General features: G+C 35.9%; 1 protein-coding gene, 2 long non-coding RNA genes and 4 pseudogenes across 5 annotated transcripts; 2 read left to right on the forward strand and 5 right to left on the reverse strand.

Moving 5' to 3' along the window:
• Nucleotides 1–596: 596 nt before the first annotated feature.
• Nucleotides 597–1859, forward strand: LOC100549666 (uncharacterized; annotated as a pseudogene).
• Nucleotides 1860–142665: 140806 nt separating this feature from the next.
• On the reverse strand, nt 142666–768845 carry CADM2 (cell adhesion molecule 2). Of its 2 annotated transcripts, XM_085240864.1 has the most exons (10): nt 768296–768845; nt 328515–328664; nt 269138–269290; nt 266562–266699; nt 260187–260357; nt 240314–240404; nt 211908–212086; nt 193258–193377; nt 151818–151943; nt 142666–150314 (listed from the first exon to the last, which is right to left on the reverse strand). In XM_085240864.1, the coding sequence occupies exons 1-10, from the start codon at nt 768354–768356 to the stop codon at nt 150196–150198; spliced, it is 1308 nt and encodes a 435-aa protein (XP_085096990.1). In that variant the 5' UTR covers nt 768357–768845; the 3' UTR covers nt 142666–150195. The 2 variants fall into 2 exon arrangements, with proteins under 2 accessions (XP_085096990.1, XP_085096996.1); XM_085240870.1 differs by lacking the exon at nt 193258–193377.
• On the reverse strand, nt 365878–366538 carry LOC146545516 (uncharacterized; annotated as a pseudogene).
• LOC146545517 (snRNA-activating protein complex subunit 5-like) lies at nt 663661–663928 on the reverse strand (annotated as a pseudogene).
• A 43294-nt stretch (nt 768846–812139) lies between the features above and the next one.
• On the reverse strand, nt 812140–819047 carry LOC146545518 (uncharacterized). Its single transcript, XR_014887571.1, has 2 exons — nt 814810–819047; nt 812140–814484 (listed from the first exon to the last, which is right to left on the reverse strand). It is a non-coding gene; the product is annotated as an uncharacterized LOC146545518 (long non-coding RNA).
• Nucleotides 819048–857790: 38743 nt separating this feature from the next.
• Nucleotides 857791–903021, reverse strand: LOC146545519 (uncharacterized). 2 transcript variants are annotated; one of them, XR_014887574.1, is made up of 4 exons: nt 902942–903021; nt 893183–893271; nt 873239–873334; nt 857791–872084 (listed from the first exon to the last, which is right to left on the reverse strand). It is a non-coding gene; the product is annotated as an uncharacterized LOC146545519 (long non-coding RNA). The 2 variants fall into 2 exon arrangements; XR_014887572.1 differs by having other exon boundaries at nt 893179–893271.
• A 242934-nt stretch (nt 903022–1145955) lies between these two features.
• Nucleotides 1145956–1153433, forward strand: part of LOC100544944 (transmembrane protein 222 pseudogene) — a 20240-nt pseudogene continuing 12762 nt past the window's right edge.

Raw genomic sequence — 1153433 nt, forward strand, 5'->3', positions numbered from 1 at the left:
TCCCTTTCCCTATCTCCCTAATTAAGATTTATAACAAACTGGTTGGACCAACATTTGAACAGTTGTTTCTTAATCTCACGCCAGGTATACAGATATTAAAAGAACCTCCTCCCCCTCCTATAAATCGGAGCGAGACATTTATTTAATGGCGTAAGCGAAGGCAGGATACTCACTGTGAGAGTGTTGTCCTTCCACGTATAGTCTGAAACTTTATTTGTGTGTACATCCTGGAGTTGCATGGAGCGATATTTTTGAAAACTTAGACGTGAGTCCTTCTCCAGGATGACCGCTCTGTATTCTGAATCTTTCCTGTTTATGTGTATACCTCTCGGGGACGTATGAATTAATTTTGAATACGTGTGTGTCTCCTCGGGAAGACCTCTCTGCATTTTGTGATTTAAGTATCTTGTAACTTAAGTGTGAAATTTGAAGCTTTTCGTGTGCTTTCCTCAGAGAAATGGAAGAGTGATTGGAGTATTTGCATTTGTTTAATAGATATTGTGTGCCTTCCTGAGGGGAGGTAAGGAGTTACCTGAGCTTTTGAATATGTGCACCTCCTGCTCCCTTAGTGTAGATCTTTCATTGTATTGAAAAAAATGAGTGACAGCATTGCCACCATGAGAAGTGAAGATGTATTATTTGATCTTTTAGAAAAACATGGTGTTCGACCCTCTTTGTCAGGTATGGATTGGGCACGACAGAACTGGCTTAACTTGCAGAGCGTTTCAGACCGTATTAGGGTTCTGCAAAAGAATACTCGTACCCGAGCTGGAAAAGGAAAGTCGTTTATTTGTGCTGTACTTGGGGCCGCTTTAAAAGCTGCCGTGGAGTTCCGAGATGAAAAGCATTCAGCAGAAACCCAAACTATACAAGCACTGCAGGAATCAGTTAAAGTAACACAAGAATTTGTAAAAATTCTGCAGAATCAAATAGTGAACTTTGAGGAACAATTAGAAAGAGAGAAACGTAATTCGGCTTTGTTGCAAACGGCTTTTAAGGAACTGTTAACGTGTAAGCATGCCAGCAATATTATCACCCATAGTTTGCCTCAAGAAAAAAACTTTTCCTCAAGAGGAACTACAAGAAATAAAGGAAAATCTAGATAAATTAAAAACTCCAATAGCCCCATCGCATCCTTTGATAAAAACCGAATATATCTTCTATAACAGCGAGGATCTAGATCTTCAAATGAATGTTAAGGAAATTCCCTTCTCAGCCATCGAACTAGCAAAATTGAAAAAAGGTTTTAGCCGCTCTCCAAAGGAATCAGAGACAGAGTATGTATGGAGGGTTAGTCTCACTGGTGGCAACCAGATTTGATTAACAGAAAAGGAAGTAGAAGGTTACTGGGGACCAGCAGTATTTTTAACTACTGGCAACAATCCTTAACACAGAGGGCTGCCTATTGGGCAGATGGTCTCAACCCTTTAGAAAGGGGAGACCCTCTTGCCATTACTGGAACAACTGGTCAGTTAGTAGAGAGTGTTCAAAAGGCTGCTTGTCTCCAAATGAATTATGATAGAAAGCTGCAGCCACACCATGAATGACCTATGATGATGCCCGTTGACCCTGAGAGAATGACTGTTTTAATTAGGGGGCTTCTGGAGTCGTCAAAACCTATAGGTATACAACTGCAAAGAAAAATAGAGGCTATATCTCAGGGAGGAAGAACCCGGGCAGTGTTAGAAGGAACTGTAGCCCCTAACCATCTGCAGTCAGGAAACAAAGAAGGATTCTCACACATGCTTTACTCTGAGTTGTTATCAGAGGTCTTCAAATTTTATGCCACAGCCCATTTAAGACATTTATGTAAACTCATTCTGAATTTGACTGTTCTCACTACTTTCTTTCATAGATAATAAGGCTCAAAGCTTCTCTGCTACAAGTTCAGATTTGGTTTTCTTCTTCTAAAAATCCTTCAAGCAAACTGAATTTAGTAGCATAGCAAAAAAACTTTGCAGGAGTCATTTACTAGCAAGTGAACATGGCATGGAGACAGGAATTAATGAAAGGTCACAAAGAGTTGAAAAGCAGTACTTGTGTGCTAACAGTAGTGTAATAACATTGTGAGGCTGTGTGGCAGAAAGGACTTCATATGAATAAGACGGAGCCATAATGTTATTGGGTAAATGAGATGGATTTCAGTTCCACAAGTTACGGAGAAACGTAACACAGTGGGAGACTTTGTAGAAAGTCCTAGCTTGGGAATTTCACCTTTTACTTCTGTTACTCTGCCTTCCCGTGCGTATAATTACAACAACCTTATCCCACTCTCTTGCTTACTGCTTCTGTTCAGCCTGGGGCAGGGGAGGCAGTGCAGAGCAGAAACTTTGGGCAATTAATACCATCCTACATTGTGCATGTTGCTTCTTCCACTGGAGAGTAGAACTGTAGAGGTAAATCCATGCTGACCTACATATCTTCCAACATAAGCAGAGCATCCTTCCTATGCCTCCCAAAACAGAAGTTTATGTTTCCTATAACTTTTGCTGGTTTTGCTCCCAGACGTAAGCTCCAACTTCCACAAATAGATTTGCAGCAATCAGTGTGACTACTCATGTGAGTAATGGCTCACAGCTGGATGCAAACAGTCATGAGCTCCCTACATATTCAGTTTTTGAATTTTAGTATTTTTCTTGTGTGTGGTTTTTGTTGTTGTTGTTGTTTTTTTTTTTTTTTTTTTTCCACAGAGAAATTGGATAAGTAAATTGCTTTTCCTAATCTCCTCTATTTAGGATCAAAATGATCAGCAGAGTAAGACAAATAAGGAATTTTATTAAAGTTATCCCAATGCTATTGCAACTCATAGCTTTTTTGTGGTTATCAAGCTCTTTTGCTGATACTGTCTTTAAGAGCCCTAAACCCCTCTCCTGTGATTTCAAAGCATCCCCAGTTTCACTAAATTCAATTGAGGTGTTCAGAGTTCATCCATGAATGCTAAGATTTTTTGTGAGAACACTCCGAATTCATTTTTCACCCAGACATCCCACTGCTGCGAGTTTGTGTGTTGAGGTATGCAGTAATAATCCCTAATGACAGTGTATTCATCAGAAGTGACTAGAAGAAATTGATGTTATTCCCTTAGATTGTTTTATCTCAAAAAATCCAAACAGAAACAAACAAACAAAAAAATAAAGACAGGAATCTCAGGAGAGAAAAAGAGATTTTTTTTCCTAAGGAGATGATTTTTACATGCCTATGCCTACAGTGTGAGACAGGCTTTCAAAAAGTGGTCAGTGTCCAGACATTACTTCTGCAAAAATGTGGTTTGGATCTTCAAAGAATTTAAACTGCGTGACACTAGCTACTGTATTCATGTCTTAAAATCCTTCAGGTTCTCTTGAAAGCTCAACTTAGTAAAGAGAATAAACCAACCTTTGAAAATCCTTGCGCTTCCTAGGAAATGTCACAAAACTCACTTCTCAGAAAGATGTTGCAAAGCACTTCCTTTCTGATCCTTAAAACAGTGAATTTTTAAACAAAATGTCTTTCAACTGAAATCTAGATGAAAATATAAAACAAATATCTGACTTCTTTAGTGCATTTCTTCTGTAGTCCTTTATACTTACTGCTTTATGATTTATGTCTATATAATCATCTCCCCAACCTCCTTTTCCTGAAGCTACTTCTGTACTATCTGTGGATTGTATAGCTCATTATCCGTACTGCTGTTCCTTCCTTGCAATTACTAAAATACTTTGTCCCAGTGTCCCTGCTCATCTCCTCTCTTTGCCTTCAGGCCAAGTTCAGCTTCCTTTCTTGCTGAAGCTATAGCAAGGCAATACTCCTTTTTTCATGCTCTCCCTCTCACCCTATTCATCTGTATAAAAGCCTTCCTCCAACCATGACTGACCTCTTCTTTCTTGATAGTCTCTTCTGTACCTGATATTCAGCGAAGGACAAATATCACCTAAAGAGAGAAGAGTGAAGAAAACCACAAAGGTTACACAGCACAGAGGCCACACACCTTAATTTTTTTCAATATGAAGGAATATTTTTCCTAGTGTTTCCTATGTCTGTGGCTACTTAATTCTGGGTAAAGTCTGCTTCTTTTATTTGTAAATTTTGTAGCATCAAAACTCAAGTAAATAATTGTATGTGAAGATTTATTTAAGACAATACAACTACAAAACTTGAAAGGCATAGAGACAATATTTCAACAGTTTTCTCTTGCCACAGATGTTTAAGAAACTGGACATCGGGGAAATGCAGTATTAAGATGGTGACCGTTAGGTCAATAAAGCAGAGAGATGACTAACTGGAAGTCTTACAACAATCTGAAGAGGAAACAGCTTTGAAGAGAACTGTATCTCACCAGCTAGAAGCAGAGGCACGTCACATATTGTAAATTTGCATTTGCTGCACATAGCAATCTCACAACATAATGAATAGGCAGGAGCAGGCACACTGGCAATATAACATCTCCCTTCATACAAAGCCTGTATGTAAATATTAAGATTTTGGATGGAGAGATAAGGAAGTACAAACTGCTAATATCTGTCCACTGCCTCACCAGAAAATGACTTCACTTACCACTGCTGGGAGTACCTAAAAGAGAGCACAGAGAATATAAACACACACATGCAAATATCAATTGCATCTGTAAACCTAAGTCATTTTCTCTGGGCTGTTGGTTTTTACCTCATTTTGTTCAGACACAGCAAATAGATGTGTCAGCTTTTTGTTGGTTCAGTAACAGAGAAAAGTCTCTAGAATCCGATTATCCCAATTCTTATAAAGTCTGCAGTTATTTAAAAGCAAGTAGTCAGGAGATTTAGCTTTGCTTCAGAAATCAAGTAATCCTATTGTTCCCCAATAAGTACGGCATGAGTCACATCACTACAACAATCCCTCCACATTCCAGTCTTAATTGTTGTAAAATTAAGAAAAGAGTTAAATACATCTTACTGCGAGAAAATGAATATTCCTGGTTCTGCTACATAAAATGGCAGAGAATTCCTCCAAATATAAATCAGATCAGTTTACTAATGCAACTGTCCCTTGAAAGTGTTAGTCAATCATTTTTCATTTCACCATTTATTTACAATCTGTTAAATCCACAGACTAATTTTACAATTAAAAAGTGACTGCTACTTCTTTATCAATAGGGATTCCTATCAATAGCTTCCAACCTTTCCTAGCGTTTGACAAGAAATTCATTACAATAATGAAGCACTATAGCTACAGCTATGCTAAAAAAAAACAGTTTTTGTTTTTTTAACAAAGTTATCACAATTGTCTCCCATTTGAACCAATTTTTCACAAGCCTCACAACAATTTTTTACCTGTGATCGTTTATTGCATGAATGTAATTACTTGACTATGTATCTCCTGAATGCTGAGGGGGTCCCATTGCTTGGAGGACACATCCTGCTGAGAGAAATACACAAATGGATGGGCAAGTAGTTGTCACTCCAGAGTATTTGCATGCACATTTACCACATTATCCAGCAGGCACATCCAGGCCTGAAGATGCTGGTACAGCCATGCCAGTTCTGGGAGCTCTGGTCCTGGTCCAGCAGAGAAGAAAGGAGTGACTATTTCAAACAAGTTCTGGGGGAGCCAGTTTACTGGTTTTCAGAGGAAAGAGTTGGTAGTAGTTATGTGACTGGCAGGTCTAGCAAGGGCAGTTGATCCATCAGCTGGGGCTCCAGCCATAGAAATAGACTTGGATTCATAATGGTATTCACTTGTTTAAGAGGTTGGATGAGGGGATACTTAAGTCTGTAGGTAAATACTCAATTTCTATTCAGAAGGCCCTATTTTTGATAGGTTTTATGGAAAAGACATGTTTGTCTTATTTTAATGAAGTTTCCACCTCAGTAAATCAGTGTAGTTTAGGAAACATCTTATTAAAATCAGGTTTTGTTTCTGAATATCTCCAAAGATCTGCCTAACAACCTTGAGTTGCATGCAGTTCCTTGTTTTCTTAGCTCATTCTGCAATATCTTACCCACAAAATACTTCAGAAAAAAAGTATTTTTGTGTAAAACATGCCAGCAAAAATCAATGCATAAGTGATAAAGAATTCTGACTACTGCCTGCATTAACTACAACACACAAAATTTAACCAGCAGAGCCTGAATTCAATAAAAAAATACATATTAAAAATTAAAAATAGCAAGAGCAGAAAATTGAATTGAATCAAGGCTCTCCTACCACCAGGGAAAGCATGTGGAAAATGTTTTATTGCAGAGAAGAGTCCAGCCGATATTGACCAATACCCCCTTGACTTCCTCTAAAACATTTGTTGCATTAAAAACAACTCCTAGAAGCAGCGATTTATTTCTGAATTCCCTGGGTGAGCAGAAAGACACAAAGGTCCTAAATCAGCTGACTAAGATAAATTGTAACTTGTTATATATTTAACAAATGATAATGCAAAATGCAAGAAAATATACAGAGAAACAACAGATAGCAATGGAACTGAGTACATGACCTGCCTGAGAAGTTGCTGCAGGCAGCTGAAGAGCAGATAGAACTGCAGACAAATTCCCTCAGCTTCCACTCCCTACAGAAATAATCTACTATTAAGAGAACATATATTTCCCCCTGAAAGTGAATCCTTCAACTGCGCAACAACGTTGACTGGGAAATCGCTACTACAGAATGAGAGAGAAATTATTTTTAAAAGAAGAGGATAGATTAGAAGAAAGAAATGTGCTGAATTTTACTTGTTAAGAACCCAAGAGGAAAAAAATATATTTATTAGGAAGTAAAAAACAAAAAAAAAACAAAACAAAAAAACAACAACAGGAAATATCAGAAGAATAAGCAAATGATTATGAATAGACACACTTCCTCCTGTACAATGGCTGCTTGCTGCTGCTGCACAGGGCCTTGTTTCATACACAGAAGCTGATGTCAGCCAGAATTTAAGATAGGACACAATGGACAAGTGGTCTAGTAGGACACAGCAATTCCTGTGGTCTTATTTTGTAGATGTGCAGCTAACCGTGGTTTGGGTTGTTTTTTTTTCGATAGTTGTTGTTGTTTTTTTATATCTCTTCATGTGTTTTTTTCTGCATATAATGACTGACAAAGCATCTTATCAAAATGTCACCGCAAGCCTCTGACAGATCAGGTCCTACCTTGAGCCAGAGTTCAGCAGCCAAGCAGTAAGTGAAGAGCTATAAGAGTGTACTCATAGAGTAACGCATATGAGAAAAAACAGAACATGCAACTGCCTTGCAATCACTTGCCTTCAATCTGCTCACTTCTCCTGCTTCCACACACTCCAAAAAGGAACACTATGTACCAAGGCTTCCCTCTATCCATTTAAGGAAACAGCTAAGAAAAGAACTTAGAATTAAAAACTTAGATCACCAACATGGAAACTGGCATAATGAATTGAGAGGACATATTAAAAGGGGAACTTACTAATGGTAGCTAGGAAATAAGACAGTTTAACAGGAAAAAAAGTCATGATTATGTATTAATTATCCTCTCCTACTGATACTCCTACACATGCTATTGTTGCACTGTTTCTACTGCACTACCATGGTGTGGCTCAAGAATGCTAGGGATGAAAATCATTCTACAGAGGATTCAATGTGTTGTTTTTAAATACAGAGCTCCACAATTTCCATTGCAAGATAAGGATGATATCATTAAAAAAAACTACAAAGACCACACATACAGACAAAAACAAAACAAAACAAAACAAAACAAAAAAAATAACAACAAAAAAACATCAAAAAACAAAATCCAAAGCTAATCAAGGACAAAGGGGGAGATTTAGGTTAGATATTAGGAAGAATTTTTCTATACAGAGGATGGTGACACACTGAAACAGGTTGCCCAAGGTGGTTGTGGATGCCCCATCCCTGAAGGCATTCAAAGCCAGGCTGGATGTGGCTCTGGGCAGCCTGGTCTGGTGGTTGGTGACCCTGCACATAGCAGGGGCGTTGAAAGTAGATGATCACTGTGGTCCTTTTCAACCCAGGCCATTCTATGATTCTATGATGATTCTATGATCTCACAATGACAACTGGCTTCACCATCTGGGACGAAAGGAAAAATAAAGACCACAACTATTTTCATGAAGAGAAGATCTTTTCCAGGGGCAGGTTTCACTCTCTCTCTCTATCACTAGAATACCTCTAATCCTGCGTATAACTGAAACTTCTGCCTGTACCAACAAGTTCTTACATTTTCCTTCTTCAGAGAGCCAGCCTTAACACTGCCGCAAAGCTGTAGACTTGTTTAAAGAAAAAAGACCAGCAGAACAATCAAGTGTTAAGATGATTCTGTGTCTTTTCCATTTTAGAAATGAGGACACCTGCTTTTCTCCTGAACAAATTTGCACAAATTAGATAGGACTTACATCATTTTTGAGGTTTTTTACTCTGAGTAAGTCTTGGTTTATTAAGGAATAATTTCAGGGGCAAGCATAATCAGAATTGAGACACAACAGGACTATTTATTCTTTCTAAGACCTAAATCATGAGGCTTCAAGCAAAAAAAAAAAAAAAAAAATCTGAAATATAGAATCATTAACCAAATAGAAATGTATAGATTTCTTCATTCTTTTTCAAAATTTTTCTAACTTCTGCTGGGAAATTGCAGATGGAAAGGGGATTCAGACAGTTCATTTAGGAGAAACAAAGCTAAACAAAACAAAAACCAACAAATGAACAATAAAAAGCCCCACAATCTACTCTTTATGGCTAGATAGATATTGTCACTGACTTAGAAGAATGTGTACTATTAATACTTTTTTTAATTTTTATCTTTTACTAGCTGATGTACTATTTTATTATGCTAAAATAAATACTAGTTTTGTCTAGTTTAAGTTCTGTGATATCTCCATTTAGGTTACTATATTGTCAGATGGAACATTCTCTCCTACTATGATTTGTATTCATGAGGACAGTGACCCACTCATCAGACAGCTAATGGCGCAGCCAGACGTGAATCACATATCTCAATTTCTTATAAGCTCTGTGCTGTAATGACCTGCTGCTATTCTTCTGAAAGATCTGCAGAAACTCTTCTGGTACTCATTCCAGGACAGATCTACATGACATGTAGGTACAGAAAAAAATTAAAGGGCAAGATACCTCCACCTAATGCCTTAGTTTTGGCACACAGCTGTGTTTCACTGAGCACTGAGGAATGTGAAAGCTCTGTACCACAAGCTTTGTTTTTCAATAACATGACTAACAGCAATGTTTATCAGCCCTTGGCTGCATAACGCACAGCAGTGATGCTGTAGCCCACCTACAGCCTCCCAACAGATTTGTCAGGATGGCTGATAAATAGAGCAGACACAGGTTGAGGTGTGTACAGGGAAAGAGAGAAAAGTGTGCAAGGAGGCAAAATCCCCTCTCAGTCCACAATAAACCCACTTGGAGATACCACTTGATACGTCCTTTCTGGATGTTTAAGAATCCCATATTTCATACCAGACCTCAATTTGGGGAAAGGCAGAGAAAAACTAATTCACTGTTACTCAGGACAGCTATTACAGTCTTGCGTGTTTGGAGATAATCTACCAAAAAGCAGCTGACCTGCAAACAGTGCGATACTTGAAATCAACAGAAAGAAAGGCAACCACAACACTCCAGAAAATTCTGAGCAACAAGAAAAAAATGAGAGTTCTGAAGTAAGATTGATCCCAATTTTTATTTTTATTTTAATAGCACTGTACAGCCAAACAGATTTCACTACTACCCATATCTTGTTTATAGATGAGTCATTGTGCTGACAAGCACTTCCTTTCCTATCTGCAGCATTTTATTCATCTTTGTCAATATCTGTGATACTGTCTGATCAGCCCCAACAACTGATCAAATAACAGGTTGTGAAAAATAATCTACAGCTAATGAAAGACAATAAAATCTTTTCGTTTTCTTTTTTCATTCCCTTTTCTTTAAGCATTTAAAAGCAGCGCCTATAACAAGGTTTCTTGTTCTTTATCCAAAATGCCAGATCCTTTCTACCTTTAGCAATATTCTAAGAAAAAATCATTATTTATAGGATATGACATAGCATTTCTTACATTCCTGTTTCAGTCTTTGATCTCTCCTGACAATTTATTTTAAAGAATTTTGCTATCTTAAAAGGATATAATTGGAACAAGTTTTCTCTTCAAAAAAGATTTAAAAAAAAAAAAAAGAAGAAGAAGAAGAAAAAGAGAAGAAATGCTGAAATATCATTTATATTCTTTTCAGGTTTTGAACCAAGTTCACATTTACAAGACAAGATATATTTATATTTGTTTTCTTCCCCTTTAGCAGCAAACCACTAATGAATTTTTTACAGTACCTTTATTACAGCATGTTCCTGCGAACTACTCCTTTCAGTCTTTTGATGATCCATGATGCAATGAAGAAGCTCAGTATGTCACTTGATGTCACTGCAAGTCATGATTGCAGGGCATTTTCTATTTGCCTATACACACTGGGTGCTCACTGTAAGTGTCCTGTGTACTTGCTGCCTGCTGATAAGCACAACCAATATCCCTATGTGCCTATCTCTTGGGTGACTCAGTGCCCCAGAATGCACAGGAGTGAAGTTACTCTGCATGATAAGATGCCATCTGAATATGAGACAATTATCTTTTTTTCTAAACCAATGATTTTCTCAATATTCCTAAAATGTTCACCTTTTTGAAAACACCCATTCAATAAGTATCCATTCGATAAGTAAGTAAAACAGTATTTGAGGACAGCAGAAAGGAGATATAGAGCTAACTGAAGTGAACAAGAAAATAAAATTGGTTGGTGCAGGCATCTGCACAAGGAAAAAAGATACCTCAGGACCTAAGAAACAAACAGCAAGTAATGGCACAATTCTGGCATTACTAGCAATGCCTGCCTAACTTTAGGCCAGGAAAGTCTAGGCAACTTAGACTAGAGTCTGAAGCACAAAGCAAGTTAACTTTGGCAGTGGAAAAACAGAGTGTTGTTCATCACCAGAAGACTTGTAGTCAAGCTCACGCCAAGCACATGTCAGTCACTGGGGAATCAGTTACAGGTCAGAAAATACACAAAGAAAAGGCCTGTCACTCAAGTATGTGCAGCCAATCTTTGTATTTTGTCACAGAAAGTCAGAAGGAAATAGCTTCCTGAAGAGCAGTGTAGTCAGAGATAGGACCCATATCCTAATGAAACTTTTTGCTATGACTACATAAATAGGAGATTTGTTAAGTTTCTTCTGCTATGTAAGAGTCTGTTTTACTCAAAATCGGTATTAGCTGGTTAAAGACAGCATGTAAGAATGTTCACATCATGAGAAACATACACCATTTCCAGAATATACAAGCAGGGATCTTTCTTCTGGATTACATTCTCCACATTTCTTGGACTGCAATAGCTTCCCTCATTTTGGGGTCCATAAAAAAGATATATAGCTGCTTGAAAAAGAGAGCTAATATTTGAGAGCATGCACAGATAAAATTTAATATACTTTTAGTGTCTTGAAAGGATGCGAGAATGTATCACGAGTCAGATTGATGCTAGCAAAGATAATGTTTCTATTATTATTGCTATGTATGGCATATTGAATCATCTCTCTAAGCTTAGTTGAATATTACCAGCAGAGGTTAAAGGAATACTGGCATTAGAAAATGTGATTGCTAATTTTCAGTATCCATGTAGTGCAGTTATGAAAGCCTACCAAAGATGCTTAGATGAGAGGCCCCAGAAAATTTTAGCAGTATATCTGACTACAGAATTGCCTGCTTTTTGACCAAGTGATAGCTAGATAATTGCAAATGAATAACATATAAACTAGTAATATGAACTGTTTTGGAGGGAAGAATGCAGTTTGGATATCTAGTGTCTTCTTTTATCAAATAGAAACATCAGAAAAGGAGTTAGCACAAACTCTTCACAGCAAACAGGGAAAGGGCAATACATTTTGTAGCTACTCTTTCATAACAACCCTGGGAAGAACACAGTGCTTGTATAGCCTGATTTAGGGATAAAAGGAGGGCCACAGGTATTCTTGTTTTATTACCGGCATACATTTGAAATTGAGAAGGTTTCTGGCCGTGTGTGTATGTCAGAGTAGTAAACAGCTTCCAAAAAGTGTTGAGATAATGGTTTTTGTTGTTTCTAGTCTGTGATAATCTACAGTACTGTGATACGAAGCCTTAGAGTGACAGAATGTTTTGGTACCTTGACATCCTTGCCTCTCAAGCCTACAAAACATTTTTTCACAAGCAGCCTATGGGCATTACAGATTCTCTAACTCTTGGTTAGTCATTCAGGAAGTACAGAGGTTACCCTCTTGCCAGCCAAATCTGATAGAGAAAACAACAATTATTATTTAATTGGTGGAGGGAAAGATCAATCTCTAGCTTCCTAAACTTTTTTCCAAGAAATTATGCAAAGAGTAGTAGAGGCTTTCTGATGTTTCAGGGAATGTGTCATCAAAGGGAGCCCAGAGGAAGGCCACATTTACAGAGGAAAAAAAAAGGCTTCTCAAGGGGTCTCAGGTTGCCAGCAAACATCACTAAATTAATTACTCCAGACAGTGCTAGTTGCAATTAAAGTAAGTAAGGTAGAAGCTACAAGCAGCTGAAGGGCATGCGGGTCTCTCTGTTGTTCACGTATCTGCATGAATGCCCAAAAGAAAAAGATACTGGTTACAGGAAGATCTTTCATCAGGATGGAAAAAGTAGAAGCATTATTCCTGGAAACCTCAGGAAAATATTTTTCAGCAATTCTCGGAAGAAAGCTGTTTTTTTTATCAAGGAGCACAAAAAGGACATCTCTGTACAGATCAACACAACCAACCCACAAGGAAAGATGAACTGTTCCTTTGCAAGACAAAAGAAATCAGAAATCATGAATCAAATACAGCTATTCTATTTGCTCCTTAACCCTTGTGAAAGTACAGTGTAATTGTACAACATTTAAACTGGCAAAACTGGGTTTCTAAATGAAACTACAGCCTTACACATTTTCTACATATCCTATGAACTAAAGATTTATGAGAATTTGTTTTTAAGAGCTGGGATGTCTGACAATCATCACTGCTGTCTGCAAAGTGTATTTTTATTCAGTCTGTTTTATTTTGGTTGCATACCTAAATTGTAGATTTTAATTTGCTGCCAAGATCTGCATTTTCTGATAATGCTGCTTTATGACAGTTGAATATTAATTTGTGGTTGGATTTTTAGGAGTGGTAGATAATGAATATCTCTTTTTCTATTTCTAGGTTTTTAAATGAAGAGCTTGTTTTAAAAATCCATTCTTTTGTCTTGTGAACGTGAATTAAATACCTTTTTTTTTTTTAAGGAAAAAGAGGTTAAAAATGAAAAGAATTGGAAATCTTCTTACTATATTGGTCATGTTCTGTCTTCCTCATATTCAATCCTGCTAAATTTCAGAGCTCTACAAATGTCTAACAGAACCTCAATTACATCTCCTCATCCTGGCATCTCTTGAATTTATCTTTGTGTGGTACATTTTGTGTATTTACAGCTACATCCAAGAGGTGTACTCTTCCTTTTGCATGTGCAAATATATGTACTGTTACACATAACTTAATACATGCACACAAACACCTTACAGCACTTCTTCCTTTGTCCAAATACTTAGTTAGGAGATCAGTGGGAAGTTAGCAGATGCTATCCTGATCTCCCCCACCTTTTGATTGGCCCGCTTTGACTATTATTTCTGCAACACTCTTGATCTGAATATCCGTGTTTTCATTTTTGCCTTGTGGAGATTGTTAGCACCTGAAACCAATGTAGGGAGTAAGGTTTCATTCAGGTTTCAGAAAGGTGGTAGGATTAACCCCCTTTAAATTTGCAGATGGGTGCATACAAGTCTGAAAAATATAAACTGATATTGTTTTGTGGAATAGGGTAGGAAATAAGATTTAGTGCTTGGATAACGTTTTCATTACAAGCAACTATAGAACTCTCTATCAAAGGAAAAGTGTTTGATTTTGGGAACAAACTGTATATTCAAAATAGGAAAGGCAGAAGGCCTTCTCTTGATAAGTTTAAGCATTTGGTGACACAATCTTTCTTCTTTTGTGCTCACCCTGATTAGTCTGTTACTCCCTTTATATTCCTATTGTAAATGGAAGGGCAAAATGTGAGCTATGCAGTAGCAAGTCAGATGGCAAAACACAGTCTGCAGTAAGCCATAAAAAATACAATACCCAAAAAGGAAACAAAATTATTGGTATGACAGTGAAGTGAAGTAACACTGCATAATCAAATGGCAGGATACAAGTATTTAATTAATTAAAAAGAAAAAGAGTAAGGAAGAGGAAGAGAGATACTGAGGTTATTACACTTATTTCTACTCCACTATTTTGCTGAACCTCCCCAGTATGTGACTTATTTGTTGCTTTTTAGAAGTTGTGGTAAAAAGAATGGATAACTAACCTAAATTTTACCACTGTAAGAAACCTACTTCAAATGACATAAAAAAGTCCTGACTACCTCTACAGCTTCCAAAAAGTGTTTATACTCCAGGAGTATAAACAGTTTACAAACCTTCTCCACTCTTTTTTCAGTGTATTTCCAGTGCTGAATGTCTGTTTTAAGCACACAGAGCAACTGTGCCCTGCTCCTTCACTATAGGGATTTAACGTACTTCAGCTTTTATGAAGAAAGAATTCTGTGGAATCACTTAAGCTGAAAAGGCACTTGCCTGAGCACCCTTCCCTCAGCCCCCTCAGGATTCATTATGATGTCACCGGATTTAAATTGATGGATGTGACAACACTGTGAATATTCAGATAGCGGGGTGAATTTAAGTAATTTTTAAAGCTCACTCCAAGCAATCCTATTTAAATGTGAGTGTAAAATCAGGTTACTTTTACACTAAATAAAGCTGTGAAATACTGCTATCTTTTTAAGTGCCATAAGGATGGGATGCCGGCATGGCATCACAGGGAATGGCAAATTCTTATTGTGCTGAATTGGTAACATCATTTCTAAAGGTTGGGAGGAAGTGATATGAAAGACTGAAAAGCTTTAAAGGACACAGCTACAAAGCCAGCTACTACGTATCCTTGAGATGTTCCTACAAGGACTCTATGATGTACAATGCCAAAGGAAGAGAGATCTATGGAGTCTGTTGAGACAAGGTACCTCTGTCAACGTTAATAAGAAGCGAGGTTATCTCACTGCTACGCTTGGGTCAGAAAAACACTGAAGTTTCTCAGAAGACACATGACTAAAGAGATAATGAAGTAACTGAAGAGCTACCACTTTTCCCATAATCTTTCCCCAGAATAAGAAGATTAATGATAAAATGATAAATGGCCTCACAATCTAAAGAAAGTGAAAGATCCTTTTTTTCTTTTTCCCTTCTCTGTTTTTCTTGCTTAGAATTCAGACACTATTTTAAGAGTCTGTAGAGCTCTCTTGATCTCATTGAGAATGTCATTTTTATGGATATGTGCAATGCCCAAGCACTTTAAAGTAACACAGTTTTTAAAAATATCAGTAAAGTAAGAGCAAACAAGTCATTCCAAAGCCTAAATTTCTATAGGAATGTACTAAAAATTTGCTGAGAACTTAGGACTCTCTGAATTAGATCTGCACAGCTCAACTCTGAAAAAAGCCTCTCCTAATGGCTTCATGTGCTTTATCTTGATATCTCTACCCAACCTCATCTGGTTTGACAGTGATTTTTCTCTGAGCCACGGAGATAACAGCACAGGGCACAGAAGTAGATAGTCAAATTGGTGCTTGCATTATCAGTAACTGAACAATAAACAGCTATTTTCCTCCCCTTCACAAAACAAACATAGCAGTGAAGGGACTGAAGTCATGACAGACATGAGAAAGCATATCTGTCACATTAAAACAGCCCTTTTCAGCTACCACAACTCAAGTTCCCTTTCTTCACAGCATAGACAAAGCCCTTGATGGACTTAATATACCTACTGTTCCTCTTTCTTCCTGAACCTTCCTTTTCACCTGTTTTCTATCCAATCGGGTGAAGAGTCAGAAATACATTTTTTTGCATCAGCCACATAGAGTTTTGTTTTGCTTTCCTTTAGATCAGAAGGATAGATACTTTAGAATCACAGAATCATAGAATTAGGCTGGAAAAGACCTTAAAGATCATTGAGTCCAACCACGACCTAACCATACTATCCTAACTAACAACCCACTGCTAAATCCCCCCTGAGCACCACATTCAAATGATTTTTAAACACATCCAGGGATGGTGACTCAACCACCTCCCTGGGGAGCCTATTCCAGTGCTTAACAACACTTTCTATAAAAGAGTGTTTCCTGATATCTAACCTAAACCTCCTCTGGTGCAACCTGAGGCCATTTCCCTTCATCCTGTCACCTGTCACCAGTGAGAAGAGACCAGCCCCATTCTCACTGTAATCACCTTTCAGAGAGAGCAATAAGGTCTCTCCTCAGCCTCCTTTTCCCCAGACTAAACAGCCCCAGTTCATTCAGTCTCTCCTCATAGGGCACATTCTCCAAGACCTTCACAAGCCTTGTTGCACTTTTTTGGACCTGCTCCAGCACCTCCATGTCCCTTTTGTACTGAGATGCCCAAAACTGAACACAGTACTCGAGGTGAGGTCTCACCAATGCCGAGTACAGGGGCAGAATGACTTCCCTAGTCCTGCTCACCACACCATTCCAGATACAAGCCAGGATGCCATTGGCCTTCTTGGCTCCTTGGGCACACTGATGGCTCATATTCAGCTGACTGTCCATCAGTACACCAAGGTTCCTTTCCATCAGGCAGCTTTCCAGCCACTCCTTTCCGAAGCCTTCAGGGTTGCCTGGGGTTGTTGTGACCAAAATGCAGGACCCAACACTTGGCCCTGTTGAAACTAGTTAGCCTTGGCCCATCGATCCAGTCTATCCAGGTCCCTCTGTAGTGCCTTTCTTCCCTCAGGCAGATCAACACTCCCACTCAACTTGGTGTTGTCTGCAAACTTACTGAGGTTGCACTCAATCCCCTCATCAAGATTGTTAATAAACATGTTGAATAGAAGCAACTCCAGTACTGAGCCCTGGGGGACACCACTTGTGACTGGCTGCCAACTCCATTGACCACAATACTTTGGGTCTGGCCATCCAGCCAGTGTTTCACCCAGCGGAGCGTATGCCCATCCAAACCATGGGCAGCCAGCTTCTCCACAAGAATACTTTCTCTGTTTTGATAATATAACCTGAAGTTCTGACTTGGCCTCCTGACTGAAACGGTTCCTTTAACACAATCCAAAAGACAAATTGTGTTTTTCAAATAGGATCTAAATTAAGTATAACATTTGACTGGTACTCCATTTCTACCCACTGCAACTGAACTCATCCTTCAAAAACCCATGAGCACTCTGTAAGACTTCTACATAATAGAACACGTCTACAAAGAAAAACAAAGTTGTAATTACAGTAAGAGCCAACATAATTCTCACTAGTCATATTTGGCTAGTACAGTAACAGTTACACAGTGCTGATTATGTGTACTTCATCGTGCAGTGGCAGCCGAAGTAGATACAGAAGTGTGCTTGCAGGCATACACCACTTTACATTTTAGGTAAAGCCTATCAGCGTGTCAAAGGCTGATCTAGCACCTCCTGAGTGCCTTCAGTGTCTCCTAAAATTTCAGTAGAAGAAAATTAATTCCTCCTCTTTCAAAGCAGGAAGAAATAAAAAGTTTGCCTGAAAACAATTTGATGTATATAAAGTAGAAATACTTCTTTCTTTTCCATAAATGATCCGTCCTTTATTGTTCTTGTTTTCCAGGTGAGTTTGACCTGGCACATTGTTACTTGTCACATTTTTCCTTCCTATCTCACTCTGAATTGTCAGTACCCCATTTTCTATATGTCAGCAGAAATTTATCTGGAAATTTTAAACACCTGGGAAAGATAAGATTAAACATTTCACTTTCTTAATTTCCTATCAGAGGTGTTATATCACCTTTTGCATTAAATTTGGAACGATTCCACTTAGCTAAAATCCTTCTAAACTCTTTCCCATCCCAAAGCCCTCATGCTGTTCCTACATCTTCCAATAAATTGAATTTACTCTGCCTAAGCTTTAGAACACTAGAGCCTATGGGTTCTCCCCATAAAGGTAGAGATGAGATCCATCTTTTTCTTCCATCCACAATTTTTTTTTTTCTTTAATAAATAACATCATGTATTTCTCTGATTCTTCTTTATTCATTTTTAAGCTATGTAGTTTCAATTTATTTCCTGCTCTCGGATGATGGTTGCTAGAGAACTAGTCATACTAGTAAGTTTCCTGTAGGGTACCTCTGGCTAATCCAGATTTTTCTTTAAGAGACAGCCCCAAATTCAATGTAGTCTTTTAGCCCTGAGGCCTTTTAATCTTTATCAAAGTGGAGAAGAATGGAAAGATTACCTCAAGTGCTTTGCTGCCTCCCAGTATGGTATTTGGATTCACTACAGCAGTATGACATTTTTAACTCATGACTCATATGTATTAGCTCGTGGTTCAGTACAACCCCTGACCCTTTTCTGTACAACAGCTTCCTAGCCAGCTGCTCCTCATTCCTTATTTATGCAGCTGATTCAGCTTGCCTACATGAAGTACCACCTTCTTGCCCCTATTCCATTTCAGCTCATCTTCCCCAGGTTGTCAAGATCATTTTGAATTCCGCTCATGTCTGCCAGTAAATTCAGCCTCCAATCTCTCAGTTTGCTAATGTCTTAAGGATGGTGGTCACTAATGAACAGAGAGCAGTTCAGGGCAGTTCAATACATCTCTCTATTTTGATAGGGAAACAGTGATAATTGTCTTTTGTGTAGAAGTTTCAAAAATAGTTTTGCACGCACCTTGTCACAGATCTTTGCAGACAATGCTTCCTTTACTTTCAAGGATATTAGGAGGTACAGGATCAAAAGACTAGCCAAAGTCAAGACACAGGGGATTCAGCACTTCTCTGACATAAAGTAGAAGTAATTTCTATACAATATTTCCTCCATAAAATCTGCTCTGTCACTGTTTGTCTTCACATTAATTTCCAAGTACTTAAAATTATAGTTGGGAAATCTTTGGTCTGATCTCTTTCTAAAAATTTTATTATCCAATACATCAGTATTTCACCAGTTCCTTCAATTTTTAAGGATAAGCATCTTGGTTGGATGGGGCCCTGAGTAGCCTGATCTGGCAGCCCTGCCTACAGCAGAGGTTTGTAAGTGGATGAGTTTAAATGTCCCTTCCCACCATTCTGTCCATTCTCCAATTCTGATGTCTACCATCATTGAAAACTCCACATGACATATAGCTGGATTCAGATCTTGGGTAATCAATGTGTATTTGATGAGAGGGAGATTAATGGCAAGTTTGGTTTATGTATGGGAACTAAATAAACAAGTCACCATATTTTGAGTCTAGATTTTCAGTTATAGTAGGAAATGAAAAAAAAAAAAAACTTTCTGTATTTCTTGATAATTTTTATTTTTTTAATTAAAAAATAACAACAACAAAGAAGCAAACAACAAATTTGAAGAGTAAAGCATCACATCCTACTTTTCTAAATTTGGCCCAAATTAATTTTCTGTTTCCCCCTGGAAACAAAAAGTAGTATTTTTCAGAAAATCTACTCTTAAGAAAAGAGAAAGCAGCAGCAACTTTTATTCTGAACTGCACAGTATCAGCACACATAGCTTAATACATCATGGATCCACAGTACATTCCAGGCCAATCAAAGCAACTTTGCTCAAAATGTGATTTTCAGTGTTTGTGAGAGTAGGTTATTGGTTAAACAGATGGGGGAAGAGGGGAACAAAGTGAGCTTTTGAAGTTATGAGATCATAGAAAATTTATTCTGATGGTCGAATCAAGGGACTTGAAAGCTGGTGATAAAAAAAGGATTTTGCAATTTCTTGTGTCTAGTTAAATTTGTACCTATTCAGGACATTGCCCTTATATATTGCAGCTGGAAAACCTGTAAGACATCCAAGGTTACTCTGCAGCAAGGCAACTTCCCCATCTTGTAATAAATTTAAACCAAAAGGCCCCCTAAGATATTGAGTCTGAAACTGAAATTGCCTTCTGTCTCACAGGTTAAGGAAAAGCAAATGATCCTACTAAAACAAGGGAGATTGCAAACCAGGTACTCAGGAGTCACTCTATGACGATTTATAAAAAGTGATGTCAAAAGGAATATTCTTATTTTTGTCTCCATTTATAATTTATATTCACTATACAACATCACATAGAATATAAGAAAAAATATCTTAGAAGTTTTGTGATTCGGAAACTATAGCACCAAAAAGTAACTAGAAGATAGAAGTGACTAAGCAGGGGGTCACGGAGAAATAAATCAGCTATTTGGGTAGGACTCTGCCATGTAGCATACTGGCTTAATGTGGACTATCACAGGTCTTTGCATCTAAAGGCCTTCCTGATGATCAGCTGTGAGCTCTGTGCCAGCACAGATGGACTGCCTGGGGAAAGGGTTAGGAACGTTGCCCCTTGCCCCTTAGATGCTTTGATTTCAGATCTGCCAGTCTAATTTCTTGTCCCAGTTAAAAGCAAAAAGAGCTTCCTTTTGTTAACAGTTTAACATGCTAATGACTGTTGTTGTGTAACCTATCATTAAAAAATAGAGATATTCAAAAAAATATTTCTAATTTTGAAAGTGCTGATACATACTAATAAGCATGCATGTCAAAAGTATGGGTATTTAAGGGGCCCCTTAACAGTTATAGAACTTTGGCATTGAAATATCGCTACAGATATTTAAATAAATCTGTGGAAATATGTATCTCTCTTTTATCACTTCGACAGTTTTACTGCCAAATATTCCAACCACTTAAAAAGTCAAACTTACAAAGTTATTTATCCGCACACATCCCCATCAACAGCATCACAAACATGTGTACGGTCTGGGCATCTATCCTTTCCAAAAACCAAAGATAAATTTCCTGATTTGTCCGAAGGAGTTACATTTCTGGCTAGGGAAGGAGGTATTTTTAGCCAAGGAATTCTTGCTGCTGACCACAACTTCACCAGACTTACACTAAAGGTAGAACAACAATAATGATAAAACTCAGCAACACATAAAAACTTGTAGAACAGCAACAGTGGTGCTTTTGTCATTTTTAAGAGGCACTAATCTAGTTGCTTCATAAGGAAGCAGATTATGGTATCATAAAACAGTACAATGGAACTATGCTATAATGACTCTAGCAGGTACAGCAGCAGTAGCACTGGAGCCACTTTCTTCACAAATTGTATGATAAAGGATGACACACAAATATAAAATCAATCTAAACTTCATTTGATTGTAGTTTCTACCTTAGCAGGACAGAAAAAGATCACAAGACAATATGAAGGAGCAAAGACAACCTATAAAAAAAGACCAAGTGATGCTTTCAGCTGCCTAACTATAAAAATATATCAACAGATGATCAGCGCACTAAAGATATTCACAAAATTCACATAAAACAACAGTTTTAAAGGAAATCATCAGCTATTCAATAGCAAAGAGTTAAATAGTGGAATGAAATGGTTTTAAACTAAAGGAGGGAGGATTTAGGTTAGATGTTAAGAAGAAATTCTTCACTCAGAGGGCAGTGAGGCATTGGCACAGCTGCCCAGAGAAGTTGTGGATGCCCCATCCCTGGAAGTGCTCAAGGCCAGGTTGGATGGGCCCTGGGCAGCCTGAGCTGGTGGAAGTTTTTCCTGCTCACAGCAGAGAGGGTGGAATTAGGTGGTCTTTGAGGTCCCTTCCAACCTGAACCATTACAGTAGTTAAATAAACAAGTACCCCTTCAGAAACTGTAATTTATATCACAACAGTTTCATTTCTCCGTATGGAAAAATAATAAAAACGTAACTTCTAAGTTACTATATTACACACTTTATGCCAGCCTAGTAAAAAAGCCAAAATGAGAATTTTGTTTGATGGTATGTCTTTTCTGCTTTGTGTTATTAATTATAAAGCAATAAGCATATATATTTTATTTTATATATTCAAACAACAGGAATACTAACAGAATAAGACTCAGTATTCCCATTATTGGCAGTGCAAAGGTTATTAAACAATCTACAATTGCCACGGATACATAGCTCGCTCTAGAAGTCATACCATCTATTTATTTGCATAGAACCTACAACAGGTACAAACACTATTTGATAGAGAAAATTCTCAGCTACAAAGCATTGTTTTTCAACACCATTAACTCTACACTTTTGCCTGTGATGAATAAGAGCCTGCATGCCACACTTATACAAATGAGCACCAGCAGAGATGACTGCTGTCACTGTTGCCACTGCTGACACACCACCCATTACCCCACTGTGTTCACATGCACTATTTAACCTCCGTAGACTTTCAGGAAGTGTCAATTTATGTCAATGGGTGTAATTTTTTTCCTCATGGAGGTATTCACTTCCACACCTTTGTTTCCTATGCACTTCCATGTCAGATGTCATTCTGTTAGACTGTCCCTCTGCTGCCATCTGTTAAATGGCAAGAAAATTTAATGGAATATTGCTGGGAAGGTTCATCCTGTACTGCCATTCCACTAACATCCATCTCTGACATCATGGGCCAACATAAAATAGCAGTCATTACATTAAGAGCAGCCCTCATATATACTGAGGACCTGACCAGTGCTCAAAAGTCCACTGGATGCCTTTCTTTATTAGGTACAAATATGATCTCATCGTATTGTCTTTATTTTACTGTGATTTTGAGTTTAAAAACCATGAGATGTGCTTTTATTTCACTACTGCAATGGTATGCAGCAATGTGAAATCCAGGTCTGCAACTGCAGTGCCTCTGTTCTATGCACCACTGCAGTTCTAATAATAATCTGAAACATTTCCTTTAAATATCCCCTATGATAACCATAACAGTACACAATAACAAGCCACAATTGAGTACGTTCCCTCTCCATCCCTCCAAAAGTCTAAACTATTATTCGTGTTCTGGAATTAAGATTTCTTTTGTTTTAGGAGAACAAATAACAGTTCCTGTTCTGAAGAGACTGTGAACAAGCTGACACCTATGTTCTGCAAATTTCTATTGTATCTTTTCATGATGCAACCCTACTCTGATAATGGCTTCTCAGGCTTACTGTGATACAAATATTCTATCCATACACCTGCCCCAGGAACTGGGTGTAGCAGAGCCTGGAGTTTCACATGGTATTCTCATAGACATTCCCAAGGCTGCCTCTATTAGTAAGAAAAGCAGGCAAAGCCATCACTAACCCAAAATGTTCATGTATTAGTCTGTGTTTATGTACATATATACGTGTGTTTAGGTACTTATACACATCTGTATAGATTAATAGATAAACACTTCATTTTGTTTCTCTCTCTTGTAACCAGCATACTCCATGAGCCTATGACTACCGTGCTTGCTTTCAGCTAAACCAGTTACATCTGTTCACCACTGACTCTCCTCCTTATACAGTCTGCTTCTATCTTTTGTCATAGATTTTTTTTAATAGTGTCATGAAATTGTTTTAATGAGTGACTTGAAACGAAATCAAGATAGAGTTAGATTACAGATGTTTGCAAGCCTTGCAAGCCACATCGAACTGTGGTTTGCAGAGAAAATCAAGACCTATGTTCTATGAATGGGCCATGAATATTAAATAGATTTTATCAAAGCTTCAATGAACTGATGTTAAGAGTGAAGTTAAATAGTGATGCTAAGAGGATAAGGCTAGGAAAAGCAAAGCAGCTTAATTTAGAACTTGTCTTGGTAACATGCAGAAGACCTAGTGGAACAGGGCAAAATGTGTAAGGAATACAAAGGCCAAATATGTTTGGATGTCAAGTTGTATACATCCACTAGAACAAGAAATGCACATAAAGAAATTTCTGTTAGTGAGTCAAACTGCAGTTAAATGTATATGTGTCATAAATTTCTAAAACAGTACCAAAATGTTTTCAGGTTGAATATTGTTCAAGGCTGTTTATTTCTCTCATCCCTTTTTAATGTTTCTTCTGCTTCAGTAATGATAATATACATTCAGTATATAATAATATAAATAATGGAAGTAAGTATCCAGGACAGGGCAGCACGATGGTATTGCACAAATTTGCAGCAACCAGACAGTTGTCTAGCAGCAGGATAAACTGACACAAAAGCAAAGTTATCTTACTTTTATGTAAATTCTGTCTTTGAACTGCATGCATCTGGCAGAGCATATTTTACTGTGTTCACTGGGTTTTCATTACACCCCTTGTCATTTGCTGAAAGGTATTTTAACTTCATTTAAATCTCCTTCTGCCTCGGAAATGTCAATAAATGTCATTGTTATCATCAGTTTTGTCCTGGGTCAGCTTTTCTGAGTTTTCTGTCTTTAGATTTGATTAAAATTGGGAAATAAATAGTGAATAACATATTGATTGCAGACTGGAAAAGGCTGCAGATAATTTATTATCTGGTGAGCATGATGTCAAGTTTTTTTTTCTACTAGAATCTTTAGACTAACAAAATTCTATCTGATGGGAAAGTAGGTTTTGTAACTATTCTTTAGCTTTAAGTAGTTTTACAAATCTTTGTTTAGTCATCTATAGACCATAAATCAAGTTAAGATCGATGCTAGATACCCCATACAGCTAGTTTAGCAAAGACCTTAAAAAAGAAGTATTAGAAATCATTAAAGCTGAAGTAAAAATTCCTCACTTACGGGAAAGAAAAAAGAAGAAAGAAAAATAGAAAAAGAAAAATAGCAAACACTCTGTGAACACTAATCTAAAATATAATTCACTGTATTAGCAGTGCTTTCACTATATTGCTTTATCCAGCTATACAGAAGAGTAAGCATTTGGATCTATATGTCCTAAATTGACATTTTGTCATTCTCCAATACTGCTTCACTGGCCAAGAGAATGAAAACTTAAAATGCCAGCATAAGCTTCAGTATTCTTCATCATACCAATGAACTTTCATGAATCTCTCTGCTTTCAAGCCTTTTCATGAGCAGGAATATCTGAGCTGGTGATGATTTAGAAGCAGCAAAATGAAACAAAAGTAGGTACGACATCAGTCAGATACTTCAGTCTTTCTTGTTTAGCTCTTAAAGAGTATCTATTCTAACAGCCATTTAGTCTATAGAAGCCTGTGTAAAATCTTAACAGTTTTTGCCTTTACCCGCAAACATGAGGCTCCCTCTCCTCGTAACAATCATATGCCCTTTATCACTAATGGCAATGGGAACCATCCTCAATGAAAATCCTGCTCTAATGTCTGTAGGGCCAAGGTTTTCTGAGCACAGTATTTGGCAAAGTGGGCTGCCATCCACTTGAGGAAGCTCAAGTCTATGCTTGATTCGTAAGTGATGGCACTAGGTATTGCTGAGAACAAACAGTAATCAGAAAATAATATATATGGTGGGTTGAAGATAATCTGGAGATAATCTTGTCCAACCTGCAGTGTTGTTGTTGCAGGACACCTCAGGTTAGCAATTGTTGTGCCTTACAGTCAGTAAGAAATGGTTGAAAACCAGCAGACATAAAAGGAGAATTACCAGTAGATGCTGTCAGCAGAAACTGGGCCCTAGTCACAAACCTTTACTCACCTCCCTCTCCCCAGAATCACAGTAACTGCTTTGTGTCTTACGGAGCGGGTGCTAATGCATGCCTCCCTAATATCATAGGAGAAGTGTATGGCACTATTCCAGAAATACCATAGGCACTTAGTGCCTTGCATCATCTCTGAGTACTTGGCAATCTTTAATCTGCTCATTCTAGAAGGTAAAGAAGAGTCACATTCCACATTTTCAGAAGTAACACTTTAGATCATATAAGACTATTAGATGAGAAGGTTAAACAAGGCTTTGTAATTACTACAGCATCAACTTAAAGAGATGTCTAAATGCTTCAGTTATCTAGAGTGGATAGACATGGTTCCCTGTGCAGCAGATGCAGAAGAGTAGCAATATGTAAGCATCCAACTTATCAAGAGGCACAGCTTAGATAAATTTTTCCCTACAGAGAAGGTATAGTGTCTGGTACTACTTTGCTAGTTGTACAAGTACTGCGCAATAATAATGTCATTTAAGAAGTATAGATGAACAATACTAAACAACACTGATTTATACAAATAATATCTCTAATAAAAGCTGATGTATGTTTCTAGCTGCTGATCAGACTTTGCTGCTGATCTGAAGTCATAAAGGTTGCTACTCTAAAGTGACACCATCAGTCAAACTACATATTAGTGGATGATTAGTAGTAATGCAATGTAAGCCATTCCAGCCAAACTGAGATTCAGTACCTCTGGAGAAGTTAGGATAAAAATCGTGTGGTAAAACATATGTGGTAAAATATTAGGAGATTTAATTATCTTAATGCTGTCTTCTGAGCATTTAAGTGTTTTCATCCACGTTATTATTATTATTACTATTTTTGTGCAGTTGGAGAAAAAGGTTATAATTTATTACAACAAAGAAATCTAATGGAAAAAGGAAACTGACCAGTCCTCACTGATAAGAAATCGAAACTGCTTTCAGATTGCCTATAGACAAGATGACTTCATGTAAAGTATTGAGCAACATTAAATTTGTTCTCTGTTCTATTCATTTGTAATATAAAGGAGTCATGGTGCACTTTCTAAGAATGGTTGCACTGCTCTTCAACTATTGTTTTTTTTTTACTAATGTATAAATGGAAACATAAAGCATGTAAGAAAAATAGTCCAGATTTGAAGGTGAGCAGAATGACAGAGCACAGAACAAAAGCACCACCATGCTTTCATTTTAAGCTGAACCACTGCATTATCTTGTGAACCTCAGTTTTCAACCTCCTTCCCTCTGTATCCTTCTTCTCCAGTGAGATGCTAATGGCACTGCTTTTAAAGAAGAAATGGTCTCTTACTTCAGCTGCAGTTCTTTTGGAAAAAAATTCTATACAAATAAATAAAAGATAAATATTATAAAAAGTATTCTGTTTCTTGTATTATTTAGACAGCATCAATGGCTCAAACAACAAAAGAATACTCATTGTCAGTTACAATCAACAGGGAAAAATAAACTCATGAGAGTTATTTAACACAGATACTTGTTGTGAGTCTTCTTCCTACATTTCTATCTAAGTTAGGAAGGGATTTTAAAGAGTATCTAAGAGATATCAGCAACACAAATGTCACTAAAACTAATGTGTTTTTTTTGTTCTAAGTCACTTTTCACTGTCCTCGTTAAGTCCAAGGCATTCTTTTTACCAGATTTGTACCCAGACTACTAATGCCTCCAGCATTTTCTAAGGTACAATTAGATTTAGTATCTTCCTACACTGCCCAAATATTAATAGTTTCCAGCTATTAAGCCCACATACACCAATTTCATGCCTGACCACTCACATGCCAACCTCTACGAGAACAAAACCTCATCAGTAGTGGCAATATATTTGTCTAACAAATACAGAGCATGATTACTAGATCTTAATTTTCATGGAATTTGCATATATCTTTAACTGCTACAAACCAGCGTAAGATATAATTGAAAAGATAAGGAAAGAAACATCTAGGGATAACAGATTTTTATGTAAGTATTATTGTTACGTATTTTATCGCAGCTTCTGATTCGCTCCATTGTTGTGCTTCAGGCAATGACAAACCTTTTCACCTTAACAACAGTCAATGGGATGTTTGAAATAGTATATGGAAGAGGGGTGGGTGTATATATGTATTTATTTTTTTTTTTTTTGTGATTTCCCACTGCACCTACTTAGTGATGATACCATGACACCCTATAGAAGGAGCAGCATCTGTATCTTAAACTGTAACTATGTACCCCTTCAGAGCTGGAATAAATTTGTTTCCCACATTCCCAGTCCTCTACTAATGACTGCTGCTGACACAGAGGCAATGTCCAATCAACTGGCTGAGTAAAGTGTTGACAGACCCCAGAGATGCTTCTCTGGCCCTGCTGCGATGAGAGGGCAAAAGGAGAAGAAACAGAGTCCATTAACAAGTTGAGGGGGATGTCAAGGGATTAAATATTGTTCTGAGTTGCAGTATGAAAAGTAGAATGAGTCAGAACTCCAGCTGATCCACTGGGAGGAGAGGAGCTGTAAAGATGAACGGGAGGTAGAAGCTGCAGAGTTAAGGTGAACAAATGATATTGCAGAGGAAGAGTGGAGGCCTGGCTCAGCCTAAACCTTCATGCACAGCTGGTCAAGAAGAAAATGTAGTGAGCTGTCTCACGCATACCCTCTCCTGTGGCCCGTGAAGAGTGCAGTTTACACTCTTGCACTGTCCACCATGACGAACATTACAGAAGGACTGGTCAGAGATGCACAGTCTCCTTTTCTCTCAGAGCCCATTGCCAGTGACACAGCACCTTTCCTGTAAGCAAATGCAGAGCCAGCAGGGGATGAGTGTCGTATGGTTAACTTAGCTGCTTGGCTGAGCAGCAAAGTCACAAGCTAGTTCCTTGTGAGTATTTGAAGCTTGATGTTCATGTCAGGAGAGGGATCTGGCCAGTCTTCCCTCAGGCAGGCTGGCTTCTGAGCTCTGAGACGTAGCAGTGAGCAAAAGAGCTTTCGTTACACACTTCATTGCAACTGAACATCTGTTTCCTAACACTTCACCACCTTCTAGTCCCCTCTATGCTTTCCTTTCATTTTCATTCCAGTCCCCTCGTGCTATCGTTCACTAAACCACCATCTTCTTCAGAGAAGTTGCAATCTAGAAAATCCTAATGCATCTCTGAACATTGCAAAGACAGCTTGAAATAATCCAACACATTAATCAAGCAGAGAAAAATGCACCACATCTGAACTGCCTTAGTGTATGTCACAGAGTATATAACAAAAGAAATGTTTAATTACTCTGTCACTAAGGCTTATGCAGCCCTAACCCCATTCTACTCATCCCAGTATGATGGTAATAATCAAGATAGTCAGGAAGTTGGTGTTTATAAATCAATTAATACATCAATTAATGTAATGCTTAATGTGCTGCCTAAAGCAGCTATTATTGGCAGTATATGTCGGTTAATTGTTTCCTTCGTATATTGCTGGCTCAGTGGGAACATATTGGCAGAAGTATCTTTTGTGCTTGTTTTGCTGATATTGAGAATGATGCTGGACTCTTGCACTTCTGGGAATCACCGTGTCTCCCTTTTTCACTACCTGAAGGAAAAAATATTGCTCCCAGACTTTTTACCTTGAGTAGAGGGTGCAGCATATTCCTTTGCAACTCAAGATATCTAATCAAGGACATTGCATTTCAAACTGTGTCATACCTGGCCCCTAGTCTTAAGATCTGCTGGGAGACTGCATAAGGTATGACATCAGCATACAGATTGATGCTATAGGCTGCAGGATATATCAGGCTTATCAGTAAGGACCCTGCACCTTTCTAATAGCATTAGATGTATATTTTGTAAAACAGCTGTGAATAATTACTCCCTCTTTTCTTTCTAACATAGAAACAAAACAAATAAGAAATTAACCTTAGAGGGATGACCAAAAGTAACAGAAAAATTAACATCACAGTAAGGTAGGGGACGTAATGAACTCCTGCCTACCTGTCTCCTATTTTAGCTACTTTACACAAGTTTTTCCATCAGAACACAAAACATCGACTTATCAGAACAAGCTTATTTGTTTCTGAAACTCAAAAACATACTTTGTAGAATTCTACCAGTGCTATAAGAACTCATCTTGCCTTTTCTCCACTAATGGAAAATCAAGCAATGATCTGAAAAACTATTGTAAGGAAAATTTCTCACACAACCACATGCTTGATTCTTTAGTACATGTTTAGTACAGTCCTTGCATTAAAATGGCACATGATGACTTACCTGCTCAGGTCACAGCAAAGAACTTGGGAGGTACAATGTGACGACTAGAGTTCCAGCTTGGGATTGAACTATGATGCTATGAAAAAAATACACTGTTAAAATAAAGATAAATAGTACATTATTCTGCTATGAGGGGATATTATGGACTAGCAATGAAGTTTTATTTCTACTTAGCAACGTAATTTTTATAGTTTAATTATATTACTTTGAGCATATGTCATGGGCATTCTATACAATTAGAGTGCAATAAATCAAAGTAATTTACTACTATATTATATGTAGGCACTTATGTATGTGCGCATTATCTTTAATACGCCATAACAAGTTTTGTGCTTTTGTACATGCAAAAAATGTATAATTGTACATAGAAATAATTTGCCTATTTTTAATTCCAAAGTATTTGAGTTTTCGCAGACATCTTTAAAGGGCTTAAGTCTTCATAGACACGTCTTCAATAAAAATAGCAAGTCAGAAACAAATAATCAGCAGAAGAGCAGTAACAGCGTATTAGTGCTGAACAATCTCCACAAACAAGAAAGAAAATAAATAAAAAAAGAAAATTAAATATAGATAATAAGTAAAACTGATCAAGCCACAATTTCTCCACATGTGGAAAAAATAACTAGCCACTATCAGATAAAGCATTAACATTGAACAACATATCTATTAATAAGACACTGAAAAAGACAAACACATACTGAAATGTATTAGTAAATACAAAAGGGAAAAAAGAAATTCTGGATCTGTGAAAATAGTAGTGAATATGGAATGGATGATGCTTTCAAAGACAATCAGTGTTGACTGAGCACTTCTTCAAATGAATAGAAAAAAAGCTCTCAGTATCTAAGGGAGCTGAGCCAGTTTGGTGCTCAATACCTTTGAAAATCTCTCTCTGTAGTATACAGACCTAAGCAGTTTTTGAACTTGAAAAATCCTGACTAATTCTACGCATTTCCACTATCCATAGTCATGGGTTTTCAGTACTGATAGAGCGTGTAGCACACACAGCCATAAATAGTGTAAACTTATCATCAATGAATTTCATGGAAGAAAGTTCCCCAGATCTGGAAATTTAGCTGATATTCAAATACACTAAAGTATTGGAGGAGATACTGGATGTGATTTGTTCAATGATTGCCACTGTCAATGGTTTATGGGCTGGTTCGTCCCAGTTCCGTGACTAAAGGGATGGAGGGATTTCGCAAAATCCGCACCTCTGGAAAAGGGAAACAGGGAACTCAAAAATAATTAAAAACAGCGGCAACGATCTGAGGAAAAAACAAATTGATTTACTAAATATGGTATCGGAATGCAAGATAACACACTATAATACAATATAATTAGAACTGAAGCTAATAAATCAAATATAATGAGAGAGTGTCCAAAAGGTGGATAGGCCTCATCATAACACTGAGGTGAGATGCGCAGTCCGGTTGAGCAGCAGGGAGATGAAGAAGAGTCAATGAAGAAGAGCGCATCAGGCGACCTTGCCAGGGGTTATCACAGAATCACAGAATCACAGAATTGTAGGGGTTGGAAGGGACCTCTGGAGATCATCGAGACCAACCCCCCTGCCAAAGAAGGTTCCCTATACCAGGTCGCACAGGTAGGCGTCCAGGCGAGACTTGAATATCTCCAGAGAAGGAGACTCCACAACCTCCCTGGGCAGCCTGTTCCAGTGCTCCGTCACCCTCACCGTGAAGAAGTTCTTACGTACATTCGTGTGAAACTTCCTATGCTGCAGCTTATGTCCGTTTCCCCTCGTCCTGTCTCCACGTACCACTGAAAAGAGACTGGCCTCACCGCTATGGCCGCCCACCTCAGATATTTATAAACCTGGATCAGGTCCCCTCTCAGTCGTCTTTTCTCAAGGCTAAACAGACCCAGTTCACTTAGCCTTTCTTCATAGGGGAGATGCTCCAGGCCCTTCACCATCTTTGTGGCCCTCCGTTGGACTCTTTCCAAGAGATCCCTGTCTTTTTTGTACTGGGGAGCCCAGAACTGGACACAGTACTCCAGTTGAGGCCTTACCAGGGCAGAGTAGAGGGGGAGGATCACCTCCCTCCACCTGCTTTTCATGCTCTTTTTAATGCACCCCAGAATGCCATTGGCCTTTTTGGCCACGAGGGCACACTGCTGGCTCATGGCCAACCTGTCGTCCACCAGGACGCCCAGGTCCCTCTCTGCAGAGCTCCTCTCCAGCAGCTCATCCCCCAGCCTGTATTGGTGCATGCAATTCTTCCTCCCTAGGTGTAAGACCCTACACTTGCTTTTGTTGAACCTCATCCGGTTTCTTACTGCCCAGCTCTCCAGCCTGTCCAGGTCTCGCTGAATGGCAGCACAGCCTTCAGGCGTGTCAGCCAATCCTCCCAACTTCGTATCATCAGCAAACTTGCTGAGGGTGGCCACTATCCCCTCATCAAGGTCACTGATGAAGATGTTGAACAAGAGCGGACCCAGCACAGACCCCTGGGGGACACCACTGGTTACAGGTCTCCAGCCAAACTCTGCACCACCAACGACGACCCTCTGCGCTCTGCCAGTCAGCCAGTTCTCAACCCACCTCACTATCCACTCGTCTATCGCACACTTCCTCAGCTTTGTTATAAGGATGTCATGGGAGACAGTATCAAATGCCTTTCTAAAATCAAGGTAGACTACATCTACCGCTCTTCCCCCATCCACCCAGCATGTGACAGCATCACAGAAGGCCACCAGGTTGGTCGAGCACGACCTCCCCTTGGTGAACCCATGCTGACTACTCCTGATAACCTCCTTTTCTCCCAGTTGTCTGGAGATGGTATCCAGCACAAGCTGTTCCATCACCTTTCCAGGGACGGAGGTGAGGCTGACAGACCTATAATTACCCGGATCTTCCTTCTTGCCCTTTTTGAAGGTCTTCTTTGACCACAAAGTCCCCTGGGGTATGTAGTTCTCTTCCAGACAGGTACCCAGAACTGGAGCATTAACACCTTAACTCCCAGTGCATTACATGATGTTAGGATGTGGATGTGGAATACCGATAACCAAAGATCATAAAACCATTACAGCCACCCAGACCATATATACATAGAGGGCATACTTCTGGACAGGAACAAGAGAGAGTGCTAGCAGGAGAAATGAAATTTGCCAAATAGTTGAGAAATTAGAAAAAGGCACAGAACTAGAACTATTCCCAACAAATGGAAAAAGTGACAACAGTGACTAGGATTAAAGGGAAAAGAGAATGGAAATAAACAAAGAATCACAGAATTATAGAATCAAGGAATAGTGTGGGTTGGAAGGGACATTTAAAATCATCTAGTTCCAACCCCTCTGCTATAGGCAGAGACACCCTCCACTAGACCAGATTGCTCAAAGCCCTGTCCAGCCTGACCTTGAGCACCTTCAGGGAGGGGGCATCCAGAACCTCTCTGGGCAGCCTGCTTCAGTATCTCACCACCTCCACAGTAAAGAATTTCTCTCTAATATCTGCTCTAATTCTACCCTGTTCCAGTTTAAAGTAATTTCCCCTTTTCCTGTTACTACATGCCTTTATAAAAAGACCCTCCCCAGCTTTCCTGTAGGCCCCATTCAAATACTGCAAGAATTGCCATTCTGAGATACTGACAGCAGATATCACTAAGTCATTAGCAGAAATAGAGAATGACAAAGGAACTGGGGCTGTTTAGTCTGGGGAAGAGGAGGCTGAGGGGAGATCTTATTGCTCTCTCTGAAAGGTGATTACAATGAGAATGGGGCTGGTCTCTTCTCACTGGTGACAGGTGACAGGATGGGGGGAAATGGCCAGAGGCCATTGAACCAGACGAGGTTTAGGCTGGATATCAGGAAACATTACTGAAAGGGTTGTTAAGCACTGGAATAGGCTCCCCAGGGAGGTGGTTGAGTCACCATCCCTCGATGTTTTTAAAAACTGTTTGGATGTGGTGCTCAGGGACATGATTTAACAGAGAGTGGTTAGATTGCGGTTGGACTTGATTATCCTGAAGGTCTTTTCCAATCTGAGCAATTCTGTGATTCTAAGATTCCATGACATCATTCATTTTGCCACTCTGGAACTAAAATCAACACATAAACACAAACATAAAGAATGAGACAATCAGATGTGGTCTTAAAAATATTAAGAAATAGAATACTGTAATTAGCCAAGTGGTAAAAGATGAGATATATATTAAAAAATAAAGTGATTTATATGCTCATTTGAGAAAGCCTCTCAATAACGAGGACAAAAAAGAGAGAACCATGCTGAAAATGGATTTGCTAGTTATACACATGAGAGATTTTCAGAGTCATGGAACATTATAATGCCTCCTCCTATGCTTTCTTACAAAGAAAATAAATAAATAAATAAATAAATAAAAATCAGTTTCCTGGCTGAATTAATACATTTCTATAGAATAGGTCTAAATCCACTCCATCACTCTTACCAGACAGCTCCAAATCCATCATCATCCATGAAAATGTGATGTGAAATGGTAAAATAAATTTTTTGGTAGAGTCCAGAAGACAGAGAGACAGAACGACAGACATCACTTTCCATGAACAAGAGCTAGTCAACCTGTCTTCACAGTTGACTGCTCAGATACGAGATCTTCAAAAAACACTTCTATTAAAATCAATTGAGATAATTTTATATGGTTAAACGATGAGGGGATTGCAATTTTTCAGAAAAAAAGAAAAAAAATCACACCAAAGCAAGGACAAACGTGGATTAGCTCCATTCACTACCACTCTCTGGGCCCAACCCTTCAGCCAGTTCCTTACCCACCTGTCCAAGCCACGGGCTGCCAGCTTCTGCAGGAGAATACTGTGGAAGACAGTGTCAAAAGCTTTGCTGAAGTCTAGGTAGACTACATCAACAGCCTTTCCCTCATCCACCAGACGGGTCACTAGATCATAGTAGGACATCAGGTGAGTCAAGCAGGACCTGCCCTTTGTGAACCCATGCTGGCTAGGCCTGATTCCCCGGTTGTCCCGCACATGCTGTGTGATCTCCCTCAAGACAATCTGCTCCATAACTTTCCCTGGCACAGAGGTCAGGCTAACTGTCCTCCTGAAATGTGGGGGTTTTTTTCTGTTTCCCAGCCGAGATTACCAGGTCAGAGAGTGTACCCTGAGGAAAACTGATCTGACTTTTAAAGACAGACATAAAGAAGGCATTCAGAACCTCTGGCTTTTCCTTATCCTCAGTGGTCATATTCCCAGCCTCATACAGTAAAGAATGGAGATTCTCCTTGGTCCTCCTCTAATTGTATATTTGTAAAAGAGTTTCTTGTTCCTTTTTACCCCAGCAGCCAGGTTGAGTTCAAGCTGGGCTTTTGCCTTTCTGATTTTCTCTCTGCACATCTTAACAATTGCTTTGTATTCTTTCTGAGTTGAGGGGCAGGGGGGAAGTCTGACAAAATGTTATCTGACATGGAAGTGCATATGAAACAAAGGTGTGTTGTTGAGTTCCTCCATGCAGAAAAAATTGCGCTCATTAACATCCATTGAAGCTTGCTGACCATTTACAGGGACCAAACAGTGGACGTGAGCACAGTGAGGCAGTGGGTGGTGCATTTCAGCAGCGATGACAGAAGTGAATCACCTCCACTGGTGCACAACATGCTGTCTCTTGTTAATAGCTGTAAAAATCTACAGCTCATGGTTGTGCCTATGTTGAAAAATAGTGTTTTGTAGCTGAGAATTTGGTCTATCAAATAATGTTATTCTGCTCCTTGTACCTGTTGCAGTTTCCATGGAAATAAATGGGAGGCATTATTTACAGTGGTACCTATGTACAATCATTGTCACTGAGAAAAACACCTCGTTTGTTTGATTTTCATTCTCATTATTTGTATTTCTCTGAGTGTTTCTTCATAAGAAAAAATTTTAGAAATAAGAACTTTCTCTGTATTTTTTATTATCTGCCAATGTAACAAGTGCTCTGGTCATGTTAATTAAAAGCCTTTGCAATATCTACTTTCCCTCACAAAGAGTGTTAACCTAGCAGACACACATCATCATCTTTGCTTCAGAATTGGATAAGCTGTGCTCATTCAACTTTTACTCCTTCTCATTTGTTTAACACTACTTTTGTCCCCTAATGATTAAGGCCAATGATCATCATATATCAATTCAGCAAAGTTGAAAAAAAGAAAAAAATGCAAAGGATCCTTGAACAATCTCACTTGAACATTTTAACACGATCCTTACTCTTAAGCTTCCTTGCTGATTTCCTATGCATTAGATGTAAGATTTTTATGCTATTCATAGCTTGTTTCCTACAATACTTGAATGACAGTATATCTTAAGTGCTATGTCTGCAAAATGTAAGCCACAAAGTGTTTTTCAAATAATCATGAAATCTAAAGTGAGTTGCTTACCCTGACTGAATAATGAGTTCTAGAGTGCTTTTGTATATTTAACATTGTGATTTTCTACTTGATCTCAAATGCTACATTTAAAAGTATCCTAATCTTGGAGTTTTATACCTTGTCTTGAAACTTTATCAAGTGGACCATTCATGAAACATACACATACATGTGGATATACCACATATTCTTCTTTCTTCCTTTTTGTTAATCATTAGACTCCTTTATGACACTTTCTAACATTATCACACCTATAACCTATGCTTTGGATAGTTAATTTTTTTGTAAATAGCCACGATCTAGATAAAGTTGTGAAATTTTCAGTTTATTTAATGAAACTAGTAAGCAAGAACGAGAAAAGTCTCCCCTGTAATTTTACACATTCCAGAGTACTTAGCTTAAGGTATTATGCCACTATAAAAAACAAGATTGCCTGTGTTTCAAAATTAAATCAGCTCTAACAAAGACAAATTATTTGCTTTTAAAGAATAAGGAACATATCAAAAACACTGTAAAATCAGGGAAACAAAATACGTGCTTCAAACTTTTCACTCCGCTTCTTTTTTTAATGATAATGAGTTGATTGACATACTCCCCAGAGGGGTAGACCTCTGATAATATCAACTGCAGCTGAGCAGATTCTTTTGCTAACTACCTGAAATTGCTGAAACATGTCAGGTATTCCTTTGCTGGTGCTGACAGTAATGAATACCTGGTTTTACACAGTTTCAGCCACATGGGGGAATCACATTTTACTGTCTTCAGTTTTCAGCAGGTAATCTCATACATGAGCATATTTAATATCCTCTTGACTTGTACCAGAACACCCACTAATATCTTATCAACTGCACATTTTGGAATCTTTCACTTGAGCACTTCACAAGTAGGGGGTAAATTGCAAGGATTTACCTTCTAAAGGTTTATCTGAAGTTCTGTTACCCCCTGCTTGCACATCTTTCTGCCCATGCAATATCATAGACCTAGAATTACAGAATCTATCATAAATCTTAATTTTTCTTGGCTTTCTCATGGGAATAGTAAACATCTCCCTGTAGAAAATGAACATCTTCTCTTCCTCTTCACCACCCTGACACTCCTGCTTCCCCTTTACACCATCCACTCTCTTCCCCAGTTAATAAAACAATAAAACCTCTCAGTATCTTTTTTTGTGGCTAAACCTGGACATCTTGCTGCTGAAGTTTTCCCAGCTACTACCAAAGAGCTGCCAAACCAGGCTTGGCAACTTTCAGTGACATATGTATCATTTCATAACATGGATAGATCACTGAAACTGTAGGCATTTCTTCATCACGAAGAACTGTAACAACAGTTTCATGGGATGTAGGATACTGATTATATTTTCAAATCTTTTCAAATCACCTTTAAAGAAATTATGAAGTCCTATCCATTTGTCCAGACCCGTTTTGACAGTACTGTGGTATTAACAGGTGATGTTGCTCTATCTAGATAACATGTCACAACATTGTTGGAACATCTGTTATCAATTTACATTGGGAAGCAGCCAACAGGAGCTGTTTTTTTGTTGTTGTTGTTTTTGTTTTTTGTTTTTTTTTGTTTTTTTGTTTGTTTTGTTTTGTTTTGTTTTTTTTCTTCCCCCAGCACAATACTTACAGTGTAGATGTCTTGGAAAAAATAATGCAAACATCATTCAGTTGGTTCACATTTCAGCCCATTTCAGTGACTGAACTGGAAGTGTACATAAAGCATCTAATATGAGAGGACAGCTCCGCTTCTTTAATCACAGTCAACATGTTAACTGCATTATCTATAGTAACAGATGGGTTCTGACAATACTGTTTCCAATCTTACTGACACAAAACACTAGTCAGCACATGAGTAAGGTTCTGATCATTCTGTTATCAGAATGATCTGACTTGTTAAACTCTCTCTTTTGCAAAACAAAGTCTTGATCTGATGTTAGATAGCTTTGAAATATTTTGTTATTGTCAGTCAAGATACCACGTCCCTAGAGGTTATAAAAGATACATCAGACATTTCTGATATGCTTTGGCCTTTGATTTCTCCCCAGACTCATAAAAACATTTGCAACTGGTTCCTCCTGGGAATGTAATGCTTGGACTGAATTTTATGTATAAGCATCCAAATGCTTTATTTCAACCACTGAATATAGAAGCAAAACACAATAAAGGATTTGTCTTCTTTGTTATCAACTTCATTCTACAGTTCATCCCTAAGCCCTGGTATCCTGCGTTTCCAGATGGTATACAAGTCAATACAATTCTAGGATCTTTGTTCAAGTCATCAATTTTCAGCAAACCAAAACTGAGTCGTTCCAAATAATTCCCTCCATGGACAGTTACCCATATGTACTGTGGATAAGACTGCACTGGTTTGTTTTCTTTCACTTTATGTAGTCTTCTAATATTATCACAGCATCTTCTGTGTATTAAAATCTTTCTATACCTTTTCATTCCAGACCATGTACTACAGACCTTAAGCTCTCACAGTAGGAAAAAAAAAAAAGAATTGCTTGACTGTCTTAACACTCTTTTGTACATTTAAATTAGGCAAAAAGCCACTGCCATAAGAATAGCTTTGCTAAAGATATAAAGGTTGGGTCAAGGGAAGTTCTGGACCAAGTATCACGTGGTGTTGAGATACCTTTAAATTGTGTGGATGCAAGTCATTCTGTATCATTTTGTCTGGAGCCAGCATTACTTCCTATAATGGAATAACTTAGCAATGCAAATATAATCAAACACAACAGTAGCTTCTATGGTGTGGCCACATGATGATTTCAGTTTCTCTTGCATCAATGTTAGAATGGCTGTCTGTGTGGATTTGCACTATCTTTCTACTTTGGGATTCACCAGCTGTCTACAATCTGCCTTTCAAAGCGATTTCACATTTTTCCCTTTGGAGACATCATTACTGTCTTGCTGGCTTTAGAACTCATGTTGCAGTAGAAAGCACTGTGTATTCTCTCATCATAATATGTGCTTTGAATGTTTCTGTATGCAAAACTAAAATATTTGCATTCTTAAAATTGAAAAGATGCTATGAAATTTTGAATTGTTACCTCAATTGGTTTCACTTAAACCACTTTTTTCATTTGTCCATTGCAGAGGCATATACATATCGAAGGGATGCTCCTGATGGTGAGATACTTAAGGGTCATTTCTGGAAGAGAGAGGTGGTGGGAACGGAGGTCTCCCAGGACGTTTTTGACAGAGAATATGGAAATCTCTTAGGTTTTGATCACCTAAGAGATAGCAGGGCATTTTGGGGATGATGAACTACTCAGCTGTTAGAGGAAGGAAATAAAAGATAATTATATCCAGTTTAGCATGCGTACAAGTCAGCCCTACTTCTCTCAGCAAGAGCCAGTGCATTCAACAGGTTAAGCACCTAATCAAGTACTTCATTGAGTAATGTAAAGAGTGAATGAGTTCTCTATAGCTAGTAAAGCTATGCATGTTTTAGTAATGATAAAAAAGAAAAAGAAGCTTTGTGTTTTAGGATTTCCTAACTTTTTCTCCATTAAACTGTTCTTCCTTTTTTATTACTAGAAAAGCACCACACTGCTCCATACAGAGCTTCAAGATCTGCCAATTCTTCATAGCAGAAAATATTGAAATGTGTAAACATAAGACATTTTCATAGGATAATACAGTCATTTATGTTGGAGAAGATCTTCAAGATCACTAAGTCCAACTATTAACCTGACCTACCAAGTCCCACCATATAAACCTCATCCCTTAAGTACCACATCTATGCATTTGATAAGTACCTCATCATCAGTGTGTTCCTCTCCCTTTTTTCAGGTAGCTTTAATATTACTCATTTTTCCAGACACATAATATGTAGTCTGTTATATACCACATAACAAGTAGAGTGGTCTCTTTACATGAAGAAGAACAAATAACTACACCTGTGATTGCTTCCTGTTAACTGTGGTATATTGAGCAGAAACAAAACTTCTATACTGATTATGTGTTACATTCCAGAAAATAATTTAGAGATGAACACATAGTAGGAAGAAACACCTTTTTCCTGATGGAATGTTTTTAAGAGTGTTGTTTCACTGACTTTTGAATTAAATAGAATCAGTAAATTTACCAGTTTACCAAAAACACGAACACGTACACCTCAGTTAATGATTTGAACCATAGCATAATCCATTAGATGACCTTTGTTCTCTTTTGCTTCATTTTCACCTTTTACTATCATGGAATTTTTTGCATACATTTGAGTGCGAAACCTACTTTTTCATCATTGTATGCAGAATGAAATTAGAAAAGATTATGATTGTAAAGAACACCTTATATTTGTATCTAAAATTGTTCAAATGACATTTCTATCTATTTCTGGAAGGAAATTTCATTTATGCAGCTTTCTAGGTGACCCATAAGAAATTGAACATCTATTAGAAGTGACATTATCAAATAGAATTACAATAATGGCTGCATACAAAGACTTTTCTTTGCCTAGGAATGGATATAGAAACACCCGGAAAAAAATCCTTTGTTTCACATTTGTTAAAACTATCTAACTTCTTGTAGAACTCTTAAATACAAAAAGAGCTGCCACCCGCATGGACTTGATTTCTATGCAGACCTCTAGATGGCACTGCGATTCAGTTATCGCACCATTTTCTGTTTCATTCCCTCCCACTCTCATAGATGTTAAAAGTATTGAGTACTCCTTGTCTGGAATAAGAATTTACTGTTTAAAAGTCAGCATTACGCTGAGTTGCTTATATTCTTATAGTATGCAATTTCCTGTTGATATTTCAATATTGCCTATCATTTCTTTCTAATATTGCAATTTTAAATAAAGATAATCTTGCAGCAGAAAAAAATGTCACTCATTTGTTTGGTTTTGTCGTTGTTGTTTTAAAAGACTGGTAAGGTTTTCTAGAACTGTGGTTACTTGACTATCCACAGGAAAATGGCAAAATTGAAAGCTGGTAGTTAACAAGAATAATCAAAGACAGACAAAATAAACCACTCCTTGGCACTGATAGATTATTTGTTTGCAAAGGAGGAAACAAGGGTATGAGGAGAAAATACAATTTTAATAGCAGGTTACTTGAGTGCACTGCAGCAAGGAATTTGAGTGTAAGGCAAAATTGCATATTGTTTCACTTGGCTTCCACATACTTTCCTGCCATGCTAATGAGGAAAATGTCTTTAAAACATCAACAGAGAAATATGAGTTTCTACCAGAGAATTAGATTTTGGAGGCAAGGTCATAAAATTTAGGTCATACAGTCCAGTGCACAGAGCAGTGCTGATAAATTCTGATGGAGGTGGTAATCAGGATGAAAGGAAAATAAGGAATTAAAGAAAAAAATAGCTTTCATGTGTCTCTAATGCACTAAGCAGTTTCCATACTCAGACAAACAAACAAACAAACACACACATAATTTAAAAGAAAATGCAACCTGAAGTGTAATAGCCATTTATCCAAATGCTCTGAAATGAAAGGCAGTGTTCAGAGCCTTTCTGTTTTGACAAATGTCACAGATATGAAACCTAGGAGTATCATCCACGGAACCAGAAAAAACAGGATAATCAATGAGACTAACATACACTTAAAACAAAGATCTTTGAGAAAAACTAATTTATCATATTACAGACTATAGGATTTGCAGAATTTACAGATCTTTACTTAACAATATTGTGCCAGAGCCATTATACAAATACCAATTTCTAGAATTTATATCTGAATTAAGATCCTGTGTAGAATCTAGTCCAACCTGTGTCCTGCAAAAGTTTTTAACTTGTACAAGTCTTCCTCTGTTTCACAGTCTTACAGCCTAGGCCCTGTAACCTTAAGCGTATGTTGAAATAGGAAGAGTAAAGCAGCTCTAGCTAGAACTGCTGAAAAACTTTTTTGCGAATAAGGATTTATATTTAAAAAATAGTAAAAGCATGACATTTTCAGTTTTTAAAGGCAATTCTTGTTTAAAAATTCTTAAAATTATTTGCTTCATATTAAGTAAAAAAGAGACACAAAATGCAAGGAATTGCAATATGCTCACCATTGACATGCTGGCAGTGGGCACAAGCAGAGGTGCTGCACTGAAGGCAGAGAGCAACATGCCTGTTAAACCCTGATGTGATCTAAAAACTCAGCATTATGATGAGGTTTAGCATGACAAGAAATGAATGCTCTCAACCTGGCCTCAGGAGATTATCCAGCTCAGGACTGTGCAATGTATAGTCTCAGTCTCTCTCCTTGTCAAAAAATACCAAATACCAAATTGTCTGAATTGACTTTTTAAACTTTTTTTTTTTCTCCTTACAAAGATTAATCATTTTTATCTAAGTATCTCATCCTGAATGCATTATTATTATTTTTTTTCTTTTTGCAGGATCTGTTTGTTTATACAAAACAGTAGCTTATTTCACAGTCAACCCCACCCAGCATATATTGCTGTTTTCATCAGCCTCCAGTCCTCCCAAGAGTTCAATAGTTCTTGTAGTCTTTCCTATTGCTTCAGAATCCATTTTGGAATTCTTCTCAAAACCTATGACATATTCTTCACACAGAGATAATCTTCTCTGCAGACTTTTGCTTATAATTCATTGTGACCCTTTCAAGTCCCACAGAAGGTTGGTATCTTCTATCTATGAAGATACCTATCCTCAATATGCTATTGAACTAAGATATGACATAAACTCATCTCCTATATGTGGAAAGCAGTCTGGTAATATCATGAAACTGTTACTCTTTTCCCAGACATCTCCATATTCAGGCCTCCCTTTCTTTCATGAAACAACAGTTTTAACAGGCAGACTAGTCTTCAACTTCCATTGCTCCTAAAATGTAGAAGTTTTATTGTGGCAGTAAGCACGTGCTAAAAATCAAGCTGCCAAAACACTACACTTCCAAAAATTGTATCACTATCTCCATGTGAAGACAACATAAAATATAATTTATTGCCAGCACATTTTAAAAAGAAAGCAAAGGCCAAAACCTCTAAGTTGTGTTATAACAGGCCAAAGTCAGAGGCAGACTCCTTTGACTCTCTCTGCCTTGCTCATTTCTCAGGGAGCAATTTTGACAGAAAGCTCTGACTCACTGTAGAAGGTGTTATTTATCATAACTTTAAAAAGGAGAATGAGGACCCAGTTAGAATAAAGTGTCTGATTTGTATGCTTAATGTATGATAGTTTATATTTTAAGTTATTAATGAGTATGCTGATCTGAAGAAAGAAATTTGCTAAATATTTAATGTTTAACAAGCTTTGGTTAAACAAACTGGAACAGAGGAAATTTCTGAAGTTGCAACCACAGCAATTTTATGTTATAGTTTTATGTCAGTATTCATATACACGCTGAAGATGTTTGGGAAACTAAACCATTTGAAGATCTTACATTTCTATAGTATCTTTAATTCAAAAGAGTGCCAAAGTATTTAACAAACTGCAGTCAAGGATCATTTCTTTCATCATTAAAATGCAGATATGGATGCAATGAATTTCCAAAGCTCTTTAGAAATACAGAGGATCACTGCACAAGAGTACAGAAAAAGAATAAAGAATGCTGCAAGTTCAGAGGCTTGATATCAATGGGAATTTAATCCTTGAGGTTTGTGAACTCATACTAGCACATCTGCAACTCTGGTCCCCACACAATTAAAGAAAATGCAATCTATAATAAACTGAGAAGACTGAAAGCAACTAATCAAAGAGGTAGGATACTCTGGTTAGCCTAAAATTGTTTTGAAAAGCAGGGTGAGACTGAACTTACATTCCTTTATTGAAATACAGCATCTCGGTAGCAGACAGTCTGTGGTTTTGGGCACGACTAAGATATTGACTCATAAATAGTCCTCCAAAACAATACAGTTATCAACTCATTAACAAAACTTTGGTTTTCCTGGCTGTTCTCTTATCTAGGTAAATCAGTCCAAAAGTAACGCCTCCTAGTTATTTCCACAGAAACTATAATAGATACATAGAACACAATAACACTATTTGATCTAGAAAATTCTCAGCTACAAAACATTGTTTTTCAACACAGTCAGTACCATGAGCTACTTATTTTTCCCAGCTATGAACAAGAGCCTGCATGCTACACTCATAGAAATCTGCACCTGTGGAGATGACCCACTCCTGCGGTCACCACTCACTGTGCTCACATCCACTACTTGGTCCCCATAAAAGTTCAGCAAGTGTGAGTGAATGTCAGTGGGTGCAATTTTTTCCAGTTCCATTTTTTGGAAGAATTCAAGTCGACACTTTTGCTCCATACGTACTCCCATGTCAGACGCCATTCTGTCAGGCTGCCCTCTGCTGCCATCTGTCACATAACAACATGTAACAGAATATTGGTGGGAAGGTTCAAATTCCACTGTCAAACCACCAATACCTGCCTCTGACACTGTGGGCCAGCATGACAACACTGAAGGCATTACTTTCAGAGTAGCCATCATATTTATTCATCCCAAAGCCCACTGCTTTAGATTGTGAGATTTGATGGGACTATGTGCCTAAGATCTTGGAGCATGAACACTGCTGCCGCATAGTGGCAACCGCGGTCCTAGAATCCTTGAGGATCATCCTTCCAATCAGCTGGAAAACCAAACAGTAAAAGGGCAAATCAGAGATCAATATTCACAAATCACTATTCAGGAGTAGTTTTCCTGAATTTCTCCTGATTTTAAGTATTTAATTTGGTTTTACCTTTTTCTGTTTGAGGCATTTTTTATCTTCACGGAATGATGTTGCATTCTGTGATTCCTTTTTCAAAGCCACACAAACAAACCAATAACAAAGATAAAGTAAAAGCACCCACTTCTTCAATCCTTGCCTCGAGAAAGGCTGACAGGGAATCAGGTGGAAGGCAGTCCTCCACAATGCACTTCTGATTCCAGTTTCATTCACTCTATTTTTAGTCATGTAGAGCCATCCTATCTTCTTAGCACTGCATCCACATCAGCTTACACACTTTGCTACAAGATGCTCAAACTGAAAAAATCCTTACAGCTCCTGGAGCACTGACCACATTCTTGAACACTTTTGAAGAATATTAGTCATCATTGGGTCATAACATCAGGTTACATTCTTATCATCTTTTCTTAGCATCTGAAATCTTCTCTGTGCTGCACCCTGTGTATCCTCTCCCAGTGGGAAAAAACTCCACCCTCCTCTCTCAGCAAAGGTACTCAATAGCATTAGTTTTTCAGCTCTCCTAGGAGAGGTGGAAATTCAGCCTCATCAAAATAAATCTCCCCTTCAAGTCCCTTAACCACAACACTTCTCCATAAAGCAGTGGCCCTAGCAGACACCTGTGGTTATGCGCACAGATGTAGCCCAGTTCTCATCTCTCATCAATAAAATGCAGATAACAAGGATGTTCCATTCTACTCAAATTCTGTGAAGATATTCACAGTAGAGAAGAGGAATTACACAGGTAACTTGTTAAAGAAGGCTGGGAGATCATATAATATGGTTAAGAAAGAAATACAGTGTTCCTTCTTTCTAACTTCCTGTCTTCTGATTCCAACAGGAAATGCTCAGGCTAGCATCCATGAGAGAGGAGGAGAAAGTGGCTAGCCAACATGAAAAGTACTCCCTGTTAAACATATCTCCATTTAACTCTAAATTGAAGTATACTTGTACAGTTTATATTTCATAAATGTTAGATAAGAATGATTTGACTCTATACTTACTGTTCTTAGAAAGAATAAAAACAAGCAAACTTTTGTCTAGCAAAATGTGAAAACAAAAAGTTCTTTTCCCATTTGCAAATATGACCATCTTGTCCTTTGTGCAAGAAGAGAAAACCATACTTGAATATATAATTCCACTTCTTGTTTCCAGGGAGCAAAAACCAAAAACAATGTATACTTTCATGTACAGCTTTCTCAAGTGTGTGGTAGCAGACACAGTTACACACACACACACATTTCCAGTGGTACAGCAGTGTTCATTATTGAAACCAAAGCTCCCCTGAAGAAGACAAACATTTAACTTAGACAGCCTCTGCTGAAATTTATCTAGATGACTTATTCTTTGTAAACTAAGGCTTCTGGTACTAATAGATAATGTCTGAGCTTTTTAAATGGAGAATTTTCATCATTCTTAATTAGTTGAGCTGTATTAGATCAGTCATCTTTAGAAATTCTGTATCATGTATATTAAAACTGAAAACGATTAAGTAAAACAATCAGAATGGAAAATATCAACATACTTCCAATTGCTATCTTATAGACTTCTTTTGTTTTTACTTTTTAAATCCACCACCTAACAAAACTGACTGATCACAAACAAGTCCTCTTCTCAGAGTTGAAAGTACACAATTTGAACTTCAAAAAGTGCTTACTGATGTTGGAGCTTGATCTTCAAGCAACATTTCTTCAGCATGCCAGTGATATGGTACAATTAGTTCCTCATCAGAAAGAAATATAGCATCTCAGAATTCAAATTTTATTATTGCAAGGGTTTGATTTAACACCCTGCATACCTAAACACCATCAGAGAGCTGGGATGGAATACACTACATTGGGATCTATCCTTTTTATTAAAAACACATTATATCTTAAGGGAAGTATGTTTTTCTGTAGGGATTGCTTCACAATTTAATTACAGTAGGCTATCCTCTCATTTTATGAGATTCATCGGAGCTCAGGAACCACAGTGTGATTTATATCAGCATATCCTGCTCTATCAAAGCAGAATGGGTAGCTGTGCTCTATTCAGAAAAAAAAAAAAAAAAAAATAGTACCGTTAGCAAAAATTCTTTGGACAAACTGCAGAAATGACAGTATACTCTTGCCTCCACAAGGTAACATATATCATACCCCTAACAAACTGTTACCCACTAGAAACATTTCAGAAACATGTGCTAGCTAGGGGAATATAGCACCTCACTGTATCTTTTTTCCTATATAAGCCAGGCAATAATATTAAATTTCCAGGCTGGCTTTTTTTTCCCCCTTTTTTCCAGGACCATATTTAAAAAAGGAGAAGTGCTGTAGATGCCTCCAGAACAAACCATCCTTTTGACATCTTTAAAATACTTCTAGTTTTTAAATTCCTTTAAGAACTTTTAAAAAGTTCTATAATATAATATTCATATTCTCACACAGATGCACTCAAACAGGGTTTAAATATTGTCGAATAAACTAGCCCAGTCAAGGAAATGCCACCCCATTGCAGTACTCCACTAAGAACAGAAAACAGAATTTAATCTCGAGGGGAGAGGGGGCCCATCAAAAATAAGAACAAAGTGTGGCACTGCAGAAAAATACTTCTACTCAGAACAGCAAGTACAGCTGAAAATCCTTTATATCTATGGAACATATGAAAGGGAGCTAGCTATTGACTATGTAAATATGTAAGTCATAAGATCAAACATACACAGAGGAAAAATGGGACCGGTTGTGGGTTGGCTCACTCCTTCAGCAACAACCACCACAATCACCACCCTTAAATGACAGTAAGGAGGGTTGGATCCTGGCTCCACCCCTTTCAGTCACTCAGGTGCATTGCTTCACCTGAGCTCCCTAGGTTAGCCATGCCTTCTCATCAGTGCTCAACCATTGGTTCAGGCTGTGCTGAGATCATCAAAATGTATGAATATATCTGTTCATTTGATTTTCCTTTAAAACAAATTTCCAGACTAAATGTTTTTGAGGACAAGAATAAAAAATGACCATCATGCAAACACATGACACAGAGAGAGTAAATGTAAAAACAACATCAAAAATTCATTCTTTTGAGGTATTCTCAAGATTTTTGAATACTTGTGTTTTGTAAAACTACTCTTTACTTCCCAAGTTTTCAGTTATTTTTACTACCAGGCCTTCATATGATAGTCTTATGTCCAGAAAGAATCATACTTCTTTCTTTCATACACAACGAGATGCTCTCCCACACTCTCATTTTCCTCAAATAGGGCAGCAAGCTTGGAATAAAATGATGAGGAAATAAAATGATGCTTTGGAACATATTTCTTCTCATTACTGAACATCTCTGACAGTGTTTAAGTATGAACTGAGGAAGAAGAGAAAGCTAGATCCACTGAATCTGGCTTTATAGAACAACTAGGGGCATAGGAGGCTGCTGTATTGCTAGTTCTGGTATAATCAGTGAACAAGTACAGAAGAGCAGTAGAGAACAACAAGAAAGCTGAAAGGAAACCTCTTTCATCCAGTCCCCAGTGCATGAAAGGCACACAGAGTCTCGGTGTCTTTTGTCAATGGGATGTTATTTAGATGGAAGAATCCATGTTCTTTATCAAGTACAGAAGTTGTGACTGCACTTATTTGAACAATATATCAGGTTAATACTCTTCACCTGCATATACATCCCCTAAAAAACATACATAAAGGCCAAAGGCAATTTGGCAAACTTTTAAAGAGATCCTCAAAAACAAAAATAATTTCTATGAGAAGTTCCTATACTTCCATTCTTGCAGCAATAGCATCAGTACTCTATATTTGTCTGTGGGGGGTATTTGATCTGGAATCTGGTCTCCAAGCAATTAAACTGACAGAGGGAAAAATGATGGGGAAATTGCACACACAAAAAGGGAAGTATTGTATCTGAGCAGCTGTTTTGGAATCATAGGTGCTGAGTTACAGGCTACTATCAGTGAGGCCTGTGACATGGGATTGCTGTGGGCAAAGACCATGAAATGATTTATAATTTAGTTAAACTTGCATTATTAAAAAGGGCCTCTGTCTCTTTACAAAGATATTTGTGCCTGTCAGTCACTCTCTTGATTTTACAAAGCACTGGCCTAGTTGGAGACCAAGTTATTAAAAAATAATCTTTTTTGTTGTTATAGTTATTGAACTGATGCTATCAAAAGGACTCTATGATTTACAGCACCTGTCTCTAGGGAGACTTTAATCCATATTTTTTTCGTCTCTCCTCTTGATGCACATTTAAATTTACCACTCAATGTGATTCCTTTTTTCTCCTTCCTTGTTTGAATTCAGATGCTTGGTCTACTCTATTCTTCCTATGCCAATATAAGATGGAACTTATACTTTAGTATGTATCTTTAATTCCTCTCTGTTTTTTTTTTTTTTTTTTTTTGTTTTTTTTTTTCCATAAAGTCATCCTCACAATCAGCACTTTGGCAATATGTCAACCTGGAAACACACACACACATACACACACACACAAAGACTAGTTGCACAGTCTCCTGTGTCTTCTGGAGCTTTGAAAGCAATAATCAAATGCTCAGGGCAGTAATTCTGTCTAGTTTCCCTTTGCCTTGAAATGAAAACTAACTGTGAAAAGGTCACATGCACCATGCAGTGCAGCATGATGCCCTCATAGCTATATTTGCAATAAGGAGAGTAAGGTCTGCCAATGGAAAAAGTGCAAATCTAGCTGCATAGAAGAGTTAACACAAAAACTAATCCTATGAAGAGGAAAGTTTTATTAGTCAGCATGCCTATGACGGTTGCTTGTTGTCCTGGAGCCCAGTTAATATCTGCACAGTATCATGTCAAATATTGGCTTCTTAAAGCTAGCTCAGGACATGTAATGCTGATCTGTTGATCTGCCCAGAGAACCTCAAAATATCTTGAATGTACATACCCCATATGTCTTCAGCTGAAGGGCTAGACGTGGAATAGAACAAACCATCTGCAATCAGGTTGCCCTAAGAGCATAGCAGGACACTAAAATTCAGATCAGACATAGAATTCCCACAGCTTCAAATCTTGGAGATCTCCACTACCACATTTTAAGGAGGAGAAAAATGCATGAGAAGCTCAGAGAGAATTGTTATCTTGCACAAAGACAGTCAGATAAGAGTTAGAGATGTCCTGAGCACAGGGAAGCAGGCTGCCCAGAGAACTGCTGATTAACAGCATTTTATTCTACAAGAGGCAGCCATTCCTGGCTCCTAGTGTCCAACGAGTTTCTTTACCTGGGCAGATAGTGCCTTTCCTAGCAAATTTTGGCATGTTCTTCTGCTCAAGACTGTGGTTCTCGGTAAGTCAGTAACTATAACCCCTCCCCTTTTCCCTGATTGGCAGCCCTGCTAGCTGGCCACGTACTTGCCAATCAAATGGAAAAAAACAGAAGAAAAGATACTAGACATGATTCACAAAGTTTCTAGCTTTATGCTCAAATCATACTCCTTTCAAACAGTATTCAAAACACCAATCTTATCCCAGTGTCTTGTAAAGGAAGATGTGTGGGGACCACCAAGTATTAAAAGGAGACATGATATATATTTTTAAGAACTAAATAAATAGAAGAATGGGATGATCCGTTACTATTTCAGACAGCCAAGGAGAGTCAACTTTCAGCTTGGTTTTGTGATATCATTCTACCATGGTCTTTACACTACCTTAGACTTAAAAATCAGTAATCAATGTGCATGATAGGTAACAGCATGTGCTGTAGTATTTAGGCATACAGTAACACCTAATTAATTGGTTCCCAAGTCATGTAAGCGGTTTCACTGTTATACATTATAGAAGATTCTTGAAACTAGTGCAACAGCAGGCATGCAGTTAAGCCTCATATACTTGTGTATAAACACAGCTACTTGGCAATACCTCAGTATAGCTCTAGATGAAGTTGAGATATTCACATTCAGCATAAAGAAGCATTTATTTCAAGGCAGTGGCTCCTCTGATTCAGTTTCTGTCTCTGAGAATGTATCAAATAATTTCTTATAGTGACAATTCTCTCCTTGGATGATAAGTGGGATCTAGAAAACTAGCAGAGATCTACGTATTGTAGATATCTGAAATTAGATGATGTGAAACTATAATCTTTCCCAGCTTCCTACATACTCAATGGAGAAAGGCACGCATGTTATAAAAAGCCTCCAAGTTAGGTTTGCACACTGCCAAGCACAAGTAAATATTTCTGAGAGAAAATATTGTAGGCTAGATAAACAAAATGAAAGGAGTCTTTTTCAAAGAAAAAAAAAAAAAGAAAAGAAAACAACATTGCAGGAAGAAATATGGTAAAACTAACAGAGCACTGTGCCAAATCTTAGGAAGTTCCTTAGGAAACATTTTTCACAACAGTCTCATACTTTTGCTGTAGTGCCATATCTCTTTAAATGCTGCTGACTTAAAGACAAGGCTAAAATATTAACGTGAAAAGAAATCTCAGCAGTTACTTCCACATCAAAAATTAACCCTGTACATTCCTAGATATAGACTTTTAAAGTCAATTATATTGACTAGAAAAAAAGAATGATTCACCTCTAAGATTCATTCTTTAATCTGTTTTACATTGTTGCAAAACATAACAATATCCTGATAAGCAAAGACAAAAACCTATGTCACTTCTTTACGGGAACGCTTAACCAATAGGCTGTACAGTCATACTCCTGCCATTCTCTTCTTCTCTGTGGCCCTTCAAATCTTAAAATCTTTTTGGAAAATTCTGAAAATTGAAAGAGGTTCACCATGAGGAATGTAGCATAGTTTACTTCCAAAGCAGCTCATAATAATCTCCTCGGGGAGATGGGAAATATAGAATTGATTTTGTTCAGGCTGAGAGGGATTGAAATTCTTCTCTATCTAGTGCAAGTTCTAGAAAAGATATTTTCCAGTTTTCTTCACTTAGCTATCACTGCAGCAAGAATCATAACCACTGGCAGATCTACAAAAAGTTTCAAGAGATGACACTTGTACCCTGTGATCTTCTGCCCACCTTCCTTTTTACACTTCCTGTCAGGATATCTTTCCATGATAACTGAAACCCCAGACTTATGCAAACTCTTGCAGCTCAACCCAGTGCTACCCTCCGAAGTGGGAGGTCCCCATACCCGTTGGAGAAACCATAGAGTGAGGTGCTACCTCAGCACACAGTGGTAGCCCACCAGCAGCCTATCAGCACTTCACACAGGAATATGCTTCCACACTCCTTAACCCAGCACATACAAAAAAGGTTCTCAATAATGTCTACAGTCTAGTAAAGAGAAAATGGTAAAAATAACAGGAGAGAGGAAGAAAATGAAAAGTCAACAAAAATTGGGCTTTGGCTTCACTGGTAAAAAGGGAGACCTCTTACCCTCTAAGTAAAATGCAGACATCTTTCTGTTGGGGTGAGTAAGCACACAGAAAGTGAGGGGTTGAAGAGGGTGGGAAGATTAACACTGATGTCTTCCCTGCCACTCTTTCTTCCATCCTATTCATACTTGAGGGAATGCTTCCATTAATACATGTCAATAGAAGCTACCAAAGGAAGCAAGCCAGACTGTTCCCCAGCAGGAACTGTCTTTAACAAAGGAACATCATTTCCTTGCTTCGGGGTTATTTTAATGTGAAGTTGAACACAATACAGTAGCTGTTTTGGTTAAAAAGCCTAAGTGGACTAAAAGCATGAGAAAAGTCCAGAGAAAGATTTTTGTCTCCTCATTTGGCCTAAAAATGTCTAAGTCTGCTTTTCAGCTTCATTGTCCATTTTAGATACTGTTGTCTGTGTCTGAGTTATTAATAGAGATTGGGTTTGAGATGGAAGCAGAATCTACATTTCTTCTCCTTGCATAAGGTAGCCAAGAATTCCTCTTCAATTCCAGTTACTCCATAGCAACAGCTTCAATATGCCGATGTCATAATTTAAATGTAGAAAATTTCAATTTAGCAGGATCCAATAGAGTTTATTAAATATTTTTACTGGGAAAATTCAGAAAGCTGTGCAACATGGAAGAATAACTACTTAGATCATAAACATTATTTTGCATACCTAAAAGACATGGTTGATATTATCTGCCACTGTATGATTTGTATAATGAATCCAAGCCTGATTTGAAATATCCTTCATGTTAGCACTGCCCCAGTGACTTCCATAACTGTATGGATATGAAAGAAGCATCAACTCTTCTCCCAGGTCATTCTTAAGTTTCACTTTACCTAAATGATGACTTCTATTCAGTATTGTATAAATATATTTACCTTGACATTTGTGACAGCAGACAGAAATCATGTCACTGCCAACTCCAGACTATTATAATTCATTGTTTTGATTGAACAGTGTGATTTGTCTACCTTCACTCACTGTATGAGCATGGCTGAGTGCCAGCTGAACCACAGTGATGCCCAAGACCCAGAGAGATTATGTGGATAAAGCACACACTGCAGCTGTGATGATATACAGGAAGGGGCTGGCTCATGCTGAGAGTCACTTCTGCCACACATTAATTCAGCAGAATGAACAATTTTTTCTTTATCTCAAGCACTCTAAGTCTGGTGCTTTTACAGAGATTTGGAGTTGTTTCTTGTTTGTTTTTTTGTTTGTTTGCTTGTTTTGTTTTGTTTTGTTTTCATGGTGATGTGAGGTGCCTTTCCAAAAAGAAAAAAAAAAAATAAATGTTGATTTAAAAGGCCTTTATACATCATCTCTAGAAATGTCATTTGCAACAAAAAAAGAAGAAAACTTTGTCAGAGCAAATGTGTAAAGCTGTTTCATACAAACATTGCATCTTTTAAAATTTCAGAAAAGTCTAATTTTCATTTCCCTTTCTTTACTATACAACAATGTACTCACACTCTGCTTTGAACATGCTGTTGCTTCCACATTGCTACAGGTCAAGGCCAGAGTAAACCCTATCAGATACATAAATTACACCACAGATACTAAAGAAAATGAAAGCAAGGGGATGCTGAGTACAACAGCTACAATGTACAAATGGGGCTGACACACTGCTAATCAGAAACCATGGGAATCTTTCTAGTGACTACAAGTGGCTATTGGTGTTTCTGAGCCAGAAGGCAAAAAGGAAACTATATACAGAGTAACTACAGTATTAGAAATCTGTACAAGATAAAACAACTACTAGCATTTATATTAAAAAAAAAAAAAAAAAAAAAAGGACTATAACAGGAAAATAATTTCACTGGAGGACCCTCATATAAATGGATATTCTATTTTGTTTAAATGTCTAAGGAACAGAAAAGGAATGCATGAGCAATAATAATTGAAAATATAGGAAGACAAAGATTTTGAAATGTAAAATAATAGTTGAAAATTCATCAAGAAGTAATCTCCATATTGATAAACTATGAAGATCTCAGGTAAAAGCATGCAAGCCTCTGTTTTCACTAAGATAAGAAGAATGACTTGTGATCTCTATCAATGCACTGTGCAGAAGGGGCATCTCAGTAGCCATGTACTTGTAAAGCACAAACGTGGGAGAATATTTTAATTAATAATAAGCACAGAGACTCCTTCAAGGGGAGAACTCATTTCTCACACCTATGTCTTAAAGTTATCTGTTACATCACTTTTAACTCTTTGAAGAATTGACATACTATAGTGGTATACAAGATTCCTACATTATAAAATGTACCTCTGGGGACACCCTTTTACAACAACTTTTACAACGTCTATCCATGACTTGTACAATGGCATAAAAGTTTTCATATCTGCAAGCAGAAAGGTTTCCTTCCTTGGACAGCAAGGAAAATTAGGAGATTGTTAAAGAATGAAATTAAGCTCTTGGATAAATAATATTGGCCCATTGGTGTATATTTTAAGTCAAACAAGAGTTCAGAGTAATACCTGAAGAATTGGATTGCTGGATATATGTTTGACACTGGAATGCCCAACCTTGAAAATAATGAGTCATGCGAAGATGAGATCATGGAGCCTGAACATCTAACATAGGTTAAAAGACCTATTTCGGTCTTTGGAGGTACGAAGAAATGAGTGATCTCAGTGTGGGTAGGACAGTTGTTGAAATTGATATACCTAGTTTTAAGAGCATACTCTGCAGCAGATGTAAAAGTTCTAAATCCATCAAAAGGAAGATGTCTGGGATGTCTGACTGTCTTTCATATTCACTGACTTTTAGAAAGATTAAGTTCTTTCAACTTCTATGAAAACAATTAAGGAAAGGGATCTTGGTGAAGATCCTGCCAAAAGCACGCAGTACAGGTTCAAGCTACTGTAGGCTTCCAATAACTCATTCCATGAGAACACTTGTTTCACAAATAGGTGAAATGTTAAAGTTGAGGGATGTGCAGGTAGTTGGACCTAGAGACCTGTCTTTATTTCTAGCTTAGACTCAGAAGAACTGAGTTCTCTTGAAGCAGCATAAATAATTTGGTGTCAGAACCTGTCCACTACAGTCTCCTGAATTTTAGGTGGTGCAAGTTTTCAAAGTTCTTCTTTAAAAAAAAAAAAAAAAAAAAAGAAAAAAAAAAGAAAAAAGAAAAACTATGTCTTTGTAGTTTATTTCCTAACACTCAAAATATTCTATAGGATTTGGAACAATTTAACATAATTTTGTGGGGGATTTGGATGTATCCAAATCAACAAATAAAAAATTAACTTATTGGGAAAGTTAAATAAAAATTAAAAATTTCTACACATTCCTCAATCATTTTCTATAGAGTTCACACATGACTGAGGAATCTAACAGAGGCAAAAATGTGTGGGATTTATAGGTTACACTAATAAGTATTTTAGAGAAAAATAAAATATTTCCTTGTTTTTTATTCAGTCAGAAAAATATTTGGACTTTCAGTAATTGCTAAGATCATTTTTTACTCCTCACCATTATCCATAACAATAGAACATTATTTGTTTACCAATAGCTTTCTTGAATTAAATGCACACAACGGTTTATTACAAGAGAACTGCTCATTAGTTAGTGAATTAGTTAGAACTGCTGAACTGTTGTCAATGATCACAGCAGCATTTGTGCTTTTGCTATAATAAATAATTAGCAACAGAGTTAAAGATATTGGATACAGGGAAAATTGAATGTGTTAATGTCAATATGTTAAATCTTTGAGAAGCTCCTAGGTTGGTGTATGATCTCAGTGTTAGAACAATGTTATAACTATTTCAGACTGTGTAGACTGTGGCTTATTTATAACAGTTCCAGCCTATGTAACCTGGGACTTGCTTTAGTGGAGAGAAGGGAATTTTTGGAAGAGAGGAGTCCCCACAAAGTTATGGCTAATTCTCATTCAACACTAGGCACATAATTTATCTGACAGCATTTCTTTTTGCCTTAAAATACGTATGTATTGATTTCTGACATTATACCAGTGTACTTGAATTACTGTTGTAAATATTATCAAAGCTTGTTTCTCTGCTTCATTTTCCAGTTATTTTTCAATTACATGAGAAGCAAGTTGAAATCAATTCTGAGAACAACTACTAAGCCTGAAATTATTTTTTTAGGAGCTTTAAGTCTGAATTCTATATACGTCAATCTGAAAGTAACACCTCCTGTTTATTTTCATGGAAGCTAGAAGAAATACAGAAAGCACAACGACACTATTCGATAGAAAAAATTCTCAGCTATGCGTTTTTTCAATATAGTCACCACCATTAGCTGAGTGTTTTTGCCAGCAAGGAAAAAAGCCTGCATGCCACGCTCATAATAATCTGCACCAGTAGAGGTGATCCACTGTTACTATTGCCACTGTTGAAAGTCACCACCCACTACCTCACTGTGCTCACATCCACTGTTTGGTCTCCATAAACGTTGATGAGTGTCAACAGGTGCAATTTTTTCCACATGGAGGAATTCAATTACACACTGCTTCTTCATGTGTACTTCAATGTCACATGCCATTGTGTCAGACTGCCCCTCTGCTGTCCCACAGCCACAAAATATAACAGAGTATTGGTGGGAAAGTTCAATCTCTGCTGCCATACCACCAACATCCACAACTAACGTCACAGGCCAACATAATAAAACAGGAGGCATTACTTTCAGAGCAGTCTTCATATTTTCTGGATGTGGAAAAATGTATTACCTTTTCTTCAGTTGAAGTCTAAACACTCCAATCCTTTACCTCTCTCTTTGCAACTGATAAGGGACACAGTGTACTCCAAACATATTCTAAGCACAACAGCGATCTTTATCCACACCTTAGTTAAAGGAAACTTAGATTATTACTCAATGATCTCAGGTATAATCTCCATCTGAGAAAGAAATGGCAATATTTTGGGTACGATCTAGATTTGCCCAATGGTTCATAGAAAAATAATATTTGGAAGGAAGAGAATCTTGCTTGGTTGGCCTTAGATTTCTTAAAATTAGGCTCTGGTATTTTATGGGCAGTCATAGTCATACAGTCAATATACAAAATACATTTACATTTTTAAGATTATATGCAGGTGAGATTGAGACAAGAGAAGCAGATATTTCATTTCCTATGAAAGGGAATCTTTTCTAACTAAAATTTAACACTGATGGTGTACACATATATACATATACATATACATATACATATACATATACATATATATATACACACATGCATATATATATATTTTAGAAGGGAGATATAATAGAAATATACCAGGTTTTCATCAGCTCATGCTTCAGGAAAGATTACTGGCAATGAGTGGCCTATTGCAATCATCAGAGTTAAGGTGACATGTGAACTTTCTCTTCTCCCTCTTCTTCTGCCATGCCTCCAAAAATTTAGGTCAGCATGAACATTTAATTTGTTGCCTTTTTTTTTTTTTTTTCTGGAGTAGTTGGTGAGCAGCTTCCTCTGAAACCTGTTGAGAGTCTGGGCAGGAGATCACACTTGAGCACTGAGCCAACTTCATTAGTGAAGCCTCAGAACTTGATTTTCATAGTTGCAGGTCATCCCCAAACCACCTGGATTCTGCTAGATAAAGGAGCAAGAGACCTGAGGGCATGTTTCAGCTGAGCACACCTTCTACACCATCAAAATGCTGTTTGTCAAGCAATAGAGAAAATTGAGTCCTTTTTAGATGAACTATAGCGCTATCTCTGTTTGCTGCCAATTCTCGGAATTCCTCATTATCTACACATGAAATCCAATGAATGCCTAAATGCCAGCTTAAACTACAAATCAGCACTTAACCCACACAGGATATATAGGTGTCCTGAACATACACAGACACAGCATTATAAGCAAGCATCTGTGTATGCTGCTGTGTGCTATTCTACTTTAGCACTTACCTTGGTTAGTTGCAAAGAAAGTTAGAAAGCAGAGAAAACTATTTTTTTCTGAGTAGAAATTGACAGCCTGTCTGCTGCTGGCCCTGTAAAAGCATCACCAGTTGCACTATTCATCTTCCAGGCAGAAGCACCTTTTCCAAGTATTTTAATTAATTCTTGTACTTCATATTCTTTGGGAGCTTTTGGAGTGCTCTTCTAACTGGAATAAATGTGAAATGACCTTATTCTTTAACATAACCTTGTAAGAGGACTTTTCATTGAATAGGGACTCATTCCTGCTCCTGTATATAAAGTTCCAATGCACGTTACTCCCCTGGGTCTCTCTCCAAGCTGCATTTCAGCTCTTATCTCTTCAATAGCAGAGGACTGGGGTAGAATTACTCTCTGTGAAATATCTGTATTTCTTCTGATTTTAAATCATTCACAGATGCTCCCATTAATTATATCTTAAAAATATATTCCTAAGGTTAACCTGCAGAAATGCAGTTTACACACATACATGAGGCTTCCCTTTACCTACAAAATAAAATAAAATAAACAAAACGCTGTATCTTGTACCATGTTACCAGTTAACTAATGGACACTTCACTGATTAACTGCCTTGAGAGTGATTCTTCTTCTATCTCTTCTTCTTTTCCTTCCCTCTGTTTTACCTCATTTAAATTTTGCCTCTTTCTAAGCAGATTAACTTTAATCCTCTTCTGTTATTTGTGCCAGTGTGTGCATGAAAGAGGCCCATAAATTGTTTTGCTCTGGTACCCCAGTTTTCTCCCTACTTTTTCTTCCTGACAACTCTGGGGTTCTTTATAGTATTATTACAAATGGAAAAACCCAGGAATCTTTGCCACCAATACTTTAGAAAGCAGAAAATGCATTACCTTTGTGATCTTAGCCTACAAACAGATATATTTTTTAGACACGTCTTAATGCTCATTTCCAGGTAATATTCTAATGCTACTTAGCTTTCCTTGTCAGAACAGAGATGCTCTGGTAAAAATTAACTGACACAATTAAGGGTAGCTAAAGCCTCTGTAGATCCATTTACAAAACTCATAATGCTGGTGGTAACCACCAAGCACAAAAACGTAACACAAACCAAAATCAAGTATCATGTCACTTACTTAACCTATTCCACATCTGAGAACTGTATAGATAATCTTTAGTCTGTGCAGTGAGAATGATGTTCATTCACAGTCTCTAGCATGGGACGCATAACTTAAAGAATGTCAAAAAATAAGACAAATATGCCTGTTTTTCAAGATGAAATTTTCTTCTGTGTTTGACAATATAGACCTGTGAGTATTCATCTGCATCCCAAAGTCAGGATTTTGACGTACCTGGGTGCACACTAATCAGTGTATCCAAAATGAGTAATTGATGCCACTTTTTACTCATTAAAAGTTGATGAAATCATATCTCTTTGAGTAAATTCTCTATTCACAGGCTTGCAAAGTATCTCTCCTCAATTTTTTGTAACGGAACAAGAAAAGTAAATGAACATATTAGGCAAATCTCAGTCTGTGATTGTAGAGGCATTTGTGTCTGGATTGAAGAAAACGCCTGGTTTTCAGATTTAGCCATTCTGATCAGGTAAGACTCACTAATTTGATTCAGAGTCAAAAGACTGAATGACTGAGCCTGGCTGATACGTTGTTCTGAAGCATATCAGCAGTACATACATGAGTTAGGTGCTGTTGCCATGTCCACTCTCTTCCTTCTCCTCATTAACAGTGTTGCTTCCAAGATCCTTAGGCCAGCTCTTTGTACTCAGACGGGATAGGCCAATCATTCCTCCCAGTTTAGTTTTTCTTCTCTGTCCATTAATATGGGAATCTTTGTACTTGCACAACCTCACCTCATCTCTGGACTCCATGAATTCTTCTCATCTTCTCCATTTCCCATCTATAATCAAAATCACAAGACAGAATTTCATTTGCTCTTCTGAGAAATCTTGAACAAGTTCTAAAACGAAAACACAATTCAATATTCCATTTTTAAATATTGCCCAAAATATGAAACAGTGGGGAAGCCTGAACAATACAGTGACCTCAATACACACTGTATATGTCTTAGTAAAAAATGTACTGTGTGGAATTGTAAGATGTGCTTAATAATTATTTAGTTATGATAAGAAAGGAATTTAACTTGGACAATATTTATCTTGTTTTTATTTTTTTTTTCTTTGTTTCTCTTGTAGCTTTTTTTTTCTTTTTTCTTCAGTGTGCAACATGATGGGTAAGCAACAGAGAGAACACTGTTCACTTTCACACTACTGAGTTTTCACACAGTCTGCAAAATATTCAGATTTCCATACATTAGTTTCTTTGAGGGATCTTGTCTGAAATCCTTCATGTTAATAGCAATCATAAGTGATTCTGTGGGCCTCACTTGCTGGATAATTTCCATATTCCATTTCATTTAAAGTTGGTTTTTTTTTACACACAGATTCCAATTAATAAGAAATCAGGTGATGAGATTTCTAGGTATCTTTCATTAGCTCTGCTACACATTAAAGCAAACAACAACAACAAAACCAACAAATACCAGCTAAAAGCTATTCTATATGTTTGATGAAAGAATTAAGTTTGTCTTCAGAATCTGTCAACGGAGTATTGGAAAAATCATTTTAATTTTATTATAACCCACTGGACATCCCAAATATTCATAGTTAATCATAAAGTAAAAGAGATTTCTGAAAAACATATAAACTCTCTTAAGAAACACCGCAGAAAGAGCAGGGGAAAATAAAATACTTAAACAGCGGGTTTGGGGTTATTATAAGATATTCTTCAAAGAGGCTGAGCCTTACTAATGGAAATACTTAAAAAAATATATTCCAAATGACCCGCATGATATAAACATGGAACAAAAACTAACAATATGTCATTCCTATAACATGTGAGGTACAAGAAGGCAACAAAAGACTTTGTGAGCAATTAATAATAAGGATATAAAAAATACTCTCAGAGAAGGTGAGAGTATAGCAGAGAAGACTTTTTTTTTTTAATTTAAATACTATTAGAAATAGTTCACTATTATTCACTATATTATTGGAGAGATTCTTGTGCTGGAATTCTTCTGCCTGAAAGACTTGTCCGAGGATCCAGCTGAATTTGAAATAATTATAGAAAACATAATGACACATATGGACAAAATGAAGAGTAGGTGCACACTAGGACCAGATGGTGTCCACCCAGGAGTTCCAAGAGAGCTTGAGGATGAAGAAGACAAATGGTGAGTAAGTTCTCAACTAACCTGGTATTTGGAGATAAAAAATATGGTAATAAGAATAAATAAATGAAAATGTGATCAAAATAAAATAAATCAAGCAACCAAACAAACAAATAGTTAAAGACAGAAAATGGATTCTAAAGAGCTAGTCAAAACTAGAGTAAACATAATGTACTGGAAAAAGCCAATGTGGCTGTTTGAACGTGAAGCATAGCCTTGAAAGCACATTAGAATTCTCATGTTGGATTTCAACACTGATGAAGATACAGACTAACAGTTTGGTATAAAATATTTGGCCTTCCAAAAAGTTTTCAACAAATTCTTTCCCTAATAGTTTTTGAAGAACTAGACTGCCATCTGCAAGGGAAAAAATCCTGGCTAGATAATTGGATAAATGACAGGAAAAAAGAACGTAGATATAATATGACCAGGTCTCAAGCAGTGAAAGAAAATCATCAGTGGATTTTCACTGGGACCCCTGTTGTTTTATATAGACATAAATATAACCTCACAAAGGGGGGTGAGTGAGAAGCTGACAAAGTTTGCTGACAATATTGACTTATTAAAGTAGAAAGGACAAGAGTCATGAAAAAACTCTAGAGGTATCTTATGAGACTAAGACGCTAAGAAACAAAATGTCAGGTGCTGTTCAATATAGGTAAAAGTGCAGTTAGTCGAACAGAAGAAATATAATCTCAACTCTACGTTCAAAGTGATGGTTTTACAGCTTCAGAGTATGATTTTTCGATTATGACTGAAAATTCCATGAAAACAGCTGCTCACTACCCAGTAGTAGTTGAAAAAGACAAATCATGTGTTAAAAACTCTTGCAAAATTAATAGAGAATAAAATAAAAATGGAGAATTTTGTTAGGCTGTCATATAAATCCATGATACATCCATATCTTAAATGTTGTATATTCCTTACTCTCCAAAAGGATAAAATAGCATAAAGTACACACAGAGAATGACAAGGAAATCAAAAGTCTAGGACAGCTTTTGTACAAGGAGGAACTAAGCTGATAAGCTTTGGCATGGAAATGAAATGACTGAGGAGTACATGAGAAAAATTTACAGAATTGTAACTAATATAAAAAGAGTGAATAAGGATCATAGAATAGCTTGAATTGGAATGATCTTAAAGATCATCAAGTTCCAATCCCCTGCCATGGGCAGGGCTGCCCCCCACCAGTTCAGGCTGTCCAGGGTCCATCCAACCTGGCCTATAGCACCTCCAGGTATGGGGTACCCACAAATCCTCTGAGCAGCCTGTGCCAATGCCTCTGAGTAAAGAATTTCTTCCTAACATCTAACCTACATCTCCTTTCTTTTAGTTTAAAGTGAGTCCCCCTTGTTCTGTCAATAAGTAAAATGTTACTGAGTAATTGCTTGTTCCCTTCCTGATTATAAGCTCCCTTAGAGTATTGGAAAGCCACAGTGAGGTACCCCTGGAGCATTCTCTTCTCCAAGCTAAACAAGCCCAGTTCCATTAACCTTTCTTCTGGTGCACCAGACCTCTGATCAACTTTGTGGCCATCTGGACCCCCACCAACATCTCCACATCTTCCCTGTGCTAAAGGTCCCAGGTCTGCTTTTTTTTTTTTTTTTTTCCCCTCAGTTAAAGGAGAAATACATGCTTAATCTGTTATTTTTGCACAGAACATGTCAGAATGATTTCCTCCTTTTTTGTTTGTTTGTTTGTTTGTTTGTTTGTTTGTTCTATATCACAATGGCCATTTAGTGTGCCAAAAAGACAGGAAATGGTCAAATAAAATATTTATATTGAATAGATTTCACACTGCAGAGCCTTGGATTTAGCAATAGACATTACAAATCATGAACAATATAGAGGATACAAAATTTAATTAACATAGCTAAAAATGGAAAAGAAAGCACACTGATATATGTAATATGGCTCTCAGCTTCAATATTCAGCAATAAAATAACAAGCAAATGCCTCTAAACCAATCTGAAATGAGGAAAAAACAGAAGCAACATAGTTGGAAGGTTATATTTCAAAATATAATTAGTGTCAGAATATTTCAGAACCACTAAAAGCAAGTAAGTCACCAAGTTCAATACAAAGGGAAGTACAAATGACAAAGCTGTAATTTACTGAAGGAAACATACCTCATTATTTTTATTATTTAAATCTAATCATCATCAGATTAATTTAGATGAAATGAAATGAAGGTAAAGTACTACATCTTCATATTGCATAATAATTGGTGTCAAAGAAATTTTAATTTACTGGAAAAAATCCCTTCTGTGCAATTATAGAGAAAAAAAAACAAAACTATTATGTATATTAAATAGCTCTCGTTGTAAAATATAGCTCTCAAAAGATTAGCCATGGTTTAAATGAGTGGACACAACATAATTTTCTATGTTCTCTCTTTGTGAAATTAAAAAAGACTGTGAAAAAGCCCTATGTGAGTAAATACAGTAAGAATGTTGAACATAAATAATTTTTTTTATAACTGCACGTTAAGAGACCTCTTTGACAATGCTATATTTTGTTGTGTTAAAGACAGAAATGAATTAAAAAAAAAAAAAAAAAAAAAAAAGCATGGTCCAGCTCCACTGCCAGAGGGAATGCTCACTTTCAATCAGAATCCAAATATTTCCACAATGTTCCCATAAAGCTGCAACACTAAGTGTTGCCAATATGTCATTCATATGAATGAGCAAGAAATAAGTACTTCCTCCCTTTGGCTGTGATATACAAAGTGGCCACACTACCAAGCTCATGCAAGCATCTGAACATGAAGAAAAAATACCAACATTGGCACACATGGCAATTTTCAGTGCTCCCAGGCTAACTTCCTCTTCAAAAACTTCACAGGCAATTCAAAAAGCCTTCCAGGAATAGTGATGATACTGACAGTTTTCTCTCAAATGCTACAGGTAGAGAGTGGCATATGCGTAAATGTTCTGTGGCTTATTCAGGAGAAAATGTCTCTTGTCTAGAAACATGTTTGGTGATAGGAAGAGAGATCAAGAGAATCGGAATGCTAGCCAGGAAATGTGCCATTCTTCCACAATCTTCCACAGCTATTTTGTTGCAACCGAGCTGTACAGAAAAATGTTAACATGCAAGTGCAAAAATAACAACATAAGCTTCATATTGTTTTGCCCCTTCCAAATTCAGGCTCAGCTGGAGCTCTTTGCACAGTCAGACCAGTTGTTGTTTTATCCAAACCAGTTCATCCATCCCTAATCAAGATGCTAGCAACCAGCTGTGTTGATCCTCTTGCATTCAGTGCACAGCCTTTCTGTGCTCTGCAGAAAAAAACACCTCACTTTAGACTATGCTCAGTCAAGAGTGTTTTTTCCATCAGGAATCCACAGGTGCAAGCTCTCTGGCTTTGGCTTTGCTCCACATGAAAGCTAATTGCATAGCCCTTGGATGACCATTTAGACCTGAGCCTCTTAACCTCTGCACTGCTGAGAATAAGCACTGTATTCAGCATTACAGTACAGAGCAGGGGCAAACTCACCTAATTGCCCCTCTACACTTCCTCCTATAATGACATCTCACAATACACTGCTCCCTCCTTGGCTCTCAGCCTGCAGTCTTCCTACTGACTACTCTGTCCTACCTCACACTTCATGAAAAAGATAACCAAATGATTTATTGCAAACTCCTGTCTTTCTCTTCCTACATCCCTGGTTTGCTTTCTGTATTGCTTCTGGTCTTGAGATTTCAGTCATGTCATCTAAAAGGAAAGGCATTAGCAATTGGGAAGAAGGTGAGGATACAGCTTCACTAGCACTGTATTGTCAGCTATGTGAGTATTATAATGGGCTCGGTCAAATGGGGTTTGGTACCTACAGCAGAAACATAGAACATGCCAGAGTCAGTTGATAGCTGTCAAACACAGTATGTTCCAGAATCATGGCGATTTATCATGTAGGCACACTGTGCCTACCATTCAGTTCAGATAACTGTATTTCTCTACTGCTAATTGGGATGAAAAGACACACAGGCTTATGATGAATACATCATACATCCCTCCCATCCACTTTTATTTAGGCTTAGTAAGGGCTCTAGAATTAATGGACTATCTGGAGCCACATAATAGTAGAAGTCTATCATGGAATGTAAATCTCTTCAGTGGAGGTATTGGGTTTTGCCTTGCTCTTGTGGCTATGCAATCCTAGGCAGAAAAGGAAAATGAATACTCCTTTAAGCAACTGCTAAAAGCATCCTTTTCTAGTTGGTGTCAGCAGGTATGACAGTAAAAGGTGACTGTGTCCTCATGACTCTTTCAATTACAAAAGCAGAGGAAAAACATTCACAACAAGGTCTTTGCAAAGACCAATGCCATAGAAGTAAAAAATTTCTGCTTTTCACAATAACACTGTTGTAAAATTTGCTAAAATAAGCATATTCTTTTTTATCACTTATTAAGAAAAAACAAGATCATAACCAAAAAGAAGTAAATAGGGATCTGGATGTGAGGTGTATGTATGACATATATATAATACAGTCAAGATTGTTAAACAACAATGGACTCATTCGCTTTTTTTTTTTTTAGTATTAACATAATAAGCCAGGAGATAACCTTGTCCAGGAAGCAGTCTGATGAAGAGCCTTCTCACAGTACTCACAGTGTCATGGGCTCTGTTAAGAAATCCTGTGGTAGCCCCAGTAAAATGATGTAATGCATAAATTTAGTGAAGGTTGAAGGAATGAGAAACTAGGCAAGAATGAGAAACCACCAAGCTGTCTTGGGGGCTACAGATCCTCCAAAAACAACAAGCTTTTTTTTTTTTTTTTTTAACTTTTTTTTTTTTTTTTCCCCTGAAGCAGAGCCCAGATTGACCATACAGTTGGGTTTGATTTACCTAAACATCATTCAGACATCTCAAGCAACCAAGCATCCACTGCCCTTGAATGAGGGTTGTGTCACATGCAGAACTGACAAAGTCCATGGGAGTCCCTGAAGCCATTCTTGGAGCTTAGGGTCCTCCAGCAATTACACTGTGATAAGGAATCATATCTTGTAAATGTCAGCCCCCAGTAACTGAACACAGTTCAATTGTGACAATGTTTGTTTTCTACACCACAATTTTTCAGACAATGTCATATCTGTTTACACACATTGGAGAAGCTTTGTGAAGACTTAATTTTAATTGATATTTTACTGTTCTAGGATAATTCAACACTTATTCAAATAATATATATGCATATGATTTTGTAATAAAATATACAAATTCATCCATTAAAGTATTGACTCCTCCTAAATTCAGTTTTAGATGTATTTAAGAGTAGGTATACCACTAAAGTGTACTTATGGACAGAAAGATGCAGTTCAATCTCCATCCATCTAAAATGACCATTAGTTATTCCTTGGAACCCTCATTTCTTGCAATTACTATTTAGTTAAACACTAGATGCTTGCACTTTGGAAATAGTTTTATTTCCTTTTTCTTTAGGCTAAAATCTGATTTCACAGCCACTTTAGTTCATTACCAGCAGGTGGAGTAATGGTAAAGCAAATACATGCTTCAGATACTTATTTTTTAAATAGCCATTTTTAATATATTTTGCCAAGATTTGCATAAACTAGTTTGATATGCCAAAAAATCCTATGCATATACAGAGATTACATACATTCACACACTTAAAAGCAAACACTACAGGCCCATGTTTAATACCTGAGATGCGAAGCCCTTTTCTATCTTAAATCTATTATTCTACGTGGTTTTCTCCATTTTCTACATACTGACCAATACATAATTTTCAAATTGTGCTAGAAGCCTAAAATCTTACATTTCCATCACTTGAAAATGAACTGATCAATGCCCAAAGGCGGTAAAGACTCTATGGCAAGCTCTGCTTTGGTATTAAGGTCAGTTGAGATTTGAGAGACAGCTTTGGTTAATAGTGTTGTGACCTTGCCAACCCGTGGTTATGTATTATGCCCAAAGCCTTCGCTGTACTGGATAGGAGCAGAGTTAGCAAGACCTTTGTCCTATGTCAGCATGGAGTGGTGGCTGCTGTGGATGGATTCGCTCATGTAAAGAAAAAGTTTACATGAATGCAGTAGTTATTCTTCCTCCTCTGCACTGCACAAACCTCTCTTAGCTACTCTCCTTCAGATAGCACTAGCACCTTCCAAGTCATTCATGTAAGCAACAAGCACAGAACAGCTCAGCATCTCTACAACATCTTTGTCTCCAATGGCATCAGTTTGAAGCTCAAGTTTATGACGCTCTTGTATGAGCTATCAAAATGTAGAAACTTTATAAAATGAAGCAGATATGCTCTGAAAGGAATATCATTTGGACTGCAGGCTGTAGTCTTTGTTCAGGCAAAATTCCTACAGAAGTCAGCTGCTTTTTTTTTTTTTTTTTTTTTTTTCCCTGATATAACAGTCAGCTACTCAGTGCAAGCAATCCCCTCAGTCACTATAAGAAGAAAAAATGATCAGTTAGTATTAATAGACTTATTGACTCACTGCATTTAGATAAGGAGGGCTGTGATGCATTTCTGCATAGATATATCGAACTGATGTCTGAAGCATGATGAAGCTGATGCTTTTCTGAAAATCGGTGTTAATTTTGGAAGTAAAAAGGCTGAAACTGAGCTTCGCTTGTGTGCAAAGACTAAAAAAATATGGTCAGGTTATCACTATCTTTCTTTAGCTATGAGATTTGCAAGAAAAAAAGATAAATGCAGGAGCTTCAGTTTGCTCCTAGTGATCATATTAAATTGCAAATACCAACACAAAGGGAAAAAAAAAGGGCAAGGTTTCTCCCGTAAAATTAATATAAGCCTAAAGAACTGTAAATATCAGTCTTAGTATATGAGCTAGTGAAGTATACGTAAGATTATTTCCCCTATCACCATTTGTTCTAAGGAGCTATGTAGAGATTATTAATATTAAAGAAAATCCTTCTCCCCACTAAATCCACAAGTTTAAAAAAACATTTTCTCATATCCATCTGAAAATACCAAATCTGTCTGTACTACCTTCTTGGTGTTCTTCAAGATCATAATGATTTTACTGTGATTTTGTTTGTAAATTACTTCTGATTCATTTGGGATTTTGTCCTTTCTGTGTGCAGTACATTCAGTAAGAAATATCTACACTCTTTCCCCTGCCAATACAAACACTGCAGATGATCATCTTCTCTACCTCCCTATTTTTCTCTAGCAGAAAGGGGGAAGCACAGAATAACAGATATTTCAAACTAACCACATATTTACTGTCAGACAAAATATAGTCATATCCCTGAAAACAAACATAACCTCAACTTATAGCAGGGAAAGTGAGTGAGAAAAAAATGAATATAAAATATACCACAATCATTCAATAAAGAGAGCTGTAAGATTAACCAAGTCATGAATTAGCATGATCTCAAGAGATCAAGCTCATAATACTTGACATGTTTTGACACGTATGAAAAGGTTAAATGAGTTTTAAAGCTGAGAAAGAAAGGAATATTTCACAGAGCTGTTGCCTAATTAGGGCTGTATTCTTAAGGTTGCTATGCACCCTCTGCAGCCTTTGCAGTCTCATCACCCATCCTTCATTTCAGGAAGAGTCACAGCCAGGGCGCACCTTGCACAAGACACAAGGCAGCCTGCAGCATCAGCCCTGTTTGTTAATCGACTGTGCAGAACACGAGGGTTCCCACAAAAGCCAAGGCAGCACAGGCAAATGTGAAGCTGCAAGAGTGGGCTATGACAGAAGTGGCTCTGCTGCATGTGGCAAGCATGCCCTTTTCTCAACTCACACAACTCACAGCTCACCCTAATTCAGACACCCCTTGTGTTCCCCCTTAATGGTTGATATGTTGGCTGTTTATGAGTCCTCAAATCAATGCAGTGAAAGGTATGACTGTCTAGTGAGAGTTTAAAAAAAAAAAAAAGCCAAAAACTATGGTTTTTTTTAGCAGTTGAGTGCATGAAATTGAATTCACATCCAATCTTTTGAAAAAAAGGAAGGGATAGGGGGCAAGCCAGTAACTCTCACACACATTCTTCTTTTTTTTTGCATCTCACACATCTTGCAGGAAAGGACCTACTACCTAAATTTCAGACTTGCTCTTTCCAAAAGAGACAAAAATTACTTTCTTCTTGAGTCCTGGTTTCTGTCTTAGTCAGGACCAGGGGCTTTTATGCCTTCCTCAGGTGGAATTACAGCAATTTTCAAAATGATTGCTTGCCATTATACAAATATTACAGAACAAAAGACCAAGACAAAGAGACAATATATAATATTCTGGCAAAAATAGTTTCACTTCTCCATTTTCTAATTACTCAATGTTATCATATTTCTCCTCTCATCTTTTTTTTTTTAAATTTTCCCCATTTTTAAGCTAGCCCAGTTTGGATATTCACAGATGGTTTGGACAAGGGCATTGCGCCTTCACTGCAGTTTTCATTCTAGTCACAAGGAATCCTGCCCATGGAAAAAGAAATCCTGTAAAATTCATAGAATCTTCTCCACTGATGACAAAAAAAGACAAAGCAGATCAATTTTGCACTCATCCTTAATGTGACTATACAGTTTTCAGTTTAGGTGTTAGCTTGTCATTCACAGTTATCCACAGTTTAGGGTTGGGAGGTCTGGCATGAGGAGTTAGTGGATGATCTTCTGTATGAAATTGCCCTTTTGATACATTTCCCAAAGTTTCAGAATGTAGAGCCCCTTAGCATAAATCTTCATTGATGCTGCCTAGTAACTCCCTTCCACTGGTGTTAGCCAGGTAGAACTGCATTCTAATTCCCTGCATTTTGTTTGGTATCATTTTACATATTACTCTCCTGGCTCAGAGCCATGGAGGACAGTTTGGAAAGCAAAAGCAAAAGGGAAGTGGATCTTAGTCAGAGGGATTTGCTATAAGGTAGAAAACAAGGGCAAGTTTGGAAGATCTTGACAGAAAGTGAGACAATAGAAAGTAACATGGTGGCAGAATGAACAGAAAACAGAGCACTTCTAAGAACTTGAAAACACTGCAGATGAAATCCAATATTTAGCTTAAATGTTTTGTTTTCTTAGAAGAACTGCAAAAACAGAGATCTGCATGTGAATATTAGGTTCATTGATTAATTCAGATTGGAAATGACGTTGGAATGCCGTCTATTCCAACCTCTTGTTCAAAGCAGTATCAGTACTGAATCTAGACTAGAAGTATTTGTTTGCTCGATTCATTTGTGAACAGTCATGTAATGAATACTGTCTCTTCAATCAAGTGTTCCAGGCTGAGAAAAAAAAATATATATATACATATTACCTACTAAAATAGCTCGACATCCAGAAGGTAATGTATGTAGCAATAACTAACAAAGGTATTCATTACACTATCACTTCAAAGCACAGCTTTAACATGTTAGCAGCAGCCTTGTTACAGTTATGCCTTATCTGCATTAGCACTAAATCTCAAGCAACCTGCCGAAAAATGAACTGCAGTAATGCTTCAGTGGTAGGAGGATCAGAGGAAACCCAAAGAAAGATGTGAAGAACATATCTTTAGAGTCTTCCTAAATTTTCCATACAGAAGTGCAAAACAAGCTACAGTAAGAAATAAGATCCCCACAGAATTCATGTAGATGTGAGTTCTAAAACTGCATGCTAGGAACCAGAGGATTTGTTCATTATTAAATTTGTATTGTGTTTACCTGTGTAGTATGAGATTGAGGAATTTAATTGCATGCTATGTCCTTGCCCTCTGACCTTCTTTGTTAATTACATTTAAGAATTAGATGCATCAATTTCTCTTATTTCCTTAGACTCAGACAGTTATTAATTCCTAGTAAGCTTACTTTTTCCATCTACAGAAGGTTATATTTTCTTTTCATTGCATGCACAGTACTCCCAGAAGCTTTTAATTTGCATATATTGAAGATTACTTCACACACTTAACACTTCCAAAGTAAACTTGCTTAGAGCCACCATGTGGCAGCGCTCTGAGGATTAATCTCAGTCTGAAATGATAACATCCATAAAAATTACCAAGGTAAGGAACATATCTATAGATAGAAGATAGTCAGATAGATAGATAGATGGATGGATTGATAGATGTACATATGCATGTGTATGTGTATGAGGAGCATGGCTGCCTGGTAGCTTCAATGAATTTCCTTTCTTTAAGTGTTAAAGGTCGGTCTTGAACATATTTCCCACTCTCTCCTCCGAAGCTGCTCCCATCTTCGGAGCTTAGTTTCTGACAAAGATGAGGTTCTTTACTGAATAAGTGGAGATTTTTTTTTTTTTTTTTTTAATCTTTGAGAATGGTTCTTTTTATTTCAGATGGGATATTAATTGAAATTACATTCTACTCCCATCCTCACCTAGTAGCTTAATAGTCATCACATTGCACAAATTATTTTTAATACCTTGAAAAATTCATTAAGTGAACAAAAGATCCTGACATAAGTCATAAGATTTTTTTTCCTCTGAAGTGAAGTTAATAAAAAAGAACTCTAGAATATTAAGGTCTAAATTTTAAGCCACCTTTCTTCCCATTTTAAAGAAGGGTCTTTCTGCTTATTTTCACCAAATTTAGACACTAAGCTCTGACCAAAGATAATCATTAAACCAGAGGGTTTTATCATGCATGAAAAGGAGATTTTCAAAACCAGTCTATTTCTTTTGTAAGTGACTGAGAACTGAAGAAAGCATTAGCTCTCTTCTCAGATTTCAAGTAAGGTAAGCGTCACAATTTAAGAGAACTTCTACACTCAAAAAAAAAAAAAAAAAATGTCATGTAGGCAAATAAGACTGGATGGAGAGGGATAAAAAATGGTATTTCCTGAGTGGTGAGAGTAGAAGCATCATGCCCTGCTGGAGCACGCAGTAGTGTTGGAAAGCTGAAAAACACATTGATGTTACAAGCACGGTTCATTTTCTCTAGACTGTCAAGCATGAAGAACATTTCCTGTCTTCCACAAAGTTCATGACAGATCTCCAGTGCTAGGATATACAGTTGGCATTATGTCTGCATGTGCTGTATCTCCTCACCCCAATGAGTCAGAATTATCAGGGTGGTCCAACAATAAGAAAATTCCTTCTCACCTTTGTTTCAATTTCTCTGACCATTCAATTCCAAAGTTACATGGAAACTGAAAAAAAAAAAAAAAATGACATGATAGCTTATTGTTTTTCTATACAACTGGAGACTATAGAAACATGGATTTAGGACGATGGATAATTTCTGTTCTGTGGTTACCCTTATAAACAGAGTAATGTACAGATCTCTTTATTCTCCTACGGATGTTTTCTTCAAGTCTTTCCCAGCGCAGAAAAACACCTTAACACAGTTTCCAGCTTTCTGGTCTGTAATGCTTCCAGTGCTGATGAAAGCTTGTGTGCAGAAATGGATCATTACACTATGCATGTTAACTGAGAAGGAATCAGCAAACACTCAAAAGATTTTTTTGTTGGACAGGAAACAACAAATTGGAGTGTGTTGCAACACAGAATACTGACATTATCTTGGAGAATGCTTTCTGAATAAAGTTGGTGTGTTTTTGTTGGGGTTATTTCATTAGGGCCCTTGCTCTGAGTTTGGCCCAATCAGGCACTAGCCGGACTGGAGCCTCTGGCAAGCCAGTGGATAGCAGGGCTGTGTCTGATCACTACCCCTACCCTGGCCCAGGGCTTCAGTAGAGGGCCAGTCACTGGGAAGGACCCATATTGTCCTGCAGTACCTGTCACACATCCTCAGGCCTACAATCACAGTGCAACTGGCACAGTCACATTTTGTGCACTGTTCAAACCCACTGTAGCTCAAAGCCATCTGTGAAATTACCAACATCTGGAATTTAATCCAAGTCCAGGCTTAGCAGATTTGTAGTAAGCAAAAGAAAAATACTACTGTTTTCAGAAAAAGTTGTCTCCCTTTACAGTTGAATCCAGTTTTACATACAGTGCATGTATCCAAACCTGCACAAGCTCATCAAGGTGTTTATTTTCAACTCACCTGGTATTTCCAAAGATGACAACAAAGGCCAGGAAACAACAGAATATCCCAATACCACTTTTCTTAATTTGCTCTGATATCATCTAATCTAATGGACTGCTGTGTAAAATTATCCTTTCCAAGTATTGAAGAGCAAATACAACAAAAAACAGCTCATTCTTCTCAAAACAATGTGATCTAAATACATGCTTGACTTAAACGCAAGTAGGACTGCGCATATGTTTAAGTGGCATTTTATGTTGCATTGGCACCCTTGGTAGCTCTCCAAGTTTCGTGGGCCTGTGCTTGTTTGTCTGTATACAGCTGAAGTGGCTGGAAGAATAAACAAATCAAAAAATATCTGAAACTTATCCTCCTTTGTTGTATTTAATTTCAACAAAAAGCTCAACTTAAAGTTAAGCAAACCTTTAATCAACAATCATTATAATTGTTGGCTGATTTTGACTTTGTTGTGAAAATTCTTCTACAGCACATCATATTAAAGGATCATCCATATTCAGGCTTTTATCCAACATTGTTAAATGAGCCTATCTTGCCATAAAATGTTAATTAACAAAAACCCAGTTTTTAACGTGGTAACATCTCATATATGGACCAGAGGTAATGAAATACATAATACATTGCAGGATCTTGCTAATGGCTGTTTCCAACTGGCAGCAAAAATAGCAAGTACTGGCAATGAATAGTTGATAGATACATGCGAAGAAATAATGCAAAATGTAGTTCTTCCCCAGGGTTTATAAAGAAGTTACTGAGTAAAATAATGCACTCCAATAAAGAACAACTTTTCTTCACTGACAGTTTCTTTCCAGACATTTTCAAAGTACATATACTTTTCTGCTTAAATCTATATGTTTACAATAAATAGAAAAATCATTCTACACAGCTTTTTAAAACGTATGACAAATGTAAAAGGACTTTAAACACTATTTGACTGTTGTACGTATATTTCACATTGCAGGAAACACCTAACAACCTGATCTATTAATGTGATGAAAATTAATTAAATTCTTGGCCCTTCTACATAGGTTGCTCTCAAAGTAATGCCTCCTACTTATTCACACAGAAAATACAACAGATTCAAAGATCACTATAACTATCTAATAGAGCAAATTCTCAGCTACAAAATACTTTTTTTTGCAACATAATCATCATCATCATTAGCTATTCACTTCTGCCAGTGATGAACAGGAGACTGCATGCCACACTAGCACAAATCTGCAGCAGTGGAGATGACCTACTGCCAGTGGCACCACTGCTAAAACATATCACCTGGCTCATAGTGGTGACACCACGTCTCATCATCAGTAAAGATGTGATCTGGGGAACTGTTCCCACCAGCCTTGTGTTGTTTCAGCAGGTCCTGAAACAATTACACATGGTGTTCCTTCTGTTTCTGTGTGAGCATTTGTCGATCCACCTGGCACGAATTTTGTTTCCAACTCATTGATGCTGATATTCAGGTCTGGTCATAATCCACGAATTCATGCAGATAAGCTGACTGAAACACTCTTCATTTTATAGTGTGACAGGTATGCATGGGCGTCTGGAGCATGGTTTATCTTTTATGCCATTGTTGTCACTGCTGTAACACACTACCCACCACCTCACTGTGCTTGTATCCACTGTTTGGTCTCCAGAAACATTCAGTTAAGTGTCTATGAATGTGATTGAGTGCCATTTTTTTCTTCATGAAGGAATTAAATTCCACACCTTTGCTTTATACACATTTTCATGTCAGATGCCAATTTGTTAAACTGCTCCTGCTGCCAGCTGTTGCATGGTCATAAAATGTAATAGAATGTTGGCAGGAAGGTTCAACCTCTACTGCCATAATGCCAACATCCACACCTGATGTTGTGGGCCAACAGAATAAAGTAGGAGGCAATACTTTCAGGGCAACTCTTTTACTATGCCTATCAATTACTGTATAATGTTGTGATCATATTTTGGCTGAAGGAATTCACTACTGTTTTTACCTAAAACAAATTTCAGCATGGTTAATTAAATTAAGAACACAAAAAAACATTTGTTTAGTTTGGTGTGCAGACAACAACAATTGCTAAAAGCTCAGATTGAAGAAATTCTCAGTAATCTGACACACTTCATAAAAGAAAATCAGTCTGGAGCTAGTGGTTCAAGTAGGGAAGATAATAAAACCCAATTCGGAAATTGGTGCAACAACATATCAACTAACGAATGAATGAACATACTATAGGTCTTTATAATTCAAGACCTATGGGCTTTTTATTTTGGTTTGGGATTGTTTTTGGAATTAATTTATAGGTGACATCATCAATTTTGCAGCTGGAGACCTCAATACTGAGTTAAAAATTGCATAGTGTAACCAGAATTGTCTTTACCTTTGGCATTTACTGCACTCGGTCTTTAATCCAAACAGGGTTGTTAAAGATTAAAAGGAAAACAAATGGTCTTTTAAAGCCAGATAAGCTAAATTATTACAAATTATACATGTCTCAGCTCAAAATCATTAATAGCTCTCAGAGTAAAAGATTAAAAGACAAAAATAACCTAATTAGAGAGGATTTACAGTAGGGAGTTGAATTGTTTGTGCTCAGAGCAAGGCAACATTGGATCTGAAGTACAAGACACTTAATGCATTGGCATAATGATGATCAGTAATGTTAAGTAATATAGCTCTTCCATAAACCAGTCACTTTTGTATGAAAAATTGTGGAGAACACAATTGGATATGGTATCTTGTTATCTGAAAATTTATCCCGCATTCCAATCTCTGAACAAAAGGAATGGTTAATTATGAGTTTGCAAATTCTGCTTTCAATATGCCTGCACTGTATAAAACAGCAAATTTCAACAGCAATTGTAAACTAAAAGATGTATATTTATAAGCAAACCTTACATTACACATGTGAAAAGAATACTGAATAAAAGGTAGGTATACTACTGGGGTTGGATGATTTCTTAGCCATCAGCAGCGAAGCTGCAAAATAATTTAAACTGAACTGAGCACTCAAGGGTAAACTCAGCTTTCAGTTATCCATGTGTAATGCCGATGATTTGCATTCAAGAAACTGTGGGTAGAATTTGGCCTCGAGGAAGCAGCCTGTGTTAGTGCCATAACCCTTGTTTTACAGGGAGTACAACATTTGGCCCAGGGGAGAAATACATCTCTTGTAAACCAGGTAAACAAATGGTCACAAACCTGCTCAGGACATTAACTGCATAAATCAGAAATAATTTCATTTCCATTTAAAAGAAAAGTAACATTGTATGAAATAAATCTGTGCTCATTTGTTCTGATGCTGATCTTAAAGATTTTGGATTGCACTCCTTGGATGAGTGACCCACGTCTGTCTTCTTCACTCAAGTTCATTCACAGTTTATGTATTAGATGCTAGTAGTTGGAATCTAAATAAATTATTGCTAGAGATAACTGTAGAGATAAAATTCTGTAACAATCTTCTTCACACAAACACAGCTACAAGATAGAGCAGTGAGGCCAGTCTCTTTTCAGTGGTACGTGGAGACAGGACGAGGGGAAACGAACATAAGCTGCAGCATAGGAAGTTTCGCACGAATGTGAGTAAGAACTTCACGGTGAGGGTGACGGAGCACTGGAACAGGCTGCCCAGGGAGGTTGTGGAGTCTCCTTCTCTGGAGATACTCAAGTCTCGTCTGGACGCCTACCTGTGCGACCTGGTGTAGGGAACCTGCTTTGGCAGGGGGGTTGGTCTCGATGATCTCTAGAGGTCCCTTCCAACTCCTACAATTCTGTGATTCTGTGATTCTGTGATATTTTGCACTTAAAAAGAGCCCATCTTGCACATTAAACCACAATGGTGAACAACTTTTACTCAATAACAATGGTATTCTCCATATGATCATCAGTCCACCAGTAATGTCTTTTACTAAAAATTATTTAAATGCAACACTGTGAAAAAGGAAAACCTTGGGTAGTAGTTAATAATATCTTCAATGTTGATGCATTAAATTATCAGTGCTATAAAGTATTTTGGATCATTTTTAAAATTTAGTGCAAGATCATCTACATTTTATTGTTGTCTACGCCTTCACCATTATTATTCAGATTTGCATTTTCATAAGTTCAAAGAGTCATTTCCAGCCCAGTTTACTCTAATGCATAGTGTTAAGAAAATTAAAGCCTTGCGCGGAAGGCTGAAGAATCTCAGTGCACTATTTCCCCCTGCCTACTCCTAAGTGGCAGAATAACCTAATGATCAGAGGACAGTCAAGCCACATTAAATCTATTGTGTTTTTTATTTTTGGTTCTTGCCAGAAGGCACTCTGTGAAGATGACATCAGTTGCTTTATCTAAGTGAACCTGCTTTAGGAATGAGTAACAGGAATATCCCCATGGGCACCCTTCCCCTTGCTAGCATATTGCCTAAAATTCCAGTTTGAAATTTAACTGGTCTCACTGTATTTATCATGTTAAATACAGGTGAAATGCTTATCTAATCATGCTATTACTTCCTCTTTATTTCCTCTGGTTAAATCAACTGTAAAAATTAGTTAAAATTCATTCCCTAGTTATTTTTTCTAACACCCTTAGCCTGTGCAAGCAGATGACTTAACTGTCACAAGGATTTTATACAACCATAAATGCTGTTGTGCATATTTGTCATCTTCTCTATGACTTCCTTATTTACCACCCAGGCTTCAGGTGCTAACAAAAGGCATGAGTCAGGAATCCATTGTAAACAAAAGCAGGACTGCAAAGAGGTTCTAAAGAGGTGCTAAGATTTAAGTCAGCATAAAAACAGTAAAAATGAATCTAAAAATACTACAATTATTTTTAGAAAATTTTTGGGCAGCAAATAAGTGGATGTTCTATCTGAATAAAAATGAAAGACCATAATATTAAATTAAATTAAAATAAAATAAAATAAAATAAAATAAAATACAATTTCAATGGTATCTCTGGGACCACTACTATATTGCAAAAAATGCAATATACAAAATTGCAAAATAATAATATTGCAAAATACATCAGTCCTATTGTCATGCTAGAGAAATAACAGTAGAATGTTTTCAAGTAAAACTGAAAAGGCCTCCAAAATGTCTCTGTTGCAGTAGTTTTAATACTTGTATCAATACTTTCATGAATGACTGAACTTAGGGTAAACAGATATGAAGGCATTTCAAATTCAAAAGAGATGCTCAACAAGAAATAAATTCTGCATAAGATTTCAGCCTTAGAGGCTAAGTAGATGTATATTTTCCTGCTAAGATTGTTTCTCAAGCCAACTGCATATCTTGTTTTCAAACTTAAAGTACAAATAAAATATGTTTTAATTAATTCAAATCATAACCATCCAGTCCCTGAGAACTGAGGAAGCATTAATTTTTCTTGTCTATTCTAAAGTTATAATATTCTCATTTGAAGGAGATGCATCATTTGTGGAGACTATCTATTTCCCATCTTGTTCATCACTCAAGAGCATGTACATTTTTCCTATTTCACTCATCAAAATGCACAGATTACCATGCATGCCATGTAATGCATTTTTGTGACACAAGCATCTACCATCAAGAACTCTCTTCTACTAAAATGCTTTAACAAGAAGTTATCTTTGTACTTACAAACACTTTTTTTAATAGTTTTCTGTCATTTGTAACTGGTGCAACCCTACATGCTTCACCATACAGACAGTGAAAAACAGTTTGAACTAACAAGAGGCTCCATCTTGCCAGGAGCCTCATTTAGTGCACAGAACTGATCCCTGTGCAACTAAAAGTAAATTTAGCCATTGATGTTTCTTCAAGGAGCAAGAGGATTCATCCACTTCTTGCATAGGGCAGTAAGGAAATAATATTCTGTTCTGCATCTGTCCTGAGGGCCTGGTCCAGAGGGGAGTTTCTAGTTGGGAGGGAACCAGGGCATCTTCTATCTTTGGTGACACTACACCTCACCAGTTTCCTTGCGGCAGCAAGCTAGACTGAGCTGAGCTACAGGAGCTCATAGGCAGCGGAACTGTCCAGCTTAAAGCTAGCGGGAGTACCTTGGTCTTGTCATCTGGCTCACTTGGGTGCCTGCAGAGCAGAAGGTCGCTGAAGATTACTCTGTTTTTCAGGTGGGCTGTTATTTTTCTGTTCCAGCCATTGGTACTTAAATTATAATTAAGTATGAGACAAATCACTTCAAGACAAAAAAGGAAAGCTGTATATCACTTTTATTTAATACAATAAATACGATTAAAAGGAACTATTGCTGTCTCTCTTAGTATTCCCTCATATATATCAGCTGTCATTTCTTGAGGTTTAAAGTGCTTGAATAATAAACCTGCACAGAATTGAATTACTTCAGTAGCAAGTTGATTAGTTCCCACATCCAATAAAATGTCTGTGGTATCTCATATATTTGGCATTTAATGTTGTAATTAATAAGCCTTGATCATGTGCCTCTTACAGCCACAGGTCAGTGACAACAGTGACATTCCCTTTCTCAGCAGGAAATTGAGCCTCCAAGACATTTTCCTGAGACACTTTCAATTATGATAAATTGTCAGATTTGCTTCAGTCATTTTGAAAACTACTTCATGTTTATCTTCCCAGGTAAAAGCAGTGTTAAAATCTAAAGAATCTTTTTTATTATTATTATTATTTTTTTTTTTTCATAATGCAAATCACATTAGGAGGAGTATTTCAGATTTTTTGGGTCATTATACATTCTCAAATGAAATACATGTTTTGAAGTGAACTGATCTCAATAATGTATCTTTCCAACTTAATGTAACGCTTCGAATAGTGGGCCAGGCACTAAATGACTTTAAATCTGTGTAGCTCCATTGATTTCAATGGGTACATGTTCAATTTATTCCACACAGGGATTTGTCTCCTTAAATTAGTATGTTTTAAATGGCAATGTTGGAAAAGCTCTCCTTTTCTTTTTAATGACGTAGAAAAGAGATGTTCAGTTTCTTTCTTTTACACTCTAGTGTAGTAAATACCAGGATCTCATTTTCCCTCTTATGTGAGTTCCAGCCAGAGTTTTGGTATGGCAATACTCATATTGATGGTATGTAGGACATACAAGTGTGAAACAGAGAGAGGTAGTTTCATAAGTTATCACTTAAAAGCACACAAGATCTAGTCTAGCCAAAAGGTCGGGAAAAAAGGAGAACCAAAAATCAACAATGTCGCAAAAGCAACATTACTATGTTTCTCCTTTGATGCTCACATTAAAGGCACAGTGATTTTTGCATTTGTGAGGCTGTCAATGCCACCCTGCACACAGAAATGGAGCTTTTAAATAAATGTTCATGCATACTGAAAAATTGAAAATACAGAAGTAAAAGTAGTGCTGTTGATTTCTCAACTGGAAGTAAGAGTGAAAGATTGCAATAAGAAGGGGGAGAAGATGTTGCATTTAACCACCCTGATGCCATATGCTAAGTGACAGGGCAAAGGGAGAAGTGGGAGCGTGGCAGGGAAAGGGAGAGGATGGAGAAAGCATTCTTAATGCTTGCTTCCCTTTCTTAGATGTTTGTTCAGTTACACTCTCTGACCAAGAAATGTTGCCTCTGAGCCGAAGACAACCACCTGACAATCCTCTAATTATCAACCTGGCTGTACATACTCAGTATTTACAGTCCCACATTGCTGTTCATCTATGCAATATTGGCAAGGCTGGCTTTCAGACATCATTGCTTAGACTCCAAGATATTATTCATTTTAAGAAGTAACATAGTTTGGGCCCTTTTCCATTTCTGTCCTAGTTTTATTTTAGTCTTCAGGGAGTGCCTTTATCAAAGTTTTCTTTCTCTACAGTCACAAAGACTAGAATCTTATTTCAGCCAAAGCTGAATTTTTCATACATTCATGTGTCTGCAAGAGCGGGGATGTAAAGAGAAAAAGAAATATGAAATATCATAAGACCTGCTGTTACTGCAGTAAACAGTCAGAATTTATAAGAAGGCATGATACAACATAAAATAGTCATACTTCCCTGAAATAGAAGAATCTCCCAAGCTTCAGCAAGCACATTAGTCTTACAAGTTTTGCAAACTAAAATCTTACAATAAAAAGTTTAGAGCTTTGCCTAAAATCATGGAGTCAATTAAAAAAAAAAAAAAGAAAAAAAAGAAAAAAAAAAGGAAAAGGACTTGGGACTAGAGGTCTTCAGGCTTATCACCTGCTGACCAGGAGTGAAAATGCTGTCTCTACTTCTCAGCTTTTTACTTCAGACATGGAGTCAATATTCCCTGAAGAAATAGTATCTGTTACTTGCTTTAGGAGGCTGCAGCTGGTGCTGGAGACAGCACACACAGAGAAATGGCAAGTGAGGAAATTCAGAGCCTTGTAGCAGAAACTGTGTTACTAATCCCCAGCACAGTTTTGAGGCACCTTCACACACCTCTTCCTTTTTATGTCAACACCACGCAGCAGAGCATGATGTGAAGACTTCTCAGTTAGCACTCAGTGACACCAGTAGCCCTAGATGGCACAAGCTTAGACTGGATATACCACCTCAGGTACAACTGCAATCAATTAGTGCTCCAAACAGTGTACCTAAGTGGAAAAAAAACAAAAAACAAAAAACAAAACAAAAAAAACAAAACAAAAAAACAAAAACAGCAGCAACAACAACAAAAACAATAAAAAAAAAAAAACCACCCACATAGCTATACTGCTTCTGGGCACCAGGTGAGAGAAATAGTAACCCCCACCTCTTCTGACTTTGGAGTTATCTCATGCTGAGAACAGATAAGTATTCAGTCCTGCACCTCACAAGATGCTTCTCTTGCAGAAGCATGTGCATTACAAGTAAGACTTACATATAAATTCATTTTGGACCAAACATTGTTACCACAAATTTCTCATGTTTTTAGTACACACAAATCAAAGGCAATCTTTGCATCTTCTGGTCTCAGAACCTTTTCTACATTAAACATAGTATAGAGAGAAATTTGATCTGCCAATGATCTCCAATGAAAAATTTACTTGTTTTGAGAGTGTTTAAGACATCCTCCCACTGCCTCTGGATTTTATAGTGTGCTTTCCACTGCTGCAGAGATGTAATCATTGTATTCATAAGTATAAACAGTCATTCGTTTAGCAAATTAAGTAAATAAATAAAAAGTAAATTGGTTTCAGCTGCTGAAAGACTTTTGAAAGAATATTTTTATTTCACATTAGTAAGATTCAGAACATTTGTAGCACAGTGAAGTCAAATACCTCCTGAGATGATCACTTATTAAATTAACAAGTTAAGAACATTAAACAATTCTGAAGAAATTAAAACAATAACAAAAAAAAAAACATTTAAAAGGACAATTACTAAAAATAATTTAAAAGGGAATGAGAAAAGCATCACAGACTGGATGCAATATGAACAGAATATAAAGAGATGCAAAAGATGACAAAAGCATAGAACAATGGCATAGAGAACATTTACTATAATAATAGAAAAGCAGCAAGACGCAGCAGCTGAATCTTCTTTTCCATCAGGATTTTTTAAGGTAAATGACCCAACAGTTTTGGTCTGAGGCAATTGTACCCAAACGTTTTCATGGCTTTAAGGAATTTCTACCATTTGGCTTTATAACATGGAATCATAAAATTATTCAGATTGGAAAAAAAAAATCAGATCATCAAGTCCAACCATTATCTAACACTACCACATCCACACGCTGTTTTCAGATCTTTATGATTCTCAATAAAGTCATATCGTAACCTGTGTTGATATCTCTTGTTTCTATATCTCTTGTTTCTAATACATGGGAAATCATTTTTTCATCTTACAAACTACAGTAACTAAGAGGCTCTCCATCTTCTAAATCTCTCAATGCATTGGTTACTTGTTCAAGAAAGAGAGGGAGAAAGAGAGAAAGTGAGATAGAGAGAAAGAAAGAGAAAAAAAGAGCAACACAAATGAGATGATTTATTGAAAACAAGGAAAGCAGAGACTACACACAAGTTCCTGTTCTACCTAAATCAGAGACCAAGCTGTTGCATCTTAACTTAAAAGTCATAAGATTTAAAAGCAATGTGGAAATCAGTTGTTTAAGAAGATGAGCAATCATAATCCTTCCTGATTTTGCACAGGCATCATGCTTTCATATATAAAAAGCCTTGTATCATTCAGGTACACATATTTTTCACAACAAACTTTGCGTACATAAAGTCATTTTAGACCCTTTTTGTCCGTCAGAGATATCTAGATCACATCAATCTTCACTTACTGTTATTTTATAAAAACCCTGACTCACCCCCTATTCATCTCACTTGTCTGACTCACTGTCTAGCAGGGACTGGGAATTTTATCATGACAAGCATATTCAGTGGAAATCAAAGTGTCTTGCATAACTCGGTTTCTTTATACAGGAAAATATCTACTATGTCAATGTTTTATGTTTTCTTCTTCAGGATATAAGGAGGATTTGTTTGGAGGACATTAATCTCAACCAAAACAGCACTGCCTTTTTAAACCAAATAATTACAGTTAATCTGGGGGAAATATCCACCACTACTTTGTATCCCTCCTTCCAGAACTCAACTTTTCCTTGTAGGCACCCTTGTTGAACTGCATCTACATTTATACACCATAGCCTCCCACCTAATTAAACTGTTAAACATGCCATCTGAGTCATGAAACTACAGTGCCTGTAGATGTGAGGATTTAGCTTGAGCCCAAAATCAAACCAGAGGAGACTGAATTTCAATTTTCACAAGGTGCCATGGTCCCACTCAGGTTGGACATTATATTGTGCCAGCCTAAAACCTTTTGAAAGTTCAAGCTTTATGGTTTTGTTTGTCTTATTTCAAGAAAAAATTTTATTCTCTCTCTCCGAATCCAGGGTGAAATGAAATATCAAAATAACAGATTTTCAAGCTCTTTCACAGCACTTAGTAACCATCCAATTCTCTTGCCTCTCACATTCATGATACTCCATAACACATCCACTTTTTTTCTGTCCCTTTTGCCTCCCAGTCCCTCCATTCACTTCTGTCACCCACCTACTTTCACTTCCCAGCAGAGCGCTGTAGGGGGCTGAAGGAGTTGTAGTCAGCAACTGCAGCTGCTCTTCTCCTAGATTTATGGCTTCAGCTCTAAGAGAGTTACTGACCTCAGCCACAGCTTGCTGGGAGAGAAGGGAAAGCTGTTCTCCCTCAGAGATCTGAGATGATTACAGCTAAGGAGATGGAGCAAAAGGCAGCACATTAGAGGTACTCACTTGGCAGGGAAGCAGATGTCCTACGGGCCTATCCTCAGCTGGTTGCAGCACCATGAGAAACTAGCACAAAGAAGAGGCAGGAAGGATGAAGTAATTGCTGATCTTTACAAGCTCTATGTAAAATACCATTCATAATGGTGATGACAATCACTTTCTGCACACAGGCACAAAGGGCTTTTTCTTCCAAGGCACTCTGACAGTTTAGGCAGGAAGCGAGGTGGCTAGTGGAAGTAAATTGTCAGCGATCTGTCACCAAAGAGCAGATTGCTTTTCCCCTCCTGAATTTTCCCTCCTGAGTTAAGATTATTCTCTATTGAAACCTATCATTCTCTTCATTATCAGCAGCACCTACAAAGATGATTTATTTTTTTTTTATCAGATCTCTGTAAACAACTGCTTGAAGCTCAAATCGTTCTGACCTTAGGAAGAGGTGGGACAACTGTTGCCAAACAGTGAAGAACAAAGCATGCTGTAGAACAAAGTTCCATAACAAGAAATCATTAAACCCATTTTTCTGCATGTAGGCTGCTCTAGTACAAATTAAATCCAATGCAATCACAAGAGAATTAAGGCCAATAAAATTATTGTAAATAAAGTACTAGTCTTAAAAATACTTTGATTTGTCTATATTTAGCTACACGTACAATAGCAGAAATTAATCTGAGAAGATTCTGTTACACACAAAATACTGCAGAGTACCAGGAGTTTCTGAAAGCAGGGGGAAGTCTCCTCTGTTTCATTTGACTTTATTTTGATAATCGCTCTGCTGTTTACCTAGGTATAATGTCAACTTCTTTGCAGAATACTAAGATCCATGTGGAAAACAGAAATGTCTGCTAATTATTTCCTCCTAAAAGCAAACAAGGGAATGAAATGTCTTGTATAATTGAATTTGAAAAATGTCAGGAAAGTTTGTTCTCTTTACAGTCAAAGTTAAAGCAAATTATTTTGGAGAAGGCTGAAATAGGGAGGGAGAACTTCAGTTTCCATTTAGTTTCCAGGTGCACACAAATTTTGTCTTTAGTTGTCACAAGGCAGCCTTTCTAAAACAGGTTACAATAAATAGATGAAAAAAAGCAAAGCTTCTGTCACAGGAGCTCTGCCTTTTTTCCTGTATTTGTGCAGTGCCCTGAACACTGAAGCTCTGGCTTCTAAGCAGATATAAATAAACATGGAAGGAAGTGAAAGAATAATATGAGAGAAATCAAATAGATGGGTAACTTGAAAGAAGAAATAAAAACTGAATTTAAGCCGTTTAACCCTTACTTTTCTAGCATTTTATGTCACCTTACAAAAGAAGCTGTTTTTCTAAAAGTCAGCAACATTTGCAATAGTTTACTTTATAGCACTTCAAAGACAGAAGCAATGAAACAGTAAATACATATACACTTACATACCATTCACACTCTAATATAATAGTTCAGGTTTTCCTCTATGTACTGAGGCTCACTTTTACACAGTGGTGTCCATGTGAGCCCTGAGTTAATATTAAATGCTGAAGTTCAATATACTGAACTTCTCTAAGCATCGAGAAGGCATCTTGTCATTTGTTCTCAGTAGGTAGCATCTCAGTCACACATATCAATTTATAAGCTTGAGAAACCCAGAATACCTACTTAACCTTTAGGATAGGAATGATAGCAACATGCTGCAGGAGAGGTCTGTGCTGGTGGCCACTGAGCAGCTACTTACTAGCCCCAGCTTGCTGACCTCCACAAAGACTCTGCCTTAATGAGCAGACCCTGTAAAGATGAATCAGACTCTTGTAGCATGGCACAGATGGGTTACCTTTCAGCAAAAAGTTGATGCTCTTATCTATTTTAATGACAGCAAAATGATGGCAGTTTTTCTGAATTGGAAAACTCCAATCACGGCAATAGCTTTATCTTGAAAATGATCTTCTAACTATGGAAACAGGTCTTTACAAGCAAGTCTAGCCAGCTCTTTTGCAGAGGCATTTGCATGGCATATGTGGCAAATAAATGCAATTCTTAGGCATGGATCTGTGTAACCAATGAACCAAAAAGGAGGGAAAAGGAAATAGTACAAATACACTAACTTCATTTGCATTCAATAGGGAATATTATGAATTGATACAATACAGGAGACCAATTACCATTACTGGCCAGAGTTGTATTTGTTCCACCTGATATGATCAAAGGATAGACATGTAAAAATATTGTGTTTATTGGATTAGTACTTTCCAGTTGGAGATAGCAGAGAGAATTAATGGGAAAGATGTGCTCATACTTCTTATTGCAATATGTTAATTGGCATTTTTGGTTTTGTCATCTTTTATCTATTTTGTTAAAAAGATAACATGAAAACAAAGACAAGAGAATGAAAGAGACTCACATTGAGAGCGATCTACAGATATTTTTGTAAAGGTATGGCAAGAGGACTTTTCCAGGTAATTGTATCAATACTTATAAGAAATGAGAGAACTACAAATAATCTGGCACTGTGGTTTTACAACATCATGCCACCTCACTGAAAAATGCATATGTTGCATATGTGCAGGAGGAATGAAAAAAGGAGACATTAATATCTCTGCACAAGATGACTGGAAACGTACAGAAAGAAAAGTTTGAAATGTCACAGTGATATTTTTGGGGCTTAGAGTTTTTTGTTGTTTTGTTTTTCTGCACAAGAGCCTGGAGAGGTTGGTGCAATTGTCGATGTGATCTGGAAAAATTGACATGAGGTTCCAGTGGAGCTATTCCAAAATCATCCATGTGCAAAGAAAGCATCTGTGTTCTGTTTTCACAAGACCATGCTAGTAAACTAGATGCCAGAGAAAGGAAAAGCTGCAGCACCATGTTGCACTGAAGACAACAAGGCTATTCTAGAAGAAAAGAAGCCTGATATTAGTTTGTGTTATAATCAAAACAAATCAAGCATGGATAATTTGGATCACCTAACCAGGCTTTATACACACAAGAGGAAAATCTGGTGGCAGCAAATGGACATATTGTGATGTGATGTGCCGAATAGCTACATTTATCATGTATCATTCAGAGTTCCCAGGCTCAAATTCTGCAGTGTCCTATGATTGCTAATTGTTTCTGTAGAAATAGTCAACAACTTAGCTAAATAGATCACAGTCCAAGAGCTTTACAAGCTGCAGCTTTTGTTGGATTTCAAACATTTCAATCATAGGATGGAAATGCCAATCTGCTTGCAGCTGCTGCACTTGTTGAACAGCACAGATCAACAAAGATTTGACAGTCACTTGCATCCAGACAGCAGTGACAGAACAGTGAAGATGTCTACCAAGGTGTCATATAAGTTGTTGTCCTGAACATACATAAATAAAAATGTTTATGAAATTTGTTGTAGAAATACAAAACCAGTTCAAAATACACAGTCACAAAATCCGCTATAAAAAAGTAAGAGAGAAAAAAAGGTCTCTGCATTGATCCAAGATCAGAACAAAGAGAATAAGCCCATTATTTTGGCCCTAGAATTGGCAACAAAATAACCTATACAGAGTAAGAAATGAAGACAGACAAAGAAAAAATGAGAGAAGAAGGTGATAAATGGAAGAAAAAGGAAACCACACAACTTCAAGCCTAGGAAGCTTAACAAATGTCTTTGCATTTTCTATATTTACCAAGTAAACACCAGTGAACATTTGAGATGAGAAAACTGCTGATTTGAGCATAGGAAGTGTATTATAGGGCTAAATAGACTGAAAGAATCAGTAGAAACAGCTAGGAAAAAAAAAAAAATCACTAAAATATACAAGGAATGCTGCTAAGATCTCCTAAATGGAGTTGGAAGCTGATGGCCACAGCACAAAGGCTTTAATTCACATTTATTGATGCAAGTCTTAAATTCTGAGTGGTGGAGGCTCAGATCATGCCTGGCTCTTTTGAAGTTAGCAGCACCAGCCTTGGAATTCTGACCAGTCAGTGAATGGTGCTTTTCCCACTGAATCACTAAGCCAATGACCCGCCATTGTGTCAGAGGCAGGGAGGGGCTGTTGCTGATGGAAGATGTGTGTTTGGATTAAGAAATCCAGTAATTATCCCTCAAAATGGATATATTGGAGCAAGAACTCTGGCTAAGTGCAAATACTACTGCATTCTATCTACCTCAGTTTGCCCTGTGGTTTTAATTGAAAGCTATGATGTTTACAGCCCAACCTAAAATGCTGAGTAAGTGTGTCCTGCATTGCTAGACAGCTGCTGTGTTATGGCCCAGAGGTAAGTGATGAAGTGATCTCCTTCTATCCAGCACTGGCTATTTCACTTGGGTACAGCATGTCTTACTTAATGCTTGTAAAGCACTTGGAGATCCTTAAATGAAAGGCATAAGAGCACAAAATAGCATCATCATTAGCTATAAGGGCCACTGCAGAGCAATGGAAAATATTCCTTTTCCCTGTCCATCTGGGGTTTGCACACCGCCTAAGCAACACTCCCATTCCCTGCCAGCTCAGAGAGCAAGAGATCAAATCTACGCCTCTGGCATAATAGTGCAGAGTGCTAATTACAAAACTACCATAAAACATCTGCTGTAATGCATAACTATAACTCTTTGGCATGCGTAAATACAGCACCTAGATGCTTGGAGCGTATTTCTGTATGTAAACCCTATGAACCAGAGTGTAAGCAGTTCCCAAATGAGTCTTGTCATAGATGATGGGAGACAGAAGAGAATAGAAAGGCACCAGCCCATCTTGCACTCCATTTGTGCAAAGGAATTGAAGACGTGAGCTGTACATTTAGAAAAAGGCAGAAGCAAAGCCATTAAAGCTGCCAGCCATTAAAGCTGCCATCTATCCACTCCCAAATCAAGGTGAACTACCTAAAATGGAAGAAGGGTTGTATTTAAAAGCATACTGATAGGCACTTTCTCTCATGGTTCAGGGAACTGATAATTAACTATCTGCAAGACATCAGGAAGCTTTCCTTCACTATTGGTGGCATGGGAGATGTTAGGCTTGAAAACTAGTTTTCTCCAAAACACAACCTCTCCAAGATTTCTCGTGACAATGGATGGCTTCCTAGTGCTTCCTCATTGCCAGCGCAGAACTGTGCCTAAATTGGATATCTTTGCTCCGTGAAAGCAATGACAGACTCAAAGAGATATTAATAATGAAAATATCCATCCACATCTGGAAAGGGATAACTCTCATTTGTGCCTTGAATAAGCAGCTACTGACTGTAAGGAGAATACTCATACACTTAATATTACACTTTATTGTTTTCAAGTTTGGAAGGTGTATGGGAACTGCTGAATCATGGCCTGAACCTCTGATTGAAGGCAATTCACCTGTGCTGCCTGAAGGAGTGGAGCATGGCTCCACCTCTCCTAGACCCATTTTAGAGCTGGCCACCAGTGGGAAAGGATCTCTTCTGGAGATCCATTCTGCTGGAGTTTCATAAGCAAGCTCAGGATATAGGTAAGCTTTCTATCTATTCTCTTTTTGTTATTATAATCTGCTTTGCCTATCTCTTGTTTATTTCGTAATTATAACATCTTAATATTCATTGATTATACAGAAGGGTATAGATACTACCCTTCAAACGTGATTCTTTATCTTATGCAATGTGGGATGGTCTGTCTGGAAACTCTTTGCATGTCACAGAATCACAGAATCATAGGGGTTGGAAGGCACCTCTGGAGATCATCTTGTCCAACTCCCTGCTAAAGCTGATCCCAGAGAGCAGTTGTACCAGAAAGTGTGAGCAAACAACTTGCTGTGATAGGAGCACTTGTTATAAAAATCAACCTTGATGTAAAAATAGCCATCAATTGATATTTCATCCAAATCAGAACAGGCAATAAAGTGTCTCTTTAAGTTTCAGACAGTTCACAGAAGATGGATTATTGTGGAGACAGTAAACACGTGCAAATATTATTTTACCAAATACATCACCATTGCAAAAGAAATCACCAAATGATGGAGAGTGACTGAGGCCTAGGCTGGTGCCTGGATACATGCAGCCATGGAATATGAAGTCACTAACCAAGGGTTTGCGGTTTCAGTGAGAAATGACTGATCTTGATGACACTCATATGTAAATTTAGGCACCAGCAGAGATAAACATGGACTTGTGCCTGAACTCTAGTTGAGTACTGAACTGCTGAACAAGGCCTTGATTGGGTTGTGCTGTGGGGCTGCCAGCAGTCTTTGTTGTTGGGTTTGTTGCCGTTCTAAGAAAACAGTGAATCCAGATCCACCACTACTTCAGCCTGTCTTCAAAGGAGTGGTGCTCTGGCCCTCTAATCATCTTTGTGGCCTTCTCTGGACCTCCTCCAAAAGCTCCACATCCATCCTGTGCTGGGAGCATCAAACCTGGAGCCAGTACTCCAGATAGGTCCTTACAAGGGCAGAGTAGATGTGGACAGTCCCCTCTCTCTCCCTGCTGGCCACCCCACTTTTGGTACAGCCCAGGATACTGTCAGCCTTCCAGGCTACGAGCATAAACTGCTGGCTCATGTCCAGCTTTTTATCCACCAGGACTCCTTAAGATCTCAGCAGGACTTCTCTCAAGGAGTTCTCACAGTATGTACATCTGGGATTGCCATGACCCAAGTACAACAACTTGTACTTGGTCTTGTAGAACCTCAATAGTTTCAAGCATGTGCAACATCCTTTAGATGGCATCCCTTCCTTTTGTCACATCAACTATGCCACTCAGATTAGTGTTGTCCACCAATCTGCTGAGAGAGCACTTTGTTCTATCATCTTTGTCATTGAGAAAGATGTTAAAGAGTACTGGTTCCAAGATGGAACCTTGAGACACACCTCTCATCACTGGCCTCCACCTGGACAACCCTCTGGCTGCAATCTTCTAATCAGTCCTTTTCCACAAAATGATCTACTCTTCAAACCTGTCTCTCTCCAAGAGAGATAAGGATCCTTAGAGATAAGGATGTGGTGTGGGACCACGTCAAAGGTCTCACAGAAGCTCAAGCAGATGACATCAGTTACCTTACCATTGTTCACTGATGCTGTCATCCATCATACAAGGCCACTAGGTCAGACATGATCTTCCCTTGGTGAATTTGGGCTGGCTGTCTTGGATCTCCGCTTCATCTCACACACGCCTTAATATGTCTTCCAGGAGGATCAGTTCCCATACTTCCCAGGCACAGAGGTAAGTCTTACTGGTTCCCTGGGACTTTCTTTCTCCCTTTCTTAAAAATGAAAGTAATGTTTTCCTTTTTCCAGTCACTGTAGACTCGGCCTGACACCAAACACTTTTAAAATATGACCATGCTCAGGTTATTCTCTACAGGTGATTCAGAGACCAAATACTAGGTTTATGTGCAGGATAGTGTTTCAAGGAAAGCTGTCAGATACTTCCTCATTCCCAGCTGATGAGTGTGGATTTGAAAGAGTGAAACAGAAGGGATCACAGGGAGAAATTATTTCCTAGAAAATTTTGATTAGTCCAAAACTTCTGTACACTGCTTCCTTGATGTGTCAGAAAACATGTACTTTGGTGCCTTCAGGAAATAGGTCTCCACTTATTGCATCTCTCTCCATCAGAGGAAACACTTGTCTTAATCACTGATATCCGTTTAAAATATTATCATGTTTTAAGCATTAACATAAAAGCAAACATAATAGAGACCAAATCTACACATTGATGCATGAGAAAGGGACAAATGAAACCATTAATTCCAAGATAGCAATTTCTGTGCCAAAATTTGCAAGCCAACATGGGGAGTGAGAAGAAGAAAAACAAACAAAAATACAACAACAAAAACAACACAGAAATGGTCTGCAGCAGTCTTGTGAGCAAGTCCTATGGAAATGCAAAAGTTCACTGAACTGTCCTGCTTATATCTTTACCACAAAACAGGAAATGTAAAGACTTCACTTATTTGTGCAGAGTGGTATTAGGGAGAATGCATGAGAAAAGCCCTCTGAAATGAAAATAAAATACTGTTCTTGATGCAAGGCTAATTAGAGAAATTGGAAGCTTCTGCGACGAGTTGCTTTGATTTGTTTTTCTCTGTATAGAAGCACTTTTAGAAGTGTCAATATAAAAATACAAATCTTCTACAATGAAAAATTCCATGTGAAGCATTAGAACACAAGCGGTGCCTGTGTTCTAATCTCTGTGCTGGCTTTACTATATCCACCTGAAAAATCCGAATGCAAAAACTTGACCAACAAAACCTAAGGAGCATACCAAAAAGAAACAGACTGCCCCTTATTCCTTGGGTATATTCAAAGGAAAGGCACTGCAGGGAAGACAGGAAAACTTCAGCAATAATTTGAAACTTACTGATAATTACAACTTAAGGAATAAACTAGATATGAGCATTCTGATGCTGTCTACAGAATGTTTATTCATTTCATTTCTGTCTCTGATATATTTATTTTCATTTAAGAAATGGTATGCTTTCTTTGTGTTTTTATAAGACAAAATAATAATCTTAATAGCAGAATACTTGCATTGATAAATAAATGTAGCTTTCCAGCATGTTTCTACAGCCTGAATCTGTACGGTCTCAAAAAAATTAGGCTCTATCTTTGCAACCCCAAAAAAAAAAGAAAAAAAGTTGTAACATTAACAAAGGGAAGCTTGAATAAACATAGACAAAAAATAGTAAAATATAAATATATTTTTCTGGGAGGACATTACTGGCAATTCTTTAACACTACCCAGTTGATTCTGCTTCCCCCAAAGGTCCTTTCCTTTTGTCTTTTAATACCAGAATTTGTGGGATTCAATTGACTACAGTGCTCTCTTGCCTAAATCAGTCAGCAACCTAACATGAAAGAAGCCAAGAGAAAAAAAAAATTTAAAAGGCGTCACTTCCATAAAAGCCAGAGATAAAGAGATGTATTGTTTCTGTCCCCACCACTGACTCGGTACTCCTGAAGATTGCATATGATGATATATGTGTGTACATGAGTAAAACAAGAAAGGAAAGTGATCTTTCGCTGGTAAGTATATGTAGAAAATACATTTGGAAATTGTCAATTTGGACTGTATAGATTTGCAGACGTAACTATATGACTTACTATTTTTTAAATTATAAGATTGGTTGCAGATGAAAGAATACATAGACAATAAAAATAATACCAAGTACGGTGGCTGAGTTAGAATTGAAAAAAAAAAGGTAAATCTTTGTTTAAAGTGCCTTGTAGGATCTCTGCTTAGTAATGTGATGGTAAACTGTGAAGGCCCTGGACTATGCTTTGTTTTAGGTCTTTGGTATTCTCTTAGACAGAAAGAATTGATCAGAGCCTGCAGAATCTACATATGCAGCTTGACACTTAACTCTGTGAGGTGCTGAGTATTAAAAGAGGTCAGCACATTTTCTCAAACTATTTTTCAGATTTTTTTTTCCATTACAAGATATAGAGACAGCAATTAAAATAGTGATTGTTTTAAATACAAATCTTTCCAGGATATTCTGGTAAATAGAAAGTAATTTGAGACAGACCGTAAAAATGTCAGGATTATCTATTCCGAGAAAGGGAAGGATCGAAAAGTACAAGGAAATTAAAACACTGAATTTTATGAAGGAGGCTTATATATTCAGAGAACTAGTAGACCATAGCCTCATAGAGAGGAGATGAACATAAAGAAATTCTGAGAGCTACCAGTTCCTTAAAGAAATTATAACAAGGGCACAAAAGCAAACTAGCCCAGTGTAAAGGAGGAAGAGAAAATTTAATTAAATCTCTGTTGACTAAATCACAAGCCCTCCATTGGCATCTTTTAGAGAAAGACACTCTCGATGACTAAGGATGGGAACAAAAGAATAGCATTAGTATATATGGGCAACATGAATCATAGCTAACTTAGATATTAGGTTAGATGCTAGGTGGAAATTTTTTAGTCAAAGGGTGGTGAGGCACTGGCACAGGTTGCCCAGAGGGGTTGTGGATGCCCCATCTCTGGAGGCATTTAAGGCCGGGTTGGATGGGGCCCTGGGCAGTTTGATCTGATGGGGGGCAGCTGAGCCCATAGCAGATAGCTGGGACTGGGTGGGCTTTAAAGACCCATCCAACTCAAACCATTCTGTAATTCTATGAGTTTCACTTGCAAAGAATGTGGACAATAACAAGAAAATATCCTAGAAGTATACTAATGTGAATAAGACCTACAAAACAAACAAACAACAACAAAAACCCACAAAACTTCTTATACAGAGAGGAAAATCTAGTGATTGAGGATGCCTGGAGAGCTGAAGAACTATACATCTTCTCTGGCTACAATCTTTACTATAAAAATGATGAACAATTAAGGTCAGTAGCAAAAGGATAGAGTAGGGAAGATACAGATCAGAAAGACCTACTGTTTATTTACAGACTGCATGAGCCTGATAAACTTCATTTGGGGGAACTTAAAATATTTGAAATTTCCTTCACATTAATGGCTGATTTTCAGAATGTCTAGAAAACTGGCCCAACTCCAGAAAACTGGAAATGATATAATATAGCGTGTATTTTTGAGACAAGAAAGGGAAGCAGTAGAAATTGTATACCAGCCATCTTAACCTAGTCCCTAAATACTATCACAATAATCAAACAACTTTCCAGAACTATCAAGAAAACAATGACACTAGAAATTCTGAAGAACTAGTTGCATCAAATCTATACAAATTTTTTTTCATAATGAGATTAAAGTTTTTCCAACCTTAAGCATTCTCAGAGAGGGAGATCACTAAACATGCCCCTGTGCTGCTTTTGGGAAATAGTGCTGCCTTTGAGGAAATAAGAGGCACCGGTTTAAGGAAAGCATTCTAGATCAATACAAGCAAAGTTTACTGGACTTCACAGTACTTATCAGTTATTCCTACTTAGTTGTTTGAGTGATGGAACAGAACTAGTCTCTGGAAAATATGAATGTGATATCAACATGGAAAAGGCAGCAAACACAATACAAGAGAACATGATTTAAAATTATCTTCTTGCATATTGGAGGGCTATTTTCTCTCTCTCTCTCTCTTTTTCTCTTATTTTTTTTCTTTTTTTTTTTTTTCTGGGGGAGGAATGTCATTCCATCTGGTCAGCTATAGTTTGGAAAAATGATGGTTGCACGAATACAGTCTGCAGAACAAACAGCTAGAAAGCTTCTCTACAGAAAAATATTTGGTATTACAGGGAATCACAGAAAGAACATGAATCAATTGTGTCATTCTCTGGCTAAAAGTGACCACTGAAACAGGATTATAGATAGCAACATAAAATGTATTGCTTCTGTGTTTCATAGCACTCATCTATTTTGCTACAGTAATGGGTTCAGTTTTGGGTACTGCCCACCAGAAACCTGTGGGTTGCACACAGAGACTCTGAAGGATCAGAGGTGTAAGATACACAACATTCAAGGAACAGCTGAACAAATTGAGATTGCTAACTGTGAAAATTCTTGGGAATATTAAAAACTTCTGCAGAGGCAGAAAGAATAACTTATCCTCCACGTCCATGAAGGAGAGAACCAGAAATAATAGGCTAAAACTGCACTCAAGCCAATTCACTTTCCATCATCAGAAGTTTTTAAGATCAGGCAAGATAAGTATTTTTCAGGAAATGCAGATAAAGTTTGTTTTCTCATTTTCTTCTCTGTCTTCCATTATGGCATCCTGAAATCCATTTTAACCCTATGAAGTAAATATCCTGCCCATTCAAAACTTTTACTATATTTCCTTTTGCTATCCTTAAAGAACGTGGTGGAAATACTTTTGAGAAGGTTATACTTTTTTGATTGCTACTTTAATTAGTATGATTGGCAGATATGACTAAGACAGTATTTGCAGGAACCAAAATTACATCTATGGCCTTCTAGCGGTAAGAGTTTCCATTTCTAGTGTGATGTCTAGTTTTAAAAAAACAAAACGAAACTTTTTTTAAAAAAGGAAAAAAGATAGCAGTGTACTTCACTGACCTCATCAACCTTAGAATGCATATCCTTTCCTTACAAAGATTATTCCTTTCACCTCCTGTAACAAACAATCTGTTTTCTGTGGGAGGGAGTGATATATAACCAACAGCATTAATTGTTTTTCTTGTTATTTTTGTATTTTCTCCTGGGTTCCATCCTATGGCAATCTCCCTACAATTCTGACTATCTCATGTAGTCACAGAAGCATTGTCTAAGCAGGAGCATATTCACTCTTTCCTATCACGTATGTTGAATTAATAATAATATAAAATCACTCATGGAGAAACTGGAGACCATTCTGCCTACCTGTGACCTGGAAAAAAGAAAACAAAATCAAACTAAATGTACAAAGAATGGAAAAAGGAAAAAAAAAAAAAAAATAGATACACTGATAAGGACAAAAGCTCCTCTATCACACCTGCCATAATCTCCACCCCTCAGTTTACTCCAAAGCACTAAACAATTTGAAAAAAAGGCACCTCAAAATTCTGCTCAAGTCTAGAAAGGAATACCAAACAAACCACACACACAAATGGAGAGCAGACAGGTTAGATGACAGAATAACAAAATCTCCAACATCTGTAGTTTTTTTTGAATGAGTAAATGTTCCTCCTTGACTCAAAAGAAAAGAGGATGCATCGTCAAAATAGTAATGCCATTCTAATGCACCCAGTTTCCCAGCCTTGGGAGGAAAGGCAGGCAATGCCAGAAGAGCTGCCACTGCTGCTGGCTCCCTGGCATCACCTCCATGCGCCTCAGCAAGCCCCCTCTGTCAGCATATTGCAGCCTCTCTTCCCAAGGGCTGTGTGATCTCTGGCAGTCTGGGCACTGCACACAGGCTGGGTAGCAGCTGAAAGAGCCCAATAGCTTTGGAACAGCCAATTTGACAAGTAAACAAAACCAAAATCTGTCTTGCTTCTTACAACATGAGTTGTTTACAAGGCTGGAAGCCTTCCTTTGAATTTTGCTTCTAAGTCTTACTCTGAACTTTCTGAAAGAAGGAAACATTGCTTTCCCCCACTGTCACATTTGCATTCCTTTAGTATGCAGGCAGATTATTTATAATTTTTTAACATTTTTATTCACATGTAGTGCTTTTTTAAAAATTGGTTTTAAATTTTGCACTCACAGCTTCTGAATATTAACACAATTTTATATTACTAGCGTACTGGTCTGTATCATTTTCCTTTCTCTCTCTCTCCCCCTCCACTCTTCCTCCCCTCCAGGTTGGCTCAATACACATTGATCAACATCTCAGGAGATTTTATCTGATCAAAATATTTCTGAGGTGAAAAGAAAATCTGAAGTCATCTAAGAAGAACAGGGTTAGCTCTCTGCACAAGAATGAATACCTTTCATATAAGAGACGATACTGTATATATGTGCTTGCAAATTCCTGAATTTAAGCATTCTGGACAAATTTTTCACATGCAGTGCATTCATAGAAATTGAAGAGAATATACCACCAGTAACATCAGCATAAAACATCTTCCAATTCCCATCTGCCCCAAACATTGTATTTTGACAAAATAAATAAATTATTTTACAGTGGATGAATCCATGACATTTTAAAACAGCAAAAAACCTAAGCAAAGCTAATCTGTAAATGCAAAACTTCCTTTCATCTTTGTAAAAATCTTCCAAGGCACTTGAACTTCAACAAAAACAACAACAAAAAAAATCCAACTCATTGTATAAAAATGAACTGTTTGGCGCCAAAGTGTGATATGACGAAACTGTTAGCTATTTAAAAGCTAAGCTTAAAGCTGGAGCATGTGCAAAAGTGCTGAAAAACGTAGCATGTCCAGTTCATCTTCACAGTTACAAGCGTAGTAGATGAATTTGAAAATCTGCCAAACCTACAGTGTCAAGCAGCTTTCAAGCAAGTACAGTAGCCATTTTGAGCCATATAAGATGACTCCAGGATGGTGCTGACTATCAGCAAACTCCTTGTTCTTCCTGTCATTGAAAGACAGGTATATAGGAAAAAGTCCTGAAAAAGCTGCAGTCCTACATTATGAAGAGATTCTGCTCCAAGTCATTAAATAACAAAACATCTGACCATCTCTTCCAGTAAGGGCAAAGCAATCATCAGTATCCAGAGTCTGTGCCTCCTGCCCCTCAAATCCTACAGTGGCACTGCACTGAGGATGTCTCTGCTGGAAAGAGAACTCTGCTTTTTTGTTGTTACTGTACCTCACGGCATCTTACAGCACAAAGAGACCATTGGAACACAAAGACATTAAGAAAAACAGCAGGACAGCAACAGTACTGACAAGAGGACTGGGATGAGATAACATGAAAATCTGCAAAATCAGTGAGATGTGGTAGAACAGCTCTGGCAATTGCTGACAGAAGAATGTATTTGCTGGAAAGATATGCTTGCTGAAACAGTGAGTGACAAGATTGCCAAGGAGAATTAGATGACTAGGTCACTGGCCAAACATCAGGAAAGTTTAATGGCTATAAGATTACGCATGACTAATGCTGAGATGGGAATGGAAATTGCTCAAGAGGAACAGTGTTAAACTAGCAGGAAATTAGGGAAGACAGCAATGGCATACACCTGTTCAAGTTGGAGATTCAAAAAAATATCAGCTAACCATTTATTACATTCTATAAAAGATGTATCCGAATGATAACCCAAAGGTACTCAGATTAAAATCAATTTGAGATGAGTTTCTCATCTCATGAAACTTGGTAGACAAGAAGAAAGAGATGAAGATTAATCTGACTACTTTGAGAGTGTAGAAATATTAAACAGAAAAGGAAGATCAAGAAAAAACAGACTGCAACTGAAACAGCCTCTATCCATCTTTGGTATAAGCCACTATTAGTTCTGCCAATGTCAGCATACACTGGCTGTGGTGCTACATTGGCTCTCACTGCCCTATAAAGAGTCCATTAGTCAGGCTCTTCCAGCAGACACTTGATGTAAGAAAGAAGCAGAGGTTCTGGTCTAGCTGCAAAAATTACGCATATCAGAGACGCTGTACTTACTCTGAGAAAGAGCAAACAAGAAAGGCTTTGAACTGAGGACTGTGCTTTTTCTAGAGGTGGTTTGCTTTTTTAACCTCCCAGTGACGGAAATAGTGAGCGATAGCAGGAAAAAAAAAATCAGTTGAATCAACTCAAGGAAATATGACAAGAAATCAGAATTAAGATGAAATGTGACAAGGAAGTTTTCACAGCAAGGGAAAAACTAGGAAAGGAGAAGATGCAAATAGGAACTGACAGCAAGAAACTGCTTGGGATCGTAAATGAGCTCAGTGGAAGGAAGCATGGCACTTGCTAGGCTGGAACCACTAAATTATGGGATTACACACCCAGAACTCAGCACAGCAGCATTTTCTCTCAGCCGCCCAAGCAGCAGATTTATTATACTGTACAGCTCTCTGCCTTTCCCAGTCTGTCCTTGTAAAAGCATTGAAGTCAATGCTGAATGGGAAATTAACCAACCTCTCTCTTGTCTCTTCATTTCTCATTAAATTATTGAGAAAATGTAAATGTTATTTTCTCCCTCTCTGTCTCTCTTCACCAGTTGTTGACATGCCAAGAGCTAAAAGGGAGAAGATTTAATTCAGAGCTTTGTGCTTACCCTTCAGAAGCCAGCGGCCTTCACAGGTGCTCACAAGAACTATTGAAACTGCAGCACTTGTGCTTTCAACTAGTGCTGTGACCCATGTCCATAAGACACAAAGGAAGAAATTAAAATGAAAGGCAACAGGGTGCTTATGAAAACATTTATTCCCAGGGTTCAATAGTATTCTACGATAAATTCATATAAGGTCAAACCTTTCCTAGGACAATTTCATAAAACTCCAAAACGGAAACTCTTGAAACAAAGAAATCCACAGGGCTGTAGACGGAGTTTGCTCCACATGACTCATGCAAAACTTTGGCAAGTTCTGTCTTTGTTGTTGTTTTCATGATGGTAGGAAGAAGGGGGAGGAGGGGATTATCTTACTCAGCCTTCCATAGATTATGTTATTCCAGACTTTTTAGTTAGTGTGATTCTCAGAATACTGAAATTGTCTAAAGACAGAAAGGAGGGTGGCTTTTTTTTTATGGCCAAGATTATGAAAAGATGCAAAGGAGATAGTCCTTTCATGAAAGATAAAGTTTCTTCTGCACTCACCTACCCTTTTTCTTATTTCTCTCTTATTTACTCACAGAAATAAAAAGTGTGGACACCATCTGCATGCTTCTGTTTTATTCAGCCAAGAAGAAAGGTCTGTGACAGGTTTCACTCAGCTAGTTACTTCCATTTTCTTCGAGGTGGAACCATACATGTAGGCATGTAATTTGGGACAAAGCATTCTCATCTATTTAACCCTTTAAGAAATTCATTGCCACGACTATTGGCCTCAAAACTGAATTTTGTGTGATGCCCTGACTTCCCCATGTCTTTTCCTTAGAGGATCACATGCCATTTGTTAGGTAAAAATCTGATCCTTCCCAAAGCAAATTTTAATTCCTACAAAAACAACAAAGCAAACAAACAAAAAAAACAGATCTGATTTATTGGAATGGTGTTTAAAACAACCACAGGGCAGATTTCTACAGCAACCTGGCTTTTAGTAGATACGGCACTTGGCTCTGTTGTTCCCTCTTTTGCTGTGCAGAGTGCTTGAAACAGTGCCATATACGCTACGGCAAATTACACTTCTTGTTTCACAGCTTTTCAGAGTGAAGTAACCTCACTCCAAATTTAGCAGGAGCTTTGGTGCCGACCAAGTTTCTGCAGGCACGTGGAACCAGAGCTACTGCCTCTATGAGATAGAGGGTCCCAGATCCACCAGGGCAAGGCACGTTATATCAGTTCTAGGGCTTGTGGTCCCAGGTGATACGTGACCCTCTACCATTACATCTCTATTCATCACTCTGGTAGCAAACCGCTGCCAAGGATACTGTGTTTTTTTATGAAAACCTCGAAGTCCAGCTTGCCAGCTCTATAGAGATTCTGAAAAATACTGCCTGGCAGAGACTAAATCCTACTGATCTGGCTCAGCAGAGAAGTTCCCAATGTGTTGGAGGTGGGAACTTCTTTAGTTTGAAGGTTACAGAACACTGAAACAAGCTGTCTAGAGAGTTTGCGAAGCCTCCTTCTCTGGAGATATTCAAAACCCACTTGGACGCTTTTCTGTGCAACCCTCTTCAGGGAACTGTTTTAGTGTAGGATTCAACTAGATGATCTCTGAAGATTGCTTCCAACCCCTATCATTCTGGACAATTCTGTGTAAGGGGCAGCAGAGAATACATAATCAGGTGATACAGATATCTATATTAGCTACCTACTGTATACAGTCTGGCAAAGAGGAATACAAAACTTCTATTTTTCTTCTGTTTCCATTCTCTTCAAATTTATTTTATCTTTTTTTCTTTCCTATTTTGAAACTCTTAAATAATCATAAATCACTCTTGAAGAGTGAGATCCTTTATCTTTACACAGAAGAAGTATAGCACAGGTTGTTTTCCTGTGCAGCTGGAGGCATCCACTTGAAAGTGTAAGAGTGGCTCTTTTTCGTCAGCCAGGCAGTTCTAAGCCAATAATCTAACAAAGAGAAATATTTTTTTTTGTTTATTTGGGAAGTTATTTGCTGTGTTTCATCACATATTCATGATGCTCTATAGCAACAACAAATCCTGCCACAGGGAACCTAATAACAAATTCACGGTTCTCTCTCTTCCCATGAATTTCATAACAGTTATTATGGAAAAATATATTAAGAGCTAAATAGGGTTGGTTTGAGGAAAAATGCTCTTTCTTCAGCCCATGTACCCTTTTCTACTTCATGGGCAAATATATGTATTCCTATCTCCTGATTTCTGTGAAGAGAAGTAATACAGAAGAGAAATGGAGTCTTTGGGATGAACTAAGCCAGTCTTTTCCCATCTGTGCTGCAGAGGGGCTGCTATACTGAAGAGCAAGGGGCAGCTACAGAAAAAAGTTTACCAGCAAGTATCTGCTTGGTCTCTGCTCCTGCTCCACCTACTTGAGCACCAGATGTGAGAAATGCTCCCCACAAACATCCACAGAAAGCCATCATCCATGTGGAAAGAGGAACAGCACATCTGCAAGTGGGAAGAGAGGAAATCCTGAGGGGAAAGAAGAGACTGAGGGCAGGAAAGGGACAGTAAGCAGAAGGAGAGCAGGGAGACTTTCAAGATATAGAAAGAAGGATGGGCTGAATGAAAATAAAGGGAAAAGTGGATGAGAATAAGGTTCTAGAAAATAAATGGTGAGATCTGGGAGAAGAAAATAAGACAAGTCGTACATACACCATAAATCATGAAACTGTTTAAGAAAGTTGAAGGCCTTTCTTCACTCCCATTTCCCACTTGAAATAAACAAACAAACAAACAAACAAATAAATAAATACAATAGAAATAAATAAAAATAAAAATAATACATGAGAAAACATCAATATATGAAGTATTGAATAGGAACAAACTAAAGTAGGGCTAAAACATGTATTTTGTAAAGAGGGTTGCAAAAAATAATATATATGAGTTGTCCAGGCTCTTTTAGCTACTGATTGCACATAATGCAAGTTACTTAATATTTAAAAGCATTTCAGCCAACACAGTTTGTGACAGCAAATGTTATCTGCACTAAGGTCAGACGACACTAACAGTAGCTAGCCAGTTGCAATCATGCAATAGATTGGACTTCACGTGTTTGAAAGAGTGACTTGAAAATGCTTGAATATAATGTAATGGACACCTTTATACTTCTTTTCCTATAGGTTAAAGAGCTACATATAGTTGTAGAAGAGAATATATTTTATAACTGGGGAAAAGAAAATCAACAGAAATAAATGCACTGCATCAGTTGACAAGGAAAGAGCCAGTGATCTCATATAGCTGGATTTCAGTAAGGCCTTCAACACAGTACCCCACGACATCCTTCTCTCCAAATTGGAAAGATATGGATTTGATGGGTGGACAGTTCATTGGATGAAGAATTGGCTGTAGAATCAAGTCCAGAGAGTGGTGGTCAGTGGCTCAGTGTCTGAATGGAGATCAGTGATAATGTTGTCCCCCCAGGGGTCAGTGTTTGGATCGATACTCTTTAATGTCTTCATCAATTACATTGACAGTGGGGTAGAGCACACCCTCAGCATGTTTGTTGATGACACCAAGCTGTGGGATGCGGTCAATACACCAGGGGAACAGGATGCCATCCAGAGGGACCTAGACGGGTTTAAGCAGTGGGCCCAAGTAAACCTCATGAGGTTCAACAAATCCAAATGCAAGATCTTGAACCTGTGTCGAGGCAACCCTCACTACCAATACAAGCTGGAGAATGAAAGGATTGAGCGTAGCCCAGCCAAAAAAAACCTGAGGATACCATGGATGACAAGCTGGACATGAACAAGCAATGGGCCCTTGTAGCCCAGAAAGCCAATCATATATCCGAGGGATGGAACACCTCTCCTATAAGAACAGACTGAGAGAGCTGGGACTGTTCAGCTTGAAAAAGAGAAGGCTGCGAGGTGACCTGATAGTGGTTTTTCAGTATCTAAGGGGATGCTACGGGAAAGATGCGGACAGAATCTTTTGCAGGTCTGTGGTAACAGGACAAGCGGAAATGGTTTCAGGCTTAAAGAGTGTAGATTTAGGTTGGATATAAAGGAAAGTTTTTTTACATTGAGTGTTGTGAGACACTGGAAGAGGCTGCCTAGAGATGTGCTTGATGCCCTGTCCCAGGAGCAACCAGGTTTACTGTGGATATCCTTGTTTGTTGCAGGGGAGTTGGACTAGACGACCTTTAAAGACCCCTTTCAGCTTTAAGGATTCAATGATTCTAAATTCTTTTTGGAATCATAATTTAGATTTTTTTTTTTTATTTCCCAAACCTGCTCATTTTTTTAAATAAAGAGTTAATATGACAATAAATATTTCCTGCTTTTAGTCAGACTTGATTCTGTCTCGGTTGTACAGTCACACACTGGAAATAATTCTGAAGCTACCTAATTAGTATGTTCAAGAAGAGCCTACTTGCCAACTGCCCCCTTTGCTTCCCCTCTTCAACTCACTGATGAAAGAAGCTGAGCCAACAAAAGTTGGAAAAAAAAGTCTGCAATTTACTACTATGTGATAGCAATAAATTCATTCCCTGTCCAAGCAAGACAGATGAGCAATAATTCACAGAACTGTCTAGTTCACAGTCATTCCTGAACCTTCTTGGTCATACAGTATTTCAAGCTATCCCTAAAATGCAGTTCTTGTTCTCTGATGACAAGGATACTTTCTTGAACTGAGATATGTATGTTGATTTCTTGCATCAGGCTATTTAATATGACGCCCTATACATTCTAACCAGGTGTGATGTGACTGAGATGCAAAATTATTGAGTGGATATGTATATTTGCCTTATTTTGAAGCTTTAAGCATTATCATATGCTTATTTGCACAATAAGCAAAATCAAATGTGAAAAAGTAGCAAGACTCATCTCATTGCTATAAGGAACACTTGACTTTTTTTCTTATTTGTTCAGTTTGTGATTCAGAATTCTGTCTCAAATTTATACTTCTTTCCCAAATGAAAACTTTTGTATTAACTACATACACAGGGGGATGGAGGAGATGGGAGAGAAACTCTAGAAGTCAACACAATTGCAGTTAGAAGTGCTAAGAAGAACAAAAGTAATGAGTCCTCACAACTAGTTAATGTGTACAGTAATAATTTTCTACATAACATTTTTGGAATGAAGAATAAGAATTTGCTAATGCTTCACAATAATTTTAAAATATGAAAATGTATACTGAGGTGACAAATAAGAGTGTTCCATGACTTTTGTCCACAGATTAAAGATTCCTTATTTGTTTTCAATGACATGAGAAATGACAATGGCTCCTGAAAAACTGATATCGTTTATCATGTCTCAAGTCCATCTTTCCCTCTTTTCTGCTACTTTTAATACAAAAGATAAACATAAAATTGCATTAAATCATGTATTAAAGGCTTATCTTAAACCTTAAGATCAGTATAGTTGACATAACTGATAAAGTCTTTTATCTACTGTTAAGTCTTTAGATGTGAGCAGAGCAATGCATATTAACCAACAGCCTTGGATCTTGTATTCAGACTATAAATGACTTCAAGATACAGTCACATATAAAGTGCACTAACATTTAATCAAATAATAAAGGCATGAAGGCTTACTGTTCAAAATAATCTTCAAGAGCAAACATACCAGTTGTCATCTTGCAAGACAAAAGTAGAAAAACTGGTAGCGTGCAAAATCTCTTGTGCTGAATCAGTGAAAAATTATGCTTTTCATTCACCTTCCCATGTTTAGAAAGAATATTCCAAGCATATCATTGCTGACAGAGAAGATGAGTCTAGTAGAGCCATATGTGGAAGACCTACAAGCTACAGAAATTCTAGGGTCTGGCATTTCCTTTTGGATAGAAATATGGCAAATCCAGACAAAATGTTAGGGAATTTAATTTGCAGCCAAGTGGACTGAATTCACCTAAATAAAAAACTTCATTGATATACTTGGAAGACTGCGAACATCACAGTAACACAAAAGCAAGACCAAAAGTTATCCTAAATTCAGAACATTGTAAACTCAATCTAAATGATATTTCATTCCGCCTTTATCTGTTTTGTACCTTTTTTTGCCTGCTCTTTGCTTTTTTAACCACCTATGAGACATAGAGCAAATGTGTGGAAATGAAAGCCAGAACTTCATATGAGGAACTCTCCTTTGGTTATAAGCCTTGAAGATTGTTCAAGCGTCCAGCCAGTAGCCCCCAGCATGAAGCACTATGACAGTCTGCACAGATTAAATTTTGGCTAATTTATCTTTTCTCTAAAGTAGCATCTGGGCAGTATTTAATTCATTCTACCAGCCTTACAGTGACATAATTTGTATGTTCTCATCCCGTGTCTGCTCCTGAATGTTTCTACAGTGTATATACCTCTAGCAAGAAAGATGTATTCTGCTGTAACACCTTGAGAGAGGATTTGGAAACAAGGGTTAGGAATGAACCTTGCTTACAGATGTACAGGTTGCCCAAGGAGGTTGTGGATGCCCCATCCCTAGAGGCATTCAAGGCCAGGCTGAATGTGACTCTGAGCAGCCTGGTCTGGTGGTTGGCGACCCTGCACATAGCAGGGGGTTGAAACTAGATGATCACTGTGATCCTTTTCAACCCAGGCCATTCTATGATTCTATGATGATTCTATGTTTTTTGTTGTTGATGTTGTTTTGTTTTGTTGTTGTTTTTTCTCACAAAGATAAGAATACAGATCTACCAGAAAAGCCATCTTTCAACTTCACCAGTGCAAGGTCTTCACTACCACTATCATATACATACAATAAAAGAAAGTCAATCACAAATTTAAATATTTCAGTTTTGTCCCATAATGACAAGGTTACTAGAACATGTCATTCTCCATTAGGTCATTCCATGAATTTATAGAGGCAGGGAAGTAACAGAAATTAAAAAAATATCAACTTTCTCCAGGCAGAGTCTTCTCATTAATCTGCACACACACAAAAATAAGCAACAGGTAGAATCAGTTTGCCATATTATGAGCACTGAGGCCTGGACTTCAAAAAATAAAAAAGCTGTGGACTTCTGTTAGTGTACATCACTGTGAGGAAAGACAGCACTTCCCAATTTCTTTATTTTCTGTATTTAGGATAACAAGCAAAACTGAAAAAAGTGGCCAAGCTAATGGTAACAAGGATTTGTCCATTATATAGGCACCAAGGTATATAGATGCTAGGGTAAAAGCACAGAGACATTTTTGTTTTTCCAAACGGTCATGGCATATAATCTTTAAAAGCAATCCATTTATCACAGTTGCCTGGAGTCAATATGACACCTTTATCACTGACACTTGCTTGAAGTCAACAAGACAATGGACACATTGAAAGACCAATCATGATTCTAACTTCTTAGAAAGAGAAAAAAAAGGTAACCTTTTTCCATAAAGCCCAACATCAAAATTAAATTATTTGGCTATTAACAATAAAAATATCAATTATCAAAATGTCAAAAAGTAGAAAAGAAACAAAAACATGCCACAACAGTAGCAGTGTTACTTGCATTTTTCTCTACAGCACTTGCAACATAGATGAGCATGGAATTCCACAAGCAAAATCACTCACAGGTAACATATACACAGCTGCAATGCAATTAGTTCCCACCCACCAACTGATGCCCTGCAACCCTCAAGCATTTCCACCCCCAGCCAACTGCCTGCCTCGTGACAGCCTTCTTTGTGGTGCCACATGGCACAGAATGACACCCAGCCTCATCCTGACTCTGTTCTGGCCCAGTCCCATCAGCTGCCCTACTCCAACCTGGTAGTGGCTCTGCCCCGCCAAGCAGCCCAGCCCTGCCTCAGGCATGCTTTCATCAGTCAGCAACAGCCAAATATTGGTTCACTCCTTATTTCACACCATTTACATCATGTTCAGGTCCTACACTTTCCTGTACATGCCTATTAATTACACAGATATCACTCTCTATCATCCATGGAATTCATTTAGTCTGTTATTTGGGCTTCATCTGTTGTAACAGTCCCTCAGAGCAGAAGAGATTATGCACAGTGCTGGATTGGTGCATGCTGGAGTAAGTTCTGGTTCTATCAGAATATAGTCTTTTATCTGAGTGGCCCTTACTGTAGTACCACTGGTAATTGGTTTTTCTCACCCAGCATCAAATCCCCTTGAGGTACGCACCAAAATCGACATCCTTCCAAATTACCCACTGAGTGCATTCAGGTCTTTGAGTAAAAGTAATCTCACAGATAGGATTGCTTCTGCTGAGGCAAGAATAAGTCAGACTGTCTTGCCCAGCATGTTTTTCATGTGCACAACAGCAGCTCCATCTCCTTCTACAGTGTTTAACAGTTTTGACTGAGTGGGACGAGCTTGTTTGCCAGATCCCTGAGTATCAACTAATCAGGTGACTTTTGCTAAATGTGTAATCTCTGTGTTTGAACATTCCAAAACCCACTGTGGAGGTTATAACAGTCCATTGTATTGATCAATTTTCCCAGAGGTTGGTGCATTATAGGGGATGTGATATACCCACTCAATGCCATGCTTTTTGGCCCAGCTGTCTATGAGGTCATTTCAGAAATGAGTCCCATTATCTGACTCACTTCTTTCTCGGGTGTCAAGTCACCACAAGACTTGACAAGATGAAGTCAAGTACAGCTAACACAATAAGTGCTACAGGAAAAATGGCAATGCGGTACATAATAATAATTGTATGTATATGGTAACTGTGGAACCAGAAGTTCCTGAATCCGTAATTCTACATAAATTTAATTGTCAAAATGTTTTTCTGCTACACACTACCTCATTGTGCTTTCTTTTTAAATTATAATAAAAAGTCCTTTGTAGTTTAAAATAAAATTCTTTATTCTTGATTAAAGAGACATATTGAAGATCAGTAAACTTGTAATTACAGTTGAGGGTGATAGTCACAGTTTTTTAGAAAAACATCTGTGCAATTGAATTTATTCTTGTGATTCCAGAGTTTACATTTCGGGGTTTAATAATATGGAATTAGATAATACAGCTTGAAAAAAAATGAAAAAAAAATCTTACTTTGAGTGTTTATTTTTGTCATTGCCTAAGTTGTGTAAGAATTACATCAGTTATAAAGACAATGTTGTGATAGCTATATGAGATTTCATAAACTGAGAGGAAAAAAAAATGAGGGGAAAACAGGGTTATGAGCCTCTTCATCAACCTTAGATATAATTTTCATTTGCTCTCTTTTCCTTATTGTGAATTGCTGGGAATTGCCCTAGTTTATGCTCAAATGTGAATGACCACTGACAGGTCTTTGTAACTGAAAACAGCAAGAGTGCACAGTACCCCAGTCATCTTTCCTGCTGAAGATGCTGGTGAATGTTGATATAAAACTACTTCAGTCTCTCTTCCCCGGTGCAGCACAGAACAATAATCAGTGGACTTACCTCACCCTTAACTCTTACATACCTAATGCCATTCCACATACTCCCATAATTTCTCAGGAGAGATCTAACACCAGCCAAAAAAACAAAAACAAAAACCACAAAACAAAAACAAAAAAAAGGAGCGGCAGATCACGGAATGAACATGTAGCTGGAAAAAAATTAAAATATTACTCATTTACAGAGATCAGGAGTATACTTCAGAAGAAAAAGCTTGATGTTGTTTTTATATGTGTTTCATAGAGGCACATAAAGCTCCTTGCCAAATAAACAAAATCACAGAATGGCTAGGGTTGGAAAGGACCTCAAGGATCATGAATCTCCAACCCCCCTGCCACATGCAGGGCCACCAACCTCCACACTCAATTCTAGACCAGGCTGCCCAGAGCCCCATCTAACCTGGCCTTGAACACCTCCAGGGATTGGGCATCCACAACCTCTCTGGGCAACCTGTTCCAGCACCTCACCACTCTCACAGTAAAGAACTTCCCATGACATCCAACCTAAATCTTCCCTCCCTCAACTTAAAACCATTTCCCCTTGTCCTGCTGTTATCTACCCTTTCAAAGAGTTGATTTCCCTCCTGTTTGTAGGCTCCCTTTAGGTACTGGAAGGATGCAATTACGTCACCCCGCAGCCTTCTTTTCTTCAGACTGAACAAGCCCGGATCCCCCAGCCTGTCTTCATAAGGGAGATGCTTCAGCCCCCTGATCATCTATGTGGCTCTCCTCAGAACCCTCTCCAACAGCTCTCTGTCTTTCTTGTACTGGGTGCTCCAGACCTGGACACAAAATAAAGTCAAGGAATAGGGAAGAATTTGTATGCTCAACTATTACAAGTTTTTGCCAGAAAGGATCTCCACACACTTGCATTCAGAGTCAGCTCATAAGGACCTTTCTGCTATTCTCAAATCTCAGTGGTGTCCAGGCTGCTGCACAGACCCTCTTAGAATAGTGAGGGCTCTAGGGGCTGACAAGATGCCCCCAATAAAGCAGATAGGAACACCTTGGCTGAACTGGTAAATCAAGAGTCTAGACACATACAGGACTGAGAAGTGATGAGAGAAATCACCCATATGCAAGGCTGGATTCAGAACAGACTGGAGCTGAAACTTCTGAGAGTTGAGCAGAGGAACAAAGATCTAAAGGTATATCAGTAACAGAATTAAGAGGTAGGAAAATGTGAGTCTGCTGCCAAATGGAGAAGAGTAACACAGAAAAGACCAGGATGCTTAGTGCCTCTTTTCTATCAGTCTTTATTGAGGTCTGCTCTCAGATCCCTGTCCCTTTGTCAGCTAACAAAGCTTTGGGAGACAGGAACGACCAGAAAGGAGGCTTAAAATATGGGATATTTGAGTAAGCCATATACATGTTGGTACTGGACAAAGCATACCCAAGCACACTGGCCAGCATCATCATTAGGGCTCTTTAATCATATTCAAATGCTGCAGGGACTCATGTGGTCCCCAAAGAGTAGAAGAAAGCAAACATTATCACTGTCTTAAAAGCAAGTAAAAAACACACGCATACAACCTGTAACCAAACTTTCTCTTCCTCATCCCTCCCCCCCAAAAAAGCCACCTAGAACAGCAGGACTAGGATTCAGAGAAGCATGAGCCATTCAGGCCGGGGAAAATTATTTCACTTGTTTTCATAAAGACACACTTATGCATGTGAAGGACAGGAAGGTGATTGGGAACAGCCAGTAAAGATATACCAAATTATACCTGAGCAGTGTGATTATGTCATCCACTTTTATTTCTAGAGACTTCCATCATTGGACAGGTAAATTAAAGTGATTGGGACTGAGCAGAAAATGCACAGTAAGGTGTGAAACATTAACTAGACTTTCAGGGCTAACAGCTCAAAATCTGTAGGTTTATTTAGTTATTTATTTATTGAGAGGGGAGGCAGTGTGTGGTGGTTGTTTTATGTTTTTGTTTATTTGTTTCATTTCAGTGACTGGTATTTCTTAGGATTTGATGATTGAATGAATGGTGCTAGCCATCTTCTCCTGTGAGTTGGTTGATGGGGCAAGTTCCCCACCCTCAAGAAGCTTGTGGATGGCAACAGTCAGCAGTAGAGGAAGAGGGTGACACCAAAGCCAGTTCTGTCATCCAGAGAGGCCATGACAAACTGAGAGAAAGGCTCAAAAGAAAAACTCAGGAGTTTTAACAAGAGCAACTAGAAATCTACATCTGAAACGGAATAATAGTAAGCAACGGTACAGGCTGGGAGGCTAGAAAGTGGCTTTCTAGCAGAGACAGCTTATATTAGTTACACCATAGTAGCTAATGCCTCTTCCACCTACTATCAATAAAAACAGACCTCCTTCACACACCACCTCCAACTTTTCATTCAACTCCCCCATCTAAAAATAAGTTGCAGTAATATGATAAGATGTCAGAAAGAAAACAAATATCAGAAAGAAAATCTGTCATAATACAGACTAGAAGTAATAGGAGCAATACATTTCATTGGTTTTCTTTCTTTCCTTAATTCTGAGACTTGTCATCTGAACTAGTCAGAACAGAAATGGGGACAAAAAAAGTCGGATGACCCATGATGATCAGGAAAAAGTGAACAAGATATGAATGAAATGTTTATCAGAAGTCAAAGAGTAGGCATGGTTGATACCCTATTTGAAAACTAGTCCTTTTGTACAGTAAACTGTTGACACCATGACTTTTATAACTTTTCATCTGAAAATGTTTACTCAACTTTGATATTTAAAGAAGAGAGACTGGGCTGACCAGCTTGCAATGCCTAAGCTCAAATAGAACATTTCAACTGAAACCTACAAGTTCATACCTACATTGCACTGAATTTTGCATGCTAGACAGATTGAGTTCATGTTCTGTAATTTTATCATAAAGCAGAGCCAGCATCAAAGTAAGAAGTGCCCAGCTTCCTTTTCACTTTGTAGTGGGTTTCATTTTCAAATACAGTGCATAATCAAATTTAAAAATGGATGGTGTCAGAATTTTTTGTAAAATACAAATTTACACACAAAATTTCCACTATAAGGAGGAAAAATAATAATAATTACAAGTTTTTCTTGCTTTCAAAAAGTCTGTTATAAGACTTCTTAGAATTCAGTTCCATAAAATTTTAATGTTATTTTGCTTTTCTCTATGAAACACCTTAACATGAACAAGGAAATTTGAATTGGAATTGGAACTGCTGGGAAGACGGGGGAAAAAAAAAAAAAAAGCCCAAACAAAACAGATTCTGCTACTAAAAATATTTTTAAAGTAGCCCGCACCTCAAGTACCTACTGCTTTCTGATTACTTACAGAGTATTCAAGGTTCAGATCACTATCTACATTTGAATCAGTACATCCGATCAGATAAATCAACACAGTGCCAGGTCAATAAAGCCAAGAGAGTTTATAGGTGCTGGGGGCTTTTTCTTCCAGTGTATCAATCAGAAAAAATACACTTTTTTCCTAATTACCTCCAGAGGCTTGGCCATGCCCACACAAGCTGTATGTCAATAACATTCAGTAATGTCAGTTGGTCAAGTGGAACAAGAAGGGAGAGATGGGACCACACTGAAGCCTGCTGACCACTCCCCTTCCCAACAGAGATTCCTCCTACCCTCACCAGCAGCAGCTGGCAGGGCAGGGTGTGAGCCACGTGCTGCGGTGCATACCCTCCACCATCAGCCATGACCATCACTCCATTACCTCCCATTCCCCTCCATCAGCAGCAGAAACAGACACGTAGTATCTCATGCTATGACATGGTGGTGCAGCTACAGGAATAAGGCAGGAGAGGAAAGGAAGAGCAAACTGCATTTGGCCAGCAGACCCTCTTCTGTTATCCAGGGAGGAGGTAGCTGCTCAAGATGTCACCATTCCCCTTTTCTGCCCCGCTGCCATGCACTATGAGACAGCTACAGCTGTTCTCTCTATGCTAATGCCCAAGGACCACTGCAAGAAGCATCAGTGATGCTTTGCACCAGGACCTGAACATCCATGTGGTCACCAGGTGCAGTCACATACACACTGCCTCCTGCAGCTCCAGCTCCCAGGATCCAGGAATCCACAAAATGACAGCAAGCTCATCTTTTCTGGAGTACCAGCCATATTATTTGAATATTTCCCCTAAGTAGATTCAGCAGGTTTTTCCACTTTATTATTTGCAGTTTCTCAATCAAGTCCTTGGATTTAACTTAGCAGAGGAAAATCTTGTTTTTCCTTTTAGGAACAAATTTCAGTTGAATTTTTTTTTTTTTTTAATGCAAATTAACCAGTCTGAAGCATATGCAGGCCTCAGAGACCTTCAGTATGACTCTTGCAGTGAGAAGTAACGTGCTGGTTGAGACAGGTTTTTCTAGCACAAAATCATACATCCGATTGATGGGCAACACAGCCAGCTCTCCTCAGAAGTCCAATTCTTTTCAGTCTGTTCATATTTAATTTCATATGTGTAGGGCCAAGTCACATTATTTTAAGCTTCAATTACATCAATTCTCATTCACTTTGTCAAATGGTACTTTTAACAAGAAGGTAGCTTACAGTCCAGGACACGCAGTGAATATGTAAAGAGCAGAATCAGCCTGAGCAAAAACCATGAAAACAATTGAGAAAACACTGCAGCCTCCTCGTTGTGCATTCAGAATAGGAGTTAACAGTAAAGCAACTAAAAATGTTCCCATGGCACTGCAGTTACATGCAAGCACACAAGTTAGGAGAGCTCCGATGCTGCCAGGCTGCTAATGCAGAAGCAGCAGTGTGAAACATACTTTTAAGATCACAGGAGGTCAAACATTTGCTCGGTGACCACACTGCTACCTGGCATGCCCCAGAAACAACTTCTAAGACCAGAGTCTACGCAGCCAAAGCCATGTTTACTGTATGATATCTTAGTCACTCTTGCTTCAGGTCCTCACCTCTGCTTTCATTTCTTGACCTAAGGAATCAGACTTTGTCAGTAATAGGACTTCTGAGAGCTTGCTTTCAGATGACTGAAAATCCGAAAACAGTCTTTTTGATTTGTTTCTTTGGTACAATATTCCCATTTCAACTCCTGACAAAGCTCCCCTCCCACTACATACAAGGTTTTTATGCATACATTTTTCCAAAGCACTTTATTCCCATACATTAATAAAGCATTACTCCCAGATCCGTAGTTGCTGCAGGTTTTGTTTTTTTGCTGTTCACAAGCTAACTGTACACAGATTTCCAGCCAAGCACTACTGTTAGCTTACTTTTCTCCACCTAGGTGGTTTAGAACTGATAGAGGTTGTGCCATATCTACCACATTATCATGCACACAGTGCATAACAATTATTCTGCTAAAACTTTAATGTTAGCATATATAGCTAGTGATCCCTCATAATATATTATAGAATTAACAAACAACACGTAATCTGGGAATGTTTTCTCTTCCCCCCCTCCCCCGGTTCTTTTCACCCTCAAGGTGTTACAATTAATTACAACAGTGCTTTTTGTTTTGCAGAGTATTATTACAATTAATGATGACTGGGTAGATAATTTTGTTAGGCTCCCATTTTCTTGCTTAGGGGTATCACTTTCACTCTAAAGTGCTTATTGTTTCTTATCTAACTTTGAAAATGAGATTAGATACATTTAAAATGATGTTTCTTGTATTGTCTAACTATGTAGATTTATATGGTAATTTAAGATCTGATAAGCTATGAGTGGCATAAGACTGTAATAAAGTAATCACAGCAGCTGACACATTGTAGAAAATTAAATTGAGTCTTGCTTCAAAAGAAAGAGACAAAAATATGTACCACTACCCACTGGGGAGCAGAGTGCTGGGGGAAACATTTAGGGCTAGAGAGTCATTACTTAACTTGCATGCAGTGCTCTCATTTTCTCTGCATGACTGGACAGGTGCATCCATTATGTGTTATTTCAGGAATAAGAATAAAGGAAATAAATGGTCAAATACCAGGAGCTGCCTAGAATGAGATTGAATCTGAGGATTTTTGAGATGAGACTTGGATTACAGGCTTCTCCTACTGTAGTTCTCCTTACATACTTTTGCACTGGTACAGGTGGAAGAATAATGAGGTAAGAACGACCCCAGTCTAGTGGGCGTAGTTTCTTCTAGAAGAAACCCTAATTCCCTTTGCAGGTGCAGCAAAGCAACAGAAAGCAAACAAAAATAAACATTCACTTTTATATTTTGATTTTAAGGCAGTTTCTTAACCAAAAATATATAGAAATTTAGTTACACATAAGAACTCTGTTGGAAAACATGAAAGGAACCAAGAAGTGGTTTTCATCAGAAGGGCAATAGGAGAGTGGAAGCTAAAGATACAGCCTAAAGCATGCTAGGAGACATATCAGTTAGAACTGTAACCCTTGCACCCTGGAAATACGGCTAAGGAGCCTGCAAACCTATAGCAGGGACTCCTCTAAATAGGCCTGGACAGTGTAGAATCATCATGACATCACCATTCCAGATACTCAAAAAGCACTTTTTTTTTCTCTTAGTAAAAGACATAGACCCCTCTTCTGCCTATCTCAGGGATTCAGAGAAAACCAGCTCTGATTATAGCCCTTTTTCATGCATAGCCTATGTCATAGCCAAAGAATATAATTAGGAGGACAGATTGGGGAAAGTTTTAGTCAAAATGTATGACCTTACTGGAAAATACATATTAGGATAGCACAGGATAGGATGGACTGTACCTTAAATGAATATAGTTTTTAGCAAGGGGGAGAAAAAGGAAATGCAGATACACATGTCAAGCCACTGCACATTCAAGAGCAGCTGAGTCTCATCGTAAAAAGCAGAGGTATTTGTGATCTACTTGTTTTAGTTATAAAATCCATATTTTATCACCAAGTTGTGATCAAATACTGTTATAACCACTGTTCCTGCAGATTTAACATTCAACGTTAGGCATTTCTCTACCATCAGACAGCTAAACCACGATACAAAACACATCGTTTTTCTGGCTGCACAGCCTGATTAGCTACCTGAAATAAGGAGTACAAGTCCTAAGTGAAAGTAAATGGAGGTGGTCCTTTGCTTTGGATCTGCTCTAGCAAGCAGAACTCTCATGGGAAAGGAGAAGTGCAATACTCCTTTGCTTTTAGAAGATAGTTTTATAGTGCCTTCCACTCTCCTTTTCTCTCCTGAAGTCCTACGCATGCCTGGAATAATTAAGAAAAGGGTCTGGAAGGAGTTACTGAACTGTGGAGGAGTATGTGCTCTCCATCTGCTATAACCGAAACAAAAATTTAGCAAGTATCTCAAACATAACAGGAGATTTTTTTATTTTTTATTTTTTAAAAAGAAATAAACAAAGTGTCTCTTCTGAGTTTGCTTCCTCCGTTAACCAGAGTTTTGAGGTCTGAACAGTTTCTCTTAAAAAGAGCTAACACTTTTTCCAGAATAAACGCTGGCTCTAACAGCTCAGATCCATCGCTGAAAGATTTGTTTGCAAGACATTTTATTCTTGGCTTTCCTGTACACTACATCCTCTTAGGCTGAGTTGTTAGCTCAACTGTGCTTCTGCCCCAGTAAGCAATCCCCCTGCCTTATTCTGCTTTTTTTTTTTTCCTCTGGCCACGTTCTGCTTTGCTCACTGCATACCACGTCCTTCCAGACAGCTCTGCTGTTCCCTGGGGTGTCCTTCATCTCTTCCTGATCCCCTCCAAAAACTATCCCCACAATATAGGGCACTGCAGCCAGGCCAAAGGCAGCAACAGGTGCCTGCCTCCCACTCCTGTCTCTTCCCAAAATGTAAACCGAAGAGTGAGAAAATAAAAGCAATATCCTCCCTCATAGAGCCAAATAGATTGAGCAGGCAAAAGATAAAATACTTCGAGCAGAAACCCCTAAATTAAAAAGTAAATGTTACCCAGAAAGGGATAAGCTTCACTTCTTAAATCACTTAATGCCTCCCCTGAAGTCATAGATCTACTACAGGCCAGGGAAGCCAAATCCAGTCTGTTCCCAGAGATGAAGGCAAGGCGGAGCACTGCAGGCAGGACTCAGCTTTCTATTGTGCCCTTTCATCTCTAGCAATCCTTGTTTCTCGTCTGACACGTCTCGGCTACAGTGCTTTCAATACCAGAGAATTCATGCAGAAATTTTCAGCATCAAACCCACACTAACAGTTACAACAGTTTTTGTGAAATTCATTTTTTCCCTGCCCAGTCAAACTCTTTAGCAATATCAGTTAAATAAAACTGCATAAACCAAATATATAAATCAACTGTTTTACTGTAATTCACCTTGGAACACTTGAAGTGTCACTATGATCTCATACTGCTTTAACTCAGCCAAGAAGCAAGAAGATCCTGATAATAAAATGCCCTTTTCCTAAGGTGCACATAGCCCATTTCTGTGTAACTAAGAGCAAAAGAGGTTGCATCCCTTCTTTTGTCAAACTAGCTAGGCGAGATACTTAAACTAACCAAGCAACATATACTAACACCACATGCTTGACAGTATTCATAATCATGCAAATATCTTTGGCCCACTGACTGAGTTTCCGCAAATGAACAATTAGTTTCTCCTCTATAAATTTTAATAAGCATAGGGCAAGCCATCTATGCTGTAGCTGCTAGCTCTCTCCTCATTATTACAGAGAAACCCATTTGGCATTTGTCAGCATTCCCTGTATATATCCTTAGAAGAAAATTGTTCTTGGTATTCAGCAACTTCCTTTTTAATATATTGTCATAAACAAAAACATGTATTCACTGCTCCTCATACTTCTCTGTGCGACTTGAGAAGCTTTGCTTGGCAGTTATCATACTTCAGGATATATTTTATAAGCAAATCACCTCCCATTCATCAGCTTTATATGGATCTACTATAAAAAGGAAGTGTTTGCTCCACTTTTCACTTTTTCACAGACAGATGAAACCTCATTATAGGTCCAAGGATGAGCAATTCTAAATGCATAAACTCATAACCAGTTAGCATTATGGGGAGATCTTCTCTACTTTGAAAACACAATTTGTGCAAGTAGCAAGGGGAAATTTTCCTGTGATTGTTAATTATAGTGGGTAATTAAGACTATTAATCTTACTAACTTTTTCTACTAAATCACAGCAGCTCCTCAGGAACAAATATCTACCATCTTTTGGAAAAAAAAAAAAAGAAAAGAAAAGAAAAAGAAAAAGTCTTGAATAAAACACAACAAGTGAAGCATGGAAAGTGCATTCTGTACACTCACTACAAGCTATATGTAATGGAGGGAAACAGCCCAATTCAAGCATTCGGATCAAAGAAAGTAATGTAAATAGCACCCATAGCAGGGCACTAGGAATCTCTTTACTGCTTTCACATACACACTTGTCTGCTTAGCTGATGCAGAGACAGACAAAAGCAACAGGTAATGAGGCATAAAGAAGAATTCCTTCTTTAAACAGGGTGGGGAGGAACCTGTTGCATAAATAGGCTATACAAGGCCTTTAGATCTGTTACTGTTGCACTGACATGAGGTTCCCAGTAATAAAACAATGACTGTCACTGAGCCCCACTGCCAGTTTTCAAGAGGCCCAACAATGGCTCATTTCATACATGCAAAGGACTACTGCAGTAGCCCAAAGCAAAATGTTTTTTACTTTTTCAATACAAGCCTTGTACCTCAGTAATGCTCAGCACCTTACAGAAGCACGCAAACTTTTTCTGTTACAAGCAGCTTTTTCTTTCCTGCACCTTCCCTAGAAAGTCCTCTATGAGGATTCTATTAGCAGGCTCAGAATGCAATAGGCCAGATGCATAAAGAATATGACAGCAGAAACTCACTGATCTACTGAACCAAAAAAAACCTCTGATAACAAAGGGAAGTTTTCTACTGTTAACATACAGTATGTTTCTATGTTAACATACAACATAGTATGGATGGCAGAGACACACAGTGTGGCTCCCTAGTTAAAGAAGATGATCACGAAGCAAGTTTAGGCACTGGCCCTGACCACCCAAGACTAGCAGTTTCCTAGCTCTTTTCCCTGACTATATTTTGACTACTTCTATTCCCCTCCATCACAGTACATAAGCTCATTTGGAGACACAGCTCGCTCCAGAGATGTTATAGATGAGATTTCATAGGTTTTGGAATTTACCAACAACCAACTTACACATTTGTTTGTCCATAGGTAAATTCAGAAGGTTCATGATAATGGACAATCTCTGCTGACTGAAAGAAAGTCTTTGACAACATACAGGATATTTCAAACTGAGAAAAAGCACAATATATTACAAAATATAGCAGTATGGAAGACTCAAGGTATTCCCAGGTTCAAGGACCACTTAAGAGTAGATTAGCCCCATCTGCTCCTGCAGTCTGGACTGCTGCATACCACAGCCTGAAGGATTGGTCCACAGGGTGAAGGACATACCACAAGGTGAAAGACTAGTCCATTTAACTCAGAGCTGTAGATGTAGCATGTACATTCATATACCATCACAGTGATGGTGACTATTCACCTCTAGATGTGCCTGGTATTTTACAGATGCATATCAAGCCTGAGCTCAATCTCTAAGGGTTTACACTCTGAAAAGCACTAAAGTTTTCAAACAGAATCCAAATAGTCCTGAGGCTATTTAATTTTCCTTTCAAGGTGTTGTGGATTTATACTTAGGCTCCTTCTTAAAAGACCATTTTTGACCCAATGGCCCATGATGGTTTCTTCAAAATAAGCTTCAGTCTATCAGTCAACTTCTGTTTAGTTCACAGATCATTGATACAATAGGATTTAACAGCTGCTCAGGAGCAATCATAGTCTCTCATGTCAGTCTGGTTGCCAGGGGTATACAACAAATGTCAAAAGTCTTCAAGAATAATTTTAATTGTTATTTACTGACCATACAAAAGGTGTAAGCCTTTATGCCTTTAACTTTTTCTCCAACGGGTAAAGTCAAAATACCCTTCAACCTGAGAATTAGAGCTGCCAGAACGAATTGGTCAACACAGTATACATCAGATATATTCTTAAGCTGTAGGAGCTTAACAGCACATTTACTCAATAAATCCCTGTTCTTTTTACTCCTATAAAATAAAACTAGACAAACTTCAGCAAGTTAAAATGGGAATACTTTTTATTAAGACTTCACATACCTTCTTTTACTTTAGGTAAATTTTTACAACTATATAATGAAAGTTTTAAATTTCAAGAGTAAAATAAATATTGGGTTATGTTGAATATTTATAGGAAGACAATATCATTTGTGAGGCCAAAAGTCTCATTCAACACATGAAGTAAAAATAATTACATAATTACCAGAAAGGAGCTAACAAGTACAAGTAAAAGAAAATAAAAAGAAATCCTTGAGGATCCAAAATTGTAGCCCTGAAATTCAGCCCTCAGAAGGCACTTAAATTTGCAGGTCACTGTTTTAATGTAATTAAGATCATGCTTTTAAACTGCCTAAATTTTAATTTTGCATATGACTTAGAATATCAACAAAGCAAGAGCTCAGTTTGATCAGTAAGTTGAGCTTGACACTTGCCAAGTAGTCAAACAGGATCCTATGCCACAAAGAAAGCAGTTACTGTCCCATATACTTGGACTGTGTCTGCCTCCCTTCCCTCCACAGACAGAAATCTTTACCTCTATTATCTGACATGGCTTTGTACATCCACTTCATTGTCACTTGGATAGGATATATTCCCCAGGCTCCTTCTGCTACTGGTGCAAAGAAAATAAGAATTGCACGTGCAGAGCCAGCTGAAGAAAAATAGGAGTATGGGTCACTGTGGAAGAGGCACGAGAGTGACAAAACTGAGGAAGTGTCCTAACTGACAAAGGGCAGTACGGATCCAAACAACATACATGATGAGAGAAGCAAAGCTTGCAAGTTCCTGCTCAGTGTCATGTAGTCTGTGGCGGTTAGGAGATGCACAGAGAAGGGCTGAACATGGAAACAAGGCAACAGCTATCTTCCCTGTCTTGATAGGCAATATTCACTTTTGTCTATGTTGCTAAGAAGCCCTGAAATATTAAAACCAGATGTAGCCTCCTATTTCTTTACAAAAAAAAAAAAAAAAAAAGAGAAGAGGCTAAGAGGGAGAGATGCATTACACTAATGGATAAAACATGAGGAATGCTTGCTTCCTACATTCAAAAAGTAAAGAAATCTGTTGTTAGCCTGAGAAGTGTCCTAAGCACTAGGCTTATAGCTAGGCATAGGCTGAACTTGTGATATAAGTTGGAATATAAAGCTTAGAATCAAGGCAGCATGGAAATGAAGCGATTATAAACGAGCAGTACTCTGTCCTGTAATGCCAACTGATGATACTTGTATGTGTTGGTTAGCCCACGTGTATTTGGCAGTGTTTGCAGAAGAAAGACTATATTTAGGAAATATTAAAACAAATTGCCTATAACTCACATACCACATTGAGGAAACACTTTCCCACAGTCTGAAATGACTTTTTTTCCTGTACTATTGGATGATAGAGTTGTACGGAAAAGAACCTCAAAGGAAAGACCACAATTAGAGCTGCATTCATGTAGAGGATAAGCAATAGTGTTCATTTCCTCAGACAAAGTTGACAATTAATACTACAAAATGGTAAGGGAGTGATATCATTCTCTTCCTCCACATCATCATCTGGTAGATGTCTTTTAGAGTAAGAGAACTCTTACCTGAGGGCTGTAAACTAACTGTTTTAAGTGGTGGGACTTGGTGGTTTGCATACGAATTATCACTCTTGCTTCCTCAGGTGTGCATAGAGCACAGAAAGCTGGGATATAAGGCTTGTCACATCATCTAAGGTTTTGATTTGCTAGTAAAAGGCAGCTGCTTGTCCAACATGTCAGTTTCAAGAGGCTCCAAGATACAAAGTTGGATGTGTACATTCTATTGAAAAGTAGGCAATTCTTCCCTTTTACCTACACAGGCAGCCATCACAGGACTCCAAGTATAGATCTGAGGAGAGGAGAAAATGCTTCATTTTCAGACATATTATTTATGTAATTATTTTAACTCTCAGTTCCTTCATTTCTGAAGGAAAATATTTTGGAAATTCAGATCAGTGCTGGGAGATAGTACTGCTTGAAGAGAAAGTGAAGATTAATCAGGCAGCTAGGCCAATTTAATAGGTAGAAACTGCAAGCTCAGTCAACTTTGTCTCAGAAGAATAATATGAATTTGAGGCCAAGAAAGAGAAAGAAGATTGGGAAATTTTACAGGAAGGCAAAATATGGAACACATCTTGAAAAGTCTACTATTAAACTCATGATACAAAGGAGCTAACTAACAAGTCTGAACAAAAAAATCTTAAAGCCAATGTTTTCCTTGTTGAAAGGACTGAGAAGTCTAGCCCTCACTCTCACAGGAAAGAAAGTCAAGACAATGTCTGAACAGCTATTTAGAACTAGGAAAGAGCTTCAACCTGTTTCAAAACATGTAACCTAAAAAGAAGATATTGGATATTAAAAAATTCTGTGAGTTTCTAGCAAGTTTCTCAAATGTTCATGTAGTTAGATTGCCACAGATGTATTACAGAGGATAAACTATATTAATGAACCTGTTTTCTTCTCCAAAGTCAGAAAATCTGGGAAGATACATATGTATATGCCTCTATGAAATGTAGGTCTTCAAAATAAATTGGTCTCCCGCTCATTTTTCAGCGAGATGTTTTATCAGAAATGTATTTATGTATCCCTGCAAAATTAGCAGGATGCTCTCATCTCATCATCCTATGTTTACAATGCTATTTCTCCAGAGAATTCCTAAGGAGAGGTGCCTGACTCTCAAACCAGTTCTTTATTCTGCACTAGCCACTGAACTCAGCAGGCAGAAAACAGCTCTGATTAAGCTATTTGTATTCCTTAGAGGTTTGCTACTGCTTGGGCTCACTTTGCAGTCCTCTAACACCCAACAAGAATGGCTGAACAACTGAAAATAGTCCTGGCTGTTATATGTCATTATGATATAATGATTGTCTTATGAGCACAGAACAGAAGCGTGCATTTAACTTGAGCTGCAAAGACTTGGCCTCGCTCTTTGTTATGCTAGTCTACCAGAAAGAGTCGAGTAGGTTTGAAGAGCTGACATACAGACAGAAATCCTCGGCAGGATATCAAGTCCTCAGCTTTCCCAGTTTACATGTATCTGTTTCCTCCTTTAAACTCACCCTCAGCTTTCAGAGATTCCTAGCAACTGAAGAAATTTCATTAGGCTTTACAGCATGAAACAGTTCCTAAATGTGTAACACTTGAGCTGGAGGAGACAAGGAAGCAGAAAGAATAAGTTTCTCTCTGAACAGAGATGGGTCTAGGCATTGCATACAATGGTAATAAAGACAAATAAAGACATGATGGATCTAAACAGCCAAATGACATGCTTAGACCTTACTTTTCAGAATGTCACGGTTTCCTCATAAGTATTTTTCATCAAATTTAGAAGTATTTCTAGCTCATTTGTATACACAGTAATCCTCAGCCCTGTTACCCATGACAATGAGAAAAACAGAAATAACACAAGTAAATGCAGTCAAGAGACTTTTAAAGTAAATCAGCAAGTAAAGAACTGCTTAGTGTTCTGGTATAAGTATATGATAAAAATGCAATTTTCTATCTTCTTAATTTACAGGCCTATCATGAGAGAATTTAATCAGTAAAATAACCAAATATGGTAACTCTTTTAAGTGGATGAGGAAGAGCATGTCACTTCATAAAGTGCTATGTTTAACTAGCTGGAAAATACAAATTTGAATTTCTAAAATGTATTTTCTTCATTCCTTCCCTTTTTAAAAAGAAAATAATGAACAAGTATTATTTAAACTAAATATATTCAGGGCAATAGCTAGTTCTGCAATCAATTAAAGCAAACTTTGGGTCAGAGTGCAGGATATAGAGACCTATAACCATGGAAAACACATTGTTAAGTTTTCCTGCAATACTTTTCAAAGGAGTTTTCACATATGTCTTTAGACTCATTATTTCTTAAACACTACAGACACTAGCATCAGCTTAAAACCCGCTGTTCATACATCTTCTTTTTCTTCTGTCTGTTCCTTCTCTAAACGTGCTATCTTCTTCAAAGAAAAGCTCTCACACTTCAAAATCCTCTCATCAGCAAAGCACTCTCATGCTCCTCCTTCAAATCTTTCCATATAACCTACATTTCACTAAGACTGACAGTGCTCTAAACGCTGTCAGTATCACACCCCGTCTTACAGTCTTGCTCTTATCTTTTGTTTCATATTCATCTAAAAATCAGCTTCTTAATTGCTTTGGGTTTCAAGTTGCCTTGCTGTCCTCTTTCATCTTGAATCATTCACAAGTCCAAGCACTTTCCACCCTTATTGGTTAATCTGTAGAAGCTATGGGGCTACCTTATGATGGCAGAAGAACAGCTGAAGTTACTTTATCAGTGATGTAGGAATCAACTGAGCATATAACATTCCAGCTCCGAGTTTTCCACTCCAGTGGACTGCATCACTGCCATAGGATTGGTTACATGTCATTTGGAAGTAGATCAAGGTTAACTTGTGTTGTTCCACTTTCAGAATGCTATCTTGACAGAGTTGTGAATCTGCTTTAATTTACTTATATTTTCAAAAGCTAACAACTTTTAATAAGTGACTGTACATGATGAATCTCACAAGTACTATATTGTCCTTAAAATTAGACACTCTGAACAGTAATAAATATAACCATCAAGTCTCAGCAAGAAAAGATCTAAGCGTGGCACATGAATGGAGACTGCAGAAAACAAGATCGTCTGTGATATATGTGAGGAACATATTTAAATTTATAACATGAGAATAGAGTCAAGAATAGATATTCAAAACTAAATATAAGATGGAGTTCAGACCAAAAAAAAAAAAAAAGATAAAAGTAATTTTTGATGCAGTAGAATGTTAAGCTTTTTAATAAATAAAAAACTCTTTGCTGCTAATTATATGAAGTTAATGGAACTTCCCTGTCAAAATATTAAAATTAACTCACAGCAGGAGTATCGACTATCTGAAATATACACCTCTCTACTGCTTTTGAAGTATCAGTATATACCAGTAAGCTTTCTAATTGACCATTTTTTTTAAATATAGAAATCTTCATAAACATAAAATGAACCAATTTAAAGCCTTGAAGGTCTTTGCACTAAAGTGCTGTTGAGATAAAAAGCATATCTGAAATACTGAGAGTACAGGTTTTTAGAGAGGGCACCTCTAAGAAACTATTTGAATAATTTTTGCTTAGTTATTTTCCACTGAAGGAAGGAAAAGCCATATTACACTGGGCCACGCATGCAGATGAGGCACTGGAACAAGCAACAGCTGCCTTTAATCACACTGCAATTTTCTCATGGTTACAACATGGAGAGGTTTTGACATGAAGTGGCAACAGCCATGTTACTCCCAGTGTGTTGTGCTGGAAGAATTGCAGAGCTGTGGTGCTGGAATTAGGCCTCACTAACTTAGCCATGCTCCTAACCAGATGCTTCCTACACAGACCTGCAGAGGAAGTAGCAACTGAAGCCCTCACATCAGCACTGCTGGAATATTTCATCCCGAGGCCAGAGGGCTGTGAGCATTTCATGACACTGAGGTGATATGAGCAAATGAAAGCAAAAAATCTGTTTCCATCATTCATAAATTGGGATTCATAAGGAAGAAGCCACTGCTTTGCATCAAAGGAAAAATATATTTCTAAATACATATTAGAAACTAAAGAACACCATTTCTTTTTATTAAAAGGCACAACAAAGGCAATAAAAAAAAAGGAGAGAGATAAATGGGACATGCTGTTTGGAGAGCAACTGGAACGTTTTTGCATAGCAGTGAGGATTACCTCTTCAAAGAAACCAGGCAGTGAAAAGCATCAGCAGCCCCCTGCCAGAACACAGACACCCTGGTTTCCTGCTTGATGTTCAGCTCACACAGTGTCTCACGAGATAAAATTTAAAGCCTCAGCCCTCAAGAACTGCAGTCTCTGAATCCCGAATCTATCCACAGCTGTGCTTTAACAAAGATCATCTGCCCTGCTGTGGATGAGCATTCTCCAGTATGCCTCAAGCACAAAGTGTTGGGACATCTTGGAAGCTGATCCAAAAATACAAGCTTGTCATCATTTTCCTAGAGAACACAACACTAGCAAGGGATGCTTTAAGAAGCATCTAACAGTCGTATCTGTAATTGAAGCTTTACGTGCCTTTATTTATCTCACTTTCCTGTACCTGTTTCCCCTCTTTAATCACCTGCCCTAAGCAAAGGCCCATTTCTACAGCTCAGAGGCTTCAGCTTCTCACTGTTTTGGGGAGTTATGAATCTGCAAATTGATTTTAATATAAATACTGTAGCATGGCACAGAGGTAAGAACAGCTAATCAAGGCACTCCATTTGAAATGAGAAGTTACTGATCCTAAAAGATAAAGTCAAGAAAGTTATGGTTTAACATTCTCTTTGATCTGTATATGACTTTGTTTTTTAATTTGCCTAAGCTTGAAAAAGTTGGACAAGGAAGAGAAGGTTTTATGAGAGAAATTATTTCACATTGATCTAATTTAATTTGAGGGTTCTGAAAAGCATTACCTTCTATAGTATAGATCTGTCTCTTTTAGAATGCCGTACACAAGGTTTAACACAAAGTAAGAAAAAATATTACTTTTTATATTAATGTTGTCCTTGGATCATGATGTTATACATTAGATGTGTCTCAAAAAAAGTGACAATGCTTTGAACAAGATCAGTAATTAAAACCTTGCAACTGCAAAATCTGCACCTAAAATTAGCTCTGTAGTTAAGAGTTCTGAAAGGAATAAATGAGAAATGGACTGCTGTGGAACAGCAGTAACACAACTCCTTGAGACATGTTACAGACATTACATAAGAGATCTAGATAGTACATAACACTCTCCTGAGTATTTTCAATGCCGTATCAAGCAGAAGAACAGACAGTAGCTTTGCAAATAGCCCTCAGGTTAGAAGGATTCTGACATCTATCTGTGCAGGCAACGGTGCAACTCTATTCTGTTCCTTGTATCCAAGCCCATGTCACAGAGCCTCAGGACCAACAGAGGGATTTGATGTCGAGACAAAGGGCCCTCCAGCAGACTGCATTCTAGCTCACAGACCCTGGCAACAGCATCCCTTTCTCACTGCTTCACCACTAGCCCTGAGCACTGGTCAGCACAATAAACTAGGTTGGCTTCCCATCCAAGGGACATTGAGAATTCTTGTCATGTTTCCTACCTCCCAGACACAGAATATTTCTGTTTTCTTTTGACCAGTTTCCTTCAGCTGGGCTGATTCATTCCTCAAGGGAGTTAGGATAAAATAGCTGAAATAATGGGATAAAGTAACAGGAACTGGCCAACATGTCATTATGGGGTGCTGACTCAGCATCCCATATCAATTGCCCCCAGGTTACTGTAGAAGCTGTAACTCCACAGCTGGGTGCTTCATGATTTTTTTATTTTGTATCTTTACAGAGGACATGACTAACCTGGTCTTTTTAACTATTCTTTCAAATATTCTTTCTACAGACTAATGCGAGCACAAATGTTAAGGTAAACATTAAGGAGGTACAATCTGATAGCTGTGTCCCTTGATCTCTTTTCCTCCTTCAGCCTTCCAAATAAAGAGCACGTCATAATGTGTATTGTGTGCAGTTGTGTTGCTTGCTTTTTTTAAAAAACAAAGAGCCAATAAAAGCCAGTCCCACAGCCACATTAAGTGTCCCACAGTGCCTCTTGTTGGAAGAGAATACAGGCTTTTTGTGCTTCCTTCAGCCAGGAGCTCCTCCCTCAGGACAAGGCACTAAGTACCTGCCAGCTGTCTTTCATCTACCAGAGGGAGCTCAGTGTTTTTTTCTAACGAAGGCCACCACATACATCTGAGCTGTTAATTCAAACAGGCACTTCTTTGATGAAATGACGCAACTCTGTGAGGTAGAAATGGGCTAATAAATGTGAAAATGAATCTTCCAAGAATAATATGCCAGTGTCAAACGTCAAAACAGCTGAAGCGCAGTTCTGACCTCTCCTCAAAACTCGTGATATTCTCATAAAATCTGAGCAGAGGAAAAAATATTTGATGTCTGGCCCTACCATTTCTATTTTTAGAAGGCTACACAACAATACTCTGACACCCCCTGAGGTACCTAATGGTTCAACAGCCCTGGACAGTGAGGTTCTGCCTCCTTTCTAAGGTGCACAAATCCATAAGCCTTCATTGACCTGTAGTGTTAGTATATTCCTGCCTGCAGCCCTTTTTTTCTGCTGTGTTAGAAAGCCTGATGAGACTGCTTATTGAATTTTTTCCTTTCAACATCAAAGATACTGGCCATGCTCTCCAATTATTTAATAGATTCTGCTACAGTGGAGAACACTGATTCATTTTCACTAGAGATAGCCAGTCATTGTAAAGAGCAATTATATATAATAACAGCATAGTGGTTCTCAAATGTTCTTTTATCAAACACACAGTCCAGTGATTACTGAGACAGGCAGTGATCTGATATTGATAATAAAACTTTATGTCTTTGGCATTAGTTTTACCAAAATAGCACTGGTTTTGCTTTGCAGACCTCAGGGCTCAGAAAGCAGTGGGACTGGTTGGGCTGCATTTTGTTTTGATTGTTACATTTATTCCATGGTCATCCCTTAGAAGTCTCACTAAAAGGTCTCCAATTCACGTGTTCCTGCTCAGCAGTGCTGTCTAGAGGAATGACACAGGGGAAAGGGAGATGCTGAGTTCTGAAGCCAGTTTTGTCAATGGGCAGCCTCAAGCAAGGTGCTTTGTCTCAGTGTTTCCATCCGTAAAATGCAGAGTGTAAAACTTTCCTACTTAACTGCACACAAATGCTGAAGATCAATTTGTTAATGGCTAAGCATTCGCACTGTGCACAATCCTTTACAGATATCTCCTAAAAATACTAAACCTTTTTGCCCTAATCCACGAATGACTTTCCAGATCTACAGATTAAAGCATTTTCTTAAACTTTCCCTGAAATAAAAATTTAGAAAGAGCCATTTACTAAGCCATGTCTCTCAATGACTCTGATCTGTCAAGTCCTCTACTTGACTATTGCGCTATAATTGAAAGCCAAAATAGAGTCATGAGTTTTACAGGGTCTGTTTGACCTTGAATCTACAGTTGTGAAGAGTAAGATGAGAGTATCCACCTTCCCCACACTGTTTTTAAACCCATTCAAACTGACAAAGGCTTCAGTGATGATCATGCATTTTTTGGGCATTTTTTATACCCCAGCTGACAGTAGGCAGTGCATATATACTCTCTGCTTAAGAGAGCTATTATGTCTCACAGGCAGTTTTCTTCACATAATCACTTATTTGGTCAACACAGCTTATGCAGCATTTTTTATGCCTTGTTCATTTTCATCTGTAGGGCTAAAACAGATACAAGTTTCCCTTGACATGGTCTTTTCCTGCTCTGTGATGACATCCCAGCAGGATGTGCCTGTTTGCTTGCTGTGTAAGTTACTGGTGGACCAGGGACCACAACTATCACAAATTTTAACAGGGAATAACAAACCAGAGCTTAGAGAGAGCATAGGCGTGGGCAGACACCTTCATTCAATTGCATTATTTCAGAACTCACATTTAGGTTGAAGCCCAGAGCGCCACATGGTCTACATGCTGAGTATTGTCTGACCTTCAGGCTGAAATTGATCAAATCACTCATGAATCCAGGCAGTTTGGAAGTGCAGGGAAAGGATCCAACATACACTTTTATCCTGCCTGTAATGACAGCAAGGTTATAGGGGGGAGATTGAATCTGCAATCTCAGCACAAACTTCAGCCCCTCGCACCAAGGAGGCACTGGGCATAACCAAAAGATGCCAGTACCCATGGTGGAACACTGCTCAGGGAGTACAGGGATGCTGCAGTGCTGTCAGTTGTAGCTACCTCCAACTGTCATTTCAGCTCTACATCACCCTCTGTTGGGCAAAGTAACCAGCATAGCGTACTTATTACTATGAACTGCTCCAGCTCTACCTTTTAATCAGAATTCATACTCTGCAAAAGCTAGAGCCTGCAGCTAACAGATATAGCAAATTACATATTTAAACAGAATATTCTGTGCAGGTTTTCGTGGTGCCTGTTTCCCACTGCTCCCCAGTCACACACTGTTCCTCTTCATGGGCATCATGGAGCACATATGGAGCATCCATAGCAGCTGTAAGAGCAGCTGGGGAGTGTGTGTGTGGGAGAGGGGCTTGGGGGGGGAAGATGTGCTTAGCCACATGGTCTCCTTACTTCATATTTAACTCCATAGCCATTTTCTTCCATGCCAGGCAGCTGTGAGGCTCTGTTAATACACTGCCTGAAATCTATTTTCATCTAGCATTCAAAACATGACTGTAAGTGGTTTATTGTTGTCATGCTTTTAGATTACTTTAACTTTAGGAGCACTGCCTTTCTCCTCTTCATTTTTCCTGGCAATACACACTGCTTCTCTTCCGTGTAGGGTGAAAGATGTATAGACTGCTAGTTGTCAGTGCTTGCAAGTAGCCATTTAAAAGCAGATATTTTTTGTCAGCATTTTTATTTGTGAAGCCTCTATGACAGATTTGGAAATTGAAGCCCTTGATTTATCTCCAGGCTGCAAACTAGGCAGAAGCAAGGACACCGGGAGCCTTAGGAACAAAATTACAAACATGTCATTACCTCCTTTAATCTGCTCTTGTTTCTGTGAAATTGCTCCAGACAACCCCAAAAATCCATGCGCTTTTACAACAGGAGAAAAACAAACTCTTTTCAAGCTATTTTCCACTCGTATAATTTGAGGCTACTTGCTGTTAACTTGTGTAAATGCAAAGGTTAGTAAATATACTTCTTTGTAATACTTGTAGGAAGCTAAGCCAACAAAACTGATCAATATACAAAGCATTCACGTCGATGTATGTTTTTTTTTATTATTTTTGAAATTTTGTTTGACCCAAGGATAAAACCAGTAGGAAGTCACACTTGCATTCAGTTCAGGCCGTACTTGGCATAACACAATGCAACATCTGGCACATTGAAGCCATGACTGACAGACTCCAATCTGCATGATGGAAGATCTGCATGATGGAAGTAGCAGGGGTTATTGTAAAGCAGAAGAGCTACAGTGAGGAATGTGGCAAAAAACCTAATTCCCCTTTGTCTGTGCAACTCTTTTCTATTATCTCTTCTACTGCACTGTAAATCTACACAGAAATTAGAACAATGAATAAATACCTGTGTTTGTATTGTTATCCACAGGACAACATCAATGGATGACTGGAAATGCAGAGCAGAGGAGCTGAGGGCAGGCCTGATGGGGGCTGCAGCCCCTCATGAGGGGAGCAGAGGGGCAGCGCTGAGCTCTGCTCTGTGTGACAGCAATAAAGCCCGAGTGAAAGGCATAGAGCTGTGTCAGGGGAGGGGCAGCTGAGAGTTAGGGACAGGTTCTGTACCAGAGGGTGGTCTGGCTTGGAAGGGGCTGCTCAGGGCAGGGGCACGGCCCTAAGCTGCCAGAGTTCAAAAGATGTTGGGACAACAGCCTCAGCAATAGTGGCCTGTTTTTTGAGTGGTTCTGCGTGGAGCCAGGGGTTGGACTCAGTAATCTTTATAGGTCCCTTCCAACTTGGGATATTCTATGAATCTGTGAGATCTCACTTCAGATCAGATCTGGAAGAAGGCCATTCTGCCTAGGCCTACTCAGAGCCCATAGCATCCAGCACCTGTGTGACTAGCGCACAGCTAAAACAAAAGCAGTGCTTGGGAAGAGGGGAAGAGAAGGACTGTTTTTCCCCCTCCTTTTTCAGGTGATTTGACTTTGCAGAAGAAATGACAGGTCTCTAGCTGTTAACCTGAAATATTCTCATCATCACTGACCCAGTAAAGCTGTAATCTTATTCCTCCTAGAGCTGGTAGTGGTGACAAACATGCCCTGAAGCAAACGTGGGTGCCTGCAGAGCCATACCACTTTACAGGAGAGCACTTGCGCCAGAACTGAGAACACTGACACTGGGGACTGTGCAACCCCATTACCCTTCCTGGTAAATCTGCCGCTTGACCTGCTTTCTGGAGGAGGTTCAGGTAGAAGGCTCCAGTACTGGGCCCAAATGAATTGTTGATTTATTATAGGCTCAGTTGATTTGGCAAAACTCCAGAGAGGAGTGGAAGTTCAGACAAATTTTGTTTGTAAGCATTTCCTACTATCTAACTTTACTCATTGATTTTTTTTTTTTTTTTTTCTCTAAAACATGCCTGTTGTCTATGGGCTGAAAACCATGTTCCAGGCAGTTAGATCCACCCACACAGAGCTAAGACAGAACTCCAGTTTCTTCTCCAGGAAGCAGGCACTAAAGGTCACATCAAAGCACATAACTTTAATCCTTACACCCTTTACCAGTCCATTTCTTTGTGTTCAGACTTATTTCTGCTACGTGAAACCACTACCTAACTATTATCACAAGCCTCTTTTGAAAATAAAAGCAGTAATCTGTCAGAAAATTTGGATGCCATATCAAATGCAGTTTAGTTGTACTCACTGCCATGTTACCGTTGTCATTTTTCAGAGGTGTGATCATAGAAGTGCTGGAAGAGAGGATAGAGCCTATTAGACAAGAAGGCAGAGGCTGAAACTGAAGACAAACAACTACCAAAAAGCCCCTAAATATACACTATTGATGTAAAAGCAAAAAAAGACACAGGGCTGAGTAAAGTTGAAAGAAAGAAGAAAGCTATGAAAGCTATCATGAGTAGAACTTTAAAGAGGAGGCTACTTACAGATCTGCAAAATAAAGTACGATGTACTTCCTCCCCTCACACTCTCCCATGCCTCCTGATTAGAGAGGTGAGTAGAGCAGCAGGGGAGATCAATGACAGATCACTCCATGGTAAAGGTAAGGCCATGTGTCCCCACCCCAGAAGTCTATCAGCTCAAATAAGAGTGATAGGCAAAGTCTGTGGGGAGGACTAAATGTTAGTAGAGAAAAGTTGCTCAGACAGTGAATTCCTCTCTTTTTTTTTTAAAAAAAAAAAAAAAAAAAAAAAAAAAAAAAAAAAAAAGAGTTGCTGTTATCAGAAAGTTTAACTTCTTTTGGAAATTCAAATCAGTAACAGAATCAACCCAAGAAAGAAAGAAGTTAATCATTGAGGATTAACAGAAGTCTCATTATTAGCCAATTGGGCTATCCTAATGATGTTTTCTATTACTAGGTACTTAGGTTGGAAGCTGTCTTCCCACATGAAATTGGTCTTTGTGATGAATGAATCAATTTGCTTCATAACTTGACCATAACAATATAGAATTCTAGCTGTAAATTACTGTTTTAATGTTTTCACTTATGGCATAAATACTCCTTATTGCATAATATTCATAGTCTTGCATAATAACTATGTGTGGAATTTCACTATGGGTGCATAATTTCATCATTTATATGCCATTCTGTATTATTTGGGAACAGGTAAATTTAAAATGTATTATTACATAGCCTCCACTTTGGTGGAGATCATTTTAGATAAATACCACAGACTGTAATTGCAGTGCCTGTTAAAATGAAGTGTTCATCTGTTGAAATATATGGATTATGGATGCAGTGGAAATGCTCTCGTGTAAGTGAGATGAAAATCATGTCCACAATATGGAAAGATCACTGGATCTGACTTTTTTTTTTATTCTAGAACTTGTGATTGACAGACTACCTTATTACAATACTTTTTTTTTTTTTTTTTTCCTCCTTAACTTTAAGAATATCTAATGAAATTAATCATAGCCTGGAGGAGACAGTTTGAAACCTGAGAAGAATTAGATTTGTCAGTGCAAGCTTTACAACTCACTTGGACTAATTTGCTACTGGCAAATATATCACTGTCATATACTTCTGTAAACTTCGCATTTGCAGTCTTTTGAACTAACTATACAAGCTAAAGCACTGAAGTCTAAGAGAGTGCTAGAAGTGTTGATGCAAGGTTTCTAACTCTGCAGTAGTTCCAGTAGAGATGTATTGTTATACTCCCACATCTTCTAATAATACTTATTGTTTCACTCATATCAGAAATGTAGAAGGAATGGGAAAAAAAGTTTGACTGTTTCTAAACAAAGCAGAGCAGCTAAAGTGAAAAATTAGAGAAAGTGAACTGTGCAGGGACATATAACCAGGCTGTACATTAGCATCATGAAAAATCTTTGCATTATTAAGATTGTTATTAATTGGTTTACACATTACTTCATGTCTCTTGAATGGTCAAAAAGGGCTGTTACAATATATCCAGACTATACAAGCATTTTATAAGAGAAAAACAAAAGTTAGGAGAAAGTCTCCAGCAGTTTTTGCCATTTCAGTACTTGCCACTACTGTCAGTTCCTTGTAAGTATTGATTTCTATTTGAAACAAATAGCAGGAACAATATCTGTGCTATTAAAACTCCTGCACTAAAGCAAAACCTTAATTATGACCTCATATTCTCTTGAGTCGAGATATCGACACATATGACTGTCACACAGACCATCTGCAACCAAAGTTGTTTTGCTTTTACGTTGCTGAAGGTGCAATGTAAAGACACTGATACTGCAGAGAGAGATAAGTCGTCCTGTGAGGGGCTTGATTTTTCTGTTTCAGGATTCAGAGATACCTGCTCATTTCCAGACTGGGTACTGTAGTTCCAACTATATCAGATATTTGAATTGAGATTATTAGTAAATGTAGTAGATCCTGCTGAATTCAATTAATTTCTACACCGGTGGTTCTTGCAGATGTCTGCCTTCCTGGTACTGTATTAACACAAAGGCAGTTCTAATAGGATTTATAAGATGTGCTAAACTAACAGATTGGTAACTGATAAAGGCTGATTTTTAAAAATAAAGTCTCCAAGTGCTTTGAAAAGTTGCCTTAAATATTACCTTTATTTTCTAGATGGGAAACTGAGACATGGAATGGATATGAGACTAGCTGAAAAAAAACAAAACCCAGTAAAACGTAGGAGTCCTGAGACTGCTTTTGCTTATGTCAATTAAAGAGCTTTGGGGAGGAACTCTCCTAAAAAGTAACTTCTCCCCTCAAAAAAACAGGTTGACCCGAAAAGTCTGTGTATCTAGAGAGGGATAGGAAAATTTTTTAGAGAAGCCTAGGCACTTGAATAAGTATATTTAGAGACATCAGTATATATATCTCAAATAAATTGTGAGGTCGGATTGGATGTCGATCTGTATTCTAGAGAAAAGCTGCCGTGGGATTTTTGATTAACAAGAGGTATGGGCACTTGAGTAAGTGAGGTAACCTTCTGCATTACTCATCAAAGAACAGTCCCCTCTGAGATGTCGTTTTGCATTATGTATTTCATCTGGATTCATTACAGTAGGAAATTATAAGAAACCTAAGTATTTCCAGATTGTATTTGTTATTTTTTATTTTTTATTATTTATTTTTTATTTTTTAAGCAAAACTTTTCAGTCCATTATAATCCTTTGTTTCTTACCATTTTTCTTGACTTTTGAATATCGGGTATTTCCTGAAGTGTTACATGGTACATACCAATTTACACTACAATAGGGCTTATTACAAAGCTAAGAGATGTCCCCAAGAATTTGTTGTTTTTATTTTCAGAGTATGGCAAAAGGAGAGATTATGAGCAAAGGGACCTTTTACATGTCTTACAGAGACACTTTTGCAATCAGTTTAAAGTCTTCCTCAAAAGGAGTGCTGCTGTAATCTACATCAGCCTTCCAGATGAAGCTGTTAGAGCAGTCCCATAACACAAGATTTGGCTGGATTTTGGTGGCAGCTCTTTGTCAGTCAAGGAGTTGGTTTTTCACAGCAAACTGTGCAGTTGAGTGGTTGTGTTGCCAGTAAAAAATGAGGGAATGTGAGGGATGTTGGTTATTCACACTGTGCTGGGCACTGTGTTCTTTAGAAATCAGTCATACGCTCCATATTCTTGGAGCTTAGCAGAGTTACTGAGAGCAGCTTTGCTTTTATACGGACATTTAATTCCCAGACCTTTTCCTGTGTTCCTACAACTCTCTCATGTAACTAGTTCTCAGCAGTATCTGCTCATGATTTTCCTCTGTCACATTAGCCAAATCCTCCTGTAGTCTATCATGGAACATCCCATGAATCCCAGTCAAGACATAGGACTTTAGAGAAAAAAAAACAAAACACCCAGTCCCCCTACTATTTTTTCCGTTCCAGTTGTAATTGAATATAACAAGGACACTTCACTAGCAATATGACTGTGCCAGACACTCATCCTTCCCGGTATTATCCCTCTTCCAATTCCTGAGCATCTGCTTATACACAAGCTGTATGGCTGTTTCTACATCTTGGAAGAAGTCAGTGCATTTAGATGCCACTAATTTTTTTTCTAGGGTAGAAAAGACATAGGACAGTCAGCAGGACTGGAATGTTCCTTGCACTTTCTTTCAGATGACTCTGATGCTGCCCAACAAGAACTTTGTCTTAGAAAGTTATTCAAAAGTGTGTGTGGGGAGGCAGAGGGGGACAAACGACAGGGAAGTAGAAAGGGAAGCAAAAAAAGAAAAAAAGCCTGAATGAAAGCTTTCCTTTCCCAGAACAACACTACATCAATCCCTTTGCAAAAGCAATAATTGGGTTCTATATTTATGTCCATCTGTATCAGGAGTAATTTTGCAGAAGTCCAAGGAGTTAGCCTGCTTTTAAAATGAGCTAGCTTTAATAGAAGTCATATTTATTTCTGTGACTCTCTTTACTTTGTTTCATATAGATGTGATGTTTATCAAATCATTGCTGGCTCTTTATTAGAAAAACTAAATCAGACCATAAATAAGCACACTTGTTAGTGACATGGGGCAGCAAGGTCTGTCCTTTATCTTCATATACAATGATCCCAGTTTCTACAGAATACTTCATTTCCATTTGCAAAAGATTTTCACGACTCTCACAATGAACTCTGTGGCTCATGAAATTCTGACATCGATCGTCTCTCCTTTCTTTCAGTTAATTGTAACAAATTTCATTGCCTTGTTGTAAAAGAGATTAATTCTGAGAAGGCAGTTCCTACTTTAGATACATAAGAAGGTGAAAGATTTCCAAGTTTTGTCTCTTGAGCATATTAATAATGCACTGAGGTTTGGCTTCTTTCAGTATGAATTTAATGGAGGGGTATTAGAGTTTTTCTTAGCTAATAAAGAAGTGAGGATGACTGAGAGTCACTGTTTCTCATTCTTTTTGGCAAGCACCCGATTAAGTGGGTGGCAGCTGGTGACAACGGCTGTGACTGCACTTGCCATTTTCTTGTGAGAGCTGAAGCAGAGCTCCGGCCTGAAGTAATTGCTGCTGAGTTCCAGCATGGTTAGGGGGGAGAATTATGCAGATGTAAATATTTATATCAAATATGGTAGTTCTAATTGGAGCTGCTAGTGTAGCTACAACCCAGAAGAATAGGAAGGGCTTAGACAGTGTCATCATTTTCCATTACTTAAGGGAGGTGGTAGTGTCTCTTGTGGCTGTAGGAACCTTAAGTAATTGACTTCCGCTTTATGGTCTACTACATATTTTATGCTGAAGGTGCTGCTTGTAGGCAGCTCACTCTCTCCTGGACTCCTTACTTCAGTGCATGTTTTTAGTGGTATCCTTTGATCAGTTTGAATGCCACCTGTGAGTGACAGTGAAAATCCTTCCTGCCAGGAAACTGATGTGATGCCTCCTCAGTCCCAGCTCTGGGAACTTTAAGGCATATCAGCAACACTGAATGTCAGTCTGCCCTCATCTTCTCTTTCAGAGGTCTTTCTCTGTCTCCACCTTTGTTTTTAAATTTCTGTTTCATTTCTTTCCTAAATCTTTTTGTCATCTTAACTGAGTCTTTTCCCCCATTCCTCTTTAATTGTGAACCTCATGATGCTCACAGTGCCAGGTGAGGCAGCACTGCAACACATCCTCCTGACACCACTTTCCCTCATTCTTCTCATATTTCTCGTTCTTCCCCATCATACTCAGCAGATATAGTTCTCTCCCTCCTGTTCCCAGTTCCTCACAGGAACAGTTACTTGTTAGTTTTGTGTGTTAAAGGGAGGTACTGTACTGTCTGTTTTTGCACTACAAAAAGGCAGAATGGTCATGATTCATTTCCCGAATGAAAACTCAGACTCAAGGCCGCAGTGGAATTGAAACTAGCCACACTGTATTTCCCTCCTATTGAAAAGAAATAAAAAATAATGCTGGCAGAGAGAGTGATTTGGTGGTTGAATCACACACTGATCTGGTGCTCCTGCTGACACTGGCACTCTGTCAAGCTGCAGAGCAGCCAAGGAGCAGTGGCACAACCAACAGCTGCCTTCCCACCCTGGGGGCAGCAAATCAGGGACTGATGGTAAAGCTCTTTGCCACTTGAATGACTATGGCCTAGTTGTACTGAGAATAGCAGGCAAATTCAAAATGATTTCCTATAAAATTCGCTGTACATATTCGTGCCTCCTTTAGGCTGAATATACCTTTTGGTGAAAAACGTTCAACAAAAATTGCTAATCAATGAGTAAATCTAGAGTTAGTTTACTTGTGCTACACAAAATATCCGCACCAGCTGTACAGATGTAAAATAAACATTAAAAACAGAAAGCTGTGTCCTGAGAGCATACAGTAGATATAAAATCATGAGCTTGGTACAGCAGAACAAGCTGGAGCTACCTACTTGGTAAGAATGAGGCATAGAAGAATACATGAAATAAGTATTGTGTGTGTATGTCTATACATCTGTGCCCTTCTGCCTGTGTATTTGTAAGCTTGTGTGAGCTAAAAAAATGAAACCTCCAAATTGCAACACTACTAATTTCATACAGAACCACAACGCTGCATTCACGTTTCACTAACCTGTGTTATGAAATGTGAACAGACTTCTTACGCTCTCTTAACCGCTTGTCAGAGGAGAAGCTTATGATGTGTAAATGAATCTCTGAAATGACCTACTGACCTTCCCTTCTACTCAGTGAAATGATGTAGTGCTCAAAGAGGATTTCAACTGCTGCAGGAGGGTTGTAGTAAATGACGAAGGTACATGAGGCACCCAAAGAATGGTTGTGGGAAATCTTACCTCAGCCTTGCAATAGTCCAGTGCCACTTGATTTTTTCTCACCTGCAGCAGCTTCAGTATCCACATGCAGACTGTACATCTGACAGACAGTCAGATGTGCAGCATTCATCTGCTAGCTGAAAGAAGAGGGCACCAGTCTTAATTGCATCCTGGAAAACAGCTTTAATGGGTTGCGAAGTCTGTGTGGAAAGCCCACAACACACCCCAAACTGATGCAGTTATATTTCTAACCTCTGAACAGGAGCACTGCTGCCCTCCTCTACTGCGGCAGCCATGACCTTTGCTTACCAGCTTGAGGCAACAGAGACATCTGAAGGTGGTGGCACTTCTTCGTCTGTGGCACTTTTCAGGGAGCCTACAGTAGAACAATGAAGAAAACTACTGCTGGCCATGAAGAATACCTTCAAGCACCCTCAAAGGGGTAGCAAATTTGGCTGCATTTTCTTAGCAAGCTCAGCCTGCTCCCTGTAGTTGGCTTCCTAGAGTTTTTAGAATTTAGTCTGAGGTCTTGATCTTCATTTTGAAGGCCCTCACGGGCCAGATTTGGGAGCAGCTGAGAGACTCCCTAGAGCTCTTAAGTGTAAATTGCTATCAGTAATTTAATTCCTCCAGTACAGTGAGGGTTTTACAAGGAGAACATCCTAAAATCGGAACATAGAATCCCACAGAAAGAAAGGACCATCACAGAGGGCACTATTTCTTCTCCAAGTGCTTTTTATAATCTACACTTCTTACGTAAACAAAGCGGAAAATGAAAATAAATGAATAAATAAGACACAATGCTTCATTGCACATATAGTCCTCCATGGGGAGCAGATGAGAAAATAAATGTGACAGCTCTTACTCATGTTGCTTACTGCTGTTCTGTAGGGTAATCTCACTCTACGTTAGTGAGTGCAATATAATGATGTGCTTTAACTGAATCATATTATAGCAAGTACACTTCTTTCTCTAAAGTGAGCATGAGATAGTCCAGAAAGAGTAAAAATGCAGTGGACAATTACAGAATTATAAGAAATATTTTCTTTTACCTGAGCCAAAGCTGGCTAATGTTCTGACACAAAACCAAAAGCCTTTGCAAAAGGTGTACTTTCTAATTCTCTGTACTTTCTGTTCAATTTCATTTGTCCAGGTCCAAATCCCAATTTTCTTATTTCTTCTTCTCTTTATATCTTACATATTCCTATATGTCTATAAGCTCAATCAGCCTAAAGCCCCTTGCAATTACAAGCACTGCCTGCTTGCCGTGCATTGGCATCAGTGTTTGGAAAATGTTTCTCACTATACGGTTAGCTATGTGATTCTGCTGATTGAACCAGATTCTTCTAGCACCTTGTGCAGCTGGAGCTCTGGAATTGAGTACAGACTGAAAAGAAGAGCTGCAGCATGACAGGTTCCCCGTTGGTCCTAAACCTGGAGAGGGTCAAACCGGTTTCCCAAGCTATTGGCACTTGCACAGCTTTGCCTCCTCTCCCTCTGTGCTCCCTTTTCCCAGCCAGCTACACGACTTGGAGGACGTGCTCCCTCACAATACACTGAGCAGGGACACTTGCTATCCTCACCAGCTGACATTAGTGCTAATTTCCTGTAAGATGCTACAGAATAAAGAAGAGGGCTCTTTCTAAAAATCTTTCCGGCTTGCTTAAAAACACTCTCTGTCTTCCTTTTTTTTTTTTTTTTTTTTTTTTTTTTCCCCCCTCTATGCAGCTTGCAGAATCAATAAAACCCTTGCCTCTTAGTCTTGAGCAGTAGAGGAGCTATTGCAACCAACTCAGCAGGAGCAAGAGCTTGGGTAAGTAAGTAGCCCAGAGCTAATCAAAAGTGCCCTCCTGTGGCTCAAGATGCTGCCAAGTGCTTGAAGGAGAACGAGAAGGCAATGTAGCATGACTCTTTTGTCAAGCAAGGAACCATCTTCATTATCTTCCCTTGATTATCTCTAAATTTCGCTAATTGTACATACCTTTACCTTGCACTTACCAGCATAGCTTCGCAGAGTGTTGTTCTGTATTATTATTTCTGAACGTTGTATACTTGATAACTATGAAAAGAAGGAAGTAAACTTTTTTTTTTTTTTTTTTGCATCCATACATAATGTGATGGCCTAGCAAAGAGAGACTCTGCATACAGTTAAATTGTTCTTAGTATTCCATGAAATTTCAAGCAATCTTTACAGTTTTTGTTTTTTTTTAATCATGTTTGTTTCCATTTATATTATTCTTATTGAAAAACAAAGCAAAACAAAACAACAGACAAAAAAATAAAGCTGTATTTTTGTCTCTATACTGTGGGGTTTAGAGAAGGCAGGTAATTTATTGCTGTTAATAAAAACATTGTTATGTATATGAAATGTCTAGAGATGTCTAAGATGTCCTGTTCACCTCAGGGGAGTTGGACCGATGGCCTTTAAAAGGTCCCTTCCAACTCAAACAATTCTATGGCCCTATGGTTCTATGAAGCAAATGTAAAGATCGTGGTTTTTTAAAGAGAATCATTCAAGGGACATAGTAGATTAGAATCATCACAGTAAGTATCTACTCAGGCAGGGAAAAGCACAGAGTAAAATGCAGTTACTTTTGTTGAAATGTTTGGTTGATTAATGTGAAAAGGACAGTGATAAAAGAATAACAGCTTAAACACATAAGTGTATAAACATGGTGGTAGATTGTGTCATTTTGTAGATGATGTCTTTTTCCTTGGGTACAATGCAGAATTTCAGCACGTTTTGTTTCAATTAATGGTCAAATGATCCTGAAGATCATCTTGAATTCTCCACAGTTCCTGTATTTAAAAAACATGCTATTGCACATTTATAAATTCCTTAAGGAAACATATCTTGATTTAGAAAAAACGAAACAAAGAACAAATTCTGCTGAATGCAACAGGTCTGTACATTTCTTAAATGAATGCCTAGTTTAGGTCATAGGAAAGATACGTCATCAGAGATGCACAACGGCACCAGGATAGAGAAACTGTATAGAAAAACCAGCTTCAATTAGTGTCCCACTTTGTATCTGGAACTTGTTTCTTTTAACAAGGACTCCTCAGAATTTCCTCTTCCCCATTATATTTGCCTATCTTCCTTTGACCCCAGTGGGCTTTTGCCCTTTAATTAAATTAAAATCAATTAAAGGTGGCAAGTGGTATAGAAAACCTTGGTTGAATTATCTAGCTCCTTCAAGATTGCTGAACCATCATTTAAGTCCCACAGCCTTAAATGCTTTTTCAGCACTTGACCTCTTCAGAAGCATAAGTTTCTTCTATAGTGAGGACAGCATTCAAAAGTTACATCATCAGTCAAAAGGAACTATAAAGCAATATATAGTAAATAGTTTCTAAACATTAAATAAAACAATTGAATTTGTTTTATTTAATGTAAAATACTGTAAAATACCAGTGTCTCCTAGATTACTTTCTTAGAGAATTTGTGTAATCTCAGAATTAATATTTAAAGAAGTATTTAACAGTTCTATTTGAAACAGCAAAATTGGCTCAGTGAACACTCTGTGTGTACAGCCACTGATCTAAATCAACTCCAGTGCCAATCTGGCAACACAAAGAAATACACTAAATGAGTATCAAATGAATAGACAATTCAGAAATGTCCAACAGATAACTAAAATTGAAATTTTATTTTTTTCAATAATATTCATCAGACATTTTTCTGACAAGACTTTTCTGAAAGATGAAGTGCAAATGGGAACCCTGTAAGAATGTTTAGAGGAATTGTACATGACATTTTTTAAGCGCCACTAAGTACACATTGAATACTTTGTAAGTATATAGGCATAGCAACATGCAAGTGTCATGTACCTAACATTACAATATGCATTTTGTCTGCTTGAGGTTATTAATGAAGAAATTAAATGAAGTAAGTGTGTCTCCACCATCAGTGCAATATGTTTAATTCCCAGGGGTTTTGTTTTCAAGGTTGTGGTTTTATTTTTGAACCATTCAAATGTATCCTTCCAAAGGCGTGAACTGCCAGCATCAGAGCAGTGGACACTGGACTTCCCTGGAGAATACACTTAGGCTGACTGAATAGATAAAGTTGTCCCAGTCCTTTCACAAATTGTATCTTACTATTTATTAGAGGAAAATTCCTGCTTTTTTCTTTCTTTTTTTTTTTTTTTGTAGCTATACAATATCTATACTCAGAGTAAAGGATGCACAAGGAATGCTTTGTCATTCTGTTGTAAAGGAACTAAAGAGCAACTCAAATGTTCATTAACAACTCCAGCCTTATTCTTTTGAGATCAATAGGCATATTGTATCCAACTTTTATAGAAGCAGAACATATATGAATCCAGTAACCCATGAGTTCACTCTCTTGGCTCACTGCTGAGGATGAAGCAGATGACTGTAGGTTATATTTGCATATTTCTATGGATGCTGTACAGGGGTATAAATCTGCTTCCGCTGAAAAAAGACAGCATGAGCAACTGGATTTACTAGTTTTAAGCAATATGCATAGCAAGGAGGGAAAGAGGAAGTAGTAAAGAATTCAGCTCAGTAGTTAAAGATTTTTCCTCTCTTAGCAAATGATGTTAACAGTTAATGATTATCATTATCTTTTTTTTTTTATTTATAAAAGCCCTCCTTTTGAATGTATTATGAAGACCCTTCAATAGTTTTGTGGTAGAAGAAGACTAAGAAAAGAGTATGTTTAGAAGCAAAAAGTGTCTGTTTTCCTCAGCATTATGCATAAGGGCAGGATAAGGCTTCATGTAGTTTGTGCTGAAATGTGTGATCAGAGCTCACACAGGAAACACTTCTGGTTTAACCCTGAACACACAGACAATGCTGAAGTGCTGACCCCAAAAGGCTTGGTTTTGCAACTGAACTCTTAAAAAAGATGAAAATAAAAATCCTTGAACATTTCTCCAATAGTAACACAAACTGCTCCTAAAAAGAGCCTCTAAAAGAAGGGAGACTTTGTTTTCTACCTCCTTTCCAATCAGACTGCTGCTTCTAGCCCAACAGAGAATAAATTACTCAAGATATGGAACATGGAGAGCAGATCTATCATAAACACAGACATTATTAAGAATTTTTTGCCATCTACTAAGAGGCATCCTGCAGAAAACCCGTAGAAATGCAGTCAGTGTATTGGCTCTACACCATCTTCTGTCTATATGTAAATACATTAAACAGTGCTGAAGAAAATGAACACAGCTTGGAAACAAGGTGATTCCTAGACACGGGAATAATTCCCTAAAGGGCTGCTGGAAGCGCACAAAGCTTAAAGCATCCCGAGAACGTGGAGTGATACATAAGTGTGCTGTTAAACCATGTTTATACCTTTATTTCCTCCTGAGTTAAAGCAAGTGCAGAGTGCTGGGTTAGATTCACCGACAGCAGGAAGGAACTGTGCTAGCCCTCTGTCAGTGCTAATAGACAATGCTCACTTGTGTTGGAGTTACTAGTTCAGACCCTTTCTGAAAAACCATGTAGGTCACCTTTAGGAATTTCCACTTCTGATGAGTTTCTACTCTGTTCTGTTGATGTCAAAAGCCTATTTAATTTTCTCTTTTTGTTTGCAATAGTCCTTCCCTGTCCAACATGCATTGAGTGTTTTTAATGTAAACATGCTCTTAAAATATGTTGAAATAAGTAAGAGACATGTCACAATAATGGTATTGCATATTTAATTCAAAAACTTGCATGTGCTTTAAAAAGTTTCTCTTCAAAACTGCATGCCTTTTACTGGAAAGGAATTGTATAGAAGTTGGATTGCATGCCATTGTCTAGTACTGACTAAATATTGATATGGTATAGCAGTTCATTTTTAAGCTGTTTGGGATGAACCCCCAGCCAGTGTAAATTGGCCCACATTTAAGGCAATAGAGTGAAGCTGATTTATACCAGCTGAGGCTGTGTCCTTATGCCCTATTATAATCCCAAAGAATCCTGAAGTTGGCAAAGAATAGGGCAAGTATTACCAACCTAGGCAATATTTTCTTTCTCTTTTTAGCAGAAAAACAAAATTACAATCATCTTATTTCAAAACTACATCAAAGACTCAGAAGTAATTTAAAATGTATACAAATATATCATAGCTAGTATTCAGACTAAGAGGTAGATGTCATATTCAAGGAATAGTACAATGTGGAAAAATGCTAATGGCAGTTGCTAAATACTATTTGTCTATTACATATGACACAAAGGAGAATTATAGCAAATGGCAGCTAAAAATAATAATTAAAAAAAGGCTTACAATACCCTTTTCTTCTTTTGCTATACTACATTATCTGTCTTACAGTGCATTCCCTCTGGTGGGGTCTGATGGAAAAGTGGCAAGAATTAGAAGGATCAGTAATACAAAACTGTGTGTTTACAAAACATCAGCTTTATCACTAAAGGCATTCTCTGTGCTTTGATGGAAGTATTTGGTACTTACAATTTAAAACTGCCTGGCATTACTGAGCAAGTGGTGGAAATTCCAGGTGAGGTGATTCAGCAAATTAGGGGTCAGGAGAATCCAGTTCTCTTTCTCTGTTGTTCCTGCTAAAAATACCAGGGCATATGGCAGCATATTTCAGCATCTTAACATACTAGGCTCCCTCGAGGACAGAAAAAAAAGAGAAAACTTGTGCTGTTGAGCCTGAAATAGATTACTGAACAGTGTTGCCAGACACAAAGAATGCTAGCAGCAAAGCCAACAGCACAGTCAGTGTCTGCCTTTGCCAAAAGGTGTTTCAGTTATACTTAATGGGCCTTAAAGAGATGAAATTAAAGCTAGTAAGAATAATGAGGAGTATAAGCATTTTTATAAATTAGTTGTCATTGAAGGTAGAGGAATTACACATATTGCATTAAGATATCTGCTGCTTGTATATGTACCTTCCTGGTTTTCCTTGTGACTGTTAAGGGTTGTCCCCCTGCTTGAAATAATCAAAATGCATATTATAATTACATGGTTTTCCAAAATCCATACACAGCAAGTACAAGATACTTACATGTAAATACACTATATTTACCTATATTTTTGCATAGTTTTTAGTGTGTACTTTGTGCCACTTAATAAAAGCATTACTCACATATTTTTGTTTTGTTTTTCTCTATTCTACAGCTTATTCAATTAAAGAAGTAGCTGGATTTTGGTACGTTCATCACAGATTACCAGTTCCTTGGAGTGTAGAGATCAGACACTTGGAGGAGTCTGGATAAGCGGTGGGGAAAGCTGCAGTGTGACTATGACGTTTTAAATCACCTCCTTAATTAAGAAATATTGTATCAGATTAACGGTGCTAATTTAATAAACTTACCTTTAATTTGAATGGAATTATAAAGGTAAGAACTCTGTTTTCCTTTTGGTAACACTTTACAATAAGTGGCACTAAATTACACTATAACGGCTATGTTACAGGGAAGTACATGTATCTACGCTGTAACTGTTGAAAGAGCTACTGTACATGTGCGTACATGGTAACTTCAGTGCTGTTACAATCATGAATTACATAATTACAGATGATACTGTCCTTTCTTTTCATTGAAATAGTTATATATATATATATATATATAGTATACTGTCATGAAAATACACAAGATGTTAACTTTCATGTCTTATTTAGAAAAGTTGGTTTTCCCCACAAATTCCTTTTTAGAGGGAGTCTCAGTGCAACATGAACCACTCCTAAGAAATGTGAAAGCTTTTTAACGTGTTCTAGCTTAAAATTCTGAACCTCAAAATTCAACATCAGGTTCCCTAAACTGTTTCTTGATTTGTCTGATGATGCTAAAAGAGTGTGAGGATGCACCCCTTGTCTTCTGATGCACAGCTTTCTTGTCCAAATCATGAGAATGTTCTTCAAACATTAGGAAAAAAAAAAAAAAAAAAAAAAAACATTTAAAAGTGTAGAAATAATCAGCAACCAACATTGTAAACAGTACACTGGCAGAAACTAGCTACCTGGTTTTGAGAAAACAACTCTGCATGGGCATGAGGGAGAGGATGTCACACTATTTTGGCTAATGTCTTCCCATTCAGAGCCTCCATTTTATGCAATTGCTGGATATCTTGCAACCATCTTCAAAGCAATCTTTCAGAATGGGACCTTAACTAAAGGAAACAGAAAACTGGTTTAAAAACCAGCCTACTGAATATGATTAGCTTTGAGCCATGGTTTTGCTTGTAAAAGAGAATGATGCCTCTTCACATTTGGTATAGTAATTTCAATCTGTGAGGACTAGACAAGCTTGTAAAGTGCTACCCAGTCAGAATTCGCCATTTATGGCTGCTTGTTGTGGTTTTTACACCTGCTTTGCACAGATGTAAGTGACATCACAAGGTACAAGATAATGGAAGATCAACTGCATTAAAAATCAGCACATATGATTTTTAATTGGAAACCAATGAAATAATACATTTCAACAGTCCAATTCATATCTTTTTTTTTTTCTTCTTTTTTTTTGCAAAGTTTAAATGCTGTTTTTATGCTGCTGGAGAAAATGATTCAAAACAATCCTGCTTTTGAAGGTCCTGCCTGACCTTGGTTGGGCAACGGTTCAAGTAACAACTCTACTATTCAAACAAGCTGGAATTAGAAAGAATAAAAAAAGGCATAAATATCATGCTTGTGGGGAATTCCACTTGAGCAAATAAGGCCCTTGTCCAGGGAAGCACTTCTTTTTATGCGTAAGAATAGTGCCTTACAGTTCAATGGAACTTCTCCCATGCCAGTCACTGAGTATGTGCTTAGATGCTTAATTCAGTCGGGCCCCAGGTACTGAAATGAAACCTGCATTGTGTGACACTTTATTGTGGCTAATGGGAGTTACAGTTGTGGCAAGAATCCATATTTTTGGTACTAAACTGAATGACTTCCTTTGCCAGCCTTTTCACATGTGTATGTTTTGAAAGACATGAATATCTTGTAAACCTATACTAGTTTTCAATGTGTCTAGTAGCACCTACCTGGTTCTCTCAAACTACCATATTATATTAACATATTATTGCATTTTTCCACAGATGGGTATGGAGTGAACTGTAAAAACAAGCATGCAATCACATCAATGCAGACTAATTTCTTTAAAATGTCATACTGTATATGATTTATTATGTTAACACTCAACCACATCATATTATTTATGTCTGTATATTTTGAAAAAAGTGCTGCTTGATTGACGTCACCCTTTTTTCTTGAAATTAACAAGATAAATGCTTCAACAAAAACAATTAAAATACTCTAGTATTGTCCTTAAAAGGTTTATACTCTTTTGATAAATAATCTGACACAGCACCTTTATCTTCCATTTTTCCATACTACATGATGTCGTATTCCAAACTCTCCCTTTCCCACACAAAAATAAAATCCCAGGAGAAAGTCCTTTACAGTAGACCATCATGCTTTTAGGCTTCACAAACAAGTACAGCAACCAGAGAGAAATATTCTTTTGTCAAAGGTGCAAAACTCAGGAGTACAACAAACTCCATCTAGATTAACTTGCATTCTCCAGTGTAGAATCATTACTAAGAGCTGTTATGGCAACCTTGTTACTTCATTGGAAGAGGAAATAAGCCAATGGGCTTACAGTGTTTTGTTGTCGCAGTTAAGAGCATGTGTTTTTCAGCTGTCAATTACACAAAAAAATTCAGAAATAATCCAAACAGAGACTTTCACTGTGGAGCTAAAAGCATGGCAGGAATTCTCTATCATTCACGGTGACATAAGTTTGTACCTCACAAAATGCATAGACAGGAATTTAATATAAAGAATTAGTCCATTTACTGTATACACAAAACATATATCTTTTGTTTTAACATTTCTTTTTTTTTTTTAAACTTTTCTTTTTTTTTTCTTTTTTTTTTTCTTTTTTTCTTTTTTGGCAAACCAACATAGAGAAGCAGCTCTGGAACTGCCAAATTAAAAACTGAGAATTTTTGCAACTCAATAGTATTTTTAAGGATTGTAATCAAATGTGGTTGTAATTTAAAACCTGAGGCTGTGCACTGGTTGTTAGCATAAAACTACCTTTCCATATAACATTGTGCTTCCATTGTATAACAAAGAAAAAACTAACAAGAACTAGAAAAGTTTGCTGCTGAACAGTGCTAGGACATACAGACAAAAAAAATACTTATACATGTTACCTACTCAGAATATTTATTTGAGTCATATCTAAAGGGATATAATGGACATTAGAAAATGCCTACTTGTGACTGACTTAGCTACTGCCAAAAAAGTTAAATATGTATCAAACAATGTTTAATTGAATTTATTATATGCACTATATACATATACTAAAATGTCTTGCAGTCATGCCCCATGAATGCTTCAAATTTGAGTAGGCAGGTGAGTCCATGTAAAGCAAATAAATTACAAAAACAGAAATTACTCACACACAAAAAAATCTCTAATCTTTGTAATCCCAAAAAAGCAGTAGAATGGAAGGACAAATTTGTTTCAAATGAAGCACTATTATCTAAATTTGCAGAATCAGTTTAGCTATTCAGCATGATTTTACCACTGAAACATGGCACTGCTGTCAAGGTACCATTTAAAACATAATAAAGCAAAGCAAAGCAAAACAAAAAATTTAGTGGATTGATAGTTGTTTTTTTTTCCACCAAATCCAAGCACACAAAAAACTATTCTACAAAGACTTCTGTTTGTATTTCCTAGGGCATATGTCTCAAAAACAAGTTGCTTTTTTAATTATAGACATGTATAAAACATTCTTTGTAAACCTCTAGTCTTAGACTTAACATTTTATGTAAGTAAATTAGGTCCTTACCTAATATATTTGTTATGAATATTGTTCTATGACATACTAGTAGGGATCATGGTAAAAGAAACTGAAAAAGAAGAAAGCTGTATAACATTTAAAAATGTAGAAAACTTGAATTAAGATGGTGATTAACATTGTTAAGGCTGTATATTCAAGCACTGTATGTTAAGAGAGCAGTGGATATGAATTTTAGGCAATAAGAAATGTCCTGCTTTATACATGATGCTGTAATTATAGAATGGGGATGTCAAGAGCTGATTGTTGGTATAAACTGGCTACTTAGAGCAAGTATGCAAGTTAATAAAGATAGCAGAAGATGGCAGAAATGAAGTCTGAAAAATGATAGCCAGTTTTCTCCAGCATTCAGCCTGATAAGTAAAACTCCAAGATTCTAGTTCTGTATCTAAATGAAATACTCTTTTTTCTCTTCTGCATTGACTTGGCTGCCTTCTGCATTGATAATGGCTGTGTCGGCATCAGGTGCATCTTCAGCTCCTTTTGCTTCATTTGTTAAATACGTTCCTACAGGAATAAGTACAACAGAAAAAAAAAAAAGAAAAAAGAAAAAAGAAAAAAGATTAGCTTTTTTTTAGCTTTACATTGTATTATAGGAAGTACATTTCTAACAGTGCTCCAATTACTTCATGAATGGATGGATACTTTTACAGTTTTAGTATGAATGATACTGGTAGGTTCAGCTTTCTACTTTGTCTATGAAATATCTGCAGTATTAACACTGGTAATCCATATGCACAAATTCACATCTACTAATAGTGAATTAAGAAAATACCTTAAGAAAAGACCACTTTTTATGTAACTGCAGTGGTACGCAATATATTTTGTAATTATAGAATAAATGATAAAATCTTGGTTATTTCATGGAACAACTATTCACAAAAATCAAATCAACTTTGAAGATTTAGATATTCATAAATGCTTAAAAAAAAAAAAAAACACTTCTTTTTTGTACTTCTTTTTCACATGATCTTACCTACATTTTCATTTTACTGAATTGTATTACAGTCATTTCCAGGAATTAAAAAACTGAGGTAGTTTCACTAATTAAATCCATTCATATTATACTGAGTAAAAAGGATTGACCTCGATAACCACCTAACCCTTTGTGAAAAGTGTAATTTATGTTGCCATAAGATACATATGCTTTTGTTCAGAAATGAAAAACAAAGGAGTCACATTTCCACTGGTTTATTTTTCCCCTATATGGTCCAATCAAATTAAAATGTTATTTGCATCAGCTGATGTCTGCTAGCCATATGATTATCCCACCTAAATGATTTAATGAGTTAACACCAATACTGATCCTTTCTTCTAGGCTTTTCTTTGGTGAGGATAAGCAAATCAACTGGGTTTTAACAACTGGTCCGCAAGCTATTCAGAGGTTAAATCTCACAAAATGATTTCGGAATTAACTAGGTCAAAATGGGATCACAGAGAGGCTTAGTCAGAAGTCAGTGTCACTCCATCCCTCTTATCTCTGTTGGTGGTGAGGATTCAAAATGAAAGGAATAGAATTCTTAAGGTGAAACCTCTGCATAAAGTAAAGCTTGACCCAGGAATGAAACTCTTATTCTGGTGGGACATTAGCAAAAGAGCTATGGATCTGAAATTTCACAATCAGTATTTAAAATTATATTTTATTGCATGTTAGAAGTATCAGCACAAGAAAAATCTTGTGTATGTATATAAACATTCATCTGTTGACTTGATATACAAGTTAATACTACAAGATTATGTAATCAAGTGTTTAGAGCTAAAGGCTAAAATCAAGGGTCACTCTAAATCAATGATTTGTGACATGAACACATAACTAGACATCCTTTGCCTTAGTTAGTCCACTGAAAAACTGGACAGAAATTCAGAGACTTCACTCATGATTAGAGTGTGAATGGAGCTTTCTTGTTCAAATCATTCATAAGATGGGGGAAGGTGAAAGGGAAAAGCATTCCCAAGTAAAATCATGCCTTGCTTCCAAAAGGGACAGAAGTTCCACTAAATCTATCCTACCTTTATGTCTTGCCAGGTATCGACCAAGGAGAATTATAGAACATAGTGTTACAAAGACAACTACAGCCACTATTCCTCCTATTAGAGCGTGGTCAGGTCCGGTCTGTCCAGCCAAAGCATTTGGATCTACAGGGAGAAACAAAAACCAAAAGTGGTCCTACACAGAAAAAAACTGACAGGAAAATATCACAATACCAAGTTTTACACTGATCATCCTGAAAATAGGGCATTTCCCTCTTTAATATTTAGCATGGTTATTCCCACTTTTACTACCCATATCTTATCAACAACACAGCGCCGCTTGTATTCCCAGACTGTCAAAGCCCTGAGGACATCGCAGTTATGAAAAATATTACCTTCTTCTTCTTTGGCAGAGGTTATTAAATGGGAAAGGTTTCTGGTTTTGTCCTCGTCATTTTACAACTGAAAACCTGGCCACAGCTATTTATAGAATCAAAAACAAGGAACTGAGAATTGGGGATCAGATAGCATCAGCAGAATAGTGTCTGCATAATACATAATTTATAGACCTGATTCTCAGTGGGGAACCCTTATATATTCTCTTCCTCTCATTCCTATCCTATTGCACCAGAAATAAAAAGGCAGATAAAGTGCAGCCTTGCGAAGTCCTTCTGCACATGGCTGAGTCTGCATGAATTTGGTCAGATAAAGGTATCAGGCAACCTGAAAGATCATCATTCATTTTCAAGCCTCGGTTGGAGAATTTACTGTGAATACTCAATTAGCACCCAAACGGAACAAGCTATAATATATTCAACAGTGTATTCTCCGGTACACTTTACTAACTCTGGACCAGGTGCTACAATGAATGCTGTCAGATTTGAGCCTTCTGTGCTGGTCACCTGTCTATTCTGTCGTCTGGTGCTTTATGAATGTTGCAAAGAACACTGGGAAATGACACTATTTAGGGGTGGGCAATTCTCTGGAACTTTTGAACAATGAATGAGCTATCTCTGTCAGCTGAAATATGCAAAAGGAAGAAAATATTCCATCGAAGAGTCATGTTAAGATTTCTATTTTGATGAAAGTGCCTCAACTACATGGTAATAGTAATTCTCTCAAGATGCTATTAGCATGTTCTCTATGTTGCTGTCAGTCTACACACACTGTTTCAAGGGCATTTCCCTTGTAGCAGCCATTTATATTCTACAAATAGTTTGCAAACAATTTCTTTTTGCAAAACAGAAAGGCAGGAAAAAAATTTACAGATAAAAGAAGGCTACCCTGCAAAGACGATTAAAGTGCCTCTGATAATGCTTAAGAAGTGTGATTGTGTTACACCACAATTACGTTATGCTGACCAAGATCACTGTTTAATGGTGAGATGTATTTATATATCTACATACACACGTATGTACAAACATAGCATTATTTAGATGAAATGAAAGAGGCATGCTTTCCTCTCTCTTTGCAAAACATCAGCCACATGGAAATTCGACGTTTGCTGGAGCACGCAGCAGTACAGGTCATGGTGATAGATACTGTTCTGCTCTTTACAGTCACTGAACCCCTGAAGCACAGCTTCCTCCTCTGCTGCTGGCTTCAGAACTCCCAGCTGTTTGTCTTCTGGCTGCTAAGAGGATTTAGGGAAAAATGGCCACAGGACTTCTGCAGACATCACAGCAAACTAGTTAGGGGCCTCAAGAAAGCATTATAAAGTCCACTGTCCCTGCCCCTGCTCCATCCTCATGAAAATTCTGTCTCACTATGATGAGGAGGATCAGTTCAAAAGGCCATCAGCTCTATTTTGATGATCAAGAGGGACCCTCATCCCTGTGTGCCAGCAGCCTTGCAGGGAAGGGCAGGAGGGCTGAAATCTCATCCTGCCAGAGCCACAGCTTGGAGCCCACAGCCATCCTTCCCCTGGCCTTGCAGAGGCTCTGCTTTCAACAGCGCCTAGAAGGCAGTGATTACTCACTTGAGAAAATGGAAGGTGACAACTTGCTTCAGGACTTTCAGTCTGTTGAGCCATCTAGCAAATTCCTCCTTCTGTGGTGCCTATGGCAAAGTTGCTGTAAAACTGCTTCCAGCAGCAAAAGCAGCACCAATTTTGGTACTCAGGAGGAGCAATGTACCTAAGTTCTGTATGTAATCTGCAGGAGATGCTCTTTCCCAGAACCTGGGCAGGAACAGGATGAATTTGTTTTCCCACTGATATACTTATATACTTCCTAATACAGTAGCATTAAAATTAACAAGTAAAAGGCAATATTTTGCGAGATAATATCCTTCCTGATGCAGAGTATAATCCAGAGAAGGACTAGCATGGCACTTCATCTAGAGGTATTTTTTGAAAAGCTGATTGCAGCATACAAGCTCAATACCCAGATTTACACATCACTCTTATATGAGCTTTAATAAGCACTACAGACAGAAATTGTCACATAATAGTAATCACAATACATCGAGGTGAATATGCCTGCGTTTTCATCCTCAAGCGCTTTCCAGTATGTAGATCCTTCCTTTAGCATACCTGATGCAGTGGACTGCTTATGATGAAGATTAATCTCTACTGTTCCTAAAGGTTGACATTTTTAACCTTAAATTTAATTTTAGTTTTTCATTGGAATGCAAAAATAGTATTGTATTGCCATTAAGAGAGAACTTTACATTTCTCAATCTTGGTAAGATTATGTTGATAAATATTGTCACAGAAATCTATTCACAAAGAAACTGTGTATGAAATACTTTCATTATCAAGAAGCCAAAAAAGGAAGATCCGGGGAACTGCAGGCCACTCAGTCTCACCTCTGTGCCTGGCAAGACGGTGGAGCAGATTCTCCTGAAGGCCCTACTAAGGCAAATAAATACGTGGTGATTTGTGGTGACCAACATGGTTTCACCAAGGGCAAGACATGTCTTACAAATGTGGTGGTCTTTTATGATGGAGTTATGGTGGATAAAGGAAGGGCAACTAACATCATCTACCTGGATTTGGGCAAAGTGTTTGACATTGTCCTGCACAACATCCTGGTTACCAAATTGGAGAAAAATGGATTGGATGAATGGACTACTTGCTGGATAAGGAATTGGCTGGATGGCTGCCCTCAGAGTTGCACTCAGTGTCCAATTGGAAATTGGCAATGAGTGGTGTTCCTCAGGGATCAGTACTGGGACTGCTGCTATTTAACGTTTTTGTAGGCTGTATGGACAATGGGATTGAGTGCACCATAGCAAATTTGCAGATGGCACCAAGCTGAGTGATGCAGTTGACATGACAGAGAGAAGGGATGCTATCCAGAGGGACCTGGAGAGGCTTACGCCAACTTCATTAAGTTTGACATGGGCAAGTACAAAGTCCTGCAGCTCAGTTAGGGCAGTCCCAAGTACAGACAGAGGCTGGGTGGAGAAAGGCTTGAGAGCAGCCCCGAGGAGAAGGATTTGGGGGTCTTAGATGATGAAAGACTCAATATGATTTGGCAATGTGCACTTGCAGTCCAAAAGACCAATTGTATCCTGGGTTGCATCAAGAGAAGTGTGCCAGCAGGTTGAGGGTGATGACCCCACCCCTCTACTCTGCTCTCATGAGTACTGTGTCCAGTTCTGGAGCCCCTAACACAAGAAGGATATGACCCAGTGGAGCAGGTCCAGAGGAGGGCTATGAAGATGATCAGAGGACAGTAGCATCTCTCCTATGAAGACAGGCTGAGAGAGTTGGTGCTCTTCAGTCTGGAGAAGAGAAGGCTCCAAGAGGACCTCATAGCAGCCTTCCAGTACCTGCAGGGGGCCTACAGGAAAACTAGAGAGAGACTTTTTATAAGGGCATGTAATGACAGGAGGAGGGAAAAAGTTCTTTTTAGTGCAAGTGGGTAGATTTAGACTAGCTGTTAGGAAGAAAATCTTTACTGTGAGGGTGGTGAGACACTGGAACAGTATGCCAAGTGAGGTTGTGAATGCTCCTTCCCTGGAGGCATTCAAGGTCAAGCTGGAGGGGGCTTTGAGCAAACAGTTCTAGTGGGAGGTGTCCCTGCCTATAGTAGGGGGGTTGGAACTAGATAATCTTAAAGGCTCCTTTCAACCCAGACCATTGTACGATTCAGTGATTATTACCACTTCAAAAATAACCTTTTAAAAAAAAAAAAAAAAATGAAAGGAAGGAATGGATGGAAGAGAAAGAAGTGGAGAAAGATCCCCACAAGAAGCCAATATTTTTTTGGGAAACAAGCATCCTTTCATAGCAAAATGAAAACCTGCACAATATAAACAATGCTATGAACAGGAAGTGCTCCTCATAGAAATTTTCTCCTCATTGAAAAATAATGTTAACATTAAATATAAATATGCTCTACATTATGCATGCTGTGTAATGCACTATACATTTGCCATTCATTAAATGACCTAAGCCCCATGACTGAATTATAGATCTGGAACTATCTACCATCTCATAAATAATTACTTTGTCAAAATGTTCCTGAACAGTAGCCGAAAGACAGAAAAACAGGGGTTTGGAAAATATGCCATTTTGTATTTTAGATATTTATAGAGTGACCATATACAATGTTCCAAGTGCTCTAGGCATTTTTATTACCAAGTCCCTTCAGGGAAGATGCCCTTTATTATCTTCATGAGTTTTACCTGGTCTTAGCCTGCCACACTAGTAAGTCCAGTAAATAATGCCTTAATTATGCAATCGTGCAATAAATACTTATAATCAAGGGAAGAAATAAAAAAGGGATTAGTTTGTTAGACTGTTTTCTACTGCAAGAGCACAATAAGCTAAAATAATAATTGCCTGAGACACAGAAATTCAAAGATCTTAATTAGTCCAGATCTTCAAAGATCAGTTCTTTTACAGTTTATTTTATCCTTTGATTGGACTAAAGAAATCGTATAGCAAGACAGTGCCAGTAAAGCCAAGGAGTCTTTTTTATTTGTTTATGTCCTAAATTTAGGAAGTACTTTTAAAATACTGATTGCTGATACAGTGACATTTTTAGCTTCTGGGATTTACCCATTACTGTTTGTTCACAGAGTAACAGAGATAACATACTTAAAATGAATAAGAGGAAAGTAATAGATCATTCATTAAGAAGTGAAACACATTGGATAAGCCTTTACACCTATTAAATAAGGAGATAAGTGCATTTTCTGACTGAATGACTAAGTTTCAGTGTAGAATATTTTTATGTGATTTCACACATTAGCTAAGCAGAGAAATGCTGAAACAGTTTTTCATGCTTTTGCATAAAGTATATGGTAATTATTCATCTAATTTCATTTTCTTCCTGCATAAGTTTCCTTTTTATTTATGCACAGTTGACTTGACTGAGCAGGCTGCAGGAAGGGGTCACATAACCCTTTTCCAAGCAATGGGAGAAAAAGAGCTGTGTATGCTGAAATGGTAGCATATTTTGAGGTATATGCTCGAGTAGACCTCTTTATTGTAAAGTTTAATTTTTGGCTCTGGTGATGAACTAAAAAAGTTACACAAAAATCACTTTGAGTATGACATGCTCAGCTTTTAGGGATCTAAAGTAATCATTTGTTTTGACCATTTATACTAAAAGAAAAATTGGAAATAGGCCATAATTTGCTCTAGAGCTTAAAATGCATTCTCAAAATGAAGACAAATTAAGCAGACATTATTTGAAAATAACTGTTCCTTAAGGCTGGGAAAAGAAAGGGATGTCCTATTTCTGACAAGTGCTGAAACCCCCAGCCTACAGTCACTTTTACTGATTTCATGAATAATCCATTACTTAGGCAAAATAGAACTGTTCCAGCAAGAAATCCTGGGGTGTGCATTTGGGGGTGAGGAGATCCAAAAAGCAAAAAAGGAAACCCCATTTGTCCTATTTGAAGAGTGTTGAGTTTCTGCAAATGAAGAAGGGTAGGGTGATAATGTGTGGTGGAAAGCAGTGAAAGCTTTTAGAGAAAATCTAGCAAGGAACTACATCTGAATGTATGAGTACTTTTAAGTGCCTTTGTGAAATAAAATGCAAAAATTACAGGAAGCAAGTAATGGACAGGACTCTTTACTTCTTCCTTTTGAATTTTGAGAAGTTCACCAGTGAATATAAGCTAAATTAGAAATATTCCCCTTCATTAAGCCATATTTCAGCTGAGCTTCCTAAAGAAAGAGCTTTTGTGATCATGCTCTTTCATTCTCTTCAAATTGCTTACTTAGGAACCATGGATCAATTACAACCAATTTTAAGAGACAGTATAGATCTCAAGATCATTGTTTTCCTGTAACTATCCTGAAAGAACAGACTGCCGCAGGAGCTCAGACCTCATTAGGTATCAGAGAACCTGCAGGAAGGATGCCTTTAGAAAAACCCTAATAGAGACAAAAAGCTTCATACAAAATCTTTGCCCTGAGATCAATTTTTCAATAAAGGTTTCTCCCCATTGTGATTTCTTTGGCATATAATAAAGCACAGGTCCCTTTTGAAGCTTTTCACACCGTTAGGAGACATTTGTAACACCTCAACTCTTCCCCCAGTGCCTTCTTGTCTCATAATCGGTCAGCTCATGCTGCAGCATTTAGATAATTCAGACTAAGGAATTTACTCACAAATATGGATAGTAGGTAGGACTGGGTTGACAGCTGACAAGGTGTTTGATATAGGAATAGTAGCTGTGGTGCTGTCTGTGATAAGTGCTCATGAGGAAATTTTACCCATTTTAGCATCTTCATTTGGGCACCCCACAGCTCAATTTTCCCTTCCTGGCCTGGAGTGCTGAAACAGGTACTTTTAATCTCATTTTGTAATATGCCACTAACCACTAAAATACATGTACTTGAAACTTGTGAAAGTATTGTTAAGGAGGAAAAGAAAGTTTCTAAACCCTCATTTAAATTGCAAAGAGTAGCTGCCCAAAGGGGTTGGTAGTGAAATTTGTTGAAAATGTGTTTTGTTATTAACCAGTTCTGAACTTAAAATATGTGACAGCCTTCCTTTTACTTCAGTGCCTGAAGCAAAGAAGAACAAAACAGAGTGCTAATATGCAGCATATATAAACTGCTGTTTTAATAGGAGAACATCATCAACCATAGAGAAGACAGACAGAAAAAAAGCATACTTGTAAACCTTCAAAAGAATTGATAGCCTTTTCTTCTGGTATTACTGCAGTAGCACATTTGTCACATTTTGCCTCTAAGTGTTTTTTCTTTTTTCTCCCCCTCCCCCCCCCCAGCATTGAATTATATATACATTCCTATTAAGAAGAGCCCACATCCCAGAAGGATAAAAGCCCCAGTAATGTGTCAACAGATGAATCTACAGCTCCTTTTGAGAGCTCATGTTGTTCTCATGAATCTGAGATTTCTTTCAGCGGAGGTAAAAAAATCACATCTTCTGATGTGTATTTGTGAGTAAGGGACCCTTGTCCAAGGTAAATAAAAATATTACCCATATCTATCACTAATTTTTTTTTTTCTTTCAGTGCTAATAAGAGAGCTGTATATCTACACTGGATAACAAATGAGAAGTTTAATATTTTCTAGGGTCCTTAGAGCCTCGTTCCAGATTTTCTGCCTTATCTTTTGTTTCATTGACACAGTTATTCAAAGTTTTTTCTTTCTTTCTTTCTTTTTTTTTTTTTTTTTTTTTTTAATCGTTCTTTAAAAGCTCCAGCTTTCTGAAGGGAACATTTCCTCTAATTAGAGCACACAACAGACTTCTCTTATTGACATTATATTTCCGTCCTTCAATAAACTCATTAATTGCTTTAGACCTTGCTGTAGAAAAACAAACAAAAAAACCTAATACCTGCAAATTTTTCATCTTACTTTTTGTAGAGAATAATGAGGAGAAGAAATATTTTCAGACAGTCCAGCCAGTTATAACTTCTGGCTACTGAGGAAGGAGGATGTAGGGAAACAGAAAACTGGCAGAAATGATTGTAAAATTTCTGTTAAGCCTCTCTTCCCGAGTGAGTTATATGTAGGCTGCAGCACAACAGCCAGGTGATGGATTAACTCTGCTTTCAGCATTTTAATTTTCATCTTCTTCTGAAGTTCCAGAATGCTCAGTGTCTCCCTCCATTGCACAAGCAAAGCAAAGCAGATTGAAGTTTGGAGACTACAGCCTATTAGACATGAAAAAAAAAGAAAGCCAAACCTACCTAGAAAGTCAAGATGCGTGACTTCCTATTTTCTGAGAAAAACTTCATTTTGTGTCATCTTTCCTCTAATGACTTTCCATCAATAACATAGGAGAATCTCTGCTCTTTTTTGTCTTCTTCATCAACAATAAAGGACAGACACCAGCTGGAGTAGGTGTGCATATGTATGCACAACTCCTTTTCTTGACACCAGAAGTTAATTATCTATATAAATAATGAATAATTCCCTAATTAACACAGAGACTGGAGATGCCAGTGAACTCTCCTGCTCTTTCTTGTAGTACCTTATAGCTGTGGCTTTTGGTCACTTCCTACAGATTTCAGCTTGCCAAGCAGAACATGCAGATAAATGTCTGTGTGGGAAGGGGAGTGTGTGTGTATGCTCAGCAGGTTCTGAACTCAAGTACCTCTTGCTGCCATATGGTCTCTTCCAGTCTTATCATTTGCAGACAATGAGAAAGCCATGCCTTGTCACCACAACTACACATCACGAACTATGATGAGATTGTTTAAAGATAATCCTTCAAAGCATTTAAGAAAGTAATTCTGCTAGCCAGTAGCTTCTGGAAAGCAGTATAATCTTTTCCACAATGACTTTTTTTGCCACTTTGTTTTTATGTTTTTGTATAGACTCCCTCACAAATTGCTTTTCAGGGTTAATCAGTACCACCATATAGCTCAAATAAAACCCTCTACCTCTGGTAAGCAATGCAAGGAAGATGAACTTTCAGCTAAGAAATGATATTTAACAAATGTAGAACTTCAATAAAGCGTAGATAGAGAGGAAGCAGTTCCCAATGGCAGAACCTAGAGGGGAGAAGGCATCCTCACCAGTAAGGCAGAGAAGCAGACTTAAAGCTAGCAAAGAACATCCATGGTTGTATAAGGAACAGAGAAGCATGAGTGGGTCTGCAGTTGCATGAGGTATGGTGGATTTAATCCATTCAGAAAAGTTTTCAAAACAAGAAAGGCAGTTTTAATTTAATTGAAGAACAGTTCTAATTAAAACTTACTCCATGGTGGAAGAAAACCTATTGTTCAAATGAATTCTTTATGCTGGTTATACTAAGTTTTCCTTACCAAATCAGATTAGAATAATTATAAACCTATAACAACATCAAAACACGTCAGTAAACAAGCCACTTACAGCCAGAATCTGTCACCTTAGTCATGCTGAAGAGCAATTTAATCTGCTGTGAGACTACTCAGTATGAATAATTGCAACAGAATTTCCTCTTCGGCAGTTAATAGCATATTTTATCTATCAATATATCTCTAGAAGATTAGCCAGGCATATTTGTGGTTAGGATAACTGATCCAAGGAAGGCTGTTGACTGGCCCAGCTCATCTCAGAAATAGAGAGGTGAGAAACATTAGTGGAGACAGACTGTTGTAATTCTAACAGAAAAGAAGAGTAAATTATTGAGAGAAAGGTGAGTACTCCTGTTAACATTTAAGGCATCTTTTATGGCCATTTTAATTAGGGCATAAAATCTTATGTAAATTCTTTGGAATAATAACAACCTCCATTAGTGAAGTTTCTGTCCAAGCAATAAGACTATCTTCAATTTGTTGGAATTTTTGCCAGTGGTTCAATTGAATGCCATCCATTCTTTATGCCAACACTCTACTAATGGAAATAACAATATTTTCTTCATTTAATAATGACATGATTGGTGGAATTCAATATCTTAACCAAATTTTCCCCTGGGAACATTAAGACTTTGTTGTTGTCAGAAGTCTTAAAGTTAAATATCATCCAGCTATTAGTAAGAGATTGTTTGCTCTTACTGCCATTGATTGGTAATGGATTTGTTATGAATAAGGTCTTTGCTTTCCTAGAGGACTTTTGTGTTCATAAAAAAAAATTATGCTGTGCTAGTTTTGGTTTATGGGGCTACTTTTTTGAACTCAGCAGCATGTGTTCATTTCTACCAGCACTCACAATCTCAGTTGTCAGCACTGCTAGCTGCAAAACATGCGAATTCTACCATGGGGGTCACATCCACACTAGTATGCAACTGACAGATTCATTTCCTACCATCTCTGGAGACAGCCACAAGGACTGAAAAATTCAGAGGTCCAGTGTAATTACTATGTATATTTCAGATTAAATAAATGCGATAAAAGCCTCCATCTGGCTGTTGATCAAACGTGCAAAGGCAGGCTGATTTTCAGTGACATATTACAATATGTCTCTTGTAACAGTCCCAAATGCCATCCTGTAAATTACTTACATTTGGGATTACTTGACTATGGCAGACAGAAATATTACTCACTGCTTAAGTGCTGCCTATTGGGAGTATGGGAGACATGGGCTAATCTTAAAGTTGTTAAGCAAGGCGTTAAGAAATAATGGGGCCATGTTTATTTTACTAAATGGTGATTATGCTCACGCTATTTGAAGATAGCAAACCCAATTTAATAGCAGCCTGAGCTGGACTCTTGATGTTGAAAAGCCATAAAAAGTCTGAAACCTGGGAAATAAGTGTAAGTGGTGTGCTGGAACAGTTCCTGAGGAGAACTTTTTAAAAGCAGAACAAAACACATCAACAACTTCAAATTATGTGCCATCTGTTGACAAAGTGGAGGCCTCTTTCTAGACAGAAACTCTGAGATTCAGAGGCTGTTGATAAGGAAAATCTCAAGCAACTGCCCGACAAAGAAATAGAACTTTCAAGGGAAAAATAGAAAGTGATACTTCCAGTTCTCCTGGAGGTTGTAGTTGGAGCATGGAGAACCATCACCATATTACTGAAAGTCTTTTAGAGAGATTATGGTAAGAAAGAAAAGCTGGAAAAAAGCAGGAGAGATATTTATAGGGCAAGTAATCATGGTATGAAGGTCGTTCATTCTTATGATTTACAACTCTCAGAACAACAACAACAAAAAATATTCAGAATTGAAAACATCATTGCTTATCTTAAAAGATAAATCTTCTCCCCTAGTCAAACAACAGGTATTTCTTGTTGGTAGGATTATGCTTGTCCGCACTGAACATCCATTCTGTCCATTAAGTGTACCAGGACACTGTATAACAAGGGCTGTCTACCAAGGACAGCTTAGGCCCTTCACATTTTTGTTGGAAAGCCCAGAAGAACAACTTATTTCTCTACATCCCTTTTGGACAACATCTTCACAACACAATGATAAAAACTGATTTTCCTCCAGCCATTTATCTGGAAAAAAATACTTGGAAGCATTCACAAATCTAGTAAGCACTTTCTAGTATTTTTGGCTGTAGAAACATTCTCCTTATCTCCTATTTTGATGACTCCAAGAAGTAACTTTCTTCTCTTTCCTGTTTGGTTCTCATTCTATTTTAACTGCAAGAGAGTTTCCTTTTACTCTGAATTGTCTCATTAGCCCACATACTCAGCATCCAATTCTACTTAACTGAAGTAGTTCACTAAATGCCATTTCCTCTCAAAAGGTCTCTAAGAACTTAGTCCTCCCTCTATGAAAGCACAAACACAGAATGTGAATGAAAACAAGACAAAGCTGTGTCTATTACTATTCTCCCAGGCTGGCAGCTTTGCATTGTCTCTTTCCTTCTTCCTTCCTTTTTTCCTCATCTTTTCCCTTTACATTACATCCATGCCAGGGATGCAATATTCCTCTCTGAAGCATTCTTTGAGCTTAAACTGATGAAAAATAAAGATATACTCCTAAAAATGCAATTCTGATCATTATGACATATTTGATGCAGTCAGCAAAATGTTTGTTATGACCATCTCACTAACACCTGTAACAATCTCAGTCTTGATATGAAACTAGCAGATATTACATGCAGCTGAAAATTAGAGATTCATTATGAAAGGTCAAGCAGGTATAAACCCTATACACTTACTTAAGTATAAAACCTTAAGTATAAGAATTTTAAAACTTTAGCAAGCTGCTCCTCCTTCTGCAGAGGTGAGATTCATGAATTTGTGACAGCTTCTCTGCCACCAGGACAGCTGAGTCTGGCTCAGCTGTGGCCTCCAACCTGTGGTGCTGGGCAACCTGTAATCAGAGAGCCCCTTGCTGGCAGCAGCCTCTCATCAAAGTCCTGCTCATGCCACCTGGGCCAAGCAGGCAGCATGTGGCCTGTTCCTGCAAAATCTCTTTCAGTATTTAAGGTGGAAAGTTGGTATTTGTTTCCTTTCTTAATTGTATGCAGTTCAGAAACTCACGACACGTTAGAAACTCATGACATGTTAGGCTTCATTAGCCTGATGATTGTGCAGCCTGCTCAAACTTGTGAGCTGTCCATCCTACTGGTGGTGCATTTCAAGAGGAAGGTTTATTTTTCCAGTGATAGGTGTGAAAAATGCAGATTTAAATCCTTCCTGTGCAACAAATTTGCACGAACTTTGACAAAGTGTTTTCTTTAGCATACCTCTGTTTCCCTAAAATAACATGAGACTCAAAGAATAAAGAATGATTTTGACTCATAAAATGATTCACAGAACAAAGAATGATTTTGAGGTACTGCAGTAGTAGCAATGAGGCAGGCACTTGACCCGTCCTTAGAAGCGATATCCTATATTTTGAAACATTTGAAATGTATTTTTATGGCTTTAGCTTTTACTAAACTTCTGTTGGATATATTTTTATCTTGAGAAAAAAGGAAACCAAGCATCTATTATGATGTGTTGCAATAATGAAGAAGTTAATGGCTGGATCCCTTTATTTCAGACAGATGAGACCGAACAAGGTGACCCAGACAGATATATTTCTAGACGTGATTCACATCAGGTAATTGATGAAGAAAAAAATAAACAAATATGTAAATAAGCCAGAAACAGTATGAATCAACTTTCAGATTATGGGAACAAACACAGAAATATTAGAGATGCTGTTAAACGCTCTTAAACAGACATGAATGAATCCTTGGTTTCATAAATAACATTGAATTTAATAGGAAAAGTTGCTCCATTTTAGCTCTAGAATCACTGATGTTGCAAGTCAGCTAAAAGTGGAGAATTAATGTTTAGAAAAATGAACAGCTACAGCCTACTGTCTTCAGTTTGCTTTTTCATCCAAATAATATCCAATATTTCATCAGTACCAATAATTTTTTGCAATATAATAAAACTTAAAAAATCATGATTACAACTTTGTTATATTTATTTATGCCAAATTCTTAAAATCTTAGGAAATATTTAAAGGTTAGTTCCTTTACCATTATGTCAATCAAATTCAGCAATGCATTTTGTACATTAAAATTTAATGAACTGAGTATCTAGCATCTAGCTGTCAAGATTTCAATGAATGGTATTACAAGCTAATTCTACCATTTCTGTGATAACTGAGCAACAAAAAGCTATCAAAACAATCACAATGAAATGTCATACAATGTCATTGTTTTAAAATTGTGCATTTACAGCTACAGCAATTTTTCTTAATAACTGCAGTAATTGTTCAAGCATACCAACGTTACATATTTCAAAGGATGTTTTTGTCTTTCGTTGCTGCCATAGGGTTTATGTAGTTAAATATTCATACTTCTATAAACTACTATTATTTCAAATACTATAAAGGCTCTGCAAATACAGAAGTTGCTATAATACATTTCACATATGTTAAGCATAAAAATCCTGGTACATAAAAATAAAAGTGAGCACCAAACTCAGCCTCTGCAGAGGTAAACTAGTTAGTGGATGTCTGCAGTTAAGAAAGTAAGGGTCACCATGGTCACTGGGGTCTGGAGCACACTGTGTGTGATCTTTCTTCAGCTTTACAAAGGGAAGGGTAGAGGAGGAAACATTACCAGCTGCTATCCAGAAGGAGAAAAGAAGATCGAGCCAAATTCCAACTAGATATTAATAAACTTTTTCACCACAAGGAGGTTCACAAACTGGGGTTATGTGGTCTCCAAACTGGATGTACATAAAACTGACATGAAGCAGGCCCTGAACAACCCAGTATATATCTAGGCTTGGCATGGATCAAATAATCTCAAGAAGACTCCCCTACTGTATTTAATTCTAAGACTCTAAGAAATAGGTGACAGGCTACTAAAACTCAAATACATGAAAAAAAAAAAAAAAAAATTGATAAAGAGCTTTTCTGTATTTCTGCATCTTAATAGGAACATACAGTTAATAGTAAACTAGCAACTTGCAGATGGATGCTAAAATTTTATTATTGCTTTAAGATGTTCTGTTCTTTCTGTGTTGTTTCACATTGTTGCCATCACTTTTATATCCATACTGTCAAAAATTCAAGAGGCTCTCCAATTACTTTTTTCCTGCCTCCTAGTAATTGACACACTTGAATAAAGGAGCAAAGTATTCACGTAAACTCTTAGAAATGATGACACAGAAAGTAGGTCTGTGTTGGCAGAGGAAAACCCTATATGATAGAAAGGGCCTTGTCTTCCCCTTATAATATATTTTTCTTGGAACAATAAAAAACAGGGTCACAAAAGCCTTCCTGAAAAAAAAAAAATTCCATACTAGATTATTTCAGATAATATTTTATGAAGCATTGTACATAATAAGAATGTCAAAGATCACTACATTTAACCAGTGGACTTTCCATTAAATTATGTTTACAATTACAGAGAGGTTAGATTTGCAAAGAAATAAACTGACATTTCAGCTTTCTGTGGCAACTACTGTATTTTCAGTTCGAGGATTTCAATTTTTTGGCCAGCTTGGCAAAATTAGTGTGATTCTGCTTTTCCAGGTATAGCTAGGTTTATTTATAGCAAGGTCAGTTCATTTGAAATCTCTGATAGCTCTTTACTCACTAGAGAAATTGTTATGCAAGTAAAGCTCTGGATGGTGTTGTTTCTCTGTAATAGCAGGGGGTAAGAATCAGCAACCACAGAAATTGCTTTTCAGACTGTCAGACTTGATATTCAATGCACAAAACATTTCATAGATAAAAAATATACTGCAGCTTATCTCTATGTAATAACACTGAGCATGCATCTTTCAAAGAATTCCGTAGGCCCCAAACACGGCAGGGATTCAGAGACGGGGCTACCACACTGAAGCTCTCATCTAGCAATATGACAACTAAATACATGGTCCCAAATCTTCTTCAGAAACCTGGGAGATTAAATTCTACTGCAAAAATTCTCTCACACCCCAAATGCCCCCAAATTCAGTGGAAAAACACTGTGGAGTGCATCCAGCATCTCTTCTTCTCCTGCTTACTGCAGTCCCTTCCTCTTTGGTAATTTGACTCCAGGAGAGGAAAATTTCTCAGAAAATCTGCCAGTGTCAGAATATTTAGCTGTATTTCCAAGAGCTTTCTGCCCTACACAACTCTACCACTGTCCTTTAGTGGCATTACATTTTCATGAAAGAAGCTCATACACACCTTCGTCAAAGTGTAATTTAAAAGTGCAACTAGATGGCTGCATAAATCCTGCTACTGCCTTGCTACTATGTTATCACTATTTCCTGTTACTGCTTTGGAAGTAAAGCACAAGTTCTCCTTATCCCAGCAGTGACTTCCATGAGACTGCTTGCATTTTTTTCTTTTTAATGTTATTAGGTACTCAGGATGAGATCCAGATGCATATTTAAATATCTTTAATGCATCTTAGGACAACTTCAAGCAACAAAGTCTTGAAATAATGATCACAAAGGCATAGCTTAAACCATTTAAAGTATAGAGAGAAAAATATGTCCCTGACAAACACATCCTTGGATAACTAACATGCTGTACTGTCAATGCCTAGAGGCACCACTGTTTTGGCTGAACTGATCATCTGGGTACCTGCTTCCGTCATAAAGTTGTTTTAAATTCACAAAGTAGGTGTCTCTAGCCTAAGTTGCCTCAGGGCTCAAATGATTTGTTTTACTTCAAGAATGTTAAATACACACTTGAAAACACTGAATTCAAATCAAATTGCACTAAGAACAGACAATTTTATTCAAGATGCAACATGAAAAGAAGCAGAATCATCATGTTTCACTGGGGCTATCGAGGTTAGCAGGGAATAATAGGAGAGTTTTAACTTAGATGTTAGATGAGAATTCTTTACTCAGGGAGTGGTGAGGCACTGGCACAGGCTGTCCAGAGAAGTTGTGGTGCCCCATCCCTGGAGGTGCTCAAGGCCAGGTTGGATGGGGCCCTGGGCAGCCTGAGCTGGTGGGGGGCAACCCTGCCCATGGCCGGGAGTTGGGGTTGGATGGACTCCTTCCAATCCAAACCATCCTGTGATTCTACAATTCTCTGAATATTAAAATAAATACAATTCTGGCATGCATGAAAGAGGTTGAAATCAATCTCATACTATGGGACACTACCTTCACACTATCAGACACAAATGAAGTCAAATCCCTAGAAGCTGACAGTCATGTTATCTGAGAGGTATGGTTTGTGACCTTGATTTCGGAAAATGCGAGTTTTGATCAGAACTGGCTTGGAGCATAGGTACAGTGAATACATGAGTTATTGCACTAAAAGAACAGCTTGAAATGCTCATGTCAGTACTGACTTCTTCTGTATCCCGCTATCCAATAGCAAGCTCCGAGTGTCAGATTGCCTCTTCTTGGCCTGGTTCTCTGTTGACTTGGCATCTCTAGAACGGCAAGTTGCTCCTGGGCAAAAAACCCATGAGATGGATGCAATGGTACCTCCCTTGTCTCCTCTTTCTTTCATGCACGAGCAAGTGTATGCTGACCAGCAAACTGTATTGACTGGCCTTGGGCATGGTCAAAATGTTCAAGCACTTCTAACAAGATTCAAACTACTTTCAATTGGATAGTTCTTCAACTATCATTTTCTGTGAATGAACTAGAATGTCGCATTTGAATACATCATATACAAATGACATGATAAAATATTCTGCAGCTTTCTGTAACGATCAGTTTGACTTCTGACTATACATTAAATTTAATAAAAAGGCTCAATTAATATATATATATAAATATATACACATATATTTTTGTGTATAAATATGTACACAAACACATCTCCTGTCTCTTCAGAGATGGAGAATGTTGGCACTCTGACTGATTAGAACAAAGTGCTTTCATGCACACTTGAATTTAGTTGATAGGGTATATTAGTCATGTTCATGATTATTTAGTTTAAACAATTGATTTTTAGCATCATATGACAGTAACTTATACTTTACTGATTAATTTTATACACTGTTTAAATTTTTATGAGAATATATTAAAAAAAACTACATGTGACATCTTGTAAAATTTTCTTGTAAGCACTGATATTTTGCTGATGTTAATTTCTTGTTGTTAAAAGAATATCTATATGAACTACGAAGACAGTTAAATGTATATTGCATTCTCTCACGTTGCTTAAATCTGTCCTAGCTAACAAATTTGTTCTTTCAGACTCCATTTACCTGCGCAGTGATAATCAGATAAATTACTGTAGAATTTTTTAGCCAGATTCCTTGCATTTCACAGATCAGATTCAGAGAGAAGAAATTGAGTTATTCACCCTTTCCTGAAAAAAAAAAAAACAACAAAACCTGCCCAGAGACAACAATGGTTTTAATTTTCCATTATGTCCATGAAGAACCATACCAGCCAACCCTTTAAATAAAGGCTGTTTTGATTGAGTCTCTCATCAGAGGCTTAACCACAAACAGTCAGACTTGGGTATGCTTCATTCTTGTTTTACTCAAGGATCTGAGGATGGAGCCTCAGATCCCATTAGACACTATGCGCATTTCAAATTTTAAAATATTTTAAACAACTTAAAGCTACTACTAATTATTGTTGGCAGACAGATGTTTCTTGGGCAATACAGACTACTTCTGGGACTTTCTTTGTGTACAGGCTGGCCAAAGACAGAATCCAGTCTTAAAAAGCACTGAACAAGTATTTATCTCATACACATACTTATTTCCTGATATGCAGTATAGTTAAGTATATCACCAAGAAGATTTCCTGAGTCAAGTCCATAATCTTTAATGAAAGTTGGTCACCTCATCACAGAGCAGAAAACAAACTCGAGGAAACTGATGTAGTCTGGCTGGGAATAACAGCCGTTGTGCCGGTACAAATATAGTGGGAATTTCAGGAATGGTAATATTTGGAATTTCAAATTCCATATTTTGGCACAAGATCTGCTTTACTTTTTATAGGTGGGATTTTTTAGAGATCAGACAAGCTTTATAATCAGCCGCTACAGAAAACCTATTTTAACATGTTGACATGTAAAAGAGAGTATTAAAAAACTTGATCTGGTTAATCCATAGATTCATACATAAACAAGAATACAAAAAAGAATCACAGTTCAAATTACGCCAGCAGTAATATGAATAGGGTTCCTTGAGTGAAATAGCACCCAATATAGGAACTTCACAGTACTGTCCCTCAAAGAAGCAACAATGTGTAAGGGATCCATGCCACATCAAAAATTCAGACTCAGAGGCTGTTAAAAGAGAACAAAATGAATGTTGTGAAATGATCCAATACAGCACTTTGAAATGTCTCATATGCATCTTCTGAGGAAGCATGAAAAATGGTGTCTGCGTAGCTGACAACAGCATTTTAATATCAGATCTCCTTTTTTTTTGTGGTAGAACCTGTTTGAAACAAGCAGCTGTGGATCAAAACCAAAACAGTCTTCCAAAGAGCTACAAGAAAGACCTAAGACATAAAAGGACTGATAATAATAACAGAACATAATGAGCTGAGTGTAATTGATGGTGAGTCGAACTGTTCCTTTAAATCAAAAATTCAGATGCCATTTTGAACAGTTAGGGTTTCATTATCATTTCAGTTAGTATTTCAGTACTAACATTTTAATATTGTTTTTATACCTAAATTATACAGGAACTCTGTATTCCCAGAACAGCCTGAAAACTAGATGACTCATTTCAATAGGTTACATCTTGTGAAACATTTTAAACAAACTTGAAAATCAATTATAAGGAAAGACATATTAAGCAGAATGTGGAAATTTTAGAAAAAAAAACAAAGGTATGTTATTCTTTACACTTTGTGTGCACGTATACAAATACACGGATGATATATTTTAAGAAATTTCAAAGAAACAGAACAGATTAGAAAGTATAGAAAAAGGAAGAAAGAATCTGCACTATGAACACAAAGCCCTTTCTTTCAATTTTTCCCATTCATTCACTTTGTTATTAAACAATGTTCACCAATAGAAATACATCCATGCTCTTTGATTTGTGGAACATTCTACGTATCCGAATGCTTTAAAATTCAATGGAAAGGGTTATTCTGTCTTTGGATGAAATTACTGGTACCATGAATAAGTATTGGATATATTTGTTCTGGGCATGTAGTAGGGATGGGGAAAGGTAGATTTTCAGAGATTCTTTAAAAGAATAACGAATTAAAATTAATCTGCTGTTTTCTTAGTGATTGCTTTTACTTCTAGTAGCAGGAGTTGGAGTGTCAGATATATGTTTCATTTACATCTGTCTCCATCATTCAAGGAAGTTAGAATTAGTGTTATAATCTGATTTTATGCTTGCTTTCTCCAAGTCCTGTCACTTTACACATAATTTAAAAGAAATCATAAGAATTTATTGAAATAATGCTAGGAATTAAGATGCATCTTTGGATTGCACTTTCATCCTTTTCTATTCTTATGGCATTACCTGCTTGTAATCTTTGTGTTTGTTTGGTTTTCTACATGCACACTACCAAGGGAGAGACTGGGCTTTAGGAATGTTGCTGATTCCTTAGCATACAAAATCTGGGTCTCTTCCCCACACTGCAAGTGTTGCTCCTCTGACTAGGGTGGAGCTACAATCAGAGCTAAGCTTTTCCCTCTTCATCAGTAAAAACAGTGAAAATAGCTAGGGCACAACTGAGCTTCATATTCTGCTTCATATTAGGTATGTTTTCCCAATTGTTCAAGCCAGAATAACAGGCAATACTCTAGTAGTATGATTAACAATAACCAGATCACAAAGAATACATAATTTTGGATTTTTTCTTCCTTTTCTTTCCCCCCTGTTAGTTCACTGCTTTATTGTTGCTGAATTCCTTTTGTTTTCAAAGAACCTCATTTTCTGTCCATTGAAGCAAAACTGAAGAAAAGAAGTGAGAAAATGCTGGGGCAGCTAGGCAGGTAAAATCCTTGTAAATCCTACTCTGAACAGTTTAATATTCTGAATCCCTGCTTCAGGGAGATGAAAACTCTGTCAGCATGCTTTGAGTTGCACTGATGTCTGAGTAGGAAGAGTTTACTGTAGGTTTGGAAGCTTGACTTTAAAAAAGGGAAAGAAAGAGAATGAAATTAAGATTGCTATGCTGAAGCTTTATACAACACAAGCCTCACTGATAAACAAAAATATAAACACACAGAATTTAGAAGCATTAGAAGTGGTCACAAGCTGCTGAAGGTCTCCATTTAATTAGTATTCAAACTACTAGTGAACCATCTAGCTCATTTTGATTCATTATGAAGCATTACTGGAGAAACAGAAAAATAACATAATTCCTAATGATTAAGACTGCCATTATGCATATTTGTATAGGCATCAAATTCTTTTCAAGTTGCTGGTACCAAGCCAGGATTCCAATCTCTGCCTCAAGCAGGCAAGAGACTCTGCTGAAATTAAACTTTAACATTCCCAGTGCAAACAAAAAAAATGCCTTCAGAGTGCACACTTGGTTCAATTGGTTGAGTATCAATATGGGATAGAGACTTCTCTGCACTTAAGTAGTGGAATAGAAGTGTGGTAATATGCCACTATGTACATCTTAATATACTTAATGTACCTTATGTATTATTCCAATTGTATCACTGTATTAATCTGTGATATCACATTTCTTTTTCTTTAGCAAAAGAAGACATAATTAGGACACACACATAATGGATAGGTCAGGAAGGAGCTCAATACCTTCACTGCCCACCCATCTCAGCTCTCCAGAACAAAGCAAGCCTGAATATTTCCCCACCTACTCAATGTACCACATGCAGTATTTCATACATGGAGTTACTAGGTTACACTCACAGGGCTCAGGCACTGTAAGCTACTGTTATTTGACAGCCTTCAGTGATGTGTAGAAGCAAGGAACCTGATCAGGATTTGTAGAAACAGGTCATTCTGTTGAAAATGTCTACTTTAATTATTCACTTCTACCTGATGATGACGCTCTAGTTCTTTCCAGTGATTCTTCACTCACTCATAAACAGGAGAGTATTGACTACGGAGACTAAAATGCAGTTGCTCTACAATTTTCAGGGCTGAAAGCTGCTGCTTATTCATGACTGCATGTGAATTAACTGTACATGCTCCTGGGAGTAGGGTGGACTGAACAGGATATGTGTCTTCTTAGCAAACAGAATTTAATATCCAGCACTTCAGTAAAACTAGAAACAGAAAAATAGCATGCTAATAAGTCATAAGAACTGCAACAAATACATTGCTCCTCTGTATCAGGGAATACATCTTGAGACCTGGAGAGGAACATGCCTCTTCGTGGTCTTTGTGGAAAGTACCAGAATACTGCTTGACCAGGTTAATATTTTCAAGTACTCATTCATTAGAGGCAATAAGATATAAGAGCTTTGTGGATGCATCTCAGGTCTGAAAAGCATCACCTCTTCTGTGTGATTTCTGTAACTTTCAATGAGCAGCAGAACTGTAATAAAATAGTTTTATTTTATGGTCTTCTCAGAAGCACTCCTGGACATGAAATCAGTCTGAAATTTACACATCACCAGAAGGAAAAGGGACAGAGAAGAGTCTCTAACTACATAGCTCATTTTCCCAACCAACCAAACCAAACCAAAAAGACAAACTAGAAAAAAAGTAAAAAAACAAATGAATTATTAACTTTTGTTCACTATATAAGATCACAATATTTATGGCTTGACTTGTGGATTTTATAACTTCTGACTGTAGAAACATGGGGATTTTTAGTGGAAAAAATACTGCATATGTATGAATACCCATAATGTACTCCTTGTTCACGTAAATATATAAATCTGTACTATACTTCAACTTGTAACACTCTCCATATGTTTTATTTCTGTATTTCTACCGTGTTAGAACATACAGCTTTCTGGCTTTCCTTACTGTTTGGTTAACTGTGGGACAACTACTGCTATTACAACCTTGAACCTCCATAACACACCTCTTTACCAATACATGATATTGAAGACATACAGACCTCAAATGGAGAACCATTATTATTTCCTTTAGAGCAGCAAGAGTCAAATCTGATGAGCACATTCTGTGTAACACTTACCGATGAAAATTATATAGTAAAGTGTATAAATGCCCTTTTCATCTGTAACGTATATTTGTGTTACTAGGAAGGAGGAAAACTTTTAACTTGTTTTTTAGGATTTTATAATTCCCTTGAAACTGTATGACTTGGCAATAAAGAGTCTGAATTTGTAATTCATTTTGTTAAAATGTTACATTACAATTATTCACAGAAATAATGGTGGAATTGAGCTGCATTCTCGAGCATCTCTGTCTCTCTCACGATGATTAGACTTTCACTGGGCTTGCAAATAAAATCTCAGATTTAGGGGTAAAACATGCAAATTCTGTAAAAAAAATACCCACTTTATTCAAAGACATCCTCCAGGAAAGCATAAAGCACTTTACTGTTATACAAGTACATGCATAATAAGTTGCCCATTTACTTTTACATTTTCAGCATTGAAGCCTAATTAAAATACACTGTGGAGCCCTAAAAAAAAAAAAAAAAAAAAAAAAAAAAAAAAAAAAAAAAAAAACAAACAAACAAAAAAACCCCAGCATTTTCAGTGGCAAAGAGTTCCAGGATTTTGTTCTCAAAAAGCCTTCAGAGTTTACCCTGTCCTAGCCTTTAAATTCAATAGGGGTGGATAAATGTAACTACGTAACAATAATTCTTTGAAACTGTAGAGTACATTAAATAATTTTCCTGTACTTACTAACTGCCAGACAAGCTCTAACTGAAACTATAACTGCTTTTTTTCTCTTCTCAGACCATAAGAAAGCAATGGTTTTGGTTTTGAGTTCCTTACAAATAATGCCCTGAAATCACAGGCACATTTCCCCAGTACAGCTAGATTCACAGAAGGCAAGAAAACCAAAATGTTCTCATATTGGATGAAGATGTTTTAAATTGAATATATTCCAGCTTACTTTTCTTCACACTGCATCAAAAAATAGTCTTGTCATCAAATATCTTAGTGAATAATCTATCCATCATAAAGGCACTGTGTGATTTAACAGCTGTTTTTAAAAATAATTAAAACTGAGGTTTGTAATTGGTATATTTTTCTTCATCCAAATGATGATCAATGTAAAGTTAGTATTTTTTTCCTGTTCAGAAAGATCTTATAACATAGGAATCGTTGTAGTAGATCAGAAAACAACATTGTCTAGAGAAGTTTCCTTTATATTCAGATGAAAAATACAATACATAAAGTTCCCTTGTTCACCCAGCCATTTTCTGAGTCCATGGTCTAGAAACTTTCTGCATTGGTGACTGTATTCACATCATTCACTTTTTTTCATGTCATTTCTAATTTATGAACCTCTACCATCTCCCCTTCCAGCTATTTCATTTCCAAGCTGAAGACTGCTAGTCTGTTTAATCTTTCCTAACACAGAAACCATTTTCAAACAGCAGTCATCCTTCTCACTTTCTCTTTTTCATTCTTTTTGATGGCAGATAACCAGAACTTCACACAGTATGTCAGATGCGGAGACACAGCATTAACCATACAAGGCACACTGTAAGATGTGCCACTTAAGATTTGATGCAACATCAGCAATGACTGTTGTTTTTCTTTCTGCTCCTCGTGTGCCCACATTCTAATTGCCTTGTGATGTGGTCACTGAACCCTGATGTGCTTTCAAAGTACTGGCAACAGTGCCTCCAAAACCTCCTTAAGAAGTACCATCACCAGTTAACTTGGACCTTACATTCACTTTCCAGGTTTGCACAGTTGAGTTGATTTTCTAGAACAAAAAGTGCTTGCATTTATTTACTGCATTATTGTCATTAGATATTTCTGCAACTGCAAAATCTCTAAATTACTTGGAAGTCCCATGCTGATAACATGCTTTCTGGTGGAGAATCTCTGCCTGCACAGCCTCATCCCGTCTTTCCTCCTCCTCCCTCTTAGCAATCACCCTTTCTCTCCCAGGAAAAGTGGAAGACAGTGCACAGCAAAGAGCATGACATGTTGAATGACAACATCGACAGCACTGGAGGGAACTATGACTTTTGGTACTCCAATAGAATCACTGAAGAATCACAGAATCATAAAATATCCCAAGATGAAGATTCCCACAAAGATCGCTGACTCCCAGTGCCAAAGGACCACCCAAAATCCAAACTCTATGTCTGAGAGCGGTGTCTTCCTGAACACTGGCACTTGAGGCCGTGCCCACTGCCCTGGGCAGTTCGTTCCATGTCCACTACTCTCTGGTGCAGACCCTGTCCCAGTGCTCAGCTGCTTCTCCCGATACAGCTCCATGCCATTTCCTTGGGCCCTGTCGCTGTCACACAGAGCAGTGCTCAGTGCTGCCCCTCTCCTCCCTGTGAGGAACGGCAGCTACCATGAGGTCTCCCTTCAGCTCCTCTGCTCTGGGCTGAACCAACCAGGGGACTTCAGCTGCTCCTCATACACCTTGCCCTCCAGATCCTACCCCACCTTTATAGCCTCCTTTGGATGCTCTGCAATAGTTTTATCTCATTTTCGTACAATGTTACCCAAAAATGCACACAATACTCAAGGTGAGGCCACACCAGTGCAGTGTAGAGAGGGACAATCAGAACCACTTAATGTAATAAATGGAAGACTTTTGTGCTATTTACAGTTCTAAAATTTCTCAAGCTGTTTTACAAGTTGCTTGCAAAAAAAAAAAAAAAAAAAAAAAGGAAAGCACTACTGTGTTGGAGTGGTAGAGGTGATTTTCCCCTCTATATGCGAAGGGAAAAAATATGGGTAATGTCTGGGAGATTCCTATAAATACTTTTGCATTGAAAATGATGAAACTATCAGTATGGAATAGTGATTTCATAGGCTATGTGAATTGACAGGTAATCACGTATTTTTGTGATGTACTTTTGCTACATAAATGATCTATGAAATGGGAATGGGGACTGTTCAGCATATGAGTTCATATTTCTAATTTATTTTAAATTTCTAACATAAAAATGAAGTTATACTACCATTGCCTAGTGTCAGGAATGTTTAACATTATCTATAGAAGTACTGCAGATGTTCAGATATACATTCTGAAAACAAGCACAAATTTGAAGTCCTGTTACTTTTTCTTGCTTTCAAGTGGGATTTTATGGACACTTCAGACAGAAATTGGGTCTTATCTTAAAATTCACACCTTGTCAAAGTTGTGAAGTGTTACATAAAATAAACAAACAGAGTAACTGCTTGATAAGTGCATAATAATATAAATGCTGTAAACTTATCATGAAAATTATTTATCTGTAATAGCACAGACTGAGTGCTAAGAAAAACAAACAAATATACCAAAAAGCATATTTTTCGTTCTACTTGCTTCAGTATGTAAGGAATGAGTTAGAAAAATGAATAAATATCAAGTGAATTGAATGTTCAGTGATGAATATTTTGCAGTGCCTGCTCTACAATTGGCCAACTAAACTTTCTTAAATATAGTTGAAAGAATGGAAGTTATCCCTAATGTAAAACATGGTCCTGGTCTCCCAAAGACTTCAGAAGCTTCACTGATTTCAGTGGAATTGTTCATAAAGTGCACTAAGTATGTGTGCAACCCTTCGTAGGATTGGGCTGGCATCTGCAGCTAGAGTAATGACGTTTGTTCAGAAGACACAACTGGCAGCCCACAGGATACCTGTGCTTATAACACACTCTCTGATGATTTAGCCAAAAACTAATTTCATTAAAATGAAATTGCAATATACGTTTAATGCCATCTAAAATTGATGAAAACTGTCAAGATTTCAGAATAGGCCTGAAAAGGTGTATCATCTACAAAGACTGAATAACACACTGCTATTTCTGCAGGCCCCATTCTTTTCAATGCTTTTCACCTACTAAGTATGTAAGTAATGTTTCCAATGCAGCACTGCTCTGCTGCTGATATATTCTTTTGTTTCTGATTGCTGAAAAGCTAGCTGCAGAATACAAACAGGATGAGTTCACTTTCCTGAAATAGCTGGTGGTCAATATGGCACTTTATGGCAACTGTTTCAATCTAAAATAAGACTTTTTTTTTTTTTTTTTTTTTTTTCTGGTGCTACATATTCTTATTTCTGTATTTCCCCTGTATTTTCACATTCATCCAAACCTAAATGCACACATTTCAGAAGATATAGACAATCCAAAGACAGCAGTTAATGCTAGTGTAATACCAGAGGATAAAACTGATCTCTTAAAAAATGATGAAATAATCATTTTATTGAAAATGGTCAAATAATTAAAAATTAAATAAAGAATTGGAGCTTTTGACAGAAAAGAAAGAACATTAGTTCTCTTGATAATTATCTCTGATTCCAAGTGATTTACCAGGTTTGCTAAAAAATAAATAATTCGCATTACTTTTGACCAAGATCTGAAGTTTTGGTTCATCTTCAGACTTAATAAGGCTGATTTTTGTAATGCTTTGAACTGACAGTTCAAATTAACTATGAGGACATCTGACTGCTGTTTGTATTTCTCCCTTTACTAGAAAGCTAAGAGTTAGCATTCTGTTAATATTGCAATTTGAATAAAACAACTTCACCTTTTTTAACAGTTGTCATTTGAACACGGTATAAATGATCAGCCTTCAGCACTTACAAAAAGAATTCATAGCTTAGTTGGAAGCATGAAAGCATTAAATAGCCATATATATGCATGTATATAAGATTTATATATAAAAAACAAATCTAGCAGCAGATGGGGAACCTATGATTTTAAAACTTAAATGTTTGTGGGGGGTTTTGTTGTTTTTGTTGTTGTTGTTAGTTGTATTTTTGGGGGGGGGGGTTGGTTTTTAGGATCATATTAACTTATAACTTATTTGGAGGTGAAAATAACCTAGATTTTCACAGATGATATTAAACATAAAATGTTGATCTTTTTCTGTGGGTCCTACTTGAACAGCAGGTATTTAAATATCAACAACAATCTGCTGTGTCTACTATGATATAAATCTTAAGGATGAGTTAATGCCAATTCGAAGACTTTCAACAAAAAGAGCAATTCAGTTCTAGGCATATCTAAAATACTTTCCCAAGTAAATTACTTCCTTTCTAAAATCAGGTATTCAGTAATAAAAGTAACATTAATAAATGTATGATAAATACCCAAAGTCTGGTAGATAAAGGTATGGCTGAATTGACATCTGTAAATAATCAATATTCAATTTGGAAAGGTTATTACACACAGAAAATTTTCACAAATATGAAGCCACTTATTTCTTGTCAGTTCTCCAGCTTTGTTTGTCCTATTGCCTTTCTCAACCATCTGTTTGACCACAGACAGACATGTTCAGTTCTAGACATCAGGGATTTTAAACACTCATTAAAGTTTTCCTTCATTTCTCCACTGAAGTCAGTCTGTGAAAGCATGAAGGATTAGCAGCACCATTCTGCAGCCATCAAGTCAAAAGGGATGAAGGGTTTAAGATATGTACAATACTGCACAGCCATAATCAGATGATCCCCAAGGAAATAAATGCAATATTATATCATAGAATCAAAGAATGCTAGAATAATAGAATAGCTTGGAAGGAAATGGAATAGTTTGGAAAGGACCTCAAAGATCATCTAGATCCAACCCCCTACTATGGACTATCAAACACTAAATCAGGCATTAGATCAGGGTCCCGAGTCCCATCTAACCTGGCCTTGAACACCTTCAGGGTTGGGGATAATGATGTTTAAAGCTCATACTAATTCATGCATTGAGCTGAAAAGGATTTATTTAGGCTTGTGCTTGAATATAGCATTAAGCTCAAATGCTGCCATGTATCCACCATAAATTCAGAGAATACTTCACAAAATAGTTTAATATGTGAGGGTTTTATAAGTTCTTCAGGTAGACTAGAAACCGAGACACAAACAAACAGGTTTAATATATTTTAACTCAAATATGTTTTAAACAGTAAAAATAAATACATAAAAAATTATTAAAGTATTTGAGCAGGAATAACATCCAAAGCTATAGAATCTACTCATCATATTCTGCCTTCAGAACAGATGGCTCTCATCTTTTTTTTCTTTTTATCACAAGACAAACTTGAAAATGACTTTTACATTGACCCATGCGTTGCCTGTATTACAAAATATTTTTTTTTTCTGCATGCAGAAGTGGTATTTTCTATAAAAGGCTTTATACTCTAGAATTTTCATGATATTCTTAATTTCTCCACTGCACTGAAAATTTTCCCAAGATCAAGATGCTTTGCACTGCATATAACTGATATATTTTACTAGAGTGCTGAAAGTAACCACATTCTTTAGTGAATTTCTTTTGAGTATGAATTATTTTCTGATCGTTTTATTGGTTGATAAGGATTCAGAATTATGTGAAAACCCTACATTTCATTCACTTTTCATAATAAACATAGACTGCCTACATTGAAAATACAAACTAAATTCCCCGAGTGCCATAACAACTATTCAAAACAAATTTTGCCACATAATAATAGCAGACACTACTCAAATGTAGTACAAAGCAAAAAAAAAGTATACATTTCAATCACACAAAAAACAATTAGCACATTTCCCCACAGTCATACTATAATATGATAGGAATAACAAAAAAGTCTCACAGGGATTGGCAATCCCCTCACAAATTACTTGGCACAAGGTCATGCAATGCAGAAGCCAACTTGATTGAAATTAAAGACTAATTTCTTCCTAGCATTACTAAGTCTGGAAAAATTGGAAACTGATGCTTCAGAGATTAACTGGAAGGATAGGACTCTGGAATTAAGCAACATTTATTAGCTCAAATGACACAGAGCTCCTATTGCTTTGTAAAGCACGCAAGTGTTCTAAAAAAATAGAAGACGATCTGACACTCTGGTGTCCATGTGCAAAAGCATCTCAGCATGGATGCTACCAAAATTGCACTGTAGTGGATAAACAAGATCAGGATTAATGGCAGGAATTGTGCCAAAGAATCTGAAAATATTCCCAAGAATGCAATTCTGCCCAGGAGCACAGTCAGTTCCCACACTGGGCACAGTAATTGAGTAAAACTCAAACGTAAACATTAGAAATATTTCTTTTCAGTCTCTACTCAAAATTACACCCAAATAAAATTTTAAAAAAAAAAAGAAAAAGAAAAAAAGTGAAGTCTTTCCATTAGAATCTTCTACAATCACTTTCTTTAACAAATTAATATAGTTGTAAAAACTGGCTACTGTCAAGTTATATTCAGGGATGTAGTCAGAAGTCAAGTTAAAGACTGATAAGGCACTTGGAATCCATTAAAATTAACGTAGTCTCTTCTCTGTAGGATGCTGAAAGCAGTTCATGACCTTTTATGTATGCTGTAGAGACTTGTTAGCCATAAGAAAAGAAGTACACACAGTAAATAGGATGGCTTCCTTAAATTGCCAATCTTCGGGATGTTTCCTTTTTTTCCTTTTTTTTTTTCCTTCTGTCCTATCATAACATATTCTCACAAAGATTTATATCCTAGCCTTTGTTGCTCTGGTTCCTTGCCTCTTAGCCTTTATGCTGAAAAAGGAAATTGTACATTAACGTAAATTGCTACTCCTGATAGGTTTTTTTCCTTGACTGATGGTTTTCTATTACAGGCTTGCAAGAATTCAGCCTGGAAAGAAATCCAAGCATCTTGATTGAAAGGATTTGATACATTCTTTTCAAATTCATACTATCTAAATCACAGCAGGATGACTTGTAATCAAAGTTTTTCAAAAAGAGCATAAATTTAGGGAAAAGGAAAAGGCCATTCAACCCATTGCAAGTCATCTTGGTTAACATAGTTCCTCCAGAATAGTATCTCCCTTCTTTTTTAATGACCCCAGTGCCTATAATTCCAAACTTGGCTCAGTATGCTATTGAAAAATTGTATTTCTCTTTGAACGAAAAATACTTCCTCATGTTGGTTCTGAATTTCATTTTTTCAGTCACTTCCGTTTGTGCTTTCCCATTCAGTCTTTTATACTCAGCCAAACAGTGAGTCAAGTATTATTGAATAAGGTTTTCTACCTTGTATTTATCAGAGTAGATGAATTTGTAATTCTCTCTTTCTCAATTTTATAAGAAAAAAAATGAACTGTGAAATGAAGTAACTGTAATTAGGCCATTTATGATATTCTATACTTCAAACCAGACTTCCCTTATGCTTCTCTGCTTCTTTCCTAAAAAAGTGTTTTAAGATAATCTTTTGAATCGTCTTCCATTTAAAAACAAAACAAAACAAACAAACAAACAAACAACCTTTTTTTTGTTTTAATTCTGTTGACTGCTTTTCTGCAGCCAGTGTGACAGATGCACTGCAGGAAAATACCAGCCTCTAAAGATTTTTGTCTTAAGTAGGAGTATTATAGCAATATACTCGATGTACTTCTAATTTCTCTTTCTCTCTCAAGGAAATATATTCTAAATCTATTGTCTGAAGCACAGTATAGCTAAAAGTCATGCACCACTAATAGCTCCAGCAGCCTCACAGCAAGCCTTGCCCTTCAGTTTTTTCACAAGGTGCCTGGAAATACGCAATACACTTAGCATTCTGCCCTGAAAACATTTCTCTGGTGTGCTGCTACTCAGCCGTTTTGATATTTTATGTGCTTGTAGACATCATACACACAACTCAGCCTCAATGATGGCCACTGTACTCAGTTTTGACCATGGTGTGGTTTCCAAAGGTGACACATAACTAACACTCAAAATCTCTAATGACAGAAAAAAGAGTGTGGTTAGACATTTGATTTTGATGCTCTGAAAAGCGTTGAAGTATTATCTTTAGTATTCCCTTTTTTATCTTCATTGTCTGAATAATCTCACTTTGTATATGCTTTTATGCTGATAGTTTAGAAGTTAGGTAAAACATAAAATTTATTATGGGCACATAAATTCATTTTTAGATTTAAGAAAACAGAGGAACACATTCTGACATAACTTTATAGGCAAAAATTAATAGATCAGATTAAATCATCTCCAAAGTCACTTTGTGTAGATTTCACTTTTATTTCATTGTTCTGGGGAATGCTGTAGCTTCCAGTGTTACCAAGGTCATTTTTCATCCAACAAACTTAATATAATTAGTATCAATTCTGTATTTTGTGAAGCTCACACTGGAAGTTATTAACTGTGTTTCAAGTGGTGTGTCAGAGAAAGCAAGGGCAGAGAGTAATCTTTTCAGCTTCAAAGGCACAGTTGATGACTTTAGTTCACTGGTTAGTGAAAAAGACGTGCATTTTTTATTAAAGGTGTTGGCAATAAATCTGAAACTAGAAGCATTTTTCTCTCTTTTCCTTTCCTTTCTTCATTTTTACACCTTGTCAGCACTGTTTCAGTCTTTTTTAACATCCACATGACCCTGGAACAGTTGCTTTAGTTGCCCTTCCTGTTAACTGCAATGATGCCCAGTTGTATAATTCTGCTTTTACCCATTAAGCATTTCATCAGGCATCCTCACAGCACAGAACTCACCAAAATCTGCCTTACTCAGTAACTTCAGAAAAAAGACCTCCATGTCTGCTGTCATTATCTTTACACACCATGGAAATCTCTCCTTAAGAAAAAATAAATCTGAAATTATGTTAGACTTGTGCTTTGACATAAATGCAGCAACAACAAAATATATTCAACAGAAACTATTTACTTAATCTTTCTCCCTGCTAAAATGAAGGTACTACATTTGCCTTAAAAATCATCACTGAAGGTACACTAGACTATGTAGATGCCTTTATAGCAAACCAAATTAACCAGAAATCTTAATAAGCTTGTAAAGATCACAGTCAATTCTTTTGAATAAAATTTGAAGTACATTTGCAGAATTTTCTTTACAATAAACATTTACTTCTGAGTTGTTGGTTTTTTTGTTTTGTTTTGTTTTGTTTTTTTCCTGAAGAAAGATTTAAGAAGAATCAATGCATGGCTGTTAACATAGAAGTGAGAAACAAAGAAACAACAATCCATTTTGTAACAATGAGGATAGCTAAATGCTGAAGAGAAACATCAAGGAAAAATGCAGATTTCTTTTTTTTTTTTTAGGTCTTAAATTAAGTCTAAATATATTCTGGTGAACATTCTTTAACAAAATAAAGGTTTCTGATCCCCATTATAAACCTATATGAGTGGAAACTATACAAGGTTTTAGGTTGACTGACCTAGTGGCTCCCTCTGGGCTTAGCAGATCACAGATCTTAATCTATGAATAACTTATTAAGGTGCATACAGTCTCACTGAATATTAATGAGATTCCGTGTATGTAAGGTACTGTTGTGGTTTAATCTATCAGGTAGCTAAGCACCACACAGTCATTTGCTTGCTCATCCCCTTCCCAGTGGGTGGGGAGAGAATTAGGAATAAAAAGTAGAACGTGTGAGTTGAGATAAAAAAAATAAAGAGGAAAAAAAAAAAAAAAGGATAATAGTTATAATAATAATACATATATACACAAAATAAGTGATGCACAAAGCAATTGCACACCACCCACCAGACAGTCTCTGAGCAGTGGCTGCCTGCCCAGCCAACTCTTTGCCATTTTCAAGTCACGCAGTATGAAATATCCTTTTGGCCAGTTTAGGTCAACTGTCCAAATTCTGTTCCCCCACCATCTCCTTATGTTCACCCCACTAGCCCCCTCTCTGTCAGGACAGAGAAGCTGAGAAACTAAAATGTCCTTGGCTTTACACAGCACTGTTCAGCAACAACTAAAACATCAGTGTGTTATCAACACAGTTTTTCTCCTATAGCCAAAACATAGCATCATACCAGTGACTGAACAAAATCAGCTCAGTCACAGCTGAAACCAGGATAGGTGCTCCAAACAAGAAAGGCTCCTGTTGAAGAAATTATTCACAAATTTGCTCCAAACCTCACAACCACCTGTCAACTAGGCAGGATAAACTCAATTAATCAATTTGCAAGCCAAACTGTTTGTAGAGCTGTAAATACTTGATGCCAAAATTCTCTTGTAATCAATGGAATTCTGGCTTTTAAAGTAGCAGGTACAAAGCAAAAATATCTACAGATAAACTATTTTGGAAGTAACAAGGTTACTGGAGTATGGAAACTTACAAGCATTGCTGGAGTATGATGTTTGTACGAATAATGTAGCTTTTGTGCCTCATTTACATCTGACTGCTGAAAATAACTACATGTTCATAAAATGTAGGAAATGTTATGACTGAGATCGATTCTCATTTAGAGCTCAAATGAAAATAGCCAATAAGGCTGCAGTCCTCAGTATATATGTTCTTTGATGTTATGCTTTATGCTGAGGTCTGGTACTAATGCCTTCAGTCTTTTACAGGCAGCTTTTTGAGAGGCCTGTGCCACCTTGCTACGCATGGAGGCTGGGCAGGAATGCCAACACCCTGCAGTTGGTAGCACCCAATGTGAAAGCTCGGGATGAATTCTAAGCCAAGGATTTTCTTTGAACAGAAGAGACTCTTAATTTGGAAAATCTCTAGAGCTGTTAGCTTACAATACAGACTGTCAGATTGCATAATTCATATGCAGTAGGGAAAAAAAAAAGCAGTGTGATCAGAGCTCAGGTTGGGAATGTTTGAATTTCTGACACATTGCTGAAGCCTCTTAGGAGCTCAGCTATATAATGGAATCTTTATCAGACCATCAACCAATTGTGATACTTATCTGTACGCTGTTGCATTTTGGGTTAAGTGATAATCCATCAAGGCTGGAAATCACGATGTACTTTTTAAGTTGCATACTTCATTACTGCAAGCTGACAGCTGGATGGATTTGTTAGCACTAAAAATATTTGTTCCAGACACAAAGAACAGGTTCTTAATATATATTATGATATTTCCTTTCTCTCGCATCTCCACTGTGCCCATTTTGCAATTTATGTCTCATGTTTATAATGTTCATTTACATGGCAAACTGTCAACAGTATGAAATCTCTCTATTTGTGCTAGAATGCAACAGTCTCACTTCGGGAATAATATGACCAAATAACAATGACATCAATCTTCATCTTTCTCATGCTAACTGTTAAGCAGAGAAAATTGCAACTTTCTAAATTCCAGATGTTTTTGCTTTAGTTTGTCTATGATAAAAATTGAAAAACCCATATATTTCATGGCAAACAAGGAAACTAGCATCATGTGGATTCATGTTGGCAGAATTTTCGTTTGCGGCCAGGCTCCTTTAGTGCAGTGTGCACTGACCAGAGGATAACTCTTAGATTGATATCACAACTATAAAGCCTATTTTAGCATTGTTTGAGAAATTGGACTTCCACACAGAACCATTTTGTTTTGATTTTGGTCTGCTCACAATATAATCATCAGAATATTTCCATTTTTTAGCATGAAGTAATAGTTTAAATTCACACTGCACAAAATGGTACTACCATTCACAGCTGCAGTCTAAGGCTACTTACTGCCCCATTTTCCTATCTGCTGTAAGTCACAAAAAAATATCTATCTTCTTCGGACACAACAGCATCCAAAATTCCAAGTCTTTTTCTAAAGAAAAAGATACAGCCTCTGGCTTGAAGCTATCATGTGTTTGGTCGAAGACTATCACGCATGTGAGTATGTATCCATGAAAGTTATGGACACCAGTGGGGTAGGAGGACTGGGGGAGCTACCATCTGTGGGGATTTGTGCTGGAATAGTCTGCTCCTAAAGGATGGCCCCTGTTGTATGGAGCCATGCTGGAGTAGAGCTTGAAGAACCGCATCTTGTGGGAAACTCACATGGAATCAGTTCAGGAAGGAGGGAATCCACACCATCACTACAGAGAATGACTGTGAAGGAGCAACAGAAATGAAACTTCATATGGATTGATCACAGCCCTTGCTCCCTATTCCCCTGTGCCAGATGGAGAGAAGAGGATGAATGGGGAAAGGTGTTTTTTATTTGCTTTTAGTTCTCACTGCTCTAGCCTGTTACTAGCAACAGACAATAAATTACATTGATTCCCTATGCTAAGTCTAAATTGCTCACAACAGTAAGTGGTAAGAGATCTCCTTGTTCTTATCTCACCCCATGAGCTTTTTTTTTTGGCATATTTTCTCCATTTGCTCTTATGAGAATGAGAGAGCAGTGTGGTGGAGTTTAGCTAGCCATCAGTGTGAAACTACTAAAATCATCAATCAACTTATTTCAGATTTTGTCCTCTTGCTCTCTTGGCACATTGCTTTGGGTTTCTCCAAAGTTACTCCTCCCTTTTGCACAGAAGCCTAGAATTCAGTGAAAGAGCCCAATGTTTGCTGATGAGTTGAGGCTGTACACAAACACAGATGTGGAGTTTTCCTTCCAGTATCAGAACACTCAGTAGCAGAGGGAAAGGAAAAGGAAAAGGAAAACGAAAAGGAAAAGGAAAAAGGAAAAGGAAAAGGAAGAGGAAGAGGAAGAGGAAGAGGAAGAGGAAGAGGAAGAGGAAGAGGAAGAGGAAGAGGAAAAGGAAAAGGAAAAGGAAAAGGAAAAGGAAAAGGAAAAGGGGGCAAACAGTGTTATGCCACTGCATCTCCCATCCACACTTGCTGGCTAGTAGTGGACCTTGGGAGACTAGGCACAATTTCTCCCCAGTCTACTCCACTTTGACCATAGAAATATGCACTTTCTATTTATAGTCCCTCCATCATTTGGTTGGAGATACTTGTTAGGGAAGGTTTCCCAGCTACTGATTTGTAGCCTGTTGACGCGTCTTCTGGGTAAGAAATACTAGTTCTGAACAGAGATATCTCTGAATGTCTCAAGACTTAGATAAAGAGGCTTATAAAATAAGTTTGGCCTTTCATCATGGTCTAAATGAAGACATTCTAAGCAGCGGGGTAACAAGCAGAATGAAAAATTGATCCAATGAAAGAAGTCATTATAATATCAAGAAATAACAGTTCTTGCAAAAGGGAGAGGTAAAGGCTGAATGTCTGATGGGGAGAAAGATAGTGTAAACTATCCAGAGTCTTGCTTTGAATGTCAAATTGTTTGGTCTCCTGGGGTGTCCAGAAGTTGCATAAACAGTAAAAGATTATTATAAGAGAAAGGAAAACAAAAAAAGAAAAAATAAAAAACTGGAAAGTTGTAATTTTGTTATCTGGTTTGAGTAAAAACAGGCACATACTAGATTTTATGATGCTCCTAAAGCTATAAAATATAAAGCAACAAGCTTTTAGCATGCTGTCATATGAAACTGCTTTTAACGTTAGACTTTGGTTTTATTTACTATCAGATTTGAATGCAAGTAAATGTAAACATCTATACCTAAGATATAACTATTCTTGTCTTCCTTATCTGCCACATATCTTTGGTCCCTTCTGTATCTGTTTCTTGCTTTGCTTTTTCTTTCTCTGTTCATATTACAAAGCACCAAGCTATGAGGGCTGCTCCAAAAGTAATGCCTCCTATTTAATAATGTTGGCCCAGGACATCAGAGGCAGATATTGATGGTATGACAGTAGAGGCTGAACCCTTTGACCAATATTCAGCTACATTTTGTTGCTGTGCAATAGATGGCACCAGAGGAGCACTCTGACAAAGGGGCTTCCAATGTGGAAGTGCGCATGAAGCAAAGGTGTTTCACTGAATTCCTCCATATGGAAAGAATGGCATCCACTGACATTCAGTGACATTTGCTGAATGTTTATGGAGACCAATGAGGAGTGAGCACAATGCAGGGTGGGTGGTGCATTTCAGCAGTGGCAACAGTGATGTGAAATATAATCCATTTTTCAGAAGGCCGTGCACAGCTATCACATCATGAAATGAAGAGCATCTCAGTCAGCTCATCTTCACAAGTCTGCTAATGGTGGTGACTGTGTTGAGAAATAGTGTTCTGTAGCTGAAAATTCACTCCAATCCAATAGTGTTATTGTGCTCTTAGTAATGCTTCTGTTTCCATGGAAATATACAGAGGTCACAGGTCACTACTTTCAGAGTGACCTACATATCTTAATCAGATTATGTGAAAGAAAAATTGTCACAAAAAAAAAAAACCAAAACCTGGCAATGCTTAAAATTCTTTTGATATGAAAAGAACTGAAGAATATAAATACTGTTCAAGTAATTCATGCATTTTAACATCTACAATGAAACAACTAATTGGGTCTTTTTCCTTCTTTTCTCTCATGAAAACTACAGAAATGGGACAAAAAGAAGGTAATTTTCTTGCTAGGATTGTTGTCATCTACACTATTAAATGGAAACATTCACATTTTCAATTTATTGTTTTATATCAAAATAATCGCACTCTCAAATCTTTTATTAATCCACCATTAACTATTCTTCTAAATTTAGTTCTCCATATATCCTTCAAGAAAGCTTTCTTACCAAAATGGTAAAAGCAAAGATTAAAATAAAACAGTGATTTAACAATGATTATTTATTTATTTATTTATTTTTAAATTTATATATGAATATGTATATTAATTGACTTTGTGACCTGCCTATTGACTTTTTGACATTTAAGAGCAGCTGTCTGGGAGTAACTTCATCTCTCTGTTATGAGCAATGTTTTTGGAGAAATTTTTAGAGACTGCTATATAAAGCTGTGAACATTCTGGCACGGTCATTACAGAAATGAGTCAGTTGAGACTGACTCACTCAGATACATGGAACAGAACTGAGTGGATCTATCTTTTGAGTTTGGAATGCTCTTGCAATGTGACTTTTACACCTATTAGTGTGTATAGTGGGGGACAGTAGAGAGTGTCAAAAATAAGTCAAAATTATTGAGTTTTATAACCTCTGACATTTTTTTTTTCTTGCCAGGAGAGAGATTTAAATGAAAAAAAATCTTGGGGAAGAGGGGAATGATTAACATAATGCTAAGCCTATGAGAGGGTTTTGTGTACATTCATGTGTCTAAAGACAGAGAGCACAAACTTTTCTGCCATTATCTTCTGTGAACCCATAAGCATGAAGAGTTGTTATGAGTGGAGATGACTTCTGTAATGTTAACTATACTCTCTCTTCATCTATAGGACTTCAAAGGGTGGACTCAGAATCATCTAGATTAACTTTATATTAACAAAGAATTTCCACAGGAGAGGGATCCTTCTTTCCACAGCTAGGTGAAAAACCTCAATCTTTTTTGCCTCTTCCCATTAATAAAAACAGAACAGTAATATGGATCCACACAGAGCTTTAATGTTACGTAAACCTGATAAAAAGGAGACTACCTGTACAATGCTTCTTTACACCTCTGAATTGTTTCTACTAATACATTTTATTCTGATTTTGTTGTACATTCCTCAGCATGGTTTTTAGGCTTTAAGATACCCTTGACAAATATATAAAAGACAATACTCTTCTCTGACATCAAATTGTGTTTAGACTTTTGAGTTAGTAGGTAATGTACCGGTAAAAGAATAATTAATTCCTGAAGGACTGAACATAAAAGCAAGTATACGTTTGTCTGAGAAAGTGAAAAGTTTGACTAAAGATGTTTATGAATTATCATATTATTATCTAACTGGATCACTAACTTTTTCTCACGCTGTTTACTGAACTCCATGCAAATTAAGAAAGGGATGGGTCACACAGTTCCAGAAATAACTGATGATAGTTTGGATTTTTTTCCCATTAATTCAGGCTTTTATAATGAGAAGGCACAATCATCATAATGTAAAATGCCATAGATTTAAATACTCGCTGAGATCCTTATATCCTGCAGTATATTTCTGTAATGGCATTTCCTGTGACTAGATGTAACATTCCTCAAGGTGGACTGTGTAAAAGTCTTGCAGAACACAGGAATGTCCTGTGAAATTTACCTGAGGTGATTCATAAGTATATAGCAATAATTTTAGAATCGTAGTAATGAAATCTACTCAGCAAGAATATTATATCAGCTATTGGAAGTCCACTTGAAAGATATTTCAGATGTTAGAAATCCATTTTAAAGACTTTATCAATCTGTATGTTGCAACCCTATGATGTAGAGTAAACTTCTGTTTCTTTAAAGTACGATCAATCAAGAAATAAGAAACTAAGGTATAGAGAAATGCTACTTCTAACCTACCTGGAAGCAAAGTAATAATATATATATGTATATTAAAGTTCTGTAGGTTGAAAGTATATTAATAGCTTCCCAACTTCATGCCTTTATGAACTCCTTCAAGTTAGAATTCTTACTGGAATATGAAACCAAAGCATCACAGGAAAATATGATTACATGGCACCTTTTGTTCAGTCAGAAAAAGATACAACTGAAAACTTGACCCTCACATCATTTGTTGCAGGTCTGTGAACATTATTTATGAGTCCAAGAATGGGGGGTGACAAGACTTAAGGAGAGCATCTTGTCCAGTTCCCTCTGTCATTAGCATAAAGCACTTTTAAAGAAATCAAGTCTGATGAAGGTAAATCTAGAAGTTAGATATCTACACTGTGCCACTGTCTCCTCTACATTTAAAAAGTTTCCCCACTAAATGTCTTTGCCACTAATTCAGAGGACTCATTTGTATGATTCTGGAAAATAACTCTTTCAAAACTCTTTCAAACTTCCTTTCAGATACAAACTGTTCAAGAAACAGCTTTCCTAAAACCTTTTGTCCCTCAGATTGTCTGACCAAGAGATCTTATCTATCAGCTCCTTGAGTTTGAAACAATCTCATCTTCTCAGTCACTTTGCTGCATTCCATTTCTAAGAGAATTTCTGATTTTTTAGTGGTTGATCACATTCTTCTGATTTCCTTCTTTCACTTTCTCTTAAATAGTATCTCTTTGTAACTGTAGCACTAAATTGCATGCTTTACAATATGTAATAGAGCAGAAGCCTGGAAGAGTGTCTTCCAGCTATTCTTTTTATTGCAGGCATGCATATGGTGAAAATGAACACTTCAGAGTAGTGGAAAATGAGGTCCTAACTGAAAACGGTGAGGGAACAGAATACCTGAATCACGGTGGTACACTAAATGTGCAAACATATCACAGATATAGGTTAGTTATGATCACATGACATGATCACAGAACAAAACAATCAAGGACAGCAAACATGGAACACCAACCACTTTGTCCTTCCAGAACACAAGCTCCCAGAAAGCTTGGAGGCTTCTGCTGCATGACTCAAAACACTCTCTTTAAAGATACAGCCATTTCAGTCATTCAGTTCCTTCTCCAGAACCATTCCTCTTACTATTACTTAGCCCTTGGAGTACTTGGCTGTTTTCCATGGTCTCTCCATTTTTTATTTTTATTTTTCCAGAGAGAAAAGACTATTATATCATTCTTTTCCTTTTTACTTTTCACTACAATATTTTTTCACACTCTAAGTAATATTAAAGCTTAAAAATGTAATTTCAGGCTTGACATCAGTTTATCACATGAAGGCCACAATATTAACATACAAATAATCTATGGAGGTAGGAACTGGGTAATCTGATACCATCACAACCTGTGTACAATGGACTTCTATTTAGCTCAGCTTATTCTTGCAAGTTAGGTTGGTCACTGCAACTGCCTCGTAACAATGCTTGCAGAAAGAAAAGATTTCATAACACTGTCTTAACTTCCTTGGGATAATTGTAACTCATCATGTGAATATGGCACTGCAAAAATTGAATATGATTTCTTCTCTCCTTGCACAATGAAAGCCATCTACAGATCACACAGGAACTGTCTGCCATTTCACATACTGTGAGAGATATATTAACTATTCTTTAACCCTAAGATGATAACCTGTGAAACCTTGCAGACATATCTTCACTGGTGAACAGTTCCTGTTCAACACTGATCATAACCATAAAATTAAGCTTTCACTCATAACAAAGCAAAGCAATACTAGAATCATAAAAAAAAAAAAAAAAAAAAAAAAGAAAAAAAAAACAACCCACACAGAACAACAACTTACGTTAGGAACACCTTTAATTCCAAAAGAGTGACAAAAATTATGAAATATGATGCCTCTTTGTTGCCAAGCAGGATTGCATCAACAGTAATTCCAATGCAAAGACACTTATCTTGTTTTAAACATTAGCACCCAAAATAACCAGTCTTAAAAGGTCATGTTTATTTAAAAATAGCTTGCTTGCATTTTACATTCAAGTTAATTTACTAACCTCAAAAAAATTAAATGCAAATGTATACAAATAATTTAAGCATCCTGTCAAAGTTCACATACATACTGCTAACGCAATTAAGTACTCAAGGTCACAAGTAATTTTCCTTAACCATGAGCCATCACCACATGGATAATTCTATTAAATTTATTTTGAAATAAAATGTTTGAAGTCTCTCTTTAGCAATTTCTATTCTTTTTAAAAACCAAACCTATAATTTCCTATTTATAATGTGCTTTTCAGGCCATAACAAAGAAGCATACTGTACCTCTGGTGCTGATGGCTGTTGCCGATGTGGTTGTGCTGGCTGTTAAGGCTACAGTGGTTGTGACTGTTGCAGTGGTAAGGGAGGGGATGACAGTAGTGGGAAGCAAAGTGTTGAAAACATCTGGTGAGTGGAAAAAAAAATATAAAATAAAATCATATCATGCAAACAAAGGAGAACCATAATAGTGGTTTAATTTGTAAATACAAGTATGTCAAAAATGATTAAATTAAAACATGATTAACACAAATTATTACAGGTACAACAGTGGTACCTTTAAATTCTTGACATTATATCACTCTCAATTTTTTATAGTCAGTGTGCTAGCAAACAGAATTTAAAATACTGTTAAAATGACCAAGTTTCCATAGATCTGGAGAGTGAATGTTTAAGTGACAAGAATCCATTTCTTCACTGAGCCATTTTAAATGTCTCATACAGTAGAAACCATATATAGATGAAACATGCTGTGTCAGAGTGGGAGATGAAACAACAACATCATCATGCTAAAATAAACACACACATGTTAACGAGAAATGGCTGTATGTTAAAACACCCACTTTCAGACAGACTCAATGGACGGAAAAAGGGGAGAAAATGCTACTAACTATAAAAGCTGATTTTTCCGGATTGCTTTTCTTCTTCCCACACACTTGTTTAAGACACAGTTGTCTGCTAAGATCTAGAGCAGAGTATATTTCAAAATCTTTGCCCTGATTAGTAGGCAGTCATCTTGCAATCATCCTTAATACATACATGTTATCATTAATATATAGCTTAGAACTGAAAAATCAGAAAAGCCAATTGTATTACTGTTAAAAAGTAAGTATACAAGTCAGAGAAGATGCAAGGCCTGGATGACAGCATCCTGCAAAACCCTTCAGCTTCTGATCAAACACAGGTATGCCACGCACAGGCAGCTGCCACTTCATTGCAGGGGAACCAGCAAACTGTTGCAAAATGTTCCTGTACAGAGCAGAACATAACCAGATGTACAGATAGAAAATACTTTGATTACACTGCCAAAAGCAATCAAGACCAGTATCACTTTGCTTATAAGGTGATTGCAGGTTTTAAAGAACAAACAAAAGCCCTGAAGAGAAATACAGAAAAGCACTTCTGTGAGGAAGTAAAAAGCATCTGACAATTTTCAGATTATTTATACCACAGCTTTAAAAGGAAAAGACTAGTTTCTCATCAATTGATGGTAAATAAGGCATTTCACACTGATTTCAGGAAAAAAAAACCAACCATTTCTGAAGGGTGCTATTCAATACAATGCAGTAAAGGAGAACAAGCCTGACCCACGATCTATCTTCCCTTGCTGTGGAAGGAAATGCAATTGGTGTCTGAGTACCATCAATTCTGACTAAAATTAATGGAAACTAAAGCAGCTCAGCCCTTTACAGTACTGGGCCCAACAGAAGACATTTCAGAGACAGGGTTCGTGAGTTCAGCACAGCATAATTATTCCCTTAAGACTTCAAATTATAATGTTTGCCTTATTTTCATGATGAATGACAGATTACTTTGCTACTTAAAAAGTTTCCTTGTCAGTTAATATCTATGAGTCACCTGTATTATTACTCTGTATTATTCTGGTTTGGATGAACACCAGCATTATCCTCTCCAGAACCTATACCTGTGAGATTTCCCTCCTGGAAACCTTCAGAAAATGGCATGAAATCTGTCTTTTGTCTGCTGTACACTGATATTTGCATCTGTTTTGCACTATGAAATATTAGAAACCAGAAAAATTAAAACAGGTTTTTCAAAAAAGGCAGTGTAGCCACATTAATCGTCAGGAAGAACTGCCACACTACCTGGAATGTGAGTACCACGATAATTAAACAAAATAGAATTGAACAATCATTAGAAATAAATTAACATTTTAAAAAAGATACATGTCATATGTACTGATCTATGCAACTTCTTTTCATAAAGGGAAACTCCTTAGATAAGTATCTGTTAAAAATGAAATCAAACAGAATGCAACAAAAATGCCTTCTTTATAAGGATAGTAAAATCTTGTTTAGTAGAAAAGCTTTACAAATCAGTCTTGTACATAAAAGTTAATTAATGTCACATATTTCCCATAATTATATTTCTTAAATATGTTACTTAATATTTTGCAATGGCAAGTCAGTTGCAACTGACAAATTATGGTTTTATGGCAGTTTTTTCTTCTACAAACACACTGTCTACCTAGTTTGCCACACACCTAGAAGCTCACTGTTTTCCAGTTTCGATTCTAATTGAAACATTTCCAACAAGATTTATTATATTAAAAGAAAGCTTATGTAGGAAACCGAGACTGGTTAACAAGAACTAGAAGATACAAGTATTTTAATACAGATATAGTAGGTTCATCTTTTCTGATCACACCAAGAGCAACAAAAACTTATATTGATTGAAGTCACTAACTCTAATGCAAAGCATCAATATGGCAGCTTGTCAGAGACCTCAAAGAAAAACATATTTCCTCAAAGGAAACATAAATGCAACGAATAGGACTGGCTTTGCTTCTTTCTTACCAGAGAAAGGAGAAATTCACTATGCAAATAACTGCTGCTGATTTACTTTGTTCATAGCATTACAGCTACTTGCTCTCAATAACCAAAGAACAAGACAAGAACCAAAATCAGCCAGGCGAGTCCAGAGAAATCTAAGTTTAATGATATCTATCCTTTAATGATGAATGTGTCATGGGAAAGTATATGTAAAGTGAGAAAATAGCTAACTGCCTTACCATCGACAGATTTTGGAACTCTTGCATCACTTCCTATCCTTAAAATCTATTTGGGCAGCCTAAACCTAGATGAAAATTAGCATTCTAAATAGCGCTTGAGTACCACATTCATGTAATATCCTTATTTGAGCCTACCAGTCCTACTGTCTCTGTGACAGAAAGAATCTTTTTCAGTTTTTCTAGGAAGATTTATGGCTTCCTGAGAAAGCCTTAATGTCTTTGCCTTGAAAATGTGTTTTTTGTTTTTGTTCTTTGTTTATTTTTTGTTTCTTGCATAAGAGAATGCAGAACATGGGCCTCAAAAGAAAGAATAATAATCCCCAACAGCCTTCATTTTCTCCTTGTTTACTGAGTATCTGGGAAGTAAGTGAGTTTGGTAGCTCCAAAAATTAGACAGACTGCAAATATAAACTGTAAAAGAGTTACATATAACAAAAGTTATATATAAAACACAAACAGAGCACAGGCTTCTGTTTATGGCATATGAATCTCTGTCAGTATTTTAAATATCCATATAAATGTCAGGAAAAGGTATTACTATTTGACTATTTCTAGTTCTATACCTTTTTTGGCAGTATTTTCACTTTGGAGCACACTTACCATGCTTCCAGTGAAGCAGATCCCTGTGTTACCCACATCTTTCTCTTTTAGCAGTTACTGAGAAACATACTATTACAAGGGCTACGTAGGTTTGATCTCTCCTTGAGCTCTCTGTCAAGAAGTATCCCAATAACATGAATTTGCAAACTTCAATCCAGCAAATGTGTGTTGCAGAGATATTTAATTCTATTTTCTGGCCTTGCAGTTTCTGAATCTGGTTGTACAGAACGTTCAGCCAAAAACAAATTTTTGTTTATGACTTTCATGCCCCTAAATACTGAAGATTGCTATGACCATGGGACCACGTAGAGTGGAACTTTTTAATTCAGGTGGTCATACCCAAACCAATGCACCAGATCACTGTTTCCATAATATTTAAGTATTAATCCTCATCTTCCTGTGAAGCAGAAAATAGCCATATTTTGCAGGTGGGGAACCAAAGAGGACAGAAAAGCCATGTTAGATATATAAATCAAACAATAACTGCCACTGTTAGTTTAGAAATCTCACTACTATAAGGAATGTTTAGTGTAACATATTCTATCAAAAATTCAGTAATGTAACTAACATGGTATTCATCAGCTTGCTATCTCTGTAATACAAACAATTCAGTGAGAACTAATTGTTTCCATAAAAGTTTCTGGAAACAGAAAAAGGATTAGATATCATGCAGGAGAGAATAAGAGACTCTATATTCAATACTTTTTTATAAATGTTCCCACAGGCTACAACTGGATTTTCAATGAAAGATGGTTCAGTGGATGCAGAGAGAAGCATGGAGAATGTTTTAAGTGTGCTCTTCATGGAATGTAGTATGTTAGCATGACTTTAAGCCACACTAGGAGTGGCAAGGTGAAGGCAAACAGCAGGTAATCTGACAGCTGATTATGAATGGAGAGTAAAGAAAGAAGGAGAATGTACTGCTTGGCTTGTTCAGGAGGCTGCTCTTAAGGAGAGGCACAAATCCAACCTGCTTATGAGTGGTAGAATAGTACTGTACAAAACTAGTTCACAACACTGTCCAGACCTGCCCAGTCATAATTTTGTTCTTGTCTATCCCTTTCTCTTGAATTGATCACTCTTGTTAATCTAACAGAAGACATTCACCGATTTAAGTGCAAGGAGCCTGGACGCTTTACTCTCACTGCAGATTCAGCTCTAAGCACTTTTACTCTCTATTTCCAAATAAAAGAGAAATGGTTCTGTTTGGTTCAGTAGGCGTAGATGAAACACAGATCTGACCTATTGAGAATATTTGACTGGTTTGGGAAAGAAAAAAAAAAAAAAACAACAAACTGATAAGCTGAAACGACTGAGCACAATTCAGACAACAATGGCTGCAGTTGATAAAAATGTAAAGGTTTTTGTTTCAAGCTTGACAAAGTCTGACATAAAAATTAAAGGCCAGACTGATAATGATGGATGACCTGTGCCGTATTTTTACTAAGAGCGAAAGAAATTTTAAGTGCTAAACTGAACTGAGTGATGACCTACCTGGGAAACAACCTCACTACTCTGCACAAAATTTAATCAGTCTGTGGTATGTAGTACTAAATAATTTAGCAAGGTTTTAAATTCAAAGGGAGCTGCATTTAGAGTTGCTCCCAGAAAATGGGATTGAACAAAGGGATAATTCAGCTTGAATATCATGTGCCAATATCTCCTTAGCACTTTAGACTAAATGATCATGAAGCCTTGCAGACATGAGGTCAAGGGGTTCTCTTTACTAATTGATTCAGATTTATGAATCTCTGAAATGGCAATTATGTGCTTGACATTTTTGCTAGCAAATCAGATGTCATTAAAAAATATCCAAAACCTTTTAATAAAAGCCTCATGTAGATCTAGATCCGTAGCTAAAACAATTAGAGACTAGTGGTGGATGAGTTCATAATGCAAGATACACAGCTGGGCTAAAATGGCCAAGCAGCTTTGGGAGGATAGAAAGTAAATTCACATAGCACCATTATTCTGAGGTGTTTAATTAGCTGGTAGGTTGTATTAAATGTTGGAAAATGTGGGAGCTCATTAAGGTTTGATTTAACATAGTTTTGTCACCTAGTAAGACAGAGGAAGAAAATCAAGTGTTAAAAGATACCAGAGTTTCATTGAGAGTTCTCTGCCTTCTTATAGAAACTGTAACAGTTTTTTTTTTTCCAATTTTGAAAGCAACAGATTTCAGTAGCAAATGAGGGACACCAATGTATTTAAAAGAAGACAATGACTTCTTCCTTTTCAAGAGTCAAGTAAGTAAATGCTATTTGCCTAAATTTTATCCTTAGGAAATCAGGAATAGAAGAATAGAAGACAAAGAACCAAATCCACTTCAATGTTAATACTCAGTAATGGCAGCATGGTATCACCCAAAATTGCTTAAAAGTTTGTCCTTTAATGTGATGACCTTATATTACACAATGGCATGTTTTATGACATATGTACAGACCAGAAGAGCTTAGGACAAAACTAAAAGCATTATAAATATGAGAAAATGAGGATTAGTAGGAAGCTGACATTGAACTACAAAGTGAAAGTTAACTGTCTTTATTTGTCATAACTGTCAGAAAACAAGGGGTCAGGACTCTCAACCAGGTGACAAGAAAGAAGCAATGGGAAGAAAGTGCCTTAATACAGTAGGAAGGACATAGGATGGAACAAGAAGTTATTGTGCCTGAAGGTAGTGGTCAGCTCTATGACTTCCCTCTGCCCCCAGGTACAGATATCCAGCTCAGGTCTGCTCTCACCACATGCAGTGTCCTCACAAGCTGCCCACGCTGCCCCTGAATTGAAGCTCGAGGGGCATATTCCAGAGTTCTACCAACATCCTAAACTGTAAACAAAAGCCATTGCTTCACAGACATGCAGTGCTATGGAGTATTAAGTCTCTGTGACAATCCTAATAGGCCTGTGGGCACTCTCCACAGGCAGCCAGTGCCACCCTTGGCAGGTAACAACCTGGAGAGCCTGGCCAGGACAGCAGCTTTCTTCCACTGCTCCTCCTGAAGGGCACAGGACAGCTCTGAGTAGCATTTGATATTTTTTTAAAAAAAAGAAAGAAGTTTTATCTGGCTAGCAAAACACGACACTTCTGCACAGCACAGATGTTGCTACAAACATGGCTTTGTCACCTGGAAAGCAAAGTATAGTATGTTACACTCACAGTTGCACATAGTTCACAGGAATAATGAACCACAGGAAAGCATCTAGCATGAATATTTAAGTGTTTTGCTAGTGACTGATAATTTATAAAATGAAGCCCTTTTGAAGTCCTTAGTTCTTACTGTAGAGATCATTTTGCTTCCCATATCACTCTGATGAATTTGCTATCAGCAGAAACTCTCTAGCTGCAGCTCCCTTATAAGAAGTTTGCAATGGAAGGTCTGCAGTGCTGGACTCTTAATTAATTGTCCATCACTGTCATTGTTTGCCACCATTCTAGTCATCTGAAGAGCTCATTGTTCTTGCTCTTTCTGACATAGAAGAATGAAAAGTGACACAATGTAATATCTCACAATATATCTAGCTATTGCTGTTCACTTTTGGTGGGGCAGCTTATATGAATTATATATTTTGTACCGGAGAAAGCAAATAGGTTGTAATGCGGTACTTCTTAATTCCTACTTGTGCTAAATCCAGCTGATATACAGAGAACAGAAAAGGATACATTTGACAAGATAACTGCTTGTTCTGATGAGTAGATATTGAAAATTACCTTAACACAAGGAAAATCTAAACTCTCAAGTGGGTGAACTCTTCAATACTGAAGAATTTGTTTTCAAGTGCTCTACTTTACTAGTTTTACTTTATTAATGGTTATTAGCATAAAATGTACCTCTGAGGACATATCAAGAAAAGTATTCCACAGAAAAATTAATCTCCCATGTTCTGGAGTCACACAAATACAGTATTTTAGACTACTCCAAATGTACACTCTGAAAGAACTACTCTTTCCCAAATTACATTTTGCCAGTTGTGAAAAAAAATCCTTTCACATTTTATAGTGGTAATATTAATATAAGCATATTATTTTATTTAAAGGAGCGATTCTATCTTGAATAAAATCTCATCTTTCTAACTGAAATAGTTACAAATAATGCACTGAGCACTCTAGTGAAGCTTGTGCAGTTTACCTGAAAGAACTTAAGTAAAATCAGCAGAACGAGGAGTAGGCCAAGGAAAAGAGTTTTGTAATTCGATAGTCTAAACAAAAAGAACAGTTTTAAAGAACTGTTCAAGTCTGCAGACTCAAAAAAGTAGCTGTACTTATAAAAGTGCATATAGATGCATCCTGATTTTGTTCATAATTCTTCATAAACAAATATATATACATTAAAGAACGGAACTCTGCCTTGAGTTTCTGTAAGATCCTTACTTACTTACTAGATGTAACAGAAAAAAAGTTAGGGAAAAGGAGGTAGCATCATTCTCATTCCACAGCTAGGGAAATGAACACAGAATTATTAAATAGAATATCTTATCTCTCACAGTTCTCTGGTCATGATTAGGGAGTTCAGAATGGATCTCCTCAGTCCCACTGCAATTTGCTACTGAAACAAACTCATTCTAAAGGAGAAAAGAAAATAAAACCTCTTAAAATTGCAACTGTGCTTACACCTGAAGCACCAATTTCACTGCATTCAAGATGAAATGTTAACACAAAAGTTACCAAGCACCAGTAGCACAGCATTCTATCATTATTGGTATGATATTCTAGGCCCATTGCCACTGCAATGTTAAAATGTAAAAATACATTTTTATTCTTTTAAGGTAAATAGAAAACCATATTTCCTTGTTTCCCCAAGCTGCGAAATAGAAGTATTCAAAATTAAATGAAATAAAGTACCAGCATCTGGCCCTTGAAAATCTATAAAGAAAAGCTAATATACAACACAAATTCGGACACCAGCAGCCTTGAACAAAGATGACAGTTTTCTCAGAATGAAACCTGACTCTTTCTGTACAAAAATAAATAAATAAATAATAAAAAAACTCAGGCAGAATGGCACTAGGAAAAAAAAAAAAAGAGGTCAAGGAGAATTCTCTAAAATTTCCCTCATAGGGAGTCAAGTGTTGAGACTAAATGGAGGTAAATAGATTGCTGATCTCTGTTTTATTATGGTTGCTGCTGCTTTCTCTTCTCAGGGAAATTCCAGACAAATCACTGAAATTGCTTAAACACCACAAAACTCACTGCAATAATTTTAAGGTTAGTAAAAAGGCATCAGATAGAATGCTATTTATTTTAAATTACATTATTTCAAAAATCAGAGGGGTCCAACATTAATCTGAAATACTTTGTCACAGTATGATAGCTATATCCCATTGAAAATCAGCTTGGGGAAATTAATGGCATCTTTGGAACAAAAAATATAGTTTACTGCACTTCTTTGCACTCTTTTTGATTAACAAACTTATTTCTCATATTCTTATTACCTTTTTTTTTTTTTTTTTCCCTTTTCTGAAAGAGTACTGCTCATTTAGTTGAATTCTCCCATGATGCTAGCTTCACTACAATGAAAGCTGGGACACATGCAATACAATCAAGGCTTGTTCTTATTGTAATTTTATAGCTTTCATTGATGTAGGCAGGTTATTTGGTACCTTTACTAACAAGCCATCAAATAAGACAGTTCCATAGTTCCATTCCAGTGGAATGCTGCAGTATTTGTTATAAAGAAAAACTGGTCGTATTCCCTTATTTATTTAAAAACAAACAAACAAACAAACAACAAAAAAAAAAAAACAGCAACAACAACAAAAAAAACCTTACAAATCAATGTAAAGAGATTTCTGTTCCTGCTTGTGAATGATGAAAACCATCCAGAGCTCTCCTCATTCAAGCAGTAAATGAACACTGCAATGTGTTAGCCTCGTTTCTCCTTGCTTCCTACCCATTGAGGACTAAGATATGTGGAGAAAACGAAAAATAAAAATAAAAAATAAAAAACAATCACAACAGAAACCATGGAGGGAGAAAACCAATCCACTACTGCTATGACCCATAGAAATATCTAAAGAAAAGAAAGAGTTTACCCTGCCAAGTTCTTTTCCTGTCCTTCCTCCTCTCCTTTGGTTTGGTTTCCTCTTCACTTGCTGAGAGAATGTGGGTAGTTTCAACTGAAAGACACACCCTCTTCAGGCATGAAGTTACCAAGCAAAAGTAAGGTTTTTCTTCAAGGGTGTATTTGGGGACTAATTAAGGTTTGTGGATACAGGTGAAGGAAAGGTAAAGGAAATGCAGGCTAGAATATAAAGTAGATAAAGAAAAAAGAAATGAAATTGTTAATTCTTCTACCTCCAAGCCTTCTAATAAAAGAAAAATGACCTAGACTGAAAATTTTTGGACCAATTCTTTCTACAAATGACAGATTATCTAACATCACAGCATGAATTCCATCAGAAGTAGCAGATATTTAGAGATCTATTCACAGATACTTGCCTGTACGTTTCACCAAAAGGTGTTTAAAACTTTCTTTATTCTTGTAAGGTAACAACAGAGCTCTTACAAGAAGTCACGCTATTGTGAGATATCCTCAGACAGCATTGGATGTTCCAACCAACATTGTCAGCTTTAGTAGATACGCATTCACACTTGCAAGCAATATTCATTTTTCTATTGCCTGAGAATGGTTTTGAGATATACCCTTACTGCTTTTCTGTCTACTGCTTGTGTCTCTTCCACTTTCTGTGAGAGTCATATATATGAAAGATAAATGCAACGTACTTTCTTGAAAGCCGTGAAAAATGTGGTGAATCCTTAGGAAAAAGGTCAAAGCAATTCATAGTAACCCGTAACAAGGAAGATGAAGATTCAATGCAGAAAGTCTATGTCATGATTTACCAATAAATTAGTATGAATTTAATTACAAATGAAAGAAAAAAAAATTCTGTGTTAGGTCAAGAATTGAAGAACGAAGAGCTAGAAAAAATAGTTCATGATTTCAGGTTAGAAGTTTCCTTTTTAAGGGATGGAGTAAAGCTATTTCTCTCCCACCACAAATTAAAACTGAAGTTAAGCTGTGAAGAAAGATGTTATAGGGAGTCTGAAATTTTATCCAGGAAAATTTCACTTCCTTGTCAGTTTGATCAGTCTTTTAGCTGGAAGAATACTGAAAACAAAGGGAAAAATAAGCACTTATTTATTCAGAGAAAAATAGTAATAGAATACTGAAAGAAATATGAATTGAATATTTTTTTCTTCATAAAGATTTTTTTAACAATTTTTATTTATTTATATAAGAATGTGAGCTAAACTACAGAAAAAAATAATTATTAAAATTATGAATAGCAAAAATATAATAATCAGAACAAATGATTAATAATAGAAAACTAAAGAGGTTAGAAATATTTTTTTGAGATAAGCAAGTTCAAGACTGTTTACGTCTCTCTGAGCTTCTGTCCTTCATATTTGACCAAAGACCTGAGATACTGAAATTCTCATAGCTCTCTAGCAAAAATGCAACATTTTAACAAAAATTTTTCTGAACTCCCTTCAGCGGTAAGGTTCAGACAGAGGGTGCTATAAGCAATTTCCCTGAAGCAATTATATCTGTCTTTTGCTCAGAGCCAATGATTTGTGCTACTTTCCCAAACTTTGTAATCTCAGAACACAACGTACTGATGTATCACCAGGCTACCATCATCAATTGATATTAAACTATTATCACTATGTACCATTTCATTTCTCGAATTAAGCAAAATGATGAGCAACCTATTCTCAAAATAAAGGTAAATTATAGAAGCACCATATCAGAATGAGAGACAAAAGACCATTATCTGCATTCCACATAGCACACAGTGATACAAGAAGGATTATCATTTGAAAATTGCAAAGTTACTTCAATAATTTCATTATGTGAGTTTGTTTTTTTTGTTTTTTGTTTTTTTTTTTTTGTTGTTATCATAGGTGATTTGTTTTTTCTGTGTATAATAAATGATCTTGCTGGAAACAGAAAATCATTAACAAGTGTTTGACTTCAAATTCGTCATCAGACTCAAATGAAATTATTCTCTTAATAGTTTTACATTCTTCATGAAGCCAGCATACGACATTCATAGATATGGTAATTTTGCAGTCTAACCTCTCACCCAAAAAAGCTTGACTGAAGCGAAGTTCAAGAACGTTAGAGACAGGCAATAGCAAAGCTTGAAATCCAGAAAAATTTGAGAGCAATCCGTGATAAAAGCAAATCAGAGTGATAACAAAATTGACAATAGAATTTGAGAAGTACACTCCAATAAAGATTATTTAAGAGTTCTGTTTGAAAGAGCAACAGTACTAGATCTAGCATATGTAGTTAAACAAGTACTTCAGTGTAGATGTTCTACCCATATATAAGCAACCAAATAATTAATTCTGTGCATATCGTGTGTGGAAAGGAATCTTCATTACCATTCAAAACTTGTATGCAATATTTTCCTTTTCAGAAACCACAGAGGGAGTCCAAATCAAGAACTATCACATTAGCCAATTATACATGTACATAGAAAATTAAATTTCTTCAGGTATTGTGTATTATTAAAGACATGACCCAAACCTACAGTTTATTAAATAAGCACATTGATAACTTCTATTCAAATAGGAATTAGCTATATGCGTTTTAATAGGTAGCCAGTGCTGAAGAGAACTACCTCCATAAGGAAAAAAAAAAAAAAAAAAAAAAGCAGGACAAATTCGCTTTATATAAAGTGAAATACTTTGGATTCAGCAATTTCCGTAAGTACTCCATTTTAAAAAGAAATCAAGTTATCTAACAAAAAATTACTATTTTAAAACTTTTCTTTAATCAAAACCAGTATTTTATTGTAAAACCATAGAAGTGTTAAACACGTTCTCCAAAAGCATTACTGTGGTTTGGAATGTTATTTTATTTACCTTTACAAAATAATTTTGAGCTTATCTGAAAGAAAAGAAAAATTGTATCTTATTTTTCTAAAGTCACTATAAATGAAGAAATATCAGTTCACACAGCTCAACTATAGACCCTACTGTGCAAGTATTTATCAACAAAAAGCAATTTCAAAGTAGCTGCCTTGTGAGTGTTCAGGGATAATAGCTGGCCAATTCATCCATAAAATTAAGCCAACATTTCCACCATGAGTTTCTTGACAGACTTTTCATACCTAAAAACATCAAATAAACATTATACTTCTTAAGTCCAATAATGAAACCTATATTACACAAAGATTTCTTAATTCATCTGATTGTGCAGCATTCAAACAAACCATTCTTATAGGTCCAAGCCACCTGTTACAGCTCTGCTAAGTACTGAAAGAAGTTTGGAGAAATTAATTTTAACATTGCAATGCTGACTCAATATGATCCTGTCACTTTAGAATGTTGATGTACATGCAAAAAATCAAAATAGTTCAACATAATTTGAAGGGCTACACTTTCCAGAATATCACATGAATAAAATTACCTCAGTGCTGCTACCTTTAGCAGAGAATTCTTATCAAGTTAGTTTCTCAGAATGGCCACAATGCAGTCTAATTCCGCTAGCTTCATCTTTTTCACAGAAACTGAGAAAAACTAAAGACAGTTTGGAGGAAAGGAAGGCTAATGTGGGACTATCAACTCTTATTTACATTTTTGAGATGGAAGAAGTCTTCAAGAGCATCCCTTTGTTTATTTTTCCTATGAAAGCTCAAATTCCTCTGCCAGTGAGTTGTCTTTATTTTATTTTTACTTTTTAAAAGATGGAAATAGGAAAGACTGTTCTTTTCACCTCTGTTTTAAGGACTCAGAACTGAGACACCCACTTTCTTTTCATTCAAACACAGATAAAAAAATCTCAAAACTAAAAAGTATAGATATTCGCATGCACAGAATTTCAAATGAAGTCTTAAGTGGTCTTTTGAGACCCATTTTCTTGATATGCCTTGATTGCTGTGGGAGTAAAGTTAGTTTTTAGTAAAAACACTCTCTATTGTAGCTTTACAGGCTATTATTGCTCCATTACATCACAAGTCTGCTCAATTCTCTTTTCAGAAACACAAGCTTTGTTCAGTCAAAGGGTAGGATTTTCCCACAGGCAAGGAAAGTCTCTTCACTGAAATGTTTCTGTAAGCGAGATGTTTCATCTCAGGAACCATAAAGAAAGCAACTTCAGAAAATGTCCAGCCACCTCAGTATCTAGAATCTTGACACCAAAATGGAGAACAACTAGTTTAATTTTAAGCCTGCTGCTCCATATGGATGTCTCCCATTTATTTCTGTCCTTCCCACCTCTCTCTACTATGCACTGAATTTTTTAATTTTTTAATTTTTTTTTTTTGAAACATGTTTATGAGAAAAAGGTGTCCAAAAACAGTCTACAAGATTTATTATAGGCTTGTAGTGAAAATATTCGCAAACCAGGAGATCTATTGCCTATCTGACATTTTCAGTTTTCAAAGAAAAAGAAATAAAGCCATACCTTCTCAGACATACTCCAAATTACTTCAGACTCAGTGTTTACTTCCAGAGTGAGAGATGTGCACAATTGACTTACGTAAATAAAGGGAGGGGCATGAGAACTTCAAAACAGAAATAAAATATAATAAATATGATAGTGGGCAAAATATAAAGGAGTTTAGAGCTCATAGATGTATTGGAGTTTGATTTCAGCTGTGTTTTGGATTCTACAGTTTTTACTAATCTGAAAAGAAACTTGCATAGGAAAAGAAGTTCAAAGTGCTGTAATTATTGGTGGCCTCATACTTTATAACAGGAAGTGTACTGGATTTGAAGGAAGGAATGGAGGTGATGGTAAAAGAGATGAGAAAACACCATCAGAATGAAACATGATCAGCCATCACAGTGACATTTCCAATACTGACAGCACAAACAGCAAAAGATGCCAAGTTGATTGGAAAGTTAAGAAATTATGAGCTCCGCCAACAGGTTTAAACAAACAAAAGAGAGCACTTCCCTCCATAATTCATATTCAGAAAATTGTTGCCACAGGTTACTGTAAAAAGCCAAGATGATAGATGCTTTGAAATGGGACTGGACACGCACATGGAAGATAAATACTCACAGTCCAGAGGAGAGGTGGAGGGGAACCTTTGGTTCAGCATATTGTAGGAGATTTTATGTTTGAAATTATGTTTTGAAATATTAACAAGGATATAACCCAGTCAGTCAGTTGCCTTCATTTGCAGAAAAACATTTTGTCCACAGAAAAATAAATAAAATTTAGAGTCTGAAGTCAAGGGAATATACTAAGCCATTTCTTATTCTGCAGAAATATTGAGTTCCTGGCTCAATCTTTTTCTACTGTATAACTGACCACCCACAGCAGCTTATTCATGTCAGTTACTATATTTCTTTGGTAGACCATTGATGTATGCCACATTATTGCTCTTAGTATTTCTCTTAATGGAATACATAGCTTTAAATTAGTAAATCAGGACATTTCACCCAGGTAGCTTATTTCAAACAGGTCTCAGTTATCAGATGCTGCCCCTCCCATTAAGAATATCTCTCAGTGATGTGGACTTCTGTCACCTACTCACTACAGTGCTGAACTAGGCTTTCAATAGTGACGTCCAGAGGTCACGAGTTACATACACAGCAGCTGTTTCTTCAGTTTGATCATGATGGACCACATCCTCTCTCAACTCTATCTATATCATTGCACATATTACCTAAGCTTTGCCAGCAGAATCTATGTTTTTGAGCTGAGCACCATGAATTTCAGAGCTAGCTCTGTTTACTGATGATTAATGACTAGTATTTGGACAAAGGTAAACAAAAATTATTAATAAATTAAAAAAGAATGAAAATTGCCAGCAGCCTATTACCAAAGGAAAGATGTAATATAGCTAACCAGAATGCACACTTCTAAAGCACTAAGCTTACCAATTAGAATACAAAAATGTCAACAGCAACAGGCATTAAAGCATGTGCCTTTGTTACTGCAAGAGATAAATCTTTTAACATACTATATCTTGCCTTTGCACCGCTGCCTGTAAACTCTGAATGTGTCCACCTTCCCTCTTTTTGAAATGTTTTCTTGACATTTATTATTAATAACTGAAGTTAAGAAAAATAAAAGTAGCAGCTGTGTTGATTCAGCAAAGCAGCATGAGTATGCTTAATAGTCAATGCCTTTTACATTATTTAAATGCATTCATTTTCTTTGATTTTTTTAATTACAATACAAATCTAAAAAAAGATTTGCTTATGTTATCAGATGATATTTATATTATACATTGCCATTTATCTGCTTATAGGAATATGTATTTCCACTGCCATCATTTAACATCAAAATACTATTACATCGTTGTCATTTACGGTGGAAATAATATTACTTTTCTCTATAATATTTTGACTATGTTGGCAAAGGCATGAGACACTCTTTTCTTAATATATATATAAGCTTTCCTTACTCTTTATCTCTAATTATAATAAATAACATCTTTCATTTTTAGGTAAGCTTCTATCCACACTAAATCTGTTCTGAGTTAGGAAGACAACTTCAGGAATTGAGGGAATTAGTACACAGAGTCTCACTGAGAGGAATTAAATAGGGGAAAAAAGAAATAGAAGCCATATGAAACTTTTGAACCCTTAATGAACAGAAGAAAGAAAAGTGGTAGAAATGGAAAAAATGTAGATGGAATCACAATTTGGATGGGAAAAAAAAAAAAAAAAGTTATGAGTGAGATTACACTTCTCTGACCCTGTATAGTCATTGATGTCCCTTGCCTTCTCACACCAGTTTGCCTGGCAAAAGTGAATCAGCTACAGTATCGCCCTAAACTTGGGGAAGTGATTATCATTCTTTATCTCCATCACTGTACCTCCTCTAGGCTGAAGATTATACTAGAAAATTAGCTTTTTAACACTGTGGCATTGGACTTCCAGAGGTTTCATAAAGTGGGCTAGGTCTCCTTTTCCTAGACCTTACTTCCTTGACTTGCAACATCAAAGAAGAGAGATTTTTTCTACATACGGATTTCTTCCCCCTCCTTTCCCACATCTTTATAAATATACCTCTCCTTATGTCTGGCATGTACCTGTATTAGATACCAAAGACTTGAGGTAGGAAGGCATGTTCATATAATACATCAGCTGTATCAGAAGGAGCAGATCCAAAAAGTTACAAGTCAGGCATAGGGGAAGTGGTGGCAAATCAAAGGATGCTCCAAGATATATTTTGGAAGATACAGAGAAAAATACATCCTCTATTAAAAAAGAAGAATGCATCTCAGAATGCTAAAAAGTAGTTTTGCTAGCAGAAAAAAGAGACAGAAGGAGAGAGAGCAAGAATGATAATAATGAATTGCTTTGAGAGGATTAGGTTCCACTAGGGACATTCAGAAATCCAATGAACTAAAGAAAGGATAAGACACTGTCTAAATTGATCTATACAACCAATTGTGGTACAATTCATAAAATAATTATGTCAGTCTCTTCTGTGTTTAAAACGAACATAAAAACTCAGAAATGCAGTAAGTTGTTAAGAACTAAACGCCAACATGTAGTCTGTCACACTACTTTCATTTTACAGTAATCTAGGAAGCTCCTGACATTTATCTTCTGCAGTTTTAACACCAGAATTGAAGAAATGCAATTAAGAAAACAACAGTACTCATAACAGAAAAGGTCAGCAGTGTTCAAGCTAAACCTGATAACATGCCTAATGTGTTGCCACACAACAGAATGCCTTCCTCATAATGAATAACTTTACAGATTGCCATGAAATTGTTGCAAGATAATCAGATCAACAGGGGACATACCACTACATGAAAGAAACATAGGAGATTGCGAAATAGTCTTTGATGAGTGTATATTGCAAAGTCAGCACTGATGGAAAATCTACTATGTTGCCATACACTATGTTTTCAAAAATTATCATATAAATAAATTGAATACAAAACACAAATGATAGAAATTTCTGTTATTTGGTAAGCAAGGAAGACATTACTTTATCCAAGGCAATGCACTTTGTGAATGCAGCCAAAAACCAATACATCACCACGTCTGGGATGCAAAACAATTTATCTATCTGTCTGTCTGTCTGTCTATCTATCTATCTATTTATTTCAGTACTCAATGAAAGTAGAGGTTAGGGGGTTTAGTTTTTCTGTTTCTCTATTTAATAGAGAAATACTCACACAGCAGTATGGGCTCCATGCTCCTCATGTAAAGACTTCCTCCTTACTTCTGTAATTAATGTTACATAAACTAATATTGAACTTTAAGAGAAATGACAAGTAATCTAAGGAGTTCTTTTGACAAATCACATTTAATCAACAGCCCTGAGAAAGTAGCTCATTACTGAAAGCTGAAAGTAGCATTTATTATAGCTTTTATGCCAAATACCAATAGTTAGATTAAGCCTTCAGTAAAAAATATTTTTGAGAGCTTGCAAACACTAAGAAACATATATTTCTTACACCCAAAGTCATTATGAGCTGAATAAAGCCTACATAGTTTCCATTCCTATTTTCAGACTACAATCTGCATTAGGTTGTTTTATTTTTCTCATAGTTATAAAAAAATTGCTTTCATGTAAAAAGCAGGGGAAGACAGTACCATGGTAAAGTATAGTGGAGCTTTCATCTCTTTATTCACTTAGGTTAAAATTCAAACATTTTCTAGGAATTAGTACGTATATATCCGTGATAAGACAAACTTTATACTTTGAGACTGCTAGATTTGCACTGTAAAGCCAAACTAAAGTTAAATACTAACATTTTATTATAGTTTCTTCTATATCTGAGTTATATTAAACTATTTCAGGATTAATATAAAAACCTGCTGGTTTTTAACATGACATATACTGTTGTCTAATTAAACAACGAAAATAAATAAATTGTAATTTAATAGGAGCCTTCTGATTTATCAGTTTCATTGGAAGACTGATTGTGAATTTAGTACAGAACATATTTTTGAGGATTGATTATAAAAATAAGTCAGATGCTGATGATCAGCTAACATGGATAAGCAGTAGCAAGCCATAACTTATGCATTTTGCCTTGTATTTCCAATTTTCCCTTCATATGTACTTCGTAACCACCTTAGCTATACATTATGTGTGAGGCAAGTTTTTATATAACAGTACCCAACATACTGCAAAATATTTTTACAGATGCTTACACTGATGAATATATTTTGTTTAAACTTTACAGAGAGAGGCATCCGATGGAAGGAAATAAACACACACACTACAATTAGAGGATAACATCAGTAAAAGTGCAATTACACTTTTAGCTTTTTCCTGCTATTCTTGCATTAATGATAATAAGCAACCAATTTTCCTCTAATGCTACAAATGTCTAACATGCACCAAAGAACTAAAGAGAATGCACTTACCATGTACTATCAGAACATATTCTGTGCTGTTTCGACCAATTGGGTTTTTTGCTTCACATCGATATGTGCCATTGTCTGTTTTGTTTAGGAAACTGATGCTGAGGACTCTGCCGTTGACAACCATTCGCTCTGGGTCTGGTAGTTCTCCACCATCCTTTGTCCACAATACTGGTTCTGGCCTGTTGGATCCAAGGTGAGACTTTTATTCAGATACATGAAGTGTGTATATACAACACATATTAGAAAGAGTGACTAATGGGTAATACCCTGCCACTAAAGAATACCTAATTATAATTTGAGTTACTGGATATAATGAGAACTTATTACAATCTACCCACCAGATGGAAACGACTAAACAAAGGGAAGGAACAGGCAGGAAAGGAAGAGGAACAAGAAGAGAAACAGAACAGTATTGGAAAATTCCCTCAATAAATAAAAAAATATATTTTTTTAAAAAGCACTTGTGAGGTTTCAGGGCACACAGTTCAGCAAGACATTTGGCAAGCAATGTTTCTGTGTGATGAGCAGTGTGGTCCTGTACAGCTGACAGGCATCAGAAATCCTGTGAGCAGGCTGAGGTAGATATAAGTGGTTTGCAAATGGATTCTTATATTATTTAGGCTATTCACATTCACAAGCGTACTTGAATGTACTGAGTGTTTTTCCTGAAGCAGGCATATCTGTCACAAAGTAGCACATCTTACATACAATCTAAATTTGATTCTGTTGCTGTATTTTGACAAAGCCCATCCCTTTCTTCACCCATCCTGCATCCTTCTATTGCATAATTTCTTGTTACAAACATTATCACAAGCAATGTAAGATTTGAATTAAAATCCTGCATTTTCTTTCAGTGAAACCTTTCCTCTTGTAACTGGCGACCCCAAATCAGACCAGAGGTAAAGCACTGATAACCCCCAGTCAACTTAAGGACACAGTAGAGAAGGGAACTGATCATGTTTATAGATTCCCCTAGATCTTCCACTGACATTAGATTAACTATTTCCCAAAAACTTCCAAGAAGCTCTGCAGCCCAAGAGATTTGCCTAACAGACAGCAGTAAGTATTGATTATTTGTAAGCTGTCTTTACCTATATGTAACAAAATCCACTCCCAGACTTACATGAATAAAATCAAAAAAGATTGGTCCATTATTAGGAATAGAAAGCTGGCTTACTGAATCCTATTTCATAAACAGATAATGCATCTCAACTCCTTAGACACTAGTCATTAAAGCAATATATTAACAGCCTGAAGATTCATATTTATTTATTTCTACCTGGTAGCTTTGTACTTTTTAACCCAAGGATCAATTCCTTTCTTTGGAGTCCACTACATAAGAAGTTTCAGTCAACTGCAGTTCTAAACTTGCAATTTATATGGTAGCAGAATCTATCACAATGTTTTCCTTATAAAAGTATTCAATTTTATGACTAAATAATAAAATGTAAAATTCTTTCATAAAGTAAGCAAATGTCTAGTTAGCTGCTAGTATTACTGAAGAAATACTTAATTTGCTTAATTTAATTATTAAATATGAGTGTTAAGAATTAAACCTAAATACCTAAGCAGAAATATTTTCTTAAAATGTGGCCTTACACGCAGAAGAATAGTTCTAATGTCTTCAGTTACATAAGTATATTTTAAATAATACAACATATAAAGAAAGTGAAGTTTTCTGAAGGGAACTTGCTGCTGTGTATCTTATTTTCTATTTTCTTTATTTTCTATTTGGTAGGAACACTCAAACTTTTATTTCTCTTGAAAAGGAATGGTCTCACCAGTGCTAAGTACAGAGGGACAAACACTGGGTCAGGGAATATCACAAAATTCATAGAATTTTAAACCAAAGATTAAGAAACTGTTGGTGTAAAGGGACTTATCTATCCCTAACTGTAAATTTGTCATATTTGCTTCCTAATGTGCTTTCAAGCATTGTCTAAATACACATGAGCACAAAATAGATGCCTCCTTTCTGTTTAACACTAGCAAGGAATCTAGATGTCCACCATGTTGCAGAAGAATTGTCCCACATTATTACAGTGTGATTCGCTTTGATTTGTTAAGGTGGATGTGTTCAATTTTTCAAGAAAACTCCTCATTGCTCCCCATGTACCACTTTACTGTGAATCTGCAATCCCAAGAGTGGAAATTCTGGAATTTTTCTGCTATAAGGTAAGCCATCACCTTCATAAGTGGCACGTTAAAGCAACTTCTGTGTAGTGGAAATATAAGAAACTTAGAATTTAAATTGAACTTAGATGGCATGTCATAGGATAAAACCCATAGGATAACAAATAACTAGGAAAAGGATCCTTAGATCTAAATTATTCAGAGAGCTTTGTTACATCTTAATATACCAATTGCAGTCCTACACAGAATAGTTAGAGCAGCAGATGTACATACTCTGGCAGTGGTGGGGAGCTGTTAATTAACAGAGCCAGCCCCTTTGGCTCAGCAGCAGCAGCAGAGCCATCCCTGGGCAGCCAGCCCATGGTCAGCACGTCACGGTGGCTGGGCACAGCCCTCACTCCATCTCACCACTCTCCAGGAGGATGGTGCCTAAAGCAGAAATGCTGTCACAGCCACGAAATTAAATCTTGCCTTTGCTGCTGGGAAGCTTTGAGACACTTTGGTCTAAACAATTCATTAGTCAGGCAGAAGTGAGTTAAGAAGATGAGACATGCTCAAGCACCCAGGCCAGTGTGCTGCTACTGACAGCAACAACTGGAGTGGCTGCCTAGGGAAAGCAAGGGAGTGTGGTGACTGCCTGTGGCCCATTCCCTCTGAGTTCCTCTGGCATCTGCAATCACCCCATCAGGGGTGCTGGATGGTGCATCTCTTGCTCTCTTTAGTATCTATGCAGTATTTAGACTGTTGCCCATGAATTTCTCTAACTTCTTTCTGAATCTGCTTATGCTGTCTGTCAACCCAGCCTTCTGTGGCAATAAATTCAAAAAAAATTCCCTACCTGCTGTGCAAAAATATATCTACTTTCATCTGTCTTATACTGATCTCTAAGCAGCTGCAATGACTATTGCAGAATATGGTAACAGTTCTGCACATTATAACCTTGTTATGAGTTACGATAGACCTTATTTAGCAGGCATTCCTTGTTCTCTATCCTTCTATATTTGTTTGAATTTGATAATGTCTGAGATTATGGACAGAAAAAAGAAATCACAAGAAAACAAGGCAGACTGTAAATTAGGAGCATACTGGCCATTCCCTGATAAGTGCTTTAGCACCTTAATTGTTAAAAGCCCAAATGCAGCTGAAACATTGATGAGGAAGCTCCCCTTCCCTATCACAAAGCATGCTGAAATGAAAGTTTTCCCACAGGTAATCCTATTGAAATATGCTCATGGCTGTGCTTTCAGAGGTTCAGTCTTCACTCAACATTCTGGCTCAGTTAGGAGGTATTTAAGTTGGAAGGTTTAAAACATCAGGCAAACACATATATTCCTAATACTGCACATTAATCTCTACCGAATACATCTCTATTAAAGAATTTCAGTTTTTCTTCACTCACTAAAGCACTGTCATGATGAGGAGTGGAACAAACAGGGTAGCTTTATGTCTTAGTTTGTGATTACTCCAAGTCGAATCACACTTACAAATTTATCCCCCACTTTTTCTGACTTCATTGAAGAAAATATTTTAAAGACAGCTCAGATGTGACAGGCCATGCTAGTTCTTTGGCTAGCATGTATGGCTTTTACTAATTTGGTTTTGCATGTAGATTCCCACAGTGGCACAATCAGAATTGCAATACTCTTAAAGAAGCCAGAGATATTAACTACAAGCATATTAAAAATACCTTAACTGTGATCAATGACTACTTTGCCTGCCATCTAAAATGAATTTGAAATCTACAGCTTATCTGAAAAACTCCAAAGCAAGCTTAGATTTTGATGTAATTTATGTTTAAGATGATGATCATGAAGAGGACTGGAGCACCTCTCCTACAAAGACAGACTGAGAGAATTGGCCTGTTTAACTTGGACAAGAGAAGACTTTGGAGAGATCTCATTGAAGCCTTCCAGTACATGAAGGGAACTTACAGGTGGGAAGGAGAGTGACATCTTACATGCTCTGATAGTGATAGGTCAAGGGAAAATGGCTTTAAACTAACAGAAGAGAGATCTAGGTTAGATCTTAGGAAGAAATTCTTCACTCAGAGGGCAGTGAGGCCCTGGCACAGACTGCCAAGAGAAGCTGTGGATACCTATAAACCTTCCTTCTAACAATATCTTTATATATAAAAATTATATTTAACTTAGTCTTCATTTAGGAATGATACATTGATTTTATGCATCGCCTCTTCTTTCTGAATAGAGGGAACTTAATCAACACAATCCTTTTTAAAATAAATAAATAAATAAATAAATAACCAGAAAGGTCAAAATGTTCTTCACTGAGATCTTGATCTCAAACTTAGATAACTTACTACCAGAGATAACCTTTATCTTTAAGATATGAAAAGCATCAAACAAAAAAAAGAAACAAACACAAACAAAACAAAAAATGCCAGCTGTTCACATACTTGATCTCACTGAGCATGTTAACATCCATCTGGGTATCTAAGCATTCTGTCAAGACTTTGTAGCCAACGTGGATAAAAATAGGAAAGACAGAAGTATTTGTAGAACGCTAATGAGACAAGTAAATTCACTGTTTTGAGTATGGCTCTCTTGAATACCATCTTTTAATTCTCCAAATAGGGAGATCTTTTCTCTGCAGTTCCTAAAAAACAAGTGCTGGTGAAAATGTTTAAATGAATAATGGAAAAGGCATCACTACTTTCACCAGTGCATTTTTTCAAAATGCTAGTGTAGTTTTCCAAGTCACCTGAGGAAATGGCTGCTTCATTAATTTGACCGTATGGGGTCAATCTCAATTGAGAATCTGGATTTCCAGATTTATCAGTTAATCATCCAGTTGTAAGCTTAAATCTTGAGGGAACTTATTGTTTGTATAAAGCCTCACTCTTGATGAGTCATATTAGGATGAGCTGGTTTGGGAACATTTCATCTATCAGAAACATCAATATCCACTCTCTAACCTTTCATAAGATGCTTGGATAAATGGTTTTATTTTATCAGATAAAAACTTTTTATGATTTTGTAGTTTTGCAGAGCTTGACTAACCCTCAGAGAGCATTTTTCTCCTCAAAAGAATTAGTCAAAAGTGTCCTAAGTACCTTTTAAAAGCTTCTCTTTTTATTAGGAAGCCAACTTCAAAATATGAATTAACTATTATATTTGGTCTATACCTTTCCCTTTCAAGCATCTCAGAAGACACAGCTCAGCTTAAAAACATTTATGATGCCCTATATCTCTTATACCGGTGTTTTTAAAATGACTAAGAATTAAATTACCAATGTATGTTAAAAATGAAGTGGCAACAAAATAGATATTTCTACTTTTTACTATAAAGATTTGTGAGGAATTTACAGCTATAAAGACAACAGGAACAACAGAACAACAAGAAATGTTGAAAATACTTCAAGCTGTATATTATGCTCTTGAAAAAACTGCTTAAATTTAAAGAGGGTAGGAATCTCAAAAGGCGTTAGTATTCATAGTTTACAGTTAAAAAAAAAAAAAAAAGAAAAAATACATAGTAGGAAGGAGAAGAAAAAAAAACAAATCAAAACAAACAGAACCACCCTTAATCTCTTATCTTCTGTTCTGGTTATAGAAAAAGCCTTTCTTTTACCCATCGCAAATGCATAGAGGTGACAGAACTCACCATCTATAAGTTTCCTTGAATAAAACAGTCCTCTCACTTTCAGACCGGATCTTCGGGTTACAGCTGCTAACCACGTTGATAGGATGGGCTAAATTTACAGCTGAAAATGCTTATCCTAAACAAGCCTATGGCAGTAACTGATTACAGTGACTCAAGAAGAATCTTATCAAAGCATAGGTGTTTTTTCCTGTTACTGAGACAGGAAGCATAGATTGCTCCAAGGGAAATGATATTTTTTTATATTTTTCAATACCTATTTTTTAATCTTTCCTTGCAACTATTTTTTAAAGTTCAATTCGGGACAGTAAATACGTACCTTCAGCTGCAAGAATCTGAATGTACTCCTTCTGCAACAATTATCTTTTTTGGATATGTCTCCCAGTCATCAGGCTGATTCTCCTTTATCCTTTAGTATCCTCATAGTCAGGACTCCCTTTTACCTAAGATCTTCTGCCCTCAGAACAGCTGTGCAGCGTTACTGCTTTGTGTCTGAGTAGATCTTTCCCAACTGATGACCAAGACATTATTACACTAACTTCTTTGAAAATATTTACCTGTAGTTTCTCTTTCCCTTTTATGAATTCCTTGTGCCTCCTATCCCACCATTCCTTTATTTTAGTCTTTCTAAAAACGGCAAGACAGTATCAAACAAATACCCTGAAAAGTGTATAAAACATATAGTTCCAGTGTTATTTAAAATCTTATAAGTATAAAAACCTGCTACAAATAACATTTGGGAGATCGGCTTTCTCACAGTCATGAAACAGATCAACAAGAGAAATTATGTGAAATCAGAAGATACCTTATCAGTGAATTGCAACAGAAATATCCCTTGTATTCTCTTACTGTAAGCTGCAGGGAGATGAGAGATGTACAAAAAGATTGCCTCAAAAACAGCCTCTATGAGGAAGATGACATAGGAATGTAGTCCAGAATTTTATTTTGAAGAACTCAATAGCCATTGCTACGTGAAGGCAAATGCAGAGGAGTCCCTTAAGCATGTTCCTGAAATACAGTCCTCCATAAAGTAAGCTAAATTTTAAATGTGTGCGCAAGGAGAGGGCATCAAATTCGTGTGCTCTCTACTATGAGTGATCCACTGTCCTTCCATGATTCATACTGAAGTAAAAAAAACAGTTCAGAGAAGTATAATTCATAATCAGTAGCCACAAGGTATGTGCTGGAGAAGCAACATTTGTCAGGGTTAGCTTGGTAATGTTAGCTTGTTCAGCTTTGGAGAAAATGCAAAATCAAAGAGCTTACAAATGTGTAATATGGCCGAAGGGGCAATGTTAGAAAGTTTCATCATGATATTGTGCTATATATATCAAAACTGAGGTCAAATAAGCAAATTGTCTCAATAGTGGAATACACGGGAACTCACTACCAAGGTATATGAATAACAAAACTATTTATTTAATTGATTTCTTACGCCCCCAGTACTACAGCATGCAAACAGGCAACTCGGAATAAATGCATTGAAACATTAAATCAAACTGTGCACAGTTAGTCACTAGCTACATTCTTTGCCCCCAGTACTTCTAACTGTATTCACAGACAAACACTTAACTAAAAATGAACCTTCTTAAAAATGGTTCTTGTTACAAAGATCTCTAAGAAAATACTGTAATCATTCAGGTTATATGTTTTGTTTTGCCCATTTCAACAGTGCTTTTCCTAATGCCAGTAATTTCTTCTAAGACTTTTATCTGCTCTCCTCTTCTTTATTCAACAAAATGAATCTACTTTTTGTCTTAGAGATATTAAACTCACCTTGCAGTGAAATTATCACTGCATGACATAAAAATAGCATGCTAACCTCCTACAAACATCACCAGACTTTAAAGAATGCAGACAAAATGTGCTGCCTCTTTCTTTTGGAGTCCTGAAGGGGATCTCTATGAAAAGCTTTGTGTGCTCATAATAAACTGGGGAAAAAAAAATCATTTTAAGCAAGTTTGTTCTCTTGTTTTAGGAAGAGAAAGTCTATTGATTTTGTATTTTTTAACTTGACTTATTATTTCATTCTGCACCGCTTTCCTTCCTCTTCTATTAGAAGCTGCACAATATGAGGTTAGGCTTGATTGTCAAATGAGCAAGAGAAGCCAGTTCCGGCTACAGATCTCCTACTTCCCTCACAGCCCACTCTTTCTTAGGCCAACATTTAGCACAAGTACCTGCAGATACAATACTGATCTATCTTTTCGTTGTGATGGATATCTAAATCTCATTTTAGTAACATAATGATTGCAAAGACTCTCAGAAAGTCATCTTGGCTAATTGAAATTAATAACTTCAAATCCATATATCAGTTTATTTGCTAAAATGTACCCTGTAAAGGGAAAGGTTTATCTTTTTTTTCTCCCCCTGTTAACATAAGAAACTCCATTATCTTTAGTTTACATAAGAAGTAGAAACCTTTTTGCAAAGTCCATAGTCTTTATAAATCACATGGCTCTCCTGTAGAGCGAACAAACTCAAAATGTATGTCTTATGGAGCCTAATTACACCTAAATAGAAATTAACTATAAACTCCTGAACTATTGACAAAAGGTCTTAGCTGTGTGCCAGGGTATAAAGATAGATCAGGATTGACAGGCACCTGCTACTGCTTAAGTTTTAGAGCTCATGCTGGTTATTTAAATTATTCATCCTGTGTTTTCTCATAATCAGGTGACTTTTTAAATTTTCTATTACCTGAGATTTTTCAATGATGATCATGTCTGCAAAAAGTTTTTCTTTGAATACGCCACACTGAGAAACATTTCCATAAGGTATTCTACCATAGTATTCATTATTTCCTGATTTTAGAACTTCCATGACACACAAGCACCAGTTCAGATTACACCAGTAAACTACGTAAAAGAATTAACTTCCTAGACATCAAACGTAATGTGAAAGCTGAAGTGGATGGAGCTCTTTATGATTGATACGAATAGAATTATTTTATTCATTGATCAGTGAACTACTCTGTTCATGTTTGAACCAAAAACTAACCCACTACTACCATAATGACTCAATAGTTCCAAAATGAATAAACACTGAGTGTGACAATAAAAAAAAATTGAGAAAAGAGAATGTTTTCACTCACCTCACCTTCTGTTACTCCTTATCAACAAACCACACACACTAAAAACCTTTTCCTGGTAAAGTCTTAAACAGAATTATATTTAAACTTACTTCAAGGATCAACATAATTAAGAACAATAGTTCTCCAGTATCTGTGATTGTTGCCTACTTCAGCTAATGTTTTTTGTAGCAATACAAAATCTTAATATCGTATATCACATATGTATAGCAAGTTCTAGAGAAGACAAATCTTTAAAGTATTCCAAATATCTGATCTTCTCAACCTAGTGTAGGTTCAAACATCTGTGTTTCAGGATAAGCTGCAGAAAAATATTTTTAACTCTCATGGAAGTGTAAAGTGTATTTTAGCTTTTTGTAGCTGTTTTAAGTATGTTTAATTGCTTACTGATTGCCAGTCTTATTTTGGTACAAAGAAATCTCTGAATCATTTCAGACTTCATTTTGAAGTTTGTGCATTAAAGAAAGAAATAAACCCAAATAATATTCGTATAACATACTTTAATTTTACCACTTGTATGAATATAATACTAAAAGAAAAATATTTCTGTTTATTCTTTTGAGTAACTATACTCTCCAGTTTGAGTCTCATCATTAAGTCTCAGAAATCTTTCATCTCTTCATTGTTTTAAAATGTATTTTGTGATACTGAATATTCCCTCAAGTATACCTGTAACAGTTTTCCAAGCCTGATGCTTTCTCTACAGCTGTACTTTTTTTTTAATCCAAAATGCTTTTCAAGTTTTGCTTTGCTTTTAAATCTTAAGGCACTTCAGATGCTTTGCAAGGTTTCCTACAGTCCTGAATTGTTTATTGGTACTATTGTTAATGGTATCCAACCAACTTGATAATGCCTTTAATGGAAGAACTTCTTCATCAGATTAAGTACTAGATCTTGTGGCTAATTTTCTTCAAGAAATTCAAAGTTGTGGTTGTTTAACCCAGGTAGACAGCTCAGTGCCTCACGGTTAGCTGCTCACCTGCTATCGCTTGCAACACTCCTTCAGTGGTATGGGGAAAAAGAGGAGGAGTAAAAGCAAGAAAACATATGGATTAAGGATTTTTTTTTCCTGTAATTGAAGAAGTAGGACAGAGTTAAAAACAAAAACAAAACAAAACAAAACAAAAGCCAAAAAAACCACCAAGCAGTGTCAATCACTACCTCCCATGGCCAGATTGATACCCAACTGCCTTCCCTAAATCCTCTATTTCCCTTTTTATTTAATGCTGAGAATGATATTATGTAGCATGGTGTTATCTTTTTGGTTGGTTTGAGTCATCTGCTTGGCTGTGTTCCATGTCCTATCCCAAGCTCTCACACATCCCCTAATTACTCACTGGAGGAGAGTGCCAAAGAGAGGCACTGCACAGCCTATGTTCAGCCACAGCTAACATACAAATGCACCCCTGTGTTACCAACATTGCAGATCTAAACCCTACAGGCTGCTTTGGCGAGAATTAGCTCCATCCCAGCCAGATCCAGTACAACATCTCACTGCCATCGCTATAAGTTTTTCTTGCCTTCCGTTTTTCTCTTTGATATTTACAATCAACCACAATTTCCTAAGCTTATTAGGCACTGCCAGTGTTTTGGTGTACTTACAGCTGGAGCTGGAGCTCTTAAATTCAAAACTGTATTCTTTATGGATGTTCAGGCTAGCTTCATAGAAACAATTGCACTACTTCAGATTTGTGTATGAGGCATGTACCTCACATGTACATCATGCTTAGCTGCCTACAGCAGCTTTTGTTCACACACTGCTCAGATATTGTCAGTAGGCTCTTAGAGCAAAAAGGTTTCGCACTGGAGCTGTATGCTCAATTTTGTACAAATATGAACATTCAAAGTGAGAAAAGAAGAAAAAATGCTTGTACTTATTCACCACCTTCCCAACACATTTGAAGATTAAAAACATTCCATGCTTTCTAAGGGGCTGATCTTCTCCAGCTTTTTACTTTGGCATTCACCTCTGCTAATTTTTCAGTCAGAATGTTGAAGCTACCCTATGAGCATTGTAGATGTGCTAATGCTTTTTCATAGAGGAGAACAGTAAGTGCCTCCAGCAACCTGGGCCATACACTGCCCATTACATCACCTTGCCTTTTGCTTCTCCACTTTTTTCATCTCTCTCTCATATTTGTCAAATATTTCACCTACTTTTGGGTAGGTAAATTTTGGGGTCTCATTCCATCCCCACTCCACTTTTTTCCTTCCTCCAAATCTGACCTACTTCCCAAAAAACACGCTGTACATTTCTACTAATTTATACTTTCCTAAGTCTTGAAACTTTTCTATACCCTGTTGGTAACCACTCCCATTAAAGGCAATTTTTTTCTCTGAATGACTTTATTTCTACCTCTAAACAGATAAGTAAACACAAAACAGAGAAGGGAGAAGGAGGCTGCCAAATTTTCAAACTTTCAGCAACAAAATATCACTTGGGAGAAAACGGGCCTGAAGAATAGAGGCACAGTGATGTAGTCCATAAACAAAAGGTAAATCTTTTTCAAATGCACCATGCGAAGGTCAGGGAATAAACACTGACTTCATTTTTATTTTTTTCAGAGTTCAGTTCTATTCTAAAAGAGATGTGGATATTTTAATGCATTTTTAGTTCTTCAAATCAAAATAAACAGTATTTTAGACTACATTTTAGCAGTCAATTCTAAACCACACTGTTTTATACGGACATTAAAGTCTTATGCTTAAAACATCTCAAGTTCAGAGAAAGAACTATACCCTTTACAGCTTACAAACAGCTTTCATTAAAAGTGCATTTTAAAACCTTCTGCCTATAGAAAACAATGTCTCTGGTATGTATGGTTATACTGTTCATTTTGTGTTGTCAGTTTTATAAATAATTTATATTTTAAATTTTAAACAGCCCTCTCCAGAATTCTAACATCTCTTTCAAAAAGTTTCCTGAGGCTAAAATGGCGAAGAGAGGTATAAGTCAGTACAACATCGGGAAAGAAAAGAAAATACATTAAAAGTCTCATGTTATAAATCCTGCCTTACTTTCTGGGGAATGGAGACCTTGCAGAAATGGGTAGGGACTACTGCCACTGTAAGCTCACTGGCACTAGCTCAAGGACAAATACCAGGAAATACTTTGCAGGGAATATCTGTGAGTTGGCTTGGACTCGAACAGCGATCAGATAAGGTGCTTTCCAATTTTTATAAGGTAGCAAAGATGCTGCTTTTGTATCAAAAGTAAAGGCCTGCTATGGACAGATTGCACAAGAACAAGCTGTTCAGGTGCAAGCACAGTATATTATAGCAGCTCTCACAAGCAACAGATAAGATATTCCTAACAACATATCAATAATTAGGGTCCGGTGACAGCTTTGCTTTCAAGAGATTGTGTGAGTGAAGGGGGAGAAATTGTTTCCATCAGGTGCATCTCCCTTTCTGCTGCAGGCAGCTGGGGGAAGGCAACCTCATAAAACTGCAGCCTGGTAGCTTCACACAGTGAGAAAGCAAGGTCCACTGAATGGTAACATTACTCCAACTGGGGAACGGGTACATGATGAAGTAGAGAAAAAGCTGCTTTCAAATAACAGAGCAAGAACTACTCTGTCTCAGTGCTGAGTACATCTGTAATGTAGCCCCCTTCCCCATTTGTGCCTGGGATTGGTGCCATTTATTGAATGTGAATTAGAAAGTCAAATCCCTTTCCTTTCAGATTTATTATCTAAGATCTACACTCAGATAAGAGAGGGGAAAAAAAAAAAAAGAGGAGAAACTATATAGAGATAAGTGAATATAAAGAATAATTCTCACACCTTGTTTAAATGTTTTATTGCTGTTCTGAGAGGCTTTTTCTTTTCCATCAGAGTATAGCTGAGATGATAAATGGCACAGAAGAATTTCATTCACATGAAAAAGCATTGATTAAACACAGAAATCTTAATGACCTGATTTCACTATAATTCTAGTTCTATAGGTTTCTAATTATGCATTCAAACTGCTAAATCTTTGTGCTTTTTATACTGCTGTTTACACCTTGTTGATTCCTTCTTAACCTTTAAGAGCTATTGAGAAATTAGTAGATTATTCTTTTTCACCAGCTATAAGTAAAGCATAATGATGAGAACAAAGGATGATAGAAACTGCAGTGGATTAAATGGACAATAACAAAAAAATATTTCAAAGACATGTAAATGTCAGTAGTATTAAGATAATATGGTGCTCAAGTGGATGCATCAGAATGGCAGCTGAAAATTACTAGGATTAACCAAAAACTATGCTCTTAATGCTAATGAAGTACTGCTGGGGATAGGAAAGCAGCAGCACAGCATAACGGCAGGATGTGCACACCTTAGTTACTATGCATTTCACAGAATACAGGAAAATAACACCCTCTTATCTGGTATGTCTTCAGATCATTTTCTAACATTGTGTTTTTCATAAAAGTTTCTAAGTATACATGCATGCATACATGCAACAAGAGCTGTGGAAAATGCCAATTATTCAGAAGTAACAAAGAGATTCACCATGACTAATTTTAAGTGCTTTTTACATTGTCATACTGTATAACAAAATAAGAGTACATTTTGTAAAATCAGCTTGGCTTACAGACAAAGAATAGGACAGCTCAACCTGATGCACCAGATTTTATGCTATTTGATAGGTAATGTTGTAGATTCCAAGGAAGAAATGGGAGGTAGTTTCTTTTATGCCACATTTTCAAATTCCTTTTTTCTTTTTCTTTAATCAGCGTTACATCTGTTAGTGATATTTCCAGCCAGTTGATACCAGAAGTATATATAAAAATATTGATGAGCAAAGATTATTATGAGCTTTTTTTTCCTCTGATGATTCAGGATTTTCAACTGCTTTGATATTTCAGGCTGAGATACTTAGAGCTATTCAAATGCCTAACTTGCAATGTTTTCAGTAAGAGCTGTGTACCGATACTTGTAAGAAACGATGTCTCTGCAAGACAAGTAAGCTGAGAAATCTCATCTAAGAAACACCACCTGCATTTTTGGGCTAGGGTCAAATACTTGCTGGCACAAGAATCAAAGAGGAAAATGAAAAGTGGCTGATTCACTTCCACCTTTTTCATTATATAAACAGATGAAAATCTGATTCAGAGTTCCTTGCTCAACCAAATACAACTTGTTTAAAATCTTGTGGCTATTGATGTGAGACAGAGTCAAGGAGAAGCCTCATTAAACTAAAATTCCTTCATGCATTTGAAATGCAGCAACAACGCAGAGAGCTGATAAAAGTACTAGCGCTGCAACTTGAATGACAAACAAGTACTATGAAAAGTCTTCAGTACCAACCCTCATTAACCAAGCTATGCAATTCTTGACTTTCAGTGCATGTCAAAACATTGCTCACCATGAAATCTGGGAGATGTAGCAGATTCCCTTTTCATCAGGTAAGAGACCTTTAATAATGTCTTAATTTCAGTTGGGATGGAATTGTTTCCTTCAGAGTGTCTGGTATGATGCAATGTTTTAGTTCTAGGACAAAAACAGTGTGGATAACACACTGACATTTATAGTTGCTGCTAAGCAGTGTTGTACAGAACCAAGGCCATTCTCAGCAAAGGGCCCAGGGCACTGGAAGGAAACAGAATAAGGACAGCTAACTTAAACTGGCCAAAGGAATGTTCGTACCATATGACAACATGTGGAAGAAGAGTTTTGAAAGGAGTGTGGGAGTTCATCTCTCTTCCACTGCTCAGGGGGCTAGCTGGGCATCAGTTTGTGTAGTGGTGAGAATTTCTTGTGAGTTACTTGTAATATATATTCATACATATGTATATATATAGTCATAACTATTACCATTTTCCTTTTCTTTATCCTAGTAAATATTTTTATCTCAACCCACGAGTTCTACTTTATTTTTTTCTGATTCTCTCCCCCATCCCACTGGGAAAGGGGGGAATGAGTGAACCACTGTGTGGTCCTCAGCCATCTGCTGACTTAATCCACAAGAAATAATTAGCAGTACCTACGATGTTCCTATGATTTTTTTTGAAACTGGTTTCTTCTAAAAAAAAAAAAAGTTGGGTTGGTATAACAGTTGCAATAACACTAAAAGGAAGGATTATGCATGGTAAGATTTTTGTACCTGAGTTATATTTTTTTCACGAGTATCAAAAAACTCTAGAAGAAAGCTTATATTGAAGTACGCTGAATTGTAGGGAGGCCCTTCACAGGGATCAAGATAAGCTGGATCACTGAGCTGAGGTGAATGGGATGAGGTTCAACAAGGCCAAATGTCATGTCCTGCGCTTTGGCCACAATAACCCTATTCAGTGCTACAGGCTTGAGGATGAGTGGCTGGATAACTGTGAAGAGGAAAGGGACCTGGGAGTGTTGGTTGATGCTGTGCTGAACATGAGCCAACAGTGTGCCCAGGTGGCCAAGAGGGCCAATGGCATCCTGGCCTGCATTACAAATAGTGTGGCCAACAGGAGCAGGGAGGTAATCATCCCCCTCTACTCAGCACTGGTGAGACTGCACCTCGAGTTTTGGGCCCCTCACTACAAAAAAGACATTGAGGCCTTGGAATGTGTCCAGAGAAGGGCAATGAAACTGGTGAGGGGTCTGGAGCACAAGTCTTATGAGGAGAGGCTGAGGGAACTGGGTTTGGTTAGTCTGGAGAAGAGGAGGCTCAGCGGAGACCTCATTGCACTCTACAACTTCCTGAAGGGAGGTTGTGATGAGGAGGGGTTTGACCTCTTCTCCCAGGCAACAAACAGGACCTGAGGAAATGGCCACAAGTTGTACCAGAGGAGGTTTAGGTTAGACATAAGGAAGAACCTTTTCTCTCAGAGAGTGGTCAGGCACTGGAATGGCCTGCCCAGAGAGGTCATGGAGTCTCCATCCCTGGCAGTGCTCCAGAGGCATCTGGATGAGGAGCTGTGAGATACGTCTTAGTGCTCGTAGTAGCAATGGTAGTGGGAGGACGGTTGGACTAGATGATCTTGCAAGTCGTTTCCAACCTTGCGATTCTATGATTCTATGATAAATAATGAAATACTTTCTGCCTTCAAGAGAATATAATGAAATTTTAATACTAATATAATAATACATTAGGAAATTATGATTACTTATATTTCAGAGATGAGTCCTATACTGTTGTCTGTGTCAATTTCTTTCATGTCTAAAAATGACTTACAAAACAGCAATACAATAAAAAAAATGCTATTTACTAACTACAAACTACAGTAGTTTGTTTTCGTTTTCCCAAACATATCATTATCTCCAAACAGAAGGAAGTGCTTGAGTTCATGCAAACTTCTCTCACACTAAAAATTATCCATTAGCACCTCCATGGTAATAATTTTAGCACTGTAAAGAAGATATCCTCAAGCTCTCAGTGGGATCCAGTCTATTAGCCTCTAGTTCTAGCTACCCACAGCAAACACAAAACTTAACAGCACAGAAACAGCTGTACTGGATCAGACTAAAAATTGAGGCAGCCCAATGCCTTATCTCCAGCACCAGGGGCAAGCAGTTGTCTAGGGAGCAGACTAAGCACAGATGTTGCCTCTGCCAACAAACTTCCAACATACTGCTATCTCAGGCACTTCTGATACCAACCACAGAGTAAACCATGATGATTTTCCGTTCCATGAATTTATCCATTTTACCGTTGAATTACCATATTTTACCACCTCTTGTATCCATTTACTACAAATTCTGGAACTCTACCTGTCACTGCGTGAAGAATGACTACCATGCTTTGCTGTAAAACTGGTCATTACTAGCTTAATTCAGCCCTCAATGTTTCTATTTGAAGAGAGAATGAACCAACAATCCCTTTCAACTATTTCTACATAACTTACAATTTTGTAAGCCTCTGTAATATTTTCTGTCAAGTGACCACCACCTTGCACATTGTTTGTTCCATTCATAGAAATCCAGAATGTTAAGAATGGATTTCCCTTAAGAATCCCCCCCCCCAGGTTATCTACTAATTCTAGCTCTTCTTAAAAATCTTACTGTTATCAAGTCAGTTCTACAGACTTGCACGTTCTAGGACCTCTCCTGAATCCATTTTGTCTCACATTAGCACAGTGGTTTTAAGCATGAAGCTTCTTGTCACTACTGGTAATTCATCTATTTCATCCTCAAGTCCTTTGAATGCTCAAGTGAAAACATCTGATCCTGATGGTTTCTTATTTCTGTTCACTTTGTCCATTTCTTCCACATTCTCCTATACAGTGCATTTAAGAAATTTCCAATGAGCACCTCAGAATAAAAGGGAGATAGTCTGTAATATACCCATTTTCTTTCACAGTAAATATTGATACATTGAATTCATTTGAGTTCATCTTGTATCTGAATTCTTCGCTGATCGTACAAATGAACGCTTTCTCTCCTTGATACATTTCAAGGAAGATTAGCTAATACTTTTAATTACCTTTGCCAGATGCTCCTCACAATTTTTTTCTTTCTTTTTTTTTTTTTTCTTTCTTTTTTTCTTTTTCTTCTGTTGAGATTTCCATCAGCTAAAACCCAGTAGATTCACCACTGTTTCTTAGCTAGACCATTCCCTGACTGGGCTGTTCATGTGTAGAGCTCTGGAGTCATTGCTTAGCCTCTCAGCTACCTATAGCAGATTCTTATGGGAGGGACAAACCATGCACGCAGCTACAGTACTTTATTAGCAATTATTTCCTACCTATGGTTCTTCATCCTTCCTTCCTGCATGCCACTTTTGCTCTCCTGAGAAAGACTACGTATCCCAGACTTGATCTTTCTTCAAGCCTTTTAATATACATTTTGGAAACAGTTTACAGTGGTACTTTAAATACCAAGCCTCATATCTGGAGATTTTGGTTTTCACTAGCCAAACTGAAGTCTGAAAAATATTAGAGATTTTCCTTGCAAGGGAAATACAGAGTAAGAGTAAAAAAGAAAAGAGAGATATTTTAAATTTCCACTATTAATGAAAGGTGCTAATATATTCATTCTCTCACCTGTTTCTTTCCAGCCATGTCTGTTACAACCATAATCTCATTTACCTTGTCATCTCAATTTGTTCTTGGACTATGTTCATACACCAAAGAGTTGTACATTTCGACAACTAAAAAAGTTATTTGGATACTTCTCCATCCTTGGTTTTCCAGCCTTCAGCAGCTGCACCAATTGGCTGGGCTAATGCCAAAAAAGTTCTGTGTGGGAAGATACATGCACTTCCTCTATCCATACAAATACAATTCCAAACAGGAGATGAATTTCTGAATGAAAGGATACCAAATACAAAGAAGAAATGAAAAAGATATAGATTAAAAGAAAATCCTAGTTTGATATTCAGTTGTCCTTCTCATGTTCTTGATGTGACCACTTCCATTCCTGTAGAAGGACAGTGTTTTACTTGACTAGTTTACAGCACACACTTTCTTGGTGCTGCTCTAAATATGAGGAGGGAATGCATGATCTGATGCTCTCCTTGATGCTGCGTGTTTCAGATCACATCTGCTACAGAGAGAATAATCTCAGTTTCTGCAGTTATATAAGAGAGCTTACTCTGAATGTGATTTGAACCAATGGAAATTAACTAACATTTTTCTTGTGTTCTGTGTCTGATGGTTGTTCGCTTGTAACTGTAGCTAATCTCTTATTTACTGAAATTATCATAGCATCTCCCAAAATATTTTCTCTCATTTTTACTTCCAGTCTACCACTGAATTACAATTACACATGCTGTATTTCAACTTTACTGTCTTCTATGGACCTCCTTTATTTTAGGATGTGTTCATATTGTACACAACTCCATCAGCTACTCTTTGCTAGGCATTCAACTAAAAGAGAAAAGAAAAATTTCAAAAGGCATTTGCATTCAAAATGGATTTAATGAGAACTAAAAATGCTGCATGTTGTTTTCCACAATGTACTATCTGCAACATTTCTTTGTGTAAACACTGCAGAAACAGGACATTTACAAAAAGAGAAAAAGCAATGATTGAATTGAGTCTATGATGTAATGTGATTGTTTTACAGAACATCAAAGGGGAAGTTCCTTTGCACTGCAAGAGGTTTTATTTTAAAGTGTAATTTTTAGTCAGGCACTAATTCTCCCTTCTGTTTCTTTTTGTGTCGCACTTTTTACTACACCAATAGAAAGTTCCAGTTGTGAAGTGAAGATACAGCTTCTCATACTATCAGGATGCTTAACACAAAGTGAAATTTAATCTATTATGTATACATGCAGTAACTCAGCAAAAATGTTACCTACTTCTTACTATGTTATCTACTACATCTACAGCACAATTACATGGTGGAATATTGATGTATAAGGTTTCAAGCTGAATGTTTACATAATCCTTTAAATTAATTGGCTTTTTGTTGCAAAGACAAACTACCTATCTGGAAAGCTTCAATATGCAGATTTTTCTTTACAGTTTATATCATAATCTTCATCAGATTTTAGAATATTTTATGGAAAATGAATACTCAGTTAACACAGCATATAAAAAATGCTTACTAAATCAAGGCAGGAGATAACATTATGATGAACTCCTTTATAAAGATTATTATTTAAAAATTGGCCAACTATCCAAAGAAAGCAATTACATCAGTGATAGTAAAATCCTGGCCAATGTTGTCAATTTTGGCTTTAACAGATATTTGGACTGGCATCAGTGATTATTAACTGGAATTATTTAAAAAATAGACTGGGCACTGAATTTGGATACTGAAAAAATTCACCATTAATAACAGTTATGCATATTATGATTTACAAAACTGACCTATGTCACACGTTAAATCATTAGCCTAATGTTGCAAATAAAATGTATTTTCTACATACATTTCCCACTTAAAAAGCTCTGAAATGTATTGTTTAATTTTGATTAAATTTTCTTAAATATATTCACTGCTGCCTGTGCAGGTGGAGAAAATTTATGCTTAACTCATACGTAATGTTTCAGTGCAGTTTTTGAATGAATCTTACAAGTTTGGTTCATAAGAAATTTCTGTGTGGTTGACATTGACCATGGGATACAGAATGATTAACATTAGCTGACATGGGTTATATGGCATCAGATCAAATTAAAAGTAGGCTGTTTATGAGTTAATAATCACCTACTAAAATATAATCAGTTCCTATTACAGAAATATCATTTCACACTTTTCCAAACAACGAAAAAAGAATATATGAAGAGCCTAAATACAAAGATGTAATACAAAGTGCTGTTAGAACAAGGTAAAGAAAATTTTCAAGAAAATTTTCAACAAGAACAATGCATGAAAGACAGAGATGGGATAAAGAAAGTTGTATTTGTAGGAGACAGGCTTTATCTAGTTGCTGAATAAGCTAAGTCTGAAGAAGATAACTTGAACAGAAAGGAGAGGTGAATTTCAGCAGAAAATCCTTAAGTTGAAAGACAAGAATAGTAGAGCATGTGCCATCTTGAGTTGTTACACAATGGTAAGGAACAAAGGAATGAGAACTGTGAGCATGGGTTCTTACCTTTATCCAAGCCTAAAACAGCAGATGATATTTTGTCTCATATGAAAGTGTATATTTAAAAATATATTTACAGAATTTCACTTAAAGCTGTGTGCGATGTGTCATGGAAAGTTAGCTGTAAAATTCCAGCATTTGAAAGGCATAATCATGAGAAAAAAAAGTATACCTCAGTTGCTGAGAGATATTAGAAATCCATGCTAGTTATGGGATCAAGGTAAAGGAGGCTAGGTAGAGTTCCTCTTTGTTAAAAACTTACTGATTATGACAAAATTCTAAACCATCCACTTTTCTGCCTAAGGCACAGGCTGCCAAATCTGAACATAAAACAGTGGAAGTCCAGTATCCAACTTTACTTTTTATCTTGACCTACTTTATTTCAGTTGCAATGGCCCTTTCCAAAGAAACATGCAAACAGAACTTCAGAATTTGAGATTCTTATGTACAAATGTCTTAAATTTAAGGGAGAAATACTTCAATACCATATCCATATTTTATTAGAATAATATTTCATTTTGGATATGGACAAATTCATCCAATTTTCCAAATCATTAATACAGACTAAGCATGCAGCTTAGGCTGTAGATTCATTTTGCAAGGCAATTTATAAATACAGAAACATGCATGCTTTTCCAGAGTCATTACAGTTAGGTCATACAGGAAAACAGTTGCTACCAGCATTCCTTTCTAGGCTGCTAGGTATTCACAACCCAGATAGTACTCTGCAATAAATAAAATTTATGCAGAAAATGAGATAATTTCTTTCAGTACCTCCATCTCATCTTCTCAAGCAGCTGTAGAAAGTCTGTCATGTCAAAGTAGGAAAAAAAGAATTGTGCACAGGTGAAAATCTGGCCATTATATTACTGAAATAGAATCTAACCCTGTTATGAAAATGTACTTGCAAATCAATATTGTCAAACTATTTACACCAAAATGTTAACACCTGAATGGCAAAAGGTTTCTGCTATTTTCTGCATGTCTGATTTCAGACTCTTGGGCATAGATTTGTACATGTGCTCAGAACATGGTGTTACAATTCTAACCTTCTATGTTACACCAAATACTCTTGGGAAAATGGAGACCGTATTCAGTGGTAGACATTAAAAATATATAATCTTTTTCATTAGTTTTGATCATAAGATTTTTTTCTGCTTCTGTTCCCAGCTGTAAATTGGAGGCAATTGAATGTACACAGGTCTGATAAAAATAAACATTATGTGCTAAGTTCTCAGATACAATGGGGAAGAAACAAATGAACACCTATGAAGACGACATTTTAATTCTGCAATCCGAGGACATGTATCAAATAAAACCTGAATCATACAGATAATTCATAACTACTACTCTATTGCAGAAGTCAGGAATTCTCTTCAAGGCTCATATATCCTTTCATATATCATTCAAAGGCTCATATATCCTGCTCATAATGTTGAAAGTTTCAGGAAACAAAATATGATGACATCTCTTACACTATAATGAAAATTGGGAAATTTAAATGTTTCACTTCAAACAGTTTTAATTTTTTTTTTCCTTAGATTTAGAATTATTTCTGTTTTGAAATAAGGCAACTAATCTGAGGAAGGAAGACATTTTCTACTCTTCCTACTCTCCTTGAGACCGCAATAAATGATCTATGAAGTACATGTTTTGGTAATTTTCTAACTAGCAAACACTGAAAACTCTGAAAGAATGACTACATCTGTAAGCAAAGGGAGACCAGTAGATGTTACCTATCTTGATATTAGTAAGTTTTTGGTTATGGTCTGCAACGGTATCCTTGTAGCTTGGCAGGGCCAATACAGCTCAACTATATGCATGTACTAGACAGGTGAAAAACCGTTTGGACCATTGGGCTGTAGGGCGGCTGGTTACAAGTAGTCTTCTTCAGGAGTTTTTCCTAGATGTTATGTTTAACTGTTTAATATTGGAGATCTGGCTAAGGAGTTGGAAAGTGCTCCCATTAAGCTTGTCACTGGCACCAAACAGGGATTGTATTCAGTATACTTGAGGGGAGGGGTCAGAATTTAAAAGGATCTCTGCAGGCTACAGGAAGGGAACAAGCCAACAGCTTCCTCAAGACAGGAAGGGAAATTCAGCAAGGACAGATGCAGATTCTAGAGCCTGAGATGAAGAAGCCATGAGGAGTCTTAGGCTATGAGCCAGCATGAATCCAAGCTCTGCTGGTTTTGGTTGACCAATTCTTTCTTAACAATATTCACTATGTTTTCTCTTCACCTAGATCTCCACCAGATGATTCTCAAATGAAACAGCCATTCTCTGGGGTCACTGACGGAATGGTGTCATGTATTTCTCTGTTATTCTAAGTAGGCCTTTGCATCAGACTTTGCAAAATGTTTGTCTCACTCACTGGAATCTTTTTTAAATGGATGTTAGAAAAGACAGAACTTTCATTTCCTTATCTGTGGTGATATCATACATATCATTTACACAAGCTTTAGAGTATTTCAAATTCAATTATTTGGTGTGTCCTCATTATTAAAAGTGATGAATTTTTCTGATATTACAATGTTTATTTGACTGCATTTTAGATTACAGGGTATATGAAATATTGGTGTATAATCCTGATTGTGATTTTCTCTGTAACTTTTTCATGACCCTACAAATAATATTATTCTAATGATGGATACAAATGTGAGTCTTTCCCTGAATTACAAATCTTATTTATTTCAGCAAGGCCAAATATTCTCTTTACATTAATCAGCCATATATAATGATTCTCTTGACGTGCATGGAATGGAAAGACCTATCCCTTCTGCACATAGGAGACAGACAATTGCCTCTTTGTTTGCTATGACCCAATTATTCTATTATACTTAGAAGTCCTTTCTAAAATGACACTAGGAAAAAAAACAACAACACAAAACAAAAAACCCTCAAACTTTTTTCATGCATGCTTTGGAGAGAGCAATGACTAAGAATACAAATATTGAACCTTTCTGCCATTGTGGGGCACTTTCGAGTTCATTTCTGGAGCAGTGTGGACTCAGTAGACCATACTGTTCAGATGTAATGTTGTGTAGAAGCTACAACTTGTGACAAGAAAATAACACTGCCCTTTAAAACCTTCTTAAAGACAGAAAACAGTGTGAATGATCATTGCATTCTTCAGTTTTTATTTTTTACAGCTATTTTTATTTCAATATATTCAGAATATTGTCAGACAATAGGACTATAGAAAATTCTAAACATTGTGTATGAGATCATCAGAAGAATATTTGTGATTTCTGGAGCTTAATTAAATATTCTTCTTTGGAAAATAAACATAACCTAGATAAAACTATACTATGCTTAAAAAAGAAATAAATTAAAAAGGGATGCTGACATTTTACAGATGTATCAAGCAAGATTTTAACAAAATATTATAGCTCGACAACTTTTGGGGGATTTATTTAAAAATTTTGAACTAGATAAAATAGCTGTAAGGACTGAGAAGATAAAATATTAGCTTTCATTTGCTCTGAAACTATACAGTAGTACCTCTCTTACAGAGAGAAATGCTGTTGAATAGTAATGTAAACTATAAGGTGACATCTGCAGTTTTGACCTAAGTTACACAGAGAAGTGTCTAAATACTTTCATTTGTAATTGCCAAAAATGTTATTATTAAAATTGTCAACCAGCTGAACAAACCAATAACTAAGTCTTGCATTTCTACAGTGAGTTTAGTTTATAAAGTCCGCTTAAAAACAATCTGTGGTAAACTGATGAGTGTGTTTCTTTTTTCTTTCCACCATCAGAAAATTTTAATTGAGAATGTCAACTCTTTATACATACAATATTCTAAACACTAGACTTCTACGGCTGCCCATAGCTGATGGCACAAGTACTATGTTAGCTAGACCAGAACATCATCAAATCTAGAGGTCTGCAACCACACTTGCAACTTAAACTTTTTAGAAAACACTCAAGTTTTGATCCTGGATCCTGCAAGCAGTGAACTTAGCCAGAGTTGCAAGCAGATGTAAGAGATATCTTTTCAGAAGCACTGTGTGAGGAAGTCTCACTATCTCACCATTCCCATTCTGACACTGTGAGCAAATTTCATCCACACCATATGGGACTGGTGTAATGGAACATGTCACATCAGAACCCCCAGGGGCAAACTCAAGAAGTGATAGAACTTGCAGGAACCCCCTCAGCACCTCTGAGGCATCTGACCTCTGCTTGAAACTTCCTCATCCACAACACATATTCCAGAGGGAACTGTTGCAGAACATACAATAATCTGTGTGACACTTCAGTAATCCCTCTCACAGTCTGCCTCTGCAAAACCACTGCAGAACAGGCAAGAAAACCAGTCCACTCTTTTTATAAACTCTATTATAATATCATAATCATGTAATAATTACATAATACATATATCAGTAATACAATGCTTACCCAGAACTCTGTCTCCAAAATAATTCTTCTAATATTAATAAGCACTGGACCCTGATCAGAAGCAAGCTTGACTTCATCCTCACAGTAATAAATAGACGTGGGAAGTCAGCAGTTACAGAATTTGCATCTTTCCTCTTTAGTGATCACATGTTGCTTTACTGGATCATTCAAAATGGCTGCCCTGTCTTTCTTCTTCCTCTACACTCTCTCATACACAGACTCCTACTCTTCTCCCCATTACATCTCTCTCAGAAGTCCTGTTCCAAGAATGCTGTATCTGCTTAAAGACCAGAAATGCGAAATGACACAAATCTATTCTTAACAACCACCAAACTTGGAGTTTGGGATAATTCCACACATTTAAGTGTCTGAGGCTTCCAAAACTGTAGCCATTGGTCAGGACAAATTTTCCTTAGGAGGACCTTCCTTCTCCAATTCTCACAACTTGTTGTTCCCCACCTCTCTGATAAATCTCTGGAGGATGTTCCGGAAGGGCAGCTGATTTCCCCAGAGATATCACTTTAAACAGAACAGTAAGTGAGGTAGGACTTTTCCTTAGGACTGTGTAGCTTTGAGTAAGAGGATACCTCTGATGAACATAATTTGAGGTTATTTGAGGAATCGAATCAGTGCAAAGAAAGGCATGGGGACAGGTAGGATGTGGCAAACACTCCCCAGCTTTAGCTTCATTCTGCCATTCTCTTTTAGGAAAGGAGTACTCTGCAAGCACATATAATATTTTCAATTGAATCACTTATGGTTACAACTAAGTTTTCTTTTAAATAAAAATTAAAAAATATATATATATATAGGCATCTCAATAGAATCTTCATTATTATTTTTTTTTTTTTTTACTAGTATCTCCAAATGGTAACACATAAGAAATATCTACAATATTGACGTATTAATAAAAAATCCTGTATGTCAGGCTAAAACATAAAAGTTTCCTAGACTTTTTACTTCCTACAGAAATTACTAAGAAAAACTGGTGTCTTGACAAAAACCAAGTAACCAAACTGTTTTTTTTAACAGTCTAGTATTTTTAGCATGTGAAAGAAATTTCAATGAAGACTAGGAAAAAAAGTGGTTTTAAGTCATAGATAAAGAGTAGTATGCATCTAAAAAAATAAACAGAGATATACAGTTTTATATATATATAGGTATCTACACTTAGACCCCCTATCTTCGGCATCTCAAAATACAGAGATGTAGGTTGCTCTGAAAGTAATGCCTCCTATTTATTTCCATGCAAACTAGAACAGATACAAAAAACACAATAAAACTATTTGATAGAGAGCATTTTCAGCTACAGTATGCTATTTTTCAGCACAGTCATCACCACTAGCTATGCACTTTTGCCAGAGGTGAACAAGAGCCTGCACAATGTGCTCTTAAAAAACTGTGCTGTTGAAGGTGACACACTGTCACTGTTGCCACTGTTGAAATGCACCACCTGCTGCCTCACTGTGCTCACATCCTGTGTTCAGTCTCCAGAAACATTCAGCAAGTGTCAATGAATATCAGTGGTTGTCATTTTTCCTCATGGAGGAATTCAATGATACACCTTTACTCCATATGCATTTCCATGTCAGATGCCATTTTGTCAGACTGCCCCTCTGCTGCCATCTGTCACATGGCAACAACATGGTATGAAATATTGACAGGAAGGTTCAACTACTACTGCCATGCCACCAACAGTTGCCTCTGATGTTGTCAGTCAACATAATAAAATAGGAGGCAATATTTCAGAGCAGCCCTCATAGTCATCTGAGTCAGGTGTCTAAATTCTATGCAGTCACTGGAGACATAAGAGCAGTTCAGATGTAAATATCTATGATACAAGTTTTTAATGACAGTTGAGATCATTCTATACCCTAAAATTCTGAGAAGTATAATGCCTCTTCTAATATTCGTAAGTATGTGAAACTGCAGGTGCAGAACACTTAGTTGTTACTATTTTCAACAGCCCTCACCAACTCCATCCACCTATCCAACTGTCCAGATATCTATCTCACAAAACTAGAAAGATCAAAATGAAGAAATATAGTCTCCAAGCTTTCTTAGGGTGCTAAGACTCCAGACATGAAGGGCCAAACTGGCCATCCCCCGAAACAAACAACAGTTAATTAAAATTTTGTAATGACTGCTTTATTTCTAAGTTTTTACCCTTATGGTGAATGTTAAATGAATAGTGAAAATCAAGCAACTGGGGCTAGAAGCCCTGAAGTCAATGTGTTAAATAGAGATCTCTGCATGTAGCTATCACCTGTTATGTTATGTAGTAAATACAGAGATGAGGAAAATCCTAAAAACTAGCCAGTTTAGCCAGTTGTGTATTCAGAGCAATCAGTGCTGACCTTTTTCCTAAAATTAAACACTTGTACATCTTTTGCTGAAATTGAAAGCAACAGGAGAAGGGACTCTGTACCCCTCAATACCTAAGGGAATGCTCAAGGGTAAATTTATTCTCCTTCAAATATATTCTAAATGCAAGACGTAGTTGCACCTGAATTTTGTGAGATACGTACACAGGTATCTCAAAAGCATATAGTAATTCAGAAGTACATAAGTACACTGACAACCAGTTGTGTTGAGCACCATGTAAGATTCATATGAAGGAACACTATCATCCTGATTTAAAGTAGGGTAGAAGCATGATCTAGTTGCTGTGCTGATCAGCTCAGAAGTTTCTTAAAAACAATGCAGGCTTGTAATACACAAAAGAAAAGTACTTAGATAATTTAGATGGTGCCTAACTAAATTAAGAGGTTATCAAAAGAAAAATGAGCATAAATGCTTGACGTCATCTGAAGATAAATTTGGATTACTATGTCAAACAATTCCATTAAATCATTAAAATTGCAAAAAGGGGAAATTCTGCCTTTTGCTACAAGGATTTCGATACATAATTTTCACCTTTTTCCAGGAATATGATTGCACTATTATTTTAAAGACCATTCTAAAATTGCATGTTATCCTTTCATGTAACACTACGTACTGATTTTTTAAGCAGTAGGTTCGTATTCAAGAAACTTGATTCATATTAATTTAATTCTAACCAACTTGGTTATTTATGTTTCTTCATGGCTAAGTATATAACAGCTTACTGGATACAATTTTTTTTTATTTTTTAAATGAGGTTGATTTAAACAGTAGCTTTTGTGCAAGAGTCAATCTCTGCAGATATGTCCTTAAAAATATTGGTAGCAAAGATGCTTGTTTCCAAGTAAACAATTCTCAGATCAGGCTACATCTTTTAAAATTCCAGCAGAAATCAGTAGCCAACTTGCACATATCATTATGCTTCAAATTTCCTTGTAAATGACAGTGAAAGTATCCAAAAAGTTAAATATATTTTCTCTTAGGCTAGCTGATGTGGGAAGATTTTCATGAGACATGTTCTCTCTTATCATCAGTTCAATGATGTAAACAGGCTGATTAAAGCCTGCACTCCTTTCAGGTTGATATACCTGACTGAAAAAATATATATATATCTCACAGCTGGAATTCTTCCTGAAAACTAAAATAAATGACAAAGTAAAAGACTGATGTTCTATAGGTACTTAATGGAGACAGGCTTTGAGGGTTTTCTATGGCAGACATTACGGTACACCCCAGGACGAGACAAAAAAAAAAAGAGCATATTTCTGAAGCTGAAGATTGCAATCACAGCAGAATAAAGAAAATAACAAAACACATTACTTATTAAATCACTTACACTGGTTTTCCTTTGGATTCACAAGTCAAAATTATAGATTGTCCTTCTTCAGGCCACGAATTAGAAGAAATGATTTTAACCAAAGGTGTATCTAGAAAGAAAAGAAAACAGACATCTTGCTGATACACATGAGAAAAAAGATTTATTTTATATTATATATATATATATATATATATACGAGTATATATATATATATATATACGAGTGCATTATTCTCTGTTTATAAAAGACTACACCCTAGGTTTAATTTAGACTTGTATATGCTTTTATTTGAACACTTGTACAATTTTCATTCTCCTCAAAAAGGCAACAAAATTGACCAATGGAACAAAAACTGTAAATTCTTATATTCCAAGGAAACACAGATAGAAAGCTTGTATTTACTCCAAGGAAATAACTTTTTTTTTCTTTCTATGTTCAGTGCAAATGCTCCCTAGTAGTATTCCGAAGTGCAATATCTAACGGTGAAATAAAAAATATTGACAATGAATAGCAAATACTCCAGACAATTGTTTCTTTATCTATTTATAGATGATGGAATCCTGCTTTTAAGGGTATGATATATATACATTTTAATAAGAACAGTTTTACTTTTGCAAAGCTTGAAACCATAATAAGAAAGCTACAATGGGCTTCCAGATAAATTACTTTGTTATGGGCATTTTACAGGATATTACTTCTAAAATGCAATAATGTTGTCCCTAAAACAGAACTTTTTTTTTTTTCCATTTGACAATTTTTTTTTTCAAAAAGAATGTTTCAGATACGAATGAAAAGCTCTATAGAAAAATTTGCAATCTGTCCAAAAATCTTATAAGTATTACTTCCATGTAACACAATTAATTTATAGTTGTGACTTCAAAACAATACACAATAAAAAACTGTGAATTAAGCCTGAATAAAATATTTGTAGTAAATCTTTAACTTGTAAAAGAGTTTGCCATCTGGTTTGCAAGGATACACCCTCACAAAGAAAATATTTTATATGAATTAAAGGGGACGTATTTTAAGGAGAAACAAGGCCATATAGAAATAAACGTTTACATACATAGTATTTTTTCCTTAAGAAAAGGAAAAAAGAAATCAAAGTCATAGTAAGGAAATCTCTCATACTCAACAGGAAAATACAATCCTTTGTTTCCTGTATGGTTTCTTAATACAAAACACTTCATCTATGCTACCAAAAAAAAAAAAAAAACCACCACAAAAAAAAAAACACACAAAAAAAAAACAAACCAAAACCAAACCAAACCAAACTAAAACCAAAACCAAAACAAAAAAAAAAAAAAAAAAAAAAAAAAAAAAGTATTTACCCTGAAAATCTAGGTTTATCCAACCTTTATTTCATCCAATTTGCAATTCCTATTGTTTTAGTAGTGGGGTAGCAGGGAGATATCCTGTTATCAAGAAAATATGAAAGGCAAGACAGCATGACACTACAAAATCAAACAAAATGTGATATGCTGTTACAGTATTACTTCTTATTGCGATGCTAACAGTTCTATTAAATACTAAATGGTATAAACAAGTTAAAATGGCAAAAACTTTTTACTATCTTTGGTTTTCATTTTTGACGTATCATAATGTATCACTACGGTACAAGACAAGAAAAGGGGCGTAGTCTACACCTGTAATAATTCCACTGAAAGCACTGTCAGCATCATTTAGATTTCAGCTGCTCTAACCTTACACCAGAAGCAAATCTTTTTCAAAAGTTTGGCTTTATTATGAACCCTGGAAACCACTTTGCAGATGACTAATCCTGTGCAGGTCACGCAAGCGTTTGCTTCACTTTTAGTACATGCTTACGGCACTGATCACAAGTGCCTAAATAAATCAGGGCAGCGAGTATTCTGCAATTTTAGTGGTTTTGTAGGAGATGAATATGTTACCCTCTTGACTATGCACTGGACCAGAGGAACAAATTATTATCAGACAGTAATATGTGAAGACTTTAACTGAAGTACTGAGACAACTAATGCAATGAGATCAAGACGTTTCCAGAAAAATCTGAAAAGGTACTAAATTTTTATGGAAGTAATCATGATTGCTGCAAGTGAAGAAAGAAATTAAAGGCTCAGCTAGTTAGAATTACCGGTTGGTATTGAAAAGATGATCAGCATTTCACACATCTCTGTAAGTGACCCAAATAGAGAGGGGATTTCAAACAATTAAACTTATATTTGCATGGATCAGTTTTGTGCTGTTTTCTCTTACTCAAAGTTCCCATTTCTGATTTATTCAGATAGTGCTCTGTTCTTCGTGCGCCTGTAAAGACAAGACTACTAACAGGACAAGAAAGATCTAACACACTGTAAGATAATATGGGAAATAATATTCTTTTGTGCTTTCCCTGCTTATTTACTTGTACATTAACTGACTGTTCCTTTAAAACAGGAAACACAGCAATTAATCCAATACCTAGTTTTTAGGAAAGTTTACAATTCACAACTTCTGTATTTTATTATCAGTCCTCTGAAAAAAAAAATAGTTTATATTCTATTTTCTTAGAATCATAGAATCATAGAAGGCCTGGGTTGAAAAGGATCTCAAAGATCATCTAGTTTCAACCCTCTCCTATGCGCAGGGTCACCAGCCACTAGACCAGGCTGCCCGGAGCCACATCCTGCCTATTCTGAATGTTTCATTCTGAGTGTTAGTCTTCCCACTTGTATTTTTATGCTTTCCTTGATTTCTCTCCAGAATTAAAGCATGCACTTACAAGGAGAAAACTTTTAAGAACAAATCAAAAACTTCCTCAAAACTAACCTAAAAATGCTATTTTAACAAATATAAAGATTGCCTGCTGACTTGAAGTATTTCCAGAACATAAAATGCTTTGTTATAAAATATTTCCTCCTGTTAGGACCACTTGTTTTAGAACCATTTGATGTCTGAATGTACTTTATCAGTACACCAGAAAAATATTCCAAAAAGACTAGATATTGGGAAAAACACACTCTAAGAAAAAATGCATTTTATGTGAGTGTAGATCACAAAGCAAGCCTTCAGAGTAAAACAACTTGTTTCAATTCTCAGTGACTCATTTATTCACATGTAACTCCAACAGTGTGAAAGCTGTTTGGCCCTCTAGTCTTGATTTTGAATAATGAGGTACTTATGAGCTGCAATTGATAGCACCAGTGTGAACTGAGACTCAAACATATCTTTAGACATATGGCAAGATATCTTCTACCTCGTATGTACCAAGAATCTGCCCTTTTGCTAGAAATAAGACTATAACACTGATTATCAATAAAACTAAGAGATGTAATTTTTAGATACAGCCTTTCTTCTTTCATACCAAAGGCAAAAGTTTCACTAAGTGATTCTATTTCTTTTTTTTCCAGGATCCAAGCACATCTCTTTGCACAAAACCAGAGAAGCCATTTCAAAGCTTTGAGAAGACTTGTCTATTTTTTAATCAAGCAATATAATCTTTATTCACTCACATACAAAATCAGTGAATGCATGTGGAAAACAGATTTCAGTTATTCAGGTAATTAATGTTATCTGATATATAAAGAAATTAAATGCTTTAGCACAAAATTTTTGTTTTCCTCTTAGCAGAAATTAATGGCAAGTTTAATATCTTACAGAACTGTTTTAATGATTGATTTAATCTCATTGAAAATTTTTCAAAATAAAGGTGGTTCTTATCACTCACCAGACCTTTGCAGTTAATCAGGTCTCCAATGTTTAAATGTTTTGTTTGGGTTTTTTAATTCAAAATGCACTTGATATTTTTGCATTGCTTGAAGTAAGAAAAGAAAAAATAATTTGCTAAAGCTGTTATAAAGTTGCAAGCAGGTTTAAATATTTTCATATAAATTATTTCATATAAAGTTTTTCATATATGATCACATAGAAGCCACTTGAATATTCCTGTCTGATAAATTAAAGCATCTGTGTAAGTCCTTGACAATCACAGGGTAAATGCAGAAACTGAATGCATAAAAGAAAGTAAATTTGTTTAAGATCATAAAGCAGGTCAACAAGTGAATGGGAAAATGAATCCTTAGCAGCTCCTTTTCACTACCAAGATCATTAGAAATAATTTGGCCTGGTTTTGCTATGTAACTTCAGAAGTCCTTCATTCTTCTGTCCTTAACAAGTTGGACTATCAGAGCTTCTGTGGATACTTTTTTCATGAAACTTCCAGTTACTAGGAGAATAACTACAGTGATGCATGATCTCTATTCATCCTTAGGCATTAATCAGCAAAAGGTGTGTGAAAATGACCAGATTTCAGAAGAAAAATCATTTTGTAAAAAGGCAACATGATAATAATATGGTAACTATGCTATGACGTCAAATAGTCTCTCTCTACTGCAACAATCTTTAGTTAATGAAATTACAATCTCAGAAAAGAGTACTTCTTTTCTTGCCTAATGTTACAATGTGAGGAATACACAGATTTTGATGCTTTGAGGCTTTTAACAAATGACTACTGAAAGATAAATTCAGGAGTAGAAAATTTAGTGATCTCCTCCTGGTCATCAGAATTAAAATAATGCTAGAAATTGAATTAAAATAATGCTAGATTGACTCGAGGTGCATGCATCACAGTCTTTACTAGAGAACATTGGGATATATATGTTTTATTGTAATATAAGCAATACTCGCCACTACAGTTCATTACACATTTTGTTAAGAGGCAAATCACACTACTCAAAGCTTAGCTTTCCCTGTGCTTCCAGTGAGAGAAGGATTATCAGAAAAAGTCTTAGTGGCTTTTCTCTACAGAAACTGTATTACAAAGAAATGCTGTGTAGATCCAAGTCAAGGATCCTGATTCTCTGCTAAATTACAATTTTTATTTATTTATTTTTTAATAAGTGCAATAACGTAAGAATAAATTTAAGCCTGGTGACCCCTAAAATCTTTCAACGTGTCTAACGTTTCACAGAATCACAGAATCACACAGAATCACATTTCAGGAAGTAGAACAGAAAAATAGTATTTCCTTCTTCCTACTTAGAGAGACAATATTACTATTCCCTGAAGCAGAGCCTTGTACTTTGACATTCTTCATCTTGGGGGATTGTTAGATCCCTGGATCTTAGAAATCCACTTCTATAAAGCCTTACTTCCAGGTAATTTGATTTTTGGAAATGTTTACTAGTCCACTAAGAATAGTTCTTTAGATGAGTTATTAGAGCCCATGCAGTGATTTATGAAAAACAATGAGATCCTTTGCTCCACAGAGTATTAAGTATTCGCACTAAGTAAAGCAGATCCATCAGAATACTTATTTGACACTAATTCAGTGATTAGAACATCCATCCCTTCAGAGTTTGGATAGAGTTTGCTCTGAGTCAAAGTGCACACTGATTTCTGCATTGATTTCTCATGCAATAGCAGAAGTCCACCAGGCATTGAAAGGTTTCTCTTCCACTCTGGTTTTGAACCAAGATTTCTCTTAGAATATGAAAATGCTTTCTTTTTCTCACCTAAGCCCTAGTCTGGACAAATCATGAATTTCTGACAGACTATGAGGAAAAATTCTTAACTCATTCCTCTTCACAATTCCACAAGTAACTCAATGCAGTGCCATTGCCCCTATTTATAATCAGTGCCAATTTAACAATGAATATGCCATTCATTTAACTTACATTAAAAAAAAAAAAAAAAAGTTTCTGAAGTTAGATTAGGTTGCTCCTAAAAAGAAAAACCCATACAACTTTAATATTCCCAGTACAGTTCCTAGGATGCTTAACTGAAAGCTTTTTTGTCAGTGCTTAGCATCAATCATCTCTGGTAAATCCATTCTCAGGCTTTCAGCAACAACATTTTACTGAAATGTATTCAAAAGCCTTTCAGCCAGTGCCATGGATTGTGCTTTTTACTTATCAAAGATGGCAAAATCTTCAACATTTAAACAATTCTAAACATAAACAAACAAACAAACAAACAGGTAAATAAATAAATAAAATTGAAATTGTTAAACACAACCAGAATGCCAGAAGCCCAAAATTAAGAATACCTTTTCCAAACTGGTGCTATAGATATATTAAGCTAGGCCATTAAATTTGCATGTTATTGTTTCATGTAGAGTATAGTGCACTTTCAAGTACTTGGGTGTTTGTATTTGTATCTTGTCTATTGCAAGAAAGAGAATGGTGTAATAGAAAATTCTGGATGATCAAAACTTTAATGACAATCTCCTGTAATACTCTCCATTGATGGTTCTGCAAGTTATATAGCAATTTTGTAAAATGTCTGGGTCTTCACTTTCTAACTACCTTCCATATTTCTGTTGTGGTGATAACAATCCAATAATAAGTAAAGGCTACTTGTTGCTCAAGTAACAATCAGTATCTGAAAGTTGGTTCATTTTGCTCTGTGGAAAAGGGTGAGAATATCAAGAAGAAATCACATTTCTCCTGTTTTCCACTGTTGTCGCTTAATAAGAGAATGTATTTTTTTCTGGCCTTTAGGAAATTGAAATACGTGACACAGAAAAATTGCCACACTTGGTGACAGTAACACATAAGTTTCAATACATATAAGGTGCAGAGAAAAGATTAATAATCTGAATTATTTTAGTTTACGATTCTTTGGAGGTTCTAAAAGAAAAATCCATCTGTGAGATTCCTTCCTCTATGTATGTTATACATCAGTGTGATATATAATGTCTAAATTTTTCTCAAAAAATATGGGGATTTTCTGTTTATTTTTCACACTCTTTGAACTTGGAAGGGTGGCCAATACCAAAGGAGCCAGACATAATTAGAATAGTAGAAAGAACAGGGAAATGCAGGCACAGTATTTCAAACACTATTTGCCAATAAAAATGCACACCTCCACACAATATAATACTAAAACAAACATTAATAAGTCTCCAAAGTGATTCTCTCCTATCTGATTACTTTCCATGCAAGCAAATTATCAGGCGCCTATTTCAAAAACAGAGCAAATGCAATCCTTTTCCTCTTCATGTTCTAAATAATTGAAAACAGCCCATTAACATCATTTGACCTTAGGCTTCCACTGGCATACTTTGATTCTGATACGTGTTTTCTTTGAAAGTGATTCTCTCTCTGTAGTTCATGCTGTTATGAACGTCTCTTCATCTGCACTAAGAATCTCAGCTTATTGTAAAGAAATCTGTGATCCTTGTTAGACTTACTGTTTGTGTGTAAATTCTGTTAGAAGTAATAGGAAAGACAGCAGTACAGAGAGGGAAGAATAAATCAATTGGGTTTGTCAGAGAAAGTGCCCATAACACATCAGGATGTGCTACAAGTGCTATTCAAATCCTTCCTTACAAAATATTGATACTGTCTTCTTATTTAAGCTCTTACAATGCTTTGCTGTTTTTGCCTTTTTTTTTTTTTTTTACAAGAAGCTATTTTATCAAACAGACAGAGATTTAAAAAGCCTTAAAACTGCTACTAACAAAAAAAGCTTTGTTTAACAATGTAGTTCTGCAGTTGATCCATTAGTATGAAATATGCTGTTGTATCCATACGAGAAGAGAACTATGCTTATATAACAGAGCTGTGCTTCCCACTGTGATCAGTGAGCTTACCATGAATGCCAGATTTTACTTTCATGGATCCTAAGCAACACAAGGAATCTGTCTTATTAACTACTCTCCAGTTCAGAAAATATTCTCTTAAGCTCCAGGCAGTCTGTAGTAAAAAGCACAGTGTGACAGGGCCCTACCTATGGCATAACATCCATGTCATGGATGGCAGATCATTTGATAGAGGCACAGGAAGGAGGCTTTTCATCTCCTCTAGAGAAATTTTGTTGCGATTTCTAAGAATAACAGGAGGATTCTCACCTGCTGAACAAATGGGTGGTGCTTTTTTGCCATATATGAAATTCTGCTTTGGTTGGCAAGGCTTACTGCAGTCTTCTCGTCTTGTCCTAACCTGCTGCAGTATTTTTAACAAGAGTCTCAAAGAGCAACACATCCCGCCCAGCTGCATAGTCTGGTTTCTCATTGAGGGCTACTGTGTAAAGCTGTCTGCATAGCCAGCAATTGCCACTTTCCAGGAAAACCCACACACTTCCCTCATTATCAAAAGGGATTAAAATGTATTAGCCCCTCCACCTTCCTGCTCTTGCCCACAGGCTGTTCCCACACCATTCCAACAATCACGTAACCATGTGAATTGGTATCTTCTGAATGGGTCTGTAATACTAAACTTTACTCACCATTCTTTGTTTGTTTATTTACCCTGCTGTTCACTTTCTTTTTTTTACACACTGAATAGAGGGCTAATTTGTTATATTGTTAAAATTGTAAAAGTAGTTGAGCATGAACAATGGGAAAGATATGGGGTACCTCAACTGTAACCCAAGGAGCCTGCTGTCTGGTCCAAGGAACCACATCCTAGAAACCATCCTAGAAATTGAACCAGTTGAAGCTGGAATACTTCCTCAAACTACACTGAGATCAGAAGTACAATGCAAGGATCACATATGGCCTTCATCCCCATGACCGGGATGACCACCAGGAGGCACCATGCATGTGTAGAAGCATTAATTAGGGGTGGAATTTGGCATGTAGAATGGACATGATATATCGCAATGAATTCCCAGAAGTAATTGTAATAACCACTCCTTGTCTTAGAAATACCATGAATATGCATGTATTCCTTCTATAAATAAAGATGTTTACCTGCTTTTGGTGTGCAGGCTAGGAAGGGGCTACCCTCACCTGCACCCGGTATGCTCACAGCACTGAATAAAAATATACCTTTTTTATAACTATTTTGTGATTATAGAGTGTGATTCTGCAAGTCAACACTAATCACCATTTTCTCTGTGCCAGAGTCCAAATTAGTATGATAGATTCATTACAAGACACTTTTCTTCCTATAGGTTTAACTAAATTATGAGCTAGCAACAGCATGCCATTACATTAGTGTTATTTAATGAAATTGAAAACTTCAATTTCTCTGATATTTTATTGTGTCAGTGAAAAACAACAGTTCTGTGGTGCTATCATTTTTAAAAATGTTATAAAAATCTAACAGTACTATAATAAAAGATTATTGCTACCTGGTAATAAATGATTGCCAGATGATAAGATTTTCAAAGATTTCCATGAAAGACTAATTCATTTTTTTTTTACACCTCATTTGTCTTTTTCTTTTTTCCAAAGAGCATGCTTGTGAAATATCACAGTCTTCTTCATTTTTTTCCATAGTGCTTTCTCTATTATTTTCTTGGATCCTTTCTATCATTCCCAGATGCAAGAATAAAATAAGCACACACCTCTGAAGATGATGATGATTCTTTGATTTACTAATTTATTAGCACTGGAGTAAGCTTAAGGTATCCTTTTTTAAGAAAATGTGAGATAATCAGTTTCATATACAGATGGGAATTACAAAACTTTTTAAAAATTTTGCATTTCTACACAATTTTTATTCCCATTTCTAAAAACCCTAAGCAATTAGGCTTAGAAAGAGAGAAGTTTGAAGTAATTTTCAAGGACAAATCACTCTAGTATGTACAAAAATAAACATCAAATTGGTTATCCCAAATGAGATCTGAAGGAAGGGAGAGGAGTATTCTAATCAGCTCTGTGAAAGCGTTCACCATTTTTATAGCTTTTACACTTACCAGCTGCTTGCATCCTACAGCTGTGATTTCAGCAGTCCTTCAAATTGGGCTTCTCTTGTAAATGACAAGCAGCATGGCTTCTGCTTGTGCCCTGTTGCTTTGTAATAGGTACTCACAAGGCAAGAATGAATTGATAAACTTTGGTAAATTACGCTGGGAGATACAGTAACTTTGATGCTCTGCTTCATAATATGACAAATGACTTATTACTTAAAGAGATGAGAGAAAACGTATTTTATGTCTGACATTTATTTTATTAGTAGTATCTGTGGGGGAGGCAATCTAGATCAAATAGCTATGTCACGGTATTTCAAAAATGTGTTCAAGAACACTGTAAAATTAAGCTTTATGATATTTTTTGAAATACTCCTTTAAAAGCTACTGTACAGTCGAGCAGAACCAGAACGACCATATGGTCCCTTTGTTAGCTGAGATTGTTTGATGACTACTATATCATCCTTTCTCTCATCTCCTTCAATTTAGTTTAAATGATGCTTGTTGAAGAAAAAAGGAGTAACAGTTTGCACCAGGAGACTATAAAAGCACTCTCTTGGATGCAGAACAACAGGCCAAATGCCAGCGTGGGGGAAAAAAAAGCTTGATCAGTGAAATATTGCTTCCTGACACTTGTAATTCATGAGTGCCTAAACTCAAGCACCAACCTGGCAGGAAACCCTTTAAACTACTAATTCTGTGAACACTGATTATCTAGTACTTTGTTTAAAATATTCATAGTACCTATTTCAACATCTCAGCTGTCAGTCAATCAGGTACATCACCAAAACTCTACAGTTCCTATCTGTTTCATTTAAAACCTTTTACTTCCTCTTGTAATTGAGTGTGTTCACTGATCATTCTTATATGCTTTGTGGTTGGCCTTGAATAGAGAGAAAAATGTGACTATAACATTGGCTATACTGGGAGACGCTGCTGAATTAAGTGGTAGGAAGAGTGGCACTGTAACCGTGTTCTAGATGCGTGCCAGTTCATGAAGATAATTAGCACCAGCAGCACTACCTGTGTTATCTTCCCATAATAGGAAAACAGGGTCACTGTTTTTACAGTAATCCTTTAAATCCCATGCACATGTGAACGATATGGTAGAAATAAGAGTCTCTGGCAAATCCGTTCCATTTTGTTCAGTGAACTCTAATGATGAAGCTTAGTTTAACAGCATTTATCTTTTTTAATTATTTCTGTCACACCACTTCCTAAGACCAAACAATTCCCATTTTGCTTACTTCCTCAGATGTGTACCTCTGTTCCACTTAACATCCTCCTTGCCTTTCTTTGTGCCCCTTCCAATTTAATCATATTTCTTTTTTTTTTTTTCCTCATTTTTGCCATGTCACTTAAAAGTAGAAAAGGATAAAGCCAGAGGAAAAAAACACCCTTCTGCCTGTATCATGCGTATCTGACTCATTGCATGACCTTTCAATGTAACTTTGCCTTCTGCATCCTCAGTTTCCTTTGCTTAAGGCCTTCAGCTTTCTGTTGTGTCTATTTTTTCTTGAATATTGCTGGAGAACTGCAGCACATGCAAGGTTACTGAAGAAGTAAGAAAGAGCTCTGGATGCTCAGCATATTTGAAGCCTTTCTCTGTGATCCATACCGGACAGCAGGCACCATGAAAGTTTAATCTATAGAAAGATCACCAGGGCATGACAATCTGACTTGTTTCTTGTAAATACATATCTTGCTTTTCAGAAGAGTAAGCTTCTCTCCTTTAGGAGGTCCTACTAACTATTTCTGTACATATTTTCCTTCAAACTGTTTCATCTGATTGCTAGTCAGTAATTTTGGAAATAAACAGTCCTTTAAACTGTTCTATCAGGAAGGACTCCTTTGTCTTTCAGTAACTAAGTTCATGGATTACAGTGACCAGAGTTGTAACGTGGAGTTTGATCTATAGAGATTCTGTAATTTTTAGTCTCCTTCTAAGCTGAACCCATGGAAGACTACCAAGACTAGGCGAGAGAAAAAATGAAGAAGATATTTTAGACATGCTTTTGGGGCAGCATGGGACTTAATGGATCTTAGTCAAGTAATTGAAAAATTCTTTCAGAACCCAGGACCTCATTTGGAGGTTCTCAGAAACTGAACTGTAGTCATTCAGTCATCAATCATTATTATCTTGTTAGGGATACACTATATAAAGTAGTTGTAACAAATACATTTAAGAACTCGATTTCTAGCAGATAAATAATTTAGTTTTTAACTGCTTCACAGTAATTTGAATTAGGAGCTTCAAAAATCTGTCAATTGGTTTTGGAGTACTGTTACTGGGCTGTAGGTTATTATGTCAGGAAACTACCTCCTTAAGGACTATTCTTCTGAAAAGTGATTATATTTAAAGTTCATTTCTTGAATATCCTACTTTTAACATTATTAAATATTCCCTTCCAAAATTCCTTTCTAGCCCTCCTTTAAACATATATCCAAAGAGTAATCTGCCCACAACATATTAAATTTCTATGCAGAACATACAAGCGACTCACTGGATTTTCCTATTATAGATTTTAGAGAGAAATAAATTCCATTAGATTATATTCCACTTGTAAACATAAGCTTTCAGATGGGAAAGATCAGGATTGTACATTAACCCTTTGAACTAAGTATCGCCTTTGAAAGATTAAAGTTTGGCAGTAAATGGACCCACAAGTTTTTGAATTACTTTGCATTTAAATAATGGATTTCTTATTTTCATCCATCATTAACCTAATTGATCTCATTTAAAAATGCAAATTGTGGCACTGAACTTTCATGTTCACTGATATTATTCTTTACTGTTTACTGTAACTATCCTTTATGTTTCATTTGTTTCAAGCACTCATTAATACGAAAAGCTCAAACAAGATAATTTTGCTTATTAACACAGTGTTGACATAGTTATTGAGCTAAATAATTAGATAGAATAACTTATTATTTACTTTTCATTCAATATGAAGAGGTATACATGTAGTGACAGCTATATCTTTTAATTTGCATTATTATGATTACTATTTTTAAAACTGTCTCTTACACTGGGAAATACCAAAATTTCAGTCCTTTAAGGGAGAAAGAATGGAAAGCTGGTCACTGGAGTATAGAAATAACATTGAGCTATATTGTCCATAATAACATCTAAATTGTCATTTAGGGGGAAAAATAACACAGTTTGGGGAAAGCATCAGAAGACCATCTCAAGACAGGTAAGTCTTGTACAAAGACTAAATTTGTCTCAGAAGAAGAGGGAGTCAACTGTGAGATCTCAAAATTCAGGAATCTACAAGAATATCTTGACTGAAACAGAAAAACAAGAACATCACTTGAATAGCTGGCCTCTGAAGAACTGGAGTGTCTTTTGCGAGAGATCATCCTTTTCTGTCAGAAAGATGGATCAGACTCAGGTAGCCATGCAAAAAAAGCCATGCTTTTCTTCTCTCTGTGCTTCTAAAGGATTTCAAAAAAAGAATACACAACCTGAACTTGTTTTGTTCCTAGAGTTAAGAATCATGAAGAAAAAAGTGCTGCACCCAAGAAAAAAGCAATTCTGTTTCTTCAATGGGAAATTTTCTCAACCTTGTGCTCTATCCTTTTGCTATTTGTTACAAGTGCAATAGTCATACTCGAGAACATCCTGCTGCATCTGTGTAATCACGTAATTCTTGACAGGCTTAAGCTTGAGATATTGGCTACCTTCTACAAGTTCCACAAGATCTCTGAAGTATCACAGTTTCCAAACATTCTAACTGCTTTAAGATAAAATGGTTCTAGTAAGAAAGCAAATCATGCTAAGTTGTAACAGCAAAACCCTGAACACGCAAATCTCAAGGCAGTTCTTTCTTCTATAGTTCTGGAGAATCATGCCCTCAGAAAATTGAAGTCTTTTTGCTGCCTGAGAAGTTACAGAAGAACTGTGTGCTTTACTTCATTAACTAAAGATATAGTGAGATAAACATTTGTTCTGATGGTAAAGTCAAAACAATTTCCAGCACTCCAGCTGTCTTCACTCCTGTCTCAACATCTATTTGTACTTCCTTGAGCTGGCTTAATATTTTTGGGATCTGTTACTACAAAAATACAGCAAGTCTGTGGTTGAGGAAGTTACCCTGAAAGGCCACCCAAGATATTTAAAGATGTAACTAGCTTATTAGAATTAAATACCAAGCTTTAAGGAAGTCATATATTTTTACTATATATGACACTATGCTCATGTGGAACTGTATCTTAAGCATTCTCTGTAGACAGATGATCTGACAGTCTATGTATGACCATTTTCTCATGTTTTAAAAAATAACACTATATTTTGTATGGTACTAAATAGGTTGCTCTGAAATTAATGCAAACTACATTGGATACAGGATGCTCTTGTGAAAATCTGCACCAGCAGAGGTGACCCACTGTTGTTATCACCTCTGCTGAAACACATCACCTACAGCCTCACGGTGCTCACATCCAGTGCATGTTCTCCAGAAACACTCAGCAAGCATTGATGAATGTCAGTGGGTACTGTTTTTTCCATGTGGAGGAATTCAATGACACAATTTTGCCCCATACACACTTCCATGTCAGACGCCATTTTGTCAGACTGTCCCTCTTCTGCTATCTATCACACGGCAACAACATGTAATGGAATATTGGTGGGAAGGTTCAGCCTCTACTGCCATACCACCACCATCTGCCTCTGATGTCATGGGCCAGTATAATAGCATAGGCTGCTTTCAGAGCAGCCCTTTTATATTATTGTCTATTATAATATATAATTCATATCTTATATTTGCACATAGCACCTTTCTTTCTGAACACGAAACTATAGAAATGGTGTGTTCCAAAAAAAAATAATCGAAATCGAAATAGTGAAGTAAAAATAATGGTCTGTACTCTCTTAGTGGCATCAGGTAATATAGGTCTGATAAAAGCATTCTGCCTTACACCTGCAGAAATTCTAACACCATCCTGTTGTCAGAGAAACCTCCATTTGTTAATACGCCACAAATCACAGTAATACACTGTTGTTGAACACATACACACCATTTTCTACACGGCTGCACAAGTGAAATGCTAATTTGCTTATCTGTAGTCTCCTGCATTTGAAGTGCTTTGTTTATTTAATAAAAAATCGATAAGCGTATTTCCCAGACAATAGTCAACAATCGCTTGGAATTGTTGCCAAATTTTCAAGTCAAGTTCAGATGCTCATTGCAAAAGAATTTAATAAAGACCCACCAAATAAACAGCTTATCACAAAAACACTGTTGGAATAGCCAGTAGAAGCAAGCTAGCTGATGGCTATAGACTTGTCAGATTGACAATTCACTGCACATCTGTGTCTGCCAATATAGAATTTACTCAAAATTGCCTCTCTAGACACTTCTCTACATAACACATATTTAGCTTATTAGTGCTGTCATTTGGGAGTGTGGTCAGCTTTTGAACAGAATTTCCCTATGTCCGTTAGCACAGATCACATCACAGCTGCCATTTTAGAATCACGATGATTAGGTTTGAAGTTCAAATGATTTGATTTCACTTTAAAGCTTCAGAAGCAGCCTCTGGGGCAGGCTTACACAATTAATTTTTTCTGAGGTCTGCTGGGTAATTTACTGTAGACAGAGAATTTTTATGAAGGTAAGGTAATTACCACTGGGTAATTTTATGGCACTCTGTTCAGTATGAAGCAACATGTTGGCTGCCTTCTGCTTGGATAAAACCTGGAGGAAAATGAAGATGCTGCCTCTGAGAATCATCGCTTCTCTGACACATAGAAAAAAGATGAACAGAGTTCACTCACTTCCCAGTTCTGGATCAGAAGTTGTATTAGCCCTCAAAGTGTCTTTTCAGGGTGTGCATGAGGACTTTGAGTATAAAATCCTGTAAATATTACGAGAATCTTTCAAAACTGAAATATGTGGTTCCTCAATGTGGGAGTGAAGAGCACATTCTTATTTTAGTTTAAATGCAGAGGTAAACAATGAAACAAAACATTCCTCTGAGATTTGTATTTATCACTTACAAGAAGCAGTTCCTAATAATCAGTGGCAGCTAGGCTGACAAGCAAACTTCAGAGCAAAGCCGCGGGGGATACAAGTCTATTTTGGGTTTACTATTGACAGTAAGGGTCAGAGGAAAAATAAACTCAGCAAGCAGTGTCGTGCTACCACAAACCTCTGCTGGCCAAGCAGAAACTAAATTATGGCTGAACCTTTCAGCACAAAAGAAACAATTGGGCTATTGAGCTGCCCTGCAGTGCACAGAGCATGACACAGAGATGAGCAGGATTAAGCACAAGTGAGACATAAATTACTGATAAAAAAAAGCTTAAATGGTTGGAGGAGGTAATTATTTCACAGTCTGGAGTGGGGTACAGCATGTTTACCCAAATAGCATGGATATTATTTTAATATCTAAAGTCTGACAAATTAATTTGGAAAGCCCTGTGAAAACAAGAATTGATCACAGTCCATGTTAAGATATCCTTATTTTGCTCAATGTATAAGTAATATATTTATCTCCAGTTTTGGACTTCACCACTTAAAAAAAAAAAAAAAGGAGCAGGATTCAGAAATTTGTTTTATTACATACATGTACACAGCATAAATATGGTGCATAATGTGACATGTATGTATGGGTGCATTAAAAAACAACTTTTTTCTTAAAATTTTAGTTCTCGGTCTTATTTCATGTACTTATTTCATAATACTACTGATGAAAGTTGAAACTGTACTGATATCACTGTTGATGATATTACTGGCTTTAGTATTAACTTTACTTCCTATTAAAGCTGATGATAAAAGCAGCTGTGTGGATTCATAATCACCTCTATCTGAATCTCTGCGGACTCATTACAAAGGTCTGTTTCATATAGACTCATTGCCCAGGATAGATGTAATACCATTCTGTCATTCACTAGATATAAATAAAAAGCTATCATTTCAAACATTTTGTTGCTTTCTTATTTCTTACCTATTGTCCACTCGATGCAAACACAATCCTGCAATTACTATTATTCTTTTGTTTTTCTTTGCTTTGCTTTGTGTGTTTATCCATTGTCAGCAGATTTTATCTATCTGTTTTTTACTCTCAGGTATAATCATTGAGGGCAGAAAATAACAAAATTAGCCAGACAATTTATTATTGCTCTTTTTTTCTAACCTGGGTTGACACCCTGGTAAGGACTATCAATGTACCACAGACATAATTCTTCAGATTTTAGGAAAATGCTTAAAAAACAAGTGCAGTTCTATTAGATGTATTCTTTCCCTGCCAAACTGATGTCTAGCTGTGCCATTCTGTTTCACTTGTTTAAGGTACTACTCCCAAGCTCTCTGCTCATTTGAAATACCCCTGAGACATTTGGAACAAGTGCCCTATGGAGCAATGCCACACTACTTGTTTCTGATTTTAGGTGAGATGATTTTCAGAACTACAGGATGTCGAATTAACAGATTCTCATGACTTTTCTCTTGGGGTCCTGTAATTCATCTGTTTTGTCAGTGCTATTTTTGAACTGTTGTCAGCTGACATTGAGGATGTATTGAACCAGCCCCATAATGAGTGTTCTGTGAGCATCACTCTCATTAATACAAATACAATGTCTCTTCTATGTTTGTAGTCCTATGAATTGATGGGTAAAAGTCAGCAGCTTTCAGTGACTGTAGTAATACCAGATATGATTGTGAGCAGTGTCAGGTGGATAAGCAGGAGAATAAAATTAAGGAGCCTGATTTCAGTGCCGTGCATTCCTTTCAGAGTCTTTGTGATTGCTGTAGTAAATCATCCTCCTGCACTTTTTTCTTTCAAGGTTCTCTGCTGAGCAACATCATTAATTCCCTGGATCTCACTCTTTTCCTAAAATTTTCTTAAAAACTTTGTCTCAAGTAAGACTGTTGGATATGTTGACTGTGGAGTTGTATGTGGTAAGGAAAAGGACAATAGACTGTTCCCTGTTTGCAATAAGAAAATATTGCTTTTAAGATTGCACATGGTCTCTCCACCATCTCTTATGAACCTAAGCTTATTTTGGCATATTTCCACTTATTTTTTGACATATAATGACACTCTGGATGATGGAGAGTATAAAATTGGTTGGTGGAAAATTAATGAAGCAAAGAGAAAGGATCGAGAATAATTACTCGTATCTTGTGGCAGTCTGAGGGGGCAAAACAGCAAATAAAGCACATCACTGACAGTAAATACCCCGTCCAGTTTGTCCTTGTTAGAGAACTTAAGTGAACGTGCAGAAAAGGAAGAAGGGTCTTGTTCAGAAAATGAAACAATATGTAAATTGCTGTTGTTTAGCAAGGTAGTGTCTTGTTGCCTGGGGAGCAAAGAGATAAGTGTCTGAAGAAGTTTTGTGTCTGAGAGGCAACAGAAATACCTTTTGGTTGCTTTTACATCAATCATATTACATTGTGACACAGTTTAAACCTCCTGTAGCAGCCCGTTTTTTTATATCATAGTATGGCTTGGATTAGAAAGGACATAAAAGCTCGCTCAACCCCAACCCCCTGCCATGGGCAGGGCTGCCCCGCACCAGCTCAGACTGCCCAGTGCCCATCCAAGCCAGCCTTCAGTGCCTCCAAGGATGGGGGCAACTTCTCTGGGCATCTGTGCCAGTGCCTCATCACCCTCTGAGGAAAGAAAGAATTTCCCCCTAACATCTAATCTAAATCTCTCTCCTTTTAGTTTAAAATCAGTCCTCCTTGCCCACTGTATAAAAAGGTCTCCCACTCTTTTATAGGCCCCATTTAAATACCCCTCAGCCTTCTCCAGGCTGAAAAAAACCCATTTCCTCAGCCTTTCTTCACAGGAGAGGTGCTTCAGGTCGTTGTTGTGGCCCTGTAGTGCCAACACTTTGAACAGGACATTGGAGGAAGAGAAAGCAATTTGGAAGGGAAGGCATGGGTCATACCAGAGGATGATGGTGATGGGATTTAGAATTCAGGGAAATAAATGTTAAGGATTCATCTCTCTAGTACAGATGCCATCTGAACATTTTAGGGGAGGCAGGTGTTTAATAGTCATTGGTAAAGAAAGGCTTTGATCTCCATCAGGAAAATGATGCATAGGAAGCATCAGAAAACAGTTATTTTCAGTACATATTACTTACGGGTACTAATCCACATCTGCCTCATTTCAGATGTTATGCAGATGGCATTTTTAGCAATGCTGTCAGCTTCTATGTATGGAGTGCTTTCTCAACCACCACATTTTACATGTTTTAGATACTTACAGAACTATCTCCCTGTTCAGAAATAAGTTATACAAGCCAGCAAACCTTGACATTGTGTCTTGGGAACTAGCTGCTGTTACTGGCAACTTGTCTGCTTCATGGATAAATTTGTTTATAATAAGTTCCTTTGCTTACGTTTACCCTAGAAACAGACCTGTGAAAGGTCTCTACCATTCACCTGCTCTGGTAATATTTTCCAGATATCTCTTTCCCTAGATGGCAAACAAACACTGGCATTCTGCAGAACAGTATACATAACAGTATACAGAAGAATGGCGATTACAGTGCAAGTGAATATGTAAATGTCATCTGGTGGTGAAAAGATGTTCTCCTGAGTTCCTCATAGTTTAAAAAAGCAAAGAAAGTGACTCAAAGGACATGACTTCAGACTACAGCACACAGACACATAGGCAGGCTTATTCAACTTTGAATATGCCTAAATTTTGAGCTTAAGGCTGGTTTAGCAATAGGTATCAGTATATTAGTTTAAGGACCAATATATTAGTTTAGCAAAAGGAATCAGTGAGTGGTAGTTCTAAAACTTTCCAGTTTAGCGTTGTTTGGTGTGTGAGCAACCTTGTTTTTCTCAGTGATCCTGCTTCAGAGAAGCGCTGAAGTCACAATATCTTTGCATCCACCAGGTGCAAGGACTTTTTTCTTGGATTTCACATATATTGGTTTGAGTTGTAATGCATCAAGATGGAAAGTTGCTCATTATGGCACAACAAGCAATGGAAATTTGCCAAATTGGGGAAAAACAGCTAAAGGTCGGCCAAAAGGCACTGTGATGAACTGCTATGATCTTGATATTAAAGCTTACTTTGACATTACTACAATGATAAATGAAGAAGACAAGTGCACTTCTTCTTTACTATTTGTAAAGAAAACCAGGAACTTAACTCACTAATCTTTTCAGAGTTATTTCTGAAATAAATTTTTAAAAAAAGAGGTTGGCTAAAAGAAAAGTGTTATCAATACTTACTGTTCTCAGAAAATTTTAAAGGTTTCCTACAATAGAAACTCTGAAACAAAACAAAACTGTAAAAGCAAGCAAATATAGTGTATATTACTTACAGTGTATTTCTAGAACCTGCATAGCTATTTGAGGTGTAGCATTTAGGGACTCGTGATCTACTCTGCAGCTTACAACTGCACCATCATCATTGCGATCTGCAAGGAAATCCAGTGTGCTGCTGACTGTGAATGTTTTACGATTTGCATCTTCTTCTTTTAAATATTTAACATCTGAAAGAAAAAATAAACAAACATTTTTGTTCCCAATATTTTCAGAAAGAAATAGTCTAACATTAAACAGCAACATTTATCTATCAAACTTATTAAAAAAAAAATACATTTCATGTACTTATTGACCTCTTTAAAACATGAGTAATTAAACTGTCGCTATTCTACTCTTTTCTCCTGTCACCAGAGCAGAAGATGTACACTGAAGATGAAAATTCAAAATCTGTTACTTGATACTGCACTCAGAGGGCAATTGCTTTCACCATTCTCTCATGTTTAGGTCCAAATTTGATATAAACCGCAGTTCATTAGAAAAGTGTAGTCTACTCCCACCCTCACTTCCCTAATATATTCACAGTGTCACTAAATGTTAAATATTCTACATCCATCTTTGATAGCAATGCAATACATGCATATCACTGAATCCATGCGAACAAAGGGTTGCATACATCAAACTCATGCTTACTTTATTCATTGCTTATTCTGTTTTTTGGCTAGAATCATACTAATTTATTAATTAAACTAAACCAAAGTATATATATATATCAAAGTTGATGAACAAAGAGAGATAGTATTATTATATTATATTATTATAATACTTCATAGTATTTAGTGGGATGTACAGATGCATCCCAAGAACACTGGAAATAAAATTACTTCAAAGATACCTTCCACTCAGTGCTTTTTATCATTACTTGTTGGCTTACTCTTTCAGAGGAGAGCCCATTAAAAATCTGTGTCAGTTTTCAATCCAGATACTACTGTGTAGGGATCCTACCACCATGATTAAGAAGAATTCAATTCAGCTCAAAGTTAAGGTTTAGACTCAGTAAGTTTCACTGTAGGACAGTGTAGTTACATTAGAACTGGAGAACCAAAAGACTAAGCATTTATTTTTAAAAGTTACTATTAATAATAACTTTTTTTACATACATATGAGAACTGGTTTACTTGGATCCCAACTATTTATAGTAGTTATTGATTTGTTTATTTCAGTAAAATCATAAGCTTTCTTTATTACAAGGGAGGATTTAAAAGATATATACACAAATACATAAATATATATATGAAATTACACTGAGATTGCATACATCCTTTGTGTCCTACAGAAATGAACACACGAGAGGTTTCAGCTTTATAAATTATGTTAAATCCCATTAGAGAAGAATATGACCTAAATAAAATTTGCATTAAATATCCATATTAGAAAGCAAACATTCAATGGCTTAAGCTACTTGTTTTTAGATAAAAATACCTCTGATATCAGAAAGATGTTCTTTTTCATCATCTCTGGATAAATAAAGATACCATATAGTTATACATTTTCTACTTTTTTCCTAAGACAAAATCATTTATTGAGTACAAACATTTTTCTGCCTGTTGGTTGCTTAACTTTAAGAGATTTCAAATTTCTGACAAGGTGACCATCAATATTTAGGAATAAGAAGATAAGAGAAATACTGGTCAGTGTTAAAGCAAAGTTATTATAATCAAACAACAAATTTCTTCACTAGTTTTTGAGGCACATAATTGAAATTTTGTTCAAAGAGGTAAGTATGAAATTCAATAACAAGCACCTACACAGATTGCTTTATGTTTGTTAAGTAATGTATACAATCAATTTCTTATTGTCTTTAGGAGGACAGAAAGCTCCCGAGAACGTCAACAACTTTCATTTCAGAGAAGCTGTGGACACTTAATCTTTCAGAAAAAAAAACAACAGTTGATTTCCTAGGCAGGTGTTTAGAAGTCTTCCCCTAGACACCTCTTATTTAGAGGGTAAAACCCTTAATTCCCTCTAGTAAAAAAGATGGTGCTAATATTGTTGCATTTGACATCCTTATCAACAGAGATACTTAGCTTGCCCACTTGATCAGCTGTATCTTCTTGGATGTTTCTTCATAGCAAAAGAAAGGTATGATTGTAATACCTCTGTTAACAACGTAATGTTAACGTAAGCACTTCTGAAAAGAAACAGCAGTGGAGATCAGGTAGTGGGCATGTAATCCCACACTATCTTTCAAAATATTTACCTAGGGTTTTCACAGAATTCGTAAATATGTTCTATGCCATCTGCTTGTTAACGTACTTTTCTTACTACTCCTGTCAGTTTAAAGAAAGCTTAAAAATGTCCATTACAAAGGAAGTTTGTTGGAAATCACTATAATCAAAGGATTTGGTGGATACCTAAACTGAAAGTAGTTTTACAGAAGTGGAACTGGAAGTATCGAGTACCAGTTCAACATTAGTCAACAGTGTGCCCTTACAGAGTTGAGAGTTGAAAAAGAAGTGCCCTGTAGTAACAATAGTACAGCAAGCAAGAAGAAATTATTATTCTCTTTTAGTTAGTATGTTTGCAGCTGCATCTAGAATAATCAGCCAAAATTTGGACTTTCCAGTATAGAAAATGTCAACTAACTGGATTACAATGAGAAGTTGGAGACAGTTGGGTTTGTTCAACCTGATGAATAGAAGACAAACTATTGTCTTGAATTTCTTAAGAAAAATCCAGAGCCTTCTTGGAGCTGTACAACAACAACTGAGGGGCAACGAACACAAGTTACATTAAGACAAATTCTGATCATGTTTCATGAAATTATAAAAACTCTCCCCAGTAAGGTATTTCAATTACTTGAAACTTCTATCCCAGATGAACCGTGGAAAGTGTCCTTCGAGATTTTTCAAAACCAAATCAGATAAGACATTAAGCGATCTGATATAACCTTCAAAAAGAGGTTGGGCCACATCAACTATGGGGACTATATAGGACTATCAGACAGGCATACAAACAGACACCCTCATATTAACTATTAATTCTAGTTTATAGCTCACAAGTGCAGATGTTTGATGGTGAAAATAATAAACAGAAGTAAAATGATATCTATCATTCATTGTTCATTGTCTTTTATAAGAGTGCATATATAAAACATTCATATAGAAGAACCAATCTTATAAAAAGATCATTTTGCTGCTTTTAAAAGGCAAATATAGTTCTTATTTACATTTAACATCAAGTTCTACCATGAAACAGCCTTTCTACCTAAAAAAAAAAAAATCATCCTTCATTTAGAGGTTAATTAAGACAAAATACTGGATGTCTTTCAGAATACTTACTGTATATTAAAATGTATAAACTTATTCAAAATATCTTACTTTGTTGCAACAAAATCAATTGACATTATCTTATATATTTTTAAGCCTCATATTCCTAAGAAAAAAAATCCTTTAAAAATATTCCTGGAACATGAAAGACATATTTCATATAATATTGTTGAAATTAGCTGTAACAAGTTTTGTTGGAAAAAAATAAAAATAAAAAATTGTATATTTATCTTCTTGTATATTTCCGCTTTTAATAATCTCCTTCTAAAATGTCACCAGAATGCTAGAGTGCAGATTGCTTTGTTAATTTGGTTCACATGAGACAGAACACTAAAATAAAAGACACAGTACTCAGTGCTTCACACTCAGTCTTATTACTAGCACTTACTGCATCAAAGAGTATTCCTTTACCACATGATGATTCCTTTTTTGAATAATAGCAATGGAGGTACAATTTTAGAATGGCTTTTTCCCCTTTGGTGCAACTCTGAACTCAATGCATCATTTATATTCTTTTGCACCATGTATAATATACTGTAACATGATTGGATTTACTGGTGCTAGACAGACGAACTCCTAACCTTTAATGTCAGCTGCATTAGCATATAATTTCGTATCTATTTTCTCAGATTTATCATTTCACCTTTTACAGTGCACAAAGCTAATGTAAGTTCTGCTGATGCCACTGCAAACTGGTTAGGTTATTTTATTTCTAACCTTTGCAAAATGGCAATGTGATCTTCAGAAGATCTGAAAAGCTAAACTGAAATGAATGTGCTTTCCTCTCATATCTGTTTTTTTCACTTTTACCGTTCTTCTTCACATAACCTTTGTCCCTCCTCTACCCTCTCTTAAGATAAAAAAAAGTCCCTTTAGAAACTGTTGAGAAGAGCAAATTAGCTATAGAGACAAATGACTTAACCGCTTGTTTGGCTTCAATTACATGTCAGCTGAAAGAAAGGCAAAGTTCTCATACCAGATTTAAAAATATAACAATTTCTTCAAATTTGCCAGTCACTGGTAAGAAAGGTAATCTGTGTTTCCCCATTTTCTTTCCTTGTTAAGAGTGTTCAAATGTATTTCAAATAATTTCAGCCTGTCTCCAACCTTCCTGTCTCCAAGAAAACAACTTTGATTTTCATCAGAAACCTAAAGACATTTCTCAAAGGGACTGTGTTCCTCAGACAATCGATTACCACCTCATTTTAAATCAGCTTTGGTTGTGGTAAACAGATTCTTTAATTAATGCTGCAACTTTGTTTGAGGCAATAATTTCAGCTAACAAAATTCACAATGTCAGACAAATATGAGACAAAGCTTATCACAGAATCACAGATTTGCATGGGTTGGAAGGGACTAAGAAATCATTGAACCCAATCCCCCTGCTAAAGTAGGTTCCCTACAATAGATCACACAGGTAGGGTCCAAGATGGTCTTGAATATCTCCATAGAAGTAGACTCCACAGCTTCTCTAGGAAACCTGTTCCAGTGCTTCATTACTCTTACAGAACAGAAGTTCTTCTGCATGTTAGTATGGAATTTTCTGTGTTCAAGTTTTAGGCCATTACTCCTTGTTTTATTGCTACTGAGAAGATCCTGGCCTCATCCATTTGTCTCTTACCTCCCTTTAGATATTTATAAATATTTATCAGATTCCCCCCTCAGTCTTCTTTTTTCAAGGCTTATCAGACCCAGGTTACTCAGTCTTTCCTCACATGGGAGATGCTCCAGCACTTTATCATCTTTATGGCCCTCTGCTGGACCTCTTCTAGGAGATCCCTGTCTTTTTCAAACTGTGGAGGCCAGAACAGGATACAGTATTCTAAATGTGGCCTCACCGGGGCAGAGTAGAAGACAAGAATCACCTCCCTTGACTTGCTGACCACACTCTTTTTAATGCACCCCAGGATACCATTGGCCTTGGCGACAAGAGCACACTGCTGGCTCATTGCCAACCTGATCTCCACCAGGACACCCAGGTCCTTCTCTGCAGAGCTCCTCTCTAGCAGATCACTGCCTGATCTGTATTGATACATGCATTTATTCCTCCCAGGAGCAAGACTATACTAAAATGTGGGTTTTTTTTTTCATGTGTTTGTATTTGTTTTTGTAAATGGCTATGCAGAAATATTAGATTTCATATCTTATACTGATTTGGTATTGTAGTAGAATGAATAGACACGACTTGAATAAAAGCCAAAATCTTATAATTTTTATTAAAATACTCTACAACAGGCAGCCTTCTTTTATAGAAAGCTTTCTCCATTCATTCACCAGAAAGAATTTTAAAACTGTCTTGCGTTTTATAAAAATATGGAAGGGAAAGTAACTTTCGAATAACGAACACAAAAAGGGAAAGAGAAGACAGAAAAGAAATATGTAGCTTTCACATGCCACTATTTCCTATTTTATTGGATACTCAAAGAACAATACTTGCTTTGGTTTTAGTCACCTAAAGACTTTTCAGTTACAGTTCACTTTTTCCAACCCTCTTCAGTTGCTGTGAAATCTGCCTCATATCCTTCTAAGTATTCCTCCCTCTCTTCAGTCCTGCAGACACTCAGCATTCTTGTCACAGCTGCAGATTTCCAGTTTTGTAACTGGGACTTTCTCAGTCGCTAAAACTTGACCCTTCCTTGCCTGATCAGGCTCTGAATCTCCCCTCTGGGAAATGCAATATCCTGTCTGCTCCAGACAGCTCTTTCTCAGCCAGTCATTTTACTTAAAGAAGCATAACATGAAACTAATAATTGATCAAATATGATATATGTCATATCACAAAAGCAAAAAGAAAGGAAAAGATAAAATATCTGGAGTGAGTGTCATGGCTGTGACAATATTAATTTCACAAGACATTTCTCTATAAAACATCTATTTTGAGTTAAATACGCTAAACAGATTTCAGAGCAGTTCAAAATATCAGTTTTTACTATTGGAAAAGAAAAATAAAATAGTGGTTATATGGTCACTTGGAATCAATTCCTTAACTATATACTATCACTAATTCATTTGACAGTTGAATATTACACTTTTTTACAAACATGAATTAAAAATTACACGTAGTTTTCACAAGTGTACCAAATTTCACAAAAGTCCTTTAAATACCTTTAACTTCTTTGTCATTCTTGAACCATCTGATATCAGCTGCTGGCTTGCTACCAGACGTCTTGCAAGTTAGCTGCATTCTCTCGCCTTCCATAACTGGTGAAGTAAATCCAGTAATTTGTGGTTTTTCAGGAACACCTAACAAGCAAATGAACAAAATGTATCTGATATGTTCAACTGTTACCATAAATATATGATCACCTTAGAGTTCACTTCTTCATGTACTCTAAATTCCGTAAAAGGAATTAGTAGTTTATTGTCTTTTATGAAAATTGAATGCTAATGTTTTCTATTGTAAATAAACTATCAATAAAAAACACAGAACTTACCCAGTTTTCTAAGGAAAATGGATAATTTGTATCTTAGAACCTATTCTATCTAAAAATATTCTGCAAGCAGGTTATAAGATTTAAACTGGTCTGCACAGTAAAGAAAATGTTGAAGTACACTGGAAGCATACTGGAAGTAAAACTCTGAAAATAAAAAATACCTGACAAAAATCAGCTAACTGATCTAAGTTGAGAACAGATGTTTAAGCATGAATTAGTACAAAATCCAGGGAAAAAGGAGGATGAAAACAAACATAGAAGTTATGTAATTTTCAGAGAACCAATAATGAGAAAAAAAAGCATATAATCACAAATCCATCGGCTATTGAGAATTCTTTAGCTGAATCCAAGGTCTTTGGAAGAGTTGTTAGGATCATGAAATAGCATACACATCATAATAAATTTTGAAATAGCTACTTTTCAATGAACCATGAAAGATTATAAATAAATTTATGAGTAGCATTTACAAAAATATCATTGCTATATGTATAAATCCATTTGACTTTGGCAAAAACTTTACTTTGGCAAATAATTTACTTTAAAATGATAGTGAAGATTGTAATTTTAAGATGTCTGAAAATGTCACTGTTAAAACTCACATCCGAAGCACTTTGATGCATTCATACTAATGGCAAGGTAAATGGATTAGTCAGAGCACCTGATCTTGTAACCTGCATTTCACAATTTGGCTCATTTACATCACTTTTCCAAAATGACAGATTACGTACATAAAAACCAAGCAGCAGTACATATCACAAAATGCATTTCTGTAATAAATCTACTCCTTTCTTTGAGAACACAAAATGATGTCTACCATAATACCTTGACACTTAAATCGTTTAATCCATATCAGAACAGTCAAGAGACTATTAGTACATAAAAAGATGGTTTATCTGATTAAAAAGATGAAATATTTTTCTATGGAAAAAAGTCCCATTCTCAGATGGAAAGAGTTTCAAGAGCTTAAAATATTGCTTTGAAACAGAAAATTACAATTCTAAAATAAAAATAAATAAACAAACAAATAAAAAAAAAAACAAAAACAGGCATCTTAGACATTTTATCTTTCCTTCTTGAAAGTAAAGTAGCTGATGGCAGGAAAATTTTATTAACCCCCCTCTCACCCTCCTAAAATTGAAGATACAACTAAATGAACTGTGGAAAATCAAGTTAACTCTGGTTAATAAAAAATGGCTAGATGTTTTTTCTGTCTTTGTAACACCTTTCTGTGTCTTTCTGTCATTTACAAGTTTGAACTGGTCCACTCATCTGTTCTTTAGATCAAGAGATTCCTCTCTACAGAAAAGCAGATTAGCCTTAAGCATATTCTGTTTTGAGAGAGCATTTTTTATCCTCAGTGGCAAATTTCTAAAGATTTTTGCAAAATGGTCTCATGTGGACTAAAACGGAGACATATTTCAGATCATATACACAAAAGCAATTCCCTGTCTAGATTAATGTGCATATTATTGGTGCAGAGAACATCTTACATCAGTCCTATTAAATTCAACTGTTTGCCAGTCTACATATAAAAATAAAAAGAAAGAAAGCTTATAGTTGAGGGATATAAAAAGGAGAAAAGCATTAAAATCAATCTCTATAAACATATCTCTTAGGTACGGATTTTGGTCTCAATGAACTCCAGCCATTTCAGCTGACTGAGCTACAGAGATTTGTTGAATTCTGTAAAGCTTCAAGTAGAAACTTTATTTTCTGGGCACCTCTAGAAATCCATTGCTTTCCTATGTGTATCCATAACCTATGGGGAAAACAGTAAAGCATTTTAGAAGATAAAGCATAAAAGAACCAGCAAACTGAGTGAAAATATGCACTTTATAGACAAAAAGCAGAAACCGGAGAAAGCAGAATGAGCCAAGCAAAGGCAATGCAAAGGAAAAACTATAAAGCTCTAAAGCCAGTTTTGATTTCAGGCTGATTTCTTCCCTTTTGTTTTCTAAAGTACATTGTTAGGAGATGAACGTACAAACTTTCTTCACATTTCTGGTGCTTGGGATGTAGAAGTTATGAAGGACTTCTATTGTGCCATTTGTGTACTTCCTAATTCATTATCCTGTCCCAAATAGTAAGAGGCACATTATTTTTCAGCATAGCTATATTAAAAAATTAGTTACAGGGACTCAAGATATTTACATGGCTCTTCTGTAAAACTTCAGACGAGTTCATTCATATCGTTATTTGCTAACGCTTGCTTCTTTAATGTGAGCACGCTCAGTTATTTATACTTACCAAGAACGGTAAGAAAAGCCTTGGAGGTTTTGACAGGCATAGTAAATAAAGAGCAGGTGTACTGCCCTTCATCTGACAGAGACACATCGCTGACACTGATACTCAGTTCATGCCATGAAGCTCGAACCAGCTCAATTCTGTTGTCCCGTAGAGCTGAAAAAAAAATATATATAAGGTAAAAAAACCCAGCCCATTAACAAAGTTTGGCTTGTTACATAGGAGACTCTATATATTATCCTAGGGAAGTTACACCCAAGAGTACAGGGGTACAAACAGCTGTCTTAACACATAGTTGTTTTCTCTGTGGAAAGAAGCATGAGGGTTTAGCAAGTTTCTGAATACTGAACTTATTTACTTCTAATGTATGTAAACCTAAAAACCTAAGGGACTTAACAGTTACATTTGGTCAAGCTCTGAAAAACCAGTGTTGTGACTGATATCTGCCATCTAATAGCTTTGTGCAGTTCTTAAATAACTCCTCTCCAAAAGCACTTTTTTTTCCCAAGAATTTACATGCTTGGGTGAATCTTGAGAATTCTGATTCATCTAGTAACAAACTACATTTTCAACTAAGAGATCTAGTGCTGTATAGGTTGCCTACAGATTTCTCTCTTGTCTTATTACTACTAAGGTTGAATTAATAAGTGAGTTTTCCTGAAGACTGTTAGAGCATTTCTGGTTATGAATATATTCAAAATTCTACATGCATTTGAAACACATTTTATGGTTTGAGGTAGTTAAATATAGTGATCTTACTTTTCTTTTTTATGGCAGCTAAAAATCTGACCTATCAGAAAATCATTCATAACAAAATTCTGTTTGCATGAAGCCAAGAAAGGAAGAATAAGAGGTAGATCACTTCAATTCAAAATAACACTTTAGCTGACACTTTAAAATCTTACATATTTTAAAGCATTTATTTAGATTAACCCACATTTTCTATTTATGAGCAATCAAAACATCCAACTATTTAATTTCTTTAGAATAATGCTATTTCAAGAATCCACACATATATTTTGTTTTGTTTTGTTTTGTTTCTTCAGTACAGGAACACTACTATCAGAGGTAAGTAAGCACTGTAATTCTCCTATGTGAACAAAGCCTCTGTAACTTGGAAAGCACTGTTAGGTTCAAATCTTTGGATTGACAGGTTTCAGTCTTTGGTGAGTCTATTTTTATAGTAAGCCTCTGAAAGTTCAAGTAAAAGTGGACTACTGTAATTACCAGGAGAGCTTTGCTTTGATTTGTGAGAATCACCAAGATGCTCAGTTCCTAATTCTGTTCTCACTCTACTCTTTCAAAAGTCCCCAAAGGCTATGAATTTGTTTCACCTACCATTTATATCTGTCCAGTGAGAAAAACGAAGCTTTAATGTGGTTTGTTTGCTACTAAATCTGGATGTTTCTGACCCATCACAAGACTCCCTAAGTACTGTCAGCACTGGAAGATTTACACCAAAATAAGCAGCTACGGAGAAGATTCAGCAAAAACATCACTTAAATTGGTTGTCTTCTAAGGCTACTCTTCAGGTTTCTTTAAAATGACTTCAAGACCAATTTATTGGTTATTTCAGGGTAGGTCAGCTAAAGCTTGACTTTCTTCAGGGTCTGATGACTGAAAGGCAACAGCTTAAGTAGACCTGACATACAAGCATGCCATGCATTTTCTCTAAGGCTCATCAAAGAGACTGAGACTGTGTGCAATGGACACATTCTAAACATATCTGAGATATATTCTGTCCCTCCATAGAAAAAAGCAAATAATTATTTAATATGTAATAGTAAATGCATATAATAATGAAAAATAGGTGCAACAGCAAACGAACAAACAAGCAAATAAAAAGTCTCAATACAAAGAGCTATATCAGCTTTTAAATCAGCATGTTAGCAATATTAACAGGGAAACATGTTCAAGAAAGTACATGGAAGCAAGCTCCTACCAGAGAAGAACAGCAGGCAAAGTCGATGACTGTGGCTTTACTAGCCAAACATCCTCACAACAGTAAAGTTCTTGCTGTCTTTGAAGAAATAGGTAAAGACTCAGAATTCATCTATCAGTGTTACAATTCTAGTCAGATGAAAACTGAGCTGTCATAAGGATGGTCGTTTATTTCATATTAGTGATCTTTAAAAATAAAAAATTTTCAAAATGCCCCAGTGCTTCCAAATATTTTGATTCCCACACCCATCATTTGGAAAACAAAATAGAAAATGAAAGAAAACAACAAAACCTCAAAACAAAACAAGTATCTCAGTATGCCATGGCTTCAAAGTTGTGACTTCTGTCTCCCAAGACAAAAACTGTGCAAAAATAATGCAGTATATAATCTTACACTGTACTGCATTCTGACAACTGTAATTGTCTCTGATAGATTCACTGTTGAAATATTTTGCTATAGATGGGGCAATGTGCAGAATCTCATGCACTAAAAAGAATTATAATTAACCCCAGTGTAAGATGATGCCAGAAGGAAACTACTTTATCCTACTGGTATAGAGAAAAAGCAGCAACTGAAATACAAATCAACTGCATGAAGTACACTCCTGCAGGTACCCTCATTTCCTCCCCTCCACAGCTTTTTAACCTTTGTGCAACGTGAAATCATCAGCTCAATCAATTTTCTGGAAAACCAGTAAAAACAACCACTGATGGAAAGCTGAGATCAGAAATACCCTGCTTCAGCCCAGAATGAAATTTATTGAAGGCATGGGGGAAAGAAGAGTTTTCTAATGGAAATAGACTGTAGAGCAAACCAATGAAAAAAACTTTTCCTCTTTCACTTAGACAACACTAGCACTTACATGGAGATTTTTTACATTCTTATTTTCAAACTTTATTATTTATACCTTTATGAGCAGCTATATATTTCTTTATATCTGCTCAAAAAGCCACAGATTTCTCCTGTGAAATTGAAAGCTGTGGTAGATGCCAGAATTGGTTTCTTTCCATTTTCTATCAGGTACTTATCGCTGACAGAGTAAAGACTGACTGGAGAAAAGAAGACAGTAGTCCTGACTCTGGTGCTCTGGGTCAGAAGGAATCTTCTGGGAAAGGGTGACTGCTCACTAGTAGAGCAGGTGAGTGAGCACTGAAGCACTGGAGAAGCCTGCAGCACTGCTAGCCAGCCAGCACAGAATGAGTGGAGCAAGGGTCTCCTGTGAGCAGAGAGTAAATCCTTGCCAAGTCTGGCTGATGGAGCAAAGAATCTTGTGAAGTTTGAGGCCAGTTGGAAGAATCATCTGGAAAGCAGAAGCTTGAAGGAAGAAACACACTCATCAAGGAGCTAGTGGAAATGAAGGAGATTTGTTTACTATTCTCTATTCAAATAATTTCCGCAGATCTGAGCCCTACCTTTTTTATAAGCATTTTAATTGCTCTTCCTTTGAAGTCAGAATTGCCCCGAACTGGGCAATTTCACCAGTTTCAAGATAACTCAAGGTTATCCCATAGAGGAAATACAGTATCAAAAAGTAAAGTATGAAATATTCTCCCTTATTCAGTCAGCTGCTGAAAACAAAAAGTAGAGCCTCATGAATCTGTAATTTGATTCATACTAACACAGATTCATGCTTCCTGAAATGTCCATGCATTGTTCAGTACATATGGCAGTAAATATTCCTAGCTTTTCCAAATAAATTACCAGGAAAAAAATAGGCTTATGTTTAAGCATCTCATACAGCTACCATGCTGTTCTGAAGCAACACAGTTTATACCTCCACTTTTTATGAAGATTATACTAATAGCCACAATTTTATTCCACGGGTAGTTTCAGAGTACTGTTGATTAGACATATGGCAGTAGTGACAAAAGAGCCTAGGTTTGGATAGAAAAGAGTTTTGTCCCTAATGACCCTACATACTCTCTCCTCACTTGACTTGCATCCTCCTTTCCCAACCTCACTGCTATCTCTCTGCCTGCTCTTTCAGAACCTTTCCTGGAAGCTCTTCCTTTTTTATCTATTTCACTCTGTAAGAAGCCCAGCAGACCTTGTAGGCCTTTTCTTGGAGATATCCACCCGTATTCTAGAATTGTCATCTTCTTGACCATTCTTATCTCCACACTTTTGCATGATACAGGGATGCTAGAATAGTAAATAAAAAGAATATGTATTTGATTTCTGTTATGACATGTTTGCTCAAAACAGTAATAAAGAATACCACCGCTGGCATCTCCTTCCTGCTCTCTTATGCTGCAAGAGCTCACAAAAATGCAACAACAAATGTAATTGCCTAAGTTCCAATATGCCCTAAGTCCATTATTCATTTTTCTGTAATTTTCAGGCAAATATGATGTAATTAATTTGAAAGGTATGAAGTAATTATGCATAAAATACTTGTTCATAAGCAGACACACTTCATTTACTTTACCTGTCATTCTCTCATTCTCTGCAAAAGATTTTCTTTCAGAATGTTTTCTGACTCAGAAACAAGCAACCCTGATAATTTACATAGTTTTTATTTTGAGTAAAATATACAGTTGCATATTTCAGCTGCATTAATTAGCAATTGTTAAGGCTGTGACTCCTAGTTCAGTCACAGAAAGCTGTATTTTATTTTTTGGCACAAAGTAATAAAGTGATCATATGAAACAATGCAGTGAAAACTTGTGGTAGGAATTAAACAAAACAGAGAAATACCCACATTTCCCATAGTAAGGAAAAGGACAGTTGGACATGTTACAATTGCTGGAGTGCAGCATTTCTAATCTTATTTCTCTAATGCAACTAAATCTTATTACTGTTTAGAGTCAAATATTTGAAGAATGGGGAAAAAAATAAACAACAAAATCCCTGAATCCTCCAGAGTAATTTGCAGATGTTTTGACAATACTAACTTGACATCTGCTGCCATCCTGGGATTCACTCAACAACATTTTCTTCCTTATGTTAGAGCTGATCTTTCTGTCATGGGAATAATGTAGCTGCTAGTTTGGACCAGAAGGATTCCTCATACTCTACAGGTCACACCAGAAATGTAATACATATGAAACTGAAGTAATTCCTCTGATTTTTAAAATCCAACTTGCTGAATGCAGGAACATCAGCAGTGCTGAAAGAGATTTCAAGGGATATATAATCCATTTAATTTGCTTCTGGATATAATTGAAAAGGCCTTTTGCTTTGTTCCTAATGAAAGCAATATACCAAAATGCAATAGAGAGGATCTACAGCACTTGCCAGTAGCTGTGCATTAAAATCTGTCAGGTCACAGACAACCACCAATACTATCATGAAAACAAAGAAATAAATAAAGGAGGAGAAGGGAAGTAAATGAAAACAAAACCACAACTATAATTGTTAAATGGGGCACTAATCTGAATCAAGTTTTCTCAGTTCTTGAGCTCCTCTCAAACCACTTCCCTTGTATTTCTTTAAAAAGATTAACGTACTCATTAGTCAGTTGCTGTATTAACAGCTTGTCCATTTCTTAACTGGTATGCAGTTATTCTATCGATGCCTATCTAGTCACTACTTGCACGGTATCTGATTTGATATTTAAAATATTCTCAATTATTTGCATGTGGAAAGAAAACACTGTTGCTTCCTCTTTCATTTCCAGTCAGGCAGTCTGATTACTTTCTACAAGGAGAAACAGAAGTAGCACTGGGGATAGTTAGAAATCGCACACTTTCTACTTCCATTTCTTCTTGCAGTGAGGTCATTTTTACTTACCACTGAAAATGAGCACCAAAGTTTTGCTTTTGTGAAACTACCACTTTTACTCTTATTACTAGTTGGTCACAATTCCGACAGAGTCCACAGGTCAGAAAGAAATGTGATTTTCTCTTAATTAGTCTGCAGCTCTGATAGATTTCAGCACCAGGATAGAAACACTGAAATCGCATCTACTTTCACAGATAATGGTGTAGTGCAGAGAAAAGAATATGGTAACACATTGGAAGTTTTTATACAACCTATTAAATTTGTTTATATATGTACTAGTTGGAAACCAATAAAGGTAACATCATTTTTAAGTTAAATAATAAGAAACAAAATCTGAGAGTCACAATAGATGGGTGGATCTTTGGCTAATTGGCTGTGGATCACTATTCTGGTCAATTTGCAGTGTTGATTTTTTCCCCCTCATCATTACAGTGATTAGTAACATGGCTCAGTTCAAAAAGGCATTCCAAGCAGCATCTTTCACATCTACGCTACACATATGCTGTGGATAATTCAACTTCACTGAATTTTCCAACCCATTTGTGTACTCACTGAACAAATTCAGAGTTTCACTGAATTTTGCAGAAGGTGCTTAGTAGGTTTTTAAAATGGAAGAATAACATAATCCTTGGAAATTAGTTTTACTTTCATTTCTTGCATTCATATTTGTCTTTGAACCCTGCTGAAGACCTTGGTAGCCAAAAAGAAGAAAGAATGGGGTCAGTAGAAACATTCTTCTTTTACCATTACCTCATATGGTCATCTTTCAGAATTCAGCTGCTATGACTGCTTCTGCTATGACTGCTTCATGCTCTGTTTTTGCAATCTAATAAGAAATGTCTGGATTATTTTCAGATGAGAAGTGCTCCTGAATTAGTTGACTAGCTTATTTAGAGAACACTGCTCAACAGAACGCTTTTGACATTTTATATTTTTCAGATTTCTTGCACATTGTGTAATGCATATCTCAATAAGTAGAGAAAACCTCCTTCATTATTAGAGCTGCTGACAGTTTCACTAACAGAGGCATCTTATCCACACTTGCTTACTTCCCTGAAAAAGCCAAAGAATTGGCGATGCAGAACTCATCAGTACATTATCCATTATTTACGTTAGTTAGCTGCATTTAGGGAAAAAGCTTATATCCTTATGAGGAAAATCCAAACAGCAATGTAATTTTTTCAGTGAAATAATAACATTTCTCAGCTTCCTGCATAAAACTGAGTTTGCTGAGAATGAAAACAGTTTAAGGTGACTTACAAGGACTTACAATCTTGAGAACATCTGCTACTCTTGGTTTTGCCAACTGTAACCAACTGAAAATAGAAGGCCTGGACAACTATATGCCCTTCATGTATGGAATAAATCCTTGTTTGCCAGATCTTCTGCACTGAGTTACATTTTCTTTCACAGTCATTTTCTATATTCTCTTCAGTTTCTCTTTTTCAGAATATTCAAGTAACATGGCAATATACTGAGAGATCAGAACTTTCCTTCTATGGTGTTTACAATGCCCATTTCTGGTATTAAAGAGACAATGTACTTATGTTCTCCTTGTCTTTCCAGAATCACAAGGATAATACTTACTATCTTATGTGCTCTGAGGATTGCTTCACTTTCAAATACAAAATTTAAGTATCAAATTCTTCCAAAATGTACAGGCTTTGAACTGTGAAGGTTTTATCATATTGGAAAAATGTTCAAGTGTACCTCCAAAAAATAAAACTAAAATTACATTAGTCAGAATGAAATGCTTTCTTACAAGGTCTCCTTATCTGGTTTCTTCTGAAATGGAGAATAACAAAACCTTCTATTATAATAATGGAACTGGACATGCCACAGAACGATACCCGAGAAAATCTTTAAAAATTATACTTCTCAAATATGCAGCTGCAAAAATTAGAACTGCAAAATCATGGGGCAAGGTTAAAGGTGGTCACAGTTAAAATAAATGAGATTCAACAGATATAAATAATTGATGGAAATGATAATCTTATAAACCAAGTTGGAGACCGATAATTTAAAATCAGTAATGCAGGAAAGAGGTTCTAAAGATTACAAAGAAAATTATTTAACTATATGTTCAAATGCAGAACTGCTCTAAGAAAATGAATCCTATTCTGGGTTGTACTGATAATGTCAATTATGATAAAAGTGAAAAATAACGCTACGGTAGTCCAAAACTACTTATATCATATCATGTCATATATTTTAAATTACAGATAGAAACAGGCTCTCAGCAGGGGAGGTAAATTCTGAAGGTCTACCAATGGAATAGTGGATAAGTAATATTACTAAAGTGAAAATAATATAATGGAGAGCTGTAATAATAGTCTACATCTATCCAATAAAACATCAATAGGAGTTGCAAAAATAATTTATTTTTCTATAATTTTAGAGTAATACTGAAAACACAAAACAGTGTATTTCAGACAAATGATGCTATTAAAGTACAAAGAGTAAAAGCTAATATTCTTGCAAACTACAACAAAGATACACAGATATCCAAACTTTTGTGAAAAACATACCAGGTGATTTTTTCCCACGCTACTAAAGTTGATATTAATTATTTTGTCAACAGTAATTAAATGATTGCTGATGAAAAAAAGTGTTAAACTTGGACAGGTACTGAAACCTTCTAGCCAAATAGCACAGAGCTTTACCAAGACAGTCTACATATTTTAAAGAATATCAGTTACAGCATACTCACTTTTTTTCCTTCAAGAGACTGACTTTTTATAGTCACCTTTGGTGACTCTTATGCACTGTCTTCTCTCAGCTTCGGATACAAAATATCTTACAAGACAGGGAACTCAGAAAAACTTGGCTAAATTTTACACACTCAGCCTGAAATCCAATCTCTGAAAATTTGTCCATGTGCAACACGTGATCCATGTGTGTCAGTAGTTGGCCATGTCTTAAGAAAGCTGGAGAACTGAATAACACCTGTATTTCTCTACCCTTGTAGTTGATAAAACAACAGCTTTGCTGATTTGCCATCTAAGTTAATGATTACATTTTTAAAAAAGCTTTTTTTTTTTTTTTTTTCTTTTTTTTTTTTTGGCACCACAAATGAGCATTATCTGTGGTAAAGTCAAATTTATGGTATTGCTTCATATTTATTGAAAAGCCAGTCTTTTAATTTCTAAAGAGTATGGCTGTGTGCAAACATATTTGGCAGAATTTGGAAAGACTTTCTCACTTACTAATGATGGAAATATGAGAACAGCTATAAGATAACCTCGTTATCTTTCTGCACTTCCTGATCATTCATGTAGGTAAATAAATTAACATCATCCTTCCTGAAGCAGATGGCTATATTGGCTAGAAATGCAGTAGAAATAGTTATTCTTCCTAACTATTTTAAGAACTACCTAAACTCCTGCTGCAATCAGTGGAGCAAGATAGTTTCTCCAGAGGCCAATTAAGAACAGGTCACTGCCTTGAAAATATTACAGAGTCTGAGCAAAACAACAAAGAAATCATCAATGACGGATGATTGTATCTGCAATCAATCTAGCAATTGATTTCAGTACTACTGCAGAGTCAAATCCTAATGTCTATGTCAACACTGAAGATTAGTGGTGATACACAGATCTCACTATTGAGGGAACTGAAATACGGAACAAAGTATCAGGAGATATCTGAGATGAGACTGGTGCAATTCCAACAAGGAGTGTCAGAAAGCTCTTTGGTGGTTTTAACAGCTTTTAGATAGAGCTCTTTGAAGTTTGATGATGTCTTTCAACTAGAGAGAATCTGCCTCTGAACCTGACTACACAGATGCTTCCTCTTATGTGGGATTTGTGTACAGATGCAGGTTTGCTAAGAAGATCATTCATGAGAAACAGTGATGGAAACATAATTAAGGGATTGGAACATCTCCATTATATGGATAAACTGAGAGAGATGGAACTGCTGAGCGTGAAAAAAAGGCAAATCATGAGCTTATTCCAAATTAATAAATAATAATAATAAAAAAATATCTGTTAGAACAACTTTCTATATCCCTAATTTTCTGAGTGATGTTCTATAATTGGACATAATTAGAGAACAAGGTTAGACTAAGAGAAATTCACAGTTCCCTTCGAACTTGAAAGATTCTGGGTTTTTTGTGTTTTTTTTTTTGTTTGTTTTTGTTTTTGTTTTTGTTTTTGTTTTTGTTTTTGGTAATGAATCTGCATATCAGAAAATTTAAGAATGTAACAAAACCAGAAACGCTAACAATAAATCTCTTCAGAGCTGATTTGCTTAACTTCTTTTGTTCTTTTGTTTAACTTATCTTTTTTTAACACTAACAATAAATCTCTGTAATTCACAAACATTATTTCTCTTTAGCTTTTCCTAAGTAATTTTTTCTTTCAGGGAGGCTTCTGATTGGCATCCCTCAGAATAAACAATAAATAACAACTTAAAGTTATGTAGCTAGAAAATTCCACTTATCTTCACGCTTGCAAGTGGTAAATAGCAATACTGGTTCCCATGCTGCACTTTTCTTAACTAGTATATCTAGAAGACTCACTAAGAAATCTCCATAACTAACCTGCCTCCAATTCATGACTGTCATATAAAAGAAAGCATTGAATACTAACAAAGAAATTACAAGCTCTTCTAATGTTGACTGCTTTTTGTGTCTACCTTTAATAGACAGAAAATCACCTAAATATTGGAGATGCAATCTTAAAAACAATTTATTTATTTACTATGTGATATTTAATTGTATGTAAAGGATCAAGAATGACTTCCAAATTTGCCTCTTTAGTTGCCTTTAGACATGGCAGAGGAGGTATTTGGCCTTCAGAGAAGTGAATGTAACTAAACTATTTCTTAGGCTTAGCAACAAAGTAATTGCACATTTAGATGATAATATGTTTGCAGCATTAGATGTAATACATAGTGCTGCAGTAACAATTCACAACAGGGGATACATGAATACGTTCAGTATGTAGGCTATAATATCACATTTTTAATAAGACTGTGTCCTTGATTCTTTTTTTATTTTGGGATGCAGATGACAAGAAAACACCAGGCAGCAAGCTGACTGGGCTTATCACCAGAGCTTTAAACTAGATTTGATGGGAGAAACGGGGTGTACTGCTGAATGACAGAAAAGAGCCAGGGAACTACCCCTTTGGGAAGCAGTGGGGGAAGATCTCAGATTCTTCAAGAGGAATTTGGGAGGACTCCTCGAAGAAAGTAACATTGCCAACAGACCAGCAGAAATGCACCAGTGCACATAGCTTGGGCAATAAGAAGAGATCAAAACCATGGTGCAATTGGAAAACAATGACCTAATTTCTGTTATGGAAACATGGGGAACAAATTGCACAGCTGGAATACCATGACTGAGAACTGTGATCTTTTCAGCAGGGATGGGTAGGGCAAGAGGGGTGGGGCAGGTGCCCTCTATGTTAAGAAGCAGATAGATTGGGAAGAGTTGCCTCTGAGAAACAGCCATCACTAGGTTGAGACCTTGTGTTTAAAAACTAAAGAACAGATCAATAAGGGACATTTGGTTGTGTCACAGATTGAAAATCCCCCCATCTGAAAGAGCAGAGCAAGTCAGAGACCATGTCATGAGGCTGATCGTGTACAAGTCCGTGGGGCCACATAACAAACACCCCAGGGTCCTGAAGAAACTGTCTGATGTGATTGCCATGCCACTCTCCATCATATTTGAATAGTCATGGTTGCCAGGCAAAGTCCCTGGTGACTGGGAAAAGCGAAACATCACTCTTCCATTTTCAAGAAAGGGACAAAGAAAGATCTGGGGAACAATAGACCAGAGAGCAGTGGTAAGGCACTGGCACAGGCTGCCCAGAGAAGCTGTAGGCGCCACATCCCTGGAGGTGCTCGAGGCTGGGTTGGATGGGGCCTTGGGCAGCCTGTCTGGTGGAGGGTAGCTCTACCTATAGAAGGGTCTAGAAGAAGATGCTCTTTAAGGTCTCTTCCAACCTCAGCCATTTTATGATTCTGTGATTCTCTCTCATCTCTCTTAACTACAGTGCTGATTTGCTTAACTTCTTTTTATCTAGCATTCAAGTATTTTGTCATGGTATCCAACTCAATTTTAAGGAGTATTTGTCCCTACACCTCAATTTCTCTTCCCATCTTTTTCAACTCCTGGAAGACTCAATAGTTCTGAAAATTTTCCAGCAGTTAAATCCACTTCCTCTGGTACAAGATAATAGCACAATCATTTTCAATAAAAATAGGTTTTTTTTCTTCCGTTTTTCATTTTTGCTTGCAAATCATGTTGGCCAAGTTTGATGCATTTGTAAGATCCTACCCTTCGGTAATCAGTCTGATGTTTCATTCTTCAACAAAAACCTTGCAAAACAAATTCTATATTTTCTTTTCCCAGTATCATCATATAGTGTACTCTGCAAATTGAAAGTATTGAAAGTACTGAAAGTATTTTTCCTGACTCATTAATCCTATCCTTTCCTTGTTCTTTATTCCTTCTACTCTTCACCTTCTTTATTTTCCTTTGAAATCTTTCCTGACTACATACTTAAGTGGGTGTTGCCTGTCTTTGTAATAAGCTTTCACTCCATTTGTTTCTCCATTTATTCTCTTCCTCCTTTCACCAATGATTTTTCATTCATGGAAACACCTACTGGCATCCCTCTTAGAAACACTTTTCACATTTTCTACAGAAAAAAGTTTTGTTTCCTTTGTGTAATACATAACATCCCTATGAGCTTGAGGCCACTGAAAGAAAATAGAAAATAAGAATGGGCTAAATGAATTGAGTATTAAAGGACTCAGGACTACTGATTTGTAACTCTTTAAAAAGAAAGAGTATGCAAAAGTAATTTATTTATTTGTTGGTACATTAGAGAAGTAAGCTTGATTGTTGGACTAGATGATCTTAAAGGTCTTTTCCAATCTTAAAGTTTCTGTAATTCTATGAAAAGTAATTTATATGTTTACATTTCCTAATATAAACTTTAAAGCACATTTAATTTCTCTTTAACAGAAATGTAAAAACGAACAACTGCAAATTTAAATTACTTTACACTTACTAGCACTGTGGGCTTTTTTAGGAAGAGTATCACCAACAGGTGGAGAGTTGACGTTTCCTCCCTACTCTGCACTGGTACTAAAGTACTATGTCCAGTTCTGTCTAGAGAAGTTGTAGAGTATGCATTCTTTGAGGTATTCAAAACCCGACAGGACATGGTCTGAAGCAATCTGTTATGGCTGTCCCTGCTTTAGCAGGGTGATACCTGGTAATAAATTCAGAGCAATTAATTCAAACTCATTAGCAAACTAATATTCTGTGCAGGAAAGGTCATTTTTCCTAGATAAGCAGCAGATCTGGAGCCTAAAAGTGTAGTCTCAACAACCCACAAGCCTTGAGGAGGTGTACTGTACCCTGTTAGGTTTGATAATATAGGCACCAAAGCAAGGACAACATACTGATTAGAAACTTAGTCAACATCCATGTTTTTGGAAATAAGTTCTTGACCAAATATGGGACCTGGCCTACATAACATATGACCTTTCTCCTAGATAACACCTCCCAGTGGAACCTCACGACTACCAAAGACCAATCTGGCAAGAATCCTACATTAACACAGCATGTATTATTAGATTTTAATATGCAAAGGAATTCTAGGAACAAGCAGGCACTTCATGGAAATTGTATGAATATTCTCACATTAAAATGTATGAAATCTGTATGCTTTAGGTCCTGGGTGTGCATTCTAGGAGGAGTGATCTCCTGTATGCTCAGTGCTGCAATAAAGTAATGTCAGCTTTCAAGTATGTCATTCACGCTAGTGAGTTTGATTCCCAGATTTTGGTGACAAGGGGAGCTGGACTAGATGATCTCCAGAGATTCCTTCCAACCTCAGAAATTTGGTGAATCTCTAATTAATACTGATTTTACCTATATTGTAATATCGCATGAAAAAAAATCCTCCAAGCATTCCTCTTCTCTTTGGATTTGATAATTTCTTATTATTAGCAACTAATGTCCAGAACAGTGATGTGCTGAACTGTATCACATACAACTGTTTTATGTCTATTAGTCCATAGAGATAATTTTGGTATTGTTAAAATCTTGACAGATTAATGTGATCCCCTTTAGAAATGAGCACTGATCTGAGTAAGCCCTCTCATGAACACGCATTTTCCAAAGAATTTTAAAACCTCTAATTGGTTACATCATTGTAAATGTTTCTATTTCGAACAAGAAAAAGGGAGGAGCTGGAGAGAAAGGAGTCTTCCAGTTGTTCTTATTCTTGTACACAAGCAGTTGCACGCTCCTGAGTCACGTTCAGTGTGGTTGTGATCTGTTCTCAGCTGTTTTGCCAATAGGATACCACAATCTTGAGCCACCCCACTCTCAACCCCTCTCCATGTTCCCCTCCCAACCCCCCCCCCCCAAAAAAAAAAAAAAAAAAAAGCCAAAAGCCTTTTCCATAAACTCTGAATTAGAGTATAATGGCCAGAAATCAGTGACAGATTTTTTGGGAATCACTGGCAACTTAGTTCTTCAGAGTTATGGAACAGCTCAACAAATTACTGCTGTACCTAGGATTAATTTCCTCACTGAGAAAGGATGTACTATCAAACAGAAATTTAAAATGTTTTCTCCTCTGACCAACATCCCTATGGTGTTATCAGGATTGAGCTGGAGGCATTAAATTCTATTTAAGAAAACCTCATGTGGATAATCATTAGTTTTATTGTATAGTTATTAAAGGCATTCTCAAGGAGTATCTGCATATGCTAACTTACTCAGTATGCTTTTGAGCTCTCTATACTTGACATACAAGAACCATACTGGATTACTTCATTTACAAGTCCACTCTGAGTGCAGAAAATATTAAATCATACAGTACTTATAAAACCTTCACTTAAAAATATGAATTTTGAAATAATACTAATTCGCAGAAAAAATGATTAGAGCCAGTATTCACTGCAGATTTATTTTCTTAAGCTGAATCCTGGAAAGGATCACCTGAAAGTGACAGGTTAAAAAAAAAAAAAAAGAGAGGGAAACAAAAGAAATCCCCTACCACTTCCATTATCAAAATTAATTAATTAATTGTAAGAATCATCAACATAGCACTCGCACAGAGAAGTACAACCCTTTCAATAGAAGTATACTGACAGATTTCTCTTTACAGTCAGGCAGAGGAAGGTAATCTGAGACATATGATTGAATAACTCAAAGGTACGGTAAAGTTCTGTAAGAAATCATAGGGAAACTCCTACTGTAAAATCTAGATCATGAGCTTTACACCAATAATTAGTAGAGTCTGCAACCAGGTTGAGCTCCAGGGAAAGAAGAGAAAATGAAATCCTCATAAGCAAATCTGTCTTTCTAAATCTACCAGCAGACACAAAACATTAAGTGGATTAAAGCCAAGAAGAGGCGAAAAAAAAACAACAGCCTTTGTCTCCTGACTAGCACTTTGGAGGATGAAGTTCCTTGGAGACTGCTTATATTCAGAGAAAGTAGAAGGGGGTGTGAAGACTGTGTACCTTACTGTGGCTGTCTAGATCCTAGACAGACAGCTACAAATGAGCCTAGATGAAACATTACTGACTGAGACAGACAAAGGAGGACAGAAATGATGATTACACTACTCTGCAGTGTGAATTGCTATAGCCAAAGTGATGTCCTAAATTATTCTATGAATGTAGTCACTGATCATCCATTTTAAAATTAAAGATATATTGTTCCTTGTGAAAATGAAATCAAGGACTCTACTCCGAGCTCTCCCATTATGGAACAAATCAGATAACGTAAATCAAGTGTCATCTTGTACAGTGATCTCTGCAGGAATAAATTTGGCAGCTGAGTCAGACATGTCAAAAAACACCAAAACCACACCAGGAAGCTCACTGTCACTCTGAACTGTTATTTTGTCTTTGATATTTCTGTCAATTTATTAAGGAACAATACCTAACTGTTTTTGTGGGCAAACTTACCACATAAATCTATAGCAAACATCAGAAACATGAATCCTTATGCCTAAGGAAAACCTCTGGGCTCAGCTGAAATCCTTCAATTACGCAATGACAGATACCTAGAAGAGTTGTTTTAAGTCTTTCAGGACCTACAAATACCTAAGGGCAACTGCCTGAATTCCACTGTGTCATTTAACTGCCTGGATGCCAAAACTATGTGTCTACATCAGGGCAATTCACAAAAAAGGTGGTCCTCTTATCTATCTCACCAACCCACTAGGCGTTGCTTCTTTCACAAGAGTTGCAGGCAAATTGTGGTACCCCAAAACCTGCATATGCACTGTCATCTCAAAACTCTGGTTAGAGAGCCCTGCTTAGAAGCAGGAGACTCCATAATTTCCAATTCATTCAACTACCTATATAACCTAGCCACTGGTTGTTTGGTCATATGCCGTAAAAATCCTCCTTTGAACGCATCCTACTTTGTATGAATATATCTTATACGCATATAAATATAAACATATATTAATCAAAGAAAATACTTGAACAATATTATTTCCTACCTAGTAGATCATTAAGTAAATATCTTTTTTTTCTTCTGCTATGTTCTGTGAATATTTGAAGTGAAATGGCTTCACTAAGTAAACGCATCAGCAAAGCCCATTAAGAAATCACAGTGGCCAGATGATTAGGGAGTTCTCTGAGAAGTCAGACCAAACCAGACATGAACAAAGGTTCATACTAGAGACTGAGGTAGTTAAAACTTGTCTCTCCCTGACCTCTTCCATTAAGTGGTGACTGCTCAAACTACCTGGTTACTGGCTATACCAAGTAGCCCTCTCTCCTATTCTTCCATTTCTGTCTGTTTTGCTGTGAGGAAGACCCGACTTTGTTCAAATGGCATCTCTTGGAGAGAAGTGGAGAAACACAAGAAAGAATAAATGCCACTTTTCTTCCAGGCTCTACTACTTCTCATCAAGATTTCTTAATGGTTAGCTTACATATCTTTCTCTTCAGCTTGCTATCTTTGGAAGACCTAACTCAAAATTGTCTTGCTCTTTCCAGACATTTCTAAACCAGCTTGAAAGTGTAATTTGAGGCAGACATTTCCAATATGTAATCATGTCTTTTTGTGGAGCCAATTTTATCGCTTCCCTTGTGGGGAAAACCTGCAGTTTCTATTAAACAATAATATGCTATTACAAAAAAGCCAAGTTTTGACGCTTCAACTTCCCATCACACCTATTGGACTCTTTTCAGAAACCAAACACTAAGTAGAATTTGTCATATAATAAATAATACAATCAAAGCTACATACCGGGCACAAGCTATCAATGCATAGTGTCAAAATCTATACAGCTTTAGAAGAGAGAAGTACATAATAAACCTACTTAAATGAAATGTTTTTAAAATCTTTCAAAGTTCTCATTACTTGCAACACTGATGCATAGGATGTTGCAATGTAAGAAGTATGAGAAGTTCTACATAGCCCAGAACTGGTCAAGTGAAGAAGACACTTCAGCATATTTTGCTGTATAGGCAAAAAGGATCACATTTCCATGGTTGAAGTTAAAGGCATCTCTCAGTCTGAAAAATAGATTCTGGTAACATCAACAATATACAACCAATACTGAGTATGTGTATCAACTCAGAAGAAAAAATGAGGAAAACAATCATTAAGACAAACAGCAGACTAAACTAAACCTGACAGGCTTGAGTGATGACATAATACCCTCTTACTCTTGATGGTGACACAAAAATGCCAAAGGACACAAAGCTGTCAGTCCTGTTGTTTATCTTCTATCTTAGACTAATAAAAGGAGGTTGGTGATTGACAGAACAGACATGGGCACGATCCTAGGCATACAGTTTGCACTCTGTTTGAAACACGTAGTGATGGTTTTTGCTTATTTGTTATTGACTTTTTTCTGTATTACCTTTGTGGTCTTTCTCAAACTTTAGAAACAACTTTTTTAAAGCTAACATTTCTGTTTTAAATTCACAATCAGTAATTTTAATTGCTGATATTGCAATGCCCTAGTAATTTATTAAAAGAATCAGCTTCTGGACAAGTGTCAAACTTAGTTAAAAACAAAACTAAGTTTTCATATCCCCTTAGGTACCATCATGGTGAATAATGGAATATTATCAAACTTTTTATTTTTGGCTCTCTCAGAAAACAAAGTCTGACTGCATCTTGCTATATCAGTTCCTATCTACTAAAAATGGAAAATGACAGAGGTATCCATAGACCATCATAGACTGAGCAGCATCCTTTAATTCTAGTATATTAATCTTACAAGGCAGTCAGAACTCCAAAGGAAGAGAACAATGAACAGTTTATATGGTGAAGCATTGTCGAAAACAAGCATCTTATTCAGTTATTGTCCAAGTTACTCTACAGGAAATAGCTGAAAGAAAAGGCTGTGAAATGAACCAAATATCTTTGAGAATTCTGTCAAGTAATTCAATGGGTAAGCCTGTGTTATTAAAACCAGGAGACAATGTTCTCAAAAACTTTCCCTAAAGAAATGTATGTGTGCAAGGTGATCGAGTAAAATCTCAAATAATTCTGCATTATTACTGAAGAACCTCATACATTAGAAGAGACTAATCTATAGAGCCAGACTGTGTTGTAGTTCATTCCTTTCTCTGGAGCAGTTGCACAGCCTTGTGCTAGCAAGGTATATCTTTGAGACTTCCAAGAGATAGCTTCTCTTCTAATATACATGATAATCAGAGCATTCAGTCCCTGATTCACTCTTCCTCTCACACAGAAAGTACAACTGATGGGCACAGTACTGAGGAGCAGTATGTGCACTTCCTACTGAGAATGGTCTGCTTCCCTGCAAAGTACTGAATATACTGTTGAGAAATACATGACCTTCTTCTGCTTTGGAATCTGATTTGTTGCTTGACCTTGTCTGCAGGCACTTCAGTTCCTTGAGCCCAAGATTTCTAACCCTACACAGTGGCAATGACTTTTCCTTCAGTCTAACACTTGCTGTAAAGCATTGTTATGGTAAAGGCAAAGTACCCAAGAAAGATCAGAATGGATTGGAAAATATTCCCTTATGAATATAGACACAGAAATACAAATAAGTTGAGTTTTAACAGCTCAATTAATCTCTCAGTTGCAGTGCCTTGGGGCAGTGGTAACAGGGACGAGAAGAAAGTGTTTGGCTAGAACAGCTGAAGTGAGCAGACTTTCACTGCTCTGTTACTTCCATCACTGCATGTATTCACTACCACGGAGCTTAAGATGGAAGTCTCTGTTCTGAACTCCTCACTGACTGCAAGCAGTGCAGTGCCCCTTCCCTCTCACAGGGATTTGGACAGATGAGAAATATATTTATCAAGTTTCATCAAAACAATTTGCTTTATGGTTGAGCTTTGACAGTAACACTGGCCATTGCAGCACAACAATTAATGACGTGAGAGATAATCAGAAAACTCTCCTCTCATTCCTGTCACAAAACTGCAGTATAATGAAGGTATGTACATTATAGAAAGATGTTCTGGTGTGCACCACTGTGTTACTGGCATGATACTCCAGCTGTTAAAGTCATTTCTCTTTGACATCATGTCCTAGTACCTGAATCCCTCCAAAGCTCAGAAATGCCCACTCTATCATGTCTTACTACTCAACCACTGTAGAAAAGCTGTCAATCAGTGAACTCAGCAGCAACACAGTGCAGAAGAAATAGTCTAGGAGGTTTCTGGAGTATATGGAGGATAACTTCCTGATTCAGCTGGTGAGAGAGCCTATGAGACGAGCTGCCCCGCTAGACCTGCTGTTCACAAACAGAGAAGATCTTGTGGGAGATGTGGAGGCTGGGGGCTGTCTTGGACAGAGTGACCATTAAATGATAGAGTTCTTGATTCTTGGTGGAGCCAGGAGGGGGAGCAGCAAAACTGCTACCTTGGATTTCTGGAGGGCTGATTTTGAATTGTTCAGAAGACTAGTAGGGATAGCCCTCTGGGATTCAGTTTTAGAGAGTAAAGGGGTCCAAGATGGCTGGTCGCTCTTCAAGAAGGAAGTCTTAAAGGCGCAGGAGCTGGCTGACCCCCTGAGCCGCAAAATGAGACGGCATGGAAGAAGACCGGCGTGGAATAGGGAGCTATTTTTTGAATAGGGAGGCTCCAGGAGAAAAAGAGGTCCTATCTCCTGTGGCAAAGGGATGGACAACTCAGAAAGAATACAAAGGTGTTAAGATATGCAGAGAGAAAATCAGAAAGGCAAAAGCCCAGCCTGAACTCAAGCAGGCTGTTGGGGTAAAAAGGAACAAGAAATCTTTTACAAATATACCAACAGTAAGAGGAGGACCAAGGAGAAACTCCATTCTTTACTGGATGAGGCTGAGAATATGACCACTGAGGATAAGGAAAAGGCAGAGGTTCTGAATGCCTTCTTTATGTCTGTCTTTAAAAGTCAGACCAGTCATCCTCAGGGTACTCCACTCTCTGACCTGATAGTCTTGGCTGGGGAGCAGACAAAACCCTCCATGATTCAGGAGGACATAGTCAGAGACCTACTACTCCAACTGGACTGCTGTCCATGGGGCCGGATGAGATTCACCTGAAAGTGCTGAGGGAACTGGTGGAGGTGACAGCCAAGCCACTCGCCATTATCTATCAGCGCTCCTTGTTGACTGGTCAGGTCCCAGAAGACTTCAGGCTTGCCAATGTGACTCCCATTTACAAGAAGGGTTGCAATGAGGATCTGGGGAACTACAGGACTGTTAGCCTGATCTCGGTGCCAGGGAAGGTTATGGAGCAGATTGTCTTGAGGGAGATCACACAGCATGTGCAGGGCAACTGGGGGATCAGGCCTAGCCAGCATGGGTTCACAAAGGGCAGGTCCTGCTTGACCAACCTCATCTCCTTCTATGATCTAGTGACCCGTCTGGTCGATGAGGGAAAGGCTGTTGATGTAGTCTATCTAGACTTCAGCAAAGCCTTTGACACTGTCTCCCAAAGTACTCTCCTGCAGAAGTTGGCAGTCCGTGGCTTGGACAGGTACACTCTTGGCTGGGTAAGGAACTGGCTGAAGGGTTGGGCCCAGAAAGTGGTGGTGAACTGAGCTGAATCCAGCTGGTGACCTGTCACAAGTGGTGTTTCCAGGGGTCGGTGCTGGGGCCTGTCCTCTTCAATATCATTATTGATAACCTGGATGAGGACACTGAGTGCATCTTCAGTAAGTTTGCAGATGACATCAGATTGGCTGGAAGTGTCGATCTGCCTGGGGATACCGAAGCCCTACAGAGGGATCTGGAAAAGCTGGATAGCTGGGCTGAAGCCAATGGGATGAGGTTCAGCTAGGCTGAATGCCGGGTCCTGCACACTGGCCACAACAACCTCTGGCAACACTACAGGCTTGGGGCAGAGTGGCTGGAAGACTGTGTAAAGGAAATGGACCTGGGGGTATTGATTGATGCTCGGCTGAACATGAGCCAACAGCATGCCTGGGTGGCCAAGAAGGCCAATGGCATCCTGGCTTGCATCAGAATCAGCATTGCCAGTAGGAACAGGGAAGTGATTGTCCCCCTGTACTCAGCTCTGGTGAGGCCGCACCTTGAGTACTGTGTCCAGTTTTGGGCCCCTCACTGTAAGAAAGACATTGAGGCCCCAGAGACTGTTCAAAGAAGGCAACAAAGCTGATGAGGGATCTGGAGCACAGGCCTTATGAGGAGCAGCTGAAGGAGCTGAGATTGTTCAGTTTGGAGAAGAGGAGGCTCAGGGGAGACCTTATTGCTCTCTATAACTACCTGAAGGGAGGTTATAGTGAGCTGGGGATCAGCCTCTTCTCTTGTGTAACTGATGATAGGACTGGAGGGAATGGCTGCAAGCTGCACCGTGGGAGATTCAGGCTGGACTTCGGAAATACTACTTCTCTGAAAGAGTGGTCAGGCAGTGGAATGGGCTGCCCAAGGAGGTGGTGGAGTCACTGACTCTGGAGGTGTGCAAGGAACATTTGGACGTTGTGTCGAGGGACATGGTTTAGTGAGAGCTATTGGTGATTGATGGCTGGTTGGACTGGGTGATCCTGTGGGTCTTTTCCAACCTTGGAGATTCTATGATTCTAAGTATCTCTTCCTTTCCTGTGCCCTCCATTTCACTCAGTGTTTTTTCAGTGACGACAGAGTATTATATTCTGATTCAGGTAGAAGAATCTGCCAGTGTTTCAGCCATCGTGCCTTCCCCAGGGCAGGATATGAGTAAAATTTGTGAATGAAATACATGAGTGAAATAAAAGTGGGTGGGTTGTTTTTTTTTTTTTTCCTGAAGTTTTTATTAGTTGAACAGCTGCTCCCTGCTGCAGCACTGCTGTTGGCCTTCTTAAAGAGATCAGTACCTTTTACCAGTACATCCCTAGAAATTTTATGTAGAATTCATTGCATGTTCATATGAAAGTGTACCCTTATTTTGTTTTAATATTTTGTTCAGAAAATATGGACTTCTTGCTATTGTTAATGGTGTTAATCCTCTGACAGCATTGTAATATTTCAGCCTGATATATTTTAAGCAGCAATATGACATATTTACTGTCACTTCAGTACATAGACAAAATATCACGTCATTATTCTTCTATCCATGACGGACTACACACTGAAAATCAGCAACAATAAATATGAAGATATTTAAACAAATTTATGATTTCAAAGGCAGCCTAAAAATACTGTATGGCGGCCCTAAGTACTGTGTTTTTAACATGCCGATGTCAGCCTCCTGTCAAAGCAGCTCTATTCTGATCATGAAAAAAATGATCTTGACTGAACTCAGTCAGAACTCCTCAGATGTAATTCCAGCTTTAAAATGTCCATAGCTGAAAACAGATTCTCAGATGACATGGAATCAGTATAATTTCTACATTAAAACTGTAAGTTCTTTGCCAAAGTAATACCCTTACAACTTTATGATAGTAAATATAAATTATACTCAGTCACAAGCAATGTCATGAAAAAAAAACACACTGGTTCTGAGAAGGAAATAGTTCTTAATTGGACTAAAAGACTTAGAGAAAAAAAAAAGAAATAAGAGGTCTAGTAGGGAGGAATCAGCAATGCATACTTCATAATGGAAACAAAGTTGTTTTGTTTGTTTGTTTGTTTTTTCCTGGTAAAGTTTTCACCTTCTACTCCTATTTCAGAAATGCAAATGATGGTTACCAGAAGAACAGAGATACTGAATGTATCTGTTCATGAACAGGTAACAGAATCATTAATAACATCCTACAATTTAAATCAAATAAGTTAACAATACCAAACTCTAATTGGAAACAATAAAAGCACTGCAACCATTTTCACTCATTTTTTTATCATCTATATCTTATTTTTTAACAGGTCAAAATAGAAAGACAGAAGACAAAATAAAATTAAGCATACCTTATAGAATAGCAAAGCTATGTTTTTTCTAATAATAGCTTGTTGCAGTTTCCAAACACTCCAGACTGTGGTACACCAGGGCATATCTAGACACCCATATTCTATTTTTCAGTAGTCTGTGCTACAGATAAGCATAGTGCTGTCAAAACTGACCAACCCTGCCATACTTGGTGAAACAACCATCCCCTGCTTCCCACCCATAGCAGTAACACCTCATATACTCACAGTCCCAGAGAACAGTTTGTTTGAACAGTTTGGACAGGCTTGGCATATGAAATCTCCAAAATAACGGGAAGGTATTATTGACTTTGAAGGAACATCACCTGAGAAGCAATTTATCACCATAGAGACATTGTTGTCTATCCAAAACAGGAACTAACTCCTCGACCATCTCTCTGGATGCCCCATCCCTGGTGACAACCATGGTCAGACTGAATGGGGCTCAGAATACCTGATGGAGCTGTAGTTGTCCCATTCATTGCAGGGGATTTGGACTGGATGGCCTTTAATTGTCTCTTCCAACTCAAATGATTCTGTGATTCTAAGATCCCCTATGGAAACAGAAGGCAGATACCCTTTGCAAGTGTAGGCTCTCACTGAACACAAGCTGAGTGCCTCTGTGGGAGGCTGAACTAAAAAGAAAGCTAGGATTTCTTCTGTATTCAGAAGTTAAACAGAAACAGAATATAAAACACAAAGAAAATGCAAATATAATTCTTGGTAGTCAGTACTTGAACTGATGACCTTACCCTCAAAGCAAAGCACCACAAAGTGTGCATTATATTAAAGAATAGCGTAATAGTTATCCTACAGGTGATTCTGCAGTGGACAAGTTGGTACCATAAGAGGAACATCAGACCTAGCATGCATTTAAAGGCACAGTGCACGGGTAACTGAAACATGTACAGCTGCATTAGCTGGGCTCAGCAGCAGGAATGTTAGAAAGGTGATGCAGCTATACCACTCTGGGGACCCATGCTGGTATTTCTGCACGGTACTTTGCTTCCTGCATCCCTTGTCAGTATCTCTGCATATTGATTGAAGTATAGATATTCTGCAGGACATCTTGCTAGGTTTTTGTTAGTGTTCAGTGATCTAAAAGTAGCATGTTTACCTAACACAGCCATGCTGAAATTGACTGTGAGAAATTTCCAGTTTTTTTCCTATCTACTGAACTGAATCAGATTTTATAGATTAGAATAGTTTATGTCTGATCCCTCCCTTACCACTCCTCCCTCCCCTCTTTCCCCCCCCCCAAAAAAAAAGGGCAAAAGTGATAATTCATTCTAAGGTATACCTTTCACATTAATGAAATGATCAGTCTGTATTGTTCACCTAATGCAATACTCACTCTATGTTTAGCAGTTAAGCAGTTATCCTGTGCTCATTATTGCTGTGCATCATACTGGGAGTTGTAGTTCCTAAAATAAATTCTCTTTACTGCAGAGAATTAAAAGTGGGTCTTCAATCCTATTTTATCTTTCCATTTATAAAGTTATTTTTTATTTTCATTGCAAGATGATGTTATTGTTAATCGGAATACCAGAGTCAATCCACCATAAAATACTGTTTGGCACAGAGATCATATATAATGTATAAAGTTAATTACTTTTCAAAAGGGAAATAAAATATTTCTGTGAAATAATAGATCTCGTACTGACCTGACATGAGCTGATTACTGCTATGCTGGAGTTCAGACATGGTTGTGCTTTACAAAACTTCTGACAGACATACTCAGGTTATCTACTGTAACCATTCTAGAATTAGTGCTGTTACAACAGGTGTCTTTTAACCTTCAAGCATTAGATCTGAGGAAGACTAGGACTAGTGAGAGCCCTTTAAAACTGACATTAGCAATTTACAGTGAAACAGTTTCCCAGTTAAGACAGCATCTGTCACTATTATTCACACTGAGAAGTGTCTTAATCGGCAGGAAGCCCCACTGCAATCAATTACCAGGCAATTCCAGACTGTGATAGCCTTCAGTCCAAGAGAGTCACAATTTGACTCAGAGGGATGCCTTCATTCACCTCCTGTTCTAAACAGAAGAACATGGTACTGCAGAAAACTATTTTAAAGGACTCACAGACAATCCCTTTTTCCATCAGAACCATGGCAGGTAGCTTTATGTATGATTTTGCCCTTCTTATCCTAAGTTAGTCTAGCTCATAGAGAAGCTGACATGGGTCACGTAGCCATTTAGTTATAAAATGATGGTAAGAGAAGCTTATGTATCTCTTCATGCAGCCAAGATTATGTTCTTCTCTTTTGAGACAAAAGAAAATGGAAAACATACCGAGAGGATTGCATTATTTTTCCTAAGGGCATCATAAGGGCATCATAATTATGAATTGTAGTTAGGCTAACTGATGAACAATGAGAATTTGCAAGATCTACATAGTTTGTACCTAAAACAGAGACTTGTGCAATGCAAATCTGTAGGGCTGCTGTAGCAGACAGTACAGATTTAGAAGCAAAAATCGATGGTAAATGTGTCACGTCATGTCGTGTCCGACTATAAGGCACTGTAGACATGGTATCTCTCAGATGGGTTTGTAAATGCATTTAAAAGTCTTCAAATATTAGTAGGTGTACCAAACAACTTGTTTTCTTGAAATTACCTTCATGGCTTCCACAGTTCAAATTAATTATGCAGAGGTATATTAAACTACAATATTTTCACTGAATTGGAAGTTAGTGACATAAATCCTTCATCAATAATCTTAGGGTAGTTGTAGTCTATTCCAATCAAATTTATGCTGCTCAAAACTTTCAAGCTATTTTCTCCATGAATAATACTACTATTTCTCCCTTTCTGTGACTTCTATACCACTTCAGATTTGATAAATCAAGTCCTAAAAAATTTATGATTATTTCTGTTGTTGCAAGATTCCTTTTCACATGATGTTTTCCTGCCTTATGTTTTCATTTTCTTTTCCTTTCTTACATCACTATATTTCATAAATACACTTTGTCTACAGAGTTTTACTAGTCTGCTTTTTAAGCTGTCCCTTTTGGTATTCAAGTTCTTTTATTCCTTTTGTTTTCCGCTTTGTCTTTCTTCATATCTTTGCATTGTTATGATGTGCTGAAGTATGCAGTAGGAGTAAAGCTACCATGCATTCTAAAGAGGATGTCTGAATGTAAGGGGGAAGAAATAGCCACTAATCTTGGTTCAGATTTGTTTCCTTGGAGTAACAGATATTTACTCAATCGTGCTTCCAATATGTAATTATAACTAGTGATGACTATCGTTTCATTAGCTTTTTTTTTCTACTAATCATTGCAAGATTTGTAAACTCTTTCCTGCATAATGATGTCCATGACTTACACACTCTTCTAAATAAACTGCAGACTGCTATTTGAGCACCACAGTGACAGACACATTATGAGATAAGATAGCATAAAGGGAACTAAACAGTAAATTACTTCACATGATTTTTGAGACACTTGCATTAAACATTAAATATATTTGAAGAACACAAAATCTGTCATCTCTCAGCTTCCCTGTCTCATTCTCCTCATATTTTCATGTGCTTTTTTATTTCAATACTTTGAAAATAGGAATTAATGAAAATATGCTTTAATAGACACTCAATCAGCCAGAATTTAAGCTGCACCCTCTCAGATATTAATCAGCTTTTCCTTTCATGTCATAAGAGGGTTGTGGAGCAATGGTTTCTTGCCACATTGATGACATGAGATTCAGACAGTGATGACATGGTAAGCGAAGACTGTCAGTTTCCTGCTCCACTTGGTAATATGTAACAGGTAGGCCCACATTAATGTTTACACTCCTCTTTAAAGATCTAGCTGTTACTTTAATTGTTTCCTAAAACCACTTAATTTTCAGAATTTATAAAAGCCAATAATTACCTATTTGGCAACTAGAATGGCGGTGAATCACTGTGATTCACGGTGAATCACTGAGGCAGATCTTTTACTGAACATTTTCTACCTCCTGTTTTTCTCCTGCCCCTCCCTTTCGACCCCAAACACACTTCAGTTCTAGGCTGTCCATTAAATAATTTGTGTACGTGGAACAGGTAGATAAGAAATGAAGCCTGAATGACAACTAATTCAGTTATGTTTAAATGTGATTTCATAATTATGGATAAAGTGTTTGTTAAAGCTTTTGTTTTATTTCTTAATAATACTACGTCAGAGGTATAATTCCACAATCCATACTGAAGCAAGTAAACAATTAAAAAAAAAATGTTTCTTAATCAGTTTACATTTATTTTTCAATTATCAGTTTTTATTTTTCAACAACAAGCTCTCAAATATTATTTTTCTGATGATCATTATTTTGTTACTGCTATGAATCTATCATTCCATCAGCATGCAAAATGACTGGCAGACAAATCCCAAATCTCCAGACAATTCTCTTCTGTAGTTACACATTTAAGTCATGAGAACCGCACATTCTATTGAATTGTTCTTGTTTCCTTGTGAAGTTTTAGTATATTAAAGACAAGACAAAAAACATTACCTGTAACAAAGTCATAAACAAGCCCCTGCATCCTTTCTTTAAATTTATAAAACTCTTATTAACAAATGAGACCTTTAATTTACTGAGACATATCAAACATATTAAAATAATATCTTGCATCATAACACAGATACATAAATACATAAAGTATCTTTGAAATATTCTTGGCCAATCATATCAGATCGTTCTCACTGACTCAATCAGGAATAATTTAATCAGAAATAAATTAAGACTTCCTCTATTAGAGTAAAAATAAACATTTTATTCATTTTCATTCCCTTAAAACATTTTCTTGTTTTCATAATCATGTAAAAATTGATGGGCTCAGCAGGCCTTCTGGTAAAGTGATGCATTTTCAGCTGATCCTTTAGTCTGTTTTTCTATGTTCACAGCACACAATACATTATGTATAATAACGGATGTCTTTTTGGTTGATGGCACTGGGATTGTACAAAATGACCAACTAATAATGTCTCTCTCACTGTAACTATGTATATGTATACATATATATGTATATACAGTAGTTCTTTTTTCCAGCTAACATAACTAAAATGAGAACTATTTTCTTGGAAGAACTTTATGTTTAGCCTAAGCAAGAATAAAAGCTTTCCTAAAAGCAAAGTGAGTTTTGACAACAGAACAGTCTCTCAGAGCAGAGCAAAAAAATCAGACAAACTTTTGTTGATAATTTTCAAAATTAAACTGAATAAAATACTATATCAAAAAAGAACAATCTTGGCTGAGAAAGAAGGTGATCTTCAAAGAATTGAGAGGCTTTTTATCTTTTACCTGAGTATCAAAATGTTAAATTTGTGTGAGCAAAGTCTTTAGTCCAACCAAACCTCACAAGGCTGCCTTGCAATGGCATAAAATAAACCAACCTGTTTACGCCTTTATCTAGCTTCAGCTTAGGCTGCAGTTAGCCTAATATCATTAAAAAAAAAAAAAAAAAAGTTATTCAATACAATACACTTTTTCTTGGGCCTAAGGTTCTTTAAAATAAGACACTGCAAGAAAAATGGCATAACTTATACAAAAAAGGTGCAGCTAAGAATCAATAGTCATTCTCATAGATGAAATGTATAGCTGTCTCAGGTCATACAAAATATGGTTACAGCAATCTGCACCAGACTCCTGGATGGTCTATTACAAGCATTCATTACACAAACGCAAGAATGAGGAGCAGCCTCAGATGTGATTAAAGAAAACACTGGAACCACAGAACACTGAATGATCTACTGTCCTTTAAAATCCTTTTGTGAAGAAACAGCCTTGATTCACTGTGTCAGCAAAAACTGTCAAATGAATGACACACTTGGGCATCAAGCATTCATGCTTCACATTGCCAAATGAAAAAAGAAGATGAAAAAGTCCATCTCAATACATTCAACTCTTTCCCTAATGGTTTCTATAATGATAAGTATTATGCATCAAGCAGATGGGAGAAGTGAAATAGAGGTGACATTTGAAGCATATGTTAGCATCTCCTCATTCTCTTGTATGAAGCGCTCTACAAAGTAAGATGAGAAACAATGAATTCTTTTCATATTCCCTAAATCTATTTTTATGTGAGAAATTGCTTTTCATACAATTACTCTAAGTGAGCAGCTTAATTGCTTGCAAAGATCATGACAGTTGGGATGAAGAAGTTCCCAGTCCTTTCCTAGCTTCAATATAATCCCTTTAACAAGCAAGTTGGATGCTTGGCCCATATCCCCAAACATTTCCCAAGGACTAAGGAGTTCAAGGTCCAGAAATGTGTAACACTTCACTGGTGCAAAGTCTTCAGAGAACTTGTTAGTCTTGTCTCATACAAGTTTTACAACCTCACCTCACTGAGTGGTACCAAGTCTGGACATGTGACTGATTTATCTATTTATGAATGCCTTTGATAATGTTTTTGCTAATAACAACTGTGACAACAAAAAGCTGAGTATATTCACTCATGACAGTGACATTTTATATGCACAGCATTCAGTAAAACCTCCACATTCCACGTAGTTTAACTTTTGGTGCCAAATGCCTTGCCTTTTCCTTGGATTAGGAGCTGAATGTCGAGATCCTATCTTTGTAACTTCAGGAATGTAACACTGATAGGTGCATTAAGATAATGTTACCAGTATTGCATCACTGAGTAGAGGGAATGAACAGACCTTTATACTAAAAAATTACAGTCTAAGAGAATGTGGAGAAATAGTACGAAGAGACAGGTCTTTTTTGCTTATTCTTTTGCAATGCAGACTTCTCATTTCCTCACTGATACCAGCTACTCCAAAATTATACTTCAAAGATGTGATAGATGCATTTCAAAAGGAGGTTAAAGAGAGCATGTGCACTTGGTTTATTTGGAAAATGCTAATCCAGATTACTGCCACAAATACTATACTAAAATTATATGCCAAAAGAAGAGTATATTGCCAAAACTGTACTTAACTCTTGAAGGACCTTCTTGGATATTTGCTAATCTCTAAGTTAGGCTAATCTCCAGATGACAGACAGGATGTTCTTTTGAGCCACACAGCTCTCACATCGATAGGATGTAGACAGCTGGGAGTATATTTCCAACTTCACAGAATCACAGAATCACAGAATTGTAGGGGTTGGAAGGGACCTCTAGAGATCATCGAGACCAACCCCCCTGCCAAAGCAGGTTCCCTATACCAGGTCGCAAAAAACTTGAGGTTGGGATATGCAGAGATGCTTCATGTGGAAACTGCTCAGTATAGAACAAACAAAAACGAAAGGGACATTGTTTTCCATGACCTTTCCATGAGCTTTTAAGACCGCAGCATCCTTGCCTTCAACCAAAACAGAACTTTCAGAAAGTGCTACAATACTCCATATATGCTTAGAAAGAGGTGCCATGTGAGCTGGTGCCATCATTTTGGCAATGTTAGTTGACTTACTTTTCATGCTCCTGTTAAGTTTCACTTTGGAGACTTTTTAAGAATTAGTCAAGTGGATTAAGATATTTTCTGAGTTACCTTCAAAAAGGAAAATCTTACTGCAATTCAAATTACTATTGGGCTGTTTGTGTATTTTTTATGAAGGCAGAATAGTTGAATATGTATATTACTACCAAAGCTCTTTTTTTGGTAAAACTGTAATTGTGTCTAACCCTTACAAACCCAGATGTTAGGAGCTCGCTTAAATTCAGTACAGAGGATAAATGATGGTGCCAAGTGCTAGAATAAGAGAGATAAATAAAATATTCCTAATTATCTGTATTTAGAAGTAAGTATTTCTGTTGATATAATGTCTGCTTTTGTCATAAAGCCATAATGAATCACACAGATTTTATTGATTTATTACATAAAAATTGTTAAAATCGTACAAAAAATTGAAGTCATTGTTTTTGAGTGTATATAGGGCTAACATTTTCAACTGATGTACATCAGTACAATTAATGCAATGAAAAAGCTTTGGAAGAACCTGTTAAACAGCCTTCATTCTTAATCTGAGTCAACTGGGAAGCAGGCATTTTGATAGCTGTTTAACAACAGAGGCTAAGTCCAAGCCAGCTATGTCATTCTTTCTAGGTACATCATACAAACATTTACTCATGTGAGTGATACCTCGTTATCATTGTAAGAACATGAAAATATGAGTATAAACTTGAAATATTAAAGTTCTAAAAAAATCCTATTTTCTCTCCAAAGGTGATAACTAAGTCACAAAATCCTTTACAATCCCAGGGGAATAGTCTTTAGTCATTGCTAGCATAGATTTGTCTCCTTTTAGCACTCCAAATCCTAAAAGTGACAACAGCCATCACAGATATGATGGAAGGATGTAATAAAAGAGGAATAAATTATAAACAACACTCAGTAAAGCTGAGCAATAGTAGAATTATAGCAATCAATTCAAATTTGAGTAATAAACCTCTCAAATATCTTTTGTAAGTTATGTTACATTCTTGTTTAGACTTTAGTAAGTTTTAGTGACAAATCACATGGAAATACGTATTGCATCAAAATAAAGTGGTCAATTTAATTATGAAGCTCTTATTTGTTTAACATAAAATGAATGCTAAAACATTGTTCTGCTTATATAGAATTATTACCTGGCTTGGGTTGGAAGGAACCTCAAAGCCCATCCAACTCCAACCTCTGCTGTGGGTAGGCTGATCCCCACCAGCCCAGGCTGCCCAGGGGGCCATCCAACCCAGCCTTGAGTGCCTCCAGGGATGGGACATCCACAGCTTCTCTGGGCAGCCTGTGCCAGGGCCTCACAGCCCTCAGTGACAAAATTCCCCAACATCTACATAAATCTACCCTCCTTGAGTTTAAAACCATCCCCTGTTGCCCTGTCTCTATCTAATCATGTAAAGGATTGATAAAACGAAAAACAGTAATAAGAATTTCAATCTTTAACATTGCTACTGTGCATCAGAGTGGACTGCAAATGCAACAATGATTTAGGTATTTAGGTAGTCCAAGGCATAAATCATCATGAAGATGTCCTTCTCACATATTGAAAGGTAATCAAATGTCACTGTACTGTATGCAGTACAGTGTATACTGTACTGTATACACTATATATATAAGAATATTTTAAGATGAGTTGGAAGGACAGGCAAGCATCTCCAAACCATTTAGAAAAAAACAAAAACAAACAAACAAACAAACAACAACAACAAAAAACCTTGCAGTGGTTTACACTTGCAGAGATAGAAACTCTTGTTAGTTGCAGCTTTTATTCAGAGAATTTAACAAGGTCAAAATCTATGTATGGCAGCATCTAGTGGGACATTTATCTTTTTAACAATTTCTGTTTTAATTATCAGTATTATCAGAGATGGTGTTTTTTTATCACGGTAGCATGAAATATAAAATGAAAAAAAAGCAAGTATTAATAAGGATTCACAGAATAAAGTGGGAAGGTTTAACAGAAGTTTAATAAGCTTTATTTTGGGAGTATAAAATATAGGTATAGTGCATTTCAGCCCTTCCAGTCAGTGCATGCTATTCTCACATGGCTCCCAGGACTGGAATGTAGGAATTGAAGGGTATAAACTCTTCAGGAAAGACAGGCAAGGGAAAAGGGAAGGGAGTGTTGCCCTCTATATCAATGACCAGCTGGAGTCCATGGAGCTTCACCTGGGGATAGATGAGGAGCTGACAGAGAGCTCATGGGTTAGGGTTAAAGGGAAGGCAGGAGAAGGAGACATCACTGTGGAGATCTGCTAGAGGCCGCCTGATCAGGAAGACTGAGTGGATGAAGCCCTGTATGAACAGATAAGAGTAGCTTCATGTTTACAAAACATGGTCCTCCTGGGGGACTTCAACCACCCCATTATCTGTTGGAGAAACAAGACAGCAGGGCACCAGAAACTGAAGATGTTCCTGGAGTATGTTGATAATAACTTCCAAGTGGTACTGGAATCCATGAGAAAAGATGCTGGAGCATGTCCTCTCAACAAGGAGGGGCTGGTGAGTAATGTGAAGGCAGCCTTGGCTCCAGTGACCACAAAATGGTGGTGTCCAAGATCCTTAGCATGCCAAAGAGGGCATGCAGCAAGCTTGCTGCTCTGGATTTTAGGGCAGCAGACTTCAAACTCTTCAGGGAACTGCTTGGCAAGGTGATACGGGAGAAAGCCCGGGAGGGAAAAAGTCCCAGAAAACCTGATCAGTATTTAAAAGCCGTCTCAAGCCCAGAAGCAGTGCATCCTGTGAGAAAGGAAGGCAGGCAAGAATGCCAGGAGGCCTCTGTGCATCAACAAGGAGCTCCTGGACTTACTTTAGCACAAAAAGAAAGTATATAGGAGATGAAAGCAGGAATGGGTTACCTGGGAGGACTACAGGTAACCCAGGAAGTTGTCCAAGCTTCCAGGGATCGGGTCAGGAAAGCTAAAACCCAGACAGAATTAAATCTAGACAGGAACATAAAGGGGAACAAGAAGAAATTATACATGTATATCAGTGATAAATCTGAAATCACAGAACTGCAAGGTTTGGAAAGGATTTTAAGAAATCATTAAGTCAAATCCTCCTGCTAAAGCAGGTACCCTTCAACAGATTGCAAAGGTAGCTGTCCAGATAGATCTTGAATATCTCTACAGAAGGAGACTCCACAACCTCCCTGGGCAACCTGCTCCATCATCCTTACCATAAAGAAACTCTTCCACATGTTAGTATGGAACTTCCTATGTTCAAGTTTTAGGCCATTACTCCTTGTCCTATTGCTATACACCACCAAGAAATGCCATTTCCCCAGGCTGAACAGATCCAGATTACTCAGCCTTTCCTCATATGAGAGGTGCTCCAGGCCCTTTATTGTCTTTGTTGCCCTCCTTTTTTGAACTGCCCTGTCTTTTTTGAACTGGGTAGGCCAACTGAACATGGTATTCTAAATGTGGCCTCACCAGGGCAGAGTAGAGGGGGAGGCTAGCCATGTTTTTGTTAATGCACCCCAGGATATCATTGGCTTTCTTGGCCACAAGGGCACACTACTGGTTCATAGCCAACCTGTTGTCCATCAGGACACCCAGGTCCTTCTTTGCAGAGCTCCTCTCCAGCAGGTCAGCCCCTAAACTGTACTGACGCATGCGGTTATTCCTCCTTGAGTGCAAGACTCTACATTGGACCTTGTTCAACATCATATAGTTCCTCCTTGCTCAACTCTCCAGTTTGTCCAAGTCTTTTTGAATAGCAGCACAGCCCTCAGGTGTGTCAGCCACTCCTCTCAACTAAACAAGACCGGACCCACCTCTGCCCCTTGAGGAACACCACTAGTTACAGGCCTCCAAACAGACTCTGCACTGATGGTGGCAAACTTCTGAGCTCTACCAGTCATCCCGTTTTCAATCCACCTCACCATCAACTCATCTATTTCATACTTTCTAAGTTTCATAACAAGGATGATGTGAGAGACAGAATCAAATACCTTCCTGAAGTCAAGCACACAACATCTACTGCTCTTCCCCCATGTACCCAGGCAGTGATCACATGATCGAATGCTACCAGATTAGCCAAGCATGATTTCCCTTTTATGAATCCGTGTTGATTACTCCTGATAATCTTCTCTTCTAATTGCTTGAAGATGGCCTCAAGAACAAGTTGTTCCATCACCTTTCCAGGGACAGAGCTGAGGTGGTCTGGCCTACCGTTTCCTGGATCCTCCTTGCATAGGAATGACATTGGCTATCTTCCAGTCTTGAGTCACATCTACCATTCACAAAGACCTTTCAAAGATGATGGAACTGGTAGTAACAATAATAAAAGCAATTATTTTAAGTCCTGCTGACACTTTCTAGGAGGAACAAATATTGAAACTATTTAAGAAGAGAACTTTAAAAAAAAAAAAAAAAGCCTGATCTATCTCATTAATATCTCATTTTTAATAATGATAATAAACATAATATCTATCTCATTTTTAGATGACAGCATATTTCTCAATGAAAAATATTGCTATTGTCACTCATGCTGATGCTACAAATTTAACACTCTGTTTCCTCTGCATTTCTGAGTACAAAGATATCACGTGCTGATTTAGGGATGAGATATCACCAGAATTCTTTCAAATCAAGTTCTTTTTTTTTTTTTTTCCTTTAATAAAAAGCAGCACTGAAGCACTAATGTTTAGTGAAAGTCTAAAACTACTCATACAAGTAACCACAGATTGCAGCACTGCGAATCTAAACTGCGAGAACTGGCCTGAGGCTGGCAATTGCTGCTACCACAGTCTTGGCTGAATAAGCTATCATTTGACCCTAAGTCATCTGTCCAGCTAAAACATATCAAGGAATGGATGACAACAGCTATTTCAGCAGTATTTGCAGGGACAAGAACACATCAGGAGTCAACAATGAAAGTAATAAAAAAGGTTAAACTTTCCATTACAAATAAAAACCAAGAGAATCTCTCTGATCCTTTTTGTAGAAGAAATGTGTGCAATGCCAATGCTTAGAGGTAGAGGGAGAAAAATAAACTCCACACATTATGATCAGTCAAGATAAAAAGGATGCCACTATTATCCTCAGAAACAGTCTTCAGTAAAATAAGTGGATCTCAGTTTTTGTTTTTTGTTTTTTGTTTTTTTTTTTTTTTTCCCAAATACTTCTGCCACTGTATTTACAGTTGATTTGAGTAATTCTTATCTCATGTTATTACCCATCTAAAGCATGCAGGATAAACTTCCATGGCAGTCCATATTCATGTAACCTTCAACATAACTGTCCCTGTGCACAAACTTTTGAATGAAACCTGGAAAATATTCTACACAGACATATGGCTGTAACAGGGTAGGGTAGGCAAGCCATGATCTTAGATCTTAGGGACAGTTCTACTTCTTAACTAAAGAAGGCGCTAATGCAGACACTAACAGAAGATAGGGTAGATGCACCATAATCTGGACATATGTTAGCAGTGGGTAATTAATACATAGAACATAATGGATTTGGCTTGCTATTTTGGACGCTCTTCAAGACGGAAATCTTAAAGATGCAAGAACAGGCTGTCCCTGAGCACCGTAAGGCAAGCTGTCGAGGAAGACAACTGGTGTGGATGAGCCGGGAACTATTGTTGAGACTCAGGGAGAAAAAGAGAGTCTATGTCCTCTGGAAGAAGGGGCAGGCTACTTGGGGGGATTACAAGGGAGTAGCTAAGATATGCAGGGAGGAAGTTAGGAAGGCAAAAGCCCAACTTGAACTCAGATTGACCCTTGAGAAGTGACTCCCAAGGGACCCATGCTACAAGCACCCTGAACAGATCAAAGTCCGCTCTCTGGAAGTTCAAGAAAGTAGTTCACAGTAGGTCACTTTTTTGACATCTCCAGGAATAGAGAATTCTACAATTCCATGGTCGCTCTGCCCAAGACGGTCCCCAACCTTCAGTTCTCCCACCAGTCCTTCTCTGTTAGTGAAAACCAGGTCTAGCAGGGCACTAGCCCTGATAGGCTCTCCTACCAGTTGCATAAGGAAGCTATCTTTCACACAGTCTAGAAACCTCCTGGACTGCTTCCTCTGTGCTGAATTATATTTCCAATATATATCACGGAAGTTGAAGTCTCCCATGAGAACAAGCGCTGGCGAGTGCGCGACTTCCGTAAGATGCTCATAGAATGTCTCATCCAACTCTTCATCCTGATTAGGCATTCTATAACAGACCCCCACCAAGATGTTGCCCTTACAGGTCTTCCCCCTGATCCTTACCCGTAGACATTCCACTCCGTCATTCCCAACCTCAAGCTCTTCAACATCGAAACAGTCCTTAATATAAAGGGCCACACCACCACCCTTATTGCCTCGTCTATCCCTTCTGAAGAGCTTGTAGCCATCTATCACAACACTCCAGTCATGACAGTGGTCCCACCATGTTTTGGTGATAGCAACAAGGTCATAATTAGCCTGAGTTGCAATCGCTTTCAAAATTAATATTGCTACAGATTATCTACTCAATTTCTTTATCAAAAGAGAATTTGCGTGATGTGTAGGCAAACCATCCTCTGTGTAAAAGATAGCATGCTGTGTCTGGCCATGCGGCTAGTGAGGCCATTTAGCAAGGAATTGAAAAAAGTAAAAAATAAGTGAAAAATGCAGTGACCAAGTCTGGAAATCTTACTGATGAAAAGTGACTAGATTTCAAAAAGGCTGCAGTTCAGAAACCATCATTAAGCACTGTCACGAGCATATATAAAGAGCTAGGAATGTGGAGTTAGAATGTGTAAAAATGAAGGTGTCTTTTGGCTTCTGCTCTTTTTTGTGTGTTTTTCTTTGTTTGTTTTTGTTTGTTTTTTCGTTTGTTTGTTTTAGTTTCACTTTGTTATTTACAGATTTGCTGCCAATTTTTTTTTTTTTCTAAGCAAGTTGTTAGCTAACTTTAGAAGAACATACACTGCTATCAAGCACCATGGAGGTCACTCCCACACATCTGATTACCTCCACACTTGAATCATAGGTGTGTTGCTAAACATGCACAATAAGCTACTGTGAAAAATCCATTCATTTCTAAGACAGGTGTTTACTACAAACTACTCTTGAAATATGGAAGCTACAAGAAGATCATTAAATTTTATGGTAATAGTATAACTTCCAGAATAACACTTTAAATATTGGGAATTAGGAAAAGGTAGATATTGTACAAAATAAGTCAGCTACTTAAAATATTGGCAATAATTTTACATGTGGTATTACTAAGGAAAAGACTATGATCCAAACTCATAAACACAAGAGACATTACTTATAAATTCTCATATGTGGAATAAAGAATATATCTTTTCCAACTCATCTACAGAAATTCTGAAAATATCTTTTTAGGGAAGCAAGATGGTTTTATTACACTGGCTACAGGTTATCCAAATACATACATTTTCCGGTTGAATAAAGCAAAATAGTCTCAAAGAGAGTTTCTAGGAAAATAACAATTACAATTTGCTATGGTTGTTACACAAATACCTAAAACTATGTCTTTAACCTAGGATCACTGTACACTTAAAAAGAGGAGAAGATCATGCCCTCAAACGTGCAATAGGTACATAAGGCAAAGCAGAGGTAGGAGATAGGAAAACTTAGGACCTCTAAGCTAGAAGCAGAACCTGAGAAAGATTAATGTTCCTATTTCAAGTGCTTGTCAAAATGATATTCACAAGTGAACAGTGTCTCCCTAGACATCTTGAGAGGTAAGTATTTCTAAATGTCTCTCTAATCCCCACCCTGATACTGAAAAAAAACATTAAGATTCCTTGGGGTCCCTTCCAAACCAAACCGTTCTATGACTCTATGAGCATTCACTCTCTCTGGATCACAATTTTATGAGGGACAAGCACAAGACTACTTGTTACTGAAACAAACAATATACATTTTCTTAAAGAAGTGAAGCTTTCACTGGCTTGTACCTGAAGGATAATTATAAACATGGATTTTGATTATTTTAGGAAGTTGATATAATATACTAAAGCACTGAAGTAGGATTTTTTTTATTTTTTATTTTTTATCAGTGACAGTGTTTGAACATCTAAAAGCTTACAGAAGTATAGATGAGCACTACCATTACTTTTATTAAAACAAAAAATGGAGACACAAAATATGAATACTTCTTGCAAAAATCTTGCTCTGTCTATGAGAAAGTTTGGTTAGTCAGAAAATTTTAACTTAGCTTTGGATACCGGATACACTTAGCTGCTCTAGCCAATTTAGAGATTCAGGACACGAACTGAAGTTGGGGTCAGGAGTTGAGCATGATGTTCCTTGTGGGTTCTTTCTAACCCAAGGTATTCTGTGATTCTATGAAGTAGAAATGTATTCATCTTGTAAGTTTTCTAGTAGAAATTCTAGATATCTAAAATTCACTTAAATGCTCTTCTATGGGCCTGTTTAAGTCTTAAACAATCAGGCTGCTTGGGTATATCTCCTCTCTCAGTACCCAGGTGTTTCTGGGAATTATACTCCACCTTGTTTACCAAAAGAAGCCCATGACAGAAAGAGGATTTTTATAAATCCTAATCCAATACATTGAGCATATTATTCTATTTTTGTCAGTTTCCCCCTCCAAGCTAGTTTTTACCCCCACAGTATCCTGACAAATCATTCCTTGAAGGCATTCTTTCCTCATTCCTCAGTTCTTTTCCCAGATATGGCTTCTCTCTCCTCTGTCTTTTTGAACTCTCCATCTTCTTTTTACAGAGAGAAGCAGTGCACTGAGATCTCAGCCCTTGATGTTCTCTCAAGAACTTTCTGAATCTTATTATTCAAAATCTTGAGTCCTATAAAAATCTTCAGTGAAAACAAACAACATTGAAGAGTATAACAAGAAGTACAGAGACTTCCCAGTGATGGCAAATGTGAGATAAAAATAACATCTTTCCATCAGACAATGAGTTAAATAGAGTCTGGAAAGTACAACATTTTTCTTAAAAATAATGAATAAGGAAAACCAAAGACCTCCTTGCAAGTCTTCACACTCAAGAAAATAGACTTTTGCCTTAATAACACACAGCCTTTGTTCCAAGTAACTTAGAAGCAATGTTGAATTTAAGGTTCATAACATGTTATTGTTTAGATCAGAACTGAAGAATTCAGATCCTAATGTACTGTAAAAAAAGCACCGTAAGTTATGCCATTATGCAATGCCCATTGCTGACCTTTCTATCACATACCACATTTTCTATTGCACCATGATCAGATAGGTTCAATGATCAGAGATTCTAATACCTCTTTGAATCATCAACATCAGAATCTCTGATTCAGAAGTATATTCAGAAAAAAAGAGGTGTGGGGGAGCTCCTTTAAGAAGAACAAGCAAAATAGAGTGAGCAAAGCACAAAACTAATTAAACTTGATGCAAAAAAAAAAAAAAAAAAAAAAAAAAAAAGCATTTTTTAAGCAATTTATTAAAGAGAAAAAGCTGTGAAATTAACAGCAATCAAAAACTAATTAAAGTTGATGCAATAGGAGCAGCCAAAGAATGCCTGATAACATTTATTGAACCAAAGAAACATGGCTGTCAAGTTAAAAGAAATCAACTAAACTCTGTTTTTGAATAGTAAGGCAAAGATAATTATTCTCTGGGTGACACTTACAGAATAAGTTTCAAGTCATTACCTCAAAAGACAAAAGAACTGACATGCTGTGTTAAACTGCCTGTGAAAAAAAGGGTCTTAATACAGAAACTTTGTAAATAATTCCTCAGTCTTGCATATAAACAAAAATGACTCATCAGTCACACAATGCACTATTCTTGTTGTATCAGTTACTTCTATAAACTAGTATTTGACATTTAGGAGAATACCTTGTCTAACAGGGCACTTATAAGCCAGAGACTCCGGGTGTTTTCATCCTAACTCTGAAACTCGTTGCCTCAGTACCTTCGGGCAAGTAATTAACATTTAAGAGTGCATTTGTTTTACGATTATGATGCAAAACTCAATTCCTGATGTCAAGCATCATTTAAGTTGGCCAAGTGCCAGAAATTCTTTTCTTTTAGGTTTTGGGGTAATAGTGAAGTAAGCTGTCCATAGTCGAGTATTTGTACCATGGTCTCTGCTTTAGAAAAATAATTTAAATAAAAACAGTTGTTAGCAAAGTGTATAATGACAACAAACATTTAAATGTTTGTTGTTGTTGTTGTTGTTTTCCCAAAAGATCACTTTAGAAGTTTAATGTTTAATAAAAAATCCATGTCTTTTGTGAGTAAAAGTAACTATTTCTTACATAAAACTGTTCACAACCTTCAGCTCTAACCTCCAGTGGGTCAGGCTAAGTAGCAAAGACTCTCATAGCCAAATGAAAATTGAAATATTGAGGAAGCATTATCTTTGTCAAAGAAGCACATTTCCCTGTCAGAATTTCTCTAAAGCATTTTGTGGCTCCTGTAGGATCTGGGTCACATCCCAGGCTGCTGAGTTTCATTTACAGCACAACACCTTTATTTTGGAATCACAGTTAAAAAACAGTTCAAAGAATTTATAGAATCATAGAATGGCCTGGGTTGAAAGGGACCACAATGATGATCTAGTTTCAACCCTCCTGCTATGTGCAGGGTTGCCAACCACCAGACCAGGCTGCCCAGAGCCACATCCAGCCTGGCCTTGAATGCATCCAGGGATGGAGCATCCACAACCTCCTTGCGCAACTTGTTCCATGTGTGCCAGACAATCTCCAACATTACCATCTCACTACTAAATCACCAACATAAAGCTTCTATTCACAAATAAACTTCTATCTATCTTAAAAAAAAACATGTTATCATAGACAAAAATACCAGAGTTTCCAGGAAAACGGCTAGATTTAATTTGTTTAATCTTGCAATTAGACTCTCTTCAAATGAAAGATAAAGTTTTCTAGAACTCATTTTAATACTTTTAAATTCCACTTCCGGTTCCAGGAAAAGAAAAACCTACTTTATATAAAAAATGATCACTGAAGTCCACAATCACATTCCAAAGAGCTGCAACACAGTATTATTGACAAGCCTAGGGAAGACTTCCATGCTACACTACTCCAGTTCTTCATAAACATCGGATTTTTTTCTAAACATTAAAAACCTAGTCTGCTTAATGTTGTTGAATTTCTTTCATAGTACATTTTTACTTCCAAATTAGTTTTAGCAATGAGAGAGACCCTCACTACATGCACGACCTTTCACAACCAATTTTTGAAAAAAAGCACATGCCCTTACATGATCAAAATAGCCATTTATTAGTCTGATCAGAATTTGCTTACTGCTACCAAATGATATTTTTCTTCTTCATTTTGTCTTTCTTATATCAAATGAAGATTTAAATTCCTCTTTTTTTGGGGGGAATAAATAATAGCTTGCAGTGCACACTTGCTTATATTTACTTCAACAGATGGCCAATAACACTCCAGCTGAGCTCCAGTAAAGAGAATGTTTCTTTCTTGTATATTATGGGCTTCTGTAGGCTGGTGTAGAACTTCATTGCTCCTAAAATCAGCAGGCCAGACTAACTTTTTACATAATTAAGTACATCCTATAGAAATGAAAAGTGTTTTATCTGCTTAAACCAAGTCACATCTTGTCCTGTAATGGACAAAAAATGTCTACAAATGTTTTTTTAAGTTCTAGCCATTCATTACTTTTTATGTCAGTCTTTCAGCAAAAAGTTAATCAAACCTGAACTCTCACAAAGTTATACTGTTTGTACCACAGTAATTAATTTGTTCATTTTATAAATACTCTCAGCTTCCTCCTCAGTCCTTTTCTACTGGGTAGTGAAAAAATGTTAACTTCCTCCTGGCATTAAGCTGCATGGGAGCTGACTAGCTGCCTTATACTCCCATTTCAACTGCTCAGTTGTTCTCTGCCTCTCTGATTGGATAACTGAATTCTACCTGACTACTTATCTTTTCTGCAGTAACTGTATAAATTTAAGTTCTTTTCCTACTCCAAATACCCCTGAATTTACTTATATTTGAGACTCACACTTCCTGTAAAATAGGTAGAAACTGGAAAACAGATTCAAGTACCAGTGAGGGAGCATTTGGAAGAAAGAGAGTTAACCAGTGCTGCAATCATATAAGCCACTACTCATTAGGAATATTGGCTAAAACTGATTCAGCTTTCAGATTAAATGCACACATGCTCAGAAAATTATGGAAAAACTCTGAAAACAACACACCGACAGTCTGCAGCTTGTAGGAACATAATTTGAAATTCTGGAGTTTCCTAGATCGTACTATTGTCAGTATCAGATAAATTATAGCAATTCCATTTCTAACAGCCTCTATTCTGGGCCTATTAAATCTTTACAAATAGGTCTCCTTCATGTCATGCACATGCAGTGAGATGCAAGGCCCCTTTTATCACACAGTTAAGCAGCGGTAATGGGGGGATGGCTGGGTGACATACTGCTCTCAGGCATGGAGAGTAATTTCCACATTTTAGAGTAAGAAATTAATCCTTATTGCCTCTATTACATTTTGAAGGACGATTCTGATCTGCTGTGCCTTAATCAGTTTGACATTAAAAATATCTGTTTATTGTTGGTAGTTAAAAGATAGAAGAAATAGGAACTCTCTACAGTATATGAGTGTCTGAATATCTTTCTTGAAAATTGTTATAAAGTGGATAAAATGAGTAAGTACATTTTCATTTCACTGCCATCTGCTCTTTTCTTTTGCTACTCTGTCTCACGGCTGAGAATATAAGCATAGATGTAGGCTATTTGACAAGAAGATTCTGTCACAACCCGAAAGAGATAATCTATACTAATAGGAGTCTGATTCGTTTTCCAGCAAAATGAGTTTATTACTGACCAGTGTGAACAGCATTCTTTCAGGAAGCTGCAATGCACTGATTGTATAGGGACCCTTTAACTAACTTCACTACAAATTGACAGCATCATTGCCAGCGTATTTTGTTAAACACAGATGAACTGTCTCTTAAATTCTTCAGCAGTAAGGCTGACATTTTTTGGACAGTAAATCCTCTCATTTTTGAAAAAGAAATGATATACGCTTTAGAACACATCGATCTGGAGGATGAATCCAAGCTCATCCAGGCTTAAAAAACTGGGAAATAGCACAAGATGACCTGACTTGCATTAGCTTTTCTGAATTCTTCTATAGGCTCTCAGAAGAAGTGGCTCAAACAGAATATGATAGGAAAGAGTTTATGGCTGTCATCAGGAGCCTCAGCATTGTGTGCTGTGGCACTGCATCATTTTGTGGCGATGAACTCCAATTTGACTAGCAGAGACAGAACAGAAAGCATTATGCTCAGAATGAACACTTCTTACACGCCTTTAAATGTAATACAGCTAGATGAAAATAATTTGAGTAACGGAAGAGGCAGTTTGCAAGGTTAGGTAAAGTATGTTTTTCTGTTTACCATGCTTTCACCTAGATGAAAGAATGCACCTCCCTATTATGCTCAAAACTGACACCTAATCTCGATTTTGAAAAAATATTATTTAAAAAGAGAGTGATTTTGCAGAAATCTGCAATATGCTTATTATCTAGTAGTATTTCCTCAAAGGTTAGGAGTAAAAGAGTTCAGCAAAAGAAGACGGCATTGAAACAAAGATATACCTTGTTTCCTTTCCTCCTATTTTAGAGCAGAGATGTGACAAGGTCCTAGCTTTTCATGAGCTAAGAAATATAGTTAAAAGACTTTTAAGCTGTATCGTTTCTTGCTCCTCCGTTGGTGCTGCTTTTGTTCTGGAAATAAGCAGAAAAAAAAAGCTACATATGTCCCAGTGAAGAAGCAGCAGCTATCTTTTCTTCTGCTTCTAGGAAACTAATAGCACCAGAAAATGACACAGAAGGAATCTGAAATGATGTGGCTATAGTACTTTCAGATTTCTTCACAGCAGTAAGTAATGCTATATAGCATCACACTGCCTTATATCCCTTCACTGTCTACAGGCACACACTCATAGACGTGTTCAAGCCCTTAATGAATGCGATGGAGTAGGAAACTGAGCTCAGAGCTCTCAAGCCCGTGAGTTTGAGCTTCCCTCTGCAAGAGCTAGCTATTGCTCTGATAGTAAGTGAATGCTTGCCACAGGGTAAGGATTTTGTGTGGCATCATTCTGGTAAGAGCTGTGCTACAAAACAAATTGCTCTGTTGGCATTTTGCTCTGTGGTGCCACAGTTCATGCCCCACACCTCAGAGGATTGAAATTCACAGTTGCAACCAACTACAGATAAACTTAGACACAGAAACATGATTCTTGAATGTCAACGGTTTACGGGCTGGTTCGGTCCGGTTCCGTGACTAGAAGGGCGGAGGGATCCGCGGATCCGCGCTCCCGGAAAAGGAAAATAGGGGACCCCGAAATAATTGAAAACAGCGGCAACAATCTGAAGTGAAACAAACTGATTTACTAAATATGGTATCAGCAGAATATAAGGAGAGAGAGAGAGTGTGTGTCTGGAAGGTGGATCGGCCTCACCACAACACTGAGATGAGAAGTGCAGTCCAGTTGAGCCGATGAAGAAGCGCAGGCAGAGAAGCGCAGATGGAAAAGCACAAGCGAAGAAGTGCAGGCAAAGAAGAGAACATCAGGTGACCTTGCCGGGAGTTATATCTACTTGCTGACCACAAAGTCCCCTGGGGAAATGTAGTTCTTCTTCTCCTCCGGACAGGCACCCGGAACTTGAGCATCAGCAGTCAAACCCCCAGTGCATTACATGATGTTATGATGTGGAATACTGATAACCAAAAATCATGAAACCATGACATTGAAGCAGACCTTTTCACTGTACCACACCAAGCATGGGTATGTGCTCTCTATATAAGGGGATAAAACCAAAATCTATAGTAATTTTTGCTAGCAATTTGAAAGTAGGCAATACAAACAAAAATGCAAATTATGTTTTGTAAGTAACGTGGGCATGATGTCTTCTATGCTGATAAAAACATATTTATTGAAACATATACCAACTCATTTTCATTTTTTTTGTTTACTTTAAGAACAAATTTAATTGTGCTGAGAGGATGATTATGGAATGTTTTAATTTTAAAAAACATTTCCATGTCACATAAAAAAGTTAAACCGAAAATAAATGCTTTAAAGAAACACTTTTATTCTTTTTTTTTTTTTTCTTTTTCTTTTCAATTATGCTAGGCAATTTATCCCCAAAAAAAAAAAAAAATCAGGTTTGATAGTTGATGCTGGATTTGCAAAAGGAAATTTTCAAAACAGTGATATTTCCTTCTCAGCAAGTCCAGATCTCACTCCATTAAGATTTGGAAGCAGGTTAGCTTTGAAAAGAAATGAAGAATTCATTATTAGCACCCATCAGCTTCAATAGATGTGTGCAGACCATGAATGCACACTTATGTTTGAAAGACAACCAATGGCAAGATGCCTTGATGATTAAGGATACCTGTTACAGAAGGTGAGGCTACAGAAATTTGGTGCTTTTCTTCAAATTCTCTTGATCCTCATTGTGTAAGATGGTGCCTTTTCACAAACTTTTACAGGTATAATTTCAGATGTAATTCCTCCATTGGCTGACAGATCAGGCAAGCATCATTAACCTGAAGCATGAAGCCTTTGTTTAAAATACGATTTGTACAACGATCAGTAAAGAACAAATTCCCCGGCAAAACATACAGGGAAGATCCTTGACAGAATGAGGAAGTCTCAAATGCTTTGCAAAGGAACTACTACAGAGAGGCTGACAAAAGTAGCCTAATAAGAGCACCACAGACTGTGCATAACAGTATGCTGAGAGATTTCAAAGCTCCTATTTGCCTCAGCACTAAGGTGGTTCTTCCAGTTGAAGGCAAGAACAATTTCAGTATGAAACCGTACACTGACAAATAGAAAGAAGAAATATATCCTCCCTCCCAGCCCTACCCTAACAGAAGTTGAAATCAAGCTTCTGCAGAAAGACGGCAATATGAAATGCAAAAAACTGACCAGGCAATACGAAAGCACAGTGCATTGCAAGAAGGAAAATGCTAAGCAATTTTTGAAGTGTTAATAAGGAGAAGCTGAAGCCTTCAACAGGCCTGAAAAAAATACTCATTCACAATCCTGGCTTATCTTCACAGGGAGAAAATTCCATATGAGTCAGTTGCTAAGAAAGCTCTGAGTAATGCACATACAAGTCTGACTTTTTAAGTTGACATTTCTACTTTTCCAGGGGATAAGAGCTGTCAGAAGAGTTCCCTAGGTAGACCAGAGGATTGCAGAGAAGTATTATTCTGTAGGAGTCAAAGCATTGTGGCATAAGTACTTTGATGGAATTAGCAGTGGTGAATTAGGAAATAGCCTCATACTCTGTTCCTAGCACTAAAAATTACCGCTCCCATGGCAGAACCAGAACAAAGGAAAGAATCAGAAGGAAACCAGCTGCAGATTTTCTGATAGAGCAGAAGAGTACATTTCCTTCTGCTCATGATTTCACATTGCCATTAACTAACATCTGGCAGTGGGGCAGAACAGATAGCTACAGACAATATAATTGTAAACACTGCTATTAGATTTGTCAAGAGCTTAGTTGTCAGAGTCCTTAAGCCATCTTCATTCCTTTTCTGATTTTATCACAAGATGTGCCTATAATAAACATTTATTATGCAAAACTTAAAAATGATCAATGATTCTTTATAATAATAATACTTGATAAATCTTATCAAGTACATCAGAAGAATATGCTGTGCATCTGTATGAAACCAAAATAGGGACTACATAAATTTTTTCTATACATTTGGAAAAAAAAGGTCTTTAAAGATAGCGTTTGGCATGGGTTAATCACCTCTTTCATTAGAGAAAGGAATACATACTGAGAACATCTTTCTGCCATCTGACTAAGCAATGAGCCAATACAATTGTAAATCTTCCATAAATTCCCCACGGTTCACCTCTACAGAGGCAATTCTTTACTTCTCAGATCCTATCCATTTTCAGATGATCATTGCACTAACTGTATACAAAAACTTTATATCATGCTGTTAAAAGAAATGGAATGTGACAGTTCTGCGATTCTCCTTAGAAACACTTAACAATTAAGAGACTGAATTATTCTGATATATCTTTAATTTTTAATATAATAGCAATAACAACTGAAACTTTTATTCTAGTACATACAGTGCAGTGATTCATTTTCTAATGTTCTAGTAGCTGATATAATGTATTTTATCTGTAACTGAGGTAAACATGATTTTAGAGTACTACTCTATTCCCACAATCTCATACTATGAATATAAATTCCAATTCATTGGAATGTTTCTTCATTTGAATAAAGCAGATTTTAAGTCTTGTCTACACTTTTTCATTCTATTTCCAAGCATTAGAAGTACTACTTCTTTGTAATACTTAGCCATATTACAGAGAGCTTCATGCAAGTTCGATCAAGTTTGACATATTCATTTAACACGGTTCAATTCAGGCAAGTTTTTCATCGGTGTTAGTAGTAAGCAGAACAACCATGATATTAAAATAGAAATGATGGGATTTGCACTGAGGCAACATAATAATTTCATTCAAGTTGGGAAAAATAGAGATGACAGCCACTTTATTTTCAGGCTGCAAAATAGACCAAAAAGGTCTGAAAGATATCAGAAGGGAGAATATGCCTTCTACAAAATCAAATAAAGAAATACAGAAGTGCTAAGAACGTACCTTTTGATGCACATTTTATAAACCAAACTTTTGTTCACTGATGTAAACTGAATCACCACCAGATAATCTGTATGCAAAGAATGATCTAGTAAGGTGGCATTATATTTTTTCCTATAAATGTTATTTCAGATAACAAGAAATTCTATTTAAGTTGGTTTTTCTTCTATTTAACACACATTTGAGCTGTCAGTGTAGTTACATAGTATTATTCTCTTAGGCTGCCACTGGGTAATAAAGCTAAAGATAGAAATAAAATAATAACAGCCTGTGACAGGTTACATTTAAAATGGTTGATCAGACTGATCAATGGGACACTGCTTTTAAAGCTAAATTCAGGTGCAAAGAAGGAAAAGATAACTGTTGAGCTTCACAGTTTGCTCATATCTCACTGAACTGGAAGGCATTTGGGATGCAGCCTCAGTCTTAATGCAGCTGCCACATACAGAAAAATCCTCCTTTTCTTCTCATACTCCATAACATAAATGCACATCTGCCTTTCTCTTCCAAAAATAATTCTGTTAGCATCTATATCCTTATATGTACCCGAATCTATGTTAGTCTAAACTCATAGCTAGTTTTCATATTAAATTTCAAAAGCTTTTTTATTTTTTCATGTGACTATACTGTATTTTTAAAGAGCATTCTGAACACTTAGTAATATTTTACAATTAATATCTAGACAAGTATTATCAGTTGCCACAGATTAGTTGTTACAAGTGATTTTTATATTTTTATAACACCTGTTAACATGCCTTGAACTCTCTTGCACCACTGCTTTGCTGTTGTTTGCTTTGTTTTCTTCTCCAATTACACAATTGCCTATTGGTTTTGTGTTTCCTCAAGCTCCTTTTATCCAGAGTACAAACCTCTGAAAGTAATCTCATTCTAGTTGATTCAGTTCTCGTTTCTGTTCAATTTAAAGTTATTTTCTCTGGCTCACAGCAGAACATCACACAGTCTCTCTCACTGAGTTATTGAGGATTTTCACCCCGTATCAGCAGCTCATCAGCAATTACTTTTCTGCACACACATCCTTAAAGATCTGGGACATGATGATTTGTTACACTTTCTGTGCCGAAACAATCATGAAGGAAGTTCCTTAAACAAGCTTCTACCAGGAAGGGAACAGAGACGAGCATTTCTTATATTAAGCAGTACTTGATAGACTTTCATTTTCATCCCAGAAACTGACAATAACACTTTTATGTTCATACACAATGAAAGCGTACATTTACTGCTCCTATTTCAATGTAGTTGGATATATTCAAGTCATTAGGTTGTCTGACGTAAGCAGTCTATAAAACAGGTATAGAATATATAGAATCATAGAGTGGTTTGGCTTGAAAGGGATGCTAAAGATCATCATGGCTTTGAATCATTTGCCTTTTTGATAGGCTTCATAACATCTAATGTTCGATGTGGTAAACTTTAGTTTGCTTCCCACTTTTAATGGAAATTTAAATAAGGCTTACTATTTTTGGTGATAGAATGGGTTTTGTGCAAACTTAATCTTCTGTATTCATTTTCTTTATTTCTACAAAGAACACTTTATCCTAAACAAAATTGGAGTTTTCTTCCTTCATATCACCTGGTATCTGTTGACAAGGGCATATTTTTATTGTGATTTAACATAATAGTTTTCTATTTTACTTAAGCATTCTATTTTATTTTACTTTAAACACTAAATACTCCAGACTTTTAACATGTTTTCCTAGCGTGGCTTAAGGTGAACCTGTAGTAATATCTTCTCCAAATTTAGGTTAAGGAGAAGCAAACTTATGCTACCAGCGGAAAAAAGATCCAAGCTGTCCTACCCTTTACTAAGCCTGAAAATAGAAATAAGGAAAAAACAGAGATAAGGAAAACACACTGCAGAGACATCCACGCTCATTTTGTGGCGATTAGGTCTAACTCAGAAAGAATTTATCTACCTTAGTTTAGAAACTGTTAAATCCTTCTAATATTGAATGGACTTGCCAGCATGGATCACAGGCAGCTTGGGGACTTGCCCCATCACTTTTGACTGAGTAATTTGGACTGTCCATTCAATCTGGCAAGCCAAGAGCCTTCATCATTTCAGAGAACCTGTTATTTCAGTATGCAGTGGATTCAGGCCCAATCATGTTATCAGGTACAATCATGTTATCAAATCAGCTTCTGGGATGGGTTTGGAATCCAAGTGAGTCACGTATGGCTAATCCAGACTGATAGACAATGTTTTTCCTATTCTTTTGTTTGTTTTTTTTTTTTTCCTACACAGCAGTCACTGTCTTTCAGTCATATACTTCAGCAGTTTCTCCTCCCTCCCCCCTAGACACTCGGGTAATTCACTAAAAATATGTTGTTGAATCACTCTTCTGGACTACATTTCTCTTGAACTACTGTTTTTATTCCCTCAGCAGTTGCTGACTGATAGTTAACCTCTACCTTAACCATTCAAAATGCAGTTGAAATGGCACTCACTGTACCACCTACTAACAGTCTACGGTTGCTGTGATAACACTACATTCATTTTTTTGTTTCTGTTTCAAAGCCTTTGGATTTATTATTTCCAGTATCAATAGTCAGTGTGTTGTGGAATCAGATTTTATACATGTTAAACTACATGCATATTTATAAGACACAAGTCAGTAGCTGAAATATTTTTTTTAACTGACCTAATTTTCTTTGAGGAACCTTGTAGAATCTGGACAGATCTGTCAGCAACAAACATCTTAGCTAGCACAAGTGCTACCCAGATGTTTGTTCATGGCTGTGCACTTTACACTCTGTGCCTTTCAGATACTGTCATGTTTTCAGAGGGTTCTGTTTCATCCTTATAAGAGTTTTATTATCCAGATGCAAAGCCAAGAATGCACTTGTGTTTTGGATATTTTCATATTTTTATATGGAACATATCACTTCTCCCTATGCTGCACATACCTGAATGTTCTATGATTGCCTCTCCACTCTAATATTTTTAAAATATTTTTCTACTTTTATCCTACAGCATTGCTTTATAATCTGATACGCCATTTCTAAGTACTCAAACTTCAACTTTTTCTATTGCTGCTGTTTTCATTTGAGAAGCACCACTTTTATCAGCTCTGCAAATATCAGCTGTTCTCTGCAATGTCAGTTCCTTTTTTTTTTTTTTTTTTTTCCCATACAAAATTAAGTTTTCTTGGATCTAGCAATCATTTACACAACAAAACATTCAGGTTCTGGTCTGTTTGGTAGTTCTCTCATCTCTATTGTACTGAAGATGTGATATAACAATCAGTACTCTTGCTTGCTACATAGTTTCTTTTTGGAAAAAAAAAACACAAAAAAACAAACAAAAACAACAACAAAAAAAAAAACCCACCAAGAAATCTACTAAAAACACCTTTGCTTTCCTTAAGGAACAATGTTCACTGTGATTAAAAACAAAATGCCTTTTCCTGGGTACCGTCATGTTTATGATGTACAATGTTGAGCTCTACTTCTCCTGGATCTATTGCCTATCACAGAGAATCTATTCTTCCTCTTGTCCTTCTCTGCACTCCAATTGTTTCTCAGTATCATTTCCTCTAAGAGTTGTCTGAAAGAAAACAATGGGTTCAGAATTTATTGTAATATACCATTAGCGCAGAGAGGTCAGCTATAAGAAATTTCTCTTTACATTCTTTATTTTGACTCCCTTCTACATACTCCCTGAAACATAAAAAATAAATATATATATATATATACATATACACATTATGCTTTAAGAGATTCTTTTCCATTTAAAACACAAATAGTCACCAGCCTGTGTATTACAAAGCTTCCTGACGGCATAAGCTCAGCAGTGTCATCACAACTATAACCTCACTTCAGCATATTCCAGTACATTGCATCAGCTTCATTCTCCATTTAGCTTGAGTGCTAGCAAACTTAATTTCTGCACATACTTACATTTCAGCATAATATAATGCAAACTCCTACACTTTCTAACTATCTCTACAATATGTTCATTTATACTCTTAATACTGCTAAGAAAATGAAAAAATAAATGCTGTAAGTGGGAGTAGTTTCACTAATTTATTACAATGAAATAATATTCTAATGCATTGTAATACATTTTTAAGTGAAATTTTCATACTCATGAAGACAATAACTGTCAAGATATTTTAACAGACTCCTGTTCCTTTTTTCATGCTATCTTTTTTAGGATGCATGAACAAAAGCATTTGGTTTTCAGAAGTGGCTGGTTTTGATACCTCAGTTTTTGAGGATCAAGTGAGATGTCTCTTGTTCTCAGAAGCTCTAAAGAGAATTCTTTTTTTTTCTCCCCCCCCCAAGATCATTTAAACATTTAAACTTCTTTCCTAACCACGGTTCAGAGGTAAAGCACACCATAATGGAGTCAGTTTTCTCCATAGCAATCCATATGATGCGCTGGTTCAGATGTGAGGCCCCAGTAATGTTGATAATACACTGGTGTTTTGGCTGTTTCTGAGCAGTGTCTATACAGTGCCTTCTCTGTTTCTCACTTTGGCCTCCCAGGGAGAAAGTTGGAAGTGGCCAGGAGGCTGTGATGGGACACAGCCAGGACAGCTGAGCAGAACTGGCCCAAGAGATACTCCATGCCCTGCAAAATATAACTGTGAAACTGACAGATCTGACTAATATATAACATTAAACTCAGTCACAAATCTTGGAAGAACTATTCTAAAAAATCATCATGGAAAGATCCCTATGAAAAGAACTTCCTCCTCTAAACCAGATTTCTATCTGCTACAATTTTGGCTTTGAACGCTAGAAACTTGTCAAATGTTATAAATATCTAAAGCTATTGTTACTCAGATCAGGAAAAAAAGGAAAAAAAAGAAAGAAAATCCATTCCCTCTGCATCTCTTATATACAATTATTAAGTCATAGTTTGACAACTGTCTAAATAGTTTACTCAGTTGTTTCTTTGTTTGTTAGCCTTTTTGCAGTACTTTTCAGTCTTTATCACAGGTTTATTAGAAGTCATTACCTCACTGAGTGAGTCTATTAAATTTTAAGTAACCGTGAATCTTTAATTTCTATGTGTACCCTAGAATGGAGTTCAGCTGGGTCATCATCTACTGTCTGATCCCATGTCCACTCTATTATGCAATAGGTAACAGAGCATGTGAAGGTAGAGACAGAAGTTCATTCATCATTGCTGCCTTATCTCACATTACATAACTGCTAATACTCACTTCTCTGAATAACAGCCTGATTGACTCCCTGTTTGTCTAACTAATCTAAAGCATATATTTCCTATTTTTCTCCTTATTCCTAAAAAAAACACTATTTTCTTTGCTTCTATGTTTTGTCTGAGCTGACTCCTCTCTGAGGACTGTTTGTTTACATGTATACCTACATGTGAAATTCAACTGCTTACAAAAATCGTAAAATGCCATTCTGGAAGATCAGAATTTCTCTCCCCACTCCCCCCCGTCCCCCCCCCTCTCCCCACCAATCAGTATTCCCAAATGATTCTTTTTTTTTTTTTTATAGATCAGTATCCAAGGCTGACTCATCCCACAGTGGCGTAAATTGGGGTTATACTTGAATTCAATATCCGGAGTCTGGCATCCACAAAACAAGTCAGTGTAAACTAGAAAGAATAGCATGACTACAATAAGAGGGAGACAGGATTTTAACACCAGGAAATGCCGCAGCACTTCTATCATTTCTATTATTATTCAGTTTTGATAGCGCCATAGTAAGAATTAAAGATTTTTGCAGTGATGACTCCCCCTAAGCTGACATATGTAGTTAAAATTCCATGCCTTGTGCACTGTAAGTTTCTGAGTCTCTCTAGAAATGTCTTTATATAGGGGACGAAAAAAAAGAAGAAAAAAAAGGAAAAAAAAAAAAAAAGGCCAGGAGTTGCTTTCTGGAGACAAAAGGCATGATGCTTTTATCAGAGACATGTCCTGCCTCTAAATTTACCCAGCAGTTCTAACATGATAGTGCCAGCCCTAAGAGGGCACAACTGCAGAACCTTTCAAGCAGGTGCTATACCCAAATGCATCCTGCAAGTTCATCTGCGGCATTGTGCCCATCAGTGAAGCTCAGGGGAGATCTGCAAGTACAGTGCCCTCTCGTAACCCCTCTCTAGTACACAAGTGTCTTTGAAAGCTTTCAAGACGGTGGGGAGTTATACAAATGCCAAGCACTCTTACATGTAACATAATCAAAGGTCATCTGAAGAAACATATTCTGCTGCTGAAGGATGAATAATCCTGAGGTTGGAATACGCTAATGTTTTAGTAAAACATGAAAGTGCTACTACTTGATGAAAGCACAAGGGAAATGTGCTGATCTTTGATTAGCATCAGGCATACGTCTCATCAAAATATGGTGTGTCAGTCAGAAGCAAGCTTACCATGATCAGTGTCAACACAGGTGATTTTACTATGGACAGACTTCCAAATTCCCTGGTAAGGTAAAGAGCAGGTACACTTTCATTTATCTGACTAAACAAAATTTTTAGGTATATACAAGGTTCTGTTTCTCTTCCTTCTCTTTAGTCTGATTGCTCATTTTTATACTGATAAGCTTAAATAACTCTGGCACCAACAGCCATTGTTTAGCTGTACATGTCTGTTTTGAAACTCAGTAACCCACTCCATATGTATCTATAATCCCTACTGACGGGGAAGGTGAAAAGAAGACAGTAAGTTCCAGCAAGCTAAGTGAAAATTCTTTTAAGTGTTCTCTTTACCGGCCATCTATGTCTGCATGCTACCACCTTTTTGTTACACATATCTATTTATATTTGCATCTTTGTATTTATTGCTCACTCTAAATCCTTATGAAATACCACAAGTGAATCTAAAATAAAATGACCTATATTCATTTAAAATCAAATCCACCAGTTCTACATTGTTGCTCATTGTTCTTCTTCCAAAGGCAGGTATATAATTATAGCTACTTTGGTGCATGAAGTGGTACAGAGATTTCTATGGTAATTACTCATTTTAATTGAAAATTGTGTAGGGAAAAAACACATTTCATGTGAAGCACGACATTTGCATTTGTTTCTAAAGAATCTAAACTTGTTCAGAGTGAGATCTGAACTCATATTTTCCAGGAAGACAAATCTTTAAAATTCTGTCCACGGGGTATGGTGGGAAACTGAGAACAGTTGCAGGAATTTGCTGAGTTCATTAAAAAATAAGACCATACAAACATTTACAATGGCTACACAACATCCTTGAAGCTACAAGTTAGAGGAAGCAGAAAAAATTAAATACAAGAAAGAACAACAAAGAGACAGCATGCTGAATAAGAGGAGCCATCATTGACACCAAATCCACAAGATCAAACATTTGTATTTCCAAGTACTTTAGCTAGCATAAGTTAAAATAATACATTTAATACATTTTAGAGTGCAAAAATTAGACTTGGAGAGAAGCTACTGTTTTATCTTGCTTTGTTTAAAAAATAAAGTTATAACCTCTTTTCCTATAGCAGGGATGATACACGTGTTCTTTTTCAGGATATCCACACCAATTTTTCTCAGGAGGAATACATTTAAATACTAATGAAGAGAAAATCTGTGAAACTGGAGGAGTTTGCACATTTCTTTCCGCTGCTGGACATCCATTTTCTTATATTCCAGTATCATGTTCAACTGAGCAAAAGAGTTCACACAGTTTTTATTTATTTATTTATTTAGCTACGTCAATCTGCAATATAACATAATAATTAATATAAGAAGCAAACTAGGACTTGGGGAAAAAAAGGCCTTTTAATTGTTGCTCTGGCCTAACATCACTTTTCCTAAGATGTGTCCTAGAAATGCAACAAAAGTAGAAGAAAAAGAAAACACTGCATTTCTCCTCCCCACAGGCTACTTAATTCCCATCACCACAATGAGTCAAGCACATTTTAAGCCTGAACTTAGAACAAATCACATACTTCAAGTGGTGAGGACCAGGAAATAACCACTGAATCTGTTTCATATGCACTATATTTTCTGAAAGAAGACTCTATTCATCATTTACTATTATTATTTCAAAATTGTATAGGCTAAGGGAGAAAATGTCTCAAATTATGTATAGTCTCTGACTCCTTCATAAATATTAAATAAGTATTAAATTGCTGAAAAGGTAGGGGAGGAGGTGTTTCTTTCCAACAAGACATCCTCCTAACCAAGCAAAATCTGTGCTTTAAAACATGCCTGCATATTTTAGTGCAAGAGGCAAAAGAATAAGTTAGGATGTAGCTTTTGGCATCAGTGTAGTTGGCACTTCCATGTGTAGAACATGAAAAACAGGAAAAGGAAGAATACGACTTCTAACTTTGAAGTCAGTGATTGCATCACAGTTTACAACACAAAATTACATGATGATGATTTCTACAGTATGTGTAATCTGTTTTTAATAAAGTGGAGACTAACAATAAATCCCTTGTCAAAAGGCACGGGGTCTTGGAAGCAGACTTTCCCTCTCTCTAAACAGAGGGCTCTGCTGGCATACAGTTAGTTTTATTTTTGTCAGAAAATGTTTTGCAAGATAGAGAAAGCAATTTGTACAACAAAGAAGTATGAATGTCCCATCAAGAACAATCTAGCAGTGGAGAGCTTTTCTCTGTACAATTTCCTCTATTTTTGGAACCTATTTTGCCATGTCCTGACAGCTGTTACCTCCCTCTTCTACTGCTGTAGTTGGGACTTTCTTTTGATGTTTACCTGACTTCCTTCATTGTACTACAAGATTCATAATCGTTAAAGTACAGAGCAATCAAAATAATTTTAATCTGATTTATTTTATGCTTTCTTGTAAGAAAATAACTTATGCTTTCTCAAAAGCAAATAACTTATTAGAAGGTTGTAAAATTAAAGGCATGTGATTCTGATTTTGTTCAGACTAGTGATATTTCTAATGGATATAAATGGAGCTCCTCTAATGTTCTTCTTAGGTTTTCTATACAAAACTTAACCGGGCATCCTCAGGCTCCTACTCAAAAGTTTTCATGAATTTTCAGCTTGAGAAACACAGCTATTAAATAACAGTTCTCTTAGAGCTGAAGGGAGAAGTTTTAAGACCTTAAGTTTAGTTAGGTTAACCCTAGGAGACAGGTTTGAAAAGACTCTAGCTGAGGCACTGCTTTCAATAAATTAAATGTAATGACCGGATCTAGCAGAAAGCTGCTTTTTATAGTGAAATTGTATGCCTGACTGAGAGAAGTAGATAAAGCAAAAAAGAATGAGGAAGTTTTTACAGTTGCATTTGCCATCATTTACTGACAAAATCAAGGTTTCAGAGCTGTAAATATTTCTCATCATTTTGTATCAATAAAGCAAGTATCACTATGTAAAAGAAATATCTTTCTTATACACAAAGAACAGATACAAATATACTCACAATAAAAGCACCAATGAGAAGTTCAATTCCCATTTTCAGAAATGACAGAAACTTTACTTTATGAGACTTGGATGTACTTCTCAGTGACCTATCTATAACCAAGTTTGGAGAAGTCACACCAAGATTTCAAAGCTTTTCCTATGTATGAAGGACTAAACAACTGCTATTGAAGGACCTAGACTTGATCATTTTAGACTTTCTCCTGTCTCATAGATATTCAGCAGAGCCTCTACAAACAAATGATTTGAATCCTAGCATATTCCTCAACGTCTTGAGACAAGTTCATTATACAGTACAGTCTTTTAGATTTACACACTTCAGCTCCTCACATTTCCAGTGGGCTACACAGATCATGACTAATATTACTTAATAGCACTTAATATTACTGCTTGCCATTCAAATTCTGCTGCTTTAATTCATTGTATTAAAAAGTAACACAAACTTCAATTATTCTTTGTATAATTAAAGATCTAGCTAAAGTATACAGAAAATTAAATTTGCACCAAAATGCCTACACAGTTAAAACTAAACTATTTGCATTTCTCTTCCATCTTTCTCCACATCCTTTAAAATTTCACTTAATTATAAAAGGTATAAATTTTACAAGTATTGGTGTGCTCTACCAATAAACAAGTTCTCTCAGTTCTTACTTTTGCAGACATTATTAACCGATTAACCGATTAACCGATTCCAAATCACTAACAATTGAGAAAAAATAAAGTTCACAATTTAAGTAAAGGTTATAGGATTAGACTTATGGCACTTAAGTTCGCACCTCATAAGCCTTTCACCTTCAAGTCTACATTCAAAAGGTACTTATGATTTCAAATAAATTGCAAATCAAATGATTACACGCTACAGGAAATTAGATAAAAGAGAAAAGAACCACTTCAATGCTGTAAAGAGATTCTATTCAGCTATTATATTAATAGCAAAAATCCATATTTTGATTGCAGCTTCTGCAGGTATAAAATGACAGGTTTTAGACTCTGCTTTCATTCAAACACATAGATCCACACAGCATTTTAAGTCCTGCAGTGTGTTGTAAAGTGTTGCAATTATTTATCAAGGCATTTGGACAGCATTTCTTTCATTTTAAACAGATAACTAGCTGCACTTCTCATAGCATGTTTAAGAATACATAGCACTTTTCAGAACAAACTCAAGGAGTAGAATAAAGTATAAAATACTGTTCAACTGTTGGACGTCCATATCGCTAAGATTTACAACAAAATTTTTGCATTTTTGAAGCCAAGTGATGTTCCTATTACTTGTAATTTTTGTTTAAATATCTTCGTGGTATCTGATGTTATCTTTACGTAGACATTCTTTTATGTAAAATATAATGCTTCACATTTTCAGATAAGGACAAAAGTGTTGGAAATATATCGTATTACAGTGATAATACTCTTCTTTTTCTAAGGTATGAACACTTCCTGGTGCTTTTTTCTAAGTTAACTAAGATTAAAATATTGTGCGTGCCATATTTGGAAAAGAGCACAATAAAAATAAATTTTGATAATCTTTTACAGTAAGAATGTGTATCACAGCAACTGCATACTGCACTAACAACAAAACGAAGCTCCAGTACACCTGAAGCAGGTGATTTTATGTATACATAAGTATACATGCATATATATACATGCAGACAAAATAATAAAATCAAGTTAAAGGTTTATGAACTAATCCTTTCCTTGACAGTCTTATTATTTATAAATACTTTTTAAAGATATTTTGTAACAAAGTTTTCCAAATCAACTTGCACTAAGAATTTCATATATTATCTTCCCTTAATAACAACATAACATTTTATACAAAAGGAAGAAATACAATGAAACATGTTTACCCACGAGAAAAACAGATTATATAACATATTATTTCATAATTACAACTGAAAGCACATATTCCTAGCTCATATTCCTATTCTTTCAACATTACATATTCCTGTTCTTACAACATTACATTACAATTACAACTCTGTCTTAGAAAAAATGCTGCAGAACCATGAGTTCTGGAAACAATTTACCTTTCTTGTCGTCGAAGTACAATGTCTGTTGAGCTGGATTTGACCACTGGAGGGAGGTGTTATCGTTTTGATCAACCCTGCAGGTCAAATTTGCCGTTCCCCCTTCAACAACTGTGACATTCTGTGTAAGTGGAAACTGCCCTTGGCTACCTGAGGAGGGATGGGAGGGAAGCAGAAGGAAGAAAAAGAGGAAAAAACAAAAGATTTCAGTTGTAGAACTGAATTTATTGCAACAACTTCACACAGGTGACAGTGTAAACTATATTCATCAAGAAGTATAATACAAAAAACTGAAGAAAAAAATAGATAAGCAATATATTCTTTGCAGAAATGAAACAGAAAAAATGAATTTAAGAAATAGTGATATTATTATTATTATTTTTTTTCCTGTATGTGATATGATTTAGCTTCAAAGAAATGGCCTGCAATCTTCATTTTCTCAGACACACATACAAATCCAGATGTCCATGATATGAATCCACATAGGGCTCATATAGTGCAGACGCATACAGATGTCTCAGTACAAATAATACTGTTAAAATGCTCTTGAAAGTACCGCTGAAAACATAATGTAAAATTCAACATAGCTTTTTTTAAACAGACAGGGTAGCCTAGATTCCCTGTTTCATTTTATGCTTTGTGAAGAACTCCTGGGATGATGTTTTTTCTATCAGGTTTGGAATATTGTTGGAGAAAAACATAGTGTGAATCTAATATGAGATACATCCTCTGTTGAGAGAATATAACCTGATCATATATGAAAATGGAAGCAATGATGTAGTAGCTCTCTTTCACATCTGTGAGTCTATCCCAAAGCATTATGAATCACATTAAGTGTTTGCTGAGATGTCACTGGAAAATTTCCAAATACCTCTATACAATATAGGAACAGTATCAGCCAGGTTCTTGAATCACAAGCATTTTCAATGGCATAGTTAGAGTGAAGTGTTGCTTTGTGTATTGCGAAAATAGCACCCCTTGCCAAACAGTACATTCTGACAAGAATAGCACAAGGGAGCACAGTAAAAATGTGGGATGTCTTCTTTTTTCTTTTTCATAGGGATGGGGAAAGAAAAGGTCCTCAATAATAAGCAAGAAAAATAATTATCTGAGAGATATGCTTAATCTGTGCAAGGATACAATGCAAAAAATAGACAGTCCAATAGACTAAATCAAATATATGCTTCTTTCTTTTATACAGGACCCATTAATACATGACATGCTCAAGGTTAGCTAGAATAAGAAATACTACAAGATCGGCACTCAAGTGGAATGCATCAGAAGTGAAAAATCCCTCTACGGTCCTAGAAGAGTGAATATAAACATAAGTATGTTTATCAAGGACAACAGAAAAAGGGCTTCTGTAAGTACATCAATTGTAAAAGAAAAGCGTGGGCCCTCTCTGTGAGATCTGGTTAGTTGGGATATGAAGAAAGCTGAGATTCTGAAGGATTTTTTGCCTGTCTTCACCACGAAGTGACACATCACCCAAGTTGCAGATGGCAAAAGTTGGGACTGGGACAATGAAGAACCGTCCACTGCAGAAGATCAAGTTCAAGGCCATCTAAGGAACCTGATATGTTTGTGGAACCTGATGAGATGAATCCATGGGTCCTAGGGGAATTGGTGGATGAAGTTGCTAAGTCAATGTTCATCATATTTAAGAAGCCGTGACAACTCAGTGAAGTTTCCACTGAGTGGAAACAAGGAACCCTCAATTTTTAAAAAAGATAAAGAACAAAGACCTGGAGAGTACAAGTCAGTCAGACTCATCTCAGTTCCCAGCAAGATCATGGAGTAGATCCTCCTGGAAACGATGCGAGGAGAATACTGGTGAAAGCTAATACGGTTTCACTAAAGGCAAATTGTTCCTGACAAGTCTGGTGATGTTCTATGATGAATTTACAGCATTGGTGGATAAGGGAAGAGTAATTGACATCATCTATTTGGCCTTGTAGAAAGCATTTCACACTGTCTCACAAGACATCCTTGTCTGTAAACTGGAGAAACATGGACTTGATAGATGGAGTACTCGATGGATAGGGAATTAGCTGGATGGTCACACATAAAGCACTGAGCTCAACAGCTCAATGTCCAGGTGGAGACCAGTAACAGAGAGTATTGGAACAGAGAGTATTTTATATCTTCATTGACGACATGGATGACTGGATTAAGTGCAACCTCATCAAATTTCCTCACAAAGCTCTGTGGTATGGTCAACATGCTGGAGGGAATGGATGCCATTCAGAGGGACCTAGACAGGCTTGAGAGGTGGGTCTTCATGAACCTTATGAAGTTCAACAAGATCAAGTGTAAGGTCCTGCACTGGAGTTGGGGCAATCCCAGGTACAAATATAGGCTGGGTAGTGAGTGGATTGAGAGCAGCCGTGAGAAGGACTTGGGGGTGCTGGTTGTTGAAAAGCTCACCACGAACCAGTAATCTGCACATGCAGCCCAGAAAGCCATCTGTATCTCAAACTGCTTTAAAAGAAGCGTGTCTAGCTGGTCACAGGAATTGGTTGTCCACCTCTACTATGCTCTCATGAGACCCCACCTACGGTACTGAGGTTAGCTCCGGAGCCTCCAATGTAAGAAGGCCGTGGATCTGCTGAGGATCATGCAGGGCCATGAGGATGATCAGAGGGCTAAGGTACTTTCGCTACAAAGTCAGGCTGAGAGAGCTGGGATTATTCAAGTTGGAGAAGAGAAGGTTTTGGGGAGACTTTATAGCAACCTTCCAGTATCCATAGGAAAGGGAGAGGAACTTTTTACAAGGGCATGTAGCGATAGAACAGGACATTATGGCTTTAAACTAAAGGAGGTTAGATTTAGATTAAATATAAGAAAAAATTCTACACTATGAGCATGGTAAGGCATTGGAATGGTTGCCAGTACAAGTTATGGATGTCTCAACCCTGGAAATGTTCAAGGTCAGGTTGGATGGAGTTTCGAACAATTTGGTGTAGTGGCAGTTGTCCCTGCCCATGGTGGGAGAGTTGAAATCATGTGATTGTTAAGATTCCTTCCAGCCCAAATTATTCTATCATTCTATGATCCCAACTAATGAATTTATATATATAATTTATTTTTGTAATTTTAAAGAAAAAACACTTCCATGTCTTACTTTAGAAAACTGAAAGGTTTTCCATCAAAATGCCAAATCTGAATATCTGGTATTAGAAAATACAAACTGAATTGTATAATTTTTTGTATAAATACCATCTTCCTGTAGATGTCTAAAGTGCAAAATTTACTATTTACTTATGTTCTCAGTAAGAGGGTATTTACTATTAACAAGACAACAAATACAGTAAATAAAAATATGAAGTATTGCAAATACCATGTCTATATAAAATGCTGCAAAAAATAAATGCCAAAATTCTCATGACATCTTCTGCATCTGACACTTCATTAATCAAATGCTGCTTCTTGAAAACCACACATTAAGAAATGCTTGATGAGTTAAAAAATCATAAACAAGAGTGGAAAGAAAAAAAAAAGAAAACAGAAGAGATTTGTCATTTTCTTTCATTTCTTCTCTTTCAACTCCAGTGTGTCAAGGAATCTCAAGATATTGCATAAATTGCTTATTGCTTAAATTAGAATTTTAAAAATCCAGAAAAAACGCACACAGCCTGTTATTACCTCCACTAAATTGTAAGATCTTACCAAAGAAATAACCTCCTAAAGTATGAGCTGCATGTAAGAGGCTATGGAGGCTAAAATAGGTTTTGCATATAAAAAGCATTAAACAGAGCCTAGCACCAATGAAATCTAAATCAGTGACTGTGATTTACATTTAACTATCTTCCATTCATATTTTTTAATAAAGAACCAATGTAATGATTCAGAATCCTATTAATATGATTTGGGAAATCTTCCTAGGATTATCCTACATCCTCTTTTTGATATTATAGTTCCTACAATGAACATCTCAATGTATATGCAATCTCTTATTTACTAATAATGGTCATGTCATTTTGACCTGGCCTTTTTGACCAGAACTGTACTTAGAATGTAAACTATGCTGCTTGGCCACATAAGTGGAAACTGTGGGTCCCTGGATCTGAAAGAGGTCTGGAAAATTTTTTTTCCTCTTAGCACTGTATTGAGTGCTGATGTTTTAGAAATTAATCAAATAAAATTAATAGAGCATACAAAAGTCAAAGCAAAGAATTCCCTCTATCCGTTATTAATACAGAAAGTACATAGATCTGGAGAAGATGCATATAGCTTTTGGAAGCCTGCAGTGGAATAAGAGATATAAAGAAAATGAGCCAATAATTCTGGAAATTAGCTTAAGAGGAAGAAAGGAAGACTGCATGCAAGATAGAAAAATAGAAAAAGCAAGACCAAAAGAATGAGTAATTCACATCTCTTAAACAAGACCAAAACTTCTAGTAAATTATGGGAAAACTAAGACAAAAAACATTTAGGAGGTTTACTTTTTTGCTTATACCAGCATCTCACTAGGGTTACTGAAGGACCTCTGGAACAAGAGAAAAGGTTTATAAAAGCCCATAAGGAGGTAAATAAATGTTATAGAAAGTATGAGGCCATTTAAAATAGTATCAAATGTGGCTTTTATGCCGCTGATCTCTGGTCCTGGAATAACTCAATAGCTTGTAGAAGAAGTCTCATTTCTATTAAGCAGGTAGTATATGCCCACTAAGCACAGAAGAGAAGCTGCCAGTCCTTGCAGGTTACTCAGCATGATGAAAAACCCTTTACCATCATTGAAGCATACAAGGTTTTCCCAGCTATCTCTAAGTACCACTATCCAGCAATGGGGGCAGCAGCTTCTGCAGCAGCATATTAACCCTTGGCTGGAGGCCATCAAATGGAATCAGAACATCATTTCCAAAGGGACTTGCTTTGGAAAACATCATCATACCTAGGATATCCTGTTACCATTGCAAAAAAAACCAAAACACTCATATCCTGTAGAACTGAGTATGATACTTCTGACCCATACAAATAGTCCCAGAGTGCTTAGAGGTGAGTTTTCAGGAAGAAGACAGGCATGACTGAGAGTAGATTAGTCAGATTCAACAAAGCTGATATGTTGAAAGAAACACAAATTTCATCATTTCAAGATATGGAAATTACCTCTGTGGTTCTCTAGTATGGAAATTTTATAATATTTAATAATTAATGTTAAACTTTGCCTTAACTTCTTCCTTAAAACTGCAGCAGACATTGAATGAGAAAACATCCTTTAAGAAAAACATTCCACCTTTAAGAAGTCTAGCAATGGAAATCCCAGTGGTACCTCTGGTAACTTATTTTAGTGAGTAACAGTCATCACTTTTTAAACAAAAAGGAAAAAAACCAACGTTTTTCTGGTAGTCTGAATTAGTCTTACTGCAGCACTGAGCATTCATGGGCTCTTGTTACATGTTCTTCCCTGCTCTGAAGAGCCCTCTATTATCAAATTTCTCTTTCTTTCGCCAGTACTTGCAGATTATGATCATATCACCCATTAACCTTATCTTTGATAAGCTAAATAAATTGAGCTCCTAAGTCTTGCTGTAGAAATCACATTTTTCTAATCCTTTAATTAGTCTGTGGCTCTTCTCTGTGTCCTTTTCTATTTTTCATCTTTTTTTTCTGAAGTGTGGCTCTCAGACCTGGAGACCCCAGTGTAGCAGTCACAGGAGCAATAGATACAAAGGTCTTATTTCTTCTTTACCAGCCCTTCACAATTTTGTTTGTATACCTATGTGAAGCCCTTTGGCCCTGGGTGACTGCCTATCTACCAAGATGCTGGTACTATTCCTCAGATACTGCTCCCCATTCTGCTTCTGCTACCTCCTCTTGTAGTTCCTACATGCATGTCTTTATGCTTCACACCACAATGAAATATGCATCTCTGAGCTAAGTGATCCGTGCTCTTCTTTATTTCATACATCCACAGTTGCTGTGGCACTGGCAATTTTACTGGCAACAATTTTGTTTCCCAAGGTGTTTCTGAAAACCAACCCTGAAAAACATAGGAATAGTACAGTACCACCTGCTTTTTTCCCTGTGAAGTAAAGCACTGAGACTTCTTACTTATCATTACACTTTCATCCTATTTGTTGTTGTTTTTTTTTTTTTTTTTTCCCAAACAGTTCTTATCTGCTTAATGCTCTTAATGCTTGTAAGGTTGGTTTTGAATAAGTTTTGTTTATTAATCAATGTGTCGTGTTATTTTAAGTCAAATGTACGGTTACGTTTTTCCAGGCATAACTATAACTTGCAAAATCATTTAAGTACTGAATTAGTCAAATATTAATTGAAAATTATATACAAAAACATGTTGAAAATAAATTCATTCTTAAAGAAGCTTTTTTTTTTAATAGCAGACAATGATGAAAGTTTCTATTAAGGCAGAAAATCTAGCTGCAAATGAATGTTCATATTTCTTTTAATGCTGGTGATGACACTGAGACATAATCCCATAAAACTAACAGAAATCTCAGATTTCAAAACTTGATTTATATTCCTAAATCTACTATTGACCTAACGCAGGACCTCGGGTAATTCATTAAACCTATGTCCTGCTACTCACTCTACACAAAAGAAATATTGATGCTTGTTCAACTTGTAAAATATTTCAATTAAAAATGATCCTTTTTTTTTTTTAATGTTTGCATTTTTTCTTATCTGACTACATATCATACTGCTGCTAATGCAGTACAGAGAAATATACTTACATAGGAAACAGGAGCTTTTTATAGAAATAAGCTTCATTATTATATTTCAACTCAAAGGATAAAAACTTGTAGTACTTCACCGCTTATATTTTTTAAATCACACGTAATTTCTCATTTGTGCTTACATACTGTTCTATATTCATCTTTGTTCTACAAATTATTTGAGGATCTCCCCACCAAAACATAACTCCTCTACAGGGAGAAGTTCCCATTATATGAAAGGTAATTTCAAAAAAAACACAAATGCCTATATTTGCAGATTAATTAATTTATTTTAAATATTCAATGTGCCAATTTGGAACATAGTCAAGAAGTAACATCAGAAAGACTATGTGGATTCCCAAGAATTTTGATATGAATTCCAAAACTGAAGTATGAATCCAAGTCTGTCTAAATTTCTTTAACTTTTTGGTTGGACTGACCAATGACACAAACATAAATTCTTGCATTATACTTACTTTATCTTGTTGAAAAAACAAAACTGAAAATGACAGTAACAAAACCACAATTGTATTAATAGGAAGCCATATTGAACAGAAATGTTCCTTACTCCAGCATAACTTCTACATGCTCAACAAATGAAAAAAAAAGGAATAAAGAACTTAACATATGACTTAATAATAATTAATTATAAGGTAAATTTCAATCCAGTAGAAAATTTCTAAGCACTTCCCACGCTACTCATCAGTGCAATCAGCACTTCCCAAATATATCACCTTTCAGATTGCATTGTGCTATCTGAACAAACCAAGAGTTTTTATTTGCCTCTCACCAGATGGTCCCCACAATGAAACAACTCAGCATCCTTCCCTTCTATTCTTTGAGCACAAGCAGTTAGGATGCTACACTCCTCTACAGGAGTCTCAGCATCATATTACACAATGAAATTCCACAGAAATTCCTTATTTCAGGTTAAAGTTATGGAAAGGATGTTGGAATTTGGTATTGAGGTTTGCTATACAACTGTCATATGGGATTACATGATGATAAAGGACCCCAGCTGGCCAGGGTTCTCTTGAAAGCAAGCATCCACAAGTACTCCAGAGTTTTGCTGCCTGTCAAGTTTTTAAAAATGTAGAAAAAATCATGGAGTTGAGCAGTGTCAGGAATATAGGAATTATCCCTGGTTAGCTGGGAGAAATTTAAGGTGAAAGTGGGTTGTAAACACAGAATGAGAAGGTAAGGTGGGTCAGGGGAGACAGTAAAAATAAAATTTATTTTGGACTAATCAGAAATACCTCCTCAAATGCTACATATTAAGTGTTTAACGGACATTTTATTTTTAGAAACATCGAGAAAATACAGACATGTAAAATTATATGTATTCTTCTGAACAAAGTTTTTTAGATAAGTTCAGTGCAATTTAGTTTTTACTTTATCATTAACTAAGTTGAATGAAGTAAGGAATCACTGCAAAAAGACTGTCATCTAGATATCATTGTCACCATGTTGTGTTTCTCTTCACATTTTAGGAAGCTTTGTTAGTAAAGCTTTGTTGTGCCTAGATGGAGCTATAGTTAAGTATATTCTACTACAGGTTGTTGCATACAAGACCAGCATTGTATTCTTGTTGAATAGATAGGTTCATATCTCATTAGCCACAAGCTGTTTCTAGTCAAGAAAGGCTTTTTTTCACCCCCAAATCATGGCTCAATTGCTTTTACAGATTTTTAAAACTGATTTTGTCTCAGTATGTGACAAGACCATGGGTGGCAAAATAATAAACAAGTTTGGAAATATTTGCTTTGTGAGTTCATCTCATGTTTATCTGTTTATATTTTGGGGTGGGTTTTTTGTACTTTTTGCAATTAAAATGAAAGCTACTTAATGAGTTTAACACTTCAGTTTGATAGTTAGGTTATATCTCTAATCCATTTACCAGGCTAATTATAAATGTCATTTGGTGGCTACAAACATCAGAAAACAGATTTTTCTCTTTATTCTTGCAAATACAGAGGTCTGTTTTTTGCAGGAAACAATTATAAATTAAGATCTTCGCAGTATCAGTACAGCATGCTTTGCCTACTCATTTCACTATTTTTTCAGACAGCCATAAAAAGAAACATGCAGAATGAGAGGAGGGAGCAAACAAGAAGTGACAACAGTGAGTTAGTGACCTTCTGGCACACTGACTCTACCTCCTCCTACAAGCCTGGCTGCCCAACATCGCAATGAGGCAAAGGAAGTTTATCAGCATATGCGACAGGAAGAACAAAGCTTACAGTTTTGTTTATTCTCACACAGAAAACAGATGAAATAAGAAAAACACGAATCTCTTTTCTGATACTATTTTCCCAAGCATAATTTGCTACACAGACTTTGACTAGGTCAAATAGCCTTTAGTAATTTTCTGTCTCAATAGCAATAACTTAGTCCTATATCTGGATTTCATGCGTATTTTTGAGTTCATCCCCAGAAAGAATGCCCTGAAACATTGTTTAAGAAAGAAAGAAAAAACAGAGAGAGGGGGAGAAAAAAAAAAAAAAAAAAAGTGTGCTCTGGTAACTATTACATGCTCCAGTAACAAAACCGCTTGCAGAGAAAATTAGAGCTAATGAGAGCGCTGCAGAAACTTACTACAGAATGAGAGGTTTAGGAGAAAGGGAGAAGAAACAATTCAGAAAATAACTCTTTCTTCAAAACTTTGTGTTTGAGGTCATTATATTTTTTCAGATTTTTAAGCAATTACTAAAACAATCCAAAGGACAAAAGCACACTGGGATAGCCACTGATTTCATGCTATAGAATTTACATTACATAACAGAAATACACAAGGAGTAACCCTTTCTTACTTCCCTCACTCCTTAAGTTTCAGGTATATGTTTCTCCAATGGCAGCTAATATATAGCTGAATATAATTGATTTGGTTTATATTACAATGAAATAGTTTGCAGATTAAAAAAATAATAATTAGAAAATTACATATTTAGGTACTATTATTCCATAAACAAGAAAATGTGTGTGTGTGAGAGAGAGAAGGAAATAGAAAGCCTGCACTTTAGTGCTTTTCCTAGGAGCCGTGCAGAAATGTCTATTATTTTTAACTCTCCTCATAACTATTGCCATGGTGTTATTTGCTTATGGAGAAGAATATTTATTGATTTGTTATTTTTTGAAAAGGCGAAAAGGCATTTCCCTTTACCACTCTAAATTACTGATGGGATTTTCAAGCCTAAAAATAATTAAAGTGAACTTCATCTTCCCACGGCTGTGATAGCACAATGCTGAACTTTATGCTTCTCATAAGTGCAAATATGGCTTAGAGCTTAGTGCTGCTTTTTGCTTTGAAGTGCTATGCATAACTTTTTGTGTTTCTGCAAACTGTAGAGATCTTTTTTCTCTAAAGGCAGCTAGGTATCCAACCCTAACAGAAAGAATGAGGAAAAGATACTTTATTTCTTTGAGGATCTGGGCCACAGTGTCTCCACATTTCAGTTCTGATTGTGTAAAATAAGAATAACAGCATTTTCTTACTTCCCATCAATGTTTCGTGAAGAAAATGCATCAAAAAATTATTCAGAACCCAGATGATAGGGTAATGGAAGAAAAACAGGTAGATATAATGGCGACAAATGCACCTATGCATTTAATCCTATCAACTCTATCATTTGCTACATATTAAGAACATACTATGTGCTTTCTTCTCCTCCCTCCAAGACTAAGCAATTCATCACAGTTATCAGTACTTTTTACAGTTAACACAATAAAAAAGTACAGAAGATCACTTCTCATTAAAGTCTGCCCAGAACATCTGTTGGTCTAGGTCAGTGTCAAATACCGTTAACTTCAAATCATCTACACACTTGGTCATTTATGCTACTCAAAGTACCCTTTCATGAATACATTTTAGTACTTAAAGACAGGCTGAGCACAAAGGTACAACTTATATTGACAGAACTGAAGTCATACTTAGAGGCCTCATCTGGAGTACTGTGTCCAATTCTGGGCTCCCCAGTACAAAAAAGACAGGGATCTCTTGGAAAGAGTCCAGCGGAGGGCCACAAAGATGGTGAAGGGCCTGGAGCATCTCCCCTATGAAGAAAGGCTGAGTGACCTGTGTCTGTTTAGCCTTGAGAAAAGAAGACTGAGAGGGGATCTGATCCAGGTCTATAAATATCTAAGGCGTGGGGGTCAGAGTAGTGAGGCCAGACTGTTTTCAGCAGTGTGTGGAGACAGGACAAGGGGAAACGGCCAGAAACTGCAGCATAAGAAGTTCTGCACAAATGTACGCAAGAACTTCTTTACGGTGAGGGTGACAGAGCACTGGAACAGGCTGCCCAGGGAGGTTGTGGAGTCTCCTTCTCTGGAGATATTCAAGACCCGCCTGGACACCTACTTGTGAGACCTGGTGTAGGGAAATGCTTTGGCAGGGGGATTGGACTCATTGATCTCTGGACGTCCCTTCCAACCCCTACAATTCTGTCATTCTGTGATTCTGTGTTTTCAGAAACAGTAGAATACTTAAGGGGCTTTAAGGACAAAGTTAAATCCAATAAAGCATGCCAAAGGGTAAGATCATAACTATGCCATTTCTACAATGAGCAGTGAAACTAATGTATATTAGAAATTTAATGTAAAGTATATTTTCAATGGGAATATATATGAAATTCAAGCAATGTTAGCCCAACTTAAAAAAAGGGGCTTTTGCAGAGAATGGAGAAAACCTTCTACCTCATCCAGTTTAGTCTTTCCTCCTGAAAAACATCATACAGGTAAAATAGTGGTTAAGCAGCCTGTGCAGCTCATCTTTGCAGTGCCACAGCTTCGTATTTCAGTTCAGCATCATCAAAAGTGGTTAATACAAGCATTTCTCAAGAGTGCTGGTTTGATACCATTATTTGGGGTCCCGTGTTAAAAATCGACTATGTTACTGGAACATAGCACCTCGAGACAGCCCCCTGCCTAAGCACTGCTTTCTGTCTTCTGATGAACTGCTTACATACAACAAACAATTGAAAGTATGAAATACTCCAGCTTTGAATACCCTTACATCTTGAAAAGCCTCCATAGAAGAAAAGGTGGGCAAAAGTACTAAGTGGCAATTTAAAGCAAAAGGTCCCATTCAGGTACGTGCATATTTTTTATTACATGAAGTGGTAAGGATTTTTATACTAGTTTATTATTTTAAAATGCTTCTGTCACAATATGTTTCAAGGACAAGCTCTTGAGAAGAAATATATACCATTTTAGAATGAGTGGTTACATTTTATCTGGCCAGCAATGATGCATATGTAGTGATATCATGAATAGATTTGCATAAACTGAGAATGCTTATGCATGTATTTTCATGAAAAACAATATTTAGGTAACATTGGTCTTTAGGATATTACCTTACCAGAATGATGGAGTACTTTATTTCACACTATGTCAGTGACCTGATCAATAGCCAAGTGGCAGAACTGCTGTGATCAGCCTCCATTTCAGGCACACCATAGCCTCATGCAACCATACAGAGCCTTACACAGTCTCCCCATGCTGGAGGCACTGACAGTGGTCAGCTGGCAGCAGAGGTGGGATGGGTCCTGAGCAAAAGGTCTCCATGTAGGTTATTTTTGAGAAAAGCTGCATGCAGGAGGAAAATGAATCTGAATAGTTAACACAAAGGAGTTACAAAAGAAAGAACTCAATGTTGTCAATTTTTCTAAGGCTATTTCAACAGTACTGGGGCTGTCCACATCCAGCATCCCATCAGCAAGCCAGCAATTGTGAAGTGCGTGCATCAAAAAGATTTCTGAACCAACCTTATTCTGACATGCTATGGAACAATAGGACAACTGAGTTTAAATGTCATGGGAACACATATATGCATATTGTTAGTCAAAAAGTAAAACACACAGCTACACATACTGACTTTACATTGGGAGTTCTTCATACATAACATCAAATAACAATTATGCAGATGTTTAGCAATGATAAAATTCTGTAATTTAAAATATTCTGCTTGTGTGATTTGAACAAAATGTGTTAATAGACAATCCATTAGCAAGTACTGATAGCAGTCCTAAAAGTAACTGTAATGAAATGCAATCTAAAATGCACCACATTCACACATCTTCCATCCTCTCTCCATGTGATAACTCATTGCAAGCAACAGGTGTCTGACATTGTGATGGAATGACACAGCAGCTGACCCTCTTGAAGTCCACTAACATTCCAGAAGTGCAAAACAAACAGAAAACAAATCAAAATGAACACAACTGTGTTAATGCATTCCAGCCTGGCACAGCAAGGTTCCAGTTTTGGGAGATGGACACAAGGCCTGAATGAGCGTTTTGTGTGACAGCTTTCCTTTCTAGTTCTCCACATTCAAAATACCCAGATGCAGATAAGCATTGAAAAACTTTTACGTTTACCTGAACATATTGCAAATCTCATCTGTTCTCTAAAATGTGTGATTAACACAAGTTCTTTTTATTTAAAAAAGAATAATAAAAAAAAGAAACCAACAATTACTTACAATGAGATATGTGGGTCTGAAAATACATTTTCATATTCTAACAATAAACCTCTCCATATCTAGAAATGGAAAAAGTACCATAAGGCAATGCACAAAGTTTACAACAATACACCAACCATTCCTCTTTTAGAAATGTGCCACCCAGAAGCAGCTTCACAGGTGATGAAGAATATCAAACTATCAACCACATTCCTCCAAAATCATAAATGAGAGTATTCGATCTTCCTCAGAGAAGAAATTGCCAGAAAGATTAAAAAGACATGCAATTTCAAGAATGCCCAGAAAATTAATTATAGCCTCAAAAAAGCCCTTTTTCTTTCTGGAATGCTCTCTGAAAGGTTGATCATCAGACCAACAGATTTCTACCTCTCTCCGTGCAACAAAAATACTTGAAAGGCCAGCAATCTAAGAAGTGAGAAAACTACAGTCATTCAGAGATACTCACAAGAAGACAAAATCACTCACTTAATCCTAGATTGAGGTATCAGCGTAAATCAAGTGTTCTGGAAAATATCACACAGCTATTTGGACTCTTCAGGATTAGTATGAAGATTCAGCCTTCTTAGGATAATGCAGACTTTGGTTGTGATGTCAATTTTTCTTTTCTTTTCTTTTCTTTTCTTTTCTTTTCTTTTCTTTTCTTTTCTTTTCTTTTCTTTTTCTCTTCTTCTCTTCTCTTCTCTTCTCTTCTCTTCTCTTCTCTTCTCTTCTCTTCTCTTCTCTTCTCTTCTCTTCTCTTTCCTTTCCTTTTCTTTTCTTTCTTTTTTTTTCTCTTTCCATGCACTCCTTCAGTTTCATTTGTTTTTACCAGAAGGAGATGCAGCTTCATTGCAGCATCATTTTGTATATGCTATTCTTTCAGAGCATACTACTATGGACACATGGAAAACTACAAATACCTATCTACAGAGCACATGACAAAAACAGCTAATGCATTTAAGCTGTAAATGAATCCACAGGTTTGCTCTTCAAACCAATGTTTTATCTTTTCCATGAATTAAAAGCCTTATGTGAGCTATTAAGTATTAATAACTGCAATGACTGGTCAAACTGTCCACTGGACATTATCAGCCATTATTGGATTTTACATACTGAGCTCATGTTACTTAAGCTTCCTTACACCTGAGCAGTGCTCAATTCTCAGTGTCCATCCACAGGCAGCATGTATTACCCTTTCATTCAAGTCAGAAATTAAGCTGATCTGCTTGCAGAACCTGTGCTGATAGATACTTCAGCGGAGTAATCACAGCTTCTTGCCCTTCCTATTAAAACCTTGGCTGAAATACTGTGGGCACATATTAAAGTTTCTAACCTTAATATTAGTGAAGATATTTTTGTTGGAAAAAATAACACCTACCAAGAATTCAGACGTAATTTAGAACATTGTTTTGGCTAAAGGAAAAGTAGAGGTAGATTAAAAATAGTAAAAATATTAATTTTTTCCACAGCATCAAAAGCAAACTTTTGGTTGATAAAAGATAAAATAATTTAGAAAAAAATAAAAATAAATCATTTTAGTGAAAGAGAATTACACAAATAAGAAAGAATGGCATGAAATCTGATTATTTTCCCCATTTTGTCACAACCATTTCTTTGCTTCCATCTCTGAGACATTTCAAACTGATTGAAAAGAAAATGCTCTCCAATTACTAACTCAGTAAAACAAAACAAAACAAAACAAAACAGAAAGGATCTCTCCAGTAGTTGTTATTCTCTCTCTATTCTTAAAATAGATAATGGAGTTTGAAGTCCCATGTTCAGGTGCACCATCTGGCAGGACATTATTTTTGTTCAGCTATCTGCCTTCTCTTTTCAACGTGACTTTCCACCTGAGCAAAACATAATCAAGGTTTAAAATCATGCCGCTTTTAGCTTTGTCTCACTGAAATTTCATCTAAGGGAGCTAAAAAGCAACAGAAGATGCAGCTATACAAGTCAGCTCCAAGCAGTTCTGTACTTCACACATTTTAACCTCAAAGAGTACTCAGGAAACTGATGTGGATTCCCCAAAACCATAACAAAACCGAACTGCTCTGCCTTATTTATACATACTGTTGCAAGAACTCATTTAGCACTTTAAACCTCCTGCGTTGAAACAGCAGCTGAAATGTTTCACTGTAAATGCAGTCAGGAGAACGTGAAAATGAAGAGTTGTGTGTTTGTCTTATTACATGCATACATAAAAGCTTTTATTCTTGTTAAAATATAATATTCCTGTTCGCAAATAAGTACGCAAAGAAACAGGAGATGGTAACAAAGAAGAACAGTGATAAAGACATCAATAAAAATATTTTTTTCATGTGGATTTACCTTCTTTCTACTTCAGACTGTATATTTGAATTACAATAGAACAGAATACTTAAACATTGATCTTAATGCCTCCTCTTTTGGAAACCAATCTGAACAAAAGTCACCTATCACTGCGTTTGTACATTAAAGAAAATCTTTGCTATATGCACTCAACTTCACAAATCTGCTCAGCTTCCTTCAGATTATATGTAATCCTCAAATACAAAAAAAGAAAAAGCAAAGGTAGAAAAAACTGATTTTGGTCAGAGATACTAAATGCAATGTTATATTTAGCTGTTTTGATAACCAGATTACAGGACTTTTTTCCTTGAAATACTCCGTATTTGTAAATATTAAAGTATTCTAGAAAATGGTGATCGATACCAAGAATTCAGATACTTAAGTTCTACCAAATTAATATGGCCAAATTAAACTTTCAAATTAAATTCCCTTAATAACAAGCCTATTTACTGCATAATTTCTTATGAAAAAGAGGGAAAATAAGATGCAGCACTGTCTTAAAGGTGGGAAATATAGTACCTTCATGTGGTTATGATATTAACTACTTTCGTTGATCACTACATAGAAGCATCCCAGCCAAGTTGGAACTTTCAGTGGAAAAACAGTTCCAATTCTCACAGGGAAAAAAAAAAAAAAAAAAAAGCCTAGATAATCAGTACAGCCTGAATAATCAGAAGTTTTCCTACTATAATCACTTGTGTATTCATGGAGTTTTGCTCAGAGGTGTTTTTACCCATCATGCCAATATTTACATTCTCTGCTCTTTCACTCTCCTTGTATCAGGGACTAGACCACTGAAATACAGCTCAGATAATGAAACAATAGTTTCAAAACTTAGTACTTCTTCTTCTTTTTTTTTTTTTTTTTCCTTTCTCAGTTTAGACAGTACGTTAACACCAGAAATTCCATCATGAGAGTTACTTTTGAGTTTGCGTAGCACAAAAAAATCCCCTACAAAATTAATTATGACACACTTCATTTGAAGGTACCAGAACGCTGTCTAGATGACTAGAATTACAAAGATGAAAGGCAAATTGCACGAGGCGAGGATGTACATACTCCTTTGTCCTTCATCACTGTTGTTTCAATATTTAGCCTTTTTCTCCCTTGTGCATTCTGATGGTGAATGGTTGATTCCCTTCCAACACCATGGTTTGTATTTCATAAAGAAGGAATTAGGCTTCTTGCAGAGCAAGATTTTGAGTGAAGAGAAACTTTTCTCAAGTGACTGATTTTCGTTAAATTTCATCTGGGAACCATGTGATTTACTTCTATTGGAAGACGTTAGAAGATTAGGATTACATCTTGTTACTCTTTCAAGTACCTGCTCCATAGTGAGTCTCGTATGCTGATCAGTTGTAGATATGACTTCAATTTTGTGCAATTTAGTTATCATTTTATATAAAACTACACAAGACTTTGGTGTACTTTGAAATAAATCACTTACTCTACTGACTTTTTCTTTTCTTCCCTATGGTCTATGAAATATCTATTGATATGGCAGCACTGATCTGCAGCAAATCTCCCTGCTGGTTTGGGCCAGCAAGCTGCTCATGAATCTAGCAGATGTTTCAGTTGTCTAGGCCAATGGAAACCTTATGGACCCTTTTTTCATCATCTCCTCCCAAGAGCAAATATTAGTATGGCAGATAGCTGGATGTGTGCCATGTAGCAAAAAAAAAAAAAAAAAAAAAAGCTGCAGTAGCTTTGCTCTGCATGGTGCTGTATACTGATTGTAATATTTTTCTGGTTCCCTCTAAGAGGTTTTTTTTACAAATGCCACACTCCTCATATACAGTCAAACAATAACTTCTTTTCTTGTTTATTTGTTATTGTTTATTTTTAACGATATCCCTTGACTTCCAGAAAAATACATTCAAATATTATGTACTGTTTTTGCAATACAAATTTACAAGTGGCTCAATGGCAAGGCAATCTGCATTCAGCATTGTACCCCCTATAGACTGTAAAAACTATCTCAAGAAAACTATTAAGGCAATTTAGCCACATAAAGAATGCCAATTTTTCATTAAGTTTCATTAAGTGGAAATGACGTCTGAATTCTCTAGCTGCCTTCAAAAATAGCTACACAAAACATCTTATTTATTTTTTTATCACCTGACCTCCCTTTCACTCTAGATGCAAGGAGAAGACTTTTTGTCTCTAAAGTGTGTATTCTAGGATCTATTTCTTATTCTGTTGTGACCTTTGGATCCTTTTCATTTTTGAGAACTCAACATAGGATCTGTGATTTCCAGTGGTCTTTGAATAAAAAGCCTCAACCTTTAAGTATTTAAAAGGGGATTATAAAAAGGAGAAGAATCAAGGATAGACAGTGGTAGGACAAAGGGGAATAGTTTTAAACTCAAAGACAGAAGATTTAGATTGGATGTTGGGGAAGTTCTTTACAGAGAGCACTGAGGTGCTGCCCAGAGAGGTTGTGGATGCTCTGTCCCTGGAGGTGTTTAAAGCCAGATTGGATGGGGCCCTTGGCAGCCTAGTCTAGTATTAAATGCGGAGGTTGGTGGCCCTGCCTGTAGCAGTGGGGTTGGAACTAGATGATCCTTGGGGTCCCTTCCAACCCAAGCCATTCTATGATTCCATGATTCCTGCATTTTACATAATAGATTTAAACTAAAATGATTTTTGTCAGGATTAGATTACAACTTTTTCTTCTCATGACCAAAGAGAAAGATTGCCAATGTACAATATATTTAAAAAGGAAGAAAGGAAAGTGGCTGTTGAGTGAACACAAGCCAGGATAAAAGTGCAGTTCAGCTGGAGGTTTGCTTGCTGAATGACAAACATCTCTGGAGTAAATTTTAATCTAGATAGTATGGGTGTTAGTACCTAAGATGACATGTCCACACAGTTATTACATGAACTAGAACCATATATACCCATGTCTAAATGAAAACAAGACTCCAAATTGATTATGCAATACTGCAATGAGAGTCTGGAAGGAGAAAAATGATTTAGCAAGTGAAAATAAGGAATCCTCCCTTTGAGGGCGCAAGCAGCAGCAATAGTCATAAAAGGAGCATATGGGGCAACCACAGGTGTGCTATTTCCTTAATCACCCTAGAGGATGAAACAATTGAAAAACTAACAAAAATGCCACTATGTAATTAGGAAAAGCAAAGAAAAGTACAATTCCTAAATTCCATCTATTATTGCAGAACTGTCAGTTTAGCAGCCAGGAAATCTGTGAGCTGCACAGTCGAATTCAACATTTATGCGACTCTTCTTGCAGGTGATTCTACTGAATGTTTGTTAACTACATTAGTATTGAGTTTTTATGGGTTTTAGCTGTAAGAAAAGGAAAACAGAATAAGTTTGAATTGAAATGCCTTACTACAATTTCATTTTTGAAAAATTTATGTATGGACTTGCCCATACTCCAGAGAAAGGGGAAAAAAAGAGAAAATCTTCATTTTAGTGCATAAGTTCACTGCATGCAAGAGGAAAATAATTTGTCAAATTGAAGAAATTATCTTATCAGCTTCAGCCTAGATTTTATTATTATTTTTTTTAAAGCTTATCAGTTGCCACAACTGGCCTAAACAGACACATACTCTTATTAGAGAAATACAAATATCAAAGACCATATTTGCGTATTTGCAGAGCAGGAGAGGGGAGGAGGAAACAACAAAAAACATCTGCTGCACAGACTGAAACAACCTGACTTTTTTTCTGGATAGTAGAGCGCTTCTCAGAGTTGAAGAAATTAAAAAGCAATACATAATACATGTATGTAAATGTGTTTGTTTCAAGGTGGAGTAATACACGGTAAGCATTATATTTAAAGTAAGTTTTTAAAACACATCCAATTGACTCTTGGGATTAGGTCTCCAGTAAGAGAGACCTAAAGAGAATCATGTCTTCTATATCTGAGTAAAGTAAGCCAATTCTTTCTAGCTGATCTTTGATTTTGTTGTTTTTTGTTGATTTTTTAACCTAAAACAGCAAAAAAACAAAATATGCACATTTTTAGATCTTGTTGCCTGTTTATAGCCAACTCTTCCTCCTTCTTTTTGCTCAAAGCATCTCTTTCTTGGCTTTCAACCATGTGGCACCTAGAATATCTGCCTGAAAGATTCTGCATGAGAGGAATCTCGGAGGGAAACTCTTCTTTGCAGAGTTCCTTTGTACTAGATATCAAGACTACTGTATTCTCAGGACCATGCATGTGTTTGTTCATGCTGCCAAAGCAAATAGGCAAGCACACAGTACACTACATGTTTTATTAACACAGTTACTGCACATTTTATACCCACATATCTATGTGTGTGCTGCATAGACAGGCCCCTTGACTGCAGCCATTATGGAGTAGCTGGTTTTGATACTAAACAGTTAGGCTAAGCACGTAAAGACTTGGAAGTTGTTTCATCTGGGAGGGGAAGCTGATGACAGAGTGGGGATTTTCTGTGATGAAATCCTACAAATCTGAAAAGAGAGCACAAAGTTCTATTTCCCAGGGCACAGAACACATGAAACAACAGAAAAGGTGACTTTGCCAAGATTCAAAACTTTTCTCGGTCAATACTCTGTCTCAAAGCCTCTGTCACACTTAGATTTTTTTTCAGCCTATACAGAATTGCTTGCTCAGTGCATTCCCTTCAGAACAGACTGCTGGCAGAAGCTAATTGCTACTCTACCAAGCCCTACAAAAACTCATTTATGCTGTTTCTCCATTTCTGACTAAGAGAAGGCATAACCACCTCCACATTACACTGTCATTTGCAGTATATTTTTCAGCTTTACAGCTTTAAATTCCTGATCTTTCACAGAACAACATACACAAAATCATATCAACTAAATGTCATGAGAAACTGAATTCCATCACCACTGTATACCATGTCTTTCCTCTGGGCCAGGTAGCTGTCGGGTAGAGACCACCATCCTATTAGACATTGATCTACTGCTTTTTCTAAACTATCTCAAGTTCAACAGTTATGTATCCACATTTCAAGAAGATATAGCAAGAAGATAAACCCTTAAAAAAACTAGCTTTTTTATAGAATTGTATCTTTTGATGTTAGAAGTGCAGTTTTACTCACTTTGGGATGTTGTTCCTTCTGCACAACTCTAATAATCAGAAGTAAGAATGATAAAGAAAGAAAGAAATCTTATCATTATGCAGTCTATAATAAGGCTCAGTGAGTTCTCCTGTGCAACGCAGAATTAGTCCTTTACATGGGTATATAAATCTTTTCTTCTGCATTCATTAGACTTTCCATTCTTCAGTTCTCCAAGAACATCTACTGCTGAAAATGGACTTATCAGCCAACTACAATCAATACAAGCCAGACAAAAGGCAGGAGAAATCTAGCACACTAAATAATTAAATCCTAGAAAAATAAAAATCAAGAAAATAAAAAAAAGATTTGGTCTATTCAGTTAATTTGATCCATAATTAAATCAACTCATCTAATTTAGATATTCTTCTATTTATAATTTCTGCCATTAAAAAAAGCAGCTGCCTTGAAGTCTTTTACCAAACATCCTTATGTGACAGATCATCAGACTACAAGTTTACCTTACTATTTCATGGATAGCAGTTTCTGGAAGATCTCTGCTTCTTTTCTTTAGATGCTCATATCCCTTTCCAAGCTCTGGTTACTATGCTCTGTGTGATGCTTCAACAGTTAGGCTGATCTGACCTTGGACTAGATCTATGAAATGATCCAATTTAAACTGTCTTAAGCTGACTGGCAACCCTTCAGTAGAATCAGTAGGTGAACTGAGGTGGTGGACAGACAAAGTGTGAGAAGAACTCTTACATCAACCTGTAGGAGAGAAAACCGGCACCAAATCACATTCCCATATGCAAGAGAAACTTATATGTAGACAGCATACAGCAAGTATGCAATGAAGAACAATGTGATGAGATTGTAGAAGACGACTGAATACTGAGCCTGAGAGTTCTCTTACTTAATATTACACTAAACTCAGAGAAGCAACTAACAATAACAATTCACAAAGGAAGTTTACATCTTTATTAAAGCAAGAATAACCATCTGACTCACTAAAACAAAATTCTGCCTTGTGTTTTGAACAAAACTAGAACTGTTATGATGTCCAAACAAGCCACTGTCACAGCATTTATTCCACTAAAAGACTCTGACTCCTTTACACTGCTTCTTGGCAATTACTTTGAAAGATTAAATTTGCTGTAGCTGCACATCTCATTCCACATGCATAGAAACTTTCCTTTTTAGGACTATAAACAGGTCCTCAAATGTCTTCTGTAACAACAGCTTTTAATGGCTTTGCTTTGTAGCTATAAGGGAAAAAAAAAGTAAAAGTAAGAACTGGACAAACGCTTATGCATAGCTAATACAGACCTCCACAGGCAAATAAGGACAAATTTCTTTTTATTTGCCTACATTTTACAGAAGGCAAAACAGCTCCATCCAAATATCACATCAGTAAAATGTTTAAAATAAAGGAATCTGCTCTAATAAAACACAAAATAACAGAAAAAATAAAAAATCAGTTGTCTGATTTTGGATTTGCATAAATATTTCTAATTATTCATACAGCGACATACGGAAAAATCATCCAGTAAGTCCAAGATCTGTAGCTTCAGTAGAAAGGAAAACACAGCCAAAAAACAATAGACTTGTCACAGGATAACACAACGTAGCAACCCTGCTTACTTCTTCACACAGAGGTGAAAACTTGTAAGAAACTGGTGTTTCACCACTGCTGCAGTCTGACTTATTTGTTTGAGAAGCCACACCAAATCCTTTAAGCTGCTGCTATGATAGCAGAAGCGTGAAAGCTCTGTTCCCATCTGTATTTGAGAACTGATACAGTGATAGACAAAACTCATTCACTGCTACAGCTACTGCTGCTATAGACACAGTTGCTTCAGGCCTCATATACAGAAGGACAACATCTCAGTGAAGAACGAAGAAAGTCAACAAAACCAGCAACCTCCCTCTGCCCCAAAGCAGTACCACATTTGTTTGTAGATGGGAAGTTCTGTTCCCGAAGACTGGAACAAACTGTACAGCAAAGCTGGCACTTGCAGAAACCCCCATGTGCCTGTGCCATCAGCTGCTCTGTTCACGCAGAGCAGACGCAAGGCTTCTGAAAAAGCTTGGTACACTGCCTGTGAACATGTCATGCACACACACCATTACTGCCTGGGATACATGGGGAGGGCAGGTCTGTTTGGGGCTATTGCAGTCAGAACCAAGGCTCCCAGCCACATCCTGGCTCTGAGGTGAAATGCATGGCCTGGACTAAAATGAATGCTGAGCTGCCCTGAGCTGAGTGAAGCTTAATGGGGGCTCGTGGGAATATCAGTGGCTAGAACACCGCAGGAGAATTTGCACACCTCAAACAAACGCTGATATATTTACTACTGAAAAAAAAAAGAAAAAAGAAAAAAGAAAAAAAAAGGATTTGATAAAACTTTTGCTACAGAAATTATAGAATCTAATGAAAGAGATGACAACAATTTAAGAACTATGTTGAAAGAGGTACACTGGGAAGCCAAGGATCTTCTCAGTGTTCCAAGCAACATCTGCTAGCTCTGACAGTCAAGGACGTTAGCCATGAAAATAAAATTTGTTCTGTTGTAGTTCCTCCTAAATAAGCTTGCAGGTGATAAACAGTACTAAATGTATAAAAATATAAAATGGAGGTAGAAATTAGAAGATGATTTTTCTAGCACTCATACAGCTGCCCAGAGTGGTTGTGCTAGTAATAATGAGGTAGGAAAGCTACATCTATCCTCTAAATGACTTTCAGAACAAGCCAAAAAAGGCTTTGCTGGTATATGATCATCTACAAATCACAGGTCAAACAGATGGCAAAAGAGCCATTTTTATCCCATTTTGCATTTATGGCATATATGTAGGCTTTGACAGCTATTAAAAAACATCCAAGACTATAGATTCTATAGATCTGTCATAAGCATGAAGACACAGTCTCTGAAGCAAAAAAAAAAAAAGTACATTACATAAATAAAAATAAAATTAAAAATAACATGCAAATGATGAGTTAGGCTAACATTTAGAACATTCAAACAAAACAGCAGAAATGTAGGAAAGACCAACATTACTCAATACTGAATAAATTGATGCAGTGAGACTCAGAAAGCTGATATAGTGGGCAAAAAAGGTGGACTGCAGATAGACTATTTAAATCTCTGCTTTGTGCAGAATTACTTGCAGATAAATGAAACACAGGGAAGACAGAGACAAGACTATGACAAAATGCAAATGGGTCTTTAATATGCCTAACTTGACACGTACATGAGACCTATTTCTAAAGGGCAGATCTTAGTATTCACTGAAACACCGAAAATTACTAGTCAGTTCTAAAATTTCTTGCTGAAACAGCTTGGGTATGAAGAAGGCTTTTTTTTAAAAAAAAAAAACAACAAATGGCAATAGACTGAGGTATAGTGACAATTGGAAATGGAATAACAAAACAAAACATTTAAGAGAAAAATGGATGAACAGGGAGAAGGGTGAAAGAACAAACTCTATCAGAAACTGCTAATATGTCAGCACTGAAACATTTCAGAGAAGTGCCTCGAGTCTGACAGCAACATTCTGTTTAGAAAAAAAATAACTTTACAGTATTTGAAACATTAGAAAGGAATTGAATTTTAATTTAGAGATGCAGTTTAGATTTTAAAATACTGCTTTTTAAATTTGGAGTTTAAATTCACATGTTGCACAAGGTATGTCAAACAAACTAAAGACAAGGTATTAAAGAAATCACTGAAGTTTCAGAAAACTGAAACCTTTTAGACTGATTTTCTTATTTTGATATCTTACTGAATTTTAAAGATGCAATTGATTTTGTCTAACTTGGATTATTTTAAAGGGAAACTTTCCCACAAAACAAAACCTACACTTTTCCATGAATTCTCATACATCCATCTATGATATACATGATGTCTAATTGCATCTCAGCATTAAAAGAGGGATACAAAGTCTGCCCACATTTTCCTCCTGCAGGTCAGGAAAAAAAAAAAAAATCTTTAAGTAGAAATATAAAATAGACTACACTAAGGTTTCTAAGGTTTAGAAACCAATTTTCACTCTACTTCAAGTTGGGTGTGGAGGGAATTGGCTGATAAAAAGTCTTACACATAAAATCCATTATAGGAAGGCTAATTTCCCCAAAAGTGGGTCAGAATCAATTTCAACCTCGTTAACGGGATGTGAAAATGAAGACTGTTGAAATAAGTAATGCAAGAAAGATTTTAAAGTCTTTGTTTTGTACCCAACTTCCAAGTTTTACAAACAAATTTTAAGGGATCAAAGCTAGCCTATTATGAAGCATAAAACTACCTCTGTTGAAAACCATAAATTATGTATGGAGCAGGCATATTTACTAGAGCTGCTAGTAATGCAGAACATCTTTGAATGAGAACTGACTACTGAATGCCTCATGTTCTTTTATGATGAATTATGCAGAAAGCTCCAATACCACAGCTATGCTAAGGTGCTAGGGTGCTTGTGCACAAGTGTTGGGAGCCAGTCAATAAGGAGAAAAAAATATTATCTTCTCCCTTTTCTTCATAGGTTGAATGTTTCGTGAAGAACTGATGCCAACATAAAAATGGTTATATTGAAAAGTGTCAGACAAAATTATTGTCTTCCTCACCTCCTTTTTTTTCCTCCTTTTTTTTCTTTTTCTTTTTTAAACATCTTCCTTTTTCAGTGACACAGCTGGATAAAAATATTGAGTGATGCACTAAATTCCACAAACAGAAATGGCACTTGAAAATATAACCAGCATATCAATTTTGAGAATATCCTCCCTCATGAGCAGTTAATTTTCAGAAAAGCTTTTTCTTCTCCCCAAACAACGACGTTTCAGAACAGGCTCATTTTTATTCAAGACTTGGGAGAATTTAAATTACTAGTAAAGTGTGGAGAATGCCTATATGGTCCAATGAGGCTCAATTCATCACCTATCCCTCCAGATCCATGCCAAGGTACTGATATCCAGAAGCCACCTGTTACATTTCTATCAAAATGCTCAGATGATTTTGAAACGCAGCTATGCTGTGGCTATGCTATTTCTGATTCCAGACCTAAGTCAGTATTTCTTTTGAACTCCACAAGTTAGTGTATGCAGGAATTTTTAAAAGGCAGAACTGAAACCAAAGCAGAAGAAAAACTGCAGGCTTTCCTTCTGTGGAGAAAGCATGACAAGATGACAACAGAAGACTGTGGAAAAACAGGCAAAGGAAAAAGCAGCTGCCATTGAGCTTGTTCCAAAAGAGTGGGATCAAATGACTATCTAAACTCCCCTATCTATTCTGTCACAGAATCACAGAAACACCAAGGTTGGAAAAGACCTGCAAGATCATCCAGTCCAACCATCCACCTATCACCAATAGTTTTCACTAAACCATGTCCCTCAACACAAAATCCAAACGTTCCTTGAACACCTCCAGGGTCGATGATTCCACCACCTGCCTGGACAGTCCATTCCACTGCCTGACCACTCTTTCAGAGTAGTATTTCCTAGTGTCCAGCCTAAATCTCCCCTGGCACAGCTTGAAGCCATTCTCTCCGGTCCTATCACCAGTTACACGAGAGAAGAGGCTGACCTCCAGCTCACTACAACCTCCCTTCAGGTAGTTATAGAGAGCAATAAGGTCTCCCCTGAGCCTCCTCTTCTCCAGACTAAACAATCGCAGCTCCTTCAGCCACTCCTCATAAGGCCTGCGCTCCAGACCCCTCATCAGCTTTGTTGCCCTTCTATGAACATGCTCCAGGGCCTCAATGTCTTTCTTACTGTGAGGGGCCCAAAACTGGACACAGTGCTCAAGGGGCAGAGCTGAGTACAGGGAGACAATCACTTCCCTGTTCCTACTGGCAATGCTGATTCTGATGCAAGCTAGGATAACATTGGCCTTCTTGGCCACGTGGGCAAACTGCTGGCTCATGTTCAGCCGAGCATCAATCAATACCCCCAGGTCTATTTCCTCTACACAGTCTTCCAGCCACTCTGCCCCGAGCCTGTAGCACTGCCTGGGGTTGTTGTGGCTGAAGTGCAGGACCCAGCATTCGGCCTAGTTGAACCTCATCCCATTGGCTTTATCCCAACTATCCAGCCTGTCCAGATCCCTCTGTAGGGCTTCGGTACCCCCAGGCAGATCGACACTTCCAGCCAACTTGGTGTCATTTGCAAACTTACTGAGGGTGCACTCATCCAGGTCATCAATGAAGATATTGAAGTAATTGTGAGCCTGCTTATTTATCTGATACATAAGTGGATAGGACACACATGGCTATGAGCAGTTTACCATTTTCCTAAACAGAATGATAAAAATCTGTAGGCAAGCTATGAGATTTAGAATAAAAATATGGTGAAACATACTTCACAGGCAGCAAGTTGTCTTAAAATAGTATGACAAGGACATATGAAGTGCTACTAAAGAGTGCAGTCTTCCCCCAGAATACCTAACCTGGTTTTTACTCCAACTAAAATATAAAAATATTTTGTAGCACATGTGCTATTTGCAGAATCCAAAGTCTTTTTTATTTATTTGGATCTACACTGAAGTAAAAATACATAATTTTCTTCATCTCTCTTTTTGCAGCACACTGCATTTTTTTTCAAACTTTTCATTTAAAGCAGGTGGTTTAATTTTCAAATCTTCAGGGAAAACTATCCATCTTGGGCTGCAACTTTATCTGTCTCATTTCAGCAGGGAGGATTCTTTTTTTCCCTGTTAAGAAAGTTATAAACCTCATCTTGAAGTCTTTGAAGATGAAATGCATTTTCCCTATGCTCCTAACTTAAGCAATGGCCTAGAGATTCACCAGGAAACTAGGTCATTAAAGTCCCTGATACATTCTTTGACATAGCTAAATGACATATCTTCTGGAATCTGTATGTCATTTTTGTTCTTTATTCTTCAAAAAATAGATGTTAAACCCCACTAGAAAATACTGTGATCATTACTGTTTGATAGAAAATTGAAATCAATGGGAAATAAAATACGTTTGTGGTGCTACTTCTCTACAGTTTCTGTTTCAGCTCAATTTTCTAGACTTCCTGAGGTTGTCCAAACCTCTCTCAGGAGGGCAGCTGCTTCTTTCAACTGAGAATGAATGTAGAGGTGTACAAGGCAATATCTGTGCATTTTCAAGGCCAACCTACAGAATTCTGTATCAGAAGAAGAATAATCAGCTAATCAGCTTCCTTTCGCACTACTTTAGAGAAAAAGCAAACCTAGCACTTTAGCAAACTTGAACGCTACAATCTGACTTCACATTGCAATGCATTCAACAGCAATGCAGAGAATAATGAATACATTACCATACTGCAGATAAGTGAATAGCAATGGGTGAAACACAAAGCTCAGTGGGTTTTTAGACTAAATGGCTTATTCCAATCATAAGTTACACTGGCTATAAAAACTTCGTCTTTCTACTCATTGGCATCCTTTCGACACCAGCTAAGATCTCTCACTTCTACTTCACAGTGTTCCTCTTCTAAGAAACCAACCTCCTCCCTGAGTCCCCATCTGCCATTTTAAGCATGTCTTTGTATTTTACAGATTGACTAGCGTTCTGTGTTTTTCTATTATGCTTCCCCAGGATACAGTTTGTTTCTAATAGAAGCTAACATCACACACTCAAGGGAACAAAGCAGAGAGAAATAGGGAAGCAGTGTGTAGCAAGATAATTTGCCTTGAACAGCCCAGCAAGTACTATTACAGAGACCTTTATAGCCACAAGGCCTTAGTACTTGAATGACAGAAGTGACAGAAAAACAGTGAAAAGGAAAATGTTAGGGCCTGTTGGGAAGATGGGGGAAGGCCTACCAGGTGAAACTCTGAAATTCAAATCAGTACAGAAGTTAGAAACGCTTCCAGGAAAACCTGAGTGATAGAAATATGGTTCAGTTTAATAGGTATGTAAAATCTGTGTAAGCATATTTAATTCAAAATCCTCTGCTATTTATTTTGGGGTTCTTATTTTACACCCTTCTCCCTCCCCCAAACCCTCCCCATCTCACTTCACTTGCACAGAAAGTATACCAAACTTTCTTGCGGTATTGCTTTATTTTCTGTAACAGCTTTCAACTCTCAATTCCAGTGCAGAGAAGTAGAACAGTGGCACCAGGCTTTGACCAGATTACAGAGGAGGGACTGAAAAACATCCTCTTTTTTCCAGTGGTAATGAACTGATTACCTAGAATAAGCTTGTCTTCTGTATTATTAGGATCCTACAAATGAAAATGCATTAAAGTCTTTAAAATGCCTTCCAAATTCTCTCTTAATTTGATTTATTTTATGCTGCAGTGCTGAGCTACTAGTCTTCCTGGACATCCATACCTTTACACCACCCGTGGTAGCTAAAGGAATGAAGCCAGCAGCATCTCAAACATGCTTTGACATTAGCCCAGCAGATGCAAAGACCACACTGGAATTTCAATTACCCCTGTCAAGCATGGTACTGAGGAAGTGTTCAAGAGCTCTGCTTTGATAAAACAAAACCTCTTGCCAGCTTTGATTGCAGCAAGCTCAGCTCTTTTCTCACCTTCCAAAGACCTGTGAAATAAGATTCAAGAAAAAAGCACTCCAAAGCAGCATGAAGTTTTTTGGTCAATGAGATGTGGGGTTTCAGTACTCCCTTGGCCAAGCAGTTACATGGTTTCAGCTGGCTCAGCTTGTAAGCAATCTCCTGTTGTCAGACTTTTGGGGTTTCAAACACTGGAACTTTAATGGGGTAAAAAAGCTTGTGAAGTCCCTGATTTTAGGGCTTCCTTTTTTTTTTTTTTTTTTTTTTTTTTCAGTCTAGAGTTGATACATTGAGCTGACACCAAGAATAATGGGGTTCATGCTATCAATGTATAGGATAACTTTTAGTATTTTCTTATCTGATATAATTTTGTTAATACAGGGAAAGATTTTGCATTTTACATTCAACTCTGATTGCAATATGATAACTCAGATAGAAAGGAGAAAAGTATTTGAAGCCTTGACTCTAGCATCCATTAGACCTAGCCACCTGTGCACTCTGTTCCATGGTGCATTTCATTTTATTTTATCTCAGGACCTTTCTAAGTATCTTTAAATAAAAATGTAAATACTTTTAAAATAGTTTTTCTTTAGATCTAGTGACTGACTGGACACTTACCATAACGTACTAACTTAAAAACAGACTAAAAACAGTATGTTGGACATTTATTATTTTTTCAAAAGCTCCAAGATATCTTCTTCTCATTCACCCTTATTGTTAATACTTTCCACATTACATTAATGCTCACACATATTAAAATAAAGTCAATAGTTACACATATTAAACAAATAGTAATCTGGTTGCTGCTATAATAATTGTTATAATGACTTTTTAATTACTTGTATTATCCTATCCCCCCCCCCCCTTGGTATCTATCTTTTGAATAATGAAAACAAAAGCTAACAATGAGACTCCAGCACATAAAAATATCTCAACAGAGAACAAACATTTTAAAATGTTTAAGGATTTACAATTTTTTTACACGTGGTACAAATTTTACTCTTCTCAAGATAGAAAGTAAATTAAAAAAATGAGATAGGGGGACAGAGACAGAGCAGCAAGAGGAGAGGGAAAGAGAAAAATTATGTAACAATTCTACATACTCCATAGAAAACAGGAAGACACGACATTTTTTTTTTCCTGAAGACTGAATGTGAGAAATGAAAAAAAGGAACACCATACTAGAGAAATTATAAGACATACGAAGAACATCAGTTAAATGGCTAGCTATTAAATTGAACAAGAAGCCTCCAACTGTGACAAAAAGTACTGGAATAAAACCAGGAGGAAAAAAAAAAAAAAAAAAAAAACACCTGAGAGACATTTTAATAAATTCATTTAGCACAAGGGAGACCAATTAAGAACAGAAAGTGACAAAAAAAGAGAACAATTTAGAATAATGTTTTGAGTACTTAATTCAAATGCCAATTTCTCAGGAAGGGCGATATCTTCCAACCAGGATATAACACTGCCTACTACATGACAGTGATTAGAATCATCATTAAACAACACAAATTCTGACAAGAAACTGCAATAAAACAATTTTATGAGGCACAAGTGTTTGTTGCAATAAATAGATGTTGCAACCTTGGGCTAACAAGGGAAAATATTTGAGGTCATTGGAGGGAGGAAAGAACCAATGATTTCTGCTATTGCTGTCTGATCAGATATTGTAATATACACAAATGCATGATCTGATTCTCTTTAGTAAGATAAGGAGGGGGAAGTGTGGGGAAGAGAAAAAAAGAAAAAGCAAACAACGCCTTCTCAATAAACTTTTTCATTGCATGGTTATCTGGAAAGCACATTTTTTGATCACAAGGCTTCTTTATACCAAATAACTCTTTATCAAATAACTTCAGGTAATCTTGCATGAATTCTGATGAATTCAGACCACTTTTTGAAACTCAGTTCATAATCTAGTGCTAAGGCACTAAGCTAATTACAAGGCATTTCAAAATTGTTTTGTATTGTCTAATTATCTGTTTGCTTTTATTAAAACAAACAAACAAACAAACAAACAAAAAACAATAAATCTTGTCTTGTGTCCTGCTCTCCTCATTCCATTTTTTTGGGTAAAGATACATTCATAAACATCTGCAACATGCAAGAAAGCCTACAACCTGAACACACAAAGGCACTGGTAGATATACCAGCACAAAAGTTAACTCAACATCAAGGGAACCATTTATTTCTTATAAACATGGTATAATAATTAAGATATTTCAGACACTTATGTTGAATTTACTCTCAAGTTTAAACACATGAGTTGACTCACTGACTTCAGGAGAATTATAGGCTTAATTTTAAGCACGTAAATGTCAATTTTATGCATAGGCAAATGTTTACAGGATCTAGTTCTAAACCTGATGCTTTATTTCTCCACAGGAGACAGCTGTGCACCTTCTTCAAATTAAGTTCTTGCACAGATTGGACAAAAACTGCATTGTATTACAGAAGGAATTAGTGATTTTCTCTTGCTGAAAAAGTTTAGAGCTGAGAATGGAAAAGCACAAATACTGTTGACACAAACACTGACAAACTTATTAAATGCAGCCTGTCATACCTAAAATTTCTTTTCACATGTAACTTGATTTAAGTTGCTGTAGTAATAATGTTTTTACCAGAGATAAACAACTTTTCTAATTTATAGTACTTTTCATCGAGTAATAATAAAGCATTTGAAAATTTGTTAAATTTCCCCCTATAGAACTAAAAAATGAAGAAAAAGATACAGCTTTTCTAAATTCACCAAATATATTCTAACATGTAACAGTCAACATTCCCCATTACAAAAAAAATCGCTTTTCAAAAATTTATTGTGGCTAATAGTCATACCTCTCTGCACTCCTTTCTATGAAGTGTCAGTTCTCCTAAAAAAATCAAACCTTAAATCTCTGCCACCTTTGTCAGTGTTATAACAAATCTCTCACAGGAATGCTGCTGCCTTCATCTCCACCACCCTACCCCAATCCACTCAAGATACAATTTATCCAATCTGCTATGTCATACAATGATCAATACCTATTTTTTAACTCTGCCTTATTCTTCCACTACTGTTATGTAAACAGCACCTGACTCAGCAACCCAGATTTTCACTGAAATCCACAGACTTTGCAACTAGAACACATTATACATCTCGACGCATAGTTCATGCAACTTGCTGTAATAACAAAGATCTTTAAAGGGATATTATTGTCCATGTGCCACATAGGTGTGCTCTGCTGGTTGAATTGTCTGACTTTAGGACTTTGGGACACAAAAAGAGCTGACCAGAAGATGTTTGCCCATTACTACTGTGCTCACTTCCTCTCCACTGAGTACACTGTTCAGTTATCTGGCATAACTGCTCACTGGCACTGGATAAAATGAGAGAAGGCAGAAGGCTGCACCAATCACTGCATGCCACCCAGGATGTAAAAATTCCCGTTTGGACACACATTCAACCACAAAGCTTTTTTCCCTTCAGGAATCTAAAGAAAATATGGAACTACTCTATACAACTCTACTAATAAATAAATTAATAAATGAAATCACATTGGTAATATTAACATTCTAACATGACTACTATAAAAACGATTGGCAACAGGATGATCTCTTTCAGATAGATTAATCTTTGGTTTAATTCCTCTATCACCTGAGAGATGAAATCCTGTTTGCAAGGAAAGGTAATTCATAAATACATATTCTTACAGAGAAGTAAGTCAAAATACTGACCTATACATTTTTGTGAACGTGAGCTTTCAAAATCTGGACAATTTTGTCAGAAACATGTGAACTCCATGCTTTTGTTTTTAACACAATAGCATTTTTGCATTACTTCATAAGGAATTAGTAATGTGTCCCTATGTAAACCACAGACTGTTTTCTTACTTTCTATGTTTAGTCTTCAAGCACTTTGATGTTTACACGTTGTTAGCAGAAATTAGTACACTGTTAAATACAACAAAAAAGTATGATGAGAAATAAATAAATAAAACCAGCAATGATTGAGAAATCTGGGTCATAATTCTTACTGTTTTTCATAAAGGAAGTAAGGAAGAATATAACAAAGACAACCAACTGCAGTAAATTGCTTGAGGAATAGAACTTTAAAAAAATATAAAATTGGAATGCTTTCACTAGAAACACAACTTCTTCTCAAAGGAGAGACTGCCTCAAAATAGTTTTCTATTATTTAGGCTGAATTGCTCAACAGGATGCTTTTCAAACTAAGAAATGAAGAAAGATGATTGTGAGTATTTGTGTAATCTCCAAATGTTGGTTTAGTACTTAGAAAGAAGGCAGTAAGTACATAAGGGCACCACAGTAAATTCAGATTTATCTCCGTAGCAGTCTAAACAGGTGAGAAAAACAATCCTAAAGCTAGATATGAAGGACATTTGCCTATGCAAAACATCCTAGTGAAAAGATGCACCCGATCCAAATAGAGAGCCAATAAGAATCAAGCAAAATATTTGCATATTGATGCAAGGGATATGGACAGCAAAGTACAGGAGCTTTAGACAACTGACTTGTTACAGAAGGAAGAGAAGCAAGATGGAAATACCAGTAATGATTGGAATACTTCAAAAGGATAGGTTTTTAATGAAAACTAATATAGTTAGCTGGGTTCTATTAGCAACTACATGGAAAAAAAGGGAAGGCAGAAAAGATTTCTGTTTGGGTCAAAATGATTTTGAAGAAGCTGGCAGCTAGAATTATTCCAGTTCCTTAGAACTAGATTTGTTTGTGCAGTAGACAGATTTCTTTGACAATGCTAAAAGGCAAAGCGATTACAAATTTTTCTGATATACCTCTCTGTGAGATACCTCTCAGAAAGGATGTGGTGCTAACAATGGCAAGATCTCTTACTAATAGGACACTAAAGAGATGTCCCAGCAGAGATGTTAATGAAGATATTCTCAAACCAAGGCTCTTTATTCCCAGTTTCAACCCGTGGGTGCTGTATTTAACACAAAAGGAAAGAGAGAAAGGGAAAAAGGGAAAGGGTGAAAGGGAAAGGAAACGGGGAAAGTAAAGGGAAAGGGAAGGGGAAAGGGAAAGGGAAAGGGAAAGGGAAGGGGAAAGGGAAAGGTAAAGGGAGAGAGAAAGGGAAAGGGAAAGGGAAAAGGAAAAGGAAAAGGAAAAGGAAAAGGAAAAGGAAAAGGAAAAGGAAAAGGGAGGGAGGGAGGAAAGGAGGGAGGGAGGAGGAAGGGAGGGAGGCAGGAAGGAAGGAAGGCAGGCAGGAGGGAAGGCAGGAGGGAAGGCAGGAAGGCAGGAAGGAAGGAAGGAGCACAGATGAATCTGTTAAGAAACTTCATTTAACATCTCTTACAATGTGTGATAAAAGTTTCATCGTTTTTTTAAGTGAAGGCTGAAGCGCAAAGATCAATAGACTTCCAGAGATGGGAGGAAGGATATTCCCAGTCACCTCACCAATGCTAATTACCATTCCAGCAGCAAATCACAGGAAATAATTTTTATCAGAAAGAAAAACCAAAAATGCAAGAAACTCAAGAGTTTGGCATTCTAGCTTGAAATCACACAGCTTTTGCTCCTACCTTTTTTTTTTTTTTTTTTTTCTGCCCCAAGCATAGGAAAGGCCCCTTAAAGACAATATAAGCAGGAATAAACCCTGTGTTAAGGCCAGGGTCTGAAGCAGTCAATATACACACGTGTGTAATATTATGCATCTCAATACTGCTTTATATTTTGTCTTCTCACAAATTTGTTCCGTAACTGCCAAAATCTGTTTGAAGTGAATATATCCTTTTACCCGCAAGACTTTCGATAAGTGAAGTGATCTGAAAAGTATGACATTAATCCCTCCTGGTCACGGTAAGAGTTATTCAGCTCCCCATTATACTACTACAAGTTGCAGACAGGGTAAGAAGTTGTGCCTGTACAGGACCAATGAGCCTGGTTGTGGGAGATATTGCACATTTTCAAATAATTCCCTGGCTTTCACTTGTCACTGGGAAACTGTAACAAAGAAGCATGCCATGAACCTCAAGGGAAAGACTTATATGCTGAAAACGAACAAACAAACAAAGCCAAACAAACAGAAAAATACATAATATATATATACAATGAGTAAAGGCCATTTCTGATGCACTGATAAACTAGAATGTGAATAACAAGCATAGAGGTAACAAATTCTGGAACAGAAATAGCAATACGTGTAAAGCAGGATGCAATGTGAGGGAAAATCTACATATGACATTCTTTGAATCAGATGTAAAAAAGTGCATAGACCAGGAGATGTGCAAGAAAGTCCTTTAGAGATGATCATACCACTCTGGTATCTGGTAGTGCTGGATACATAGCACAAGAATGTATATATATTGTATAATTGAATATATACAATAAAGTAACAAGCAAGCTGCAAAGTGAATGAAAAATGGTCAGCAGAAAATTATTCCATGAAGGACACCTGAAATCATCAATCAGGAAATAATTATATATTAAATATATTTATAATTTACAGTAATTTAGATACAATTTGCATTTTTTTCAATGTCACTGCTTGCTGTTTTACCACCACCACCTGATTTCTTTAAAATTACCACTATACAACACTACACTTGCTAAATAACAATTGTCCTGACTAACAAACCCTACCTAATAAATCCACCTTTAAGTCATCTTGTATAGATTGGCCAGGATGAGCCAATTTGCTCCCTGGAAATGGCTTGGAAGAGGTGAAAGAAAGGATCAGAAAAAGAGGTATAGTCAACCAAGGTCAGCAAATTAATATGAAGTTAACAAACACAATCAGTCAAGGTCAATCTGATTACTGGCAGATAATAAATGCTTAGCAGCTTTATCTTTACTTAAGTGTATTAGAATGAGATCTCACACACTCAGCATGTAAATTAGGCAGAAGATAGATACCAGCACGGGAAATGTAGGGAAACATAAAATGCTTATGGAAGATGATGTCAGGAACTGAAAGGAAGAAGAGTCTTGGAGGAAGTCATTAATTAGTCTCCACTATTTCATTTTTATACCACTTGTACTAGTATTAACAAACATGACAGCACCAGTAAGACAACGTCAAAATCTTCAAAGTTATCATTCACATAGAAGAACATTACTTCTCACAGAAAGTAATGGGTAATCTTCAGGACTGATGTAATAGAAATGAGGAGAAAAAAAGTAATGCGCTCAAGGATTAATTCAATCAATAATCAAAACTTCAGCTATACTTCAGAATCTCATCAGCTGAGAACAACTGAGCAGGAAGAAGGCAAATCTACCAATTTATCACTGGATATGAACCACTAGCGTGATTATTGACAACCAATACAAAGAAGCTTCAAAGAAAGCAATCACAACACAAAACAATCAAAGTATTTCTAATAGTCGTAGGAATGTTTAATAAAAAGCCAGGCTGAATGTCTAGTAAAACACTATACACCATTCTGCTCATCTCATTCAAGGACTGTCAGTTCACACTGCAACACACTGGAAAAGGTCATCCCAGAAAAAAAAGGAAAAAAAAAAAAAAAAAAAGAATAAAAATATCTGTCTGACTACTAAAAATGAAGAAAGAGAAAGCATTTTAGTTAACTTTGTACTACTAAAGAAGTTAAAAAAAAAAAAAAGAGGAAGATGATAAGATGATGTTCAATGTAAAATATAGGATAACCTTGCCATATGAAAATGTTATGTGAAGAAGACGCTTCTAGAAATTAGAAAAATATGCCTGACACAGGGGGATTCAGTTTCCCTAATCCTAGCATTAGCTACAGAAAGAAAAATATTTTCAGAAACATGCACATAATGGATGAGGTAATATAATTGTAACTGTAACAAAGCTGTAACAAAGAATTAGACTTTAATGGCTGTAACAAGGAATTAGACTTGATCACGAACATCTTATATAGCTATCTACACTTCTGAATACCTTGCACAGTTTGCTTTCAAAAAGCAGACAAAGGGCAAGATTATTGTACCTCAAAAAAGTCAATCATATATTCATGTATTTTGGAAAACATGTAATGTGCTTCATTTAAGATTGACAGGTTTACAGAAAAAAATCTCTGATATGACATCTGATTTTAAGAAATTGTCATGGGAAATAATATATTGCTCTTCACAGAAGCACTAGAATCTATTTTTAAAGAGGTAAAGTTATTAAAGCAGTTGACAACTAACACAAATGACTGACACAAATCAAGATGGTAGCTGAATATTGCAAAAGTAACAATAGCAGAAGATTACTAAGCTGCACTCCGTTATTAGGAAAAAACAATGAATCATACCATAAGGTAGGGGGAAAAAAAACAGCAGGAATGATGGACAGAGAAACGTGCTAGCAGGGCAGGTGGATCCCAGAATAACAGAATCACAGGGGTTGGAAGGGACCTGAAGAGATCACCAAGCCAACCCCCATGCTAAAGCAGATACCCTACAGTAGGCCAGACAGATAAGCATCCAAACAGGTCTTGAATATGCCCATAGAAGGAGACTCCACAACCTCCCTGGGCAACCTGTTCCAGTGCTCCATCATCCCTACCATAAAGAAGCTCTTCCACATGCTAGTATGAAACTTTCTAAATTTAAGTTTTAGGCCATTGATCCTTGTCCTGCCACAACATACCACAAAGAAGAGCCTGGCCTCATCGATTTGCCTCCCATCTCCCTTTAGATATTTATAAACGTTTATCAGATCCACTCTCAGTCTTCTTTTCCCCAAGATGGACCGACCCAGATTACTCAGCCTTTCCTCATATGAGAGACATTCCAGGCCCTTTATCATCTTTGTAGCCCTTTGCTGGACTCCTTCTGGAGATCCCTGTCTTTCTTGAACTGGAGAGGCCAGAACTGTACACGGTATTCTAAATGTGACCTCACCAAGGCAGAGTAGAGGGGGAGGATCACCTTTTTCAACCTGCTGGCAATGTTCTTGTTAATGTGCCCCAGGATATCATTGGCCTTCTTGGCCACAAGGGCACTCTGCTGATTCATGGCCAACCTGTAGTCCACCAGGACACCCAGGTCCTTCTCTGCAGAGTTCCCCTCCAGCAGGTCAACCCCTAACTTGTACTGATGCATGCGGTTATTCCTCCCCAGGTGCAAGACTCTACACTGGACCTTGTTCAACATCATATAGTTCCTCCTTGCCCAACTCTCCAGTCTGTCCAGTCTCTTGAATAGCAGCACAGCCCTCAAGTATGTCAGCCATGCCTCTCAACTTTATATCATCAGAACACTTGCTGAGTGTGGACTCTGTCCCTTCATCCAGGTTGTTGATGTAGATATTGAATAAGACAGGATGCAGAACCAACACCTGAAGAAATGCTAGTTAATACCTCTGCAGAGCACATTATCTTGCAAATACTGATATTAGCAAGAGTGGAAGCTGCCTGAATGTAAATGGAAGAGAAATGTTAGCAGAGTGCATTTCTATGACTTCAGAACTTGCTTCTTAGAACTGGTATACTAGAAGCCAGAACATGTAACCTCTCAGCAGTGCTACAATTCTCACTTTTTCTCCTGGGCTTCTGGAGAGAGAATAAGCCAAAGATCAGAGGAATTTTATTATGTCTGCTCTGGAAAAGCATTTATTTTATTAGTCTGCCTCATGGGGAACATTTATTGTTGGAATGGGATGGACAGTCCATTATGGTAATCATTACAAAAATTAAATTCTGTAAGAGAAGTCTAAGTATGGGAAGAAAGCCTATTCATTTCTTTACATAACATTATCTGAAAAGAATGATGAATTATTAACTCATTAGTTTTATACACTTGTAGATTCCTAAAATGTAAATGGACATCAACACAGAGATTGATATTGATATTCTACCTTCATTGTAGCTGCTATTTGGGAAGCATTAGCTGGCATAATTTACATTTTCAGAAATCAGTAACAAATAAACATAATAATTACTATTCCTCAAAAGAAATGAAAACAAATAGTTTTGAATGAAAATTAAGTACAGACACAAACTGATTGTAGATGACAGACATCTGGAAGCTGGGGGTTGGTCAGCAAAGCACCAATGGAGGAAAAAGACAAGATTTCAGTTGTTTTATTCAGTTCTTATGGCAGTTACTAAGTATGATATGAAAAGTAAAAATTAGAAGCTTGAGAAACGGATGATTTTGCAAAATTATTTCTAAATCCAACTACAATAAACATTTAAAATAATTCTCCTGAAGCACCACACACAACACATTTTGTATCCAATACAGAAATAATTAGTAGGAAAAGCATGAGGAGAAGAACCACCCCTTTCATGAAAAGGAATTGCAGTACTGTCAGCAAAAGTTAACAAACAAAAAACAAGACTGGGAGATGCGTTGGAGATATTATATCATACACAGACAATGATATCAATCAGGAGCTTATAGTCTTATCTTTGTTTACACTGCCTAACAAAGCACAGCTACAGAAAACAGAATTCACCAAACTGAAAGTTACTTCTCTTAGCAGCAGTAAGGCACATTGAGGCCTGCAAAATCTAGATAGATCCTCTATTGGAGGCTGCCGCCAAGGTCCACTGGATATGCAGCTGTCACACAAGATTCTTTTTTTATTGTTCTCATTCCAATTTTCCCAGCCTTCTAACAGCTTTGCATAGTTTCAAATTTACTTTGTAAACCTAAATTCTTCTGATCAATTCCTTTTGAAGGACATTTGTCATGTTACAGCATTTTAATGATTTTAATCTATTTTACAAAACCACATAATAAGCCTAGAAGGTTGTTATGATTGGAATGATGACTTCTAGTTTGTTATTAGCTCTTCAGGGAGCCTATGAACAGCATATTGATATAACAGATGAGAGATCCAACATTTAAAATGCTTCTTTCTTATTACTAAATCTTCTATTCAGAGTTATTGCCATTATAACTGTTTGCCATGTTTTTTTCCTTTTTCATTTATTTACTATTTCTACAATATTCGGCTTCCAGACCTGAATTCATAAAGTCAGGTGCCCAAAAAAGAAATTCCAATTTTCCACTACTTTCTCCTTTTATGCAGCCTATATGGGGGAGATTTTTGAGGTTTTCAGACCATTCAGAAAGAATGCCAAAGCAATGCACGGAATAACGCTTCCTCAGAAAAAAACTTACAGAGATCTTCTATAAAATAATGATGACACACACTAAAATTTTAACTTCCTTTCTTCTGTTCCTATTCCTGAACCACCTTACCAAGCTAGTATTAGTGTACATCACCAAATGACATCAATAATAGTGAACCTCAGCCATTTAAACACCTATGTTCAAAGACCACAAAAGTAAAACAAATTCATTGAAAATATGATGTCATACTGAGATTTAAGAAGGAGATTTTGAGAACAGAGCTAGTAAATCCTAATGTTTTTAAGAAAAGTATTTGAGGAGAAAAAAAAAAAAAAAGCAAAAAAAAAAAAAACAACGCACAAAAGCCATGTTTAAAAGCACTCCCACAACTTCCTTTGGTTAAAGAAGTATCCTGGAACAAAGACAAGCCTGAAAGAAAACTTTGTGCTTTACAAAGCATCTATAACAGTCAACAGTGAAGTAAAAATCAAGGACCATAGGCTTGCTGTAACCCATATATATGCATAATTTCTCTAGCATTTAGGTATATTATCAAATTTTCTTTCAATAGAAATTGAAGATTTTAGATATTTGAGATAAAAAGCAGCTCACAGCCTGCTTCAAAACAGCAGCAACACCAAAATGTCAGACATTAGGAAACTGCAGCCACTAATTCCAGAGCATGTAAAAATATGGTGAAGAGGCCTTGGGCACTCACTACTTCCATCCCTTTCATTGAACTTAAGTAGAAATTCAAGACTCAAAGTAAGGTGTTTCATCAGGCTGGAATCTGAAAACTGACTTCACTGGACCAGCACACAACAATAAGTGTCTGTGTCTCATATGTTCACAATACTTGCAAATGAAATACAGCACACTGCACATGAAAATTCTTCGCAGATAGCCATAAAGGCTCAATGCTTGATATCATTTACAACAGTAAATTTATTTAGATAACAAATAAAGCATATAAATTCACAGCAGAGTTCTATTTGAGTATGGAAAGCACTCCTAATAATGTTCTTCTGACAGTCCATCCCAAATACTTAACAAGGACATTCAAAAAAAAAAAAAAAAAAAAGAAAGCTATTGGAATTTGTATTAACAATAGTGGAGGGAAGAATCCCCTACTTGAGGGCTGCGGAGTCATGACAAAATGCTATAGTCCATGATAACCAATCCACAACAAGAGGAAACATCCTCCCTACAACCACTCTCCCATAACTGTGATGCCTTTCACAAGAACAGAAACAGATCCTACTTCATTCCAAATTCTTCTAGACTGTTTATTAAACTATTTAGCCAAGTAATGACTGACATGGCTCAGGGTAGGTGTCTCCAGAATGAATAGGGCATGTCAACAGCATTAGCTTGCCCTTACCGATCTCTTTTCAGAGAGGCTTTGTACTTTCCTCTGCTATTTCAGTTTTGCCAGAACTGCTTTATTCCATGGTGACCTACAATTTTAATGAGCACGTTACACTACCAAAACAGCTGCTTTGTTTATAACTATTTTGCAAAAATACTGAAATAAAATGTTTTAAAAGCAGTAAAGAGGACACGCAGGACTGTATAACTGCTATTTCCAGTGCTGCTAACATTTTTCAGTCTGAGAAAGGAAAAGTTGATTCATATTTTGGCTGTTTTCTTAGTATGTAGGCACCTTGAATGATAGAAGGATTCTGATTGGCATTACAATGGTGAGCATGTGGACTGTGTACATACAATATTATGTGAAAATCTCAGCTGTCTCAATATTGGAAAGATCTTACAGATGCTAGGGCCAAGTATTTCACAAATATAAATGGAAAGGGTAAAGAGCAGTCAGTAACTTTGTTAAGAACTATTACTGTCATTATGATTTCAGCTTTCTTCCTCTGAGACTCACTTAGAATTTGTAAGAAAAAAGAAACAACAACATATTTTGTTGTTTGTTGAATCTTTAAAAACAAACAAGAAAAAACAACTCGGAACACAGATACCTATTTTTTTCTCTTCCTTATCTCTTTCAACAAATACCATAGATAATGTACTGATATAGATATTTATCATTTTTTGAGATCCTAATGTTATTAATTTTGATATTATCTGCTGAAACTGAAATAGCCTATTACCTTGATCTAAAACTAATTTTTGCATTTAATTGAATAAAAATAAATATATTCAGAGGTTAATAATAGCATTGAAAATGTCATATGCTTCTCACCAAAACAGAACAAGAACAGGAGAAATGCAGTAACATTAAGCAAACAAAACCAAGTGCCTATCTAAATTCATTTCAGATATCTGCTCTCCTGTTACTACTGACAGCAGAACTGAGAAAAGAAGAATGTGTTTCGTGCAGGCCTACAAAGCACTTCTACTGTCTTACTAAGGGCATTTTCAAATCTACTTTTTTTTTCAATGCACTCTCTTCACCAACAAGGTTCAAATTATATTCTTCATCACAACTTCCCTCCTCATCAGAACTGCTGAATATGAGAAAATAAACATGGCCTTAAGTGCCAAGAGAAATCAAAGTAGAATACTGTGGTAGACCTAAAAATGAAATTCAGACCTTTGAAACTCACAGGGTTAGCCATTGGACATGACTTAATCAGCAAAGAAAAGCACTGGACCTCAGAGGTTATATACTAGAAGCAGTGACTAAACTACAGGGGAGGAAATATGAAAGAGTCAATAAAGGAATAGTTATTAAGGCTTCATTAGTTTCCTCGTTCTCCCTCTAAAATTGCAATCACTTATAATTTGCAAAAGAGCTTTCAATATCTTAAAAATAACATAAGAAAATTCTATCGTTAGAAAGTTAAACTCTTTTGAATAAAACCACTGGGGGAAAACTCTTATTTCAATAGCACTGGAATATCCAAAAATTTTCAGTCGGCTTCAGATCATACTACGCTACTACCACAGCCTTGATAAGCTTTTTGTAATAACTTTGCATTAAAGGTGAAATTTGACAGGTTTTCATTTCTACACGTCTCAAAAGAGAAAGCTTGTAACCATAAATAAATGCTCTTTCAAACTACCATGAGTTATGGAGTTTCCCTAGGCTCCATATTTGATTCACACTTTCAACATCCATATACTTCCACTAGATTGTATATTCATTTTTTTCCATAATGTTGCAATGTGTCATTTTTATGCAGATGATACCCAGATTTATCTATCCCTCAATAAAAAATTCTGCAGCAACAGAAGTGTTGACTGACTGATGTCAGTAACTAACAGAATTTTGTGAAAATAATGTAAATAAGACAAATAACAGGATTAGGGTCTCCATTATGTACATTTATTTCATCCTATTTCTCACATGGACAGATGTTTCATTACTAGCTTAATTTCAGGATAGTTTTACCTCAAATTTGTCTGACTAATTATTTGTACTTAAGACATGCCTTCCATGCATGGAATAATATTCAACACAATTTGTCTGTTTTGCCTGGTTTTAAGTAAAAACCTACCATTTACCAAGAAAACAAATATGCATGTAGGGCAGTGCAATAAATCCTACCATATACTATAAGAAAATCAAAGAGATGGTTGGGTAGAATGCGATCATTGAAAAAGGCCTGGTAAAGCCTCAAAAAAATAAATTGATTCCTAAATAAAAGATAATATAAGTAATTACACAACTATCTAGGCAATGCTAGAGTATATTTGCACAACATTCTTCACACAATCCCTCCTGATTTAAACTCAAAAAAAAGCCGATACCAATTTCGTTGATATAATGAGAACAAACAATATAAATCAAGTGAATAAAGTCTAAAGTGATCTCTGCCTCTTGGAAAGGGTGCATTTAGACAGAATCAACTGCTGTGATGATTTTTGTTAGAAACTGAGATGTATGCTTTAAGTAGCATTGTTAAATTTAATCTTACATTTCTGATTTGTCTTCTCTTTTAAAAGCAAAACAGAAACAACGGACCTCTACATTTGTAGAAGAGCTGACAAAGTGAATAAGTGCTCTCCTATGGAACTAAAAAAAAAGGACAATTTATTTGGAAGACAGATGCAATACAAGTGAAAAACGTAACTCAAAAATCCCCTGGATATCCAACAGGCTACAAAGAATAGTAGTGTTAATATCAAATTGGTGAGGAAAGTGAAATGGAGTGATAGGCTTTTAAAGTACTTGCAAGTGTAGTTTTAAGTTAGAAAAGACTTTGAGCTACCGATACAACATCTCCTAGAATCCATTACCAATACATATATACTTGTGTAGTTAGTGTAGTTGTATAAATGATTGTAACTCTGGGACTATGATATGAATGTAATTTCTCCCTGAGAAAACTAAAGATATGTTCAAACATAGCAAACATGAGGGGAAATGGCAGAAATAGCTTCTAATCTCCATAGTTTTATATAGAATGGAAAGTACAAATCTTGCAATGTGAAGGCAGTTGCATCTGCCCCTTTGCAAGACAGGCTCCTCTTTGGATATGGGACACTTCTTGGGAATTTACTACTTCCAATTTAAGTGTCAGGATTTTTAGAAACAAGAAGGAATGTTGTACTCCTCAGGGAGTACACAGAGACAACAGAGGGATGACTTTCTTCTCCTTCTGCAACAGTAGCTGGCTTCAAAAATTTACTGTTTTTATATAATATTGCCACACACATTCATGCCATTCCCAATGCCAAAGCAACTATCACAAGTACCTATCTAAATTTTGAATGGTTATAATGTCAAATGTCTAGCTACATAAGGTTAGTGGGGCAGCTCTGGAAATAACTTTATAATAGCAGATGACACTGAGTATATCAGAGAAGTGGAAACGTGGAGCACAGAACTCCATTCCTCAACTAATTACACTTGAATGAAGACACTTGGCCTCCCTCTCTCATCTGCTGACTGAGAACTGATGTGTCATTAGCAGCTCTGATAAAACCAGGGAGCCTGAAAACCTGTGTTAACTGCTGCCAGAAGATACTGACAGAAATACCACGACCAAGATGTCACAACAGCACTTCTTAAGAGGTCAGAAAGTCTTCATACTGGTGCTTTGATAGAGGAAATGCTCATTTACATACCTCATGTTCAACAAATCTGGTCTGGAGCACTAAGGAACAGTATTTACACACTGAAACAACCTTAGTCAGATAGCCCGTGATATTCAGGAGGCATCTTTCTTTATTCTCTGCTTCAACAAATTCAGTGCCTATGCATGATCTTCTTCAAGCTTAACTACCTGCTTTTCTTTCAAGCCTCTCTGAACTAAGCTTCTTCAAAATGTCATGAAAAGAAATTCATGAACAAGAGTGTCTTATGGCAGCACCTGTCCAGTGATAACACAAATCAAGACCCTTCCTTCTCGGCACAAATCCAAGTATTTCCTCTTTCCGAAGCTCACCAAAAACTTACGTGTAGTTTCTTCAAGACAACAGAAAGTATAAAAAGGAAATAAGAAAACCATGGTAAAATAAAATACAAACTAAACTTCCTAGCCTGTGGAGTCTCTGACCCTTGAGATATTATTATTTGACAGGAATGCTCTGAGCAGCAAGATCTAAGTGTGCCTTACATACATGGTAACTTGGATCAGATGACCTTACAACCTAAGCTGATTCTGCACCGCACAGTAAGGATGACTTAGGGAGTATAACGTTTGCTTTACATTCTTTAACAGAAACAGCCTTGAATGAAGTCTGAGAAAACACTTAAAAAGAGAACTCAATGAAATGAGTTTGAGTGCAAAAGCTCTGATGGTCTGTTTATAGACAATCCTAAAAAGAAAAATAATAATAATAATAAAAGGACAGCAGAAGGTTGTTGGGATTTTTAGGCTAATTTTTACGAGATAAATGTCTTCAGAAAGGAAAATGACTTTAAAAAGGAAAGATGAAGATCCATAAAGAGCATCATAGACATGACAGTGCTGGATTTCAGGGAAATATATGCCAAAAGAGAAGCAATTTCCACAAAAAAAAAAAAAAAGCATTCCCTCAGCTGCGAATTGCTGTTTCCAATGCCATACTAGGTAATTGCCTACAAGTAAAATGTTCAACCTCAAAGAGAGTAGGAATAGATCCCTCTTTGCAGCTTAGACAGACAATATGAAAAGCACTAAGTCAGCTATTTTGTCTTCCGCCACAGGAAATTAAAAGATGAGTCCTATGTTGCCGAGATATGACGTGACCCCTCTGATTCTATGATTCTATGACATACAGGACTGAATTCTTGGTGGATATTGGGCACCTTCACCGCGGGGTTATTGAGGACCAAAGGAAAAGCTGACTTCCCAAAGGCACAGTGCATCTGATTAAGAGGACTCTTTAAGACATGCGTGGCTACTGCTTACAAGATTTTTACTTATTACAGCATCAAACCCAGTTTACCATATATAGATTCAACCTTTTATTCAATATGCAAGTGCATTTCTGAAATAAGGATGTGCTAATGTTCATAGATGAATGGAGCCTACGAGTACTTCTGACTCATTTTGTAATTCCTATGCCTGCAGGGCAATTTTTGTTTGAATAGTGATATATGGATACTTGGAAAAATTGCTGAATACTTACAAGATTATGCTATTTGTTCTGAAAGTTTACTACCATGGATGTATTTTATTTTTCTGTTTGTTTTAACATTGATTATGAAGGTCTTAAGCTCCTGGCCACTGTTAAACAGTGTCACAGTGGAATATAAGACAATATGGAAAAAATTAAAGCTAATTTCATAGCATGCACAAATACATGAATTGTATTTTATCCTTTCCCCTTGCTCATGACATCCAAAGCATGCAAAGAAAAAAAGCCATGATTTTACAGAAAGCCATGCAAGGGTATATAAAAAAACCTGAACTAGAGTTTAATTACTTATTTAATCACTATAATACATAAACACTATTAGTCAGATACATTTTCTTTCATTATTATTGCTCTATATCTCCAGGCCTGACAACTTATGAGGGCTGCTCCAAAAGTGATCCTTCCTATTTTATTATTTCACTATGATGTCAGAGGTGGATGTTGGTGGTATGGCAGCAGAAGTCAAACCTTTCCACCAGTATTCTGTTTAATTTTGTTGCAGTGCAACAGATGCCATCAGAGGGTCAGTCTGACAGAATGGTGTCTGACATGGAAATGTGTATGAAGCAAAGGTGTGTCAATGAATTCCCCCATGAAGAAAAATGGCACCCACTGACATTCACTGATGCTTGCTGAACATTTATTACCAATCAGTGATTGTGAGCACAATGAGGTGGTGGGTGGCACGTTTCAGCAATGGTGACAGTGGGTGACCTCCAATGATACAGATTTTTACGAGTATGGCATGCAGCTTCTCGTTCATTGTTGGCAAAAATGCATAGCTAACTGTAGTGGCTGAGCTGAAAAATAGCATTTTGTAGCTGGGCATCTGCTCTATCAAATAGGTATTGAGCTTTTTGTATCTGTTGTAGTTTCCTCTGAAATAAATAAAAGGCATTAGTTTCAGAGTAACATATGTATATAATTAACAAACACCACGAATGTGAGAGTTCTTAACTCCTGAACTTCATTTATAAAAGCATAAATATTTCTTTTTAAATCTGTCATTTGATTATGAAGCAACTCAACTTTATCTCCTAGAAACTTCACAAAGATTTTAAGTAAATATGCCTTTTCAGGATTTTCTACAAAAATATTTGTTCATAGATACATATGTATGTATATATAGATACACATGTATGCAAACATTTATAGTGAATATGCACTTAAAAATATACTCTTCAGATTATATTTACCATGCCATGGCTTTGTTGAAATTCAGGATATGGTTTTGGCACAGTTGACCTTAAATGTTTAACTCTGAAAAGTTTCTTTCATTGTCACACTGATTTGTGACCATCACCTTGCTGGCCTGAAACAGTAAATCTTTGTAGAAATTTTAGTACACTTTTATATATTGGCACATCATCAAAAATAGCAATGATCATATTATAGTAGTGTGAAAAGATGGGAGCTGCTTAGGAGACACTTATGTTCATTTATGTTGTCTGTTCAGATATTTATGACTACTTCTAGAGATAAAAATTATAAATTACATTTACATATTTATGAGCAATTTTATGTAATATTCAAATTCCTATTAAAATGCCAATAATATCCCTATCTTACTATAACGAGAACTATGAGAACTGAACTAAAATATACTTGGTTTTCTTTTTCTCCTAAAAATCCCCTAGATTTAAACATCCAGGAAAATGAATACAGTGGTAACTGATAAACAATGAAAATAATCTCAACTTTGGGGCAATTAGAAAATTGGACAGAAAAAAATAAAAAAACCCCAATACCCAACATTTACCTATTATACCATAAGATTTAAAAATATCTTTGTCAGTTTGAACAGCAGGAAAAAAAAAGAAAAAAAAGAGATAATAGGTGGGCTGCATAACCATGCTTTGTACATTGAAGAGCGCAAGCAGGAACTCACCTCTAGCTTTGTTCTTTGTAGCAGCCACTGGAAGCAAGGAAAAGATTGCACAAGAACAAGAGAACAAAGATAGATTAGAGTAAGAAAGAATACAGAGAAACTTTATCACTATTGATTCAAAGCTAACAAACAGTTTCTAGGATTATTTGACCTATTTGAGACAGTACAATTCTACAAGAAAGTTCAGATCTATGATTCTGTCAGAAGACCTGTGCTGTTACACTTAGAAAATATATCACAAGGCACTCTCAAGAAGCATGGCAATGACCACTGAAAAATCATATACCATTAATCACATATAGGTGAGAGTATACCGACACAGATTTCTGAATTCTAAACTTAAAGCACAATTTGCTTTCCTAAAAAGCTAATTCTGAAGAATCTATACATCGTATGTCAGCCTTTTGTTCCTGCTTCTTGATATGTAAATGTCCTGTAAAGCTATTTAGAGTAAACACCAGTTAAACTGCAGTTACTTCAATTATTCATAGTCTATGTTATACAATCACTGTTTTTTCTTCATTGAAGCATGTATCTTCAGATTGTTCTTGCACCCTGAGTGTGCATCCACTCATGTTAATGAATATACAAAGCAAACGGAGCAGACAATACTTTAGTAGTGACCAACACTCCAAATCACAGAAAAAGAAGGCAGAACAGCCTTTCTTATGTCCCCCGAAGCAACACTGCTTCATACTATTATTTGCAAAGGCACAACACAGTCATAATAACAAAGACAGGAACTTAAAATATTCAACTTCCATCTTCCCTGCCTCCAAAACCAGCAGAATAATTATCTTCTGTTTTCTGAGGCTTGTTTATGTTACATGACGTTAATCAGAAACTGAAGAGTAAATATATATACTCTGTTAGCTGTAAATTACATAAAAGATACTATCCATAAGTCTTTAAACTCTCACATGCATTGTGAAAATGCATTCATGGAACAGGTACCTTCGGAAAAAGAAATCATAATTCCTCTTCTCAAAATCCTCTTCGTAATTCTTTCTTGTAAAATGGAACTACACTACAGTTCAAAGGTAGCTATACTTGTGATCAGAATACATAGAAAAAGGAGACAGACTAAATTCTCTCTTTCTGTTCTCTTTGCTGATCTCCTCCACACATGTCAGTTTTCAGTCTTTTTCCCCCTCCTCCTTTTTTCACCAGTCTCACCAATTAGTCCTTATTAAGATAAGTAAGAAGAGCATGGCGCTGATGTCCAAGTTGCTTATGTGTAGAAATTTTAGGGAAAAAAATAAAAATAAATTGATTTTTAATTTTATGAATGTCATTTCTCTAGATTTTTGCTCATCTTCACAGATCTCACTTCTACTTTCAGAGACACTATTCTACATTGTCACTGTTATCCAGGAAAACAAAACTAATAAAGCAGTTCTGTGATATATGAAATCAACATTACTCCATAGAATGACTCTGCTGTGGGGAGGTACAACAAATGCAGACACTTCCACAGTACTACAGTCTTACAATTAATTTTCCATAGGGCTATTTAACAAGACATCGCTGCAAAAAAGTCCAGTAAATCTTACACACACTAAATATCACTTCAGCAGTAAGCAAAATTAATGGTGCCATTCTAATTTTATAGTTTCTCCTTCATGCAAATATAAGTTGATAATGAATGCATTGAGTTCAAACTGTTCATTTTCTTATTCTTCCCCTTCTTTCTCAGTCCTGAGAATATACATGTAAAGACATCAATTCAAGCCAGAATAATAATTTAAACTTAACAAAGGTCTGGAGAAAATCTCCCCAGGTAATTTAAAAGCAACAAGAGAATTTGTATTTATTCATTCTGAATACAAAGATAAATAAAATATGTACATGAAAATTATATAGGTACTGTAATTGTTCAGAAAAAAACATGTATACACATACATAGTGGTGATACAAAAATTAAATATATGCACGTATATATGTATATATTAAAATAATCCAACAATTTTATGGTTAGATGGCTTTATTTTGAAGTTCAAGCACTAGGTAAAGAATTATTACCTACCATCTATTAGTAAATAAAGAAAAGACAGAAATGAGGTTGTGCATAAGTGGGAGTAGGACAGGTTACTAAGCTTGTTAGACCAATTATAACTCTCTGCATATTCACTGATAGAGAACTAGGTGACAGTAACCTTCTTAAAAATGTCATGTTCAATACTTGTAAGTTTTTCCATTGACAGCAAGGTCCAATTACAAGTCAATTCGTAAAGTTCAAACTGCACAACAGCCAAATTAGCTACAAAATGTCTTTCAAAATATAATTCCACCTACTGCAGGGAACTAGCGGGAGCTGTTTCCATCAGTGACCCATTTTTTTGATACCTAGCATGAAGAAAATTTAGTTTTTCTTACTGTCATTTATGTAGGTATTTCTTCTTCCAAAGGTGAAATATTTTTTCTCTCTTCCTTATTTTCCTTCTTGATGTATGCAAAGAGGATGTTATTTTTAAACTACATGTTTGGAAATTTTTATCCATCTCTTCACCCTATTATTACATGGAAGGTCATAGGAGGAAACAAGCAGAGATGTTTCAATTGAGCATCACAAACACTGAAAATTAGCAGAGGGAAGCTGATCTCTTGCTTAGAGCACCTGACACAGGATAGCTCAGCTTTTCAAGCCATTGGAGTCAGTTACAAATGACGAGTGGGTTTCGTGAAATAACATTACGTTTGCAATATCTACATGTACTTCATACTGTCTTCAGTAAGTCAATTATTTCTCTGCACTTCACATAACCACTTGTACAATGGAGATAAAATATTCCATTTGTCTCCACCATGACTTCCTTGCTGTACAGCTAAAGATAAAAACTCTCCAAGGCAGCGAGCCTCCTTCTTCTCAAAGTAGTATACTATCAGGATACTGATTAAATTTGAAACTTTTTTAATACAACTAAAGTGGATTAGAATAGCCAGTAATTATTTATGGGTACAATGTAAGCTGAAAACTGGAATTTAGGTTATTTGGTTGGTATATACTTTATCTGGCTAACCTAACAACTCAGTCAGAAACTGGACAAACAGGAAAGCCAATTACTTAAAATATTTCACCAAGTTCAGGCATTTGTTTAAAAATCTGAACACATTTCTGAAAGCACTATTCTTTGAGCTGTTCGGCCCTATTTTTCTTAAGAAATTGATTCTGGATAGAGAGGCACACTACTGAAAAATTTGAGCAGTGACCTTTGCTGGAATTTAAGGAAGTTTTTAAAGACATGAGAAGATAGAATGAGAGAGAAGAAAGACCACACTCTCTAAAGTGAGGCTGAAACACGTGAGAGACTCTACTAGATTTCTAGGTAAGATTGAGAAAAAAAAAAAAAAATCTTAAGCCCTGGTTCTGTCAAGATTAAACAATATTTTATTTTCTGAAGTCTCTTCCAGTACACACAAAACAAAAGAGTTGTCTGTTAGGGGAAGGTCTAAGAGTGAGAGAATCATAGAGCATCAAGAGTTCAAGGTTAGAGATCTCAGGGGATTCCACTCTGAGAAATCAGGAAAGGGGATGAAAGTTGGACTGAGTTCTGAATCACATCAGTTAATTTTCACAGCACTAGGATTTTTTTATAGCATCTTAAAATCAGAAAAACATTTTTGCTGTAGCTCTACTACTGAGACAATGTGTTTAAAAATCATTGCTTGTACTTAGAACGCTAGGTTTGATTCTCAAAAATCGTAATACATCCCTACTCTCAAATATCAATAACATATTGCTTTATTTTTCTGTGATATATCTTTCCGACTCATAGTTTTTTGTATGCCAACAATTGTTAAATTACATTCTTTGATAAATGGTGGTTACAAATTGTTCAATACTTTTTCCACTCTCAGCTGTCTCTATGCTTTTCAATTCTGTGGCCATTTTCAGACAGATTCAATATGGCATTTATTTTATTTTTCTCTTATATGTGATTTATTATTTGATTTGGGATTTTGTCTTTAGGAAAAAACAAAAATCACATGCTTCCAATTATTTCAATAGCTCAATAAAAATAAAAACAGGGAGAAAATATTTCTCCCAGATGCCAGCCTGTCTTTTTATTTCAGAAAATAAAAAGAAAGAAAAAAGTGAAAGATATGACATCAGTGTTCTGTTCTCATTTCATCTATTATATGTATTAAGAACACAAATAGTGCAGTTTCTAAATGTTGTAATGATCGAATAGCTCTTTGCAAGAAAAGAAGCAAGATGATAAAATAAATAAAAATAACCAAAAGAGTTTTAAAAAAATGTCAAAGCACATTCCAAATTTTCAAAAGAGAAGGTCTAATTTTTACTACTTAATTTAGAATTTTCCTTTTAAATTTATGATGATAATGGCAGCAATGTTACCTTTTCCCTTTGGATAAACTGATGGATTACCACTGGTCATTTAGGTCACCTCCATTTATGGTCATTTATGTCATCTCTGCTTGACTAACTGGAAAATCTTCTCTGTGTGACAGAAGGCTTAGTGGGATCATTTTCTCAAGAGAATAATGCAGATTATTATGTGCTCACCAACTGGATAAGAGACCCACTGAAAACAAGGATACAGGTATATGCTGTAAAGTAGCATGCATTGTAGGCTACCTTCTAATAATGGCATTTTTTCAAAAGCCACCAAAGGAGAAAACCACCATGATCACCAAAAAACCTGAGTGGGATTTTGGGTATCCTGCATTCAGGAAGATATTGCTGCCATCTCTACAGTGAGCACGATGAGCTGATGACAGCATCATGGAACCTTGGGACTCCTTTGAGAATATAACTGAATGTACACACGCATGCGCGCGCACACACACACTCACAAAGGTATCCATCCCAGCTAATGTCCCTCCTAAACAGTAGGTTTTAGTCTACAGCCAAGACAGATTTTTAAAACTTTGTAAGTCAATGTGCAGATCCTAAAGATAAAGCAGTATCACAAATCCCGCCATCTAGCAAACCTAGAAACTAGAAACTGAGTACACATTCCTGGCAATAATACTCAACTCTTCTGTAATTAAATGACTAAGAGAAAATCAAAACAACAGCTGTCAAGTGTGTATTCACTATGCTCTGTGATTAACGGACACATTTGAGAAGTTGCTTTTAAAGCACACTTTTCTGTATACACTGCAGCAGCTCTATAAACTCTATACAATTATATTTTACTTGATGAAACTTTGAACAGCAATGTGAAAAATAAGCACAGGTTCCAGCATTTTGGTTTTCCACCCACCAAACCACTCCAGAATTCAATGTTAGGAAATGAAAAAGTATTTTTTTTGTGTGTGTTCAGAATATTTCATTTGCAAGCCAACAGAAAACATATTTGTAAATAATTATTACTGAACACAGATAATGAGAAGAAATTCGTATACTGAAATGAAAGAGCTAAAAGGACTATAAGCACCTTTCAAACTACCTAATATAATGCTATATTCTTTAAATATTTAAAAACTGAGTCTCAATTATCACATGCAATGACTTTTATTTTATTATACTAATCAAAAAATACTCAAGAAAACACAATTACATTTTCTTTCTTAAAAGTAGACAGTAAATAAAGTAATTTTGTTCTCGATAGATATCATAACTGGCACAATGGAGATTAGCAGAAGTATCTTATAATACAGACATCTTTAGAGTTCAGGATTTCAGCTGTAGCTAATTCACATTAGCAGCTGAAGACACATAACACAGTACATTACTGTATAGTCAAACTTGAAGATGATAATCATGCCCTAAAGGCTTCTCTTAAAGGCATCTAGATAACATGATTTGCCTGTCTCTAGTGCTAACTTTATGCATATGATAATACAACTGGACATACAATTTCTATTAGCAATGCAAGTTGCAAGGAAGCAATTTCAGCATAAGTTTCCATAAAATATCACATGATCTTCACTTGCAAATAAATTACGTAGATTGTAAACAAGAGTAAATACATTTTAAAAATTTCATTTCATCAAAATAACAAAATCTTTTAAAATGGAAATATAAAAACAAAACCAACCTCAAAGCAGTAAGATGAAGCACTCCATAAGGTTATAAGTGTGGTTCTGTCATGCAAACACAGATTCACTCAATTCTGCCCTCAGCTTTTTTCAAAACTTAAACTATAAATTTGATTTTTGATTTAAAAGCTTTGATTCAGCAGGTGAACTATCACAATTTTTCATCACGCAAAATGCTCAGCTTCTGTGCTTATGTCTGGTCTCCAGAAAGAGCAGAAAGGAAATGTTCCTGCTTGGGTAATCTTTGAAAACTGCTTTGGAACAAACTAGCTGACATCAAGCAGCTGGAACTTTTTTGGCTTAGGTTTCTTCTCACATCTGCAGATCAATGCATGCAAACACCTCAGACTGCCGTCTCCATTTTGTTTAAACTAAGAGTAACTGTGACATTCACAGCTGGTTTAAATTTTTATTTAGTAAAAAATAATGTATAAGCTATGCTGTATTGTTTTCCATACATGGCCCATAGCTCCAACAACTCACACACCTTTAGGAGTTACTGTTATTGAAAAAAAGTAACTAGTATTAACATAACCAGTATGAGCATAGAAACTTACAGACAAGGGCAAGAAGCCAGCCAGGCAGACTGAGGTAGCCCTTATTTTACCTGACTGCACAATTGATTCACCTACTGTAAACCCTAAGAAGGTCTTGGGAAGGAAAATGTATTTCATTGTAGTTACTTTCCTTTTTTGCTTTGTGCTTATTTTAGTATCACAGCCCATGGGATCTCTGCATTAAAAGCATTACATGGAATCCATGATACATCACCTGTATGAAGTGCTTTCTTAATAAGGTTAAAGTATGTACTAAAGGACATCAGGACATCAAGTGAAGCTTGTAGAAACAAGTACATATCTTAAATGATACAGAATTAAGCCCTTACATGGAAAATAAAGATTTTTTTCAATTCCCCAAATATTATTAACTTTATCTTTTACAGACATTAGAGGACAAGTTTAAGACAGGACAATTAATTAGAAACACACACACAAAAATAATAAATTAAGCGTAGAGCTCTGCTGATAGAATTTTCATAAGTATAGACAAATATCAATCACTGTATTTTGCTCCTAAGCTCTTCCTCAATTGGAGAATAGGAATTCTAAAAGTGACTTCTGAATGATGATCTCATTCAACCTTCAGAAAGTCTACATGGAATTTTTGTCATTATCTTCTGCAGTTGTTAGGTCAAGAAATACACTTGGAAATTTTACTCATTGTCATGACTGAAACCTCGCAGGCATTCCTCTGAGGACCTTCTAGAGAGTGAGAAACTTTCAATATTTTGGAAGATAATTCTTTTGGAACTAGTGAGTCTTACAAGATAATTTAGAAATATTAAAATAAATGCACAATTGAGGAAAGATATATAATATTTCTGAAAATAGGTAAGTCTGATGATAAAATTTAAGATTTGCTTCAATTCCTGTTACATACGTTAAGTTAGAATGGATCGTACACATTAAAATTATACATTCTTTTCTGAAGAGTAATGAAATAATTTTTCACATGAAGTTTTCATTTATCAAACAATCTTAAAAATCTTTAAGTTTATCTACAAAGTAATCACAACATTAAAATATAATTACATTTTTAATATGGATTTCTGAATGGTGAAGATGTAATAGCAAATCATGTTTTGATGGAATTCCTAAATAATAAATTAAAAGTTATAGCTATGGGCACTGATGCATAGGACCTTTAAGTCAAGGATTGGTAGGAAGTTTTATATATAAAGATGAATTAAAATTGACAGATGACAAAAAGAAAAGTTCTTCCAAGTCAACAAGAAAAAATAATAGCTGGCAAAGTATAAAAGATGAAATCAGAGAAAAAGTGATTATAAAAAGAAAAAGCAAGTTTTAAGGACAGGAAAGGAAAAGACTGAGATAAAGATCTAGACCAGCAAGTTCAGAGAACCAAATGCATACAAATCTCAAAATACTGAACTTGCAGTCACCTTTATTTTAGTATTCAGCATTGAAGAAGTATTTCTATAGGTGATAAGAGAGAGACTATATGAAGAGATAGACTATTTAAGATTCTAGAATAAGTACAAATGAATAGTTGGTATAACAGCATGATGAAAAAGTTCTTATCTTACCAAAAATTACTTTCTTACTGTCATTAAGATTAATCTCTTCTGTGCTCCTTGCTTCTAACGCTGTTACAAGTATGTTATGTTACTTATATTAGGAAAAAGAAAATACTTTGTATGTTGTATTGTATATGTACATTGCACTTCTTACTCCTCACTCTTGCTTCTTATATATATATTTTTTTACTTTCATTTTAGTGAAGACACAAAATTTAAAAACATCTGAATATATACCTAGGTATATTAAAATATATGTATACGTATCACGTTTTATATACAGATATCAGATATTGTATACACATTATTTTAATATATTCTTATTTAAGATAAATAGAGTCTATTATATAAACATGCATTAAATACACACAGCTTCAAATTATAAATGTATACATTTTATTCCATAAAGTAGTATATAGAGCAACATGTGATATATAATATATATGTGTGTACTAAATGTAAAGTATAATGCATACTGGTATGTTTGAACAACAATTAATAAAATCAGTGTAAAGTAATGCAAATAATCAACTGAAAAATGATAAATGAAAATACTTTCATGGCATAATTTGAAGAAACTCCTGAAAATAATTATTATAAGAAATTAAAACAAACAAACAAAGAAAAAACCCAAACAGTTGGATGTAGTCAAAGTGACTGTTTACAGGAGATGATTCAATTCTTACACTAACTTTCTTAATTATGACTTCTGAAGTATTCTTATTTGTGATAAAAAATAGTTACAGAAAACAAGTGATCTGCAAACTCTAAAAACAAACAAACAAACAAATAACATTATTTTGAGTCTTTAAAGTATTTTGATTTATAACATGAGTTTTGAAATGTCCTGAAAAAACGCAGTAGCTAAATAATTACCAAAGGTATTCCTCAGTAATGTGAACTGAAACCTTTTTGGTTAACACAGCAAATAAACTCTAAACTAGCTGGCAAGGCAGACAAAATACTGCATAGTTCTCTCTTGTTCCTTGATATCTCTGCCACAACATGCATCTTCTAGCCAGAATTATTGCACAAATACAATGAGCTGAGCCCTTTTTACCAGCGTAATACTTATATATATAGATTAGCTTCAGTCATTGCTGGAAATTGAAAAACATTTTAAAATATCACTCGTTTATAGCAAAACTGATGAATTTTGAGAGAAAGAATGCAAAAGGAGGCTGGTGTCACTATGTCGGTTTTGCTCTCGGAGCACAGCCAAAAGAGATTTGTAGCTCAGTGAATGAGAAGCAGGAAAGCCTCCAGCTGTGAACATGTGCTCTGAGATACTCACCCAGGTCCCTAGCAGCTAGCTGGGTAGTTCTCCAAATTACTGTAACATGCTCAGGCCTTGCCCACTTCTTGGAGCAGGCCAGCATAGACAGTAAAGACACACATAGCATCATTCTTTTTCCAGGAAAACCCATGAAACTTTTCAAAGGATAAGTCAATTTCTGAGACATTCATACATGCACCTCGTTTCATAACCAGTACAGCTCTTGCAGTTTAGAAGACGTTTTCGCATGCAGTCGGTTACAGCAAAATGCAAACTGGCAATACAACTATGACTACTCCTCCTTAACAACCTCATAAACCTTCTCTTCAAAGAGATTTATGAATAATATGAACTAAATAATTCATGGCACTGCAGATGCCAGTCCAAATCGCCTCTTGCTTTTTAAGGTTTCAGTTTGTAGATGTGTGATCAAAAACCTTCATCAGTCATGATAGTGGCATTTGTACTCACTCCAAACAAACCACATTTGCATCTGAATGTTTTTCATTGAAATGAGAGATATAATATGCAAGCCAAGTTTCAACTAAAAGGCATTTTAAGCTATTTAAATTCAGTCAAATTAAAGGTTGAATGCAACCTAAAACATCTACTCTCAGAACAGCAATTTGACGCATCATAAGTAAGAATCAGTTTTTGTTAGAGTACCTCAACGCTTGCCTAAAAATTTTACACAGCATCTTAGCAGTGCTGCCTCTTGAAGAATAGTAAAGTCCTATATAAAGCAATGAAGTAAAGAGAAACTTAACACTCCAGTTCAAAGGCTTCACTCGTACACATGTGAAAAAAAACAAAACAAAACAAGAAGTTAAAAATGTTTCTGCGTGAAGTCAGCATTAACCTTTAAGAACATAACAGTTAAGAACTTCCTACAATAGTTTTGAGCAAATAGATACTCGCCTAATATATTAGATACTCACCCTGTTTTATGAATCACACCTACTAGGAAGGTGAGGGTAATTCTTTGCCAAATCCACTGCATAACTTTACCCCTGATATTTAAAAGTACCGCAAATAGGCCCTCAAAAAATGTCAAACTGAAGAAACCAGAGCATAAATAGTTCAATCATTCTACGTGGAAGAAGTCACAGAAATTTCACCTTGTATGTCAGGACATGTTAGCGAGAGAAAAAGCAGAACTAGATAAATTTTGTTTCTTGCCATGGGAAATAAATAAATAAATAAATAAATAAAACTCTCATAAATCGATGATAATACCCATTTTTTTAAAAGACTACTAAGCATAAAATGACCTTCTGTTATGAATTTTAGTAGGTATAAATGAGATAATTCTTTTTAATTGTCTGGGGATTCTACTGTAAAGTCTCTACAAAAAACAACAAAAAATACCACCACCACTTCAAACAAAACCACACAAAGTCTCCTAACTGCATTTAGCAATTAAACAGACCAGTTAAAATAGTCAATTATATGTATGATCCCATATTGAATCACATCACAGTTCATGTCTGTGTTTTTTTTTTTTTTTTTTAATAAGAACATATCAGTTTACTTTGCAGAAAAGCCCACAAGCTAGTTATCCAAAATACATTGTATAACTTGAGGTCTTTGTTTTATGCCCCTTAAATTTAACTAATTAATTAGTATTTGCACCATACCTAAGATACACTACCATAATCCCAATCATCCAATCTTATTATCTCTCATATTCAATCTACACGAACATTGACTAATTTTTATATGGAAATATGTTTACATAAACAAAAATTAATTATTATTTTTATTTTTTAAATGTACGTACTCTAGAAATCAAGGCTATTCCAAAGCACAAAGGTATAGACTTCACAGGAAAACAACAGAGAATGACTTGTGGCAAACTATCACAACGTAGCATCAGCAATACGAATGCTAATGAATAAAGCTAAGGAATTATGCTGGAGCATCATATATTGGAAGATGACACTGATGAGGGCAGATGTAGAAAAATGATTATCAACTTCAGACCCCTAGAGCAGCATGAATGAAATCAGATCCTTGTGTTCTGGGAAATAAAGCAGGCAACTTAGATAGAAATAAAGACAGCCCTTAATTATCTAAAAGTAAATTGGGAGCAGCCCATGATAATTCAGAAGTGGCATTATTATAGAACACAATGCAGAGTTAATTCAGAAATCAGTTCGTTCAAAAACATCAACAGCTGGGTTTAATAATAGATACGATGAATCAGAAATGAAGAAAAGCTTGAGACAGAAGATGATTAAGTAATTCCAATCATACTATTAGATTTACAACTGAACAATGGCAAAGAAACTATATGCTAAAATTATTTAAATAAAGGAAAACAATAATTTAGTTATGCTAAAATTATTTAAATAAAGGAAAACAGTAATTTGGATTGATGAGCTGCAAGAGTGTAAAAAAAATTAAACATCTACACTATTATTTTGTCTGGTTGTGGTTTAGATGTATCTGGTTAAGCTATTAGCAGGGGAAGAGGTATCCCTTCATTATTTTTAAAATAGAAACTGGCTTGACACAAGATCAAAATATCGACTTGAATGAATAAAATGCTTTAATTTTTTTTTTTTTTTTTTTTTTTTTTAAGTTTATACTTCGCTACATTCTGGAACCTCTGCTCATATTCGGTAAGATCACCTGAAAATTCTTTCAGTGGTTTTATAATTTCCTTGACATAAGATGCTTAAATTCCATTTCCTATGGGAAAGCTTAGTAAGAGCACAATCAGACTATAGGATAAATAAGGGTACTACCACTGGCAAAGCAAGAACAGTGGCTGCAAATTTAGTTACAATGGCCAGATATTTTATTAGTAGAATTATGAAGTTAAACTTTGTACAATGTGTGGTCTAATTTAAATATAAAAAGCAATTCATTATGAAGGCTGATCTGTTCTGTGCCAGCTGCAGAGCTCTACAGCAGCAAACATGAGTTTCAAAGCATCCGTATTTGGTTCTGCAGTCAGCACAGTATAAGGAAATTGCAAAGCTTCCATTTAAGTACTATGTAAATATTTGTTTAAACTGTCAACCAGTAGCTTAACAGTAAAATGTTCTCTCATATATGCTGTTTTTTTTAATACTGATTCCCAGGAAGAAGAAAAAAAAGTAACACTAGGATGAAAGGAATACCTTTGAAAAGATGGTGTTTCACAGTACAGTTTCTGAAACTGCTGCATATTTTTTCCACCTTTCTTCTTCTCCTTTCTTTCACTCATAAGGGAGGCATACATGCAGAAAGAGGGATTAGCATGGCATTTTCTGTTGTTAACTATTATTTTGGCAAGTTAAATTTTCTATTTTTCTTCTTGAAACTATGGATAGAATAGCTTCTAAGGCCAGCAATTTGTCTACCACAAAATAGTGAATACCAACTACTATGTGCTGTATATAAAAGTAACTTTTCAAGTTATGTTCTCTTCAGCAAAAGAACAATAATGCTGACGAAAAAAATTGCCACTCAAGGTAAAATTCAGCTGTCAGATATGTATGAAGCTGTCAAGAAGAAAGTAACCAGAGTGCAAATGTTTGGGCTCTGAAGCAGCTTACTGCAAACATACATGTTTTCTGAAAGTGTTAACAGCATGTTTGATTCTTGCTATTTTTGTATTCTGCATTTTTTAAGACAGGAACTGGGAATGGAAGTAAAGTTTGTAGAGAGTCAACACTGTATATTTCATCATGTGAATGATAGTTCAGAAACTATTTGCACTACCATGCATACTTCTACAAAACTTAGAACACATAATACACACATATGTCTCAAAGACAGTTCAACAGAAGATGCTTTGGAAATGAATGAATCCCTCTACAAGGACATATATGACATTTAGTCATTGAAACCTAATGCTTTTGTTCAACATAGATATTCCTTTCGTGATTCTGACATTTCCTTTAATGACAGAAATTTTTTCATTTTATTATGTTTTGCTTTCAAAGTTGAACAAAGACTTTCTGTTGACTTTCAGGGCTTCGAATCAGAACTGTAAGCTAACAGATGAAAAGAAAGAGGTGGGGGAAAGAAAGAAAGGAAAGTTTTGGTCTGTGCAATGTAAATATTATTTAATTTGTAATTGAAAAGAATATTTTAAGCTAAAGATTTATATTCAAGAAATAATTCAGGCTGGTCAAGGGAAGAAATCTAACATCCACTAACTATGAAAAAGATATTTCTATTCTCTTAAGAAGGTTGAGTCCGGAAACAATTATATCCTATTATATGATTGAAAGAAAATATTAGTGACTTGGGAAAAATAATTCTTCAGCAATGCAATAATGTACCAGTTATGAGTAGGCTCATGTACATATTATTATATTCTTATCAACTAAGATAGACGTTATTAGGCATTGCAAATTACTAATACATTCATCAATAGTATTATCAGAGATGGTATACCCAACAAATAAGAACAAGTTCTTTATGTTATTCATGAGTGATGACATACAATAAGATTCAGGCATCAATATGCAATGACTCTTGTCACAGCAAACAGCTACCTCATGACGCTAACCCAACAAGAAATACATTATCTATCTTAAGAATCAGTTCAAAAAGCAGTAGATTCTCTGGCTCTCAGATATTGTATGTACATGGTTGATAGGGTGATCACGTGATTAGGAAATGGAACTTCTCATCCTCCAGGAATCTGGGATCTGTATCCGGGAAGATGTCTGTAAATGCCATGATTTTACTCCCTGAAATGTCAAATGCCATTTCACACTTTCACCCTAAAATTCAGATGTATGGAGAAGGAGCATACAGCTTTACCAAGGAATGGTGTTTCTAAAAGTTACATAGTTCAATCAAGTAAAGGAAAATATTACTCTAGATTTCTGCAACTGAGGCGTATGCGGTCATTATATGTATGATAAACATATATCATTATATGTAATATAAATACATGTAGTTGTTCTTAAAGCTTAAACTCTGAGTGCACAGATATCAGATGTCCATGGAAAAAAATTGTATTAACAATAATGCCAAGTAATTATAAAAGTATGAAATTCAGAGAACTGGAGAAGACATTAAGGGCATAGTACAATAGTAATGAAGACAAATACCAGAATCTAAACGTCTTGACATGATGCACTTTTCCATACCAAGCCCTTTTTATACTTGAAATATAAAATTTTTGAAAGTCATATAGATTTATTCAGCCTATAATGACAACTTGAATTAAGTACCCCTAAATCTATATGGCATGTTACTGCCCTCTGTCCATCTCCCAGCCACACATTCTCTTACCAGCATTAGTACAAGAGCAGAGCCATGTGAAGGAACTGATGCAGCTGAAACCAATTCTAGATTCAGTTAGTTCTCTGGATGTACTTCTACTCTACATTTCTTCACTGTATATATCAGTTTTATACTTCACTCATATAAAAAGCCACACTGCCTTCTCCCTTCATTTTAATCTGAAACAATTACATGATATGCATTACTGCTCTTATCAGAAACATGTAACTATCAGATATAATCTGTTGTGTATCATAAACAGAAAGGAATGTTAACTTAACTGGAATAAAATAAAAATAGCACACAACTAGTATCTTTCAACAAAACAGGAGATATTTGAGATAAAGTTAATTACCCCAGTGAAATTGCTGAATTAGACTGAAGTTTAACTTCAAAGTTTTAAGTTCAGATGGGTTATATATATACTATAATTCGTACAGCTACTTTAGATCATCCATAATGATACTAACATTTATAGGCTTATTACACAGTTGTTTTTTGATGATAGTAGTCCAAAAGTCGGCAAAGGTCTGAGGGAGGAGAAGGCACATATATATAATCAACAATTAATTTATTAACTGGGAAAAAAGACAACAAAATAGTGAAGGACACAGTGAAAACTATCAAATTTATTTTGAACTTTATTCCCTGTGAGTGAGCAATCTGGCTCTACAAAATGCTACTAAACTCTTAACTGCAAAAAGAAGCTATTTTTCCAAGACAGTGTTTAATTAATTTGCAGAATAACTGCTGTGAAAGTTCATTGAGACAAATATTGAAGCTGCCTTTTTAAAGGATTGGATAATTTTGTGATGATAAACAACGCTGGCAGTTTTGTAAGCAAAAACAATGATGTAGGAGTAATTAAATCTCATGCATCAGAATATAAGCAGAACCCTTCTGCCCCAAGTACAGCATGGACTATTATTAATAACATTTTATTCATATTATAAATCCAAACTCCTAGGTGAATTATGATGCCTGACACTTCCCTTAACTTATCTGCCACTGACAAGGGCAGCATATTGGACTGGAGAAATCCCTTGTTTTACTCCATCTGACAGGGCCTCTGTTTCCAGGTGAAGTCCAGTGCCATAAAAGTAAATGCAAGTATCCCACAGACTACCTTCACCTCTTCTAACTCCTCTGGACCATGCCATCATCACTGTTGTGTCCATATAAATGAAGTAAATCATTTGAGATAAATAAAAATGGGGATGACAAATTAACCAATACAAGAAAATGCCTTGCCCTGTCCGAAACACTTCAAGGAGATAATGCTTTAGAAAATGCAAGCAAATACCACTGATCCAGCAAAATAAGTAAAAAATGCAACAGGGAAGAAAAGTGAAAGAAAGTACACATATATATGGAAAAAAAAAAACAATTAAAAAATAACATTAAATCAGACTGTCCTTTCAGTATCCAGAAATTTAGCAAAAAACCTATGACTCTACATAGCACATTTCAGAATACTTCATAGATGCATACAAGATGAGAAGGCGAAGATGAGAAAACTCTCCAAAATTGAGTTTATCAATAATTAGTTATAAACAGTTCAAGAACAACATCAGCCCCTTATATAAACGACAAACAGAATTACATACTGATCACTTTTTGGTATCTACGGTCAGATATATAATAAATTGCAAAATACTAAAAATTATCAATACTTTTTTTAGTTGAAACAGTATTTTAGTTGAAACTGTTTGAAACCACTGGGGCCTATAAGTATGCCTTCCCATCAATAGCAAACACCACACAGCTAAAGGAAGTAGCAAATAAAAGCCAACAAATCCAACAAAGTAGTTACAGTGTAAATGTGTTTCAAGTTGCATGCAATGTTTTCATGTTCTCAAGCTTTCAAGAGCTGCCATCTGCAAATGCGTAAGGACAATACGCCCTTCTGAGTTGGTCCATGCTTTCTGTCCTCAATTAATTTAACGTATATTTATATTCATAGTTAATAGTAAAAATAAGCAGTTTTTTTCTTGTGGCAATTTTCTACTCCACCACATAAACAAGACAAAAAGTAGAAACCCAAGCCATTAGGTAGAGAGTTTTGCTGAAAGAATTCTTCGCATTTTTTTATTCCGTGAAATAAAAGAGATTATCTACAATACAGGAGGGAAAAAAAAACAAAAAACAAACAAACAAACAAAAAAAAAACAAAAAAAAAACAAAAAAAAAAACAAAGGAGAACAAAACAAGAAAAATAAGTCTTTTGTTAACAGCTTTGTTAGGCTTGGTTAAAATAGATTAATGTGATTAATGATAGCCTTGGTTAAAACAGATTAACAACATCCTATCATCCATTTAAGTTTAAGAGAGCTCTTCAGAATTACTAACGGGGACATGATAAAAAAGGTTTCCAAGAGATACTGGACACAAAGCTTCCTTCCCTTCATTTACCATTTCTGTTCAAATAGTATAAATTGCATCTTTTACAGGGCTCCTAAGTAACCAAATGTAATAAAACGTGCTTTGATGAGAGGTTCATGCCAGATAAGCTTTCAAACTGTTCTATGGCATTGATAAAACTTCTGTTATGATCCATGACAAGTGATAGGCAGAGGTAAAATCTTTTAATAGATTGGCTGGTATTCATGGAAAAAGTGAGTTTAACATAAAACAAAGAATAGAAAACAATGCAGATTAGCAAAGTGGGTAGCTCAGAGTTTTCACTCTTGCCGTTCCAAAGTCTCAGAGGGCTGAGAAATAAATTACAAGTGTGCAGTCAGTACAGCAGGGTGGCATTATCAGTCTGCTGTAGCTCATCAGAAAACACTGGCATCCATCCATCTTCACCTGAGCTTTATAACTCTTGTTAAAATCTGAGCATTATTTCTCTCTTGCACTGATCGTGACAGCAGAAGTGCTAGCCTCAGTCCTGCTACCATAACACACAGTGTTAGGAATCTGCTCACCAGCTAGAGTATTAGTGCCATCATTGTTAGCAGCTGTAGCCTACTTTCCTTTAATAACTTCTACATAAATGCTAACACGAAATCCTTTGAAGAGTCAGTCATTTCAGGCAATCACCATTTCAGAGGTGTCATTCTGATGGTCTGACCTTGCAGCAGTCAGCTGGAAAACTACTGTTTTCATGAGTGTAGTCAAAGACTAGAACAAGCAGCCAGAAAGGTTGAAGAAAAAACTGCTTTTGGAAATGCTCAAAATTTGTTCAGGCCTCAGCAACCTGATCTAAATTCAGAACTGCAATAGCTCTGTCACACGACTTCTACAGTCCTTTTCAGCCTAAATAATACTATCATTAGGCTCAGAAACAATCATTCATGCTCCTTGCAGTAATCTTATATTCAAATGTATGCCCCTGAACTTCAGCTCTATCTTGGGTATAAGAATGATGGGTTTGGTGCACAAAAAGATTAAATGGACTCCAGCATTCAGCAGAAAATCATTATTTTATTTCACATAAAATAACAGTTTCCCTAATTCTTACTGATTGCCTTTAAAAACATAAAGTAAGAAGTTACCACTACCACTGAATTAAGTTAGGATTAATGGTATTCTTGAGGGTATTAATAATTAAATTGGCATGACAGGTTTTAAACATTTCCAGAGAAGGAGATTCCACATCCTCTCTGGGCAGCCTGTTCCAGGGCTCTAACATCCTCACAGTGAAGTCCTTTCTCATGTTGATATGGAATTTCCTACACTCCTGTTTGTGACCACTACTCCTTGTTCTGTTGCTGGGCACCCCAAAATGAGCCTGAACCCATCTATTTGACTTCCATCCTTTAAGTATTTACAAGCATTGGTAAGATCGCTCTTCAGTCTTCCCTTCTACAGACTGAACAGTCCCAGATCTCTCAGACTTTCCTCACATGGAAGATGCTCTAGACCCCTGTAGCTCTAAAATAAATAATGAAACAAATCAGTTTACCTACTTCTTCCTGCTTTATCAGTAAAAATATCATACTGTTGCCATACTTGCCCACTGTTTCAAATACTCACATGATCCAGCCATATTATCTCATATACACACTGAGATTAGCCTCCTCTTTTCAAACAAGAAATAGTAAAAATCTGTAACACAACTTTGCTTAAAATTCATAGAATCACAAAATGTTTTGAGTTGCAAGCAACTTCAAAGATTGCCTTGTTCCAAATCCCCTGCCATGAAGAGACATTTTTCTCTACTAGACCAGATTTCCCAAAGCCCCATCCAACCCAACTTTAAACATTTCCAATGACAGGGCTTTCACAAGCCTTCTGGGCAAACTGTTCCAGTGTCTCACCACCCTCAATTAGCTTTTTATTAACAATTTTGCAGGATTTGATTCTACTTGTAGTCAAATGTTTCTACAATGAATATAATACAGGCCACTCAATTACTTCAGCATTGTTATCAATACATTTGCCTTCATTCAGCAGTGCATTTGACTTCCACAGGTAACATATCTGATTTCCTTACACTTACAAGGTGCATAGTATCCAAAATCTCATGAATTTTGTTTCCTTTCCTTCACTTCTGTCAAAAAATACGCTGTTCCTTCCTAGTGTTAATTCATGTTCTCTGTAATATTTAACACTCTAGTTCCTGACCTTCAGGGCTCCAAGCTGTATATTACTTCATGTTGTGTGTAAGCTTACAGATGCTGAAACCGTGTTTTTCTTTTTCTGTGAGATTGCAACAGAAAAGAAAGGTTAGTTTTCAAGGAATTCATGAGAATAAGTACAACAGGATCAATATCTTATATTTGAGGTTATTAAATTTCAACAAAAAATACTATTAATCAAAAAGATCTACACCTGTATTCTTCCAACTTTTAATCTCCTAAGACATGCACGACATTATATGAGTAAGTCAGAAAAATCAAAGAAAAACATCCCTGAGAATGGTTAAGGGTATGAGTTTAACACTGGTATTGATCAAGTACCTCTAATATATTGGAACTTGACAGAAAAGTCCCCCGCCCCTAGAAATCAATGTAAGATGAATATGCTTGGACTTTTCTTCACAGATTGGGGAACAGCACCGTTGAGTATAAAGACAGCAGATCAGGCTCACAGCTCTCCCATGGCAAGGGAGCACATTTCGGAGTCTGGCTGACAGGTACTGAGAGCAATCTGATGCATCTTCACAGTTCTGCTTCATACTTCTTGAGCCTCTTACGCAACCCCGCATAGCTCAATTTTTGCTCGTGTGGAGAAAGGTATGCATTTCTGCCCTTTCAGAACAGCAGAGAGGAGAAAAGGTGAAGGAGAACACCATGCAATTATAAAACTCAACCTTAGTCACCTTGCTGTCTCATTAAAAAAAAGAGTGTCTTAACTAATTGTTGGAAAAATAGATTATTTTTAGCCCACACCCTTTAAGTTGGGCTTTGTTTCTGACTTTTTCTCTGGAGAACCCTGACTCTCTATTCATTTATTATGGAATCTCTAAAGATTGGTTCTTCTGGGTAAGTTATATGGGTATTTTCTGGCATGTGGTTTTGTTGTTGAATTGAATATTTTAATTTTTTTTTTTTCATACTATAAATACCACTTCATAATTTATAGGAAAGAAGAGCAAGAAAACTCAGAAAAAGAAAAGTTGCTTGCTAATCAGTACTATTCCTGAAAATTTAATCATTAAAAATGCACATACATGAAGCGTAAGTGGTTAGTTAAAATAGGTTGCAACTTCTTAATTACTTTTGGAGCAGATCAAATGGATAAAACATACACTTGAATTTGGGTCATCATTTACCGAAGTGGAAAAACAAATGTTAAGTCTCATTGCTAAGACTCTACTGCAAGGAGCGCTATACAGACATGGGAATACATACTTCTTGTCTTGAGAAGAACTGACCTTAGGATGTGTAATGTGACTTTGAAAAAAAAAGAGCAGGATTCATAGCTGGGATAATGAGAAAGATATTTCTGAGAAAAGGAAGAGTGAATAACAGCAGGAAAGCTAGCAAGCAAAGCAGAAAAAAAAGCAAAGGCAGAGGGATGTAGAAAGGAAGGGCCTAAAACATAAACAGGATAAATTAGAGTCAGGCTACTCTGGTAGAAGGATAAGAATGATCAATTATATTAAAATAAATCAAAGGAAAAAAGAAAAAGAAAAAAGCTTCAAGAAAGTCTTGAGTCTGGTTACACCAAACAGTGACTGGAAATTGCCTTCATGTCAATGCAGCTAACCCCCCGTACCTATTATTAAGTGTGTGTGACGGCTGAGAGAATTGAAGTCTTTGCATAATTATTCTCAGGAGTACAAGGGTCAGGAAGAAGAGAAAATACGTGTCAGAATTACATAAAATAAATCTCTACATGATTTTCAATCAAATTCCTGACTTCCTTCAACTCTCATCAGAGGAAGTCATGGCAATAACACAGCATATAAACAATAATCTCTACAAACAGGACCTTTCCTGTCTGTTACTGTGAGAGTAGGATCACAGTCACAGAATTGTAGAGATTGAAATGGATCTCATTGAGTCCAGGCCCCCTGCAAAGCAGGCCCCCTACAGCAGGCTGCACAGGCAAAGGTATCAATTAAGTTACAGAACATAGATCATGATATTCATGAAAATTTTCAGAAATTCTGTAAAAATAACAAACATAAGTGATGGTGAAGTTGCTATTATCACTTTTCACCCAGCCAATATGTTATAAGAGGTGACATACTAGCACGGTCACCTGACTGTTGTGTTACATGTAACACATAGCTCACACATCACCTGTTCAGGAAAGGAAAAAGAGGTAAAAAAAACAACTGCAGCAAAATCTCTGAGGAGTGTCCATCAGAAGATAAAGTCAGGAATAATCTTTTTTTTTTTTTTTCTGCTAATTTAAAAATATTCAACTTAAGATTAGTTCGAACCAGTTGCATTTATATTTCAAAATTTTGATTTAATATGGAACCTCCATATAATAGATTAAAAAAAAAAAAAGTCCACCATTTTTCTAACAAATAAAACCTTTCAATAACTAAAAAATACACACCTTTTTTTTGCAAAGTAGGAATCATTTGCATCTTATGAAAACTGTTGTTGTTTTTTTTTTAATTTTATTTTTAGTTTTAATGTAGAATGTGTTTTCAGAATCATTTAAAAGCAAGAAGCAGCAGGAAGGGCATTGTTCCAGTTCAACTAAAGCTAATGGCATTCTTCTGAGATAAACTTTCACAGTTATTCTGCTGTACTAAAATCATTCACATCACTCGGAAGTTCTAAGGAATATCCATACAGTGACTAGAAATCATGGAACACACTGATATATTAAAAAGTCAAAATTAACACTATTGATAAGGGTCGCATACAGATGGCACTGCCTACTTGTACTTGTGGCAGCACTGACAAAGCCTCCTGCCAGTCAGGAGTTGGCCTTACTTTTCTTACTGGAAAGCGAGCTCAGATAAATATATACATGTTAACATCTTTTTCAGGTATTACATAATGTAACAGGGAAAAAAATGAACACTCATTTGACAAATGCACAGCATTATACTTGCATTTTTATTTTAAACATTCTACTTTTCTACTTCCTCGTAAATAAGACAGCAGAGCCTAGGTTTATCAAACAGCAATCCTTTTCCTTCAGGTGCACTGTCACTTAGAATTTGTTATGATATACTCACTCCTCTTTAGATCTCTACTTTTGTTATTTAATTTTTATGCTGGTCTGCAGATAACAAATTTGCTGCCAACCTGACTACGTCCATCAGATATGTACTGGGAATTAAGCAATGAGAACAGGAGACAAAAGACAATCCCTTTACTTTTGACAGATAAAAATCAGATTCACTAGAATCAGCAATCAGCTGTATCACTTACGCTAGTAGGCTAGAGAATATTTTCTCCTTTTAAAAATCTGCACCAGCGAAGGTGACCCACTATCACTCTTACCACTGCTGAAATGCACCATCCACTGCCTCACTGTGCTCACATCCACTGTTTGGTCTCTATAAACATTCAAAAAGTGTTGATAAATGTCACTGGGTGCCATTTTTTGATATGGAGGAATTCAGTGACACACCTTTGCTTCATACGCATTTCTGTGTCAAACACCATTCTGATAGACAGTCTCTCTGCTAGCATCCTTCACATGGCAACAATATGTAACACAATATTGGTGGGAAAGTTCAACCTCTGCTGCCATACCACCATCATCAGCCTCTGACATCATGGGCCAGTATAATTAAATAGAAGGCATTACTTTCAGAAGAGTCCTCATATAAATGCATAGAAAAAGAAAAATGCATGAAAAAAAAGCCTACAATATGTAAAAGGAAAATATAATCTTGAATAGTCTGTATTTAGTAAAAGAGCATCCCCTGGTCCCTGTCCATGGCATGGCAGAACAGCAGGCTAGGTAATATTTAAGGTCCCTTCCAACCCCAGGCATTCTATGCTTCTATGACTGCTTTGTAATACAAGTAGGATAGAAACATCTGAAATCATTTCTTTATAAGCTGAGATTACCATACTTAGTGAAATCCATTGAACCTCCAGTGAATAAAATTCTAACGTGTTCATTAAATAGCACTATAACTCTACAGACGGAAGCTTCTCTTGCTTCACCTGTAGCACTTAGTTGGCAAGATTAAATCAAAATCTCACCTAAGTATGCTTCAGAGACATTCAAGCTTTGTGTTCTTCTATTAGTGCCCTTCCAGGTTAAGTAGCATTTGTAATGCAGATTCTAACACTTGCAGGAACACAAAGTATTAAAATCAACTGACCTTGATTAGAATTTATTCCTGTGTAATTTCTCTTAATGCAAATTATTTAATGATATTCTTTAACAAAAACAATAACAACAACAAAAAAACTCCACGATTTTACATATGAACAGCTCCAAGTTATTTCCACCCTTTATAGTAATAATTATGATATTATTTAATATCTGCACTTATCTAACTCATTTTTATAATTAATGCAAGACACAAAAGAGAACATGCTGATTCTATTAATTATTTCGTTAACTAATTTGTTAACTAAAAAACTCCAAAAGACAAAAAAAATATTAAAGCAGAGGAACATAGTATGTATTCACACGCAGTTATTGACAACGCTCACAAAATACAAAATATTGACAATACTACGAAAGGTACAAGTAAATTGTATAAATTAAGAGCCACTTGCAAAGGTGCTAGCATGTTAGCTATCCAGAGAAAGGAATGCATCATGAAACTTCAAATTCCAAATTTTTGGAATAAGAAAGTGAAAAGTAATTCTTAATTCTTTGAAGCTTTATGATCTAGAATACATCTTCACCACTCTTAAGGGAGCAAACAAAGATATATTTCTATTTCAATAAATAGTGGAGAAAACATTATCCTCAGAATAACTATAGTCAGCATTCTTTATGAAATCATATTTTGGGCTAGAGACAGTACCAAGGGCTTTACATAAAAGAAAAAAAAAAAAAGTGAATTAATGGAGTAGCTGTCATCACAGTAAGTACAAAATGCTATCATTTCATTATATTTCTCAAAGAGCACAGAATTCCAATTTCAATATAGTATTTAGAAATATGTTATAAGAGACAGAGTACGAAGAAACAATGTGAGGAAAGAGAAATATCAGGAATATAAGAACCATTAACCTTAAAAACAGGAACATCAGCAAAGCACAATGCAGAAGTTGATTAAAAAACAGATTGCAATGCATAGCCAGGTGGATGCCAAGATGGAGCTTTCAAAAAGTAAAACAAAACAGCACAGAAATGTTCTGGAGGGGGAATGAATGTGTGCTCCTCTCCTGTTTGAGGGATGGAAACCCACACTGCCGTGGCAGTGTTGATGATACCTCACTCTATGAGCTGAGCCAGGAGATACGTAGGTTGGAGCATACTAGCAATAGTCACCGTGCAAAATCTGATTGACATCTTCACAAAACAATTTCCAGTCTGTGTGAAGAAATGGCTGGCACAAGGATAGGCTCAGAAAGGAGAAGCTGCTGTAAACAGTCTTTGCCTGAGGTATTCAGACTTAAGAACTTCACTAAGAAACAGCTAGCAGCAATTCCTTGAAGGAGAATTGTTTGCTGCTGTCACCTTTGAGGCATGGGACCCAGTTGTCCCACTGTGCAACAAAAACAAACCCACTGGGAACAAGGAATCGCTAACATTCCCACTGGCCTTGACACCATCTGAAGTTCTCTTCACTTATGTATTTGGACATCACGTAGAAGGGCATGAGGTACAAAGTACTTGGGGCTCAGTTCATAGCACAGGAAGTCCTTGAGAGGAAATGTTAAAGGCACAGAACACAATGAATCAATCAAGGAAAATTTTCTTTGCTTGAAACTGTCATAACATATTACGTCATACAGATGATCTGACAGTTCACATTTATATAAAAAGATGTAAACTGTTTAGCTCCTTTGTTAGAGCATTTCAAATACAAGTCTAAGGTTGATTTTTTCCTCTCTTTCTTGATAATGGTATTACCAGTCTTCAGTGGAAAAAATAGTTTTATTAGTCAGAAATTCCAGAGGCATTTCTTGGGAGGAATGGCCTAAGTGTTTGATTAGAAACACACACTAGATATTACAGATGTCACATTACGTCTTGCCAGCGTGCTCACAATTGCTAAAATGTAGCACTCATGACTAAGTACCATGATCACATTAATAAACTTTCTGCCTAAGTCCTCAGTCTAGGTCAAGTCTGCTGAGATGGGTATTCCAGTATACTGGGCTTCTCGACCGCTAGGGAGCCTGTGGATATGTGACAATGATTCTACCATGTGATATAGGGGGAGCTTATGTTGTTCAGATTTAAGCAGTTGTCTGGATTCTTACATGAAAATTTGTCTGTAATTCAATATCACCTAAAACAGGATAAACCAATTCTTTAAACATTTCTTTCCTTTATTTCCTTGACCCAAAATGATTTTCAGTGTATTAAATATGACAAATATTTGCTCTGCACCACTGAAAATAGAACACTAGGAATTTAGACAGAAAATTTTATGGGTCTTATAAAAGGCAGGGTATTAATCAACATAATGATGACATTTATTCAACCAAATGACCAAAACACAAGGCAAATGTATCAGCTATTCTAACAAGATAAAAGAAACCACTGAATAACCAAATAAATGTTTTGTTCTTAAATATGATTGCAGGTGCAAGTGTTACCAAAGTAAAGCACTTTCTGGATTCTGGTATTATGAAAAGCTTTTGAACACAGTGTCTAAGAATGGATGTTGTGGGGTGATTCCAGCTAGCACCTAAGACCCCCTCCTGCCACTCATTTACTCTTTCCCAGTAGAATGGAAGAGGGAAAAAAAAAAAAAAAAAAAAGGAAGCAATACAAAGACAATCACTCACTCACTCTTTCCCCATGAGAATCTGATGACCACACACTCTCTGAGGAACAACTACGTTGCAAAAACTCCCTCCAGTTTTATTGGCAAGGATGACACTAAAAGACATGGAGTATCTCTTGGATCAGTTCTGCTCAGCTCTCCTGGCTGTGTCCCTTCACAGCCTCCTGACCACTTCCAGATTCCTCCCTGGGAGAGATCAGAGTGAGAAACAGCAAAGGCACTGTGCAGGTACTTGCTCAGAAAAAGCCAGAACACTGGTGTGTTATAAACAATACTGTGGCCACCAGAGCATCATAGAGACTGCTATGGAGAAAACTGACTCCATCCCAAGCAGACTCAGGAGAATGGGCTAAAGACCCTGTCTATATTCAAACTGCAATCTTTTTTTTTTTTTTTAATCAGGAAAAATGTGATCTATAAGTACATAAAATAGATAAAATATCAGAGTCTTATTAGCTAGACACCATTGAAACTTCTGTAATAACAAGACGACAGCAAGTAAATTAATAGCTTGGAAAGAGAGTTAATTGGGTAAAACTTACCAAAGGAACAGACTACAGTAAGTAGGATCTCCCTCTCACAGATGAGAAAATAAGTAATCTTTCACAGTTCTATCAAAAAAAACTTCCAAAAAAGGAAACCACACTGTGTAGTTTCAGGATTTTAACCATTACTGAAAATTAGGTGAAAGATAAAGGTACATGAATTGAAAGTAAGAAATTAAATGACTTGTTGGCTTTGCTCTTACAATGCACGGAGAAGAAAAGAACAACATAGTACAGTTTTATATTAGCAGTAGTTTGTGTGTTCACAAGTTGGTCACTACTGTAGAAATCTCATACTAGTAAGAAATATGAGACAGTGATGGTGTAAGTGCACACTATTTCTCTTCACACTTGAAGTTCTAATGTTAATTTGTAATTCTAAAATTAATTAGTAAGCTAGCATTTGCAACTGCCTGCATAGAATTTCACTGTGCATATAATACACTACTGGTTTACAGTTAGGCAAAAGGTGATATTAAATGGCTTCTGGCATCGTCCTCTTTTTACAGTGTAATTGATTTTTATTTTTTTTTTCCTGAAGGAGGCCCTATATTCAGTGAAGAATTTAATAATAATAAAAGTTATTTGGCAATTATTTGTGTAGAATAAAAGCAGGATTTAACTAAAATTGTAATTTTATACTATGCTGTGAATTGTCTGAATCTTTCCTCAGTAAACTGACTAAGAACATAACAGCTCAAAACACTCAACAGTCCCAGCTGCAACACATTCCTGAGAATACCACCATAATGACCTAAATCAGTTTGCAATTAACAAGTAATTTCTTAGGATTTCTACAGGGTGAATGTTATAAAAAGATTTTGATAAGAAAGTATCGCTAACCACTGATATTCTCAGAATCACAGTCAAGGAAATTCAAGCTCTAATTTGCACCGGCTCTGTCATCTGTGTTAGACACCAGGAAACCCAATTACATTTCAAGAGATAAAAATCCCTCTCCACCAAAGACAATTTGATGGATCTTTCTTTTTCATAGTGCATTAGTTCATGCTATAAGAGACTTTTGCTAACAGCTATGAGAACTACAGATCCCAAAGCATCAGATGGACTTGTTAAAGCAAATATAGAAAAGTTAAAACCAAGATTAACAGTCAACAGATTTTTCTTAGCCTGACATTCCTACTCAGGTTTCCAAAGCAAACTTTTCAATTAAAATAAATAAATAAGTACTCCAACTGGGGATCTCCTTGGGAAAAAAAAAAAAAAAAAAAATATGAGTGTCAGGAAGTTAACTGCAGAAATTATACGCTGCTACCCCTCATCTATATATAAACACTTCAGAGGATAGCAAAAACCTAAAAAAAACAAGACAGAGTATTCATTTCCTGTTCTCTCCTGAAAGCCATCTCCTCACGGCAAGCATTATATATGTTTTTCTCTTTGCCCTATGATGGCAGCATACGCTATATGCTGTCCTGGCCAGGCATAAACTGAGGGACACACACACTGTCATTACTTGCTACATGGCCCTTAACAAAGTTTGCATTTTGCATTCTTCAGTGGCCTTTGTTGTTGTCATATCCAACAAATGCATCTCAGAAGGAATGCTTTCATTGTAGTTTCTTTGAAATTCGTATTCAGAAATGAAGGACTTTCAGAATAGACATTTGAATCATCTGAAAGTTTTTATAGCAAAGCTGAATTTTCACTAACTGAAATAGAAACATTTAGCTGTGACGCTTTTAGAGTAAAATACATTTTACAGAATCCCTGGAGGCATGCACCATAGTTCTTCTCTTTGCTTCTTTCTTTAAGATGGAAAAAATCTCTCTTGGAGAAAGTTGATTTTGCCCAGTGACAAAAGAGACTGCAATTACATACAAAGGAATCAGGCAAATATTCAGCCTCCACCCTCAATGCAGTGAAAGAGCAAATCACTGCAGTTAAAGCCACTGCTCCAGTCTCTATCCCCTATCAGCGGAACCGCACTGCTATGTTCATTGCTGCCACATTTGGAAGCACTGCCAATCAGGAATGATCTGTATATGACTGCTCTCCCTGTGTTAAGTCAAAGAAGCTGAAAAATTGTTTCAGTTTATTTTATGAGATATATAATCCTGCAGTGCTTATTAAGAAAAACTAGGATTTTCATCAGTGGAAGGACAAACCTGTTACTTGCAGCTCCAGTAAGAGGCAACTGGACATCACCATAAAATTATGACCTGCCCTGAGACAGCAACAGATTATGCAATAATTTCCACACTCACAAATTAAGCTTAATTTGCAAACGGATAAACAAATTGTAAACCAACTACAAGTTAGGCATCTTGGTGGCCAACAGTATGATAATGATTACACCAAGTTGCTGAAGAGTTGGAAAGCAAAACACTTGTGAACAGGAAAAGTTTTTTAGCAGGGATAATATCTGAAACATGGGTTTTGTCTGTTTTATAGAAACAACTCAAATCTTTACCATCTCTGTGTTAAAACACACAATTACAGTCACATCAGCAAATCTTCCCTGGAAATCGGGGTGCAAAGTTTATCTGCTTTCAAAATTCATTGTAAACAAACCTAGATACTGTTATGTTGCATTAAAAAAAAGATATTCTCACTTCTAAAAGCCAGAGTTTAGGATGAACTGGGCTTATATAATGTCGGTTGTATAGGAGGTGGAGGAGAATGCAGAAGACAATTATATCTGTTGCTTCTTCTGGTAACCGTTTTAGACACATTAACACACTACTGAAGTAAATGCATATGAAAAATGCAGTCACTTTCATACTTAAAAGTACTTTTTGCTGACAGATAAGAATATACATTTAACATTTATATCTTATTTCAGCTTTGTCTTAAATTCTCACTTTTTAGTAACAGATATTCTTGGTCAAAATGCTGAAATTTTAACTTGTGAGAAAATTACAAGTTTGGTATTTTTCCATATATTCTCTGTCATTTTTATGTGATAGCTGTTTCACACATCCAGCATACAACATACATATGGTGCCCTAATGCAAAGACTAGCTGCTGCTAGATTATAAAAACTTCCACAATAGTGAATTGTAAATTAATTTGTTTGAGAACATAGCTTTACCCTCAGTGAATAGTGTGTAAAACTGTTTTTGTTTAAAAGTATTACACAGACATAAGTAAACAGGCAAAGGTTTCTGAAACTCAATTAAAAAAATATATATATATATATATATATTTAAAGCACTGAAGCACCATAACAGAAAATGAAATGAATTTCCTATTGATCATAGCACAGTTATTTGGAAATATCTTTTTATTATATAAGCGAGAATCTTTACAGAAATTAGAAGTGCTGTGTATAAAATAGGCAGCTAATAAAAATAATTAGGGAAATATAAATGTTAAACTCAGAGTAATCTTCTTGCTCCTTGAAATTAAAAAAAAAAAAAAGAGGAAAAAGAAGAGAAAAAGGGAGCTTCATCAGAGCTAAAATCTGCTACATATCTTAAAAGCATGTTTTACTTCAAACACGTGAAAATTCCTCCTAATTCCTCAGAAGATTTAATTACTTTCCTGACAGGGCTTTGCACACTGTACCTACTTTGACAAATATAGGAGGCCATTGAAGTGCTCTACTGTCTCTTTCTGGAACAGGGCATTTGCACCTGTAATCTTCACAGAAAAAACACTTTGGTAACTGCTCTCTCTCATTCTCTATCCCTTTCAGCTCACTGCTCTTAGCAAGCTTCCTTCTGTTCTTTCAATCTTTTTAAAGAACATTCAAAACCTTCTTAATTGCACTTACTTACCAACTATTACCCTTTCTCATTTTGTTTTAATTCCAACTGTGCCTCTCTGGTTTTTAAAGTTCAGGTAATCCAACTTCCAGCTATATTTTCCCCCCCAGCAGCCTTGTCATGCCTCCCCTGCCTAGCTTCATTACTTCCAATGTTCTAGTTTCTCTTTTAGTGACCTTCAGCAAAGGCTCCTCATTTCATCTCAGCTCTCTGAAAGATCACATGAGACCATCTTTATTGATGTAGGTCTCATAATGGCATAATTCCATCCACAAACTCAAATAACATATATTCATATAAGATTTCTAAGCTCCCGCCATACCAATTCCACTTCTGTTCTACTGTGTCCAAATTCATGTGCCATCAGGCTCTTCCTCTGGCTTTATCTTACAGATGCCTAATGCGCGTCTCACATGTACAACAGTTCAACTTAAGCTCTTCATTTTGCATCTTCTTTTTTTTCTTCCTCATCCCCACTTTTAATCTAATTCATTAATTTTATAGTAATAACTATCTGCAGCTCAGCTAAGTTTTACTTAAACGACACACTGATCCCTCTGCTTCATCCTTCACTTCGCAAGTCTGAGATGCCCTCTGTGCAGCATCTTTAAGATACTGCTTTTCTCATCATTCATAAAGAAAAAAGCTCACCCTTGTGCCCATGTTGCAATATTTCTTGCTTCAGCCAATGGAAGTATAGTTTTGTCCTACTCAAATCCATTCTTAATTTGGCAACTAAAGAAAGGGTTTATCAAAGCAGAAAAACGTGGCACTGCCCTGTTAGCAATGGCTGTCATAGCACACATCTTCTGGACCATCTCAGGGAAGAAACATGTTGGCATACAACTTAGAAAGGAGTACATCTTTTTCATTCTGAATCACACAACTACACATAGTACCAAGAAAAATCACTTGTACTCCATCAGCGCTTTTTTAAAGCCATTTGAATCATTTTCTTTATAAAAATAAGCTCTCTTGATTTCTGTTTTCTTCTTGGCAATCCATACCTGAAGCCTCAAAGGCCCATTTAATGAAGGAAGCAATTCTATAAGCTGGAGAGCTCATGTATTATTCCTCTTGATATATCATCTTAAAACTCACAATTTTCATAGTGTCAGAATCACAAAAAAGGCCTTTGCAACATTGCATTACTGCCCCTTCTTCTAACTTGCAGCATGACACCATCTTACTGCTCACCAGTTCTCTGTTTGATTCTGTTTTTTTGCTTTAAGAATAGCTTTTATATTCTTAAAAGACACGGATCTTCTTCTACCTCTGTGTTCATAAATCAAGTAATACACTTCCTGAAGGAAGTAATGATATACACTACTGAACATGAATTCTCATTAAAATCCTTACTGTGACTATATCTTTTAAAAAAATAATTAAAGAACTCAATATAAGACATGACTAATGTGGGAAACAGCTAGAGCATGACTTTTATTATAAGACCACATTTTAGGTAGAAAAGATTTTATCATATTCTTAAGATACTTCTGTAACAGGAAGAGCTAAGTTAGAGGGGGAGAGATGTGGGAAGCTATTTAGAAGTTAAAGATTTTTATATTCAACCTTATTCTGTAGAAAAAAAATATTCTTAAATAACTTCATTTAAAAGCTATGTCTAGCTGTAAATGTACTCATCAAGTAATGTTTGTGCACATATGAGAACTTTCTACTCCAAGAAAAATAATCCCTTCATAACATATTTTTATATTCCAGTTTCCTGATTAGATTCTCATCTTTAAATAAGTAGCTTATCCATGGGATCAGCTACTTGATTCCAAAAGTAATGGTCCCCTGAGAAATTCTCTTCACAAAAAATAATAATAAAAACAAAAACAAGTTCATTAGTACGTTTATTCTTGGCTTAAAGCAAGGCAGACAACTTGTGCTAGAATATAAATGTCTACTAAAGCATCTGATTTTGAAATCACGTGGATAACAACAATATTATATAGTTTTGGTAACTCTGCTGCTCCATCAGGTATTGGTCATTATGATACCTGTATCATAAAGGTATCATAAGTCACATTTTTGAAAGGCGACAACTAAAATAAAACAATGTAGTAGTTTAAAGCAGTTAGCACACAATAAATAGTTTCATAACATTGTCAAAGCACTCTTTCAAAGTAAACTGAGCCGTAGCCTTCAATCAGCAATGCTAACTTTTTATATGATTAACTGTACATAGGTATTTATGAAAACATATCTGTCTTTAGTCAAACTACTCTTCAAATCACAGTCATTTAAAATGGCAAATATGCAAAGACCCTGCAGAAAGATCACTCTTTCAGCTTGTCCTAACTCTGCAGACTGGTGTAGGACATGGCTTTGCTTCCAAAAAGTACCTTTTAGTCATACTTTTCACTTCTCAGTGGATTTGCTACTAGAATTTATAACTAGCACATCAAGTCTTTTTTGCCCCTCATATGCACTGCTTTAACTTCTTTATGATGTCAGATAATTGTTTTGGCCTTAGGCAGGGAATGTGCTTTCTGCTCAGAAAGATGGCTGCACAGCATCTTTATGAAGGAGCAAAATGAGGAAAAATGAGATAGTTGTAGAACATTACATTTCTTTATCTTACCAATTATTGAAGGAAAACTTTTTTATTTCATATGAAAAGAATATTAAGAGGTCAAAATATAACACTAAGTTCTTGGTAGTAACAGTAATATGAATCATGATTATAAAAAGCAAAATAAACACATTATTTAATAATTAAAATAGCAGGACTGATTGAACATTTCAGCTGAAGAAAACAAATACTGTCATTAGCAATGAATTCAAGTTGTTGAAAACTCTGGGAAGTCCAGCTTGTGTTGAGTCTAGATCTATTTCCTTACTAAAACATAAAAAGATTTTGTTTCTTCTGTAACGAATATAATCAGAGATGTTTCTAACACATACAAAGTGTTTACACTTAAATAGTATTATTCCTTAAAAGGAACAATAACCTAATTGATTGTTCAAACAAAATAGCATACTCAATTTTTTTCTACAAAGGCAAAGTCATATTAGTTCATTTCCCAATTACACATAATTAAGAGAAGAAGCGGTGCTTAAAACCTGAGGGAACATTTCTGGAAAGCTGAAGGGGGCTTCTGTCAAAGCTGTATTACCTATAGAGATATTAAGAAATAAGAATTCTTTCAGGATATCAATAAACTAATGTAAATGAGAAGAAAAAATAACAAAAACTTTCAATGTCTCTTAACAGTAAATTTAACTTTTGTTTTTTAATGAACAAAGATTAATGTGTATGTTTTCTAGTCATGTGCTGAATACGCTAATGGCTAAGAGCTATCTTTATTAAAAAAACACTTGGGATTACACACTTTTCTACTTTCCTTCCTGCTTCTGCAGGTATCAGTAATTATCAGGTAATCTGTATTTGCTGTTACCTTGAGTTATTAATGAGGAAAAAACCTAAAAGCCTATTCGTTTTACTTACCGGGCCTTAAAATGGCTTAGGAAAGAAAAAAAGAAATCAGGTGAAGCAAATATGTAACTACTCTAGAGTTTTTGTCTTTTTGCATTTGACTGTGGTTTTCCGTTACATAGAATAAAAATTCTGAAGTCCTCTTAAGGAAATTGAGAGTGGAAACTGTACATTCTGGTTAGTGATGCTTGAGGAGAAATTTATTCAACCAAATCCATCAATAATATTATTTTAAAACCCTGACGATGGAGTAAGTTGACTGATGTTACACAGGCCCTCCAACGCTTTTACTTCCTTCTAGTTTGTCCTTTATAAACCACAGGGGTCTATCTATCCCATGCTGATACGCTCCAGAGTATGTAAACACAAATCAAGCCAGACAGTAGAGAATCACAGTATTATGGTCTGATTTCTACATTGACTGTTTAATATATGTGAACTGAAGGAGAACAAGAGATTTCAAATAAAGACTAAAAATATTACCATACAACACTCCTCTTAGGAGATTAGAATCTTTTCATATTGAACAATAAAAGCCTAAGTGTTAAGAAACTTGAATGTATCTCATCTGGACAATGGGCTTTATTTTTGTTCCATACTGTCTTTTAACTAATAAATCTCTAAACCTAAAAAACAAACTTTAAATTATTCAACAAAATTCTAGACTTCCATTTAGACTGCAAAATGGGTGAAATAAGTAGCACTTCAGATATTTTTCCTCAATCAGAAGTCTTCTTAGATTCTAGTAGCATTGCAAACAGTTATTAATCTTTGATTTAAGAGCAGAGTAAAATTTTTTATAATGTTGCTATAATTTTTTTACTGCCATAAGTTTGAGAGATCACACCAAGAAGACATGAAGAGTATTGCAAACCTTGTCATAAAAAGAGCAAGAATTAACTCAGTAAAGATGTGAAGTAGCTTGGAAAAAAAACGTGAACTAACACAGAAGCATGACCAGCAGATTGAGGGAGATGACTCTGCCTCTCTACTCTGCTCTCATGAGACTCCATCTAGACTACTGTGAGCCATTCTGGGGCCTCCAACACAAGAAGGATATGGAGCTGTTGGAGCAGGTCTAGAGGAGGGCCACAAAGATGATCAGAGGGCTGCAGCACCTTTCGTACCTGAACAGGTTGAAAGAGCTGGGGATTTTTAGTCAGGAGTAGAGAAAGCTCCAGGGGGAACTTAGAGTAGTCCTCTAGTACCAGAAGGGGCCCTACAGGAAAGCTGGGGAGGGACTTTTTGTAAGGGCATGTAGCAACAGGACGAGGGGAAATGGCTTTTTACTTGAAGAGGGTAGATTTAGACTAGATATCAGAAAGAAATTTCTGTGAGGGTGATGAGACACTGGAACAAGTTGTGCAGATAGATTGAGGACACCTCCTCCTGCTTCCTCCTGGAGGAAGCATTCAAGGTCAGGCTGGATGTGGCTTTGAGCAACCTGGTCTAGTTGGAGGTATCTCTGCCTATAGCAGGGGGTTGGAACTAGATGATCTTAAAGGTCCCTTCCAACCCAAACCATTCTATGATTCTATGAAAACATAAATGTGGTTTAGCTCACTATGAAATATATACAGATTTTTTACATGTTGAAATCAGAATAAGAAAATAATTATCACAAAACCAGCATGTAAAAATAGAACATCCCTACAAAATTTCCTCCTCCTAGAAAAGAAACAGAAGCAAATAAACATCTTTTCACATAAACCTGTTCTATTGTCATAGCTACAGTTCCAGTTTCTAGTACAACTATGCACCTCTTGTTGACAGCAAATCTTACAGGAATACTTGGGATTGTACCTGATCCTAATGTTTTCATTCTGCAAGTGGAAACACCATACCCTAAATTTCACAATGGTATGTTAGAACACATATAGCCTATAAGTTTATTTTTATTGTTTTGCTGTTCCTTTTGTTTCTCCATTCATTCAATATTTAGAGACTTAAGCTACTAAACTGAGGGGAAAAAAGCTCAGTTTGAACTCACGCATAATCGAAGCACTACCACACATTTTCAAAATTTATTTCTCAATTTGTTAAGTACATATAAATAACGATACTCATGAAAATGTCAGTTAAAAATTCATAATTTTGTGAGAGGTTTTAAATTGATGAGGCTACTCTTAAATCTCCTTCATGCTTAAAAGTCATCCCTTTTCACTGGCATGTTTTCTTTGTTTTTAAGGAAGATGGTTTTAAAGCTAGAAGATGGAGGCTTGATTTTAGTTTGCACAAAAAACAATTCAAAATAGTTATTGTTAATGTCAACACTCCCTTCCAGCATCCTTCATGAACCTCTTCCTGTAGTAGTAAACTCAGAAATAACACACTGGTAGCAGCTGAAGAAGAAAACATGAGCTATCCTTTAGAGATTTCTGCTGGCAGCCAGCTGCTTGATCTATTTCTCACTAGCATTAAGAGCATTATACGGCAGCAACAAAACAAAACAAAAAAATCTTAAGTGTGGCTTCATTTTATTCTCTGTATTCACTTTGAAAATCAGGATTATTTTTTTTCCATGGAAAATTGGTTAACAAGATTCAAACTGATATTTAAATAAAGTATATCTGTTTCAGCTCTTGCATATAAATCATAGAGTTCAAAATTCAGACATCTTCTCATTCACAAACATCAGGACTATAGTACAGCTAGAGTATTTCAATTAATAAGAATTTAAATGGTTGTCATTAATTCCTGAATGACTATATGGTTGCTCTAGCATTTCATAAATGTATGCAATGAAATCCAAGAGGCTGACATATAAATCTCCAGAGACAGTGCTCACCTGAGGCTGCCTAGCATCTTCTTCACTGCTTTGGTTGAATGACCTTTTCATTGACCTACAAGCATGAGGATCACTAAAGAATATCAATGAGAAGTGCAAATAGCTAAGTCTCTACTACACAGGTTTCCTGGACACTGGCTAGTACAGAAGATAATGTTAAAAAACAAATTCAGTCTTTACTTTTTGAATATCTGCACTTGTTCTTCCTAAAAATTGTCAGATTTACCCCCTTCTATCCAATTTCCCCCCACCCCAGGCCTTCTCTTTTGAAGCTAGGCTCTTCTAAAACTACCGTATGGAGAAACAAAACATTGACATGGCTGTCTACTGCAGAATTATTCCATGGAATTAGTTTTTAAATTAACATGCAACATCATGTTTTGCTTTAACATTTTGTGGTTCAGTCACTAGACCTTTCAGTTTATTGCATCTGTGAACTGCATTTGCTTCTACCAGAAAATAACCTTCTATTTAAGGCACTTGAGGTTGGGAAAAAAATTATCCTCAAACAGACTTCATTAATTCAGGCAAGAGAAAGTTAATATCCCATGACGCAACTGATTTGTTTGTAAGGGTGTTAAATGCATCATTTCCCTAACAAACTAAACTCACTAGAGAAATGTGTAGAAGTTGGTGCTCCTTTCCTCAACCCATGAAAAAGCAGCAGTGTCTGCCAGGTGAACTCTGAGGAAAAGTAATGAGAAGATCACACTCTGATAAGCATTCCTAAGATATGTAAATGAATTTACATGTTTATCTCAATAACAGAAATATTGTGTTTGAACTTCTATACCATTTACGTGGTTTTCAGGATCCAGAAGCATCCCAAATATTCACTAATTTACTACAATGTAATACATCATGCTCTCAAATGAAATCTATTATTTTACCATTGTTTTATGGTTTGAGCATCCTGACATAACTTTGAGTCTCTGCATTCACATGTTTATAAGTATTTCTTGAGAAATAACTGCTTTCTTCATTTTTTAATCTTTATGAAGTTCAAGCTTACCACTTAATAAAAACAAAATTAAAACTACAACAAAACAAAACAGCCTTCTGGATTGCAACGGTCTACGGAGAAGATAGTACACGTGTACTCCCATTAATGCAACAAGAGACATGCTCTTCAACCTTCAAATAACTCACACTGAAACAGATTAGGTACTTTTTCCACAGAGCTTTCAATTTAAAAAGCACATCTTCAACCTACATGGCACGTGTCAAGTCACTTCTGAGCCATTCTGTCTAAGATGGGTTTTGATATCTTGCAAATATTTCGAAGTTGCACACTCTTTCTATCTATATCTTACATTGTGCGTGACTCTGTTAGCCTTCTGAAATGGAAGGCTAAACATGTTCGTTGGAAACAAAGAAAAATACCCAGCAAAATCCCAGACTACACACTTCTTGCTGCTTTCCAAATTGACTTTCAATGTGAATAGCACATTCTGATGGTGGGAAGATCACAGTCCTTCAGAAAGCTAAATAAACAAAAGAGAAAAGCTAAATATTTTTGACACATCAAGATATATTTGAAACATATCATTAACCAAGACAATTGCCTAATAGATCATCATAAATTGTAACACTGTCACTCAGAAGAATCTCTTCATAGATATGAACATAGGAATTATCAAACTTTCTGTTTTCATCTCCCCTTTCTAGGAAATACAGATATGAAGTTTGGATGTAAAAGCTGTAGGAAAGTATGAATGTTAAAGCTCTTATCCTACACTTCTCTGCAGCCTCTCCTGCTCCTTAGTAGCAAAGAACCAAACAAGACCCCTAGGTGCTTCTAAATAGATGAAATAAAAATCAAGTTGGCTAGCCTAGTAATACATTCTTAAAAAATATTTTAAGTTACAAATGCTTATAAAGACCAAATCTTATGCCCATTATATGGCCTCAGAACACCTTCCAGAGGAATACAGGATTTATATCAAAGAAACTGTAGACATAATTTGAACAATATATATATATATAATATAAGATATAATCTTATATATATATATAAGATTGAACTTGAAAAAAAGTTTAGATTGCAGATGCTGAAATGGGCGTACTAAATCAAAGTCAAATATCAGACAGATAAAATTCCCTTAAGTTTCATGTGTTGTTTCAGACTTGGGCCTGGATCACATGCAACATATTAATCTGTCAGTTGTTACAGGGCTGGACAAGAAATGGTTACAAGTGCAACTACCAAAAGCCAGATACATAAAAGACCAATAATAAAGATCAGAAACATTCATATTGATTTCAGTTGGTGCTTCATAGACGCTTCACAGGGCATTTGTTGCTTTATGAGATAGTAGTCAGCAAATAACTTCCAGCAACATCACCAGATACAGTAGCAACAAAACACATGCCCAACCTTAGCTTAAAACAGAGGAAGTTTCCCTCAAGCGCATATTTGACAGATCCCATTCCAGTTTCCAGAAGCACAGGAATTCTGTGATTACTCAGGTGCTGCCTAACATGTATTTTAATACTTTATCATTTCACTGGAATGTTGAGAATATCTTCCTATCACTCTGGTATTTCAGGTAAAACATGTAACACATTGAGAGCTGCTTCAACTACAGTGCATAGTCCAGTCAGTGAAATAACAGCCACTTGGCTGCTCTACAACTTCCTTTGGGCCATTTAAAACACTCCTATTACAATGCCCAAAACATTTTCTCTCAGAATTCTCTCACCTTATCTCAAGCTGTGCTTTCTGTTACAATCTTAAGCCCTACAACAATATGCCAGGAGTCCAGCTCACACCACTTGTGAGAACTCAGACTATCAGCACAAAACCACCTTACCTCACATTCTGAGGGATTCTAAGGATCACAGCAGTATTTAGTGAAATAAAGAGCGATGATATTTCGAACAACAGTCTAGTAGCTAGTTTGCTTGGCCTGCGGTGCTGCCAGGATAACCATAGCCACAGCTGTATTTCGTAACGATCCTGTCTGACAAGGAGACGTATGCCAAGCTCAGTTATGGAAGTGTAAGCGTCACAGTAGAGAGGAGAAACAATGCAAATGAAAGAAGCATAGCGTGCAAGGAAACTAAATCCAGGCTCATAAGGTGTAATATATAAGAGGTATTATTGTAATGGAGAAAATAGCCATGTGTTACTGATTCAGTCTTCAAAGTTGGCAGACCATGGATTTTCACGACAATATACAAGTGTCATCATATTCACAAGAAAGAGTAATTTTTACTTGTCATCCTGCGTGGTAGTTTACTGAATCAAGTCATTTTGGCTTCTCACGTTTGCAGGGACAGGACAGTTGAACAAGCTTTTTTTTAAAAAAATACGTATTTATACATATACTACAAACACTGGCTGTGATCTTGCATCTACTCTTATTTTAGCTGTTTTCTTTTAACCTAGAGGACAATCAAAAGAATAAATGCATCGGAAGTATTGTGACCCAGCACACATTTTGAATGGAGTAAATTATTTAGCTTAAGGAGTCATAACACTGTTGCCTGTAAATAGCATTTGATAGAAACATATGATCCCCAGGGCAGCAATCCAACTTTTAGTACTGCTTTGTTACCAAAGCCATAAATATTTTTCTGACAGTGCCAGGTTTAACATTCAGCATCAGTGTAATTTCAATCCTAATCCATGAACAGTTTAAAGAATTTGTAATCTCTTAATAGTATTTCATCTCCTGAAATTACAGTTGTTTTAATGTGTTGTATCTGTTTCTGTATGAGACCTTGTTCTCCAGAAAAGTAAAAATAAAAAAAATCTGTATACTGCTACCAAAAAGTCACTAATGTACTTTAAAATGCAAATTAAAACTTCCATATGTATATAAGAAGCAAAGTAGTAATTACCTATTCAAGTGCTCAAACTCAAGAAGACAAGCAAAATTTCCAAAAAGCAGACCAGCTTCATGATTATTTCAATAACCACTATTTATCCTACTTCTGCAACTTGCACACTGCATAAAAGTAATGGAGAGACATTATTAAACAGGAAGAAACGTGTCAGACCAACAAGCTTAATTGAAAATGAGGAGATGGAAAATTCTAATTAACTTTGTAAACCAGTTTTTCCGTTGTCAATTATGTTAATTGTACTAGTGGAGTATAGGTTACGATCTTCACTAAAATTTGAATCACTAGAACACGTCTGAAATTACTGAAAGAAAAAACTTCTGAATGCTTCTTTATTATCAAATGTGAAATGAAGCAGCATCGCATCTGCTTGAGATACAATATTTCTAAGGTTAAAACCTTTAGAAGTTTACCTACCTATTCAACTGGTGCAAATATTGGAAAACTGGGATGTTATTAATCATCAGTATTTATTTTAATGTAATATTTGAAAGTAAGAGTTTGGTGTTCCCCAAATCTCAGGTTATTTATCTCTCAGTAACCTTATTTCACTAAGAATTCTCACAGAGGCAATGGAACAGACAGGAAAAAGGTGCAAAGGATCTGCCTTGGCTCTGCTGTAGCAGCAGCTGCCTATCTAGGGGTCAGCAGGATCAGTTCAGACTGCATGGCCAGGCCCAGCAAAAATTTCAAGGAAAATCATGTTAAATGTAGTCATGACCATAAAAAAAATCAAAATCAAAAACAAACAAACAGAAAAAAAAAAAAAAAAACAAACACAACAACAAAGCAATCTGTACCAGAATAATCCCCGAAAATCAAATCTAAAGATTTTCTGGTGATACCAACAGCCCATATGAAGCAGCTAAGCTACCTATGAGATAAAAATGTTTTTTAGAGTTATAAAAGGTATTATGAGATACATCACTTTTCTGAAATTAATTGCAAGAAGTCTTGAAAAACTGTTTCTATCAAAAAAGATTGAGTGCAAGCACATAAAGAATATAAATTCAGAGTACAATCTGTAAGCAAAGCCTTATGCCATGGTTTTATGATTTTTGGTTATTGGCATTCCACATCATAACATCATGTAGTGCACTGGAATTTAAAGAGTTACTGCTCCAGTTCCAGGCACCTGTCTGGAAGAGAAGAACTAGTACATACCCCAGAACACTTTGTATTCAGAGAGGAGATAAAGTCCCTGGCAACGTCATGAGACCAGGGTCTCCTCCCTGCTGCTCAACCCGACTGCACGTCTCATAGCATTAGTGTAAGGCTTTCAGTTTTTGGACACTCTCATTATATTTGATTTATTAGTTTCAATTCTAATTACCTTGTATTATATTGTATTATAGTGTGTTATATTGCATTCCAATATCTTATTTAGTACATTAATTTGCTTCTTCTCAGATCATTGCCACTGTTATTTTTGGGGCTTATCTCTCTTTCCCTTTACTTTCCCCTTTTCCGGAGGTGCAGATCCATAGGTCCCTCTGCCCCGCTAGTCACGGAACCAGGCCAAATCAGCCCTTAAATCATGGACAGACTTATCATGGTTAAAATACTTATTTTGACAAATGCATATTTTTCTGAAAAGTTGCTTGCTCCATTGCAGTTCTTCACAACTAAAATCAAACTCCACATCCCATAAGTGAAAATTTGTTTCTCTCTGCAATTTAAATTAGTCTTGACACTGAAACAGTTAAAACAGATCATTACAGATTGCCTTTACATAGAAAATATAATTTCATCCTATTTTTTCCTGTAGGAGTCTCAGCTAAAACTTATGAAGTCTAATTTCTCTCCTAAGTATATAAATTTTATCAGCTTAAAGTAGTAGCTACCAGATACCTGAATTAAGTACTGGATGGGACATCAGGGAGATCAAATGAAGTCCTCCCATATCTCAAAACACTACATCATACAATCCCATACATAGCACTATCAGCCATCACCTTTCCTTGACAAGGGTTCATGGCAAGATCTATTGCCTTCAACACATTTTATTCTAAAGTAAATAGAACTTCTTTCAGACAAATTGTACTTCGTTGTGTGGCAAAAATGCAGTAAATGAGATATCCTGAGATATGACAGCTTTTGCAAACTGATGGTGGAACAACACTACTGGCCCATAATAGGATGCCTTCCTAATCAGAAGACGTAAGAAAAGGAGATAGGTATAAAACAGTAGCCCAAATTTTCAGGAGGAAAGGAGTCAGGGAAGATAAGCATAGCACAATTCCCGAGAACTTAAAACAAAAAGGTAAAAAAACAAAAACAAAAATACAACAGTTCATTTAATAGTTTATATAAGTTTGAAAGCCCAAGAGTAATGTTTAAGGCTACTGACATTCCCTAGAGAAAGGAAAAATTTTATGGATTAAATACTTTATCCGAAGAGAAATAGATCAGCTGCCATACCACAACCTTGCAGCCTGAGGCAGAAGAACTCGATATATTGGATTGCTATATAAACAACCCATGGCTGAGAATAAAGTGCTCTTTTAGTAAAAATTGAAGGGAAAAAAAAAAAAAAAAATCAGAGAAAGCTGAATATTGTTTTCAACTGAAGCTTGATGGAACATACTCAGAAATGTAGGCTATTTGAGAAATCCACTTGGCTTTCAGATACATAAGCACAGTGACAATTCAATTTTCTTTAATTAGTGTTTCATACTTAACATTAAGGAGAAAAACCAGGCTCCCTAAATATCAGCATTTCTGCAGTACTTTATACTGTAACATTATGGGACTTATCTCTTGTCTTCTGTTTAATTAAACTGTGCTTTTTATTTTTAAGATATTGTCACAGTAGTAATAGCATTAATAATTAAAAAAAAAAAAAAAAAACAACACAAAACTTAAGCATCTTGCACTCTGTTCTGAATTTGTCTCAAACCTCTTGTTTTTCTAATAAAGCTGCCTCCAAAAAGTGAAGCCTTTAAGGTACTTCAATAGGATTACAGCTGGCCTGCTAATTCTGCATTAAATTAATTCAGAGAAGCTCTCCACTGCAGTTTACTTCTGCTACAAATAAGTCTCAAGTATAAAAGATGCATTAAAATGTGTCTGTATCACAATGTAATGCAGAGAGCATTACAAACATCTAATCTCATTGAGAAGATGGGAAGTCTGTAGCAAATTGCATACTAGAGAAATATATTTATTTTTGGCTTCATACAGATAAAAAATTTTATTTTGATATGTGTAGCTAGAGGGGCATCTACTAGAGCTTTTAGACTCAAAGCTACCTTTATTCTTTGCTCAGGAACTCAAAAGTTCAAGGCAATGGAAAGGAAAAATAAATGATGCTTGTTCTACAGAAAAGAAAAATAGCGTTACAGAAGTTAAGCAAAGGCAAATGTCCCAGTAGATGGCAGAGATGGAAACAGAATTCCATCACTTTCAAGATCACTCTCTTTTTTCAGCTGTCCACACTGTTACTGCACCTCAATCAATGAAATAACTTCCTTTATCGCAGAATCATAAGCATAACCTTCACATATTAATAATGCTGAAACTTGTCTTAAATACTTAATGAAGAGTTCTGATAATGAAAAGTCACATTGTCTGGGTCATGCAGATCCCAAACAAGTCTCACAACTGCTACTCTCAACACATCTCTTTCAAAGATAAAAAGGAATGAAGTCTCTGCTTATCCAGCATCATTTTCCATGAAGTAACAGTGCAATGATATCGAAGTAGATAAGTACTGTAAGCAACAATTCTCTTCCCTTTACCCCCTAACTCAGAACACTAGACTATATCTAGAGGAGAGACATTTCCCCTCCCCCATCATTTAAACTGCATAAACTATAATTTTAGTAAATCAAGCAAAGAGCTAATCAAGTTTTGATTTCCTAATTACTTCTCAATTTGATTAGAGCTGGCAGCTAATCATCTCTGGAAATGTAAAGTCAATCTTTCACTCACATTTGCAAATCAGGACGTTAGTGTAAAGGAACTGGGACATTGTTTGTTATATTCTCATTCCCATCCCCCTCCTCTCCTCCTCTCCCCCTTCTCCCCTCCCCCCACCCCCTCCAAACACACACACAATTCAGCAAATTTAACTGCAATTCTAATTTTTATTATTGTGGCAGTGCTCTATATAATAAAAAATTGGTAGAATTCTGTGCAGCCCTGAAAGTAAATATTTATAGGGTGCCATGGTATTACTAGTATTAAAACTCAAAGGGTGAGCATGCAACGTTAAACAAATGCAATGCAATTTAAAGGTATAGAAAAGGAGAAACAGACCAATACAGCTTCAAAATTCAACACTATTATAATAAACTTGTAATGGTACACTATACCACATGCAGAACAAATATAATTTACCTTACAAAATGTGAAAAAGTTCAGCTGAAATTGTGAAATTAAAGTAGGATCTGAAGCAACACTGGAGTGGTAAAAAATAAATAAATAAAAATGGGAGTTTCACCTTACTTCATTTTTATTTTTATTTTTTTTTAATTTCTTTCGACATTTTTTATACCCGTTTTTCCTAATTTGAGTAGATATTCCTCTAAAATCACTAATTCTCTGCTGCTCTTCACTGTGTGGCTGATGTTGTCGTCTTACATTAGTTGTACTAAGGGACAGATGGAAATTTAACGCCCTGAAAAATGTGCTGTTATAGATATTACAACAGTGGTTACTGGCCATACTGTAGCCTAAGTTCACTTTGAGTGTCAGGCAAGGCTCAGATCATGCACACCCTTCTAGCTATTCTTTTCTTACTGAAGAAAGCAAGGACAGTCAAGACAGGGCGAGCTTGCGCCCTGATCATCTTCCACACCATCTTCAGCTTCATTATCACTATGTGTGGAGTCCTCTTCTTCACCTAACCAAGCCTACTTAGACTGTACCACCACTGCCTTCCCCAGTATGAAAGCCAAGAATGGGAGTCACAGACAGGTTCTCTCCAGCCACAATGAAAATCGGACATCACCCCAATCCAGTCAGTGTCCAGCCTTCCTTCCTGGAAACCATACACTCTGGTATCATTTTTCCCCATCACTTTCCTGTTTTCACATCACATCTTCCCCACAAATAAATTCTTATCCATAGTGCAGTCCTTGCTTCCTCACTTATATTACTTTTGATTTACACCTGATGCTTAAATGGAGTACTGCAGTCACTAGACTGACATTATTCAAGTCTGCAAGGATTATCATTCCAGACACCCATCTTCTCGGCCACACAATATTTACAATTCCTTGTGTTACCCAGATTCCTTTCAAATCTAACATTACCCTGAAACTTTGGGAGGGCACGAGCAGGGAAGAAGTGGAATAATCAGCAGGCAGCAATTCCTGAAGATTGTTTCACAACAGTTGGTAAGCATTGTAGAGAACAGTATGAACATGCCTAGCAAAGAGAAATTCTGAGCATGGCCTGCCCCATTCTTTCTGGCTTCACATTTCACAATCTGAAGATCTGTACCACTAGAGAGATGCACTGAAGCATAACCATAGCTGTGGTGAAACTGGAAGAAGACAAAATGGTGTGAAATGACACTTCAGCTCAAATTAACAGGGAAGGGGACATGTTAGTACTTCATACTACAGTTTTCACATAATTCATATATATCTAATTAAATAAATAATGATATTGTAAAACCTACTTAAACTACTGAAAACATGGGGACAGAAAAAGAGACAAAGTCTTCAACTAATAATCTATATTATTAAAAAGAAGAAAGTACAGCATAGGTTCAAATAATTAAAAAAAAAAAACACATCACAAATTGGGTCAACACATTTCAAATAAATAAGAATCTCTAAAAAAATATTCTACTTTGAGTTTTCCTACAAAACACTTGGATTGTTTTCTTTTGAAATTACTCCTTTGATATTTTAAATATCTTCTTCCATTTATATGATAGACTTCCTACAGGTAACATTAAAATAAAATATTTACTGCATTCAAAAGAAATTTTAAGTATTTCATTTAATAAGGAAATTCAAGCAGTGAGGCTTTGTTGTGAACTTGAATGATTTTCTAGATCCTGCATGAAATAAATTTATACAGCTCTATCTAGCAATCAAAAATAGTCAGTATTTAAAAAAGGACTTAAATCGATTGCACTGTCTATAACTTCTTTGTCTATAATAATTTCTCAAAGTTGTTTATTTCATTGGATTACTAACTCCCATTCCCCAGAAAAGGCCACCATCTATCTGTTCTGATGTCTAGTCTAACACGAATGCTCAAGTCAGTGTTTTCACAAAGGAGAGTGAATACAAATAGCACCGTTAAATCGTGTCATCAATTCTTTGTTTTGCCAGACTTAAAAATTCAGACTTAGAGTAGCATTACTGATTTAGAGTCCCTCATTACAAAAACGACAGATTGCTCATAACTGATATTGCTGTAGAACATTCTAAAATTAATCATCAGTACATTCATTTCTGAACAAATTAAAATGCAACTTTACAATTCTGGCTTATGCAAGTGTAGTATTTATTACATTTTAATAGTGATAAAATGTTAAAGCTAAGGAAGTCTTCATTCTCTCTCCACTAATTGATTTGAAATCATACCAAGCATGTTCTCCAAATTTCCCCTGTAAAATAATTATGCATAAGCTATATCCTTAATTACCCTGACATTGAATTTGGGACAATAAACTAATAAAAATAACTATAAAAATCTTCAAAAAAAAAAAAAAAAAGTGAAGCCTTTTTGATATTTTATATATACTAGTATACTATATAGTGATACACCAACTATTTCTCTTCTGTACAATGCTACCACTCCCGAACGAAGTTTCAAATGTAAGTGAAACAGAAAACATTTTCATTTTTGTATAACGTATTAGGTGTTTCCCAGTGAAGTGTCACATTTAATTTTAGTAGTCCATTATCCTAGCACTTCTTCAATCTTCAAGTCAGAATACCAAAAACAGATACTTTCCTAAACATCCTCAAATACAAAATACAAAAGGACTTATGAAAAAATACACTAACTCCACAGAATTCTTGAGTTTTGCTGTAAACAGAAGCAAAATCTAAACTTCAGCATTTGTGATTTTCATAGAAGTTTCAAAATATGTAAATCACAGTAGGAAAATTACTTATTTGTTTTAATGGAAAACACATGAAAGAATATTGGTTCTTTTGCTAGCAAAGGTCTTAAAAAAATGTTCTGCATATGAACTTATTTGGTGTGATTCCATTGATGAATCCATTTCTTTGGTGACGAAAATAGCCACTTCTTGCTTCAGCCACTGCATTTGTTTTGGCTTCAACCAATCACAACAATAATTCATATATATAATTTAATATTAATATAATTTTAAAAAATCAATAACTTAAATGAACAAAGGAATCAGGCTGTTGACAATCTTACTTTGTAAAGAACAAAGAAATTATAGTAAGGAAAGATATGAACCTCAGATCCTTTACCATGAATCTTACATCAGATTTTATAGGAAAGACAGAAATTATGAAGCTTCCTATCATTCCCTTACCTTCAAATGAATATTCCATTCATTAAAAATTTAAATCTCCAGAGATATAATTTTTACGTATCTACAGTCATAAAAATCACAGTGGAATAGCTGTTAATCCTTTTACACACTTCTCTGACTTAAGTGTTAGAAATGAGGATGCTTTTTTTCCTAATATGCTAATTCTGGATGTCTGTTTCTAGTGGTTCTAAAAGTTCAGCTGTATTTAAAAAATAAAAATAAAAAAAAAAGAATTAACTTCTTTATTACATCCTGTACATTTTCACATCACTCTCCAACTGAGCCATCCTTTGATACAAGGTAACTTTTTCTAGAGAAAATCCAAAAACATCATTTTGCAAATTGCATATCCTCCTTCCCAATGAAACTTTATCAAATCCACAACTAGTTGAGATGCAATTCATATCCTTAGCCAAAAGAGAAAGACGTCTAGCTCAAACTACATATTTTCAATGTGAGCAACAGTCAGCAATGTACAGAACACACAAGAAGTTGAAACAAAAAATGTTATATTTAACCTGGAATATTTCCTTTGGAGCATTTAGCAGAAAAGCCATGGCAGAGTTACAAAGCCTTACTATCAGATTAGAATGAAATTTAGATAGAGGTAAATTAAGACTCTGCTTTTGCTAGGGTTTTTGGTGTTTTTTTTTGTTTTTTTTTTTAACACATGACAAAATTCTAACAAGAAATCACAAGCTCGCTGCAGCAAGAAATTAGGAAATGAAGTTTAAATTCTTTTACTTCAACTGAAGCAGTTCTCTTCCAACATAGTGTGGCAGAACATGATGCTGTAATACTGAAAGAAAGCCAAGGATTTTTTGCTTAAACAGATCTTGACTACCTTTACAAATCCAGTTTTCACTATACTTGTTAATGTAGTAAGCATTTTAATTCTTAGTGACTTTACAAATTGTTTGCTCACATTCACGTTAATCTTTCAAGTATATAATAAGATGCTAGTGTGAAAACTACCACTATTAAAATAACACATCTTTTACCTTAAAAATGTTATTTCTTCATTTTCCATTTAACCAACACAAAATGCACATAACCTTAGTACGGTTAACATAAGTGTCCTAATTAACTGGTAATGTGATACTGAAGCCTGTTCAACTATTCCACTGTATACAAAATATACAGAAAGTCTTTGAAGACAATGAAAAGGATTATTTACTCCGTAGTTAGTTGACAATGAACAAGAAGTTGTGCCAATTTCTGCTTCACTGATTTATAATACAAGAATGTAAATTTTTTTAAAAAACATAGGTTATTCAAATTCATCATACTATAGAACACAATGGCTAAGAGAGCAGATATTCAGAATATTGAATCATTTTAAGATAATGAAGCTTGAATTTTTTTTAAATTATGCTGCCTACTTGAGAAAACGTATCTTTCAATTCTCATCAAAGCCCTCCCAGCTTTATCTCTTTCAAAACATTTTCCCATCTTTAAGGTAATCGACACAAATATCTACTTAGCATTTATTTCAGAATTAAAAAGAGCTACACTACCTATCATTCATTTTGAATATGTCCAAGCCATCCCTCCCATTTCCTCTTCCCTAAGTCTATCAAAATACAGAAATGAAACAGAAATCCAGTTCCATATTATGCCTTGGTAAAGAAGTATGAAAAAAGTATGACAAATTCAGACAGTTTTAAAAATACAAAAAAACTATGCATTTTTGTTTTGTAGTCAAAACCAAATGTTACACTGCAAGACAACCACCTCAGCCTTCTTCAGAACCCTTTAGGTTCAACTCTGTGCTCTTCCACTCCTTATCATGCTTTTCCTTTTTCTTAGGTATCAGAAGGTACTGAATGAACAGATAATACAGGGCAAAAAGTGTTTGCGTTGAAAAGAAAAACAGTGATTAATAGGATGTATATATATAGGGGTCAAGGAGTTGCAGTGAAAAAGGAAATGTGGATAGATGTTTCATGGAAACAGTGAGTTGCCTAGAAGTAATGTTGGTGCTTTTTTGGTCAGCATCACTGATGACCTTCCATCCTGGCTTGCACTGAGAGAATGACTACACGGAGTTGGAAGACTAAGTATCAAAAAATCATATTTATGTGCATATAATGCTTACAAACTGTAAAGCACAGCATTTCTGGCAATGTTTCATGGTAAGAGAGAACTATAGAGATGAGTAAATGGAGATTTTTCAGGTCTGCCTAGAATCAGTCAAGCATACAACAAATAACATGGCAGAACAGTGGAGATTTCTGCAGAAAATAAAAATTAAAAAGTCAATATGTATTATTTTTACATTGACTGATACACAGATGATGTCTCAACAGTAACTATATAATTTTGGAATAATCAATACGTACATGTGCCACAGAGATAGACTATTTAATTGTAAATATTTTTGCAGTTTGCACATCGTTCTCAGGTAGGCATTACTTTCCTTTCATTACAATTCAATATAATTTGAGTAAACGAGACAAAGTGTATTCTGGCAGAAGAATGAAAATGAATCTTGCTAATTCCAAGTAGCACTTCTTACTAGACTCAGGAGAACGAGGTATTTGCAAAAATGGCTTGCAAGTAGGTTATAAATGGTCATAAACCAAAAATAACTGCACAAATATAAATGTAAACTGCTAGCTTTCTTTAACATCCAACACCAGTAAAAAAAAATCTATCAGAGTGGATAATATGTACTGGAAATTCCATAGCATTCTACACTATTTCATACTTCTACATATGAAGGAATTGAAGTACCTTCATAAAATTTACCATTAAGAGGGACATAACTTAATAGATTGCTGTAGCATTGGAAAAAAAAAAAAAAAAAAAGAAAACAAAACAAAGCAAAGCAAAACATTTTGACCCTTTACATTTGAGATTACCGACTCAAAGCAAACAGTTATGTTCAATTAATAATTTAAAATGAAAATCTTTTACACTAGATAATGATGCAAATACAAAGTTTAAAAATCCAACTATGTACAATGACATAAAAATTACTTTATAAACTTCAAATGCAAAATGCAAACACTGATAAACTACACAGTCATCCTATATTTCCCCTTCTCTAAATATAAGCTACTATGCCATTACTTTCTTCTCACTTGTTTTTCTGGTGCCCCCTTTCCCCCTCCAAATTAAGAAACAAATACCTCTTAGAACAGTTTATGGAGCAAGAGGTGACAATTTGTCACTCAAATGCTAACAACTGTCATTCTAGGAACTCCATATGTGAACTCAGAAGAATAAACCTTGCCTTAGTTTAGAAGAACAGACAAAAAGTTATTTATTTTTAATTGAACTAAGCAACCACAATTTTACTGTCTTTTGTTTTTAGCTAATACCAATTATATTGTTTATAACTACTCTAGTGGCTTGATAGCGCAGGACACCATAAACAATAATATAGCAGCATAAAGTTGCCTTTCTTCTCCAAAGAAACTCAGAAAACAATACATGTCTAAGGAGAAAATAGATTACCATGGTTCCTCTACTTGAGAAAGGTTTCACATATGGCAGTGCTGTTCATGTATTTTGGGTAAATTAACAGAAAGAGTTGTTTCTAGCTTTGAGACTTCATGAGAAAATTATACTGTTTCAAATTATTATGCTCATCTCCAAGTAGCCAGGACATAATGAAAGTGCAATGAAATGGCATTAAAAAAAGCATCAGAAAAGCAATTAAAGCTGCCTGCACAGCATTTACTAAAAGATGAGAAGAAAACTGCAAAGAATATTGATCGAAGTTAAGTTTCTCTCCTATTTATCTACAAATTCCATAGAGTCATAAACCTAAAAGATTTTTTGGATGATGGTAGAAAAGCTTCTTGCAGGAAAGGGGCCACCGCAGATTGCTTAAAGTTGTTAACAAATGAAGGTTTGATAAAATATGTTGGAGTCACCTGCTTAGCAACAAAAAGATTAATGGAGTTACAAGAAAAATCTGCAATACTTTTTATTTCTTTACATCTCAGTCGTCCTTTAGGCAGCAGGAAGTCCTAATATCATTGAAGATCATAATAAGCAGATGCTGAAAAATAATATCAGAGAGGAAAAAAAAAAAAAAAAATGCGCTATTGCTATTAAGTGTAAAAATAAATTGTTCTTGATGTTAGATAAATAGATTTACTGAGTAAAAAATCCACATATACTATCTAAGACTGGTTTATTTAAGCTTAATATTTGTCCAGATTAAAAATAAATAAACAACAACAATAACAAAAAAAACAACATTAAAAAGGACAGTAATTAGTTTATTATAGCAACAGAATTTTGTTTAATATATTTTTAACTGTTCTTATTAGTTCTCCTTACCTAATATATTTTAAACATGTTTACAAAGTATTGAAATATTTTATCCTATCGTATGTAGAATTATCATCTGTTATTTCACAAATATAACAAACTATTGTCCCATCTTGGATTTCTTTCTTGAGAAAATGAAAGATAATTACCCTTCATGGGTGACATATTTGATTTATTCCACAGATTCATTCCATTTCATTGTAAATTATACTGTTTAATTCAATACTTTGAGTACTCACTATTGGAAAGGACATCTGGGAAGAACTAACAAGGCATTTGCCAAAGTAGGTAGTTAGAACTTGCAATGAATTATACTCATTAAATACTGTTTACAATTATTTTTAGAGGGTGAGTTGTCACTTAGATATCACCTGATCCCTTCTACTGTTTTTGACCTCTTCTTCCTAACAACAGGCAAGTTTCGGGCATACAGTTTCTGAGGCATTATTTTTGCAATCATCTTCCTTTGCTGAGATTTTGAATCTTTGTTTTTGTTATAGAAGTCAAGGTCAAAATTATCAAAGTAAATATATGGAAATTGAGTCTTAAAAAAAGTCTGCTATCACTTCCTTCACCTCCATTCATGGAGAAAGAAAAATGAATATATTCAGTATTACAATTCGCTGTCTCATGCAACAAAACCGTATTATAAATTTCACGTGACGGCAGAACATTCCAAAGAATCTCTCTGGATGCATGACGACTGAGTCACACATTAGCCAAATATGACAGAATTAAGTGTCACTTTATATTACTTTCAATAAAACTGATGAATAGATTAAATTAAGAAAAATGCAAGATCTCTGTGAAGTTTGCATTTAAATTGAACACAGGAAGAAAATGCAATGCTGAGGAGTTTAGTCCAGTCATTATTCAAATAGCTGCTTCTAAATATTGCAGACTACTAAAAACTATCTAGCAGACTTTAAACAGTAAGGTAATTTGCAAAGAATATATGCATTTTGATTCTATGGAACATCTTGCGCAGGACACTGTAAAACAGATGTTTTTAGGTAAGCTGCCTGAAGAAAGCGGTGCCATGAAGGCAATGAATTGAACTTCCTTAAATACCACCATCATCCACAGCAAGGAATAACAGAATCTACGATCTTCTTGCAGAAATTGCTCTCTTCGTGTCAACATTTGTAAAGTTTCTTGCAACCAACTATAGCAGAGCATATTCTTGTCACAAAAAGAGTGCAGAAATATGACTTCAATTTTTTGATGAAGTATTTCATTCCACTGAAGAATGAAAGTCCATTTTCAGTCCACTACTGCCAAGGCCAACAGAACAACACAATGAGAACGCGTAAAGATGGTAAAACTTGATTTATAACTTGGAGGTTAGAAAAATTGGCAAGACACTTGTGGATGTGCGTCCATGCTACACATACACTGTATTTTTTAATCAGGTAGCTAAAGCTTGGAATTGAGCATACTGAAAAGAAGTTTCAATAAGCTGACATTTGCACCACTCAAGATGTAAGGCAGAATTACTTAAGTGATCAAGATTCTCAAAGTAGGGGAACAGCGATTAGATCAGTTTTGACTGTTCCTTACATAGGTATTGCTGATGATCTACTAGTGTAAGCAACAAACTAAACAAAATCTTTCAATATTGACAGATTTGACCAATGCAGAGAAGGCATTTATTTTTTTTCTCTATGAACTACACCATCTTTCCCTGACAAAGAAAGGAACACTATCTAAACATAATCACAAATCCACAAAGGAAAAAGCTTTCAGAAGTTCACATAGGACAAAATATTATATGATTTAAAGATAAAATATATTTTAATAAAATAATAAAATTTTTCACTAAAATAAAATGTAAAAAGCTTATCAACTGTCTGTTTTCTAGACTGTAAGAGGATCCCAATATACAAAGATTGTGAGAGCCATCGTCACTTTTCCCTGTTCCATGTGGGAAGATGCAAAACCAGGAACTCAGTTTTTAGGAAAAGATTTGCACTGACTACCAGAAAGGCAGGAAAAGGAGAAATCCATAAAAATTAAAGCAATAGAAAATATGACCTTGACGCTCTTTTCAATCTCCCAAAATATTAGGGAAAAGTCAGCAACAGCTTCTACCTCTGTTCAGGGGCATAAAATGTAAATACTTAAGTCCCATCCAACCCCTTATTTTTGTGATTTAGAAAGAGTTTCTGTTTTTTGAAAAAAAATCAAGTAATATCAACAGACTTGTATCTACATACCAGCAACCTTCATTGTAAAGAAAATGAACTCAAATTAGGCTGCCATCTCTATGCATTAGGATTAACTTGGGTGGTAGACTAACTTTGTAGTTACTGTGAAAAATGAACCTAGAGAACCCACAAACATTCCTTTATTGGTTTTAGTCACCTGTTTTGTAGCTTCATGGTTTTGGTTTTTGTTTTCCCCCAAATTGATGAAGCTATGTCGCCTGGAAATACTTTACGATTTCTTTTGTTTCAACTGCTCCTTAGTGTCCTTATTTTTCACTTGGTTGTTTACAGCATATGAAAAAGGTAAGGCAGGTGTTGCACATAAGGCTGACATTCTGTCAGCCATAAGCTTCTCTCTGGTCAGCATCTGTTTTTATATATGCATAAGGCAAAAGTATTACTGCTAGAAGAGGTTTTCAAAGACATTCAGAAGTAAATTAAAGAAGCTACCCAGCTGGTGATTTAAATGAATAGGTAAAATATAATGAGTAAGAATAATCAGACACAGCACATGATTTTACTAGAAGTATCTTCTGATTTTCTTAAGCAAATAACGTACATATTTTTAAGGTTAAAGAACAAACTCATGTCCAGTACAGACTTAAAATTAATTTACTGCTTCTGTGATCTAAAACAGAACATATATAAAAACCCTTAAAATCCATATTGAGCTCAGGGTGGGGGAAACTAAAGAAACATGTTTCTCTACTATGATAAATCTGGCTGATGCAGTTAGAATACCAAGGATGTTCTACCAACAAATTGATGGGATTAAATTTATCAGAAATCTAATTAAAACAAGTCAAATGTGCAAAATTAAAAAGCAAGAGGAAATCTGTCCAAGCTCTTCTTCACAAAATTAAACAGTGGGGGAGGGGGGAGAAACAGAACAACAAAAAAACCTGAGTAGCATTTGTTATTGCTTCCTGTGTTTCCAGCCCATGAGCAGCAGAAGTCATTTCTTCATCTTGAGAAAACTTACTGCAGTTAAGTTGCATCCTAACATACAGCACTGCATTTATAAATCAGATTTGGGACCCTACTGGACAAGTGCAATATGAGAGCCAGCAGTATGGTCATGCTGTACAGGAAGGCAGCCAACAGATGGACTGTAATAGTAACAGTGCAATTCTGCAGCAGTGAACGCCTGCATTTCCTTGCCATTGTGATGTTAGACAAGGAACATTGTTTGGAGTTTCTCAGTGAAAAGATGACAGTGATGTGCTAGAGTGATGCAGTGGCAGGGCCCTGAGACAGTCAGTGAACATGACACACAAGGAGCGGCTGTGGGGGCGCAGCCTGTCCAAGCCAGGAAAAGTGAGCATACAAAGATGGAACTTTTCACAGGGGCATATGGTAATAAACAAGATAGCAAAAACCAAACTGAAATGTGAAAAATTCCAACTGTATATTAGAAAAAAAGAACAGGAGGGTTATGTGCTTTTTTTTCTTATTTTGTTTTTAAACCATGAAGGTGATTTAAATACTGAAACAGGGTGCACAAGAGGATGTAGGATTTCTGTCCTTTGAGGTGTCCAAGATTTGACTGGACATGAGCCTGAGCTACTTGATCTAATTAGAAATATTTGGAGCAGGAAGCAAAATAAGATGACCTCTTAAGTTCCTTATTGACTTAAATTATGGCCCTACTATTCTATTAAGGAAACATCCAAATAAAATTTGCCAGAATGTTCCAATTCACTAAGGATTTAAACAAGTTTTCTTTGGACAGTAAAACTAATGAAGTTTGTCTGCCTATAGATTTGTCTTTCTTGCTTAGTAAATCTCTTCCCTCCAGCATAAAAATTCCCATAATCCTTCCATGGAACACCCACAGGACAAGAGATACAACACACACTGCTGTTAGTAGGGAGCCGATTTTCTAGCTGGTGTATCTGTGCTGATCAGTGAGCTAGCTGATTTCAAACAGAATACAAATCACCTTTCCTTTCACAATAGACAGCACGATTCTCTTGCCTGTGCTGCTTTCATGGAATTTTGGACACTGAGTATCTTGAAGACTTCTAACCTTCTGACAAATATATTTGAAGCTATTGGTTCAGAAATTCCCCGAGATAGTCAGAAGACAGGTAGAGCGCATAGCCTCTGCATCTTTGGAAACCAGGTTCAGAATCAGTGCAGTCTAATACACACTGCAAGCAGCCTGAACTTACTTCATCTACTTTATAACATCCAGAAATGCCTTTGATTTAAGCATGTCAGAAGTAGGCTCTGTACTTCCTTAAAAGAAGGAACAAAATGTGCAACAGTAAGGTATTTCCGTATTCTTTTTTATTCTTTTGTTTGCCTATTCAAAAGTCAGAAGCAAATTGTCAGACAATATTCAACTTTCAAAATCTAGTTAAATCAGGAATCAGGAATCACGAAGACAGTATTGCCACAATTGCTTCAGAAACAGTCAATTCATACCGAATATCTTTAAGGCATATTTTAAAACAACAATTTTCTTCCCAAAATATTTTATAGTAGGCTTTTTTCGTGGGCAGTGAAAGTCTCCAGGATAACTACAGAATTGAGCAAGTGTACATGAATCTTAGCATAGAATCATAAAATCACTCAGGTTGGAAAAGACCTTAAAGATCATCAAGTCCAACCATAACCTAACCATAACCACCACTAAATCACGGCCCTAAATCAGCACCACATCCAACTGGTTTTTAAACACAACCAGGGATGGTGACTCAACCACCTCCCTGGGGAGCCTATTCCAGTGCTTAACAATCCTTCCTGTAAAGAAGTTTTTCCTGATATCCAACCTAAATCTCTTCTGGCACAGCTTGAGGCCGTTTCTTCTTGACTGTCACCCGTGAGAAGAGACCAACCCCGCTTTGGCTGTAAGCACCTTTCAGGTATTTGAAGAGAGCAATAAGATCTCCCCTCAGCCTCCTCTCCTCCAGACTAAACAGCCTCAGTTCCTTCAGTCTCTCCTCATAGGGCATATTCTCCAAGCCTTCTTGACCTTCTTTGGACTTGATCCAGGACCCCAGTGTCCTCTCTGAATTGAGGTGCCCAAAACTGAACACAGTACTCGAAGTGAAACCTCACCAGTGCCGAGTACAGGGGCAGGATGACTTCCCTAGTCCTGCTCACCACACCATTCCTGATACAAGCCAGGATGCTATTGGTCTTCTTGGCCAACTGGGCACGCTGCTGGCTCATATTCAGCCGACTATCCATCAGTACACAAGGTCTCTATCTGTCAGATAGCTTTCCAGCCACTCTACCCCAAACCTGTAGGATTGCCTGGGGTTGTTGTGACCAAAATGCAGGACCCAACACTTGGCCCTGATGAAACTCATACAGTTTAGCTTGGTCCATCGATCTAGTCTATCCAGGTCCCCCTATGGTGCCTTTCTCTCCTCTGGCAGATCAACACTCCTTCCCAACTTGGTGTCATCTGCAAACTTACTGAGGTTGCACTCAATCCCCCCATCAAGATCATCAATAAGGATGTTGAAAAGGAGTGGCCCCAGTACCGAACCATGGGGGATCCCACTCATCACTGGTCACCAACTGGATTTAACTCCATTGACCACAACCCTTTGGGCCTGGCCAACCAGCCAGTGTTTCACCCAGCAGAGTGTATGCCCATCCAAGATGTGGACAGCCAGCTTCTCCATGAGGATGTTGTGGGGGACAGTGTCAAAGCACTGGAATAGGCTCCCCAGGGAGGTAGCTGAGTCACTATCCCTGAATGTGTGTAAAAACAATCTGGATGTGGTGCTCAGGGACATGATTTAGCAGAGGATTGTTAGGGTATTATGGTTAGGTTGCATTTGGACTTGATGATCTTTAAGGTCTTTCCCAACCTTACCAATTCTATGATTCTATGAAAGGCTTTACTTAAGTCCAGTTAGACGACATCAACAGCCTCACCTTCATCCACTAAGTGGGTCACCTTACCATAAAATGAAGTCAGGTTTGTCAAAAACGATCTACCATTCATGAACCCATGCTTACTGGGCCAAATCCCCTGGCTGACCATATTGTGGATCAAAATGTACAGGCATTTGGGAAATTCAGCACATTCATTCTATTTCATGTTAATTGACTTTTTTATATCTACATCATGTAAAAGTGGTAATATTACATGACAGTAGCTGGATAAATCCCTTATTTCTTCAGTATTTTGAAAATGCATACAAGCATTTACTCATTTTTCATCAAAGTTCATGTCTATCATGTAAAGTGGATACTCTCAGAGAAAGACATATCCTCATTACTTTTGAGCTTTGTCTTGCATTCCTAGTGCTTTGTGTACTTTGGAACATTTATCTTACTAGATAAAACATATGTAAAACAAACAAAAACCATAAGCTTCGCAAGATTCTTACTTTAAACTTGAGACAGCCATTTCAAGTACAAAAACTATTCACCAAATTGCAGTAGAGAAATTAAATCTGTTCAGCCTTCTCCACTGGCCAAACAGCTTTGCTTTGCTTTCCCCAGAAGAAGCAAAGAAACACAGATAATTGATCTGGCAGCTGGTCTCCCTCTTGGCAGTATGCTGCACTGATATTCTATCATCAGGCTAAATAAATATATTTAACTTCCACATTATAAATAAAATTGCCACTTCAGGAATAATCACTGACTAATATTATTTAACAAAAATATTCACATAATAAAAACTAACCACAGAAGAAAAATAGTACAAAAGCATCAAAACTATGTACATCAATTTTGAAGAAAACTGAGGCATATACTTTTAGCAAGTCTTGATTTCCCTGAGACAATATTTGAAGTACAAAGGTTACGATTCCAGAAGTTATCTTTTCAGTGCCCACATTTCTTTTCTAACTCTATATTTTCTCCTACCCACAAGTTTGTTGCATCACAATTCTTTTCAATCTGCAGCTGAACAATAATAAGCTTTCTGAATATCCATCAAGGAATTCTTTTAAATTTGAGCAATCATCCAAAAAGAAAGATGAAAGAAACCAGAGACAAAGGACTAGAGCATGCATTTTCTTAGTGATACTATAAAGCTTTGGCAGCATATGCAGATTCATTTCTTCCTTTTCATTCTTTCCTTCCATGTTTTTGGAATTTGTGGAGGAAAAATGACTGGTCATTCATATTTGCTACATATTTGATATATTAGTAAGTTGTCAGAATTTATCACGTCTCAAATAATAGTTCTTAACTGCAATAAGGTTTGATTTTGAGGAAGTTGTGAATCCAACAATAAACAAATTCTAAACTTCATACTCATATTTTTATGTAGACAGCAGTACCATAGCAGAATAAAGACTAAGTCAATCTTAAACTTCCAAATTTAATTCTGGACTTAAAATCTGATCTATATCTTGAGATTAATGACATTTATAATTATACAAGTATCTGCTGAGCATGTTGGATTTTTTATTTAATTTCATTCCAAAAGAAATTCTTAAATGCTGTAAAAGCAAAGTAATTACTGAAAGAAAGTAAACAATACTTACTAGAGAATGGAAAGACTTTGATGTGCCTAAATTAAAAGCTTTTAAATTTGCTACACTTGAGCTTTGATATAAACTATCATACTAATACTATTTTACCTTAATTATAACCTCAGCATGTGCTATTCTAATACCTCGACAAGATAACTTCAGTGAACTTGTTGAAGAGCAACTATACCATGGGCTGTAGTGTATATATATATGGACCTATTTGCAGCAAGAATACTTCCAGAGTAAGAATTTGTATGAAACATTTTATTTCATCTATTGTATTGTTTGTCAGGATCAAATGTCCTTTTAATGCTGGTTTTATGCTTCTCAAACTTCCCAAAAGTCTGGACACTTGCCATTATCTTGTAACATGTCCTAATTTTTTGTTTGTTTGTTTCAGCAGCAAAATAATTCCACAGACAAATATTCCTCCATTAATAGAGATCTCACAATGAAAAAAAAAAAAATTAAAAAAAAGTCAGAGATTGCACAGAACATTTAACTCCATCCCTATGTAGATATCAGCTCATTTGTACCCTTTCATTCCATTGCCTTCTCAGACACTGTCAGCTAACTGAATAAATAACTGAATAAGAAAAGTGGAGCTGCCTTGGGAAGGCGATTCAAGGTAGAATCAGAGATGAGTTAAAGTGAAATGATTCTCTTGAGTGCCTACATCATGCATCACAAAGTACAAATCCATCTACTGGCACAATTGCCTAAAATATTGTTATTTTGTAGTTAATGGAATGTTAAAATCCACCATTCAGTATTAAGCACTTTCAAATGCAGTGAGACTTGACTAAATGTTTGTTTTTAGTTCTAATTGCTAACAATTTCAGTTGATTTTTTTAACCATCTGAAGTGCTCTTTATATGTTCCCTTTTACTGTCATTATATTTGTATGCAGAACATTCTATATTATATATTATTATATAATAATACATAAATGCATGTAACATACATAAAAATATACTTTTCTATTCAAGACTACAGCTTTCTAGTCAGCACATCCTAGCCAATCTTTCCTATTCCAAGCTCTAAGTTAGGAAAAATCTTAACTTTTTTTTTCTAATTAACTCTGACCTTTATATTACTTATGAAATACATAGAACAGTAATTATCTATTCATATGAGATCTCTCTGTTCCTAGTTATTACACATCTACTATATAGAAACAAACCATATAGAAAATGGTTTCTATAAAAGCAGTGGTCACATCAGAACATAAATTAAAACAGCATCAAGCATAACTTTAATCTAGAATTGAGGACAATTTCTTACTTTCAACTTTGCCCAAGTATTTTTTTCAGATCTAGAACCAAGATATTCAAGTACAGATTTACACCATTTGGAAAAAACAGCACACAACATCTCATTTGCTTCTTCTGTACAGTTGGAGGATTTCTAGGCTGTGATCAGTCTATAAGTGATAACCTGCATGTATAACTTTACCTTAGTGCATTACATGTTGTGGAATCCACTTGTAGATTTCTGAAACCAAACTTAAAAAGTTGATGAAGATTAAGAATCAAAGAAAATCTGAACTGAGAATTTTTAGTTTTATATATATCCTGTTTTTCTGAACAAAATCAGTGATTCAATACAAATAAAAAAAAAAAACACAACAGTGGAGTAAGAAAAAATTAATGCCTTCTTAAAACAAACAAAAGCTCTAATATGACATTATTGAAAACAAGAAATAGACAGAGTTTTATGGTTTAATAATAACACTTTAATAAAACTTATCAGATTTATCAGTAAGGCACTGCATCATCTGCAAACCTCAACCCCCCAAGACATGATTTTTTTTTTCTGTCATTATGACTAAATGAGTTTCATTCTCCTGTAAATCTTTCATGTTTCCATGACTGCAGCTTACTACCTTTTTACAGTCTTCATGTAGAAGGTGAAGGAGTACAGGTAAGAGGCAAAGCTGAGATGGAAAGGGAATCTCATTGAGCTGTGGAATTCAGAACAAGTCTTTTACTGCTGATTTGTGGTTAATCATACTTCACAGCATTCTCTCTCTCTTTTTTTTTTTTTTTTTGGTCATTTGCTATTATGATCATTCTTCTCATATCTTTTTTTGTATTCTCACATGAACGAGCACTGTCCCTAACACTCCCTAACAGTTGACTCTTAAGAGAAGACAAAAGAATCTGCTGGCCCTGATAGATTAATACAGTAAGATTAATCTCTCCATAGAGATAATACAGGGAAGAACTTGTGGATTCTGTTTGGTTGGTTGGTTGCTTTCTATATTGTTATTGTTTTTTCCCCTTCCAAGTAGATTACAGTTTGAAATTTCTAAAGTACATTTGTGTAGAGTTGCACATAGACACAAAACATGTATACATTGCTCATATATCTAAAGCGCAAAAAGTACTACTGAAGAAAATGGAAGTTATGTCTCCTCTGATCTTCGAAGAATTAAAGTGCTCAGTATGGATGCTGAGCAGTAGCATGACAATGCATTTTTACAAGTACTCAAAGGATGGAGTAGGCATAAAGTCAAATGACATGAACATTTTATAAGTAGTTGTTCTTTTAAATATAAATATTCATCAAGAATTTTCCACATTCACTACTACCAACAGGACAAAACAGTAAGAAGCAATTGAGCATCAAGCTACTGATGGGTTGCTGCTAAGAAGATGCCTGAGGTATGACGTTTCTCCCATACGTTGCTGAATTATCTTACAATATGGATTCTCACTTACTGAAATTTGAAGTATGGAGTAAAAATACAACTTATTCCTCAGATACACTGAAGATTATACAAAACTGTCTCTCTCTTCTGTTTCAGGTCTTCTATTTTCTCCCTCATGAACTGTCCAACACCTAGAAGCCCATTCCATCCTCTTGTCCTTGCAGCTCAGAAAAGTTCTCTAATTCAGAAGTGCCAGGAGAACTCTACACAGTGCCTTGTGGACAAAAATAATAATTATAATAAAATATATATCAAGGGCTGTGTGTCATAAAAAATCGTGTTTTACATGACATTTTCCCCATAACTTCCATCATTTGAAAAAGAAAATCTCACCGATACATAACCAAAATAACATTTGGTATTTACAGATTTCCTGTGTGACCAACAGAAAAAGACAGAAAGGTAATCCAATGATTAAATATCAGCTCATCGAGTAATGTATCCTGTAAATTGGTTTTTACTTCCTCCTTCATTGCACAGAATGTACACTCAGTTAAGTGAAGCAAAAACACTTAATATAACTTCTGCCATTTCAATTCTCACCTAAAATTTTCCTCCTCCTCCCTGAAGTGTTCTGTTACGTTTTGTACAGTTCTAGTTACACTGTGACTATTGACACTTCCTCCATAATCATACTACTGCAGTGGAAATAAACACCCAAATGTCAGAGGGCTTGAAATGATGTCAAAGTTCATCAGAAACAGCGGTGGAAATTCTGCAGAAACAGTACTGCTTATTTGATATAATACCTAGGTAGTTTCCAATATACTTTTAGAAACTTGGTTTAAAAATCTGATGCTAATATTGACAATATCTTTTTAATTATACAATACTGACAGTCAGGCTTATGACAGTCAGTTAGTGACTCACCTAATTATACTAATAATATGGTAGTGCTGCTGAAAGAGATTATATATTTTTAAATATCAGCAAAATAAATTAGCCTCTTGTTTTCTCAGAAACAACATACTATATTTAGCTTTTAAAACAAGAATTATGTGAATCACTATTAAAAAAAAAAACAACAACAACAGCAAAACAACAACAACAACCAAAAAACACTTTCAATGAGACAAAATTTATATATACACAAAACCATTTTCCAGGACACACAAATTTCACCTCCTTTAATTACTGAGGTTTCTATTTATGCCTTTAGAAGTAATAGACATGAAAAGCACAAATATCTTTGGCTGATAAATGATCTCTTCAGAATATTAGTTACAATGACACATAATTGAATGCTTATTCTAACAAGTCATCCCTTACATTTCATCTATTATACCAACTTCAGACAAGAGCTAAAAGTGTGGGTACTTAACAGATGTGAATTTATTTAGCACTCAAGCTTTCCACTGATATTTTCATCTAAATTTAAACTACCTTCAGCATGAGTAAAAATGATTCATACATTCATACATCTTTCTAAAACTACTCTGTCTAGCTTTATTATAGGAGAAATCTCAAAAAAAAAAAAAAAAAAAAAAAAAAAGCAAAAACAAAACAGTTGAGCCAAGCAGTTACAGATTAAAAATGTGAGAACAAAATTAAAGGTTTCCCAGTGGAGAAAAAAATAAAATAAAATTACTGATTTCACTGAATCAACACTGAAGGGTATAAACACCAACAACCTGTTCTTTCTCTTAACACATTACAGAGATGTACACTTACACAGTGATAAAAGGAAAAAACAGCAAATAATATTCATACAATTGCTCCCAGATAACTAATCAGGAACATCTGCAGCTCTTGAAAGTTACTCATGCAACAACATTAGACAGGTGGCAGACTACGCTCTAAGACTACAAGAGAAACTGTGAGAACACCTGAGATCATCTTATCTTGATAGAGATACTTCCTGACTGAGGGTAAGCCACATCTCTTTGGCAGTTTCCATATAGTACATTATCTAGAATAAAAGCCTCTTCCTTGCCAGCAGGCACTGTGCTACACTTCTAGCAGCTGCTTTATCTATTTCAGATTATAAGAAGCCCTTTCGTGTAGCAATTTGGAAGCTTTCTCAAAAGCTTGAACCCACTAAAATATGATTTAATGTTTATAAAAGACATGTCTGAGCAACTCAAAGCCTACGGAAGAAGCTTTCCTGTCTTTTGTCTGAGAGAGACAGTGGCTTTTAGGTGACAGGCTGCAAAAAAGTCATCAGTTGATTTCATAGTCTGGAAGTCTGAAATTATTATGAAAATGATTTGAGGTAAATGACAAAAGCCTCCAACATATACCAGCTACACAGACCCCAAATATTTATTGTCACTGTAGAAGAATTACTACCTCAGTTACACATTCTGAAGAAGTATTTCTACTAATTTTTCTAATTTTTGAACAGTTCATCCTAAAACTTGCGTTCGAAGACACACTCTGAAGACCACCCTTGGTCATCTAACTTGGAAAAAATAGCTTGTAATAGCATACTGTCTACAACAAAAATAATAAAGTGGGGGTAGGGCCAAGCCTGCAACTTCTTGAGCAAGTTATCACAGGGTGCTGGCATGATCTCTTTGATAAAAAGCTAAGCCACCCTTTCCTAAGTTTGAATCAACCTTCTTATAGAACAAACACCTGGAACTGTAAATTGGCATGGATAAATAATTGATCATCTTAATACCTTTAAGGTATGGTGGTGAAGATTCTTTACTTGCAGATCACACAAAATACTGGCAATAGCTGCATAATCAACATATCCGTATAACTACTTCCACATAAAGTTCCTGAGATAATTTCTAGATATTTTATCCTTCATTCTTGTCTCAGAGTGAGTCTATGCTAAATAACAACAGCAAGTTACCCTAGACTGCTGTAACTCAAATGCCCAAAGCAGTCTCCTCTAAGCAACATAGAATTTAGCAATGAATTAATTTACCCTAATTCTTAACAGTGCAAGTCAGCCTGGATTGAATGTTTTCTGCTAGAAGTATGTGAATACTTGTTCTCAAATATTTAACAAGTCTACTCACCTTCTAGTCAGTGCTACAGAGATCTATCCATCAGGAAATTGTAGCAATAAGTAATAGTATTTTAATTCCCAGTAATATGCTGTTGCCAGTTAAGGATGCAGAAGCTACACTGGGTAAAGTATTAGATGATTCACAAAAAACACAGAATCACAGAAACACCAAGGTTGGAAAAGACCACAAGATCATCCAGTCCAACCATCCACCTATCACCAATAGTTCTCACTAAACCATGTCCCTCAACACATCGTCCAAACATTCCTTGAACACCTCCAGGGTCGGTGTTTCCACCACCTCCCTGGGCAGCCCATCCTAGTGCCTGACCACTCTTTCAGAGTAGTATTTCCTAGTGTCCAGCCTAAATCTCCCCTGGCACAGCTTGAAGCCATTCTCTCCGGTCCTATCACCAGTTACACGAGAGAAGAGGCTGACCTCCAGCTCACTACAACCTCCCTTCAGGTAGTTATAGAGAGCAATAAGGTCTCCCCTGAGCCTCCTCTTCTCCAAACCGAACAATCCCAGCTCCTTCAGCCGCTCCTCATAAGGCCTGCGCTCCAGACTCCTCACCAGCTTTGTTGCCTTTCTTTGAACATGCTCCAGGGTATTAATGTCTTTCTTGCAGTGCCCAAAACTGGACACAGTACTCAAGGTGCAGCCTCACCAGAGCTGAGTTGAGGGGGACAATCACTTCCCTGTGCCTGCTGGCAACACTGTTTCTGATGCAAGCCAGGATGCCATTGGCCTCCTTGGCCACCTGGGCACACTGCTGGCTCACGTTCAGCCGAGCATCAATCGACACCCCCAGGTTCATTTCCTCTACACAGTCTTCCAGCCACTCTGTCCCAAGCCTGTAGTGTTGGCTGGTGTTGTGGCCGAAGTGCAGGAATTCTTAAATCATTCACTGAATTTTGGTGGTATTCTTTCGTGGAGTAACAAGTTAAATGGCTGTATTAAGTCAACAACTTTAACTTTTTCCATCTGAAAGTTAGACTAAAGCCTCTATCCTTACTAACAACATTTATTTATATATATATATTGCATAGGAAACCAAAGATAGATAATACAGATGAAGCAACTACCATCCTTTAGATGTCTTATGGGCACCATTTTATTTGGTGCCCATTTATATTTCTAAGTTCAGCTTTCAATGAATGGAATTTCCAGCATAAGACTGAAGTTGAAAACTTAAATGAAAAACAACAGCAAAAAAAAAAAAAACAAAACAAAAAAACCCACAAAACATTAAGTATTTCTACACTCGTTAGACGGCTCAGCTAACTAAGCCTTAAAACAGACTGAGACTGATGTTTGCAAATGTAACCAGTAAGGCTTACAAAATATTTTGAGTACTCTATCTGAACAGACAACCAACCTTCCACTGCTGTAATTTTTTTTCTGCTGAAAGTTTGCAAGTGGTTAGAAAGCATTTCCACTTTCATATGAACATCTACTTAGTCATGTTTAAGAATCTGTGAAGATTTCCAGTAGTTTGAAAGACAAATGTACTAGAGAAATCAGCTACTTATATCATACAACCTAAGAGTTAACTATCAACTTCAGCATTTCCAAATACACCATAATGTAGACTGACACATTACTGTCAATACTGAGTCTAGATTAAATGGCAAATTGAATTCGGTTTCTTGAGTTCTGAAGCTTTAGCCAGACACACTTTTGTGCTGTCGTTTTAACTTATTTTTATTAAAGCTTCTTAATGCTTTAGAATGCATCAATAGCCTTTTTGAAGTGAATCAGTTAGCATAACTGAAAGCCAAAGAAAGAAAGAAAGCAACAACGCTCCCGCTCCCACAACCACCCAGTATGAAACTCAGAATGGGAGTGCATTGTTTTGAAGCAAGGAATTCTTTGGTCCCATCATGGGTCCGACCTTAACTTTCTATAGCATGCTTCACTCACCATACATGTAGAATGCACTTTAATTTCATCCTTGGGTTGTATATGCATATCCCTGGTATTTTTAGTAGCACTTTAGATGTATAAAATCTATTCCCTATGCCCTCATCAATTTGAAATTACCATTTTAAGGCTGATTAAATAAGGATTAGTGCCAATGTTCCACTTATTAGTCTGTGTCTTCAACTGGAACTGATGATGTAGTATTTGTCTATAACCAGTTCACAGCTTTAAAATCCACAAAATGAAATCTCTGAAAAACAGTCCATCTGTCAGAAAATTTTGTAGCAGACTCCATGTAGAAGAAAACTATTTATTGCAGGATGATACAAGCTTTAAGTGGCATGTATCACAGCTGTTTGATTACTACTAGGAAGATTACTTGTACCCCCCTTGCAGCCCTGCATCAGAATCCAGCATTGATGGATTGAATTTTGCTTGCTTTAGCATGATGATAGATTTCCTCCACAGTATGAGTAAGAATGGTAAAGTCTGATGTAAAATTAATTAGCGTGATCTAAGTAGTGACTTCTAGCAGATATGAACAGCTAGCAAAATATTTTAAAGACTTTTTCTAAATCTAAATTATGTGACTATAATCTGGGAATTCCTCACAGATATCTAGACCCTTACTACATAACCACTAGGAAGAAACAAATAAGGCAGGAGATTCACAAATTCAATGAGTTTCTTCAGGAGATTTGAATTCAACCATGCCCTCATTTCCAGAAACATACCAGCCTGTTTAAATCATGTAATTTTGAAATTCTTTGTGAATTCTATCTATCTTGTTGCAATCCATAGAAGTTTGACTGCACTCTATTTTTCACACAGCACTTGTACATCATTCAGTACAAATAGTTAATTTAAAACCTCTGAATTGTACTGCAATGTATTTTGTACTACTTTTTATAGCAGTTATCAAGTTAATTACATTTTGAGGTAAGGTTTGAAGATCTAAGAGCATAGCAACCTAAATTAAATGAGTTTTAAACATCCAGATTTTATTTATATCTCCACCTGCACTCAGTTAAGTAAATTTATTTTTCAATCTACAGTAGAAATAGTCTATATTCTAATGCAAGAAGAAAAATATTTTAATTGTAATTGCTTTTAATTTTTAATTTTGAGTTTAAACAGAGCAGCTGAAAAGCTAAAGCTAGAAATTAGGTCCTATCAGCAGTTGCACCTGCAGCCAGGAGACAGCTCCATGTCTTAAAGACAACACATTGCTGATGAACTACAGGCCAAGCCACGCTATTCTACAAAACAGAAACTAAAAAATAAATAAATTTTAAAAAGCCTCATAATCCCCCCATTATGTAATTATACAGCAAAAGAAAGAGAGCACAATCAATTACACCTAGATGTCTTCATAAACCATTTAAGGACTGCCTTTAGAGTCCAAGAAAAATTAAGTATACCCACTGCATTTTGGTTTCATACACCCAAGTTACTTCAGGCACCTATTCAATACTGAGATGACTTGTAAAGAAACAGGAACTTCTAGTGTTAGTTAAATATTAAAAGACAGAGAGTCTACCCAACAGTATTGGATGGCACATGTATGGTCTACAGTAGAAAAAAAAGGAACAGTACTAAAACGTGATTTGCTTTTCCACTGTTTTGAAAGCTTACTGATAACAGTATGTAAATAGGTGGTGCTTGAAGAACTTCACTTTGTGATTTTTTTTGGTTCAACACCAAATTTCATTTGAAGGACAAAGCATAAGATGGACATATTTCTCTGGAAAAAAAAAAAAAAGTTACAGGAGTTTCACTGGAGGTTTATAAAAAGGCATATAAAACAAACATTGACTCTGTATATTCTGCAGCATCACTCAGTCTTATCACTCAGGCTGCAAGCTGCCGCTGTCCTTTTGTCACTGCAAAAAACAAATCGTTTAGCAGCTAGAACAGAGAAATAACAACTTAAATACATGATAAAATCTATCCTGATCCAGATGGCTCTACAAAAGAATGAATGCTACCACCTTCCCTCAATTCTGGTGGGGGTAAAAATGCATTTATTAACTGACAGTTATTTACATCAACTTCTTTTTTATTTCATCTCAAATTCACAAGAAGTACCAAGTAAAAGTGGCATACAGCTATAACCAGTATGCATTTCAGCATTTTACAGAAGTCTGAATGAGAGAGTTAGTACTTACAAATTATTACTATTTTGCTTTCTCCTAAATAGGTCATGATAGTCCTGAGGTACTTAAGTCTCATGAAATGGACACAGGTACAGAAACTTGTTCTAGAAAATCTTTATGAAGTAGAATCATAGAATCACCATAGAATCTTTTGATTTGGAAGGGACCCTTAAAGGTCATCCAGCCTCAATGAAGGGGGACACCCACAGCTCCATCAGGTGCTCAGAGCCCCATTCAGCCTGACCTTGGGTTTCTCCATGGTCCCATTCACCTCTCTGGGCAACTTGTTCCAGTGCTTCACTACACTTATTGTAAAAAACTTCTTCCTTAAATCCAATCTAAATTTCTCCTTTTTCAGTTTGAAACCATTTCCTCTTGTCTTATCACAACAGAATCTGTTCCCTTCTTTCTTACAGCCCCTCTTTAGACAATAAAAGTCCATTAGACAAACTACGTTCTACTAGGAGGAAGCAGGAACATAGTAATTCCAAAACTAATGGTTATTTGAATTACTCTTTTTAATACTCTGAATACATCTTTCTGATACAGAAAGAAAAAGGTAACAAGGAGAGTACTACTGGAAAATGACATATTTGAGGCTAAGATGGTGCTTTCTCATCCATCGGGATTTTTAAACACATTACTTAAATTCAGTATCCATAACAAATAGTTTTGTAAATAGCAAAACTAATGAAGCCTACTTTTCTATGTATTATGCTCTATCACTCCCAATTACCAGGTAGTCAATGTTTTTATTTCATCTCAGGCCAGACAATTTCTACTGCTCATTTTCTTCTATAATGCCAGAGATAACACCTTCACAAATGGTAGAAAAGCAAATTTTAAAAAGTTAGTTATTCTGCCCTTTCATTCATTCCCCCCTCTCTTTCACTAAAGTGTTAAAAATCTTCTGTGAACACCAACTCTGAGTACCAAGCCCATCTCTAGCAGGCCAGCCATCACTATGCAGAGTTTCCAGGACTATATCTGAGGTCTGCTGACCACAGCAGTTTGGTGGAAAGAGAAAAGACCAACAGATCAGGGACAGCAGCAAGGACCAAACAAAGCTGACTCGGCAGGCTGCTCTTTCTGTCCTTCCCATCTTATTTCCTTTGCTTGATCTGCCAGCTGAGCAAGAGAATCAGATCTGCCAGGCAGCAAAGAGCTATCTATGGTAGAATATAAGGTAGTTTATTTCCCATTGCCCCTCCACAATAAGGGACAAGCTGTTTTAAGTTACAGTGAATGTGAGGGGGATGAGGAGCATATGGCTGTGAAAATACTATCAAGCATCTAATATACCATAACTTTTATTTCAGTGTTTCCTTAGTTATGATTCTTGCATGAGGCAAAAAAGCTACCCTGAGAAACCTGCACACATCTTATATTTCCTGTCACCAACAGCAAAGATAATTATTAAAATATCTAAGATATTTTCTCTAGAGAAAATTCAGAATTGGAAGGATTCATCTTCCAGTGATGTTTTATATGTGAAAATTACTGACAACACTGGTTGTGTACTTATTGCTGAAATCAAGAGGGCATGCTTCATGAGGCAGCCCACATCTTACCCAGTGACAATAAACTTAAGTGTATTGTGGTTACATTCACATCACAGGTAATTATAACAATGCAAAAGATGACAAAAGCTCCCCCTGAAATAGGAAGAAACTACAAGTATTAAGCACTACAATATGATTTTTCTACACACAAAGCCAGCAACAGCTACAGTCATTGAAGCATAGTGAATGTGTAAGCTTGGAGTATGCCTGAGTAGGTACATTATGCACAAGGTACAAAACTTGCTTTCATCATTTAAGGCTGTTTTTCATAAAGAAAAATAGAAGGCTTTTCTTTTTTTTTTTTTTTTTCCTATTTTTTTCCCTCCCTCCTCAAAATGCATTTCCCATACATTTATTAAGAACTTAAACTTCCAGAAATGGAAAAAGCTTAGCACTCTACTTTATCTATGCTTTCCTTACTTCCATTTGATTATTTACTTCCATAATTTCCAATCCACAGAAACAGATGCTTTTATCCACAGATGCCTTTAGAATCCATCAATGTATCAAACTTCAATAAGCTTTCCATTAATTTTTCTATATATTTATTACTCTACATGTGAAAATGCTTCGCTTGAGATATTTTTTTCAGCCTTCCTTAATCCCTTTTCATTTTCTCCCTTTTTCTCCCTGCAAGAATAAAGAGTTCATTGAATGTAAGCCATCATCTTCCTAAATACAGAAGTTTTGCTGAAAATCACCATGAAATATATTTTGTTTTTCAATCAAAATACATCTGTTAATCTTTCTTCATAAGTTAAGTGTTTGAAGCCTGGTATTATTTTTGTTTCTTTTCTTTGACTATGGAAGATAGATTATCTAAAAATCAGTACTGAAAACTAGCTTGGCCTTTGGTCTAAACAATGCTTTCAATAAGTTTAATTATTCTTTTGAATATGGTTAATGCTCAACACTTTTCTTTTTTTCCTCGTCACCAGAGTGCTATGGTTTTCTTATACCTTTATATTGATATTGCATTTTACCAGGCAAAGGAGAAAAAAAAAATATGAATCAGAAAAAAAAAAATACTATTTCCTTCATAACTGCTGCAGCCTTTTATCAGTAACTATCTCCTAGAAAAATACATTTTAAAACAAGACATTCTGCATAATTTTTCCCACAATGCCCTGCCAAAAAAAAAATTAATTTCATTCGTATGGGGAACCTTTATTTTTAACACTCCTTAGAGCTTTATCTTCAAGGAAGTCTCTGCCATTCAAATCCCTTTAAAAGAACACAAAGATCACTATCTAAAGTCATAACGTGGCTTTGTTATTCTTGAAGCAGCTAAAAGTTTGTAGATTTCCCTTGGAGCTGTAATTTGATGATACTGTAACAGAAGTTGCAGTTATTAAACAGTTAACAGCAAAGCAAATGTGTTTATTTGCATATAGATACAACAGGACATTGACTGTGATCATGACTATGGGGTTGGAAATATAGCACACAAGTACTGAAATGCATTAGGAAAAATCATATAAAAAGATGGGTACAGTTGGTAAGCATAGAGATAGCAGAATTAAGGAAGCCTGTTAAATCCAACTCTTGAATATCACAGTATTATTTCTAATTAAACAGTAAAATACTATTATTCCTAATTAGGACTCTTGCCTATTGTAATGAATGCAGAGATCACTGTAAATTTATTTTTGCCCTTATACACATCCCCATACATTAAAACAAAAACAGCTACCTTGTATAGAAAATAATTATTTTCTTTGTGAGCACTTCTAATGTATTCCCACTGATGTATTTAAGGACTTTACAAATACCAAGAATTTATCTTCATATTACTCTAATGGAATTACATATTTTTCTTGAATCTCTGTTACAGCTGTGCTCAAGGTCTTAATACACAGCAGCCAGGTATAGCAAGCTATAGGGGAAATTCATCTTAATACAACACTCCCAAGTTTTGAGCTGTTTAGTCTGAAAGTCTCCTTCCCAAGGAAAGGCCATCAAAACTAGGAACCCCTCCATAAATGTTTGTAGTAAGACACTTGCTAGATTATTAACAGCTTTTATACATTGATTATCTCATTTTGCCTTCATTCATTCTCTATCTCATTATTTAATTGCAATGTCATGCATGATTAAGTTTTGTTTTAAACTGAATACCAGAAAATAATTTTTTAAAATAGGCTATTCTAAAAGAGATTTTACTACCCAGGTGTTTTGAAGTTCCTTTATGGACAGTGAAAAGCACTCTAACAGTCATAACAGAAAACAACATATTCCTATAAATTCAAAGTACTCCTTTTCCAATGATTTTAAAGTTTTTAAAGCTTTACTGAGAACTACTGTTCAAGACAGATCTATAAATACGGTATACCGCTCTTCTAACCAAAGAACTGAGGAAAGAATCAAATACATGCCAAAGTTTCCTCTACACCCAACCACTGTAATTGAGAATACTTGTAGTACTTCAGTTTGCTTCAGTCATACTTTTCACTGGCTAACTAAAAGGCATCAGTATCAAGCAAAAAGGCAGTACCGACAACTATCCATCTTTCAGTTTCTGTTTGCTGATTTTTCTAACTTTTATTAAGTATTTTTAAAGATATGCCTAGCACATAAAACCGATGTTAAATGAACAATGTCCCAAACTGGATTTTTGGGGTGTTGCATTTGGGAGAGGTTCTTGGGGAGAAGAAACGGCACAGGCAATCAGAGATGTTCATGGAGACACACAGAGTGAAAGACATCACTGAGTGAGAAGACATTTAGAGATAAAAGAGTTTCTTACAGTACATTAGAGAGAAAAAAAAAGGGACTCAGGAAGAGAGAAAGCAATGGGAAATGACCAAGGTCTCTATATCCCTGTTTTTATTATGACAGCAGAAATACTTTTTCCAACTCACCCAACTTCTCAGCCAGACCACCACCTCTTCTAAAGGAAATAGAATTCATTTAACTTGCAAAACCGAGCATATGTTTGTGACTGAATTATTTTGGCATCTGGGTTCATTTATTCTCCCCATTGTCAGCATGGTCTTAAACAGTATCTACTTCAAAATAATTTTAAGTTCATATTTGATTATTGTATGCATTATTTCCATGGGACACAGTTTACATCGTCATCCTCATCAGAAAGTAGAATGTAACCTCCCTCATTTTAAACAGTTACTCTTCCTTGCAAAATGTGTCTACCTGTATCATAAACATGTTTTATGTTTTACATATTGAAGAGGCTTCTGTTCTGACAGACTGATCATTCTGCTGTCTTATGGATCTGGGGTATATTTCAGATCCTGCTGGCACTGTCATGCAGTTAACATGGGTGTATTCCCTCTAGATTTCAAGTTATCTCTGGAGATCACTATGCTTGTATGCCTCAGTTTTTAATATTACTACCCAGTGAGATGGACTTCTTGAAGGTCCCTTCAAGCTGTGGAATCAAGATCTAAATGTAATGCCTACGTGAAATATACTCAAACCGAAGATCGTCTGCGATGTCTGCATACTACCAGAGTAAGTATGGGCAGGTTTTACACATTTCTCATAGAAAACGCTCAAATCCGAAGATTAATTGGAACTCCATTATTTCTTAATGCTTAGGGGTTGCACACTAGCGAAGACTGATTTTAAATCTTTCACAGGACCACCTGTTCTCAGAGAGGAGATTGACCCAAATCTGCTGATACATCACACGCTGACAAAGTCCTAGAGTCCAAGGAGGCAGTTTCCCATCATATTGAAGACAGAAGAACGAACTGAAGAGGCCCTGAGGAATACCCCCTACATGAGTTGATCCCTGGGTCAGTACGCTACTTGAAACAATCTTACCTGAGCCCAGTTTCTGTATCTGGGATAGGGAAATCAAAAATATACTCTTCTGTTCTCAAAACATTCTCTACTTCTCATGGCCCACAAATCTTGCTGCAGCTCAAAGTAGATGCAGAACATTGGAAACAGCAAAACAGCCCAAAGCCACTACTTTTCAACCTCTATTCCTGCAGTATGGAGTCCAGCAAAGAATGCAGAGAAACTGCATTGTCTTTATCTAGTAGCAAGGCTTTGAGACTTGTTACTTATACTGTAAAAGGAAACAAAAAGGTACAATCTTCACACAGGAAAAACATTAGAACGCTGATTAAATTAAGAGGAAGTGGAAAGAGTGGGGAAAAGGATAGCCAGAACTGAAAACAAAAAATGGTAGGAAAAAATGAATACATTACTTTATTATATTAAAAGCTAAGAAATGCAAGGGGAAGAATAAATCTTAGTTTTTAACTGACAGGAGGAATGTTTCTTTAATTCCATGAGGGTTGCAAAAATAAAGCTCCCAGAACTTCTCAAATAAGAGCAACCAAAGAGCAAGACTGTTTTCTGGTAGCTCAGTCAGCAGCAGATGGGAAAATGGCAACTTCTTTCAAAACTCAGGATGAGTCTCCCAAGTCAACAAGAGTTCAAAGCTGACTTGGGCTAAGCCAGGCTTACAACTTTCTTTGAGTACTCTCAACTAACTGCTCACTAAAAGCACAAAAGAGTGAGAGTGTAATTCTAAGAGAAGAGGTACATTTATCTAGATCAACTGAGAAATATCCTAGCCAGCAAATTTCTGTTTTCAACTCAGCCTAATTGCTATCCAGGACAAAGGAAAAGCTGTGAGAAGGCTATACAACTGAATTGCATCAAAACACACAAACACAAAACAAATTATTTAAATCCCCTTGGGATGATGTTTCAGGAATATTCTGGCAGCACACCCAGTTTCATCTAACTGTTTTTAACTATCTGTGGACAAACGTTTGTTATGCATTCAAAGCAAAAAGAATTGCATGCATGTATCTGATTTTAACATAGTAAATTGCCATTTCCCATAGATTTAGTAGCATCAAGAAAGCCCTTACAGCAACCTACCTCTTTCTCTCTCAGATGAGTCAGAATGGTAAGGACAATGAGTTGCTTGTAACAGAAGAAAATTATGCTATACTTATTGTATTAACAAAACACTGATCAGAATAAAACATCAGTAAACTTAAAAAAAAAAAACAAAAACAAAAACAAAACAAAAAAACCCAGACGATTTAGAACAACTGAAAGGGGGAAAACAGGCAAACAGTTATTTAAATTATTTAAACTAATTCAACAACTAAATGGCCATTATTCAGAGTGTTTGTAGAAGCAACGTGGTGCTTTTTTTCTTTATTGAAAGAAAGGCTATAGGTCAATCCAGAACAAAGGTTCAGAATTTTCAGATAAGTAAAATCTACTAAAAATGTTTGGACTGAATTCCAAACAATGACCAAATTCAATTTGATTTATCAGAAGATTAGGCACTTTTTTGTTGTTTTAATGTGGATTTTTTTTGTTTGTTAAATAAAGATTATAGTAAGACTCAGTAGTACCAGCAGTCCAGATAGAGCCTAAGAAAAATTTCCTTTCCTCCAAGAGAATGTATTACAAACAACTGCTGCTGGGTGTCAGCAGTTCTTCCACCTCCTGAGCTAATTAATACAGGAAAAAAAAGATATGTTCCAGCTTTTACTGTTTGGACTCCACAACAGCTTTTCTGTACTTCAGAAAGACATGAGCCAAATCATGCACACTGCTATGCTAAAACCTTTATGTCAAAATTAAGAACTTTCTGAACCAGATACACATTCAACACATAATTAGTAAGTTAACACAAGAGTCAATAAGTTAACAGAGGTCAACCTACTTGACCTGTGCAGCAGCATAAATGCTCACAGAATTTTTTAAAGCTCACTAATAAAAGAGAGTGAATAATTGTTCAAGGCAGAAAACATGACAAAAAATTACATTACTGATTGTTACTTATGAGTATGATGAAGATGAATCTCTTTCCTTCATGCTTTCCATCCTGTCACAGTTACATTTCCCTGTGTATTTTCTTCAGAAAAGCTAGCTTTTACATTGAAGATTTCTGATACTTTCACTTGCACCATTTTAAAAATATCCCTTTGATATTATTTCATAATTTGTTCTCAATATTTGAGGATAAACCAGGAGTTAAATAAAACATTCTAAGAAAGCTCTAGCAAGGAAGTTCAACAGAGAGTTACTATCATAACCTTATCTCCTATCTCACCCAGCATAAACCTCAGATTAAAGGTGCATTTTATAGCAGTCTGAAGTCAAAACAAATTTGCAATTACAAGAGCAAATACAAAAGAGATGTGGCAGAGCTGACATCATGCCTTCATTAAAAACATACTCACATTTTGTTTTTTCATACTCAACATGAAGAGACAGTTACTTCCAGCTCGTCTGTACTTCATATAGTATCAGGCCAAGAAATAAGCCACCTCAGACAGCAACAAAACACCATAACTTTCACAGGTATCAGGCAATACCTTGAAATCGCAGCCAGAAATTACAAGCACTGCCTTTCAGTTATGGAACTCATCTAGTGTCTTTCGAAAGCACTGCTAAGTAAAGAAACAGTCGTTTTCTGTCTTCTCATATTTACCACAGAAAGACAAAAAGATGCTGAGCAGACTTAGATCATTCTTTCAAAGACTCTTTCATACGCAAAAAATAATAAGAAAGTCACAGTAGTCATGGCTACGCTTGTTCAGCACCATCTGAGCTAGGTCATAATCACATCACCACACCATTCTACTTCACTTCTCTTAGATTTGCTTTCCTGTTATCAACATCTAATTCCTCACCCATAGAAACACCCTCCACTACCTGCTTCAGTTTACAAACTGGCCTTTCAGAATATCTGTAACACCAACAGCAGCAAGATGATAACTGTGAGGTGTATAGGTTTATACATCATTTGGCCATTGCATTTGAGAATAAAGAAGGCAAACATCTGAAAAAATTCACAGAAATTTCTAGCAGTAATACCATATATAAGTCCTGTAGGGAAGAAGATTATATACCCACTAATTCTTATTAATTTCCAGTTGCCTGAAAGAAGAAATAGCTCTCCATCCAGGTTGTCTGACCTAATTGAGCAGAAAAATCTCTAGATAAGTTCCAATTCCATCAAGGCTTCTGAACAACCTAAGCTACACATTTTCATTAATCAACAGAGAAACAACTCCATGAGATGACAACATATAATTTGTATACAGTCTTCAGGAAAGGCCATATTACTAAGAATTTTTGTTTTTCATTGTATTTCGTATCTCCACTGGACAGCTGAACATCGTGACAGATGAACAGCCCCAGGTATCTGTACAATTGTGTTATTTACCTCAGACTGTCCCCAGGTGTACACGTATTTTGAGAGTCTATGTCCTCTAGAAAAAGGGACAGTTTACTAGGGTAGACTACAAGGAAATTGCTAAAGTACTGAGGGAGAAAGTAAGGAAGGCAAAAGTCCAACTTGAACTCAGATTGTCCACTGCAGTAAAAAAGAACAAGAAATCCTTGTACAAATATATCAACGGTAAGAGAAGAACCAAGGAGAGCTTCCATACTTTACTTGATGCAGCGAAGAATGACCACTGGGGATAACGAGAAGTTTGAGTCCTCAGTGCTATCTTTACATCTACCTTTAATGGGCAGATCAGTTATCCTCAGGGCACTTTATTCCCTGATCTGGAAGGCTGGGATGCTACGCAGAATACACCTGGTGATCCAGGTGGAGACAGTTAGAGAGCTCCTCCTCCATCTGGACTGTCACAAGTCCATGGGACTGTATGGGCTCCACCCTAGGGTGCTGAGGGAGCTGCTGGGGGTGATTGCTGAGCCAGTCTCCACCATCTACCAGCACTCCTGGTTATCTGAAGAGGTCCAAAAAGGATTGGAGGCTTGCTGATGTGACTCCCATCTACAAGAAGGGCCATAAGGAGGTTCAACAAGGCAAAGGGGCCAGGTCCTGCATTTTGATCACAATAATCCCATGCAGCACCATAGGCTTGGGACTGAGTGGCTGGATGACTGTGAAGAGGAAAGGGATCTGGGGTGTTGGTTGATGTTCAGCTGAACATGAGTCAGCAGTGTGTCCACTGTCTGTCTCCAACAGAGAGCTGTTGGAGAGGGTCCAGAGGAGGGCCACAAAGATCATAAAAGAGCTGGAGCACCTCCCCTGCGAAGACAAACTGAGGGAGCTGGGCTTGTTCAGCCTGAAGAAAAGAAGGCTGCCGGGTGATCTCATTGCAGCCTTTCAGTACCTAAAGGGAGCCTACAAACAGGAAGGGAGTCAACTCTTTGAAAGGTTAGATAACGGCAGGATAAGGGGAAATTGTTTTAAGTTGAAGGAGAGAAGATTTAGGTTGGATATCAGGGGGAAGTTCTCTACTATGAGAGTGGTGAGGAGCTGGAAGAGGCTGCCCTCTTCCAGACATTGAGGCCCTGGGATGTGTCCAGAGAAGGGCAACGAAACTGGTGAGGGGGCTGAAGTACAAGTCTTATGACCAGCAGCTGAAGGAGCTGGGATTGTTTAGTCTGGAGGAGGCTCAGGGGAGACCTCATTGCACTCTACAGCTTCCTGAAAGAAGGTTGTGATGAGGAGGGGTTTGCCCTCTTCTCCCAGGCTACAAACAGGACCTGAGGAAATGGCCGCAAGTTGTATCAGAGGAGGTTTATATTAGACATAAGGAAGACTCTGCTTTAGCAGGGAGGTTGGTCCAGATGAATTCCAGATGTCCCCGCTAGACTGAAACAGGCCATGTTTCTATGAATTCTTTAGATCAGTAGAGTCCTACTTGAAAATGCACACAGATCTCTCTCTACATCTGCACTGCCTCTTCATTTTCTTAGCTGAAACAGGAAAGCTGGAGATGAATCACGTTTCATATCTCTCTCCACATTCTCTCCCAAGAGTGCTGTTCTTTCATCTCTTCAGCAAAAAAGAGCTAGTGTGCACCAAAGATCAGTTCTTGTTTATGATTCTCAAGGGAGGAATTTTTGTTTGGATAAATTAATTGTTAATCCAAGAACATCTGTAAAAGGAAATAGCAGTAGGTCCTAGCCCCACTTTGTACTAAGGTGTCAAGTACAGATCCCAAAACTACTGTGCACTAAGACTGCCTGCAGAGGAAAGAGACAGAAAAGGCACCATTAGCCTTTAATGCATCACACGGAAAACTCACTTATACCACTTCACACTACAAGTATCACAACGTTTTGGCATCCATTGGTACAAACTCAACTTCTATAACCCATCTTAAACACGCACATAGAAAAGCATTTTGTATTGACTTATTCCGTAGGCATGGTAGACATGGTATCTGAAGCTGTTTTGACATCTCTTTCTATTAAGTGCTTATTCCAGTAACATTTGACAATTCTTCCTCGAAAACAAATTTGCAATACAAGCTAAAAGTAAGACTAATGCAAAACCATCCAAGCAGTAGACACATTGTACACAATGCATAAGAATGCATACTGCAAAAATCCTTTGGGTGCCAACTATTCTGATTAAATGAGGAAAAAACACCCAAACCACCAACCATTATATCCTAAACTTTAGTATTACAGTTAAAAGGAAACAAACAAACAAAACCAAAAACAACCTACACCATTATAGAACTTCAATATGTAAAACTAAGAACAGTACCAACAGCAGATATCTATGCCAAGGTTCTGGGTCAGTTCAGAACAGCATTAAGCAAAAAAAGAAATGGAGACATGACAGTCATCCCTAGGTTTTCTGTATTTTGTGGCATGGGCAATTTTTTTTAGTATTAATTATTATTTGTCTAGGAAGAGAAAGAGACCACATAAACATTAAGTTTTTCATTTATGCAATTCAAAATTAGTTAGTGTATTCACATTAGTTAGTGCAACTGAAGAGTTCCTAACCAGATTATTGCTAGTCTACAAGCTCCTGAAAAATTTAACTCATCGTCTTTAAGAGTTGAAAGTAAAATAGTTCTGTAACATGGAAAGTTGAATAGATTAGTTATTGCTGCTCACTTGGTTCAGGTAAAGAGTTTTGTGTTGTTTTTTTTTTTATTACTATTTTTTTCAATCTTAATATCTATGTTTCTGCAGCATGCATAAAATCACAGTGGGAGAAATGCATCCTCCAGCAAAGCAGTTTTCCAATGTTTTTGCAGTGCTATGATTACGCACAAACATCCAGATAGAGTTGGAGTACTTGGAGTACTCACTTACTCTTCTGATCCTATAATTTCTTTTAGTAATAAAAATAGTTCTTTTAGAGCTAATTTTTTTCATGGTCATTTGTATAACAATCTAAGTTGATTTAGCAAACTCTGATTAATCAAAAATTAAATTATTCAGAAGGGAAAAAGAATATACAATGTTCAGGGTCTGTTCCTATATCAGCAGCAGTTGCATCTCTAAATAAGTCAGGGAACACTGTTTCAGAAACAGAAGGTAGGTACTAAATCATTCACTGAGAATACTCTGATTACTACAGATGTATTCAATATTAATGAAGTGTTTGACAGCACTTTCTTTCCTTAGCCAATGAGACTGTCAGAAAAAGAAAATATAATAAATAGAACATTGGTAAAGTTTGTGCCACAAATTCAAAAGTTTCTTTAAAAAACAAACAAACAAGGAAACAAAAACTACTTCACATTTATTTGGCACTGCTGCTTTATGTTGCTGGCTTGGATAATTCAGATGTTACAGCTTTCCAAACACCATGCACGGAGAATTTTTTTTTTTTTTTTTCTTCCCCTCCTGGGGACAGCATGCAGGTGATGCATTTGGAAGGTGTAAGAATCGGAAGATGACACATATTTAATCCCTCTTCTGATGTCTCCCAACTGCTGATCCTTCCTTGGCAAATATTATCTTGTTTGACTTTTTATCTCTGATCTAAATAACATTACAAAAAAATACACTCCAAAATTAACTGGTGCAGCAAGTCCTCAGTGACACTCCTGGACTTTTAGATACTAGGGTTTTACACCCAGTGTAGACGTGAACACTAAATATTATGGATAAGGTTCAATTTCTTTAAAACATCTGGTCTTCTTTGTCACTTTGAACACTGGTAGATCAGAATAAAGCTCAAAACTTTTCTCCTGTGTGTTACAGAGCTTTAGCTACTAAATACTTATTATTAGATAGGTTGCCTGTTCCTCCTAATGCATCCTACATTTCCTCACTTAATTGAGGAGAAGTCAAATGTATAAGGCCTTGTTTTATCCTAAGGGAGCTAAGGATAGCCTTAAGCTATTGGATGCTCAAGCTATTAGTATATATTACCATATCATCACTGAACAATAGAAGAGAAAGAAAGGAAAATCTAGTCTGCTAAATCACACATGAACAAAAACCTCAATATAGTAATAAGCTCTAAGTAACTAGACCTCACTTCCCCTGCGGCTTATTTTCTACTGCGGGGAAATAGTTGTCCATCTATTTGGAATTATTTAAAAGCTTTGGGCCAAAGTATTCCACAGCCAAACCCCTTCAAGCTTTTATGTAACATGCACAAGTAGCAATTGTCTCTTCGGCCTTTACAAACAAGTCTGGCTAGAAAATGAAGAAAAATGATTTGAATGAAAAATGAAGAAAATTAGTTCCTGGCAAAGATTTTATACACATGAGATCTAGTTTATTTTGATAAAATTAAATGTTAAAGATCACCTCTTTCCAAAAATGACTTGGTTCCTACAGAGGTAGCAGACCTACAGGTATATGTGAAATGTCCTTGAAAGGACAAGACACATGGATAGGAGTAGAGATGCCATCTGTACACTACATGAGACATAGTAAACAGTTTCGTTATGTATTTTAGTAAAGGCACTAAAAATAAAGGTATGTAGAATATTAAGCCTACATTATTATTCTGCATGATAATACTATCAAATATTAAGCCAAATTACTGAAGCAGAGAAACAACTCTATTTCCTCTAATCATATATTTTCCATATTTCGTTTAGCTTCTTCTGGAAGCGCTCCTTCTAACCATGCTCCTTCAAAAGCTAACTAAGTCTGATGACATTATGTATGAAGATGCTTGATGAAGCCAGACTTCCAGTTTTATCTTTCCACAGTGCTTGGGCAGCAGTTGCATGAACATAGAAATAAAGAATAGTGAATTACAGGACAATATCACACTGTTTGGAGAACCATTTAGAAGCAATCTGTTCTGCTCTTCCCTTCTCTCCACAAAAGTTTGTTGTCTCTAAGCCCAGAACTACTGCACACTTACTAAGGCTTTCTAAGGGTCTGAACACAGTGTCTAGAGATTCACAATGTTTGTGCATCCTATTCATCCCTTCTGAACAGTCTGCAAAGTGGAGACACCTTTAACAGAAAAACCTCAACAGGCTTTGTTCTCTCTACCAGGTGTGATAATTGTCAGTTTCTATTCAAATAATGATGTAGCCCAGTTAGCCCAGCTGTGTAACTCAGTGTAAAACAGATATCTAGACTTTGGAAAAGCAACAGAAATACAGGTTCTCACAACTCTGATTTCACCATTTAAGAAATGACCTTGTTTTTCCACCCCTCTGACCCAATGACACCTGAATTTAGACAAACTGCTTAAGCGGTCCTCCAGCAGTACTACCTGTAATACCAGGGCAACATTGCATATTGACAAACCAGCACAGAGAAGAGGATATCCAATGACTCAAAATCACATCCCTAGAGAACATCTTTATACAGATGTTTCCTTTTACTACTTCAGGGATTACAGGCTGTGGGATATTCACGGTCTTAATTTTTCTTTATCTGAACTATACTGCATCTATCTTTATTAAAAAAAAAAATTAGAATACAGTGTTCATAATACTGTGTGCTGTGAAGTGCACAGAGCAATTGTGGGAAAGAGGACAGATTTCTCTCCTATAACTTGTTGCATCACACTCTTGTTGCTTTACAGCTAGGACATTGAAAAGGTACTATAAATTTGACAAGTAATCTGTGGTGCAGCACATGGACATAAAAAGTAAATAATAGTCTGAACCCAAAAAACCTCTCTACTGCCATTTGTCCCCTCCAACAATGATTCATATGATTCATGCAGTCAGCAGCATATTATAAAAGTATATGAGGATAAGAAAGCTAAAAGTATCACCCAAATAGCCCTTGAGTATTTCTTATATAGTGACAAAGCACATTTATGAATAAAAATTTGTTTCATTGGATTAAGCATGATCTTAAACTAGGTCAAAAACCTATTCACACTGACACAAAAGCAATTTTCACAAGATGGAAATGTCATTGCCTATCTTGATTTGGGTATGTCCAGGCAAAGCTTTGTGCATAAACAGGTACCAAGAGCTCTCAGCAATCAGGTAGCTGCAGTGATATATTTCAGCAGAAGGATGAAAAAAGTTAAGCTAATATATTTCAGTTGCACATATTTGATATTTTCGCTTGTGTTTAAGTGACAGCATGATATATAATGTTTTCATCAGTTTTGGTCTTCACTATTTGAGGGAAAGGACATCTAGTATCTGTTTATACTTACAAACATATGAGCAAACATATGTAAGTAAACACATACAAACAAGAAGCAAAAAGAGAAGTTTTACCACTGTACTCCTGCTTATAGGCCATGAGTTTAAACTCCAGATTCTTCCCTATTATTTTTAGTACCCCTTACTGCTCTCCTCTAAATTGCATTTTGCAATTCTTCCCTCTATTGTTGTTTCATTCTTCTACCGCCTATTCTTTGTTTTCTTACAATATATTTGAGTTCTAAGAACAGCAACAATCACCTTATATTATAGAAAATATTTATGGAAATTATATCAAACAGGAGCAAGCAATGAATCAGTTTAGATACTTTTCAAAACCAACAGAGATGCAAGCAGGAATAGTCAGCATATGCTTCCAGTATAACATGAACAATACAATGAAGGAGTGCCTAATTCCACCTTACACACAATTCACGTGCAAAAAGACATACTGGACAGGACAAGGAGAAGCAAATGCAAAACATTTAAGTAATTCATTAACCGACTTTTTTATAAACACATGTATCAGCTGGAGTATTTCAGGAAAAGTTCAGAAAAATTGAAAAGAGTGCAAGCTAAAGTTTTCAAAATCAGTTACTTCACACTGTCTATAACAACTCGGAATATTGCAATCAAACAAAACAACAACAACAAAAAAATGCAATCTACCAATTTTTGTTTTCCTATTTCTTTTAGGAGAAGGATAATATATGCATTCTGCAGATCCCTAGTTCTAGGTTAGGCTAATTACGTATTCCTTCAATTATGTAAGAATTTTCATACAAAATGAAAACTTTAAGAACAGTAAATACTATAGCAGTTAAGTGTATTCCAGTATATTCTAGTAGTAATTGCATACTGAAATTATATCTACTAGATGACTTTATTGGACATACTTGAAAGATAATACTATTGTTGTAACTGACTTTTTCTTGCTTCAACGAAAGCCAATTTGGCACTAAGAGAACTTCTAATTTTAATAGTTGCACATTTTGATAATTTGAAATCAAGAACTTTTTAAGACCATTTATCAAATGTTTTAATAAAATATGAAGGGCTATATCAGGATGATTTATGTACAATGTAAATTACATTCTAGTTATACCTATAACACAAGGTAGATCTTTTTATTCAATAACAAGTACATTCTGGAGAACTGCACTATCCACTTATCACAGCCTTAGCTAGAACAAGTCATTTTAAAAAGTAATAAAAAACAAATCAATCTGTTTCTTTCTCAACACTAACACTACAGGAGAAAAAGTAACCAATTAACTGAAATAATAGTAATAGACAAAAAATTAGAAAATACACAAAAGTACTGTACATAGCATCTGTAAAATAGAGATGATGTTTATGTACTTTATATTGATTTTACTAAAAAGTTCTGTCAGCAGAATTTACACCTCCTTACTAGTCATTTGAGAAACATGCAAAAAGAAAGGGAAATACCATGTATACTGAATTGTTCAGATCCAAACTTACCTTTTTATAAGGTAAAAAGTTTTTATAAGATAATGAGGAATAATGTAATAATGACAACACGTAACAGCTAATGTCACAGCTAAATCCTTCATCTGAATTCTAGGCACCTACCTGAAGCCTTGAACTTTTGTTTTGCTTACAAACAATCTTGACAAGTCCCATAGGCAGCAAACTGTCCTTCACTTTCAGGTTTGGGAGGGAACCTAGCAAAGTCCACAATGGACAGTACTATGCTAAGTTCAGTCTCAGAACTAGCAGTTGCAGCTAAAAACAGACAAATAAGCAACAAAAAACTCAAGCAAACTCAAAAGAACATACATGAGCATTTAAGCCGTGGGTGTCCAAACTTCTAACTTGCCTGTGCTGCACTGAGTGAAGAGGAATTGTCATGGGCTTCATACAAAATATGTAACAGAGTTAATGTAAATAACTAACAATTTATTTAATTTTTTTAAAAATTTGCTGTTTAAAAAAAACGTAACAAAAAATACAAAATTAGTGTGATATCTGACCCTGTTTTTTGTGAAACTAATGCATCAACATCTGGCTTGATAGAAGTGTCTGCTATTCATTGTGAGTTCTTAAGGCAGTAGTCAAATTTTTTTTTTATCTAATTTTACTCTTCCTGTGCTTCATCCTCTAAAACAGTTCTTTTCAAACGTATGCACTGTCAAAAAGTGATGACATGAATAAGGAGTGATTACAAAGTGAGGTGCATTTTTCTCTGTTAAGAAGAGAGGTCATACAAAAGTCTACTAAAGAGACATGATCAAATTTTTATTTGAATTGAATGCTTGATTGCAAGTCTATGCATTCCATTTGAAAACTCACAGGTTTTATTTATGTTGACTGAAAATGGAATTGCAAATATAGAAAAAGCCATTTGTTTTATATATCTTGAAATGTATTCTCAAATTTCTTTATCAAAATGGAAACCAAGGTGCATATTTTTCACTGCTCCCAGGACTGTGTTTAGCCAATGCATCAAAATGCATATAATTATTTGCCATAATTTGAGTTTGCCATAATTTATGTCCGTCTCTTTTTGAACAGTTATGGTTTGAAACACAGCACAAATAAGCAGATTTTCACCTTGAAGATGCATGTGTAACTCATTTAAGTAAGTGATCAAATACACCAGAAAAACATATTGCACATTTAATACTTCTTGTAAGCTTTTCCAAACGTTGAAAATTACAAAATTTGTCAGCACTGCACAAGTAGTGTGGATATTTTTTTCTGCAGTGAATACATTAACTCATTAAATTATTTTATGGAATAACACATGCCCAAGTTTACTAAGTAAGAAAAACTTATGCGTCTGCTTCATAACAAAAAACATGTAGTTTCACAGGCATATACATGTCTTCATAATAATATTAAAAGCTTTTGTGGGGCCTCATTATTAAATGCCCAGAGCTGCACACAACCCATAGGTTGGACACACCTCAATTAAGTAGTCACGAGTCTTGCTGCTTAGAATTCCACAGGTCTACTGTCTTAAGCTTAACACTTCCACTTGTTAACTTTACTTGTCAGTCTAACAGACTTATTTTATGCTGTGCTTCCACAAAGTTAGAGTTGGAAAAGTGTATTCCACTCTCACATTACTTAAAACTATAAACAAAAATTCAGGAGAAAGAAAAATTAATTTGTTCATGAGTTAGTTGTTCAGCAGCTGAATAGCCTTGCAGGTGAAATGATAGCTGTCAATTTACTTTTCTACGTTGTTGGACATAGTAGCAGTTTCTTTAAATTGATGAAACTCATTGCAACCAATTTTCAGCTCCCATCAGTCATATCTGGAAACACACTAGTATGCTGCTGGGTGCTGGAGTGTAACAAATACCTTGACATAGTTCAATAAATATTCTCACTCCCTGGCAAGTGAAAAACTGGTCAAGCTATCAGTACAAGCCCAATGAGACTAGGTTTTTGGATTTGATTAAAAAATATTTTCTAAAACAAACTGATTTTATTAGAACATAACATCCCTTGCCCAAGCAAGAGGTTTGGTTTATTCATTATTTTCCGATGATCTGTTTTTGATTAAAAGACATCAGCTACTAATGCACATAAGCAGCCCCTCCTGGATAAGTAAGTTGCAAATATCAACTTAAGTTTCCCTTAAGACTGTTGCAAAAACAAGTAGAGAGTAGAGAGAAGACAAAGGAAGGAATTTGTGAAGATTCTGCTGAAGTGTTCACAGGTGAATCTCTTTCATAGCAAAAAGAAAGCCTAGTATGCAGAGAAATGACATGGTCAGAAGAAAATGCTATGAAATATATTGTCAGCAGTATCACACTTCTGATTACGTCAGGCCTCAGAACACTGGAGGCAGAGGCTGCAGAAATGAGGCAAAAGAACTTGATTAGAATCTTAAATGTTAAGCAAAGAAGAAAAGAGAAAGCTCTTGGGAACCAGAAAGAGAAAATGAGAATGTTCAAGCATCAGAACATCTCTCAAATTTTATTATTTTGCCAGATTTCAGAAAAATCTATGGCGCTTACCAAGACCCTTGTAGGCTTTGTACTGGATCTCCCTGAAGATTTTTGGAGGTAGCACAAGCCAGTGGGTGGCAGACAACCCAATTCTGCCACCCCAGCGTTGACACATGTATATGCACCACAGTTAAGGGACATCATGGGCCTTACATGTAAGAATACTCAAAGGTATCTCTATCACTAAACACGTTCAAAAAAAAAAAAAAAAAAAAAAAAAAAAAAAGAAACCCACAGCTGTCTGCAATGAAGCACAAAAATAATGCAGATTTCTGCTTAGCTTCAACTCCACACCGAAACTTATGAGATTGGTAATCATGTATTTTCAATTAACATATAATCTCATTTTTTTTTAAACAGGTGCCTTCCCTTGTTTTCAGATCCCTTAAATCAGTTTTAATTACTATTATATGATTTAAAAGATACCAAACAGTAGGTATATTTATAAGGTTGATGTTACCTTACAAATGTTGAAAAGTTTTAACCACTGACAATCCTCAAATTCCTTCATGGTTTGCACAAAGGTGAAAAACTTAAGGATCACTTACTGCCCCCACTCTATCAGAACTGGCATCCATGCCTATATAGATATGCTGTGAGTGACAGCTAACAGGGAAGGAAAAGAATTTTCTTGTCTAGAAATTAGGCCTTTTATTTGATGGATAAGTATTTTCATTTATAAGTGATGATTTGGTAGCTCACACACATCATCTATAGAGGGAGGTTAATTAGAAAAGCTTCATGCCCAAGGAGAGCACACAAAAATCTGTGTGTACTTCTCTAAATATACACTAATTTAAATTTTCAAAAAAGTTCTTAACTTAATATCTATTGTTCCACCTTGCTCTATTTTTGGTATAGCTAATAGGCTTAAGTAATATGCTGTACATGCAACTGACAAGTTAAATCCTAAAGCATATAATTTTTTTCTCTAATAAGAACTGTAAACCATAACTGCCAGCACTAAAATATACAGTAATGATGCTTTCAGTTACCTAATCCCTGAACTGGAGGATTTTTTTTTCCTGCTCTCCTGGTGACAGTGAAATCCTTGTCCAGTACATTTAAAACACTGTGTATTAATAAAAACTAGTTCATGCTTTTGATTTTACAGTTGTTTAATATAGTACAAATATCAATATTGTGCAGCTACAACAAACACACAAGTAGCTCAAAGTACATTAAAAACACAGATGTGTATAATTATTCTTTAACAAGCTTATTGATTGCAGCAGATAGATTCAGCTAATTGCCACAAGAAGCCCATGGCAGAGCAGAAAATAAAATACATGCCTCAAAATTCCTCTGCTTTTAATGCTATTGCATAGAAGTTCAACAGCACAAACTGTTTCAGGTTAATGTGTCTCCATCCACTTGAGAAAAACACATTTCTACCCTAGACTTACCCTTAGCAGTCATTCTAAAAATGAAATGAAAACCCACCTCAGCGTTCTTGTAAAGTATAAGAGGTGCAAAGGGCTGAACCCCAGCTACTGTATATCTCAGCCCCTGTGAAAACACTAAGAGCCTACGAGATTCCCTGCAGCTCATCTATTTCACCAAGGTTCTGTAGAGATTTCCCTCTACACTAAGGACCCCAAACTGCTTATTTTAAAATTGACAATGGATCAATTTAAATAGGTTATCTGCAATAACACAGACCTCATTTATACAGCTAGGAATGATACGTGTGTTTTGATATAGGCACATTAGAAAGGAAGGGAGCTTTTAAAACTTCACATCATGAATTCAAGGCTAGAAACAACACTCTACGGTGAACATAACTTACATGAAGAGGGAATATGGGCTAAAAAGTAATAAAAACACAGAAGACAGTGTGAAACAAGTTTAAAAAAAAGTAGAGTGTCTTAAAATTCAGAATTTTCTCTTCTTCTTGTGGGCAGATATCTGGGACCTTCTCTGAATAGCTGTTGGTCTCATTTTTTCCCTTTCTCTGAATGAGGAACTCTTAGCCAATACTATGACCAAGCAAACGGATACTAAGTACTGCAACAGCACACCTTCCAGTAGTTATCATGTAGTCTAAGGACTGTTCAAAACAGTGGGCTTTTGTGTGTGTGTATTCAGAAGTCCTTGACAGATCTCATTTCTGCTCTCTGTTTTACACCTTTTTTGATGCATCCATATTTTGACAGTCTACAATAGACAATTGTAACAACATGTAACAGCTTAATTTTAAGTAATCTGAAGCACCACCTGTATATCTTGTAAAATTTAACTCTAACACTTATTTTTCTAACTCATTTTAACACTGTTCTTATTGAAAATAAAGTTCTTCTATGTTAAATTCCTTCTTCTGTCAACTTTCTTTTCCAGCCTACTCCACAGAAAAATATGTTTTCCCAGTACTTTTTCCATTCAACAGTTCTCTTACCCATAAGCACATAATCCATCTAAATCTATAATTTCACTTACCAAGCATTAAGCCTTGAGAACACACAGATTAATTGTAAGAAATCCCTTAAGATGACAACTGGCTCAGCCCTTGGCCCAACATTCACAAAGCAGCTGTGAAATGAGGCTAATGAACCTCTCTTAAGGGGGCATTCAGCTTTTTATATTGATCATACAGAAGAAGCTTAGCCTGAGGGTGCAGTCCTCCCAGGTGCTTTGTATCACATTGTGCTTGGTCAAACTTTTCTAATTCCCCTACCAGGCTGTATAGGAATACCTCCCACAGAAGTGTTTGAATTACTTACAGGTACTTTCAATTAACTTCAAGAGGCAAAGGATTACACTTGTAAGGACTTACTGCCTTGAGTTTTTATTCCCTTCCCATTCTTTTCAACCTCCATTTTGACTTTGATTGAACTACACAACCTGAAAAGGCGCATGCTATCACTGGGCAACTTAAGCTCTGTGCTAGTGAAAGCGGGTTTTAGGGTATATTTACCAGGCTTATCAGAGAATTTCCACAGAGTTTTTTGGTTTCTGAAGACAAAGGAAGGCCCATAGCCCAACTGAGAGTAATCTTGGAGACAACTGAAACCACTACCAGTAAAGACTACCTTGAACATTCTATTCTTTGTTTCAGGCTATACAGAGTGATTGCCTTTCCAAGATGTCACTGCTGTCATTTAGCTAGCAAATGATTAATCTGTGGTTTAACAAAACCAAAGCTCTGCTCCTAAAACATCTAAAACACATCAAACATCCTAGTGTTTCTATTCTAGCATGTTCAGAATCCTAATACAAGCTGGAATTCAAAGTGTAGGAGAAAAAAAAATTGCAAACAAAGAGAAGGAGAAAATCTAATAATGTTTACATTATGATTAAATCATATAAACAGTTATACTGAAAGGCAACACTGGCTTCCAGTCACTAAGTTACTGTGTAGCTCTGTAACCCAATAAAGTTCTTGTCACCACTAATAACAGACCACAGGCTTTGTACCAGCTCTGCAAGGTCTCAAGACAGGGCTTGTCAGCTTTTGCACATGCACCTTTTAGACTTGCCTGGAGCTCTACTTTTAGCATAATAAACCACAATGACAATAGTTTAATTACCAAGTAATTGTTACCTGATCAGATTTGACTTAGCTGTGCACAGTGGTGTGGTATAAAACTCCACTGTTCCTAGAATTTTGAAGTATTTTTACAACTAATGGATAGTAGTAGTAAGTTACTGTTCTGCATGTAGCAATGTGAAGCTTGAATGAAAACACAGCACAAGAGTGCAAGCATAGGATAATGGCAGACACACTCAAAGTACAAAGACCTACAGTTGCAGAAAAATATTCAGTGGTCAGTTACTGATCACTAAAGGATTCAACCATGGATGATGGATTGTAACAAAACATGTGCAAAACAAACACCCAACATCTGTAAAACAACCCATCGATGAACTAATGTGGGACTGTAAACCAATGAAGAAAATAAAAGGTGTAGAGAATGTTAAAACAACGTATTGAATCAGCCTCAAGTGAATTCCAGAGTGAGGGGGAAATGCATCATTTACAAGCTCACCAGTAAAGGACTGGGGATGTCAGTGATTCCTTGCAACCCACTCTTACCTCCATTCCTCCTTTAGCATCACTGAAGCTATTAAAGCCCATAGACACTGGAAGGGGAAGAACCAGATACTAGATCATTTTTACTCTTGTATTAGTGAAACTTTCTCTGTAATACCGTTATTCTACTTTTACTTTGTATGTAATAATTAGAGCTTAAATAACAATGATTCTTTGACCACACCATGCACATCTCAGTTTGACAATAAATTCCTTGCTTTGCACATTACATGAAGTATTTTATTGGAGCACATAAAGAGCTAAAACTGCAATGCAAAACTCATAAGCAACAAATTAGTGGAGATAACCTTGACTTAGATACAAAAACTACTAGCAACCCTAATATCTCAGTGTTTCCAAAAGCAAGGTAAGTTTCTTACTCCTCTACCTTTTTAACAATTCTATTATTACACAGATGAGAACTGCAGGAGTTCTACTGCCCACCAACATACTAAATGATCAATTAATCTCTATAAAGCCCTCTGCTACATATTTTCTTACAGCATTAGCCTCTGGCTTGCATTTGCCCTAATGCAGAGCCATAGGCTAAAACAGCTTCATATTTTCTAGATGCTTCAGACCAAATCAAGGATGTGTAGGGTGAGAACAACAAATGCTTCAGTCCCAATGAAATGCCCTGGGGGGAAAAAAAATAATCTGTTACACACAATGAATACATTCAGGTGTCAGGATAGCTGTCAGCAACCACGAATCCATGCCATCTATGATCAATATTAGCATTACACAGATGTTCTGAGAAACACTGCCCTTATCTAAGAGTAGTTGAACAAATTTAAAATTAAACATAAATTTTTTATATTTGTTTTAAACTTTGTTTATACTGATTTTTTTTACCATTATTCCAAATCTAGTCGCATCTTGAATAAGTGTAGTGAATCAGGTTTATGAGTACGATGTAAAGTGTAACTCATTTCTGCTTATTGGGTACTCACTGTGGGGATAAACTGAAGCCATCTGTTTATTACTATTCTTGCCATCATGAGACCACATACATGCCTTATTGTTTTCTATGTGCAAAAGCACAAAATTACCTGACTAAATGCATCACCAGGTTCTGCTCAGTAGAAGATCGGGCAAACAGGCACTGAAATTCTGTTACAAAAGGGCATGTCTGAGATCAGCATTGGAACAATATGAGCATGGCCATAGTCTGAGCCCTACCTGGCTCATGCAATAAAAAGACCCCTCATTTTTCACCATTGTCTTAATCTTCACAAGCATAATTACAGCATGCCTCAGTAACGGTAAATACAAATTACACACTGTTCTGCAAGACAAAGATAAGCTGTTTTTAATGTTTTAACAAAAAAAAAAAAAAAAAAAAAAAAAGAGAGAGATTGAAATAAGAAGGTATTTATCGCAGCCTAAATATTAGCATTATATAATGTTGTTTAAAGTACCAGCACAGAAATTTTATGTTCTGCAGCTCAACATTCTAAAAAACAACTTATGAAACTACACTGGAGACAAAGAGAAAAATATATATTTTTTTGTTACAATATTCTCTTAGCACTATGGCTGATCAGCCTTAAACGGATACAGAAATTCATTTAAATGACACCTGTCTGATAGAATTTCTCATCACAAATAATAACTTAATTATTTCAGTAGTGTATCTTACATTTTCTTGCTTAATTACCAACTTCTATGCTGTATAATTGAAACCATATTAAAGAAAAAATGTCAAGCTTTCGGAAATTAACATGTTAAAAATAGGAGACCTTTAGTACTCAAGTTTTGCAGAAACAGCCTGTTGCTTAACAGTTTTTTGGATGTAGTACAAATTTGCTATCGTAGACCAGCTAGCAAGTAAGAAACTTCTGAATTTGAAACTTAAGAGCATCATGCTTCCTTCCAGAAATATTAAATGGAGATTTGCCACAGTTTACAGTCTATAAACTAAATCCCAAGTAGTCCTACCTAATCTTTTCTTTTTTCTTTTTCTTTGTACTATAGCAAGCAAAACAAGTTTCAGTCTTGGTAGTATGGTTATAATCTATTTGTATATATTATCACAACAAATAGAATTTATAACAATGCACAGAGCAAGAAAAATACATTCTACACTAGTTTTATACATTTATTTTCATTGAGACAGGAAGTCATTTATTCTGCCTTATAGAAAATTTAATTCTTTTTACTATTCTGATCCAACAGGATTTAAGGACATGCAGCCTCTCACAGGGAAGATTCTAAATGCATTCCAAGAAAAAGCGCACCTTAACCAGCTTCACAATCTCAGCAAGGTTCCACTTCTGGAATGATTTTTTCTGCTATTTTTAGAATTGGTAATAACTCATTTTCACATACTCATTTCCAAAAATTGGCAAAGAAAATTGTATAAAATATTCTGCTAAGAATTCCTTCCCATTATCTTCTACTCATGTGAAAAAGTGGGATTGTTTAGCATGGAGGACATAATTTATTTTTAGTCATCCATTTGAACTTTCAAAATGATGAGAGTTACTCTGAAGGTAATGCCTCCTATTTTAGCACATTGGCCCACTACATCAGAGGCAGATATTGTGCATAGCATTCCCACTGATATTCCATTACATTTTTTTTTGCTGTACAATAGATGGCAGTCTGACAGAATGGTGTCTGGCATGGAAGCATGTATGAAGGAAAGGTGTGTCGATTAATACCTCCATGTGAAAAAATGGCACCCATTGACTTTCATTGACACTTGCTGAACGTTTCTGGAGATGAAACAATGGGTGTGAGCATAGCAAGGCAGTAGGTGGTGCGTTTCAGCAGCAGTGACAGCAGTGTGAAAGAGAAGACATATTCTAGACAGCCATGCACAGCTGTGACACCACAAAATGAAGATCCTCTCAATCAAGCTTATCTCTGCAGTGTTGGTGACCGTGTTGAAAAATAGTGTTTTGTAGCTGAAAATATACTGTATCAAATAGTGTTACTGTGCTCTTTGTATCTGCTTTTGAGGCAAAAAATAGGAAGCATTACCTTTGGAGCAAGCTATATACACGCGCTTTCTTTGGTCACAGTATACTAACTCTTCCTTTCTCTATCTACTAAGTGATTTCAAGTTTTGTAGAAAATAGAGAAATTGGTAAGGGAAATCATGCTTCCAAACACACGCACACCCTTCGCTACCACCTGCAATCTGTGGTGCTGGCTGTAGTTCAAGTGAACCATTCACTGTGTACCTCCTGTTTCAAACCTTCTGTAGAGGCACTAGTTAATTTACTCTTGCATGTAGGTTTAGACAATAGTCTATTTGAATTTGGTATTTGGCTTTGTATTCAGTTTTCTTCACACTTAATTTTTCTTCATGTCCATCCCACTAAGGAACAGGTGTTTATTAGGCATAGGCCACCTCACAGAGAGAGGAATGGAGAATAGTCAAACTGGTTCTAGGTGCTTTTTTGAACTGAGCATCAGAAAAAAGAGGACTAAGATAAAAAATATGAGAAAAAACACAGTAAATTTCCTAGTGTAACCTCAATAAATCAGCAGGTGCTTAATTGCTTAAAAAAAATTATAAAGTGACAGACAGCAGGTTTATACTAGACTTCCCCAGCATGGCATGGAATTCTGAAGAACGCCTTGATCAAATGTCTTGTGTCAAGAAGGCCAGCGTTTAAAGGGAAAGTGCTAATGGCTGAGCAGATGCAACAGGAATACACAATCCCTACTCTTTCAAAATGCATTTTGTGGCAGATGGATCCTGTTGTACCTGCATTCCGTAAAGGTATTCGCAGCACAGCCTGAGGCCTGGACATTGCACCCTATTTGCTATTGGGGAGGCAGCTGTGAGAAGAAAAAATGAGAAAGGAGGGCAGAAAAAGAAAACTGTCTGTCAACATGCAACAGGTTCGTGTTCAGTTGCTTGACTTGGAAACCATGCTGTGTTTGCACTAATCTATAAAAGGTTATGAACTGAAATCTAGAAGTGACACATTTCCAGCCATTCATTCATCAACTGCTAAAAAGCTCATATGAAAGGGACTCAAAACATACTGTTCGCATTGCGCCATACTTAAATTCTTTTAGAATTTGAGATACAAATTTGCTTCTTTTGACAAGTGTCTGCTTGGCTAAGTAGACTTATCATTCCCACCTTGCTGCTTTATTTGCTTATCAAATGAAAAGTACTACTTTTTACACTAAAAGCCAAAAAACAAAGCATAAAAGGTATTTACATAATATTTTACATAACAAGCTCCTTTTGAGAAATGAGAATATTAAAATTTCAGAAGTACAGTCACAGCAAGTGGTAGGCAAGCAATGAAGATAAATCAAATCCTATTTCTTGCCATGCTGTGAAAAGACGGCTGGCTTTTAATCATCATGATGTGCCATATGTAAATTCCATCAAAGAAGAAGTTTCGTAAATGTTATATTTCATAACCACAGGGAAGGAAGCTATTTATAAACATCAATTAAATTATATAATACAGTCTACCTCCATTAATAACAAAGCTATTAATCTAGGTAGACATTACTCTCACATTGGATAGGTTTTCTTTTATTGTATGTTTTTTTTTTTTTTCCAATGCATATTTAACAAAGAAAACATAACCTGTTTTTAACACAAGGTCACTCTGACCTGTCTCATGTGTACTTTCTGTGGTAGCAGAAATTTAATTGTTCCAGGAAAAAAAATACCCCACAAAGCACTCAAATCTAAAATCAGTCAGCATCTAAGATTTTCATGTGGTCAGAAATCTTTTAAAGAGTAAAGAGCAAAGCATGTATTGTAGATACACAATATATAGCAATTTGTGTGCACATGATGATTAAATGCTAATTCAAGTTATGCTTTGCTCTTCCTGGGAAACATTTGGAGATGCAATTGTCACCAACAGAACAGTGAAGCTTAATAGCATAAGAAATGTATTTCCAAACCTACAAAGTAATACTATGATACTGCAATTGTACATCACTTGCATTAGAAGTAAACATTTGAAAACACTAAAAATTGTTATACTTCACAATATTTCTAGGAAGTTTGTAGTTATCTAAGTAAAGTAAGTACAGTTTACTATCTCAAATGACTATGGCAAACTAAGAATAGATCTTTAAGCCCTAAATACTAGACTAGCACTTAAACTTCCTTCTTAAACAGAAAAGAAGCTAAGCACAATAGGTTTCAAGTGGAGGCTTTATAGCCAAGCAATGGCTGTGCACATAAACTGATACCTGTCATATCTGCCTTTTGATTAGCAGAAATTTAATGCTACACCTCTTCGTAATTCGTTGTATAACTGGCATGTAGATTGAATGGCAGATGACATTTCATAAGATTTAAATAAGGTAAGAAATTAGAAAGGGAATATGTTAGTTTGATTAAAGTATAATGAGTCATTTGCATATTGAATACAGTAATCTGTAAACACAGAATGAACTCCAAATAACAAAGGACATTGTGAACTGCATTTCTTACATTTTATAACACACAGAAAGAGAACTTTTAGAAAACTGAAATCCTGGCTAATTTACGTAGCAGCTTGCACTCGGGAAGCAACATGCTTACCCTATGTCTCACAGTATGTACAATATCACTGCAAGGTTGTGTAGGGAACATACACAGCTACTTCTCATCAGCCGCAAAGGCTGCTTCTGAATTGTCCTTCTAAAAGAAGGAAATCTACTTATAATTCCTAAATGAACTCCAAGTGTAAGCTCCAGGTTTGACACCATAGAAAGAGTTATGCACACATGGAACACCATGGAGATCAATGGAAGCCTGAAGGAGGGGACAAGACCTTTTGGCCTCTCTGCAGAATTAGTACCTCACTGAAAATGTAATGCTATCACAATGCAGAGCTCCATACAGAAAACTCAAAGGGACAGCAAATGAACAAATCTACCAGGACTGATAATAAAGAATAATACACTGCTCAAACTGTATTAAAAAAAAAAAAAAATACAGAAAGTAGCAATTAAATGGAGTCTCAAGGCAAGAGACTAATTCCTATGTAACTCTGTTGTCAGCATATGCAACAATAGAGTGAAACAAAATAAGCTGATGCGGTTAGTCAACATTTCCAAAATCATTTCCCTAAAATTTACTCACAGTGTAATGGTATTCAGTTACTTTTAAGTTTTAACTGATGTTCCTGTTTACAAAAGAAAGAATAGTCTTATTTGTGAAGGGAGCTGTAACTTACAAATGAAGAAAATGAAGGTAGTGCTAACATTTATTATGAATCCGTACAAATAAAGCAATTTCAGCCAGTTAGACCTTAGCAGTAGTGTTAGCTGCAGAAGTTTGGTTTTGTACAGGGAATGTAAGAATCACCTATATTCTAGTCCACAAAGGTGTAAAGATATTAGAGTTCAAATGTTATCTTTAGAAAGAAATACAGACGTTGGTTAAAGACTTATCAAATGGTACAGAAAGATATACAAATAATAATTTAAAAAAACAAAAACAAAACAAACAAAAAAAAAAACCACCACAACACTGGTAACTTTTAGGCAGAATAGAAAGCCCACAACTGCAGGCTACCTGCAGAAATACTGGACTGCCAACATCAATTGAATATCTGTAAACAAATTGCCTGTTTTCTTCATTTTTTTCTACATATACTGGGAAATATATATATATATGGATTCTATGCTTGTCTCTCAACGCAACCATTATGGCAAACAGAAACATATCCTCTCTCATTAATGCTCACAAGAATGGGACCAAGATTACACATTTAATACACAACTGCTTTTTTATATTTCATGGGTGTGTATATGTACGCACATGGGGTTATTCAATAGTTAAAATAAATCTTGAAAATATTAACTACTAAGATGAGGCTCCTATATTGAGAAACGTGTGTATCCATTTGAGTCAGACAGACAGTTACTACTTGGGGTCCTATGAAAGTTTCTGTTTGGAGTCAAAACAAAGGACAGACTCAGTGTTTCTTTGATTCGGCAATTATTGTTTCTTATAAGGCATATGTGACAATTGTTTTCCTGACTACAGTAGGAAACTTAAATTCCACCCTGAGAAAGCATGAACCTACCAGAAAATACTAAGTTCAATTTAACTTGCTTACAGCAAAGCTACAAATGCTTCTGTGACACTGTTAGACTTTCTTACTAGATCTCTGCAACTTCTTTTATAGAAATTACATGCTCCTGTCAATATCTGCTTCTTCAATTTTCATACAATCTCACTATTACCTACAAGTTGGATTTTATGCAGTGTCTGTTATTTCAGCTTTCTCTTTTTAAGTGAAGTTCAGTTTCTTTTCAGTTTTCTTTCTTGTGAGAGATGAAGTTGCAGCTTCAAGCAGTTAGGGGAAACATTTATTCTTTGTTTTACCTCTACAAATAATCAACTTTGTATAGTGCTTGCTCTTACAGAGCTGTCCCTTAAGTCTTCAAACTATTCTTTCTTTTTTAAGCATCACTATTCCACACACTCCTTTATGAAAGCAAAAAATATTTCTTATGTTTTTAATTCCTACAAGAGATATGCAGCAACTCAAGTGTATCACTATTAATCCTAAGGAGAAATATATTTGCTAAAATGAGGTGAACATACAGTAAGGACAGAGAGAAAAACAGTTACATGTCAGCACAGCAGGGACAGAAGGTACAACTCTATTAAACACTTAATAGAGGTATTTAAATTAAAATACCCCTGAGTGAAATTCTGCAGTGATGTACATTACCTTACACCTCTTCAGCCTCTTTTCTCTCATCTAACCAATGTACACTGGAAAACATTTTAACCTCTCACAGTGTAGTCAGCAATCCATCCCATAACTGATTGATCCATATCAGAAGTGAAGCAGACCCTGTAGGTCAGCAACACGCAGCAAGGGGAATGATGAAGCACTGAATCTGCTCTTGATAGGCAGACAAGAGAAAAAGCTACAAGCAGCATACTGTGGATGACAGGCTCTGCCACTATCACCTCTTCTTCCTTATAAGGATTCTCAAATCAAAATATTGTTAGAGTTCTTTTCCACTAATTAAATGGCAACTGAGGAGATATAACCTGGCAAGGTCTGAACAGTTCAACCTCCAATGCTTTTCTCAATGGAAAAGACTCACTGAGAAAGAGAACGAGATGAACTCCAATCCCTTCAAAACTCCTTCCACACGATGACATATGGTACAGAATTTCCCTTTGGTTAGTTCAAATCAGCTGTCCTGATTCTGTCCCCTCCCAGTTCTCCTAGAAAACAGTTCTGTCCCAGCTGAAGCTAAGACAGTAACAGACCTGCACTCTGCACACAGAGTGCTTCTGAATACCACTTATTCTATACAATTCAGTAAGTAGCTTTGAGTGACAATGAAAAACAAAAAACCCTCATGAATAAACAACATTCATCTCCATCAGAGGACTTTTCACTACAGGAGTCACTTTGTTTCACTCAGACAAGCTAAAATTACTATTACAAAGTCATACATTTTTTTTAAGTTGCTGCTTAAGCTATATGCATCTATGTTGCTTTGACTGCTCACTTTTAGTTTGCATGTTTCATTAGCACCTGGCGCCAGCCTTAACAAAGAAATAAATGACTTAATGGATGAGAGCAGAAAGTTATATAACAACCAAAACATTCCAAAGCACCACAAAAGGAGCTGTTGAATTTGCATGCACGCTTCAAAGCAGAATTGAGGGTTCAGCTTCCTGTACAAAGTCAATTTTTCAGGTTTAGGTCGGTATTTGTGAAAGAAGCACACAGTTTGACACTGACAAATACAAAGAGCAACTGCCTGAGTACTTCTGCGCACACGCAGGTACGTATGGATACATATGCATACAACTGAGAAAAAAAACCGGCAATAAAAGATGTAATTTATACAGCTTTTTGTCATTGTAAACCACAAAAGTTCTATTACCAAAGCTGATATGCAATGCAATAAACACTGTTTTTGAAAACAGTTGATTTCTTCAGTATTTCCAGAAACTGAAATGCGTTTCCTACCTCACATATGTGAAAAACAATATCAGCAGTGAATAAAACAGGGAATGAGCACAACAGGTCAGCTGTCTATACCTGGTACTGCCATTCGTTCTCTAGCTTCACTTAAGCTGTGCCAGTTAACATTAAAGTGAATACTGGCCTTCTGCAGTTTATGGTATGCACTTTAGCCAGGAACAATAATATTCCAAAACCTGCCAGGAATTTTTGTGAAAATTTACAAGTGTAGTAATTGTATAATAAGTGGAGTTTATGATTTTATATTGAATTAAGAATCCTTGCAATGGTAACAAATTGTCACTTGATTCAATATACTAATTAAACTAGGATTTTTTTCCCCCCCTCACTGAGGCTTTTAAATGAAAAGGCTTATTAACATTTTACGCAGCACCCTAAGGGACAACAGCTAGGCGGACTAATGTAAGTGTGCATGACAGAGTAAATTATCATACTGTCATGTGGATAACGGCATCTTGAATAAACTATAGCTCTTGAAAAAGAACATTCTTCTTTGGATGGACTGGTATGCTCTGGTCCCTCACTGTTCCCAGAGACTTACTCTCTCCTCTAAGACAGCTGCAGTTTAACACATCCTCCAGGTCTTGCCTGAGGTTCATTTTCTATTCCAAGGAAGAGAAGCATGAGGGAAACAGGGAAAGAGAAGAAATGGGCACCTGGGATTCTGAGCAAAAACAATCAATGCCACAGGGAGTGGGGGAGACTTGGAAGACTGGATGTCAGAGAAACTACTTCACGGAATTGTCAGGCAAACACTGCTGCAGAGCTCTTCCTAGGTGATCATGGATCTGGAAACAGCCTGAACTTCTAACAGGAATTAACAAGATTGTTGAGGATGTATGTGCAAGGTATAGTGTGATGTGTGACAAAGAGTGGGCTAGGGGAGAGATTCCAAAGTGGACTTCCCCGAGCACTACCAAATTAAGCAGGGAGGGCAAAAGATGACACATAAATAGATAGTATTAGTAATAATGATGATTAATAAAATACACTTTTTTTCAGATTCGACATCTCAAAATCAGATATTATACTGAAATGTCCTTATACATTCAGCACGCACGAAAGACAACCTGTATTTCTTTGTTTTCTCACAGTTTAGTTATTTTTCATTGCTTATTCTTCTTATAGTTAAGTCTTAAAGTCATGGCACCTTGTGAAAGTGCTTCTTACACCCAAATCTACTCACATGCATATAGTGTCTAAACAGAATGCTTAAGTATTTTGGTGCATTTACTTTACAAAGATTGTCATTAGGATTTTGTGTACATCTATGTGAATGTGTTTAATATTAAGTCAATGAAAGACATAGGGCAAAACAAAAGCTTTACAAATGGGGACAAACAAGGATCTAATAGACCATTCAAGAAAAAAAATATATATATTTTTTTGTTGTTTACACTCATCTATAAAATGGTTTTAAGAAAATAAATTCTAAAATTCTATTAAGTATCCTGATTACAGAATATACTTGTCTTCTCCCAGATTTTTCTGAATGTCTCAGGAATTTCAATTACATTTATTGTGAGTTGCTTTCAGCATCTGACAGTCAGCACCACTGTCAAAACTTAACTGAATTAAACAGAAAGGAAAAAAAGACATAGGAAGATGGATTAAAGGATCCTATAGAAGGCAAATACGTGCTGGAAGCACACAAGAATAGTGTGAACCACAGAAGCAAAAAGGAAGAAAAATCATATAAATTGTGTCTGAAACAGAATATACTAATTAAGGTTGTATATATATATTTAAAATTGAATGTCAATAAAATGTCTAAGTGTTAGTCAATGACTGTTACGTGAAGGTTTAATATGCAGCCATAAAAACAAAAACGTTGACAACCTTGGAAGAGATAATACAGCCTCTCTAAAAACGTTACCTCATCATCTGTAATGATTCCAGAAGCCAGCTCTGAAAATCTAGTTTTAAATTATTGGTAGCTGAATTTCAAATGTGGCAGCTCAACACCAGACAGCCTGATTTACAAGAGACAACCTCTGAAGATAAGGGGAGATGAAGACATCTTATGTTGACCCGCTGAGGTTCATAAGGCAAAAGTTTCAAATACGTATCATCCTCTATTAGACCCCAATTCAGGAAAGCCATTTTAGTACATACCTCAGTTCATCCTGTGAGCATCAAACATGTTGAACCGAAGCACAGACTCAAGCATTCCATGATTTCAAAGGCTTACTCTAATAGGATTATAAATCTCAGTATACGTTAAAATGAATTTTTGCAGAGCTCACACAAAGAATGTAAAACACAACAGGAGAAACCTGGATATTTCTTAGTTATTCCTCTCTAGCTTAATATTGTCAGTGCAATGGAATTAAAGGTAATTAGAATGATTACTTGAAAATCATTGAAGATCTTTCATTCATTCTACTGTCAGTGCTGCCTGCTGCACAGTCGTAGTATCATCCAGATTTGCCAATACCAGTGAAAAAAGTGTAACGAAGAAAGGGAAATAAGGGATTAAACTGTTCTACCTCCCCCCCCTCACCCCTCCACCACCACAGAATGGAAACATTTGTTTTTAATTATCGATGGAAATTTCTTTAAGAAGTAGTTTCTGCCAGGTATTCCATTTTATTCCAGGATTGAACTCTGTTTTGAAGAATTCTGGAGGAGGAGGAGGGAAGAAAGAGAAAAAAAAAAAAGCAGACTTGCTAAGTAGTTTTCAGCAATGAACATTCCTCTGACATTTCCTCCTTGCTAAAGGAGGCAAGAAGGAAAAGAATACAAGAAATCCCTTTTACTACTACATATAGTAATACAACAATCATTACATTTTTTCTAGTAGTACAGAAAGCACTAGTAGGGCTTTCAGAGCCTGACACTCTTCTGGAGCCTGGCATACTTGGTCAGTAAGTAAAATATTTGCCTAATTATTAAAAAAAAAAAAAAAAAAAGGCAAAAATATCCTAGAACAAAAGCTCAAGTACGTGTACTCAAATACTGAATTATATTTATATAATTATATATATATATATATCATGGGCTGAGTCTCCTGCAATATTGATTTCATTTGCTTGCAATTCCCTCTATTCTCCAACTCATCTTCCACATAAATGTCTTGAAAAATGCTGTTAGAAAATATTGCTAGAATTCTTACATTTCCTATATTCATTGTCAACCTAGCAGCAAAAATCTCAAGCAATAGAAACTTCGCAAAACTTGGCATTCTCTATACATCTACGATAAATACTTTCTGCTTCTAAGAGTAAGCACTTAAGGTCTCACAAAGAAATAAATCAAAATCTTTTCAAGGAACTGGTCTTCGCCACGTATTTCTATTTAGGCAAGAATCTAAGCTCCGTTCATTATGAGGAGACAGGAGCTCGTGGTTAAAAACCAAATCCATCCATTAAGTCCTACTGTGCTGCAAGTTGCAGGTGAAGGAAATCAAAAGGTTTGGTAGCAATATGAAATAGCCTAAGATGGTGATGAATTAACTGATTATATAGCTAGAAAAATGAAAATGATGAAACATTCTTTAAATTGTAGCATTCTTATTGCCTACAGTCACAAAGAACACTTATTATTGGATTCCTAACAAAATCCTAACTTCTATACTTCTATCCAGTGCTAAGTATTTGTCAGTGCTCAGTAATATGTCAAAAGGATAAAAAATGTCAGTGCCTAGATTAGCCTTTTTAGTTTCTAATATATCTGAATGTGGACAGGAAAAGCTATTTTCATCCACAACTTAAAAAATAATTTTATAGAAGAAAATAAGGCACTCCATAGAAATAATTTATCATTTCCAAGGTATAGAGAACTCAAGTACCATGATTTTTAGAACTGAATAAGTATATATAGAAATAAGTGCATTTTTTTTAGACAGAGTCAACATGGTTGACAGTAAGGCAACATCTCCTCAGCTTAGTAAGTGAGGTATTAATTAGGTGATACCTACTCAAATTAGCTTTAACCAGTAAAAAAAAAAATATGTGCTAGCAGACTTTCACATGTGCTAGCAACCACCATCACATGTAACCACACTACCTATCTGGCTTGCACAGGTGAATCTGAAATTCAAGCTCTCATTAGCAGTATCACAAACAATACAGAACAGTATTAACAACAGGGAGCAAAGGCAAATCTGCTGTTTAACACAGCAAGAGTGTTAGATGATGCCCTATTACTGTTGTTTTCTATACTGAACTTTCTCAGGCATGAAGAAAAAATGGTATTTTTTAATGACTGGGCAACAGCAATGGAATTTTTGAATAATCAAATCAAGGGGAACAAAAAGAGCACTGATGAAAAGCTGAATGACTCAGATGATCACAAGTGACTTGACTATGTTCCGCTAGAACTTGCTTTTCAGTCTGAAACTATGGAAAGTAACATATTTGCATTTACTTTCTAATGCATTAATAGAAACCTTCAAGTTTAAGTTGCTTATTGAATAACCCATTGAAAAATAATTGTTATTTGATTGATATGAAAATGGTTTGGATATAATTTTCTAGGTTTGTTTCTACTGAAATTGTATACTTTTTGCAAAGTAATATGTTTTTCTTTTGTTACCACAACAGTAGATTTTGCTGATTTTTCTACCCAATAACTTGATTTCTGTAGAAAAGAGCTTTGCTTCAGCTTGCTATTGATACATGCGTAAATGCATTGAGATTTTATGGTCTGTCCTTTTAAGTTAAAACATGATAGTGATATGTCCCGTGCCAAGGTCAATGCACTGCAGCATTGCATTGGATGTGTTCTGAGAGGTAGGATCTTGAATTATTTTGCCAGTAATATTTCAGATCGCCAACTGTCACAGTATATAAACCCACACCACATGTAACAGTATAATATAAGAATTCTGTGAAAAACGTATTTTCATACAATAGTCGTTTTATTTAAGTCAAAACTGGAGAAGATTGCATAAGAAAAGTAGTGATTATTCATTAAATCCACAATATTACTAAGCATTTTTGAAGGATTTTTTTTTTTTCCCATTCTATATGATATCATAGAAAAATTGCAACTTTTATCTTCCCTTTTTAATTGTTATCAGGCACATCTTAAGTTTGGAGATCTTTTTAAGAAATATGCACACAGAGTACACCACACAAATGTTAAATTCTGAAAAACATAGCACAAAAACAAGAAAGACTGTCAAAAATAACTTTTTCATATAATATTTCATTTGATTTCATGTGCATAGTTAATACAAAATCATGCTTTAATACCTTGATTTTATGTTACTGTTTACGCACAAATCCCTCCTGGTTCATAACATTAGACAGTTCCCGGTGAAAATGAAATCAGTATGGTTTTCACCTGAAAAATCTACTTATAGTCCTAAATTTCATTTAATTCCCGTGCTGGCAAGAAAGTTCATACACTGAAAGCATTTTATTCTACTGGTATGGTCAGGACTTCCGTTCAATTACTTTTTCTAATACTTGGGATTCTTGAGGAAAAGGAGTAACTATCCTTCATCCCTACCCATTTTTAATCACAAAAAGACCATACCTCCATTCAAAATCAATACAGACATAAAAAATCCAATTTACCATTACATAAGCTCACATATAAAGATTCTGCATACGATGTTGTATGTCTGTGCAAAAACACTACAAAACATTTAAAATCTCTGCAATTCATTTAATATTTAGCTCATACGCCACTGTCACAACTTAAAACCCAATGAAAATTGCCTAAGAAATTACGTTAAGTTAATGGATCGTAATGGCCTTTGTCACCAAGAAAAAAAAAAAGCTTAACCAAAACTTCTAGGTCTAATATCTTTATTATTAGCTATATTTCATATATTTCAAGCTAAATCTTGTTACTTACAATGCATGGATACTAGACCAAGAAACAGAATAGATCACAGAAACCCCTACACGAAGCCTGGACTGAGCTTTCACAGAGAAGAAAATAACCAAATTCTCCACAAAACCCATAGGGAAAAAAAAAAAAAAAATCTCAAAGCAAGCATCAAAACCATAATGATTTGAGGTCTCAGAGTGAAGGTGGAAACCGGGAAAGGAATTACTTCTCACTGCCTTATATAGTTCCCTGTGTTCTGTTTATATAGAACAAATGTGTTGAGTTATTAATGCTAAACCAGAGTTTATTTGGTTCTGTTGAGCAATTTCGGTTTCTTTGCTGTAAATTTTTATTTTTATTTATTTTTATATATATACATATATATATATACTTTTTTTTTTTTAACCAACTTCAGATTGTATGCTAGCTAAGCAGTCAGCAATACCTACACAAACATCAACAGCCACTGAAGTTTTTTTCCTTTCTGTGTGTATGAAGAATTTTAACTGCATTCAGCAGATGTGCTCATTGTGGCAAAATTCTCTTGACTGCTGTAGTTTTGTAACAAGAGCCAGGACTTGCAAACTAAGAAACTGGTTGTCATTCTTTGAAAGCAGTATTCAGAGGTCATATTATTAGTAACAAGCAATACGGAATGCCTAGTGTGTGAACATATTGAAGATGATTGTATTGTACAATATTCTGGTTTTAATATGTTAAAGAAAGCAGCATTTTTACCTAAAACTTCTGTTTGACTACAGAAATACTTAATGTTATCATCAATGTATTCACCTCAAATACAATTGCACATTTATACAAAGAATGAAAAAAGTCTTATCTTTACCTTGACGATTTACCAGCATGTTATACATATGACATTACAACTCTTCATGTGGATTGACAGGCAAAAACATAGTGACCAACGTGGGGACCAGTCTTCTAGTTCTGATAACAACTGTCCATTCAGTTTCATTAATTACCAGAAACAAAAACAAACAAACGACACTACAAATTACCTTACAGCCAGCAGATGCCTGCAGGCCAGCTTCGGAAATAATTCAGGAAGTGTTCCAAAAGTCATCCTTACTATGGTTAACATTCTGTATTCTGCACAATTTGCAGATATCAGTCTGATTAGATGTACACAATTCAGAGTTTGGAAGTGTTCACTGCAACTGTACTACCATTCATCTGCTGCAAATAACATGATTCAAAATTGAAACAAATACTATACTCCCTTTAAAGTAAGAGCATCTGCTGGAAGTACATCACAGAACAACAGATGTTGCTGTATTAAATAACTATCAATCTTATGCTGATCTAATGACACTGACAAGGAAATAAAAATGCAGCTGGTCAAGGAAAGAAAATCATCCAAATTTTATTCATGAAAGAACTCTGGATGATTTTTACTTTAGCTGTGTAACCTTGGGATCGATGGACATCTCACCAAAACATACCTTCAGAAAACTATTTATATTCTTTACAACATTCTGTTGAGCAGTAAAGGATTTGCTGCTTACTTGACTTTGTTTCCTGGTATCCAGTAGTTTGGATACTAGGAACAAATACAGAATTTCAATTCCTGAAATATGAATGCAATGTTATCAAGGATTCACCAGCACTAGCACTCTTTTAAAGTCGTATTTTCAACATTCGATGCAACCAAAGGAAGAAAGGCTTGGAATTAATATTGTTTTCAAGATGCTACACACTGCTCTTACTGGAAAACAACAATACCAAAGACTGCAAAACTACATTCTACAACTGAATCTGAGCTGAAACCATGGTTGAATGCCTACCTGCAAAGAACTCATTGAAGGCTACTTCAATAATCAGGTTAGTAAACAACGTTAAAACTGCAAAGTTTCACATTTTGAACAGACAAGAATAATATCCATACAATCTTGAATAATAGCAATGATGCAAAAGGAAAATACATGTTTTTAAAGGTTTGCCATATTCAATATCAATTTATAATGAAAGGAAAAAAAAAACCAAAAACATTTTATCACAAAAACATTACACTCTGCCTGATTAACAAATTGATCACAGAAAGTATTAGTTACCCAAGAAAGCAAGACTCATGAGTTTTTTTTTAAGTGATTTTCTTTTTTCTTTTTTTCTTTTTTTTTTTTTTTTTGAGACTTAGTAGATCATAAGTGATAACGATACATGTATTTTGGATGCCTGAGTGCATTAGCTTATACAGCAGTTCTTCAACTTATTCTTACTTCAAACTGTTATATAACTCAGCATGGGATTTTTTTATCACTAGTATTATTTATTTATTTTTACGCAACTGTACTGAAGAATGAAAAATGTTTGAGGTGAGGGAAAGCACTTTTGCTTGGTCGCAGAAGTATTTTACACCGAGTCCAAGATATTCTCTAAATTTTCTCCTAATATCAGCATTCATGTACTTGCTAAAAAAGTAGTAGATATTGCTTTTATTCTAATAGATTAACAGTAATTTTAGATTTTGAATTCACTATAACCGATAGGAAGTTTTTATTAAAATCAGTTAATCTTCAGAGAAGATTACAAAGTCACCATACTGTTGTATTATTTTTACATCTCAAATACACAAACATAGAACACATCCAGTATCATAACTGGAATTGAGCGGTTTTAACATATGGAAGTATAACATGCTGAAGAGACTGCAACACAGAACACAATTCTAGGCAATGTTTAACATCTGATATAGGTACAAAGAAATATTTTTCCTTTGGTAATCAAAACTAACACTGATTCAGACATTTCTCATATACAAGAGACTCTTTATGTCCACATACATTCACACACAGTTACAATCATAGGCTTCATGTACCCGAAATCTGTTACCTTGATGAAGTCTGATTATGAGAAAACTGGTATTTTCTTACCTACAACACAAAAAGAAAATTTTATATTAATTCGCAGCATAATTTAAATTGTACATTTTGCAAAATGAATATGGAAAAAACGCAACCAACAAATCATGCAAATTATTCAGTTATAAAATGTTCTTTATATTAATACAAAGAGACGCCTCTTTTTGACAATATTTTCTATCATAATCTTGTCATTTCCTGTCCTTCAATGACTGTAAACAGAACCTTTTCAGTCAAACATATTCAGAAGCCAAAGCCTGCAACAAACATCTAAAATCCATGTTTGTTTATGTTTCGAAATGAATCATATTGTTCTATTTCAGACTTTGTACAGTGTGTGTATAATTCCGTTTGTACAAATTGGCAGAAATAGACTGTTTTTACTAGAAAGTGAAAACTCAAAGATGATTTTTATACTCCTCACTCTAAGTTTATTTTTTTTTAAATGATTTTACATGAATGTTTTCGTGCTATCTTGTCTTCCAATTTCTCTTCTAGAAGATAGCCAACAAGGACAAATACACCACAAGGACAAATACATCACATGATTTTGTCAACATTATAACATACCTTGAAGCTTAAAGAATGTCTATACAACTAGTGGCACATCCCATTTATGAGCATATAAAGTAGGAAATACACCTATTTGCAAAAAATCATTTAAATATTATACACTCTTAAGCAAGAGCAACCACAAGTTCAAGAGCATCTGTCAGAATGTCCAACACACACAACCTGCCACCAGTCTTCCTTCAGCAGGTCTGAGCAGGTGTGCCATGTGCTGCCTGACCCCCTGCTGAAGTTTGGGCAAGCAATGGGCTGTTCACACCAGCTTCTATATCAGGAGGGACTGACAGAAAGCAGCTCACTACCTCCTCACACACAGATTACTTCTGCAGCTTCCTGCAACCCATTATCTTTACCACCCAACACATTGCACCCCTCTGAAACATAGGCGTAAGAACTTTTGGAACATATATCCCTCATAAGATCTTATTTCAACATCATTGTAATCTTTATGTAGATTTTTTTTTTAAACTCTGGTTCGCCTCTGTGGCAGATGATTGCAATTAATGTATACAATCTGTATAATATATATGTATATACACATAATAAAATACCCCTTAGACCTGTGAACCACATTAGCACAATTAACGCCACGCTCTGGATTTTTGGATGCACACAGATAATTTTAGTGAAACCTTTTCACATGTTTTTCCACGTCTGTCCCACACAGCACCCTTAGCCACTGAGTACCATTTTAGTTCCAGTTAGCCCTGTATACCTAGCATGTACAGGCTCTCCCATTTGCTGTCTCCCACACTGCAACAATCCACTTTTGCTCCCCCCCCCAGGGACTCCCTCCCCAGGCCACAGCACCCTGACTGCCTTGTCCTGCTCCCTCCACTGCGCACCTCGGGCAGCCCCTGAAGCTATCCACTTTCCCTCCACCTCCTCCTTCATCTTCAGTGCTGGGGGGGAGGGGGGAGGAGAAGATGTGCAGCCTTGCAGTGGGAAAGAGTTCCCAACAACCATCCTGTGAGGAGGAAGACCAGAGGTGCCTGCCCCATGTAGTTTTTCAGTTTGTGTTTCTCTTCCTCCAGTTTATATACTTTCCCATCAAGTCCTGGTATGAACAGGCTCTACCCCATAAAAAGATTTCCATCTGGTGACTAAGGCATCCTGCCCATTCCCTTGATTTCCGTTCCCAAACATTTTATTAAGTTTCATCCCCATATTAACATTCCAGGCTTTGTGGCTTATCCAAGCCCTAGAAGAGGCTCAGCAGCCCTCTGGCATGCTGACCACTAATGGCCACACCGATCAACAGCCCAGGGCAACGGCTGCTGCACATAAAGCCTTACTGCACAACAGTCTCATCCTCGTAGTGCAGTCCTGTCACAACCCTTACACCATGACCCAATGGTCACCTACCCACACCCCACCACAGAGCACCAGCTTACTCTTCCCACCCTGGCACATGCAGGGAAAAGTCTTGTCTGCCAGTAATAGCTTCTCCATCAGTAACAGCAGCAACTTCAGATAGGTCAAGTCATTGTTCAGGGCTGCTGTGAAGCAATGAAAAATTTCATTTAGAAAACCACTTATTCAACAAAGAGCTGAGGGAAGGATTGCAGTTCTCATCATTGCTGGATTTAAACACCAGCTTTAGGTTCTGAAATGAAGGGCTTGGTTAGAGCAGTAATACTGGCTTTAGTTCAGAAGGGAAGCAAGACCAAGGGCATTCAGGGCCTGGTACAGTCACAGAAATACAAAGCAATGGAGAATACGAAATGATGGCAGCTGGGGTCATGCTTTCACTCTATAGTTTCTCTGGGGGCAAATCCATCAAGAGCTCTTGCAATGCCAGTAATAGTGTAAATGCTTCTTTCTCTCTACAAAAACAGTAGCTTTTTCAAGCTCTGTTTATGCAACCGCACAGTGACCTAAAGCTGCTAAGTGACACTTCACATTCAGAGCTTTAATCAGATAAAAACTGTTTTCTAATAACTTTCTAAACTAGATCATTTAGACAGAGCTGAGTTAGTGCTTGGTAATAGCAGTGCTTGAAACAGCCCAACAGAGTAACAGTAACTCTCAGCAGGAAGAGGAAACCAGCATTACTGGCAGAGGAATCATCACCGGAACCCAACATTTACTTTAACCTAATTTTGTTTATCCATTAAGTAATGTAACTGATTTTCTCAATTAACAGTTGTGGGACAAGAAAGCTAAACTTTTTTCTCCTGCTGTTGAAACCTGTGGAAAAGAGATTATATAAACCCAATTATTTTCCTGCTGCTTCTGTCAAGTTCATAATTTTTAGTAACCACTGAAGGACTAAGTATTCTTGCTAATCATGATCAAGTGGATAAAATCAAACAATCTTTGTGAGGAGGAAAAAAAAGAAGCTTTTCCAATGATTATTGATTTCTAATGTTGGTTTCTGTTATTTAGTTATAGAAGAAATCTATTTTGTTTCAAACAAAACTTCCAGTGAGGGCTTCACTGCACTGGAAGAACTCTAGACTATTCTAACAAGAATTGCAACTGTTAGTTATATCATGTTCATTAAAAGAAGTTGAATGAGATGCTCTTTATATTTTATAAACCAAAAAAAATTGGTTTTCAAGATGTCAATGTGTTTTACTTAAAAGTCGCTAAATACCTAGAAGAGGAAAACAGAATTTAATACATTTCTTACATTTTTTCTTCTTTCATGATTGAATTCGGCAAAATTAAAATTACTGTGCAAATGGTCATTGCTAGACTATACAAGTATAATCTCCTGTCATCATATTCAACCACCCTGCACTAGAAGTTCTTTAAATTTATTACCTTATAAGCCCACTTCTGCTATTACCAAGAAAACATTTCTGTGCTGATTTCAAACAAACTTTCCTGAAATTTGTAAAAACTCCTGACACTGTGAAGTCAAGTAGTCAAAAGATTTATTACCTGTTAAACAGGAGAAATAAAATTGCCATAAGTCTCCTATGTAGTCCTTCCAAAATATATTTTGCAGAAACATCCATACTCCATCAAGCTTTCCAACACACCAGCACGCTTCTGAAAAACCTCAGTGGTATAATCTAGCATGTTAATAATAGATTATCATCTTCCTGAGCAGTAGCTGCCCATGCTCATGAGAGCATGCTACTGCAAGTCACCCTCCCTTACTGGGAGTCATCACAATTCTACATATTTTCACTATTCAAACAATGGTAATAACATTTGTCTAAGAAGTAGAATATAGCAGCAGAACATAGCAACTCCACAAAAACACTTGTTTGCATCCTTCCTTTTATGCTTTCCTTATCAATGCAGAACAACATATTTGCCTTAAGACCTATGTAAATTACTATGGTACTATGGCTTTATTAATGACTATCACAGAGGGGAAAAAAAACAAAAAAACCACTGTTGATTTCAAGAAATGGTCTAGTTAGTTTCCATACTATTTAAAGATATCAGAGCTTTACAGATGAGATATAAATTGACACCTTATACCTGACTGCATGATGCAGTTCCAGTGTTTGAGGTGACCTCATTTACTTTAGAATTTTGGTGGGTTACTATTTTTTTTTATTTTCATTTTTTTTTTTACTCAATCACAGTTCTGAAAGTTCACAATGTTTAGAGAGAGAGAGGTTGTCTTTCATTTTTTTCTTCTTTTAAATTTTTAAGGGAGACAGGCAACTGTACAATGGGCAAGAAAGGCTGAAAACAAAGTTCCAGGACAAACAATCACTTTGCAAAACTATTCCTTCCCTGCTCTGAAAGAAAAATTCAGAAAGTGCCCATGCAAGAAAAAGAACAATGTTTTTTCCTTAGCTTTGCCTATTTTACAATAGAAATGATAATTAAAACAAAGAAACAAACAACAAAAAACAGGTTAGAAGTTTTATGATCCGCTATCCAAGAATTGGTTAAATCCAGTAAATATCAATAGAAGTGCTTGTGACAAAGTACGTTATAAATTAATCATCTTGAATAAACGGATAAATACTTAAAAAAAAAAAGTGGAAAAAAATCATTACAAAATTCATACAAAATGGCCATGAAACAAAGTAGCACTTTAGTTATGATTACTATTAATGAATTGAACTACATTACAGACTACTGTAAACGACTTCTTCAGACAGATGCCTTATTTAAGATGTTAAAAATCAGTCATTTTATACATTAAGTATTAGTCATCTTCTTCTTAATATAGATCAACCTTTTTGAGCTCAAACCCAGAAGACAAAAAGTAAATCTTTGTCACCTCAGTTGTGCAGGCTGCATACATCAGATGTGCTAACAGTTCCTGAGCTAGCCAAGCCTGCTTTTATCACATGGATCCTCCCTGAGCTCGACTTTGTGTTGACTTTGAAGTTTATGAGCTGAAAAGCAGCTAAATTAAGCAGAACAAAACAAGCAAATGACAGCTAAGGAAGCATTAGACCCAAGTCTATCCATTCAATTAATCTGCAGTTCTACCCCTCTTCTGTTTAACTGCTCTGTCAAAATTTCAACAGAAGTACCATATGACTGAATCCACACTATGGAAGGAGAAAGACAATCATGTTGCCTTATTATAGTATCTAATAAAATTCATCAATTCAAATAGCATATAACCAAATTAAGATATAAAAATCAGTCCCAAACAGTGTTGTTCCAGACAAGTCCAACAGCTTCACCTCCCAATTACATCTAACAGCCTGTTAGTTTTCTCAACATTTGAACCAGGTTTCCCACTTGAAAAATCATTTGAAATGTACATTCATCAAATAAGAGCACCAGTCAAAGACTGATAGAAAGACTACAGAACCCTTTTATTTTCAGACAGACTTTTAACAGTGATTATGAGCATGCAAGTTACTAGTAAAATGACACCTGCTGTAACAAAAGCACATGAGAAACCACTTCCCAGTTAACTACAGTAAGAACAAAAGCAGCAAGATCGAACATATTGGCTAAGCTTACAGAAAATGATCAATAAGCATTTAAAAGCAAGTTTATAGAGAAGAGCATAAATCAGTTTTGAGTCCCATACCAATAAATAAACTTTGTTTTTTTTTTTTCCCCCCAGACAGATAGAACATAACAGCCACATATTATGTCATAAATTTACATAGGTCAGCTCTACTTCTGCAGCTATATTACCATCAGATGGTTACTTTACTATGTGCATCTTGTGTACATCTCCCCATATTGAAAACAAAAAGAATCAACAAAAAAAACAAGTGGTTTGTATCTTCGTATGCATCTGCTTCAGTAAATACATTCTACTTCATTCCCAAAGTTGAGGATAGATTCTTCCAGTAATATGTTCATTAAAAAAATACATATATAGGCTGCAGGCTTTGTTAAAAAAAAAACAAAAACAAAAAAAAAACAAACAAACCAAACAAACAAACCAAACAAACAAACCAAACAAACAAACCAAACAAACAAACCAAACAAACAAACCAAACAAACAAACCAAACAAAACAAACAAAACAAACCCTAATGTTGTCTGAATTGTTGTAAAGACTAGGTACCTGCTAAGCTGATGCAACTGCACACACTGCACTTTGAACGCAGGAGACAATCAAATAAGTATTCTGACCTATATACAGTCCCATTCCTATTCTGTGAATCATAGAAACACTAGAATGTTTAAAGAAAGCAATGAAGGAAATTGCGTTATATTAGCAATATTACTCACCAAGTAGCTGAGTATACATTAGCCAACAGCATTTATTTTAATAGGCTCAAGATAATTAAAGTATGCTGAGCACTTCTTGAATGTAGCATTACAAAGTGCATGCAATAACAAAATCTTATTTTCCGCAATCTAAATTTAAGCATTGACAAAAGTGATTCCTCTTTTAGAAAATTATTTTCTGACAGGCTTTGAAAGCTCTGATACAGATGTACTTATCTGTCCTCTAAAGTCAAGATAAACAACAACACAAGCTTTTTTGCATGCGTGGCTGATTTTCAAATCATGCCCTGAAACAAAATAATAATTATATGCAACAGAAAAAAATGCCTTATTCACACCACTGACTGGAAAACTATTGCTGATGACTAAAGGAGAAGAATAGCAAAAGTACATAAAAGAAAAACAGCACATCTTCAATAAATACATGTCAAACAAACAAACAAACCAACCAACCTATACCTACTGCTTGACTTCTTGACTGCTTAAAACAATACATAATTAGTGTGCCAGACAACTTCATGTACCAGCATTGTCTAAATACTAATAGAAGTCAGGAATATATATTTTACTTAAGTATTAAACTAAAAAGAGAGCTTATTAAAAATACATCACATATAAGAAACAGTGCTAGTCAAACCAAAGCACCAATTTCCCCAGAACTACTTAAACTTTACTCCATCTAGATATCACTTCTGTTTTCTTATACAGGCTTGCGTTCTAGTGGACAGGCCTTATCTCTCAAAGCCTGGAACTCAAAATCTCAATTGCAATTTGGAGTAAAAACATATTCTACCTGTTTTCAGATAACAGTAATCAAAATCCTACTCATTGTTTCCAAAATCAGAAACCAAATTTCCATTATATGGGCAAGTCAGGGAATTACAGATTATAGTAACTCCAACACGCACTCTAAGTAATCAGATTACATCCTACACCCACAATTTCTTTTCCAATAGCATACAAATTATAGTAGTAATTGTGTCCAATTTCTATTATTTTAGAAGACTGAAAACAAGTTGCTTTGAATAAATGGATGAAGATTAACAGAAAGTGGGCTGCAGGATTGAATCTAGAGAGTGGTGATCAATAGTTCAATGTCTGGATGGGGATCAGCAATGAGTGGTGTCCCACAGGGTTCAGTAGTAGGGCCAATACTCCTTAACATCTTCATCAATGACATTGATAGTGTGGTTGAGTGCACCCTCAACAAATTTGCTGATGACACCAAGCTCTAGGGTGCAGTTAACACACAAAAGGAACACGAAGCCATCCAGAAGGATCTAGACAGGCTTGAGCAGTGAATAATCAATGAATATACAGATGTTATAATAAAGAAATATACAGGAAAGTTAGGCTAAACAGCTTATCACACTAAAGATGAACAGATGGAAAGCTTACCCTTGTCTTGTGCTTGCTGAAAAAACTACAAGAAGTGCAATCTCCAAAAGAGATTCTTCTTTACTGGCAGTCAGCTCTTAAATGGGGTCTAGGAGAAGTGGAGCCAGTCTCCACCACTTCCAGTAGCACAGGAGAATTGTCTTCACCTGTGCTCCCAGGGCTGACTCATTGCTCACCTCAGGTGGTAAATCAGAAGTTCAGGCTGTGATTCAGCAGTTCTCATACAAGCAGTGAGCTCAGAAGAACCTCGTGAAGTTCAGCAAATGCATATGCAGGGTCAAGACAATCTTCATTACCAATACAAGCTGGGGAATAAAAGGATTGAGCATAGTCCTGCCAAAAAAGACATGGGAGTGAACAGGAAGCTGACCATGAGCCAGCAGCATGCCCATGTAGCCCAGAAAGCCAACCATATCCTGGGCTGCATCAAAAGAAGCATGGCCAGCGGGTCAAGGGAGTTGATCCTTCCCCTCTACTCTGCACTGATGGGGCCCCACCTAGAGTACTGCAGCCAGATGTGGAGTCCTCAGTACATGAGATCTCCTAGAGCACATCCAGAGGAGGGCCACAAAAAATGATCCAAGGGATGAAACACCTTTCCTACAAGGACAGATTGAGATAAACTGAATATTATTTTGTATTATATATACTGTGTTTTAAGTATGGTATCTCCTCCATCCAGGCTGCAGGGGAACCTCTGCTCCCACATCTGAAACACTTTCTCCCCTATTCTTTAAACCTGGTGCTCATAAAGCTTCTCACCCTTTTTTTCCCTCACTACTAGGGTAGTGCTTTGCCCTGTGTTAAATTTTCCCATAGGCTCCACCAGCTTGGCTGATGGGCTGTTATGCCCTGAGGTGGGTTCATTGGAGACAGCTGTGTGTAGCACAAGGCAGCTCCTGTTCTTTTCTTTCAGAACCCACCTACTTCCGAAACAACGCCTTCTTCATCAAGCACAAAGATCCAAACTGGCTTCATAACAAGGATTGCCTAGGTCACAATGGGTAACAAAGTCAGCAGTTTTTAATAATGGATAGATGTGGTGAGCACAGAGACTGACAGAGAAATTGCAGTGCAAGTGCTCTAAGCTAGTTCTGCAACTGGTCCCTCGGCATGAAAAATGCTAAATATTGCTATTTTTAAAACATTTTGCTTTAAGTTGATCTCTTGATTTTAACTATCTCAATTATAAAAGCATGCGTATGTGAAATTTATATCAATGACATTAAAGAGATAAAGGAAGAAGTCATACTATGAGGGACGTGAGAAGTGTTTTAGTATTGACATAAGCAATAATTGATTAGGTTTCTCAGTCTCTGCTTCCAGAAATTCTGATGCATTCCACTTAGGATTACTAGTTAGCTTTCATTTCCTTTCAAATTTTGCCTCTGGATAAGCTCAACTATTCCCAAGAAGAAACACTGATAAAGTACATTTGTCATGCGAACAACCATAATAAGGTAATTCATCATAGTCTGTCAGAGTTTTATTCCACGAAGACTGCTGCATTTTTATCCTTACTTAAAAATCTGCTGTCACTCCTGCTGAAAATTTTGGTAGACACTTTGGACATGTTTAAAAGCCCTTCCAAACTGATAGTGGCAGGTAATTAAGTTATCAGCTATCAAAGTCTTTTTTCACTCTGCAATGTTTATGACACCATGAACCTTTCTGGCTGGTTTAATCTGACCTGCTCAGAGTGTGCAATCCCTTGTTCTCTCCCTTTTCCTTTCTTAATAGTCGGCAATAACCAAAGTAATTCACCACAATAAATGAAGCCCTTCTGGAGAGTCTAATTGACCAATTTTGTTTTCTTTTCAAGTCTTGAAATCAACCACATCCTGAAATCCATTCTTCAGTACTACAATAACAAGAGTTACTGCTTCAAAGCAAGGCAAGTTAGATTTTAGGTTTCTGAACAGAAGAATAAACAAACAGACTCAAAGTTGTGTGGGGTGAAGATGGGAGTTGCAATTTAGGCTGTTAGTAATACTTAACTTCTTTCTTATACTTTCCAGGCAAAGTCAAACTTTGTTTTTCTGTGCAAGTTTGGCAATTCGCTTGCAGGCTGAGTACAAAATTACATATATACTTCCTGTATTTTGTCTTATATATTAATTTGTGGATATAAATACTCAACAATTTCTGCTTTTTGGCTCCAATGTAAGCCAAAAGTAGGGCATGAAATTTAACACTAGTGAATGCGCCTACAAATGGAAACATACTGAAGGAAAAAAATATTTGGTAAGAAACAGGTTCAATTATCATTTCCTGAACAGTATAAAAGAAAGAAAGGAGAAAATGGACTCAGTCTTGCAAATTTCTTGCCTTGTATACAAACACAAACAGGAGTCTTAATCCTTGAACTTTGTCCAGTAAAACCTTTTATCTGGATATTCAATAAAGCAATGAAAGCCTGAAGACAAGGTCATCTTAGAAAACCTAAATCAATTTCCACTTCAGTCACAGCTGACAAAAAGTTAGGGAGAGAAGTTAGAACTGATAAGTAAAATTAAAAGTAGTATCAAGTAAACCAACCCACTAGTACACAAGTAGACTGCTAGCAATGCCATGCAGTCTCTGTATAACAGCATTTCATTTATGAAAACATGAAGCCAAATATCACAAGATTTATCTCGAAGCAAGGCTTCATTGTGCCATGAAATATGAGAATTCAGCATTGGACTATAAAGAAGTGCTCCTATTAATACTGTGAATATGGGAGGAAGGGAGCCCTGAGAGCTGTAGTTGGGTGAAAAGACATTTTTAATATTTACTTGACTTTTATTAATAGGTCTTCTGTAGGTCCTAAATGAAAATTGTGTATCTTAAAACTAAGAATCCTGGGGGTGCAAGAAGCCAAGTCAGTAACATTTCAGTCCAAAAAATACCCTAGCTTCCAAGCACCATTTGTATATTTTCTTACATGGAAGAGTACAAATAAAGACAGAATTAGTCACATATTCAGAGATTCTCAAATGTTTGGAATTAAGAACATTTTTAGCCATTTTAGTGGATTTATAGATTTGCTGAAAGTTTAGATACTTAGAAGTAAAAGGAGATTTAGAGGCTATAGCAAGCATTATTTTCAAAACCAGCCTTTAAGTATTTTCATGCTTACTCCTTGTTTCTAGTATTTTTACATTAATTGCACATAGAATCATGAGCCATCCACTCTGTGGTTCCAGGTTCAAAATGAACATGCCTGCCAAACAAGTAGATGTTCTAAAAGCATGAAAAATAAGTTGTAGACTCTCCGATTTCACATCTTCCACCTTGTGACTAAAAGTACTTCCATACTTCCTTTGCCAGGGCAATTCACCAGGCAAAGAAGTTTAGAGATATAAAGGGAAGCAGCCCGTGGCAAAGTGTAAAAGGACATAAACCAGCACATTCATTTAAAAATGACATAGCCTCTGATTTTTGATTGAGAAGTGTTTGTTTGTTTATTTGTTTGGTTGTTTAATAACCTAGTTCCTCTTAAGAGTTACAACTAGCCTGTGATATAGACATAATTAAGAAACAGAATCAGTAATTTTCAAAAGGTTCAAACAAGAGCTGAGCGTTCATATTCCACTTGATGTCAATATCTTATTCTAATTTATTCATATTCTGAGTAGAAAGACTAGTGTGTGCTCTGCTGTAACTATTTAGCATTAGGAAAAGCTGTATTACTCATATGGCTGTTATGAAAATTTGCCAAGATTATAATGAAGGCAAAACTGTTGGAGTACATACAATGAGTCAGAATTGCAAAGAATCCTAATTTATGTTTTCAAATAATATTAATTTTTAGTGTAAAAGCCTTATCAACGAGATAGCAGAGCCAAGCTTAGCTCTTATTGAAAAAGGGAGCTGGAGACCACAACAACAAATTTCACAACACTGGATTTTAAACTGCAGACTATTACCCCCCAAAAAGTCATTCTACCCAGGGGGTTATAAAGACAGCCTAAATTATGTGAGGCCACAAAGTGTCTGACTTGTTTCCCACAAGCCACTAAATCAGGGTGCCAAAGCACACTACTATCAAAGTGATGAAACTACAAGGTTGATGAGAAGGAATCCAAATACAGGTAGGAAACATTTCATATCAGATTCCCAAGGGGAATTCTTGATACCAGGTAGACTGATTTTTTACTCAACATCTCTCTGTATGCGGCCATCATTAGTTTTAATTATTTCTGACACTTTGTCTATCATACTGGATCCTCAGAGAAAAGTAATGAGCCTCTTCATGAGAAAGGTGAAAAAAATGAAGATCATATTAAGATGCCAGAAATAATTAAATCACATGATCTTCTTCACTATAAACCCCATGAAGGATCCCATTAAATACTTGCAACTACCAGCATGACTACAAAAATCTCCTCATTAGCTATGAAAGACAACTAGCAGAATCTTAATTTTGGCATTTCAATTTCGTTACTTCATTGTGTATGCATGTTCCAGACTTACTATCAGCAATTGTCAATTGTCTGATAATAACGAGTATGTCAGAAATAGATAATTAACGAGGGCTACTTACCTGAGTAGCTGAGTCCAGCCATTTCCTAACTGTTTCTCTTTGAGTGATTTGGAAACTAGTTTGTTAAAAGTATATTTAACATTTTTCTGAAGGTCATGTTTGTACTGTAACAAAACTTACTCAGCTTTTTTTCTGAAAGCATATACCAATCAGTTCAAATCAAAAGCTTTGGAAAGTACAAATTACATTCTTTCTCTTTCCAGCTTACTGGGAGAAACACTAGTCTCAAGAAAAATTAAGCAGGGAAGTCTAACAGTCTGTATTTTCTTATCTTAATAGAATTTTACCACAGCAATGAATGCTTTGGAAACACTACTAAGGAGAAAAGTTAATTGGCAGAAGATTATAAATTGTTTTGTATATTCAGCAAAATAAGTACAAGATAATTTATTTTTATATCCAAACTATAAGTCAGTGGGAAAAGGCAATGACTGCAAAAACAATTTAAAATACTTTCCCTACAAGAAATATTATTTTTTGAAATATTAACTTATCAATACACTTCATAACAAGCAGTGATACATTAAAATAGTGCTTTTTCTCTCTATTTCTACACAGAATGTGCTTACCAAGTAATTTTTTGGCTATATACAATTGCCTATGTATATAGAAGTAGAATAATATAAGCTAACATGTTCCCAATTTTATTAACTAAGTGCTTTATTTTTATTTTTATTTTTTATGGCAATGTCCATACAGTATCTCTTTCCTGAAGTATTAATAAATGTACATGAAGACATGATAAAATGCAACCATTTTAGTATTTCCACCGACTGGTAAATCAAGCTGTATGCATTAGTTTCAGCCAATGAGACTGATCACTTCAAAATGTGCCAGAGTAAATATTATAGTATTTCTAGACTAAAGCATCCTCAGGACTCAAAGAGAGCTGAGTTCATTCTCTCTGTGTTCTTTCACCATTCAACAGTTTTTCTAAAGCAGTACTCCAGTGGATCTTTGTGTCAGAAGAATATAATAAGTAAATTAAATTGTTATATTTCTACTGGAACCAGCACATATGTCACATATTATACAGGGGTGATTATGTTGTGATTTTATTATTGCCAGACTTTGTATTGAAATTATGTTATTTGACACATTTTCATATGTTAAAAGTAATTAAAATAAAAGATAGTGGCAGAATGGTGACTTCATGTGCTAATTGTAACTTCAGTTCTCTGTACCTAGCACTGTCACACGTGTGTGTGTGTGTGTGTATGAGACATTAAAGGCAAAATTTGTCGTCCAACTTGAACAAGGATGTGATATGGACCATGAAATAAATCTCCAAGATATTTTGTCTTCCAATCTATTATTCTCCTCCCTTAAGTCATGCGCAGACACTTGACTTAAATATCTAAATGTGGCGTAATCAGTTCGGCAATACTGGAAGCAGTTCATAGAAATATATAGGGGGTTCATAATTACAAGGGGGAGTGGACGAAGAAAAAACAAATTGAGAGAACTTATTCTGCAAATTTTCAGGTAGAATGCCAGCAAAGTACAGCAGAGCCATTTTTACTACCAATCTAGACATGCACAAAAGGCAATGTTCTGAGTAAATACTTCTGCTTCAGCAGGAGAGCTGAATTCAGTAATAAGGTATTGGCATAGGTACAAAAATCTTAAGTTTATATGAAAATGCATCTGCTTCACTCCGCTAGCTTTAAGAAATGACTTAAATGCAACTTATCAGGAGATCTGCAAACAAGAATGGAACAAGCTATTGAGAACACCTTATATTTAAATATCATATCTAGTAATTGTTACAGCATCCATCAGATTTTTGCAGCATTCAGAACTGTTAAAATGCATTTTCTAAAACATAATTTGAAATAGAAAAAGAAAGAAAATAGACATCTTAAGAATTCATATATCAGTAGGTAGGTATTAATGCAAGAAAAGCATTATATCTTTCTGTCTTTGACAGTTACCATTAAAAGGTAAAATCTTCAAACTATAGCAAGAAGGGAGAAAAAAGAGCAAGCCCAACTTATGACACTGTATATCACTTGAAAATGTTTAAAAGACACCCTGAAATAGTTTATTTAGTATGAGTGATCTCAAACTAAGAGGTTCAATTAGAAAATTTCCATTCACGAGACTTTCTCATTATAGAACAGTCTTACAGAAATAGTATTCTCACTGAACTACATTTCAAGATCAGAAGGATCTTTATTCTCCTAATTGCAATTTGAGATAAAGAAATGACCCACTTTGCCAAAAATTACCCACTCGTCTTTAAAGATACTGTACTCCAGAAGTTCTTTCATCCAGTGGCAATCACTATTTTGATCTATTGTCACAACACAGAAAATAGTGGTTTACTTTACATAAATGGAAGAGAAATTGTGGCTCTTGAAAACAAATATTATCCTTCATTTTACTGAGATTGTAGAAGTGGCCAGTTGAGATGTAAATCAATCATTTAGTAGAAACAACATATAACTGTTGCTGTGGTGATTAATGGAAATGGACTGTTTCTGTTTTCCAGAGCTTGATTTATCCTTCTGAATGCAATGAATTCCACAAGGGTCTCACTTTGCTTACTAAACTGAGAAGTGATGTCCTTTCATAGCACAGAAAATAAAATCACCATCTGTTTCTTTGTAAAGATTTTATCTGAAGAGATTGCAGTTAAAGCAAAATAAGTTCTGAGAAAAAAATACAAAAAATGTAATTTGAAGTTGTCACTATTAAAAAATAAAATAAAATAAAATAAAAATAGATGGAGATGGATAATGGTGGGTGGTGTGACAGCCTGTCTGAAAACATATGGCTTGGTCCAAGACCCAGTGAAGTTAGGAGAAGTTTCTGTTTTCTTAAAAATATTTCAGTTACAGGCAAGGACTTATATAATTCATTAAGGCTGCAGAAACAGAGCCATCTTGTTAGCAGTACTTATGTCATTTTTTGTTTTGTTTTGTCATTTGTAGACAAGGAAGTTTGTTATTTAAATATTGTGACATTTCCAAATACATTGTATGTTACCATAAACTCCAATTTATAGTGAAAACAAACTGCTTCGAGCTTTGCTGGATGTGGCAAGAGGAAACTGAAGGTGTCTAAGGAGTAAATGGATGCCAGCTTGTTAGCTGTGGGAAGAGGCTGAGGCAACGAATGTTGCGAACCTGTATAATGAGGAGCTGGATTTCAGGGAGGGCTGAGATTCAGAAGGCAGATGAGAAAAAGGAGCAGAAGGAAAGACAATTTGTGTTTTGAGAGAGTCTGGCCATAGTACAGTACAACAGATACTTATGGTAAGCAGGGCTTATGTAGGCATTGCAGGAAGATAACTAGAGGTGTTGAGTAATTAGGCAGCAGTCAGACACCTGGGAAAGATGTGGAGGTGTCCTGGCCATCAGAAAATAAGGACTCATGAATAACTACACCAGTACCAGATTGCCAGACCCTAGAACAGGAAAAGTTTCAGTCCTTTTAAGAGGAATCAAAAAAAGCTAACTACAGACACTTTACTATACTTGCAACTATTTTTAGCGTGATTGCTGAAATGCTGGAGTAGTGTCTTCTCAATTAACTCTGCAGGACTTACAGCTTCTGTTTCTTCTTGCCCCCATAACACCACTTACTTTGTATCAGCATAAGCACTCGTGTCTGTACAAGAATACTAGGGAACTAATTCAGCTGAAAAATAACATTTGTTACTGAATTCACAGCCTTGTCATGTAAATACTCATTCTCACTCAAGGCAAGCCGTTACGCAGGGGTATATGTGCCTGAGGCAGCAACTACTTTCCGCAGGGCATGAATACATGGGAGAGAACAAGCATGTGTGCGAGGACTTGAAAAAGAACCAGAAGAATCTGAAGGGGCTATGTCTCCTTTGCTATTCAATAAACGTAGCATAGACTGTGCCTGCCTTCTTCAGGATTAAAATGCAAGTGACCACGAAGGTTCAGGGTTTCTGTTCAGCATTATTTGCAACATGAGCTTGCGGAAATAGATTAACTAGTAAATCACCATCATTAGATTGTTTCTCCTTTTGTCTGAGCTGAATGACTTGATCATTCAAAACAAGACCCAACCTACCAACCAAAAGAAAAATAAAACACCTAATTTTGGTTTAAGAACTTACTTGCAATAATTTCCAGAGCAGACTCTCCAATTTTTGTTTGGTACCTGTCTGTATGTAATTTGCAGATCAAAAGCAAATTAGAACTTAGGTTCCCATTTATTTACATGTTTAGTAAGGTAAATTACATTTCCCCCTTAAAACAACTATCCTTCTAAATACACTACACTCATAATTCTTTGGTTTGAATTTTTGTGATCATACAGGTCAAATGTTCTCCAGTATAAAAGGTATGAGCAATTTATAGATAAATGATTTTCTTTCACCACTTTATCATTAACATTATACAACGTACACGGTTCTACTGAGAAGACTTTTAAACCTGGCATTTCAAACAGCAGAAGAAACAAATGTAAAACAAGCCAATCTTTCTTTGTCTGTTGCCCAGGTGTCACAGAAACACAGAAGCTTACAGATCAAGTTCACCTCTGATTCAGATCAAATTTCACCTCTGGCTGAAATATTCTATCTTTTCTCTTGCTTTACTTCTCAGCTGTGGATACTATCATAAGCAAAGTATCCAAACCATATTGATAATAGGAGATAAAATCATCCCAAACTCAAGTCTTCAATTCATGTGGAAAGATTTCACTAGTGTTAAAATGTTACAGGGAGTCTTAGGCAACTTTGAGAAAAAGGAAAAATATGTTAATAAGCTTAAAAAATAAATTAGGCCTTAGTTCATATACATGTATTCTCCTCCCACTTTGACTAAAAATATACTTGAGGTCTAAGCTGGTGATTTCTCTAAGTGAAATGAGTGTTATCTTTACCTTGTGTCCATTAACTACTCAGACAGCTATGACTGGAACTCTCTTGAACTCCAGCTGCACATGGTGTCAACTGTAACAGAAGTTCACATAATAAAGTGCCCTCTTGTTCTACAAGAGCAGACACTGCTCAGAAGGTATATATATACTTAGACACTTTGCTGTCCTTGCTACTTGTCACTGTCACTGAAAAGCATTACTGCATTTGGCATCAATACTCTGGTGAATTACATCATCATGATCACATTCATAATTGACAAAAAAAAAAAAAAAGAAAAAAAGAAAAGAAAAGAAAAGAAACAGAAATACAAACTTGCAAAGCCTACAGCTAGATTCCTGAACCCCTGTTTCGTCAAGTACCCCATCAGTAGACTGAATACCTACAGCTCTACTTTGTTAAAATGCATCCTGATTAACACCTCAGACTCCACAGGCCAAACCAACCCTAAGCCATTTAAAATTACCAAGTCTGCAGCAACAGTGACTAATTTCAACTACTTAAATTTCGAAGCACTCACCAAAGCATTTTTAACATCATGAAGAGATAGTGTGGATTATTAAATTAGTAACACGACACAGGCCTCCTCAGGATGAAGGATGCAGAAGAATTAGCGACTACATAATTAGAGCAGAGAAGGAAGATCAAGAGAGAGGTCCCAGCATAGCAAGTCTGCATAGTGCTGAGAGAAATTTGTTCTGTTCTGGAAGCAGTCTGGCACATTAACATGCTGCACTGCTATGCCAATAAACCTCTTCAGGCGAGGCTGCCCTGAGTGTAACTGGGTAATAAGTGGCTCAACTGAGGTCATGAATCGACAAGCCCCAGATCTTGCATTCCTGAACATTCTGTCCCAGAACTACCTAACATTAGATCTTATGAAGTTTTTCTTTGATCAAATCTCATTGCGCTGCTATGCTTACCTCTCAGACAGGATCTATTTACTGCTAAGCTTCCTCAGTATGAAAAGAGATCAGATGCAGCTTCTGACTTTAGGACTTCTAGAGGAGTGTTTAAGAAGAAATTATTTTGGTAAAGTATTCCACAGAGATTTAAGATCTTACTTTCTTGCTGCAACTCAGGAAAAACAAAAGGGAAAATAAAAAAAAAAAAAAAAAAAAGGAATAGCTTTTCTTGACTTTGTATTTGCTTACAAGCACCAGTTACTGAATGCCGTAAATTAGTTTTTAGGTTAACTTTTCTAAGCCACAGATGACTCAAAAGACATTTTCCAGCATTTCTCAATTGTACTCAGCATAGCCCTATATACAGGCTAGTCAAATCATAACACACCCCTCAGTACTTTCTTGGCTTGCTCATTTACTCTTGCCATATGTGGCCAAATTCGTAAGTGTGCTCTCTACACCTTCTGCACAAATACAGGCTTCTCTTCTGAGAGAGGAGTCTCTCTTATCGCCTTCCACCTGTATCCATCATTCTTCCTTCCTTCTCCAAATTGTGAGTCTGAAGCCACTGTCAAATAACCTGGCCATCAATTTTGTCAAAATCTCTTTTGTCAAAATGCTAGATGATCCCTCAGATGTTCACCAGCCCACTTGGCAAAGCTGCTCTTCTCCCTGGGCCAACTTCTTTAATACAGCCACTCTCCTACCCAAGTGGACCTATTCAAATGCCAATGAGCTTTTTAGTAATCTTTTCACTGGCCCTAGCCATTGATTGCCAGTCATAAACAAAGTCCATGGAAATGGAGAATGCCAGTGACAAGAGGCTAACCCTTGGAGACCAGGTGAGAAGCAAGACACACATGCACAAAATAATAAGGTAAACCATGCCACGCTATTTCATAAAAGTAATGTGCAAACCTCTTCAGCTTTTTAAGTCTTGATTATGCATAAATATGACAAAAATCCAGAACTCCTTTTCTGTTAAAAGAAACCCAGAAGGCTTTGTGCCTTGGAATAAAGAAAGGCATAAAATTTCTACATAAACTCCTGGATGCCATAAAAAAGCAAGTTTTCAATTTTTGATCCTGCACACACTCTGGAAGTATGCCCCACTTATTCAGTCTATAAATTTTCAAGGTAATCTGGAAAGTAAAGAATAAAATGAGTGCTACTTCTAAGAAAAATAATAATAAATAAATTTTTTTTAAAAATCTTCGTAACAGCAAGGAAGGATTTAATTTTTTTTTTTTTTTTTAACTCCTCCAAGTATTCTTATGCATGCCACTTAAAAAGTTAAACAGGTTCAGACATTATACTCCATCATATTTTTTTAAATAAATTTAAAATTCAGTTTGATTAAAGTCCAGTGCACAATATTTTGGGATATAACCATAACATCTCTCACGGTTTTGAAAGATGTCGCTAGATATGAGCTATGGAACCAATTAGAGCACCAGTTCAGTCTGAAGAAAAATGAGTCTCCATAAATAGAGTACTTGATCATATAAAAGAAAAGGCAGTCATACCCATAATGCCAAACTACAACATCAACACAGAATTGAAACAGGATTTTCAAGGAAATATGACAGTGCCAAATGAAATACCTGCAAACATGCTGTGTCGAAGATTTTAGAGCCATCTCTATATTTCAGCTATCCAACACAGACATCCCAATAAGTAGTTCACAGATGAGGCACTGCACAAAATATAACTGAACTGTCTAGTACCAGTAAAAAAATGAATTAAATCTATCTCATTGTCTTTTTATTTCTTTCTCCTCCCTTAGGGACTCAAAACCATTCAAATAATTTAGCCATGCCATCTCTCCCCTTTCTTATATGCTATCCCTTTCAATCAAAAAAGAACAACAGAGAAGAGAGGCAGCAAGACTGAATGCACATATATTCTAGTTGTTTCTGAAATCCAACAACATGACGGCACTACACTGAACATAAGAAAAAAAGATAAAAAATAGTGATTTGAGGCCATTCAGAATGACTTTTGTTCAACTGTCTGCTTCAGTTCACTTACCAGTTACATCACTTCTTTTAGAGTTACAAAATGTTCTGCTGCACCTTTTTCTTCATCACTAGTAGCACTTCAGCATACTACAAAGACAGAACAGATTTTTTTCTTTTTTAGCATTTTTAATCCTTTCCAGCTTATTTTGAGGGACAACTTCCTTCCAGCTCACAGAGAATGTTAATGACATCAAGAGTTTGCTCATGAGGGTTCCTGTAATGAAATCTTTGCACAGTGCTTTTAAAATTTTTCAGGAGGCAAGCTAAACAAGATTCACCTCTCCTCCCAGTACAACTGATCTCCCTCCTTCCCTTTACCATGCACCTTTTTATTGTGATTTTCAGAAACATTACAAAGCACAATCTCTTGCTTGTCTTGTGTTCATCAGTGAGAATGAAAAAGGCTTATACTAAGTGGGAAACACGTCAAAATGCCCTTTCTGACTTGTTAGTGAAATCCTTCTGGTGTACAAAAAGCATTTATTCACCATCTTAATAGTCACATTGCAAGTAGATTTTATCTGGCTAGAGACTCATTTATTTCAATGAGAAACTAATCTCTCTTGTGGGATTCACAGAAAGGATTTGAATGTAAAAATAAATAAAATGAACTGTTTACCTGCATACAGAAAATAATACCTTTGGAAATGCCATCTATGGATACAACTACTAAATCATGAAGCATTAGTCTAGCACATTTAAGAGTCCACGATATAAAAATATAATGAGTTTATGTTCTAAATTAGCACACAACAAAATGAAAACAAAGTTAAAGTTAGATTCCAGATACACCCAGAAAAAAAAAAAATAAAAAATAGAAAAACATAGAAAGTGTTCTTAGAGAAAGGTTTTGAAAATGTACAGAAAAAGCTCCTGCTTGAAGCTTAACAAAATTCATTTGACAGGACTGACCTGACATAAGGTTGGCAGTGGATGCAACTGTAGCCTTAATTGAATGAGCTTGGACATCTGTCTCAGCTGTCAATCCTTCTAACACTAAGATTGATAGATGCAAGCTAATCGCCAATTAGAGGCAGCTCTTTCAGATACAGACTGTGATTTGGGAAGCTGCACAAACTCACACAGAGGTGGCTGGAGTGAGTGCGCAGAAGGGAGAGGAAGGTTTATCTTTGTTAGTTTCCAGACAGAGACCAAAGATCTTCTCAGACTCAATTCTTTCAGCAAAGTGTCACAGAATCGGAGAAGCAGAGGCATTGAAAGGCACCTCTGGAAATCATAGAGTTCAACCCCACTGCTACAGCAGTTCCCTACAGTACCTTGCAAAGAGAAGTGTCCAGATGTATTTTGAATATCTCCAAAGAACACTCCACTACCTCTCTGGGCAACCTGTTCCAGCGCTTCATCACTCTGGCAGTAAAGAAGTTATTCCCAATTTTCAGATGGAACTTTCCATGTTCCAGTTTGTGCCCATTGCCTCTTGTCCTGTTGTTGGGCATCAGTGAGAAGAGTCTGGTCTCATTCACTTGACATTCACCCTTTAGCTATTGATAAGCATTTTTAAGATTTCCCTCCAGACTTCTCCAGTCTGTACAGTCCCAGGTCTCTCTGCCTTTCCTCATAAGGGAGAAGCTCCAGGCTCCTCATCATCCAGAGGATGATGGACTCTCTCTAGAAGCTTCCTGTCTTTCTTGAAAACAGGAGCCCAGAACTGGACAAAGGATTTCAGATGCAGCCTCACCAGGGCAGAATAGAGGTGGAAAATCACCTCCCTCACCTTGCTGGCCACACTTTTTAATGCATCTCAATACTACTGGCCTTCTAGGCCACAAGGGCATACTGCTGGGTCATGGGCAACCTGTCCACCAGAACGCCCAGGTCCTTCTCCACAGAGCTCCTCTCCACCAGGTCAACTCCAAATCTGTACTGATACATGCGGTTATTCCTCCCCAGGACTCTACATATGCTCTTGATGAACCTCAAAATGTTCCTTTCTAGCCTGTCCAAGCCTCAGTGAATCACAGCACAGCCTTGTGGTGTGTCAGCCACTCCTCCCAGCTCTCTATCTTCAGTAAATTAGGGTGTGTTCTATACTTTCACCCAAATCACTGATGTTGAACAAGAGCAGACCCAGGATCAACCAATGGGGAACACTGATAGCTACACGTATCCAGCTAGACTCTGCACCACTGATCACAGCCCTCTAAGCTCTGACAATCAGCCAGTTCTCAAACCACCTCACCATCCACTCATAACCCACACATCCTAAGCTTACCTATGAGGATTCAAAAGCCTTGCTAAAGTCAATGTACACAATAACCATTGCTCTCCCCCCATCTACCCAGCCAGTCATGACATCACAGAAGGCTTCCAAGTTGATCCATGTTGTGAATCCATGTTGACTACTCCTGATAACCTTCTTCTCTTCCACTTGTTTGAAAATGGCATCCAGAGTAATTGGCTCCAACACCTTACCAGAGACAGATATGAGGCTGACCAGCCTGTAGTTTCCTGGCTTCTCTTCCTTGCCCTTTTTGAAGACAGGAGTGACAGTGTATTTCTTCCAGTCCTCAGGCATATCTCCCATTCTCTATGACCTTTCAAAGATGATAGAGAGTGATTCAACAAACACTTCTACCAGCTCCCTCAGCACTTGTGGATGCATTCCATCGGGGCTCATAGATTTGTGTACATTGGGTTTGCCTAGATGGTCTTTGACCAGATCCTCCTTGACCACGGGGAAGTCTTATTTTCTCCAGACTCTCTCTCTTATCTCTAGGATCTGGGATTCTTGAATGCCATTCTGTGTCAAAAGCACAATAACAAAGGCAAAAGAAAAACACTAGCTCCACAGCTGCATGACTAAGGGCTACCTCATCTTAAGATAGTTTCAGGCTAGCAACCAGTGCTGTTTTACTTACACAGCAATTAGCATCCTGTTGCTTTTGGAATACAAAATATTTCAGCATCACATAATGTGACTGCATTCCTCGTCTGCATTTCTTTCTCCCTCCAAATACAAATCTATTTTCCAGTACTTGTGTCTTTTTCGCATCCTGCTCAGCAGACTACTATTTATAATAAAAATCATTAGGATCACTTTTGTTTCTAATACATTTAAGCTCTTTCTGCACCCTCTTTGCTTTCTGCTGGTTAAATATTATGTTCTCATTTCCTCTATAAATATTCTAATATTTCCAGGTTTTGTTACAATGTCCTTATGAACAACTTCCTTTTTCTTCCCAGTTTAGCAAATGATTTTTCATTTTCACTGGCCAGGACACATCCAAGCATCTTGTCTCTTTTCTGCTCTTCCCCATTTACAGACTGTGAAATTACATCTCTGTGAACATAGAACATGGCTTTTAAAATTTGGAGATATTAATATTTACTTTCTGATTAAACAATATATCACTAATTTTTTGGTCTCACACACAATACCATCATGGTAGACTCCTTTAGAGATGTGTGCTTATTTTTGAGATGCAACAGCAGTAGAATTAGTGCATTCTCTCTTCCTTCTAGTATTAAAAATTTGCTCTTCTCAAGGCATCTGCTAATTTCTTTAGATCATGTTTTAGTAACTGTATTTCCAAATCTCAACTAAGTGTTTTCATTTGTCTTTTTATACTTATAGAGCAGCATTAATAACAAATGTGGTAGCCAGCAGTAGTACATATTTGTTTCTAGTCCTGTGATTGGCTTTGGTTTCCCTATCTATCCTATACCTCCTGATGATGGGAAACTACTGGTGAAGGCAATAGATGAGGTTATAACAACAACTGCCAGGTTTCAGGAACAATAACAGGTAGCATAGAAACTTCAGTGAGCAATAGACAGAATGACTTCCTAATAACTCAGTTATTTTACCCTAATTTTCAGAGCTTTCTAGTGATCTACTGAAAATAGTCCACCTCACTATCTTTCAGCTTTCTCAGGCATGCATTTTTCTCAGCATTGTTCTGTTGATCCAGAAACTATGATATGTATGACCTATGCTGTCAAAGCACAGGCTCTCATAATATGCTTACATTCAAAGTTCAGGAATAATCAGGGTTAAAATCTGAAATGTGGAGCATGATTTGCTTTTTATATAAATATCTGTTAACACTGCTGCAGCAGTGATAGGCACTACATATTTAAAATACAAAATATATAGTTTATTTTTACTTAATTCTTTCTCCTATTATGGGCTGAGAGAATTGGTAGAATTGGTAGAGAGGGTACATTTAGACTAGATATTAGGAAGAAAGTCTTTACTATGAGGGTGGTGAGACACAGCAGCAGGTTGCCCAGAGAGGTTGTAAATGCCCCCTCCCTGGAAGAATTCAAGACCAGTCTAGATGAGGCTCTGAGCAATCTGGTCTAGAGGGAGGTGTCCCTGCCTACAGCAGGGGGTTGGAACTAGATGATCATAAAGGTCCCTTCCAATCCAAACCATTCTGCAATTCTATTTCTGAAGAAAAATGATTTTTTTTTTTTTTCTAGTAGGTTTACTTTGCCAGGACATGCAGAGATGAGAGACTTATAATGATATTACTTAAATAGCTGTTTGAAACCAAGTAATAATAAGAAAATTAATAACATTTGGAAACAAAACTTTAAAAAAAGCAAATTCAAAGCTGAGTTCTGCAACAATTAGAAAAGAAACAGAAAATTACATGACAGGTGTGGTGCTCATAACCCAAAATCAGAATAAATGCACACCTAATGGACGTTCCTTTAGGCAAAAAGTCTCAACGAGTTACAAATCCATTTTCCAATGCTACATGCTAGAGGCCATACAGCCCAAGAGCATTAATCCATAGATAGTTCAGACAAATGACTATTTTCACAAACCCTTTTATAATTTGGCAGTGCAGCTGAGGATGTTATAATTAAATGCATTTTAATAGCATAAGTGAAGTTATTTATCTGTCACAGGGAGAATTTTAACTGTGCCAAGGTCTAATTATTTATGATATATTAATTTTTTGACTGTTTCATATAGTGTATTTAAAAAGATACTTGAATTTTAAACAAAATAGTGCTATGGATGCAAACAACATTGCTGAAATCTTTCCTGTGAAAGATTTAGCATTGCACACAATGTGATCTCAATACAAATGAAGCATTGAATTTTACCATGTTGAATGAGTTGCAAGAAACGGTTTTATTAAGCTGGATTAGGACTGTTATCAGCTTTGGACTAGTGTCATTGAGCTGCACTGCAAGTCTTAAAAGCAGAGCAAGGAAGATGAGTTCAACCTCTCTGACCCTCACCCTCAACACACATATTCACTGAAGTAAAAGGCGTGTGTGAGAGACTTCATTTGGAACACTGCTGAAGGGAAAAGTGGAAAAAACACAGCCCTGGAATATTTTGACCATTATGTGACCACAAATGTTGTGTCTAAGAAAATCTGCTCTTGCATTAATTCCATGACAGGCAGTACAGGGAAGTTTCCAGCAACACTGAACTTTTCACTGTTTCCTTTACTCTAATTTATGTCCAAATAGTATAAAAGTACACCTGCTTTTTCTTTTTGATCTAGGATACAGGGTGAAATTAATGCAAGAAAGACACTCCCAATGCCATGAATCATTCTTTCATTTGTCTTCTAATGTTCCTCTAAAAAGGTCCAGACATAGATATTCGCAGGTTATCCAAGTAATGCATAATGCCAGTGGAAATACTTCTGAGCATTGTCATAAAGCGTATGCAGATTTAAGCCTACTCCATTTGCCTAAAACTGCCTACAGCAGATTAGATACATGCAATCAAGCTTTGGGAAAGTATGGCACTGATTGTCTTCTTTTCAAAAAGACATTTACCACTTGAGAACATAAGCATATGAAATCAATTCATAGCTAAACCATTACATTTCAACTATGTACATACATCGATTTTTCAGGTGTTCATCATTCCTGTTTAAAGAGGTCATTACTTTTTAAGTACATTCAGAGCAGAAGTCAAAAGAACTGCTATGAGCTCAGCCTGACCACTCAGATTTTTATTCTTCTTTTGTTAAAGATCAGCAAAATACACACTACATTAAGTTAAAGCCATTAATACCAAAAATAAAAATTTAAGAGAGGATACATTTTGCTACTTTATAATAGCTGTAACTCAGAAGCCTAAGCAAAAATGCTTAGCTCACAACTCTTCGGATCTATGTATTTTTATATCTTTTACAAGCAGTATTTTGTAAAACAAATAAACAGACCCCAAAACAAAACAAAACAAAACAAAAAAAACACCACAAAATAACAAACATTCTTTGGAACACTAAAGTAATGAGTACTTCCTGTAAAACTTGCCTACTGTAACTCTATTACTTTGAATATTGGGTGAATAATCAGAAGAATATAAAGCAGCAAGAAATAAAGGAATGTAAACATTTCCAATTTCCTGCACTGTCATGACAGACAATTACATTTAGTCAAAAAAAAAAAAAAAAAAAAAAAAAAAAAAGAGGAAGTGGTGTGGAATAGGATTAGGGAGAAAAAAAAAAAAAAAAAAAAAAGAAGGTACTACTTTTGTTCCCAGATACTCTAACCTAGGCAGTAGTACATGAGAGTTAAAAAGCCATGTAGAGCTACTCCACCACCTCACCTTGTTGGCCTCTCTTTCCTGAGAGATCTGTCCCCCTATGTCTCCGTAATTGCCACCAGGTCATAAGCTCCTGCCCGAGCATGGATTTCTAACTCCTCCTGCTTATTCCCTACGCTGCATGCATTGGTGTACAGGCACTTCAGGGAATGAGCTGAGCATGCTGATTTCACCCTAGAGGGGTGAGAGGCCTCCTGGTCCTCATCAATACTAGAGTGCTGTTCCACCAGTGCAAGTCTATCTACAACCCCATCCTCCTTCAAATCTAGTTTAAAGCTCTCCAAATGAGCCCTGCTAATTCCTGCCCCAGAACCTTTTTGACACTGCAAGATAAATCTTTTCCATGTATTACAACCAGGTCTGGTGTCTTATAAAACCAGCCATTATCAAAGAATCCAAAGCCTTGCGTGTAGCACCAGCCTCGTAGCCAGGCATTTATGGATTAAATCCTTTTATTCCATCCCATATCATCACTTGAAAATGGAGGGAAGGAAAAGAAAAGAACTTGTGCCCCAGACTTTTTTACCAAGTGTCCCAAGGCCTTGAAGTCTTTCTTCATTCCTCTCAGAGTACGGGATGCAGCTTCCTCCCCACCGGTCTGAAAGATGAGCAGGCAATAGTAGCCTGTTGAGTGCACTAGGCTGGGGAGTGTCCTAATCTGGGCTCCAGGAGCTCCTAATCCAGGTAGACTGCAGCCTTCCCCATGTGGGTCAACTCTGCATGTTAGGCCCTCTGTTCTCTTCAGGAGTGAGTCATCAACAGCTAGAACCCTTTTGTTCTTCCTTGTGGAAGAGGTCGTCATATTCTGGAGGGCCTATCTGACTGAGGTAAGACCTCTGGAGTGCAATGCCTCTCCTCCTCTTCGAGAGCCTGTTACTCTTGCAGAACCCCCTATCTGTTCTGCACGAGTAACTGGGAAAGTGGAGGAGGCCAGGAGTGGATTTACCTGCTTCCTCGAGAGGGATCTGTCTCCATTCCCCCAAATCTCTGAGGTTCCCCACTACTACCAGGTGACAAGAGGGAGGGGATCATCCTATTTACCTTGGGCCTCAACAAAATTCTGCTTAGTCGTGCAGATTAGCATCTCTGTTGCTGAACAAGATGGGAAAAGGGTCTCAGGATCTGGATCTTGCTTGTGAACGCTGTTATTCGGAAGCACCTTAATACAAAATTCATAAACATTCATTGAATCAGGCTGGAAATTTGGATTCTTGCCACTTCCAGAGGAACTTAACTCACAGGAGGTCACACAGGCAGGCTCTGCCTTGCTCTCTGTTCTCTTATCCCATAAAACTTGTTATCCTGCTGAAGAGTCATCCACACTCAGCAGCAAGGAGTAGAAAGTCCCAACCCCAGCCTAGCTCGGCTATCTAGTTTGCAACTTGAGTCAAGCATATCTTAATCTGCACTTTGCTTGCAAATACTCATGTTCTGAAATACTTAATGCAAAACATCCAACCATTTTCTGAAGTGAGAGGTGGGATTTGAAGGAAAGGAGGCTGAGGAGGACCAGTTCTGCAACTTGCTACTGAGTAGTATACAAAAGAGACTAGAAGTGATTCTGTAGCAGCAGCAGCTCAATATAGTGACTTTTTCGCCTTCTTGCTGGTTCTTATTTCACCTTCTTGTCCCTCACTCCTAGAGCAGCTCCCTCTTACTCCCTGCACTGTTACTCCTGTTCTGAGCTTAAGCCATTGATTCTACAAATGCTGACTCCAGCAGCAATGGCATATGAACCTCAAGCTACCCACTTTTCAAGCTCTGAGTCCAGGAGCTATGTTTGGATGCCCTCAAACAAGCTTAACTGCGCACCAGCTCCACTCAAAAAAGGTTACCAACACTTCTCCTGCCTTTTAAGAAAGGCCCAGTCCTTCTACCTGAGTGCATTACCAAGGTAGCTGAGCCAATAGCAGCATTTGATGCTGAACTTCTTCATGCTGACATTTAAGACAGGAAAGATGCAAACCATCAGAACCTTCATCTTCCTTTTTTCCTCTTCCCCTCACCTCTTTTCTCATGGCCTTCTCTTCCACACACAGGAATTTAAGTGCTCTCCATGATGGAAAGTAGTAAAAGCGTTTTGTTTGCTTCCTTAAATTTGACTCTATTATCCAACTCCCATTTAATGTATACAGAACTTGGAGCATATTTATTAGACAAAGCCCAGATATATTTAATTCCAGAATTTCATGTATTTTAGACTAGAAATCTGCTATTTTCCGATTTAAAATATTTCAGTCTAGAATAAGATTAAGGACAAAGTGAGACTAGTCATCGAAAACAACCTAATGGTAGCCTGAAACCTTTCTCAAAGAATGGTATGGTGTAAATAAGTTAGGTCTTTGGCTATTGTGGAAAAAATATTTCTAAAAGTTTACAATTTTTCACATTCTAAATCTGTCCTAATAACATACACTACGTTCTTAAAAATATTGAAAGAACAGACATGAGCAGCGGATAGTTTCTGTACACACAGTAATTAATAATATACTTATCAATTCCTATTGGTTTGAGGGAACTGGAATTGTTTAGACTGGAGAAGAGAAGGCTTGGATGAGACCTTATCTCCACAACTGCCTGAAAGGAGGCTATCATCTTCTCAGAAAGAGTGGTGAGGCACTGGCACAAGCTGCTCAGGGAGGTGGTGGAGTCACTGTCTCTGGAGGTGTTCAAAAACCATGTAGAGGTGGCACTGGAGGACATGGTTAGTGGGCAGTATAGATGGTAGATGGACTGCTGGACTAGATGATCTTTTCCAACTTTAATGAATCTATGATTCTACTCTTAATCTATATCACCCTCAGTTCACAGCACTGTATCAGGAGAGAGCAGATAAAAAGAAAAAGAAAACAACAACAACAACACCATAGGCATAGATCACATATACAACCAGACTGATGGAAAAATACACCCTCTAAATATGAGTACTGATACTGTGTATACTATGAGCACAGATTCTAGGGCATGCTTCCCAGATTCACTGAAATAAACCTACAGTTAAATGTTGACAGATCTGAACACTTCACCCAAGTGTGATTCTGAACAGCTCATTCATTAAAGAAAAAGCAAGAATTATTGGGGAAAAACTTTACTGTCACAAAAAGCGTGCAGGCACAACAGACTGTCTTTGTTCAGAATGTTGTTTTTCCATTTCCATTTTCAACTCTACTCAAAATTTTATTTCAAGATTTTTTATTAAAAAATAAAATAAAATAAAGCTTACTTTGAAAAGCAGACATTTCTGACAGTTCCTGCAGCAAGGAACATCAGAGAAGGTATACAAAGTAAATAAAGATAAGAGATTCTTTGAAAAATTGTGCCTTCCTGCTTTTCTCTACATACTATACAAGAGCACCAAGCTCTGCCCTCAACAGATGATCTCCCTCAACTTCTGTATCTACATAGCACAGTTACAAAGAGTTTCTTTCTCATATGAATATTAAGCACATTCCAGCCATTAGGAGCAGGAAGCTAATGAGCCTTATACTTACAACTAAGCCAGTCTCTCTAGTCCCAGACATCCTTGTCTCTCCATTTACAGTTTGATCCATATGTAGGTACCACATGTAATAACGGAACATGTACAAAGCAGTCTTGATTTTGCCTCTCTTCCAGTCGGTAGGCAAAATAATTTACAGACTGCATTTTTCAAGAGCTACTGCTGAATGTAACTTCTCTCAAGAAACAACGAGCATAAAGCTCAAGGAAAAAGATAATTCCAATTTTTGTCTTTTTTTTAAAAAACTTTTTTTTCTTTGAAAGCACTACTTTTATGTTTTACTGTGTTTTTTTGTATGTGTATATATGCACCTTTAAATGCAAGTGATTGAGTTTGGGGAATTAAAATCTTCATACAAAAAGCAGTGCCATTAAAAACCAACCTGGATTTTACTTAAGTGTAAGTAGCTGAAGTTATAAATACATTTGGATTGAATGCCAAATAATTTATCTGGAAATCAAAAATATTCATCAGCCTGAGGCTGTTGATCATTTCTGTAGGCAATCAGCACAATTTCTGCTTAGCAGGTGACAACGGGGAAAACTGCTAGCTACTTAGTTGCAGACTAATTTTTATTTAGCACAGTATTCTTACACTAAAAGTAACAATTTTCTACATCAGCTGAGCAAAAGCTAGTTTTCATGCCCTTCTGAGTCCTACACACATTTCCTTCTCACAGTAGATGGAGGAATTTCCAAAGCTGAAAGCTATTTTGAGCAGCTTCCAGAGCCTCTCTTTGTAACACCTTCTTAACTGTGATTTCCTAATCACTATGCAGAAGATTTCACTGCCTAATTAAAGGACTGGTGCAGTGATGAAGATAAAGAATACAGAGCAGGGCTGCAAGCTAATCTACAAGCAAAACACAGGAGCTACTTGTCAAGTGTAAGGGCATATTTTATCGACAGCTGTGTCCAATAAGGATGAGTTATGTAGTGAAGGTTTAATGTTAATATATTTCAGTTTTTCTTATTTCTTACTCATTATACATACCGAGGGCATTTCCAATTCTCCCACTCTTTCATCTCATTGTAATGTAATTAACATTTTAACCCCTCTCAAAATGCTTGTTTTTTTACATCATCGTGGACTTTTACAGTTTTCTACAGAGCTCTATATCTCAGCAGTGAAGTTTTTGGCTTGAAAAATGCAGCTGAGGTGTGTTAGTTTCGGCGCCGAGTGAATCTGCATTAGACACCCATTATTTGTACCTTTGAAACTTTTTTTTTTTTTTACTACATATGTCTCTATATATGTGTATAACACTAAGTATATGTGTCTACTTATACTAAGGTTACACAAAAATATAGAAATACTGAAAAAGATACAGATCAATAATATTATATACCAAATACTTTACTTAGTGTAATGCAATTATTATTATTATTATTATTATTATTATTATTAAAGAAGATTAGGTTGCCATTTCAAACACAAGCTTTAAATTCATTTGTACAAACAACATTAAACTCACCTGTGAGCTGGACAGTCTCCTTTCATATCACCCATGAATGCCAGTCCATTTAAGAACTGACACCTGAGAAGGTCTACCCCTGTATAATCCATGTCACAGTTGATAGAAAATTCAGAGCTGTCTAGTCAGGAAAAAAAAGAGGCAATAAAAGTAGAAAAACATTCTGTGGACTGAAACTGACAAAGTCTATTCTATCCTTACACTGTAATCTTTAAATGTAAAATCACATTCCTCCTCAGAGGATTTTGCATATTTCTTCACTTAATCAGTGACATCTGGGACACATTCAGAGAGCACTGAACATCCAAAGTGCAACTCAAACAGGGAATTCTGCTAGGAGCACATAAATGGCCACAAAACCATGCCATAGGTATCAAGTGAAGACTCAGATGATGCTTTTAAGTTGTTTGACCTCAGTGACTGTGCCATACATATCATTAACAAATGTTATATATAATGAAGTTTAATTCATTAGTGCCTTATAAATCATCAGGGCTTAGATAGATAAGCAGACATTTTTCAACAGCATTTTGCATTTAGCAACAGGAAAGCTCAGGTCTTCTTTTACAGAAGATTAGAGGTGCTTATACTCTCTTCTCTTCCTCTCTTTTGACACTTTAAAGTCTTTTGATGGGAACAAAGCAGCCTGGCAGGTCCCAGCGCACATTCTGCCTCCTGCAGCTTTGGCTATCTGGGCTCAGAGCCAGCTCAGAGCACAGCTGGTGACCCTGAAGGAAGCCATTATGAAGAAAGTAAGAAGCCACTGCCAGGGCTGTTGCTCCTACCCTTGGGTGCTGATTTTTATCTCTGCATGTGCTCTGCTGTGCATCCTGCTGAGATGGACCACAGCTCAACTTGGCTGCCTTCCCAATTCAGCCTTGGTCTTGCTCACTTCCTACAGCCAGCATGGTCAGTTGGGTCTCTTGCTTCACTTGCCACATGAGGATGGACAACCCACTTTCTGGGGATCTTGAAGCTGCATAGGTGAAGGACCCAGCAGACACCTCATTCTGGGCACCATGAGGCCTGCTCCAAGTCTCACTCAAAGTCTACTCCCAGCCCATAAGCCTGGGGTTTCTTACTGCCCCATTGCTTACCCCCACACTGTGACAAACCCCACAGCAATGGTGACCCTGCAGGCCACCCCAGTTGTAAAATATCACCAAAGAAAGGTGATAACTAAATCTAGGTGTCCTGTAGTCTGAGTAACTAACTAAAGCTAGCCAGCTATTAGGTAACATGCAGCAAGAAGACAGTGGTTCTAACATCCCAACAGGAAAGAAGACACAATCACCATTCTTTATAGAAGAAAAAAATCAACTAACTAACTAACTAACTAAATAAATATAAACAAACAACAACACTTAAGGTAACTAAGTTAATGACTTTTAAACAAGAATTGTGCCAGTGAACTAGGAATGGCAGAAGCTGCCTGCATTCAGTTCCAATACGCAAAGTATCAACCTGTGCAGCTGTGGACTGCTCTATCAAGCAACAGCAGCAGCGTAAGGACGGCAGAGTAAATTGGACTTATGCTGACAAACCTTGACTACTGCAAGTATTCATGTAATCTAAACCATGCACAGGATTCCCTGCTCTGTACAAAAGCCTACAGCAGCAATACCCTGAGGCGCCTACGCATTGATAAGGGAACTGAATCTAAGGCTGTGCAATCAAAGCACAGAGCCAGACAGGGACAAATTAGGCATTAGGATGCTTAACAACAAAATACCTAACCCCCCTTGTGGATCTAGTCCTACGATACAACAATTGAAATGACTGGAAAAAGCACATGAGAAAATTTATAATTCTGTGTGTATTCTGTGTGAGGACTGGACTGCATGCAGTAGATATTACATGAGTCACAAGCTGATGTGAATGGTGAATTTAAAAAGAAATATTGAATTAGCAGCTCATTCAGTACTCTGCAGGAGTGAAATATTCATTGTGAGGAAATACTAGGATGCAAACAGGTAATTAAAGGTTGTATTAGTGCACCTGCCTGAAGGGGACAAGTCAGTGTTGCACAAGCCATCTTCATCACAGCTTGTCCTAAATTGTCAGTGCTTGCCTTGCAGCCTTAAAGGAGCCTTGCCATTTGTTAATTTCCATTCTTTTGAATGTCATATTTATATATAAGCAGTTTCTATATAAAGGTTGACTTAAGATACTTGTATATAAAAGAGGGAATTATTCTCTTTGTCTTACCTGAAGAATACATTATTTTACCTCCCCCGCTCAAAGGACACATTCTAATTAAAGACTGAATTTTCTCAGGATTTTAAATGAATCTGTCACTTAGCTTAAAAATTAAAAATAATTAAAGATAAGGTCTCAGAAGAATTGTATTTCTGTACCTCCTCACTTCCATCTGATTCCTTTCACTAACAAATTGCTAGTTTCCCATTGTTTGTACTCTGTACATAATTAGGACTTTGACTGGGTTGTAGTTGATGGGATTACAGCAAGCTCGTGGCCACCCACTAGTGGGGCTCCATGTTAGAGTCAGCTCTCTTCAAAGCTTTCATCAATTACTTAGACACACGACTCAAAGACATCCTAAGTATGCAGTCAACACTAAATTCAGAAGAGCTGTTGACTCTAACAAGGATACAGAGGTCTTGTAGAGAGCTCTTGACAAATTGAAGTGCTGCACAATCACCAACTGCATGCAGTTCAAGAAGAGCAAGTGTCAGATTCTGCACCTGGGAAGGGGTAACCCTAGATCTACATACATGGGGGATGAGAGGTTGGAAAGTAGCCCCACAGAAATTAATCTGAGGACTCAGTGATTCTTGTGGGTCCCTTCCAACTCCAGATATTCTATGACTTTATTTCATAGAGTTCATTGTGTTGTGAATAAAAACTGTTTGGTCTTTCTTATAAATAACAACTATTCCTGACAAGTCAGGAAGTCAGGGTCTAGCTAGTCCTTACCAGAAGATGATCTCCTCTTCATTTCTACTAATAACTCAGACAACACAGGTAGCTGCCATTTCACTGAAAAATAGTGTGGAGTGGAGTGCATGCTGTCCACAAGTAGGAATAGCCAATGTTCTTTCTTCTTGGGGGAAGACTGGTCTGTAAGATGCTTGCCATTTTGAGATCATGGAATCGTAGAGAGGGAGTCCTATTAGAGAGCTCAGTTGTGAAATGTTCATTTCATTTCACAAAATAAATGAAATGTGGAACTTCTGAGTTTTATTATGTACTATAAATAATATAAAATGATATCTGCTGTAGATGTTATCTTACTATGTGAATTAAATTCATTGTTTCTTCTTGCACTGCAGAGAAATCCAAGCACATTAAATCCAGATAATCTGCCATCCCAGACACCTGCTACTGCCAGGTAGCAAAAGCCCTTATTTTTCCAAGGCGAATGTTCTGGTCCACATCACAAACCTCAGCTCCTTTTAACTGCTACTATTTTCTCATCAAACCTCAACTATTCCAAGTAACTCATGGACAATTTTTTCACCAACTAATAGCAAAAAGAAAAAAAAAAGAAAAAAAAAAAAGAAAAAAAAAAGACGAGAAAAAAAAACAAGAAATGAAATAAAGCTGGAATAAATACTATATCAAAATATAGGAAATAATGATTTGTTAACAATGTCATACATGAGCAATAAGATAAAACTCATATCCTTACAGGGAATATAATCTTTGCTTAAAAAACATGTGGAAATAAAAGGGGAGCACACCAACAACCATTTATTAATTGGAACACTTTTAACCAAAATATACAGTGCCAATGCAAATGTTTTATCAGTATCTCTGTGTGCTGTTCTGAAGAAGAGGAAATATTAATGTATATATGTATGTGGCAGAACAACAGAAACACAGTCTTCACTGTTTAAGAGATACTACTTTCAAAATTGTTCATTTATAAAAAATATTAAAAGATCCATAATCACTTGGTGCTTCTTGTTTCCCCAGTTGACAGCAGAAATAAAATAAAAACATAATACTTGCTTCATTTTAAAGATCAGCCCATATGCCTGCTGCCATACAAAGTACCCAATTAGAAAAATCTGGAACTCGGAGCAACTGAAAAGAAAATAAACCACATATTCAGAAGTGGAAATTATTTTTCTGTCAAGTACTGCTGTAGTCTAGAAATGCAATTGATCAAAAGTCACACTCTCTTTATCTCAGTTCTTATCTCTCTCATAAGATGAATAATGTTTTTTTTTTTTACAGAAACTCCACTAACTCTTCCCTTCACTCTGCAATGCAGTTAAAAAAAAATTGCTTTCCTTAAAGATTATGTCTATTGCTTGATTTTTTTTCTTAACTGTATGAAAAATTTCCATAATTTTTGCATATGCTTATGCATTTCCCTCCTTTTTCCAACATAATTACATCCCGTTTCCATATAATTACTATTCAAAAACAAGAAGAAATGTTCCTGAGGCAAATCTATGAAAGTTTAATTCTTTCTTTTTCCCGTTCTTTATAAAACTGATAGGAATTTAATTACCTTGGAGACTCTACCTCCTGTCAAGTTTGATTGAAATCAACCAATGGCTTCAGATGTTGTAAGGGGAAGAGAGTCATACAAAGTCATAAGTATTACTTATACTTATGTAAGTAAAACACAACTTTTATCAAAAAAAAAAAAAAAAAAAAACACATAATAATGAAAAAAAACACCAAAAAAAAAAAAAAAAAAAAAAACCACACTAAGTAAGCCCCAATCAACCAGTGTTTCCTTAACAAAAAAAAAAAAAAAAAAGGAAAGAGCCTCATGTCTGAGCTAAGTTTCAATGGTCTGAATTTCAAAAATTCTCTGAATCCTTCTTACTCCAGTAGAGACAAAGATTATTCAAATTCACTTTTAATGAGCAGTACAAAAAGGCTACGAACAAGATTCATTTTCATAAACCAGTCTGAACTTCCAATATTTCCTCATGAATTTATGCTGCTTTTTACATCTGTAACGCTATTTTAATACATGTTCTTAAATAGTAATTATAAAAAAGTAAATCACCCTTCTGCTTGATTTTAAATCCCAACTTCACATAAGTAATATTCTTTTTTTTTTTCTCCATTTAAAATTTTTATTTTCAAAGTTAAAATAATTTGGATGAAACTCCTCCCAAGATTAACCTTTGTTCAAATCACAATCCCCATAAACCACAGAAACATCAAAAACCTGGGAAGATAAATCTCATCTTTGAAATTACTGAAAGCCTTCATTAAGCCTTAATATATGCTGTCAGTTTTAAACTAAATAATAGATGAGATTTTAACATAATCAGAAGAAAACTGCTGGTACCTGCCTCGATTACTGTCACAGTTAAATTGACAAGGTAATTTTTAAAATAACGCCTTCTCTAAGTCAGTGAAAGACTGACAAGCACTCACTATTTAGAAAACTTTTCTTAACAGAAGGAACCATCTTATTACGAATTCACTGGTACAAATGATAAAGTATCCTTTAATGCTGGTCCACTGTGTGGGTAAAACCTGTGTGCCCAAATTAAATAAACAAATCTGAAAAGATAATGAAGAACACCTTCCCCTTGGAATAAATAAATAAATAAATAAATAAATATATTTTTTATATATTTTATATATACTTTTACTGTTATTCTTGTCTCAATTGAAAAAAATCTATCAAAATTTGTATTAAACACACATTCTAGGATCGGACTATACACTATGCTTAAAAAACTACATTTAGTATTCCACATACTATGATGATAAGGACCATATAATCCAGACAGCTGAACAGCTAAAATCTCAGTTCATTCTCATCTGGTATACTAAAGGCCATATGTAGCTTACAAATGAAAGCAAAACCCTCTATTCTGTAGCTATTTCAGGAGCCCTAGCACATCCACTGATAACAGAGGGTATGCTTCTTCCCTCTCTCCATACCCATGTGCAACCAAGAACAAAAAAACAAGGACAAAAGACAAACAGACTTAGTCCATCATAACAGCAACCCAGTCTCTTTTGACTTCTTTGCTTTGAGCTAGCTCAGCACTGCCACCCACAGCACAGCACTGTATCCAAATCCTTGTGAGTTAATCTTTCATGGAGTCTTCATCTTCTCCATAATCTGAGAAGCTGACACCCCACTTATCCCTTATGCATCTCGACTTTCCTTTCTTCCTCTCCTCTGACACCTACTGCAGATGATGCTGGCATTGTCTAATGTACAAAATGAATGGCTTCCAGCTTCTTATTTGGGCTACACTGGATCTCTGTTGGCCAAAAGTCCTCCTAAGCTTGATTTATGCAACAACTAGAGCTTCTATCCAAAGTAGCTTTGGAAAGACCTTCCTGCTTGCAAAACCATTTTTTCCATGAACTTAATGACGGTGAAATGACAAAGGAGGCATTTCACCAATAGAGGTTTGATTAAGAAAGTATTGTATTTCTCATTTAGAAGGTCACCAGAGACTTTGTGAACAAAGTAATGGCTTCACAATCTTAAGATAGTCATGTTCTGTGCCTATCAGCTGTCTCTTCTACAGACACATCTCACTATTTTAGCTGGAAAAGGAAAAAAAAAAATTAAAATTGGATTTCATCATTTCTAGTACTTCAGAAGTAGCTCCAAATTTTAGTTGCTGGATTGTCCGATAAGACTAGAGAAAATATCTCAATGTTCAATGAGAGCTACAGCACTATAGATAATATAATGCTATGAGATGTAGCCCTTTATCATGGTTTGGATTTTCTTTCTGTTTTACATAACAAAATTACAACTGAAACCACTCACAAACATTTAATCCCCTTCAAGTTAAGCCGAGCACTCTGGGCAAGATCTGGGGAACTCGACCAGATCTTAAAGCTTGGGAATTAATTCATGTCATGCAAATGCATGAAACATCTAGGCATGAAACTATATAAAAATATTTTAAATAAAAACAAACTCCACCGTCTACCTATGAAATTAAATTTATGATTCCATCCTCCTTTGGATTTATGTGTGATGACAAAACATAGCACAGTCTCATTTCTCTTTCCAGCTTCCAAGGAAAATAAAAAGACCTGAGTAGCTGAAGAGAAACAAGGAGAGTTGTAATTCAAGCAGAGGGAATAAAGAGTGGATATTCTCCTGTATGCAACATGAGCTTTAAAAGCTAAACTCACTGTTACCAACATCCCTCCATGATTATAGGACCATCTCATCTCTTTATATCAGAAAAGAAATACTATACACCAAATTCTTTCTTGAATGGACTGATAGGATGGAAAAGATAGTGCCAGTGCACATGTGTATCTCTGTATGTCTGTAATGTGTGCAAGCAGAGAAGCCTTACATATTTTATTTGTAATAAATTTCTTTTCTGATTTCTTATAAAGTGAAATGGAGGCTATTTTTCTCCTGTTCTGGCCTCTGTATACTAAAATCTTGACTGTTATTGTTACTTCAAGTCACATCTATCCATATGGCATATAGTGCATATATCCAGCATGAATGTTTCATGAATATTTTGGGGAAGCAATTGCAATGTAAGACACAATGTGTATTTCAGATGACACATGATTGATGTGTTTGGAGATCTGGATTTATTATGTACTAGCAACATTCATCTACCACCAGAAAACTAGTCTTTCCCCATACCACACTGACTAAAGTCAAAGAAGGAAAACAAATGTGCATTTAGAATGTATCTGATCTTTTACTGAAACAATGAATTAGTTTACTGTCATGTTTGTTTTCAGCTGTCTCTCCCCAAAGACAGCACAGAGACAGAAACAAAATCTAAACACTTTTGTATTTGCCACCAAAGTTTCTTCATGCACCACATCACTACTAGTTTTGGAATAAATTTTATCAGCATGTATTTTTGTAAGTAGAACTTTTATTATAGAAATCACTCTACTCTTTAATTTGATATCTCCTGTTCTCTAAAGAGTATCTCTATTATTTTGTTCACTTTTTCCCAATAGTTAGAAAGGTCAGAATTTATAGAATGACCCATGCTAGTCAGCAAGTAGATGTTAGGACAGGAACCTGGATGAATATACGCTGCCACTTCATCTATGCTTTAAGAAAGCCAAACTCATGAAAGGTGATTTCTTCTGATTTCTTTTTCTTTCACCATAATAAAACAAAAGAAAAACAGTAACAGCATTCCCCCAAAATATACTTATACAACACTATTTTGAAAACTCTTCTAATGAAGAACAAATAACTTTCTGAAATAAAAAAGATTCATGGTGAAGAACTTCCCTCCATTTTATTAATAGACTGTCTTCAAAAAACATTTAATGTAGCACCTTTGTTATACACAAGATATTTGCTTATTTCCTACAAATACTGCATAAAACTAAGAATCTATTATGTGACCTAACAGTCACTTTTAAGTAGCTCTGAGAACCAAAGATAAAGAAAGTTTCAGGGGAAAGGAGAAAGCAGAAATGACTGAGACAGAAGTGGTCTTCAAAAGCTTGAGAAAACCCAGGTGTCTACAATCTCAAGTTTCTGTCTTAACGACTCTTAAATTTCAGAGCCTGTCTGTGTATTTTCATTGCATGAGAAGATGTCCTTGGTGCTTCTCATGGCAACCCCGTGTGAACTTAGAAAGGAACAGGAAGCCTGGGAAAGCACAGTCACTCACACACACTGGTCCACCAAGATTTCAAACACTTTTTTTTTTATGGCTTTTTTTTATAGCCATTGAAATCTATTCCTCATTTGAAGTAAGCCCCACTGCTTGGACCTCCAAAAAAAAAAAAAAAAAAAAAAAAAAGGGAAGGTGGGGGATTTGCACCATGTATTGTATGGGAACTCTTCATCCACTAGTAGCATTAGCCCAAATGTCCTACCAAACTCAGCTCAGTTATGGAGCCTGCCACTCCTCTCAGTGGAATACACAAGAAACTCCAGGAATATCTCGGAGTTAATTTAAGAAGCTGATGAAAAATATGAAGTCAAACTCCATCTCAAACTACCTGTTGCTTACAAGTAACAACTCAAGCAGGTAATGAAGTTGTTCTGAATTTCCTCCTGTTCTCCTACTGGTAAGAGAAAAGTTTACCACCTGGAGAGATTCTTACTTGGTAGAAAAATCTCTGGACCTTGACAAATAACTCTTAAGTGAAAGCAAAAAGAAAAACATATTGCTAGGTCATGTGGTATAATTGTGGAATTCCCTCATCACAGCTCCTCAAGATCACCTGCTTCCCATTGAAAATCATTATTGTGGACATTTCAGACTCCATACCTGCATTTTCAACTCTCGTATAAATTGTACACTTGGCAGGGTAGAAAACACTACTTTCCTCTTTTTTTTTTTTTCTTTTCATAGATGTTGCAGTGAGAAAAATACAAAGCATATAGCCTGCTTATGTTTCATTATACTCATCGTATTTTAAGAGTAGTAATCTTCTGAGATGAAATAATTCTCTCATAAGGGGTATTGTTTATGGTCAGAGAAAAGAACAGGATCAAACAAGCTAACAACATAAGTATATCTCAATTTATTTTAGGCACAGACGCTGCTGAAAAACCCATGTACTGCCTTTAGAAAAGGAAGTTTCTCACTCCTTTTCCAAAAGCAAATCTAGTGAGTGAATAGTCTGCATTGATAAATAAAAATACATTTCAGAAAAAAATATGATGATACAACTCTCTGTCACCAATTGTGGGAAAAAAAGTAAATTGGTATCTCTTGGAATCAGTAAGCACCCCTCAACAAAGCAGCTAATTGTAATTTTAAATGAGGCCACAGGTGTTAGTTACCTAAATGTCTTCCTATGTGGCAGCTGCTTGTTGATTGGTTTTGGTGGACGGTTCTTCACATCAAGGAGCTCATCACAATTATTGCCTTTGTTGGCAGTTTCAGTGTAAGCCAAGAATTGAATGGCCATCTATGCTCTCTCTGATGTGTAGCATGTCAATGAGGTTTGCTCATGCTGTACTTAGCTGTTCAGTGGTTAGACAGTTGATTTTAATTCCACCACTTTACTATCCAGCATATTGAATAAAGTAAATCTTCATACTCTCAAAAACAAATCTATGGCTTTAGATAGAATTCTATCCTTGAAACTGAAAGGAGGAGATCAACATCCACAAATCTAAGTTCTTACCTTGGATGTCAGAATGTTTTTAGAAAATATAATGAGGAAAGGCCAAAACAGCTAAATAAAACATGTGAAGATATTCTTTAAGAAAGGATGACAATAGATCATCCATGAACAAATGTGTCATGACCACACCTGACCACATAGTATTTTCCTAAACAGAGATCCTATAACATACAATGTTAACAGAGATAAGAGGGAGAAGAGAAAATTAAATAAGATTAAACCTTCCTATTTTCTTAGTTCAGGAACAGAACTCAAAGAATATTGTGGACTACACTAGAGACACTAAGCTCTATAAAGGCTGACTGATCTCTCTTCCATATTAGTATTCGTATGACTTTAACATTTATTCATTTGCCTTCCTCAGAGAAAACATTTAATCAGTTTAATATACACAGCAATAACATATTGCAAACATGCATACGGTCATATATACTACATAGTAGTATATGAAGAATCGGATTACTTCAGTGCTGACGTATATTTACTACTTTTGTTACCTTAAATTGAAATTCCTCCTTATCTTTTGTATCATTCTGCTCTGAGCATAAACTTCAACTGGAATTCAATTTGTGTGTAAATAAAAGAATGCCAGGTCTGCATTCTGATTCATAGGTGATTACCATCTAATGTTCCCATAATCAGAATATCTCACATAGTCTATCATTATTAAAATAAAATAGATGAAAAATATAAACATACATTCTGCTGTGATAGCTCTCAAACTTCTTTTGCAAAAACAAAGATCCTAAGAATACGAAGCAAAGAACACCAAAAAGAGAAGGAATCACAGGTAGCTGTATGCATGCATTAAAGAAAAAGAGTGGCTGAGTTCAAGCCTTCATAGCTAGTTATAGTTGTAAAAATGTAGATTCCCTCTCTCAGCTCTCATGCTTCTTAAATAGGAACAACACCACCCATACACTCAGAAACAATGTGGTGAAAAAAGTTCAGCTGCCATATTTGAATGCTTGAAATATGTGTAGTGTAATATAAGTGGTTAGTGTTACTCTGCTAAGTAGCATACAAGCAGCTCTGGGGTATACTTTCAAGTTAATTATACCTTTTAATTTACTACAATGGTTTTGGCTGTTGCCTTGTGAGTTATTTTATGATGTTTAAAGATTTCCCATGATAAGAATACTTCAACATATTTATAGTATTTTGATTTTCTATATGTTAATTTGGTCAGTTACCACTTCTGGTTTTTTATCATCTTTGATGGTCAGAATTCTAAGCAAGTGCCCTTAATAACACTGCATTGAAAGATAGAAAGAAAGAAAGACATTAACTAGGAAAAAATGAGGCTATAACTACTGTACATCAATAGCAGTCTAATCACCATCAACAAAGGGGAACAAAAGGGAAAAATTTAGCCATGTTCAAATAAATTGAGTTTAAAATATCATCTTGGGGAAGGGACAAAAAGGTCAATGAACCACAGTTTAAAAAAAGGAAAAAAGGACTCACAGAATAGAAAATTATTGGAAGGATGAATTTCTGTATTCAGAATGTGGGATCCTGATTTGTTGGCAGCAGTACTCTGGAAACCACTTTTAAAGGGCAAATACGTATTCCTTAAGAGAATATAAGCAGTCCAGAGGCATGACTCTGATTACCTGCTTGTCTACAGCTAGTCTTTCCTTTATGTTCATAATAAGGAGGCTCAGGGGAGACCTTATCGCTCTCTATAACTACCTGAAGGGAGGTTGTAGTGAGCTGGGGGTCAGCCTCTTCTCTCGTGTAACTAGTGATAGGACCAAAGGGAATGGCTTGAAGCTGCACCAGGGGAGATTCAGGCTGGACGTTAGGAAATACTACTTTTCTGAAAGAGTGGTCGGGCACTGGAATGTGCTGCCCAGGGAGGTGGCGGAGTCACTGACCCTAGAGGTGTTCAAGGAACATTTGGATTTTGTGTTGAGAGAAAATTTGGATTTTGTGTTGTCTAGTGAGTACTATTGGTGATAGGTGGATGGTTGGACTGGGTGATCTTGTAGGTCTTTTCCAGCCTTGGTGATTCTGTGATTCTGTCATTCAATACTTGCTATTAACTTTCTATTTTTTTCCTACCACAACTAGTCCTTTTCCTCTTCTTTGTTTTCAGCTATCCACTTAATGCCTTTTGCCTTTTTTATCCCTTTGTCAATCACAATCTCAGATCAGAAAGTGAACTGAAATTGTTATTTAATTGATGGAATTCTGTTATACCCAATCTGCTTACAGGTAGCTAAGAGCATCTTGACTTTCCTGACTGTCTCCATGGTACTGCCACAAGCATAGAAAGATGAAAGACAAGTGGGAAACTGTACTCATAACCTGCTGGATTTCATCTTTACCTTTATGTTTTTCCCTTTCTTCCCAGGAATTAGTGGGGTTTAATTGCTTGTTTTGTAGGTTTTTTGTTTGTTTTGTTTGAAATCCCAAATGAATATATATATATATATATAATGGTGCTGAATGACCCTGTGGTAATCCAATCATGACGCAGAACAAAGATGCCCAGAACTTTCTATGTTGCACAATGTCCTTCAGCACTTATGGCCAGAAAATGGTATCTCTTGCCTTAACTCCCCCCAGCTTTGAATCATAGTCTTAAATGTATGAAGTTGCTCGATTTCTCTACATTTTATAGGAAATCTGGACAGCCATCACATAATTACTACAGGATCAAATTGCAGGGCAAACAATAGAAATAGCAAAATAAATCTTGTTTGTGAAAACTCTGTATTCCTTCAGTCATGAAGAATCAACTTTGTCAGTCATTAATTTTATAACCTAAGCTACCGCACCTATGGGCTTTCAAATGGAATCAACAGAGTTAGTTTTGACCTTTAAATTACTCAAAAAAGGTTATTTGAGAGACTATTTCTCTGATGTCTGATTGTAATGGTGAGAAATTTGTGCTAGCTCTGTCAATTTAATAAAGTGGGACCTCCTAGAAAGGCATTCACAGTCTAAGACCCTCAACTCTGAAAGTGGATGCCTCTAGCTTCACAGAATCCGGATTTATCAACTCCCTTATTGGCTTACTTTCTTAACTGAAACACTGAAAGAGGCCTTTAAATATTAGAACAGGGGTTGATATTTTGAAGTCTTGATGGCTATCGTTTTGTGATTCTTATAGACATTTGACTCAGTTTGAGGTAATTTCTGCAATACTAAAATAAAACATACTGACATTTAATGTTATTGTTTCAGACACTACGAGTAGAAAATATTTATACATGATTAGAATATAATTTAGGTAAAGAAATGAGTTTCTTTGATTGGGAACAGGAGATGACAGAAAAACAAGTGCAAAGCTATATACGTTAACAGAATTCAAATAAGATCTGTGGCAAGTTTGGATTTGGAGACTAAGAAGAGTCGTTAGGGAAACAGCAGCAAAAGATCCTGTTGATGAGGCAGTCTATCAACTGGTGTGTGAATTAGCAAACTACTTTCTAGATGCTGAGAAATGTATTAGAATCTATCCTCCAGGCCCCTGAAAAGTAAATGCCAGAACAAAATTGCCTAAAAAGCCAATTGTATGTCACTCATTACTTGTGAAGAAATTCTGTGTCTTCTCAACACAGAGACTGAGGCAGCAGTTAAAGGTGTACGCAGAAAGACTGCAGATTTACTCAGCTCAGATGTACTTTGCTAGATGTCCTTCTAGCCACACTACTGGGGCGACACTGAACTTGTTTCCCAGAAAGCCAGTGTTTCTTTCTTTCTTCCTTCTTAAAACAAGCAGACCTAATTTGTCAGCCAGTCTGACAAACTCTTTCATTTTGGGATGAAACACTACATGATTCCTATGGGTTAGTTTCAAATTAACTGCCTGAAAATACAAAATGTAATTTGGGTTGAAGGAGGCTCCTCAAATATTTGCCATTTTAAGCTTTAATTCTTCTTTTATGACAGTCTGTCCTTGTATATCTACATTGATGTTCATAGAGTTTTTTGAGGTATATTAATTTCTCAGCTGAATCATTTTCCACTTACCAGTTTACAGTCTCTCTCAGAAGGGGAATAATGATGCTTTATTGAAGGCCATGATTGAGTGAATGTAATGATATTAGTGTTCACTATCACATGACAGTACCCAAATTATATTTTGTCACCTTATAAAAGATTAAATCCAAATGATATTTTAAATATTTTTTAAAAGCAAAACAAGGACATATCTCTAAGCAAGTTCTACTCATTAAATCCCTTTCTTATACAACTGATACGTTCATACATTCCAGGTTCTCTTCTAAGATTTAAGAAACCATTAAATCATTTTATGTAACTCTGCATACAACTGCAAACATATGCAACTTCACTGTTACTTACTATTAAAATTTCATATCTGCTTTAAGAAAGCAACAAAACCAAAAATACAGAAGAAATCATAATCACGTTAGTTAAAGCTGTAACCCCCAAACTGATCCACTGAAATGTATGCAGAAATGTCTGTCTTAAAGTACTGAAGGTACTTTAAAGCTCTTTCAGCAGTTCAATATTCAATACAAGTTCACTGCCAGAAGGTCTACTATAAAATGTAATAAGCCTTAATGGATTACTCTTAAAAATAAAATAAAATCAAGCAACTGAAAAATTATGGCCAATTCCTTTAAAACAGCAACAACAACAACAACAACAAAACCCTCAGAAATCTTTCTTTCTCTCGTAGTGTTTTCATTATACATACACTTAGGGAAGGAGGCAAAATATTTCCATTCCTTTTGTTTCTTTCACTTTGATAAGACCACAGATAGAGTGCAGCTAAAAAATGCATTGTCCTTTTTATCCACTGTCTCTGAAATTTACTCTAAAACTGCAGTGGTAATGCTTATATTGTTTACAGCTGAATATTCTTTTGAAATACAGCTAGTGCTTGGCTGAAATTCAGTTGTTTCCTGCTTTACTTACGAATTACTATTACAAAAACAAGCCTACAAGTTGCTCAGTTGTTAGTAACATTTTACTATACCATAATATATTGTTTCCCTGGTAACTCCTAATCAATCTCAGAGAAAGCAATGCTGAATTTTACCAAGAACATTCAAATCTTGAACTAAAAGAAACTCTGAAGCCACTTTTAAACTATAGCTTCAAGAAGTTCTCTCCTTAACATTGTTTTATCTGCATCTGAACCTAAAATTTCAATTAAAACTTTTGACCACATGAAATGAAGTTTTAAAAGTTTCATTTCTTCTCTTATCATCCTAACTCTCCTTTCAAAATTACAGGTTTGGCCCTTCCTAATATATTTCACTTGATATGAAATTAAATGTGAAAACTTTAAGCATAGGATATGAGAGTCTAAATTCAGGAAACTGGAGAAAAATGATTTAGTCTCCGGGGCTGTACTAGAGAAACTAAAATCAGATAGTATTTGAGCTTGTACTTAAAATGTCTGCAAATACCACCATCTTTTTTTCCTTTATTCTTTCTTTAAAAGAAGAAATATTACTTATGCTCATCTTAACATGCATCATGCAATTCTCATTCCTTCTCAGAATGAGAAATATCGCGTTTTACTCCTCGCTCTAGATCGCATTCCTCACTCCTAAAGTGGACACTATGAGCATAACTGTGAGAAAAGTTTTGTGGTTGCCTGTTTACAAAGGTTGAAGTTGGCTTAGTGACAAACTATATCTACTTCTCCGTAAAATAAGAAGGAATAAAAGATAACAACAGCTTTCAGACTTTCCAGTCAGTTTTACCTTGTTTTATGAATAGTTTTTAGCAATCTATGGGTTCCTCTGTATTGAAGTTGCTTGTTAATGTCCCTGACGGTACACATAAAAGATGTCCAGAAGTGGCATGGAGCACTGAATCACACCTTATCATCCATACTGCTCGCTGCTTTGATACCAGACTCTTCTTCAAAGTGAACTAACCAGCTCTCTACAAAGTAAAGCCTCTGTCCATTTTTGGAGATAATTTACTCCCCAGTCTACTGTCAAGACACAGTACAGACGACATTACACACAGCTGGCTCATATGACCCCACACATTCTCTCAAACTATCTCGGCATACTTTGCCTCCTCAGACATCCCCCAGTTACACCACAGAGCAACACATACTTTCATGTTCATATTACACAACATGAAGTTGGTTGGCTCAAAGGAACACAGATATTTCAAACAGTTTGGATTTAAAGAAGAACTAAGATATGTTTTATTACTACTGAGACACCATAAGGGACAAAGGATATCCAGAGCAAAGTGATATCTAATGTGGACATGGACAGTGTATGCTAGAGATAACTAGTCTGAAACACTTATAACCCTGTTTGTACAGAGTAACAGGAGAAGGGAGTGCTCCCTGCCCTTTTATGCAGGTGTGCAGACCTTCTTTGGAGGGCTATCCAAGAGAAGAAAGCCGTTGAAATACTCTACCTACAAAACCCAAAATTACAGTCTTACCCTAGTATTAATGCTCAAACTGTTTGCCAGCTACACTGATTATTTACCAGGTGAGAGTTCATTTTCCATGGTGAATGGTTAGCTGGGGGGATCAAGCCATTATGTTATCTAACTCAATAACCTGACCGGAGTGTCTCCTTTTTTTTTTTTTTTTTTTTTTTCTTTTTTTTTTTTTTCCCCATAGCCCATTTACCTACTTTCCTTCCCAGGAAAACTAAGGCAGTAGAGAATCAGGTGCACATTGCCAGTGGAAGTTAAGGAAGGTGAAGAGCTCTTCCAGATTTCAGAGATTAAAAAAATCTAATACTGTCTATTAATTTGGCCTCAACAGAGAATGTACAGATACATGAGAACAATCCATTACTATGAAGCCAGTCCTAGATTTTTCTGCAGATCAAATGCATGAAAAAGGCACTCACTTTTGCACTAAGAAATTAGCCTTCCAGCACTGACTACAGCAATATACAACTTCTCTGGTTTCCAGTTGAAGAAGATCATCTTGTCTTCCATGGAGAGATTTGTGGTATTTCTGGAAATGCTTACAGATATCTATTCTTCACTTTAAAATTAAATTTATTTTCTGCTAGCAATATATGAACTGCTCTAATGATTTTTAGGTAACTAAAACCATGATATTTTTATTAAGTTTTTTTATCTACTATGATTATGTGCCATCTTGGAATACAGCTAAAAATCTTTTTTGGGATCTATTCATTATATCATCAATTTTACATGATGCCAGCAATTTGTGACTCATTATTAGTTCTCACACTGGGTAACTAAATCTAATATTGGAAATCCATTGACAGCCACATGCCCATAAATTCTTCAGTGACATATTACCATAGCACTAACTTTTAGTGCAGACGTAAGGAAGGATAAACTTTGATAGATTTAATGTTAAACAGTTCTCAAGACTGCAGAAATGGTTTAGTGACAGAGATTTTTGAAGGAAAAAAGTGTGGAAAATGAAATAAACCTGTCCTTAAAGACCAAAAGCTTGCAGAATTTTGAGGAAGAGTTCAGCAGTTGTCAATGCCAATAGAATTTAATGGAGTAGATACAAAGCAAAAGACAAAATCAATATCTAGGTGTTTGTGCTTCATTTCTTTGTAGTTGTCAAACCTTTGAAGTTGTTAAATAAGGACTTATAGAGTAAGAATGGATGTCTACTTTGACATTTCCTTAATGCCATGTCAAGAACCCAACAACTCACATGCAAAAAAAAAAAAAAAAAAAAAAGGTTTGTATTATAGGGAAAAGAAATTCAGTCTTAGAACCATGAGTTGAAAATTGCCTGCATAAATCCTCAGAGTGTTTTCATGCAAAATTCTGATGAGTAAACAAAACTTTCTCTCAGGAGAAATATCTTTGAGACAAAGACACTTTAGCATCTATGCACATTAGAAAAGAGAATCCCTTTATAGGCTTAAATGGTTTTATGACAGATCATTCTTTAAGTATTCTTTGTCAAAGCACCTTTCTGAGGTGCCTCCTTCTGTACCCTGTGACCATAAACCAGTTCTTCTGTCAGTTAACAATGTAGTCACAAAACTCATATAAATCCACAATCCCTCCATGAGAACCCAGATCACTCAGAACTACTGGAAAGAGGCATCGTCTCTTTCCCTCACTGAAGTTGTTATGAGCTGCATCCCTATCTCTAATGGGACTGGGACTTGGAATAGGGAAAAGGCTAACAAGGTTTGCTCCCTTAGGAAGCTACCTCCTCATTAGCCAGCCACTCTACTATGGAGCTGGGGAAAGTCAACCTGACTGTATAACAACAGCTGGGAGAGTTTTGTAGAAGGGGAAGTTAGGGAAGGTAAACTGGAACGTAAATTCAAGCCCCTCTGCTAACTCCCAGTTGAGCACTTCAAGGGCTCTGACTGATGATCATTGATTAAACTGCAGCAGCACATGAGGTAACCATTATCATCCCCCCCACACTCTCTCTCCCCCCTAAATTTGGTAGTTAAAATAAACGAACAGTTTGAGGGACTTAATTTCTTCAACTGCTGCAGCTAAATCCTGCTGGGATTGTGAACCAGATCTCCCAGGTACTGCAGCTCAATGTCTGGCCTATTAAAATAAATTGAAATGTCCTTTGGTTTTTCTTAACACTACAGTGATCCTGGAATAGAAATGCCACTGTTTCACCATTCCCACTCCTGAGGCAGAATCTTGCAGCAGAGGGAAGGAGAATGGAAGGACAGATACAGATCCTCCTTAGCTGCCCAGCAAGAACTGGCATGAACTCATGAATCAGAGCTCTTACACTCTGATCTAGATGTACATTTTCTAGCTTGGGATAATCTACTTTGTAATTGTAATGTAGGTGCTGCACTTAAAATTTGCATCCTAACTTGTTCTGTATCCATCCCATCATGCAGAGATACATAAGAAAATAATTAATAGATTCAAATTTACATTGAAATAAAGAAAACCTAATATTTACATCTAGCAAATGCAATTACTTCTATTAGCAATTCATGAAAAATTATTTCATAAAGATATTGCACAACACCTCAGTAGAGAGGAACTGAATGATCGATAAGATTCAAACCAGAACCATTCTGCAGAATGGAAAAAGTTTAAAACTTTCATTCCTTCAAAAAGAGAAATGGGTAACAGCAAAGCAGCGATGCCTTTTAATTATTTTGACACAAACTTATAACTCTGACAGCCTTTTTATTCCTTCACATATATCTGGAGGTCTGAGGACAGGGTAGGCACATTCATTTTTCTTCAAGGTCACTCCTTGACTGCTCTGCTGATAAAAAAGTAGTCCAGATTTACACAGTATCCTTATCTTCTGTTGATTTGGATATGTAATGTATTTCATAGAATCATAGAATGGCCTGGGTTGAAAAGGACAATGATCATCTAGTTTCAACCCCCCTGCTATGTACAGGGTCACCAACCACTAAACCAGGCTGCCCAGAGCCTGGCCTTGAATGCCCCCAGGGATGGAGCATCCACAACCTCCTTAGGCAACCTGTTCCAGTGCGTCACCACCCTCTGTGTGAAAAACTTCCTCCTAATATCTAAGCTAAACCTCCCTGGTCTCAGTTTAAAACCATTCCCCCTTGTCTTGTCGCTATCCACCCTCGTAAACAATCATTCTCCTTCCTGTTTATACGCCCTTTTCAAATACTGGACAGCCACAAAGAGATTTCCCCGGAGCCTTATCTTCTCCAAGCTAAACAAGCCCAGTTCCCTCAATCTGTCTTCATAAGAGAGGTGCTCCAGCCCTTTGACAATCTTAGTGGTCTTTCTCTGAAACCGCTCCAAGAGCTCCACATTCTTCTTGTGCTGGGGGCCCCAGGTCTGGACACAGAACTCTGGATGGGGCCTCACAAGAGCCAAGTAGAAGGGGACAATCACCTCCCTCTCCCTGCCAGCCACCCCTTTTCTTAATGCAGCCCAAAACACAGTTGACCTTCCAGGCTGCAAGCGCACACTGCTGGCTCACGTCCAGCTTCTCGTCCACGAGGACCCCCAAATCCTTCTTGGAAGGGCTGCTCTCAATGAGTTCTTCTCCTAGTTTGTATAAATACCTGGGATTGCCCCGGCCCAAGTGCAGCACCTTGCACTTGGCCTTGTTGAACCTCATTTAATGAGTTGCAATTCAGAAAAAGTAGGAACAATTCTGGAGATTGAAAATCATGTTGGGAAACCAATTTCTTAACACTGGAACTGGTTAATGTAGTCTGTGGTCTGTACGTTTGACATCAGACCTCAGTGACCACCAGCTGGGCCAAGCAGGACTTCTCTCCTGGCAGTCACAGTTAAGGGTTTGTCAGAGTGCCACAATGTTTTTGTCACAGCCATGACTGCTCTCTGCAGCCTGCATAATACTCTAATGCAGGCTTCTGATAGAGGTATTGAAAATAGAATTGGCATATTTGAAATTCAATGTGGGGCTGATTTGTATTTCAGATGTCTGAATTTCATTAGGACTATTCATTTTTCCATGACAACATATAATTAAAGCAAACATTACTAGACACTTCTGCATTTAGGGTTTTTGGCTTTTTTTCTGCTACTGAGGTCTCGTTTTTCAATTTAGGAAAATTTCTAGAAATGCAAACTGATGGGAAGGAGACTCCAGAGAATATTTTGTTCTCCAGGAACATGTAGGGATGAGATGACTTGCTGAGCAACACATTGTTAACAACTTTCAGGTTTTGAACAAAAGTAGGAGGGGAGTTAGTTTGCATGCTGTTTGCTTTAAGAAGGTAGTGCATAATCTAAATGAGATCTCCCACAAGACAGATTCTTTAACAGCAAAGGAAGGAAGGAAGGCATTACCCCAGACATTTGATATGAAGGTTATGACAAGAGGAAGAACAAAGGAACAATTTGATACCACTTATTCTTGCTGTAACTGTAGAAAGTGGTACAAGGAATAGCAGGCATATCAGAAACCACTGCTGCTGCCACATCTACTTAAGGACAGAGGTAGCTAGCACAGGAGATGACAGTCAGTCGCAAGGCACTTCCTCATCCAATGCCTCCCACTGTAGATGAAGGTCAGAGTAATCCCAGTTTCTTCAATGGTATGAGAAGGTCCTTATTCTGTCTGAGTAAATAAACCTAATTTTTGCTGCTATAAAAGCTCTGATCATTGAAGCATTTTGGAAGCACACAAGCACACAATACAAACAGTAGTGTATATGCAGTGATCTACTTCACCCAATTCAGGGTCATGAATAGATAGTTACATTTCAATACTTCCTTTTTTCTTGATTTAACATCAGGACCTTGTTTGCCACTACCAACTTTTGGTGCCAGTTAAAGGGACTATCCAGAGTTAACTGTTGATTCATTTGACCATTCAACTATTACCGGCAGTCAGAACTCAGCACAGTGTTAGCTCCTGAGGAATTACACATTCAGTGATTCAAGGAATACAATTACATCAAAATTTTTAGGTGCAAGACTTGAAAAGATCTACATTTGTGCAGAGGGTGGAAAAAAGTTCCAGAGGAACTGCTACGACCTAGTTTCACAGGAAGGAAATAATCTTATGAACCCCGCGTTCAGGCACCAAAAGCAAGGGGAAAATTTCAAGCCCTGAACTGATCCACATAATGCTTTTCCATTAGTTATTAAAATAAAACTGAAACATAGTAAACTATCTGATCGCTCGCTTTCATCATTGGCTACTCACCAATTAATAAAGTGAATTAAATCCATTTTAATTTTTTTTTTTGCTGAATTTATGAATTTATGCATTTGGTGCAAATACTCAAGTTTCTAGAAGCAGAAGCAACTATGCTTTATCTTACACCATCTGCGCAGTAAGTAACCACATAATATAGTTTGACAATATTACATCGCAAACATGTAATAGCAACAAAGGCAACTGTGGCTTGAAGCCAGGAACCAGACTTAATCTGTGAAAAAGCTGTTTCAATGCATACATTAAAAGTTATCCTTTTCTAATTCCAGAAATGAATTTTCTCCCATGGCAATATAAAAAGACATGTATCTTTGATGATAGGTAATTTGCTATTGGAAACAAAATCACTAGATCACATAGAGCCTGAGCATTACCTCAGTGATGCTGCCTGGGTGTAACTACAAGCACTGATTTAAAAACATTCTCAAAACAACTCCCCTCAGAAGTTTTTCTACATATTCCCAAGGGGAGAACATTTATAAGATACTCAAAATCCCAGCAGACTCTGAAGGAGGAAATGAGTTAGGTTTCAGAAGTCATCTAACCAATATTGAAGAAGGGTGTCATCTGCTCCACTGGGCAAGACTAACGATCCTTTCTGTGGACTTTTTTGGTAAACATATACAAAACTCAACATGACATAATTCAGTTCCACAAATAAGTGTTATACTTTGATACTGGAATGCTAAAATATTTCATTCATAACTACACATTTTTTAACAAAATCATGTAATTGAAGTATTTCGGAACCTGCAGTGACAACTCCCTTTCCAACTCTTTTTTTTTTTTTTTTTTTTTTTCCAGCTTTTAATGGGGCAAGGATTTCACCATTGCTGGCTCATGCTTTCATGTTCTGAACCAGTAACCTCTGCCTACACCAGTAGTGCAGACTCTGCCATAGCACTGCTCAGCAGCCCCTCCCATCTCCCTTGCCCATCTGTTTGCCTCTTCTTCCTTTCCTTCTCTTCCCCAATCTCCATTTGCCTGTGATAGATTTGACTGCTACCTTCAGACAAATCATTCGCAAATGCACTTCACCAACACTACACAATCTGATAACTTCAGCTGTCAAGCAGAAAATGTGCATTTGATGATGGCTTAAAATGTAACATTATTCTGTCTCTAAAGTGAGATAGGGAATGCTAACAACCTTTCTATTTTATTTTAATGTTATGCCTGTGTTCAAAAGTCTCATTAAGCAGTGCTGCATTTTTCCCTTCAAGAAGGATGCCTGCCTAATACTTTTTCCTAAGGGTGCAACAAAAATATGCATGAATCATCTTTATTTGCTAGATTATCTGCTGAAAGTTCTCTGCTCTCTCCAAGTTTAGAAAATATTTTTTTTCATTTTGGCAGGTATATATTTCACTTGACAAAAAGAGTCACAAAAAATGCATTGTTTGTCTACATTATTTACTTTTTTGTCACCTCCATACATTATAGACCTATGCTCCATTTAGGGCAAAAGTTTTGGTGATGCATGGAGTGAAGACATCGCTAAATATTAAAACAGTGCTCACCATGAGGACAAGTTTGAAGAGTGGAACAGAAGCTCTTTGGTAAGATGAACTGCTGACAGCTCTCAGGAGACAGAGCTTATATTGCTCTGTGAAAGTATACAGCTACTAGCACATCAAAACAAAGTTACTTGGAAGAAATAGATGTATTAGTAATAAAAATATCGTGGTTTTAAAAAAAATCATTTACCTTATTTGCCTTATTCTTCTTACAGTATTAGTACTATAAATATTACTACTTTTACTAACTAGAGGAATAGCATGCTCAAGAGCATTTGAGAAGATTTTAAAGAAAGATACTTGAATTCATTCGCATTCAAAGTTTCAAACTGACAGAAATCACTTGTTTGTCAGTCCTATGTAAACTAGCCTCTCAAATGGGGTTCCAAAATCTCTTTTCATATTCCTGCTACACACCACTTATCCACTGAACTCCATCTTTGAGAACAGTAGGTGGTAAAGTGCCAGCACATTCACTCAGAAGCATTATTTTTTTTTTTTTTTCTCAGTACACTAGATAAAATAACATTCCTAGAGTTGATGTTTAATTTTAGATGAAACTTATCTGTTATGTTTCTTTATCACCTTTATGCCCCACATCTGTTCTTGAAGGAAACCTTTGGCCCTAGACTTCTCCTCTGTATTTGAGAAGTTTCTTGACAACACAGTTTCTGCACAAAAGTAATACAGTACCATTATTTCTAAGTCACTGAACCTATTTCTAAACGACAAGCAAGTAGATCAGCAAAAACACTTTGTCAAACTGATTTTTTTCTTCATAAAATTGAAACATTTTTTGCCAAATTGTATAAAATAATGTTACACATTATTTTGTCTGCAACAGGAATTACAGAGAAGCTGTTTTTAAACCCCATCAATATTCCTTCTGAAATACATATATATTTTTTAATTTAGCAAACAGCTTATTTGCAAATCTATAATTGCTTGAAATAGTGTGTGGCTCTGTCTCAGTGAGCTCTTAATTCAAAAAACATCAAAGACAGAGAATAACTTCTTTTGTATCTCTAACAACTACTTAATCATTGCATCAACAATAACAACAAAAGATATTTTATGGGCTAAGCAATTCTTTCATTTCCCTATTTAAACCTCAGTTCTATTTAGAAAATAGAAAAGTCATGCAGATCATACTGGAGAAAAGACAGTCCAAGAACTAAATGACAACTTCAGTAATGTATGCTCCAATTAAAATATTTTCTAATCAAAATTATCGTGAGTTCAAAATTCAGAAATTCTATGGGATCATTACAAATTCAACATTGATACAATACTTGTGACAAAACCAGTACGTATTCAGAATGTATTACATTAAGTATTTTTATTACGAGCAAACATTGGTGAAGATCACAAGTACTATGAATGAAACTAAACTCACCAGTATTTAGACTTTCAGAAAACAAGAACGCCTGAACACATGAAGAAAGTATTGTTTGCAGTGAATGTGCAGCAATATGCTGAAAAAGTTCTCAGTCTTCATTTTGCCAAGCTTATCTCCTTCTATGCCACACAAATGACAAGTAGCATCATACATTTAGATGGTCAAATAAAAGATGTAAAATCTTTAGTACCTTCATCTCTTTAAATAAACTATTCAGAATATAATTTATTTCCAAAATGGGAAAATATGTTCATGGAAACTGGGAAAATTTCAATGTCTTTTTTATCTGGCAGTTTAATGAAACTGTTTAATATACATGGTCACAAGAAAAATATAGCTTTAACATCATAATAGCAATAATTTATATTTGCATTACTGAAAAGTACACTAAAATATAGGTGACAAAAACTACAGGTGAAATTTACTACTTTTTTCTCTGTTCATTCCATTACTAAAAATAAATAAAATTGGAAAAGAACAGAGATTCGCTCTTTTTTTCTGTTTTCTCAAGTGTAAAAGGCAAAACCCAGAATGGCTTTCTTAACTGAATTTCCCTGGCAGTCCAGAGGTTTCTCTAACTCCCAAGCAAAAACCACTACAGCCAATGCCAATTGACAGTATTCTTCTTGTAAACTCATCCTTTAAGTAAAGAGCCACAGTGCATTATAAATACCCATCCTAATGTAAAAGTAAAGCAGAAAGAGAGTTTGAAGAAAAGAATAAAGAAGAAAGACTGAAAAACAGAGAGAAATGCAGGGATATAGAGAGATGAGGTCAGAGTGAAAGACGGGGGTAGAATGTGAGAATTAACAAGAGAAAGGAGGATTGCGAGAGACTACAAAGAGAAGTGGAGAATGGCTCACACGTCCACCAGAATCCCATGACTGCACTTGAACACATGGAAGCCTGCCAAGACTGGCACAAAATTAGTAATGTTATCTTCTTCCCAATAGTGGTAGCCACCACAAGTAAAAGGTGAAGAGAGCTGGAAGGTTTCCCAGAGTTTAATTTTCTCAGGAAAGCACTCAGCAGATAATTCTATTAAATTCTGAGACATTGGATAAGAAAAACATAATCCCAAGTTTAAATTGTATGCCTACATAAAGTGAGCAAGGTGATTTTTTTTTTTTTTAATAGGCAACATAGGAAAAAGAAAAATGGCTTAAACATCTGAGAACAGTCATTAATAGTCTTTAGAGACAGAGAGGAAAATCTAGCAAATTTGAGTCCAATATTTGCTTTTGAACCTCACATTGCTCTTCCTATTTAGAGTTGAATGTGTTTAAGTATGCACGGTGAGGGTAACAAATGGCAAAAGGATACAGTTCTTAATAGAAATACATCAAGCAGTTTATTAGTAAATGCAGTACAAAAGGAAATTCCTTAATATGTGATATTTAAAGGAAATCAATTACTTTTGCCATTCATAACAAACCATGTAGTTTTATTGCAAGATATAATGCTCTGGAAGGATTTTGCTGAATTTATTTTACCACTTGGTTTGATTTTAACAGGTAAAAAACCATTTGAAGAGAATTCATTGTTAACTAACTATAAGTCCTTATTCACCTTTATATATTTGTACCTCCAAGGTGCGTGAGTAGTAATTCAGTAACACTAAATCTGAATACAAATTGTAATATCAAGTAAAGCAGGTCTCCTTTCATTGGTACAAAAAAGGTATTCTGTGAACAGTGATACGGGCTACTTGAATCCTTGCATTTAGAATCCATTTTTTTTGTGAAAAACAACTTAAAAGATGAAAATTGTTACTTCTTGCTGAGTTTCAAGACTATTTCACAAAGAACAGTCAAATGCCTTTGTTTATGTTGAGGGAGAAGTGGAAAGCAGAATTAATTTTTCTACCTTACATTGCAGAAAAAATCTCTACTAATGCCACAAGAAACTCAAACAACACAAAGAATAAGAATTATGTAATACAAATTTAAAAACAAAACCAAACCCTAAAGCAAAACAAAAACGTTCTGCCTTGATGATACTGAAGAAAGTATATGAAAATAAAATATGCAGACTTAAACTAGAAGACAGTGTTTTCTTTTTTAATTCAAAAGATCTATTACTTTTAAAGTAAAAGTGGAAATTGACTCATTTGCAGGTGAATCTCCTATCACTCACTCACAAAACATTTTTATTAATTCATTGGTCTATTTTACATATATATATATATACATATAAAAATAACATCTCTTATAGAAAACGTAAAGGAGTTAAGTATTTTCCACAAAGAAATAACAAAGAAAAAAGTTATTAATATTCCAAGTCATTTGTTTTAAATTTTGCCAGTCCTCATCTCTATGCATATCAAAACCTTTCATAAACAATAATGAATAAAAAAATAAAAAATAAAATAAAATAAAATAAAAAAGTTGTGTAATTATTTATGTAAGCATTTTTGTTTTAATTTAGAGTTAAGGAAATTGAGTTTCATCAATACTCCTGAACTATAAAATAATCACTTAGGGAGAATACAAAGTAGGGGGAATAAACAACTTAAAAAAAAAAAAAAAAGTTAAATTTTTGTGTTTTAAAACAGGAAAGAAAAAAAAATCAAAAGTGGATTATATATTTCATATCATACGTACATACATGAGTGATATTTATGATGAGAAATTTGCTTTGTTTCTATAATCAGACAAATGTGAACTGAAGCCACAAAAAAATGCTACCACTTGACCACAAGGAATATTTCCCTGAATGCAAAACGTCATCTAACTTAAAAACATCAGATTAGAAAGCAGGATGTTTTAAATATCTATAGTATGTTAAAATGTAATCTAAAGAAGAGTTACAAAATAAATGGCTCTAGCCAGTAAAATGTAATATGATATTTATGTATTTAGTCTAATATTTAAAAAAATGTAGACGTTGCATAGTATATTTTACTTGTACAGAAAGAAAAGCCAATAAAATATGGGAAAAAAAGGAAAATACATATTTTCCATACCAATATAGGGCAACATATCAATATGTGCAGTCATTTTATTACATATTATAACCACAATATCAGAGTTGTGCTGTGCACTACAAGGTGAGTTTTTTTAATAGCATCATATTGATAAACACACAAGCAAGAGTGGGGTTTGTCATTTTTTAAAGACAGCTCTGTTCCAAGCAGAGCTAAAAGAGATGAAGACATATCAATATCTTATTTTCTAAATAATGCATAAATAATTTTGCACAGTGTTGTGTGCAGCTCCCAGGCTATAGAAAGGTTTTGTTGATAAAGTTGTGCTAAAAACATCTAAAATGTGTTTTTCTTTTGATCATAACATGAAGCAGAGATATAAATAAAATTCCAATTTTACAGAATAACTGATTGGTTAAAGTGTCTTTAACTCTAATAATTAATAGACATAACTTCTAAAAAATTAAAATTGATTTACAATAACATGCCAAGATAAGCATCCCCCGTTAATCCGTACTAAGTCATTAGGCAATTCTGTCAAAAGAAGTATACAATTATGAACACATAACAAGATCTTTTTTGAACATGATGAGAACATGTCTCTCTTAAATCCCATTTAAAGTTTTGATTTTAGGCCTCATAAATGGAAACTATAATTGGTAAAGTCACTAGTGAAACAGGTACTTTGGGGATTGTTCTGAACAAAATGTTAACAGCATGTTTTTTTCTAAAATAATAAAGTGTCTACTATTAATGTATATCCTGGAATGCATGAAGTGGAATAATGAACATTTCAAGTTCCCACGGTTACATAAAGGATTAATTTTATAGAAAAGTACTTATAGTCGTATGTTCTGGAAATTTTAGGATTTACTCTTTAAACGTGAATTGTTCTGTGCTTTCTGCATTTTATACTTTGCTGTCGCATAATGTGTATTCACGAGGGGTTTTGTACACACTAAATCTTTAGCATAGACACTAGGACTACTGAATTGCTTTTAGAATTAGAAAAAAAAAATTAGGAAATTTCATATGAAAATTATTTGTTCTGTTCAGTATATGCTAAAAGTAGATTATAATATAAGGTAAAACAAATAAACTAATTCTTGACTCAAAGAATAGAAAGAGGGCAAATAAATGAAAAATAGTAATACCTTCCTAAAAAAATACAGAAATTAGAATATTGAAATTTCTAAAGATGAAATTAGCACAGAGATGCTGCCTACAGAATTAGAAAGGTTCCACTGAAATTAATTCAAAAGTTCTTAATAATCTTGCCTTTCATATGTAAGAATGGAAGACTTTGGCACAGTGAGTGTAAAACTCTTTGTTTTAAACAACAACTAGACAAACAAAAAAATGCTATTTACTGAGCAAGAAATTTCCTGAAGTATTTCTAAGAAGATCATTTGGTGGATCTAGGGCTCTGGAAACTTAGTAAACATTGTTATCAAGTGCTGTCATGTATATTTTCTGAGTACAGAAAAGAAACAGCATACTAATGAGAACGCCAATGGTTCTGTTTTGTTGTATCTACTGCCAATATTGATTTCCCAAAACACTCTACAGAGCAGTTAAAAAAAAATTAGCATTCCTTGCATCTCTAAATCTATTGCTTAAAAGCTGCAGAGCTAGAACAAGATTTATAGCATATATAAAATAAATACCTGGACCATCACAAAATGTATTTTAAAAAACATCTCCCTGCTTTAATAAAAAAGTACTTTAGGATCATATAAAACCCGCTGTGTGTGTGGAACTTCTGGATTATCATCTAGAGGAAGGGAATCAGATAAATCACCCCTAAGCAATCTAAGTTGGTTTTAAAGCCGACTTCTACTGGGCAGGAGAAAGTTTTCAATTTAATTCTTTCTAATCGCTTGCCTTAGTTAATACTGCTGCCTGACCCTTCACCATCAAAAATTGGAAAAAACAAGTAATCTTGCTGCCAGTGAGTAAAACACACTGTGCACAGCAGAATACCAATTCAGCCAGCAAAACTGGTTTCATTCCCATTTGTTGTCTTTTTCTGGTGAAGTACATCATTAATGAAAGACTACAAAAAAGCACAGTAATTTGTTTTTCACATTAACCTCTTCAAATCACAACTAAACACAGCATGACAGACTGCAGCACTACTGGAAACTGTCCTGTTTCCTTCAGGTCTGCTCACTTTAAGAAAAAAAAGCTATGCAGAAAAGTGACAAAGGTCATTTTGTCCAAAAATTTGATAATTTAATCTACTCTCATTACATTTTATTGGTAGTCCATATGGAATCTGAGTTTTAAGAAAATGCATTCACTGAAAGCTTCTCACTGCTGAGAATCTCTGCTTAGTACTGAAGCAATCTGAAGCGTAGAGTCAGGCTACAAAGACTGATTCATTTGCTTAGTTGAAGACACAATTTCAAACTCACTACATTCAGTTATTCATTTATACTCATTTTCCCTTAATGCTTAAAAACAATGTGTATTTATAAACTTACTGTACGCACTGCCTCAATCTTGAAGGAGCTTATAATGCCTTCCCCATTAAACACACAGAATTATGTTTATTCACAAATTTATCTAACAAATCCATTCTCCAAACTCCTTAAGAAACAGCCTAATTTCAAATTGCCTTCTAATGCAAAAGCTTGAGAAGTGTTATAATTCCTTGATTTTTTAAATCCCTGAGAGTCTCAGGGATTACCCTTTTTTTTTTTTTTCTTGGGTTGAAAAGTCATTCTTACTGATTTATTCTCAAGCTGAATCCTTTTATATTCTTCCCTCAAGTGGTCACAGTTTCTGGAGAACTCCAGAGCCTGACCTGCACCAAAAGCATAGGCAAGTCTAAGAGCCATCAAACCACGAGTTCTGCCTTGTCACAGGTGAAACAGTTGTAGAACCAAGTTTCATTCCTGACATTACCACAGTCTTTCTGCAGGCCAAGGAAGCAGAAGGGCTCTATTTCCTCACTGTTTGAAATGATCCTTTTCAAAAAAATGAATGTCTTCAGTGACAGAATTTTCAGGGTTTGAGAGGGTCAGGAGATGATGGGAAAGGCAGAAAGACTGGTGGGGTGAAGGGAAAATATCATCTCCATTTGAGATTCTGGTGTTAAATATTAACAAGCTAACAACAACCTTACATAGTTCTTGTTCTCTGAGCTTTATGAAGGCACATAATTCCATCCTTTGCCAGACAAGCAGAACAGATGGGAGAGAAGCCTCTGCCCCTCATGCCCAGGTGACTTTTCTCCTTGTGTTGATTCCATCAGCTAAGAACACAATCTATCTTGTAAACAACAATAAAATTTGGAAAGATATTCTTTGAGTGTAAATCCTATGAAATTATCTCTGGATGCAGCTCTATGGAGTTTTCCAAGCCAGTGTCCAGGCCACAATTGTAACTCCACACTGCATAGACTTGAACTGCTGATTCAAACTGAAGACAGAAGTAATGCCCTAAAAACATTGCTGCTTCTGAGGCCAAAATAAAAGGAGTATTAATATGTATGTTATGATGATAAGGATATCTTTTAAATAACATAAGAATCAAGAGTAAAGTAGAAGTTAATAAAAATATAAGGTTAAGAAATGGCCCTGCTGATCAATCAAAAAACTCATAAGATCAGAACAGAGCCACTGTAAGTTTCTCTAATATTTCTCTAAAAAGACAGTCAATTCATTTTCATTAGGGCCATGATATTAAAATGGAAATACAAAGAAATGTTCCATGTAGAATACATAATCCAAGTACTTTGTAAGAAGTTGAGGAGTGGGGGTGGAGATCCTTTAATAGGTGCATATAAGAAAGTTTGAAAACACTTTTTCCAGAAACATTTAATTTGAAATTAAAATAGGAAAAAAAAAAAAAAAAAAAAAAAGGTTATTTGATGAATGGTAAATGATGCAAAGCAGTAATTAAAGCAGGAAAAAATAATACTGTTTTGTTTTTTACCCTGTTGGTTGTTATAATTACTCTCTATAGTTAGCTGGTTAATTAACTTCACTTGTTATCTAACTGGACATGATGAACGAAGAATCAACAAAACTGTCTGAGGATATCAGGACAAAGATAACACCCATAATGGCGCACATATACCCAGTCTCACACATACGGACCTACATTTGCACTTAGATATACAAATAGACAAATACACATTCTTTCCACACTACCAAGCAAGAAGAAGAAACCATTTAGTACTGACTTATTTTTAAGCAGATTAAAAATTTCATAATGCATGTGTTGAGTAGAGCTGCTTCAAACTAGACTCAAGCCCTATTCCTTTCTTCTGAAAATAATAAAATACAAGGAAAAAAAAACAAAAAACCAGTAAGTTCTTCTTGAACAAGAAAAACTAAAATTATTTTAAAAAGAAATATCAGCCCTGCTGCAAGTGTAATTTCATCAATATTTTAAGAAAATATGAAGGTAAAAATTGAAGAATATTTTAATCTCACGTGAAAAACAAATGATAGTTGTAAGAAGGAGTAGAACACATTAAAAAATGGGGCAAAAAAAGCCCAAATCTTCAAAGAAATTCTCCTTTTTGGAACAGAAAAACAGATTTAGGGTAAGAAGTAATATATGTTTAACCTGTAAAGTCAGATATTAAAAAGCTTTGAAAAAAGACCAGCTAGACTGAAAAGCAGAATGTCTCTAATAGGAGAGAGACAATACCTAAAATACGACCACCTTAGTATATTTCTCCAATATACTGAATCCAAAACAGGTCATCAAAGCTACAACTTATGTACTTCCCTTTGCAACAGTCCTATTTTCAGATTTTGAAAACCTGCTGTGACAGGGAGCTATCAACATTTTGTTTATTGTTCTCGCTCCACTCCGACTAATTCAGACAATGTGTCACTTCTCATGTGACTATATACATTTTATGTGTCTTACCTGCCAGGTATGTTTACAATGCTTTCTAAGACATCTAAAGTACTAGATAACATGGAAATATTATTCACCATCTCTCTCTCTTGTATAAAGAAAGAAAGAAAAAAATATGATAACAGTTTGGTTTCCACGCTGTGTCAATTAATGAATGAACATCATGCTTAAGGAAATTTATAAATTACCAGCAAAACTCAAATTTGTGAACTTGTTCATGCCAGTTTGTAGAGCAGTATCTTCACTGAGCTATACCTGAACTGTTGTCTGATAGTAGAAGAACTCATCTTCAGACTGATCTGACTTTTGCAAATGAAGAACTCACTTTCATCATACAATTTTAAGACTATGGATGCCATTGCTGATTCAAAATTTAAGACTGATAAATACTGTGATTATCATCTGCTTGTTTGGATTCAGTATGCAGTTTGGTATGTCATTCTGTCCTGACAGTACTGTTTTCTCCAGGGTGTCCTTTATCAAAGTAGCTCAGTCTGTAAACTTTTCTCAGAACTCTGAAGGCATTAAAAACTTTTAAAATTAACTCTTGAAAGACAGAGAAATGAATGGTAGAATGGCACGTTAAAAGCAGTACTCATGAAAAACAACCAAAACAATACTTAATATTCTGAGCATTAAACTGCAGAGAATTCAGTAGAGGCTCTCTCCTCATTTGATCCCTTCCAACTTTAAGAAGTTGATAACTAAAGCAGACATAGAGAACGAGAACAAAGCTGTTGAGTTACTCTATGTGTGGTTTGGGTGTCCCATGTTGAACAAGAGACAGAGGATCTCTTGCCTGCTGTCCAGATCTCCTCCGTCAGTCCACCCTCATGTTCCACATCATACCTCAGCCCTGCACAGATCTCTTGGCTACATTATTATATCCTCAGCATCATTAGATACCAAAGTGTAGACAACTGAATGAAGTTTATAGAAATGCTGAAGAATCCTGTAATCATATGCCATTTCTTTGTTTCCTAAAAATTTATTGTGAACTCACCCTAAAAAGCAGATTATATTGTATTTAAACACACTCTCTATAATTTCATCTCCTGAGGAACAAAGATTACTTCACTGTTCAGTTTTGAACAACATTCTTAATTGTCAATATATTAATATATTATGCAGTGTGGAAAATCTCTTAAAATTCTCTTTTAATTAGGAATAATTTATCAATAAAGTAACCTTTCTGCTTGATCCCATTCTTTGTGCATTACTCCTATTTCCTAAATTGGAAAGCAGTCTAACAACAGACAACAATGGCTGGAAAATATTCATCTTAGGTTAAATGTAATCTAGATTCTAGTAATGTGTGCACAAACTCTATAAAGAAACAAACAAAGGGAGTAGAGGTGAAATGAAGCCTTGTTCGCCATAGAGAAAAAGAGAACCCTTATTAAATCTAATAAAATTTTCAAAAGATCAGATATAATCCAAATCAGGAGTGAATTGTAAGGGAACCACCTGTCTCCTTAGTGAGGTCTTATTTCTCACTTGACTTGGTCAGTATACACATTGGGAAGAGAAGATCCTGAATGATAAACATCCTTACAGCTCCACCAAAGTCAAAAGAATAAACAGATTTCACATCATATGAGGATTAACCGTTAAGAGATAAAATCTTAACAGATTCTTATCCCTGGGGAAAAAAAAAAAAAAAAAAAAGGAAAAAAAAGAAAACCTTCAGTACCTTTAAAATCTGCTCTGCTAAAGTTCCTGCTCACAAGACGTCTGTGAATGTAGTATTCAAAAGAACTTTTTTTCTCGCAAACAGCTGTTTTGTCCCCTGGTACTGGAATGGTTACACTGAGATATAACAATTAATGAGAATTTTTTTGTTTGTTTTGAGTGTGATCCCCTCCAGTCATTTTTCTGCCTTTAGTAGATTTACAGCTGATTCAGAAGACCTGTAAATTTTCCAATAAAATACATGGAAATGTATTTTAACTTCTTGTGAATGATTAGACAGACTAAGCTATCAAATAAAGTACTGCTCGTGTTTGTAAGCAATAAGTATTATTATATAATATATATATAATAATTATAATATTAATATAAGTTATTATAAGAAATAACTTATACCACAATCTTCTTTTTTTTTTTTTCTTCCCACATAGAACCTTGCAAGGAGTATGAGGCTTAAAATCTGTGTCATATATTCCCACTCAAGACAGAAGTTGAACAATTATGGCACACATAGCACATATAACTCTTCTCATTTTAAATGAAAAATATTCATGACACAAAACATGACTAACCATTCATTGTATTTCAAATATCATTCTCCAAGTTGGTTATTTTTTACAGTAGCTTTCTATTTAGTGGTGTAATTCATTATTCCCAAGGAAGTATATTTAACTTTCAGCTGAATTACATAAATTTAGACCAACCTCAGCAATTCTGTGGTAGATAGAGACAAGTTGCACTCAAGAAAGCCAAAGATAAATTAAAAAGCACAACAAAATATGAATTTCTTTATGCAGATTTTTTTTTCCTTTCCCACACGATCATGAGCATCATGACTCAATGAGGGTCTTGTTTAGTCCTGATCCAAATGCAGAGATAATTTAGTTAAGTGAACAGCTCACTCCAGGAGAGATGTTTATCTTTGAACTCAATAAAAACCCTGGTTAGAAGATTGCTGGTCCAGAGATGATGTAGCACTTTAGCTATATGCGTTGGAGGGAAAAGAGAGCAGCCTATACATGCCTTTAAGAGATTTCATCCTTTCACTGTTAAATAAGAAATAATATGAATATTAATGCTCCCTAGCAATAAAGATACTTTAACTATGTGGCTTACAGAGAAAGGATCCATTTTACACGTGAGCTATCTGTCAGAGCTTCTTGTGTCATGACAGCACACAAAAAACATAAAAAGCCAGATTCTGGAAGAAGGTCTCTGAGCCATGATTGGAGATACTCCCAGATCCTAAGCAATCTACCCCATACATGCACATCAAGTAGCTAGACAAAGACATACATTCCACAGTCCAGGTCTCTGGTGAACGGATGGTATCTTCTTTTGAAGAGACCAATGCTTTCTAGATAAAAAATGCAACAAAATGAGATAAACCAACTATGAGGGAAGGTGGGGATGTATAAAATAAACAGAAAGAAGTGTTAGTCACTCAAACTGCCACCTTACTTACACAAGCAACAGCAGACACTGGCTACACTGCCTGTTCTGGGGAGTCTCATGATTTGCCATCAGGGCAAAGGTAAGCTCTACACTGGTTTGTCACTGGTTTAATAGCAGATAGACACGCAGCACAGTGCAGCTGTGCTGGCCACTGATGGTACTGTCTCAGTATTTCTTTCAAAAAAGAGTGGTGTGTTGTTTTTTTTTCAACTCAGTGTCTGTCTTATACTTTGAGGCATGGGCTCCCACTTTGGCTGTGTTTTACTAAATAAATGTAGAATTGGGAAAGGTAAGATTAGACTGATATGTAAGTACTCTCTTCTTAATTATATTATAAAATAATTTATTCTCCTTGAAGACAACCAAGGCCTTCATCAGACATCATTTCCTGATATTGTTAAATAGGTTAGTCCCAAAGAGCATTTGTGAAATTCATGTTCTCTGGGTGTAAAAACTATTTGATTAACAAAATGTATGTAGGTGACTCCAAAAGTAACACCTGCTTGTTATTTCCAAGAAAACTACAACAGATACAAGGAGCACAATAGCATTCCTCAACAGAGCAAATTTTCAACTGCATAATACAACACCATACATGTGTAATGTGGTGACATTTCAACATAGTCACCACGTTAGCTATGCTTTTCTCCCAACAGTGAACAAGAGTATGCATGCTGTGCTCATGGAAATCTGCACCAGGGCCATACCAGCATCAGCCTCTGCTTTGTGGGCCAGCATTGTAACATAGGAAGCAACACTTTCAGAGTAGCTCTTGCAGTTTTAGGTGATTTTTGAGAACAATAAATATAAAAACAACTCCTTGCTCTTCCTTTTATCATTTCTTCATGTACGTATGCTGTACAGTTTGCAATATCACGGAAGGTTTCAAGTCAGATTTTTAAAAATTTTGCAAAAAAAAAAAAAAATCAACTATCTGTCACTGGAGACTAAGAGAATTCAAAAATATTTTTTTTTCTGCTTTGTGGCGTTTTTAGCATTTCTTTCCTGTTCCTCTAGCAGGAGTGCTGCTGTGATCACTCTACAAACTCAATTTCATTTCATCAAGACAAAGGACTTGACGCAATTCCTTTGAAGAACAATGTGATAACATGCCTGGCTGTATGGAACTACTAGCTGTGCCATTTTTTGCCAATGTTGAATCCTTTCTTCTAAGAAGTAGTTTGTGTGGACGACATAAAACTACAAACAGTCACTTGCTTATCTGCAGTATCATTCGTAGTCATTTCACAAATTTTACAGTAGGGATTTCCACAGGTTATAGTAGATATTTTATTCTATTCTGTTAAAGTGTGGACAACACAACCCTATCAAATGAATTACATCACTCTCAATGTGGTGCTTCTTCTGGTCTCAGTAATTGTACATAAATTTGCTTAGGGCTGACAAAATACTCCACTCCTATTTACAAGCAACCATTCTGTTGTACTGAGGGAAAAAAAAAATCAGAGTGTTTTCTATCCACATGTGTTGTCAGAGGATAACAAAACATGCTGGTGGGATATCGAGTATCCAGGTATTCATTTATGGGTAGGAGAACCTTATCACACCAATATATTTAAACTACTATTAGAAAACAAGCATAGCTGATAATGTTTACTATTTTCTGACAAATTAAGACCAGCCAGAAAGAATAGAATCCAGGTAATCAAGCTTGTTTTAATAAGATAAGGAAATAAAAAATAACAAGCAAACAAACAAACAAACAATACAAACAAAAAAATACAAAATAAAATCAACCACTCTCCCAGAAATGCAGATAAACATTTGATATTCTGAATAAGAACCTCCAGGTGTGTAAAAGTATACCCCATAATTATTGCTTCAATTACATAAAAGACAGGTAAAAAATTGCCAGAATTTAAGACAATGAAAGAAGATTGCATTGAAAGTCTTTGGCTAACACGTAAGATCAAATTAAATTACTTTTAATTTACTTTCCAGATTCCTTAGAATAGAAAAGGGGAAAAAGGGTCCCAAAATATTAACTAAGCAAATATCTATTTTACAAATCTAAATCCAGCTGCAAGATGGTTTCGCAGAGTTACTGGTTTTCTATTTAAGAAAATGTTTTTCTTAACTAACTGGTTAAACACTGCACGATGAATATCACTGATTCAGTAAGAACTAATAATTCATCCATAGAACTAAAAAGAAGTAAGAAGGATTTACATTTCCTATATTTTAGAGTCCTTATCCATCTTTAAAGAGTTGATAAAATACATTTTAAAATGGATTTTAAATTTTTTAAATTTAAAATTCAGTGTAAGATGAAAACAACTACTTAAATAGACAAAAGTTCTCTGCAAGTCTCAAATTCCAGGGTGATTTCGTATAATCCTCAGCTGATCAACAGTTAAAACAGCAAGAACAACCTAGTTCACATACTCTTTACATGAATGTGTATACAAAAGTGGCCACTGATACAATAACTTAGGTTTATCTCTTGCCTTTCATTTCAGTTTTTACTTTTTTTTTTTTTTTTTTTTTTTTTGTCTTTTGGGAGAATGGTTTTTTGTTGTTTATCTTATTTTAAGAGGTTGACACAGAGCACAGAAAAGAGGACCAGAGGATATATTGATTTTGAGGGCAAAGGAGAACTTCAGTTTATTTCCAAGTACCATATATAAAAATATGGCATTAATAATGTATGATTTCTAAAGGCGACAGATGCTACCCATGCAATGAAACAATGAAGATGAATCCTAATGTTATAGTGGGAAAAATGAGTAAACCACATGCTTGTAGAATCACAGAATTAAGTAGCAGCAAAAATTCTGAAGACAGTAAACAATATAATGTTAGCATTAGAAAATGTAGAGAGAGGTCTGAGTGCATTATAACTCAGCATAGCATAGTGGTCAGATGGTATCAAAACAAGAGGATTTAAAAGGTTCAAAGAAATCCACAGGCTAAAGAAGTTAATACAAGTCAAAAATGTTCTCGTGCTAACAAATTAAAAAGACACAGCTTATTTAAAATTAGATTTGTTCAGCTATTAATTGTGCTGCAGTTTTCAAGTTAGTAGGATGATGAAGTTGTATTGCCTTCCTCAGCAACATTCCTACATTACTTTCATAGAATCACAGAATGATAGAATCATAGAATCAGAAGGTTGAAAAGGACCTACAAGATCATCTAGTCCAACTGTCCTTCCATCACCACTGCTACCATGTGCGCTAAACCATATCTTGTAGCTCCTCATCCAGACGCCTCTTGAACACTGCCAGGGATGGCAACTCCACCACCTCCCTGGGCAGGCCATTTCAGTGCCTGACCACTGTCTGAGAGAAAAAGTTCTTCCTTATGTCTGTTCTAAACCTCCTCTTGTACAACTTGTGGCCATTTTCTCGGGTCCTGTTTGTTGTCTGGAGAAAGAGGTCAAACTCCTCCTCATCACAGCCTCCCTTCAGAAAGTTGTAGAGTGCAATAAGGTCTCCTCTGAGCCTCCTCTTCTCCAGACTGAGCAATCCCAGCTCCCTCAGCTGCTCCTCACAAGATCTGTGCTCCAGACCCCTCACCATAATAAGCATCTGTAGCATTCTGAATTATTTTCAGATGAAATGAACTATATATGTAACAAGCTGAAGAAGAAAGAAGTTGAAAAATATTTGACAGCTATGTATTAAGTACAGCAGAATAATAAGCACTTTAGTGGAACTGTGCTTTTGCCAGTGAATCCTCATAAAATCAGTAATGCATTAAAGCAACACTGTGAAGCAGGAAAAGGAGGTAGACTAAAAAGAGTATGAATAAAATTATTAAATCAATATGAAATACCAGGTAAGTCTAATAAGAAAAAGGGCAGTCTTCTAAATGCACAGAACCACTATACCAGCAATCTTTATCTTAAAAACATACAGACTTCATCTGAAGCATTCACAAAGCAGAAATTTGAGCCTCCTAAAGGTCTTCATGTTACTCAGTGCGTTTTTCAGCATGGATACATCTTACTTGCTGAACTCTGCTCTAGCCAAAGTATCCATTTGAAGCTGATTTACTACTCTCTTCACTGCTGTTGAAAAAGTTTGTCTTCCTTGAAGTTTGCATCTCAAGGAATTGTGATTGATCGTTTCACACAACATATGGTAACAAAAAGATTTACAGGTTTTAGTCAAGCTACTAGTATAGGCATAGGTACTGTGCAGTATTACTTCCAAGACCAGATGCTTTTGAAGATAAGCTGGGTCCTTCTTACGAGGACCTATGGTGGGCTACCAGACTTGAAGTATAAAGTCTCAATTTGTTCTGAGATTTTATCATTGCTGTATTCTGTCTCTTTATCTCAGATATTTAATAAAGGGCTGATAGATATTTTGAACCAGCTAGTGCAGCATTTTGAGAGATAAATATTCTCCTGGAGCCAAATAAGTATAAAATATGAAGCACTATACCTTACACAGCTTACAATCACAAACACAAAGACAAAAGCCCAAACTATGGTTATTGTTTTTTGTTGTTGTTGTTTTTTCCTGTTTTCTCCTAAAAATGAAGAAGAAACGAAACAGGGGTCAAATTATGACTTTTTATACTTAAAAAATCTACCAGTTCATTTTATAAAGAGGAAATATAAAGAAATAAGTTTGAAAGCTACAGGATTAGCTCAGAATCCAGAAATTTCTAAGTCAGTGTAAAAAACTGTACCTTTCCTTTGATGAGACTGCTAAGGGAACAGATATGTCTCTTTTTGGAGAGTTCAGATGGAATTCAAGCAACTCAATCAAATCCATGTTCCCTCCTCACTTAATAAACAACAAACAAACATAAAAATATCATTCTTTTTTTCTCATCTCCATTTTCATTGGCTGAAGAGGTAACTCCTTCTCTTCCCCATCAATCCTAGGCCAACATTTAATCTTTCACTCATACTTCAGAGACTACTAATTAGTTAAGATTATGCATAAGAACTTGATGTGTGTCTATGCCAGGCAGATTTGTACAGTTACAATATCCATTCCTTAAAAACTGTCACATGCTCCAGCTCCAGCAGCTTCTGCTTACATATAATTAAGTAAATACAGAATAAATAAAGCTTTCAATTCTTCACAAGTTTTCAAATGAAAACATCTTTAGAAAATCATTTGAGGCAAATGGACAAATTTAAAATTGTTTAAAGACTTTCAAAGTAGGATTTATTCCAAATGTGTTAATTATACATCACCTTTTTAGATCACATATAGGACTAAAACACAGTAATGTCAAAGACTTTCAAAACAACTAATTTAAAATTCTTTGTTAAAAAAAAAATACTTGATAGAACTTCAAAAAGTTATTTCAAATAATAGATTAGAAAAATTAAACTTTTTATTTGGACGGATGTAGTTTCTGCATACTGAAATTATTTTACTCCTGAGTATCACCACTGTATGCTGAATAGCTGCATTACTTTCTGAGTACACTTTTCAAATGCTCATAGCCTGCTTCTTTCCATAAGGGAATTTTTCAGAATTGAGTACTTATGCATTGTGTTCTCTTGTATGCCTGTTTATTAAAAAAACACCTTTGTCTCACTTCTAATTTATTTAATATTCCCATATTCTTGCATTTTATGTGTTATATGCTTTTTTCTCCTGTCAGATACTCACATGCTGATTAAAGAAGCACGCCTTTTCACATATAGCAGCAGCTTCAGCAACTGCCAGAAGGACGAATCAGAATCAGTGCGACTGTCATGCCTTTTAAAATGTTTTAGCTTTCCTATAATTAATTATGTTATGATTATATTCATTTTGAACATGGCTTTTAAAATAACCTTTTCCATAACTTTTTTTTTCTGCATTGATAGTCATAATCAATAATTCATCAATTTGTGAATTCTTAAGTGTGTCTCTTATAACACATTCTTTTCAATGTTTTATTTTTCTACCATGATGAAATGAATTTGTGTCATAGAACTAACTATGAATGTTATATATGAATGTTTTCCTGCTTCCAATTTCAAAACATCACTTGCTTCATATAAGGGTCTCTTCAAATGAGTAGACTTCCAGGAAAGACCAGAATACAGTACCAGCAATAGGCAGAATATTAAACCTATTTCCTTAAAACTGCCATTTTGGTCAGTTAAGTTCTGAACAGAATCATGATAGATACTTTGTAGAAATAATCAAATTCCAAAAATGAAGCATTACCTTCCTTTGAATTCTTCCTGGCTCAGTACATCATGAAGAACAATCAGATCAAAATATCCCCAGCTGAACCATCACAGAAGTAAAGAAAGCAAAGTCCATAAAGAATGCAATTGTTGCACAGACTTTCTAGCCTTGAAACAAAGAAAAATAACTCTGAAATGAATTGTTTCCAAGAGGCCTAGGCATGGTGTGTGCAAGTGAGCCAGTGCCGGCAGCATGGCCAAAATGCCACAAGCACAGCATGCAAAGAGCTGCATAGCAGCTCAGGCTCTCAGCTGCCTTCCAGCACTGTGGTCAGAGAGGAAAGAAGCTTACAGAATTAAAAATTTGCCACGCCAGAGCTTCCAGGCTGTACTCAAAGCCACACACAGTGTGGAAGAAGCTTTGTGCTGCAGTGGACAAAGCAGAATATGATGCATCCCTCACAGAAGACAGAGCTGAAGCTGTCGTGGCAGGGGAGTTGCATGCTTCATTCACCACATGACATTGAGAAAGCTAATAAATCTGTCCCAAGCTCAAAATTCCCTCTTGCAACAGAACAACCCTACATCCCCATTAACTGAGGCTCAAAGTACATTACATCATCATGCAAACCATCATGTTTTCTTTTGATACAAAGGAGGACATTTTCTTTCACATCCTGAATGGAAGATAGACTGTTTTTACAGTGAAAGTAATGGGACTCCAGATAAGAAGAACTGAATGTATCTATACAACCTTCTGTGAGATCTAGCTCTACACTCTTATAAAAACTTTGATTTAAAATTTCATTTAAGCTTCCTTGTGTCATGAAATGTCACACTGACGGGGAATTTAAAGACCTGAAAATTGAAATAACATCTAACTGAACGTTCACGATGATCTGAATTTGTTTTAATTCACATAATTGCAAACAGTTTAGGATATTGAGGTATGTACTTATTCTTTATTACTATTATAAATTCTTTTTTCTAATTTCTTTCACAATTGGAAAACCTTGAGCATGTTTTTGTCTTATTCCTTCTGTTTAGCTCCATAGCACATTCCTTAACAAATGAAGTTCAGAATCTCAGTCTCAAATCTTCTGAAAAATTTAAAGGAATAGAATAGAATAGCTCTGTGGAGAAGGCTTGTGGGTCCTGATGGACAAGTTGGCCATGAGCCAGCAGTGTGCCCTTGTGGCCAAGAAGGCCAATGATATCCTGAGGTGCATTAAAAAGAGTGTGGCCAGCAGGTGCCTGGACGCAATCCTCCCTCTCTTCTCTGCCTTGGTGAGACCACATTCAGACTACCATGTCCAATTATGAGCTCCCCAGCTCAAAAAAGACAGGGATCTCCTAAAAGGAATCCAGCAGAGGGCCACAAAAATGATAAAGGGCCTGGAGCAACTCCCATATGAGGAAAGGCTGAGTAACCTGCGTCTTTTCAGCCTGGGGAAAAGAATACTGAGAGGGGATCTGATAAATCTTTATAATTACTGAAAGGGAGGTGGGAGGCAAATGGATGATGCCAGGCTCTTCTCGGTGATGTTGTATAATGATAAGACAAGGAGTAATGGCCTAAAACTTGTACACAGGAAGTTCCATACTGCCGATGAACTTCTTTACAAAAATGGTGATGGAGCACTGGAAAAGATTGTCCAGAAAGCTTGTGGAGTCTGCTTCTATGGAGATATTCAAGACCCGTCTGGACACCTACCTGTGTGACCTACTGTAAGGTAACTGCTTTAGCAGGGGGGTTGGACTTGATGATCTCTTGAGGTCCTTTTCAACTCCTGTGATTCTGTGGTTCTGTAAAGTACTGATTCTGTATTGCCAATGACCTTATCCCTAAAGACTTACAAAGACCTCCAGTTTACCAAGCACCTCATTTAACAGCAGCATTCTACTTACAGAAAGATGTTGGTAACTTCTGAAGACTTACTGTCCTTAGCCAGTGATGAAGCAACATCTACCTGTTTAATTCCAGTTCTTAACAGATTCTTTTAAAACCCCTAGTTAGCCAAAAACAATCTCTATCACAAAAGATTTCCAGAACTTAGCTAAGAATTTGGACGGTAACAAAGTCTACACATTTATTTAGATAAACAAAACTTACCTAAGCCTTTCCTTTTTTTTTTTTTTTTTTTTTAATCTTAATGGTTGGTACTTTGTAAATTGTTAGCACAGAAATCAGTGAATGAATATATAAATCATTAACTTAGAACAAAATTTCTCATTGTTCTATGAAGAATTAGATGTTTAAAATTAGATGTGAAAGTTTTAACACTTCTAAAACTGAATCCCTGTATTTACAGGTAATTTACAAGCCACACTGACTGTATAAACATGACAACCTCTCTCTGTTGTAAAAAAAATTAGTACAACACAAGAAATCCTATTATATAGTTGTTACATCTGAATGACTTACTGATGTAATACTTAACTACACTGAACTAGAATTTTTTTTTGCACTGTGACCATCAACATTAGAAAACTAAAAATATCTATAAAAATATTCTTGAGATAAAATGAAGTAGTATAGGTGGGATGAGATTTACTTGCCTAAAATACAGGCAGCTGCTACCCTTCAAAATACCCATACAGCCCTGTGATGGGTCTTTATTTCCTATGACAGATGACGTAGGAAGCTCTCACTTCCAGAGAAGCAGCTAAAGACCAGGTGCTATTGCTTTTAAGACAGCTGCAGACATGCTCTGAGGCAACTAAATACCACCGCAAGAAATACAACTCTAAGGTATATTAAGCATTACAATTTAAGTGTATATTAAATATAGTTTCACGTTGCTACTGTCTCCTCCAAAGGAGGAGCATCATTTGTAGATGATGCTTAGAAACTTCTTACCCATTAAAAATGCTCTATTCCCCTTATTCTTTTTTCTTTGACCATGTTATGCAGTTTCATGAAGTTCGGTGTCTAAACATTTCATCTTTCCTCTTCAATCAGAAATATTAACAACATCTCACCTAATAAGGGGAATGGAATCGTTGTCAGTTGTATCACACATTAACAGTGGATATAGAAATTGCACGTAATAGTATTATGAACACTGAAATTTATTTTATGAAGTCACCTATGAGTTAACTATATGACTATGATATCAACATTTTTTAAGAAAATATGCTCTGCTGTTAAAGCTCATGGAATGATCATTATAGGCTTGTAATTCTTAAAATGAGTGCAATCTTCTCTATTATACACAACCATTTCTTCTCTGAAAATAAGCAATAAGCACAGATGTGAAAGACAGTATCATTTTTCTGGGCTAGAAGATAAACTATTACGTGTTTTATTAGACTGAGAACAGAAGGATCAAAAAAGCTCCAAGTACACAAATCCATGTGAAGGAAGGCAGATCATTTTAACAAAGTTATGCTTGTGACTCTTGAGAAAGGAAACAAAAGCTGATCTAGTTTAGCACTAATGCCTGTTAAGAGTTCATGAGATGTATTAAATCTATATATTATAGGTATCTAACTACCCTTGTAGTCCTGGATTTCAATCTCTGCAGAGTCTTTATGGAGAAAAAGGTAGATATCTAAGGTGTTGGTGTCTATGCATATCGCCTTGAGTTTCCTTGTTTTTTTAGGGGTTGCTTTCTCAAAAAAATGTTTATTCTTCCTTATAGGTGATAGCATTTTTCAATAATTTTGCAGTTAATACCTTCCTTCAGAGAGAAATCTCAAACCAAAATCAGACCTGCAGAACATTTTTCATTTAGTACATAGGGAACTATACTGCAGGCACAGCTGAACAGGCCTAAGCAAACTATGTGATTTTATTGTGAGAGACAGCTGGTCAGTACAGATTGAAAACCAGGAAGATTGCAGATGGAGAGACAAAGGTTATGAATTAAAGGCAACTGAGTTACTACTGCTTCAGAAGTTACCATCAGTTACCTGAAGCTCTGTAAGTGTCAGGGTATGAGCTTCTACTTTGTCTCAGATATATTTAACTCAATAATTGAAGTGAATAATTGAATCACTACCAGTGGATACTTATTAACTTGCAGAAGTGTGGAAATTTTCATTTGCCTAGTCCTGCTGAAGCAGCACTTCTCCCAAGAACACTGAGAGATGATACCACTCTTAAATATAAGTAAGATTTTTATATAAATAACATTTATCAGTTGGTCTTAATCATTCCTTTTTGCTGAGATCACTCCTGTCTAAAAACAATGCATAATGATATCAAACTAAATAAATTATTTCTTCAAAAGTAATCAAACATACTTTTATGTGATAATAGCCTTTTCACTTCAAGGCTCAATGTGCTTAATGCATATCATCGTTATTACTGAATAACAAGTAAATGAGCAATTTGGTATTCTCATTCACAATGCAAAACTGGAATCCATTACACGATATTACTAAAGAACAGAGGAAGGAGTTTTGTTCTTCTACACAATGCATAGTCAATTTGTGCAAGTCACTGCCATACACAGCTATGGATGAAGGAAAAAAAAAAAAAAAGCTATGACAGAAAAGCTTAAATTCATGGCAGAAAAAAAAAAAAAAAAGACAAAAAAAAAAAAAAAAAAAAAAACATACACAAATCCCCAAGATCACGGACCAGAAAAACACAACTTTTATCTCAAAAAAACTCTAAAACAGTATTTCAGGAACCTCAGAATATACAGAGATGAGAATTTCATAGTGCTTTCCATTTACTCTTTTCCCAAGTATCTTTCACATCTAGCTAGACACTTTTACCTTTGGAAGGTTTTAATGGAGCTATAGTATATTTAGAATCCTGTACACTTATGAAAATAAAACAAAATAAAATTATATAAAAAAAAGAGTTTCGCAGATTTTTTTCTAAAATATAAAATAAAAAATATTATAGATACATATATATTATTCAAGATCAAATAATCTAAATCAAATTGAAAAAAAAAAAGCACACAAATAAAATAGGGACAAGTAATGATCATTAGGAAAAATAGTTTTTCTGCTTTAAGGAAATGAAATGACTGAAAAGAATTATAGTTCTTGGTTACAAACAAAAAATATAAATCATGACCTTTGTTAGAGTCATAAGAAATTGCAATAATCTTTCCTTATTTCAACCTAAATGTTCCCCACAATAATGGAAACAAATGGAAAGAAATGAATTCTGCATCATATATTATATCACACCCAAAGAAATATTGACAAGCAATAAAATATGATAAAAATTGGCACCAAGAACTAGAAAAAAAGCTTTCCTATATCTAAGTTGATCATGATAAACTATTCTCTTATCACTTAGAAACAAAGCAACAGTTTCATGAATGTTTTTCTAAGACACTTTTTGATAGCTTTTGATCTTTCTTCCTTTTATTTTTTTGTCTTGTTTTGTTTTGTTTTAATTATCTTCCTGTTTACTTCCATGAAGAATACTCAGACATACTCTGAACTGTCTAATGTTTTAAAAAATAATTGCTTCTACTATGCAGCATTATTTCTAATACATACCAAGGTTTTCTACCATGGCGGTGACCAATGTCAAAGAAATCTAAAGAGTATTAAACCTTTAAGCTTTGACAACTTAAGATATATTGAAAAACACCAGTGGTTTAAGTTCATTTTTGTGCCATGGAGTAACTTCTAGAACTCATTCCAAGGTGACATTACAATAAGTAGATGGAAATCTCTATTAATACATTTTAAATTTTCTATTAAATCTTGCCAATTTATAGAAGTAACATAACACAGTGTTGTCGTTGCACGTAAACAATGAATTGGTTTAAAATAAATAAATAACTTAAATGTCCTCCAAAACTGTTTCTGCATTCCTCATTTCTATGGTAATCAAACCCATGTTTAGTTAGAGACCATAAAAACCTAATTAAATAAATAAATTTATCATAAACTGAGATATGAAAATTTCCAATTGGGTGTAAGGAGGAAGTTATTCCTCATAAATACAGTCAAGCCAGTGCAGCAGGTGGCCCAGGGAAGTTGTACAATCCCCCAGGTTGTAGCTGGGAGATTTTCCAGTCCCAGCTGGGGAAAACCTGAGACCTCTTGTCCTCCCTAGGTCCTTCCAAGCTGAATTCTCCTATGGCCCTGTTCTAAGTTCATTCATTGTATAAAACACAAAAACAATTTATTTCTTCTTTTAAGTAAAGAAGGCAAACAGAGAATTATCAGCAGAGCCTACTTACTTACTTTAATCATTGCTGTTACAGTTTTCTTTAGATTGTAACATGATAAATTAAAATGTAAGCATTTTATCCTTAAGCAAATTTTTTTCAGAAACAAAAATCAGCATCTACAAGGGATTAGCTATCAACATCTGCCATTCAAACAGAAGGCAGGAATTAAACCCACATAACAGCTGTATATTTTTAATCAGAATAAGAACATTGTTGACAAGCAGTTTTCTATCACTTTTTAACCAAAGGTATTTACGGGAAAAAGGAGTTTTGGCATTGTTAATTTGAAACAGAGAAAAAAAGATGAAAATTCACACTGATTAACTGTTTCTAATTGGCATTCTGCTCATCCTGTGTATAAAAGAGAATGTTTAAAATATTTAACAGAACAGTGAAGTTCAGCCCTGTTTGAGACTATCCAGGTCCCCAAAAATGTAAGACACCATTTCTCTTCTCTGAAGAGAACGCATCCTACCGTAAACATCAATAAATTCATTATTCTTCTATTCTTGAAAATATAGTAAGTGTGTGTTAATATGTTATTTTCCACCCTAGCTCATGTATTCACATTAATATCATTGAATTCTGTTATATTCTGTTTTGTCTTTCTCTTCAGTTTGGTTAAAAAGCGTTTCATAAGCTCATACAAAAACATGAGTGAAAAAAAATCATGGTAAAATTGATTTAAAAAAATAAATTTCTTAGACTCCAGTTCAACATCTGATTTGTACAAAATACTCTGCCTATTTGATAGCATCCTTTTGCTATTTGGGAGAATCTATAATAAGACAATGGTGATTTTTCTTGAAGAAGGCTATTCTATCAATTCTCCTGAATACCATCTCTCCTTCCATTGTAGCATTTCAGATTGCTAATTCTTGCAAAAGACAACCTAACACTTCTGCAAAACTTTTCATTAAATCCCATATGAACTGAAAAATCTGTTTAAACTCCAACAGCTTTATTTCTGGAACACATATATAATGGCCATTATATTCTCAATGAATATGATAGCCTCGCCTTGTTTGCAATACTTATTAGGTAAAACTGATACATAATTTGATCATTGGGAAATTTTTATTCCCGGAATTAGCAAACAGATATATTAGCTATGTAGCAGATTTCTCACTCTTGTTTCTCCTCAGACACATCAATCATTTTCTAAACTTGCAAAATCCAAATAATTCATATTCTTGTCATCACAGAATATTAAATACGCAGAATAACCTTTTAATTTTTAGTTATCAGAAATTCTTATTCCTTTTCACGACAACAAAGAACAAAATATTATACTTTTTATGCAAATTGAACTCAGTGGCCTGGATGACCAAAGAAAGTATTTTATCACTTAGAAGGCTGTGATATGATGACACCAAGCTGAGTGGTGCAGTGCAGTGGACACAACAGCAAGAAGGGACACCATCCAGAGAGACTAAGACAAACTTGAAAATTGAGCACACGAGAATCAAATGAGGTTCAACAAGGCCAAGTGCAACATGCTACACCTGGATTAGAGAAATCCCCACATATGAGTACAGAATGAGAGCAGCCCTGACAAGAAGGACTTGGGAATCCTGATGGATGAAAAGCTGGACATGAGCTAACAGTGTGCACACTTGCAGCCCGGAAGGCCAACAGTATCCTGGGCTGCGTCAAGGGTGGCTAGTAAGAGAAGGGAGATGATCGTACCCCCCTATTCTGCCCTTGTAAGGCTGGGGCCCCCAGCACAAGAAAGATATAAAGTCGTTAGAGTGGGTCCAGAGGAAAGCCATGAAGATTATCAGAGGATAGGAGCAGCCTTTCTACGAATTAAGTTTGAGGGAGTTGAGCTTGGTCAGCTTGGAGAAGAGAAGACTCCAGGGTGACCTCACTGCACCTTTCAGTACTTTAAGGGAGCTTACAAACAGGAGAGAGACTGACTTTTTTCACGATCTGTCAGTGATATGACAATGGGGAATGGCTTTAAACTAAAAGAGGGTAGATTTTTCTTAGATATTAGGAAAGTATTCTTCACTCCAAGATGATGAGGCACTGGCACAGGCTGCCCAGAGAAGCCATAGATGCCTCATCCCTGGAGACATTCAAAGCCAGCTTGCAGGGGGCAGCCCTGCCCAAGACAGGTGGCTGGAGCTGAAGGACCTTCAGAGGTCCCCTCCAATCTAAGGTATTCTGTGAATCCATGAATACTACTGATATAAATATTAGGTTCATGTCAGTAAGTGTTCACACATGGGGACACTCAGCAAAATTACTTCCGCTTCCTGACACTTGAGTCTAGAATGTAATTCGGTGTGAAGAACTTTATTGTAAAGGGACATCTATTCATACACAGTTTAGACTGTATAATGTAACACTCATGAGAATGAGATAAACCAAAACAGAGGACAACTTTGAAAAAAAATTGAAAAAAATCTTAGGAATGAAATAATCGAAATGAAGATTGAATTGCAGCTTTCTACAGCAAAGCTAACTGAGCTAAAGTGATTATAAATAATTCATAGAAAAAGCTCTAATTGGTAATATTTGGTTGCTTCATATCTGAAATAAATACAGTTTTATATTTGTGACAATACGGATAAACTTTTCTTTGACATTCAGATCCTCTTGCATTAAATGTAGTTCCCATCTGCAAATACTTTGAGATATTCTTTACAACTTAGTCCATCATCTCATATGTGCATGGTGTTCTCTCCTAACAGAGACAATAACCTGATGACTACCTTTCAGGAAACATCAAAAGTTTAGAGTATAAAGTTTCTCTTCCTTCTAACTACATTTGTAGGTTGCATGGTACTACTGAATGCAGTAGTTGTTCTGAATAAGTCATTGGAGAATCAGTCATTGGAGAATCTTCTATCTAACTATAAAAGAGTGAAGGAAGTGGAAAGGAGGAAGTTAGGTTCTGCAAATACTTTATTGCTTACAATAAAATTCAGTTTTACAAACAAGTGTTGAAAGAATGTGTACATTCAAAGGTGCTTGACACAGGAGGAAGGAAAGTAGATAATATTTTTCCATTCAAAGATTAAGAATTATATAGCTTTAGATCATACTACACTTTACAGATGTCAAGCAGAAAAGCTTACATTTCCTTTCAGTTTGCATTTGGTGTAAGCAAATATCTAAATAACGGAAAAAACCCTCAGCTTTATTTTTGTAATATGAAAATCATCCCAAAATAGGCTATTAAAATGTTAGCCTTTTACACTGATGCAGCATTCTTGCATTCATAAGAACAAGTGACCATAAAAATGCATCTGTACTAATATATCATGTAAGCAAGCATATTTGTGTATATATTTTATCCATTATCTCTCTTGTAATAATGTTTTATGTTGTTTTTGAAGTTTGCTCTTCAACCACATTCACATAATAAATAAATAAGTCAGAATATTTAATAGAACTGATCTAAATAGATGAGCTTACAAAATTAAAGAAAGTTAAGATACAAATCCTAAACTTTTCGATTTTAAGAAACAAATTCAAGTCTTTTTGTCCACTACTGTAGGAGATACTGTAATGAACTGGAAAGAAACGTTACCATTTACCTTCATTGTTAAAAAGCTGTGAGAAATTCTTTCAGTCATGAATTTGTTCTATTCCTTTTCCCCTTGATTATTAAAGTAGCCAGAGGTAATTGGAGATAAAAATTTTACAGATAACTGTGCATTAACACTAAGGTGAAATAACACATCTGTAGCCAATTTAAAAAAAGAGTATTATATTATTATAATCGCCAAACCATAAATGCTTGTAAACCACCACATCTTAAAATAAAATCAATGAAACAATGAGATGACTATTGTCAGAGAAATATAATTTGTATAAAGCAGATCCCATACCTGGGCACTGACAGAACTGGCTCACATACTTAGTACCCACACCAGTGTTTAAATTCTGATGTCACGGTCCTATTCTCTCTGCTTAAGATTCAGTTCAGAAAGGTTTTTTGGCTCTAGCTCTTAGCTTTTGGTAATGAGTTCGATTTGGAACATATCCTGTGGTTTCAGATATATCATTTTTCTCCTTTTCATGTTGCTGCAGTGGTAGAATCCAATAAAATCTCTGTTTCTCACAGTCTAACAACCATAGGCAAGTTGGCAGTTGGACTTTTTTGGTACTGTAGTCCTGATTGACTATTTCATTTGGACTTCACTCTGAAGTGTCTTTTTTTTTTTTTAAATCTCTACTTCAATATATATACATATGTACTATTCTTTTTATTCTCAGTGACATTTTTGTCTTTTTTTTTTCCTTTTCGTGAAATACAGATACACATCTTGCTTTGTGTGGAAATGGAGTTCCACAAGTAAAATATAGGGCTCAAAGTATTCTAGACTTTTCTCTAAGTATAATTGCACAATGTGCCTTTGGCAGAACAGTGTTTATGATCAGTCTTCCAGATACGGTCACATAAGCAGTTAAATACCAAGCAAGGTGAATATCGAGTCTTTTTTTATTGAACTGAAATAGATGCAAGATACACAAATGTGTAGATGTAAAAGAAGCATAGAATATGAATCTGCATAAGGCACACAATTCTATGAGATATTTTGAGTGTTTTCCTAGGTATAGTTCATTGCAACAAGTAGTTAAAATTCTTCTCTTTTTTTTTTAGTGTGTTTGTGAAATGTAGAGTTCAAGATTCTAAACTCAGTATTTCCTAAACAAACCCTAAAATAAAGTATAATTACAATTTAAAAAAAAATAGAAAAACAACTATAGAATACTAATGTAGCCTCGTGGATCACATTCTGAAAACATTCATTTAAGCACAGAGCAAAATAAATAAAATGTTGGTAGCTGTTTTTTCCATGTATATTCATTCATAGGCAGTCCAGTTCTACAGTAATATGGTTTTAATTAACCTCAATCAACAAGATTCATTTACCTGTGCACTTGTCTATGTGAAATGAATACAAATATTACAATAGCACCTACGCATTTAAATCACAGAGCTCATCAACTTCTGTTGGCAAGGTGAAAGATAAAAGCCACAGAAGGTCCTTCCCAGTCTCTGTCACTAATGATAAACAGCATTAACTGCTTCTGCAGACACTAATGCTGCTATCTTGGGAACACAGGCAGCCACCATGAGAACTTTACAGCTTCACTAATCATACTCTTGTTTGTCACAGAACACCAAATAAAATCTCAACAAGAAAAGGCAATAAATATTAACAGCAATGAACAAAGGAAGGTCACATTAATATGTAGATCTTTAAATACAGGATGCTTTCTTCATTAACTAAATAACTTGTTCATTATTATAGCGTGTCAAGGGGGCGTAAGGGAGAAAGTACATTGAAAAAAAATCCCTGACTGAGAGCTTTAATATATCATCTACTCAACACTTAATATTTACAGAATAGGGATTTTTGCTCCTTCTACTTTTAGTTCAAGGTTGCAAGATGTGTATGTTGTCTATTTTATAACCTATTTATCTTGTGAAGCTTTTATTTCACAAAAAACAACTGATGGGTGGAGTTTGTCTTGAGTCTGCATTTTACTGTTTTTTTTTTTTTCCTTTCTCAATGTTTTGACATTTATTATTTCTAATGAGAAGACTATTACGGGCATATGTTTGATCACGTTGCCACAATAATATTTTCTACTATTTCTCTTGAGAATCATATAAAACTTTCTATATCATACATTGTCCATTCTTCCTTCTGTAAAACAGTATCAGGAAGATGTGTCTCAATGTGTATAGTGAGATATGATTAGCTTTTGCAACTCATCTACATCAACAGCACTTTTACAATGCAAAATGTTGTTGAGGGATTAAGAGGAACAAAAGGAAGTGAGAATGCCTGAGTTCTACTCTCCCTTGTACAATGCTATACATACTGTTTACACACATCTAACCCACAGGCTTATTACCTGCATTTTTTTTCTTCCTTGAACTGCCTACCTGTAAGTTGGCAAGTTGCTGCAGCTATTCCTTTCTCTCAACAGCAATCAATGGGCATCCTGCATTCCAAACTTACTTCAATGTCACACAATTTCTTGAGAAGTGAGTAAAACAGCATTAATATCAACGTGACCAGACACTGCCATTACTACCAGAGAAAGACTGCACAGACTGGTTCCAAAGCGCACTAGTGAGGCCATGCGTGCAGTCTTTTGGAAGGGCAGGAATCTGAGGGCCTCACATCATGGTGTTCCCTGTGCAAAGGTTGTTCCCCTCTGTTCTGCTGCAGTACCAGCCGGAGCCCAAATATTCAGACACAATAACCAAAGGATCACCACATTTATGTGATATTTCTTGTACACAAGCACTGAAGATAAAATGAAATTATCAGGAGGTACTGGCCTGTGAAGGGCAAAACAGTCTGTCACGGCTCAACAATACTCTTAGAAATATAAGCCAAGACTCAAGTGCATGGAAGAAATTTGAGCATTAACAGCATTCAAGACGTGGTAAAAATGAAAAATGGTATTTTAATAATTATTTTAATATCGTACTAAAAAGTCAGAATTCTTAAAATGCAAATATATTTGGTGATATATTTAAATTGATCTTCAGTTGGTTGACTCTTTAATATGTATTACTTCACTCAGAATAAATTAAATCAATTCTATTTTTACATATTATACTGTAAACAAGTGATCTTTTCATATTTAAAAGCTTAAAATATTTTAAAAGAATACACTTTTGAATTATTTGCTAATAATTTGTCTTTGTTTCTGGCAAACAGGGAGTACAAGTCAACTTTGGTAGTGCTAAGAATTGGTCACTTCTTAAAATAATCACTGAAAATAAAGCATGCCCAGTCCCACAAACATTACAAATTGCTACTGAGATGCAAAATTTCAGGTATATGCACCAGAAAACACTTAGAATATTGTATGTGTGAATGAGAAATTGAAATTGCAACAGAAAGTCTATAGAAGTATAAGAAAAGAAATAGCTAGAATTTATTATTACGAGACCAGGCTCATATACAAAATATGCTGAAAACACACTAAATGTATCAATTTCACATTTATTTCACCTGTCCTTATTCTAATTGCTTTCAGACCACAAGTCCGAGTAAGAGTTTTAAAAACAAACAAAATACTTTCTTTTTTTCTTTTCTGGAAAAAGTTTTAGCTAATTTTTTAAGAAGTACCCACAGAATAATATAGTAGCTAAGGTATAGTGTAGTGTAATGCAGGACATAATAACATAAATTCAGTAGTAATTAATTGATTTCAAGATTTTTGTACTTATGTAAAAATTTTGAGAGCAGATTAATTAAGTCAACACAAGAAAGTGACCATGACCTTTTTAAAATAGTTATATATATCCTACAGAAGCCAAAAGACACAGGTATTATCTACTAGAGTCAGTAACGTAATTTCTGCTAAGAACAAAGAAACATATAGCTCAAGTTATAAAGCCAGCTATCATTAGTAAATAGAAGACGTTTGAAGAGAAGGGAGCACAGGATCAGGACAAGCAAGTATTAATATTTCTCAGAATTTTCTAGTATGCTGCATAAAAATTTTATTCAGCAATTCCCTGTGATAGAGTTGGTATTTTCCTATCTGATTGCCCTAAATTATTTTCTTCATGTCTAACACAACTGTTGCTTTTTTTTTTTTTGTATATGTAAACTTTTTGTCATTTACAAAAACCAGTAATAAGGAATTCCATAATCCAATTATGTGCCAATTTAAAGATTATTCTGGAGAAATGAATCTCTCTGTTCCACTTCTATAATCAATACACAAAGAGCTAGAAAATAAAAGAAGATTCTTGAGGAGGAGCCTAAATCAGAAACTCCAGATTATTCTATGGCCATTCTCCCTTTCTCTTTACCGCTCATAGAGCCTAAAGAGTTTTACTTCCTAGAACACATGTACACTTTCTAACACACCCTTCCCAGACTATACATATACTTCATAAGTCTGCAGTTGTTTTAATTTTTTTCTGAGTTGACAGATATTGTATAATCAATGGATGTACAGAGGGTATATGTATAATCAGTGGATATGCAGATGGTGTGGTATAGCCAGGAGCTTGGCTAATGCAATTGTTATATTGGAATAAGGAAAGAAAGTCACTCACCCTAACCTGGGCTCACAAGATGGACTCCAGTGGAGCATATCTCCAGAGAGATCCTTCCCCCTGGCAGTCAGCTCTTAAATGGGTCTAGGAGAAGTGGAGCCAGGCTCCACCCCTTCCTGCAGCACAGGTGAATTGCCTTCACCTGTGCTCCCATGGCTGACTCATTGCTTGCTTCATGTGATTAATCAGAGGTTCAGGCCGTGATTCAGCAGCCCCATACAGATATCAATACTGAAAGGTTCAGAAAAAGATGTTTAAGCCAGCCAGATGTTCACAAAGATATCCAATTCTTTTGCGAGATCACATAAAGTCAGACTGCAACTGAACAGCAGGATCACCACAGGATATTTCAGACAAGACGCTTTCAAACAAGACTGCTATTTGACTTTCAAGGATCCTTTTAGCATTCATTCATCAGAAAATAAACAAACATAAAGAGACCTTATCATAGGGGTACAGCAGATACAACACAAGGAAAACAAACCAAACACAAAATGGGAGACACATGCAGATGCAAAGAAGTGAACAGGGAACCAGACTAAAGTTGCTATCTCCAGAACTTGTTTCAATTTAGCCTCATTCATTAGAGATAGAATGTCTTTCTTGTGTTAAGAAAAAATTGCACAAAGAAACAGACATAACAAATCACATGCTTCTGTAATAACTGATTTTACCTATCCTATTGCTCTGTTAGGTCATTGCTTCGTTCTTACTACTACGTTCACTAGTCTAACTGTGAATGAAGGAAGATTATATTTCATTATTGAAGGAAAATTGACTAAAGATTTTGCATGTGAAGATTTAATAAATATTTGCTTGCTATGAGCAAATTCAGATTGATTTGGTAGTGAATTATAGGTTTAGAAAGTACCTGTCTCTCAAGGAAAGAAGATATTAAAAGCCACAATAAGGGATGAGATTGAAGGGGGCCACTGACTGATGATTAAATGTGGTATCTATATGAGACAAGAGGCTAATCATTAACAGTGGCTAATGTGTGCTGGACTCTCCTAGCTCCTAGTGAAGGAGGACTGGTTCTTCCAGGATTTGAGTTAGATAAATTAAGTGCTTTCTACATATATTTCTCTAGAATAATCTGTTTCACTCTCTTGAGGAATCATAGAAGCTAGAAAAATTCAAAAGTCCAAAAAAATAAATTAGGAAAAACAAAGTCCAAGAAAATAAGCATTTCATGAGGATAAAACTTATTAGAAATATGATTTTCCTATTGTTTTATTTAAAAACAAAACAAAACAAACAAACAAACAAAAAACTCCATAGTGTTACTAGACAATAATCATGATATAAAGAAATAATTACCCAATACAGTAATTATTGCCCTTGAAGTTCAACGTACATGGATTTTTTTATCTAATTTTATGAGTTTGGACATCACAGGAATGCTCAAGTAAAAAGTATCAGACATAAAGTGTAAGTTACTTCCAGTGAAAAAAAAATCTGTTAAATGTCATAAGTAATACTATGGCTCCATATGAATGATTTGTCTGAGTTTTTGAAGAGTGATGGATCCTACTTTATTACTCTTACAGATCCATTGGGCATTGTGATAGATATGGGGACTTATTTCACCACCTTTGCAAGGGACCATTTCCTTCTCAGTTATCTCAAGATGCAAAAAATCATTTATATACATTGCAAAGCAGTATTCAGGACACAGTGTGGAAATGACCTTTGTGACAAACAGCAGTGAATTTTAATAATTACAAAAACTCTTTTTATCAGCCTTGCAGTTCACATCATTCTCCAACAGCCAACAGAATTATATAAGCTGTTGCACTTGTGACTGGGAAGACTATCTTAAGAAAAAAATAATATCAAGACAGTCATCCAGCCTGACATTATCTTTCAAGAGCACATTTTGGGTAATTTCCTTCTAATTCAGAGATGATATGTACTCTTTCCTCAAAACTTACATGCCTCTTCTAATTGTTTCAACATTCCCAAATGAAAATAATTTTAGAAAACCTTTTTTATTTCTGAAAACCTGATTAAAGCTACCATTTATAAGTATAAGCAACTGAAGTGATCATCAAAATAAATAAGCCAGAAACAAATTCAAAGCAGGAGCTACAAGGACCTTTGAAACGGTGTCACGGTCCTTTGTTTCTATTGCAAATGGCTTGGTTCAGTGACTTCCCCATCCAAGTAGCAGGATGATGGCAAAAGCCATCAGAGGGAATCAAACCAAACACAATAGAGCTAGGTGATGAAAGAAACTGTCACAGAAGGAGGGAACAGCAAATAGAGACATAGGAGCAATTTCTCTGTGATCAACAGTTCCACTACCACTATGTTGGTAGCAGTGAAACTTTATTGTGGGAACAAAGGAAGAATATTTGAAATCTGCAGTCAACAGACAAAAGCAACAACAGAGGAAGAAGCAAATTAGAAATTTAATCTTGCAAAGATTCACTTAAGTGTTTAACTTATATACTTTATATATTTAATAAATTGTAGTTTGATTGGGATAAACTAATACTATTATGTTTTACATTAGTCATCTGTGTAAACATGTGCAAGTTAAATTCTGCTAGAATGGCTCATGGTTTATCTGTATTATCAATTAAGCCTGTTCCAGAGGAACCTATCATCCTCAGAGATGTGATGTAGTAACCTAGGAATTCACAAGATAAGAACTGTGTACAGCAACAGAGTAGAACTGGCTGAATCGTTATGTAACAGTACTGTCACTCTCTTTTCTCTAAAAAGATGTGACTAATGCCATAATTACGCGTATAATTCATATCAGATAAAATACACATATCAAGTAGATATCTGCAGAAAAAAAAATAGTGTATTTTAATTTAATTAATTTAAAATACATATCTCTAGATGCACTTCACTTTTTCTTGCTTTATCTTTCAAACAGCAAACAAATACAGGACCATTATCTCCCAGTGAAAGGATCACTTGGAGGTCCCAGATATTTTTCCCCTCCAGTACTATCTTAAGTGATAAATTACAACAAATTGCAAGCCTAACAAAACAACACTTTAAACTGTATTGTCAAATTTATTATAAAATTCTTGGTTCATTGCATTTTGGCATTTTATACAACTGGTTCTGACAGTGATTAACATGGTTTGGGCTTCTGCTGTTTCACCCGAGAGAAATAAAACACCAAAATCTCTGCAGGTGTGTAATGGGCCAGGGATTCACAATCTGTTCTGCAAAGTCAAACTTCAAAGACTTCAAAAACAAAAATCCTAACGCTGGCATTGCCTCTGTAATCATTTAAAGCTTTTTGCACATTTCAAGGAATTCTACTTTCAGTGTTTTAATCAGCACTGTTATTCAACTTTTTTTTTTCCTCTGAGAATTTAACCAATCATGTGACAAATTCACCATTAGCTTTGAGTGTCACAAACCAAACAGCATTACAACGAATAGTTTTGAGACTAACGTAAATGATTAGTTTGTATTGCAACTTCAAAGGAGATTTCATTTACTTGAAGCACACTGTGTAGCCTATCAGAAGCATACAGGTGGTTAGAAATGTACAGTAATTACAACAGCAATCAGATGGTTGCACCTGCAGTAAAGGAGCCTCAGGACAACATCCCTAATTGCTTCTGTGATTACCTGTCTAAAACTAACATGAAACTTATTGAAGATGTGTTGAAGTTCAAACTATAATTTCTTTACAATTGAAAAAAGAATTAAAGACAGTCCACAAAGTAATACATATTTCCAAAACTGGTAACAGAAAAATTGTCTTACATAATATAAAAATTTAATTATGTAATTACCTATTTTGTGATTAAACCTCTCTATCAAAAAGCACAGAAGAGAGTCACTTGATCTGCTTTTTTTTTTTCAAGTGCATTTCCTTGTATTCAATACACTTGCTTTTACAAGCACTCTAAGAAATTTTTCTTCCCTTCTGAAGTTGTAATTTCCTTCTCATTTGGAATTGGTTTGAAATTTCAGTCTTTTTTTTTTTTTTTTTAAGCAAAGTCTCTAACCATCAAACTAAAGATTTCAGTCTCAAAAGACATCTGTGGACAGCAAATAAAATACTTTCCCTCCCATTACCTCTTATTTAGAAATTAGAATCCTAGGTGGACAAAGTACCTCAAAAGGGAATTATTCAAATCTAAATAGGAGAAATGAACCACTAGTATTCATTTGAATATTCAAGCATTACAGATTCAAATATCAGAGAATGCAAATCACAACAAAAATGATGGTAATTTCCCCCCTGCTAAATAACAAAAATGTATTATTAGCATCATTATCAGTTAAGCATGTGTTTAGTAAAATATTAATTTCCTACTCTATTACATAGAAAAATATGACAGATGTAGGAGCTCATAAGGTATAAACATCAGCCATTCACAGAAGCTGTATTTTTTTCATCACAAGGCATTCGACCAGAGATGATAACATTAGGTTTCTTTCTACTACTCATATTCCACAATTAGAAAAGGAAAGACGACCTTTGCAGGTTGACTGTGTGTATAATGTTTTTTTCAAGAGTTGCATTCTCCTGCTTCTAGGTTTCTAATGGCATGAACTTCTCTCTGATTTGTCTTAAGTATTGCATGGGATAAAGATACTAAATGTGCACATTAATTCAAAAGCCGTATTACTGCATCTCCTTGATACAAAAGTTCAGTGATATTACTTCCATGATTATTAATTTCTTGTCATACACCCAGAAGTATTTTTTTACTGTCTATAAATTAATAAATTATGCAGCTAGCAGTTAGTTTAAGTCACTCTTTCTAATTTCTGTTAATTAATAATGTGCTTGTCATGTTAAACCAAAGGACATGTACAGAAACCTTCAAATCCTTACAGCAAAAAATCACACTGAACTATCAAATTTTAGCAACACTAATCAATATTACTAGCCTGAAGATACTTTCAGCCTTACCTGGCACCAGTTTTCTCAAATAATGATTTTGTTTTATCTCAAAGACCTCCTTTGCTTTAATTTTACTGAAAATCAAAAGGAAAAAAAAAATGAATTCACTTCAAGAGATGCTTGTTTGATATTAAACTGTATTTGCACAATGTTGGGTAGAGCAGAATTGATACTGCTAATCCAAGGTTGTAAAACCTTGTGATTGATAATGAGCTATGTCTTTGAAAGTTTCATTTTGATAGATATCTATGGCATTCTCCATTAATGCAAGTCCACTGATTATTAAAAAAAAAAAAAAAAGTAATTCAGTAGTGAAATTATTTGGTAGTATATGGAAATTTTAATCACTGGTCTGAATGTTCTTTTAATTGTATGGATTTCATTGTATCAGGATTTGAGGGGCTACTATTTATGCCTTTCCCCTAAGGCTTAAAATTCTCTTACTGTGCAAGCAGATTCGAGGTTTCTAAGACATGTTTTCAAGTGAAACAAACAAACAATTAAAAAATTGAAAATAGAATGGTTCAAGTACTGAGTTAGATTTAATGAGGACAGTAACAAAGAACTTTATCTTCCTTTGAAGTAATTGCACTCTCTGGATAATTCTACAAAAAGTTTTTTCCTGAATAAAACTGAGACTTCATTTTAAAAATAACCCTTGTAAAACTTGAATGTGTTCATGATACACAGACAGAAAACAGCATTTCAGGTAAGTTCTCTTCCACAGTTCTCCTCGTGTAAATAGATATATTATTGTCTATCCCTACATTAAAGAGTCATCTTCTCTTGCAGTTTCTATAGCAATGACTTCAGTATCCCTACACAAAAATGCTTCCACAACATCTGGAACCCTGCCTTTCCAGATAATGATGACTACTGATGTGGTAATCACAAGAAAAAAGAAATACATGGTATTTCGTTTCCTTTGATAATTTTGAATGTTTAAAATATCCTAAACGTAAGACAGATACTTGTAACTGACACAGATAATTAGTTAACTCTGATTACATGAGAACAGAGAATTTTCTTAGATAAAACAGCAGAATGTACAGGTTGAAGTCTTTCCATATGGGAGCTAGAGCAAGCCTCTGCTTGCCTTGTAGGCCCTGTATCTAACACGCCTTTTATCTAACACCTTCTTTGCAGCACTCTCTAAAAGCAGCCCAGAGACTTCACAAGTAGAGGCTAGAAACCAAGGGGTTAGCTGAAATGTACGTGTTCAGACAAAAAACAGCAGTGGTGGCACTTGCACAACCACACTGAGATTCTGTCCGTGATACTTTGTCAACACAGTAGGTTTACTGAGAGTATCTGGTGAACTCTGAATATCTATTTTATACCTCTCACAGGGAGGCGCTAACCTGGTGCTGCTGTAGCCCTTCCGAAACAATCTATAATCTGACTCAGCAAGCATTCAGCATTTTCTCAAGGATATTTTTACAGGAAGCAAACAGCAGACACTCTAATGTAGCTTGACCTGTAGGGTATGAAAAAAGAATAAATAAAATAAAATAAAATAAAATAAAATAAAATAAACATACTACAAGAGACTGATTAAAAAAAAAATAAATAAAAGGTGTGTTTAGTTTGGCCTTAAAAAATTCTGTACCATTTTTTGCATAAGTAGACTTAAGAGAAAGAGTGGAGTTCAAACATGCTTCATCAGAAGAAGCTGGAAGAAAATTGCAAAGCTACTTCTGTGTTGAACAAACTAGCACCAATGCTTTAGTTTTAGCAAAGGTCTCAATTGTTCCTTATTCGTCTTTGAGAGACACAAAGGCAGCTGTAAGCCAAAAATCATTATTGTGAATTTCTTCTCAGTACTTCCACAAAGATATAGACAGAAAATGCTGCAATGGAACCTGTGTAGGATTTAAATTTCTTCATAAAATCATAGAACCATTTGAGTTGGAAGGGACCTTTGAAAACCATCTCATATAATTCCCCTGCAATGAACAGGGACACCTAAAGCTTGATCAAGGTGCTCAGAGGCCTGTCCAGCTCTCTACAGTCCTCTTATAATTTGTTTATATTTTCCTAAGACCTTTTTTATTTTCTCCCTCAGCAAAATCATTATTAACAGTATACATTAGCCACAAAGAGAATGAGAAATCATATAAGGCGTGGTGGTGTTACAAAGAAAAAAAAAATCAGCTGCTGATTCTGTAAAATTCTGCCTATTGGAGTTCAGAGATTAGAGAACTGAAGAAATGTAATGATGGTTAAAAAAAAAAATAACTAAAAGGACTTAAAAGTATTTCTATGCTTCAGGCCAGATATCTATCATTTCAACCTGTTAGTTTAAGTCTACAGTTGTTTCTCAAGCTACTTTAACATATTTACATATTGATTTATTTTTATATTTATTAAACAATATAATAATAAATGATAACAGCTAAGAAGTAATAACATACCAAAGCTGGGAAGCTGATTATATTATATTAATAATGCAGCAAAAGAATCCTCTTCATTAGAGAACTTACTTTACTCTCAAATCAAATGGATCCTAAACTTTTATGTAATATTCTATTTTTTCCTCATTTCTTTAACTAATTTTCATGTTGTAAATGTTTATTTTAGCTATTTGTGTAAGAACACCTGATCTATCACAGCCATGAAAGTCCAGAAGCTGAAATTCTCTAGGGAAGAACAACTGAGTACTTCTGCCTTGAACAAATTCCAATTCTTTGTAAAGAATATAATTCTCCCCAGTAATGAATTTTTTTCAGAAGAGATGCAAAAACATACAGTTTTAATAAATTCAACCATTGCCACAGGCTGCATCAAATTCATATTGTTAGAAGTTATACCAGCACAACTAATCTTAAAGCCACATAACAAAAGATAAAAGAGCTCATGATTTTAATTTTGTCCAAACTGACTGAAGCTTGAAATTTGCCAATTAAGCCTAATCTAATGTATGGTCTTTTTTACTTCCTGATAGCAAACAATGTAGTGGCTTCGTGTATTTGCTAACAGGGATAAAAACGGTGTGCGGATCTGTTATAAAAATCTTAACAGCAGATCATTCATAGCCAATTCTTATTAAAAAGGTAAAATATTGCTCATTCGTTGTGCTTTTAGAAGTGTTACATGTATTTTCTGAAAGCACTCAGGAGGAGAAATATCTAAAAAAAAGTTTTTAGAAGAGCTTGAAACATGCTTGTATACTACACAAAAGCACTTAAAAATGCAAAATCTTACGAATATAACTTCTTACTGAAAAACTAAGTTGCTGTTTTAAACACAGTTGAAGTAAATATAAGTAAAGTAGTTGTAATGAAAGATTTTACACTTAATTTCAAGTCTTCTCACAGGGGATTTAATTATAAACTTCAATAGTGGCAGAAGTACTTGCTATTTCATAAAAATCTCTCAGCCACCCTATCTTCAATAACATCTTCTGCGCTCTTCATCTCCCGTAGGCCTTCCCATCTGCAGGAGGAAAAACCCAGGAGGCAGGAACTGCTGGCATGCAAGAACACCTTGACTAGCTTCCTGCACCACAGAACACACAAAGGCATTTCAGCATTTTATACTTGGCTCAAAAATCTGCCACTCGGTGATCACCACTGAACTAAATGAAAAATTCTATTATATAACTACTAGTCTCCTGAAAAGATCCACAGTATATAACATTAGTATGCCAAAAGAGCATATTTAATACTTAGAACATATTAATTATAATTTTATAATTCAAGATTTTATGCACTGCTCACAGTGAAAAGAACACGCCATGGCACTTATGAGCCATTGTGTTTGAAATTATGCATTTTTCTGCATTCAGTACTCTTAAAGTGAATTCTAACTAGTTATAATTGACATCTTTTAGATATGACTATATATAAAGTTAAATCATTTCATACTAGCAAATATAAAAAAAAAATAGCCCTTCTAATTCTAAATGTATATCATACTTTAAAAAGTAAAATAACTTCCCTCCTATTCACTCAAAAAAATTATTTCAAATCTAAGACCAAAACTCTTTCTGCAAGAAATTAACTCATATTTTTTCAATAATATTCTCAATACAAAGTTTCTATTTCTTTCAAAGAAGGATTTCAGAAATATTATTGAAATAATTCTCAAATTTCAGTGATTCCATATTTAAAAGGATGTCATTAATCTAAGAAATTCCAGTGTCTCCAATTCCTTTATTTTTTAAGTACAAAAATTGCTTTCTTAGCTCAGGCTTTTGAAAAGTTGTATACTTTTCAACCTAATTTGACATGTTCTTTTAATAACTATATAATAGTTATTGCATAAAAATGCCACTGTATCACAATGATATAAATGTCATAGGTTTCATTTTTCATTTGAATCATTGGCAATACATCACGTGCTGGTCATCCTTTCTTGAAAGTTTAGCTCTTGTCATATACATACCATTGATATCACAGTCTAATTGCTCTGATACCACAGTTCACATAGATGACATATTTAAGGAATGAATTATCTCTTTGTCACAATCTTTTCCCTGCAGTGCAACAGTTTTGAGTATGGTTGAGCCACAAACATACTGCTAAACTGTGAAAGGAATATGGTGAAGAACTAGAGGGGACTATAAATACACAGAAGAGCATGAACACCTGAAAAACTATATAAGTAGCAATTCAGTCATAAGTAGTCATAGTATGTCTCACAAGAAGAGAAAATGATTTGGAAGAGTTTGACATCAAAACCCTGAATGAACACTGTCTAAAACCCATGTTGCAGGATATGGTAAGAGCAACCTAAAATCTTTTTTTCTTTAAAATTATGCAACAGTTTCTGATTTAATGATTTCACTTATACAACATTTTTCATGTAGAAAAGTTCATGTACAGATTAGCAGAAAATCAATTTATCAACTAGACTTCTGAATTACTATGTATATGCATACAATCATGCCTGTATTTCAAAGCTAATCTGTTGGTGTTGAGTCACCCTACCTTCACTTATGTCAAAGGAAAGCCTAGTCATTTCTCATCTGCTTATAATGGATAGAGCGTGTCCAGCAGGTCGAGGGAGGTGATCCTCCCCCTCTACTCTGCCCTGGTAAGGCCTCATCTGGAGTACTGTGTCCAGTTCTGGGCTCCCCAATACAAAAAAGACAGGGATCTCTTGGAAAGAGTCCAGCGGAGGGCCACAAAGATGGTGAAGGGCCTGGAGCATCTCCCCTATGAAGAAAGGCTGAGTGAACTGGGTCTGTTTAGCCTTGAGAAAAGATGACTGAGAGGGGACCTGATCCAGGTTTATAAATATCTGAGGTGTGGCGGCCATAGCGGTGAGGCCAGTCTCTTTTCAGTGGTACGTGGAGACAGGACGAGGGGAAACGGACATAAGCTGCAGCATAGGAAGTTTCACACGAATGTGCGTAAGAACTTCTTCACGGTGAGGGTGACGGAGCACTGGAACAGGCTGCCCAGGGAGGTTGTGGAATCTCCTTCTCTGGAGATATTCAAGTCTCGCCTGGACGCCTACCTGTGCAACCTGGTGTAGGGAACCTGCTTTGGCAGGGGGGTTGGTCTCGATGATCTCTAGAGGTCCCTTCCAACCCCTACAATTCTGTGATTCTGTGATTCTGTGATAGAGTATTTGGTTACTATCATAAGATAGAACAATTTCTTATTATCAAAAGTTAATGGTGTCTGAGTAGTATCTCAAGCTTAATTTACTATAATGAAGGGTATATAGATAAATCTAGTAATCTCTTTCACTTTCTCAAGCAAGAGTCAAACAGGAATAGGGTACTAAAATAGTAAAACAGGCAATTTACTAAGTACATTGTTATCATTAGAAAGTAATTAAACTTATTTATTTAATAAGTGAATGCTTGTTGGTTACAATGGTGAGATACCTTTAAATGATTGAGCAACACTGTCAACCAAATTGCAGCTACCCAAAAAAGCTTTTAACTGAATAAAAACAGTCCAAATTATACAGGAACTACAGTCAGCATTATTTTTAAACAAAAATAAACTCTCCACCGTGGAGATCCAGTAGTATAGAACTTAGGAAGACATGAATCTAGTTTGTATATAATTTTATGCATTAGTAAATAAATAACTGAAAAGAAATGAAATCAATCCTGTTCATTCCATTGTGTGTAATTTCTTTATAACATAACGACAGCAATCCCATTGGGTGTGTGCATATCAAGAAAAGTGTGGTGAGCAAATAATTGTGTGGTGCTGAGCTACCTGCTGCATTAAACCACAACATCTGCAAAACCAGAACAGTCAGTGCTGAAATTCTTAACTCTTATGAGAATTAGCATCTTGTCTTGTGCATTTATGAGCTAAAGACAGAATAACAAGAAACTGTCATGAGTCCACACATAAGTTGTTCCTTACCGTGTTTTTGTTATACTTTATATATGATAGGATGGTGAAGGAATAATGTTTCTTTTCTTGCCTTATTTTTGTGTTTGTCTTTCTCTTTCATAAAAGCTACGACCAAAGAACTGAATCAAATAAATGTGTTGTTTCTAGCAAGAAAGTCTCTCACTCCTGCCTTCAATTCTATTATGGCTGCATTAGTTCTTTGATCCATTCCTTTTTAGCTCTGTACATTACATACATCCCTGAAGTTTAAGAAAACTTCTCATTTTCATGAGCTTTCACACATACAGACCTGGAGAGCAAAGCCTGTGATAGCTGCTCAGTAGTGGAAATAAAGCATGCCGTGCCTAAAGCTATTACAGAGAAACGACTGTCTGGGGTTGCATCATCAGCATTACTGCTGTAGCATGAAGGAGAAAAACAAAACAAATATTAATGGAAGAGATGGAAGGACAGCAGTGAACAAATAAAGACATGTTAAATCATTGTTGCAGATTTTCCATTGCCTCCCTGTTAAAGAGAGTTATGCAAATGGACCAAAGCATTGACATGCAAGTGTTTCATCTCATATGTACTATCAAATTACCTATGAGATTTTAGGGGTTTGTCATACATGAGTGAGCCTGGTCATTAAACTATTTGTTGCAATTAAATACTATGAATACATAGAATCTATTCCTTCTTTTAACTTTACAACATGAATTTAAAACTGTATAAGAGGTAAAGAACGTGATTATTTTGCCCTGCCAACTGGAAAAAAATTCACTGTTTTTTATTTTAAAAAGCTCGAGTATAAGTCTCAAACAGGTACAGGAAAATATACCTGACATGAGGAGGGTAAAATACTCTCATTCTTGTACATTATATGCAACTGAGTTTTTAACAATACCTTTCCTGGATTTATAGCTTCATTATGTACATTAGATGTGGAAGTTACATGGCAGTACTGGCTTTCTCTTTTCCTTTGTTTCAGATTCAATTAATAATTTTGCCACAAAATCCACTAAGGAAAATGAACACATCCTGGGGAAAAAAGTGCTCAAAGAAGTGGTTTCAGTGAACTCCTAAGACTCCTCCCTTCTTTTTTCATTAAGTTTAACATTTTTGACACTATATTATATTACAGACTATTAGCCTAAAGCAATGATTGGGTAGATCAAATTTTCTCTGAAATGCGTGGTGAAAATTGGGTGGGAAGGAAAGAAATTACAAGTCTCTATTAGCAGGTTCTTTTCAAAGGGTAGCTCCATCTTTGTTGCACAAAGACATATAATAATTTAGACCCTGCAGTTTACATTGGTGTAAATCAAATGCCTTTTCCCCTCCCCCCCAATGAGTCTTCATAATTAAGACCTCTAGAAAAGAAAAGAGCCCTATTTAAGAAAATGCCCATAAAACATAGATTTTTCTATTATTGGTTCTCCCCATGATTTTTGATACAGCTTTCATTTCTTGCTCTTTTTCCTTACTTGTCTTGACTCTGAAGCACTCTGGGTGCCGGCAAACTAACATAAAGAAAAACTGGTTACTGTGCTGGCAAACTTGCATATACAAATCTCATAGTAATATTTATCTTCAGAAAGGAAAAATGACAGAAGGAAAATATGGTATTGGACACAGAGCAGGCTGTACAAAGTCTTGCTTCTTTCTCAATTACCACCAAGTTTACCAAGAATTCTTATTATGTTTAGTTGTATTAAATTCAGTTGATACTGATAATGGGCCTGAAGAGCTAAAATGAAGTATTCAACAGCTTTTATCCTTTTACACTAACTTTTTTTTTTTTTTTTCCCTTTTCCACTTTGAAATCTCTATACAGTTATTCCATGATTTCATGTGATTGCAGTTGGCTGTACTGTTCATGTTATTAATTAACCTCACATGTTTTGTAGACACTGCATTTATCACTGGCAATCCAAAAGAAACCATAATCTGTTGCTTTAATAAAATGCACTATTCACTAATCCACTAATCTAGATCTAAGTGTTTTTGTCTGGTGCAGACAAACTCCTCAGGAGTGGCTGTGAGAGCCCATCCAAACACAAATAGCTTAACTGGGCAGTATGCTATTTGTGAATCTGTAATCATGACAGTTTATATATTGAACATGACTGGAATCACAGTGTCAAATTGGGCGTCACTCAGAAACTAAGCCAATCCACCCCCACCCCCTCTTGGAGCTGGAACATAAGAGGGTATATTTTCTGCCAAACTTTTCTGCCCTCTTCACATGACACATGCTTATTCCTTTAATTTTGCAACATTAAATAATCAACAAATGAACACTCTTCTTTACTTATAATTGAAAGTAAAAGTGTATGAATTCAAGCAATCAGAAAATTACAGCTATCATATTTCATCAGTTCTAGTGAGACCAAACTTGAAACCAAACCAAACTTTACTGAGGACAAGCATTGCTTTCAAAATGATCTTTAACACATTATATGAGTGCAACCCAAACTTAACTAACTTTGAGTAGTGAAATTTCCTATGCACTGAAGAACAACAACAATCTCCATTATTTCTAGAGGTAGATGAAGAAAGTCCATTTAATTCCTTTCTTTGAATTACAAAGGAAAAACAGCTGTGCCAGACTTTGGCCAATACTGGAGTCAGCCCAGCCAGAGCGAAGACTCCACCATGCTGGGTAGGAGAGACAATAGGTGGCAGTCACAAAGTGCAAGGTACCACAAGCAGAGGAGTTTTGACTTAATCTTCAATTTACAATACTCTCTATGGGATACATTCAATAAAAACAAATACATAGGTCACTTTGAAAGTACTGCCTCCAATTTATTTCCATAGAAACTACAAGAGACAAAAAACATAATAACTCTACTGGATAGAGAAAATTCTCACCTACAAAACACTTTTGCAACATAGATGGCTGTCTCCATTACTGAAAGGCACCACCCACACCTCACTGTCTCACATCCACAGTTTGGTTTCCATAAATATTAAATTAAGCAAGTGCCAATGAATGTGAATGGGTGCCATACTTTCCATGTGGAAAATTCAATTCCACCCCTTTATTTCTTCAACACTTCCAAGTCAGACTCCATTTTGTCAGACTGCCCCTCTGCTGCCCTCTGTCACAAGGCACCAAAATGTAACAGAATATTGATGGGAAGGTTCTCTACCTCTACTGCCAAACCACCAACATTCACCTCTGATGCTGTGGGCTGGAATAATTAAATAGGACGAATCGCTTTCAGAGCAGCCCTTGTATACTTAATGAAATTAAAAATATATAAATTCATGAAAACAACATAAACTCTACTACATTAATAGATATAACACAGAAATAAGAGGTGTCGGAACTGGTGACAACTAAAAATATTTATCAGTTAAAAAATACAGCACACTGTGATATGCATGCACATGACCAAGCATGATATAGCTGAATCACATCTTCAGTGACATCTAAAAATTACTATTTTATTATTATTATTATTATTATTAGGTTATTTCAATCAAAATTCCAAAAAGCATACTACTGAGTTTCTGGTCTCCACAAATTTTTATTTGAGCACATAATCCGTGGTCTCTTTTCTGATTAGAATCTGATGGGCTAAGAAAAGTCTTCCTTGCTGCTGTGAAATGACACCGTGCAGACTCTCTACAGGATACAGAAATGAAGTTCTAAACCAAAATATTCAAATACCTAACAGCTAAAAATTAAAAAACAAAATTTGAAAGAAACTGGAGAGTAAAGATTTTGAACAAAAGTTGCACTGCATATGACAGTACCATTAGTTATTTAGCAAGAAAACTTCCTTTTTATACTCAATGGCAGCAGCTGTTATTTGCTTTTCATTTAAAAAAAGTCTATTCTCAGCACAATTTTTAATTCTAACCTTCACTTGAGTTAGTTAGGAGGTTTTCATAAAATTGGTGTTACCACTTCAAACAATGTCAAAATAGAATGAGAAAGATTGCAAATTCAGTAGGTTACTATACTATTTTTAAAGTGCAGTAGTATTTTTTCATATTTTACCAAATAATTGTACATGCAGTTAATCAGAGGCAAACACTCCACAAAGTGCTTTCTTTGCAAAAGAAAATTCTCCTCCAATACAACGAACAGCATTATGCCAGATTAGATCTCTGATCCAACAAGTTATCCCAACAGCAGCTAAAGCCATGTAGTCTGTTCTGTTTCCAATCCATAAATATGACCCTTCTATTTCCACCATCACCTCAAGACCTTTCTTCATTATAAATTCATCACCTTCTCCCTTCTCTCCTGTATTTGCACTCTTCACTTTCATCTGTAACTGCTCTGCTGACTCATTCTTTGCTTTCCTCTATCGCTTGGCTGAAGCAGTTACATTTCCTGTATCTTTCCTTGGGATCAGATTATAGCATGTAGAGAGCACTGCTCCTCCTTTCTTTACAACAACAGATTGAGTCCTGAACTATTCTCACTCGGATTCTCTTCACTGGTCTCATACTCGCTATTTATTTCTCTTTCCATATATTTTCACTGCTGTCAATACGCAAATGTCTCCCTTTGGATATGTGCCATCTGGAACAGCCTTTTTGCATTGCTTTGCCTCATCAGCTCCAGCTTCTATTAAAATCTCCTTAAAATTGGAATTTTAAAATATAAATATATTTAATATGAACATTACACTGTAATTAAAGCAATAAACTCTCTTTGCTTCCTTGACCAAAAATTATGCACTATTAATTTTGAAACCATTGCCAGCTTTAGAGTGTTATGCCTAATGTTTCTGACTTAGTAAAATCCACCAACAATAAAAGCTAAAAGCAGAACACAACTTGTAAATGTTAAGTCCTAAGCCACATGCATGAACATACGTATATGTATTTATAGATATGAGACAAAGAGAATAGCTTTATCTTTTCTCTTAGAAGAAAAGGAAAACAGACAAACACAACTAAAACAGCTTTGTTCCTTTTAAATATTTAATTTGCTTTTGACCTGTGAGCAATCATGTCCTAACAAATGCCCACAATCTGCTTTTCCAACAGGCAACCTCTTGGTTCTAAGTAAGCAACTGGAACAATGCTTTATCTCCCAAGGGGTGATAGAAAATGGCATTTGGAGCAGGAAAGTCAGTGACTACTTTAAGAATATCTTCACAAAGATTTACAGAATGAAGTCTCGTCAAAATAACATTGAAAAAACTTGGGACAATAGAAGGAATTATATAAAGGGGACAGGATATTAAATATTTCACATATCAAAAGTGAACTGTAGCCTCTAAGATGGTGGGTTTAATATCTTTTAGTTTAAAATTTAAATGAATTTATGTTGTGCAGAGGGAACTACGTAGATAATATCACAGTATTGCTGCCCTGATATGCGTACTTCTCAATCTGAATGCTTTGTACTGAATTTCAGTCCGCGTTCCTAAATATTAAATGTATTCCTATTCAGCTACGAGCAACACCTTCAGCTCTTATACATGTCTAAATAAGTACATTCAAGACAGAGTGTGGATATTTGTTTGCTTTGTTAGAGCAGAAACAAAGACGCAGTTTGTTGTGGTTTTCTTTTTCCTACAATTGTTTCTGTCCTTATATAGCATCCTTGGCAACATTTGATAGATATTGCATCTTTATACAGTGTTCTGTCATTTCAGCTGCTGCAAATTTCAAATGAGGAGGTTCAGAGAGTAATGATTATCAGAAAAGACATTCATAATTTTGCTCGTGTTCTATATTAACCAAAATTGCATTTTAATACACCCAGTACTTTCTTTATAAACTAATGACATGGAAGATGCCTAATAAGACTTGTCTGACTAACATTTTAATTTAAAAAAAATATTGATGATGTACTCAAATTATACTCAAATTCATTTTACAATATAGCACATTGGAAATAAATAAATAATCACTAAAAAGACTAATATACAGAAAGATTCATAAGTCGTACATACAGATTCATACAGTCAGTAGAAAACTGTTATCACTATGTAACCTATAGGAGATAATCTTTTCCAACTCTCAGCAGAACAGGATGAGGACTAGAGTGGCTCAGCATGACAGAACAGTGTCAATTCACTTTATCTTTGATAACCAACAGAAAAGATCACTCTGGAACAAAGCCCTGTTTCAGCATCTCCATCTTTGTGAGCAAACCAGACTTCCAAATCACACAAAAAGGCCTTGCAAAGATGTGAAGAAAACTTAAATCTCAAAAGTCAGGAATCTCACTTGTAGGCATGCAGAACTTTTTTTATTCTATCTGTGGTACATTTTAGTTTGAAGTCAATCAAATTATATTAGTTTATCTATGCAGAACAGAAATTGGTGAAAAATTACTACAGGAAACCAGATGGTAAAGTTGCATGAATATTGCATGCTGCAGTATGCACTGCCCATTTAACTTCCGCAACCAAATTTTTGAGTTTAGTTGTAAAAGACACGTATGTTTATGGATTGGCCTAAACACAAGGTACATTTCATCCTCACTGGAAGTCAGATGAATTGTTACTGTAGTGCACTGCTAGAAAAAAAAGTATGCCTACAAAGCAAGATCATTCTATAAGCTCTCCTTTTTAAAATCAGATATTTCAATCAAAGACAATATGGCATGATAGCCTAAAGAATTTGTCTTCTTTTTCTCAAATTCCAGACTTTTGTATCCCAAGCAAATTATGCGCTATTATGAAGTTCATACAGTTCATTTACATTTCTGAAAGACTTCTATGATGAAAATTACATCTATTTAACATGATAAATAAAATATTGTGTTTGTACCTGTTTTCATGTTCCTAATAATGCATTTACAACAATATTGACATCTATAACAAGGCACTGTACTTCAACCTAGTATCCTAGCAGCTCAAGCACTAACAAGGTTCAACCTCTTCTGCCATATCACCAACATCCACCCTGACATTGTGGGCAACATAAAAAAAAATAGGAGGCATTATTTTCAGAGCAGCCCTCATATTTGTCTTAATTGACAATATGTGCTTCTCAAGTAGCTAAACCTTCATCAACTCTGTTAATGATCCCTTTGTTAACATTTTACCATAAATCCAGAAGTTACACTTTAGTGGGGTATGAAGACAAAGAGTGCTGTACCACAAAATAAAAATCTTAACTCTCCAAGGCACTCAAAAGCAAGTTATAGTATATCTTTATTTAGATGCTATGGATTTTGTTATCAATTACTTCTTTCTTCATTTTTAATTCACAGTTTCCATTAAATTAGATAACTCTCCTTTAGTATGCTTATAGCAAATATACACCTATAAAAATGAAAGCAGATTATAAAAGGTGATAGAGGCAATGAATGCTTGTAATGAGGTCTATATCAAAAAGAAAAATACTCAGCCTTCTATCCAAGATACAAACAGAAAAATATGCTCAACTCATCTCAATCCGGCCTGATAGAACAAGTAATTGGCCATACAGAAGGGTATAGGAATTGTTAAGAACCCACAACTAAAAGTTTCAGTATTAAGTGAATGCCAGGATTTTCAAAAGAGTGTAATTTAGGGAATGCTGCTTTTACCGCCTTTGGAACACTAATCCCACTGCCTTTTCAGGATTAAGTGCTCTCAAGTGCCTCTCTCTTCATTAGGAGGGAACTCAAGAAACAAACTGCTGATTCACCACAGGAAAAGCTATTTAGAAATACAAATTTAGAAATAAAGAGATAAACCCTGGCTGTTGATACAGCTTTATGAAGGACTGAGATTACAGACAACTCTATTCAGAGATCTTTGCATTTGTTCTTGTTAAAGAACAAATGTTTTTAAACCTTAGACACTGACAGTATTTCTTTACAGTATGCCAGTGACAATGGGTAAAAGTACATTTATTTAAAATGTCTGTAGTATGTGACATCTTATGTATAGTAATGTACATGTGTGTTTTTGTCTGAACTGCTTTTCTATAACAAGAAGCTATTAAAACTTACTGGTTTATATATCATGGTACTGTCTTTACTACAAGATTTTCTGTCTATTTATGATGTCTGGAAAAAAAAAAATCTGACCAATGTCTTATGATCAAAAAAAACCTTGAGTCTGTTCTCTCATCTGTATATTACATACAGTAGAAAAGGGCAGCTTTCTTGACCTTAATTGTTACACATTTTTAGCAATTAAATCTTTCTGATATTTCCATTACCAACTGCCTAATATTATCCCACCTAGTTAGCTTTGCAATGCAATATCATCTACAGCCTTTGTGCCCTGGGGAAAGTTTTTTCATTTCATATTGTATGTTCAGATTTTAATGAGATTTTTAAAAGAGGAATCCCTTGGATTGTAGCAGAATCCTGCTACAGATCAGTTACTGGTAGAAAGCATTCTGATAACTAATTTTAAAGAGAAATCTATATTCACAGAAGTAGGCTGCATGACAAAACACGGAAAAAAAGAGAAAAAAAATATCTGGAAAAATGCACCAAAAAAACCCTACTAAGATAGCAGTCATATTTTAAAATCAAAATGTTTTTTCCTTCCTTCTAAAAACATGAATAAAGACAGCTAGAAGTTTCAAGATTGACATGAAAGAGATGGACAAATGGTGTGAAAGTCTGCTAATGAGAATCACACTGGAATAAATGGTAAACAAATGTAATTAAAAACAAAACAAATTTCTTATTTCTTTTGCCATCTTTCTGAAATAGGTTATTTCTCTGGTAAAAACCACATGACTATGTCTGGAAGGAGCAAATATTTAAATATTTTATACAGGATCAAATCTGCATCACATTGGCAAGGTAAAATAATAGCTTGGTTCCCCTCAGTACTTTTTTACCTGTGATTCTATGGAATAGATTGCCAAGAGAACCAGTGGATGCTCCATTCCTGAAAGAGTTCAAGTTCTATACAAGTAGGTGAAGGGGGAGAATACATTTGGCTGTACCTATTACTAATAAATTCCAGCCGATTTTCACAGTAGCTTAAGTAGGAAGCCTCTCCTTTTTCATTCTTTTCCAAGATATTTTACCTATTTTCAGTAATTACTGTTACTATTTTAACCTGAGGCAGAATAAGATTTTGTTTGTTTGACTTTGTTTTCTTTGCTTGTTTTACATTTTCTAAGGTTGTTTGCTCAGAAAAAGCAAAGACACCCAGTTTCTTCATTATTAAAGAGCATAATATAACATTCTTACATTCTTACATTTGCTCTTCTCCATCAACACATTTTAGTGTGTCTCTTTTAATTTATTGAACATTCTTTTAGTTTTTTAAACTTGACAGTTTAGTGAGCAATTTACCAAGGGAAAAAAATAAAAATAAAAAAAATACTAGCTTATTAACAAAGATGAGGAAAATTTCCAAAATACATTTTTTGAACAAAATTATGAAAATGTATCACAAAGAGACATTAAGTCTTTCTATCACACCTACCATATATTTAGCAAATACTACATGAATACACTTTTATTTTATTGATTTCCAAACAGTTTGGAGCAGACAGGCCAGCTGACAGCTCATGACAATACCTAGTTCAAACTGGAATTCCAGACAACGTGCAAACACACTTTAAACATAGCTAAGCAACATGCAGCACGTAGCTCAGAGAAATAATGAGCACAGTGGCTAACTAGCCTGATAATCTGCACATGCTTGCTTTCAGCTCAGCCTTCACTGCCCATTCAGCAAACCAAGCAAGCTGCAAATAGGGAAAGGCACAAAACTCAAAGATCATTCAGTCGCATAGTCATTCTTTAAATATAGATTCAGCTCTAAAACAGTACTATTTCTGTGGGTTGTAGATGAAGTGCGTCACAGATGCTGAGACACTAGACCAGATAGTTTGCAGAAGTACCTCTGGCCTAGCAGGATGCTTTAGTGAAACTGTGTCATGCTCTCAGCCAGGTCAATGGTACAGCTGCCTGTGGCAGTGCTTCCATGGACTCTTGGGAGCTCTGGGTTCTCATTAGCCTCCATTTAATCCCTGGCAAAATCTGGACCTACAAAGCGATGCTCATGAGATAATAAGCCCCTTCTGTCAAGAGGAGCTGTCTGGGTCATGCCGATGTGGAACCGAGCCAGTGCTAATAAGCTGGGTCAACATGAGTGCTTTTCTGCTGGGCTGTACCGCACGTCCCAATGGTATGGGCATTTTCAAGGTTTTTCCCATTAGCCACAGTTTTCTTGTCTGCTGTCTGGAGTGCCACCACATTAGCCTGGCCTAAAAGAACAGTAGGGGAGAGAAAAAATGGAAAAGCCTTCTGTACATATAATTTAGCTTCTCTCAGCATTAAGAAATAATGTTTTCTATGCTTGGACATAAAAAACCAACAATAACAACAACAAAAAACCAACCAACAACAACAAAAAAAACTTTCCTTTCTTTCTTAGATGATTGTGCCTTTCAGAAGTTTAAAATAATACTTCTGCCAGTAGCACATGCTTAATACCATTTTACAAATTGAATGTATAATACTTGCCTGTTTGAAAACTGTGAATGACATTCCCATTATATGTTACGCTTGAAGTAATCCCTAAGATAAATGAATTTATATGAAGTATGCTCAGGTGAATTGAAACATTTGCTGCACATATAGATCTGCAAAGAAAGATATATTTTGTATAAAGTGTGTCACAATCCTCTTACTACTCCATTATACAGCACTGCTAAAAAACTACCATGAATTCAGTGCTATTTTTCTAAAGCAAAAAGGTGTTTTTTCTTCATTGGAGTATAAATGTTGAGTAAGATATGCTGACTCATCTTTTAAATCTCATAAAATTTTAAATTATATTTGAGCTATAAACTTATTTTTGTTATGAATTCAGTTTGATTTAACTAATATCTGGACATTCGGTTATTTTTCAAATTTGTCTTAGAAACAACGTACTGCTTTCTAAATATGTGCCACAGAGTCCAGTTTTACACTTTTTCCCAATATGGAATTAATGCATTGCATGCTCCACTGATCAGCACTCATATTTTCATCATGAGATGGTGCTTTGGTAATGAAGAGTAGTTATATTTGACAAGGGAGAGCAACAATCTAATAGCTAATTCCCTGTTGGGAAAAGGAGCGTATAGATTTAAATGGAGTATTATAACATATGCAATATTCATACTGATGGAAGACCATTTGAAAGGTACAAACATGAATCATCTAAACATACAATGACACAGAACATGTAAGGGTTTAAAAAAAAAGTTGTATGTTCTTTCTCTTCAGTGTTACATTGAAATTAATAAATAATAAATAAATAATAAATTAATTAATAGTATCAACCTACACATTCACATTGGTAATGAAAATATGACTGTTATGTGCAAAAAATGAAATATTTTGCTATTACAGATAAAGAAGATAGCTTTACAGAAGACAACGCAAGTAGATCAACAATGACAGCATAAACATTGCAGACTTCAGGCCTCTGCTAGCCTTCCAGTACTCATTATTCTGGAGATTTTAAATGTTGTCATAAATATATCAGGTATATGGTCTCCTTCTGCACTCTATTACATGCCTGCTTCATATTTTAAGGGTTTTTTTAACAATCTTTTTTTCAAATATTCAAACTTTTATAAACTTGCTAGTCTCAATCAATCTACTAATTATCAGAGAAACATAAATGGCCATGTTTGTCCTGAAAAAAAAGAAAGTTTGCCTTTACTGATCGTTGCATTATATATACCAACATCTTTTCTGTCAATATAGTAGTTTATTTTTTATACAGTTTATACTGAACAGTTGGAATACTGCCTTATTCATTGTCTCCAAAGCAGAAATCATAATTCTGTTTCTTACTCCAAAGTTGTCTTACTGACAAAACACAATGACTAACATCAATGTTCAGTTTTCAACATGAAATTTCCATTCAAGGACAAAGCTCACACCAAAAGTCAAGAGAATTTTCTAGTTGTTTAAATCCCTGCTCTCCCTTATGCAATAAGGACTTTTTACATGAAGAAAAACCTCAAAAAATCTCAGAGCCAGAGAAGACAACTGCAGTCCTCATGGACAGCAGCACAGAGTGTATAGCAAAACTATATACAGACATTATTTTGTTCACCAACTTGCTAAAACTTTGTGCATTGAATTCTTTAGCCTGAACAGTTGGGTTGATTTTCAGTCCTCCAAAGTCCTGTAATTCCTTCTGTGATCTTTCTCCTTAGTTACCTTTTTGTTGTTGTTGTTGTTTTTTTTCTCATTTATTTCTTTTTTAACTTTTTTTTTTTTTTAGACGAGATACCAAAAGCAGACATAATTAGGTACAATGATTGTTTTATTTAACTACAAAGTTAATATCACCTTCTTAATTCCCATCTGCTACCTTCAACCTATACCTCAAATAATTACACTCTTTGCCTTTCAACTGTGTTAGAAAGCTGCACTGAGTTATCCAGAAGAAAGTTAGCAACCTGTCTTATGAATGAAACTCTTAGTTGAACTCTCAGCTGATGAGTAGCCCATAAAGGAAGGGAAAAACCTTCATGTGAGAATTTTCTTTACAGTTATCTATGCCTTTTAGTGACTGGTCACGGGGAGACGCTAGATCTAGTCTCCTGTTCTCTGAAATAGTTGTAGTAAAATGACAGTCAAGCTCAAAATATTAAATTTCTGCTTTGATCTTCTCTTTTATCCTAATTCTTTAGTTGTTTAGCATTAGATTTGCGCCCAAATGACAGTCATGTCTACATCACCTCTCCTAACTCAATTATTCTGAAAAAAGGATTTTAATCAGAATATTATACTCAGCTGGAAGGGATCATCGAAAGTCACCAAGTCCAATTGCCTGACCTCATCAGGGCTAGCCAAAAGTGAAAACATATAAATACTGAGACATTATCCAAATGCCTCTTGAACACTGACAAGTATAGGCCACCAATCACCTCACTAGGAAGCCTGTTTGACCACCATCATGGTAAAGAAATGTTTCCTAATGCCCAGCCTTACCCTTCCATCTGTGGCAACTCAAAGCCATTCACATCCTGTCATCAATTCCCAGGAGCAGAACCCAACACCTACATCTGCCTCCCTCCTTGGGGAGCTGCAGGGAGCAGTGAGATCACCTCTCAGCCTCCTCCAGACTGGGTAGCCCCGGTGCCCTCAGCCTCTCCTCACAGGATATACCTTCATGCCTTCCAGCCCTGTTACCAGCTATGTTGCTCTCCTCTGGACACTAAGATTTAGCCAGCTGGAGCTAAATTGAAAAGCCATCCATAAAGGACACCTCAGAATTTACCTAGAGTTGTGTAGCATCTCCTACTTTCTGCTGCTGCAGACAGTTACAATATGTACTTAACACATGAGAAACCTCTTCCCCAAACCTGAGCACTAGCAGAGGACTGTAGCTTGTAAGAGATTGTGTCCCAGTACTTTAGTCCCAGGTTTTCATCCTCAGAGGAATGTATATAAAACGTCTGTTCAGATTCACTTTCTCCTTTGAAGCTGATCATGTTACCCTGAACAATCTTCTCTTATAATATCAAGCAATCACTATTATAAAAAAAAAGTTACCTATTCAGAAAGATGACTGAATTTAAAGTACAAGAATGTTCACATGAGAAACAGAAATGAAACTTGATTAAAAAGTTAGCAACTTGTTCCCTTTTTAGTTACTTAAGATTTTATCTGGTCTAGGAATACTAAACATATCCCTGTTCAGGAAGGGCAGCTCATTGCATTCAAAACATCAGTCAGTGTTCTGAACACCATTCTCAGTTCTGAGCTAATCTTATCACTCCATATTTATCCCTCTCTGCCTTCCTCTGGTACAGTCTGGGACCAAAGATAGTCTCAATCCCATCCAGAATTTCTACCAGGACCTCAACTAATAATCCTTCACACAGTCATCCTTACCTTTCACATAACATCGGGAAGACACTGAAGCTAAAACAGCAAGTAACACAGCTCTTACTAATTAAAATAATGCTTTGTTCATTACAATTTTCAGCTAACAGGCGCTAATAGCTTAACCAGTTAAGAACAGCTTGGGCTCTCACTGATCCTCAGTTGGAAGAAAGGGAGGCCAAATCTTTTGTAAGACTGTAATCCCTCTTTGATGCTTTGTCTTCTCTTTGTGTACGTGAAAATCAGAGGATTCAAATATTTAATGGACTCCAAAATTTACTTTGAGTTTTGTGTTGAATACTTGAATACTGGAAGAATCATACTGTAAAAAATCATATTTGCATACATAACATGCTAACTGAACATTACGCCAATATAGTAATTAATTCCCGTGTGTGTGTCTATTAATCTGCGCGTTCTGACTAATTTCAGCTTATTAGAACATCCTTTTTTTCACACGTGTGTGCTACTTAGCCAACAACAGAACTTTTGGTGAGTTTAAGCAACAAAAAACATCAGTTATGGAAATTATTGATTACAAACATGTGCTACATGGCCTATCAGTGATTTGACTTTCAGTAAATGCTAGCAAAGTTGCAACAGAACTGTGCCTAGACAGAAAAATACAAGACATTAATCTCTGTGATGACCACAAATAGCTTCAGTGTGCCTAAATTTCCAACTGCAACAGTCTTTTCTTACAGTTTTGTTTCAATTTTCATTGGGTTTGCTCAGGTTTGTAATACTTCCTATAATCCATGAATATACGTAATCCAGGCTAATAGGGTAATGAAGTTATTAGATCAGGTGCTATTCAAAAAAAACTTCTGCCATAAGTATATGAACAATAAAAGTCTTTGACTCGTTGGCCATCCAAACTTATCCATGTGGACAGCCTATTCTTTTTCTCTCAGGAGACAGCTTTTCTTCTTATGTTATATCTCTGATTACACTAGAGTCTCAATAAACTGCAGAAAACAACCTCCTAGTATGAAAGCCAGTGATTAAAAAGTAAAAAAATATATTTGGACTTCAAGAAGAGAAAAAGATTTTTTAAAAAGTCAAACTTCCTGATTTTCTAAAAATATACACAAGGCATGAACAGACTTTACATGACATATAAAACAATGTTATTGTATAATTAGGAGAAAAATTGACTGAGGTTGCCTTTCAATTATGGCATATTTTAAGTGGGAGAGCACTAACAATGTAAATCCCTGCAGGGATGGATTTTTAAGAAATTCGCATTACAGCCCATTGTGTACTGCTGTTCATGCAGAGAGAGATTGCACAGAGTTGACATAAAACTACATTTACCTTTGGCTGCTACTGGGGAAAGTGCTAATTCAACATAAGTGATTGTTTAGTTTGTCAGAAAGGTACAGGCATATTACTTACACTGTGAAATATAGGAATTATGCTTCACTGGTATACACAACTAAAGGTCATAGTTATACTAAATAAAAGCAAACAGAAAACACAAGCATGGGGGAAAGAACATGCAATTGAGATATTGACGTATTTTGTTAACTGTATCTGTCCATTTGCAGTACTTACTACAACCACTGATTACAAATTGTCCAAACAATCTCAAGGTTGAAGAGTAACTGGCAAACGGTTCCACCAGCTCAGTACATTTAAATAAAATCAGACTTCCACACAAAGGAAGCATGGGTAAATGGAACAGAATCACTGGCTGCTGAATGTGAAATACTAGGGTCTGAAGAAAAGGTTTGCTGTTTATAAACAACACTAACAAAGCATTTAGATACACACCATACTTGAAAGTAGGCCTTGCTGATGTTTATAGAGAGAGGCATCACAACAAGGCTGGAACTGTTTTGCACAGAAGCCAAGATTCTTCCTCAGATTATAATTTCATTCATTTTGTTTATTTTTGTTATTCATAGGGCAAAATGCTAACATCAAAGGCAGTAAGAGTCTAACACAAATGAAAAAGCACGACTGAGTGCTGAAGCTTTAGACTCTTGGATTTCTTTTTCTTTTCATTAATTTCTCCTGGCATTCTGATGTTCCTAGAGCATAAAGTTTCTGTAATGTGGAAAAACTGAAAGTCTTACTAATCTGTCATTATCTGGACCATTTAATCTTTGCCATCCAATCAAGCAAACAATAAGCTAACGATGAAAAACTGTTTCAGTAATAAATCTGCTTTTTTTTTTTTTTGCAGTCCCAGTGAATATAACTTGACGTAAAATAAATACAGTGTCTACAATGTGACACTTTCTTTTAGCTAATTAAATTGATAGTTTAGCTTACATATTATTATCAAATATTCTAGCTCTTTCCTCAAGCTTTTGAAGGATTTCAGACTGAAAAACTTGGGTTTCATATTGGAATGCTGTCTTCTTCAAATTCCTCTTCCATTATAATAATAATAATAATAATAAAAAAGATATACACTTGTATCTAAAAAACTAAAGCAGCCTCGTCAGAACATGTAAAGCAATGAATTATAATGACTCAAGAATCTGGCATGTGAACATTTACCCCTGAGTAAAAGAGCTATAAGGGAATCCATTATAGATTTCATTATTATTATAATCAATTTAACATGAAAGGCACCCAGACGCAATGATACATGAGCAACAGTACACTACCTCTGAATATAATCTTGCAGTTACAATATCCTATTGTGTTTCAAAAAATAATTGAAAATACCCATTTCCAAACTCAGTACTGTCAAATTATTTTTATCTATAAATATATACTTATCTAATTATTGCTTACTGACTTTATGACTCTGTAATCCAGATAAGGAGAGCGCTTATGGCAATATAGGTAGAAAATACAATGTTGTGATTTCACAGTGCTCTTTGGAATATTAATAATGTCAAAGTGTCTGATCACCTAAATTGTTTTTCCCTGAGTAACACTCTGGGATGCCACGGTGACTACAGATAGTAGATCGGGGAAGACTACAAAGCGGCTGGTTTTCACAATGGCTCTCATGCCATTTCACAATGCCTGTGCATGCTGCTGCTTTATTATAGGATAAGGTGCTCAGTACTGCCATGGTCTCTGTTCATTCCAAATCCACCAAGATCCATCCAAGCAAGATCCAAGACTGAAAAATAGTGAATGCTATATTTTGCAGGAGGAAAATACAGTTTGTAATGGGGAGCTGTAAGATAATTTAATTATGGCACAAGTATAGAGTCGTAAATGATACATACAGGTATCACAGACACACACACAGATACTCCAGACTACCTTTTCTGAACAACAGAGCAATATGATAAAGAAGTCAAGGAAGTGACAGCTGGCTTCCTAAATGGAGCAAAAATTGTGGTTTCCTTGTTAAAGTGCATAAGAGCTCATTTTTTGTTTGTTTGCTTGCTTTTTCATTTCAGTAAAATAATTTATGATGGAACCCTGAGAAACTTAGGATGACCTTGCCAAAGCAATCAATCGTCTACTCAGTACTAAACAACAGAAGGAGGATTCTGTTATTTGCAGGGAGGAGATGGGATGGAGAAGAAAAAACATGTGACATCCTTTTTGGGAGTAGAGTTTTCAAGGATACAATCAGGATTTTGAAGACTCAAAGTGAAGCAGAGACAATCTTGTTACCTAAGGAGTTGTGCCATTCTTCCCTACAGGGAGCCATGTACTTTCATGCAGTGCCAAAGGGTGTGATTGGCTGAGGAACCTCAGCAACAGATATCCTTTCACAAGAAGCAAGGTTCCTTATTCTTCTCTAGCACATTTCAAAGCGCAGAATGATGCAGTATGGGTCTGACAGCATTCTCCGCTGTGTTATCAGGCACATCTCAGACAATAATCAGATACCTTCAACACTTACAGATACAGTACACATTCTATCATTACCATCATCCCACTTGGAGATATTAGATGAAAATGTATCACAGCAATAGCCCTGTCCCAGCTAGGCACTATGCTTCTTTTGAATCTGCCAACAACGTCTAAGACATTAAGGACAACAGCAAGTCAGTGGCAGAACAAATGTTGCATGGCCTCCTGACAGGAGCTGCCTGCAGAAACCCTAAGAGCTTGCAATAAAGACATAAATTACGGTTTTACTACACACTGTGAAGAGGAAGCTTCAGAGCCAGCTCAGAGAACAGTGCAGACCTGGCCACTGATTTCTGTTCTGAGCGTTGCTATTAATATGATAATGCAGTAACAAAAAAGAACTTTTGATACATCAAACAAGGAAGAGAGCATAACGCTGAAATGAAATGCTGAATTCACCATTGCCTGGTCATGTATTTTCTTTTTGCTAGTCAAAGGACACTTGAATATGATCTAAATAAAAAATAAATAATAATAATAAAAAAAAAAAGTCTTCATATTTTCAGCACCTGGAAAATCGGATATTTTGATGGTTTGAATATTGATATTCAGGTGACAGAGGTAAGGGTAGATGAGAATCTTTGCAGAATATAACAACAGAGCTGGAACATAAAATACATTTTAGCAGAATAGAGAAAATTACCCATGAAGGTAGCAAAGACTCTTCTGCAAGCCAACCTGCCAGTGAAATAGCTGAGAAAGCTCAGAGTAAGTTTATGCTCTGTCCAAGTAGGAAATTAGCACACTGACTTTTCTTTACGTATCCTTGACACAAAATTACAATGCCACCAAGGTCAGTGATTACACACATGCACAGCAGCTGCACTATCATCCTTAGTATTTCTTTCCTGGCACAGGAAAACATAAAGTGTTTAGCAGTGTAACAGAGCTGTAGAACTGAAAGAGGTTAATTTACAAAAATGAACGGTGCTGTTATAGTCTAAAATGATCAAAGGATTATTGCATCTTGAGTGTGCAATAATGAACTGATGATTTACATTATTCCACTTATATTTTAAATAAGTTTCATATTAAAAATAATGAATATAAATGCAACAGCAATTACTTTTCTGCCTTCCACATTTACCATAATACTTTATGATGAAACTGAACAGTGAAAAGTAATAAATATAATCGCATTTCATTCTGCTGATCAACAGCAATCAGGTAATGTGCTATCACATGAGATACAATCAATGTAACAGGAAATTTATATAGATATGTTTACTGCTACTTACTGGATACTCATATCAATATTTTAAATGTATAATTACAATAATGACTCATTTGTCTTTCATCATAAAAACAGAAAGCTTCAATCTCTGAGTTTAGATTTCCTGACGGAAAAGCTAAGCTGTGTTACAATAGAACTTCTAGGAAGAACAATTTCCCCACTCTCTTTAATAAAAAAGGACTTGAAATGACTCAAAAATGCTACCTTTCAGTGGACTTTAGCCTAGCATTGTATTGCTGCTGGAAAGATTTGATTAATAATTTTTTTTACACTGTTTTTCATACCATGGACATACCATGGATTCCCATATCATGAGTATGGAAGGATATTTATGCATATTTGTAATTTCATTAAGGGATTACTCACTGATGAGCTCATTGTATTTCAAGTTATGCTTTGTTTCTTACTACATTTCATTTCTCCTCTCATGATTTCCTTAGAATTGTACTTTACAGATAAAATACAAAAATTCCAGCATACATAGTCCATTAGATGTCCCATCTGTGAACTGACAGTACAAGATCTTTTGGAAGAAATAAGAAAGCCTCAAGGGGAAATTTCTTCTTTGCTCCAGGCAGTTAGCAGATGTCACTCTTCCACTTCAAAATAAATCATGCGCAAATTTTCCCATCTAATGTGTTCTTAGTTGTATTCTTCCTTCTCTTCAAAACCATCTTTTTGACTATTTCTCTAAACCTGATCAAGTTCCATTAATTCTAACTTCAGGATTTAAAATGAAAATAATAACAATTAAAAAAATATCAAAAGAAACTGTGAGATTGAAGACTATGGAAGAGAAAAACATAGACATTTGTATGTTTCTTTTGGGACAGAGAGTTCTTGGCCTTTCTAGAGAGTATAAAATGTTATAAATAAAAAGGGAAAAAACTGTAGAAATCATGTCATCTATTGGATAGGCAGTGAGTATGTAGCAATTAGCAGATAGCATCCAACTTGGCACTACTGAAAATAAAAACCACATACACTGAAATCTGAACATGTGGATCTTGTTTTTAAAGAACAACAGAAGAGCTAATATTATAACAAAGCTTAGAGATGTACTCCAAACTTTCCATCATCTGTTGTCATCAGAAAAACAGCAATTTTTGCACCCTTTCTCTCCGTAAAAATAGGGGGCTGAAATTCAAACTTTGTACCAACAGATCATAGGTAAACGTCAAAATCCTTTCGATATCATACATTTTTAATCAACTTTTGTATTAAACTATTTAAATTTTAGAGTTGAATCATCATTCACTGAAGGAACCTTCACCAAAAATGTCTATCAGCCCATCACATACTGTGAAAACACATTCCCTGTTTATTATTATGTGCGTTTATGTAAACTTTTATGCTGATTCTCAATTGACTTTCTGTACTAGTTCCAGTCTTGCTAGATTTTTGTGAGGCATATGGACACACAAAAACTAGATGAGTCCTGGTGACAAGAAGCACACAGTACAAGAGAATCATAGCAAACTGAGCCATGGCACATAAAACATCTGTCTGTAAAAAGTGCAATCTTTCCCCAGCCTCACCTGAGAGCCTTTGCAAAGAACTTGAGCAAAGGCAAGCAAGAGAAGTTATTTGCTCTCGCTTGACCTACTTTATCTTCTAATTAGCATTTGATAATTGGCTGGAAAAAGTCCAATTTGTTGCCCAGAAGATGCTCTTTAGGTATGCTGAATGCTTTGGGTTAACACCTGGGGAATATGGCATTCTGTACTAAGTGATTTAGGAATAAAAATCTCACTGTAATTAAGTGGAATCCAAGTATCTAACAGCCAGGGGGTTTTGATAATCCCAAATGTTACAACATATTGCACAGGATGACATGAAAAAGCTGCCAGTGCAACTCCCAATTTACTAATAAGTAAACAAAGAAGAGAAATCTCACTAGTCCTTTCTTCTTTTCGAGAGTCAGAGATCATCAGATTTGAAAGATACAGTAAAAACTTTGAGAAGGGGAGAAAGAAGAACGACTGAGGGAAAATAAATACATTTAAAATCAATTGTAAACTAATTATTTTTAAGAATCAATTTCAATTTTGGGTACTGCAGTCAATAATAAATATTGTGAAAAATACCCAAGAAAGGTTAAGGGAAAGGGAAAATCTAGGCAATGCTGTAATACACTATAAACTCTTACAAGATATACATCTGCTTTTCTCTAAGGAAGAATATTTAAGTAACAATTTGCCCAAGTGTTAAATGAACTTCAAGTGTCCACTCTGCAAATCTCAATCTGAATCAGTATCCTGAGGCATGTTATCGTATCTGAAAAAGCTCTAGTTGAATGAAGTCTCATCTGACCTCTAAGAATCAGTTTGGCTGAGAAAAAACAACACAAAACATGTGAAAAGAGCTACTTTGACGCATTTATCAGAAGTCAGTTGATTTATTGTGTTGATCTTTTTTCACTAAAAATGTCCCAGAGCTTACTCACTATAAACACCTTAAGACACCACAAGAAACTTGAAAGAAATATATATTTCTCAACAAGAAACTAATGACTAACAGCGGTGTGGATGCTACCTTCTGTTAGCTGAATATGTAAGCTGCTGTTAAATTGTAAACAAAGAGTTATGTTGTTAAACTGAGAAAAAGTAGGAACTCTGAAAGCTCAAATCGCAAAGGAACTATAATTTTGATGGCATGAGTCATGGAGTCTAAATTTCAGTGAAGAAGATTCACTTGATATGGAAAGTCAACCATATGATTCCAGATTCACTAAAGTATGCAAAGAAAGCTTTTTCTGGAAATAGTGAAATGTTTTTTACTGAATCTTATCCACTACAAAGTTCTGATTAAAGCTAAGGATTTGAGGTCAATCCTCCAGTTTCATGAAGTTAATCGAGTGATTAAACTTTGACTGGAAATATCAGGGATAAAGTTCTTCCAACTGAGCTTAGCGTTAGCATGTGCAATGGAATTAAAATTTACTAAATCTTTACTTCCCTGAAGTCTTGTGTTCAAAACAAAAATTGATGAAGTGTTGTTACCATTCTAACCTTACACCATACATGATTAACACAATGATAGGTTAATCATACTCAATTGCTTCTCCTCTTCTCAGCTGCTGTTGTATGATATTTGAGAAAATAGAAGTTAATTTGTACTCTGTTCCTCCAACTGTAAATGTAAATACTCAGCTCAGCTCTGTTTTGCTCTGAGAGATTAATACATCTGTATTGATCTAGACAAATAAAACCACTTGAAACCAGGACCCCAAATTAGATCCTAATTGTGCCAACAAATTTGAGTTTCAGTTATGCATTCTGCCACAGATATGTGGTACACTTTGAAACCCTTTCCTGAGAGATACTGAAGAAGCACAAGCGATATTATTGGGTTGCAACTAAACAAAAATTCTGAAAAAGAAGAAATGAAATATTATGATTTTTCTTTTTAACTTTTAGTAGAATCTTCCACAAAAACTTTCCTTTAAGTTCTTCCTATATTTTTTTTTTCTGTTTTGCCTCATAAAAATATTCTATTACACTCACAGCATTATTATTTCAGCTCCTATCATGCTAAATGAAATTAACAATGTTAAAGCTTCAGATAGTGACCTATAATTAGTACTTCATGACAGTTCAAAGCAGAGAGAGAGAAGAAATGGTTCTGCCCCACAGTTCAGGCCACAAGTCTCGTTAAAAATGAGCCATCCCTTACACCAAATCATATGCATAGTAAATAATTTGATGCTGAGGAAGATTAAAAAACCTACGTTTTGGATTTCACAGATATTGGAGTACCTCAAAATCTTTTGAAAAACAAAGTCAAGTAGTGAACATGTCCCATGGCTGCAAATAAAAAGCTTGCAGAGCTTTTTGAAAACACAGTTCAAATTGCATCCATGTTTACCTTAGCCTGCATAAGCTAGAAGAAAGATATTGAGAAAATCAGAAAAGGTGTCTTATTTTCACATAAACCACCATCCTAAAACAAAGGTGGTCATGATAAATTTGCAAGCAAAGCTTTTAAATGTTTTTTTCCCTCAGGAAATAATTTACAAATAAAGTTGATGCAATGGGACAGCAAGTATTCTTGCTGTTCAGTATGATACTCTCAAACAACTTTTGCATGGCCAAACTTAGAATTGTAAGAATGAAAGATTGCTTATACACTACATGACGGAACTCAGACAGTCAATCTATCCAGTTCCTATAAGATTGTATTGCAATATTCAAGAGCTTAAAATTTTGAAAATGTTTATTGTACAACACTCTTAATGCTTCCTAACATTACAATAAAAAATCTGTAGTGCATGAAGAACTTCATATACATATCTATTGCTGCCAACCAAGTTTGTTCTGTTCTGTAAAAGTTTAGCCACAGTGCATGCATGCCTATTCAAAGCTATTTTCAAGCCTGAAAAAATAAACAATTGTTGGCAGATTATATCTTTGAGTATCTGTATAAATTACCTGCTTGAAGCCTTATCATATTACCCTTCCTTAGTTCCTGTTTTAAATCTCTTCCTTGTATCATACATATCTCACTGTTCATTCTTATTGAGGTGCTTCTGGTAATCATTGTCTTACAGATAACTCCTCAAAGGGCTGCTCAGCTACTGAGTAATATAAATCTTTCGCATTAAAGCATTGAAGAAAGAGATGGGTCTTAGTAGCTCACTCAGAATCATGAATAAAGCCAAAATTAAAAGTTTTTATTAACATCTGTAGAATTTCCAGGTATCGTGTTATTCTGTCACTATGTTATGTGGATTCCAGAAGGAAAGCAGTAGCCAGTGTGGGGGAAGGAAAAAAAAAAAAAAAAAAGGGTGAGAAGAGGTAAGCTAAGTCTGGACATGGGCAGAATGATCAGTCAACTCCATTATTGTCACCACCTTGCCAAACACACACACAGTTTTTATCAGCTATACATGGAAAAGCTACCAAAGTTTAGTGAATGTAATAAAAATAAATATAACATAAGATGAAATTAAAAAAAAAATCTCCATTACTATTTTCAAATAATGTAATAAATCATGGCTATATATAACAATAGTAAGCTCATTTGTATTTGTTTTTGGGTAATATTGACAGCTACATAAGAAAATAAATCAATACCTATGCTATTTTCTTTTTCTCTGAGTGACAAAGCTCAGTACAATGGGCTCACTATTTTAGAAAGGAGAGATTATTAGATTAAAAAAGGAATGGTTCTGTGCAGATTTGATATTTTAACTTCTTTGTCATTTTAAACTAAACATTATACTCATTACAGTAATATAAGTAATATTCTTACAAGAGGCTGAAATTTAAGTCAATCTCATTTCATCCTGAAATGAGAAATGGCTTCAGTGAAATGCCAATGATAATGAAACAGAGCAAAGTATTACATACTTTTACCAGAAATATTCAATAATGTGTACATTATTGTGTACAATATTTTATCTAAACACTGCACAGAATAAAATAAGGTTATAAAAACTTGTAGACACGTATCCCTTGTTTTAAGATAGAATGCCAGTAGCATTTTCTATTTACTTGCTTGAAAGGTTTGTACTAAGAATGAAATATTTCTAATAAAGTAGAACATAATGAATGAAAATAGCTAGAATGCCAGTAAAAAAATTACGTACGAAAAATGTGTTATAAGAAAATCAAAAGCTAATGAAACAAGATGCAGTAGATTACATCAAACAAAGAAGGCCTGGAGGAGGTCAGAATGCAGTCCATGGAACTCTGCATAGCTATCTGTGTGCCACTCAAACAGGGGAGCATCTCTGTTGAGGGATTTTAGTGGCATCTCATTTTATCTAACCAATATGCCTACAGAGGTACTGAAGGCCCAGGTCCAGTCAACCACAACGAAAGAAATAAAAAGAAAAAACAAAAACAAAACAAAACTAACAAAAAAAAAAAAAAAAAAAAAAGAGGTTTGATCTGGAGCACCCAGAGAAAAATGCAACGCTTAGATTTTGGTGGTGTATGGTTCGAGCTCATGAGAATTATACAAAATGTAAAATGCCACTGACCTGCAAACAATATCTCACAGAACTCTGAATGCTAGGAAAATGATAGAGAGCATGAGTTTCTAAAGCACAGGATATGCACTACTGCTGATAAACAAGCTTATTTTTTAAAATGGTTCACTCTCCGGCACAAATGTTGCCAATGCCTGTGGCCATACTTGGAGGAGGAGAGCGCGTGGCAGTGGGAGTTGCAAGGCTCTTGTTCTATCCTTATTACTGCTGAGGCATAATTTACATCACAGTATACAAATCTTAGTATTAATGAATAAATTTAAATGAATAGAATATAGGTGATATGACTGACTCCAATGTAAGGACCATCAAATGAAAGAAAGAAAAATGTTAACAACTGGCCATAGAAAGAACAAGGAATGCAAAATTAACATTTTGAAGAATAGAGTATATGCGGTTCCTCATCAACCACTTTAAGTTGAAAACTGCAATAATGCCCAAACTACCCCATGAACATGAACAAATATTCCTAAATCATTCATTCATTCTTTTATCATTGCACCTTCAAGACTCATCTCTGTTCCACTGTGACAATTTGCTGGAGTAGTGAGCCACAGGAAAGAAAAAGAAAGTTAAAAAATACCAAATATAGAATGAATGTCTATTTATTCTGTTCTTATGCTATGTAAACAAGTATTACTCCAGATATTTTTCAAAAAGGTCAACAAAATATAAGGGTAATATATATTACTGCCAAAAGAAAAGAATGCATGCTTATAGCAGTGAAGTAGGAAAAGATTTTTTCTCTGTATTCTAAGATTTAAGTACTTTTACTATTCAACCTTTTACTTGAAACTGTAAAAATGAGTATATGGTATGAAACCAGACAAATCACTAGTTCAGGATGTAAGATTTCTTTTAATTTGTAAAATTATTACTGTCTTTGGAGTTTACAAAGTTTAAGTATTTTAAATTTTATTCAGAACTTCTGATCCTGACAGCAGGCTGCCTTAGGCCTCCTTTCCAATTAATTCAGAAAAAAAACATTTCTTTTTAATGTACTGTCTGATCAAAGGCACATGTTTAACACAAAACACATTTTTAAAAGTACATTTTGAATAGATTTCCTACAGCTAAATGAGAAACTGAGCCCAATTCATGGAAAATGTATCACTATTTTCACAATTTGTACTCAAAGTTGCCTTGCCACATTTACAGAACAAAAATCAGAAGGAAAAAGAAAAAAAAAAAAAAAGGTACAGGGGTATGGTATTGATAAGCTATGACATAAAAGCAGGCTGAACAGACAAATAAAATGAGGCGAGGCTTCTTCTGCATTAAGTGATTTGTGTGTCAATTAAAACGCTTTTAGCATAAAAGATTCCATGCATCCGCTGCCTACTTTAACTTTGATGGATCTTTGGGCCCAGCAATCAGAGGAATGTGCAACTGAAATGCCAATTACCTTGCCTTACGTGTTATGGGCGGATCACTTGTATTTAGACAAGTCTGCACGTACCATCAGTCACTGCTTGCCAATATCCATAACTAAGCTCTACTTCAATCACCTGAAGAAAACAAGGTCAAGCCAATCACAATCTATTTCTAGTGTGTTTTAAATAGCTGATATACCTCATATAGTCACTAACAAAACAAATGGGTAGACCGTACACTTACATAAATTACTATCTTTTTAATTAAAATATTTTGTTGGAAATTTTGTGTGACCTTGTGAAAGATCTACCTCGCCTTTCATATCCTCTCAAAAGAGTTCTGTAATCAAGATGCATCAGCTCCCAGCAGCACTGATGATGTACATTACGTCAGAACACAATTTCAGTGTTGCACGGGTAAACATCAAAACAAATCCTGGCTGGGGTTTTTATTAGTTTTTCTCAACTAAAACTAATAAACAGTCAAAGACATGACCTTATGAAAGTGAATAAGTTATTTTAGGGACCTGTGTACTGATGATGTTTCTGAACTGTAATTAATGTCACGGAGCACAAGAGAAGCACAAAGCCAGCTTATGGCTTTCTGCTGCCAGCTTCCTTCACTTGTGCTTCAGTTTTGTCATGCTTGATAAACTGATTGTGAACAGAAACACTTCCCTTATTTCACTTTAGCTGCTGCAGTGGAGAAGAAAAATAGTGTTAAATGCAGTATTAAATGAGTTTTCTTTGCCTTATTTCTTATTTCTGTGTAATTTCTATTTGGCTTAAAAGACGGGAAAAATGAAAACTTTATGATGTTTCAAGTTCTGATGAGTAACATGAATACAATTTAAAAGACAATTCTTGCAATCATCAGTAATGTTAGATTTTATTGATGATAAGTGATTTTCTCAGTTTTAAAATGACTCTAAGTTTCTGCTTAGTAAATATCTGTGCAGATACAGTCTGCTGTTCATTCAGGAACACCATTTCCTGAGATGTAAATGTAAAATCTCATTTAAAGCTATTATTTTCAAATAAAGGATTATACTTTGCTATTCTAACTAATTTAATCAAAGTCAAAGAGATGCTACCACAACTTAATTCCCTACATCTTTAAACTGAGAAACCTGAAGGAGAATTGAATGGGGGAAGGAAAATCATTTGGTTCTCAGAGCCAGCCTTCTGAGCTTTTCAAAACAGATTTGTCTGACAGTAGAAGCAGAAACTCTATGTCCTGTTCCTTGGTCTCAAGAAAGAATCTTTAAATCCAGATCCACTTCATTCCTCAAATAGTTTGCACACTCATTGATTCCTTGACAGCCTTTCACTGGTTCTGACTGAGATCCCTTTTCCAATATTCAATGTATGTCACATTATAAATTCTGTAAGTTCAGAAAGTGCATTTTGGTGTCACGCATTATTAAGTGTTCCTTTCACTTTGTCCTCAAAGTCATTAAAAAAATAATAATAATAATCAAAAATCCTAATATCAACAAAGCTGGATTTTTTTTCCTCTGAAAAAGAAGATTCTGTAAATCCCATTATACGGTGCTACTATGAAGCCACCATCAAACCACTTGAGCAAGATGTGCTCACTTCTTAAGGCATGCTTCACAACACCGTTTCCCTTCTATATACTGTACATCTTATCAGGTAGATATTTCCCTTAGTTGTGACAAACCATGCTTGTGCTCTTTTGAGTATTTCCTCTAGTCTTAAATTAAGTTTTTAAATGTACTTCTCTTTCCTATGCTTTAATATTCTGTTGTTTTTGCATGCTAATTGAAAAAAGAATTAACTTTCTGGCTTTCTTCCTCAGTGAGGCAAATAGAATTCATCACCTCCACCACAAATTAATACAATACAGCTACAATAAATAAATAAATAAATAAATAAATAAATAAATAAATAAATTCTTGGAAAACTTATAACACACTTCAAGGTATTAGGTGGCACATGAATAATTCACATATTCAATTACTTGGCAACACAGTTACCATACAAAATGAATAATAATAATAATAATTAAAAAAAAAACAGCTCTTTTTAAGTGCAAGGAAAGATACTCTCCCATACTGAAGACCCAAAATAGCATAGCCATTAGGAGGAGGAACTGAAGATTTTAGGGACAACAGAAGAACAGGCAAAGGGACTGTTGTCCTTCATGGTTCTGAATTCCAGGTATTAAAGATGAACAAAAAAGTTTAAGCATTAGATTAACATGTCAATTTTACCTGCATAGCAGCAATTTGCTGGTAACAGGTCACAAGTGGTATTCCCCAGGGATTGGTATGGGGGCCTATCTTGTTCAATATCTTTACTGATGACCTCGATGAGGACATTGAGTGCACCATCAGTAATTTTGCAAATGACACCAAGTCTGGAGGAAGTGTCAATCCGACTGGGGAAAGGAAGACCCTAGAGAGGGATCTGGATAGGCTGGATAGCTGGGCTAAGGCCAATGGGATGAGGTTCAACAAGACCAAGTGCCGGGTCCTGCACTTTGGCCATAACAACACCAGGCAATGCTACAGGCTTGGGGCAGAGTGGCTGGAAGACTGTGTAGAGGAAACGGATCTGGGGGTATTAACCTGGGATTAACATTTGGCTGAACATGAGCCAGCAGTGTGCCCAGGTGGCCAAGAAGGCCAATGGCATCCTGGCTTGTATCAGAAACAGTGCTGCCAGAAGGAATAGGGAAGTTATCATCCCTCTGTACTCAACCCTGGTGATGCTGCACCTCAAGTACTGTGTTCAGGTTTGGGCCCCTAACTAAAGGGAAAACATTGAGGCCCTGCAGTGTGTTCAGAGAAGGGCAAATGAAACTGGTGAGGGGTCTGGAGGAGTCTTACGAGGAGTGGCTGAGAGAGCTGGAATTGTTCAGTGTTCAAGAAAGTTAGACATTATACTGAAGGACATGGTTTAGTGGGAAATATTGGTAATAGGTGGAAGGTTGGATGACGGTTGGATGATCTTAAAGGTCTTTCCCAACCTTGGTGATTCTATGATGTGATTGTCACCTGCAGAGCAGATAATTCTTTAAAGATAGGAAATTTCATAAAATAACTGTGACCAAGTAAACAAATTAAATTTTGCAAATGGGTCCATAGTTGCTAAGAGAGGTGTCTACACAAAGGTCCTACAACTCTTGGCAGTAGGTCAAGAAAGCACAGCAGATCTCAAGCAGATATTACTCTCATTAAAACTCTGCTGAGGGAAGAAAAAACATCAAAAAACAGCAAAAAACAGCTAGTGTCTAAGCAACTACTTAGTCTTAGAAAATGGGGAAAGCAAATTTTCCATTTCCCCTTTAGAAGGGAAAAAGGTTGAGACATCAGTGACTGGAAAATATGCAGTCAGTTTGGAGCAGGGTTGACAAATCCATTAAGTATATCATGAATGGGCTCTAAGTCTTATGAATTTGAAAGCCGATTTTCAGTTGCATAAAAGCCAATATTTAAACATTAGATACTAAGGTGTAGAGAAGAAAGGTTAACCTCTTCCAGGCCTAAAAAGTAACTTGGGTGATGTCTCATTTAAGTGTGAGATACGACTTACAACAGGTACAAAGAAAAGATAAGACATTGACACATTTACATCTAAGTAATGATTAGCTTATGTGCTGTCAAACTGCAGATAAGGTAATTATTTATTACCATGCAGCACTGAGCAATAATGCAAGAAAACTTGCATTATTTCAAGGCAATCATTCATCTATTTGAAAAGAGTTGTGTTTTAATTTCATTTTTTAAATCAAACAAATATACATAGCCTTTGCTGAATTCTGATAAAATTTTGCTTCTTTTTAACCACTCTTTCATGGGAAAAAGGAAAGGTCATTGTAACTGCAGCAACAGAAAGCATTTTAGTTAACTAGTTAAAATTCCTAACAGGACAAAAAATAGTGCTGATTTGTAGCTGTAAAAACACCCATTTTCTGCTCCTCACAGCAGAAATGGTTTCTGCATGCCAGCACCCCTGTTAGTTCTCCGCACACGGTTTGCCATGGGAAATACACTGATCGCATTTGCTTTGAAGATTATAATTATACTCCACAAGACAAAACTACTGGTATATTTTAGTTTAAATTACAGATGATAATTTAGCATTTTTTACTTTTTCAGTGGTGAGTTCTTCAGAGAAAATTCAATATTGGTGTATTAGAAAAATTCCTTTCACATTTAAATTCAAATCTTTCTAAAGGTTATTAGCATTAAGACTTGCACAAAAGCTTTAAATCAATATTCAATTATTAGAAATGAAGAAGTATTTGTTAAATAGTGAAATATCAATTGAAACAAAAGTAGGAAATTCACATTTTGGAAAGAAATATATGATGCAACTGTTTAATATGAATATTCTAAAATGTGCACAAAAGTCACTGCAGATTTTTTAAAGGTAGAAGCATGAAGCCATAAATATCCACAGAATCTTAAAGGAGTTTTGCTTTTAAAGTGTTGCCAGTAAATGGCTGTAAAATATAGTAAAAGTATATTCAGCTGTTCTAAGAAAACAGGATTGTGAATTTGTAACTGATTCTCTGAACCAAATGTAAAAAAAAAAAAAAAAAAAAAAAAATTTGCAAATGAAAATAAAAATATTTTTGAATCAAATTAAAAAAAAAAAAAAAAGGAACAAACAGATGTGGCAACAAAATCCAGTGCAAATAAAACCACAGCTTGCACCACTGCAAAGTTGTCCCGACTTTGTTTCCTAAGAGTGGGGATAAATTCTACTGAAATATGATGTATGCAGATGAGAATTAAATGAACAGGATACCTGCAAATTGGAATACATCTTATTTTTTATTACCTTGCATGCTAAAATGCAATGTTCATGTATGGACACTACAATTTATTACTGCAGCACAATCATGACCCGAAACAATTATGAAGCTGCACAAATGCCTGCATAATTTCCTTTTTAGTTAAGAATGCCCTTCCTAAAGGTACTCCATATCCTTAGCTCCAGCAGCCCCTAGCTCTTTAGTCCATATGCCAGAGGCAATAACCTTCAAAGGAGGTTTGGAGTTTTACAGTCATACTTATGGAAGGCTGCAGACAGGCTTTCACAGATGTGCAGAGGTGTGACCTGATCCTATTTGTCAAAACAGGTGTTAATGAAAAAAAATTAAAGTTGGCATTAATTGTTTCACTGATTAACACTGTAGGGGGAAAAAAAAAAAAAAAAAAAAAGCACTATTGAATCTATTGTTATGAAATACAGCAGCAAGGAGTGACGGGGCAGAGAGGGGAAAAGGATACTTCTCTCATGGGCTGCAGGAGGTGGGAATAAATTATGAAAAGCTTCTTACATGAAAATTAGATTCCTATATGTCTTCATCCAAGACAGATGAGAGAGGAACAAACATAGTATTATGGAACTGCCTTTTAATTGCATTGTGATAAGACAAAAAGAAACAATGAAACAAAGTCCTGGGAGAAAAATTATCTCTTAATTCTTATTTGCCATATGCTGCATAGAAAATTATACCTGTGTTAATATCAGAGGGTTAGAACCCAGTCATCATTCAAAAAAGGGTGCAAACAAAGTAAAAACACGCTTGGCACACCCTATTTCTCCTCTAAGTTGAATCCTGTTGAATTTTGTTATTTCAGGTCTATGATAATGTAATACCTCTTGCTCCTCATTTGCTTTTCTTTTGCTGCTTGCTCACATTTGGGAGCACTGATGAAGCACAGCTCTCTGTTCTGGAGGAAGGGCTGAGCAGGCTTGTGCCCCTGGACACTCTGGATCAGCATCCAGCACTGCAGTACCACAGGAGATAGCAACACTAACTGCATTGAGTCATTAAGGCTGGAAAAGGCCACTAAGATCACCCAATCTGACCATCAATCTACGCCCCCAACACCATGCCCACTAACTATGTCCCTCAGCCATACGGTTCTTGAAAACCTCCGGGGATGGTGACTCCACCACCTCCCTGGGCTGCCTATGCCACTGCCTCACTGCTCTTTTGGAGACGTAATTCTTCCTAATATCCAACCTGAACCTCCTCTGGCGCAACTTGAGGCCGTTCCCTCTCTTTCTACCTCTCTGCTGGAGCTCATGACAGAAAATTCCTAATTCTCTCCTATACTGCTTGTGCAGTCTATGGAAACAGTAAACTTAATTTTTTAAACTTAATTTCCTTCTAAACAGTATCCTTCCTGGTTGGTCAGCATGTTAATTGTTATCTTGAAGTACTTCTAGTATATTTTAAGTTCTCAACTATTGTATAACTGAATCCACCACTGTGTATTATTAACAGGAAAACTCCACTCCTTTAAGGCTTTGTTCTCTTCCTTATAATACAATAAGAACATTGCATAATCGTATAAACTTTGTCTTAGATATTACTGGTTAATTTTTTTGGTTGTTTGAGAAAGCAATTTGTGCAGCAATTTCATCCTAACAGCAATAATATTCTTAGATAAAATTACTCAGTTCCTTTAAAACAATGTGTGGTAAATTGCTAATTGCAGTCAATTAAACCATACAATATGAACTGGTTTTATGCTACTCAGCTTCATCAACCATAATAAATGAGTAGTAAATGCTATGAGACAGGCAAATATATGCAGACTTTTAAGAACAACATACCTTCTGCACAATCATAAAGACTCTGTAAAAATAAAAACCCATTCTCACACCTGTTAACTGTTGTACAAGTCTTTACAGTGATGATGACAGCAGTACTAATTTCAGCTATATAGGTTAATATTTTTTCCATTCCCTTTTGGAGAGTTAATTTTATTTTATGTTAAGAAGAAATAAGATTTCCACATCTATAGAATCTATAGAAAAAGAAGTAAGATTTCCACATCTATAAAATGCAACCCACAACTCCAATGTCCCTGCCTCTTTGTAGAGCAAGGAGAAAACAGATGGTGCCTTTTCCAGCAATAAGCCAGGTAATCCGTATTCCCTTCAAGAGATGCTAGCCTTGTACTTTCAGTGTTTCTTTTATCTAGCAAGTTAGCTGCAATATCATCCATTTTTAACACCAATTCTCCAGACAATTAACCACTAATATTTGGCTTACTTCTTTGTGAATTAGATGCAAATTTAGATGGTTTAACACGTCTTGTGCAACTCAGCACTACACCACTGCTGGGAGTTTTCTAAAGAACATTTGAGCACTGTATCTGATTTGCCTTCACCTTAGACATAGAAGTGTAAGCTTTAAAGAAAGACTTTGGAAGATTTTACCATTTTATAAAAGAAAACGGAAGACAATGGACCAATCAACTAAGATCAGTATATAGCTGATAGAACCAATAAAGAGCAACAGTAATGAATCACTCACACATCTATCTCAACTGATTGTACTGGGAGCCTTTTCATTAATAGCATGACTTCCTTAGAGTGTCAATAAATGAATGCTATATACAGGTTTTCATGAAGAGTAATAAGTGCTTCTAACAAGCAGCTCTGAAATGGTCATTTGCTTTATAAACTGCCCAATTTGTGAAATGGGAGCAATACCAATTAATTTAGCTGGCCAGAACATGCATTCTCAAGAAGAGAAGACAGGAAGTTGGGAACACTTGAGAAAGTCTTGCACCTGATGCTGCATGGAGACCACAGGGCAAAAAAATCTGTGATGCTCTCTGAGGAGGCTGCATTGTCACTACCACCTGTGAGGTTTCCTCAGTGAAACCAAGGCATACAAAAGCAAGAGAAAGAGAAGAGGGCAAATGGTCTCATCCTGCCTTTGAGCCAGGACATCTCTGAAGCACACAGCGGTAATCCACAGCCAGGCAGGTGTTTCTGAGCGTCTGTGCACAGCCTAATTCAGGAGCTGAGTGTTGCTACTACACTCACTGCTTCTCACATAGAGCTTCGGAAAGGATTAGATTATTATGTTAAAACCTTTAAAAGAGCAAAAAGTTTCAAAATACTTGCAAGGTGACCTTGCATGTTTTAATTATTTACAAACCTTATTTAATCGACTCAATTTGTTTATATTTATAAATGTGACAAAGATATACTTCAGTCTGTGAAAATTATGATGCATACTGTATTTGTCCCATCAAATATTGTAAATCTATAATGCCATTATGCACATAAAGAATATTTAAACAGAACTTCATTTTCTGATCAAAATCTAACTTCAAGCCCAGCTTTTTATTTGGCTATGTCAGTGCAATAATGGAATAAATATTTCCATAGAATAAGTAGCCCTACAGTTCAGAGGCAGATGGAAAAAAAAATATGTTTAGATTTGCATTTGTTTAACCATCAATAAAACCCAATGGTTTTGTTTTTTTTGTTTTGTTTTGTTTTGTTTTTCAGTCTGGAACCATACAGTGTTACCTTAATCACCAACAGAAAGGAAAAATCTATTAAACAAATGCTTCAAAAAAGCACTCAAAATGTAGATTTCAAAGTGCTGACTAAAGCTAATGCAAACCGCTATGCAAATAAAACAACTGAACCTTTGTTATTGATAGAGAGCACTCAGACAGACCCATGTTTCAGTAGCATACTAAACAGATTACTGCGACAGCAACCAACAAAACTCACAACTGGCGTTTCATTTAATTTTCAATTTTTTATAGAAGATGTGAAATTTCTATTACTTTTCAAAGAAGTATAGCTTACGAGTTACCACAAAGGCATTTTCCCTGGCACTTTTTTCTTAGGTTCTGTTAGCTATTTTACACAAGTGCATATTTATAAAGTCTTTATTTAAAGTCTTTATGATTACACTCCTGCACTCTAAAAATGCCATAATTCCTGTATAGATCACATAAGAGGCGATGGAAAGTCTTTCAGTGTCTCCTCACTTAAGCAGGAGAGCCACATTAAGGGATGTTTTCTTTTGAGACTGTATTCCACACATAGCAGAGTTACATAAACTTTGTAGTTTAAAGATAAAATAATGGTTACTGTTCAGCCAGATCAATTTTCCAATATAACTCAACTTTGGTTTCACAAACAATTAATGCAGAAAATGTTGCTCAGGCTATCACTGCCTCTTCAAAAAATGCATACTGAATGCACAGCTTCAAAATCACTGTAAATGCTCTTCCAAGAAAGCGAGTTGTTCAGCAACACCCAGAACAAGTAGTGTGAGCCAACAGAAGCAGATTGTAAGAGTAAACAGCTGGTCAAGGAAGACCTGCTCTCCTTATTTTGTACATATAAAAAAAAATACCTCATCACTCTTCAGCTGATAAAGCTGCAAAGCTACATTGAAGAACTACTACAGAACTGATGATCTCATTTACAGATTTTTCTTGTGAAGGCAAGAAAATCGACAAAGTAACATGACACACCAATGAGTTATGTCAAGCAGGTATTCCCCTTATTACAGTGCTGGGTGCATGGGGGATCACTCTACCAACATGCACGCCGAGAGAAGTGGCAACTACATATTGAAAGGTATAGCATATACATGTTCATTACATTCCAAGGACATGAGCAGACATTACCCAAAATAACTAAAATCTCTAGTCATCTTTGGATAAAAGTTAATAGTCATTGCTGTAAATTTCCAACCTTTAAGGGGGGTAGCCCAAACCGATTCCCACTGATGTTATGTTGAGCTGAGGCATCTGTTTTGCCATCTTATCTGCAGCAAGAGGACATCTATTCTACTTTCATATCTTCACTTGACAACAAGTTTCATGGCCTCCACATTTTGTTCTTGAGCTTACATTTATGCAAGCCTCCTGTCCTTCAGCTTGTAACCAGTCAAGTTTTGTGAAAGTCTGCTCTCACAGTATGAAAAAGCTGTTCTCGTGATTCAGTTGTAACAATCCTGGTTAAACTTCAACTGAATCAAAAGATACTTTTAAACAGACAGAAAAAAATGAGTAGCTTCCTTAATGGATTGATTTACGTTAGTTGAAAAAAAACGTTACAAAGAAGGATGACAAGGTACTCAAGTATGGGAACAGGCTGCCCAGAGAAGTGGGAGAATTCCCATTCCTGAAAATATTTAAGAAAAAAGGTGGACATAACACAAAAGGACATGGTTTAGTAGAACAATGTTCACAGTTGGATTTCATGATCTTGAAGATCTTTTCCAATCTAAATGACTCCATGATACTAGGATTCAGTATTCTCAGACTAAATGATGCTTTTGTGAAGTTTTGAGAAATAATATAGTCAATCTGGAAAACAGCTTTAGAAAATACTAAAAGAACAGTGAGAAGCTCCACTTTTATCAAATAAATCATGTTGTCACCATTCATTGGAAAGAAGGTTAGAAAAATACACTAAGAAGACAGAAAATTAGTGTTATGATCATGTAATCAGGATAACAGATTATATTTTTGTGTCTCTCACTATATATGAACCCTCGTACACTTACAAAAAGAATGAAATACTGCAACTTCAGTCAATTAGGTTAGTCATATGATTGAACTATCTGCTAAGAAAAAAAAAAAAAGGATGGAGAAAACCACATACCTAGATGATGTGCATGTATCTTTATGTTCTAGCTGTAACTCAACCTTCTTAATAAAGGATGGCATTGGACTTTTTTAAAGTTAGTATACTTTTTTACATCTACTTTTCAGGTAAACAGCTGGCAGTGACATCTGGCTATACCAGATGGGGAAAAAAAGAAAAAGACATTTAAATAAAAATTAAAGTCTCAAATGAAAGTAAGTATTAGCTGAAGTGTCAATGGAGTCATCACAGTTTATGCTCTTTTATGATGCTTAAACTTGTAATATATTATGCTATTTTTCCAAATTTTGAATATAAATTTCCGATGCATTAAGCAGACAAAGAAAGTTGCCTCTTCAAACTTATGCAGTTCATGTGGAGGGAGACGTTTGTTTAAAGACATTTCAAAAGACTTGCAGGATTTTTACACTGCTAACTGATGTTTGAACAAGTATTTAATGAGACTTTGAAGTGATCAAAATAAAATTTTAAGAAATTTAATATTTTTATTCAAGAATTAAGTAGTAGATATATCAAGTAACTATGACTCAGTGTTTGTTATTGTGATACAGAAAGTGTTGAGATTTCATTCACAGAAGTATTGAATTTTTGAGATCTGAAGATGTTTATTTGCTGCTGTATGCACATTAAATTAACTTATTTCCCAGAGGTACTCGATACTTACTGCATTTTCCATTATTTATTAGTGTTTGCTTCATTATTTAAGATTCTGGAAGATATTTGCTGTTGATATTTTAGGAAAAATAATTCAGTAGCATGCTCCTATTCCCTATTTGCTTAAACAATCATTTTTAACAGCTGCAACATTTGAGTGCTGTGATATTTAGAATATCATATTAGAGGCAGAGAAACGAAGAGGAAAGAAGAAATCCTATAATCAACTTATCTGTCTGTTTAGAACTGTCTACTACTTCAGTGTTGCCTAGATGCCTGCTCTACCACCTATAAAAAACCATCTTGTCTGCTGAGAGCCTCATCCACAGCCCTGCAAGCTTACAAGCTGCTCCACTTATAACAAAACTCCATGCATCACTGGCTGTTGATTACCACCCCTACACCGTGCTTTTTCTAAATAACTGCTTCCAAGTTTCTTCAAGTATATCATCCATTTTTACAAATTCTCCTCAAAAAATCTAATTGGGCTGCATTTTCCTGAAGTTGAATCTCACCATGGTATCTTTGCTCATTTTTCTAATCTCCTTGCATGCCTTGTGTAAGTTCTCTTTCAAACATTTATATCCCCATAGAATATAGTATCACATGCCAGTTTTATTAGTATGTTGTTAATACCCTCTCCCCGACTATTAATAAAGATGTTAAAAATGATTGGTTCTAGCAGTGATCCTTGTGGTACATGACACTCTTTGTCTGCAGACTTTCAGACAGATTTTAATCCACATTACAGTGTTCTTATTTAAGCCAATATGAATTCATTTTGCAAGTAAGGCTTTGCAAGGCAGTGGAAAACTTGTTACAAAATAAATAAATAAAAATTACTACACTAATCCCTTCTCTCAGGTTTTCACATTTTATTTTTGAATCTATTAAAACAGTGCCCTTTATCTGCCACATTCACTGATAACTATATTCTATAGATTTGTATCTTTTAGATACAATATAAAAATTTTATATGTATATGGAAAAAATGAATATATGTAAGGAAAATAAAGAAAAATGGAAGCTAATGCTACACCTGTTCAAGCTAGAATCAATCCTTTGTCAGTGATAAGAGGAAAAAAAAAAAAAAAGAAAAGAATTTGATCAGAAAAAAAGGAATAATGCTCAATTTTTAAGAAAGAGAAATGGCAGAGCAACAAAAGTTTTCTCTACATTGCAGTATACAGCTGCCGGAGAGAGAGAGTTTCTGGCCAGAAGTCCAATGGTATAGGATAGCTAACTTAGTCTATGTGGCTAAGTCCACACTGTATCTCCTGAGAAGATTAGCAGCATTGTTCCTACACAGCACTTGGGTTCTCATGATGCTGGGATTCAAGGCTTTCATGTTTTAATAATTTTTTTTTCTCCCTCCAGCTCATGCTGTGTTTAAGGTAACATAATGGCTTCAGCATTGAAGTTTGGCACCCATGGGATACGTACCCTTGAAGGCAACTCAGCACAGGTATTACTAGTTGAAACTTTATTTACACTCTTTTTGGCACCACCCAGTTGCTGTAACTCCAGAAGAAATTTTGGAGATGAGCTGTTATTCATGTGAAATGAAAAATCAGGGGCCCATAAGCGAATATTGGATAACTGAAGAACTAGTTTATTTGAGTTCTGATAATACCTAGAGTAAATCACATCTTCTGTGAAACAGAATCACAGAAACAATATAGTAGAACATACAAGAGGGATAAGTACAGAGGTTAGAAAAAGATAGAGATACCTGATCATGCAACTCCACCTCTCTCATACTTGAAACCTGTTTGGTATTTCTGAGTAAAGTAGATGAAGATTTGCAATTATAATTTTTTTTTTTATTGCTGTAATTTATAATTTTATTTAGTGCTTCTCTACTATCAATTGTATCCATTCACATTTTTATATACATTTCCTGTTATATATTCCTACCGAGAATATTTTTATTTCAATGCTCTTTGGGACTCTTTTTTCTTCATTTCTGGCTCCTTCTACTCCCTCTCCTTCCTAAGGTGTTCTCTGACAGTCTACTCCAATCTTATGTTGCTGGATAGTACCAAATGCTATTCAGACCTTGTGATCCTGCCTTGTCTGTTTAGACAGACAAGCAAAACCTGCAAGGAATAGATAAAATCAGCAGTGGCATGGTGCTAGGACTATCCACAGTTCCCAAAGCCTTGTTCAATACTAATCTGTTGGGCCTGATCTTTGAGTCACACCTGAAATAAGATGGGCTGAGAGGTGAGAAGAACAGGATACTCTAGATCTTGGAGATTGTTACTTTCCATGACTAAAGCCAAATGTGCCTTTCCCATTCTCCATAATGGAAGAAATAAGTAGCCACTCTTTTTTGTTGTTGTTGTTGCTCTTCGGCACTAGGTTACAGGGAATCAAATTCATACACAGTGCTATGTCTTCCTCTAACAAAATAAAGTTGTTCAGAAACTTTATTTTTAATATTTCCTTTTATTCTTCATTTCTCAGGTTACTCTGCATCAGAAGTATATTGTTGTACATTCTTTAAGAACAAACATAACATGATAGAACTAATGATCTGTAGCTCACACTCAATAAACTTTTTTTTCTTTTAACATAGGTCTCACTTTCAAATTTCAGGGATTTTTGTCTAGTAACATAGGTACCTTATGTAGGTACAAGCTCCTTAAAGTGTCCTTTGGGGACCTCTGTCTTCCCAATTTCATCATTTCAAGTGAATATGATACTACCATCCCCAGGTAAAAGTCATGATGCAATTTTATCAGACAGTTGCTGTACTTTGTGCAGCATGGGTGTGAGAGCTAATTCTGTCCTTAGATTCAGAGGCTTCATTAACAGTCTTAACACATTCACTGCAGCTTCCTAACTCCTTTCAGGCTTTAACACTTAAGCTACTGCGGGGGAAAAAAAGTTCATATACAGAAAAGGCTATTTCTCTAGCTCAAATGAAACAGATACTTTAGATAATGCTAAGTGCCACATTACAACTATGACATACCAGTGAAATGAAATTTATGATAAATTAATCATAGCTATCAAAGGCTGTAAAATACATTTTGGATGTTATAAAATAAGTGAAACCCTAAACTGAAATGCACAGAGTGGAAATTAGGTTTCAATTTTATGCAGGCATATGGAATTTGTCATAATGCATGTCGTGACACTTTGCTGTAATGTTATAAATTATATTCAAAGAATCTCCTCACATGACAACATACTGCTCATGACAGTTGATAACTAAAATATATGAAAAAAAGAAAAACAAAAACCCTTTGCCTTCCATCAAAGCTGGGCCTTTTGTTCCAGCTTTAAGATGCTTTATATAGTAAGGTAAATTTTAGTTAGTTTCTAAAAACAATAAATCTGAAACTCTTACTAATACTCCTTTTCTATATCTCAGTTATGGGACATGGGTCTTACAAAGCTTTTGTACATGAGAATGTTTTCATCAATTGCTAGTGTGTAGGAAAACTTTTATGTTGCCTTTTTTCTTAAAAAATATCTGTGACAAAATTGATAAAACAGAAGTAGTCCAAATTCCTACCTACTACTGTAAGTCATATAAATTAAAATTCTGAATTTAAATTATACAGAATCCAGCTCCATTTCATATTAATGTGAGTAGGTATGGCTACCCTTGCAACTCCTGCAATAAGGGAAGAATTACACTTATATGGATTTTATATGGATATTGCTTGTTTATTTCTATTCCTTTTCATGCTCAGTAAGCCTAAGCCTGTTTTTGATTTTGACTTTATGATTGAGGTAATTTAAGAAATTTTCAATTGTGAATTTAATTCCAAGTACATTTGCTCCACAACACTACCTCCAACATCTGCTAAACACTTTGAACTCTAATGTTCTTTTCAGTGGTAGTGAGGTATGGTTGGAATAAGAATAAACTTTGTACTCCCTAATCAAGTGTTATTCTGGCCTTCCTGAACAGTTACTCCTGCTGCTTTCAGGCTGCTACGGAAGCCCTTTATAGAACAAAGGGACTCAAACTGACTGAAGAACTGAGGTCCTTAACTAGATTACTTTGCACATGAAAAACTATAATAATTTCCATTATATATTTAAAATTCTCTAGAAGCTCTCACATTATTTGTTGGATGTTGCAGCATTCAAAAGCAATTCAACATGAAACCTAACCTGTATCAGAAACTAAAGATTCTTACAGTAGAATTACAACAATGTCGATGCCATTTTGATGTTGAGAGGGTCCAGAGGAGAGCCACAAAGATGATCAGAGGGCTGGAGCACCTCCCCTACGAAGACAGGCTGAGGGAGTTGGGCTTGTTCAGCCTGGAGAAAAGAAGGATGTGGGGTGATCTCATTGTAATCTTCCAGTACCTAAAGAGATCCTACAAACAGGAGGGGAATCAACTCTTTGAAGGATAGATTACAGCAGGACAAGGGGAAATTGTTTTTAGTTGAAGGAAAGAAGATTTAGGTTGGATGTCGGGGAAGTTCTTTACAGAGAGAGTGATAAGGTGCTAGTATAGGCTGCCTGGAGAGGTTGTGGATGCCTCATCCCTAGAGGTGTTCATGGCCAGATTGGATGGGGCCCTGGGCAACCTGATCTAGTATTAAATGGGGGGGTTGGTGGCCCTGCCTGTGACAGAGGGGTTGGAGATCATGATCTTTGACATCCCTTCCAACCTGGGCCATTCTGTGATTCTGTGATGCCAAATATACCATTTCACTTAGTAAGGACAAATTTGCCCTCTTATGGAAACTGTGCTGAAAAAATATTTAGAAGACAACCTGGAGGAACAGAATAAAGGACAACAACTGGCACATTCACATTCTCTTTTTCATTAAATAAATAGAAATATGCTGACAGAAAGGAGAGAAGGAGACAAGAGAAACTGAGATTCATTTCTCATGACCTTTAAAAGCACAACTGCTTGGAGTGAAACCTGCACTGGAGAAAAGAAGATGTTTAAGTTTCCTGCTAATCATAAGGATTTATGAATCATTATACTTTCATCATCTGTTGATCGCTACGTTGAAGGAAGATCTATGCCGACTGGTTGACCTGCAAGGTTGGAGAAATACTGCCCTCCTCCCTGAGAACCAGATACTTGGAAGGATTATCTGTTGTATATAACCCAACAGTTCCAGGTATGTAATTGTAGCTCCTCTGTAGTGTTTTTATTTCACTGACAGCAGATTTCAACTCAGGAAACAGGTTTTCACATAGTCTCAATCAGCTAAAATGTTCTAAATGTTGTTTTTTTCTGCATCCCAGGTTTACGTTTATGTTACTTTCTAATCTTCCTCATTAGGCAATTGATACAGTTTAAGACCTGAGTTTGCTGTAGATGAAGGCTGACTAACATGAACTTAATTTGCGAAGATAATCTTTGTTTAAATAGATTAACATTCCAAATGTATGTGATATGGAAATATTGCTTGACTTGATCATATAAACCCTTCCCCACATTCAGTGACCTTCTTTTCTTGAGATAGTTTTCTCTCTAGCCAGGAATAAATATGAATGCGGTTGTAATAATGTGTTTTGAGATTATGTTCTTTTATTCACAGAGAAGAAAAATTTAAGAAATGTCCATCATATATACTACCTCTGCTGGAAAAGCAGCTTGTAAGAAATCCAGTCCTCTGCTTTTTATTACTGTATGGCAAGACCTTCTTTAAGGCCTCTTTTTTTCAAATTTTGAAAGGAGTTTCTAATGCTTCTTCCTGGTCTATAAGCATTTTAAATCATTTGCCATCTCATATGGCCTCTGAAAAATGGAAGGCTTGGATAACATTAGGAGGAAAATCTAGACATAACTACTCTGAGAGACTTCTCTTACTGAAAAATACTATGGACAAAAGAATCACATAGCGATAAGCTATGATGTTTGCAGGTAACTTCCTTAGGTAACTTTTATGAAAAGCTAAGCAAAGCATGACAAGTGAGTAGCCAAGTAACCAGTTTGCACTGAGAGCTTCTGATTCCTCACAAATCACTGAAGGATAGTGGTCTATCAATAGATGTAATGCACTAGTGGGTAAACTAATATAGTTTACTCTGGCTTTCAGTGAAAGACTAGAAAAAAATATATTCACAATACAGGGTTCAGTCTTGCTGCATGTTACCAGCAGACTTCAGTTACTGAAAAGACATTAATTTAAAGCCACAATGACTCTGCAAGCACAAACACTAAGTACGTGGATTGAGGGCTTTCTTTCTCCATAAAGGAGAGCTTTAGACAGATATGGTGGATCAAAAAGTCAGAGCTCAGTAATGCAGAAATCCACAGATGCTGGTATGAACTTCATTTATAGACTTTGTGACCCGTGTCACTGGGAAACTGCAAGTCTAACTCAGAAATCATTTTGCTATTTTAATGTCTACATGCGCAAACAGTTATCTAGGTTCACATTGATTTATCAAAATCCAGCACGATAAGGAGGAAATACACTGGTATAGTCACACTTCTGACTGAAATAATAAGGATGAAATCTATGACAGACAAAAGTGAAGACGAAGCAGATGCAGATGGGAAAATGGAGCTTTGGAGGAATATCTAGCTTTTGGAGAATCATGGGACTGAAGAGCAGGAAGTAGTAATTGTTGGGTAAAGGATGCAGCAATTTGTATTTTGAAAACACTTGCAGAGCTGAAGATGAAAAATAAATTTCAGGAAGTGATTAACATTAGCTGACATACTAGGGATGGGGATGGAGAATTTAAGAAAGAAAGAAATGAAAAAAATAATATTCTGAAGAAAAATAATGATTTGGTGGAATGGTCCCACTGTGACACAGGTTCAGATTTCTGATCTCAATTTTAGTAACATTGCCTCTTTTTACCAGTAGGTTTATCAGGAAAAATCTGCTGTCCCTTAAGAGACATGCTTGCATGTTTGATTCCACAAAATACACACTGATCTGGCACTGGTAAAGGTGAGTCCATTTTATTCTCTTTGCATGGACTTTCCCTACCTGCCAGCTGGTGTGAGACCTCCCTGTCTTTTTAATGTGTACATCCCTTATAAGCAGCTTCGGTCAAGTTGGATGACTTTCTACCATTTCTCTTCCTTTTCTGGCAGAAGATAAAGAATGTTTGTCAGTTCTTCTCAGAAGTTCAGCAATATTAAGGGCAAAAGCAATATTTTTTTTCTCTTAGTTGCAGAGAAAAGTCTTCAGTTTAAAGCTTTGTAGCAAAGGGGCATTGAGACTGGTTCCACTCTCACTGAACTCTCCAGATAAAAACTGCAAAACACTTTGAAATGAAAAGTGCTAAGGAATCATAAAACATTATGGAATGAAATTCCCATTCAGTGGGGCATTACATATGAAAGCAGATGTTTTACTGGCTCATCTTTCAGAAAACGTACTTAGCTCACTCATTGTTTGCAATAACTAGTGTCAAGCACTTCCGTGACTAAAAACAAGTCAACATATGCACGAACAATCAATAGAAGTTTATCTTCTAGGGATGTTGGCACATCAGAAAAAGAAGAAAAGAACAGCAAATACCTTATGAAGGAATGATGATATCCAGGATAATTAAATATAATATAAAATTAAATAATGTTAAAATAATGAAGGTCCAACCAACACAGTAGAGATTTTTAAAAAGATAATAAATTTATACTGACTGTAAAAAAAAATGACAGGCAAACTAAGGAATATTTTTCAAGAGAAAGGTTTTAGAGAAAATTGAAAGCAAGCAAATAGTAAGGCTATGATACAGCCACAGGTTTATCCATACATCATGAAAACAGAAGCTCTATGTCATGAAGTGGCCTCATACTGAAAATCAAATCTGAAATGCTTGCATGAAATGAAAAGGGTGGCCTGACCACTAGAACACACAGCTATCTTTTAAATATGAGAAAATGCAGAACTGGACATATGATTAATAGACTGAAAAACACAGTTCTCTTGACCAGATCCAGAGATTATAAAAGCACACCCTACTTTATCAACATACATGGCAGGGTGGCATTCCACAACAGTAAGTTAAAGCCCCATCCCTATACTAGACCTGATGCAACTCAGCAGACCGTTCCTATCCTTGACATTGAGTTTGTGTACCCCAAAAGCAATAAACATTACAATTAAACTATATCAAAGCAGAGATGAATGTATATTTAGAGGTTGGATAAAATTAATCATTTTGGTGCAACTGTACTAATAATTATTTAGGGGAGGATGAACAGCTGAAAGAACAAAATTGAACCTGACAAGAAAATGAAAATAAATAAACCTCAAGAAATATGAAGATGGATTACTATAATTAGTTAACTAAAAATCCTCAGTTTTCTATTAAAATTTGAGAAATAAGAAGAGGCAATTCAATTTGATCAATACAGCTCTATTCAGAAAGGGAGAACTCGAGAGCAGCCCTACAGAGAAGGACTTTGAGGTTCTAGTGGATGAAAAGCTGGACATGAGCCAGAAGTGTGCAACTGTAGCCTGGAATGCCAACTGTATCCTAGGCTTCATCAAAAAAGGGGCCAGCAGGAAGGTGACTTCATCCCCTTACTCTGCCTTTGTGAGGCCCCATCTGCAGTACTGTTTCCAGGCATGGGGTCTCCTGTACACTGTGGTTTTCTGATACTTGAAGGGCGCTTACAAGCAGGAGGGTTACCAAAATTTTACATGGTCTGATAGTGATAGCACAAGGAGGAATGGCTTTAAACTAAAAGAAAGAAGATGGAGGTTATATGATAGAAGAAATTCTTTACTCAATGAAAGGTGAGGCACTGACACTGGCTCCCAAAGAAGCTGGAGATGCCCCATCCCTGGAGGCACTCAGGCAGCCTGATCTAGTGGGGGGCAGCCCTGTCCATGGCAGGGGGTTGGGACTGGGTGGGCTTCGAGATCCCTTCCAACCAAATCATTCTATGATAATCGTAAAAGAATGACACATGAGGCAAAATAGTCTTAATTAGTAAATTGAAGACAACAAATTTTAACAGTCAAGTTATACCTCAAACATTAAACAGATCCTCTTAGTGAAATTATTCCTAAACTTTAGTTATATTAATTGCAAACTCAAATTATTATCTGACATCTAAATCTCGTTCTATTTATTTTTAACCATTGTGAATTTATTAGACTATGAAAGCAATCCTTTTGCATTCCCAAACTGACATAAGTGAGCTTGAATTTGAATTTATATGCACTTTCTACATACTTTGAAAATAAATAAATAAATAAATAAATAATCAGTGATAATACTACTTATGCTGGTTTCTCTGAGAAAAATACCATACTTCATCCAGTAATGTGAAGATGACTCCTAACATATACCCAATTAATGGATACATTAATTCTGTGTATTACCAATATTTGTAAAATTGTGTAATCCCCCTCCATTGAATAATTTGTTCTGTTACAACAAATATTTTTAAAACCTCTAGAAACCTGCTTAATGTTAGTAGATATGCTACAGTATTTCAGTGAGAAATCCAGTGAGCTAGTCATCTCCAGAATAAAGCATTCAGAAAGCATAATGCTATTATTAGTCCAGTTCCAGTGTTTCACTAATCAAAACACTGCACACATAAAATTTATCATTTCAAACAACATCTAACAATCCTGAAAAAAGGGAAAGATGAAGGCTGATGCAACAAACTTGGTTCCAGATATACATCTCAGAAAAGTAGCACTAGAAAGAAATGGACAGTAACATAAATATAAAAATATACAGTCTCTGATCTTGTAATGTTGAGGTCGTGACCATTCATTCACTATTGCTGACTGGCTGTGTATTATGAACACCACTACTGTCACAAACTATTTCACAGTAGAAAGGTCTTAACTGTGAGATCACTTTTTACCACTTAAAAACTGAGTTTTTGTCAATCCTTTGATTGCATGGTAGCAAAGATTTTCTTTAAAGATAGCTCTCAAAGAGCTTAAAAAAGAACTCCTTAACAAGGAGTCTTTTATAAATAAAGCTAAGTAATCTATGCTATCGTAAGAGTGAACAGGTATGGTTTACAACTTAGCTTCAGTCTGAATTTTCTCGGTACCTTGGCTTGACCTGATTATTCGTAATTTTTTGAGCAGTGAGAAAAGATTTTTCAAAATGTTGTATGTGATAAAACTACCTGTAACTACAGAGCTGTTCCAAAAGAGATCTGCTTATGACAGTTTTTAGACAAGCCTCAAATCAAGCTACTATTTCATGCATCATGTTAAAAAAGTTCCACACATCTCTTTTTGCCTCTTCCCAGTCCACACCACAAAAACAAGAAAATCAGAAAGCCCTTCACAGGATGGGCCTAGTCATCATCATATCAACAATATTTTCTTCGAACATACAATGGAACATTACCAGGCATACATATTTCTCTTAGTACAATCTTGCAGTCGACGTTTATCTTTGCTAGTCATTAATTATATAGATCATTCTACACATTACATACTCATAACATGCCATTTTTAGATGTCTAAAGGTGTTTTTTTTTTTTGTATACAAAAAGAAAAAATAAAAAAAAACACCTTGAACTTGAAAGCCCATGAAAATCAATAATAGCTAGAAATGTAGGATCAATGTAGGAGCACTAAGTGCATAAAGGTACTAAAAAGAAATACATATAGTCAACTTCAAAACTGCTGAAGCAGTCCATTGCACAAAGAATACAATAAAAGTACTGTAAATTTACTGCAGTAACTTTCTTATGCTAATGTCTTTTTACATTAATCCTTACTGTAAGTCTACTAAATGCATTAATTAGAGTAACACTGTTGGTTATATGTAAGGATATTCTTATCAATGTAATCTCATTTGGAAATGTAAGTGAATGTACTACAGACAAATAGTCGTTCAATGGAGAAGCAAATCATCTGGAGCACCTCCCTCTGGTTTTCTTTGATACACACATTTTCAGACAAGGTTTGCCTCAGTTATAACTTTGTATCTCAATCTCCTGACAATACAATTAAAATAAATTATCATGCTCTCTGCTGCTGTAAACATGGAAAGATGAATCTTGCCCAGCTTGATATGTTATTACAATGTACTTAGAGTACATTATCTACTCAGGGACAACAGAAATCTTGCCAATTATTAAAAATATATATATATTTCAACCACTTAAGTTGGTTTGTTTTAAACTTTTTTTGGAACTGTAATAATCCAAGATTTTATTATTTTCAGATTTAGAAAGTTTAAACACGTGTTATGCATTTAGAACATCTTGGTATGTAACTGTAGCTCTTAATAAATCCAACTTGCTTAAAAAGTAAAATTCATTATCATCCATAGTGTCATTAACTTCTTACAAGCCAGGATGATATTCGCTTCTGTGTAGCATCTTTCTCTCAAAACATGGCCTTTACAAATGTTGAACATCTTCACTGTGTTTCTATTGAGCCATTTTGCAATAGCCCCATTTCTGAACAAAACACTACTATTGCAGGGTAGCTGACACTGGTGAGAGTTAGGTGACCTTGGTGGTGCTGCTACATTTGTAATTCTTCAGCACAATCAATTACCACATGATAATGTTTTTTGTCAGAGAATACTGTAACACAATGAGAACTAGATTTTTTTTTTTTCTCCTGTGAAAGAGGAGATATGCTTTGACTCGTATACAGAAACATTCACACACGGGTCACTGAATAAGAAGGGAATTGACAATTACTAGGTAATTAAAAAAAAAAAAAAAAAAAAAAAAAAACAACATACAGTAGATATTTATATAGCCCTGTACTTCACACATAAAGACCTCTAGGCTGATTATAGTAAGTAATATTTGTCAAAAGGATATTTTAGTGACCACCAACTCTTCCAATATTTTAAAATAGCACACAAAAATCATTAATTTCAAATCATACACTAGTTAAGAAGTGGCCTAGCATAATACAGCACCAATTGTAATTGCTCTGTGTATACAAAAAGGAAAAATAGTAAAAAAAAATAAATTGAAGGCTTGAAACAGAAAATTTACATTGCAGGTTTCACAAATTATTAGTAGAGAGGAAAAAGTTGCATGTTTACTTATACACACATGTATATAATTCAGTATTATATGTAGTATAGATATATTGTACTACATAACTATGATATATATTATATATAATCTCATGAGTTTAGGCTTTTCTTCACAGTCACAAATACAACCATCATAATGGCAATAAACAACAAGCAGCAGAACAAATATCACAACAATGAAACCGTCCCTCTCAGAATTTGGAATCTCGTATAAGATACATCAGAGAATGTAATTCTAAATGCTAGACATCTAAAGAAGGCTGCAGCTAGTAGCATTAATATATTGTCTTATTTTTATGATTTAAAATATCCCATAGAATTTGGAAACAATTTAAAAGTAAGTGAGCTCTAACATGGACTAGATGAAGTATTCCTGTGACTGTCAGCAATTTGCCCAGCTTTTACTGATAGAACTGCCTACAGGCTTGAATTCCCTAAGAGTTCTGACAATCATCTAATCACTGAAAAGTTTAGAATCTACAAGTAATTTAAGTTGAAATTTCAAAAGTCAACTGGTCCAAGCCTGTGCTCACAGTAGGGGCCATGGTAGTTACACTGGGAAGTCAGAGCATCGTATTCTGAGAGAAGTGGAAGTGCAGTGTTCACTCTTATGGACAGACAATTATAGCCATCAGAGCATCCACTACAGACATTAAAAATGTAAATGAAAGAAGTATTAACAGTAAGATAATATATGAAAATAACATTTAACATAAAAATCTTCAGAGTAGTAAAACATATCATCTCACAAGCGTAGCATGACACCAATCAACACTAAGGCATCCGAGTAAACATGACATAAACTTTATTGCATACATAAATGTATGAAAAATGATTAATGACTATAGTTACAAACTAGAATTGGAGGCAACACCAGTTTCTGTATCATTTTAGGCTTGCAATAGTGTCTAAGATTTAATGACACACTACTAATTTTCAAAAATCCATTTTCAATTTGTATTTTCACTAAAGTGCTCAAAATAAAATAAAATCTGAACAGTAATCAATATACATATTAAGTGCATTAGTTACTGTTGACTTTTTATCCGCATCAAAACACAGTAAAATTGTGCATAAAAATTAATCAATATCATTATTTCTGATCCTATTTCAAGGAATAATTGCTAAATTACTTATTAAGAGCCAACTTATTGTTACAGAAAGGTTAAGTGTTGAATTTAATGTGCAGAAATTTAAAGCATAGATATTTGGACACGTGCTTTGAAATTTAGGATCTTAAACAACATCTGAAACAATAGAGGATTTTGTCTTCCCAAAAATAAGTGGGAAAAAAAAACAGGGGAAAAAAAGAAAAAAAAGAAAACATGTTTTCTGCTTTGAAATCTTATCATTCAGAAATCAAGAAAACACTTCATGACCTTGAGTAAAATGAACTGTTACCTTCAGCTTAAGAAGAAAGAGGATACATTTTTCAGAATATGGAGTGATGCTAATTGCTAAAAAGACCGTAAGACCTAAGAATGATAATTACTAGCCAACTATGTATCCTCAGGATATTTCATGTCTAAGTGGCGCTGTTTTAGTTTCTGAACCTTTAGCGTTTCCTGACTTTTCTCCAAAGAACGTTGCCTGACAGCAGAGACAGCACATACCTCCTGAAATCCAATACAATTGCAGAAACTCAATAAGAAAAAGTAAGAAACTTACCGAGTAAGAAACTTGGTATTCTCTTACATCTATCATATAGCAACAATAAAGCAGATGGCTATCAAAAATCAGAGACACCTTAAAATAATACTGGGCTGTTCAGTAGGGTTCTTCTATTCTTCCATAGCCTTCCCTCATTCTTCTAGAACAAGAAGCAGTGGGTGACTGAAAACCTACAGTATTTCAATTGAATCAGCAAAAATTTTATTTACATCCATAGCTGCTTAATTTCTACCATAACATAGCAGACAGATTTAGGAAGAAATTATTCTAGTTGTTTGATTGAATGTGATGTTGAGAATGGCACCTTCCAAATTGCACATTTCTTAGCCTTGGCCTTAGGTTTCACTATTTCCACAATAATCACTTTTCTCCAGAATCATTAATACAAATATGAATAAAGAGGGGGGGGAGGGGGTGGGGGGAAGGGGAAGCCTCCAATAGCACAACAGAGTTCATTACATTAAGAACTTACACGATTAAATCTATTTTTCCTCATTACACAATGAAACAAAAAAACATTTAACTAAACTATTGACATCATCATACATTCAAAAAAAGCAGAATCCTCTCTTTTTAAAGACTTCCAATTGAGGAAAGTAATAAGAAGTTCTTCAAACTCTCAAAACATACTAAATTTCAACACTACCTAATGTTCGCTTCTTGAGTGCAAGTAGAGCAAAAGCCTTTTCACTTCATCTGCCATAAGCATTTGCTCTCACCATGGAGTCTACCACACCTTTCTTTCCTATTCTCTGCACTGATCAACATCTGAATGCTTATTTTTTATTCCTTGGTATTACTAAGTTTATTTTAAAGCACTTAATTTCTAGTTTCTTAAACCCTGACAAACTTTCCTTCCCTACAATTTAAAACAAAATAAATTTTCTGCATAGGAATGATACCACAAAGATTTGCACTAGACACTGTCTGTGTATTAACAATTTCACACATATGCAAGTCTCCTATTACTGGAGCACCTCACAACTCCTGTGCTTACAGTTTTGAATGATTTTATTTTCCTAACAAAAGAAAAAAAGTTAAGTTAAAAAATAAACAAGTTTTAGAAATAAAAAACAAGCTATTTTATTTTGTAGTCTTTGCCACTTTACATTCAAGATTTTAATTAGTACTTAACTAGTTTGTATGAACATGGAGAAATGTCATAATCAAGACCAAACTTAAGACAAAAATGCAGATAAGGAAAACTGTTCTCAGCAGAAATGAAGCCAGCCTTTATCCTCCTACCAGCTATCTAGTATATAACACCCAATGTATATCTGGACATTCACTCGTGCTTTTATAGAAGGGGAAGAAATTCCTTAGTCCTCTTTCCAATATCTTTCTCTCCAGAGAAGAAAAAAAGAGGGGATTATAGACACTTGATGTGTGTCTTTCTTTGTCCTCATAAAAACTCTAAGGTACCTAAAATTAAATATCAATTTGAAACTGGTGAAATTCTGCTATTACCTCTGCAATCATCACTGGGCAAGATAATGGATATAAGGGAAAAAGAATAAACTGTTCTCTAATCAAAAGAGAGACAATAATTCTTCTTTCAGAACTAAAATCCAATGAATGTGTCATCATATTTAAAAAAAAAAAAAAAAAAATCATTTCCACAAAGTGAAAAAAGGGAGGTACATGGCGGATTCTAGAAACTCTTCTGATAGTTGACTTGGGTAAATAGAAAAGGAAATGACTGCATAAATAAATAGAACATAGGGACCTATTAAGGATTTATCGCCTTACCTATTAAATTGTTATTAACCATGCAAAGTTATGTCATAACGAATCACCAGCTATACACAATATATTGCAATTAGTAGATTCCCACAAAACCCCATTTCTGTTTATGCACATATACATATAAACATATGCATAAAATCAGTATTTCTCCTTTGTCTCAAAACTGAAAACAAAAATACCACTATCACAAAGAAAATTCCTAATTTTAATTAAAAATATAGAAGATATTCACTCAGTAGGGTATTTGGATTAAGAAATCAATATTTTCATAACTAGTTGAAACTGCTTATTTTCTTTTGATAGCCCTGTTGAATGTTATGAAACCAGCATTCCTGGAAAGCAACATCTCTCTTGATTGTCAGGACAGTTAAAGTTTGGAAAATGGCAAGAGTTCCTTCAAACTACTCCAAAATGCCTCAGCAACATCCAGGAATGTTGGATTGTCCTTGACCTCCTGCAGAGGCTGCTGAAACCAGTGCCAATTACTGTCAATTGTGTTAGCTTATTCTGCAGCATAGACACCTGCAGACCATGAAATGGAACAAGATCACAATTGCTTTTACACAGGTCACCATGCAACCATCAGTTGGTAACAACTGTCACTCATTACCTAGTGAAAACATAATCAGATTGACAGTACAGAGATGAAAGTCACTCTTTTACCGTCATCATTAATCTTCTGGATCTATTGCTTCCACGGGAAAATTTCAGTCTTTCCTCTTCCTCAGATATTCATATTTTTACCAAAATTCAAAATAAATACCTTATAAGATACATGCCCATAATATATTAAACAATTAGAAAGACAAAGCAATTTGTCCCTGAAAATGAATTTTCTCAATTCACTTCTTCCCCCATAATCAGTTGAAAGAGTATGCACATACATTGGGCAGGAGAAAAGGAATGAGAAGGAAGCTTAACTGATCTGGATGCTGGTAGAATAATGACAGGAAAAAGCTCTAAGTCAGATGCCCCCAACAGCTGCATCATGCCATCAGCCTCTTTCTAGATGTATTAAGAGTTGTATGTCAGCCATCTCTGCTGATACTAGGTCCATAAATATGTAAACAGAGCAGCAATCTTTCTTTTCTAGGTGACTAGTCCTTAGCCAAGATGAGGGGGAAAAAAAAAGTGCTAAAGTCCTGTGTGTATTCTGATTGGACTCATGTACAAATAAAAAATGCAGCAAATACAACAAGAATGTGACATTCTCCCAGGAAGAGAACTTCTAAACACTCCATGTTGCACGAAATCTGCCAACATACTGCTGAACTTTAGAGAACTGAACTTCATCGATTTCCTCTTACAATATCCTTATGTCAGAAAATTATAATATATATATTTTTTCAGAATATGACTATAACTATATAACTATATAACTATATATACCTATATATGTATATAACTGTATCTATATAGAGAGATATAAATAACTATATGTCTATCTATTTATAACTATATGTCTATATAGCTGTATCTATACATAATCTACCTATTTATATGTATTTATACAGTTACAGACTCTGCAGGAATCACATAGTCATTAAATAGCAAATCAATCCAAATGATCATGAAGTAAAAAAGTTATACTGGTTGGTGGAAGTCATCTGCTAAGGGAACAAATGTACTTTTCATCTAATTCCCACCTTATGCACAAATTTTAAAAGTTCACAAATCAAGAGGACTGAGAGGATTGTCAGAAGAATCTTCTCACAAGCAAAAGAGAGAGGATATTTTAGTAGTGAGAAACTGTTATTGTCAAGGTGATAATTTTTTAACAATAAATTTTAATAACAACTCTGAAACTGCTAATTGTACTTTGTCTCCCTCTAATAAAAACTAAAAAAGCACCTCAATCGAAATTGGCCTTTTGCCCCTCCTTCAGGCAAAATGGAGCACAACACTTCTTTCTTCCTTTTCTGTATTTCAAAACATTTTTTCCCCTCCTTTTTATCAAGACAAACGGTATTTCATTTCATTTCCAAATTCACGCTTACTTTAAGATTATCAAACTCAAGGTCCTTGTAAATAACAGATACATTATATTCAATGTATCTGACACCTTGCATCACAATATATTATATCTGTCCATGAAATCCATTAAAATGATGAAAAACAAAAAGAAATACTGCTAAAAAAAAATGTGATTTTTTTAAAAAAAACAATCAGGCAAGTAAGTGATTCAAAGTAATTTCATTTAAAGAAATCAGGAAGGGACAAATATCAAAACTCTGTGAAAAGAGATTTAATATTTGTTATTTGTTCACATTTGAATATTCAGAAGTCATGAATTTTTATGATGGTGCATAACTTTTATTATTTTACTTCTTCACAACACAAAACTAATTTCATTACCTCGATATCTTATCTAAACAGTACTACAGAGTTGCAGTTTTGCGACAGTCCCTGAAAATAAGAAATTATTGAACAAACCTTGGATCACAATAATGCATAATGGATTAATCTACTGTTTTAATTTAACTTGTGTTCAGTTATTTAATAAGAGCTTTTAGTTCCAATATCCTCCAGATTTATCTAGAGTTTAAAATTAACAAAAGAAAATATAGAGTAAGAACTGAGAAATACTTTTTCTTTTTTTAACAGATATCAAGTTTTTACAATTATATGAAGTATTTCCTGAAAATATATTTATATATATAATAGATAGATTTAACATATACTAAAAATGGAATTTTGCCTTAGTAGTTGCATGCACTTTGAAATTGATTCTTAATCCTCTGCAATTTAGTTGATCAAAACTGGGGCAAGTATCTCATCCAACATTATTTTTCAACAACGGTTTACTCTTTGATATGCCTTTGTATCCTTACTAGACATTATTTGTTTTAATGAGCAATATGTGCTTTTATACTAATCAGGTTCGTATAAAGATGAGCTGTATAAATTTCCTGCAGAATAGTCTGTACTGTAGAAATGATTTCTTACGTCACAACAGTGAAAACCAAAAATGTAAGAAAATAATTTAAAAAAAATATATAGATTGTGAATACTCCTGGATAGTATACTAGTTATAATGTATTATATTCAAGATAACATATTACCTTAATATTAACATATTATATTAATTTATATTCTATTATTACAATTTACATAGATATTTGTTACAATAACCTGATATTAACTCTATATAATATATTCAATATATTATGTAATATATAATACTCAGAGGGGATCTGATCAATGTCTATAAATACCTAAGGTGAGGGAGGCAAAGGGACGAGGCCAGACTCAGCAGTGAGTGGTGAAAGGACAAAGGGAAATGGCCGCAAACTGAAGCACAGAAACATCTGCACAAATGTGCATAAGAACTTCTTCACAGTAAGGGTGACAGAGCACTGAAACAGTCTGCACAGAGAGGTTATGGAGTCTCCTTCTCTGGAGAAGTTCAAGACTTGCTTGGATGCCTATCTGTACAATCTGGTGTAGGGAGCCTGCTTTGGCAAGGGGGGCTGGACTAGATGGTTTCTAGAAGTCCCTTCTAGCCCCTACAATTCCATGATTCTGTGATAATACCAACTGCTTAGCTTTAGTACCATATATTCAACAAATATTTTTGTCTCACAATCATTATTCATTACAATTCTAAAAATGTTTTGGCTTCTTAGTGCTTTTTCTACACTTCCAATAATTTCTTTTCAAGAAGGAGTTAAGATATGGTGATTAGCTATACTTAAGCTAGTAATTTCTTTAACACCAAACACTGATAAACATGTATGTATAGACAGACTAGCATACCACAAAATACTAACTGAACTATATAGCAAACACACATTTTTATACATAATGCTTAAATCTCTGCGGTGGATTAAGGGTTCTGAAAACTTTAAACATATGCGTATGCACATGCACATGCACTCTGCTCACATAAAAGAAATATAGTAGTTAGCTGTTTTGACTTGCCAACGTGAATCATAGTCAGTCACTGTGACATGAAGCATATAAATATCTTGAACTAAACTCCTATTAGCTTCTGAGAACATATCACATTAACTATCACTCTAACAAGTCTATTTATTTATTTATTTTTTTCTGAGACCCAAAAAATACAGAAAGAAATAACTGTTTTTAAAAATTCTGGCTCTATTAGTGTATGAGAACATCAGATCTGGAACATTAATAATTATGTTAATAAATCACTTTTTACCATAATATAGTAAATCCAGCTCTGTAAAAACAGAAGATTTCAACAGATAATTCTTTCTTTCTGACATTTGCATTTACAGGCTATTTTGCAAATACTACTTCCTTGCTTTATCCGAAATCTTAACAGAAACTTCATGATTTTCAAGGAAAATTAAGGGAAAGAAGCCCATAAGATAAAATATGAAAACAAATGTTGTAAAGCTGAGAAATAAATATTGACTGTCATATAGAAACAATCACTAAATGAGATAAAGCCCAAATCATTTTGATTTAAAGACAGGATTAAAAACAAAACAATAAAAAACATTCTACATAAAATTACACAAAAAAACCTAACAATTTCAAATTTAGCAAAGGCAATAACAGTTTGAAGCATGTTGTCAAAACTAGCTTGACGCTAACAATGTGTGGATTCTCATTAAGTAGCTGGCAAAAGCAGGAAATAATAATAATAATAATAATAAAGCAATTAAACTCTGCTGAACAGCCACTTCTCCAGTTCATGGCATGATTTTCATAATGGTTATCTTCCAATACTTTTTAAAACTTTTTCGTCTCTATGAGGAGGTCACTAAGAGGAAAATACTGACAACAGAAAACAGCTGAAGTGTTTCTACTAAAGAAATACATAGGAAATATGATTAATCTCAATGGAGACTTCATTCTTGTAGTAACATCACTAACAAAATGTTTTCATAAGTGGAATTTTCCACTTATGCTTAACAGCAATAGTTTAAATCTTTTGTTTGTTTGTTTGTTTGGCGTAAAAATCAATCTTTTTACAATGTGCAGTCTTCTATTTTAATTTTGCTTCTTTCCACCATTCCACAGTATTTTCTAAAAAGTGTGGGTTTTTTTTTCATAATACAAGGTACTTTCTGTTCTGTTTGATACACCAACTGACAAGTTAATTCTTCCTTAATAGAAGATGTTCAAATGCGATGAATACCATCTTTGAAACCTGCGACTCAACACAAAAATTCTACTTTATACTCAACTACAATAGCCACCGGTGCTTTTACTATAATGAATATTCTTGAACCCTGGCTAATAAAATTACTATCAATTAATAACAACTTCATATTTCGGAAATACTGCAAGCAGATGGAAAAATGCTAAACATTAATATTATTTTTATTGCAGTTTTTGATGTGAGAACAGCAAATTCTTGAATATGTTACAATGACATCTGTTCCAGTCGCCTTCCTGTATGCAATTTAGTTTCAATTTTTGCAATGCTAACGCCTTGTTTCAATGTCTTGCAAAGTCTAGTCTTCTGTATAAGTCCAAGCTATAAACGATGAGTGCCCAAGCATCATAAAAATTGAATACAAAATTCCCAGCAGGCAACTGTAATGACTGCACTGTAAAATTGTAGTATGCTAAAACTTCAGCAGGTTGCATAATAAAATTCCTAAATGATCAATTTAATGTACTAATTGTTGCAACTATTATTGCAGAAGCAAGGTACTAACTGTTATGGAATACGTAATAGCATTCTGAGTGGTATATAGCCAGGTGTGAAGAAAATTTAAGAGAATCCCATGTTTTCCCAAAGAATGAACCTTATAAACTATTTTAACTGAAATGCAGGTCCATTTTATTGCCATTGTTTCCTCGCAATAAGGTCAAATGAGAAATGTGGAATTGTTTGTATTGTAAGGGACCATTTATCCCAGTACACAATAAACATTTTACTTTTCATCAGAAGTATTGCCTGCAGTTCTTTCTTTTGCATATCGCCACTGTAGTTATCATCTATGGTTAATTATCATGTTAAATATTTTAGTGATTTCTCTGCTTTATTTAACTGCCTTTTCCAAAGAGCATCTCCATATTTGTTCAACTCTCTTAATAACATCAAAGTTCTGATCAAAGCCTAAAACACTAAGGCAATCAATGCTGATGAATGACTAGAAACAGTTTCTTTATTCCACTCCTCACTGAATAGAAAGTTTCCATTATCTTCCTCAACATCTTCACTCTATCAATTTGACAGGGGCATGCAGTTCTACACTCCACTGCCTTCACTCTAGAACTGTATACAGCCTTTCTATCTTTTTCTAATATAAAAGAAAAATGATAAATGATAAAGTCTAGTGAAAACTTCTTGTCTTCTGAGTATCATATTTTTCCTTTTTAATTGTTGTATAGTTTATTAAAATGCATATTAGGATAAATACCCAATGTCACTCAAAATACACATGCATAGAATACAAAAGCATATTTGAACACGCAGGAAAAGATATCATTACAGCACAATAAATGTTAATCTAATTAAGACAGGAGTTAAGGTACCTATGAGAAAATTTATACTATAATATTCTAGTTTTTATGGACTAATCATTGTAGAAGAAAAATATCTTTCATACAGAGAAACATGCTTTAATATATATTGCTCAAAGATAATTGTAAGACAATTATGACAATACCGACAACAATATTAAAAAGGTAGCTCTCTTCTCTCACTCAGGTTACTTTTGCAAAACTGATCTTTCTCTGCAGTGTGGTATTTGCTTCTTCCAACAATGATCTCTTATTTCCAACTGTTGCTGCAGGGACCCAAGATACCAACTGTGTTCTTTTACAACTATTTTCTCCTTACTTGTCCATTACATTTCAGACTTACAGTCTTTAATAGAAATATAATGCTCACAGCAGAGTGACGATGACCCTTCTGATTTCCTGTCAACCCTTTTAAACTTGCTGCCTTTCATGTACTTGCTCATTATTATGAGGCCTCTGAGGACTTAGGTTTCCAAAACGAAGTCTTGTGTAAATTGAAAAACTATACTTTTCCAACATTTTGTATTTGTGATAGCCCAAATATTTGAACAACATTCTATGATATTAAGAAACCTTCTGGAGAAGGGATCAGCAAGTTCTGAGGAATATGGATCCTCTTCAGGACTCACTGGGCAGCAGAGATGAAAGAATGAAGGTGAGAGCTTCATCAAACACTAAACTGAAAAGCAGAGCTGGGAATCTTTCTCACCACTTACTTCCTCATTGCCACCTCCTTCACATTGCTCCTTCCCACTGCGGGAATGACCAGTCCCAGAAACACATGACAGCTTTTGTGGGATGTGGCACAATGACAAAGATAATGTGAAATCAGACACTGCAATGAGCATCATACGCCCATCCTCTACTCTTTGACCTCTTCTTCCCTTATTTTAGGAAATGAGTAACTGCTGCTAGTAATTATTCCAGGATGGGCAACAGAAGAAGGAGGAAGGCATGCTGCCTGGACGCTGTCAGAAAGTAGAGATTTAGGTCCACAAGTATCACTGCTGTTCTCAAAACTGCAGTGATGATTAAAATTAAAAGGTAGAAATTAAATGTGCTTTAAAACAGTGCTATTGCTGTGTAATCCACTGCTTTCTTAGATGGTCAATAAAAGAGATATCTTTACATTAATATTATCCCTCTAAATGTGGACCAAATTTGCATTAACTTCCATAAAAGTTAAAAAAAAAAAAAAAAAAAAAAAAAAGAAAGCATCACAAACTTCTTCCTCTTGTTTTAGGCTCTATCAAGTCATTCTATAAGAAAAGTACCATTTTTCAGATAGGAAATTGAGTTTCTCTGATATTCTGCAGACATTTTCCACAGAAATCCAAATGAAAGCTTACCTGGCATGTTCAGGAACTCAAATCATAAATGTTCGTGAGTTTAAAAACTTATTCTGAAATTTCAGTTATAAATATTGAAATACTTAATCTGCAAAACAATTGTTTTGTCTCGTAGCCTCACAATTGGTACTTTGTTCATCTTTAATATGGACTCATACACACGGTATCTTCACAAAAACACTGCTTTGTAGCTTAATTTCATCTGTGCAGCATGCTCATTTTATCTACGTTATACATTCCCTTTAAAGTTGTCTTCTTTTTTAAAGCCAGTTTAATACCCAAACTATTCCACTCAAATTGGTTTCTTAAAGCATCCACTCAAGCAAGAATAACTAGACTGAAAAACTGAGAAAATACAAGAAAATAAGGCACGTACTCATGTCTATCATGCTATTAAAAAAAGGTATTTCTAATAATTTTACCAAGAAAGTTGTTTTTATTTGTTATGAAGCACAGGACTTATTAGGGATAGTTACTTCCTTCGATACTAACAGGAACAAAATTGGTTTTAGTTAGAAAATGTAACAGCTTCTAAATACAGGTTAGAATCAGAAAATAAACAAAAGTAAATTTCTTCTTTGTATAACAAAACATAGCCAAGATTTACAATCAATCTTTTTAGCTTTTATCTCCATTGGAAATTATTAAATGGTGATCCAAAGGTGGCTAGTGTTTAATTATTTTTTTCTTCTTTTTCTTGTGCTTTATATCTGAGTAACATCATCCAATATATTATGATGAAAAGTTGTTTCTGTGGCCCTGTGTGCAGATCACATCTCTTTCTGAGCTCTCTGCCCTTTTCCTCCCCATCCTTCCTCACTCTCATCTTGAAATAAGAAGTAAAGCTTGATCTTTTCCTTGATCTTTCTGTAAAAAGTAATCTATAATATTGACCTGTAAAAGGCTGTTAGCAATTAGATTTCCCAAGAGGCTACAGAAGTGAAACCAGTGTTAGGTGATTCACAAATTGTAATGATTCCAGGGGCTTTTCTGAATAAACTTTCTTCACAGGTTGCAGGAATGCATTGGCGAAGCAGGAGTCAGCAGTGCTGGTTTCGTTTAGCTTCTCCTACAACTCAGGCAACTGCTCTGCCTTGAAAGCTGCCAAGTTATTATGAACGAGCCCTTAATTCCTTCAGACACTATCCCTTCAGCCAAAATATCTATTGCTCATGAAAGCTTAATTTATCAAATGCCATCCATCTCCTATAGACACATGGTGATCAGAAGTTGCCCTTTGTTATAGTGAGTAAAACCTCCAATAGGTTTCCTAGCTATGAACTGCTAAAAAGGACTATCCATACACAGGTCTGAAAGGAACAGTTAGTAGAAAAGGAACAGTGAGAAGGTACTGCATACTTTCTGTGCAAAGAGATCATCTTCATTATTCAACAGAAGCATTAATTATGCTTTAGAAATAATGCTCTCAGCCAGTTTATTAAGTTTTACTGGAAATACATTTATATAACTTCTTTGTGAAGAATTATTTATTATGTAGAGTATCTTAAGTGCTTAAAAATATAATTTAGCAGCTAGCACAGTTAAACACTCCTTGAGAAGGTTCTTGCTTGGATATTAGTTCCCATACATACCTATTCTTTGCTATTATTTAATAAATTACTCTACAAAAATATTATTCAACTGATTTCTTTTTAAACCCTGGCAGAGTGAACATCAGTCCTGGGGCCAGACCATCAACTTTCAGATGAATCCTTTTGTTTTGTGCCTGACATTTAATGAGGCATTTTACCAGCAATTTTATCTCTCAAATATTCTTACAAAATCTATTCAAGAAACAGATTCAGCATACCTTAGGCTGTCCCATCTGTTCCAATACTCCCTTTTTTTTGATAGACTGAACCACAGACCATTCACAGATCATGACCTTGACACTAAGGGAATCCCCAGGCATCTAGAATATATGTTTTTAAAATAACATTCTTTAATGATAATTAGGGTAAAGTATTTTCAACCACTGGCATTTAAGTCCTTTTGTGGCCACTGTTAATAATGTAATATCTCATAGAATAAAATGGTACAAATTCATTTTTAAAACTATATTTGTTCTGAAGTCACTAAGAAATCTCTGCCATATCTTCATAAATAAAATTTTAATTAAAGATGGGTCTGTTGCACTGTATTTGTACATGCCTGCATGCTGAAAAAAGAGATTTGCGAAAAAATAAGTAAAGAAAACTGCTTGCCACACAACCTCCCTGTGTATGTAATGTGGATGTGTCATACAGCAAGAAGCCAGCTGGGAATTGTGTTCTCAGCTTTTTAAAAAACTTAAAAGTCCATTCATGTAGTGGACAGCAATTCCTTAATGTGATGGAGTATAAATACATCAGCTGAACTTTGCAATTTCCCAGTTAGAATGTTGGAGCTTTTCTGTTTTGTTAAATCTTTTTAATTGAGCATTTGCAAAACCGTCCTACTTCCCTTTTCTTCTCCTTTATTTAAAAGGAAAAAGTAACAGAAAAGTTGTTTTGGTAGCTGCTAGTGAGAATTCAGAACAAGTTAGGAGTGAAAGAGAGAATAAAAAGTGCCTCTCATAGACTATACTTCATGGAATTCTTGATATGTATTGTTAACAATTTACGGGCTTGTTCAGCCCAGTTCCATGACAAGCAGGGCTGGGGAACCCACAGACCCATGACCCAGGAAAGGGAAAAGGGTAGGGAAATAGGCCTAAAAACAAAACAGCAACAGCGATCTGAGGAAAAACGAACTAATTTACTAAATAAGATATCGGAACGCAAGATAACTCGCTATAATACAATATCATTGAAACTGAAGATAATAAATCAAATAAAATGAAAGAGTGTCCAGAAACCAAAGGCCTTATTCTAAGTAAGCTGAGGCGATATGGTACCTGCAACAGAGATGAACTGGATAGTCAAATGGGTAAAAGGAAGGTCTCGTGATTTGCAAACAGTTTTTATCTTTCCCTCTGAATGTAAAATGGAAACATAAATAACGCAAAGTCCTCTGGGGGATGCCATATGCAGTTCTTCTTCTCTTCCATGAACCAGGTGCCTGGAACTATCTCAGTGCACTACATGATGTTATGATGTGGAATACTGATAATAAGAAACATAAAACCATGATATGTATCCATGTACATGTATATATGCTCAAAAGTTAAAAAAAAAAAAAAAACAAAACTCTATGGCAAAAAAGAAAAACTCACACCAGAAGGTCTTTGTGTCAGTGAAGGACAACTTAAATTTGACAGTTACGTGAATCCAGAGCATGGCTTTTGCTGACATTTCCAAAGCCAGTGAAGGATACAAGACAGTTGTTTGTGATCTTCCAGTGAAAGTTACCAACAACATGTTCAGAAAAGAATATAGGAACATGGAAACATAAAAGAAACATTCTTATGAAGTTTAAGAATGAATCACATCTATATTATAGAAAGCATATTCTGAACTTATTGCCAGTTCACTATCATCGTAAGAATAAAAAGAAACCAACTACTTTATGTTGCTTTATGGAAAACATTTGGTGCTTGCATTACTCTGGTTACAGGGCATCTAGTAAAAAACAAAATACACAAGTCTAAGAGAACTATCTGCTGAAAGAGTTCACAATGGCACAAAAAGCATCAGCCTCATTTAACATTTTCATTCAGAGAATAAATCTTCATTTAAAAGAAAATGAAGTCAAGAAAAAGATAACATTTCTTTCTGAGCTGTCAAGAAAACAAATGCAGAGCATGATCTTGTGTTGTCAATGTCGTTAGAACCCTACTACTGCTACTGCTAGCCTACATTATTGAGTGTAGCATTACTCAAAATTCTCCTTAACAATCAATAAAGAAAAGACACACCGTATTACTCCATTGAAATAATAGATTTCAAGATGATAAAATAGCAATGGTAACAAAAACAACATACTAGTGAGAACACGTGGGTGCAAAACATGTGGTCTAAGTAGTGATTCAAGGGATAAATGACTAGACTATTTTGCACACCATTTCACATTTTAACATAGATGTGAACAGAAAAAAAGTATTCTCCATTGGCATCAATAAAAGTGGGATAGGAAGAAATACCATCCTTTTTGCCATTCTGTCAGCTTTTGGAATTTGAGAAGCAAGAAAGAGAACAAGAAAGAGAAATACAGAAATTTTCAAAGCACTTAAAGCTTCTATTGATTTTTGCTTTTTTTTTTCTAAAAACTATTTGGAGTATGACACCAACATTTTTGCCCTTTCTTAGATTCTCCTTGATTTATTTCTTTTCTTCTCTCTTTTTTTTGAATACGTTTCTGAAAAGGATTTTGATTTAGACAGTCAAGACTTTCTTTTTGCAACACTGTTGTTTCTCAATGAGCAAAAAGCCAGCTAAAATCAATGACTAAGGGCATAGAAAGATGAATTCCAGCACAGCTAGCTGGAATGATTGAAAACTTTCTGCGCCAGATGCTCATTACTGACTCTGTTCGGTAATTTCAACATAAGTTATTTGGATTTGCTAGAAGTCTTACTGTGATTTGATGAACAGCATTTAGACAATCCATTAATTCAACTGCAAAGGCAGCAATCACTGGTAAGGTGGCAACCATTTTAAACAGCTACATTTACTGTGAGAGAAATCGTTAGTCTGCAGGCTAGAACTGTTCAGTATTGGAAAATGTGTGCTTTGGCTTTTAGTGGGTAGTAAAATCCATGTGGTAAACTTTTGCTACTACAGCACAATGGCTGCAAATAATTCAGCACATAAATACAAGGCGCACTTTCTATTTTTTACTCCTCTTTCTCTAGTTGTTAGGGATTTGTCTTATTTTATCTTTAAGGAGACAAAAATATTCCAGAAGTGTTGGGGGATAGCTGCGAGAGCAGGGCGGCCATGAGAATGTGTACGAGCATAACTGGTGCGGCAGCACAGAGTGCGTACCCATGAGAAAATATTAGGAGTTAAGATGGGAGTCACAACGTCCTTGGGGTAGCATGTAAACAGCATGCCCACATCCACAGCTGTGCTCTGTGGATGTGTGGGGGCTGACAAGCGGACGAGCTCAGCAGCACAGGTCTGAATGCTGGCTGAGTATTGGTTGAAGCTAGGCAGCCCATCTAGCCACCCATGTTGTGCACCAATAGTAAGTGAACACGTGTATTGGAACCATATATAAACCCTGTGTGTGCAGCAATAAAGTGAAGCTTGATCACTCATATTGAGTACTGTCATGCTTCCCCGCTTGAGAACAATCTGATTAGGACGCTATCCACAGCACAAAAGCACTAATGATAAAAGTTTTTAACTCTTTCTGAGCAACTTTCTTCTATCTGAAAGACATTCAATCAAGACTTCTATTAAGTTAGCAATCAAAAATGTAAATGATCAACTCTAAATCCAAAGGTAATGGGAGACGCTGTTTAAGTCAAACCCTTACTTGAAAAGCATCCTTTTTGTTGTAAGCATTTTATTGGAAATACTATAATTAACTAAAATATACACAGGTTGTTGCCATTGGAATAAACAAATTAAGATAACTTTCAGATCCTTAATGTTAATTTGTCTTTGACACCTTGGTACGACTTAGTCCATGAAAGAAGTGTAACATTTTCCAGATTTATTCTTCACTATGTCATTTCTGCCCTTAAAGAATAAGGGAATCGCTTAACATGGGGGAAGAAAAAAAAGTTTAACTTTTCTCCTACTGTCCAATTAAGACACAAAAGTCAAGAAAATAAAGCAAACATATAGGAAAGGAAAAATGAAAATTAATATGTGCAGTGAGAGCTGCATGGAATAAATATTAGAAAGAGAATTGTAACAAAGCTTGAAGGTGATGAAGTGGAAAGAAGCAAACCAGAAAGCTAGAAAAAAACATGTCAGAATTTCTGAAGAAAAAAGACAGCAGAAGCAGGAAATATCTTCAGACAAATACACTTGGAGATTATGGGTCCTGGATTAAGAAGCTGCAGCATACAGAAAACATTATATAAGTTCATATTGCTGCATCAAATGCAGTCATTTCATTTTGAAGGCAAAAAAGAAAATGTCTAAGGAAAAGCAATGAAGCAGTATACAGTCTACATTTGGAAAGGTAACTGCTCATGTGGAAGAGCGAAGAGTAAAAGACGGTTCACAGAAACAAAGGGTAGAAGATAGTTTACAGAAGCAAACGTGCAGAGGCTGCCAAAAGAACGAGGATTGCAACAAGCTGGGATTAGAACAATGTGTGGGTGGAGGACAAAGATAAAAGTTTTGAGAACAGCTCGAGATCATTTGGTAAGTAAGTGATAAGGTATCCACAAGGCGAGTTAGAACTAGAACAGGGGCTGCCCCTCCTGTAGGGTTGAGAGTTTACAGTGAGGAAGATTACAAGCCTTTGCAAGGAAGACGGTGATTCTTCATCTCACTACCACCAGGAGGAGACTGCCACGACTCACTACACATGTGCAAGGGAGAGGGACTGCATGCTAATAGATTCTTGGAAATCTAATGAATATGTATCCAAATTCCAGGAAACAACTGATTATGTATTAGTTTGGGCTATATCTGTACCACACTTTTGCTTCAGTGTGCAAGTTAGGTGGATCTATCCCCCTTGCACCCAGCATATGCTCACCACTCAAATAAATATACCTGCTTTAAATCCTTAATCTGGCTATCGAGTTTGATTTCTGCATGTCAAGAGCACACATACGAAAACAGCAATAAGATTTATATGTATGTAAAGCATAAATATACAACAACTACATCTCCACAGGATCACTTATTTATCTTTATGCCAGCATTTCCCCTAAAAACTCAGATCTTCCTTATGCTGAATCCTGCTCATTTAATGTGTCCAACTGTATGCATGATTTTATTCGGTCAGTCTGCAACATTTTACTAATAAACGATACACAATGATGTCAAAAAGAGCAGTGGCTTTCCTTTTGTTTAATGGGTTATTATAAAACCACATTGATGCCTGACACTTTTTTATTACTTTTTTAAAATAGACAGTAACAACAACAAAAAAATAATAATAATGATCATCCTAGCTGTTTAGTTGACAGACCACCTGGCACAATAAAAAATTAAAAAAAAAAAAGAAAAAAGTAAGCACGGCTGTATCAGAGGAAAAGTCTGAACCTTAACTAGGCTTGTGACAGTGTTTCTCATTTTTCTTGATATTTGATACTCATTTCCATTTTCCTTCTTTCCTGGAATCTATGCAGTCCTAAACAGTACTAAATACAATTCATTGGATGATGAATTAAAGCTTATTTCAATGATTACAGTCTTATAGACATGCTTACTAGACAGGCTTTAACTAGGTACTTCAGAAGACTATCTAACTGCCTGATAGGCAGATAACTGATTGTGGAAATTATGAATAAGAAATCAGGAACCTGGAAATAACTGACTCAACAAAACTAAACTGCTTAGAGTTTTCTAATTACAGCCTCTACATAACTGAAAACATGCAAAGTCTGAAATATTTTTTAAAAGTATTTAAGAAATATTCTTATGTTTAAAAGCTAAGAGGTAAACAATCCTGGATAATGTATCACTGGTATAGTAGGGTCTGAAGGAAGATAAGGTCTATGCACAGTTTAACAGTGCTTGTTGAAACATGAGACTACAGTCAATGATGAACTTCTCAGGAATGTCTGGAAGAAAAAAAAAAATACCATTCATCAACTACATTAGTAATTTTTGTTGTTGTTAATATTGTTTTGGAAAGCAAAATAGTTTCAAAAATATTTCTCTAGTCCATAGTACCTGGCCAAAAGCACTGAAAACAGACACCACAACTGCATTAGCAGCACATCCTAATTATCTTTATTCTGCATTTGGAAAATCCATGTTTTAGCCCGTTGCTGATATAGTACCTGAATCTCACTTTCCCATACATTGCCAGCTTCTACTGACAACTGTCCAGCAAGCCTCTTTGTTTTTTTGTTAAAGCACTCGGCGTTTTCTAAAACAATTATTTGCAATTATTTGCATTTCCAAATGCAATGGAAACAAAGGAGACTACTATTTTGTTTATCTGATCCATCTTTCTTAGTGGCCTCCCAGGTTTTTAACTATTTAAACAAAGAAGAGACCAACACCAAAAATTCCTAGACAGAAATAACCAGAATAAGCCTTTTCTAATTTCTTGAAGTGATAAATTTGTGTTTTCTTCCTTTTCAGGAAACAAACAAACAAATACAAACAAATACTAAATAATCCATATAAAGTAAGAGATGGGACACAGTTAAGAAGAATGGACTTCTCTAGACAGAAGTTGTAACACAGGAGAAAACAGCAAGCTTGCAGTCAAGAACATGGAGAAAAACAACAGGTCACAATCAAAAAAGCCACTATCACTGTAACTAGTTCTGTAAATCATTCAATTTTGTTTTGAGCATCATGGAAAAGAGCATCCAGGTAGTCAGAGATGCTGCTCAAGGTAGCAACTTCATAAAGTAGCTTATAACCCATTCCAATTACTGCATAGTAGGACAAGTTGGGCTAGAGTTTAGCTGCAAGAAATATGGCAGATACTCTGTGGCATCTGTAACACAGGCAAGTTACCTTACCTCTTCCTGAATGTGCACATATTATGAAATAAATAAATAAATAAATAATTTTTTCTTCTTTTTTTTTTTTTTTTAAATCAGCATTAAACCAGAAGTCTACATTTCAACACACTGGTTTACTCCAAGTGAATACCACCCCAGTGAGCTTGTATTCCCTCCCCTCCCTGTCTTTCTTCTCCCTATTGTCATCTTATTCCTACAAAACACAGAATCTTACAAGCTGAATGAAAGATAATATGTTTTATTTAGATTGTAACTCACATAGCATATTTTCTCTGCTTTAGGTAATAAAACAAAAACACAACAAGACGTTCAATTAAATTGCAGATCACAGACAAAGTACGCCATGCCCCTGCAACAGCTTCCATTCGCTGCTCAGAAATATGCTGTAGACATGACAAATTTTTGCAAAGATTCTGTTCGTAATTACTTTGCTTTATGCAGGCTGTCATTACATACTAGCTTTGATATGGAAAAATATTTAGCATCATATACCCTGTGCAAAGCTGCTAGCAGTAAACACAAATGCCTTAAGCAACACTCTTAACCCCACCTCATACGTCTTCTGTTTGAACTGGAGTCCTGTGTGCTGCCTGCTCCACCTTGCCCACTGTGCTGACACTCACCACATGCTGCCAGCCAGATCCACATTCTCAGGGTAGCAGAGGCCAAATATTGCTTCTCTGCAGGCCAGGATATCTTCCCTTCCTGCCAGGTACGTGAAGCTGCCTCGCTCCTGTTTAATGAAGGACAGTTTCCCACCCAGCTGTCTCTTCTCACTCATAGCCGCTGTCCTGCCCCAATGCCTGCTTCTGACCTGCCTTCTCAGCCTCCTCCCGCCCCACTTGTTCCCATTTCTAATGCTACCAGAAAGGACTGCCCAGCTGTCCAGAACCACTGTCAAAACTGCCCTTTATGAAAATTTATGATCAGACTACCTTCATATTGGTCTTAGCTTCCTGAGACTTGCAAGGATTATAAAATAAGTGATTTACAGTGGGTCCAGAGGACATAAAGATGATCAGAGGGCAGGAGCGCCTCCCCTGTGAAGAAAGGTTGAGGGAGTTGGGCTTGTTTAGCCTGTAGAAGAGAAGGCTCTGGGAAGACTTTATTCCATCTCTCCAGCTTATAAGCAGGAAGGAGACCAACTTTTTACACAGTCTGATGTGACAGGACAAAGAGCAATAGCTAAAATAAGAGAAAATTAGGTTAGATATAAGAAAACAATTCTTCACTCAGAGGGTGGTGAGGCACTGGCACAGTCTGCCCAGAGAAGCTGTGGTGCCCCATCCCTGGAGGGGTTCAAGGCTGGGTTGGATGGGGCCCTGGCCAGCCCAAGCTGGTGAGGGCAGCCCTGCCCACAGTAGGGGGTTAGGGCTGTGTAAGCTTTGAGGTCCCTTCCAACTCAAATCATTCTAGGATTCTATGATTGAAATTTTAATTGCTTAAAAAAAAGGCTCCTTAAGTAGTCTATTTCTACATACAAGAAACTTCATTCTATTGGATCTAAAGTATTAAACTTTTTATTTCATTTTTACCATTCTATGTCTATTATATTATCACCTCGTTATAAAGGATTTATTTCTCCTTGGAATAAAAAGTATATGTAAAAGATTATTCTTTTATATAATTGTCTCAAAGCTTGCTGGGGACACAGATGAACAAGTCCAAAGGTTGAGAAATCCTTTGTCTGGAGAACACTGATGGACTAGTCCTGGGCAAGGGTAGTGAAATCCTTTGTCTGAGGGACACAGATGGACAAGGCCAGGGGCAACGAGAGAGAGATAAGCCTCAGATTAATGGCCGTGAAGCAGTCTTTTGTGTGGTCTTATCTCGAGGAAAATGGCCATCTCAGGCAGTGCTGCACATGACTCTTACCCAAGCTCCCAGGAATGCCACGATGGCAGAAGAAGGATAAAAAGGGGACCTACAATCATGAGGTTAGGTTTTCTGGCAACAGATTTCTCATGAAGAAGAGGAGGTTTCTGACCTGAGAAGCCTCACGATCTGCCTCTTTCCCCACTGGACTTGCTCTGTGCTCTACCGCGATGCTGAAGAACAAAGGTATCTGCCATCAGATTCCTCACTACAGAATTCCTGCATGCTGATTGACTCTCCTGGGCCTGCTACCTGAGTCCTGCTGCTTCCTCTCGGATTGGCTCTGCAACTTCTTCCTGCTAACTGCTTGCTGCCCAAGGCCAGCCACCCTGCTGCTGCTCTCCCTCTGCTGTGATTTTGCCTCGGACCTTCAAAATGGCATGCAACGGGACCATTGCTGGATCCTGGTGGTGACTATCCCCGCTTTATGTGATTCTTGCTTCTTTCTTATCTTTTATATCGCTCTCTTTCCCTTCCCCATCACCCTAATTCATAATAGCAGCCGTCCTTCCCTTCCCTGTCTCCCTGATTAGAATTTATAATAAACTGGTCGGACCAACATTTGAACCGTTGTTTCTTAATCTCACGCCGGGTATGTTATATTAAAAGAACCTCCTCTCCCTCCTATAAATTGGAGCAAGACAGTATGTTAAGGTTAAGAGTCTTTGCTTTATATGAGGAATGCATACTCATCTAACAAAACAAAAACAAACAAACCAAAAATAACATCAACAGGAGACAAAAAAAAAAAAAGTCAAAAGGAAAAAAAAAAAACACAATTGGTCTCAAAACACGATTCCGTTAGTTTATTCCATTTTCATCCAGAATAAACCAAGGAACAAGCATAGTGCCCCAAGTCCTACTAAATTCAGATTTCATCTTCAGCTGGGGCAACCAGTTTGAAGTTACACACAAATGAGGGAAAACCATTTACACAGCTATAGTCTAAATATATCTTTTTCATCAGACATTGTCCTGACTGCTCAAATTGTTGTACTGCTTCAGAATACGTGGTTTGGTTGTACCTTCATTCCTCAGCTGAAAGGGAGACAGCCTGAAAGCCGTGTCTCAGGTTGCTGATAGGAAATGCAATGCCTGCTTTTGTATCAGCTGAACTTTAAACATGTTTATGAAAAGACTGCAAAAAATGCACATTGTTGCAAAATCTATTTTTATATTCAGGCAGTTTATGGTTTAATTAACACTTCAAGACAATCTCATGCAGCTGTGGGAGAAGGAATGGGAAAAGAATTGGGATGGAGGGATGGCTGCTCTCTAAGGTGTTCTGACAAAACTGAAGCCACCATCAATTGTAATAGAAAATAATGAAAACTTCATATCAAGTTTTATGTTAACAAAGAAGAATTATCAAACTGACTACAAAAGTAGAAGTCTAGATTTTTTCTTAAACAGTGCAATAGCATTTCTCTAGTATACATGAGAGCAAGTCGTTTGGTTACTGCAGTAGCTGGAAACAAACCTACACACACACAAAAAAAAAAATCATGAGGAATAATTATAATTATTATAATATTTATTTTTTATTATTAGTAATTATTAATAATAATTATTAGTATGCAAATGAAGCAGCAGTAATTAGTCAAGATGTGAGAGGATTATATTCCTGTAGAAATCTTAAGGCATTTATAATTTTTAAACATACATTGGTTGCTCCAAAAGTAACACCTTCTATTTATTTTCATTAAAACTGTAACAGATACAAAGAGTACAGTAACACTATTTGACAGAGTAGATTCTCAGCTACAAAATACTATTTTGCAACAATCACCACCAACATCTATGCATTTTCACCAGTGATGAACAAGGGCCTGCTTGCTTCACTCATAAAAATCTGCATCAGTGGAATTAACTCACTGTTGCTTTTGTCACTGCTGAAAGACCCACCATGTCAATGGGTTCAATTTTTTTCAACATGAAGGAATTCAATAATACACCTTTGCTTCATCCACTCTTCCAAGTTGGATGCCCTACTGCTACCATCTGTCACACAGCAACAAAACATAATACTGGTGGGAAGGTTTCGATCTCTACTGCCATACCACCAATATCCACCTCCAACACTGTGGGTCAACGTAAAAAAGAAGGCATTACTTTCAGAGTGGCCTTCAAGGTTTATTATATGTGTTTAGTAAAGTTATTTAACTATATATCAATGCAAATAGCACTGCTGTTTTATAACCGATTTGTGACACTACTAAGGCTTGTAAATTAAGTTTTCACTTCCTTCTGCTTTGCCTTTGAGCTTTATTAAATGCAACTCAGAGTATATCTACAGAACACAGTATAAGAATTCTAAGAACACAATCCCTTCTAGGTTCAGGAGAAACTGCATTAGAGATTGTTGAAAAATCTCCAGAGTTTAGAAAGATTGCATGAGAAAATATTGATAGAAGAAGGAATTGTCTTTGTATTGCATTTTAATTTTCATTTTATTGTAATAACTTTTTCAAATCTAAATATACAAGCAGAATCCGACCTAATACTTAAATGCATGACCTTGGGATTTCCTCTTTTGAATCAGCTTCAAGATAATCTATACATACAATAGAGTGCAACAGTGAATAGCATCCAACAACAGAATCAACACAAGAGAACAGAAAATAAGCCAAGTTTCAGTTAGCACGTTTGGCAGATATACATATCTAGGTAGTGTCAAGCCTTCAGTGAGACTTATAACTTTATTCTCTGTATTTCAATTTAAACAAATAGTATGAAATAAGAGAAAATGCTACTTCTTGTAGAAAGACATCTGAACTTCAAGGGTTCTTTTTCCATTCTTGCAAAATTTGTTACATAAGAAGATAAGACTAGGAAAACCTGATTACATAGAATACCTATCTAGCCTTCTCTTCATCTTCTGTAGAGGCTACTTGTTAACACAAAGTAGAAATATAATAGACTAAACTACAAAATAACAATCAGGGTTATGACAAAATCCTAATAGCCAAAATAAAGAACCCATAAAAAAATGGCTGCTGGGCATCCTAAACCAGTCTTCACTGTGTTTTAACCTATATATCTTCTGCTAATAGTCTCTGAAGACATGATAATTAAGTAACTGTACACATGTATTCTTCTTTGCACATACTGTACATCAAATGGTACTATTTAGTATCCTTTACATGAACTTTTTTACCCTAATGTTTTCCAGGATTAAAAAAAAAATTCTCAAAATTCTCGTTTCCTAGAAATATACTATGTCATGTGAATATTACTGCACGAGTAATATGGATATATTAATACTGAATAAAACTATGTTTTTAGTTTTCATGTGTACAACAGAAAAGAGTTAACAGTACTGCATGCATCAGTGTTCCAAGAGATAATCTAGAAAAACAATGTCTACTGTATATTTTAAAAACTTGCTGCCTTCTAAGAATGTTTAAGCCAGTCAAGCATTTGACAAGGTAAGCATCCCTGTTCATACCCCAATGTTATTTTCAGAAAAGAGTCACTAAATTATCGCCACCAGCTTTTAACATTAATCTCACTAACTACTTTGATTATCACTTAAATAAATTACTATTTACATGAAGTTGTAACTGAAATTTTTACAGGTTTGAAGTGTTTTAAAACATTTATGTATAGCTGTGTTTCTGTTAATTTTGATTTCTGATTGATATGAAAGAAATTTCTAATGGATGAAACTCTGGACACCTGAGTTGCTGGTAATAGTGCAACAAATTACTGCAGCTGGGTCAACATTACAAAAAAATCCCTGACATCAGATTCTTCTGATCACATATACAGTGGTTGATTAACAGAAAGTTCAGTATAACTCAACGATGTTGCTCCAAGTCTTTCAGAAAAACAGATACGTATTTCCAGTTATAATGATCATGAGGAAGATGTAAATAACTTAGGAGAATGCTACTGTTATACTAGAAACAAAAATGTTCTTAAAAACTTCTACAGAATCAATGCAATCTCAAAATTTGACCAGTAAGTAAAAATATTGTAATTTGTAAATATATAAGAGATGAACAACATTTCTCACAACACAGGGTTATAGTCTACTATCAAATTCTCTTTATCCTTCGTAAATGACAACACATCTACGAAGACCTCAAAGCTGGAAATTGTACCCTAAATAGATACTCTGAAAGTCAAAAGAATAGAAAAGCAAGAAAATTCTATGAAAACTCAGTAATGCATATCATCCAAGCATCTCCATATTAACCTTTCCAAACATTTTACATATTAATACAGCAACCAATTACAACCACTGCAAAAGTTATTGCCATTTTTGCTTATGCACTCATTAATAATAATAATAATAATAATAATCCTACTTACCCATAGTATACTACAGAAAAGAAGTAATGATAATTGACAATCAGGAATTCTGTTAACCTTCAGTTACTCACCTAGGAAAGAGAAAAAAAAAACATATAAGCACTCTTTGCATGCGAAGGAAGAATGCAACATTATTTTTTTAACATATGTTTAGAATATCTCTCAAATAAATTTATCTTTTAACCCAACTTACACAAAAGGAGAGGAAAGTATTTTAAATAGTGAGGTGGACACACAGCAACAGTAAGGTTGAAATTGTATTTGCGTAACATCCAACCCCTTTATTCATCTGAAGCGCTGATACAATACTCTCCTGCTATCACAAGAGGAGTCTGAATATCTAAACACAAACTGGATAAAGATCCGATGTTCAGAATACACTGCCTAAAGCAACATTTTAACAAAAATTTAAAAAACGAATTATCTTTTTTTACTACAACACAATAGCTTTCAAGTTTTCCCATGAAGCCTGATAGGAGATCCAACACATTGCCCAACAAAATTAGATAATTTCCTTGAACTTGAATATTTATATATTTCATCTCATTCTCTGTTCAGCAGAACAGCGAGTATACCATGTTTTAAGTAACGTTGAACATATCATCAGTGATTTGTTCTTCTACAGGTTTAATGAATTCGACATAGAGTGAAAGGAAATCAATCATGAATGTCAGAAGAAAGTATTTCTTCATCAATGTACAAAAGTTTTAAATAAATGTAAAGAAATATTAAAAGCAATGAAACTGCAGTGTTACTAAAAGAAGATACGTTTTCCTATATTAAATAAAAATTGCAGTAACTTTAGAAAATTTAAGATCTCACAAATTTTCGAGAGCTTATCGATAAGTTGAACTATAAGTAACACAATAAAATGGTAGTTACTATAAAATGAATGTAAATTAAAAAAAAAAAATTGCTACATTCTACATGAGTAATGGAAATTTACACGCAGAACTGTTTTACTTCAATTGCTTTAAAATGGTAAAGATATTCAAATAATTTTGCTGACATGAGATTCACTTTGCTCTTAAAGCTTGTATAGAAAGTACTTTGAATTGCTCAGGCTCATGAATGCTGCTCATACTCTACCTCTATTAAAATTCCTGTGCTGGCCAGGCAAAGTATGGATTCATGAACAAAAGCAAAGTTCTTCAACTCACGAAAACCCAAAGCACCACAGCTACAGACTCAAGTGTGACACTAGCAACACAGTTCTACATCTCAGTGCATCGATGGATGGCCTTGCACTTTAGTACCCCAACAGCTATACCTGGGCTGCTTAACTGCAGTGTCTGAAGGCAGGAACTCAGATACGTGAATGCTCTAAATCCCTTACTGTAGGTTCTAACATCCCTTATATAAATTGCCAAGTGCCCAATTGTAACTTTCTATCCCACCCTTCATGTCAACAGAACACTTAACAAGTCTCCTTCACATCTAGGCACTAATTGCCCGCGCAAGAGCTCATCCAATCAGAGCCACAAGTTGCTTCTACTCACATGCTTCTTCTCCAGCCAGGGAAGTCATCCCACCGAGATTCTGCACCCTACTTGACTTCTGCTCTTGTCTCCTGCAGACAACCTTTATTTTCAGTGTCCTTTTCCACACCCTGCCAAACTTGTTTTTCAGCCTCTGTTCTGAACGTAGTCTTGAACCCCCACATCTGCCTCTTTTTTGTTTATTAACAAACTCTTAGTACATTACAAAAAACAATGCATTAACAACATACTCATGCCTTGTACAAGGCATCCTGCCTGCCTGTTTTGGAGTCTTCCTCTTCATTTTGCATAACACTTTATAACAGCATAGCAGCATGCATTTGGGTCATCGTAGCTTGATCAAGACTTATATTAACAACATGCTGAACAGAAGAAAAGAAACACAGCAACCATAGCCTAATGGCAAGAAATGCTATTAAACCCATTAAGAACAAACATGTTTGACTCACTGCCCAAGTTCCTGCAGACAGGATAAGAATCCCAGAGAGTCCCATTCCATGTGTACCTGTAACTGACTAGAGAGAATCTTCAACTTTTATATACTTTGACTTACCTATTCTGAATGATCACTGAGATTCATACAACACATGCCTTCAAAATTCTCACAACCATGTCTTTGAGTTAATAGTAGAAATTCAATGGCTGCACAATTACATAGAATTGCATGCCAAACAGAGTCCACATCAGTAAGCATCCTCTTAAGAGTATCACTAGTGGTACTGCTTTCTCTCTCACACACACATGCACAAACACAGGCCAAAAGATACAACCTAAGATGTGGGAGCAACAGAAGTTACTGACATCCCATAAGTACTTCGGAGCCTTAAGCCAGCAATTGTGGAGCCTATTTTGGTGAGTGTGGCTAAAGCTCAAGTGGTGCTATTTCAGAGTACATTTGAAATTACTGACCCCGAGAGACCGCAAACTGCCCGAAAGAAGAGAGAAGGAACGTGCTAGCGGTGGATGCAGTAGGTAATGCCAACAGGGTGTCCCCTGCTTCAAGGTGCACTTTTCCTCTCTTCCCCACAGCCTCTCTCCTGCTTTTATTCTCCCCATAGTCTGCAGAGTTTTTCCCATTTGCACACTGTACCCACACGGCCAGTGCATGATACAGAGCCCGATACAGAGCCCAAGTAGAACACCTGCTTGCAAAATAAGTCTTTGCAAAAACAGGATATTTTTCAGTAATGGCACCCATTAACTATTTACAAGGCAAAAAATTTGCAAAACAATACCGACAAGTAAGAAACACATAATCCCTGTAATTATGAGGGATGAATGCTATTTTCTGCCTTGAAATGAGGTTTTATCTGTATGATCATGATTCAAAAAATTTAACACAAATCCTTACAAAATCTTTCTTGCAATGTGTCTCCCATACTCCCCCTTTTTTATTATTGAATACATTTCAATGTTTGATGAGCATGTTCAATGAGGAATGCTTGCATGTATGCCCATTATCTGTTTTTATAGTATGTGGGGTAACTTCCCTAAGCTCCAGGAGTCTTGTACGTCATACAGCCTACATGCATGACAACGTGAAAAAATGTTGGCAAGAATGAAGAAAAAATACCTGAGTCTGTAACAAAAAACCACCTTTGTTTTTTTTTTCTCTCAAGAAACTGATTCCTCCTTCTCCTCTTCCACATCCTCTTCATAGTCTTGAAGAGCTAACTGTAATTTGGAATGGTTGACACCAGTCTCGTTGTCCATCTGCGTGAGAATCTGCTGGGTGCCCTCTGCAGCCACGTCCCACTAGCAGGAGCGGACATGGACTGCATGCCAGCTCCTCTACCTTGAGGCAGGTGAGCTGTTCGTGCAGCGTGGTCTTCACCCACAACAGCATCTCCTCCTCACGCAGCTCCTGCAGGCAGCTCAGCATTCTTTCTGCCACCTCGGTCCAGTCGTCACAGCCCAGCATGGCCACACAGCCCCTCTTTTCCACTTCTCCATGCCAATTTGGTTTAAGTCAAATTATCCATAATCTATGCAGTTGCCTGATCTCAGTACTCAGTCATACACACAGTATATTGCATGGGAGACAGAATCATTCGCAACAAAATTTTGAGTCACGATGAGTCATAAGTATCATCGACTGCAACCAAAAGATCATACGTAAAGGCAGACTAAATTCCATAAGCTTTCAACGACTTTCTTAGCTTCTTTACTGTCTCATAAGGCAGGGATTCCCACCAATTTTGTTCCAAACAAGTCCTTATCCAAACAAGAAAACTGACTAACACTTCGGTAGATATAGGTCTGTTTGGAGATCTTAAAATTTTCTGTATTACTTCAAGATTTACTTGTTGCTCCTTCGTTAGTGAATTCCCCTTGGTTCCTAACTGCTAACCTTCTGTCCTGCAGATTGGTGATGAGTGCACAAAGTGATCTACCAGTGGTTCAGTCAGGCAGCGCTGCCAGTCTAGACTAATTCAACCTCAGCTTCTTTTTGCTCAGTCAGGGTCATCATCACGCGGAGATTCTGCGCACCGTTTGACTTCTGCTCTTGTCTCTTGGAGACAGCATTTGTTCTCAATGTCCTCTTCCACACGCTGTCAAACTTGTTTTTCAGCCTCTGTTCTGAGGCTGCCTCCACACTTCACTGTGAATTTGGTGCAAAGGCAAAGCAGGATGCCTAAGCACTTTGCATAATCAATAAGAACCGTGGACAGTTCTAATAGCATGCAGTGAACTACAAAAATCACTTCCGTTTCTCCCGTGTCATTCTTTATTGTATAAATATAAAAACTAAGCCCTACTTTTTACTGAGGTCCTTCAGCAAAAACTTTAGGATATTATAATGTGTAAAATGTCAGATTGCTATGGATAAAGTTATTTTATATTACAGCATCTTTTAGGTGCCATCAGGCTCTTGTACATATTAGAGAAGGCTTCATTTTTCTAAATAAGTAATTAACAGCTTCATAACAATCTGAGGTGTATGTAACATTTATCGTACTGAAGTTTCAAATACTCCTGAAGGTTAAAGGTTAATAGCCAATCTTGATACTACGAAGGTTTCATCTGATACATGTTTTGTCCTCGGACCTAGACATAATCATAGAACCATTTAGGATGTGAAAGACCCATCATCAAAGTACAACCACAATACCTGACTGAAAGTCTGGACTAAGGCCTAACCTTCCTTGTCTCATCACTTACAAAAGGCTACAGAAGAAATGCATGGCTACAGGTTCAAAAAACTACAGTCATTAAACAAACAAAATCATTACAAGAATTACCATGGACACAGATAAGCATAAACTTGGCCCAATATATAACAAAGGAAGATTAATTGCTTCTAGTTGCTGCTGGCTGCGGAACTTCCTCCACCTATCCCATTACCAAGCTTTTACATACAAATCATCTCATTTTTGAAACTTCGTTTAGTACTTCATGCAAAAGGTGTTTTAAAAGCGTTCAGTACCAGGACACTTGTCATCTCCGCAATTTACATTTCCAACTACAGATATCTTGAAACCAAGCTAACAAGTATGAACCTTTCTGACACGAGAAATGATCAAACTCAAGGTAGAAGTAATAAGTAAGGAAAAGTTCTTTGAAAGCAAGAAAATGAAAATCCACACTGATAACATTTATATGTTTATTTCCCATTATCATGTAGTTAAATGAAATAGGTCTGACTCCTATCACCTCAAACCATAAAGTACCTCTCTCTATACACAGTTTCCATAAACATGAAAAACAAAATGATGCATCAGGAAAAAAGTAAGAGTCCTGGTTTCACCTGAAACAGTGTTAATAGCACAGTGGTATTGTTTCTGAGGGACAGGAGCACAGCAGGGAAGAGTCACTCATCTTACAGAGCAGAGCAGAGACTGGACAGGTACCTAAATTGTATGGAGTAAGAAATACACATTTAAGAGCAGCTACTTTACAGCAAGATCTTCAGGTTACATTAGCATCACAATGAAAAAATTTCTAAGCAATTGCATTTTTCCAACATTAGAGTTTTGAGGTTCCCAAGTGTGAGACTATTATCGTACTAGTAAATTGTATCATTAGTCAAAAATAGTGAATAAAATGGTTTACATGCCTAACGTGACCTTGAGACTAGCTTGTAAAATATTGATATCCTAAATGAATGTTGCTTCATGACTGCTCTTAACTAAATGAAATCATAACTCAGTCAAAAAACTGAACTATGCTGAAAAAATAAATATATTCCCTAACTAATTTCTAATTCTATATTGTGTTTTTACTTTAAAAAGTACTTGAGACTGTATAGGAAATTTGAATATAAATAAATGTAGTCAATTTGGAATATTACCTAAATTTTAAGACTACCAAGTAGATTTACTACGCTACTGACACATCACAGTAATTGCATTGGCACAGTATTAAATAACTATGTAGTAAAGCACTGGAAAAATATATAAAGAACACATCACATTTTTGTCATAATTTCTGATAACACAGGAATGTATATCAGTATTACTTTTGAGAGAATTATGTTTCATGACTAACTACTGTGAAAAATATCCAAAAGTGACCTGAGAAGACTACTTATTCTAAATCTTCCTTTTTCCCTGCCCGTGTTCTTTCTACATCATTTTTTTCCAGACTTTCCCATTTTTCGTTATATATTCATCTCACTATACACACACCTTGCCTTCCTTCTTTTTAAATAACACCCTACTTTTTGAGTTACTCTCAGATGTGACACACTTCTGATACTTTCAACTCCTCTTGATGACAATGAATTTTTTAATTCCCTTTTTTTTTTCTACCCAGTACTTCTATGTGTTATGAGTAAATTATTACATAGATACTACAAGTAGCTTGTCTATAATTTCAATGAAGGATGTATGATACATATATACTGTGTAGAACGCTCTGTCTGAGAATACATGCCTACAAAGTAAATAGCTTATTACCAGTAACAATGGCTTTTAACTGCACTTCTGCAGCTTATCTTACTCTCATTACGATAAATTCCACTTCCAAAGATATGTAATTTATTTTTAAATAAAGCTACACATCAATTACCTTATGTAAAATATATGTTTTCTTAAAAAAGCAAAAAATAATTTTACAAAAATATTAATGATAATTGAGCATTTAAAAGGAACAGTGAAGATGTTCGATTTTAATTCTAATGACACAGGTTCCTTTGAGTTTTACATAAATATTTTTATCTAAAAGTTAAATATATGCACGATGTCCTAGACTAACATTTCAGAATTCTAATTTTATTTATTGCTATTGAAAAAGAGCCTCAGTCTTAAAGACTATGGCTTTTAGGTTTTGCTTCTAATCATCTTCTAGATACAGTATCTTACAATATCAGTCAATATCCAAGCCAGACAGGATATTGAGTTCTGCTCTTGGTAAAACTATACCAGAAAGCTACAAGCAGCAGAACAATACATAAATATGTACCTCTCCTTCCCTGCTGTAACTTAGCCCAAACTAGATCAATTTCTTACAGATGGCAACCTGCAAACTTAAACTTTGCACAAAGCCGAGTGGCAGTTAAAGTGATTATGAAAGTGTGGAGGTACTTTTTGTAAATATCTGCCCAGTATAAGACAAAAAAGTTACCTACTCAGATGGGGCAATCTATGTCAAAGTTTAGAGAAAATATTCGTGTGTTATGTTGGCTTCAAGTGTAGAAAATCTAGAATTATGGTTGAGTTATACATGTAAAACAAGAATTCACCTCTCTGAATATGAAAAATCCGATGACATTTTAAAAGCAAAAGTTATTTTCTGAAAACTTTCTAGTACATTAAGTATTTAAGAAATCATTTAACTAACTGAGGTCAGTTCTTTATAAAACCACAAAAAAAATTGTTAGGTTTACCTCTCTTCTAATTGCCTTTGTACAGATTCTTCAAATTTCCAATGCAATTAACATTAATGAAAACTTAATGGTTTAAAAGTGAATGCCACTGTGGTTATCCTAGATAACGTACATCCTTTGCAAGAAGACAAGCAGTCATATTCTTCACAGATCTTTCCACAATATCACTCCTCCAAACTGAATGACATCTGTTACCTCATTCTTTTATACTTAAGTAACCCAAACTTTCGTAATCTTTTCACTAAGTGTCAAAATATATATTTTTTAAAATGTTAGACTTTTCTCTTGCCATTACAGATTTATTAAACTTTCATCCATGCAAGAAGCCAGGTACAAAATCAGTAGAGGTACGGTATGTAAGAATTACATGTCATATTTCATATGGTATTCAAAATACATTAAATATAGTATCAATTACAATGATGAAACAGGAAAATGGCACCTATTCTTGTGTGGCCAGGGCTGAGATACGCATGATTGACTTCCAAAAATCAGAGACTGCTGCAGGCCATGACAAACTGGCCATTTCTTTGTATGACCTTCTCAGGAATTAAGAAGCGAGTAACTGAGTAATGACAGACTGATAAATCTGATCTCATCACTCAGTTAAGACATTCTCTGGACAATGCAACTCGCTGTTAAAAGGTCGTAGGACAAATCAAAACAGATACAGAGACTCTAGAATGTCTCCAGTTGAAAGCAACCCACTCATACGATAATATTTTGAAAGTTTCACATTTGAGCTGTAAGTAATTTACTTTCTAAGCAGAAAAACTTCAGTCCAACAATTACTTGAAAGCTATCTGATATTATTTAGAAATATTATTTTTTGAATAATTAGCTGCTTATATTTTGCATAATCATCTTCAGAGATACAAAACCTTTTTTGTGCTGTTATTCTTTCCAAAACACAATGTGCCTCTTTCATCTATACAAAATATGGATATGAGTATACTAGAAAGTAACTGCAATTATCAAAAGATCAGATGTATAATAAAAAACTTAGTGGATCAAAGCTTTCACATTCTTGTCAAATATATTTGGAAATCTACTGTATGATTTAAGGGAATAAACCAGCTCATGCATATTCAGATATAGACAGATGAACACACACACAATAATACAACAGAGGTGCTCTTCAAAACGCACTAAATGTGATACTTGAAAGTTTAAATTGGTATTTTACAATCTTTATATCACTGAAACTTTCTCAGTATAGTGGCAAAGTAACACGAGGATCACACCAAGACGCACACACATTTATGTTTCTGGCTTTTTGAAAGTTGAAAGCATTTGAATTCGCAAAGCTTAAAAGGAAACTCAGATTTTCTTCCCAATTTTAGCAATTATCTTAGAATTTCAAATCAAGGCATGAAAATAAAACATGCTAACGCTAGCAAGTGTTTGGTATGGCATTTATTTTTGATAGATCTGTAACTAAAACAATATACTCTTTTAGCAAACCATCAGATAACTGTAGGCCTGATGTGTATGACAACTAAATGAGCTTAACTGAGCTGAACTTTGTCTAGCTATTGCTAAAAATCACAACCAATAAATAGCTTGGAAGTAGTATATTACACCTTTATCTTTACTGCCAATCTGAACTGAGGATGGAATTTTAAGATGAGATACTGAGTTACCATCATACTGTGGTATTGACACACGTTTACTTTGAAACTTAGAGGTATTTTTAAGACAGTCTTCACTTATTTTTTATATAAAACTAAGAATGTTTCTTTATCTTTTCAACACCAAGTACATAAGAAAATATCACTTTAATAATACATGCGAAGGAGGACACTTCCTATAATAAAAAAAATCTCTAGCAATTGAGAAATAAAAATTTTTTAGTTATTGTTAAAAAAAAAGAAAAAAAGATAACGTTACATGATAGGCAATCTTCCAAATATCAGTAATAATATCAATAATGTCCTCTTTGTATGCTGGCTTTGCATTGGCCCCAGAAAAGTCTGGCATGCCTTGTGGACCGCTCTGCAGTGGGCCTGCATTACATTGCATGGAATGAGGAAAGGATTCACTTAAAACTGCTACCACTTCTCCAGTGCCAGTCTTTCTCAGCTCAGGACAGCATGGATACTGCACATGCAGAGCGGCTTAACTTCTTAAGTTGGCTGTTGAATGACGACCCATTTATCCCGTTGGTATATAGGTCACAAGGGGAAAACAAACTGCTTCAGAGAAAACTACTCTATGCATATTTAGCGTAGACAAACTTCTGTTAAAAAAAAGAAAAAGTCAAAGGGCTATTTCTTCATTTAGCTTCAGATGAAACCTATAAGAAGAAATACCCACAGTATATACAGAAGTTTCCTAATTCTTCCATATATTTCAAAATAGCAACATTTTCAAATCTTTGCCAATGATTCTAAGTTCTAGTTTTAGAACTCTTCTTAAAAGATAGGAGGGAAAGAGAAATTAGCCTTTAAACAGCTAAACAGTTTTCCTTCAGCAGTATGATACCCATACCTAGGAATGTTATTTTTAAAGAACACATGATATGCTTGTTGTTACAATGGCTCCAAGCACCTGATGTAACTCACAGCTGAGGAGCCCCAGCAATTTAAAAATAAGTGAATCACAGCTTATTTTTAATTTCAAGTAATATAATAACCTGCTTAGTATTACACATATTTAGACAAGCTACCTGTCTCTGTCCCCAATAAATTCTTCCCCGTCACCTCAAACTTGACATATTTCAATTTCAAGTATACAGATTTCTTTTTCCTTGGAAGACTTATCAATAAAACTGTCACAAACTGTAACTATTTATGTATACCTATTTAGTATTTATCTAGCAAAATCTCCACAGGCATCACACTGTTACTGTTTGCTCATGTCATTCTGCTGCCAGCCCTGGTTTTCACTGCTGTTGGTCTGATGCTTTTTTGTGCATAGCAGACTTGTTTCCTTTGTTGACTGTTTCCATAGCATTGCAGGCCCAGACATGCCAGCTGCTTTTCTAAATTGTGTTCGTTTCCCAAATAGTTTATAAGCTTTGCATCTAGTAAAACATTTTAATTCAATGCAACAATAATTACATAATATAGATTATAAAAATGGCTTATATAAATAAGTAGTTTGACAGATTCAAGTTTTGAATTTTTCCCATCAATGGGGAAACTATCCATAACTCCAATTTCTAAGTCTCAGCTTTTAAATGGTTTTACATATGCACATGTCAGCTACTTACAAACTTTGGCAAACACATGCCTAGATAGGTCCAGCCAAACTCTTGCTCAGGCTTATTTTTATATTTTGACAAGCAAACTGGTGTTCATTCCAGTCACACGACCTACCCCACCATGTCTCCATGGTCACAATGAGATCATGGCCCTGTGACAGCACACGTATCCCTAATTCTTCCTGTTAATTCCCCATGCTGTGTGCACTGATACACAAGCACTTCAGAGAAGAAAAAGGAGCAGAGGATGCAGGATATCTACCCCGTACAATATTTATCCCCCAGCCTGTTGCTAAATTTTGGTAAAATTATTTAATTCATTAACCTAACAGATGAAATATAAATCAAACTAAGACTTTATTAAGTAGCACCAGAGATGGTACATGATGGTCCTCAACAGTAACTTATTTTAAAAATTCACAGAAGAATTAAGTTTCTAACAATATATAAATTGCTCACATAAAGACAAATGCAAACATATGAAGGATAGCAAAAATACTTGCAAATTAAATATTTTTGAGTCCAAAGAAATGAATATTCCACTAAAAAGCATGACAAGATGAAAGAAAATCTTCATCCAAAAATGAAAAAAAACACTCTGTCCAAAAACAAACCAAAACAAACTAAAAAATAATAACAAAAAAAATAAGATTATCTAGAAAAACTAAAGCTTCTAGAGAAAACTAGAAAGCAGCCTCTGTCACTCCACTGCATGTCATAGCTGGAAATGTTTTACGTGATGTAGATGACCTTTTTAGTACCTTCTTTTCCCTGCAAATTTAAGTGATGTCCAAAACTTCATATTTTCTTATGCAGGTGTTGAAAGCCAGCTTGGATGGGGCTTTGGGCAACCTCATACAGTTGAAGGTGTCTAAGTCCATGGCAAGGGAGTTGGAACTGGATGATTTTTAATGACCCTTCCTAGCCAAACCATTATATGAGCACTTCCTCTTTCAAAAAGTGAACAATTTCCTCGAACTGGGTTCATGCAGCAGAGCCTTTTCCAGATTTCTTAATGGAGTCTTGAAAGTTGCAATTTTAGGGGGAAAAAAATAAATAAATAAATAATTATCAGCAAAGTTTCAAGAGTTACATGGGACCTCCACACAATGACTGCATTAGTGAAAACTGAGATGAAAGCCATGAAGAGTGTGACCCTGCTACTCCTGGCTCACACTTCTTTTCCAAGCCCCCATGGTTTGTTTATTCTGACAATAACTTCTTTTCAGTGGGAGAAAGTGTGTTGGAGGGCAGTTATATTTTACATTAGAGTTTTAAATGAATATATTTCTTTTTATTCTTTTCTTTTTAGTAGAACACATACCATACGATGGAGGAAAAAAAAGACAAAATTTTATCCTCATGAAGAAGTCAGTGATGAAGGCTTATCAAAAACTGTACTGCAAGAACCATGTGTCCAGTTAGAATGTGTTCTTGAACTAAATCTAATCAGAGAAAGCCTGTAAAAGCTTATGTATTACAGATAAGATGTGACTTAACAGAACATTCAGGTTGCTGTCATGACAAAACTAGAGGAGGGCTGAAGTCAGTTCTGCAGACTTAGTTTTAGAATTGAAAAAAATTGTAAAACATATATACATATATAAAAAGAAGAAAACAATAAGCAGATTTTCCAAGCCTAAGAATAAGATCCCAAGGCATTTTTACATCAAACTGATTAAGGATTACTTAAAATAAAATAAAATACCCATATAGAAAGTCTACAGGATAGCTGCCTCACTATATCGCAAAATGCATTCAACAAAATGTAAGAGGAACAGCTGCTCTAGACAAAATATTCTGGCTTGAAGTCTATTCAGACAGCATCTGAATCCACAACAGTCAAGGTACATGACTGCAAGCTAAGATCAGCACAAGCTGATTTCATATTCTGAAGCTGTTGATAGCTATGCAGATCTTTAAATTGTAGGCTGATGCACTGCTTCGTAAATCACTAGATTTCTCATTAAAGTAAATTTTTATCAGCTTTTTTTTCTATTTTCATGTTACTATACAAGGTACGACACTTTGAAAAACACTCATGCACATTTAAACTTCATTCAAAAGTTAATGACTTACTAAAGATATTTCTAGAGTTCTGGATATTTACATAGAGCCTATGCAAACATTGGTTGATTTATTGTTTCTTTGCTTGTTTGTTTTATAGAATCTACAATGGGACTAAAATTTAATCAGGCCCTTGAGATTTATCTCCAGTATTTACAGAAAGATAGATATATTAAAAAACAAACAAAAAAAACAACACACTCTTAAAGTCTCCTCTAGTTTCACATACTAATTTTCAATATCCAAAGAAGCAAGCAGAGCTTTTGTTTTCTTCAAAGTATTCCAGGTATGAATCTCGTCTGTGGTTCAGCAGACTACTGCAATGACTTCTGTTCTTAACTGCGTTAAAGACAGTGCGTCGGAACTACTACAGACTTCAGCTGATGTTGCTGACGTCTTCTATGTACCGTGGTTTTCATATAAAGTACTTACCATTCTTAAAAGTTAAACTCTACAAATATCATTATCACAAAATCTTTATGCCATTTTGTACGTAGCCATAAAAAATATTTCTAGTTTTCACATACAGTAGCTGTCAAACAAGTCTCAGTAAACACACTTATGTGCTTTTAATTTAGAAGTTTAAGTGCATTAACATATATATTTAGTGAAAATAATTCAGAGGATTATTATACCAAAAACAAAATTCATGCTCCTGTACTATCTTTTTGTGATCGATAAGTTCATCTACCATGTGCATATGTTTTAAATAGAAAAGACTTGCCGACGATATACTACAAACTATAGATGCTTACAGGGAATCTCCAAGCCAGAAAAACATAACTATGTTACCCAAGGCATAGTAGGCAGAATGTTATATATCATGATACGTATCAATCATGGTATGAAATAAATTGTATCCTTATAACATTTAAGAAAAAATTTTAGTTGTCAAATAACTTTTGTGCTGCTTTCCTATTAAATTACTCAAACACTGCTATCTTAAAAAAAAAAACAAAATACTGTAATAATCCTGCACTGAGATTGAAAAAAGGCCATTAAAATAAGAGTTTGTCTTTTGTATTTGAATTACATATTCATTGCTTAAACTTCATGTTTGTAAAAGCAGTAATTAGGTGACATAAAAACCACCTCATAAACAAATGCAAACTATATTTCATCCAACAGGTAACAAGGTCTTACCTGCAGCTGACGCAATTCTGAATTCAAATATTCTTTTAAAACTTTTATCTAAAATAATTCAGAAAAAGGTGCCTTAAATTTTCACAATAGACATATTTGTTAATGTTTCAAAACAGAACACTGAAATCATGTCACGTGTTCTATCCCTAAAAAGTCTGAGTAGGGTTTTCTTGCCTTTGTATCATTTACCCAAAGTATCTGCACTTCTGCATGACAGCATAAAGAGAAAATATGTATATCTGTGTCAGAACAAAAGATGAAAACTTCTGGTAAATTATATATTTGTATCAAGAACCATCATTAAAATATCACCAATTCCAACAGTGTTCCAACTGCATTAAAATAATTTGTAATTTACAATGACTGAGAAGTCAAGACTCTCCCAGCGACATAAAACTTACTGATTGACCTCTTAAGGTAGCTTTATAGGAAAGTCTTCTTGCTAATTTTTTTTAGGGCTGTTGTTTCGTCTTATCTTTTTTTTTTTTTTCTTCTTAAATTTGTGCCAATATATTTGGCATAAATACATTAGATATATGTTTTATTTGATGATAGGACACATGATGTTCATTTTAGAGAAGCAAAATACATTCTTAGACCAGGCAGCATTATGCTCAAGGTCAAGGACACTTGAGGTCAACCACAGCTTCACTGTTAGTGGATCATATAGCACATAAAAATTAATTTTCATCACATGCAAATTTCTTCTGTATCTGTTGGTAACAATTTATAACATTGTAAAAGGCGTGAGCTCTCTCTCTCTCTCTATATATATATATTTCCAGACAGATCACCACTTTGCATTTGTAGTTGTGCCCGAGTCAAAGATATTCCAAGTTCTGTACTTCCTGTACTGAGATCCATAAGCTCTTGTATCTGAATTTTATTTATTTATTTATTAAACTCTTACCTTCTCAATAAAACATTAATTATACTTGATTGTTTGCTTTTGGCTTTTTACATTTAAGGCTCTAAAGTGCTTCATCAGGTTTCCAAAGAACAGTTTTATTGCATTCTTCGTTATATTTAAGTGATACCCTAGAAATCCAACACATAATAACACCATCAAGATGACAGTTTGTAAGCACTGAACTACAACGGACAATTTCATATTATGGCTTTAATAATTTATTTTTGTTGTTAATATAATGTTGTTAATAGCAATAAAGCAAACTCCAATGGCTTTTATTCAGTATTTACTTTGAGTTTACTTCCTTACTCTTTCTTAAGGAGAACAGTGAAACAATAAGTAAAAATAATAATTGACATGTCTCTATAGTGGTAGCTGCAAACACTGCAAACATGGCTGCAGTAGATGGACATACTCTTCACTAAGACAAGAATTTCTGTTAGAAAAACAGCATGATATTGAACTAGTCTGAGTACAATTCTACAGGGAGCAAGTGTACACAAGAGAGTCTTCTAAATAACAAAACAAGAGTTTGAGTTGGAACTGACTAATAGACTTCAAGAAACGTCTATTTTTTCTCTACTCCACCCTCCCAAATGTAACTAACTCAACTTTTTACTTGTTAGTCATTAATTCCTTCAACATTTCACAAATTCTCCTTGTATACTATTGTCTATCCCTAGAAGTGCTTCTCACTTATTGCCCCTAGGAGTTCATACTTCTAAATGCATTTCTATACCTCTCTCCAACTTACCAAGCAATCCCCTCCTTCCTATTACTTCTGAGTTCAACAGAAACCCCCTTCTCTATTTAAAGAAAAAGGAAACACTCTCAGAGCACCCAAACTTCCCATTTTCACTTTGTTCAGCAATTAAGCAGTATTTTGAGACAGCACTCAATGACCTGAAGAACCATTCACAATTATGGCTGATAGGAATAGAAATAGCCACGAGAAAGAGAGGTCAACAGCAGAGGTAATAAAAGCTAAGCTTAGTAGCTCAGAAATCTCCACTATAAAATACATATTCTAAGGAAACGAGTCATGAAGAATTGTCTCCAAAACAGCCCTGGAATGCTTTGTTTCATGATCAGCGAAACAAGCACCGACAAAAGACAAAGAACTAGTTTCCTAACCAGTATTTCCTTACTATTCCTTTCCTTAACTCTAACTCCTACAGTGTAGTAGATGAACAGTTTTACCAAACTAGCTTATTCAGGTCTATTAAATCATTTATAACCTGAGAGGTGTAAAACACTGCAGAACAAGATATTAGTGGAGAACATCTTTTCCTCATTTGTCTTTAAAGAAGTTAGTATTATCTGAATTTTCTTAATTACCCTTGTCAAATTGGAGGATATGGTCTTTAATTATTAGCTTATTTACTGTCAAAAGAAAAACACACTGCTCTATTGACATTTATAGATATCCACTAATCTTAGAAATATAAACACAGCAATTAAAAACTTCAATCTCTACTAAGCATATATTTAATATTAATTTACTTTAGCATTTTGTATTTTATTTTCTTGAAAATTGTACACAACTGTGCATGTATGAATTTGTGTCTCATTGATGTCCCATCCCTGGAGGTGTTCAAGGCCATGTTGGATGCGGCCCTCAGTTGCCTGGTCTACTATTAAATGTACAAGAAAGACAGGGAGTTGTGGAGAGAGACACAAAGATGATCAGGGGACTGGAGCACCTACCCGACGAAGTCAGGCTGAGGGAACTGGGCTTGTTCAGCCTGGAGAAAAAAGGCTGCCAAATGACCTCATTGCAGCCTTTCAGTACCGTAATGGAGTCTACAAACAGGAGGGGAATCAACTCTTTGAAAAGGTAGATAAAGGCAGGACAAATGAGAGTGGTTTTAAGTTGAGGGAGGGAAGATTTAGGTTGGACGTCAGGGGGAAGTTCTTTACAGAGAGAGTGGTGAGGTGCTGGAACAGGCTGCCCAGAGAGGTTGTGGATGCCCTGTCCCTGGAGGTGTTCACGGCCAGATTGGATGGGGCCCTGGGCAACCTGGTCTAATATTAAATGGGGAGGTTGGTGGTCCTGCATGAGGCAGGAGGGTTGGAGATTCATGATCCTTGACATCCCTTCCAACCCGGGCCATTCTGTGAATCTGTAATGAAAGCCATCTAAATTAACAGCCTTTTTCTGATGAATTGGGTAGAACACATCTGGAGTATTGCTACTTCTAGAATGGTATCATGCAGTATTTGGTTGAATTATGAAAAAACCTGACATATTGAACATTTTACTGTATAGCACGTGAGTAGCATGGCTATTTATGTGCAGTGTTCATTTTAGTGAGTGATTCAGTCAAGGAAAATAAAAATATGTTCATGGTTCATCAAAAGAGCCTGATTAACCAGAGTTGACCAGCTTTAACCTCTATTTTTTTTTTTCCAATTCTCTGCTGTTATTGGTGTGACTTCCGCTAAACTAAATATTTAAATTTGAAGAAATAATTTTAGTTTATTTCACCTGGAAAAAAGATTTATAAATTTATTTTGGCAAATTGCATCACATTAAAATTGGATACAACATACTCAAAGGTCAGGTATTCAAAATACTATCTTATAAAATTCAACTGAGTTAATTCTTGCATTTTTATACTTGAATGCATGATGCATTCTAATTAGTAGCTCAAAAAAAAAATTAATCTGTCTCCAGGAATAATACAGAAACACAGAAAAATACCTACATGGTCTTATCAGTGATATGTGGGAGTTTGCACACACACCAAAAACGCATAAATATAAAAGTATTCCTTCATGCTGGTAAATCTTTGAATTTCTTCCCTACACTCCAATTTTCAATTTAATAGGAGAGAATATAGAAATATCAGTACCATAGTCTACCACATCACATCTGTTTTTTGTTAATAAGTATGCAGCCAATATTCTCTGTATTATTTTGTATTTTTAAAAAATTCTAAATACTGATTATTTGCCCTATTCAGATGTAAATACTACCATGAAGACTGAGAACAAAATCTTAAGCCAACTGAAACTGGGGAGAAACTTGAAAATCAATTAAATATTCAAATTTAATTTAGTTCTTCCTCCATTCTAAAAAGAACATTGGTGTTTTTTTACTTTTGTAAGTTTTACTAAATTGAACAAGTTTCCTCATATGATAAGATAAGCTCATTTTAAACATTTGTAGAGAAGAAGGTCAGGCATTTGATTTTCTCTTCAGAGAAAAAAAAACTTTGGATCTTGTATAGATGTAAGAATGCAGAAAATCATCTTTTACTTCTAATTTCATTCTATTACAATAACACAAAGCAAAATCATAGATGTTCCCATAAAGAAAAAATACACCTGCTTCTTTCTGACATTAGCTAAGTCACCAGAAGTTCTTGTATTTTATTAAGCTCTCTTACAATTTGATAGAGAAAAATGCTACTCATGCTTATAATCCTACTTTAGGCTTCATAAACATGTTGAGATCAAGAATATAAACGATAACATAAAGACTATATATATTTTCAAACAAAAAAGAAAAGCTCTTTAAGAATTTAATGAGCAGTTAGAGATTTAAAAAGAAAAAAATGATTCAAGATATTTAAATTCTTTAAATACAGGAAGTCCTCATTTAAAGATGGAGTTTCCTTCTGCTGTGATCTGTGTACCAGCACAGAAAAAAACGTTAAGTCTCCACTGAAGAGCTTTTTTTTTTTTCTAGCTCTTGAAGCAGCTAATTCAGTGCTGAGATTACTAGCTTACTTTCCCATTGAAAAAAAAAAAAATTGAAGAGCCAATTTAATGAACAGGAAGATGCTGAGACAATTATGAAGACTCATGGTGCAGTTAATCTTACTCTGCTTATTACGTGTTCAGTTGTAAACCTTAAGCCAAATATTAACCACATAAATGGGTACAGAAACCAAACACTTCTCTCTTCAGAGACCTAGCACAGTTGCTTCCTCTGTTTATAAAATCACTACTTTTTTTTTCTTAACTGAAGCACGTATAATAATGTCTGTTGGAGATCTATGCAGTACAGAAAAAACAAAAACACACACCCAAAACTAAACACACTACACTTCCTGCTTTCAAAGCTAATTAAATAATAATGCAAAGACTGTCTGACCTGTGCAGACAGTAAATTATGCTCTTTATACTCAACTCTGCAAAAACTATTTTTACCTTAGATGTTTTAAAATATATACAATTCTATATACATAAAGCTATCTATTGCAACCATCTTTTTTTTTGACAGAAATCTTAATTTAGAGGAAAAAATTACTAACTTCAACTTAAGTATCTGTATTTTTCAGACTCTTAAATTAAAAAGTATGTAACCTTCCTCATCCTGACAATTCTAACCTGCTATCATTTCAGATTTTCTAACTTTTTAATTTTATTTTACAAAAGCACAGAGGATTTAATTTATTTAAAATACTTTTTATTACAGTTTAACATAACCAACTTGAATACATTAACTAAAGCTTGTCTAATTAAAACCTGAATACTTTCTAACTTGAATAGTAAAATTTAAATCTGAGGTATTTCTCATTGCCCCAGATAATTTATGGAATTTATACCAAACCTGGATTAGGAAAAAGATATATTTTTTTCTGTCCAACAATTATTTATTCTGCATACAAATGGTCAGCTTTCAAAAGCAAAAGAGACCTTTTGCCAGAGATTAAAAAAAACCAAAAAACCTACTGTGTATCTTTTCATTATCTTTATTTCATTTCCTAGTACTGTACAATGAGAAACACCACTAAAATATTAGTAGCGAGTGATTTCATGCAAATGATTTTATGAAGTATAAGGAAAAGTCACACAATTAATTACATGCATTTACAGATATACAGTTAATTAAAATAAATAAATATTCTTATCTATGCAGTAGAAACTTCATTTAATGACTTCTCATTTAAGGTAACACCCAAGACGGAAGTGTCATTTCCATGAACGCTCTAAACACAAATGTACTAAACAAAGAACGAACAAGTTTTCATGACAATATTCTTTTTCTTCTTTCCTCTTCCCAATACCCCTTTACAAAGTAGCCCAAAGCTATTTTTTCTGACTCTTTCATAATTTTTTAGCATTTGGACTTGCTTTCAGTAAAAACATACATCAAAAAGTCTTTTTTGATATCTGAGGAGAGGCCACTCACTCAGCTATGAAATCATTAAAAACAAAACAACAACAACAAAAAAAATCTGTTGAAGTAGGAAAAGTATGAAGAAAGTTACAATACAAAATGAACAGCTATGCTTAGAGAGAAGTCTGAAGACTGAGCTTTTGACTTGATAGCTTTACAAGTTCTCTCTCTTTTCTCAACAGAAAATTTTAAGTATCACAGCTATATAAATACTGCAAAAACATAATAAAGGACAGATTTGCTCTTGAATAGCTTCCAATCTATACAAAGTGGCTGAATATGGGTGAAGTGGGAATTTAGAGAAACCAGTTATTCTTCTTAAGTAGTTCATTCTCATCTAGAAGCAACATATGAATAACTGAAATCCTTTCTCCACATACTCCATTAGGTCTTCATGATAGCCAAAGAATAGAATTAAAATACAGGTCCATTACAACAAGAGGTTCTGTACTGTCCTCACTTGAAGCAACGCACAGTTTATGTACTTTGAGTTACAGATGTACAATTGGTCTTAACAGTCCTTTGGAAGATGTGTTAACTTGTGTAATAGCTTTCTCCTTGCACATTCAGCAACTATAGCAATTATTGCAGTCAGGCAATATTCCATTGGTTTTATATTCAGTTTGTAGTTATTTCCTTTTTATTTTAAGGCAGCTTCATAAGTTTTTGTTTTGTTTTGTTTTTAATAACCAGGTTACTGTTTTATGAGCAATATTTCTGTTCCTTTTTTTCTATGTTCTTATTTGTATACTACTGTGCTACACTGCTGTTAGTTGCCTCTCTTCCTGGCCATGGTGTGCTACAGTATGCTTAGCCTAATCCTAAACAGCAACTTTTCCAAAATGATTTTCATCACCTTGATGTATAACTTCTGTATTTTTGATTTATAAACCTTCAGCATAAGTCACACCACTTATTATTCTCACTTTCTCATTTTAAATTCATTTTACTTCTGAAACTCAGTATATAACTAAACACTAAGATGATATTTTTTCAGAGGACAATCCGTAATGTCTCCAAGATATCTTTCTCTTAAGTGGTAATAACCAACTTAGAGATGGTCATTACTGCAGTATTAAATCAAGCTTGTTTTTATATCAGTATTACTTTTTGAACTTAAATCTCAGCAACCTCCCAAGTAAAGACCATAATTATTTAACTAGATGATACAGATGAAAGGTACAATTGTAAGCACTCTCAACTTAAAAATTCTTCTTCTCTAAGACCTATTTAGTAGCTACTGTAAGTTTCTGTAAGGCAAATAAATTCCTAGCTGTCCACATCAAGAGGAAATAAAGTACCATGCACTGCCATTGGCAGTCATTGCTGGTCCTTCCTGTAGCAATACCTAAGGCAAAAACAGCACGAAGATTCAGCTACATTCTCATATATGGATCAAACATGGTTCTGTACACAGAATTTCCTTGACTAAGCGCATCTTTGCACTGAGCAAAGTTCTGCTTATGTTCGCTTGCGCTCATGGTCAGCTGAAGAATTAGCAACTGAATGGAATAAAATTAGGTTCAAGGGCTGCATGGCTCTGAAAAACAAGTGTCTATGGAGCTTGTGAACACTTTCTGTATTAATAATAAAAAAATCTCAAGATTGCACCAGTCTGATAATTTCCTAGCTTCCAGAGGACTACAACTTCATTTCAAATTCGAAAGAGATACAAAAATGAAAACATTGTTCAATATTTTAAGTTCTCTGTGTCACATCCATTTTCTTTGCCAATGCTGCAGCCTCAAGTTTTACTGTGTAGCCAAGATCTCAGCACTAACAACGTTTGCTTTACCTTGAAATGATACAGCTTTCCCTTAGGCTTCAAAACTGTAGCATTCAGAGAACAACTAACTCTCCACTTAAAGATCAGAGCATTTCTGCCTGTAATTGACCACTTTCCTTGAATTTCTTTGTGAATTACAATTCACGCACACTTAAAGAAATGCCCTAGGATTTAATATGGTAAGAGAAAGAAAATCCCATTTACATTCTTTCTGTATCTCAGAACTGAAGAAAGAATACTATTCAGGAATCTTTGACATGTGCAGGTTGCTGTCATCCATGCTGTCTAAATTCTACCACTCTAACATAGTCAAACAAGTGCCTTGGTCATTTAAATGGATTGTCAGTCTGGGTATCTGCAATGGAAAAACAGATATACAGAAAAGTAAGGTTCCTTATAACTCTGTTTTTTATGTAACTGCCTGAAAACCAAAGAAACTCAGGCTTAAACAAACTGCTTTGTATTTATGAGTTGCCTTTACACTTAAGGGTTCCTATGGTAAATCTCAAGAAAGCAAATTAGAAGCACTTTTGAATGCTTCTTTTACTAAACCAGTTCCTAGGAAATTAAGTTTACCTTACTTTTGGTTTTCTTAATCTGAAACACATAAAGAAAACATTAATTATGAAGTAAGAATGAAAAGTCATTCAAAATCAATTCAAGATGGATTTAGAAAAAAAACAAAGTCAATGTTCACATTAGTGCTGTAATGATATCCTTCTAGGATGCTTTAATTTTATATGGAAAAAAAAATCTAGTCCTCAAAACGAATTGTTTTTTAAGCGTGCAGAGTGTTGGGCCAATTTACAAGTGATTTTGACTCAGCTGGACACTATAGCAAAAGAATTGCATCATGCTTTAAAAAAAAAAAATGCACCTATGGAATAACAACAACAAAAGAAGCTCAGTACTGAAAGATGTTATGATGCTTGCCACAATTCTACTGATTTCAGTTCTTCTCCCCACTGATTCATGGCTCTGACAGAACAAACGAGACCAAATTTAACATTTCAATTGCTATCACTCCTGTTACCTGAGCAAGGAAGTATACTTATCTATAAAAAATTTTAACTAGGAACAGCCAAAGTAATTTCTAGCACAACAGAGCTATAAGTAGTGACATATAATTTGCAGCAGTAAGAGATGAATTGGCCTCCTGTGTGTTTGAAGTTCAGACTTGAACATGTCTTCAAATCTAACCTGAAAGCGATCTGATTTAATCACTCAGCACAATTTCAGTATTGTGACTGCTGTTCTGGAAATACAGGAAAAAAAGTGTCATTTTCTTGGAACATTGGAAAAACCAATTATTACACTTTATATACTCTTAAAAGAAAGAATAATACAATAAACTAAGTTATGAAAACTAGAACACTAAAAACTGGTATTAAAGAGACTGACAAAAAAAGATTATGTACAGTAGTGTAGTATTTTGAATGTAATGGGAACATAACAATACAAGTAGCAGCAAGTATATGTACTACTACAAGTATATGTAACTACTGTGCTTAGTAGTTGCCCGGTGAGTATTTGTCTGTGTTCCTATTGTACATATGAAAAGATTTTAAAAAGATAGTAAAAGGAAATTAGGTCAAATAAAACGTACTCTATTCTGTGAACAAAATAGCTACATCGTTCTTCAAACAATGTCTGTTTGTTTCAAGAATCCTTTCATATTTAGTAGGATGCTGTTAATAAATTCAAATCACATATCTGCAAAACGGTTCAAATCTGTCATTATCTTGAACACCACATGCAGATAGATAGTAGCTATGAAATTTAACTTGCATAAAATACCACATGGAAACAGCAATTAATAAATATCCTACTGCTAATTCATTTCAGTGAGAACTCTATTCTTTTCTGTAACACTTTTGTTCTTCTTTAAGGAAATGCACTACCAGCAAGTGAACATGAATCCATCCCAAACTAGAACCAATTCCAAAGTCCTCCAAAATTTAATGTTAATAGAAATGTAAAAAGGAGTTGCAGTCCTCATATAATCCCTAAGGGGTATAACTTTCAGTAGAAACAGATTAGTCAAATTATAAGAGAATGTGATTTTTTTTTTTTTTTATTTTAAGCAGATTCCAGTTCTGAATAAGGGCAATCCTCCTTATTGGTTAATTTACTGCACTCGTACTTCATTTGTAACTGCAGTTCACAGGACTCCAAAGTTTCTCAAAAGGATACACGCATATCACAACCTAATACTCTAAGAAGGAGAGGACAGAAGAAGATAACTTCACTTCTGAACACATGAACTTCATGACATCTACTGCCAAATTAGAAAGTTCTGATGTTACACAATCTTACTACACAAGATAGTTTTGAGAGGGATTTAGACTGTTTTCAACTGAATGAATAGCAGAGGTGGGATTGGTTTTGCTTACATGCTTTTTGTTTTTCTTCAATACAAGTTTATATTCCAAACACTATTCAATATTTGTCCTTAAAACTCTTGATATGCTTTAATATTCCAAATGAAAGAGCTTTTATCTTAAGAAAATCTCATACATGTCTTAATAGACATAGGAACTGGCTGTTCTCAACATTTTATTGTAAATTCACGGTTATGTAGGAAACCTTCTACAGAAGAAATCTAGAGGTGTGCTAATCCAGTTCTATAATCAGAATGTGCCACTGTTCAGTGGAAGCATAGCAGCTTAAACAGATTTACTAGATTTATTCCCACAAGCAACATCCTGTGGCAAGAACTTTCAGAAGCTCACTATCCACTATGTAAAGAAGTACTTTTCTTTCATCTGTTTTATACAGTTCTCATTTTTATCAGAAGCCCCTAGTACTTACACTGAGACGTTTGTCAATCAGTTCCACATTCACATGCCCATCAACATGAATTTGTATCTTCCAGTCACAGCCCTCACTTTCTGCTCCTCAGAGTGAAGCTCTGAGGCTCCTCTGATCTCTCTCCATTGGCAGCTTCTCCACACCCTTGATGGTATTAACAACTTCCTTTTCCATCCTCTCTATTTTTACCAAATCTTTCTTGAAGAAATCAGACTATGCACTGTACGTGAGAGGGTGCTGCAGAAAGTTTTTAATACAACTACAGAAAATATCCTGCATATTTTTCTGTGGCCTTCCTGTTAAGACCTAATAGCACCTCTGTCTGTACCTGGAGGTGATGACTTCAGAGAACCTTCGAAGAAAATTTCAAGATTCTTCTATGTTCTAAATGCTAGCTCAATTTAAGCAGGCATATCCATTTTTTCCTGTGATAGATCACGTATCACATTTCTACCCACTCAGCTTTGTGAGGTCTCCCTGGAGATCTTTTTTATCAGTAAAGCATTTGACCACTGAAAAGAGATTAGCATCACCAGCTAACTTGGATCTCCTCTACTTACTTCCTCCTCCCAAAAACAGGTGAACCTCATCACATTACGGTGAATTTTTAACATGTAACTTAACTATTGCATCTACTGTTTTCCCTCCATGTCTACTCCTACTTAAATCCTCTGGTCCATCTGACAAAACCTACATCTAGACTGAGTAGATTTTAGTAGTAAAGACCAATACTTGGCCTTATTATCTGAGTATTTCTTTTAAACTGGACAGAAGGTGGAAATTCTCCAAGGACAGAGAATTGTGGTTTAGAGTGCAAGCAGCGTTGCCCATTATAGTTCACTAAAACATGCTTTTGAATGATGAATCAATCTAGTCATTGATAACTAAAGGTACATATTTCTATAATGCAGATCATATGATTAGCAAGTAGATGCACTGAATTAACTGCCTTTTACTTGCAAAGAAGGTTCACAAATACTCTTACGAGCGTAAGTGCTAAAAATTATGCACGGATGAAGAAAAGTGTTACGTGAAAGTCAGAGCTTAGGTGAATGACTTGCCACCATTATAATGAAATTGATAAAAGTTTCTAATTTACTTCCTCTGATTATGTCCATCATACTGTAATAACTCAGCAGTGTTAGTCTATGTTAGTTGCAGGAACCAATACTTAGAAAGGATCAAAGTTACTGGTTAGTTAGCTTATTACAACTTTTGGATTTTAACATGAAGCATCAATACACTTGCACATGGTTTATTTCTCACTTACGTCTAAAAATGAAAAAAAAAAAAAAAAACATAAAAAAAACCACACAATTGGAGTCTCATCAGCTATTCTTCACTTCCAGAACTTCTTTCCTGAGTATTTAGAAAACAGTGAATATTTTTCAGAGAACTGTGAAGCAAAAATCTTTTTCCATATCTAAGTTGATAGCTGGTGATTAACAAATTTTAAGAAATAAGGATTTCAGTGAAGTCATGTAACTAGTCTGCTGTTGTCACTGATAGTCAATGATAATTGGGAATAAAAGAATTAGAACCTAACTATCGTATGAGCCATATGATAGAAAAGAAGATTACTTCAGCTAGAAGGCTTTCTTGCTTCCAAATTCTAGAGCGCTCCAAGGTTTTTGAGAAGGGAAAGTATTGTTCTTACTAAAAAGCACTAAGATTTTTTTCTTCCTGAAAAAGCAAAAATAGAAGTTTAACATCACTTCTCTGGAGAATTTAAACTTGAGAAGAAAATATTAGAATTTCCAAAGTTATTTCCATTCTACCAATAAGGCTGAAGCCAAGATGTCATAAGCATTTTGTTAAAATTACAAAACACCTCGTGTTTAGCATGAAAGCCTAGCATTTAGCCCTTTTAGAATTTGTTACTTCATGACAGATAATGACGATGCAGTTTTGTAATCACTGACATCTGCTTTCCATTTGCTCTAAGATTTGTTAAAATAAATACATTTTATGTACTTTTTTTTTTAATACATTTTTGCATAGTGATTGAAGTGGTATCATACCTAACAGTACCTTATAAATGAATATGGAAAAGTTCTATAGCAAGCTTAGAAAGGAAAGCTATTTGCTATATGTCCTAGAGAGATAATGAAGTGGATTGTATAGAGATTCAACCAACATTACAGATCCATAACATATAATAAAGCAGATAGTAATTACTCTGGTCATATGCCAATACAATCTCTGCTTACTAGATAGGCACATACAGTAACTTATCAGTTGGTTGATTGGTCTGTATTACTTTATTCTCATTGTGTTTTTGTTCCCTGCACCCCAATTACAGTGTGGTACACAAGAGCTCTTAAGGCTCACAGAACTTCACAACAGCACAGATGATTACTGAGAAGAGTGAAACAGCAAGCAAAACATCCAATTAGTTAATAAAAAAAACCTACTTAATCAAGGCTTTCCATTGCCTAAAAAAAAAAAAATATGGTTATGATGTTATTAATAAGTTTATTTATTAAAATAAGTAACAAAGAAATAATCTTTAATTACTGTATTTGATGAACCTATACTAAAGTTTCTCTGAAACTATTTGCTTACAATGGTAGGTGTATTGCAGATTGAGTTTGCATAAGTGAATACTGTAATCCTATTTAAATAATTGCAATTGCTGCTGTAAAATTAGACATCTATGTCGGTTCTATTCATATAGCTAATACAAAAAGTTTTATTTCTAATGTGTTTGATCTAAAAAAATTGTGTTGGGTTCCTGTTTCACTGTCATTTTCAAATTTTCCATGGAGAATTCAATATAGTCCTTCACTAGGCTTTAACTTCTTCCTTAATTTGAAGGACCACTATTCAACATCATCAACAGAAAATATCATAAGATTAACTTAATAGTTGGTTATTTACTTGCTTAAATTCCCATTTGAACTCTTTGAACTAATTCTTGAAATCAAATTGTTTTTTTTTAAAAAAAAAAAAAACACAACTTTGTTTATAAAGGACAAGTTTAGTCACAATACTTTGGAATATAAAGGGAATACCAGCACCCATAGAATCCTGGTATACATTTCAAGTTTATCTGGTAAGAGACAATAGTCGCCCTTTGACAATAGGAAACTGATAGAGATCAGGTAGCTTGTTCCAAGTCAGGCTGAGAAAGCTATTTTCTTAAAACTTGAACTCAGAGTTCAGCATTTAGCAAAATCTCAATTTACAGCTACTACTTATTAAAGCGAAAAATAAATAAAGGATCGATCGTCTTAGGAAAACTTCCATTTCAGAAAGGTAGAACTCAGTTCCCAGCAAAAACTTGCATATAATTCAACACTAGAGCAGATTCTCAAATATAGTTTATAAAGATTATACTACTAAGAGGTAGCTGAATTGATTTTCAATTCAAGTGAGAAATCAAGTTAACCTCTATCTCCCAGCAGACAAATGCATTCTAGCAGAGCATGAGAAAACACCTAAAGGTTTTTGTCATTAACACAATGCCCTGTTGCTATTGCAACAAAATAATAAACTATAAAAGTTCAATCTTCCTCCCAAAGAATCTTCAAATATCAGAGTCCAGGATGAGAGAAGGTTTCCTTTCCCCACCTGATAAGGATCTGGATACAACAGATTTGTCACTTTAAAACTCCAGTTACATAATTTAGAGAAAGCAGCAACAATGTAGATGTCTACTACTTCTCACTGTTCAGTCACTACTAGAGTAATGAACCACCTTGAAGGCCAGCCTATTCAGAGTACTAAGGCTCAGAATATCCTGAGTACTAGTCAACTTTTCAGTGCATTATTATTATTCCTGTTATTTACCTACAGGCTTTACTTCTTTTGAGAAAATGAAGTCAGACTCCGTCTGATCCATTTAGGATTTCTCATGCTGAAAGTTTAAACCTCTGCTCAGTAACCAGGTTTCTGCACTGATGAAAAAAGTTCAACTAGGAGGAAGACTCGGACTATCGGTCAAATATCTCAACAGGATTATCTGAATGTTCCAGAAAATTAATCTTGCAAAATAGAAAAGTAGTTTAAAAAAAAAAAAAAAAAAAAGGGAGATTAATGAGCTCTCTTATTCAGTGAAGCTAAAACCATGGACACCGACTAAAATACTTGCTGGTTATTAAAAAGCTTGCTAATTCATCCCATGTCATCTAAATAAATGGAGGAACAAATACTGTCCTTTTTGCCTCATAAATCAAACAACTGATCAAAAATGTTTCTTGTTATTTTGATAACAATTAAGTTCAAAGAATCTGACCATGAAGTAAGAAAAGCTATACATTCAAGGTTGAATTCATCTGTAAAGATTTCAAAGTAGTGTTCTGGGAAGTATTTAATGACTACTCACTGTACACAGTGATGAAATTGGTAAGAAAATGAAGCACATGCACACATTTAAATGTGCATTCTCTCCTACAAAAGCATGATTTCTATTAAAATGAAAGATACTTTTTAGGGTGAGAACATCCTCATTGAACAGTCTATAGATTCTTTTCTTAATATACAAGAATACTTATTTCCAAAATTTTTTTTAACTTGAAATAGACACCTTTGAAAACTATAAATACTGCATTACTACATTCTAAAATATGAAGTCTACTGAAAACAATCTAATGGATGTAAATGAGTGAAGAACCAAATTGTGAATGAATTTGAGAGAAAATTGTAAATTGTACTAAGAGAAAATTAGGTTTTCTCTTAGAAGACCAAAACTGTGGAAATCCAGCCAGAATTTGAAACATAGTAACCTATATAAACCTACACCCGAATGACCAAGCAATATATTACAGAGAAATCTTATACAGAACTGAAGGATATTGAAATATGTCATAAAATAATATTTATGTCTGAGATAAATTTAGACTCTATTGAGGAGATGAATTACCTCATAAGGTAAGGAAGTTACCCAGAATAACTGACATGCACTCAGAAATTGGAGGAGAAAAAAAAACATCTTAACCTAGTTTTTCCTCTTAGAGTAAGAGTAGGTGACGCAACACTAAACCAGCATTTATTTAACATTCTCTGAAGATACCTCATGAATAGTCAGAGTAACATTGACCCAGAGTAAGTTGAAAGGGAAGCAGCACTTGTGGGCTATTTTATTTTCATGCATTTGTTTTGATTCTGTTACACAGGCTAAAATCACTGTACTCCTTACTGACTATATATAACCAGATCTTTTATACTTAAATTTATAATTACTGAACTTACCACCTGAAATTTAAGCATAGAAACAATAATAAAACTTCATGACACTGCACACTTGAAAACAGTATCTTTGTGTCACCTGATGGTTTATTTCACCTCAATATATTCATCAATAGTATTGTAAACATAGCAATAGAAAAATGTGTCAAAGAAAACAAAATCATTCTAAAATTCTACTTGTAAACTCAAATTTCACTTTTTTGTTATATATATATATATATATCCATCCTTGAACATTTTCTTCACTGTAGCCTCTTCAATAAACCTCTTTCTGGCTCTGCTTGGGTTTTCTAAGCATCTACAGTGAGTACTCCAAAATTGCTTCTCCTATTTGCATATACATGTATTTCATTAAGCATATAACCAGCACTGTATGATTTCTGTTTATTACTCTGGAATTATACAAATTTTAAAAGCCTGTTTCCATTGACAGTAGAATTCAATGAAAAGGCACATATGCAAATGTACAACTGATCATGTCTATGTAGCGTAATTTCCCAGGTTGGCTTTACAGATCTCATTACGTTAATTCCTTAGGAGATGCTTACAGGGATTAAAAAAAAAAACAAAACGCACACCTTTGATGTTTTTAGAAAAATATAACTACAAACTATTACTAAGTGAATATTTAAGTGAGCAATCTTGTCACTGTCCATTGATTCTCTTGCTGCAGTAAGAACCATCAGGTGAAATATTGTTCCTCACCTCCTTAAAAACGTGAAGCTGATTTCTATTGTGAGCTGCACAAGAACTCCTGTACCTTTGAAGTATTATACTGCTCAGCAGCAATACAAGAATATAACAGAAACAGAACACTGTCTAGACAACCACTTCTACTTTCAAGCTAACTTGTCTGACCATACTATTTCAAACAACCTCATTTTCATCTCTGTGTGATAGTCTGCTGGATTCTAAAAGGATTGAAAAAAATATTACAAGTACTTTTTCCATCAAAAATGTTTTTTTTTTCCCCCTCCAGAATACTTTGAAAATGTTTTCTAAGTTCTAAAAACATAATTATATTTTTTCCATTTCATTTGAGCTCTTGTTTTTTTTTTATTTTTCCATTTTTTTTTTTTTTAAATATGTCTCAAAGTATAAGATTTTGACATCTCAAGATAGGAACAATCCAACATCAAAAACACAAATACAATGAAATTATTAGGATTGTTTCTACAGTAAACTGAGTTTTTATCCTGAATCAACATGAAAGTTAAATAATTAAACTTGCTAAAGAACAAATTATTTCTGAACTCATTCTGCTAGAATCTGGAGAACTAGTGATGCTTCTCTGCTCTCCAGCAACTGCTTCCCAGTCATTCATTCATTTAATCTGCAGACCATCTAGGACTGTATTCTAGAAGACTAGATCCTAGAACATCCCAGGAGAACTCATATTCTCTAATTTCTTTTTTAATCTGTGGCAACCTTTCTTGAGATTTCTGAAGCTAAATGATCCTGTTTCCCCATCCTTACTCAACCACATTTTTTTTTTTTTTCAATATTAGAAGCTACATGAATTGACCTTTGCTATAGCTGAAAAATTTCTTGCTGAAGGAGTCAAGAGAGTGAAATATTAACCATTTCTTAACTAAAAAAAACACACATGTATCAGATTACAGAGTAAGATATAAAAGCTATCAAACATTATCTAAATCACAGTTATAATTAGAGAAAAAGCAGCTGTCCCATACAGAGAGCGCAAAAAAAAGGACTGCACTGAAGGGTGCTAAATGAAAGTACGCAAGCAGAATAAAAACAAAATCTAGAGAGCATTTTCAGGGAATTTGTCTGGGTTCCTGAAACAAGTTGTGATTGATTTGTTACAGGCAGATACATCAGCAGCTCTACTCAATATATGTAAAGGAATGAATGTGGGCTCAGGAGTACTTCTAAACAAATTCTGTAGCACAGATACAGTAGCAGCCTTACACATTGATATGCACTGTAGCTGCTGAAGGGTAATACAGAGCCAGACACCATTAACATGAAGTACAGACACTACAAAAAAGCTGCACAGTAAAGTTGAAATTCTGCTTCTCTCATACCTCTACCTGAAATGAGTTTGTGCAGTCTGTCAGTCAGCCTGTGTGAATGATACATCCCAAGGCAGGAAACCTTGGTTTAGAGTTAAGGGCTGTTAACAGCAACCTGTAGAAGATCTGTGATACTGTGGATAACCTCTACATGTAAAGTCCACTGAATTTTCCAGTAGGCTACAGTGCACGCTTGGGAATGGGTTCAGTCTCCCAGAAAGCATATGAATATTTGAACATTTTCATATCTTAGTGATAATTATTCTGAGAATCCTTTGATTGGTAACTGCATTATGTCTTGAAGATGTCAACACTGAATTCACAATAGATGTTTTTTTCACGCTACCCAGACAAAGCATTCACATTAAGAATTCTCATAGGATTAGCAGTGTGCTCACCTTCGATCATATTTACACCCCATATCTCTTAATTCATTTTATATACTACATTTGACACCATAATTAGAAATCCAGGAATAATGGCCAGATCTCTCAATTCCTGCAGATCAGAACTGGTCAGAGTTTTATGTAAAGGGTATTTAACAAATCTAAAATGACAAAATGAACAAAAGTTTAAAATAAAAAAAAAAAAATCAGTACTTGGAAATAAGCTTCATCACAGGCAGAAACAAAATAAAGCATGGCATGACGACTGCCCCCTCAACCTGAGATACCATGGCAGCCCTTCCAACTCCCCCTTTATGCCTTCCTCTTTCCTTCTCTTTTCCCAACCCCATCCTCAGATGAGACTCTCCCTGGCCACCAGTAATGCTCTTGCCCATGCTGTGTAACCTGCTACCTGCCATGTTACTGGTACCAGCCATTTCCATTTTCTCCCCATGAAATGGACAGAAAACTTGATACTTAACTAGTCAGCACTTCTCATCTTCACTGTAAAATTTCAGGACAAAAAAAAGGGCTTTCCTAAGCCAGAACAATTTACAGACTGGTACAGGCTGCTCTTGAAACAACATGCTGTGTTTGTAAAATACTATTCAGTTTTACTCTCTTCTATTCTCAGGACTCTTTTCATGTGAAAACCTGATGAAGTGCAAGTCTTGCTACCTGTGGCCATCAGAACCACTAGTGGCCATAAGGGAGTGAGGACACTAATAGACTCAGCTGCCAGCACACAGGCTCAGACATCTTGTGCAAAATTATTTCCTAAGCAGGAAGGGAATCAGTCAACTTCGTACCTACAGTCATAGTATTGGCTGTTATTTTGCCAGCTCTTTCTTTTGACAACACAGAACTTATTAATTTAACATCTGACACTCAGGTTCTGAGCTCCATTGGGGCTAATGAGATTTCACTACTAATTGCATATGTAATCTCCAAACTGCATCCTCTGTTTCTTGCCAGAGCGCAGATACTGCTGCCCACACTTCTCTAGGAATTGGGAGTGCTGGCAGCAAGCTGGCAACGCACTTGGAGAGGATCCTCCTTGGGCTGAGTCCTACTGGGCTCTTGTGTTCCGGCAACTGGACTATTTTTGAAATTGCACTTGAAAGACGTGCTCTATGCTTTAGTGCATTTTAAAGATCAGAGGCCTGAAAAGCAAGCCTACTACTGACACTTGATGATATAGAAAATACAGGAGAGAAAGTTGTCACCCTCTTTTTAAATAAGCAGTTTTTAATTTACCTAAACGAGTTTAACCAATACTACTTATTATGTGATCTGCCTATCGCAGTATATATATTGTGTCTTTCCATCCTTGGTTTCTTTATTTTCCCTCCACCACTAACAGACAGCAGATAAACATACACATTTATTCTATTTTCTTTCCAGTTTCTTTAGCTTATCATTAACAATATCAAGAATATACATCAATTTCATAGCCTTAAATCAAGAAAGGGCATACAATCACTAAAATAGGAGCTTGCTTCTAGTAGTTACTTAGCTTGACACAGTGGTCGAGTTCTTTTATCTCTCCCTTGCCCCAAATTCCTCACCTGGAAAATATTATTCATAGCAGGAAATGTTCTGGCTAGTGTTTACAAGCAATTTGGGACTCTCAGCTTGCTCAGAGAAAAATTAAATGTAGCATTATTAAAAAAAAATACTGAAAGATGAACATCACATCAAATTATAACAGATCTAATATGAAAGCATAGTAATGCTCAACTAATCTTAAATTTTCTGGACTGAAATGAACAACAAAATAAACGCATAAAAGCAGCAGCTGTAAGACAACATTCCTTGTACATGCATTTCTGATATTTCCTTGGTACAATACTGGAAAATAAGAGGGCAGTATTTCAGAGTATTGTTTTCAAGACAGAAAGAAAGGAATGAAGTTAATGAGAAATAAAGGGAATTTACTTAGCACCAGTGTTTGTTGTTCAGAATTCACAAACTCTTATCACTACAAGCTCACCCAAAGCAAGGCACAGTAAATTGTTCTGAACATCCTGGTATCAAAGTTGGATTTACACAATGACTAGAGCTAAAGGCAGGCTTCTTAACACTGGTTCTAATGAACTGAATGCTTCATAGTGGTTCAATAAAAGTCTGCCTAGGTATCAGACAAATTACAACACTAACTATGTTACTACTATGCTTAAGGATACTTCATCTTGCTTCAAAATCCATTTAAGTAACCTTCAACAACAGAAGATGTAACCTGTTTTCTCACAGAATTCAGGCTTCAAAAAGATTATGAGACAGGACAAAAAAAAAAAAACAACGCAACCTTCTCAAACAATTAGATCACCATAAAATTCTATTCTGCTGCTTTACTACTGCATATATTGCAAGGCAAAATTATATCCTCTCCACAAGCCACTCCTTGTAGAACCCTTCTTTTATTCCCCCTCCAAGTGTTAGACATGTCCTATGTTTTAAAACTTGTACATGTTTTATGCTTTTTATTATCTATGTTTTCAAACATAGAAAGCATAAAACATATACTGGCTTGGAAATGACCTACGAGGATTATTGAGTAAAAACCCTGGCACCAAATACCACCAACTAAAAATCAAACCATACATCTAAGTGCTGCCCAACAGCTTCCTTAATGCCAGAAGACCGGTAACAAGACTCTGCCCCAGGGTGCCTGTTCCAACACCTAACCACACTCTCAGAGAGAGCCCCTTGATTTCCAACCCAACTCTCCCCTGAAAAAGCTCCATGCTAGTCTCAGTTCTTCAGTCTGTGAAATCCAGCATCTTGGAGCCATCGTCTCTTTCTCAACAGATTCTACAACACACCACCCAGCTTTAGGTGGAAGGTATATGCAGGGGGAACCTGGGCAGGTATAAAGAAAGTCATTCATCAGCTCCTCTGTCAGTTAGCACTTGTCAGCCATATACATTGCTAAACCTGGGAAAAAACTGGAAGACTGCTTTAAAGCAGCAAAGGCAAGCAAAAAAAATACAGCAGCCACATCTCTGTAAGAAGTTTCATACGACTGCAAAGAACATCAGCACATTCTAAACCTCCCCCACTTTCCCTTTATACCATTTCAAATACCAGAGGAAAAACAACTGAGGAAACCAGCTACACACAAAGGTACGTACCGAAGGGGAGAAAAAGGAAACCTTTGCCTCACTTTTACAGCAAGTCAAGAATGGGAAGCTATAGACACACTGAAACAAACAGGATTGAGAAACAAAGGCAGGACTTCACCATCTGCTTCTTGAGAATTGTAAAGCAGGTGAATTTATCAATTCTTTCATCAAACATATCAGTCAAAACACTGATTAAAGGTTATACAAAGATAATCCTTTTCCAGGTCCCCCTCTACTTGGCTCTTGTGAGACTTTTGTGAGTACTGTATCCAGGCCTGGGGCTCTCAGCACGGAAGGACATGGAGTTCTTGGAGCAGGTCCAGAGGAGGGATACTAAGATGATCACAGGGCTGGAGCACCTCTCCTATGAGGAAAGGTTGAGGGAACTGGGCTTGTTTAGCTTGGAAAAGAGAAAGCTCTGGGAGATCTCATTGTGACCTTCCAGTACTTGATGGGAGCATATAAACAGGAGAGGGAACAGCTGTTTACAAGGGTGGATAGTGATAGGACAAGGGGGAATAGTTTTAAACTAAGACAGGGGAGGTTTAGGTTAGATATTTGGTGAAAGCTTTTCACACAGAGGGTGGTGATGCACTGGGACAGGTTGCCCAAGGAGGCTGTGGATGCCCCATCCCTGGAGGCATTCAAGGCAGCCTGGTCTGGTGGCTGGCAACCCTGCATATAGCAGGTTGAAACTAGATGATCACTGTGGTCCTTTTCAACCCAGGCCATTCTATGATTCAGTGGTAACTTTTGCTGCACTGCAGGATTTAAAAAGAATTCTGAAGTCAAAAATTTGAATTAGAGCAGTTACTTTCTCCTTCTGTTCTCATAAGTTATATTTTTCAGCTTGCCTTCCCCATACAGGCCAACACAAACTGACTTTTAAAGCTTTGTTTGACAACTACATGCTTTCATGAGCAATATAGCGATACATCAGCCTTTCATTTTATTTTCAATGAGCGCATAACAGAACATAATGCTTCTCAGATAAACGAGGTTTATGGAAGTTATAATGAAATTAAAATATGCTCAGAAATGAAAACTATAATAATTAATATTTTGAATAATTTGAGTTCAAAGAGATCTTTGAAGGTCATCTGCTCCAACTCCCTTGCACTGAGCAGAGATTGCTAAAACTAGATCACTTTGCTCAGAGCCCAGTCCAGTCTGACCTTGAACTGGGTCCACCACCTCTGTGGGCAACCTGTTCCAGTGCCTCACTACCCTTACTGTGACAGGCTTCTTCCTGATGTCCAATTTAACTTTCCCCTCTCTTAGTTTGAAAACATTTCCCCAAGTTCAATCACAACAGACCTTGCTAAAGAGTCAATTCCCTTCTTTCTTACAAACCCTCACCTTAGATACTGAAAGGCTGCTATCAAGTCTCACAAAGCCTTCATGAATACAGGTCACCTCAATGGTCAGCTGCAGCCAGAGTTTGAAGCTGTGGCTGGAGCATCTTCTTCAGGTGCAAAGTTCATCCATCAGCTCCTTCACTAGCTGGCACTAATCAACCACGTATGGTGCTGGCCACTGGATTCTGTCAGCCCTAACCCTGCCCAGGTCACGTGCTTAATCTGAGTCACTGCCTTCTTCCACCTCTGCCTGTCTTACATACCAAAGACCACCCAAGCCACGGCCACTAGCCATATTACATTTAAAGTAGGATCCCAACTATATGTGCTAGGTTGATACCATCTTTTATGAATTTGTATGTATTTTTAACTTTCAAAAAAAAAAAAAAAAACCTCTTAGTTCAGGAAAGAATTTCCATTGTCTATAAACAACTGTAGATTAGATAATAAATAACATCAGAAGAATACAATGCAACATGATTGTATTAGTAGTGTCAGCTCCCTATGAGTGCTCAGTTTAACTGTCTGTCACTATCTCTATAAACTGAGCCTAAGCCAAAGATTAACATTCAATTGTTTCTCGCTTTCTGGTGTCCTCCACCCTTTTGACCATCCAAAGTAAAAAGTCCATTATGCTTTTGTCTTGTCAGGAAATAGCACAGAGGAAAGAAGAAGCAGCAATCCAAAAAGTCTAACTTAATTCCTTAAAAGTAAGTTTTAAAGAAGTTTGCTAAAGGCCTCTTGAAAGCACAGGTTTTAATTTCTGAAATGTCTTTCATCTATGTATTTAATGGCACAAACATGGAAAACAACTGTAGCTATTTATACTACTTACATATGCATTCTTAATTTGGCATGTCTGGTGTTAAGTATCAGTTTGAGTTGTCATTTTTTACAGCATACTTGTCAGTTTCTTTTCTTTAAAATTCCTGATCATTATTACCGTAACATCATCCAAACGTACCTTTTCACTGTTAACAGCTATTTCTAGTGTCAGGTAGCAAGGCTAAAGCACAGTATAGTTCTTGTCCAATATATGGTGTTGGGAATCTGCTTTAAAGAAGGTCAGAAAGCTCTCTGCTTCTCTAGATATTCCATACAAAGTATTTCTCTTTTAATCTTGGGCACAGTTGTAGAAGAGGTTGCCTTGACTCAGGTACAAGGTGTTGCTCTTGGCTTTGTTGAATGTCGGTGGGTTGACTTAGCCCACCTCTTGAGCCTGTCTAGATCTCTCTAGGTGGCATCCCATCACTCTAGTGTGTGTGTGTGTGTTGACTACACAATACAGCTTGGCATCATCTGCAAGCTTGCTGAAGGTACACTCGATCAATCCCACTGTCAATCAAAATGATGAAGATGTCAAAGAGCACCAGTTCCAATACTGATTCTTGAGGGAAGCCACTCATCACTGATCTCCATCCAGACATCAAGCCACCAACTACCACGTTGTGGGTATAATCATGCAACCAGATCCTCATCCATTGAATTAAGTTAAATTCATACCTTTCCAATTTAAACAGGGGGTTGTGGGATACCACGTCATCTCACATTTACACTTCTTTCCCCCTGTATCTCTTTTGAAAAATGACAAGTTAAAATGAAACTACTGCATACTTAGAACACTAACACACAGGTATGCAGAAGCATGCACTGTTCAGGCTCATTCTGCACGCGGATCTTAGAAGGACAAACTGCTTGGGAAATCAACTAATTTCTTCCTAATAAGATATAGAATGTTATAGAATCAGGAAAAAATAATTCTGAGAACTCCTTCTTCACCTCCCACACCTCCACCCCCAAAAAAGTTTTGTTTTCTTGTAGCCTTGCTTCAAGCAGAGTCCTTTTGAAAATCATTACCTTACATAAAAGACATGTAATATTTTGTAATTTTTTTTCTTGAGTAATCTCAATAATTTTCCTAGTCTTTTATCTTTATAATCAATTAATAAACAGATGTTATAATTAAGAAATATACAAGAAAGAAAGTTAGGCTAAACAGGTTATTACACCAAAGAAGAACAAATGGAAAGCTTAGCCTTCCCCCAGTCTCACTGAGAAGACTCCAAGAGGAGAAGTCTCCAGAAGAGATCCTTCCCCACTGGTACTCAGCCCTTAAATGGGTCTAGGAGAGGTGGAGCCAGGCTCCACCCCTTCTGGTAGCACAGGAGAATTGTCTTCACCTGTGCTCCCAGGGCTGACTCATTGCTCACCTCAGGTGGTCAATCAGAGGTTCAGGCCATGATTCAACAGTTCCCATACAACATGAGATATGCTCTAATTCAACAGAGCCTGATTACAGGAAGAAAGCAGGAGGGCACAGAAGGGCAGCAGAACATTTTCTTGGATGTTTCTGGCACACTTCTCTTTGAGATATTTTTTGAAGAAAAAAAAAGCTGATAGCAATTTCATTTTCCTACTGAGCTTGCTTCTGCTATTCTAGGAAAATTTTGTAAAATGCACTGAGTTTAGTGTATCAGATTTTTCTCCCCAACTACTTAATTTTACTTTCACTTTAAAAGATATTTCTTTCAGAAGAGCTGCATGCTGAAACATCATCCTCTACAATGAGCACAAGAGCAGTTAATAAATGTACCAAAACATAGCTTGTGAGGTTGGAATTTACTTTGCCTTTTGTTAGTGGAAATGCAGCCCTTAAAGTATTCCTACAGACATGTCTTCAACAGTAATATGGCTTACAGGTCTGAGAACTGAATGGGTGAAATGGCAATAAAAACCATAGGCTTCACTTCAAAATGCTACAAGGAGGAAAATATATTCATTTACTGATCTCCATGTAAAACAATATATTACAAGTTAATTATTGTTTTTAAAAAGGGACCAGGGGGCAGAAACTAATAAGAACTAAGAGTCTCTGAATAAGATAAGAGTATTTGAAAAGAGGATAAGAAGATAAAGTTATTTTACAGCTAAAAAGAATCAATTCAATGCAATTATTGTCATTTTTGAGCAGTTTTCTCTATAATATTTTAACACTGTTGTAAAACTAATCTAAAATTCAGAATGGAATGCAAAAGCTACAGCAAACATTTATAGTGAAGGAAATAAGACACCTCAGCTCAGTCTCCTTTATGAATAACTCATAACACATATACCACATAAAAATATATAGTCAGCATTCCCCAAGGTACAAAAATATCTAAGTTGCTTCTGACTCTAAGAATTTTCTCTCTTAAGGACATACTTACGAGTGCATTCTGTATCTGATTATCATCCAAGCCCATCCAGACGTACAAGACAATTCAAGTCTGGAAATCATATTGTAGGAACACCATGCACCAGGTAATCACCTGACTTTCAGCAGCAGTAAACATAATTCAGTGTTACATTGACGTGACCCACACTGCTTCTGCATTAGACTTAGGCGGTATGCAAGTGATTTGTAGTCTGCAGTCTTCGTCTACCTATGTTAATTTAAATAATCAAGTCCGTATAAAACTCAGCTATACAGTTTGAAAAATAAGTCCGGAACAGTACTTTCACAAAGACAGCAATTCTCAGAGTTTGTGTTCTAACTTCTTTTAAAGCATAATCAAGAGATAGATCAGAAGAAACAAAAGGTTGTGGCACTTTTGCAAAGTCAACTGTTCTGCAGATGAATATGCTTTGTTACACAATAACGCAAACTTCAACTAAAACTTCAAGAAGAATTGCTACCCAGGTGAAATCCTTGAATTTCAAGATAACATCAGAGAAATCCAAACAGAGTCTGCAAGAGCATATGCAAAGGGCTAACAAAGGTCACATCACTTTGTTAACTAGGAAAAAAATATATGTATTTGCAAAAGGAATCTGGAAAAATTATATAGTAATTTGCTTATGTAAGAGAATTCTCATGGAAATCAAATAGAAGAAAACAAATATATATGTCAGTTGCTCCAAAAGTAATGCATCCTATTTATTTCTATGGAATCTACAACAGATACAATGAGAACAATAACACTATTTGATACAGCAAATTCATCTTCTGTTGTTTTTTTTTTTTTTTTTTTTAAACATAGTCACCACTGTTAGCTGTGCATTTTCACCAGCAATGAACAAGAGCCTGCACACCATGTTTATACAAATCTGCACCAGCAGAAGTGACCCACACTTCTCAGTGGTTATGAGTATCAAGTATGAGTATCAAGTTTGGTGTGCATTAATCACATAAACAACTTTAAAAAAAAGAATGTATAAAGTATGTAGTTGGTTTTACAGGCTTTGGTCACTCATTAAAGAGATTATAAAGAAAAGGAGCAAGGCTGTCAGCTTACAGTTAAATCCAGTCAAATAATGAAGTTTAAGAGATGAAGTCACAAAGGTGTATGTGGGCACCACTACTAACAGCAATCAGGTTGATTAAAGTTTTCTCAACAAGTACTTAAATGGTACACGTAGAAGAATGATCTATTTCATCTTAGCATACTAGCTGTACAAATTAAAAACTAACCCAGAAGAATATACAGGCTGTGTAACAAACACCATAGATGTAAGTATTAAAAACAGATCCTCATTCAGACGTGCCAGAAAGAAAAGTGAGATGTCATGTTCCCCCCCCACACACACAGCAATAAAGTTTGAAAATATCTCTATTTCATTTTATATACCCTTCTATTTCTTCTATTCATCCATAAACTCTTCTAGGATTTCTGCTAGATGATAACGTTTTGTAAAAATATTTTGTGGTTGACTAACACTAGCTGTTTTTATCATAGCAATCAAAGACAATTGAACTAGAACAGTCAGCATCTTGGCATAATCTAGAGCTCAATTAATTGCATAACTGTTTACTGAAGTACACAGTTAGGGTGCGTTAGTGTTTGACTAATAATACACCTGTCTTACCTAAACCAGTTTAAAGATCTACTTATCATTTAATAAACTTAAAACATTTTATACAGAGAGAAAGATTCACCAAAATCAATGGTGCCTACAAGGAAAAGGTGGGGAACTTGCAACACTGTTTTAACAAACTTGAGAGAAACGTTACAAAAGCAAGTTTTGCCAGACTCATTGCTTCTTTCTTACTTTCCTTTGATTACACAGGGCCCTAAATCACACTTTCATTGTGTCTCTCAAAAAGTTATAATTTCGTGAAACATGAAATATAAAGTACTGATAGGCTGCCTACTGTTTTCAATAAAGGCCTTTAAAAAAGAGACTTTCACGCTATTTTCTTTTTCAAAAAAAAAAAAATAATAATAATAATAATATCCTAGATGTAATATTCCTTTACTTCTCATACATGGAGGAAAATGAACATTTTGAAAATGAAACAAGGCTGATGAGAACGTAATTGGGTCCACACTATTAAAAGCGATTTGCTGAACAGCAACCACACTAAAAAGTAAATCAGCAGTATATAGTGAAGCAGGCTATATTAGTAAAATAAGAACTATTTCACTTGCAGTTGTAGTGGGACTTAATGCTCACACAAAGTAATAGTAATCTTAATTATAGGAATTTAACTTCTATACTTTAACACTAAAATTTGTTTTGTATGAGTGATTTATAAAGTTTTTTAGATATCTTCTGTTACCCAGAAAGTCTGCAATTCAAGATTTTTTTTCTTAGAATCTTAAAATAAGACAGCTTGAAAAATAAGTGACTGTAACTTATAGTAATACTCCGTAAGCAGTTTTGAGTGAAAAACAATTCATTAAGAACATATTGTTTATCATTTTCAATCAATTAGAATGACATATTACCATCTGATAAATATTAGTGGATGAGGTAACAAAGGAAAATAACCAAGCCTGAGGCTTTTTGAGACATTACAACATGTTCCATGCAGCCCCTTCTGTTTTTAACAGTAATCTATAATTGATGGCTCATGACATTGCCATTCTCAAGCTATTAGTTAGACAATAACAGCGCTAATTAACTTCTAATTAAAACTGCCATTTTCATACTTCAAGCTTGGAATACCTTAGCTTCTTTCAACATAGAGAAGATGGTTACCTTAATGTCTATTTGTATAATTATGTCTACAAATGAGTAGAAGAACATCAACTGCAGATGATGATGATTAAAATAGTTAAGTGGCAAAATAATCAAATATATAGAATTTTCTTACTCCTTATCCCCATAAAACATAAAAAGATTAAGGACAAATTTAGCAAGGAAATGATCTAAAAGACAAAACCAAATGTATGTATAACATTCATATTATTTGTGCATTTATATTCTTGTGCTTCTAAAAATATTGAAATATTTTCTGTTTAACTTCACCTCCTTGCCATCTGTATGGGAACTGTTGAATCACGGCCTGAACCTCTGATTGACAACCTGAGACGAGCAATGAGTGAGCCCTGGGAGCACAGATGAAGGCAATTCCCCTGTGCTATCAGAAGGGGTGGAGCGTGGTTCCACCTCTCCTAGACACCATGTAAGTGCTGACCACCACTGAGGAAGAACCTTTTCCTGGAGATCACTCCTTGTGGAGAATATTGTGAGTCTACAACGTTAGTAAGCATTTACCATTTATTATTTTCCTGTTGCAATAATCTTACTTAGCTTAACTTTTCTGGATATTTCTTAATTATAATATCTGTATATTCATTGATTATACTGCATCTCACAAGGTTATATTTCAAAAAAATCCACTACTGCCAGGAAGCACTGCACTTCAGCCCCATTCTCACAGACAATCCTTTACCAAGTCAGATATTGTAGTTCATGTACAATGAATAAAAAGTCCTCTGAGCTTACTAATTTGATGCAAGAATGATCAGCTACAGGTTTATTATAAACCATTATTATAAACCAGTTTCTAACAGAAAGCGTGGAAAGGTGACATACAGAGCTTAAAGCTCTAAACAGTAAATGTAATAGATATGGGGAACTGAGAAATTTAGTTATATTTCCCATTGGCTGTTTCAGACCTGATGAAACTAAAGATATGGAGATAACCTGGAACAGTAAGGCTTTTTTCACCTACACGTTACTGTTCTCAGTACTGACTAGATTTCCACAGCAAGGGATGAGCTACCCTCTGTTTTGACACTGAAAGAGGTACCTGGGCCTGCAAAGGACCTATCCTCTCTTTTCCTGTCCTCCTGGGATTGGGGCAAAGCAATGCCACCTGGATATATCAGCACAGGGGTTCAGGACATGGCCTAAGGCAGTACTCGGGAATGGGGACTGGCTGAGGATCCACAGAATGCCCTCACTGCCAGTTTAGATGTCAATACTAAAATATGCCAACATCATAAAAAACAAGCCATAAAAAACAGGTTTTTTAAAAGAGAAATTTTCTGGAAAAAAAAATGACCAGAACTAAAAAGGCATTGTCTGTCATTCTACAACAGTAGGTAGTTACTTATACTACTCTATTTTTTTCTTGCCCAGTAGTACAGCCTTCCATTAATCTTTTTTCTTCTACAGTTATCTTCTGTTTGATATAAATGTTTATGCCATGGGAACTGATATTTCCATTTCAAGTTGTGAATTTGAAATTGCTGCCTAAAGTTTTACAAAGAGCTCACAAAGCATTTCTATTGCTATAGATTACTATATGTATATATGCACATATATATATATAACACGTACATCTACTTCATATATGAAGTTATATTACTGTCCAGTTCCTGTGTTAATTCTCTAGTAATAAAGTCTAAAATTCAACTGAAAATTCTTCCCCTACCACAATTAGGATGTTCATATTATTGTTTCTTACATAAATTGTCTGACATCACACATGAGAGGCAGAATTTGGGTTTTGCTCCATCTAGATTGGCATGATGTGAAATCATACTTAAGTCAGTCTTTAAGTAAGGACATGGACTGAGCATCCCTCTACTCATATCTTTGAGGCTTCTATTCCTCTATCAAATTTAGTTAAAATATGAGCAATTTACAAAGGACAAAGCTGAGTAATCTTGAAAAAAAAAAAAAATCTTATGAAAACGAAGGGTGATGGTCTGTTACATACACAGCATATGATAGTCTTAAGATAGAACAATTCAGTATTTGAAGTATTAATTTTTCAGGAATTTCTGTATACACAATCTACTACATAATGGTGCTAGTCATTAGGAACAAAAATAAAGCCTTTCAACATCTCAACAATTTCACCAACATACTTTGATGGTGTATGGGAAGTACTGAATCATGGCCTGAACCTCTGATTGATCACCTGAGGTGAGCAATGAGTCAGCCACAGGAGTACAGGTGAAGGCCATTATCTGTGCTGCTGGAAGGGTTGGAGCCTGGCTCCACTTCTCCTAGACCCCATTTAAGAGCTGACTATCAGAGGGGAAGGATTTCTTTCTGGAGATCCCTCCTTTGGAGTTTTCAAGTGAGCCTACGCAAGGGTAAGCCTTCTATCTATTTTTTTTTTTTTTTTTTTTTGGTGTAATAACCTGCTTAGCCAAACTCTCTTGTATATTTCTTACTTATAGCACCTGTCTATACATTGATTATACAGATGGCTTAAGGATACTGGCACTTAACATACAAGACAGCTACTGTTAAATGTCACCATGTGATTGTCTTCCCTGGAACAGTCACTATGACACAGCTACTGTTGCTTATCTGTAGAGATACACAAAAATAAGTTACGGAGTTGCAAGCTTTATCTAAGGTAAAAAGACAAGGCTGAGAATTATTGATTTGTGCTTCAAAAAAAATCAGTCAATTTTTTCCTTTAACTGTATTGGCTCACTTTACTCACAGCAAGAGAGAAACTCAAACATTTCAACTTCTCCACAACAAAATTCTTCATGGAAATTTGCTTCATTTACCCAGATACCATACCTTATACGTCTCTTGCCTCCATCCTTTTTCAGTCCAGAAAAAAGAAATCATATTAAAGGACAAGTTTAAAAATAATATTATTGATTCTATGCTATCCTATTTCTCTATTTGCCTTCAATATATGTAATTCTGACATCCGCAGAAATTCCTGACTCTACTTCAAAAACTATCAAAGAAAGTCTTCTTACACTTTTTTTTTTCCTCTCAGAGCAACTCCGGACATTTCTTATTTTCTTTAATTCTCCAGTTCTTATATTATTATTTATTTCTCTATACTCTTATACTCAAGATCTTCATCAACCTATCAATTTGATATGAAAAGCTGTCAATCCTAAAAACTAAGAGTATAAATTATCAGAAACCCTTTCTTTCCTTAAAAAAAACTATTCTTTTGACGCACTTGACACCAGCTCTTTAATATGCTGTTAAATTTTCCTCAATCCTGTGCAGCAGAATTATTCTGATTTTGTTTATCATTTTAAATCTATCTTCAAATATTATATTCCTCTTGTCTTCCGTTCTAAAAAGCGGGGAAAAAAAAAAACAAAAAAACACAAAACCACAACAAAAGCTTCCCCTCTCCTATGGTTTAAATTAACATTTGAAGATTTCACAATTTTTGCCAATAATAGTCAAACAAAAACTCATTAGGCTTTTGACATTAATATATAGCTCTTTTTGTACCAGAAAACTAAAATTAATTTCCAAATAGAAAAAGCGAATGTCACTAACTAGAAATTCTCAGCATTAAGGCATTTTATTCAGTAGATTAAATGAACAGTTCAATAATGGAAATAGGAAAAGCAAAACAAACACATCAACAAACAAACAAAAAAACCAGCACCTAGTCTATTCATTGTAAGATAAACTGAATCACTTTTAGCTTTGGGAAAATTAACTAGCAATTAAGTTTTTCAAATAATGATATATCCATTAATCTTATGGGTCCCATTGAGACACATTCCAGAGTCCTGAGCGGAATTAGCTCATTTACTCGCCAAGCCGCTTGTGATGATATTTGAAAAGTCATGGTGGTCAGGGAAGTCCCTCACGACTGGAAAGAAGGCAAAATAGCACCCATTTTTAAGAAGCATAGAAAGGGAGACCTGGGGAACTACTGATCTATCAAACTCACCTCAGTGCCTAGGAAGATCATGAGGAATATTCTCCGGGAAGACATGATAAAGCATATTGAAGAGCGAGAGGTGATGTAGGATAATCAGCATAGCTTCATCAAGGCAGGTCCTGCCTGATTAAACTTCTGGTTTTCAGATGGTGCAACTGCATCAGTGGAAAAGGGAAATGCCAATTATGTCATCTATCTTGACTTTATTGAGGCCTTTGACTTGATCTCCATAACATCCTTCTCTCCAAATTGGAAAGATAATAGATTAAATAGATGAACAGTTTGGATGAGGAACAGGTCCTGAGACTGAGTGGTGGTCAACAGCTCCATGTTTGGATGGAGGTCAGTGATGAGTGGTGTTCATTAGGGGTCAGTACTAGAACTGGTGCTCTTAAACATCTTAATAATTTATACCAACAGTGGGATCGAGTGCACCTTCATCAAGTTTGCAGGTGATGCCAAGCTGTAGAGTGAGGTCCACACACTAGAGTGATGAGACGACATCCACAGGGACCTAGACAGGCTCAAGGCTCAAGCAGTACGTCCCAGTAAACCTAACAAGGTTCAACAAATCCAAGTGTGAGGACTTGCACCTGGGTCTTGGTAAACCCCACTATCAGTACAAGCTGGGGGATGAAAAGATTGAGCACAGCCCTACCAAAAAGAACTTGGGAGTACTGTGGATGGCAAACCAGATGTGAGCCAGCAATGAGCCCTTGAAGTCCAGAAAGTCAAACAAATCCTGCGCTGCATCAAAAGAAGTGTGTCCAGCAGGTCAAAGGAAGTGATTCTCCCCCTCTACTCTACCCTGGTGAGGCCTCACCTGCAGTGCTGCATCCAGATGTGGAATCCTCAGTTCAGGAATGACATAGACCTGTTCAGAGGAGGGCCACAAAGATGATCCTAGGGATGGAACAACTCCTGTACAAGGACAGGCTGAGAGAGCTGAGGTTGTTCTGCATGGAGAAGAGACAGCTCTGAGGTGACCTGATAGCAGCCTTTCAGCTTCCAAAAGGGAGCTACGTGAAAGTATGGGACAGACTCTTCAGCAGAGTCTGTGGTGATACAACAACAGGAAGTGGTTTCAAACTAAAAAAGGGGAGATTTAGATCAGATATAAGGAAGACTTTTTTTTACAATAGAGTAGTGAGGCATTGGATCAAGAAGTGGTGGATGCCCCATCCTCGGAAGTGTTCATGGTGAGCGTGGATCAGGCCCTAGGTTACTTAATTTAGCGGTGGATGTATCTTTAAAGGCAGGTGTGATGACTTTTAAAGCTCCCTCCCAAAGATTATATGATTCTCTGATTTCGTACTATGGAAAGCACGTCAGATCATTTTCAAGAAAATATTAATGAACAACATTTTAAGTTCTAAACAGGAAATATACTTTTCGGGCAATCGCAGTGATTTTTGGATATATTCAAATGGTTTTAAAAGGAGGAAGCATTAAACTTTCCACCAGAGTACTGCAAGAATCTGGCAATAGTTGAAGCATAACTGCACAAAAAGCACACAAGAAATATTATGTTATAGTTAGCAGAGTGAAGAAGAAAAGAAATCTCACACATGTCATGCTATCGTTTGTAATTATTCAGATGAATAACGAAGTATTTAAATAGAAAAGAACACAACCATCTGAACATAAGTGCAAGTGATCTTTCAAATTTCATGATTCCTGACACAATATTAACCACTGTATTTTTCTTCAAGTTCTCAAGTGCCAAAGCATTTTTCACAATATTGCTAGAAGTTTTTAGTAAGCTTCAAAGCAGTATGCTGTGCCATTAAATTTTGATTTATATAAATACATCTATTTAGATTGTCATATGATACAGTATGGACATTAGGAAAGATTATCATTGACATAAATGTAAACTTTTTGATGGGTAGGAAGCGAATAAGACACATAAGCAACTTACCTTGAGATGAAAACTACAGAAAGAAAGGGTTATTATGATTTTCTCAAGTCTTACAAGGATTGGGCCATTTCCTAGAAGACTCATCCTTTACAGTCAGCGTTTTACAAAAATGATCTCAAACAACAAAATTCAGGTATAGGATAATGTGATTTTTATAAAGAAAAATTTTAAGAGGTTGTCAAGATCACAGACAAAGAAAATTTTCTTTTTCTAATCTGAAATGCAAAAGCTTAATGCCATGCATTAAAAAAAAAAAAGTGTATGATTTCCTTTCAGATTACTACATATATACTCCCATAGCTTGGACAAATAACTTGCTGCTTAACGATAGCAATAATCTACATCAGCACAGCTAAAAAGTTGCAGAATATTTTCATTCATCCTTAGTTACTTAAAATGAATATTGTATTAAACATCCGAGGATTATCTGCTGTTCCATACAGTCTTATTCTCTGCAGTCAGGGCTGAGTCACTGCTCTTTGCGTTTAGATTCTCACAGGACTATGAAGAACTAGAGAAGTATTCATTCAGCAGCTAGCTAAATCACCTTAATCACCACATTAATGCCTTTATAGCATTTTCATGGAGATCCCTCCTTTAGAAGGATCCAACCATGTCAATGCTATAAAGGCATTAATGCTCAAAAGCATTATCCTATGATCCTGTCTTCATTCTAAAAACCCATATATGAGTTTAGTAGGACACCGTGGAACTAGAGAAGATCTGTTTTGTTTTGTTTTATTTTTTCAAAATTTCTTTGCATTAAGGATACTAGCATTTTGAATCATTGAATGAGTAAACAGAAAAGATATAAAATAAGTATAGAAGCCAAAAATGAGAAAAAAATCTACTGTCTCTACCGTCAGTTAGCAAATCCTAGTTACATCCTTTAAAAACAAGTTTATAAGGAATGATTATGGCTAGAAAGTCATAATCTTTCAGTTGGACAGAGAATAAAACAGTAGGGTTAAGGAAAATAGATAAAAAGCAAAAATCTACAAATATTTGCATCTGATAACAAATGCAAACTGATTGACAGACTTTATAGCCTGTTCTGCTTGTCACATAAAATAAGAGGAGGGAAAAAATGATATAACAGATCAAAGTGTGCTTCAAAATGTATATTCATATTTATATGCATTGCAGATGCATGAATGCCCTACTCCTTGAGACCAGGTAATTTAATGTCTTCCACCAAACTCACAGCTTTCCATTTCATTTTAACTAGCACTCACAAATTTAAGGTCTAATTTCCTACCGTGGCAAAAAGTGAACTCAGAACCAAAGTGAGAAAATAAGTTATTTTGATGGCTTACATCTTCACATACCTTGTCAGCCTGGGAAGGTCTCCCTGCAGTTAAGTTTCCTTATGTCTCGTAAGTTAAGTAAAAAATCAGTAATAGCTCCAAATTTCCTCATCCTGCCCTAATTGCATTTGGATTCAGTTCATCAGAGCTAACAGAATTTAGCAACCTACTTCACTGGTAGTTTGAGTTTTAGATAATGCTTTACTGTTATTGATATCAATCACAGTGGTTAGCACTGTTGACCCCATTCTTTACTAAGAAAGCCTTCCCCTATGATTTCATAGATTAAGAGGGTTGATCACATATGCAAAATGCAGTATGGGATACAGAAAACAATACAAGCAGAAAATGAAAGCATCAATTCACTCAATTACTCCACTAAAAACTTTGCAAATGTGCCTCCTCTCAGGCTCATGACAAAATGCAAAGCTAGTAACCAATATAGACTTGTTATTGATGCGCATCTGATCCATATTTTGATGACTGGTGGGAATTGTCAAAAAAAAAAAAAAAAAGCATCCAATTTCTGACACGCAGCTGTAGGCTCTTAAGTAACGGTCCAATATGCATGTGAAAAAAGAATACATAAACCATAAACAACATGGTTAAAAGTGTCTGCATATTAAGAACCTAAATTCTGAATGTGTTCTGTAGTCTTCTACAATAGCTGTAAAAACACCTGATAACTCATATTTACATTTGTATGTGATTGCTACAATTGCTGTATAACAAGAAATGAGTCATTCACAAGTGTTTTGAATATGCATTTCCAAAGTAATTCATCTGCATAAGCTATAATTGTTTTATATTTCATATTTTAGGAGAAAAGGCACACATTCAGTATCACCATTTTACTCTACACAATAAAAATAAATTACAAATAAAAAAATGTTTTCTACTTCCTGATAAGGAAAACACAGAACTTAAAATGGTGAACTTGTGATGCAGATACTCTTTTTAGTAACAGCAATACTACATGTTATTTTTTTCCAAGTTAATATTACTCAGCATATGCTCATCTGATGGAAACCTATCAAGAACTAGAAAGTGCTCCATTGACATAAAAATTAACTCGGTCATTTCTCTAACTGGTAAAAGATAATGCCCATCTAATAGATCTTTATTAGTATAGTATGAGGTAGAACTGTAGAACAGTAATATAGTAGGCTATATTTTGAGTTCTTTGTTTCAACACCCACTCCTAATCTAGAAAGGAAAAATAGCTGAGTATGTATTCATTTTCAATGAATGCGAAGTTATCTGATAATAAATGACCCATTAGTTTGCTTATAATTTTGTCAGAGTTATTACAGTCTTTAGGTTCTGAATGACTGTAATTTACTATAATTAGTTTGCAGGACAAGAGATAAATTCAACTTGCTCAATTGCAGATTCACAAAAATAATTTTGAACATTAGAATATTTTCGAACATAAAGGTCATGACAAAACCTAACCAAACAAAGAATTGTAATTGAAGAAATGTTAGTTTGATTTTTTTTATTTTTTTATTTTTTAAACAGATTGATTATGGAAAATTACCACCCTGGTTTAGTCTTAAGGTTATGTAAATTTTGTCTTGCACATAAATCTTCCCAGAATCGATCTTTTCATTGATGTTTATGTGGAAGAGGTATATAAAGAAAAAACATACCTCAGATAGTTCTATGCATACTGCATGAATATGAGACTTTGCTGAACATTCAATCTTCTTTTCAGACAGGAATATACCACCACAACTTAAGATAACACATGAAAACATTAAAACAGGAAGCTCAGAATGTTAAAGTTAGTATGTGAACTACTTAAAATTATTTCTGTCTAGTTAGGCTGCAACATTTATCCAAGTTTCTAACAGTTCAGAATTCTCCCAAACCTTGAAATTGGAATTGATTTTTTTTTTTTTTTAAATTGATCCTAATGCAAACTATGAAACTGAAAGCAATATGATGACTCTGGTAGAGGCTAAATGTTTTAGAAATCTTTTCCTTAAAGTCAATCTTACCACTTAAAAAAAAAACACCAACAACAAATAATTATTATCATAATATTAATGATCTTTTAAATTAGAAGACGCAATAAAATCACTGCTGCCTTGACCTTCCATTTTCTTCCTATTCAAAAAGAGAAATATTCTCAAAAAGTTTATCTGTTTTCAGAATCAGAAAACATTTTAGTTTCAATTTTTTGTGCTCTAATTGCCATTAAGACAAGGCAAATCAAACTGATAGATATCATGTATTTAAGTATAGCAGCTTTTTTCTTCAATAGAATACCAATAATTCTGGACTTGACGGTTTATTAGATGTTTTTTTCCTTTGCAGTGCTCTCAGCAGTGTATCCTAAGGAAGGTAAACATATTGAACTGGGAAGTTCAGTCTTTTACAGCTGGTACAGAAAGAATGTTGAAATTAAGTTTCAGGTAAAAACTCAGAGTCTTCTTGGACTCCACAGATAGCTGCAATCAGAAAATATAATGATCAAGAAAATGACAATTCTGAAACAGTCTACTTGCTATTTGTCAAAAAAAAAAAAATGCTGACTTTTATTTAAGACAAATAATTGAAACAAAAATTTGCAACAAAACCCCACATATATTTGTCCCATAAAGAAGGAAAAAAAGCATTTCAGCTGCTTTTGCTTACATGCAGATTTATGTTTTGATGTCATATGTAATAGCAGTACTATAATGCAAGATATTACAGATTCATATCATCAAAGTGAAGCAAAAATAATTCTTAATTCTCATCTTTAAATATTTGCTATTATGAATTATTTATGGAAGAATACCTAAACCTCTCTCTGAACTGAGTTCTTGTATTTTTCTACCTTCTTCACCAATGTAGTATCACAGCAATCTAAAAACAAATCCATTAGTAAGTGAATATGTTATTTTTATTATTCTTATTATTAAAAAAAAAAAGGGAGGGGGGGGGACATAAAATACCACAGCTAAAACTGAAGGATATTTTTTCTGCAGCCAATCAAGACTTATCACCTCCCACTTCTACTCCATAAACCCTAGGGAGCTTACTACTTTCTTTATTCATATAAAAATTTTGTGGTTTATTTTTTTCTTAATTGTAATTTCTCAAACATATTGTGTTTGGGAGCAAATTTATTTCCATTTCTAATCATGTTTGGTATAAAAAAAAAAAAACACCTTTGAATGATTTAAACACAATTTTTTTTTTTTTAAGTGAGAATTATTGTCCGTTCTTATTTTTCATACTAAGCTATCAGTGAAGTCACACCTACATTCAATTCAGATAGAATTGGATGTGCATTATGAGGACGGACATTTTGTTTTAACTCAGCACGGGCATTACTTTATGCTAGGACTACCCAGCATCCTATAACTGGAAAGCCCTGGTGCCAGATCTGTATAATAGAACCTGAGTTCCAAGTCTTCAGCGTCTTCACAGAATCACAGAATGACCCGGGTTGGAAGGGATGTCAAGGATCATGAATCTCAAAACCCCCATTCACAGGCAGGGCCACCAACCTCCCCATTTAATACTAGACCAGGTTGCCCATCCAGCCTGGCCTTGAACACCTCTAGGGACAGGGCATCCACAACCTCTCTGGGCAGCTTGTTCCAGCACCTTATCACAAGACAGAACCAAGAGATGATGCTGGCTAGCCTTTTATGTTTTCTAAAACCAACATTTTGCCAGGAAAGCACAAATTACAAAATGCTGAAACGATTTTTAGGTATCTAATTTCCTAAAAATACAACTACTTATATCATGCAAACACTGAGCAGTTTTTAACTAAGCCTTAACATTGACAAAATTCTACCATCCATGTTGCTTTCAAGGCCCCTCTGTTAGATGTGCTTATTTCACATGAAGTATCATGTATACATGAGAGAACCACTATTATTAAATAGGGCAATAGTGAATAAACAGTGACAATGACATTCACCAGATGACAATAAGAGTCTTAAGATTTGCTTTACATTTTCTTCCAAGGGATTTGTACGGGAAACGAGCTCAAAGAGTGAGACAGACCAGCCAAGACCAACATGCAGCACAGTATTATACCAGGAAATGGAGAAAAATGGTACTTCCTTTGAATTATTGGTGAAAAAGGTGCTAGTATATTTATACTAGTATCTTTCGCTTGCTGAAAGCTCTTAAACCTTCAACATTTTGAAAAAAGATATCACTCTTTAAGTGATTTGTGGCACAACACAGCACAGTGTGTAGTGATGAGTTCTTTATTCTTGTTTCCAATAAGCTATTTACGTCATTTTCTCTCTTTTATTGAGTTGGCATCTGACTATCTATTCTGAGATGCCTACCATGGAAGTCATTAAAAGTCACTTTTACAAAGCATAGGCAGATGTATGAAAAGCTGGATTAAAAAACTTCCAAATTAGAAACAGTAATCTTCATTTCTCTAGAACAGCCTACGCTGGAATATCATCATTCTTCTTCCTTTCCATTTATGTTTCATTCACTATGTGACTTTCAGTTTCTGCTGAAAGTTAAAAAAGAAACCCTAGAGACAACAGTTTCATTAACTGTACAACTTATTCATTCTCTAAATACCATCCATTCTATGCATTAAATTGAATAAGAATTCAGTGAAAGTGCATGAACATGTAATTAAAGACAATTATAATGCATACTCATAGGGAGAATGGGAAACAAAAATTTTGAGTAGCAGCACAGATTCTGGCTGCTCAACTAATACGAGATCATAACCTACAACAGCTGTGTGAACTAGCAGTAGAGAAATTGAGCAGTTTTTCTGTTAGCAGATTTAATGACTATTTCCTGGCATCAAATGTAGTCTAAGACTCAGGAATTTTGGATTCCATTCCAGATTCTTCAAGCAGCCTTTAGGACCGTTTTTGCACCTGCATCTGCCAATAAAGCTCATCACTCCCAATATTTTTGGTTTAATTCCTAACGGCTTACTCTCTTCTGTACTGTATTCCTTATTTCTCACTCCAGCTGGGAATCACAGCTTCCTCCTTCACCCACATCTGGCCAATTCACTGTGCTAAGCTAGCCTACTACCGTCTATCTTTATTTCAAATACAAGCATCTGTTATACAATTTCAGTCAAATTGATGTTTAACACAGAGCTCAAAATGGTTGTTTTTCATTACACAAAATCAGCATTGTATCATTCAGGAATTCTAATTCTGGTGAAACGCTCAGATCAAGTAAAAAGCCCAATCCCATAAACAAGAGGATGGGGGAAAATAGAACAACACTCCCCTACCTCCTCCCCCCAGTATTTACCTTCCAGCATTCATGTCTTAATTAAAAACAAATAGAAAACTGAAGAGATTTTTTTCCATTTCTTTCTTTGGACTGTATCTATAAGTCTTATGATACAACAGACAGACAACAATAATCTTAGTCCACTGACTACACTAAGCACCCTTATCAAAAAGCATGATTATGGAAAAAGTCTTGCACTGCATATAAAGGTAGCTGCTCCTTTCTGAATAAGAGAAACGAATACAGAGAAAGAAGTAGTGTGTGTCAGGCAGAGATCTGAACATAATTTCACAGTAACTGAATGAAGACATAATGACCTGAACCAACTCAAGGATGATGTTCCAGGAGTCACAGGCTAGTAGTATTCATCTGCAGTACTGTAAAAACAGTTTGCTTATGTTAGTCGAGAGATTCTCAAGCATCTGAAGAACAGTATAGGAGAAAGTTTAGCAGTGCTAACAAGCAGGCAAGTGAAATTTTGATTCTGAGTAGAACAGTAATGGAAAGAAATTTCAGGAATTTTCAAGAGTGAAAACAGAAATATTTGATAGCAAAAAAAAAATAGCCAGAAAAATTTGTAAACCACTATCTCAAATATTCTAGTTCCAGTTTTTCAGTTCAATCACAAGCTAAAAAAATTTATATACAGCAGTATATCTAAATATCAAGAAATGAACTAGAAAAAAAGAGATGAACAATAAGTTAATATTCTTTTACTAATGATAATCAGTTATTTTGAAAAAGAGATCCAGTGAGCAAATCTGAAGAATTGCAGATGTTCTTACTGAGAATTTCTGATCTGCAATGAAATGATGTAAGAAATTTAGTACAAGTAATGTGATTACATCAAAAACCTAGCTTCCTTTTTTACATTTCGAGATCCTAAATTGCAGATCAAATTTAAAGAGCAAGGCTCTATTGCAATGCTAGATAATGCTACTGAAAAACTGTTTTTATCTTTCTCATACACCTCCTCTGGACTTGCTCTAACAATTGGCATCTTTCTTGTGCTAGGAGCCCCAGGTCTGGACACAGTACTCCAGATAGGGCCTCAATAGGACAGAGCAGAGGGGGACAATCCTCCACACTTCTGGCTCACGTCTGGCTCAAGTTTTTTCATTCAGCAGAACCTTCAAGTTCATCTCCACAAGGCAGCTCTCAAAGAGCTCTTCTCTCAGTGTACTGACATATCTGGGATGCCTCAATCCAAGTGCAACAATTTGCATTTGACTTTGTTTAACCTCATTCAGTTCACATGTACCCACTTCTCAAGCTTATCCATGTCCCTCTTATTTCCATTGTGGCAACTGCACCACACAGATACGTGCCATCAGCAAACATGATGAAGGTACACTCATTCCCATTATCCAGTTAATTGATCAAGATGTTGAAGAGCACTGATCCCAAGACAGACCCCTGGCAGATACCTCTTGTCACTGGCCTCCACCCGGACAGCAAGCCTCTGGCCACAACCGTCTGACTGCAATCATTTCTTTATCCACCAACAAGTCCAGCCATCAAATCCATCTCTCTCACATTTAGAGATAAGGATGTGATGTAGGACCATGTCAAAGGCTATGCACAATTCCAGGTAGACAACATCATTTGCACTTCCTTTGTCAACTGATGCCAGCACTCCATCAAAGAAGCCACTAGATTGGTCAGGCAGATTTGCCCTTGGTGAAGTTATGCTGGCTATCTTGGATCACTTTCTTGTCTTATGTTCCTTAACGTAGGTTTCAAGAGGATCTTTACCGTGATTTTTTTCAGGCATGGAGGTGAGGAATCACTGGACTGAAGTTCTCCAGGTTTTCCTTCCTCTTTCTTAAAAATGAGAGTGATGCTTCCATTTTTCCAGTCAGTGGACACTTTATTGTGCCATGACTTTTCATATATGATGGAGAGTGGCTTGGCAACCACAACAGCCAGTTCCTTCAGGACCTCAGGATGCATGTCGTCCAAGCCCCATAGACTTCTACACATTCAGTCTCATAAGGAAGTCTTAAACTTGCTCTTTGTTTACAGTGGAGGGATTTCACTTCCCCAACCTCTGCCTATAGTTTCAAATATGCAAGAGACCTGGGAAGTCGACTTCCAGTGAAGATCAAGGCAAAGAACTTAATGAATAATGTAGCCATCTGTGTCAGTTGTTAACAGTTCCACCAATCTCCAGGATTGCCTGCAATTATCAGAGGGGATACTCTCCTTGGCCTTTCTCTTCTGACCAACAAACCTTTGTTATTTTTCACATCCCTCAGTAAATCCAGTTCCATCAATGCCTTAGCTTTCCTGATCCCATGTCTGCACTGGTAAGATAAGAAGATAGCCTAAGATAAGAAGACATCCCCATATTCTTCTCTGCTTCCACTGTCTTTACAACTCCTTCTTATCCCTCAGTTTAACCAGCAGGTCCTTGTTCAAACATGCTGGTTTCCTATCTTCTCAGCTTCATTTCTTGTGCTGGAGGATGGAGAGCTTTTGTGCTCTCAGAAAGGTGTTCTTAAAGAGTTGTCAACTCTGTTTTGTTCCTTTATCCCTAAGAACGCTCCAGGGGATCTCATTCAATCATTTTTTTTTTAACAGCCAGAAGTTCACTCTTCTGAAGTTCAGCATCCTGACTCCGCTCTTTGTCAGGTCCGTATTCCTCTAGATCACAAACACAACCAGAACATGGTTGTTAAAGAGTAGAATGTTTCCATGTTGCCACCTCTACAATGATCTCCCATGCACTGGAAAGCAGTAGGTCCAATAATGCTTCACCTCTAGTCGATTTGTCTGATTCCTGGACCAGGAAATTATCCTCAATGCACTCCAGGAGTCTCCTGGATTGCCTGCAGCCTACTGTGTTGCTTTCCCAGCAGATATTCGGGACTGAAATCCCTGATCAGAATGAGAGTCTGTGAGGGTTCTCATCAACAGGTTCTCTTTGACAGGCGGAATGTAGTAGAACCCAACCAGCAGATGTCATTTATTGGTCTGGTTCCTAATTTTAACCTACAAGCCCTCAACCCTGCAGACCAGGAATCCAATAAGAGCAGTTAAACTGTATAACTACAATGGTTGGACTTGATGATCTTAAGGGTCTCTTCCAACTTAAATGATTCTATGATTCCATGTAAGAAAACTTCAGAAGTTCCTGAAATTGAGATACACAGAGAAACTAGGCATAAGGTTATAAATACACTTAACTCTGTTTACTACTGGACACAAAAGACTTTTATATGATATATGGTCACTATAATGATTATGTTCTTACAAACATGGCCTACAGAAGTCTAATATAGTTTTGTTGTTAGGAGTCCAAAGAAGTATCTAAAGTCTAAGCTGTATATCAGCATCAACTCCTATGTGTAGTGATGTGTTGACTGAATTGCCATGCCAAACCCAAACTTCTCCACAGTAACTAGAATTCAAGAAATTAACAATTTTCACCTTTCATACTTAGACAGTTTTCTACAGAACATCACAGACTAGAATTCTGTGGACCAATGGCAACATTATGAAAGTCACAGTTGACCAACAGCTCAGTGTGTCCTAATCTGAAAAAAAATGGAGCTTTCATGTGAAAATGTTTTGTCTGACACATCCAAAAGAGAAAATATAATTTGATTTGAATGATAACAAAATTGAATTTGTCACGCTGCTTTTTCTATTTAAAGTCCTCTTTTGGAATAAAGAACTTCTCTGATATATGTTGTTTTTTAAAATGAAAGCCCAACAAGCCCTAAAGTCATGACTAGTTGTTCTTCCATTTGGTTATATTTATCTGTATGTCCTATGCCAAATTATCACAGAGAGGGAAAAAAAGAATGTTAATCACTACCACTCCATTATTATTTATTGTATTACAATGGACAAAGAGCAAAAGTTTAAACATTTTCCTTATGCAGTAGTATATGTATAAAGTCTTAAGTCATCCTGACTACTTCAGAACTCTTGTATAGGCTCTCCAGAAAAACAGAAGATATAAAACGGTTATGAAATAGTAAGGTCTTTTAAATAAAGACTTTACTGAACCATTTCTACTTCCTGATCAAAAGATCTTCATAAAATAAAATTTACTTACTGATAAAAGGTAGCTTATATTTCCTATCACAAGGAATAACAAAATCAAATATACTGCTTTAGAAGAAGGTTGTATTGCATAATCTACATCAGACACAAATAATCGTCTTGTCATTATATTTCATATACAGAAGGTATTTTATGTACTTCCTTGTCAAGCAGTGGTCCCTTAATGGGAAGATATTTTTTAAACTGTTGAAGTTACCATGAAGAACAGAATTCACTGAAAGACTCACAATGGTAGGTAGAGAATGTGGTCAATTTAAAAAAAAAATAAGTAGAAAGATCAAAGCTTCCTGCAGCCACTGTATTGATTTTTCACATTTTCTATATGCACATCTCTGTGCTGACAACTGACAGAAATTGGCTGCAAACATGGACATTTGCAAGATCATTAGATCCTTCGTTAGCTACATATAAGAAGGACTGTAGAGGTTTACCATAGTTCTGCAGGAACATAAGTTGCTGAAGGCAGACCACAGGATTAACTGCATCTCTACGCTTTAGCTCCAGTTGTGCTATCAGATTAAATAAAAAGATGGGATAAAAATAAAATATCCTCTGATAAAGGTTATTGCTAGTAGATCAGTACAAGAAAGGAAGCAATTCACGGACACTTGAAAAGCAAGTGGGAAAGGCCAATTGTCATTACTCACGCAACTCTGCTACAGAATACTTCCATAATTTAGCAACCATACTTTGGCTGGCATTATAATCACAAAGATTCAGGAAAAAAAGGGGATACATATGAACTTTGCTTGTTTTAAAGCTAAGTAGTGCTGTCAGTAGTTAATACTTCACGGTACCCAAACTAGTACATCTTGCAGTGGATGAGCAAATAAAAAAAAAATCACTTGAAATCATACTTGAATATTTGAAAAATGAGAAACTAGAAAATGCAACTAGAAATGGACAACAATGGTCCATTTCACTCAGAAAACCTTACAGTATGTTTCTCCTATTTTAACTCTGTTATTTGTCTCAATTGCTACACTTTGTAGGGGGTTTTGTTTCATATTCAGCAGAAATAGCATCTAATACAAAGTCAATTTCTTTCATAGTAAAAACTCCACAATCTTGAAAATTGTTCCAGCTATTTTGTGTAGGCATAACTAAGAGTACACTAACTTCTTCAGTAAGTAATTTGTTAATATTTCTTTTTGAAAATAAGAAAGTTTTTCATTCTCTCTATGTAGAATTCATAATTTAATTCATTATCCAACATCAAACAATATGGTGAATCATGAAAGAGTTTACCCACCCCAGTAACTCATTTATGATCTCTGGAATATTAACTAATCATAGATACATTTTCTTTAAGGTGAAAGTGTGACTTTTTTCCTTCCCTCTTTTCAAATGAGTTTATTACCGATTTTGGCTTTAAGCCTTGGAAGAGTCAACACATTGTGTTGGTGCACAACAATTGTCAGAGAACACTGCATTGGGTTTCTTACACACTAAGCACTGTAGAACATTTGCTAACTAGACTTATAAAAAATATTAGATGCCTACTCAATCTGTCTCAGAAGGGAGGTATTTGAAGCCTCATTCACTGAATTATTCCAGAAGCCCAATCCTCAAATATTAGGAACAATTCTGATCAGAAAGAAAATAACCAAATTGAAAATATTTTCTCTTTACTGAGCACTCTGACAAATGAGTCTGTAACTATTATCTAAACAGTATAAACAGTGTAAAGTTAACTAGAATTAAGTACTTGCTGTCAAACTGAACTTTATGGAATTGGACAAATCCATATTTTTCCATCATTTTTATTTCACTAAAGCAATGCTACTTGTTACTGTGAAACCGATCACCAATATGATATATCCTATCAACAGAGAACTTGTTCTTTAAAGCAACATGTTCATCATTTCTCTCAGCAATAATTCACTTAAATCCCTTAAATGAAGAAAACAAGCTACTTCTTGGCTGCTTCAAAGAATCAATTCCGTCAGTATTCACTGTATATTTGTTTGTCATACTAGCACCAGTACAACTGATCTAATTTTCACTGCAGCACAAATGTAAGCATTCCACACATTCTGAGTATTTCAGTTGCTTTCAGACTGCTGCAAAATAATGGCTCCTTCTCCCCCATAAAGGTTAATGTCCCCAAGTTTAAAGAAGTAAGCCAGTAACAACAGCTGCAATTCTGTTAGTCAGTCTTCTTAATTTCAATATCCACACTGACTGCCATGTAGTGATCTGCCTTGACAGATACTGTTCATTACACATTCTTTCACAAGTCCAGATCTCAGCAAGTATTTTCTGTCCCACTGCTTCACAGAAGTAATTTCTTATTCAGCATAATACAATCTTTAACAATATTCTTTTTACAGGAAAGTTCAAGCTAAAGTCATATTTTGAAAACTCTTTACATTTCAAAACTCCTGTTATTTCCTCTACTGATTGCTGTTATTTTAATTTGCATCATCTGGTTTTTTGCATGTAATAACTTATTTCCCACAGCTAAAATAACAACTTGGGCATCTGAACATTTCTCTTGTGAAACAGCCAAGATAACTCAGCACATCCCATCCTCTCTTTACTGTCTTTCCCTAATCACACTACCATGCCTATCTTCTCTTTCACACTGCTTCATTCTAGTTTCAACATATTTCAGATAAAGGAAGGAAATCTGCCACTTTATTTCTTATTTCCCTGCTTTTTTTCCCCACTCCTCTTAATAGTTACAGTTAGCCAACACTAAGTGTTGAAAATATATTTGGTTTTGTTTAACTGCTAATCAAAACCAAGCAACCATATTCTACATGCCAGTAATGTATATATGACTAGTAAACTTTTTTGAGGAGTGGTCATAACATAAAACGCAGGTATGGAAATAATAAATGAAATTAAAATGAGATAAATAGTGGGTGTAGAGAAACATATATATTATTGTAACCCATTTAAGAAATAGCAAGATCTATTATGTTTCTGAAATTTTTTTCTATGTAAAAATGAGCTTGAGAGGCTTGAGATAAATTCCTATCCACTTAGATAGTGACTGACAATAAGCATGTGAACAAATGCCTTTGAAACATCTGCCACAGTACAGGTATCTCATTCACTTAAATCTGGAATTATAAGATTCAGATTCACATTTATGCTATTTTAATTCCTTCTTGGAATGACTGTCAAGAATTCAGGATGCTATGATAAAAAAAAAAAATGTAATAATCACGTAGTAAGTCTTTCCACACATAAATTAATATTGTTACTTGTTAATATAGAGGATTCTTTAAAAATCTGGGAGAGATGCAATAACTGGAAAAGCCAATTGAAGCCTTAATTTTTCCTCTAAAGACTTTAATTTCTTTATTCTTTTTGAATAAATTAGTTTTGGATTTATTCATTCTCTCCCCCTATTCTTATTTCCACAAAGTACATTTTTGCAATAGCTGCTGTAAGATAAACTATCTGAAAGTATACATATTTTGTAATTATACAGCAAGCAGTTGCAAACACATCACACATCAGTAATCCAGCTGTCTCTGAATAACAGTGTACAACAACAGTACACAGATAAACACAAGAGGCCAAGGGAACACAGAAAGGACATACCCATCCCTAAGAAGAGTAGAACAAATAAAATTTTACAACATATTAAGTAAAACAATTGGAGCAACTGAGTCAGCCAGAATACAAGTAAAAGTTTTGCATAAAACCATTCCCCCTTAGGGAATTATCCCTCTGAAGGTAGACTCCAGCTGCATGAACTAAAATTGGTTCAAGAAACAAGCAGAACACATCCACTGTTAAAGTTTTAAACTATATGTTTAGGAGATTTGAAGACAGAACATTTCTTACATCAACATGTTTGTGCAACTTCCAGAACAAAAATTCTCTGTCAGACACCAAAAGTTTGGGGAAGCTTCACAGTTAATCAGGATAAATTCACCTTCAAAGTGTATACAAATCTATTTCAAAGTATAAATTTCTCCATGGTTAAATTTGCTCATAAGCTTCCTCAGCTAGTTACAGTGAAAAACTCAGGTTAAAATTGATGTAAGAGCACCCAACATAAAAGTGTGTTCCTATGGAGTCACATCTCCTTGAAAATTGCACAATGAAATTAAACTGAATTTTTGCGAGTGAAGACTGACTGAACCTCACTTATTATCCAGTTCTTGTCCATTTCTTCCATCATTCTTTTTCTCCATATCAAATATGGATGGTTTCTGCACTGAGCTCCAGTTCTGAAGCTGCTGTTATATGCGATACACAAGTTATCCTTTGTAATGTTCATAAATTTGCAACAGAACCTAGAATCATTCAATTCCCTTTGCCCCAGCCCACTAATACAGAGATTTCAAGAAAAAAATTCACTGAAAGAGCTGCAAGTTAAAGATGGTCATTCATTTACTACATTAAAAAAAAAAAAAAAAATCAGTACTGCTTTTCTAATGCACGTAGGCTATTGGTAAAAGAAATATTGGCAAAAACTTCAAAGTTATTTTTGTTGATGTTTTTCTGAATTAATTATGTCTGGACTATTTTGCCGTAAAAAAAAGTTAACTGGAATCATAGTAAATACTTGGCCCTAAATACACACAATGGTTTCCTTTAGCCTACAACAAGACCAAATGCAAGAGAAGCAGGAAAATAATTCCCTTGCAATTGCAATGTGACTTGAGTAGTTTTTAAAGCTTCATTTGGGATTCAAGTTTCAGGAGAAAACAGTAGGTGTACATGTACGTGTGTTTGAGTATATGGAGATCAGATATTTGGGATATCTGATGTTCATTGCAAAGCTTTGAATCATGGGAAGACTCTCTCTTCAGTCTCACTTTGAAGACAAGGGTTAGAAATGCACTGAAGTACTTAAAGCGACCTCTACACTAGGAAAACAGACATAGCTTCACACTGTCAGTCTTCCACATGAAGTTTAGACATAAGGTAACATTTTATAGATTTATAAAATGTATCACATTGTGAATCACGCATTCTAAACTAGAAAGCTGCAATCACATAACTGCTGGTTGTGGGGTTTGTGTATACATTTTGGTGGGGTTTTTTGTTTGCTTTTTTATTATTATTATTTTTGAGAACTTCTAAGTCTATTTGGGGATTCAAATAACTGTTTAAATAATATCCTTTTGACTAAGCATTAAGGCAGGAACTGAAGAACTTAAAACCCAACTAGATTCTCAGATACAGCTCAGGACCTAAGTTAGATCTGCATTCTAACAACACAACTATTTTTGAATCAATTCAGGCAAAGGCGGGATAAAGGAATACAAAGTAAAAACAAAACAAAAAAACAACAAAAAAAAACATTTCAGGCTAATGAAAAAAAAAAACAACAAAACCCTCACCTCTTTCTTCACACTTTTAATATTGTCTTTTAGACCTCTTTTAAAACTACCTAAAAACTACAATTCCTTTCTGTTGAAAAACAACATAAACACTAAGAGACAGAAAAAAAAAAAATCTTATTTCTTAAATTTTACCATATTTCAGATTGTACTATAAAATACATTAGCTACTAAAAATCTGTCTTTTTCTGAAGTCAGCAGATGATCCCAAATCTAGTGGAGGATAAATGAGGCTAACATCCTCTTCAAGGCAAGCCGAATATTTCAACCTGTAATTTATAGGAAAGAACTTAGTGTTCTGCACCATCTCAGTGTTTCACTTACTGGTAATTCCAAGAATTACCTCAGCAATAACCTACTAAAATGTGCTAGAAAGATCTGCTCCATATTTATACTTCAGGAATAGTATAAATATCATTTATAAATGCAAGACAGCAAATTAACAACACATGGGTATTAACAAAGGATAATATTTCACAGCTGTAATAAGAATAACCAAAGTCATCAAGAAAATCAAATTATTTAATTTTTCTATAAGCATCTAAATTAAGCATCATGAGTCACAGAAGTCTGTAACCTGAATACATTTTTACAGCAATTGATGCTCCAGACTAACATAAAACATTAGATACATTTGGGAATATTTCCCAAACAGCATGGCTCTTTCTCAAATAGCAGCTTACCTGCTTTCATGGAGTTCAGAATTAATGAAGTCCCTGTTAATTCAGCAAGGGCTGCAGACAACTCAGCAGAGCTTCATCCCAAAGTGCATTTATCTGCTTGATCTCAAATTTAGAAAAATTTGGGAAATTCCACCTAGTGTATCTGCTCCGCAGTGCAAGCTAGTACAAGCACATGCACTCCATACTTTAGTACAAAGATCTGTCTATCAAGACAGATACCTCAGCCATTACCCAGGACAGACCTAGAGAGTATCAAGTACCTGCTTCGCAACTACAAGTGTTGGTTTATATTAACTATGTCAACAAAGTTGTATAAATTACGTGACTAAAATAGCAACATATCAAGTATCTTGAAATATATTAGCTCTAGCATTTCAACTACTCTAGTCAAATTTATTTTTGAACACCCTGAAAATTAAAAAAAATAGGTAATTTTATACTTAACATTCCCTAATAACTTAGTAAGCCTCAATAAGTCAGTGTGCATGTCAGCTCTCCAGAACTATTCACAAACAAGAGAGACCTTTCACACTAAGGAGCTTGTTTCAAATCCCAGCACTGACAAGCTGCCAGAATTGAAAACAGCAGGACAAGTAATAATTGGGTATCTGTTTGCATATTAATGACCAATATTCTATCTGCAAAAATGAAGCCATGTTATTTCAATCCCAATGGTAGATGAAGATGTACTATGTTTAAAGACTGAATTTTAGCAGCTGCAAAACAATATAAATATTACTGATGTTTTGGAGCATGCCAAAATAATATTCTAACTGGCTCTTGGAAGCTGATATATGTTATCCACGAATATTTTATTTTCTTCCTGCAAGTTCTAACTGCTAATTCTCACTGATAAGTAGCTTCAGCAGTACCTAACATGACCATAGGAAATCTCTTCTTTTACTAGTTAGGAGTAAACAACTAAGAACAAGAAAAAACACACTATTATTCACTTTCCAAAAGCTTGGCCTTCAGGAGTTACATTTCTTCAAAGAAAGTGTCCCATATGGTTTATACCAGCACTTCAATAACAATATTCTATGGAGTATACATTGCAGTTTTCTCATCGTTTTGCAAGAAACTGCATCAATAAGGAATAAAAGCAAACAATAATTAATTTGAAAAACATCTAAACTTAATCTATAAATCCATATTCCTTCATTAAAACTAGATCTATCAGCAACAGACCTAGTTAGATGGCATGGATTATTTTGTTACGAATTGGTAATAATAGAGGAAAAAAAAACTATCCCCTTTATGGTCAACTTCACTGATTTTACTGGAGATTAGAGAGAGATGTCTATTAATGAATTACCCTTTAATTCTGGAGTTAACCCTGAAGTATATCAACCACTGAGAAAGGTGTAACTGCTATCTCTTTGACCACAAGTTACCTGGCAGGAAAAAAAGACACTGAAGTTACCACACCTTCACATATTACCCAAAACAACTATACTCCTAAATTTCCCTTCTATGGCACCGACAATATAAGTGTGACTAATTAAAACTAACAAATGGTGCTTTGCCTTTCAATTATTTTGGGTATTATGACTGTGTTCAGATGGATATAACTAAACGTATTTCGGCAGGGCTCCTTAGTAACTTAAGTAAATTACTGTTTTGAGTTTAATATGACCACCACCCATAATCAAGACAGAAAATAGAGCAAAGGGCACCCTTTCACACTGTAGAAAGTATCATTTTCATTACAAATCATTTTTCCCCACTTACTTAGAGGGAGGTTTAAACAGGTATTTCACTTTTTCAGTGGGAAATGATTATGTCTTGCTTCTATCATAGATGTATCTTCTCGTGTGATTTCAGTTCAGAAAAAGCCTACGTATCATGAGACATCGTATACAAATTAATCTGCCAACAAGAAAAGAGGTGAAGAGTACAGCAACTGAAGTCTTATTCCTTCGATCATGCTAAAAAGAGCACTATGCATTGCCAATGCATACACAATTATTTAGCCACACATAATTCACAGAATATTAAGAAAGTGAAAATCAAAGCTCAAATTATGTAGGTTGAAGCTGTAAAAGAACAGGATAAGATCTATTTCAAGAAAATACTTTCAATAAAATAAGGAGACCTGGATATGGTAAAGTGGAATCTGATTATTCTCCTTTCCCTTGCAAGATCTTCCATCACTACATGGTATACTATGAAAACACTTGTAAGAATAGCAAAAACACAAAAGTACTAATTGAGAAGAATAATAAGGTCTACTGAAGCATTTCTCAATGTTTATTAGAATTCCAACCAGGAATGCATAGGAATCCTCAGTGTGATCTGTTTTGCTTACATAATCCTGTAAAAGGCAGCAGTCATCATTTCAAAATCCTACCAAATGCTTGATTGGACAAATATGTTCAAATATGTTAACAGATCCCTCAGCCCTGCTTTAAAAATTCTTCTCAACTCTGTATACCATAGGCCAAGCAAGAAATATTTAAGGGTACATAGGGGCTTCCTTCCTCCTCCCCTTTTTCAAGGCAGTAATAAATGCAATTCCCTTTTTTCCTCGCTTCAAATTAAGTTTATGATATAAAATAAGTAAGTAAGTAAATAAATAAATAAATAAATAAATGAAAATAAAAGGACTCAAAAGATTTTTTAAATCAGAATTTCTTATGAACATCAGCTTAAAAGTAAAGGTCCTATTTGCTTGCCATTATTCAAGTTTTCAGGAGAAAATATTGACATTCAGTTTGCAAAGTAAATGGTGTAAAGGGTTCATTAACATAATTTAGAGGATATTGGAAAGACAGAAAGGTAAATTTAGAACTACAAAAATTGGTCTGAAAGAATTTGGAAGGTTTAATTACAGTGGAGGCAGAGAACAGTAAAAGTAACTGCAACAGTCTAACTCTGAGAGCAGAATCAGACTTGTGTAACTGAATTAAAATGCCTCCTTCAGTGTCAGCCAGGAAATCAGTGTAGTTCCTTACAATTAGGATATTTTTAATTAATTAATATTTCCACTCATGTTATACCAAGAGAAAAACAAATCAAATTCACACTGCAATAAATACATATCTACAATCTATAGGAGCTTTAGTGAAAGGACAACTACTGAAAATCTTTTCTATCCTAAAGGCAACCTGATGAGACATAAAAATGGGTATTAATTATGATATCTACAGTAAGATGGAGGTGATACTCTCTTCAGTAACTGGATTTAGACCACCAACTCATGTCATGTAGGCCACTGGACAGATGGTCAAAACTTTCAATCATGTCCAGCCTCATGGCAGTTCAAACTCACGATAAAGAAGTAGAAAGCTTTGTATCCCATTAATAATCCTCATGCCATCTGTTATCTGTAAGTGGAGACACTTTAGGACAATTCAAAGCATATTTTTAATGATATTTATTTCAAATCTTTCCAGGAGCTTACTATTTATCTCACAAAGATCTCATTTGGCAAACATTCATTTTCCTCACTTGAATTAGCTGAGAAACGCAGCAGAATCACCTATGCCCCATGCACTAGTTAACATCCAGATGTCTGATGACACCTTCTCAATTTAGACTTAGTGGGTTTTTTTTCTATGATTTAAAACTCATCTCAACAAACATGAAATAAAAATAAAAGTATAATCATAGTTATTTCTCAACTTTTTCTTTTTTATGTCTCTGTCCAAGTCCCTGTAGTAGTTAACTAGATGCTTGTTCCATTACGAGGAATAAAATTTTGTGGCAATGCCATCTCTGAATTTGAAACACAATGAAGGAAGCACAAGATGCAAAACATTGCTCTATTTATAGGAAAGCAATGCAACCCACCTCCATCCCTTCCAAGAGGCAGGACTCCTCTGCAGCAGCAAGCAAGCCGCCTGTCAACTCCAATTCTCTAAATGACTCAAGAATGTAAGCAGGCAAAGTGACTGGAGTGTGGCTCTAATGTGCCCTAGCTCTTGTTTGAACTAAATATTTGAATAATGGAGGTTTTAACTCCATGTAGCCTTTTTCCTTCTCCTGCTGGCAATGATATGAAATAGTGATAAAGCAGGCTGACAGATCCAAGTGCCATACATCATGGATGCTGCCAGCAAACACAGAAAAATAGGCTTTTAAGAACACACAGCAGAACATCATTCTTAGATCCAGAACAGCATTCGATTGAGGGCAGCATTCTTGCTCCATGGTTGCCTTTTGCTCTTTTCATTCCCTGTCATTCCTTGGAAAGACTTTTTTTCTTTTTTTTTTTTTTAACAGAAATCACAGAGAAATAACAAGGCACTTTAAGAACAATCAGAAGTAAAAAAAAAAAAAAAAAAAAAAAATCCAAAACAATTCATCAAGTTGCACGTTACACAATGCAGTACAAAAATAGTAAAAATTCACTGCTAGGAAGCAGTTGAGGGAAGGGAGAAAGTTTTTGTTGCACTTAAGCAAGAAAGGAAAATTATCTATGATGAAAAACAACTGTCAAATAATAACAGGTGACTTAGAGGATTGAAATATGCTTTGTCCCCATGTTCTCCCATAATACTCAACTAAAAAGGCAAGGAAAGTAAAAAGTCCTAAATTTCAATTCATGGACTTGTTCTCCAACTAAGCTTGCCTTACAAATAAGTTACAGAGATTGCTTTCACTGAAACAGCATGCATGGAGCAATGACAGCCAATGCAATCTTATTTACATGAATGAGGAGCCATAGTGGGGAAATCAGTACTGCTGGAAACACAGAAGCCATAGAATAGGACAAACTTATTTCACTCCCGATGAGGAGAACCAGTTACCAGTTTTCACTGAGTTTCTCAACACTAAATTAGAATCTTAATAGTGAAAGCAATAATGAAACAATATGAAATACAACAGTATCACTTGTCTTCTCACAGCTTAGGTTAGAGTTATACTTTTCAGAAAACCTAAGATTTTAACATCAGCAATTCACATGTAAAATTCCGACACATTGACCTGTAATGATTTCTACTGCTTTTTTTGGAGTGGACAATACAGCTTCTTACAAAAAGTTATATTTTAATCACTTTTCACAAAGTTTTAGGATCTGCAGATGTTTTCCAAAATAAAGAAAAATGCAGTGTTTTGCCTTTTCTTTTTTAAAGCAGTTCATCATTTCTGATTAAGATTTGGTGAATACTAAATCTCATTTTATTGCAACACAAATTAATCTTAACTTTATTCCAATTGCCATATTTTCCTCTAGAAACATCTATGCCTGTCTCACTCTCTAATCACAAACTGTGGGAACAGAGAAATGATCTTTCATCTCAGAGAGACAAAATAGATCCTGGCTAGATGAGGAGACTGACACAGACATTGCCCTTATGTTTAGCAAACTAGGTAATTGCAACTACCAAATTACCATGGCTTTTTTTGTTACTTAGAGACAAGATTGCAGAAAACCTGTGTAGTCACATGGCAAGGCTGCAGGAAATGGAACAGATGGTCATAATGTCAATTCAATATCTTTTGCACTAACATTAGCAGAAAAACTACTACACATGAAATCAAACTTTCCAACAGAATTACCAGTAAAATTTAGATCCAATAACATTTTATTGAATTTTATATTAGAATGTAATCTCAGGTTTTATTTACTATATTAATGACTCTAATGATTGGAATTATGTCTTTATTTCCACTGAAATTCATCTAGGCTTAACCCTGACCTGCTTGACAGAGAAATAATTCCCAAGAACCAGAGAATAAGGGTGAAATACTGTCAGCAGGTCAAAACAGAAGGCAAATCAATTGTATTAAGAATATTTTGGCTTATTTTATTTGAAACAGCGAACCTTCACACTTCAAAATGTGGTAATAAGTAACTAATTGTAGAATAGCTACCTTAAGAAGAAGACTATCTGACTATCTAATCTTAAAAAGGGTACTCAGAGGAACCACACACCAAATCCACTGTATTATCAAGAGAAAAACTTTCACAACTCATATGGTGCCATGAACTGGAAAAAATTCTTCTCAGAAGGAGTGGTCAAGCATTGGAACAGGCTGCCCAGGGAGCTGGTACAGTCACTGTCTCTGGAGGTGTTAAAGAATCATGTAGACAAGCCACTGAGGGACATGGTTAGTGAATATTGCGGTAATGTATTGCTGGCTGGACTATACGATCTTAGTGGTCTTTTCCAATAGTGATTCGACGATTATAAACTACTCCTCTTAGTTTTCTTCATAGTGTATAAAAATACTTTTTACTCAACGGAAACCAAATATATTCTGTTGAACTGCTTTACCAGTGACCTGGAAGACAATAGGGAGTGCACTCTCATCCAGTTTCATGATGTCACCAAATCAAAACAGTACCACTGGTGCACTTGAGGACACGAATGCCCAGAGACAGTTATAGAGGCTGAAGGAATGGGGCCAACAGCAACCTCAATAGGTTCACTTTGGACAATTATTAATTCCTGGCCTTGGAACTGCAATTTGTATACACTTGAGAGTAGCTCTTCTAGAAAGGCTGTGGGGCTGTGGGCCAGCAGTAAACATCCAAGGAAGCAGCCTGCTAAGGCAGCACAGATGGACAGTAACATTCTCAGCTGGATCAAAGCTCAAAGGAAGGGATTATTCCCCTTTACAGTCACTATATGAAAAAAAAAAAAAAAAAAAAAAGGTATTCTTGTACTGAGAGAGCAAAAACTACAAGATACAGAGCAAACAGAGAAAGTTCAGCAAATAACCAATGAAGGTGGGCTGAGGAACCACCAGGGTGTGCTCAGTCTTGAGCAAGTTCTTCAGTGGTGCACGCTGAGAGCATAAGAGACAATGGGTGCAAACTGAATGATGAAAGGTTCAGAGTAGATCTGAGAAACTTTATCCCTATGAGGATATGCAGGCAATGGTACAGACTGCCCAAGATGCTGGGTTTTCAAGACCCACATGGATCAACAGCTGAACAACCTGATCCTCCCTTGTAGCTTGCTTTGAGCAGGAATTTAGATTAAAAATCTTTCAAAATCTTCAAAATTCTTTCAGCCTATCCTTACCTTATCCTGGAACTTTAGAAATTCAGAAATGGCATTTTAAAAAATTTCTCAATTAAATACCATCCTCCCATTGCCTTACCATTTAGTCTATTGTGATATGTTGAAGTAAGGCATTTCAAGTACATAAATTTCTTATGCTGGAGTAATAAATAAACTGAAATTATTACTAACTGAAAATAGCATTCTCTCCAAGACAACCTTACTCAAAAAGTGTTTCTTCAAAACAGATCATGAGCAAAAAATTTCATATCTCCTCCATTATGTATTTCCCAAATTCAGAACTTTTATTGGCAAATACATATAACCAGGCCAGCTTAAACTTCGTTTTTTCCAAACCTTAAAATCAATTAAAGCATTTTTTTGTAATTAAACAGATTACAGTAGAAACATCTGCTTCTGTTGGACATTTTCCAGAGCATTTACAATTCAAATTTGTCTGCATTGTTTAAGAAAAGTAGAATTAAAACAAAAACAAACAAACAAACCAGTAATCAAAGGAGAACATGACCAAGTCTTTACTTATGCCTGAACAGGTGAAAAAAATAATTTAACTGCAAAAAGATATTAACAATTGAAATAACAACTTAAGCTGATGTGCTTATGTTAAAAAATGACAGTTGCCTTTTCCAGAGAAAAATTATTTCATCAAAATTCTAAAAGCAGAAAGAATTTGATTAAAAGGTAAGCCATCTTTCTATTTCAAAAGCATTGAGATGGCAGATAATCCCCTTTCATATTCCCCATTACTTTGTGATTTCACACAATCTTTAAACTGGAAAAAGTTGAAGGATGTAGACCCCATGTCTCCCTATATTCCCATAGTGCTGATTTCTGAGGCTATCTACACTCTTACTATTGATTTCTGGATTGGGAATGAGATCCAAACAAAAACTAACCCAGAATAAAGCCAGTCACTCTGCTATAAATTTCCAAACCCTGTACTGCCACAAAAACACTTTCTCTGCCTTCAGAGCAGTATTCAGAATTTTTTCAGAAACAAACAAAAAAAAGCATTCTGATTAAATAAAGAGATTATGTTTTTTGAGTTCTTTAAAAATAAGAATAGCTTTATCAAGCATATTTTGTAAGACTTCATTTTACATTTGAACTCAGTATATATCTGAGTAGCATTTGGTCATCCAATAAATGTAAGAAAACAAGAAACCCATTACAAATTTAAGACATATCATATATACAAAATAGCTAATTTTCCCATTCAACATTTGATACTGACAAATATTTCAGACAACATGTTTATATAGTGTAACAGAACTAAAGAAACTACTACAATAAATAGCAATTGTAGGTTTAAAGATATCCAAAGAAATATTCAAGCCAAAGGGAAGAACAGTACAGGTAACCTACAGTTAAACTCAGTATAGATGTACATACAATCTTCAAAGAATAAGTCATGCTGCAACACTAGATTGACAACAAGAAATAAAGGCTAATACATATGAAACAAGTTCACATAATAAAATATGTGTCCTTCAAAGCAAAGGCTGTCAGATTCTAAACTTAAATACAAAAAATAACCCTGAGACCAGTACCAAAGATAAACACATTCAAATGAGGATCATGAGCAACAAGTAGCAATTACATAGTTACAGCTGTAATACATTTGAAGGTTTAACATAATATGATCTTTGTTGTTACAGAAATGAAAATAATCTATATTACTGCATGCCTGTAAGCTTTATTCTGAAGATTTTACTATACATGTACTGAAATACCCACCACTAAGGAGGGCACTATATTAAATTTGGAGAAACAAGAAAATCATGTGAAATAATATTTTTATTGTAGTTGTATCATTGAAAAAATACACCTTCACTGAACACTGACTGCATAAAGATTTAAGTCATTAGGTGGAATAATTATTACTATTGTTTTAGATCTAAAGATGTTGCAGAGCAATACCACTTGTAATATAACAGAATGTTTTTAAAACCCCCTTTTCATTACTGAGGGAAAAAAATGCAAAAAAAAAAAAAAGTCATTTATCTTTCATTTGCTACTGAAGATTTCTGAAACTTCCATTGCCTTTTCTCAGAATGCCAAAATTGAGTTTAGTGACTGACTGACAGCAACATTAGTTTAACTTCACTTCCTGATGACAAGAGAATACTAAATAATTGGTACAGATTAACTTCAAGCAGCAAGGACAGTAAGACAAAGAGGTGTGATGACTGCACATGGAAGACAAATGAAGAGAAATATGTCTGCTATTCTAAGTAGTCCTTTCTTTCAACTATATAGACGTTCTTTTCAGAGGGAGAAAACAGAACAAATAAATTGAAGTTGGACAAAGACCTAGTGAGAAGGAGATGTAAACTGCACTAAGTAAAGTAGCATCCCAAAATAAAACTGGTTTACAAGTAGAAACAGGCTCTCCTTAATTATATGAGTTTTAATGCTATATTATATGTCCTTTAAGTCAATGTTTTTTGGAGAATTTGTACTTATTAACAGTTTATGATTTATCCAGTTTACCTTATTCAAGGCAGAAAAAGATTTTCTGAAGCTATTCTGCTGACTGCTCACTCTACAGTGAGCTTCTCCAAATGTAACTGAGGCGGCACACTAGAGATGCTCATTCAGCTGGTAACATATGTAGAAAGCTGTTCACAGAGATGTAGCTCTTGGTAAGCAGTACCAAGATTCCTTCTGAAATGAAGCATCTTTAGTTAAGCCATACCAAGCTAAACACTAAAAATACAGGAAGAGATTTTAAAAAAAAGGAATGTCTTCTTTCAAATTGTCTATTTCCATGGCTTTTATATATTGGATTCAATATTATCTCAGTGATATACTCGTGTATATTGGCCAAAGCAGCACACTTACACGTTGGTTGGTATTTCTGTCTTCTGTGTTTGTTTTTAGAAATAGTAAAATTTTCTTTGCATCCCTATGCTCTCCAGCCATATCTGAGCATATTCTGACTGCCTATATAAAACCCAAACTTTTTTTAAATTACTCAAAAATGCAGAAAAATATTCTCTCTTGCTAATACAATCTCTACTGTTGAATTTAATTTGTATTTTTGTAGGCAGATACGAGCAATTTACTCTGACAGCATGAGCTCTTCCCACTGAACACATGGACAACATTGAACACAGGGCTGCAATTCTTGCTAAAGACTGGAAGTGTTAACTTTAACAGGCATTGTTTACAGCTGACTACAAGAATAGAGAGCATGTCTCATCTCTGTCCATGAAATGTTATGTAACAATATTATATAATGCAGTGGCATGCATAAAACCAAATAATTCGTGTACTGTTGCTTAAAGGAAAAAAAAGTATCTGTTATGTAAATATAATATCCATTAAAATAGTGCTTGGTTATAAGTTACTGAAACCTTTGTTAATGCATTTATGAAGAAGAAAACAATCCTAGTAGAACTACTTATTTCCTATTTATCAAAGAGATAAATCTTTTGGTGCATTAATGTTTTAAACTTCACTGTCAGAGTGAAGGTAAGGCCAAAAGTATTTCACAGGCCATATCAGTGCCTCTGCTCATCTGTTCACAGTAAGGATGCTACTGATTCTGTTATTCTCCCTACTTAGTGGAATTCCAAGAATCGCAGATCTTGGAATTCTCAGATCTAGTTTTCCACATGAGGTGGGCACACTTCACCAATGCCTACAATATCTTCCGTAACTACAAATCTATTCAGTTGTCACACAAAAGTTAAGACGAATCAAAAGGAAACAGAAGTAAAACATTAACATCTTGGACAAAATTGTTCTCTTTCACCAAGTGATCCTAAGTGCCTTTTTGATGTCTCTTGTATATCTAGAAATCAGAAGTGAAAGCATCTAAACCACTTTCTCAGCAAACCTCTGAAGCTCCACTTAAGCACAGCCGTTTTCCCAAGAATCCAGACAAATTCATGTACAAACTAGTGTCCTGCTGTCTGATAGTCGATTTTCCCATGTCACTCTTCTCATAGTAGTTTTATTTTGTTTCCATATAAATTAATTATTTTTTACACAATAGTGGCCTTTTCTAGTAGTTAGCACAGTTCCTACTTTCAAAGCTAAATAGAGTTATTCTAGGTTGTGCCAAGAAGCCACAGTATGCTATTCAGTAAAATTAGAACAAACAGAAAAACTTGTCATCACATAAAATGCAGCACTAATCCATTTTTCATGACTGAAAAAATGTAATTATAAAGCATTTCTAATATAAAAGATGCAGTTGCATACACTAAAAACATATTCTGAAAGTTCAAACTAATTAAAAATATTTAAAAAGTGAATGGTTTTACAATGTTACATGAATTAAGGAAGTGAGAAAAAGGACAAAACATTTATACTTGTTTTCAATCAACCAACTGGGATACAAATTTACAGTTTATGAATTTTTTTGAATATATCAACATCAAATGGAATTACATAAAATAAATGAAAAATAAAATTACCATGTGTGTAAATTACCAATATGAACATCTGACACTTGAAATTCAATTAAATTACCTGCATTGAAACAAATTTTCACTTCCAATTAAAATGCTGTTCTCTAACAGCAGGCCCAGGTAAACCTCATGATGTTAAACAAAGCACCTGGATTGTAGCAACTCCTTCTATTAGTACAGGCTGAGAGATGAAAGAGCACAATTCTGCAAAAAAGGACTTGGGGGTACAGGTGGATGAGAAGCTGGACATGGCCCAGAAAGCCAACCATATCTTGGCCTGCATCAAAAGAAGCATGGCTTGCAGGTTGAGAGAGGTGATCCTGCCCCTTAATTCTGTGCTGGTGAGATCTCACCTAGAGTACTGCGTTCAGATGTGGATGTGGAGTCCTCAGTATAGGAGAGACATGGACCTGTTGGGGTGTGTCCACAGGACAGCCTCAAAAATGATCCATGGAATGAAATACTTCCTGTACAGGGGCAGGCTGAGAGAGCAGAGGCTGTTCAGTCAGGAGGAGAAGGCTCCAAGGTCACCTGATAGGAGCACTACAGTATCTAAAGGGGAGCTTAAGGAAAGAAGGGGACAGACTCTTCAGCAGGGTCTGTGGTGATACAACAATGGGAAATGGTTTCTAACTAAAAGAGGGGAGATTTAGATTGGATTTAAGAAAGAAGTTTATTAAACTAAGGTTGTTGAGGCAGTAGAACTGCCAAGAGAGGTGGTGGTAGGTGCTCTGCCCCTGGAGACATCCAATGTCAGGCTGAATGGGGCTCTGAGCAACTTGATCTAGCTTTAAGTGTCCCTGTTCATTACTGGGAATTTGGACTGGATGGCCTTTAAAGGTCCCTTCCAACTCAAATGATTCTATGAAAGCCATGTAAAACAGAACAATCATCAAAATATCCTTCAATCAGCCATCTGGGTTTAGTTCTGCTTCTTTTATCTAAGTGAATAGGCTAGAGAAGGGGTTGTTGGGTTTTCTTCATAATCACTCTAGAAGACTCAATATGGGTATAGGAAGAACAGAAAATCCCCAAAACAGGAGTTTCTTCATCAGGTAAGTTAATATGTGCTCTTCTTTCTCCCTCATTTAAGCAATTTCAGCTCAGCAGCTTTCCAGCATGACCAAACTAGAGTAGATAACAGTAAACCTGTACAAAACACAGGTATGAAATCGTGAAGAATTTGATAGGATAGAAATCCCACTGGATTGCTTTTTTTAAGCAGCTAGTATTTATTGAAAAGTACAAGCAAATTTTTCAAAACTAGTATATTCAAATGAGTTGAAAACTAATATATTCAAATGAGTTAATTGTGCAGCAATATCAATCTGGAATATTCATTTTGAATGAACATTCATCAGAAGAGAAATACTGTACTCATTGGGAAAGTTACATAAGAATTAATTTGTTTTTCAGAACACTTTCCGACTGTGCGCTAAATTTTCAAATGCCATTCAAACATTATCATTACCATTTTCTCTTATTTTTTCCATTGTACTAATATTACACAAGGCTTGCACTGAACTGAGACAATTCTTTACTCATCTCTGTTAAAATAATCGTACCACTTGGCAGGTATTAGCTTTCACAGAAACAAAGCAAATAAAACAAATCTAGAAGCTACATAACTTTGAGAAAATTGTGAAGACAGGACAAAAAAAAGTTCAGAAATTATAAAACTGTTTCAATGTTAAGAAAAAGTTAAATAATGCAAAAGCTATCCTTAAGCAATAGAATAAGATAAACAATGGTATTTCAGCATTTACATTTGCATTATTTAGCTGAATGGAATCCAACTCAACAGTGAATCCAGTTTGCATATAGTATTAACAGAAAGAGCGATTTAAAAACAGAGGATGCAATTTAAGCACAACGAGTAGAGAAATTCACAAGCTGGACAATAGTGAACACGTCATCTCATTCAAAGCATTTTCATTCCACATCTCTGAAGATTCAGCATTTAACTTATGAGGCAAAACTATCAGATCAACAAGTCTGAAACTTGTATGTCTAGAACTGAACGGTAAAATGCGGACATTTGTTTTCCACAAGGACATTAGGGAAAGCAAAAAAAAAGAAAAAAAAAAAGAAAGAAAGAAAGAAAAAAGAAAATGCAGACTTGCTATTCAGCTCCAAGAGGTTTACCCCATCCCATCAAACAGAATATTTCACATGCTAACAAATCTTAATAAGTTAATTTACTTCATGTTCTTCCTATCAGAATTGTAATATTGCATATATAAAACAGTTTATAACCAGGCTAGAGAGAGAATTCATGAAGCTGTATTCTCCAAGGCCTCTGGTATGAATGCTTATCTGAGACAGGCGACGACTTAGTCACCTGACTACTTAGGTGAGTCTATTCTCTGACATAGTGTGAAAGAGATGCCAAGTTATTCAAGTAGTGGTTCTTTTTCATGTATGTGAGAGAACTCCTAGAAGCATAGTTAGAACCCACTTTATTTCATAAAATGTCAAACCAAACTATAAGAGAGCTGTTCAGTTGGGTTTCCTTCCTTTTACTTTTTTCTCTTAAAACCTCCTTAGTTCTTTTAGCTTCTAAAATACAAATCCTTAAGAAACCTTAACAGTCAATGACAAGAAGTTTTGGATTTATTTTAAATAACGGAGTTCAGGAATAAAGACTATATGGATGCTAATACCTGAAAGTTCTGCTCTTATCGCTCCTTAAGAACAGGAAATAACTTCATGACCCACTGAAAAATATTACCTTTTGTAGCTATAGCACGTGATAATTTCCTTCTGACAATAAGATAGAAAATGTTACACAAATGATATGTTACATTTTCAATATTGACTTACTAATTCAAGTTAGTTATTTTCTTATGGAATTCTGGAAAATATTAAATTCTGTCAAAATGTCTCAGAACTGATTAACCTTTTATGAGAACAAAAATTTCAGGGCACGCTACCTGTCTGCACTTCCATAGTCCAACAGCAATGGGCAGGGAACAGCCTTTCCACGTCTCCTTCCTACAGAAGAGGGAGCCTGAATGCCCTCAGAAGAGCAGACTGAAGAGAAATCTGATAGTGCCTCTACCCTCTGGTCTGTGAAGATGTACTTCCAGCTCCTAGCTGAAGAAAAGGGAGCTTCCTAGAGCCTATACAACTACAACCAAATTGCTGTAAAGCTCTATAAACTCTTCAGCATATCACTCTTATATCATATGCTGCTAATTTGCTGTTCATTAAAACACTGGCTGCTATTAGTAATGTGAAACAGGCAACAGTGTGAAATTCAGACAGTAATTTCTGACCTACAGACTGAAGAATTGAGATGTTTGAGATATGAAGTATATTCCTTAATTACCAATTTATTTATTTATTTTAATCCTGAAAGGAAAACAAGAAAATTGTTTTATTTCAGATTGTAAATTAACAAAACAAGAAAATTAAATCAGCTATTCCTTGCGCATTAGAACCAAATATATCAATCTGAAACCAATACCCAGCTAGTGAGACACAATTAGGTAGTATAATAGCAGTAAGTTAGAAGGAAAAGGCTGAAATCCTTGATTTTTCCCCCATTCCTGAGACAGAGGACAGGAAACTGTTCAGCCTTTCTCTGATCATGCACATTCTGTTGTAACAGCTTGGCATCTTTTTGGACTCAAGCCATGCTGGCCTGAGAAGACCCATCATACGTTGGTACTATGAACAACATAATATCCATAAAAGCTGTATGTGTCCTAAATGACTCTCCTCCATGCAAAAAAAAAAAAAAAAAAAAAAAAAAAAAAAAAAAAAAAGATGAATGAGATAGATTTCCTTTCTGTCTGCTGCTCCACATGTTTGCATTCCATGCTGAAATTACAAAGAGCTTCAGGGCATATTTAAAATGTTGAAACATTACATTAAATTCTATTGGTAAAAGGAACAATTTAGTACATACTAAATATCTAAATAACCCAACTAATATCATTTTTTCCTTTGAATTTCTTACATTCTTAATCTAAGATATCATAATAACATTTCATAAATACATTCATAATATTCTTTGGACAATCTTGTACATATTTTAATAAGTTTTCTGATTTATTTTGAAAAGAAGATTTAGGTGGCCTCTTTTTTTCCATTCATAAGAAAATCTATTGGTGAAATAGAGAAAAGGCAGCTAGGAGGTACCTGCATAAGCATTCTGCTCTCTGAGCTTACTGGTATTATCTATCCCTCCCTCAGAATCCAGAAATTGTTTTGTGAAGTTTTGTTAAAACTGTAAACTATTTCTGTTTTCAAGCTTTATATGAGTATGTAATATACTGCCTAGTGTAATGCTTTTTCAGATTGAATAGTATTAATAATTTTGGAACAAAGTTGTTTTATGTTTAAAATCGTATATTAAAAAAAAACATACATAGCTATATTAATAAAATAATAAGCAAGAGATCTCTTCAAATCTTTGGGAAAAAAAAGATGAGTCAGTGTTTTCAGCATCCAAAAAAATTTGTATCTATACACACACACACCCCTCGCCCGTGAATCTTTTCAAAGAAATGTTTATCTTCACTGTGGACTCCAACAGCTCTGTTCTGGAGCACAGCTCTAACTCCCTGTCAACAACTCCTGTATTCAAACTGACCCAGAGATCCCCACTCTGCAAAAGAAGGTATACCACAACAGAAATCTTTTGTAACTAAAATAAAAAATAACAGAACTGTTCAGAAAACAGTAAACAGAGCAAGGCATCTGAACATTTTGCAAAGCATAACATCCTTGACCAATCTCTTGAAGTAAAATTTTCCCACCTACTTAGTCAACAGAAAATTTAAGTCCTCTTATAGTGGAAAGGAATCGATTCACAAAGGACTTTTTCTGTTTTGTTTTCTTTTTTTTAAAAGCACTCGTAATTCATTAAGCATCAAACTACAGGAATAAGGGATTGGCTAGAAGCCTTCAATTGCGAAGGCTCAAAAATTTACCCTTGTTTCTTAAATGGCCTAAGTATCCAGCATATCAACTGAAAAGATAAAGGAAATACTACTACTAAAAAAAAAAAAAATAAATAAAAAAAATAAAAATCCAGAATTTTGGCAAGGTGAAGAGGGAGTGAAGGGAAAATACAGTCATATTCCTAAATTTGCAGAGCAGAGAATTCTTGAATTCAATCTGAAAGGATGGCTTATTTTTTCCACAGCCCATTTATGAGATTAGATTTAAATCTGCTTTACTACTATTACCAATGACTCCAAATACTCTGTAGTACCGGAAGATGTAGCTGGAATTCTTTGCAGAATTCACATTGACTACAGTTACTGTAAACTCCAGACACTGTAGTTGTGACTTCTTAGCACCTAAGAGACGTAAACAGTAAGAATATGCATTTAAAATGTAAGGGAATTCTCTTTCTAGAAAGACTTTCTCCCAAAGACTTCTAATTTATTGAAGATTATCAATTACCACAAGCATTTTGTCTATCCCAACTTCGTCACTGCCAAAAAGGTTCCCTACAGCTTAAGGTCAAAGCCAAATAAATACAACTATGATCCTGAAGCTGATCCCCATGCTAGTGAGTACCTGAAAAGCCAAGTACTATACATGAGTTTTACTAATATTATTTACACCAACATTTAAGGTTTTAGTATCAAGAGATTTTGATACACACATACTACACTTGTTTTTATAAGCATCTCACATTTAACATATCTATATTAGTTTTTGGGGAAAAAGTACTTTTAATTCCCCACCCTGGCATACCTTCAAATAATTCCAGCTGCACAGCACTCCAATTTTATTTTCTCCAAGCTCAATGTTAATCTTAAAAGCTAACACTATACCTAGACTTGCTTCAGGGTCCCAAACTGTAAACAAATTTCTTTCACGGATTTAGTCTGACCAAGAAATTGGCCAGAAGAAAATTACGATTTCTACTGCCTCACTTTAACAGTAGGCATTTTCAATGATTAAAACCATTCAATATCAAACAAAAACCAACCAACCAAAGAGTCAAACGGGCTTATTTAAAAATCAAATAAACAAAAGCTCTTTGCTATACCATCAGACACACAGAAATAGCAGCACAATGTCCATTTAATTTCCAAACTGAACAGCCTCTCCTCCCAAGGAACAAAGATGCCTTTTAAGATAAAAACACTCTTTCAGGCTCATCTCCCCAGTCTGAATGTCAATTTTACATAACATAACTACATTCAGTAACGATTATAAAACAGTTTTTCAGGGTCAAGAAAATTTTCAGGGCAAAAGCTACATTTACTTCATCTGAATAAACGATTAGGAATATAAATCCATTAACACAGCAAGATGATCCACATCACATCTGTTTTCAGTAGACTTGACTAACCTAGACTCAATTTCTGCAACTGGAGAGCCTCCACATTATTGAAAAAAATAAATGGCAGATTAGATAGAAGCACGTTGAGATTTCCATTGCAAGAAACAAGGAAGAGGAAAAAAAAAGAAAAAAAGAACTGTTTAAACTGCAGAAACGATGACAAAGTAAGAAAAACTACTGAAGGGTTAAGTTCCTAGGCTACTGACTGTTAATGAGAAATCTGACAGAGCAGTTAAAGTATACTTTCAGGATGTAGGAACAAAACCACTTATTAGTCTGCCCTAAGTAATTAAACTGAATACTGAAAACAGAACTAAGTAAAATAAAGCAGTTTGAAGTATTATATAGCCAATTAGATATCAGAAGCTTGAAAGGTCAATTGATAGATGCAGCACTACAAATATATTAATTTGGCAGGAACAAGTACAAAGTAGAGCCTAAATTTTCACTATTACCAACAACATGACCTTCTCTTATGGAATGTTACAGTTTAAAACTTCTCCCCACATTACTGAGGTGATAGCTTGCAAAGATTGAATAAAGTTATTCATACAAGAAGTCAAAGTTTGGTGAGACTTCAGTCAAAGTTATTATATATATATACTATAGTATGTATACTATATACTGTTCTAAGCTTTTTCAGATATGAACAATTTGTCTTTTTACCTTGCTAAGCATTTCATAGAATCAAAGAGTGGCCTGGGTTGAAAAGAACCACAATGATCATCTAGTTTCAACCCCTCTACTATGCAGGGTCGCCAACCACCAGACCAGGTTGCCCAGAGCCACATCCAGCCTGGCCTTGAATGCCTCCAGGGATGGGGCATCCACAGCCTCCTTGGGCAACCTGTTCCAGTGCGTCACCACCCTCTGTGTGAAAAACTTTCTCCAAATATCTAACCTAAACCTCCCCTGTCTTAGTTTAAAATCATTCCCCCTTGTCCTGTCGGTATCCACCCTCATAAACAGTCATACCCACATCCTGTTTATACGCTTCATGATATATATACATCATACTTCCATAAAACAGAAACAATCAGAAGACTCATTTGAATCCTTTCTGAAAAAGGAACAGCGATGTTGGTTTTTTGTATTGTTTTGTTGTTGTTGTTGTTTTACAAAACAAAAAAACAACAATAATAAATCTCATTTTTAAAACTTGGTGAGAGTAGGAGACAGAGAGATAGAAGCAAGTGACATCAGGAGCCTGCATGCTTCACCCAGACCCTTTGTTGGAACCTCCCCCTGACAGCTTAATGAAATTAAGGGCTCCTGAGCAGCAGAGAGCAAGCATTGTGCAGACGCCTCAGCTCCTTGTGGCAGAGAGGACAAGACTGACTCTCACACATTATTTCCTTATTCCCCAATATCCACTGTATTACAAAAGCATCTACAATGCTGCAGAAGTCCACTCCTCACATGCAACATCCTCCCAACCTAATCGCAGTCTCTGCTTTGAACTGACATTAAATCAGATAACAGTTCCTATAACCTAAATAGGATATGCTATAGCCTGTTTATACCCAAGAGATGAGCCATAAAAGTTTGAGGCAGCTAGAAGACACGAAACGTCTAAAACCTTTTGGATAAGCCATAAGTGAGCTGCATCACAATAGGATCCAGTAAGCTACTTCTCCAATTTTCTTGTAATGTATACTCATTAAGTATAAATGACAAAGTGCTTGTAAATTATGTAAAAGCCAACTACTGCTTCATTAAGTTTGTCTATTTTAAAAGGAGAAATATTTTACAACTGAAAAAGCAAGGAGTCTCCGGGGAAGGAGCACAGGAAATTCTGTTACCAAGATCAATACATGGTTGCTTACATAAGTTTAAAAAAAAAAAAAAAAAAAAAACACAAAACTATTTCAGTTTTATTTTACTAAAATTATGGCTTCCCTTATGTCTCAAGTACCAAAAAAAAAAAAAAAAAAAAAAAAAAAACAAAACCAGGACTATCTAATCCATTTTTGTTTCCAATAAACAGTTAAAACATCTTGCTAGCTACCCACAGTTTTCTATATATATTTACATATTATAGCCAGCACAGAAACAACTAGGAAAAAAAAAAAAGATAACCATCCTTCCTTTCCAAGTACTCAACACTTTAAATAGTTAACAGTTGATGAAACAGAATTAAACTGAAAAATTTCTAGAAAGTCTAGAAATGCTTAAGTGGATAAATATCCTATTTATACTCAATTTTTTTTCTATTAAGTGCTGATTTAGTTGGCAGCATACACTTAACCCAAGAAGTTTTAAACACTATTCAAGGAAAAAAAAAACACTTATTACAATCAAATATTACCAACGGAATTAAATATTGTAAGCAATCTAACTATGCAAACATAAATAAAAGGTAGTATCATGAACCCTGCTTATCTTATAACCATGTCAGAATACACATACAGTAATAAAAAAGTCAGCAAAAAGGTCATGGTTTTCATTTTACTCACTAAACTTGACAAAGTATCCTGGATTACAGAGTTTTAAATTGAGCTGAGATTTCTTCACATTGTTAATGGAATATACCTTTTAGATTATTAACTCAAACAATTGCTGTGACAGGAGTTTTTTGCATGCTTACAGGTAAACAAATTTTAAATAAAAATGGAGACAAGATTGGGAAAATCTGAGCTTGTTTCCTCCCCTTTTTCTATGGCAGACAATTAGGGTAAAAAGGCCAGAAAAACATGTTTATTTTAGAAATAAATTACTTAATTAGTAGCAGTATAATTAAAGAACAAAGTGTTAGAATTCTTATTTTGTGTTTTTAGCAAAAGACAGAAGGACAATAACCACCAATAGCTAGGTGAAATGTATGTCTGACTTTACACTAGCAAGAAGGCTATGAATTAAATCAATTATTCCTGATCTCTGTTGGATGTCTTACAAAATAAAGGTTTATGGATGACTTCAGAACAACAAAGGTCTCAAAATCTTTCATACGTATATTAATATATTAAAAGAAAACAGTAGCATAAGTCTTTCAAAGTAATTTGACATTTTAACTGAAAGAAGAGTGGGTTTCTTTTTTATTCATATAGATTTGACATGTTGCCTTAATTAGTTAAAATATTTGTAATGGTCACCAAACTTTTTATTAACAAAGCAGAGTACTAACATATCAGAAAAACTAAATTCAATAGAACATCCAGTTTGCTCTTTTTTTTTTTTTTTTAGTACGTTACATCAAAGCAACAAATGTAGAAATAATGGAGGAGAGCATGTTTCAATGCAATTATTGTTTAAATAATAGTCATACATATCTATCTGCATATTCAACTACTATGGAATTTTTTTTTGCAACAATATATTTTTAAAAGTGCTTGCAAACAAAACAAATTATATGACATCCTCAAACCTGCAAGTGTTTGTGCTGTAAATTGTTCTAGGTGAAAGAAGAGCCAAGGTGGTTTAACATGGATGTTTTTCACAGAAACACCAAGTTACTTTTCTCCCAAGGTCAATATGGAGGTCAATATAATTCCAATTGTGTCCTGAAATCTAAGCTCATGGACTGAACTTTCAGTAGTAGTGGGGTTATCTACTTATGTTACTACACCAAAAAAAAAATGACAAACTCTAATTGTTTTATTTGATTATTGTGCATAAATTCTTGCTTGAAGTGTTTTTATGGTGACAATTGTAACTGTATAAAAATACTTAACCTAAATAGGATAAGTAGCTCTAAGAACACCATTTAACTGGCACATTCCATCTTCTTTAAAGAGGCCCATGGCTACTGCTTTGTACTCCTGCTTGCCCATATTTCACAGACTCTTGTACCCTTATCACACACTGCTGCAGCCTCCTTCCTGGCTTACTTGTGTCCAGTCTTGCTGTCATATTCTCTGCCTCTCAGTTTTTATTTTTCTGTCCTGCAAGCACCACATCAGTTCCTCATTGTTCCCTGTGGCTCCTCTCACTTCTTCCCAAAGGTGGTTGTGCCACCTCCTTCCTACATCCTGCTGCTACTCCATCTGTATGGGCAAGAGAAGAACCAAAAGTACTTCCCAACTGAGCTACCCAGATGCCTCCAAAGACATGCCATGTTTCTCAGGGCTTCTAGGCACAACAAAAAGACAACAACGAAAACCCCTGTTGAGGCACGTGGCCAAAAGAAAAAGCTGAGCAACACTGCATGCTCTATCGCTCCTGAAAAGCCTACTGGAAGAAAGCCTTTGAAGATTCCAACAAAAACTGCCATCCAACTGATCTATTGTTTTCAAACCATTTAGAGCATATCTAACAGCTTTAAATTGCAGAAAAATAACCAGCCTGGCAAAATCAAGTCACAAAAAATCCAGTCCCTTTCCCAAGCAAAAATGTTTAGTAAAGCAGTAGGAATATGGTAATTTCTCTGCCAAAAGGTAGTGTTAAAATAAATAATGATTCAAAGATTTTAATTTTTTAGCCTCAGTCTAATAGTTATATATTTAAAAAGTTATTTAATGTATGTTTTTAACAGCACAGCAAGTAACTACTTTTTATTTTAATATCATAGAACAGAATCATCTAGGTTGGAAAAGACCACTAAGATCATCTAGTCCAACCACCAAGCCATTCCCACCATGCTCACTATCTATCTCTCTCAGTGCTACATGGACACGTTTCTTGAACACCTCCAGGGACAGTGATTCCACCACCCCCCTGGACAGCCTGTGCCAATGCACTATGAGTCTGTCTGAGAAGGAATTTTTCCTAATATGCAATCTGAACCTCCCCTGGCACAACTTAGGGCTATTACCTATTATTATTACTATTATTATTATTACTGTCCAGCACGCTTCAATATTCAAGTGATTCTTTGAAAATGATCAGGTAGAAATGGATCAGCTACCAAATACTATTCTTCTTTCCTCTGTAAGGAAAGATGGAAGGAAAGCTTCTCTAGCCATTGTGTTGGTGCTTACTGAATGAACATAATTTTGAATTGACTTATAAGATAAGCATCTGTCTGAACATATTCCATAATATAACAAAACGGTTGTCTAACTTGCATTAAGATAAAAGTGGTTTCTGATGAAACTCTTCAAAAGATTTGCTCTCATACACTCTGCAGAAAGAGCACTTTAGAAGTTCAACTAAACAAGGGAGAACCTAAATGTTCAGGAACACCTATACACAGAAAAGAAGCATAAGATTAAGTGTTCAATAATATGCTTATAAGAGACTGTCCATAAATACGCACACAGTAACAGCACACAATGCTCAAATCTCTACTTATACATCTATATGCTATAGAAGAAATGTATATCAAAGTTATTTAAGTCCACTGCCTACTTTCTAAATACTACTTCAAAAGAGCATTACGTCTCCCCACTGTAAGATTTTTAGGGGAAAAGGTATAAATCTAAAAAAGTTCAGCTTCAGTAATGTTATATGAAACTCTAACAAGTAAAAAGGGTGTTCTTGCTATAAAAAAAATGAAGAACAAGCATAATTTAATACAGACCAGACATTTCTAAGTCATTTTTAATACAATTAGTTATAATATACACATAATCACAAATATTAATGCAATTTCAGTTATGAGAAACATTTACAATCATGGCCTAGAATTCATTTCAAAACTATACGCATTGATAATTAATACAATTTTTTCAAATGGATTTAATGCCAATATGAAAAACAGTTCCCAGATAAAAATTGGCTTTAGTTTGAGTATTTACATTAACCAGTAATTTCTTAATGCTACTGCCAAGTAACTTCACATGCTATTCCAAAGTCATAAAGTTTCCTTCAAGTCTACAAAAACCATTTTTGATTATGTTAATCAAAGAGAAAAAAATGCTTACAAAAAGTCAAAATAGAATGTCATCTGTTTTATCTGCTCTGTGATTTTAGCCCACAGAAGAATTTTGGAAGACCCTTAGGAAAGCTTTCTTTTTAAATTCAATCTCCACTGACAACTAGTTTTGGTCTAAAGATGAACCCTGCTAGAAGTTAATTCAAGAACACATGGTATCAGTATTAGAAACAGTCAAGTCTGAAATAATTTAGTGACCGTTTCTGCCACAAAGAATCAATTATATGCAATTATCTTAGATGTTATTTTATTGAGTAGCTAAGAAAGAACACAGAATATTATCTTGAGTTGAAGAACCATAAAAGATTTCATATTAAACAAGAGGATATACAAAAACAAGCCTAAAATAAAGCATTTTCATTTCAAATAGACATGAGAAATTAAAGCATCTGCAGCATGACCACTGAAACGTGAAAGTGATCAATCTGAGTGACTTTTATGTGTGTGAGGAAAGAGAACCTTAATCCAAGTGAAAAAAAAACAGAAACCTGTTTGAGAAGCTTTTTACTTTACTAAAAAGATAGATACTTCAAAAGAGTGTTCTGATCAATTTTCCCCAAATTCTGTTGAAAGCAGAGGCACTTAAAACAGATATTGTTTTAAAAAAGACAAAAGTGAATTCATATTTATTAAAAAAATAAAAAGAACATGAAATAAAATCTTGCAAATTTTTAAAGACTAATGAATAAAAAATATTTCCGTATGTACAGAATTACTTATAATGCAAATAAACTTTTGTTTAAAAACTAAGGAAAATTCACATTTTGCTTTAGAAGCTATAGTGTATTTTAGGTATGATGCTGAATAAAATTAAAAAATACATATCTTAGCCTTCGTACCATAAATACAAGACAGGAATCAAATACTCTCATATTGTCCCAAGACAGCAAGTATTACCTACATCATAGAGAAAATAAATTTGACTAGCTTCTACTTATTCACAAGGTGGCCCAGATTGGTCTTCGGACAAATTTCATTTAGCAGTCTCATACACAATGATTCCACTTAGTTAAGAATGAACTGATGGCTAAGAGAAGGCACCCTACAAAAAAGGAAAAAATACGATTTAATGTACAGAAAAAAAAATGTGACAAAGTACAGGAGTAATAAATTAGAAATTCAAGCTTGTCATCCTTTTTACATACTGTTTTAAGCTGACTGTTTAAGAATTGAAAACAAGGAATACACATGAAAAAGCCCACGACCAAGAAAAACATCCAAAATCACAAGTGTGAACTTCAAATGTAACACTACCTGTAAAAGAAATGGCATAATTTGGCAGTATCGACTGACATTAAAATGAGAAAGGATTAATAACAAAAATTCCTAATCTTATTTAGAAATACATTCTTAGTTCATAGAAGGGACTACATTATGTAGCAGTTTAAAATAGCAGATTAGTGTTGATGTATTAATATACTATACATACAGTATACATACTGACTCTGGCTGGGATGCAGTTAAGTTTCCCCACAACAGCCTATACAGTGTTGTGCTTTGCACTTGAAGCTAGAAAAGCACTGCTATCACACCAGCAATTTGGCAATTGCTGAGCAGTGCTGGCACAGCACCAAGACTGTTTCTCCAACCCTCCCTCACCCTCAAAAGCCAGTAGGCAGGGGTGGGTAAGGGGTGGAGAGGGGACAGGACACGGTCAGGTCAGCTGACCCAAACTAAGCAAAGGAATGTCCCACACCATATGTTGTTGTGCTCAGCAACAAAAACTAGGACTGGAAGGAGGTTGGAGGGGAGAAGGAGAAATGAAATAATGAGAACTGTTCTCATTACAATAGCATCTGTCTTCTGAGCAACTGCTACACACACTGAGTTCTCTGCTTCCCAGGAAGCAGCTGAACATTGCTTACTGATGGGAAGTATAAAATTTTCTCATTTTGCTTCCATGCAACCTTTGCTTTTCACTCCCTGCTCCCTCCCTCTGTGCTTTTGAGATCACAGAATCACAGAACTGCAGGGGCTGGAAGGGACCTCCAGAGATCATCAAGTCCAGCCCCCCTGCAAAGCAGGCCCCCTGCAGCAGGCTGCACAGGTAGATGTCCAGGCAGATCATGAATATCTCTAGAGAAGTGAATCCACAACATCACTGGGCAGCCTGTTCCAGTGCTCTGTCACCCTTACTGCAAAGAAGTCCCTTCACATATAGGTGTGGAATGTCCTATGCTTCAGTTTATGGCCATTTCCCCTCACCCTGTCCTACAAACTGCTGAAAAGAGGTTGGCCGTGTCTCTTTGACTCCCACACTTAAGATACTTATATACATTAATAAGATCACCTCTGAGTCTTCTTTTCCCAAGGCTGAACAGACTCAGTTCACCCAGCCCATCCTCACAGGGGAGATGCTCCAGTCCCTTTATCGTCTCTGTGGCCATTTGCTAGACTCTCTCCAGGAGATCCCTGTCTTTTTTGTACTAGGGAACCTAGAACTGGATACAGTATTCCAGGTGAGGCATGACCAGGGCAGAGTAAAGGGAGAGGATCACCTCCCTTGACCTGTTGGCCACATTGCTTTTAATGCACCACAGGATCCCACTGGCCTTCTTAGCCAACAGGGCACACTGCTGGCTCACCACCAACCTGACATCCACCAGGAAGGACTCCCAGGTCCTTCTCTGCAGAGCTCCTCTCCAGCAAGTCATGTCCCAACCTGCACTGATGATGAGACAAAAACAGCTGAATTACATACTTCTAGGCAATTATGAAGTTTATTGAAAATGAAGATTCTAATTTCCTAGTACATTATTATACAATTCAGAAGTTGGAATTCATTAGAAACTATGTGTTTACAGGAACAAATAGAGGCCAAGCAATGAAAAAATTGAAGATTTACCTAAGATGTTTTTCTCTGCCTCTATGAATTTTGATATTCTGTATTAAACTGCTTTTTCTACTTCTTTTTTACATTACTACAGTTTGCTTATTTCTAGACTTTTCCAGTTAACTATTAGCAATGAAGTAGGTTCATGGACAGATGAGTTCAGAAGGAGTACTTGTCATTTCTCTGACATTTCTAGTGTTCCCCTAATTCTTTGAATTCTGTTTGAAAAGATCTGATGGATTAGTTTCCAGGGATAAATCATGGTGAGTCAACACTTGATGAGGGCATTCTTAGCTTCATTTTAAAGAGAAAAAAGCACCTTCATCTCACAGTGATAAGAGTAGCAGTGTTACAAAGGGATAGTCATGTCAAGCTTGACTAATCATATTCTGTTGCTTGTTACTGACTCTCTAGGACAAGAAGAAAAGGATCAGAGTTGAAATTTAATTTGAAGGCTCTTCCACATGACTACTGGTGTCATTAAGCCTTGCAAATCTTACCCTTCTCCTCAGATACATACTATACACATACATGCACATTCTGGTCTGTAGATCAGAAAGATTATTGTTTTATCTTTATCTTTTCCTTTTTTTTTTTTTTTTTTTTTTTTTTTTTTTTTTTTTTTTTTTTTACGTTTATCTAGCAAGGTGCACTCAGAAGACCTGGTTTGGCAATTGTCCCTATTTAATTTTAAGGAAGTTGATAATATAAATGATTTGCCCCTGAAAATTTAGATTATTTATTCAAATACATAATTATTTCTACTATTAAATTTTATTATTACCTTTTAATCCTAATAATATATGCTAGTAAAGAGCCTAGTGTTTTTTTTGTTTTGTTTGTTTGTTTTTTCTTTTTTAACAGAAGAATTAGTAGTTAACAAAAGAAACCTCAATTCTTAATGAAAAAAAAAAAAACTAAAGCTTGTAATTCTCAAATTCAATACAAAACTAGAGACACCTCAAGTGACCTAGTATTGTAAATTTTAGGCTTGTTTGTGTGAAAAGAGGAGGTCATATCAACAGATAAATTTGTTATGATTTCAAACTTTTGATTTGGGGTTAATAATCTCAAAATCTTGTCAAACCAGAAAAAAAAGTTTGAAAGTGCATTAGACACTTTTGGTTCATTTGATGAGCTAGTCCTGGAGTTTAAGAAATTCACAGTTTTAACATAACTAACATTAATTCCTAGAAGAGAGAGAGAAAGAGAGAGAAAGAGAGAGAAAGAGAGAGAAAGAGAGAGAAAGAGAGAGAAAGAGAGAGAAAGAGAGAGAAAGAGAGAGAAAGAGAGAGAAAGAGAGAGAAAGAGAGAGAAAGAGAGAGAAAGAGAGAGAAAGAGAGAGAAAGAGAGAGAAAGAGAAAGAGAGAAAGGGCTCCCTGCAAAGTTGCATGTTAAAAAGAACAGCAAGTGGACATCCACCCATTTCGTATAAATTAATTATGACTCCCCAGAGAAGAGCATCTGTTTCACAATAGTAGGACAAATGCTGCAACTCAATACAGCCTTTCACTTCCAACATTAACCAGATGACCCACAACGACCTGTAACAGCATCACTCCAATGCTATCTAGTAACAAGTCTTTCATAAATTGTTTTGACATCAAGACTTAAAAGAATAGTACATGTTTTGAAGATACATTTATTCACAGAGAGAAAATACAAATGCTTTCTTGAAGAGTTTTGTTTTTTACTTCCTGACCATGTTGCACTTCAGTTCTCTTTAGATTTGCCTATTCTTTCTCAGAAGATAACTCACGCACAGATACTTTGTTCATTAACTCTGAATGCACTGCAAATCCAAAGATGAAAAAATACTGTTTCTGTTAACATGTACGTACTCATTAAATGCAGACTATGGATATAGTATAAATATATGATGTTTGTAGAAGAGAAAAACAAGCCAGTTCTCTTCAAACTTCTGCATGTGAACAACTATCAGCCACAATGAGTATAGCACTTGTAAGCTGATCTGTATCTCACCCTAAATTCTGAATTTCAATACTCCTCTTTAGCATTTTGTTACACCATACTATGATAGAACGTGTTATAAATAGAAATTAAGACTGATGCCTGAATCTGGTTTAGTACAATCATATCATGATTTTTGATACTAACAGTTCTTGCTGAGAATAAAGGGACATGCACTAACAGAGCTAAATGTTTGTGCTTGTAACAAGATTTAGGAGTGCAGAGGAAAGGATAATTAGCTAAGACATATCTCATGCTGTTTCAATTTCCTGCATTTGTTTGGAGATCTCTCAGCCTCATAAACTAGATATAATATAATCTGATTAACTATTCTTAAAATGTACTTAATGTAGAAAAAGACAGGCTTAACACAAGAGCTAAAGCAGAATCAAGAACTTTACTTCAAAATTTAATGGTAGCTTGCGTACACAAACCTCTAACCAAGAAAAAAGAAAAAAAAAAAAAAAAAAAAACAAAAACCTAAAGATGTTTGCCAGCAGATCCAGCAACAAGATAAAGCATGTAAAGGGTCCAAGCTAGTTAACAGCTTGGTATATTAAATTGCTTTACTGAACACGTTTTAGTACTTGCACTGTCTCAACACACAGTTGTTTTTTCAATTGGTTTGAATTTTCTTGAGGTCATCAGAAAAAATAATCAGGAAGCATGCATAAGTGCAAACTACAAAACAGTAGTATTACTAAATAAACACTCCATCCAGTCTTTCTTGGATGAAGTTGATTATAACCATGTACAGAGAAAATCATCCTGTTATATGTATGAGGTTTCTATGCAGGAATTACTTAAGACAAGACAATTTATGTGCTTCGCAAATTGAATAAATGCCAACACTGATCTCTTGATCAGCGACTGACTTTTCATTTATTGTGACTGCACCTTGGAATTTTCAGATTTACAGCACACACGTACTAAATCTACAACCCAAACTGTAATTGCAAGTTGTATATGTAGACAACAGAATCAATTCCGTTGCAGTAACCAAATCTTGATTCTGAATATTGCTATCAATGCTTCCACATTTCTCAATAAAAATTAGAAGAATTGGAAATAATAGAAACTCTCCAGATAAAGAGTTATCACTTCTAATTCAGTTCAGACAGCAGATGAGTTGGACTTACATATGTTTTGGCATGGCTTTCATTATTGTTTTGTTTGTTTTTAATTTTGTGAGCAAGCTTTTAATACACATTTACATTGATAGGTGAGAAGACACACACAAAACAACAAATTGTTTCCTGAATGTTTACAACATTCATATAGTCAACTAAACAACAGAATTAAGTTCAACAAATACAATAATTGCCACATCTTCTTGATCGTTTATTTTCAGTTTTGATGTAGGCCAGTGTATACAAATACAATTTTATGTCTACAATTTCCATTTAATTCCCCTATGTTTGTGATGTTATGCACTGATAGACGCTTTCAAAAGGAATTAATCATGACAAACACTATAAAAAAACTCTCAAAAAACATTTGTGCTCATTATCATAAGCCTGTTTAGCCTTAGAGCTCGATTTAATTAGAATTGATGAACCATGGTTAAAAAAGCTAAATAAAAAAGTGCAGAGATCCCATTATCAGGAAAAGAGAGGGAAAAATACTCACTGTACCCTAAATATTGAATATTTTCTTTAAATTACAAATTGTGAAGAAAAAACTGTGATTTTTCCCTCAAGTTTAATCACATATTTAACCTTCCCATAAATGTATGTTAGATTTAAATCTGAATTCTGAAGAACGAATTGTCTAGATTTGTACTAAAGAATTAAGCCAGTCTTATTCTACTGAAGTTATACTGAAGAGCCTTGCCTCAGCAATATTTGAGTATAAGCAGTTATTTTAACTATGGCTACTTCAAAAGCTATGCAATATGAAAACAAAGTGAAATTCCTCTCAAATATCAAAAGAAATTACCTAAGAACTTAAAGTGGTGAAGGAACAGCAATGATAGTAAGACTATTACTGTACCCTTCTCATGTTCACCCGTAGCTAGAATAAAACTTCAGTGTTCTCAGTGAACTAATTTTGTAAAAATTAGACATTAATATTCAGTGTTACCAGTGTTCCTTACTCAAATCCATAAAAGCAAAGGAAAAAAAAAAATCAAATTAATTCATTAATTACAAATAAAAGTTACCTAAATTTCACTAGATATTTCAGTTGTCTCACCGTACTAAGAATACTCAGAATGGAAGAGGAAGGGAAAAAACAAAAACAAAAACCACCCACCCTTGATGTATTTTAATGTACTCAGAAAGCAATTACAAGCTTTACCAATGCTATGTAACCATGTGATTCCCAAAACATACACAGAGATGATTATAAAAATTTAGTTATATCTTTTATGTCCTTTGTTTTGAAATAATGCTTTTCTTCCTTTCTTCCTCAGATATGAGGCTTAGCTAACATCCATTTTCCATAAATTACTTCGGGATGTTTTAGACATCACAAGATATTTCTCGTTCAACAAAATTAAATCAGATTTTTAAATACCATCTGTAACTCACAGGAATCTCTCAGTAACACACAAGCAGCACTGACCCTAACACCTCACTTCTTCACATGATCATAATTAACTGTCTAGGAAGGAGTGGGCTGGCACAGAAAGACTCAGGAGTAGTCCTTCTTTGGTTATTCACCAATAATAGACCTAGAAGGCAGCATTTAAAATGATCATTTTATTTGTTTTGAATTATAAGAATTGAAAAGCAGTAACTGTCTGCTTCCAGCCAAATGCTTCCTTAGGAAGACAGCTGCATATAGGAGGACTTGATTCAGGGAACAAAGACTTCCGAGAAAGAGGAAAATGATGACAAAAATGCAGTACTTTAGATGTTCATTTGCTGATCCACAAGCTGAATGGCAGGCTTCAACTAAGAATGTGTGTTCAGAAATCTGCGCCCTTGTTGCAGTTAGCAACACAATTTATTAAAGCATCCCTTTGAAACATAATCTGCTAACCCACGCGAACTGACCCACTGTCTGATACACAACTCCCAAAGAGACAAACACAAAGCAACAATTTTATGACAGCAGTGAGTTTTCATTAATAGCTTTTAAATGCTACACACTAAAACCTTTGTACAAAGTCTATTAATACATACAGTACAGTACTCAAATGTGGCTTCTGTTTGAATGCCAAGAATATATATATACCATGAATAATCAGGCAAACTTTAATTATTTACTTTTGCAAATGAGAGTTGCTTTGAATTCCTTTCCAGTTTCCAAAAATAGATAAAAAGTGCCTTTTGGCACCCTCCAAACAGCAGAACAATAACTACATTGTGACAGTGAAATCTTTAAATAAATAAATAAATAAATAAATAAATAAATAAATAAATAAATAAATAAATAAAAAGGACTGTTGGTTTTAACCTTACTATGTATTTATCTTTAATAATATGATATTACTTATATATTACTGTATCTCTCATCTGAGAGAATGCATTTCATGTTTATTTCAGAATAATCAGAAACTACAAACAAACTTTCTACTTCTAATTCTTTTTTCACAAGGAATAGGAGAGATAAACTGTAAGAAAGTGTTTTCACACTCCCCCATTTGTGACTATTAACAGCTACAGCTTATTTTTTGATTAAGCAATTACCTACTTAGAGCAAACACTTTTCTAAGTTTGATCTAACTAGAAAGCTTTTTCATCACTTTCAGTACAGAGGCTCGTTTTCCACTTATTTCTTTCTTCTCTCTGATCTTGCAAGTTTCCTGCCCCAAGTGTGGTCAGTGTAAGTACTCTATTGAAGTGTTACATACTGGTCTGATTCCAATTATAGATTTATAATTCTGCTGCAACAATGAAACACCAAATCTGCCCTAGATCACAAGAAGTTCACTATAGTCTTAGCCTCACTATTTGCTAATACAGCAATAATAGCAATAATACAGCAATTAAAACTTTATACAGATTTGTAAATTGAAGAAAGTTTAACAAGTCGTTTTTCCTGCTTAATTTACTGTTTAATATACTGCTGCTACAAGGTTACAGCAAATTTATTCCAGCTATTATTGATAATCTCACTGCACTATTAGCAAATTAGTCCCAAAAACATTTAGAAACTAACAACAAAAGAAGGTGCAAAAGCTAAGTGCTAGGAATAAAAAGTTAGATTATATTTGAGTAATCATGCATCTAAACATGCTGAACTGATCTTATCAAATAAGACCAAATATGTGGCTATGCCACGAGTCAAAAAAATTATTAGAATTCACTGTATCATTCAAACTGATGAACAAAATAAAAGTATATCAACGTACAGAATTAAAAGTTATTCTACATACACTAGACAGCACTGTGTTATGAAGTTATTAACTCTCACAGTAGCATTCTCAAGGAGATCAGAAATACTGACTTATTTAGCAACTTAAGAGCTAAATTTATTCTTAGAAAAGTAGTAGCCTGATGTTCTGAGTCCGTACTTAAGAACGCAGCTAAGCCACAAAGATGAAAGAACAGCACCACCTAGTTCTCTATTTAAAAGTTTACAAATATTAACATCCAATGATTTCTTTTTGTAATCTATATTCACATGTGTGTATCATGTAGTGAAATCTGTCTCATTTCCATACAGAACAGTATGGAACTAACAAGTTTGTCAGGAGTTATTAAACCATTCTTCACATAAAGTATATACTTCACAAGTATGTACTTTAAAAAAAAAAAATACTTGTTTATGCAAGAATACTGGAGACCTGTAATAAAACAAATGTTGGTGCAGAAGCACCATAACTATAAAATGGATTGTTCATCCTTCTCCAACATTCTTTGTGAGATGATTTCTCCAACTTGATTAAAATACTGTATGCGTACTGACTCCGCCGTACAGTTGCTTGATATTTTAGAGTACATACATGTGTGTCTCAGATGTAAAAGTATGTTTATGATACAGACATTACAGGAGCATTAGTAGCATTTACAAAATAATTATAGTTAATACAAGTTGTTTTACATTTAGTTTTCTATTTCGCAACTTAAACACCTGGACTGAAATTTGCCATCTCCTTGATAGAGAATTAGAGATCACAGAATCACAGAAACCCCGAGGTTGGAAAAGGCCTACAAGATCATCCAGTACAACCATCCATCTATCACCAACAGTTCTCACTAAACCATATCCCTCAACACAACGTCCAAAGGGATGTGTATTTGAACATCCTGAAAGTGTAACATTACACAACAGCAACACCTAAGGAGTTGCTTACTAACATCATTCAGTAACCTTAGCCAATGCTTATTAATGTATCTGCATTAATCTCCATTCGATAAACGTACAACTACACAAGCAGAATAGTTTTTCTAAACATGCAGTACTTGCTAATATCTCACTCACTTTAACAGGACATAAAAGCACTGCATTTCTGAAAACCTTCTCTTTTGACACTAACAAATCTGGTTTTTCATACACTGCACCAGATATTTTCGCAAATGCTCTAAGCTGAAACAAAGCACAAGTGACACTGATATTCTGACTATTCTGGTTAGAAATATATTTTATATTGTGATGGCATGTCTTGTTGCATTACAAAGAAAGTGGATTTAAGTGAATCTACAAAAAAAGTTTCAGCTGCACTTTGAAACAAAACGTTCAAATAAATAAATTGATTTATTTAACTTGAATCAATGAAAATGAAAGGAAACTATGTTGAAATTACCTCACGCAATACTTCAGCATAATAATACGAACGTGCATCTAAATTTCTGTTTTTCATAGGATGATTTAAAATATTTTCACTTCTCAAGCCTGACATTTCCTAATGAATGCCTGGAGGACATCTCACATTTTATAGCTTTGTTGCAAGTTTGTCACATTAATTTAAACAGATTATACAGGATCCAAATTTGAAGCCTTTATTCTCAAAAACTTAGATGGGAAATATCTTCACACATACAGACTCAGGTTATTGTTGTTTCTGCATTTCCAGTTTCACAGTGGCAAATGGAAGAAGCAAAGCCAGTTTTGTTGACAAGCATCCTAGGCAGATAAGGCCTTGGAGAAATTCCTCTGTATTTACCTGTGACCACTGATCTATAACCAGCAAACCACCTACTTTGAAATTTCTTTCTAAAAGAAACTGTTGTACAAGTTGTTCAAGAGTTTTTAAAAGATCAAGTGTGCAGTATTAACTATCCAATAAACAGCAAATTTGAATTTTCTTACTTCAAGTGATATGGTCTAGTAGATACTGTTTCTCTCATGCAATTTACAGAGTATTTCAGTTTGCAAAAGGCATAATCTAGCTGCCATTAAATGCACCTTCTCTTCCCAACAGTGCAATACAGACCGCAGTGTTAAAAAAGATTACCCTGTATAAAAAGAGTTAAATTGTCTTCTTTACTCAGTTTTCTTGTATTTTATTTTGCTTCAGTTTAAGAAAAAGCTGATTTTGTAGATCACAAAGTATCACTTGCTCTTCAAGCAGACATAAGCAAATGTATGTAAAATCTGATGTTATTTTTTTTCTTACAATCCAAAGTTTGGGAAATTCTGCAAACATATTGTTTTAAGTGAATAGGTTCTTACAGATTTTGTCTAAGCAATGCTTGTGGGTGGTCACTTAAAAATAATCTTATATTCCAAGCTATTTTGAAGTTATGTTATTCTTCCATGTAAAACATAAGAGAACATCCCATAAATACTCTGTGAAACGTTGAGAATTTTATCTAGTATAAATAAAAATTAAAAAAACACAAAGGCTCCATATATTTCTATTGATTATGTGCTTTGACTTTCACAACCAAAATTCACTATTTGGAATTCAGCAAAACAGTAGTGACTCAGAATTTGCAAAGCAGAGATGACCTAGGAAGCAGAAAACACTGCATTTTCCCAGTTGATTCAATTCTAAAAAGTCAGACGTTTGATGAGGAAAATGCTGAAATGATGCAAGATGAGGTCAATTTTTAAGGGACTGAATGAGGCTTATTCACACTAAGAATGTCATACATTTTGTGTTTCACATGCTAAAACGCAGCATTAACCAGTAGTTTATAAACAACAGACTTCACACTTTGAGGAAAAATATGCCAAAAACCTGGCCAAAAAAAAAAATAAATCCTGAAAGGCCAAGGCAAATGTTCTGAAGAAGCTGGGCAAATTGTTGAGGTGCTGGTCCATGCTTAACTTAATAGTAGCAAATGTACTGCATATTCAAATACAAATCACTTCGATTACTTTTAAAAAAACAGTGCTCACGGTACATCATTAGGCAGTAACATGTTAAGATTTCAGACTTGGGCTTTGCCTTCAAGGAAAGCACAGCCTTTAAAACTAATTCACTAGTCAAATGATTTTGTAGCAGATGAGACACACTCACTGTCTTTTAATATGCAACGTCCAAGTGGTTTTCAAGCTGGATGTTTAAATTCTGAAAAAACACTATCAGGTGGGTTCCAAATATAGATATATATTATATATATATACATATATAAATATATGTATATGTATATTACGCTATTTTTATGATCTGTCTTGGATTTGAGATACTCAGCGTTAGAGATTAGTAAGCAGTTTAGCAAGTAATCTCTATCCACTGCATTTATTTTTCAATTTGCAACTAGCTGCTGTTCTGCATTTCTCTACATTCAAAAATGTAAAAAATTATTTCTGATGATGACCTGGAGTGAGACTAAGTCTTTTCTTACATACCAAACAAAATTTTACTTTTCATGTATAAAACATGCAATCCAAGGAGAATTCTTTGCTGTTCTTGAATTTATATTCATTAATGCATATCAATGAAGCACCAACTAGCTTGTCAAAATTTAAACTTCATATATAACAAGAATAATAACAGAGGAAAAAAAAAAAAACAACCTCTATATGCAATAAATATAAAATGGATTTGGCAGAGAAATGCATTTGGTATAGTCTTCCAATTAAAACAAGCTTTTAATATTAAATTCTGATTTGATTTTGTCAGTATCATCTCATTGTTTTTTGCTTGATAACTTATTGCAGAAAAATATTAAATACATACCACTTTTTGTATTGGAAAGCAATAAATTACTTCAGTAGCAAATTCAGTGATCTTAAACCCTACATAAGACTAAAAAATATTGCTTCTGCATTAACTAGTATGGCTTTTCCCCTTGTTTGGGACTAACCAGAACAGCTTTCCTCCCATACAGCATAGCGGGAATAAAAGCAGGTCAAGTTACACTGATAATCCAGCAGATGTAGGTCAGTTTGGGATAAATATCTGAGTAAACGGAAAATACCAAAATGCCTTCTACAACTGCTGCTGTGAAGTAGTTTTGTCTTATTCTCTTCAGAGCTGTCAGTCACAGTTGTGGAGTTTCCAGTGTTGAACTTTGAAAAGCCAGAGTTTGTAAGACTTAGACAGATGGATCAGTATAGCTGTGTTGGTCTATTCAGCTTCTGCCAGGAGAAGTGGAAATAATGCAGTGTCATATATATTGATGATATGCAGTAAGGCATAAATGTACTCCTATATCTGGCCATAAATCCTTTTTCCATGTAATAGCATATCCAGGTTACCTTAGTTAAGATTTGGCAATGAAATTACTATGACAATTAAAATCATCGCTCTATAAATATTGTGACATGAAAGAAATTTAAATACAATCAGTACATTTTCACCTCTAGCACAAGAAAAACAGTCTCTCTTGCATCATCCTTCCTACTCAAAGACAAGTAGTCAACAAATTGTTTACAGAAGGATGACAATAAAGGGAACATCAAAGCTAAGCAGACAACCACTATATGGCATATAATGATATGCATTGTTTCAGAAACAATCTAAACAAGCCTAACTCCATTCACATCACAAATAAAGAATAAGCTGGTGAGGAATTCATTAACATATACATTTATTTAAAGCTTTGTTCTCATAGATATTTATAGGTACACACACATATTCAAACCTTTTGCTCTGAAATTCAAATTGAGAAAGACAGACTATACGTACAAATTATTTTTCTAAAATTGAAGAGCAGCTGTTGATGGACACTTAATGTTCTTTAATAGCTATGTAAGAAGAATAGAGAATGCTAAAGTGAGTATTATGAAGTAGAAAAAAAGTTGAAGTAATTTATGAATTCATAGTAAAATAGAATTGTATTAACATTGATGTGTTGCTACTTAAAACTTGAAAGTTAAAAGCATTCACATTACCTGAGATCCATTTGATTAGACTGAAAAGCAGTATATACAATTCAACTCCTGTTTAAGAAGAAATGGTCCTTACTCAAAAATCTTCCATTTGTCAGACACTAAAAATATTCCCAAACAAAGCTTATGTAGAACCTAAGATCTCTGTTTTACATGTAATAGGATGGCAAAGGATGCAAGTATGATTTTATTTTACAAAGTTACAGATGTCAGAGAAAGGAGGACAGGTAGACATGGTTAAATGAACAGACAGGGAGTCTTCCGCTTCATCTACTATAAAAATAACTGCCTACACCCTCTGCTAAATATTTTTTACCTGTTTCAAATTCTCCATGTTAGAAAATCCTACACGCTAAATTTTTATTAGTAAAACAGAGCACTGGAAGACGTAATACACAACCTCCAGTGTTAGAATTCTGTTCTGTTATTAAAAAAAATGCTCTCTGCCTCTTTGTCTACCACCTTAAAATGCTGTGAGGACACTACTCAGTACGGCTGTATAAACTGTCCATTCTGAATTGATTGTGCATTAAAATAGGAGAAATTGTATGCATTTGGACCTTTTTATTTTGATTTATAAAAATGAAAGGAAAAAAATCCTGAAACAGTTTCAGAGAAAAAAAAAAAAAAAGCTTTAAGATCTCTCACAAAAACACCCACATACATTTTTCAAAAAACTATTTTCAAATTATTTTCAATGTTTTCATTATGTAAAAAAATAAGTTGTTAAAGGGCAGATTGCTGAGAAAAACCATCATTTTTACAAGCTATTCCTTGCCACTTTTTCTTTCTTCCTTTCAAACACACCTCAAGAATTCCTTAGAAAGAAGGGATATGCTCATTAAGCTCATACTTAATATTGACACAATCCCAGAGGAGACACATACTAAACTACTAAACTATGTCTAATAGTTTTACCATTCCACATTTGTTTTGGAACTTGTATTTTATAAAGCATGTCAGCAGCATCCTCTCTGGAGAGGACTCTCCATTCTTTTGAAAGTCTCTAATGGAATTAGCCTGTTGTCAGGTTTCTCTTCTGAAACAAAATGGAAGCATTTCTTCAATCTCTTTGAGAAGGAATTAAGAGCACCATTAGAGCACCTTCTCTTTCTACTTTATAAGTGTTAGTCTGAGAGGGAATCATTCTTGTAACAGTCAACTACATTCTGGTTACACTTATATTCGCTAGGCGACTACCTGATGTCCATCAGTGTTTACCATATAGACAGTGGTTATAGTTTCTTCACCAACATTCGTGATGCATATGTGGAAAAAAACTCAAAATCCAACTTTGACTTTCCATAGCAATATCGGAAGACTAATCATTTAGTGGAAAGATTAAATGCAACCACATTCAAGACTCATTTTGCAACATAAAGCTAAAATATAAAGAACTAAGGCTTCTATAAACTGTGGCTTAAAAACATTTACAGTACATAGTCATGGAATTAAAACTGACAAGTAAATTTAAAAGCAGAGGGACATTAATGTCTAACATTTTTTCTAATTAAAAAAAAAAGAACAATAAAATTGACATGAAAAAATGAATTTGTTACAAAGAAGTGTTTCTCCTTATCAGCATTTTTGTGGAACTACTGCTTACTGGTGAATAGGAACTTGATAAATAGTATGAGGAATCTATTCATGTGTTCATCGGGGAAGTTTCATGAGGTCATCAGTGGGAGCTTTGAGTGATTAGTTACTTGATGTTCTAAAACTGTTCAGCAAGGCTATACGATGACTAGTAATAAAACATATGAAGAAGAAGAAATAATTAATAAAATGAACTAATCTGGGAACTAGACAACTAATAAGTCTGCCAAGTTTTGTTTAGACTTGACCACAATCAAGTCAAGACTTACATTTTATGCTTCAACTTGTGAGTACGATTCTGTGATTCCAACTACAGATTGTACCAACCTCCTCCAAAGTCACTGTCTTCTATTCTCCAACTGTCATCTTCTTCACAGAATTTACTAACTACAGCACACTTTTCACTTGCTATTACCATATTAGCATTACAACATTAATTTGTCAACGCAACACCTTTGCTTACAAGATCAGGCATTACTGCCAAGATTTTGCTAACAGAAATCCTAGTGAAAATTCAAAACAGATACTAACTAAACAAGCTATAGAGTGATGTATTGCAGCCTTCAATCAGCTCATATGATCAGAGAAGTAGCCATTTGCATATTCACTTTTTTTTTCCTACTTGTAATGGATCTAGGCTTATAAGCAAAGCCTCATCCATGAGCAATTACGTCCTTACCGATTTCTTGCATCAGTGATCACAGTTTCAGACAAATTAAAGTGTCCCCACATTATTTTCATTAGTAAACAAGTTGCAAGTATTTAAAGTGCTTGAAGAAACCGTATTGGAAAGACTTGTCTGGTGATGGCTGAGAACTGAAAGTATATCATTTGTTACCACATATGACACTATCCAGCATCCTTCGAGAAGCAGAACACATGAAGGCATTAGATGCCATTTGCATTATCTCACAGCAGGGGGCTATAGCAGCTACAATTTCAGGATAATTTTAACATATATCTGTACACCAGGAATTCTACAAAACTATCTTTAATATCACAGTTGCTCATGCAGTAACTCTTTAAAATAAATAGCTTACTTTCCAGGTTGCATAAATTGTTTAAGATGATGTTATTCAAAATACATGTCGTCCTTCTACTGTTAAATTTTGTATATAGAAGGCTAACTTCATGAAATGGGGGAAAAAAAGCAAAACAAAAAATGCAAGTACAAGCTGCTAACATACATAACAGTTAAACCTCTTAGGACACAGTTTAGATATTTCAGAATCATTAACAGCACACGAGGTAAGGACAACAGCAGCTAGAGATCCTACTATTTTCACAGTAAACACTGGATAGGGCAAAGCAGACTAATATCATACCCGAACTCAGCTGACAAGCCACTTCTCAGCTCAACATGTTATTACTCCCCCTTCCACCTCACTACTCCCCTCTCACAGCAAGCAGTTGACACTGGGCTCTTTTACTTCTTGTTTGCCTCCGTTCTGAAGGGACTGCTTGCTGTTAATGCTATTCCATGCACAAGCTGAGAGGCATTATTCTATGTCCTCTTCCCTCAGCTGATGCTTCATCAACACTCGGGGCAGACTCCTTAAGCCAGGCTCTTAAGAGACAGAGCCAAAAAAAAGGCACACTTCCATACAGAACATGTTAGCTCAACTCTGTCACTTTGTCTTTAAACTAAATTAGTGAACTGAAGCTAACAGGAGCCATCCTCAGTCACAGTCCCGAAGCGTTCCGAATCCTCAGAACAACAATCTCATTCATGTACAGAGATGATGGAAAACCTGTGTATCCCACAGACCACAGTCAGAAACGGAGGAATCTAACAAATCCGCTGAGCCACTTCACAAGGCAGTCTGGGGAAGCACAGCAAGCCAGCAGGAAAAATTACTTTTAAATGCAGGTATAAAAATGCCAGCAAGAAATGTGTCCAGTACAGAAACCATGGCTGGCTATGCCAAAACAAATGGCACTGTTTATGAAGTAGCACTACAAGGTGGACCCAAAGAATTCGATATTCAGTGAGACATAGCAGCTATTCAGGGCAGATTTCCCTTAAAAATATTTGTGTGTTTTCTTCTCCTTCGAAGGAGGAAAGGATGGCAGAAATTATCTCCTCTCACTCCACTCGGAGGGTGAAGATTTCTTTAATTCCCGTTCTACTCAGTGCCCTGTAAAACGGCACCCAAAAAGTGCTCTGCTCAAATGTGGTATAGGGACTGCTCGAGTACTCCCGAGGGTAGTTTTAATCTGGAGCTGAAAAAAATACTTGTGTGACAAACTGAGAAGGAGCAGGCATTTCGTACAAGGCAGAGAGCAAGCCAAGCAGCACGTGAGGCACGGCTTGCCCCTGTCTGCAAGGACGGGCCCAGTCTGGCGATTTCCAGAGGGCCAAATCTGCATTGTATCCTTTTTCTTGGAACGTTTTATTACCTGATGTGGTTCACAGAGTAGCATTCCGCCTGGCACGCGCCCTAACCTGCCGTCAAAGGCGGCACTGTTTTAATCACTGGTTCACTCTTAAGAATGCGATGCGCCGAAGGCGGCTGACTGCATCTTCACAGAGATCAAACCCTCCTCCTTCAACGGCAGCCCCGGTTCTATTGGTGACACGAAGCCCCCTCCCCGGCGGGGCCGTGAATCGACAATTCACGGGGAGATGCGAGAGGCAGAGAGCAGAGAGTCCAGATGCAGCCCCGGCACATGCCCCAATAAATCAACCGGTACAGCACAGGCACGGCGGCTCCGTGTGCGGTGACGCACGCCAGCGAGGCGCACCGAAGCCCTGCCCCGTGAAGCCGCGCTGACAGCCGCCCGGCGCGCTGCCCCGTCCCCTCCTAGCTCCCGCACTGCCAACTTCCCCGTGAGGCGACGCTGCCTCCCGGTCCGCTGCGGGCGTCGCGCTCCTCAACCCTCCGGAGCCCGCCCGACACATGATGCAGCCGAGGGAAACGTAAAATTTATTGAACTTGACACGGCGCGGCGTGACGGAGACGAGGGGAGAGAAAATCCCCGCAAGGTCACTTCGCTCCCCCGCTCCCCCCCCGGAACCCCCCGCGGGGAGGCAGGTCGCCCTCGTCCCCCTCCCGCCCGCCAGTCTCCTCGCGGCGGCTCGCTGACCCCGCGCACACCCGCCAGAGGCCGCCGGGCTGCGGCGCCGCGGCCGCTGCCACCTCCTCCGACCCCCGCTCTCCCGACCGCTACCGCCCCCCGCCCGCGCGCCTCCCCGCCCCACGGGGTGGGGGGAGAGAAGGCTGCCCGCCTTCCCCCGCAGCCGGGAAGCGGCTGTACTCGGCGGGTCCCCCCTCCGCCGCGGTTGTTCCGTGTCACTTAGAAGGAGGGTATTCACTAAGAGGAGCGGCGCGGGGGGGGAAGAGGAGGGACGCGGAATATACCGAGTCGGGGAACTCGCCATTGGCGGCGGGGCGTCGGGGAGATGCTGCCTCACTTCGGCAGCGCCTCACGTATGGGCTCCATACGTCCACCTCGACGCGCGGCGCGGCGCCCCTTCCCCCGCGCCAGCAGTGCCCGCGGCCCGCACCTCCCCAGGATGCCGCCCGCCGCCGCCGCCGCTCTCGCACTTCAGGGGCACGCGGGGAGCGGGGCCGAAGCGGCGGGGCGGGAAGGGTTAATAGCGGGGCTGGAGAGAGCGGCGGAGGCCGGGGGACGAGCGTCGGGGCGGGGGGACGCGAGGGGAGCGGGGGTCAGGAGCGGGGCGGGTGGGCAGCGGGGCCGCGGCGATGCCTTCTCCCCCCCCCGCCCGGGTCCCTCCCGCGGAGGAGGGGGAGACGGTACCTTGTATGAGGATCCCGCAGAGGCTGTAGAAGCGCAGGAGCGCGCCGGGCTTCAGCCGCATGCTGGGGGCTCCCCTCGGGCTGGGTGGGCGCCAGGCACGCAGATCCGCAGCCTCCCGCCGCTCCGCTCTCCGGGCGCTTCCTTCCCCCCGCAGGAGCCGCCGCCGCCTCCGCCGCAGTGTCTCCCTCGCTGTATCCAGTGGGGTGAGGAGGAGGAGGAGAAGGAGGAGGAGGAGGAGGACCAGGGTCGCGGGGGTGGATTGGGGAGGGAGGAGGGGGGGGGGAGCGGCGCTCTCCGCCGCTACCGAGCAGGTTCCCCCCGCGGAGCGGTGCCGGCTGCCCCCGGTGGCTCCACTCGCCCCCGGCGCCTCCTCTCGCCCCCGGCGCAGCGCCTGCCCTCCGCTCCGCTCGTCTGTCCCGTCCCGTGTCGTCCCACTGCTGGCGGGTGCTGCGGCAAGGCTGCTTCGCTCCTAGCCGTTTCCCGGCTCGAGACACAAGGGCAATCTCCGCTTGCGAGGCTCCCCTGGCCTCGCCCCGCCCCCGCCTCTAGCCCCGCCCCTTTTCGGAGGGAGACCACGCCCCCTCGCGCCACACCCCGGCCCACTCTGAGCCTCGGGCCCGCCTCCGCTACCGCCTTGGCCGCGCCCCTGCCTGCACGGCACGCCCCTCGGCCTGCGGACCGCCCCCTCAGGTGGGCACGTGAGTGGCAGCGGCGGCCCTCCAATAAGAAGTCGACCGCTTCGCCCGGACCGCCAATGAGGCGATGCCAGGGAAAGCGCGAGACACCGGGTTACAAAACAAACGAGCGCTTCTCGGAGGCTCCAGCCGCGAGTCGGGCGCCAGCACCTCCCTCCCTGCCCGGCTGAGTGGCGGACGGCTCAGACCAACCGCGGACAGCCCCGGCTCCGCGGCGGCTCTCCAGCCAATGGGCGGCTCGCGGCGGGAAGGCGGGGTCGGGCGGCGGGGCGCTGTCCAGACCTGGTCCTGAAGCGGCGGCTCGCGGCGCACACGGCACCGCCTCGGGGCCGGGCGGGCCAGGCTGCGGCGCCTTCGGAGCGGGGAGGCGGCCGTGCTGCCGCGCCGTGGGAAGAAGCGGGACCCGGAGCCCGACGAGGCTGGATGGCAGTGCGAGCCGGGCTGCGGGGCCGGGGAAGCAGCGTTCCGCCGGCTGTCCGGGCGGTGGGTAGCTTCCGCGGGGCCGAGAGGCGGTGCGGTGGTCTCATTTCCATACCCGGTGCTATGCGCGCCCCTCTCCGACCCAGGCCGGGACTGGAGAGCTCTTCTTGTCGCTGGCGGGGAAAAACGTAGCAGCACCCGCAATTCACTGCCAGAGCTATGCTCCGTGAAGGGACTCAGCCATGCTGCTTGCTCTCCCTCCCGAGAAGGCACAGGGCACCTTCTCTTCCCTCTGCATTTCCACCTGTCTCCTGGCAAGCAGCAGAAGAAAGACTGGCCGAGTCCCATGTACCTCCAGAACTAAGTATGAGCCTCTGTAAAGAGAGTGTGTCTGTGTACCATCCACGCAGTAGTAGTAAGACCTCTTACAAGGCACACGGACAACAGAAATAAGAATCTTTCTGGACTCTCATCCGTGTTCCTCCAACTCTGACTGGCTTGGAGAAAAGTGTATATTTGAAGGCTTTCTTTGGAAGCATTTTCAGCATTCAGTCAGGAGTCCAAAACTGCTCACAGTCTGAAAGATGAGATACTGAATGTAGGAAACCCAAGATGGCAGGCTGCTTCTTCGTATTCATTTAGTTAGCATTTAGCACTGTATCATTCACCAATGATGCCAAAACCACTAATGAAATCAGAATACTTTATTGTATTGAAGTTGCTGGACTTGTCTGAGAATGTCTGTTCAGGGAATTGCATTTCCTCTTCTCAGAGAAAGCAGGATTCCCCTGCACCTAAATGCTTGCAGTGATCAAGTGTTTCTCTACTTCTGCTTCTATCTTTTTTTCTATTGGAATTTGCTCAACAATCATAATGCTGTATGTTTTGCAGTGTACCTTTCAGCCTTCATTTCCCATTCTTTGTCACCAAAGAGCCCTACTGAGATAAACAAGTGATGAAATATTCTTAAATACCTAGGGATTGGAAGCTCTTTAAAAACTCAGTTCTCCGAAGGGTGCATGGGCTCATGTCATTAAGGAAGTGCTAACAGTAGACAAATTTACCCTGCAGAGCTTGCTTTAGCCTGGGATCTGGGCATTTAAATATTCTGTAGTGATATCTTCCACTTGGTTGTTCATCAAGTAATGATTACACCTTGCTACAATTGAGACTGCATCAGGATTTACATTGAGGTCCACCTTCTCCAAAAGATGTCCAAGCACACTACATTATCAAGCTAAAAATCTACATTCTGAAGACAGAATTACTATAGTTGATGTCATTTTGTCTGAAATCCACATCACATCCATCTCTGTGCTCTTAGTATGTTACTTGAACACTGTCAAAGATGTTGCACTGAAATATTCCCTAGGCAGGAACATTTGCAGAGAAGTATTTGCAGTAACCATCTCTGGGGATAATTAGGTACTTGTTTTCTTGTTTTACTTGCTGTTTTGTTACTACTGAAAAGGAAAGAAAAAAAAAGGAAAGGAAAGGAAAGGAAAGGAAAGGAAAGGAAAGGAAAGGAAAGGAAAGGAAAGGAAAGGAAAGGAAAGGAAAGGAAAGGAAAGGAAAGGAAAGGAAAGGAAAGGAAAGGAAAGGAAAGGAAAGGAAAGGAAAGGAAAGGAAAGGAAAGGAAAGGAAAGGAAAGGAAAGGAAAGGAAAGGAAAGGAGAAGGAAAAGAAAAGAAAAGAAAAGAAAAGAAAAGAAAAGAAAAGAAAAGAAAAGAAAAGAATAAAGAGATGCATTAGGCGAAGTTTGCAGTTTTATCACTGTTATGATTCAGTGCATGTAAAGTAATGAGTGGGCAATGATGCTCAAAATATTTTAGATGTCATGCAAACAGCGACAACCTGTTTTTAAAGCTGCATTAAAAGTTTTGATAAAGGCTCAAAATTTGTATATTGTTTTTCAGGAGAAAAGTAAAAATAATTGACAAAATAAGTAATTTAAATCCTTCACTAAAGCAGGATTGTAACACAATCAGAAATGCCTTTGCATTAGTTATTATAATTGACATCTCTGTACTTTTGAAAACATATTTGATTGCAGTCTTGTTCCAGAAAGCAATACAGGAAAGATACAAGTGTCTTCCAAGTTGGAGATTAGAAACTAAGAAAAGTGGCTCCCCGGCAGATGCTGGGATTAAACACCTGTCTGTACATCACAAGGATTCCAGGTCTTTGCCCCATTAGCACATCTGGAAAAGGTGGTCTATGTGTTTAGAAACATCAGCTGACATTTTCCTCCCAAAACCCAGTAACACTGACAGAAGCATGCCCAAAAATGCTGATTTCCACCTTTCTCTTCTGAATTGGTTCTAAAATGAGCTAGCAACAAGAAGGTGTCATTACTCCTCTACATTATGCAGCATAAATTTTTATTAGAAAAGCAAACCCAGGGTTCAAGCACCATCAATAAACCACTGCAGTGAAGAAGAGTGAAAAGTCTTTATACTGTGTAAGTGAGTTTTCTGTCTATTTTCCTGAAAGAAAAGAATTCCAACAAGAATGCCATGGTTTATTTGATCAACTGTATATCTGAAGCATTTATTTATTAAAATTGTTTGAACTGCCAGATGAGATGTCATCTTTTTCTTTGTGTATGTAGCATCATATCTTATGACATTCACTGGCAGCTCCTATACAAACCTAACACCTACCGGACAGAACCTTGTAATTGGTCTGTGAAGCTAAAGCTTATGCGTGAAATGGCTGGAGGCTTCATTACTTCCAGACCAAAAGGGCAACAGGGACTATTAAGGAAGTACACTGCAAAACAGAGTAAAAAAATAATACTTTAAAATAACAACAGGAGGTCAGCACTGAAACTAGTTGCACAAGGTAAACATTTTATAAGAGCCAGAAAAAAAAATCTGCTTTATCTTGATATCCACCAAGGTGGTGCATACAAATGCTTCCAATACCAAGCAAAATAATTCAATCTCCAAGCAAGTTTCAGAAAGAGTCAGCAATCCTTCTCGCTGAATTGCTAAATAGCAAATTGTCCATCTTCCTCCACACTTTCAACATAGATTTTATGTTCTTGTACCCAAATATTTGTATTCATTCAAAAGCTACTAGACAAACATTTCCTAAAGCAGATCTGTCAGCATTCTAACTTGCTTCCCGTCAATAATGTCATATTCTTCCCTTTTTAGATGGAATATTTTTCACAGGTGTTGGTGAACAGTTAATGAAACTGTAAAGAGCCCCGTAGACAGGTCAGTTCACTAACTGCTTCATACTTTGGTCCACTGTATGCTCTCTTATGCTTGAACACTTTTCTCACCTGATCCACAAGACTTCCAGCTCCTCTCTAAAAAGCTACCCTCCACCTCATCTAGAAGGAGCCATCTGTGTTGTAGTGGATCAGTCTGCCTCTAGAGTTTGCCTTGAAAGAAGCAAATTCCGAAGGGATAACCAGGATTTTAATTATGTCAATCCTCGATTGCATCACTTGGTCTTCAGATTACAGAGAGGAAACAATAGCCAAGAAAGGCCTTCATATGACAAAATCTTGTGGTTCTGTTGAATTCATTACAGAGTGGAAGATGGAGGGAAGATTTAAAGGGAGAGAGATTCCTATTGTTACAAGCTGTGAAACATTCCTATAGAAATACTTGTTCTGTATTATCTTCTACTGTATATTTTTAAGTAAATTTCGAATGCTCTGGAGGGTAGTGAAGCAGTAGTCAAAATAGGATTTTGGTATGATACTAAAACTAAAAAGGCCTACAGTATTGTATGGAAGAGACAAGCTAGCTGTTTCATAAGACAGAGACATATACTGTCCTGACTCACAGTACTGCTAAACACTCACAATCACACTTAAAATTGTAATTTGGACTGTATTTATATGGCTCAGTATAAAAATGCTGTGCTAGAAACACCGTGCAGCTGCAATCTAGCATCTGGTTGGATAACAGCCATTTCTTGCAGTGGCAAGTTCTCTATTCTTGTATTTGCCCCCTCCTACCTGAAAGTGGCAGAATGGTCCTTCTCCAAAAGGCAACATGTGTACTCATTCAAAGAACACTTCCCTGCCCAGTGCACCATTATGAATTTACGTGGAAATCAGAGAATTTTGACTGAAGTCCGTGTATTCATGGCTTATATCACCCTTGTAACCTATTTCAGCAGCTGAAAAAGAATAATTGGGGTTTTGTTTGTTTTGGGTAAGAAATTTTGTATCGTGAAAAGGAGTTGCTGTTGTTTTAAATGATGTGAATTTGGTTGAAGCCAATCCCTAAAAAAAATAAAAATTGGATAACATTTACTTACCAGATGCCAGTGATCTGTATTGGTTTGAACAAATACTGTAACTACTAATTTAGTTAAATCTGTCCAACTGTGAAAATATATTGGCGTGAATAAAAATATATAGACGTGAATCGCATTGCATTTTCTGTTTGAAAAAATTTGGCTTCAGTAAAGAGCAATTGAAGTTTGAAAATATGCTCCTGAGAAGAAATGTGTTCATTTCCATAAAACATATTGGTGTGTAAATATACAGTATGTATGAGTTCCAGAGCAATATTACAAATTCAGTGAAATTTTGTTCTGTTAGCTAGTAAGATGAACCAAGTAAAAGTATACTGTATGCTGTAATTACTCCATATAAAATATGTGTGGGATGAAGTCACATTTATAAAGCAATTATAAATGTGAGATATTTCACTGGTTTTTGGAGGAGAAAAAAATCGATAAAACAACACTGTCAGTGTAATGCCAACACACAGTGATCCAAGGTCAGTGTAAACTGGTATCGTTCATACTGAAAAATACTTAATGCACACCTTTAGTTGGTAAAATAATTGCAGAAAAGAAGCAGAGAGTAGAAGCGAAATATCTTACTCATAGATTGACCTCTTGCTCATATAATTTGAGAAATGAAAATACAGAAAAAAATGATTCTGGTAACATGGTTCTCCATGCATTCTAGTTAACTCCTCCTCCTAAGTGTTTGATAATTAGCAAAAATTTGTGCTTGGTTGTGTCTTCTGACCTTGAGCTCCAGAACAACTAATCTAAGAAATTTTAAAGTTATGTACCACAAGCCACGAAATTATACACCTATGTAACATGAATGCCTCTTATACTTTTAATTATCTATGGTTTAAATATATATAACGCACACAACATCTCTACGTTAGTTTGCTATAAAAGTATATTTCTGCACGAAATTAACTACAGACTGTTTTAGATCTACTTCAGCAAATATTTAGGATACCTCCTAGCTAGCAACTTTAAATATATATTTCCGTTGAATTATTGTTATTTCTAATGAGTTGTAATTCATACTTGCTTTGTATTTTATTACTTATGCAGACATCATGTAAAGTGTCGGAAGCAAACTCTCTTGTACCCAGCTAAGGTGGCACAAAAATCCAAAAACAGAAATAAGAAGACAGGTGTTCATTCTGTAGAACGTCAGAATGTCATTCTGACGCTGTAGAATGTCAGTTATTTTACTTCCTTAAGAGGAATTTTGATTACTGACAGAAGCAGTTTTACAATTGTTCTGTTTATTTAAGAAACTCTAAACATTAAAACTCAACATTTGGTTTTGCAGGCTAAGTTTTTTCCTGTCAAGGAGTCTTTAGCTGAATATGTTTTCGAATAGGAGTCAAAATATCTTAGCTGATCCAGAGTAAGATTCAAAGAATTGAATGATGACGTTGGATTGCCCCTACTAAAGACTCTTTTGAAATTTGTTCTAGCATAACTGTGCTCTAACAAACAGGTTTTATGTGTTGATAGGGCCTTTCTGTCAAGAATATTCCTTTTGTTGTCTCTGTGAAAATCTTCCCAAGTCATAATACTCATGACTCTTAAAAGATTACAGCCTTTACAATTTCTAAACATTCTGTCTTCACTGAACATGCTTCTAAAGAATGAGTTGATCTGTCAGTGAGATACAGCAATGCAGTCAGATGGGATTACTAGTGCTCTTTCTAGCAATGAAAATAAGATTGCAATTTCATTCAAATGTAATAATGTTATATGCTATGGACACTATGATTAGAAGCAGAAAGAGTGCATCCTGTCTTCTTAGCTTGTGTCTAACACTGTAGGGTAGCTCTGGTCTCATGATTGCCCATACTGAAGGCTTGCTTTATTGTTTTATGCATAGCAAGCTTCTTTTCTGCAATAGATTGGGGAGTATGAGAAATTTTGCACTCCAAGTTTTCCCTTGACATTCAGCTAGATTGCTGAGGACTTTAATGGTTCTGGTAACAGCTTAATGGTTCTGATAAGCCTCACTTTAGGTCTCCAACAACACCCATTACCTCCAAAACTTCTATTTAAGCTTAGTCAAGAGACTTCATTTTCTACATGAGCTGTGCTGCAAAAATGCAGGTTTCCAGCTCAACCATGTTTCTGCCTTCAGAATTCTTCAATCCAGACTTCATCTCATTGACTGACTTCCTGGCTAGATCTTAGACTTTTCTTATATTCATGGAGCAGTACCTCAGAAAATGCTGCTAACCCATACCTGAAGATTAATTGTACAGCATCATCTCTGACCTGCTGTATTGCTGTGATATTGTCTTACAATGTAGGCTTATAGTTGGGCCTTGCCATCTTCTCCGGATTTATTCTGCCTGCATTGCCTATTTACTTGTAAGACTGTACTGTGGTTGAAGAGGCCCTCCTAATGAGTGTGGGATCACTGTGTTCTTGGTTCACCTGTTCTCAGTGAGCAGCCATGCTCTTGTTACTCTTTGACAAAAGCCTGAAAGAATACTGTACCCCAAAAGTAGGAAATATGTCCTTCATTTCAGAGAATTGAAATTTACTTTACATTTTGCATTGACTTTCCACCTATTGACACCAGGCAGAATCAAAATGATGTCACCTGGTCCAAAATAAATGGAGGAAAAAAAAATAAGGAAGAATAGAAAAAAATCTGTTCAGACAAGTGCTTTGAGGTAACCACTGATATATATATATAAATAAGTTGGAATATCAAAATAAAAATGGGCCTAGATGTTGAACAGATGAAAAAGGCTTTGGAAACAATGGACCTCAAACCTAGAAGAAGATAAAGAGACAGAAAGGAAAAGCAAAACAAGGAAATCTGTTTTGGGGACCACAGGAGGGAAGGACCCTGTGATTATCCAGGTAAGAAGTCTGGTGCTAGCAGAATGTGAAATAAGAGCCATGACATAAATCTGAAGGCAGGATAGAGCTCCAGAGAGGAACTGAGAGTGGTTGAGCAGAAAAAATAAACCAAAGAGCCAGAAATGGGAGAAATCAAGACAAAATTAGAAAATAAGTAGAAAGGAAAACTTTGCAATGATGAAGAACCAGGAAAGAAGGACTAGCAATTAAAAAAAAAAAAAAAAAAAAAAAAAAGGCAGTAAGAATAAAAGACAAAACAGGGAAAAGAAAGAACTTCAGTAAGATGTTTGAGACGATATGAGATGAGAAGCTAGAGGAATGGAATGGGGAACAACAAAAATAACTATTAGTTAAAGAGAAACAGGATAAGAAGAGTAAAAACCTTTCAAGAGTAAAAAAAAACTTTTAAGACAAAAAGAAGAAATGCCTGTACACTTATTGCTTTACACAATATGAAAAAAAATGCAGATGCATTTTGAGAGTGAGTCAGTGCACCTCACTCTCAAAATGCATCTGCTTTTGGCAAACATCTAAGATTCGTGATAGCAAAGTCACTTTTTTCTCTAGTAAATAGGAACTTAAAATACTACTCATTAATCTGTGAGCTCACATGTAATGCTATTATGTGGATTTAAAGACTAAGCCTTCTGATGATCTATATGGGTATCAATGTGATAACATACCTTTTCCCTTATTTACCTCTTAAATTTTAAGAAAAGATATTCATGCATTGTTTATGAGGATCCTAAAGTGGTGAAATGTTCACGATTAAATAAATGACTTTGGTTTATACAACCTTAATGCAGCTTTCTATTTTTCTGTAGGGAATTCTGGGATTACTCTTCCTTCTGTACTCTTCTGCTCACCCCCCACCCTTGACACAGAGTTCTGTTCTCACTCAGCCAAAGGAATTGCTGCAGTAGTGATTCAAGGTTTTAGGGAGAAGGAAAACATCAATAGATAGAATCTGAAATTAATTAGCTGGGGAAAAAAAAAAAAAAAAGGAAAATGTGTAATTAATATGAAGATGACTGAAAAAAAAAAAAAAGAGAGAGAGAAAAAGGCAGTTTGGGAAGAAAAGAATGATTCCTTTAAGAATTGGATTATGTGTCTTTAAGCCCCAATGCTCCTCTGTGATGTTAAGTAAGTCGCTTAAGCCAAACATTTTTGGAGAGGTAGTAAATTGATATTAATGCTCATTTTCTCAGATTCCAACTTGGTACTTAGGAGTCATATCTATAGAAATGTGAAGTACTGCAAGCATCCTAGTGCCAGTGTGAACTGGACTATGAATACACAGAGCAATGTAATGAAAATTGGCCACTTGGAATTAGTACTTACCTTTGACATTAATCTTAATTAAATACTTCATTACAAAGTATCTGAAGAAGGAGGAGAAATTAAGGTTGCATAGGCAATTCTGAATTCTGGCATTTCTTATGTCTTTGATTTTTTCAGTTTCAGTGAAAATTTCAGGATTTTTTTTTTTTTCCATAATGAATGTGAATCTCTTTTCCTAAGCCAACAAATCAAACGCATACATACATTATGATCACTAAAGATAAACAGTGACATACACTGTTTTGTTGCTTTTCTTTTACATAAGAATTCAGTGAAGTATTTCATTATATCACTTGCTTTTGTGAAATGGGACAGAAACTGACAAGTCAGACAATTCAGACAGTTCACTGCTTCATAGAAAATAGAATTAAGAAGAAAAAATGAGTATGTTGAAGATCTGTGTTATTAGTTTTGCCATAGCAAAGTTATACTGCGTGAGATTCAGTGAGTTAGCAAGTGTGGTAAGATACAAAAGTTATGAAGGAAAATGTTTTTTATAGAGGAGTAATAGAAACTATAAACAGATTTTTTAAGTGCTTGTACTTGTTAAAGCAAATCTAAATTATCTGATGATCTCAAAAGTGGCTTGTGGCAACTGCGTTTGGCTGCAATTAGTATTTTAAATGTTAGCTGATAGTGCTAACAGCATTTAAGATAGTGATATAAAAAGCAAGATGTTTGATTTTTGTGGATCTACGTTATTTTCCTGTATTTTCTCTTAGTATCAGGACTACATTGTAGACTACTCTCAGTAAATTTTTAAGTGTTAGAGGATAAGAGAGAAATGAGTGAGAGTGAAAATCAACACCTGCTACAGTTTATGCAAATAGTATTAAATAACAGGTAGTAATTTTAAAAACTATTTTTCCATTTTGCAGTTGTCCAGAATGTTTAACTTACAACAGAGAATTTTCATTCTCTTCTTGCTGAATTAATTGGATTGTGCTATGTCTCATTTTTTAATATCAGAATAATTTTTAGTACCATACTATGGAAAATAAATAAATATAGCTATATTATGCTCGCCCTTATTTTTTTTTTTCTTGTTAATGTACAAATACTGAAATTAACAATATCTGAACAGTAGGCTTTCCACAGGAGGAGGGTTTCTTGCCTACAGCAGAAGCCAGTTTGATTTGTTTCTGTATTTATAGCTTTTGCATTTTACAGAGGGTAATACAGGTTAATTAAACAATTATAGTATTTCATTTTAAAAGTATATAATGCCTAGTTATTATATAAAAGGTAAGTTGAAAAGAAAAAAAAAAAAAAAGAAAAATTTGTTATGTTCAGTTCATGCATTCTGTTTGTGTACCTGCTACCTGAGGAATATGGAAGGTAATAATCATATTTTACACAGAGAAATGTTTCAGATATCAAAACTAATTATCATTATAACATTCACAAATACAAACTGCCTATATTTCTCAAAACTATGTTTATTCCTGATTTATTTATTTTAAGTATTTAATGAAAACTAAGCCTATGAAATAGGCTTTCTTTGTCCTTCATAACTCTTATAGATATGACCTTTCCAAAAGTGATGGGGAATTGTAAATGGGCCACATAAGTTTACTAAACAATTCAATATAATCAAAGATGAGATTTGTTCCTTTTGTGCCTCCTATATACAAATATGCTCAGAGGTTATTAACAGTGTGTGTGCATAAGGCAGTTTGAAGCTTGCAGTAGTTAGACTATGTGATGTTCCTGTGTTATCATCTATATCAAAAACTGTGTAACTATGTCTGGTGCAGTTGAGTCTATGCCAGCATTACTGGAGAGATATTATAGCTTTTTCAAAGAATCATAGAATTGCAAGGGTTGGAAGGGACTTCTAGAAATCATCAACTCCCCTGCCAAAGCAGGCTCACCACAGTAGGCTATACTGGTAGGCATCCAGGCAGGTCTTGAATGTCTCCAGAGAAGGAGAATCCACAACGTCCCTTGTTCCAGTGCTTTGTCATCCTCACTGTGAAGAAGTTCTTATACATAGCATATTGGAGTGGAACTTCCTTTCCTCCAGTTTATGGCCTTTTCCCCTTTTCCTGTCCCCACAGACCACTGAAAAGAGGTTGGCCATGTCTCTTTGTTTCCGAAAGTCCCAAATATTGTTCTTAGATAATTGGTTTGAATCCCTACACCTCGAAGAAGATTTCTAATGTGATCTTCTTTTAAGAATGAGCCTAATCTGATGGTGTTGCAAACTGCAGGCATACATTTTCAGGAGGCTTTACCAGTGGAAATTATTGGCACAAGCAGAAAATGTTGAGGGATTTCTTTACTGAAAATTCTCATGCAGCTAGTTTGAATAACAAATTAATTGTGCAGTTGACGATCTCCAAACATTCCATGCTGTTCCATGTATGACAGTTACAGTACTTGGCAGTGTGAAGATATTCTTTCTCCCATACCCAATAAGGATAAGTGTAGCCGTTGTTTTTACTATCCTTTACAGCAGGGTGCTGTATATCCACATAATATAATACAGTAAGGGATCAAGACCTAAATCTCAGTTGTTTCAACATGATCTCAAAGTTATTGTGAGTGAAAGCACTAAAGCAGGCATGCCCAGCCTGCATCCCATAGGCCACATGTGTCCCGCGCCCTTGCTACTCCTTCTACTATTAATCCCATCTTGGCTGAAATTAGGCCACAGGAGGGCACAGTGCAATGCTAACTCAAGTTCTGGCAGAGAAGTTTATGGATTTTGATACATTGGCTAAACACAGTCTCATAAACAATGAAAAATATGCAGCCGTGCTTTCTGTTCTGATAAGGGAATTTTAGGACAGGTCTCCAGACTGCAAAAAGAATCATCAATTATTTGGTTTGTTTGAGATGTCATTTTTAGTCAACATAAATACATTACTTGTGAATTTTCAAATGGAGTGAAGAGAATTGCAGTCAAAAATTGGATCACGCCTCTTTACCAGACTTTTATAAGTCCTCTCTTATTAGAAAGATATATCCTTGGCTTCACAATCACACCTTATTCATGGCATTGCTTTTTGTCAGTATGTACATTTGTGAACAATTATTTTCAAGGATGAAGTATGGGAGGAGTAAAATTTCATCAAAAATCTCTAACAACTTGAGAACTCACTAAGAATTGCAGCCGCTGCCATCGAACCAGAATGACACATTAGTTCCACAAAAACAAGGTCATGTATCCTACTAATTTTATGTTTTGTTGCTCTTTTTTATGTTCTAATAAAAAGCATTAAAATTAAAATAAGTTTTGTTACTTATATACATTAATGATAAATGTATATTACATATCTCATGAGGACTGCTCTGAAACTAATGCCTCATATTTTATTATGTTGGCCCACACCATCAGAAGAGGATATTGGTGGTATGACAGTAGAGCTTGAACCTTCCCAGAAATACTTCATTGCATACTGTTGCCATGTAACAGATGGCAGTGGAGGGGCAGTCTGACAAAATGCGTCTGAAATGCAAGTGTATATGGAGCAAAGCTGTGTCATTGAACTCCTCCTTGCAGAAAAAAAATGACACCAAGTGACATTCAGCAGTGCTTGCTGAACATTTAAAGAGACCAAGCAGTGCATGTGACCACAGTGAGGTAGCAGGTGGTAACTTTTAGCACTGGTGACGGTGAAAGTAACTCACTTCCACTGGTGCAGATTGTTACGAGAGCAGCATATAGGTTTTTGTTCATCACTGGTGATAGTGCATAGCTAATGGTGGTGACTGTGTTGAAAAAGAGTGGTTTGTGACTGAGAATTTGTTCTATTAAGTAGTGTTATTGTGCACTTTTTCTATTTTCAAAGGAAACAATTAGGATATATTACTTTGTAGATGCAATCCTAGACAATTTCTCTTCACTCAGGATGGTCCAGACAAGCCAAAAGATTTGGCTTGCATGCCCCAGAACAATCTGGAACAACAGATAAGAAATAAATTAGCCCGTAGCTGCTAAATCAAGTTTTCTTTCCAACCTGAAGCATGTTCATGATCTTTCTGGCCCTAACTGCAGTATTTTTGCCCAAGTCTTACTTTTGGTATCAAGCTATTTAAAGAAATTTGGAGGAAGTTTGAAGGTTATTACATACAGCAGTTTTAAATTGTTAAATAGTACGCTGTTAATTCATTTATTACGCTAAGAACAGTACCAAAATTAGAAAGGCAAAGGAGTTTTCAGGATTTCAAACTTGACCTTTCAAGAGCTCTCCAGAATGTTTTGGCATTGTTTTGACCTGGTTTTACCCAGGCATTTTATATAAACATTTTCTATGTGTGGTTTTGCAGTTTGTACTAGTTCTAAGAAATTACTTTAACCTCTCTAACCTGTGGCTTTTGAAATCCATCACTCATTTGGAGGCCAATTAGATGCAAATATGTGAGATCCTCATTTTGACAGTATGTTGATATTGTCCCAACTCTACACATTGCCAGTATATTTATCTGAAATTTATTTATAAACTAACGCATAAATTCAGCTCAGTGAAAATTCTGCTTACTAGCATCAGTCATTTGCTGTTGGCTATAGTCCTAAGTAAGGCTGAAGACTTAAAAATTTTGTGTCATATAATACAGAAATCAAGTATCTGTGTCAATGTGTTTTGTTTGTTGTTATAGACTATATAGATTATGATTTCCAAATAAAATCATGAAAATAGCTATTTCTCACTCTACTTTTTCATCTTGTACTGTGTGCATAATCTCATGGCTATACAGATCAGTGATATTGTATATTGGATTTGGAGAAGTGTCTTCAGTGCTTATGGGCACCACAGTAATGATACTATTTTTAAGCTAATTCTTTCCCTGATTACACTCCCTGAGGTCCTTACTAACCTATACTAGTTTAAGAACAATGACAAAATGAAAAATTAAAAAAGTCATTCACAGGTTGCTTGAAAACCAAATGCATTGATAACTATTCTTTTAAAAGTTCTTTGTCATACATGAGTAAGATAAACCTTCTACAATATTTGTAGCAACAGAAAATAAAAATGACCCTCAAAACATCATTATGATTATTTTTCAGCTTCTTAGTCCTTCTAATATTTGATTACCAAACCAATGGCATTAAGTATATATTCATACTTTTTGGAGAAAATGAGGAAGAAGTTTTCACGTTCCTGTTTACGAAGACATGTCATTGAAAGTGCTTATATATGGTATATATATATGGGAAATGAAGCTAAATTGATGAACAAATACACTATAAATATTGAGAAGGTGCAGGATGATTTTTGAGTGTCACAACATATTAAGGTTGCAAATCTACATGGATTTGCACTGTAAAAGAACATTTTCATAGAAAGATGCCAGGCTGTATTTTAACAAGACATAAGGTAACAGGTTATATAAACTTACCCACATTCATGAGTTTAGGAGCCTTTCTGCCAAAACCATTCATATCATTCTTAAATGGTGCTAAAAAAACATGCAGATGCCTAGCTACTCTTCTAAATTCTGAATATATGGAAACTTTAGGTTATGCTTATGCTGACATTTAGTTTTTGATAATGTGTGCTAACAGTTGGTCTCCAGATCATCTGTACTTACTGTGCTTTGAATACCATCATCAAGGTATCTTGGAAGTGATCAAACTGGATTTCTTTTGTATAAAACAAAATCAGAACACATGTTACAATATAGTTTATGGATTTCACCAGCTAATATGTGTTTTATACACAAATTCAGATTATTGTCAGTCCAATGAGCCCTTGTTTTCTCCGTGTTTGCTTATAATATCAACACCAGATTTTCAGAATAACAGTTTCGTTGTGCATTTTTACTGTGACTCAGTAGCATATACATCCTTACCTACCAGGAATTTTTCAAATGAATTGTATGAATTTCATTATTGAAAGCAAAATAGAGTTTTGTTACTTCTTGGAAATGTGGAGGTGGAGGAGGATGTTACATTAGCAAAAGCTTTTGTGGACTTGAAACAAAAATTTCCTCCCTCATAGACAACTAGAATTTCTTTCAGAAAGTTAGTTTTGATTAATGAAATTGCTTTGAAAATCATGTTTTTTATAATCTTTATTTTTTTCAAACTGAGCAACTTTGGCAATGAGTTAAATTAATCCTTATTTTCAACACAGGAAAATCAAGAACTCTTCAGTCCTGGCTTTTCTAATTAGCATTTCAAAATCATATCAATTGCGGTAGGAAAATAAGCATTTGGGGACTTCTCTCAATGAGGATAGCCTAAGCTGTTTCCCTTTTCTTACTCTGCTCTGTGAGTCATCCTTGCCTGGAAAGACTACTCTTGTTGCTTTAACCAAATTGTGATGAAATTCCACTTGGGATCCTGCTCAGAAATAAGCACTTCACCAGACACGCAGCGTTTTGGAAAGCTGATTACAGTTCTTGCAAACTGACAAGAAGCATTATGACTAGTATGTAGGAACAGTAAGAACAACATTAGATAATTACAATAAATATAATTTATAGCAAACAAATATTAGAAGTAATAAACATAACTTTAAATTCTCCTCCCATTAAAATGTTAACAAATAAGTATTAAATATTTATAAGAAAACCACAGATTCTTTGCTATGTCCTTTACCTTTACCTTCTATCAGAAGAAAGTGGTACAGTCCTGGATGAACATTGTGAAATGGTAGTTTTGATACTGTGACACCAAACAGTTTAAACAAATCAATTGTTCTTTGGATTGACTTTGAATGGAGAAAAGCCCTCTTACAGTTAATGGGAATTTTGACTTCCATCACTTTATTTATTCCCTGAAAACAATGTCAGATTGGATCTGTAGCTCTAGTGGTAATTTACTCTTCCTCTCATATTTTTGTATGTCTCTTTCACTGCTGCAGTCCTCACAGAAGAGTTTGACTGGTACTCCACTTACCCAGGAATTTGGCAAAAGCTCATTAATACACCTATTCTCTTCCTACTTCCAACATCAGTCCCGTTTCTCATACATACAGACTCTCACCCCACCTACTTATCTTGTAGTAGACTGGATACCTAGACTATAAGTTATTCATTTTGTGAAGAAACCTCTATGATAATCTGAACAAAAAGAAATGCATTTGAATTTATAATAAGCCAACTTATTAGAAGATAACTGAGACAGTTTCACTTAGAGTTCTATTTGCAGTACAGTTCTTACCTGCCTGAAACTTCACTCATAAAACTAGACAGACTCAGTGATAGTTAAGATTATATTAGACTATATATTACATAACCCTTTTCCCCTAGTATGATTGTTCTGTCAAATAAAAACAAGCTTCATTGAATTAACAATACAACAAAATATATATTCAGATTGCAATATTTAGAATAAATATTGTAAATCAATACTGTTTCTTTTTACCGCAAAAAGTACAGATTTTCTTTTCTAGCCTTTAATTGTACATATGGTTATCTTTGTTTCTTTATATTTCAGAAATTACCAGAATTATAAATGGTGTCATAAAAATGTTCATGCAGTAGCGTGAAGTAAATTCTAATCATTTAGATACATTGATCTGAGAGTACTCCATAATTCCTGGTGATATCAGTAAAAAATGACAACCTTTTGTTAAATTAAAGGAACATCATTACCCTTGAGATATTTAATTTTTAAATTCAGTATCAGACATTTTTACTAAATATTTAGTGAATTGGAAACAATAAATAGTCCATAAGGTACTGAGCAATTGAGCTATCCTATATTTCACTACAGTTACTCCTACTTTCTATCAGCTTATGCACATGAAGAATGTAAGTACATGATGGTTTTTGTGTAAGAAAATGATTTTTCTTAATTAATTATTTATTGTTTGAATTTCTAGATCCATATAGTGTCTCTTGCTATTCATTTTTTCAGTGTTGGACTGACCAATTTCATCATTTAACTATAATATTGACAAAGTAGATACTTCACTACAGTGTTTTTAGAAGAATTTCCTTTTCTACATGATGTTTATGTGACATTTAGTTATGGAGGTGTGTTATTAAAGCACGCCCTGAATACGTCAGTTGTTAAATACAGCTGTAAAATACAAACGAACTGATACTATATGTTGGTACTGACATACAGTCAGTCTACTGACAGACAATATCTGTCCTGTTCAAAAAAGTCTTAGTGATTCCTAGTCAGTGATGTGCAGGTTCATCATCCACTGTCCACTTGATTTCACTGATTCATGCTTAAACAATCAGAAATTTCTCTGAAATTGCTGAGCTCTTCTTTTGGTATGAATTTGTCCATGATTGAGCTGTCAGTTAGATTTACTAACTTCTCTTCCATCTGGTGATGGTTTTGACCTTTTTTTTTTTTCTGTGATATTGCTCTTTTATATTTGCTGATAAGTTCTCTGCTTCCTGTTTGAGGAGTTCAGCATATGGAGAGAATGTGTTATGTTCAAATTCTGGTATTGCAAACAATGCATAGGCAGACCTCTAGTAGTCTAAATATTCTGTGTCAAGAAATTAATCTCCATAGCATTTAATGATAAGAGTTTCTCTTGATTTTAGTATAGATTTTATTTTCCTAAAATTAGAAAAATTAACTGTGACATATTATGCATTTCTAAAACAAATGTGTAGTGTTTTCAACTTTTAAGGAGTCCTGTGATTATAAAATAGACTCCTCTGATAGTGAGTTTTGTCTAAAAATCAGAGCCAGTGTCATCCTATGACATGTCAGAAAGAAGGAATATTAAAAAAAATAATAATAATAATAAAGGATATACACACACATATATATATATTCTACTATCCTAGCTAGTATTTGAGATTCAGAGACAGGAATGTACCTAAAACATACGCAACCTAAAATATAAAGAAAGAATAGCTTCTTTCTTTCCAAAATAGGCTCACCCAAAGATGTGATATGACAGTCTAGAGACCATGTGTTTCATGCTTTGGAGAAAAAAAAAAAAAAAAAAAAAAAAAAAAAAAAAAAATTATTGCTAATCTGAAATTAGTGGGAATAGTTCTAGTCTGGTAGTAGTTGTGGACACAACGGGAACAAGAGTTGCTAGCAGGCATAGGACTAATTGCTATTCAAAATGACCCTTAAAACATCAAGTTACAATTACTTAGATATATCAAAATAAGGAAAAAAAAAGAAGATGGTAGAATGGTTTGTGAAAACTCTATTAAAGCAACCAGAGTTTTGTATGAAGGTTATGTAGTCGGCAACATTTTTGTGCAGCTGTGCGAATGTCTTGGTATTTGTAGGCAAATATTAAGGAAAACCAGAAAATCCTTTAGTATCCAGTATCTCTATGCCATTTAAGTCTCTCCAGACAATGAGCTCAAATAATTTTAATGTCTCTCTTCTTGGTTTTTTTTTTGTTTGTTTGTTTGTTTGTTTTTTTTCCCTAAGTAATGACTAAGTACTCTTATCTACTTGAATAGAGAATATTTTTGACAATTTGCATTATGGTGGTTTTGTTCTCTACTTCTTAGTTCAAGTGAAACTGACAAATACCATACAATGTATCCAAATACAATTTTGCTATCCCAGACCAAAAATGCTGCAGAGAAATTTCTACTTCCTTACTTGTGATACATACATTTAGGTAGTCCATAATCCCATATGTTTTTTTCCATTAATGCTGAATAGGATTTGGAAAGTTTTAAGATTTAATATGCCTCTTTCTAAGGATTTTTGCTTCTTTGATATTTTGAAACATTACTGTATAGAATCATAGAATTGCTCAGGTTGAAAAAGACCTGAAAGATCATCAAGTCCAACTGCAACCTAACCATACTACCCTAATTCTAACAACCCTCCGCTAAATCATGTCCCTGAGCACCACATCCAAATGGTTTTTAAACACATTCAGAGATGGTGACCGAACCACCTCCTGGAGAGCCTATTCCAGTTCTTAACGACCCTTTCTATGGTATGCAATAGCTTATCCTTTTCTTCCTTTCTTTTATCTCTAAGCTTGTTTTCTTACATTTCTCTACATTGAATTACATAAGCCATTACTGCTAGTTCCTCCAGCACCTCCTGAATTAATACCGTCTTTTTTGTTCGTTTGTTTGTTTACTGGCCCGTCTTCATTCTGTGTTTTGTAATCAGCACAGTTTAGCAACTTACCTCTCACTCTTGCAATAACTGACAAAAACTGGCTGTAATGCTCTTGTGGCAATCCTCTAGTCACCTCTTCCTAACTCAAACTGTTTTCCCAACCTAAATTCATTTAGCTGCTATATATCATTAACTATCTGATTTCTTGAAATAGATAGATAGATAGATAGATAGATAGATAAAAGCATATTGGGGAAAAAATGTAGTCAAATTGAAACTTTGCTGAAATCTTTCCCTTTCTGTCCATATTCACATGTATGTGCCTAAACTCAACATAGTAATGATAAAGCTATCATCACAGCTATTTTCTTGCTAGTGTTTCAAAGACTTGGAGAAATCCCGATAATGTCTTACTCATGTCTTTGCCATAGTCTACTGTGATGTTGTTCTTTTTTCATTTCCTCTGTATTAGGATACAATTCCTGGCTGATACAGCTTTAAAAAGGTAGTAAATGAGCAAGAAATATAGTATATATTCAAATGTAAATGTTTTAATAGTCCCATTAACTCCTTTGGCCTTTATGCCTATTGTTCCACTGGAGTGGAGTGATGTTACTTGTCAGAGAGTGTTCTGGTCCACGTGGGATATGGTGGATTAGGAGCTATGTAAGTATAATATTTAGCTGGGGCTTGCTGAATTATCTTGTTATATTATTCAGCCTCTGAATAACAGAAAACAAAATACAGGAGAATTATATTTGTTGTTCAGAATGCAGAAACAATAGATTTATGTTTCTCATCTATTTGTATTGAATCTTGCTATCTATTCACAGACAAGGAAAATGCTACAGGTGTGTACTGACTGTAGACTGTTTTCTATATCGATGTGCTAAATTCTTTACAGCAAGCAATCCAATATGCAGACTGTTTTAGCTTGAAAGGAGGCTCCAGACAGACACAGGGTGTGCTATCAGTTGTTGTGGAGACGCTGTCACATAAAGACTTACAATGTCTCTCAGTCAATCAGCAATTCTCATTTAGAAAAATAAGTTGCTGCAACAGTAAAGTGATACTCCTAACTCCTTCAAACAGTGAAAGTTCTGTCAAGTGGTAGTAGAGAGAAAAAAAAAAAAGACAAAAATAATAAATTCTGGATTAGTTCTTTTGTTGTTTAGCCAAGCAGTAATATCGAATAGTCAAATGAAATGGAAAGAAAGTTACATTTAAAACCACTTCAAACTGCAAAAATAAGATCACCTCATCACTCAATCACCTTTGAGGATATAAATTCAAATGGAAAGATTAGATGCATCTAGTTTTTGCAAATTAAATTTTGTGCTAGTTGTACAGCTGCTGTTTAATTTCATACTACTTACTACTTTCATATGGGTAGTCTCAAACAGTATTTTTCATTCTGTGGAAAGAAAAAGCAGAAAAAGCTCATGAAAAGTGGATTTACCCAGTGTGAAAGATTTGAATTTATTTTCTTTTCCACAGAAGTAAAGATGATTTGTAGCTCCAAGTTCCAAATTATGATCAATTACACAATTTATGATCATTTTCATTACATGACAAAAGATCACACGAAGGGGGAAAGCAAATAACTCCAGTGTCCAGATGTCCAGAGAGAAGCAAAACAAAGGTAGCCTAGGTTTTGTTTTTGTTTTAAAAGCTGCATAGACTATAGACAAAATCACTTCTGAACTTTACTGATTATAGAATATGACCACTAATTTGTTACATTTTAGAAAAGATAAGTGCGTTATCTACTGTTCTCAACTCGATTTTATTATGCAAAACCTAAATAATAGACATGATACTTTCATTTGATTTGCTTTTCTTTCTTTTTTTGTTTGTTTGTTTGTTTGTTTGTTGGCTAACACATTCATTTGCTAACATACACTTTAACTACTAACACATTAACAATTTTAGTCTGTCTGCATGCAAGCTTTGAAAACTGCATAGGGGGATTGTAAGAAAGCACCGAGGTTCCTGAATAGCGTCTAGCACAATTTGTGAGATATATGAACTTCCCTCAGGGTAATAATGCTAAAAATGCTCCTCAGATAGTCTGAGAATCAAGTAGGCAATAGGTTTACAATATGTAGCAGGTTTTGATAGTCACTCATATGGATATACAGCATTATTTAGAGAATAACATACCATTCTTACTTTGCTTGGTAGTGAAATCCATCCAGAAATGTTTTAGGCATCTTCAGCTAGGAACTGTGGGAAAAATCAGTGTGATTTTTCCAATGGAATCTATCAGAAGTTTCATTTAATTGTTGACAATTATGTATGCACTTAATTTATGGCTAGATGTAGTCAACATCTGTTAGTTCAGCAACTTCATAACTGTACAGTGTTGGAAGATATAAATTGTTCATAAATATAAAGTAAAGAAATTAAAAATTCAGGCTTGAATAAAAACAGATGATGTAAGAACACTGTCTGATTTTTTTAACCTCAAATAGAGGAATTACCAAATTATGTCATCTCAGTGTTCCATCCATGTGTCCCCTGGCCTCAGCAATGACTGGTGGTAAATGCCTTCTCAGTGAGTATTGGGTAAGGCTGACAATATGATGATCTGTCTCTAGATACATTCCCTCAGCTCTTCAAAATTAGCAATGTAGGAATTTCTTGAAATGGATATTATGTTAAAACCATCATGTTAACATGGTCTCAATGGATATCTTTTTCTGTATCTGTCCATTCTTTGGCAAAAACACCCATGGTTTCGATTGTGTTATAAGTATTATTCTTTTCTTTGTATTAAGCCACTTCTTGTTCTTTTCTTTTTTTAAGCCTATCAGCTGCTAAATTCAATGAGTAAACTTAACTCAGCTTTATCAGACCTTCAAGATTTCCTTATATCTTGGACAAATGTTCCTTCCCTCTTCTCCAGGCTAAAAAGCTCCATTCTTTTTTGCCTGGTTTTAATAAGAAAGCATGTTGTACGTACAGTCTTCTTATGACACACACTATGTCCTTTCCACTTCTGTTTCTGAGGAATGGCTATAGTTTCTGAGGAATGGCTAGATAGATAGTATTTGAGACAGTATGAGCAGCTATACATTCATACAGTAGCATATTGTGGTTTTGTTTTGTCCTCATATCCTTTCTTAGTACTTTTTCTAAGCTTGCTTTTTTGCTACTTGACAGTCACCTTCAGTGTATCAAGAGAAAAACAGTCAGTGACTACGTAATGCTTTTCCTGAATGGCAATTGCTCACATCAGTGTATTTTTGTACATATTTCGGGGGTAGGGAAGAAAAGGGACAGATTGTCTTACTTTGTTTTGCTTCTCCACACATATTTCTTCTGCATTTACTGATACTGAATTCCAGTTACTATTTTACTACTGATATTGTTCTCAAAGTGTTAGAAATCAGTTTCACCTTTGACTATACTGACTAATTTTGCATCAGCAAAGTCTTTGTTATATCTTTTTTTAAACATCCATTTCCTTTTGAGCATACAGTAAGCTTTTCTTGTTTCCATTCAGTCCCAGAGTAGCCCACCTTCTGAGGCTGCTTTTCTATTTTTTTTTGTCTTTACTATATATTTTATTTAATATGCACAATATTTTATAAGTTTAAAGATGCATTTTTTTTCCAGGCCGTATACTTGATGCTATTCTTAACACTGTGATAGGACTTGCAAGAAATTGCAGTTTGTGTCTGTTAAATGACATTCTTTTATCTCATGACACTTAACTTGCAATTATTTAACTGAATTATTTTATGTAAGGCAACAAGAAGGTTTAGTTTGTATTTCAAATTTCAGCAATGCTGTTCAGAAACTAAATGTTTATAATTATCTATAATTACCACTATGTTAAAGAGAGACCTGTGTGATCAGTAGTCAACAATTTTACGTAAACAAGGAGCTCCTTCATAGCAAGATTTATTAAAACACCGTGGTTTTATAACTTGTTTTCTATAAATGCTTTCACATTGTGTTCCAGAAAGGTAGGAAAATCATGATCTAGGATTTTTTTGTTTCTCTAATACTTTTAAGCACATTATGTTTTATGTAAGATTTATATAATTCTACAGCAGAAAAAAGGAAAACATACTCTGTGTTTTAAAAGCATTCTTTTAGGTTATATCTTCTTATACTTCCATTTACATTAAGATTTTGCAAATCACCTTATTGTGTCAAGAATAAATTTGTTGCTAGAACCTCTTTCCACTTTTACTTATTTTGCTCTTCAGCTATTTTGCATATTTATTAGCTTCTTATCAGAGATACTTTGAATATAATTTCAAAAAGGAAAATATTTATTTTCCTACTTTTTTATCATGATAGATGTAAAGAAACACATTTTCTGCATGGTGTACAGGGAGTTAGGCATGCAATTTCCATTAATAATGAATCATGCAGAAAATTTACCCTTGAGAGGTACATGTATAGGCATCACAAACATTAATCATTAGTTGTCCAGTATCCCTGAATTACTTTCTTATCCAAAAATTACAAGATACAAGAATTTCATTTCACATTTAAATGGCTGGAACTTATACAATTCATCATATATAAAGAAATCATGTACAAGATCAGGAATGCTATCTCCTCTATGATATTTGCAATAGTGTTTAGTGGACAAACAGATCCTGCCACTCCTGTTACATATTCAGGATTAAGGCAATTGTTTTTAGCTGAATAAAGGCCTTGTTGTTTATCAGGGAGCCTGTAAAATTGAGATGTCACTTTTTAGATAAACTAATACTCTCAGAAATTTGCTAGAATGACACCACTTAGTATGTCTGAATACAGGGATGCATGTTTTCTTTTTATCTACCAATCCATCCTTCTATGTAATTAGTCAACATCTGTAAATACCTGCCTATGTATTTTCCAGCATAAGAATAATTTGTTACTTCAATAGAATGCACAGCAATGATATTGAGACTACATGATAAAATTTGAAAGATTAGGGCCCTTGGTTTTCAGCAGACTGCCAAAGTCCGTGTGAAAAACCTGTGACCTTTGCAAGTAATAAGCTAGCTGGAAAATACTCTTTTCGTTTAGTAACTCAAATTTGTAGATGTCCCTTTACTGAGCTCAAGTTAAAAGAAAATGTAAAAATCTTTTTTCTTTTTTAAGTGAAACATTCTCAAATCAGTTTGAAGACCTAATTCCATCAAGTAGTATGTATTATTACTAATTTTTAAAGTCTGCAGGCTACTTGAAGCAAAGCTAGTGTTTGCAGTGTCTTATGAAAAGGTATCTAAAACAATCTGAAATTAGTTTATAATGCTATGCTTGCTCTCTTTTTAGTCTTGTTCTCTTTCCATGTGTTAAACAGAGATGAATGCGAATAACCATTTCTTTCAAATGTATTACAAAGTGAGCTTTCATTGCATTTTGAGTAGACTTGCATTAAACTTTTGCTCTGGCAATCACGAAACCAGAGGATTTTTGAAAAAGCTTACAACTAGTATTGATATAGCTTGCTTTAATTATAAAATAAGTATGAAATTTCAGTTTTATAACTTTCCTTTATGGCACAACATGTGTTATCCTACTCATGAACTCTGGATTCTGCATTACATCTCAAGACTTAATTGACTGATCAACTGAAGCAAAACTAAGTCATGGTGCTTTTTTTTTTTTTTTTAATTTTATTTTATTTTATGTTTGACAAAATTGGCAGAAGAATTTGAAAAGGAAAATAGATTTTTGGAACTCTAATTTATTTGGTGAAAAATAAAAAAAAAAGGCTTTAAACATTCCTAAGTGGGAAGGACCCAACAATTTCCATGTGTCCTTGATTATTAGGGATATCAGTCCTTAAAAGCTATCACCATTCACATTATCTTTTATTTTCTAGAATTTAGATTTAAGGATAGAAAACAAAAAGTTATAGACAATACTCAGTATTTTTGAGTGCATTTCATTCTTAAAATGTTTTAGCTTTCTGTCTGACTGATTTCATTGAGATTGCTTTAATGAGCTAGCATAACTGTACACAGAAAACTTACTTTCTCAAACCACAAGAGCAAGCATATATTTGGGGTTAGTAATGCTACATAAGCTACTAAATTCTGAATTGGCTGTCAAGGATAACCACATAGCATCATTCTCAATTGCTCTGAAATTAATTTTGCTAAAATAGCACAATAATAATCTTTCTGTGATAGCAGGCTAGTTTCAATACTGTGCTTCCTATTTCAGTGAGCTACAGAATCTACACATGTTCCAGAAGTGAATAGACAGAAAAACTGAAAAAGACAGGCAAATAACATTTTGCAGTTTAACTGCATAAAGTGCTACCACATTTTTAACAGATGGTTCTCATTGTGTTATTGTGCATTGCTAAAAGCTGGTGTATACCCCTCAGCACAGCTGAATTCCAGTATTGCATGAAATACAATGGTATATTCACTATGTGGGTGTTGATATATGTAAACACATTACCTGCTTGGAAGATGCGACATATGACAAATCAGCATCAACAATTCTTATAACATCATAAGTCATGATATTAAAAGTCATGGTATTAAATACTAGCGCATCTTGCTGGGATGCTAGCAAGACTCCCAGCATCCATTCATAGCCTTAACAGCAGATAGTGAATAACAGAGGCAGCTGTGCTTGTTTTAGTGCTCTCACAGAGGTTACAGGTATTTAAAGCTTCCCATAGGCAGGAGCTTTAACTTCTGTTATGATTTCAAGAAAGGAAATAGGCAAATAGACTAAAAGGCCTCTTCTATCTTCCTGTAAAAACAAAGAGAATATCTCGTTCTGTAATACTGTACTTAGAGCTGGGAAAATAAGACCAGAAAACATTATGGGAAACGTGGAAAACATGAAAAAAAAAACAAATTAATGGATATGGAATTTAGAAAATCACATTAAAACATATTTTTTAGTTTGCAATAAATGTGTTTTTATACATTATTTTTAAATATATGTTTGAATCAGACAATGTAATTAGCTACTCATACTTATCAGTGTGTTTCTGTATGGGGAATCTTAGGAAATGTGTAGTGGACTTCCATTGTCTAACCATTGGATTTAAGAGAAGGATGCAAACTTCTAAAATCACAGCAGCCTGAAGCCCTCTATGAGAAATTGTAGCGGAAACATCCTAAAATCTTCACTCATCCAAAATGTGGAAGTCTGCCTCTACATATTTCGTGAGCATGCAGTTTCAACTTCCCACGTTCATTGTTGCCTACCCCTAAGGATAATAGGAAGAAGGCGGTAATTCCTTTTTTCCTAACAAACGTGACCATGAGTAAAATAGAGAATAATATTTTTAAAACAGCCTTTCCAACAAACTGAAAGGTTTTACATGACTCCTGGTTGAATGTTACTTTATTTTTTATTCACTTTCTCTATTTACTACAAAGCCAATAGTCTAAAACTTAGTCTGAACACAGACTTTTGACTTCTAGGTGCTTTATCTCTCAAGCTTTATAGCAGGTTAGTCCTGGCAACATTTTCTACAAAGCTGGCTTCTCTGTTGAGAAGCAGCGTTAAGAGAAAGTTACATCGTCTGTAAACAGCTATACACATTTTTCAGACCAAAGACACGTTGTTGTTGTCATGCAGAGAAATCACATCTCTACTTTCTTTTAAAGGTATAACTGAGGTTAAGTCTTGGGAAAACAGTAATCGTTTTCCATTGTTTCCTTTAAAACTGACATTAGATTTCCTGTATTATATTCTGTTTCAAAAATTGGATAGTGAACTGAAGAGGTAAACAAAATAATGTCATGGTCAGGGAGAGTTGGCAGAAAAATAAAGTCAAAGAGGGATTATGTGGGAGTTCAAACGCACTGTAGAAACATCAGGAGAAAAACTAAAGAAGGGGATCATAAATAGTGTTCTTGCTGCTCACATTGCCTTCATCTGCTTTCCTATTGTATTTTCTTTGCAGAATTTCCTGCCTGGTTTCTAAAACATAAGTAATCATGACCTCTTCCTTAAACATTCTCTTAATTTCAATTCATTGATTTCAATTGATAGTAGTGCCTGCAGAGCTACAGAAAAAGTCCAGTCTCAAACTTACTGCTAATACTACTAGGGCTTTGTATATGTAGAGAATCGAGACTAAAATCATTAGTAAGACTGACTTGAATTTGGAAACTGAGTCTGAAATGACCTAATTTGTATGAACAATGCCTTGTAAAATTATACTCAGACAGGGAATAAATGTAATTGCAGGACAAGGTAGTTTTCAGATTACTGGGCCACTTAAATAAAAGATACCATATTTGTGAGAGAATTTGAAGTCCAGTGAAGTCAACAATAAAAGAAAGACTACAAGAATCAACCTTCTACAGATACATATGTTTAACTATGTTAAAATCCTATTATATTAAACTCACAGTTGTTTTCTTATGTTGTTATTTTTTAAATCTAAAATATTTCTGTAACAGAAATATTTTCTGCACAGCTAACTAAGAAGGACTAGCATATTATACTGTATTACAGCTTCTTAAGCACACAATGAAGACGCTGTCATTGTGTGAGAAGATCTACTGATTCGTATGAGAGGATAAGGCAGGAAGAATGAGAAATAATATATTCATCTATAGTTGAGAATCATGTTTGATTTTTTTTTTTTAAATAATTCAATTGTCCTAAATGTGATTTCTCACCTTTTGCCAACTGAGAGAGTAAATAAAAGCATAGCTCCAATAGAGAATAATGAGAAGAAAGAATTCATCATTCTAAACTGTCTGAGAAACAGCAAAAATAAATCAGGCAAACCAAACATTGTGATAACTGTTTTATGGTGTTATATTTCTTAGCAGCTATTATTAATTGAATGACAATTCCTATTTACAGTAGGATACCTAAGCAATTTGGATTCAGAATGAGAGATGTTTGTGATAAAAGACTTCAAGATATACTGCTGAAAAGTAGCTTTTAATTTAAGGAATAACTTATTGCAGAAATGTAGGGGTTTTGTGCTTTTATTTCTTCTTTATTTATTTTCCTGGAAGATTTTTTCCCCCTCAGTTTAGAGTTATTAAAAACTACTGAATGGATCTTATCTTCAGCTTGGGATTTTAGCTGCCAGGGTAGCTGAAATCCCAAGACACGCTGACATCCTGATCAGAGCTGAAGTGCCTCCATGGGGGTCTTTGCTCAAAGGTTTGCAATTACTGATGCATATTTGGGTGAACAAATATACCTGTGGTGACATTTATAAGCAGAATCTGTATGACATAAAAAATATCCAACTAAGTTAATAGTAAAACTGGCAGAACTTGAGTAGTAGTTTTAAACATATGTATCTTTGATTTCATTAGGCTTAAATCTTGAAGGATTTGTCATTCTGTAACATTGTTTGAAGTATAATTCTAGGCATTATATACTGGCTGCACATGCTTTAGGCATGCTATACAGTCTATTGGTAGGGTTCATGTGCATTCATAGACCATTACCTTCAACTTTCAGCATAATATACAGATAACATAATCCTTCTTTTGCTGCACAATTGTCATATTCCAGAGAACCGTCTATAGAGGAAAAGAATAAAACATTAAGTATGATTTGTACTAAGCCTACTATTAATCCACTTATTTTCTTTCACAGTCTTGAAAAATATCTATGCCTCTGCAATCACTTTTACTTCTTAGAGAGTTTTGTTTCTTTTGGATTCAGACTGTCATTCAATCTGCTATTCAGCCTCAGTAACAGGGGTTCTTGCTGAATTGGTTGTTTTGGTGTTATATTTCTCTGCACAAGGAGTTTTTTGCTCTCTGATTCCAGGTCCTACTCATGGTACTCCAAGAAGTTTCCATTTTCTGGGTAGGTTCTCCAATCTAGACTTTTCAAACAACTGAGATTGCTCTGTCTCTCCTAGTTTTACGCAAAAAAAAAATAAAATGGAGGAGATGATAAATTTTCTTTAATAAGGTCATTTTTAATCACAATTCACTGCTAAGCGCTAGCATGTCAACAGAAAAGACCATCAAATTTGTACTTTGTACAAAGTTTGTACAACTTATTTTGTACAAGCAAAATTTCCTGTCCAAGTACAAATTTGGATCAGTAACATAAATTCAAATTTCGAGCCAGAGACTAGAATACTGAAACTCAAGCAGTTGATGATGACTGGATGTACTCAGAATACAGAGCACCATGCAGTTTAACAAAGGTGGAGCAGTAGATTAAGATTTAACTGAAGATGAAATTGGCTTTACTCTCTGTTGCAGCAGCCAAGTGATAACTTACAACTGTCAAAAGCTGAAATTATAACTGGAAATGTGCGTTAGTGATTTAAGAAGAGCATGTTTAAGAAGTCATAAACACTTGTTAGAAGCCAAAAGGTCATAAGAAATGTATAAATTTACAAATTTTGTTAAAGAAAATTCAGGAAGGAACATCACAAACCCTAAATGAGATTTACTTGCTTTGATTTGTTCATTAAAAAAATCTGAAAACACCAAATGTTTGTATTTTTAATCCAAATATTATTTCCACTTTATTATATAGCTAAATGTGTGAGAAATTCAACAGAAGGAGAGACAACTGTCTAAATATATTAAAAGAAAATTTTAATTTTTAAATAGAAGAAAAAATATATAATCCCTGAATTGCTTCTGGGAGCTATCACAGGAATATAGGATTCAAAATGACTTCAAGATATTATCTTAGTCTACTAGGTGAAGAAAATTAACTGTATTAAACCCTTACCTATGTTTTTTTTTTTTTTTTCCAAGTTATGAGCTAGTTCCATTTATAGTAAAAAAATATTCCTCCCAAGTCCAACATGCATCTTTTCAGCAACTGAAAATGATTTCTTCTTTATCTTACCCAGTTTTCTGGGATATGATTGATTACAAGCCTGGGAATAGTAGCATTTTTTTATTTGAAATGAAATCCTCCCCTAAACAAACATTGTTTTTTTCAGTCTTTATTCATAGGCACATATTTGTAAACCTGCCAGTTATGGTTATACAATATTGAAAGCGTATGCTATAATCACAGCATTGTAGGGATTGGAAGGGACCTCGGGAGATCATCTAGTCAATCTACGTTGCAATAACCCCTATACCTTCTGAAATTATTTTAAATCTATTGCAAAACAACTAAAATTGATTTTTGTAGTTGTGGGATAAAGAAGGTCGTTGTATTGGCTAATGAGTGGTAAAGCTAAAGAACAATTGAGCCGATAGTAAACACCCACAAGGCACCTAGCCCTTACATGTAACCAGTCATGGTTGCGCAGGAAAACTATTGTGTTTCGCGGGTACAAAAGGCTCTGAGCACCCACAATAAAAGTCCTTTATTCTGCACGAGCGGAGTCCGCACCTCATTCGCCTCACCTGCAAGGGAGCTTGTTGCCCTCTTGCAGTATGTAGTTACTGTGATAAACATTGGAAATGAATGTTTAATTGAGATTTTTCAAATTAAACAATCTTTAAGAACCACATTACTCTTTTTTTTTTTTTTTAATTTAGGAAGTGCTAGGGTTAAATGTGAAATATGCTTGAGATGAAAACTCTGAAAAATTGATTATATAACATTATTACTTTTGACTGATCACTGTATAAATTATGTAACATTTGAATTCCAAAGGCTGCTAATTTTCTGTCTTATTCAATATTTTGAGCTTCTAGGAATTTTGGAAAACAAGACTGGAACAATCTTTTTACAGGAGGATCCTACCAAAACTAACCTGCATTGAAGTTATTGCTATAAACGTGAATAATTGAAATTATTAATTCTGCACTTAGTGCTCGCATTTCATGCTAAATACAAGGTAATGGTAACAAAAAGGAGGAAGGACATAGTTGGAGAGAGAATGTGGTTTACCAAACCACAGGATAAATGAACTACTTAAGTTCTAGTTATTTTTCATTAATTTAATATTGATGCTGTGGCAAGTGTCAAGTCTTCTGGTACAAATTCATGTCACTGGGCATTTTTATTCTCTCCTAGAATACTTGACAATTGTGGGTTTACAGGAAAATCTATTGATTACTTTTCCTTTTGTCTGAACTAATATCTGCTACTACTTTCCTAAAATGTTTCTGAAGTATGTGATTATCTCTTGATTTTTTATGAGTGCAGATGCAGTTGTACATTGCAAATACAACATGTTTCAGGCCGTGCTGTGTTTTTTTGTTTGTTTCTTTGTTTTGTTTTGTTTTGTTTGTTTGTTTTATTGCTGATGTGAATTTACACTTTGTGATTTTGTCAGTTATGACATCCACTCTGTACAGTCCTTTTAGTACCTCATGTCCTTTCTTCTGGAAAAGTAAAAAAAATTCTCCTTCTTCTGGAGATAATATGCAAAGAATATTTACAACAAGCAGCTCTCACCAACTGAAATGCGCCAAGTTGTTATCTTGCTTCTCTAACCCAGTTTCCTTTGTCAGCACGTCACTTGGTCAGTGTCTACTGTGAATATAGTAACCTTAATGTCCTATCATCCAGCCTTTAGTGGCTGGAGTATTTCTACAGTATTAGCTTAGTAAGATATTTGAACATATAGTTGTTTATTTGCTCTCCTTTATTTTGCTTCATACATCTATCAGAGAGATGATTGACTTGGAGCCATTCAGCTTTTTACTCTTCTGATTAGTAGTGTGCACATGAAACTCTTCCTCGGTCCTTCTGATTAGGAGGAATTGGATGCTGTTTGTTTCACAGTGGTCTGTAAGGCATTCTATGTGCTCGTCACATCTGCATGTCTGTTTGATAGAGCTCATGTTTGCATCCCTTCACCAGAAGAGCTACAATTTGTCTGCTTCTGGAACTTTTTGATACTTGGGTCCAAAGTGGGATTTGCAGGTAGCACTGCTTCACAGACAACCATGTTTCTTATGTCTGCAGTGATAGAATTTGTACTACACATTTCTTCACCACAATCTGTGACTACTGTGCATTAAATGGCCAGCCTTGCTGACCCTTGGACTAGTCAAAGCTTCATCTGTATTCCCTTAGAGGAAAACTGTTGAATTGTACAATTGTGTCTATTCAGAATATCTGAAGCGGTTTTACGATGAATTTGTCATACATTAAATCCTTTTTTTTTTTTTTTCTCTTGTATTTTTTGATAGAAATAATTCTACAAATGGCTTACTTTACACCTTTTTCCAGAAATGGGCCATACTCACATTGCTGTATCATTGAGTATACTGTCAGCAGCTGTTTGCATGGTGTAGCTTGAGTTTTAGATTTTACATGCACTGAGATCCAGCTGATGAGAACTTCACTATGGATCGTACCTGCTCCTTGGGGCAATAATGTGTATTCTCAGTGCTGCCTATCCTTTTGGCTGTGCCTCTACCATGGCCTTTCTACTTAAAAGCTGCCTAGAAGAATGTCAATCTTCATAGTTGTCTGTCTGCTGGGAACGGATTATATTTCTTGCCAAATTTTGTTTCACAATATTTTATTTTTTTTTCTACAATGCTTGCTTATTCATTATTTTTTGCACTACCTTTTTATTTCCAAGTAAGAACATGTTTTTCTTCAATTCTATAGATACTCATTATTTAATCACTTGTTAATTATCTCTCATTAATCAATGATAATTGAGCAGGTCATAACATGCCTTTAAATATTAATCATTAATATCCTTGAGTATTTATTCTTTTAATAATATCAATTAATTGTCTACAGCCTTTACTATGAACTAATATAACCTGTACACAGTTTTACCTGCATTTTTTTAACTGAGTGCCATCAATTTCTTTTGAGGTGAAACACTGATACATTTGCAGAGAAAATGCTTTTTTTCTTTCCTTTTTTTACCCTTCCTTCTCTGTGCTGCTTAACAGATTACATCTGTGCTGATTACAGACAGCTCAGCCGTGTCTGTATAGTTTTCAAAGGCACCCCTGTTTTCAAAATCTGTGGAAGATGAACTAAGAAGCAGATGCTTGACTTTTGACACGATGCGTTGTTAGCAGTTAGGCTGTGCACTTCTTTCAAAACAAATACACTTTCATTCTTTTTTTTTACTTTAGAAAGTACTTCTGCCATCAGAATTTGTCAGTTTTAACTTGCTGTCTCTTCAGTAATTCATATTTATCCTTAAAATTAATAATTAGGTAGTGTCATTATTTTCTCTTTTCTCTCCTATTGTTGCCTTTTAAGACCTCTCTTACCTATAGCTGTGTATGTTATAATGTTTCTTTTAAATTGTATGACCTTCATGTTATAATATCAGCCCTCAATGATTCAACATCACTTCTTATATTTAAAATGATAGTCTTGATACTGCTGTACACCTTCTTGGAACTGTTGAAACTCTTGGCACACAGCTAGGCCTAGTGAGGATACACTGACATGTCTGCTTTAGGGAATACATTCATTCTTCGAACACTTTGTCAAGTTCTCTAGCTATCATGCTATAGATAGAACAATTTAATTTCTTCCTGTGGCTTTTTTTGTCTCTTGCTGCTCCTTGAAGATTGTATCCCTGTTGACAGAACTTCTGCAGCACCTTGTTTTCCTTCCTGTAACTTTCTTCTCTTCTTTATATCCTAACTGATTGACACTAGGAGAAATTGGTGCATAAGTTTTACACTGAATCACCCTATATTTTTTTTTGTCTGTTCAGCTTGGGTGATTTATGTTTGATACTGTTCTCTTTCTACTCCTCCTGTCATCATCTGCTTTAATAGCATGGTTTTGATGATGGATGTTATTATTAATCTCATATGCTCGCATAGTATGGAACCATTATCTTCTCTGTGGAAGAAAAGAATCAGAGTGAGTCAAGCCTATGGGTTTCAGAGGAAGAGGCCTGTGAGTCACAATTCTTTATTCTTCTGTCTTTAACTTCTCAGCCCCCCCCCCCACAATGTAAACTATATTATGAAATTTCTCTGCTGCTTTTCCAATTGATTTCTGCAATATGAAACTATTATTTGAATAGTTCTAGCAGTTGCTTCCAAGATCCTTTTTGTTAAAAATCAAACTCTAAATCTTAATCCATGTTATTTCCTATTATTTAGAAATCATAGCCCTAAATAATTTATCAGTTGTCCTGTGGCCAGCTTCTCATATGGCTTCTCATTTTGACAGCTAAATTCCTTCAGAATGCGTTTCCTCAGTTGGATTACATATATTATTTCTGAAGCTATGTCAATATAGTATATATTTTACATTAAATCTGGGGAAAAATAATGAGTGCTGTTCCAAAAACATAGCTTTGTATTACAATTAGCATAATTCCTATGATATAAGTAGATTTTCTCTTATGCTTATTTAGTTCTAGTTGTGTATTACTAGGATCCTATATAAAAATACTGTAAGCGATGATGTTCATTAAAGAACATATTAGCAGGAATTTCTTTACCAGTTATGAAGTTTTCTCAGATCCAATGCAAATGAAAATCTGTCTCAATTTTCAGTGTTAAGCCTACTGTAATAAGCCTAAACAAAATATAACCAACTGAAAAAAAATTAATAATAAAAAATCCCTAGCTGTTTGGAAGTTATTTGAGAAAAAAGGTAGTATTTCTAGCTGATATAGAATCAGAGATTTGAGGTCTGAAGCATTTCTAAGATACAATGTATTTCCACTGGAAAAAATATAACATTCATTTTAGTTAATTTGAAGATCTGAATATTTTGGTGCAAATTCTTTGGAAGACAGTCATAGGTGTGAGAATAGTTCCCTGATGAGAAATTACACCTAATCTGTGAAGTATACAAGTGTAACTGTGTGAGAAGATGGCCAAAGTGCTGGGATGCTAGGGCAGGCCAAGCAGCTGGGAGACACACTTGTACACAGCAGCAATACAGAAAGAGTAGAGTAGCTAAGATGTGGAGGGTAGGTGGAAAAAACAAAGCTACAAACAAAACGTTGAGAATTACTGTTGGTCGATAACAGCTCTACATTTTTAGATAAAGTGGTAGAATTAGCACTTCTGACTATGGAATAATATGTTGCAAAACCAACATTTCTCATTTCTCAGTCCTACACCTGGAGAAGAATAACTGCATGGATCAGTACAGGTTAGGGGCTGACCTGCTGGAGAGGAGCTCTGCAGAGAAGGACCTGGATGTTCTGGCAGACGACAGGTTGTCCATGAGTCAGAAGTGTGCCCTTGTGACCAAGAAGACCAATGATATCCTGGGATGCATTAACAAGAACATGGCCAGCAGGTTGAAAGAGGTGATCCTCCACCTCTACACTGCCCTGGTAAGGCCTTGTTTAGAGTACTGTGTCCAGGTCTGAGCTCCACAGTTCAAGAAGGACAGGGTACTTCTAGAGAGAGACTAGTGGAGTGCTGCAAAGATGATGAGGGGTCTGGAGCATCTCCCTTACAAGGAAAGGCTGGGCAAACTGGAACTGTTCAGCCTGGAGAAGAGAAGGCTGAGGGAGAATCTTATCAATGTTTATAAACATCTAAAATGCAAGAATGAATTAGGTAGCAGTGCCCAGTAACAAAGAGAGGCAACAGTGTAAACTAAAAGGAAGTTCCATCTGAACACAAGGAAAAACTTCTTTACTGTGAGGACAACAGAACCCTGGAATGGGCTGTCCAGAGAGGTTGCAGAGATATTCTAAACCTGCCTGGACACTTTCGTGTAACCTACTGCAGGGGTCTACTTTAGTGGGGGCTGGAGAAAATGATCTCCAGAGGTCCCTTCCAACCCAAGCCATTTTATGATTATATGATCTTAGATCCATCTAGACATGGTAGACAGGACAAAATAGGAATTAGAGGGGCGAGGAGGAGGTTATCCAGCAGACAAACTACCTCCAAGGTGGTAGTCAGTCTGAAAATGTTTAGAGAGGAGGATACTTACGATGCAGTTCATCTTATGTTCAGGCCTTTAGCTCTAGCATGAAATGCAGCTCCTGGAGGAGTTGGGTGGATAACAATGCATGGTTAAGCTAGTCAGGACCAGTAACAATTATTAGTGAAGGCTCAGAAATGGTCCAAAATTTTCATTGTTAATCATTTAACTACGACTGTAGATGTAAAAGATCTTGTTGCTCTAAATGTCCCCTAGCAATTTGCAGCTATGAATTTTGGATTTCCCAACACCACCATTTGTATTTTGTCCCTATTTCTGGTTCCTGTACAGTGCCTTTTTCACTGGAGCTCTATCTTGAGTTGTGTGTTTAGTCATATTGCATCTTATACCTCTTGTTTCCTGAGTATTGGGATTGGTTGCTTTCCTACTTGGAGGATGTTGTCTTTAAAATTTTCCGAGCTCCTCTGCCCTTCACAGCTATCTCGCATAGGATCCCACTCCAGCAATTTTCTTAATAACATAGCAGCTACAACTAACTGTCTGATTTCCCTGTTTTGCACTTTGGCTTGTGTGTAATTTCTCATTTGTTTACTGTTTATCACTTTTTTGAGTTTTTTGGAGTAAAAAATACAGGAACATTTTACCACAAAACAACACATGACTCTTACTTGCTGAGTGGGAAGCAACAGGTATTCTCACCAGCAACCAGAATTGTCTAAGGCATTTTATTATCTTATTTTTAATCCTCTTGAAGAGAGTTTTGTTAATAAGAAGTTCCATGGTGTTATATACGTATATTTATCTTATTTCCCTCTCAATGGTTTCATTTTGCAATGGATGCAAGACCCTATTTTCTCAAGGAATAGCACACATGCCTCCATTCAGCTTGTCTGTACACAATTTCTAGCATCAGAAATCTGAAGCTTAGCACTTCTGTGATAATAAAGCTATAGAACAGAAACCAGAGAATAAAAACCATTCATAGTCCAACACCATTGTTTTTTTTTGTTTTTTTTTTTTCTTCCTGAAATCAACTTTGTCAGTATAACTAATGACTTGGCAAAATAAGGGAATTCCATGAGCCTGCACTTCATTGTTATGCATTGAATAGATGTAAAAAGTTTATAGTGACTCTGTTTGCTAGGTTTATTTGTAGATACACTGACTAAAAAGATATATATATATATTTTAAACTGTGTAGCCAAACCCCAGTAACAACAGATTGTTCCTAGACCTGATAAATACCCACAGGAATGAAACAGGTGAAAAGGAATCTGTTACCACCTGTGTGCATGACACCACTTCAGGCTCTTCTTTTCTCTTCTTAGCCTTTGATGTTATAGTCAGTTTGATATATAGGGAAGAACTTTCTAAAATACTAGGGTATGACAGAGTAAGTACATCACCATAAGAATACTGGGTTTCTTGTAGAAATTAGGAAAACTCAGTGTATTGTCCCACAAGAAAACATCATTCTATACCATCTCCAGTGCAGGCCAGTACTGCAATCTGGCCCTTCTTCTAATTCTGAAGAAGTTACTTTCTATTCCTTCTGAGACTTATGCCTTGCATACATGTATTCTGTGCACTGCTGGACTCAGATTTAGACTCTGTGGGTGATCTTCTGCCACCACAGGTCATTATATATTTTGTAAAACACAGTAGAACTGATAAAAGGGAAAGGGCAACCAGGTGAATTGCCAGAAGCAACCCTCAGGTTTCATGAGCTTCCTGAAAACAAGATAGGGATGAGAAAATATCTTTCCCCTTTGATTGTAATATCATGATGTAAGTACATGAAACTCCTAAAATTCTATATTTTCAACATTTGTATCTTTTGTTTAAAGCTAGCTTTTAATTAGGTTAATATTATGGTGAATCTATTAAATAAAGGATATCATCCTTGCTAAAATCCTGTTACCTTCCTCACCTAAACAGCAAACTGTTTACATACAGAAGACTTCTACGTAGAGTAAGACATTGTGTTAAGCAAACATCTAAATATTCAGATAAAATTAAAAATGCATACATAGTTTGTTCCAACTATGCTTCTAAATAGATTTTTCAGGGCAAGGAAACCAGTTTAAATCATAGGTATAAAATCAGATGCACAGAGGAGAAAAGTTTAAGTTTTGAACTTAACTCTATAATTAAATTGGATAAATAAATGAACTGCAATTAAAAAATCAGACATTACAATATATATATATATCAGGAAAGGAGAGCTCTGAAAGCTGAAGAATATTTCAAATGTTCCTTATTCAAGAGGAATCTTGCATGATTTTTTAATATACTGACATATCAAATTTTGTTGTAATTTTGCTTATCTCATCAAAAGATTATTTGTGACTTTTCCATTTTACTCTTAAGTAGAACTTTAGTGGGATGACTCCAATTTTATTTTTCAAGTTGTTATGCAAATGGGAAATATTTGCTCAGGTAAGCAATGCTTTTTGATTTAAATGGAAATAGCTTCCTTGGATAAATGACTGCATGGTTAGGCCAATTGTTCCTCCATTTTCTTAGTCTTTTATTCTGTCAGCCAATTGTCAAGCGTGTGTCAGTTCTCTTGAAGATAACTACAAAAGGAAAAAAACATTCTTCAAGCCTGCTGACACAACTTTTATCTGGTAAGCCATTCACTGGTTCAGTGGAATTTCCAGATACATGAAAATTCTGTATCAAATAAAATGTTTTGGGTTGAGGCCTTTACTGAAAGGAAATGAAAAATCTTCTCACTCTTTAGTAAAGACCTAATCAGTGTGCGAATGGCTTACTTTTTTTTTTTTTTTATCTGATCTGTGCATCTTGAATTTAAAATATTTTCAGGCCTCTCTCCTCCCTATTTTTTCAGAATTTCTAGATCATTTAAAGTCTGAAATTTAGCACAAAGATAATGCTTTCTAGCCTAGAGATGTTACGTGGTAAGCTAAAACTTTTGTGAAGCAGGTTTTCTGCAAATGTAATGTAAGACTTGTGCAAGGTCCAAAAGTAAGCTTGGTGTTTGAATCATCAATTCTCTATTGTATCTTGTAAATTTGTGCAATTTGTTAAGATTTTTTATGAGATAAATAACTACAATTTCAACAAAACAACTTCTCAAGATGTAAATTTTTAGAAGCACCTTAAAAAAATTTCTGCTATGTTGCAGAAAAGTAACCTAGTTGATATTCTAAGAGCTTTTAACCTGCTATCATTTAGTATCTTGGGAGTGTTTTTCTACTTCCACACATTATTTATCCCAGTATAGTCTCTGATTTGGATTTACAAAATTGAAATGGAAAGTATTTGCAAACGTGATTTCATGCCAGATAAAAGTCTAAAAAGAAGATTTTATCATATCACATTGAGATAGTCTAGCAAACTGGAAGAATGACTATGCAAGATTTTCCATATCAATCATTCTTTTATTTTGAAATATTCCTTTTCTGCTAATGTCAGTACACTAGATGAACAGCAAAACTTTAAATACCACCTCATACCTAAAAAATCAGTTATTAATTAAAAGAGAAAAAAATGTCATATTTTCCTTTTTTTTCCTTTTTTTTCCTTTTTTTTTCCTTTTTTTTCCTTTTTTTTCTTTTTTTTTTTTCCTTTTTTTCCCTTTTTTTCCCTTTTTTTTCCTTTTTTTTCCTTTTTTTTTTTTTTTTCCTTTTTTTCCCTTTTTTTCCCCTTTTTTTTTCCTTTTCTATTTGTTTTTGTACACCACTCTCTCACTGAGTGTCAGCTCTGGTCTGTAATACCCATCTATATCTCAAGTACTGTGGTTTATTTACATAAAACTCTAAATTTTTAATCAACTTGCTGTAGGGGAACTGCTGGATCACAGCCAAGACTTCTGATTGATCACCTGAGGCGAACATTGAGTCAGCCACAGGAGCACAGGTGAAGACAACTCAACTGTGTGATGTGAAGGGGTGGAGCCTGGCTCCACCTCTCCTAGACCCCATTTAAGGGCTGACTGCCGCTGAGGAAGGGTCTCTTTCTCTCTCTGGAGATTACTCCTAGTGGAGTTTCATTCAAGCCTCTGACTCTAGTGAGCATTTTCCATTTATCTTTGATTATCTTTTCTAGCATGATAATCTTACTAGCCTAACTTCTTTGTACAGTTTTTGATCATCCAATACTTTACAACATTTATATACTTATTGATCTTGCACGCTCAGTAGTAAAGCCAAAGAAATGAATGTCTCTGACATAAACTACCCTGTAGCCTTTGGCTTCAGTGAAGAGAGAGTTTGGTTGTATGTTTTCCCAGTGTGGAAATTCATTTACAAAGACTAAGATTTAACATAAGTCACAAAACAGGCATTAAAAGACTGATAGGATTAGAGATGTTTTCATTTAAGTTTGAGTTAGCTTATTTGAAATGCCGTCATAGCATAGGATCAATAAGAGATATACATATATATATAATATATAAGAATATGTATATGTGTGTGTGTGCGTATATATACACCTTCCCACAAGCAAAGATGAATTTACCTCCAAAAACTATTTCATATGTTCTAGGTGGTTTGGATTCATGTGTGGTTATTGATACATGTTTATTACTGGCATATGTTTTAATGTTTATCCTTACCATTTCATTAACTAAATTCTTCCTTGTTCTGAATGTAATGTGCATAGTAATCTTTCTATTTCCATGACTATGGATTCTATCTTTATTTGATTCACCCAGCTATTACCAATAAATTGTAAATTCCAAATTAAGAAAGGGGTAGTTTAACATTGCTTGTTTATATGCAGGCAGAAATACCTTATCTGTGATTTTTTCTTAATGTTGTTTTGTAAGCTCTGAAGATACTAATGCTAATTTCATCTTTGTTTTACTCCTGGATAATCTGTCTGTGGCTTTCTGCATTACAGGCATACAATGTTCAGAGGGTTTTTTTCCTTAGTGAAGGCTGTTGTTTAGTGTTACTATCACTAAAGCTTGTTATCATTTATCCTGTTCATTCAGCTGCAAGGTTCAATCCCTGTCCATCATGTTTTTAATGCTCCAAGTCTTCACTTGCCTGAAACTATTATAATGTAACTTCTTGTTTTTATTTAGTAGCATAAGCTGTTTTTTAGCTTAGGAAGATGATAGCTGATGATGTGTTTATGAGCATTTGTAGCTTACCTTGTATTATGTTGTAGTGTTTAATATCTAGATGACTGAAAATAAAAGAAGTATAAGGAGAAAGCAAAAACAAAATGAATATAACAGAAGGAAAACAAAGATATTTCAAGCCAACTTTTCTAAGAGCTTTCTCTTTCTAGAAAGTGAAGTAAAACTGAGCTTGTTTATGATTTGTCTTGATTATCTGTACAATGGGATGGAGAAGAATAAGAAAGTTTCTTGCCTGACTGTACATCAGCTACCTCAACTCAAAGCCCTGCCATGCAGGAAGAAGTGCATATCATTTATTGTCATTCTTTGTCCCATCTATAAGAAGACAGACAAGTCAATTCCCTTTATCTCCTGAAACTTATTGATGAGAACATCTGAGTTGACATGGAAGAGAGAGACTAATAAGTATTAATATTTAAAATGGTATGGACTGGAAACAATCTTCTTAAGCAGTTTTTCTAAAGCCTCCTTTGAATCCTCTGTGCCATAGGTTGCTGATAGATGATTCAAAAAATAATAGTCCATTCTACAATCAGAATAAGGAGTTAGTGCATGGTACCAATTACTCAAATGAGCAAAATATTTAATTGCACCCATGAAGTAATCTCATTTGCTAAGAAAGATATCAAGTCAGCAAGAAAAGCAGTTGCATCATCACTGCAACTGTTCAATGTACACTGGTCTACAAAAACTATTTCTAGAATAAGGTACTGCATAGCAGAAATAAGAAAGCTGCACAGCTTACAATGCTGATTTTTCATAAACAGCAGGCTGATTAGAGCTTGCAGGTGATGCAGACATGCACACAACTGCACCTGCATATACAAATATGGTATTTATCTATGAAATCATTCCGTATGTACACACAGTTTATGTAAGGCACAAGTCAATTTTGAAGTCCTGAGGTATTTTCCAATATTTTTTCAAGCTAAGCATTTAGTTATCATTCTTTACTTAAAAAAAAAAAAGTGTGGTGAGAGCATTGCTGCTATTAGATTCTGACTTCCAAAACAAGGGTAGAAAACCACAGGTTAAAAAGATGAACTTTGTAAACTCAAAGCATAAATAAGAAAAATAATTTACACTTGCATTTCTGAAATGGAAATGAGTGATTCTTTTTGCTGTATGTAGTCTGAACATATTCGATAGTATATCTTGATACATAACAATATTTCAGATATTTTTGCATGATGTTTCATATTAGCCAGATTATTTTTTGCCATATTTCAAATTTAATTTCAGTGGGAGTGACAGATGACTCTACTTCCTTTCCTTTTCATAAGAATATATTTTTAAAATACTGAGGGTTTTATGCTTTACTAAATGGGTAGGAGTTTTGTTGTGCTATCATCATGATGATCCAAATGGCAATAAATGGTTACCACTAGGGATTGAAAGTCTGTCCTCGTCTATTTCTTGCAGTTCTTAGGTTGAATTTAACAGAAGATTTAAGATAGATTTTAGGTAAGAGCTCTTTATTGTTAGCATCTTAATATTTGTTTAAGGGATTAGGCTGTGGCTTTTGAGTTCACTGTTAACCTATGTAGAGACTTCTATGCCCTTTTGCCTCTGTCTTTTTTCCTATCTGAAAAGTCCAGTGATGAAAACCAGAGCAAAGTAATATTGCTATTTGAATCTTATGGCAAAAGTTTTCTCTTATCAGTTTATGGTATTTTTATATCATGATATTGATGAGAAATAAGTAGATGATTGATAGTAGATTTTGGAAAAAAAAAAAAAAAACACCCATACAGATTCCAATTATTACACCTTCTGCCTATTCAAAATTTCTGTTCTAGTTATAACCAAGCTCATCTAGTTAATTCAAAAATCATGTAAATCTAATGCTCAGAATACTCTTTGTTGCTTACTGCGTGTTATGAGGAGAAACAATATTTTTTTTAACCTGATGGCTCTAGTGCATGATCAGTTTGTTCCATGCAAGAGAACTGCTGTGTAAATGTGATTTCTCATCTAACTGTGGAACTCAAACATGATCAACTACTATAGAAAATGCATCATGTGTGACCAGAATAGGTTTTCCGTGCCTGATATGTGGGAAAGTGTCCCTTATATGACAAGCCCAATTTAATTTCAGCAAGCTTTTTGAGAAAACGTACTGCTGTTTTGTCACTGTTTTGTCGTATTGACAATGTTTCTTTTTCCAAATGTAGTAAATGTTTTCTTTCATATGTACTGTACTGACTATGTTCCTGTTAATGTAGCTTATAGTGCTGTTGGTCTATTTGCTGTCAGAGCATGTTAGCAGCAATGATCACGTTGAGCTCATTGTCCTCCATGACGCTGAAGTCTTTTCTTAATTATTTTCTTTATTATCTTTAGAGACCATGACTTGGGGTAAATTCTGTCCAGAAGAGTTAAAAACCAAGCCAACTGATCAATCAAAAAGGAAAAAGAAAAAAAAGCTGTACTATGAGGAGCAACTTGTTCAAAAGAAACAGAGATCAGTATTTGTTCTTTACATCCAATGAGCTTTATTTCTGATAGAAATTTTTCTGGAGATATTTCATTATTTGACACAAGACAAAAGACAGTTATTGTTATCCTCGGAGAATGATGATTTTTCTGTCAGTTTGAAGGAATAGTTGGACCATGTTCATGTAATTTCTCTGAATTTCGTATTCATTAGGAAATCTTGTTTGTGCTATATTCTTGGAAACGACATGAACAGGTCATTTAAGAGCCAAATCTTAAGTTAAAGTAAATCTCTATTGATAGAAAGGAGATATAAGCAGAATAGAAAAACTGAGTCGACTCTGTTCTTATATGGCTGTTTATGGATACAAAGTTTTAAAAAAAAACAAACAAACAAAAAAATGAAAATAAATGAAATAAATGGATAATTAATGAAAAATGTACTGTGAAAAATTAAACTAAAAGAGGAACAAGCAGATAAAAAAAATTACTTGCCCATAATAAATAAAACAGGCAAGCAATCCTTAACACCGTAGGTTTATTTTCTGGAAAACCGACTGTTCCTTGTGGAAAGAGTAACTAACTTCTACCGTTTTTGATGGGCACTATTCAAATTACAGAATATCTTGTAGTTTATTTTTTTTTAATTTATTTTCACATGACTTTCACATTAATATGTAATAAATGCCCAAGTTGGGAAATGAGTTCCTTCCTTTCCTCAAAACTCTCAGAAACATGACAGCACATACCTATTCCACATCACAGTGCTGAAAAAAGTGACAACCAACATCCTTCCCACAAGAGATGAATTGTAAATAGGACTGGAGCTTACTCTGAAACTGCTTGGAAGAGCAAAACTGGCGGAGAAGTGAGTATGAATTTGCAGGACTTTGACCTTGAGGCGCACTCTAGAGGAGCATAAAGAGTGAAATGTAGGTGGCCGGAAAAAAAGTCATTATAGGAACTGGCATGGCCTTGAAGAAAATATGATTCTGATTTTTTTTTTTCTTCTATGAAATATTTGAAACACTTTAATAAGATGTGAAGAAAGAAAGTCTAAATAATACCTATGTAGGCTTTCTATTGAATAATGCCAGGTTTTTCTGTATTTTTTCATTTTATATTTCAGTCTTAGTTCATTTTCCTGCTTCTTTATTCTTAATATTATGATAAACATTTTATGTTGCTTTCATTAACTATTTAACAGTTGTCTTGAAAAGCACTTTATAGTTTCCACATAAAGAACCAAAATCTGTAAGAACTGGCTTGTAATCATCCTGGTAGGTAATTCAGCAAGAAAAAAGTAGTGCCACATATGCCTTTTCTTTTTTTTCACAGTTTCAGAACATTAAGATACACAGAACAATTCAAGACAATACCCATGCAAAAATACTTATCTTGAAATGACCACTGTACTTCATAAATCAGAATTAGTAGCTTAACTCTATGGTTCCTCATTTGTTTATTTTCCCCTAAAGTAGAGGCCGTCTGCTGATCAACTACATACTGGATACCAAGACTGGAGATAAGCACAATTTGGAAGAATATACACGAAGGACCAAAAGAAAAAACATCTGTCTTTCTGTCCATCCATCCATACTTTCTTCCCCTTCTGCCCCTCTCCCAAAGTGCTCAATCTTTTAAGTTCTGTACTCTGTCTGAAAGGCATCATGAGATTTTAACACCTTCTGCAAATCAGATGGCAGCTTCTCAGTTGTAGTGCATGAAAAATATTGTTGCAGGTTGATTTTTAACTTTATTCCTAGTGGACAGTTATATTACACAGTAGGATCTTCTTCCCTGTTCACAAGCTTGAAGTTAAAAATAAACTCTATTTTGCGCAGTTACTGTATTTTCTCTTAGTATGTGTCCAACAGTTGGACTAAAGATCCATTTCACATCACCTTGACTTTTTTTTTCCAGAACTTCATTTTTGCTACTGAATGTTTCTGAAGAATAGTGTTTCCTCTTCTAGACTACTCTTGTCTTTCAATATATTTTTACCACTTGTTTTGGAGATAACAGGAAAACAATGTTACGTATATGTACATTGATCTTTATTTTGCTGTCCTCAGTTATGAGAAGATGAAAGTTGATTTAATTGCCAGTAGTTTTTCTGGTTATTTGTTTAATGTAGCCTTGGTCTGTTCAACAATTTACTTTTCTAGCTAAAGGCAGATTGTGGCTTTTTCGTCTGTCAGGCAGTAATCACTGTTAGGTCATTCTGGTGAGAAGACGTGTATTGCAGATGTTCAAGAGGTAGTGAACTGTGAAAGCAGCATTCTAACTTCATTTGGAGCTTCTTGCATAGTTCCTCTAAATTCCTAAGAAAGTCTTGGGCTTTCTGATTACATTCCATGTAGCTGCCTTGAACTTGGCCCTTCAGGATACAAATTCAGAGTCTCAGAAATGGTTTTTATTTCCACAAGAAACACAATAATATGCTTTACAAAGTATATTAAAATTCCACTTATGATATATCAAGTAAAAATAACACTGAAAGATCTCTTTAGAAGATAGAAAAAAAAAATTAGAAAAAAAAGTCTTAATTTCTTTTCTCCCATGGAAAATTTGAGTTTAGATAAAAATACTTTTTTTTACGAGATAATTTTGTTTGATAATTCTATTTTGAAAAATGACAGTAGTTTCCCTAATTCAGAATCTTTTACAGTGACCCATCTACTAATGTAAATTAATAAACTCACCATTGTCTTCTCTTCAGAATCATTCCATTCTCTGGTTTCTAAACAAATGTAATGCAGAGAAAATGTACAAGCATATGTCACGAAAATATTCAAATTTGAGTGAAGACGAAGTTTAATCATCAACTAGGAAAAAAAAAAACTAAGACAATTTTTTTTTTTAAATTCTAAACATAGAATGAATGTTCTTATCTGAGGTCTCAAAATTGCAGTAGTGGTCAGAGTAGTGAGAGACAATCTATATAATTAATTTAATAATGCTGCCGATTCTGCTGGCATAACATTTAAATTAACTACATCATAACACCCTTTGTATGCGATCTTATCTCTTGTTATAATCAAGGTCAATCTTCAGTTATTACTAGTTCTAAGAGTCAACAATCTATCTAGAAGTTTTATTTTTTTAATATTTTTTAAAATTTATTTTATTGTACGTGCATTCAGAGACTTTAGATTTCTTCAACAAAGTAAGACTTTCAGGATGGCAAGAAACAGTGACAGACTTGTGGCTGTCATCTAAAAGTCTTCACTGAGCATGCCAGTTTCTTTTGACAGGGATGGATGGCTAGAATGACACCTGTAAAAAAAAAAAAAAAAAAAAATGCAATGGCTTGCTTGTAGCTTCAGATTTTTTTTCTAATTGTGTGTGCTGCCTGCAGATTCTTATCCATGTCCTTAGGCTCAGTTATGATGACAAAGCTTTGATATTAAACTTTTTTTTTTTTTTTTTTTTTGTCTGCCAGAAACATCCCCTGTGGAATTTTCAAAGTCTGTTTCTTCTTGAAGAATTATGTTTTGAGATGTAATGGGAGATCTGCAGGAATTGTCTTCTTCCCAGTAGGAAAAAGACATAGTGCTATTTCATTGTTTCTTAGATCTTTCTTATATTCTATAGCACTGTCTTTTATAAGCTTTATTTTTAGGACAATTTCTCTTTGTGATCTTCTGTGACTTGTATGTGAAACATAAGATGTTAGTTCTTAATTACTATAGTCATTTTACTTTACATCAGGAAGAGACTGTCTTCACATTTTATTTTCTAATTAAAGGTAATGTACCAAATTTAGTCCTGCTGTGAGTAAGTACTGTATGTTGATTGAACTGGACACATTAGGCCCGATGATGTATCAGAGTTATTTGAATTTGACAGAAGCAAAAATTCAAAACTGTATTGTTGCTGCTGGTAAAGCTGCTCATTGTCAAATATAGAAATGCTTTCATCTGTTTTCTGAAATTCTGAAGAATAAAGAAGCCTGAATTACTATTATATGTATTGTTTTAATTTGAGAACTTCTTAAATACTTTTTGTAAAAGCGATTGGAATTAATTATTAGTGCAACAGATAAATCTGTTTCTGATCAGGCTTCTTAAGAACTGCATTCTTCCTCTCTAGTGACCCAACTCCATCCCTAAGTAGTAATCCTTTCTTTATAAAAAAGACATATCAAATCCCTTCCAGCTGTTCTTGTTGAGAAAAACCTGCAGTCAGCCTTCTGCATCCCATAAATGATCCAAGATTTCAAATTCTAATTTCTGAAGGCTTTTGGAATCAATGAGTTACTTGGATTATTTTGTACCTTTTGGATTGTTCTCTCCTCTGGCTATATTTTTTATTTTTTCCTGGACACATTATTTCCTGGTGATTTGTGCATGTCTTCTTTCATCTCATTAAAACTGATCTCCTCAAAATTTTTTTTGTATTCATAAAATGCCATTACCAGCTATAGAAAATGATTTTGACATAGAAGCTTTAGATTCTCAAATTTTCATCTACTCGAAAGCTTATGTTATACACACATACTGTGCTCTGAAAATGCTTTAAAAGTAATTTAGAACAAAACCCTTCATGTCCTTATGATCACACTGATTTTAAACAAAAGTATTGGAAAACTTAACTGCTATTTGATGACAGGCAAACAAACATCAATCACACAATGAAACTCGAGAAGAATAAACATAGCTTTTCAAGAAAATTGTATTTTGACTACTAACTCCAGTACTCAGAAAAGAGAGTTCAGACTTTTGGCACAAATAACTAATAGTAAAGTTAAGTTTATGGCCAGGTCCTTTATTCACCTGTGATAAAGAGGAGAAAAATGATCACAAAGATGCACAGATGTGACGCATACAAGGCAGGTTTCAGGTGAAAAACACTTTCTGTACTTGTTATGATGCTATAAAATAATAAAAAAAAACAACTAACAATCATTCCCAGTAATTAAGGTACAATTATGTATATACTTTTTGAATCACTGTATCCCTTCTTAAGACTATGTGGAAGATTTTCTTGCCTCAATAGAAAGTGCATATTTAGATAAAACTAAAATCAGTAAACCCATAAATCAGAGCAAAGGAAAACATTTTCTTTTTCCTTCTCTTACCTACTTTATAAGTCCAATAATATAAAGAAAAATTGGAAGGTGGGTTACTATTTTCTATATTACAAAATATACAAATTTTGTCTCTTTTTATACCAATGAATTATTACAACTGCAGCAACTAAAATCATTCAGAGAATTTAAGTCTTTCTTATTTGTGCCATGCATAAAAGAAATTTGATTCTTATGCTGATGTTTCTTGTAATTATTCTGGTGTTAACAGCTCACTGAAATGCCTTCATACATTTCAAGGTTCTTCACTTTTTAAGGAAAAATAAAGCTACATTTGATAACACTGTCTTGTGGTGGATACCTGCTAGGTGCTGAATGCTTCCTGGAAAATTAAAGAAATGAATAAGGATGTTGCAGTAGAATTAGAAAAGAACTGACATGTATGGGGGAGTCAGTGATAATTTATGAAGAAAAAAGTAATATTTTCAACTATTAACTGTAATACTAAGGCACTTACAGAATCAGAAGACTCCTAATAAACTGAAGTGTTCTGGTCATCATTTATCATTGGTAGGGACCTCAGTCTTCAGTACCTTTCCTACGGATGGTGGTGAACACCATGCTGTTGTAGCTGATTTCATATATCTATTCCATCTTCACCTTCTGTGAAATCAGGTGATCTAATTTCTCTGTTAATTAAAATGCCCACTTCCGTATTTGTAAAAAAAGAATTGTATAAGACATACCGAACATTCAGAGCTTCAGCTGAGTGTTTATCTTTTCGACTCACTGATTTTATAGACAGTTTTCCCTTCAATGTCCCTTTTTTTCTTTTAGATGCCTGCTGTGTATTTTTCCCCACAATGCCAAAATAGTACCTGAGAAAGTTTTAAGACACACTCTTTATTATATCAGTGAAATGTCTCTTTGACGTGCATGTAATTTTGAATTGTCTTGTCTTAGTAGGATAATGCTGCATGAGGAATGGAGGTCAGATCAGATATATCACATCAAACTTGCAGGTTCCATAGAGAATGCTATAGCTCTGTTTGGCTTTCAGATGAAATTGTTCGTTAACTGAATGCGAAGCTAGAATGCCAAATGAAAGATGCTTCTTCAAGGATCTGCAGATTATGAACCTGAATTTCTGCATTAAACTTGAAGTATAAAGAGAAATTTCACTACGTAAACTCCCAAGCTGTACTTCCTATTTCTTCAAAACTGTTGTTGTTTAGGTGCTTATCTAGAGTATTCTTTGATTCAGAAATCACTGATGAATCATTAACTTCACAAAGGTCTTTTTCATGTCTTCCAAAACATTAGAGTACTTAATCCCTAAAAAATTGCATGACCTTTGTTTTCACAGTTTTGAGAAATAACTACTGAACCTACTCCAGTGAATCGGAGTACTAATAAGAAAATCGAACAGAAGAATCAGTGTAAGTGAATCAGGTTGAAAGTGTTTTATCTATCACGCAAAAAAGCTGTACTTCTCCCTCGTTTCAGGTACTGGTACAATATGCCAAGAATAACTTGCTGAGTCTTGTGACTCAGTGTAGGGTAAGCTCAGAGGTGTGTATTGGGGTCCTACATGAGCTCAGGAAGACTACACCGTCAAATACTTTCAGGTTTAAAGGAGAAACTTTAAAGGCAAAAATTTAAAGATATTTACATATTCCAAATGATTTGACATAAAGAGAGTAAATGAAAGAAGGACAACTAATTCAAAGTAAATATCATGCAAAAGTGTATAAATATAGTACCATAGAGTCTAATGTTGAAGCTGATCAGAGAAAAGCAACTTCAATACTTTAGTGTTTTAAATCATAAGAAACAATAGCAGATCAGCAATCTGATACTGGATAAAGATAATAGTCAGAGGCTAACACTTCAGAGACTGCAATTGTGTTTTGGCTCAGTCCAACTATAAATGAATGTTGTACAAGTGTTACAAAGAATTTGTCTCTTGATATTTGTCTTATACATTCATTTAAATTAGCTACATCACTAAAGACTTTTGCATTAAAAACTAACAAGTTAGTGATACTCAGCTAATGATCTGTGAGTGGGTCAATGGTTTGATATTAGCATGCTATTAAGGTGGATGGAAAAACTCAAGTGTCTTAGAGCTTTTAAGAAAATCTGACAACTCAGAAGGGGGTGATCTGAGCAGGCATCAGGTCAGCAGGTACTGCTGCTTATGAAGTGATATAGCTTTCGATCAGTTTAGTGGCAGAAAATGTGCTAAAAATCTTATGACTACATTTATTTCATTATATTATAAATATTATATATGTATATATACAATGTTTGTTATATTATACATATTATTATTATTATGAGATTTATTCAAATCTTCTAAATGAAGTACAGAAGAATAGATTTAGAAAATGCTTATCATATAGTGTTAATTATATTTATGTAGATATCGGTAAACTGCATAGTTTTACTATAATGTACATCATGAATTTTAAATGCTTTTATTATTATTATTGTTGTTGTTATTATTATTATTTGCATTTTCACCTAAGATAATCTATCAGACCCAGGAGATGGCAAGACTTTCTTTGTGAGGAGTTTGTATGCTATAGCATTGAGGAGCAGCAACGTAAATTTTAACCTAAATGTTAACAGGATTAGGAAAAAACATAAGTAAATGCTGCCTGCATGATCTTCCACACTCAATATCATGGTGAGAAATGACCGGTACATGGAGATGATTTCTCGTTCTTAATGTTTAAAAATATGCTTTATGAAAGATAAAATAGATGAAAGTGATGTTATATCTTTTTAATAGATGTAACCAGCCCCCAGTTTATAGCTTCAGCCAAGAGTCCTTCAGAAAAGAGGCCTTGATCTAAAACAATTTTAAAATTAATAATGAAATATACTGAAGTGTCTTTTTTGATGAGAAGGAAAGCGGTACTTTGCCATAAAAAACCTACAACATATTCACAACGTTTCTAGGACAATGACTCCTGCTGCTGAGTTTTCCATATTTGGAGAACATTTGTATATTTTCAGACTAAGAGAGCATAAGAAGACAGCCTTGTAAAAAGAGTATAATGCTTCTCAGTAGGATGGTGCCACTTTGAGTGCAAACTGTAAGAACTGTGACCTGTAACATAATCTGCAAATTTCAATGTCATTGTCACTTTAACGGGGGATAAACATATAGAGGTCTTTTTAGATGGAAAGTCTCTTTGTGTTTAATCGGCTTGGAGGAAGACACTTTTCCCAGAAAAGCTTATCTAACACCTGTTGAGCTCCACTGAAAAATTACTATTGATCTGAATGAGAATGAGATTAGCCCCATACTGGGAAAAATGACATGTACATTTATGTAGTAGTTAATGCAGCAAAGCACTTAGTTCCTTATTTGATAAATTGATATACATTTTTAGCAATTAATCACTACCAATTAACTAGATAACTTTTTTTTGGTTTCTGAAGAATTCTGTTGTATGTAACATTTAAAAGAGATATTTTATCTATACGTATCACACATTGTCAGTCTCTCCTTAGTGAACTAATTCTACAAAGTGTTAATTTCCTTTATGTACCTTAAGGATTTAAATAATCATATTAAGAATTAAAAAAAAAAAAAAGGAATTATAAGTCTCATTTAGAAAAGAAAGGATAAATTGGAGTATAAGGAGGTAAGGCTTTATACACATAATGAGGTCATCTTAAGCAAATATCAGACATTGCAAAGGTGAGTAGAGGAAGTTGTTCTCATCAGTTGAAGTATGTGAGTAGTAATGAATAGTTCAAAGTCAGCTGTATCTCCATATCTCCCTGGCAGACAGTTTACTTTGAATGTAATAAAATAAAATAAAAATATATTAAATAAATAAATAAATAAATAAATAATGCAATAAATATTGAAAATTAACTTGCTGAAGAGCATGCAATTGTTGCAGAGGTAATCACTTTTGAAAAACATAGACTTCCTCTGTCTAATTTTGCAACAAGGATTAAAATTAATTTGTAGATGTATAAGTAAACTCAAAAACTGTAGAAGGAAATAAGTCATCATTGAATGCATATGACCTTTTATTTTACTTTTTAAATTTTAGCATAATTTCAGCACTACATTAGGGCTTGTAGAGAAAGGGAGAAAAGCCTGTCTAACAGGAGCTGGATGTCTTCAAATCTGCTAAGTTTCTTATTCTGGTAGACTTCAGTGGACATATGGGAACAGGGCCTACAGTCTTCTCTATGTGTTGAACAGATACAGAGCAGATTGTGCTGATAGTAGTGATATCTGCTTCATAATCTCACATACAAGCTGTGACCTGTCAATCACCAGTATGATGTTCCAACAACCAAACATGAAAATGTGGATTGGAAAAGCCCATATTAACTGCATTTTTATCACCTACTTGAGTGATGTTAAATCACTGCTGCAGTTCCAAATGACTGCTACAAAAAATCGCTTGATTTGCTCAAAACTCTTGACAACAGTTATATAACAGCTGGAATTTGAATGTCAGTAAGCAATCCAAAATATAAATCAAGGAAAATTATAAAGAACTGTGTGCTCAAATCTGTTCCATGTTTTGTCTAAAGCTGAAATTGTCTTTCATTACAACAGTAATGAAGAAAATGGGTTCTATGTGCTGTCATTTGCTTCTTCCTTGAGCAAATTATGGACTTTTGTCGAAAGGACAACAAAAATGAGTTGATAATAATAATGCCATACAACTTAAATTGAAAGAGGAGAAGAGTTCTTTGCCGGAATAAACTCTTCATTGACTAGACTCTTTTGCCAGCAAGCTGTTTTACATAAGCTTTGACATACAGTCTAAGCAGATTACCTAGGAGCAAAGATTAGTCATGAAATACTGATGCTGACAAATTGCATGTATGTGCTGAGGAAAGCCATGTGTGCTGCTCTTTGCTGAGCTTGTTGCTCAGTATGGCACATGACAATTGCCATCAAGAACAGAGAAAAAACTTGCAAATCATTGGTTGTGGAAATATGAAAAGGTATTGTACCTTTCACCATCGCCTGATTGTCAACACATCCATTTCCAGAGGCGTGTGAGATCTCGAGATATCTATTTTCACCTTAGATAAGCTGCTAAGTATATGTGAAATGAGCAATACAGTAATGTCCATCAGGATGGCAAGGCACACAGATTAAAAGGCATCTTGTCTTTAACAGAACAAAGGACAAGAACTCCAGTGGGTGGTTCCCCCATCTTTTTCCTCACTATCCAGCATTTTCTTCTGGTTATATGTAGAATTAAATCAAATGAATGAATTGTGTAGGACTTCTGTATACTGATGAAAATGAACTTCAGCAAATACTTGGAAAAATACTTTCCTTAATTGCTAGGGTACACTGCTTATGAAATTTGCTATGTACGTTGCCTCAACATGGCTGTACGTCTTTCAACAAATCACTACAGGAAGCCATGTCTGTACCAGTAAATAACATGACTATTATCTGTCTTTAAGGGCATGCAGTGCGATGCAGACTGCAACTTGGTAGCTCAATTCTCTTCTAAAATAGGGTTGTCTGCTGTATATTGTCTATTCAGACCCTAAACACAGCCCCTCTCCTAGGGTTTATCTGTGTATGCTCAAGATTAGCGCTGGAATGCAGCTGTACAACCTTGTTTCAGAGTACTGCAAGAGCGAGCTGTGCCACCCACCCATACTTCTCTCTTCTCCTGAGGCTGTACTGAAGTTCAGGACCCCAGCCTTGGGCTCTTCCAGAGCTACAAAGCATCCTGACCATCCATCACCTTGACCTGAAATCTGCCTCATTAGTGTAGCCTTGCTTAGCAATTAGAGAGCTGTTGTCTGACTCTGGCTACTGGTACCAAACTTGCTCTTCTCCTCATATTTGGGCAATCACAACCTTGCCAATCCCTGTCTTGTGCCTGCATTGCTGCCACGTTAGCCTCCTGGCTAGCCTTCCTCTTTGGAGCAGCCTAGGAATGGCAGGTACTAGTTAAATTACAGCCCTTACTTGTGTGGTTTTTCTGAGTTTCATGAGGACTGCACTGAAAGTAATGCCTCCTATTTTATTAGGTTGGCCCACGAAGTCACAGGAAGGTGTTGGTGGTATGACAGTAGAAGCTGAACCTTCCCACCAATATTCCACTACATTTTGTTGGTGTGTGACAGACAGCAACTAAAGGGTGGTCTGACAAAATGGTATCTGACATGGAAGTGTGTACGAAGCAAAGGGCTGTCACTGAGTTCCTCCATGAGGAAAAAATGGCATCCACTGACACTCATTGATGCTTGCTAAGCATTTCTGGAAACCAAACAGTGGATGCGAGCACACTGAGGCAGTGAGTGGTGTATTTCAGCAGTGGCGACAGTGACAGATGGACATGGAAATTTTTATAAGCACGGCTTGCAGCCTCCTGTGCATTACTAGTGAATATACAAAGGTAACAGTGATGTCTATACTGAAAAATAATGTTTTGTAGCTGAGAATTTGCTCTGTCAAATAGTGTTATTGTTCTCTTTGTATCTATCATAATGCCCATAGAAATATATATGAGGCATTACTTTCGGAGTGACCTACATACATTGCAGTTTAAAAAATATAAAAATATCAAAATATTTCCCACAATAAATATCATGCCAACAGGTAATTTTCTTAGCAATATGCTATTAAAATAATGATCAGATTTAAGCATAGATTTTCTAGTTTTCCTAGCTGAACATTATCTGAAAAATGTCCTCTTTTTATTTTGCATGTAGAAATCAGAATGAATAAAAAATTGACAGTTCTCTTTCCCAACTATGTAAAATATAACCCATATTTTTTTCTAGCTGATACTAGTGCTGTTGCTTTATGATGTGAAAGGTGAAGATAGGGAGGTTTTATACATAATTTAAAAACTTTTCTGTCTTCAGTGAATAGTTTCTGTCACCAGAAGATAAACAGTCCTTCCCAGTACATTTGTGTATCCAGAAGAGCTCAGTTTTGTAATATTTTTATCAATTTATACACCATGTCACCATGTTTCTACTGAAGACCCGGAGGGATTTGTTCATTGCTTTACACTTTTTAATATATTTTTTAACCTAATTTAAAGAAGATATCATTGTTGATAAAATCTGTGGGTGACATAAAGAGAAATATTACACAGTACAAAGAATTTTTTTTTTATTAACAGCAAAATGGTTGTGAATGAGCAATATACTTTTCAGTATGACTGAATGTGAAATCATACCATTAAGAAAAAATGTAGGCATACTTGAAGGATAGAAATTTTGCAAAAGATTTGGATAATTAGTTAAACACAAATTTCCAGTGCAACACTAGGTGTTCCCAGTTCTTTATAAGTATTCTGAAAGAGAGGCCAAATTGCATAAAGGCCATCTTGACTTTTTTCTTTTTTTTCTTTTTTCTTTTTTTTAGTACTGACGTAATTGTTATAGGCATGCAATGTTAATTACTCATTGATTTTAATTTAAAAGAAACAATGTAGAATCCTAACAAAGAGCTAAGACAATGATTTATGAAAAGGAAGATTTAAGAAAAGGAAGTATTAGACCTAGTAACTAGAATTATTCACAGAATCAAGGAGTACTGCATCCAGACCTGGGGCTCCCAGCACAAGAAAGATGCAGAGCTCTTGGAACAGGTCCAGAGGAGGGCCACTAGGATGATCCACTAGGATGATCAGAGGGCTGGAGCACCTGTCCTATGAAGAAACGTTGAGGGAACTGGGGTTGTTTAGCATGGAGAGCAGAAGGGTCCAGACAGACTTCACTGTGGCCAGTAATTGAAGAGAGGATATAAACAGGAGAGGGAAATGACTGTTTACCTTGGTTGATAGAGATAGGACAAGGGGGAAGTTTTAAACGACGATGGGTGGTTTAGGTTAGATATTAGGAGGAAGTTTTTCACTCAGAGAGGTTGTGGATGCCCATCCCTGGAGGAATTCAAGGCAAGGCTGGTCGTGGCTCTGGGCAGCCTGGTCTAGTGGTTTCCCTCCTCTCCCCCCCAACAGCAGGGGGTTGAAACTAGATGACCTTTAAGATCTCTTCCAACCTAAGCCATTCTGTGATTCTATGATTCATAGAATCATTGTAGAATCATAGAATCAGAATGGGCTGGGTTGAAAAGTATCTTAAAGATTATTCAGCTCTAGCCCCCAGCCATGGAAAAGGCTGCCACCCATTAGGTCAAACTACTCATTGGCCTTGAACATCTGCAGGGATGGGACATTCACAACTTCTCTGGGCATCCTGTTCCACTGTCTCATTGCTCTCTGAATAAAGAATTTTTTCCTAACATCTAATGTAAATTTTCTCCCTTTTAATTTAAAGCCATTTCCCCTTGTGCTATCGCTATCAGACCATGTGAAAAGCTGGTTTCCCTCCTTCTTGTAAGCTTCCTTCAAGTACTGGAAGGCCATAATGAAGTCTCCCCGAAGCCTTCTCTTCTCCAAGCGAAACAAGCCCAATTCCCTCAACATTTCTTCGTAGGAGAGGTGCTCCAGCTCTCAGATCATCTTAGTGGTCCTAATTATTATTCATTTACATCATAAATATTTAACACAGTATCTTAAAACTGTGGGTGAATCAATTCATACTGCAGGCATTTTAGAGATACAAGCAATTTAGAATTCCAGAATATGTTTGATTTATTTTACCAGACTTGGGACTAGATTAAAAAACTTTTAGGAGTAGTTCTTATGACGGTAATGCAGAGATGCATATAATGCAGAGAACCAACAATCACTGAATACAAATGTGACCTGTCCTTTTGGTTCTTTGAAAAATTCAACATACAAAACCAATCTTATTTTAGGAGTTGTTCAGATCTTTAATATAGAACAGGATACACATTCTGAATTCTTGGTCCAGTAAAATAAAGTTCTGAGTCTGACATCACTGCTCTCTGTACTGCTCTGCAATGGAATTGCCAGGTCACAGCCTGAACCAGTGGGTGAGCACGTGTGTGCCTGGAGTGGAGAGCCTAGATCTGCCCTTCCTCTCTCCCCCTCTCAGTGGTGCTTCTGGGAGCATATATGCATACCAAGCATGCACGGTTTGCCCCCCCAGTATCCCTTCCAGTGTGCCAGAGTTCAAGCCAAAGAAGGCTGAGTTCCTCACTTTTCTCTGAGCCATTGCTGGGAAGGGTGAGTTAATTCCTCTATCTTTGGTATCTTGTTCTATAGCGCCTGTATGTCAAATAAAGGCTTTGTCACCACCTTTGTTTGCTTTACCTGCTCCCATAACATGAATCTGATACTATTAAGACCCTGTTGCTAATACTGGGAAATTTAGACAGACTTGCATTTTTCCTGAATGGACAAATAGAGTAAACTGTGTATTCTTAACTCATCTGTGAGGCATATTGCTCAACATCAAACACAACATTTTAGTGTAAGTCCCAATTAACTAAATGAGCACCTGATTCTAGATATCCTTTCCTTAATGGGAAAAAACTGCAGACACCAGAAGAATGCCATAAGAAATAAAAAAAAAAAAAAGTCATTCTGTACTGTCTGCTAAAAGTATTATATTGTTTTTGTATGATTCGTATTTTCATTTATCAAAGCAAAGAAAACAACAGTGTTTTAGATAGAAACTCTTCCACAATTTAATGAAATTATCTGGGTATTTGTCCCTCAATTCGTGACTGCTTGAGACAAGAATGATAAGCATTTAATTGTGCTACAATAAATTCTTCAGCTACAGAATGTAAGCAGGTGATGCTTAAACTGCAATATTGGAGCTTGTGTAAAAGCTATGGAATCTATTGAAAGTATAGAACTACATAAACCACTCTTGAGTGGTTCTCTGTGTGCTAAGCAGATCAGGCTGACACCATTATGTATTCTATTTGAACAGAAAAAGTGATGGTTTCTGTTCATTACTTTGCCATACTTGATTTATCTGGGCTTTCATCTCCCATGGGATTATTATGATGACTAATATTAATATATAATAAATTATGTATGCTTACACCACACAAGTGGATTTGATAATCAAAATACATGTTGATATTTCATCAACACTTGTAAGGATCAGTCTTCTGAAATTTGTGAGATTTGAAATAAAATGTTTCAGTACTCCTTCAAATGTCAAAATTTGCTGTTTTCCCAAAAGATCCTGTTTGGTTTTAATAAACATTTAATAGCAGCTTGTATTCCTAGTAGAAAACTTTACATTTAAAAAAAATATACTTATTTAAAATTATTAAAATACTTAGATTAGCTTTTTCAGTTATAGTTTGGTAGTTATTCATTCAGCTATTCTTTGATATTATTGGGCACATTTGACTAAAGATATTGTATTCAAGCTGAAAGAGTAAAATGTGTGTTTCTTCACACATTTTGGGAACGAGCAGATTTGGTACTATGCTGCTGCCTGATGAAACAGGCTGTATATTAGGAGGATATGCCCAGCTATTATCCAGAGAAGTTAAGCACTGGTACCATGGAGCTCTCCTTGTGAGATGGCCCAGGTACAACTGATCAGGAGAAGATGCTGCTATCAGGACAACATCATGCAGTTGAAGGCCCTGCCCTTCCTGCCTGACCAGCCTGTACTTAGCCCTTGTGAGGCAAGCCAGGCCCTTTTCATTGTCCCAAAATGAGGGTCATGAAAATGGGGCAGGGTCTGCAGGGAAAGGTGTATGAGGAGCGTCTGAGATCCGCTGATTGGCTCAGCCCAGAGCAGAGGAGCTGAGGGGAGGTCTTATGGCAGCTGCAGCCCCTCATGAGGAGAGTGGAGGGGCAGTGCTGAGTTCTGCTCACTGTTACAGCAACAGGGCCTGAGGGAATGGCATGGAGCTGTGTCAAGGGAGGGGCAGCTGGGGGTTAGGGACAGCTGGTTGGGCCCTGGAACAGGCTGACCAGGACAATGATCATGGCTCCCAAGTTGCCAAAGTTCAAGGAGTGTTTGGGAACTGGTCTCAAACACTGGGTTTAAATTTTGGGTGGTCCTATGTGGAATTAGGAGATGGACTTGATAATTCTTATGGTTCCAGGGAAGCATGTGCCTCAGCCATGCCAGCACCACCACATCCATGTCTTTAAACAATCATAGAATCAAGGAATCATTAAGGTTGGAAAAAGCCTCCAAGGTCTTCCAGTCCAACTGTCCACCTACCACAAATATTTCCCCATTATACCGTGTCCCTTAGTACAACATCTAAATGTTTCTTGAACACCTCCAGGTTACTCCACCTCCCCAGGCAGCCTGTACCAATACCTGACCACTCTTTCAAAAAAAGTTTTTCCTAGTATCCAACCTGAGCCTACTCTGGTGCAACTTGAGACCATTCCCTCTAGTCCTATCCCTAGTTACATGGGAGAAGAGGCCAACATCTGCCTCACCACAACCTCCTTTCAGGCAGCTGCAGAGAATGCTAAGGTCTCCTCTGATCCATCTTTTCTCCAGCCTAAATAATCCCAGTTCCCTTAGCCACTACTCATGAAACTTGTGTTCTAGTTCCCTCAGTTGCTTTTTTATCCTTCTCTGGACGCACTCTAGGGTCTCAATGTCTTTCTTGTAATGAGAGGCCCAAAACTGAACACAATAATCAAGATGTAGGTGGTCTTACCAGAGCTGAGCACAGGGGGATGATCAGCTCCCTGCTTCTGCTGGCTACACTATTTCTGATACAAGTGTCCTGGCTAACAGGACACACTGCTGGCTCATATTCAGCTGTGTGTCAAACAACACTTGTAAGTCCTTTCCGCACTTGAAAGTTTGGGATGGGGAGCAGAATAAACCCTGGGCCATGATGCACGCTCCTTGAGCAGAGGTAAGTCTTTCTCATTTTCCACCTTTGCTATTGGGGCAGTGGACCCTTGCTAGAGAGAAGGTACAGTGCCTGAAATTTTAAAGCCATGACCCTAAGTGAAGGCATCAGGTACCCATAACCTCACTCCTCATCCTCTTTAGAAACTCATCTGTGCTTATGTGCGAGTCTTAGATACTGCAAACAGCTTGCCACAGAAGAGAAGGGAAGTATAAGACTGTACACATTAAACAAGCTCTGAGGTAAATGCATAGATTTGTATTTTGCTTGCTTTGTTCACATTATTTGGACCATCAGCCTGTGAATTGCATCAATTTAGACTCACTCTCATTTATACGAAGGGCACTTCACATCACTCTGGTAATAGAAAGAGGCATTAAAATGGCAGTAATTTATATTTACATTATTTTTATGGCCCTGTTGCTATTAAAATGGTGTAAAGTGGCATTAAGAGGAGCCAAGATCAGGCTCCTGAGGGTCTTTACTCCCAGACTGCTTGAGATTACAATTAAGAGGGAGTGTAGGTAAAAATATTTAAGAAAGTCATCTGGGGCAGAAACTGTTTATTAGAAGGCAAGGAAATGGTGTTGGTTTAAATTTGCTAAACTCACTTATAAACACCTGGGAAAGAATATCTGCTGGAATAATGCCATTAATTTGTCTGGAAGCTGTTAATCCCTTTCACAGGTCTAATACTGCAAAAAATATTGCTGGCATCATAAGGCTGTATACCAGCCTACATAAAGTAAGTAAATTTGGAATATAGATATTTCCTTAGTGGAAACATATTTATTTTATCAGAAATCTCAGAAGAGTTGTCAAAGATTTAATAGATAGAAAAGTAATGAACTTAGGGACAGAACACTCTTCCTGCTGACCTGAGATGGAACAGTATTGGGAAAGACTCTCCTGTAGGATGGCCACATAGACCCATAGGCCTGGGTAACTTATAAATTTACTGTGTCTTCATTTGTGTCTTCTGTCCCTTAGTATAAGCAGGATGCACAAAAGGGCTCAATATTCAGAGTCTGACTGACTAAAAATCACAACATCAACACAAGGAAAAGCCTTTTGGTATCCTAAAAATAACTGAACTACAACTGAACTGTGATATAACTACATGAAAAGTTACTCTGCTAATAAATCTCACTGTTCATCAAAATATTGTCATCTTATGACAATATTGGTCCATGGAGCATACCTATAATTCATGAACATGAGTTAAATCACTAAAAATAAGCCAACAAGAAATAACAAAACCCAGAAAACTTTCTGTATGCTATAATTAGAACTCAATGCAGTCCTAAGATGGCAGGGTTTGTTTTTATTTTTTTTTCTTTTATTAATTATTATAATTAATCTTTTAATTATCAGTTGTACAGTCACATTTCAAAGGCATCAGAGACACACATGCATCTATGTAACAACAAGATATTTTATTTATTTATTTATTTATTTTCTGAATAATTCTTATGACATATGTACACTTTTTGGTCATATGGAGGTTCTGCATAAATTTCTGCAACCAGTAACCATTCTTACAGTAAATGAAGATTTTTTGAAGATTATAAAAAGGAAAAGACAGCCTTAGCTAGTGCTTGAAGTGAGACAGCCTCAGGTATTCCTGTCTTCAAGAAAGAGGCCTGAGTGGTTTCTCTGTTAAGGTATCTTGCAGCATAGATTATGTTCTGCAGCCTGATGAGAACTGAGTACTGTCTGTGGGAATATTGTTATCAGCCCACCTGTGCAAGCAAAAGAGAACTATGCTTTCCTCAGAAAGAAGATAAGGATACAGCAGTCCTAAATATGATTAAGATTTGGACATTCTTTGCATCTCTGCTGCCTCTGAAAGGAACAGACTCCCTTGAGACTTGGGCAGTGGGCTAACCTTCCAGTCCTTGACCCTTTATCAGCTAGGATTGTGAGCAATGAGTAGTGTAAAATATGTTCCTATGCTTCAAGATGGAACAAAATTATAATGAATTCTTTCATTTTAAACTACTGCAGGAAGTGTTGTCCAACTCCTGAAAACATTTATCACTTTTCTACCAACTGAAAACTCTTGCTGTAAGAAATTAGTTACAATAAAAACTGCTTCAGCTCTGCTGAACAATTAATAAACTCGCTGTATTTTTTATTACTGTGGTTGTTTTCAATCACTGTACTCCACGGGATTCTTGGACTATTCCACTATTCTCAGATTAAAAATTTAGGACAATAAAGAGCTACAAATAAAGCTTATGTGTCTCTTGAGAGCAAGTAGCCAGAGATTGTTGTGTCCATCAAATCTCTGCTCACATCAATAGAGAGCTGAATGATATTAAAGTAGCAGAAATCGCATTAGCTTTGTTCATATGAGTGATTCTTGCATCTTCGTGGTCCAAAACCAACAGATCACTTAACCATCTATCATTCACAGCGGCTCTTACAGTATCTAATCTCAGCTTCAGAACAAAGGGAAATCTTTCATGTGATACTGCAGGGACTGGTAAATTCAGAACAGAATGATGCTACTATTGATTCAATCTAATAAACACTTGATTGTGTGGGTCCAATCTCAGGCCCAATATTTTTGTCAAATTCAAATTCTTTATGTTCACTTCTACAAAAGAAAAGATATTTTGGAATTGAATCCTACTGAAGGAAACGGACCTGCCACACATTTATCAGTCCATGAAAGTTCAGTGGTAGGGATGTGAGAAATATAAAACTTTTTAAATAATCACAATCATAGAATGACTTAGGTTGGGGGACACCTCAAAAATCATCTAGTTCCATCCCCTTGCCACGGGCAGGGTTGCTAACCACTAGGAATTGTTATTTACAACTGTAAATAACAGTTAATATGTAACCTATGTGTTTTAGGTAAATACAAAACTACTTTCTAGCAAAATATAGAAATAACTACTCATTTCATGATTTCCTAAATGCTTTTAGAAAAACTAGTTTGATATAGAATTTCAAGTTTTTTATATAAACATACGTGTCTATGCAATGAATCCATACAATTGAATTAGATCAGAAAATCTACTTAGAAAGTTAACTACAGACTCAACAGCTTCCTGCTGTGGTGGTGTATTTTACATATATTATTCATCCGTTTGTGATTGCAGCTCTCTGTACCTAGCAACTAGGTGATGAAATGCTCTGGTGAGTATTTTTCAAAGTAGCATTTTACCACAATATTTATATTATAGGATTAAAACTTAACACACGTTTGTACCAGAAGGAGGACTGCTCCAAAAATAATGCCTCCTATTTTATTATATTGGCCCATGACATCAGAGGTCAATGTTGGTGATATGGCAGTAGAAGTTGAGCCCTCTCCCCTGTATTCTGTTACATTTTGTTGCTGTGCGAGAGATGGCAGCAGAGAGGCTCTCTGACAAAATGGTGTCTGACATGGAAGTGACATATGAAGCAAAAGTGCATCATATCATTCCTCCATGTGGAAAAAAATGGCACCCATTGACATTCACTGACACTTTCTGAATGTTTACGGAAATCAAACAGTGGATGTGAGCACAATGAAGTGATGAGTGGTGTGTTTCGGCTGTAGCGATGGCAACAGTGGATCACCTCTGCTGGCGCAGATTTTTCCAACTACGGCACACAGGCTCTTATTCATTGTTGGCAAAAATGTAAAGCTAATGGTGGTGACTGAGTTTCAAAATACTGTTTTGTAACTGAGAATTTGCTCTATTGAACAGTGTTATTGTGTTCTTTGTATCTATTTTGTTTGCCATGAAAATAAATAGGAGGCATTACTTTCAGACCAATCTACATTATTTACTGTTGCCCAAAGTAGAAGCTAATTTTCACTTTTTTTCTTCCTGGTACTGTTCCAGCACCACTTGGCTCTTTCCTGTCACTGATTTGACTTACTAAATTATTAGAAAAATATTTCTTCTTCCCTTTTTCTTGCTTTACACCATTTTAGTGACTTGTGTAGCTGTCTGACTAACTCCAGAGCCAGCATAAGGCAAACAGTGAGAATGTGTGTGCTTGGAAACAGGGAACGGATGTGAACATTTCATCCATTTTGAGACATTGTGTTTTTCTGTATCTGATGAAATCAGGTACCAAGGTTCTGATCCTTGGTACAGGTAACGAAAGTAGATTGTGATAGAGGTTGATAATTTGAGAAAACTCGTAATTGGGGATAGAATCAAACATTTTATTTTTATTAAAAAAATTGTTTTTGATTGAAATGATTGTTCATTTATCTGAGTATCAAACACTTTTTATGTATATGTTTAATATTCTGTGTAGCATTCTAGCATTTGTAAGACAGGATTTTTTATCTCAATTTTTGGAGAGGTGATGAGGTAACATATATCCATGATTGTGCAAATTTCATCTTGGCAGCACTGAACAGCCAAAAGGTGCTCAATACGGAGAGGAATATAAATTTCCTGTGCTTCTCTATTAATGTTAACTGAGTTCAGGAGCTCTGTATTTCATTTGCTTTTCCCTGAAAATAGAACAATGGCATTAAAATACAAGAAACAAAGGGATAAAAGAAATAGGGCTAAGCTTTCTAGCACTTTCTTTTTCTATAAAAAGCATTTTAAAAAATGGAATAGCTCTGTTTAAAATTAGATTTAGTTCTCTAAATAAATTTAATCTCTTCTAAAGAGTTTTTCAGTCAGAGACTTTCTGAGCTTGTGACCACAAGCATTTATTATGAGCTTTGTGTTTTGGATAATAGGCCTTCTTTACAGTCATTCAGAAAGCTGGTTCACTTTTCACTCCAGACTATGATTTGCCCTTCTGTCCTCTGCAAATTTGTTCTCCTTGTAACATTTAAATTAGCTTCAATGTCTTACTCTTGGGAATGGATCCTCACATGGTAAGAAGCAGCCCTGCTTGTGCATCGTTAGGAGATAATTCAATTTTCACCAAAATGAATCTGCTTGAAAATGTTTTGTTTCCATTCTCTTACTTAACTCATGTTCCTAGAAGAATGGAAGCTGTGTTTTGTACACTGCTTATTCGTTTAAAGCCAAGTCAATATGTTTTGATATCTTGACTAATTTGTTTAATTTTGACAGTATGATCCTCATTTAATGTCTACTAATGTATTAGACGGCTTTATGACAACGTTATTGCAGATAGAGACTATGGACTTAAGCAAGTTATATTGTCATTGTCCACTGGGAGTGGATTTAGAAGTGGTTAGCAAATATTTTGAGGGGGAAAAACTCATTGAGAAGATGAAAAGAAAGGGGAGAGGTGAAAGACAGGAGTAGAAGTTACTGGCAGTGTTGAAGACAAATAATGCAATGTATTCTGAAGAATGGAGAGTCAAAAAGGAAAGTTACCACTGATTCACATTCAGTTTCAAATATTCCAGACTATTAAGTAACTACTTTAACCAAAATTATTACAAAAATTGCCTTTTTTCTCTGAGAATGACTACAAAAGAAAGATCTCAAGAAGAAGACCAAGAATAGAAGAATGCTTATTCCTCTTTATAGACTGCTCTTGCAGACAGTGGGCTACAGGGATATGTGATCAGGTACTATGTGTAGAATGCAGCAATATTCCATGCATTCCCTGTTCTAGTAACTTGATGGCACATCAATGACTTCAACATCATTTTTAGGACATGTCTTTTCAATATTAACTTATTTTAAAATAAATTTTGCAAGGAAATGCTCCTGAACTGCTCTAAAGAATTGTGAATTTTTAAACATTATTTGTTGTGATTTGAAAGTTTTTAGTTGAGCATTTGGGCTTATTTTCATGCTTATTCTTCCCATTCACATAAAAAAAAAAAAAAAAAAGCCAAGATGTTTTTAGGACAATGAACAGGTTACAAATTAGTATGAAAACAGCACTGTATCAGTGAAAACCATCAAATTCTGTTCTTTCTTGAATCTTACATATTATTCTCAAAGTTGTTTATAATTCCTTATAAGAAAAGAGGGAAATTTATTGAAAGAAGAAGAAGTTCCTGCTGTCTTTACAGAAATTCTTCTACTTCCTGTGAAAAAAATATCTACAAGGTCGACAGTGAGCATATGGTAAATGGCTAGTTCTTTTCCTCTTTTCCTCACGCAAATTTGTCTGAAGCAATGTCCACTTGAGGCAGAAAGTTCTGTTATCACACTGTGCAACAATATGCCATAGTATATAATTGAGATTAGCTTTCAATCACTACAATTTGTGAATCTGTAATTTTAAGAGGCTTACCAATTTTTCTACGTAGAAGAAATCTACCCCCTGCTTTTCTCTGGAAACATGGAAGACAATATAGTGATTCTTTGAAGAGTTTAAACTATTAAGGCTGAACGTATCAGACTGAATATATTTATTGTATATGCATTTATGCTTGAGATGAGTGTTAGCCTCATTCCTTAGGCTTCCTTTGTAATGTCTTTCTTTGGACTTCAGAACATAAATTAAAACATATGTTTAACTAAATTTTTAACCAAGATAAAAAAATGCTGATAGTAATGTGGAACTTCCTGATAATATAAGACTAGAGATGAGGCTGACTGGCCTGTAGTTTCCTACCTCTTACTTCTTGGCATTTTTGAAGACTGGAGTGACATTGGCTCTCCTTCAGTCCTCAGGCATCCCTCCCATTTTCCATGACATAGTGTATGGATGGGGAGGGGAATCAGAACACTTGTAACTCCCACCTGCTCAGTTGGTTTGATTAACAGAATAACAGTAAAGGTTTACTAGATCAAAGACATGGAATAAAAAGTTGTTATGACCCTATATCTTTGTCAGTGGTGAAGAGTGAAGACATGGGCTCAGTTTTAGTCTTTTACACTGTATTCTATAAGATGAATGTATTCCAAGTATTTGTCAGTATAAAATGAGCAGGGAGTGCTACCACTTCCTTCTCCCTCATACTCCTGCAAGAAGAAAGATGTAAATCATTATTTTTTTAAAATATTTTTTCCTAGTTTTATCAATATTTAATATCAAGACATAATGTGGCAAGCTGTAAGTACTGGAAGACAATACTGGGAAACGGCACTTCCTGGCAGTTTTGGCTGTTCTCACATTGGTTCTGGCACTCCAAGAGGAAGATGTGCTGAGAAGAGACAGGCTACAGTTCCCAGAAGTCTCCAGTACTCCCCATGTCATTTCCAATTCTGGGTAAAAGAAGTGGAATAATTTAGTGTAGGGAGAGAATGCTCTTCTGATTTCTGGACAGCACAGCAAGCATCACAGTTCAAAATCCTTCCTCTCCCATTTGTTTGATTTATTACCCATAACTCCTTTTCATATCAAATTATATTACATTCTTTCACCATTTGTAATAAATTAGTTATTTCTTCCTATCTCAATCAGGTCATCTCCACTTCTTTTTCCTGAAAAGGGGAAGGGGAGGAAAAAAGAGGCCCCTGTTGTTCCTGATAACATCAATTAAACTGCAACATTCTTATAAACTTATATTGCAATAATTGAATTATAGACCTAAAGTGAAGGCATACTTCTCTTTTCATGCTGCAATTAAATGCTTGAATCTTGGATGGGGTTCATGTGGGGAGGAGGTGATAACATCAAATCTCATTTTTATTTTACCTTTTGTGTATTCTGGGGCATACTCCATCAGAGTTCAGGTTATTGATAATCTCATTCTGAATCATCTAACCTTCTCCACTTATTCTTGAAAAGGTTTGATGCCTGATAGAGAGCACTTTCTTTTCAGGCCCATGAAAAAGCATTGAAGTGGTCAGGTCCTAACCTTAGGGCAAATATGTGGAGGAGCATAGTGCAAGGCTTTTCAAACTTGCTGGCAGAGCTCCTGAAAGCCATATGGCCAAAAGGCAAGTTGACATTTAATTTGTCAGAGGCTTGTCAGCCCTAGAAATGTTGCAAGCCTTCCTTGCTCTTGAAGGGAATTTTGAAACCTAACTTTGTGCTGTCCAAAAATTTGAGACTACATCTAGTTGTCTCAAGAGATCTAACTTTCTATCTGAATTTAGGAAAACTAAACAAAAAATCTTTTGAAGAGAACCTTTTTTAAAATTTATTTCTCCCTTAAAACAAATATAATATTTTCCTAATAACTGTCCTAATATGAATAAAAACATGAAAAAATCAAATGAAGAGGCTTACATAAGCTTCACTTAAGTACTGCTAGAGTACTTAAAAAGACTGTAGACAAACAAGAAAGGTTAACCTGTCACATAAAATAATTGGAAGATAATTTATGCATTCTGTAAACAAAATAGTGAACACTAGACTATAATTCCTGTTAGCTGGAATGATTTGATGTTTTCTACTGAGATTAAAGATTCAACCAATAAAAGCAAATATATTGATCTAGAATACTTAATTTTCTCTAGACATTTGATTTTGCTAGATGCTATATGACATTATGATTCAAATGCTTGTATATATGTATATATATATAATTGATTAGATGGATTATTGAACAGCACATTAATGAATCTTGTGATGTGGCTATTGAGAAGGGTGTATAGGATTTTATCTAGTTGCTTTCATAGAGCTCAGAGCTTGTTTGCTGTATATTTGTATCAATGATTCAGAAGATGCTAAACAACACTGCTGGTAAAGCTTAGAGATAACATAAAAATACGTGGGATAAGATATGGTACAAAACCAGGAAAATCTGAAGGTTAGAGGATTGAATACAACAAGAATCTCTTTAAATCAGCCAAATGGAAGGTAATACGCCTGGGAAAGTTATTTTAACAGGATGAGAGGGTCTGTCTGTCTGTCAATTTGACTATCTATCTCACAAACTCCAGTAATTCATTGATAAATAAGTGAGTAATTCTAGATAATTGTCTCAATATGAGCTCTCAACAATTCTTGGTACCATACTTTTGATCACTTGAATGGCTTCACTGTGGAAGACAGTGACCCACAATTGCTTATGTCTTCAGAATGAAAACAGGTATTTTTTGAAGAGCTCTGATTTGACTTAGTTTTTTGGAAGAAGTTTCCCACACATATAATAGCTGTTGAAATTTATTCCCCTATTTTTTGGAGGGAGAGATTAGGGTAGTGCTTAACATGACTCATAAGAACTGAAGATTTGAATGGATCCCAGTCACAAGTTTGAAATTTTAATATGTATGTTAAACTGGACAAGATTCATAGTCAAACTAAAAATTGTTACAACAAAATAAAAGAGAAAAATCATGTTATTCTTGATCTGATCATTATGAAGACAGGCTATTTTCATCCTGGAGAAAAGAAAGCTGTGGAGTGATCTAATTGCAGCCTTCAGTACCTAAAGGGAGCCTATAAACATGAGCGGAGTCAACTTTCTGAAAGGGTAGATAATAGTTTTAAGTTGAAGGAGGAAAGATTTAGGTTGGATGTTAGGGGGAAGTTCTCTACTATGAGAGTGGTTAGGTGCTGGAACAGGCTGCCCAGAGAGGTTGTGAATACCCCATCCCTGGAGGTGTTCAAGACCAGGTTGGATGGGGCCCTGGGCAACCTGGTCTAGTATTAAATGTGGAACTTGGTGGCTTGTGGTAAGGGGGTTGAAGATTCATGATCCTTGAGGTCCCTTCCAACCCAGACCATTCTGTGATTCTGTGATCAAAACAATGAGTAAACAAAATTATGATCCAAGGGTGAGTGTTAACATTTTAAGCAGGATGGTGAGTATACTATATCATATAATAATTATACTATAATTATTGTTGTTCAAGGAGAGAAAATCTGTGATGGTGCGGGGAGATGAAGAAGTCATGGAGAGTGGCTCCACTAAAGAACTTATCAGTCTGCACCGTAGCAAGGACCATAGAGATGGCTGAGAAGATAGGGATAGATAGAGTCAGGCTCTCACATTAGCCAAAAGAAAAGCAAGAGTGGAAAGGGAAGAGTTTGTTGCTAACTATAAACATGAACATTCTGAGCTTAGACAAATAGATTATATATATATATATATATATATATTTTTTCATTAATAAGCCTGGATTTTAGTCTTTCGAGGATCTTGGACACCTATCTGATTCATACTTTTAGCACTACTCATCTTGTCTCTGTGTCCTAAACTAAACTATAGAAAAATAGTGAACAGAAAGCCATATATTAAAAGCTTTGACAATTTCCAAAGACATTGCCAGCACTCATTTTTTCAAGTGTACACTGTCTTGTACGTGCACTTGAGCTGCTGAAATTTTTAAACTTTAGAATTTGACAAAATTTGGACTGATCTTCATGGGGATAGCAAACTTCAGCTCTCTGACTCCCATTTTTCTAGTGCATATTAGCAAGAACTTCCTGAATTTAGGGTCTTTGGGAGGAGACAAAGGAGAAGGATGAGAAAGGATATTGTTCTGCAAATTATCAAACACATGACCAATTACATTAATAGTAGAAGTTTTAGAATTCTGCACAATTAAACCTTTAAGTGCAAAACATAAATCAGTTTAGAACCTTGGTGTCCTACAGTTCTCTAAAAGATTACAGTTATATTGATGTGACTGTATTAAATAGACAATCACAATAGATGCAATAAAGATATATATTCAATGATATTTTAATTATGAATTAATGACAAAAGGAAATCTGCATTATCAAGTGCAACCCTCTGGATGGTATAATACAATGCTCAAATTGTTTCAGACACCTTAGTAAAAAAATACAACTAAATCTGTATATTTGTCAGAAAAAAAACAGACATTGCAAATAAACAAATGATCTTTCATTGTAAGATTCATTTAGTGGTGAACTGTGTTTTATCTGCATAGCTGCAAAATGTTTACACTAAGGTTTCTAGTTCATAAATCCTTAGTACTATGCAAGCTTAATGACAGCCAGTCTTGACAAAGCTTGCATTTGTTATCCACTTTGAAAAATTGTTTATGACAACTGCTAGTTTGTTCTGAGATACCAAATTACCCTTCCTTCATTGTCTATTCTCCTGATTGTAGAAATGGTAAGGTTTTATACAGAATAAAGATTTAATAATTTAATGCTGATTAATTAAGGGTTGTTTTTGAACTCTTATTGAGAGGGACCTTGTGCCTAACAAGTCCTATGATTTCATGGTGTTACTCTCTAAATGAAGTGTTAATAAGATAATGGACATTGTACTTAAATAATTAACGGTGCTAAGTAGGGAGAATAACTGTATGGTGCTCCAGGTTTTTTTTTTTTTTTTTTTTTTTTTTTTTTTTTTTTTTTTTTTTGTCTTAACAGAGTGATAAAGAAACATAGAAGGGATGCAGATCTTGACCAACTTTTCAAAATCATTTCCTGAAGTTCAGTGTACTTCTTTGATTTAAGACACTGGTTTATTTTTATTTGTACCTTTCTATTTACTCTGTTCTTCTGATACTGCTCATATTTCCTGTAATGATGTGCACATTCTGCAGAATATTTTTCATATGTGTAAACATGCCCACCAATTTTTTCCCATTCATTATTTTAAAGATAAGTCTGTTTTTTATTCCTCTCTGATTGTTCCAGTGTGATCTCAGTGATTACTCACTGCTAAAATGAGAAAATTCCCATTAAAATATCGGCACACTGAAATGTATAAAGGTAGTCCTGTAGATACACATTTTCCTTTTCAGTTATTGTTTCTTGACCTACGCCTTATGAGCAGATAAGTGTTTTAGAGGTGTCATTTGTTGAATAAGTTGTAAAATTGAATTTCTGGTTATTTCTTGACTCAACAATGAGATTCTTCAACAAATGAAATATTCTATGTTTTATAAAACAAGGTTTTAATAATTATTATATCCATTGATCTGTTTTTCTTAATTTCATTTGTCTGACTAAATGCTCTAACTTTTCTTCTTGAACATGCAGTAGAATACACTATACTACATTCTATTCTGTGTGGATTTTATTGTCATGTATCCACAGTTAGTTTCATTTTCCAGCTTAACAGTAATTATTAGTAGTGATTTTGTGTATCTGAATGCTAGGTTGTACGCAGTTCCGTATATGCTATTCACATGATCATTGAAATACTGAATGTGTATTCAACTGTAACTTTCACGTCTTTCACTCATTCCTTGATGAAAAGGACATGTAACTCTTTCCCACTAAACAAGGAAATTACACGGGAGAGATTTCTTCCTTTGTTAGCTCTTCAAGGAACCGCATGGGGCTGGGAAGCTTCTCAGAACTGTCCTTCAAGCTGTGTGGATGAGGCTGGCCTGTGGCAATATCAATGATGACTCAATGTCTTTGGACATAACCCTTCTCAAAACTTGTACTATTTCTGTATGTATTGGATTTTAATTGTGCCTTTGACCCTCGAATATCACCAGGCTGTCAGAAGGAGGGGAGTAGTGCCTTAGATAAAGCAGAGGATGTTTCATAGTATTTAACTGTTACACTGTCAAGAAAAGAGTTATGAATGCTTCAGGAATAAGATGAGCATTAGAAATAGATAAAAATACACACATAAAGGCTTTGCAGGAGACAGTGTGCTAAAAATTGTTCTCAGTAAGCGTTTAGATATGTTTCCTCAGTAAGAAAGAGAAATGGAAGAACATATCTCTCTGATGTTCACTATGGCAAGATGAACATTGTGATGCTGTGCCTCTAGCTCACAGATATGAACTATCTCACAAGAAAAATTATGTTACAGAAGGGAGACTGAAAGGACAGTTCTAACCATTTCAATGGATGGAAATTACTCATCCTTTGTATAGGATGATTCAACATTAGGACTTTACATCTCTGTTCAGCAGAGCAGGAACACTTGCACAGTCTCATCTGGTGTCAACAATTCCATAGTTATTTGGAAATTAGGGATTAAATTGTGTTTAAATGAGATGGTCATTACATACATGCAACTTCTGCTTTAGTGATCCTCCAATTTTTGTGCATATTTAATTCATAGAATCACAGAATGGCTTGGGTTGTAAGGGACCCCAAGAATCATCAGGTTCCAACCCCTCTGCCAAAGGCAGGGCCACTAAGCTCAGATCTGGTACTAGACCAGGTTGCTCAGGGCCCCATCCAACCTGATCTCCAACACCTCCAGAGATGGAGCATCCACATTCTCTGTGGGCAGCCTGTTCCAGACCTCACCACTCTCCGTAAAGAACTTCTCCCTGACATCCAATCTAAATCTTCTCTCCTTGAGCTTAAAACCATTCTCCCTTGTCCTATCACTGTCTACACGTGTAAAAAGTTGATTCCCCTCCTATGTATAATCCTTTTTTAAATACTGGGAGGCTGGAATAAGGTCTCCTTATAGCCTTCTCATCTCCAGGATGAACAAGCTTCCTTCCTTCCTCTCTTGGACAGCGCTTGCTCTCTGAAAGGCATCTTTAAAGAGCAGTGAGCTTTCTTCTACTCCTTCATCTCTAAGAAGAGCTTCTCAGGTGATTTAATCCCACAATTCCTCAAACAGCCTAAAGTTCTCTCTGCCAAAGTTCAGGGTCCTGACCCCACTCACTCTTTGCCAGTCCCACGTTCCTTGAGATCACAAACTCAGGGCATGGTTGCTGCCTTCAGTCTTAACACCTTTAATGATCTCCTCTGCAATGATGAGCATGAGATTCCGCAATGCTTCACCTCTGGTCTGTCTATCCAATACTTGAACCAGAAAGTTATCATCCACACACTCCAGGAGATTCTTGGATCTCTTGCTTCTTGCCATGTGGTTTTCCCAGCAGATATCCAGGTGGTTGAAATTCCCCATAAGGATGGGTGCCTGTCTATGCTTGTGAGCATACTCCCTCCTGCAGCTAAAGGAAGAAGGCCTCATCAGCAGACTTCCCTTGATCAGGTGGACTGTAGCAGATCCTTACCACCAGGTGCCCTTTATTAGTCCTATCTCTAATTCTAATCCACAGGCTCTTAACCTGCTCTTCACAGTCTATCCATTGTTTAACATAAAAGGGCAACTCCCCCACCCTTCTTTCCCAGCCTATCTTTTCCACAAAGTTGATAATCCTCTACAGTGGTATTCTAGCTATGGGAGTCATCTCACGTTTCTGTAATAGCAACCAGATTAATTTTCCAAGCACATAACAGCTTCCAGCTCCTCCTGCTTATTTCCCATGCTGTATGTATTGGTGTAAAGGCACTTCACCTGGGCTTTCTGACACATCTTCTTTCTAGGGGTTCCCTCCCTCAAATCTTCAGAAGAAATCTGAAGTCTTCCTCTGCTGCTGCTTAGAGGAACACAAGAAGGTTTTGAATGGGGGGGTCAGCAAAGTTACCTCCTCTGAGGAGTCCCTGCAGGATCCTACAGAACAGTTCAGAGGTTTTTCCCTACAATTTCCTGGTTTGACAGTAACCTCTCTAATCTCTGTCTGTCCTATTGCACTTGGCATTCTTCCCCTATGAGATCTAGTATAAAGCCCTAGACTCCTCTGTCTACTCTAGTGAGCCTCACTACATCGCCTTCGCCCTTTCTACTTAGTTGAAAGCCCTCTCAGAGAGCTCTGTCAGCTCTTGGGCTAAAATCTGGTTCCCTTTTAGAGAGAGGTGAGACCCATCTGCAGCCATTAGCCCAGGTGCTGTGTAAATTGCCCTGTGATTGAAAAACCCAAAGTTCCTATGGTGGCACCAGCCTCTCAGCCACTTATTCATTACCAGGGTTTTAGTAACCTGATCCATATCCCTTGTCATCCTAGAAGGAATGGAAGAAAATATCGCTTATTTTGAAGTAATTGCATAATTGCATCTCTTGGGTTAGTTCTGCTAACTTCTTTATTTTCCTAGCTTTCATTACTCATTGTTCTTGCTAGGCTTTTCAACATAATGTTCTTCAAATGTCCATCTACACTGAATCTGTTCATCTAACTACAGTCAATCTATCTGCCATTAGTCATTTACCAGACTAAGGATCCTTGAAGTTGTAGGCCAACAAATAAATCCCCTTTTCTTCTGAGCATACAACGTTTGAAGGAAACAAAACAGTAATGGTAATAACATTAATTCCTACTGATTTCTAAGACATCTAATTCCCATTAATTTGTTTGGGTCAAATGATTACTTCTCCATGTTTCTTAAGAGGACTGTTCTATCAGGTAGTATTGACTAGGTGTCAGTCACCTTACTGCATTGTTTACAGAAAGTGCTCTTTAGCACATTTTTTTCTGAAAACCAAATTTAGATTAGGATTTATGTATATGTTTTCAGTGTTTTATATGTCTATTTTGAAAGATTAGCATGGTCTGTGGGGTTTTCCGGAGGGATCAACTTGCTGAGATATCCTTGACTGGAAGAAAAAATATCTTATTATTTTCAGCATAGAGTGGATTTAGTATAATTTATGCACTTTTAGCAATGATAATTTGTAGGAGCTGTAACTCAAATGTCTTTAGACATCCTGGCTATGTTTCATACAGTTCATGTTTAGGGCAAAACAAAAAGGAGGAAGAAAATTGTAATTGGAAAATGGTCCTGCTGGATTAAAGAAAATGAGGGAACAAAAGAAGCTGTTCTAACACTGGTGAGCGTTGGAACAGTAAGATGTCCAATGATTGCATGTAGGATGCAATCCTAATTGCATGTTTGATGCAGGCCACGAGTCAATCACATGATTCTATGATTTATTATGTATATAGTCTTGCAATTAAGATAAATGGAGAAGCACTATTGTGGGAGTTCTTTGAAAACAGGCCTGTTCCTATTTAAATAGTATTTCAGATCCTGCTTTTGAGCAGAACACAGCAGCAGCAATATATCTCAAATTATTCTACTACTTTAATGAAGGACAAGTATTCTGAGAAAGACTAGTATTAACTATGGTCACATATAATTCTATAATAGATTACTGCAGAATTTCTGATATACTGGTCAGGATCTAGACAGACATAAATGGCAGCTTGGTGTTTTCATATAGAGTTCATCAAGAAAGGAAGAAGAATGATTCGTCTCTTCGTATCAAATTATTTAGAGGACTTCTTATAAAGTTGGTAAATCCATGCCCACCTATGTGGACCTTTGGCACAACAAGCTTGCTCTCCTATTTTAAAGTTGGAAGATTCCCCTTTCCTTAAAAATGTTTAATATCATTCAAACTAATTTATACCACAAACTGGTGGTCAGTGAGAATGTAATTTTGGTGATGCAAAAACATATAGGAATTTTGAATTTAAATAGAGAAAATGAAAGTAGAATTTCCAATACTGAAAGGAAATAGAGTTGTCTCATTAATTGATTTAATGCCAGTTGTGTCCATCAGCAATTTTTGTAGAGATGTTTTGAGCAACTGGTGGCTATTCCTGTATGAAATTATGAGCATGCTTGTTTTGGTAGAATAAACATTTGCTTGCTATATCCCCCAAACTTTGGTCTATCCTCAGCTCAAAAGGTAGTGCAGAATGATTTCTGGATAGAAAATGTCTTCAAAATACATATTTTCTGATGACACATTTAAACAGAATCTTGGGCTAGAATTAGGGTTATATTTGCTTTGATAGGATAGGATAGGATAGGACTGTGGATAGGATGTGGATAGGATTTTTTCATATTTCCTCACAGAAATTATAGTTCAGAAAACTGTATTCCATAGTGTAAAGCAATCCAGAATCCCCACGTCCACCTTTAATGAAACAGTAGGTGGTGCTCATTGTGGTGCTCAGGCCTTTCTTCTGCTCTTTCCAAAAAGCACAGTTCTGTCAGGATAGTTCTTGCCATAGAGGCCTGTCTCACATAATGCAACAAATCTGGGCTTCTCAAAAATAAATTTGTTTTAAAACTTACAGTTCCTGAGAAATCAGAGTCTAAGTAAGACCACCTGGAAAAGTAAGATCATCACTGTTGTCATAGTTGATGATGACTGCTTTAGTAAAAAAACCTGCTGCAGGCATTCTGAGAAGTAGCTGAAGAAGAGGCCTGGAAAGAATGGAGTTGAAAACACTATGAAAATTTAAGGGAAGGGAAGAAAAGATAGAGGCTGTTGCTATACTATAAAATAGTTATATAGCAGCTCTGTAAAATTATATAAAGAAGGTAGAAATTATCTGAGAAGGTAGGCTTATTCTCATGTGAATATCCTTCCCAGACTAGAAAACCAAAACATAATTCAGAGATAATGTGAAGGAAAACTGGGGAAAATCTTGAATAATTCAGACAGAAAGGAAAACAAACCAAAACAGGCTGTCTTGAAGTAAATTCCCATTCTCTGAGAAAGAATGAAAAACGGCCAAAGACTGGTTCCTTTACCTGACTTTCTAGCTCAGCCTCTATACCAGGAAGGAACAGTGGGATACCTCTAGAAACTAAAAGTCAAGGTTTTCTTTTCAACAAAATCTGAAAATGAAATTCATAAAGAAATAGTAAACATTGCAGAAAGGTAAAGATACTCATTTTAGGTATTACTTTAAGCTAAGCATTAAGAAAAGGAAATTAAAACATGCAAGTTGCTAACAACAGAAGAAAAAGTACTGATCACTGAGAAACTAAAGGAGCAAATGTTTCTTCTTGGTTGGTCTTAAACCTCAAAAATCTCTTGAGCCACCAACTATTATGCTAATGCAAGAACACATGCCTGTATTTTGAACAGTTTTGCATTTGATCAAGAACAAATCTTCCTTTGGAGCTATTTCTGAAGTGCTGTAATTCATGTCTTTACAGTAAGACTGTAGGAACTAATACTACTAATAATCAAATATTTTGTTATACTTTCTCTCCTCCCTCACAATCAAGGATCCATCTACACATGTCTATGTCAAGTTGCTAAAGAATAGTTATTGATATTTATCATATCTCTATTTCACTGATTCAGACAAGTCAGTATATTTTTAGCTGTCAACTTGCCATCATAAGTCAGTGCTACAGTGACAACAAGATGTTAAAAAATCATTTGGCTTTCACATTCTACAATTTAAAGCTGTAGATGAAAGAGTAAATCATGTATATCTCCTTTAAGATACTCATAGTAATCTGTTCTTAAAATCAAACCCAAATTCTTTTACTCTAACAGAGGGGTGTATGCACGTCTAGTAGCTTGCCTGCATCAGCAAATTCAGATATGTACTCTGTAACTTTTGTTCTCTAAATGAGTATTTATCTATACATTCAAAATAGAGGAAAAAGTTGGAAAAAATTGTAATAATTTCAGTTGACATTATATCCTTGTATTATAGCATCTTTTTATTCCATACTAAACATTATCAAAATTTTGCATCAAACTTTATTTTTGTTGCTCTATTTTGCCCAACTGTGGCAAAACTTTTGCTTTCCTTTTATAAATATTTTGTTATTATTATTTACTTCTTCAAAAATCAGCTCTTTGGTTGTTTGGACATACTGCAGTGTTTTCTCATTATTTTCAGAAGTTTCTGAGGAAGATTCTTTTCCATGGCATTGAAAAAGCATTGGTTATACATAATTTGTTTACAGAGACTGTCAGGTAGCATAGCTGCCAGATTTTAGAAGACAATCCAACAGAGCAACATTTCTGTATTTGGAGATTTTGATCCATTAGCATGGCTGATGCTTCCAAGATATGGTAGGAAGTTGTGAAAAAATGAATTGCTCATACTGTCAAGTGTACAGTAAACATGACACTAATTTTGTCCAAATAGAAATCATAAGAAATGAAGTAAACTAAGCAGTCGGGGAGTCAACTCTTTGGAAGGGTAGATAACAGCAGGACAAGGGGAAATTGTTTTAAATTGAGGGAGGGGAGATTTAGATTGGATGTCAGGGAGAAGTTCTTTATTATGAGAGTGGAGAGGTGGTGAAACAGGCTGCCCAGAGAGGTTATGGGTGCCCTGGCCCTGGAGTCAAGGCTAGGTTGGATGGGGTCCTGGGCATCCTGGTCTAGTATTATATGCGGAGGTTTGTGCCGCTGCCTGTGGCAGGAAGGTTGGAGATTCGTGATCCTTGACGTTCCTTCCAACCCAGGCCATTCTGTGATTCTGTGATTCAGTTATCAAATTAACAACTAAATAAGTAAAGAATGCATGTAAATAAGTCAAGTATAGAGTCTTTGTTTCTGATCTCTTATTATCCTTCACTGGTTTCAGTTTCCACACTGTGTGAATCTGAGACTTAAGAGGGGATTGGGGCTGTAAGATAAAAAAGTTTAAAGAGAAGCAGAAGAGAAAATTTTTTGTCATATGATTCATCTTTTCTAACAGTCAAAAACATTGGAGTCAAGAATGATGATACTACGGTTTTGTTCTTCTGTGAAGTCAGTGACAATTGCTGTACAGAATAATCGATAATATTGTTCTATGTGAACTCTCTTAATAATTTAAAGGATGGATTTTTTGAAAAATTTTTATCATGCCTGATCCATACTGCTGGGAGATCATTAAGACAGGTATTGTGCGTTGATGAAGGCTAAAATATGATTCTAAAGAACTTGTCCTATAGCAGAGTAGAAATGGACAGGATCTAACCCCATCAAATTAATGGGGATTGAAAGTCAAGACTATTTATGACCAGGAGGTGTCAGACAATAGATAAAAGTCTCCAAAGTGCTACTGAATTAATTCTATTTAGTGTCATGAAGATATCAGATTTTATCTTGGCTCCCAGATTAAAAAGGACTCTGAGCTGCTCTGGTGTCCTTTGACAACACGCTATGAGGAATTGAGCTTGATGAAGTTCACTGTGTAGTTGCATGTAACTTAACTCCTCTCTGTAGCTTAGAGGGGATTTTACATTGTAAGCCTGTTGAGCTTCACTAGCACCAAAGTTCACTTTAAAATATGCTATAAGTTGACAGGAATCCAGTCAGCTATAATTTAAAAAGGCCTGTAGTAATACATGATAAGTTGGTAACGAAAGATTTGTTGTTAAATCAGGGTCATCAGGGCTCCTGATTTTCTTAGAAATTTACCCCTCCCTGATTCCTCCCTCCAATTTTATGATGTCTTCATTTAGTTACCTCCAGTTCCTCAGAGATGTTAGACGTCACTGTAATGTAGGTTTTGTATTATATAAAACTACCAATATCAGAGTTCTCCAGAACACTAGAATGTAAACCATTTCTTCTCTGACAGCCAAGACAATCTACTCCATTTCTTGAAACCATAATCTTTCCTCCCTGCCTCTCTTATTTATCCTCACACCCCTTCTGTTCTATAATACTTCTGACTTCTCATATTTTGTCTTTTTCAAAATGTCTTTTTATAAAGCATATGCAGTGAGTAGTTTAATGTGGAGGATTATTTTACTGAACCCTTTCATACTAGCCTTTACCTCATACTCCTTGATTTGTCCTCACCCCATCTTCTTTTATATGCAAGAAATGACAGATTTTACAAATCTCAGAGAACACATAGCTCCTTTTTATATAGCTTGCATTTCAGTTAATAACTTTGTTATGCTATTACTTTAGGCCAATGAATTGCACACACACACACAAAGCAGAAAAAAGAAGCATTCTATATAATATAAAATTGAATCAGATGAATTTTTTGAGGTTCAGAATGAAATTCCATAAAATGCTGGTGTTGATGAATGTGAAGCTTTGAGATCACAATACAGATAGAAAAACTTCACACATTTTATCCTGTTTGTGAAACCAACATTACTGTATATGTAAGAAAAAACACCCTCAAGCAAGAATATTCCGTGCATATTTTATTTCTACTCCTTTAAAGTTCTCCTGTTTTATACACAGTGTTTTCATTTATGCCGTCATTCAGCTCTTCAGTTACAATATCAATGTTAATTATATGGATATTTCACTTACCAGACTTAAAAGGAAAATAAATGTAAACCTGTGTGAATATTTTGAGAATACCGTATGAAAAAACTGTTGCATATTGTATGAAAGCATAACTAAGGTGAACTGTCCTAGAAATATTTTTAAAAAGAAGAGGTATTTAAAAAAATAAATTGAAAGAGGTTGGATATCCATTGAACTCTTGAAATATGTCATATCTGAAGATCAAATACCTCTGCTCAGCTACTCTTAAATGCAAAATTAATTGAAAAACCTGCAAAGCATGTTCTGGTCATCATTAGGTATTTTTCTCACTCTTGCACTGTTAAGATATTAAAAAGAAATTCATTCTTGTACCATAGTTCTTTAATGCACATATATTTGATAACTATTAATACAACAATCTTTGTATTGTTTCTTAAGTGGATTTGGATTAATTCTTTCATTACACTAATTTGTGAAAAACCTAGGCATATGAAAGTACATACTGAATCTCTGGAAATAAGGAGCAAGGCTTCAGAGTCTCTATCAGTTCTTTAACACATGGTAGAGCAGCTTGTTACAGCAGTTAAAAATCAGAGCCATATGGCTCTGATCCACTGCAACTGCTACAATAGAAAGAAAACTTTGAAAAACAGGAAGAAAAAAAAAAAAAAGAAGATGAATGAATGAGTGAAGTAGTCAGTTACTTTCAAGAATGTGACAAGGGCTGCTCTAAGAGATGAAGTAGACTCAATCTGTAGAGTTTGACAAGCATCTATTCTGAAAAGAAAAAAAAAGAAAACAAAAAACAAAAAACAATCTATCTCCCAGTGCCAGAAAGATATTTAGGCAGATGGACTCTTTTGCCTATGTGACTTCTCACCAAATTTGATGGATATAAAAACATCAAGGTTCACACAGCCTGATACTTCAGCTTGCCATAGGGAATTACCCAGCATGGAAAGTGTGGAGGAAGGCATGATCATGTTCTATCCTTGACACAGGTAATGCTGAATAAGAAAAGCCAAATGGTCACATTGTACTTGCTCACTGAATTCAGGGGAAATCGAATGCTGGTTACATCAAATAATGGCCTACACTAAGTTCACACTCTTGTTTGAATTTCATAGGTTGATACGGTTTAATATAAGCACCTTCTCTTTCTTCTTCCCACTTGCTTGAAGATGTTTACTGTTATTGGAAGTTCACGGACTCCAAATACATAATGATACGTCTACAATTTAGGAATGATCTGACAGAAGCTTTATTATCTCAACCATGGTGCAAGAACATTTGGACAGCATCTCCCTGTCTACTCCCAGTTCTCTGCGAAATGATTGCAGAGATTGAACCAATACACTGTTTCAGATAAATGGAAACGTAAAAAAAAAAAACAATCATTAATATGTTAACAATGCCAGGTGGCCATGCCTGGGAGGGATGGACTCATCAATTAGCTTGCTTACTGCAACTGTTCTAAGAAGGAATTTGTCAGTAAATTATGTATGGAGGGATGATGGAGCCTGTGCATACCCGTTATTGTCGTAACTTGGAAGTGGGGGGCTGGAAACTGCTATCATGTAGTTGAAAGAAATGCTATTCTAGGCTGAGCAAACCTCTTAGCTAGACATCTCAAATCTTAAATATTAATTACCTCACTAGTTAATGATTTAATAGAAGAGTATCTCTGTGTCATCTTGCACCACTTGCTAAAAGTTTTTTGAAAATGTTGTGAAATAGCTTAAGAAAATATTTTCTTCTCAGATTTATATTTTGAAGGCTGTAATTTCAGTGGAAACACTATATTAAGGAAATAGTAACATTTGTCACAGAACTTGTCTCATGAGATGGCAAATTTGCCACTGTTTTGATCGTAACAATACCGTCTCAGTTTCCAAGGCAAACTGGATGTTCTTAGAATAAAGTAGGATGCCTGTCCTTTAGACCTCCAAACAGATGATTGGAGTAAAATGGGCTCATACTCACTGCTCCTCTTACCCACTCTGTCTGCATGTAGGTCCTGGCCTTGGATTTAGTCCTTCAGAGGTGTTGCTTTCTGCATTGCAGCAAACTCTGCCCAACCATCCTGAGCCTTCCTGAAGCTCTGTCCCTGCTGGGACTGGCTGCTGGCACTGTGGTCCTTGTGATGGTCTCATGTCTGCATGACGTGTGGGCTTTATCTTCTGAATGCCTTCAGTCCTGCACACCAAAACCTCCTACATTTTCTCTTGGAGCAGGCTCAGTAGCTTTCCAAGGATCCTATATGAGACTTCATCCAAATCTGCTACTTCTAAAGATGTAATAGTCAAATAAGAACACACTGACAAGCCAACTGTAGTCCATACCCACAGTATCTGCTCTCATACATGGCAGAATTTGAAACTCCATTTGTTTTCAAGGATTCAAATCTGCTAAACGTCTGAGATATTTCTTCTCATAAAAACTTTATTTCTGGCTTTCTATATGAATTTCTCCCTAGAGAGATTTACCTACAATTACCTACCCAATTTAAGATGAGGAATGTTATGTGATTGGCTCCAAACTCCTGGTATTAGAAACCTCTGTCTTACCGAAACTATTGTGTCAAAAGTGAAAAGAGTATAGATTTTCAGGTTAAGTGCTGGTAATAATTAGAACAAACAAACAGGTTACTCCCATTGTTTTGTAGATCATGTTGAAGATTCTCTGTTTTTAAAATTTTGAGCTATGGAAATTAATGTATTTATACACTGTGTTAACAAAAGATTATAAATGTTATATCTATACATTGTGCTGGGATTAATTTTTTTTGAGGGGGACCAGCTTTAAATTGGTATACCTTTATGTTCAGAGTTGAGATTCATTACTTACAATAAATGTGAGAAACTTCTCAGAAGGAAGTTGATTTTTTCAACCTCTGTGACTAATGACCCTCCTTCCACAAATAGTGATCCAAATACTATAAAGTATGAGTCTGAGAAAGACTTTCAAGTTCTTAAAACAGAAATTACTACTAAAATTTTCTTCTGCTAATTGTGTTAATCATCTTTTCAGATCAACTATTTAATGTAGAGATATTGTGTTATTTGTGTTAAATGCTAGTACTTTGGGACAAACTGAGGTGATAAGCATCCGTATAGTTCTAACTCTGCTGCACTTGTCTACTGTCCTTAAATTACAAATCCACTAAGAGAAGAGAGAGAAAGGGAAAGAACATTTGAGACAATTTAATATTTAGAGCAGTAAAGTAATTTTGTTTGAAATGTTCAGTATGATTGCATGTGACGTTTAGCAATGACTGTAGTTGCAATGAAATTGCAGAAGTCCAGTGAGGATGCATCTTAGGTAGATTTGATTCAGTTTTGCACAGTCCAACCTACTTTTTTTCTGCAATTTTTTTAACAAACCTCACTTTCAGAAAGTTTCAGGAAAATTTCAGGAAAATATCTACACGTACTTTCTCTGACAGAGGTTGAATACAGATGAAACTGGGATTACTTTCACACTGTCCTTGAGAACCTAGTGTAACAAAAGCGTGTATTTTGGTTTTACAGTTTCTTTCTTACTCTCATTTACTTTCTTATCTCTTTTTGACAAAACAAAACAAAAACGAAAACAAAAACTCTCAAGTTTTCCCAGTCAAAGAAGGATTTGAATAGTTGATTACTGAAACTGAATAAGTGTTTGAAGTTTAAATTGTACTTTAAAGTTTTCATTGGTTTCCATTCATTTAGCGTTCCTTTTCCTTTCTCCCACCTCTTCTGTAACTTAGCTGATACACCAAAGATATTTGGCAGTTTGGGTTTTCTTAAGTGAGCACAGAATGCTTTGAACTATTTGTATGAGAGAGAGAATTCAGACTGTTTACCTTTTCACACAGAATTTTACTTCAAGCATTGAAATGTAATTCTGCATCCTAAAATTAAGAAAAGGAAAGTCTAGATAAAGTAGAGTAGAATAGAATAGAATAGAATAGAATAGAAGTAGTTCATTTGGAAGAGACCTTCAAAGATCATCAAATACAACTGCCTGACCTCTCCAAATTAGTAAAGCACATTATTACTGAGGCATTATCCAAATGCCTTTTGAACACTGACAGGCATGAGGTATCAATTACCTCTCTAAAATGTCTGTTCCAGTGTTTGGTCACACTCACGCTAAAGAAGTGTTTCCTAATGTTCATGCTGAACCTTCTTGGCATAACTTTGTGCTTTTCCTGTGTGTCCAGTCATCCAGTTCCCAGGAGCAGAGCCTGGCACCTTGCTCTGCTTCGTCTCTTCAGGGAACTGCACCTACCAATGAGGTCACCTCTCAGCCTCCTTCAGGCTGCACAGCCCAAGTACCCTCAGCCTCTCCTCACAGGACATGCCTTCCAACCCTGTCATCAGCTTGGTTACCCTCTTCTGGATGCTTGCAAGAACCTTAATATCCTTTTTACATTGTGGCGCCCAGAACTGTAAACAAGATTCAAGGTGAGGCCACACCAACATTAAACACAGAAGGAATCTCTTTTGACTGGCTGGCACTGCTACGTTCAATGCATCCAAAAATGAGGTTTGCCCTCTTTGCTGCCAAGGCACACTGCTGGCTCACATTGACACTGCTGTCATCAGTACCCCCAGGTCTCTTTTTGCTGAGCTGCCAGCCAGCCACTCATCTTCCAGCTCGTACTGCTCTCAAATATCTCTCAGGTAATGAAAAGAAATGACAACAGAGAGAAAATGTACATACTTAAGATACCAAAAGAACCCATCTTAGTCTGGATCTGCAGCTGCAATTAAGGAGCTAGGCAATTCATCCTTACAAGTGTTTTCACCACCGGCAGAGCAGTCAAAAGCAGTATAATGTTGGGGTTTTTCTTGTATTTTGATTTCTTTCTCCAGAAATGATCAAACATGAGGCTACAGAATATCAGTCTTCCTATAAATGACTTTCTAACCTTGAACATAAAAAATCATCCTACATGTTCTTTATTTTTATGACTTTGCTCATGCCTCACTTAACCCTGCACTACCCTATCCAATGCCTTTGTTGAAATCAGGAATACTTGAATAGAGATACTATTGCCTGGCAAACATGATTTGGTTATCTTTAAGCTATGATCAGATTTTCTTCTAAACTGACATACTTCAAAATATATTTGAGGATTATGTAGTACTGACCCTGAAAGTTTGTTATTTTCCAAAACTGCTAAAAACAAGAAGCTTATGGCTACATTTGGAGCAACTGGCATATATTTTAAATGAAAAAATTCAACACTGTTGTATCACAAATTCATAGAAAGAGGGATTTTGTATTTTGTAGACATATATGACATATATTTTGCTGAGATGTAGCAAGACTATCTGACTTTCAAAATTCCTAGGAAAAAAAAACCCCAAACAAGGAACTATTCTGGGTTATACTATAATTTAATTCATGCCAAATTGGTATTTTTATATCCAAGAAGAACAGCAACTCCTGAAGACTTATCCTTCTTCATAAGAAAAAATATTTCCAAGTATAGTTTAAAATGAAATATTTAACATGCAGACAAGTTCAGCATTCTTACATCTTATTTTTATTTTGCTGTGCTTCATAAGTGGTGGATTTTTAAAGTTTTAATTGAAGATTTCAAATATGGGTAATGAAAAAAAGTTTGGAATTAAATCAAAGTATGATTTTTACAAGGTTGTCTTATTGCTAATATTATCTCTTTAATGTTGTATTCATTTGGCAATCGTAGCTCTTTAATTTGTGTCTTATGTCTTATCGGTTCAAAATTTGTTTTTCATTAAGTAGCCTAAGATCTCAGTAATATTAATTAGAGAAAATATGAATGAAATCTCTTTTGTGCAAATATAAAAATGCTGATTCAATAGCTTACTAACTTCTGGTTTGGTATTTGCATAATGCAATGCAAGAAAAAAGCAATTTTTCTCTATTGGAAAAGCATCTCAATCAGAATTTACAACAATGCATCATGTAGCTATTGGGACAACGTGAGAACATTTTTATTTTTCAGTATAAAGGTGTTAGAAAGGAAATGTGATAGCATGCTGATAATATAATCACTATATTGATGCTACTGAACATCTCAGACGTGTATAGTTTAGTTTTGTTCAGATAATAACTAAAATAGAAAGGCCTTTTCTTGAGAGAAGGGATAGTAACTGGAAGGTGTTTGCTAAGTCAGGTTCTTTAGATTCTAAAAATCGGAGATATCTAAGACTCTGATCTTGCTAGTGCTTATCCAGTGACTGAATACGGATTGAAATATTTGCAGTGAACACTCTAGGTGCAAATTAAACAAGGTGCCCAAACAGATAAAAAGATTGCTTTTTTCTTTTTTTCTTTTTTTTTTTTTTTTTACATATATTGCTTTCTATAAATTCTAGGCTGCATATATGTTTGACATTAGCATATAATAATGCTAATGGTATGCTTATATTTTGTTACATGTGCTGAAAATATTCCTAGTTTCATCTGTCTTCTTACAATCTGATTCTCCATAAAAAGATTAAAGGAAGGAATATACCTTGAAACAGCATTGAAGTGCTTTACTTAAGTAATATTTATGCTGATATTACAGTTATGCAGTGCTTAATCCTTTCAGTGCACTGCAACCTTTCAATAGATGCAAGAAAGGGAAGTGGGATGTGTTACTCTGTTGCTATTTTTAGAGAAAAATCATTCTCTTCTACTGATAAAAATGAAGTTTGTTGGAATAAATGACTTAAGCTTAATGTTTTAGTATTCAGCATAGGAAAAACTAATATGAAGGACACCATCATGTCGTCAGTGTGTTGTCCAAAATGCAAATTAGAAAGTAAGTTAATTAATTCAAGGCTGTGGTAAAAATATTCAGTGGAATACAACAGAAGGAATATTTGCTTCTCTCTAAGATTTATAAAAGTCTTTTCTCTCTAGTGAGGTCAGCTCACTAACTAAATAAATGTACTTTTATAAAGCAAGGTGGCAGCAAGAATCTTCTGACAGAAAAAAATAGTCTGTGCTCATTTTTCATAGAGCAAAAAGATAAGATGCAAGTCATGACTGCATTCTGTCTCAATTCCCTCCTTCTACAGTTTGTGCCTACAGTTACCTTGTAGTATTTAATGATTTTGTATACAAATTATCTTTTTTTTTTTCTTTTTTTTTCTGTATGTCTGTGTGAAACATATCCATTGTTGTACTTAAGAATTTTAGCTCAGGTGCTGAAGAGAATATAATGGTTAATACATCTTTCAATAACTTTTTTGTCATGTGTAAATTTTAAATCATATGTGCCTAGGGATGTATTTGTAAAGGGTAGATTGGATCAACTTTTCTGTCCCTCTGATGTTTTTGAGGGCATATTCTCTTCTTAAATAAAACATTTTTTAAAATCTCTTTTTGGTCACGCTGGAAACTGAGATCTCTGGTGGAGTGAATTATTTTAGAAAGGATGTAGATCTTTTAACTGTGGATACCAGCCTATAGAAATTACATTCCTCTCTCTATATATACATATATATATTTCTGTTTTAAAAGCAGTGCTGAAGCCAAAAGCATCTAGGAAACATCTTGAGAATAAGACTTTTCTACTTGTGACTGCTGGAGGGGAACTAGACAATCTTTAACGTTTTTAAAAGAAAACTCAATTGAAAATCTTTCAGGCAGTGACAGCTTACTTACAGTGAAAAATATGTCTTTCAAAATTTCTTGAATCCTAAATTGCTTTATACAGGTGACTTTTTCATTTAATCTTCTTAGGAAATTAAGAATGTTTGGTTTTCATAGATTGTTGTCTTCAGTGAAGGTACAAGTTTTTACAGACATCATGAAATTTCTGCAAATCTGATTTTCTAATTATATTTGAAATAATCTAAATTGTTCTTTTTTCTCCCTGTATTTTTAAATATTTCACACAAATCTAATAGTTTGTCTACCTCACCTGTTTCCAAATGACCTCTTCAAACTTTTCCATTGTGTTTCATTCTCACCTTATACTCATGGATCTGTGATTCTACCTTGCAACACAGAGAGCTAATAGCTCACACATGATTTTGAAAATACCCTTTTAAATTATAAGACCTACCTTGTCTAAACTAGGATTTGCTGTTATTAATGTCCTAGCTTGCTAATTCTGATGCATCCTTTCATATCAGTTTAGATAAAGGATGCATGTGTTTGGTAAAGTCTTCCTATGACATTTGGGTTTGATTCTCCTTTTGTTATTGTGCAACTGTTTGTATGAAAAGCAATGACATTTATATTCACTCATTTGTAGCACATGTTTTATAGAAATAAGTAAGATAGCAGCAGGGAGGTGGGTAATGAAATCATTTTTCTGTGTGTGTGTTTGTGTATGTGTAGAATGTAATTAACTGATGTCTGAAATAAAGTGAGTAGAGTAGATATTTTGAGGGAAATTGGGAAGAACTCTTTTTTTAGTAGAAAAAAAACATTATAACAGATACAGTTTTTAGGAATGTTATACAAGTAGAAATAATAAGATTACCAGAATTATTTTGGTGCAGCATAGTATCAAATTAAATACAAGTCCTATTATTTTTAATAATGAAAATGTATAGTTCAAGGATACACAAACAATTTTAATACTGTGACAAGAAAATGCCATGTGTTCAAAAATCTGGGAGTTATACACCTGTACAGCTCTAATTCAAATTGGGGAAAAAAAATAATAATAAAAAGACAAGGAAACAAAGACATATAGAAAAATGGGAAAATCAATGAGTGTCGAGACAGAAGTTTTTGTTCTGTGACAAAATTAGGCATCACCGTAAAAGCATTTTAAATATACTTCTTAAAACAAGCCTCAACAATGTTTGAATCCTCTTTTTGTTTGGAAATATGTATTTATATTGTCCTGGAATATATGAATAGTAAAATGTGCGACATTAGATATCATGACATGCCTGAGAGGAGGGAAGCTAGATGGGAAGGGCTTACTGTAGAACGAAATGAGTGCTCTTTATGTCACCTATAGATGGCAGGGAAGTCTTGGAGCTTTGTTACAAAGAAACTTCTTGGCTGGGAAGGTCTGTAACAGCTATATAACTTATAGTTACTAATGGTGAGGTTACCAGGATGCTTCTATCTTCAATAGACACTGTTAGTAATGTAACAGTGTTGACTCAACAAAACAGGGCTGTAGGCTGTCTTGATAATTTTGCCCCCGAATGCACAGTCCAAGGCAATGGGCCACCAGCTGGCATGCCAATCCTGCCAGTTTTGTGCCTCTAGAGAAAGTATCAAGCAAGTAGTACAAAAGGTCTAGCACAAGGCAGGGAAAGTCTCTCCAGAGTACTCCAGAATCCATTCATTCTTACCTGTGATTTTAACAAAACAACTTTCCTACAGATCTTGCAAAATTGACTGGATACTCTATTTTGTTTATCCTGCTAAAAAGTACACTTACCGATGATATGCATGGGTGGAAGGCAGACTAATACCACTGGAAATAAAAATTAATTTCAAAGTGAATTTGAAAGCAGAAAGGCTCTCACTGCACTTTCCTTTATTTATTTATGTTGTAGTCAAAGAGAGGTTGCTGGGGAATGCATTCTGCCAAAACCCTACATGAATCCATTCTAACTTCTTTCAGGAACAAACTCAAAACCTTACTCTAAAAGACTTTGCTATGTAAGTGCTCTCACCTATTTCAACTTGCAAATTTCAAGCCTCTTTCTCCTTCTCCATCAAATAAATAAACCACATTTTAAGCATTTTAAACCATAGCCTGCTTGAAGTTATGTTCTTATGCCTAATTGGGAGAAGCTAAACTGTGGAATCCAGTACATTTAAGCTCTCCCTTCTACATGAAAATAGTTGTCACTGCTGGGATAGTGACACTAGAAAACTTTCGTGGAAGTTGGTGCTCTTTTTATGCCATTCTCATCTACGACTAGACATGTGTAGGCAAAAAAGTATTAGAATATGAATTCTAAAATAAGCCACTGAGCTACAAATTTTCAAAGGTTTGATATAAAAGTCTGATATCTGTGCTTTCCTCTGATATAATCATAATTAATTTGTGTAAGTGCTGGGTGATAACATAATGAAGACTTCGACAGTGGGGATAATACTCCAGTGGCCAAATTACTTTCAGAATTTGGTTTTGAATTCTACTGCTTGAATTCTACTCCTTGGAGGTAGGCTATTCCTAGAAAGAGAAATATTATCTTTCTGCATATGTCTAGCGCTACTAACTCCACAGCAGTGTCATAACCACCTTTCAGTGCTCTATAAGCAGGCAGAGTTGACAAAGAAAGGATTCAAGAGATGGGCTAATTTAGGACTGCTTTTTATCAGTTTGCTTTGACAGAGATCCTTTAAAAATATGTGAACTTCTCTCTTTTGTGTGTCTCTCACAAAAAAAGAAAAACAAAAGAGAAATTAAAAAGGAACTTAATGGTTATTGTAAAGGAAATCCTAAAAGCTGAATTATTCCTGACTTTTGATACAGCAATATTCCTATAGCTCTTCATAAACTGGCATAACAATAATAATGCAAATACTCAAAATATATAACATTTTATTTATTTTAATTTAATAAGGAATTATGATTTCAGATGAATTATTCTGCCATCAGGAACACCTTGGTGTGCAGCAAGATCAATCCAAGAAGCAGTGACAAGTACTACCCAACAGTCATTCCCTGCTACAGAACATACTCATCATTATCTACATGTACCTAAGGCCAAAAACAATGGGAAAAGATCCATGCACTGTCCACTGACTGCCTTCAGTAGATATTGGGTCAGTTGACTTCAGTAAGTATAGGGTCATTCCCGTGTAGATCCACTCTGAGAGCAGCTTCACCAAAATGTAGTAGTAATGTTCTGTTCTTTGAAGGATACTGTCTCTTCAAGAGCAATATGGAGCTGCAACCTAACCTAAATTATTTTGATCAAGAAAGCTCTTTACCTTATCTGTAGCTGAACCCTTTAATAAGGAAGAAAAAGCTAAGAAGTGGAGATAATACTACATATATGAGACAAATCTGATGGGACCCAGAAGTGATTTTATTAGTGAGCTCTGAAAGCATGTTTCTGCTGCAGTGATAACTCTTTATATAATAACGATCAATGCAGTTTCATATATTTTCCACATGGAGCTCTGTGCCATCACACCTAATTCTCAAGGTACTTCTTCAGGCTATCTGAGAAGTGTTGGGGCACACAAGGAAGTTACTGCTATGGAGATAGATCTTGCAATTGGAAGCTGCAACTGAACACCTGCGTGAGTTGGATGCACACTGTTTCCTCTACGCTCTTTGCTCACTCTCTTTCAACACTATCACAGCTAAATATATTTCAGAAAGATACTAATGTGCAGAACAGACAGGTTGCAAAGTGGAAACGGTCTACAGTTTATCAGATCTGTATCTTGGAAGCCATTGATTGTTTATGTAGAAAACTATATGAACTTCAAGGTTGTGTTTTGATAGAACTCTCAGCATACATGTTGGTTGTTTTCAACTATCCTTTCCTGACTGTTTAATGTATCTAAAAACATTATAAAGAAGCAAAAATCGTGATGAAAAAGGGCAAGTGTTGTAGCAAAGGCCATAAACAGATGTTTGGCTTCTTTCTTAGTTTGTTTAAATATGCTGTATTCTCTCACTGATGCTGCTCTCAACTTTCATTTACATTTCTTTAAATAGTCATTCCTTTTTCATGTAGATTTATTTTTCTTTTAATTTTCAAACTTAGAATCTGCATAGCCTGAAATGCTGGAAATTGGAGCTTTGCTTCTTTTTTATAGTTAATTGAAAATAAATACATAAAGCTGCCAATTCTGCTATGTCTTTTGCCTGATGAAAGGTCATTCACAATCTTTTTTCTGTAGTTAATGAAACACACCATTGCGATTACACTGAAATCTGAATGCCTTCAGAAAGTTTGAAAACTAAACAATTGTATGTGAGATAACAGAGAAAAATAATTTCCTTTGGAGAATGACCTTTCAAAAGTGACTAGTCCACATCTTTTTAGTGATGCCAACATGTCAGCTTCACATTGTGTACAAACCTCCCTGTCTTTGCCATATGCAAATATCCTCACTAAAATGGTAAAATAATGCTACACATTGTAATATTTATTTTTTTCATAAATGTTCATCAGATAATAGCTTTTAAAGGTCTTTGAATACAGAACATTCTATGTGCTGTCTGCTTAGCCAGTTGATTTTGTTTACAAAATGTCAGCATTTCTTTTTTTTTCTGAAAAAGATAAATGATAGTGTCTTCTGAAGAAAGAAACCTCAGGACAACTCTCAGCTTACACCATCAACAGTGACCTCTATTGTCTTATTCACTATAGCACTAATAACAAAAGATAATTGTCACATTCATGTGAAAAGAAAAAAATGTAAAAGAATGTCCAGACAAATGAGATAATTTTATACTAGATCTATTACCATTTTCTAATAAAAGATTGTGCTATATTTATCAGTACAATTTTTTTCAGAGATTCTAAAATTCAATTATCAAATTATATGCAGAATAAAACTGGAGATATGCAACCTTAAGGCTTTTCCTTTATATGAATGATTTGTGGTCGCTAAAGTTTAGATTTGGCAAGCATCAAATATGAAGGGAAAGTACTTAAGAAAATAATCATAAATCCCTTTAAGAACTAACCAGCACAGATTATTCCCTGCCCTTCTATAAATCATTTTTACAATATACCAAATAAATGTTATTTTTAGAAAGTATCCCACCTCTTGAAAGTTTGAGCATATAACACAAACAGGATAGGGAAAAAAAAAGCATATATTCAGAGAAACATTCATTTGCCAGTTAAAAACACGTGCTGATAACACCTTTTATATAGGACTTATGTGATTAGAATATATGATCAAATTGATGGTTGTGGAATTACATGGCTAGGTCCAATAAAATTATGCCATATTCTAGTTGCCTTTATATTCTTCTAGCTTTAATTTGCTATTTTACCTTAGGGAGACTTTTTATTATTATTACTACTATTATTATTTTTTCCTATTATAGACTCAAGCATAGAATTCTGTGCCTTTTGGAATTGCACGTCCTTAAGATGTCATCTAGATAGTAGTAATGGTATGTAGCCACAAAGGAAGAAAAATATTGAGCTTTTGAAACACAAACACTGACAAGTTCTATGTACTAAAATTACCACATAAATTAGAACTGACGTAAAATTGCATATTACATCAAAATAACAGCGTCCTGCAAATGCTTTGTATACTACCTTTAGCAGTATGCCAGGCATTAGGTGATCACGATGCTGCATAGAATTTATCTGGACTAGAAGTGCCTTTTTGAACTGTACTGTTTTCTGGTTCCACATACTTCAGCTTTTTATGCAGAGAAACCACTTTATACTAGCTAAACATTTAATAAATTGCTAAGTTCCAGGTGACCTGTAGGACTGATTTTAATTTTGGCATATAATGATTTAGAACTTTTTACATGGATGCATTGAAATAATCTAGAACACAGGCTTTCATCTCAGCAATATCTCTTCAGCCTTTTAAATGCTATCAAATATTTTGAAATGCAAGGAAAATATCCTATATCATACTGAGCATCTCTAATATGGTAAACTACAAAGTTATATCCTGATATGAGAATCCATATGTACGCTTTCTTATTTGAGAAGTTTATCATTTATTTGGATTTTTTTTATTATTTCAATTTTTGTATGAACTGTTCTTTCTACCAACAGTAGTTCTTCTGTTCCTTTGTTAGCGATGTGGTAGTGTGATACATATTTTAGGAACTCCTGTATTATTTTAATGTATTTAATTATATCACATCTGCATCTATGCATTCATATTTTATTTCAACAACTTTCAAGCTTCTTATCCAAGCCCCAAAGAATAGTTGTCATAATAATTGATTTCCTGTGATTCTAATCTCAATACCTACAGGGACCAAGGTACATTCCAATAATATATTATAATTGGTCCCTTTGCTCAATTAATAAGTCAAGTCTTATCAATCAGAGACACTTTCTGTTAATGTTACAAGTGCTGCAGATGCTATGCAGAGAAAAATCTTTACTGAGAGAGAAACTCTAAAGCTAAGTAAGAAGAATCACTTTTAATTTGACTGCTGGGAAAGATCCCATTCACAAAACTGTTTAAACAGAATAGATAACTGATTACATAAGCCATCAGCTGCTGTACGAAAGAAAGCAACTGTAAGGGTACTTTTAGGTCACATCTTTGCCGACGTTGTCCAGCTGCTTTGTATGGTAATTAATCAGCAGAAGTAGCAATTCACAGAATCACAGAATGACCCAGGTTGGAAGGGACCTCAGGGATCATCAATCTCCACCTTCCCTGCCACAGGCAGGGCCATCAACCTCCACAGTTAATACTAGACCTGGTTGCCCAGGGCCCCTTCCAAACTGGCCTTGAACACCTCTAGGGATGGGGCATCCACAACCTCTCTGAGCAGCCTGTTTCAGCACTCACCACTCCCATAGTAAAGAACTTCCCCCTGGCATCCAACCTAAATCTTCTTTCCTTCAATTTAAAATCATTTTCCCTTGTCCTGCTGTTATCTACCCTTTCAAAGAGTTGACTCCCCTTCTGTTTATAGGTTCCCTTTAGATACAGAAAAGCTGCAATTAGGTCAATTGTGAATACTTTGTAGAACCTCTCACCGCTACATATCTGGGATGACTGCTTCCAAACTGCTTTGGTACAGTACAGCTATAAGATCACATTGACTCCAGAATTTTTTTTATTAAATAGCTTCTGAGAAGGCCACTACAATCAGATATACAGCCATACTTAGATACTTTAGATGGCCCAAGTGTAAGTTAAGTAACAGGTGTCTGAAGGAGATCCTTATTATTTCCCATACCACCTGCAATGATTCTTCCCTTCCAGCCCACTCACAGGATAACTCACTCAAGAGCCAGATAACTGTCTCATTTGTTCTCTGTTGCTGAACAGCTGGCTGTCAGATACAGAAAATTACCTTTCTCAGGTACTCCCTGAGAAACTTCCCTATAAAAGTAATAACTAAGTCAAGTGAGTTTTGGAACAACTGTATAAATTAGGTGGGCAGAGATTCCCAGAATGATTGAAGAAATTGTAGCAATGCAAATGGCTCTTTTATTTCTGATGCATTTCATAAAGTTGTTAGTGCTGAAGATTTTCCACTCTTAAGTAGACGTCCTATTATGGCTTTCAGCAAACAGTACTGTATTATTGCATATCAAAGGGTTAAATAGTTGAAATAGTTGAGAACAGCTTTTGGGGAGATGAGAACACAAGCAAAAGAAAAAGAATCATGCCAAAGGCAACAAATTTCAAATCCAAATTCTCTGTTATGTTTTCTGTCATTTGTATTACCAAGGACATTAAGCAGGACAGGCACTAAATAAGAATTCTTATCCTGCGGTTTTGTTTTGAAATTCATGATCTTTCTTTGGAGCATACTAGTAATTATCACAGCAACTATTTGTTCATATGTCAGGCCAATAAATGAATGAAATATTGTTTTTAGTTGACTCAACTTAGTGAAAAAGTAAGCAGTTCTTCTAAATGTACAGAATTAAATTTAAAAAAAAAATAATAAAAATGCAGTGGGTGCTTCTGCTTCTGATTTACAGACCTGCTAAGTTACTGGTCACTAGTTGGGTTATGGAAGTGAGGTAATCATGGGAGTGTTCAGTGAAGTGTGATTTATTAACAAATACCACCCTTAGATCACTAATTTTGTTAACAATAATAATAATAATCATCATTCTCATTTCTGGGATGCTATTGTAACACTTCAGTATGGGATCCATCTTGGAATCAACCATAATGAATAACGTTTCCTTCCTGATGAGATAGCATAAGCAACCTGAAAGCAAATGAAGGCATCCTAGCTGACACAGAATTGGGCAGAATTTGAACCTGCCAAATCCCAGTCCGATATTTTAGAAATTTACCACATGAGCTTTTAATACTTGGTTCTCAAGCTTTAGAGCAACTCTTGTCTAAACATTTGGAAAAAAATATGTGCTTCAAATTTAGATTACTGACAGAGGAAAGCTACTGCATATCAGCAACATTTTTTTCCTTTACTTTGTTTTTTAAGGGACAAAAAAAGCAACGTGATTTTAATTCTATAATATACACTGTATCATTAAGTAGGACTGATCACTCAGTTAAGAATGATGCAGACTTTTCTAGCACATTAGAAAGTTGATTTGATCACCAAAATAGATTAGCTACATACAGGAGCTAATAATGCTTTTGCTAAAATATTTCTGGAGTTAAATTATTCCATAAATTGGAGTGTACGTCTTCAAGATTGTTTCATTTTAATATTCATATGGACAAACTATGTCAGAGATGCTAGAAATGTTGAACTTCAAACATGTTTCTTGATCATTCAGATTTATATAAGTGCTTTCTGATTTAGAGCGTGTTCAGTGAAAGATAAAAGGAAAAGTATGATTTATTTTAGGATGATAGGTGAACAAAGTGAAGACCTGTAGAAATAGGTCATAAACTACCACTTGTATATAATAAATATTTTAATTTAGATTGCTATAAAATACCATTTGCAGTAATATTGCAGAAAACTGGTTCAGTACAAAAATAGTTCTAGAAGAGGAAAACTAAAAAATGATATTTTTTGCAGTTTTCTTTGACATATCCGTTTATCCCTTTAAATCAAAATGAATTCATTTTGTACTGATCACATAGTAGATGTAAAATCACTCTAACGTGATCATCCCACACATACTTTAGTTTATCATTCTTCTCTTTCTTTTTGCAGGTGTTGTCAAAAGAAAAAAAAAAAAAAAAGCAAAACCCTTCACTTACCAAGATGCATATGTGCTTAGCTATTTACAGCTTGAAATGAGTAAATAAGCCTTCTTAGAATTCTGAAAGTGGTGAATTTGTTTCTCCCAGCTGGAGAGTAGGGTTTGCATCATTTTATTAATATGTCTATGGCAGAATGTTCTTCAGCATTATGCCAAGAATCTGTGCTGCATGCTGTGGAGTTCAATGAAAGGAAAGGGGATTGACTCTGCATTTGGAAACTGCTGTGTCCACTTGATGATTGAAATAGACCTGGTGATTTTATACATGATTTTTCCTGTGGCGTGAAAGAAGAATGGATAATTAAGCAGTGAATCGTGAGATTTCTCAATGCCTCTTATTTGTGTATCCCTAACAGTTGCATACAAATGTAACATTCCCTGTTAAATTTTTCTGCTTCGTACGCCTGCGGTTGCTATTTTGGGTTCAAGTAGTTCAGGTGAAAAACCATCATGCACAGAGAAAATGGCAATTTGTTCCATAAGTCAAATACTGAAGTTTTGGTTTTTTGTTTAGAAGGTATTTTTTCCCCAGTAAAAACAAAATTTAGAAGCCAGGACATATTAAAGAAACTGAATATATTTCATTGAGTCTAGCTTTACTCCTATTGCTTTCCTTTAAGTAGGCAAACATGCTAGTAAGAAGTCATCACGAACACTAAAACATACATTTCTACAGTGACTTTTCCCATTATCACTTGCTGTCTTTATCCCACTCAATGGCCAAAAATATTTCCATTACATTATTTGACATTTTTGACAAATACTTCTTCACATCAATCCTCTTGTCTATAAGATAGTCATATGAGATAGTCTTTACTGTTGAGATATGCATGATCTGACATAATCTAAAGAGGTATAGAATCAAAATATAAAAAGGTAAGAATCTTTGCTGATATGAGAGAAAAAAATTAATATAGGAAGCTGTAATTTAATATCTTTGGTTAAAGGCATTTTAGTACAATCTTCAGTATCTGCTTGTTGCAGGTATTCTTTCCCTACAATAATATTTTAAATTTCTGAAGCTAAAATACTGTGAAACACTCCATGCATCTTTTAAGTAGCTTTTAAATAATGACATACCAATTTAATGGTCTCACCTTTCTTACTGTGGTAGAATTTTAATAACAACATTGTGGCTTTTTAAATAAAAACAAAATAAGTCATATCTAGGCATAATTACATACACAGCTAGTAGCTCCTGTTATATTATTTTTCCTTCTGCTAAAACTTTTTTCTGTCATTGCTCCAGTGATTCCATTTCCTCTCAGTCTCTATATAAGAATGGAGAACAGTGTTCAAACATTGTGGTGTTCCAAAAAAGAAGTTTGACATACTATTTGGACACCCAATGTCCACACAATGTAGGAGGCTCTTGACATTGAAGAGCTGCAGATGGAGCATGTAGCATATTTTCTGCTGTGCTCATAATAATTAACTTTTTGTACTTCTGAGATAATAGACATGATATGACTTATCAGCAGTGCCATATTTCTTCTAGCCAACAGAATTTCAGTTCAGTAGAATTTCAGGTTTTCCTGAAATTTTGAAAACCAAATGTTACTTTTTAAGGCCTTTGTCTACATTATGACCAACTTGTAACATCTACACATATTTACTCATCACAGTTATCATTTATCTATTTAAGCTTTTTTCAAGCTTGTTAAATCCTAAACAGTAAAGCTGTCAAATTTATTATCATAGAATCATATAATAGAATCATATAATGGTTTGGATTGGAAAGGTCCATAAAGATCATCTAATTCCAATGGCTCTGTGGTGGGCAGGGTTGCTAACCACTAAATCAGGCTGTGCTGGGCTCTATCCAATCTGGCCTTGAAGGCCTTCAGGGATGGGGATCCAGAACTTCTCTGGGCAATCTGTTCAAGTCCCTCATTACCTTCGAGTACCTTCTTCTTACCTTCTAAAGGATTTCTTCCTATCATCTAACCTAAATCTCATATCTTTTTGTATGAAACCATTTTTCCTTGTCCTATCACTATCAGACCATGCAAAAAGTCTGTCTCTCCCATTATAAACTTCTTTTAAGTACTAAAAGTCAGCAGTGAATTCACCCGAGAGCCTTCTCTTCTCCCGGTTGAACAACCCAGCTGCTCCAGCCCTTCTTGGCCCTCCTCCGGACCAGCTTCAGCAGCTCTACATCTTTTTTATGCTGGGGACCCCAAGCCTGGACACAGTATTCCAAGTGAGCCTCATGAGGGCAGAGCAGAGGAAGACAATCACCTTCCTTGACCTGCTGGCCTCGTCTCATCTCTTGATGCAGTCAACGATACAGTTGGCTTTTTGGTCTGCAAGTTCACACTTCTGGCTAATATCCAGCTTTTTTGTCCACCAGAACACTCAAATCCTTCCTGGATGAGAGCAGTACAGCTGCTCTCAAAGAGTTCTCCTCCTAGTCTATACACATTTGAGATTGCCACAACCTTGGACTTGGCTTTGTTGAACCTCACTCAATTTACATAGGCTCACTTTGCAAGCTTGTCCAGGTCCCTCTGAATGGCATTTCTTGCTTCTGTTGTATCAACTGAACCATTGAGCTCAGTGTCATCAGCAAACTTTTGGTGAGGGTATACTCAATTCCACTATCCATGTCATGGATAAAGATATTGAAAAGCACCAGCCCCAAAGCAGACTCCTGGGGCTTTGCACACTGGACTCCACCTGGACACAGGCCTCTGGCTACAATCATACAACTATTTATTTATGCACCAAATAGTTAATGCTTTGAATCCATCTCTCTTCAGATTAGAGACAAGAATGCGGCTCAGGGCCACATGAAAGTCTTTGTAGAACTCTTTGCTCTTCCTTTGTCCACTGATGCTGTCACTCCATCACACAGCTATAACACAGCTTCCAGGAAGATCTTTCCCATGATCTTTCCAGGCACAAACACAGTGCTTACATGCCTATAGTTTCCCAGGTCTTCCTTTCTCCCCTTCTTAAAAATTGGAGTGTTGTTTCCATTTTAACAGTCAGTGGGGACTTCACCTTACAGCCATGACTTTTCAAATATGATGGAGAGTGGCTTGGTAACCACATCAGCCAGTTTCTTCAGGACTCTGTTATGCATGTTGTCCAACCTGTTATACTTGTACACATTCAGTCTCATCTGGTGATCTCAAACTTAATCTTCTCTTATGGGAAGGATAATGCTCCCTCAAACACTGCCCAGGGTTTCAGATATGTGAGAGATGTGGACACCCTTTCTGCCAGTGAAAACTGAAGCAGATAACTTGATGAGTACTTCAGCTTTCTCCATGTCCATTGTTGCCATTTCTCCCCTTTCATTTATCAGAGGGATTACACTCTCCTTGGCCTTTCTCTTCTGACCAATGTACCTACAGAATCCTTTCTTGATACTTCTGATATCACTAATTTCCATCTGTGCCTTGATTCTCCTGATTCCATGTCTGCTTGTCCGGAAGACATCCCCATAGTCTTCCCAAGCTACAGATCCCTACTTCCACTGACTGTACATTTCCTTCTTATCCCTAGGTTTAACAGCAGGTCCTTGCTTAGCCGTGCTGGTTTCCTGCCTCCTCTGCTTGGTTTCTTTTGCTGGGGGATGGAAAGCTTTTGTGCTCCCAGAAAGCTGTCCTTAAATAACTACCAGCTTTGCTCTCTTCCTTTGTCCCTAAGGACGCCTTCACAGGGGAACTTATCCAATCATTACTTTAACATCCAGACATATTTTTTTTTTTTTTTTTTTCTGAAGTTCAGCAGCCTGACTCTACTCTTTTTCAGGCCTGTAATCATTGAGATCAGCTAGGGTATGATTGTTACAGATGAGAATGTTTCCAATTTTAACCTCTTCAGTGATCTCCCCTGCACTGGTGATTACCAGTTCCAGTAATGCTTCACCTCTGGTTGGTTTGTCTAATACCTGGACCAGGAAGTTATCCTCAGTGTACTCCAGGAGTCTTCTGGATTGCTTGCAGCCCACTGAGTTTCTTTCTCCATAGACATCTGGGTGATTGAAATCCCCCATCAGGATGAGAGACTGAGAGGGTGATGCTTCTTGTAGCTGAAGCAAGAAGGCCTCATCAAGGCTCCCCATGATCAAGCAGCTTGTACTAAACCCTGACCACAGGATGGCCCTTATTTGCCTGGTCCTTAACGTTTACCCACAAGATCTCAATCTCATCATGGCTGTTTCTCAGAGGCAGCTCTTCACCATGTATCCACTTCTTAACAAAGAGGGCAACACTCCCCTCCCTTCCTTCCTTGCCTATCCCCTCTTATAACCTTGTATTCCTCTATCATATTGTTCCAGTTGTGAGATTTGTCCCACCACATTTCTGTGATAGCATTTAGGTCACACTGTCCTAATTACACCATCACTTAATTGCTTAATGCCTCTTGTTTTTTTGGTGCTTTTTTTTGTTGTTGTTGTTTGTTTGTTTCTTTGTTTGTTCTTTTCCTATCACCTATTCTCTCTCTGGGTGGAATTATGTTGAAGACTGAGTCAGTTCCACAATAGACACTGATAGATGTGGGGAGGTTTCCTCCTATGCAGCAGCTGCAACAACAGCAACAGCAGCAGCTCCTTCCTCCATGCCATGGTGTGATTCTGCACTTTTGTAGGCTTTACTCGAGATCATCACCAAAAAGATTGATTGCACTAACCCAGCAGAAAACTATCTAAAATTTCTCATGGAGAGATCTGATGTATGTTACAGCTAACGCAAGGTAAATAGAGACAGTATGAAATAGGGAGCAGTGACAAGATGTTAGATTGGCTCAAGCTGTCTCATGTAATTTTGTTTTTGAAAGTGAAGTGACACAGCATTTGTGGCTCAAATACTGCTGTGTTAGTTCTCTGTTGTTGCTGTTTGTTTGTTCTTTTTGTTTATTTATTTGTTTTATAAAAACTGTGTTAGTGCTAGTATTTCTCATCCACTCAGGAAACATTCATTAGATTTAAAACGATTCATATATCCTGCAATTTAGTTGAAAATAACTACTAAAATGTTAATGAGGTGTTGTTTTTCAAGTGGTTTTACTAACATTATAACTTAATCTAATTTGGCCAAAGCTTTTGTGTAGACATGTATATTTCTGTCCACACTTCACTATAAAATGAATTACCATTTAAAAAAAAAAAAAAGTATTAGAAAGTTAAGTAGACTAGTTTACATTTTTAAGAAAATAATACCTATCTGTTAAGGAAGACAATTCTGGATTAATAATGGATATGTACATCTTTTTCTTTGTTTCCAGGAAATCAATTATTTTTCAAGTTTCAGCAAACCATTTCCAGTTCCCTTTGACTCCTAAACTCTTCATGACCCCTTCAGGGCCTTAATGCTACAAACATCCTGATGTGGTCTTGCTTTGCCATTTAGTCTGAAAACTTCTCTTTTTGGACATCTCACTCACAGAATCACAGGGGTTGGAAGGGACCACAAGAGGTCATTGTGTCCAACCCCCCTGCTAAAGGTAGGTACAGGTAGGCATCCAGACAGCTCTTGAATATGTCCATAGAAGGAAACTTCACAACCTCTCTGGGCAGCCCATTTCAGTGTTCCATCACTCTTACCATAAAGAACTTCTTCCATGTGTTAGTATGGAACTTCCTATATTCAGGTTTTATGCCATTACTCCTTGTCCTATTGCTACACACCACCAAGAAGACCGTGGTCTCATTTGTTTGCCTCCCACCTCTCATTAAATATTTATAAACATTTATTAGATCCCCTCTCAGTCTTCTTTTCCCCAGGCTGAACAGACACAGCTTACTCAGCCTTTCCTTGTACAGGAGATGCTCCAGGCCCTTTATCATCTTCGTGGCCCACCCTCTCCGGGTTTTCTTGTCATCAGTTTCGAAATATAGGAGGAAAGATGAAATATAACTGCAAAAAAGAAAAAATAAACTCCCAAATACTATTCATCATATGCACATTGAAATAGTTTGAGCTGTATGTGTAACTGTCACTTGCTTGTGATGATTGTCATTATGTGAAATTAGAATTTGTACATATAAAAATTAATTTCTATGCTTTTTTTAATGTTCCCACTGAACTAAAAAAATGAAAAAAATATTTTGGTGCAAAAAACCCCACCACCCTCTAACTTCAAATTAAAATCTTTCATAGGAATATATTTCCTTTTTCTTCCTTCTTCACTCCTTTAACCCTAAGATAACTTTCTTTTCTACAGCTTTGGAACTTACAATCGATGATTCTTTATACCCTTTTTGAAAAAATAAATGAAAATACAGTTAGAAATTCATACAAAGTTTTAGTAAAGAATATGGCAAATACATTCATGAAAATAAACATATATATCTAGACTTGTACTAAATATTGATTTATTTACATTTGTAATATAAGACCATATGCATTAACAAAAAGTAAACTCCTGACACACACTTGGGAATTACAGTAAGTAGCTTTTTACTACAGAATCAAAAGTCACTGTAAAACTACTAGAAAAAAAGAAAGAAAATGTCCATGACTCAAATAAAACTATAACAAAACAAAGTCTACTTTTAAAATCAAAACTACAGAAAAATTCTATGGCTCTATGATTCCATGAAAAATAAAATACTAAATTTAAAATATGGACAAAAGGTAAATGCCTACTTCTTTACAGTCGTGATGAAGGAGGTTTTTGATTCTTTGATCCTAAAAAGATTTATTTTATGACCGGGGAAAAAAAAAAAAAAAAAAAAAAAGACAACACATAATAAAACCAGCAAAAAGAAGTAGTCTACGTTCTCCCTTATTTTATCTGCTGTGGGAGTAGTTACTTGGTCTTTTAGAAGAAAAGATCTCTACAAGAATTATTGCTAAGAAATTAAGCCTTTGTTATCTTAATTTTATCTAAGACCATTGACTTTAATCAAGTTAGTTTCAGGAAAGTGTGCATAATTTCTTTGCTTCCCCCTGGTCTGCTGAATCTTCATCATCTTTTTTTTTATGTTAAAAGTCAGCTGGAATCTCATTTTATGGCCCTATACTCGTTGCTGGGAAAGATTCTGAGGAAGTAGGATAATGTTACTTACATAGAATCTTTTAAATATGTTTTGTAGGGAACAGACTACTGATTGTGTCAGCATCCCTCACACTACATGTAAAGATTTGGTGTGGAACCGTTCATTCTGCAATGAAACACAAGACATTATTGCCCTGAGTAGATCTCATTAGCTCAAAAAACATTACAGTGCTTTCTTCAACTGATTTGACATAGGATTCACCTTAATTGATTTCTACCAGAAATACATGTTGCTGCCATTTTACTTTACCCTGTTGCAGACACAAGTCTCATTTATTACACTGAGCTTTGCAACTGAACACTTACATGAAAGGTTAATTGAGAGAAAAACAATATGCCTATGTTATGTTTCACAATCCCATTCTACCAGATCTTACAGAGCATGTTCTTTTTAAATTGAATGTATTTTTAAATTGCTTATGTATATGAAAGACCTCCTGTATGAAGTTATCTTAAAGTGACACATGAAATTTGTCAACTTCTTCCCTTCTATGAAATTGCAAAGCTATTTAAAGCTGTGTTTAAGCTTTAAAAGATGATCTTGTGGATGCTTGCTGTTTTTTGTTTGATTCATTAATTGATTTCTTTAATATTTAATATTCTTTAATATTCTTTAATGAGTGGTTGCATTAAATTGATAGTAAACAAATGTTGCTGTATAAAGGCTACTGGTATTTCTTGTCATATAAGGATTATAATCTGTTAAAATTTTAGATCAATTTCTGCTTTCAGCAAAATAGTAGTAAGATCATAACAGATCATTACTTTCTCGGGATGTATAAAAAATGCCTTTGAGCAAATGCATGTCTTCCTTCTTTGAGTGAGGTCCTAAATCTTATAGCCAAACTCAACCCTTATGCAAACTCAGTGTCTTCTAGTTTACATCAGAATAAATTCATCTGTTTTATCCTACTGTGGAAGACCATCCTTGGGAACTCTTTCATAATATACTAGCTAGTATAACTACATTTATTGACATTTCTATTAGGTCCTGCATACTAGATATGCCTAATTCTGCTGTGATTCTGTAGAAAATGTACTGAAGTCAACGGAGATACATGAGTCCAAATGATTGTACAAGGAAAAAATGAATCCTATGAGTTAGATTAGACAAAGATGAATCCACTGTTCTCATTTAAATTGCAGCTCAAACTTGAGCCATTCCCTGAAGTTTCTGGAGGTAGAAGAATGGTACACTAACTCACTATCATCCTGTCAAGTACTTCTGTGAGGGTTTTATTAGATCTGCAATTTAGGTCCAATATAAAAAGGGTAAGTATCCTGATTTATCATAGTTTTATGACAGTGGTGTTCTGTCTGTGCTGGAGAAAGTGGAAAAATGTTTTCCTGGGAATTCAGCTGCTGAATTAGCCAGATATGTATCTATGGGGATTTCAGGGACAAATCTTATAGGACATTACGCCTTTCCCTATGCTAAGGAATAAATCTGAAATCTTTGCAAGATTCCTCTTTTCAATTTGCACAATGCCATTTTGGTGCAGTTTCAGACTAATGATTAATAGGAGATCAGCATAATGGCCCATTGTGTGATTGCACGTGTCTTGAAAAAGCACTGAGAGAAAGGAAGATTTTATTTGGGATACATAATTCCAAATACATGTTTGTACATAATAAAGAGGCCAAGTCACAGGCTCCATCAAGGCAGTTCTGCAGAGATGTACTGATGTGAATGGGAAGGCTAGAAGACAGCAGAAGAAATGTATAGCATGTGGGAGAGTGAAATGAATATCTGACAGATCTCCTACAGTGATTACCTATTGCTTCAGAGACTCCAGCAGGAAGAGAGTTTGATCCTCTGTGTCAAAGTGCAAAGTGCATCCTAGGCAAACATTTGGGACATAGGACCACCAGGGCAGTGTAATTATTCCCTCCATGATGAGCCCTGTCTTGCAAACACAGCAAGGTGAACTGAACTGAAGCCTAATATGATAGTAATCATTTACATATGAAGATTATGCAAATAGAAGTCTAATTGTGCTGTCCTTTTCTGCTCAAGGCACTAACAAGGAAGATTATGAGAATTAAGCCTAAACTTGAGTGCTGTACTTTGTGAAACACAAGTTTTGCACATTAGCATATACTCTCACTTGTAGCAACCAGGGACATGGCGATCCACAGCTCATCTATTCTTGATTCAGTGAAAAAATGTAATAGGTGTGTAAAGTCTATTGATCCACCTGCACAAGTATTCATAATCCAGAACATTCCTAGTTGAGAACACAGGAATGCAGTGTACCTCTTCTCCTTTAGAGAAAAAAAAAAAAGTTGAAGGTGAATAGGAAAGTCTGTGGAACTGTTGCCATCAGATAAATGATGCAATGAGCCAGGTAATTTATTAAGGCTTCTTAATGAATTATCAAATGCTAAAGTCCAGATTTTAATCTCTGTTGAAGTACAAGAATAGCATGTGCTTGAAATCTTGAAGGTAAATATTAAGATAAAACAAGCATTAGCAGGTAAGCACTCCTGTTTTACAAAGAAAGAACTGTTCTCCTTTTCCCAGTGGATCAATAAAACAAATTGAAAACAAATTGCTGAAAAAACATAGCAAGAAAATATTTGTATAAGCCATTGGTGTAATCAAACTGTCTGCAGTGTTTCAGGCTTTGTATCCTTTCCTGTCACGATGATCAAATGAGTTGTCATAGCTGAACAAGTTTGAGTGAGAACATTTATAGTAAAAGAAATGCCCTTGATTAGCAATATCCATGTTCTATTAGCTACTGTTGAAGATTTGTGCTTTAATCCAGCAGCAAAGCTTACAGCCTATCCTCACAGCTTATTTTCTTCTTGATATTTTCTTTAAGTCATAATCCTATGTGTGGCATTTCAGTCATGAAAATCATGTCACAAATCCAGTTTAATGTTTATGCTGTAGGATGAAGCAGTAAAAAGAAAGGGGCTGAGAGACAGATAAATATGGTTGGCTATAGAAATCTTTGATAAATAAAAAGATATGGCTTTGTTTTCTTTGATTTATGAAATCTTCAGTACACAATATACAGAGTCTGGGACTACTACTGAGAATAAGTCAGAAAGGAAAATAGTAGCAGACTAAAGCGTAAGTTGCACTTCTTTTTGTTTGGGAAAAGAACGTTTTTGAGAGTAACAACTTCATGCTGCACTGTTGGCAACATTTCCACTGTCGCTGTTGCCTGCAACCAAAAAAATTGTTTAAAAAAATTATGTCATATAATAGCATTAAAATGGCTACCAGCAGGCCTTGCAGAAATTCACCTTGCAATTAAAATAAACAAAAAAAACCCAAACATAAGTAACAAAAAAAGCCCACAAACCCAGAAATCCAACTTTAATTTGCAGTTTAAACTTTCGAGGAATGATTCTTATTATCTGATGATTTAGATGCAGTGTGGAACTAGAAGGATGAAATTTTTTCATAAAATATGTCCTCTCTTCTCCTTTGGCAATTTGGATTATCACTAGCTGTAATATAGAAAGTGATTTCCAAATGGAGTGTGTCTATGTACTGTGTTTTTATGTAGTGTGAGCATTATCTTTTATGATATTCAGTTTTGACTTCAACTGCATATTATCATAATTTGAGACAGGCACATGCAGTTCCACTGCAACTAAATGAAAATCCAAAATCTCCTACTAAGCAAATTTTACTTCCAACATATTCATATATTTCTCCTTCAAAATGCTGCCCTCTAGGCCTTGTATACTTAGAGATTTATACAGTGGCAGAAGCAATTTATTTTTTATTTTTAATAAACAGCCCATAAGGTATTTTAGACAGTTATAATAAAATTAGTAGCTTGGTCACATCTAAAGGGTTCCCTTTGAGAAGCAATAACACAACCTTGTTACTTCATTATGCAATAGTAGCTAAGCTTCATGCATGTCTTATTTGGCTACAGTGAAAAATATGTAATAATTTAATGAGATTGATATTTGTTAATGTACTGTGACCTCTGTTATTTTCAGATTGGCTCTGAAGTACTCCCTTAATGCAGCCATAGTAAAATTGTCCAAGGAACTTACTTTTGTAATGGAAAAAAATATATATATTGATACCTAAATATACTTTTATGTGAAAAATTCTGTAGTATGTGGATGCTTATTTGTACATGTTTTGTTGGATAACCTCAGAGATCCATCAGGATTTAGTTTTTTATGTCTGAAACTGTGTGGTTGTTTCTGTCAAGGTGTCAGTATAGGCTGCTTTTCATTGTTCTTTACATACTAATAACAATTTTGACTTGCCAATAATATGTAACTGGTAAAACTTTTCCTCCTTCTGGGCCTAAAATGTCTGTAAACAGATAAAGAAGCCTTCCACTTTTTTTAGATGTTAAAAGTGTTGTTGTTATTGTTTTTCCCACTGCAATCTGGAAGCCTGTATTAACCAAACCCTCAGATCTAAAGCATTATTTGTGAAATCTGCAAATATTTCTGTCACTGTACTGTGCATCTAGTAACTTTCAGTTTTTTGAAAGCATTCAGAAAATCCTTCTGGGTGGCTACTCGCTCTGTATTGCTTGCACTGAATGCTGGATTCAGTTCTAGGAAATCTGGAGAAGAAGCACCCAAAAAGGCAATCTTTCTTCTCATTAAAGAATTACAGGATTGCCTCCTAGAATAATTTTACTTTTGTCATTTGCAAAGACCTAGTAATCCCTATAGGATCCTGCTTCTTTTGACCCTAAGTTACAATTTAGTTATGAGTGGAAAAGTAAGATAATTAACTCTGTATAGAAATTTTGTACTGGGGACAATTTGAGCTGCTAGCTTTGTACAAGGGCTGCTCCTAAAGTAATGCCTCCTACTTTATTATGTTGTCCCATGGCATCAGAAGCTGGTGTTGGTGGTATGAAAGTAGAGGCTGAATCTTCCTGCCAATATTCCAGTACTGTTTTTTGCTATGTGACAGGAAACAGCAGAAGGGCAGTCTTACAGAGTGGCATCTGACATAGAAATGTATATGAAGCAAAGGTGTGAATTGAATTCCTATATGTAGGAAAAATGGTACCCATTGATATTCACTGATGTTTGCTGAACACTTATGGAGACATCCAAACAGTGGATGTGAGCACACTGAGGTGGTGGGTGGTGCATTTCAGCAGTGGCGACAGTGACATGAAAGACAAGCCACGTTCTGGATGCCATGCAGATTTTTGCAAGTATGGCATGCAGGCTCTTGTTCGTCGCTGGCAAATGCACAGCTAATGGTAGTGACTATGCTGAAAAACAATTTTGTAGCTGAGAATTTGCTCTATCAAATAGTGCTATTGCACTCTGTTGTAGTTCCCGCAGAAATAAACATAAGGTGCTACTTCCAGAAAGACCTACATATATCAGAAATGTAGGCTGACACATAGAAAGGGAACTTACAAAAGCAATAAAAAAACACTTTTATTGTCACTTCATTATTGTTCATAGGAAGACCAGATTAAAGGAAAATTGTCTACAGTTTTCTTATCATGAGCTGTAGGAGGAAAACAATTACCTAAATTATAAATATTGTAAAGACGTACTAATGAAAGTTCCAACATCACTAGCTTGTACCATTGATGCTGCCAAAATATAATTAAGTTTAATGTCCAGAGGAATAAACTGTTTGTGCGTATATGAAACTAACCTAACAATGTGATACTGGTTGATCAAGATTAAAAATGAGAAAACATTTCTAACCTTAAAAACCTTCAAAACCTTAATTAGCAGATTTTAAAAAGTGTAAAACTAGGAACCCTAAGATATGGGATGGTTATGCCCAGCATATCTTTCAGAGAAAGTATATTGATTTGAATAAAACAGAAGAAAGAATGAATATATATAAAATGTGTTTTAGCAGCAAGTTGCAAAAGATATGCTCATTCAGGGGCATTTTATAAGTATTACCTATTAAAGTGTTGAGAAAAAAACTGTACTTCCATTATGAAAATACTTGAGTAGAAAATGCTGGGATATAGAATAAACTTTTTTTTTTTTTAATATATAGAATAAACTTTTGCATGCTCTGACACACTGGATTAAATAAAGAAATCAAGATAATTACCAAGATAGAGTAGAAAAAGACTAAATAAATTTATTAAGAATAGTAAACTTAGCTGATACATTAGAATCAGTATTCTCAACTAAATAGGATAAGAAAGAGATAATTCTCAGGTGGTAAGATGAGATAGGAGCATGAGAAATGGCAGAAACAGGAAATTACATCTATAACAAAAGGGGGCAGTAGCTTGACAGAATTGCTAACTATGTTATAAATTATTGAGACAATCTTCTTGCAAATACCAAGCGAGTAGAATCAACCAGAGAGAAAGGAAAGCTGGGAGTGTGAGTTTATTTGAAGGGATGAGAGTTGCAAAAAGGAAGAGCTGGGAGGAAGAAAAGAGAATATAAGTGGCAGCAAATCATGTGATAAAGAATAAGTTCAGATGTGCCTGATAAGCAGTCTTCTCATTGCAGTGCAACAAAGGAGGGATCCTGCTGTTCTGACTATGCACGTGTCTGACTTATTTCTGCAAGAGGACTTGGGGTGTTTTTCCAGTATCGGATGTAGAATACTCGTAGGAAATGGGCTGAATGCCTATCTTCCTTACACGTTTTTGTCATCCTGAAAAATGTTTAATTCAGTTTCTCATTCAAATTTTCAGATGAGTACTTTCATTTTGAACTGGCCCAGCATCTTCTGATATAAGGCTCTTTCATTTGAATGCTAGTGACAGCAAGAGTCTTTGGAAAAGTCTACACTAGTCATAATTCACTTAAAGGATGAGTTCAATTGCCTTCCTTGCCTCAGAAGGTGATTGAATACATTGATGGTTAAACAACTAGGTCTATGTGTGAATATTCACATGTCACAACTGACTTGGGTGGAATTACATTGTAGCTTAACTTGAAATTTTCTTACTTGTCTAAAAGCATATTTTACAGTTGTTAATCAAGCTAAGTAATCAGCACAAGTTATATCTTTCTGCTTGGGTGAAAGTAACAGCTGCCATTCTGAAATTATGTTTTTGTGATGCCCAACAGAAGAGACTGGGTGGCAGGCGCAGAAGGTGCAGATGTTCCACCAGAAGGTATCTACAAACCAGCATCATTTTACCTCTGCAAAGCAGTCACAAATTCATAGTTCAAGAATAGCTGTTGGTGATGGGAACGTGGTGATAGGAATATGCTCTGGAGCTGATCACTGTTCTTTGAATGCCAACAGTAATTTGATGCCTTCAGCTTCAAATCTGGAATTCCTTTATAAAGGAATTCCTATTCCTATATAAAGTGTATCCTTTATATTGCAATTAGGGAAACATGCAAACTTCCTTCAAACTTCTCTGCTATTAATATTTGTTTACAAAGACTGGTGTCAATTAATCAATTGTGTTTGTGAGCACAGCCTGGCAAATATGTCATTTTTAAATAAGTGGTACCTGGCTGTAAGTTTTGTAGTGACCTGGCAGCATGGGATTTCAGGCCTTGCCCAGGATTGCTATGATCACTGCTGTTTTTAGAAAGTTTTAGCAACTGTTAGTTGCTGAATAATTGTCCAGACTGCCTGAGGTTTTGTCTGTGAGTGCCATCATGCAGAAGACCTGGCAATCTCAGGCAGTTCCTGTATGATAAACATCTGCCCATGTAGTCAAAGAGGACTATAAGAAAAATCTTAACTCCATGTGTATGCTCTTGTTCCATTTTTTTTTTTCCAGAAGCCAATTCTAAGAGAAACAGGAGAGGCCTATGAAGCTCCTTCCTGTTCAACGTAATTCTGAGATCATAATCTCTCTTGATGAAGATATGGACATGGTAGAATAGTATAGAATAATATAGATCCATGCTTTATGTGTTTCCCTTTACACTAGGGATACAGTAGTTAAAGCTATCTTGTTTACTGCTGGTCAGGCATATTTCAATAAATATCAATGTGAGTAAGTAGAATGCAATGTTAGTTTGTAGATTCAAGAGTCAAGGGTTTCTTGAAACTGGGTAGTTCCTATGATTTTGGTTCATCTTAAAAAAAAAAAAATTTGGTGATCAAACTTGCATGCCTCCCCTCCTAAACAAAAAATTACTATACTATCTTGAGATCTGAAGTATCCAGAGTTGGATGTTTGTATGTACTATATGTATGTGTATGTACAGGCATGTGCACATGAATAGGCAATCACTCTGAAGAAGAAATAAAAGCACCTTTTTAAAAAGCATAACAAATATAGCATATATTTTTGTTTTAGCGATAGATACACTCTTTATAACTCTATTCATATGTAATCATGTGTTTCTCATAATATACTTGATTTTTCTAACCACTTCACACTTCAATCTTTACAAGAGACCATTCAGGGAAGATTGTCAAAGTATGAGAAGTAGATTAGAAGTAATGACTAAAAATTAGTAATGAAAAGCAAAAGCCGGAGAATGTGAGTGTAAATCAAATCTTTCATTTGTCCATAGGCTAACAGTTGTTGTGATATTTTCCATGTCAGATTTTCTACAAATAATTTTATATGGCATGTAAAAAGAAGACTTAAAAGAAAATAAATTTATAATTGACACTAAATTATTGAAGCTAGTCAAGTAAAATGAAGCCTGAAAACATTCTGAAATAATTAACAAGTGTAGATGAATAGGCAATGGGATGGGTAATGTAAGTCATTCCTAACAGAGGTAAGGAAATACTAACTGGAAGGTGTGATCGGAGTTGTTCTACCTGTGGTATTAAAAAAATAATTGTAAGTACTAAAGAAATTAATACTACTGGCATTGAAGTTTAAACAAGAGGCTGAAGACAAAGCTACACTTACCAGATAACTGTAGACTCAAACATGTGGTTTCAGCCATGGTGAGAGATGTATTCTTTACTTTGACAGATGAAGATAGAAATGTTTATTGAAGACCTTAAACTTTTCTCTAAGTTTCCATCATTTTCCAAGAATTTAGAACAGATAGAAAATCTTCATTTTGTAATTTCAATGAATTTCAGATACTCAGAGAGAATATCTTTGTCTTTCTCTTTATGGATCTAATCACACTACTCTGATAGTTGATTAGGAGAAATATGTACTGTCTGTATATGATTTATTTTAAACATCTAATTTTAGATTTGATGAGCTGTGCCTTAGACATTGTCTAACATGATCAATTTCTATTGACTATAGAGAAGCTAGGAAAACCAGATCAAATGTAAATGTCCATTTTAAATTAAATGATTCCAGCTTTAGTGACAAAATTAACGTATCTCACTTGACTGTCCCACTTGTTAGAAATGGATATTCAGTGTTAGCTCATTTTGTATTGATAGTAATAGAAATTTAGAAATATAAATAGGGACCAAAATGGCTCTTATGCTTTATATTTCAGAAAAATAACCCAAAAGAATGTATCAAATAGCTCAAACTTATTATATCTCAGGTGAACTGCCAGCTATTTTCTTATCTCAGTTTTGCTAAGGTTAGTATATAAATTAAGAAAATAGGAATATTACAACTTATAATAATGGTAAACTGTTAACAAATTTCTACTGTCTACTAAAGGTGAACATCATCAGTTTTAAATCTTATTCAGAGACCATGTGGACAGATATCTCAATATATCCTCTAGTCAAACATATGCAAGAAATATCAAAGTAAACGTCTGGTTAAGACCATGATATTAAACTCGTATTCATAAATATGTGAGCACATGATAGTGAAAGTCACTCCCATAATTCTGCTAGCAACATTTGCACGCAACTTTTTCCACCAGTGTTCAACAGTTTGTAGTCTGGTCCAGTGTGTTGATCTGTCCAGGTAAAACAACCTGTACTGCCTGTCATAATTTCCTTTTGATATCATCTCAATTTTTCCTTAATTGTTTCTTTTTGCCCAAAAAAACACATTCAGTAGTGATTATAAATGCAGATTATATATATGTGTTTCTATTTCTCTTGCGTTTTTTTTTTTGTAATTGAGTAAAACAATTAGCGTATCCCACTTACCATTTTAACAATTTGTCATCATGTCTGAAAATAATTATTAAACCAATGTTAAACATTTAATGTTGTTTTCTTTGTGCTAAATTTTGCTTGTTGTATATCTAGATGACAAGTGAAGCCTGATAAATGAAAGTAAATGCAATCTTAATGACTTTGAGAAATTGTAATGATTAATTTATTCAGTTTTGTTGTCAAAGTTTTCCAGTCATAAGTGAACATATATTTTAAGTAGGGTTAAAATGTGTTGCTATGATAGTGTTATGGTGGCTGATGAAAGTAATTTGCAAACAACAAGAAGTGCCAAAGACTGAAATCAAGTGCTCTGGCTATCAACACAACAAAACTCTAACCTAGCAAGAGTCTGTTTTAGCATTATTCCAGATGGCCAGAATTTTCCACATCTTTTGCAATCACTGTTGCAAACATATGCATTTTTTTTTTTTAATAAAATTATAGCTTAAATTATTCCTGTATACTTTGCAGATCTAAACTTTGAACTTAAATATTCCTAACCAGAAAGATATCTCTTTGGGCATGTATTTAGCCAGAAATTAAAATGTGATATAAAAGGAATTGCAGTACATCGTGATTTATCACCTCATTTATCATGAATTATTGAATGGAATTTGATCCCAAAGTGTATTTTTCAATCATTTTGTGAAAGTGGTTAATTTGCTAATATGCTAGTTTTCTAATGTGCTATCTTAGTATGAGATACTCTGCATAAAAGTGAAACCCAAATTTTTGTACAATAGGGATTCTGTTTCAATGCTTCTAAAATAAAATGAAAAAGTTATTGAAGCGATCACAGTGTTTTCAGTGTTTTCTGAAGCATGCTGTAACTCAATTATGGTAGTAAGTGAATTTGAACATCTTTTTGTGTTGGAAAGCACAAGTATATCAGCATTTTTTGAGTACTAAATTTCAGAGATTAGTATTTTTTAGTTATTAATTCAGTAAATGCAAAAAACATCTTTAAGTTGGGGAATCCATCCAATGAGAGTTGGTATTCAATGAGACTGTATATTTTGTCTTCATTTCCAGTGAATGTTTACCATTTCAATGTACCTTTTTAATAAATGAATTGTATTAGTTTGATGTTTAGTTTGAATTGTATCAAAACACTTGTTAAATTATTTGTTTTGACAGTTTCTATTGCAGTTGTGATTGTTATTCCATGGTGTGTGACACTGTATTACATGTTGTCTGTAATTTAATGATTTTCACTTTTTTTTCAGCTGTAGCCTCAACATTCAATGACAAAAATGGTTCATGAAAACTTTCTGATTAACATGCAAGAAAAATTGGCAAGGTAAGCCTGTGCAAAGAGAACTGCACTCTGTGATTTGTTGTTTAAAAATAAGATATCAACTTGAATATATCTTACACCATCATATATGGAACACCCATAACTCTAGCATATGTATCCAATACACTAGTTTTATTTATGTTGCCCTCTTGTTTTTACATTTTAATAAAAAGTAAAAAAAAGTTTTGTTACTTATGTACATTAACTATATTATATATTTTTTATGTGGCCCAAGACAATTCCTCTTCACTCAGTGCATCTCAGGCAAGCCAAAATGTTGGACACACATGCCCTATAGGGGAGAAATGGAAGCGTAATGTAAAAAAAAAAAAAAAAAAGTATGTGGAAGTTGTCAATTTTAAAATTTTAAAAACTAATGAAAGAATAAATATGTTGAAAAAATTAATCAAAATAAAATAAATACACTCTCAGTATTACCACTTGCTTTATATTAACTGGATATATAAGGTGGGCCAGGATGGCAAAAAGGAAGAATATTTTTATGCTCTTAGATGGATTGATTTAACTGAAATAATTCAGGCTTTAGATATATGCTATTTTTAGACGTCCTGATCTTTGTGCCAGTTTCCTTCATTCTGATCAGCCAAATTCAGACATCTGTCCTTCAGCATTGCTAGCCAGGGAATTGCACTGAACTGCCATGTCTGTTTATGCTCAGTTCAGCCACATGTTGATTTTTCTCCTGTTTTCATGCTGTCATTCTTCCTGGCTCTTCCCAGTACCAAAGCCATTTTAAGGCAACCCAGTCATACAAAATAAAAAAAAAAAGTCCTTTTTTTTTTCTTCTTTTTTTCTTCCAAGCCTAGATAAGGAAGATAAAGGCTTATGGTCTGTATCCTTATGACATTGCCCTTTGGTATAAGGATTCCTAGTGATCAACAACAATAACAATGAAGTCATGGATAGTGAGAGAGAGTTTGAGAACTGTATGTTTCCCAAGATTTGATGACAGATAGGAATAAAATTTTGATACCAACAAAGTCATTCGGTCATCCAAAATTTCACCATCTCAGCAATTTTTTTTTTTTCTGCTTAGGGAAAATAATTACTTTTGTAATACAGCATTCTTCCCACTGAGCTGACCCCAAATGCCTGTGTTGTTTAATGAACAGCACTGATAAATGGTACTTTTGATAGGAATGAGCCACTTGCTGTATGCTAAACAAAAATAGTCAACAGAGTCTGTAACTTGTTGCAGATATTTCAACAGACATCAGGTAGGGATTGTAAATTGCTTCTGATGTTAGTTTGCTTTAATAAGCTTGAGGTCCAAATTTCCTTCTGAAAAGTACCAAATGCAATATAGGTCTTGAGTATCAAAAACATCCTCATCTTTAGCGAAAAAATTTCAGTCAAAGTTTATTTTTTCTAGATATTCTTCAAGAAAAGGAAATTACAATTTTCTTATTATTTTTCTTTCAGCAAATATTTTCTGTGTAAATGTGTATTTATCCCCAAATACATTTTAATGCAATTTATTATTATTTATAATTCTGATCTCACAAATCAATTACATATATATCATGGTTGATCTGTATCAAGATGTTTGAGTTGAGTAGAGGTGAGTTTCTGAGATACTCACAAAATGAATGTTCTGGATGAAATGTCCATATCTTTCAAAGAAGTAGAATCCAAAGACTGATTTTTATTTTCACATCTGACATTTCATGGACCTCGTACTAAGTTGTACAAGAGAGGGGCATGCAGTCTGGCAATCACCTACCATGATTCTGCATGGAATAAATTCTGTGGAGAATGAAGGCGTAATAAGGAATGAATGCCTCAGAAAATTGATTAGTACAGAAATGAGACTATAAATCAAAATATGCTTTCAAAAGTTTGGAAGCAGTAAGAGAGCAGGATTTTGTTTTATTTTTGCAAAAATTTATATTTGATGTATAGTATAAAGCATATGAGCAAACAGGACTGGGAAAGGCAGTGCATAATCCTGGAAATATTTGCTGTCTTTTCCTAAAGTGCGATTATTTTCCTTTGGCGGTAAGACAATATCAGCTTTCTCTCTGCATTTCCTACAGCATTTTCCTTAAGGCTGCCCTGGACAGCAATGTATGGGAGCCAGATAAAGCCAAGATCTCAGCTGTGCAGGTTCTTTCCAAGTAGGAAAATCAAAACTCAGAGAGAGAGCTCTCTGATACACACCATTCCAAGAAGGTTCTCTTCCTGCAACAGGCATCGTGCCATGCAAACACATGCAGCCATTGCTTGAAATAGCATTACATCTGTTCAAAATCAATTGATACTAAAACACTGTGTTCAAAGCACTCCTGTACTGCATAGCATAACTCCTTTACTTTCACAGTCAGAATAAATCTGGTGACAACCTACAGGAAATTGGAAATAGTTGGGACCTCAGAGATTGCAATTGTGAAGTTGCACCTATCTAATGAAGAAAATTATTTGCATTTCCAAACAGCAAGACAAGGACTCTAGCAAAGGCCCAGAGCTGCCAGTGCTGCAAGGCAGCAAAGAGCAGGACTCCCTCAGCTGTCCCGCTCTGCTCCTGGCTCTCCTGCTCCATGCTGTGCAGTGGCCAAACCATGTCTGAACTAGACTGCTCTGCAGGCAGATGCTTGTATATCCACATACACATGATTAATTCTCATCTGAGGCTTCATGATGACGCCCATCAACACCAGGGTGATTAAGATCACCCAAGCCATGGACACTAGCAGGTGCATGCTGCACTCACTAGGCTGCAGCACCATGGTGCTGCCTCTCTTATAGCCTCCTGACACCCCCCCGTTGTGATTCATCCTGCTGCTGTCACAGCCACAGCCACATCACTACACTCCTCCTCTCCTTTTTTTTTCTCTTTCCTCTCTCCTCTTCAATCAGTCAGTGTCAAAGCTTAACAAAACATAGATTTTAAGTTACTTTTTAATTAGGATCTCAGTGATATCTACTAGGTCATTAATAGAAAGCTTCTTTCTTGAATCTGTGTGTATTATTAATAAGGTTTAGTCTCTCTGATTATTTTCCCTTAGTGACAGTTCAGGTTGGTAGCAATAAAGATATTGAAAGAAGCCTGAGGGTTGGCTATCGAAAAAGACTTTGGGCATTATAGTGGTTAGTTGATATAAAAGGATTAAAGATGTTGTTTTCCTCTGGCCCTTCATGGCAGCAAGGGATATAGAGAGGACCAGGAAAACCCATCTGATAAATGTGTGGTAAGAAGGTGGTGTAATTGAAGATTTTATTATTATTATTATTTTTTTCTATCACGAAGCAGTTTTCTTAATGCCTGACCTGATGGCAGCAGATGAGTCTCACCTCTCTAAAAGGGGGAAATGAATCCTAGCTCAGGAACTAGCAGGGCTTATTGAAAGGGCTTTAAACTGGGTATGAAGGGGGAAGGGGTTGAAACAAGGCTTGTCAGGGAGAAGACATGGTGAATAATGACAGGGTTGGAGATGAGGCAAATAGCTCAGCTGAATTGCATCTACACTAGTGCACACAGCATGGGCAACAAGCAGGAGAATCTGGAAGCCATCGTGTGACAGGCAAACTGTTACTGAACATGGTTGAATCGCTCCCATAAGAAGAGTGCTACAGTGAGTGTCTATAACATCTTCAGAAGGGAGAAATAAGGAAGGAGTAGTGGTATCGTTCTCTTTGTTTAAGAGTGTTTCAATGTTGAGCTGAGAGTGGTAAGGTTGAGTCTCTATGGAGAAGAGGGCTGACAGTACTGACATCCTGATATGAGTTTGTTATAGACCACTGTATAATCAGTGAATATACAGATGTTATAATTAAGAAATATACAGGAAAGCTAGGCTAAATAGCTTATCAAACCAAAGAAGAACAGATGGAAAGCTTACCCTTATCCTGGGCTCACTAAGAAGACTCTGAGAGGAGCAATCTCTAAAAAGAGATACTTCCCCTCTGGTAGTCAGCTCCTAAATGGAGTCTAGGAGAGGTGGAGCCAGTCTCCACCCTTCCAATAGCACAGAAGAATTTTCTTCACCTGTGTTCCCAGGGCTGACTCATTGCTTGCCTGAGGTGGTCACTCAGAGGTTCAGGTGTGATTCAGCAGTTTCCATACAACCACTTAACAGGATGAAGAGGTGAACAAGGTGTTTTACAGACAGCTGTCAGAAGTTGTGTGATCACCGGCCCTTCTCATAAAGGACTTCAACTTCCCTGATATATGTTGAAAATATAATACAGTGCAGAAGAAGGGGTCAAGGTTTCTAGAATGAGTGGAAGATAACTTGCTTGCAGCTGGTAAAGGATTCTACTGAAAGAGGTGTCCTGCTGGACTGGCTGTTCACATACAGAAGGACTGGTGCGAGATGTGGAGGCTGGGAGCTGTTTGTGACCACAAAATAGTAGAGTTCTCTATTCTTGGTGAAGTCTTGAGGGGGTCCAGCTTGGACTATTGGAGAGTGCGCTTTGAACACTGCAGGACAGTGGTAAGAAGAATCCCTTGAAAGTTAGTCCTAAAGGGTTAAGAGGTCCAGAAATGCTGGACAGTCCTCAAGAATGACAACTTAGAGGTGCAGAAGCAGGCTGTACCCCTGTGCCATAAGATGAGAAAGTTGGGGAAGAAGACAGATGTGGATCAGCAGGGAACTTTTTCTGAGGTTCCAGGAGAAAAAGTCAACCTCCTGTGGAAGAAGGGACAGGCAACTCGGGGAGATTACAAATAAGTTGTTAGGAGATGCAGGGAAAAAATTAGAAAGGCAAAAGTCCAGGTTGAATTCAACCTGGCCACAACAATAGAAGTGAACTGCAGTGAAAATACTAAGTCTTGGCCTGACACAGTGATTGAGCACCTGGTGGGAAAGCAGCACCAACCCAGGGGACCTAAGGTGCAAGCAATGCAGCTGAATGACGGAAGGGATAGAACCAGGATCCACCTCTTCCCAGATCTCATTTAAGGATTGGTAGTGGAGGTGAGGGTATCTAGTTGGAGATCCCTGCCTACCTGTGGTTTTCCAGAGGTTAGCAACTTTTTTTTTCCTTTGTTTTTGTGTCCATGGCTGCTGCCTTTTGGCTTATTCTCATTTGTTGTAGCTTAGGATTGTGCTACTCTGCTATTATTGCTGTATTTTCCATATTTATAGCATTACAAGAATAAAAACTTTTTTACAAATATGTCCCTAGTAAGATAAGGGCTAAGGAGAATCTCCATCCTTGACTGAATGCAGTGAGGATTGTGTGACCACTGAAAATAAAGACTCTTTCAATGGGAGAGGTCCCAAAGGACTTAAGGCTTACTAGTGTGATTTCCATACATAAGAAGGATTGTAAGGAGGATTTGGCCTTTTAGTGCTGGGAAGGTTATGAAACAGATGATCTTGAGAGAAATTGCATGGCATTCACCTAACAACTAGGGGATCTCTGGTGAGGTTGCACCTTGTACTGTGTCAGTTTTGAGCCCCTCACTCCAAAAAAGATGCTGCAGCATGCTCAGAGAAAGGTAACAAAGCTGATGAGTGGTCTGGAGCACAAGTCCTATGAGGAACAGCTGAGGAAACTGGAATTGTTCAGTTGGGAGAAGAGGAGGCTCAGCGGTGACTTCATCACTCTCTACAACTGCCTGAAATGGGGTTGTGGAGAAGTGGGGATTATCTTCTTCTGCTTTGTAAGTAGAGATAAGGCTAGAAGGAGTGGACTCACACTGCCCCAGAAGAGGTTTAGGTTGAATATTGGGGAAAAACCTATTCTCTGAAAGACTTGTCAGGTGCTGGAGCAGCCTGCCTAGGGAGGTGGTTGAGTCACCAACCCTGGAGGTGTTCAAGAGTTTAGATGTTGTATTAAGGGACATGGTTTAGTGGGGAAATACTACTGGTAGGTGGATGGTTGAACTATATGATCTTGTGATTCTATGATTGTATTCTAAATAGAAGCTCTTTCTGCACCTCAATCCTAGGCCACCAACTCCAGATATGGAGTATCTGGGATGGGCAGGTTCTCTACCCTGACATTTTTGAGCACAATGAGATCCATGAGTGGCTATTCTTGCTACTCCATCCGCGGGCAGCTGTGATAGTAATGTCTGGGCCACTGTGAAATGGCAACCTTGGCCTTTGCAGTCCATGTGAGGAGAAGGCAGTGTGAAAATGTTGCCTCTTATGCAGTAGACTTCTTTCTGCCTACCTCATACTTCTCACTTTTTCTTTCTGGTAGCATGTCATCACTTGTCTTGAGTTGTGAGTCCTGCAAATGCAGTTCTGTGTAAGAATTTCTATTCCAGTGTCAGTGGAGGAAGAACCTCCTCATGAGATGATCTTTCAGCTCCTCGAAGTCAGATGGGTGGCAAGCTTCTGACAAGGATGCCAACAAATGTAGAGAGCTGCCACTGCTACAAAAGAGTCAAGAGCTAGGCTTCTCTAACTAGCTTGTTCTGCTCTTGCCTCCTCTGCTTCATCTCATGACAGTGCCAGTAACTGGTAATTAGTCTTCCACAATTACCTTGACCAACCACTTTTTTTTTTGTCTGTTCTACAAGCACTGTCTCCTTTGAGATTCTCATAGTAAAAATGGTGAGGGATGGGCCGACAGTAAGGTGGTTTGAAAAGTTTTAATGGCCATGGCCAGAGTGTAGTGATTGGTAGCATGAATTCTCACTGGAAGCCAGTGACTAGTTGTGTGCTAGAGGTCAATATTCATCCAGTACTTTTCAAGGTCTTAATAATTTGGATGATGGAACAGAGTGCATCCTCAGAGTGTTTGTAGGGGATACATACCTGGAAAGAGTATCTGGGCAGGGGGGTTGGACTAAATGGTTGGTTACAACTTCAATCTCTGTGACTTGATTAAATACTCTATGCGTGCTGTAGCAGTCTGACTGACATAACAGCAAATTTGCATTCAGCCCAGCTGAATGGGCAAGCTCAAATTTATGTTATTCTGTCAAGGTGTTTTTTTTTTTTTAAGTGTCACAGTCTCTTCACTAAAGATGTTGTCATATGATATTTTTTCCTGGAGCTATTTAGAATGTTATGTACTTATCTGCTTTGTAACTTGTAAATAAGAAAATATCTAAAAATATCTAAAAACAGTATCTAAAATATCTAAAAATTATCTAAATACTGCCAAAAACTGTGATTTAACATTTGTGTGGATTTCCATATTGCTGTAAGCTATGCACATTTTTTTACCTGAAAGAAATTAGAGGAGGAAAAAGCTCCTATAAACTGAGCTTTCATATAGAATAATCTACTGGTTTGGAAGTCTGGATTACTGAGAAAGGGCTAAGTAATATAACAAAATTGAGCTGAATGTAATCTTCTGGTAATTAATATTACTTGTCAAAAACACTTTCTTTAGGACTCGAAATTGTTAAAAACAAACAGTTTTAAATTTGAGACACTTAAGTAGAATTGATCAGTGAGATACTGCAGTGATGAGGAGAAAGAGATTTATTTTTTTTTTTTAGTATCAGCACTTTTTCAGTGACAGTGGAATGGAGGGCAGAGATCTGAATATGTCCTTCAGATCATTTGAGAACTTTTTGCCTTATGCTGTGACAAGCTTCTAAGTAAGGTGTGTATTTTGAGAATGAGATTGATATTTTATGAATCACTTCCTTAATTTCATGAAGAACTTCATGAAATTCTTTGCTCATATCTGATATTGCTTCAGATTTGTTTCATTTGTTGCATTGGACCTGAAGTACTCTCAGGGAAGAATTTGAATGGGTTAATGTATTCAAAGAAGATTTGGGGTCAAAATATGCCTTGACTTTGCATTTCACATCTGTAAACCACAGATATCCTCGACAGAATTCTGGTCTTGAAGTTTAAGAAGTACAAGAACTTAATTTCTTCTGATACAGGCCCAGAAGTATTGTAGTGGAGAATGGGAAAAGCAGAGAAAAATCATGGCTCGAGCTTGGCTAGCAACACCATTTATTCTAAGATGGTGAAGAAATGTGCTTAGATAGACTGTATCTGTTTGGTAAAATTAAACCTGAAGATGTTATGTACCTTTATAAATGATCATTATTTATTCATGTCCATCTAGATATGGACAGAAGTGAGTAGATTAGGTTGGAATAAATTCCTTTGTGTTATTTAAACTAAATATAAAAATAGTAACCCCTGTCTCATATTTCTGACTTCACAGCCATTCCTACTGAGTTTTCTCTGATTTTGGACTTTTCACAAACTGTAGAATTTCCTAGTTGGCCAAACAGTGAGAAACTTTAATGATGCTTAAGTTCTGTGATTTTTGAATGCCTCATTCTTTTTCTTTTCTTTTTTTTTTTTTTTCTGTGAAAACTCTGAACAGTTTAATCTTTGTAATAATTTTTTATTTCTCTCTGGAGTTTTCTTATAGCAGATAGCTATCTACCAGGCCAGTGTTGTGTTGCTCTGAATTCAAAGATAAAAAGCTTCATTTTCACTTGAAATCCTAGAAAGCAGGCTGCCATTCCATTCACTATTCTATTACCTATTTACATATCCAGCCAGGCAATTAATGCATTTTATGCCATTTCTACAGTGACTGCCTTCCCCTCGTTTACAATGAGTAAAATCATAGAAATTATCTGTTTAATCAGCCTGAAAATATAGTGATCAAAACAAGGGTATATTTTTAGAATCCACTGAATTAAGAACAATTCTTTAGCCCAACCTGTGAAGATCACGTAGGATCAAATCTGTTATATTTTACAGAACTGTAGATTCTGACTTACCTACCCTTCAAGTAATCCTCTTGAAACCATTGGTGTACTCTGCCAGAAATAGAAGTGTGTGTAGCAGCTGTTGAATTGACAGAGTTGGAGTGTCTGTTGGGAGAAGCATGGAACAGTTAAAGACAAAAATCAGAACAGATGAGCAACTGCAACAGTCTAAGAGTCCCAGGGTGTATGAAGAGGCCAAATTGCTGGGTATGTTACAAAGGACAGAGTATGAAGCACCAATGAAGTGAAGTCTATCCTGTTAAAATTATTAGGACCAATTGCAAAGTAAAGTGCTGTTTAACATGCAACAGCTGCTACTGCTTCCCCTGTAGCATGGTATCACACGTTCTCGGTTCATCAGGTTTCCTCTCTATCATATATTCCTCTCAATATCTCTGTTCTTCTAAAATGCTGTGAGATTTCTCTGGATCTGTCCTTTGGCTCTTTATTCTTTTCAGAAGTCATCTTTCCAGTCATTAGAAGCTACATGGGTAAATTATAGTGTGTAACTTGTGTTCAAAAAAAGCCTAACCATATTTATTTTATAATACATTTTAATAAATCACTTAAATCAGTTACAGTTTAGAGGCCTTACATGTAAAGAAAGTTGTGCTGTGGATTCAGCATCAAAAAACCAGATGGCAAAGAAAAAAACTGGAAATACAACAGATGGACAATGAATGATATGTAAATTAAATAAGGTTTGAAGAATCTTGGGATCTAATTGTCATTTTAAAGATTGCTTATCAAGTTATTTTTATATTTTTCATTATGTCATCTTTTTTTTTTTTTATTTCATACTTTCACTTTTAAAGAAGTTTCAAGTAACTCAGCTTCTTTTTCCATATATATTTACGTCAGAAAAGCACCAGTTATATCAGTTACCTAATTAGTTCCTGAAAAACAAAAAAACCAAGTAGGTGATCATAGTCTAAAGGTATTAACTATTTGTTGGATAGCTTGCCTATACAACTTCTATAGCTTATGATCCATAAAATACATAAATGGAAGCTAACTTGCAAGTCATAGCTATAAATATTTGCTTGCCTTGAATCCATTTAGTGCTTTTACTTTTTAAGGGAAGTTGAAAATTAATTAATATATATATTTATATACAATATTTATTTATATAACTACATCCTTATTAGGAAAGGGGTGGTAGAAAAATATTCTGCTTTGTTCTGAGGTGGCTGAAAAATCTCTGTTCAAGTTGGTCATTCTAAACAATGTTAGAAGACCACTCTGTTCACAGTATCTATATTAGTTACTATCTATATTATTATATTACTATCAGACTTAATAGACTAGATTTTCTAAATAACTGCCCCATTTTTGTGCTATTTTGTGCCTGATATTTTCTGAGAAACTCTTTGTTTCTGAGATTAAAAAAGCATCTAATCTTTTATTAGTCAGTATCTTTATCAGTAAAAGTCTGAGAGATTTGAGAGGAAAATATGGCACTGTCAGAAAGATGAATGCAGGTTCAACATATTTTGTCTAAATATTACTCAAACATTAGCAAATACTTACACAGATGTCAGATGACTGGAAGGGCTTTTGAGAAATATTTTTGCCCTTGGGTAAATGGTAAGCTAGCACAGATCTACTCTCAAGTTAGGGAAGGCCTGTTGTTTTTTAATTATGTGAATTGGCTAAAATGTTGTTGATCTTGCATTACAGAAGAATTTAAATAATATTTTCTGCTGAATAGACACAAATCTATTGGTCATGTAACTTGCCTTATAGTCTGGAGTGTTTTCAAAATTTTAGTTAAAAGAGCATCACAAAATATATATCTTTCATTATGATGTAGTTTTATGGAAAACAGGCTAGAAGTACAGATTCTTCTAATGAAAAAATGATCTGTTAATTTCCTTTTAGTCCTGTGCATATAGGCGGTGTGAGAAAATGAAACAACTCTGATATACCAGCAAAGGAAGCATCTGATGTAATACCTAAAATGTTGAGGTGTCACCTGAAAGATCCATGACTTACAGTATAGTATTCTGACAATCAACTGTCAAACTAAATCACAATAGATTAAAATTTAATTTAGGCTTCCCTTGAAATCTAATTAAGCTCAGGTTTCCCAAAATGTTGAAGACAGCTGTTGTCTTCAAAGTTCAATTTTATGTCCATCTATTTCTTTATAATAAAGATTATAACGGGTTCCGATTCATTTGCTATTTATTTTGAAGTTCCTTTCAGTTATGCGTGTTGAAGGAAATATGTGACCCATATGTCTGAATTGATATGGACCTATTTCCATAACTTATATATTAAAAGTTGATATAGAGGACTTGTGGTAAAAATAATCTAACAAAACTTGGACTTTCAATTTAAGGATTTACCAATGTTCTGTTGAAATAACAATGTCAGGCATTATTTGGTTTTGACATTTATAGGTGAATATAATGCATTAGGAATAAATGTTTCTCTTAGAAATTTGTTTATTTTAATGTACCTGTAATTTCTGTGAAGAAAATTAACTATCTCACTTTTCTCACATACCTTACACTTAAAGTATATTAATCTAAATAATGCATTATGGCAGATGGTAAATTTGTCGTGGAGTTTTGTTTACATTACATTTAAAGGTGTTTAACTGAAAAATCAGTTTAAGAAACAGTGAAGTTGGTTTCTTTGCATTATTTAGTTAGATTTTCCATCAGTGAGATCCATATCATGGCAAAGATATTAGCTTCTATTTCAGGAGAGAGAAATGGATTAGCCAGCAAATGAAAACGGACAGTTTTGAATATTTAAAATAAACCGAAACAAAACAAAGACAACAACAAACAAAACTGTTGAATCTGAACTTCAAGACTTTTCTCCAATAAACTTAATCATAGAAATACATTTTGGGATGTTTTTAAAGCAGAACTAAAAATATTATTAATACAGTTAATATTGTTAATATTATAATAATAATAACAATAATTGAGACAAACTGGCAAATCAGGAGTATCTGCTACAGAAACAATAGGAGGAACTGTAAAGGTATATATGATCTGAGATTTGTTAATACCTCAAGTACTGAGGGAGTTGGGGTTGTTCAGTCAGTAGAATAAAAGTCTCTGAGAAGGCCTCATGGTGGACTTTCAGTACCTAAAGAGGGTCTACCAGAAAGCAGGAGAGGACCACTTTGTCAGAAAGTCTTGTGATAGGAGAAGAGATAGTAGCTTTAAACTAGAAGAGGAGAGATTCAGATTAGACATCAAGAATTTTTTTTAACTGAGGGTTATGAGGCACTGGAACAGGTTGCCCGCAGATGTTGTGGATGTTTCATCTCTGTAAGTGTTCACTATGAGGCTGGATGGGGCTTTGAGCAACAAAGTCTAGTGGAAGTTGTCTCTTGGCAGTGTGGGTGGAACTAGATCTTTAATGTCTCTTCCAAACCAAGCTGTTCTTTGATTCTATGGTTGTGAAAGCCAATAAAACATATTTTAAAATAATTTGGAGAACTTCACTGGTACTGTATCTGTTACTTTTATTGATGCAGTTGAGGAGAAAATGTAGCAGGTAACTTTTAACCATAGCTACTTTTAGGTACAGTGGGTACATAACATTTCCTGTAATATAACTGTGATAGATCCTCCCACATTACTTATATTGCCTATATATATATGTGTGTGTGTGTGTGTGTGTGTGTGTGTACACACACTATTGTTCATTTACTAGCCTAGTAACAAACGCAATGTTGTACAATAGAGGATAAGTATTTTTGTAGCCTTGTTACAAAATAAATGGAATCTTTTTTTGAAATATCATAATTTATGATTTCTAGGAAAAAAAATGTATGAGTCATGAAATGCCAGGAATTATAATGTACTAACCAATTGGAAAAATTTGTTTAGTAACAGTACCAAATGCTATTAGAAAATAGGTCTTAGAGAAGAAAGATGCTAGATTATAAGGAAAACAGTGGTTTATGGGGATTGAGGCTGTACGGATTCATAGAAGAGAAATTTCCCTTGCTTTAGTGATATGTATGAAGCAATAGTCATGCTGCTCAGGACAGACAAATCATGTGACATGTCAACCACACTCCCAGTGCAGCTTACTAGAATATAAGGATAATTGGTGGTTTCACACTGAGTAGATGAACTCCATCGTGCAGCCCCCTTACTTGTCCTCCTGAGGACAGGAGGACAAAATATACCTGTTTGCTGGCTGTACAGTCAGATGAGCTGGCTATAGGAGACTGCTGGCTACAGAAAACTTGGTTCTCCTATGTTGGCTGTGCCCTGCTTATTCTAGCTTGCTGTCACTACTTTCTGCCCCCAAGACGTGATCTTTATTCGCTGCACCCTCTCTTTCTTGCTCTCTTGTCCTCAATCAGACATAAGGAAAGCTGAGCATTTGCCACAACTGCTTCCTTGTGATAGTCCCAGAGGTCCTGCTCTGTGCCAAGCTGTGCAAGATCTATAGCTGACAATCATCATTAACAGCTTGGTCTGCAGGGAGATTTAATGTTTGACTTGGTAAAACTGGCAATGTGTTCCTACCCTGTAGAATCAGACAGGTTGGGCAAAGCTGGTATGATAGTCTTGCCAAGAGGAAGGCTCCAGGAACCTCAACCCACACAAATGGTCTCTGGTGTTCAGAACGTTTCTGGCTACAGCGGTCCCTTCTGTGGTGATACTTGTTTTTGTTGTTGTTGATTTTTTTGTTTGTTTGTTTGTTTTGTTCATCAGTGATCCAAACTGCCTGAAATAATGAGTGTTGGAGTGTTTCAGTAGGATTATAGTTTTTGTAGAACCGTATGAAGAAAGCAAACTAAGTGCTTCAGGGAGGGGTATGAGTGTCTTTGAAAGCACTGAATTGTAGTGCTGCTTTTAGAGGACTGTCCCAACGTGTAGGGTTCATTCCTTGCGATGGTCCTATACATACTGACTGTGTTGAGAAAACATAAATTTGGTTTTGGTAAATTTTCTTTTCAGGAAGAGTTAAAAACAATCCAGCTGCAAGCTGTCATGCATGCAGTGTGAGACATCAGAAGTGGGACCAAGGACAGTAGTCAAATTGATGGTGTATGCATGGCTGTCATTTAGAGAATTTGAAAAGTAAATTATATTTTGCATCTTCTCGCAACAGCACTCATAGCTGCAATCTTTTACCTTCTCACACTGCATCCCATAACAATAATAGAGATGATTATGATAATTACAATAAAAATTAATAATACTTGCCCTTTTTTTTTTTTCAGTGAATTTTAAAGTGCTTTTCAACATTGACTAATTATGTCTAACAATATGCTGTGAGGTGGGTAGCAGGTGTTTGTTCGTCTATCTGGATCATGTCACCCACTGTAGTAATACAGCTGCTTGTACTTAAGTCTCATTGACTTCTGAATTATCATTATGGTTTTCAGCAGATCATTTTCTCACTTTTTCTGCGTAGTGTGTAGAGAAGTGGGAGACTTTTCTTACATGACTGCTGTTTTGAGAGCACTGTAAATTTACATGAGAAGAATGTGACTACACCCAGTCACAGCTATGTCCATCATGATGAGAATGCAGAGCTGTGCAGCCATGTGAACCCATGCTTGCTGCACAAAGAAGTGCAAAGTATTTTAGCAAGGAGGCATGAAGAGTCCTTAGACTATCCAAGTTTGGCTCTCAGACTAATCTTCTGTTTGATGGTTAATGAAATAACTGAGCGTTTCCAGGCATGTTCCCTAGAAGAAAGTATTACTGTGGATCTCAATTGTGCTCATATATACACATGAATAAAAGTGAAGGGAATCATGGAAAATGTCTTCATTTTTGTTTGCCTTCACATTTTAATCCAACCCCCTTAAACATGTACATGCTAATACAGAGCATTTACTTTATTTTCAAATGTTAACTGAGAGATTATTTACACTGAGGTAAACTAATCTGAGATGCAACCTGTTTCTTCTAATAATCAGAACATAATATGGACTCTTTGCAGCAAAATAAAGGATTTTGAGAAGGATATGAAATGACAGATGCTTGATTAAATTTTTAAAGGGTAGAGTGGAGGATGTAGAGTAAATTTTCTGAACAGTGTACAGAAGATTCAATACAAATCCTATTATTAGTTTACAACATGTGGGTGTTAAGTAATAACAGGGTTCCTACACAGATGTTTTTAATATACTGATATACAAATTTACATCCATGCATTCAATGAGTTTAGACTCTGAAAAGTGGTATCAGTTTTACAGTTCACATGCTATCAAAATATTCTTCATTTTCTTAACTAGCATAGCATCATTTCAAAAATGGCACTACATAAAAGGCCTGGTTGTAAGCCTGGCCCTCAGGAGATTCATGATGACAGGTAGCACATCATGAACTTTGAAAATGGATGGCATATCTGGCCCCTTTTACACTTGATCAACCCAGAAGAGGTCAAGTCAGAAAGTAATAAAGTCAGATAACACAAATTATTACTGTCTGGAACAAGATGAATTTGATCACATATGTTGGATTTCCTCTGAACTGAATATACAGACAATACTGGAATACAGTCATACAAGATATTTTTTTCTTATAAATACTACAAGTTATGGGAATAGCTGAGCACTAATTTCCCTATCAAAAGAACAAATGTGATATTAGGACATCTGAGTGCTTAATATTGAATGACCATGCCAGACATTATAGAATTCTAGAGAGACTGCAAGCATCTGTAATAGACAAAGTATTTCATGAAACTAAGACAAAGTTGTAAGGGAATATCAGTTAAGAGGTGAAAAACATGCATCTCTGCCTCATATTAATACAATTGTAAGGTATTTGATTAGGGATTAATAAATGTGGCATAGATGAACTCCACACCTTTCTAACGAAGTTTCAAATTCATTACAGCTTGTATATATACCTTGATACTCTGGAGAGGCTGAATACTAATTAATCTAGATAATTATTTAAAAATACAGTCTGCAAGTACCTTGTTGCTAATACACTTATAGTAATTCAGCCAACTTATACCAATATTAAGTTTAAAATATTTCTACAATTATGTGTTCTCTTGCTTTACATGCTATACTGTCAAAGCACAGTTCATAATAAATGACGTGCTACAGCTGAAGTTCATCTCATTTTAGTAGTCTTCTAATGTTTATTTGAAAAATAAAAAAGGGATAAGCCTATTTCTTTTGATTGCAGAACAAATTAATGTACCTACAGATTCACAAGTATAATATTGTCTACTCTTTTTTTGATGTGTCTGCACTAACTAGCTTCTGAAAACTGACTTCTTTCCTTCACTGTGGCACTTGTGGATGATTTTGACAGTATACTCTAGGAAATTGCAAGCTTTGATAACTAGTATTTTAATAAATAAATGGTATAATTGAAGTTCTAATTTATGTTCAGTGGATGAGAATTTTTCCCCTTAGTCTTAATGAATCTCATTGAATTTCACTTTGACTTTCGTCAGAATGGAAGGGATAAGAGAGATGGGACATGATGATGGATTTTGCATGTCCTCAAACTCGAAGAGTCCAATTATAACTCAAGATATAGAATTCAACTATATATAGATTTCTTTACATATATGCAAATAAATAATTTGATAGCGTTTCTTTTATTTACAGCAGCAAGCAGTAACTGATTTGGAAATTTTTAGGTGTTAAAACATTCCTCATCTTCAGTTTGTTGGTTGCAGAACATAGGGAGGCGGCTTGCCAGAGTAAAAATGATATAACTAAGGTTTCTTCTTGTATATACAATACTTTCCTTTTCAATAAATGGCCCAGTTACTAATATCTGAAGGGATCCCAGTTCTGAACAGCTCTAGAAAATATTTGGTTAATGTTCTGCATTATGGTATATTCAAGCACATACTTGCAAGCTTTCAGTGCTCAGGCTCAGAACCTGGCATAATACCAGAAAGAATAAAACTGTGTCATTAACCTTTGCATCTTTATTCCTATAACAAAAGACATTCTTAAAAAGTTAATTTCAGTTGTGATGACTGGCAAAAATATAGGATTAGAAGTAAGGAATTTTAATACTAGAAACTCCATGTAATTCTGTGAAGCCATGCAAGATTTACAATCTTGATGATATCAGATGAGATTTCAACAGTCATACTTTACACAGAAGACCAATGTATACTTTTTTCAGTTAGCTGTTATGCCTCCACTATTAGAAGTAACGTGATCAGACCCTGGTTAGTGTTGAAGAAGGACAGAGAAAAGAAATATTGATGTAGAAGGCTGTAGAAGGCAAATTAGAGTTTGAAAATATATAGCCTACCTGAAACAAATATATAGAGCTGTTTTTTGTTTGTTTTCCTGATAACTTCAGAAGGAAATTAATTTCTTCTTTATACTTTATTTTGTAAGTATGTGTGTAGTATACTACTTAATGTTTTAAACATTCCTTTCTTCCTATTCTGTTTCTTTTTGTTCTGTTAGCTATATATTTGTGAAATAAATGGCTTGTCTATCTTTAATGGAGAAGCTCTCTTCATCTCAGTCACGTGTTCTACTTTTCCTCAAAACCTTTTCCATCAAGTGTATCTTGATGCTGTTATTGTTACTGATAACTTGCATTTCAGAACATGGTATCCCACGTGACAAACGTCTACATTTAAAATATATATGTATATGGAAAATAATATTGCTTCTTAAATGGGCTCATCATGCTAACTAACAAATTCGCAGTAGAAAAAAAAACAATTACTGCTAGGTACAATGTATCTGCTGTACAATCTGTTAGATTTTAGGAATTCACGGATGTCCCTTCACATGTTTTTCAGATGAATATTAGGGAAAACTGTTTTCCCTAATAGTTATTATAAGAAGATAACTGAGGATTAACTCCATCTCCAGTTCTTCTCTGGAGTTAGATTAATTCTGCTCTCAGATGTGTCTATCTGTAGATAATGTTTTGTAAGTGGAAATGCATCTTGCATTTGGTAGTAATATTAGGCTTTGATCGAGTCACTTTGATCGAGTATTACCATTTACTACGTGCAATTTCTGAGCAATTGCATTTGGGGAAAAAACTATATACCCAATAAGAACTGGGGCATCTGGCCTGGAATCAACCACAGATGGATATGCATGAACCCCAAGTGTTTTTTTTGTATAATGCTGGAGGATAAGTGTGTCATATGCAGCTTTCCCAGACTTATATTTCAGCTTTGTTATGACAGATAACAGCTCAACTACTGGAGAGGCAAGTCTCTTTTGAGAAATATCCTATATTTTATGCTACAGGGAACATAAAAATCAACAAACTTTGTGCCAGTGTTTGAAAATGAAATGGAAAAAAGCATAGTGTCTCTTGGAGACCTTCTGAAAGCAGGGCTAGCTAAGTGTGTCCTGAAAGTAAATTTGTCAGACACTAGAGCTGTGTTGCAGAACCAAGTGGCATCTCTTTGTTTAAATGAGTTTAGACTGACTGAGTGGAACTAGTGGTTATGTATGTGCAAATGGGTACATAATAGAAAGAGCAGTTCCACATGAAAAATGGTGGCAGAAAAAGACTCTACAGAATTTACTGGTAGTTCTCTGTCATAGAGTTAACTAGATCGATCTATGTCTGTCACAGGGAGGCAGTAGGCCACTGGGCGCCCCCCAGCCCCACAAAATGGGAAGGAAAAGGGGTAGGGAGATGGGAGCTGGGCTAAAGGAACGAAAAAAAAAAACAAAACAAAACAGTGGCAATGATCTATGGAGGAAAACTTATTTTACTAACTATGATATCAGAATATAATACAATATAATACAATCTAATTGAAATTGAGACTAATAAATCAAATAAAATAGGAGAAAGTTCCTGAGACAAACCTGAAAAGCTTGGTACGTCTAAGAAAGCACCCTCTACCACCCACTGCCAGGCAGTAAGAGACCGCCCAATCAGGAAGGGCTAGATCCCATGACTTCCGTGATGTACAGGGGCAGGTACTCAGAATTGGAGCATTAACACTTTAACTCCCAGTGCACTACATGATGTTATGATGTGGAATACCAAAAACCAAAAATCGCAAACCCGTGGCATTCTCACGTATCAGTATCAAACATCTCCTATTGCCTTAACTGCAGAAGTCTGTCTAACAAGAGATAACAATTCATGTGTGTATTTTCAGTCATTTCCGTACTTTTTGTTTCTAAGAGAGTAAGTTCCTAACCATCACCATATCCATCTTTTTTATGATGGTAACTGCATCCCATAGTGCAGTGCTTGTATTGAACTGAAAAATAAGACCTACATTTCAGAAAAGGAGACTGTTAAGTGAGCACAGTATGGAATTAGGGCTTCTTATTACAAACCAATCCATTTTTTTTTAATCTACGTTAGATGCAAATTGCAATTAGTTAACAATGTATTATCTATTCCACAAATTCCACATCTTAATTTGCAAATTAAAATCAATAAAAATCATCTGTGCTCTTGTTTTATATTTTGTGAATGTATTTGTAATTGACAATGTTGTGCTGCATAATAAAAGTGAATAATATTTGTAGTTTTGTTATTTTAAAATTACTCATTTTTTAACTCAGCCCTTCAGCTACATTGAGTATTTTGCTTGTAACTGAGTGCATGTAGATTTCAGAATAAATGAGAAGATATTTCTTTAATATATTCTGCATTATTTCCTTATTTTCTGTTGTATTGTGTATTTATGCTATCTTATTTTATGTAGTTACTCCAATGGAAGTAGTAAGCAAGAATATAGCAAACCATATTCAAATAAATTTTTTTGAAAAATTATATTAGAATGTCATAAGCTCAATGTTCTGTCCTAATTGAATTGAGATCATCAAAATTTAAGGTTCTTTGGGTATAAATATGTGTAAATATGAGACTTGACTTATATATATAAGCACAAATATATTAGGACCTGAAGCAGTCATTTGCCAGGCTCAGTGAATTAAGAAAAACTCAGTTTCAGGTGAAACTATATAATCATTTAATCAAAAACCATTACTAGAAAATGGAAATTTGTGTCATTTTTCAAAGACTTGTGACCCATACATTTAGCTATGCTTTGTTATAACTTTATTTGTCAACTCTTTTAATTTCATTCCTATGAAATGGAATATATCTATTGGAGAAAATAGGCAAAAAGGCTGCAATCAAAATCAACAAATAAGAGCACTATGTTAATATTTATTGGAATTGCTGGTTACTTTAGTAAGAAAGCAACGTACTATTTTCATTTTAATATAACATCAAAACGAGGGGTATGATTAGTTCAAAACTTTATCCATATCATTTGTAATAATTACAGTAATGCACTTCTGAAGCAATAGTTGATATAAAGAGTCAGATGCTAGCAGAAGTCAAAACTCCTGATATGGCAGTATGTTACAGTAATTACTTAAGAATTGCTTGCATTTTTTAAAAAAGAGCTTTCTTTAATAAAGCTTTTCATATAAGTGGAAAAAATATTATCAGTACATTTAAGAATATGATTGAAGTTCTGCAAGGATGAGCTACAGGGATGAATGCATGTGATGTTCTGTTCATGTATTTATGACTGAATTTAAATCTCCACTTTCTTGTATCATGTATAGATGCTTATTCCAGTTCACAATGAGTGTAATAGTTAAAGTATGATTAGATTTGGTAGCATTTAGCACCTGTTTTACATAAAATAAAAGGTTTTCCAGATGGAAGCAAATAGAAAATCAATCTGAAATTAACTCATGACTGGAGTTAATTTATTGTGCTGTCTGATGTCATAGATAAGCTAGTGGCTAGCAACTGACAGAAAGAGTTTTGCTCCTCACTACTCACCCTTGGCCAGATAATTCTACCCCTCTCTGTGCTCCAACAGCACCAGACTTCAAAGCCAGCTATCAGAACAGTAAAATAGGAACAAAAAATCATATGTTCTTTTCAAATTATCTTTCCATAGAAAAGATTTTTTGATTTAAATATTTTCTTTCATTAGCAGCTGGCTGCTAAATTTGTTGTCAAACTATGTCCTTGGTCTGGATCAGTACTTGTCTATTTGACCATATAAAAGTTAATAAGATGTTTTGGGACAGGTGGAATATCTGAAGCAACAAAAAAAATGCTTGATCTTTTGTAAACATAAATACAATCTGTAAAGTTCTTATTCAGTACTGTAAGAACTCCTTCTTTGTACTTCTTTGGATCCAAATGTTTATGCTACTAATAGCACGCATCATGTGTCTTGTTCATTCAAAAAAGATGAGTCTTCTAGCCAAGCTTTGAAAAACTTTATATTAAAATAAAATAATATATTATATATTCTAAAAAAAAAAAGTTTTTTTTTTTTTTTTCTATATAATGAATATTTCCAACTAATTGTCGTGCTTGGCACATGGAGAACAGCAAGCTATTTATCCCTAAGCAAGGCATAGAATTACTTACAGTAAAAGAAAATTGGCTGAAACAATTTTGCAGGAATGATTCATGTTTAAAAGAAAAAAAGATTCCTAACATACTAAAATATTGTGATTATATCAACAGAAAATTTAATTGGAATATTCAATGGTATTAATAGTAATTTACATGGTTGAAAGCCTCCCCTGTAAATTCTTTCACAAGAGGCTATTACGTGAGTGTATTTTCTTATCCTTCAAAGGTTATTTTAAATGTTCTGTATTGTGAGTATTTCACTTTAACATCAGTAGGCATTAAATTATTTAGATGGAAGATCAAATTTTTGAATAAGAGACTGTTTAAAAGCTTAGGTTTTTAATATAGCAAAAGGATAATGGAAGTTACCCCAATATTCTAAAAAGGTGTCATTAGGTATATTTTACTAGATTTGGAAAAGGAGTAGAAAAAGTGACAATGTTTTAGATAAATAAAATTGGAAGAGATTTTGAGTAGAATTATGGAGAAGTCACTGGCAAAACTAAATGAAAGGTTAACTGAAAAACAGTCAATTCATTTTTTCATAAATGCATGAAAACACCCAACAGCGGGAATAATTTGGTCTATTCGTACAAGGTTTTGTATTACCAAAACAACTTAGAGACACTGAGGAAAATAAGCAAACAAATTAAAAAGTAGGTAAGAGAATTATTGTACTGAGTTCAGTAAAAACAAAATCTCTCCTTGAATGTGTAGTAATGATATATTTAATTTATCTTATAAGTGAACATGAAAATTGTATAGAAAATAGTCATTAATGTTATAACTCTATGATGCAGTCTTGGCATATAAATATAGTATTTATTTGCAGTTTTTCTATTGCAAAAATAACGGTAGTTTAGGGATTGATTATTAGAAATCTAATAACATTTCTTTGTAAGTAGAAAAGTTTATTTCAAAGGGACAATTAAGACGATTGGGATATAAATGAGTGCAAAAAGATGTTTGCTTTTTCTAGATTGTGTTATTGTTTCAATGGTATATTAAAAATGTTTTGCTGTCTCCTACTTGCCTACAGTTTTTGTTTCTTCAACTTCAATCAGTTTTTTTTTAGTTGCTACTTTAAGGTCACATAAATATTTCAAGCAGGAATAAACTTCATTTCAATGTTAGGAGAGTAAAATATAGTTTTTAAAATCATTTGAGCTTTCACACAAAGTTAATTTTTCATGTTTCTGATGAATTAAAATACAGTAGGATCAAATTTTAAAGTATTAGTTATCACCACTAGTTGTCACATATTTTTGAGTTGTCTTACTACACTTAGAACAAGTGGTGTTTTTCTCTTCTATTTTGTTCATAATTCATGAAAAATATTGCTAAGCAGCATTTAAAGAGAAGGTTTAAAAATATTCAAGACAGTTTAAAAAATATGAAAAACAAAGTAGTTCTGATATGTACTTTTCAAGAACTACAATAAACATGTAATTATTAAGAAAAAATCTTGATTTGAAAATTGTATTTTATTTTACTTTGGCTTATCAGTAATCTGTAAAAACTGAAATTGCTCACAATTACAACAAACACAAGAGCCAAATAATACCAGGGGATTTGAATTTTGAAGTTAGGGATTCTTGTTTTTTTCCCCTCACAGACAAGATTGTTCATAATCTTAAATTTCAAAGACAGGAAATCAAATGTGTTTTTTAGTAGCATTATAATATCAATATCAATATTTTCTAGATATTTTTAAGGAGTAGGGAAACAGATGCATGGGCATGAGAAAATGGGTTATACATATCTGAAGACTGAACAGAAATTGAAAACTGGGAACATTTCTGGGCTGATCATCGGCATGAACCTGCTTTCTGGAACAAGCTCTTTGTGATTTGTTGTGTACTTTGGGTCACAATTCCAAACCTCCACCTTTTAAAGTGGACTGCTTATGATCTTGCATCAGGTAACAATGAAATGCTTAGTTCTTTCTATTTTAGTATTTGATTTTATTAATTTCAGACAATGAAAAAAAGAATGTTTGGCAACAATTGTGTTGAGCTGGCCTATAGTGCCCTGGAACAATGCAGAGAACAGACCAGTGATGCTTCTGTGATGAGCAAATATAGGTAGCTGAGAATACCACAGCAATCTGTCTGTGTTAAACATTGACTTGGCTAATTTGGGGTAACTGTCCTGATACCCGGATCACACTGGATTTTTAAAAATTTTATATGACAACGTATTTTATGAATTTTAAATGTATTTTTGGCCAGATCATTTAGTCATTTTGTTTTTGCAAGTGAAAACTGAAGATCCCATGTAGTTAATTCTGCTAAGTATATAACTTTATAAATGAGCCATTCTGGCATCTTTGGAGTCAATGTAGTCTTTATTGCTTCTTCTAATATGATATAGATACAACTTTTGAGGATGGGATTCACAAGTGAGGAATCTTAATGGGAGTCAGAATCTATTTTTTTGACATCCCTTAGATATTTTGCAGAGGAAATTCTTTAAGTGAATATGTGGCAGAAAATATATCAGTAAATTTTGACATGATACAAAATAATTTTCTTCTTGTCATGTTTATATTTTCTAGCATGGAGAGTATAGTCTGATCTCTACAGAATTATAAACTGAAGAAAACTTTGAAATTAGAACAGATAAGAGACAGTTTAACACAAATATTTTGGTCAGGGTACATGTGTTGGGTTGACCAGTAAAATCGACAATTCTGAAGTTAATTTTACTATATTGAAAAGCAAACCTTTCTATTTTACACTAATAAAAGAACTGAGGGCCTCACATTATCAGGACATCCTTGTTCAGTATTAGGTATATTGGGACAGAGTTAATGAAACAAGTTGAATGTTCCAAGTATGCACTATACTGAGGTACCGAAAGTAAACTGAACTCAGAAATATTAATTAAATTAACCACCACACTATATAGTTCATTCAGCACAAAAGTTTTTATGTATCCTTTTCAGCCAAAAGTTAACAATTGTATGGTGATAAGCTTTTATTACAAAAAATCACCATCCTTATTAAAAAAAAAAAAAAAAAAAAATTTGCCCTCTACAGGTCTGTGTGAGCAGTGGCAGCAGAACACAATCCATTTTCTTTGGATGTAGTTTTGACTCTTCTGTTATCTAGAAGAGTTCTTAAAACTCTACATTCTGTCTGCTGCCATATGAATTTCACTTAATCTTTTTGAAGGGTTCCTCTTTGAAATATGAGCAAAATACCAGAGTATTAATCTTTTGTGTTCCTGCATAAGAAAATAAAGACACTGAACAGTAAGTAGTGAAGAGCAATGGATATATTGTCAAAGCCTGGCTATTTTTAAAGGATTTGCTTTGACATTACTGACTGACAGCATCCTAAAAATCAGGAAATAGGCAAGGCAAATCTTAACAATCATGTCCTTTAGTCACACAAAGGATCATTCTCAGTATTTTATTCACATTAGGTTAATGTTCTCTGTCTTAGGGAACAATATAATTGAAAAGAAGCAAAATAGCGATAATGACTTCTAATAGAATAAAAAATGAAAGCAATAGAGAATACAAGCAACAATCACTGGTTTCTTCACCTAACTGTATGTTTTTCATCAACTGGAATATATCATCTTTAAACTCAATAATGCATTGAATAAAGTACCTACTTTGTAAGTAAATTAGATTAAAAGAATATTGTTCTCTGAAATCAATGTCTTGTCTTTTCAGCAGTAGACAATTTAGCAGAAATTATTTGTGGGCAAAATGGCTTTGTTTAATTGTTGGAGAATTGTTCATTTATAATGAGTAACTTAGTGTAGTGGTGGACTGGTGAGCAATCTTGTCTAGTTTGCAGTAACCAAGTAAAGTATTTAGACCAGTCAATAAAAAGCACTAAATGTTTATTCTCACAATAAACAGTTATTGAATATACAATAGATTTAAAATGTAATTAAGTTCAACTGTCTCCCTCTGTTTACCAAAATTAATTTATGCCTTCTCACCAGGATAATGAAACTCGAAGATTTCTAATTTGATACTATATTTGGAGGCACAATTATAGCCTTAAACTTCAAATTTTTCCAATGTTTGTTATAAGAAAAAATCCCATTATTTTACTTATCATTTTTTTTGTTTCATCTGTGGATGTTGTAGAATAGGTGATGTTTTTTACCATTGGAAAGTAAAACCCAAACTTCAATTTTTCAATATTAACAAAGTTGCATCTGTAAAACTATAATACTGAACAGATGAGGCATTTTAACTTTGAAAATATTGACCTCCTAATTAATTATGCAACTTACTTTTCTGCAGTATTTATAATTTGTTGTTGTTCTATAACTCTGGTATGATTCTCAGTAAAAATCTTAACAGGTTTTGGATAGATTTGGGAGTTACTAAGCCCTTCAGATTCTGTTAGTGTGTATAGTGTTAGGATTAATTGATGGAAAGTATGATGTTTTTGCATAAAATTGCAGTGTCTGGAAAACTGCCTATGCACCTCTTTACACACCATATTCAACAAAGCAAACAACAAAAAATGAATAGGTGAAAATATAAAGATCTGTTTAATGCATACTTCCTGAGGGCCACTGAGAAATTGGCTCAGTTTAAAAGAGCAAATTATGACAAAGTTATAGGAAATGGAAAATAATAGAAAGTGAAAGCTTAGGATAAGGTCTAGAAAGTATACTTAATACTTTTTTTGTTGTACTTCCTCAAAAGTACTGATAATGTTTTAAATTGTTCTAGTATCTGAAAAACATTTGTCTGTCTGTAATATGTTGTAAACAGTCAGTGCTCCTGAATCACAAGCACATGAATCTGCTCCAGCCCACTTGCTCATTCACGCCCTTGAATAGAAAACAGCACAGAGCAAAACTGAATGAATACTGATGGCATTGTACTGACATTTAGACGGGAGCTTGAGCTGAAAGGAAGGGAGTGGACGTGTTCCAGCTGCTGTAGTCTTCTCCTGATCTGTCAATTTTAGATTTATTTATTTTTATAATCTTAGGCTCAAGTAAGAGCAACTGTAATGCTTTCATTGGCTTAGTGCTTCTGTGATATAGTAATCCAAACATGCTTATTTTGTGAATAAGTAAGCTGTTAATATGCCTGTTCCTTTTGGAGATGGAGTATTTTTAATATTTACAGTTCAATGTATTACCTTTTTAAGCACACTGACACTTCAGAATCAAGAAAACAAATTATATATTTAAAAAGACAACTTCAGTGATCTGAAAATAGTCTTCTTAAACTTAATTTTGAAACAAATGATAAACTGTACATAGTTATTAAGGAGGCCTTTTTATTATTATTATTTACTTCAGCACTGAACTACTTAACACTATCTAATTAACTCCATAATTAACATAATTTTTTTATACTCAAATTGATGTTTGTTTTTAACTCATAACCATCTGTAACATAGTTGCTGTCCTACATATTGGCGTTTCAAATATCTTATTTTTTTCCCCAACATGGAAATTACAATACTATTAGACAAGCTACCTAAATTTACAAACAAAATATTTTTAGGTGTATTACTTGAGATGTTTCTGCCATCTTTCAGTATTTAAGTATTTGTAATTTTTTCACCATTTTCACCATTAAGAGAAAACATGATGTCGCAATAACCAAAATATCTTCCTACTATTCCTTAATGTTAAATGAGTGCTCTATGAATCCACTAGAATAAGTTATTTTCTGTGATATAACAGTTTGTATGGGTCTTTTAAAACCGTCTTTTATTTTATTTTATTTTTTTACAGGAGTTATAGGGGAAAAAAAGTGTTTTACCAAACAGTTTGTGGCTTTTGATAATATATTTCTAAAATTCTTTTTTTTTCTGTGAAATTCCAGAGTAAAGTCTGCTAGAGTTTTCACCAACACTTTAGAACTACCAAACGGATTATATATATATATATAAAGTTAAAAAAAGAGTTTTTTTGTAATTCTGAAAAATATGATCTCAGTTGTCTTCCTCCCTCTCAATTAGAAGGCTGTTAGGACTATGTAGTATGGCATGATATACCATTTTTCCTTTAAAGATTTCTTATCAAATATTCATAAAAGAATCATACGATCAGTTCTTGCATATGTTTTTCAAAATCATTCATAAAATATGTTACATGATGGTATAGTGCAAGAGAGGCTAGTAAAAGTATTTTCTTTCCTTTATAACCCATTTACATGAAGCAAGTACAGTTCAATGTCCAAAGGTAATCTATTTCCATTTAAGACGATGGAAAGCTTCCAGGCCGAAAAAAAGTTAGTCCCAAAAGTTACTGTAATTAGCTCCATGGTTCTAGTTAATGAAATATTCCCACTTCCCAAACTAAAAAATAAGATTATATATTTTCCTTAGTAGCCATCTTAGTTGGGAAATTAATTACAATCACTTTGTAATGCTCAGTGAATGTACAAACAAATTTGAAAAATGTGATGCTAAAATACTGATTAAGGTTTATGTATGATGGTTATTAAACAGTTTCTGGATCAGCTTTGTACTGCGTAGTAGGAGAAATTAATATTTTAGATAATGATAATCAATATTTTGATCATAAGCCTGGGAAAGTAAGGTTTCTTTTAGTTTAAAATGCTTTACCTGATTGGTCATATGTATACAATATGAATTAGTACATCTGTTGTACAATAACAAGGTACCAAAGTTGTTATAGTTCTTATATTATTTGTCCTATACAGGAAATTTACATAATACTCTCACCCCAGGAACTGAATTTCTGTTTAATTAGGTATAAATTAAATTTGTGCTACACAGTTTCCCCAATTAAGAGTGATATGTACCATTACAGGTAGTTATTACATCAGCTTTGCTTATATTCAAGTGGTAGCTGTCTCCTATGTAGCATATCAGACATGAGGTCTTCAAAGCCAAGGTAAAAAAGCATATGATGTTACTTAACTGCCTTTTCTCCTTTTGGAGAGACACAGATTCACTTGACACCGGAGCAAACTCTGTGTAGAACAGAGCACTGCTTGAGCCAAGATGTGCAGTTCCATACTGTCAAATGTCAAAAGAACATCCTAGGACACTTACAGTAAAATAAAAATACATAGGCATTTAGCAAACCGATTTTGAAAATAGTGCCCCAAATCCTTGTTAATATATATATTTTGAAAACACTGTTCTTACAACCACTAAACGAGCTTTAATTATCATATTAAAACAATATGTTAATTTTCAGTTTTGTAATGGTTCACTGAAGTGATATAAAGTTTTCTTAATGGACAAGGTCTATCTGATGAGCAGACCAAGAGAACTTAGATTATCAATATAGTAATTTCTTAATGTTGGAAATATGGCTGGAACTTGGAAAAAAAAAAAAAAAAAGTTTCTGTCATTGTGCATATACATATCTACTGTAAAATATGCACCTTACCCTGGCATGGGCTGCAGTCCTATGAGCCTTCAGTAAGATGTGAAATATTTCACCCGTACAAGACTGTTCTGTGATGATAGTTTTCATTCTAGTTGTTGCCTGTGAAGTGCTACTGCATTTCTTGTCACAGCATTTTAGAAGACGTTCTACTCCCAGCCCCCTACTCTGAGGGCTGGGAACTTCTTAGCTGTGAGATATATAGAGATTGAGGGGAAGGGGAAAAGAAGGAACAAATATCTTTTCCTCTCTTGTTTTAATTGCAAGTGTGAACAGAACAATTTGAGACTACTCTTTCATTCTTTTCAGTGAAGCTAACTGCTGAACTCATAAGCACAGGGCAATAAAGGACCTCAGGAGAACAACTAGCCCACTCCAGCTCTTAGAGAGGACTGAGTATAGCAAACATGTCTGTATCTCTTAATGCAACCTTTTCTTAGAGACATTTGTGTAGATGAATCCTGGACACTGCTTAGATAGTCTGTTCCAGTTTCATGCTAACCTGTAAGTGCGAGAGCTTTTGTTGTTACCTAAGTTTAGTCTCCCTAGCAGTGCTTTAGGACAATTAACTAATATTGGTCTTGTTACTGGTGAACACAGAAAATTACCCACAAGTGTTGTCATTGCACCAATCTTCTGCAGATTTGAAGCTGGCAGAAGTCTTTTGGGTTTGGCCTGCTGTTCCGTGTCTCATCCCTGTGCAGGTCATGCACCACCTGCATATGCAGAAGAGATCAGTTCCTCCCTTTTTCTGATTGGACAAAAGTGTCACACTATAACACGATAGGTACTTTTACGCATGAAGGGGAAGAGGAAAAGATTCTCTGTAGGTATTTATTTTATTTTAAGCCAGGGTTGTGGATGCTTCATCCCTGGCAGTGTTCAAGGCCAGGCTGCATGGGGCTCCGGGCAATCTGGTCTAGTACTCGATCTAGCAGTTGGCAAACCTTCCTGTGGCGGGGGTTGGAACTTGATCTTTGAGGTCCCTTCCAATCCAAGCCGTTCTATGAAACGTGTATCTATTAAACAAAATCTATAATTAATACAGATTCAATAGTATGTAGTCTATTACTAATTTATAATATATACATTATGCATTATATGTTATGTTATAGAATATTCACACCTATATAATTTTTAGATACACCAGAAGAATTTATCAAAGCAGGATTTAGGCAGTAAATCCGCTATAAAATTGTTTTGAACACACAGATGGTGATGCATGATTTTATTGTTGCATTTATTGATTTTATTGTGGTACAGTACAAATCTGCCAGCAATAAAATAGAATACGATGATACCAAAATGCACGAAGAGATAATTCACTTCATGCATAATGAACAAAGTTGTTGAACCAATATGTTAGAAATGTGCTATTTACAGAAAAATAATGACTTGTTATTTCTTACTTATTTGGCCCATGTGGCTTAAGTTTAAGAAAAAGTGAATCAAGCATTTCAAGTATTACGATTCAGGGCAGCTTTAGTGGTAAGCATTCCAATTCTTTTGTGAAATGCTGTTTGTTAATAGTGAATAGAGAACCTCGAGATTTTATTTCCTACATTTTAAGTATTTCAACTCAAATAATAAGGAAAGGAAAAATACAATCACTGGGACACTTAGAGATGTGATTGCATCACACATGTTTTGTAAAATCTGTTCCTCAGATAACTCATTCAGCCTGTACACAATGCACCCCAAAAGAATTTTCCCTTTTCTCCTGCATCATATCTTTTACATTCACTTTTGCTGTAATGTTCCATACAGATGTTTTTGATGTTTTTTGATGTGACATAAGAAAATCATTAAGCTTCTCTAGGATTGTTATCCTGTTTAGCAGTACTTATGCTTGTATTGCCTATATGGAAGTATGAACTTCCTTTACTGTGAGGAAGATTCATGCTGGTGATCTGGGAATCTGCACTGAGCTGCTTACACAGCTGACCAGGGGGAAGATAGAATGTCATACAGGTAGGGAATGATTTCTGTTCAGTGAGAGGTGCAATGTATGATCATTTATCATTGAATCATAGAATCACAAGGTTGGAAAAGACTTATAAGATCATCTAGTCCAACCATCTTCTCCTTACCACTGCTACCACAAGCTACTAAAGCATATCTCACAGCTCCTCGTCCAGACGCCTCTTGAACACTTCCAGGGACAGTGACTCCACGACCTCTCTGGGCAGGCTATTCTAGTGCCTGACCACTCTCTGAGAGAAAAAGTTTTTCCTCATGTCTAACCTAAACCTCCTCTGATACAACTTGCGGCCATTTCTGTAGGACAGTCCTGTCCATTGTCTGGGAGAAGAGGCCAAACCTCTCTTCACCCCAACCTCCCTTCAGGAAGTTGTAGAGTACAATGAGGTTTCCCCTGAGCCTCCTCTTCTCCAGACTAAACAATCCCAACTACATCAGCTGCTCCTCATAAGACTTGTGCTCTAGACCCCTCACCAGTTTTGTTGCCCTTCTCTGGACACACTCCAGGGCCTCAACATCTTTCCTGTAGTGAGGGGCAAGTGACAGTGACCAAGTTAAGAGATGTCTGGATTTTACTTTTTAGAAAACTCTGCAATGAACTCATCATTGGTATAGTTTTTTGCTTTTTGATATCGTTCCAATATCACAAAAATGCTTGACGGTAGAATGAAATTTCTAAAGTTTCATAACATGTCCTAGTGATAAACTGTTGGTATAGCTGGCCCTCACAGTGAGAAAACATTCTACCTGTAAAGTGTTCTCTCCCAGCATCTCTAGTTTTGTATTATAATAATCAAACTTAAACTCCTACCTCCTTATGTGGATGGCTAAGCTCAGAGAAATTGCTGACAATTTTTACTGAGACATTTATACTTCAATAGAGAAGGTGAATAAAATGTGTCGAGCCCTTAGGATGTTTTTTTTTCCTTTCCAGAATGTTCAAGCATCCCATGGTTTCTATTTACATGGAAGGTGCAGGTTGGGAAGAAAAGAGATTGTAAATAATTTTCTACATGTTTTATCATTTAAACATGGACCACTGAGATCCACAGTGCTTCAAAAAAGACTTGGAGATACATTTCTCTTCCAGGAAATGTTATTGCATGATGATAGCCATGATAGAAGCATGACACTGTACAAGTATTTTGCCATGAATCTGACAGAAAATGGAGATTAAAAATTTTTAAGTCTCTTTTGAACCCTTTCCATTTCTCCCTTGCCCCTCAGGGGGTACATGTGCAGCTTTCTGTGCCCTCCTGCTGTCCAGGCCATCTTGGGGGAACCCACAGTCCTCTCACTTACCTCTGTCCCTCCTCAGTTTCTTCCTTATTTCCTTAGAGGAATTGGCATGAAGTGCTGCTTTGAACAAGTAACTGTATGTAGCTCTGCACATCTTAACGTCTTCCAACCAACATGTCATCTATCTTCTGTCAAGCAGTCATTAGTCGTGTTAAGTACGTTCTTAGTTTCTTCACTTAACTTATCAAGGCACTTTTGTGTAGCTGTATTGATAGATTCCAGAGTGGAAGTTAAATGTTTCATGCTTTATCCTTCAAGGCAGTCTTTTTGCACAAGATACGGAGATAGTATCTAAGAATACCAGAGCCTACAGAATCAAATACTCAACTGAGGCAGGCAACTGTCATTCACATAAACATCATGAGAACCAGTAAGGTGTATTTCCTGTACCAGGTCCCCTGAAGGATTGAATTCTGTTAGTGTACTGAGAGCATGCAGAACACACTATCGCAAGGGCACAGCTCTCATAAAAGAGCATGGCTGCTGTCATGTTTGTTCAGAAACATCGCTAGAAGTGTATGCAGTGTTTGCTTCTGATCCTTTCCCTTCATCCTTAATACCAGTAGGATGGATGCGTGGATGCTTTTCTCTTATTTTCCCTCTTAAATCTCTTACCATGTAGTAGGCAGTGCTAATCACTGTTTACTGACAAGCTTGTCATGCACGAGTATGCTTCCACAGCTTTTCCTTCAAACTGCTTCACTTTTGGGAAAATAATTTAAAGATTCAAAGATAAAATATCAGAGAAAAGGAGAGAAAGGATAACGAATAAGGAGCACTGGGCTGGGGAGGGAGATAAGAGTTATTCCTGGAGTATCCTGGACTGAATTTTTGGACATTGCTGGTGAGGAAAGCAGGAAATCAGCCATCCTTCTGAAGCTCTCCAGGGCACCATGGAGCCAAAAGAATGTTTTTGTGTTTTTTTAGTACTCAGGCAATTATAAAATGAAAATGATGAGGATCATTGGACATAATGTGTCTTGAGACACAGGCAGGATTTAGTAATCTTGACAACTGATATGGAGATAGAGGATGAAAATTGCAATTATATGTATTAATCCTCTCAAGTCTTATAACAATTCTAAACACTACAGACTAACCACTTTCATTGTGCATAGACATGCAAAATTTATAATGAAAGACATTATAGGAAGACATAGTAGTTAGATTTTGTTTCACAGTGCACACCTTAACTCAATTTCCAGTAATTCCTCTGTACAAAATATGAAATTTACCACTATGCATCAAAAGTACAGATGAATAAGTGCTATGAACTTTATGCAAACCAGAAGCACACAAGTAACTATTGTTTCAAAATTCAGATCTGCCTTACAGTCACACTTCCTGCTTTATCAGTCATAAGTACTCAAAGACTCAATGACTTTTTTCACAATATTATTTTCATTTAATTAAAAAATGCCATTTAATAAATGCAAAGCTGATTTTGTGGAAGAATATTGGAACTGACGAAAAGGTAGTTGTGCAAGTTTCTCACATCCAATATGAAATTTCTCCTTAAAACAGTGGAAAATTAGAGACAGATGTATTGTAGTACTGAGCAAGTGCTTAGGATAGCGACTTAGTCCTTGAAAGTTCAAGTGAACATTATACTGCTCAGCCTAAGAAAGACTCTAGGTCAGAATCGCCTGATTTTTTTTCTATGGCCTGTATGACTTCACAGTAAGTGTTGATTGATTTGAACTAATCCTGAAACCTAACTAGCATGTACTTTTCAAAATGAACTAAAATACAAATTCTTAAATCTGATTCTAAACTGGAATTCTGTGCAGCTCAGGTAAATTCCCTACCATGCACAAGGTTTCTGAAAGCATTTTTTTCCCCCTATCTTAATTCAACATTTTAGCTTGCAATATTTGACCGAATATCTTTTTGTAGCTTTGGGGCTAGCATTTTTATGAAGTTTAAGCACTGACTTGGCTCCCGGTGAGGTAGAAAAAGGGTTAAAGAGAGGTCTTCCACTAAACCAGAATATTTTTTACTTCTTGGCTATTGTGCTGTGGGCATTGGAACTCTCTGTCCCCTCAAAAATACTTTTGTTACAGGAAAAAAAGAGGTTTTGAATACATTAATAGACTGGGAGAGCTATTGCCTTTCTGACTCTCTGCATCTATTTTTTTTCCTCTCTATATAAACACATTTATTTATGACATCTGCTTTGTGATGCATTCTGATTCTAGAGATTCTTATTATACTTCAGTTAGGAAATGACAACTAGTGAGTTAACTTGTTTAGCTCAGCATATGTGGGTATGTACAAGCTCATGCATAAACATAAACCAAACTATCCTTGTGGAAAGAGGCTAATACTATTTTAGAACTTAAGTGAAAAATAGCAACCAATGAAAACTGAAAACTGCATGATCCTAATTGCTGAGAGAATGACTTATTTGTCCAAGCCAACCAAGAAGACAGAAAGCTGAGGAGTGGGTAGACATGTGAGTAACAAAAGATAACTTTACAGTACATCAGCTCTGAGGGTTTAATGCACTTGTATTAAAGCAAGAGTGTGTGGAGGCGTATGCAGTGACAGGCAAAGAGAGCCGTGTCTGTTTTGCAAGTGGAATGAAGCCAAGCACAGAAGCTGGGGATTTTTTTCTCCATTGACTTCAAACTCTCAGTTTACTTGCACTATTACAGAAGTAAATTTTCAATTCAACTAACAGCCACTGCTTACACAGCAACAGAAATAAACTAAGTCAATGTAAAAGAGCTTAGTATTTAGTAATCATATTCTTTTTGACCTTGGGAAATGTGCTCTTGGCTCATTCAAATTTGTTCTGAATTCTCCAGCAGTGGTTGCTTTTCTGACTATTCGTTTTGATTAAATTAATTGTGAGAATATTTACATTTCCCTACTAGCTCCTCCTTTTTAATAAGTCAGATCAGATATTATGTTTTGATTTTACTTTCAAGACTCTAGGGTTCTTTAAGATTCCTGCTCTTCTGATAAACTCATTTCTTAGTTGTGAAAAATAAATTTTTGTTTCAATTAGTAGATGATACTATATGCCATTGTTTCTCTGCTAAGCCTCCAAATATGCTTTCCTAGCATTTCCCATAATGCCCCTGAACTGGGGCAGACTATCTTCATAAATTTCAGCAAACTCATTTCTCCTTCGCCATATCACTTTCAAAATTTTGATATATACTTGGTGCAGTTATTGTGAGTAGCCACTTATATGTGTGATCTACTTGACTTCATTTTACTGATGAAAGGATTTTCTGATGATCTGTGCTGTTGATGGCTTTGATTTGGGATCACTTGCATTCTCTGGTCTTTTTCTCTGTAGCTCTGACAAATTTTTACTTTTCTTTGTTCAGGCTGTGCAAGAAGACTGTTTTCCCATTTTTGTTGCTTATTAAAAAAAAGAATTAAAGCCAACAATAAAATATCAACTTACTGTATCTATCTTTCCAACATGCAAAAATCTATTTTTGTCAGAGAAACAAAAACTGTTCAGTACTCCAAGTCCAGTGTTGCAAGAGAAATGTTACAGACATTTGTAAAGGCTTGAAGGAGTAGCAATTCATTAAGATTGCCAAAGAAAAAAATTACAAAACAGAGAGTATGCCTGTCTGACTACTAAGCGGAAGAATTAGGCCATCTAGAATCAGATGCATTGCAAACATAGAAAAAATGACAAAAATGTTAGGCAGTATATCATGTTGATTATAGCAGGATAAAAGCAGTTAGACATTAAAGAGCTGGAATATAATTAAAAGCAAGGTATACAGAGGAAAGTAGTAGTACCTAAAACTGTAAAAAACTACAGCAGCAACTATTTCTCATTCTGTTTTCTCTCAAGCCCATTAGTCAGCTGGAACTTGCCATCATCCAATGAAGAACTTACTTCACTTGCAATCGTATGTGTTTGTGATACGAATGCTCAAACTGACAAATCATCTCAAAGAGTGCATAATATTTATAGTTTATTTTTGTGCAGTTAAAACAGTCAGCTTCAGGTGTCCTGGTTTCTGTTGGGATAGAGTTGATTTTCTTCACAGTGGCTGGTATGATGCTATGTTTTGGATTTAAGAGAAGAATAATGTTGATAATACACTGATGTTTTAGTTGTTGCTGAACAGTGCTGTACAGGGCCAAGGATGTTTCAGTTTTTAACTTTTAACTTCAGTATTTAACTAATATTGTCCTGACAGTGGGTGGCTGGGAAGACAGAAGGAAGCGGGATGGGGCAGAACCAGCAGACCTAAACTGGCTAAAGGGATATTCCATACCCTATGATATTAAGTGAAAAAAATGTAAAACTGAGGGGAGTTGGCTGGAGAGGTTGCCACTGCTTTTGGACTAATGGGTCAGGTTAGTAATTGTGTTTTGCTTTATTTGTTTTGTAAATATTTATTTATTTATTTATTTATTTATGTTATTATTATTATTATCATTACTATTATTTCTCTCTTCTGTGTCTGTAAATTTTTTTTAATCTCAACCCATTCCAATTCTTTCCCCCATCCTATTATGAGTCGGGTTGTGAGCAAAAGTCTGTGTGGAAATTAGCTGCTTAATGGGTCAAATCACAACGTCATGTTATCTGAAAATATTTCAGTCATAAGACTAGTTGAAAAAAATATATCTATGGTGTAATCGTACAAGGAGCATTTATTAAAATTAAAAAAAAAAAAAGGAAAGATAGTAGTAAATTTTACTTTGTTTTCAAGTACACATAATAGAGACCAATTTATGCTCTGAAGAAATGATATTACATCAATTTTATTTTATTTTGTACCTGGTCCCAAAATAAAATATAAAGGACCATTTAGTAGTTTGTGTCCTATGAAGACTCTGTGAAGAGTTAGAAACCAGAACATGATTCACAGGTTCAGTTTACAGTAGTAGAGAAAGCCAGTCAATGAGAGGGCCTGTGGAAAACAAGGAAAAAAAGAGATCTCTTAAATTTCTCCCACTTCAAGGACTCTTTTTCTCAGAGTTTGTGTACCCAATGTTCCTGAAGGCAAGCGCTACATCCTTTCATTTAAAAATGAGCTGAATTTGTACCTTTAAGAATTGGAAAAAACGGTTCATTCTCTGTAACCCGAAGCCTCAATTCACAGATGGAAGAGAAAGTATTTGGGAGCTCAGTAGAGGACGTCTCTTCCAGTCTTTCTAGCAGAGCTTTTCAATCTTTCATTGGAAATCGAGCAAACAAAAAAAAAACCCTACAGGATTCAGGTGGCTGCACAGATAGCATAAGGAGAAGAAAGTACTTCCATGTTAAAGAGGGTTGCATGCAGAAAAGATCTACTCCTGTGGCTTTATCAATACCTGATTCATTATTTTACCCAGTACCTCTGAAATATATCCCAAATAGAAGAAAGTCTAATTAGAGATCAATAACAAGATAAGCACTGACCCACTGACAAATCTCTACAAAACTTTAGGTCTCTAAGTAACTAAATGAGGTTGAGGTGCCTAGCTGAATATGCTAGCCTCACAAATTAAATAACTAGGTAGATGTTTTCCACAGTTTTTAGCTTAGATATCTAAATTCTGCCAGAAATTATTACTTTCCATGCTAACTTTTAGTACTTATGAGTAGTGAATTTTGGGTTCTGATAATGGAGTTTAATTCTGTTCATAATGAATAATCATGACATTTTAATCAACCAAAGTAGGTCATAAAAACATTACTCTTTTAAAATAGCAACTTGTTTATTATTGTATGGCTTTTGTTGGTAGTATATAAATAGCTGTTAAGATGGCATGTTAGAGGTAAGAAAAGCCTACTTCACCTGAAACCACAAAGTTCATCCTCCTTCAAATTTATTTTGTTTATTCATTGAAAACCACTTTTGTGCTAAGACATCTAATTCTACAAAAATCATAATCTCCTTATTGAATCCATGAAACATTTTAGCAATTGCAACTCTTACTAACTGCATTGGGATACTAAAGATGACAATTTTCTATTTCATTTCCTACAAGTGAGAAAAATCTTTGTTGAGCAGCATAGAGAATAATTAATGCTTGCATTTTGTTCATATTTAGAATATTATGAGTTTTTATCATTTTTTTTTTTATCATAGAAGTCTTTGAACTTTCTTTTTCCACAGAAAAATTAAATGATATATTTATGTATATCATATATGTGATGTATAAACATGCATGTATTTTGTGTATTATATAATAGATCTATATACATAATTTATACAAATCTATGCATATGTACTTTAAAACATGAAACATGTATAGTGTATTGTAATTATGTGGCACAAATCTATTATAGAATATTATAAATAATATTTTCATAATATGTCATAATTAACCATATATACAACAATGTAAAGTAAGAAAATGTTTGTCCTACTTATTCTTTTTTAAGTCATTGCCCAATACTAAAATGTAGGGCAGTGAAAAAGCTGAAATGACATTCTTTATCTTGAAAAACATGAGGTTCCTTTTGTCCTGAGGTTAAATGTTCACACCTGTGTGCAATTCATTCAGGTTAATCTAGAGCATGTGATGCTTCAATTTGTAATAACCTCAGAGATGACAACTTGCAGCTGTTCTTTAAGATACATAGTAGCATAAAATATAGAGGCTTATGAAATGTGAAGATTAATTTTTCTTAATTTTAAATAGTAGGTATTTATAGCTGTTTCCTGATCTTTAGTTTAGATAATTATGTCTTACTATTTTATGAACATGATGAAAAAGTTTATCTTCTCTTTTTAATCAGAGTTAGAGTGGTTTATCTGTACTGTTTAAGTAGATTTGTTTCAGTGATTTTTTTATTTGTTTCCATGTTGATGGAATTAAAAAATATATTTTGCTTTTTCTTTCCAGTTTAGGTAATGAAATACTCTTTCATTTTTTTCTTTTTTCTAATGAATTCTACTTTTTAATAAAGCTTTCACAAAAGAATCAATTTTTTTTTTTTGTTAAATATTCTCACTTTTCAAAGTTTTTCAATATTTCAAAATTTCTAAAGCTTAAGTGTTGTAAAACAGCTCTTTTTGTTGTTGTTGTTAATCATCTTTCTTATTTTGGGGCTGTAAAATTTAGTTTGTATTCATAATGAATAAATGTGTTAAGAGTCCTGTCATCTTTTTTGACAAATGTGAAAATCTGACTGATTGTTGGCATAGGTTTGTTTTCCTCCATAGAGGAATATTAATTTGCCTACATTGTTTTTCCTTTCTTAAAGAGTGAGTTGATGTGAGAGAGAGAAAGGAAAAGATCTATGATGAAATTTAAAAAAAAAAAAAAAAATTGAATAAGTGCTACATTTCAATGGTATATTTAAAGAATAATGTAAATAAAATAATTGCTGACACTGGCTACGTGAGTGAAGCACTTAGAAGCTCATTGGTTTCTGTCATGGTGCAAAAGTAGGGTAAAAAAAAAAAAAAAAGGACTTCTCAGGACAATTAGTAGGGATAAAAGCTTCAGTTGATCTCACTTCAGTCTCTGTACTAGGAAATGTTTAATGTTGTAAAAACCTTCACAAATGGGCAAATTAAAAAGCAGTACTATTAAATATCTGGTAGTATTTTAAACTCATTCTAAAGCAAGGTATAATAGTGGATTAGAAACTCTAAGTATCAGAGAAATAGACTGTTTTACAGCAAAAAGCAATTAGCTAGAAAGACTTGAGCGAAGTCACCGGGGGTTTTTGGTGGACAAGCATGGTCTATTTAAAAATGTGACTTCTTGACATTTTTGTGGAACGTTACAAGCCAGAATATATTTTTTTTACCTAGTCACGTTTTGCTTTTATGATTGACTCTGGATATGGCCTTTCAGTAGTAAACTTCTCCTAGGATCCTTTTTATTACACAAAGTCCTTAATTCAGTTAGTGAGCTGGTTGGGTAACTTTAATTTTTACCTTTTAATTCTCATAGTTCAGCCTATGGTGCTTATGCAGCATCATGCACATGCTATTTTGGCAAAAAAAAAAAGATGTGTTTAAATGAAAAAAAGACTTAAAAATTTGAGCAATTATAGTTTTTTTTTGTTATTGAACACTTGATTGTGTTTTGACATTTTGAAAGGATCCTGCCGGATTTCAAACAAAGAATAGTATTTCACTTCATGCTATGTTGGGCTGTAATAAATAACACACAGAATTTTAAGTTGGGATATTTCTTGCATGTCTTCTGAGTGTCACTGCCACGTACACTTTGAGTACTGTGTTCAGTTTGGGGCCCTTCAATACAAGAAAGACACTGAGGCCCTGGAGCATGTCCAGAGAAAGGCAATGAAGCTGGTGAAGGATCTGAAGTATAAGACTTATGAGGAGTGGCTGATGGAACTGGGATTGTTTAGTCTGAAGAAGAGGAGAATCAGGGAGACCTTAGCACTCTCTACAACTGCCTGAAAGGAGGTTGGGGTGAGGTGAGGATCAGCCTTTTCTCCCACGTATCTAGTGATAGGATGAGAGGTAATGGCCTTAAGTTGCACCAAGGGAGATTTGGGTTGGATATTATGAAGAATTTATTCTTAAAAACAGTGATAATACAGTGGAGCAGTTTGCCCAGAAAGGCAGTAGTGTTACTAAATCTAGAGGTGTTTAAGAAAAAGGTAGATATATAACGAAGGGACTTGGTTTAGTGGGCAATATTGTTGGTAGGTGGGCGGTTGGACTGGATGATGTTAGAGATCTTTTCCAACCTTAATGATTCTATGATTTTATTATGGAGTTTCTGGCTTGATAGAGTGGTAAGGAAAAATCCCACAATTTCTTCCTACTCATTTTCTTTATAGTCTTGTAGTAAACAGCTCTTGCTTTCTTCAGTCTGTTCTCAGCCAGTCTATATCAAAAACCCAAGAAAAAAAATACAAAGTCAAACTCTTGATGGCAAGCAGCATAACTGGCAGTAGTGCATGCTGATGATGACAGATATGTTAAGTAGTTGGACCTAATGACTATTCTGTTCAAAAGTTGGGAGTTTTACTTCAGAACTGCTGGTTTTACTGAATTACTATTGCCTTTTGGAGAATATTTGCTGTATTTCTGGAGCATGTCTTCAGATTTGTTTTTATCTGATAGCAATCAATTTGTCTCTTACTATACTTTGTAATGTGGCAAAAGGCACTATGTGTGGGTGTAACTGGGAGATCTGCTTCAGAAAGTATGTACCCAGTGAAACTCAGTCATCCTTTCTGTTCCAATCTGTGTGGTTCATCTCTTGGTTTGGAAAAGCTTGAACTTCCCACTTAAATTATGGAGAAAATCAGTAAATAGTGAATTATTTCACATGATTAAAAGGACTTGTTTTCTTTTCTGAGAAACTGCCAAACTACTTTTAATTATATTTTCTAAAAATCCACTGTCTGAAGCTGACACCTGCATGTGAAATTTCAGTCCATATGGTTGAGTTTGGTGAAATTAGTGACAGATGAATTGGTGTAATAATGGATGCTGAGCTATCTTAAAAATTCTTGTCAGTATCTCTGCTGGTTAAAATATTAGAGGAAGGTGATATTAAGACTGCTGTTCCAAAAGAGAAACTTGGCAAAAAATTATGTGTCAAACTGGTTTGGCCTGGTTCCATGACTAGAGGGTTAGAGGGATTTCACAAAATCTGCACCTCTGGAAAAGGGATCAGGGGACCCCAGAATAATTAAAAACAGTGGCAACGATCTGAGGAGAAACAAACTAATTTACTAAACATAGTATCGGAATGCAAGATAACACACTATAATATAATATAATTAGAATTGAAGCTAATAAATCAAATATAATGAGAGAGAGTGTCCAAAAGGTGGATAGGCCTCACCATAACGCTGAGGTGAGATGTGCAGTCCGGCTGAGCAGCAGAGAGGAGAACAGATGAAGAAGAGCCCATCAGGTGACCTTGCCAGGGTTTATATCTCCTCTCTGACCGGAAAGCCTTCTGGGGTATGTAGCTCTTCTGGGCAGGTGCCCAGAACTGGAGCATTAGCAGTTTCAGTCCCAGTGTACTACATGATGTTATGATGTGGAATACTGATAACCAAAAATCATAAAACCATGACATTATGTTAAAATAACAACTTCCAGTTTTGTTCATTAAGTATCAGATCTCCTGGCATTTGCTGTATAATTTCATTTTGTGATCTTTGGCATACTTATGTGATGCATGTAAATAGTCTTTCTATGTATGACTGCACAGAGGCTCCACAGAAGTGTCGATATCCATAAGAAATTATGCGCCACCCCAGCATTCATGTTTTGGTGTGGTTTTAGTTTCTGCTAGCTTAGTGATGTCTTCAGTGAACTTGTTTTGTGTTCATTGTGGCCTTCCAGTACTTAAAAGGAGCATATAAGTAGGGGGGGACGGCTGTTTACATGGGTGGATAGTGATAGGACAAGGGGGAATGGTTTTAAACTGAGAAAGGGGAGGTTTAGGTTAGATATTAGGAGGAAGTTTTTCACACAGAGGGTGGTGACGCACTGGAGGTTGCCCAAGGAGGTTGTGGATGCCCCATCCCTGGAGGCATTCAAGGCCTGACTGGATGTGGCTCTGGGCAGCCTGGTCTAGTGGTTGTTGACCATGCACATAGCAGTGGCTTGAAACTAGATGATCATTGTGGTCCTCTTCAACCCAGGCCATTCTGTGATTCATATTGTTAGGATATATGTTTTCATCTTACTTATCTACTTTGTGGAAGGCATCAGTTTCAGTGACAGTTGGTCTTTCTCCAGTGTGCATAAGCACAGCCTGTGCAATGTGGTCAGTTACTGATGTTGTCTTTGGTATGATGTAGTGATTTACAATGATTTGCCTGTTGGCAGTGTGAATTTCTTTAGAGTGTAGTACAATAGCAAATGGACTGGCTGTCTGTAAAGAACCTGAGGCATTTAGCACTTCTCCTGAAATATCCAGAGGTTGCATGTATGGGAGCAAGAACTTAAAAGTATTTGCTAATTCAGTCTGTGTCCATTTTAGAAAACTGATCAGTACAATTAGTCTGCATCAGTGTTTGGAGGCTGTGGAGAATTGTTTTGATGGTAGAAGCACTAACAATATAAAATTAAATGTTCCAAAGGCCATATAGAGTACATATTAGTGGAAAGTTAAAATGTTTTAATGAAAAGCAAAATGTATTTTCTTTGAAATATATATATCTATTCATTATTTATATGATTACTTAAATGCAGATATATCTACTCACTTTCATTTGAGGAGTATATTCAGTATGGGAATTCCAATGCTTCACTATACTTTTACAATGTGTACATAAGCAACAGTGTATTATTTATTTGCATGTCTGAACAACATCAATGATACCTTGCCATAAATCAAGACATATCCTCTTTCTACCAGAGGAATGAAACTAGTTCAGTTTTGTCAGCCATAACTCAGTTGCCTATGTTCTGCTAAACACTTCATCTAACTCTGTATGATTATAACAGCAGTTAAAATACTTTACATATAAATTATCAGGAAAGAAAGCAGGACTCCTGTGCTGGAAAACGAATAACTTTTCTCTCCTTGACCACAACTGATCACAAATCTCTTCTTCTAATAAATAAAATGTAAGGAACCTAGGTGAAAGATCACTTTTGTCTTTGGTAGTTAACATTATTCAAAACAATTTAAGAAAATTCTACTAATCTTTAACATCAGACAGCTTTTTTTTTTTTTTAGTTTTCATCTTCTGTATATCCTGTTAATATTATTCCAGAAACACTAAAGAAGTGAGAGTGTTCTGAAGCCACCTTCAAAATGCAAAGGAAAGACTTTTTATGCAAAATGACAATCTCTTCATCTGAACTTCTTTTGATAATCTTTCAAATTTTTCTTTTTTCTACAAAAGAACACTTTTTATAAGCATGATGAGACTAAAAGAAATGCAAATATATTCTGGTTTTGTTTATGTTGTGAGGAACATGCAATACATGCACGAAGACCATTGACACTTAAGTTTTGTGTTCAAGGTTATAATTTGTTCAATGTGACTCTGAAGATAAGCAGAACTAACAACATAATTGAGACAATTAACTTAGAACTTATCCTTCATCAAAATATTTTAGCATATACAACGTTTAATTTTTGTACCAAGTACCCTGTAAATATGCCTTACTGTATCTCTGACAACATATGATTTTTTGCTACAGTGGATATTTCTTTCATAATTAGAGTTTTCGGAGACTATTATTTTTGTTTGTTTTTTGTATTAAGAAAGAGAACATCTATTTTAATGATGGTACACATCCTTAGTATGTCCGCAATTTTACAGAACAGGGAGGACACTTTAATTTTGAACATTATTCAATGTAAATGCTTAATTACTATAGTTTAATGAGAGTTTCAACATCACATCACTCATGCTTTAGTAGACAGTTGTAGGCCTTCCTTGGTAATCTGACTGATCTTGCTTTATGTTCTGTCGCAAAATTTTGACTTCTGCTATAATTGTTTGTTTTCTTTTTTCACTTGTGCCTGTGTGAACAACTTGGTAAATGTCAGTTTTGAAAAGGCAGGGATGGTCACGTGCTTATCATTTTTTTCATCTGACTTTTAACTAAACCAGAAATGAGAAACTGGATGTCTTTCCTGAGGTCTACTAGTCCCACCAGTCTCTTAATCCCTTACCTTTACCTAAAATCAGCCATAAACTAGTGCAATGAAAGAGTCAAGCAGTTTTGAGTAAAGAGTGAATTCTGGATTGCATCTTTAAAAATACTAAAAAAATAAAAAATGCATGGCAAGTCTTGTTAGATTGTCAGAACTTTTTCTTTGCTCACATCTTCATTGGCTTAACACTCAAACTGAGGAAGTGCTAGCCCACGCTGTGTGGCCTATAGTTATATAAAAGAGTTTAGTCTGATCGGTCAAGTTTCTTCTACACATCAATACTGTGCACGGCCTCAGAGGAATTAGTGTACTGTGCCCCATTTTCACATACGCTTATAATTCTCTGTATCACCTATTAGAGCTGTTATAAGGAAGACTAATAGATAGGTTTAGATAGGTTTACTGTGGGTCTTAAACATGACATATCTAATGACTTCAAGCAAGCTGAGAATTTTTACAGCCAAAGAATGTGTGCTGGTAGAAAATATCGAGCTGTTAGCTAGCACCTAAATCAGTTCAGCAGATGTGGAGATGCATGTGATGGGTTCTGTATAAAATCAATGATCTTCTGCAACTGATTTATGGCTTTTAAACATTAGAGCTTCAGTGGATTTCACTTTCTTTCTTTCTTCTCTCTTCCCTTTACTTTGTCAAGTATTTAATGTATCAGCATCATTCGCAAATATAGTATGAAGAATGAAGGTGATTTTTTTTCATAAAATTTGTTCTCATGAAAGTTAGGTTTTTGCTTTTTCCATATTTTTTCTTATATCTACCAAAGTATTTGGAAAATGGGTAAACTTCTGGAAAACTCTAAAAGAATTTCAGTTTAGAAAATAAAATACACTAAAATGAGAATACTATACTGCTAAAAACTGCCTAGTGCCCCTTATCCTTAACTATGATATTTCATTTCAGAACATAGAAGTTGATTCAGTCTGAAACAATTGGTTTTCAAAGAATGAAAAATACTTTGTTTTAGCCACACAATCAGGCTTTTTGGCCAACAGGAAAAAATTATTCAGAAATCAGAATGAAAAATCAGTTTAAGATAAATTTCAAGACAGTTATTGTATTAGTAGGTTTATAAATGTGGTGATTTCAGTTTCATAGTTCCTATGTTTATGAAATCTTGGGATACACATCACAGATTGAATTTTAAAGAAGAGGCAAGTTTGTCAGATTTCTTTGAGTACATGTTTTTATCCTTCCAGTTGTTCTTTGGAAATATTCTATAATACAATCTTCTACTTTACAATTTGAGAACTTCTATACAATTCATGAAAGATACAAACAGCTTTCACTTAAGTGTAATTTGTGGATGGATTTATATTGCTTGTTCATTTATTCATATTGTTTTCTATTTCTAGAAAGGCCTTTGTGTCTTTGAGAACAAAAGCTGAGTTAATGCACTGCACATTACAAGTGTTCACAGTCTGGCTCAAGGTAGAATGATAAAAAGATTGTTATGTTATAAAATAACTTAGACATATCTTAGACATAAGGAAGAACTTTTTCTCTCAGAGTGTGGTCAGGCACTGGAATGGCCTGCCCAGAGAGGTCATGGACTCGCCATCCCTGGCAGTGCTCAAGAGGCATCTGGATGAGGAGCTGCGAGACATGGTTTAGTGCTTGTGGTAGCAGTGGTGATAGGAGGACAGTTGGACTAGATGATCTTGCAGGTCCTTTCCAACCTTACAATTCTATGATTCTATGATAAAAGTAGACTTTGAAATGTTATATATTCTAGTGCTCAATAAATAAAAATTATATTCACTAACCATTTCATTTACTATATAGAACTGAATAAGTTTTAAGACATTTACTTGTTTGGGAGGATACTAGCAACATGTACATCAAAGCTTGCATTGAAAAATTGAAGAATGTGTTACAATTATAAAAGATCTTGGCATGATCTTTAATGCTAATTTATTATTTTTTAACCTAACTTATAAAATTTAACTAAGAAATTAATTATGAACTTTGATAAAGAAATATCTGGTTTAGAGATGGAATACTTGTTAGTACCTGACAGTATTAAATATGAATAACAATTACAACAATTACAACCGGTATTGAAAGGTATATATATGTAACCGGTATATCATTATATGTATTTCATAAAATCAAGTTACGAATCACAGTCTTTATGATCTTTCTCTTCAAGGAAAATATTAACATTACTTGGCCGCAAAAACCTGTTTATGGTAATACAGAATTTCAGCATGTCTAACTTCTTATTATTTCAATATGGTATGGAAAAATATGTGGAAAAGTTCAGACAAATGCTCTCAACAAGAACAAATTTTTGTTTTCTAGCTAAAGCTTCAGTAGAGGGATTTAATGTGCTAAAGTAATTCATTTTTGCTTAGTACATTTAATGAACTTAACTTTCATCAGTGCAGATAGAGTTCCTGATTACAGATATACAGCAAATAAGTACTCACTGATACGAACACCTAGAGGTGTTCAAGGCCAGGTTGGATGGGGTCCTCGGTAGCCTGGTCTAGTATTAGATATGGAGGTTGGTGGCCCTACCTCTGGCAGGGCAGTTGGAACTTGATGGTCCTTGAGGTTCCTTCCAATCCAAGCCATTCTATGATTCTATGACTCTATGCTATGTCATAGAGGATTACTTGATTCAGTCCTTGTTCAAGTTACTTATTTGGAAGATGTAGTTATGGTAATAGAGGAGTTATGGAGGCTTTTTCAAAATCTGTGTTAAAGTCATTCAAGGTTTTCTTGGATAGATAACGTATATGTAATATAGAGCAGAGGTTTATTTCTGCTTTTGTAACTTAGCTTTGTGTTTTGGATTTTATATGGATGTATCATAGATGTCTCCTTAGTGATTTCTTTTTCTATTATTTTCTATTCTTATTTCTTTTTCTATTCAATCTTTTTGAGGTGAATATTTATATATTTTAATAAATAAGGAAAAATATCACCATTATTTATGTATGATATTTATGCACCACTTTCTAGTTTTGGAGATACTGTACATTAAGAAAAATAAAAATATATTTACCAATATGTGTATATAGATAGGATGTATGTTCTGTACAAGAAATTTAATGTTTGTTGTGTTGAAATCTTAATTTTCATGAGCTACCATAAAACACTGAGCTCTGTGAATTCTTGCTGCAAACTAACATAACAGTGAATGCTCTTTCAGTAAATTCTCTTTTACAAGATCTAAGCTTTGATCCAGCGTGTTTAATAGTGTAGTTGAGGATTGGTGCTTCTCAGGCAATAGCTCCTACATGTTCTTCTGAACGTACTACTTCTGATGTACAAGTGTGCAGCCAGTTTGCCATGCAAGTGGGCTATGTCAATTTATGTCCTCTTCTTGTTCTACCTTCTTATATACAAGATAAGAAGTGTCATCAATTCAAACTTCAAGAAATATATTTAATAAGGTAGATCAGATTTATTTGAAGAGTCAATACGGTCAATATTAAAAAATAATGAAGTTACCATTCTGTAGTAGTTATCAGAGAGCTTGTTCAAGATACCACGTTCTGTGTGCTACTCAGAACAAAGAAAGTTGCCATCAATTTTTTGTGGCACTTGTTAGACAGTATAGTCATTTTTAAGAGTGGTTGCTGTGTAATACTGTACTAATTTCCCTTCCCTTCCCTTCCCTTCCCTTCCCTTCCCTTCCCTTCCCTTCCCTTCCCTTCCCTTCCCTTCCCTTCCCTTCCCTTCCCTTCCCTTCCCTTCCCTTCCCTTCCCTTCCCTTCCCTTCCCTTCCCTTCCCTTCCCTTCCCTTCCCTTCCCTTCCCTTCCCTTCCCTTCCCTTCCCTTCCCTTCCCTTCCCTTCCCTTCCCTTCCCTTCCCTTCCCTTCCCTTCCCTTCCCTTCCCTTCCCTTCCCTTCCCTTCCTTTCCCTTTTTTTTTCCCCCAGTTAACTGATAAAGGTCAAATTACATAATATTACTCCTGCAGATTCTGAAGATTTAAGTGCAACCATGGATTGGAACATAATATTATAGTGTAATTGTTTGAATAACGGATATTCATACCTTGTAAACAAAGAAAAAGTTAGCACTCCTGTTCTTGTTGCATAGGCCAAATAAAACTGCCTTCATTTTACCATAACTGTAGTTATAAGGTTTCTCTCACTTATCTACTTTTTATAAACATTATTATAAACTTATAAAAAACATAAGACTTTTTAGAAAGTGCCTACATCACTCAAACTCCATTCTGAGCTTCCTGGAACATATCCTAATGGAAAAAGTCTGCTCCAGAAGTAATGCCTCCTATTTTATTATGTTGGCCTATGATGTCAGAGGCTGAACCCTCTTACCAGTATTCTGTTACATGTTGTTGACATGTGACAGAGGGAATCAGAGGGGCAATCTGACAAAATGACACCTGATATGAAAGTGTATATGAAGCAAAGGTGTGTCACTGGATTCATAATAGTACTCACTGATGCTCACTGAATGTTGCTGAATGTTTCCAGAGGCCAAATGATGGATGTGAGCCCAAGGAGGCGTTGGGGGTGCATTTCAGTAGTGGTGACTGCAACAGTGAGTAACCTTCACTGGTGCAGATGTCTACAAGCATGGCATGGAGGCTTTTGTTCACTGTTGGTGAAAATGCACAACTAATGGTGGTGACTATGTTGAAAAACAGTCTTTTGTAGCTGAGAATTTGTTCTATTAAATAGAGTTATTTTACTCTTAGTATCTGTTTTAGTTTCCGTGGAAGTAAATAGAAGGCATTACTTTCAGAGTGACCTATATATATGAGTTATACATTAATAGTAAATACATAAGGAGGGGTTTTCTTGGATTCAGAAGGAATTTAATAAATATTTGTGTATCAACTTTGCTGAATCTGACTGCAAAAACATAATGAGAAGAAATTTTGTTTATTTGAAATGATTTTTTATTATCTCTCAACAAAAAATAAAGCTTAAGCATATTCTGCATATACTCCCTTCACCTCAATTATGAATAATCATTGTATTAGAATATTCCTTTAATTCAGTGTTTTGAAATTGAGGGGTAAAAATATACAACACAAATTGTAAATTTCTCAAGAAATTAGAGGGGAAAAGAACAAGTTATTTCTTTCTTTGCACAACTTTTACTTTTCTGGTCTACCCATTCCCAATATTCTACTGTCTTCCCATTTCTTCACCCAGGACTTTATCCTCTCTGCTTATATGTTGTTTACTTACTGTGGGTAAGATGTCAAATAAGCACATTCTACTCAGTTTTGTCTTTTCTACAGTAGAGTTCTGTATTACTCAACTTTGTTCCTTCCTATTTCCTGTTCTGTTTTTCTTACAATTTAGTGCTCAATAATATAGCTATTAACTCAAAACTCGCTCTTTTTTTTTTTTTTTTTTTTTTTTCTGTGTTAGTTTCAATTCATTTCTGCTACCATGTCATCTTATGGGATAGTAGTGTACCACGCATATTCTCAAAAGGTCTCCAGTACCACAGAATTATAGACGGAATTTTCTGCAAACTTTTTAAGCTATTACCTAAACAGCAGTAAAGGGTTCTCTTACTTCATATGAGAGACACACATGAACAACTGAACACAGGATTCCTGCTTTTCTAAGAGAGTTGTTGGAATTAATGATTTCTGTGTTAAACATTCTCAAATGAATACTGTGTTTCACAAGTAAATGACAGCCTTGAGGTAACAATAGAATGATCAATTTCTGTTAAATCAATGTTCAGTAATTTTTTTACTTCAGGCCTTTTACTTCCTACTCAAACAAAACTTTTTGTCTCTCACAGCAGAAGTCCAACTGACAGCTTTTCTTTATTGAAAAAACCCTCAACCCTCTGAAGGCAGCTGTTTTGCTTCATTCTCTGTTCATAATTCTGACCTTTTCTAAGATTTTTTCATTTATTTCATACCCTTGTCACAAATAAGGATGAAAATCGTCTGTTAGCAGGATGAATAGAATTGTTCTTCAGTTGTACACAAGCACTTTCATATTAGATCAAATTGCTTTGTTGGTCAGCCAGTATCATTCCTTTTTTTTCCCTCCTCCTCTAGCACAAGAATTACTGATAGCTTGAACTGCCACAAGTTCTACTGAAACTGCTATTTCTTTCTGAATTCATCACCGAGTTGATACCTAGATTAATAATATATATATATATATTAAGGTGAAATTGTGGCATCAGAGTTTAAGAATGCCTGCATGAATTTAGATGGGAATTCACTACAGGAGTTGTCTTTCAGCAGTTTAATTGCAGTACAACTTCACAAAATGGGAAGATATTATTTTTGTATGCTAGCTTTTTAAAAAAGAGAGGCCTTACAAATACCCTTGTAAATAACACTAAGATTTTATGATTGCTTAAAAAAAGAGGAGCACTCACAGGACTGGAATGACTTTTTCAGATCCAAATTTATAGCAAAATTACTGTACAAGTAATAGCACGTAGAAGATTCCAGTTCAGTGGTTTTCAGTGTTTCTTTCGTATAATTTCCAAGGTCACAGTAATTGCTACAATAGCAGCTTTTAAGAAGGGAACTTTGCTCATTTGAAGTGCATGCCAAGATATAGAAAGGATTCTAGTACTTCAGTATTTTGAGCAATTTCATGTCAACACCCTAACAAAAATAATCTAGCAGTGTGACTAATGTAGTTTGCCTTTCCACTCAATGGAAAGAAGTGGGAGAAGGGTGCTATGAAACTGTTGAGATTTGAGATATGGAACTCATGGAGAGTTTATACTCACTCCATTCCTTATATAGCCAGTTCTTTGAAGTAGCTAAAATGACTATTAAGACCAGTCTAGCAGCTGCTGCAAATTGGTCATGATTTTTGTTCATCTCAGAAAATCTCATAAACTCACTTTAAGAGTAGTGAATTTAAATCCAAGACTTTTGTATTCATATTAATAATTTAAAAAATGTTCCTACTTCTGTGATTTTTTTTTTCATTTCACTCTCTGTTGTGTGGGGTGTTTTATTGTTGTTGTTTGTTTGTTTTTGTTTCGTTTTGTTTGTTTTGTTTTGTTTTTCCTCCTGTCTGCATAGATATTCCCCAGAACTTAGTTTTCACTTTGTCACAATTTATAGGTTTCTGCAGTGAAGGAGTTTGAATAATTTTGTACAGACTTGTACTTACAGAGTAATGGCAACACATTTTCCCTATGGCAGGTATTAAAAAAAAGTTATATTTCAAAATTTTCCATAGTTTAATACTGGAAGAATAGGATTATTTTGATAATCTTTGAATACTATGTGGTTTCTCTTATTTTGGTAAATATTCTTGAAGGTGATATTTTTCTGATAATTTGGGAGAAAAAGACCATAACTTTTGAGCCTCAATGTTTTATAATTTGAGTTCTATAATCACTGAGTTTCTGTGGTTGGAAAGGACCTTAAAAGCCTACCCAGTTCCATGAGCAGGGTTGCCATCCACCAGCTTAGGCTGCCCAGGATCCCATTCAACCCAGTCTGGAGCGCCTCCAGGGATGGGGTATCCACATTCTCTGGACAGCCTGTGCCAGTGCCTCACCACCCTCTAAGTGAATAATTGTTTCCTAACATCTAACCTAAATCTCTCTCCCTTCTTTTAGTTTAAAACCATTTTCCCTAGTCATATCACTACCAGACCATGTAGAAAGTTGGTTCCCTCCTGACTGTAAATTCCCTACAAGTACTGGAAGACCACAGTGAGATCTTCCCGCAAGCTTTCTATTCTCCAGGCTGAATAAGCCCAGCTCCCTCAGACTGTCTTTGTAGGAGAAATGCTCCAGCCCTCTTATCATCTTTGTCCTTTTCTGGACCAAAAAAAACACTTAAGTGCAGATGAGGAAACAATAATCAGTTCAAGAATGAATTTTCAACTAATAAGTGATGCATAGGTACCAGAAAGCAAATAGTCTAGTTGTTGGAAAACTTGTTTAGGTTGCACAGTTTCATACCTATCTTCTGTCTTAGTTAAGTAAGCTTACTCTTAAGTCCACTGTACCTACACAATCATCCTTTGTTAATCAAGGGAGAGAAAGGTAGTTCTCCATCTGAAGCCTGGGAAGAATTTTGCAAACACAGTGTCTTTCTGCTGACAACTAGAAGTCTAGTCAAGTAGTTTGGATTACACATGACATTTGGACTGTTGAAATTAGAGAAGGTGACTAATGTCTTAAATTATCTGTGCTTTTAGTGCATAATCTAAACTTAAAGCTAACTCTGGATGTGATCCTCTGCAAATTTTCTTTGTGAAAGTTTCTTGATTTTTATCTCAGCGAGGAAAAAAATTTTATTGTCAACTGCGAAAATATTTGAAGAATAAATGTAATAATTTTGGCCCAATTTATTCTAAATTTTAGCATTGTACAAATGTTTTCTGTATCTATAATGTGCAGATGTACAGTCTGTGCACCATTTCTCTATAAAATTATATTTTATTTTATTTTATAAAAAAATTATTTTATTAGGCATTCTTTTATCTGCCATAGCAGACTGCATGTCATTTATTTTCTGTCATACTCTCAATATAGAATGATTTCACTCTCTTGCATTTTGAGTTGGAGATTCACTGCTTGTTCACAACAGCTGTAGTTAGTTGTCCTTACTCTAAATAGCCCTTCTGGAAACTCTGCCATTTGAACAATTGCTGATATTATTGCAAAAATAAATTGTACAAAATGAAACTCACTTTGTTCTTATTAATTTTGTTATGCTGCCACTTTGCCATGTGACAATCAAACTCCACTTTGTTACAGTGACACTCTGTTCAAAGTAACATACACATCAGGACTCTAAAAGTGTGGTTGTTACAGTGATGCTCTGTTCAAAGTAACATACATATCAGGACTCTAAAACTGTGGTTGTAATATGGCAGTTTCTGAGGTCTCACAGCTACTACACACCTAGAAGAAGAACTGCTGCTGATTTTGCAAACCTCAATTCTGGTTTTTATTTGAGTGCAGTTTTGTTTCAGTATAGGATATATTCAGAATCTGGGCCTTGCCTCATTAATACATAAACCATTTATGTCTGTTCTGTTTTTAATACTAATACAATATGAACAAAATTGCCTAACTAAAAAAATCTAATGTATTTTACATCTGTGAAGCAATGTAGCTCAATCAGGTTGAAATCATAAGGGCTAACCAAATTTAGATAATAGCAGTCTTGCATTACAGAATTGCTTAGAGTATTTTTGACATACCTGGGGGTTTATGTTTTTATTCTGTAATTCCTTATGATCTTCATCAAGAGAGCTTGAGAATAGTTTACTATACACACATTGTTTAGCAATGTGAATAGAGAAAGTATTTATATGTCTTTATATATAATCAGCATCTTGATTCTTCATGCTAAGTTTCTGTTACTTAATATTTGCAGATTTTGCAAGTAGTCTAAAAAATTCCTTTTAAATTAAACATGACCATTGGTGGTTACTTAGTAAACTAATAGGCAATGAACTATACTTGAATTTATTTCTTTTTCTGCATTTCTTCTTCCTTAGCATTGTCTCATCTCATCTGTCTCCTGTACTAAAATGAAATAATGAAAAAAAAAAGTGAAAATGTTGAAATAGAAAGTAATAGAGACTATGCATGCACAACTAATATTCAGGTTCCAAGTTTTATTTAAACTGTTTCTGAAGCTTTAACCAACAAACCAAGTAGTTCATATATTTTTTCTATAAAGTGCTCTTACTGCATAGATGAAATAAAATGTACCACCAGAATACACTTAGATATTGTAACTCGAAACATAATGAATAAACAATGAACTAAAAAAAAAAAATGAATATTTTTTGTGTAGTGATACATAGAAATAAGGAATATTAATTTGTTAATGAGGGAAGATAGTGGCTGTTAATTTTGTTAACAGCTACAAGGAAGGAAAAGTTCACATACTTCTTATGTTGAAGTTGTAAAAGCTTTTTTTTTTTTCTTATAGAAGGGGAATATGCAACATTATAATACATATATGTCATTTAAGAATTTTAACCATACATTTGTTTTGATAGCGATGCTTAAATGCCAAAATATGTATCATGACTTACTTTATCAAGTTTTATTAATTACAAAAGACTTATCCCTTAGTAATTGCTAAAGATACAAGTTAAAGATCTATAAAAACCAATAAAAATACAATAAATAAGAATTAAAAAAAACAATAAAACCAAAATATGAAAATTGTATTTTAGCTACTTTCACTACATTATAATCTCTTTAAAAAATAGGAAGTTTGAACCATGATCACACATATTAGTAAGATTTCTTGCAGTTCCCATGAAAAAATGTATGAAAAGGAAAATAATAGTAGAAGACACAGTATATACTAAAATGTAAAATTCTGGACAAAGACTCACAGTGTTATTATGTTATTTCTCCTCTCAATCCATGGATTATGTACAACAAATCCTTCCTACTCTGTCCCACAGTCTTCCACAGTCTCCTTACACCTACAAAGTTGATGATACGGTTGTATATAATATCTTATTTGGAAATCACTGGGTGGAAATCACTGGGAAAAATAGTGCAGATTAGTTGGAATCTTCAGAATAACTTTAGGATATCCGTATACTTTTATACACATAAATGCATATAAGATACTCATATACATATATAGAGAGAGAGATTGAGACAGAGAACTATCTGCCAGCTTGAAAGTTAATTGTTCTACATCCTGATTATGCATGTCAAAGGTTCAGATTAATTGAGGGTTGGTGAAAAAGACAACATTTGTTTCTGAGATTGTTATTAGTTCTTGTCTTAAATATAAGGACTCTCTACAGGACGTCTGACTTATTCCAAAGTGGTAGATTTATTTCATTTGTTCCTATTATAGCTAAAATTTCTGTTAGGAAGAACAACTTTCCCATTTTTCCTAGGTAGTCATTCATGTGATTTGTCTCAATTCTTCGATTTCCTAGAATGCCTCTTATGAGGGGATGACTTCTGTTAGTTTTTATTTTACTTGCCTAAACATACGGAAATGGAGTAAATCAGTGTATTGTAAACTGAAATGGTGTGGTGCAGAAAGTGAAGTCAGAATGTTTGGAATCTTGAATGAGAATCAATATTGTTTCAGAGGATTTTTATATAAAATTTAAGTTGCTTAACTTCGTGTTTCAGAGCAGATTGTATAGGAAGGATTTTTTTTTCCTTTTGCAAAAAATGGAATGAGTGTATATTTTTATTGTGGCCTAATCTTGATCATAATTTTAATGAGATCAGATTATTTAATTTTGTGCATATGCCTTAATGAGAAATTAATCTAATTAGCGTTTGATATATCTGATCTGTATGAATGTCTGCCAAGTTATGGACTATTCTAAGTTAGGTGCATACAATTTAACTCTTTATTTCTTGAACTTATTTAATTTTTGCATATCAAGCTCTTCTGGTAAGAAATTTGAGAGATTAAAAGAAGATTAAAACATGTGAATGTTAGCTCTAAATATGGCACCGTCTTTGAGATTTAGACAATAATGATGGTCAAAGGGAATTTTTATTTGCCACAGAGCTTAAGCTACAATTTTCTCACCAGCTTCTCCAGTTTTCTAACCCTGTACCTTTGTGATATTTTCAAGGAGGTGCCATGATCTGGCAAAACTTATAAATTTAAATTTCCATAGAGTAATTATGTTGCTTCTTTGAGATATTCTGGCTATGGATGAGTGAAGACTTCTAGATGTCCTTCTCATCTTCGTGCATTTTTCATTTTCTTTTTCCTATTCCCTCACTTCCCCATCCCATTATACTTTCTGAGCCACTTTTTTTCTTGGATCTGGCTCATTGCCACAAGAGGTCTGAAGAGATTTTAGATGTGGAAGAGACCTACTTGCCCCCAGTGCTATGAAACAAGCTGTGCTATAGGCCTGTAATACAAGCTCTTCTACCTCTTCTACCTCTGTGTACATACTTTTGTCTGTCTCTTCCTGTCTACTGCTAATTGCTAACCTTCATTCAGTCACGTTAGAAAGGTCTAAAATTTAAAATTAAAAAGAAACTATGTCCACCAACAATTTAATGACTATAATATTCTTTCTTCCATTTGAGAATTTCTCTGCATCATAAACATTAGTCAACTCTGGCAGTATACTTAATAACTCTTTATAACATTTTCCCATGGTTAGGTAAAAAAATTAAAAACATTCAGTCTAATCGTCATAAGGAAAAGTTACTCTCTCTTTTTATTGCATATTCAGATAATATAAATTAAATTATAATGTTGAGTATTGGCTGATTTTCTTGTTGGATGCTGCTGTGGTTGATATTATTTATCTCTATGTATGATATTAAATCTGAATAGGTATGTGTACGTACACAGAAGAAATGGTAAATGCACTACTTGTGAAAACAAATTAGACCTGAAAAAAAGTGGCAGATATGTGATGACTGAGAATAAATGCTACACCTTGGTAACCTTTTATCAGCAGTTTCCTTAAAAACAAAAAGTCATTAGGTCTATAGTTTTATGAGATGTACTGATAAAACTTTAGGTTTGCAGATCAAGTTTACAACAAATATGAATTACTCTAGGGATTTTTTGTGCATATATAGTCATCAGAAATAGTCACTGAATATTTGAATGAAAAGTAAGGTACTTTTTTTATTTGAGAGAATGCTAACAGCAAAAGGAAGTATGAACATTTACTGTTCTAAGAGGAATAATGTTGCTTCTCTATTTCCTCTATGTCTATAAACAAAACCTTAAGTTCACCTGAAGGAAATATTTTCCTTCTATTTTACTGATTTCAGTTAAAAAGTTGACTTACTCTGATATCTGAACATATAGAAGCAAGCATGCAGATTTTTAAAGGAGATATTCTCCTCTACCTTACCTTAATATTACTGTTCTCTGGCTACTGTTTGTTCTGCACAAGTCACATCCTGAGGCAAAGTAGATTATGGCTGAGCCGCAACCACTCCATCATTCTTTAATTCCCAACTGTTAAAATCCTCTGCAAACCTTAGGCAATTTTTTTATGGAATTAATGCCTTGTCAGATTCATGTTTTAACAGCTCTGGGTTTTGTTGTTGTTGTTGTTTTTATATATTCTCTATCTCCATGTTTTGCAGTAGACAGACTGTTCACTAAATAGATTAAAAAAACAAGACAGAAAAAATGAAGCCAAACCTCTAGTCTTTGCAACCACGTGTTATTTTTTTTGTTTATTTATTTGTTAACAAACAAATTTATTTGTTTGCATTTAGCTAAGGCTAAATGCTTAGATGGATTCAAAAAGAAACTGAAGTAATCTGGAGAAGAAAAAACAAAATGAAAGTATAAAGGGATGACCTCAACATTAGGAATCCTCTGTAAAGTTGCAGGCTTTGAGAGAACTCTGGAAAATTACTCAATTTTTGCCTTGCATTATATTCTTCTGGAGGAATCCACCTTTGGCCAGTGCTGCAGAAAGAATTCTGGGCAAGATGATCTGAATTTTTAACCACTCCTATGATATCTCTTAGGATTCTATATACTCTCACACAAATTAAAACATGACTGAACACAGAAAGAAAACTTCCATTGTCTTTTATAACGTGTAAGAAAATAGAATGTCAAGTCTCCAATTTCACCCCACATTCACTTCGGTAGCTGTGTGACAGAACACAAGACTTTAGGTAGTTTGATGTTATAAGAATTTTGAAGATTTGTATAATTCAGTGCTACCATCATTTAAAAAAAATAGTTAATTGTTGGAAATGCTAACAAGTTTTAGAAAAATTCAGAGGTGGGAAAAGCTCTATTACTGATCAAAACATCAGCTATTTGATGGCTGAAGACAGTGCATCGCTCAAAATATTCCAAAACATCACTGTGAGGAACTTTGTTATAGATAATAAATATTCACTGTTGGATATTTTTCTTTACAAAGGTGACTTCACAGAAGTGTTCCATTGGGAAGCATGTAGTAAATAATAACTTTGATATTTGAAGACTCTCTAATGTTTGTATGACTTAAGGAATAGATTTTATGTCCAAAAATATGCTGGACAATCTTCTAAAGGAAATGAAGTCTCTAAAAAGACACTTTTTACACTGTATGGTGCAAGGTGGCATTTATTTGTGAAGTCATGTTATGTTTTGTATATAATCTCTTCTGTAGCAAACAGCTGCAAATAATCTTTTATGTAATTCTTGTTTTACCTTTACAGCATAGAGAAGTAGTTTTATGTTGTAAAACATGTTGTACAACTATATCAAAATTACTAACTTGTTACACATTTATCTGGGCAGTTTTCTTTAAAAATTTTTGGTCTAGAAATCCAATGTGTTCTTCATTGTACCCCACACTCAGCCATTATGCCATCAAATCACAGGTAAGGAGTACTGAACATTGTTGAACTACTGAAGAAAAAAATGTGTGTTTTTCAGTACAAGGTTGCTCAGCACAGGTGTTTGTGTAATTATAATATATTAGGAAAATTCTTTGTTCAGTGGCCTTCAAGCTGCTTGGAGAGTAAATTCCAGATCAAGCACAATGTTTAACAGAGATGAATACATATAAGCAAGATTACAGCAATCACTTTTTACAGAGAATATGGACATCTTACTTTCACAGGTCAAGGCACTACTCACTTGAAAGTGGTTTTTGCATGCAAAGTGATAGACACAGTGGCATCTTTCTCCACCTGCTTCATTAGCAGGCAAGTTGGAAAAGTGCACTCAAGACAGACTCTTCTTAGCATTTGAGCAAGCGCTTCAAAATGAGGCAGTGGAAAAAACTACCGTTGCTTTAGTAGCCAGAAGTGTCTTTGTAGCTGTGTGATCAGGATCTGTTAAATCTCTGCCAAAGAAAAGGGAGTCCAAAAAGGATTTCAGTTAAATTCTCCTGGGAACAGTAGCTATTTATTTATTTTAAAACTCAGTCGCACTGGGATTTTATAGATTTCTGTGTTTACAGCCAGAGGCTTTCCCAAAGAGAATATTAATAGCAATCTCCTGAATAATTACAAATAATGAAATGTGGAATGAACATGCCTATACAATTTCCACCTGAATGGGAACTATTAGGTCACAGCATGAACCAGTGATTGAGCATCTGGCAAAGGGATGCAGCCAGCTCTGGGAGCACAGTTGGAAGCAATTCACCTGTGTGACCAGAAGGGACAAACCCCGGCTCCATCCCTCCCTAACCCCATTTAAGGGCTAGTAGCTGCAAGGGAAAGCATCTCTACTTGGAGATCATTTTGTTTGGGATGTTTGGTGAGTCTTGAGCCTTGAAAAGGGGTAAGTGATTCATTCTTTATTACTGGGTTGTGATCTCTACTTTTCTTGAGTGATCTGAAGCTGGTTTAAAGCAGTTATATCTGCTATTACCTATCCTTACGCCACCCAATGTCATTTCTCCTTAAAAGTCACTATAACTAAATGATACTGTTTCCTCATTATTTAGAAATTACTTAATTACTTAATCGTAAGGAAATGTCAGAATATTTTTGTAATCAAAATAGATGTGGCAACCTGTGTAACCTTACGCATCTTTTTTAAGAAAAGCTAAAGTCACAGTATGTTTCCCAAGTAAGTATGTATCTTTAGCCCCATTTTGCAGATAAGAAGCAGAGGTTCAGTTACTAAAAGTAAACTACTGAAGTCCATTCAAAGGCTTTGACTGAACCTTTCACCTGGCTGATATTTCTCTTTCTGACCATGAGAAAGGACAGAATGGTACTTCTATTTTTCTGCACCCAGTGTCTGAGCAAGAGACTGTAATTAAGTCATTACAAAAGTTGTTCATTACAGTGCTTTTTTTCTATCATACAGGCTAGTGCAATTTCAAAACCACTTTGCATTCATAGCATTGTGTGGCAGCATTGAGTTCATTCAGAGCATGAACTCAACAAGATATTCATTGTATTGAAATGTATGCTTTTGTTTTAAACCTCATTTCTACTAATGTTATGCTGCTTAATCCTGTCATAAAAACAGTTAATAATCACTCTCTATTTTCCATTCATGATTTCACATATATCAGAATAAACTTTGTCAAACAGATATGTCAAGATCAGTTTAGTACTAAAACCACTCCATACCTTTGCTTACCACAGTTTTCAGCAGACTACTCTTGTAGTTAAGGAGACTGGAATGAATAGGTAATTCAGAGTGTGACAATCAGTGTTATGTAATGCTGTGACTATGTTCTCTTTTGCACTCTCTTCCTTTTCTTAGCAATTATTTCTTCTCTTACTGATCAACTTAAATTTTGAATGTTACTGAATTTTGAATGTTTTCCTGAGATTAGAGGCAATGACAGCTAAACATCTTCTGAGTGGTAGCAGCTTGTTTAGTTATAATCTCACTCTGTTTTCACGAGGAAGACTTTTTTTTTTTTTTTTTTTTTTCCTGAGTACATTACATTGTACTGACAGTAATGTTCATTTGCTCCTTGTCTCATAGGTGGTTGGTATCCTGAAATCCTCTGCAAGTCTTTGCAGTTTTCATGATTATTACTGTGAATAATTTTGTATCATCAGAACACTTAGTCACCTCATTATTCACTTCCTCTTCTAGATCATTTATGTTGAGTAGTAGATATTCCAGCAGAACTCCCTGTGGGACTCCACTGTTAAACTTCTACTTTTGTTAAAGCTGATCACTTAATCCTACTATTTAAGCTATTTATTAATTCATGAGAAGACCTCCCTTCTTATCCCATGACAGGCAAATTTCCCATGAGCCAAAACTTTATCCTAGGCCATTTTGGCTTTTAATTTTCTACAACAGCTATAGCAAAGCACATTAATTCAAGAATGTACCTAATAACAATAGCCTACGTCTATATTTGTAATATTCACACAGAAAAAAATAGATTCTGATTATTTAATCACAGCTGCCAATAACAGAATCACATTTATATTCTAAGCCTATTGTCTATTCTAAGACAATAAGATAAAAATGGAGTAAACTTTGTTACCTAATCTAGGCTCTATTACTTGGCTATTTTTCATTTAAAAATGAGAAATTTTGCTGTGAATTAGTGATGCCATAATATAAAAAAGGTACTCATCAGGATCACTATTAATGGTAGATTGTTTCATTTGAACTGTGGAATTCATTTATTGAGAATCCAATTTACTGTTCTTAAAAGTTGGATTGTGTTAAGCTAATGCTGTAATACTGCTTAGCTCTAGCTGAGAAAGAGACCATAATATTAAAATATTTTTGAGTGACAACATTGCCATTTATCTTCCTAGCAGGAGTCAGGTGAGTGCAATAAAGCAAGGGAAGCCCTCTGTGCCCTGTCCATGTCAGCTGTCATCACACATAAAACAAATGCTGTGAATGCCAGAATAAGACTGTGTTCTCTCAGACTTCCGGATTTGAATGCCTGTGGTGCAGTTTCAATGCACTGATAGGATCTGCAAAGTTCTCTAGGTCTGACTCTGTGGACTGGAGCGGGGGGGAGGAAGCAAAAGCTCAGACATCCCAGGTGTCATCAATTCAATCAACAAAATTAGATGGCTGTTATGTAAATTATGCAAACATATGACTCAGACTTTTCATTCATATTTGAGAAATGAAATATGTAATGATGTTGACATTTTTAATTATCATTGGGCCTCTGTGTTGACTCCTGAGTAGGATCAACGTTATTATGAGATTTCTGACTCTGGTGCACATCTTTGTATTGTATCAGGCTCAACTGTAGCCATAAGTGCTGGATGTACTTGCAAAGCTGATCTCTCCAGTTTGATGAAGAGGTGCAGGGAAAATTGATCTGTTCTTTGATACTGGTCAGGATTTACCTGACCAGTTTCATGACCATATTAATGAATATTTTTCTTTTTTTTCTCCCCCATATCTTGTTATAAAGGAAAATTAATTATAATATAGACTTCAAATAAAGTAATCCTACTCAGCAGCACTAGTGTGATAGGAAATCTTATCAGGACAGAAATCTCATGACTGTGAACTTTTAAATTGCCTGGGTTACAAAGGACCTCAAAGATCATCTAGTTTCAACCCCTGCTGTGGGCACCACTACACCAGTCTGCCCAGAGCCTCATCTAGCCTTGCTTTGAATGTCTCCAGGGATGGGGCGTCTGCAACGTCTCTGGGCAGCCTGTTTCAGTGCATCATCACCATCTGGGTTAGAAACTTTCTCCTAATATATAAACTAAATCTTTTCTGTCTCAGTTTAAAACCATTCTCCCTTGTCCTATCATTATCAACCCATGTAAACTTTCATTCCCCCTCCTGTTTGTATGCTCCTTTCAAATACTGGAAGGCCACAAGGTCTTCCCAGTGCCTTCTCTTCTCTACTAAACAAGCCCAGTTCTCTCAACTTTTTTTCATTGGAGAGGTGCTCCAGCCCTCTGATCATCTTAATGGCCCACCTCTGGACCCGCTCCGAGAGTTCTGCATTTTTTGTGTGCTGGGGGCCCCAGGCCTGTGGAGGCCCCCCTGCTTTTGTGCATGGGGCCTCACAAGAACTGAGTAGAGGGAGATAATCACTTACCTGTCCCTGTTGGTCCCCCTCCTTTTTTAATGCAGCCCAGGATATAGTTGGCCTTCTGTGCTGCAAGCACACACTGCTGGCTCATGTCCAGCTTCTTGTCCACCAGGACTCCCAGATCCTTCTCTGCAGGGCTGCTCTCAAGGTGTTCTTCCCCCAGTCTATATAAATACGTGAGATTGTCCCAACCCAATAGCAACACCTTGCACTAAGCCTTATTGAACCTCATTAAGTTCAAATGGGCTTACTTCTCAGCCCGTCCAGGTCCCTCTGGATCACTTCCCTTCCCTCCAGCATATTGACTGCACTGCTAAGCTTGTTGTCTTCCTCAAACTTGCTGAGGGTGCACTTGATTCCATCATCTGTGTCACAGATAAAGATGTTGAAGAGCACTGGTCCCAAGACTAACCCCTGAGGAACACCACTTGTGACCAGCCTCCACACAGAGGTAGAACCATTCGATCACAACGCTTTGGCTGCGACCAGCCAACCAATGCTTAGGCAAACCTTAGGTTCATCTGTTTGATTCTATATATCAATAATTGTGATTGCTTATATTTGAAATTGAAGTTCAAAACTGGAACCTGCAACACAGCTTTTATATTTTGCTTTATTTCTTTTCCATTCACTTGTGCACTGAAGCTGAATTACGCCACTAAAGAAATCATTCTGTTCAGAAAGAAGAGTATTGAGTTGATATATCTGCATTCTTAAAATGTTCATTGCTTATAGACTACTAGCCCTGTGATTACTAACTCCTTGAATAACCACATTCATGTCTGAGGCATTGGAAGAAACATGAATCATATCTACAGCATTTCAGTGAATCAGTGAAAGACTGACTGGTTTATGCCCCAAAGCCCATGGATTCAATAGATGTCTTTCATTTAAATGAGTTTTAGGTCAGATCTACTGTTGCTAAACAAACACAGGAAAATCAACAACATTCTTTAACTAGAGTGAGTACCCTGCTTAAGATGATAAAGTATTATATGCTCTGTAACTAAATCTGTAAGAAATGCCTAGTTTTTGTTGCTTGCTTAAACAAAATCAGAGATAAGTTTAAAGAAATTGAGTGGGTAGAAAGCTATCTGAGACTACTTGAATATGTTAACAGCAAAACTGAAGACATCAGTGCAACTTTTATAATTGAAGTAGAAATTACGGTTTTTAGGAAGACGTTCTTAATACTGTATCAAAACATCAAGAGTATAAATCTTATTGAGAGACTTCAGCTTGATCATGGGTGTATTTATGAAAGACGTATATTCCATTAGAACATTGTATTTGGCTACTTTTAAAGAAAAGCACAAGGTGAATTCAGAGAGGAAATCTGGTTCTTGAAACTAAAAAAAAAAAAAAAAAAGAAATTCTGGGTCACCATGTGAAAGCAGGATAATAATTCATTTATGTGATGCAAATCTAATCAGAGTTGTTTTTTTTTTTTTTTTAATCCATCTATTTCATTAGTTTCACCTTGGATTCACAATTTTAAGTGAATCTGGTGTTATTCTCGTAATCTCACTGCATGAGATTGCAGCAATGATCTATAGATTAGAAGAACTGTCAATGTATATATGGTCTTGATTAGGACTCCACACATCCCACCCAGTGTCTACATGCAGGACAAATATCCCACAAACCTGTATAACTGATGTCAGTATAATCAATCCATGTTAGGAAGGCATTTAGCCAGTCCTGAAAAATACGAGTTCCAGTAATTAAAACCCATCACCGACAGAATAAGGAGTGTTAGATGCAGAGGAAGTTACATAATGCAAGCCTGCACAGAAAGGTGTAGGCTTCCATGTAATTCCCATGACTTCCAATATAGGGACCTAGATGTCCTTGTTCAAAATAATCACTTTCTAGATATGCAGACATCAGGTTCTAAATTGTTAATTAGTATCTTAAGTATCTTCTGTAATACAGAAATCTTGGTAAGTTATTAACAGTGTTGCTGCATCATGAAATCTATTAAGGTAACCTTTATAAAAAAAACATTTGTGATAATAGCTTCAATTTTTCAGTAAGAATCTGTAATCTTTCTTCTGAGAACTATTTAATGTACAGAATGGAAGACTTTGAACGATGGTAAAGTTGTTCAAACCTGGAGTGTAACCTATTAAGTGTTAAGTGGTAACCTTAGGGAATCATTTTTGCAGGACAGCTATACTATCTTGTTATCTTCATACACCAGAGTTACCAAAAAAAAAAAAAAAAAAAGCCATAAACTTACTATACATGGGGATCACACTAAATAACTTTGAAGCTTCTGCAAAAATTACTAGTTTGAAGCTATCTTCGCCGGTGTTATTTCAGAAAAAAAAAGTTATGAATTGAAAATGTGACGTAAACAATTTTGCATGACTTTTGAAAGACATGCCTTCCTGAAAGCCCTAATTCCTGATTATCTGCAGGCAATCACTGCTGTGAGTGTCCTTCCCAACAATTTCTTTTCCCTTGTTCCTTATCTCTGTCTTTATTGAATCATCATCTAGGGATCTATGCCTTTGTCTTTTTTCTAAGTGGCTTCATTGTTCATATTGCTCACTCTTCTAGAATTCTGGGGGGGCTGGCAAATCCTAGAAGAAAGGATATAACTTCGTCTTTGGGGAAAGCTCTGAGAGCTGAGCCTACAATGAAAATATCAAAGTCAGAGAGAGAGAGCAAAAGTGTAAAGAAGATGGAACTGTCTGGCTTTGATGGTGTGGCATGAAAAAGAGAAGTTGAATCAAACAAAGAACACTTGGCTAAAAGTTTGGAAAAACTAAAACCTTGGCTTCTTGGAATATACCTTAAGTAATCTTTCACATTTCTTTATAGTTTTATAAACTTTAAAACTTTCCAACATTTCCAGTGTGGCTGGTTATTTTGGAGAATGTTCTAGCCTAGCACAGCTTACAGTGTTGTGTACCACTGTCCAGTAGGAAGCCAAATAGATTTTAAGTGTTGATATTCTATATCACACTTGAATTTTTTAGTTCTATAAAAATGTGGAAGAAAATCTGGATACTGTTCCAGAAAGACAGTGTCAAAGATAGGCAATTAACTGCTTCATCAGACTTCTGCAGTAATTCCTGTGGAAAACCTGTTTCTGCAAGGCAGGAAAGCTGGGATGAATGTACTCAGAATAAAAGCAAGAACTGAAGAATAATCTTGCAGGAAGAGAAACCTGATTTCTAACTGATTTACCATCCTCCTCCGTTCCATTGAGAAACGGCAGGCCCGCCTCTGTCTCCTCAGACAACCAGCAGCGAGGTACCAGTTCAGTTTGTAAAGGCAGAAATGAAAGTGTATAACGGTCCGATCATTAAAGAAACAAACTCCACAGCATAGAAGTCAGACAATGAGGCTGGTTCTTTCACAGAAGTGGATTCCAGTGTACAAAGACTGAATAACAACCTCAGATCTCAACACGACTCAGGGAAACTGGGGCTGGAACAAGCTCACTGCCAAAGCAAAGCACTTAGCAGCAAAAGTGAAGGATCAAGAAGAAAGACGTTCAGATCAAATGCATGCTGGAGCAAAGGAAGCCAGAGCTGATCAATGATGCCTGATTGATGAAGAAAAGAACCACTGCCAAGCCCTGTGGAGATAGAAAAGGTGATGGTAAAGCCCCAGAGCCACCAGCCCCACTGGACGTGTTTCTAACTAATGTGTTGAGCTAAAGCAGTGAATAAGAGAATGGGAAACTGTAAACACTACACAATTCAGTGTTTATAGCTGTGATATGAGTGGTGGGAACGCTTCTCAAGTCTGACTCCATCCGCTTTCACAAATATCTTCTATACTCCTGCATTGCAGAGTAAAGGAAGTTCATACCTGAATTCTAAAGAATGCGCAATGTGTTTTCTCTAAAAGTGTGTTTTGTGACCTTGAAATTTAAAATTACCCTCCAGTAGACCTGGGTTAGGAATAGAAATTTTCAGGGAATGATCATTCAATAATGGGTTTAAAAAAAATCCCAGAACTTAATTCTTGCTCATCTTTCTATGTTTTGTTTACTAAAACCTGGGGAAGAGAGATACACTTAGGGCTGTGTTCTTTTTACATACTGTGAATATTTTTCTAATTCAAGGAGAGCAAATCTGCTTTTAAAGCTATCGTAGGGAAAATAATTTCCCTCCACAAGATGGCTCCTGCGGTGAGAACACTAGGCTATGAAGATTTTATTTTTGGTTCTGAAGAAAGTAATCCCAGCTCATGTGGTTTAATCTGTCTACTTTTAACTCCTGAAGAGTAATGTTTATTAAAATTAAAAAAAAAAAAAAGTTCTCTTCATGCTGCAATTGCGCTGTGGTGCAGGATAGATAACTTTGCAATTGCAATTGCTCTCAATACAAAGTTCTTGATGCTCATTTTGATTGTTTTCACCAACTGTGTTGTTTTGTTGTTGTGTTTTTATTCCCCCAAAAATTCAAATACAAGTGGCTATCTCCTGTCAGGAATACTTATTGAGAACTCCCCACTGAAATCAATGGAGAGCTGTGACTGAAAATCAATGGCAACATATAAAACAGGTTGTTTTATGCTAGAACATTATGGGGTAATTTTTCAGAATACAACAGAACAAACCAGTTTCAGAGAAACAATGTATTTCTGGTTTATCAGTTAACCATGATTTCATAGGGCTTGCCAAATTAAAGGGAAAAGAAAAATCTTAGAAAAATAAATAAAACTAGATCTGTAGCATTATAAGAGTGTACTTGTAACTGTTATGAAACATCAGGATCATCACATTAAAACATTCCCAGCAACCATGAAACTGTGAAAAACTGAGCCATGCCATATTGTCTTGTTTTGTGATTGCTTGAGAGCATACATGATGACAGTAACGTAACTTGACGTATAGGTGATCTATAACATGTAGTTAAATATTATTTTGATTTCAAAATTAAGCAGCACAAACAAATGTGATAAAGTCTTGTGTACTTATGGCTAATAAGGAATTTGAATATCAGCAGCAACTGCGGTTTTCTGCTGTTGGTAGACTAGTATATAGAAGACACTTGTAATTCTGTAAACATCAGTCCCAGAAGAAAGTTAGAAGCTAAGGCAAATATTGGTTACTTTTGTTTATCTGCTTTTCACTTAAGCCAAACAGTGATTGAGGTGCACACTACTGGCACCTTTGCATGTGTCAGCCCATGATCCACATGATAAGCACTTATCCTGTTATTCTTAATCTCGCTTTTACCTTTTTAATCTTTATGAATGCTGACTACTGAAAAAAAAAATTTACTTATTTTGATCTTCATTAAAATCATTAAACAGAAAGTTGGAAAATGAAGATGCAACATTAAAAAAAGGGGGGGATTATTAATCATTTCCTTTGTTTTGGAAGAAAAAAATAAAGAAGATGCAAGTGTTTGCTATATGCAAGAGACAGTTTTTGACACTGATTAAAAGTCATTTTTAAGTGCAGGGAGGATTTGTTGAGAGAAGAGTGCTGAAATTTCCTCTGACCCAAGTTACCTAACATTTAGCTGGCACATAAACATGCTCTAATTAACGTGTTTGGAAATGATAGAGAAAGAAAGATAAACCTGGTGCCAAATTAATACGTAATGATATTTCTCCTATCTGTGCCTGTGGGAAAGTCTGTAGGAGAAAGAAAAAAAAAAAAAAAAGGATATTTTTTAACATTCACTCTCAAAAACTTTTTTCCTGCAAATCTTATGCTTTCTGTTCTGTTCTGCAAACACACTTCAAATCTCCAGTCTGCATAGGATGTGTAGCCCTAGTGTTTGGCAGAGTTTGAGGAACTTTCAGAAGAACATAGTTTAATTGGAAAATGCCATTCCATTGAACCCAAATTTTTTACTCTAGATTCTACAACTGAGCAAACATCCAGTGCTCCTAACAATTAATCTGACAAGGACATCAATTTTACTGAACAACTGTACCAGTCAGGAAAGGTTATGTAAAATAATCAAAGTTTTATTTTCAGATTTTATTTCTATGCAATTGGAAAATGTTGCTCTTCATCTCAGTCTGGATGTTAGCAGAGGGAACATTTGTTGTCTGCCTTTCCCTATTTATTTGTTTCTTGGTTAGCATAGGCCCACAGTTGCAACTACTGTGCTCCTCAAAGTTCTAAATTACTTAATTGAAAAAGAATAAAACATCAACAACAAATAAACCAGGCTATCAAAATACAGCTATATGTAATTAGTAGAGAACTGAGGAAAAGAAGTGTTCTCTCTTTCTTTCTCATTTTAATTCATATACATATCAGTCTTTTTGTATCCTAAAAGCTGGAACTGTATGGGTCAATAAAATTAGCAGCTCAGTGCATGGCCTGTATCAAATAAGAAATATTGCTTCTAAGGAGTAAGGTAATAAAGATACAACATTCTGGTAAGTTTTTATTCAAGGAGTGTCACTGAAGAAAACCATACATGAAGTTTATTTCCTTATTTTCTAATACCCAGTGATACTGTCAATAAAGAAGCATTTAAAAAGCTTAGTGTGAAAGGTGTGCAGATTTGCTTTTCTTTTTGTTTTGTTTGTTTACAGAAAGTTTAATTCAAATCTTAAAGTAAAATTATTTGAGATTTATATTCTGAGGTACTAGGAGATACTAGGGAACAAAGCAAAGATAAAAGGAGAAGGAAAAAAGAGGAGAATTAATAAAGTTCAAACATAATTTTCGTACCATTGGGATCTTGTTTATATTAAGACTTTAGAGAGTAGATGTATTTTCTCATGAATCCACCTATAATCTTTCAAATGATAAAAACATTAACAGAAAATCCTGAAATGCTAAAACTTGATTATTTTTAATTTTAAAAGTTTCATAGAAATGAAATTAAAATAAGTATTAGCTCATTTTACATCAAACTTTTTTTTTTTTTAATTTGTAGACTTAAAAGAAAGAAAAAAAGTATCTACACCCATTAAATTTTAAAGGATTTACTTAATAAAGGGCAACATCATTCAAGGAATGTTTAGATGTAGCGTTGAGAGACATGGTTTAGAGAGAATTATTAGTGACAGGTGGACAGTTGGACTGAATGATTTTGTAGATATTTTTCAATCTTGATGATTCTATAATCATTGTTATGAGTGCAGATGCATATGGAAAATGTGATTCTGAATGAAGAAGGCAATAAGGCTGGTGAAGGGCTTGGAGAACATGCCCCGTGAGGAGCAATTGAAGGAACTGGGTCTGTTTGGTTGGGGAAAAAGGAGGTTGAGGGGAGATCTTATTGCTCTCTTCTGGTACCTGAAACAGTGAGAGCAGGGTTGGTCTCTTCTCACTGGTGACAGGACGGTGATCAGGAAAAACTTCTTTACAGAAAGGGCTGTTAAGCACTGGAATAGCTCCCAAGGAGGAGGTTGAGTCACCATCCCTGGATGTGTTTAAAAACCATTTGGATGTGGTGCTCCAGGACATGATTTACCGGAGAGTTGTTTGAGTTAGGGTTGTATGGTTAGGTTGTGGTCGGACTCGATGATCTTTAAGGTCTTTTCCAACCTGAGCAATTCTATGATTTTTCTTATAATGCTATAATGTGATGGAAAATACAGCAATAATAGTGGAGTGGCACAATCCTGGCTCCACCCCTTCCAGTCACTCAGTTGCATTGCTTGCATCTGAGCTCCTCTAGGTTGGCCCTGCCCTCCCACCCAGGTGCTCAATCACTAGTTCAGGCTGTGACTTAGGATTTCTGCTACAATGCCTTCATTTTCCAGAAATAGCCATAAAAATATAACTTTTAGTATTTAATAGTGGTAGGCACTGAAGTAAAAATGTTTTGAGGATGCATTTTCTTGAAGTACTGCTTAGGACTAAACGGCATCAAGATTATACACAGAAATTTTATTTTTTAAATATCCTGAGTGGTGGATTGGAGAAATTAAAAGTTCCTCTAGTGCTGAAATTCTGTGAATACAGAAGGCAACCTTGTAAGTTCAAGAACTATCTCCTAAAGAACAGGCTGCTAATAAGAAAAATACTCAGAAGGAAGGTAGCTTTATTTTTGGCATAGACTCTTTTTAATGACTTTGATTTTTTTTTTTTCCTTCAGAAAAGTCAGATCATAGAACCATAGAATAGGCTTTCGTTTGTCCATACAGTGATATGACAACTGTTACATAATGGTGCTTCAAAGGCCATCTTTTTAATAGAATCATAGAGTCATAGAACTGCCTGGGTTGAAAAGGACCGCAATGATCATCTAGTTTCAACCCCCCTCTATGTGCAGGGTTGCCAACCACCAGACCAGGCTGCTACCAATGCAGACTGCACAAGGCCATCCAAAGGCAAAGCCAGTCTTGCTGCACTTTTACTGCTTTTTAGTTAAGTTATTTTGGGCTTCAAACTAACCACCATGCCTACAGTGGCACATACATAATAGAGTCCTGAACATCTTCTTCCAAAAGACAGACAGGATTACCATGCTTGAAGCAGACTTTACTGCACCTTATTTTTCATTATATTTTGGTTTTTTTGTTGTTGTTGTTGTTATTTTTCATTTTTCTTGCATAAAAAAAAAAAAAGCCATATAACTGAGTACTAGGTTGTCATGTTTTTCACTTTAAAGACCAATTTGCTCTACCATCATCTTAGAATCTGAACAGAATACTTTCAAAAAGAGTTGTAGGTGATTTATTTCTATCTGTATCTGATCTAAACAAATTACAAATATAAATCTTCTACTTGGTATATATTGTCATAAAGAGGAGCAGAGATTACACTGAGAATATATTTTCTATTCAAAAGTATAAATCAAATCAGCTACTCAGTACTAGAAATTTCAGGAATTGACACTGTGTCATCTCCAAGGAAATATATTTTATGGCAGGTTCTCTGAAATTTGTAAACATTTTGGCTCAATGCCATTATCTAAATACAGGTATCTTTTACTACACCAGATACACTGGAATATCAGTGACATCCACAAGAGGCTAGTAAATATACACACAGTTACAGAACACTTCAGGAAAGGTAGCTGCAGGCTATATGGTATCCATAAGCCTGGTAATATCTTAGTAATGCTAAATCCCCGTGTTCAGGCAAGAAGGAATATTTAGAAACTAACAGGAGATCACTAAAATAATTTTTTTTCAACGCACTCCTTTAAGCAGTGACATACAGAGCTTTATCCCCAGGAAGCTGTGGAGGCAGAAAGTGTTATGAAGTTGAAAAGTGACTACAAAATTAAAGGGCAGTGTGGCCATGAGTGGATACCGAAGGAAGTATAGAAGGAGGTACTCTCTAACCTCCACAGAAATGTGTCAGAGTCACATATTTCTGCTAACTCCCATTTGCTTTAAGGGAGCAAGTACTGGGTTAGGGGGGAACACTGGCCTGAACAAGCAAGGAATTTTGTATTTTTATATCCTTAACTGAATCTGTGCAGGAGATGTAAAGCTGAATCTTTAAGGAATTAGCAGATCATTAGAATATTATTTTACCTTTAGTATCTTTGATCCATAATTAATTTAAAGAGTAGGTGTGCCCAGTGTCCCCATCCCTGCCCCCCATCCATTCCATCCCCCTCCCCCCCGTTTTTTTTTCCCCATGCCAAGACTCTTTTGTTTGTGGAGCCTCTGTGATAGTCCTCATAATCCTCTTTTCTAAAACAGATTACCTGCAGTCTTTCACCAAAAAGAATTCCCTTCTGTTAATGAAGTATTTCCTTGTGCAGTTAACTCACATATGATGTAGACAAATTATTGGCATTTAACAGGAAAATCCCTTTAATAAAATCGTATTCATTCATTCAGTGATGTTCAGAGATTAGGTTAACCTAATGCTTCCAATTAATTTTCCTCTTAATTTGCAATGAACTACTATAAATAAAGAGCTATGTACTTAGAAGAAAGATTTTCCATTTCCTCTCAGTATGGAGGAATGGGAGAAAAATGATAAAACTATATGATCAAATTTATGTTAACTTTAGCACAGTTATACACGTTCATGCTGTCTGAACCATAGCTCTTAAGAAAAGGAATTTCTGAAACTCACTAGTCAGTGGCATAATTGACTTGGTGGCTTCAAAAGGCCATGAACACAGCTAATAGTTTTTGGCAGTTCCAAAGGCATTAATCATGATCAGTGTGCAATATTAAATAAGGCTCCTTCAAAATGAATATAAATTAAGACTATAATTCCATCTCAGCCTTCTGGTGACATGAGGAAACCACTTGAGTTTCACTCTCATGGTTTATGATGTCCCCGGAAGCCTTTGATGGAATTATAGCCTTATTAAGTACAGTTGGGGTACATTATTCCTTATATTATTGCTGCTACAAGTCATTATTCCCACTAGAAATTAGAACTTGCTGTACTTTCATCAACCATGTAATCTTGAAGTAAGTTGGGGGGAATTACATTGTGGGAGGGTTTCTGCTTTTTAATTTCTATCACTACTTTACATACACAGCTTGGTACAGTTGTTAACATTTAATATTAACAGCCTACATGATTATTTTTTTTATTTTAAGGAACACTATTCACAACAATATAATCAAGTCATGGCTGATGTTTATGTGGTATTTTATAGGAGATTTTAGATCATACTTTTAATCTTTTTATATAAAATCATTAAATCACCAACAAAGTAAAGTAGAACTAAAAGAAAATAAAAAATCCCACAAACAAAAATCCTAGATGAAGACGAGTTCATAAGTAAGCTAGTAGAGTTATTAATGGTATTTCAGTAAAGAGACCCGCAATCATGCCCTTAATAAGTACAATTGAGATGTAATATTTAATTCCTCGGAACAGTTAAAGTCTTCATCTGAAGTTCAAGACAGCAAGGCCAGGAATTTCTGATTTCCAGTTCATGGATGGGTAACAGTGTTAGTGCTGAGGGAGAGCAAGATATGTATTGTATTAGCCTTTGGATTATTTTGGAGGTTTCTGACAGCATTACTTGCAAATCATAGCCCAAAAGAGCAGAGTTCCCATGGAACTAGGAACATTGGAGATGCATTGGTTGCTCCAGGACCTTTGCTGCCTCAGAAGGATGGTCTGATTGCTCAGCCAGCACCATCCATATCAAATCCTTTTTAGTCTGTAACATCAAAACTCAACAAGCATGCAAAAGATAGACCTCTTTCTATCAATAGCAGGAATCAGCTATGTTAGTATAAGATAAATATTTTTGTTATGTACAGACACTACTTGGCATAAGATGCATGTAAGTTCTGTCACATTTTTTATTTAAAAGAATGAAGCATTCTGGAAAGAGTATATCATATTCATCATGCAAGCTTTTAAGAAGAGATTCTCTTGTTCTCGAATCACAGTTTAAATCATCACAGCCTTACGAGTTTGGTTAGCTCTGTGTATTAGTTTCTTTCCACAGCTTTCACACTGCATAGGCTTTTAAATAGTGGTATTATTCAATACAATCCACTTAAAAAAAAAACTTGTTGAAGAAAATCCCTAACTGTAGCACACATATCATTAAGCCTGAAGGAGTTCAGGGCTTTTCTTCTCTCTCTCTTTTTTTTTTTTTTTTCCCCCTCCCCTTTTTCCCTTTATATGCTATTTTGAGGACTGCATCATGTAGAAAGATATCTCCATGCTGTTCTCCCACAACTATGATACCAGGCCTTCCCGATGTCTCCTCAGGCACTTCCTTGGGCATGCTATGACTTTTTCTCTGATTTGATCAATCCTGTGCAAGATATTCTTGCAATGTGTATGATAAAATATACATATATACTCTTATATACTAAGCATGCATTCCTGGGGAAGGTTTGTCTAGAGGATAAGTGATGCAAACTATCAGAGACCCTCCCCCTCAAGTAAAGTAGAAAGACTCCCAAAAAGAACTATGACAGCAGAGACCATGAAATAAAAAAATATTATCCAATTTTAATGCAGAAACAACATTTGATTCCCACACCTGGTACACCCCCTCTCCCCATCATTTCTAGTTTAAAGCCCTTCTAACCAGCCCAGCCACTTTGTTCCCAAGAATATTTGCGGCCCTTCTAGTCAGTTGGCTCCCACCTGCCATCAGCATTCCCCCTTTCTCAAGGCTGTGTCCCAAGCCATAGTACCCAAATCCCTGAATACGCAACATTCACAAAGCCGTTCATTCAGCATGTCTACCCTCCTCCTTTTGTAGGAATTCCAGTCACCCACTGAGAAGACAGAAGTGAACACAACTTGTGCTACCGATCGCTTCAGAAGTCTTCCCACAGCCCTGAAGTCTCTTTTGATTGCCCGAGAATTTCTTTTGCCTATCTCTTCATTTCCAGTGTGGAAAAACAGTTATGAATAATAATTGGAGGGCTTAATGAGGAGAGCAATATTCCTGGCAACATCTCTCACCCGGGCACCAGACAGGCAACACACCTCCCTGAGGGACATATCTGAGCAGCATATTGGGCCCTCGGTTCCCCTCAGAGAGGAGTCCCCTATGACAACAGCCCTTCTTTTTTTCCTGACTGACGTTGTAGCAAAACGGGGAGCAGACTGACTAGCCTTGGGCAACCTCTCCTGCACAGATGGACTTTCACCGACATCCACATCCCCCAGTCCCTCCAGCTCCAGAGCCTCATACCTGTTACGTAAGGTCATCTGGGAAGGTGGGACAGACTGAGGGGCAGTTGGCTTGCTGCCCCAAACAGGGACTTGTTTCCATCCCTCACTGTCTTTGAGGTTGCCCCTTCCCACCTGACTGTGAGAGGGCAGACAATCCCCCACTGCTTGAGGAGCATCTCCCCCACACCCTTCCTGTAGGGATAGCAGAGTGTGACTCCACCAATCAATCCCCTTCCCACAGTCCTGGATGCTCCTCAGCCTTTCTACTTCCTCCTTTAGCTCTACCACCAGGCTGAGCAGATCATTCACCTGCTCACACAGCACACAGGTGATGTCCCTGTTGCCCTGATGTAGCAGTGACAGGGCCAGGCATTTCCACAGCCTCAGACCTGAACTGCGGCATGGACAATCCTTTCTATCTGGGTCTCCACGTTTCTTTTAGCAGTAGCTTGCCGCCGGGTGGTTATCATGGTTGCACCTCGTTAAGTGACCTGTTAAGTGCTAACCCCTCTCCTATATGGCAAGGTACTCCGCCCTGCCTTCTCGCTGATTGTTTCGGGGTTTGCCCTGAAAATCACTCTATTCACAGCGAGATAACAACTCACCTCCCTTCCTTAAAACAGCCCACATGAAGGCATTTATTTGCATCTACAACAATGGGTTAGAAAATGTGGCCTTGTACTAAGGAAACACTATGAAAGACATAATTAAATGTTAATATGTGATATTGTTCATATTTATTTTAGGTTTTTAACTTTATGAGTATAGCAATGCTTCTATTTTTGCCTTGACAAGATATATGCACGTCTCTTAGTAAACAGTGTTACTGTTTCCATTGATTTCGGTAATACACTTCACATTCACAGAATTAAGTGAAGGGTACAAATCTCTAAAGTATTACAGTGACAGAAATATTTATCAAAGATGACATCTGAAAAATATGGCATATTTTAGCTTGTTTAATTATTATTTTTTTCTGTTTAAAAATAATGTACCTTTTGTGCATGTGCATTTTCTTAAAATAAAAATTATGTGTTAAAATTAAAGGAAAATTCTAACCTGAAATGGCATGCAAAGGAAAAGAAATATTTGAAGAGTCACAAAACTCATAGATTCTCCTGTATGGAAATAGAATTTATTTTGTGAATATTTTAAGGAGTTGTCACATGATGTTGTGAGGACCAATAATTTTTTATGTTCACATTGAGAATTTGTTTTCAATTAAATGTTGGCATGAAATGTTATAAATTAGTACATGCAACTGATCTATTCCTTTAAGATCTATAAAGAGTTTGCAACTGTTTACAGACTAAGGATGTTCAGCTCTCAGTAAAACTGACTTGCCGTGGTTATGATTGGAAACTACTGAAGAAGGCACAACACAGGAATTAACACATCATTACAATGATGTAAGGCTTTGTCTATTTCTATTAAGATAAGGCAGACTTGGTGAAGAGAATCCATCTAATATATATAACTCCAAAATATTCTGCCTTTGAACAATCTTAGAAGTACTGCAGCAATGCCATAAGTATAGCTAATGTGTAACATCCTGAGAAAGTAACGGTCCATTTTAAATTCCATGTGTCAGTTATAAATATCAGCGATGACAGAGAAAGTAGACATGTTTTATCTGCTGCATTTTTTTATCTAATTATGCACTGCTTAGTATTATGAATGCACATAAATTTGCCTTTCAAAACTCATACATTCTAGATTTAAAGCCCATAACAAAACACAGTGAAAGTCACAGGCAAAGATGATGGATAACAAGGAGAATTTAAATGGAACTTTTCTATTTATGGTAGTCCTCTTTAAAAAAATGCAATTAATATGTTAAAAATTTAAACACATAAATATCACCAGAATACCTCAAATATATCAAAATACGTCTTCAATATCAGTACACACGTCCATTACAGTGGACAGGCAAGCAGAGAGCGTCCTGGAAACAATACTCTTAGGACTACTGCATTGATAGCTGCTGTGGATAACATTTTCAGGATATGTCACTTGCACTGCATTTTTTGCTCAGAGTTCTACTTCTTTGTTTAAGATCAGGTGCCCCTGAATTCTCATTAAACTCGGTAATAGATTTTTGTTGTAATTTGTTTGTATCTTTTTTTAAATTTCATTTTATTTTTTACCTTTCCAAGCGAAGGAAAATCAGTGATCAGCAAAAAAGATAGACTTGTACTGTAACAGCCACAGCTCCTATGACATGAGTATTACTAGGGAAGCTTAAGATCCTTTCTTACAGACTCAGCACAAGAACTGGAACTTTGTCTTCCAGTCTTAAATATGTGATCAAGCCATGGTGCTATTTGCATTGCAAACAATTTTACTTACTCCTATTTGGTTCATTAAAAGCATTTCATAAAAAAATACCCGGACACAGCTATTAAAGAAAACTTCTGCATGTGACTAACTCCAAGCATGGATGTGTTTTGTAAGATTTAGTCTCAGAGAGAGACTTACTTTGATTGTTGGGGAGCTGTAGCAAGACACCAATTTACTTTTGTTGTAGTACGGCAGAATTTATGAGATTATTGCTAAGTAACTTCTTCAGGGAGAGGATTTAAAGTCTGCCTGGATGAGCTCCAGTAGCAGCAATTCCACAGGGCTGCCTTACCAGCTTCTCCTGTTATCTAAATGCTCAGCTTTCCCTAGCACCTCACTCACCTTTTAATTCCAGGTGCAGAGTCCTCTATCACACAGCAATCTGCTTCCTCCAGACATTCACCTGAAAGCAAGCTGAAGATGTAATTCCTGTCCATCTTCTTGCAGCTCTTTTTGTGTAATTAGCAACAAATGGATTTGTTAGTGCTAAAGTGTAGACTTGTACATTTTGGCAAAGAGAGGAAGATGTTACTTGGCTTTACATTCATGAAGTGTTACAGGGTTCTTAAGCAGCTGAAATTTTCCAGGAGTACTTGTAGTAGGGCTCATATTTAACTGGAAAAATTATGACTGTTCAATTTCTGAGCACTTCTTTCATCATTAAAGTTTTATCATAACCCAGTATTCTTCAACTGTGCTCATTTTATAAAGTAAACAAACAGGTTAAAACCTCCTCTGATTCAACAGCACTGTGGTTTGCTTGCTTGTGTGGGTTTTGCACTGCAAAATTTATCTCACTGCTTTGTGCTAAGGTATAAATATGGAAATATGTTATTTAAACACTGCAGTACCAATATGCAGGGTACGAGTTTAACATCTTGTAAGTTACAAAAGCGAATCTGAAACATTTGGTGAAACTCAGACATCGTGATAGAACTATGCATTTTATTTCTTTCCCAGTTAAATATATACTTCCCTTATACATTCACTGCTAGCAATTTTCACTTTTTCATGAAATTAAAATAACATAAAATACCAGGCACTGCTAATTTGCTGTCATAATTGTTCCTTTGGCCTACAGAGAAGCCTGCAAAAAAATCTTGTATTTCAGAAGAGAAGTGGTGGCAGCCAAGCCAGCAGCTGTTTACCCCTGGCTAGTGTTGGCCTGTGTCTGCCTGCTGGGCAGCCAGACCCCACAGCCAGGCAAATACTTGACATTTTTCTGCTTCATTACCAAGACAGAAGACAGACTCACTTCTTCCCCTTTCATGCACAGTAACCTATGCAAAGGGTGAAGCAGGCTCACCTAGGATACAGATAGCAGCAGGAGGAAAACTTACGTTTGCGGGAAGGGAAGTCGTCTTCCTTGGAAACAAGCTGTCACAACAGCACAAAGCCAAACATGGAATCACATGGAGATGATTCCTTAATAGTTAGATATTCAGTAGTGGGATTTTAGGAGATTCTCAGCCAGTCTCCCCCTTCCTGCTCAGCTGCAGGTTTTGATGTGTTGCCAGAGCCCTGCAGAAATCTGCCAGCTCCAAAAGTAATGCCTCCTGTTTTTGTTATGCTAGCCCACAACATCAGAGGTGGATGCTGGTGATAGGGCAATAAAGGTTGAACCTTCCTGCCAGTATTCTATTTCATTTTGTTGCCATGTGACAGATGGCAGCAGAGGGGCAGTCTGACAGAATGGTTTCTGACATAGAAGTGCATATGGAGCAAAGCTGTGTCATTGAGTTCCTCCATACAGAAAAATGGCACCTATTCTACTGAACATTCCTGTAGACCAGACAGTGAATGTGAGTACAGTGAGGCAGTGGGTGGTGCGTTTCAGCAGTGGTGACAGTGATGTGACAGACAAGTGACATTGTAGATGGCTGTGCAGATTTTTATGAGTGTTGTATGCAGACTCTTGTTCATCACTGCTGAAAATACATAGCTAGTATTGGTGACTAAGTTGAAAAAGAGTGTTTTGTAGCTGAGAATTCTCTCTATCAACCACTGTTAATTGTGCTCTTTGTATCTGATGTAGTTTCCATGGGAATGTAAAAAAGCCTTACTTTCAGGAAAACTTATGTACATAGCTGCACTGCATGAGTCAGTCAGCCTCAGCTCAGGTCCCTGGATGGATTCTGGGCATCATCCCTTTTGGGAATAATGCATATGTAACATATGAGCAAATACAGAATTCCTTGCTAGGTTTTTATTGTCAGTTGAGAAAACCCAGCCACATCTGCAGCACAAGAAAGCAACCTTTCAGCAGCTAGAGACAATCCTACAGAAAAATGTAGCACAGAAATAAAGAATATTTGATAAGACTGACAATTTATTGCAGTTTTAAGAATTCTTTAAAATGATAAGTTAACATGAATATTGATATGATATGACATTAAAGTTTTCATCTCATTATTTAATATGCTCAGCTCTGCTTTGCTTCTTCCCTACAAGACAAGTCACTGAAATTAGCTGCCCCAAAAGTCATCTCAACCTTGATGCATCATTGTCTATTTGAAGATACACGTAGCCTGTACATACCTTTTAATAACTGAATTTGTGAGTTCAGGTATAATTGCGAGTGTGCTATGCAGATTCATTTTGTATGGATGGTATGACCTGTGAATACACACTTCTTCATCAACAGAAAATTACAGCAAAAATGAAGATAAAGCTCAAGCAAAAAAGTTTAGCAGCTTGGAGGGAAGCAATAAGAAATAGTTAAAATGTTGCTGCCTACAAAACAACCAACAATTTGTATTTTTAAATTCCCTACTCTATTTGTAACTAATCACTCCTTTGTGATTCTGAAAAGGAAGAATGAAAGCAAGAAAATCAAGCTAGCAAGGAAAATCTAAAAGTTGTTACCGACTTTTTAAGAAGGAAGCCCATGCAAAAAGTATCCACATTTATTAATTAATTTTGGGAGATTGGGAGAAATCTTAACATCACAATACATGTTCCAAATGTACAGTTCTTGGGAAAATTTGCATGGATGTGAAGCGAATGTGGATGGGCAAGGCCCTCTATTAATTATCTCTCTGCAGAGTCTTTTTGGGTTTAAAAGAAGGCAAAAGGACTGTTCTACGTATGGTATCACTTTGAAAGCTGAAATAATTAAATTAGATTTGCAAAGTGCTTTTTGTTTCTTTTTTTCCATGTGAGTTGTAATACTAACCTACTTCCCTGCCTGGGCACACAGGTGCTTTGAAGCTAACCAACACATTTTCTGCTGAGTTAGTTTTGTTTACGTCAGAGAAAATGCTCCAGCAGAAAATATGTCCCTGCCTGAAATATACAATTCAGAAAGACAATCTCTGTGGTACTTTGAAAGCGCAATAAGGGCCCCCATGTGGATGAGGAATACAAGACTACACTATTGTATTTTAAATGCCATGATAATACATGCGCTTATTTGTTTATGTGCCATCACAGGGTAAAATAGCTGGGAACTATTTTTTAAAATATTAAAATAACAGTAATGGATTTGAAGACTAAGCTTTCCAGTGGTCTGTTTATCCCCACAGTTGCAATTTTCATGTGTTTAATTAATGCTGAGCTCTATCTTCCTTTATTAAATCAAATTTCTACACTGGGAGGAAAAAAAATCAATAAAGACATTCCACTCAGAACAAGTTTGAGACAGGTTGTGATTTTATGAGATTAAAATATGAAAAAGGTGAATTTTACCTAATGAGAATCATTTTAGCAGCTCTGAAAAAGCACAGATATTACACGATCTAATATCGTGGTATGTACTTTTGTTCTGAACATCTGAAGTTGTCTTTTATGGATTCTGTCAGCAGGGGGTCTGATGGTAAGTAGTGTGTTTTAATGGATTTGCTTTTGTGCTGCTCTAATGGGGAGATTATAGAATTATAATTAGTGTAATCCTGCCTTTATTATGTACATGCAATGAGGAAACTGCCATTTACTTGAATGGGAATAATATTAAGTACACTGTTGTAGTTAACCTTCTCTATCCTTCTTTCAAATGTTCTCCTCCCAAATAACCACAGAAATTTTAGCAAATTAGAGAGGTCATCACATACGCTTTATGGTTGGTGGTAGAGATTAGGGACAAGATTATATGAAACAAAATAAGCAGAACTAGCAGATCTAAATTAACAAAGCAAACTTAACATAGGATCCTCAGGAAATGAGGTTAGAAAATAGGCTGAAATGGAGGGTTTGTGAAGGGGAAGCATTCCATTTTTTGCAGACTTTGCAATGTTTCTTAGAAATTGTCCTGACAAAGAGTGCACAAAGATTCTTGGCATATCTTGCTGGAGTCAGCCAATCATTTTTTTGAAAAACGTAATGGATGGGGAGTTAAAAAAAAAAAAAAGTAGAAAGAATTGAGCCACTCTTACTAATCGTTATGGCAATTACTGACCCTGCTGATGATGTTAACATGCTGTTCAGAAAAAATGTTTCTGAAGAGAGTAGAAGCAGTTATGGGATGATTCCCATGACTGCAGTATGGCTATCAACAATTACAAGCTGTTCATACGGGACAGGTGAGGAGGAAGGGGAAGAGGTGATGCCCTCTACATTATGGAAGGAATAGACTGTGAAGAGCTATCCCTGAAAAACAGCTATGAGCAAGTTTAAAGCCTGTAGGTGAGAGTTAAAGACAGAGGCAACAAAGGAGCCTTGTGATTGGAGTCTATTACAGGCTCCCAGATCAAGCGGAGTCAGTTGATGAGGCTATTCTCTGTGGTATTTGAAGAACTATGGCAGTCAGGTGGAGTGCCTGGTGACTGCAAGAAAGGCAATGTCACACTTATTTTTAAGCAAGGTAGAAAGGATGGCCCAGGGAATTATCAAGCTCCCAGTTTTACCTCTGTGCCAGGGAAGATTATGGAGCAGATCCCCCTGGAAGCTACGCTAAGGCTTATGGAAGAGAGAGGTGGTTGGTGATCCTGCACATAGCAGGGAGGTTGAAACTAGATGATCATTGTGGTCCTTTTCAACCTAGGCCATTCTATGATTCTATGATTCTATGGTATGACATGGGAGAACCAGCATGGCTTCACCAAGGGTATGTCCTGCCTGACTAACCTGGTGGCCTTCTATGATAGAATCATAGAATCATAGAATCAGAAGGTTGAAAATTACCTATAAGATCATCTAGTCCAACCATCTTCTCATTACCAGTGCTACCGCAAGCTACTGATGGTGCAACTGCATCAGTGAGAGACACTGATATCATCTACCTGCATTTCAGTAAGGCCTTTGGTACAGTCCCCCATAAAATCCTACTCTCTAAATTGGAAAGTGTATTGCTTAATGGAGTGGTGGTGGATACCCAGCCCTTGGAGACATCCAAAGTCAGGCTGGACCGGTCTCTGAGAAATCTGACCTAGCTGTAGATGTCCCTGTTCACTGTAGGGGACTTGTATTAGATGAGCTTTAACAGTTCCTTCCAACTCAAATGATTCTATAATTCTATGATTCTCCATATATGTTTAGAAAAAAGTAGTTTGTAAACATAAGAAAAAGCTAGGAATTTCAACTTCAGCATTACTTCAGTTGCTAGGAGATTTTTTATTTTTATTTTTTTGCCGTTACCAAAATTATCTGCCTCCTATGGATAACAGGAGATTTATTATTGTCTTGAGAACACTTTGATTTGGTCTTCATCTCACTCATGGAAATATGTTTTTTGTGATGTGTCTATTTTCTCTATAGTTGGATCCCTCTCTTATAATTTTATTCATAATTTAAAATGCCCAAAGTACTCTAGAATCAACAGGATAATGGAAGCACAATGCACTTTTGGGACAGAATAGTTAGAGACATACTTATTAAAGGAAAGTGTACACATTTTCTTTTTTGCAAAAGCCCAGTTTCAATTACTAGTTAGCTGAAGAGTGGATGAAGCAATCATCTCTTAAATTTGGTCCCTAGAGAAACTGTGGGGTCGAATCATGCGCTGACAAAGAGTGGCTTTTTCATGAGGATGACCATGCTCATCTGCAAGGACAGAGTCTAAGCACCAGTGAGTATTTATGCATTTTATACAATTATTACTGAATATAGAGCATGAACATTAATTAGTGCAAAAACTGGAAGCCCATTTTCCCTCATCCTAGGTGTAAATCCTAATCTTTAGGCTCCAAATTTCTATCCAAGCCTTGATATAGGCAATAAGTATTTTATTATACTGTTCAAAGAGTAACAACTTCAGTAACAAGGAAAAAATGATCTGTACTATTATTAAACTAAAATCCTTTGTTCTTAAAATATTCAACATTTATACATTTATCCTTTTTTCCTGTTTTTTTTTTGTTGTTGTTCACAACATTTGACCTTATCTGTTTATGATCCTAATTTGAATATTGTATGATGTATGTGATTAAATTACATGCAGCTTTTCTATTTTCTTTACCTAATCATCATTGTTTTTAAATACAAAAATATATCAACATTTTTATACATAAAGTTTGGCTGTATAATACATAAATATATACAGTGCACAGTCTTGAAAACGTGGCTGTGTTATAATGATTATGAATTTATTTTAAAAAATTAATTAGTTCCCTCAGCTGCTGCATTCTTTCTGAAGAAGTGGTGCAGATACAAATACACCTGATTATGGGGCCAGTATAATTGCATATGGAATGAATCAACATTCTTCTTGCCTTTTTCAGAATCTGACATTCACAAAATTAGCTGTGACTTTCTACAGATCACCACTATTTTGCATTAACCTTGGCTGAGTCATTCCTCTGAAATACTTCATTGCTGTATTTCAAGATGTGAACCTGAGGTTACTTCATGCACTCTATTCTAGATTTCAGGGTACTGGATGAATATTTCAGTTTATAGTATATTTACAAGAAATGATAATCATGTAATAAATTACTTTTCTTTGTAATAATCATATTTATGTAGGCTAGATTTATCCTAATTTTGACTCTTCCTTTTACACACAGTTTTGGAATACTTATTTACTATTACTACTCTGGCAATCAAATGTCAGGGTTTTGAAATATTTTAACAGTACTTATAAAAAAATGTTCCCACAAAAGCATTTATAAAAATATACACACGCCACTCAATTCTTATGTTTGTATTAATGTCTATATTTAGAGATTAATTTAAATTAGAATGTAATTAGTGAACATTAGTGTTTTTAGTTTCCCACCTGCACTCATAAAATTTCACATTAATGCTGATTCTCAGTCACAGTTTGATAAATGTTACATAAGGACAAAATATTTTGGCTATAATAGAGGTATGAGAAACCTCTAACCGTGGTCCTTACTTAGTTCTTAAGCAGTCTTCGCAGCTTAAAATGGAAAAGGTATATGTGTCTGCTCTTTTGCTTCTATTTGCAATGCAGTGAAAAGGTTTGTTTCATTATTTCTAACCTGGTGAATACCAAGGAGTGCTGGAAATGTTGTGACTGTCTTTCATTAAATTAATCTTTCTCCTGTATTATAACCCAAAGGTTTGCTTTTCAGATCTGGCACCTAATATCATTTATTTCAAAACTGATGAGTGTCGTCCAATTACCAATTCTTCCACTTGAATAGTAATTGAGTTCTGCTTAAGCGCTCTCAGGCATTGTTTGAACAAGCCTGGTGGAGCTCTGCAGCATTCCTCAAGGACAGAAACAAAGTTCTGTGCTTCTGAGACTGCTCAACATGCACAATGACAGTCAGGAAACACATCTATCCAGGTACCGCAGACAGTAGGAGGGTGAGGACCTGATTTTCCTTACTCCTATTTTGTACTGGTGTAATGCCTGTGGGGTTGCTTCTTCTGCAGCTTATTGTACATCGAAACAGGATTAGGACCCTTGTGCTTGAGAGAGCAAACTCTCCTCAGTTTTTACAGGTGAAATCAAATCTTTTCACCCAAACCCATAGAAAGATGAGGTAGAGAATAGCACATTGCAGTTTTCATGACACTGCATGTTACTCATATTTATTTTCTCTTCTAGCTTTCCTCTGTAAGCTAACAGGTATTCTCCTTACTCATCAATAGTTACTCTGAAAACTGCAGAATTAAACTGTAACAGAAATTAATCCAGTCCTTTGTCTCAGAAAGGATATTGGCACAGTTAATAACAAGGATTACTTAGGTGTATTAATATGTAATTAAATATTTTAGATTTGACATTATTTGTAAAAATTGGCCACGGGGGTTCTTCGTTTTAGACTTTGAAATCATGGCACCAAAGCTGTTTCGTTTTCCACAGGTTTTTTGACACCAGACATGATGTCCAACAGCACGTGTGCTATCAGTCAACCTTATACATCAAAACTGTGAGCTTTCTCCTGCAAAAGGATCAGTGACCGTTAGCTTCGTGAAAGAAGTTGACAGGACAACACACTTGCTATAATTTCTCACAATATTTGCCTTTTTTGCTGCTACAGCCATATTAACTTTCCAGCCACACTGATGTGAAAGTGCCTGCCATGTAAACTGCTTATACTTTTGTTTCTCATTGTCCCTTTCTAAGAAGCTTCCTTTTTTGAATTTCACACACATATATATATACATAGTCATCCAACTATTTGATAGGTGGCTGTGCAATGATTTATTATAACATATATGTGAGATTAATATGTAAATACTATTTTAATTTATGCAAAGAATAATCTTAACTCATGAATTTAATGATTTTTACTTTCCCTAGTTTACAACAGATTTTTTGATGATATGAAATGGCTTTGGTTCAAATTCTCACGTGAAAATACGCTGCTCCTATCTGGGTCCAAGCCATCAAGATTTGAAGAGAGTTAGGCAGTTACGCTGTATTTTTTTTTAATCTGTAAAAAGTGGGTACCATGCTGTGCTGTTTAGATTCTCCTGACTAGACACTGATTTGTCACTGTCCTGCTATAATTATTAAAAATTCTATCTTCTTTTTTTCTCGATCTTATGACACAACAATCTAAGGAACTAGGGCTTTTGAAACAACTCTTCAATTTTATAATGTATCATAAAAATGCCCCCAAACTTCAACTGAATAATCCTAGTTCCCATTTTTATTCTCTCCTGAGGAATTTGTCACCTACCCTGTTTGAAACCATTCGTATTTTTGTCAAGTTTTGCTGGAGCCAGCAATGTTTCCTGAAAATATTGTTCCCAACAAAGCTGCTGCATTTAGAGGATGAGCAGAAAATACAGGAACATGTGCTAGGGAATCTGTCATACCTGAGATATGAGCTATGTTCCCTTGCCCGGTGTGTAAACATCCCTTATTAAGTATTATGCTTTATCAGGACTTATTTTGTTTGCTTGGCTTTTGGGAAGAGTCGAGGAGTAAAACAGCTTTCTTGCATTTTCTCAGCCATCAGTTTTTCTTAAAAAGCTTTATCCTTATTAGAACTAAAGCTTCTTTATCCCTCCACAGTGCTATGGAGGTTTCCTATCATAAGAAGCAGTCCTATTCAAAATTTATTACTGTTCTAGTACTATGTTAGTTTTTATTTTTTATTTTTCTCCTATTTAGTCTTTTTTTTTCTTAAATGCAGAGTCATTTTTCATCTTAAGGTGAGCAACTCAGCAAAATATTTTGTTTGTAGATAATTCCAAACATAGCATAAGGATTTTTTGCTGAACTTGGCCTAAGCATATTTTTAAAATTCTACTTTTTTTTTTTTTTTTTTTCCCCTGCAGTCTTCTTATTGTGTTATTTTAGCATTGTTTTGCTTCCTTTCAGGAATAACTATTGGCTAATCAAATTTTCTTTTTATTCAAATATATTATCCTCAGAGAAGCCTTAATTCAGAAGTTTTCATAAATGAGTACCAAGCTAAAAATAAAATACACTTTTAAACAATATGAATGGAGGTTACAGTTCATAACTTCTGTTTTAAAAACACTTTTTGGCCATCCCATTTTTAATTTTTTTTTAGCAGTTTTTTAATCAACTGTGACTATGGATATCATTTTTTTTTGCCTTTCCTACCCTCACTGCTTATTTATGCTTCCTTTTTGAAATTAAAAGCATTTCTGAAGGATTTTCTTGACTACTTTTTAGATCTTTTCCTTTTCCCTTTCCCTTTCCCTTTCCCTTTCCCTTTCCCTTTCCCTTTCCCTTTCCCTTTTCCCTTCTTTTTTCTTCTCCCCTCCCCTCCCCTCCCCTGATGTCTTTTCCCTCTTCCCTTTTTCTTCCCCCCCCCCCCCCCAAGTAGTCCATGTATATTATTGTGGCTCTGTATACCAAGACAGATAAATGGTGAATATTTTTCTATATGTCCTTGACTATTTTCAGCTGTGAATATTTCCATGATGAATTCATTCTTTATCTACCATGCTTTGATTTACTATCTCCTGAGGGTAGGTTGTTTTTTTCTTTTCTTTTCCTATTTAAAAGTTGTTTTCAGGCATATATAATCTATCCATTTCTATTTTTCTTCAATAGCATTATCATTATTCATAGAGTTCTGTCATGTTAATGGAGTGCACTAGTACATTAAGAAGAATATATGTTGTTCAGCTAAGCTCACTGTACGTATCTTCCTACTAGAAATAATCTCCAAGAGTTTTTCTAGATAATTATAAGATTGTTAACTTCAGAAGTATCCAGAAGTTTCTGTAACTTTAATAATAACACTGTATTACTTCTAATATATATACAGAATATTGATGAAAACATACAGCATCTTATATAATTCATAATTTGTGTGTTTGTGTGTGTGTGTAATTGACGGCACGTTTTGAAATTAGTTGTTAGTTTTAGTAGATCTCTTTACTGATGCTTTGCATTTAAAACTCACCTTAGAATCTCCTCTTTCAGACAAAAATCTTCTGTCATTTGGAGCAAAACTGGTGCAATGCTTCTTATAGTGATGGCACTGTTTTCATTAGTGGTGTCAGAAAGGCAATCTTTTGTAACAGACCAAGAACATAAGCAAATACTCCATTAATAGTGAACGAATACTCAGGGTCTTTTAAAATGGATCCCAGACATCTACAGAAAGAAATACCAGTATTGAATAGTCCTTCATTCTAACCTTATAAATCTCCTTTAACAAAAAGTAGAAGACGATCAAAATATTCTATAATCAAATTCAGACCAGCAAACAAATAAAAATCTTCCATTAAGCACATGACTACCAGCTTTCAGGATTGGGACGTTGTAACAATTTCTTTTTCATAGGTAAGCTTGAACTACTGTTCATTTGCAGTCTTTTTTGTCTAGGTTCATGAATGATTTTCTGAACTATTTTGCTTTGCTCAGTAACAAAGGTTCTGTGTTTTCTAGTTAAATATATGTGAAGTTTTAAAAGTCATGAAGATATCTTTGGAATTATTCTTGAATGCTCCTTAGTGAAAGTGAGAAAATTTACAAGTTAGAAATATTTTTCAGTGACATAAAACCAGATCTTTACTATGACCTGCTCATAGCATGGAAAGATTAAATCTCTTCTGATAGAATTGTGCTCCATTTGTATAAATCCCTATTAGTACAGAGATCCTATGTTGGTTCTACATATGTTTAAAATAGAAATAAATTGCATGTATGAGAATATTTTCTAAAAGGAAAAGGAATGAATAAATCTTTATAGGACTTTAATGCTAAGTACATTATTTTAATGGTATCTTTACAATCTTTTTTTTTGTTTTGGCTTAAGATGCTGGTTATGCTATTTTAAAGTAACTGAGTTGTTGTTTTTTTTTTAAATCATAGACTCTAGAATAGCTTAGGGGCCACAACATCCTAATGACAGAGCAATCAAATTTCAAAGAGACAACAATTACATTTTATTTCTTACATTTCTACCAGATGCTTTAAAAGACCTTTCTATCCAGCACTGACACTGTAACTTCCTAAATTCCTCACAGATATTTCAGATTTTAATATAAGAATTCATATTTTGAATTGTTCCAGTTCAGTTTCTTGAATTAGACTGGAACGACACCCACCACTAACAATGTCAGTCAGTAATCTCCTTTTTTTCTTGGACAGGGAATATGACCTGGCCAGTGAAATGGAAGATTGTTAGACATGAATAAGATATGAGGCACTGAGACTTGTGGAATGCTGTTAGAACAGGAGGTCTATTGCTAATTTGCATAGTGCTCTCTGGTTTTCTGGGGAGATCCTTTCCTTAAGTGTTCTCTTTCTCCCTGCAGTTCTGTTGAAAAATGGTGGGATCTTTATAGATCCCTTTGTGATGATGTTATGGCACTGATTCTCTGGGATTAGGAGGGATTTCTTATGTCCCTAACTGAAAGAAGCTCTTTTGTTGGCATTTGGAAACTAGTTTGTTTAAAAGATAGCTGAGAAAACCTTGGAGAAATGCTTGCATTGTCACAAACAATAGCTGATGCACTGACAAATAAAGATCAAAGGGACCAAAGAAATAAAAGAAACCATTAGGTTTTATTGGTAAATATTATATCTGAAAAAGAAAGGGAGAGCCAAAGATTCTACAGGGAAAGAAGTTTTCAAAATGAGAAAGTCATTGGGTGGGATGATAAGGAATAGTGAGATGTATTATTTATTGTCTGGATGGACATCTAACCACTATGTCATCCAAAAATGCAGATAAGAAGTTTCAGAATATTAAGGTTAAAAGGCCATATTACTCTTCCTCACTCGGCTGTCATTAGGGGCTTCCATCACATCCATTTACCTGTGTTTTGCTTTGATGAGTGCACAGAGATGAATGAGAGAAATGAATTGAGTCTATTCTTGCAGGTGATATAGAAGATATTTGAAACTCTGCTTTTGAAATATCCAAAGAAAGGATTTATATATTTATATTCTTGCAATTGATAAGATCTCATCTTTGAACCAGGGATAGTGATGCTAAATGAAAAACATTTAATCTCACCTGGATTAGGATTATGGTTAATAGTATTTTGGTTCTTCATATATTGCCATGTGAACATTCCTGAATATTTGAGTTGTCGGCATTTGACATATTGCCATATATGTAGCAGTACTGGATATATTTCTTAACCTTCTGTCACAACAGTCTTCATTTTCTCCTGATATTTTTTATTCCCACCAAGGTTGGAAGCATTTGGAATATGCTAGTGTAATGGAATTAGTCAACATTTGTCTGTGTCTCTAAATAAATACATAGAAATAATTTTGATTTTGTTTTTAATTCTTTTTATTTTTTTAAATTCAGTCATGACTTAAATGCAGTAGGTTCATACAAATAATTTTTTTTGTCAATTTTTTATTTTCAGTGTCTGTTTAGCATTTGTTTTTCTCTTCAAAGTCTCTGTTTTGGCTTTTAAATATCTTTTTCAAAATCAAAAGATTTAAAACAGCCTTCACTCTTCACCCTCTTTTGCCAACAACTGAGCTTGAATAAATCAGAAAAAGTCTCAATTACACAGATGAAGAAATTCAATTTAATAGGCAGGGGACTGGTCCAGTTTTGACAGTGAAAAGTAAATAACTGACCCAGTGGTACATATTGTCAGGCATGCTGTAGCAAGAAACAGTTTAAGGATAACAGGTCACAGAGTGGATGTGTTGTTTTTAGATGCCAAGAGGAATCTAAAAGCTGGTAGGAAAAGCAGCCTAGATGAAGTCTACCACTGCATTTCTTGCTATATATCTTTTTCAGTTTGCCTCTTTGAAGAGCTAATAGCAGAGTGTATCTTTCTCATCAAGCAAACACTGAGATATATCCAGTCTTGTTTTCCAGATCCCAGAGCAGAATGAAGCAGCTGGGCAGAGAAAAGGGAAGTACTTTTGCTTGTGACTCAGATACAGAAGTACGCTGTGTCTCTGAATCAACTTTGAATCTAGCATGCTACAATGGGGTAAGAGCAAGTGACATGGAGCTACTTTTGCAAAATACTCATAGAATCATAGAATCACAAGGTTGGAAACGACCTTCAAGATCATCTAGTCCAACCGGCCTCCCATTACCATTGCTACCACAAAGCTACTAAACGATATCTTGTAGCTCCTCATTCAGATGCCTCTTGAACACTGCTAGGGACAGCCCTCCACCAATGAGCAAGCCGCTTCCGTGTCTAACCACTCTGACAGAAAAAGTTCTTCCTTATGTCTAATCTAAACCTCCACTGGTACAACTTGCGGCCATTTCCTCAGGTTCTGTTCGTTGGCTGGGAGAAGAGGCCAAACCCCTGCTCACCACAACCTCCCTTCAGGAAGTTGTAGAGTGCAATAAGGTCTCCTCTGAGCCTCCTCTTCTCCAGACTAAACAATCCCAGCTCCCTCAGACGCTCCTCATAAGATTTGTGCTCCAGAGCCCTCATCAGTTTCGTTGCCCTTCTTTAGACATGTTCCAGGGCCTCAACATCTTTCCTGTAGTGATGGACCCAAAACTGAACACAGTACTCAAGGTGCAGCCTCACCAGTGCTGAGTAGAGGGGGATGATCACCTCCCTGCTCCAGCTGGCCACACTGTTTCCAATGCAGGCCAGGATGCCGTTGGCCTTCTTGGCCACCTGGGCACACTGCTGGCACATGTTCAGCCGAGCATCAACCAACACCCCCAGGTCCCTTTCTTCTTCACAGTCATACAGCCACTCAGCCCCAAGCCTATAGCGCTGAATGGGGTTATTGTGGCCAAAGTGCAGGACCCGACACTTGGCCTTGTTGAACCTCATCCCATTTACCTCAGCCCAGCGATCCAGCTTATCTAGATCCCTCTGAAGGGCCTCCCTACCCTCAGGCAGATCGACACCGCCTCCCAACTTGGTGTCATCTGCAAACTTACTGAGGGTACAGTCAATCCCCTCATCTAGGTCATCAATAAAGATATTAAACAAGATGGGCCCCAGTACTGACCCCTGGGGGACACCACTTGAAATGAGTCGCCAGCTGGACATAACTCCATTAACCACTACTCTCTGGCCACGGCCCTCTCTCCAGTTCCTTATCCAAAGAAGGGTATTCCTGTCCAATATTGTCTATAATCATTCATAAAAACTCAGTTTTACATTCTGTCAAAAATTATGGGATTTTCTGTGTATTTCTCCGTTGTTCCAGACCCAGAGTTCAGGAGACCTTGCAAGCAGATAGGATTTGCAAAATGCCATACAAACAGACTCTTCAATCAGACAGTATTGAGAGACTGAAATGGTGATGCTGCTACTTGTTTTCTGAGCTATGCCTCCTAGAGCTTTTGTACCACCTCCTGTTACAGATTTGAACACAATAGCTTCAACTGAAACAAAATTGCACTGAAAATGAAAAAGGAAGCATCAGCACTGAAACAAAATGGGACAGAAAATCTTTATTACACTATAGGTTATATATATTTGAACTTGTATAATGCACTTACAGAGGGATTCATAGAAGCTCATTACTTTCCCCATTACTATAAAATATGCATCTTAGACTTAGAAATACTCAGGTACTGAACAATGAGATCCTCCAGTTACTGTGAGTGGACAGCAAATAATGATTGTTCAAATCGAGGTCATATAAAAATATTCTGATTTGTTAGTAAGAGTGAAGGCTGAGACACCTGCTTGTGTAACATCTACATGTATTTGAAAATTTCATTTGTGTTTTTTGGTCTCTCAGTCTTCCAGTTAAAAAAATCTCAGGCAAGAACATGGCAAAATAAGTGCATTCAGGCTGTACAGTGTAGAATAATGAAAGCAATTTAGATACATCTGGGATAATGCTACATTAACTGCATTAGTGAAGCATTTTCTCCCATAACATAATCTGTCAGTGGTCTTCTCTAACTGACAGCGTAAAACTTCTTGTCAATTTTATTTTTGCATAGCCATATTTTCTCTAACAATGGCATCTCTTCAGACTGAATTTATGCGTTACATCACAACTTGCACTCTTAACAGCTTCATTATGAAAATTCAGGCCATTCAAATGCCTTTCATTGGTTTCATCATGCTCTTTAATCATATGTACTCAGAGAGCCCTTCTACTCATGCCTCTACAACTTGCTTTGAGACATAAACAGAGATCCTATTACTCTGCTGGGAGAAGACAGGGAGTTTCCAGACATAAATATGTAAGGATGCTGTTTGCTACTTGGAAGGAGAAAAAGTAGATACAAGGTTGTAGCTTTGCATTCCACATTCACATGTAGGTTGGAAAGTCAGGGACAAAGTGTAGTGCATCCCTTGTGTTAAATCTCTGGTTACACAGTAAAGCAGTGGGTGGAAACAGCTAACACAGATCTGCTCAGAAGCTAAGGAGTCAAATATCTATTCAGTTCAGAATTGAGGCAAAGGCTCTACAGCAAATCAGAGCAAAGAAGAGTGGAGAGAACTGTCAGGCTGGGAACAGGCTGAGGAGTGCTACATCTTCAAAAAGCTCTGAAGATCTGCCCTTGGGGTCCTTAAATGATTTGAATTATTTGGCAGAAATCAGTCAAGGCCAGTGCACTTCCCCCATGCACTTCAGTTAGCAGCTTTGGAGAATCGTTGTAGATAACTGTAAGAATAGTGGGCTTGTAAATTCTGAAAAGCTAAGGCTCTTCTGCCCCTATGAATGATGGTTTACTGTAAAGGTTGCATTGGTCATTCCAAATCATTAGATAGGTCCTGCTTAAAGATAATTCCTGTTTTTCTCATATCTCTTCTTGACCTTTAAGACATACATTCCTATTGCTATAGATTATTCTAAACAAAAAAAGACAAAAAAAAACCTCATGAAACTGGCAAAAATCTGCAGAATTATTAACCAGAATTGTGATGTCATGACAGTTAGTTCTCCCAATAATCTGTCTGCAATACAGCTGAGATGAGGGATGCTCTGGAAAAGACCATAAAATGCTATGCATCAAGAAAATGCCATTGGGAAAGATCTGCAGCTGTGAGCAGTAATTGGTAAAGTACTATCATCAAACCCCACATGGCCACATATGCAGAGGAAGACTCATAGCATATCAAGTGTAAAATGAAAACTGTGATACAGGCAGACATAAAGCTAAAGAAATATTGGTCAGTGTGCTGAAGCTGCTGGGTAAAGAAAAGTCTGTTCAGCAGACTCCAAAATATTTGTAACTTTGAAAGCAAAAGGAGTAAATTGGAAAAAAGTCAGTTGTTCTAGTTAATGATAAAAGTTGATGTAGGGAAATATTCTACAGAAATGAGGTGCAGATGCTGGAAAGATGGATCATTATCAGTGAGTAATACCACAGTGTCAGTGCTCTCACAAGCATGGAAATAATATACATCTTCACTAATATCTATGGATTTATTATGTCACATGGTCAGTCTACATTCTTCCATCTCCATCAAATAAAGCCTGTGGACACTAACGAATAAAACTGATGTTGTTCAGTTACAGCAATTGGATGAATGAAGAACAGAGGTCAGTAACATCACAGAGCATAACGGTAGGTTAGTAGTCTAAAGCACATGAAATATGTGCTGATATAAAATATTAAACTAATTATGAAGAGTGGTTCTGCATAGCCAACACCAGATGCTTTGATTCTGGTTACTAATCTGTTTGAGACACAAGGCTATGGCACATATAAGTGTAGTTCTGCACATTGGCAAACTGCCCAGATATAGTAACCCTGTAGTAGATTGATGAAAGTAAGAATTTACCACATGCTTTTCTAGCATTAAATAGCATTCACAGTGTTCCCTCCTATTTTATCCATGAAGTTGAATAAAACTGTCTTTACCCCTAAAAGAAAAACATCACAACAATTTCAGGAAGAAGGAAAACAAACATAGATACCAACTAGTCTTCTTGTATTTCAGGAATCATTCTGCCTCCTGGCAGAGGGAAAGAGAGTACTAAAATTTGGAAGCATGGTGGAAGTGGTAAGTCACAGCCTGAACTAGTGATTGAGCACCTGGTGGGAAGGCAGGGCCAACCCAGGGGAGCTCAGGTGCAAGGAGTGCAGCTGAGTGACCAGAATGGGTGGAGCCAGGATCCACACCTTCCCAGACCTTCTACGTACCTTGTTTTAGGATTGACAGTGAAGGTAAGAGTATTTTTCTGGTGGTCTCTGTCTACACGTGGCATTGTAAAAATAATCAATTTTTCTTCCTTTGTTTCTGTGTTCATGTGAGTTTTGGACACACCTTACTATGCAGAAAAAAAGGGTCAATAAAATCCTTCTTGAAAGTACAGGTACTTTAGTTCACAATGGCTATTCCTTGATTATGCATCACACTGTTTATTCTAGGGTTCCTGGAATCAAAAGCAGATACATTATATGATTTTGTAGGCAAAAAACAGCATGTAATTTCTAATATCACCTAAAGGAGTTAGATGCAAAGCTTTAGTGATGGACATTTAAGACTGTTTAAGTGACTTTTTTTCCACCTCTTTTCCTTCTAGAATTGTCTCCAGAGGAAAAGATCCATCAATTAATAAATAAAATAATGGCTTTATCTTCACAGTCTCAGGCAAAAGCATCAATGAGTACAATATTCAGACAGGATTATGCTTTGCTTAGATCGTTAGGTTCTAAGATGGTTAAAAATATTATTACACTGGTATTTGAATATACTGCTCTTTCTTCTCTATCTACTTTCCTCTTGAAAACTTCCCATTTTCAAATCCTAAGTTACCTCTTATATGCAGTGTATGCAGGGAGAATTAAGACAGAATTCTGCATTTTTATCTGGTATTATACCAGATGAACAGGAGCACTTACTGTTATAAAACATCTTAGGCTTAGCCTTTTGCAGGTGACCGGAATGGCTTAGACATCTTGTTTTTATGATTTACTTGAAAGGCAGCTGGGCTTTGTATTTGGGTGAATGTCAACCTTTATGTCTTACACGGATACCTTTTCATGCTTGCATGGAAGGCAACCAAAGAAATAAATAAAAAGAACTGAAGAGATTGACCTATACCTCCAGAAAGTAACTGAACCAAAAATCACAAACCTTCTAATTTTGGCTTAGAGCTCACCGCAATCCAATTGAAAAAAAAATATATATATATATAGTTTGTTAGAATTAAGCTCACTGTCTGATTAGAAGCTCTGAGTAAGCAGATTGTAGGAATATAGGATGTATTTAAATAAAAAAGCTGTTTCTCTTGTTGATTAATCAAGTGAAATCTTCATGGTTCAACTACTCTGCACTTGTTTTTCCATGATTTGCTAAAAGAGAAGATCACAGAAATATTTTTTTTCTATTAAGAACGTGCTTAGCAGCTTACATTGCAATTTTATTTTATTTTTATTTAACCACCATTCATCACCATGTACTCTGCAGCATTCACCATGTCAAGAGTGTTAATTCGGACCCTGTGTGAAATCTCTTGGACAAATATTTTTACAGCACTTATCTTGATTACAAGTTTCTAGGGGCATTAGATTTTTTAGAGTGAAACCCCTAGTAAAGACTGCTGTTATGTCTCTTCTATCCCTTCTTTTTATCCTCTTCGCCTTGGGGATTTTCATTTTTATGGCCACATCTGGGATTTTTTTTGCTTTCCTTGTGTCTGTTCTGTAAATTACATCGCATAATTTGTCTGTCTCTGCCAGATAAATGACTGAGAAATGATCTGAATATATCCTCTTCCTCTGACTGGACACACGCTTCAGGCACATGGTACTCTGTTCTGCAATGTACTGCTATGTGACAAAGAGGGCTGAGCCTTGTCATGTGATGTATGCAGACAATGCAGAAGGGCAGGGACTACCAGGCTAGTAACAAGAAGACTATATATATATATCTGAGGTGACAAAAAGCAAGAAGAGGCAAGTGCTGGGTTGCCAGTCCGCAGGGCAATTTTTCAGTGGCCAGATTATTGTCTTGCTTCTTGCGTGTAAGTATGGTGATCCAGCAAAAAGTAAGTGATCACATCTGGCTTCTTCCTCAGAATCCTATCTTACTGTGTTAATCGGGGTCTTGGGAGCTATGCATGATCACAAGGCAATTTGGAAGGAGGCAAGAAATTGTTGGAAAAGAAATAAAGACCTCACTGTCTATATATCCGGAACAGAACTTCATTGCTGTCTATGGCATGGAATATTGTTTTGTGCTATCAAATCACTTCAATGTTACTTTTCTCACTTGCTTATAAGAATCTTCATTCTTTTCTAGCATCTTATGTGCTAAAGTGCTTAGGAATCGGAGCTAAAATTTAAGCTGTACCTTAAACATGAAAACTGATATCTAATACTAAGGATGCTGAAAAATCAGTTTCTAGCTGTCTCTCAAACTTGATATGCAAAAAATTTTGACCTTTAACTCCTTGTGATCCAATAACTCATCTTCAAAATGTATATAGTATCAAATTCATCTCAATCATTTTAGAGAGGTGAAAAGTTGAGAAAATAAATTGGTATTTGGAAAGCCATCACCTAATAGAAGTTTGTGAATTATATTTCCATCTTTAGAATAATTTGAAGAATATGGCACTAATAATCCTGGAACTACACATAGAAAAGAAAGAGAAATAAAAAATTGAACAGCTTTTCATAAATGATTTTTATCTATGCTGTGCATTGTATGATAAGATAGGGCACTCATTAGCATTTAATGCCTTTGATCATACCATTGAAGAAGGTATCATAAGCATGAGAACTAAATTCAGATTGCACAAATCTGATTTTCAAAAAATTAACTTTCTATGCTGATAACGCTTTTAACTTTTTTGTATGGCTATGTATACATGCTTGTGCACGTATGTTTTCAGACTCAGTAAGTATGTTTTTGAAGAGTCTGAAATGGTGTTACATGCTTCTGAGACACCCTGAAAATATCAAGCTCTGGCTTTTAAGGCATCTGGGGAAACTTTCTTTCTAATTATTTTTGGCTTCAATCACATAGTAGAGTTTCTTCTGCCATCAATTTAATTTGCATCAGTTGTGTAAAAGTGTTGTCAAATCATCTTGTTAATATGGCAAATCACATATAGGAGAGGTTATTTAAATGAGATCTAAATGTTTAAATAGCTTACAATCTTAGGATTAATAACATTCAAAATGTTGACTGTGCTACTTGAGTCTTATAACCTTTCTCAAATGGATCCTTAGTTAATTATCTCTAAAATCGGCCTTTTAAAACATTATGCTGTGTCTAGAGATTGATATTTAACTTTTTTCTATTAATCATATTTAGTTTTAAGATTTGGAAAGGTAGTTCTCTAAGGTTCAGCTGACATTTAAACAATTATGCTGAGACTTAGCATTGATATATTTTGGTTGCTTAACCCTTCTGTCAGCAGTTTTGTATTTTATGCAGACCTTGCTGGTGTGGCGCTGGCATTTATAGTAGAGTGCATTTATTTTAATAGAACATTTCTTGTCCTTGTAGTTATAGCAGTTATGATTATTATCCTAAAACAAAGCAGATGAAGATGAAATTAATCTATAAGCTATGCTTTCACATGCAGACATGCATATTCCTTCTGAAAACTGATGCTGATGTGCATTAAACTGCAGACTTTCTATTAAGAAAATATTCTAGGTCCTTCCTAATTTTAAAAAAGTAAGTTGAAAACTTCTAATTTTTCAATGCAGAGACCTTAACTGCATAGGTTCACTGTTGATTACAAAAACTGATAAACTGCTCCATAATTCTGGTTGTTGAAGGCTACTAGAAATGTTCATGATATGGATTAAAGCAACTAGGAATATTGTTAAGCCAATGCTTCTGGTATACTGCTGCTTAATATTTCTTCAAGGGCTGCTGACTTTATATTCTGTCTGTCTCCATCCTAACATATTGTTTCTTGAAGTGAATTCTTGGTGGAGGTCTGAGAGTAATGTACTTTGCGCTATCAGTCAAGCTCACTGAAATATGGTACATAGATGTTGGTCTCTTCAGTCAAGCTCCTGTTTGATTGTAAGGCTGGAGGGTCATGGGCTGTCAATGTGCCACTGTCATTTAAACGTTCTCCATCTCTGTGCAGCAGTACAAACTGCATCACAAACTGGAACTAATCCAGCATAAAATACAAAAGAGAAAGTAAAATGAAAGTTGTCAATAAATTGGCAATGGACAGAAGCAAGAAGATGGTCTGTTGCGTGTACTGGTTTCAATTCATCAACCTCTAATCTTATTTTTTTTCAGACTTTTTAATGATGGCATCTGAAGGTCATTTATGGACAATTCCTGTTACCGTTCAAAGATAATAAGCAGTTTCATGTGGTATAAATGTACCACCTGCTCCCTTTTGGCAAGAAAAAAAACCACAAAATAACTTGCAATATCTGTGTCACAATATTGTTTATCACACTTCAGTTAGATATTTACTTTATAAAAGAAAATCTAAAAAATTAGGAATTAAAACTGTAAGTAGCTTGCCTTGTCTTCTCATTAGCTTTTTCTTGAATTTCCCTCATGTCTGAGCTGTGTTTATATAAATAAACGTCTCTGGAGGTAGCAGTATTGCTTGCCAAGGGAGGGGGGCAGAGGAGGTTTTCCCACTGCTGGAGCAAGGCACTTATCTTTTTCAGCAGTGAGAAAGGCCAAATGCTATAGGTTTCTCCCTCTAGAGGACATGACTTTCTCTGAGTGCATTGATCGGAGTAGTGTTCAGTAGACCCACGGGAAAAACTTGCAATACACCAAAGAGAAGACATGATATAGCTTTGCAATATGTGTATAAAAAGTATTATATTCCAACAGGTGATCCAGAGGACAGATTTCAAACCACTTTGTTGAGCCCCTTTTCTTGGAAAGGGGAAACAAATACTACAGGGCCTGCTTTGTTCCCTAGCTGGCTGCACTGGCTGGCTTGCTGCTGCTTCCAGTTGGAAACTCAGTGGTACCCCTTATCTCCACCTTTTCAGTTTCCAAGTAGTCTCTTGACTTCTATTCCTAAAAGAGGGACATCCTTTCCATTTCTTTTCCCTTCCTATGCCTAGCACAGCAGTCAGACCAACTGTGGCTGTCCTCTCTGCTGAGTCTGGTGGTCTCACATTCACTGGGATGGCAGCGCTGGAGAAGGTGGTTTATTGTGTGGAGGGAGGCCCTGCCCCACAGAGCAGCAGCTGCTTCCCATTTTGGGAACACATGTGTGTGTGCAGCTGCAACATGTGTACAGCAGCCTGCCGCAGAGCCAGTAAGAAGGATCCTGAAATCAATATCCAGCTCCTGTAGGCATCATTCTGAAGCTACCCATTTTGGGAAATATTTAAAATAACCAAATAATCTTGTTCTGAATTAATGTCATAAATGACTGACACTTCTATGACTTGCAATCTGATGTTGGGATTTACATTCCTGACTGCATGACTGGTTGTATTTGGGGGCTATTTGATTATGTTGCTCACACAATTCAACAGTTGGCATATACAGTGCCATATATATATACAGTTGTTATATACCTTTGAAAACAGTAAATTCCTGAATTTATGCGACAGCTAGGCAAACAAGAAAGGATGTAAGGAGCTGAAATATAGAAGATGTGCCAATATTACTCATCCTCCTCCCACTCTCCCTGTTGGTTACACTTTCCTTTTGCAGTAGAAGCTAACAGTAAATTTAAACAATTTTTTTCTTCCAAATTTCTATTTTTAGATTTATAGGTAAAAGGCACTAGCAAATAATTTTAAGTTTTACTGCTTACAGAAAGTTCCAAATTAACAGCCTTTGGGAATAAAATCGATACAGGGCACAGTAAAGATAGAACTTGTATAAGCTTCAGGCCTCTGCTGTGCTTCAGGTCTGGTCATGTTCCCATTGCATGACCTGTCTACTGAGACAACCGGTTAAACTTTCAATTACTGCAAACAATTTTGTGGTATGGGCTCTTGCTCTCTGTGAATGATGCTAAGACCATTCTTTCACCTTGTCTGACAGGCAGAACACTCAAAAGGACTCTTTTGTTGTTTTTGTTTTTTTTTTTTCCTTTTCTGTAGTTACTAATCCCTTAAATCATGGAGTCCTTCAGCATCCGAAATGAATCCCTTCCCCACCCCCCCAGGAATAGAGAACTAATTCTGGTGACACATTAATGTACTTATCACTGGTAGTATTCAAGTGAAAGGTACGGTACTGACAGGTGAAGCTCTGTATTGTGTTTTTGAGATTCTGTATATTCTCAAGTTACCTAACTGTAATAAGCAGTTAATGATCCCTTAATGTATTGTTCTGAAGTGCATGAGGTACAGCGTTCACATGTTGAAATGCAAGCAGGGCTGGCTGCGGCTACTCAAACAGTTCCATCCGTGCTTCTTTTAAGTCAGTAACTGCTACTTTAATGGACATTTGGAGGAAAAAATAGTTTTGTTTTCACTTGAATTGAAGGAAAATTTTTTGAGAAAAAAAACGATGTTCTATCAATACCTGGATTTTTAAAGCAAAAATCTTACTTTGCATTCTTTAATGAGAATTCACATTTGTGAAGGATGTTTGCTGCTTTTATTTTAATTTCCTGTATCCTGTTGTGCTGTACATAACATATTTGCAGGTGGTGAACCACCTATCCAGTCAGCATCAGAAATTCCTAGTGGAAGATGCTGTACAGTAACCTGGGGAAAGCCCATTACTACTAGCTAGGGCTCGTATCCAAAGATAAAACAAGGCTGCAACTGTGACAAACTATATGACAGAAAGAGTGGATAGCCATAGTAAAAACATAGCATTACAAGCTCAGTTTGATAGCTTTGAATCATTTAAATGTATGGAGTTTTCTTGTGTGTCTGACCTTGTTGTGATTAATGCTTAGGTCTAGAACTACAAATAATATTCCCCTTTGCTCCACAAGAGGTTTCTTCAGCCTCAGTATTGGAGAGCGTGTGCTAACCAATGCATAATTTCTAAAGAAGTGTTGTTTGATCTAGTGCCTTAGACACACTTCTGGCACTGAGGCCCATCTGATATTCAGAAAGCATAGGAAAAAAGGCAGAAAGCCAGATGTCATGTATTAGAGACCTTGTCTCACTTGGGTGACAACTCTGGAATGTGCTTGGCACATTTCTTACATCAGTAAAAGAACAGTATGATCTTCTGATAGCTCATGTTTTCATCCTGACTTTAGGGAGGACAAACAATTGCTGAGCAGGTCAAGGTGTTAACAGCCTCGCTCCTTTTTTTTTTTTTTTTTTTTTTTGTTCAAGTGATTTATTTCAAGGGAAACATTGAAAGCTACCAATTATGCTTATTGTTTAACAAGTACCTGAATCAATTTCTGAGTCCTTAGAGATGATGTATACCTGTGCAACTGCATAATTGGAATACTGATGATATTTTTCTAGAAGTAAGACTGATTTGTTCAAATTTATACCTTCTTCTGTAACTTAGGTTCTAGATGCCATCTAATTTATAATGACTTCTTATAACTGCAATACATGGTGTAAACACACATATGTTCATAAAGTACACCTCTGAATTTACCTTTAGTCTCAGTACTCCAGTTCTTTGCACAATATGAAATCTATGCTGAACATATAACATTCCCAGCTGTGACAAAAAAACAACCCTCCAAGGAAAAACGATCCTCCACAACCCTAGACCAACAACCCACAATAACAGATGGCTTTCTTGTAAAATCTTAACTAGTTTCACCACAGTCAGAAACAGCAGCCATGTTTTGTTTAGAGATGTGTTTCTCCTGAAGGCAAAATGACTTTCTTCATTAGGAAGCAAACTTCAAATCTCTTTTCTATATCCTGTCAGCCCAAAAACATGCAGTACACCTTGTATGTATTACGTGCTCTCCTCAAGAATTTTCCAGACAAATCAAATGTTTAGAAAACTTACAAGAAGAGAATGGCCTGCAGTTTTCTTATGTAAGTTACAGCTGATTGGATGTTTCACAGCTTGGTGCTGCTGAGACCTATTGCAACTGGATTTTTATTTTTATTTATTTATTTATTGAAAGAAAACTACCCTAGTTCTTTCATTCCTAAAACTAATTCTATTTAATCGTTAAGGAGCATATTCATTATTTATTTATCCAGATTGCTGCAACAGTAGGATGGGGCATATCTCCAAAGCCTTAGGTTGTAACATCCGTAGTATTTCTGAAATATCTTAAGAGCAAGGAAATAATCTTTCACCATGCAAAGTAGAACTGCTAAGGTCTAAAAGATAACTCTTCCACTTCTATCTCAAATTATTTGTACTTTGCAAAATGTTGTCCAAGAGATAGATTAATGAACAAACCTTCTGTAAGTGGTTAAATTCTTGGAAAAATCCAGCAGTTCCATGTGATTCATATTCATAGTACTTTTTCAAAAAAATGCTTTCTATCTACCCAAGCACTTGATTTTGTGTGTGTGTGTGTGTGTGTGTGTGTGTGTGCAAGAGCTGAGGCTTCATTAAAAGATTATGCTTCATTTGACTTTCAGCTTCATGCTTAAAATTCCATTTTACACATTTCTACAACTAAATTCTACTTAAAATTAAACACTATAATGGCTGTCATAAGCACTTACTAATTATTAGCTTTCATATTCTAAATACAGGATTTTAATCAAAAATGTCATGATGCTGTCTCCCTTTTTAACTTTTTTATAATTTAATCCTATTATGGTGGGCTGACCTGGACTGCTCTCTCACTTCCCATCTTCAGAAGGGCGGAAGAAGAAATTAAGTTGGAAAAAAAGGCTCATGGGTCAAAATGAAGACGGAGCCCATTTAGCAGGGGTAACAGCAGAGCAAAACAGACTTAAGTTGGGGGAAATTTAATTTGATGCCAATTAACGTAGAATTGGATGGTAGAAAGCCAAAAAAATGATTCAGAAACCACAGTTCCTTCAAGGAGTACTCATCTGCATTGTCATAGGGCACTTCACAGACTGCAGTGCAGTATCTGCTCCACTGCCTGGAGCACCTGCTTCTTCTACACCTTGATGTTCACAGGGTTACTTGTTGCGTGTTTCCCTTCTCCTCGCACACCAGGCAGCATGTCAAATTTTCTGAAATATGTTTTGTCAGAAGTGTCAGCAAGTTGGCAGATGGGCTCAGCTGTGTCCTCTGGTGGGTCCATTGAGCTGTCAGTGTCTAGCATGCGACAGCCCCTGGCTTCTGCTCATAGAGGAGTCTCCTGCAGTCCCCCTGCTACCAAAACTTTGCCACATGCACACAGTACATTTTACTGACTTCCCTCCTCCATTTTTTTATGCCAAACAGCTATTCTGTTTGTTTCAGCAAAGAGGGAAGCAGTAGAGGACAGAAGTTTGAGCAGATCCTGACCACTTGTGCTGCTGCTCCTGTGACCACAGGTGAAGGCAGTGTTGTGGCCTGAGACCACAGGCACATTGCTGCAGCCACTTTTCCCACTCTTTTGTGTTAAAAATGGTACTGGCAGCTTTTGTCTCAACTGGACACATGCACAGGTGACAGGGAGTGCATTTTGGTAGCATTAATGGGAAAACAGCAGCGACACTTGGTGAGGGGAGATGGAAGAAGTCATGCTCATACTGAACAAGGTGAATGGAAATGAGTAGGCTGATGTTACTGCAGACCAAGGGGAACCCATGCCTGCTGCTGCAGAGAAAGGAGCCCATAATGAAAATTTTTCCTTCTCATACTCCAGAATAGTGAAGGTTCTGAGATAACACATGAACTCCATTCTTAACTAGTAGTTAATATGATCCATATCTCTTCTTGATTAAGTACTGCTGACATTTACTTGGTTTTTCTCTATTTTATACAAGTTTAGATTTTCATTCCCACACACTCTTTTAAATCAGCTGTGAGTTGATAAGACACCATTTATATCAGTCTATAAATAGCATTTTGCCTCATTTCTTTTCACTTCTTGCAAATACTTTATTTGGATTTCACGCTTTTTGAAAAGCATCAAATTAAAATAAATGGCAAAAAATTATTTTTGCATAAGTGCCCGACCTTATTATAATCCCAAACTACAAATAAGTGCTAGTTATTTAAAACCCTTACTAGCTAGGAGAATATTAAAAGTGAAGTTAGAACCTGCAATTAAAAACAAAAACCAACCAACCAACCAAACAAACAAACAAAAAAAACCCTAGTAAAATGCTTACCTGTATATCTTATATAGTATGGATTTCCATCAGGAGAAACTGACCACCCTTTAACTCTAATTACATGTGAATCCACAGTATTGGTGTATTAGCTCTCATACTTCTTTGCTATCTATTCTCCACAGTAGTAAAAACATATAGCTTTGGCTTTAAAATACGATCTCTTATCTATATTAGCAAAACATTTTGAAGTTCATAATTGACTAAACTGTGTTGAAATCAGTGGAAATATCAAGGGATAAATTTAGCTTGGGTGATACAGAGAAGAAACATTGATAATCAAGAAACCTGGAGAAAACATATCTTTGTAATTGATTTTTTCAAAATGTTTGACAAATGAATATGCAGTCCCTTTTGAAATTAGTATTTCAAAATACCAGATTTATATCTATTATGGATGAGGCAAGAATGGAAATCAATTGACAATGAATTATGCTTCAGTATTCTTTTGCCATAGTATTTTAACTCAAAAATAATTAGACTTAGAATGACTGTTCTTTAATTAAAAAAGTATATTTTGGTGAAATTGCTACAATGAGATGCTCTAATTTGGGTGAGCACAGGTAACTCGTATTCTGCACTGATGTTGTTATGTTACTCTAGTGTTAAACTTTGGTTTTGTTGTGTATGTGATTAAGGAAAAAAATTATTCTTTGAACATTTCCATTGCTATTTTCAGTAATTAATTAATGTCTTCAGATGTCACTAAAAGTGTGTTTGACAAGACTTTTCTTTAACTGTGTCATGCTATAAAATCTACAATCTATCTAGCTTTAGGTTTCTATTGGCTTTCTAGTTAAAATACTCAAAATAGTTTTACATTTCAATTTCTCAATTTCTGTTGCTTATCCTTATTGATCAGCATACAAGTTTAGCCTTTGAAGTACAGAAAACCTTTGATATTTTATATAGTTCTTCAAACTGTGATGTAACATTTCTTCAGTCCATAATCTAACAGGGAATGCTCCTTCATATAAAGCTAGAAAGTCACACTTCTTAGCATCACACTGAATATGCTTCAGATATTTTATTCTATTTAATTTTTCCCAAAATATTATTTCTATGTAAAATGTTGTCCTGTTAAAATTCAAATAGTTTCTCAAAATTTATACCTTTTCCAGAAATTTGTTTTCAGATTTTTTTTTTTTAAGAAACAAAATTAAGCCAGAACATTTAATTTTTTCCTTTCCAGAATTGAACATCTTGATGTATTTCTTCATCAGCAACATCTTGTTAATTATTTTGATTCTAAGGTAATTTTAGAATGTTCTAGTAACCTTCAGAAAGTTTGAATCACAGTGAAAATTTATTGTTAATTTGCTTTCTCAAAAGTGTAATGACAGAATTAAGCACTTCATTAGTCTCTTTCTTGTATTTTAATAACACAATTTACATTTTGTTTCTGATTTGAGCGGGAATTAAAGTCTCAAACCCCAATATTTGTCACAGAGATATCTGGATTTTTGTGTAGTCTCTCTTGGTAAAATTCCCTTTTATGAAGGGACATATAAGCAATTTACAAGAACTCCTGCTTGTGTATAGATGATATCCACAGAATCTGTGATATCTGTCACATCTCGGAAAGTCAAGAAATTTGGTCTTCTTGTAAAGTATTTCTGCATGTCAATTTATGGTTCAACAAAACAAAAAGTGTGAGCTGTTAAGAATGAGCAGATAATGAAGACCAAGGAAAATATTGTCCTATGCATACCAAATAAGTTTTTTTCTATCAGGAAATCCCACACTCAGCAACATTATAGTGAGGGGTTTTCCCTATGCTATGTGTGCAGCTAAGTGCTCACTTGTTAGGTGCTGCAGATAAATTGGTAGCATTCTTGGGAGATGAAAATAATTAAGATACCATTCCTGCTATAGTGAAGTTCTTAAAATAAGACTACAAAGGCACCATAATTACACCACACCTTTTCTGCACATTCCTCACTTTCGTGGCAGCAATATGGCTGTGTGCTACACAAGGATCTGCAGTTTCTTTTTCTGAAAGGTTCAGCTTCTCCTTTCTCATCTCTATCTAATTCCAATGAACATTGAGAGAACTTAGCATCTGGCAGGATTAAGATGTTCTAAATTGGCAGCTTTTTGTGCAGATGACAAGTAGTGGTATCTAGTGTGATAATTCTGTGTGGTCCTTTCACTGGATGCTAGGATGAAGCCTTGTGGGATTTGCTAATTCTGAGGCAAGATACTGAATAAGAGAGATTAAATCTTCTGGAAGATTTTAGTTGCCAAGTTATTTTAAGCATTAAAAGTTTCTTTCCTTTTTTCAGTAGGAAAAGTGCATAATAGCTAATTAGGCCCTTAGGGATCAATTTTCAAAACAGTGTGCAGGAGGTGGGAGCACAAACTTTATTTGTTAATGGGTTTTGTGAACATACCTCCTGTGATTTTTTTCAAAATGTAGCACAACAAAACAGCAATCCTAATGGAGAAGTACATTTAAATATATAGAATGTTGTATCTTTTCTTTCAAGACATTAGATGACGTACATTAAGTCCATAGAGTATTTCTGTGACCATTATGTTTCACTTTCTCAAACTTGTAAATGTAATGAAACTAGAAAATATTCTTTGCTGCCCTGCAGTAGGATACAATCCCATAATCCTTACTCTCCTTCTCTTTGCTTAAATGAGGATAAGTAACAAAAGACTAATTCCTTAATTTTGGTAATTAAATATATAAATGTATATGTAGGTAAAGAAAGATAAAATCATTTTTAAACATTTCATTGTAAAGATTGTGCAAGATATTAATAAGGGCTGCTTTGAAAGTAGTGTCTCCTATTTTATTATGTTGGCCCACAGTGTCGGATGTGGATGTTGGTGAAAGAGAAGGTAGAGGTTGAACCTTCCCACCAAATATATTCCATTACATTTTATTGCCATGCAGACAGATGCCAGCAAAGGGGCAGTCTGACACAATGGCATCTGATGTGGAAGTGAGTATAAAGCAAAGGTGGGACTGAATTCCTCCATATTGAACTAATGGCACCCACTGACATTCATCAGCACTTGCTGAACATTTAAGGAGATCAAACAGTTGATGTGAGCACAGTGAGGAGGTGCTTTTCAGAAGTTGTGACGGTGATATGAAAAACAAGCCACCATGTGAATAGTCGTGCACAGCTGTTATACCACAAAATGAAGAGCATCTTGATCAGCTCATCTGCTTGAACTGAATGGGCTGTTGAAAGATGGACTGTGTCATTGCTACTAAAAAGTTGACCACAGTGTCATAGAAGCTGTGAAACAGTGGATCATCTTCATTGGTGCAGATTTTCACCAGATTTTCAGAGTGTGGTATGCCTCTGTGCAACCTCTTGTTCATTGCTGGTGAAAATGCATAGCTAATGATGGTGACTGTGTTGAAAAAAAATATTGCTCAGTACCTGAGAATTTGCTCTATCAAATAGTAGTTTTGCGCTCTTTCTATCTGTTGTAGTTTTCATGGAAATAAATAGGAAGCATTATTCTTGGGGCAACCTACATAGAAAAAATTAAGAGTAAGCCTACGATTTATGGAAAATTTAGGCAGCAGTATATTCCATTCTCTATTTAAATTGATGACAAAAGTTTCACTATAATTACACAGGAAAATGCAAGAAAAGCCTGTTTTTTGTTTTTTTTTTTTTTTTTTTTTTTTGAATAGAGTTAAATAAAAATATATTTCATAGAATCATAGAATCACCAAGGTTAGAAAAGACCTCCCAGATTATCCAGTCCAACTGCCCACATAGCACTAATATTTTCCACTAAACCATGTCCTTGAGTACAACAGCTAAATGTTTCTTGAACACCTTGAGGGACAATGACTCCACCACCTCCCTGGACAGCCCATTCCAGTGCCTGACCACTCTGTCAGAGAATTATTTCCTAATGTCCAGCCGGAATTTTCCCTGACACAGCTTGAGGTCACTGCCTCTAGTCCTATTGTTAGCATCATGATAGAAGAGGTCAACTCCCACCTCACCGCAACTCCCTTCAGGCAATTGTAAAAAGTGATGAGGTCACTCCTGAGCCTCCTTGTCTCCAGAAGAGGAGACAAGGACAATCCCAGCTCCCTCAGCTGCTCCTCTGTGCTCCAGACCCCTCACCATTCTTCATTGACCTCCTCTGGATACCAGTTATCTCTGCTTGTTATAATTTACAACATTGGAGGGCAAGACTGCAAGAATGAATTCACAGGCAGGGAGATGCAAGGCAAAGTGGATTGAGGAGTCACATAGCTGTAAATAAAACAGAAGGCAGTATTTGTTTGAGCAATATTTCAATTCTCTGTTTTGAGATTCCTCATTTCCAGCCAGGTCATAATGTTGGCAGATGAGCTCAGGTTTGTTTACATTTTCATATATTATTATTTCTTAAAAGTTTAAATGATTATCTGCATCCATGTGACCTTATGCTTCTAACATCCATGTAGATCCAGGGGTACATAGCTGTGTATGTAAAATGTAAATCCTTTGTATGTAAAATGAACATTGTGTATGTTCATACAGCCTTTATCCTTGTTCTGAGCAGTATGGAAACTGAGAATATAACAAGAAAGTGAAAATTTATGTTTAAAATATTTAAATATATATTATGTCAAAAAGATAGTCCATGAAACATAATTTCTTACAATTTAAACAGAACAGCAAGATTCTATTAATATTTTACTGGGGGAACAAAAACAAACAAACAAAAAAAAACAAGCAACAATTGTATATTGGGCTTATACTTTAGCAGCTGAATGAAAGTTTACTGTTGATTTTAAAAATTAAGATTTTGTTTTAAATGACATCCTCATGGATGCAGGAGATATTTGTAATTAAGAAAACAAATGTAAGTCTGCTGAACTCTGAGCTGGTGCCTCACCAGTATAAGCTCTTTAGTCAGTTTTATATAGAACTATTCGCAGATTACAGAACAATCAAAAGAAATCAGCTGCTTCTGTGTTATTCAGACTGCAAATGCATCATTGTAATGTTTGCAAATAATGAACAATCACACAATTCCAACCCAACCTCACTAATAAAATATTTTGATTTAAAATATTTTCAGCTTCTATAAATGGCAACGATTACTGTCCTGAGTGGAAAAATGATTTGTTGTCTTAAATATTTCATTGCTCAAGTGGCATCTATTATCTAGAAAACATTAGATTTCCCAGAGAATAGAAAATATATTTTAAAACATGTGAGCACAGATAATCAGTGTAAATTGGTGATTTTATTTCTTAATATTACTGGACAGTTGCCTAAAATGGCAAGTTTCATTACACTAGAATATAGATTTGACCAAGTGTGCAATTTTTTCTTTCAGTGTGGATTTAATGGAATAGTACAATAGTCTCAGAATATTTATATTGTGGTGCATGATTGGAAATTTGATAATATTCATTCATTGCAGTTATATTGTTTTATTAGTGAATATTGAAATTCTGGCTTCCAAGATGCCGATTTTGAATGGTTATAGATAGTGTTATGTATATATACATTTAGCTTAACAGATTAAGGAAGTGCTAACAGAAAGGCTCATTAACACTGTCTCAAAAATTATGTGATTAAGTGCTTCATTTAAAGCACTACTGCTTACAAATACAAATTTGTATCTAACAAATCCCCTACATTTACAATAAAGATTAGCTAGGCTGTCAATTATGATATTGACACCATAAAATCATGAGCTACAGCTGCATTTCAGTTTAAGCAGATTCTGTGATAAGGAATGATTACTTGAGCATTGATATTGCCTAGAATCTGAATAAATACATCTAGTTTTAGCTATATGTTTTTGCACTTTAATAACTTTCATATATAATCTCATTATTGATTTTTTGTTAGTTCTTTTACTCCTTAACCTCTTCACTGCAAGCAACGGTAGAGAATCTGCTCTATCATATATACAGACTTTAACTGTTGGAATATGTAGAATTATGGAAGAAGACAGTGTGGGACAGTTATTCAGTCATATATCTGTCAGTTTTCCTACTGTAACTACCATTTTTTTGGCTATGAATTTAAGTTACTAATAGCTACTCTCCCTCAAAAATAAGAGTTCTTTAAGGGGTCATTGTTTCAGGGAAGGTATTGCAATTTAAATATTTTTAATATCACAGAATCACAGAATTGTAGAGTTGTAGGGGTTGGAAGGGATCTTTGGAAGTCATCTAGTCCAAACCCCTAAAGAAGATTCCCTAGAGTAGGTTGCACAGAAAAGTATTTGGGTGAGTTCTGAATATCTCCAGAAAAGGAGACTCCACATACTTTTTGAAAATTTGTACCATAACAACAAACACTGAGAGAAGGCTAGTACTTTCCTCTCTATCTTAGATATCTTTAGATTGGACTCTAAAGCTTCTGTTTCTGGATCTTGCAAATGTGTTCTTAAATTTAATAGAAACAATAAGATTTCATAGAATCATAAAATTGTTTGAGTTGAAAGGGACCATTAAAGGACATCTAGTCCAAATCCCCTGCAAGAAACTGGGCCCCATCCAGCCTGACCTTGGTTGTCTCTAAAGATGGGGCTACCACCATCTCTCTGGGCCACCTTTTCCAGTGCCTCACTATTATTGCAAAAAACTTTATACCAATTGTCTAGCTCCAATTATTGGTAGCAAGACTGTTTGTGACATATGTATACCCAGTGTGAGATTAAAACTCAGAAAGAAGTCAAATATTTTCCCAACCAGTTTACCAGTTTACTATACAAGTATTGGTTAGCTAAGCCTGAGGATGGGAGGTGGGACAAAAACAATGATAGTAAAAAGACAGAAAATAAAAGCAAAGTTTTGATACAGGAATGCAGAGATAGTTACCACTTCAGTGTCACAATTCATGAGTCTGCTTGGTGCATCTGGGGAGTAGCACATAAGGTGATAAGTTTCAAAACATTCCCCTTATCTTCCTTGTTCTGACACTCTTGTGTAGGCAGATGCCACCAGTTGCCCTTGCATTCCACAGCAATCTTTGAGACAAGAGGAGTATAGCATCTCACAACAATCTAAATATCTTCTATTCTAGTTCAAAACCTTTCCCCTTTTCCTACTACAACAGGTCTTGCTAAAAAGTCTATCCCCTTCTCTCATACAGCCCCCCTTTAGATACTGAAAGGCTGCTATCAAGTCTCCCTGGAGCCTTCTCTTCTCGGGGCTGAACAGCCCCAGCTCTCAGCCTGTCTTCATAGGGAGGATATTCCATAGCTTGGATCACTTTTTTGGCCCTCCTCTGGACACAATTCAACTGGTCCACATCTCTCCTGTACTGAGGACTTCACACCTGTTTGTAGTACTCCAGGTGAGGGCTCACCATCATAGAGCAGAGGGGCAGGAGCATCTCTCTTGATCTGCTGGCCACATTTCTTTTGATGCAGCCCAGGATGCTTATGGCTTTCTGGGCCGGGAGGACAGATTGCTGGTTCATGTCTAGCTTGCCATCCACTGGTACCCCCAAGTTCTTTTCAGAAGGGCTGTGCTCTATCTTTTTTTGTCTGCCAGCTTGCACTGATATTGGGGTTGCCTTGATCAAGATGCAAGGCCTTGCACTTGGCTTTGTTGAAACTCATGAAGTTCAACTGGATCCACTGCTCAACCCTGTCTAGAGCACTCTGGATGGCATCCTGTTCTGGAGGCATGTCATCTGCACCACACAGCTTGGTGTCATCCACAAACTTGCTGAGAGTGGTCTTGATCTCATAGTCAGTGTCATTGATGAAGATAATAAAGAACACTGGCCCCAGTTCTGAACCTTGGGGGACATCACTCACCACAAGTCTCCATCTGAACACTGAGCCATTGACTATTACTCTCTGCATAAGATCTTGCAACCAGTCCCTTGCCCATTGTACAGTCCACCCATCAAATCTATATCTTTTCAACTTAGAGAGAAGGATGTTGCGCAGGATCATGTCAAAGGCCTCAATGACGTTCAGATACATGACATCAGTGGCTCTTCCCTTATCCATTGTTGCAGATACACCATCACAGAAGGCCACTGTGTTGGTTAGGAAGGACTTTGCTTTGCTGAAGCCATGCTGATTCTCCCATATCACCTCTCTGTTTTCTGTGTGCCTTAGCATAGCTTTCAGGAGGATCTTTTCCATGATCTTCCTTGTAGAGTGGTGAGGCTGACAGGTTGGTCATGAAAGCAAGTGCTTTGCCAGTAAATACATGATATAGGTAATGCTTTAGTCTCCCTTTCTGAAATACTGAGATGATTATTTCCCCCTTCTCTATGCAGACTGTGGGGTTTTTTTTACCAACTGTTTACAGTACCCAATAGCATGACTTCTTTTCTTAGTACCAGCAATAGTCCTATTGCATAGATTACTGTTTTTCTCCCTTTAACTTAGCCAAAAGTTAAAAAAAAATCTCACAGCACTTCCATGCCTTGCTCCTATCTCATTTCTTCGTAAGATATTTTAAGCAACCTTCAGTCTTAATTTGGATGTAATGTGTGAGACAATCTCTCATATTTTTTTGTCTGAATTTTACTGTGCTACAGAAAATCTCTCCATGATTATCACTGTTTTCTTCCTGAGTATTACAAACATAATTCTCCCTCTTCTCCCTTGCACCATTATTACTTTATTTCTAACTTTCTGAAAACTAGGTGCTGGATCACCTACCTTATTCTGCACCTTTTCTTTTTTTTCTTTTTTTTTTTCTTTCTTCATCATTCTACTATTCTCTCATGTCTATATTATTTCTCTAACATTAATCCCAGCCTGTCTACTTTCTATGCTGTCTAAGGTGCTCACATCACATCTTTTTCCCAGCATTTTTTTATTTTTATTTTTTTCCTACCTGGCCCTGTATGACATAAGGACTCTTCAGCAAAACTCATGCTTTCTTAACATGTTCTCCACCTGTTAGAGGTGAGCTGGATTTCATACTGTGCTTGTTAATAACTGATTGATTATAATTATGTAGTTTAACCAAGTTTTTAAGAATTTTGTTAGCCTCAAAGAACTTCTTGCATGACCTCTATATCCTAAAGGGATCATAATTTCCTAAAGTGACAATCAAGCTTCCTGTATCTCTTTGAAGCACTTTTTATGATGATCCTTGAAGTTCCTACTTTGTCTCATAAACATAAGTGCATTAGGAAATGCTGATAAGTGCACTCGGATACTTCATGGTACCAATGTGTAAATGCTGTCACTATGTATGAGAAGAACAGCTGCAGTGACAGAGCTACTAGGCTGTAGTTACCACAGAAACCTCAATATCTTTAAAAGGAGTAACTATATATGATAAAATGAGTATTCAGATATAAAACGCTAGTAAGGATCATGAATTTACAAAGACTGAACTGATGAAAGTCACGTTCAAATTTATATTCTTAAGTCACTTTAGCTTATTATAGGCAATGTAAGTTATGCCTAATGTTTATTTATTACTAATGTTTAGGACAAATGCGATCCAAAAGCATTAATTTGTGATGTATTCTAGTGACTGTAGCACCTTGGTGCTGATGTGTATTGATTATTTTGCCCTTCTAGGAAGACATCTTTGATCAATTAGTCTCCTAGCTAAGACATTTCTCCATAAATTACAATCATATTTGAATGGAACTTGGTAATTATCACAGATGAAAAGTGCATTTTTGTCCAGTAACTTCAGATATCACATTTATAGAAATACATTTCTCCCATTATGAGATTCTATGGTATATACAAATAACAATAAAGTCAAATATTGTGAATAAAATTAACTGAATATTAGATTAAATTTTTCCCATGTCAGCTTCTCAGATTTATTAGATGGCTGTGGATCCTGAGTCAAACAGATTCTCAGCAATGAAATTACATAGTTGACACACTGGAAAATGAATTAGGAAATAGAACTTGATGTTTTGTATCTTTTAAAGTATAGACAATTTGCAGATGAATATAAAATAATCTAGAACTTTCAAAAATGTTTTAATTGTCCTTCCACAACATTTGCTGTTTTTTTTTTTCTTTTTGTGTCTGTGATAGAATATTGTTTTTAAAGAAGATCATAAAGTATGCATCCAGTGAATTATATTGAAAATAGCTATGTTTGACACTGACATACTGTGTGAACCTGGAAGTATATTTTACTATTAGAGAATGGTATATAAAAAGAAAAGGAAGAATGGAGGAGAGATGAAGGAAATGTCTATCTGATCTTACAGGGAAATAAGCTTCTAAAAATAAATCCTTCTTAAATTTTCTTTTAAATCAGCCATACAGATGAAAATGTACCTGTTATATTTTTCACGTATATCTAAAAGTATAGTTTGCACAGAAGCTATGTAAAATGTATAGGAGACCACCTGACTCACTGCTCTTATAAAGTCTATTTTCCTTTTAAGAAATTTTGAGGATGGAAAATTACAAAAGATAATGTTTGCATCATTTTGTCATTTTTTCTTTTGTGAAATAACGATCCTGTACAATCCTGTCTGTGTGTGTCATTATGTATGTGTTAAGTCAGATCTTATGTTTTTAAAACAGTGGTTAGAAATTTACAGTTCTGAAGAAATTTTATTAATAAGTAATCAATGCAAGCTGAAATTTGGGACATTAGAATTTATTTTGATATTGATTCTGCTCTTTAATATGTCAGCTTCTGTCATCATATCCTAAGGTATCAGGCTCTGTTAGCACCATGATCAGAGTAAAAGACTTAAGGAAAGATTCTTCACAAAGGATGCCCTCTTTTTCTCCAGTTATTTAATTTAGAACTTGCAAGTCTATTCCTTAGATTATTTTTGCCTTCTACAGGCAGTCTCTAGGGAAATAAAGGTACAGCACAAAGATGATCTTCAGAGAAAGAATTCTTCAGAGGATTGGTACTTAAGTAAAAGTGAAGGGGGTATGGGTTTGAATGACTTGGATCAAATGCACGTGAATCTAGGCTCTGGACATTCTGATTCAAGCTCAAAAGCAGTTTTGGTGTACAAGGATGGGTTCATTTTCAAAAAGACATTCTCCAAGAAAGTGTAATGTTCTTGATGCAGTACAGTAGTTGCCATATTGATTGCCAGAGGGAATTTTAACAAACATACTAAATTTTATATTGCTCTGTCTCCATTTGGAAATTGGAACTTTAAAATAGCAAAATGACAAAAATGGCACGAAATCCTGATGTCTTCACCTGGAAGAATGTAGATAATTGATTTGGACTGAATTGCTGGAAACTTATCATCTCAGTACACATTACAGGAAAATTAATATGCAGACAGTAATCTATGCATCCTGACAAAATCATGCAATTTTATAAAGAGAGAGAAAAAAAAAAAGAATCTAAGCATATATAAGGAAGATTTCAAGCTGAAAATAACTTGTTTATGACTAAGATGTTCTAAAGACTAGGATGTCATGTAACATATTGCAGGCATATATATCTGTATACATGTATGCATATATATTCAAAGTCAAAAAGTGTGCAAGTCTGATATAAGTTTCCATATCCTACTGATAGATCTTAAAATGGGTAACAAAACATAGCACTGATTTTTAAAGAACCTAGAAGTAATTGTCAAGTATAAAGAGTCAAGTATAAATAGATTACTTTAGACCTTAATGTACTTCAGACCCTACAGTAAAAGATTTCAAGTCAAAGAAAAAGAACAATGGAGAGTCCAGACTAACTGTGGCAGCACAGCCTTTTATAGCTGTTTTACTGCCTAGAGAAGAAGACATTTTCTCTGGGACAGGAAACCCAGCTCAAAAACATATTGGATTTAGCGTATTGAGACGAAATAGACATGTATGAGCACAAAAAGGAATGAGATAAATTCTACAAATATATTTCCCTGGAAAGGTTTTCATGTTAGCCAAGTATCCATCACAGAGAAGCTTCAAATAAGTAGTTCTTGGTTACCATTGCCAGCTCTCTTTAGGAAGTTAATAATGATAATGTCCATAAATGGTCACAATACAAGAAACAGAGAAGAGTATAATCTTTTTCTAATAGTTATGGTGTTTTCTTTCAGATGGCAAAGGATGTATGTTAGTTCGGCCTCCAAATGTTTGTATTTGAAAGAAGAAATCATGCTGTATGTCCTAAAATTTTCTAGGCTTGAAGACACTATCTAATAGTGACAATATGTAAATGAAATTTAGTAATTAGAAAATCAGTACAATGCCTATAAATACTTATATCTGAACAGCAGATCTAGAGAAGTGAAAACATGATGATTTTATTTGACTTTTACCAGCTTAACAGACATAGGTAAAATAAAGACAAATTGGTATTGATAGAATTTATGTTGCTAAAGTATTTTTAGTCAATGATTAAATTAATCTCATTTTTTATAACTGATTATCACTGAGAAACATAAAAACACATAGGAAGAAAAGAACTAAAATTTTGGATTTTATGAAAAGAATGTAGAAGAAGGCAGAAAGTAAGTGGTCGTTGTTATCTTGGAATAGTTATCTGGAGAGGCTGTCCACAGCCAAGAGATAGTAGCAGAATATGAGGCATGCTTGTTCAGCATAGCTTCACTCAGACTTTCCAAATCTTCAGCTATTTTCTTTAAATGTATGAGATCTGAACTATTCATAGTGAACAGTATGTCCTGAATTATGCTTGTATGTACAACACTTCAAAAACACATAGTAACAGAGCTTGCTTCTCAAAGCCTGCGGATAAATAAAGTGAAGCCAATTGAGCATATAACTGCAGTTAACTGCAGAATGATTATTAGAAGTTGTCTCTGAGCCTTAACTCTTGGGATAGAACCAAGATGTTGCAGTGCATGCCTGAGTTAAGTCTCAGAAAATGAGCAGATCCCTAAGCACCACAGCAGTAAAAGTGCAGTGGGACTACCTCATGGTGTGGTTCACAGCTGGCCACTGGTTCTGAACAGTGAGACAGGGAGATAACAAAAAGTGCTATGGAATTTTAACTTCATTTAATACAATACATATTTGGTTTGCATAGATTTGTTTATAACACAGGACAGACAAAGAGAAAACAATTAGGTTGTCTTGGACTTCTGAAAAGTCATCTAAAGCAAATATCTTAACTACTGCAGCATAAGATCTTTTGAGCACTTGGATCTTGTAACTATCTGCCTCTGTAGAAATTACCGCTTGGATTAATATGAGTAACTGAAAATATCCTTGCTTTTTTTTGTAGCATTAAGTATAATTATTAGAATGTTGTTGTTGCTGCTGTACTGCTGGTGTGATTAATCTGTAGCTGAGGTCTTGGAGAATGCAGTTAGATAAGTCTCTCTTTTCTCACATTTGAATCGAGAAAGCATTGTCAAACGCCTTCAGATTGCGTAGGGGATAAAAGGCAATGAAGGTTTGAAGCTATGTCATGCTAAGTAAACACCCACATGATGATATGCATGAGAAATATCCTACACGGAGTTCTGGAAATGTTGAGAAGATTTTAGCAGAACTCCTGCAGCTCCATGCATGACAAGATCAAAATCAGGAAAGCTGTCACAGGTTGTATCTTTACAGCTGTGACTGTGATACAAAGAAGAGCTACCTGAGCCACATGTGAAATATTTATGCTGGATCTGGAAACAGCTACAGCAAAAGTAGCATGGATTTTAGCATGGACTCATTTACTGTATTTTTTAGGGCAAAGCTATATATTGTTGTGCAAAGAATAGCAGCAGTATTTCAAATAATTATCTCAAAGGTACTTCAGATGTCTCTCACTGTTATCAGACATAGTCAGAGTATATACTAACAACAAACAAACAAATACAGAATAAAGATTTTTTAAATCTACCCTTAGGATTGAGTCTGAAAAAAAAAAGAGATCAGCTTTCAGACACATGATGAAAAATCCCACTGACTTCAATCGAGTTGCTCCAGAAATGTCTAGCTTAAACTAGATCAGAATCCAGCCTTATTTCCGGAAGTATATTGATGAGGAAAAACAGATAAAAAGATCCACATCAGTGACTGAAAGTGGGATGTTTGTTACTGAGGATAATACAAATCTGGGAAAGCTTCAAACCAACTATTTTTGAAATAGATAGATATACTTGAAAAATCATCAACATTTTTGCTGGGGCTCACTATATAGGAATTTTCTATAAGAGAATTTCTTATGGTTTTGAAATCCACAGTATCATATTCAGTCTGCTTAGTGTTGAATTCATCAAGGTTTTTAGGTGCTACCTGTGAAAAAAAAACTTTTCAGTTATTCATTGCATAGTGCATGTGAACAAGAGGGCATGGGGAAAAAACATGAGCCACCATGCTCCAGCAACAACATTCTGTTACTATGTGAAAAAAAACGTGGATTGAAAAAATATTGTAAAAAGAAACATTACTGTCACATACTGAATTTGTATTTGATATGCAATTTAGAATGCCATATCATCATTTGGTTTTCTTATCAAAGAAAATATAGACATGATTAAGAATATGCATGGCATCAGCATTAATATAAGAGCAAGTTAAGTGTTTCTGAATCAGGAAATGAGATTATAATGAACTCAGTGTGATTTCATTGAGGTAAAAGAAATTTAAACTTGATAACTATTCATAGGAAGAATAGGTACTATGTTAGCATTCTCTTTCCCTGGAGGTGAAAGAGCCTTGGCAGGGCTGTTTCTCTCATTAAAAGCTGACATAACTTTGTCCTATAGGATTTGCTGGCTTCACTAGAAAATTTGCACTCATCTGACACATGTGTTCTTCTATTCCTAATGGATGAACAAGTCTAATTTAGTATATACATATACAATTAAATTTCTCCATGGCTCTGCTGCAGCGGAAGCTCGCTGAACTGTTTTTAAAATAGATTTAAATCAGAACTGTTGAGCATAGGACCATATAATTCAAGTTACTTTCTACTAAAGGGAAATGTCAAGATACCCAGTTAGTTTGGAAGAGGGAGCTGCTACAGGATCATCATGCACATTGGGTCAAATCTGAATACAGTATAATTGTACCAAGTGCCTTCATTATTGAATGGGTTTTAAATTATTTGATGAAGCTGTTGCAAATTAGATTCAATCTAGACTTGTCAGTTAAAAATATTTCTATTTTTTAAATCGATTTTACTCCTCTTTTCAATGAAATATATCTATTTTGACCTTAAAAATGGAGATATTAAAAAATTGAGTGGATTTGTACATGTGTACTGTGGATGGCTATTACTATATCAAATATTAATTAATTTGGAGAGGTTATCAGTAAGACATATATTACAGTTTAAAAATAATTATTAGAACATTCAATGTTAATTCATATCTATGCACAAAATTCTTTTAAACTTAAAATGTGCTATAAGTGAATATTACTGTAAATAAAAATTCATTAATTTTCTTGCCAATTTATATTTCTATGCTCTCAAATATGTCCTTTCCATGGATCAAAGCAGCTTCTTGGAAGGGTGGCATTTGGAATGCACAGAGTGAAAAATGCTTTCTACCACTCCAAACACATGAGCAAAGAACAAAAAATTCCAATCATTTCCACAGAAAGTTGAATTAAAAAGTTACAGACAGGTTATAGTTAGAAGGTTCTGATCCTCTGGAAATTGAGAATACTTTACAAATGTGTAACTTTTATAAAGTCTTATATAGTCAGCTTCAGTACAATTTTCTAACAAGATTATTTAGAACTTTCAGATATGTACTGAAATCCCAAGGGCATGCATGGTAGAGGAGAGTGTTTTGACAGCTGAGTTGAAGCTCTTCCCATGGTTGCTCTTTGCCACTTTCCATCTGTGCCCTCCTCCCAGCTGGACTTGTCTGTCCACCAAGGAATTCTCAAGGAACTGCACAAAGCTTGCAAAGGGGGACAGTGATAGTGGTGTTTGCTTGGTACTGCCCAATATGACTCAGTTTTCTACAATAATGGATACAGTGCAGTGTGAATTTCATCTACAGAGTTTTTGACTCATTGCCTGAACTGAACACTGACTGTAATTTTAATTCCACAAAAACATAGCACAGGGAGCATTGCATAGAAACTCTGCATATTTCAAGTTTATACAATTATATAACCAGGTCTTTGAGAGACAGCTATAATTTTGCTAAACACCAAAGCTTACCGTTGAAGTTCCAGGTACCATAGAATTTTGAGGTGGCAAACAATTCCAGAAGCCGTGGGGAAGAAAATTTGTATTTTTTTTTTAAAGTTGCATAAGGGTAATTTATATACATATTTTTTTTCTCTCTTATCTCCACTTATCTGCCTCTTCTCTTTTGTGTTAATGTTTTTTTTTAGCAATTCTGTGGAAAACTGACTTGTAAGCACTAACTCCTGACCTTCTCACATCCTCCTCTTTCTCATCTGTTTTCTGTTTTCATTTTTCTTCCTTATTTCTGCTGTAACTATAAAGACATTTTAGTAGCTGGTTCCACTTGTACTAGCAATGTTTACGACAATGTGTTCTTCTGAGTGTCATTCGTGAACAGCAGTGTTTTTCTCCAGTGAATAGCTAAAAGTTTAATACAGTTCTTGCAAATAATTGGTTGCTATTCTTATTGCTATCAGTGTTTACCAATGAGGCTCTAAGTCCAGGTAGTCACTAAATCATATCTCTAGTGCTTCCCTCCAGTAATTTCATCACAACATTATATTGCTTTCTTCAATATGAAACTTCCTCTTAGGAGAGATGCTCCCCTTCCTAGTGAAACTAGAGGATAAATAAGTTATTCAAAAATGTAAATTTCAGGTCATACTTAGACCTAGTCCACAACAGAATGATTCATTTTTACTGTTTCTAAACTGTTAATGTTTTGCATATCTGTCTTAGAATAAATCACTTGGTTTTGTTTGTTTGATTGACTGTCTGACTTTTGGTTTGTTTCCTTTGATCCAAGATACCCTGGTATACAAATTGCCTAATGTATTTTATTCAGAAATTTCTAAATTAAATATTAGCATTAACACCTAGATATTGTGTAAAAATTCATCTAAACTTAGGTTATGTAGGAAATCTGTTCTATTATAGGTTTACAAAGCAGCATTCTTTTTAGAGATTAAATGATTTCAGAATTTTTTTTTTTCTTCCAGAATACTTCTGTGTCAATAGTACAATTTTTGTTTTCAGCATCTAAATTTCTTCAATTTATTCTAAGAGATAGAAAAGATTTTAAAATTAATGTTGTGAAGTCCACTTTCTGGCATAGACTTTCATAAGGAGAACCAACTCTCTTTTAAATCATCAATATTCTCCCCTTGGGACTCTCCAGCATCTTAAAACTGTTTGTTCTTGCCCATTATACAAAGCATTTATTATATTTCTGACAGAAAGAAAAATATGAATAGCTAAGAAAATTTTAGTCTTCCTATCTTATGTACTAACATGAAATCAAATATCCAAGTACTTCAAATCACTGTGGGATGTCCAGGATTTGGGGTTGTTCCAGAATTAGCAGAATCTCCCATAACTGAGGAGAAAAACTAGAAATGTTGAAGTCAAGTGTTCCAGAAACCATGTATATTCTACTGTTTCAACATTTTCAATATTTGTTTCAAGTTGCAATGAAAAAAAAAGTAAATAATCAAACAAAAGACATTTTAAATTTGTAATTCTTACTGAATTTAATATTTGAAAGAACACTATATTTCGACAGTTAATTTATAATGCTTTGGCATTACTGAGCATGCCTTTTATCTCATTAAGAAAAAGGCTTATCAATGTATAGAAGACAAAAAAGTCAGATGTAGACATAGGATTATTCAAATTTTGATTTTCTTACAAAAATTATATATTTTTCTAATTAATTCAGTATTTTCATAGTACCACTTAAAATATATTTTTACCTTATTTTCAGAATTTTCCAACTTACATATGTATTTCAAGACAAGTGAGGATTTTCTACAGTAGCACGTAGGCCAAAGTGGAACTTAAATCTATGGCTGTGTTTCCTCTTGGATGCTGATGTCAAACTTCAAACAAGTCTGAATAACAGAATCGATTAAAGCAACTTAGAACACAAAGATCCAGAAGCTAATCTCATAGTTTTTACATTTTTTTAAATAAAAATTATCCTTTTGGTGCCTTTACAGACTAGATCACAGGGGCCTCTAAGAAAATCATGTTCTCCTCATTAATATCCATTAAGCATCAGTTATTAAAAAACCTAGCTTGCTAACAATACCCAGCAATGAACTGTACCAGTATAAAATTTTGCATTTATGTACTTTCAGTGTAGTAGATTCAGATTCCTTGATCAACGTGATTCCTCAGTACCCTCTCAGAGATTTCACAGAATCACAGAATCACAGAATTGTAGGGATTGGAAGGGACCTCTAGAGATCATCGAGACCAACCCCCCTGCCAAAGCAGGTTCCCTACACCAGGTCGCACAGGTAGGCGTCCAGGCGAGACTTGAATATTTCCAGAGAAGGAGACTCCACAACCTCCCTGGGCAGCCTGTTCCAGTGCTCCGTCACCCTCACCGTGAAGAAGTTCTTACGCACATTCGTGCGAAACTTCCTATGCTGCAGCTTATGTCCGTTTCCCCTCGTCCTGTCTCCACATACCACTGAAAAGAGACTGGCCTCACCACTATGGCCGCCACACCTCAGATATTTATAAACCTGGATCAGGTCCCCTCTCAGTCTTCTTTTCTCAAGGCTAAACAGACCCAGTTCACTTAGCCTTTCTTCACAGGGAGGATGCTCCAGGCCCTTCACCATCTTTGTGGCCCTCCGCTGGACTCTTTCCAAGAGATCCCTGTCTCTTTTGTACTGGGGAGCCCAGAACTGGACACAGTACTCCAGATGAGGCCTTACCAAGGCAGAGTAGAGGGGGAGGATCACTTCCCTCGACCTGCTGGACACGCTCTTCTTAATGCACCCCAGAATGCCATTGGCCTTTTTGGCCACGAGGGCACACTGCTGGCTCATGGCCAACCTGTCGTCCACCAGGACGCCCAGGTCCCTCTCTGCAGAGCTCTTCTCCAGCAGCTCATCCCCCAGCCTGTATTGGTGCATGCAATTATTCCTCCCTAGGTGTAAGACCCTACACTGGCTTTTGTTGAACCTCATCCAGTTTCTTACTGCCCAGCTCTCCAGCCTGTCCAGGTCTCGCTGAATGGCAGCACAGCCTTCAGGCATGTCAGCCAATCCTCCCAACTTCGTATCATCAGCAAACTTGCTGAGGGTGGCCACTATCCCCTCATCAAGGTCATTGATGAAGATGTTGAACAAGATCGGACCCAGCACAGACCCCTGGGGGACACCACTGAGGAATCAAATAATAGAGGATTTATTTCATTTGATATTTCAAATAATAGAGGAATTATTTGATTCTAGAATCAAATAATTTATTTTTGTAAAATATCCCTATATCTCATTTTCCATACAATCATAATCACAGTCTGGTTTTGATTAGAATGGACCTTAAAAATTACACAGTTCTAACACCCAGTTTCATGGGCAGGGCTACCCCTCCCCCCCCCCCCCCCCCCTCAATTCAAGCTACCCATCCAACCTGGCCTTGGATGCCTCCTAGGATGGCGCATCCACAACTTCTCTGGGCAGCTGTGTCAGTGCTTCACTGCCTTCTGAATAAAGCATTGATTCCTAACATCCAATCCAAATCTCCCCTCATTTAACCTAAAGCTGTTTTGTATACAATCCATTTTGTGATCACATTGGGTCACAAAGTGAATTTTCAGGAGCTTCCTAGGAATCAACAAAGAATTTCATTCAGCACTGGAGTTTCTACTAGGTATGTGACTTTGAAGATGATGAAGAAGGACAAGTAACATGATGATCTGTATCTTCTGCCACTGGTCAGCATTGTCACAATATTGTGCAATTATCAGGTGCATTATAATAGCTACAATGTTATTTGTTTTTCTTTCTCTTGTAGCACAGCTGTCAGGAGGAGAATGATCCATCCAATTTCATACTGTGCCTGACAGCTTTGATGCATCAAAGTGCACTTGTCTTGACCTCCAAGCTACCACCTCACAATATTGTTTGATAGCCCCGAGTCCTTGCATAAGGAGAGTTTCCAGAGAATTGCCCATGTTTTAAGCTGCCCCTCAATATGAACTTCTGTAGACTATTTCTTTGCTGCCTGAAGTATGCTGCTGACCTGATTCAGCTCCCAGAAGTTAACAGTCCTCATTTTTCTAGCTGAGTATCTACAGATAGTAGTATCTATAGATGATGACATATGCATTGTATGAAAACAGTATCAGCTAACCTAAGTTGTGTTACTTTGTATGTAAGCTGACCACATATTTACTATATGTCCTTTACATCAGTGGACAATTCTATGTACTTGGGAGCTTGGTTTAGGGAGCATAGCAAAAAAATATTGTGAGCAATTTGTTAGAGCATTTGCCGTTAATATGGTCGTCAGTAAAGTGACAATTTCAATCATTTTGAAATTTGCACATATTCATCTGTTAGATATAACATTTGGAATGGGGAAAGAAGGGTAGTTTATAGAAATGTAGGAAAAATAAAAGAGAGAAGAGAAGGAAAAAGGAAAATATATCTATTTTGAGAAACATTTTCAGCATAACAAGTCTACTGGAATCTTTCAACCATAACATGCTATCCAATTAATACTCATTTTTGTTATATCAATTTTTTGTGTAATAGCAACTCTGATTTTTCAAACCATTAAAATGATGCATTTTATAGGTTTTGTAGTTGACTGACTGTAAATGAAGTGTATTCATATTAAGGAGTTTTTGAATATCTGTCAGTATGGAAGTCTTCAAAATAGACTTTGAGCTAAATGAAAGCAGCAGTAAAGAATCTCATCAAGGAGAAATTTCTCATTCAGTGAGTGGGCATTTCAGAAATATGTTGAAGAGAGGATAATTCTGAGAGTGACTTTTCTTATGTCTTTAAGTTAGTGTTTATTTTGAGTCAGTTGTCCAAGAGTTCTGTTGATGTGGAGATGACCATGTACTAAAACTCCAGGCAGAGTGGAACTGAGAAAGTTGCAGTACTTTGCTTTGTTCACTTTATTCAGAAAATGAGAAATAAAGTAGGCATATCTGTATATCAGTTTATCCATATTCCTGTTTTCAAACATACTTTCACAAAGATATATAGACTTGTAATATATATACTTTATGTGCTTTTATATGCAAACAAGGGGTGGAATGTGTGAGCGCATATAGAGGGAGAGACCCTGTATATAGATCATATGCTTCCCTATATGTTTTATATATTTCATTTCCTCTTAATGAAACATACCAGCTATGTATATTGAATTAAGTATACATATATATTACTTCTCTGAATGCAATAATTCCACTCATATACTGTTTTTAGTATCTTATATGAAAAAAATATTGTCGATGTAGACATACTGTTGAGAAACAGTACCTTTAGACAATGAAAAAATATAAATTAAAAAATAATTCTAAGTTTTAATTCTGTATACATGTAGATTTTCATTTTTAGGTGATGATGGAGCAGAACATAAAGAAATATTTTTTATGGAACTCAGGAGTATTTTTTTTCTAAGAAATGGAAATACTTTAAATTAGAAGCAGTCTTCCAGTAATGGTGAGTTGTTTGATTGTTATGCTGTGCTTCTTAACGCAGAACTTTTTCTGCAGTGAAAGGTTAATTAGTTGGGAAATGAAATACAGAAAACTATCATGAATGAAATGGTATTAAGTCTTCCTTTTTCTGCCTGTCTCCCTGTCTCTTTCTAGAATATAGACTCAAAAAGGGCAAAGGTGCCTCAGTAATTGGACATTCCTAAGCGAATTGCACTGTCTTTTCATACACACAGTGGGAAGTAAATGGATTTCATTTCCCTATAGAATATTACAAGCTTCAGTGGGTCCTTGTTTTATTTTATTTTATTTTTTACAAGAAAAATTTTTTTCTAAAGTTGTTTAGTAGGAGGGTGTAAGTCATAGACTTTTCTCACTGTTTCAAAGCAGGTTATACTGAGAGAATACTCTCACTCCACAATTTCCACCATATAGGAAATGATCAGAGGAAAGCAGGTAATCCATGTTAGTACCTTGGTACTCTATCAATGCCATCGTTGTCCTCAGAAAATCCAATATTTAGCTATTTTCAGTATGAGTTCTGTATAAAGTGAACTTTCATCACCTCAGCTCATTGCTTTATGCCACTAAACTGGGATAAATCTCTATTAAATGTAAGGAAAATGATGAAATTATTAAAAGACATGTATCGTTTACACAACAGCAACAGAAACTAAGTTAAATCTGGCAGAGATAATACCTTGTCAAATATAAGTCAACAGCTAAGTATAAAGCAGACACGCACACTTGCACTCTTGTGCCATGTGTTTAGTCTTTTGTCTTAAAATCTCGTCTTCCTTTCAATTCTTATCCAATTCCTTTCATTTGTTTTCAATTTTCTCTAGTTTTTGACCTATCATCAGTATTCCATTACTAAAGTAAAATATTAAATAATAAGCATCTCTTAATTGTAGCTACATACTGGGCAATTTGACTGCTTTTCTTAATATTGTGTGTTTTTAACATTCTGAAATCCATCCTCTCAAGTGTTATATTCATCCAGGAAAGAAGCAGAAATAGGACTATATTTAATTGCAATTCAGATTGAATTTTGAATACTGAATGCTAATAAATAAAGCTTCTAAACAATTTACAGAGCTATTAATATTCGTAGACAATAATTTGTGAATTTAATTAAAAATAATTTTGGCAAATAATAACTTGCTTCCAGAAAGTTTAATAATACAATTTTAAACAAAGTTTTATACACTTCAAACACTTCAGTTTCTTCAGAATATATATGGCTGCTATATTTTGATTCTACTTTTTTAGTCTAAAACATTTATTTCTGTACTTTCATACACTCATATTCTAACCTCCACTGGCGCTCAGCACCACACAGATGCTCACTCCCTTTCCCTGTGTGGAATGAGAGAGAAAATCTGGAAGGTAACAGTGCAAGAACTCATGGGTTGAGATAAAGACAGTTTACTATGTAAAACAAAAACCATGTGCACAAGCAAAGCAAAGCATGGGATTCAATTGCTACTTCCCATCAGCAGGCAGTTAATCAACCACTCTCAGGAAAGCAGGGATCATCACATGTAATTGTTTCTTGGGAAGACAAATACTATCATTCTGAACACCCTGCCCTCCATTACACTAGCTTTTATTGCTGAGCATGACGCCACATTGTATGGGACATCCCTTTAGTCATCTGGATCAGCTGTCCTCGCTGTGTTCCCTCCCATTCCCCTGTGCACCCCCAGCTCCTGGCTGGCAAGGCAGCACAAGGAGTAGGAAACTCTGTGCAGCACTGCTCTGCAACAATTAAAATATGGGTGTGCAATCAACACTATTCTCCAAATATCCCAAACAGCACCAAACAAATCTGCATGACACATACATAGTCTAAGTTTAAAGGAGACAGGCAGAAATACTAAGGCATATATTCTGATGTATTTGGAGCAAATCAAAATTTCACTCTAATTGCAGCCTTGGAAATGGGCTTCTTACTTTGTGTGTTTGCTTTTCAGATAGCTAAGCAGAAATGTACAGTGCAATGACAGGCTCAAGCCAGTGGAATGCATATATTTTGTGAGGTTGCATTATGGACTATTCAAAGTATATGACACTCCTAGTACATTAGACTACACTCTTAAGAAACACTAATTAGTAATTCTCAAAATGTTGTGTTTAAAACCCATACTACTAGGGAACTATAACCCTTAATTTGACATTATTTCTTTTTATTTTACAAGAAAGAACCTTTCAGTCTAGAATATAATGAACTGGCAAAATTAGCCCAAATTCATTCAAATTCTACTGTGTAATTTTGATGTGTATGTGTACAGGAAAGCAGGAAATGTGCTTGAGCTTGTTATCAAGTGAGACAAGGTTAATTAGTGACTAGAATAGCTTCAGCATTTATTTCACTCCATTATATTTTACCACCTGTTCTTTTGACTTCCAATATAAGATTTTCCAGTTTTAAGATAAGAAAGGAAAATTTTGTTTTCATATTTTGTCACTAATGAATGTATATTTAACACACAGAGTTTTTATAGTTTTATTGCCTATTTAGTACTGCATTTCCAGAATTGTACAGTGATTGATTTTTCAAAGCCTCGATATCCAAAATTACAACTAGATTTTCACAAAAGCTCTATGTTGAGCAACCTTTAGTATAGCAAGGATTTTCAAAGGTCTCAAAATGTAGTGCCTCAGTACTTTGAAAAATAGTGCTATTTATTTGATATTCAAATGAGAAATGTACAGAACTGAATGTTCACTTCTTAGATGGACTATATGAAAATACTGTTTTCTTCCTAAAGTACGAAAAAATGAATAGAATATTTAATTAAGAACTAGCTGAGAGTTGAATTATGAATAAACTTATATCTCTTCAGTTCCTCTGGAGACTGAATGTCATGTTTTTCATACTGTTACGTAGTCTAGAATAATGTAGTGCCATTTTAATTTATTTTGACTTCCCTGTGGTTGTAGAGAACCAAGTTCCACTTGCCACTGATATTCCCACACAAATTCAGATTCTGTTTTTGCTTATGTCCCAAGGAAATACTCTCTTAATGGAGTGCAGGGTCTACTTATATAGCACATATTTAAGAGAAATTCTGGACTTCAGTTTGAACCAGAGGCTTACAGGAAGCTAACAAAGTGAACTGATATTTCAGTCTTCCTCTCTACATTTTCTGCTTGGTTTTTATCTGCATACTGTACTACATGAAAAGTATAGATGAATTATGCTTTAAAAAAAAAAAAACAAAAACAAAAATAAAAACTTACAGTATAGTTCTTTTTACTTGGTGATGATGAGTAATATTTAAAAACATTAAGATAAACAGAAACAGGCCAAGACTCTATCTCAGTGCAATAAAATGTTAGAGAGCAGAATTTTTGAAAATAGTGTTTCTGCTCTGCTCTTTTTTTTTTTTTTCCCCTCTCTCTTCTGAAGGGCAGGAGTTGCATGCTGCCTTTGGAAGAAAGTAGCTGTCTTTTGGTGTAGATACTGAATCCCATGGGTCTGTCTATACTGTAAGCCTGAGTTTTATTATCAAGAACAAAAACTCATTCAAACTTTTGCAGTCACCTGTTGTTAATTAAAAACATCTAAACATCAAAGAAAGTTTACAGTGTTTTGTTTTTTTTGTGAGTCAAGGTGTTGGACAAGCATTGACATTCTTCCTAGCAGAGATGGGCCATGCTGCTGCTCTTAGCAGGAGTGTTGCACGTATGTTTTGATCCTCAAAGGCACTTGGCTAATGAGCACATTTAAACAATACTATGGTTCAAATGTTCAATTAAGTAACTTATAACTATTACAAAGTGGTTCTCACCACTTCGTTTAATCCCATGCTAAAATTCAGGGAGATTTTTTTAATTCCACCCTTATTTTATTTTATTTTGGTTAAAAGGAAGAAATAAGGCCTTGAAACTCAGGTGAGGAATGAATGAGCGAAGTAAGTGTAAGCACCATTGACAGTTGCTTTAAAGATCCTTTTTCTTTGCCACAGCAGTGTAATATCACTTTACTGAGCTTTTTGGGTTTATTTCTATATGGGAAAAGAAAATGAAATGAAACCCCTTATGTACATATGTCACTCCGAAAGTAACGTCTCCTATGTATTTCAATGGAAAGTGCAACAGATAAAATGAGCACAATAACAGTATCTGATAGATCACATTCTCAGCTTTGAAACAATATTTTTCAAAGTCACCACTATTAGCTATGCATTTTCACCAACAGTGAACAAGAACCTGCATGCTGCACTTGTCAAAACCTGCATCAGTGGAGGCGATCCACTGTCGCTGTCACTATCTCTGAAATGAACGACCCAGTATCTCACTGTGCAAACATCCACTGTTTAGTGTCCACAAACATTCAGAAAGTGCCAATGAATGTGAGTGGTTGTGCCATTTTTCCGCATGGAGTAATTCAGTCACACACCTTTGCTCCACATGCACTTCCATCTCAGGCGCATTGTGTCAGATTGCCTCTCAGCTGCTATCTGTCATGCAGCAACAAAATATAATGGAATATTGGTGGGAAGGTTCAGCTTCTACTGTCATATCACCAACATCAGCCAATGACATCATGCACCAACATAATAAAACAGGAGGCATTCCTCTCAGAGGATTTCTTGTATACCGTTTCTGTATCTGCAGTTTTCAGTTTTCTATATATATAAATTTTGGGTGCAAGATGCAGAATTTATTAAAAAAGAGAAATCATTCTTTTTGCTGTAATTTGAATTGTGAATGTTTCAAAATGTAAAGCAAGTAGATGCATAATATTCAGTCTCTATGAGTACACATACATAGTTGTAGCTAATGCTAAATGCTGTCCTACTTACGTATGTCCTACTTATGGAACCACACAAATAATTTGGGATCTTGAGGTCAAGAAGTACCTACCTCCTGCATTACACACATCCAGCTTTTCATTTATATCTCAGAACATTCAAATGAAGGCTTGAGTTTATTGGTTTTCTTTTCTTTGCAGTCTTTCAGCAGTTGTATCCCCCATATGGTGGGACAGTTTCTACCCAAAATCCTAAAAAGGAGTGCTGAATCTGAATTTGAAACTTATCCAGTTCTAAAGACTTTGTCAAAAAGAAATCTAAATTTACATATACATGTAAAAGCCTGATTTAGATATTTTCAAATAATAGGAATTTACTTGAGACTGCTGAGGTGGGTAATCTACTTATATTAGATTTTGCAGCTAAGCTTTTATGTTCCTACCAGCATGCTTATTTTTCCTAGTACACTCTTAATAAATATTACATATGCTATTTAAAAATTCGGGTAAGTGGCTTTCCTTGTAAATAAAATAAATAAATAAAAAATAAAGTGCAATATTTAATTTTTCGTAGGACGTTCTTTGTACACTTGGACCAACAATGGCTCTGTCTACATGTTCTTCACAGCCTGATCCACTACGGACTGTGTACTCAAATCACAGTATACTTTTTTCCATGCATTAAATTACTACAGAAACTCCTAGTATGCCATAGTTATTTCACATATTTCCTCTCTGTAGCCAAGCACGAATCATAATGAGGGCGGCCTGCCTAAAAGAACAAAGTCTAGCAATAGATACCAAGGTAGCGCTGGTGCTATGTTCAGTGATCATTATCCCTGACATTTAAGCAGCACTGTTTCTCCTCATCAATGAAAGGAGAGATCAATTGCAGCCCTGGCACTGTCAGCTCATCTTATTGTTATGGATGACAACTGCAAATTGCTAATACTTTTTTTCCATTGAATCTCCTACGCAATTCTGTCTTCCAGTTAGTCTGTTCTTCATCAGTCAGGCAAAGGATAAATCCAAAGATATCCTGAAGCTCAGGGTCTCATAAGAGCCATCATGAGGAGAATAAATGGTCAGAGAATGTTCACAGTTAACGTTTTGGATGTTACAACATGTGTGACAGTAAGTAGTGAAGCAACTCATGCATTGACAACTTCATGAAATAACATCGACTATTTCAGTAGCTGTTTTTAACAAACAGCCCAGGCTTCAGAACCTGACCATGAATATGTATGACAAATGGTTAATTCATAAAGTTTAAAAGCAGTGTAAATAATAGGGAAATGCTGCAAGTAACTTCAAGTAAGTTAGGGACAATTTTCCTCATACTGAAAAACTGAAGTAGCTTGCTGCAGAGAAGGTTAAAAGAAGAGTTAATCCCTGTTTATAAATTTCTTTTGTGGTGTAGGATCTTGACCACTGGAGGATAAGCAGGCTGACAAAGTAAAAACCAAGATCTGCAGCTGAAAAATGAAGCTTGAAAGCAATAAAACTGAGGATTCAATTCAAATTGAGCTTTACAAAAATGGAAGTTTTATGCCACTGAAGCTGATTACCAAGGGAGCAATTAATCTATAGTTTTAAAATCAAAATTAGACATATATTGAAAATATATGCTGTGGTTCACCTGCAAGTAATGGATGCTCTCTCTCACATAGAGAGAAAAACAGTGCCTTCTCTCTTCAGGACCCGGTGAAAAAAATTCAATGACCTACCTTCTATTGAATGGTCACTCCTGGTTTTAAAATGTTCATGATTTCAAACACCTAAAAATAACATATCAAATATCAGAAGATTAAATATATATATATATAAAAGTGTAGTTCACATCAATTTTCCCCACACAACCTTTCATTTGTTATATGGCAATAGCAGAATAGTATCTGTTCAAAAAGGTTATAACCCACAGGCTTAGAATCCATGATGGAGATATAGATGCAATACCATAGGGACAAAATGCATTTGTAAGCTCAGTATATCCTTGTTATTAGGTATTTTCTTTATGCATGGCATTATTTAGTTTAGTTTCCTAAGCAGATGTACACATGGTATAATGAAATATTTCAGTGCTACCCACAACTTTTATGTAAAGTTACAACTTCTACCTTTTATATTTATTCTGTATTTCATTATTATAGGGTTCATTGGCTTCATTGTATGAATTATCTCTGAACTATAATGAAAACCATGATTTTTTTTTTTTTAAATCAGCATAAGTATAAACAAAAAGGAAAGAAGAAAACATGATATGCCACTCAAACTTGATTGCTTTTTGATAGACTCACAAGATTAGTGGATGAAGGATATGCAGTAGCAATGTTTGCATTTTAGTAAGGTATGATCATGCCTTTGAAAAACTTACAAAAGATGATCCACATTTACTTAAATATAATTACTTACACATGGAGGAGAAAAAAACAATGCATGAAAGACAATGAATAAAGTGATCCTAACTGTGGGGTGAAATGTAGATGGATACTTGAAGCGTATGCATTAAAATTCATTTTATTCAATGCATTCTGTCTTAATCTGAAAGTAAATAGCACAAATGAATGTGCGGAACATAGTCAACTGGAAAGTAGATTTTAATCAAGATGGGCTGGATAAATAGCAAAATCTGCCTTCCTCCCCCCCCCCTTTTTCTTCTTTCTTCCCCCCCCACCCCCCACCCCCCTGATTTTATGAATGTGTCATGTTATTTTGACATCCGAAACAGAATCCACTAAATGTGCTCTGACAGAACATAGTCTCCATAGAAAAGTGATAGAAACTAAACTGAGCAAGTATCAGATGATGTGTATATTGAATGATTCTTATTGAATCCCCAAATAATTCCATGTTTTCTGGCTTTAAATAAGTAAGTCTAATATATATTTTCTTCATCATTTTATGACTTTTTAATGTTTTATTTTCAAAATTAACTCAATATGCTGAATAACAATGAGCATGCTACTCCTAAATTCTGTCTGAAGTGGATTGGAACAAGATTATATGTTGATTTAAAATGATTCTCAAGCTTTTACAAGAGGATGAGTTTGCATTCTAAAAAATTCCTTATGGATAAAACAAGCTTTGACTACTTTGATTACTGAGGGAAAAGAAAGTCTCCAGTTCTATTTTCTTGCTTGAGTGAGAAATGTAGAAGTTGTGGCTCTGGTTTTCAGAGAGAGATTTGTATTTCTTCACCCCATTTCTCTCTCTAACAGCCAACAAAGATGGAAAATGGTAGCAATGGACAATAGCTTTACCCACAGATGCTTATTCAGGAACAAAGATTAGGATGTTCTTTGCCCTAACGAGAGGACTTGAGAAACAGTTTAGCCTCCTTCTAATAAGTTTTACTTCATATGGAAATATATGATATCACGGATGAAAGAATGCTTAAAGCATTTTTTAATTGAATAGAGTTAAGTCAACTCATATACTAAGAATCCCACAAACGTAATAAGACATAGAACATTATTTTCCTACTTCAAACTCTTCCAGAAAGATTCTCTCTTATCAGATTTGGCCTGGGTGCTAGTATCATTTTGGAAATACTACCTCTATTCCTTGGAAAGATCTCATCATAAATAATAATAATAATAAAAATAAAAAATTACCAAACAATCCACCAAAAAGAAATTCTCTCTCTTTTTTTTTTTTTTTTCCCCCTTCTCCAATTTGTAGGGGATTTACTCCTTAAGACCTTGGAACTGTGAAGTATTACACATTTTACATATTACATGCAATAGTCTCTTAAGAAATACAAAGATTTGGGAAATGCACAATATAGATATGTATTTGCAGCTTGATAGTAGGATCTAATGTATCAGTAAAAAATTAATTCATACAAACCTTGTTAAATTATCTTACTCATAATGGGTAATCCATTGAAAATTAGGGGGCTTTTTTGCTAAGTAAGTCATTTTTTTCTTTGATTAACAGAGATTGATAAAACACAGTCTGATACTTTTATTTTCTTTCCAGTAGGGTTCAGAGATACAGACTGTGATCATGATTTTCTTTACATCATGTTTGCTTTTCTGATTCCCAGTTACTATCTTATTCCATGAGCTGTTCACCGAGTATAGTATTTCTCAGTATGATTACAAGATACAAACTCTAGCCTTGAAGAAAGGCTGTGCTTCTTCAAGACTGAAGCATAAATAGAAATGAATCATTCAGTCTAACTTATTTTTTTAAAATACTATCTATTTTCTAAGCTATAGTTTTTCCTCTTAGTTGCTATTGCCTATGAGATCCAACAAGTGCTTCAAGACATTCAGTTCTGTTTCAATGGACCTTACAAGATGGTTTTCCCAAACTAACAATTATCAGACTAGACTCACTGGTAGCTATAAGGCAGAAGGCTTACTCAGCCTGGAACCCATGAAATTTACCATCTTGCAGTGACTTGTATTTTTCATCCAAAGATTTTCAAATTTTACTTCCCACCTTTTTTTTCCTGCTGCACCCTTATATTTAATACTGCTCATACTGAAATACAGAGCTGGTAATAAAAGCAAGCATTTGCCTAGTGATTTGTATTGTCACATGATAAGACCAGATGATGAACACTAAAAACTCACCTACCAATGTGTAGTCCTTACTTTTCTACCTTATTTTTTTCTAAATGTAAAGATATCAGACTGTCAGGGTTTTTCTTATTTTTCTGCCCACAAATTTTGTCCGAATAGAAAAACAGCAATATATGCAGTCTCCTGACCTCCAGCATGTGAACTCTGGAATTCACCTCACTGTGTAAGTCAAACCATGTCCAGGTGGGGAAGCACCTGTACTAATGAGACCCACAGATCCTGGACATCTCAGAGTCACCTCACATGTAATGCACAGTGAATGCAAGCATATTTCTGTCTGTGAAAAACAAGACAGAATTGCAACAGACCTACTAGGTGTAACTTTGACAGAGTTTTCACTCAATTAATACTATGGCAAATTAAAAAAGAAAAAAATTACACACGTACAAAAAGACCTGCCATAAAGAGAAAGAAAATAATTGCAGAACCACTCAGTAAGGAGTAATGCATCATCTTTTCACAACTAATTTGCCTTGCTGCCTTTACTAACAGCCTCAAAACCCTACCTAATTGTACCCCTTCTGCCAGGACACATTGTCATGTCTGCTTCTACGGCTTTCTTTTGTTCTCTTCTCACTGACATGATAAGACATGAAGAATGAAGAAATGCAATCTGTATTATGTGAGGAGTTTAGATCACTCAAATGAGCCAGTTGGCTGTGGAAACCTTTCCTCCTACATGTTGGTACATTACTAAGGAACAAAAGAGTATGTGCTGATCTGGTCTGATCTGGTCAAGCATAGTATTTATGCACAATGACTAAGATTTTGTATCCAAAAAAAGGAAACGTTGACTTCTCCTCTAATCTCATTGTGTTAATTTCAAACCTTCCAAAAGTAAGAAAGAATGGATTATAGGAATCACATTTGTCTCATATTAATAGCATAGGAAATGATAAAGTGAATAGAACAGGAAAACTACTTTCTTGCCATTTCTGTCTTTTGGGAACTATGTACATGCCCAATGTATGTTGCTTTTCAGTCTTTGTACCTGATCTGTCCATCACACTGTTGTACCCTTCAACAACCAACTCTTTTGTTTCCTTATTGTCTTACAGAATCTGCAGAATTGTATTTCAACATAATGCCAAGTCCAAATCATAGGAGATAGTGAATATTCACACACAATTTTCTCAGATCCAGAGTTCGTGGTATCTTTTTATTGTAGAAGAGAGCTAGATATTTGATTCAAGGTTATCACACATATTTACACAATTGACTCCACATATTTGGAAGGCTATACATTTACTTTGTGCAGTTCTTCTGGCCTCTGGAATAAGAATTTGCATATGTTTGAGAAATGCTAGAATGAAGCTCACTTTCTATCAGCATGGCCATGAACATTTACCTTGATTCTCTGTCCACAGTTATTTCAGGTTGTTCTGTTGTGATTTGTCTATAATTTATTTGTCATTGATATAGTGTTTTAAGAATTGATTTCCAATTTCTTAGCTGAAACTGCATTGTAATTTAGAGTCAGACTGTAGCACAAAGGAAGTACTTCTATACAAAATGATCCTGGACAAAAATACTATTGCAAATTTTTTTTTTTTTTTTTTTTTATGATTTTTCATACTTCTAGGAAAATTTTTAATTTGGTGACATTAAAGTATTTTACTAAAAATCTGAAATCTGAACCTCAGAATTTTGTGTCTGCAAGGACACTGAAAAGGGAATTGTCTAAAACAGCTCTTTCTTTTGCATACTTTCTGCACTGTGCTTTTTTGTTAAGGTGTTGGCAGTGGCTGCTGTGGGGCTGCTGTGTGAGGTGAAGCTGGGACTGCTCCATGTTGGACACAGTGGGTTCCAGTTGGTTCCACACCACACTGGGGGCACCTCAGTGGAAGCATGTTGAAGAGATAGCATAAAATGCTGCACAGTAGCTGTGAGAGAGAAGAGTGAGAAAAATATGAGAGAAACAACCCTGCCGACACATGAGCCTGAGAGGAAGTAGGCCTCACTGGAGGTGAGGATGTGCTCCAGGCATTGGAGCAGAGATTCCCATGCAGCCCACAGAGAAGACCATGATGAAGGATGATCATGGAGACGGAGGGTCACTTCAGAGCATGTAATGCTGCAGAAGGTGGAGATACCCTGAAAAAAGCTGCAAGCCATGGAGAGTAGAAGCTTTTTCTGGCAAGAGCTATGGCCTATTTAGCACCCACGCTGGAACAGCCTGAGTCTAATGGATGGCACGTTATGGGAAGGACCCACAGTGGAGTAGTTTGTGAAGGACTGTGCACTGTGGGAGGAACCGTACTCAGGGGAGAAGTATAAGGAGAAAGGAGTAGCAAAGAGAAAGGCTTTCAAACTGTCCAGAACCCCAGTTCCCCATCCTCCTTGTGCTGCTCGTGACTGGGGGAGGTTGAAGAGGTGATGATGAAGGAATGAAGTTGAGACTGGGAAACAGTGGAGCTGGAGTTAAGGTGTTGATTAATTTAGTCTTTGTTTCTCACCATCTTCTCTCTTTTTAATGAGCAACAAATTAAATTATTTTTTCTGAAGTTGAGGATGCACATCAATAATTGGTAAATGGTCTTTATCTTGACCCATGAGTTTTTTTGTCTTACTTTCTTCCCATGAGAGAGTGTCTGGATGGGCATTCAGCAGTCAGTAAAGGTTAATGCATGACACATTCAAGAACAATTAAAATTCATCTGGATTCTCTTCTCTCCTACTATAAACTTAGTTTCTTATCACAAAATTAATATGTAAGACATATTCATTTTCCTAAAATGTGGCAATAATATTTAAACTGGATGTAAGATTTCTTTCTCCAAATTCCAGCTAAATACCAAGACAGTTGAGACTGTAGCATTTCCACTGGATTTTGAAGTATTTGGCTACTAAGAAATTTAGGCCCAATTTAGGTATAAGCATTTTTCAAATGTAAGAATATAGATTAAAAAGTCAGAAATACCAAGCATTTCTAATAACACATCCAGAAGAGCTGGCCTTAATCAGATAAACTGATCAGGAACCAGTTTCCACTTTGTTGTCTTTAAATAAACTTGTGTAATTATAGGAATAAACTTTTTAATGCACCGGTTTTAAAATTTGCAAATGTATTTTTAAATTGAAAATGTAGAAATAATTAAGCAATAATCTCCACCTTACACAGAAATTATAGATTCTATTAAAAAAAACAGTTAATAAAAGTCAGAAGTAACTAGGTTATGCTCAAGATGATAATTCTATAAAATGAAAGCATATTCACATTATTATTGAAGGATAAAAGCAGTGTCAACAATAACTCAGTATTTTTATATTTCATTTATTACATGCTACAACACTGCATGATTAAACCTAAAATGAATTTTAAAATTTTTGATTGATTTACAGTAAATCAAATCTTTGATTAACATTTTAGAAGGAGGAAAAACAAATGAACATGCTATGAAACATGCTAATGATGATCATAATGGTAATTGAGAATGTTCTTTGAATAGATAATATCATAATGAAAGCATCAAGATTTTATGTAGATTTTTCCCCCTCCAGGTTTCATAACAGGCAGAACTCTTCACTTATTTTTGAAAAATTGTGTTGAATCTTCAATGCTTTCTGATATAAAACTGAAGGAAAAAAAAGGAAATATCAGATTTTAATCTGATAAGAAAAAGGAAATATGCAGATTTTTAACTTACACCAATTATGAAGCTGCTTTGTTCCTTGTTTCTTTCAGTATATATGCTTTCATTTTCCTGCCAGTGAGTCTTTACATTTACTCCTAATAAATCTCCTCAACCGGTTGAAAACCTCCCAGCCCAAACTTCTGTTTTTTATTTTAGCTCAAACCCAAGCACATCTAGCCTGTGGCCCTCAGCTCACATGTCACCTGGCGCAACTTGCACTGTGGCTGACCCCTGTCCCATACCATCAAGGAGGCAGCTCTGCCCCACTGAGCGGCCTGGCCTGGCCCCAGGCACACCCGAATCTCTTGGCAACAACTGAACATCACTGTGTGATTGGCACTAGGCTTAAACCAGTGCACAGGGAGAATACAATGTGGTGCTGAATCAAGCTATGACAAATAATTTTATACATTTTGATGCACTGGCTAAACACAGTCCCATGAACAACAAAACAAACAAACAAGCAAAAAAAAGCACACACAAAAAAAACCCAAACAACAACAACAAAAAAAAACAGTCATGCTTTCTGTTTTGATAAAGGAATTTGAGAATAGGTTTCCAGATTGCCAAAAAAGCAATAGTCAGAAGGCAGAGGGGCAGTCTGGCAAAATAGTGTCTGACACGGAAGTGCAAACAAATCAAAGGTATGATTGACTTCCTCTATGGCAGAGAAATGGTCCCCACTAACATTTGTTAGTACTTACTCAACATTTTTGGAGACCAAACAGTGGATGTGAGCACAGTGAGGCAGTGGGTGGTGCATTTCAGCAGTGCTGATAGTGGATCACTTCAGCTCATGCAGGTTTTGACAGGAACAGCTTTCAGGCTCTTGTTCATCACTGATGAAAATGCATACCTAATGGTGGTGACTGCTGAAAATCAAAGTTTTGTAGCTGAGAATTTGCTCTATCAAAAAGTGTTATTGTGTTCCCTGTACTTGTTGTACAATGTACATTGTACTTCCTATGGAAATAAATAGGAGACATTACTTTCAGAGTGACTACATCTATGCAGCTTAAGACAATTCCTCTTCACTCAGTATGGTCCAGGCAAGCCAAAAGGTTGGGCACCCATGCTGTAGCCTCAGTTATTTTATTTGCTACTGTCTCCAAATGTGGTCACAACTGAATGACATTGTAAAACTACCAGCCACAGATGAGGAGCTGGTATTCCAAGAACGGGAAAAGAGAAAAGGCATGGAGATTTCTGTTTGATTTTTCAGAAATTACATAAAAACTTCTAAAAGTGTTTACTTTAGTATGATTCTTTTAAAAAACCTCACAACATATAGTCTAATGATTTCCTTAAAACAACATGGAAATGTTCTCCCTGCCTCCAGTGATCTGCAAATTAAACTTGAGAACTGCATCCTAAATGAAACAGACACAATGTAGATAAACCTTTATTTTTTAGATCATTGGTAGGAATATGAGAATATAAAATGGTGAGCAATGGTTCATTATGAGATGAATAGCGTACATAATAAAGTAATTCCAATTCAGATTGTGCATCTGGGCCCAATCGCAATTTGTCAGAAGACTTGTTCTGCAGTAGAAAGAAAAGTGCATAAGAGAGTTAGGCACTTAACAGCATGATTTAAAGACTAATTAGCAGCTTTTCTCTGTCATGACTATTAAAAAGAGAGGACAATCTAGCAGTCCTGAAAAAAGCCTTAGCTACTTAACTTTGCTGAATTTCATGGACCCACCACTCCTGTTTCCAACAGCTGAAACCTGGTCTCACTTTTCCTCTTGAATCTTTACCTGCATACCCAAGTATTTAAGGCCATGCAGTCATGAGAGAGACAACTCATTGGCTTGCAACCTAGCAGAATCAAACAGAAGGAGAGGCGTAGTCCCGCACGCCCACTCAGACTGCCTCCACCCCTCTGGAGCTCTTTAATGAAGAGGTAAGTTTGTCTGTTTTATGTTGGTTTGGGGGCTCAAAGCAAAATGGCTTCTGCTATGAATGGCTTGTGGTGTTGATTCTTCTTGATGTGAGTATTAACAAGTTATCTAACAGAGCATAATTCAAAGTTAATGATCGTTATCTTCAAACTGCAGTCTTGAAAGGATTGTTGCTCTCTTATTCATCTGCAAGCTTGTTATGTGACAAAATTCATCTAGGATGTAGGATAACTGGCCTGAAGTATAGAATGTGAACTCAGGCTTAGAACTGCTATTATGTGTGTGCTTGGGTTAACCAGGAGTCTCTAAACTCACTCCACTGAGGGTGAAGAGGGTAATTAGTCCTTTTATGTGTCTATTTCTTTCTTATCCACCTTTTTTCTAAGACCTTAAGAAAAGCTATGATGTTTGGATCTGTGGTCAGTTGTGTCAGCCCTTTGAATAGTGGATGGCAATGTGCTGCTTACTTTCTGAGTAACTGTCACCTTTGGCTATTGGCTGAGGACTGCCTTCCAGGGGTGGCTCAGGTGATCACAACTGGCTCTAGGGTTAGGAGATGACTTCAGTCTTGTTCAGCATCTAATACTTAATATCTTTGCCCCTTAGCTGTATAACACTTTTTGTCTTGGTGTTTTGTGTCCATTGTAGTATGCACCTGTATATTTTAGACAAGATAACAAGTGACAAAGGACAGCAAATGATATTGTTGGTTCTTTATTGAACTTAATTTCTCTTCAGGAATTGACAATAATCAATCTTTGTAAAAGTCATCAGTCACTTTGTGATGTGCCAACTTAAGATGGAGGTGGAAGGATACTTCTCTGGGGAAGGAGGAGTTCCTTTATTTTGTCAGTAATGCTGTATTTTCTTGAGTTTACTTACTTTGCTGAACTGAAAATTGTCATTAACATTTATCAGTTAGCATAGTGAAAAATAAGGATAAGCATCACTGATGACATTTAGTTTGGGTGTATCTGGCAATGTAGTAAGTATCCTGAGTTTCTATTCAAATGGGATATTTCCCTGAAATATCATCAACAAGGGCAGTTAAGTTCTTCACCAGTATAAAGCTGAGTGAGTAGAGGGGTATTAAATATCTTGTGTTATCTGTGTATTTTCTTGTTTGTATTAGCAATAAGAATGTGAAATTTTAGGTTTTGGTAACTGTAAGTATCATGTGAATCTAGAAAATATCTAGTTATCAGCTTTGCAGGAGGAATAAAATAGAGAAATGTTTAATATCCACTACTCTAATAATAAGGCAAGTTTTGTCAGGGATACTCAATGACATGTCTCTTCTCCATGGCATAGTTCCTCACAAAGGCAACCATTACTACCCATGATAGGTTAGTTTAGGCAACAACTGTTTTTAACATAATGTCTTTAAGTGGGAATGCTTTCATGTTAATTGCTGTCAACCAGTGTTCCTCAAGTGGAAGAAATTTGTTAAAGACAGTTTCCCATCTTTACTCTTCATACAGCATTTTTTCTCTATCTGCAGTAGTGGTGGCATTTATCAGAACCTTCCCTCATTTCATTGATCAGTCCAGCCCTTTTCTGTAATGAAAGGCATAAACCACTGGTTCTCAGAAGGAGTGGGAGACAAGAGCAAGAACAAAATTTAGGAAGATTGGCTTGAGATAATTGGTAGTGTTCTTATTTCTCTAACAGTAAAAAAATGATACAGTCTGTACAGTCTGATCATTTACATGGTCACTTCGTGTAAATTCTGGATTTTCAAGAGCTCATGAGTATACACACTGAGTAGAAGGGGCTCTGGGACTTCAAAGACTGATCTTCAGCAGCTGCTGAAGGAAAAATGTTAGCAGCCAGGCTTCTTTCGGTGGTGCTCAGTGGCAGGACAAGAAACAAACTGAAACACAAGAGCAATTTTTCAAGATAAAAAAGTCATTAAAAAAAAAAAAAAAGTTTTGTAATATGGCTGATGCTTTTTTTTTTCTTTTTTTTTTCCTTTTTTTTTTTTCCTTTTTCTTTTCTTTTTTTTTTTTTTAAGATTTTCTGCTGTTGCTGTTATGTTTATTCAGGTAAGCGTGGCAATATATCACTACTGGCCTCAATAAATAAGGGTTCCACTGATGTGCAGTGTGCTAAAACTTCCACTGTTATCAGCTTCTTAAGCCAATTCATTTAACTCAATTAAGTCCTGTATTAAGAACCTGCACCTTTATGAAATATAAAGAGGCTTATTCCTAGAATTGAGAGTGCTCAGGATATAATGTACCATTGTCAATATGCAAGGCATATATATGCTTTCTTTCTACTTGCTAGAACTTCTCTGGAGAAGAGGATTCTCAGGGGAGACCTTATCACTTTCTACTACTACCTGAAACGAGGTTGTGGGAAGGTGGGCGTTGGCCTCTTCTCCTGCGTAACTATAGCTAAGTTTAGAGGGAATGGCCTCAAGTTGCGCCAGGGGAAGTTCAGGAAAATTTTTTCTCCAAAAGAGTGGTCAGGTGCTGGAACATTCTGTCCGGGGAGATGATGGAGTCGCTGTCTCTGGAGGTGTTCAAGAAATATTTAGATGTTGTAGGTGTTGTAATAGGGGACATGACTTAGTGCGGAGATACTGGTGGTAGGTGGAAGATTGGACTAGATGATCTTAGAGGTCTTTTCCAACTTTGGTGATTCTATGATTTGGGGACTTCTAAAATTACTAATCTTCCTCTCTTCTTTTTCCTCTCTTCTTTTTCCTCTCTTCTTTTTCCTCTCTTCTTTTTCCTCTCTTCTTTTTCCTCTCTTCTTTTTTCTCCTACACTCTTAGTAAAAGCTATTTTTCTTCTGTTGATTAAGATCTGTCTTATGGAACTTATGAATAAGAAATGCACTCTCATACTTCTCAGATGTCCTTTTGCATTCTCTGTGTTGGTGGAGTAGATTTTAGGATTTTTTAATTTTTTTTTTTATAATCCTCCCACATCTTCTGCTCTAAAGAGCAATATTCTCTTGTCTTTCCTGTTGCTAGGCTACACAAGCCATTCTTATTCAAGATATATTTATATGGCACAAAATAGAACTGTGTAGAAATGCTCAGGCTAGATCAACAATTTGGGTACTTGAAGTACAGTTACCAAATGATGGAATGTTCTATCCAAGCTAACTCGCCCCACAGAGAAGTGACTTCTTCTAACTCATGTAACAGCTTTTATTGGTCATCACAGTTCACACAGATGACCATTGGTAATGTCATCTATAGATAGTCTATTCAAAAGATTAATAGGCTTTTTTATAACTTGTTCCAGTTTGAAAATTTTTATCATGAAGCCTTAATTTATGTTTAACAATGTCTAATAAAATTGGGATCTACTTCTTACCCCATCTACTTGCTTGATATGCTCTAGTTCTTTCAATCAAAGGTTAAAGAACCTAGGCCTTTCTTGCGTTCATCTTCCTTAATATATGTACATGCTTTCTGATATTACTTTTTGGAAGTTCTTCTTATGAAAATCTTAGGTTTCTTCATAGTGTTTTTCAGGAATTTACACTTCTAGAATATATGAGGACTATTTAATAATTTTTGAGCCTTTTCACCATTGGACTGAAAATAATAGCCAGGGTTTTCAAAAATTACTTACATTCTCAATCTAGGCTACTATCTAAGCTTTTTTCAACAGTGTATTAAGAAGACAAAGAGATCATGTTTTGCCTTCTATCACAAGGCAAAATCAGGTACTCCTATATTATTGCCGATGAACATTTATCTAGTTTGTTCTTAAATATAATAGAGGAAATGGTGCAGTCTTCCCAGTTAATTTCTTCCAGCACTTAGCCATCTGTAGTGCTATACACTTAACCTAAAATTCCCTTGCTGCTATTAAAATCACTACTGCTTTCCTTATCTCACTAGATATGAGGAAGCGATTATTCATTTCCTAGTTAATATTGTAATGTGTAGAAAATAAAAAAGCTGTTATCACATCTTCCTTCAGTCTTTGTTAGAATAAATAATATCATTTCCTTTTAACCTTAGTCATGTTTGTTTGTTACTTATTAAAATTCACTCCCCCTGCAATCCCAGTTGATCCACATTCCTCATGAATCACGCTGCCCAAAAATATAAAGTGACTTTTGAAACTTTACCAGCACCTAGTGGCACTGAATAATTTCCTCATAGATCTTGAAGCCTACTACTCTTCCTTATATTTTCCAGTATAGCAATTAAGAAGAGGAGAAAGAATTGGTCTTTGATTTTCAAGTCATAAACTAAATTTTATGGGACATAATTCAGAAAATATAAAAGGCACGATTGTTTTTCCAGTTAACTTGTCATTACGCTTAATGAAAAATAAATTATTTATTTCAGATTGTTATGAAACTTGTATGTAGACTACATTCTCTTTAGAAAAATGTGATTAAACAAAACAGGTACTTTCTGTTATTTTATACTCCGAATATATATATTTTTTATCCATCTTGAGCAAAAATGACATTTTAAGAGATCTCACAGCATGGACCTATGCTTGTTTAAGGAAGTTTCACTGAAATTGAGAGGAAAATGGGTTCCCATATAGTACCGGTAGTGTGGATGCCCTGTGAAACCTCATAGAATTCAGCATGACGTGATTAGGTTCACCATATGTAAAATTAGAGTATATGTAAAATTAGGAGTGCATGCTCTGTGGAAGCACAGGCTCAAAAATTGGGCTTATTGACTGTTCCCCTCCTATGTACCTTTCTTTTGAGTTGGTAATTCAAAATGTGAGTTTAAAAAAAAAAAAAAAAATTGCCTTTTCCATAGTAATTCAAGTGTATATGGTGCAAATTGCTGGCTTGGAATCAGATTCTCTACTTTTGTGAAGGCATCTCCAAGTGAAAGCTTACATTTCTGTCCTTTTCACTTTTCCACTCCTCAACCCTTTTAGCAAAATGACAGAAATAATGACCTGATGTTTGACTGCTGTGAGTCATGGCCTTGGTAGCAGAAGTGCCATAATTATCTCATTGCTACTATCACTGCATTGTAAATATTAAATGCAAAAAACAATGTTTCAATAGCTTTGAAGTTTTGACACTAAATGAAAAAAAGCAGAGGAGTTCATAGTTAATGTTTCTTCACTTTAAGTTAATTTCTTCAGTATTTTTAGTAAACTTTTACTTTAAAAGCCACAGATTCTTAATAGTAGAATAAACTTCTGGAAGTCCATCACTATACTGCTGATTACAATTTATTGTCAACAATACTACAGGATTCACTTAGTGAACAGGATCCTTTGATTAACATTCACTGCATACCACCTGTGTAATCACATTTCTAAGAACTAGACTGTGCTTTTATGTCTACTGGTATGTACATACCTTAGCTTCAGTAGCAATGGAAAGAAAAATGAGTCTGAATCTCTGTCATTTTCTTGGAAAATTGTGTGTCTATAGCTGTACTTGTAGAATGGTAGGAGAAAATAACATGAGAAGTGGAGAAGTAGGTTTATCTGAAATTATTCTATGAACTTACAAAAATCAAAATTTCTCTTTAATCATCCTAGTTGCTCATGTAGGTTATTCTACCTAGTGCTTAGCTGTTGTTTTATAGCTAATCACAGGGGACCCTGTTTCTTGCTTTCTGTGAACTGCATTTGGAAACATTCACAGTGGTGCTTGCAGACAGCTATAGAAATGTCAGAGGTAATATTTACAGTGCCCAAGAAAGAGCATATTAACTACATTTGACATCTAAGATTTTAAAGTTACAGTTATTTTCTTCTGCTGTTCTTTGGCTGAAGCAGGGGTGCTACTTCTTGGTATACTTTTATACAGAAAAGCTTGGAATTAGATGCATCTTGGAGACTGAACAACCAAATCAAATGAAAATCTGGTAAATAATATCTTTAGGCAAGGAAAATAAGCTAAGGAGGAGCTAATTCCTTTTTACTTTGAGTATGCGTATTTCATCAAGTGTTACCTCTGAAGGATTATGTTGTCTTTGTATTAGTTTGGAATTAGATTAGGACAAATGCTTAGTTATTATTAAATTATACACAATTTTCTAAATAACTTCATATGTGACCTACTAAGTATTTGTAAACAAAGTGTTTCTTCTGACTGAGGCAGAATTGCTAAAATTAACTGCAACATAAGGTATCAAAATGTGTTTTTTAGTTTACTGAAACATTTTCATCTGTTGAATTTTGATATTTGCAGTTAGTCTTGGTTCTAAACTACATCTCCTATTCAAGACTAAGCAGATGATCATTTGTGTTTTTGCAGTTCAGCCTAGTAGAAGTAAATCTCTTCTTGATATCTCATCTTTCCTCTGTGCTGTGTAGTTATTTTCTTTTTTGCTATTACTTCTGATCTTTAAAATCCATCAGACACCTTCCAGGGCATGCTGCCCTTTAATCCCAGTCTTCACAGAATACAACAGAATAGAGATTTCATTGTCGTTTGAAGAATCTACTAAGTGGCAAACATTCCAGTAACCTACCTATTTTTGCAGAATATCTTTCAAAGCATTGAAATGTTACAGATTCATTTTTAAAAGGAAAGGTAATACACTTGTCAATGATTTTTACAAACAAAATCCCCAAAATATCTGCTGATAATTTCACATAATCTAAAGTATTGACAGATATAGGAGAAAAGCATCTTCATTACTGTCTTGGGAGTTGTTCTGTACCAAAGACTTTATCCATCATTTTTTCCCTGTGTTTTCTTAGTTGCAGCTTTTAGAATTGTTCTCATTATGTGGCCTTCGTTACCTAAGAAAATGACAAATATCAATAGTAAGTGAAGGAAGAGTGGAGGAAATTGCCAAATCAAACAGATAAAATGTACTTTGTATTTAAGGTTAGAGTTGTGGCTTAGACTATTAACTGGCTCGAGGCAGAGGGCAGATGAGAACACCAAAGGAAGCCTATAACAAGTCCTCTGTTTCAAACAGATGAAACTTCTGTTTAGCAATAAATTCAGGCGAGTCATTCATGACAAACTTGAATAAAAACCTTTTAAGCCTGTAGTGGAATCATTAGGTAATATCTTTTTGAAGATTAAATTTATCAGATTTAATAAATTAAATTATTAAGTTTTTTTTTTAATTTTACTTTTTAGGTTAATTTTGCAAATAACAGAGAAGTAATCAGTTAAATGTAAAGCAGAGTACAAGTGTAAAAATTATTTCAGATTAGGCATTTCCAAACTCAGCTTGGTTTTTCGTTTTGTTGAAATAGAGTAGAGCAACTTAGGCTATTCCTATTTAATTTGAATGATTATATTTTCTCTTGAAAAGAAATGGAAGTAGCATCTAGAAATTCTGCCTGATCTCTATTTAGAAAAGACTTACTTAAAACAAAAAAAAAAAAAAAAAAAAAAAAAAAAAAAATCTCTATCTCCTGCTAAAGTATATCAGAATTAAATAGGCTATTGCTGAAATTCATCAATTTCACGTATGCCTTCCACTGAGTTTAGAGTAGTGATAGCAGCTAGTGGTGAATTACTGCTTGTTATCTGAGATGAAAAACATATGGATGAGGCTGAAACATGGGGTCTCTGATAGCTGCTATGGTTGGTTCTCCTTGCAGATCCTCAAATAAAAACCTTCTGAAGTGAATATGGGAATGTGGATATGTTATTTGTTTTTAGAGGGTATTTTGTATGATGAGATTTCTGCAATTGACTTGTAAGAAATTTTAGCAACCTGATATCTAAAAGATCCTCACTATATCTCCCCTCTCAACTGCTCGATCCTCCACCATTCACTGCTAGTTTCTTCTTTAAAGTAATTGGCTGTTTTTGTCATTAACTGCTAAGACTTAAGATTTGTTGTATTGGGATACAAGCCTAACAACTGAGCATTTAGTTGGATTTTGTGAATTAGGTCACAAAATTTGGAAGGGAATCTGGAGAATCAAGATAGTAAAAATGAATGTGTCTTACACCTCTCTGTTCTTTATAGGGTAGCAGTTCTAGAGAAATTATCTTTGAGTATGCATCTTCTGATGACCTTCCTTAAAAGTGGATTTTTTTTCTGCTTTCACTATCTCTAGGCTCAATTCCATCCTATTTTTTCTTCCATTGGGAAACAAATATGCCTAAGCTCATTTGCAGCTTACTTCCACAGTCTTTCCTTGCATACAGACCACAGATATACTATGTGGAAATCAACCTTTCTGAAAGCACCTGTTGCTTAATTAACACATGAAGATTATAATCCTTCTACTTCAGAAGGCCATCCATTGTCAGAACTGCTATGATACTGATTTTGTAAAATTCTATAAGATCTTTGCCTATACATACACTTTATAAAACTCATATTTAGTTTAGCATTCACTTTCAATTAATATTGGATGTGACACAGTGAAGATACATACTAGCTGTAATAGGATTTTTGAGTGCTTTATCCAAATGATCTTTTTTCCTTGCATAGTTCTTCTTAGGCTTACACAGCTTTATTTCCAAGATGCCTACATTCAAATTTATAAGAATTATCCTTTGCTTTGTCACATAGGATGTTTTGGTCTAAGAATTTTACTGAAGTAGATTCTTCCACCAAAACCTAGTTCTACAGACTTTTATTTATGTGAGTGCTTAGTCAGTAGAAAAAATCCAAGAAAGAAAAATTACATGAAAATTTTATTAATGTTAAGTTTCCTGAAACTGAATAATGAATTGGCTTCTTGCAGTGTCTTTACTTTGTTCCTAGCTTAACTTCAATATTCCAAAATAAGTATTAAAAGCCCATCTGATTGAAAATAATTTTTTATTCTTTCCTATTTTTATGTGCTCAGATGAATGTTGCTATCTTATGTCCTTTACAAGAGGAAAAAAATGAGCATTTTAGGTTTTTATTTTAAGCTCTATTGCTGTAAAGCAACTACGTTTTTGAAATAACATCTTGTCCCAGGTCCTCTTAGATCCTTTATGCTTTTTTTAAAGATGGTAAAGTAAAAATTAAGAGATACTTAAGTCGTTCACCAGGAACCTAGACAGGCACGAATTTAATCATACTCTGACTTTGTCATGGTTTTATGATTTTTGGTTATCGATATTCCACATCATAACATCATGTAGTGCACTGAGAGTTAAAATGTTAATGCTCCAGTTCCAGGTACCTGTTCCAGAAGAGAAGAACTACATTCCCCAGAAGACTGTTCACTGTATTGTTATCATTTCTGCTCAGGGAGAACAGATATAAGGCCTTGGTAGGTCATCTGACCTCTCTTTTCTTTCATCAGACTCTCCTCCCTGCTGCTCAACCTGACTGCACATCTCACCTCAGTGTTATGGTGAGGCTTATTCACCTTGTTCCCTTTTTCCAGAAGTGTGGATTCACTAAATCCCTCTGCCCCTTGAGGGATGGGCCGAACCAGCCTGTAAATCAACAGACTTTCCAATGATATTGTGCTAGATATTGAAAACAGCTTCCAAAATCAGAGGAAATTGATATAACTAATGTCAAAGCAAATTACCAGTTTTCAAAATATCCTTTTAGTAATTCTATGAACAAATTTTCTTTTTAAAGCTGAAGGCAGATTGGCTAGATAGGATCTTGGAAATCTTGCCAGTCTTTCAGTATTCCCTCTGTGGTAACTCTATTAGAATGTCACCTAGTTTGTACCTTTTATAATTTATAAATCTAGACTGAGTCTGTCTGGCCTTTTGAGGATAAATGTCCCTCTAAAACTCATTCCACCTTCTCCTTATCATCCTTGAGATGGGACAGCTATTCTTTTTTTATTATTTTATTTATTTATTTATTATTATTATTATTATTTATTATTATTATTTAACATGCTTGCCTACCAAATGGAGAGGGACTTTTTTCTTTTCTACCTTCTCCTTCCCAAAACCTACTGGCAAATTTATGTAAAATATCTTACACTGGACTTAGAGGTATCAACTCTTACTTTGAAGTAACTTTGGTGCCGTAACAAACATGCATGCTATAAATACAGATTGTTCATTATTGACTCTCTAGTTAAACCAGATACAACAGTATTTCAGTACTTCTGGAGATGACTAACGCCTGGTGTCTTTCCTAAGTATACTATAACAAAGATTTTTGAACTAAAAATTATCTTTAACTCTGAAAGAAGAACACAATTTTTGTATCCCAGATGTCTCTTCTTTCTCCTCTCTGATCTGCCATTATTTAAAAAATATATATATCATTAAAAAGAAACAACTCAGTCATTCACTGGAAGTAGAGGTACTTCTCCTGAAAGCAAATATTTGTTTCTCCTGTAATGTTAGGGGAGGCATACAAGCATGAATGGTAGTAACACTATTTGTTTTCTGACTGGAATGTTGTTTTGTGATTTATTTTGTTTTGCTCCTTAGGTGAGGGTCTCCTCCCTGTCCTGGGGCTGCCTCTCAGGCCCAATTAATACTCTTACTCTGGCACTGGGCCCTTGGGCAGCTCCCTAGGTTTTGTCCCAACCCATTCTGAGGGCTGCATTCATGGCTACGCCCAGACCAAGAATGATGTCTGAGGATGATTTGGGCTGTGGCTGACTCTGATGACTATCCCTGGCCCAGCTTGCCTCACTGGGGCTACAGGATGAGCTGGTCAAGTAGGAAGGCCCTTCAATTCCTTGCAGCCATTGCCACACTGCCCAAGCATAGACTGCTGTGGTATGGGGTCTTCTTATCCTTTTGTTTCAAGAATCAGAAAGAACCTAAAAAGCTTAAAATTCTTGCCTATTTTTGTTTAAATCCTAACATTGGATTTAAGAATGGGAAATTCACCCCCTCAAAACTTTCATGAATACTTTTATTTGGCATAGGCCTGATACTGAGCTCTTAATTAGTTCTTTGCCAGAAGAAGAAGGAGATCTCGGGAGGTGTTCCCTGTTGGCAGCTGTGCTAACACTGAGTTTATTCTACTTCCTAGAGTTAGTCAGACCAAGGGATGCCTGCAAGGGCTGGATGCTCAGAAGAAGTTTCTTCCTCTGTGCTCATTTGGTCTGCTTTCCATCTCTAATATGAGGTCATTTTTCCACTAGCTAGTGCTTAGAGGGCTTGAGTAAAGAGCTACTGCATCCAGGCTAGCTGGGCTGTAAAGCTTACTTTCACTCAGAGAAAATGCTAAGCTGAAGATAGCAGATGAGATGCAACAATGGATCAAGGGCTTGTATGTGAGCCACTTACTGGCTCAGTAAGAGTTAACTGAAGTCTTACAGTTAACTGAAAGTTATTTTCTATAGTAGAAATTCAGGTTTAGGTGAAGCCCCTGTGCACCTGCAGGAATGCATAGGATGACTGTTAGTGAGTTGAGGCTTCTGGTGCATACTTGTGGCCTTGATGTTTGACTTAAAGATATTTCTTTGTTGTAATTATTGGTTTAGGGAAATTTGTCATTGAACTGTATTTTCTTCCTTATTCTCAGCATTGGCTTATTTGTAATAATAAATAGATGGTGGGAAGGGAGAAAAGGAGAAGCCTCTGCAGAGATGTAACATACTTGTGTCCATTCCTTGTCTTGTTTCTTGCAAATGAAGTATGGTTTTGTTTGGTGTGCGGGTTTTTTTTTCTTTTTTTGTAAGCTGAGAGTGACTAGTGTGCATGTTTAAAAGAAAAAAAATAATAATAAAAGAAAAAAAAAAAGGAAAGAAAACAATAACAAAACCACCAAAAATAGTTGATATCAGGAACATAATGAGAAGTGAGAACTGTCCCGTGAAGTTATCTGATAACTCTTAATTCTTTTCGAGCAAATGAATATGACAAATATAGGTAGAACTTACAAAACTAAAACAGGATGCTGAACACTCACCCCTGTAATGTAATAATAAAAATAATAATAGTGGATATTTCATTTTAAAAGCTTAAGTTGGACTTAAAACACTAAAAATACTCACTGACAGTCAGAAAGCTTGATTAATTTAAAAATGGAACCTCAGGATTTGTCATTTGTATATTTACAATGTGAGCAAACCAAATTTATCCAGACCTAGTAAAGAAATTGGGGAGACTGGGAAAAGTTTTTGTATAACTATTTTGTAAGAACAAAATTAGATGTATGAAGGCAGTCATTTTTTTATGTTAGAAAATCAGATTTATTGCCATTGCTGCTAATATTAGCAGAACGTCCTTTAATCTGTTAGTATTCAGAGAATAAGCTTCACCTTTTACATTAGGTACAGTATAAAACCTTCCCTTCGTCCATTGCTCCTTTTAATCTCTTTTCTCTATCTTACCTACAAAAGCGTCTTTATTAACAGTGCTATAGAAGCTTAGCCAGCAGGATTTCTTAGATCTTTTAATAACCATCTGAATTTAAGCTTTTTTAACTTTCTTTTTATGATCTACCAAGTCTAAAAACTTTAAGGATGGTCTAACTTTGGTAAAGGCTTTCTTTTTTTTTCTCATCTTTGACCACTATATAAGAATGAATATTTCATAAGGTAGAGGTGCTTCTTTCCTACCTGATTTAGATGTGCTTAAAAAAATATATTTGTCAGTAGCAAAAGTGTAAAAAGCAAAATACTGGTGGGCTTTTTCCTCCATTTTCTCCAGTAAACTTGAGAGAAAAAAGGGAATATTTAATTGTCAAAATTTAACACACACTCCAACATGATATTTCTCTAGAAGTAGACCTAAAAAAAACAAGGGGGAGAAAAACATTCATTTCAGAAATAAGAAATAAAAACATGGTGTACAATTGTAACAGTAATGTTGAATGAAGTTTTACAATTGAGAGTGAACAATATGGCTTAAATATTAATAATTCCTCTTTAGTGATTCTTCTCATTGTATGCACATGTGGGCAATAATAGCCTTTGAATTGACTCTTGGTGGAGAAAATCATTAAATCAGATCTGTTGTTGTTTTATTAAAGATATTTAATAAATATCAGATTACCTCACACCTGATGTTAATGTTTCTGAGGTAGTTTGGGCTGGTTTGTTCTTAGTCTATCATTTTCAGACAGCCCAGGGCTAGCAGGCCTGAAATCAGCCTAGGAGCTGCTTTTATTGCCAGCCTTTCTTTTTGTATAAAAGCAGGTTAAGGGCTCAAATTCTTTTATTTCCAGTGGTGAGTGCATATGCAGTGGTGCTCCTGGGTGTGTTGATGGGCAGAGGGTTCCAGCACAGCTACCCTGTATTTGCTTTCTTACCTCTCCTTACTTATGTAAGACTTGGGATGCAGTGCTTGGATGGTGTTTCTTCTGTCATGTTTGTAGATGGCTCTCCAAGCCTGTGGTTTTATTTGGTCTTTGGATTTAAATAAACTAGCGAACCAACAACCAATCAACCAAACAAAAACATTCAGAGACATTCTGGAAGAGAAAGATGTGTATGCACTGTTACACTGTAATGCCACAACTCAAGCCCTAAGATTATGTCTAATCTTTTCCACGTTCTAGAGGTAGAATATCTTCACACAGAGCTGAAATTGACTTCACTGTTTATCTTGTAGTTTGCAGTTCCCCTTTTGTGTATGATAAGGGACCACTCTGGGAGGTGTAGATTCAGGCTACCAATAGTAATAATCACATGATAAGATCAAAAATAGTTGTCTAAAGTTATATTAAAATAGCTGGTGATGCAAAAGATGAGATGGCAGCTGAAATTGGTATTTATCAAGTTGCTCTCTTATCTTGAATAAAACTAGGAGCCTGGAAATAAGTAGCCTTTAAGAATCTACAGTAGGAACACTGGGGTAATAATCCTCTTTAGAGATTGTATTTTAATTTAAATCCTTGTGCGCTAATATAAGACCATAAGTTTTAAAAACAAGGCTTCTGATCTACTTTTATTCATACTCCATATTGAGTATATAACTCTATTCATTCTGTACCTGTTATTGAGAAACAGGATTTGAGATCCTGTTCAGGTGCTTTGAGTTATCTAAGCAGATGAACTGATTTCTGAAAACTGATAGATTTGAAACTGAAACTGACATTTTCTGTTAATAGTGAATCAATTTTTTATGTTACTTCTCTTAAGAACATATGGCACTTATTTTGTTAACTTTTGTCTGTCGTTACATCTAAATTTTCATGAAACTGCTGTCTCTAGGAGTATGTACATATTTTCATGAATTTTATTATTCAACTAAAATTATTTCTCTCTCTTCAAGTAGTGAAATAACTAGGATTTTAACTATGCCAGATAAAGACCTGATTTTATTGGTGTGTCTGTAGTGAAATGACTGTGGATGATGGCTTTAAGAAAACCAGAACAACAAAAATCAAGCAAATGAAAAACAACAAAAAAACTTTCCCAGTATGTTCAGAGAAACTGTGAAGATTCTCTTCTGGTTGTTTCCTCGCTCTGTTGTTGTTGTATATGATGGATGTCCTTCCTTGCCTCTTGCCCAATGCCAGCCTACTTGCATCAGGGATGGAGTGGCTAAAAGGTCTTGGTGCTGTGCACGTGCTGCTCATCAGTAGTGTTTTACAAACACTATTTAAGTCATAAATTCTAAACACCACCACGTAAGCTGCTGTGAAGGCAATTAACTCCATCCCCTACAGACTTAGTACTGTGTTTTTGTTGGTATACTTGGAATAGGAGCAAAACATACAACCCTGTGTTCTTAGAATGAAAGCTTAAATCAAAAGATCACAGTAGATGGGTTTTATTAAAGATTCAATGGAGGTTGCTGGAAATGTAGATAGTTCGATTGTTCTATTTTCTTACTAATAAGGAGAGGGTTTTTTTTGCTTGTTTGTTTTTTAAATTGATCTTAAATTTCACTGAGTGAAAACATGTTATTTTTTTTAGTTTTTAGCAAAGTACAACTTTACTTGGGAGCAATTCACAGTACTGTGTGCCACTGAGTCAAAGCTTAATATCAGCTTGCATTAACAACGAGAACACCTACACTTGCAATATAAATTTGTCCTCACAACAACTGTTGATAGCAAGCTCATGCATGGTGCTTTAAAGGAGTTTTGGAGTGAGGTCTGTTAAAACACCTGATAACTCTTTCCTTAGAGAGAGCAGGACAAGACATTATCTAATAATGGAAGTCTCTGAAACAACCCACTTCATGATCCTTTCCAAAATACTTTTTATGAATAATTCATGCTTTTGTTTAAGATTAAACAGATTTCTATGCAACTCAACATCTTCTAGTCGTCATATATTGTAGGTTTTGTTGTGCTTGTGCATTAGTATTGTATGGGGCATGTCTGGCTCAAGTGAAGCCTGGGTAAGATGAAGAAAGGTATTGTTTCAGTTCTTAATTGCTTACTATTTATTTTTTTTCCATCCCCAGTATCCAAATTGGTGGTTAGAAATTCTTATTAATTGGGAACAAATTACAGTAAGTGAAAATTCCCAAAGTTGAGACAGTTTTACTCAGAATAAGCAATAATGATTAAACCTTCTGAATTATTTTGTACTTTCTTTTTGGTTCCTTTATCAAATAGAATCAAGTAGAATTAGATACTTGATCAGTGGATAATTTTCGTCTTGCAATTTAATTCTATCAACTTGCTGAAGAAAAATAATTAAAAAAAAAAAAAAGCTGTCAGAAGAGTGGATGTCAAATTGATTCACTGCAAGTTTTTAATTTTTGTTTTAAAAAAGGATGGGCTACTTTTAGATATTGAAGGTATTGTAACTGAAAACTGATATGAGTACTGATGGAGAAACTAGTGTATAAATTCTTCATGACTTACAATACCCTCATTTTTTTTCTCTGATCTTAATTCTTTCCTTTTCAAAGTGCTTATAAAACAGATCTGCTTCTTCCCAAACATTGCTTTAAAATCTTTACAAGCATGTTAAACTTTTGAAAGTTATTTTCAAGAATCTTTTAACAACACGAATGAGATTTAAAAAAAAAAAAAAAAAAAAAAGTAGAATTATACTACAGCGTGTCATGAACTGTGCTGTGATTAGATCTTACAACTGCAAAGGTTGCTTAAAAACAAACATCCTGTAGCTTTAAGCACATGAAATGAACCTGACTTTTTTTTTGTAACAGACAATGAAGTATAGGTCAATCTCTACCATCAATCCTTGCTTTCTTTTCTCCGCTTGGATATCCTCACTTCCTCCCAAAATGTCCGAAATTTTTTTCCTGTCTTGGAAATAAAGAGTTAAAGGTAGGAAAAGCAGAAGTGTTAGGGCTAAGAGATAGATTGTCCTTGGAAAAATATTTATCTGTTTCCAGTTTACAGCATTACCTCTGTGAAGAGAATCTACTTAGAACTGGGCAGTCCAGCCTGAAGTCCTAGTGTGTAACCTCAAAAGTGACTTCATGGAAGATATATTTGGAAGTAGATAGTTGGATTAGAAATCGTTCTGACCTCAACTGCAGCCTTGTCTTTCTGCCATGATTTCAAGGCTTCATTATTCTGTGAATGTTTACAATGTACCAATGCTAATTCTTCTGAAATGCTGTTTTTTTTTTCCTAAGTAACATCTTTTTACCTGGAAGTCGTAGCCCTGTCATATCATGTCCCATATAATAAAGCCCCTAAACATAAACTCTTGTCTGAATGATCAGTTCTCTCCTGTTTTACTATATGTATGGCATTTCACCACCACCATAAAGTACAAAAAGACTACAAAAACACAATTTCTTCCCTTCCTCAGGGAACTGCAGAGAGCAACAAAGTTGCCTCTTGGTCTCCTCTTCTCTGGACTGGACAGCCCAAATGTCCTCAGGCCTCAGGATGTATCCTCCCAGAATACATCCTCAACCCCATTAGGAGCCTTGGTGCCTCCTCTGGACTTACAAGGATCTTGACATCTTTTTTTTTTTTTTTTTTTTTTTTTTTTTTTTTTTTTATATGGTAAAGCCCATAATTTTGATAAAAATCTTTTAGATCCTAGAAATGTGTTAGTGTAACCTTCTGTCACAGAGGGTATTTATTGAACAGGTTTAAGATCTGGGTAACTAGTGCCAAAACTAATGCTTTCAACAATTTCCATGTGTTTTCCTGCCCTGGGCCCTATGTGAGTGAAACATGAGCATCCTGCAGGCTCCTTCTGATTGCTGTTTAAGTGAGCCTCAATATCTTGGTTTCTCTTTCCTTAAAATCCTTATAACATAGCTAGAACATGTACATCTGTTTTTTGACTACCTAATTTATGATCTTTTTTTCACTTCATTTTATATTGTTTAGTTTTGCAGATTGTATTATTAAACAAACCGTAGAAACCTATCAACTCAATAACAGACACATAACCACTGTTATATATATATATATATATACTAATACATATATATATATTAGTGTGTGTGTGTGTATATACACTAATATATATATATATACACATTAGTGCTCTGTTTCAGAGACTGATCAAGGAAAACAGCATTTAAACGGCTTTCTCATTTTTAAAGTGTTTTTTTGTTGTTGTTGTTGTCGTCTTTTTTTTTTCTGGAAATCTTTCCAATGTTTCCAGAACCAGTCTAGTTTAGCACATGATTTTAATACTTTTTTTATTAATGAAATTGGAGGACTGCTGCTAATGCAATTGACATAGTCTAAGATGAAGTGCATGTTTCTTTCCTTAAATTTTGAGTTACAGTACACACATGCCACTACCCACTCACAGACAACGTGAAAACACTTCACCAGCAATTGCAGTGCTTTTTTGAATTTGATGAGGCACTTGCAAGAGGCGGGTAGGAGAACTCTCTTGCCAACCAAATTGGTTATTTTTGTGCAAGTCTTTCACAGTTCTTTTGATTGGGAGAGAATCTTTCATTTGAAGTAGCAGAAAAAATGGGATACTCTTAAACCATTGGATTAATTGCTCTACACCCTCCCCCAGTGTTTATTGATTTGTTGGTATTTGTTTACTTTTACAATTCTGACATGGCAAAAAGTAGACCTATTATTTCCCTCTCTGTTCATGAATTTCTAGTGCTGAATTGCTTCTTAGTACGACAAACCATCCACAGTACAATTTCTGCATTTTTATCCTTTTTTAACACTAAGTAGAGTTCTGTTTGCTTCTGAGACAGTGAGTAGAAGTGAGGTGTTATTCTTTTGCTAAGCGTTGAAATGGAGGGATGGTGCATTATTGGATGCTGATAGCTATATTACTGCACAGTGCACTTCTCTGTGGGGAGGTGAAGTTGGCAAAGCAGGCACAGAATTTTGTGGTTTGAAATGAGGACCTTTTATGAATAGCTTTTATTACTTTACAGATCCATATTTTTGTGAATATATTTTACCATTAGTTATAAAAAGATGGAAGGCATCTTGTAGCAGGAACTTAATTGTTGTGCATTGTCTAGTGTATTGCATAACGATGTCCAGGTCCATAGGTAAGGCTATCAGATGTCACTGCAATGTGGTATGGGTGATGTGAAAATAACCTTGTCTGGTCAAAGGCTGGCTCTTTAGGATGGATTCTGTAGGTAATTTCAGCTTTTTCTGTGCTTCCCATTAACTCATTGAGATACTTGTCTCCCCTCATCTTCTTCAATAACTCTGAGATAGTACGAAACAAACATGAAGTACCTCAAAATTCAGAATGTGTTAGATTTAAATCAAGTTGCCATAAAGGACAGGGACAGATAGCCTCTATGACTGAAATGTTTCTTTGTGCATGACACAAGAAGTCTTTTGAGAATTTTGTTTTCCATCCTGTTAAATGAAATAGTTTGTGTGCCTTCTACCCCCTCCCTTTTTCTTTAAACAACATATCTTTTTGCCTGAAGTACAATTAGATGGTCAAATGAGCTCTTAGTCCACTAAAAGAAGGCTTATATTTATCCCTGTATTCTTTCTGAAATTTAGTAATCTGCTGTTCAGCATCTTAAAACACTCCTGATGCTAGTCAAAATAGGTATTTTTTCCTCTCCTGCTAGATGAATATTCTCACTTATCCAAGTGTTCACCCTTGGGTTAAAGTGTTCTTATTATCTTGTGACTCATCTTTCTCCCTCTCTCTCCTCTATTCAGTATAGTAGCTAATGTTCATTAATCTGAAAAAAATGAGGATGTGTTTTCAGTGCAATATTCAGTTCTCTAAAGTAAGGCCAGTAACAAAAATAAGGCTGTTTTGCAACAGTCAAAAATAAAAATTGGTGGCAACAAATTACAGTCTATGTATTGTACCAATAGAAAATTCTCTGCAGTGTAGTAATATAACATCTGAAGTTAATAGCATTTGAATTGCTGCCAATATGCAATAAAGAAAAATCTATCTTATCTAGCAAGGTCTAGTCCATGTTATCCTACTGCTATTTATTGTGTGCCTCCGCAGTTTTCAAACTGTTTTTTAGTTGAAAAATATGCTTAGTTTTAAACAGCTTTAGAGAGTAAAAACTTTTACTTTCTATAATTTTCTTACCAATTGCATATACAAACATCTGTAGAATATTTTGATTGTATCAAAATCACTGTGACATTTAGACCTGATAGAGGAACATCTGTATGGTCTTACTAGTCAGACATATTTTTGATGTCATTTTTATTAAATGGTTAGTGTGTATTACTGTTGAAACTTGGCATAGACAAGAGGAAACATGGCATAGACAAGAGGAAAAGGAGGAAAGGCTTTATTGTGTGAGTTTTTGTATTGGATTAGTCAACGAATACATTTCAGACAGGGCAAAAATAATAAATTTTTGACTATGGATGGAATGCTGTGTCTATTTTGTTCTGCAGCCCTTCCCATCAGAATTATATTCCAATGTGCATGTAATTTAATTTTGCATTCTGGTAAGATCTATATTATCCTATTTATGTGGAAAATGCTATCAAAAATTTTAGACTTATATCCTGATACATAACCTTCAGAATTTTTTTTTTTTTTAATGTCAACTGCTGCTCAACTAAGTGTGATGGGATGCAGACAACTGTCTATGTGATTGTATAGTGAACATGCTGTGATTGAGCATGTGGTGGGAAGGCAGGGCCTGCCCAGGAGAGCTCAGGTGCACCTACTGCTGTTGTGTCTGAGGGGATCCTCACTGTGACTTGGGAACCTGTCTGTTCTGCTGTTTTGCTGCACTTGTGGTTGTGTTACAGGTATAGTATTTAAATTCATGAAAATACAGTATGAATGTTAGTACTTCATTGCATTGCGTGTGTGTTTAGCAAAAATAACAAAGAAAAGCTTTTTCCCTTTATATTGTGTGAATTTTTCACAGTTGAATGCTGATGAAGATCATACATACACAAAAATCCCTGAAATGCCCACCCAGGAGAGAGCTAACACTAGGAACAATTAGTTTAGGCAGATACTATTTTTGATAGTGTAAATAACTTTATTTATTATGTATCATCTATTGATCCTAAGTTAATGTTGATCCTAAGACTTTTTTTTTTTTTTTTTTTTTTTAATTTTCCCTGCTAATGTTCCCTGCTAGTGTTACTGTTTGGATTTGTTGCGAGGAGTAGACAAGAGCTGGTTTGAGGCAACACATTGAATTTCCAGTGATGAACACAGTGGGATGTCACTGCAATGGCTTCATATAATTAGCTGGACTTAGGAAGTTGCTGCTGGCTACTTCCACAAGAGCATTCCCAGCTGAAGTCCTCAGTGCTAATTCCTAGCTAGAATAGTGTTGCTAAGTCTTAATCATTTCCCAACCTGTAGGCCTCATGCAGGCTAGCTCAGCTCTCGTTGCAACCTGTACCCCCTGCTGTTGTGTCATCATGGCAGCTGCCCTGGGAAACAGTTAGGGTGCAGCGTGGTGCTTACAAATAACGTGGCTCTATGCTTAATTTGCAAGGATATTGTGTCAGTTTTCAAAGATTACAACTTGAAAATATGTTATATGTAGTAACTTGCTTCCAAATTCAATGCATGTCAAGGAATGCTTCATAAAGTCGGCAGAACTGATAAAAAATTGTCAATGCTACAAAACATTCTAAAAAAAGTTAAAACTCAAATTGACTAGTATAAATGCTAGTTACGTAATAATAACAAATTGGATTGCATAGGAAAAAAACTCCTGATGATGAGTTTGTTAAGCAGTGCATGGAAAGCATAATGGGTATAACATGTCCTGATTTAAAAATACGTATATATGAAAAGTTTTTTTTTCTAAGGCCACATTTGAAATAGGTGCCCAACTCTGGGCTCCAAAGGCCAATGAAGACAAGGAAATACTGGAGAGAATCTAGTGGATGGCCTCAAAGATGATTAAGGGTCTGAAGCATCTTTCCTGTGACAGACCTCGGACTGTTCAGTCTGGAGAAGATAGGAAATATTACCACAGAATGGCTTTGGTTGGAGGGGTCCTTAAAGACTACCCAGTTCCAATCCCTCTGCTATAGGCAGGGTTGCCAGTCACCAGGTAAGGCTGCCCAGGGTCCCATCCAGCATGGTCTTGATCACCTCCAGGGATGGGACATTCCCAGCTACTCTAGGCAACATATTCCAGTACCTCACCACCCTCTGGGTAAATAATTTCTTCCTAATGTCTAACCTATATCTTTTTTAGTTTAATATCAGTTATTAATATCTGAAAGGCAGGTGTCAAGTGGATGAGGCCAAGCTCTTTTAGTAGTGCTCAGTGATCAGGACAAAGGACAATGACACAAACTAGGACGCAATCTGAATGTGTGTGGAAACTTCTTTATTTTAAGGATGATGAAGCCTTGGAACAAACTGCCCAGAGAGGTTGTGGAGTCTCCTTCTTTATAGATATTTGAAACCTACCTGGATGCTTTCAAATACAATCTACTATAGGAAACCTGCTTTGTCTAGGGGACTGGATTAGATGATCTCCAGAGGTTCCTTCCAACCCCTACGATTCTGTGATTGTGTGACTCTATCTTCAGAATATGTGATTGTAACCTAATTCATGAGTTGTGAGTGGGGAAACAACTGACTGTGATTCTCTTCCCCACTCTGTTTTTCTCTCCCTCCCTACCCCTCTCTCTCTAACAGGAATTGAAATGATTCATGTAGATAACGTGTAATTTTCATATCTGATCTTTCACTGCCGGGACTTTAAGCTCCTAGATACTTAGGTTTGAATAGAAGTATGGCTAATTTTCCCTGAAAATGTTTTTTTTCTGCTGTTCAGTCATCAGACAGCTGAAAAACCATGAAAGCCATATTAGATAATATGTTCTAAGTAGATCAGTCGAACATCCTTAAAATATTTTAGAGCTTCTTGGGCCTGCTTTTCGGAAATTTCATTTAACTAAACTCTGGAGCATCTGACAGATGCTACACATTCTCATCACACACACATTCTGTGAAGGCTGACTACTATCGTGGGCATGCACGTGGGAGTAGAGATGTAGAGACATATGCATCATATTTAGATCTCTACATGTGCAAATCTAATTATAATCAGAGAGAGTTAGTACATCTAAAACTTTTTTTTCCTCCATTTGCAATTGCATTCCCCTCAGATACATCTGTTGGGAGGAAATCTCTGGGCAGTGAAATATTTTAGAAAAGAGAGCAAGAGATTAAGGCATTCAGCAAAGCTTCTGACTTTGTAATGCTGTGGCAATTCCCTAAGTGTAGGTCTACTACACAGTGCCTTTTGTAGAGTGTTTCCCAAGGGAAAACTAAGCAGAATAGAAGATGGATAATAAGCCTTTTTCATTTAAAATAGGAAACCAATGTAAGAATGTCAAAACTCAAAACATCTAATGATCAGAAAATTTTCAGGTGTGAATTTGCACTACAAAATTTGGAAAGAAGTACATGAGGATAGTTTTATTATTAAAAAAAAAAAAATAGTGGGCAAAAAGTGTTTCATTGACATTAACAATGTGCTGTCAGCTTTTTATTTTTTTGCTTTACCTACTCCCTATGTATTTTGATGTTTCTTTTTTGATGTTTCCTCTCAATAGCTTACTTCCTATTTTGTTTTCTCATCTTTTTTTTTTTTTCTCTCTTATCACTGATCTTAGAATAAGTCTTTTTTTCTATCCCAGTATGTTTCTTCTGCAATTACTACTCAGGAATTGCCTCAATTTACTCTTTGTACTCTTATCTTTTTGCTTATTTCTTATTTAAAACTGTTTGCTCTAGAAACCAGGATGTCTTTGTTCTGACATTATATCACGTCCCTCAAATACAGTCTCCTTCGCCACCAGCTATGAAACTGCTAATTTCACTCTTTCCATAGTATTAGTGATTTTTATCCAGATTAAAGTTTAGATCTGTGTTTTGCATTCCTGATGCTTATCCTGTTTTACCCAAGTTTCATATATGGTTTTTATTCTGTAAATAGTGGTATCTCTTAATCAGTCTGTCTTGGATTCTTTTATATTTCTTCAGCTATGAAGTTTATGTAACTCTGTTCCCTGTAGGACTAACCTCATCACTTTGTCTTAATTCAAATGCAGCAATGCCTTTTTGAAGTTGCAATGTTTGTGTTTCTAGAGTACCTGAAGTCATGGAAATGTCTGTCATCTTTCTCGTTTTTTGTTTTTCTTTTTTTTTTTTTTTTCCCCTTTCCAAAATGAAAAGGCAGAAGGGAAATGACCTTGTAATATAATATATCAAGTGTCCAGTCCTGAAGTAGCACTCCTTACTTTGCTTGGTCTTATTGTGTACTTTGCAGTATTTGCTCAGAATCTTGCATACAAATAAGTAACTGCTGTCTTCTGCTCTACTTTTTTTCACACTGAATGTGTTCCCTTGATAGTCTTTGGTACATCGCGTATTATTGAACTTGCTCAGGCCCACTGTGTTCCAGAAGATTGCGTATAAAATCTTTAGCGTCTCTTCACTGCTTATATATTAGTATGTAGGTATAGCAAAGCTGAGAGTATTCCCTTATTCCCATCCCTGTAGGAAAGTTCCAGAATCATGAAAGCTTAATAAATTCAGATTTATATTGCAGAACAGTGAGGATTAGATCAGATACATTCTGAATGTAATAAGAGAACGTTTTGCTTAAAACTCATCCACTGAAGCTGTTAACTAAATGCAGTTAAGTAATTGAACAGTAAAGATAAAGAAAGCACATTTGTCTTGTGCTGCTTATGGTCACTATATTCGAAATAGTGTTGCTCTTCACCAGTCCCAAAGAGAGGATTCTCTCATCTTGCTGCGTATTTGGTAGACTGGATTTGCTTTCATGATGCAAGGGACAAAAGGTTCGAAGTCTGGTTAAACGAAGAAAAAAGCCTGCCATCAATATTTATTCCTTTCTGTTTGCTGAGTAACAGAGATGTGACAGATGTGGTATGACTGGGAAGTTTGGCATCTCCTACTAACATCTGTTTGCTGAAGGAGACAGTAAGATGTGGGTGTTCAGCATTCCTTATTTGATACAAGGAAATGCAGAAGAGATTCGAACAGCTGTTCAGAAACACCTCAAAAGCACTCTGACCTCTCCTAGCTAAACTTCAGTCTTAATAAACCAGCTACACAAATAACAAATCTATTCATCTGTATTGTTACAGCATACTTTAAAAATTCCAGTTTCTATTAGCTTCTGGAAAAAAAAAATAAAAAAAAAATCAATCATTGCTTAAGAAGTTTCCAGAGTTGATGGGTCACACAATAGCTAGTAGCCAAATTCTAGTTATTGCTGGTAAAAGTTCAGTTTTCATATTGTACTTTTACCTTGGTAGCTTGTACTTCACTCAAACATTCAGCTAAGCCCAACCCAGATTGTATCTTCCTTAAAGAAGTTTTAATCTTTCTCCTAAAAATGTTTGGCTCATTTTGGTTTAGACTGAATATTAAGGCTTCCATATTTTTGTTGTAGTTGGTTGTGTTACTCCTCAAAAAGCTTTTAAAGCTTCCTTTGGATGCTCTAAAATTGTATTTCACTTCTAAATCCTGTTTCTGAAATGCTAAGCTATTAGTTAGAACATAATATAAGTACTTCTATTCAAAAGACTACCATGATGGTTCAGAAAATTTTTCCTTGTGAGACTGATAGCTATTCTAATCTTAAAATTTTGGATCTTGAGATTTATTCTGAATTCAATATTAGTCTGAATTTCTAAAGACCTTCATTGCTTTTTACCTGTGCATAGGTGGAGCAGGAAAAAGAGAGGCAATTGAATTGGGCAGTGAGGCTGGAGAGGTATCTTGAGCATAGGTCTTATGAGGAATGCCTGAGGGCATTGGGATTGTTCATTCTGGAGAAGAGGAGGCTTAGAGGAGACCTCATCACTCTACAGCTGCCTGAAAGGAGGTTGTGGCGAGGTGGAGATCAACCTTTTCTCCTGTGTAGCTAGAGATAGAACTAAAGGGAATGGCCTCAAGTTGCATCAAGGGAAGTTCAGGTTGAATATTAGGAAAAATTTATTCTCTGAAAAAGTGGTCAAGTGCTGTAACTGGATGCTCAGGGAGGTGATTGAGTCACTGTGCCTGGAGGTGTTCAAGAAATGTTTAGATGTTGTATTAAGGATGTGGTTTAGTGGGGAAATACTTGTGGTAGATGGATGGTTGGACTATATGATCTTAGAGGTCTTCTCCAATATTGGTTATTCTGTGATCTAAACAGAAATTGCAAGTCTGTCTAAAATGCTAATCTTAATCTTATATTTTTGGAGTTATTGATTGATCTTGTTTTCTTCTAAAGCAGACACAGCAACTGCTGTTCTTTTTGCATACTTTCCACTATATATTATTGCCCTTCTATGGTGGATACGGTCTTACTAGAATTATATACTGTGAGACAATAACTTTTAGACTGCAAGATTACTATTTCCTGGGAATCTGAAACTGTGTCGTTTTCCGATTGAATAATAAATCCAGAATTACAAAACACATGTTTATCCCAGTTAAAGGCTGGCAGCATGACTGTCAGAAAGACAGAGAACGTAATGAACAAATTTATTAGCAATACTTATCAGATACATTAGCACACAGCAATGTTTTCTATCTTTTTATATTACAAGGGCTGCTCCTAAAGTAGCATCTCTTGTTTTATTATGCTGGCCCATGACATCAGACGCTGATGTTGGCGATATGGCAGTAGAGGCTGAACCTTCCTGCCAGTTATCTGGGACATGCTGTTGCTGTGTGACAGATGGCAGCAGAGGGGCAGTCAGAGAAAATGGTGTCTGACATGGAAGTATGTATGAAGCAAAGGTGTGTCATTGACAACCTCCATGCAGAAAAAATTCCATCCATTGACATTCACTGATGCTCGTTCAACAGTTGTGGAGACCAAACAGTGGATATGAGCACAGTGAGGCAGTGGGTTGTGTGTTTCAGCAGTAGTGACAGTGGGTCACCTCCACTGTTGCGGATTTTTACAAGCACAGTATACAGACTCTAGTTCAGCTTTGGTGACAATTCATGGCTAATGATGGTGACTAAACTGAAAATCAGTGTTTTGTAGCTGAGAATGTACTCTGTCAAAATTGTTATTGTGCTTCTCTGTCTGTTGTAATTTTGATGGAAACAGGAGGCATTATTTTTGGAGCAATTTTTGTAGGAATGGGGAAAGTTAGGAACAGCTGAAATTAGTTAATCATATTTCACAAACATTATGCATAAGTTGAAAAGCTTAGCTTTATTCTAATGACTGGCTCAGTTAAATATTAATTAACTTAAACTTTTTATTGGTACCCAATTAAATTAAGGAAATTACTTGTAAACTGATTTGGAACTGATCTGCATTTAGGGACTTCCTTGAATATAGTCCCTCATCAGTATAATAGCTTATATTTCTGCCTTAGTTCTACTCCTGTTAAACTTGTACATCAGTTGGTCTGTTCTGTGCTTTTTTACTTTCTCCTGTTCATAGAACCTTTATTCATGGATCTTGAAGACAGAATGATTAATTGTTAGTCTTGATGTGAAAGTAGATCTCTTTTGTCACACTGCTAGAGTCTCAATATGCAGATGTCTCAGATTCTTGACTATTGGGTAAAAATGTAGTTAGTCTAAGTTAATCAGATCCCTTGGAAATATACTCAGTCAAGACAAAAACTGAGAAGAGAAAGGTGTTTATATAAGAATTTGGCTAGTATATCTAACAGAGGAATTAAAGGGTGTTTTTTTTTGTTTTTTTTTTTTTTTTTTAAGGCCACTTTCTCTAAATTTCTTAATTACATAAGTTTGAAAATGAATATATTCTTACCAGCACAACATTAAACATTTATTGCTACTCTTAAACTGATCTGTATAGTATGAATTTGGAAATTTGCAAAAGAAATACTTTTATACTTTTGACAAGTGCTGGACTTGCATTATCCATACTTTATGTGGAATTCCTCCTTCTTTGTAAAGAAAGTATTATGGAGTCATATTCCAGGATCAGAAATAATATAACATAATGTTGATCAGTTATAACTTAAACTGTAAGTTAATTTAGTTAAATTCTAGTGAAATCAACAGTCTTGATTTGTTACTAGTGCTGCACCATAAAAATATGGAAGTAAGGGCTCCATTAAGATCAATTCATTCTCAAACCTCATTTGTTCCTCTTCCATACCCCTTGCTGTAGCACCGTGGCTGTGCACCTGTTTTTTGGAAAGCTGGCAAATGGCTCTCTTCCAAAGCTCCCTGCCACTATAAGTTAATGCTTAACTTAGGAAAGGCTCTGATGATATGAAAACATAATCCTGTGAAAGAGCCTTGAAGAAAACTGAGGTTCTGTCTCCTATGCATCAAACGTAATGGTAATTATAAAGATTTCCTTTATTGTTTCTTGTGAGATATGATGCTAACAGTGTGGACATAGAAAATACTGTATTTCTTAAGAAAGAAGTCTTTGTCTCACAGGAGATGGTATCTAGTGGAAAATGAATCACTTTGATAATCAATTAAAATAATGATACTTAGTGCTTTATAGTATGTTTTACTTGTAAAACTGAAAAAACTTTATTGGTCCAATTTTATTCCCAACAATTTTCAAACCTCACAGGGGACAGAGAAGTGGTTCTTTTTCTCTGACCAGGAAAGGATTCCAGTTCATCAGTTATAAAGGTTCTGCAGTGCCTATCTGGGTTTCCCTTCTAAATTCCTAGATCTGAAGTTTTTGCTACTTCATGCCAAAGTATGAAAAATTGAAAAGTATGAAAATTGAAAGCATTGATACCAAAACTTTTTTCACCTATTTGTAAATGAAATGAATGTGTTAAACAGAGAACTGTCTACAAGTAGGAAGCAGGTGTTTTAGAACCTGATACCTAGTAGTTCCCACTCCTCTGTTTATGGAATGTGGTTTTGTTAGGAAAACACTTTCTATCATGAAGTTGGAAGCAAAGCCTAGTGATGTTGTCTGCAAAGGAAAATAATAATAATAAAAAAAAGTCCAATTCCTAGGAGAAGAGGTAAGAAATCCTACTGCAACAAGAAAACAAAACAAAACAAAAGATTCTGTAGGTGACATGATTGAGAAATGTTACACTTATCTAGAAGATGAAATTCTTGATTAGCTAAGTCTTCTCTGTTTGGTAAAATTTAGATGAACATAACTACCTTTGTTTTTAACGATGAACAGTTCTGAAAGAGGATCAGTAAATGTAATTCAGTAAAAGTAAATTCCCATCTCTTGAACAAATGGCTTAGGAGTTGGTGCAAACGCAGGAGTTTTGGTTTTTTTGATCATGGGGCAATTTACTCAGCACCTGGCATGATGGCTACAGATGGATGCAGCCTGTCTTCACGGGGAAAGAGGGTTCTAGCTGAGGAACTGGCGGGACTTATTGACAGGTGTTTAAACTAGGTATGAAGGGGGAAGGGGACAAAATGACGACCGCTGGGACTGAGGGGGCAGTTCGAGGCTCCAAACAGGACTTGATGGGTGGAGACAGTGGAGTTCAAAGGCTTGGAGAGAAGTGGAGGGATGCTGCTTCTCTTAAGTGCCTGTATACTAATGCGCGTAGCATGGGGAATAAACAGGAAGAGCTGGAGTTCTGCGTGCGGTCGCAAGGTCATGATCTCATCGCGATCACAGAGACGTGGTGGGACAGCTCGCATGACTGGAATGTTGTCATGGAGGGCTATGTGCTTTTTAGGAAAGATCGGCTGGCTAGGCGGGGTGGTGGAGTTGCTCTTTATGTGAGAGAGCAGCTAGAATGTATTGAACTTCACTTGGGGGAGAGTGATGTAGCAGTGGAGAGCTTATGGGTGAGAAACAAGGGGCAGGCTGGTAAGGGTGACACTGTTGTGGGGGTGTACTACAGGCCCCCTGATCAGGATGAGGAGGCTGATGAGGCCTTCCAAAAGCAACTGGATGTAGCGTCACGTTCCCAGGCACTGGTGCTTATGGGGGACTTCAATTATCCAGATATTTGCTGGACGACCAACATAGCCAGGCACGCACGGTCCAGACGGTTCTTGCAGTGTGTTGAAGACAACTTTCTGATGCAGGTGGTGGAGGAACCGACGCGGGGAGGGGTGTTACTGGACCTTATTTTCACCAACAGGGATGGACTTGTTAAGGAAGTAAAGGTAGGGGGCAGTTTGGGTTGTAGTGATCATGAGATGGTGGAGTTCAAGATCCCGAGCGGAAGAAGCAAAGCAATAAGTAGGATTGCTACCCTGGACTTTAGGAGAGCCAACTTCGATCTCTTCCGGGACCTACTTGGAGCTATCCCGTGGGCTCGGGTGTTAGAAGGTAAGGGGGCCTCTGAGAGCTGGTCAGCATTTAAACAGCTCTTCTTCCAAGCTCAGGATCGGTGCGTCCCTGTGAACAAGAAATCGGGAAAAGGTGGCAGGAGACCTTTGTGGATGAGCAAGGAGCTCATGCGCAAGCTCAAAGGAAAGAAGAAGGTCCATGAAATGTGGAAAAAGGGTCTGATCACTTGGGAAGAATATAGGAATGTAGTCAGGGCCTGCAGGGATGCAACGAGGAAGGCTAAAGCCCGTCTGGAATTGAATCTAGCTAAAGTGATAAAGGATAATAAAAAAGGCTTCTTCAAGTATGTTAATAGCAAAAGGAAAACTAGGGAGAATGTGGGCCCCTTACTAAGTGAGGGGGGGGTCCTCGTAACGGGGGATGCTGAGAAGGCAGAGATACTGAATGCCTTCTTTACTTCTGTCTTCAGTGAAAAGGCTCCCCTGCAGGAATCCCACACCCTGGAGGTTAGTGAGAGGGTCTGGGGAATGGGAGAGTTCCCTTTAGTCAGGAAAGAGGACGTGTGTGAGCGCCTAGGCAGTACTAAGGTCCACAAGTCCATGGGACCTGATGGGGTGCATCCACGTGTGCTGAGGGAGCTGGCGGAGGTCATTGCCGAACCGCTCTCCATCATTTTTGAGAGGTCTTGGACAACAGGGGAGGTCCCTGAAGACTGGAGGATAGCCAATGTCACTCCGGTCTTCAAAAAGGGCAAGAAGGAAGATCCGGGTAATTATAGGCCTGTCAGCCTCACCTCCGTCCCTGGAAAGGTGATGGAACAGCTTGTGCTGGATACCATCTCCAGACAACTGGGAGAAAAGGAGGTTATCAGGAGTAGTCAGCATGGGTTCACCAAGGGGAGGTCGTGCTCGACCAACTTGGTGGCCTTCTATGATGCTGTCACATGCTGGGTGGATGGGGGAAGAGTGGTAGATGTAATCTACCTTGATTTTAGAAAGGCGTTTGATACTGTCTCCCATGACATCCTTATAACAAAGCTGAGGAAGTGTGGGATAGACGAGTGGACAGTGAGGTGGGTTGAGAACTGGCTGACTGGCAGAGCGCAGAGGGTCGTCGTTGGTGGTGCAGAGTCTGGCTGGAGACCTGTAACCAGTGGTGTCCCCCAGGGGTCTGTGCTGGGTCCGGTCTTGTTCAACATCTTCATCAATGACCTTGATGAGGGGATAGTGGCCACCCTCAGCAAGTTTGCTGATGATACAAAGTTGGGAGGATTGGCTGACACGCCTGAAGGCTGTGCTGCCATTCAGCGAGACCTGGACAGGCTGGAGAGCTGGGCAGTAAGAAACCGGATGAGGTTCAACAAAAGCAAGTGTAGGGTGTTACACCTAGGGAGGAATAATTGCATGCACCAATACAGGCTGGGGGATGAGCTGCTGGAGAAGAGCTCTGCAGAGAGGGACCTGGGCGTCCTGGTGGACGACAGGTTGGCCATGAGCCAGCAGTGTGCCCTCGTGGCCAAAAAGGCCAATGGCATTCTGGGGTGCATTCAGAAGAGCGTGTCCAGCAGGTCGAGAGAGGTGATCCTCCCCCTCTACTCTGCCCTGGTAAGGCCTCATCTGGAGTACTGTGTCCAGTTCTGGGCTCCCCAGTACAAAAAAGACAGGGATCTCTTGGAAAGAGTCCAGTGGAGGGCCACAAAGATGGTGAAGGGCCTGGAGCATCTCCCCTATGAAGAAAGGCTAAGTAAACTGGGTCTGTTTAGCCTTGAGAAAAGAAGACTGAGAGGGGACCTGATCCAGGTTCATAAATATCTGAGGTGTGGCGGCCATAGCGGTGAGGCCAGTCTCTTTTCAGTGGTACGTGGAGACAGGACGAGGGGAAACGGACATAAGCTGCAGCATAGGAAGTTTTGCACGAATGTGCGTAAGAACTTCTTCACGGTGAGGGTGACGGAGCACTGGAACAGGCTGCCCAGGGAGGTTGTGGAGTCTCCTTCTCTGGAGATATTCAAGTCTCGCCTGGACGCCTACCTGTGCGACCTGGTGTAGGGAACCTGCTTTGGCAGGGGGGTTGGTCTCGATGATCTCTAGAGGTCCCTTCCAACCCCTACAATTCTGTGATTCTGTGAAATGTGTCTTCTTTATCTGCTGATATTTGAGATCTGTCTACTATGGTGGTGTGTTAGGGAGGGAGGAGAGGTCCATGATGCTGGTTTTGGTTCTTATTTCCACAAATTTCTTTTGCTGGTGTATTCTTAAGTTAACAATTTACTTAGCAGTCTCTGTTTCTCAAAAAACACTATGGAACAAACTATTCCAAATATGTAACTTTTAAGTCAGCTTTTGTGCTTCTTTTTATAGTAAAAACTAAGGTTCTGTCATCTTAATAGAGAAGAGCGGAAATAATGATAAGCACAGTAACAACAGATATTAGATTTTAAGATACAGATTTTCTCTTTAAGGTGATACAGTGAATCTTCTCACCCTCTGAATGTGATGTTGCCAACAGTATTAGCAGGTCACAGGCTTTATGGTGAGTTATGAACATGCATCTGAGGCTCATCTTGTCCTGTCTGGATAATTTTTTTAAAAAAACTTGTTTTGTTGTGGGAGCATTTATCTAATGACCAGATGACAGATGAGTAACCTGTTTGATTTTAGCTTTTGCTTAGATATGTACAATGTGTACTGTAATATCTCTTGTGAATACAAATTCTCTTCCTACAAAATACTGTCAGCTTGTAGTTATACTGTGTAAGTGAGCTGTCTGTGATGCTACAATAAATATGCATAGATGAATATAGGTGTGAGTTAATAGTACACATGAGATGGACCATAAATAAGAATGCAGCTCGAAGAGTAAGCAGCTTGTGAAGAGCATTAGAAAAAAAAAAAACATATAAACACAAAGTAGATCTTTGAATGAAAAGGGAAGCATAGGGCTACACCAAGGCCATGGCAGCCCAAATATTTCCTTGGGACACCTATGATTTTGATGGTGAATATTTTTTTTTCTCCTCACTTTAGAATCTACTTGAAGTAGTTTTCATACAATTTTGTAACATACTCTATATTTTTCTCACCTTTGCAAGTTTATAATCACAGTGGAAATGTCATGCTAATAATTTTCAGAAAGTATGACTTAACATTCTTCCCAAGGGTCAGAGTCATCCAGTTATGGAACAGAATTGATACTTAATGGACCAGTCAGATGTATGAGCTGAAACACTTAAAGGAAATGGGAGTGTTGAAATCCATCCATGTTCAGAAGGCCAATGTATAATTTTCCTTCCACTTCAAGTTCAACTTGTGTCATTTTAACTATTCTCTGTGGTATAATGCTTCCTTCTCTGAAAAGAAGAAAAGCAAACGTGAGATAGTTTGTTACTTTTTCTAGCATTTTTCCTCTAGATTTGACTCAGTATCTCAGTTTGTCCCTAGTTTATAAAAACAAACAAACAAACAAAAAGAAAACCACAAAACAACAACAAAAAAAATACCAGAAAATGAGTGGAAAAGAATTATATTCAGCCAGTGATCTTTTTGAATTGTGAACAAGTGAGAACTTGGACCTTTGAGTCTTTGTCAGCGGTTTATGGATTGGTTCAGCCCGGTTCCATGACTAGTGGGGCAGAAGGATCCACGGATCCATGCCTCCAGAAAGGGGAACCAGAGGATCCTGAATAATTAAAAACAGCAGCAACGATCTGAGGAGAAACAAATTAATTTACTAAATATGGTATTGGAATGCAAGATAATACACTAAAATACAATATAATACAGTATAATTAGAATTGGAGCTAATAAATCAAATAAAATGAAAAAAGAGAGAATCCAAAAAAGCTGAAGGCCTTACACTAATGGCATGCAGACAGGATGAGCAGCAGTGAGAGCCTGACGATCAGAAAGAGGGACGTCAGGTGACCTACTGAGGCCTTACATGTGTATCCCTTAAGCAAGAATGATAACAGAACAGAGAACATTCTTCTGGGTATTGTAGTTCTTCTCTTCTGGACAGTTGCATGGAACTGGAGCATTAACTCTTTAATTCACAGTGCACTACATGGTGTTATGATTTGGAATACCAATAACCAAAAATCATAAAACCATAACATCTTTCTCCTCATGTTCTCAAAATGTTGTGCCCCTTTCTGAAATGTATGTTAGTACAAAACTTTGATTTGCATTCCTGACTCTACTGGCATGACTTTTCTCTCTCCTGTGTGTATAACTTGTTTGCTCTATTAGGGTTGAAAAGATTTCAGGAATCGGAATATTTTATGTGGACCAAACTTAACAATTTGTAAATGTTTGTCAGTCTTTGACAACTCTTCTTGTTTGAATAGATGCTACAGCAGTTTTCTCTTTTTAAAGATTAGAACCAAGTTTTGGAACAAAAAATCATGCAAGTAAGTACTAAGATCATAAGGATTCAGGCCTTTTGGTATCAAGTATACTTTCAAAAAAACTCTTTAAATAAAAATATATTGCTACAGTGATACTAAATAAGCAATACAGAAATGGTAGAGGAACAGGAAAATCAATAATGAGGCAAATCTATATAAGTACAGTACCTAACAATTCTGATTAATACAAATCCATTGTGTAAAGAGGAATGTTTCTTGTGGCACACAAAACTGCCTAATTAGCAAGAAATATGGCACTGTAAAAGTGCTATTTTTTATAATTAGAATGCTTCTCTCCCCATGCCTTCTTTTTTCCTCACCTTTGATGGAAGGCTTTGAATAGCTATACTGGTGATTCTCCAACAGCATCCTGAGTAATAATTTGCTTTTAACTTGATAGTAGGGACCCTGGTAGCTTTTTAAATTTCCTACTTAATGTCCCTTCTCGGTGTGGTTGGGCTTGGTGGACTTCCTACCTAATTCTTCATGTTTGACAGCTTTAGGATTTATCGAACACCTCAGAGTTGAGGAAAAGGAATGATGAGGATTACTCTCTAGAGTCAAAGGATAAAATGAAAAGTGATGCTTCAGTAACTGAGTTATCAGCATTGTCTGACTTCTCTGGGTGGCTTGCTCTGGCTGCTGGACTGGTGGATTGCTATTGCAAACATGATTCTGCTGTTAGTGATGTGACAGGGTGCCAGCATGGGAGACTATCCACATTAGTAAATTGTATGTCTCTTGAGCAATGGGTTGGTGGATACAGATCACCTTGTTAGAAATGTGAAATGCTTTTACATCTAGTCTTAATTATGGTATACTATCTTTGGCATGCCTTTATGTGAATAGAATGTATGACTTCAGTCCAGGCATGTGCAGCCTGTGGGCCACATGTGACCTGGTACAGTTCCAGTGTGGCTCACCCCCTGCTCTACATGCTAAGGGTGGATGTTCTTTCCCACAGTGGCCTTTGGCAGAAACCCATAGCTCAGCAATAATCAGTCAGTGTGCGATTAACACTGTGTCAACTGAAAGAAGGTGATGGGAAAGGGCAGTGATCACTCAAATAATGGCAAATAGTTGCATACATTTTGTTACATTGGCTAAACACAGTGTTGTGAACAGGAGTGACTACGCAGCAGTGCTTTCCAGCTTGATAAAGGAGTTTGAGAATCAGTTTCAAGATTGAAAAAAAAAAAATCAAAAACTTATGTTTGCAACACTAGACGCTATTTTCAGTTGATATATATACATTATTTGTAAACTTAAAAAATTAGATATTCAACTCAAATCTGATCATGTCTCTTTACTGGACTTTCATATTCTCTTATCAGTGAAAAATATCCCACACTTCACAGTCATGCCTTATTCATGTCATAACACGACGTGAAGTACAAGAAGATGAAAAATTCATCAAAAATCTGAGAAACACCTTGAGAGCTCATGAAGATCTGCAACCACTGTCAAGAATAAGTCTAACGTGTTAGTTTCTCAAAAACAAGGTCACATATCCCACTAGTTTTGTTTTTTTCTTCCTCTTTTTTAATATTTTAAGAAAAATATTTAAAATGTTTAGTTACTTATAAATTAACAATATTGTATATTTTACAAAGGTTGCTATGAAAGTAATGCCCCCTGTTTTGTTATCTTAACCTACTATGTCAGAGGCAGTTGTTGGTGATATGCGAGTAAAAGTTGAACCTTCCTATCAGTATTCCACTACATTTTGTTGCTGTGCAGTAGATGGTAGAAGAGGGGCAGTCTGACAAAATGGCATCTGTCCTAGAAGTTTGTAGGAAGCAAAGGTGTTTCATTGAATTTCTCCATGTGGAAAAAATGGCATCTATTGACATTCATTGGTGCTTATTGAATGTTTATGGAGATCATCCAGTAGGTCTGAGCGCAGTGAGGTGGTGGGTGGTGCATTTCATCTGTGGTGGCATTGAGTCACCTCTGCAAATTTTTATGAGCATGGCATGCAAGCTCTTGTTCATTGCTGAGGAAAATGCATAGCTAATGGTGGTGATTATATTGATAAAATAGTGTTTTGTATCTGAGAATTTGTTCTATCAACTAGTATTATTGTGCTGATTACATCCGTTGTAGATTCCATGGAAAAAATAGGAGGCATTATTTTTATAGCAACTGTATATGAGGCTCAAGACAATTCCTCTTTACTCAATGTGGCCCAGGCAAGCCAAAAGCTTGGACACCCATACTTTAGTCAATGAACTTGCTTCTACAGGCAGCTTTTACATAAATGCTAAGGAGAGCTTTTTGTTTGTCTTTTCACGTGACAAGAACATGTGCTAAATGTAATAAATGAAAGTTAATGGAAAAAACTATTCCAGTATGAAGAGTCACAGAAAGGACTCATGTTTATAAGCACTTGTCTTGTAATCAAGACGTATTGATGAAAGCTGATACAAAAAAAAAAAGCACTGAGTACCTTAGCCTTTTCCCTATTGTTTGTTACTAGGTATCCCATCTCACAGAACAGCAGCCTGACACCATCTTCCTTTTGCTATTAGTATACTTAAGGAAACTGTTCTTCCTGCCTTTCACCTCCTTTGCCAGTTTGAACTCAGCTGAGCACTCCTGGTTACTCTTAAGTGTGCAGGCAGTGTCTTCTTGCTCCTCCCGATAGCTGTACCAGCTTGCAGCTTCTTTGTACATCCTTTTTCTGTTTGCACTCGGAAGCTCCCTGTGTTTAACCACCCTGGCTTTCTGCCGCGCATCCTTGACTTTCTGTAAAATGGTATGGATTGTTGTTGTGCTCTCTCATGGCCATTCTTGAGCATTAGTCAGTTCTACTTTCAGTTCTACTGAAAGGGTTTCTTTACCCTTTCAGACAGTTCCCAAAGGGATTCTGCTGGTCCTTGTAGAGGCTACTCTGTGCTCTTTGTGTTCCTGGATTTTAATACTACTGATCCCACTCCTGGTGATAACATTTAAAGCTGTCCTTGACCTCTATCTTGTGCAACTGTTCCTTTTTGTTGGGCAACAAGTACAACAGAAAATCTCCTTTAGTCACTTCATTGATCGCTTGCATAAAATTTTTCTTATCCATTGCTCCTCCATTGCACTGTTCCCAGTGTTTCAGTAATCTCATTGAGGCTATAAACCTGCAACGATGCACAAAACCCTAATTCCTCCTGCTTGTTCTCCATTCTATGTTCACTGCAGTACAAGCTTTTGATATGGACCTGAGCCTGTGCTGCTCTTACAGGGTAGGAGGGTGAACCTCTCACTGTTGTCTAGACACATCTGTTCTGCCACTTGATCTCTTGCTTCTCTTCCAGTTGTGGTAAGTCTGTCCCAACATATCTGATGGCACTGATGCCATCATTCCCACTGCAGAAATGTGGCAGAATAGTCATGGAATCCCTCATGAATCTGTTGAATGTCCTGCTTTTCACTCCAGTGCCAATGGACTTGTCTACTTGACTCAGTCCTGGGGTGAGAAGCAAAGATGGGAATGAATTTCTGAAGTCATAGCATATTTTTATGGAAAAAATATAATACTAGTTCTCAAAGAGTTAGTAGCTCTCTTTTGTTTTCTGCCTTAATCCTAACTCTCTTCTGTGTACTGGATGAATTGTATAAATAAGTACCTGTGAGTGGAGGGGAGAAGTAGCAGATACTCTTAGAGTATTAAATCACAGAAGCCCTAGAGTATCCTTCTGGCATAAAATTACTTGTATCTAACATGAAATATAAACGAAATATTCCTTCAGGTAAAGGTGTGGGAAACTTGCTTCATTTGATCACTTAGCCAGTCACTACTGAAGAGGAAGGGCAGTAGCTAGAACTGGAGGGAGAGCTAACATGATTATTGCATTGACTTAAAGTCTTGAATAGTAAAATCTCTTTTGTTCTTAGTCATGTCTTCTCTTGTCTAACTCAACTAGTCTGTAAGAGATTTTCTTCACAACTTTTCTAATAGTTGTAATCTTCCTTAGTTCTGAATATTTTCTTCAACTGCAGAATGTACAAACAGGCTATGAATAGACTTTTCTTAGCTTAATGTTCCCTTCAGAGATTCAGATCCACAACTTTCAATCTTTTCTTCTTACTTTAGTCACTGAAAATACCAGCATCTCTGTAAATACTTCTAGTTAGGCAGTTTGTCATGAGGTATTCCTCCTGGTCTGTAAATATCCTGAAGCTGACTTTGTCTTCTGAAGTTCTTTTTTCTAGTTTTATTTTATGCTTAGTTCTATGTTAGCTCCCTTGATGCAGCCTTGACACTTCTGTGATATTGCTGTTTGAAAAAATAAAATGAACTTTTTGCCTACGCGTAGAAATTGTCGTCTAACAATTGGGAAATTGAGTTTGTATAAAAGAAGAAACTTCTTTTATATTATATATTATATTTATATTTTATAGAGGCTGAAGCTCTGATATTACAGGTTCTGTTCATCTGTGCAAAGTAAAGCATAACAATCTCATTGATTGGGATAGTGTCACTGACATGCTAATGTTGGGCATGTGTACAGTGCATGAAAGGTCAGGACATTAAAATGTTTCCTGAAAGAGCTTGTCAGGCTTTTTCTGACTATTGTAATATAGTCAGAAAAAATATATAAAAATAATTTATGGAAGAAATAGCATTAATTGAAGAGGGGTATTCTGAGGAAATTATTAGGTTAAGTTGTGCTAGTTTCAAATTCATCATGTATGTCTTGTGTTACAGAGGTATTGTTCTGGGTGGAAAAGTATTCAGCCCTACCAAAAAGGACTTAAAGGCTTTGGTGGATGGAAGCTGGATGTGAGCCAGCAAGGTGCTCTTGCAGCCCAGAAAGCTTGGGCTGCATAAAAAGTGAGGCCAGCAGGTCTTGAGTGATCTTGCCCTTCTACTCTGCACTGATGAGACCTCACCTGGAGTGCTGCATCCAGATGTGGAGTCCTTAGTAAAAGAGAGACATAAACCTGCTGGAGTGTTCAGAGGAGGGCCATAAAAAGGATCCAAGAGTCAGAACACTTCCCCTGTGAGAACAGTCTTAGAGCTAGCGCTGTTCAGCTTGGAGAAGAGAAGGATCTAGAGAGTAGTGATAGTGGCCTTTCAATATCTGAAGGAGGGTGCCTGTAAGAAAGAAGGCAACAGACTCTTTAGCATGGACTGTTGTGATAGGACAAGGGGAAATTTTTTTGAACTAAAACAGGGGACATTTAGACCAGATATAAGGAAGAAGTTTTTTATGATAATGAAGTATGAGTAATGAAGTACTAGAACAGGTTCCCTAGAGACGTGCATGTGTCAACCCTGGAGACATTCAAGGTCATGCTGGATGGGACTCTGAGCACCCTGATCTAGCTGTAGGTGTCCGTGTTCAAGCCTTTGACTAGATGACCCTTAAGGGTCCAACTCAAACAGTTCAATGATTCTCTACCTAGACATTAGCATGAAAGAAAAAGAGCTTTTATGTTCTGTGTGATTTGGGGGTTTTTGAGTGTTGTTGTCTGGTTGGTTTTCTTTTTTAATAAAAAAGGGTATAACATTGATGTCTTGATCTAACAGCAATTGTTGTAAATGACTAAACAAAAAAAAAGTAATAATGCATTTTGTTCTTACTTTGTATTTTTATCAAGGTACTTGCTTTTCTTCATTTTTTTAGGATCACCATTTGATATAGCTCTCAGAATTTTTGTTCTACTCTCCTCGTCTTATCCTACGACCAGATAATATTGTCAAGTTTTGACTTTTCTCTGGTTTTCAATGGCAGTTGTCTCAGGAATATTTCATTGTTCTGGTGCCATTCTTCTCTATCACTGAACATGAAAAAATGCTGCAGTCATAGTGGAATTAGTAGTTTGCCTTTGCGTTAAGTCTGATTTACACTTGTTTGCAATGCAACTCAGGCTCCTCAACCTGAAAATGAAGTCAGAAAATTGTTGATATCCAAAATAATCAATGACTAAGTATTTTAGAACAGTATTTAACCACTGAATATGAAACTGATAGATTTCAGGGAATGATGAGGAGTGGAAAATCACTGGCATTCTTCACTTAAGAGCTGATTATTTGCTTTTACTTTACATTATTATTTTATTTTCTATCCAGTGTTATAACATACTGACTTCATTACCATCAGATCAAAGTGATTGACTACCACAAATAAAATCTTGAAATGAGCAGGATGTCATAACATTGTTTTAATATTAAATCTAAAATACTATTTTTATTTCAGTGGTGCTAGTAAAAAAACATCATGCTTCTGGTTTGCTTGTCAGTTTTTTTCCCCACAGTGCATGATGGGAAGTACTGTTTACCACTTTTTAGTTTTCTTCTTGTTCTTTGAATTTTCTGTTTGTGTCCTTGATAACATTATTGCAGGGAAAAAGAGGAAAAAAGATGCACTTCTGAGCTCTAGTTTGGTAATAAAAGATGAAAATCATATGGCTAAAGAGTATAAGACAGATCTTTTAATTGACTTTTGATGATCTTCAGATGCCAAGGAAGACTAAGAAGTATGTTTTAGTTTGCAAGCTTAAACATGATGCATTAAATTCTTACTGTCAAAACAGCTGATTGAGATTCTGCTTCTATCAAGTATATTTTTCCTATCCACTTAGACAGAAAAGTTTAGAAATCTACTTTTTCCTGTATTTCAATATCTAGCTTCTTATCCTATGCAGAAAACTCTCCTCATAAAAACTAATAAAGCTGAATCACAGTTTGGAAGTAAACAGACATCTGTAAATTCATCTTTGACATAAGACATACATACAGAAGTGCAGAAATGAGGAGAATAGAAATGGGAATAGTGTTTAAATGAAAACCGGTGCATGGCATGTGTGGTGAAATTAGAGGAGAATTCTCTTCATATCAAGATTGGGAAGAAAAGAATATCCAGAATTCTGTGCTTCAGAGTGCTTTGAATGCTGAAACTTATGAATGTGTGAAATATGAGAAGTGAATGGAAAAATTCTTTGAGGAAAAATCTATCATAGGCCCTAAATCCAGAGACAGCATCTTCAGCTGAGGAAGTTGCAAGCTCTCATTTGCAAACTCAAGGAATACTTGAGGGGGAATTATTTTCTCATAATTTTGTTCTTGTTTATTTCCCTGGCTAATCTCTACTGTCTGCCACAATTACTGGGCTAGATGGGGTCTTGACCTAACCCCTATGGCTATTTTCATGTATGTTTATTTTCTAATTTGCATTGGTAAAACGTATGTATCTCTCTGTCCTTATCCTCCCACCAACATTTTACAAATGTCAATTTGAGGTAGCTCATCTCTACAAGCTTCTTCTATTGACAATAGAAGGAAGGGTATCAGCTGTTATGGTACTTAAGAGTTGCTTCTGGAGTAGGAAGGCAACAGAAATCACTCCTATTTTTCACCGACAACAATTGAAACATAGTGGGTTTATTTTCCTTATCCTAATCCACAATTTAACTTGAAGCAACATGTAACAATTGACTATAACAAACAAATAGGAGGAATGATGAGAAATTGAAGAACAGAGAGAACTGTGATAAAATCATTACAAGATTCCAGGTGACTTCTATCACTGGTTTTGTGAAGAGAATGATGTATTAAAAGTAAAGCAGTATGAAATAAGACATTCCAGCATATGTGAAAACACTGTGGAAATGCTGCAAACAGAAACCCCTTGAGAAAGCCAATTCTCTCATGAATTGCCAGACTGAAATACTCAGAGCATTTAAAAAAAAAAAAAAAAAGAAAAGAAATATGAGGTTTATAGAGTGGAGTCATGATTCTGTGCATCATCTGTGTGTGTATTTAAATGCATAAAGACCCCAAAATTGTAGAGATGGGAACACATGTTTGGACTACCTTAGCTTTCTAATACTGAAATGAGACTCTTCTTTCCTTCCATCTTCAAAGAGAGAATAATTGCTTTGAAATCTTGACATTTAAATTAAGGGATCTCGCTCACCACTTCACTCATTACAGAACTGCATCAAACTGTCATGCTAGCTTCTTTTTGGTTGTTCAGATGCTGTGTAGACTGAGAGTCAATTCTTTACATGTATTGTCCATTTGGACAAATAGATAAATTTTGGATAAAATTTGGATAAATGGAAGAACATCGATAAATGGAACATTAAATTGTTCTCCTTGACCATCAAGTGAAATGAGGTTGTCATACGTAACCAGAGGTGGTAGAAAAAATATGTATGCAGTTCTATATCTATACACTTATATGTAAATATATACAAGAAACCTAGAGTGAATCTCATAGGTCTTGGGAACAAGGGGAAACAGCAGAAGCTTTATTGCTGAGTTTGTTTGTTCTTGCAGTTCAGCTTTGCTAAGCATTGCAAATACATACAGAACGCTAATGAGAGGATAGCTGTTGGCATCAGAGGATTGTGTTTATTAGCACAGTTTCAGTCTGAACTAGGTACCATACTAACAAAAGCGATAGTAAATATGAGGATCAAAGGATGAACTTGATTTAGTTACCTCTGTGCCAATGAAGTTTATCAAATAATTCACACATAACAATGAATAAAAATACTAACATGAAAGGAGAATTCAGATCAAATCTACCTCCCTAGTGAAGTGCACAAATATTTAAATGAGTTAAATGAGAAAGGGAGGAGAATAAGGGTGATGATCAAAAAATTTTGGGAGGATAAAAACTAAATGTCTTATCTACACTTAGTGTTAAGATTTACAGTGATAATGGTAGGAAGAATTTCAGGTAATATTAGGTCTTAACTTGTAGTATCTAATTGTGGGTAGGATGCTGTTTTTAAGTGGAAATCTATCCTGCTGATAGTAACAGGGGTTGGAACAGTAGACAATATCATTTCAGCAGCTAATTCCTTGAAGCTCAAAGATGATTCTATGAGGGTTAACATAAGGGGTTTGTGGCCAATTTGTTCAGAATAAGAAATATTAAGTTATCTCTATTGAAGATATTAGGGCATGCAGCAGAGAAGAATGAATTTCAGTGAAATAAAGCAAGGAGGATTTTTCTAGTGAGTCATTAAATCAGACAATTGTAAGTCTTGTTTCTTCTTGCTGCTCCTTTATCTTTGGAAGAGGGGGAAAATCTGGTAGAGTAGAAGATGCTGAGCTCTTTTGGAAGATATTGTATGAACTACTTATAGTACTAATATCTGCAGTGGTAAAAAAAAAAAAAAGATGTTCATTTCTGTGAGTATTTTGTACTATTTGTCTTTTATTTGCAGTAGACAAGGAGTTTTGTCACTGAGGAGCACCTGTTCTGCAATTCTGATAGTGCAGCAGGCTTTTGGCAACTCCTACTTTCTATAGAATGTGTGTTATCTATGTTTATTACCTTGTTTGGATGACACTTTCAATTGGCTTCCATTCAGCTTGTCTTCAGCGCCAACACGCTTCCAAAAGAGACTTTCATATTATGACAGGCTTGAATGGCTTTTTTGGCCATGCAAAATTATATGATGGTTTCCAGCACAGATAACAATGAACAGAGTAAGTGCATGCTATTTGGAGATGTTTACAGCAAGTTAGTTTGAATGTTACTGAGGAAATATGATTTTGGAGTGAAGTAGGTAAATCTTTTAGGATGCATAAGTAGGAAATGGCATTTGACTTAACTGAAACAAGCTCTAAGTCGTGCCTTCTGGTTTGAAAAATAAACTAATTTCAACATAAACAAATGATAGAGTAAGTCTTATCAAATTTAGTAAATCTCAACAAATTCAGTTAATATAAACTTGAGGCAGAAGGCAATTCAGATATCTATGTATGGGAGTGTTGGAACAGCCTTGATGCTTTAGGGTAACCTGCTTGGCCTCAAGCTACTTGTCTCAAAAGTGAGCAGGTGCACTGTAGTTCCTATGTACCACATTGGCTGCAGGCCTATGTGAGTGTTATTGTTACAGAAAATGTCTAAAAATTGTGTTAGCTACATACATTTAGTCAACTGAGTAGTACTGAAATGGATCACAACACTGTATATGTGATTGGACACTAAATCACTAATATATCTTAATAATAAACCCTCATATTTACCTTTTTTGATGTGACATTTTAATAAGAAATTTGACAATATTCTTTGTCATAGCTTTTTGTACGCTTTATATGTAAACTTCTAGGAATCAAGAGGACATCTGTAGATTTTAATCATAGTGGTGTTCACTATGAAGAACAAGGCGTGAAGCTTTTTAATTTTAGTATATAAACAAAATGTTAGTGAAATTCAGATTTCAAAGACATCAGATTTATCTTTGGTTTTGTCCTCATCTGCTGTGATTTTTTTTTTTCTAATTTTATATATTTTTTAAACAAGCATGTCTTTTATCAAGAGACTTCTAAGCAATCATCAGAATGAGAAATCTTTATGGTGGATGATAAAGTTTGTATAAATTATCCTGGTAACATTTTGTCATCTGCCAGTTGAATTTAGCAAATCAGAGCAGAGCCGCTAATGAAATGTACCAGAAAACTGTACAAGACTGCTGAAGAATATTAAGTTGTATGTTTCAGCTTCCATCAGAACAATCTCTATAGCAGTAGGACTGAAATTATCTTCATGTGGTTAGTGATATTATAGCTACTTTTTAGTTAGCTTATGCAAAAGGCATCTGTATTTGTGCAAGTAGAAGTATATGGGTCCCAAGAGGATCAGTCTTTGTGTCCTAAGTTTGGAAAAACAATTTCCAAATTCAGTAAAAGAATGTAGGAAACATGGAAGAAAAGTAATTGCTGATATCATCAAAGCTGCTCTTGATGGATATTGGTAGCAAGTAAGAACTGAACCATTTTTTTTATCTTCTTTTTTGAAAAAGCAAATATATTTCTGCATCTCACTGCTATATCAGCTTGTTTCAACATATATGGGCTAGTATAAGCCATCTGGAAAGTAAGTGCAGAATTTTGAAATGAAGATTGTTTTGAAGTTTTCATAGCAGAATGCTCAGTTTACTTCTGAACTGTTTCTGACTTTCAATGAAGACTTTAGTTTTCAGAGGCATAGAAAATCCCCAGAAAGCCATGGCTCTGGAAGAGCACTGTGAAAATCTGTATCCGTGACAATCTTGATTTAGTAGCACCACAACTGATTTTAATTATAGTGTCAGATTTTGTGGGTTATGTAAGCAGAAAGCATGTTGTTTTAGCAGAGGAATAGAGCTCATTTTCTGTATTTCCTCATTTGGTAAGGAAAGAACTGAGATGGTAGAAAGGTTGTTGTTTTTTTTTTTTTTTTTTTTTGTGTGTGTGTGTGTGTGTGTGTGTATGTGTGTGTTTTTTGTTGTTGTTTTTTTTTTTTTTTTTTAATTTTTGGTGCTGTGTTAATATATTTCTCACTGGAGGTTACTTCCTTTGAAAGCTATGCAGAAATGAAAAACTCCGGAATAGTAATCAAACCTTTTTTTTTTTTTTTTTTTTTTTTTCCCTGAGACAGTACTATATATTATTTAGAAACATGAAATTGCTAATCACTATCACTATTGTTAATAGATCATTACAAATGTGTGTGCATGATCAGGTTTATAGTTCATCTGGTTATTATATAAAAATATTTAAAATATTTCAATTTTATTTAAAAATAAAATACTTAATTGTAGGAGCCAATCTCTTTGGAGAATATAACATATGTTGTAGGTAGAAGTTGATCAGATTCGACTTATAGCAGAATAAAGTCTAGCTTTTTGTTTGTAACGTGCATTAGACCCCTCTTGATCATTAAGGTAACTTCCTCCTAAGCCATTCTATGACATGATTCTGTTGAAATGAGAGAAAACTGTAATTCCTGTGATTATAAGGAAAGATAGCAAACTCAGTACTGTTTCCACGTGAGAATATTTAAAATTTTCTCTAAAAACTGGAAAGAAATTTGGCTTCACAAAATTTCTTTCAACTAGATCCCCTTCTAAGGAAACATCAATATTTCGTAACACCACAAGTGCTTTGTTGTTTCTGATTCAATAGTGCATGACTGGGCTCTCTCTCCTCATTTTTCTTTCTCTTGGAATTTTTATTCTGTTCATTTGAAACAATTGTATTCTCAGATTTCTCAGCAATGAATAGGAAAAAAAAGAAAGATGGGATTCATGTCAACTGCAGTGTTAGATGCAATTTGCTGTTTACCATCTAAGATTACGAAAGTCTTGCTACAAGAATAATGATTTCACAGGAATATTTGAGAACTATTTAGAAGTGAGATTTATGGCAATACTTCTGCTGAAGTTTAATATTTACTGTTTAATATTTTAATTCCTGAGATGCAAGAAAACATTATAAGTTGTACTGTTTTCTCAGCTTTGATTCAGTAAGATGCTACCAGGAAGGAGGAATAGACTAAGGAACCAATCAGTAAAATCTATTTCGGATTGAATACTAAAGAGATGGTATTTGTAAGTAGTAAAAGTCAAAACAGGGATAAAAAAGCAGGGAGATGAGCTACAGATGCTCTTTAAGTTTCTTGTATTCATTTTTCTCTTTACATAATTCTTTCCATGCATTTTGTAACTTCATATTTTAATTATGCTTTCAATTACTTAGATATGATGTTCTGCTTTTCATCATCGTTCTGGTAGAATGAAACAATTTGACAGTGAGCTTCTAGAGCATCCGGGGAAGAGACAAATAAAATCCCCCCACTGTCCCCATCAAATTCCAGCTATTTATTCTTAATGATGGAATTCAGTATCACTTCTTTTTCTTAACTGGTAAAAAATTAAGAATTCTTTTTTTCATAACTGAAATCTTACAAATTCAACTTTTCAAATATGTGCATATAATACAGACATAGACAAATAGACAATAGTAGAAGAGATGCAAGTGTTCACTATGATATGTAAGAAATAAACTCACAGCAATACTTGTAAAAATACAGATCAGTCGTCAAGTATATATTGTTAGAGACAAACTGTGTAATAGTATCTTTATGTAACATCTCTAAGAAAATAATCTAAATACTCCTGTTTTTATTTCATTATGCTTGCTTAGAACACTAGTCTGTTTTGTTCAATTCTTTGAATTTTTCTCATACAGAAATACTGTAACTTACCTGTTTTGTATACTGTCTGTGTTGGAATTCACTGAGACAAAATGCCAACATATACCTACAGTTCTTTTCTTCTTTAAACTCTAGAACTGAATCTGTACTGTCTTGATGAATCAAAATTCTGCTGCTCATCTGATGGAATTTGTTTTCACTCTTATATTTTCCTGATTTCAGAGTAATAGTCAACAAAAACATTGTAGACGTAGTTAAAAATTAAAAAATATTGACTTTCGCACTCAAAGTGCAAATAGGATTGAATTACTGGTATCTCCTTCCAGTAATACAGTTGTAATAAAAAAACTCTAGTGCTCAAATTATTTGAGTTTGAAGAGCCAGATGCAAAGAGTAGGTGGGGGGATGGTATGAAGAATAGGAACAGGTTCTCTCATGGCAGCTTTCATCCATGGTACTATTTGTTGCTGCAGAAATGAGGTAAGAAGACAGCTGTTTATGCAAATAAAATGTCTTACAAATCCACATGAGAAGGTGTGTGCACAGCACTTATAACAAAGAAATGTTCCCTTATGCCCATACTGCGTCTGTTCCCTGAATAAATCCCACACCAACCTAAACTCCTATCTGCCAACTTGTGTTAATGAATATGGAACTTGCAGAAGAGCTAATGCATAATGAGGAAAAAAAAAAAAAAAAAGAAAGAAAGAAAGAGAAAAAAAAAGCATAAACATTGCTTTTAGTTTGGAATGAATGCATGACTAATCCAAATTAGATATACAGCACTGCCCATTTCAAAGGGCAAGCTCTCTGGCTGGCTTTGCTTGTTTGCTTGCTCTAGAGAGAAAAGCAGATAAATACAATGAAAACTTGGTTGAATGCAACGAGAAAGAGAAGAGAGAAAAGAATAAATTAATTTCTTTCACATTTTAACAATCTATAATACAAAAATATAGTAATCTGTTTTGAAGTCCAGTCAATGCATTTCAGTTTCTTCGGGTACAAAATATTTATTCTTGCTGTGGAGGAACAAGTATGGCATATAGTGTCAGGAATTTGGTATGCACTTGTTTTTAATATTTATTTTAGATCCTGGTAATCTTGTTTATTTCATGAAGGAGAGGGATAGGTATAGCTGTAATTGTGTACTTAGGTTCAATACATTTAAATGCAATTAAAAAAAAGAAAATAATTTTTCTATTAGTTGGCTTCTCTCAACACAGAAAGGAAGACAGAAATTTATATGAGAAACAGAATCAAAATGATTCGTCCTGCGATGATTCATAAATGTTTCTAACTAGTTATTGCCATAGATGCACTGATTATTGCACCTACAAAGCTCTCTGATTTATATAAGTCAAATAACAGGTAATTTGTTGGGTTTGGGTAGATCCTCTGGATCATTACCAATTATGTCATGCTACAATTTAAAATACTGGCATACAAAACTTTCAATAAATGAATAAAAGGAAAACCTGTTATTTCATTGACTTTAATTGAATGAATTCTAATTCCTGTTTGCAACTGGAAAATATGGGGTAAAATATTTGCTCTTGAGTGCTGAATAGCAGTCACTGACAATCAAGGTGACTTCATTGTGCTTTGGCAGTGTTCATTTTCACCATCTTGGAAGACAACTGAGGAAATCAGATGATAGTTTAGCATTTCATATCAACTTCATGGTAAACTGAACCATATCGCACATGATACTGAAGTCTTTTGTAGAATACCCCTACATTTAATTTTCATTTAATGTTACTGAATACATGCTATTCGTCGGTAGTAAGTTCTGCTAACTTTTTGTAGCTGAAATTCTTATAGATAGAACTCCAGATAAAGATGTTCAATCTCGCATATCATTGACACTTTCTATAAAGCTTATCAAGTTATTTCCTTTTGCCTGAAGGTGGCTTCAGTAAAGAAAAGAAGCAATAAGAATCCAGCCTGACAGGCAAGGACGTGGGGAAAAGATAATATAAGAGTTCTGAGTACAAGACTTTACGTAGTATTTCTTTGGACACTCAAATATATATTACTTCATTCCTTAGGAAAGGAAGCTAATCTCTCCTACAAATTTTATCATGTGGAGCAGTATTGCTACTGATATCAGTCAATAGCCATTTTTTAACTCTGGAAACCCATCATATTTATTTCCCTCACTGAGGTTATGTTCCAACTGACTGATGAAAGTAGTAGTTAGTCCTTTGTGCGGGCTTGTTGCTTTAATAGTGATGGAATATAAATCTGTAAAACTTACTGACAAAATATTTACAACAGAAGAAGATGGAACACAATAACTTGGGTTTTGTTCCAGTTTACTCTGGGAACATGTTCTAGTGTTTTAACCTCTACCTCTTTCTTTCATAAAAACTGTGACTGCTGGGAAGCAGTTTTTGTGTGGACTTATCTCGAGGAAGATGGCTATCTCAGGGAGTACTGCACATGACTCTTACCCAAGTGCCCAGGAATGCCACACTGGCAGAAGAACGATAAAAAGGACACCTACAGCCATGAGATTAGGTTTTCTGACAACAGATTCCTCATGAAGAAGAGGTTTCTGACAACAGATTCCTTGTGACCTGAGACCTGTATGAGGAGGAAGAGGCTTTCTGACAGAAGATTCATCACAACCTGAGCCCTGCATGCTGAAGAAGAAGAGGTGTCTGATATCAGAAGCCTCACAAGCTGATGTCTGCATGCTGACGGACTCTCCTGGGCCTGCTACCTGAGACCTGTTACTTCCTCCTGGACTTTCTCTGCCGCTTCCTCCTGGTACCTGCTTGCTGCCCAATGCCAGCCATGTTGCTGCTGCTCTCCCCCTGCACTTTTGCCTTGGAGCGAGACATATATAAAAATTGGTTTTTAAACAAACTGAAACAAAACTCCCCAAATCTTACCCCAGTTATCAGTTGAGGATGACTAAAGTTTGGTATTGCCAAGGTTTTGGGTTCCCTCTTTTTACCCCACTGTGAGATCAAGACCTGCTATTCTTTTGGCCAGTTAATTTGGGCCGTGATTGCTGACTGTTCACTTCCCCTTAATAAAACAAAGTTTATCACTTACCAGGGAAAATTTCATTTTACTACCTCATTTAGAGTAGAAGAGGAAAGACTCTAGAAGACTTTCCTCTGTGATACCGATTCTGGTGACTGTAGGTAGATTGCCTGATAGGTTACTCCATATCCAGAAGAACCCTTCCTTCATTGCGTCTGGAGGAGTTCCCGCTGTCCTGCTTATGCCCCTAAGTCCTGAGTTTGGGGATGCTACTTTAATGGCTTAATACCGAAGGCAAAGGCCATGAGAAATGAATCAAGTCCAGATGTCTGTTTTGCTATGCATAATCAAAAGACAGTTACAGAAAACTCTATGTTTATCAAACTGAAGGCTTGATTAAATGGCTTTTTCCCCACCCACCCAAGCCAAGTCAAAACTGTGCCTTTATCCCAACTGGTAATAGCATATATATCTTTCAGTTCCATCAGTAAAGCTCGTAAGGACTGCTTACACCATCACAAGATTACTGATTAGTTGTTGAATTCAAGCAAGTTTTCATATTATTGATAACTTGTGCTGGAACAGCTGCTGCCACCCATTTTATTGTGAGGTGCTTTAAGTCTTAGAAAAAACTGTGGAATTTTCCTTCTAGTTTTTGTATGAAGAATCCTGCTCTCTTTTTGGAAAAAGAACAAAGAAACAAAACATTAAAAGTATAGTGGCCCCTAAAAATTCTAAGGCCTGCCCTGCATTGAGTAATTGCTGGAGGAGGCTGAAGTGTCTGGATAGATCAGGATTCGATAGAGGAATCTGTTCATAATGCCTTTATCTCTGGAATTATATATCATGGAGTTAGCTTCTTTATACTCTATTCTGTTATCTGGAATTGTAAAGTGCCTCAGCAACTTCTCAGAGTTACAGGATGAGTATTCATGACTTTCAAGTGACTGTATAGCTGGATTGCTACCTGGTATGTGATTCTGTATAGTGGCAGCTACAAATTTTATCTGGGTTAGGTAAAGACAGCGTTTCAGTCACCTCTGAGAACTTGCTTTAAAGTATGAATTGCAAAGTATGTATAGAAACATAAAAAAAATTATTTATCTGTCTGCAGAAGAAGTAAATTTGGCTGGAGGGTCCCAATTTGTACTGCTGCCTGGCAAAGTTTGCACTAAGAGTTCCCTATTTCCTCTAAGAGTCAGTGTAAGAGGCTTTTTGGCCTGTCATTTTATGTAGACTCGTCACTGTGACATCTCTATTGAAAAAACTACTGAAAAGAAGAAAATAAACACAAGAGCCAGGGGACTGGAGATGGCAATTTTTCCTTTTGAAAGCAGAATCTTTTCAAAGAAATGGTTCTTTTTAACTTCAACTTATCAAACCACTCATTTCAGACAGGGATGCCACTGATGCTGAGTTAAGCATATTGTTCTTTAAGAGATTTATGGGGGCAGGGAGATCTATGATTGTTCTTTTATAGAAAATTCGTAAGGAATGAAATACATTCAACCATTAGTGAAGAAAACTTATCAATTAAAAGTCTAGATGACAGTTAATAGATCATTCCCTGTTAATGGATCGTTTTCTTGTGTTCATTCAAATAGGTGCAGATGTATTAAAGTCGTGAATCCATCTCCAGTTAATGATACTTAAGCATATGTACTGTATACTGTGTTCTCCGATTACTTTGATAACTACGCAGAGTGGATTCTTGATGCAATGGAGTTATCTATTGATTTTTCATTCTGATACTTCTCTTTTACCTGATTTGTTTGCAATACTGTCCTGGAATAGTAAATATTTCTATATGTAGTGATATAGTCATTGAATTTCAGCTTTATTTGCAGACTTTTATAAGGACATCCATGTAATAGGCTGAAGTAAATGTTTAGTGCTCTGGTCCCACTCAAACATATAACTTTCTACAACAGGAGTGGTAGATGCTTGATTCACCTCTTACCCCTTGATTATATTTGTTTGATGGGAAGGAAAGGATTTGTCCTTGGAATATTGGATAGAGATATACTTTGTGCTTCAGAAGAAGTATTTTAATGGGAATAGGCTTTTTAGCACAAAATCATTATCTGAACCATTTTAGATCCTTTTGCTATCTGATGGAATTGAAATCAATATGTCAGGCTATAGATTCAGAAATTAAGTGCAAACCTAATTTGAGTATTGCATTGGTTTCCAGAATAACACTTTAGAGCTATTTAGCCAATAAATTACTTCTAGTTAAAAGTTTTCTATTGGTATTTTCATGATGTACTTTCAACATATTTTCATTATATTTATATATTACCTTCATTCAGTTGGAGAAAATTCACACTTAGCAAATATATAGCAAGGTAAGACTGGAATGCTAACTATATAAAATAAAGATCTCATGTAAGGTCTCTTCCTTTATCTCTAAAGGTAACAATTAAAACAGCTTAAAATGAGCACATCTTAAGAACTAAACATGTTGCATGAGCTAGTGAAGTTACTTTAATGTCTAATTCACTTGCATATCGTAATTGCTAGAAAGGCATTGGATTAAGTTATAACCTATTGTGTGAGGTATTCTTGAAGTCAGCTTAATCCTTTTATTTGTCACCTCTTTGCACAATATAATTGAGAAGAGAGATTTGTCTGTACAAACATACCTTTTCAGTGACTTCAGTGGTAATACTATTGCATTATTAAACGTCAATATAATTATTTTAAGAATAATTATATATTCAATAAAAATTATCACATTCCAAGATTTGAATCTGCTCACAGTGAAATTACTGCATATTTTTTTCCTTATCCTCATTTAAAGCAACATTTAAAGGTACAATGTGAAAGAACTCCCATCAAGCAGTTTTGTTCAAAAATCAGGAAGATGAAGTTGAGGCAGGTGAAGAGGAATCACAAAATCACAGAATGGCCAGGGTTAGAAGCCTCCACATTTAATAGTAGACCAGGCTGCCCAGGGCCCCATCCAATCTGGCCTTGAACACCTGCAGGGATGCGGCATCCACAACCTCTCTGGGCAGCCTGATCCAGGACCTCACCACTCTGTAAAGAACTTCCCCCTGACATCTAACCTAAATCTTCCCTCCCTCAACTTAAAACCACTTCCCCTTGTCCTGCCATTATCTATCCTTTCAAAGAGTTGATTCCCCTCCTGTTTGTAGGCTCCCTTTAGGTACTGAAAGGCTGCAATGAGGTCACCCCACAGCCTTCTTTTCTCCAGGCTGAACAAGCCCAGCTCCCTCAGCCTGTTTTCGTAGGGAAGGTGCTCCAGCTCTCTGGTCATCTTTGTGGCTCTACTCCGGATCCTCTCCAACAGCTCTCTGTCTTTCTTGTACTGGGGGCTCCAGACCTGGACACAGTATTCCAGGTGGGGTCTCACAAGAGCAGAGTAGAGGGGGACATTCACCTCCGTGTCCCTGCTGGCCACCCCTCTTCTGATGGAGCCCAGGATACCATTTGCTTTCCAAGCCTTATGAGGAGACTCGTAAGGGATAATAAGGTAGCGTACTCACAGATAAAGGCAATTCTGAAACATCCATCTAGTATCTGTAATCAGCCCACAAATCAAGGGTTGTACCCTTTGGTAATGCTGAAATGAACAGACTAAGGCAGGAACAAGTTGCTACTTGTCAAGACTGAGTGTAGCAACTCCTCAGCCTATGAATCCAGTCACTTTAATTTTAAGTGAAAAGAATTCATTCTTAACTTCATTTAGTATAAGATTGGAAATGAAATATTCATCAGCTTCTGAAGAATTCTCTGACTTTGTATTTTAGGAGTAATTCTTCTGTAGTAGATCTGAGCTCAAAGCGCTTCAATTAAGCAGTGAGAGATGTGATTTATTGTGTAGTAATTGACAACAAGATATACCATTAGTTCCAAATATCCCATCAAGATTTTAACATCGAACTGTCAAACTGATTTTATAAAAATGATGTTTAAAAGCAGAAGAGGTGAGGAGCTTGACAGTTACCTGCCTTCCTGCACCTCATTTTTCATTTAAAACAAAATTGTAGTCAGTACTGCAAAAATTTTGTCTAATAGTAGCTCACTGTGAGGAAGACCTAAAGCTACCATTGCTTTGCTAGGTTAGTGAATTTTACATCACATAAAGTGTCCTGAGTTAGCAGTCAATTGCTCATGGAAGGCCGTGTGCACTCTGCTAAAACTCATTCCATCCTTATTCCTACTAATGTAATGTTCCTGAATGAATTACTGTTTTTATTAAGTGGAGTGTTGTGATCAGGATTGCAAGGTAGTCTACAAAATTGTGAAATTATGATGGGCCAGGAATTGCCAGGTTAACTAAAATTTTTGCATTTGTCTCTGGATTGTCATTGTCTTGGAATTTAGTTTGACTATCTAGTCAACACTGAGAAACGCTTCAGCAGAGCTTTTACTCCTGCTTTATCTGAAAATTTCTAGAAATTTCTTGAATGATATCATGTATTTTCATCTGCTGCTAATTTATAAAATAGGGAAAATGTTTCTCCTTAGACAGAAGAATCGTTGAGTAAGTGTTTTGAGAATGCTTTCTGCCATTGTATTGCCTAGCATAGGTGGTGATCCTGTTTGGAGCAGCTGAACGCTAATAATAAAATAACATACTCTTTCTGGAAAATTCTTCCATAGTGAACTACTCTTTTTTTGTCTTATTGTTCTAGTAGTATGAATTTGCTTTCTCCGAGAAGATCAAAACAATGTTTTTGTCATCTAAAGAGGAATTCAAACTCAGATGAAAATGTTTCAATTCACAGTCCTTCTGTGTTTGATGTTTTGGACTCTTTCATGTATTGATTTATGGTGCAAACTTTAAGAAAAGTTCACATAAGTTTGAGTTGACTAATTGGAGTTTTAGTTGTAAGAAAGAAAGTTCAGCTACAGACCTTATCCAGACTGAAAGCCATTCAAACATTAAAGTTGAGTATTCTTTTTCCAGAACAAGAAAAATTAATATTGAGATGAATATGTTATCTGCACCATTGATGAGTCACTTTTTTTTTTTTTTTTCCTCCATTAATAGCTGAATCTAAACTAATTCTGAACACCAGAAAGATGTAATGGAAAGTTTGACCAGTAATGTTTGCTGTCAATATTTTTCATGGGCAGAGACAAAATGAGATGATGCATAAGATGCATAAGATACTTTTTTTTTTTTAACTGTTATTCATAAAGTAGACATTAAGGGAAAAGATACATTTTATATAGATCTCGATAATTCTATTCAAACAATTCATAAATCATAGAATCACAAGGTTGGAAACAACCTCCAAGATCATCTAATCCAACTGCCAAATTGTACAGTTTTACACATTTTCCAGAAGGTAGACTCTGTGTCTGCCAAACTACTGTTCTTTTTCAGACATACACAGAAGGAAAAATTCCCAGGAGGAAAAAGTAGGTTCTGGACATAGAATTGTTAGTGCTAGGAGCCAAGATCTCCAAAATGACGAGGTGTATTTTTATTGTTATTATTTTAACATATTAAATGAAAATGATTAAGCCACTACTGATTATAGCCCTCTTAAACTCATAGTAGTATTTTCTGTGTTTAGACAGGTTTTGTTTTTATTTTGTTTAATCAACAGCTATTAAACTTAGTTAACCTGCATACTTGTAAATGCTTGTCTAGGACTCGGTGTAGTGCCTCCCTGTAACTTCAGTCAGTTATCCATATGTTAACTCAGGTTAATGTAGGGACAAGCATTTAAATTTAAGCTTGTTACCATCTTTGCTCCTACCTACATATATGTTTGGTACTTCAGAACACCTTTAGAACAGTTGTTAAAACAAACCCAATACAGTCTTTGAAATCAACATACAGTAGGTGCGGTATGCTGGGGAATTGATTTTAGGGGATATCCTCTCTTGCAGATTGCATTGTGCTTATTTCCCAGTGTTTCCTTTGCATCTAACTAGTGATTACAACATTTCAGTCTATGCTCAAGTTGCCCTTTTTCTGTTCTATTGCAACTCAGAATTGATTAGACTGGCTTCCACATTCTAAGAAGTAGTCAAGTTACACCTGCACTGCAGTTATACTTCTAAGGACCATTTGGACCTCCCTGTGCCTTCATACCTACTCTGTCAGGGTATCTATTGGCAGAACTGCAGCACAGGTGCTGCCAAGGGTGCAGCTCAGTGTCCCCAGGAAGCATCAGCCTTGCCTGAGCTCTTTGTGTGCCTGCTTTGTCTTTCTGGCTTCTCTTTTCATACATAGGAAATGTCAGCTGGTGCTGACAGAAGCACAAACTTTCACTTCTAATGTTTATTTTCTAGGTGTTGATTACATTTCTAGCACTCCTTCTTATAGACTTGAAAAGCTTCTTTTCAATTTTTCTCACCTGCAGAATTCTACATGTGATGTTTCTAGACACAAGACTGATGTTGCTGATTCATTTCTTCTGTTTTATTTCTGTAGAAACTGAGTTCATTTGCTCATTCCAGTTGAGCCAGGTAATGGGTTCCACCTGCTGCATTGCCCCAGAGCACACAGCTGATCATCATGCATTATGTACAGCCAAATGCGTTTGCAATGCCGCCTGAAAATACCTGAAAGCCTTGTGTAACTCCACAATTACTTGCAAAAAAATGCATGGGTGTCATTTAAGTCCCATGTGTGAAAAATAAAATAAGGGAGATGGAGAATTCCAGTTTCATTTTCTTACAGTCAGAAAACTGCATCTTCAGAGTAAAAGCATGAACCTTGGAAGAAAATTCCTGAATTAAAATATTTTGGTCAAGTCAAAAACTGAAATTTTTGACTTGAGTGAGTGATGTTAATGAAACTTAGACAACTCAGACAAGTCACTTTGGGTAGAAGTTGGCACATTTAATTCACACTGAGCAAAATTTAGCTAAGTATCTGATTACTAGTTGACTGTAAGTGAATCGTTACATTGCCCATGACCACAGGGCAAGGTGGTTCTGGCAAATGCAAGCCAGCTTAGTGAATGTACACCAAGAGAAGCAAATCAAAACAGTATTTCTGGCATTTTAGAAACTAAGACAGTGTGTGCAATACCATTATTATAGTATGGAATATACTAAGGATGACTAGATATCACTGTTAGAAAAAGAAATATATGTAGAAAAGATGGACAGATGTCAGTGGTTTATGGGTTGGTTCAGCCCGGTTCCATGACTAGCGGGGCAGAGGGATCCATGGGTCCGCGCCTCTGAAAAAGGGAAACAGGAGACCCTAAAGTAATTAACAACAGCAGCAATGACCTGAGGAGAAACAAACTAATTTACTAAATATAGTATCAGAATGCAAGATAAGACACCACAATACAATATAATTAGAATTGAAGCTAAAAAATCAAATATAATGAGAGAGAATGTCCGAAAGGTGGATAGGCCTCACCACAACTCTGAGGTGAGATGTGCAGTCCAGTTGAACAGCAAGGAGACAGGAGGAGAGCAGACGAAAAAGCGCAGACGAAGAAGAGCAGACAAAGAAGAGCCCATCAGGTGACCTTGCCAGGAGTTATATCTCCCCTCTGACAGCAAAGCCCCCTGGGGAATGTAGTTCTTCTTCACTTCCGGACAGGTACGCGGAACTTGAGCATTAACAGTTAAACTCCCAGTGTCCCACATGATGTTATGATGTGGAATACCGAAACCAAAAATCATAAGACCATGACAACAGAGGTAAGTAACTGGACGGTTCAATTTTAAAAAGTAACTGGTGGGCTTGAATCTCCTTAAGGTTCAAAAAGGAGAGAAGAAACTGGTGGGGAGTCAGATTTCTTATGAATGTTCTTACAGATCTCCACATTTATTCATTTTAAGAGAAGATCTAACAATTTAAGAAGTTTAATAAAATAGGACTGCTTGGAAAGAATGAAACAAAATGTGATCAAACCTGCTTGCTAAGCTCTCTTCTTTTTATAAGGCATCGAGTTGAATTGGGAGTTATTTTTCTTATGTAAAAAGATGACTGTATGTTTTTGCTTCATCTGTGTCTTTGTTATCTTTGGGGCTCAAGGTAGTACATTTGAATTATGAATTGATAGGATTTTGTGTTTGGAAATTTATCTTATTTTGCTCTGAAGCTCTTTGAGTCTTCTTCAGTACTGTTATATTACACTGAAGCTGTTGTAACAGCCATTCACTTCCTTTAAGTTTGTTACAGTTAGCTTCTCGTAAGGTATGCTTTTGAACAAAATCAGTTTGATTACTTACAAATCTTTATTAGGCAAAAGCACAACTTTTTTTTTATTTCAGTTAGCTATTTGCAGTAACTAAATTCTATTAAATTATTGCGATTATCATTTATTCTATTATTAAAAAAAGAAAAACAGAAGCTGAGAAAGTATCTGCATTTTCTTTTCAAGCCAATTACCTGTGATGGTGAAAGGGTAAATTCTCACCAACATAGATTTAGATCTGCTGTATACACATTTGAAACTATCATTGGCTTGAATGCATTTTTATCTTAATAGCTTGCAGTAAATCCTGATCCAGTTACTAAAGTGTATTTTCCAAGAAAGACACTCTATGAGTAATAACTTCTCATTTCTCCTGGACAGTATACTGAACCCAGGATTTATAAATAGCCTATAAAATGAGCTACATTTATTAATGTATAAGTAATCACAGAAAAAAAAAAAATGCTATATTGCATCAAATTCAAAATATAACATCAGCAATACCACCAAGCTGCTGGTTTTTTCCCAGAAGGAACAATATATCTCTTCTGCCAGCTGTTAGTGCTAGCAATATCAGTTCTTTTTCTAGCATAATACAGTGACCTGAACCTGAGATCCTTTTTCTAAATCTGTAGAACTTCCTTGTCTTTTAAATCCAAACAAGATTCTTTCTAGTCATGTTAGGTGGTTTTTCTCTACCCAGAAATACTCTGTACCCTTTTCATTAGCAAATTGGAATTATTATGACTAATTACAACTTGAAGCAAAGCATAGATTAATCAGAATAACCACTCAACAGTATTTTTACTTTACCAAATAGAAACTTTCTAACTTTTTACACAGGTTGATGCTTTAAAATAACATGAATTGAAATGCAACATTTTTCCTTACTGATATCAAAACACTTTACTGATCAAAAATCATCCTTTTATTTCTGAGATTATTGACTTATTAACTGAAATGCAGTGTTTGACCAGAATTTAGAATCACTCTTTTTTTTTTTTTTTAATTGTAGAATTAGCTACAAAGAAGTAATTGCAAATTTACAAACAGCTCTCTGGCCTAAGCCAGCTCCAATCAGTCTGAGCAGCTGACAAAATCTTTCCATCATTTTCGATGTGTACTTTCTCAGACTTCCTTCCCTAAAGCTGCTCTACTGCTCTACCCTGTGTATGTGTCTGTATATATCACGTCCTTCTCCCTAGAAAAGTGGGAGTGTGCTTTTCAGCTGTGAGAGAAGTTTTTTTTCCTGAAAGAGGATTAGTGCACCCAGTTAAAACACGTGGATAATTCCATATTAACTATCAATGCAGACATTCATTTTAGTTAATGAAATTTTGAATATATCTTCCTATAGCCTATCTCTGCAGTGTAAATTCAAATTAGTGTAAATTCTCAGCCACACAAGCCCTCAAAATCACTGACTACAGTGTCACAGACTTTACCCCAGAAGTGTAGATTCGTAGGAAATTACTACTTTGCTGATTACATTTATCTCCAGCAATCTTCAAGGAGATTATTTACTCAGTGGCTAAAAGTCTTTTTTCTATATCTAATCGAATGAGCAGTTGCCCCAGCATATGGGGACAAATCTTTTGAAGGTTTGATTGATTGCTATATATGTCTACTTGTGCATACGTAGACTGTAGGATATTGTTCTTGTTAGAAGAAAAGTATTTCTAAGTAGTATCTCTTTAATCTTTGCAGTATTTGTGTTCATCAAAGCTTGCACTGCTGTCAAATCTGCTTGATGTTTTACATTCTTTAAGGAAATGTATATGGCACCTGTCAATAGAAATTGTAATTGAAAATATAACATTTGGGATGGCCCATTGCTATCATAGATGAACATGTTGTAATCTTGATTTGTTTTTTTTGGGGGGGGGAAGGGGGCGGAATAGCTGTAATGCTTAGCTCTGAATCATTGTGGTTGTTGGCTTTGTACAACATAAATTTTCATATGAATGAGTACATTTGAAAAGAATTAACTGACATGCAGTTTCCAAAGATACTTTGAATTCTATAGCCTTGAAAAATTGAAGTTTTTTTCTTTACTGTTATCAAATTGTTTTCATATAGCACCAGGAATGTTTCTCTTCTAAAGTATAATTGTTTCGCTTTGTGGTTGCCTGGGGAAAGAGAACTTTGGTTTTACTTTCTGATTTTCTCATTTTGAAGAATGCTAAAGAACACACTTGTAGTAATCAGTAAGAGTATTTGCTGGTTTTGCTTATCATACCTCTTTCTCCGACTTGGATCTCAACCAACCCTTAAGAAGCCTCCTATTCAAGCATATGAACATAAAATAAATAAGATGAACATTTCAAACAAATAGCTTACCTTTATTTTTGATTCAACTATCCATTATAAACGTGCATTATGCTGCACCTCCTGTTGAAATGAGCTCTGCAGGAGTCATGAGCAGACTAGACCTGACTGCCGTCCTGATAAGATCACCAGCAGAGAAGCGGTGATTTAGAGACAATTGGCTGGGCGATGGCTGATGATGTGCTGCTATTGTGTTCTTCAGAGCCATTGAAGCACAATGAAGTGATTAGAATCTGGAAACCTAGTACTTTGGGTTCTGTTCCTGATATAGACATATCTCACTTGTGAATCTGTGTCAAGTAACTTAAATAGCTGGATCTCAGTTTCTTTATCTGAAAACCTGAGATAAAATGATTATTTCTCAGAGCTATTCTGAGAGGAGTATACAAACATCACTCTAGGAATCCTGATGAAGAGGGCAGTGATCTGAGGCAGACTCTCTGGAAAGCAGCTGCTGGTGGGCAGTTGTTTGTGTGCTTCCAAAGAGTAGAGGAATGTGCCACTGACTAGTGATTGAATGCCAGAACACACAACTAATTATTATTACATTATTATTACCATCAAAATTGGGTTGCTCATATAACATAAATAGAAACTGTAGAAAAAAGGCTTTGTTTTCAAAATACACATAACTAGTAATTTTATTTTTAAAAGAAGACATTCTGCTCAGGAAAACTGACCAATGAAGGCGATATTTTTGTTTGATCACTACTAATTGCAGCAGTGATGATGGGAAGAACCTTATTTTCTGTGAATGACTCTTTGGATAACCATCTACTCCTTATAGTTGTCTGTCAGAGCATAAACCACAGGGAATAATTCCCAAGCCAGCAGTGATCTTTGAGATCTCTGATACATTTTGTCTTGGGTATTATGGGAAAAGTTTGTTAGCATGTTTTGGACAAAACGTTCACATTCAATGAGCAAATATTTTCCCGACAGATGTTTCGGAGCCACAGATTTGCTGGGAACAACTACCTCAGTGTTTGGACATCTCCACAGCCACGTCACCTTACAGCATTTCCCAGAAGAAACATATTCCTCTCTTCACCAACCACCTGTTTTCCTGTTCTGAGCAACTTCGTTTTTGGTGCTTGGCAGCTGAGAAGGGTGAAGTGATGTGCATAGAGGAAAGTGAGGGATGGAGAACATACCAGGGGCTGATACTGTTAGAAGCAAGTGTGGTGCTGAAAGGAATGGTTTGAGGATTGGAGCGATATGGGCAGGACAACAATGAAAACAGGATTTCAGAATCAAGGGAGAAAGGAAAGAAATTTTGTATAAATGAGATGAAAATGTAGGAATATAAAAATAGATGGAGAACGTGGATTTCTGGGAGTAAAAAGAACTTTAAGTTTAGCTTACAGATGTTGTGAAGTGTGAGATTTTGATCTTCTTCTTCATTCATTACTAGAACTGCCTATAATAGGATGGCCAAAATGACAAAATTTTGCTTGAGTGTTATCCCTGCAGGACACTACTGTTATTTGCATGCTTCTTTTACTGTACATAACCAATTAAAGGCCAATTCCTGCCACTGTTTATACATGCAGAAAGGAGCACCAGTGATGTGTGCTGAAATTAACTTGCTGGAATTTGGAAGTAGATGAGTAAACTTGCTGTGCTGCAGTCCTGTAGCACTGCCTCAATGTAGCTTGCATTCCTGCCATTAAAACAGGAGCAGAATCTGAGGGAGGACCAAATTTGGTGTCCAGGGAGAGGTGAGTAATAGCTATGACTCAAGCTTCTGATGGAAAGAAATATTGTTAGTGCTACTACTGGGAAAAGAACTTCTTTCTGTGAAACAACTGGCTGTTGTGGCATCTGTTAAAAAATAAATTAATAATAATAATAATCCTTTCTCCTGGCACGTTGTAAAATAAAAGCTGAAACACTTATTAAGAGTTCTGCTTTGTTCACACATCTCCTTAACCATCTCAAATTCTATTTGGTATGGTGCAACAACTTGGAGAATAGTGCAACTGCAGTTAACTTTTTCATTTTCGAAAATGGATAATCTTTCTAGCATCTTCCAGGTGATTGGATGTGAATAGTCTTCTCTGCTATTACACACATAGGAATATTTTTAAGATTACTTCTGTTTAGAAAAAAAAGTTGAACTAGCCCTCAAAGAGAAACAGAAAAAAACATGGAAATAGTTACAGTTACATGTTGCAACTATTAATAAAGTTGCCTTTGGTCTTCAAGTATAAACATGCATTAGAAACTGGAGATGATTTGATCTATTTAGCTTATACAAATTGATTTTACCAGTTTAATTCCTCTAGTCTGCAAATCTTTTAGCAACGGAGGCTATTCGTTCTTCTCCAAATGCAGTAGCTGTATGGTAGGTAAATAACACAAGTTAAAAAATTATCAGTGGTTTGCTTATGAAAACCTGTTATTTAGATGTTTATTCTTATTTCTTAGATAGCTATTTATTTAAAAGAATTTCAATAGCAATATTCAGGTTCTGATAGTAGGCTTATGTATTAGGCTTATGTTGGAATCAAAGAATCATTAAGGTTGGAAAAGGCCACCATCTCTTCCAACTGTCAAATGATAGGCTAGCACAGGACGGTTTTTATTGACAGACCTCGGGGTTATGGGCTCAGCAAGTTTCTGCTGGGCCATTTATGCTAGTTCCTCAAAGTATGGAATTCTTAAAATTTTGAATGTTAATTTGTACAAACACTTTTTTTTTTTTACTTTAAAACTGTGTTGGTAGACAAGCTTCCTATTTGTGTTTTAGAGATGTACGACACATTTTTTCCAATGTGTGTTATAATCTGAAATACTTTTCAAAAAGGTGAATTCACTCTCAGTATTTTGAAAATAAAATCTGGGCAAGTTTCAGCAGAAAAATGACATTCTGTCTGTGTACGCTATATTTGACATCTTGGATTTGTGATCTCTACCTCAAAAGCAGTTATATCAGAAAGAGCTGCATGAAAATAAAATTCTTAATTCAGACTCTAAGCCTTAAAAATGAAGTTTCTGCCATCAGCTTCTAAAAGTTAAATTCCAACTTGGTTCATAAAATCATCTACATTTACAGTCATTTTAAAATAAATCATGATATTTTAACAGTTATTTTCTGTTAAGTGTGTAACTACTGATCATTTCGTAGGTCACCATTATTAGTTTGGTGTAATAGAAGATATACCTAGGGTGAAAAAACTCTTAGGAACTTTTGTTGTATAACGTTTAGCTTAAGGGAACGAGTATTTTCACCTTGAAGCTGAAGCAGAATTGAAAAGTTAGGTCCTGCTTCTTATATTCCTTTTATAAGGATTTTCTTTAATATTACTATCAAAGATTGGATGCAACTTCTTTGCCCTGAAGGTTTATCATATATTCAATAGGCCCTACACTTTGTACTTATCCTTCACATACCCTGCTTCTGCATCAATATGCTTCCAGATCAGGAATTTAAAATTTAAGGGGGCATTAAGAGAAGTTAGGCCAATATATTTTACAATAGTAGATTAACTTCTTTGCTACTGTTAACCTGGGTTTCAGGTGCCATGCAGCACCTTATTTTTGTTGCCAGACTTAAAAGAATCCTGCCAGAAATAAAAACTGTTATAACAAAGACCTTTCTATTATCTATTTGTGTTCTTGACTCCTGTTTGATACTGTGTGGCAGCATCTTCCATGCTCAAATATGCATTTAAGATCCCAGCAGATAGTGTTTTGGGGCTGTGGTGACTTTAACATAGGCAGAGGAAAGGGAGAGGAGTGGAGAGAGATTTTTGCAAGCCTGCTAGGTACTATAATCCTATTACTAATAAAGGGGCAGAAAAGAAAAAAGATGTTTTTTTCCAAACAGCAGGTGCACAAAATAATCAGATAGGAGAGGGAATAGCCTTTGCAGTCATATATCATTTTAATCAGTGCTTCACCTCTCCAAATTCCCAAGCATAAGCCTTTCCAAGTATGTATGTATACAAATACATACAAAATACATAAATGATCTTTAAAATTACTGCAGAATTTTGCTGTTACAAATGCTGGGGTATAACAAACATATTCTGAAGTCCACCTCCTTCCAAAGTAGAGAGTTTCATTAGAGCAAAAATTCTCTAGAAACGGTACAAATCCTGTCATTTTGTGAAGAATCTCTGGGCAGCGTAGGTTATTTTAATGGGTGCATCATTTTAAACTTAGTCTTCGCCATCTGTTCTACCCTCTTCACAAATGGAAAAAGAGCATAATTCACAACTGTATCATAAAATGTAAGATGGAAGTGATTTAAATGGGTTTATGTTCCTTATTCAATAAAGTTTGCATCTGTTATGTTGTTTTTTTTTTTTTTTTTTTTTTTTTTTCTTATAAAATGTGGGAGGATTGGAGGATTGCTTTACCATGAATGCTTTTTGTAGTTGTCTTAAGGAAAATAAAAATTCTGAGTCAGATTTGTAGGATAAGTTCAAGTCTGTTGGCAAAATACAGTATTATAAATGGGGGAAAAATGAGGTAACAAAAGAAAAAAAACTGCTACAGAATTGGCCAGAGAATTTGAGCTGTAAGAGAGTAACAGGAGAGAGCCACATCCTATGTGAATGGTTCTGTGTGGCAACATTTTAGCAGTTCTGAATGCCTATATTTTCTCTGGTAAAGACCTCTGATAACGACTGGAGTCAGGGCATGATAGTAATTCTTGCTTAATATTAGCTCTGCTTTTTTTTCCTTCTAGGTATTCTTTTCTTTTATGGTCAGCTAACCTCCAAAGGAGTGAAAACCACAACACAGGCATTGTAGACATATAAAGAACTGAATTCTGCTCATCAGTTCTTCCTCAGAGCAATGTCAGAGTGGGGCAGACTCAGAAGTTCTCCTTGTTGTGATAAGAATTTATATTGTGTCTTCAGTATCCTGGGTTGCCTAGAACTTGTTGCAGGTTCTGTCTTCATCCTTTTACTGAAGATTATATATTACAAGGCCTTAAGAGATCATGAACAGACACATGAATTAGGCATTTCTCACTCAGAGAAAACTCTAAGGATTGTGCCCACAGTTGCATCGGCGTGCTTGTTAATGAAGTTTGACAGTTAGTGTCTAAGCTTTTGGAGTAGGGGTATGCTGGGAATGTAAGTATGAAAAGAAGAAAATCATTCTAGAAGGAAAAAAATAAATAAATGTGCTGGTCAGGGAACCAGCCTCAGTAAACATCCCCACCCACATTTTATATATGAGAGTTCAGTGAATCCAAAAGTATTCTTGATGAGCAAGTTTCTTGCTTCTGAAAGCACTACAGAATTGAGTCCTAAGAAAGTAAGACTGTTATTCTGACAAAGTTTCAAAAAGATGATAAGATTATGCTGAAGTCCAGCACAATTTCATTGTTTAGTCTGAAAAGAAAAAAGAGTAGTGAAAGAAGGAGATGGCACCTTTATAGCTCCAACTATTTATCCATACTTTAATATATGTTCCCTTTTTCACCAGAAGCATAAATATCAAATATATTCTTCTGAAAAGCATTCTATTTGCTACCAAAGCAACCACAGCTCTATGTTCTTTTTTTTTTTCCATACTCTGCTTTTAAGAAGTCATATTTGTATATTTAACTTTCAGAACAGACATTCTGTCCTCTCACACACTGTGTTTTAGTCAATGTTTAGATATACTAATATCTATATTCCTATTTTAAAAATGTATTTGTATGAGGTGAGTTTTTAAGAGTTGCTAGTTCTCCCAGATAACTGACTTTTAAATCATTTCTTCAGTGTGTATTTGCTCAATAGGCTTGCTGTTCTCTACATAGAACTCCTTAAGCTGCATGTGAATTGTTCCATATGAAGAGAAACTTAGGCTGTGTTCCTGGAAAAGTGGCTTTTTGGGAGGGGGGGAGAAATCACATTCTCTTGCAACAGTGAGTGGATAGAAATGAGCTTTCTTCTAGCAGTCTGAATTTGACCCATAACTTCACATTTTGTCCTTATCTAATTAAGCACTTAAACAAAGTCAACACATGTGGGCACTTTCCAAGAACTTTGCAGTTCAAGTTGCAATTAGTAGTGACTGGAGAGTTTTGTAAAGTTACAAGTACCAGAAAAACACGATAAAGTATTTTAAAGGAACATCTTGAATAGGGGAGCAAGCAAAGCCACTGCTGAAAAATGGAGATAAGAGAAGAGTGGAGAGAAAAAAGTCAAATCAGAGCATTATGTGCCCCATTGCTAAGGCCTATAGATCTTATTTAGTCATGAAACTTGTTGACTTATTAAACATATTAATGTAGATCCTTAAGTGTGTATTCTTACCATTTTCTGAAATGCACTTAGTAGAATCACAGAATGATTTCATCTGGATTTTTTAAGGCCTTGAGAATAGTGCATGCATCTATATCATGAAAGGGGTATACTTTATTTGAACAGGTTTAAGGTGTCACTTTTATTAAATTATTTTTAGACCTATTTTCTCCTTATCTTCCCCAACCTAAATGTCCAGAAGACAGCAATCTAAAACTGTACTACAATTTAAATAATGTCTCCTGTGACCTCCATTAAGGAAAACTTGTCACAGTTCTGACTTAAGGAAGTGGTGGAAATAGCACAAATAGATTTATGAAATACCAACAAAAGCCTTTTATATAAGAACATCCCAAAAGACCAGTATTCTGTATACTCAGAGGTGCATAAATCACTGACAAGTCTGCCTGGCAAGCTTATCCAGGAGTTTGATTTATTAACCAAGTCTGTTTAACAGTTTATAGACTTGTTCATTTGAACTTGTTAGACACGTTCCCTGCACATATTTAAAACACTACTGAATATGTACCTGTGATACTAAATGACAACTGATAACTTTTACGTTACTACTGTTCCCTCATGCTTTATATAGCATGCTAGAAGTGGCAGCGACGTGCTACAGTCTCCTATGAGCATTAATGGTCTATTTTGTTTTAAGTATCACTTGTAAGAAGCATCTCAGGGATGATGACAGATCTCAAAAACATATTTTTATTTCAAAACATACAGAGGTTATTCTTTAATGATTATACCATTGATGTTTCATTCTTCCTTTGAAAATCCTATCTGCTTCCTGGTGATAAGGAACAAATAGATTAGTATTACTGTTTATGTATTTATATACGTTGCAGACAGGCACTCTCCATCATGTAGCTTTTTTCCATCTTAATAATTCAGACATCTGAGAGAAAATTGCCTCCCTGCAACTAAGCAGGCACAGAGAAACCTTCTTCCCTCTTTTCTGAAGAGACATCATGTCCTTCTAAGAGAGTAGTATTAGCATCACCGTGGTTGTCCACCAACCAGAGTGCTTCTGTCTATACAAGATTATATCAACTGTGAGAGAGAGAAATGTGCTCTGTTATAATACTAAATGAGGGAGAAGGCAAGGTGAACTCTGAGTTACAGAAATGACCCTTCACCTGCACCTTTTTGTAGAAAATAGGATTGTAGGCATTATAACAAACTGAATGCTTCATGTTACCATTGTTAGGAGAGCGAGATGAGGGGATGCATTTTTATTATCCCATATATTTACTCTTACAGTCTCTAAGCTATGAAGTTTACATACAGTCTATGCAGATTAAGCATGGAAATGTGAATTGTTATGCTGAAAATATCACAGCCTGCAAGGATAGTCTGACTGATGTATTGGTATGGTCATTACTCGGAACACTGTTTCAAAATACTGGATAATGCGCTATTTTCTTTTGCTATTAAAATGTGTAGACCTCAATCACAGTTTGCTTTTTTAAATGATGATCTGTGCGTTAATATTCTTCCTAGATACTGTTATTAGCATCTCTGTTACTAGAGAACTGTTAACCTGTTAAATTGAGGCCTTACCTAGACAAAAATATCTTGAAAGCACAAAGAATTCAATAAAATTAAATGAAAATAAAAAGAATTCAGAGAAAAAAAATCATACAAATAATCAACATCACACCATGCATTATATAGGGGAAGAGATTTGCAAAATAACTTAAGTTTCAAATTATGATTCTTCTGTTATTACTTTCAATTATGCAAGTTTTCTTGCCTTTCTGATGACATTAGAAAGTCCACATTAGTGGGTTTCATTTCAGTTGCTGTTTTTCTTTTTTTATTTACTCTACAGTGTGAGAGTTGTTCCTACAGGACTTAGATAAAAAATTGTAGCAGTTTGTGTCTTCGTAAGAATGAGGGTAAATTAACACCAGATTAGCATCTAATAAATTCTCCTGAAATTAATCACAGTAATTAATAGATGTCAGAACATCTTTTTCTTTACTGAATGAGCAAAATGTCTCATCCTATCATGCAATCAGGGTAACTAGGAAGAATGTAATGTTAACAGAAGGCTTCTTTCTTTGCTGTGAATTTGGGAAATCCTCTCCCTCCTTTGCTACCCACTTTCAAAAATGCTGTGACTGTGGCTGGCAGAAAGAAAAGCAAACATTGCTGAGCCAGATATTCGCAGCTGTATATGTGTCTCAGCTGTGCCGACCCATCTGCAGTAGTTGCCATCTGCCAATTGCTTTAGTTGGGGAGCATCTGGAAGGTGAGCCATTTTAAAGAGAATCTGCTGCACAGCAAAGAAGCAATTTCCTCCTTTTACTTTTTAATCTCATTTCCCATTTCTCTTTTCTTTTCCATGAGTTGTGTATGAAGTGGCAATGGTTCCACTTGTAGCTACTCTGTGTCACTCATAATTCATAGTTTTAGTCAATAGCAGCACACCAAAAATGGGCCTAGGAACACACAGTCCCCTCCAGTACTTCATGGAGGAAGGAGATAGGTCAGACTATCTGTGATGAGAATGGCACAATGTGACGCTTCTGTCATCCACTGTTTTCTGATCACCCATGATTAGATTCCCTAAGTACTGCCATGTTATAAGACAGTAGTACAGGACAACTTAGGTCTACCTGTATCCATTTCCTTATATTTCTGAAGTATTAGTAAGTAATCATTTTCATAGATTTGGATTCCAGGGATTTTGTTTTAATTATGTTTCTTCCATTTTATTTTCAGGTACAAGATTTAGACATACAAACATCTTGTGCTCTAGGCATATCTTAAGGTTGTACATAAAATAATGCAGAAGGACTTCCTATGAATTTTAAAGAATGCTCAAAAGCCCACTGCCTCACATATTTGTGTTAAAAGAAAAAATGCACCGATCATCAAAGAAAGTGAAAAAGTAAAGCTGGAACTCTGAGAGTTCTTTAAAAAGAATGATACTCTAGCCACCTTCACTTACTTATGTTGCTAATGTTTCTATCATGTTTTAGGAAGAAAAGTGAAAGTTGTATTTTTCAATGTTAATGTTTTTAATCTGTTGAATTAAATAAGGTTCGGGACTCCTGGTTTGCTCTGGTTTGCTGCTTTGGAGAGGATTTTACATTGTGTAGGACTGTTTGGCCTTCTATTTAGTGTAAGGAGGCTAAGAATTATCTATGCCCTCTGAGGCTTTATTTTTCCCATAGTATATACCTTTAGAGTTAGTGAAAAATAAAAAAAAAAAACAACAGGCACTCAAAACCAAAAATGAAACACAAGACATGAGAAATTCTAACGTCTTCTTGGGATCAAAGTTAGTATTTAAGAGTGAGAGATGATGATCAGATTTATGGAAGCAATGGGAAACAAATACACTTAAATGGATGTTTACTTCTTTGCATCCAGATCTTACCCGTGTTTGAGGCAGTGCCAGAGTGTCACTTTCACAAAGCATATCCATCAGCAGCTGTATACAGAATAAAGGATTTTATCAGGATAAAAGAAAAATACTGGGAACTTCTATCAACTTTATTTTCTGGCTCTGCAGGCTTCCCTCTGTTGGAATCCACACAACTGTTTAAAAAAAAAAAAAAAGAAAAAAGAAAAAAAGTGCTGTAAAATTCTTTCTACTTGTGCATTAGCTTTCTATTTACTGTTGCTTCTGAGTGGGATGTTGTCATTCTTGAATTGCTTTTTTCAGTTCCCAAGATATGTGCTTTAAAAGTAGTATTCCCTTTTCTATCCCTTTTCTATTTCCTTTGTCTTGGTACTCTGGGCATTTATTTCTGAGAACTGGTTTTGTAGGACTGTGGTCCTTGGCTGTGTATATTGGATTCTCCCCATTCATTCTTGTTTTGGGCCTGGTAGCTTTAGCTCATCAATCTAACATTCTAGGAAGCTTCCTCATGCTAATCCTGGTTGTTAAGCCCCATGTTCATTATGCTCACTTCTGACTACTGTGTATGGATCAAACTGCAAAGTCACCTATTATTATGAGATTTGCATGAAGTGCAGCTTTGCTCCCCAAGCAATCCTAGTGGCTCCAGTAGGATCACTTACATTCAAAGGGCTAGCTGGTAAGGGTAAACCTGCCTTATGCAAATGCCTAGACACATTTGTGTACACAGAATAAGCTCTCCAAACTTTATTTTCCCATTTTTGCTATTGCCAAGTAAAAGCATTGAGGCAGTATCTACGTCTGTGTGCCATTTTTGACTACCAGCATAGGACTGGGCTATGGTTAGGTGACAAGATCAGGTCATGTTGCAGAGAGCCTTCTTTTCTCAAAGATCAAGGCATTATTGTTGTCTTTGTGATTTGCATGCTAAGTTGGTTTCATGTGTAACAGTTTAAAAGAGTAGGAAGTTCAAGTATTTCCCCATCCTTAAAAAGATAAAATAGCAGTCATCCTTTTGCTACATGCACAATGTTCCAGGATACAGGTAAGGGCATCATTTTTACTACATAAAGGCCCAAGGGTGCCTAAATCCTATCTGAGCTCATGAACTCAACTTGTCATTGTCAATTCAAAATGAAATTGAGTTCTAAACTCATCTTGTTTTATTTGTAGTCCCTACTGTTTATGAGAGTTTTTCACGGTCATCTGCAATCCTGGCTTTGTGACAAGATCAGAAGTCCTGACCTTTCTGATCTGAGGAGAGTTAGACTGATTTTCTGGATGCTCCTTTTTGTGGAGTACCCAGATCTCCAACAAATTTACATAGCTAGGAAGCAGCATGTTTTCTGTACACTCCTTTTATTTTTCATCCCAAATTTATCTAAATGTATGATGTTATTTTTATAAGCTGTCATTTCCTTGAACATTGACATTTTTTAGTTGCTGGAATAGTCTCTTGAGATGGGCAATCATGTTTAACTTAATATTGGTACCTGTTAGTATAACTGCAGTTTGATGGTGGTCCACTTCTCAGTAAAGAGAGAAATTTATTGACCAGTGATCCAGTGATGGTTAAAGGTTTTAAGAACTCCGCGCATCATCTTCATTACAAATCGTTTGCTGACATAGCTGATAGCAGTGATTAAGAGCAAGGCAGTAGCCTCAAACCAAGTAGGAAGAAAGTAGTGCGTCTCTCTATGATAGATCTTGTGGTCATTCTCAGCCATGCTTTCCCAGCTGTACCTAACAGTCTGTGTTTTTCATGTACAGTGACAGCCAAAGTTGGTTACAGTACTCCAACTGAGGCTTTTTCTGTGGCAAGATGAGTAGCAGGCTTACCTCATAATTATTCCTGCAAGAAAGAAAGTTTTTCTATGCATGTGTTAGGTGGCCCAAGAAGTCTGGATTTATATTTACAGTAAAGTTTGACCTTGCATGCTGTGGAAAAAAAAAAAAATGGAAAATCTAATTCAATGAAGACTGAAACTCTGCAGTAGGTTACTGGAGAAGATTTCCTCAGAAACTTTAGTCTCTGCCATGGATGCTTATAAGAGACATTTACTTGAAAATAAGTCACTAAGTACAAAGGCAGAAGGGAAGGGGGCTGAGTAATCTCTCTAGCACCTTTCCAGTTCTGTGACCTGCATTAAGAAGTTACTTAATAAATGAAATCATTCAGAGTATGTTACTTCCCCTCTGGATTTGTGCTGTTTTGACTCCTCCCCTAAAGGTGTAATGTGTCTTAGGGTTTGAGCCCTGTAACAAATACATCTTTGCTCACTGTTTTTAAATAAAATCTTGCAGGAAGGTTTAATTGCATTATCAGCCCCATTTGTTTTGCAGGAAAAGAAACACCTACCCATGAGTGAAATTCTAGTGGTTCTGACTTAAAACACACAGTGAATAATGCATACAGTGAGTTTTGTCCAGTTTTACCCAGATCAGCTACAAAGTGCTCGAGGCAAGTATGTGCTGCAGGCTGAAGTCATTAGGGACAGTAAATTTGTAGGGATAAAAATAATGATAATAATAAAGCAATATAACAGAGTAGGAAATCACTCAGATTCTGAGCAGTGTATTGGAAAATATGGTATTCTTAACAGCAAATCATACTGAGTTGCATTTTTTTTATATGTCATTCTTGACATGAATCCTTGGAATGATTATAGAGAGTAATATGATGTACACGTTGACATGAATAGGTATAACACTTCATCTCAGTGACACCTCATGCCTAAAAAATTTGGAAAGATTACTGTGCTGGAAGAAGCTAGAAGCAGCAGCCTTTAAAACAGCAAATATTCTTTAGTTTGCAGAATTATTTGACTCTTGTAAGCAGAAATGAAATATTGGTGTTTTTGGAGAGAAATGGGCTGTGGATATTTAAACATCTTCATCTCTATCACTTATAGTGCAAGACAGATCCTTTCCAAAGCTAGAAACCGAACTGAACTAAAAATTCAGTAAATGCTGAAGTGATTGTTTCTTATTACAGAAATTCAGCAACTTTAATTGAAAAACAATCTGTAAATTATTGCAGGATTTGTTTTCATTTTGACCCATGTTTACATAAGGCAGAAAGAAATAGAACAGCTGTAAAATGAGACACAGGTCTATACTGTAGCATCAAGAGGGCTTAGTAACTTGCTATTGTGTTTTTTTATGCACAATACACTTCATAGCTCTGTTAATCTATCATACTGAGTGAGCATATTTTTCAAAATGAAATAATCTTTAGTAGGTGGCATTCAACTGAAAAAGCAAATCCAGCTTGCTGTATCAAAGTAAGTTGTAAAGTAATCTCACCAAGTAGAGAGAGAGCTGGGAAAGCATATCGTATTAAAACAAGCAAAAAAAGATTATTTTTGAGTTCTATGCCTATTTACACAGCACAGATCTGAAACACACACCTTACAGGATCCTGTTGAGTCCATTTCCCAGATACCTTTTCAGCTCTGTGTTTAGAATATCAAGCATTGCCTGTTAAACAATGAGTACTTTTTTCCTAGTGCTGATTTGTCACTTCCATATTGGTGTTGTATTTGCAAGGTCAGACAGAAATGGTAAGAGTGCACAGATGTGCCTTGTCTGCCTGACCGCTCCAGGCAATTCACACGCTAAGGAGTCCCTGAGCTCATAAGCCACCAGCTGGGAGATCTGTAACAAAGATGGTTCAGAGAGAAAAAATGAAATAAATAACTCAACCTCTGCCCTCTTTTCTTCCTTTTCTCTTTTAAGGTTTGCTGAGGAGCAAATTATTGCTCAGAAGTAGAGGGGTCATGCCAGTTGGGGCAGTTTTAAGCTAGGATGATTGGTGATTAATGCTTCTTTTTTGGTTATGTTTAGGCAAAAAAAAGGTGAAGTGAGGAAGACTCTTGGGCTGACCAGGCTAAACAATGAGGTGAAAATTGAAAACTCTGTTTTGTAGTATACAAATCCAAATATCCTATGTCCTTGTAACTTGGACTGACATTGTCATGGCCTATTTGTGTAGTAATTTGAAGTTTCCAGCAAGAAAAAAGAGTTCAATATAGATCCATTTTAAAATAGTTTATTTGAAATTTAGTTGTCAGAATTCCTTACATACAGAAGAAAAATCTAATTCAGCTGAAGTAGTATGAGCCCGAGATGGAAAGAAGCTTTGTCTTTTTTTGGTAATAGAATTTGGACTTTGTGAAACATTTGACTGTAATTTTTAAGGTGACATGAGCTTTTGAAATGTGAAGGGTGAGTATATGTCCACTAAGTCTACTAATTCTACTAATTTTAATTCTAATAATTTTATTCTAAGCTTCTTTAATACACACTGACTGAGTAGCTCTCGTCAATCTTTGGAATAGGCTACTCACTCTGTACGGTGAAACTTTTAGGCATTGCTTTGGCAAAACTGCCAGGCCTGGTGCAGTTGATCTGCTTTGCATGGGGAGGATGGGTTGGGCAACCCACTGAGCTGCTCAGCTGAGCTTATGGGAGCAGAAGAACACCATCGCTGGTAGAAAGCTCATGCAATGTTTCTACCAAATATGTCTGATTTAAAAAGTTTCCAATTTTTTTTTTTCTTAAAATAAACAACAACAAATAAACCCTGTTTCAACATTTCAGTATGCCCTCCCCTGTGAGCACACAGAGTTACTGTTGGGGTGCTGTTGGGAGGGGAAGGACCATATAATCTGAACAGAAGAGATCCATATGGAAGATCAGCAGGGGAGGGCAGGCAGATTGTTACAAAGAATAAAGGAAGTAAATCCTCTTAAATGGTTTAAGTGGTTTTCTGACAGCATTGGAGTTATTTTTTCTTGAGTCTACGTTAGCCAAAATATAAGCACAAAATTAGAATTATATAATCTGAGTTTTGCCAATAATTGATTTTAAATAATAAAATGGAATAAAAGGATGGGACTTGTCTCTGAAAAAGTCTTGAATAGGAATTTGGCTTTTATTTTAACTTGGATTGGTATTTTATTTTCATTTTTTTAGATGGATTTTTGCCACAGGAAATATTGTAGAAACTAGGCCCAAAATGATGCACAGGCATAAGACATATTGAAAGGCGTATATAAGCAGCTATTGAAATATTGTTCTTGGTCATTACATTATCTTTTATTCCATTACTCTTTTCTTATATTTAAAGTCAAACTCCGTAGTTCTCTTTCAAATTTTGACTCTAGTCCATAAAAATATTTTTGTACAATAAGATCTTCATTAAAACTCTAATTTCCAGTGTATGGGTCATTAAGGGTGAGCTAATAACAGTAATGAAAAAAAAAGTAATGACAATAGTTGTAGTGTTTTATAGTATTATTCTAGATAGGAGATTTGTTGACACTTAAAAAAGTTGATAAAGATTACTAGACTCTGATAGTCTTTTAATTTCAATCTTATAATTTTTATACTTCATCACTTAGGCTATTAGGTTAAAGAGAGGGATTATTCTTTGAAACACGCATTCTTAATGTTGTCTTTTTTTACTTAGAAGTTGTGTTAAATGAAATAATTTCCTACTGTGTGCTTTCTTATAGCTTGCTATTATTGGAAACCACAAGCATTTCTTTATTTGCACTTGTGCCCTATGATAACATTAAAAGAGACATCTAAATCAAGAATTTAAGTTACTACTGATTTGGAGATTGTCTGGACCATTACACTATGACTTCATTAACGCTATATGAGTAATTCTGAAAAAGATTTGACAGGATCCTCACTGAGTCTAGTGGAGACCAGTGTCATTTTTTTCTTAAATATCTAATACGTGATCATGTATGCTAAACCACTATTCACGTTCTGCTTTTCCAAACTTCCTGTTAGTGCTAAAAGTTGTGCAATTGCTTTATGCTACAGCCTGAGAATATAGAGTGTAAATTTTAATAGTCTTCAGTAATTTTAGTCAGATTCTGATTCCATATTATTTCAGTAAAAGTACATAATAATAATAATAATAATAATAATAAACAACGAAAAAACAAAGAAACTCACTAAGGGTATACAGTAATGAAGGAAATATACGAAATTCTATGCTAAGAGAAGAGTTATGTAGAGAAGAAACTAGGATTATGTGTCATCAAAGCCTATTTCTGAATGTAATGTGAACAAGGAGAAGTGAAGAAAATATTCACAGCTCTGTACATATTATTATCCTTTTCAAATATTACAGTGTAGTTATTATTTTTAAAAACAAGATGGTTTCATATATTGTTTTTGTGGATGAACTGCATGAGCTGCATTTTCCCTAGCAAAAAATTTGAGTGGTGATATCTTTATGTCAAACCACTGGAACTAACTAAAAAATAGCAACTTTGATGGAGAGGTAAAAGAAAATGATATATTTTTTTTTATTCCAGAGTTGAATTTATAAATTTTGAATTACAAACTGCAGTAAGACCAGTTCCTGGAAAATACACAGGTTTGAAACAAGTCAATATCTGACTGGGAGACCTAATCAACACAGTTATGAAAAATAACACTGATGAGTGAGTAGGCCGTGTACTCTAACAAAGGCTAATATCAATGTCCAACTGTGTTTATTAAAGATAATTTAGCAATTTCTGCAGAAGTATGGGTCTCAGGCTAATACTCTATTTGCTTTGTTCTTGGAATAGTGATATTCTGTCTATGAAAATCAGTCTGCCTTTTGTTTGTGATAGAACCTTATTCTCATCAGATCTTAAACTGTTTTGCCATGCGGCTGTGTCTTATAAATACCATTGCCTTATTTACTCACAGATGTGCCTTTTGCAGTGCATGAGTCATTCTTTGATTCTGAAGTAAACAGAGCTCTCAGATATGCCACATATTAATGCAAAGTATGAGTTCAAAATTACATTTGAAGGCTTTGGTACAATACAGCTCAATGGTCTTTTTTTTTTTTCGCCTCAGAGGCAAGAAAAGGAAAACATGCTTCATAAGAATTTGAACTGCAGTTCTACTTTGTACTGTTAAATGCTTCCTGATATGATGCTGAGAAAGACATACCTCTTGGAAACATGTACTATGACTGACTAAAAGATACATATATTTATCATCAGCCATATCTTACTTCTGATCAGAGTTTATAGTCATCTCATCTTTTGTGTACTCTAATATTTTTCTCCAAGATTGTTTTGTTTCTCTCCTCCACTATGTTTTCATATAATTGCTTTAAGTTTTGTATAAAATATGCTCAGGAAAGTTGCAAGTCCAGAGATATAAAACTGTAAATTATTTCTTATTTTATTATATTATTTATATATTCTATATACTTATAATTTATTATATTATTATATAATATTCATAATTATCTAAATAGAATAGAAACAAGTATTTTTACTTAAGTTTATCACTGGCATGACTGCTGGCTTGAAAAGGTTAATATGAATTAAATTTACGTATTTAAATGAATTTTTCAAAGAACAAAAACATAGGCAATATCTAATCCAGTTTTATATACATTATATAGTGGATTCAATAGGTAAACAGTTTTTTTAAGTTTGTATCAAGATTTTAGAGAGACATTATTTTTAGAATGAAGTCTGCTCTGAAAGTAATGTCTCATATTTTATTATACTGGCCTACAACATCAGAGGCTGATATTGGTGATATGACAGTAGAGGTTGAATTTTCCTGCCAATATTCTGTTACATTTTGTTGCCATATGACAGATGACAGCAGAGGGGCACTCTGACACAATGGCATCTGAGATGGAAGTGCATATGGAGCAAAGGTGTGTGATTGAATTCCTCAATGCAGAAAAAGAATGGAACTCAATGACAAATATTGACATGTGCTGTATCTTTATGGAGACCAACCAGTGGATGTGAGCACAATGAGACAGTGGGTGGTGTGTTTCAGCAGTGGTGAATGTGATATTAAAGATAAGCCGTGTTCCAGAAGGCCATGCAGAGTTTTCCAGTTGTGGCATACAGGCCCTTGTTCAACGCTGGCAAAAAAGTTGGTGGCAATGTTTCAAAATAGTTTTTTGTAGCTGAGAATTTGCTCTATCAAATACTGTTATTGTGCTCTTTGTATCTATTGTAGTTTATGTGGAAATAAATAGGAGTGATCTATGTATTATCTCTGACCCGTTTGCTTTCAGCCAAGAATTTGGTCTGTGATCTGTCTTGAGTGGAGATGGAAATTTGTATCTTCTTAATCTTGCAACCCACACTGTTAAAAGTCATAGGAGTAATATGGCTTGAAAAACCTGAAATGCTTAAGTACTTTTCTTTAACTTTATTTTTATTGCACTGATGGGAAAATTGTATATTTCTTAACTTCTTTCCATTAAGCAGAAGGGAAGATAAGCTTATATGTTCAGAAATACTAATTGTTGTATACATAGCATTGATTTTATTTCACTTAATACAGCACAAGCAGTACACTGAAAACAATGCCAAATACTATATAGCAGTTTAAAAATACATTTAAAAAATATATTTTTTCCAAAGATGAAATGTTTTGTGACAGAAGATGTTTATGTGTTTGGATATAAGTGATGCAGCCATTTTAAACAAACCTTGAAAATTCAATAAAACTTTAATACTTTTGTGAGAAAGGTGAAAAGTGAGTAATGAAAGTATCAAGTATTCCTAACTTTCCCTTTTGAGTTTCACTTTACAGATCCTTTTCAGTTATCACTTGAACTTAAGCAACAAAAACTTTATAGCAATTCTTCCTGAGTTATGGATTTTAGGCCTCTGGTATTCATTTCTTCTGTAAGGATGCTTACATACTGTAGTATAGTCTCATGATAATTTGGCAGCCCCTGGTAGCAAAGAAATATGTCAAGACCTTTAGGCACTAGTACTGTAAAGGAAAAGAGTACAGAATGGCAAGGGAGCATCGTGAGAGGTTTTATAAGATTTCAAAGAAAAGCAAAGTGTGATATTTATTTATTTGTTTGTTTGTTTGTTTGTTTGTTTATTCCTGTATAAGAAGATACTCCAAAACATCTTGGAAATCTAGTATATGTTTGTGTTTTGTCCACCCTACGTCTTCAAGAAAGCTAGTGACACCTTTTTATCATATTTCCCGTAAGATAGCAAGCTCTTGCACCTCTTTCGGAACATGCAAGAGAAAATGCTGTTCATAGGCAGTGCCTCCATCTTGGCCTACTACCAATGCACCCAAATCTCAATTTGAAAACATGTTTAACGATCAGCATGTTGGCTTACGTCTATTTAATTTTCGCCTTCAGCTTATGTAGTCCAAGATTTCGAGTTTAAGGTCTTGACCTTTAGCCAAGATAAAGTTTCAAAATGGAAAGTGGAGAGAGGATGGATGAGAAAGCTTTTGCAGACTGTAAAAGGGATGAACTAATTCCCTCTTTCCCACACTGTGAGCATGCATGAGTGTGCACACACACACAGACATATTCAGGCAGACTGTGCTTATCAGAAGTGCAGCCCAACCATGTTACATCTTGAATTATTCTGATACTCAATGATATTAACTACCAGTTGGAGGAATCAGATTCTGGCTCATACATTAAGCTTATTATGGATGAGGATTATTATGATTAGTGTCAATGGATGCGGACAATACTATCACAGTAAAACAACTGTGAGGAAAATCCACAAAACATCTGGCAGAGCTGGCTCCCAGAGAAATACAAAATAAAACATTTATTTTTCTTTGCATACAATTTGCTTATATGCCAAAAAGTACATGTTGAATTTCAGTTCACGAATGAATGAGAGTCTGTATGGTTTCTTAGAAAGGGCAGATGAATCTAGTAAAATTATATAGAGATAACCTAAGTATAATTTATCAGAATTTTAAAGGAGGTGATTTTTGTGGGTTACATTCTTTTTAGATAAGTTAAGAAATATGTGACTATGTAGAAGTTGTGAAGAACAGCTCAAGAAATTAATTTTGGTGACTGTTAAAATTGTGGTTCTAAAGTTCTAATGTGGAGAGATATGACTGATGCACATGAGATAGTTCAGAGCTTCGGTATGAAATTAGAGCTTTGTTATGTTTTTGTTGTGTAAAAGGTCAAGAAGCTAGTTGGATTTAAACACACAATCACAAGAACCATTAAAATAACTCTTCTGTTGAGTACATTTGTCTCTGCAAGAGGAAATCCTGCTCCTTTCTAAAAAATACAATGTAGTAAATAGTATTTTCCATGTTAATGGTAGAGGAAAATATTTTCAGTGAGCAAGTGCACGCTTGGAACACTGAAATTTTATAAGTTAATTGCTAAGATTAGTAAATAAATCAGAGAGATATTTGTCAAAAGAGATTTTTAGTAAAATGAGTGTACAGGTATATATTTGGGATCAAAATAAAAATGGATTATCCTAGACATTTTGCTTTTAACTGTTCAGGAACAGGCCCTAACTAGAAATTATGTCTGATTTACTACAAGAAAGACATACAGCCAAAAGTACTGGTTAAGAAAGTATAGCTATGCCATGTTCCCCCCGTTATGTCAAGGAGATGAAGGCAGAACAAATATTTTAAATCTTAGCATTTAAGCATGAAGATGATGGAAATAGTTATGGAATAGTAATGGAGATGTTTGATGAATATTTTATCCCCAAATGGAGCACAGTTTATGAGAGGAGCTAGAGGAGCTAACAGTTTGGGAAACAAAGGAAGGATGATTTGTCAGGAATTATTGCAAATCTGAGAATGATAAACGGGCACAAATGAAGGACAACTGAATCACTGGTTTCTTATCTGCAAAAGCTTCCTGTTGTGTAATAATATAGGTAGCTAATATAGCTAACTAATGATAATTTTCTAGTTAATCAAAGGAAAACAAATCATTAAGTAGATTTGATAGCAACATAGAAGACATTAAATAAATAACTGCATTGTTTTAAAATTCTTGTCTTTGACAGAGGAATGCAGCATGATCAGCAAAAAGGTCAAAGTGTAGTGAAAAAAATGTACATGGACTGAGCCAAATGCAACATATGCTTTACAGTAGCATACTTTGAAGTCATTAGCCATGTGAGAGCAAATTAAATTTGGAAAAATGACACCTTACTTTAGCCAGTCATTGGAACTGAATCAGAATTTACATGTGATGACTATAATAATGCCTAAATTTTGTTTGATAGAGGAAATGAGATCAGGTTTTTGCATGTATGTTTTGCGTGCACCAAAGAGGCTCTATAATAATTTGTGTTTCTTTGGCCCTGGTCCAAGGTTTCCATACTCATGCATTGTACCGTGTGTGCATTCTGCTGGGATGGCTTGTCTCTTTTCAGTCTGGAGGGCTAAAATGAAGTCATCCCTGATGTATAATACAGCCTCATTATAGAGAGAGGCATCCAAAGGGTTAGCCTCTAAACTGGATAAAATGGCTAGATGTTCATCAGAACAGGATAAAACTGAACTAGGCAAGGGTAAATTTCCAATCTGTTTGCTTAGTGAAGAGAAATATTGGGTTAAAAGAGTAAGGGTAGCTTTGCAGGAGAGGAACATGGAATAGGACTGGGTTTGTGGTAAATGGAGAGTGGTGCAGAGGCCGAAAGCCCTGAAGGGAGCTGTCTGGTGCTGGGCTGCGGGCTTGGGTAGTATCTTGAACCAATCCAAGCTGTAAATGTTCAAATCCAAAGTGTAAGTGCACAAAAAAAGGATTTTAGTCTGCTTGACATAGATGAAGGAAAAAATATATAAATAAAATATATAGGTATTGTTTGAAATTTGAGGAATGAGGAGGCTATTATGTTTACTGGGTTTAGGGTGGATACGTTATGTATGCAGCATGCCACTTAGGAGATGCAGTTCTACAAACCATTGTTTTTTCCTTCTATATTCTTTATTTATGGGGGTCACAAGGAAGTAAATTAGGTGAATAGTGTCACTGTTGGCATTGTCTTAAGCTGGAGCTGTAAAAGCAAACTGGCAAACTCTGAAGGAATTTGCATCACTAAAGTAGCCTAGAGACAAGGCATAGTAAAAGCAACCTTTCTTAATAAAACAATTTTTTTTTTTTTTTTTCTCAACTGCTTTTCTGGTTTCCGATGGATGTTCCATCAGAAATTGCTGCCTTTCACCTTTAGCTCTCTTATTTTCTTAGCTAATCTCAGTTTATTAAATCTTACTTAACTCAGCTGTCTGAGTTGGCACTACCTGCTTGGAATGGTTCATTGCTATCCTTGCCATAATAAACAGACAAGAGGAGGAATCAAGACTATGCAATTGTATTGCATTATCATCCAGAGATTTGAATTCCAGCATTTTTATGCAAGCTTTGCAGCTGCAGTTATTTATGTTTGGTGTCGACCTACTGAATGGTGGGAAGATTAGTTGAGCAAGTTGGCAGAGGCATACTCATCATTGGTGAGACCGATAACAGAGACACTCGCTCCTCTGCTTGCCTATTCTTTCATCTTCACTTGTGTTAAACTTCAACCCACTGCACAAATTCTGCCCATTTACCCCCTTTTGATCCGGCCCTCTTTGCTCTCCATTTGGCACTATCTTTTCCACAGGAAGCAGATTATTGTGGCACATTAAAACAGAGAGGCAATAGCAGCTTCAGCAGATGTTGCCCAGCATGCTCAAATTGCAAAAGCTTCCCTTTAACAGGAAAATAGAGAAGTTGATACCTAGCGCTTTGTCATACCATGGGGTCAGGCATGCTCTGGGACTGTTGACTTCCTCAGCAAATTGATAACTTGGCACCTCTCTCAGATGGGACTTGGTGTAAGTTGGAAAAAGTTGGTCTTGGTGATTTCGGGGAAGTAGTGCTTCTGTCGTTCCTTGGTTGATGTTCAGTTAAGATTGAATGAAAGTTTTCTGCTACTGTATTATAAGATTTAGAAATAGGGATTTGTAGTGGAAATCATAGTTTTCATCGAGTGTCACTTTGTGTATCAGATGAAATGTAGAGTATTTCTCATATGTGTCACTACGAGCACTCAAACAAAATAGTTGGGAGATTAATGAGTCTTCTGCTGCAAGGCATTCTTCCAAGAGAAGAAGGTGCTTTGCTATTTTATCTCGTGGCCACAGGTGTATATTTGGTGTTAATAGTGCTCTTGAGATCATCAAGAGGAAAATGCCAGAGGCACTGCCGGATTTGGAATGGATAGTCATTTATTATCCTCCTGTACAGTCACTGTGAGAGAAACATGCTAAATTCTCTAGCATATAGTGAGGATGGGGAACAGGATCTAAAGCTTGCTGCAAACTGCCCGCTGTGACAGAAACAACTCCATTTCTTTACAAAGGAATGGGCTAACGTCCAACTTCAGAAGTACAGTTAATAAAGAATGGGTGAAAAGATTGCTACTCTTGAAATGATTCAGACCCTATCATCTTAAACTTCTTAAAAATACTATAGCTTTTGAACAAAGTCCCAGAAAGTGAAAAGGCCTGTCCCTGGAACCAGTACAAGAACAAGCTTCCAGTAGAGGGAAACAACTCTTCAGTGAAAGCATCAAATATTACCTTATGACATTCTGAAACAGTAGCAGTTTACAGGTATTGATGCCAGAAAGTGAGGATTATTATACTACAGAAACACCATGGGCAGCAGCTGAGGTCAACTACAGACTGCCTCATTCTTAGGATCAGCCTATTCAGATTGGGGAGTGCCTTTTTGCAGTACTGCTTATGGAGCGAATATCAGAGACATGAATTAGCATGGAAGTTTTGTATCAACTGGATCAACATTAAAGGCTTTAATACACACAAACATTAAGACAAGGGAGGAATTAATCAGTATTGCTTTATGGCACAGTAATGAGGTGTGTGCTTTCCAAATTCTTGTTGTTTAGAGAGCATCTGAACATCCTCGGAGTTGAATTGATATGAATTTCAGTGACTCAGATCAAATCCTGACATTATCTCTGTCATTTTTACTCAGGGAGGTAGATCAGTGTAGGCAGTATTGAGGAAGTAGGATCTTGTAATCTCAGGATCTCAACATGATGTGAAGCTAGTAGCATCACAGCAGATCCATGAGTAACAACAGACCCTGGTTTTGGAACATTCACCCAGAGGAGGAAGACTGAGTTCTGTCCTTTAATTACTATAGTTATTTTGATGTATTTGATATATTTAACAGAGGAAATTTGATCTTCCTCTCCTCTCAAGCATTATGCCACACAATGAAGCTTTATTCTGTCTTCTCTGTAACTTAGTGAGCTTTCATTTATTCTATTTAAAGAAAAACAGTTAAATTTGGATAGGAGTGTCTTTTCACCATGCCCTAGGTGCCCCGTTAAGTGTTCATTTGCTCAGCACTGTCAAAATCTGGCTGTTCCTAGTTCTACCAGTGAGGAGCTATCTCAGTAAGAAATCTTCCTGGTAAAAACTTCCCTGTTTTAAGTGTGGTGAATTAGAGCATAGGTATTAAGGCTTAGGCACGTAAATGACTGTGTTGCTATTTGTAGCCTGTCAGAGTTGATTATTTATCAGTTATTACTCACAGTCTGATAAGGAGTGGGAACTCAATATATGTAAACTAAAAGGGAAAGAATATCTGGCTACAGCTGACAGCAGTTTCAGATAATTAAAACAGCTTTGCCCCATTTCAGCAGCCCAAGATCATTAAAAGAACTGACGTATAAGACAGAACTCAGGACAAATGTAATAAAACAATTCATTGCTTTTCTACATTTTGTCACCAAAGAAGGCTTTTTGACAGCTAGTATGGCTTCTATATCTCTGTTCTATACTTCTGTTCTACTCTCCACACAGGTATATACTTAATGAGAGGATCCAATTCTAATTGTATTAAAATATTCAGCTATCAGTACACTCTAGAATAACTAGCATGTAGAATAGATTATAGAAATTGATACAAATTCTATTATATTTCTTAATAAATACCTAAATAAATATATCAGACAAAAACAAATGCACACACAAATATGTAAAGTCTTATTTGCTAAGACAGGAACATCTCATTTAAAAAAAAAAACAACAGCAACAGAAAATGACAGGACAGAATATATGCTGCAGAAATTTTTGCCACATTTTCAAAAAACCAGAAAGCCTTTGAAAATCTCTAAGCTTCATCTAATACAGCATGCTATCATAGAATCATAGAATGGTTTGGCTTGGAAGGAACCTTTAAGATTATCTAGTTCCAACCCCCCTGCTATAGGCAGGAAGACCTCCCTCAGGACCAGGTTGCTCAAAGCCCCATACAGTCTGGTCCTGAATACTTCCAAGGAGGGGGCATTCATAACATCTCTGGGCAGCCTGTTCCACTGTCTCACCACCCTCACAGTAAATAATTCCTTTCTAATATCTAGTCTAAATCTACCCTCTTCCAGTTTAAAATCATTTCCCTGTATTGTCACTGCAAGTCTTCCCCAGCCTCTCTGTACACCCCCTTCAGGTACTGGAAGGCCGCTATAGGTCCCTCCAGAGATATCTCTTCTCTAGCTGAAGAGGCCCAACTCACTCAGCCTGCCCCTGTAGGGGAGGTACAACAGCTCTATGTCCTTTTTGTGTTGGGACCCCAGAACCGGATGCAATACTCTAGGTGGGGTCTCACAAGAGCTGAGTGGAGGGGCAGAATCACTTCCCTCAACCTGCTGGTTGCACTTCTATATATACCAAGTTCTTTCTTAAGAAGTCACAAATACAGCTGGCAGGGTGATATAAAACATCACCATCTAATCTCTCATTTTGAGCACTAAAAGCTATTATGTATGACTTGCTAAGTATAAGAAGCTACTTTATGTAAAACTGTTATATAATTTCCAGAGCTCAAAACAAATAACATTTCTTTAGCTATCCAAGCAAAATAAAACAAACAAAACCCCCTACCTTTTAAGTAAGTTGCCCACCCTCTGTTGTTCTCACAGATGACAAAAAGTGAATTACAGTAGTTATTCTGCAGCAGAAGAAGTACTAGAGGCCCTGAAATCTTTACTTTCCAATAAAGCTACAGGTAAAGCTGGTGTCCCCCTTTCCATTTTACAAAATTAAGGTTTAACTAACTTTAAATAAATAAACAAAAATTAAAAGGCTGAAGTGATTAGTTCATTTCTTTTTTAAAATTTTTTTGTATTTAATTTTGTATTACATACTGCTTTTAAAGAAAAAGATCCTTCACGGAGTATCAGTAAGTCAAATGGAAATGGACTGAATTTTGTCATAGATTAGAAACTTCACACACAAGCATTCACTGTCCATAGCAGGACAGGTGTCACAATGGATATTTTCAGAGATGAAATTTGCAGTAGAAAATGTCTCTTAAAGTAGATTCCATTAACACGTATTTTGGTCAGTAGACAGTGTAGGGCAAACTTGTTTAGTTATACTCTTAAAATACAGTCCAAGCAATTCATGTGCTAGTAGTAACTAAATAACCTTGGAAAAACATTCTGTTAATTCATAAAACATATCCACTCTGAATACCATTCTTTCCTCCACAATGCCTTCCTTGAAAAATAAATCTGAAAACATATGCAGAATTGCATGGCACAGGACATTAACAATTCTCTTTTCTTTCTTTAATTTTTTTTCCTTAATTCTAAAGAAACACAGACATATTTTAAGGGTGTTTTGTTGGTTAAGACCATCTCTCTTCTTAGTGAATGTATGGGAAATAGGTTTACATGTTTTGTTTTCTGAGCTGCAATTGTATTGTTATTCTAAAAGTGTGTGTATTAGGTATCCAATACATACACCAGATCCCTACATCCTAGCAAAATAAACATGAGGGATCAAACAGTGCCTTATCATGTGCAACAGTTTTACATGTGTCAGCAAACAACATTTCAGTTGAATCTGGAAATATGACATACATAGGCATGGATAAGTTTTAGAAAAGATAAGTTCTGGTTTTTAGAAAAGCAAATTGAGATTCAAGTTTATTGTGTTTGTATAAACCCATCTACATTAAAGTAAAAAAGACATTCAAAGAAATGTACTTTAAGTACCAGTCAAAAATCATCATTTAGATGTTGCCACATTCAGCACTGATGAGATTTAAGATCTAAAACTCTTATCTCAAAATAAGATGAGAAAGAAGGAACTATGTCATACACTTCCGATATGAAATAGGAAGGCATAGCAGCTGTTGTATATCTATTCTTCTTATACTGTGTTCCACACTGCAAAAACTTTTTTTTTAAATAACTTTTTGTCCTCACAGAACTGCACCAAGCTTTCAAAAACAGTAAAATAAGAGTGATTCTCCAATAGAAGGTAAGACAGGATGGAATTTTGAACAAATACGATAGGTGAACACATAAATCTCATAGTAAAAATATAGGGAAGGAATAATTTCAAGTGGTTTTTGAAATGTTATATTCTCTATAAAATTATTATTATTATTATTATTATTATTATTTTGTAGCACAGTGATCTCCCTAAGTCCCTTACATAGAAGCTGTATCCTCTACAGTGATCTAAACTGGGAGCCTATTTTGTGGTAATCTACATAGATTGCACATAACAGACACAGTTTTGAAAAGTATGTTTCTCAGCCTTCCTGTGGAAGTTCACTAAAAACTTTAAATTGCAGTGATTTCCCATGAAACTTTGATTTCTAGTTCAGTTACTTGCAAGATAAATCTATTTCTCCCTGGGGATACACTATTTGTATTGTGTGTGATCTCAATAAAAATGAGAATATTCTCAATAAACCAAATAAACAAAAATACTTGGACTTGCATTAAGTAAACATGGCATGATAACAATATGTCTTGTGACATATGTTGTTCAGATGTTTTGCTGCGATTTGGCTATGTTTGTCTGTTCAACTACCTCTTCCAAACTGCAGTGCTGAATCACACTAGTGAGTGCGTAAAATTAATGACAGGAATAAGGAAATTGCGTAAACAGTGGGAAGTTTTGTTTCTGTTTGAGAATATCACTGAAAATATTTCAAAATAGTCTAATGGTGATCTTTCCTCTTATTTTTTTCCTGTTGAATTTTGTTGAAAATATCTTATAAAATATCAGATATTCCCAGATAGAGAATTTTAATTATTGGTGAGTGGTTATTATTATTATTATTATTATTATGTACATAAATTGGATAAATACTATAGTGCAGGCAATTTGATCTTTATATGTCATGTAGCCTGTATCTCAAAATGTTATTTTCTGTGACTTTGAGTGTCACAGTACTTGAACAGTATATAAAAAGATGATGCCCCAGGTGCAGTACAGAATGAAATATTCTGCAAGAGACAATTTTTTTTTTATTTATTTTTTTAATCCCTCTGGACAAATGTTTGTTTGCAACTGATTGCATTGGTACTTTGGTTGAGATTCTTACTTCTTTTTAATGGGTAAAATAAAATGTTAACGTGCCAATAGAAGGTACACTAATGATTTTAATTTGTTAAAAAGGTGGTCTCAGTGTAAAACAATGGAAAACACAAAAAAATAACAAAACCTAATAAAATCCTGTTGTAAACCTAATACAGAAAAAGGAAAGCAAAATGAAATATGTCTGACATATGAGTTTCAGCAATGAAAAAACTTAATTTAGTGTTCATTTTAAATGAAAAAATGTGCCTAGCATGCCTAGAATATGATGGGATTACCATGGAAATAGTAACATTTTTGTGGCTGTTGGCTAATTATATGGAAGTTCTTCTGTAAAGGTTATACATAGCCTAAAGTACTACGGACTTAATGAAACTTTTGTCACTGTGTTGATAAATGCATCCATTGTTGGACAGGGCTGTAAGCATATCAAAAAAAGAAATATTTGACCGTAATTCTGTAACACTACCATCTTTTTTAAATTATGGGCATTCGAGTAGGCGACGTATACAGATTAGGGATTTGTAATAGCAATACAGAACTGTTTTGAGATAATAATAATGAGTGCACTAAATTCTGCTGTTGAAAACTGGTAATTTCATCCAGTTCCCTGTGAAATAGACTGCAATTCCCTTGAAAGCCTCTAAGACAAATTTAGCCCATTATGTAAATGATGACTTAAGCTGATCATAAAAATGGGTGCATTTGGAAATAAATCATATATCAGTTTAGTATTGGATTGGTCCAGAGAACAGATACGGCAGCAGAGCCAGACAAAAGGAAAAAGGAACATACAGCAGGTGCTTCCCTTCTTAGTGTATTCTTTTGCCATTCCTAACAGCCTTACAGAATATCAAATCAGTGCAAGCTTCCGTATACTCCTTTAAAGTGTCTACTGGATGCCAAATCAGTATAATTTAGTGAACTCTTGTTACACTACTTTTGTTTTTCCTTATATATGTTATATATTTGACACGAAAAAACTAAGAACTAATTTCAGTAATGTATGTTGATTAGGCTTCTTGTTAGGCATAAATAAGAGTTATCTTGTGCTATACAGTTCATTATGTTGCAAATTTAATAGGTACATAGCTTTCTCTGTCTTCTTCCATTTTCACCCACAGACATTTAGAGCAAAAGATAAAACATAACATAAATTTGTTAGCTATGAGCAGAGTGTGATACAAGAAACAACAATGTACATATTGACTAAACACATTGTTTTGATGTGATAAAAGCACAGAAGAAAACAGCACAGAGGTTTAGAATATGTAGTTCGCGCTGACTTTTCAATGAAAATTTACAGTTACGCATTTTTCATTGAAATATGTCTGGTGGCTTAAAGAATGCAAAAAAGGGGACTCTGATTTTTCAAGGTATTGTTCCTGGAAAGAAGGAAAGAGCGGCTTTAATTTTGCTTACTAGCTTTATTGTTGTTATAATCTGGAAGTTAAGAGTAAAAGGAACAGCAGTATTAGAATGTAGATAAGCAATGAAATATTATTTGAGAATTGGAATTTTCTGATGTTAGTATGGTTTAGAAAATAAATGAGATCATATTTTAAAAAGGAAAGGAAGAGAACACTTGAAGTGTGAAAGGACAAGAAATTTAATCATCTAAACAAAGAAAAAAAATGCCACCAACAATAAAATCAAAACAGAAAGATGGTCAAGGGCAATGAAAATTTGGAGAAGGAAATTTTCCACTCTATCAACTGAACTGGATAAAATGATAGAGTAAGTACAGAGGACTAAAATTGGGACTTCAGGAATTACTGTGTGCAAAAGGCACTTGTGGAAAAAGAAATCTACTCAGGTACAGAGGAAAGAGAAATTGGAAAGCATATAGAGTAGGAACAATGGCTAGCAACTCTTTTTTCTGGGATCACTGAAAAATATTTTTTTCAAAGAAATAGACTGAATACACTCATACTTTAGATTTCAGATCAAAAATGAGAGACTTTTAATCTAAGGAACAATTATTAATAACTTTTCTGTGTTGCTTATAAAGAGTTAAATGTGGCTGATTTGCTCAATAAATGCTGCTCAATAATCTATGCTCTTTTAGATTATTTTCATGTTTTGAAGACACTGTAAACATGTCTGGAAATGACACACTCCCACAGTTCCTCTACAGCAAAATGCAATGAAACCAGCCACCAAAAAATATTACATTTTCCACTTGCATTCATACTACTTAACAGAATAATATCCATGTGATTTAGAACTAGGCATTCAGAAGACTTTAAAGGACTTGAAAATCAAGTAAGAAACTATGATTCTTCGCAAAGTTCTCTAATACATCAGTTCTATGCAATGTACAGTGTATAGGAGAAAATGTAAATTAAAGAATATTAAATTCCTCGTATTTCATTGTTCTTAGTGCATATTTTATACTTTGTTTACAAAAATTTTATAAAAAATAAGAAATATAAACTATGAATATTCAGAATTAGCTGAGATTACTGACGCATTATTTTTTGCTTCAGCAAACAGTAGATTTCTAACCCAGTTCTATCACTAAAGTGGTAACATTTTGAGGTGAGTTCTGTGGTATCAGCTCTTTTTTTTGTATGTGTGTTTAAATTATTTTAGCAGCACTTTGAAGAAATTTTAAATTGTACCTTTCACAAAGCTCTCAAAAGTAATGTCTGCAATACAGTTTATCAATGTAGCCATCTTTTAGTGAGAGTGGATTGAAATAGTACTGCTACTTTCAGCGCTCTCAATTTCCGCTGAAGGCAAACAAGCAACTGAATGTGAGTAAGATGATCTAATACTGATTTGTAAGAAGCTTAGTATATTTTTTTTCAAAACTACAAAATGAGAAATGACAATTTGAGTCTGTTCTGCAGATGGCTCTGGCAGATAGAAATGTTTGCTTCCAGTAGAACAGCACCGAAGTCATTTTACACTTCTGTACTTGCTTGCAGAGGCATTAGATGTAAGTACATGGTCATTTCTGTCACCTAACACAAATTATTGCATTATAAGCATTTACATCAACACTTTTAAAGTGCAAACAATTTTCCATGTGCTCAAGATACCTGGCAGCTCTGGCAGTGATAACAAAGCTTACATCTCAAAATCTCTATGAAGTCGGGAAAATCCATCAGGTTTAGTAAACTGTAAACATGCTGCTCATGACTCAAAGTGAACTATAAGACTAACATTTAAAGAATGTTAATGCAGAAAACAGACATTTAGGAAAAGTCAAATCAAACTGAAGCAAAGAGTTCAACACAATACAAGTAAGGTGTCCTGAGGAGTAATAATTTAAGCCTTATAGACATCTCTATTATATATTTTGTGCTGTACCTGCAGTGCTAATTTGAATGTGTGAAATACCTAACTAATTTGAATAAATGGCTTGTGAGGACTAGACTTACAGAAACAAACTGTCTTGGTTTCAGTCACAACGGAGAGAAATATTAGCAGCTGCTGCCCACCTATCCTTCCCCATTCCTCTCAAACCCTAGTTTAAGATACTTATTAAAAAGTAACTGAAAATCTTTCATTTAAAATAATGATGACCATCTCTTTCTTTGTTTGAAGTGAGCTCAAATTTCTAAAATATGTGCTGGCATAGATGATTGTGAAACTTCTAAGGATGTATTAATGAGAAATGCCTTATATGTGCATTAATTGCAAGATTGTATGGTTTGGTTGGGATCGTTGAGAAGGAAATAAAGACTAGTGAATTCCTGTGCTCCAGGAATATTTAGCTATAAATATAAATCACTATTTGAATAGAGATAACAATAGAGAAGATTTTTCCAAGAAATTGAGATGTGCTGAGAATGCAGATTCCATTGATTTTTTTTTCTCTATCATTCACTTGGGCATTTGATATCTCTTCCATTGTTATTAACAAAAAGCAGCTCTTACCAAGTGCAAAATAGGTCTGAATGATCTTTTTTACCAGTTAAAGGATGCCTGATAAGTCAGTAAACATTGCTTGTGTTTGTCCACCAGGATTCTGTGGTGAGGAAGTACCGTTAAATGACATGAATAATTGAAGGGAAAAACTGAACCATAAAATCAGATAGACTGTGAGAATGGTGGTGATTTTCGGCAAATTAACTTGGTTCCACTTACTTGGGATAATTTTACATCATAGATGAAGTTTGAACAATCTGTTTGCAAATGGATTCCAGAACAACTGTGTTAATACTTGACATCTATGAAGGCAAAATTATATTTTTAGTTTAATATAAACCATATATTGTTTGTAATGAAACACAGCTAGTAACAAACTTGTTAACAGTTCATCCATGTAGTGATTTTGTTTAGCTAATACTCAAGAATATTTTCTATTTCCATCATTTATGCTTCCAGTATTTTCCTTCTCAGAAAGTTTCAGATGAGTATTTCTAACTTCAATCACTGAAAAACCATGTGATGTTCTGAAGTTTTTTGCTTTTTTCCATTTGACTTTTGCACATGAGGTAAAAGGAAGGTCTGGAATTCATTAGTCCTTAACCCTAACTTCTGAGAACAGTACTGAATATAGTGCAGCTCACGATAAAAACATGAAAGTTGGGAGAATTATACATATATTTGTGTTTTCTAGCTGCTACTTTAATGTGTGCAATCAATCTCAAGCCTAAATATTAATTCTCTCACCATGCCCCTCCCCCACCCCTCTTTTTTTTTTTTTTTAAGTTAGCATTCCATATGTTCTTTACTTATAAAGCTGTATTTGGATCAGCTGTGAGGGACAACTAAATATTTTATTAAAAAATAAAAAAAAACTGTCTTGCCATTTAGCTGTGCTGTACTCCGTCAACAGGGACTTGCACTCACCTTATGGATTAGCAATTTCCACCATTCTAACTGATATTTCTACGTGTACGCCTAAGGTGAGTTTTATTTTTTATTTTTAAGTTATTTTTTAAACAGAAGGACTGAGTTCAATCAGAAGTTAGCTTCTGAAATAACAAAGCTTGTGGTAGATAGCAGATACAAACATAAAGCCATGAAACATATTTCAGCATATGATGTTGATATTTTTTGTGAAACCAGAGATTGTACTTGGTTGCCTTGTATATCCAATGCCAATTTTCTGATCTTTCATTTACATGAATAAACGATCTAGTTGAGAATTAGTTAAAGGAAAACTTTCTCGTAAATGCAAGATTTGCCTTTTTGAATCAAATTTCAGCACATGCAAACTCTTCGTTGGTGAAAGCAGAATCTGATTCCCAATGCATTTGGGATAGAGAAGTAAGTTCTACTCTTAAGAAGGTGAAAATAATGTAAGTTCAGAATAAGCGCTGTGGCTACAGTGAAATCACTGCCTTGTTTCATTTTCTTTACTGTAGCAGAATTGCCACCAAAAATGAAAGATAAATAAAACTCTTATTACAGATTTAAGAGTAAAGATTAAAATGTAAGCAGACACTCTGTGTCTGGGTATGTATGATCATTTGACATGTTTTTGAAAGGAAAATCTTACAAAAATATATATAGGAAGGATTAACATGAACCAGTCTCTGTACCTGGAAGACTACAGTAAGTTGTGCATAGTCTGAATTTATGCTATTAATTTATAACAGCAAGGAAGCCTATCTTATTTGCAATTTATAGACAACAGCATTTGATTTATAGGTTATATGTCAACTGAATTCATATCAATATTTCTTTAAGAAAAATGTTTGAAAAGTTCTTATGTACATACATATTCAGTGAAACTGATAATTGATCAATTTTTGTGGGTTGATTTTTGAATGACTTATTTTTATGCCTTGTGACTGTTCAGTATCTCTCTGAACTAAAACAGACACAAAAATCTGATAAATCTTAATTCCTTAATTCCTTTAAATTTTATTTTCATAATGATTATTAACACTTTGTCTTTAAAAGGTAATCGAAAAATATTGTCGGTATTTTAATCTCTCTTCTTAAATTGTGTTTTTATTAAAATAAATAATGTATTTGTTGAAAAAAAAAAAAGATACATGTATTTCCAGTTTATTTTAATAATCTCTGTGTAATTTTGAGTAGTTTGGATTTTGCATCAGAAAATCACATTCTGGATGAAAATAATATTAAAGTATTTTGAGGCATGGAAATTAGTCTACAAGCTGCTTTGAAATTATTTTGTTGCTTTGCACTCATTTGAATATATGCACTCTCCTTTATTTGTTTAATTAAACTAGTGATGCATCTGAAAAAGTTGGTTTTAGTTGTTTTTGACATAGGCAGACTTGCTGACACGTTGGAATACCAATCTAGGGAAGGCTATTTTTCTTTGCTTAGAAGTTTTAATAAACTATTTTCTAGTTCCTACTATATGCTGAAGTTATACAATGTAGTATACTTTCTGCTACCAAAAAGTTTAATTGTACTACATTGCTTAAATAATGTCACTTTTACTTGTTTTAGAAGTTCTACAATGTGTGTATTTAAGAGAAACTTTGAAAAAGCAATAAAAGCACATTGGAGGACTTCATAGAGTTGTTAAGTTTATCTTATGAGGACAATTAGTGCCTATGAAACAACTTGCTTTGACCTTCATCTGCACTGACATGAAATTATCTAAAATAATTTCAAATTTCACGTGGTAAAGATAATATGAGGACCTTGCATGCTTGTCACTGAAAGTATGGTTTTGAATTTTATTTCAGAAAAGCTTAACATTCATCTCAGTTGTGAAATGAAACCTTGATTTACTGCCAACTAGCAATAGGCATTTAGAACTTTACATCTTCAATTAATGTTGATAAAGAAATGTCAGAATATATAGAACTTTTCTTGGCCAGTCTTGAAAAATGATAGCTGAATTCTCCTCAAGAACATTGATTTGAGTTGACTTAGCCCATAATTTAATTTTTCTTACCAGAAAAAAAAAAAAAAAAAGAAAAAAAAAAAAGAAACATTATTTTACTGAAGAAGAGTTTGGAAATGTAACATTGTCTGCTCAAATCACAAGCATGGGTAAACAAATGTCTGAAATGTGTGATTATATGGTTAACCAATGTGTCAAGAAATCTTTTTTGTTCCAGAAGTACCAGTACTGGAAAGTAAATCCTTAGAAAAATTTATCTTCAAATTAAAATGAAAGGTAGGTGAACAGTGTGGAGGAACTATAACACGCTGAGTCATATTGCAAGGAATGAGGCTGCAGAGCTATCTCTAAGGTAAACATTCTTTCATGTTAGCTAGAAATAGGGAGAATGAAGTTGAAAGTGGCTGATAGACTTCTTCATCGATGATCAATTCATGTGCCTGATGTTGTTGATGTCTTGGACCAGCCTACTAGTATGTGTAGGTAGCCTAGCTACAAGAGAAAAGGTAGATGGAAAAATCTGCAGAAAATTCAGGGTCACTTGTATATTCCTAATGTATTTTATGTATTTTTTTCATCCCAGTGACAGTGATTCAGGGAAGCTTTAAAAACACAAGCCTTCCTCTTTTGTTAGAGATGAACAGGCACTGAACCAAGAAACTTTGATTACACCTGGAATTTTTCATGAAAACTGAATAGGTAAATATTTGTGATACAAACAACTGCAAAGATGAGCAACGAATCAGAATAAACTTCAGTCATATTCTGTCAACAGTGGGTGCTTTCTAAACTCACAGCTGCCAAACAGTTTTTTCTTCTTTTTCTTTTTCTTTTTTTTTCAAATCAGGAATTTTATTATTTTGGAGCTTTTTGTATGTTTGTCACACCTGTTGCTGATGCAACTTATGTGGGCAGTCATATCTGTGTGTAGTAGGTACATATGTGCATGAACATCTATGTTCTGGATACTGCTTGGGACTTTATTGATTTGTCAGAAACATTCCTTGGAGCCAGGAATGCGTGGTGACTCTCACACATTTGGGTTGAATGTTCTAATTTGTCCAGAAAGAGTAGGTCCACATAAGACAAGAGTATATTAGTCACAGCATACACGCAGCAAAGAGTTTCCAAAATGATGGTTCTGTCGAACACAGAGGAACTTCCCAGTAAAATAGGTACTACTATTAATACTGATTTTCTAAATGCACATGCAGCTGAGTTAAGAGTACAATAAATACCTGTGAGTATAAGTTTAATGCAATGCTTTAATTCAGTTAGTGTGCTTTTAAACAAAATATACAAAGTTTTTCTTATACTTTATGTTAGTGTATATTAAGATTATTTTTTTCATGTCTGAATGCTTGGAATCTGTTATATGAGCCACTGCAGTTTTGAATGCTTTCCCAACTGATGAATGGGAAATGCATTTTTAATGGCAGCCAAATCTTAATGTAGGATAGTTCAGGTAGCAATGTGAAAACAAGGTTTTCTACAAGGGAAAGAGTGGTAAAAAGGATTTTAGGAGAAGAGGCATTAGGGAATATGTGTATAACCTCTTTATAGCAGCAATCCAAATGAGTTTGGTGTGTTGTGCTATATTACTTCCAGTGCAACATGACTATTCTGGTAGAACACTGTAGGAGAAAAGCTGAGTAAAAACCTTTGTAGCTATTTCTCTGTATCATTAACATGTGCAGTCATATGTTATATCCAAACGCAATTTGTGTGCATTAGAAACTACATTTTTTTCTTCTTTGAAATGAAGAATAACGTAATTTTAATGATACCAGGATTCTATTTTTTAATCTGTAGTTAGTGAGATTTTGAAATGCTTAATGTAAAAATGTGACATCATAGATATTTTACTTGATTTGAAGAACATGTAAGAAAAAACATGTTCTGATTACACCTGGAATGTATCATTAGATACATTCTGATCAGAACCATCTCCTTTGCCTCCAGAGGGAGGACACCAACTCAGAGACAAAAGTGGGAATTGTTACCTATTATGCAAAACATCACTGGAAGCTATCACAAACACTGAGAATGTTCAGACTTTCTGAAACCACAAAGAACTATTGGGACAATAAGAGTGTTAAACAAAAGAAGTATGCTTATGTAATTTTCTTTAAATTGTTCAGTGTGAATAGCAAGTTGTTTCCTTAGTCATCTTTAAATATTACTATGTTCACATTACCAAGTAGCGTACACTAATAAGAAAGAGAGAAAGGGTTGGTCATTTATGCTGAGGATTTGACATCCACCTCAGCCAATATTATTTTCATTCATTTATTTATTAGGTGTCACAGAGTTAACTAGATCAATCTATACCCGTGACATGGGGGCAGTAGGACCCTGGGCCTCTCTGGCCCCACAAAATGGGAAGGAAAAGGGAAAATGGATAGGGAGATGGGAGCTGGGCTCAAGGAAGGAAAAAAAAGCAGTGACAACGATTATGGAGGAAAACTTATTTTACTAACTATGATATCGGTATGCAAGATAACACAATATACTACAATCTAATTGAAATTGAAACTAATAAATCAAATAAAATAGGAGAGAGAGAGAGACAGAGAGAAAGAGACAGAGAGTTCCTGAGACCGAGTCAAACCTGAAAAGCTTGGTATGGCTAGGAAAGCACCCTCCAGCACCCACTTCAAGGCAGTAAGAGACTGCCTCGCCTGGAAGGGCCAGATCCCATGACTTCTTTGATGGATAGGGACAGGTACCTGGAATTGGAACATTAACACTTTAACTCCCAGTGCACTACATGATGTTATGATGTGGAATACTGAAAACCAAAAAACACAAAACCATGACATTAGGTTTTAGTTTTATATGAGCCTTAATCAGGTTTCATTAATTGAATGAAGCATGCTGTGAATGCTTCTTGAGTGTATCTTCCAACTTTGTTTTACCTGGAAGGTTTTCAAATCATGTCCTTTGAAAGCATTCCACAGCACATACGAAGTACATTAAATGGAGGTGACTATGATATTTTCTTCAAAGGCAGACTTGTTCTCAATTAGAAAAGCTAGCATAAGAGCATCCTATATGATTTGGTTTCATTTTAGAACAAATACAGTAGTTTTGTTTCTAATTTCTTAAATCTTTTTACCTTATGGAAAGATTTACAAGGTTTGATGAAAAGGAAATTAATATGGAAATCAATACTCTGTTCTCCTTCCCCCACAGTTGTGGCAAACCACTTGTTTGTTGCTTTGAGGCAGGGAATTAAAATTTAGGTCTAATATAGATTCATTTTCTATTGCACTTATCTTGAGATTCATAAAGATAATGAGATTGAAGTGAGAAAGAAATGAATGCACTTTTCAAAAGGTATGTGTTTTTCCCCAGTTTTACCTGTTCTTAACATTATTCCGTGCTTTTGCTTTTGTCTTTCAAGTATCATTGCAGAAACTAGTATGATTTTACTATAGTATGCTTTTCCTCAGATATATATGCAATTCTGTATGCTTACAAGCTCCTAGATCTTTTTAAATTCCTTTCTTTTGTTGCAGTTTTACTCATTTAGTTGAAGTCAATAATGTTTCTTAGGGAGGAGTGCATGCTGGAATATTACCTTAAACACTAATTAATTGAATATGATAATGAGGACATAATGACAAAGTCAAAGCAGAAACTGCAAACAAGTAATCAGACTTTTTTAACAAGCAGATTCTAACTTAATAGAGGCTGTGAGGGTGTCTGCAAATGTAGTTTGTTTAGTGTGAGTGGAGTTTTAGAGTAAGTTTCATGGGACAAATTCTAAGAATGCAGTCTCTATTTCTAGTTTTCTATAATAAAACTGGTATGTCTATATATAGAATCATAGAATCATAGAATGGCCCGGCTTGAAAAGGACCACAATGAGCATCGAGTTTCAACCCCCCTGCTATGTGCAGAGACTCCAACTACTAGACCAGGTTGTCCAGAGCCACATCCAGTCCGGCCTTGAATGCCTCCAGGGATGGGGCATCCACAACCTCCTCGGGCAACCTGTTCCAATGTGTCACCACCGTCTGTGAGAAGAACTTCCTCCTAATATCTAACCTAAATGTCCTCTGTCTCAGTTCAAAACCATTCCCCCTTGTCCTATCACTATCCACCCTCATAAACAGCCGTTCCCCTTTTGGTTTGTACTCTCCCTTCAAATACTGGAAGGCCACAATGAGGTCTCCCCAGAGCCTTCTCTTCTCCAAGCTAAACAAGCCCAGTTCCTTCGACTTTTCTTCATAGGAGAGGTGCTCCAGCCCTCTGATCATCTTAGTGGCCCTCTTCTGGACACGATCCAAGAGCTCCAGGACGCAGTACTCCAGGTGGGGCCTCATAAGAGCCAAGTAGAGGGGGACAATCACCTCCCTCTCCCTGCTGGCCACCCATTTTTTAATGCAGCTCAGAACAAAATTGGCCTTCTGTGCTGCAAGCGCACACTGCTGGTTCTTGTCCAGCTTCTCATCTACCAGGACCCCCAAGTCCTTCTCCACAGAGCTGCTCTCCAGGAGCTCTTCCCCCAGGTTGTATAAACACCTGGGATTGCCTTAACCCAAGTGCAGGACCCTGCACTTGGCCTTACTGAACCTCATTAGGTTTTCAGGGGCCCACTTCTCCAGCCTGTCCAGGTCCCTCTGATGGCTTCCTTTCCCTGAGTGGTGACCGCACCACTCAGCTTCGTGTCATTCGCAAACTTACTGAGGCTGCACTCGACGTCATCATCTATGTCACTGATGAAGATGTTAAAGAGCATCGGTCTCAAGACCAATCCCTGAGGGACACCGCTTGTGACCAGCCTTCACCCTGATGCAGAACCATTGATCAAAACCCTTTGGCTGCGTCCAGCCAACCAATTCCTAATCCATCAAACAGTCCATCCCTCAAATCCACACCTCTCCAATTTAGAGAGAAGGATGTGGTGAGAGACCATGTCAAAGGCCTTGCAGATATCCAGGCAGATGACATCCATTGCCCTTCCCCCTTCCACCAAAACCATCACTCCATCATAGAAGGCCACCAGACAGATCAGGGATGATCTGCACTTAGTGAAGTCATGCTGGCTGTCTCAAATCACCTCTTTATCTCATATGTGCCTTAACATAGCTTCTAGGAGGATCTGCTCCATGATCTTCCCAGGCACAGAGGTGAGGCTCACTGGCCTGTAGTTCCCCAGGTCTTCCTTTTCCCTTTTCTTAAAAATGGGAGTAAAGTTTCCCTTTTTCCAGTCACTTGGGACCAGATGGCCATGATTTTTCAAATATGATTGAGAGCGGCTTGACAACCACATCAGCCATCTCTTTCAAAACCTGGCCTTATGGACTTATACACGATCAGTAGTACAGAGTCTGTTATGTAGTGTAGGCTTTGATTACTGTGAGCCTCAGTCATACCTGTTTTCTTCCTCCTGTACCTAGGAGTTTGAATTACTGTTGAACGTCTGCTCTAGAACAATTTAATTAGCAGTCATGTAACCTAGTCTGAGGAAAGAACTACTCTTGAAATGCTCTGAAGACACAGGTGAGATTTTCAAAAAGCTGTAGATAGAAAATTCCTGATACAGTGTAACTATGATGCTTTCATACCAAAGTAGATTCCTCTGTGTTTTGTACCACTGACACAGTACCACTGTTTTGAATTAATTTATGCCTTGGGATCTTTGGAAGTTGAAATTCTTCCCAGATGGAAGGCCTACATACAGGAAAGTGCTATGATAAATTTTACTTCACTTTCTAACTTCCCCACTCCCTTTATATCTTTCTTTGTTTGTGTTAGTCCTATTCTACTATCTGCTTTCCACTGTGTTTAGGAGGATAAAGAATGTATCATGCATCCTAACTCAATTTTCTTCTCCACTCACTGTTGTACAGCCCTTCCTCTTCCCCTTTCCTTCCATCCTGTCTAGGATTATTTGCTTTATATCACTATATCAGTTACTGAGAAACTTCAGGACGAGAGGTGGCATCATCATATATTTGCATAGAACATCCTCATGCCTCTAGACTGCATGTGCTGCCTGGACAGGCACATAGCTCTGATGATGACTCCCTCTCAGTTCTTTTTTGCATTTCATTTTTTTTTCAGTAAAAATATAAATTGCATATTTATGGATTTTAGATTGTCTCATTTGCATGGATTCAAAAAGAAAAGACATGGTACTGAATGTACCTAACAAAGCCCTTTTATGGGCTGTATATCTGTCATTTTATTACATATTCACACAGGCTCCCTAAAAAGAGAAATTATTATTTTAGTTGTATCTCACACTGTTCTTTGGTAAATGAGTTTTATAGAGTTTTATAGGCCTCTTCCTGCATATATTTACAAATATTATTTATATCTCAAAGATATTAGTTTAGAATGAATTTTCAGCAATACATTTCCAGGAATTCTCTTAAATATTTTTAGAGAAGAGATCTAGATTCTATTTCTGTCTTCTGCACGTTTTCTCTGAAATATCCACAAGCAGCTTCATCTGTCTTTTTTTTTTTTTTTTTTTTTTTTTTTTTTGGTGGTCATTGGATTTAAAATAGCATATACCTATAGGTTATGAATACTGACTTATATTTTGTAATAATTCCAAAGCAACCTGTTGAGCATATATCAGACCTAAACCTAGGGTATGAAATCTATGATCTCATAGAATAAACAATGAAAGGTTATTGTGCAACAGACAAAAGACAGAAAGGAGGGAGCATGTGTATGCCTGTGTGACTGAGAGAGGGATTCAATTAACATAATGAGAAATGAATGTGGAAAGTAGATCAGTAATGGAGGGGAAACAAAATGAGGACAATAGTTTTGGGATGTCATGCTGAAGAATGGAATAGATAATGAGAAAGCTGAAGGCAAATTCAATAAGCATAACTACATGGAAACCAATATTTTTGTCTTATCTATACTTCACTTTGAATCTTGTATAGAATACTTTAGATCCCCAAAACTGTAAATATAATTACAATTAATACTGTAATTAAAATAATACAGTATCAGTTTGTAGCACTTCACTGATGCTGTTTAGCTCTTAGAAATTGACTGTCTTTAGAACTATAGGATTAAGCATTTGCAAACATATATGGCAAGCCAACTTGAATAAGTAAATAAGTATGCATCCTTAAGCTTAGGAAGGACTTATTTAAAATTTCTTCAGAGGGTTCTTTACGGTTGACAAAGACTCCAAAGTGTTCTCTCATGATTAGGATCATTCCCTTTATTTCTTCCTGTATAAGTATGGATCCTCTCTTAAAAAATAATGACAATAGTGAAAAAAATCCCATGAAACCAGTCCTGTTAATAACTTTAATGGTCAAAAGGAGCATACGGTAAAAACAGAATATAATCGTAAATGTAATCTTTTTTTGCAAATCTTTCTTCCTCTGTGACTTTCTTTTGCAACTGGGAAAGTGGAGAACTGAAACAAATAAATTTTCACTCTAATTTTTCTTTTAATGATTTTTTTTAAATGTGTTGTCTACTTGGTATACATGAATATGTTCAAAACATTTAAACAATATAGATGAACATCTAACTTTCAGGAAAAAAATTGCAACAAAACAAAAAATCAGTGGAGTCCATGTCCCTTCATTACTGAATGATTTTCAGTGCGTACAGCAGCAACCACTAGTGTTAGTGTTTCTGTAATGTGTCTATTTAACTTGCCTAAAAATATCAGTGGTGTCATTTCTGTCATAATGATATGAACAATGTATAAATACCATTGATTCGAGGAAGTTGTTCATTTTCAAGGGACAAATTAAAGCAGATCTATGCAAACAAGAGAAAAGAGCAATAGCTATGTTTGAATAAAAGGAAATATATACCTTTCTTTAGCTGTCATGCTTTTATGATTTTTGGTTATTGATATTCCACATCATAACGTCACGTAGTGCACGGGAGTTAAAGGGTTAATGCTCCAGTTCTGGCCACCTATCCAGAAGAGAAGAACTACATACCCCAGAAGACTTTTCACTCTTTTGTTATCATTCCTGCTCAGGGAGAACAGATATAAGGCCTTGGTAGGTCATCTGACTTTGCTTTTCTTTGTCAGACTCTCCTTCTTGCTGCTCGACCCGACTGCGTGTCTCAGCGTTATGGTGAGGCCTAACCACCTTTCGGATACTCTCTTGCTTATATTTCATTTATTAGCTTTGATTCTAATTATATTGTATCATAGTGTGTTATCTTGCATTCCGATACCATATTTAGTTAGTTAATTTGTCTCTGATCATTGCTGCTGTTTTTAATTATTTGGGGTCCCCTGTTTCCCTTTTCCAGAGGCGCAGATTTGCGAAATCCCTCTGCCCCGCTAGCCACAGAACCAGGCCGAACCAGCCTGTAAACCGTTGACATTATCCTACCAGGAGGAAGAGCTGCTGTACAATTGCTCACCTGTGAAAGTATACCTATGAATATACCTACGAGAATATACCTGTCTCACCTATGAAAGCAGGTTATTCTGAAAGTAAAGCCTATTTATGTCCATAGAAACTACAACAGACACAATGAGCAGGATAACACTATTTGGTAGACCAGACCAAATTCTCAGCTACAGAACACAATTTGTCAACATATTCACCACCATGAACCATGCATTTTCACCAGCTATGAACAAGAGCCTGCATGCTGTGCTCATAAAAATCTGTACCAGCAGAAATGACTTACTATCGCTGTCACCACTGCTGAAATGTACCACCCACCACTTCACTGTGCTCATATCCTCTGTTTGGTCTCCATAAACATTCAGCAAACATCTGTGAATATCAGTGGGTGCCATTTTTTTCTGCATGGAGGAAGTCAATGAAACACCTTTGTTTCAGACTCACTTCCATGTCAGTTGCCATTCCGTCAGACTGCTCCTCTGCTGCCATCTGTCACATGGCAACAAGATGTAACAGAATATTGGTGGGAATGTTCAACCTCTACTGCCATGCCAACATCATAAAACAGAAGGCGTTACTTTCAGAACAGTCTTTGTATATCTATGTACATGTTAAAATTCCCTGAATTCTGTTTTTTTGAATGAGGAGTAGTGAAAGATGAGTAGTATTGTGACTCGGTGCTGGTCTCCCTTAAATCACACTACAAATCCCTATGTACTAATTAACAGTGGGCTTTAATCATTGTCCAGTGATTTAGTAAACAGGCCGATTCATTTTTTTTCCCACTCTTAATGGCAGCTGCCTCCGAGATACTATATCTGTATCTGAACATCTCCACTTAGCATCATCATCTATTTATACAGCTAGATCTTATTCTGTCACTGTGCAAAATTTTAACATGATTTAACAAATAAAAAGAATTATAGTTCTTTGAAAGAGGAAAATGTGATTCACCTATTCTTGCTATGTATGCATTGGTGGGTTTTGAAGACTTTCTGAGGAAGCTGCAGGGAAGACAGGTTTGGCTAGCTAGACATTTAAGACAAGGGTTCAGATAAAGATAAGTGCTTCATGGGAGTGATCAGAATCTGAGCAGTTCTATTTTCTGTGTGCAAGCGGATAGGAATTTCTGAGGTAATAATAATAAGTGAAATACACTGCTGTACAGATAGCCCACATTTGTCTGTTCTGTACTCCCATGTTCAAAGTAGAGCTCTAAGTGGGACAGAGGCATGAGTCTTTAAAAAGCTGCTATCATTTGAAATGCTTTGAACTCTGAATTTCAAGATACTTTAGACACTGAGACCGTAAGTGTATGACAAACCTTGGCACCGCACTTTATGATGTTTTGTATTTTACAGACACCATTTAATCTTTCTGTGTTCTCATAAGCAGTTCTCCTAAGAGGATTTTTTATTTGACTGAAAGGAAGAAGGGAACGCATTTGTAAATGAAAGGGAAGCAAATAATTTGTAAGATATTTGTCAAAAGATACAGATGAGGGTTTTGTTTATCTTTTCAACATGAAGTCATGTTTTTTCAGTGTAGGTGAAGCCCCAACAGCAGCTATATAGGACATATATTCTAAGAACAAAATTAAGTGTGATATAAAAAGTGAATAATCTTGCAACACTAGTGTGGTTGCCAACTCATGTTTGATTGTCAAATGTTGCTATCCAAACCACTTCTTTCAAAAACTGTCTGATAACATAGGTTATTTTGGCTTTCCTTGCTTGTACTATTGAGCAAGGAAGCTGGATACCTGGGTAATTCTGTCATTAGTGTTGAAATTGTATGTTCTTACTCTCCTGGACAAAATCTTAAGTCTCATTTTGGTTTCACTACTGATTTCCATCTTCCTTCCTGAGCTTTACTAAGTTAATTAACTTTGATTTTGCTCTTGATGAGTAGTTTTGCTTTTTCTAAGATTGTTTTTTAGCAGCACCTTAAATTTCAACATCCTGTAGTTTTGTTTCTGAGTTGTATGGTTTCAGAGACACCTAGATTCAGGTGTCTCTTTTTGACATTTTAAACATTATAGTGTGTTCAAAAGATACTAATCTGATTGCATATATGCAGTAATATAGAAACATAGAGTCACCAAGGCTAGAAAAGACCTCTAAGATCATCCAGTTCAAGTGTCCGTCACTAATTTTTTCCACTAAACCATGTCCCTCAGTACATCTAAATGTCACCTCTAGGGATGGTGACTCCACCACCTCCCTGGCAGCCTATTCCAGCACCTGATCTCTCCCTTGGAAAAGTATTTCTTAACGTCCAATTTGAATCTCTCCTGACACAACTTGAGGCCATTCCCTCTCATTCTATAGCTAGTTAAATGGGAGAAGAGACCAACGCTCACCTCATTACAACCTCCCTTCATGCAGCTGTAGAGAACAATAAATTCACCCCTGAGCCTCCGCTTCCCCAGACTGAACAATCACAACTCCTCAGCCACTCCTCACAAGGCTTGTGCACCAGACTCCTCATCAGCTTCATTGCCCTTCTCTGAACACTCTCCAGGGTCTTGGTGTTTTTCTTGTAGTGAGGGGTCCGAAACTGAACACAGTACTCGAGGTGCGGCCTCACCAGGGCTGAGTACAGGAGGATGATCACTCCATGCTTCTGCTGGTTACACTATTTCTGATACAAGCCAGGATGCCATCTTGACCATCTGGGCACATTGCTGGCTCATGTTCAGGAGTTTAAAGTCAAAGGTAAAGAACACATCGAGAACCTCAGCCTTCTTATCCTCAGTGGTCACATTCCCCACTGCATCCAGTAAAAGGTGCAGATTCTCCTTTGCTCTCCTCTTACTGTTAATATACTTATTAAAATGTTTTTTGTTCTCTTTTACCCCAGCAGCCAAGTTGACTTCAAGCTGGGATTTTGCCTTTCTAATTTTCTCCCTGTACATTCTAACAATTTACTTGTGTTCTCCTTGAGTTGCCTGTCCCTTCTTCCACATAAGAAAGATTCTCTTTTTCTCCTGGAGCCTCAGGAAAAGCTCCCTATTCATCCACACTGGTTTTCTTCCCTGCCACTCATCTTGAAGCACAGGGGGATAGCCCTTCCTTCTTGAGGAGTGACTAGGCTTCCTGGGAACCCTCTACCCTTCAGGACTGAATCCCAAGGGACACTCCCTATCAGTATCCTGAGCAATTCGAAGTTCACCCTGTGGAAGTCCAAGGTAGCAGTTTTGCTGCCCACCTGCTGACTTCACCAAGAGTCAAGAACTCTTACTTTTTGTGGTTACCCTGTCCAAGACAGCTCCTGACCTTCACATCTCCCACCAGTCCTTTTCTGTTTGTGAACAGCAGGTCTAGGAAGGCATCTCCCCTGGTAGGCTCTCTCACCAGCTGCAGAAGGAAGTTATCTTCCATATACTCTAGAATCCTCCCAGACTGTTTCTTCTGTGCTGCATTGTATTTCCAACATATATCAGGTAAATTGAGGTCCCTCATGAGAAGAAAGGCTGTCAATTGCACAGCTTCTGCCAACTGTTTGTAGAATGCTTCATCTGTCTCTTCATCCTGGTTAGGTGGTCTATAACAGAGCCCCGCCAGGATGTCCACCTTGTTGGTCCTCTCCTGATCCTTACCCATAGAGACTCAACCTTATTACTCCCAACTGCAAGCTCAAGAGTATCAAAATACTCTCTAATGGTAAAAGGCATGTTCTGCCAAGGAACATGAATCCTTCTTCCATCACAGCTTTGCATCATTGCTTCACATGTACATAATGACACGTTACAGGTGTGTTTCTGATCATGTGGCTTGGTAGAGGGAATGACTGTGTGACTGTGTCTCAGCAATTGGATAATGCTGCCATTTTTGGTTCTACATGTCCCTGTTGAGACATATGCTATAGTTCAGTGATGGGAAGGGAGAATTCTTCCAGGTAATTCAGACAAATGATCAAAGTAATATTTTTTCAGACTACTGAAGATACATTTTCTGGCACGTACTTACTTGACTTATCCCTAGAAGTCTTCAAATTTTCAGCAGTGTTAGTGGACCTAGTTAAAGGTATTCAGGGTTTTTTTTTTTTTTTTTTTTTTTTTTTTTTTTTTTTTTAGGGGAGATGTAGCTCCTCTTCTTATTCTAAAAATGATAATTCTATAGCATACTATACAGAAGAGAGAGTGTAGGATGTGGAAATCTAGACAAAGCTGTACTTCTTTGAAGTTCTGCAAGCTAAAATAAGACAAATATTTCCTTGACTAAAGCTATTTTTTTGTTGTTGTTGTTGTTATGCTGTGAGTTTAGACAATGTGTTACTGAGAAAGATCCCACTGCCACTAATACAAAGCAGAAACCTTATATAAGCAAGTCACTTTGGATCTGAGAGATGCCTGAAATTACAACCCCAGTGTCTGATTTGATGCCCAAGGATATCCCACACATCTACCTTCTGCTGCAGAACAGCATGAATCTTGATTGTATATTGCACAAACGATGCATATATTTGAACATAAAATAGCACCTAACACTTGTCTTTAAGCACATGAATTGTTCCCTTGGTAAAGGATTCAATGTTATGTTTCTAGTTACAAATCAATAATACAAAAATTTGTTTAGAATGTCTTGCCTTTAGCTCTCTTTTCAACTGGGGAATCTTCTATATTTTATTACCATCTTCATAAACTGTTATATAATTATAGTAAAAAGGTGGTGTATTTCCTGCTTTGTTTTTACTTTTATTTCGAAAAAAGGTAAGCTAAATAATATCTGATGGAAAGAACAGACGTCTGGACAATACTATACCCTAACCAGAACTACGTCTCCATTAAAAATCCATGGCAGATGTTTAGTGACTCTGTTTTATTGGTTTTATGCAGAATATCTACATATAAATGAATTTCCAACAGGATTAAATCAAAAGGTATTGTTGATAGCAGCATGGCATAGTAGATTTTGGGTGATGATCAACATTAGGAAGGCTAGGTTAAACAGCAAATCTCAAAGCTAAATGAATTTTTATAAGGTTGTTTTTTTTTTTTTTTTTTTCCCAATGGCTACTACCACTCTTTGTAACTTTTGTAGCTTCTTGTTATGATCCTAATGTTAGACCCCTTGCATTTTTCCTTTTGCCTCTCCCCCATGTACATGCTTTCTCTGTACTTCTGTCCTGAAAGACTTCTGAGATTTTGTGGCCGTCTGTCTATGTTGTGGGCAGTCTAAAGCACATGGAGATTGTGAACATTCTTTCCTATGCCTGATATTATCAGTTGTGTTCCTTGCAAATACCATACTGCTAGTGATAACCTATAACTTTTATAGTATTTCTGGTTGGGAATTTCTTGTCTAATCATTAGTTCCCAAAGAAAATGAACTACATTGTTCAAAGAGATATATATCTTTTGCAAACAACACACCAGCCCTTAGGATTGACTCCTTCTAACAGCTGACATTTATTTCCACCTCACATTTATCTCTCTAGGTCTCTCAGCATGATGTAGGGTTTCTTTAAATACCTTGCAAAGTGTTTGAATTGAAAATACTGTCAAATAAATTCTATTTGGAACATAATATTTATATTTATTTTAGTCTTATAATGATTAAATGCACTAAACCTCTACAGGTTGAAACCTGGATGCTGGAGGACTTAATTTCTTATGGGTTCAGAATGTTTAGTACATCAAAACACCTTAAACATATTTCATTGTTATTAAAACAGTAATCCTTGAATACTTATGTGACAGGATTTCTTTCTTCAAAAAGCAGAAGACAATGTTGATGTGAACATCTTATGTGCCAATTAATGCACATAAAACTAAATTTCCATTTTACTGGAGAACCATAGAGGCATAGTTACAAGAAGGATACTAATATTCCTTAGAAACTGCACTACAACTTTGCTGCCATCATAGTCAACAAGTTCTTGAACACACTTTTCTGTCTTTAAGTATATGTTACAATTGTCTAATTTTCTGTCTGTCATGAAGTATATTATTAATTGTGGTACTATTTCTAAATAATATTTTTGTTAATATTGAAACTTTCTTATTGCAATTTTGCATTAGTTTAATGTTTAGACTTCACATATTTCTAAGTTAATTTCAAATATTTTGGACCAAAATGCAATGAGTTCAACAGGGGCTTTCAGTTGGACTTCAGAGTCTTTTCTGTTGGAAGATAACTCCTTAACTTATCCTGGCAAATATTTGCTAATGATTTAACAGTGACCATACAGCTCACAATTTGTTTCTGTCATCTGGCAAGGGAACTGTTTGAGTAAAAACAATTAAAATATCACTGCCCGCAAACTGCTCATAAATGTAAACAGTTGCACTGTGCAATATCTCTACCTCTACTAAGTGACAACTTTAAATAATTATTAACATGGACAGATCATTGCTAGATGCTTACTGACCCATATACAGCAGGGCTGCAGCTTCATTATCTTACACAAGACCATACTAGGCTTACAATGATGTACTAGAACCTAAATTAGGCTTATACTGATTGAAAGAGAAAACAGAATATTGATAGATTGAGATACTGATTTTCAGGAAATGCTACTGGGATGTGTAATCAGCATGGTTTTATTAGTCTCCTTGTCCCCCTCCGCTCCTGATTCACCAAATTTTATAGATCTGTAGCTCTGTGATCATGCATGCAGAGTCAAAGAGGATAGTACTGTATAAAAATTATTTTCTTGAATTGCGAAGAACAAAGTGCTCTGAGACATTCATGTAGAAGAGTTATATGAAAGGTGAAAGAAAGAGAGGAATAGGAATTGTCTCAGAACTTTTAAATTAATATTTTCTGTGCTTTTCTTTCTTTTTTTTTTTTTTTTTTTTTTTTGTTGTTGTTGTTGTTGGTAGAATCCAATTACTGGTTGTTAATGCAGATATTTATTGTTGATGTAGTGGCCTGTGTTGTTAGATATGTATTCTATAAATACCAAGAGCAGAACAAATGTTAAAGTATAAATGAAGAAGATAGAATGAGGGTGAGAAAAAAAATAAGAGGTAGAAAGAGGTAAGATCACCCAAAGGAAAATCTGGATTTGAAATGTAAAGCCAAAGTTAAAGAGCTCCCAATCTCTTGTATCACAGGTGCTGTTTTAATTTTAATTCTTTTTTTTTTTTTTTTTTCCAGTAGTCAGAAAGAAAAGAATTTTTAGAGTCAAAGAAGCCCATTAATAACTGACAAGGAGACAAGATCAGCTATGTTTTAAAATTACTGAATTACTAAACCTCTTTTAAATCTGATCATCTGATTAGGTAGGTGAAAAAAACTAGTTTTAGACTGAGTACAAATAATGAACTGGAGAGCGTTGCAGATGGCAGATTACACTAAGCTAATAATCTGAAAAAAAACCCACCACCACCAACAAAATATGTTTCAATATTGTATACAGATCTGACTGTACACAAGCATCAGAAATATAGGTTACATAATGAAATAATATAAATTAATTTTCAAAAAGAAGAGAAATGAGCATTAGACTATCAGACGACTTCTCTTCCCCAAGGGACAACATACTGAGAAATTAACAAATTACCATTTATCACTTTGAGTGCTTAATCTCTTACCACTCATTTAAATTGAGAAGAAAAAATGCTCCTTAAAAAAAAAAATAATAATAATAATAAATAATAATAAATGGCCTAAGTAATATGTTAGCAGTTATAAAAAAAAACAAAGGTAAAATATGCTTAAAATATGCTCTAAATTGAGACAGAAAAATGTAACGAGCCTAAAGCTGTTCTTAGGAAAAGTTAGTGGCAGCTTCCCCATGCTTGCCGTTGTCCATTGGTTCCCTGTGCAGCCAGGCACAGACAGCTTTCTGTAGAGAACAGATCAGTGCCTGCTCACCCACCAGCAACCATGTTTTCCCCCAGGAGTTCTCTACTGGGCCAGGGATGGAGGGAAGCGCAGCAAGGATGGAGATCTGCATTCAGGCAAATTGGAAGCCTACGACCTGCTGCCGCTGACAACAGAGAATGTTTTGTCTGGCACAAAAGAAGAGTGAGAAATCTGGCATTAACTGCCTAATCACTAATTATCATGTCTGGTAAAATCCAGAGTGGCTCTTATGAGTCCATGTGGAGGTGGGTCTCAGTTACAGAAGTGTTTGGTCTGTAATGTGTTGCAGTTGATGTTTAGAAGTGTGGAAGATGCCACTCCTTGTCTCCAAATGAATTCAGTAGCTCTGAGAGAAAAAATAGTAGGAGGTTTCTGTCATAGTGCTTGACGAAATAGGTTTTGGCATAGCATGCCACTTCAACATGTATTATTTACTTGATTTTTATCTTGTCAGGCGTAACCTGTGGTATAGTTAATCTTTAATGGATTTAGTGCAAGGTTCTGAGAATGCTCTGAAACAAGAAGAAAAAGGTGTTGCTGTTCTTGCTTCCCATGATGGCAATGTATCCATAAGATGACATCTAACTATTAACAGAGGCTTTGGAAATAAGGGAGGGAGTTAAAGTCAGATAGGAGAGTGGCCACTTGAACTGTTTCGAATGTCAGACTTCTGCCCTGGATGCATGGTCAGGCCAGATTTTGCGTGTATCAAAGTCTTCTAGCCCTTGTTTCTTCCCCTCTTTCATCAAACCAACCTGTACTAGATTTTACAATGAAGCAGCACAATTTTAGACCTTCTCTGCTTGTGTTCAATAAACTTTCCACGCTGTAAATGATCTCAGCAGAGGAAGAAAGAGGCAAGTCTTCCTGCACCCTGCGTGCAAAATCCAGTGGCACCTTTAGGAATGGAAGTGGCTGGCCAGAAGAGGACAGAGCATAGGAAATATTTTCTTTGTATGTAGTAGAGCATGATAGTACAGAAGTTTTATGCTTGTTCCACAGTTTTACAAAGAAAAAAAAAAAAAAAGTGTCATATGACTCTTCCCTTTAAAAACTGTTATTTTTCTACAGATGTGGTTATTCAGATATGATTTACTCTGGTTAAATTCTGGTGTTCTCTGTGTTTGTCCAGGAAGCCGTTTAAACTGGGTCAGAATAGAGGCGTGATTTAAAAAAAATGCAGAATATGTTGAGTTGTCATAAATATGCCAGGCTATAGAGACAAACTGCACCTAAGTAAATGCTATGACCTCTTCATAATGTTTTCCAATGTTTTTGACACATATGTATATGAAGCTGTACTTAATTTCACTTGTGTGTGTGTGTATGTGTCTGTGGCAAAATTCTCAGTCAGTGTTCACAAAGATTTTTGCAGAGGATTAAGAAATTATGGTCTAACTTCAAGTGTTAACACATATAGAGTGTCCTCCTAAGTCAGTAAGACTTCAAATCATTGACATTATCTTTGCTCTACTTTTATTTTTATCTGAAGCATCGTAGCATTTAGCTTAAAAACTTGGATGGCATTGTTATCTCTACTGTGTGCTGCTGGCAGTTTTTTTTCCTAACCATGCAAGAGAGAGGCTGGATATATTCTCTAAAATCCTTAATACGCATCTGTTTTGGAATATGTTCTGCTACTAAATGTTTTACTTGTGTGTTTTACATGTTTACTTGTACTTGAGTTAAAACTAGTTACTGAAAGTTCATTACATGGGTATGTAGATGAAAGGAAATAAAGTAATTTTGTCTTCTACTGGGAAAATATCAACTATTGTGCTCTATAATAGTTATTAATCTAGATTCTGTGTGTGTAGTTATGCACAGTTTATTTTGTATAAGCCCATTTTTTATACAGCTGTTAGTTGGAATGACTAAATATGAGATTTTGTCAGAAACAGTTGATTTCACTGAGACCAACTTCACCTCATTTTTTTTGAGCCACATAATTTTAACAATTAAACTAACAATGTCTGACTTTATTAACCCTCTACTCAAACAAAATTTGCTTGAACAATTTTGCTTTTTTTCCCCCTTTTTTAACAACTAAATTTCTAATGCTGAAAACCAGACTTCTGAGTCTTTTAGGCTGTGCAGAGCAATCTTTCTCTGTATTGAAACCATAATTTCACAGTTCAGATTGACCTTTTTATGTTGTGTTTTGCATTATACTTTGAATTCTGGGAAGATTTCTTGCTTATGACTTGTTCTAAATACTTACATCTTCAATGTGGGACCATATTCATGGGCATAAAAAGATCAGGAAGGAAGGAAGGAAGGAAGGAAGGAAGGAAGGAATGAAGGAAGGAAGGAAGGAAGGAAGGAAGAAAACCTCTTCCATAGATATAGATACATAAGAAGTAATAAAGAATATATAAACGGGGAGGAAGATAGCTGCCTACCTGATAGTCTTTCTTCCTTAAGGGCTGAAAGACGTGGGCTCAATTGTAACTTACATAATTTGTGTACCAGCTTTTGTCTGCTTTTATCAGAGAGGTAAATACCTTTACTTAGAGCCAGGGAAAAGGAAGAAAAATGATTCAGGATGATTATGAACAGCAAACTCACTTAAAAAAAAAAAAAAGTGATTATTCTAAAGCTTTGTCTCCAAGTGCCTCACTGAAAATCACAACCTATATAATAATTGTCTGACTGACTTGTTTATTCCTGTTACCCATCCTAAGAGCATTAAGTGAATGTTCATAGGTCTTTAATATTGCTTGTTGTTATGTTTGCTTGTTTTTAATCTGCTACTTTGTTAGAAGGACTTCTATACTGCTATAAAGAAAAAGCTTTGTTAGCTCTAAAAAAGCACGTTCTGCCAAAAGCACTTCACAGAGAGATTCACACAGGCTATTCCTGTAAAAATATCATATCTTAGTATATTAACTAACTTCTCAATAAAACTTGAATAAAACTTGTACAAGTCACTCTAAAAGACCACTTCATTCATTTCCAAGAATGTTCACAAATGCCACAGCAAGAAAAAGAACCTGACAATCATCTATTGTCCTTGTTCCTGATTTTTTTTTTTTTTGCCAAATTTATTTATTTTTAATATCAGAAAAGTGTTTCAAATCCAGATAAATGTCCATGTACTTAGTAAATCCTGGTTGCTTTTTCTTCCAAAATTTTGTTCAATCTTTGAATTCATATATGCTTTAGTAGCCATAATATCCATTAAAAACTTCTGCAACTCTAAGGGAGTTCCATAGGTGTGGAATAATTTTTGGAGGTGATTTAAGAGAAGGTGCAATGTTGAGGAAACCTCCAGAGTGGAATGCAGTAATTATGCAAGGAGTCTGTTCTGTGATAGTTCCCTAAGCAACACAAAACTGCAACCTTAGATGTTATTAACACCAGGGGACTGTGGTGTGCTGACTCTAAGAGATACAGCAGGGAGAGTGAGAGTGTAAACACCATAGCCAAGCTCTGTGATATCACTGCAGGGATGGGAACTTGGTACTGTGGAACTGAGAAACTCTGAGTTAGTAGATTTTTATTTTCTGTTGCATCAGTCACTATATGTATGACTAGTGTCACTCAAGTTTCACCTGTGAAAGTAAGAAAATAGTATAAAAATGGTTTGAGAGGGAGAGATTTGGGGGAAATACTGTTGCAGACAAGTTGGGAGAACATCGCTGATTTCTGGGACGTGCTGACAAACTGAGCCTCTCTGCCTTCTCGTAGGGATGCTTATTGGGTAACATTCATGCACTCAGTTAAAATTAGTGCTTCTCTGGAAAACTTAAAAATCTCTATAAGGTTGTTCCGTAATTTAACACATTTGTGGTCATCTGTATTATTCACATTCTTGGTACTTGCATATGCTCTGCAGACAGTGTTTTTATCACCAGCGATTTAAAAGGATCTGTAATTAAAGCACTTTTCACTAAGCTAGCTGTGAGAGTTCTCATTGGGCTTCAACCAAACTCCTCAAGAGTGGCTGTGTTAGTTCATTGGGATGCAACTAGCTCAAAGATTCCTCATGCTATGGGTGAATCCATAATTGTGTGAGTTCTTACTGAGCGCAGCCTAGTTCCTTAAGGTTAGCTGTATGAACGCGTTTGAATATGACTGAACTTAGAATGCTGAATTGAGTATCATTCAGAATCTAAACCCTAAATCTAAACCAAAATCTAAATCTGGAACTTAAGGGAGATTATTTTCTGTCAGACTTCTTTATCCTTTAATGCAACTACAGGAAAAAAAAGGGCAAGAAAGGGGCAAGCAAAAGCACAATTTATCTAGAAGTTTCTTCCTATTCTTTGCACTTTTTTTTTTGGCTTATGTTAATCTCTTTTGACTCTTAAATTTTCCTGTTTTCATTCTTAGCTTCTCATTGGAGGCACAGCCCATAGCCACTGTACTGTAGACTAGCATGTTTTTCAGTAGCCTAATTTGATAATTCCATCAGTGATATCTGGATGGCGAAATGACATTTTGTGCAATGAACAATTTGCACTTGTAGTAACTCAGTATTTTTTGCTTAAGTGACTGATGGGTTATGTCCAAAAATGCAAACCTCAGGGTAAAAATGCGGAGCTATTGAAACTGCCTCATTAAAGCTAAGATTTCATAGAGGATTATGTGTGATACCTAAATATGTAGAGATCAGAGTGTAACTGAAAGGGATTCAATGCTTTATGTGTTCAAATTCAAGAATAAAATGAACATTTTTTTTCCCTAACTGCTTTTGCATTTATAAAATGGCAAATACAATGTCTGCCTTACAGTTCCATGATCATATGAATTTAATATAGATGAATTAGGTTGAAGTGATTGGTCTAATGAAGAGCTGCACATTGCATTCAGGACTTTGTTCTGTTTGCTTAAGTGTCAATATGTCTTAAATTTTCAGATTTATTCAAAAGTCTCCACTGATATATGCTATTGCATAAAACTCTTTCTAATTTAAGAGTAGGAGTGCTTCAAATCTCTCATTTTTTCACCTTCTTACCCTGATGCGTATACTAACAATTAATTTGCTAATTAAAGGAGGATGATTGGATTGCTTTGATAGACAAGGCTAAAAATGGATTCTATCCATAAAAGAAAGAAACAAAGCTAACAAGCTGCAGCAAGAGGTAACACAAAGGTAACAGCTGCAAGACAGGGAATTAACAATTAGTCATCATTTACTGTAAAAGATTAAAATAAATTCAGAACCATGCTAAATATGTGCAAACCTGGAAGAAAAACCCTAGCAGGTTTCAAAAAAAAATTGATATAATCCACTTTCCACATCTGATTTAATATTTTCCCATGTTAAATAATTCTCTAAATATATATATATATCTTTTCATTTTTATGAAATAATGCCTTAAGAGGAAATAAAAGGAATTCCTTACTCATCACTTCATAATTATGTTGAATTGAAGACCAAGAAACTGGAGGAATAATTATTAAAATAGGAATTAAAGAAAGAGAGATAAGCGATGAAAAATCGTAAGAGCTTACCGATTCTTGAAAGGGATCTGAAAAACCAGAGAAACATCTCATTGAATGAGGAATGTGTAACTATTTAAATTTTGCAAAAGCCCACAAACTATTAAAAACTTTTATAATTGCAGAAATAACTGTAGCTTTTATTTTTTCATGTCATATGCTGAAAAATAAAGCTTATGGTATTATCGAGAAAGATGGAGACACAGATAAATTACAGCTGAGTCTTGGGGAAATAAGAAAGTAAAATTTGGAGTATTAACATTAGTATTTGTTCTATGAAATTAACTTCAAAATAAGTTCAAACATCACAGTGTAGTAAAACTTAAGTTACAGTGAATTACAATATAGATAATATACCACGTTAATTTTAATATGTTAAAATTGTAATCAGAAATAATTGGACTTTCAACACAGAACTAAATGAACTTGCTGAACCGAAAAGAAATTAACATTGATTGCAAGTTGAATAAACTGCAGATTTGGATATTCCTGATTTATTGAGGTAGGAACTGCTTCTAAGCCCATTAACATAAAGATTTAATTAATGTGTCATGATTTTTACCAGCTAGTGGAAAGAGAGTAAGAAACCATAAAAAAAAAAAAGAAAAGAAAAGAAAAGAAAATCATTTTATTTAGATAATGAAAATCAATATGAAAATTGCAGGAGAAGCAATCTCAAATTACAAGACTGGACACTAATAGACCTAGCTGATGATAGCAATCAAGAAACAAAAGCTGCTAATGGGCATCACAATTGTTTTAAACATGAAAGACTTTCAAATGATCAAATCTTTACATCTTGGAGAAAGTATCATATCAAAGGAATATGTTTCATTCCTTTTTGTCCGAAAGTGATATTTATGTTTCTGTGCTTCCCATGGAAAAACCCTAATACTCCATAATACTTGCCCAAAGAGGAGCAACCAAAAACCTATAGTGTGCTATTTCCATGTTTAATTTTCTTTCTGCACTATGTCCCAGTTTACACAATGAGTCAGAGTGAGTTTAACAAATTTATTACATCTGTGTGTAATATATTGCTGTCTTAAAAGGAACCCAATGCTTTTTCTAAAATAGCCTATAGATGGATGATGTATTGGGATGATGTTGTGTTACGTTACTACATCAATAGAGAGTAATTTTCTGTGAAGTAGGAAAGGATTGGAAAAGAGATTCATTGGATAAGGTCTGTGAAATGAAGGTTAATTCGTGGTTTGACAAATCATTCCATTTATAACTTAGTAAAAGATGAATACTTTCTCTTCAGGTTAAAGAGTGCAAGAATAAAATCTGTTTATGATTTTGTAGATTTCAAATTGTTTGTGACCCTGTCAGAGGAAGAGATGGAATTATTTTTATAAACTTTTTTTCTATAGACACAAATTGAAAACATTCTTACTTTACTTGCCTTCTCATTGCTGTACAAATTTCAGACATTTTGTTAACTACACTATTTCTTGCTTTGAGCAGACAAATTTGAGTTACAAACCTCTGTTCCACAGTAAATTTTGGATGTTCCATTTACTACATGTGAATCCTGTAAAGGATAAATATATCACATATGTTCTTTAATCTAGCCTTCTCTATGGTAAATATCTTAAAATTGTATCAATATGTATTTATTAAAAAAAGTGTAGAAAATGATGCCAAAAACTTTTCAATCCCAGTTTGTGAATGAGACGTTGCAGTCTCCCCTCCCCCAAACTCATGACATCTGTGTCCTATGCACACTGGCAATTCAGCAGTGCAGTTTCCTTCACTTCTAGCAATGGAGAATAATGCTTTTCTGGGTGGGTCCATGTGTAGGACTTAGAAATTAGAATCATATCATACAATCATAGAATGGTTTGGGTTGGAAGGGCCCTCAAGTATTATTGAGCCCCAGCCACCTACCGCAGGCAGGGCTGCCAACCTCCACGTTTAATACTAGACCAGGCTGACCCAGGGCCCCATCCAATCTGGACTTCTACACCTTCAGGGACAGGACATCCACAACTTCTCTGGGCAGCCTGTTTCTGCAGAGATCTTTTGAGCATATTTTGTCAGATGCTTTTTGTCTTGGGGTACAGATAGCATATGTTAAGATTATTGAAGATACTTCTCAACACTTTTTCACCCAAAGAGCAAGGAAAATGAGGAAAATTATCAAGTGAATAAAAGATACCCTTGACTTGCCAATCAGGCAAAAAAAAAAAAAATCAAGTCTTTTTCTTAAATCTGTTTAGTTTTTCGCACAATACATAAATTACTTAGGCATAGGTATCTTCTGTCTTCCCTTTCTTTATAATTGTAGCTAAAATTAATTCTGCCCACTATATGAAGTACTTGAAAACAAGTAGTTTAAATGCAAATTACAAAACTTAGAACTCACCTAAATAGATTTTAAAAAAAAAAATCTGAGATTACTTTTATTTCCAACTATCATCTTTATTTTTACATTCTGCACTGGAAGACTGTGATTGCAGTCCTTTAGTGTGATGAAATCCATGGTGAGACGGAAGAATAGTGGATTGTCATATAAAAATGCTGAAATATGAACAATTTTGAACAGGTAGAATATAATTTCTTAATTAATGATTTTTTTTTCTTAATTATAGGATTTTTAAAGCAACTTATTGAATCTTAAGAAAAAAAGTATTCTACTATTAGTTTCCAATATGAAAGTTCAAAATCTTAACAGTTAACTACTGAATTCTGTAGACTTTTCTCTAAGTGATATTAGCTTACATAACTTACAAAAGTTGTAATTTACTTCTGCTTCAAAATCAGCCACCAGTGAGAGGAAGATGGGTGAAAGATTTGATGATAAAATAAAAATGTTAGAATAGTTTGACCTGTTTTTTGTTCAACAGCAACAACAAAAACAACAAAGCTGGAGCTCTGCTTCCTAGAATGAGTCCCGCTGTTATAGAATTGGAACTAAGCTAACTCTGCTTTTACAAAGTGCTTTTACAATAGGCCTGAATGGGTTACATGGGATATTTTAGGCAAAATTCACGCCTTTTTCCCCAGTGTATAGCTGAGGTGGAGACACCAGTGTCTGAAGGTAATTGCTCAGCTACAGCAGCCAAATGCCACAGACATACAAAAATGTTGATTTATGTCACACAAAAGCAGCATAGAAAGCAAGCACCTGGCTTAAGTGTTCTTTTTCCCCTTTCTTTCTGAGTTCAGTCAAAAGAAATGATACAGAGCCATCCTGAAGAGTGAAACCAAATGTTTGCAGGAAGACTGTCAATTTTAAAGCAGACTCAGGTGTGGATGTAATAGTCATATCAGAAAAGACTCACTCCCTTCACAGCTGAGACAGCTGTTACTATTTCAGATATTCCTAGAGGCTGCATAAACACAAACAGCAAAATCTTTAACTTTAATGCTTGTGCTTGGGAGGTTCTAGACTGGCACGTTCCTTTTTTAGGGCTATAAGTGCTTCCTTAATGAGAAAAGTGAAAGATTAAAAATAGAAGCGGATAGATGGCGGAAGCGGAGGCCAAGATGAAGCAGTTCAATGGCGGCGGTGGGGCTGGGCTGGACGTGGAGCGCGGCCGCTTCCCGTACTGCGTGGTGTGGACGCCCATCCCCGTGCTGACGTGGCTCTTCCTCATCATTGGCCATATGGGTATCTGCACGTCGACGGGGGTCATTCGGGACTTCGCGGGGCCGTATTTTGTCTCAGAAGACAACATGGCATTTGGGAAGCCAGTGAAGTACTGGAAGCTGGATCCTGTCAAAGTGTACTCCAGCAGCCCCAGTGCATGGGACACAGCTGTGCATGACGCCTCGGAGGAGTACAAACACCGAATGCACAACCTTTGCTGTGATAACTGCCATTCTCACATGGCTCTGGCCTTAAACTTGAGGAGGCACAAATTATTTGGGGCCTGGCTAATGCTTATCGGGCCTTATTCAATACTATCCTGGAGAGGGAGAGAGTTTGTGAAATTGAAAAGGAGAGTCTCAGGGAAACAGTGCAAAATGAGCGAGAGAGTCTCCTGGTCGAGAGAAACAGCCTCCAATCTGAGAGAGATGCCCTCCGAATTGAGAGAGACTCCCTGCAATCCAAACTCAACAGTCTTCAGTTTCAACAAGACATCCTCCAATCTGAGCTAGAGACTCTCATAATCGAACAAGACAGGCTCCAAGCTGAACTGGAGGATGAGAGCATTGGAACTGACCAATCTGATCATTTACAGAAAGCACCACAATTGATGTCAGTTGCCCCTGTAAGAGGACGGAAAATGAAATGAATCTCGACTCAGTTAGAAGAGAAGAAAGAGGAGGAAAGAGGTCCAGAGGAGTGGCTCCAAGATCCACAAGAAGCATCCCTGAGTCCAGGGGAGGAGCCCTCAGTAAGACCACGGTCACGAACGCCTATTAGGGCAACAAGAAGTCCTGAAAGAGTAAGAGGTGAGCAAGATATCGTTACCATTGTTGATCGATCTCTGAAAATGAATGAAATTCGAAGTCTGAGAAAAGACTTCTCACATCACCCAAATGAGCCTATTGCCACTTGGTTACTTCGATGTTGGGACAATGGGGCCAACAGTGTGTGGCTGGATAGTAGAGAAGCTCACCAACTGGGTGGCATTGCTAGGGACTCAGCCATTGACAGAGGTATTAGTACATGCCAGAACCAGGCCTTTACCCTCTGGAAGCGGATGTTGTTAGCTGTAAAAGAAAGATACCCCTTCAAAGACGATCTGATGCCTGAGAAAAAGAAATGGGCTGATATGGAAGAAGGCATCTGTTATTTAAGAGAATATGTTGTGGTGGAAATTGTCATGGTTTCATGATTTTTGGTTATCAGTATTCCACATCATAACATCATGTAAAGCACTGGGGGTTTGACTGCTGATGCTCAAGTTCCGGGTGCCTGTCTGGAGGAGAAGAAGAACTACATTTCCCCAGGGGACTTTGCGGTCAGCGAGGAGATATAACTCCTGGCAAGGTCACCTGATGTTCTCTTCTTTGCCTGTGCTTCTTCGCTTGCGCTTCTCCGTCTGCGCTTCTCTGCCTGCGCTTCTCTGCCTGCGCTTCTTCATCGGCTCAACTAGACTGCACTTCTCATCTCAGCGTTGTGGTGAGGCCGATCCACCTTCCAGTCATACACTCTTTCTCTCCCCTTATATTCTGCTGATACCATATTTAGTAAATCAGTTTGTTTCACTTCAGATTGTTTCTGCTGTTTTCAATTATTTTGGGGTTCCCTATTTTCCTTTTCCGGGGGCGCGGATCCCTCTGCCCTTCTAGTCATGGAACTGGACCGAACCAGCCCGTAAACCGTTGACAGGGGTACATTGGTCTCTTGTTCTGCATACATTATCACTGTTCATAACATTGAAAATTTAAACTTCAAAAAATGTCCTTTCTCAAACTTCTTAAATAGTTTCCATCATGACATAAGTTGGGACTAGCTGCATTCAGCACCTCTTTTGATCAGACATGATGGGTCAGGAAACTTGTATAATAGAGACTTTGTATTAAAAACATGGTATGCTCTGCTATCATGTTGAGAAGAAATATGTAAAACCCGAGATCTCTGATAATTTCAAAAAAATTTTATGGAGAGGTAAATATATTATACCTTTCTGACTGAATAGCTTATTTTGTAATGTAGTCACACACATATGCATGATATGTGGATATCAGATAATCATCCTAAAATGAAGAGTGCAATCAAAAATCTAGACCCATTGAAGGATATGGAAGGACATAGACATAGAAACTGGATTCCATTAATTTAGGAGCAAACAGAACAATTTGTCCTTATGCTTGCTTTAGTTATTCCTCTTTTTTTCTTCTCTAACTTCATGTGACTTGAATGGATGTTCAAAGGACATTACAACTGATGATGGAGCATAGGAAGAACTCTTTTTCCCACTTAATAAAAGCACTAAGAAGCAACTGTGATCTCCAAAGGTCTGTTGTATTGGCTGATCCTGGCAGAACGACCACATAAGTCTGTAAAAAATTTGATTACAGATGCAAAAGTGATTCTCACAGCCAGAAATTTTAAAGTTTGAAGGAGATTCCTTGCCAGTCAGAAGCTTCAAAAAGTTGGAAATTGAGTGGAGAGGAAGGTTGAATGCAGTGAAGTACTATAAATATCCATACTGAAAGAGCATACATCAGTGATTCTTATCCCTTTTCATCCAGAAACTCTATACAGACGTATCAAATGAAGTCTGAATGTGTCTATTTATTCTAGTTATCTTTATGATACATTCTAGGGAGGGTCATGAAATATTATATTCTGGTAGTTGTTCAGAATAGGTCCAAGGGCTAAAATTTTATCTTGATTCTGGAGGGCTGAAGAGCTACACATGTTGACAACTGTCCTGAGTGTTAGTATCCTCTAGAAAGAGGGGATGATTTTTCATTCCCTTCATCCATTTTAAATGGATTCCCCTAAGATTTGCCTGTTTTCTTTCTCTCATCTCCCCTTTTATTACAGTTCATGTTTTCTAACTATTTTCACAGTTTTCTACTGAAACATTCCTGAAGTGTATTGAAACAGGATTTAGTCTCCAGAGCATTACCGTTGGATGCTGAAATGCTGAGAACCACTTAAGAATTGCCTAGACCATGGGAAAAAACTACTACTAAATAGTGCATGGAAAATAAATAGGATTTGTGCTTATTGAGTATCTATGACCTCAGCAGGGTATTATTTTTGTTGCATTAGCCATATCATAAAGCTTTTATATTCTTACTTGGATGGGAAAATATCACACACAGCAAGAGAAGGTATGACAAATCACCATCAGAATGCGTGGGAAGTCTTGTAGGTTAAACGCGTAGATTTGAATTGTGAATTATTGAGAGGCATAAAACTTGTAGTGCTTATCACCAACACAAACCACAAACAAAACATCCCAAAGTGGTGTTCAAAAGGGATAATTTTATTTCTAGTCAAGTATGAGAACCAAAATGACTTTTTGGAAAGTATAAGTGGAATTCCTGTTGCCTGTGCTTCCGTGTAGGACATTCATTTTATCCTTAGAAAAAGATCTAAGATAGATGGAACAAATCATTGTTTGGAGGTATGTATTTTCCTTCACTGATCACCAGAGAAATCTATCCTAATGCTTTGAGAGTGTCTTTTTAACAGTGAATTAACTGAAATGAATCTCCCACTCAATAACCCTTTAGGATTATTTAGGCAAAAGCTGAAAAAAAATTTCTTGACAAATATCTCATGGAAATACAAAGAACTAACACAGTATTCAGAATGGTTAATGTCACTCTCTGGAATCTCCTGTGAGTAGATAAATGCATTTAAAGTGCAGATAATCACAACACTGTGTGCTAAGAGTGTTTGCTGTTTCCATATAAACCAGATGAAGCCTGCGCTCTGGATTTTTAAATCCACAGTGCATATAAGAATTTGTTGCTACTTCCTAGTAGCATATACACTAGAAAGACTTATTGAATTCACCAACTGTATTGAAAAATAGCGTCTATGTATCAGTCTTACTGTAGCTTACATGGCTGGAAAAATATTCCTTAAGAGTTATTTGAACAGCAGTTTTCTGCATCCCCTTTTCTATTTTTCAATGGAAAATTGTATTTCAATTATGTAGGAATTTTTAAATTTAATAATATTGGCAAAATTGATACCATCAAGCAGGGACAATAGAAATCAAAATTAAAGGATTATCAGTTAGATAATAGAAGTCTTGATTTTAAAAAGACTTTCCACCTGTTTGTATGGCTGGAGATTATTTACATCATATCTGTTTAATCATATTATAAAACTGACATAAGAAAATAAACACATTCTGTTATCTGTTTAGTCCTTAATAACACTGGTAGACTATGAATTATAATGATTCAAATATGAAACAGTTCTTTTTATATGAAATTCCTTTGATTTAGTAACAAAATCTTATATTTCCTGCATAATAGATTTTTCTTTAATTCAAAGAAATACTGCTATTTGGGGATATACTCTAGGGCCTTCGTAAGTCTTGAACAATCTTTTAAAGAGCTATTTGACATAGTCCAGAACAGATACTGTAAGCTTGGAGTAGAAAGTAGCTTTGGTTTAAATCTAAGAAATGAGAAGCTAGAGGAAAAAAGTACTTTAGATTTGTTTTTCTAGAAAGATGGAAAAAAAAATAAATTCTTCCCACTTGAAGCAGAAGTAAAGTTTACATTACAAGCAAATCAATGCCCATGTCACTCTCTTTTAAGACTGGGACATGGCCATTGAGAGGCTGGCTTCCTCAGCCTGTCCAAGGAATGAGCTGATTTCTAAAGAAACGTAACAATGACTTGGTGTTGGGCTGTTTTGCTCATCAAACCTGACAAGGAAAGTGTCCAAAGTGCAGATAAAGTTCTCTGCTGTTACTTGTTATACCTAAAACATTCATTTATCAAAACAGTAATTTAAAGTTGACTCAAATTTCAGTTTTTCATTTTTTGTAAAATATCGTTTTCTATGTGTTAACTGAAAGCTTGAAATCTGTAGTATTATTTGGTATTTAGCTTATGTGTAAATGTTCTTTTTTTTATATATCGAGAAAGCAAAAGTACATGTTTTAACATTATTGTCAATCACTTTCTTACCATTCTCTGAGAACCGAGTACTCATTAATTGCCTTAGTGCTGCAGACCATAAATAAATGTTCCCAACCTTCAGATCCTGTTAACTTTTTCCATTCATATATTGAATATAAAACTTTTTCCTACTATTTCTTCAAGTAGAAACAGTGGAGTGCATAGTCTGAATGATATATATACTACTTTTAATTAGAACAACATATCTTGGATAACACCGAAGGTATAGAGATCAGATATGACTTCCTTTCTCTACTTATCTTCCAGCATTATTAAGACTTTGTCAGGGAAGAATAAAGTAGAAAGTAGGGTTTAGCTTTATTATAGATGTGAATCACATTACTAGGAGATAATGCTATCTTATTTTTCTGGAATGACAATGAAAATGATCATCTTAAGAAGCTCCCTTTGATGGAGTATTTAAAAATGATAAGTGCAGGATGTGTTAGGAATAAAATAGAAACACAGTTGGTTTTTTGGTTACTCTGCCCCATTCTTCAAATGATGAGAATAAATAGATAAATGGAAAAGCCACCTGCATTTTAGAGAAGATTGTATAAAATGTTAAAATATTTAATTTCCTGGTTTGATTCTGAATTAAAAAAACTTCAAATCATAAATCTAGTATTCCAAAACAGCAAAAGTTTAAGTTAAATATTAACAAATATTTAATTCATGTCATTTCTCTGAATAGTGGTATTACTAAGACAAGTTGAGATGTGTTTAAAATTCTGATATAAATGAAAACATTTAATAAGCTCCTCCCATTGGTTTATTGAGGATATATGCTCACTCTTAGGTACATCATTCTCTTTGTTATTAATATTTACATCATAATATTTTGGAGAGAATGCATGGGTGACTCCCCTACTCTTGCTAAGGTGCATACAACTGTTACAGCCCATGGGAAAGGTCTGAGCAGCAGGGGTGTTCTTCCTGTTTGACAAAGGTGATTTGTGTAGTTCTCCACGAATGACTGGAACTAATCTGACAAGTCAGACAGATGACGAGCAGGAAAGCATATTGTCCTCCCCACTGTGCCTATATGGCGTTGATACTCGAGGAAAATAAATGGCTTAGCCCAGAGTGGAAAAAAATACATGGCACAGTTGATTACTGGCATGATTCCAATGCAGTACTTCAGCTGCAAAAAACATTAGTGCTGTTTGGTCTGTGACCTTCACCTTTAACTAGAAGCTATTTGCCTCTCTTTTGTTAAGGCTGAAAGATCAGAATCCTTGCTTCCCAAAGAAGTTAGTGTCAGCTAAACATAAAGCAGTGGCTGGAGATGCCTTCTATATGGTCTGTCAGTGAGTTCGCTGGAGATCTGACTTATCACCATCGTGAAAAACGTTGGTGATCAAAACACTGCACAACAGAAGTCCTGATTCAGAGTTTCTTGTTTGGTAGCTAAAGAGCTGACACCATGTCACTAGCTTGACTAGGCGAGGACTCATTAAAGTGATTATTGTCATGTAATGATTAGGGTCAATTATGTATGCAGGCACTGTAAGATGTCTAGCTGCAGCTTGAATACAGGAAAAAAAAAAAAAAAAGTATGCCAAGAAGACTCGCTTGATGAAAAAGAAGAACTCAGAATAGGATATACAGTAATAAAAAGAGTGTTTATGCAAAAGCCAATAAATTAAAAGTGTGTAAAGTTGAAAAAGAGTTGAAGATAGACATTAATAAGTATTTAAAGTGCTTCTGAGAAAACATTAAGTATGATAGAATCTATATCAACTGCAACAACACAACTTATTTTCCAATAGTTCCATTTGTATTTATTTGTATCTAGCTTAATGTCCTTTCCTAGTGTGAAATTTTACATGCTTTTTCTCAACTGCTACCTGCAACAAAGCAACAACTTTCCTCGAAAAAAAACAATAATTGTAAACAAATGGAGAAATATATTTGCATTTACTGTGACATTACAAGATAATAATAATATTCTCTGTCAATGTGTCTCTCTCACTCCACTGTATGTTTTCTGAGTGTATATTTTCCCCTTTAATATTTTTGACAGGTGGATTGAAATCAGAATACAAGATTTGCATAACTCAAATGAGAAGGTCATATAGAGAAGGATTCTCTTATTTGAAAAGCATACAGATTTGAGTGATGATTTTGTAAGTCTTGAAACCATTTCACTTTCTTAAAGGTGAATCCTGATTGAGCTCTTTGAACTTAAATAATAGTCCCATCAAATTAGCATATGGACTACAATTTCTGAACAACAGACCTCCTTTTCACTTGTTCTATAAGGAAAACCTTTGAACATAAAATAGCATTTGTGTAGAGACAGTGATTTAAAGGGGGAGCAGAAGCTGAAGCTTAGATTCCAAAGAAATAGGAGCAATGTTTTTATAATATCTTACAGACTGTTTAAG

This window comes from Meleagris gallopavo, chromosome 1 (genome assembly GCF_905368555.1).
Source record: "Meleagris gallopavo chromosome 1, MGAL_WU_HG_1.1, whole genome shotgun sequence".
Lineage (NCBI taxonomy): Eukaryota > Metazoa > Chordata > Aves > Galliformes > Phasianidae > Meleagris > Meleagris gallopavo.

Excerpts from the sequence above, each read along its gene's own strand:
- CADM2 (XM_085240864.1), bottom strand. The coding sequence starts at position 768,356 with ATGCGGCTGAAGCCCGGCGCGCTCCTGCGCTTCTACAGCCTCTGCGGG. Across the intron at positions 269,291-328,514 it reads GTACTTCGACGACAAGAAAG|CTCTACGGGACAACAGAATT; the intron begins GTAAATTGTTTC and ends TTTTTTTTTCAG. Across the intron at positions 260,358-266,561 it reads GAATGACAAAGAAGTTAAAG|ATGTTAAATATTTAAAAGAA; the intron begins GTATTTAAAGGA and ends TTTTTCTTTCAG.